This window comes from Mesoplodon mirus (genome assembly GCF_964341445.2).
Source record: "Mesoplodon mirus genome assembly, chromosome: 12".
In the NCBI taxonomy this organism is placed as follows: Eukaryota; Metazoa; Chordata; class Mammalia; order Artiodactyla; family Ziphiidae; genus Mesoplodon; species Mesoplodon mirus.
In genome coordinates, this window is record NC_138988.1 from 37,092,694 (window position 1) to 38,219,815 (window position 1,127,122).

At 46.7% G+C, this 1,127,122-nt stretch overlaps 24 protein-coding genes and 1 pseudogene across 64 annotated transcripts; 13 read left to right on the forward strand and 12 right to left on the reverse strand.

Moving 5' to 3' along the window:
* Positions 1-323: 323 nt before the first annotated feature.
* On the reverse strand, positions 324-9,099 carry GRM2 (glutamate metabotropic receptor 2). The gene is made up of 5 exons (XM_082638548.1): positions 8,635-9,099; positions 5,341-6,178; positions 2,752-3,827; positions 893-1,073; positions 324-648 (listed from the first exon to the last, which is right to left on the reverse strand). Exons 1-5 carry the CDS (start codon positions 9,082-9,084, stop codon positions 575-577), a joined length of 2,619 nt encoding a protein of 872 aa, XP_082494674.1. The 5' UTR covers positions 9,085-9,099; the 3' UTR covers positions 324-574.
* Positions 9,100-13,776: 4,677 nt separating this feature from the next.
* On the reverse strand, positions 13,777-42,990 carry TEX264 (testis expressed 264, ER-phagy receptor). Of its 2 annotated transcripts, XM_082639222.1 has the most exons (6): positions 42,951-42,985; positions 41,881-41,956; positions 39,259-39,550; positions 30,727-30,948; positions 18,030-18,198; positions 13,777-14,360 (listed from the first exon to the last, which is right to left on the reverse strand). In XM_082639222.1, exons 3-6 carry the CDS (start codon positions 39,514-39,516, stop codon positions 14,068-14,070), a joined length of 942 nt encoding a protein of 313 aa, XP_082495348.1. In that variant the 5' UTR covers positions 39,517-39,550; positions 41,881-41,956; positions 42,951-42,985; the 3' UTR covers positions 13,777-14,067. The 2 variants fall into 2 exon arrangements, with proteins under 2 accessions (XP_082495348.1, XP_082495349.1); XM_082639223.1 differs by lacking the exon at positions 30,727-30,948 and having other exon boundaries at positions 42,951-42,990.
* A 6,896-nt stretch (positions 42,991-49,886) lies between these two features.
* On the reverse strand, positions 49,887-137,197 carry RAD54L2 (RAD54 like 2). Of its 7 annotated transcripts, none has more exons than XM_082638637.1 (24): positions 136,984-137,197; positions 134,575-134,729; positions 128,636-128,778; positions 98,188-98,383; positions 74,412-74,613; positions 73,316-73,455; positions 72,732-72,848; positions 72,186-72,412; positions 71,213-71,395; positions 70,939-71,072; positions 69,143-69,339; positions 67,730-68,072; positions 66,869-67,046; positions 65,432-65,674; positions 65,091-65,209; positions 63,660-63,778; positions 61,752-61,851; positions 60,800-61,005; positions 60,209-60,381; positions 59,493-59,689; positions 56,856-57,055; positions 55,573-55,662; positions 53,119-53,211; positions 49,887-51,272 (listed from the first exon to the last, which is right to left on the reverse strand). In XM_082638637.1, exons 4-24 carry the CDS (start codon positions 98,327-98,329, stop codon positions 50,278-50,280), a joined length of 4,398 nt encoding a protein of 1,465 aa, XP_082494763.1. In that variant the 5' UTR covers positions 98,330-98,383; positions 128,636-128,778; positions 134,575-134,729; positions 136,984-137,197; the 3' UTR covers positions 49,887-50,277. The 7 variants fall into 7 exon arrangements, with proteins under 7 accessions (XP_082494763.1, XP_082494764.1, XP_082494766.1 ...); XM_082638638.1 differs by having other exon boundaries at positions 128,636-128,781; XM_082638640.1 differs by lacking the exon at positions 128,636-128,778 and having other exon boundaries at positions 134,575-134,636.
* Positions 137,198-148,376: 11,179 nt separating this feature from the next.
* LOC309813564 (mitochondrial import receptor subunit TOM20 homolog) lies at positions 148,377-148,959 on the forward strand. Its single transcript, XM_082638549.1, has one exon. The coding sequence runs from the start codon at positions 148,387-148,389 to the stop codon at positions 148,822-148,824; it is 438 nt and encodes a 145-aa protein (XP_082494675.1). The 5' UTR covers positions 148,377-148,386; the 3' UTR covers positions 148,825-148,959.
* A 13,735-nt stretch (positions 148,960-162,694) lies between these two features.
* DCAF1 (DDB1 and CUL4 associated factor 1) lies at positions 162,695-237,791 on the forward strand. Its single transcript, XM_082638635.1, has 24 exons — positions 162,695-162,852; positions 172,118-172,235; positions 178,766-178,842; positions 181,194-181,267; positions 183,352-183,465; positions 203,869-204,006; positions 205,008-205,520; positions 205,832-205,933; positions 209,505-209,663; positions 211,222-211,401; positions 211,885-212,094; positions 213,276-213,445; positions 216,210-216,334; positions 217,546-218,809; positions 219,395-219,593; positions 220,531-220,613; positions 221,164-221,248; positions 223,888-224,121; positions 224,758-224,851; positions 225,372-225,476; positions 225,697-225,770; positions 226,284-226,385; positions 232,245-232,497; positions 236,838-237,791. The coding sequence occupies exons 2-24, from the start codon at positions 172,126-172,128 to the stop codon at positions 236,894-236,896; spliced, it is 4,524 nt and encodes a 1,507-aa protein (XP_082494761.1). The 5' UTR covers positions 162,695-162,852; positions 172,118-172,125; the 3' UTR covers positions 236,897-237,791.
* LOC309813538 (cyclin-I-like) lies at positions 167,359-169,403 on the reverse strand (annotated as a pseudogene). Its single transcript has one exon. The product of its transcript is annotated as a cyclin-I-like (transcript).
* On the reverse strand, positions 236,926-244,596 carry RBM15B (RNA binding motif protein 15B). 4 transcript variants are annotated; one of them, XR_014295523.1, is made up of 2 exons: positions 238,568-244,595; positions 236,926-237,006 (listed from the first exon to the last, which is right to left on the reverse strand). XR_014295523.1 is itself a non-coding variant. In XM_082638649.1 (2 exons), exons 1-2 carry the CDS (start codon positions 244,516-244,518, stop codon positions 239,932-239,934), a joined length of 2,817 nt encoding a protein of 938 aa, XP_082494775.1. In that variant the 5' UTR covers positions 244,519-244,596; the 3' UTR covers positions 237,931-239,931. The 4 variants fall into 4 exon arrangements, 2 of the variants coding, with proteins under 2 accessions (XP_082494775.1, XP_082494774.1); XR_014295524.1 differs by lacking the exon at positions 236,926-237,006 and having other exon boundaries at positions 237,931-238,903; positions 239,848-244,595; XM_082638649.1 differs by lacking the exon at positions 236,926-237,006 and having other exon boundaries at positions 237,931-239,990; positions 241,761-244,596.
* A 2,029-nt stretch (positions 244,597-246,625) lies between these two features.
* On the reverse strand, positions 246,626-250,748 carry MANF (mesencephalic astrocyte derived neurotrophic factor). The gene is made up of 4 exons (XM_082638662.1): positions 250,592-250,748; positions 249,696-249,823; positions 248,550-248,691; positions 246,626-247,103 (listed from the first exon to the last, which is right to left on the reverse strand). Exons 1-4 carry the CDS (start codon positions 250,674-250,676, stop codon positions 246,919-246,921), a joined length of 540 nt encoding a protein of 179 aa, XP_082494788.1. The 5' UTR covers positions 250,677-250,748; the 3' UTR covers positions 246,626-246,918.
* Positions 250,749-251,788: 1,040 nt separating this feature from the next.
* On the reverse strand, positions 251,789-655,888 carry DOCK3 (dedicator of cytokinesis 3). 5 transcript variants are annotated; one of them, XM_082638631.1, is made up of 52 exons: positions 655,805-655,888; positions 616,361-616,444; positions 576,745-576,785; positions 552,924-552,979; positions 531,240-531,336; positions 451,366-451,514; positions 441,740-441,824; positions 428,370-428,411; positions 427,305-427,459; positions 385,314-385,395; positions 379,946-380,006; positions 378,567-378,714; positions 358,306-358,394; positions 348,658-348,783; positions 337,916-338,040; positions 336,204-336,366; positions 335,578-335,684; positions 334,838-335,009; positions 334,371-334,468; positions 331,744-331,827; positions 330,624-330,724; positions 326,686-326,767; positions 322,045-322,215; positions 318,791-318,983; positions 315,696-315,823; positions 311,047-311,145; positions 305,773-305,867; positions 304,011-304,086; positions 303,422-303,522; positions 303,099-303,157; positions 300,852-301,000; positions 294,097-294,182; positions 291,410-291,505; positions 289,669-289,729; positions 288,838-288,931; positions 286,426-286,574; positions 279,689-279,775; positions 278,225-278,329; positions 273,867-274,008; positions 272,691-272,857; positions 272,452-272,538; positions 271,789-271,968; positions 271,084-271,167; positions 270,837-270,953; positions 269,013-269,134; positions 267,631-267,769; positions 266,969-267,116; positions 261,536-261,636; positions 260,262-260,349; positions 256,279-256,401; positions 255,661-255,743; positions 251,789-254,827 (listed from the first exon to the last, which is right to left on the reverse strand). In XM_082638631.1, exons 1-52 carry the CDS (start codon positions 655,839-655,841, stop codon positions 254,318-254,320), a joined length of 6,024 nt encoding a protein of 2,007 aa, XP_082494757.1. In that variant the 5' UTR covers positions 655,842-655,888; the 3' UTR covers positions 251,789-254,317. The 5 variants fall into 5 exon arrangements, with proteins under 5 accessions (XP_082494757.1, XP_082494756.1, XP_082494759.1 ...); XM_082638630.1 differs by having other exon boundaries at positions 261,536-261,654; XM_082638633.1 differs by lacking the exon at positions 311,047-311,145 and having other exon boundaries at positions 261,536-261,654.
* LOC309813620 (homologous-pairing protein 2 homolog) lies at positions 516,449-517,587 on the reverse strand. The gene is made up of 2 exons (XM_082638663.1): positions 517,019-517,587; positions 516,449-516,778 (listed from the first exon to the last, which is right to left on the reverse strand). Exon 1 carries the CDS (start codon positions 517,536-517,538, stop codon positions 517,074-517,076), a length of 465 nt encoding a protein of 154 aa, XP_082494789.1. The 5' UTR covers positions 517,539-517,587; the 3' UTR covers positions 516,449-516,778; positions 517,019-517,073.
* Positions 655,889-685,476: 29,588 nt separating the features above from the next.
* On the reverse strand, positions 685,477-722,795 carry MAPKAPK3 (MAPK activated protein kinase 3). 4 transcript variants are annotated; one of them, XM_082638651.1, is made up of 11 exons: positions 722,749-722,795; positions 712,810-713,086; positions 694,367-694,506; positions 693,143-693,207; positions 692,601-692,680; positions 690,482-690,605; positions 689,200-689,275; positions 688,747-688,871; positions 687,981-688,066; positions 687,629-687,709; positions 685,477-686,924 (listed from the first exon to the last, which is right to left on the reverse strand). In XM_082638651.1, exons 2-11 carry the CDS (start codon positions 713,032-713,034, stop codon positions 686,772-686,774), a joined length of 1,155 nt encoding a protein of 384 aa, XP_082494777.1. In that variant the 5' UTR covers positions 713,035-713,086; positions 722,749-722,795; the 3' UTR covers positions 685,477-686,771. The 4 variants fall into 4 exon arrangements, with proteins under 4 accessions (XP_082494777.1, XP_082494776.1, XP_082494778.1 ...); XM_082638650.1 differs by lacking the exon at positions 722,749-722,795 and adding an exon at positions 713,360-713,466; XM_082638652.1 differs by lacking the exon at positions 722,749-722,795 and adding an exon at positions 713,345-713,466.
* CISH (cytokine inducible SH2 containing protein) lies at positions 718,404-722,447 on the forward strand (the record flags this gene model as incomplete). Its single annotated transcript, XM_082638661.1, has 3 exons — positions 718,404-718,714; positions 721,474-721,694; positions 721,924-722,447. The coding sequence occupies exons 1-3, from the start codon at positions 718,530-718,532 to the stop codon at positions 722,445-722,447; spliced, it is 930 nt and encodes a 309-aa protein (XP_082494787.1). The 5' UTR covers positions 718,404-718,529.
* Positions 722,796-743,139: 20,344 nt separating the features above from the next.
* HEMK1 (HemK methyltransferase 1, mitochondrial release factors N(5)-glutamine) lies at positions 743,140-757,960 on the reverse strand. 10 transcript variants are annotated; one of them, XR_014295525.1, is made up of 12 exons: positions 757,835-757,959; positions 756,431-756,817; positions 755,830-755,921; positions 755,420-755,513; positions 751,036-751,170; positions 750,639-750,787; positions 750,290-750,339; positions 749,158-749,266; positions 748,214-748,309; positions 747,932-748,045; positions 747,627-747,777; positions 743,140-746,616 (listed from the first exon to the last, which is right to left on the reverse strand). XR_014295525.1 is itself a non-coding variant. In XM_082638657.1 (11 exons), the coding sequence occupies exons 2-11, from the start codon at positions 756,638-756,640 to the stop codon at positions 746,592-746,594; spliced, it is 1,074 nt and encodes a 357-aa protein (XP_082494783.1). In that variant the 5' UTR covers positions 756,641-756,817; positions 757,835-757,960; the 3' UTR covers positions 743,140-746,591. The 10 variants fall into 10 exon arrangements, 7 of the variants coding, with proteins under 7 accessions (XP_082494783.1, XP_082494782.1, XP_082494785.1 ...); XR_014295526.1 differs by lacking the exon at positions 743,140-746,616 and adding an exon at positions 746,623-746,888; XR_014295527.1 differs by lacking the exon at positions 743,140-746,616 and adding an exon at positions 746,915-747,267.
* Positions 757,961-759,431: 1,471 nt separating this feature from the next.
* Positions 759,432-768,270, forward strand: LOC309813661 (uncharacterized protein C3orf18). 2 transcript variants are annotated; one of them, XM_082638721.1, is made up of 5 exons: positions 759,432-759,719; positions 761,267-761,639; positions 764,704-764,729; positions 765,276-765,423; positions 766,686-768,270. In XM_082638721.1, the coding sequence occupies exons 2-5, from the start codon at positions 761,406-761,408 to the stop codon at positions 766,764-766,766; spliced, it is 489 nt and encodes a 162-aa protein (XP_082494847.1). In that variant the 5' UTR covers positions 759,432-759,719; positions 761,267-761,405; the 3' UTR covers positions 766,767-768,270. The 2 variants fall into 2 exon arrangements, with proteins under 2 accessions (XP_082494847.1, XP_082494848.1); XM_082638722.1 differs by having other exon boundaries at positions 759,432-759,662.
* A 49,655-nt stretch (positions 768,271-817,925) lies between these two features.
* On the forward strand, positions 817,926-954,967 carry CACNA2D2 (calcium voltage-gated channel auxiliary subunit alpha2delta 2; the record flags this gene model as incomplete). 3 transcript variants are annotated; one of them, XM_082638266.1, is made up of 38 exons in its annotated part: positions 817,926-818,140; positions 843,485-843,566; positions 884,510-884,626; positions 923,243-923,302; positions 931,055-931,099; positions 934,540-934,681; positions 937,958-938,089; positions 938,283-938,340; positions 939,045-939,095; positions 939,227-939,326; positions 939,429-939,587; positions 939,828-939,935; positions 940,033-940,111; positions 940,696-940,745; positions 940,934-941,023; positions 941,234-941,305; positions 941,518-941,592; positions 942,813-942,887; positions 942,969-943,040; positions 943,147-943,218; positions 943,326-943,387; positions 944,298-944,374; positions 948,388-948,466; positions 950,791-950,888; positions 951,109-951,199; positions 951,316-951,378; positions 951,515-951,618; positions 951,906-952,004; positions 952,097-952,185; positions 952,372-952,419; positions 952,657-952,728; positions 952,832-952,984; positions 953,127-953,179; positions 953,299-953,354; positions 953,489-953,615; positions 953,750-953,859; positions 953,946-954,028; positions 954,148-954,967. In XM_082638266.1, 38 exons carry the CDS (start codon positions 817,926-817,928, stop codon positions 954,286-954,288), a joined length of 3,459 nt encoding a protein of 1,152 aa, XP_082494392.1. In that variant the 3' UTR covers positions 954,289-954,967. The 3 variants fall into 3 exon arrangements, with proteins under 3 accessions (XP_082494392.1, XP_082494393.1, XP_082494394.1); XM_082638267.1 differs by having other exon boundaries at positions 948,406-948,466; positions 952,369-952,419; XM_082638268.1 differs by having other exon boundaries at positions 948,406-948,466.
* Positions 954,968-958,503: 3,536 nt separating this feature from the next.
* On the forward strand, positions 958,504-963,632 carry TMEM115 (transmembrane protein 115). Its single transcript, XM_082639811.1, has 2 exons — positions 958,504-959,817; positions 962,840-963,632. Exons 1-2 carry the CDS (start codon positions 958,967-958,969, stop codon positions 963,042-963,044), a joined length of 1,056 nt encoding a protein of 351 aa, XP_082495937.1. The 5' UTR covers positions 958,504-958,966; the 3' UTR covers positions 963,045-963,632.
* An 821-nt stretch (positions 963,633-964,453) lies between these two features.
* CYB561D2 (cytochrome b561 family member D2) lies at positions 964,454-967,202 on the reverse strand. 4 transcript variants are annotated; one of them, XM_082639815.1, is made up of 4 exons: positions 967,081-967,202; positions 966,496-966,645; positions 965,985-966,022; positions 964,454-965,293 (listed from the first exon to the last, which is right to left on the reverse strand). In XM_082639815.1, exons 2-4 carry the CDS (start codon positions 966,620-966,622, stop codon positions 964,790-964,792), a joined length of 669 nt encoding a protein of 222 aa, XP_082495941.1. In that variant the 5' UTR covers positions 966,623-966,645; positions 967,081-967,202; the 3' UTR covers positions 964,454-964,789. The 4 variants fall into 4 exon arrangements, with proteins under 4 accessions (XP_082495941.1, XP_082495938.1, XP_082495940.1 ...); XM_082639812.1 differs by having other exon boundaries at positions 967,068-967,178; XM_082639814.1 differs by having other exon boundaries at positions 967,063-967,163.
* A 70-nt stretch (positions 967,203-967,272) lies between these two features.
* NPRL2 (NPR2 like, GATOR1 complex subunit) lies at positions 967,273-970,579 on the forward strand. Its single transcript, XM_082639810.1, has 11 exons — positions 967,273-967,457; positions 967,987-968,078; positions 968,180-968,348; positions 968,503-968,611; positions 968,985-969,121; positions 969,213-969,310; positions 969,430-969,466; positions 969,585-969,678; positions 969,754-969,871; positions 970,137-970,279; positions 970,366-970,579. The coding sequence occupies exons 1-11, from the start codon at positions 967,380-967,382 to the stop codon at positions 970,431-970,433; spliced, it is 1,143 nt and encodes a 380-aa protein (XP_082495936.1). The 5' UTR covers positions 967,273-967,379; the 3' UTR covers positions 970,434-970,579.
* A 1,215-nt stretch (positions 970,580-971,794) lies between these two features.
* Positions 971,795-978,505, forward strand: ZMYND10 (zinc finger MYND-type containing 10). The gene is made up of 13 exons (XM_082639448.1): positions 971,795-971,996; positions 972,253-972,361; positions 973,480-973,596; positions 973,723-973,776; positions 973,894-974,031; positions 974,109-974,197; positions 974,288-974,388; positions 974,721-974,893; positions 975,140-975,265; positions 975,348-975,469; positions 975,590-975,715; positions 975,803-976,059; positions 978,448-978,505. Exons 1-12 carry the CDS (start codon positions 971,905-971,907, stop codon positions 975,876-975,878), a joined length of 1,323 nt encoding a protein of 440 aa, XP_082495574.1. The 5' UTR covers positions 971,795-971,904; the 3' UTR covers positions 975,879-976,059; positions 978,448-978,505.
* RASSF1 (Ras association domain family member 1) lies at positions 976,275-985,247 on the forward strand. Of its 2 annotated transcripts, XM_082639449.1 has the most exons (6): positions 976,275-976,736; positions 978,636-978,742; positions 982,796-982,900; positions 983,099-983,396; positions 983,520-983,635; positions 984,299-985,247. In XM_082639449.1, the coding sequence occupies exons 1-6, from the start codon at positions 976,487-976,489 to the stop codon at positions 984,443-984,445; spliced, it is 1,023 nt and encodes a 340-aa protein (XP_082495575.1). In that variant the 5' UTR covers positions 976,275-976,486; the 3' UTR covers positions 984,446-985,247. The 2 variants fall into 2 exon arrangements, with proteins under 2 accessions (XP_082495575.1, XP_082495576.1); XM_082639450.1 differs by lacking the exons at positions 976,275-976,736; positions 978,636-978,742 and adding an exon at positions 979,145-979,452.
* Positions 985,248-986,108: 861 nt separating this feature from the next.
* Positions 986,109-988,744, forward strand: TUSC2 (tumor suppressor 2, mitochondrial calcium regulator). 2 transcript variants are annotated; one of them, XM_082639134.1, is made up of 4 exons: positions 986,109-986,390; positions 986,785-986,877; positions 987,499-987,619; positions 987,790-988,744. In XM_082639134.1, the coding sequence occupies exons 1-4, from the start codon at positions 986,245-986,247 to the stop codon at positions 987,853-987,855; spliced, it is 426 nt and encodes a 141-aa protein (XP_082495260.1). In that variant the 5' UTR covers positions 986,109-986,244; the 3' UTR covers positions 987,856-988,744. The 2 variants fall into 2 exon arrangements, with proteins under 2 accessions (XP_082495260.1, XP_082495261.1); XM_082639135.1 differs by lacking the exon at positions 986,785-986,877.
* A 2,384-nt stretch (positions 988,745-991,128) lies between these two features.
* Positions 991,129-1,002,353, forward strand: HYAL2 (hyaluronidase 2). Its single transcript, XM_082637700.1, has 10 exons — positions 991,129-991,244; positions 993,331-994,310; positions 994,804-994,893; positions 995,327-995,733; positions 996,498-996,592; positions 996,941-997,014; positions 999,240-999,272; positions 999,749-1,000,672; positions 1,001,030-1,001,119; positions 1,001,300-1,002,353. The coding sequence occupies exons 2-10, from the start codon at positions 993,381-993,383 to the stop codon at positions 1,001,615-1,001,617; spliced, it is 2,961 nt and encodes a 986-aa protein (XP_082493826.1). The 5' UTR covers positions 991,129-991,244; positions 993,331-993,380; the 3' UTR covers positions 1,001,618-1,002,353.
* Positions 1,002,354-1,003,030: 677 nt separating this feature from the next.
* On the forward strand, positions 1,003,031-1,008,726 carry HYAL3 (hyaluronidase 3). Of its 5 annotated transcripts, XM_082638792.1 has the most exons (5): positions 1,003,078-1,003,156; positions 1,006,712-1,006,852; positions 1,007,478-1,007,622; positions 1,007,833-1,007,922; positions 1,008,039-1,008,726. In XM_082638792.1, exons 2-5 carry the CDS (start codon positions 1,006,830-1,006,832, stop codon positions 1,008,300-1,008,302), a joined length of 522 nt encoding a protein of 173 aa, XP_082494918.1. In that variant the 5' UTR covers positions 1,003,078-1,003,156; positions 1,006,712-1,006,829; the 3' UTR covers positions 1,008,303-1,008,726. The 5 variants fall into 5 exon arrangements, with proteins under 5 accessions (XP_082494917.1, XP_082494918.1, XP_082494919.1 ...); XM_082638791.1 differs by having other exon boundaries at positions 1,003,031-1,003,156; positions 1,006,712-1,007,622; XM_082638793.1 differs by lacking the exon at positions 1,006,712-1,006,852 and having other exon boundaries at positions 1,003,096-1,003,156.
* Positions 1,008,727-1,009,119: 393 nt separating this feature from the next.
* On the forward strand, positions 1,009,120-1,046,442 carry IFRD2 (interferon related developmental regulator 2). Of its 2 annotated transcripts, none has more exons than XM_082637530.1 (12): positions 1,009,120-1,009,337; positions 1,043,547-1,043,666; positions 1,043,752-1,043,836; positions 1,043,941-1,044,065; positions 1,044,150-1,044,307; positions 1,044,470-1,044,520; positions 1,044,606-1,044,784; positions 1,044,873-1,044,978; positions 1,045,325-1,045,462; positions 1,045,548-1,045,676; positions 1,045,756-1,045,851; positions 1,045,970-1,046,442. In XM_082637530.1, the coding sequence occupies exons 1-12, from the start codon at positions 1,009,280-1,009,282 to the stop codon at positions 1,046,048-1,046,050; spliced, it is 1,326 nt and encodes a 441-aa protein (XP_082493656.1). In that variant the 5' UTR covers positions 1,009,120-1,009,279; the 3' UTR covers positions 1,046,051-1,046,442. The 2 variants fall into 2 exon arrangements, with proteins under 2 accessions (XP_082493656.1, XP_082493655.1); XM_082637529.1 differs by having other exon boundaries at positions 1,009,152-1,009,337; positions 1,044,467-1,044,520.
* A 131-nt stretch (positions 1,046,443-1,046,573) lies between these two features.
* On the reverse strand, positions 1,046,574-1,047,704 carry LSMEM2 (leucine rich single-pass membrane protein 2; the record flags this gene model as incomplete). The annotated part of the gene is made up of 3 exons (XM_082637531.1): positions 1,046,574-1,047,104; positions 1,047,226-1,047,411; positions 1,047,506-1,047,704. 3 exons carry the CDS (start codon positions 1,047,702-1,047,704, stop codon positions 1,046,971-1,046,973), a joined length of 519 nt encoding a protein of 172 aa, XP_082493657.1. The 3' UTR covers positions 1,046,574-1,046,970.
* Between the last annotated feature and the right edge of the window lie 79,418 nt (positions 1,047,705-1,127,122).

Consider the following 1,127,122-nt stretch of genomic DNA (forward strand, 5'->3'; position numbering starts at 1 on the left):
TACTGGCAAAATGAAGGTTGAGAGGCTGTGGTGGGGGTGAGGGGCCTCCCTGGATCAGAGGCAAAGAGTGATTTTTTTTTTTTAATAAAGACACTTTATTTACAGATAATACAAAATAAACCACAGGACAAACTACTGTGCAGGGGGAGCGACAGCCCCCATTTTGACCCCCCTCCCCATCCCAGAATAACTTATATAAAAAATTTTAAAGGCCCTAGAAGGAGGGAGGGGCAGGGCTGGAAGCACCTTTGCTGATTGGGGATTGGGGCCTTCAGTCCTCAGCCATCCGGTTCCAGTGCAGAGTGGACCCTGGCTTGCTCCCTTCCAAGTCCTGGGCCTGGCAAGGAGGGGACACAGCTGCAAGGGCAGCTGGTGGTCGTTATAGAGGCTCCCAGACCAAGGACCCTGACTTCTGACTCTGAAGGGTTGGAGTGAATAGGTTGGTAAGTGGCGCTGGGGGCGGGCATGGGGTTGGCATTATTGCAGTGCTCCAGCCATCTTCCTCCTGGCCCTGGACACGGGTCTGCACCAGCTTCTGGGGAGCAGCCGTGTCGGGGCAGGAGTGTGGGGATCCTCAAAGCGATGATGTTGTTGAGTCCACCACCTCGCGGCCGTTGCAAACAGTGGGGACAAACTGGGAGCCAGACCCTAGGGAAAGGAAGCTGGAGGTTGGGGCCAGTCCCAGGGTCCCTTATACAGTAGGGAAGCAGGGCTGCGGAGAGCAGCTCACCATCACCCCCCCCCACCCTCTCCTGTCCAGCCTCATCTAGGGGGCACTTCACCCCCAGCCAGGGAATCTCAGCAACCCAGGGAGTTGCCGCCATGATGAGGAACTAAGGTGGGGAGAGGGGGCACAGGTGGAGAGGGGTCTTAGAAATAGATGGACGCTGACCTTGGCCGAGGCTGGAGCTGGCTCTGGCAGCTGCACTGCTGAAGCGGCTGGTGGGTGCGCGGTGGCTAACCACGTTCTTCTGTGGCTGGAACAGGATGATGTGCAGCTTGGGTGCGAAGAGACAGCCGAGCACCACAGAGCCACTGAGGCTTACCGACACGCACATGGTGGTGGTCTGCACCTGTGATGGGAGAGGTCAAGGATGAGTCTGTCCCACAGGCCTGGGCCTGGCCCCAGGAACCCTGCCCAGGAGGTGGGGTAAGGAGCAGGGGAAACCGTAAGCATCCAACACTGGACCTTGTTCCGTCTGCCAAGCTCCAAAGAATTTTTAAGAAGGTTGGGCACAGTCCCAGCATCAGCCCCAGTGCACCGTCTTCCAGGACGACCAGAGTCCTAGCTGTGGGGGTGAACATGCAGGGTGCATGTGGGAGTGCATGTGCAGGCATGTGTGTGTGTGCGGGTGTGTGTAGCGGTGCAGGTATGGAGTGCATGCATGTAAAGGCATGAATATCTGTGCGTCCCTGGCCACCGGCACTGCCCACCATACCTCTGTCCTGAGGGAAAGGGCTTTTGCAGGGGCTCTTGCCTCGATTTTCCTGCTCCTTTAATTGTTAAAATTGTCAGCTCAGCTCAGACCCTGCTCTATACTCCCAAGCTGAGTGACCTTCGGCAAGGAATTGAACCTCCCTGAGTTTCCATTTCTTCATCTGTAAAATGGGGAGAGCCACAGAATTTACGCCAGAGTTGTGAGGATTACCCCAAGATTATCCTCTTATTGTTCAGAGCTCAGCTCACCTGTCACCTCCTTGGGGAGGCCTGCCCTGACCACTCCATCTGAAGCAGCCATTGCCCCTTGAAGCTGAGGAGACCCACTGAGCACTCAGTGCCAGTTGGAATTTTGCTAGGAAGCCACCAACTGGTGGCTTTGACCTTCCTGAACCCTACACCCCAGATCTCCTCCCCCTCTTTGCCTCATCCTTCCTGACCTCCCTGGTTTCATCTCTCAACCCCAGAGTCACACAGCTCTGGGGGCACCACACCACACTGCACAGCTCCAAGGGGCATCAAAGCATTGTACTCTCTGGGGCTGCTGGTTTAATAGCCCTGCCATTCCCATTCCTGCTTCACTCTCACCTCTGCCTAACTTTCCACCATGTACACCCCCCCCCACCTCAACTCCAGGTGAGGGCAGGGGCAATGCAGACCCTCTGCTCCAATCAGCTTCCGTATTGGCTGCCCTCCCCACCTCCTCCAACCTACCTATTCCCACCTGCCTGTGCTGCAGAGTCTAGTTCAAGGACCCCTCTTCCAAAAAGCCCTCTCTGACTTCCTACACACTCATACACACACTACCACTACCACCACCACCACATACACACCTCCCTCTTCTGTGTTCTCACTGGGGCCTTTTGTCGGCCTAAACCAGTCAGCAGCTCTTTGGTCAATCACCCTGCTAGCCCGGGAGCTCCACAGGAGCAGAGACCAGGGCTCCCCTTCTGCAGCCAACCCCTCAGTGGAGCAGGGTAGAGCCTCTGCTCATCTGGACATATTTCGGCACCTCTACCTCCACCCAGGTTAGGAGATAACATCTGAGTCCTGAAATCTCTTCTCAGCTCTAATTCTTCCACCTCCATGGCCATGTCCCCAGGCCCCACTCAACCTTCCCACCTTCCCCTGGGGTCCACTCCTAACTGGGCCACCACAAGCTGTGTGCTCCTGGGTGAGGATTTAACCTGTTGGAGCCTCAGAGTTATCAGAAGATTAAGTGAGATATCAGGAAATAGAAGGTCCTGTGTCCCACTCCACCCTGCCCCCCACCCACCCCCAGGCCTCAGCCCACCCTGGAGCAGGTAGCTCACCCGGTAGTCACTGGAGGTGACATAGAAGATGGGCAGGAAGGCCAGCCAGATGATGCAGGTGGTGTACATGGTGAAGCCGATGAACTTGGCCTCATTGAAGTTTTCAGGGCACTTGCGGGTCTTGAAGGCATAGAGTGTGCAGAGCGCAATGAGGAGCACATTGTAGGCCAGCGAGCCCAGCATGCTTGCATCGCGGTGGTTGCAGCGCAATGTCACCACCTCCCGCCGCTCAGGGGCTGTCTCCTTGCCTGTGCCTGGTGCCTCCACCACCAGCCAGGCAGCCACGATGAGCAGCTGGCCCGAGATAAGGGCCAGACAGATGGCCACCTGCGAGGCAGGGCTGATGAAGCGTGGCCGCTGGGCTCCCTCCCGAGCCCCACCGAAGATGCGCGCAATGCGGTTGGTCTTGGTGAGCAGGGCTGAGTAGCAGACAGAGAAGGCAGTGCCCAAACCGAGGCGCCGTAAGGTGCACACCACTGTGGATGGCTTGGCAATGAAGACGAAGGTCATGCAGTAGCAGAGGAAGACACCACCCAGCAGAATGTAGCAGAGCTCCCGGCCAGAGGCCTTGACCACTGGGGTGGCATTGTGCCGCACGAAGACGCCCAGTACAAAGAGGGTGGCCAGGGCACCTAGGCAGGCGATGGTGACAGGTCCCACGGCCCAGGCATCGCCCCAGCGGATGTACTCCTGGGGCAGCTCAAAGCAGCCAGTCAGGCTGGCATTGGGCCAGTAGCCCAGGCCACAGTCAGCACAGGTGAACTCATCCAGCCTGTACTCATAGGGCTGGCAGGGGATGCAGAGCCAGCAGCAGACCTCCCCGGGCTGCATGCTTTTCACCTCATTCTGGAGGCAGGGCTCACTGCAGCGAGAGGCGGGCAGGGGCCCGGCTGAGAGGGAGGCCCATGGGATGAGGCTGGTGTCCAAGGTCAGGCCTTCTGCCCAGTAGCCCACCTTCTGGTAGCGATAGCGCCCATTGCCTGCCCGCAGATAGGTGAAGATATTGTAGCGACCAATACCGTCCCCAAAGCGGTCGAAGCGGACCTCACTGTGGGTGTCAGCTGGGCGGAAGGGGGCTGGGGTCGGGGAGGGAAGGAAGAGAGGGTTGGATTGGTGGGTCATCCTGATGTGACCTCAACCCTAACATAGAACTCAAACCCCAAAGCTTAGGTCAGCCCTCATCCTTCTGATCCTCAACCCAGCACTAAAGCCAACCTAACCCCAACCATTTTTCTAAATGAGAGGCTACAACAAACCCCAACCCTAAGCCCCAGATAGAACCCCAACCTTAAAATCCAGGCACCTCCACAAACCTAATGCCCACACCAATCCCCAACCATGACTCCCAAAACCCAGCCTTAGACCTTCCAACCCAGACCCCAGACCCCAACTTTATCCCAACACACACCACAGCCCTTTCTCCAAACCTACCATGGAGACCCCCTAAGGCTAAACTCGACCTTAGGTCTAGTCCTGGTCCTACTTTTAATCCCATCAATGACATCCCCAGCTCCAGCCCCGGACAATCCTAACACTGATCCCACTGCAAGCTGAATCCCAACCTCAGTGGTCACCTGGAACCACCAATGTTCACCAGAATATGCTTGGTAGGCAGCTCACAAATCACCCTACTCCCCATCCCCATTCCCCTGTGAACCTCACATCTCTCAGCCAGGCTCAGAAGGCAGGTACCCCTGTCATCCCAGGTCCCAGTGAGAAATGGTGTTCAAGTTAGCAGATCATATACTTAAGGCCCCGTGGTGAATGGTGCAGCCTGGTGTTGAATGCAGGTCCCCCGCAGCCCCTACTCTTTCTACCCAAAAAGTCCTCAAAATCCAACTTGAGCCCTACCGTAAATTCCACTTAGCCCAGCGGGCTAAATTTAGCCTTGTTTTAATGTCAACCCAATCAGACCCAAACGCAACACTAACCCCCACTCTGATTCTCCCATAACTCTGAATGTCAGTCTTATTGGAATTACTATTCCTCTTGATCCTGGTCCAGTACTCCAAGCTTTGTCAGCCCTGGCACCCTCTCTCACTGTTCCCACAGTGATTCTTCCTGAAGCACCACGATGATTCTGAGGCATTTATTTTTCTTGAAGCTGGAACTTCTATTAAAATAACTTTTGGTTTGAAGAGACTGTGGCCACCTTGAGTGGCAAGCCAAGATTAGGAGTAGAAATTTTTCTGGAAAATAGTGTCATCCTGATGTACCTTTCTTCTGACTCTCACTGATATTTTGCTGCCTGACAATGGGCTTGAGGTCTCCTGATCCCTACTCCCTGCATGATAAAGAGACAGGAGATAAAGGGCAAGGCCCAAGCAGGAACCAGAGATCCTCACAGTGAAGGACCAGGCCAGACGTCTACTCTCTGGAAGGAACTCAGAAAGTGGAACCTTAGTCCTGGCTCCTGTTGGAGTCCTCTCTGCCTAGCTGTCCTTGTTCTGGCTCTGACACCAGCCCCTTGGGTAATGCCCTTACTTGCTATGGGCTATGTTTTCTTAGCCGTGTACTAGAATCTGAGGGCCTGTTCCCTTTCACTCTCCAAGGGCCAGCTGCCTGGTGGACACTGGCCAGCACCATTACCATCGAACTTGACGTTGAGCACGAAGTCTTTGTAGAGGCGGCGCCCATTGACAGGCCGCATTGCATCACAGAGGCGGGTGGTGTTGGGGCAGAGGGCGCGATGCATGTTGTGCAGCGCGTGGGCCATGGCATACACTGCATTGACCACAAACATGATCTTGGACTCTTGCTCAAAGGGCACAGCCTGCAGGGAGTGGGCTGCACAGTCTCTCTGCCGGAAGCTGCAGCGGAACCTCTGCTCCCAGAACTCGCGGAACCAGGGGTTCCGGCTGTTATTCCACGGGTCCAGGGTCCGGAAGTAGGAGGCAAAGTCGCTGATGGGGTAGGAAGCCAGCTCTATGGTGATGGCACCTTCAGCAGCGCCCTCGCTACCTGCCACCACGCTCTCCAGGGCCCCCCAGCCATCGCTGGCCACCCAGGTGAAGCTGGCATTGAGACGTTGGGTGGCAGCGAGGAGCTCGCGGGCGTCCTCGGAACGGGTGAACAGGACAGCCACGCGGGCACTGGGTTTCTGCAGCAGGGCTCGCACCACGCCCTCAAAGGCTGTGCGGCTCATAGCACGGCCCACCTTCTCCGAGGTGGCCACACAGATGTTGCGGGCACGGGCCTCTAGCTCAAAGGCTTCGATGCCTGTCTCGCCATAGTCGCCCTCGGATGCCACAGTGGACACGTAGGTCCAGTTGAAGAAGCGGAGAATCTCAGCCATGGCTTTGGCTTGGAAGAAGTCAGGGGGCACCGTGCGGGCAAAGTAGTCATAGCGGGACTTGTCACTCAGCTTGGCACTGGTGGATGCATAGCTGATCTGAGGGATCTGAAATAGCCGCAGGAGGTTGGCCACCTGGGGGAGGGGTAGAGAGGGCGAAGATAGAGACCAAGTCAAATGCTGGAGACGGATGTGCCCCCACAGCTATCGGACCTTGGGATCAAGTGCCTGTGTGGTTGGCCCTGAGGTCTCCCTCTCCCAAAAGACCTATATTTGTCTTGATGTGTCTTCCCCCTGGTGGCAGGGAGTTTTCTATCCCTTCCCAAGGGCTGAGAAAGACCCAGGGCCACGGCACCAGGGTCCTGAGCCACACCTGAACCCCTTTGCTGTCTCCCTTCAGACTCATGGCAGTAACAAAAAGAGAGAGCTAAGGGAAGGCCCAAGTCCTGGGTGGAGAGACGTTGGCCACTGGCTGCACAGGGAAAAGGAGGCCCTAGATGGCAAGTGGAATGCTCAGGGCTGTTAAGCTCTCTACCCCGGAGTCAATTCTGATGGGATGATGGAGAAAGAAGGAAAAGACTCCCCCAGGAAGACCCAGATTTGAGGGCTCCATAGTCCTGAGAGCCCAAGAGTTGGTCTCCACTGGATGCCTGAGCCTGAAATAAACAAGGCTTCCTGCCTACCACTGCCTGCCTGGCAGCCGATCTCCCACCCCCAGATTCCTGGGACCTGCCCCTAAGAGTGGGGTCCAGCCAAGGACCAGGTGGGATAGTGGGTAGGTGAGAGCAGGGCATGGCCCAGGTTCCACAAGCGGGAGTTAGGTCCTGTATTTGCAACTGGGACACAGGTTTTTACTGACAGTGTCAATGCCTTCCCTGTACTTTCTAACTCTGTGCCCCTGGGCAAGTTAGCAAACCTCCCTGAGCCTCAGTTTCTTATTCCTGCCTTACAAGGTTGATGAGCAGATAAAAATGATGTATGTGAAGCCACAATGCCTGGAAGATGATAGGAGTTTTGGCAAGAGAGAAGGGGCCAGAATATGGAGGAATCATTAACAGGCAGGTGCAGCCTATGGATAAAGGACTGAGCTTTGCTTTGACCCAGACAAGGAAAAAGCAGACTGATGTTGAGGTGTGGGCCCTGCTGCAGGAGGCAGGCAACTTGGGGTTGGAGAGAGGTAACTGGGCTCCTGGAGATGAATACATGGGGCCCTGAAGAGAACTGTGAAGAGCCGGGGCTGGGAAAGCACCCCAGAGGTCCCTGCAGACATCAGCAGGTGGGAGGCTACCTACCCATCCCTGCCCCCACCCCAGGGCTGCAGATGTAGGTGCTGGTACAGCCACACCTGTCCAAGCTACTGCTGGACACTTCCAGTAGCTGGGACTAGCAGGACCGGTAATTCATTCCCTGCAATAGGGGTATGAGCAGGCCTCCCCAACCCCAGGCCAGAAGCTGCCTTCATGGTTTAGACTCCTGCTTTCTTTCTCCTAAACAAGCCTTCCAGGTCAGGGGTCCTGGCCCTGCTTCTGATGGCAATGCCCTCTGCTGGCCTCCTAAAGGAAGCTGAGGCCCCAGACAAGGCCCTCCTTGCAACTCCCAACCCCAACCCCAGCTCTGGCCTCAACTTCCAGCAGCCTATGTCAGGCACCAGGAAGGTAAGGGTCCAAGCAAGAGGACGAACCCAGTCAGGGACAGGGAGGATCCCACCTGGGCTAAAGCAGCCAGGTGTGGCAAGGGACATTAGCTGAGCCCTCTGCTGACCCCTTGTGGGAGAACAGGAGGAGGGAGGACCTGGTTCCCTCCCCTTCCCACCCCTTCAAATCCTACACCCACTGAAGACTCTTTGGTACCCTCCTCCTCACCTCCACACACATCTTGCTTCTCTTCCTTCTGGGCCCCCAACCCCTGTTTCTCTTCTCTGGTTGGCTCTTGGCTTCTATCTTCCACCCCTTTCCAATCCAAAGAGAGATGATCTGACAGTCCCGGAGGTCCTTGGCTGAGAGCCCTAGGTTCACGTCTCCACTTTGTGAGCACCTGGACTTGTGCCTTGCCTCTCTCCAAGCCTCAGTTTCCTCATCTATGAAATGGCTTAATAACAATAGCAGCTAATGTTGATTACGCCGTTATGATCTGCCAGGCCCCCGATTCATGCTTTGCATGTATTACCTCATTAAATTTCCACCACACCCCTAAGAGTGGTAAGTATTATGAGTCCCATTTTATAAGGATGAAACTGAGGCACAGAGGAGAGAAGTAATGTCCAGAGTCACACAGTAAGTTGGAGAGCCAGGATTCAAAACTAGAGTTCTGACACAAAACGCCTATTAAGTTTCTTAGGGCTGTATAACATCAGATGTGTGTGCGCGTGTGTGTATGTGTTGGAAGTGGGATGCTTTCCTTACACAGTCTCTAAAATTCTACTCCCATTTTGCCACAGGGGCACTTTCTAAGTCTTCTGTAAAAAGCTACTCGAAGGAAGCTTCTAGTCCCTCTGCTAATGCATGGTAGCCCAGAGCCCCTGCTCAGCAGGAATTCCAGGTCCCCACCTCTGGCCTCCCTCCCCAGCCCCCATTTAAACAGCCCCCATGTACCTGGATGGAGACATCGCTGTAGGAGCCGCCAATGACACCAGTGATGGCAGTGGGAGCATCACCATGGGTGGCATAAGAACCATCGGGGCAAACATGGCGTGAGCCATCGGCACCATGGCTGAGTGATGCGCGCACGAAGTCAAGTGCCTGCTCCAGGGCATGTGTGTCCTTGGAGCAACTGTCGAGTATGTGCGCACCCAGGCGCACTCCCGGCAGCAGGCTTGGGTCATGGTTGATACGATCCAGAGCAAAAAGCATGGCCTCCAGGCGCTGGATGCCGCGATGTTCATTGACAGGACCACACTCCTCTGCTGGGCCGCCCTTCTGGTGTACCGGAAACAGCCCACCCAGAATCAGGTCCCCCTCCAGGGTCAGCACCTTCTTGGCTGGGCCCTCAGCCACAGCGCCCCACAGCAGCAGCAGAGCCAGGAACCCAAGCAGTGATCCCATGGCCCCAAAGGGAATGGATGGGTCCAGCAGACCTGGGCCTCCAGGGGGTGAGGGCAGAAGCAGCAAAGGCAAAGAGAGGTGTAAATAGACCAGGAAAGTACAGACAGGAAAAGGATGAGGAGGGACCCAGCTCCTGCAGAGAGAGAGAGAGAGACAGACAGACAGACAGACAAACAGGTAGGGAACAGTGGAACCTGAGAGTGGCTACCCCTTCTGACTCTGCCTCCCCCAAACTCCTTTCCCAGGGACTGAGGAGCCAGGGAGAGGTGGTGCCCTTAACTAGGATGAGAAACTCCTGGGACACCCCTTTGGCTTGTCTCTCAGCCCTGCCCAAATCTGGGGCTGGAGATGGGCTCTGTGCCCATCCCAAATTTAGCAGAGATGGAGGATTACAGAGAGTAGAGGCCCAAACAGAAAACAGAAGACCCAGAAGAATGTCCAACACCCTGCAGAAACCTCCCAGGACCCCAAAGTCAACAGCTTTGCAGCAGAAGGTCACAGTTACAAACTTGGGAGTCCAGTCCCTATCCTGAGCCTTGGATTTCCAGAGAGGAGCCATTGCTGGCTGAGAACCCACCAGGGAAGAGGGAAGGAAGAGTCTCTAAAAGGTAGTTAGTCTCCAACCTCTAAGGAAACTGAAGCCCAGGTGAGCACCCAAGGTTCCCAGCCTCTCGTTCTTAAAAAACCATCCCCAACGCCCCGACTGGGGAAGTAATAGAGACTCTAGGCTTTGGAAGTTAGATAGCAAGGTAGAGAGGCTGGCCCTAGGGAGGGACACCGAATTGACCACAGGTCCTAAAGTCAACAGGGAAAGTAGATGTGAGTGTATGTGTGTGTCAGGGGTGGTGGGGGGCAGTCCATCTGGTCAAAATCTCAAAACAGGGCTCAAGGTGAGATTTTGGACACCCTAGCACTATGTAGACTGCCATTTGAGACCTTTTGCTTTCGTTTTCTCTTCAGCTCAGAACGAAGCAAAGAAAGTCACCATCTCCAGTCTCCCCAGCCTTGGTCTCAGGGCCCTGTCCATCCTGGCCCTGGCCCTCAGAGACCCTGCCTCCCTCTTCCACTCTGAACCCTATATTTGTGCCCCAGCTGCCCTCCCAGACACCCATCCCACACAGCCTCTCACAATCACACAGGCTTGGGAAGGCTAGCAGAGGGAAACTGAGCCTGAAGAAGGGCAGAACTAGTGGAAGGACCCCATATCCTGGCCACAGAGACTGGGGCTCTTCATTTCGCCCCCTCAGCTCCCCAGGGTTAATCTGCCACTGGGGCTAGGCCAGGAGAACTGCGATCCTGTGCATACCCAGAAAGAAGCAGCTCAAGCAGGCAAACAGGAGAGAGAGGTAAGCATGAAGACCAACACAGATGGGGACACGGACCCAGATGGGGGCTGAGGCCCAAACTGGTCAAGACCATGATCCTCCCACAGGGGTGGCTGGGACCAAAGCTCCAACAAGGGACAGAACCCTGAAGGGAGAGAGAACCCTAGAAGGGGGCAGCCTGGGGGCCTGGGCCACAAAATTCAGGGAGGGAGCGATGGAGCCTGAGAGGCTGAGACAAAGACAGAGGCACAGACAGAAAGACTGACCAAAGGACGGAGGGGCAGGAAGAACGAGGGATCGAGATGCAGGGCGTGCGTTCTTTGGGGAAGAAAGGCGGGACGTCTAGGGCTGTCTTCCCGCTTCCCCGAGCTCCTGGCAAGCGTTGTCTGGACGCCCTGGCCAGTCTCAGCCCCAGGAGCCCCAGAACTCGAGGGCCCGTGGGACCCCAGGACGTGGGGTCAAGATCGATAAGGTCGGTGGCGGCCGCAGCACCACCAGGCTTACCCTACCTTGCGCGCCCGGCTCTGGCGCGGAGAAAAACGGAGAGGAGCCGGGGGCGCGGGGTTCCAGCTCCCGCTAGCGCGCTCGCTCGCTCGCTGGCTGGCTCGGCAGCTCTGCGCTCTCCGCCCGCCCGCTCAACCTGCAGCTTTCAATCGCGGCCCGCCCCGCCCCCGGCCCCGGCCCGCCCTCAGCCCCTCCTCCATTCCTCCCCATTCCCGATCTCCCGCGCCCAACCGAGCCTCCGCCTCCCCCCAGACTCCTCCAACGCTCCCCTCTTCAGGCGCACCGGCCAGGCGCTGTCCGCCGCGTGGTGCTGAATCCTCGGGCTCTCCCGCCCTGTGCTGGAGCAGTTGCATCTTGGCCCCCTCCGCCCCAAGTCAGACTGCGTCCCAGAGAGCAGCGGGCATAAGGCACTGGGCTGGGAAGGTCACTGAGTCCCGGGAGGTGCGCACAGTGCTATGGGTTCCCATCTGCGAGAGCGGGAGGGCTGGCCCTAGGGTAGTGGGGTCCACTGGGAGATAGGTAAAGAGGCACGTAGGAGATAGGTGGAGCGCTTAGCCTGCTGCGTCCCTGTCCTCACACTGATTCTCCGTATCCATGAACTGCAGTTCCAACCACATGCCAGGCCTGGGGTGGGGGAATGTGTCTTCAGCCCCATGTGCGAGCTGGGGCCTGAGTCACTAGAAGGAAGAGATGGAGTGGGGGTGGGGTGGGGAGGAGGATCAGAGGAGAATGGGACATTCTCTTCCTTCCTGCAGATGACCTTTAAGGCCACTACACCCCACACACATTCAGCCCTGACCTCCCCCCCACCCCTCCACTAATCTCCACTCTCATGTGCAAAGGGCATTAATGGCAAAGAGATACCAATCTGGGGTGGGGGGTGGGGGGTGGGGTTGCAGGACCAGGGACTCAGGGTCAACCCTGAGGGACAGGCTGGGGCTGGCAGGGGGATCTGGGAGGGAGGGGGCTGGGGAAGAGGCTCCTGCAACTGGCTGCTGCGTAGGAGGGAGAGGGAGCTGGAGCCCGAGCAGAGGGAGGACAGCTCTGAGAAGATGTTCTTGGGTCTTCTTCCCTCCTGCAGCAGAGTGGGGAAGGATACCCCTGGGTAGGGGTGGTGGATAATCTGTATCGCCACACTGTACTGAGGGATTTGGAGAGGGGGGCTGCACCCAGATTTAGCCCCAGAGCCACAACGCACGCACTAACATGTACTAAGGGGCACAGCATCTCTACACGTTCCCCTGGTGCTGCCCTTTCTTCCACAGGTGTCAGTAGAGGTAAGCCTAGCTCAGATGCATGCCAATGAGCACATGCTAATCCCAGGTCCCTCTGGTACACACACCTACATGTGGGCTTGGCGTTGGGGGGCAGGGGGTTGTCACCAAGGAAGGACAGGCATTTTCCCCGGACACAGAAACTGGACGCTCCACTGCTCTGGAAAGAGCACAGCTGTACAACAGACCAAGATATCAAACCCCAACAAACTCCAGCGCTAATGTGAGAGGCAAGGTGGCAGCAGGATGAGGGTTCAGAGCTGTCAGACAAGGCTGGAGAGACAGACATGCTGTCTTCCAGCTCCTGCTGTTCCCTCCCTCTCCGCTGTCTCAGAGCAACTGCTCCCTGGGGTAGGTGAGTGACGGGTTGGGCCCCTGGAGCAGAGGGGCTGACAGCAGCAGGGTTCTGAGGTGAGAGGAGCTGCACAGCAGTCCCAGCCCCCTCACCAAGGCAGCCTCACAAAAGACATGGGGCTTTAAACACAGCACAAGCCCAAGGGGCCATTATATGGCCCGCAGCAAGTGAGCTGCACGGTCCCGCCACAGCACATGGACATGCAGTTACACACCCAGCTATGCAAACACAAACACACACCCAGCCTTAAATGCAGAGCTGTACATGTGGACACAGCCACACACACAGCAGTACACATAAACACACAACTGCACACACAGCTGTATACACAGACACAGCCGTAATTCATAGCTCTACATGTGGACACACAGCTGTACACATGGACACATATACGCAGCTGTACAGGTGAACATGTCCACACATATATAGCTATACTCATGGACACACAGCTGCAAAGACCTATAACTTTACATATGGACACAGAAAAACACACAGCTTTACACACGAACACACCCCGCCAAACACAGCTGTACACAGACACATAACTACACACAGACAGCCGTATATGGACAAAGCCCCCCAAGTGATGCTCCCAGATAGCCAGCCTCACCCCCCTATAATACAACCAAAGTTAGACACTAAGCACAGCAACACGTGCACAGAGTCACATAGCCATCCACACAAATACAGCCACGCCCAGCCACAATCACATCCTGATGCCCACTTGGGCACAGCCTCACCCAGGACCACCATGACCCAACCCATCCATGGTTACACATAAAAGACCAAAGGCATGCGTGTGTTCACATGCACACACACAGATACCCAGCCACTGGCAGGCGCGGAGGGGATGTCCTCACCGGCTGGACAGAGAACAGTGTCAGCACAGGCACACTCTAGCCACAGACACAAAGGCATCCCTTGGAAGCAGACTGAGGCAGGCTGTGAGCTCCCCACTCCTGAGCCCCAGAGGGCACCCCATGCTCAGCTTTCACACCCCTTGTCCTGATCTGCCTGCTCTCCAGCAGCCTGGGGGAGCCTCTGGAGCTGCTGCAGTGGAGGGGCAGCTGTCAAGTGGAGCCAAAGAACAGGGAGTGAAAGGCCTCCAATTCCCCCTACCCCACCCCACCCCAGGGTACCTGGCCAAGTTCCTTCCTCTCTTCAGGTTGGGGGTGCTTCTGCCCACTCTGGGTTCCCCAAGGTGGAACAAACAAATGCACAGTACAAATCCAGGTGAAACAAAGAAAAGCATTTGCTTTATTCTGGGTCCTGGAAGCTCCAATGTGAATCTGAAAAAAAGATGTAACAGGGGTGCCAGCCCCGGGGGCTGGGTGCCAACAACAGTCCCGGCTCCTATGGCTCTGGGAGCTGAGAGGTCAGTGAGGAGAAGGCTTAGCCAGAGGCCCAGGGCAGTAGAAGTCAGGTCCACTTGAGACCCCTGGCCCCAGCCTGAGCCCGGGAGGTGGAGGAAGAAGAGGACTGAAGAGACTGCTCAGTTCCTTAGCAGGAAGGTGCAGGCTGCGGGTTACTCCTCGCCCTTCTCAGGGGTACTGGGCTCCCGGGGCCACTTGGCAACCCCCAGCGGTTCAGCCTCAGGGCCGACCCTTGGCTCCCCCAGGGGTCCCTCGCCCTCCAGGTCCAGCTCCTCAAAGGAGGAGCCGCTGGCACCCGACTCGCTGTAGCTGTGCTCACTGCGGGTGTCACCATCATCCCAGCCATGGCTGCTCACCCCAGGGGACAGTGTGGCAGCTGAAGTCTCCCGGCTGCCAGGACCCACCTCCAGGCCTACAGAACTCGTGTCACTCATCGTGTCAGTTCCTGGAGGAAGAGGGAGCACAGGTTAGCTAGGGCCCCCACCCCCTCCTCCAGGGAGAGGACTGAGGCTCTCCCACCAGCCCAGCAACTCAGCATACACAGTGTGCTCATGAATAATAAAGCTGCCCCTGGCTCAAGAGGCTCATTCCAGCTGCCCTCTGCCCTGACTTGAGCTGCACTGGCAGGGCAGAGGGACAGAACAGGGAGGGAGGGAGGGAGGACAGCCTGCTGTATACTCCTCTCCCTACCCTGAATTAGCCTCAGCTCCCTGCACTCCCACAAAGCCTGCTGCCCCCCCAGCCCCCAACAGTCCATTAAGGACCATTCAGCCCCAACCTGAGGAGCTGAGGGTAGGACAAAGAGACTTAAGTAGTGTCCCCTCCTCCACCCCCCATTTCAGGCTTGGAGAGAGGTTTCTCCAACGCCAGAACACTGCCCATAAGGCCTGAGGACAGGAGAATGGACCAGGAGGACTGCTCTCCTGTGTCCCTCCCCCATGCAGGGCTCCCCAAGGGGCAGCCATATCCCTGCCTCTGGCCCACACTGAGCCCCAGTTTGAGGAGGAGGCTGGGGCAGGAGTGGGATGGAGAAGTCCTGAGAAATCCTCGACCAATTACATGGGAGGAGGGTGTTGGGACGAAGCATTTTAAGGACTTTCTTCCCCTATGCCTGGGTCACCCCAGAGGAGTCCTTACCCATCCCCAACCACTAGTGGCTCCTGAGCCACAATGCAGCAGAAGGGACCATGGGAGCACTCTGCAAGTGGCTGGAGAGCACTGAGATCTCTCCCAGCCTGCTCTCCCACCCCCAACACGTCCTCCAGGGCAGGTTCATCTGCCCTGCTCAGAAGCAGCCCCTCAATTCACCTCCTCAGGTCAGAGGCACTGAGAGCAGTTTGGGGTGGCAAGGAAGAGCAAAGAGCTCAGGCCTACTGTGCGTAGGAATCCAGACTGAGAGAAGGCGGATATGCCTCCCTTCCTGTGTGAGAGGGAAGGGGGCAGCTATCAAACATCACAGCTTCCTCAGATCCTGTCTCCATGGTGATTGAGCCCCGAGCCCAGCACAGCTGGGGACTGCTTGGCATTTGGGACTTGGCCTGGAACTTTCACTGAACCTCAGCTGGAGCCCAGGGTGAGGGGTGGGGTGGGGTGGGATCTGCTCCCTCAGCCTCCTTGGCCCCAAGATGACATCTGGGACCTACTGACAGAGGTGAGATGAGCCCTGTAAGTGCCAGGTTGCTGGCCCAGGGCCCTCTTCTTGCTGGGGCCTCAGTCATGGCTCCCAGAGTGGAGGTATTCAAGAGTGAGCCAGGACTACTCCCTGAATTATGGGTGGTTCCCTCAGACCCTGGGGCAGGGCTCCAGCTCCTCTTTCTTGCCTTAAATAATGATTGGTGCCCCAGAGGCTGCAGGCCTGAAAGGAGCAAAGGAGGGGGATAATTTCTCCCTGGCCCCATTAAGTTCAATCCGCCCACCCACCCAATGGCTCTCTTGGGACCCAGGTATGGGAACCTGTCTGCTTGCCAGCTAGCTGCCTCCTCCCTCTCCCAGTTCCTAGGCTAGGAATGATCAGAGGAAGGAGCCCAGGGGGTGCCCCTTCAGGTCAGGGACCAGCATGCTGGGATGAGGACAGCCCCTGGGCACATGTGGACACTTCTGGCAAAGGAGTCCAAGGCAGGGAAGTGGCAACCCTCCAGCTCCATCAAGGTCTGCACAGGAGGAAGTCCAGAGTCCTGGGTCTGTGTCCCAGGGCAGAAGAGGCCAGGCAAGGCAGGGTAGCACCTAAATCCCGAAGGCTGCTGAGGCAGAGAATGAAGCTGCCACCTCACCCCAGTCCCTCCCTCCTCCACTGCCCACAGTCAGTGCAAGAAGATCAAATATTCATCGCCTCTCTGGAGCTAAATAATACATCAATGTAATAACAGGCGCAAGGCAGCTAATCACCCCCTTTCACCTCCCAGCCCAAGCGGGGGCCACAGCAGGGAGGCAGACAGGGACAGGCCAAGCCTTGGGCAGACAGGCATCCACCACACACTGCTGCGCAAGTGGCATGCACCTGGCAGGCAGACACCCAGAGTCCGCCCCAGGTGCCAGGGCAGACCCTATCAGAGGAGGGCAGACCCCTAGCCCCCACTCCAGGGAGTGGGTGGGCAGGCTGGTGGGTAGGCAAGGAGCTGGGGGCGTGGGAGCTAGGTTGCAGGCAGCTGTAGTGGGTGCCAAGCAGTCCTTCAACACCCTGGCAGGCGGTGTTTGAAAGGGGAGCTGGGTGAGGGGGAAAAGAAAGGGGGTGCAGGCAGCCAAGGGAGGTTGAAAGAAGGTCAAGGTGCTCCCCTCCTGCCCTGGGGACTGCCTTGGCCTGCTGACCTTGTCGTATGTCCTGTGCCCACTGTAGGGGCACTGAAGAGTGTCTGCCAGGCACTACCAGGCTGGTGGAAGCAGTGCCCCATGGAGGTAATTAAGTGGCAGATGAAGTTAACTGTGTTGGACATGGCCCCTAGGGAGTGAAGGCTGCCTCCCAGTACCCGCCCCCTGCCCCCGCCAACACATGTCTCTCAGGGTGACCTTGGCTGTTGAAGATTGGATGGACAGAGGGAGTCTCCTAAAGCAGGAGGTGAAGAGGGACAGTCACTCTCCTCCCAGCCCTGTACCACTCCCACAGGTCATGGACCTCCAGAGTCACATGAGGCTCCACCAGCATGGCCAAGCCTTAGACCCTCTAAGACCACTTGAGATGTTACCAGCAGGCCCCCTCGCCCCTGGGGACAGCTCAGGGTCATAAGAGGTCACGAAAGGGGGTGGGCTGAGAGCAGGCAAGCAACCTACTGGCCTGGACCTGGGGTAGGAAGGCTGGCTCTGATGGAAGGGGCGGGGCGCTGATCTCCTGGCTCCCCTCTGCATGCTCTCTGGTTCCTCTTTGACTGATTCATTGATTTATTTATTCTTGGTTGCATTGGGTCTTAGCTGCTGCACGTGGGCTTTTTCTAGTTGTGGCGAGCAGGGGCTGCTCTTCATTGTGGTGCGCAGGTTTCTCATTGTGGTGGCTTCTCTTGTTGCGGAGCATGGGCTCTAGGCACATGGCCTTCAGTAGATGTGGCTCATGGGCTCTAGAGCGCAGGCTCAGTAGTTGTGGTGCAAGGGCTTAGCTGTTCCGCGGCATGTGGGATCTTCCCGGACCAGGGCTCGAACCCATGTCCCCTGTATTGGCAGGTGGATTCTTAACCACTGGGCCACCAGGGAAGTCCCCCTGTTCCTCTTTGGAAGGAAGAAAGCAGCTGGCTCGGGGTGGGGCCCCATACTGGGGGACACCTTGTTCCTCTCCTTACCTTCCATATCCAGAGCCAATCTCACTTCCTGACGAGCCCACCCAAGTGATGCCTTTCCTAAGCAGCCTCAGCCCCCTCCCATGAGCATCCAGCTGTCTGTGATCTGTGTTTCCAAGGGTACTCCTGCTGCATCTGAAGGGAATCCAGGCAGGGTCTTTGTATCTGCATTGCCAGGGGTAACGTGTGAAGCCACACCTACAGGGATCTGCGTGTCTAAGGACAGATAACTCTGCACGTGGGTAGATGGGTCCCTTCTTCCACCTCTGTCAAGCTTCGCCTGGACACCCAAGTGCCACCCAGCCAGGGAGGAGGTCCCACCCTCTTCCCCCCGCAACACCCCTGCCCCGTACCTGTGCCGTCCACCTGGGCATCATTGGCCTCTGCAGGGCCCCGGAATTTCCGCTTTGTCTCCTTCACCTCAGGCACATAGAAGTCTCCCTGCCGTGCCAGTGGGCATATGAAATAGATCTGGTCTTGCTGGTAGATCTCCAGCCGTGGGTGGGCACACAACTTCCGCTCCTTGTGGGAGAGCACGAAAGGCGGAATGAGCCCTACAGGGCCTCTGACCCACACGTCCCTGAGTGGCCCCAGGAACAGTCCATTGCTTACTCCCTCCCAGGGGGCTGGCTCCACTTCCTGCCCCAATCTCCCGAAGACACCCACACAGCATCCTAAGGGCAGGGCCTCATACTCCAGGGGGCAGTGGTCTGAGGACCTGGGAGTCCTAGGACAGGTGCTAAAAGAACCCAGGAGCCTGGCACTACTAATCCTGGGACCAAAATGCTGTTTCAGAAAGCACTGGTCTCACAGAGCCACAAAGCTTAGCACCCCAGACTACCCTAGGACAGGGACCCCACAGTCTTTGGCCCCAGGCACCCAAGCCAAGCCAAGGTCTGACCTGCCAGACTTGCCATCTCAGGATCCCATGGCCCTGACCTCCCCTCTGCCCTGGACAATGCTGACTGACCCACCAATATCAGGAGAGGCAGTGCCCCTGACTCTCAGGCCTCTAGTCCCTGCCCTTGCAGACATGTTACTGACTAACCCTGAATAGGAGCTCCAGGCCACGTAAACCTCTCTCTTACTCCCATTCCCCTGCTGGTTCAGGTCTATTCCAACCTCCGAGACTATCAGATGTGATTGGTTCCCACCCCTTCTCAGACCTGGGTCCTGAGTTTCAGCCGAGGGGGAGGTGGCAGACTCTAGGCTGGAGGAACAGACAAGACAAGTAGGTCTAATACTGGACACTGCCCAACTCCCCAGTGGGCTGAAGTGCCAGCTTATAGGGCCCCATGTGTAGACAGGCACTCCACTCCCTTCTGCGTGAACACAGAACCCAGTGCTCCATAGCCCCCAGTGTATGTGAAAGGGGCACAGACACATGCCAGAGCTGCCCTGAGACAGGGAGACAAACCAGAACAGGGGTCAAGTGCATCTTGCTCCTGAGCCTGCCCCTCTTCCTGCAATGGAGCACAATTATCCACTAAGATGATTGCAAGGACCCTGCCCTGTCACTGCTCACCCGCCAACCTTCACAACACAGCTATTTATAGCACCCGCCCGGCTCTCACCATGAGCTCTGAAATGAGCCTTCCACTTAGTGGTAATGAGAGACTTACTGCCTGGTGGGGAGAAGCCACTCCAGGACTCCACTTGTCTGCCTGCCTGGCCACGCTTAGGGCTGAGGAACCCCCCTCCAGTTGAAGCAAGTGAACAGAGAGAAAAATGAGCCCCCGGGAGAGAGAGGGAAGGAAGGTTTATTTTATCCAGCCAGGGCCCTCAGCAGCCAGCTGGAGGCCACATGGGGGTGGATGTCCTGGCCCAAGGCCTAGCTGTAGCTCAGCCTCTGACTCTATGGGTGACCCAGGCGAGGCCTTTCGTCCTAAGACTCTGTGCGCTCGAACAGAGTGGGACACCCTAGCCCTGACACCTCCAGGGGCAGTGAAGGAAAGTCATTATTTTTAATAGTTTGAGTCTGACCTTCTTTGCTAACATGGGTACTCTTTTGGCCATCTAATGAGGCCATGCCCCCAGCTCTTCCCATCTCCAAACACATCAATGGCTGCCTCTGCTTTTCCACCTGCCCACACACCCACCCCAGCCCTGGTCTTCAGGAGGAGGGTGAACAAGAAGACGACATCAGGAATGAGTAGCTACCAGGCTCTGGGGCCCCTCTACTGCCAGCACCTGGGGGCGAGCATCTGCCAAACCTGAACCCCACTCAGTGAACTGGGTCACGAGGCCAGGGTCAGGGAGGCTCCCTGAAGAAGGTCCAGGTCATTCCCTGATAGCTAGAGGGAAAGGGCCCCCAAACCCAATCAGGGCATGGCCTTCACCAGCATTCCATACTCTGGGCATTCAAAGGGTCCAAAAGGAAGCTGCTGAGAGGCGATCAGCTACCCGGAGGCCCATCTCTCAAGGGCTGAAGACAGTCGGCTTTTGGGGATGCTTCCAGGAATCAGAGCCTGTGCCCACCCAGAAATTCCAGGGACAACCCTCGCCAACACTCAAGCCACCTGCCTAGCTTTCCTTTTGTAAGTAACAGGGATGATAAGAGGGAACAGTGCCCTTTCCACCCTCTCCTGGAGGCCAGGCATCAGGGTGGGTAGCACCAAGCAGCCACCCTTGCCAACTGCTCTGCCAGCCCCCTCACTGGCAGGCGGGAGGCAGCTCTCTGTGGCTGCTCTGTGCATCTGCCTCCTCCGGAGAGCCCGGTTCTGAAGTTGCCTGGCTGTGGACAGCCCTGTTGCCATGGAAACTGCATCCTCCATCCTTGCCGTCGCCTTCATCTCAAAGCCATCCGGGAGAACAGAGGAACAGGGGAGACAGAGGAAGGAGAGAAAACTGGCCTGGGGCTACCCAGCCCTTCCTTCCCTGCCCAGCCCTCCCTCATCACAGCATCCCACACAGAGAATGCCAGCTGCCCAAGCCTGTCCCCAGGCCCCTGGAGAGGCAGTCTAATACCCGAGCCCAGCCCAGTCCTACCCAAGCCACCTGGGGGACCCTGGCCCTCCCTACTGGAGACAGGCATGGAGCTAATTAAAATCTCATTGACGGCTCAGCCCAAATCATTTTAACACATGCCTGATCCTGTCAAAATTCAGACTCAGGAGCAGAGAAGGGGCAGGAAGAAGGCAAAGGCAGAAACTTCCAACCCAGGCCCATAGACGGGGGAGGGGCTTATAACTGTCCCTGTAGCCTCTCCTTGAGATCCCTCTCCACGTTCTGCCCACTGACCAAGAATGAGTTCAGTGGGGGGCTGGGGATGGAGGGTGGGGGCAGGACTAGCCATATGCCCTGTCCCTAAGTGATCAGGCAGAGAGAACAAGCCCTTTCCCTCCCAGCCAGGTGCAGTCTCTGAGGGAAGAGAGGATAGCCATGGGTCAGCTCTCAGGTCCTCTCTGCACAGCAGGAGCTGTGGCCCGGGCAGCGTGTTGATGACCTGGTAAATATTGGAAAATCATCGAAGTAAGGCAAGGCCAGCTGCCTCTCCGTCAGCTAGCCTCAGGGAGCCCTTGGAGAACTGACTGCCAAGGACACCAGGCCAATGTCACACTGGGCTGGTACTTCTGGGGAAAGGGGACTGACTGGATGGGCCTGGAGTCTTCCCAGCCCTGGGCACAACCCCTCCCACAGACCAGACAGCCAGAGGCTTGAGGAAGCATCACCAGGACAGGGGAACCTGCTCTGGCCACTGAAGCCACGGGCTATCTGATGAGGCCACAAACCAGGGCAACGCATTCCCACACACAGACTCAAGGGGATCACAAAGCCCTGCTCCAAGGTGGGAGAGATGCAAATGTCTATAATCCTCTCCGCCTAACAGGAAGAAGTCAGCTAATCATGCCAAGGTGCCACTAGGAACTGCTAGAAACTGGATTCCAGAGTTCCAGTCCCTCAGACACACCTCCAAGGATTCCCTCCCCCCTGGGGCTTCCATAAACAGAAACAATAGGTGGACTTGGGACACCACCCACAATGCAGGGATTTCCAGGAGACCTCAGTCACCAGCACTCCCCACACCACTCCTGCACCAACACCAGGTGCTCACACTCCCCACAGGGGTGTCGGGAGACAAGGGAAGGAACAGCACACAAAAGGCTGCCATGGTGCCACTGCCCTGGCTACCTTGGGAACACACCACACACTCCCTCCTCACCTCAGGCTGAGCTCATGTCCTGGGTGGGGTGAAGCTCAGGGGTCCTGCAAAGGCACCAGATTGGCATATGCCGAGCCAAGGTTTCCCCACAGGACCCACAGTGCCTCCCCTGGTAGTTCTTACTGAATTAGGAGAGGGGAGGAAGGAAGAAAGAGAGAGGACTTGAACTACTCTCATTTGGCGTTCTGCTCTCAAACCATCAACCTGTGCCCTGGCCTGGGCTAGGGGTGGGGAGAGTGTGGCGTGCAGAAGAGGTCAGGTCCAGCGGGGGAGACAGGGTGGATCCCATTCCCAGGCTGCCCAGAGCCTGGGTTTGCTCAGAGCTATGTGGCCTCAAATCCCCAAAAGGACGAGGCAATGGGTGCAGGCCAAGGTCTGGGTCATGCATCTCCTAGATGAGCTCTAGGCCCAGAAAGGGATGAGGTCTGCTCTATCAATCTCCACCCCATCAAAGCCCTCTACTTCCTGTCTCACTGAAGTGAAGGGCCCTGGGTCTTCCTGTTCACTCTGAGTGGACCAGTCCTACCTGTCCCTCCACGCCAGGCTGAAGAGCTGGGCAGCCACACAGCCAGCAAACAGCTGTTGCATCCCACTCGAGGTGATGGCATCTCTTCACTGGGTGAAGTGAGGCATGCTCATTTTTAATTACACAGACACTGACGTGCACCCGCCTGCACATAGCAGTCCCTGCAAGTTGGGGCTCAGACCCTGGAGGCCCCTTAGGCAGCTGGTCTGCATCGAATGTGCAAAGTGATGGGGGAGGTGCAGCGGGGGCTGCTGCTGGAATGTGGCACATTGTTATTATTCTGCCCAGGAACTTCCGTCAACTTCCCTCTCCCAGGCTCCCCCTCATACCCAATGGGCCTTTCAACAGCCTCTGGACCAAAACCTAAGCCTGTCTGTGGGGCAGGAAGTGACAGCAGGAGGCAGCTCTGGGGATGCTGCAGTGCTAGCTAGCAAGGGAGAGCCTGCAGAAGGGATGGTGAGTACCCTTCCCCCTTGGAGCAGGACGGCCCAAAGCTCTGCAGATGAGAGGCAAAGGAGAAAAGGAATGAGATGGGGTTGCCAGGGACGGGACAGAGCGGGAGGGAAGTGGCAGAAAGAGCTCCAGGCAGGAGCCCAGAGCCTTGGCCTAGCTATTGACAAATGGGTGGCTTCTCCCTGGGTCTCAATCTCCCCAACTGTAAAATAAAGAGATTGGAACAGATGATCTTAAAATAAGTAAGGAATTGGAAAAGATGAATAAAACCTCCATTACTTAAAGACAATTGTACACTTGAAAAACCCAAAAAGAATCAATGGAGAAACTACGAAAAATATTAAGCTCACAAAATTAACAAAAGCACAGCCCATTTTTCTGTGCACTAATCAGCCAGTTAGAAGATATAATGGAAGAAAGAGATGAAGGCCCTCTTGGGGTCAGGTCTAGCCCAGGGCCGAACTGGGAGCCCACCCCCACCCCAAATGGCAGGGGAGGGGATGGCAGAGAAGCAAGGCTTGGGTGGGAGTCTGGGGAAGACTGCAGAAGGGGGAAGGTGTGAGGGAGAGCAGGGCACTGTGCCTGGCACCCCAGCCTGCTGTGCCTGCTGCCACAGCTGCCTGAAGACTTTTCATTTTCACCTCAGAGCCGGCAGCTTGCCATGCAATTTACACCTCTGCTCATATTCCTGCTCACCCAGGCCATGGCTTCCTGCGCAGCCCAAGAGGGGGGGCCTCAGCAGCAGTGGAGACCAGGGTGGGCTGGGGCTCTGAGAAGCAGGGGAGAGTAGTTCCCTCTAAGCAGGCACAGGGGGCACAGGCCCTTAAGCATCCTAATACCTGGGTGGGCCGGGCAGGTCCTGATCTGCAGCCATGCCCAGCCTTTCCCCAGGGTCCAGATGGCCAATACTCAACCCCAGCTCAGCCTTGCTCTGGCCTTCTGAGCCCTTGTGGAGCAAGAGCAGAGGGCTGGGGAGTGTGAGGGTGAGTACCCACACGGGGAGCTCGGGGGCTCAGACCTGGGATCCTAACACTCTCCCTTCCAAATCTGGAAGGGGAGCCACAGCCTCCCAGACGACGCTGCTGCCGTGGCAGGCTCCACAGCCCATCCCTCTCCGAGATCCTGCCGCTGTCTGCAGCATCTGTGCAGTCAAGGACCTTGAGTCCAGTTCAGCTTATAAGCCAACAAAAATGTTGCTGATTGATTATCCAGCAGCAGGAAGGCTGCTTGGTGCAGATGGAGCCATGAAGTCAAGCACCTGGGAGCCAGAGGAATCAGGAAGTGCCAGAGGGAAGGACAGCTGGGCAAGTGGGGACGGAGAGGTGGGGAGAAAGACAGAGGTAGGGGAGGAGGAGAAGGCCCTGAATTTCTCATCTCTGACTGGTACCTCCACTTGCTGCTCAGGAAAGACCTTCCCTCTGGAGCCTTAGGTTTCCTGTCTGCATAACCAGACAGACAGCCTCTCCCAATCTGAGGGCTCCACTAAAAGGCAGAGTTGTTCTGCTCTGGAGGGATCTCCCTCCTTGGAATCTCTCCTCCTTCCTTGTTCCTGAAATCCCAAGCTCTCTGGAAAAGAGCAAAAGAATCCTTCCTTGGTAAGGCCCATCTGCCTGGGGAAAAAGGCTCTCTCTGGATTGGTGATGGCCCAAGCCCACAGCACCATCCAGACAAGCCTCAGCCCCCAGGGTCCTGCAGGGCTGCCAAGCTACCATATCTGAGCTGGTATTTCGAGAGTGGTGGCTCCCACGCCCGCCCCAGCAAAGGCTGGCTTTGTGCTTTCATTACTGGGATAGGGGAGTGGGGAGGGGTGAAGCCTGAGAGGCTGAGGAACAAGTTTCAGGGCCCCAGGCCGGCAGAGGGGAGAGCCTTAGCCTCCTGTGTGGGTCCCCATACCTCAACATCCAGGGGCAACTTCCTAAGGGGAGTCAGGGAAGCCAAGCCTTGGTGTGTGTTTGTGGAATTGGGGTGGGGGCCTCCTCCTGGCCCGGGGAAACCTGGGAATGGAGAGTCACTGCTACTCTCTGCTAACTTCTGTTACTCTCGTTCAGAGTTTGACTGTGGCCTCTGGCTCTTCCTCTCCATTCCCCAGTGCTCAAGTCCTGTTCCAAAGCCAGCCTGGATGCTGCCATTCATCTGATCACACACCATTCGTGGCTCCCTAAAACCTGCAGGACCCAGCCTCATCTCTTGGGCCCAAATTCTTGCTCCTCCCCTGCACTCCAGCCACAGTGGATACACAGGCCATGCCCACGTCAGTGCCTCTGCCTGACCTGCCTTCCTAACTGGAGAACACTACCCATCCTTCAAGGCTTAGCCCAAATTTCCCCACCCCCAAAGGTTGCTTTGCCTTTCCCAGTGAACCCATCTCTCCCCTCCCCACCCCGCTCCCCCTAGGCTAAGCCCTGTGGCTGGGAGAGATGGTGGGAGCAAAGAGTTCTGGGGGCTTATCATTCAGCCCCAGGTCCTGGTGCTACTGAGCACACCCTCCTCCCTGAACTGGGGCAGGCCAATTAGCAGGTCGCAGCCGTGGCAGGTAAGCTGGCCCTGGAGCCATCTCCACCTCACTGAGGGTAAGGACATGAGGACCAATAAGGCACCTGCAGCAGCTGCTTCCTGTGCCCAGAACAGCTGCCAAGGTAACCCTTAATGAGTCCCTGCTGGGCAAATGGGCAGCCAGGCTCTTCCTGCCCTTTGTTTCTGGCTCCCCCAGCAGGCTCCCAAATCGACAGCCTCAGCCCGTGACTCTGCCCACCAGGGCTGGAGACAGAGGGTCAAGTGGGTGTTAGGCCACAGTGCTGCTATCATCCCAGGCCCACTCTGGGTACCACTCCCAGTGCATCCCAAGCTCATGACAGTCCTCAGCCTCTTGGGCCCAGTCCCAATCATGGACAGGGAAGAGTGGCAAAAGGCATGTAGCCATCAGTGATTCTCTGCCCAAGGGATCCAGTCTGGACTTGGCCACTGCTTCAACTCTTGACCTTGGGTAACCTCCCCTCCCTAGGTCTCACTGTCCTTACTGGTAAAACAATGGGGATGCTGGCTTTGATTAGGACCCTATGCCTGCCTCCTAGCTGGTTCCTCCATGCCCCAAACAATGCCACACAAAGGAGGGCCCAGTAAATAACTGCAGACTAAGTGACTGAGCTGAGATACCAGGAAGGCCTTCCTTATTAAAAATAAAGCTCGGGAACTCTCCCACATTAGCTCAGCAAAGGTGACGGGCAGGGAAAGAGACGACCCCAAATTTCATATCCCATGGGGGCTTCCTTACCTGGATTCCCACTGCCAGGACCATCCTGCTCCCTACTGGTGTTTTGGCCTCAGTGTGGACTCAAACCACCCCCATCACTGACTCCCTCAAAGTCACCCAGACAGGCTGAGGGAAAACAAACACAGGAGATTGTGAGCCACTGGGCAGGACCCAGACTCTGACCATGCTGCTGGGAGCTTCCTCCCTGCTCACGCTCAACAGGATGACCCACTTCTGCAGGCACCCTGCTGAGGCAGCTGAGGCCCCCGCTCCTTAGTTTCCAGCTGGCTGTCCCTTGACACTGCCAGCCTATCACCCACCACTCGGGAATTCAGTCACATCCACTCCAGGGAAATCTCCACTGTGACACTCCCCAGGGCTTCCTCCAGGTCCAGCTTCCAGCTCTCCCAGAAAGTGCCTCTTCTGGGAACCCCTCCTGCCCCTGCCTGCACAAGGGATGAGCCCTGGCACCTCCCAGCTCCACGCACACTGTAACTGCCACGGCGTCCTCAGGATCTAGAACAGACATGCAGTTGGCCAGGGGTGGAAGAGGCATCTGCCCAATGGTGTACCCTTCTTAGGACAGAGGTTTTCAAACCAGTTAAGTCTCAAACATCCTCCTCCAAACAAAAGCTCAGGAGGTCATCTGATGTGTAAAACCCAGAGGCAGAGCTACTCCAGCTGAGGCAGGTAAAGGTCTGCGTGCAGCCCCCTATCCCTGGCTGCCAGCCACGGGGTCACCTTAGCACAGCCCCTAGGCTCTGGCCCCCAGAGCAGTCTGAGAACTAAGGTCTGGGGTCCCTGCTCACAGCTGTCCCTGGTAGAACAGCCCCATCAACCCAGCTATCCCAGAACTCTACCACCAAGGTTCCCCCACTGGCTCACTATACCGGCTCTGCCTACCACACATCTCCAATTCTATGGAGAAAGAGCCACTATCTGACCTCCAGGGCCTGCCTGCATTTACCCAGCCAACCAGCCTCCACCCAGACAATGCCCTGTATCTCCCTAAACTCAGGAGATGCCCAAACATCACAAGGAGACCTCCCTTGAAAACCTGGGGAAAGCAGAGACCCTGGGGAAGGGGGTTTATGGAAAAGATCATAGATCCTGTTGGAAGGAAGTCAGGCACGGGGGTCTTGGTTGGCCAGTCTAACACTCTCCGTGATCTCCTTGCCAACTGCAGACAGATATGAGTCAAGTACCGAGCTCAGGGACCTCACACACAATCCCACACGTGGGACCCCAGGCCTCGCACTCATCTCTGGTCTGCTCCACGTGCCCCAAGCCTTCCCTGGCCTCTCATTAAGACTGGTCTCACCTTGTGGTGAATTTTGAGGCCTTTGCCTATTGTTCTGGGCTGACATCTGGGCCCCACCTCCTCTGTGACCTTGCAATTTCAAGGAAGCTCAGTTCCCTCCTTCAGCTGCCAGAAGAACCCCCTTCCTGGGGCTCAGGGAGTGGTCTCCTCTTGCCCTGGAGGCTAACTCCTTGGACCCTGGTGGAGCGGCCTGACAAAGCTGGGGCATCTTCCACATAGACAAATAGTCACACAGAACCCAGGGACCCCTCACACACATGCTGTCCCAGAGTGCCTGGCCTGGGGCCCCCAGTGATTTACGTGGAGAAAGGCAGACTTCCAGCCCCTATAGCTTGCCAGGCTGCCAAGCTGGGGAAGCCTGGCCAGAGAGCCAGGGGCTGCCACACAGACCACAAAGCTGGGATCCAGCCATCCTTCCAGAATCCCCACAAGAGACCTGACAAATGCTTGTCTTTGGGTTCCTCACAGAGAGCCCCCAGGACCTTGCTGTCCCATGAGACCAATCCTGTCCCAGGCTCAGACATCTGCCACTGCCGGAACAGCAGCTGCTCTCCACCTCCCTCATCCAAAACGCTGAGATCATTCACCTCCACCCCTCGCCCCAGCCTCTGGGGAAGCAGGTGAGCCTGCCAAGCCCTCCCTCCCCTCCTCTTGGCTACTGCCCCCCTCACCCCTCGACGGGCTGCTGTCACTGCGTTTGAAGCAACTCCACAGCAGACCCAGCCTCAGATCCAGAGAAAAGCCAGTGGGGTGGAGAAAAAAGACACACGCACATGTACGTAACATGTACATACACGCACGCACGCACAGTTAAAGGCAGCCAGCTGTCAGGGTTGGGAGAGTCAGAAGCGCTCAGAATCTCATTAGCAGCCTCTTTTCTCTGGTCTCAGGGCAGTGGGGAAGAGGGCAGGTGTGAGAGCGAGCCTTACATTCTCTTCTCTCTGTCACCTAGGCCAAGAGAGGCACAGGGCCACCCCCTGTCCACTGCAGGCTGAGACCAACAAAGAGAACTGGCCCTTTCCTCGTCTTTCACCTGGGTTTGTTCCTCACCCCCAAAACCAGCAGAGCACCTGGGCCGTGCCTCCACTGAGGGCAGCCCGGCATCTGTCTCACTCTCCCAGCTGGTGGTCAAGCCCACACAGCACGCCTCGCAGACATCCCTGAGAAGCCCCTTGCATTGCCCCGCACCTGTCAGGCTTCCTCATCACAGGCAGGAGAGAGGATGGTACACCCCCTGCTGCAGCCCCAACCCCAAGAAAATCAAGCCCAGAGCACAGCTGACGGGCTCCCACAGGAGGAGGAGGTAGGAGGAAGGGCTTTCATCAAAGAGGTGACGTCAAAACCAGGCAACTTGTGAAGCTGTCAGTGGCCAGGAAATTTGGACAAAGGTGTCTAAAAATAAACCCCTGAAGCCAAGAAAAGGCTGTGGTGGCTGAGTTGCTCGCCACCACACCACATGTCCTGTTCTGAGGTCTGGAACCCAGAAAGTCTCTTCCCTGGGGTGCTCCTCCAGACTGGCCCTTGAAGCTGAGGATGACACAGACAGGACCAGAGACACCACACACCAGCCCTTCCTTGGGTGAAATGCTGAGCAGGCCTTAGGCACTGATGTCTCTCTTCCTGCCCTCAACACCAGCCAGCTCCCCCACCTCCTGCCTCACCCTGCTCCTCAGCCTCCGGCCCGAACCCACGCCCAGCACCCTTCTGGCTGCCAACCTCCAGCTCACAAAGGAAATCCTCCTCCATCCTCCACATGCTTCTTCCCTACCACAGCAGCCCTCCTGTTTCTTCTTCCTGTCACCTGCCACAGCTGGTGACCCAGGGCCCCATTTATTCATTCCCAAGCCCTGATACCAGACACTTAACCAGGACATGTCTGAGCTCCCATTTCCATCACCAAGGCCCTGTCCCTTTTCCCAAGCTGCTCTGGAGAACAAGCTACCAGGTTCTTCCAAAACCGCCAAGTTCACATTCTTGCTAACTTTTTTCTCCTGTTCCCTGATCCCAGCCACACTGGCCATGCCCACTATACACTTTGCTGCCTCAGCCATCCTCCAGGGCAAATACTGTCAATAGGCTCATGTCACCAAACATATTCACCAGTCCAATCCTCTCTGAACTCCAGACTACACACATCACTGTGGACTCCACACCCCAACTAAGATGTCCCTCAGGCAGATCCCCTGACACAGCCCACAGAGCTGGCCCCCCAAAACCAGTTCCTCCCTCCGCCCTGCATACCTCAGTAGAAAGCACCACTACACGCTCATCCACCTGCCCTGCCCAGAGGGGACTGCAACCTGTGACTCCTCCCACTCCTTTCCCTTCCCATCATCCAACCATCCACAAATCCATCAGTTCTACCTCCAAAACAAATTGTCAGTCTCCACCCTTGTCTGCATCTCTACAGCTACTGCCCCAGCCCAAGATGCCGCCATGCACGACAGGATTCATAACAGCTTCAAAGCACCTCCACCCGGCCCCCATGAGCCACGGTCCAGCCCTACCCTTCCCAACGACAGCAGAGCCCATCTTGCACAGGTGCAGCTCGGATCCTGGCTGGAACTCTGCAGTGACTTCCCACTGCCTTTAGATCAAACCCACGCTCCTCACCCTAGCTCTGCCTAGAACATTCTTACCGCCCCTCCAAGGGCTCTTCTAGGATTTTGCTTGAGAAGTTACCTCCTCCGAGAGGCTGTCCCTGACCACTCTGTGCACTTGGTTCCCCGCCTTTTCTCACCCTGTACTTTCCTAGCATGTATCCCGTTTTTGTTTGACGTTATTACCTATCTCCACACCTCACTATAAATGCCTATTTCATGCACCAATATCTCACACCACATCCAGCATAGCACCTAGCACAGACACTCAATAAATACAAGTTGAACAGATGAATAAACAATCACTTCCAAGCCCAAATTGGGGTCATTTCCCTAGCACCCAAGTTTACAAAATGTTTTAGAGGAGGAGTAATTTACAACAGGGAAAGTTTGTCTCGGACCCTTGCTCTGCAGGGCCCAGCAGGATAGGGACAGGGTGGGTCTGGAGTGGGGGCTGAGCACTAAGGATGTCTTTGTTCCAAGTCAGAGCTTAAATGACAAGACTGGGTTTCTGAACAAACTACCCATACTCCTGGGAGATGCTTGGGGCCCAAGAGGTCTCGGGTGTATGGAAGAAATGCCAGTAGCCTCTGCCCATCTTCCTAGCTCCACAGGCACCTGCTCCACGAGGTGCTGCCCTCCCAAAACGGCCTTTTCCTCCCAGGCTAGGCAGGTCTCCCCAGCACTCACTCAAAGGACTGGCTGCCCCCTGACACACACACCAGACTTGTGTCTCACCTTGATGTAGGCATCCAGGGCAGGATGGACACGGCGGGTAGCCAGCCAGATGGACAGGGGTGTGGTGTAGGGGAAGGTGGCCATCACCACATGGCTGGGTGCCGGGAAAGAGAACACCTTGAAGCCAAATTTCTGATAGAGTCGGATGAGCTCAGGGGAGGGTGACTCCTCACCTTCACTCAGAATGCTGCCCACCACACAGTGGCACTTCTCAGGGGGCACCTGGGGAAGCAGAGCAGGGTGTCAGGGTTGGGCAAAGGAAGAAGGCCCACAGACCTCCTGCTTCCTGGCTTCTGTGCCAGATTGGGCCTGGCAGAACCACTAGCTCCAACAAGCCACGCAGCCCCAGACACCATAATGGAGATGACAATTTCCTGCTGAAACCCGCTGCAGGACTCTCCATCCCTCCATTGCACAGGGCAGGCCCCTGCCTGCTGTGGAGGGGCCACAGAAGGGCTGGTCAGGAAGCAGAACTGAACTCTGGGTTGCTGATCAAACTGTGTGAGATCCTCTTCCCCAGGCTCTTAGGCAGGGCCAGCCATCATCACCAGGGCCTCAATACCTCTCCTCCGACCCACACCCTATCCTAAACCCTGCCCCACTTCCCAAGCCCCTTCTTGGCTGAGACTGCTGGTTCCCCCTAAGTCTCCCTGGACTCCTAGTACCTATACTTCACTTCACCCTGCTCCCCTCCCTCCCCTGGCTCCCACAAACCCCACCCAGGTAAGGGCTCCTATGTGAGTCTCTAACACTTCCTAGGCCTGACTCCAGGCCTGAAAGGGCCAGCACTTGCTTTTCCTTCTGGTATCAAGGAGTCCCAGTTTGTCTCACCTCCTGCCACATGAATCTGTACCAGCCCCAGGAGTATCTCTTCCTAAATCCAAGAGACTTACCACAGACCTTTTGCTCTCCATCCCAGGTTTTCCTCAATCTGAAGGCCCTATTCAGGGGCCACTGACCCCTAAATTTAAACTCCTTCTATCTCCACTTGCTCTTCTCCTCAGCCTACTTTCCCAGTACCGTGAAGTCATTTTTACCTGTCTCTGCCTTCCCATTAGCCCTTTCCAAGTCCTGTCAACAATCCCCCAGGGGTGTCTCAGGCCTGCTCTGCCTTTCTAGTCTGTCCAATTCAGCCCTGTCCTTGGAGTCTCACTTTGCCTGAAACTTGGGCACTGACTCCCACCTCTGCGTAGTCCCTGGGGGTCACCTCCCACTCTCTGCAGCCCTGGTCCCCTTGAAGCCTATGTCATTAAGCATAACTCAGAGCTTTCGTGGCAGGAAATATGGTGCAGTGGTCAGGACCACAACTCTGGAGAGAGGCAGGCCTGGGTGTGAATCTTGAGTCCTGTGCTCTGGATGAGTCCCTTGGTTTCCTGAAGCCCCAGTTCCTTGATATCAACTTACAGAATTTTAAGATACTTCACGTGAGGACTGAGCATGGTCCAGCAAGTGCTCCATACTTGTCAGTTATTAGTAGCTATGACACCGGCCAAACAAGTAATCATTGGCGCAGGATGCCCCTCTACCCAAACCTCTGAACATGTAGCTCCTCCCTGCCCATCCTTCAGGTCCAAACACCCTCTTGGAGAGCCTCTCAGGGTGGCTCAATGGCAACCCCCACAGACTCCAATACTGTGCTGTAAACTCTTACCCACATCAAGTCAACCTTGCAGCTCAGTCACTTCTCTCAGCCTCACGCTCCTCCCATCCTACCCAGAGGCGCTGGAGAGCACTGCAGTACCACCTCTTGTCTCTAGATGGTGCAACTGCCCCACTCACACCCAAGACTTGAGGATGGCCAGAAAGGCAGGTGGTTCTGGCAGGCCTCCTGCTGACAGACCAAGGGACAGTGTCTGCAGCAAAGCCCATCTTCATGTTCCTAACTAACCCTAGTGACCTATGCTATACAAAAGAAACATCCAATACAGGTTAAACAGAAAAATGGATGGAAGGTCAATTGATAATCTCTTCTCCAACACCTGGCCTGCCTGGGTTTGGGTCCCAGGGTCTTGATCACCTCAGCAGCCCTCACGGACCTTCCAGCTCCACATCCTCCTCAGTCCCCCAAAAGCACCAGAACACCTGTGATCATCCTGCTTAGAACCTCTCAATGGATCCCAATTCACCTCTATGATGAAACTCCCGAGGCCAGCATGCAAGGCTGTCTCAGGGTGGCCCCCACACACACTGCCTGGATTTGTCCACACACTGACCTAGCACTCCTTTTCTGCATCCCTAGGCCTGAGTAGGGGCCAAGACCCAGGTGGGCAGGCGCCCACTAATCATGTGAGTGGCAGAGGGAGAGACAAATCCGGGCTCTGGCCAGCCAGCCTTACCAGCCTCCTCTCCCACCACACCCCCACACAGAACTATTTGCAGCTCCCCAAACATGCCACATCCTCCCATGCTTCCTCCCTTTGCGTAGGCTACTTCCTCTGCCTGGAATGTCCTCGTAACCCTACTGCAGAGTCCTTTCTGCCTGGGAAACTCAACCATCCTTCAAGACTCAGCTCAACCCTCCTCCTGAAAGCCTCTGTTGCTCCTCACTAAGCAGCCCCTCCTCTCTGATCCCAAAATGCCCACCAGAGGGAGCAGGTCTTGTGCTGCACTATAACTGGTGGCCTCTCCTTCTCCCCACCACTGCAGGCCTCTAGGCAGAAAGGTCCAGGATCCTGTGCACAGAAGTTCTTCAGTGATAGTACAGGCATGCATGCATAAACCTGCTCGCACAGGCTCTGCATCATGAGCAAACCTCCTCTCCCTCTACCTTGAAAAAGGAGGAACTCTTGTCATGGGGGAGGGAAGCAGCTTATAAGGAGACAGGGCTCCTGAGATCTTGGGCACAGGGACTCCCTGCCTGCCTGAGCAACTTTTCAATTCCAGAAGTGAGAACACTTCCTGCCCCTTCCCCTGTCCAAGTGGCTAAGGGGCAGACTCGGAGGTTACCCAGCAAGCCCACCACCTGCTAAGCAGCCCCATACCAAGCGGGAGCTGGGAGACAGCTGAACCAGGCACCAGCAAGGAAGAGATGGGACAGGGCCTAAGACAGGCTGGGGAGTGACAAGGCTGGTCTCAGAGCAGGGGAAGGCTTTCCTGGGCTCCCAGGAGAGCCCAGGCCTACCTCCAGGGGAATGGCCCACTGAGATGGTCAAGGGCCCAGAAAGGAGGAGTGTCTTGATGGCTAGAAACCCCACCCACCTTGGTTCAATACAATGTCTTTATTTGGGCCTGACCTTCGAAGGGCAGGCTGGGCCTTCCAGTTCTATCTGCCTTCTCCCTTCCTTCCCTGTATCAGTCATTTCTCTGGGTACCTATGACCAGAACAAGAGCTGGACCAGAACTAGCACCAGCAAGGAACCATACCAGGGAGACAGGGCAGTGGCCAGACCCACCACCAATTTCAGTAAGGCAGGCCCATCCAGAATCTGCCCTCAGAGCAAAAGTGCTAGGAAAGAGATACTAGAGTTATCTCCTTCAGGCTGTGAGGCCTCTTGAGTCCCAGCATTCTAAGAAGAGGACAGTCTGCTTGGAACCTACAGCTTCCGGGTACAAGATGGCCCTACTGCCCCTTCCGGAGAGGCCTTGCAGTACCTTGCTGACTCTGCTGTGTGAGGCCATAGCGAAGAGAGGGTCTCTGCCTGGCCAAGACCTCACTGAATCTGGAAACTGGACAAGATCAAGAAATTCCAGGATCCAGGAAGAAAAAAATGGTGTCAGCTAGCCCAGACCAAACCCAGCCTTTGGGGTCACTAGAAATGGGCCACCCCAGGTCCATAACCTGCATAATCCAACTGGGACAGCTGCACTGTCTGCTAATCCCAGACCCAGAGGGATACCTTGACTCCTCCCTGGCCAGACTACCCAGCCCACCTTTCCACAGGGGCCCACAGTTAACCTGCTGTAAGCAGAAACCTAGACTCCATCTAGCAGAAAATCATCATGGGGTACCTGGGGTAGGCGATGGCCTGGGCCTCCAGGAAGCATCAGCTCAGCTCACATTCCCATTGCCCTTGTTGAGGGCTCAATCCTGGGAAATCTTACTCCCTCACCCCACCCCTTCCCAGGCTCCATGTGACCTCAGTGCCTCCAGGGAGAGGAGGGGGCACCATCCCCACATATACTGAAGGGGAAGTACAGCACAGGCCTACGTCGGAAAACTCTTACTGGCCTCAGCCCCTGCAGACGTGGTGACCGCAAACCGATTCTCAGTGGGCTAGGGGGAAAAAGAAACTTCAGTGTGGTCTAGTTCACTAAAGGCAGTACCCAACCGCCACCAGTCCCCTCCCCAAACCCCTCCATGCCTGGAGGCAGCACCCTCTCCTAGGCCTTCCCCAGGTGAGCTGAACAGGCTTCCATGCCCCACCGGCCTCAGCCAAGCTCCCCACAAGGGCAGGCAAGCAGGCAGGTTACTTAAGCCCCAAACACAGCAGCAGAGGTGGTGGCAGCAGAGGGTGGGGCAGGACGAGGAGGACCAGGCTGGCAGACAGGACAGGCCCATGGGCATGGCAACAGCAGCCCAGCCATTAGGGCCTGTTCACAGGCCAGAACTGGTTAGGATCAAATAAGGTGCTCAGGGTCCTCTCCACCTCCTTCCCAACACCCAAGGCTCCCAGAAGAACTAGGCCCAGGAGGGGAGGCAAAAGTCACTGTCCAAGCAGAAGAGAGAGGGCAGAACTATACAAGGGCAGGACAGAACTGGATCTGTGTGTGTGTGTGTATGTGTGTGCGTGTGCTGAGGGAGGGGGGGTGGAGAGGTGGGGACAGATCCTTGACTGACTCTGGAATCACCCCCTTCCCTTGGCACTTAGAAGAGGAAATGACGAGACTTCCCTTCTGGTCCAGTGGTTAAGACCCAGCACTCCCAATGCAGGGGGCCCGGGTTCAATCCCTGGTCAGGGAACTAGATCCCGAATGCTGAGACTGGGAGCCTGTGTGCCACAGCTAAGACCCGGTGCAGCCAAACAAACAAACAAATAAATATTTTTAAAAAATCATTGACTTAAAAAAAAAAAAAAAAGAGGAAATGGCCACACTCCATGAATGTGGCGCCCTGGAGAGGAGAGGGACACCTATGAGCCACTGCCAGGGTCTGTCAGCTTCTTGCCACATGCTCCTTCCTTCCTTCCCCCCAACTCCACCAAGGCCCTCAGGGATGAAGAACAGAATCCTTCCTCCTGCACCACAAGAACCACTCGCCCAGATCTTACAGGCTTATCCCATGAGAACTCCAAAATATAGGGCTGGCTGGCTAACTGACACACAGACATACATATGTATCTCCAGGATATATGCTCAAGCAGCATCTCACATGAAATGGTCCACTGCAATCGCCACAATCTTGCCTTGTTGGTACCCTTTTCTGTGTCACTTCCTGAGCCCAGAGCCAGACCAGGGGAGCCTCACCAGGCCTCTCTCAGGAACCAGCCTCCTTCTGTCCAGCTGAGGCCTGGAAGGGGTGTGGCTGGGGAGCTGTCAGTCTGTATCTCACGGGGGTGGGCGGCACCCACAGCACATGGCCACCTCTCACCTGGTCACTCACTGCCCCACTCACAGAACCTGAAATAGCCTCACTTCCTCCCACACTCAGAGAAGCAGGTTCTGGCTCCTGTTGTGCTGTGCTGGGGAGGGTGGAATGGGGATGGGACACTCCACAGTTCAGCCTACATCCTGTCCCTTCCTTCTGTGAACCATAATATGCAGGGCCCCATGCTGGACACCGCTGTAGGAGGCAGCTAGGGAGCAGAAAGCTTGGCTTCTTGGCCTTTCCCAGGACTGGATGAGGTCTGTCTTTCAGGCTTCCCTGACACCCCCCACCCCCACTGAGACGGCCTGAGGGCTGGGCCCCTTGGTCCCCACTGTGCAGCAGTGCCCAGGACAGAGTGGCACAGACAGGGTGCTCAAATATTTGCTAAAAGAAAATAAAAAACCATGAGTAAACTCAGATAGTACCACAACTCCTGCTAACTGCTCCTTAGTCTCCTCCTCTACAATATCAGCAGTGTGGAACCAGAGGCTTCAGATCCTTATGGACCACCAGATAGTCTGTGATAGCCATGAGCACCATGAGCATCGCAGGTGTCAGGGAGTGACCCAGCTCTGAATAGGGACACAAATTTCTTCCAGAGTGACCCAGGACTGGGATGGACAGGATCAGAGGGGCCACTTTGACATATATATTCATTCTCTGTGCCAACCAGACGGTCACAGTCAGGCCTAGGGTCTAAGCCTGGGTTATGAGTGCCCAGCCTAACAACCCCTCATCACACCTAATTAGCATGAGTGTTTTTTCCACCCATTTTTTGTTGTTGTTACAACAACTTCTTGAGGGCAAGGTACTGGGGTGAATGCCTCACCTATGTCACTTAATTTAACCCTTGCCAGCCTACCTATAAGCAGGTATTTTTAACATTACTCTGCAGATGAGGAAATGGAGGCTCAGAGAGGGTATGTGGTACGCCCAATATCAAACAGCAGGACAGTCGTGAGACAGAATCAAAACCCAGGACTGCTAACCTCGAGTCTATCCTCTCAGGCCATGGGCTCCCAGACTGGTATCAAAGTCGGGCTGTGCCCAGCCAACCCTGGAAACCCAAGTCCCACCACCTCAGACAGTCCACCACACCTCCAGGAGAGCGGTACAGTGGGCTGCTTGGAGGTGGCTGGGTCAGGAGGCCATAGGGAGAGTGTCCCATGCCAGGATTCTTCTATCTCACTCTTCCCTGAGGCAGCCTCCAGCAATGACCCAAAGGTACCGTGCTGCCTTGGCCCTTTCCCATTCTGGAATTAGCACCTCCAACTCAAGAGGCGATGTACTGCTTCTGGAACAGGACATGCCGATGAGGAAAGAGGCAGCTGCAAGGACCCGCATCCCTCCCACTGAGGTCTTGCAGAGGGTTCCAACTGGGTCAGATGTGGAAGGAGGGGCAGGGACCAGGGGAGGGTAGAGGAAGGACAGGGACTTACACAAGAGACCCCTGCAAGGGTGGGGGCCCGGCATCTGGTCTAGGAGCTTCCCATAGCCCAGTGCCTGCCCCATCCCACTTGGGCCCCAGTGTTCTTGACTGTCACTTAGTGCCATCTCCGAGCCATGTGACCTCAAAACCTCAATGTCTACTCATCTCTCAACCAGGCCATATCACCTCTCACCCAGACCCAGCCCAATCTCCTCGATGGCCTCCTGCCTCGTCTCCTTCCCTCCTCCACCTGCCATCCGCTTAGTTTCCTAAATCAAAGGTGGCAAATTGTGCTGTACCTTTCCACCCAACCTACTGTACCTCCCACCACCTGGCCCAGCAAACCCTTCTACATCTTTCTCCACCCACCACGTGTTCACTTGCCACACTTCCTCTGTCATCCGACATCTGCAGGCCTGCACTTTGCAGTTCCCTTAGCCAGGAGGCCCTTCCCAGTAAAGCAAAATTCTACTCATGACAGAAGACCTCCTCTCTGAGCCTCCCTGGCAGACTTGAGGCAAACCCATAGCTCGCTCAAAGTTCTGTGAGCATCTGAACACAGTGTCTTGCTGGAGATGCATCTGTATAGGGCTGACTTGCCAACCACACAAAGCTTCCTGAGGGCAGGGCCACATCTGTTCATCTCCAGAGTGCAGGTGTCAAGCAGAACCTGGCACAGAGAGGGAGTCAGCACACCCTTGTTTCGACTGAGTACCCCATTGAGGCCTGTTCAGCACATGGTATGGAGACTATAGGCCTTGCCCACTTGAGCTCTCCAGGCAAGAAAACCAGAGCTGGGGATTCTCAATGCCTGGTGTGCCAAGGTTCAGAGCTGGAGGCTGGAGAACCCTTGGCAGAGCTAACAGCCCATGCAGCTGTGGGCAGCACCACCTCATGGCATGGCAGGAGGCCACATTGGTGAGTCCTGATTCACCACAGGCTGTAAATACAGCCATATGCCCACAGGGTGCCACTGATATCAGGTTAGTCTCTGACCCCAGCATCTTGGACATTCTGGACAGCTCACCTGGCTCCACCTGCCCCCAAAGCACTCTCCCAACCAGGCAGCTTGATGTCCAAAGAAATGCCTTATCCCTGGGCCAGGGGCCACCATAATGGCTGGAACATTCCACCTTCTTTCAGCACGAGAGCTGAAAGAGGGAAGGCAAAGAAACATGGTATGACCCCAAAGAGAGGGCAGCATCTAAAATGGCTTGGTCTTAGAGTGCTGGCTTCAAATGGGGCTGAGGGAGGGAGGGAAGAGGAGGCAACAGACCAATGCCCCCTCAGAGGCTAGGGACTCACAGTGGTGTAGCCCCCTGCACTCAGAAGTCCATGGGCAGAGACAAGCCAGGAAAATTAGATCATGACAAGTAGAAAGCCAGCATATGGATGTCTGGAGCAGAAGTCCAGATTAAATCTGGAAGGAGCTTCAAGCTCAGAGAGGAGGTGATGTGCATAGCCAGCTCAACGATTTTCCCACCCCTCCTCAGAAACCAAAACACCCCTTGCCCAACAAGCCCCGCCCCATGTCTGTCCATGGGGTAGAACCCCAGCCAGGGCCCAGGAGGCTCCTTACCATGCGGGGGTTGTCATAGTAGACGGCAACGGAGCGGAGCTTGGGGGAGACACTGCAGCTCTCTGTGAAAAGCCGCCCAGTCTCACCGTAGGGCCCCACGTGGAACTTGTAGGCCACGGTGACGTTGCGGATGGGGGGTGAGCCAGCACTCACTGCCACCCCGGCCAGCAGCCCTGAGTACCCAGCAAAGGCCAGCAGCGTCAGCAGCAGCAGCAGAGTCAGGGCCCCAATCAGGCCTAGGAGTAGCAGGTCCGACATGGCTCTGTGCCCCCCACGCCGCACCCCAAGGCAGCTGCAAAGGAGACAGAAGGAAGAGGTGGCTGGTAGCCTGTCTGACCAATGTGCCCACCTTCCCGCCAGCCAGTTCTGGCCCAACCTCAACCCTGCCTTGGGTGCTCTGATGCGGGAGAGGCAGGAGCCAGAGGTGTTTACACACAGAGTGACCTAGAAGGAAGTTACAAAGGATGACTGAAGCTACAAGCCTCTTTATTTCTTAATCACAACTGTTGAGGCTCTCAGAGCAGCTCTGTCAGCTGGCAGCCTTGGTCACACCTGGGGTAGCTGAGTCATAGAGGGGCACAGGAGTGAGTCAGCCAGGGACATACTCCTGGCCCTGATCAGCCGCCCCTGCTGGGCCAGACGTCAGCCAGCCTGCCTTTTCCCCACATTGCCTCTTCCTTACCACAACTGAGCCACACTGCCTGCCCAGTCTCCCCAAGCCTCATGGGCCACTGCCAGAGGGAGGACAGGCAAGCACAGGGCCCAAACACTTATTTAAAAACAGGGAAACGATGAGGAACAAAACGTCAGGGGGAAAAATGTGCCACAGGAAGGGACTCTTGTAGGACGCTCTCCTTTGCTAAGCACATCTGGCCCACGAAGTACTGCTTTCCAACAAGCTCACCCATCCAGAACCAAAGGAGAGATGAGGTTAAAATAGCCTGAGCAGGCAGGACAAAGTCCAGCACTATGCTTCCCAGACTTGAGCGGAGCTACCGGTACTAACAAGATTCATCTCACTTTCCCAGTCCATAGGTTAGAAACAGCAAGGAAGAGGAGGAGGGAAAGACTGCAAGTGGAGACACAACAGGTAGTGGTGAGAGTTACCCACGGCTGGAGCATTTCATCCCATGGTGGAGGGGTGCTAGACTGGCAGGGAGCCACACCTGGGGTCCACTTGCTGCCCTGTCCCTCCCCCTTCCTTCCCTTCTCCCCAACATCTCCAGATGTTTGGAATTCAGTTTTTGTGGTTCTGATCTCCCCACCTGACCTCCTGTACTAGGTAGTTTACAGGAAGCCATCCTGGGGTAGGTATGCTGGGGCGGGGTGGGGGTGTGTTTTTTCCTTTTTGTGTATGTCATTTATCTGACAATTCTCCCTCTTCCTCAATGGCCTTTCCCTGTTTCCCCTATTTGCTATTTGCATGGTACAAGCAATAAAGATACTTGTTTCAGGGGAGAAAAAAATAAAAAGCAGAGAAGCTATCAAAGAGCAGGCCTAGCGACACAACACATAGGTTGGTGTATGAGCCATTCAAGACAGACTGCCCGGAACTCCATGAAACTTGGGGCCAGAAGACTAACCCCCTTACACAGAGGGCTTGACCTGTGTCACCCAGGTTAAAAAAAAAAAAAAAAAAAATCACACCACAGAGGAGACTATTTAAAGAGGAATGGAAGCATCTGACCCACTGGAGGAACATTCTCACCCCAAGTACTTAAAATTTTAAAAGCTTTAGGAGCTGAAAATCAACATGTCGGCTGTATGGAAAACAGCTGTATGGAATAATTTGTTCCCTGTGGGTTCTGGGTATCAAAATTTTTTGCTGAAAAACTGTCTTTGGAGTCAATGTGCACACAGTGTTTGTCTCACAAAAAATGCAAAGTAAACTTCTAAACCTTTGGCATCATGACCTTGAGGTGTCTCACACTGGTCTTCTCATTGACCCCTGTTCCTGCCCCCGAGCTGCGCTTGTTTTGGACGCATTCCCTGTCCTACTCAACTTGCCTCCAGTTAGTTTCACTCCTGTTTTCTTTGATGATAATGATGATAAATCTTTCACTTAGTACTTACTATATGCTAGGCATTGTCTAAACGCTGAAACACAGATACTTCATTAATCCTCAAAACCAGGTGGATATGGATCAGAAAACAAGTGGTTAGAGATTAAGAGCCTTGCCCAAGGTCACAAAGGTACTAAATAGAGCCACCTGGACAAAATGCAGGCAATGGGAATCCAGGTAGCCTGACTCTAGGCCTCCACTTCCACTTTCTCTCTCCTCCCTGGGAACTTCCAGAAAAGTCCAAGCATTTAATCCATGTTGGACATCTCTGAACCCAAGGCTCTCAGCTGGAAGCTCTCAGCATCTAAGTCTCCCACTCATCTTGGGAGTGATCAGCCCTCACTGTGACCTACCCCCATCCTCTCAGCTGCACACTCCCTGTCTCCTGAAAGGAGCTTAGGTCCCACCTTTCCCTTACTCTCACCTCCTAAACTGCCCAAAAGAGGGGTGAAAGGTACCCGGGGCTGCAGAGCTTTGGTCAGCCCAGGAAGGAGGCAGGGCAATGGAAATTTCCCCTTTACTCAAGGGAAGGGGAAGGAGAAGGGCTGGGGAAGCTCACCTCTAAAGCCAGGCTCAATTTTAGCAACTCATGGCATCCAGCACGGCAGGGACCAAACGCTCCAAGTGCTCCAGGACTGGGGGCAGAAAGAAAATAACCACTGAGCCGGGCACCCTGCCCTGACTGATGTCTTTTCAGGGAAAGCCCACAGGGGCCTCTACAAGAACTCTCTCCCCGCCACAAGGCTGCACCCTCCACCATGTCCTCAGACCCCTTAGGGAAATCAGAAGCCAAATTCCGCCTCAAAAATGTCAGCTCTTCACTAGACCCCTGCTCATATATCCCTGTTCTTGGAGAGCCCTCTTCCTGGAGGGCTCCAGCCACCGCACCTAGCCCTGACACAGCCCCTGCCGCTGACCCTGGGCAGGTTGTGACTCCTCTCGGGCCTCGGTTTCTCCTCAAGTTAGAGGCCCAAGCGGAGCGTCTGGGCGGGCTGCCCCGCGCTGGCTTCTCGAGGCTGCTCACGTGCGCCGCGGCGGCTGGCCTCGCCCTTAAAGGGCCCGCTGCAGGCAAAACTTTGGCACTCGGGGGACGAGGGAAGACGTGGAGTCTGAAGGGCCTGCGCGGGAAGGACGGGACGCTACCTCCACTCTCGGCTTCCAGCCCCTGCTCACCCTCGCCTCTCCTATTTACCCAGCCCTTTTCTTTTCAGCCACGACCTCACGGGGTCCCAGGCACCTCTGCAACTTAAAGGAAGTTAAAAGTTTGCAGCCAACGCTTCGAGGAGCGTCCTCAGGAGACGGGGGCGGAATTAAAGTACGGTTCTGGCCTCAGTCTTCGTGCTCCCCATCCCTCACCCGCCCCGGGTCCCTTGCCTCCGGGCGTGCCCTGCACCCGTGGCCGAGGCAGAGGGTGACCCGGGATGGTAGGCTGGTCCAAGGTCGCGTTCGGGCCCTTGGACCGGCCGGGGCGAGCTGTGGGCGAGACGAGATGCAAAGAGCGGCTGGGCCGCGGGGGGTCACGGCGGGTCGCGGGGGGCCCTGAGGTTGCGCCCGGGCGGACGGAGGTCCCAGGCGCTCGGCGCGCGTGGAGCCTCCCCGGCGTGAACACCTCCCCGGCCCGGCCCTCACCTCAGCTGCCGCCCGCTGCGGACACCGATCAGCGCACGCGGCCCGGGGCTCAGCCGCGGAGCCTGAGCGCGCCCGCCGCGCACGCTCGCTCCGCCCCCTCTCGCGGCAGGACGTGGCCGTGGCCGTGGGCGCGTGCGCGCGGGACCCGATGGGCAGAGGCCTGCCCCGCCCCGTATCCAGGGCAACAAACGTGAGCCTGTCAGGGGCCGAGCTCACCCCGTACCTTCGTGCCTCCCACAAACTACTAGGTTGCAGACGGTGATTTAGGAACCTCTTAACTTCTGGGTTGTCGAGAGCACCCCAGGCATGAGGGGAAGTAGAGAGGCAGTGTGGGGTCCCGGAAGGCGGCACCGGAGAGGATCGTTCGAAGAGGCTTGGGAAGTGCAGCACGGCAGTAAAAGTCTGGCATTTGTATCACCCTAGTTACTGCTACTTTCTCTCACTGAGGCTTCGCGACAGACCTGGGAACCGGGCAAGGCATGGCCACTTGATCCCGTTTTACAGCTGAGGCTCAGGGAAGAAGCGGGATCCAATCTCCGGACAGCGCAAATATCAGCTTCCTACCTCCAACACTCCACCCTTACCTCCCCCTTTCCCCCCGCCAAACGGAGCACAGGGGTGATTATTCATCCATCCAACATTTATTGAGTACCGCTCCCTGCTAGTACAGTTCTAGGGGCTGCGGATACCAAGTGAACAAAACCAAGGCCCCGCCCTCCTGGAGCTCACCGGGGAAACGCCCCCCCTCCAGGCTCCTCCCTCAGTGCCCTAGACGCGGCTGTGAGAGGCAGGTCCGCCCTTCTAGCTTAAGTATTCTAGATAACCCCCCAAGTCAACTGTAAGTTCGTTGAAGACAGGTTCAATCTTCAGCTCGTATTTCTGAGGATCTAGAAACAGCAAAGCACTCTTCTCGGGCCCCAAAGATAAAACCTCGCCCTCTTGAGAGGCCCAGTCTTGCAGTGGAGGGGATGGGGAAGGTGACAACTATGCTCGTAAGATTGGCTACAAGGCAGGCGGGGCCAAGAGCTACTTTGGTGCTCCTCACATAGAGGATTGATGTTTGGGAGGTGAATCATCTTTTTGTGGATCCCATTACTGTACTAGCAAAGGGCAGACTGTACACACTGAGGCACTTGTAGCTGGTTTCCTTTCCTTCTTCACATTTGTTCTGCCCACAGGCAGGGAAGATTGAACCTCACCCACAGGGCTCTGGGCCAACTAGCGGAATGGGTAGCTGACTCCTCAGAGGCACTCAGGGCTGGGCTGGCAGGGTCGTGGCAGTTGTTTTGCTGATGAACATCAGGCACGTGATCAAACCCTTTGGGTGCCCCAGGCAAGAGGACTATACACTTGGAAGCATTTCCTGTGAGACGAGGAAGGGCCAGTACCCTCAGAGACAGACAGCCTCTGTATGGTCAGTTCTGCTTCTCAGAAGCTATGAGCTTCTCCCACGAAACTGTTGCCTGGAGCTGCCCTTTCATAACTTGTCCTGTCTGCTCACTTCCTTTAGCTTGGTTGGGGAACTCCAGAGCCCCACGTCAGAGTTCAGGGTGTGCCTTAGGAGCTTCAGCACCTCTGTGGTGAAAGTAGAGTTGGCCTGTGACTGGGGCTGCAGGCCATCAGCCTCCCAGGCTTCATTGCAGGCTGCTTCCAACAAAGCAAGCCCTGTCCTCTGCCGGATCCCTGCAAGGCCTCCACTAGCCACCAGGAGGCAGTAGCCCAGGTACTTTCCACTACCCCTTGCAGCAAGTCTGAGCAGAGCTGATCACCTAGCCATCTGCCTCACCCATGCTCCACTCCCAGTCCTACCTCCCAATAGCACATATTCTCCTCTCATGAGCCCAGACTTGGCCTTTGTCTCCTCCTACCTTCCTCTGTCCAAAGAATTCCTACAGAAGTGCTTTAACTCTCCTTTAGTAAATTCCAGAGAATGTTTCCCCAAACTTGAGAAACTAAAGCATAGACCATCCCCTCCTTCCCTACCTCTTCATGCTCCAAAGTCCTTGTTAGTTCTCTGAGGCAGTGGTTAGATCCTCTAATTCAGATGACAAATGGAGAACACACATGCAATGTAAGATGCTCTGCAAACCCTGCCACCAGCCATCTCTCCCCCTCTGAAGGCACTGATGCTGTGCCCAATCCCTGGCCACTCACAGCCTAGTTAGGGCTGCCCCTGCAGGACTTGCCATGACTGAGGGACCAGCTAGCCTCAAGCCACTCTGAGTCAGCTTTGCTGTTTCCTCTAGAGCCAGGAAATGCGGTCCTCTTCAGGTAAGCAAAGGCAGCAAATGCCTAATGAACCCCACTGCATGAAAAGAGCCTGCCAGCAGTCTGCCCTCTGTTCCCACCCCCCACCTTCCCAGGTGCCATCTCAACATCCACTATGCTCTAAGTTATATCCCTTTCACCACCACCCAGCCAAACAGCTGTTCAGACAATTCCCTGATCAAACAACACTGCCTTCTTCAGTTTAAATTTTATTTTACAAAAAGAGAAATAAACTGATAGGCAGTTATACTGACTTACAATTGTTCTGTTTGCTTTTTTAAAAAAGTGACATGAAACACAAGTAAAAATAAATACGTCATAGAAACAGCCAGTTGCCCAGTCTCTGGGGCAGGAGCACCTGCCCTGCTGAGAGAGGAGGGAAGCCCATGATCACACCAGCAGCTGGAACACCCAGCTACAGATGTTCCTCAAAGCCAGGTGCAGGTCCCAGGCCTCAGGGGGTGTCCTGAAGAAGATGGAAAACCAAAGCCAGGTGCCAGGTCCCTGGGGCCACCTCATCTCTTCCCCACCCCACTCCTCCTGGCAGCAGTGTGGCCTTAGTGGTTATCCATTGTGACCCCCTCAACCCACCTGGACCCCCTTCCCCGACCCCTCTGGAGAGGGTACAGGAAAAAAACAGTCTTGGGCGGGCTGAGGGGATTCTTCTGGTGAGTCCCCAGCCCACCCTGAGTAACACAACCAGATAACAGTTTACACCCACGTGCACAAGAGCATGCGTGTGCACACATACACTCTCTCACAGACACACACAGACACACACACACACACACAAACCTGGGCTGAGCTCTCTTCCAGGGGAGGGCCCTGGGTCAGGTCACAGTATGAGGTCCCCTCTTTTCTGAATATTATCCCAGTAGTGGTAACAGAGAGTACCCAAATCACTCCCAGCCCCCAGCCCTACAGACTCTGCAGCCTGTCTAGCTACCTCTCTCCAATGCACTAGATTACTATATCAAATAGACCTCTGAGAGAGGAAAGGAGCAGACTAAGGTCCCTGAAGAGCAAAGAAGTTGGACACTGCCTGCTCAGGAAGTTCATCGTAAGACTCAGGTATTCATAAAAGGCCTAGCGCCAAGCCAGTGGCACAGAACAGACATTAAGGGGTCACAGTGGAATACAAAGGACAGCAGAGAAGTGTCAGTAGGAGGGAAATAGAGTCTGAAGGTGACTGATGGAGAGCATAGCTTTCTCAGGCAGACCTTGAGGTGTGGATTTCTTGGGAACAGTCAGCAGAGGGCCAGAAAGTCTCTTGGGGAACTAATGGGGGAAGGAGCTCTTCTCTCAGGAGTTTTGATGGGGGAAGAGTCACTGAGCTGGGTGCATAGGAGGCTATGGCTCAGAAAGGAGAGACTGGTCTTCTGTGGAATCACAGGGAACTGGGAAGCACAAGGGGGTCATGGCCAGGAACACTAGGAACAAGGAATGTAAAGCCCCAGAAGACCTTCCCCATGGGATGAGGACTCAGTTCCAGAGCAATGCCAGGCATGAACAGACAAGCAGAGAGCCTTGCTCTGCTGAGTGCTTTGGGAGTGACAGTCCTACCGAGACTGCTAAAGTTTGGTTGAGTGTTTCAACCTATCAGCAAAATATTACCCCAACGATTTGCTTCACGTCCTGGAGTGGGAAATTTTCATATTTAGTTGTGAATCACAAGTATATAGTGATTCCACACACTAATTCCTAGGGAATAAATTGCCAAGGGCCAGAGACATCCTTAAGTCAAAAGATGCTTAAGATAGATGCTTAAGAAGCATAACTCAAGGGGGTGAAAACTTTGCAGATATCTAATCTGAAGAAAAATATCTGGATCCAACATGGTTCACTTACTTTCTCAATTAAATGGCTAATCTGTCTGTTGAATTTTTATCTACAAAGATACTGAGAAAAGGGAATCAAGCATTATTACAAATGGTAATAACTGAATTATTAAATTGTACTATATTCCCTAGGCTGAGGATTTAGGCTAAACCAGACAGATGGGGCTTGAAAGGCCCTTGAAAACATTCTATGGAAGACAGTAGTGAGGGAAGATACCTAGACCTGATCTTCTGCCCTCCCTCTTATCACCATCCTTCCCTTACTCAGGCCTGGATGGTGCGTGGACATCAATACCAAGTGTTTCTGATCAAAGAAACTGTAAAACATGGTTCTTGGGCTCTGAGACATTTCCTGCTACCCTCACACATACGCTTACGTTTGGTGTGCATGCATGCTTGCCTACCAGCCACAGAAAGAGACGGCAGAAAAGTCAGAGTATTTTCAGGTTCAATAAAAAAAAAAAACCGAAACAAACCACGGAACCAGTAGCACTCTTAATTTCCCATGATCCCAGCCCTACCCCCTTACACAATATAAGCTGCACATATCAAAGAAAACCTTGTCTAGCCAGGTCAGCCTCCCAAAACTATGGCCTCTCCTGAGTTGAAGCAAGACCCAGCCCATGGAACCACTGGGTAGAGAGCAGGCACATGCTGCCACTCAGAACACCCATTCACTTCCCGGTACCTTAAAAAACCCATCCCTACAGTGACTGGTTTCGGTTCCTTGTTGGGATAGTTTCTGGATTCTCAGAGCTTGCTGCTGTGATTTCCTAGAGGTGAACACAGAAATATCCCTCCTTACACACACACACACACACACACACACACACACACACACACACACACAATTTCTGGGATCCCAGTGCTCCGGAGCCTTAGAGGCATCAGTTGTAACCTAGGTTGTGAGTGTGCTCTGCAAATCAGAGATCCAGGCTAGCTTACTCCCATTAACCAGCCTCAACCTGAGAGCCCACTCCAACTGAGTCCCTTCATCATTCATTCTTGGGATGCATCTGAAAGAGAAAGCACTGGTTGGAACTGCTGTTTTTAAATTATTAAAATAATTTGCATAGCTAAATTGTAGGTCTAAGGCTTCTATGAGTAGGAGAGTTAAGTGTCTGACAGGATGCTTATGAAAATACAGAAAGCAAGCTCCCTAAGTTCCACTTTTGGTGTAACTGAACAGCGCGTGCGCGCGTGCGCACACACACACACACACACCCATCAGCCATCTCCTTGTCTCTTCTCTGGGGATAATATGCCAGAGTGTGCTAAGACTCCCTAACAATGGAAACAGGCTGCTCAGAAGAGTTTCAGAAGCAAGCAGCTACTACTAGGGGTGAGCTGGCTAAGCTGCCTCCAGGGCTTGGAAGAGGCAGGTGCAGCAGCTGCCCAGTGAGGAGGGACCCATGGGTAGGTGGTAAAGCTCTAAAGCCAGACAGGGTTTGTTCATCATCAAGAACTGCCCAGCAAGGTCTTAGCAGCAGGGGGGAAAAAGACAATATGAAGACAACCAGTGTTTATGCTTAACGCCTAGATGCCCCCCCGCCCCCCGCGGAGACCCAGAATGACTGATGTATTCTTTTAAGACAATTTAAGTCTCCTACAGAGGAAGGGCTCCTCCATGTTCCTTCAAAGAGGATGGAGGTAACAGACACCAGGCCCACAATGATCATCTGATAGGTTGAGGAAGCCAAGACATTTCCCAGTAGGAAATCAACAGTCTGTTCCCTCAACCCAGCAGCCACCTATACACAGCTTCACTAGTCAGCATAGAGAGCCTGTCCCTAAGGTCATCCCAGGAGGACACAGCTCCAAATTTGGGGTCACTTACTTCCCAATTGCAAACTCTATGATCCTAAATTTCAAGCACTGTGGAATGAGTCTCTCCATCACTAACTGTCCAGTCACAGGATTCCCTGATCTTCCTGAGAGGCCATTTCCTGAAAACATAGTTGTTTAGTGTAAACCTTGGTTAAGCCTAACTTTCTTTCCTTGGTCAATTCACCATCTACCCAGGATTTATTCACCAGCAGCTATGGGGTCTGAGATATCTTAAAATTTCCCTTCCCATCTCCTACCCTCCTTACCCTAACCTCCCCTCCCACCCCCCAAAAAAGAACCAAGACACATGAAAAGTCCAAATAATAAATAATTGCCCATAAGAAATAAATTAACATGGAGCTCTCTAATGGAGAAGGAAAAGGAAAGGCCACCAGAACAGGCAGCTGGGGGCTCAGTTCCAACCTTGTGAAGAATGTTTTTTCTGGCCACAACTCCATGACCTCCCACTCACACACTGCAATGCTTCTCCCTCCAGTCTCTGCACACAGACAATCTCACCCCAGAAAGGGAGATCTGCTCAGAGACAGCCACTGGGGAAAGAGACACAGATTGGTAATGCCCATTTTCTCTAATTATTTCCCCCCAATTTTAAAACAAGTCTGGCTCTGATAACCAGGGACGTGGGTTAGCTGGGCCTTGTCTTCACCCAAGTAGAAGGAAACTTGTGGTTTCCATGGCTCTTCTCCTGGGCTCACCCTGATGTTCATACTAATAGTTGCCATGAACCACCACACTCTGATTTCCATTTTACAAAAGATAAATTCATTTCTTAGTTTCCCCTAGTCCCTCCCTCCCTCCCTTCCCACCCGCCTTCACCCCTGCTCTGTTACATACATGTAAGTACAAACATAAACACACACACACAGGCACACACACACACATACCTGGTCTGCTTCTTTCCCACCCCCTAAAAGGATTCCACTTCATGTGGAATCTCAGTCTGCCTACCCTTCTTCTCTTACCCTCCCTCCCTCCCCTTCCCTCTCCAGGCCAAGCTAAATCACCCAGTAAGGCAGCTCTCTCGGGAGAGAATGTTCCCAAAGACAGAAATGGGATGTGAGCATCTACCCTCAGATGGGCAAGCAAGCAAGCAGACAGCATAAGCAAGGCAGGCAGGAAGAGAGGCAGACTGCCCTGCCTCTCCATTCCTGTTTTAGGTCCCTGATTTCCCACTATTGCTGCTCTGTTGGATTATTTTTGCCTCTTTTGTTAAACAGCAACAGAGCCCTGCCACCTATGGTCAACCACCCTTCTTTGTCCTCTTTCTTTTCCCTCCTGCCAAGTGCCCTATTCTCAGAAAGCCCAGATTAATGCCTTCCATCTTGGTGGGCAACCTGCTGGGGCCCCGAGTGAGGTGCAGAGGGGCTCCCCAGCTATTTCCCCGTGACCTCTATTACATCATCGTCCTTATCCTCATCATCATTGGAGCTGAACCCCACCTCAGCAACCTCATGAGAGTCAAATGGAGGCACCTGGGACCGGAGAAGGCCGCCAGCTGGGTAGCCTGCATGTGGGGATATGTAGCCTGGGTAGACAGACATGCCCCGTGAAAGGTTGTTGGGCAAGACAGGGGAAGGAAAAGGCGCAAACATCCTCGGCTCGGACAGGAGTGGCTGTGAGAATGGGAGTGAGTAGCTGGGTAGTATCCCTGGTACAGAGGGGTTGAGCATAAAGGAGGGGTTGCTGGCAGTGACTGAGGTAGCCGTGGAAGAGGAACTGACGGGGCCTGCTGGCACCAGAGGGTCAGTAGTCACTGGAAACACCAGGCGGGCATCTGCCAGCAAATTGGACAGCTGGTAGTAGGAGGGGGTACTGCCCATAAACAGGGAATTCTCCCCAGCCTGGGAGGTGAAGGGTGGGGTGAGGTTATGGTTTAAGGAGACGGGTGGCATGGCAAACCCGCCAGAAACTGGATACCCGTGTTCATACGGCTGCACGGGGGCTGGCAGATGGCCCTTCCTGGACCGCCGGCGGGCTGACTCCTGGGCAGCAGGTGGTGTGGCCAACTTTCGCTTGTGGCCCCTTAAGTCCAACACTGGGTGCCTGTCACCACAGGGCTGGCCGGTCACCAAGAGGGAACTATTGAGGCAATGACCCCCATGTCTAGGTTCAGTCCCAAGAGCTGTCCCAGGAACAGCACTGCTGTCCACAAGTTGAGCTGGGGGGCCAGGCAGGGCAGCATTGGAGCTTGGGGAACTCTGACGGGATTCCCGGGCAGCAGCCACATCTGCATACTGCTGGAGCTCACTGATGATCTCCGGGCTGTCTGGAGAGACAGGCCTGGCCAGCCCCTCAGGGTCGGGGGCTTTGGGTGATGAGGCACTGTGTCTGCCGTTGCTTGTAGACTCGAGAGAAGGCCCCTGGGAACCTGGGGACGAAATGTAGGTAACTGAGAACCAGAATGGTCAGGGAGAGAAGGCGGGTGTAAGACAAGATTCCATTAAAAAAAAATCCTGTCCTGTGGTCCCCCAAATACAAATAGTTTGATGTGCAAACAACATCACCCAGTCAATTTTTCCCAATCACAAAGAAAGAAGTCCTTTGATCTAGGAAACAAGTCTATCCATGCAAAGACATGTAACTTCTCTGTTCCCCAGTTCCATGTAAAACTCCACCAAGGTGAATCCTATGAAATAAAGGATATGAAATGCTGAAAGATATTCTTTTAGTCACACTCCTTCTGGGGGCAAAGATGGTCAGTGACCAGGATGGGAGAAAAAAGGAAAATGAAGTTTAAAAAGCAGTCCATCCTGGTTAAAAACAAAACAAAATCCATGGCCATGAAAGTGAATGGGGCAACTGGGAAATCTGAAAATGGCCTGAATAGTAAGGAATATTATGGAATTGTTAACTTTTTTTAGTGCGATAATGGTTTTGTGACTAGGAGGAATATGTCCTTAATCTTAGCAAATGTGTGCTGAAATATTTAGGGATGAAATGACATGATGTCTTCAACTTACAAATAGTTCAAATAATAGGAAGGAAGAGAGAGAAGAAAGTTTATGAGAATGATAACAGTCATTGGATCTAGCTGCAGGATACATGGGTGCTCACAGTGCTGTTCTTTCAACTTGTCTGCATGTCTCTCAATTTCCATGATAAAAGCTGGGAACAAGAACAATCTAGCTCTCATACCCTCATACCTCATGGTGGGAGGATAAGTGAGAACCACTCCCATAGAGGGAACTTTTGCAAGAGTTCCTAACATTGTTAATGTGCCACACATATACTCTTTGATCTGGTAATCCCACTTCTAGGAATTTTTCCTAAAGATACACCCATATGACTGTGAACAAGTACTGTAATGGTGGGGCACAACAATCTAAATGTCCAGGGACAGGGAACTTGGTAATGCACTGTATTATACCCATCTAACTGCATCTTGTGCAAACCTTCACTGAGGAACATTTAAAGAAAGGATAAGGAACAAGCACTGAGATACACTAGTGAATGAAGAAAAGAGCAAACAGTATATTACAGTAAGTTAGCATTTGTTTTAAAAATACAAAGAAAAGTTATATACATATATACATTTTTTAATATACACAGATACACACGTGTGCGCATACATATCCCTGTACCATGTATATGTACAGAATATCTCTTAAAAAAAAACAAAACAAAACAACAACAGGAGGGACGTCCCTGGTGGCGCAGTGGTTGGGAATCCGCCTGCCAATGCAGGGAACACGGGTTCGAGCCCTGGTCTGGGAGGATTCCACATGCCACAGAGCAGCTAGGCCTGTGAGCCACAACTGCTGAGCCTGTGCTCTGGAGTCCAAGGGCCACAACTGTTGAGCCTGCATGCCACAACTGCTGGGGCCTGCGCACCTAGAGCCCGTGCTCTGCAACGGGAGAGGCCACTGCAATGAGGGGCCCATGCACCGCGGCGAGGAGTGGCTCCCGCTTGCTGCAACTAGAGAAAGCCCGCGAGCAGAAACAAAGACCCAACGCAGCCAATAAATAAATAAATAAATAAAAATAAATCTATAAAACAAACAAACAAACAAAACAAAACAGGAGTAGCACCTCCAGGAAGGAGCAATAGACGGCTGGGAGTATGAGGGAAGAAAATTTACTTTTCACTTTACCCCTTCTTGTACCCTTTGAATTGTGAACCATGTACACATTATCTATTCAAAAAATAAATTAATTACAAACCAAACCAAAAAAAAAATGCCATGTAGGTCAATGGAAAGTAGAAGCCACTATACCTGAGGCAGCCATCTGACCATCTTCAGGGGCCTTTGGTTTGCCAGTCGCACGGACAGCAAAGATTCGCCCATCACTGGTACGGATGTATGTCCCTACGAAGAAACATGAGGAAGACTGTTAGGAGTAGACGTGCAATACAGCCAACCCTGGGAAACTCCAGGCCTAGGCACTGTGGGCTCAGAAACAGCTATAAAACTGGTGTCACACCCTCTCTCAATATCCCTGAAATGAGGAGTGGGATGACTGAGCTATGGATCCAATATTACTCACTTATTCCACAAACACTGACTGCATGACTACCATATACCAGACACTGTTCTAGACACTGAAGTACACAAGACAGAAAAGGGCCCTGTCTCACGGAGCTTAACTCCAGAGGGGGTGATAGACAATTATACTAGAAAATATCAGGAAAGGTTAAATGCAATGGAGGAAATAAACAGGGTGCTGTGAAAGAGAGTAAATTGGCTCCTTCTGTTCTGGCCCAGGTCCTCTTGATCTGGAAGGAGCCTTATTCCCTCAATAACACCCCTCCCTTGGTAGGAATAATTCAAGACGGGCATTCTATCCCACAAGGCACTAGTCTACCTTCCCTTGGCCTTGAGCATGTCATTTGATCTATCTCTTGGTAGGGCTGCCTCTTGGCCAGAGGTCAAAAAACTTTTTCTTAAAGGGTCAGTTAGTAAATATTTTTGGCTCTGTGAGCCATAAGGTCTCTGTTGCAACTACTCTGCTGCTGTAACATGACAGCTGGGTGTGGCTGTGCTCCAAAGGTCTTTATTTATGGACACTGAAATGTGAATTTCATATCACTTTCACATCACAGAATACTATACTTTTGATTTTTTTTCCAACTAATTGAAAATAGTTGAAAATGTAAAACCCATTCTTGGCTCAGAGGTACAGTAACAGGAAGCAGGCATGATTTGGTCCATGGGCCACAGTTTGCATACCCCTGCTCTAGGCTAGGAAGAACCCAGTAAGGGGGCTATATATGACCTTCTCTGGGTGTCATGTATTTCATGGCATCTTTTCCCTGAAACTAAAAGTACTTTAACCCAACAGAGGCTAGGGCAAAATCTTCTTACTAAACAAAGACCCTCGGGGAGCCTCACACAGCAGAGGCTGACATGAAAGATAGGCTTCAGCTCTGTCCTAACACCATCCAGCCCAGATTTCTCCAGCAATCTCATCTGGAGAACTCCATAAAGAGGCCAGAGGCAGTGGACTTTTCAAATGGCCACACTGGAAAATTCTGTCATGCAACCCAGGTATACTTATTCATACACCCACTACATTTTCTAATCAGAGACATCCACCCCACTCTAAGCAAGTAGGTAAGACGGCACAACAATAAACACGTTGGCTTATAACCCATTCCACAGCTCATTCCCTCTGATTCTAGTCTCCCTGTGTGTAGTGTAAGTGCTAGACATTAAGCTTTTGATTGCTAAGACATCCATTTCAAAGACATCCATCTTGGGTAAACAAACTGCCAGCTGTACGGCACAGCTACTAGCTAAACTACTAGGTAAGGAACCAGGCTGCTCCCTCCCTTGAAAAGTTCCTTTTTAGAAAGCCTGAGGTAACCTAGGTAACTAACCCTTGAGTGAGCTCGCTCTTCCATTCCCACACACTAATTTCCATTCTTATGTTTTAAATTCACCAATAAAGGGACTTCCCTCGTGGTTCAGTGGTTAGGACTGTGCTTCCACTGCAGGGGGAACAAATTTGATCCCTGGTTGCGGAATTAAGATCCCACGAGCTGCACAGCGTGGCCAAAAATATAAATAAATAAATTCACCAATGAAGAGTGAACCTGCAAAACCCTAGCCACCCCACTCTTGGACCCTAATAAAGACAGAGACCCAGGTCCACAATCTCTTTCTCTCTGTCTCTACCCACAGCCTTCCTGTGTGGCCCTTGAGTGTGCCATGTACCCTACAGGACCTGTGAGTAGTAAACTTTGTTTTTTCAAAGTTCCCTGATGATTGTTGCTGAGGTGCATCTTGCAATCATAATAAGAACAACAAGGGCTGGTCTAGCCACAACACTGGCTCTGGGGAAATGTATGTGGGGGCTTGCCACAAGTACTACAGGACTGGATGAGTGCCCCAGGCATTCCTAGCCGATACTATCGATAGGCTGAGACCAATACAAAACACTGTGTGTATCCAAACCCACTCCAAGATTCTCCATAAAAACGATGGCAAAATATAGGAATGCAGGGACCCTAACTCCTTTCTTTTAAGCCACTGACAGATATCCTTTGAGCCCACCCCAACTCGGCTAAGCTCCTAGAAATGTCATTTTCTCATGTTTCCCCCACATGTTACACTCCTATAGGATGATTCCTATCTTCTCTCTAGCTCAAGCCATATGTATTTATTTTGCTTGCCAGCCCACCACTCTCAACCAAAGGTAGGGAATAAACCCTTTGGTCAAGCTCTCACCTTTTGTCCCACGGATGATGTGGATGCTCTCACCAGCATTAATTCTTGCCTGTACGTCTGTGGAGCTGTTGAGTCCAGGAATAACAATATCTAGTGGAGACAACAGACCTCAGATTTAGATTACATGGGGCCTGACTGAAGGAGGGAAATAAAATGCAAAGTCCACATCCACCCCTGCTCCTCAGTGGTTTCCCTAAAGCGTCTCAGTGGAGCAGAGGTCAGAACCAAGGAAGGTGAAGCCAGCAGGGCCTCTCACAACTGTCTAAACAAAGAATACTGTGAAAACAAGAAACTTTTTAGAAATCTGATCATCTTTCTGATAAATTTTCCTTGATTTAATTTAAAAATCAGAGTTTTTGGTTTAGAAAAAGTCACAGTTCAAATGGTTATTTCTATTTTTGTTTCTCCTTCCCTAAGCTATTTGCATGTATCTGCTGCTCCTGTCACTATGAAGAGAAAGAGCATTTTCAAGAATCAGCAGAGAAATAGGATTATGAGAGGCTCTCTCTTTTTTTTGGCTGTGCCACAGGGCATGTGGGATCTTAGTTCCCCGACCAGGGATTGAAACCACACCCCCTGCAGTGGAAGCGTGGAGTCTTAACCACTGGACCACCAGGGAAGTCCTGAGAGCCTCTCTCTTTGTTTTTAATTTGTTTCAATTTTTTTTTTTTTACAATGAACAGCTATTATTTTCATACTCAAAAAAACCAATTAAGATGTTTTCATGAAAATGTATTATGAATATTTCTAGATAACAAGATGAAAAACAGCATCATGAAATGCTTTCCTTCCCAATTACCCTGAACCACAGAATCAATTGCAGGGAGGGATGGACTGCCCACCTCCTACCACTGGCCCATCATGCTCGATCTACATTAAACTTACAAAGAAAGAAGCAAGCGACATTTAGGTCTTTTAACTAAAGAGGTTGAGAGCTGTCCTTCATACCCACCTGACCCTACAAGTCAGGCAGGACTCAACACATTCACACTTCTCTCTGAAGACCAACCCTATGTCCAGTGACATTTCCACAATCTTTGCAGTGTTCAGAGTCCATCCCACCCACCACATTCAAGAAAACCCAGTTCCGTGTTGCTATTCTTAAGACATTTCATTAGAATGCAAATTCTTCAAGATCAGGGACTGCTTCCTTCTCTATTTTTACCTAGAGTGCCAATGTAGTATGGCCTAGAATGCAAACATTGTTTAATAAATACTTCCTGAATGAACAAAGTAATTTAAAAAGGGACAGCACCCTGGAAGAGAACTCAGGAGCTCCCAACCTGTTGTGGTGACCACCTTCTGTACAAGGACTCCCGCACGTTGCAGGTAGTTGATTGGGAAGTTCATAGCTGGATTTGTGCTGGAGGCAGAGCTTACACTACCTCCCAGTGGGACATGCCGTGGCATCATGGGGATCGGGGTGGACTGTACAGGACGAACACTGGCCACAGGCTTCTCATCACTCTTCAGTGTTGGCTGCCTAGGAGAGAAAGAGAAGCACACTAAGGAAGTTTGGCAGAACAGCCCTTACTTACCTTTCTGCAAACACTGCTGAGCCTCTCCAGACTTCCCCATTCTACAGCCTCAGATGCTGCTGAGAGAAGGATCAAAAGAACCTGCAGGGTATGGTAAATTCAAAAGGAGACTAGAGGCAGGGCTAAGACAGAGAGGAGACAGAGACAGCAAGGGATAAAGCCTCTCAGAGTCTAAGAAGAATCAGATGTCAGTGGAATATGGCCTTTTTGGAAATGTGAGGTGACATCTGCTCCTCTAGAATTTGGACTGTCTACATACATTAGGAGTTCGTCCTTGGAAGGAATTTGTCCTTGGAAGTCAGGTAGAGGCAAAGAGGCATTAAGTGGGGGGAAGTTCTTGAGAACACGGTGCATACTAATTTGAAGACAAATGGGTGGAATTTTCCCACTAACCCAAGAAAATAGGGCCATGTGATGTCACATGTTCTGGTGACCTTGAGACCATCTATCCAACTTTAACCATCATTACCCTCTGAAACCTCAAGTTTCAATAAGTAATACAGACACCTCTCTCCTCTGCATTACTTTTCAGTGGACTTCTCCCAGGGCCAACCCCCAAAGTGCCCCTATAGTCACAGCCACCACAAAAGCAGCAGCAGGCAAAATGCCGTGCACAGCAGCTGGGCTTCTAAATGGCACATAGCCATGGCCAGCCTGAGTACCGGTTGTGCACCTCTCACTACCAAAGTGCCAAAATGTTATCCTGTGGTCAATGATGCATTCCTCACTTTTCACCTTCCTTTCACCTGGATGTTGGTACCTTGAGAAAGCTACTCCTTATTTAAGGTTTTTGAAATAAAGCCCCTGTCTCTAAGCTTTCTGAAGTCTGCATCTTTGGTCTTTAGTTCAGAGAAAGAGAGCCTCTTGGACTGGTATGCTCTTCCTCATCTGACTGAAGACTGGCACATAAAAGAACACTCCACTGCTGTTGGAGTAGGTCTGCATGTCTCCTTAGTCACACTGCTCTCAGGTTGCCTTTGGGCAACCCCTAGGGCCCTGTGGATGCCATCATTCCGAGATAGGCCAGGTAGCACGGCAAGCTCACCAGGATCTGGGACCCACGTCCACAATGCCTGCCCAGGGTGGCTATGCAGGAGCTGGGGGCCCTGCTCAGATGTCAATGGGACTCTTCTCAGGATAAGAAATCAGAAGGGTAACAGGAATCTAGCCTAAGCCCCATACTCTGCAGGGGCTAAGGCTAGGAATTTGGGCGGAAAGGCCTCCTCACATGTACCCAGACAGGATAAGGAATCAGCAGGATCATGGGATGGCTCATCAAATGCTGTGAGAGGCCAATGCCTCCCACAGGGCCAGAGCTGGGCCAGAAAAGGAGCTGAGATCTCCTCATAGCCCAGCCCATTTGTCACATCTTCCCTCCATATGGCTTTTCTCCTACTGGGGTTCAGACTTAGTCCATTCCTGCTATTACAAGGAAAAGCCCAGAAAAGAGATAAAAGGGGTGGAGGACGAGAGGAGAACATACTCAGGCAACAGTATCTTGGAAAATGACACAGAAGTAAAGTTTGCAGGCTTTGAAACATGGCAATTTTCTACTTGAAAGCATCTTATACATAAAAAGTAGCAAATTTACTCACCAAAATTTAGTCTTACGTAAAATCTTACATGGCTTCAGTTCCTTTAGAAGCTCATTTGACAAGTTTATTTCTTTTTTAAACATGGAATAGTCAAAAGAAACAATTCTTAAATCTATCCCTCTTAAAATAATTATCTTTAATTCAAGATAATCAAATAATGTAAAAATGCAAACCAGGCAATCAGGAAGCTGATCTGATAAAGGCTATGAGGCACTTTGTCTTGTAATGAGGAAAAAAAACATAGATAACTATTCTATAATTTCCTACAAAGAGCTTTTCTCCCGCCTAGCAATTGGCTTCCATGCTGTTCCTATTCTTAATAGTTCTGGAAGCTGTACTCAAGAAAAAGATTTTTTGCTCAGGAATAAGGCGGACACAGAATGAAATCCCATTAGGAACAGCAGAATTCCCTGACTGCAATCCAAGACCCACAGAAGACCTGGCCTTCACTCTTGAACTTCGCTAAGTGAGGGCTAGCACCAAGGTGCTGCAGATAGGAAGCAGCTGTGTGGGAGGGCTGGGCATTTGTGTTATGGGAAGCTGCATCTCCTCGGGAGTCCAGAGGGACTCTCTTGAGTCACAAGCCCAGCAGCTCACTCTTCCAGCCAGAGCTGCTTAAAACACCAGGGCTGCTGAACTGCTTCAGCACCTCATCCAAGAGCAGAACCTCTCAGTTCACAGCAGCCAAAGAGCAAGTTGTAGGGTCTCCCTTTATTTAAAAAAGGAAACAGTTGAAAGGCTTGGCCCTGGCCCAGCAGCAAACCTTCCTCCCTTTTCAGTGACTCACCAGTTTCTCTGACTGAAGGCAGGGATGCTGGTCAGGCTCTGGTCACTGGCGGGGTAATACTGCGCATATGATGGGCGGGTGTAGGGGACCGATGTACGTTTTTCTTCCTCATAGCTTTTCTTTGCTGCTTTTTTCTCAGCTTTGGTCAGCTTGTGATCCTTTCGGTTAAGGAGCAATGACTCATGCTCAAAAGGCTCCTGGGGACACAGGAGGATGTTGATTTAATTACCAGTCTTTGTGATGTACAATAAGCCTTACTTTGAAACCAAGAAATGGCTGGCTGTCTCCAGTACTTAGCAAAGAGCCTGCTCACAGACACAAAGGCGGGTTTACTGTCTTCCTGTCAGCAGCATAAATTCTCAACTCTAACCTAGCACCAGCTTTAGACAACCTAAGTCTGCCTTCCATATCAAAAGAATTGGAGAGTTCAGAGAATTACCAGACTATATTTTCAGAACTTTCCCCCCTCTCTTTCTGCTAGGAAAACTCACAACGGCCAAATTATTCTCATGACTGAGCTCACACTCCTAGGATGAGACTAGGATAGGATAGGTGGTTTGGAGAGGGGAGGGGGACTGTCTGGGGCAAGGAAAAGAAGCAGCTGAATTCAAGTCGTCTGCATGAAACAAAACTTTGGATGCAGGAAACAAGCTTGCCAGACAAGTCTCCCTCAGTGGAGAGTGCAGTACTGGGACACATGCATACCAGGGTCTTACCTTGGTGATGAGGTGAGGGTATTTCAGACAGGCAAGTTGCAGGACTGGCTCCTTGATCCCCTTTATGTTCAAGGATGCTTGGGGAGCTGGCTCCTTCTCAACAAAGTGCAGTAGGTTCTCCACCTCCTTTCGAGTAAAGTTCAGCATTGGATTGAGATCATCCACGACCCGATCTAGAAGGGAGAAGACATGGAGAAAGTTCACAGCAAAGAAAACTGCAAAAGCACAGCTACAAATATTGGAAGAAGGGTTGTGGGTGGCATAATTGTCACTAATATCTAAACCATCTCAGGCCACCCCATATCTGAAAGTCAAAGAGCAGGTCTGAGGCCCTCATGAAACAGAAATATGTTAAGAGAAAACTGCATAACCAGCTCAGCTCTTATCATTAAACCCATCTTCAACAATTTGAGGTAAATTCCCTCTTAAGCAATTATTTGAATCAGAATGAGATGGAAGGAACTGCTGGCTTTCTATGACTGAAAGCCTGTCTGTATTTCCACATCCTGCCCCCCTCCCCTCCCACCCTTGATACAATTAGAATGGTAGCCTGTATAAATGTGCCTCTTCTGAGCCTGGAAGATGGCCCACCTGACATGCCCTGCTTGGAAATCTGACGGTCATAGATCTTCTTTTCAAGGGTGAAATCAGCCACAAGGCGATAGATGTGACAGGGCTTTTTCTGGCCGTAACGGTATACCCGACATACTGCCTGAGCATCATGGCAAGGGTTCCAGGAAGCATCAAACACCACCACTCGGTTGGCACCAATCAGATTCACGCCCAAGCACCCAGCCCTTTAAAACACAAGCCAATAATCACAGAACCTTTAGTTTTAAAGATAGTTTTCAAATTGGTTTTACCCTCTGTGACTCCTACCCCAATATCATCCTCTTTATCCTAAGCAGAATATACTGAATGATTCTGCTAATGAACAGTGCATTCCTCAAGCACTGAAAAGTATGTCCTGAAAGTCCAACATGGAAGTACCTACCAGCTCAGAAAGAAAACCCACCCTCCCATCCCTCTGTGATGAGTAAAGGCCCACATCTTGGCCCCAGAGTGATGTCACTGGGTGAGGGGAAATGTCTGTGTACCAATGTTTCTGATGTGTTTCGTCTAACAGCTTAGGAGAATGACTGGTTCATACCCTATCGAGGGCATTCTGATGGCAGAAGACAGCACAGCCTTCAAGTTGCTTGGCATGAGACAAATAATGCCATCAGCCTTTTATAGTTATATTACACTTTCTACTTATTAAACCACTTTCACATTCATCACATCATCTAAGCCTCAGAAACATCCTGAGAGAAAAGCTAATTATGACCATTGTGAATGAAGGTCTCAAAGAAATTCATGACACTATCATAATTGCCCTTCTAACACAATTTCTTTATGGGGTCCCCTCTCTGACCTCTGGAACAAGTCACAAACCTGAGGAGATCTCTTCTGACAGAACTTGGACAAGCCTTTGCGGTACCTGCCCATGTAGCCAAATGCCCTGAATGCAGTCCTCTGACCTCCCCTCTCAGGATCCACTCACCTTGTGGAGAGAAGGAACAGCCAGGTGGTGAGGTTGCTGGGATCATTGAACTGATTAATGAGCCGCTCCCTCTCAAAGGCAGGGGTGCTACCATCTAGCCCTAGGACAGAAGGAAACACACAAGAAATGGACAGATGAGGGCAGGGGTACACAGCAAAATCAATGGGCAAACGTGTTTAAAACAAAACAAACACAGACTACAGTGCTCAGATTCCACAGCCTGGACATTCCATGGGGATCTACCATGAGACCCAGGCATCTATAATTTTAAAATACCCCCAAGTGATTCACATGTGCAACAAAGACTATAAACTGTGTTTTTCCCCTTAGTATCTTGGGTCAGTTCTAAGGCCAAGGTTCCTAGACTTCAGAGTGCAAAAGAATCACCCTAGTTAAGGAAGCCTGGTAAACACTGGCTTAAGGTAACTGCTCTGCCTCAGTCCTGTGAATCTTAGTGACTGCAAAAGGACCAAGGGTTTTGTGTTTTGATATGGATGATATTCCTCCCCCACGCAGGAATCTACAGTGTTAACAAGCTCCTAAGGCTACGAAGTTGCTCGAAGGAGACATAAAAAAAATAGAACTGGAGCAGTGGGATGGGACATATGAGTGAAAAGAGGGAAGCTCAAAAGAAAGAGAAAAGGTAAGCTTCCGTTAAGAAGCATGAATAAGGGAAGAGGGGCAACATTTGCCACCTAGAGTAAAGCAGAGAAAAGGGCAAAGCTAAGGGTATGAAATACTACATGGAGAACTGAGTTACTACCAATGTAGGAAGCATTAGTTTAATTGCCTGGTATTAGAGGCTCCCTCAGTCAACACCCCAACCTACCTTTCAACTTGAGTTCCCACAATTTCCAAGCACAAAAAAGCTCAGCACTGACTCACTGGGCGAGCCTAGAGTCAACACAAGGATCCAGGCTAGCTCCTGTGCTGGAGTCTCGTCACCACCCCCTGAACCTCCATTTCTCTAAATCTTTCCTTTAGGCCAGGGCTTCTCAACAAGAAGATTTCCCCACCCTACTACCCCACAAGGAACATGTGGCAATGTTTGGAGATGGTTTGGGTTGTTATAACTGTGTGGATGCTACTGCCATCTAGTGAGTAGAGAACAGAGATGCTGCTAAACATCCTACAATGCAAAGGACAGCCCCCTACCACAAAGAATTAACTGGCCCAAATGTCAATATCTGGTCAATAAGTCTCTGAAGTCAATATTTCTCAACTTTTTTTTTTTCATTACCACCCCATTAAGGAGGCTTTTTACACATTTTTTCCCAATCACCATGCCCTCCATAAAATTTTAACACCACAGATATACTGTATATGTTTATTCATTATATACATATTTGTGCTTCACACTTTTAAAAAGTTAAGATTTTTTTGTCTCCTCGAGAACCAATTTTCACCCCCTTAGGGACACCATCTCCCCCAATTTGAATACATGATCTAGGCTGTGTTCACTTTGTTCCTTCTGCCTAAGATGATCTTCGGGCCACACCAGCTCTGTATATTCAAATTCTCCCCATCTCTGCAAGTCTAGTGCAAGTTCCACCTCCTCCAGGAAGCCTTCTCCAACCGTCCTCGCCATGATGATTCTGTCCTCCTTAGAACCCCCATGAGGGCAATCAATCAGTGCTACTTTGAATCTGTCCTTGAGTTGCTGCACCTTGGATGATGACAAGGCATATGTCTTCTACATCTGTGCACTCCCCCTATCTGGCTTAAGCTCCCCAGCCCAGGACAGTGCCTCACACAAAGCAGCTTGCTCTTAGCGTCTCTCTGCTCCTTAGTCAATCACAGATATTCTTGTTCATGGTGGAGTAGGAGAAGAGAGGAAGAGAGAGAGGGAAAGGAAACCCTTAGGCAGACCTTGCCAAGGTTCCAGAAAGCAAGCAGCAATGAACTCACGGAAGTAGCTGACGTTTCGAACCCACTTCTGTATTCCTTGCCCCTCAGCACCAGGTAGACAGGGAGCTTCTCGTTTGCCTAGGAACTCCTCGATTAAAGCCAAGGTGGAAAGGCTCTGGCTGAAAGGGACACATTTGGTTCAGAAGGCTCCTGGACCTAAGGGAATCTTGTTCCCCAATAGGCCCACCTCAATAGGCTCCCCTCTGACAGTGGGAGCTCCCACATCCGACTCCCCACAAAGAACCACCCTAGCTCATACGGGAGTAGAGTCATCCACACACTTATTACCACCACCCGACTAAAAAGTCTTTATCCTATTACTTCCTCGATTGAAAAATTCTGAGATTTAGCTCAGTGCAGAGTAACAAATAGCATCAGCATTAAAAACCAACACTGCATGAATATGCATTAGATCGAATTACAGGCCACAGGCAATATTATAGATCTTACTAAGGAGATAGATCATTTAGTTGCTTCCAAGTTATCCAGAGAGCCAGTCCATAAAAGCAGTGTAACACTAGGCTCTCCCTAAGTTACAATCACTGCTTTCCTCTCAAAGTATCTTACACATGGGAACCCTCAGTCTGAGACTCCCAAGCCAGGCTCCTGCCACTTAGCTCTCACTGGAGCATAATCTAGTCGGAACAAAGGAGAAGCAATCTACTTTACGTCTGTTTCCCTGAGGAGTGAGGCCTTGATGGGACTCAAAGCTCTGGCAAGACTGAGAATGTGACTTGAAACAAAAAACATTATTTATTTGGCCTTATACACAAAGCTTAGGAAAAAAAAAAAAAAAAAAGGCTGGGGAGGCATAGACGCAGTTTAGACCAGGGGTCAGCAAACGTTTTCTGTAAAGGGCCAGAGAGCAAATATTTTTTCGGCTTTGCAGACCACACATAGTCTCTGCTGCATATGCTTCTCTTTTTTTAATTTTAATTTTTTTAATTTTTAATTTTATTTTTTTTGGCCGCACCCTGCAGCTTACGGGAAGTTCCCTGACCAGGGATTGAACCCGTGTCCCCCGCAGTGGGATCGCAAGAGTCCTAACCACTGGACCACCAAGGAATTCCCTGCATATGCTTCTTTAAAAAAACAAAAATGAAAAAAAAACTCTTTTCAAATGGAAAAACTAGCTCTCAGGCTGTACAAAAACAGGCCACAGGTCATATTTGGCCTGCGTCACAATTTGAAGGATTAGACTGTGATCTCCAATGTTAGCCTAAGGTTTCAAATTGTTCTCTGCAGAGAAATTGCATTGGATAAAAAAAGAAACTCTAAGAAAGAGAAGAAATGCAAGAAGGTCCTCACAAGAAGCACTGGTTGCAGAGGCATGGAGATAAAAGGGGGCTGGTGCAACCCCGGATGGTCTCACTCTGCAGGGGTTGTATCACTCTTTACCAAAGGCACACACTCGGCAATTTCTCTTCCTACCTGAACACAAGGATCTTGTCTCCAAGCTTCACACTTTCCTCAATCAGGTGGAAAAGCAGTACCATCTTGGGAGAGTTCTCTAAGACACCAGTCTGGTAATTAGTCAAAAGGTCCTTGGCCTATAGGAGAGGAAATGAGGCAGCTTGGAGCAGGTCCATGGCCAGATTACTAGAAATACTATTCTCTCCCTCAAAGGCAGCAGCTCACAGGCAACCTTAATAGTTCCCTGCAGACCTTAGCAGTACAGTGCACTGCGCAAGCCCCACCCTCTCCCCATGAAAGCTTTGCACGATCCCTTCTCAGCAGTGGTTTATGGCCACAAAAGTATCTGCTTGACTCACCCATTCATATGTGACAATGTTGTTGCCTCGCTCCTGGAAAGGGTTAAAGCCGACCCCTTGTAAGAACTTGCTATTGGTCGCCTCTCCCATTGAGGCGCTGTCCTCACCCTTGCCTTTTGTTCCCTGTGAAGGGCAGCGGGCACTAGTCCCTGATGAACCAAGCTCTTCCACGTCTAAGTCTTGCTCATTGGCCAGGTTCTCCTTCTGAAGGGCTTCATACAGCACGTCAGGGTGATTCCAGATCTGAGGTTCAAGTTAAAGGGGAGGAAGCATAGGGCAGAGAACAATCTAAGGGTGTCCCAGGGAGTCTGGAAACATGCAGTTATTCAAACACACACCTCCCACAGCACACAGTCACACCAAAACTTAATGTCTCCCCAACCCCCTCATGGTCAAAGAGCCTGCACACTCATTTTCACTAAGCAACTCTGATTGCTATGATACATGAATGGGAGAATTCACACCAGGAGGCATGCCAGTATGATTGGTACACAACCAAAAAGGCTGTGTCACAAGTCTTGCATTCTTATTTAAGCAAGAACAAGAACATTCCTGTTTCACCATGTGGCTACAGTCAACTACTGTATGAAACTATGAAACAAGACCAATCTCTCCCTATGGACAAAAGTATCTAACTTACAGATGATCAACCGTAAGTCATTTCAGGGACTATTCCTGGCAGGAGTTGAGAATTCCAGGGGAAAGCGGTGTGTGGGGGGGTGGGAAGGGTATGTTTGCACCGCAGCATCCTCAAGACCATGTCTGCTTTAGCTTCCTTGCCCTGGTCTAGGACTGTGGGTACAAAAGAAATATTTTGAAACCCATCTGTCCCTAGACACACACCTTCAGCTGACTTATTAAAGCAGTGCTCAATTGGAAATAATACCCAACAGGTTGGTTGAGAGCTGTCAAAGAAAAGGATCCTTCGTGAGGCAACAGAGAGCATCTGGCCAGGTCAAAGACAAGTCAGCGTTCATCCACCTGTTCACGAGGCTCAGTGCTAAAGACACCTAGGCCTTGCTGTCCCCAAACCATCTCAAGCATTATCAGAATGAAAGAGATCTTGATCTGATTAAATACAGAATCAAATGGAAGGTATCCCTAATAATGTGTCTATGCTATATATTTCTTGAATCCTGATTACGCTAGCAGTCAAAAATTTTGTCCCACGATGTTCCACCATCACTCCATTTCTCAGGTGAAAAAGATCAGTGAGAAAGGAAGTGACTTCTCAAGTTTGGTATAACAAGTTGCACATTTGCAAGGGGCACCATTTACATTATAGCCTATGAGTGGCACTCCTGGGAACTGTCTTGCCTTGGAGCCCTCAATTCAGTGAACTTCTTCCTTTATCAAGGACTCCCAGCAGGAACAACTCCCTTGGGACCATAAGCATCCTTAGTCTGTGTCTTAGTATTCCCTGAGGCCTCAACACACCTTGCAGCAGACACAGAAAGCCTTGAGGGGGTTCAGCCCCAGCCAGCCACTGCTACCACAGTCCCGGAAGCGGTCCATGAACTGTGTATACAAATCTCGCTGGATCTTAGAGAGTCGCACCAGGATCACATTTTCTTCCTTGGCAGGGAGATGAATCTTCAGCACAGTGTGGCCTCTCCTGCAAAGGTACAGATCAGAATTGACAGGGCAGTGTGTCCAGGAGGGGTCAGTGCAGGATAAAAACAGAACCCTGCATTTCTGCCACACCGCCTTCTTTAGGATTTCAACATTCACAACAGCCTTACCATAATGCGGATTGGCTCAGCAACCATCAAGAAACTTATTTTGAGTATAAAAACTAAAGCAAAGAGGCAGAGTGACCTGGGAACTCCAGGTTCTTACCCTAATCTAGGGCTGCTTCTCTAAGCTTTCTCCACACATGCCATCTTAACAAGGAAAAACAAGGGGATGCTTCAGACTGGCTAGCCTACATCTTCTAAGATGCTGAAACTGGTGAAGCCATACCCCTGAGAACCACCACTTTATTCTTTCACTCAAGTCATTAGAATGGTAGTTATCTCCTGCTTCTCTCAGCAAGTAAGGCAGATATCCCTAGTAACCTCAAAGATTAACTTCTGAGAAAAGCACTTCTGGACCAGACTCAGAGATTGAAATATTGGATATCCACCATCTGCTAACTATTCAGGAAAAGCTATTCAGTAAAAGGAAAGTTTTACTATTGCCCTACTAGAAAGGGGCCCTCCCACTGTAACCACCTTTCCCCTTCAGGAAAGCCTTGTCATGTCTATTCCACCAGGGCTCTCCAAGGATTTAGAAAACAGAGCCCTGAGGATGGCTCACCTCTGCACAAAGCCCTCCAGGAGGCTGTGCAGGACATGGCTCCGGTACCGCATGAGGCGGACATCCTGAGGCGTGCTGTCAATACACTGTCCATTCAGGATGGGGCGCTCAAACATGTTGCTGAACTCCTGCCGGGTGCCAAGGAAGTCTGGACGCACAAAGTCCACCATGCACCAGTACTCGATGAGGTTGTTCTGCAGGGGGTATCCGGTCAGCACCACCCGGCGGCGAGAGCGAATGTTCTTCAGGGCCTGTGAGGTGCTGGCCTGGCAGTTTTTGATGCGGTGTCCCTCGTCACAGATTACCACATCAGGGCCAGGGCGGCATAAGGCCTTCTCAAACTCTAGGGAGGGAAGAGGATCCGGAGTAAGAAGGTGAGAGGGCCTGCTCTTAGTCAACAATATGAGAAGTAGGGGTGCACCCTGGAGGAGACAGAAGAAATGAAGGAAGCAGGAAAGCAAGAGTCAGCCCCCATTGGTGAAAGGGAGCCAACCATTCAAGCTCCTGTGCATTTGGTGTGACACATTAACCTGGCCTATTGACTCTTGCAGTAAATATCCCTTTTCCCTCTTTCCTTTCCTTAATTTTTTTCCCTTTAGGCTAAGAGTAAAACTGACTTGCATTCCTAGGGCTTATACCAACTAGGTAGCAGACAGCATGACTTTACAGAGTACTAGCCTAGGATTAAAAATGAGTCTGGATGGTATTGATGGGAATAATCCAGACACTTCCACTGGCTGTCACCATTGTGTTGGTGCCATCTGAGAGCTGGCTGGTGGGAACTAACTAAAGGACAAGGTCTTCCTGGAGTTACTCGCCAGTCAACGTTAAATGGCAAATTCAGCCACAGAAGCAAACCTAAAAAACAGAATCTCATAGATGAAGAGATCTATAAAATGAAACAGCCTCTGAACCTTAAAAAAAATTTTCTTCCCCAAATAGACCAAGGCCCCATAGAAGAGGGAGCAGAACTAGAACTATGAGAAAAATGGCTTTCACCAAAAAACAAGAAAATTGGGATAAATTCTTCTTTTATAAATTCACAAACAACATTATTACTACTCTGTATATTAGCGATTTAAATACTTTCTATTTTCTTAATGCTATCTCACAACATCTCTGGGAAGTGGTGAAGGGAGCAGTTACTCTTCTAACTGTTCTATGAAAGACACAGGGGAGTCTCCCCCATGCCAGACTGTGGCCTGGCCTACCCAGAATTCCACTGCCTGCAGAGAAAGCAATATCTTCTGAGAGCCAGTGCAGGTCATCCCACCTACCTTGGGGACCAGGATTTCTGGTTCATGTCAATACAACTCACATCAATAATGCTTCCCATTTGACTAGGTGCTATAGCAGACACTATTTCTTTTCCCCTGGATCACCCTTTAGAGTATTGCCAGAGAGGCTGCCCACCTCTTCGAAACTCCTGCTGTCGATCTTCCTCATCCAGATCAATGATGACCGGGTGAGAACGTTTCTTGGTTTTCTTCGGTCTACCTGTGGCAAAGGATTTCTTCAGGGTGAGGAGTCTGTACATTTCATACCCCATCAGCAGCACCCCACCCTCTGACACCCAATCAGCCATCACTTTAGCACGAGCTGCCATTGTCCTGCAAAAGTGAACAGAAAGAAAGTATTATTGCTTCCCCTGCTCCCCAGGAAAAATTCCTCACCGTCAAAGCTGTGTTCATGTACATTCAGAGTCCTTATTGCCCAAGACTTCGTGTGGCAGCATCACAGCGCTGGCCAGCTGACCAAGGACTTTCCCACCATTCTAGAGACACTAATTGCACTAAGGATGGACTGGTTCACTGATGATGGTTAAATAGCAAAAAACAGAAACTCAATGGCACAAGACAAGCAAAAGTGACAACCTCCCTGGATGTACACTCATGACTACAGTTCTACATTTGAGGGAGAATTTCAAGTTATTTCCATAATGAATACAAAGTAGTAAAAGCAAGGGCAACATTCTGTGTTTCACCTGCCCAGGCCCTTGTGAATAAAGAGCCAAGGATGCACAGTAAAGGAAAAAGAACAGCAGAGACCGGATGCCACTCAGCACAGTCCCTCTACTCCTAAACAATTGAGCCCTGGCTGTATTTCATTAACTGCTGTGTGGACTGACAGTCCTGAAATCTAGGAAAGAGCAGGTGATCAGCCACCTGTAGGGCCACTCATAGTCTCCTCGTTTTGATGTGTGTGACCAAACATCACAAAAGGTGGCCTCTGCAGAAAAGAAAGTCTACCTTCTCAATTATTCATATCAACGAGGGGAAAGGGTAGCATGGATTGCTGGCTTGGATCAAGAAATAGCTTTAGATTTTTGGAAACCAGGTTGAATTTACAGAATGGAAATAGAAATAATTTTATTTAAATCTGAAACAAAAAAAGGTTTGCACTTTTCAAAGCTTGGAAGTTGTACTGTTAAAGGTCAAATATAGATTGGTGCTTAAAAGAAGAGACTGGTGATTAGGTTTCTAATAAAAGATAAATGTAAAAGGTGAAAAGTTAGGAGATGGAAAGTTTCATTTTATCATGTTGAATTTTATTACTATACACATGGGAAAATGTGACCATGTACACAAATTTTTTAGGACATAAAAGCATCTTCAAGCAGAATACAAGAAATTTTCCAGGCTACATAAGTCTGACTTTACTGAAAAACTAGGCAGAGAAAAAATGAGTAGCAAGGAGAGAGAGGGGGATACATAAAGAAACCAAAAGGAATCTGGGAGGACAAGGCACATACCCAGATAGATTGCCTTGACATCCAGATCCTGGGAAGAAGTCTAAAACGAAAGGTGGGGACCTTCCCTGGTGGTGCAGTGGTTAAGAATCCGCCTGCCTGCCAATGCAGGGGACACGGATTCAAGCCCTGATCCGGGAAGATCCCACATGCCATGGAGCAACTAAGCCCGTGCACCACAACTACTGAGCCTGCGCTCTAGAGCCTGTGAGCCACAACTACTGAGCCCATGTGCTGCAACTACTAAAGCCCACACTCTGCAACAAGAGAAGCCACCACAATGAGAAGCCGGCACACCGCAACGAAGAGTAGCCCTTGCTCACCGCAACTAGAGAAGGCCTGCGCACAGCAACGAAGACCCAAGCCAGCCAAAAGTAAATAAATAAAATAAATAAACAATTTAAAATAATAATAAAAAAATAAAAGGAAAGGGGCAGAGAGGAGAGGGCAGGCCACCTACTTATGCTCATCATTCAAGATGTGAACTTTAAAGAACCGAGGCTGGACTTCTTCAGGCTTGTTGTCAGCTGGAAGGGCTTCAGGAGCTGGGAGCCACATGTTGAACTCTGCCAGCCAGTTCTGAAGAGTATTAACCTATCAGAAATTCAAGTCCAAAAAGAGAGTTTTAGGGAACAAGCTCAGAGCTGAGCTCGTAAGGCTTTTTAGTGCCCAGTAAGGCATTACTCCAGAGCTCTGCAGAGGGGTGACCAAGTGGTGCCTTCCCAAACACTTACCGGCACAATGGCAAGGACGGTTTTGGCTGGCGTGTGGCGGAAGAGGACATCGATGAAGGAGATCACTTGCAAAGTTTTCCCCAGTCCCATGCTGTGGGCCAGGATACAGCCAAAGCCACTACTGGTCTTAAATCGCTCCAAGGACTCAACCAGGTTATCATACAGGAACCGGATCCCACCAATCTGACAGGGAACAAACACAAACAAATATCTTTGGCTGGCAAAGACCAGGGGTCTAGTTTACTTACTTTGGAACTAGTCAGAATTAAGTAAATGAGCAGACATTATACCAGACAGCTGGTGTGGACGGCTACAGAAGTTTCTCTGAACCCTGACTAGTTAATTGGCTGGTGACGTTCTTCTCAGAGAAAACACAGAAAAGCATTCACCTGGTACAGTGGCCCATCTGAGGCAAGAACCTTGAGTACCAAATTCCTGACTGGGTCCTTCACTTAGGCTTGGTGGCTGACCTTGGCTGCTCACTTCAAGGCAGCCCATTTCACAAGGAGCTATTCTTACTGTTAAGAGTTCTTACGTTGAGTCAACTGCTGACTTCATAGAGCTTTCACTCACTGGTCCTGGTTCCAGGTTCTGGGTCAACACAAACTACTCTGATCCTTCCTATCAGAAAGTCCCTCAGACTTCTGAGTCTCACATCTCTTCCAGAGCCACAATTCCCTAATCAAAGCACTGCTCTCCAGAGAGTATCTCAATCAGTCTTTCAGATCTCACAGAAGGAGGCTCAAGGTTATTCAGCCAAAAGATTAGCACCTTCTACATGATAGGGCATCTCTCAGGCATGTCCCTTCCCATTCATCAGGAATCCTGAAGCATCAACTGCTAGGAGGAAGAATCAGGCCTTTCCAATAGCTGCTCATGGTACCAAACAAGTACTTCACAGGCTGTGATGCGGGTGACGTCCACAGCAAGGAAGCTGAAAGGAGACCAAGAGAAGAGTCCAGATTTGCTGTACCTGATGAGGTTTCACTGCCCGTGCCAACTGCGGGGCCAGGAAGACATTCTCCTCCTCCGGAGGGTGGTTCAAGTTGACAAGGACCCGCCCCAGAGCATCGCGCTGATTTAAGACGTCATTCACATGGGTGCCACCTTTCTCCTCTTCCTCATCCTCCTCACTGACAGACTCACTGCTGTCCACAATGTGCAGAGTGTCCTCCTCTCCAGAGCTCAATTCAATCACCTCTGAGACAGCCAACAAAACAAAACAAAACAAAAATTCAGGAAGCAGAGATAATTTACTGCTCGTTGTTAAAACAGGAGAGCATGGAAACAAAGTTAGAACTTGTTATCACTTGTAAAAATTTTTTATTTCTATTTTTAGCTTCACATTAAGACAAGGGGAAAACTTATATTTACCAAGGAGACTCAGGGAAATTTGTCACAGTCAGAACCCAAACTGAATGAGGAAGGACTGAACAATCTTCTATTCAAAGGTACAGCTAATCTCTCAGGGAGAACATTGGGTCAGGAGGAAGGAGGGGCACCTCTGGCTCAATCTTACCATCTCGACTGCTTTTTTCATCCTCACTGCCACTGCTACTGTCCAAACAAATCACTTCCTGGGTCAAGACCCGAGGAGGCAGTTGGGGTCCATCGCTTGCTCTTAAGACAATTTCTTCTGGGGAAAAAAAGATGGAAGGGAATGTCAAAACCACATTTAGCTCAAACATATTTTCCAAAATGATTTGCCATCCTCCTCCTTTGTTGCTCTCTGGGGGACTATCCCCTGAGGAGACAAGTAGAGGGCATCTCAAAAACCCTAGTCTTCTTCCCAAATTCCCTTTTCTCTACTGGCTCTTACTTCCTAGTATTCACCTGACCACTAGAAAATGCCCTAATCCCTTGGCAAGTTAACATCCAAAGTTATGGATGAAAATCTAAATAACATCAATTTGAGGAGGTACATTTTTATCCATCTTACTTTTCAAATGAGATCCTTCTGATCATGTGCTTCTAAGAAACTGAATGGATTGAAAGGATTCCTGAGAGGCAGATCTTATTCCAGATCTGTCCTTGACCACAGTGTGCACTGAGGGTCTCTTCTCCCTGCAGCGCGGGGCCTTTCCTGCCACCTCCACTGCTTACCGGGAAGGAACTCCAGGGGAACGGTGGGAATGGGGGCTGCGTAATCCTTCCTCTGCTGCTCCAGGCGTTTCCTTCTTTCCAATTCTTCCTGTTGTGCTGCTTTGGTAACTGGCTCCAACTGATCCTCCCGGAGCAGCTTGCTAAACATTTAAATAAGAGAGAGCACTTGGGTTCACTTGAGATTTGGGCAATGTAATGTCAAGATAAAGAGGGAAACCATCATTGCTGGGCTCAGAGAGCTGAGGTGGGAGAAGAAGCCACATCAGTCCCACTACACCCATGAAATGGGCAAGGTAAAAAAATAAATGGGACTTCAAGGCTCAGGTGGTTCTGGGCTAATGTTTTTCATATTATTTAACTTCCTGACAGGTGCCCCTGCTGAATCATCTCTGCACATAACAGATCAAGAGTGAAATAGAGTAATATGTAATTCATAAAGCTGGAAAGCAGTATAAAAAACAGAGTTGTTATATGGGAAAGTAGGATTATGGATGATTCTACATCCTTATTTCCCAAACTTAAAGTAAATTTTCAAGTCATCATTATGTTTAAAAAAAAATGAGGGTAGGAGGAAAAAAATATCATTTATCTCCTTTCAACAGCAAAATTGTCATTGGTAGAAGAAAGGACTATTGGGGATTTGGATAGTTAAGGAAGCTCACATCTGCTGATCTCTTAGCTCAAGGAATAAGCCCTGCTTTGGACCAGACAGCCGTCTTCCAACTGATGTTGAGTTCTAAGAAAATAAGAACTCAACTTCTTTTATCTCCTCTTATTTTGAGACACAAGGAAAAAATAAAGGAAGAAACCAGAGTCCAACCAGAGCATGCTATGGCTGCTTCCCCGGGCCTCCAAAGAGTGGGACACTCCCCAGGGGTGCTCGAGTGCCATCCACTTCAGCCCTGTATCCTCTGACAGCCCAGACCCAGTGGTCCTGAGCTCCATCTTCACTATTAATTGGGGCACACAACTTATACTTTTCTCCTTGGGAAATCGGACTCTCCTGCTCAAACCAGTCCTTTTGCTACTGACAGCCTTCAAACGAAGGTAATACTTCTACTCCCTCTCTTCCCCTCTTACCCAGAGCATAGCTCACCGTATGTTTCTCCTCATGTGGGAGGGCTTCTGAGCTCTCTTCTTTTTGGGGTCCTCGGAGGCAAGGCTCTTGCCTTGGTGGCGCCTAAGCTGCTCTGAAGGCTCAGACTGAGATGAGGTAGTTGAAGTGCACCGCGGTGGCCGCTGCCCATCTTCCCCCAGCTGGGCACGCTCAGTGCCACACATGTCTTCCAGGGATGGGTCTGAAGAGACAAAGGGAAAGAGGTGCCAGGGACCAACCTTTACTGGAAGAAGAAGTGGGTTTTGATGCCAGACCCACCAGGGTTCAAATCTCAACTCAGCAACTTATTAGCTGGTGATTCAATAAAGCAAGTTACATCTCTCTGAACCTCAATGGACCTATCTATAAAATGAGTATAGTAATGTCCACACTGCAGACCTGTTGTGAGGACTAAATAGTGTGCATGCTTAGAACCAGGCCTGGCCCCGAGAGTAGGCTCACAACAAATGATAGCCATCACTCTTGATATAATTTAGCACTACGATCAGAGTGAGGACGTTTCATGGTCTCAGACTACTCAGAAAGGGACAACTGAGTTCCCAATACAGCTCACACTCATTTGTATGACTCTAAGCAAGTCTCACCTGCCAACAGGGAGACCACTCCTCCCTTCAGTGTATTAAAGGGTTCATTCAATTTACCAGCCAGTTAATGAGGGATTACAACATGGCAAGCACTGTCCTAGATGCTTCAAGGAATATTTCTAAATTCCTTCCCTTCAAGGAATTTGTTTTCTAGACATAATAAGGCAAGGTGTGCTAAATACAAGAGGGGCAGGGAAACTGACCTAAAGACCTTCAAAGTTTAAGGTACCATTTTTCAGCCAGAGGTAATTAGCTAAACCAAGAATAATTGTGTTAGGGTCACAGGAATATGAAAGGTACTATTTCATGGGATGATCACACAAGGAATTATATGGGAGGTAAAATGTAAGCGAGAACTTAAAAGATGAACAGAATGTCTAATGGTATTATTGCCTTGGGGACAGGGGAAGAAGGGGAAGAAATTCCTAACAGAGGGAATGTCATTTGTGGTATCAACCGCCTGCTCATGCAGGGGACATGGGTTCATGCCCTGGTCCAGGAAGATCCCACATGCCGCGGAGCGGCTGGGCCCGTGAGCCATGGCTGCTGAGCCTGCGCGTACGGAGCCTGTGCTCCGCAACGGGAGAGGCCGCGACAGTGAGAGGCCCGCGTACTGCAAAAAACAAAACAAAACAAAACAAAAAACACATGTCAGTATGGACTCAAGAAGAACGTGCAACCCTGTAGACTTTGGTAAAGGGAGGCCAGGGCTGCCACAGACCTCAATGAGTGAACCAGTAAGCTGATGTCCCCAAGCTGAAAAAAAGACTTACCATGGGTCATCATCCTATGCACTCAACCACCAAAAAATACCAAAGGGCCGTCTCACCAGTCAGTGGCTGAGACAGGGAATCATGAGTGTCCCAGACATTCTGTTACTGCTCACCTTCCGTGGCTTGGTGTAGCCCCTCCTGGCCCTATTACCAGTCTGTGTTCCCTATGTTCTCTTTCATATTAATGCCAGATTCTAGAACAGTATGGAGTTGGAAACTAATGTTTCCCAAGAGATAACAGAGCATAGGGCTTCAGTATAGACACTGGGGTGTGAACACCAACTCTACCCCTTATTATAACCTTTCTGTTCCTCAATTATAAAAAGGGAATAACAACTGTAGTGTTATTTCTCAGTCTCAGAGGGTTGTGGTGATGATTATATGAGATAGCCTAGATAAAGCACTAAGACAATGCCTGGCACACAGTAAGCATTGTATAAAACAGCTGCTGCTTTTACTATGACTACCACTACTCCAGGTACAAAGAATGGGTTTGGTTTCTTTTTTTCTTTCTTTCCTACAATAACTCTACAAGGTGAGTTTTGCTCCCTTCATTCTAAATATGATAAATGGGGACTTCCCTGGTGGCTCGGTGGTTAAGAATCTGCCTGCCAATACAGGGGACACAGGTTCGAGCCCTGGTCCAGGAAGATCCCACATGCTGTGGAACAACTAAGCCCGTGCACCACAACTACTGAAGTCCGCGTGCCACGACTACTGAAACCCGTGCGCCTAGAAGCCATGCTCCACAAGAGAAGCCACTGCAATGAGAAGCCCACGCACCACAACAAAGACTAGCCCCACTCGCCGCGACTAGAGAAAGCCTGCGTTCAGCAACAAAGACCCAAAGCAGCCAAAAATAAATAAATAAATTTTAAAAATAAATAAATATGATAAACTGAAGCCCTAAAAAGTTAAAAAGACTTGCCTATGGGTATACAGGAAATAAGCAGGAAAACAGGAGCGGACAGTAATGAGAATAAGCTTTGTAGTCAGGCAATCCTGGTGTTGAATCCTGGCTTTGTTACTTTCTAGCTCTATGTTCATGGGTTCAACTTCTCTGAGCCATAGTTCCCACATGTGTAAATGAGGATGTAAATAGCTCTCTCATGGAAAATATTATTCTTTAAACCCTGGTCTGCCAAACTCCATACTCTCACAACCACATTCAACAGTCTGGGAGCACACAAAGCTCTGGAGCTTGGTCAGCCATGCCAGGTAGCAGTATTTATTTGTATGGAGGACTCAAACTTCAATTATATATCCTAATCAAAGATCAGAAATAAGAAAGCAAAGGGAGAAGCAGAAATGACATATGAAAACAGCATTTTGTTGTTACAAAATGAGTGTTTCTTACACACACACACCCCTCCACATTCTAAACCTTTCCACTTGAGACTGCCGCAAATCAGACACTGTTCCCTCTCCCATCCCCTGCTTTTAGTTTAGCCTAACATACATTTGAGCATCTGCTATGTATCAGGCCCTGTGCCAAGGCACAGTGGAATGGTCCACGTAGGGAAACATGTGTATACGTATACAGTGGAATGCCTAATAGCAATAACACTTGGGGAAAGCACACTTAATCTAGCCTTGCCTATCACTGGTTATGGGGGCGCTTCATTGGGAAAGGTGAGACTTGGATTTAATCTAACAGAATGGGTAGGCACCAGCTAGAAAAGGAAGGAAAAAAAGAACATTCTAGACAGACAGAGGAGCATAAGCAAAAGGAATAGAGACTCTAAACAAGGTGGAATGGTTAGGAAAGTACATGCAGTTCAATATTGGCTAAAATGAACTGAGCAAAATAGCAGCACGAGTGGCCTTCCAACCCAACAACCACTTCCCTGTCTCTTCCCAGGAGCCCCTTGTCCAAGGAAAACTCAGGTACAGACCAGAAGTACAGGCCAAGTTTCTTGGATGCTGGCACAGAAGTCAATCCCTGTTCCAGGGAAGACTAATTCCAAGGCCTTTTATTCCTAGCATTCTATATCCCATTGCCTGGTGTTTGGGTAGGGAGGGGAAGCTAATGTGGCCATTGTAAAAACTGTGGGTGGAGGGAGATGGTGGGTGTAGACCTGTGTGCATGCACACACACACACTCACGTGTGAATGCCCAGGTTGATTCACTCCCCTGAAGCAGTAATGGAAGCATCTTCCTTGACTCTTACACGGAGAGACCACTAAAGATTTCAGGTAGATAACCTTTGCTTTTTGAACAGCAAAGGGGAAATGGTCAAGGGAGGCACCAAAGAATGTCCACGACGGGACACTGCAATATCATTAACAAGAGCAAGAGGTTAAAACATCACAATCCCCTCTCCATTACCACTAGGTCCACAGCAGGCATTTTATAAAAAGGCCTCCTAAAGACAGCAGAGTCCAGGGTGGTTAAGTGGCCTTGGCTCATGGACATGTTCCACCTGCTGAGGAGACAAGGTGCCATTGCTCCTGTGTCCAGTCAAACATGAGAACTAAAAGAGAAGCTCCAAAGTAGAACTGCAAGTCTGGCTAGTTGTCTTCCCAAATTCACTACCCTCCTTAAACAGTCCTCTCTCATTTCCATCTGAAGCCCTATAGGAGGAAAGCTCAGCAACTCTTGGTTTTCCTTAGAAACTATCATTCCTTCAGGCCTCCCACTCCTCCAAAGAGCTAATACTTCCATAGCATTGTCATATAGTACTATTGTCACCTTCCTCCTAACTCACAGCCCTGAATTCTTCCCTCCTAATTGGGAGGCCATCAACTTTTTCCTCCCAAAGGAATAGATGGCTAGACAGCAGGCTCAGGGCTGTTGGCACACTTCAACTTGGTGTTTTGCTGGGTCCCTTGACCTGGTTAGCTAATGACCTTTAATGCTCTCCTGGCCTTAAGGCCTTTTGTTTTGTTTCTATTTCACAAGCAAATTTATTGAGTAACCACTTGGAGGAACAGCTGGAGGCAAGGCTACAGAGTAGGCAGAACAGAGTCAGAGTATAGATGGCAGGCCTTGAATGTCGGTCCAAAGGGTTTGAACTTGATCTGCTGGGCAGTGGGAACTTGTTGCCAACTATTGTATTTATTTCTTCTGGTTTCTGCCTTGCAGAGTGGGCTGTTCCTGGGAGGAGGAAGAACAAAACCTGATAGTCTTTGAATGTCACAAATTCACTATCAGACATTCCAACTTGTGAGGCTTGGCTGTGAATTTCTGTCTGGCATGGGTTGAATGTAGCCAAGCACAGTAGTAATTTTTAAATGATCAAACAGTATATACAATTCTCATGCACACTGAGTTCAGACACAGATTTCCCCTTTCCTTTATATACAGGATACAGGTCTAAATCAGCTCCTTACCACCTAGTATTCTTTGAATGAATCCTTAGCTTCTGTGTTCAACAACTACTATTTGCTTGTTAAAGGGGCTTTAGTTTACGGATGTGCTAATATTTAAAATTTGTTGTCATGTAAGTCAGTGTTTTACAAGTGCTTAATTACTGCTTCATAATGCTTATTGTGAAGTTTCTGGTTTCTACATAACATTATAATACACACCACATCTTAACTATTCTTAATAATACAACTGTTATTTCCCTAAGTCAAAATATAACTTTTCACTGTGCTTTTTTGTACCTTCTGAATATTGAACCATGTGAATTTACAACCTAACCGAAATAATTAATTTAACTTTCAAAAAATAGCCCACTCCAAAATTCTAGAGTATAATCCACCAAAAGTCACTGAGGAAAAAAGATTAAAGATTCAACAAGGAGGGAGAGACATGTGCTTTGACAAAGGAAAATTAGTGTCTGCATGGTTTAAAAGTCAGTGACTACTACCACCCAAGTTCAGGATCATGGAGTCAGACCTGGTAGCATGTACCTCTGAACTTTCTCATGCAAGCCAGCTGTGAGCAGTGATCACCAGAGTTATATAAACACCAATGAACACTTATATAAGCTTCTCAGGAACAAGTTATGAACACCATCACAACAAATATGATAGTCAAATGAGTAGCTTTGAAAAAAAAAAATCTACATTTCACTCATTAGGGGTATAAGGTACCAACACTTCCAGGGCCCTTTCTCCAGCTATTCCATTTCTTCTTCCTCCTCAATCTCATCTATATAAACAAAGATCAGTGGATTCCAAGTCTTACCATGTACCTACTGACGTGATGTGGCAGAATATGTGCACCACAACCTATGATGTATGTGTGTCAAAACACTGAACCTGGGCTTCCCTGGTGGTGCAGTGGTTGAGAGTCCGCCTGCCAATGCAGGGCACACGGGTTCGTGCCCCGGTCCGGGAAGATCCCACATGCCGCGGAGCGGCTGGGCCCGTGAGCCATGGCCGCTGAGCCTGCGCGTCCGGAGCCTGTGCTCTGCAACGGGAGAGGCCACAGCAGTGAGAGGCCCGCATACCGCAAAATAAATAAATAAATAAATAGAATAAAATAAAATAAAACACTGAACCTGAACCTGAACACACCTTGATATCTCATTCCCAGTTTGCAAAAATACAGGGAACAAAGGACTATGTTAAACTTGATAAACAAGACCATAGGGATACAATCAGCAAAGTCTAGAAATGTGCGAAACTACAGAACAAGTGAATCCTTTTCTTCTATAAACAAGTTGCAAGGAGAGAAAGAAAACGAAAAAGAGATAGGTTATATCTTAGCTGTACTTAAAAAGCTTATATGTTAAAGAGATTTAAAAGACAAATCAACTAAATGTAGATCTAGTAGGGATTTTAATAAATTAACAGTAAAAATATTTTTTAAAGATAATCAGGGATTATCTGTATATTTTATGATATAAGGAATTACTGATTTTAAAAAATTTGGTATGATAAAGGTATGGTGTTTGTTTCATTTTGTTTGTGTGTTTGTTTTTTTAGGGACTTTATATATTAGAGAACAGATTAAATACACTCTGAAGTTTTTACAGATAAAATCTTACAAGGAACTAGTACTTCCAAATAACCCAAGATTGTGGGGGAACAGATGAAACAAGACTAGCCCTGTATTTATAATGACTGAAAAGAGTACTGGGAACACAAGGTTCATTTTACATTTTTTAAAACTATGTCTCTATTTTTTTTTTTTTTTTTTTTTTTGTGGTACCTTGGGCTCTCACTGTTGTGGCCTCTCCCGTTGCGGAGCACAGGCTCCGGACGCGCAGGCTCAGAGGCCATGGCTCACGGGCCCAGCCGCTCCACGGCATGTGGGATCTTCCCAGACTGGGGCATGAACCTGTGTCCCCTGCATCGGCAGGCGGACTCTCAACCACTGAGCCACCAGGGAAGCCCCTCTATTTTTTTTATTATGTTTGAGATTTTCCAGAACAAAAAATTTACAGTTTTTTTAACTTTAGAAGTTTTAATGGAAAATAAAATGTAACAGGCACTAACCTCTAAACTATTTAGGTCTCAACTTTTCCACATTTGTTAATATACATTTATTTTATACTGGTAATCAATGAATACACATCATTTTGTGTTCTACTTTTAATCACTTGTTTTATATATAAATATTTCTTTGATATAGTCCACATGTCATTTTAATGGCAAGCTAACAGCATATCACAAAATATTTTGTCATTCCCCTGCAGCTGAGCATTTGGGCTGTTTTTTATTTTTCATTCACATCTATACTGGCATAAGCACCCTTGTACAAATTATTTTTCCTTTTGATTTCCATATCTGTGGTATAATCCACTACAGCTGGGGAAATGAGCAAAGAGTATTAATGTTCAGGGATTGGCAAGCTTTTTCTATAAAGGGTCAGAGAGTAAATACTTTAGATTTTGTGGGCCATAAGGTCTCTGTTGCAACTACTCAACTTTGCTGTTGTAGCTCAAAAGCAACCATACATAAACAAATGAGTGAATGAGTGCAGCTCTGTTCCAGTAAAACTTTATTTACAAAAACAGGCAGAAACAATCCTGAAAACGAACAAAGTTGGAGGACTCACAATTCCTGATTTCAAAACTTGCAACAAAGCTACAGTAATCAAAACAGTATGATACTGGCATAAATAGAGATATATAGACCAATGCTATAGAATAGAGCTCAGAAATAAACTCTCACATATATGGCCAAAATGATTTTCAACAAAACTGCCAATACCATTCTACAGGAAAAGGGCAGTTACTTTGCCAAATGGTACCAGGAAGCTGGATATCCACATGCAGAAAAATGAAACTGGACCCTTACCATATACAAAAATTAACTCAAAATGGATCAAAGACCTAACTGTAAAGCCTAAAACTACGAGACTCTTAGAAGAAAAACATAGAGGGAAAACTTCATGACATTGGATTTGGCAATGATTTCTTAGATATGACACCAAAGGCATAGGCAATAAAAGAGAAAAAAACAAACAAACTGGACTTCATGAAAACTTTAAAATTTTGCACATCAAAAGACACTACGAACAGGGCTTCCCTGGTGGCGCAGTAGTTAAGAATCCGCCTGCCAGGTTCGAGCCTTGGTCCGGGAAAATCCCACATGCCACGGAGCAATTAAGCCCATGTGCCACAACTACTGAGCCTGCACTCTAGAGCCTGCAAGCCACATCTACTGAAGGCCGTGCACCTAGAGCCCGTGCTCTGCAACAAAAGAAGCCACTGCAATGAGAAGCCCGTGCAGCACAACGAAGAGTAGCCCCAACTCGCTGCAACTAGAGAAAGCCTGCGCAGCATGAAGACCCAATGCAGCCAAAATTAAATAAATTTAAAAAAAAAGATACTATGAACAGAGTGAAATGGCAACACACAGAATTTGCAAATAATATATTTATTAAGGGATTAATACCCAGAACATAAAGAGATCTCCTAAAACTCAATAACAAAAGAAAAAACTGATTAAAAAATGGGCAAAGGATATGAACAGTCATTTCCCCAAAGAAGATATACAAATGGCCAAAAAGCACATGACAAGATGTTCGGCATCACTAATCATTAGTGAAATGTAAATCAAAACTACAGTAACATACCATCTCACACCCATTAGGATAGCTACTGTTAAAAAAACAAGTGTTAGCAAAGATGCAGAGAAATTGGAACCCTTATGTACTGTTGGTGGGAATGTAAAATGGTACAGCTCCTGTGGAAAACAGTATGGCAATTCCTCAAAAAATTAAACATAGAATTACCATATGATCTAGCCATTCCATTTCTAGATATACACTCAAAAGAACTGAAAGTCGGGTCTCAAAGAAATATTTATACATTCACGTTCTCAGCAGCCCAAGTATCCATGGACAGAGGAAAGGACAAGCAAAATGTGATATATACATACAATGGAATATTATTCAGCCTTACAAAAGGAAGGAAATTCTGACACATGCTACCACATGGATAAATCAGGACATTATGTTAAGTGAAATAAGCCAGTCACAAAAAGACAAATACTATATGACTCCACTTATATGAGGTACTTACAGTAGTTAAAATCATAAAGACTGAATGTAGAATTGTGGTTCTCAAGTTTCCCAAGGGCTGGGGGGAGAAGGGAATGGGGAGTAATTGTTTAATGGGTACAGAGTTTCAGAATGGGATGATGAAAACATTTTGGTGATAGACAGTGGTGATGGTTGCAACAACAATGTGAATGTACTTAATGCCACAGTACTGTACACTTAAAAATAGGTAAAATGCTAAATTTTATGTTACATATATTTTACCACACACGCAGAGTTGACTTAGTTATTATGCTAAGTTAAAGTTAGACACAAAAGGCCGCATATTGTGTGATTCCATTTACAGAAATGCACAGAACAGGTACATCTATATAGACAGAAAGTAGGACAGTGGTTGCCAAGGGCTGAGGGAGAGGATAATAGGAGTGTCTGCTTACAGGTAACAGGGTTTCTTTTTGGGGTGGTGAGGATGTTCTGATATTAGAAAGTGGAGATGGTTGCACAACCTTGTGAATATACTAAAAACCACTGAATTGTATACTTTAAAGTGGTGAATTATATCTCAAAAACACACACACACACACTTTTTTTTTTTAATGTTGGCTTGGTGCTTCTGCTTCCAGCTAAGATGGAATAGCTTGAGGCAAGCCAAAGGTGGCACCAAGAACAGCTAGGAATATGTTAGCAAATTTAAACAAACAAACAACAACAACAACAAAACTCTTTTGAAGGCATTGAAGAGATGCTGAGACAACCAGGAGTTGAAGGGACAAGATTCCAGAGGCAGAGAATGCTGCACAACCATGAAAAAGAATGAAATCTTGCCATTTTTTGCAACATGGATCGACCTGGCGGGTATAAGTGAAATAAGTCAGAGAAAAACAAATACCATATTTTACTTGTATGTGGAATCTAAAAAACAAAACAAAGGAACAAACAAAATGAAACAGAAATAGACTCATAGATACAGAGAACAAACTGGTGGTTGTCAGAGGGGTATGGGGAGACAGAGTAAATAGGCGAAGGGGATTAAGAGGTACAAACTTCCAGCTATAAAATAAATAAGTCATGGGGATGTAATGTACACATAGGGAATATAGTCAATAATATTGTAACAATTTTGTATGGTGATGGATGGTAGCTGGTCTCATTGTGGTGAGGGGCACCTGGAACTCTCACGTACCACTGACAGGAGTGTGAAGAGGTACAGTCATGTTGGAAAACATTTTGGCAGTTTCTTATTAAGTTAAACATACACCTACCATATGACCCAGTAATTCACTTATTGATATTTTATCTAAAAGAAATGAAAACAGGGACTTCCCGGTGGTCCAGCGGTAAAGGATCCACCTTCCAATGCAGGGGACACGGATTCGATCCCTGGCTGGGGAACTAAGACCCCACATGCCGCGGGGCAACTAAGCCCACATACCACAACTACTGAGCTTGCGTGCCTCAACGAGAGAGCGCTCTGGACCCTGTGCACCACAACTACAGAGCTCACGTGCCCTGGAGCCTGCACACCACAACTAGAGAGAAGCCTGCATGCCACAAGAGAGAAGCCCGTGCATGGCGACGAAGACCTGATGCAGCCAAAAAAATAAAATAAATAAAAATAAAATAAATGAAAACATATCTCTAATTTTTTTAAAAAATCAACTTTACAGGAATGTTCAAAGCAGGTTCATTCATAAGATTAAATGTCCATCAACAGATAAATGTATAAACAAGGGGTAATATATTCATGCAATTGGAATACTACTCAGCAATAAAAAGGAACAAACTATGATCATATGCAACAATACATATGAATCTCACAGACATTATGCTGAGCAAGAGGCCAAAGACAAAAGAATATGTATTGTATAATTCCATTTATATAAAATTCTAGAACAGGCAAAGCTAACCTATAATGACAGAAATCAGTTCAGTGGTTGCCTGGAAAATTGACCACAAACGGGCATGAGAGAACTTTCTGCAAAAATGGATATTTTTCTGGATCTTGATTAGGGTGATGATAACATGGGTACATACATTTGTGAACAATCATCGACCTGCACAGGTAAAAAATGTGAACTTTACTTTATGTAAATTATATAATAAAGTTGATTTTTAAAAATTGTGTGATATTGCTAGGTTATTCTTAAAGAGAAATTCATAGCCTTAAATTAATGTCAAAAAGTAACAGAGAGTGGTCCAGAGGTTAAGACTCCACGCTCCCAATATAGGGGGCACAGGTTCAATCCCTGTTCGGGGAACTAAGATCCCGTATGCGGGCAAAGGGCAGCAAAAAAACAAAAGCAAAAACAACAGAGAGTGAAAATCAATGATGTAAATAAATTTTCTTTTCAAAAAATTAGAAAAAGAACAGGAAACTAAACCCAAAGAAAGTAGTAGGAAGAAAACAATAAAAAGCAGGGGAAAACGTACTTTAAAGAGCAAAAGCAAAACCAAAAGTTGATTCTTTGAAGCGTAAATGCTACATCCACAGAGAGCCTTACCACCACTGCCACAACCAACACACTGGCTAAAATAGGCCCTTCCTCCCAACCCCTGGGGCTTATTCCCTTTCTTTATTATTTCCAAGGTTCTTATCAAGATCTGAAGTTATTTTAGGAACTTGATCCAACACTTACCTGTCTCTCTCCTTTTAGACTGTAGCTCCTTGAGGGCAGGGATTCTTTCCATCTCATTCTCCACTATATCCCTCAAGCCTAACAAAAATGCCAGCTGCCTAACAGATGCTCAATAAATATACGTTGAATTTTTCAAAATGAGCTTGTTTCTATTTAAAAAACTGCCACTAGAGAAAAACACATATGAATAAAAAATCCACTGAAGTATACCAGTTCCTATTCAGTATGTTTATGTTCAATATCTTCAATATATCATCATTTATGAGTGCATATTGATGTTCTCTGTGGACCGAGCTTTCCCTGACTCAATATATGTCATCACAAGCCAATATATTTGCCAATAAGCCTTAAAAAGTTAAAAACTCACACAAACCAAAATGTGATTCACCTTCAAAATAGTCATAGAAGCCAGTTTGAGAGGGAAAAAAATTCTCATCATAGTTGCTCCTTGGGAAGAAATAACTCTTCACAGCATTAATGCTAAGAGTCACTAGAGGATTCTAAATTAAACACATCTTTTAAAGTGAGATCTGAGAGCAAGGGGACTGATATCACTCTAACTAACTCATGAAACAATCTAAGACATGAAGAAAAGAAAGGGCCAGGCTTTCCACTTAGCTCTCACAGGGCTGGGGAACAACTGCAAATCATTTGTAAAAGATACCAAGACGGCACAGGGGTTCTCAATCTTGACACTGCGGACATTTGGAATTGGGTAATCCTTTGTTGTCGGAGGCTCTCCTGTACACTGTAGGGCGTTCAGCAGCATCCCAGCCCCCACTCCCCCCATCTACTAGATTCTAGTAGCATCTTCCCAGTTGTGACAACCAAAAATGTCTCTATACATTGCCAAAGGTCTCCTTGGGGGCAAAATCAATCCCTGTAGAGAACCACTGCTTATAGCACAATCAAGGCCAAAATACTAAAGAAACAGTCATTTGTAAACACAACTACACCTCTTTTCAGCCCATCTGAAATTCTAGCCCTCTGCTGTAGACAGATTTAATTTTGACTCTGCTCAGCATGATGATGAAGATTTTTGGCCATCTCTGCAACCACAGGCAAGAATTACCAAGTTCTCAGCAAATCAGCCACAAAGTAGGAACTTCTGAGCAAAGGAAAGAAGACAGACTAAGGCTGAAACATTGAAAGATTCTAGTTTAATTTCTGAATAAGATATAAAGAAATGAGAGAAAATATAAAGTGGATACTTGGCTTTACTAAAATCTTACAGACAAGGTAATGTCTAGAATAATTTCACAAAATCAAAATTTTAAAAATCCAAATTAAACCCAAAGATGCTGATGAAAACCACATCCCAATCTTTAAAATATGCCTTTCCTATGTCCTCTCACTTTTTCACTCATGAAATAAAAGACTATCAAACAACATGAAAGATTGCTTAAACTGACTACAATGAAAGTACAGATTTTTTTTTTACAACAAAGAGCACTGTGAGCAACGTTAAGAAATAAGCTACACACTAGATGCTATTAACAATATAAATAGTAAAGGATTAGTATATCCAGAGTATGAACACTTACAAATATGAACACTTAAATATGAAAAACATCATCACCACAAATAGCCAAAACTGACATCATTACTTGAGAAATTTGAGCTGGTTCTTGAAGTGTTTCCCAGCTTTCTCTAATCACTCAACTTTATTATTCCATCAGTCATAAGAAAACATCCACTATCATCCTTAACATCCTATGGCTTTATGCCAAACATGAATGCTGAATCACCTACTCAGCTTGATTTCCCCCATTCCTTCCATCCCCCAGAATTCCACAAGCAACCCCACACCTAGCCATCATTACACATTAAGGAAGAGAAACCTTACTTCTGCCCAAGGAACAGAAGGTGGATAAAGAGCCAACTCCTATCTGGAAATGGCTGCAGTTCATTGAGAAACAACACACAACCCAAGGCACCTGGTGACTGTGGCACCTGGCAACCTGCAGCCAGCTTCCTGGAGGGGAGAGCCCTTCCTTCGACACTCTGACAAGGGCCTCAAGAGACAACAGGCTGGTCACTGTTTCCTCAAGAGTTTTCCAAGGGTCTCTCAACTCCCTAGTAATGTGTGTGTTTTTTTTTTTTTTTTTAAAGAAATGGGCTAGTGGACTTCCCTGGTGGCACAGTGGTTAAGAATCCGCCTGCCAATGCAGGGGACACAGGTTCGAGCCCTGGTCCGGGAAGATCCCACATGCCGTGGAGCAACTAAGCCCGTGTGCCACAACTACTAAGCCTTGCTCTAGAGCCCGTGAGCCACAACTATTAAAGCCTGTGCACCTAGAGCCCGTGCTCTGCAATAAGAGAAGCCACTGCAATGAGAAGCCCGTGCACCGCAACGAAGAGTAGCCCTTGCTCACTGCAACTAGAGAAAGCCTGCGCGCAGCAACAAAGACTCAACACAGTGAAAAATAAAAATAAATAAATAAAAATTTAAAAATAAATAAACAGATCTTTAAAAAAAACTGGGCTAGGCATAAAAAAGAATGAAATTTTGCCATTTGCAACAACATGGATGCACCTGGAAGGTATCATGCTTAGTGAAATAAGTCAGACAGAGTAAGACTAACACTGTATATTATCACTTATATGTGGAATCTAAAAAATAAAAGAAACTACTGAATATAACAAAAAAGAAACAAAAACAGATATAGAGAACTAACTAGTGGTTACTAGCAGGGAGAGACAAGATGGGAGGGGCAAGATAGGGGTAAGGGATTAAGAGGTACAAGCCTCTTATATAAAATAAACTACGAGAATATATTGTACAGTACAGGAAATATAGCCAATATTTTATAATAACTATAAATGGAGTATAATCTATAAAATTTTTGAGTCACTGTGTTGTATACCTGAAACTAATATAATATTGCAAATCAACTACATCTCCATTAAAAAAAAGAAATAGGCTAGGGATATGAATGGGAAGACAGAAGCAATGAAATATTTTTTGCTTGTTTCCCAAAGTATGAGTGATCCAAATATGGGAGAAATAAAAATAGATTAAAAACTCAAGCAAATTATTCCTGGAAACTTCAGAATCACTAAAGAGCTAGTGCTTTCACCACCTGCCATTCAGCACTGCAGGGAGTAAAGTGGTACCGGATGCTGCAACTGCTTGAGAGAAGTGTCGGGGCTGGAGCTGGTTCAAGGGCCATGTCAATCCATGCTGGGCTTCCTGCTCTTCTTGAGGGCTCCAACTGGCAGCCTCTCTCAAGGAGGCTAGAATTAACAGGACCTCTGCACCCGCAAAGGGAAGATTTTAAGAGAGGAATGAAGAGAACAAGCCTGCTTGCAGCTTCGGGGGATTGTAGCCCTTCCCTCTGGAGCTCAGGCAAGTAAAGCCCCATACTCTCCCACCTGAAAATCCATTTTAAATGGTGATGGAAGCACAGAATAACATACAAACCTTTGCAAAACATGCAAACTTCACTAGGGCCCCATGTAAGGGTGTCCACAACAAGCAAGGGAAACTAGGAGGGTACAAGTGCTGTCCCTTTTAAAGAGGGAATGGGGAAAGAGTAACACCAACAGCTCAAATTCTGCTGCTTTTATTTGAGAGAGGACTTGAGTACACACACTAAGGTGATAATCTTCCAAAATTTGTTACTGTTGTATCTGTTAACCTAAGAGAGTAGAAGACAGTTAACACTGGTCCTATGAACAAACAAAAGCATGCTAGTAACCTGTATGGGGGAGAAAAAAAAATCAACACAACTGTTTATTTTTTCTGATGAATGCTTTGAAGCACTGAGGCTACGACCACAAAACACAGACACAGACACAGACACAGACACACACACACACACACACACACACACACACACACACACACAATTCCCAGAAGGATTCAGTAGCTGAGAAAGGGCTGTACCCAAAGACTAGGGTTTCACAAGCAGAGCATCAGATATCATTCTGGGAAAGCACAGGAGGCAAGAGAGAAGAAAGATACCTCCAGCACAAAATTTCCTCCACAAAATGCATTCACATATAACTGAAACAGTTAAATGATCCCTTCAGACTCTTACTGAGGATAAGAATTTCTGATTTGACAGCAGAAAACAAGGTAGGTTGAGGAGCAGATGCTATGGAGGGCAGGGCTCAATTATCAGTTCCCATACCCCAGAGAACATCATTTAAAGTCATGCCTTGGCAAAATAATAAATGATTGCATGTCACCGACCTCCTGAATTGTCTCATTAATTGAAACCTTAAATGTTAACTCTATGAATGCAAAAGGCTGGAGAGTAAATTCTGGTCAGAGAAAGACAGGTAAAGCCCTTTCTGACTGACCACATTAGATATAAAACAAATCTTTTCCTTAGGGCCACAGAAAATGCAAAGAAAATATGCATCTATCTGAGAGCACACTGCATCTTTGCTTCTGGATTAAAAGAGTGGCTGGAACGTAAGTACATTTCTAAGCTGGAAGAACATTCAGCAATGGCTCTCCCAGGACCTTACACCCTACAGGGAAACAACTTTATAGACCTCTACCATATATGATCACCATCAAGGAAAAAACCTCTCATCTCCTCATGTTCAATCACAAATTCTGTGCCTGAAGAAATTACCTAAATATCCCACTCTACTTCTCTCCATACCACTGTACTACCTGGTCTGGATTCTGGCACAAGCATCCAAAGGGTCACCTGCCACCTTCTGATGACTCCCCCTCCAATCCATGCTGCTTGCTGCAGAAAGAGAGCTTTCTGAATCTGATCATGTCACAGTCTCCACCCACCCAGGATCTTCTAAAATACCTTAAAATGTTCCTTCTACCCTTAGGATAAAACCTAAAACGCTTAAGGCTTTTTCTGATTGCTAGTATCCAGCCTTCCTTCTGACCAGCAAGTACCTCCCTCCAACCACCTGCACCCACACACCCTCCACTCCCTACTCTTTAGCCTCAAAAGCACAGTGCTCTCAAGGTCTCTAGGCCTTGGCTGAGGCTGTGTCCGTCTTTCCCCATTTCTTCATCTAACAGTTATGTTTTAGATTCTAATGACAATTCTAACCCATACTCTCTTTTGGGTCTCTGCTTAAAGGTTAGCCTCCAGAAAGCCCTCTCTACGTTTCTTCCTTTTTATTTTAGTATGTGCCCCACTGCTAAGCTGTAGTGCCTATCAATATAGCTGCAGAGAGAAAATTAAGAGCTGCTGCTGTCTCTCTTGGTATGCTGTTTAGGGAACTTCATTCAAACCTGGCACATTCTGCTTCTGTATTCTAAATTGGACCAAAGATTATTTGAAGACTTCAGAAGATGATTAAAAAAATTCTGAAAAACCTTCTCTTCAGGAGGGTTGCTGGGTAACTCCGAAGTCAGGGCAGGCACAGCAATTGGGGAATAGCTGTAGTCCCAGCACAGGTCTGTGGTGAGCCCTGCTAGATATGGACCCTACCCCATGCCCAGTCATGCCCAAGTCCATCCAAAACTGGTCTAGTCACTAGCTCTGCTCCCAAAAGCACTGGGGCCCAGCTCACCAGCAATGCTTGTTATCCTTCAGCTAGATTTATTCATGTTACAAATATTATCCATTCAGTCCTCGAAACAGCCCTATTAAGTAGATGATACTACAAATATTCCCATTTTACAGATGAAAAAACTTGTTTCACAAAGCTATAAGTAGTAAAGACAGGATTTGAACTCAGGTGGTTGATCTGGCTCCAGAGTCCATGCTCTTAGCTACCACCATGCACAATCTCTCCTCTACTCCCATTTCACTGAAAGTTATGAGGGAAGAAAATAGAGTTCAGAAACAGAGCCACATATGTACTGTGCCTTTGTTTACAACAAAGGGTAAAACAAAAAGGTAATGCAGAATACTGGATCAATTAGATAATCATATTGGTGGAGGTGGGGGGGTGATGAAGCTTGACCCCTACCTCACACCACACAAAAATCAATTCCAGGGCTTCCCTGGTGGCACAGTGGTTGAGAGTCTGCCTGCCGATGCAGGGGACACGGGTTCGTGCCCCGGTCCAGGAGGATCCCACATGCCACGGAGCAGCTAGGCCCATGAGCCATGGCCGCTGAGCCTGCACATCCGGAGCCTGTGTTCTGCAGCGGGAGAGGCCACAGCAGTGAGAGGCCCACGTAACACACACACACAAAAATCAATTCCAGATGGATCCTAGACATAAATGTGAAGGTAAAACATTAAAGCTTCTAGAAGATAACAGGAGAATATCTTCATGACCTTGAGGTACACAAATATTTCTTAAACAAGCACAAAAAGCACTAAACATAAAGGGAAAAAATGATAAATTTGACTTCATTAAAATTAAAACATCTATAGATCATCAAAAATACAATCTAAAAAAGATTATAAAACTGCAAAAAATACACAAGAGAGTGAAAAATCAAGCAATATAAATGGGAAAGCTGTGTGTGTGTGTGTGTGTGTGTGTGTATTAAAAAGACTCACATCCAGATATAAAGAATTCCTATAAATCAATAAGAAATTTGTGGAAGAAAGAAAAATGGTCAAAAACATGAGTTCAGGCACTTCACAAAAGTGAAAATGATCATAAGCATGTGGAAAAGAGCTCATCTTAAGTAATTAGGGAAATACGAATTAAAACCACAATCAGATACTCCCACTCCCTGGATTGTTGGGAAGGAATGTTAAACGCCCTACAATTCACTCTGGGGACTTCCCTGGTGGCCCAGTGATTAAAAATCCGCCTTCCAATGCAGGGGACGCAGGTTCCATCCCTGGTTGGGGAACTAAGATCCCACATGCCACAGGGCAACTAAGCCCGTGCACTGCAACTACTGAGCCCGCATACCTCAACTAAAGAGCCTGCATCCTGCAAACTACAGAGCCACGTGCTCTGGAGCATACGTGCCACAACTAGAGAGAGGCCTGCACACTGCAATTAAGAGCCCACGTGCCACAACGAAAGATCCTGCATGCTGCAACAAAGATCCCACGTGCCGCAACTAAGACCTGATGCAGCCAAAAAAGATAAATAAATAAAATAAAATGCAACATGTATTAAAAAAAAAAAGTCACTCTGAACAACTGGGTCAATGTCTGACATGCTTTTCTGATGCAGGTTTATAAAACAATCTTCTGCCCCCAGTGCACCCAAACTCTCTGCCCCTTTGTCTCCCTAACCCTAGCACACAGAAAAGGAGGACAGGAACAATTATCAAAATCAGCACTACTTCATTTCTAACATGGAGGTCACCCTAAACTCTGACATACACTATTCTGAAAAATCAGCCCAACAACAGATATTCAAGTTGTCTCAGGAAAAAGTGACACAAGTTTCTGGGGAAGAGGAGAAGGAAGAGAGAAATACAGGATAAAAAGAAAAAGATTCGGCTTGAGGGAGTTCCTGCAGTCCAGTGGTTGGGACTCCACACTTCCACTTCATGGGGCATGGGTTTGATCCCTGGTCCGGGAACTAAGATCTTGCATGCTGTGTGGCGCAGCCAAAAAAAAAAAGATCTGGCTTGAATCTGTAATTTAAGGAATGCTGCTTGTCATCTATGTTGAGAACAAAATGCTGAAATGCAATAGAATGCTATTAACACTGTCTTGCCTGTCTTAGTGCATTCAGTCACATGGTCTAACTGCTTCCCCCGGCTGATTCATAGCCCTTTTGTTTTGGTGATTCCTTTTTGTTCCTAAAAACATGCCCATTCTTCCCTGTCTTCATGCAGAACAAGAGAACAACAGATCTAGAATTCAGGTTGCAGACTTTTCATTTTGTGGAAAAGAACCTAAAGGCTCATCAAGGACTTGCCCAAGATCACAAAATTTAGATGAAGATGCTTGCCTTGTCTTGTGGGGTGTTCCTCTCTCTATCATACACTAAAGTGCTGAGGCAAAGGCTTTCCCAGACCACAGTTACAGCTTGGCTTTAGCCAGTATGGACTGCCCCCAATCTCTCCTGCACCATCAATTTCTCCCTCCCTACCTGATCAATCCCACTGGCAAAAAGTTAAAAAGATAAAACCTGTTTTCCACCTGTTCTTGTTTGAGTCCCTATCATTGCACTGAAATTGATCAAGGCCACCAAGAACCCCCACACTGCTCAATCCAACAGTCAATTCTTAGACCTCATACTACCAGGACTATTGGTTGCCTTTAACTAACATGGTTGATCACTTCCTCCTTGAAATGCTTTTCTTTTTTTCTACCTGGCTTCCATAACACCTTTCTCTTGGGTCTCCTATTACCTCAGTGACCATTTCTTCTCAATCTTCTTTCCTAGATCATCCTCATTCCTTCCCCGCCTCTGCTGCCAAGTGCTTAGTTGTTCAGACCACTTCTCTTTAATTTCTCTATTCCTGGAATAATCTTATCCTGTCCTGTGATTTAACTACCATTCATATACAGATATATCCCACTTTTTTACCTCCAATGTAGAGTTCTCCCATGAACTTCAATTTAATAGTCAACTGCCCTCTGGACATCTCAACTTGGAGGCATAAGACATGTCAAACTTAACATGTCTTCAAAACTGAACTCCTCTCTGTCCCCAATCTGTACCTCTCCCCTAATCTTCCTAAGCTTAGAAAATGGCATCTTCAAGTTGTTCAATAAAAAACTGGAATCCATCCTTACCTTCCCTCTTACTCTGACACAATCTATATCTCTTTCATTAACAAATTCTATTGGCTCCATCTTCAAAACATATCCAGAATCCAACTACTTCTACCACCTCCACCAAGCCACCATCCCTCCTGCCTGGAATTTTGCAGTATCCTCCTAACTGACCTTCCTGCTCTTGCCCTCAGCTCCTTCACAGCCTGGTCCTTACATATCAGCCAGGGTGATCTTTCCTCCGTTTAAACCCTCTAATGGCTCCCACCTTACAGAATAAGACCCCACAGAGTCGGACCCCATGGCCTCTCTTCTACCACCCTTAGCCTGGTACACTCTGCTTCAGCTACCCTGGCTCCTTGCTGTTTTCTCCACACACCAGGAAAGATCCTGCCTTTGGATCTTTGCTCTTGCTATCCCATCTGCCTGGAATGCTCTTTCTCTAGACAACCACCAGGCTAGCTCCCTTATTTCCTCCATGGCTCAACCCAAAAGTCACCTAATCAAGTAAAGTCTTTCTTGACCATTCAACATAAAAAAAGCATCATCCCACATTCATACCTTACCCAGTTCCCCTTTCTTCATAGCACTTAACACCTTCTGACATACTGTTTATGTACTTATTTATCATCTGTCTCAACCTACTAAAATGAAAATCCCGGGCTTCCCTGGTGGCACGGTGGTTGAGAGTCCGCCTGCCGATGCAGGGGACACGGGTTCGTGCCCCGGTCCGGGAAGATCCCACATGCCGCGGAGCGGCTGGGCCTGTGACCCATGGCCGCTGAGCCTGCGTGTCCGGAGCCTGTGCTCCGCAACGGGAGAGGCCACAACAGTGAGAGGCCCACGTACCACAAAATAAATAAATAAATAAAATAAAATAAAATAAAATAAAATAAAATAAAATAAAATGAAAATCCCATGAGGAGAGGCATTTTTATCCCCTGCTGTATTCCCAATGCCCATGACCATGCCTAGCCAAAGAGTAGAAGCTCAATAAATATTACTGAATTACTGAATGCATTCCTTTCCCTTGCCACTCTCACATACTGTATTGTTCTCCTGGTGCCCCATGCTCTCTATGAGACCTGCCATTCTTTTAGGCACTAATACTGGGCTACACAGCTTTTTATGCAAATTTGACTCCTAAGAGACTCTGTTAGGTACCTTTCTAACAAGACCTTGATTTCAAATAATGAATGTGACCAAGTCTACTCTGATAGTCTTGTAAATAAATGGTGGTCTATGGGCTGGAGAATAGTCACTTGGATTCACGGAGAGATGAATAATCTGATTTGCTGGATGTTAATGGTTCATCTAAAGAGAGGTCTCTAGCAAAACATAAACAGGTTCTATTCTTAGTTCTGATTCCATTGTCCCCCATGACTTGGATAGCCAATAGAGATGACAGAATCTGTTATCCAAGCAAAATAAAAGCACATGTCAATACAAAGGCTTATACATGAATGTTCACAGTGGCTTTATTTGTATTAACAAAACAAAAGAAAAAAAGGAACCCCCCCCAAAAAAGAAACCCAGGAAATGGATAAACAAATTGGGCTATACCTATACAATAGAGTACTACTCAGCAATGAAGACGAATGAACAGTTGATATATACATGTGGATGAATCTTTTTTCTTTATAGATTTATTTATTTTTGGCTGCATGGGTCTTCACTGCTGCTCGCAGGCTTTCTCTAGTTGTGGCGAGCAGGGGCTACTCTACCTTGCAGTGCGTGTGCTTCTCATTGCGGGGGCTTCTCTTGTTGCGGAGCATGGACCCTAGGCGCGTAGGCTTCAGTAGTTGTGGTGCGTGGGCTCTAGAGCGCAGGCTCAGTAGTTGTGGTGCACAGGCTTAGTTGCTCCATGGCATGTGGGATCTTCCTGGACCAGTGCTCAAACCTGTGTCCCCTGCGTTGGCAGGAAGATTCTTAACCACTGTGCCACCAGGGAAGTCCCACACATGGATGAATCTTAAAATAATTATGCTGAGTGAAAGAAGTCAGACTCCCAGAAAGAGAATGAATATACTATATGGCTCCATTTATACAAAAATTCTAGAAAACATAAACTAATCAAGGGCAGAAAGCAGAACAGTGATTTCCTAGGGACAGTACCCCTACTGGAGAACTGGGAAAACAGCAGAGAAATCAGCACAGATAATGAAGTAAAAAAATACCAGAGGAAAAGAAGTGGGACATCTGGCTTTTCCTTGCAAACTCCATAAGAATAAGGGTAGCAGACTTCCCTGGTGGCATAGTGGTTAAGAATCCACGCGCGAATACAGGGAACACAGGCTCAATCCCTGGTCCGGGAAGATCCCACGTGCCACAGAGCAACTAAGTCGGTGCACCACAACTACTGAAGCCCGCGCGCCTAGAGTCCGTGCTCCGCAACAAGAAAGCCACCGCAATGAGAAGCCCACGCACCGCAACGCAGAGTAGCCCCCACTCGCCACAACTAGAGAAAGCCCGTACGCAGCAACAAAGACCCAACGCAGACAAAAATAAATAAAATAAATAAATTTATTTAAAAAAAAGAACCATGAGAGGCAAGCAAGACAGTCTGATGATATACCCTCACATCACTATCTTGTTATTTCTACTCATTCTACTTTATAGATGGGAACTGCAGAACTAGCTGTGGGGAGACTCCAGCTGAACAAGCTGGAAGTGGATAGCAGAAGATGCTGTTGTGGGTGGGGGGGAGTGAAATGGTAATTTCCTGCCAGAGATAAACTGGAAATGGGGCAGAGACCTCTAGACAGTTTAAACGACAGAAAATTGATCCCTGAACCATATGGCAGCTGTTAGGATGAATGAGAACTGAAGACAGTAACATCAGCAAACGAAGAGGATAGATGCTCATTCTCCTGGAATCTGGAGAATGGCAGGAATGCATCTTCCTAGGCTCCTGAAAATCCAAGCAATGATGATCTAGTGCAATGTTCAGGTATAAAACTGAATATTGGTGTGTTATAAAAAGACAAAAACTTTATTCCTAGGTCAACAGGAAGCTTACAAACAACCAAATCCTATGCCATGAAAGGTTAGAATTAATTGAGAAGCTGTGTGGCTGGCCAGATGACCTAACATTAGACTAACGATGAAAAGGAAAAGTCCAATGCCACTTCAACAAGTTGGGGACAAAGGAAGGGTAAGCCAAGCAAACCAAATAGGAGCCCAGAAGGGGTCCCCCAGCTACAGAGGGGCAGTTCTCTCCCAGTAGGAGCAATTTATATTCACTTGAAGTGGCTGGGAGGCAGAGCAGCCCTGCAGGAGATGCAATAAGCTTTCTGGAGTTGTGAACCCATCTAATAATCTCTCCCCAGATAACTTCCTCATCTTCACAGAAGCAGAATTGTGAATGTAACTTAGGAAACTCAACGACCACTCACGGTTATCCTCACACTTATCTGTGGCCACCTGATGGGTCCATGACCACCAGACCACCACTTTGTCTCACCACAGGAACTCTGCCACTGACTCCCTCCATGACTTGAACAAGCATGGTCCAGTCTCAAATCTTTAGACCTAAGTTTGCACATCATCAAAGACAAGGTAGAATGCTAAAGGTCCTTCCATCACTAAAGTGAGGCTTATATAGAGGTACAACAATTTATTTCCTGGGAAGAGCACATGAGTTCATTGTTGCTATGTTCCAGTCTTTGCCTTCTCATGATGGATGATGACCTAAGAAATCCAACTGCCAACACCAAGTTGTCTCAGCAAAAATTCTATTAGAATAAAGATAAGGCAACCTCTGTCACTCACTAGAGTCACTCACCATCCAGCAGGTCTTCCTCGTCACCCCTGCCATGCTCCTCCACTGCCACCTCCTCCTCCTCCTCCTCCTCTTCTTCCGCATCCTCCAGCTCCACATCTGGGTCCAGGTCTGGATCGCTCCCTGAGGCGGATTCGTCTGACATGGCTCCCAGAGGTCCTCAGTGGACATTACCGTCTCATGGTCCACTGCAGGGATCCTAGGAGGAGCACAAGAGGCATCAGAATCACCAAAGGCTTCACTTAGGAGCATGAATTTTTCAAAGAGAAAATGTCAAGGATGAATTCCCTGGGAGCTTTTCTAAGCAGGTCAGCTAACCATACCCAAATCTCAACCTTCCCCACAAGGGCACTGACCCTAAGACATATTTTGGTGACTCTCTGGCCAGCTCAAGCTTCTCTTAGCTGCTTGTTTGGTCCCTTTAAGATATTTTCTTGCCCAAATGCCCTATACACCTCAGAATTCCCATTTGTTCATTCCTTCATGCATCAACTGTTTCCTGAGCACCAACTCTTTATATCTATATATATACATATACATGGATATATAATCACAGGCACTGTACTAGGCTTTGGGGACAGAGTAGAAAGAAGAAAAAAGTATGTTAGAGGGTGCTCGTTGGCTAGTGTGTGCCAGAAGGAGCTGTTATTTTACAGAGGGGGAACAGGGAAGTTCTCACTGAGCAGAGGCCAGAAGGAAGAGGGAGCCACACAGACATCTGGAGGGACTGAGTCCAGTCAGAGTGAGCAGCAAAGGCGGAGCCCTGGAGCAGGAGTAACTGGGGGTGCTCAGGGAATAAGGAGTGGGCCCTGCCTTGGAGCACTACAAGGAAGATGGTCCACTCTCCAATCACCTGAATAAAGCGCTTACAGGCAACTGGCTATTTATCACACTGTCACTCCTCCCAAATATGTAGGTAGCCTCAGGCTCCCCGTGGCTCAGAATGCCCCTGTGCCCACATCTCTGTTCTCAGGCTCTGCCCTACCTCTTGGCCCAGTTCCACCTCCATTTCTTCCAAGAAGCCTTTGTCAACTGCCCCAGTCTTCTGGGATCATATTCCCTCTTCTGAACTCCAGAACTCCAGTAGCCATGCTAACCATGCTGACCTTCACTGAAGGCTTCATATGAGCTACCTGGCAAAGCATTTGCCTTCTTTGGTTTCTCACCTCCTGACCCAACAGTAAGGCCCTAATGGCAGGGATTTAGCTGGGAATTGCTTCTTTGTATCCTAAACCTAGAAGCATGTCCTATTCATTCATTCACATTCGCTCTCTCTCTTGCCAACCAGCTCTATTACATTTACTATGTGTCAGGCACTATGCATGTCTGTCTATCTGTCTCTCTCTCCACTTTACTATATTAGCAAGGTCATTTCTTCTTGAGTGGAAAGAAAAAACAAGACAAAGAAAGCTAGATGGATTGTTTTGTGATAAAGCAAATAGAGCAAAATATTAACATGAAGATTCACCAATTCTTTCAATTTTTTGGTATACTTGGGTTTTTTTAAATAATAAAATGTGGGGGAGAGGGGCACAAGATAAATAATCTTTTATAAGACAAACTGTTGTAGACAACCACATCCAGAATCAGGTCATCCTAAAATTCCTCTCATCTCCCAAAATTGAAAAAAAGAAGGAAACACAAGTCTCTAATTATTCAATACAAATAGTATTCCAGAACTGGAATCTCTTATTAAGGTCCAGACACAATTTGAAACAGAATTTCTATGTTCTTCCAAACAGAAACAGAAACAAAACAAAGCAAACTGGATCCTTTAGAATTTTGGAAAACTAGAATTTAAGTTTAAGACTGCTCAGCTAAAAACCACAGGAATAATGAGTGTGTGTGTCCTGATGGATCACATACTTAGCCTCTCAAGACAACTAAAGCAAAGAGCAGCTATGAAATGATTTAGTAATAAAATTCAAATTTTTGCATTAATACCACACTTCCAAAAACATTTACAAAGGACATTAAGGTACAGGGAAGAAAAGTAATCCACAAATAAATATTAATATAACTAATGCTGGGTTTCCCTGGTGTCGCAGTGGTTAAGACCGCCTGCCAATGCAGGGGACACGGCTTTGAGCCCTGGTCCGGGACGATCCCACATGCCCCGGAGCAACTAAGCCCGTGCACCAAAACTACTGAACCTGTGCTCTAGAGCCTGTGAGCCACAACTACTGAGCCCATGTGCCACACTACTGAAGCCTGCACGCTTAGAGCCTGTGCTCTGCCACAAGAGAAGCCACTGCAATGAGAAGCCCGTGCACCGCAATGAAGAGTAGCCCCCGCTTGCCACAACCAGAGGAAAAGCCCGTGCGCAGCAATGAAGACCCAATGCAGCCAAAATTAAATAAATAAAATAAAATAAGTAGTAAAAAAAAATTTTATATATATATATATAAAACTAATACTGAGCTACCATTCACTGACAAAGCAGATTCCAAGTCTCTGAAGGAAACCTATATCTTTAGTTCATTAGGCTTTAGAAAGGTAGTAGTAAACCAATTAAATATCAGCAGGTTTAGAAGTGAAATTTATTTCTAAATATTAGTATAATGATAATTCATGAGCAACTACTCTGTGTCTGGAAGTCAATGTTCATAATCAGCATAAACCCCCTGTTTCATTCTAGACTGCTTAGTAAGTGTCTTGCTTACAGTGTGCCTGGCTGATTATGGAGTGGTTTTTAGAGAACAATTTTTAATTAGCAAGTACCTTTAAGTAATCTGAATTCCTGTCATTTTAGAGAAGAAATTGTGTGGTGATGGAAGAATGACAATCACTGAGAGGTCAGCAATAACAATGAAAAGCCTGTAAACCCCCAGTTAACAAACATCTTCAAAACAACCTCAACCCCAAGCTCCTGACAGACAGAAGCAAACATCAATTAAACATTCAACAACCACGTATGTTAGACTATAAAAGACATTGATCCAGCCCCCTTCTCAAAACATTTTAAAAACAGAGGAAACTTTAAAATAGTACCCAGGCCATCAGATGCCCATAAGAGAGAAGAAACTGGAAAGTAATGGATTTCTTAAGTCCCATCAAATTTGGTTTTTCTCTTTCCTTCCCTTCCATGAGCCACTAAATTTCTTCACATAGAGGACACAATGAATTCTTTTCTCAGCTCTTTAGAACCACACCAACTACTTAAGGGGCAAGTTTTGCTGTTACTGATCATCTTCAAAAAAGCAACAAAGGGAAAACGGCAGAGGAAAAGCTGATCTTGGGGGGCAGCAGCACAGTCAACTGCACTTTGTCTCTAAGGGGTTCCACCCACCCACACAGACACTTCCATGTAGGCACAGCCTTTCAGAACACAGGGAAGGCAGCCCTGATTCAAAAAATTAGCTCTTAGTAGAACTGTTAGACAGACATGAGAAAAAAGTTGATGAGGAAAAAAATACATCTCCCCATTTGCTCCTCATCCCATGTGAAACACTGCTTCAATCTCCAGTGAAGAGAGCTCTGCCTCTAAGACACAGAGATACTAGGAGAGTGATCATGGGTGTGTTGCACCTTAATAAGGACCTGTATTCCTACAGAGAAGATTCTGGGACTCAAATTCTATTTTAATGAAATGGGAGAACTAGATATTTAAAGGAACTCCAAACAGAACCACTCTGAAAGGTAAATATTCAACCCCTAAGTAATATGTTAATTTCTACAGTTTAATATATTGGGATTGCTAAAAGGAGGCTATAATTATGAAGAAACACACAGCCAATCCCAGTCGAGCCTCTCAAAGCAATCTTGAGAGTGAAGGAAAAGGGTCTTCTGCCCTGCTAAATTAAAAGACGACACCTGTCTGTAAAGTGTTGTCTGACCAAGAATCAGCAGAATTAATCATGGGGGCACAGTCCTTAGACGCACCCCTGGCAGGGAGACACACAGGAGGAAATAAACACACACACACACACACACACACACACACACACCAGAGGGCAGACAGCAGAAGCAAGAAGAACTACAATCCTGAAGCGTGTGGAACAAAAACCACATTCACAGAAAGATAGACAAGATGAAAAGGCAGAGGGTTATATACCAGATGAAGGAACAAGATAAAACCTCAGAAAAACAACTAAATGAAGTAGAGATAGGCAACCATCCAGAAAAAGAGTTCAGAATAATGATACTGAAGATGATCCAGGACCTCGGAAAAAGAATGGAGGCAAAGATCGAGAAGATGCAAGAAATGTTTAACAAAGACCCAGAAGAATTAAAGAACAAACAAACAGAGATGAACAATACAATAACTGAAATGAAAACTATACTAGAAGGAATCAATAGCAGGATAACTGAGGCAGAAGAACGGATAAGTGACCCGGAAGACAGAATGGTGGAATTCACTGCTGCGGAACAGAATAAAGAAAAAAGAATGAAAAGAAATGAAGACAGCCTAAGAGACCTCTGGGACAACATTAAACGCAACAACATTAGCATTATAGGGGTCCCAGAAGGAGAAGAGAGAAAGGACCAGAGAAAATATTTGAAGAGATTAGAGTCAAAAACTTCCCTTACATGGGAAAGGAAATAGCCACCCAAGTCCATGAAGTGCAGCGAGTCCCATACAGGATAAACCCAATGAGAAACACGCTGAGACACATAGTAATCAAATTGGCAAAAATTAAAGACAAAGAAAAATTATTGAAAGCAGCAAGGGAAAAACGACAAATAACATACAAGGGAACTCCCATAAGGTTAACAGCTGACTTCTCAGCAGAAACTCTACAAGCCAGAAGGGAGTGGCATGATATACTTAAAGTGATGAAAGGGAAGAACCTACAACCAAGATTACTCTAGCTGGCAAGGATCTCATTCAGATTTGATGGAGAAATCAAAAGCTTTACAGACAAGCAAAAGCTAAGAGAATTCAGCACCACCAAACCAGCTCTACAATAAATACTAAAGGAACTTCTCTAAGTGGGAAACACAAGAGAAGAAAAGGACCTACAAAAACAAGCCCAAAACAATTAAGAAAATGGTCACGGGAACGTACATATCAATAATTACCTTAAACATGAATGGATTAAATGCACCAACCAAAAGACACAGGCTTGCTGAATGGATACAAAAACAAGACCCATATATATGCTGTCTACAAGAGACCCACTTCAGAACTAGGGACACGTACAGACTGAAAGTGAGGGGATGGAAAAAGATATTCCATGCAAATGGAAATCAAAAGAAAGCAGGAGTAGCTATACTCATATCAGATAAAATAGACTTTAAAATAAAGAATGTTACAAGAGACAAGGAAGGACACTACATAATGATCAAGGGATCAATCCAAGAAGAAGATATAACAATTATAAATATATATGCACCCAACATAGGAGCACCTCAATACATAAGGCAACTGCTAACAACTATAAAAGAGAAAATCGACAGTAACACAATAGTGGGGGACTTTAACACCTCACTTACACCAATGGACAGATCATCCAAAATGACAATAAATAAGGAAACACATGCTTTAAATGACACAATAGACCAGATAGATTCAATTGATATTTATAGGACAGTCCATCGAAAAACAGCAGATTACACTTTCTTCTCAAGTGCACACGGAACATTCTCCAGGATAGATCACATCTTGGGTCACAAATCAAGCCTCAGTAAATTTAAGAAAACTGAAATCATATCAAGCATCTTTTCTGACCACAACGCTATGAGATTAGAAATGAATTACAGGGAAAAAAAACGTAAAAAACACAAACACATGGAGGCTAAACAATACGTTACTAAATAACCAAGAGATCACTGAAGAAATCAAAGAGGAAATCAAAAAATACCTAGAGACAAATGACAATGAAAACATGATGATCCAAAACCTATGGGATGCAGCAAAAGCAGTTCTAAGAGGGAAGTTTATAGCTATACAAGTCTACCTCAAGAAACAAAAAAAATCTCAAATAAACAATCTAACCTTACATCAGACTCCCTGACTTCAGACTATACTACAAAGCTACAGTAATCAAGACAATATGGTACTGGCACAAAAACAGAAACACAGATCAATGGAAGAAGATAGAAAGCCCAGAGATAAACCCATGCACCTATGGCCAACTAATCTATGACAAAGGAGGCAAAGATATACAATGGAGAAAAGACAGTCTCTTCAGTAAGTGGTGCTGGGAAAATTGGACAGCTACACGTAAAAGAATGAAATTAGAACACTCCCTAACACCATACACAAAAATAAACTCAAAATGGATTCGAGACCAAAATGTAAGACCGGACACTATAAAACTCTTAGAAGAAAACATAGGAAGAACACTCTTTGACATAAGTCACAGTAAAATCTATTTTGATCCACCTCCTAGAGTAATGGAAATAAAAACAAAAATAAACAAATGGGACCTAATGAAACTTCAAAGCTTTTGCACAGCAAAGGAAACCATAAACAAGATGAAAAGACAACCCTCAGAATGGGAGAAAATATTTGCAAACGAATCAATGGACAAAGGATTAATCTCCAAAATATATAAACAGCTCATGCAGCTCAATATTAAAGAAACAAACAACCCAATCCAAAAATGGGCAGAAGACCTAACTAGACATTTCTCCAAAGAAGACATACAGATGGCCAAGAAGCACATGAAAAGCTGCTCAACATCACTAATTATTAGAGAAATGCAAATCACAACTACAATGAGGGGGCTTCCCTGGTGGTGCAGTGGTTGAGAGTCCGCCTGCCGATGCAGGGGACACAGGTTTGTGCCCCGGTCTGGGAAGATCCCGCATGCTGCGGAGCAGCTAGGCCTGTGAGCCATGGCCGCTGAGCCTGCGCGTCCAGAGCCTGTGCTCTGCAACAGGAGAGGCCACAACAGTGAGAGGCCCACGTACTGCAAAAAAAAAAAAACTACAATGAGGTATCTCCTCACACCATTTAGAATGGGCATCATCAGAAAATCTACAAACGACAAATGCTGGAGAGGGTGTGGAGAAAAGGGAACCTTCTTGCACTGTTGGTGGGAATGTAAATTGATACAGCCACTATGGAGAACAGTATGGAGGTTCCTTAAAAAACTAAAAACAGAATTACCATATGATCCAGCAATCCCACTACTGGGCATATACCCAGAGAAAAACATAATTCAAAAAGACACATGCACCCCAATGTTCATTGCAGCACTATTTTCAATAGCCAGGTCATGGAAGCAACCTAAATGCCCATAGACAGATGAATGGATAAAGAAGATGTGGTACATATATACAATGGAATATTACTCAGCCATAAAATGGAATGAAATTGAGTCATTTGTTGAGACGTGGATGGATCTAGAGACTGTCATACAGAGTGAAGTAAGTCAGAAAGAGAAAAACAAATATTGTATATTTACGCATGTATGTGGAACCTAGAAAAATGGTACAGATGAACCAGTTTGCAGGGCAGAAATTGAGACACAGATGTAGAGAACAAACGTATGGACACCAAGGGGGGAAAACCGCAGTGGGGTGGGGATGGTGGTGTGCTGAATTGGGCGATTGGGATTGACATGTATACACTGATATGTATAAAATTGATGACTAATAAGAACCTGCAGTATAAAAAAACAAACAAATAAAACAACTAATACTAAAAAATTAAACACACACACACAAAGCCTTTGTTCACAAAGCAGACCATGCCTGGAGAGTCCACACTGAAAAATGCAATCACACACTGCTTCACCACTGCAGGGCAGCCCATGAAATTTCAGAGATGTCTTTGTGTTCCTCAGCAGCATCCTGATCCTGCCTTTGATAAAAACAATCCATTCCAAACTGCCATGTCCTCATTAATTTTGGTGACCTTGTTGAGTAATACTAAATTTCCTCAAATGATCTCAAAGCAATTCAACAGCAAGTGCCACTCACACCTTTTTTCCATTAAGAATACAAACAAAACCATGCATTTATGCTAATTTCCAAGGGGAGGAAAGTTTTCAGAGCATGAAAACATTCAGCCCAAAACTTTAAGCAACATCCCTTCAAAGAAACCCATCAGTCAAAGAATTTACATAATTCAAAGGGGAAAAAGAGTTCAGTTCATATATATTAGTACTCCCTGGGTATCTACAAGATTCTTCCAATCTGCTGTGAGAGATCGACTGTGGAGCTCTAAAGTTATTTCAAAACACCTTTCTTGTGCAAGATAAAGACCTGATGTGTACTTCAAACTTCCACGTAGCCCAAATGCCTTTTGATTATCTTTCAGTTACTTAAAAACACGTTTAATACACACAAGCAGCCACAGAGCTAAACTGACAAGAGATCAAAATATTTTATTCAGAAATCTAAAGAGACTTTTGGCAATTAGGAACTTAAGACAAAATAAGGAAGGAAAGGTGAACAAACATTCAAGACTCCAAGGAGCAGGGCCACAGGAGACAACTCTCCCAAAAGGCAATGCAGTGAGGCCAGCACCAAGCATAGCAGAGGCACTGAAGCCAAGTTTAAAGAATCATTCAAGAAACCTAAATTATAGTCACAGCTCAATGGGAAACTAGCTGCATTACTTTGGGCGTATCAGTTCTCCCACAACTTCCATTACCCCTCTTACTCCAGCCTAGAAGAAAGATGGGCCTGAGTTCATCTTAAGACCCCTTCCAGATTCTATGATGGCAGTTTATAAAGGGTGGTTCCCTCAGGTCCTGAGGGTCCTCAAGACCCTTTCAAGGGAGCCAGAAAGTCAAAATCATGCATGGGTTAAAGAGCCATTCAAAGTGCAAGATAGACCAATGGATTTTAATGTAACCGAATACAAAGAGTTCCTTGATATGGTTTCAAAGTCTCTGTAACAATTAACCTTGAAGAAACTACCATTTTTCGGCGTTTCAGTATAGTACCAAAGAATACCCACAGGGCCTCCCTGGTGGCGCAGTGGTTGAGAGTCCGCCTGCCGATGCAGGGGATACGGGTTCGTGCCCCGGTCTGGGAGGATCCCATATGCCGCGGAGCGGCTGGGCCCGTGAGCCATGGCCGCTGGGCCTGCGCATCCGGAGCCTGTGCTCCGCAACGGGAGAGGCCACAACAGTGAGAGGCCCGCATACCGCAAAAAGAAAAAAAAAAAAAGAATACCCACAGTGGGGCTTCCCTGGTGGCGCAGTGGTTGAGAATCCGCCTGCCAATGCGGGGGACACGGGTTCGAGCCCTAGTACAGGAAGATCCCACATGCTGCAGAGCAACTAAGCCCATGCGCCACAACTACTGAGCCTGCGCTCTAGAGCCCGCGAGCCACAACTACTGAGCCCACGTCCCTAGAGCCTATGCTCCGCAACAAGAGAAGCCACCACTATGAGAAGCCCGTGCACCGCAACGAAGAGTAGACCCCACTCACTGCAACTAGAGAAAGCCCTCGTGCAGCAACAAAGACCCAAAAGCAGTCAAAAATAAAAAACAAATAAAACAAAGAATACCCACAGTTATCTGAAAAGGATGTTAAAACACTCCTCCCTTCTCCAACTACATTCTTCATGTACTTTAACAATACAATAAGTCAACAACAAAACAGTAAGTCACAACAGGCTAAATGCAGAACCAGATCTGAGAATCCAGCTGTCTCTATTCAGACATTTTCAAATTTTCGAATGTGTAAAACAATTCTACGCTTCTAATTTTTTTGTTTTGGAAAATATAGTTATTTTTCATTTAAAAGGTTATTTATGTTAACATAATTATTTTATTATTTTTAAATGAATTAATATTTTTTATTTCTCAGTTTTAATTTCTAATACAGCATATATTGACCAATATAACCAATATAAACAAAAGTTCTTTGGGGCCTTCAATAATTTTTAAGAGTAAGTTTGAGAACTTGCTCTCCTAAGACGACAAAACTCTAAGATCTATGGTCTTTTCCCCAAAATTTTCAGGTATCACAAAGAAAGAAAAATTGGCGTTTTTTTTTTTTTTTACTGTAACGAGCAGAGGACCACATTACATGAACATCATAAAATACTCCATACCATATTCAAATAGAAAAACACAAAATTAATCTGATATATAAATGATATACACAGCTTATTTTATAAATGTAATTAACCACCAAGGGCAAATTTTCTCAATAACTGAAGTTAATACTACATTTGCAAAGTCAAATTTTCACTTTTACCACTGAATCTCTGCTATCCACATCCTCTTTAAAATAGCCAAGGGCTGAGGTTCCTTGTGTACACTGCCCCCCTCGTAAAGCTTCCCTGGCTTATGCCCTTCATCCAAGAGGTCTCTGAGAAGCACATCCCTGCAGAACCAGTCCCAGGAGTTTTGAATAAGTAGGAGTAAAGCCCTAGAAGGCCACTGCTGAGGGGAGCAAATAAAAGATTCATTTCATTCGCTATGGAGGCAGCTGAAAAAAAAGAAGAGGGAGGGGTGAGAAGAGGGAAGGAGAGGGAGGGAGGTGGGGAGGGAGAGAATAAACAATTGAGCTGGGAAGATAGGAGCTAAAGCAGGGATGACAGCTTTGGCTATGAGAAGCCTGTGTGACATAGCCACTGCTCCCCAGAGAAACCTGGACTCTGAAAAAATCTCTCTCTCTTTCTCTCTCACACACACATATACCACATATGTTAAAACATCAGATCTGTGTAATATAAAGGTGGTTAAAAAAAAAAAAGTAAGATCCCTGGATCTCTAAATACAGGGGATGAGGCAAGAGTAGAAGCAATTCTGGCTAAATATGTTACCATTCAACTTGTGAGTCCTGTATCTCTTTCCACACAGCTCTAACTTCTTAAAACAGGGATTTCAGAGATAAGGGCCAACTTGGCAGGGGCATGGATGGCCCACTTTCCCTAGGCTTCCTGGAGCCTAAGCCAGCCCTGAGTCCAGATCAGCCTAAAAGCAGGTCAGGTTTATCTACTACATGGTGAGACTGAAGAGGCTTGGAGAGAAGCCAAATCATGCTTGGTGTCCCATCCGACTCCCCCACCACAACCATCTCCACTTCCCTCACCAGTCTCTTCCCCTAGCCCTTTGAGACCCCTCCCTCTCCTAAGAGTTCTATCATAAAGCCACGGAGTTCAGTCGGGGTGCTTCAAACCCAGACAACTACAAGCTGTGCACAGAGAGGATGGTTTACCCTTCACAGCCCTGCAAACATTCAGCATGAACTTTGGTAAAGACTTTGCTGTGGGCTTCCCTGGTGGCGCAGTGGTTGAGAATCTGCCTGCTAATGCAGGGGACACGGGTTTGAGCCCTGGTCTGGGAAGATCCCACATGCTGTGGAGCAACTAGACCCGTGAGCCACAACTACTGAGCCTGTGCGTCTGGAGCCTGTGCTCCGCAACAAGACAGGCCATGATAGTGAGAGGCCCGCACACCACGATGAAGAGTGGCCCCCACTTGCCACAACTAGAGAAAGGCCTCGCACAGAAACGAAGACCCAACACAGCAAAATAAATAAATTAAAAAAAAGACTTCGCTGTATCTAGTCAACCTACCCACGAGACACAATCCTAAAAAGCTCTATGCAAGTAGCATTTCATCAAATCAGAGCTTTTAAAAATAAGACTATAGCAGGGACCCTGACATGAATCCTTCTATACTGTAACTAGCCACTGACTTTCTGAATTGATGCTGATCACTTTAGATTTTCAGTTATTATTTCTTTTAAAATAATTATACCTACATCATATAGAGGCTGTATACTGTGGTTTTTTTCCTAAATTGGTATCTACTATAAATAAAAGTAATAATGGATGACTACTATTTTGCAATATATATTCACATAATTGTATTTCTATGGTTACTCAAGTTTCTCACTTTGGCTTTGTCAGTGACATGGGCACTCTGTGCACTTAGCTCCTTAACGACACAGGTGAACTCTTCTGGCTCCATTTCTCACGGTTCTAAAATGAATGGTAATGCTAGTCAGGTGTAGACCCCTTATGGTGCCTATGGTACAATACAAAAATATATCTGGTCTTTGCCCCTGGTTCCTGGCACAGAGCTCCCAAAACCCTTGGAATTTTCTGAGTGATAGGAGTGTCTTTTGTTATTCATACCAAGCCCTTTTTGACTGGACCTGAATTTATGTTAATGAAGTAATTTAGGGTGGGGTCCCTAGAAAGCCTCAGGATGGGACTGGTCACCAGTAAGACCAAATGACTAGCAGGAACTTTCAGTCTTACCCACCAGCCTCCAAGATGGGGGCAGGGTACTGGAGATTAAATTCTATAAAAACTCCTGAACACTGAGATTCAGAGGGCTTCTGGCTCGGTGAATACATTGAGATGGTGGGAGGGTGAAACCTGGAAAGGGCACTGAAGCTCCACAACAACCCCCACCACCCCATACCTTGCCCTGTGCATCTCTTCCATTTGGCTGTTCTTCAGTTGTATCCTTTAAAATAAACCAGTAAACATAAGTATATTCCTGGGTCCTATGAGTCATTCTTGCAAATTTTTGAACCTAAAGAGGGGCTCATAGGAACCCCTGATTTATAGTTAGTCAGTGAGAAGTATGGGTAGTCAAGGACTTGTGACTGGTATGTGAAGTCGGGGCAGTCTTGCGGGACTGAGTCCTTAACCTGTAGAGTCTGCACTAACTCTGGGTAGTTAGTATCAGAATTAAATTGTTGAACACCCAGTTGGTATACAAAGAATCAGAGAATTGGTTATTGGTGCTGGAAAACATCCCAATGACACAAGGATTTATAAGTGACAAATCACAGGAAAAATTTATATCTGCAAAGAATAGAAAATTTAAAGATCCATTATTTCTTGACTTCCCACATGCAAAAATAAATTGTGGCATTTACTTCAATGCAACAGGTAACCTGTACCTTTAAACTACTAAATGTCACATTTCCAGTTGACTTATATTAGTAATTACATGATACACAAATTTGTAAATGGGAATCCATAATGGGTTCACCTCCTCAAATCACAAAGGAAGAAAAGAACCACAGATAAACCAAATCTGTTTCCAACACCATTTTCAATGAATAATAAAAACTTATTATGAAATTTAGGAAAAAAACTAGCAGAACCAAGGAGGATCATTTAGTGACCTAAGCAATTTAAGATATGTATAGAAAAAATAATTAAAAATTAATAAAATACGTATAGAGTCTAACCATCACCTGTCTATTAGATAACTCCCCCCTCCCTTGGCCAACACACCCCCTCCGACAACCAAACCTAAGCTACTAAAATGTGGAAGAATTGAATTACACTAATGAGTTCCATTCAAACACAATGCCTTGACTCTCAAGGTGGCATCACTCTTCTCTAGAATGCATGAGGAAGTCAGGATCAGAATGAGAATTGGAATAATCCTAGGACTAACTGTGCACATCCTACCATATATGTAAAACAATTCTCTAAGGACTGTTTCAGATTAAAGGAGACTAAATGCAATGTGGGATCCTGGATTAGGTCCTGGACCTGGGGAAGAAAATAGCTATAAAAGCCAGTACTGAAGACAATAGTTGATGCAACTGAATATGGACTATGGATTAGATAATAGTATTGTATCAGTATTTTATTTCCTGATTTTGAGAACTGTTCTGCAGTTATGGAAGAAAATGTCTTTAGGATATACAATGAAGTATTTAGGGGTAAAAATTAAAAAATAACCTTCTAAAAGACAGTTAACAAGGACTAGAATAAAATCATCTGTTTCTGGTTCTCCAAAGGTTTAAACACTTAACGAGTACAAAAATATCTTATTTCAAAGTACAGATTTGAAAGATTACCTAGCTAACTATTCTCCCTAGTTAATCAGTAACAAATAAGTAACAAAATTCCTTTCCTTTAAGACACAATAACTTAGGGTTAAAAAGGCTAATTAAGCCTCCCAGCATCCCCATGAACAGGCAGTATGTCCTCCTGCTAGGGAGTAGACTTCCCTCCCTCTTCCCCTGAGCCCAGCAAGAACTGGAACCATCTCTGAGGCAAATCTCACCTGGGTTCCCTCTGGAAGGCTCTAGGTCTGATCAATGTCATAAACAAATAGCACACCACAGGCAGGTAGAAAGTGGACTCACAGGCTTGCCCTCCCTCTTTGTGTAGATGTGGCCCAGTTTAGAACAGTCTTCTAAGGAAACTTATGTAAGCAATCTAGATTATGTGTTTCACTGTTACTTTATGGCCAAGGTTATTCAACCTGTGCCCAGTTCTTAGGCTCTTACACACACACACACACACACACACACACACACACATACTCCCCCTCTCTCTCTCTCCAACATTGTAAAAATATGTAGTTTAAGATTCATACCGCTGAACCAATCAGAGTTAACTTAAAAGTTGCACTGTAAGTCTCTCTCTAGTCTATCACTGGACATAAACACTGAAGAAACCAGTGACATCTGAATATTAGCAAAGATAAGTGGAAAGAAAGTGTGCACATGACCTAAAGCCAATAAAGTAGAAAAAAGGCTTCTTCTTTCAAATTAATACTCCTATAATGTCTCTGGGGAAAAAGCATATGGAGTCTGGACAAAACTCAGGCTATAGATTTTGCAAGAAGAGGATCGGCAGGAAAACCTCATTTCTGTAAGCAGAAAATAACGGAAGCTAACCGTTGGGAAGAAGGGCCATCTGTCAAAGACTGGAAGATGACCTGTGTGTGTGTGCATACCCAGTCGGGTACATCCCATCACTCTTCAGATAAAGATGCTATTCCATAGAGACAAGGCCAAACTTCAATATACCAAATGAGAGGTGATATAATGAAGAGACCAAAATAATTCACACAGGGGTTTTATGGCCAGGAGATATTGTCATGATAGTGGGGATGAAGGGCAAAGGCTGAGATGAAATAAAAGCTTGAGGAAGTATTTTAAAGAAAAAAGTGGCTGAAAGTTATTTGGAGATGGGCTTCCCTGGTGGTGCAGTGGTTAAGAATCTGCCTGCCAATGCAGAAGACACAGGTTTGAGCCCTGGTCTGGGAAGATCCCACGTGCCACGGAGCAACTAGGCCCATGTGCCACAACTATTAAGCCTGCGCTCTAGAGCCCAAGAGCCACAACTAAGCCCACAGGCCCTAGAGCCCATGTTCTGTAACAAGAGAAGCCACCACAATGAGAAGCCTGCGCACCACAATGAAGAGTAGCCCCTGCTCACTGCAACTAGAGAAAGCTCATGCACAGCAACAAAGAACCAACGCAGCCAAAAGTTAAAATTAATTAATTAATTAATTTAAAAAAAAAGAAAGTTATTTGGAGAATGGTCAAAGGGAAAGGCAGAAGGGCTAGCAATTTATTCAGGCCAAGCTTAGGTACCTTCTGTGATAAAGACACTGGGCCAGGCATTGTGGGGGTGATATAAATATATGCCTCAAGAAAGAAAACTCACATGTAGAGCAAGAAGCCATAAGACTCCAAAACAGAAACAACAAAAGTCATTTTTGGACACCAAAGATGTCGGTAGCATTTGAATAAATACCAAATACCAAATCAAATTGAATCATAATTTAAAATTATATCCCTAATACAAAAATGAAAAATGACATTATTGTCCCACTAGGAAATTTATGATGCATTTTTCTCCCCTAATTACATAAACATATGCCTTAAACACATTTATACCCTCTTACATGGTCCCTTGGTGCCCAAGGATACTCATTCACCCTAGTACAGTTAACAGTATAGTCTAGGGCAGCATGGTTTCTCTTTAACCAGGGTGAGGCTGTACCCTGGAGTTAAACCCCAAACCTTTGCCTCATCAGCACTCACTATGCCAACCTAAAACAGTTGGCAACCACCATCCAAGAACAATCTAGTTGACTGAGAGTGAAGAATAAAAGTGGAACACCTAGAGACAACTGCCAAATCTCAAGGACAGACATTCCAGGCCTGCATTTGGGAAAGAGGGCTAATAAAGTTCCAATCTTCATTCAGTCAACAAGTAGTCATTAAATATTCTTGTGACCTGTTCTCAAGTGGACATTGCCCCAGCACTGCAGCCAAAATAAAAATGCCCCAAAAAGAGGAGAGTGAGTAATAGAAAAATGACAGGACGAGGAGCTAATCCTCCCTCCTGCTCACCACAGCATACAAGAATAAGGAGTGCAACTCATTGTTACATAACAATAAGGCTGAACAAAAGGCCCATCTAAGTCAATGGTGGCATCTGCAGAGTGTTATAAACCCAGGGCTAGAGGATGCCACTCAGCCATGCTAATAGATAAACTACTGAACACCCCCACAACACAGCTATTTCCAGACTCTCCTTATCATCTCTCCCATTAACTAAAAACAAAAATATTGCCTTCCATAACAAACAATTCTGACAGGTGGGCCTCTTCACATTCAAAAGTCCCTGTTTTAAGATAGTTCTGCTCTTAATGAAGTTCATACATTATTTTTGCACCAGTGTACATAAGACATAGTAGGCAGGCCTCTACTTAGATTTTTGACTTGATATTAGTATTATACAAGCTGTATTTTACTGTTTATAATAAATAAAATACTGAAATTTTAAAAATAATTATACATTTCAAACTTGGACAGGCTTCTAAAAAATGGCACTCACATAGAAGGATGGAAAGAACCCATGCAGTTTTTTTTTTCACATCTTTATTGGAGTATAATTGCTTTACAATGGTGTGCTAGTTTCTGCTTTATAACAAAGTGAATCAGTGCATATTCATATATATACATATATATATCCCCACATATACATATACACGTATCCCCATATCCCCTCCCTCTTGCGTCTCCCTCCCACCCTCCCTATCCCACCCCTCTAGGTAGACACAACCCATGCAATTTTACAAATGTTGTTAGCACTGCTGTTATCTTGATCAAGAACTATGAAATGCACCCCATTTCAAATTGCAGAATGAACACAAACCAAGATTAAGTGCACCACTTTATAGCTTCCCCACTGATTCCACTTTTGTAGCAAAAGCCTATAAAATTATCTGCAAAAGAAATTATCAACTGAGAGTGAGTACTTGAATACTGGGTATACCAGAGTCATGAAGGCAGGACAGCACCAGAATTAAGATTTCAGATCAACAGCTCTAGAAACTATCTGGTGGAAACCAACAAGATAGCACCACAATGAACAAAGTACATCTAACAAGCTGGACGAGGGTGTCCTGCCTTGCCCCTTGGCAATGGGGGAGACCCTGCAAATTCTCCCACTGCAAAAACACCTAGAAATATGGATAAAATTATATAAGTATCCATTCTAAATGCACAACTGCTTTCACAAAAAAAAGTAAGAGAAATCCCCAAGGAGCAATGATGCAAGGCAAACTGAAAACACAAACAAATACTGCTGACACCACAGCAGTTCTTGGAGAAGAGAAGGGTGTCAGCCTTGCAGGGGATGGGATGGGGGACAGGGGGATAAAGAGATAATACCCTGGGCTCAAAGAAGCAAAAAGAAGGGACTGTGACCTCTACATAAGGCCAGGACGTTGAAGAGTTATACTATTATGAAAGAGTGGTCTAGAAAAAATCTAACCTCCAACACAGAAGACAACATAAAATCTTGTGTCAATCTAGGTCAGAAGGGAGAAAAAAGGTATCCAATGGGAGTCTGTAACCAGAAGTCTTCCCTCAAACCAATTTGAGGTTGAAATACATACTTACCTAGGTGGTTCAAGAAATTAACCAAAACTAACCAAGGCCCCAAGCAAGTGATACATCCTAGTTGCCTAGAAGTAAATGTAAAACATCTCTTGCATATACTTCAGCCTGGACCAGCAAGATACTGAAGATGAGCTCACAATTCAAAATTATAAACAGAGGAGGGACTAATCATACAAAAGCAAGAGCCAAGAGGGTCAGATTCCTAAAAATCTACCTATACTGTGAAGGGAGAACATCCTTGCAGGAATGCAACAGAAGGATATAAGGCTATCCTCTGCTCGGTAGCCTGTGCTCAACAAGGGGACTGTTCCTAGGAAAGGCCAGTCAGCTGCCCAGGAAACTGATGGCATTGCTGCCTCAAAGCCTCCTTTCTTTGGGACTTCCCTGGTGGCACAGTGGTTAAGAATCCGCCTGCCAGTGTAGGGGACACGGGTTCGAGCCCTGGTCCAGAAAGATCTCACATGCCGCGGAGCAACTAAGCCTGTGCACCGCAACTACTGAGCCTGCATTCTAGAGCCCACGAGCAACAACTACTGAGCCCATGTGCCACAACTACTGAAGCCCCCGTGCCTAGAGCCCGTGCTCTGCAACGAGAAGCCACCGCAATGAGAAGCCTGCACACTGCAATGAAGAGTAGCCCCCGCTCGTCACAACTAGAGAAAGCCCAAGTGCAGCAATGAAGACCCACAGCAGCCAAAAAAAAAAAAGAAAGAAAAAAAAGGCCTCCTTTCCTTAAAAACGAGAAGGGGGGCCCATGGGCACTGGTGTTAAGCAGCCCTATAGACAAAAGGTCTGAATCTCAACAGAAAAGAATCTGAGACTGAGGAGGCTCAATCTTTATACTTGTTCATGAAGCTCAATCCTGGCAACTTATGTAGGCTTCCCAAAGCATCTGAGACTGGCAATCAGACTGTGCTGTACAGGAGTGAAAAGTCCTCTTTGTTCTCATCTCTAGACACTGCCTTCAGGTGTCCCACACCCTCCATTATCATCAACAAAATGGGAAGAAATAAAGCTTCCCGCGGGACTTCCCTGGTGGTCCAGTGGTTAAGACTCCACAGTCCCAATGCAGGGGGCCTGGGTTTCATCCCGGGTCGGGGAACTAGATCCTGCATGCCTCAACTAAAAAGATCCCTCATGCCACAACTAAAGGTCCTACGTGCCAACAACGAAGATCCGGTGCAGCCAAATAAATAAATATTAAACAAACAAACAAAAAGCTTCCCTCATTTAGATTTGTAAAAAGGAATCAAACACATGATCCTCACGTGTTTCTTAATAGCATCCTATTATAAACATACAAATAACATATACTACATGCTCCCACAAAGCTGTGACTGTACCCTTTTAATTCTTTTTTCTCCCTATTATAACATCACATCTGGCCTAGTTTCTTCAACAGGCTATATCTGGTTTACACAAGAAGCCATATATATCTATGATTTACTGAATCCTAATAAAATTAATTAGCCTCATTTTTAGAGAATTAAAGGAAAGGGCAGACACCAAGAGCCTCACTTATACTTCTGAGGTAATCCCTCTATTTCTAAGTCCTCACTCTATATTTGGTTAGGCATCCTAGATAACAAATCTCATATCTTCAGTTACATATAAAGGAGGACCCCAAATCTACTGCATTCTGCTAATTGGGGCCCACACCACAGTGGGCATTTGTTGTTTTCCTGTGTAACGCAGACAGACAAATTGCTTCACTGCTTTGGGGAAGATACTCCTGACCTGTGGATTTCCTGAGTTCTTACCAGGTCCTGGTAGCAGTTTCAACCACTTCAGAAGGCTTGTATCTATATAATGCATTAACACTGGGATAAAGATGCTATAGCCAGCGGACAAACTCTGAATAGCCCATCAGTAGCTGAATCAATTATTTAATTTTGCTTTCCAAAAGTTGTCTCCCTCTGAGCTGCCTCTAAACAACAGGAAGTAACTGATTTTTAAGGAAGATTTGAAAATAACCATGGCATGTCTAAAGAATTATGTGAACAGAACTTCAGCAAAGAAAAAGGGATCATGATCTGTAGAGGACAAGCTGATATTCTGCCACCTAATAATTAATCCTCCCATATCTGGGCCTTTTCCAATGTCAGGGAAAGTCAATACTTTCATTATGTGCAGACTTAACAATCAGTTAAAACTCACTAAAGATACTACTGAATGCTTACACACAGAAAAGAGTTTAAAAGGAATAAACTCTTCTCAGTGAAGTGATGAAGCCATGGTATTCCACATTCGAACTGCTGACTCTGGTGATTTTTGATAAACACAAGGGGGCAGGGGAGTGGTGATGTGTAAAAACCTTGACTTAGAAATCAAGAAGTTCTTTTACTAAAATGCACATTCTCTGTACCCTGACATAAAGAGGCTCTGAGATCTTGAATCAGGCTGTTCTATAAAGCATCAGAGAAAGAACAGAAGAGAAGATGACTGAGAACCAACAGTTGGAAAGCACATACACCATATGAAACCAAACCCATTACCTAAGGATTCAGCCTCCTAGCCAGGGTACTAACCAACAAAGAATAGTGAACAGCAATAGAAGTCCAATTTAAAACGGGAGAAAGAGGACTTCCCTGGTGGTCCAGTGGGTAAGACTCTGCTAGGTTCGATCCCTGGTCAGGGGACTAGATTCTGCATGAGTACTGCAATTAAGAGCCTGCATGCTACAACTAAAAAGATCCCGCATGCTGCAACTAAAAGATGCCACGTGCCAACGAAGATCCCGTGTGCCACAACTAAGACCCGGCACAGCCTAAATAAATAAATAAATAAATATTTTTTTAAACAAAGGGAGAAAAAAGATGGTTCCACAAAGACAGTTCTAATGCATTCAAGTACCAAAATCAGAAAAACCTTTTTAATAACAGGTTACATCCCTCATGTCAGAAATTGACCGTTACCTACTCTAAGTTATTAAAATTGACAAAACAACTCACCAAGAAGAAAGTTTGGTGGTCTCTAGAATGTCTCTTTCTAGAGAGTGATACCTCCAAAAATTCTGCTCAGCTGAACAAAAACGTATTAAACAACTACCATCTACTGGTGACACAAAGATAAAGAGCAAACACAGGTCAGGTCAGATCAAGCATTAAGAGGAATGAGGCCCAAAGCGAGTTTTGAAGAAAGAGTTGGACAGAGTTAGGTAATGGCAGGGTGGGTCGGGGGGTGGGGAGTGGGGTAGGGGATGGAGGGGACGAGATAATGGAGATGAATAGAGAAGAGGAGGGAAGAGTTCAAAGATAGGGAACTCTATGAACAATAATTGAGAGACAAGAAAGAGCAGAATGTGAAATTAAACAAATCCAAGAGCGTTGTGTTACTGGAGCATAAAGTAGGGAGTATGGGGGAAGAGTAGAAAATGAACCTGGAAAAGCAACAGGGCAAAGATCACGGAGCACCCTGAATATGTTAACGATATTGGATGTTATCCTACAAGGAAGATCAAAATAACATGAGGAGCTCTGTCTTTTTTTTTTTTTTTTTTTTTTGCAGTACGCAGGCCTCTCACTGTTGTGGCCTCTTCCCGTTGTGGAGCACAGGCTCCGGATGCATAGGCTCAGCGGCCATGGCTCACGGGCCCAGCCGCTCCGCGGCATGTGGGATCCTCCCAGACCGGGGCACGAACCCGTATCCCCTGCATCGGCAGGCGGACTCTCAACCACTGCGCCACCAGGGAAGCCCGAGCTCTGTCTTTTATAAAGATCACTCTGCACCATAGAATGTTATAGAATGTAAAAGCATAGGTATATGCAGTTTCAAACTGAAATCCCAACTCATTTTTTCAGTGTGACCTTGGGCAAGTCAATCTCTCTGGGCCACAGATTCCTCACCTGTAAAGTGGAGGTACCCCTTACCTTCAAGGATTATTAAGAGAATGAGGTGGTGAATGAATATAATATAAATGTAAATTGTACTGTGAAATTACACAGTTCAGTATTTAGCACATTGTAAGTATTCAAAACATGGTCTGGAAGAAATATTTGCTGGAAGAAATGTGTAAGATGGAATAAGAGAAGACAGGAGATAGCCAGTAAAAAAGCCAGAGGAAAGGCCAGATTTGAGAACTACTTAGGAGGTAAAATAAACAGGGCTAGTGGGGTACTATTCTTCAAGTGAAAAAGACACAGAAGACTTCTCTTCCAGGTTTCCCTAACCAGGGCCTATGGTGCTGCTGTCACTTCCTCCTCAGACATCAACCCAGACTGGAGACCAGATGCTACAACATAGCCCAGCTTTTACTCAGTGGGAGTAAAAAGAGTGGGAACTCTTAGATGTCAAGAGAGACCCTAGTTAATGGTGCCATTTAACCAGAGTAAATTTACCTTTTCCTCATTTGGGGTAATGACACCTACACTTCAGGTGCTGCAAGTATTCATGCAGCATATGAACCAGTAACATAATAAGGACTCAATAACTTAACACAACACAAACAAATCCTATGTAGATGTGAAGCTTATTTTACAGTGTCTCTCATGAAAACACTACAACCTTATCACAGCTCCAGCCCACCTGGAAGCCCTGGTAGCTGAAATTGTACAATACGCATCAGTGTGTTAGTTCTCATACAGGCAACGATGTCCCATTTAGGGAGAGCCTATTTTTATTTCTAAAATGTGTGTAACCACCATAATATGTGCTATCTGGTTTCTAAACAAATAAAACTGGTTTCAGAGAGCTCATCTCTGGAAATAGCAGCTGGGATACTGTAGTTTTACCCAAAAGTTAAGTAAAAAATTGGCCCCAAGCCCAGAAAACAGGCATTCCTCCCAGACAAAACTGGATAAACCAAGTCTACAAACAATGAGTGGGTAAAGCAGTAGGGAAGTAAAGACATGGAGAGAGCCGGAATAACCCACACCAAAAGGCCAACCCATAGCTCAAGAAGGGAACCAAGGAAGGCTTTAGAATGTACCAGTTCTGAAGCAGTCAGGTGAGGCAAAAGTTACCAAGTGTAAGACACCAAAGTTACTAAATGAAAAGTATCTGGAACATAGATATTCTCCCTGCTATGCCAAAGGTAAGATTTATGTAAGCAGCATGAACTAAATGCTCTATTCAGATTAAGATTCAAGATTCCTTATGAGAGGTTAGGCAGCTGGAGAGATATAACCTGGGGAAGGAAGAATATCAATGGAGACAAAATTCAAACACAGTAAATATGAAAGAGTAAGAGTTTCCACTTCAACAGGCTAATTTATTGATGCTGCTATTGTTTCACACATTTGATTTCTTATAAGGAATGTACTGATTGTACATGTCACAAGGTTACTTGCTACTTTCACTTACGAAATATTAACAGAAATGAATCTTCAAAGGAGAAAAACTTGCCAAAATGCCCTTGACATGGAATTGTTCTTTAAGATGCTGCCAGAGCACATGGTTTTGATTGAAAACAAAACAAACAACAACAAAAACCCCACAAGCCGTCCTCTAAATATCTAAAAATTTTTTTTAAACGTTTAATCTGAAATATCGACTGCAGAGTCAGTAGATGAAGGGCAAGTCTAACAGGGTCCAGCTGACAGATGAGACCAGGTCACAAGTCTCTGATAGAGGAATCTGTACTGAGAGCACCGATTGGGTCAATCAGTGAATTCTAATTTGCCCTAACCAGAGCTTACAAGACAGACCTGGTGAGGTTCATGAAAAAATCTATTAATATATGAAACAGATGGCTCTGCCAAAGAGGTTTCTGACCTATTAGAGGAAAAGTCTTTCTGAGAACATAAAATAGATACAGTAGAGCAAATTTCAGGGGAAGATTTTCAAGACCATTTTTACAATATAATGTTGTATAAAAAGTACAAAAAACTTATAAATATTTAGATCCCAATTTTAAAAATAGAATTACACATGTGCAGGTATTTATATATGCATAGGGGAAAAAAAAGACAAGGAAATGCACCAAAAGGTTAACCATTTTTATCTGAGTGATAGTTTTACCAAAAAAGTTATTATTTTCTTCTTTATTCTTTTGTTTTACAGTAATAGATAGGACTTTATAACTGTAAAATCAGTATCTTTACACATGTATTCTCTCTCCACAAAGTCAAACCATCAGTGAACAAATCCTGTTTGACCTCATCCCCCTCCTGAGTAGCATCATATTTTTCAGGCTGTGACTGCTTTTATCCATAGCCACATCCAGTGACCAACAGAGCAAGCTCTCACACTGCCAACAAAAGTTCACTGGGTATCTACTACAAGGACCCCGTCTTAGCCAGAGCTCACATGAGGGCCTAAAGCAGCACGTAAAAAAGATCATCAGGGCTTCCCTGGTGGCACAGTGGTTGAGAGTCCGCCTGCTAATGCAGGGGACACAGGTTCGTGCACTGGTCCGGGAAGATCCCACATGCCGTGGAGCGGCTGGGCCCATGAGCCATGGCCACTGAGCCTGCGCGTCCAGAGCCTGTGCTCCTCAACGGGAGAGGCCACAACAGTGAGAGGCCCGCGTACCGCAAAAGATCATCAATAGTATGAATAGTTTTATGTATGTATTCCTGTAGATGTATATACCAAAAATATTTCCAAAAGGGTATAATATTCAGAAATTAAACCTCTCGGGTATTTTGCGGCTTGGACCAGTTCAGCAATTCTTCACTGGCCCTCAATTCTTCCTCCCCACCCCCTCACCACTGAATACTTACCAACTCATCACCACACCACCTAAACAATTTCTATTCTGCCAATGGTCAAGAATTCTTTACATTTATAAGTTTTGTCAATCATATTAACTAACAACACTGACTGCATCCACTGCCTTTGGGTACTCACGGAGTAAAATGGTGAGTATAAATTACCCCACTATTTAAATCATTATTTCTGGGGACTTCCCCAGTGGTCCAGTGGTTAAGACTCTGCACTCCCAATGCAGGGGCCCAGGTTCAATCCCTGGTCAGGGAACTAGATCCCACATGCCGCAACTAAAGATCCCGCACGCAGCAATGAAGATCCTGCATGCCGCAAATACAACCAGGCGCAGCCAAATAAATAAATAAATAAATAAATATTAAAATCAATCAATCAATCATTATTTCTTACTCTCTCTTTTTCTTCCTTCTGCAATTTAAGCAAGGTAAAATGTTAGCTATAATTCCATTAAAAAATTAAAGCACCTTTGTATTGAGAGTGAAAAAAGGGAATCAGTGTTGTCAGGCTTAGTGTCAATCTACTTAAGGACATAGGTAAGATTACATTTATTACGTGCCTTAATAAATGCACTTTATTAAGTGCATTAAGCACTTAATAAAGCAACTAAGCCCATGGGCGACAACTACTGAGCCTGTGCTCTAGAGCCCACGCGCCACAACTACTGAAGCCTGCGTGCCTAGAGCGCGTGCTCACAACAAGAGAAGCCACCACAATGAGAAGCCTGGAGGAGGCAAACTTTGAGACAACTCCTGAAGCAAGGCAGAATTAGACAAGTGAGGGGGGGAGGAGAAGACATTCCACACAGGAATCATGACTTGGATCTGAGGCGCACTGAAAAGGCAGAAAGTGTCTGGTTTTCTGGAAAGGGAGATAAAATGATTCATCAATAAGTACTGATCGGGACTTCCCTGGTGGCACAGTGGTTAAGAATCCACCTGCCAATGCAGGAGACACAGGTTCGAGCCCTGGTCCGTGAAGACCCCACATGCCATGGAGCAACTAAGCCCGTGCGCCACAACTACTAAGCCTGTGCTCTAGAGCCCACGAGCCACAACTACTGAGCCTGCATGCCACAACTACTGTTGCCCGCATGCCTAGAGCCCGTGCTCTGCAACAAGAGAAGCCACTGCAATGGGAAGCCCACGTGCCACAAGTAGAGAAAGCCGCTCATGGCAACAAAAACCCAATGCAGCCAAAAATAAATAAATATATTAAAAAATAAAATAAAATAAATAAGTACTGAGTAAGCATCTAGTATTGACCAGTACTGGTAGGGACTGAAGATACAAAGATGAGAGAACCCTGGTCACAGAGTGATGATTGGAGCCCTCCAGGAATCATCCAGTCAACTGACACAGATACGTAAACATATAAGATGAGCAATCTGGGGGCTTCCCTGATGGCACAATGGTTGGGAGTCCGCCTGCAGATGCAGGGGATGCAGGTTCGTGCCCCGGTCCGGGAGGATCCCGTGTGCCGCAGAGCGGCTGGGCCCGTGAGCCGTGGCCGCTGGGCCTGCGCGTCCAGAGCCTGTACTCCACAACGGGAGAGGCCACAGCGATGAGAGGCCCGCGTGCCGCAAAAAAAAAAAAAAAAAAAGATGAGCAATCTGGTAAGTATAACATATGACTAAAGTTCTTCTTCCATCAACTGATGACTAGATAAACAGAATGTAGCATATCCATAGAGTGGAATATTATCGAGCAATAAAAGGGAAGGAAGTACTAACGCATGCTACAGCATGGGCGAACTTTGAAAACATTATGCTAAGTGAAACAAACCAGTCACAGAAGGCCACATACTATATGATTCCATTTATCTGAAATGCCCAGAATAGGCAAAACCATTGAAACAGAAAGTAGATTAGTGGTTACCAGTGGGTAGGGGGAAGGAAGAATAGGGAGTGGCTGCTTAATGAGTACAAGTTTCTTTTTGCAGAAAAGAAATGTTTTGGGACTTCCCTGGAGGCACAAATGGTTAAGAATCCGCCTGCCAATGCAGGGGCCATGGGTTCGAACCCTGGTCTGGGAAGATCCCACATGCCACGGAGCAACTAAGCCCATGGGCGACAACTACTGAGCCTGCGCTCTAGAGCCCGTGTGCCACAACTACTGAAGCCTGCGCTCCTAGAGTGCATGCTCACAACAAGAGAAGCCACCACAATGAGAAGCCCGCGCACCACAACAAATAGTAGCCCCCACTCGCCGCAACTAGAGAAAGCCCGTGCGCAGCAACGAAGACCCAATGCAGCCAAAAATAAATAAATAAAATAATTAATCAAAAAACAACAACAACAAAAAAGGAAATGTTCTGGAATTATATAGTGGTGATGGTTGCATAACCTTGTGAATATACTAAAAATCACTGAATTAAACATTTTAAAATGGTGGAAATTTATGGTATGTGAATTATATTTCAGAAGGAAGGGAGGGAGGGAGGAAGGAAAAGGTTCTACAGGACAGAGAAGGAAATATTTTTGCCTGGAAAGGTTGGTGAAGACTTCCCAGAGGAGGCAACAGATCTGAACGTCAAAGGACAATGTCTCCTTTCCTTAAAAAGAGGGCCTCCCTGGTGGCGCAGTGGTTGAGAGTCCGCCTGCCGATGCAGGGGATACGGGTTCATGCCCCGGTCTGGGAGGATCCCATATGCCGCGGAGCGGCTGGGCCCGTGAGCCATGGCCGCTGGGCCTGCGCATCCGGAGCCTGTGCTCCGCAACGGGAGAGGCCACAACAGTGAGAGGCCCGCATACCGCAAAAAGAAAAAAAAAAAAAAAGAGACTGATGGAAATAGAGACACAGATGTAGAGAACAAACGTATGGACACCAAGGGGGGAAAGTGGCGGGGGGGTGGGGCAGTGGTGTGATGAATTGGGAGACTGGGATTGACATGTATACACTAATATGTATAAAATGTATAACTAATAAGAACCTGCTGTATAAAATTCAAAAAAAAAAAAGAAGAGACTGATGAAGTCATTCAGAGAGAGGGAATGACATATGCAGAAGTACAGTTCCATAGGAATAGAGGTTAGGGGAGTAAATGGGGAAATTGTGAGAAGTAGACAGGCCAGATCTTGATCCAGCAGTGTCTGGAGGACTTTGTTTAGGAGTCTGAGCTTTGTCCTATATAAAAATTGGCAAATATGTGGCACTTGGCACCACTCTCCTGTCTGCACCTCTGGCAGACATAACTATTATGCCATCGAGCCCTTCTCTGCTGAGCTCAGAAGTGGCCTCAGTATCTGTCTCCATGCAATCCTTCCCACAGTCCATGTGCCCCCAGTGGGAGCCACTACAGGATCTCAAGCAGGGAAGTGGCATCATCTGAATTCCCAATTTAAAAAGAACACTGGTGGGACTTCCCTGGTGGCACAGTGGTTAAGATTCCATACTTCTGGGCTTCCCTGGTGGAGCAGTGGTTGAGAGTCCGCCTGCCGATGAAGGGGACATGGGTTCGTGCCCCGGTCTGGGAAGATCCCACATGCCGCGGAGCGGCTGGGCCCGTGAGCCATGGCCGCTGAGCCTGTGCGTCCGGAGCCTGTGCTCCGCAACAGGAGAGGCCACAACAGTGAGAGGCCCACATACTGCAAAAAAAAAAAAAAAAAAAAAAAAAAGATTCCACACTTCTAATGCAGGGGGCCCGGGTTCGATCTCTGGTCAGGGAACTAGATCCTACATGCATGCCACAACTAAGGAGCCCGCCTGCCTCAACTAAGACCTGGTGCAACCAAATAAATAAATAAATACATACATATTTAAAAAAAAATAAAAAAGAACAGTGGTAACTATGTGGAGCACTATTTGAAAACTGGCTTTAGGAGCCCCAGCTACAGGAACAGCAGAAGGATTTTTAACTGCAGAGAAATGGGTGACAGGCAACCCTTTCAGAAGGACTATAAAAATGAGAGAATGAAGGAAGGAAAATCAACCATCATAATCCAGGACTATACCTCGAGGCCCTGGGTTAAGAGGAAAGAAACCAGAAAGAATGGAGCAGGAGTAAGGCATTACCAAGGAAAACTCACAGGAAGGAAAGGGAAAAATTATATATGAATCTGAGGCTTGAAGTCTGGCATACCCTTCACCAAAATCAGAAAGAACAGTAAAGGGATAGCTGGTTTGGTAGGGAGAAATGAAAAAATCCATGCAAGATATTTGATAAGTGCTAGAAAATAAACAAAAAAGAGCCAACTGGTAGTAAACATGCTTTGGACAGGAAAACAGCACACCAATGAAGAATAAAGGCTCTGGGACGAGATGGCCTGGGTCAGAGTCCCAGCACTGCCACTTTCTATCTAAGGAATACTAAAGAAGTTACTTAATTTCTCTAAACCTAGATTTCTTTATTTATAAAATGAGAAGAATAACAGTACATATGTAAGATTTTTTTAATTAAGTGAAAAAAATAAAGTAATTAGCATATTGCCTAGCACATGGTAAGTTAGCTTTCAATTAATGTTGGTGATTACCTTTAGCTACTCCATGATGACAGTATGTAGTATGACCAGCTATGCTTTGGAGAAGCTAAACTATATTACCCAAAGAGTTAGAAAATCTTCCCAACTCTGAGACAGGACAGGAAAGCAGAGGATTCTTTGAATTTTGAGGTCAAGGAATTAGTACCTGAATTAGTACCATTTCACAAGTTCTGCCTTTTAGGTTTAAAAACATTTCCTTGGGCTTCCCTGGTGGTGCAGTGGTTAAAAATCCGCCTGCCAATGCAGGGGACACGGGTTCGAGCCCTGGTCCGGGAAGATCCCACATGCCATGGAGCAACTAAGCCCTTGAGCCACAACTACTTAGCCTGCGCTCTAGAGCCTGCATGCCTCAACTACTGAAGCCCATGCGCCTAGAGCCCGTGCTCTGCAACGAAAGAAGCCACCACAATGAGAAGCCCACGCACTGCAACGAAGAGTAGCCCCCACTCACCGTAACTAGAGAAAGCCTGTGTGCAGCAACGAAGACCCAACGCAGCCAAAAATAAATAAATATATTTATTAAAAAATAAATAAAGGGCTTCCCTGGTGGCACAGTGGTTGAGAGTCCGCCTGCCGATGCAGGGGACACGGGTTCGTGCCCCGGTCCAGGAAGATCCAACATGCCGCGGAGCAGCTAGGCCCGTGAGCCATGGCCGCTGGGCCTGCACGGCCAGAGCCTGTGCTCCGTAACAGGAGAGGCCACAAGAGTGAGAGGCCCGCGTACCGCAAAAAAAATAAAAAATAAAAAATAAATAAAATAAAAATAAAAACATTTCCTTAAGTGTTCTTAACTTGAAGCAAAGTCTACTTTAGCTCAGTCACTTATTCAATCAGTATTTATTGCAAACTCTTAGTACAAAGAATTGTGCTGGACACTGTAGGATGCAAAATTACACGCAGTGTAAATGTGGTACCTATATCAAGAAGATTACACTAGGAGGGAAGAAAAACTTACACACACAAATAGCTGAAGCACCAGGCATACTGTGAAATGTCACTGATGCACTGCCAGTCATGAGAGTCAGAAGAGGGAGGACTCACTTCCAATGTGGATGAAGCTGTCACCTGAACTTAGTCTAGAAAGATGGTCAGAAATTCAATCGGCCAGAACACAGGTTCAGGAGAAACAATGTGAATAGGACAGCCAAAGAAAACAATGTGAATACAGACACAAAGCTGAAAAGTGCTAAATGTATGTTTCTGGAAGAGCCAGGAGTCAGGATTAACTGAAGAACTAGCCACGAGATAACTGGCCCTATGTTGAAGACAAATGAAAGGGAAAAGCCACAGGATGAAGCCTGGATATCCTGAGAGAGGCCAGATGGGAAAAGCCAGAAACTTGTTTGGGGAGTAGAATGATGCATGTGGTCCCACATATGCTGAGCAGGACATTTCTGAAACCACCTTCTCACAGCTGATAGGCTTTTAAAGCTGCACAGGACTTCAGACTCTAATCCAGCCCTACCATCCTTCTGACTGAGGACACCAAGATCAAGAGAAGTGACTGAACTGCCCAAGCCATGGAGTTAGTGGCAAGACTGAGTGAAGCCCTGGTGGGCAGACTCAGTTCAGGGCACTTTGCACTCATTCCCATGACCAGAAAGACATATCTAAAGGCCAGGATGAAATGTGGGTTTGTTGCTTGGTAAAGAAACCATGGTTATAGAATTGAGTCACTTGGACAGCCTGAAGTGGTGGGAGTGAAAGAGCTAGATTTCTGAGGGTCAGACTACAGAGGGAATAGAAAACGAAAAACAACAAACCTGGGTTACATCCACATCCAGGAGGAAAAAGGAAGGGGTTTTTAAACATCTGAGAGGCAGGCAGAGAATCAGGATAGTGCAGAGTCTTAGAAGCCAAGGTCAGTGTCTCCTCTTCAGCTGACACATATGTGTTCCATAAATATCTGCTGAATGAATGGATAGATGAAGACAGAGTAAATGCAAAAAATGTTTGAGCCCCCACGTAGGTAAAGCATGGTGCTAAGCACTTCATGTGGGAATAAATGAGGTAACCTCACAACCACCCTATTAGGCAGCATTATCATCATTATCTCACTGCATTTCAAGATGAGAAAACAAGTTTAAAAATTGCCCAAGTTAAACAGCAGGTATCAGAGCCAGGATTAAATATCAAGTCCTCACTATTAAGGAAACGTTAATTTTTATCAGGGTAGAAAATGGCAATGTAATGGTGTTTAAGAAATAAAATATTCTTATTAGTTAGAGACACACACTCAGTGACAAAGTCTGAGATTTAGCTTTAAAATATGCCAACAACAGCAAAAAAAGGTGGGAAGGACAATTGAAAGAAAAAATTGGGGAAATATTGGTCATTATTGAAATTGAGCGATGGGTCCATGGGGTTCATTATACTATACTCCCTGCTGTTCTATATGTTTGAAATTTTCCATAATAAAAAGTCCACTCATGTGCAACTTCCCTCCCTGCAAAGATGGTAGGGAATGGGGAATTAGTCAAAACAAGGGAGAACAAACATCAAGAAAAAAATTTTTGTCTGGGCAACAAGGAATTCACTCAGAGATAGTATTCAGGAGAAAAACAGGACCAGAAGCCAGACCACAAAGGATTAAGAGATATAGATAAAGCAAGTAGTGAGGAAATGGCAGTAAAACTGCATTTTAGATAAAAGGGACAGGAAGGAGAGGGCTAGGATGGCATGAGAGGTCAAGTTACTATGGGTCTACCTTGTATGTAGGTAAAAACAAAAAGGGGAGGGAGGGAGGATAGGAAGATGCTAGAAAGAAGATAACTGAGTAATCAATTAATTAATTGATCAATCTATATATGAAACAAAAACATGAAAAGATGCTCATCACTTACATTTAAGGAAATGTAAATAAAAGTTATCTAGGCTTCAATTGTCAAAGATTAAATTTATTTAATGTTCAGTGTTAGAGAAGAAATATAAATTGATATAATCTTTCAAAAGTTATGTGATAATATCTAGTAAAATTTTAAACATGCATAACTTTTGACACAGAAACTCCACTTGTAGGAATTTATCCTAAGAAGTATACAGAGTACAGAAGATACGAAGATATATTTACAAGGATGCTTATAACTGCAAGAAAAAGAAACAAATGGCTGTCATCAGGGGACTAGGAAAACTGATAGAAATTAACTACGTAACTATTAAAAGATAGATATGTGTCCGAAACATGGGAAAATGCCCAAAATAAAGGCATTAAATGAAGACAGAAAGCAAATTATAGAAAAGTAGATATACTGTTATTCCATTTCTGTAAAAAGGAATTACTTTATCTCACACACATACAGAAGCACAAATACATCCATGTCAGCATACACAGTGGAAAAAAGTGTGGATATATATAAACCAAATTCATGATAGTGGTTAACATTGAGACATGGGATTATGGGTTCCTTTCCTTATTTAAAAATGCCTCCGGGGAGGGGGAAGGGTAAACTGAAAAAAACTTTAAAAAATAATAAAATAAAATAAAATAAAAATAAAAATGCCTGAATTTTACTGTGCTCATATATTACTTGCATAATCAGGAAAAAAGTCAAGGAATTTCCAAAAGCGAGAGTGATGAAAGTGTCATAATAGAAAGGAAAGGGGAAAAAATTAGTGAGCACAAGCCCTAAAGTGAAGTCACAGGTCAAGAATGAGGCAGACAGAGAGCAGGTCTAGGGCCTGAGGGAAAAACGAGCCTTGCAAAACGTGCAAGCAGCTGCTGTGGGAACTGGGACCCTGAGAATGCAGCACAAGAGCACCCGGAGGGGCAGAGACAGCTCAACTGAAGTGAGGCAATGGGAACTGCTGACAACCAAAGCAGCCCATTTTCCTGACTCCCCAGAAACACTGGGCAGCCTAGGGGCAGTGAAAGAAGCCAGGGGAGAGAATTCAGGGTTGGCAACTGGCAGAATGCAAAGGTTCAAGCAGGTTCTCAGACCTGGGGAGGGCAGCACTGTAACTGTGGACCATGGCAAACCAGCATCCAAACTAAGGTGGGAGGTGGGTGAAATAGGAGAGAAGAGAAAGGTAGAGAGATAGGGTGGGGGAAGACAGTGAGAGTGGATGGCACAATGAGAACAAAGAGCCTAAGCTCAATCCAGAATCACACTTAAAGGATTCTTTCCCAAACTTCCATTTTTCTTCCAATTTCTAAATTTCATCACATTAGGAGGAAGATCCCAATTTGTGTCACTGGGCTTCAAGGGCAAAAACTCTCCACCTGGTTTTGGGTGTTTCTCATAACCTGTAAGGGATCTGTGAGGAAGGTGGAGGCTCCACCTAGGCTCCCCCACACCCAGTTCTTGCAGAGTTACTAGGCTGCTGTTAATAGAGCAGAAGCTCTGCTCCCTGTGTGGCACTACCTTCTTTGTGTGTATCCTCTACTGGCCAGAAGCCTGGAATAAGGAGTGACTTTCACCCCAAACTGAAGCCCTAACAATATCTCATGAGGAGGTTTAAAAAGGCCCTAAACTTAGAAAACCTGGCATCAAGTCCCACCTTTTTTTCTTATTGGCTTTGTGAACTTGAAAGCAAGCCACTTCACCTCTTTGTATTTGCTTCTTCATCTATAAAATGGGGTTATCTGCCTCACAGTGTTGCTGGGAGGATGTAAATGTACATCAAAGTGTTTTATAAAACTATAATATCATACATATGAAAGGTATACGTATACTTATCATAGTAAAGCAAACATTTTTCAATTCTACCTATATATCACTTTCATCAATGGTGCTATAAAACCGTAAATGGGTGCTAGCACCTTCAATGTGCCTATGCTGGCTGAAACTGTCCATGTTTTTATTGCTTTTAACCTATATAACAATTTTCTTCACAAGATTTCAACACTGCTCACAAATTTCTTCAATTTAACAGTTGCTTGCCACATTTAAAGTGCCTTATGCTTTGTCTCAGTTTTCCTTTTTATCTCATGTCAATTTTTATCTTTAACTACAGTTACTTTTCATGCTTTCCTTTTCTTCAGTCTGTTATGTTTGTCACCTACATGAAAGAATAACTGCATTAGGTAGGCTTCAATAGAGTTCCTTACACCTGGACAGTGGGATTCCTATGTGGTCTGATCAACCATGAAAATTAATTCAAAGTAATTTAGGTAGTATATTCTCAAGTTATTTTACCACTAAGAAGAACCAAGAGGGTGACTAAATGAATTGGCACAATTCCATTACTTCTAGCTTAATAACTCAGAACACAGAGCTTCCTAACAAAGAACTAATATATCAATTTCAGTGTTAGTACAGTATTAGGCTGAACGAAGGACTAATACAGATAATTTCATAATCACTGAGTTCAAATTCCTAAATAAAGTTTGGGCAAATGATCTTATATCCTGAATATGGCCACATTGAGCTCAGCTGGATCTTCAAAAAGTCCATCAGCTGACAAAAGTCACAACATCCTAGTGTTAAATCCATTACCCACACCCAGGCTGGAAGTAGCTGTCTAGAGACCTTGTAGCCCAAACTGACTAGTCACTGTTCTTCACACATGAAGACAAATTGCTCAGAGCAGTAAATGGCCAGTGGAAGATCTAGATAATACCCATAAAGAACTGTCACATTCTCTTCCAAGGGAAACTTTTGCCAAGACCCAAAGAGAGCAAGTAATAGCTCCCCAGCATCAAAACCATAAACATATGGAATAAGCAACACATTTTCACAGCAAAATTATGTATTGCTTTTAGGAACCTGGAAATACAAAGGCAGAAGCACTGCTTCAGCCAGGATCTGAGGCACCCATGAAATCAGAACCCTCATCACATCACCAGCTCCACAAGGAATGATTTCATGATATTTTACATGCAGAGGCCATTCATTTCTTCACTAAACATTTATTGAGTAGCCACTTCTGTATCAGAAATGTTTAGATACTGGGGTATAGAGTTAAACAAGACCAGGTCCTGCCCTCACGTAGGTCACAACATAGGCACAGAAAACACACAAAAATACCCAAAGTTAAGAGTACAGTGATTATGAAAGAAGCTTTCACAGATTGCAATGCCATACAAAGGAAAGGCATTCAGCCTAATCTGGGAAGAATCAAGGAAGAGTTTTAAGTGATGGTGCCTGAATTCCTAGTAAATTCAAGCCTAAGAGTCAAACAAGCACTAGAACGGGAGGAAAATTAGTAGGAGAAATAGCCTGAGAATGCTGGGACATTCAAGGAGCTCACTATAACTGGAGCCTAAAGTGACAGAGGAATTGTGGCAGAAGAGAGACTAGAGAGGAAGATACCAAAGAGGCCAGGTCATAAAGGTCTTTGTGAGATGTTGAAGTAGAGACATATCAGGATCTAGATGTTCATGTATCTTGAGGCCAGAGGAATATTATTTACTTTTAACTGAAGTTAAAGACCACCCCAAACGGAGGGGGAATTTGACTAAGGAAGACTGGAAGAGATTTAGGGCCAGTTATTTTGAATCATTTCTGTCTGGCTCATACTTATTTTTCTCTCTACTTTTTTCTCCCCCCCTCTCACAGGGAAAAAATAAAACCGAACAATTCTATAACAAAGCCTGTGAACCTTCTGTTCATCAAAAACATTTCTGAACAGAGTGCTAGATTCTATCAAACTAGCCCAAATTAGAGAAAGACGACAAATCTCTCCAGCATCTGGAGCCTTCCAGGCAAAAAGACCAAAGTCAGGTATCTGATGCCAACAGAAGAAAGCTAGAGAAATATCCTGATCAGGGGCCACACAGAATATGCTGCCTGGCATACTCCAGCACTCTGTCACTGGGAATGCCCACTGTTCCCAAAACAAGGACATGCCAAACAGTTACCTCCTGGCTTCTCCATAGAAACTGCCAGGAAAAAACCTACCAGTGCCAGGAATGACCTTGGACTTTATAGTGTTGACTCCCGGCCACCAGTACTGGATAAAGACTACCTCAACAATTCTCTCACCTGTCCAGGGTGCCAACAGGTGTAGACAGAAGGCTGCCTTCCTCACCAGACAAGGAAATTGAATCTCTCATCCATGCATAGCACCCAGCCACACTCCTATTACTAATACTACTGAGAACAGTAACCCAACATAATGATATACACAACCTACTACCAACAGCAAGCACTGGCCACCCATTAAGCACCAGGCCCTCATCTCCAGTCCTCACTACAACCTGCAGAGGTTATTTTAACCCCATTTCACAGGCTGAAAAAAATTAAATTAAATTAAAAAACAAGGCTCAGAGAGGTTAACAGCTTACCCAGGTCAAAAAGCAAGCAAGAGGTAGAGATGGGATGACCCCAAAGACCATGCTCTTTCCATTGTACTAGACACCTCAGAATCTTTCCAAAGAAATCAAACACTTTAAGCCTTCTTTCCAAGAGTTTCTGAGGTTATCCATCTGACTAAGAGGTAGTCAAAATATTTTTCAGCTATCAGTTTGCCTTCAAAGCAACAAAATAAAGCAGTTTTCATTTTATTTGATCAAGTAAATATTCCAGATGGAAAAATGAAAGATATTTCAAAGAATTTATTTACTGTCTTAGTGTCTTGATTTTAAACCTCTTCATTTATTTTTGGCCAAAATACATACAGAGAGATAGAGAAGAGAGCAAAGGACAGAATTTCATTTAACTAGATAGGAATGGAGATTAACAATTAAAGCAAAAAAGCATTCAAATATAATTTATGCAGTAATAATTAAGAGGCAAGGAATTTCAAACAGGCTGAGCCTTACCTCAATCTTATTCCTCCTGTTCTAGGAGACAGCACTCCAAGGCATCAGCAGACACTCCCAGCCTACATACAGTGAACCAGACAAAGGGAGTAAGCAACGCCTTCATGCTCCCAAAACCACAGTGGGAAGGAAAGTGTGATGGCTTCCTGGGGAACCTAAGCACATATACAGTATTTGTAAATCATAGCTCATCAAGACACACACAGCAACAAAATGTTTACCTTGTGGTTTGTCTACAGGCATACTTAAAGTTAACAGGTGTATGTAAATAAAACAATGCAGAAACAACCCCATACCATTGTGAACTTTTCCCATGGAAATATATGAGGATAATCAATTGTCACTAGTCAAAATCAATACTTTTTAAAAACTTCATTCAATGGTTTTACTGATTAAAAACTTGATATGCCTGAATCACTTCTTCCTTCATAGACCTATAGCCACTTCTGAAATATGAACTATTACTATTAAAACATGAAAAACATCACCATTGTAGAGGTGCCCAACACAGTGCCTGGAATAATTCAATAGATATTGGTTTATGAAAGAATGAGTTACTTAAGATAGAAAACTTAAAAGAGAGAATGGGACAGACAGAAATAATACAGTGCAAGGGAAATATATGATTTTTTAAAGATTAAGGGGAAAAACAATCCCCAGAACCATCAGTACAACTACAAATAGTCAGAATTACCTCACATCTCACCTGAAAATTTGTACTCTTATATACTCCAATGAGGCAATACAACTCCTAACACTCTAAACAAACTCTGAAAGTGCAATGACTCTGACACTTTTTTTTTCATATGAGATTTGATATCTCATCTACAGACAACACACCAACTTTTGCCTGAATACTACATAGAGAGAGCTCTGGTGCACAGATGCAGGCCTCAGCTATTTGGAGTTTGCACATTGCCTTTCAATGATACAGATAAGACACAGTGTACAGACCAGACAGACAACACTTCTAGTGAAGATAATGCCCTGGGAGAGTTAAAATGACAGTCACTAAGATTTAACAGATTTAACGTAATGACTTCACGGTAGTAGGAGAAAATGAAGTTTAGGGATATAAAGAACTTTTAACAACATAAACTGTTAGAGTTTTCACATCCTTCTCTAGAGTTGCATACATTAAACAATGACACATAAATTAGTGAAAAGCGGCTCTTAATTTAGATTTAGAATTGGACTGAAAAATCCCTGGAATTTATATATATTATACTGTCTAAGTTTGTCTATCATCATAAACAACAGCCATAGTGCTGAAAAGAAAGTATGAGTCACAATTCAAAAACAAAGGAGAAAAAAAATGAACAGAGGAAAGCTTTGGATCCAAATACCACAAAGAAATTATTTACTTAAAACACTGTCAATGACAGCTACCATTCTGACTTGGAGTAAGAAGGAATGGTCCACACTGTCTTCTATTCAGGAACAAACTCAATTCAGCCCCCAAACGCTCCTTCCAGCACCGTCTACCTCAGTGCCCAGCCACCAACACAGTCAGCCACATCCACTAGCAAGGGACAGGAATTCTAAGATCTGAGTCACCCCTCCCCCTCAGTAAGAGGTCATTCTCTATCAGAAAGCCCACTCTGCAAAGGCCCCTTGTTCATCTCACAGGCTGTTACCACCATGGCCCACAAAAAGCTAATTCTCCAACTTCAGCAGCCTACCAACCCTCCTCTATACTCTCCAATTCACAACTCCGGCTTCACCCTAACTCCAAGGTGGCCAACACTACTCACGGAGACATTCTTGTGACAAGTTCCCTACCTGAGAACCACTCAACTCCAGAATGCTGGGCCCTGGAGAATCCAGCCCTTTGCTCAACTCCCCTGTGCCCAGCTGAGCTCCTGCCTTTCCAGGAACTAATCACCGATTACCTCAGAGAAGCTAAATACTCAATACCCTTTCTCCCCAGTCAGATCCCGGTCTGCCAAGTTCATGGACCTGGGGGCGTGGAGCGGGTGGGGAGGAGGGCAGGGAGAGACGCATCTCGATTCGCCTTAGGGACCAGGCACACTGAGGCCCCTAGAATCCCAAACGCATCCTCCCCCCAATCCACCCGCTATGGCCAGCCTCCAGGGCGTCTGCATGAGGCACTAAGAGCGCACGCCTCTAGAGTTAAGTCTCCGTGCCCCTATAACTCCCTTTCCCGGCTACAAAAATTCTAAATACCAAGCCAACACGGCCCCGGGTGGAGGCGAAGACCCCCGCCAAGCCTCCGGCCACTGGAGTTCCCTAGGTCGGATCCAGCGCCCCAAGGCCTGGGCCGCCGGGACCCACTTGCTGACCCAGGCCGCTGAGCGCCAGGGGCCCTGGCCGCGTCTCCACTCCGCCCCCATTGTTGAGGGTCCCGGCGGCCCGAGCAGGGAGCCGGGGGCCGGCACCGGCACTCACCTCCCGCGCCGCGGCTCCGGGCCGCGCCGGGCCGGGCAGGGCCGAGTGGCCGAGCGTTCCTCTGCGCCCGCCTTGGCAGTGCCTGCGGCAGCGGCGTCTGGGGTAGAGGGAAGCAGCCGGCCAGGCCCGGGCGCCGCGGGCTGGCTCCGGCTGAGCGTCGGTGTTCTCCTGCGGCGGCGCTCGCAGCCTCCGCTGGCGGTCCGCGCCAGAAAGCGTCCCCCTCTCGGCCCGCGCGCCCGGCCGCCCGGACGGGAACATGCGCCGCCGACAGGAAAGTTCCGCTGAGAGCCTAGCGGAGGCCGCTGTTGCCCCGCGCCGGGTGGACTGCGATTCCTCCCTCTACAGAGCCGTCTATGCTACAGATAACTTTTTTCAGGCGTGAATGAGGCACGGAAATCTCAGGCCGGAAACCTGGGAATGGTTTTAGTGGTGGGTCCGACAGAATGGGTTTGCACCCCGCTAGCCACCAGAGAGGCACGTTGACCAGTCAGTGCTTCAATTGAGCCTCGGTTCCTCCTCATTCCTCACTTAGGGATAACCCTGGAGGCTTGTTAGGATTGGATGAGATGATGCAAGTGCCTGGCGCGGAGATATGGGGCTCAACATTGGGGATCGGTCATTGCTGATGCTGCCAATGATGATTGCTACTACTGCTATCTCCTCCTACAGAGGTTAGGCGCAGCTCTCAAGGACCCCTGAAATTGATGCGCACCATGCAACTCTAGGTTTTCCCCCCTCCCGTCCGGTTTCCTGTTAACTGAAGCTGGAAAAAAAGTGGGGACAAGAAAGGGCTTTCCTGATCACTGACACTCAGTGGGAAGTTAAGGATGCAGGTTCTCCTCCCTCAAGTTGGGAATTACTGCCATGTGGGCTCCGGTTAACAAGAAGAGTGAACTGTGTCAGCTTTCTTCACTACAGCCCCAGGTTCCCTTCCTCCTCCTTATCCCAAGAAGTGAACATTGATGAGATGATGAAAAAATCCTGAAAGTGGATTCTGTTTTCCTCATAAAATCAAGAGGATAAAAAAATCGTTTCTCGGACTTCCCTGGTGGCGCAGTGGTTAAGAATCCTCCTGCCAATGCAGGGGACACGGGTTCGATCCCTGTTATGGGAAGATCCCACAAGCCTCGGAGCAACTAAGCCTGTGCGCCACAACTACTGAGCCAGCGTGCCACAACTACTGAAGCCCACGTGCCTAGAGCCCGTGCTCCGCAGCAAGAGAAGCTATCGCAATGAGAAGCCCACGCCCCGCAACAAAGAGTAGCGCTACCCCGCTCGCCGCAACTAGAGAAAGCCCGCGGGCAGCAAAGAAGACCCAATGCAGCCAAAAATAAGTTAATTAATTAATTTTTAAAAATCCTTTCTCCTTCCCACTTCCTTTTTCTTCTGGGCCTTCACACCTCTAGATATCAGTTATTTTTGGGAACAAATTAAGTTATAAAAATACAAGTGTGTGTTCCCAAACTATCCATGGGTATTTAGATTTGCAGAAGGTGCTCCAAAAGTATCACAGCTTTCACATGTCCTTAGATTTTCCATTCTCACTTAGCCCCTTGGCTTTTGAGACTCAGGAAATTTTACCTTGATACCCATCTCCCTTGTCTGAAGACACTTTCCAGAAAAGCTCTGATATCAGTCACTTGAACCTAAATTAAATTTTGTCACTGTGTCACACATGTACACACATGGATTTCCATTTAGATTATCCTCTGGAAGTAAGGAAAGGGCTCAGCTGGCTAAAGACATTTCGGTAACCATTTGGAAACAGCAGGCTCATAGATAGAAAGCAGCATGCTCAAAACCTCTGGAGGCTCTCTGCTCCCTCAAGTAAGGGAACTTCATCCTATGATCTTAAAGGACAAAGAATGCCTCAAAAGCTGGTTCACTTTTCTCAGAATCCTGAGATCACCTGAGGTCTGACCCCTCCCTACTCCACATTTTCACCAGTTGGCCTCTTAGCTTGGACTACTCGTGTGACACATAAAGCAGATTTGGTCTCAAGTGTCGAAGTAGGTTCAGGTGAGAGCCCTAAAGATGACCAAAGTGAGGAGAAAGAGACCAGTGAAGCTGGGCAGAAACTTGAGAGAGCAGTCTTATTGTTTATCTCCCTCCCCTCTCCCAAAAGACCCAATACACAACTATCAGAGACACCCACACTTACCTGCCTCCTCTGTCACTGAGGTTGAGCAACAAGGGCCAGGGCTGGCTCCCCTGATGATGGAAGCCTCCCAAGATGCCATTGCCCTTCTGTGACATCACTGCTTCCTTGCCCTCTGGGAGCTTCCCTGACAACTTGAATGATGTTATGCCCTCACAACCACCTTTGGGAATCATGCTACCCCCCAATTCACCAGTAGGAAATTGGGTTATATTAGGGAGGAATCCTTAGAGTGATTTACATGCATAGCTGCCTATTGATGGCTCTGCCTTCAAGTGCGGTTTAAAAATCTGGGGTCTTCCTGCTGAGATTAGAGAAGACTCACCAGTGACTTGTTAATCAGAAACTATAGCTAGTTCTTCTTCATCACTGTGAACCCACACCTGGAAAAACACCCTCTTCCTTTCACCTGTTTAACCTCCTCCTCATTCCATGAAAACCAACCCAGTCCTTCTTCCACCAGCCACATTTCCAACCCACTCCCACTTCTGGATGCCAAAAAACATGATCACTCTGAACCAGGTTCCAAGGTGACAGATAGTTGTTTTTCTTTCTTCGACAGCCATCCTATTCTTTATTTTTTATTTTTTTATTTTTGGCTACGTTGCGTCTTTGTTGCTGCGTGCAGGCTTTCTCTAGTTGTGACGAGCGGGGGCTACTCTTCCTTGCAGTGCATGGGCTTCTCATTGCAGTGGCTTCTCTTGTTGCGGAGCACGGGCTCTAGCCGTGTGGGCTTCAGTAGTTGTACCGCACGCACTCAGTAGTTGTGACTCGCGGACTCCAGAGCACAGGCTCAGTAGTTGTGGTGCATGGGTTTAGTTGCTCCACGGCATGTGGGATCTTCCTGGACCAGGGCTCGAACCCGTGTCCGCTGCATTGGCAGGCAGATTCGTAACCACTGCACCACGAGGGAAGCCCAGCCATCCTATTCTTGGGATGTTTTCTAACTTTCACCTCGTACACAGCTTCTCTTATACTAGATTATAATCTCTGGGAGGCTTGAAAAAAAAATCCACCCCAACATCTATTGAAGACCTGGCAAAGCTGCTGCATCATAAAATTCCCCATTCAGCAATTACCTATTGGGTACCTACCTTGTACCAGGCACTGTGCTGGATGCTGGGGAATACTAATAAGACGTGCCAAGCATAAATGTAAGCATTTTAGAGCTATTAACGCATTTGATCCTCACATCGACATAATGAGGCATGTATAAGTATCACCCCACTTCAAAGATGGAAAAACTGAAGCTGGGACATAAAGGGTGGGGTTTGAGTACAGGACACTCTTATAACCATGCACTGAAGTGAAGAACTGTACTCAAAGTTGAGCTTGGAGTACTCTGGTGTAAAGTGAAACTAATAAAAACCTGTCCCATCTGGATGTTCATTCAGACATTTGTTGTCCCCGAACTGTATTTCAGATGCTAATCTAGCACTGAACAAGAGATTACAGGTCTCTGCCCTAAAGTAGCTTACCTTCTAAATAGGGGAGACAAATAGTAAAAAATAATTTCAAATTCTAATAAGTGCTGAAAAGAACATAAAAACAGAGACCTGTATGGGAGAGAGGCTGTCTGGAGAGGGAAGAATGGGGTAAGACCACCCTGATGAGGTGACCTGTGAGCTGAAATCTGAATGCCAAGAATGCTAGAGAGAAGCATGTGAAGACTCAGGGAAGGACAATTCTAGGCAGAAGGACCAGAGCTCAGGAGCAGCATAAGATGGGGTAAGAACCACCAGATGACTGCTCTGGAGAGTGGAAAAGTAGCCTGTAGCTCTGCTCCCAGATTTCATGGTCTTGAAGGGATCAATTTCAGGGCTGGTCCTGGGAGGGTATGAAGGATACTGCTGATCAACTTCTAGGGAAGCAGCACAGATTTACTGTAGTACCTGATAAATGACCATGTACATTTGCCAAGTCCATAGACAGATGTCACAGAAACAGATGCTTTTTAACATTTCTACAGAGAATAATTCCATTCTCTCCAAGAAAAAGAAAGACATCCAAACTGAAAAAGAAGTAAAATTATTTCTGTTCACAGATAACATGATCTTATATGTAGAAAACTCTAAAGAGTCCACACCAAAAAAAAACAGTGATAACTAATAAATGAATTCAGCAAAGTTGCAGGATACAAAACCCACACACAAAAATCAGTTATGTATTCATACACTAACACTGAACAATATGAAAAGAAATTAAGAAAACAATTCCATTTACACTAGCATCAAAAAGAATAAAATACTTCGTAATAAACTTAAAGAGAGAAAAGGCTAGTACACACACACAAAAAAAAACTCTAAAGTGTTGCTAAAAGAAATTAAAGATACAAATAAATGGAAAGACATTCTGTGCTCATGGATTTTTAGTACTACCCAAAGCAATATACAAATTTAATGCAGTCCCTATCAAATCCCAACATTTTTTTGCAGAAATATAAAAATCCATCATAAAGTTCGTATGGAATCTCAAGGGACCCCGTATAGCCAAAACTGTCTTGAAAAAAAAAACCCCAAAACAAAGTTGATTTCAAAACTTACTACACAAAACTACAGTAATCAAAACAGTATGGTACTGACATAAAGACAGTCATGGAATAGAATAGAGTCCAGAAATAAACTCTCACATATAGTCAAATGATTTTTTAAAATTTATTTATTTATTTATTTAGGGCTGAGTTGGGTCTTTGTTGCTGTGTGCTGGCTTTCTCTAGCTGCAGCGAGTGGGGGTTACTGTTCGTTGCTGTGGGCAGGCTTCTCATTGCAGTGGCTTCTCTTGTTGCAGAGCATGGGCTCTAGGTTCGTGGGCTTCAGTAGTTGTGGCTTGCAGGCTCTAGAGTGCAGGCTCAGTACTTGTGGCACATGGGCTTTGTTGCTCCGTGGCATGTGGGATCTTCCCGGACCAGGGCTCAAACCCATATCCCCTGAATTGGCAGGCAGATTCTTAACCACTGTGCCCCCAGGGAAGCCCTAGTCAAATGATTTTTGACAAGGATGCCAAGATAGTTCAGTGGGGGAAAGGACAGTCTTTTCAACGAATGATGGTGGGAAAGTTGGATATCCACATACAAAAGAATGAAATTAGACCCTTTCCTTACACTATATACAAAAATTAACTCAAAGTGGATCAAAGACCTAATGTAAAATCTAAAACTGTAAAACTCTTAGAAGAAAACAAAGGGGAAAAGCTTCATGATGTTGGATTTGGCAATGATTTCTTGGATATGACACCAAAGGCACAGACAACAAAAGAAAAAATAGACAAATTGGACTTCATGAAACACCACTGTGCATCAAAAGCCACTATCAACAAAGTGAAAAGGCAACCCACGGAATAGAAGTAATATTTGCAAATCATGTATCTGATGAGGAATTGATATCCAGAATATATAAAGAACTCCTACAATTCAACAACAACAAAAACAAGCAAGCCACTTCAAAAATGGGCAAAGAACTTGAAGAAGATGTACAAAGGAGATATACAAATAGTCAATAAGCACATAAAAAGATGCTTAACATCACTAATAATTTGGAAAATGCAAATCAAAACCACAATGATACACCACTTCATAGCCATTAGGACAGCTATTATAAAATAATAATGTAAAAAACCCCCCAGAAAGTTACTAGCGTTAGTGAGGATATGGGGAAATTGGAACCCTTGTGTGTTGCTGATGGGAACGTAAAATGGCACAGCCACAGTGGAAGACTAATGGTTTCTCAAAAAGTTAAACATAGGATTATGAAATGATCCAGAAATTTCACTTCTAGGTATATACCCAAAATAATTCAAACTATGGACTCAAACAGATACTTGTATGCCAGTGTTCATTGTAGCATTATTCACAATAGCCAAAAGGTGGAAAAAACCCAAGTGTTCATCAATAGATGAATGGATAAACAAAATGTGTTATATCCATACAGTGAAATGGTATTTACCCATACAAAGGAAAGAAATACTGATACATACTACAGCATATTGAAAATGATATAAGCGAAAGAAGCCAGAAACAAAAGGTCACATATTGTATGATTCCATTTATATGAAATATTCAGAACAGGCAAATCCATAGAGACAGACAGCAGATTGGTGGTTGCCAGGAGCTAAAAGGGGTGGGGGGGAGAACAATGCAGAATAAGTACTTAATGGGTATGAGGTTTCATTTTGGGGTGATGAAAATGTTTTGAAATTAGATATGTGATTTCATAACATTGTGAATGTACTAAATGCCACTGTGTTGTTTATTTATTTTATTGAAATATAGTTGACTACAATGTTATGTTAATTTCCCCTGTACAGCAAAGTGATTCAGTTATACATATATGTGTATATATATATATATATATATATATATACTTTCTTTTTTAGTAGTTCACTTAAAATGGTTAATTTTTTGTTACATAAATTTTACCTCAATTTAAAAGAAACTAGGGACTTCTCTGGTGGCACAGTGGTTAAGAATCCGCTTGCCAATTCAGGGGACACGGGTTCGATCCCTGGTCCGGGAAGATCCCACATGCCGTGGAGCAACTAAGCCCATGTGCCACAACTACTGAGCCTGCACTCTAGAGCCCGCTAGCCACAGCTACTGAGCCCACGTGCCTCAACTACTGAAGGCCACGTGCCTAGAGCCCGTGCTCTGCAACGAGAGAAGCTACCGCAATGAGAAGCCTGCACACCGGGACTTCCCTGGTGGTGCAGTGGTTAAGAATCCATCTGCTAATGCAGGGGACATGGGTTCGGGCCCGGGGAAGGGAAGATCCCACATGCCTCGGAGCAACTAAGCCCGTGCACCACAACTACTGAGCCCACGTGCCACAACTACTGAAGCCTGCACACCTAGAGCCCATGCTCTGCAACAAGAAAAGCCACCAGAATGAGAAGCCCACGCACCACAAGGAAGAGTTAGCCCCTGCTCGCCACAACTGGAGAAAACTCGTGCACAGCAACGAAGCAAAAATAATGAATAAATTTTAAAAAAGAGCCCGCACACTGCAATGAAGAGTAGCTCCTGCTCACCAGAACTAGAGAAAGCCGGTGCGCAGCAATTAAGACCCAACACAGCCAAAAATAAATAAATAAATAAATAATTTTTTAAAAAAAGATTAAAAAAGAAATAAAAGAAACTAAAGCTCAAAGAGGTTGAGTTACATGAAATCTCATAGCTGGTAACTGGTGGAGTTAGAATTTGAACACAGATCTAAGAATATATATTCACAGATCTAAGAATATATATATATATATATATATATATATATATGTATATACTCACATTGCACAGTGAGAAGACAAAGTGTTTACTAATCCATAGGTAAATGACTGTTATGCTGGTGCTTTTCTGAGAGTAGGTTCCAACAAGGGAGTAGGGATGATGCCTTCCAAGTAGTAGGTGATCAATACACATTTTTCTGAACAGGGTGGGAAGAATGGTCCCCACTTACAGACTCCGAGGTCTGTAGAGACCTTGGAAGTATCTGGGAGGGGTTGAAACTTCCTCTAAGCAGTGAGGGGTTCTTCCTTAGGGTTGGTGGTAGGGAGGCAGAGGCAGCTCCTCTCACATTCTGTATGACCTTGGACAAATCACTTAACCTCCCTGAGATGGGTTCTTCATCTGTAAAATGGGAATAACATGCTTGCAATGGTGAGAAAGAAATGAGAAAAATGGCTATAAACAAACTTTCAAAGTGCTAAACGTACATGCAGGTTTATTTAGTTCAGAGAAATTTTGGCTAACATCTTTGCTGTTTTAAGTCAATTCCACCATCTCCTTCTAGAGGAATTATAAGCTCTTACTTCTACATGAGATCGGCTGGGATTCTCCAGACTAAGCTGCACTTTTGCAATTATCTTGGTGATAGCACCTACCTCATGCTTATTGGAATTGTATTTGACTCTTCCAGATGGGACCAGATTGGTCCATCTCAGTAGCCTCAAAGTCTGGTACAGGAGTGGGTGCCATGAACATGTATTGAACAGAATATGAAGAGTTGTCCACAGCCCCCATTTGCCATGAGGGGATTCAGTTTCAATTAAAACAAAACAAAACAAAACAAAACCCTGGGGATTTGTTATAGAAAGATGAAAAGCACACAGGCCCTGAGGCTCCTGGAGGATACAGACACACAAACATAATTATAATACAATCTTTTTTTTAAGTACCATATATATTTTTATATTAATTAATTAATTAATTTTTGGCTGCATTGGGTCTTTGTTGCTGTGCGCGGGCTTTCTCTAGTTGTGGCGAGCGGGGTGGCGTTAACTCTTCATTGTGGTGTATGGGCTTCTCATTGTGGTGGATTCTCTTGCTGTGGAGCACAGGCTCTAGGTGTGTGGGCCTCAGCAGTTGTGACATGCGGGCTCAGTAGTTGTGGCTCATGGGCTCTAGAGAGCAGGCTCAGTAGTTGTGGCGCACAGGCCTGGTTGCTCCGCAGTATGTGGGATATTCCCAGACCAGGGTTCGAACCCATGTCCCCTGCATTGGCAGACGGATTCTTAACCACTGCACCACCAGGGAAGCCCTAGAGTACACTCTTAACTCCTGTGAGAACCAACTATCAGCAGAGGTTCAAAGGAGGAAACATTTGGTTCAACACTCCAGGAGTCTAATCTCCCCTTCAGCTACTTCTTACTCATTTCTAGGCCTAACTCTATTCCCATAACATCACTCAATGTATTGTTCATCACTGGGTTCTCAGTAACATGTGGTTGGACCAATTCAGGCCTCAGGGCCACCATTCCCTCTTGCTCAACTTCTACTCCCAGTTAGTAAACTTACTCTGCTTAAGGCCTGGCCCAAACGTCACCTCTTCTGTGATGCCTCCATGAACCTGAAGGCCAGTCCTTTCTTTGGGCTTTCTTGGCACTTCATTCCACAAATACTTATTGGGCCATTCTGTTTCAGCCCTGTAGACAGAGTTATACAACTTGACCTCTGTCCTAAGAGCTTGTGCCCACTGGGGGAGGCAGACCAATAGAAGGCAGTTACACCACTGCAAAAGGGAAACACAGGGTAAATACCCTAAGGGTTGCAGGAGACACCTTTGGTGTCTACTTATCCATTACTCCCCTTTCCAAAACTGCCCACCCACTCAGGAGTGAGGCTCATAGAATATGTTTGTACTATGTGTCAGTTCCCTAGCAGTAGCTGATTGGCCCAGGGAGAATACCTAATTACAATTGGATTTTATGGCCCCAAAACTTGGAGTCAAGTTTCAAAGATGCAGAGAGCTATGAAGTAAACAGTCAGAGGGCACTGGGCTGAGAGTCCCAAAGGAGAAAGGGAAGAAGGGACCAGGGTTCCCAGCTGTGGAGTCCAAAAAATACCCACCTCCTTTCTCTCCTTATAATCAGGTCCTTGTTTTGCTTAAAGGAGCCTCAGAGGCTTTGGATATCATCACAACAGCCCTAATTCAGACAGGATTGGCCAGGCAGGCTCCCAACCTAGACTGGGGTGAAAGGAGGGAGGGAATAGGCAAGCCAGGTCAGGAGCAGAAGTGGGAGTTGGGTGCAAGATGGATAAGAGGATTCTGAGTAGGGGGAACAGGATAGGTAAAGGCCAAGAGGGGGGAACTGCATGAGTAAGATACAAAGAAACAAGGCTAGAGATATGACCAGGGGTAGGGTCACACAGGCTCTTGTAAGTCACATTAAAAGTTTAAGACATGCTTAGGTGGAAGGCTGTGGGCTTCCTGGGAGAGCTAACTCACCCCTGTGTCTTTTATTTCTCTTGCTCCAAGAAGAGCCCTGTCTGCGCTTTGCTACCTCTTGGAGTCTCCAGAGGACACATAGGTGGAGAGGGTTGTGTGAGGAGAGTTATTTTTTTCTGTGCTTTCCTTCTATCCAGAACTCGTCCTCTTCCTGTGAGGCCACTCTTGGCTGTTCCATGAGCTTTCTCAGAAACAGGCATAAACAATCTCGAGCCTCTCTTCTGTTCTCCTGGCCGGCCTTTTGTATTCCACCCTTTCTCATGACTGCACTGCATGGATGAGACCCTGGCTGTTTTTCTGCTCTGTTCTGGCTCTCCGTGGAGCTTTGGGCCTGAGCTTTCGTGGGTTCTCTCCCCTTAGTTTCCTCCTGCCACCAGCTCTTTGCGAGTGACCGAAACCGTTTTCTTAAATGTGACTCTCCTAGAGGAGAAACTGCTGGCTTTACCCATATGAAACTTGAAGGTACTTTAAATAAGGTGCCACCCCCAAACTTTAAGGGAGCTAAACTAATTTTTAAAAAAGATTCAATGTCTTGTTTATTCTCCTGATGTAGCTATTGACGTACACATCACACTGGAGTGTCTGAAATTGTGGTGGTCCTAATTTATAGGATTTCTTAATTAAAATGGCTGCTGAATAAATTTGGTTTTTGTTTTGGAAAAAAGAAAAGTTTAAGACAACTTACTTTTGAAATTGCACCACAGGTGGAGGTTGGGGATCACACCTGGGGGTAAGGGGAGCTCTACAGTGGTCCAAGCAGGAGACGTTGGTGAACTAAACTGAAGTGGGGGGCTACAAATGGACAAATGGAGTCAGAGATGTTCAGGAAATGGCATCTCAGGTCTTGGTAACTGAAAATGGGGTTAAGAGAAGGGAGGAGTCAAGGTGACACCTGCCTACCTGGGGATGCCTTTTATGGAGAGGGGAACTTACCTGAGAAGCAGAGCTAGAGGGGGTGTGGTTGTTTAGAGTCTCATTGCTCAAAGCATGACCAGAACAAACAGCCGGCCTCCCTGGGAGCTTCTGAGAAATGCAGATGCTCAGGTCCCAACCCAACCTACCACAATAAATTTCAAGAGGCTCTCACTGATTCAGTGCCTGATGAGTTGTCAGTGCTGGTCCCTTTGCTTGTCTTATGCCTCATTCTTTACCCAGTTTAATCTTTCAGGGACCACTGGAATTTTAAGCCCTTCAGCACCAAAATTTGTAAATGGAGATCCTTGGGTTTCAGGGGTCTGTGAAGACTGAATGTTTATGCAGACTCTGATATGTATGGACAGTTTTCTGGGGAAAGGACCCACAGCAAGGTAAGGACCTAGAAGATAAATAGAGGACGGAAGAATAGAGAAAGTCAATGAAACCAAAAGTTGGTTCTTTGAGACATCAATAAGACTGACAAACCTTTAGCTAGACTGACCAAGAGAAAAAAAAGATTCTAGTTATTAAAATCAGAAATGAAAGTGGGAGTCCGCTCCGAGGGTTCTGAGCCAACAGCTTCTTTGAGGGAAGAAAAGAAGCCTCGTTGGAGAAAAGATGGAGGGCCGGAACAGCGCCATCTCCGCCGGTGTGTGCGGGGCCCTTTTCATTGGGTACTGCATTTACTTCGGCTGCAGGAGACAGAGTGACCCCAACTTCAAGAACAGGCTGCGAGAACGAAGAAAGAAACAGAAGCTTGCCAAGGAGAGAGCTGGACTTTCCAAGTTACCTGACCTTAAATATGCTGAAGCCGTTCCGAAATTCTTCCTTGAAGAAATACAGCTTGGTGAAGAGTTACTAGCTCAAGGTGAATATGAGAAGGGTGCGGACCATTTGACAAATGCAATTGCTGTGTGTGGACAGCCACAGCAGTTACTGCAAGTGTGGCAGCAAACTCTTCCACCACCAGTGTTCCAGAGGCTTCTGACTAAGCTCCCAACAATTAGTCAGAGAATTGTAAGTGCTCAGAGCTTGGCTGAAGATGATGTGGAATGAGAAACAAATGTCAACATAATAATCTCAATTTAAAAATATTTTTAAAATCTTAACTTGGAAGATGATCAGCTCTGGGGGAGTAAGGGCAAATAAGCTTGTTATGGACTGTCCTACACTGAAATTTACCAAAGTTAATTTTTACTTTGTGTAGATCCATTTGTCTGTTTTATTTATTTTTCCCAGTGAAAAGTGTATTTTGATAGAGATTTTCATTTTATAAATACACTATCAGTTACTGAAATATGGATTTTATTTATTCCTAAAACGTGAATTAGAATGTACATATATAACATCACATTACTTACATTAAAAATGCCCAGGGGCTTCCCTGGTGGCACAGTGGTTGAGAGTCCGCCTGCCGATGCAGGGGACACGGGTTCGTGCCCCGGTCTGGGAAGATCCCACATGCCGCGGAGAGGCTGGGCCCGTGAGCCATGGCCACTGAGCCTGCGCATCTGGAGCCTGTGCTCCGCAGTGGGAGAGGCCACAACAGTGAGAGGCCCGCGTATCGCAAAAAAAAAAAAAGCCCAGTGCTCAGTTTTGAAAGATAGGCCAAAAAAAGTGTAGAAGAAAACTGAAGAATGCACTTTTTGTTTTAAGCCAGTACAGTTCACTATACATCAGAAAATTGGATGGAAACTTGATTGTGTATTAAAACTGAGCATTAAAATCTTTAAGAGATTCTTTCTTGCCATTTAATATCTTACATATGTATAATGTGCTGCTATGCTATAATAACAACTTCACCCCCACTGTTGAACTGTTTTATTTAAGTCAGTGGGCCTAATGTGTTCCGGATATTTATCTCCTCATATTTTAGATATGTGTAGTTGCAAATAGCACCAGGAATTACATCTGTGTACACCCTTAATCTAGCTGAGTAAGCTTTGCCAGTTAATGTCTGCCCTCATTTATAAAATGAGGGAATTGGTCTGCTAATTCAGCTTCTAATTCCTTTGGTTCTGTTTAGCATTTTCAAATCCCTTTTTCTGAGGGATATATCTGTTTGGGCAACCAGTTGCATTTTTTAATACTCTGAATTTTGCATGCTTGTCTGACTTAGCATTTCTGAATTGATTTTTTTGTTTTTTAAGGTATAACTTGTGTTGATTTTCACTTAAATCAAGGTACTGTCACTACTTTTGTAAATTAATCTGAAATTTAACTTTCAAGGTAACTGGGACAATATGCTTGTAAAAGTGTGTGTTCCCTTTTGCTTTTATCATCAGTGTACCTCCTTAATCCCCTTCCAGCCTGATTCACTTATCTTGTTATGAGAATAAGGTGTAACTTTGTGGCTGAAGACTTGCAAAGAATGAAATAATTCTCAAAATAGTGACATTATCTGCAGCCACAGATTCAGTATCAGACCTGAGAATAAAGATCCTTGGTACTTAAAAAGAAATGAAAGTGGGAATATTACTACCGATTCTATAGAAATAAAAAGGATTGTAAGAGATTACTACGAATAATTATATGCCAACAACTTGGATAACCTAGATGAAATGGATACATTCCCTAGAAACATAAAACCTACCAAGACTAAATAATGAAGAAATAGAAAATTTGAAGAGACCTATAACTAGTAAGGAGATTGAATCAGTCATCAAAAATCTCCAGCAAAGAAAAGCCCTGGACCTGATGGCTTCGCTGGTGAATGCTACCAAACATTTAAAGAGGAACTAATACCAATCCTTCTTAAACTTTTCCAAAAAATTGAAGAGGCAGGAACACCTGCTAACTCATTCTATGAGGCCCTGATACAAAAGCCAGATAAAGACACTACAAGAAAACTGCATACCACTATCCCTTATGAACACTGATGTAAAAATCCTCAACAAAATACTAGCAAACTAAATTTAGCAGCATATTAAGAGGATTACACACCACAACCAAGTGCAATTTCTTCCTGGAATGCAAGGGTGTTTCATCATTCTAAAATCGATCAATGTAACACAGCACATTAATGGAATGAAGGGGGAAAAGCACATGATCATCTCAATTGATGCAGAAAAGGCATTTGACAAAATTCAACACCTTTTCATGATTAAAATGTTCAACAAACTAGGAACAGATGGAAACTACTTCAACATAATAAAAAACATAAATGAAAAACCCACAGCAAAAATCATACTCAATCTGAAAATCTGAGAGCTTTTCTTCTAACAACAGAAACAGGTCAATGATGGCTGCTTTTGCCACTTCAGTACTGAAATTGATAACCAGAGCAATTTGGCAAGAAAAATAAATTAAAGGCATCCAAATTGGAAAGGGAGAAGTAAAATAATCTCTGTTTGCAGATGGTAGGACCTTATGTGATAAACACTAAATATTCCACACAAAAACTGTCAGAATAAATGAATTCAGAAAATTAGGCTGATACAAACTCAATACACAACTGTGTATTTCTATATGCTAGCAATAAATAAGAATATTTATAAACTTATTTATAAACAAGAATAAGAAATGTTGGCAAGGATGTGGATAAACTGCAACCCTTGTGCACTGTTGGTGGGAATGTAAAATGGTACTGCTACTATGGAACACAGTACAGCAGTTGCTCAAAAAATTAAAAATGGCATTATCATATGATCCAGCAGTTCCACTGCTGAGCATGTACCCAAAAGAACTGAAAGCAGATATTTACACACCCATGTTCATAGCAGCATTATTTACAATAGATAAAATGTGGAAGCAACCCAAGTGTCCATCAACAGGTAGACAGATAAACAAAAGATGGTATATAGATACAATGGAATACTACTCAACTTTACAAAGGAAGGAAATTCTGACATATGTTACAGCATGAATGAACCTTGAGGACATTATGCTAAGTGAAATGAGCCAGTCACAGAAAGACAAACACTGTATGATTCTTACTTTATGAGGTATCTAGTCAAATTCGTAGAACAGAAAAGTAGAATGGTGGTTGCCAGGAGGTGGGGGGAGTAGAGAATGGGGAGGTATTGTTTAATCGGTTTAGAGTTTCAGTTTTGCAAGATGAAAAGACTTAAGGTTATGGAGGCAGATGGTGGTGATGTTTACACATTATGAATGTATTTAATACCACTTAACTGTACACCTATAATGGTTAGGATGGTCAATTTTATGTTGTGTGTACTTTATCACAATTTTAAAATGAAAAAAAAGAGCTAAGATCCACTAGGATCCAGAAAAAAATGTTCCATAGTTGGATGTGGGGCTTACAAACACAACACTGGGGAACTCAATATTGTTTAAGATCAAAGTAACATCTTTTTCCCATAAAAAGCATTCATTTGCTTTGTAAGCATATTTGGGAGTTAAGAAACATAAGTCTGGACTTTCAAGAGCTACATGTCAACTGTCCTGGATTCTCTAACCTCTTAAGCAGCCTTTGGGGGTCCCAGAACATGTTCCTTGTAGCCTTTGTCACATTGTAAGGCTTTTTGTGTGGCTGTCTCTCCTAAGAGCCTATGAACATGAGGCAGGACCCTGTTTCCTGCCCAGCACATGATGCTCAATGAATAAATGAAGGAATGAGCAAATGAGTGAGCAGCAGGAGAGAGAGATGCATCTGCAGTTCTAAGGAGGCCGAGGGAAATCAGAGTTTGGGTTCTTCTTGTGGTTCCCTTCATCTATTTCTCTTAACCTCCTTTGCAGCCTATTTCTCATACCAGCTGCAGGAGGCCTTCCCAGATTGTACCCAGCTACCACATTGAAGGTCTGGACCTCCAGGAGAGCTCCTCCTCCTCACCTGCCCTTCACCTGGAGGAGGCAGCAGGCAAGGGCTTCACAAAGGGAGGCATGAGCTGCCTAAAAATGATGTGGTGGGCCAGGGGGAATCAGGCTTCCTGCTCCAGCACCTCCAACCCCAGGCCCTCTAAGAGGGGGAACTGGCATGCTTCCTCATCCCTCCTCAGGGCAGGTGTCCCAACACCTGGTGGAGGCCACTGGGCTGCTCCGGTCCCTCTGGGAAGATGATGTTGTTCTCCAAGGTGGCATCTTCGTGAGGCTGCTGAAGGGCACGGTTGACTGCCACAGGCCAAGAAGTCCCTGGTGTGTTGGCTGAAGGCTCACCTCCTGTGCCTCCTTTCCTAATGGACGAGAGAACAGCTCTGTTCTCTTTGTCCTTAGAGCTGAGCAGCCTTGCACAAGTTAGTCAACTTCTCTGAGCCATAGTTTACTTATCTGTCAAAATGGAGCACGATGCCTACCTCATAAGACTGATGAGGGAAACCTTCAAAGGGCTGAGCATAGGACCTTGCATAAAGTAGGTGCTCAGTACCTGTCAGGAGTCTGGATTGAGTGCAAACTTCAGCCCCAACAGAGGTTAGAAACTGTCCCCAGAGGCCTGGCTGTTGCATCACCAGTTAAACCATGTGATTGAGCTAGTGACAAAGGCTTTGGTGCCTCAGCATCCTGAGATAAAGGATGGGAAGGGCCTGTTTCTCCCATCTTCCTCCCATGAGTGGCACCTGAGAGGGAATCACGGGACAGAGGTGGCTTTAGAATAAAACACAAAAGCCAACACATATTGAGCAATCACCAGGGTCAGGCTAAGCCCTTTATGTCCATTAGATCATGTAATCCTCGCAAACACCATGAGGAGGGTACTATTCTCTGCATTTGTCAGTCTTACTTTTATTTATTTATGTTTGTTTATAAATAGACTCTTTTTAGAGCAGTTTTAGGTTCACAGTAAAATTGAGCAGAAAGTAGATTTCCCTTAAACCCCCTTTCCCGACACGTGCACAGCCTCCCCGCCATCAGCATCCCCCAACACAGAGGTTCATTTTTCTCAGTCAATGAACCTACGTTGACACATCATTGTCACTCAAAGTCCACAGTTTACATTAGGGTTCACTCTTGGTGCTTGTACATTCTACGGGTTTTGAGAAATGTATAATGACATGCAGAGCTTTACTTTTCAATACCAATTTTATTTTTTATCAAAGTAGTAAATGCTCAGTGTCATGCTTTGGCTTCAAAGAGTACAAAAAAGGCTTATATTGAAAACCAACCATGCCTCTTCCCTGCCCTCTCTGCCCTTCCTAACCCCAGGCCCAGGCTCCAGGGGCAGGGTGGCGTCCTTATATACCCAGGGGGCCACACAGTTGGCACCAAAGTACCAAGAATGTCAAAAGGGACTGGAGACAAACAGCACATTAGGGCCAAGTAGCCAGATAGGCTGAGCACACCCTCTGCCCCAAGGGGGTCAACCAGGCATCTCAAATAAGACATTCTAGAGGTATTTTTAAATCTTTGCTTGCTTCTTCAGAAGCCCCAGTACTCATTTTCAGAGTTTTGCTGGATGAGGGGAGCTAAAGCCACATACAGGAAGGGCACTATGATGCAAAGCTGCCTGGGTGGAGGGAGATTACGGTTCTGGTTGGCTGCATGGCCTGCGAAAATTTCTCCCCTCTGGACTTTGAGGTCTTTGTGTAAAAAACCAAGGGATTGGGCAGGTGATCACTAGGGCCCTGCCTGTGCTGACAGATTGAGTTCGGGCTGCTACGGCTGCTAACAGCCCCATCTCTGGAGCTCTTCCTGTGAGCCAGGTGCTTCCTTGCAACCACCCTCAAAACAGGCAATATTGCCTCATTTTACAGATGAAGATTGAGACTCAGAAGGGCTGTCAGGGCCACACAGCTAGAGAGGGGCAGGGTCAAGATTCTAAACCAGAGTGCACACTCTCCTTCCCTGGAGCTGGATCCCTGAGACTTCTGTCCTGTTTTCCCCAAAATAGATGCTCTAGTCTGTGTGTGGTGGGTGGGTGGGTGTGTAGGTAGGTGGGTAAGAGGGGGTCCCATGGCTTCCAGTGACAGCAGGGCCCAGCTTACTTGGCCTCCAGGATTTCAAGCCTCTAGGCCCCACCTCAGGGTGAAGACCATTATGCCCACATCCTGTTTAATGCTAATCTCTCCTCCTAGGCCACTGGTTCTCTGCCTTGGCTGTAAATTAATCACCTGAGGAGCTTCGGAAAACAAAGATGGCTGCACCTCACCTGTAGAGATACTGCTTTAATTGGTCTGAACGGGGTCCTAGCACTGGTTGGTCAGAAGAGCACCACAGGTGATTCAAATGTGCAGCCAAGCCTGGGAACCTCACATTAGCCTGTCGGCTTACTGAGGATCCTTGTTCATTCCCTCACCATGCTCACCTGGCGGTGGGGAGTGCCTGCTCTTTGTCATGCCTCCCCAGCCATAAAGGCAGAGCAGCCTTTGTTCTCAGCTGCAATGTAGCTGCCTTTCTCTGTAACAAGCTCCACAGCATCATTACTCTGCTCTCCTGAATTCATTGTCCTCCTGAAAGTAGCCAAGGCCATGATGCTTCTCAGAAATTCTCTGGAACAAAAGCCCCTGGAATCCAGGCCTGCCCTGGCTTGTGGTGTGGAGAGCCCACCTTGCCTGGGTCCTCTCTGCTCTGCATCTTAGGGGAAGAGAACTGAGGAGGACAGGGTTTGTCTCCCACCCAGGCTGCCCTGAGGCCTTTTCTGGCTCCTAGGTGAGGTATCAGCCTCACAAAATCAAATATGTTCCATATTAAAAAAAGGACAAGGACAATTCTGGAAGCTACAAGGGTCTCAGAAGAGAGTCAAGCAAAGCTGAATGCTACCTGAAGGAAGGGAGTCTCCTGTTTTCTGCCTACTGAACTCAGCTACAGAAAGGTGCCTGATGTGCTCCTGACTTAGGACTCCTATGTGGGCTTCAGGCCACAGAAGCTTGGATGCTGATTTTAGAGCCCGCAAGAGAGAAGCAAAGTTGACAGCAGAAGGTCAGGTGAGAAGTGGGCTTGGGAACGCATTGGCAGTTGTAAATAAGCTGAGTCAGAACCAGGAACTGAAAGTGGTAGTGGGGGAAGGTACTCATGGCAGTGCTCTGAGGGGGCCACTAAACATGGCATTCCTTGGCCCGTTCTCATCCTCCATGAAGCCTAGGCTTTGAAGCCACAAATTCATGGCAGGCCAAACCTGGAAGTGTCTGGAAGCCATGTGGCATGTGGTTTTCAAACTGAGTTTATTGGAACTGTAGGGGGTTCTTCAGAATTGGTAGGGACTCTGACACACCATGTCGTGCAACTACCAACATGGCTCTCTTATCTACTTAATGAACAGGTGTACAAGATTTCACTGCATTAAAAAAAAGATTCTGTGCTAAAATAATGCTATCAAAATTTGAAAACCATGTAAACTTATGAAAACTTTGAAAAACTAGTAAACTTATGAAGGATGGATGGGGAAACCTACCCAGAGTCACCCTCTAGTCACTTACCCCTCAGGCCAGGTCTATCCCCACAGCATACCCACTGGCTTTATGGAGCAGAGAGCAGGAGGTTCTCTCTGGAGGCCTGTCTTGAATGCAGCAACAAAAATGGCCAAGAGAGGAGCCACGTGGGGAAGAGTCACTCTCAAAAGAATGAGCGACCCCAAGACCCAGACTTGCAGACCCTAAAGGGCTGTGTGAAGCTGCCTTGGCTCAACTGTCAAAAGCCCTCAAGATTCTAGTCTGTTCTTACCTTCAGGGAAATGTAAGGCCTTGGCCTGGGAGGTGTGGCCCCTGGATTCCAGGCTGCCCCACAATTTCCTGGGACTTTGGGCCACATTCCTGGGACATTAGCTTTCTCTTTAAGGGAGGAAGCTGGGCACACTCAGTCCCTAGACTGTGGGCCCTTGAGGACAGGACCTGTCATCCCCACTGTGTGCTGCATCCACCTCAGTCCAAGGGATACAGGTACAGGGCTAGGCACAGGAATCCTTAACTTCACGGAAAACAGTTTTGTTCATTGGTTTTTAGAACAGGGCTCCCGTCAAGTGGCTCTCCTCATCCTCCACATACCAAGTGTGACCTTCAACAACAGTGGATGACTTTCCACACTTTCTGTAGTGAAGCTTTCTCCTCCCTCCTGTTTTCTCCCCTGGGTTGGCTCCTCTGGTGGTGAGAATCTCAACACTCCAGAGAGAGTGAACGCTGGGGACTTGCATTTCTTCTCCTGATAGTCTTCTTCCTCTGAGCAGTCCAACAGGTGAAAGTGCCCCAAGGCCATCAGGGCTGCTTATTAATGCAGCAGAATTTGGCTGCATGTGCTTGCCCAAGAAGCAGGTGGAATATTCAATAAGCAGATGATCATGGATGGATTGCACTGAGGGGAAGATCTGGTCCCCAGCTCAGACAGAGGTCTTAACCTCTTTTTGCCATGGAATATCCAGAACACCAGTGAAAAGGACCTTTATATGTACTCATTTGGGGCAGGGCCCTCCTTCCTCCCACCCCAGGTCTTGAGGGACAAACCCATAGCCAAAGACCACAGCCCCAAGCCCCAGCTGTTCTCACCTCCTGGCAATGAACAGAATCTGAGAAACTGTCTTCTTCCCCAGGTCTCCAACAGATCCCTTCACCCCCTACAACCTGAGCCCCTCAAGACCCCTCTCCAGAGTCCAAAGGCCACTTCTGAAGCCTTCCATCTCCCCAAGTCATGCCTAGTAGTCCCTGGTTGTCCCGGCCCCTGGTCCTGTGGGAGGCAGCCAGCTTTGTGACTTCACAAAAGGCTATCCTGTGACAAGTTTGGGCCTGGTGAAGCAAGAGCTGGGCAGAGGGGCTCCCCCCAGGAACATCATGTGACTTTTCATGGAGAGACACCCCTACCTCTGAGGGAATGAAGAGGAACTGCCTCATAGTAAGAGCCCAGGACACCCTCTGCACCTAAAAACACCTCCCCTCGATAACTTTGGCTCCCAGGCCTAACTGGATACTCCTGGCTATATCTGGCAATATCTCTTTAGGGTCCAGGTCCAACGTGGCCAGGTTTGGGGGTGGGGCAGTAGGTGATTACTTCAGGTGGTGGTGGTGGATCTCTGACCTCTGAATTGACGGTCAGATCAGCTTCCTTCCATCAAAGTCATTCTGCTCCAGGCCTTTCAAAGTGAAAGAACTGATAGGGTGGGAAGCTTTATCTGACCTGAGTCTTCCTCAGGGTCTATGCCAGCAGTCCCCAGAGTACCTTCAGGTGGGTCAGGCCAGAGATCCCTGAATCCTGTAGAAAAGTCTTGTGCTTACAAACAGGGATTGTCAAAATCCAAGGGCTTTTCTCTCCAATGCTGACTCCACTGTTGTTTCTTCCCAGAAGGATTTACAATTCTAAAAAACCGAGGCAAAAGGGGCTCCTTACCTCCCCTGTACCTGCTCCCCAACCTCTAACTCTTACCTGGAGCATAGCCTCTGGGAAGAGCTGGGCCCCAGGAAACAGCAAGGATGATAACTGGCAGCCAGGCTCGGGGATCTGACAGTTCTGGGAGTAGACGGAGGGCAGAATTTGGGCCTTTTCATGCTCCAGCCCCTGTTTGCTGGGTGGGTCCATTGTGAGGGTGGCCCAGGGGACACCATCTCTGGCCATCCTCTCTGGACTCTACCTTGATTGTGACATCGCCATCCTGCCAGAGGACCCCAGGGAAAAAAGTGAGTGCCCTCTGGGCAGGGTTCCAGATGTAGACTTCATCTCAGCAGGGAGGCAGGGTCGACAGGCTGCTTTGGGGAGGGCGACATGTCTGAATTCACATCTAAGGAGCTCCTTGGCCTTGACTGCCCTCATCCTTGATCGACGGCAGCCTTTTCAGGCATGAGGAGGCCTAGGAGCAGATCCTCTTAAATCCGCCCTCTGATATGGGGATATATGTATATGTATAGCTGATTCAGTTTGTTATAAAGCAGAAACTAACACACCATTGTAAAGAAATTATATGCCAATAAAGATGTTAAAAAAAATCCATCCTCTGACCCACTCAGTTTTTAGTTCTGTGCTGGGACAGAGAGTAGACAGATGATCCCTAAGAGTGGTTACTCCACTACTTCCCAGTGTGTCTGAAAATGTGTCCCAGGATTTTTCTGGTAAGGAGCTCATTTCTCATTTTTTTTTTTTTTTTTTTTTGCGGTATGCGGGCCTCTCACTGTTGTGGCCTCTCCCGTTGCGGAGCACAGGCTCCGGACGCGCAGGCCCAGCGGCCATGGCTCACGGGCCCAGCCGCTCCGCGGCATATGGGATCCTCCCAGACCGGGGCACGAACCCGTATCCCCTGCATCGGCAGGCGGACTCTCAACCACTGCGCCACCAGGGAGGCCCTCATTTCTCATTTTTATGAGGAAAGCTTGAGCTCTTCCAGCAGGCAGTAGTACTGGGGGCAAAGAGAAATCAGCCAGGGCTGAGGTAGTCCTGAAGAACAGCAATAGGGACAGCCACAGACCAAGAGTAATCACAATAGAAATAGCCACCACTTAGCTAGCAAGTCCTGTGTGCCAGACCCCAAGCTAAGCACTTTACAGGCATGGTTCCACTTAGTCCTCATAACAATGCTAGAAAGGAGGTACTATTCCCATTTTCCAGCTGGAGAAACTGAAGCCCGAGAGGTGAAGTAATTAGGCCAATTACGGGAGCACTAGTGTTAGGATGCAGGTCTGTCTACCTCCAAAGCTAGACTCAACTGCTGACCTATCTCCTTCTGCAAACTCTTCCCAATAAAGAGGCAAAGAAACTATTTTCTTATCTGTCACCCTCGGTGATAGGGTTAAAGAGAGAATGGGGAGAAGGGAGGACTTTGAGCCTGATATTACCCAGATCAGCTTTCAGATAAGGCAACCTTGACTGCTTGGCCCATCTAATATTTAATGAGACCCATTGGGAGGCAGCTGTTCTGATTTACTTCTAACTATTTTGCAGGTGATTTAAGTGAGGCCATAGGGGCCATCAAGGGGAGTCCTTGGGGTCTGTGGCTGAGCAGTGGTTCTGAGGTGGGGTTGCTAGATAATATATAGAATGTCCGGTTCAATTTTAATTTCAGATAAAGAATAATTTAAAATATATAAGTATGTCCTCAATATTGCATGGGGCTCTTCTGGGGGCTCCTCACTCTGGCTGGGATCCTGGTATGTGGGAATTGGCACGGGGCTGGGGGGTCGCTGCTTCATTTCTCACCTGAGTCTTAGGCCCCTCTATGAACTTGTGCCTGTGGAAGCAGGAGGGGGTACTGACTTCTGGAGACTGCAGCGTCTGTGGCCACTGGACGAGGTGGAGCCTCAGTTTCTCAGTCTGTGAAATGAGAATGGTGGTTGTGGATGCAGTCATATGGGGTGGTTGCTTTGCACACCTCTTGGGCAACAGGGGTAGTGTTCCATCTTTCTAGGGGGCTGTATGAGCTCCCAGGAAGGGGGAGGGCACCAAGTGAATGATTAGAATTCCCTTTTTTGTCCAGGTTGGGGTCCCCAGAGCCTGGAAGCCCCAAGCCTCTCCTCGGTGGCTCCTGTGACTCCTGGACACTTGCAGTAGCAGTCTTGTTCAGCAAACAGCAGAGTGGGAATAGATGTGGGACAGGACAAGGCACAGGAGTTGTGGTGGCACCAGGGTGGGGAAGGGCTGATGGGAGCACCTGGGCCCAGTGAACCTGGAAGTAAGTGATGGGAAAGAAGGGGTGGTGGAAAAGGGAAGAGGGGGAGATGGAGGAGACAGAGGATAGGGGAAAGAGGAGGAGCATCCTGAAGCTCAGAGGACATGGTGCTATTGATTTTCCTACCCTAGTGCATGGGCATGTGTGGGGATGAGGGCAGGTTGGAGCATACCTAAGTCTGTAGCCCTTCGTGCTGGGACCAGGGCTGGGCGGCTCTTGCTCTCCCTTTGCCACTGGGCAGCCCTGCAAACATGACTTCTTGCCCTTTTGGATGGTGGCTGCTGCTTTTTGAGGCATACCATAAGGGGAGATGGGCACACGCAGAGCAGAGGCAGACAGAGTCCAGAAATGTTCTTCTAAAGAGGCCAAGGAATCTCTTTTTCCAATGATTCAGTTGTGATGTGCCAGGTCAAGCTGGGTGTGTGGGCCTGATTTATCTGTAGCTTTGTACTTGCACGTACTTAGATGTGAAGTGTTGGCTGTGAGGACTGGCGCCAGTGCATGGGAGTGCATGCTTGTGTCTCTGGCACATGTTACCTTGGCCTACAAAATGTGACAGTGAGTGTGCTTGAAATGTGTGTGCAGCCCAGAAAACCTGAGTGCAGTCTTTTCCTCTTCCCAGAGTGGGAGTCTGGAAGTGCCTGCAGGTCTGCGGCTGCAGGTATGTGGGGGGGCTTTTGGCAGAGGTATTGGGGGCACAGGCATTATAGAACAGAGATTATGGAGGAAGCAGTTGCTAGACAGGTCCTGTATAGCTCCTGTTCTGCTTCCTCAGCCTCCTGGGCCCTGGCTTCTCCAAAGGCCCTCTGGCATGTCCCTTATTCCCATCATTTACCCAGGGCCCCAGGCTGATTTTCTGAAGGGGAGCAGTGCCATCTGGTGGCAGGCTGAGGCTGTGCCAGGAGGAGGCAAGCTGGAACCTGTGTTCCCACAAGGGATCTGCGTTTCAGGACCTCCGTCAGTGGGGAAGTCACCACCGCACTGGCTAGATCATGGAAAAAGGGAGGGTATCTAAGCCTTGAGTCCTCCATTCTCATGCATTTTGGGTTCATGACCCAGGGAGGCATGGCAGGAAAGTCAGGTGAAGGATTGCTGTAGCACTGATGTAGGAAAGTTATCAGTCCAGCCTCTGGACCCATGAACCTGGGCCGCATTCCTTGGGCCACCAATCTGGGCTCAGATTTCTCATCTGTGTAGGTGGCAAACTGTACCTACCCTGTGGGGTGGTAGTGAGGGTTATATGAAAAAGTGTGGTTAAAACACTTGGCTCAGAGCTATATAAAGTCAGAGGTAATGGTAGTGGCCATTATAGGCAAAGTCCCAGAAGTACAGAGAAGAGAGATATGTGTTGTGGCAGGTGAAAGCGTTGCAGAGAGGTGGCACGTCTGCCACACTGCCATCCAACATTCTAGAATTTTGTGCCTGAGTATCACCTGTTTCAAGTTACATACTTAAGAGGAGGGAGGTCTCTTTTCTGGAAAGAGGGGAATGGGGTCCGGTGGGGAACAGAATCAAGAGGCCCAGCACCCAGGCTCTGGCTAGCTTCTTAATCTAGCTATGGAACCTGAGCATGGCAGACGGCTTGCTGTGTCCCATGTTCCCCATGTGAAAGTGCTGACTGTGAGGACTCCGTAAAAATGCACAAAAACTTGCTCAGGACTCCCAGAGATAAAGGCTCGATAGGATCTTGTCAGGGAGAGATTCTGCTCAGCTGAGGAGTTTACCTTTCACGTCTCCAAAAAGGGATCCCTGAGTCATAGAGTCAGGAGTCGTTCTGCTTCTGCTGCTAATTGGTTGTGTGATGTGAGTCAAGTCATTCACTCTCTCCGGGTCTCACTTTTCCCAGCTGCAAAATAAAGGAATTAGATGACCTCTGAGGTCAGCTCTGCCTTAATCTATGTCCTTTTGATTTTTTCCTTTTCTCTGCCTCACATGTAATACCTAGGATAAATATTTATTGATCCTACAGGCTAGGTCTTGAACGGGAAGACCAGAGCCTTCTGTTTAATGACTGCTGTGATTTCTCATACACTTCGGGAAATATTTTCTTAGATCCTGGTAGGTTCTAGGTATAATGGGGCCAATGGGAGAATAAAACAACGGCTCTTCCCTGTCACACAGGGCCGAATAAAGTACTGGGAAGGTATGCAGCCGTTCTAGCTTTGGGCTGGCAGGATCGAGTCTCTCGCTTTTCGCTTCCGCCTTCCTGAGCAGCCAATGAGTACGTAGCAGTTCTCGTTTATGCTAAAAACTACAAACCCCAGAAGTCAACGCGCGGGGCAAACTGCTCACGCGCCAATCAAGACTTGGTGGGCTCCGCCCCTAGAGGCGGAACTTCATTTACCACGCGACTTCGGGCTCGTAGATATTCCTCCGCTCACCCTGGCGCTCTCCTCCCGCCTCCTGCCAGCAAGCCTCGCGCCAAGTCGGGGGACGGGCGCGCGTGCGCGCGCGCAGCTTACGTTGCGAACGAGTGACGCATAATATGTGAACCGCTCCGGAGTCGCGGTCGCGTTGTGTGTGAGTGAGGGGGAGAGAGTGCGGGACCTGAGGCGGCGTGTGTGAGCTGTGGCCGCTGGCGGGGTCAGGGGGGAGCGGCGGAGCCGCCCGGGAAGGTGAGTGGGGAAGGGAGGCAGACGGCTCTGTGGCAGGGCGCGAGGAGACAGGGTGCATGGTCGGTCGGGCGGGAGAGTGGGCGCCGGGCTGGGGGAGGGGCGGCACCTGCCTGGGCCGCCGGCTGGGAGGGGGCGGGCCGGGCTTCCCGGGAGGCTTGGTACGGGGCCTGACAGGACTTTTCATCCTCCAGATTCTTGGCTCGGGGGCGGCGCCTCCACGTTCTTCCTCCTGTCCGCAAAAGAAGCCTCCCAAGAGTAACTCTTCCGCCCGGATTGGGGGGCAAGGGTGTGCCCTCCCCTGTCTTGGGGAGGGGCGCCTCTCATTCCTCTCATCACCTTTTACCTTCCTGTCCTCCCAGTCTTCGTTCCGTACGGGCCGGGGGGTGGGGGTGGGGGTGGGTGTCTCCATCTTCCATGTCGTATGGCCGCCCCCTTCCCATACTGTGTCTCCGCCTCTAGCTCCAGTCACCTGGGCTGGCTCTCTCCTCCCTCGGCCTCGTGCCACCTCCCCTTGCACCCGCCCGGCTCTTGGGTCGGGCGAGGGGGGGCGGGTTCTCTGGGCACTCCTCCCCCCCCCACACACCCCCGCTCCCATGGTCGAAGGGAGGGGTGGAAGGAGAGGTGTCCGGGTCCTGCAGCTTAGAACCAAACCTTGGAGTGCCCGCCAAGCTTCCCGGGATCCTATTTCCGGGGGTTACAGTCGTTTTTAACTGGATGTCAGGCATTTGCTTAACTCCCTCTTCCTAGACGGTTTGCGTCTCACTTCCTCTTATTGCACTGGTAGCGCTTGCTTTTGCCTGTGCTGAAAGAAGTAGTTTTGGAGTGTTTGTAGTAGTTCTTTTTGAGTCCCAGATGACTCGTCCTTGACTATGTCACGTTGGCCTCGGTTTTTCCTTACTGTCTTTTCAATGAAGCCTTTTAATTAGTCTACAGGTTTTAATTATTAACAACATCTTCCTGTTCTGAACGCTTTGTTAATGTACAGAGGGAGGGTTTCATTGGCAGTGTTGTCCTGTAATCTTCTTGTCTCAGTTTACTTTTAAGGTTTTTGTAAGCTTGTATAATTAGACTCCTTAGGAATCGATTTGCTATTCTTCTTGACGCTGTCAAGATTTGGGTTTTGTATATTACACTTATTATCCATTTTCGAGTGGTGATATATTTTTGGATGTAAAGGAAATAATAGATACAGAATTTGGGAACTATGAAGGAAATCCTTTTATGCTCAACATTTCTTGAGTAGTTGCTGAGCACAGTGTTTTACTATGTTTTCTGCTGTACAGTAGTTAAACTTTATTGAGGAATCTGGTGGAATGAACCACATGTTGGTTTGAAGTGATTGAAGTTGGTTTGTTACCAATGTTGTTTCTGTCATGGTCATGGACAGTAATAGAGTATTGTTATACATGATCTACTATGTTATACTAATTATTAGGTAAATTTTATTTGAGGCTCCAAACTTGGGTTTTTTCCTTTTTTTTAAAAGAAGGGTGCTTACAGGCATTTGTTTCAGAATTGTAACCTTATGGGAATCCTTAACGTGAACTTTTTTTTAGGCTTTGGGATAGTTTTTGCCAAATAGGCCATATAGTATTGTGTATTAGAAGAGAACAGGTTTTATGGATTAACTCAGAAGTTACAAAAGGTAACAAAATAGTGGAAAATGATAGAGCTAGGATAGTAACATATAGTGAAAAAAATCTTTCTTCTACCTTTATCCTTCAGAAGATGAGTTACTTGCCACAAAAGTAATAGTTATTATCCGTTTCTTATATATTCTTCCAGGGACACACACACACACACACACACAAAAGCAAAGAGTGTTCTTTGCTTTTCTCACTTGACAGTGTACTGAGAGTTGGTCCAAATTAGGAAAGGAAATTCTTATTAGTTTTCTCCTACTTTATTTATTTTTGGCTGGGTTGGGTCTTTGTTGCTGCGCGTGGGCTTTCTCTAGTTGCAGCAAGGGGGGGCTACTCTTTGTTGCGGTGCGTGGGCTTCTCATTGCAGTAGCTTCTCTTGTTGCAGAGCATGGACTCTAGGCGCGCGGGCTTCAGTAGTTGTGGCACTCGGGCTTAGTAGTTGTGCATGGGCTTAGTTGCTCCGCGGCATGTGGGATCTTCCCAGACCAGGGCTTGAACCTGGGTCCCCTGCATTGGCAGGCGGATTCTTAACCACTGTGCCACCAGGGAAGCCCAGGTTGTGAAAATTCAGAATAACGTAAATAAATTACTTAACCAAGTGTCTATCTCATACAGATATTCAGTAATTGGTAACTATTGTATCACTATTAGACAGGCCATAAACTCTGCATGTAAAATGAAAATGAATGGAAAATGAATACTTATTTATCCATCTAGATTCAACACTTGTTATTAATATTTTGCCATGTTTTCTCTTAGTAGGTAGATGTGGTATATATTTATTTTGTGGAACCATTTGAAAATAAGTTGCAGACATAGCACCCCTAAATACCTTGGCAATCATCCTTCAGGATAAAGACTTTTTTTTGGCCGCATTGCGTGGCTTGCGGGTTCTTAGTTCCCCTACCAGGGATCGAACCCGGGGCCCCAGCAGTGAGAGCGCCAAGTCCTAACCACTGGACCATTGGGGAATTCCTTATTTACTAGTTTTTTGCTTTTGGTCATCCTAGTTGTATGATTGGTGTCTCATTGTGGTTTTGTTTTTCATTTCCCTAATGGCTAATGATGTTGAACATCTTTTCATGTACTTGTTGGCCATTTGTATATCTTCATTGGAGAAATATCTGCTCAAGTCCTTTGCCCATTTTTGAATCAGGTTGTTTTGTCATTGTTGAGTTGTAGGAGTTCTTTATATATTATGGATACTAGATCCTTATCAGATATATGATTTGCAGAGATTTTCTCTGTTCTGTGGGTTGTCTTTTCACTTTCTTGATAATGTACTTTGACGCACAAAAGTTTTAAAAATTGAGGTCCAATTTATCTATTCCCTTGTTGCTTGTACTTTTGATGTCAAATGAAAGTCCCTTGCCAATTTCAAAGTCATGAAGATTTACCTCTAAGAGTTTTATAGTTTAAGCTCTTATATTTAAGTCTTTGATTCATTTGGAGGTAGTTTTTGTACATGGTGTGAGGCAAGGGTCCGACTTCATTCCTTTGTATTTGGATATCCAGTTGTCTCAGCACAATTTGTTGAAAGAACATTGGTCTTTCTAGTAATGGTCTAATGGTCTTTCAACAAATTCTTTCCCTGTTGACTGGTTTTGGCCCACTTGTTGAATATCAATTGACCATAAATGTGAGATTTTATTTCTGGACTCTCAATTCTATTGCATTGGTATGTATGTCTTTCCTTATGACAGTACCATACTGTTTTGATGATCGTACTTTGTAGTTTTGAAGTCAAAAGTGTGAATTCTTTAACTTTCTTCTTTTTCAAGATTGTTTTGGTTATTCAGGATCCCTTGCAGTTACATATAAATTTAGGATTGATGTTTGCACTAATGCAAGAAAGGTCATTAGGATTTTGGTAGGGGTTGTACTGACGGTTGACCACTTTGGAGAGTATTGCCTTCTTAACAATATTAAGTCTTCTAATCCATGAACATAGGATGTCTTTCCATTTATTTAGGTCTTCTCTAATTTATTCTAGCAGTGTTTTGTAATTTTCCTTGTGGAAGTCTTGTGCCTTTTTGGCTTAAATTGATTCCTTAGCATTTTATTCTTTTTAGTGCTATTTTAAGTGAAATTGTTTTCTTAATTTCATATTGGATTGTTTAGTGCTCGTACATAGCAATACAACTAATTTTTGTGTGTTAATCTTGTATCCTGTAACTTTGCTAACTTGTTTATTAACTATAGTTTTTATTTGTAGGTTCTTTAGGACTTACTATATATAGGGTCATGTCGTCTGTGAATAAAGATAATTTTACTTCTTCCTTTCCAACTTGGATGGCTTTTATTTTTCTTGTCTAATTGCTCTGGCTAGAACTCCAGTACAATGTTTAAGTGGTGAAAGCAGGCATCTTTGTCTTATTTCTGATTTTAGGGGGAAAGCTTTCGGTCTTTCACTATTGACTATAATGTTAGCTGTTGGGTTTTTTTTTTTTTTTACGGTACGCGGGCCTCTCACTGTTGTGGCCTCTCCCATTGCAGAGCACAGGCTCCAGACGCGCAGGCTCAGCGGCCACAGGTCACGGGCCTAGCCGCTCTGCGGCATGTGGGATCCTCCCAGACCGGGGCACGAACCCATGTCCCCTGCATCGGCAGGCGGACTCTCAACCACTGCGCCACCAGGGAAGCCCCAGCTGTTGGATTTTATAATTAATGCCCTTACCGTATTGAGGAAGCTCTCTTCTGTTCCCAGTTTATTGAGTGTTTTTATCACAAAAGGGTGTTGGATTTTGTCAGATGCTTTTTCTCTATCAATCACATGATTATTTTTTTTCCCTTCATTTTGTTAATGTATTACTTTAATTGATTTTCATATGTCAAACCACCCTTGTATTCCTGGGTTAAATCCCACTTGGTCATGATATCTAATCCTCTTAATATGCTGCTGCATTCATCTTTCTAGTATTTTGTTAAGGATTTTTGCATCTATTTTCATAAAAGATGTTGGTCTATAGTTTTCTTGTGGTTTTTTTTTTTTTTTTTTTTTGCGGTACGTGGGCCTCTCACTGATGTGGCCTCTCCCGCTGTGGAGCACAGGCTCTGGACGTGCAGGCTCAGCGGCCATGGCTCACAGGCCCAGCCGCTCTGCGGCATGTGGGATCCTCCTGGACCAGGGCACAAACCCGTATCCTCCGCATTGGCAGGCGGACTCTCAACCACTGCGCCACCAGGGAAGCCCTTTTTTTTTTTTTTTTTTTACTTAAAAATTTTTTGATCTTGAATTTTACACTTTTTTTGGTCTTTAAGTGCTTAAATAATGTTGAATTATAATTAGCCATACAAGTCAACAGGTTTTTTTTTTTTCTGGCTCATTTTGAATCAGCCTGGTAAGGTATATACCTTTATACTGCCTATCCTGTTTTCCATGTTCCCATTCCCACAGTAGTCTACCTTAGTTTGCACTTGAAGGTAACACCTGGAGCTACATGACAGAAACAGGCTGCAAAGGTGGACAAGGGGAAGTATGTCCCTCTTGCCTTGATAAATCAGTGCCACACACAGAACCCACATTTTCTGAAGCATTATCTTCATTATAGAGCCGTTTGATCCCATCATAGAAGTCGTCCACTTCCATTTCCTCTACTTTGCATTTAGCAGAGGCATGCTTGCACCCATTGGCAGCTGTGAGATGATGGTAGAAGGCTGCTGTACCTCTGACTGGCACTTCTGGTTTGCTGTTGTCCTTGGAGAAATCTGGGCCTGGGGCAGAGGAGGGATGTAATCTGAATACTCCTTTGTCACAGGTCACCAGGGTGTGCTTGAGGGGATGGTAGACATAAACGGAATTTAGAGGCAGGGAAGACTGCAGAGTAGAAAGGTGATGTGCCACAAGCTCCCGACAGTGGATCAACTGGGAGGTATCTATCTGTGCTTTCTGAAGCAGTTCAATTGTAAGAGGAAGCCAATCAGGAATGAGTTTCTCCATTTCCAAACTAACCATGGCCAGGGCAAGCATGGATCCTTTGAATTGCAGAAGTTGGAATGTGAAGAAAATCCAATTGTGTGGCTGTGTGAAGATCCCAATTCAACTTATCCAGAATAATTCTCTCCATCCTCAGAATTTCAGATGAAGAACATCCACAGAAACTATCTCTTGCCAACACCTTCAGTACTGGTATTCTCTCATCTTCCTCAACAGTCTTGGCAGCTAGGAAAAAACAGCTGATTGCAATACAACTCAGGTATTTTGGGTGGGCCTTTACAGTAGCTAAGAACCTGTCCAAAAGACTGCTGGCCAGAGCAAATGTTTCTGGGTAAAGGTTGAATTGGTACTTGAGTTTGGCCAGCCACTGAATCACTTCATCTCTCTGGGATGGAGAAACATTCTGATTTGTAGGCATTTTCGGCACATTCACTTTCCACATCTGGGCTTCCCTGGAGATTGCCTTTTCCAACAGGAAAGACAATCTCTGGTTTTCCAACGGCCCTGGAAACTTCATGATATCCTTTGGATCTGCCTGCCACCCAGCTTGATGTAGCTACCTTCTCCTCCTCTTCCTCTTCCTCCTCCTCCTCCCCGGCAGAGCTGTAGGCCTCACAGTGGTGACGAGGGGTCATCCGGGGCCCCGTTACCACCTCATTTTCCTCAGCGCACGGCGATGGGGCACGCAGGACGAGGACGGGGCCGACTGAGGAGGCAGAAGAGGGGGAACCGGGCTGGAGGGCGCGGGCGCTGGTGCTCCAGTGGGACGCACGGCTGTGGCCTGTGGGTCGGTCAGCGTATTAGTTCCATGACGCCCCCGGACCTGAGGCCGCCGCCAGTCCCGCTCCTCCAACTGCCGCCGCTTGTGCCCGGGTAGGGAGGGGGTTCCCTCTCGCCATAGGGCGGCGGGGACCGGGGAGAGGCGGGGGGTGAGACCGGCTCTGCCCCTGCCTGGGGGAAGCGCCTCCGAGGGGAAATGGTGAAAGCGGGGGAAAGGGGGAAAAGGAAAAAAAAGGAAGGGGAAAGGGGGGGAAATAAGAAAAAACGAGACAGAGGCGCTGCCGCGTCCGCTCGCGGGGAAGACTCTCTTGTGATGTTTTTATCTGTCTTTGGTGTCAGGGTAATGCTGGCTTTATGTAATAAATTAGGAAGTGTCACTCCTCTTCAATTTTTGGAAGAATTTGAGGATTGATCTTAATTCTTCTTTAAATGTTTGGTAGAATGCACCAGTAAAGCCATCTCTCTCTTGCACTTTTAGGATGTGTCTTAAGAGATTAATTTTGCTGTTACCACATATTACTACTTTGCCCAGTCTCTAGGTCTCTTACCTTAGCATAAAATTTTACTGTTGAAAAAAATTGGTTAAATTATTGCCCCTCTCTACCCCCTGGCTAATACTCCTCCAGATTGGCAAGGTCATAAAAATGAGGAAAGACTCAAAAACTGTCAGAGACCAGAGGACACTAGGGAGACATGACAACTAAACGACATGTAGTAGCCTGGATGAGATATTGGAACAGAAAAAGGACGTGAATGGAAAAACTGGTGAAATCTGAATCAAGTCTGGAGTTTAGTTAAGATAATGTACCAGTTTTTGGTTTCTTAATTTTTACACCATATCACTATAAAATAAGATAACATTAGGGGAACCTGAACTGAGTGAGGGGTATATGGGAATTCTCCCTACTATCTTTGCAACTTTTTTTTTTTTTAACAAATCTATAATTATTCCTATTAAATTTATTTTTTTGTTTTGTTTTGTTTTTTTGCGGTACGCGGGCCTCCCACTGTTGTGGCCTCTCCCGTTGCGGAGCACAGGCTCCGGACGTGCAGGCTCAGTGGCCATGGCTCACGGGCCCAGCCGCTCTGCGGCATGTGGGATCTTCCCGGACCGGGGCACGAACCCGTGTCCCCTGCATCGGCAGGCGGACTCTCAACCACTGCGCCACCAGGGAAGCCCTTAAATTTATTTTTAAAAATGCATATATAGTTAGTAGATTGCAGTCAGAAATACAGCCTAGGTCTTCTCAAGTTAAGGTCAGAAATCCATATTAGTTGGTCACATCTGTAGTATATCTTTGGCTAGAAAGACTGAAAATGTGGATTCTTTGTAGAAAAGCATTTTAACTTTTTTTTTTCTTTTTTGGAAGTATTTGTTCTTTGGAGTCGGGTAGCTCAGGTGACATGAATCACTCTACTATTAGAATTGCGTCAATTTGATTAAAACATAAATGTTTAAAATTTAGAGAATTGGTGGTAAATATATTTCTTTTGGTCTTATGGTAGAAGAGTGAACAATAATCCTAGATGAGCTAGTAATGCCTTTGTGGACTGAAAATTTTTACAGAACAGTTACTGTTTCTGTGAAAATACACATTTTGCATGGCAGGATTTGACATTTTGATCCTAAGACTGCTTTGGCAAAGAAGTTGATCTGTAAACCATCTAAACGTTTGGGTCTCATTTATTCCTTTTGGAGTCCCTTATAAACCTCTCTTCCCTGTGTGGATGTCACATGTGGCTCCTTCAGAGCCTGTCTCACCTCCCTGTCCTTCTGTACCCCTGGGCTGATCACTCAACCCAGCAAATTTTTCTGCCTTTCTCCAGCCTCTTCTCCTTCCAGAACATCAGCTGTGAGACAGATTAGGAAGGCTGAAGGACGAATGGGTTTATAATATTCTTTCTCAGCTTTCACGTTGGTAATGATATCCACTTCAGTTCTTGATCTGTTGTTAAGAATTAACAGGAATGTGTTGCTTATCTTTCATAGAACTTTCCCTGAAGACTTAGAAGAGCAAAATATTACTGGGAGTAGTTTTTGCTGTATTCTGTATTTAAAAAAAAAAAAGCCTCAATGGTTTGGACCTCAGAGATCTAGACTTGGGATTATTATACATGTGGTGTATAGGTACAGGTTGTAGAGTTCCTTTGAAACCTTTCGTAAGCTGAAATGACTTGAAGAGGCAATCACCTTAGGACACATCTTGCTCACGGATGCACAGCAATTGAGATAAAGCACAGATGCTTACAGGCACAGTTCAAAGCTGTAGCAGCTTGCTGCTGAGTGTAGTTCCCATGGAAGGAGCTTGGGGCCACTCTCACTGCTTTGGGGTGCACACTGCCTTTATAATGGCTCGCTGCAAAGCAAACACAGCACTGTTTTTGCTTTTTGCCTTTTTTCGTAAAAGCAGAAGTCCTCTTCAGATTTCTTTGGGTTAACAAAACCAGATACTAGTGTAGTTCTTTCATAAAAATGAAGTGGCATAAAGCGAACTTCTCTGAAAAGCAGGGATACCTGTATGTGTGTTTCTGAGGGGAGAAAGGAACCATAGGTTTTGTCTGATTCTCGGGAATTCCTGATCCTAGAAAGGTTAAGAATCATGATTTTGATCCAGTACCCTGTCTCATTTGACAGTCTAGCAAACTGAGGTTGAGAGAGATGAAAAGACTTGTCATGACTTGATGAGTATCCAGGCTCCCAATCCTGGGTTTCCCACTGTACCACAAATAAAATTATCTAAAGGGTCCAAGGGTTAAATTTCCCATGCTTTTAGTTATTTCCCTTGCTTGCTCATCCCTTTTTTCCTCCCTCCTCACTTTTCTTTTCATAGGAAGTATGTCAAGTTTATTTGCCTGTGTTCATTTGTGTGTTTGTGGTTTTTTTTTTTTTTTTTTGCTTCCTTAGGCCAAGTCATGACTACAGTAGCGGTACATGTGGACTCCAAAGCTGAGCTCACTACCCTGCTGGAGCAGTGGGAAAAGGAACATGGCAGTGGGCAGGACATGGTACCTATCCTTACCAGGTATGAACAATTAAGTTTTTTTTTTTTAAAAAAAGGAAAAATTGGGAATTCCCTGGCAGTCCACTGCCGTGGGCCCAGGTTCAATCCCTGGTTGGGGAACCAAGATCCTGCAAGCCACACAGCCTGGCCAAAAAAAAAAAAAAAGGAAAAATTGGAGCATGTTATAGAACGTTTTCACTTTGTGAATTCTTTTTGTTTTTTTTCCATAGAAGTTTTTTTAATGATTGTACTTAATAAAATATTTGTTTGCAGGAAGAAAAAAATTTCCCCAAAACTAGAAAAGCATTTTTAAAACAATTTTTCAAATTACAATGTTAAACTCATCTCCAGCTCTGTAAAAGTATATGACACGAGATCTTTAAAGTTTCACTGCATTTTAGGATTGTTCTTGGAAAAGATACTCTGCCAGAAAATCAGTGGGGTCATTGGGTCTGACCTTAACAACACTCATTCAGACCCTGCATAAGTGTTGGCATAACGTAGGCCATTAAATAGTTTCTCAAGAGAATAGAATGGGCCTTCAGTAATTCTTTTTCTTCTCTTTTCAGTTCCTCTAGTTTATTCTCACTTCTCAGAGCAAAATAATTTCTGCCTGCCCAGATGAAGCAAAGTGAGAGAGGGGAAGGAAGGAAGGAAGGAAGGAAGGGAGGAAGGGAGAGAGGGAGGAAAGAGAGAGAGACAGAAAGGCAGAAGGAAAGAAGGAAGGAAAGAAAGGAGGAAGGAAGGAAGGCTCACTTCATGAATTCTCAATCTATTTTTTTTCCCTGTCAGAACTAGTCTTTTATCTCTCTACTTCTTGAACCTTTTAAAATTTCTTCCCTTTCCTCTCAGGCCCTTTTGTTGTCATTCTCTTTCCTAGGTTCTTCTCCTGCCAGTGTTTTAGCGCCAAGGTTTTGTTTGTGGTTCTCTTCTCTCTTCACCCTAAGTAGTCTACCTAGATAGTTTCATCTCTGTCCATGATTTAAAAAACTATTCTCATGTTAACTTTCAAATTTCTATTTTCACTTCAGACTCCTCTTTTTAAAAATTTCAGACCCATTTCTCAGCTGATTGGTGTACACATGTTTACCTGGTTATTCCACAGACACCTGAAACATACTGTGTTCAAAATAAAGTTTACCATCTTCATCCTACCTCCCTCTTCATTCACAGTTTGTGCTTTTGTACTCCCTGCCTTGGTGTAAATAGTTATAAACTAAAAACTGAAAACCATTCTCCCTAGTGTATTCCTTTACTAGCACAACTTAGTCACCAAGCCCTGAGGGTTTCTGCTTCCTCTTCTTCCCCATTCCCACTTCTTTTATTAGGTATTGATCATGTCTTGACTGGCTCATTAGACAGTGTGCATTATCCCTCTGTCTGCAGTTTACCCTCTTCTAATATATCATCCCCTTTGCTGAAAGATTTATCTTTTTCATACACAGATCTGATTGTCATAACTCAGCTCATAATTCTTCCCTGGCACCCTTTTCCTTCAGAATGAAATGTAATTTAGAGTGGCCTATGAGGCCATTTATGATTTAGTCTGTACTTCCTTTTTCTGCCTCATAGTGTTGTTCTTCAGAGAGGAATAGAACCATATTTTCCAGTGTCTTTGTGCCTTTACACTTGCTGTTTCTTTGGCCTGAAATGCCTTTCCTTGGTATATCTGCCTGGCAAGCTCTAGTCCTTTCAGGAAGCAGTTCAAGAATCATGTCTGTAAATACCATATGATATCACTTATATGTAAAATCTGAAATATGACACAAATGTAAAATCTGAAATATGACACAAATGAACCTGTCTGTGAAACAGAAATGGAATCATGGACATAGAGAACAGACTGGTGGTTGCCAAGCGGGTTGGGGGAGGGATGGAGTGGGAGGTTGGGATTAGCAGATGTAAGCTTTTATATATAGAATGGATAAACAACCAGGTCCTACTGTATAGCACAGAGAATTATATTTAATATCCTGTGATAAACCATAATAGAAAAGAATATTTGAAAAAAGAACGTATGTATATGTATATATATGTATAATTGAATCACTTTGCTGTACAGCAGTAATTAACACAACATTGTAAATCAGCTATACTTCAGTTAAAAAAAATCTTCCCCCCATTTTAATTACCAGTTGTATTATAATTATCTTTTTACATGTGTCTCCTCACTAAATTGTAAGTTTTTATTTAAGTCAGGTACTACTCATTTTTATTGGTGTCTCCTGTTTCCTCAGACACTGACTTGCCCAATGCTTGGTACATAATAAACTGTGTGGGACATAATTTTATTGAATGAATGTGTTAAGGAAGAGGAGAAAGTGAAAAAAAAAGGCTGGGTTGGGATGCCCATGGTTTTTCTGAGCAGGAAGCCTCTGGAACATGGGACTCTTTAACATGTAATCTGTGATATCATAGCAGAGAAAAAATTTGTTTATGCAATGATCTATTCTCTAGGGATAAAGAGAACTATGATCTTATGAAAGTTTATTAAACAGGGATAAATGCTTTGTTCATAATTGCTCTTGATAGATGGGGAACATGTGAAAGTACAGTTTTTTTTTTAGAGAAAGGATTATTGCTGACTGGTGGAAAGTGGATTTTCATTTGTAGAGGCATTGGAGATTAAGAACTATTAATCGCAAGCTACTTGAAGTGCAGCCACAGTGAACTAAAGAATCTTAAGTATTGTGCATTTAATGTGTGTGGATTATTGATTGATGTACCTTTGAAAGGAGGAGAGAGTCATAAATGGGGATGATAGTGTTAGTGGTAGATTCATTTAATTGCTCAAAAGATATAAAATATAAAGTATTTTTTAATACTTTATTTTCGGGAATTCCCTGGCGGTCCAGTGGTTAGGACTCAGTGCTTCCACTGCTGGGGCCCGTGTTCAATCCCTGGGCAGGGAACTAAGATCCTGCAAGCTGCGTGGTGAGGCCAAAAAACCCCAAAAACCAAAAAAATTTATTTTCAGGATTATTTCATATTAATTATCATATTTGACCCTGAACTTTGTCATTATGCTATGGTATTCAGCAGTGCAAAGCCTAAATGGAGGGACCCTATCTTCAAGGAGATAACCATCTGGGAGGCAACTAATGGCTCCAAAAAATACATAGTAGTACAAAATAGTATATAATGAAGTGCTAGATTGGCAGTGTGGTTTGTAAATATTCTAGGGGTTAGGAGAATGGAAAGAATTTGAATGATTCCATTTCTTCTATTCATTCAACAAATGTTTGGGGACCTTTTGTGTGTCAGAACTGTAGGAGACACTTCTCTGAACCTTATTTTCTTCATTTGTCACTAAAAGTATGGGAGCTACATTGTTAAAAGATAGCCATCCTCTGAGCTGCTTGCAAAAGACTATAGGACTTCCCTGGTGGTGCAGTGGTTAAGAATCCGCCTGCAATGCAGGGGACACGGGTTCGATCCCAGGTCTGGGAAGATCCCACGTGCTTCGGAGCAACTAAACCCATGCACCACAACTACTGAGCCTGCGCTCTAGGGCCCGTGTGCTGCAACTACTGAAGCCCGCGCACCTAGAGCCCATGCTCCAGAACAAGAGAGAAGCCACCGCAACGAGAAGCCCGCGCACCACAACAAAGAGTACCCCCCTGCTTGCCGCAGCTAGAGAAAGCCTGTGTGCAGCAACAAAGACCCAACGTGGCCAAAACAAACAAAAAAACAAAACAAAAAAACCCAAAAGACTATAGCCAGGCAGTAGAAAGCTAAGGTAAAAATACTGGGTTTTAACACCAATTCCAGTGGGCTTTCCAGTGTAGGATGTGGTAAAGGTTCCTTGGAACAGGGACTTGAAAGTTGGTAGAATATACCTTGATTGAAAGCAGAGACAAGGTTTTCTAGGAAAAGTTCAAATGTGACTGAAAAATGTACCTAGGGTAGAATGAACTGGGGCATGTTTTTGTGGCAGTGAGGAAATGGGCCCCACCAGAGTGGAGGGTGAATATAAGGTAGGAATGGAAGATAAAGTTATATGGAGCAAGATCTTAAAAAGATCTTTAAGGTTAGACTGGGACTTTAAGAGACAGTAGGATGAATTCAAAGTATAGTTTTTTCTAAATGGGGCAAAACTCTTACCATCCTTCAAATTGTGGGTCTCTTAGTTCACTGGCTATTTCCTAAAGTATCTTCACATCTGTCATCCCTCTCACCCTGCAAACTGGCTTCAGTTTGGGTGTTTTGGTGTATTGCATGAAAAGCAAATGAATTTCAGACCTACCTACTCCTTTACTGACTATTTTTTAAAATGATCTTTTGACTATTTTCCTAAGAAAAATGTGCAACTCTATAACTTGATTGACTTTATTTTTGATGTTGTTTTATTTATTATAATTAAGACTGACTTAATTCTGTGAAAAAGGACTGGCATTGTGCCAAGCTATATGAGCTTAACCCATGTTTTGTGGGTTTTTTTTTAATATTATTGAGATATAATTTATAGTCCACCCACGGTTGCTTGACTGTGGATGTGGAGGGCCAACTGTACTATGCCATTTTATACAAAGGACTTGAGCATTAGAGGATTTTAGTATCCCTGGGAGGTCCTGGAACCAATTCCCTGTGGATACTGAGGGATGGATTGTTTACTTATAAAATCATCACCTAGATCAAATTATAGAACTTGAGTACTACCTCCAGAAGGCTCCCTCCTGCCCCACTGCATCAATATCTACCTTAGATTAATTCGTTTTCTATTTGTTATTGATTCCCAGTTTCCGTAGGAACACCACCTAAATAGCTCTGACTTAAGTTCTGTTTTAAGCAGACTATATATATTAACTTTAGCTTCAGGGAAACTGTAAGATAGGGACTGTTATCCTCATTTTACAGATTAGGCGCAGAGAGGTTAAATAACTTGACCGAAGCCACAAACAGGGGAGGAGATATGATTTGAACACTGGCCATCTGGCTCCAGAGTCAATGTTTTTAACTTCTGCTGTGCTATATTGCTTAGTTTCCACTGAAGATACTAGGAGATCTTATAATATGTAATTTAAAATACATTTTATGTGATCATCCTTTGTGGCAAAGAGAGTTTTCATAGTTTAGGGGGAAAGGTAGAAAAGGTAGAAATACTTTTGAGGCTTGATGGGGAAAAGTATACCAGAGCGGGCGAGAATTTTTGCAGGGAGCTTAACCCTTAAGACTAGAAAGTATGGTTTTGTGGAAATAAAGCATGCAGGAAAATTTGAGTTAGGATAGAGCATCCTAGATACTGGAGAGCATGAAAGCCTTTTATTTGATTGTCATTATAATAGATTAAAATTTCAGTCCTTAGGGTACTCAGAAAGTGATTTTTCTTATTTCAAAAAAAATGTGTGAATAAAAAAGAACAGTTGATATAATGCAACAACATGGATGACTCAACGTGCTGAGTGAAAGAAGTCAAACATACAAAGAGTATATGTGGAGCTTCCCTGGTCGTGCAGTGGTTAAGAATCCGCTTGCCAATGCAGGGGACACGGGTTCCATCCCTGTTCCGGGAAGATCCCACATGCCGTGGAGCAACTAAGCCCGTACGCCACAACTACTGAGCCTGCGCTCTAGAGCCCACGAGCCACAACTACTGAAGCCTGCATGCCTAGAGCCTGTGCTCCGCAGCAAGAGAAGCCCACGCACCACAACGAAGAGTAGCCCCCGCTCGCTGCAACTAGAGAAAGCCCGCACACAGCAGTGAAGACCCAACGCAGCCAAAAGTAAATAAATAAATAAAATAAATTAAAAAAAAAAGAGTATATGTGATTCATTTATATGAAATTGTAGAACAGGCAAAACTAATCTTTAGTGAGAAAAAGTAGGTGAGTGGTTGCTTAGGGCAGGGGTGGGAACCTGGGTGGGTGGAAGAATGTTACACACTGAGGTAACAGCACCTAGAAAGGCCCTGAAGCAGTTACGAGTTTGGACTCTGAAGAGCAGGGAAGGCCAGGTGACTGTAGCTTAATAAAGGAGGGGTGGAAGAGTACAAGAAGTGGTCATAGATGCAGACAAAAGCCAGGTTACTGTAAACCTTGTAGTGCTTGGGTTTAATTTAAGTTGAGGTTAAGTCATTGAAGGTTGGAGGTGTATTGTGTCAGGTCAAGAATGGAAGCAAGAAACAAGGAGACCAGGGAAAAGCCTATTGCAGGTAGTCCAGAAGTTGATAAAGGTGGTCTGGACAAGGGTAGGAGTGGTCAAGATTTAAGGACATGATTGAAGTCAGGAGATATTTTGTAGGTAGAGCTTATAGGAATTATTGCTGTGGGGGATGGGGAGAAAAGGAAGGTTTTAATGATGACTCCTTGTTTTTGGCTTCTGAGGGGATAGTGCTATTTTTTGAGACAAGAGTTGCAGAGAAGAATGAATTTGGGAGTGGAAATTGTTTTATGAGATAGTTGTTTAGATCTTTATGTTTGTTAAGAAAATACCCTTTTTCTAATTTTTTGCTTTTATTTTGTACCTTGATTGTTTAATTGACTGTTGTAGGTAGTGATACATTTTTTTTTGTATGCTTGTCTAGAACTGACCCTGTCTTCTCTTTGTGCTAGGATGTCTGAATTGATTGAAAAAGAAACTGAGGAATATCGTAAGGGGGATCCAGACCCATTTGATGATCGACATCCCGGTGAGACTGTGTTCTCTTAAGCCTGGCTCTAATTTTCTTACAAAAGAAAACTGCTTAGGGCTTCCCTGGTGGCGCAGTGGTTGAGGGTCCGCCTGCCGATGCAGGGGACGCGGGTTCGTGCCCGGGTCTGGGAAGATCCCACATGCCGCGGAGCGGCTAGGCCCGTGAGCCGTGGCCACTGAGCCTGTGCATCCGGAGCCTATGCTCCGCAATGGGAGAGGCCACAACAGAGGCCCACGTACCGCAAAAACAAACAAACAAACAAAAAAACCAGACAAAAAAAACTGCTTAATAGAAGGAATATTTTTCAATTGAAATAGAATTTATTTGTTAAAATATTGCTCAGGGTGGGGGCAGAGAGGAAAAATAAATTCCTGGAAAAATGGAAATACTTTTAATATTTAGCTATTAAATGGAAGATTACTATTACTAGAAACTAACTTAAAGGAACTAAATTATATAGATATACCTTATTGACTCAGTTGATATGATTACAAAGATTTAAAAAGAGAAAAATGTTCTCTCTTTCTGACTTTTAAACCAAAAGATGTTATCCTCTGTGCCTTCATTCTTCTAACAACAATAATTATCCTTTTACTAACGGGGAGATGTGGTTGAGAATGCATTCAGTGCCTTGCTTTTAGTTATGTAATTGATGCTTGGAACCTTGAATAATGAATGAATGGATTTCTTGATGTCTACTTAAGTGTTCCAACAGCTAAGATATGCCATCTCATGTTAATGTGGTTTTCTTTTGGGCTAATTTAATTAGAGCCATGACAAACCAGCCTGCTTTGGCATGGAATTTGCTATAATACAGAACTGTATGGGACTTGAGACTGCTATTTTATGTTCTCAATAAGGTAGAGTACCAGTGGGCAAAGCTTATGTCGTGTGGGCCCACACTGCATATAAAATTTCTCTTTATAAAACCAGGAGTCCTTTTTGGAGAGAAGAGTCTGAGATTTTGTATGTGGAGAGATAGTGAGATTGAGTGGGACTTATAAAAATAAGAACATTGTATATCCACCCAAATGTTCCAGGGTTTATTTCTGTTTCTTAGACTTTTATTCCCAAATGTAAGTAAGCTAAGCATTTCAGATTGAGTGTCCAGTTGTTTATGTGATGTTACCTGCTGCTCTTGTCCTAGACATCCCCACTTGTGACTTTGAGAACGGCTATTGAACTCACATCTTCAGTAAGGCAATCAGAGCGTGAAATAGTCGGAAAGTGAAAAGAAATTAAGTTAATTCATGGGATTGTGAAAAGAATTAAAGAGATGATCATGCTTAGTGACATTGCCTTGGAAAGGATAAAATGATAACGAGGAAGAAGGGAGAGAAGAATGCCTTTTTTTTCAGTAGAAATTTAAAGACAGTTTTTTTCCTTCCTAACTCTTATGTTAAGTCATATTTGTCATTAGGCATAATTTCTATTAATAAAAATAGGGGTCACAGTTTCATCTTTTATAAAGAGAGAAAGTTAAGTAATCTGAAGTCCACGTTTGTTTTTATGTTACCATTCTCTAGCTTCTGTTTTTGTGAATTACTTTGGGATATTAATTACAGCTTGGTAAAAACTTTATATTAGCAGCTTATATCTTTTCTTCATCCTAAATTGTATCCTTTGACTAAATTTGCCACTCTGAAAGGAAAATTAAATTGATGATAGCTCTTTTAAAAGCGAACCAGTAATTTTCCCAACCATTAACTAATTCTTTTACATTTAGGCTGTGTGTTGAGTAAGTCCTAAGTTCCTGGCCTCCTTTCTTTCCCCAGGAGCTCGGAAGTTAAGATGACCAAGTTTATTTTATCTTAAGAGTTGGTGATTGCTTGGTGGGATTCCCCCTGTCCCCCAAACCTGGAGTGTCATTACAGGTTTGAGGACACATCTCTGCTGCTGTTGGCATTATAGTTGAGAGATTGGACTGGAGCCTATCTTCTCCAGGCCACTGATCAAAAGAAGCTGTGCTTCCTTCCTTTCTTTGTCTGGGAAGTCATGGGTTTTCATTCTCTTAGGCTCCTTTATGATTCTTTTGTAGACCTTATATACTCTTAGTGATGCTGGTCTGGGTCTAGTGCTCATTTATTTAATTCAGCATTGATGTGTAGGCAATACACTGGGAGATGGGAATGTTAGCAGTGTCTCAAATTTTTTAGTTATTTTTAATTTTAAAGAATGTTCCTTATGAAATCTGATTCATCAAAAGAATCTTTTCTTTGTTTCTGTTAATTTTTGCTGGCCTTTTAATAGTACTTACAACAACGCAGGTGCCTTTCCAGAGGTTTGAGTTGCTTGACTGGGATGACTTACTCATTCCTTTGTTTGTTCCTCCCCTCTTCTTTTGGTAGGTCGAGCTGATCCAGAGTGTATGCTGGGCCACTTGCTGAGAATACTCTTCAAGAATGATGATTTCATGAATGCAGTAGGTTTGCTTCTTACTTTTCTCCAGAGATTATCATCAGCAGATGCTGTACCTTTATTGTTTTTTTGTAAATAGTCTGTTTTCTCCTGAGGCCTTGACAAAGTTGGGAATAGAGTGGGTAGCTTTTTAAATTTGGCATTGGTTCAGTGAAATAGACTAATCATGGACTCCTTTATTACCAAAGTCCTGGTTGTGGCCAAGGTGTTTTCTCTTTGGTGTGTACTTTGTTCAGTTGAATATTGGTGAGGGTTCCCAAGGCATCTGTGCTCATTCTGGGGTGAGATGATTTTGAGTTTGGGAATATAGGAGTTCTCTTGGGTTCCTGAATAGAAAAGTAAGAGTGATACATACCGTATGATTCTGCACTGACACTATGGGTGTGTGCATCGGGCATGTGGAGGGAGAGAAAGGTGCCTTATTTAACTCCGGCCTGCTGAGGAGTAAATGAGGGTAAAAAAAAAAAAAAAAAGTATGTATTACAGCTCCTGAACATAGTAATTATTCAATAAATTGTGACTATTAGGTTTGATTTTGGAGGTGGAATAGCATGATGCTTGAGAGCATGGGCTTTGGGGTCCATGTTTTGGGTTTAAGTGCAGCTCCACTCTTCATTGACATTTTGATCTTTAGGCAACTTAAGCCTCTCCAAGCTTTATTTTCTCAAAGCTTTATTTGCCTAATCTATAAAATAGGGATGATAGTTCTTACCTTAAAATGTTTTTGTAATCCTTGAATGAAATTAAGCCTGAAAAGTGCTTAGTGCAGAACCTGGCACATGAGGGCTCAGTAATTATTAGCTATTATTTTTATCTGTGTTATATTAATTCCCAATTTTATTTCTTTATCACTGGTGTCTCTTCTCTGCTTCAGATCACTTCCAGCTGCCTTCTAGACGTTCCCACATGGATATTTCCCACAGGCACCTTGAATTCTGCATGTCTAATTGTTTGCCCCACAATCTGTTTCTCTTATGCTCTAGCTCAGTAATGGTGTCCTTTCCTAGCCAGCTGGAAGTTATCCTTTATTCCTCTAAGCCTTCTTATTCAGTGAACTTACAGGTCTTATTGTGCCCTCCCCCTTAACCTTCACAAATCCCTCCACTTCTTTCTGCCCTTGTTGCCAGACCTTAGGTTAGCTACCACCATCTCTCGATACTGCAATAGCCTCTTAATTGGTTTCTCTTCTTATCTTGTCCCAACCCATTCTTTACTTATATCCTGAAAATCTTTATCAAATGCAAAAAATGATCATGGCATTCTCTTGCTTAAAATCCATTAGTGCTTTCCCATTGCTCTCGATAAATTTTAAATTTTTTATTTTGGTTTATAAACCCAATCTCATGGCCTCTGTTCTCTCATTTTCTGTTCCTGACCTTTGGCCCTCCTCTCTTTCCCACTCCTCCTTAGCTCTTCCTACTTGTCCTTCATGTTCTCGCTTGGAATCCCTTCCTCTCTAAAGCCTTCTCTGATTCCTTTGCAGAGTTGTTTGGCTTCCTACAGGCTTCTGTAGCATCCTGTACTTATGATATTTGTTTTTCCAACTGTCACCTCTTTTGGATTATGAACCCTTTGATGGTGGGACTGTGTCTTATTCACTGTTGTATACCCAGCAATAGAACACAGTGCCACTTAGAGATCCAGTATTTATTTGATGAGTGCCAAAAGGAAAGTTTTATTGATACATTTATATATATAAAATATAAAACTCAAATTTTTTCATTAACTATTGTCAAGAATCAGGGAGGGGTGAGGGGAGGCTTATCTTGCCCTGTTTTATCCTTCTGAAAAAGTGTATATGAGGATGGGGGGTGTTTTCTTTGTGATACCCCTTGAGCTTTAATTTCTATGGTTGCTGAGTTGTTTTAGGGGGATTTGACTTTAAAGTGGCAGAAGAAATTATATGGTATTATCATGGCTCAGCAGGATCATAACTATTTCTAATAATTACAGGTTTAATTAGTAATGTTAGGTATAGTCTTCTTTAATACCCTTTAGGCAAGCTATGGGAATGTATTAAGAATTTATTAGACGTTATTAATTTGATTGGGTTGAATTTCAGATGAGAAGTACTCCTTTGCTTTACAGCTGGTGAATGCATATGTGATGACAAGCCGAGAGCCCCCTTTAAACACTGCCGCTTGCAGACTCCTACTGGACATCATGCCAGGGCTAGAAACTGCTGTCGTCTTTCAAGAAAAGGTACTTACTAAAAAGAAAAGTCAACATTTTATTTTTTAGTTGAATGCTGATCTGTTTTTCTTTGTTAAAATAATTGTTATGGTTTTTTTCTTATTATAGTACTAATCTATATTATAGAATCTTAAGAAATTAAGACAATAAGAAAAATTTTTAAATAACTGTTTTAATGAGTACTTGCTGCTTGGGTGCTGTAGTCTTTTTTAAAATCTTAAGATCATCTGTTTTTAGATATGGATTTGTGGATTTAATGATTTATGATCTTCAAATTCTTATTCCTTTTTTTTTTATTGGAATGTAGGTGCTTTACAATGTTGTGTTAGTTTCTGCTGTACAGCAGAGTGAATCAGTTATACATATATGTATATCCACTCATTTTTAGATTTCCTTCCCATTTAGGTCACCACAGAGCACTGAGTATAGTTCCCTGTGCTATACAGTAGGTTCTCATTAGTTATCTGTTTTGTATATAGTAGCATATATATGTCATTTCCAATCTTCCCATTCATCCCACCCTCCCTTCCCCCTTGGTAACGATAAGTTTGTTTTCTACATCTGTGACTCTATTTCTACTTTGTTAATAAGTTCATCTGTACCATTTTTGTACGTTCCACATATAAGCGATATTATATGATATTTGTCTTTCTCTTTATGACTTCACTCTGTATGACAATCTGTAGGTCCATCCATGTCACTGCAAATGACATTATTTCGTTCCTTTTTATGGCTGAGTAATATTCCATTGCATATATGTGTCACATCTTCTTTATCCATTCCTCTGTCAGTGGACATTTAGCTTGCTTCCATGTCCTGGCAATTGTAAACAGTGCTGCAGGGAATGTCGGGGTGCATGTATCTTTTTGAATTATGTTTTTTTCTGCGTATATGCCCATAGTGGGATTGCTGGGTCACATGGTAGTTCTATTTTTAGTTTTTTTTTTTAAGGAACCTCCATACTGTTCTCCATAGTGGCTGTACCAGTTTACATTCCCACCAACAGTGTAGGAGGATTCCCTTTTCTCCACACCCTCTTCAGCATTTATTGTTTGTAGATTTTTTAATGTTGGTGATTCTGACTGATGTGAGGTTACCTCATTGTAATTTTGATTTGCATTTCTCTAATAATTCAGACTCTTATTCTTAATGATGAGTAGTCTTCCCCGGTGATGAGGACATTCTGTTCTGAGGAAGGCTGTCCTATTCTTGACAGTATTTAATATTCACTTAGTTAACGTTTGAAGGCTGTGCTGTGCTGTGCTGTGCTGTGTTTTATGCTATGTGCTGGGAATATTTTGTCAGCAAGATAGGAGCTTACATTTATGTATATGTTTGGAAGAACAGAGGCAAACTGATAATTTCAAGTAAGGATAAGTGCTGTGAAGACCAGAAAATGGTAATTTGTTAGTGACTGTGTGTATATTTAAATTGTCAAAAATTAGTTGCTGTGTTTTTAGAAGTAATGTCGATATTTTGTCTCTTAGCGTTAAGAATTTGCAGTGTGAATTGCGTATGCCATATAGCTTTCTCTGCTTTTAAAGACACTAAAAATTTAATCTTCTGAAAAAATCTGGAAGTCTCAGTATAGTTAAATGCATAAGCCAAGCGAAAGATCTGGAAACAGATTTTCTTAACTTTCAAGAAAATTTTATTACAGAATTGTACCACATAATGTATTTTAGAGAATGACATTGTTATTAATGCTATAGTTTGCAGTATTGTGTAGACTAGATTTTAAAATCTCTAATTAGCTCCCACTGCTGTACGCGGGCCTCTCACTGTTGTGGCCTCTCCTGTTGCGGAGCACAGGCTCCGGACGCACAGGCTCAGCGGCCATGGCTCACAGGCCCAGCCACTCCGCGGCATGTGGGATCTTCCCGGACCGGAGCATGAACCCACTGCATCGGCAGGCGGACTCTCAACCACTGTGCCACCAGGGAAGCCCCTGTCAAAAATGTTTTAATGTGAATTCTTTTTTTTTTTTTTATGTGAGTTCTTTTGAAAAGCAGGGTGAAAATGAAGCACTTACAGCAGTGTATTTGTTATATGCAGGATTTACAGAAGATTACAGATGATTTTACTGTGCTTTGTAAAAGTTTCCTGGTTGTCATTGTAGGAAAATCATCTCTGATTCTTTATAGTTTTATTGTTGTATGTTTAGAATGAAGTGAATACCCTCTGGATGTTGGAAACATGAAATGGTATTTTGAATAATAAAGCTTTCTGCAAGAACAGTTTTGTATTTTAATTTTATTTATTTTCAATAAATTTATTTATTTATCTTTGGCTGCATTGGGTCTTTGTTGCTGCGTGCGGGCTTTCTCTAGTTGAGGCGAGCGGGGGCTACTCTTTGTTGCGGTGAACGGGCTTCTCATTGCGGTGGCTTCTCTTGTTGCGGAACATGGCCTCTAGGCGAGCGGGCTTCAGTAGTTGTGGCTCATGGGCTCTAGAGCGCAGGCTCAGTAGTTGTGGTGCATGGGCTTAGTTGCTCCTCGACGTGGGATCTTCCTTGACCAGGGCTTGAACCCATGTTCCCTGCATTGACAGGCAGATTCTTAACCACCGCACCACCAGGGAAGTCCTAGAAGTTTTGTTTCTTAATAACTGATTTTTATTAAGTTGAGAGAAGTGAATTATTCAAAGATAATCATAATTAGGTTGGAAATAACATTGCCTTGAATCCAGTGTCCTAGAGTGTAGATTATAAACCTCTTTAACCTTGTGAGACCTTACCACTGGATTATATGATGTTCTTTACCTTTCAGAAATGTCCTATGCATATTTTTTGGTGTGAATCAATGTTTTACTTCTTTAAAAACATTTAATTATAGTGTGTAAATTAATGAGTCAGAAATCATTATTTTTGGGGACTCCCCTGGCAGTCCAGTGGTTAAGACTCCACACTTCCACTGCAGGGGGCACAGGTTCGATCCCTGGTCAGGGAACTTAGATTCTGCATTCTGCACAGTGCAGCCCTCCCCGCCCCCCCAAAAAAAGAAGAAAAAGAAAACAAAATCATTATTTTTAGACAGATTGGCAGCTGGTGTTTCAAAAAGCTACAGTTAAGACTCATTGCTTTAGGGCTTCCCTGGTGGCACAGTGGTTAAGAATCTGCCTGCCAGTGCAGGGGACACAGATTAGAGCCCTGGTCTGGGAAGATCCCACATGCCACGGAGCAGCTAAGCCCGTGCGCCACAACTACTGAGCCTGTGCTCTGCAACAAGAGATGCCACCGCAATGAGAGGCCTGCACACCGCAACGAAGAGTAGCCCCCACTCGCCGCAACTAGAGAAAACCCACGTGCAACAATGCAGACCCAGTGTAGCCAAAGATAAATAAAATAAAATAAATAAATTTATTTAAAAAAAGATTCACTGCTTTAGAGCAGTGTTACTCAAACTTTCTGAACCGATAGTTACACATTTTACTTTTTTTTTTCAAAATCTGGGTACATTTTGTTTTACATTGCAACCCATACATTATATGTATCAGAGAGTTTTCTTGAACATTGTTTACCCCTTTGTGCAGTGCATCCTTATAGTTTCTATTTCATTTCTTTTTAAGAGCTGGTTGTAAGTTACTAAATTGATTGTATTCTAGCTGCTGTTTAAAAAAGTTGCTGATTGTACTTTCACAGGTGTTGAAACAGCTTTAAATTTTATTGTTTTATCGTTTTCTGCTTATGCTTGCTGCTCTTTTTTTCAAGTATAGTTGATTTACAATGCTGTGTTAATTTCTGCTGTACAGCAAGGTGACTCATTTGTATACATATACATTCTTTTTTTTTAAATATTCTTTTCCATTATGGTTTATCCCAGGAGACTGGATATAGTTCCCTGTGCTATACAGAAGGACCTTGTTGTTTGTCTGTTCTAAATGTAATAGTTTGCATCTACTAACCCCAAACTCCCAGTCCATCCCTCTCCCTGCCTCCATCCCTCTCCCTGCCTCCATCCCCCTTGGTAACCACAAGTCTGTTTTCTATGTCTGTGAGTCTGTTTCTGTTTTGTAGATAGGCTCATTTGTGCCATATTTTAGATTCCACATATAAGTGATATCATGTGGTATTTGTCTTTCTCTGTCTGACTTTACTTAGTATGATAATCTCAGGTTGTATCCATGTTGCTGCAAATGTCATTATTTCGTTCTGTTTTATGGCTGGGTCGTATTTCATTATATATATGTACCACATCTTCTTTATCCATTCATCTGTCGACGGACCTTTAGGTTGTTTCCATGTTTTGGCTATTGTGAATAGTGCTGCTGTGAACATAGGGGTACCTATATCTTTTTATTTATTTACTTTTGGCTGTGTTGGGCCTTGGTTGCTGCATGTGGGCTTTCTCTAGTTGGACCGAGTGGGGGCTACTCTTTGTTTTGGTGTGCGGGCTTCTCATTGCAGTGGCTTCTCTTGCTGCGGAGCACGGGCTCTAGGCTCATGGGCTTCAGTAGTTGTGGCACGTGGGCTCAGTGATTGTGGCTCGCGGGCTCTAGAGTGCAGGCGCAGTAGTTGTGGCTCATGGGCTTAGTTGCTCTGTGGCATGTAGGATCGTCCCGGAGCAGGGCTCAAACCTGTGTCCCTTGTATTGGCAGGCGGATTCTTAACCACTGTGCCACCAGGGAAGCCCCTGTCTTTTTGAATTATAGTTTTGTCTGGGTATATGCCCAGGAGTGGGATTGCTGGATCATATGGTAACTGTATTTTTACTTTTCTGAGGAACCTCCATACTATTTTCTAGTATAGTGGCTGCACCAACTTACATTCCCACCAACATTGTAAGAGGGTGTCCTTTTCTCCACACCCTCTCCAGCATTTGTTATTTGTAGACTTAAAAAAAAAAAAAAAAAGGGCTTCCCTGGTGACGCAGTGGTTGAGAGTCCGCCTGCTGATGCAGGGGACACGGGTTCATGCCCCAGGAAGATCCCACATGCCATGGAGCGGCTGGGCCCGTGAGCCATGGCCGCTGAGCCTGTGCGTCCGGAGCCTGTGCTCCGCAACAGGAGAGGCCACAACAGTGAGAGGCCCACGTACTGCAAAAAAAAAAAAAAAAAAAAAAGATAAAAAAAAAAAATGGCTGTGTTGGGTCTTCATTACTGCACACTGGCTTTCTCTAGTTGTGATGAGCAGGGGCTACTCTTCATTGCAGTGCGCAGGCTTCTCATTGCAGTGGCTTCTCTTGTTGTGGAGCTCTAGGCACACAGGCTTCAGTAGTTGTGGCATGCAGGCTCTAGGGCACAGGCTCAGTAGTTGTGGTGCACGGGCTTAGTTGCTTCACGGCATGTGGGATCTTCCCGGACCAGGGCTTGAACCCGTGTCCCCTCCATTGACAGGCGGATTCTTAACCACTGTGCCACCAGGGAAGTCCCTGTTATTTGTAGACTTTTTAACGATGGCAATTCTAACTGGTGTGAGGTGGTACCTCATTTTAGTTTTGTTTTACATTTATCTAATAATTAGTGATGTTGAGCATCTTTTCATGTGCCTACTGGCCATCTGCACATCTTCTTTGGAGAAATGTCTATTAAGATCTGTCAATTTTTCAGTTGGGTTGTTTGTTTTTTTGTTGTTGAGGTGTATGAGCTGTTTGTATATTTTGGAGATTAAGCAGTTTTGGTCTCATCAGTTCAGATATTTTCTCCCATTCTGTAGGTTTTCTCGTGTTTTTTTTTTTAACATTTATTTATTTATGTTGCTGTGCCGGTTCTTAGTTGCCATGTGCGGGATCTTCGTTGCCGCGTGTGGGATCTTTCTTGCCACATGTGGGATCCTTGTTGCTGTGTACAGGATCTTCGTTGCAACATGTGGGATCTTTTAGTTGTGGCATGCAAACTCTTAGTTGCAGCATGTGGGATCTAGTTTCCTGGCCAGGGATTGAACCTGGGCCCCCTGCATTGGGAGTGTGGAGTCTTAGCCACTGGACCACCAGGGAAGTCCCTCGTTTCTTTTAAATGATTTCCTTTGCTGTGCAAAAGCTTTTAAGTTTGATTAGGTCCCATTTTATTTTTGTTTTTATTTCTGTTGCCTTGGGAGACTGACCTAAGAAACCATTGGTACGATTTATGTCAGAGAATGTTTAGCCTGTGCTTCCTTCTAGGAGTTTATGGTATTATGTCTTATGTTCAAGTCTTTAAGCCATTTTGAGTATTTTTGTGCATGGTGTGAGTGTGTGTCCTAACTTCACTGATTTACATGTGGCTGTCCAACTTTCCCAGTACCACTTGCTGAAGAGACTGTCTTTTTCCCATTTTATAGTCTTGCTTCCTTTGTCCATGATTAATTGAATGTAAGTGTGTAGGTTTATTTTTGGGCTCTCTATTCTGTTCCATTGATCCATATGTCTGTTTTTGTACTGATACCACACTGTTTTGATTACTGTACCTTTGTAGTATTGTCTGAAGCCTGGGGGAGTTATGCCTCCTGCTTTGAATTTTTTCCTCAAGATTGCTTTGGCAATTCTGGGTCTTTTATGGCTCCATATGAATTTTTGCATTATTTGTTCTAGTTCTGCAAAAAATGTCATGGGTAATTTGATAGGGATTGCATTAAATCTGTGGATTGCTTTCGGTAGTATTGCCATTTTAATAATATTAATTCTTCCAGTCCAAGAGCATGGGATATCTTTCCATTTCTTTGCATTCTCTTTAATTTCCTTTAGTAATGTTTTATCATTCTCAGCATATAAGTCTTTCGCTTCCTTGGTCAGGTTTATTCCTAGGGATTTTATGTTTTTTGGTGTGATTTTAAAAAGTATTGTTTTTATACATTCTCTTTCTGATACTTCATTGGTTTTTTTTTTTTTTTTTTTTTTTTTTTCCGTACGCGGGCCTCTCACTGTTGTGGCCTCTCCCGTTGTGGAGCACAGGCTCCGGACGCGCGGGCTCAGCGGCCATGGCTCACGGGCCCAGCCGCTTCGCGGCATATGGGATCCTCCCAGACCGGGGCACGAACCCGCATCCCCTGCATCGGCAGGCGGACTCTCAACCACTGCGCCACCAGGGAGGCCCACTTCATTGGTTTTTAAAAAATATTTTTATTTATTTATTTAGCTGTGTGGGGTGTTAGTTGTGGCACTCCAGAGCTTCATTGCGGCATGCAGGATCTTTCATTGCGGCACATGGGCTCTTCATTCTCTACAGTCTTGTAGAGAGCATGGGCTCAGTAGTTGTGGTGAGCAAGCTCTCTAGCTGTGGCATGTGGGCTCCAGACTGTGCGGGCTTAGTAGTTGTGACGCACGGGCTCCATGGCCCACGGACTGTCTAGTTGTGGTGCACGGGCTCTAGGGCATGCAGGCTCAGTAGTTGACAGCACACAGGCTTAGTTGCCCTGCAGCATGTGGGATCTTAGTTCCCCGACAAGGGATCGCACCTGCGTCCCCTGCATCGGACAGCGGATTCTTAAGCACTGGACCACCAGAGAAGTCCCTGATATTTCATCATTAGTGTCAAGAAATTTAGGCAACCAATTTCTGAATGTTAATCTTGTATCCTGCTACTTTTCTGAATTCCTTTATAAGATCTAGTAGTTTTAGTGTGGAATCCTTAGGGTTTTCTATATATAGTATCATGTCATCTGCATTTAGTGACAATTTTACCTCTTCCCTTCCAATTTGAATACCTTTTATTCAGAAAGTGGGCATCCTTGTCTTGTTCCAGGTTTTAGTGGGAAGGCTTTCAGCTTTTCACCACTGAGTATTATATTGGCTTTGGGTTTGTCATAAATGGCTTTTATTATGTTGAGATATGTTCCCTCTATACTCACTTTGGTAAAAGTTTTTATCATGGATGAAGTTGAATTTTGCCAAATGCTTTTTCTGCATCTATTGAGATAATCATGTGGTTTTTGACTTTTCTTTTGTTTATGTGGTGTATTACATTGGTTGCTTTTGCAGATGTTGAACCATTCTTGTGAACTTGGGATGAATCCCACTTGGTTGTGGTGTATGATCTTTTTTATGTGTTGTTGGATTCAGTTCGCTAATATTTTGATGAGAATTTTTAAATCTATATTCATCAAAGATATTGGCCTGTAATTTTCTTTTTTGGTGGTGTCTTTGATTTTGGAATCTGGGTGATGGTGACTTCATAGAATGTCTTTGGGAGTGTTTCCTCCTCTTCAGTCTTTTGGAACAGTTTTAGAAGAATCAGTGTAAGTTCTTCTTTGTATGTTTGGTAGAATTTGCCTGTGAAGGCACCTGGTCCTGGACTTTTGTTTGTAGGGAGTTTTTTAAATTACAGATTCTACTTCACTTCTAGTGATCAGTCTGTTCAGATCATCTGTTTCTTCTTGATTCAATTTTGGTGGGCTGTATGTTTGTAGAAAGTTGTCTATTTCTTGTAGGTTGTCAAATTTGTCGGCATATAATTGTTCATAGTATTCTTTTATGGTTTTTTTGTATTTCTATGGTACCAGCTGAGATTTTTCCTTTTTCATTTCTTATTTTATTTGGGTTCTCGGTCTTTTCTTCTTGGTGAGCCTGGCCAGAGGTTTGTCAATTTTGTTTACCCTTTCAAAGAACCAGCTCTCAGTTTCTTTTTTGGGGGGGGTCATGCTGCATGGCTTGTGGGATCCTACTTCCCTGACCAGCGATTGAACCTGGGCTCTCGGCAGTGAAAGTGTGGAGTGCTAACCACTGGACCACTAGGGAATTCCCTTTCTGTTGTTTTTTAAACCTCTATTTTATTTATTTCCACCCTGATCTTTATTGTTTTCTTCCTTCTGCTGACTATGGGTTTTGTTTGTCCTTTTTCTAATTCTTTCAAGTGGTAGGTTAGGTTGTTTATTTGAGACTTTTCTTGTTTTTCGAGGAAGGCCCGTGTCACTATGAACGTCCCTCTAAGAACTGCTTTTGCTGCATCCCATGGATTTTGTATGGTTGTGTTTTCATTGTCGCTTTTCTCAAGGTATTTTTTAAATTTCCTTTTTGATTTCCTTGTTGACCCATTGGCTTTTTAGTAGCATGTTGTTTAGTCTCTATGTAATCATTTTTTTCTCATTTCTTTTCCTATGGTTGATTTCTAGTTTCATGCCATTGTGTTCAGAGGAGATCCTTGAAATAATTTCTGTACTCTTAAATTTGTTGAGGTTAGTTTTGTGCCCTAGTATGTGGTCAGTCCTGGAGAGAGTGTTCTATGTGCACTTGAAAAGAATGTGTATTCCGTTTTTTTTTTTTTTTGGATGTAATATCCCGAAAATATCACTTAAATCTAAATTTTGTATCATTTAGGATCTCTGCTGCCTTATTGATTTTCTGTCTAGAAGATCTCTTCATTGATGTGAGTGGGGTGTTAAAAGTCTCCTGTTGTATTCCCATCAATTCCTCCTGTTACGTCTGTTAGTATTTGTTTTACGTATTTGGTTGCTCCTGTATCAGTCGCACATATGTTGACGAAGTGTTAAATCTTCTTCTTCTGTTGATCCTTTTACTGTTATATAGTGTCCTTCTTTATCTTTCTTATGGCCTTTGTTTTATTTTTTTAATCTTTAAAATATTTATTTGTTTGTTTATTTTATTTATTTTGCCTGCACTGGGTGTTAGTTGCGGCACGTGGGATCTTAGTTGCAGCATGTGGACTTCTTGGTTGTGACATGTGGACTGGACTCTTAGTTGTGTCACGAGGACTCTTAGTTGCGGCATGTGGACTGTTTAGTTGGGACATGCATGCGGTATCTAGTTCCCTGACCAGGGATCGAACCCGGGCTCCCTGCATTGGGAGCGCAGAGTCTTACACATTGGACCACCAGGGAAGTCCTTGGCCTTTGTTTTAAAGTCTGTTTTGTCTGCTAGGAATATTGTAGCTCCCACTTTCTTGTCATTTCTGTTTGCATGAAATGAAATACCTTTTTCCATCCCCTCACTTTCAGTCTATGTGTGTCCTTTGCCCTAAGATGGGTCTCTTGTAGGTCGAATATTGTAGGCTCTTGTTTTTTTTTATCCAGTCTGCCACTCTGTTTTTTTTCTTTTTTGGCGGGCCTCGGGCCTCTCACAGTTATGGCCTCTCCCGTTGTGACCTCTCCTGTTGCGGAGCACAGGCTCCGGACGCGCAGGCTCAGCGGCCATGGCTCATGGGCCCAGCCGCTCCGCGGCATGTGGGATCTTCCCGGACCAGGGCACGAAGCCGTGTCCCCTGCATCGGCAGGCGGACTCTCAACCACTGCGCCACCAGGGAAGCCCCACTCTTTGTTTTTGATTGGAGCATTTGGTCCATTGACATTTAAGGTAATATTGATACATATATATTTATTGCCATTTTAAACCTTGTTTTCAGCTGTTTCTATATTCCTTGTTTGTTTCTTTTTCTTTTTCTTTTTGGGGTTTGATGATTTCTTTTTATTTTATGCTTGTGTTGTTTTTGGTTTTTGTGAATCTATTGTATGGTTTTGATTTGTGGTTGCCCTGTTTTTCAAGTATGTTAACCCCTTCCTAGTTCTGCTTGCTTTAGACTGATAGTCATATAGGCCCAAACACATTCAAAAAAAAAAAATCTACATTTTCTTAGTCCTTCCCCAAATTTTATGATTTTGATGTCCTTTTTTTACATCTTCATCTTTATCCTTTTGCTGTTGCTTGCATTTATGATTGCTTTCACAAATAGGTGGTGGTTTTTTTTTCCTTTTTGATTTGTATACTAGCTAATTTAAGTGATTTACTTTCCAATTGATATCTCCCTGTATCTTCTTGCTTCTTTTAGAGAAGACCTTTCAGTATTTCTTTTAGGATAGATTTAGTATTGCTGTATTCTTTTAGTTTTTGCTTGTCAGAGAAATTATTTCTCCTCCTATTCTAAATGATAATTTTGCTGGGTAGAGTATTCTAGGTTGCAGATTTTTCCCTTTCAAGACTTTGAATATATTTTGCCACTCCCTTCTGGCCTGCAGCATTTCTGTAGAGAAATCAGCTGACAGCCTTAATGGGCCTTCCCTTGTAATTAACTCTTCGTTTTTCTCTTGCTGCCTTTACTATTCTCTCTTTATATTTAACTTTTGCCTTTTTTTTTTTTTTTTTTTTTTTTTTTGCTGTATGCGGGCCTCTCACTGCTGTGGCCTCTCCCGTTGCGGAGCACAGGCTCCGGACACACAGGCTCCGCGGCCATGGCTCGCGGGCCCAGCCGCTCCGCGGCATGTGGGATCTTCCGGGATCGGGGCACGAACCCGTGTCCCCTGCATCGGCAGGCGGACTCTCAACCACTGCGCCACCAGGGAAGCCCAACTTTTGCCATTTTTAAAATCATATTTATTGGTGTGTAGGTCTGTCTGGGTTCATCTTCTTTGGGACCCTCTGTGCTTCCTATATGTGGATATCTGTTTCCTTCTTTAGATTTGGGAATTTTTCGGCCATAATTTCTTCAGATACATCTTCAACCCCCTTTTCTCTTTCTTCTCCCTCTGGAATCCCTGTTATGTGTATTTTGGCATGGTTTATATTATCCCATAGGTCTGTTAATGTTGCTTTCATTTTTTTTATTTGTTTTTCTTTTTAAAAAATTAATTAATTAATTAATTAGGATGCGCTGGGTCTTAGTTGTGGCATGTGGGATCTTTGTTGCCGTGTGCGGGATCTTCATTTCGGTGTGTGGGATCTTTAATTGTGGCATGCGGGTCTTAGTTGCGGCATCCAGGATCTTTTTTTTTAGTTGTGGCATGTGGGATTTTTAGTTGCGGCATGCAGGATCTTTTAGTTGCAGCATGCGGCTCTTAGTTGCGGCATGCGGGATCTAGTTCCCTGACCAGGGATCAAACCCAGGCCCCCTGCATTGGGAGCGTGGAATCTTAACTGCTGGACCACTAGGGATATCCCTCATTTGGTTTTCTGTCTACTCCTTTGTTTGGGTAATTTCTATTATTCTATCTTGCAGATCACTTATTCTTTCTTCTGCATTATTTATTTTGCTATTCGTTGCATTTAGCTTAGATTTCTCCTCTGCAAATGAATTTTCTAATTTTTCTTGTCTCCTCCTTATAGTTTCTAGTTCCTTTTTACAGTAATCTGCATTTCTGTCGAAAACCTTTCTTAGTTCCTTCAGTATTTTCATTACCTCCTTTTTGAACTTGGTGTCTGTTAGACTGAAGAGGTCTGTTTCATTGTTTGTTCCTTCAGGGGAATTCTCTTGGTCTTTTAATTGGGAGTGGTTCCTCTGCTTCTTCATTTTGCTTATATTTCTCTTACTCTGCGAGTTTAAGAGATAGAAATACCTACAGTAGTCTTGGAGGGCTTTTTATGTATGGGAGCATCCCTGCATAGCTTGTGTGGGTTTAATATTTTTTTGGTCTGAGGGCTGTTTTTGGTTTGGGTGCTTGCTGTTTCTTTGCTCAGCATGTGCTGGTGATTATCCCCTTGTTAGGGGGTGTGCAGGCGTGCAGCCCGCTCATGGGACCCTTGATGCCAGTGGGCTGCATGTGCTTCCGGGGAGGGGGGTGGCATTTGTTGGTGCCAGGTTTTGGGACCCTTGGCCAGCCATCCATGCCTGACTCTGGAGTTCAAGATGGCAGCGGCAGCTATTGCCCACCCCTGGAGCTTGTGTAGGTGGTGCCTTGCTGCCTGAGAGAGGGCGTGGAGAAAGAAACTCCTGTGGCAGGCCCACCCCTCTCCTCGTGGGCCCCCCAGCATGGTGCCTTGCCCCTCTGGGGGGCCCAGGCTTCCTCCCGTATTCCCTTGGTTATAGCGCACCACACCCTAGCCCCCTCAGGCTGTCACTGTGCAGCCAGCCCTAGTCCTCTTCCCGGTTCTTACCTTCAAAGCACAAGCCTCAGCTCTCAGCCCCTGACCCCCTCAGTGAAAGAGTGAGCATCTTGGGCTGGGGAGTGCCAGGTGACACCACCTACTGTCTGTGCAGGTGTCTCTCCTCTTTGCCCTCTGCAAACTGGTTGCTGCGCTCTCCCCTGAGGCTCCGGAGCTCCCCCTCCATTCGGGCTGTTCTCCCTGCCAGTGAGGGGACTTCCCAGTGTGTGGAAACCTTTCCTTTCTCACAGTTACCTCCCAGGTATGTAGGTCCTGTCCCGTTTCCTTTCGTGCTTTTTTTTTCTTTTGTCCTACCCAGTTACATGGAGATTTTCTAGCCCTTTTTGAAGTCTGAGGTCTTCTGCCAGCATTCAGTAGGTGTTCTGTGAGAATTGTTCCACATGTAGATGTATTTTTGACGTATTTATGGGAGAAGGTGAGCTCCATATCCTACTCTTCTGCCAGCTTTATCATTCTTTTAAATTTTATTTTTATTTACAATTATTTGGCTGTATAGTTTCTTCATTATATTAAGTGTGTTATAGAACGGAGTACTTTTACATTTACATACCAGGTTTCTCATACTGTTTACGTTTATCAGTGTATGTTCTTAATCCAGTGAGAACAGGATCTTTAGGGACTTAATTCTTTAAGAGTATTGCTTTAACGTTTTTTTCCTTTGAGGTTGTCTCAGATTATTGGAGGTCAGAGGGATAAAATCGGAGAGAATGAAATCTCAGAAAGTGTAACCTTTAAGCCAGCGTTTTCAAGATTTTATACTCTGGAACATTAAGATTCTCCTAAAATGTTAATAGGTGTTTTATGATGAAAATGTCCATGTGGTCAGTTAGGTAGATGGCTACTGTTTATTGAGTGCCAGGCCTGTGCTAAGCATTTGATTTGCATCGTATCACTTAATTCTCACAGCATCCCATGAGGTAGGAAGAAAACCATGAGTCTATGGTATTTCAGAATCAGAGAGAAAAGAAATGGTTTTAATACAGAAGGGACAAGACCCAGATCTATCAAGATGACTAACCAGGATAACTTACAAACTCTCCTGTTGCACACACATACAAATTTTGGGTAAACTATAATAAACTCTTAGAGAAATCCCTAGGTGCCAGAAATGAAGATGGAACTGTAAGAGTAAAGTGGTAATTAAGGACAGGGACAAAATCTTGGGTGAGGAGTTAGAATGAGGACCCTGACCTCCATATAAAACTGGGACTCCCTAAGGACCTTCACTGAAACAATGGAAAAGGAAAATATCTGCTTTATGCTGTGGGATGATGATAGATTTCTCATTCTCTGACTCCACTCTGAGGGGCAGGGGCATGGGCATTTAAGTCTCCCCTGAGAATCTCTGGGCATGGGCCTTATTTGGATAAATGTTTGAAATTTCTATTTTGATTGGGAACCCCAAAGTCAAGATATTAACAACAAACAAAATTGTTTTGGACCAGTGATATTCTTTGGTTGTCTGGCAAAAGCAAATACAGAACTCCTGTGGAGGAGAAGCTTTCACAGTCTGGGCCACAAGGGATTTTCACAGAAAAAACAATTTCCACAAAAAGTGAGCTCACAAAAAAATTACAAAGTATCCCAGCAAATAATCCTCCATGATTAGGAGTCAACAATTAAACAATGACTGGATATGTTTCCTTTTCAGATTTTTCATTACTAGTGTATAGAAATGCAACTGATTTTTGTGTATTTTGTATTCTGCAACTTTGCAGAATTCATTTATTCTAACAGGTTGTTTTGTGTGTGTGTGTGTGTGGAAACTTTAGAGTTTTTTATGTATAAGATCATGTCATTTGTGAACAGAGATAATTTTATTTCTTCCTTTCCAGCACAGATGCCTTTAATTTCTTTTTCTTGCCAGTACTATGTTGAATAGAAGTGGTGAAAGCAGACATCCTTGTCTTGTTTTTTTTTTTTTTTTTTTTGCGGTATGCGGGCCTCTCACTGTTGTGGCCTCTCCCGTTGCGGACGGAGCACAGGCTCCGGATGCGCAGGCCCAGCGGCCATGGCTCACGGGCCCAGCCGCTCCGCGGCATATGGGATCCTCCCAGACCGGGGCACGAACCCGTATCCCCTGCATCGGCAGGCGGACTCTCAACCACTGCGCCACCAGGGAGGCCCCCCTTGTCTTGTTTTTAATCTTTGGAGAAAGTCTGTCAGACTTTTACGGTTGAGTGTAGTGTTAGCTGTGATTTTTTCATGACTGGCATTTATTATGTTGAGGAAGTTTCCTTCTATTTCTAGTTTATTAAGTGTTGGGTTTTTTTGGGGGGGGTAGGAGTTTACTAATTAATTTATTTTTGCTGTGTTGGGTCTTCGTTTCTGCGCAAGGGCTTTCTCTAGTTGTGGCAAGCGGGGGCCACTCTTCATCGCGGTGCGCGGGCCTCTCACTATCGCGGCCTCTCTTACTGCGAAGCACAAGCTCCAGATGCGCAAGCTCAGTAGTTGTGGCTCACGGGCCTAGTTGCTCCGCAGCATGTGGGATCCTCCCAGACCAGGGCTCGAACCCGTGTCCCCTGCATTAGCAGGCAGATTCTCAACCACTGCGCCACCAGGGAAGCCCCTATTAAGTGTTTTTTAATGAAAGGGATTTTACTTTTGTCAAATTCTTTTTGCCTCAGTTGACATGGTCATGTGGTTTTCTACTAATTCACAAAAATTAATTCACACTGATTCTATTAATGTGGTGTGTTACATAGATTGATTTTTGTATTTTGAACCATATGTACCTGGGTAAATCCACCTGGTCGTGGTATATATGGTAATGCTCTTAGTATGCTGCTGAATTGAGTTTGCAAGTATTTTTTGAGAATTTTTGCATCAGTATTCATAAGGAATATCTGTAGTTTTCTTGTACTATCTTTGTGTCTTGCTTTGGTATCAGGGTAATACTGGATTCATAGAATGAGTTAGGAAGTGTTCCTTCTCATTAATTTTTTTGGAAGAGTTTGAGAAGTCTTGGTATTAATTCCTTAAATGGTAGAATTTACCAGTTAAGCGATCTGGTCCTAGGTTTTTCTGTTTTGGGAGGGTTTTGACAACTGATTCAGTCTCCTTACTAATAAGTCTGTTCAGTTATTCTGTTTCTTCATTAGTCCATTTTGGTAGATTGTGTTTCTAGGAATTTGTCCGTTTAATCTAAGTTACTCAATTTGTTGGTGTACAGTTGTTTATAGTGTTCTCCTATAATCCATCCCCCTCTTTTTTTTTGGCCATGCCACATGTGGCTTGTGGGATCTTAGTTCCCTGACCAGGGATTGAACCTGGGCCTTTGGCCATGCAAGTGTGGAGTCCTACCCACTGGACCACCGGGGAATTCCTTTATAATCCTTTTTATTCCTGTAAAATTGGTAGTAATGTTCCCCCTTTCTTTTAAAAATTTTTTTTAATTAATTTATTTATTTGGCTGCATTGGGTCTTTGTTGTGGTGCGTGGGCTTCTCATTGTGGTGGCTTCTCTTGTTGCAGAGCACGGACTCTAGGCAGTGGGCTTAAGTAGTTGCAGCACGTGGGCTCCGTAGTTGTGGTGGGCGGGCTCTAGGGCGCGTGGGCGCAGTAGTTGTGGCTCATGGGCTCTAGAGCACAGGCTCAGTAGTTGTGGTGCATGGGCTTAATTGCTCTGCGGCATGTGGGATCTTCCTGGACCAGGGCTTGAACCCGTGTCCCCTGCATTGGCAGGTGGATTCTTAACCACTGTACCACTGGGGAGGTCCTCCCTTTTCATTTTTGATTCTAGTAATTTGTTTTCTCTCCTTTTTTTTTTTCTTGATCACTTTAGCTAAAGGTTTGTCAATTTTGTTGATCTTTTCAAAGCAACAACTTTTGGTTTCATTAATTTTCTGTATTTTTCTATTTGCTATTTTGTTTATCTCCATTCTAATCTTTATTATTATTATTTTTTACTCCTGCTATCTTTGGGTTTTATTTGCTCTTGTTTCTTAAAGCGTACGGTTAGGTTGTTAATTTGACCTTTTTTTCTTTTTAATATTATGTGCTTGCAACTGTAAATTTCCCTCTTTGCATTGCTTTTGCTGTATCCCATAAATTTTGGTATGTTGTGTTTTTGTTTTCATTCATCTCAAGGTGTTTTCTAATTTCCCTGTGATTTCTTCTTTGACACTTTTGTTGGTTAAGACTGTTGATTTCCACATATGAATTTTCCAGTTTTCTCTTGGGATGTTGATTTCTCATTTCATTCCATTGTGATTGGAGAAAATTATTTGTAAGAGGTCAGTTCTTTTTAAATTATTAAGACTTGTTTTGTGGCCTAACATATAGTCTCTTCTGGGAAATGTTCCATGTGTACTTGAGAAGAATGTATGTTCTGCTCTTGTTGGGTGGAGTATTCTCTATATGTCTTTTAGATCTAATTGGTTTGTAGTGTTGTTCAGCTCCTCTGTTCCCTTATTGATTTTCTTTTCGGTTCTATCCATTATTGAAAGTTGGGGTAAAGAGTTTCTGTTTAGGATAATGAAATTCTGGAAATAGATAGTGTTGATGGTTATACAACATGGTGAATATACTGAATCCTACTGAATTTTACACTGAAAAATGGTTAAAATGGTTAAAATTATGAATGTAAAAGAAAGAATCATAACTCCAAGAAAAGTCTAAGACTATGAAAAAAATGGCCATTTGGAAAATGAACAAAGGAACTACTGGAAATAAAAATTACAGTTATTGAATTTTAAAACTTAATAGATGAGGTAGAGTGAAATTTAGACACAGCTAAAGATAGAATTAATAAACTGGAATATCTGACAGGATAATCAATAATGAAGCTCTTAGAAATAAGACTAGAATTAGAAATTTTTAAATGTATCTAAAAGGAGTTTCAATAAAAGAGAATAGTAGGGGCTTCCCTGGTGGTCCAGTGGTTAACATTCTGCACTTCCACTGCAAGGGGTGCGGGTTCAACCCCTGGTCAGGGAACTAGGATCCTGCATGGCATGTGGTGTAGCCAAAAAAGAAAAAAAAAAGTGTATGTGTATATATATATATACACACACATGTATATATATAAAAGAAAAAGAAAATAGAAAGGTAGTATTCAGAGGGATGAGGCTAGGATCTTACAAATAAATGAAAGACATGACCACTCAGATTCAGAAAGCCCAATGAAGAATACCAAAGACTAAAAGATTTTAAAAGCAACTAGAGTGGGACTTCCCTGGTGGCGTGGTGGTTGAGAATCCTCCTGCCAATGCAGGGGACATGGGTTCGAGCCCTGGTCTGGGAAGATCCCACGTGCCACAGAGCAATTGAGCCTGTGCGCCACAACGGCTTGAGCCTGCGCTCTAGAGCCTGCAAGCCACAACTACTGAGCCCGTGTGCCACAACTACTGGAGCCCCTGTACCTAGAGCCCATGCTCCGCAACAAGAGAAGCCACCACAGTGAGAAGCCTATGTACTGCAAAATGAAGAGTAGCCCCAGCTTGCTGCAACTAGAGAAAGCCTGCGTGCAGCAACGAAGACCCAATGCAGCCTAAATAAATAAATAAACAAACAAGCAAAACCGCTCAAAAAAATAGTAATAAAAAGCAACTAGAGTAAAAAAGATTCCTGCAAATTAACACAGCATGCTTTGCCACAGCATCGGTAGAGGCCAGATAATAGTAGAAAATGTCTTCAGAGAACTTCTGTAAACCTAGAAATATTGACCAAAATAAACAATTTTGGAGGGCAAAAGGACAAACAGAAATTCTGGGTAACATGTAGATGGAAGGGAATAGTTGAAGTTAGTATTTTAAGTTTCTTACACTGTTTGGAAATAGGGAAGGATGATAGACTTAAAATTGATGGTACGTATATTTTCATATCAATAAGTATTTTATTATTATTATTATTTTAAATTAATTAATTAATTTTTTTTGGTTGTGCTGGGTGTTTGTTGCTCTGTGCAGGCTTTCTCTAGTTGCTGCGAGCAGGGGCTACTCTTCGTTGCTGTGCGCCGGCTTCTCATTGTCATGGTTTCTCTTGTTGCAGAGCACGGGCTCTAGGTGCGCAGGCTTCAGTAGTTGTGGCACATGGACTCTAGAGCACAGGCTTAATAGTTGTGGCACAAGGGGCTTAGTTGCTCCGCAGCATGTGGGATCTTCCCGGACCAGGGATTGAACCCGTGTCCCCTGCATTCGCAGGCAGATTCTTAACCACTGCACCACCAGGGAAGCCCCTCAATAAGTATTTTAAAACAAAATTTCTCAAAATGTGTTTTCAGAGTGTTAGTTTTTTAAAAAAAAACTTTAAAACTTGAAATATATAGGAGAATGACCCTAGGGAAGAGTTTCTTAAGATATAAAGTGCACAACGTTTAAAAGAAAATATTGCTAAGTATGATTATATAAAAATTAAGAACTTGTGCTTATCATGAAACACTGGTAAAAGACATGAGTATTTCACAGAAAGTGGAAGTATGAATGGTCAGAAGGCATGGAAAAAATGCTGAACTTCATTAGTAAATGAGAAAATTCAAGTTAAATGAAATGTTAATTTTTTATACCCACCAGACTGCAAAAAATTAAAAGTCTGATAGTGGCCAAGTGTTGGTAAAGATGTAGGAAAAAAGAACTATTTGCTGTAGGAATGTGAATTGTCATTTTGGAAAATAGTTTGGCCTCCTCTAGTAAAGTTGAGCACACACACCTGTGACTTAGTACTGTTCCTAGGTGTCTACTTTAGGGACATGCTTGCACAAAAATAAGTATAGTTAAGCCAACACAATAGCAGCAGCAGAATATGGAGATGAAGAGCATTTGGAGGTACACTGCCTAGGATAAGATCCCAGCTTTGCCACTTAGTAGTTTTGTGACTTTTGGTAAGTTACTTAACCTCATTGTGACAGTTTTCTCTTCTGTAAATATAGTACTTACCTAATCATATAGGGTTGATATGAGGATTAAATGTTATGTGTAAAGCCTGTCTTATATTGAGTGCTATTTGTGAAAATTACTTGTAACCATATAGATGAATGTAAAAAACATAATGTTGTGTAAAAGGAACAAGTTGCAGAAAGATACATATGGCACCACACAATTTATACAGTTCAAAGCATATAACGTTTAACAAAAGCTTACAAGAAAATTATTAAAATTTAGTAATTCAGATACCCTTTGGGGAGGGAGAGGCGGGTGGTATAGGGATGGGGGACACATGAGAGGTTTCTGTTTCTTAAACTCAGTGGTAAATCACAGAGGTGATTTTCATTTTCTTTGGACTGTACATGTTTATGTATTTTATTTCATAATAAAAACTAACTAAAAATAAGGGTGGGATATGTGGAGTTAAATACTTGTTTGATGGAGGACTTCTCAGAGCACTGATAATGTTAATTGTGCATTGTGACTTCAAAGAGAGATATAGAATTTTTAGAGCTCCCCACTTGGTCATGGAACCTTTTGGGTCTTAACAGCTAAAGTAGGACTACATTATGTGATTGTTGATCTTTAGCTTGAGTTTTAGTGGATAGATAGGATTCTGTTTCACAGTGCACAGATATTTTAACTAAACCACCTACTATTGTACATTGAGTTCACTTGGATTTTTTAATCTTATGAGCAATATTGAAATGTTTTATTAAAAATTTTTTTTACAAGATTGAAGTCTTTGCTTATATCTTTAATTATGAATTTTTTTCCCTGAATTGTGCTGTTTCATTTCCTTTACTATAGGAAGGAATTGTTGAGAATCTTTTCAAATGGGCCCGAGAGGCTGATCAGCCACTGAGGACATATTCTACTGGTCTGTTAGGAGGTGCTATGGAAAATCAAGACATTGCTGCCAACTACAGGGATGAAAATTCACAGCTGGTAAGGACCATGTTAGAATGATTTTTTTTGCATAAGATAGGAGTGTATTCACTCATTATTTCTTGCTACTGAACTTGAATAGGTAGATCTTATTTGTTACCTTGTACTAGAGTATAGCTATAATTTCAGTATTTCAAGACTACTTTTCATAAGAGTTTTGATTGGACCTTTTTTTTTTTTTTACTAGAAAATAGATGTTTTTCATCTTGTCAAGGATCATGATACTTTGTACCAGATAAATAGTACCATTCCCTTTCCCTTCCCAACATCTGGATTATGAAAAATTTCAAACGTATAGCAAAATATAATTACAGTGAACACCTGTATACACACCACTTACATTGATTGTGAATATTTTACTAAACTTATATTCATGACATACCCATCCATCCATTCACCCCTCATTATATCTATCCACCATTCTTTTTTTTTTTAATGCAGGTTAAAATAAATTGCAGACCTAATTACTCTCTCTTTTTAAAACTAAGCATAATACTACAGTTTAGGCTTGGCCCAAAAAATGAGTACTTAAAGGAAAAGGTAGAACATAAGTGGTGAACTTGAAAATTAGATTATGTAATTATGTATAATGTGGATGACAATATTTAACAGAATACAACTTATGGCAGATAAAAGTTTCAGAAACCTTCGTGTTTGATTTTCAGACACTTTTTAAAAATTGTGCATATATCTACTGTCTGCCTCTTCAGGTGTGATGGTCCACCCCAGCTTGATCCAGCCAGATATGTTGTGAATTAGGTGTTTTATGTGCAAATCTTCTGGTTTGGGTTCTCTGGGAAATTTTATGGGGAATGAGACTTTTAGCCATTATTTATTTCATCAAGCTGTAGGAATCAAGTCAACATATTTATCAAATCTTTACTATTACCAGGCATTGAGATAATTGCATGAGTATCCTTAAGTGGAAGTAAGAATTATTTGAATCATTTAAATTAAGATGCAGAAGAGACAACCCCTTTTATTCCAATATCTGTTGATAGGTGGCAATAGTACTTCGAAGACTGAGGGAGCTACAGCTTCAGGAAGTAGCTTTGAGGCAAGAAAGCAAGCGTCCTAGCCCACGAAAGCTCTCCTCTGAACCCCTTTTGCCTCTGGATGAAGAAGCTGTGGATATGGACTATGGCGACATGGCCGTAGATGTAGTGGATGGCGAACAAGAGGAAGCTTCTGGAGACATGGAGATCTCCTTTCATCTTGATTCAGGCCACAAGACCAGTAGCAGAGTGAACTCAGCAACTAAACCTGAGGAAGGAGGATTGAGGAAAAACAAGTCAGCAAAACAGGGTGACAGAGAGAGCTTTAGGAAAGCCAAGCAAAAGTTGGGTTTCTCATCATCTGATCCAGATCGCATGTTTGTTGAGCTGTCTAACAGCAGCTGGTCAGAAATGTCCCCCTGGGTGATTGGCACCAATTATACCCTTTATCCTATGACTCCTGCTATCGAGCAGCGACTTATTCTCCAGTATCTGACCCCTTTAGGAGAATATCAGGAGGTAAGCTTATTGGGAAGAGTAGTGTTCACATTTTGGGACCACTGTGTTTATTTCTGGGATATTTTGTGGTGTCATTTTATACATTGATGTGTTTTTGCTCTAATACAGAAAAGTCTTTGCCTCAAACTGGTAAAGTCTTATGGAGGTCACTCCTGATAAGGCCTTTTTGATCAAAGTGTGTTTGTATGTTTATCTTCATAAAGGGGGGGGAAGAGGCACCTTATTTCTTTAATCTTCTATCCTCATAAAGGAATAGGAAATATGTGAAAATAAATTCAAATGTTAAGACTTGTTTTTGGTGTTGATTTCAGTTACTTCCCATATTCATGCAACTTGGATCACGGGATTTGATGATGTTTTATATTGACTTGAAACAGACTAACGATGTCCTACTTACATTTGAGGCACTCAAGGTAAAGTTCTTAAAAATATTAGGTCACTGAGCATTTTATTGACATGGATGTGCCTATATGTTTTGGTATGTAGCGTCTCTGGATTTTATTGTTAGGGTGGTGCTTTTTTTTAAAATAAATTTTATTTATTTATTTATTTATTTTTGGCTGCATTCGGTCTTCATTGCTGCATGCAGGCTTTCTCTAGTTGCAACGAGTGGGGGCTACTCTCCGTTGCAGTGCGCAGGCTTCTCACTGTGGTGGCTTCTCTTGTTGCGGAGCACAGGCTCTAGGCGCACAAGCTTCAGAAGTTGTGCCTCGTGGGCTCTAGAGTGTGTGCTCATTAGTTGTGGTGCGTGGGCTTAGTTGCTCCGTGGCACGTAGGATCTTCCCGAACCAGGAATAGAACCCGTGTCCCCTGCGTTGGCAGATGTATTCTTTTTTGTTTTTTTGTTTTTGTTTTTTACATAGTTTTTGGCTGCGTTGGGTCTTCGTTGCTGCACACGGGCTTTCTCTCGTTGCGGTGAGTGGGGACTACCCTTCGTTGCAGCGCGTGGGCTTCTTGTGGTGGCTTCTCTTATTGTGGAGCGTGGGCTCTAGGTGCATAGGCTTCAGTAGTTGTGGCACGTGGGATCAGTAGTTGTGCCGCACGAGCTGAATTGCTCCGTGGCATGTGGGATCTTCCTGGAATAGGGATTGAACCTGTGTCCTCTGCATTGGCAGGCAGATTCTTAACCACTGTGCCACCAGGGAAGTCCCCAGGGTGTTTCTATTGCCAGATGTGTCAATCGTGACAAATGAAAATTTCTTTTTTAGATAGAAGAAATGAGGCTTACCAAGTGCCTCCACAGAAATTCAGGGGTCAGTCCTAGAGGATTGAATGTTAAGGGAGAAAGTGGATCTAGACCTGAGAGTGGCCTCAGTTATTGTTACTGGATAGGAAGAGAAACTAAGTGTATAGTACCTTAGGTCATACTACCTTTTAAGTATTCTGTCAGCCAACAACACTTCTTCTCAATAATTAACTATATACATATTGTATGATGTTAGATTATTTAGAGTGAACAAAATATAAAGCAGAAAATGAGTAAAGAAATAGAGTAGAGGCATACTCAAATTCAGTAAAGGTAAATGATTTTCTAGGTTGCAAAGGGGCTAAATGTAAGAGGTCAGGTATGTCTAGCCCACCAAATCCATACCTTTTCATGATAATTAAGGTAATCTGAAGGGAGAGAGGTTAAGTGGAATGAATAATTTTGTGGCTATTATAGTTCTACCCAACAGGTAACTAAATGAACACAGTACTATTCTGTGATGTTTACAATATTCGACAAATAAATTAAGTCTCTCCTGTTTATTGTTTGGTTAAGAGAGACAGGCATGTAAGCCTATGATTTCTTTTAGATATTATAGATGTTGTGAAAAAAGTATGGGGCACAAAGGAAGGAATGGTCTGTTCTTCTTGAGAAATAGTAGCTTCTAGACAAGACCTCTGAAAAAGAGGTAATGTTCTCACTGGCTGTTCAAAGTTACAGTTTTATTCCTGATATTCCAGAGCCACGCTGTCCAATAGAACTTTCTGTGACGATGGAAATGTTCTTCGTCTGTGCTGTTCAAAACAGTGGCTACTGGCCATATATGAGCACTTAAAATGTAGCTAGTGCCTCTGAAGCATTGAATTTTTAACTAAATTTTAATTAAATTAGCCACATGTGGCCAGTGACTAGTGCATTGGACAGCACAGTTCCAGAGTATATTGAAATTAAATAGAAATAAGGAAATTTGCCTTTCAGACCCCAGAAATTTTAAGTTTGGAGGAGGTCAGACATAAATTGGAGTAACATATATTCCTGTGAATGGGATGCAGTGTGTGTGTTTGTGTGTGTGTGTGTGTGTGTGTGTGTGTAAACTCATGATTATACTTTGAACAGTGAGATGAAGCTGGAGGTCAGAGTTGTCTCCAGTGACCCAAAGGTATTGCTTTCAGATGCACATCCTGTCCTGAAAAGGAAATAGTGAAGAAGGGATTTGGGCAGTTGCTATTTCTGTAGGTCTTTGTATGAGGAACTGTAATGGGTGTCATTATTCAGCTGTTTTCTGTGCAGACTCATATAAGGGATTAAAGAAAATGAAATAAGGATGAACAGGGAAAAATCGGACAAGAGATCCTTCTTATAGGGAAATAAAAAGTATAGAAAGTTATGTGTACTGTTTTGTTCAAAAGGAAGTCTCAGTTGTGTAGGAGAAGGAACAGGTGTTGAAGTTAGTATTGAGTTGACCAAAAAGTTCTGGTTTTTCTGTAAGATCTTATAGATCAATAGAAAGAAAATGGGATAAAATAGTAAATTAAGAACTAGAACCTTATATGGAGGTATAATACAAGGAGAGAAAATAGAATCTTTGCCCACATGAGTGAGGTGAGCCAGGTTATGGGCTATGTTGAGCCAAGTAGAATTAAGGTTCTTGGTAAAGATTGAGCCTGTTTGTTCTCTTTCCCTACCTACTGATTCTGGCAGTGGAACTGCCACTTTATGGTAGTGACATTATTGGAAAGAGCACGTGCAGTGGCCTAAGTATTGGGGAGGGAACCATACATGGTTTAGTTGTTTCTTGGGGAAAGACTTGGTGGCAATGTGGTAGAGGTTTGTATATCAGCCAAGTAAAGAGGGAAGGGATTTGAATTATATATAAGGATTAGTCTGAGTCTGTGTGTTAAGAGAACTTCTGAAGAGGGTACATACATGTTGTTTTTGCCATTGACCTTGGTGAAATTTATACAGGTATCAAATCATGTAATTACAAATCTGTGTTGTCTTGTCTGTACCTGCTGCCTGTATCACCACCCAGAAGACACCTTGACATGAGAAACAGGAGGCCAACAGAAACAGGGGGCTCCAGTTCTCCTGAGGCCCTATCCACGTTGGCCTGGGTTCAAAGTCATTGAGTAGCCTGCTGCTTGCATTGCACTCCTTGCCCTTAAAATTGCCCAGATCAGGTCCACCCAGAGAGGCTAGTAAGAATTGAACAGCAAGTTAACGAAACTTGATAACAAAGGCCTGTCTAATAGAGACTTAATTAAATAGTTCATTAATAAAGGTCTATTTAAAGTGCATTCTGATTAGTTCTAAAAATTTACTAATTTTGATAATTTGCTGAAGACTTTTCTTTGGGGATATATTGAGGATCAATTTAAAAGAAAACAGAGTTTTCGATTTTATTAGAAGATGAGTCAGTGACTGAGCCAAAGCTAAAACATAGAGCTGATGATGTTAAAAGGATTAAAATGGGAAGGGTAACAAAAATCCTTTAGGGAAGCTATGTAATAATAAAATGGTTAGGATTGTCATTATGTACAGCAATATTCTTCATTTCTTGTTTTTCACCTTCATAAAAACCTTTGGTATTAGGAGGGAATATTATGGAATCCTAGAGTTTTTTTGTTTGTTTTGTTTTTGTTTCCCTTAAGCAGTATTGGTTTTACTTCTGTTTTGAGGGAGTGGTTGTCTGCTTCAGAGGAGTCTTTGTGTTTAACAGCTGTGAAGAGATATTTGTTCTAGATTTTTCCACGATGATGTGTGTCCTCTTTGTTTAGCACCTAGCATCTCTCCTGCTCCATAACAAGTTTGCCACAGAATTTGTTGCACATGGTGGAGTACAGAAATTACTGGAAATTCCTCGTCCTTCTATGGCTGCAACTGGTGTATCCATGTGCTTGTATTACCTGTCCTACAACCAGGATGCCATGGAAAGAGTAAGTCCAGTCCATTCAGATGTATGGGAATGGGATAGGGTGGGGAATATTCTAGTACGTTCACAGGAAAACTTTTGGATAAGAAAAAATGAATAGGTGGATTAGGTTTTAATGAAAGAAGCAAGGAGCATGAATGTCTGATCTTTACAGAGCATTCTAAAAATGTAAAATTTTTTTTTGTTGTTGTTGTTTTTTCGGGTACGCGGGCCTCTCACTGACGTGGCCATGTGGGATCCTCCCGGACCGGGGCACGAACCCGTGTCCCCTGCATCGGCAGGTGGACTTTCAACCACTGCGCCACCAGGGAAGCCCTAAAAATGTAAAATTCTTTAGGAAAGGTCCAAAATGTAAAATTCTTTAGAAAAGGTCCAAAATGTAAAATTTTGTAGTCCTTTTTTTCCTGACTCTCTGAAAGAAAAAAACCAACAAAAAACCCAAGATGGATTGGGGTCACAGAACTTTTTTTTAGTTTTTGCCATTTTTACTGCATTAGAATTATTTTCAGGCTCTTTTCAGATGTCCCTCAGTGGAGTTATATTTTGCATTTTTGAGTCAGTCTATTATAAAAACAACAGATGATGCTTTGTGTATTTGTGTTAACAAATAGTTCGTGGTAGAGACAGTAAAATCATTCCAGTTGTTCTCAGGGCTCCAGAGAAAAACATGGTAGCGTGGCAGCTACCCTCTGGTAGCTGGTTTTTCTGGCTTTTTCCAGCTAAGACTTTTTATTTAGTGATTTTTTAAAAAAGTGTAAGTGGGTTGTACATTTGAAAAGAAATGGGTCCCCAGACACCACTAGGGAAGCTCTTGTCATTTCTATGCCTGGAATATTTTTCTAATATTCTGTGTGGTGTGGCTTTTCTGGTAGAGTGAAGTTGGTAAAATCTTCTTGGGTGGTGTCTTTATTCATCTTTGCATATTTACTAATAGGGTAATATTTTGATTTTAATTTTTTTTACTCCTTAAGATTCAGCATTATGCAAGGATATGTAATCTTTTGAGAGTAGTAACCTAATCTGTGTGTATATGTACAAAATTAATTGTGGTTAAGATAAAAAAATGTATCGAACAAACCTGGGTAATGCTTCAGAATTCATTGTCTGACTTACAGGAGACACCAAAATGTGTGTGAATGACTCAGTGAGTGAATGGATATTAAACTTGTAGACTTTAGTATCAAAAGGCTCAGTCAGTTTTATCAGCCTGGGGAAGTCCCTTATGTCTCTGAGCCACTTCATCATCTGTTAGGTGGGAATACTAATATGTGTGTAACAGACCGTTGTGAGCATTAAAGGATATAAATATTTGCAGAATTTAGCACTCAGTATGTTTAGGTGGAATTTAAATATTTCTCTAAATTTAGGTTGTTTTTGGGCTTGGAATAGATTGTTATAAAATTTCATTTGTAACTTAAGCTTTAAACTCAGAATGACTTGCCCAGGAGTGATTATTGTATTTTGCAAAGACATTTATCTACACTGTGAATTTTTCTTCCCTTTTGTGAAGGTTCCTTTCCCCCAAATTTTTAAAAATTACGTTTTATTTTTATTTTTTGCAGGTTTGCATGCATCCCCACAACGTTCTGTCTGATGTGGTGAACTACACACTGTGGTTAATGGAATGTTCTCATGCTTCAGGATGCTGCCACGCTACCATGTTTTTCTCAATCTGCTTCTCCTTCCGGGCTGTTTTGGAACTCTTTGACCGCTATGATGGTCTTCGTCGTCTGGTGAACTTGGTGAGGTTCTTCAGTGGCTTCTCTTTGTGAGGAATGGGGGTCCTGCTTGTCTGGGCTGCCCTTTAGTGGCATTGAAGAGAGGAAGCTTCTGACTGGAGGAATTTTGCTATCATTTTTATGGATGAAGTCTTTTTTCCTCCTTCATTTACAAGTTTCTTTTCCTCTTATGAGGACTATACCATTGTAGACTTGCCTTGAATATAGTAATCTTACAGGGGGAATTGCTTGATCCTTCTAAAAAGCAAGTTTTGTGCCTCTGTGTCTTTCAACATGATTGAAAACTATGTAATTTTTCAATATAGGTTTAATGTTTTGCTTTCATATGGCTACTCTTAGCATGTTGTATGGACAGATGTACTTTGATGTTTGTCAATCTTCATGAGCACAGAAGTTGATTGAAGTCTTTCTCCTTTCCTTTTACTTTGCTCTTCCTCTTTGTTCTTCCTCCTCTTTTGCCCCATTCTTTTGCCTCTTTCTTAACAGATCAGTACTTTGGAGATTCTAAATTTGGAAGATCAGGGTGCACTTCTGAGTGATGATGAAATATTTGCTAGCCGCCAAACTGGGAAACATACCTGCATGGCCTTGCGCAAGTACTTTGAGGCTCACCTGGCCATTAAATTGGAACAAGTGAAGCAGTCACTTCAGAGGACTGAGGGTGGCATTCTTGTTCATCCTCAACCCCCGTACAAGGTGAGAGAACCTTGTCTAAAAAGGAAACGTTGTTAGCACTGTCTGTAGCATCTTGGGCCTGAAATGCACATTCATATCAGTGGAGTCCACGTGGGATGTACATTGTTGGATTATACTTGCACTGTGTGGAGGCAGAATACTTGAAAATGGATGTAGGGAATTCCCTGGTGGTCCAGCAGTAGGACTTGACATTTTCACTGCAGTGGCTTGGGTTTGATCCCTGGTTGGGGAATTAAGATCCTGCAAGTCACAAGGTGTGGCAAAAAAACCCCACAAAAAAACAAACAAAAAAAGAAAATGGATATATCGAGGACTTATTTTGCTCCCAGTTGAAAGTTTCTATCTCTGGGATACTAGAACTAAAAGATGAACTGAGATGTCTGTAAAAGGGCTTTTTTTTATGGAAAGTACTAGATATTCTACCTTCTTCTGTGTGGAATTTTTTTTCTGAAAGGGTGCATCTATAATTCCACTTCACTGTCATTTTTGAACTTAATATGTTTTGGAACAAAGATTAGTATCTGCGTGTTTTAAAGATCACAAATTGAAAAGAAACCAATTATTTTACGTGGTGCTTCTTTTTCTTTTTAAGCTGTGAAATATATGCACCAGTGATTTGAACATTTTGTTACCTTTTTGGGCAAAATGTATTATGAGTCTAGTTATAAATAAAATAAAAGATTAAACATCATTTATATATATTGTTTCACATGTGGGCTGTGGACTCAAGAAGTGTGGGATTTGAAAGCTATTATTACTTAGCTTTATTATTAAAATCTGTTGACCACTGAGCTGTGCTGGAGAAGATAGCAGGCAGATTGAGTTCTTTAATAATATGTATCTCTGGGCTTCCCTGGTGGTGCAGTGGTTAAGAAGCTGCCTGCCAATGCAGGGGACACGGGTTCGAGCCCTGGTCCAGGAAGATCCCACATGCTGCAGAGCAGCTAAGCCCGTGTGCCACAACTACTGAGGCTGCAAGTCACAACTACTGAGCACACGAGCCTAGAGCCCATGCTCCGCAACAAGAGAAGCCATCGCAATGAGAAACCTGCGCACCGCAACGAAGAGTAGCCCCCACTCACTGCAACTAGAGAAAGCCCTCACGCAGCAACAAAGACCCAATGCAGCCAAAAATAAATTAATTAATTAAAAAAAATAATAATATGTATCTCTCCTTTTAGGCATGTTCATATACTCATGAACAGATTGTGGAAATGATGGAGTTTTTGATAGAATATGGCCCAGCACAGCTATATTGGGAGCCAGCTGAAGTCTTCCTCAAACTTTCTTGTGTCCAACTCTTGTTGCAGCTTATTTCTATTGCTTGTAATTGGAAGACCTATTATGCAAGGTGGGACCATGAAGTTAAGAGTCTGCTTTTTGCTAAAGTTAATGTTGGTTTTCACAATAGTCTATGCTTAACAAACATTTGTTGAATTGAATTGAAATTTTGGACTTGAATCTGAGAAACTAAGCATGATAATTAAGCATGATAATATCATTTTAAATTTATAGAGTGCTTGGTCATGGTGATTATAAATACTGCAAAATAGACAAGGATAATTATCTGTACTCTTAGAGAAGTTACATAATCTACATGGCTACAGCTGCAGAGGTGGGGTTGAAGTCCTGTCTGGACACTGGAGTCCAGTATTCTTTGGTACTTAGACTTTAAATATCTCTCTATTGCTTGACAACCATATATAACATTTATCTTACTTTCACATAAAACTATTTTTTGCTCTTGTTATGATTTTCACCATTCAGTTGAAAACAGAGCAAAGCGGGACAAGGCTCAGGGAAAAACAAGTAATGGAACCAGGAGGTTGGGTAGGTTCTATTTGAGGATGATGTAAAAAGAATTAAAACTATATTTTGGAAAAGATGGAGTCTGAAGGGAAGATAGTAACAAAATTTATAAACAGTGGTTCTTGACCTCCTTTCCCTATCCACCCACTGCCATAAAGACAAGAGGTGCTTATTTAGGGTGCATATAGCTTGTTTGCTAAATCCCAGGATAATTAAATCTAGAGGAATACCTTTGGAGTGGCCATTTTCAAACTTTTTGGTCTCAAGATCCCTTTACTGTATTAAAAACTATTAGAACCCCCCAAAAGCTTTTGTTTTTACATCTATTGATATTTAACATATTGGAAATTAAAACTGAGAAAATATAAAAATATTTATTTATTTAAAAATAATCTGAACCTATTGCTTATTAGCATTTTTTATGAAAAGTTTCCAAAATAAAACCAGGTAATTTCAGCAAGTTTTTAAAATGTCTGGTTTAATCCCTCACATCTGCTTCTATATTCAGTCTTTTGTGACATCACACATGACAAGCCTCTGGAAAGCTCTACTATACACTCTTGAGAGAATGAGAGTGAGGAAGGAAAATAACATCTTAGTGTTATTATAAAAATAGTTCTTATATCTCAGCACCTTTTGAAAGAGGCTCAGAGACTCCTAGGGTCCCCTAACCACACTTCAAGAACCACTGTTTTAGAGTATTAAAGTAGGTTATTATATTTACTTGGAGAACATTGCTTTAAAGATGATGGAAACTCAGAAGATAATGAGGAAGGTTATAAATACATTTTTTGAGTGGTAAATTCATATTTGATTACATAAGAAAATATAAATATGTCCTTTAAAAGCTTAACTTTAAAAATAAAATTAAATACTTGTTTTTGCTTAGAATATATAAAACCTTAGAAATGAAAATTATTCTTAGCCACTGTTAATTTCTTTAGTCTTTTTTCCATAATGTATGTAAATATACATAATTGAGATTATAGTATTTAATCAAACTCATCTTTTAGATGAAATATCTCAAAATACATAAAGATACAGAGAATAATATAACAACTACTCCATACCCAGGGTTGGCATGTTGCTGTATTTGCTTCTTTTTCAGTTCCTTTCCATTTTCTGCCTCCTGAGAGTGACCAGTCTTCTGAACTTGGTGTGCATTCTCTCCATTTATTTTTTTATGCTATACATATGTGTGGATGTGTAAACAATAATATATTATTCTTTTGTATGTTTTAAAGTTATATAAAGTATTATCCTGTATACGTCTTTTGCAGCTTGCTTTTCTCACCCTTATTTATTTACTCTTTTAATATAAGTTTCAGGTATATAGCCACCCTTAACGTGTTTGAGATTTATGTGTTGATATTTATTTGAACTCCTGTATTTCTGTACTGTAGTTTATTCTCCTATTGATGAACATTTAATGTCTTTTGTTTCTTTTTTTCCTGTTAAATGAATGGTACAACAAACCTCTTTTTGGAGTCTCTCTTGAGGATATGATGTGTATAACCTGGGTTGTAGTGTGTCTTCATTTCATCTATAGTGGGTGTTGCCAAGTTGCTTGGAAAATGCTCATACTGTTTTCTTCCACTGCAGTCTATGGGAGTTTTCATTTTTATACCTTCTTGCCAATACTTGGTATTGTCAGATTTAAAATTTTATATCTTAGTTTTCTATTTCATTAATGTTGTATTTTGAGCCTTTTCCATTTGTCCTTTAGAGTTCTTTGAAAATAATTGTCAGTAGCTGCAAAGTAGTTCATCATACGAGTGTACCATAATTTAACACATATATTCCTTTTGTCTGTGTAAGTTTTCTTAATTCTTTTGCTGTCCATGATGTGTTAATGGACATCTTAATACATAAATACTTGTTTGTATTGAATACTTCTGGTTATTTCCTTAGGACAGATTCCTAGAGGTGAAATTCCTGGGCCAAAGGTTATGAACGTTTTAAGAACTTTGTTTCATATTTCCAAATTATTTTCTGAAAAGAGTATCCTTATTTCTACTCCCACCAAAAGTTTGAGAGCATTTGTCTCTGTACATCTTCATCAGCATTGGGGATTATCCCTTGTTTTTAATCTTAGCAGTCTGATAGGTGAAAATTCCATCCCTGTGTTTTTTGAAATTAAAGTTTTGATGACTTACAGGCCCTCTCCTGATGCCATGGCTAGGGACAGAGCCATAGTCCCTACTACATCAGTAGTAGTTCTGATCCATTGTCTCTCTCTTTTAGCTGTTGTTGTTTCTTGTGGCTGTATCCTAGTTTCCCTTTGACTAATTCTTCTTCCTGTCCAGGAATGACACTGTGCGCTTTGCTTTGGATGTCTTGGCTATTCTCACTGTTGTGCCAAAAATTCAGCTCCAGTTGGCAGAATCAGTGGATGTGCTGGATGAGGCTGGCTCCACTGTCTCCACTGTAGGTAGGTTGTACCTTGCCATTTTTGTTATTACGTGGTCTTTGTTTTCCTTTTCCATTCTGGTTGTTACTTACCTGACCTAATTTTACAGTATTAGAACAGAAGGTAGTAGAGGAGGGTACCTTGTAAGTCTTATAAGTCATGCCATCAGTTTCATATAAGGGAGTCATGATAGTGAATTCAGGTTTTCTGGGTGGTATAGGCATTTCCACTATAATTGTACATGTGCATTCCTGAAAACCTTGTACTCTGCAGAGTGTTGTGCTAAAAATAGAATTTTTGAGAAAAATAGATTGAGGCAGACAGTAAAAAACTTAAGCAACTTTGTAATCTGAGCCCTAACAAAATTAGTAATTGGCAAGCAGTGCAGAATGGATAGAAGCTATTATACACAAAAACAAAAGGAAAATACCCTTTGTTTGAAAATACCCTTTATTAAGAGCAGGGCTGATGAGGGCTGCTGCTAAGGTGAGCATGGCAAGTTGTGTGACTGGCTGTGGGCCCTAGGGTGTACCACTCTGGGGAGAAAGCCCAAGGCATAGCCACTTGTTTTTAACTTGCTGCCACTATAGCAGCCAGGCTGAGGGCTTTTTCTTTTCCTGCTGAAGGTTTTTATTTATTCCCACTATTTTTGCTCTACTTACCCAGGAAAGTTTGTACATGACCCTGGGTGACTTCCACATAATACTGACGTCATTCCCCTATTTAACATACAAGGTATTATGTCATAAAGATGCATTGTAGTAGAACTGATTGCATTTTATACAAACTATTCCTTATACTTTTTTTTTTTTAATTTATTTTTGGCTGCGTTGGGTCTTCGTTTCTGTGCGAGGGCTTTCTCTAGTTGCGGCAAGCGGGGGCCGCTCTTCATCGTTGTGCACGGGCCTCTCACTATCGTGGCCTCTCTTGTTGCGGAGCACAGGCTCCAGATGCGCAGGCTCAGTATTGTGGCTCACGGGCCTAGTTGCTCCGTGGCATGTGGGATCTTCCCAGACCAGGGCTCGAACCCGTGTCCCCTGCATTGGCAGGCAGATTCTCAACCACTGCGCCACCAGGGAGGCCCTCCTTATACTTTTTTTTTTTTAAGTGTAGTTTTCTTTTAAGTGGAACAAAATGAATAGAACTCTAAATTCTGACTCTGGAATGACTGTTGAAGTTGGTCATTAGTTTTATGAGGAATAATATAAAATGTTTATTTTTTTCCCCAATAGGTATCAGCATTATTTTGGGAGTGGCTGAGGGTGAGTTCTTTATTCATGATGCTGAAATTCAGAAGTCAGCACTTCAGATTATCATCAATTGTGTGTGTGGCCCGGATAACAGAATTTCTAGTATTGGCAAATTTATCTCTGGAACTCCTCGGAGAAAGCTGCCTCAGACTCCCAAAAGCAGTGAGCACACTCTGGCCAAGATGTGGAATGTGGTCCAGTCGAACAATGGCATCAAGGTGCTTCTGTCCTTACTCTCCATCAAGATGCCCATCACAGATGCAGACCAGATCCGGGCCCTGGCCTGCAAGGCCCTGGTGGGCCTGTCTCGCAGTAGCACTGTCCGGCAGATCATCAGCAAACTGCCCCTTTTCAGCAGCTGTCAAATCCAGCAACTGATGAAAGAGCCTGTGCTGCAGGACAAACGCAGTGACCATGTCAAGTTCTGCAAGTATGCTGCTGAGCTCATTGAACGGGTGTCAGGAAAGCCACTTCTCATTGGCACTGATGTGTCCCTGGCACGACTGCAGAAAGCAGATGTTGTTGCCCAGTCAAGGATCTCCTTTCCTGAGAAAGAGCTGCTTCTGCTGATACGAAACCATCTCATTTCTAAAGGGCTTGGGGAGACGGCAACTGTGCTGACTAAAGAGGCTGACCTGCCCATGACTGCTGCCTCCCATTCTTCTGCCTTCACCCCAGTCACTGCTGCTGCTTCTCCTGTTTCTCTTCCCCGTACCCCTCGCATCGCCAATGGCATTGCAACTCGACTGGGCAGCCATGCTGCTGTGGGTGCCTCTGCCCCTTCTGCCCCCACTGCTCATCCTCAGCCACGGGCCTCCCAGGGTTCACTAGCTCTGCCTGGCCCATCTTATGCAGGCAACTCCCCTTTGATTGGTAGGATCAGTTTTATCAGAGAGAGGCCATCACCCTGCAATGGCAGGAAAATCAGAGTGTTGCGGCAGAAGTCGGACCATGGCGCCTACAGCCAAAGCCCAGCCATAAAAAAGCAGTTGGACAGACATCTTCCTTCCCCACCTACGCTGGACAGTATCATCACAGAATATCTTAGAGAGCAGCATGCTCGCTGCAAGAACCCAGTTGCCACCTGCCCACCTTTCTCTCTCTTTACTCCTCACCAATGTCCTGAGCCAAAACAGAGGCGGCAAGCGCCAATAAACTTTACCTCAAGGCTAAACCGCAGGGCATCATTTCCAAAGTATGGAGGGGTGGATGGCGGGTGCTTTGATAGGCACCTTATCTTTAGCAGGTAAGGAGAGGTTACCTCACTTCCTGGGAATTGGAATGATTTTTCTATTTAAGTCAAAGTATGTGGGCAATATCAGCATAAAGTAATTAGTCCAGAAAACCATCTGTTGACCTGAAATACCAGGAATTATCTCTGTGTGAATACATGAGCAATGTGACTATACCCCCTTCTGTCAACCATGGGTTCCTCATGTGATTATTGGCAATATATTGACAAGGTCCTCTGTGTTCTTACTATAACTAGTATGTTTTCTAGAACCCAAGCAACACTCTGTCCCTAACTAGGCTCTCAAGTTTGTTTTTGTGCTGGTCCAAGTTGTCTCCTCTTCTCATTCCTTAAAAATCTTAAGTGAAGGTCATGGTATCCCAGGTTTTACACATGGGAATTCTTGTTATTGTTAAAATTTTTAAGTGAAGGTCATTTTCTCTCTTTTAAAATGAAGATGAACCACTGAAGGTCACTGATATTTTGGAAGAACCCATTTGAAACATAAATGCTTTGTTTTTCCTTCTGTCCTTCTAACAGAGTTTTCTTTTTCTGAGTCCTTGCCTGTTCTCTGTCTCTGATTCTCTTTTGTTTGCTTAGGTTCCGTCCTATTTCAGTGTTCCGGGAAGCCAATGAGGATGAGAGTGGCTTCACCTGTTGTGCATTCTCAGCACGAGAGCGGTTCCTGATGCTTGGCACCTGCACTGGGCAATTGAAGCTCTATAATGTGTTTAGTGGACAGGAGGAGGCCAGCTATAACTGTCACAACTCAGCTATCACACACCTTGAACCTTCCAGGGTAAAGGTCCCTTCCTAGGTTATTCTCAAGCATTCTTCTAGGATAGGTTGGTGAACTGTGGGCTTGTGGTCTGACTGGTTTCCTGTATTTGTGCATAAAGTTTTATTGGAACACAGCCAAGCTTGTACGTTTATGTATTGTCATGGCTACTTTTACGCTACCACGACAGAGTTGAGTACTGTAGTTGCATGCAACACAGACCATATGGCCTGCATAAACCTAAAGTATTTACTATCTGGCCCTGTTTGCCAACCCTTGTTCTAAGACCTGAACATAGATAGATTTTTAATTTGCTTCATTTGGAAATGGAGATTATCAACTATGACCACTAAAGTTTTCTTTTTGTGTTGGAAGGAAATCTCAAAGTACTGTGAATTTTTAGGAAAACAAGCATATGATTCCAGTGGTAGTTCACAGTTCATTAACACTATTCTATGGATGAAATTGATGCCTTTGCTGTTTCTAAAAGTCAAGACTTAAGATGACAAGAATAATTTTCTGATTTTAAAGTAAAGGAGGTTGACCTTTTATTGGGCTTTCTCTTTGAAAAACCTTTAAAAATCCTTAGCTAAGAAGTCTTAACAACTGTTTCCAGTTGACTGATATTTCAGATGAGAGAGATGGAGAAATATGGCCAAATATTAAGAAAGGAGGAACCATCTTTGACATCTTCGCAAGTGTCGCATCCCCCCACCCCCTGCCTTGGAACTATTATATTTTAGGAGGGTTTAATATTCTCTTAAATTTAGTTATTTTTTAGGACATAGGAGGTACATGTTACTTAAGTCCTAGCAGCTTCTGACCATTTCTTGGTTCCTAAAAGTTTTTCTGTTTTCTTTATAATCCAACAATATATTTTATATTTTAGAATGCTAATGGAAGATGGCATTTATATAAACACATGATTACCCACCTTGGGCCTCCCATCTTCTTTTAGGACGGGTCCTTGCTGCTGACATCTGCTACTTGGAGCCAGCCTCTGTCTGCACTTTGGGGAATGAAATCAGTATTTGATATGAAGTATGTATCTACTTTTATAACCTAGTCTCTCTGTTTTACAATTTATCCCCTTCATCTGATTCTTTGACTTAAAGGCTTTTGGGAAAAAGAGGAATGCTATAAGTTATATTGCTGACTTCTCTCTTCCTCATCTGTGGTACATGTTTAATAAGATTTTATTTTTCTTAATCCCTGGGTTTTCTTACCAGGTATGTACATTCCCATCACACAGCAGACCCTTCACTAATCCAAAATGGCACATCTACGTATTTTCTCACGTTCACATGCATACATTGCTATCTTTGCTGGAGCATATTTCAAAGGCACGTGTACCCTGTTAGCCATTTCTTCAACCAGGTAGTTTCCATTAATTATTTTGGATCTGCTTGGACAAACTGGTGGAGGGAATTTTCTTTTTAATCTTATGTGTACAATTTTTTCCTCTTTGGGAGCTGAGAATCTTTAGGTGAGTATAGTCAGGCAAGAGGCTGAGGATCACCTTATTTTCAGTCAGTTGAATAATTATGTCCCAAAGGTCAGTTACATCAGTACTTCTGTTTTGTGTTCATAGGCATTCCTTCACAGAAGATCACTATGTTGAGTTCAGTAAGCACTCTCAGGATCGGGTCATAGGCACAAAAGGAGACATTGCCCATGTAAGTACTTAAGAATCCACTTCTTTCAAGTGATTTGTCTATTTGTTTATACTGAAATCTTCTGGACTAAGTGTGAGGACTTAAGTCCTGTGGGTGACGAGAAATTACTCAGTGATATTCTTTCCAGATAGAATCTGTAAGTGTAATGAAGTAATTCTGAGCTATATGGGAAAAATGTGAAAAGAACTTAATCTGACAATTTGAGAACGATTTCATTAGCAGAGCAGATATTTTCAAACACTAAGTTTTAGATGAAATAAAGTCCCTGCCTTTATGGAGCCTCACTGGGGAGACAATGAATAAAGAAGCAAATATATAGTATGTCAGGTGGTAAGTGCTGCCAAGGAACAGAAAACAGGGTAAGAGGTAGGAAGTGCTTGGTGGTGGTGTGGGGGACTTCCTTTTTATCTAGGAAATCAGTGTCACTGATTAAGCAGCGTCTTGAAGGGAGTGTGGGCATCATGCAGATGTCTGAGGAAAAGTGATCTAAGACGGGGAATGGCAAGGGAAAAGCCCTTACTTGGGAGATGGGAGGAAGAAGGCGGGGTAAGAGCTGAGGTCAGTAGTGGGGCATAGCGTGTAGCCTCTTGCAATGTGTTGTTTAAGACCTTTGGCTTTTCCTCTGAGTGAGATGAAGAAGACACTGGAGGGTGGCAAGAAAGCACATGACTGGATGTAAAATTCCTAAAGTGTGAGTCTGGTTTCTGTGAGAGAAGCAAGAGGAGGCTTTCTAGTTAGGAGGGTGTTGTGCCAGCTAATATGTGAGAGCTGCAGTGGGGCTGTGCCTAGGTGGGCGTGGTGGAGGCAATGAGAAATGATGCAGCTGGGCCCTGGGGTTTTGGATACATGGAGTTTGTGATTCTCTTAGACACTCAAATAGGGAATGGGCAGTTGAATATACAAATTGGGGGTTCAGGAGAAGAGTCTGGGGTGGGAGATATAAATTTGGGAGTTGTTCACTTGTCGATAGTATGAACTGTGAACTTGGATGAGATCATTAAGGAGGCTAGAGAAGAGAGGTGTGAGGACAGAGTCCTGGCATGTGCTAGTATTCAGAAGTTGCCCGTGTGAGAAGGAACTTGGGAAGGAGAACAAAGAGTGTGGCCAGTTAGGTAGCAGGAGACCTCAGGAAAAAGATGTTCTCTAGAAGGCAAGGAAAGACACTTTTGAGGAAGGATTGATCTCCTGGGTCAGAAACTGCTGATAGGTTGCATAAGATGAGAATTGAGGGAATTCCCTGGCGCTTCATTGGTTAGGACTCTGGGCTTTCACTGCTGAGGGCTGGGGTTCAATCACTGGTCGGGGAACTAAGATTCTGTAAGCTGTGTGGCGCGGCCAAAAAAAAAAAAAGGATGAGAATTGAGACGTGACCTTTGACTAACCATGTGGAGGTCAGTGTTAACCATGTCAGGAGCTAGTTCTGTGCACTGGGATGAAAAATCTGATTAGAGTGGGGTCACGAGAGAACAGGAGAGAAGTGGAGACACTGTGTATAGACAAGTCTTTTGAAGTATTTTGCTGAAAAATAAAGAGAAGAGGGGATAGTAGCTTGAGGTGGGGGATATGGAGTGGTGAAGAGAGGGTTTCTCTGAAACTTAATTTGAAAATGTTAAAATATATAGAAGAGTTGAAATGGTAGTACACATAACTACCACCTAGATTCATCAGTTTAATATTTTGCCATAGTTTCTTTCTGTGTAAATATGTGTGTTTTTCTGAATTATAGAAAGTAAGTTGCAAACATTTTATCCCTAACTCTTATAACATGTATATCCTAGCAATAGTGACATTTTATTACATAATCACACTCTGTTATCAAATATAAGAAAATTTATAGTAATTCCCAAATATCATCTAATATCCATCCCATACTCAGTTTTCCCGATTGTTCCTGATGTGTTTGGTTTCAAATGTTTTTTCTTTTGAACCAGGATCCAGCCAAGATTCACATATTGCATTTGGTTGTTATGTCTCACTAATGTTTTAAAGCCAAGAACCATTTCTCCAGTTTTCATGACATTGACTTTTGAAGAGATCAGGCTAGTTGTCTTGTCCCACGATCTGGATTTGTTTGTTTCCTTGTGGTGTCTCCCTATTTGTTCCTCTATTAAAGGAGAGTTTTTTAAAAAAGATTGGATATATTACAGCATGTCTGTAAGCTGATCTGGTCTCTGCATGGGTTGCACATTGTAGACTTTGGATAGTATATTGGGAGATTTTAAGGAGAAAAGGGCATTTCGTTGACGCCTTTCTCCAAAAAGTAACCTGTAAGAGTATTCTATGAGTAATGTTGGTTAGTCCACATGGAGAGTTTCTCAGTTTCAGTCTTAGAAACATTTTCTGTTTCTTGAAAGTGAGATGGGGAAGAAGAGGGTTTTCTTATCCCTATTGCAGTCTCACTTCTTGTTTTCTTACTTGTGGCAAAGAGACTTTTCAAACCTTGAATGGGAACCAAAGTACATAAACTTTGCTTGTATGGGTGTGGTCTTACTATTTTCCAGTTATTTTCAATGTTAGGCCTTTTATAATTTTGGTGGGCTTTGGAAAGCATGAGAGAGAGATTTTACGCAGCTTCTGTTTGAATTTGTCAGTGGATGGATTGGTCTGATTTTTCTCTTCCCACCCCTTCTTCTCTAAAGATTTATGATATTCAGACTGGCAACAAGCTGTTGACTCTGTTTAACCCAGATCTTGCTAACAACTACAAGAGGAACTGTGCCACCTTTAATCCTACAGATGATCTTGTCTTAAATGATGGCGTCCTCTGGGATGTCCGCTCTGCACAGGCCATCCACAAGTTTGACAAGTTCAACATGAACATCAGTGGCGTTTTCCATCCGAATGGGCTGGAGGTCATCATTAATACCGAGATTGTATCCTTTATGCCCATGTCTTAATTGCCATTTGTTACCTAGTTTGTAATGCAGAAATTATTTATCTTTCTACCAATACCTGGTCGAAGTATCCACACAGGTAAATAACCTGGTTTTTTTCCTTTGGTTTGAAGTATTATTGAATCTCTAGTGGATTCTTGTTATATATATTTTATATATATATATATATATATATATATATATATATATATCTTGTTATATATAATAACAATTGGTAATTATCGATGACTTTTACTAGCATGTTTTCTTTGTATTGGGAAGTGACCAGATTACTCCCTCCCACTTCCCCAGGTGTCAGATTGACTTTTATCTGTCTTCAGAAGGATTTTACTTTTGCTCTATAGAAATGACACGTAAGAGTAAAAAGAAGTGCTACTATTGGGAGAGAGGGAGCTCATTTAGCTTTTATGTATATGAGGATATCACAGGAGATTTTCAGGGTCATTATTCAGTAATATGCATTCTATATGCTTTTGCTTTATCTTGATCTTGTTGACTTTTAAAGCATTAATACCTAGAAGGAGGGGAAAAGAAAGTGGTATTTCAGAATTTCCCTCATGAGGTTAAATAAAAAGTTTTGGGGAAAATAGTTTTCCTTGACCTTTCCCCTCCTAGTGGGACCTTCGTACTTTCCATCTTTTACACACAGTTCCTGCTCTAGATCAGTGTCGAGTGGTGTTCAACCACACGGGGACAGTGATGTATGGAGGTAATAAACTTTTCACTTTTCATTATTCTCTTTCTCCCTCCTCTCCCCACTCACTTAATTTGATACTTCCTATTTAGAAATATCTGTCAAATGTGAATTGAAAAACATTTCAAAGTTGTAACATAAAAGATAAAATAATAGTACAAATGGTGACAAAATTTGTTGATGATAATAATGTCGATTTAGAGTGGAGGGCCACTGGCTTTGAAGATAACAAGTAAGTCTTGTATAGAAAGAAATTTCATGGGTAATTTACCATGCATATCATTATGAACTTAAAGAAAAACCTTTTTTGTCTTGTGATTTTTGTACGCTTTCAGCTGTAACAGTTGTTGGAAGCTAGAGGTTGAGGATATTGTTTGGATATGCAAGGAGGATGCTTTGAGACGTATTTACTACAGGGAAACTCTCTGAAGTCCTGATTGTCCATTAATATTTTCTGCAGTTGTGAATAGGGGATGTTTCTGATTCTAATAGTATTTTGCTTCCCTTTCCTATTTCCCCTTTCTGTCACAACTAGCTATGTTGCAGGCAGATGATGAAGATGACTTAATGGAAGAGAGGATGAAAAGCCCTTTTGGATCATCCTTCCGAACATTTAATGCAACTGATTACAAACCTATAGGTAAGTGTGAAGCTCAGGTATTGATGATTTTGCCTCATTTTGGTGTTCCTTATTTAAGATCCTTCATTTTCTGAGAGAATTATAATTTTTCTGTTTTTGAAAAGCAGAGGAGTTAGGGAAATATTTATGAACAGTCACCTTGAATTCCTTTAACAGAAGGGCTGGTTTTAAGATCACAGTAGTAGTCTAGTCCTGAGTCTTGTCACATTCTGTTTTCCAGCGACCATTGATGTGAAACGGAACATTTTTGACCTATGTACAGACACCAAAGACTGCTATCTTGCTGTCATCGAGGTAAAGGGAGCAAGAAGAAATCCTACTGTTTTATTCTGATATTTAAGATCATTTTCAACTTATACTCCAGACATTTTTGTCTGTTATGTGTTCTAAAGATGATGCATTTCTGGTGATAGTTAAGGATAATCTACTCATCTGATGGGGAGATACACAGTATAAGAGAAGTAGGAAAATCCTGATATAGAGCATTGTGGAGTGTCCCATCTCCTATTATCCTGGACTCACACTGTCATCTCTTTTTTAGAGGAGTCAATCTCTCTCTAGAGCATCCTTGGAACAGTGTTGTTCCCAGGGATGGTGGTCTCTCCTTTGCTGTCCAGGCCTTCTCATCCTGTTTTTCTTTCCCTCTCTGTGTCCTAGGCATAACATTTTCAGAATCAGTTCAAGAATTCTGGGTATTGGAAGCTTTGATAGTTACAGGGTCAAGGTGTGTGAGTGCCAGTCATAGCTGAGGTGCGGATATGGGCCTTCTAAAAACTAACTTCTTGTGGACTGGGTGTTCTATTTCAGAACCAAGGTAGCATGGATTCTCTGAACATGGACACGGTGTGCAGGCTATATGAAGTAGGCAGGCAGCGTCTGGCAGAGGATGAGGATGAAGAGGAGGACCAGGTTAGTGGTCTTTGACATTTCTTTCTGCCGAATAATGCTTTATTAGAAATTATGCATTTCTGCTTTTAGTTATAGGGTTTTTCTTTTTTTTTTTTTTTTTAAGATTTTTGCTATAGGGGTGTTTGCTACCTGTTAGCATATTCTGAAGGCCTGTCATGTGTCCTTAATCACTGAAACTCATCAGAAGAAAGCAGATTTTTATTATTATAAGACTTTAAGCAGTATCTGGTAGTCCTGTGAATTCCATTTATAGATTAATTTGCAGGTCAGCAATCTCTGATTTTGTTTTAGAGATTTCCTTGTACTCACCCTCAGAACTAGTGCCCTGTCTGGCTTCAGGATAAGCAGGCCCCCATTTTCTCAATGTCAGTACAAAACCAAAAAGTCACTCTGCTGAGCTGGATCATAGAAATGGCTTAACCTCTATAAAGCTCTGGTTTGCATTTTCTCAGTTTTCTGGCATAGCCTATTTTCAGAGTATAGAATGGAGCTTACAGGGAAAGAGAAGATATTGATGCTTTTGTGAAATTAAACATTTATAAAATGTGGGTAGATGGTATCATGTCTCAGAATCTTAGCTTTTCCTTTGGGATTTTTTTTTTTTTTTTTTTTTTTTTTGTGGTACGCGGGCCTCTCTGTTGTGGCCTCTCCCGTTGCGGAGCACAGGCTCCAGACGCGCAGGCTCAGCGGCCATGGCTCACGGGCCCAGCCGCTCCGCGGCATGTGGGATCTTCCCGGACCGGGGCACGAACCCGCGTCCCCGGTATCGGCAGGCGGACTCTCAACCACTGCGCCACCAGGGAAGCCCTATACTAGCTTTTAGATTAACTGTTTTTAAAGTATGACGAGAGGTTTGGGTTTTTTTCTAAGAGATCAGTTAGATTTGCTCGATGCAGGGCTGCTTCAAACCTTCAGTTTGTAAAACAAAAACAAAAACAAAAAAACCCCTGCAGTATCTGCAAAGTGTAACTGCAATAAAACAAGGGGTTCCTGTATTCACCTTTTTGGTTCTGTCATTGGGAGTCTTTGGATAGAGTACATTATTACAGGAGAGTAGAACTTTAGAACCAGAGGTCATCTTGTACAGTGGTTCTTCGTTACGGTGCACTCCACAGTTCCTGGGGCATCTTTCTAAAATCCTCCTGTTGGAGCTTAATTTGTAAAGATTGGTTCTGTCAGCCTGGACCTGGGTGGGGTTTAGGCATGTGTATCTTGGAGAACTTTCCCAGTGCTCCAAAATACACATTCTGATGGCCATACCTGAGTAGGAACCACTGATGTAATTAAATCCTCTCATTTAACAAGAAATTAAGATTTAGAGAAGTTGGCATTAAATGGTTGTTTAGTAATCATTGCTTCTGTTGTAATTCTGTAATGTGGGCAGCATTATGGAGTGCCTGGGTTTTTTGATCTGGGAAGGGATAAGACCATAGAGAGTTGGAGAGACTGGAGGAGGGAGAATGCAGTAGGTGAGTGGAATGAGAGGGAGTGCTGGGCACCCCAGATCTGTGAGTGACATTAATTAACTGGGTGTGAAGCCGTGAAAGTGGGAGAAGTGAAAGATGTTTGAGATTTCATCTGGTAACTGGGAGAAGTGTGGGAAAGGTGCTAGGTTTAGGGGGTGCTTTGAGTTCAGTTTTAGAAGTTTCTGTGGTACAGATGGGTAGAGTTATCTAATGTGAGTTCAGGATTTATGAATGAGAGGAAATGTAAAGGCAGAAATAAATTTTAAGTTGTAGGAACCTTTATGCCTAGGAGATCTGGAAGGGATCAGGTAAAGATCAGCAGCCCAGTGTGGAAGCCATGATTGGTTAGTGTCAGTCATTGTAGAGAAGCCCCGTGGTTAGCCATTCAGGCCTTCATATTCCTTTAGGAAGCTTCCAGTTATTATAATAGGAGCAACAGACTAACTGACCACTTAGTGTATGCCAGGCGCTTTCCAAAGAGATTATATATATACATGCATACACATTTTTTCCCCCATTAAATCCTATCAACAACCCTGTGAGGCTAAGTAAACATAGTGTCAGCAGAGTTTGGATCCTGTGAGGCAGCCTGGCTCCAGAGCACATACCGTTACCTGCTACACTGTGGAGTGCTGTGGGCAGAAGCCGGACCTGTCACGTGTTAGAGGAATAGAAGACAGAGTGAGTGGATGAGTGAGCAAGTGGTGGCTGAGGACTTGGAGGCCAGGAGTAGGGTTCAGGTTACCATTTTTCAAGTCTATAGATGGAAGGAGTTTAAAGCCTGTGTAGATTGAGAAGTTGTTAGGTTTGGGGAAGCTGACTCTCTTCAGAGAAGGTAAGAAAGCTAGTGGAGCCAAGTGTGAGGTTGGTTGTGAGTGGAGTGAGCATGAGGAAGGTGCAGCGTGGTAATAAGGACCGGGGGTGGACTGAGGTCCAGAGCGGAAGTGGAGGGCTTTCTTCTTCCTCAGACTATGGTTGAAGTCAGGTTTAGATGTGGTGAGGGGACCAGAGGGCAGCTGAGGGAGCTTATGCCAGTTGACCTGTTCTCTGTACAGGAGAGGAGTGGGTTGATTTATCTGCAGGGGTTTGGGCCTTTGGGTAACCATGAAATTGACTTAAGATGGAACCAAGAAGGGAAGAGTTTTAGAATTTTTTCTGTAGGAGAATTTATTAGTAGTTTAAAACAGCCTGGCCCTGAATTCCTGTTTCTAAGCCCTAAAAGAGAGGTCTTAAGAGAATTTTTTAAAAATCAATATTCCTGGATCCAAAACATTATCTAAATGTTGCTGGAGTTGAATCGGGATTCTAGCAAGATTTGCTTTTTTCATTAAGTAATAATTTTTGGTTTTTTGGACCACTTTTTTGACCACTCATTAGTGGAAGCTTTTATTCTCTAGATATGAAGGAGAGGGCCTCATGTTACTAACCAGGTACTTAAACCTGCAAGAATGCTCCTAAAATTGCTTCCTAGACTCTCTTTTGGGTTCAACCACAGAATTAGATTCTACCACAGCACTTTGGATAGATCTTGTGAGCCTCTGTTCTGTTTCATGCTCCACGTTTCAGATTTAAAATTTAGAAAGTGAGTTTATGGCCATATCCATGTGTAACAAAATACATGTTAAACCACTGGTCATTAAATCCAGAGTATAGATGAAGTGATGTGTTTGAGATTCAGGTAGGTCTCCCCTTCCTATTCATTTCCCTTCTCCTGTTGTGGTCACATATGTCATCATGGCCTCTGGGATGAATAAATATAAATTATTTCTTCTGCTACAAGATTAAGTAAAAGTAGGCTTCTGGAAGAATTTGGAATGGTATCTGTAGTTCAAACCTTAGACCCTGGTTGACCTATTTTCTAGGATTGCTCTTGACTTTGGAGCTTTTTCTTAGTTCTCCTGGATCAGCTAAGTTTTGATGTTTTTAGAAATGAACAATCTTCCTTAAATTTGCTGGCTAACAGGTGCCTGTTTGAACAGTTTAGCCTTTTACATACTCACTCAACTATGGGCCTTTAAAAGTTATTCTATCCTGAGACATTGAAAATTTATGTAAATTGCCCAAGTTCATATAGCACGTAATTGGCAGAGCCAGGATTCTAACCCAGGCTTGTTGGATCCCAAAGCCTGGGCATTTTCTCCTATCCCATACTCCGAAAACAATGATCAGTGTATATATATATAACTGTGTACTAAATTAACTTCAGAATCAAAAATAAAAATAACATTATCTTCATGTAATTATTTCATTCCACAGAGGCTTAAGAAACACAGGGCCCTGGTTACTCTTTTTAATGTGCTTGCTTTTAACTGAGGGAACTTTATTAATTAGAACTAATTTTGGTCAAATCCCTGAAAACATGTGTGGAAAAAAGAGGCAAAAGTTGTAATCTGGTAAATACTTTGAATTCTTTCCCTGAATTTTGACTCCTCTCTCCTTTCCCAGTTTTTGTATGAGCTGATGTATTTGTAGGGCCAGAAGCTTGTCTGTGTCAGTTTATCGTTACTGTCTCCAGGCATTCTCAGTTCCTTTCCAGTGGGCAGATGCTTAGTAGCTGTCCACGTGGAGGTCATGTGTGGCCAGGCTGTGGAACAGTGGTCTCAGGTTATCATGGCGGTACGTGCACACACAAACTCTGGTGTGGACACATACTTATACAGGCATTAGGAATACTGGGTATTTAAAGGGGCCAGTTTTTCCCATGTAGCTGCCAGAAATTGTTGAAAAGTCTAAATCAGTGGGTCAAACAGCAAATCAAAAAGCCTCTAAATAGTGGTTCCAAAATTATCAAAAGTTCATAAAGCAGAGCTACCCTGCTGAATATGAGCCTAGTTTACTTTATAGCTGATGAACACTAGTGGCTGGATAAGCAGTGTTTGGTTTTTAAGTGATTGGCACGTGGCAGCACTTTTTTTTTTTTTTTTTTTGGCTGTGTTGGGTCTTCGTTGCTGCACCAAGGCTTTTGCTAGTTGTGGTGAACGGGAGCTAACTCTTCATTGCAGTGTGCAGGCTTCTCATTGTGGTGGCTTCTGTTGTTGTGGAGCATGGTCTCTAGGCACGCGGGCTTCAGTAGTTGTGGCTCGCAAGCTCAGTAGTTGTGGCGCACAAGTTGCTCCATGGTATGTGGGATCTTCTCAGACCAGGGATCGAACCTGTGTCCCCTGCATTGGCGGGTGGATTAACCACTGTTCCACTGGGGAAGTTCCTTTTTTTTTTTTTAAAGCACTTCTAAAATGTTTTAAAAGATTTTTTCTGCTTATGTAGGGCTTGTTCTGTCTTGACTTTCATTAGGCTGGTGTGTTAAATGAATTTTATATTTTATTATTGCAGGAATTAGAATCCTTTTGCTACTGGCAGTCTTGACAGTTGATGTTTGAGCAGAATTAGTGACTGCATGTTGGTCACTTTAACTTGGGAACACCTGTCGTCCTTAGGAAAGCAAAGAGGTGTCTTTGTGTCCTCTCTTGCTAGAAGGGAAACAGTTTAGAGGGAACGGAAGGCTGGACAATTTCTCTAGCATACTTTTTTTTTTTTTTTCTTCTGTACGCGGGCCTTTCATTGTTGTGGCCTCTCCTGTTGCGGAGCACAGGCTCTGGACGCGCAGGCTCAGCAGCCATGGCTCACGAGCCCAGCCGCTCCGCGGCATGTGGGATCTTCCCGGACCGGGGCACGAACCCGTGTCCCCTGCATCAGCAGGCAGACTCTCAACCACTGCGCCACCAGGGAAGCCCTAGCATACTTTTTTGGTGTGTGTGTGGCTTGTAACAGAAAATGCAAGTATCTCTTAGTGGTAAAAGTCTATTTTGTTGGACATTCAGATCATTGGATGCTTGTGATAGTACTGTCAGAGGTGCTGACCCACATCCATGGTTATAAATAAGATCAAGGACAAGAATTTGAAGGGCGTAGGAGCTGGTGACTCAGCAGCTGTGTTCTTCCTGTTTTATTAAAGCACTGCTTTTTAGATTCCAGGTAGAAGCTTTAGTTCCAGTGCCTCAAGTGATTTCATTTGGTTTGGTTGATACAGGATAGAGAGAAGAGCCCTTTTGGGTTTATTATTAGTTAGAAACAGAATGTTGATGGCAGAGACCTCTGTGAAGTGTGTTGTCCATTTCCTTGGATAAGGGCTGCATGACCAGTAATGCCTTTGTGGAGTGACCAGTAGTCCTTGTCTGAGGAGTGCTTGAGTGTCTTGGGGGACATATATGTGCCTATCTCGGCCTTCGTTGACGAGTCAAGCTGGCCCATGAAGTGTGTGCTAACCTAGATTACCATGCTCTCTACTGACTGTTACCTCCTCTGTCCTTTGGGAAGGAGGAGAGAGACTCCCCGTGTGGCCCACACGGGCTGGGTCTCTGTGTTTGTCCTAATGGACCTCATGCTCTCTTACCAGGAAGAGGAAGAACAGGAGGAAGAAGATGATGATGAAGATGATGACGACACTGATGATTTAGATGAGCTTGACACTGACCAGTTGCTGGAGGCGGAGTTGGAGGAGGATGACAACAATGAGAACGCAGGGGAGGACGGGGACAATGACTATTCTCCCTCTGATGAGGAGCTAGCAAACCTGCTAGAGGAGGGAGAGGACGGAGAAGATGAAGACTCTGATGCAGATGATGAAGTGGAACTCATCCTGGGGGACAGTAAGTCTAGGGCTGACCACGAGGCTGAGCTTGGGTACCTAGGAAAAGGGCCCTTCCCTGTGCCAGCCCAGCCCAGAGGGCAAGCCACACCAGGGTTCTGTGCCCCATAACTAGAGTCACCACCTGGGCCCTTGAGGAAAAGCAGTTTCACATCTCTCACCCTCAGTGCTCCTGTCATGACGACTCTGTAACCAAATGGCTATTATCTCTTTAAAACAGGGGTTGGCAGACTTCTACAAAGGCTGGACAGTAAATAATTTTGGCTTTGTGGGCTGAATGGTCTCTTTTGCAGCTACTCAGCTTTGCCGTTGTAGCGTGAGAGCAGCCAGAGACAAGACATAAATTAATGATGTGGCTGTTTTCTAATAAACTTTATTTACAAAAATAGATGGTGGTCTTGGTTTGGCCCATGGGTTGTAGGTTTGTCGACCCCTGCTTCAGAGGATTAGCCTTAGACTGGAGGGCAGAAGTGTAGTTCTCCCAAGAGGCAGAGCTGGCATCATCAGATGCAGCTGCTCATGGGGTGCTGTACCTGCTCTTTTCTAAAGTTGTAAAGAAATAAAAGCCCTCTTGTGGGTTGCAGCCCCTTCCTGCCTGCTTTTGCTTAATCCCTCTTAAAGGCCAGGGGACAGATGTTTCTCTTTGGCTTCTGTTTTGTTCCTTCCCCCAACCCCCCTTTCTTATTCCAAGTTTTGAAGAACAAGCTCCAGTTTTTCCAGTACCTTCCCATTAGAACAGGCTTCTGAAGTCAAGTTGTCCCCTGCCTATACTAACGGACCCTGAGTAAATCATCTAATAGTTCTAAGAGTCTGCGAGCTCTGCTGCTATACTCTGCATGTTTTAAAAGGACATATTTGGCAGCATCACTGTGACTGGTGTCACTGTTGACAGACTCATGCTTGCTGTGGTCCTGGTTCTTCCTAGTGCTGCCCTGCCTGACTGGGGAGTAATCACTGTGATATCCAGTCATTTTTCATGTAGCTAACCTGGCCAGCATTCTCACAGCCCAGGTAGGAATTATGCCTAATATGGTAGCCAGTAACCACCTGTGGCCATTAGAATTTTAATTAAATTTAAAATTCAGTCCCTCATTTTCATGTCCACATTTCAAGTGCTCAATAGCCACATGTGGCTACCATATTGAACAGCACAGATATAGAACATTTACATCATTACAGAAAATGTTATTGTATTGGCCTAAGCTCAGCAAACTCCAGGCCTCTTCAGAGTAGATACTTGGTTTTTAGTCATTGGTGTTTGTTTGGTGGTGGGGGCAGGGGGAGGGAGGGAATGTGTATGTATGGTAGGAGAGGAGAGGGTGGGTGGCAGTATATACATTTAAGCATATATGTGTAAGATTCTCCTGTTCCACAGTGACCTACATCCATTTTCTTTGGGATAAATCTTATACGTGCTTCTAGAGGTCAACATTGAAGGCAGTTGGCTTAGGGGAGACTCTTACGTAAGTCCTCTTGCCAAAGTTGCATTTTGAGGAAGCTCTGTGGGGTGGGAGGGATTGCCTTGTATCTGCCCATCTGCTGTTTGCCAACTTCCATTTTTTCGTACTTGGAGGTTGAGATGATTAATTGAAGGAGGACTTCCTTTGTCCCTAGCAATGGTCAGAGAGCCAGGTAAGAGGGACTTGGGCAAGGGAAACATGACAATATTGATGGGAATAAAAAGGAAAGTTTTACTAAACTTCTTTGTCACCTGTGATATACGTGGGCACAAGTTCTGTTTCCCTTCAATTATAAGTAATATAAGGTAGGTTAGGGGAGAGGCTGGTACCCCCGACCTAAGAGTATCACTAATTTTTCCATTCTCAGTTTGAATATAAATTAATTTTGTATTTGGCCTGTAAAATTACTGCTTCCTTTAGCCTTTTACTGTTTTTTCTAGTAAATTCATTCTTTTAAGCCCAAGAGGTAATCTGGCAAACCTAATTCTATCAGAGAATGTTACTTTGGTGGGAATATCAGAGAATGTAACTTGGTGGGAATATTTATGATGTGAAAATGCCATTATAGATGACAAGTTGAGGACATGTCAGTCTGGGCTCTAGAATTGAGATGGTGGCATGTGCAGCATGTGTACTCTATTGCTTTCTCTGTTTTACAGAGACTGATAGCGGCTTGAAACAGCAGACAGGGATACACCCTCTGTATCCTTGGTTTGCTGATATTTTGCCTTACACTAATCATCTGGTGTATTAGCTCTTAACCTTTTGGGGTTTATGGAGCCCTTTTAGGATATGATGAAAGCCGTTGTAACTATAGAAAACCACACCCACATGCCCTCCATGTAACCTTGCATAGGCCCCAGATCCCAGAGATCCAATGATGATTGATTTCATATACAGAACCCCAGCCCTAGGAAGAGAAACACCTTGACTCTGAGGTCTTTCTCTGTTCCAGTCAGTTCTGACCCCCCCTCAAAAGCCTGTATGTTGTAGAGCAACGGGTTAAATAAACATGGTAGGGACTAACACTGACTGCCTTTGCTTCCAGGGCCTTTCAGAGGGAGAGGTCCCCCCCCAGGGTCTGAGTTTGGGTCTCTTCAACATTTGGAGGATGAGAAAAGGCCAAGGAAGGTAGAGAAGGGAGGTAGAGAAGGGAGTCCTGCCACCTGACCACCAAGAGGGGAATCACTGCCTGACCCCTGAAAGTTCTGTTAAACCCTGTGCCTGACGATTATTTGCTTATGGAAGATTGTGTTCTCCTCCTCCAGCTGCATTTACAGTCCTTAGATGTGATGCAGAGTTGTTAAGATTCTTAATTCTTAGTAGCTCTACAGCTGATGGTTAGAATAGGTCTCAGGCAGGTGGGTCTGGCAATGTTGGTTCATAGATCGCATGAGCACGAGGGGATTCTCTGCGGTCTGCCATGGGCCTTGGACACAGTGCTGTGCCTGAGTCACCCCTTCCCTACTCCCTTCCTCCTGGAGTTTCAGCAAGGAAGCTGATGAGGCTTAGTTTGTGGTTCAGCAGTGTCAGGTATTTGATCTCCATCTTGTTTTCCCCACTCCTCACCAATAAAGTCAAGCCATGCTTGTGCTCTGTTAGACCCAGGAACACTGGTTTTTCCAGCCATCACTTTTGCTTACCTTCGAGACTTCATTTTATCATGGCCGTGCTTTTCTTGGTTTTACTTTATCCACTTCAGTTTTCTTCCTAAAGGAGATTGTAGTGAATGGAAGGTTTGGGAACATGCAGTTCTTTGTCAGCTTTCCCCGAGTGGAGTCTCTCAGGTACCTGGGAAAGGGCTGATGAGGGATTCTTTGGAACCAGTGGCTGTCCCTCTCCTCATGGAAACCCCAGGGCCTATGGGCATTTTCAGGGCTCCAGCTCAGGACCTGCTGGCCCATTTCCCTGGGGACCTTGTTAAAATTGTTTCACAGCTTCCTAAGCTGAGAGTGATCAAAATGGGCACTAGAATTTTTCCTTTACCTTCATGGGCACTAAGATTTTTCCTTTACCTTCACTCAGCAGATACAAGAGCTAGGTACTATGTTTCTCTCCGATTTCTGTCATCCAGACAGGTGCATCTACCTCACTTTGAGGGTTCTTTAACTGTTACCACCTAGTTTCACCTCTTAATGGATCCTTCCAGAGGTGTTCATGTGGTGTATTCACTCCCTGGAAGGCAGACGGTCAAGCAGAGGGTCAGACACAGTGCCACCTTCCAGGGTGCCATAGCTACTCCCTGCTGGCCTCCAGCCCAGTTTTTCTGGTATTGCTGCAAGCTCTGGCTTGTATCTTTTTGGGAATTTGTTCCCTGCAGATTATATTTAGAAATTTCAGAGGAATGAATCCCAGGTTGACTACCTCTGCTTTTATGAGGTCTTCTGAGAAGAGAGTGGCTGAGGAGCTTAAGAGAAATCTCATCCTTGCTTGGGCTCAGCCTGCCTTTTTAGTGGTACTGGGGGTCAGGCACCGGAGGGACTCCAGGGGCCAAAGGACTACACAGGCTCACTCACTGTTCCTATCAGCCCTGCCCCTTTGCAGCCACTCAAAGCACCATGGGCGAAAGCTTCAGAGGGGGCTTGCCTGGTCCCTTTAGGGCCTTTCAGGCAGGAGGAGAACCTCTAGGAAGCAAGAGGGTACCATGTCCAGGTCGTTTGAAAGGTAAGCAAGCAAGAGGTCCCAGGAGTAACCATCATTGCCAAAACAGTATATTTTCCAGAGCCAGCTCCAAGGAGTTAATTGACATGTTTTCTTCATTCTGGAAACTGGTAATTAACCTTGCTCAGGCATAAATTTATGTGTGTGCAGGTGCTTTCTCCCTGAAAGCTTCCTACAGGCCTCGTGCGTAATCTAGTCTCTCCCTTTCCTTACCTTTCAGCCGACAGCTCTGACAACTCTGATTTGGAAGATGACATCATCTTATCTCTAAATGAGTGAGGAGCCATCACCACGTGGAAGAGATTCTTGGCAGGCGAGAAACTGAGTCAAATGAATTCAGAACATCTTCCCTTCCCTTCTCCCAGGGCTCTTTTAAGGAACTGCATGCCCTGCATTCAGAGGATTATGATTTAGTCTCACTGGAATCTGAGAGTCCTTCTAAAAACAATAACCACAAAAAAAAAAGACAACAGGGGTTAGGCCCTATTCTGCTTCCCCCTTCTCCTAGGATGGACATATCTTTCCTCAAGGGGAAAAAAAAAACAACACGTCTCTGGGGTTATTTCACAATATATTTTCTTTGTATAATGTTCTTTACTTAAAGAACAAGAAATAGTTTTTTATAAAACTTAAAAAGAAAAAAAAAAGGCATTTATAACTGAGGGTATGAACTTATATCCACCAGGTCTCTTGTCCCTGCAGTTCATTTTCTATGGAAGAAAATGATGTCTGAATAACAATAGAGGCATTTTTACATACGTATTTAAATGAAAAGGAAAATCGTTTCTTAAATTGATAAGGATTAAGAATATTTTATTATAAATATAATATATGATTTTTTAACCTGTTTTGTTGCCTCATATGCTGTCAGGTTAATTTGTTTTCCTTTGTGCCAGAGGTGGGGAGGAGGTGCTGCTTGTTTGCTGAGTAAATGCCTAGGCTCACCCACCTTCATGGTTTGGCGGGGGGCAGCAAGGTCATTGTGGATATTGGTTTTGTGGAGTTGAGGGAACTTAGGATATAAGTTCACTCCCTCTATTTTTCTTTGTGATTCAGTTTTTCAAAAATCTTTTTTTCTTCCCTTTCTCCCCAATGTGGAAAGTACAAATCAAAGGCCTTTTAATGTAAAGTGTATTTATTTAAAAAAAAATACAAAATAAACTACAAGTCTGTCTTTCTTTGTTTATGGCCTTTCCCTGCTCTCTTTTACCAAAGTGGGGTCTGTCCCTTTCCTTATAGCTTTAGCCAGGCAATAAAGACGCCTTCCAAGAGAGGCAGCCCAGGACGGGGTGAGAACACGTTCTGCCCAAGTAAAGCACTCTGGAGAGAAAAGCAGCTTAGTCACAGCATCTAACCGTGGTCTGCTGCTCGCCCCGAGGACTGGGCAGGGGGCAGAGGGAGGTGCTCAGGGCACTGTCCACTCTGCACACATCTCTCTATCCTGGGTTCTGAAGCAAGAAGGCAGCTCCAGAGTAGATTTGGTGGAGCTGGAATGTTAGGGGTCCTGGAATGTTGTGGAGCAATGAGCTGGCAAAGCTAGGGAGTGAAAGCATTTTGGCCATCCCTGTAGTGGGTGACTGACTGTCATTACTGTTTTCTGAAGGGAGTACAACAGTAGACCTGGGCAGTTCTTCAGGTTTGGCAGTTTAGGGGCAGCTAGGGCTTGGTCGGGCTGGGTTTGCAGCTATTTCACAGGCCTCTACAACTGGCCTATGGTTAAACTGTGCTACCACCAGGGAAAGTACCAGGTGCTTTTACCTTTTCACTCACCCCACCCCACCCCACCCCCTTCTTACCCACAATAAATAGGAGACCCTAGTCTCTTTCTTCCTTTGAGTTTGCCCAGTTTCTATCATATAGGTATTTATAGCTAAAGATACTTTTCTCCCTTTGCTGAGATAAGAGGACAAATTTGTGAAGTAAATAAGCAAGACAAGACGGCTAACTCACCAGGGGCTGGTGAAGCCCTGCTGGGCTTCGGAGCACCATACAGTTCATCACACACACTGAAGTGGTTGGTCCTGTGTCACACACAGGCACCTCTTGGTCATCTAGAGAGCAGAGGTCTCAGCTCTTACGTTGCTTCATGCCTCAGCTTAAATGGACTGCTAACACCTAACCAGTAGACTAGTCTGACTGCTGGTGCATTAGAAGAAAACAGGTTAAAAGTCAAGAAGCACTAAACGCATTGTATTCTAGTCATTAACTCAGCAGAGCCACAGTCTCCCTGAACTCTGCCAGCAGCTCTTGGGAACACCCACAGGTCTCTCGGGTGGAGATGGGCACCTGCAATAAGAAAGCACATTCCTGTTCAACTTGACAACACACCCTTAGGGAAGTGCCCTAAGAGGCTAAGGAAACATCAGCTCTTTATCTGCCAGGCAGGGCTCATGATCTCAGTCACTTAGGAAGAAACACGTGGAATAGTAGCAAACCACCAATGAGGCAAATTTTGCCTTAGGTTGATTTTTGCCTTTAAGCCACACCTCAGATAGATAGAACCTGAACCCCAGGTGGAGGCACAGGTTGCCTGCAGTTAAATAGTTCTCTCTCTGGGGGCAGCAGCATCAATCAACCAGGGCCTTGACCACCTGACCTACCATCGCTAGTGCTGGCCAAGGCCTTTCTGAGAGACGTTACAGAAGCTGCTGTCTTAAGAGAGGAAGGAAGGAGTTGAGGGTCCAAGGAGGAGGAGGATGGTCACACGGTGGGAGAACTCTGTAGTTCAGTTTGGGGCCAGAAAGCACCTATCCCTCAAGAAGGGTGAACAAAGCAAGGGTTTAAGTATCCTCTCCAGCCAGACTTTCTAGGTTTCTGTCGGGGAAAACTAGGAGGCGTAGTATTCTGGGTCCTGAGCACCCACTCTATGAAGGAACAGCCCAGAGAAGTTTTGGGCTTAATACAGCAAGGCGGCTCCGGCCTGTGACCCAGGCATTTGTCCCTACCTCATCTGCTCTAAACAAGATGAGGCCCATTCCTGCTTCTGGTGGTTCCAACTGCCTGGAATGGTGCAGCTGTGGCCTACTGTGCCTCGCACTGCTTTGCTCAGATACCTGGCAGTTGTGGCCAAAGCTCAAGTACAAACAGGCAAATAAACACATTTAACACTTGTATGTGTTACGAAAGTGCTTTTTCTCTCACGAGCACCAGCTGAAGCCTAGTGAGCAGTACTTCCCCAGGCGCCTTCCTTGCCCTGTTTATTTTAAATCTCTAAGGTCTCAAAAAGTCACCTCTTTTACTGTCCTTGTGGAGAGGCATGTATTGTCCATGAGGTCCGCACTGAGCCCCCGCCTCCATCTCACGAACTGTCTCTCTCAACACATCCCAGCTGTCACCTGCGCTGCCTCGTGCCAGCCAGGGTAGTGGACCAGACCTAGAGAGAGGACAGCACGGTCAACAGAATCCCGGAGTTCCTGGTCACTTGGGGGCTCATTTCCCTTAACTGGAGCTTCTGTTCTCCCTCAGCCTTGACAATGATTCTTTTAAAACATCTAAACCGCCACAAACATTCTGAAAAATAGTGTTTGGGCTGTGCTCTATGGTGACAACTGCTGTGTGACTGATTTCCCTCCCTGGTCCCTGACACTGCTGACTTCATCTGCCAATGCTGGCCATACTGTCTTAGTAGAGATGCGTGGCCACAGAACTTCAAGCCATCTTTCCCTCCCAGCTTGATGCCTCCACATTCCTCCCCGGCTCAGCCTGAATGGATGTGAGCTCTAGCACTGCCCAACACCTCGGCAACTGTGACATTTCCCCACAGAAGCACCTCTCTCCCAGTGGTCCCCACCTTTGCAGTATCAGGGCAAGAGGCCTAGGCATAAGTGACTACTTGTACCTGGGAAAGTTATGTCAGTTAACAAGAGCATCTTCCTAACCCACTGTACTACCTCAAAAACTCTTCAGGCCAGGGATTCAGTGTCCCTCACAAAGCTCTAGTGACTGGGCAGAGGCCCACTCCATTGACACATCAGCCCCGAACAATCAAAGGAAAAGCCAGAATTCACAAACACCGGGAAAGTTTCAAGAATTATCCAAGGAAAGCTGCCTCCCACTCTCCATTCCAGCATTTGGCCTCCACTGTCCCTTGGAGTCCGAGGCAGCTGTCTCCAACTGGGTATCCCTGGGCTGCTGCATTAAGGCTAGAAGGGAGGCTGAACAAGAGAAGGAGGCCTCACAGATCCATGGTACCAAGACCCCAATATTGCACTGCTCCTCCCATGACTACAAGACCACACAACTGCTAAGGTCTACGTGCTTTCAAAAAGGCCTGAAGACTAGGTGCTTTGTTCAACAGCTACAGCTCAAACTGATGGACACACACATTGTTTAGGACAAGAAAACAAAAAACTACCACAGCTGCTGGCTAGACTTAGGCTCAACCCCTTCCTGTGCATGGGCTCTGCTCAAGTTGGCATGGCAGGGTCCAAAATGAAACCCACCTGCTCTCAGCCAAGATAAAAAACAAATGTGAGTAAAGTCCTGATTCAGCCCAAAGAGCTGAGGGGCTGAGAGCCACCAATGCAGGAGGACTGTGAGATACGCCAGTGGTGGAAAGATGACATAGGGCATTTGTGTGCATGCAGCAGGGAAGGCTTCCATCCTTTGAGAAAAAAAACTTGATTAAACCAGGACTCTGAACAGGATTAAAAATCCATCCTCTGACAAAGGCTTTACTGACAACTTTCCATACAGTTAGTCAAAAAATTAAAAAATACAGAACACAGCAGACAGTATCTCATACACTAGAAACCAACATGACAGGAGTCCCTTCTCATTTTTCTCATCACTGTAAAAAAAAAAAAACAAAAACAAAAACAAAAAACCCCAAACCTAAGAACTTAGTTTTGGTGGGGGAGGACTTTGGTCCCCTACCAAATGAACTGAAATAACGCAGCAGAGAATTCAAACCAAGGGGGTAAGTTTTGGAGTGGGGGGGGGAGGCGGGGGTCAGATCTTAAAATAACTGCTTTTGTGGAAAAGACAGGTTCAAGCTAGGCTGTGTCTCTTACTATAACTATCACCATGTGTTCTTCCTCTAGCTTGCCCAATGTCCTCAGTGCTGACTGGAGGTACTGCTGTGAAAAGTCGCAGGGAGGGAAGGCATAGAGCATGCCCGTGCTGTCTCTGCCCTTGGACCCACCCACTGGCAGGCTGATCACCCCTGCAGCCTGCTTCTGTTTCAAGTAGGAGACCAGGTTCCTGAGAAGCCGCCTCTGTAGGCCTGGCTCCACCGTGGGCATCCCCTCAGTGCCAGGCCCACTGGGGGTCGCCTGTGTGGCTAGGAGCACTGCGTAGCCATTGGGGCTCCCCTGCTTGATGCGTCGTGTGACCTCATCGAGCTTGGGCTGGTCCAGTCGAAGGCGCTGGGCAATCTTCAGCTGGGTCAGCTTACTCCCAGAAGTGTGGTCTTTGAGGAGACTGCTGATAACCCCCTGGTCCCCCTCTAGGATGTGCATAGATGTCGGGAAGCAGCTGTTTTTCAACACTAGAAGCCCATTCCAACCTAGCTGCAGTGTCTGGGCATACTCTGAAAGATTCTTGAGCTTTTTGGTCTCGTGTTTTGGCTCTTCAAGAGGCTTGGGCTCAGCCTCAGTGGTCCGATGATTGCGCTCGCTCTCCCGTGTCTTCCTCCCGTGGGAAGAGTCTGGAGCCTCATGATGGTGGTGGTGGCTCCGCTCCTCAGCCCCATGTCTGCTGTTGCTGAGGGAGTTGCTGCTCGATTCCTTGGTCCCTTCACTGGAATGGTTTTCCTTGCGGCTGCGCTCAGGGGTGCGGTCAGAGCCTCGGTCCACAAGCTGCCCAGCACCCTTTGTCCTGCTCCGTTCCTCATAAGGGGAGTGGGCTGTCCTCCCACGATCACTGGAAAGGCTCCGGCGCTTCCGTCTGTCCTCCCAGGGCTTGGGCAGGCCCCGGTCCCCATCTCCTCCCCAGCGCTCACCACTCCGGCTACGCACTGAGCGGCTGTAGCCCTCGAGGCTGTTTCGGCGGTCAGAGCTTTTACTGGGGCTGGTCCAGTCCCCTTCCAAAAATGTCCGGTCTCGGTCTGAGTACAGGAGGTGTGGGGGGGTCCTATCCCTCACCCGCAGGTCGGCATCCAGGTTTCGGTGCCGCGTGTATCCATCTGGGAGCAGCTCGTAATGCACAGGGAGGGGTGAGGGCTGGTACTGCTGGGGATACCGAGTCTCCTCTGCTTTGGCAAAATCCACCCGCAGCCTGCGGTCTGGACCTCCCAAGGGAAAGCCCCTCATTTTAGCACAGGCGGCCTGGGCTGCGTCCAAGCTTTCGTACTGGATGTAGGCAAAGCTATCTCCTTTGACATGATCAATGGTCCGAATGCTCCCAAAGCGGTCAAACTCCCGGGCCAGAGCCGCCAGTGACGTGTTAGGTCCCAGGCCACCCACCCAGAGGCGAGTAGTGGGGTTGGCCTTGCCATATCCTATCTTAATGGGGTTGCGGCCAATCACCCGACCCGACATGGCCACCTTAGCCCTGTGGGCCATGTCCAGGTTCTGGAATTTGAGGAAGGCATACGCACCGCCCTGACCACGGGCGGGTCTCTTGATGACCACCTCCTCAATGATGCCGTACTTCTCGAAAGCCCGTCGCAGCTCCACCTCTGACACGCTGTGGTCCAGGTTCCCGATGAAGAGGTTGCGCGTGGCCCGCTGGTCGTCCTCAGGCATCAGGTCCTCCTCGCACACCGCCGGGTAGCCATAGGGTCGCCCGCGGTCGTCGTACAGCCCATAGTAGTCCAGGGCCCGCTCCCGGGATAGCCCTACGGCGGCGGCGGCGGCGGCAGCATCCAGGGCAAAGGCTGCAGCGGCGTGGCGGGCGCGGGGCTCCCGCAGTGGCGGGGCGGCAACCGGGGACAGCGAACGCTGCTTGTACTGGTAGCCGCTGTGCAGCGGGAGGTAGCCGAGCGGGTCGGCGGGCGCGGGTGGCCCCGGTGGCGGCGTGGAGGCGGCCGCGCTGCTGCTGCTGCTTCGCCGGCTGCTCCCGCCGCCGCCGCCGCGCAGGTACACGGGCTCCACCTTGAGCGGACGGTCGTAGAGCAGCAGCTGGCGGGCCAGGGCGTGCTGGCGGGCCTCGCGCGCGTCCTGCGGGTGCCGGAAGTTCACGTAGGCCACGCGGCCCAGCTCAGGCGTGTGCGACAGGCGCAGACTGATCTCGCCGAAGCGCTTGAACTGGTGGAAGAGCCGGTCCTCGAGGTGCTCGGCGGGCAGCGCGGGACTCAGGCTGCTGATGAGCAGCGTCTTGTATTCGGGTGCGGCCGCTGATGAGCCGGGACCCACGGGCTCGGCCCCGGGCGGCGGCGGAGGTGGCGGTAGTGGAGACGCGCGGGGCGAAGCGCCCGAAGCGCCCGGGTCCCCCGAGGCCTTGGCACCGCGTCCGCCGCCGGCGGCGCCCGAGCCTGAGGAGCGGCCGCTGCTCGCACGGTGATTCGCGTCCCCGGCGCCGCGGCCGTCGCGATGTCCACCGCCGCCGCCCCCGCTACCGCGGGGTTTGTCGCGGGCCCGCGTTGGAACTGGGTGCTTGGCGCCGCCCGAGGCCTTGTGCGCCGCCCGCCGCCCGCCCGCCTCCGCCTCCCGTTCGCGCTCCCGCGGCCGCTTGGCCGACGATGACGAGCCGCGCCCGCTCGGGCTCGAGTCTCGCTCGCTCTGCCTCTTCATGGCGCCGGCGCGGCGGGCGGGCGGGCGGCCCGCAGGCCCCTCACAGCGGCGGCGGCGGCGGCTGCCGAGGAGGTAGCGCCCCCGGCACCGCCATCTTGGACAAAAGGACTCGGCGCGGCGGCGGGGCGGGAGCTGCGCCCAGGGCCTGGGCGTCGCGTTATCAAGCTGCGCCGGCCGTGCCACGTGACCCCGAGGTGGGCGGGGCGAGAGCTGCGCCGGCTGCGTCATCGGGTTGCGCCCCCCCCGTTCCACGTGACCCCAGGGCAAGTGGGCGAGCGCGACCAGGCTGTTCGCTCTGGCGTCACGGCGCGGCCGGCGTGGACGAGGCTCGGGGCTCCACGGTGATTGGAGACCTCGAAAGAGCCAGCCCAGGCGGCTGCGGGACGTAGGCCTCTGGCTTCTGGCTCCCGGCTCCGGGGCCCGCGCTGATGGCAGCGGCTGTGGCAGCCACTGTCGGCGCGTGGGTCCCAGGCCTTGACCCAGCGGCTTCTTTACGTGGTATTCCCAACTCCAGGACTAGGCTCGGGTGATCCCCGTGCCCTGCCACGGCATCTCCTGAGTGGGGTCCAGCATGGACAACCCCAAGGACTGAAACACGCCGCTCCCTAGGACCCACGCCCCATATCCCGAGCATCCCCTGCGTTCAGGTTCACCTGCAACAGCGCCCCCCCGCGCCCCGAAAGGCCATGAGGACTACGGCTGTGCATGCAGAAGGCGCGACCTGTCTGGGCCCTGGGCACAGAAATCCGAAACAAACCTGCGGTTTCCAGAGTCGGAATAGGCTCCTTGGCGCCACAGGGCCCCACCCTCTGCTCTGGGCATTCGAGCACACAGAGGGCTATAAGGGCAGGGCCATGGAGCGCAGGGCGAAGAGAACGCCAAACCCGGCCGTTACCCATTTTGCCACGCTTACCTCTCCCTGGCCAGTGCCCTTCTGTCCACCTCCATGGTGGTGAGGTGAGGGGGAATCCTGCCCAGGTGCCAAGCCCCTTGGGGAAGCTTTCATTCTCCATGGAGAGTTGCTGGAGGCTTCGCAGAACCGGACCCAACTTCAGCCACAGAAACCGTGGAGTGGGGAAGAGCGGACCACAGCTCTTCCCTCCTCCTCCCATGGCCAGAACGCTGTGGGAGGAGCTCCTGCAACAGCGAAGGCAGGTGCAAGAGGAAAGTCTTAGAAGAAACACCTGTTAACATTTCCACGCCTCCTTTCACAGATAATCTTGGGGATCAGCTCTAGGGTAGTAGTAGTTGGGCTGTTTTCCCTGCTCACTGTGGCCTGGAGGGCACAAAGGCCACAGGAACAGAGACCTAGGGTGCTAGGCTGAAACAGCTCCATCTCCTAAGACTTCTGGCTCCAGCCATGGATTGTCTTAGCACCGTTCAGGGGGCTCAGGATACTTTGTGCTTGTCAGATCTTTTTTTTTTTTTGCTTGTCAGATCTTAACAGCCCATCTAATTCCTCCAAACAGGGAACACTTGGCCTAAGAGACTCGACCTCATATTCCTCTCAGACATGGTGCTGTAGAGGTGAAAAATGTGGGCCTGGGCCTGCTTGCTCCTGCCAGGCACTAGTGGACCCCACAGCAAGCTGAGGGCCCTTTACGTAGACAAACTGAATTTAAGAACTACACAAATGATGTGACCCAAAGACAGAGCAATTCCTTGGAAAGCACTGCTTCTTAGTCCTTCCCTTCAGGTGGTCTCTGCAGGCATGAGGAGCAGAGGTGTCTCCACTGAGTCACAGTTCATGCTGATAACTGGGTTTCCCAAGCACCAACCCCAAAGAGAGCAACTAAAAAACCAGACTCCAGGGACATGCTCTTGGGACCTCAACTGTTAGGCTTATCTTGGGTAAACAAAGGCAAAAGGCAGCCTCTCATCGGCTCTTTGTACAAACCAACTCCTGCCAGTCTTGCAAAATCCCAATTAGGCACCAGAGACTTAGGACTGACACTAGACCACAAACTCAGATGAGCAAGCAGATGGCCAGATCTGGACACTGATTGGTTGAGGTAGCCAGGCCATCAGCATCTTTAGAAATGTGACAGTACTGAACATATGTAGTTATTGAAGTCTTCGTCACAGAAAAGTGCACTAAACCTCAGTCCTGCTCACAGCCAAGCCCCATGTCAGCCCCTCTCATGTGGGTAAGATAGCCCCTGTGGGCTGGGGGTATGAAGCCCAACATTCTCCTTGAGAGACCCTCCGGTCCTGCACAACCCCACGTGCCTCAGTCCCCCTGGCATCTCCAGCACTGACTGGTGGTCGAGGGACAAATGTGAATATACCTGAAAACTCTTTTTAAACTGGAAAGCATAAACCGGTGAAATCTTCATTACGGGTAAAACCCAATTTCAGTATTCACTTTAATTCTTCAAGGACAGCTAGAAATTTTCTTCCTTTAATAAAAAAATCCCAGACATACTTTGAAGTCCTAGAGTAAATCGGCAACAGAACAAAGTGAATCCCCCGCAAGGGGGCGCTGTGGACCCAGCATCATCAGGAAAGCTCCAGGCTTCAAGCCTGACTTTGTCAGGAGCCTACTTAAAAAATAAATTACAAAAAGGCTGTTTGGGACAGACACAGATGAAGTGTTTTTCCCCTCAGGTGCAGCAGGCATCGGGTAGACTACAAATCAGTCCGTGAACTGGCTGCCTTGGGGGCGTATTTAGGCATCAGTTCATTAATCTTCCGGATGTAGTCAGACTTTTCTGCACAGCCTTTGCACGTCTCTCCCCAGTCGTCCAGGATCTTCTTTAGCTCTTTAACTCGAAGCTTCTTCAGGTCTACTGTGCTCAGGTCGATCTGCTTGTCTGGAGAGAGCAGGGAGAATAACCAGCTGGGTGGGAGGAACACCGGACCCCAATAGTCCCGCACATCCAAACCATCCCTTAAAACAAGCAGCCCTACTGATCGCAGGGAGACACATGCAAGTGTGTCAGTGCCCACTGCCCCCAACAGGGAGAACTAGCCCAGGCCCCTTCACCTGGAAGGTGGGTCTCATGCTGGCAATGTCCACCACAGACATGCAAGTGTCACCAGGGACAGGGATGGAGGCCATGTGGTCTTTACAGGAGGAACCTTATAGGAGGAATGTGGCTCCCACTCCAAGTGCCTCTTAAACAGTCACAGTGCAGCCCACACCACTGTAGAATAAGAGCTCCAGGGTGACAGAGCAGATAGATCCCCTAGCTTCAACTGCCCAACACAGACCCTGGTCAGGCCCTTGAGTTAGAAGCTTACTCTTCCATGACCACTTGTGCCCACAGAGAGACCCTGAGTCATCAGGACTGAACCAGGATCACTCTCAGAAGACCAGTTATCCTTGACACAAGTGGGCGAACACAGCCCTTGGACACTCAATTCACAATAAAATATGTTGGTGCTGTTTAAATTGTACAGAAGAGGACAATGATTCCTGGCCCTGACTCTTTCTGAAGACCTGAACTGTTTTTCCCACCAGAGACTTACTCAGCAAAAGAGATGCTGTGCGCCCATAACCTTGGGCCTTCTTGTTGGGACACAGCCATTCTTTTTAAAATAATAAAGATCGCTGGGCCTTCAGAGCTTGCAGTCAGGACAAGCCTTTTTTTTTTGTTTTGTTTTGTTTTTTGTGGTACACGGGCCTCTCACTGTTGTGGCCTCTCCCGTTGCGGAGCACAGGCTCCGGACACGCAGGCTCAGCGGCCATGGCTCATGGACCTAGCTGCTCCGCGGCATGCGGGATCTTCCCTGACCGGGGCACGAACCCGTGTCCCCTGCATCGGCAGGCGGACTCTCAACCACTGCGCCACCAGGGAAGCCCAGGACAAGCCTGTTAAAGGCAAGTCAGACTACATCCCTTCTCTGGACGAAAACCAACATTCTCATCTTCCCTCAGACTAAAAGCCAAATCTTCACCAACGTGCAAGGCCCTCTGTGACCTGCCCACCCATCTGTCATGCCACTGGCTGCTTTTGCACTGTTTCCTCTGCCTGAAATGCTCTTCCATTAGTTATGCCCTTGGCTAATCCCCCACCTTCTTCAAAGTTTGCTGAAATGTCACCTCCTCGATGAGGCCTATTCTGACCTCCACCCACCATGATGCAAGGTGAGTCTGTGCACTGCGCCCCCCCCACCATTTAACACCACCAACCATGCTGTATAACTCACTCGTGAAGGCTCTAGTTTATCACGTGCCTTCCCCAGCTAGAAAGTAAACTTCATTAATGCCCGAGCAAGGAGGAGGTTTGGTGTCGGTAAAATAAGGCCACACTCACCGTATTTTAGCTCACAGATCTGGCTGTCCTTCTTCTTGAGCTTCTCACAGATCTTCTCCACAGGGATGTGGTGGGCCAGGGGCTTCGACACCTCGTTGATGATCTTGGTGGCTGCATCATCTGTGGCCCCAATGTAGTAGCACTGCAGCAAGAAAGGACAATGGCCTTCAGGAGGTGCCACTTGAGAGCTGTCTCCTCCAAAGCATATTGACATCTGAAAACATCTTCTTTCTCTGCCAGGGCCTCATTTTCCCATGCCCCGCCTGTATTGGCAGTCAGATTCAGTCAGTGTAAACCCCAGGCTCTTAATACACGCTTGGTCCCAGAGCTGACAGCCACCAGATGAATTTAAGTCACCACGGTTCAAACCTTTAAACAGAAAGACAGACAAACCAGAGACTGCCAGGAAAGTAAAGCTACAAAAGCCATCGTTTCATTAGGGCTCTTGTCCTCAATTCAGCCTTGGCCTACCCTGGGCACACTTTGTAATCTTCTACTGCCCTCACACATGCCAATATTGCTCTGGCCTCTGGGCATTCACACTGGCTATTCCCTCTGCCTGGGATGCTCTTCCCCCTTCACAATGATGACCCTTTCTCAGAAGAATTCTTTTTTTTCTTGCGGTACGCGGGCCTCTCACTGTTGTGGCCTCTCCCGTTGCGGAGCACAGTCTCCGGATGCGCAGGCTCAGCGGCCATGGCTCACGGGACCAGCCGCTCCACGGCATGTGGGATCTTCCCGGACCGGGGCACGAACCCGTGTCCCTTGCATCGGCAGGCAGACTCTCAACCACTGTGCCACCAAGGAAGCCCTCAGAAGAATTCTTGACTACTGTCTAAATCAGCACCCACTCATTCCATCCTGGTCCATTTTCTGCGTGACACCCATCCCACTGCATCATTTGCCTGTCATTGCTCTCCCCCGATATTTCCAGTGCCCAGCACACAGTAGGTGCTTAATCAGTACTAAGAGGGTAACATCACAACTGCAGAATACAGAAGGCCCTTCAGTCCCACATTAGTTAACTGACAGAACATCTGGCCTCCTGAATAGACAAGTGGGCAGGGCCTTTTACTGAGAGGCCTGTGAAGCAGAGGGTTAAACACTGGCCAGGGCCAGCTTGGGGAGGGTCAGACAGCTACTCACCAACCGATTCTCTTTGCCTCTTGCTTCACGGCAGAACTTTATAAATTCTTTTTCAATAGAGGCTGGTGAGAATGTGACATCTCTATCCTTGAGGTCCTGGTAAAATCTTCCCAGATAAGAAATACAAACTGGAAAAGAGAGGGAAGGGAGATGCTCAGCAATCACCAAGTTGCACCGCAATTCGCCAGGAGGGAACTCCGTCAGCAATTTTAATAGGAGACACGGAGAAAGGTGAGTTTTTCCATCACCGATTTTCTCAGGTGCCCACAGGTAGACAGAACCGCGCTCCGGGTTGCTGGGCCCCATGGTTCACCCAGGGCATACGGGGAACGAGCATCACTCAATGACCCACAAACGGCTCCTCCCTGCTTTTTCCATAAAGTTTAAGCCGAGACTGAACACGTGTCCTTGAGATGGACTCACTGTGACCTCATAAATGGACAAACTGGAGGCCGAAGAAAAAAGCGATCCAAATGCTGCTCATTTCCAAATACAACACCGAACTCCGAGGTGCGGCTTCGCAACCTCATCAGACAAGGCGCGGTGCCCACGGCCGGCCCTCAGGACTCCCCACCCCGGCCAGGGCCGCTGCCGGGAGCCTCTGCCTAGTGACGGGAAAGCACCAAAACTCCAGCGTTATCTCAATTTCAGGCCAAGTTTTCTGCACGATCTAGTCCCAGCTTCTTCTCGTCGGACCAATGTTTTGTAGGCCCAGGAAATGTTTTCTAAGAGGCCCGGCGTCGGCCCCTCCTCTGGCGGACCCCGCTGGGGCCGGCCGCCCCTGCCGCCCCCGCCCGTATCAGCCCCCTGCCACTGGGCCGCTCAGTAGTTTGGTTAGGTTCGGCAGCGCCGCCGCTAGGCGGGCCACAGCGCACGGACCCCCAACCCCGCAGCACCTTCGCAGTCGCCCGGCCGCAGCGCCCGGCTGCCAGGCAGCACGCTCAGAGCCAGCGCCACCGCCAGCCCGTGCGTGGCCCACATCCTCCTCCACCAGCCGCCGCCGCCGCCACCGCCCGACTCAACCGCGCCCGTAGAGCCGCGCTTCTTCCAGGTCCAGGCCGCGCGCCGTGGCTCCCCATTGGCGGGTGCCCTCCGCGCCCTCCCACACACCATGTCCCCATTGGTCCATACGCCTCGGAGCCCAGACGGGCGGCTCCACGCTGCCCTTCCCCATTGGCTGGTGGCGTCGCCCGCCCTCGGCCCTAGACAGTTGTCGGCCGCTGATTGAACCAGGGCGGCCGGCAGGAAGCGGCCGTGGAGGCGGCGGAAGGGGCTCGGGCCGCCATCTTGGGTAGGTATCCCGGCAGTGTCTGAGGTGGAGAGTTGCCGGCTGAAGTCGTGTTGGGCCGCTGTACCGCGCGTGTTCCGTTGGCTTGTGTACCCCCTATTCTGGGCCCCAAGCCGGCCCGAAAAACCCACGGACCTCCCCGCCCAGGCCCCGAATCGTGGCGCAGGTCAGGGGCTTTGGGGCCAGCCGTAGCCTAACAAGGCAGGGACGGCGGGCGGCCGCAGGCGAGGCTCCGAAGAGGTTTTTTTTCCTTTTACCTTTTTTTTTTTTTTTAAAGGATCACGTAGGCAGGGGGAACCAGACTTTGGGGAGCCCCTGCGGAGGTTCTGGCGCCTGCGAGGCCGGCGGATCACGTCCGAATTGCCTCAGCAGCTCAGGCACCCACCCGCTTGAGCCCCGGGTAGCCGGAGCCCGCCTCGCGCGGGCCGTCAGGGGTACCCGGGCCGGGGTGGACAGACTCTGGGCTGGAGGGGCGCCCGTAGGAAGGGCTCTCTTCCGGGCTGCCTTCCCAGACCTCAGAGAGGCACCCGGGTCAGGGTTGGTTGCGTGGCTTTGGGATCAGAAGCATCCCGCCTCAGAGTGGGGAGGTTGGGGGTTCGGAGGCTTGTCCCGCACGCTGGCAAGAGGTGCCCCCCCCCCTTTCCTCACAAGCCTCGGAAGCCTGGCCGAGGCGGCTGGCACGCCGTCTCCTGCTTCCCACTGAGCGCTCAGGGCCCTTGGCTGCCCTCATTTCCAGGGCAGGGCTTGGCTCCCTGTCTTTGAAGGCAGGACGTGGGAAAGGTTGGCTCTGCGCTCAAGGCAGAAAGGAGATTTCTATGGGGCTAAAAGGGCTTGGAGCCCAGCGACAAGGGTTGGAGAGGGGCACTTGCGCTGCTCCCAGTTCAGTGAATTCAGTGGGTCAGTATCAGGTATTCATCTTTAATTCACATCACAGCAGTCAAAGGAGTGGGGAAAGGGGGGAAATAAGGTGGCAGATATTTACATTTAAAATTCACATTACTTGTTGGATTTAGAACATGCTACCACAATATATACAGTAAAACCTTTTGGGACGCCAGTACAAATTTTTTTTTTCTTTAACTTTGCTTTCTGGTACAGGTAAGACCATTTTTAAGTCACTTATTTTAAACATAAATACACAAAAGAAATGGTTAGAAGTTTTCTTATTTTAAATAAGCACAGAATGCCAGAGGTTAAAAACACATTTATAGGGCTGAATACCAATTGGACATCACACTCTATACATTTTTTGCTCAAATTCCTGTACAAATACACAGCATTCAAATAGGTATTTACAAATAAGCTTGAAAGAATGAAAATCAGTATTTCACAATCTTTTCAGAGGATTCTCATCTCTTGCCTCCCACTTCCCTTCAGACTGGCTGATTCTCCAGTGAAAGGAATTTGGATTATGTCTTTTTCATCCAATTAGGGAAAATGGAGAGGGAAAACAAACCGGGCTCACCCTGTATAAGGCAAGGCCAAATGAACCCACATTCCACTCTCTACCCTCCCATGCCGCCAGGTGGAGAAGGTAGATGTTCTTATGTGAGGATTGCCTTGTCCAGGGATTGAGGTTCAGAAGTGCCCTAAAACCTAAATATGCCCTCCTACCTAAGAAATTCAAAGCTAGTCCCCGACTGTCACACTTGTGAACACCAGATGGTCCAGGCCTGCCAGGACTGACCCACTCTGCTTGGAGTCACCCTTGAAGTATCAGAAAGGACCCACAATGGTGATAAACACTCCCAGATGCCCTGAAGCTAATGTGGCCCCCCATCTTTCCTCATAGGTTACTTGCTGGCATTCCTATTAAACAATCTGGCATTTGTTTACAAGTGAAAAACACCCTAACCATGGAGGTCAGATGGGCCAGCAGAAGAGGAACTAGGGGAGAACATAGCTGCTCAACAAGGAGAAGGCAGCCTTGGGACCATCACAGTTGTGAATGCAAGCAAATAAATGTTTTGTAGACTTTTTAAAAGTAACTTAGAAGCACCCTGGTAAAATACTATTACCACCCCACCCTATTCCCCCAAATAATAAACCAAGAGGAAAATCGGTGCCCTGACCTGAAAGTTTCCTATGAAGACACCACTGCCTTCTGCCCAACAGACGGGAGGCTGGAGAAACTGCCCTCCTGCCTGCCCTGAACCCTGAGTGGTGGTCCCCATGGGCCTGGAGCTGAGGCCCTACACTTGGCTACTGGGAGAGGTTAATTCAACCTGCGTGGCTCTCTGCTTCTAAGAGGAGAAGCTCCCTCCCACCCTTTTTACCCAGGAGCTTGCTGAACCTGACCACAAGTCCTCAGGCCTTAGAATCCTGGCTGGGCAGCCAACCCCACTGCTTGGAGGTAGTGCTGAAAATCCCTGATTCAGGAGCTGATGACAGGCACTCTGGCCACTTCTGAAAGCCTAGAGGATTTCCGGCCCCTGCCACACCCTGTATCAGCTTGTTTCTCAACACGTGGCTGCCCGGGCCCTGGGGAGGAAGGTGGCGAGGGTAGTCCCTCTGGCGCTACACCCCCACTCAAGCTCCAGAGGGTAGGAGATAACCACTGCAGATCCATGCACCAAGGGGGCTCCTGCAGGGCACAGGGTGTATTAAGAGTGGAGAGGGGCAAAGGGTCAGAAATAAAAATGATGGAGGGAAAAATCCAAGGTAGAGTAGGAGGCAGGGCTGGCCCACGGAAGCCTGGCAGTATGCCCTGGGCATGCAGTTAGGCCAGGTCACATGCCTGAGCTGGCAGGTTGGCCTAGCCAGCCTCCCAGTTGCACACTCCTGGATGGAAGAGGGAGCAGGTGGGCAGACATTTGTGCAAAATGGCTTGTAGCCCCCTTGTCCACTGGTGACATAGTCAACGTGGTCCTTGCAATCCCTGAATACAACCGTGAGCTCTTCTGTCCACACAGCAAAGGAAGAGGTCCCTAGTGCAATTTCCATTCTGTGCATCTCTTCCCTGGAGGGAGGGCCTGGGCTCCTACACCCCTGGGCCCTGCAAAGCAATCGATTCTGTCTGTGCAATATCTCCATATAGCTCCACATCATCTGGAACTGCAGGAGGAAGAAAGCATCTATTCCACAAAGGAAAAAGGAAAACCCATAGAAATGGAATGTAGAAAATGAAATAAAAAGAGAAGCCACAACCCTTCATGCTGCTGTGGCCTCTGTACATGGCAACACACGAGTTCACGGCAGTAGAATGTAGACTCGGGGTGGTTCTCTCCTGAGTGCCAGGCCTCTCTGGCTCCCTGCGGGGGGACTTGCTTTTCAGACCTGGAGTGGTGGGGAAAGCTGCTCACTGAGGGTGGTGTCCCAGCTGCCTCCCTGCCCCTCACTGTTCCCCTCGGCTGTGCTCCCAGGCCATGCGAGCCTGCTCCTCCTTGGTGCTCCCAGGAGGCAGCGAGGCCTTGCGATGCAGGCCCCGAGGCCTCTCGGTCTCCTCGCGCAGCAGCACACCTTCGTCGTGCTCCAGGGCCGGCAGGCGGGGGTGGTAGGGCTTGGGTGGCAGCGCAGGTGGGTCCATGGGGTCCTGAGGGATGACACATCCCGGGGCTGAGTGGCTTCGGCACGGCTGGGCCTTGATGGAGTCCAGAACAGCGGACTCGGAGAGGCTGTAGTGGACGGGGAGGTAGGGTGGCTCAAGATCTTCGTCAGCATTCCAGGCCTGGCTCGGCACGGAGTCCATGGTGTCGGTTCGAGGAGGGGCCTCCGAGGAGTGCCCAAAGTTACTCTCGCTTAGGGAAGACACACCGCTGCTGGCACTGCCAGACAGCGTAGAGTTGCTGCCATCCAGGCCCGACTGGGGGCTTGTGGGGGAGGCTGGGATAGGGTGGAGAGGAGACTGCAAAAGAAAAGGTAAAAATGTTAGAATCCCTCTTTCCAAACAGGCTGGCTGGCCCACTACGGGAAGAGAAGACCAAGAGTCTGCTTATTAATGAACTTTAATCCTCATCAACAGCATGTTTCTTGTTTCATCATCAGTCACCCCCTAGCTCTTCCCTGCCCCCAACAAGCCAGTGGAGGCCCAGAATCACCTGCATTTCTGTGGCTAAAAAATGGCCCTGTCTTGGCTGCTGGGCAGTTGTGCCCCCTGAAGCCATGTCCCACAGCTGCTGGCTGTGGCTCTGGGGTACAGACAGAAGGGCTGGGTCATCAGGCCAGTTGGCGAGGGTAGAAAGAACCCTAGTGGGCCACGGACCAGATGAGTGCATTCTGCTGCTGAAATCTGTGACAGTCTTTTCCAATTTGCAGAAAAGTTAACGAGTTTTTCATAAAGGTCTGGTATCTGATGCTTCTTGCTTTGAGTGGACTCCAGTTTAAAGTGCTCTATGATCCACCACAGGAATGTTTCTTTACGTCTTGAACTGTGGTGTGTTGATAAGTTGGGTGTTGGCAGGGAACCCCCTGGCTTCTCACTGCTCATTGCTCACATACTCTGAGTACCATGTGTTGCCATCTCCAGGACCCTCTGACTTCCCTGCCCCCATCACATTTGTTGCAGGACACATTGGTCATCTGCATCCCAAGTGTGGCTCCGGCCACCCCCAGCTTCTGCCAGGCTGGGCTCTCAGGGACAGGAGCAGGAGAGGTAGACCTCAGGTGTCTCAGGGGTGATTCTAGCAGCTGAGATGGCTCCTCTCACATCCTGGTGGGGCTGTCACCTTAGTGCATTACCTTGCGCAGGGTCCGGGCTGGGAGGGCCGGGGGGGTGTCACCCAGGGGGTGGTGGAAGGCGTCAAAGTGTAGGGAGTAATGACCTGCAAAGGAAACAGAACCAGAGCCTCAGCTGGGCCCTTCTTGCGCTGCACGTCAGCATATCTTGCAGGGACAACTGGACAGATGTGAGTCTCCTGCAACCCCTCAGCATTGAAGGCCACAGGAAAACCTCTCTTTTCACTGAAGTTCTCCAAAACACAAGCTGCTGGAGTAAAGACACCCATGCCACACAGGAGGTCAAGAAGGTCGAGTGCATCAGAGCCCATGGAACAACAGACCGCAGACAGTGGCAGCTCTCAGCCTGCTGCTTGGCGACGACAGGCTGGTGAGTATCACGCTTGGCATGGTCAGTTCTGATGTCTTCAGCCTCCACGGTTGGAAAGGCCTCACTGAGCTCACCTGCTGTGCTTGGAAACCTCACTGACCCCAAAGCCCTGCAGGATCCTTCCTGCGGTGGGGATGTTTTTTCCTTGGCTGAGTCGGCCCATCTTCTCAGCCTGGAGGGCTGTTGCCCTTGCCCATGAGTAGAATCTGAGACTGGGGACTATCTGGGGGACCCGCTGGAGGTCTTCTTACCATGCAGCAGGCTTCGGGGAGGCACTGGGGGGGCCAGGATGCACCCCGTGTGGGCAGACAGGAAGGGCTGGGCCTCTCGGGCTCCGCTATCCAGGCTCCAGCTGCTGGGGGCTGCTGGCACCGCTGAAGGGTGAAAACAGATGGCATGAAGGAAGGTTACTTCTTGAGCCACCCTCTGAGAGAAGCCTGTCCTACAGCCTATGGCTTCTGCAGGTGCATACTATGTACTCAGCACACGTGGGAGTGGCACGCCAGCTCCTAAGACACAAAACACTGGCTAAGCAAGACACTGTGGCCCACAGGGGACCGTGGTCAGGACAGAAGCCACTTAAGAGGATGGCAACAGAGTGAACTGATGTCTGAAGAGTACTCAGGATACGGTAAGCAGAGAGAAAGTGCAGCAAGGAGTGAGCATCTGCAGCCTCCAGGACTTGCCAGGAGGAGAAGAGAGAACAGAAGAGGTGAGAAGAGGAGAGTCAAACAGGCTGATGGGACTGCAAAAAGAGAGAGAGAGAGTGCGAGTGCGCACCTATGGAGAGTCTTACCAAGGTCAGGATTCAGGGCTCTCCCATAGCCCTGGCCCAATGGAAAAAGCAGGGAGCAGGATGGGTGGGCAGCAGAGACTGCCTCCGTCCACAGCTGCTGCACGGCCATGGAGGGGGCAGGAGCTGCCCCCAAGCTGGCCCCACAAAGAGACTGTGGTAAGTACAAGCTTTGCCCATCCCTGTTGCTTCTGTGCCCACTGGCCGGGCTTGGGATGCACAGGGGTTTTCTAGGTAAGGACTGGTATTCACTGTGCCTGCTGGAGGAGAGTCTAAAGCCTGTGAGTCATGGCCCAGGTCCAGCAGGGACCACTGCTTCCAGAGAGGAGGGAGGGCTGTGGAGCCCATGGGTGCTTTGGGGCATGTAGAGAGGCCCAGTTCCTGGCACGCACATGCTATGGATGCAGGGTAGAGTGGGCCCTGGACAAAGGGAAACACAGGGTGTCCACCTATGGTAAGGAAGAAGTCCAGTGCCAGAATACTGGCCCTTCAGCCACAGCTGGGGTGAGTGACTTTGTAAGAGGGGAGAGGAGAGAAGGGATGGCTGGACCTTGGGGTCCGAGGAGCAGAAGGGGGGCATGTGAATGCTACTGGCCAACTCCTCCTGGAGAACAAATAACACTGACAAGAAATATGACCTTTCTCTGACAAAGCCAGACAGGCACCAGTTCCCTTTTGGGCTCTCCTAGAGAGAGAAGTGGCCTACCCACTGGCTTTGTTCTGAGGCAGTCATAGCTAAAGTGAGCCTGACAAGGCTGGGGTCTGGGTTCTTCCCACTCCAGGTCCTGCGTGGGGAATGCCAGGGCCTAATGGGACCTGAGAGGCTCTGGGAGGGAAGGAGCTGGAGCTTAGCCATTGAGGAGGATGTGGCCAGGAGGGGTTGGGCCCCATGTGGTCCAGGGATAAGGTGATGGGTGATGTCCACCCTAGTCCTCACTGGTCAAGAACTGCTGTGGGCTTGCAGCAGAACACAGGGTAGAACTCAACGACCTCAACAGCTTCAGTTCTGAGGAGCATGGCTCAGTCTCATGGGATGGCTGACGGCTGGTGGCAGAAGGGAGGGTGTGGCAGTGATTGGGTAGACAGACACTCAGCTGTCCACTTAAGGGAGGAAAGAATTCTGACTCTGGTGAACACCAGGTGGATTCCACCAGAAGGCCTCCTCAGAGAGCCTGGGCCACCCTAAGGACAGGACAGGCCTATTCTCATGTAGACTTTCCTCAAGTTGCAGCATGAGCTTCCTGGTCCTCAGCACTGAGCCTCCCTCTCCCGAAAAGGAGAAGTTCCATCTCCATAAAAAGCCACCAAACCTCACGGAATAAGAAGCTTGGAGGTGGGTCTGGGCAGCTTCCCCAAAGGGGCTCTGACAGCCCAAGATCTCATGTGCACATCTAGACCCCGGAAGAACTGTGGGACTGCAAAAGTTTACCCACAAGGGCCCAAAGGATCTTGCAGGTAGCAACGATATGGGGGAAGAAAGCTGGCAAGGCTGCAATGGTGTACAAAGGGTACCTGCCTGAGCCCCTCCGTGTGAACCAGAAATCATCAAGCTCGCCCTGTAGCCTGCTGTTGGTGACCACTGAGACCAGTGAACTTGTGCCATACAGCATAAGTGTGTTGGGGTTAGTGGAAAATCTAAGATGCACAGACCTATCCTAGGAGAAGAGGGGCAATCCCCACTGTGTCCTGGCCATTTCTCTCTCTCTCTGTTATGGGCCACCACTAGCCTGAGGTCCCCTGTGCACAGCCCACAGCCTCGAGGGCAGGCTTGCTTGGTCTGGGAGTCACTGCCTAGCAAAGAGAGACATGTAAATGAGAAGTGGAATTCTCATGGGACTCAAGATCCCGATGACAAGAGAATGGTGACAAGTATGCACAGTTCCTGCCCTGGAGGATCCAGGTAGAGACTTAGGGAGTTACTACTCTGGCCTATGTGTTCCCCCTAGGCAAATGTCTAGTTTGCTATCCACTGAGCACTGGCTTTGTGGCTTAAATGGGCTTGCTCTGGGCTCAGCCTTTGTTCTGAGACAACCCTCTTTCCTTCCCACACCTGGGGGGTGGGCATATCCAGCTTCTTGCTGCAGCTTGGTCTGAAGCCTGAAGCTCTTCTGGGTCCGGTTGGCGTTAAGGTCCTGGTCTGGCCACCAGCACCCACTTGAGCTCTGAGCCCATCTGTGCTCTTGGCTAGATCTGAGATTGCTCCACAACTCAGGTAAAGAGAAGCCACTGTGGATTCTGGCCCTCAAGGCCAGAAGGGCATTCTGTTTTGGGGCACAGGTGCAGGGGTCCAGGTAAGCCGCATGTTTTGGGGATGTGCAACCTTGAGGCTAGGAAGGCATCTTCAGCCAGAATTTCCATGCCCTTTGTGGTTGAGTACCCGGTGCCGATGCCTACCAGGCACTGAGGTCATGGACCCCGTGCGTGGTCTCCTTAAAGAGGACAGAGAGGCATATCCTCCATGATGAGCAGGGGAGGAACAATGACGGTGGGAACAGCAGACAGTACTTGGTGAAGAGGTGCAATGATGACATGACAACAGCTTTGGAGGGACATGTTCTGATGGGACAGCAGGTTGTATTGCTGGGGACTAAGTGTGCCCTAAAGTCCAACAGATGGAGGAAAGGGGAGGGGAACCTACAGGGAGCGGGCTGACATGGGGCCGGTTCTGTGTGGCAGGTAGGCTTAGCATAGTCCCCACACAGGTACTGTTCTATGTTAAATGAACTCAGGTCTCCATGTTTGGGCTGGGTCATATGGGTCGAAGTCTGGTTCTTCCTTCAGCTTGCTGGAGCAGAACATAGGGTAAAACTCCACTATCTATAAACAGCCTCTGATCTAACTATTGCCTAGTCTCATGGTATAGTTGTTGGACTTGCAATGTGTAAAAAATGGACTCACAGCAGCTGCAGGCCAGAGCGGCTATAGGAGGAACTGAAGTCCCTTGGACAGGACTGTCTCTGGGAAACTCACTTTGCCATGGCCTGTCCTTCCCATTATTCTTGGGGGCATGCTTAGCCACAGGCCTGTTCTGAGCAAAAGGGAGAGGTCCCCGTGGGCCCAAGTTGAGAGGGACCAAAGGGGCCACAGGGCCTGCTAAATTCTGGGGCTGGTTGGGAGGAGCCCCGGGGAGTGGCTGCCCACCGTTTACATATGGCAGCCCAAGTTTTCATAAAGGTGGGCTCGGCAGGTGGCAGCTGGGGCTTCTCAAGAGGGTGGGCCCTGGGGAGGGAGAGATACAAACAAACAGGATCCAAACCTTAGCATCAAGCCAGACGTGGGTTAAATAGTGAACACAGGAACTGGTCAGGACTCTGGACAGATAGACTGGCCTGGGCATTAGACTGTGGCTCAGCCTTGGCCAGCTGGTGCTCAGGGACAAGAGTCAGACGCTCAGGAGGGGGATAAACATGGGAGGAGGCCACCTGGGAAAGGGAATTATACCTTTTTCAGCCACAGACAGATTGGGATCACTGCAGGGTTTGCAGGCTCCAACCACTTGCTGGAACAGGGCCCGCTGGAAGTTTGGCAGCTGAGGGAAGGAGAAAAACATCAAAGAGTGAAAACAACCAGTTACACCTTGGGGGCAGTGTTGTGGGCCACAGGAGCCAGGATATTCCAGGATCAGATGGAAAAATCAAAGCAGTGGTACAGCTCATGCTTGAGATGTGTTGAGAACATCAGGCCAGCGGGAAAACTATCCACGCTCTCTGGCTCTAAGTCCTGCCATGTGCCGTGTTTGAGGGTCCACCCTCCAGTGTCTCCCTGGGCTCCAGGTTGTCCTGTACATGGCCAAGAAAAAGGACACAGACACCCGAGGGTATCTAACTGTATCCTTCTGTTCTGCCAAGGAGACCCACTGGTAGAAAGGATTTAGGGACCCCTTTCACCCCTGAGCACTGACAGGTTTAGTCTCCTGGAGATGCCCCACATGCACAGGCCCATGTGAGCACTGAAGGTAGGGAAAGGGAGGCACTCAAGCCCAAAGTCACAGACAGGACCTACTGTTCTGATGGGCAGCTGCCAGGCAGACCTGCTCCTTCCACCTGGGAGGGCTGACCAGGCACAGGGAGGTACTGCTGGGAAAGTCCTGGCACTCTGGGACTAGGTAACAGTTGTTTGGAGGTGACTTTCATGGACCCTGACAGAAGGACAGGGCAGACTGGACAGGAGGGTAAGGAGCTAATCCCTGCAGCTTCTTGTTCAAGGGCCCCATATAGGATATTTGGAGAGCTGTGCAAATGGTGTGGAGAGTAGTCCCAGCGGGTAGAGAGGGGCTTCAGGTGGGTGGATGGATGGATGGATGGATGAAAGAGGCAGAGTTTGCCCCAGTGAGGATGTCCTTCACACACACAGGGAAGAAGGCCATTTTCTAGACCCACGTCCACCACTGCCTTCTTGGGACAGAAAAGAACCAGTTTTCTCTGCCAGACTGTTTATAGATGAGGAGTCCAGGAGGCTGGCCAGAAGGATAGAGAGCCACACAAACAATGGTGGTTCCAACCCTGCCACCACTCTACCCACAGCTGTACTCCATCTGGACTGCTGGTTCTCACATTCACTGCAGTTCCCATCTAGGAGCCCAGCAGCCTTCTGAGGGTCTTATGGCAGAATGAGGGAGGGACGAAGGACAGTGCAGAAAGCCTAGCAAGTGCAACGAGGGAAGCCCAGGCCAACACACTTGCAGCAAAGGGCAGTCAGTAGGCTGGCTCCATTACCTGTCCGTTCTCCAGGATGGCTGCTGGATACATGGCACTGCTGGGGCGATCCCGGTGTGTGGGCAGCAGCAACATCATTTCCCGGGCATGGCGGTACTTATCTGGCAGAGAGGGAGAGCCTGTAACCAAGTGAGAACAATCACGCACAGATGACAAGCCACAGATGGAGGGCCCAGAGGGCAGGCATCCTTGGGGCCAAGGAACCAGGGTGGGTGTCCCCTTGCAGTTGGGGTGAGGATGAACTCAGCAAGCACAGGAGGAATGAAGCAGAGCCTGGTGGTTAGATGGCGGTGGGGGCTGCACCCGGCATCCCAGCCAAGGCACACATACTACAGCCTGGGGCAATGCAGACTCCCTGACAGCGCCCTCACCATGCTCAGAGGCAGATCATGAGGAGAGCTGGGGACTGGAGCTGGGGTCCTAGGGGCCCTCTGCATCCAGCACTCTTGGGAGATGGGTGTGGCCTGGATGCTGAGCTCTCTCAGGGGGCCCAGGCACGGGCCCAGGCCAGCTTGCAATGGAGCCATCACACAGAAACAGACACACTCAGATAACACAGCAGCACAGTTCTTACTTGACACACTGTTTCTACACACTTACCTTCTCCAGACACCACTGGCCCTGTTCCCAGCTGGCTCCCTACCACCTTTTCCCAGATTCCAAGCCTCCAGTGCCTGGCCTCTGCCTTCCTGGCCATCCTACTGCAGACCCAGCCAGACTGGCTGGGGGCCCAGGGCCCTGCACACAGGGGGCTCTCCAGGGTTTCTAAGACTTGCCCTTCATTGAATTCGGGAGTCATGGAGCTAGTCTGGGACTTGTGGGTCTTTCACCCAGGCTCTTGAGTTGACTTGGTTCATACCCTTCTCTTGTGAGACCTCCTCTGGCCTGAGGGGCTGTTATGGAGACCAGATGTGGTGTGGCTTAGTCCCCATTGATGCAGGCCACAGCTATGGGCCCAGGAACCTGTCAACCAATGGTTCTCAAGGGGACCTTCCACAGAAGTAGTGAGAGTAAACTTGCGGGCTTCCCTTGGGAAGATATAATTAGAAGGCCCTCCAAATGTCCATCACTCATCGTGCCAAACGCCAGCATGTCCATGTCCAACTAGTGGGGTCTTCTGGACCCTTCATGGGAGGGTCACCTGGACCCCAGTGCCCCTTACTTGCCCACTGGCAGCTCGGCAGCCTCCGGCTGGTTCAAGTGGTTGAAACCCCTCTCTGTGGTGTTTTCTTAGTGAGGCTCCATCTGAGAGGTGAACCTGCAGCTCAGGAGGCTGTGTGTCCCTGAAAACCAGGGTCTCTGGACCTTCCTGTGAGTGTGCCGTCCAGGCACTGTCAGGGTACAACTAAAAAAGGTCTTCTGCAGCCAGGCGTTCTTGAGATATGCCTCTTGTACTCATTTTAGTCCAAGGAGATGAGGCTTAAATATGTGGAAGAAGTCAGTATATTAAAAACAAGTAAGGCAATTATTATTTAAGTAAACTTTTTCCACAGCTGGTCTGAGTGATACTGTTTATAGAACCCCAGGGCTGGCTCTAAGACCTAGTTTTAAAAATATCCTTCATTGATAAGGGAATAAGTAAAGTATGCTTTTTTAAAAAACTAGGCCTGAATTGCTACTATTTGGTGATTTTTTCCACTTACATCAATATTTTCTTTTAGAACTTATGCTCTGAGGCAACCTCAAAAAGACGGCTGTGTAAAGAAAAAAGGAAAAGGGCTCCTAATCCCACTGGTTTCTATAGTGCCTTTCCAGCAAGAAACTCTGAATGCTCCCTGGGTCCTGCTGGCCACATCTCTGGACAGGGGTACCCCCAACTTGGCGTACACAGAGACACAGCCCCTTTATACCAACTCAGTTACATCAAACTCATATCTAATACCCATCCTGCACCAGGCATGTGGTTGGAACAAGGTGTACCGCCTTGCTCAGCTTGGCCATGGTCCCTCACCTCACAGAGCTCACAGTCTGGCTCACCAGGCCAACCCCAGATCTGCGCACTCAATATTCTGATACATGTTGCAGGGCTAGGATGGAGGGACAGCAGCCTGCAGGCCCCAGGGGCTATGCTGAGGATTTGTATCCATGTTACGGAGGCCCCTCTGGTGCGAAAACTAAAGAGTGCTCTGTGCTACCACTGGATTTTCTAACTATCATCTTACTTCCTGCCTACTGTTGTCTTCCCTGGGCAGCCAATACCATGGTAGGAGAGAGTGATGGCTACTTTTCATGAAAACATTTAAACACCACAAGGGCTTTTGTGTCACAGGACTTTTGAACTACTTCAGGTGTAGTTTGGTAAACCCCAGGGGTGCTAAGTCCCAGCATGACTGAGTAATTCAAGGAGAATCAATCAAAATCTCCATGTTTCCTAGCCCCACTCAGCCTTTTAATCACCAGGGGGCGCTGCTGACGTACAAGAGTTTAGACTGCCTTGCAGGCCATTCAACTTGAAGTTTCCAAAGCAACAAGAACCACAGCAGAGTGTCAATGGTCACGGCAAGGAAGGCTATTGGTGACATGACCACTCCTGGGAGTGGGGAAAGTGACTCCAATGCAAAGGACTCTCCAGAACACTCTCCATGAAAGCCTTCCCCTCATCCGTAACATCAGACATAAACCCCAGAGTGGGCCATTCTGTTTCTTCCGTGACGCCAGTGCATCTACTACTTCACCTCCCACGTTTATCTAAAAATATCAGTCTTCCTCTATGACACCAGGTCAGTCTGTATCTTCTCTCACATGTGGGCCTGACACATGTTGGGCCCATGGTTTTCTCCAGATGGGCCTACACATGGATTGCATGGATGTTGTAGCCTAGAAGTGACTTCCTGCTCTTTCTTAATAGCCTCTGCTCTTATCACGATTCCCCGCTTTGGGCCCAGTTCTGTTTAACTATTCTGTTCACTTTTATACTTCATATCTACTCCAGAAAGGGAGGGAGCTCCTATCAGCCTTTCACTATATGATATTCTAGAGTTTGACCATCATGATAGCTTACCTCCAGAGATGGCGACCATCAATGCCTTCCCTCCCAAAACACACATGCCACGGCTCACATCATGAGGTGCAGTCTTATTCCACACCCTGGTATTTGGGTTGGCCTTAGTGACTTGATTAACCAACAGAATGTGGCAAAAGGGATGTTCTGGGACTTCCAAGGCTGGGTAATAAGAAGTCTTGCAGCTTTTGCCTGGGTGTCTTGGAATGCTTGCTCTGGGGAAAATTGGTTGCATGCTGTGAGAAGCTCAAGCTACAGAGAGAGGTCATACGTAGGGACTCCGGTTGACAGCCCCAGCTGAGCTCCCGGCTGACAGGTACTATCACCTGCCAGCCACGTGAGCGAGCCATCTTGGATGTCCAGCCTAGTTGAGTCTTGAGATGATTCCAGCCCCCGGTGACATCTGACTGCAAGCTCATGAGAGACTGCAACTGAGAATTGCTCAGTGAGCCCTGTTAACCCACAGAATCATGCAAGATGATAATAAATTGTGGTTTTAAGACACTAAGTTTTGGTGGGTGGTTTATTATGCAGCAATTGATAACCAAGCCATTTGAAATAAAAAGGGATCACTTCCAAACAGGGAGAACATAACTTCTCTCTATTCAACTCTGATGGTGTAAGAGCAACGCATACTTCTCACTGAGCACTCGTAAAAGCTTGATGAGGGAATAGATTAGTATATGGTTAGCTGGAAGGACAAACGTGGTACCAGAAAGCCTGTGAGGTCCCTGATGGCGTCTTTGTCCTCTTCAGGGCACCGAGTACCAGGCACTGCCTAGAGGAAGTGTCTGAGCAATGTCAGAGTGGAAGTGAGTTAAAATGTCCATCCTTTGCTGCCTCTGTTTTTATCAATAATCATGGTTCAGAGATCTGACTTCAGCAAGAATACCCAGCTAAAGACTTAGATATGGCTGAGTATATCTTAGAGAGTGTTCAGGTTAGGAAAAAAACCACACAACAGATTAGATTACAAAATCTGTTTCTGCAGCTCTATTCAGGAGCATTACCTTAAGACACTGCAAATGCTAACCTCCACTACAGAAGTCATGGCTGACTTCTCAGGGTTTCCTTCCTTTTTATTCCCCAAAACATCTTTTGATGTACCTTCTTTGTAACACAAATCACTGTTGCTTCTCTATGTTTGCAGCCCTCACATGCTGACAAATCTTCAACATGCACCCATTTGTTGGATCATTTTTCTTCTTCAACACTAGAAATACCTGCTTCCAAATGCTGGCTCCCCTTTTTTGAGTGCCTTGGTCCATGTTAGGGAGGCGATCATGGAAGTGGAATGGGCATCAGACTGAGGGCTGGCAAGTGTAAAGACTCAAACTCCAAAATCAACTTGGCCACAAACTGGTTGGATGGCCTTAAGCCCCTGGACCTGTTTCCTCCACGGGGAATGAGGGGTTGGGCTGGATGCTTCAGGTGAAAGTCTGTAACTGTGCCTGTTGCAGCCTTACCCCCCTTCTGCTGTCTGCTGAGGCTTTTCCCAGTTGGCCACTGCATCTCTCTCTCCATCACTGCTACTGTGGGCCTTTCAGGTTTGTGTGCTATGAAAGAAAAGGTGTTTTTTTTTTCCCTCAATGACCCTCTATGTCATACATTTGTGCTATTTCTGTTTATCTTCATAATAATGAGAAGAACAAAGAGACTCCACCCCTCTGAAGCCTGGAAGCAACAGCCAGTGACTAGCTGGTAAGCTCACCACTCTCTTCTGCTACTATTCTGCACAGCCAACCCTGGGAAGTGCTAGATTTTAGTCACCATAGCTAATTTCCATTCCATTGTGAATGTTTCTATCTAAAAGGACAGAGAATCAAATTTTACTGCAGGAACTAGAATCAGAATATGAAAAAGATGCTGGCTCAGAACAATATTTATTCAACTGAACAAGAAATCAAGCAATAATTGGCAAAGTTAATAGCTTTTTACAGAGCCATCTCTCCTGATTAAGACTTTCCCAACTGAACAAAGATTTTTTGGCTGTTGTTACCGTTTATAATAATATTTTCCAGGGTTAATTTTAGTCTTCAAATTTAATTTTCATACTTTTTCATCATGTTTGATTACTCAAGACAAAACTCACTTTTGCCTTAACTTTGAGCTTTATTCGTGCAAACACTTCAATGGAAAAGAACTGAGCTCTCCCCTAGGCTGTGTGTCCTCTTACTGAGGTGGAGATGCAATGGCTAAGCTACCTCGGTGGCAGCATAGCTGCAACCACTGCTCCGAGCAGGGTCTGAAGCCAGCCAGAGAAAAAGATTTGGTGGTAGGACCCCTCGAGTCCTTGGTACTAAAAGCGCAGGTGAGCATTCTCTAAGTCACAGGGCTGCTTTCAAAGACATAGCCACAGATGAGAGGAGGACAAGTGGGGCCCATGAGGCTCTCTCCTCTCCCTTCTGCAAGCAGCGCCCTGCCATCCTTACCTCGGGCACTGGAAGGGGCAGAGGTAATCATCTGGGATGGTGCTGAGTGAGTGGAACTCAGGCTGGAGGAAGAAGGGCTTGCCTGGGACGAGGACAGAACAGAGACGTTGGTGACTGAGCCCTGGTACCTGGGGTTGGGATACGCGAGCTGCAAAGGGAGAAAAATTAGCAGGATAGAGGTCTGAATGGCCAGGACTGTAGACTGGCCCACAGTTGGCTTCTTCATGCCATGAGGTGAGGTGCCCAGACCCAGTGTCTGATACTGTACCCTTGCCCTGATGGAGGCCAGGCTGATGGCCAGCACTAAGGGTCACCTATTAACCCCAAAGGAGCAGGGCTGTTGGGTAGACTCTAGTGATGGTGCCCATGGAGGAAGCAGGACTTAGCCATCAGGAATGCCAGGCAGAAAGGCAATCTGTCAGAGGAGATTTCCCATGGGATCTCTAAGAGCAGCCAGGACTAAAGCTAGATTTCCTTCTTGGGAAAGAAGGCCTGGAAAGTGCAACATGGGATGGTGTGGAAGGAAGGCAGTTTTGTTAGCTCTGGGTGTTCTGAATTCAGGAACAAGAGAACTAGGCAGGGATGCCAGTCCTCAGGCCAGCAGAGAGGTGAATCCTCTAGGTATGGTGCCCTGGCCCATTCTCCTTGGACAGTTCTTGTACCTGCATGTGATGGTACAGGTCCTCAGGAGCCTCGCCCATGGAGCTGTCACCCAACATCACCACGTTTCCAGCTTCGCTAGATGTGTGTGAGGAGAGAGAGGATGATGAATGGCGGCCGGTCCCCATCAAGTTCATGGGGCTGTGAACAAGAGTGGGAGATAGGGAGGAGTCAGGTCTGGAGCTGAGACACTTTGCTAGGTGGTGGGGGGAGAGTCATGGGTGTGTATAAAACAGTCATCCCTAAGCCTTAGCCATCACTGGTTTGGATGGTTCCATAGCCAATGCTCATATCCATCTGAGGCCTGGAACAGTCCTGAACCCCACTAGGGGCCCCTAGTCTGGGAGGGCCAACGGTAGCTTGGCATAGCCTCGACCTAGAGTTAAATGATTTATGGCCACTCAGTCTGATGACATCAGCAGTGTCGCAGGAGGAATGAGAGATATGCTGATTCAGGTCACGGATCCCAGGTCCTCCTTGCTATGGGGTGTCTATCTGAGCCAGTGCCCACACCCAGATCAGATCTGCTCCTAGGTCAGGGTGTCTTCCTAGTTTGGGGAAGCTATCAAAATAGCTGGCTGTGAACCATCTGTTGGCCTCCTTCCATCTCTGTGGCCACAGGCTTGCCAACAGTTCTCTTCTATCAGTTCCAGGCAGCCCCCCATTCATTCATTCCTTCTCATTTGCTGAGTACCCCTCTGTACTAACTTGCTGCTCACATTGGAAAACAAATCGAAGTGAGGGCTCCTGTCCAGGGTCATCCCCTGGCCTGGGCTTCCTGCCCTGGAGACTTGAAGTCTCCCCAGTGGAGCCCTGGTGACAAGGACTCCTGAGTGCAGAGCAGGGACACCTTGATGTTCACATCACCATGTTGTCCTCTTCCTTAAAACCAACTGGTGATCCTCATTCCCCCTGGGATCAAGTCCAAAGGCCTGAATGAACTGAGCCCATCCAGAGCTGGTCCTGGCCCTCTTCCATGCCCTGGAATCCTTCACTCCAGCCACTTGGCTCTACCTGTAGTGCTGACCAGACTGGCTTGCTCATATCTTGAGGTGTCTGCACATGTTAGTGACTTTGCCTGGATCTTGCTCTATCACTTTCCTAACACCAACTCTTTTCTGCCTAGCAAACTTCTACTTACCCTTCAAGACTTACCCCAAATGCCCCCTCCTCCGTGTTCCCACAATACCATGTATACTCCTCTGTCACCCAGGATGACTGGATGCAGAGTGTAGATCCTGTAGCAGGAGCTGTGTGTTTGCTGTGCACATGGGTAAGAGGGCATGTGCGTACACACAAGCACTATTTTGGACTTGCTTGTTCTGATCTTTGACATTCAGACTTACCTTTGTGGAGGGGACCCTCCTCAGCCCTAAAGCCATACCTGTGCCGGTGGGTCATCTTGATGTTCTCTGGGCTCATGGGGCTATGGGATGCTAGGACATTTCCCCGTGGGGTGCTGGTGCCTGAACATGCAGGACTTAGCTTGTCCAAACCCGGAAACTCCTGTTGAGAAATGAATGCCCCTTCATAATAAATAATTAAGAATAAATAAGTAATTAAGAGGTGAGAGGGAAGAGCAGGCTGATGGCAGGAATGTAAAAGAAAAAAAATCATATACTGTTGGCTGAACCTGAACTACTGGCTTCTTTTGGGCAGTGACCCCTTCACGACTAAAGCACCCTCCTAACCACACCGCAGCCTGGGGCAGAGGCTGTGAGGCCTAGGTCAACCCACTAAAAGCACATCTGGAGTAGGCTGAGGTTGGTCTGAGTTCACAAGAGTGTGTTAACAGGCATTTCTCACTATAGAAAAAGTAGAACAAGAGCTGGGAAACAGGAGAGGAAGAGCTGATTATCATCTGTCAGACAGTGGACACCTCTTACATAAGAACTGGAGTTGGGTTTTATTGGATTGCTAAATGGCCCAGCTCTCAGTGGCCTGGGTTAAGTTGTCTGTGACACAGTCTATGGGGAGACAGGACACAAAATCCTGATGCAAGTAATTGGAAAGCAGTACAGTTCTAGTTTTGCATAATTAAGTATGTAGACATCTTGGCAGAAACTTTTGATCCCAAATCCTCCTGGGTGACAGCACATTGGTTTGTGTCCCTATTTGTGACTCTGAGGAAACAAAGCACAACTGTCCAGGGTTCCTGAAGTCCTTCACAATCTGTGGGCCTTAGGTGCACTGGGGATGTTTCTGAGCTTGCCCTGAAGAAGCAGGAGGTTTTCCACTCCCTTCTTCCAAAGCATGCAGAAGGCTGAAATGTGCTTCTGCAGCTGGAGAGGACACCTCCACGTGTGCCCTGGAGACCCTGAGGTATGTGGGCGAGCATTTTGTGCCTTTTCCTGCAGTGACCTGACAGCCTGCTTGCTAGAGAGCTCCCCCAGTGGCCAGGCTCTAGCTTGCCTGGGTCACCTGCTGTGATGGGGAAGTTCACACACAGAGAGACCAGAAGTTTGTACTCAAAACCACCTGAAGCCTACTCTCAGCCAGACAGCATTCCCTGTAAGACCCCTGGAGGGAAACTAGCCCTGGAATACAGGTCCTGCTTCTGCTTGTGTGCATCAGTCCTTGGGTCAAACCCTGCCATGGAGACCTAGGAGGCAGGTCAGAGTCAGGGAGATCTTCTGGGGCCTGGGCCAGGCCCAGAACCTGCCTGACCCTTCTAAGAGAGACCAGTACAAAAGTACTGCCCACCCTAGGCTTTCTCAGATGTGAGCCTGGCTTATCAGACATGATGGAGGAAGAGGGAGGGAAGGGAGGCAGGGGGTTAAAGAGGAAGGGGAAAGAGAGGGGAAAGAGGGAGAGGGAGGAGAGAAGGCTGGCTCAGGCTATGCCTTACCTCTGTAGGTTCCTGGGATGAAAAATATCTCCAAAGAGATCCCTGCATGTGGGCTGTAAACTTTTCCTCCTCATATGAAAACCTCTCTTCACCAGCACAGTGCATTGAAAAAAACATTCTCTGTCCTTGAATATGACTCCTCCTTAGGGAGGAAGTGAATAAGAGGATCCTGGGTGTCCTTCTCCTGGATAGAGCACCCACCTCTGCCTCCTGCTATCCTGTGGTGGGAACAGCTTTTCCTTCACATTCGCCTCTCCAGCCCCTCTTCCCACCCACCCCCTTCCTTTGGCTTGCTGCACAGGTCTGGAGGAAGTGACACCTGGTTATACTGCAGCAGGGACAGGACAGGGATCAGCTTACATGGTAGAGACTGGCCCGCATCATCTGGAACTGATCAATCAGCTTCTTATGCAGAGGGCGCATTTCTGGGTGCACAAACTTCTCATGAACTGCCAGCCCGACTCCAAGAACATGAACCTATTAGGGTGATAGACAACAGTACTCCGTTAGCCAGGGAGCAGACCTTGGGTGCTGCAGCTATTCAGCTATCGTGTGGTGCCTAGCCTTTCCCTCCTAGACACTGGCCTCCAACCCCGGCAAGACATACCTGCTCTTGCATGAGTTCCTTGAGCTGAGTGATCTTCTCAGCATCCCCTGGGTGCTTGGTGATGTAATCTTTATCAAAGAAGGCCTGTGAAAGAAAAGGCCAAGTCAGGAAGACTCTTCCCAGGGCTACTACTAAGAGTCTGAAGGTGCCACCTGAAAGGTAGCCGGGCTGCCTCCTAGCAGGTACACACACCAACGTACCCTCTAGCTTGGCCTACTTGAACCTCCAGCAATCACAGATGTGTTTTTTTGTGTCTTAAGAAGGACCGAAGGTGACCAAGTAATCTAAGCCTGAATGCTGGTCTCAGCCCCTCATGGAACCTTGCTGGCTTGGGTAGGGCAGGCGGGGCTGGTCGCCAGGGTGAGGGGACTAGTCTCTTAGCCAGCCCACAACTCACTTCTTGTGAAGGGCTGGGCTCTCAGGCTCCTCTTGGAGGCCACTTAACATCGTTCCATAATCAGATGGATTACCCATCTGTCAGAGTTCAGAGAATAAAAAGGAAGAAAAGGCCCTATCAGAGAGCTGTGCAATGGAAATAGGGAGTGGCAGGGAGCTTAAAGCCTCATCCCAGGACCATCCTTGGTCAGCTGAGGCACAGCCAGGAGAGGTCTTGTTGGGAAGGCTTCCCTCAGAGGCTGGAGTCTCAAGAAGAGGCGCCTGAGAACTGCTTTCCCAGGCAGGGTTTGGTCTGGGACCCCAGCTCACCTCTTGGTAGCGTGCAATGCCTCCGTTGACAGCGGCGTCAATGACGCCATTCAGGCACATGCTGAGCAGGTTGATGTTGCCATGCACCTGCTTGTGCTGATACTGGCTGATCAGGGCCCGCAGCTCCTGGTTCTTATTCTCAACCACTTGGATGGCATTCTCCAGGGGGCTCACCTCCACCTGGGGGCACACAGCAATGGTGTCATCCCAGGCACAATGTCAAACCCTCCCTCATCACAGTCCTGACAGCAGGGATCTGTGACCTGTGATTCTGACTCCCCACCCTTCCACTTCCTGTGGAGTTGGGACTCCCTGAGCCCTTTCTAATTTCTTCTTCTAATCTGTAGGCACTTAGAAGTACAGTAAATAGGGAAGAGTACCAGTTCTGAAGTCAGAGGTCTCTGGCTTCTTGAACTTCAGAGAATAGTTTCTGCATTCATAAATTGTGAGGAAAAAAAAATACCTGGTGCCTAAAGGTGTTGTGAATATTAAATGAGAGAACGAAGGTGCACAAAGCCTCCAGCACAGGACTGCCTGTGGCAGCCCAGGCCAGGTAGATGGCCTAAGCACTCTTTCTCTCTCTTCAGTCCTTAGAGAAAGGCCCCCAAAGCAAGAACTGAGGAAGCAGCTGTGAAAATGAGCCCCATCTGAAATGTGTCTCACCAGCTCCCTCCTCTCCACTTCGAACCACCGAGAGATGCCAGGCAAGCTGTGGGTCAGGGTCAGCGTGGTACGCTCGATCCACAGGCTCTGCAGGGAAGGCACAGGTAGGTTTAGGCCATTAAGTGATTTTTACCACGCCCTGCCTGCCCGAAGGGTGAGACACTGATGAGCTCCTGAGAAAGTGGGGCTTGCCCCTGCCTCGCTATAAGCACTGCCCCCACTTCCCTAGATTTGTTCACCTTGAATTCATTCTCCTTGTCCTTGGGGCCTTTGTGAAAAGGCCTGTCGTACCGGAACTTCCTCACATTGTTGACGCGGTAGAAGCTCTTGACGCGATCTGGGACCCTGTCCATCTGCAGGACGTCCACATAATCTGGAATGGGCGTCACTGCATAGATCTGCAAGTCTGGGCAGGAAGTGAAGGAGAAACCCAGAAAGACTGAAAGAGAGATGGACCTGAGTGGCTGACCCCTGTTATCCCCCGCAAAGGAGAGAAGAACACCACAGCCCTTGTTCCCTACTGGCAGCAGCAGCATTTCAAGGGACAGATCAGACCCAAACACAGACCGAATCTCCCTATCTGCCCCTCTCCCCGCTCCAGCAGTCAGTCTCCTGAGCACTCAGCCAAAGTGAGATGTCAACAGCTAGGTGTTCTCCAGTGCCCCTTTAAGGAAGAAGGGAAAGGGGTCAGAGGAATGCAGGTGCCCACCTCATAGAAATGAAAAAGCTGCAAGGGCCTGGGCCTGCCCACTGAGGGTAAACTGTATTTACTGCAAAACAACATTTTAACAAAGTACTCTTTGGGATCTCTGTGGTGAGATAACATATGGGAGTCTACCTGCCCTCCTCTCTCTGGAACAAGCTTGCTATAGTCATGGCAACCGTCATGAGGTCTTCAAGGAAGCTGTGTGTGGGGAATGAGGGGCAGGCCAGTGTTTGCATTCAGACTTGCAAGTGCCTCAGACCCCCCGTCTCCTCCCCCATCCCCAGAGTTGTGCCTCAGTCCTGCTGGCAAAGGCTCTGGGTAACAACAGATGCACGTGGGACTAGAGCAGGACACAGAAGTGGAGTATCCCTGTGGCAAGAGTCCACAGTGATTGCTGCTGGCTGCCTAGGCAGACCCTTCATAGGGCAGGGTGGGGACTCAGGTACTGGCAGCAGCCAACCAGAGGGATAAAGGTCCCCCTGAAGCTCAGCTGATGACCAAGCCCCCATGGCTAAGGGCATGCCACGGCCCCTCTGTGAAGCACGAGTGCCCTGCTAAGTGTCGGTCAGTAATGAGAACACACTCTGCTTCAGGACTTATAGGTAACCTGGCCTGTATGGCCAACGACATGGCAGAGGGGCAGCTGACTGGGTGGGCCTCACCTCCCAGGATCCCAGCCCTCCTTCCCCTACTAAGTGTCAAAAGATACACTGGGCATCACATTGCAGGATGGTGTCGTCAGGGTGGTTGGGGTGCTGCATGGCGACAGCCTGTGGGAACTCGCTGAGCATCCTCTGCTGGAAGGCCTCCAGCCTCTCGTAGTCGTGGCCACGGCACACGTATTCTTTGTTCTGCCACAAATGGGAGAACACGCTCAATGCCTCGCCTGCAGCCACCCATCCCCTGCCTCCTCATCCCACAGACGTGTCCTAGGAACCCCTGTGGCAGGCATGGACACAGCACTAAGTCTCTGTCTTAAGGGAAATGATGGTCAAGAAGGGTCGGGGACAGCAGAAGGGAGAACTGCACTGTGGTGTGACAGCCCGGGGTGGGAGGTACGGCAAAGGCTGCAGGAAGCTCGAGGGAGGGAGGGTTCCTCACACAGGAAGGGATGCAAGTGGGGAGGTGGGGTGAGATTTTGGAAACAGCCATGCCTGAAAAGAGTCCTTGGAAGGTCCACCTGGGTTAGCATAGTAGAGAAGAGTGGGGGGCAATCTATGTGGGTACGGTGACAACGAGGGCCACAAGCCAAGACAGGAAAAGGCACAGCTAGAAAGAAGGTGCTTGTGGAGAACTGGTGGGAGGGTGACTGAACATGCCTGCAGGTGTGTGCCAAGGAATATCACTATGGGTGCCACCAAATTATTTAGAAAAGGGGGTGATCAGGTGTGTGCTTTTGTAGGATCACTTTTTTTTTTTTTTTTGCGGTACGCGGGCCTCTCACTGTCGTGGCCTCTCCCGTTGCGGAGCACAGGCTCCGGATGCGTAGGCTCAGCGGCCATGGCTCACGGGCCCAGCCGCTCCGCGGCATGTGGGATCTTCCCAGACCGGGGCACGAACCCGTGTCCCCTGCATCGGCAGGCAGACTCTCAACCACTGCGCCACCAGGGAAGCCCAGGGTCACTTTTGTTAGCCGGGAGAAACAGTCTAAACGTTGCCCAGTGTCCAGTGGGCATTTATCAACCTCTCTGGCAGCAATTCCTTTGCAACTGTGTCAGCAGAACATCATTCCAGCTACACAGTTCTTTCTTTTTTTTAAAAAATAAATTTATTTAGTTTTGGCTGCGTTGGGTCTTCGTTGTTGCACGTGGGCTTTCTCTAGTTGCAGCGAGCGGGGGCTACTCTTCGTTGCGGTGCACGGGCTTCTCATCGCAGTGGCTTCTCTTGTTGTGGAGCATGGGCTCTAGGCGTGCAGGCTTCAGTAGTTTTGGCATGTAGGCTCAGTAGTTGTGGCTCGCGGGCTCTAGAGTGCAGGCTCAGTAGTTGTGGTGCACGGGCTTAGCTGCTCCGCGACATGTGGGATCGTCCCGGACCAGGGATCGAACCTGTGTCCCCTGCGTTGGCAGGTGGATTCTTAACTACTGTGCCACCAGGGAAGTCCCAATTACACATTTCTTAAAACCTCACGTTACATCATATTTGGTACAGGTTAGGTCTCAGTTTTTCTCTTTGTGTACAGAAGGCATGACAAGGCACCCTGCTGCTCTGCCTACCTCACAGCTGGTCAAGAGTGAGTGGCTGGAGGAGGCTCCTCTGAAGGGCTCCTCTGAAGCCCTCTGGTGACATCTGTCTGCCTGCCTAGCTGCCTCACTAGATTCACTTTGACAAATGGTGTCAGGCACTGACAGCCCCTCTTGGCATGTCTTCAGAGGAAGCGGGAGAGAGAGGTTCCACAGGGCCAGCCCTATGCTTCCCAGTACAGGGATAATCACAGGCCAGGCTGTGGATGACCTCAGCCTTTTTGGAATAGGATTTTTGCCCACTTTTCACTTCTTCTCTTACTATGGGAGAACTCAGCTAAGGCTCGGCCACATGTCCAGATGGATCAGAATGGAAGGGCAACACTAGAAGGGAAGTCAAGGTCAGGAGGAGCAGGCTGGCCTCTCCAGTGGAACAGACAGAGGACAGAGACATTTCTAAGTCCCTTGCTTGATAAGGAGAATTGACAAAGAAGGTAACTGTTTAGAACTGGCCTTTTCATATCCACTCACAAACGTACAATCCTCTCCAGTGTCTGTTCATGAGTCAAATGAAGAGAAACAGAAATTCCCCCAAGGAGGGAGGGCTGGATGTTTTCCTGTCTCCATGCAGATTAGTAGATAATCACATTTGTGAAGCAAGACAGGCAGATGGTCCAGAGAACTCAAGCTGACAGAGCTAGAGTAATAGATGGCCTATGTGGGAAGGTGAAAGAGTAGCCTAGTGTTCTGGGGAAGACCCAGCAGGAGGAAGGCACAGAGCATTGACCTTGAGGCTGGTTGCTGCTTTCAAGTCTGCTCAGGCGAGAGCCCCAGCATCCCTACATGAGACAGATCTGGCTGCCACTGCTTTCCATTTTGCCCTTGCCATTTACAAGGCAAACGGCTACCTCCACTGGACTTATTTGCCACAGATGAACTGAGCAGCTGAGGAAAGGGAAGGCAGCATGTAGCCAGGCCAGGCAGATGTGTATGCATGAAACATAGCTCCTAGTGTGGAAATGAGGATGGACTGATGGATGATATTTCCTAACACCTCTTGTTATTTTTCCTCCATTACTGGCACCCTTGAAACCACATTTGAACATTTAGATTGTCACTTGAGAACACTGTATGAATGGCTCAGATGCAGGTACTATGCCAGGTCCTACTTGTCAGAAAGCTCTGAGAGCCCTGAGACACTGATGTTCCCTGTGACATGAGCATGAGGGGTGGGAGCCAGGTGGAACCGTGAGGGAGACATCCTGCTTGACAAAGACAGAAATGGGGAACATCAGGGCCTGATTTTGTAATACTCAAAATAATGATGTTTTGGAGTAAAATCTGGTTGATGACATACAGATTGTGGGACTAAACAAGGAGAGTAAAATGACAAGCATAATTTGCAAAGATAAAATGCGAAAGAAATAACTTACAGGGCTAGAATCATTAGCTTATCAAAGGGCTTTCTACAGATGCTTTTGGTTTCTAATTCTTGTACTATTCCTTCTTTCTCTTCTTTTTTTTTCTCCTTCTTTCTCTTCTGTTGACCTCTACCCCCACTGCTGTTGTATGATCTATGCTGATGGGGGCAACAAACATGCCACTTCTGATATGCCTGGACTGGATGGTCCCTAGAGAATGAAGGAGGTCCAGTCTCCTGAGGAGATCCTCTACTCATTCACATCCTGCTACTATAAACACTCCTGTGCAATAGACTTAGAGCCTTCTGGGGATCATGACCAGGCAGAGTGTGCTTGCTGTCTCTATCACTATTGCTAGTTCCCGTAGAAATCATTTTCTTTTTAGCCTATAATGATGACTGCCCAAGAAATGTGCATGTTGACCTGCCTTACATCTGAAATGTAGTCAGCCTGGACTTTGTTGCTTAGCAGACTGGCTTTTTGTAAGGAGTCATTAAGCTCAGTTGACCTTTGATGAGATACCAAGCTTATTATTGCTCACTGGCTAAAGCAATTTCTCCAGTAAGATAGGATCCCAAACACATCAAGGGAATCCTATGAATTTTCCCAGCTGCTTCCTGGACACTGAACCTTAGTATGATACTGGAACTGGGGACAATCGGAGCTACTCTTAGGTCTCAACTGCAGCCCTAGGACTCTTTCATCAGCACAGCTTCGTTTAGGTCATTTGAGAACAGCAAATCCGTGTGGGCTACAGCCTACAAGCCCAGGCTGACTTCTCCTGGAGCCTCTGGGTTGTGCTGATTAAAGACAAAAAAAATCGCAACTGTTTAACTGGTGTCAGTATGTCTATGCTCAGTCATTCCTTCCACTCTGTTTATATACCAGCTCAGCCTTTCCAGCAATGGTGGAGGAAAATGGCTATAATCATCATGGGCCAGAGAACTGGCTGCCTAGGAAAGGCTCTCCACAGCCAAATCCAATGTTTGGCAGCTCCGACAAACCCCAGGAGCAAGGGGACTATCCTCTGAAATCTCTCAAATCAATAATTCTCCACCCTGGCTGTACTGCCTACTGTTGAGGTCAGGGCTGTACTGATGTCCTGTCTGGCTGAGAATAGTCACACTGGAGGATTCCAGGCACTGGAAACAGAAGTTGAAAGGTTTCTAAAATTACCTATGGGACATTCTCACACCCTGGTCATTTCCTGCAGGAACTTGGTTGATTTGGTAAGAAAACCACCCTCATACATTCCAGGTAGCTACAAAACAGTACTGCAGAGAGAAACAGAGTCTAAAGTTGGTAGCCAGTCCAGTCAAATTAAGCCAAATGCTTTTTGTTGGCTGGCCAGTCCTTCAAAAAGAAGTATTCAGTAGAATAGGAAAAAGGTTAAAAAAAAAACAGGTTGTAAATAACTTACGTGTAAAATATGATAGAAGTTCTTGCGAATACCTGAATGGACTCACCCGAAGGAAAAAAGGAAACTTCCTGCCATAGAAGCCGACCCGAAAGAACTCAGGCTCCAGGCGTTGCTGCTCCATGATGTTGTCATAGTAGCTGGCCTCCATTTTCTGTGAACGAGAAAGGCAATTGGCTTGACTGCTAGTGGTGTCCAAAGCAAGTTCTCCCAGGCCTAAGTAGACACTGTCTTTTGGAAAGAGAACATGGTGACTCAGTCTAGATGAAAAGTGAGCCCCTAGCCCTGATCAACCTCTCCCTGGGGAACTGCCTGATGGAGAGGAAGTCTTCGCTCTCCATTGTCACCTGACAGTGAAGCAGCCCTGAGAGGCTGCTTGGAGTGTCCTTCCCAATGAGTGGACTCAGCCCCACAGAGACTCAGGCTTCCTGTACTTTCAGGGGTACACATTTAACATGGACTTCCTTTTTTTGCTCAGGAATTCCTGGTTTTGACTGATACTCACTACACCAATTGAGTATAAGCTAGTGTTGCTTATAGGTGGCACCATTTTCCATCAGTCCATCTGCATTGCTCTTGTTCATTTATCATCTGACTCGACGCTAACAGAATGAGGAAGGCTTAGTTACCAGCATCACTGGTACTGGTCCCAATTTAGGAGATTTTAAACTTTAAAAGTTGAACTAATATCCATGATGTCTGGTATTACCAAGGTTGATAAGTTTTTTAGTCTTGGCTGGCCTGGCTTCAGGTTCAGAAAAACTCACTGAAATCTGACTGGGAAGACAGCCCTAATGCACTCAATCAAGCCAGCCTGCCAGGGGGCAGTGGCCTTCAAAGACCAGTCAAAAAGCTATTGCTAGAGAACCACATCTATTATATAGGCCCAAATCCTGATCAGGATCAGGGAACACAGAAGAGCTAGCCATGCTGACAAGGGTGCAGGAGGAGGATGAACTGAGATTCCTGACTTCTCTTTGCCAATGACCTGTTATGATTTAATACCCAGCACCGGCAACTAGGAAAAATTTGGGAGACCTTCAAAGTCCATTTCACTTAATTTTGAATATTTTTCGTCAAAGAAGGGAAGAAGAACTTCCTTTACTTGGGTGCTTAGAATTGACCATAAGCCAAGACAGTGAAAGATCTTACAATGTTTTCAGATGAAGCATACCTGAACAAAATCATTTCAGGAAAAGCTTCTTCATGAAGTCGAGCTGCCACCTCCTCCTTGAAACCCCCGTCCTATCCTGTGTATGCTGCTTCTCCCTTCCTTGAGCACCAGTGGCCCTTGGGGTCTGGATCATATAATCATTCGCCATGTGTTTGTTTTGGTTCCCCAGCCATAATGCAAGCATCTTGAGAGCAGGAACCTTGGCTTTTGCTTCTCCTGTACCGTCCGCAGCACTAAACCAAGGGCTGGGTCCACAGTAAACACTCCCTTAGAAGTTGATGCCAGAAAAGTGCTAGCACCTCCACTCAGGGTTGGGGTGGGGGAAGGGGCAAAGCTCACCCGGATCCAGCTGAGGCTCTGATAATCGTAGAGGCTCTCATACTGACACGCCAGCTCCCTGCACAGTGGGATCCCAAACTCCCAACTCTGCATCAGAAATAGGAAAAAGGCTTCAGTACCTCAGGCAGCCTCACAATGGCCCAAGCCCACATCAAACATATCAGAGGGCACAACCAAAGGCCTCCTGCAACTCATATGTCACAAAGAACATATGCTCAAAACCAATTTGTGGAGAACACATAGCACTGGTTTTCTGGCTTGAGGCATAGTTTTCAGGTTTCTACTCAAATGTTTCCACTTCCAAGAGGCCTTTCCCTAACTACCTTGTCAAGGACAGGCACTACCCCAACCATTCTCTCTTTCATTACTCTGAAGTTATCTTGTATAAAACAAGTATTTACTTTTTCAAATTGAAGTACGGTTGATTTACAATATTGTGTTAGTTTCAGGTACACAAAAGTGATCCAGTTATATAAATAAGACTATATATATATATACACACACACACACACACACACACACACACACACACACATATACACACGCATACATATATTCTTTTCAGATTCCAATATTACTAGATATTGAAGGTAGTTATTACAAGATATTATAAGATATTGAATATAGTTCCCTGTGCTATACAGTACGTCCTTGTTGTTTATCTATTTTATATATAGTACTGTGTATCTGTTAATCCCAAACTCCTACTTTATCCCTCCTCCACCCTTTCCCCTTTGGTAGCAATAAGTTTGTTTTCTATGTCTGTGAGTCGTTTCTGTTTTTTAAATAAGTTCATTTGTATAATTTTTTTAGATTCCACATGTGATATATAATATTTGTCTTCTCTGACTTACTTCACTTAGTATGATAATCTCTAGGTCCATCCATGTTGCTGCAAATGGCAGTATTTCATTCTTTTTAATGACTAGTATTACATTATACATATAATATACATACATACACACACATACACACACCCTCCCCCCATCTTCTTTATCCATTCATATGTTGACGAACACAGGTTGCTTCCATGCCTTGGCTGTTGTAAACAGTGCTGGTATGAACATTAGGTGCGTGTATCTTTTTGAATTAGAGTTTTTGTCTTTTCTGGATATATGCCCAGGAGTGGGATTGCTGAATCATGTAACTAAAACTAACTCTATTTTTAGTTAAGGAACCTCCATACTGCTCTCCATAGTGGCTGCACCAATTTACATTGCCCCCAACAGTGTAGGAGGTTCCCTTTCTCCACACCCTGTCCAGCATTTATTATTTGTAGACTTTTTGATGCTGGCCATTCTGACTAGTGTGAGATGATATCTCACTGTAGTTTTGATTTGCATTTCTTTAGTAATTAGTGACGCTGAGCATCTTCTCATGTGCCTGTTGGCCATCTTTATGTCTCTTTTGGAGAAATGTCTACTTTGGTTTTCTGCCCTTTTTTTTTTAAATGGTGCAACCACATTTTTTGTTTTGTTTTGATGTTTTTTCTTTTCTTTAACATTTAATTAATTAATTTTGGCTGTGCCAGGTCTTATTTGCAGCACATGGGATCTTCAGTTGCGGCATGCATGCGGGATCTAGTTCCCCGACCAGGGATCGAACCTGGGCCCCCTGCATTAGGTGCATGGAGTCTTACCCACTGGACCGTCAGGGAAGTCCCTCTGCCCATTTTTTGATTGGGTTGTTTGTTTCTGATACTGAGCTATATGAGCTGTTTGTATATTTTGGAAATTAAGCCCTTGTCAGTTGCATCATTTGAAATACTTTCTCCCAGTCCGTAGGTTGTCTTTTCATTTTGTTTATGGTTTCCTTTGCTGTGCAAAAGCTTGTATGTTCGATTAGGTCCCATTTATTTTTGCTTTTATTTCTTTTGCCTTGGGAGACTGATCTAAGAAAATATTGCTACAATTTATGTCAGAGATTGTTTTGCCTATATTCTCTTCTAGGAGCTTTAAGCTGTCATGTTTTAAATTTAAACATTTAAGCCATTTTGAGTTTATTTTTGTGTATGGTGTGAGGGAGTTTTCTAACTTCACTGATTTACATGCGGCCGTCGAGCTTTCCCAGAACCAATTGCTGAAGAAACTGTCTTTTCTCCACTGTATATTCTTGCCTGAAGATTAACTGACCATAGGTGTGTGGGTTTATTTCTGGGCTAAAAAGTGTTTACTTTTGGGCTTCCCTGGTGGTGCAGTGGTTGAGAGTCCGCCTGCCGATGCAGGGGACATGGGTTCGTGCCCCGGTCCAGGAAGATCCCGCATGCTGCGGAGTGGCTAGGCCCATGAGCCATGGCCGCTGAGCCTGTGTGTCCGGAGCCTGTGCTCTACAGCGGGAGAGGCCACAACAGTGAGAGGCCCACATACCGCAAAAAAAAAAAAAAAGTGTTTACTTTTATGTTGTATTAGTCTCAATTAGATGATAAGCTGCATGAGGGCAGGGATCCTGTTTATATTCTTTATCCTCAGAGCCTAGAACAGTGCCAGCCATGAGCAGGTACTCAATAATGATTTATTTAATGAGTTAATGAAGGAAACAATGACTTTTAAATTAAGATCATTTAAGCTTAGAAACAAGTCTGGAAGCTAAGTAGGAAGTAGCTACGCAAGGGCTTGGTAGTAGGTCTGATAATTTCCTTTACAGAAATATTCAAATCTTAGAGCAGGCTTCAGATAATCCTTGGCTAATCACGTCTCAGGCTGTTTCTGTGGTGTGGCTCCTATTATGGTGACAGGCTCATCTAACAGTGGCCTTCACTAAGGGGCAATATTGTCCATTTCCTCCTCTTTTTAATACAGTGCTTTCTCTCTTGGTGAGATTGGGAATCAAAGGTTTACTTGACATTTTAGCCAGGCTCTTCTCCCCAACTTCTAAGTACTAATTAAAAAAAAATTTTTATAGGAAAATTTTAAACATATACAAACATGGAAGTATGAACCCCTAGGTACTCATCACCCAACCTCAACAATGACCAACTCATGGCCAGTCTTATATCATTAAATATCTCATCCACTTACTCCTTCCCATAGTTTTGGAAGCAAATATCAGATATCATACTATAATTTCACCCATCAATATTTCAGGATGAATGTTTAATAAGGACTATATTAGAAAATAGATTTGAAATAGCATCAGGGAGAAGGACAATACTGCTTTATTCAGGATTGTGTTTTTTTTTTTAATTAAATTAATTAATTAATTAATTTATGTTTGGCTGTGTTGCGTCTTCGTTGCTGTGCACGGGCTTTTTCTCTAGTTGCTGTGAGCGGGGGCTATTCTTCACTGTGGTGCGCAGGTTTCTCATTGCAGTGGCTTCTCGTTGCGGAGCACGGGCTCTAGGCGCGCAGGCCTCAGCAGTTGTGACTTGCGGGCTGCAGAGCGCAGGCTCAGCAGTTGTGGCGCACGGGCTTAGTTGCTCCGCGCCATGTGGGATCTTCCTGGACCAGGGCTCAAACCCGTGTCCTCTGCATTGGCAGGCAGATTCTCAACCACTGCGCCACCAGGGAAGCCCAGGACTGTGTTCCTTATCCTTTGAAGAAATTAACACCATATGGATTGAACTGCAGGACCAGTTAAAAATGTTGAAACAAACCAAAGAGAATTTTAAATAGACCCTGACTCCCTGCTCCGATACAGTGCCTCTGCCTCAGTAAGCTAGAAAGCCTCTTGTACCCCCACATCACAGCTTTTAAGGGGGCACATGTCCGTCTTCTCTCTGGCTCCAAGTGCTGCTTGGGCAGGTTTCAGTGAAGGGCCCACAGGAGGATCTGCCTGGCAGGAAGCTCCAAGGGGGCTGGCTAAGCAGCTGAGCTGTGTGCAGACTGCTAGCCAGCCTGTAAGGAGTGCCCCATGGGGAACTGCTCATTTAGGTGATGAGGAACCCATGTGAGGCTAAAGGCGCTTTGTCTGCTGACAGTAGCTCTCAGTAAAGCAGTTCTATTCTCCTATTAGGATCAATGCTTATCTGCTTCGCTGGCATCTCTGCCCTAATTTGTAATTTGTAGCCCTGCTGCTCCAAGCCTGCCCCCCAACCCCCAAGGGTGAGCCAGGACACTCTGTCAGGCTTGATGGTTGTGCTGGAATGCTGGGGGTTTTGAGAGCTACCTCGGAACACAGGGAGGGAACGCCCTGCAGATACAGTGCATCCCATCTACATCTTCTCTCTTGGTTTCCTTCCTTCTGGCAGGAGGCAAAGCCAACTACACAACTACTAACCAGTGTCTGAAATCCAATCACTTCTACCAGCTTGGGCAGATGTGTGTTTACACATCCCTGTTGCCCCCACTGCCAGGGATGGCACAAAAGTTGCACTGACTTGGCTCACTCTACTCAAACTGGAAAGGAAGGCAAAAGCCTGGGACTCCAGACTGTCAGTCTTTGTACTTCTGTCTACACACAACATTTTAGAAGCAACAGACTCATTCCTTCAAAGGAGTGTGAACAATAGCAGCCCTCAGCAGTAGAGCCCAAGCCCACCCCCACATGGAGGGTTGGTTCAGTCCTGATGGTCTGTATGCCTTAGGGGTCAGAGGCCTCCTCCCAGCTTCCCTCTCTGTCTGCTCCCTCTTCCCTGAGATGAAGGACCAGCTCCCATCTTCATGCCTCCTCTTCCTTCTTTTTTAAAAAAATTTATTTATTTATTTTATTTTTGGCTGCGCTGGGTCTTCATTGCTGTGCACTGGCTTTTCTCTAGTTGCGGAGAGCAGGGTCTACTCTTCGATGTGGTGCGCGGGCTTCTCATTGCAGTGGCTTCTCTTGTTGCAGAGCACGGGCTCTAGGGCACGTGGGCTTCAGTAGTTGTGGCGCACGGGCTTAGTTGCTCTGTGGCATGTGGGATCTTCCCGGACCAGGGCTCAAACCCGTGTCTCCTGCATTGGCAGGCAGATTCTTAACCAGTGCGCCACCAGGGAAGCCCAGGAGGACTTTTCTCGCATCAGCCAGGTTTTGCTTTTCTGGAGCCATTAGAAAAAAAACCCTGAATGCTTTCAAGAGAACTGGTTAGCCCTATCCACTGGTTCCGTCAGGTATGAAGGTACAGAAACAGACAAGTTGGACCTTCTGTATGAGCCCAAGAGAATGATTGTGATAAATACCCCTTTGAGGATGAGCTCATGAAAGGGCTCACTGAGTGGTCTGTTCTCAGCACAGAAGCTGCTCCCCCAGCAATTCACACCAAAGGCAGGGCTGCTAGGAGTGGGAGATCCCTGACAAGGTAGCCTACAGAGCCTCTCAGTCCTTCTCCCCTTCCTGCTTACCCACAATACTCAGGCAGGTTTTGCATTATCTTCCCTTGTTCATACTAACCTTTAAACCTGCTTTCTTTTTGGGTTGTTTTTTTTTTTTTGCGGTATGCGGGCCTCTCGCTGCTGTGGCCTCTCCCATTGCGGAGCACAGGCTCCTAAACCTGCTTTCTTAACACTACTGTAGTGTGGGGTGAAAAGGGGACCATTAATGCTCACGTGTCCCACTGCTGGGCTCAATCAGATAAGCATAACTCTACTCTGTACTCTATGCCCATGGAAAGAAAAATAAGCTAATATACTAACAACACTCAAGCACACTCACACCATGCTTATGCCATTCCCTCAGAGCTGGGAGGGCTCGCTGGGCATATGGGTAGGTGACAGCTCCAGGTGGGCTGGGTGCCAGGAAGACAGACCTAAAAGTGTGCTGGCATGGGGCCCTCCGTCCATCTCTGGACCAGCAAGGAGAGAAGGCTTTGGGCTGGCACTGTGGCTCAGTCACGTGTGGCTGGCTGACAGCTAAGCATGGGTCTCCTTTCTGGGCCAGGTGAAATGAGAGCTCCTGAGGTTTTGGAAAGGTTCCTGCTTACCAGTGCATTCCCTACATGGGTGAATGTTTTTGACAAACAAAAGTCTCCCATGTTGTGTAAAACTGATGAATGTTTTCTGATTTATGGGCAGAAGTTATTAATGTTTAAATCTTTCTTTTTTATGATAAAAAAGTTTATTTTTAAAAAACCAATTTCCATTCAAGTCTGGAGTTCAGCCACTATAGTTCCCTGAACAATCCTGTTTCAGTTTTTTAACATGCTCAAAGCTGAGTAATGAGAGAACAGCTTCAACAAGTTACACAAGCCCAGCCTTTCCAGTGTATGGGCCATAGGTGGGTCAGAGGGCCCCACAAGGAGCTCTCCCAGAGATTGGAGCAGAATGGCTGGGAAGTCCCAAGGAAGTCTGAACCAATGCTGACAAGGCCTGCTAATTCCACAGAATCAAGTTTAATAGAGAATAACCCCAATGAGAGGAGCCCAGACTATGCTGTAAGGAAGGGAAATCCAAGACAAGAACACGTACCCGTAAGAGGCAGTACAGGCCTCCGTTGGCTGTGGTTAGAATCCATTAATTTTTACAGCTCACATTTTCTATAGCAGAGTAGAAAGCTACAATAATTTAAGTAAATCTAATAAATATAAGCAGGGGGCCCAAAGCCCCTGCTGTTGGAGCATTAGTATTTACACATGTGAAAAGCTGGTATGTGGGGTTGTCTCTTATACCCCCAATTTGGAATTGGCTTCCAAGCCACAGAATTAAGCTGTTATTTTTTTTCCCCAGAGAAAGTCATGCTGCCTCCAAATCTAATGCACACATATGGGCCTCCACCCCCTCACCACCCCACACAGTACCCTCTGCAGCTGCTGCCATCCCTGTAGCGTTAAGATGCCATGTAGTACAGTAGAAGCTGAGACGCTCAAAGCCTTGCCTAATAACACCCACCTTGCCTTTGTTGAAGTAGTGGATGATCTTGCGGCACAGTCCCTCTTTCCGCTGCCACTCTGTCTGGGATGGGTAATGGAGGAATTCCCGCAGTGGCCTTTCCTCCCACTGCAGCAGCTCACAGTAGAGGAGCAGAGTGAACGCAGCCTCTGTGGGGACAGGGGCTATGGAGGTCCAGGGGCAGCCAGGTGCCAAGGGACCAGGCTAAGCAGCATGCCAGTGCAAGGCATGTGCAGCCCAGATCAGGGATGCTGGATACCAAAGCTGAGATAGAGGGGCTGTCCAGCCAGCAAATAGCCCGTGAACACAGCATGAAGGAACCAAAGATCCTAGTCGACACCTTCCTCCCTCAGCCTGGTCAGCTGCTCTGGGAGCTAGATAAAGTATGGCTCAGGTACCTAAGGGTCTGTGTACAGGTTGCTTTGCTCTGGGACACACTGACATGTCAGAGAGAGTTCTTGGGTTCCTTTTTGCTCAACTGACTAGAGCTTCTTTTCCAACCTTTTCAGAACTGGCTCTGAGGGGTAAGCACTGACTAAGGCTTTTCTCAGCCCTTCTGAAGCCAGCCTCAATGCCTCCAGCTCCATTTTCTGAGCACAGCATGGCCCTGGGAATGACCCTTTCTCCTTATCTTGACCGTTTCTAAAAGGACCAGAGAGAAGGAGTGTGTACAGTGATAACTTTGTGATGGGCTCCATTCCTGGAGGAAGCTAAAGTGGATGCTGGGCCCAGGGCGGGGCCCTGTGACACCTCCCATACATGTGGAACAGTTGGAGAGGGTTTACAAAACAACTGCAGCTAAATACCGTAGCTTCCTAAATCCCAAAGAGTCAGTCAGACTGAGTTACAGCTGCGGCTCATGGTCCCATAACAGTCTGCTCTTTCCTGTTCTATTTGCTCAGTTTTAGTGGGCATCTCCTACTGGCAAGTTAATTAGTTCTAGCTTCTGCCTGGCCTTCAAGGCCCTATTCAAATCTGCTCCCCATGACTATGAAGAATCTCTTTTCTAATTATCTAGTGACCCACTTCCAGTTTTAACCAGGTATATTGCCTGCAGCCACTTTCCAGGCTCCTGCTCATGTTTGCACTCTGCCTATGCTCTGGCTACTGGACCCTCCTGCCCAGGGATACATGTGCCTCCTCATTGGAGCTGTGAAGCCCCTTCTCACTGGGAACAAGCCCATGAGGCCCTCAAGGCCTCCCTCTAGAACTTAGAAAACCATGTGAAATCCTTTTCTTCCCTGCCAATATTCTTTTCAGATGTTATTCCTGAGGCCACCAGAGGCAAGGCTCAGCACCCTCTCTCTGTCCAAATTCCTGACATAGCCTCTCAGTGATGGCCCAGTCCTCCAGGAGTTTAGTAAATGCCTCTATTGATACATGGAATTTTTCAGTCTATCACTTCACTGCCTTCTCAAAGGGTTGCTGGGATCGTGGGTGGAAGTGGACGCAGAGAATGGCAGATTAATCCCAGTCATTTCAGATTTAATTCTTGCCAAGCTGTGTCAGGAAAGGTGGAATCTATGCAAAACACTCTTTAACATCTAACATAAAATAAGGAAGGAGGATTCTGTGTTTCTACAAATTCATCTAATTCTAGTAATGCTGTGGACAAGAATAGCTTGAATTTCCTGGTCTATCACACAAATTCAAGTCCTATGGCTCAAGGGCTAAGATGTGATGGCTGGTCACCACAGTGAAGAAGTGGCTATTTTGGGGGAACTATGACACAAGGTGATCAGGCAGGACACACATGGGTACACGTATCTTCCTGACTCAAAGTGGCGCTCAGTAAACAGACTGTGACAGGTATGTTGAAATGCTTTTAAATTTGTTCTTTTAGAAAAGGCCGTAGTAATGGATTAAATTGTAGATACAATGAAAGGGTCCCTGTCTGGTCTGTCAGAAAGTCAGGTGAACATTCTCCATACCCTCCACTGGGAGCTCAATGTGGGGCTGTTGTGTACTTGCAGGGGAAGAGCCCAGACTGCAAGGCAGGTCTTCCAGCAAGTTCTGGAAGTCCCAGGGTTAGGCTGATGTTCCTGTGTTATGGCCTCACTTAGTTCCAGCTGTGAAGGTCCTCGGAGAAGTTCTGCTCATGAAGAGGGACAGTGAGCTCAGGATGCTCTGAACCTGGCACACCAGAATTTGGAGGTCACCCTTGAGGCCTCAGAGAGGGTGAATAGGAGGCAAGGAGGGTGGAAGAGCTTTGGGCAGCAAGTGGAAGTTCCACCTGCTTTTTCTCCACCACGTTACAAAGGAGTTGAGGGAAAGGAGTGAGGTGATGGGTATCATGGGTCCTGACACTCTGCTAAAATCTGGGAGGCACCAGCTCAGAGCCTTTCTCTGCCAGCTGTGCATGTATGTCCAGTCTGTCCTCATGGGGAGGCGTAGCTCCCCCTTCCCACTTACCTGTGTAGTTTTCGGCCTGCAAATGCATGTCACAAAGCTTATGGATATAGCGGATATACATCTCTTCTTTGTTAATCTCAGATTTGTAAAAGTTCTGTAAGAGAGAAGGAAATATAAATGAAGATGGGAGAGGCTGGCTGCCTGTGGAGGCCATCTCTGAACTCCAGGCAGCTGGCCAAAACCCTGGGTGTGCTGGACAGGAGGGAGAAGACAGGCCGTGGAGGTGGCCAGCACCAGGAAGAGAAGGGACCAGCCAGAAGGCACACCTGCTGGGGGTGAAACATCTGGCAGATCTGCAGGAGCCCTGAGTGATGACACAAAGGAAGAGTACCAGGGCAGACTGGAAATTAGAGTATGTCAGGATTGGTGGGACCTTGCCAAGAGGCCAGGCTAGAGCTCTGTCCAAAGAGAAGCTCATTTCATTCCTTTCCCAAGTAGGAATATGAGTGATGAGGTGCAAGTTTCCAAGATACCAGTAACAGAGCTGATGTCCTGACTCAAACCCTTAGGCGTGGAACCTCCCTGGTGGCACAGTGGTTAAGACTCCGTGCTCCCAATGCAGGGGACCCGGGTTTGATCCCTGGTCAGGGAACTAGATCCCACATGCATGCTGCAACTAAGAGTTCACATGCCGCAACTAAAGGGCCTGCCTGCTGCAACTAAGGAGCCAGCCTGCCACACCTAAGACCCAGAGCAACCAAATAAAAACCAAAAAACCAAAAAAACCCCTTAGGCTTATAGCCATGTATTGTAGAAGGGACAGGCCAATCACAGGGTAGGGTAGAAGCCACACTACGAGGCAGAGAGGAGGAAGAGCCCATGTTCTCTCACCATCAGGTTAACAGTGCAGCCGATCTTCTTATTCTCTGTCTCCTCTCCTTTCATGCAATCCCTGGAAGGGAGAGCACAGATGAATGCACAAAGTGGTGCCTCTGGGACAACACAGAGACCTGCAGTGTCAATGAGGCATTAGTATGTCCAAACCCCAGATGAAGATGCTCTCCAACAGAAACTTCTTCCACAGATGAAACTGTACTGTGAGCTCCCTCTAAGCTTTGGACCCACTCCTAGGGTTCAAAGATCTCTGTTCAACTGGACCCCTTGTTCTGGTGGCAGAGTGTAGAGCCCAGATGCTATATCAGGGCATTAAGTAACACCTACCAATGTCTTCAGCACAAAAAAGTATGTCAGTAAAGTAGAAGGTTAAATCCTCAAGTTTCCAAAAGGGGAGGCACAGAGCTTTCCTTAAAGGGCAGTTTTCATTTTGTAGGACAGTGTTTCATAGAAGCCAAGACACTCTACTCTAGGGACCTACCTTCAGGACCCTGTGGCCACAGCAACCACGGCATGGCTGCCATGTTCATAATCTCATTGGCTTTTCTCCCTATGGTGTCCTTCCTGTGCACTAGTCTTTGGAATCCTCTCTAACTAGGAGCAGTGGGTTTGGAGCTTTTTTCCTGATTTAGGTGTAGCTTCGGCCAGGGCTGAGCTGCATTCATGCTGAGTAGGGCTGGGTTTAGGAGGGGTCATGGCTGACCTGCCAGACACAGAACAGCGGGAACACTGAGAATGAATCCTTGCCAAGGGAGGGCAGGGACTGGTCAAAGCCAAGCTCCTCTGGGAAGGAGAAAGGCCTAGCACAAGGAGATGAAAGAATGAGAACCAGACTGGTGAATCCAGCAAGAAGCTTCCTGTACACGCAGCTAGCTGGAGTCCCAGATGCTCTCCCTTGGCATCTGCATGACATGTAGCACAGAGAAGACAACTATTGCTTGGGTCTGGGTTTCCTCTATCATTCCTCCTCATTCCCTATCACCTTCCTCTAGGCTCCCAAAAGGCACTCTCAGCTATCACCTGAACTCTACTGAGAGAATAACTAAGGCTGCAATGGTAGCATTATTGTTACTTTTAGGCTAAGTCAAAAGCCATGATATGACTGAGAAGGCAGGCTTTCACGAAAAAATGAATTTCACATGAACTCCCAGACTGAATGTATCATAAAGATCTCTGAGCTCATAGGCTGCCTCCTCTAATCTGCTCATGGCCAGGATCAAGGGACAGAAATAAACATATTTTACATAAAGAATGGAGGCATGGACAAGTTGGGTTCCCCTTCCCTGGAAAAACCAAATGAAAGTCCTCCTGGGTCACACTTCTGTACCAGGTGATATTTTCCTGCCCATCTGCCACATGGATCTGAGGAAGGTCTGCACTAAGGACCTAACTTGCTCTGGAGACAGCCTTTCTCTTCCTCTCTGCTGTGCCCATTCCTCTGAGCCTTGACTTTTCTGGATGAAAAGCCAGAAGGCTACATGTCCCTGGGATACCTCCTGGGTACACGTGCCCACGTATCGGGGGTAAGCCCAGGAAGCCCTGGCCTACCCCTGGGAGAAGGCTTTCTTCCTCTTTCTCCTTGGCCATCAGGAGATTCCTAATGACTGGTGATGGCACACACCACCAGAATAGTCCTACCTCTCATGGCCACGAGGTCTCAGTTTTAAGGTCAGGGGATCCTCCTGCTGGGGAGAGCATCTGACCAGAGAAGAGGTCAGGTAGGTTCCTGAGAAGATACCTGTAGTCAAGAAGGCGTTCCATGAGGCGGGTGACCGAGGTTACAAAGGAAATGCCGGTCTCGCGCCATGTTTCCTGTTCAACTTTCTCCAGCAGGCTATTGGTGGAAGCAAACACAATGCACAATGCATGAGCCTTCCTTGGGCACCAGAGTAAGGTCCCAGAGCACGTGGGGCCTGTGATGGATCTGGAGACGGCAGACTTACCACACTGCAGTCTTACCTGGGGTAGGGCCCAAACAGCTGGGTTCTACTCCATGCAGCAGAAAGCAAAGACAAAGCAATTACTGAACTGGCCAGCAATCAGTGAACACGTCTTCCATTCTCCTGTGCAAGTTCCGAACTGAGGGAGCGGTTTCAAAGCCCCAGCCCCTTTAGGTGTACACACTGTGAGATCTGTTCTGAAGAAGCAGTGGAGTAAGAGTCCACTGAGGGATAGACCTGGCTTTGCCAATTGGCTGGCTGCCTCTATCACTGCTTAGAACCATCCTCAGCAAACATACTAACCAACGTTTTCATGTAAACCAAGGGAAAGATTCCAACCAGTCTTGAGGGCCCAGCGTGAAGGACAGTAAGTCCAGGAGTTACACTGTCATCTTCACTGTCGTGGGATACTCCCATGTAAAATGTGCCAGAGCCAAGAGCTAAATGCCCAGGTGCTTTTCCCACTTGCCAGCCCATGCTCCTGTCACCTCCAGGTAGCCTCTGACTTCTCCAAAGAGCCTGGCTTCTGAGATCCTCTGCCTTTTCACAGATCTCTCCTAGGGGATGATGACCTGGATGGACTCTTTCTGTTTGCTCTAGTGATTATCTCAGGTCCAGGTCTCACTCCTGATCCCTTTGCACACTGTCCCTAGCTCTCTAAGGTCATGAAAGTCACCAAGAGTGGAAGGCTCAGCCAGGGACCCAGCACTGGGAACTCACACCCACAGCCTGACTGCCGTTAACACTGCAGTGATGACAACTGTCTTCCTTGCACACAGCATCTAACTTGAGCCGAGGCTTCTGGGAAAGTAAGGGTTTCCATGTGACCCATGTTACTAGAGCGAGAAGGTAGAACCATTGTCTTTCACCTCTGAGTTGAGTGGAAAAAGCGACTGTGTTTACATTTTCCAAACTCCGTTCTACAGAGTTCTGCTGTCCTGGAGGACAGAGAGAGGTGTTCTGTGAGCAAAAAAGCATGGAAGATGCTGATCACCACACCTTCCTTTTAGAGATTTTCCACATCTTTCTAAATATTAAAGGCTTTGAGAAGTCCTATAATACAGAGGCCTGTTCGATTTTATTTAACTGAGTCTTTTCTAAACTGATTAGCCCATGATCCACTCCCACCTCCCCCCAGCATACCTACAAACATCTTCCCCAAACACAAATTGCGAAATGCTGCTCCTTGTTTATCAGTGGCTTTCAGTTCTCAGACGTGAACAGTGTTTATGTAACACTATTTGGTCAGGTAATTATTAATAGCAAGTTATTTTTGTGCTTTTTCCTTCATAGTAAAATCATCGGTTAGTGGCTTAGGAAGAGATTTCTCTTCCTTATTTCCACAATTAGAAACATCTTCAGCTAAAAGAGAAATACTGAAGGATGGATTCATTTTCACAAATTAAAATTAAAATTTAATTTCAAATGAATTCACATTTTATTGCATGACTCATCAAGGAACAAAGTAGGCAGGGTATAGCAGAAAGATTTCCCCCTCTTGAAACTGGAATATCTGGAGAGCTGCTTCTTACTGCCCATGCAACTGAGGCCATGCTACCACTTCTCTGAGCTCAGTGTCATCACCTCTACTCCTCAGGATATCTGCCTTGCCCACCTCACAGGTGTGTTGTGAGGATTAAATCAGATATGTCAACAAATTTTGTACACTGTAAAGTTCTAAGTAAATGTACAGTATTATTATTAGAAAATATATTACAGGTTTATCTTAAAAATGTCACTAAAATAAAGAAAATCTCAAAGCTAGAGATAATGAGTGAGATAGGAGAGGGCTCTAGAGCTGTAAATGTCTTAAAATTTTGTTTTTTAGGAAGATAAAATACCCAACTTTACTATCTATCTGGGAGGACCATGGCTCTCCTGAGTCCCTCCTTTGGGCTTAGCCCTGTGGCTAGCTCTGTAAGGTCTCTTGGCCTCCATCAACTCAAGACAGAAGCCACAACTGGTGGACCTGGGACCCTTGACGTCAGTCAGTACAACCACCCTGTTTCACAAATGGAAACTGGTTTGGAAGGGGGTGTAATGTGTTCAAGTCACAAAATTCATGGCAGTGTTTTTCAAGCTGATTGTACAATCTTACAAAGCAGAGATTTAATTCCCTCCCTCCCCCCACCCGAAATGTCAGCCTTGAGCCCTCATTGAGTCCCCATGAACTGTTTGCCCAACTAGATACAGTACATGGTATGAAGATATACGATGATCCTTTTGCTATCAGCAAATCCAGGAGCTCAGAGTTATCACCTGTCCCTGCATCTTTAGTCAACTATGGCAATCCCTGAGAGAGCTTGCTGTCATGATGTCACTTTCTTGTTGACAGAAGGTGAGCACTGCTACCACCAGGAACAACCCTGGTCTCTCCGGATACCCACCCTCTGAAGCCTGCCCAGCGCAGGTTGCACCCCTACCCTTCATTAGCCCACTTCACCCCCTCCCCCAACGTGAGGTGCTTGGGGCTGAAGCAGCTTACAGCAGGCTGAAGAGCTCCCTGTAGCTCTCATCGCCTTTCCCTTCTGACACCATGCTGTCCAGCTTGTCAATCAGCTCGGCCTCCACCTAGAGGGAAGCAGAGATTTTGTAAACCCGAACTGACCTCAGAGGAAGGATGGGAAATCCAGCCCCTGTGATAGGTGAGGATGGTGGGGAACTGCTTCCTGAGTTTTTCCTTGCACCAAATAAATCCTAGAGAAGGCAGGATCTCATCTACAGCACTGAGAAACCACCCTGCCTCCCCAATCAGTAAGGGCTCCCACTCTAGTGGTTTAAATGAGTTGGAACTTACACATACGTCTCAGATACTCTTTTCCCTAGGGGCAAAAGGCAAGGACTCTGGTGAGAGAAGTATTTTGGATCCAAAAGAGGCCTTTGTCAAGTGTTTTTCTTTCTTAAAAAATGTTCATTCAAAGGAATTGGTATGTATAAGATACATTTGGTTAGAACTTTACCCTCTATCAGCCAGCCACAAAGAAAGCTTGCTTTGGGAGGCTGGTCCTCACTTTAATGGCTGGCATTAGTCTGGGCTGAGGGAGATGTGTTCCCTTCAGGATAAAAGGCTCTATTCTTTGTCCTCACAGGACCTAAAGCCCTTGGAGCTGCTGCCCCTGCCGCTGCCTCGTCACTGGGGCCCCCTGCACTTGTTATTGGATTCTTAAACCATAAGGAGCAATACTGTGTTCATTCCTACCCCACTAATCTGCAAGGCATTCAACAGTGTTAAGCCACTTCTCTAACAGGCCTCAATGCATATACTCTGAGGTGAGAAATTAGTTGTAAGTGATGTGAGATAAAAATCTTTTAAACTGTTCATTAGCCTTTAAAATGTGGTATTGTGCAATTATTTATATAGATTTTTATATAAACAAAAAGTGGCATGGTTGCATTTAATAATGAGCTATAACAAAAGCATTTTCTCACTCCACATAGGGCCAGAATCCTAAGACGGTGAAATATTAAAAAAAATAATTGAATTAGGAAATTCATCAAAGGCAGTTACGGTTTCTGAAACCCTATCAGCAGAAAATGAGAATGGATGAATAAATATGGTCCTTTTATAGTGGTCTGGTATGGCCAGGATGGAGACTGTTGTACATTTGTTTGGCCTAATCAGTCAGCTGCTTGAATGTACTTTCCAGAGGAAATACAAAGTCTGAGATCAGGGGTCCTTAGGGATCGAGGCCATCTGCCTTTCTCCGTGTGGAGAAAAGGCACCAGCAGGGACTTGCCTGCTGGGATCATGTAAAGTCAGGTTGGGATTTCTCATCACACACGCAGGTACAGGTTGTGCTTTCCAGAACAGGGCAAAGTTGGGGAAGGGACCTGGAGCAGCAGAGAGTACAATAGCGCAAATGTGGGTGCAGCCGTTCCCTGGAGTTCTCAAAATGGGTCCCTGGGCCAACAGCATCAAGTCACGAGAAATCTTGTTAGAAATACAAATTCTCAGGCTCCACTGGATTAAAAACTCAGGGGTTGTGGGGCAGCAGTCTGTGTTTTAATAAGCCCTCCAGGTTGTTCTGATGCCTATTCAAATGTTAGAACTTCTGTATTAGGCAAAGGAGCTGGTGATGGAAGGATTCAGGGACATTACTTCCTCACTCCCTGCAGTGCTGATAAAGAAAGAAGTTACTAAGAAAAATTGAGAAATCCAAAATGAGACACTGAAGATCAATGTATGCAAAATCAATGTCTCTAAGTTAAACAAAATGCTAAGTTCTTCAGATATATCATGTTGTAATTGGTAATACTGATGATTTCAGGTCTGCGGAGTTACTTTTATTTTATAAAACCAATATTCCTGAAGTGACACCTTGTTATTCATTCAACAAACATTTGTCCTGTGACATAACCAGCTGCCTACTTCTGTACAAAATATTTACTTAAGCCTAAATTTCTGCATTTGTGAAATGGTAACGGTGGTTAACATTCCTCTTCAGTGTCACTGTGCCCTAGCTCTTGGGAAGTGCTCAATGAATGTTAGTTTTGATTTTCATCTTCATGAACCCATCATGTCTCAGGCATGGGTTCTAAAAAATAAAAGCACAAGAAATGGTCCTGGCCCCAATAACTCATCATCTGGTAGAGGAGGCAGGGATAACAGCTGACACAGCTCAGCATGGGCAGTGCTTGGATGGGGCACACACAGAAAGTGGCCTGGGGTCTGAGTAGTCTACAGACAACAGAGGTTGTTGGACAGACATAGTGCTGTAAAAACTTAAATGTTTTTGCTCTTTGATCCAGCAATTACAGGTGAGAGATTTACCTAAGAAAGTAACTTAAAATGGATATACTTTTGTAATATTAACAGCAAAAATTTGGAATGAACCTAAGTTCCTAAAACTATGAGACTGGGAATTCCCTGGTGGTCCAGTGGTTAGGAATTGGCAGTCTTGGTGCTTTCACTGCCATGGGCCCTGGTTCGACCCCTGGTTGGGGAACTAAGATCCCTCAAGTTGCAGGGCATGGCCAAAAAACAAATAAACAAACAAAACAACCAAAAGCCCCACAAAACCTAGGAGTCCGATTGAATACACTGTGGTCCAAGCTATGCAGTGGAATACCACGTAGCCTCTAAACTGACAGTGTGGTGCAGAGGAGCAGTAACTGACATGAAGGACAGTGATGACAAGGTGCTACTAAAACAGGGAGATTAAAAACCAATACACACAACGGTTCCAAAAAAAACAATGCACACAATGATTCCATTTGTTAACTTAAAAAACTCTATGCATTGGGAAAAAAAGTCTAAAAGACATGCCCAGCCCCTCTCCCCCACAAGTTACTAACAGTACAATTATGAGTTAAATCTTTTCACTATAGCTTACTTGTATTTTTAATTTTTCTACATTAAATAAGTACTGTTTTTATAATTAGAAGAAGTATTTATAGTAGGTGGTAAGAAGTAGGGGAGGAGTTAATAGAGCCAAAGCTGTGGAAAGCACAACTAGAACCAAGACCAAAAAGTCAATTGGATTTTAATGATTAGAAGGTTATTCAAGACAGCAATGTCAACAAAAGTGGGTGCACAATATACATTAGACTGAACTGATAGGAGGGTGGGAAGTGGAAATGTGGCGATGAAAAGAGTAGACTACTCTTTTAAAATATGTAATGGCAAAGGGAAGCAGCAGCAAGATTTTTTTAACCAGGGACAATGAGGTTTACATGGCTTGCTGGATATCAGTTATTCATGACAGTCTTATTGGAGGAAAGAATGCTACCCATCAGCTGAGTCTTGAAGTGTGAGCCAAATGAGCTCCAACTTAGCCTTCCACAAAGCTAACCTTCCTTATTCAGTGTTAGTGATGGTTAAGTACAGCCCAGCTCTTCTTTTAGTAGACTCAGATGACCTATGTAGTGCAGTTCCACAATGTCATCTACTTCTTGGTAACCAGGTTCTCTCATCAGGCAGTTGTGCATTTTGCACAATTAGAAGGCACATGTTGTGGCAACATAGAAAAGCAACAGTTCTTTTCTGTTTGAAGTTATTATTTCCTGAAGTTCTGAAGGCAATAGAGCTGCACACTCTAAAAATGGATTCTTATCTTAAATACCGTTTACTCAAGATACAGAGCATCTATGAAAAACCTAGAACTAGCATCATACTTCAGTGAAACACTGAATGCTCTCCCCTAAGATTAAGAACAAGGCAAGGATGTCAACTTTTATCACTCTTATTTAACATCAGACCAGAGGCCCTAGCCAGTGCAATGAGGCAAGAAAAAGAAATAAGAGGCTTACAGATTAGAGAGGAAGAAATAAAACTGTCTCTTTTCACAGGTGATAGGATTATCTAAATATAAAATCACAAGGAATCTACAAAAAAGCTTCTAGAACTAATAAGTGAGTTTAGCAAGGGTGGAGGATACAATGTTAATGTACAAAGCAATTATATTTCTATATAATAGCAACAAACAACTGAAAATTAAAGATTTTTAATCAGAATAATTTATAATAGCATCAAAAAACCCAGAAAATACTTACATATAAATCTAACAACATGTGCAAGATCTGTATGCTGAAACTACAAAACATTAATGAAAGAAATCAAAGAACACCTAAATAAATGGAGAGATATACTGTCTTCAAGGACTAGAAGTATTTATTAAGTACTATTAAGATATCAATTTTCCCAATTTGATCTATAGATTACAATGCAATCCCAATCAAAATCCCAGCAGGAATTTTTATAGATACTGACAGGCTGATTCTAAGATTTATAAGAAAAGGAACTGGAATAGCTAATACAATATTGAAAAAAAAACCCAAAGTCGGAGGATTCACACAACCTAATTTTAAGACTATAAAGCTACCATAATAAAGACTGTGTGGTATGGTGACAGATTAGACATATAGATCAATGGAAAGACTAGTGAGTCCAGGAAGAGAACCACATGCATATGGTCAATTGATTTTCAACAAAGAATACAGTCTTTTCAACAAAAGGTGCTGGACATCCACATGTAAAAAGGAAAAATGAAAAGCCTTGACCCATACTTCACACCTATACAAACATTACCTCAAAACAGATCATAGATCTAAATATAAAATTATAAAACTTCTAGAAGAAACAAAAGAGAAAAATTTTATGGTCCTGGGTTAGGCAAAGAGTTCTCAGATATGATCCCAAAAGCACGATCCATACAAGAAAAATAATGATCAATTGGACCGCATAAAAATTAAAAACTTTTGTTCTGTGAAAGACATTGTTTAGTAAATGAAAAGACAAGCTAAGAGAAAATATTGGTAAATCGTATATTCAACAAAGGACTTACGTTCAGAATATATAAAGAACCCTAAAAACTCAACAATAAGAAAACAAACAGCCCAATTAAAAATAAACACAAGTTTTGAATAAAATCATTTCACCAAAGAAGATACAAAGATAGCAAATAAGCACATTAAAAGACGTTCAGCCTCATTAGTCATTAGGGAAGTGAAAATTAAAACCACAGTGAGGGCCTCCCTGGTGGCGCAGTGGTTGAGAGTCCGCCTGCCGATGCAGGGGATACGGGTTCGTGCCCCGGTCTGGGAGGATCCCATATGCCGCGGAGCGGCTGGGCCCGTGAGCCATGGCCGCTGAGCCTGCGCATCCGGAGCCTGTGCTCCGCAACGGGAGAGGCCACAACAGTGAGAGGCCCGCGTACGGAAAAAAAAAAAAAAAAAAAAAAAAACCACAGTGATATACAACTACACACCTATTAGAATGGCTAAAATAAACAAAGAGATAATATCAAATTCTGATGAGTATATGGATCAACTGGAAACTTCATACACTGCTGTAGGGATTTCAAAATGGTATAGTCACTTTGGAAAACAGTTTGATAGCTTATAAAGTTAAATATACATTTACCACAATACCCAACAATCCTACTCCTAGGTATTTACTTAAGAAAAATGAAAGTTTATATTCATACAAAACCTGTAAAGAAAAGTTTTTCAGAAGCTTTATTCATAATCACCAAAAAGTGTAAATAACCCAAATGTCTTTCAAATGGTGAATGAATAAACTGCAATGGCATACTACTCAGCAATAGAAAAACTGATACATTTAACAAAATGGATGAATCTCTCAAAGGCATTATGTTAAGTGAAAGAAGCCAGTCTCAAAAGGCTACAGTCTACATGATTCCCTTTACATGACATTCTGGAAAAGGCACACATAGTGAAGGAGAATAGATCAATGGCTGCCATGGTTAAAGGGAAGGGAAGGGTTTGACTACAAAGGAGCAGCAAGATGGAATTTTTAGGAATTAAAAAAATCTTGACTGTGGTAGTGGTTACATGACTTTATGTGTTTACCAAAATTTACAGAGTTGTAAATCCCAAAGACTGAATTTTACTCTTTGTAAATTTAAAAATAAATAAAAATTTAAAAATTACTGTTTGCCTGGTCTGTTCCTCACTGTTACAGTCACTCACTCTAAGAGCACTGGGTCATCCCAGAATCACAGGGTTGGGAGGGAGCTTAGTGGGGAACTGGTTATAGTCCCCAAGCCAAAGTAGAAATTTCTCCTCAAGGCCTACAGGGAGCTTCTGTTTGAGAACCACCAGCAAAGAGGAACTCCCCATCTCTGAAAGCAGGCCAGCTTACAGCAAATAACTTGTTGCTAGCAAATTATTTCTTTTATTAGCTAAAATTGGCTTTTCTACCACTGTTTTCTACCTATTATTCCTAATCCTATTCCCTGGAGCTCTAGATAAAAGGGCAGGGGCCATCTCCTCCACCTTAGGGGTGGCAGAAGAACTGCACAGAGGGACAACCTGAAGTCAGTCAGAAGCCAAGGGCTTACACCTCATGGACCCACCCCTCTGTGCAGGAGTCTGTGAAATTCTAGGCTATGAGAAGTCATCTGGTCCGGGCTCTAGCCTTAGAAATGCCCAGACCACACACACTGGGGAACCTCCAGAGAGAAGAGACAACACTCCCAGGACCTCCTCCTGAATGAAGTTGGGAGGTTACAGTCTGTCATTCTCTCCTTGATCAGAAAGTTCCTTTCACATGATGTTCAATTCCTTTCCTCTGATTCTTTTCTGGCCTCTAACTTCATGAAGAAAATCCACAAATCAATTCTGGCCAGTAAGTAAAGGAAATCCTTGAACAGGACTCAAGATGGCCAAGTTACAGCCTACTTCCACTGGAACTATAGCCAGGCGTCTGGATCACGTGCCTGGGCAAAAGGGGTCCATTCCAGGGGAGAGCACCCTTAACACTGCCAGGTGTTGTCTTACCTGTTTGAAGTTGCCATTTTTCCTTTGCTCCCAGTCCATCATGTCATGAAAGATGGGAATCATGATATTCCGCACTTCTGGCTGTGGGACCAGTGTCACACCCAGAAAAGGACCAATCATTCCCGGAATAAAGTGGATCTTATGTTCACCTGAACAACAAAACCCAACAGATATTAGTTTATGGTTGCTTTGCTCCTTCCATAGAAGCTTCCCAAGTGGGGCCATAACACATGATTTGATCTTCACTGGAAGCATCTGAGAGCATAGCAAGCTCTCCCCTATAGATTTCTGAGATACCCGCTTCTCTTGGCTTTTTAGAGTTCATGGATTAAACTGGCCCAGTACAGTTAAAACAAACTTTCAACAGGCACAAATTCTTTCCAAAGAATTTACTGGGAGGTTCTACAAACTATCTGAAAATCATTCTGAGGTCAAGGAACAGAATTCACTACTCTAGACAGAATAGGATTTCTGAAGGTCAAGGAACAGAGTTCACTACTCTAGACAGAATAGGATTTCTGAGTACACTGTAATAGTTTCAGATAATCTGTTCATAGTGTTTATTTAGCAAGGAAAATTCATCTATTTCTGCTTAAACACAATGCACTATCCCTGGGGTTTCTGCCTCTAGCCCAGAGGCATTTAAGTGATAAGGATGTTCAGTCCCAGGTCCAGCCACTAGTGATCTGAAATCCATAGGCCTCATCACTGCCTGTGCTCAAGTGTGCCCAAGAGGCCCCCTCCTGAGTTAGCAGGAGCCTCCTGCACAGCCCTACCCTGACAGACTGGCTGAGAGACTCTCTGTGCACCCTCCACACTGCATTTTTGATGGTAGCATTACATTTATTCAGACCAGCTTGGCTCATCCCTCAGTTTTCTTAATGAGGCCTTTCCATGGGAAGTGTGTGGTGTGACTCTCCCTGTGATTAGCTTGTCATTTGGGGCATGCTCCCAGAAGCCAGGGCCAGTCTTGAAGACCGCGGGAGAACTTTTCCTTGTAATGGTAAAGCGAGTGAACCATCTTCCAGAGCTCTGCTTTCAGTTCTTCAGAGACTAAGGAGACAAACTGTGGGCCTGTGCAGTGACTGTTATGGTCAAGTAAAATCAGTTCTCGAGAACTAGAAAATGTCATTTCCACCCAAAACAATGAGGCAGGAATGGCTTTATCAGGCAAGTTTGACATGTTTTTTGATTTCTTCCATGTTAAAAGCCTATTTAAAGAGCAACTGTTAGCTCTGAGGCAGATTCTGCATATTCCAATCTTGGTATTTGGTACAGTTGCTAGTCCCATGTGTTCCTGGGAATTTCAGAGTCATCTTTGGGGTTAAAATCTATACCTGGACCATGCTGGATGCAGGGAGTAAGAGTACTGAAGCTAGAAAGCTGGTTTGGGGAAACGCATCCCCACTCATGGACAGAAGGCCCTAGTGCAGGCAGGAATGCCTTGCACCTTGCCTGCTGCCTCTAGAGCTGTGACTGGGATGGTTAATGGAGAAGGATAAGATTTTATGGCCATCATTCCTAAGACTTCAGAGCCATGAGCTTAGTTGAAAGCAGCCTTCACTAGGAAGAAGAGCAGCAGCTTCTCTAGCATCCTGACAGGCCACTAAGAAGCCTACAGTATCAGAGGATGGCCCACCTAGTCACCAGGGCAATCCAAGGATTCTACCAAAACCTGACAATTTGAGATCCAAACCAGTGGATATTAGAGAAGCTGTAAAGAGAAGCTGTCAAAAGAAAGGAGATGAAAATCAATCTCACCTAGAGGCTGCAATTCCTTTCTTACACGCAATTGGCAGCAGGAACCTCGTCTGGATGCCTGAATACCAGAGACCCAAGAAGTGTTTCAATCTTTATTAAAATGAATAGCTGCCCTTGCTCATGTGCTGACTATCTCCAAGATCTATGCTTGTGGGCCTGTATCATCTGGACTGGGACATGAAGAGCACAGAGGATCTTATAGTCTTATAGCCTCATCTTCTTTTTTTCCTTTTGACTTTGGTTCTCAAAAAAGGGATTGTGCATATGTATTACTGGGGTCTTATTTCTCAGCTTAACTCTCCCTGCCAAGGGCTTTGTGCACATGTGCTACACTATACCATCCATCTGAGGTGTTATGTTAAAGATATGTAAAGATCTCTTGGGTCTGAATTAACATTCACAAAACCTGGGGGAAGTAATTAGTCTTGTCACTTTTTATTTGGCTATGCAATATGTGTAAGGGAAAAATATGGAGAAAAGACCTACCCAAATTCTGCCACATGCTGAACAGTTCATAAGCCATCATCACACGCATGTCCCCATACCTGGGAATAGAACACAGGAACCAGCTATTAGTGGGAGAAGGTTCAGGAAGACAGGGCTACAAACCCCAGGAGGCCAGTACTTCAGCACTGTTTCTAAAGCTTCCCAAAATACTAAGTTTTTTGGCTCTCAACTGAATTCTTATACTTGGCTCCTTGGGAGGCTACCTCAGTGAGAACCATGTGGACTTCTTAAGGAGCCCCTTATGGAAACATAACCCCATCTGGGCACATGGTAGGAAGATGAATAAGAGACATATGGCTTACTTATCTAGAATCTTCTTCCTCTTGGTAGAAGTAATGATTTCTAGCTGAAGGCTTGGCTGATTTATGAACAGAACTGCCAGGCTAAAATAAGAATTCCACACCTAGAGAGAGAGAGAGCAAGAGGAAATATGTGAAAGCCTGAGTCCTTAACCTTGCAAGGAGAGATTCTAAATATATGCATGTAGCACAGAATTCATTTTACAGTGTTAAGATCTTGATTTTTTTAAAAAATATCTTTGCAAACAGGACTTTCCCCCCGCCTTTCTTGACTGCCCTGAAACCAGTAGTGTTGATTCTGGACAAGAAAACAAACTCATGGATGTCTGGCTCCCAACACCTCCAACAGGGGTCTTCTAGGTCATACTCTAATTACTAGCAAGCTTGGAAACTGTTTGATACTATGAACATATTAAGAAAGCCCCCAGCCACCTAGAAGACACCTAGCTGAATCCTTCTCAAATTCCTGACCTGAAAACTTGTGAGCAAAATAAAATGGTTGTTTTAAGTAAAACAAAAACAAAACAATGAGCTTAGTTTCTGGCTTTCCAGGGTTATTACAAAGACAGTGATGGATTTTAGGAGCTCCTACCTTAAAATCGAAGTCTGTCTCTGTGAAATTCTTGTGCAGTGCAGAAGACAGGTACTGGACTGTAGTGACTATAATACTGCAGTAAGGGAACAAGGTGTTGGCAGAGTTAAAAGACTAACGATGGCATCCTATAGCTTAGTATCAACGGTCTATGGCCCGTGGGTAAACTTCTTGAGTACAACTAGCTCTCGTGTAAGATGTGACTTTAAAGGAGAGAGAGAGATGGCACAAACCCCACAAAAAACCCATCTTGGAGAAATGCCCCACCAGTCGGTTCTAGACCTAGCTCTGCCATTACCTGGCCTTGGTACTACTTCTCTCTGGGCCCCATTTTCCCTGCCTATAAAAGAAGGGGAGTGAGGTTTAATGGTTCTTCAAGGTTTCTTCCAGTTCAAAGAGTGATTCTGGTATTTTGGGGACCTTGGATAATGAACATATATTATGACCACCAGAGGACTTAGAGTAGCATTCTATTATTTTACTTGATAATAGGGTTTTATAGTTATTAAACCTCTACTTTTGTCATATACTATTATTTTCATGTATAAGTCATTTGATTTCAGCCTTTGATCTAGAATATCACTTTCAATTTTCACCTGGGCACGTTTAAGGGGCAATGGGAGGCTGATTTGCTAGAACCAACGGCACAGGTCAAGGGAGGGAGAAAGTGAAGTGGGACAGGCAGGTAAGGGTTTGATTACAGAGGGTATTGGATGCCTGGCAAAGGAGCTTACATCCGAAGCCTTGGTGCAGAAGAGGGGCAAGGCAAAAACAGTGCATTAGAGAGACTAGTCACCAGCAAACAAATTTGAAAAGTAAAAGCTTTGAAAGAAGAGCCTGCTCCTGCAGAATGGGCTGGAGAGCCTGAAGTGCCCTGACTAGAGCTAAGAGAAACAAGAGGGGGTCAAATGGAAAATCCACTATTTAAGGAAATATCTGTGCAACTCTGTTTGAAACCCTTCTTCTGTTCTGTATAAAATGTTTGCAGTTTTGAAAAAAGAAAAAGAGTGCTATAAAAGGTACAAAGTAGAAAGACCATGCTGACACCTTGGTAATATATCTAACATAAATAATTTCACCGCACTGCATAATGTCAACATAAAAGGCAGATCAGAGGGAGCGGGCAGTAGACCAGAGAGTGGAGGCCAAGTGGCCTTCTCCCACAAGCAGGCACCTTACTACCCACATTACTTGTCTGGTTTGTCAGTTAGAAGCACAGCGTAGAAATATGAATGGGGCAGACAATTTGGGTTCAGCCTTAGAGTGAATTCTGTGGCCAGCATTAGAAGTGGTCAGAGAGAGCCTCACAGCCAGGTCTCAGGTGGTTAATTAGCACTTGTTGTGGGAGGCAAGCAGTGTCTGGCAGACAACACAAATCAAATCAAGAGGAGGCCTTGGGATACTGCCTGAAACTACAAAGCAACAGAGGCCAATGAACAGGCCCTCCTCAAGGAGGAACCCTTCTCTGGGTATTATATTTCTCATTCTTAAAAGTTCCTTTTCTATCCTTACCATGACATCATCTGCCAGGCACTTAGATTCCAGTTTTAAACTATCTTTGACTATTTCTTCTCCTTGAATTTTCGTAAATGGCCAAGTCCTGCTGATTGTGCCTCCAAACATTTTCACATGTGCCCTCTCCTCTCTGTCCCCATGGCTTTGACTTTGATTTCTGACTTGCTTTTTCTCTCACACATATACACACTCTCCTTAGTCTGGGAACAGTTCTGTGGATGCTGGTGCAGGGCCCTTCCACACTCACTTGCTTGTGAGAAGTCTCATCACCATCCAGTCCCGAGGAAAGACACTCATCTTCATCAGGTTCCGGAACACACAGAAAATCTTCAGCAGGAATTCCTGGTCCGAGAGGAAAATCTGATGTGAGACACCATACCTCTACCACTGCAGCATACATTTCCTCAACAGGGCTCTCCTGACCTCTAGACCATGAGAATGTATGGGACCAGTAGGTGAGACTCTGGTTCCCTTTGTGAGCTGCTTTTCTCTTAGAGGGCTGCATGAGGGTGAGGTCTGGGCACTCTCACAGGCCAGTCCCAAACTGGGTAGAAGAGATGCACTATACCCACTCAGCCCAGTGCCTAACGACCAAAGCACAGGGGGTCCAGCAGAAATGGTATCCACCAGAGTCCATCATTCTCAATCTTTGGGGCATGACCCCTGAGCACTTGACTGTAAGAACTTGCCTTCCTGGATGTTAAGAACGCATTGACAAGAGAAGCACTTTAGCGATAGCAGAGTAAAGTACCTCCAAAAATGTGCTCCTCCATGAAAGCAATGAGAACAGTCACAAAGACTGGTTAATGAAAGGCTTGCAACAATAAGAAGTGTTATTTAAGAAAAATGGTTGAATCTCAGTAGGAAAAGTGAGCTTTATTGTGTTTTAACTTTCCCCATTCCCATCCCCCCTCTCTCCCTATCTTCAAGGTATCCTTGAAAACAAGCAGCTATAGAACCATGGTAGTAGTAAAAACCAGCACCCTAGCAGTCACTAGAAGGGACAAAATGGTTTTGGAGCTCCCGAAAAAGTGCCATCCCAAGAGAATTGTTACTGTTTGATCTGTTTGGCAGCAACCTGGGAAAGCCCCATTCAGAGGGCTTAATTGACCAGACTCAGAGTTCACTAAGTGAGAAAAGCCTTATCCCTAGTGCAGCTGTTGAAAAAATCAGCCATAATAATTTAACATCCCAGCTGCACGAAGCAATCATATCAATTGCGACAAACAAGAGAGTGGACAAAACACTTAAAAGAAAAATCTGGGTAATGAGACATACATTTGGGGCTTTGAAAAGCTCTGACATATTCCTAGGAATCTAGAATGCCACATATGTGTACAGGGCTATACACATCCCCAGGAAAGACCTAAGAAGCCTAATCTGTCACCTCTGGCTGACTTTGAGGCTCTATGCAAGCAAGAAGTGAAGGCTAAGGCAGCAACGTAAACTGCTGAAGCACTGAAGGTGAGCCCCAGCCCCACACAGAGACACTTAGTAAAGTGGAAGACTCATTGATTTAAGGTGTTTAAGAAAATCTCTGTCTAGTTATTAGCTTATAATTAAGCTAACTGAATGAAAACTTCAGGGGCTGCACACAACAAAAAAAGCAGACATTAAATAATTAGTCCAGGAAAGTCACTAAACAAACAAATATCAACAACAAAAATGAAACAACAAACCCTAGGGATGTGGGCAGGGGGAAGGGAATCTGATTTCCAGACTTGCTACATTATTTAAATTGTCCAGTTTTCAACAAAGAAATTACAAGATGTGAAATGAAACAGGAAATTATGGAAACATATATAAGACAGATATAAAACGAATAGCAAAATGGCAGGTGTAAATCCTCTTACTGGTAATTACAACAAATGTAAATGGGTTAAGCATTCCAATCAAAAGGCAGAGGCAGGAAGAAGGGATTAAAAAATGAACATGATCCAATTGTATGTTATCTACAAGATACATAAATACTTTAGATTCAAAGACACAAATATACTGAATGTAAAAGGATAGACAAATATATACAATGAAAATAGTACCCAAAAGAAAACTGGTGTGGCTATGTTAACATCAAACAATATAGACTTTAACAAAAATTGTTAATAGAGATTAAAAAAACATTTTACAGTGATAAAGGAGTCAGTCGGTATGGAAGACATAAACATAAGTGCACTTAAAAGAGAGCCTCAAAATACAGGAAACAAAACCTAACAAAACTGAAAGGAAAAACAGACAATTCAACAATGACATTGGAGACTTTAATGTACCATTTTCAATAATGTATAGAACAACTAAATAGAAGATCATCAAGGAAAAAGAAATCTTGAATGGGACTTCCCTGGTGGTCCAGTGGTTAAGAATCTGCCTTCCAATGCAGGGGATGTGAGTTCAATCCCTGGTCAGGGAACTAAGATCTCACATGCCACGGGGCAACTAAGCCCGTGTGCTCTAGAGCCTGTGCACCACAACTAGAAAGTCCGCACGCCACAACTACTGAGCCCGTGTGCTCTGGAGCCCACGTGCCACAACTAGAGAGCCCGTGTGCTGCAACTACTGAGCCCACACGCTCTAGAGCCTGTGCATCACAACTATAGACAAGTCCACATGCCGCAATGAAAGATCCTGCATGCTGCAACTAAGTCACAACTAAGACCTGATGTAGCCAAATAAATAAATAAATAGTTAAAAAGAAATCTTGAACAATACTATATACTAACTAGACCTAACTGACATCTATACAACACTCCATCCAACAATAGCAGAATACACACATTCTTCTCAAATGCACACAGAAGGACATGTGCATTCTCTTCTTTAGGGCAGACAATGTTAGGCCATAAAGAAAGCCACAGTAAATTTAAAAGAACTGAAATCACACACAGCATGCTCTCCAACCATCATGAAAGGGAGCTAGAAATCAATAAGGAAAGATGGAATCAAGAAGGAAATTTAGGAAAAATTTTTAAAATGTGGAATTAAACAGTACACTCCCAAATAACCAATGCATCAAAGAGGAAACCACAAGGAAATTAGGAACAGCTTTTTGACATGAATAAAAGGGAAAACATATCAAATCAAAACTTAAGGGATGAAAAAACAAAACAAAACTTAAGGGATGAAGCTAAAGATTATAGCTGTAGTGCCTATATTAAAAAGAAGAAAGATCCCAAATCAATAACCTACATTATACCTTAAGAAACTAGAAAAAGAAGAACAAACTAAAGTAAGCAGAAGGAAGGGAATAAGAAAAATTAGAGCAGAAATAAATGAAATAGAGAAGAGGAAAACAGAGGAGAAAATGAAACCAGAAGTTGGTTCTTGAAAAGAACAAAATTGACAAACTTTTAGCTAGTCTGACCAAGAAAAAAAAGGAGAGAGAAGACTCAAATTACTAAAATTAAGGAGAGGACTTCCCTGATGGCACAGTGGTTAAGAATCCGCCTGCCAATACAGGGGACATGGGTTCGAGCCCTGGTCCGGGAAGATCCCACATGCCGCGGAGCAACTAAGCCTGTGCACCACAACTACTGAACCTGCACTCTAGAGCCCACAAAACACAACTACTGAGCCCACATGCTGCAATTACTGAAGCCCGCGTGCCTAGAGCCTGTGCTCTGCAACAAAGAGAAGCCACTGCAATGAGAAGCCTGCGCACCACAATGAAGAGTAGCCCCTGCTCGCCACAACTAGAAAAAGCCCGCTTGCAGCAATGAAGACCCAATGCAGCCAATAAATTAATTAATTAAAAATAAATAAATAAATAAAAATAAAAATTAGGGATGAAAGAAGGGATATCATTACTAATGTTACAGAACTAGAAAGGCTTATAAGGGACTACTATGGACCAAATGCATGCCAACAAATTATATAATCTAGATGAAATAGACAAATTCTTAGAAAGATACAAACTACTAAAATTCATTTAAAGAAACAGAAAATCTGAGTAGACCTATCATAAATGAAGAGATCAAATTAATAATTGAAAAGCTTCACACAAAGAAAAGCACAGGACCAGATGGCTTCACTGGTGAATTCTACCAAATGTTTAAGTTAGAATTAATACCAATACTTGTCTTTTTAATTACATCCACTTTGAAAGTGAAGCAGTATCTTATTGTGGTTTTGATCTGCATTTCCCTAATGACTAATGATGTTGAACATCTTTTCAACTGTGTACTGACTACTTACATATCTTCTTTGGGGACATGTCTATTAAAATCCTTTGCTCATTATTATTTTTCTTTTCGGTATGCGGGCCTCTCACTGTTGTGGCCTCTCCCATTGCGGAGCACAGGTTCCGGATGCGCAGGCGCAGTGGCCATGGCTCACGGGCCCATCCGCTCCGCGGCATGTGGGATCTTCCCAGACCGGGGCACGAACCCATGTCCTCTGCATCGGCAGGTGGACTCTCAACCACTGCGCCACCAGGGAAGCCCTGCTCATTATTAAATTGAGTTATTTGCCTTTTTATTGTTGAGTTGTAAGAGTTCTTTATATAATAGAAACAAGTCCTTTATTAGATTCATGATTTGCCAATATTTTCTTTCATTCTGTGGGTTGTGTTTAACTTTCTTGATGGCGTCCTTTGAAATATACAAGTTTTTAATTTTGGTAAAGTCTAACTATTATTATCTATTTTATCTTTTGTTGTTCCTACTTTTGGTGTCAAATCTCAAAAACCACAGCTAAGCCCAAGGATTTAAAGATATACTCCTATGTTTCCTTCTAAGAGTTTTACAGTTTAGCTTTTACAAATAGGTCTACGATCCCTTCTGAGTTAATTTTTTATATGGTGTGAAGTAGGGGTACAATTTCATTCTTCTGCATGTAGATATCAAGTTGTCCCAGCACAATTTGTTGAAAAGACTCTTCTTTCCTCATTGAAACTGTCTTGGCACCATTATTGAATATCAATTGACTGTAAATATAAAGGTTTATTTCTGGACTCTCAATCCAATTCCATTGATTTATCTAACTTTAGGCCAGTACCAATCTTGATTACTGCTATTTTGTTGTAAGTTTTGAAACTGGGAAGTGTGAATCCTCCAATTTTGTTTTCTTTTACAAGACCATTTGGCTATTCTGAGTTCCTCACATTTCCATATGAATTATGGATCAGATTATCACTCTCTGAAAAAAGACAGCTGGAACATTGATAGGTCTTGTGAAGCCTGTTTCATGAGCAATCTACAAATCAGCTGTTGAGTTCATAAGAAAGGGAAGAGTCCTGGTTTGCTGACAACCAGTGTGGCCCAGAGTAGCCTCTCATAGAGGCACATGGTCACAGGGCTGCTATCAGTCAGGGAAAACTTGCCAATGTTACTGGGGTCTGGATCTATGGGAATATTGCTGGCTTTCAGCTTCTGGAAGCCATGCAGTCAGATGTAAAGTGAGGCTGGTACATCTTATACCTTGGCAACACTGGCCACTTGCACTCACCCTCTGGCAGGGGAAAGACTCCTGGGCAGTCTTAGTTGCATGCTTCCTTTCCCGGGTGAAAGGTCAATGTTTTTCTGCCTACCTTGAGCTCATCTTTGCTCTGGAAGTTGTCCAGGAGGTGCTGGTAATGGGTGTCACACATCTGGCGGAGCAATGAGAGAAGGCAGGACACATACTCGCCCTGGGGACCAACCCAAAAAACACTTAGCAAAGGCAATGACAAGAGCTGTGTTCCCCCAATCCACAGAGGGCAAGGAGAGAAGGAAGGGTCTGAGATGGCCCCAATGATCATGAAAGGGAAGGTGACAACTCTGGCCCTGAAAATGAATTTTTTTTTCAGCTAAGGGGGGCCTGAGGGGTTGGGAGTTTTAATAAGACCTCTGCAGCATGGGGCTAATTGAAAAACCTTAATCTATAACAAAGAAGTACTGCCAAGTAAGACACATATTCTAGCTTTTTTCCTAGGAAAGTTTTGGCTTCATAGTCCTTTGTCATTATATGTTGCCAGGGTACCATACAGAATCTGGAGGGGCTACTGGGAACAGGGCTCTCAGCCTGCTCTGGACAGAATCTGGACTCCCCTATCCTGCTGGGCTGGAGAAGCCCTTCTACAGGGATCTCCTTGGGGACCTCCCAGAGCTTACATGTGATTACTGGACCAGGCAGATGGAACACAGTAGATCAACATAACTCTCTGGAAATCAGAAGAGTCAAAACTGACCTTTATGAGAAGATGAGCTAATGGCTTTAAGTAAAAATTTAAAGATAAAAAAATGAGTCTTTAAAATTTCTTCAAGTTCCAACTGGGGTACATGGATGAAAACCCCACCTTAAGGACTCCAAAGACTCATCTCATGGAAATTTTTGGCACAGGGCAGCTGAGCATGGCTTCCTCTTACAAGGTTGCCTCCTTAGGAGGGATGGAGGAAAAATTACTTCATTTGGGCAGTTTTCAAATGTTTTTAAACTCATGGGAATTTGACAACAATTTTTTAGTCTCTCAGATCCTTTTTAGACTCATGAAATTATTATACATACATGTATTTAAAATATATACAGGTACATGAACCTCAGCTTTATCTGAAAAAATGGACATAAGCCATAATTTATAGATTTGTTGTGAGGATCAGATGCATTAATGTACATAAAGCACTTAAGTAAACAGTTCACTACATAAAGCTGTGCTCAGTAAATTGTTGCTACCATCTTCATTAAATCCATATAAAATAGATCACTTCTTTAGTATTGCTAATGAGTTAATATTTGTAGAGTACATAAAGCAGAATCTGGCCCACAGCCAGCACTGTGTCATTGCTGGTTAGAAGGATGGGCTGCCAGGACATGCCAGGGTGCATATGTTTTTACTTACAGTGAGGGTGTCCTGAATAGGGGTTCCTAAGAGAGCAGATATTCCTTCTAAGCCCAATGCTCCAGAACTCATGTCTGCTCTTTGCTCTCCCTAACATGCTGGAGCTTGGCTTGCTCCCATAGAAGGTTTTCTACAAAGGGATCATTGTAGTCTTCCACCTGCCAACCAGAAGATTCCAAGCAATTTGTTTATCATGTTCCAACATCAGGGCTAAGAAGTCCACTCTGTATAGGGGTGGGAGTTCTGGGGGGGTGTCTCTTTGCCACACCTGAGAAGCTTTCCCAGTCTGTTTCTCTTCTAATTCGATCATAGGATATCATTGTTCAGTAATGCCAGTCCAATTCTACTTCATCACATTTTTCCTGATGCTAGACATTTAGATACAAACACTATGGACAAAAGCGACTAATATGTAGGTACAAGCAAATTGTGAGAAAATAACTGTCATGCACGTCATTTACAAGAGCCTGCTCCTAAAAGGAATAGTCTATATTTTTCACCTTCAACCTCTTACTATGTCTCTGCTTTATTCCACATGATAGAAAATGACTTGGCTCAAATGCAAAGGCCAATGGAGGTGGTGTGCAGGAAAACAGGACAGGAAGCATCACTGGATCTGCCCCTAAGTAGACTCCTGTGAGTATGAACCTAGAGCTTTCAGAGTGGAGATGGAGTCCGACTCGAGAAGGAAGAAGGGCAGCATGCTGACAACCAGGCAGGAAGGGAAGCTGAGATGAAGGTGGTGTGATGGTGAGATGAGGTTTGGTGTGGAGGAACCCCAGGTTAGAAAAGAAAGCAAGAAAACCTGAATGTTAGTTACTAACAGTGATCTCCGCTGTGCACTGCGGGCACCGCTGCCCTCTTACCGCCTCCTGAGCGTGCGATTTGCTCATGATGGTGAGCAGAGTCTGTAAGAGCACGTCCAAGAGGCTCTCCACCATCATTTCTACCTCCTCCATGACATCTGCCTCCTGGAGTGAGCAGTGAGAGAGCGCACCGTTAGTGCCAGACCTGCTGACATGCAGCTGGCAGTACTTACAAGTCAGCCACATCAGGAGTGGTCTTCTGACTTAATTCTCAACACTGAGCTCCTGGCCTCACTGGTATGCAGTGTCAAGGAACCTGGAACAATGGCTCTGAAAGGAGGTGAGGCACACCTGCCCGCTGTTGCGCTGGTTTGGTAGCTGGGGCCTTACCCTGACGCAGCACCACCCTGACACCCACAGTTCTGACCTCAGACAAATACTTTAATTTCAATATACAGGGCAGAAGTGAAGGTTCTAAGTTAAATGTTTTCTTTGATTTTCCTACGAAAGTCAGGAGGAAGCACAGCACTGCTGACTAACATTTTGAGAAAATGGTAAAGAATTCACACCAGGGGGTGTGGTGGCAGCATCTTTACTATTGCTAATGCACACGAAGTATCTCAGTCTTTCTGAGAACCATTTTCCCCTTGAGTGAACTCACTTTTTGCCAGGCCTGACTGCTGCCCAGATATGCCACTTCTAGCTCCTTGGCATTCTTGCTCACGTTCCCTGGTCCACCAGAAGGACTCTGGTCTCAGTGCGTCTTTTTCAGGCAGCCTCACAAAAACAACGGAGCACGCCTCCTCACTAAGGGCTGCTTCCCAGTCACCAGGTTGTGAATTTAGGCAGAGTCTGTGCTATCTTTTTATAGACCTCTCACATGCAATCTTAAACCCTATAACTTGATTTTCATTATCTCACAAAGAAATTCCCGTTGCCTCTTCTCCAGTCTCTTTATATTATTACTGGTCCAAATGTCCATCTATCCATCAACCCACCATTCAGTAAGTATTTATCATGTGCCAGTCACTGTTTGAGAACTGAGTATACAGAAGTGAACAGGAAAGGTAATATCTCTGCTTTCATGGAGCTTAAATTTCACCCACCCTCCATCCATTCAATATAGTTACAATGAGTCCCATTCCACGTGAAAAATCTGAGCAGCTCTTGGGACCAAAGTCTTCTTTCTCATTTGCTGAACTGATCATAACACTCTTAAAACCTGTGATGGCTCTTTGAGTAGTTGTAAGCAACTAATTGCACTTGACTCTCTAGCCCCACAAACACAACCAGATCATCTTCAGGTTTTTACCTGTTCCCATTCCTCTGCCATTCCTCCCCTACCCTTTCTTTTCCCCTTCAGTTTCTCTCTTTCCTTTAGCAGTAAGCCTCCCATCCCAAGTCTGACCCTGGGTTACCAGTATACCTTATGTGCCTGATGTTGCTTCTCTGAGGCCTGATGGGAAAGAGAGCTGCTAGGCGTTGCCTGGAGCCAAGATCAAACAAAAGGGCCACTACAACCATCACAGTCACTCTGCCAAGCTGGGCCCCCACCACCAGATGGTACTTTAAGTCTGGATACCAGAGCCCCCTATTGAGTCCTTGTATCCTATTCAAACCAAGCACACTCTTTTCTTTTCAGCACCTCTCCTGCTCTATCTTCCTGGATAACCTAACCTCGTATGTTCCTATCACTTGGCTACTGGCATTCATTTTAAATGCACTTGAAATTTTATTCTCCAAAAACCTTATCTCAACTTACTAAGATGGCATAATTAAAACTCATTCTTATTTTAAATTTCTTTATATTTTCCTATAGTTTCCAAATTTTCTAAAAGAAATATGCATTTCTTCCATTATCATAAATATATAAAATAAATATAATTAAAATAAATTCCTACCCTTATTCATGCCTGATACATGTTTTCCCTCCTTTCCTACCTCCCTTCCCTCCTACCACAGATCTCTTCTAAAAAATAAAAATAAAGAAGAAAGAAAATAGGCAAAAGCACTACTAGTTGAAACCTGACCCCTAAAGTACAAATCTACCACCCCATGAGGCTCAGAACTCTTGTGGACAACATTTATTTCTCGTACACCCTGCTCTCATCTGGCATGGTATAGGAATGCCATATGGGTGGAATCAAGCTGCCAGGAAGCTGCCAGAAAAGTCTGAATGAGCAAGCTGCCTCTCAGCCTGGGCCTGCCTCCCTGTGCTTGTGCGTGAGTATCCTTAGAACACTCCCAGGAATACAGAAGTAATACCTTTTGACAGTAGAGCATGCACAGGATTGGGCTTTTTGGTACTACAGATAACTATGATTCTGGGTGTTTTCATGGCAGTACAATTTTTTAACATAGCAAGACTGTTGTGTTGCGAAGCCTGCTGGGCACACACAGGGAGGCCTCCATTCACTTGGGCACCCCCATCACTGATGAAAGCTTCTCTGACTGGGAAGTGTACAGAGTGATCTTTGTTGGTCTGCCTCTGGCTAAAGTAACACAAGAAAGGGACAGAGCTTTGGGTGGGGAGTGGAGTGGGTCTAGGGCCACTACCAGAGAGCTGGTCTTGACGATGGAGAAGATGCTGCCAAGAATCCCTGAGCAGATTAGTAGCTCTTTCTGCTGCCTCAGGTGAAGGTGAATGTGATGGAGAACCACAGGAAGCAGGATGCGGCGGGATTCTGAGAGAGAAAACACAAAGGTGAAGAAGCCCTTCAGAGGAGAACCAGCTACCTTTGGAAGCAAGTGGCAATGTGGGATGTAGCTGGTCTCAAAGTAGGTGGGGCTGAGACTAGAGCCAAGCTGGAAATCACCCCCTTCCCTTATGTGGGCCTAACAGCCCACTTCCTGGACATTTTAAGACATTGCACAGCATTATCCTTCTATCTCTCTTTCCTTCTTTCTCATTTCAGGCCTAAATATCTAGGGCATGTTATTCAGGATAATGTTAGGAGACTGCTTCCAAATGAAATCTCTTTACTGACTAGACTCCAAATTAAAAGCACAGATTACAGTGAAAACCCCATTTAAATGACACAGTTCTATGAACTACACTGATTTTTTTTTTTAATAAATAAATTTATCTATTTTTGGCTGTGTTGGGTCTTCGTCGCTGCGTGCGGGCTTTCTCTAGTTGCAACGAGCAGGGGCAACTCTGCATTGTGGTGCGCGGGCTTCTCATTGTGGTGGCTTCTCTTGTTGCAGAGCATGGGCTCTAGGCTCACAGGCTTCAGTAGCTGTGGCACGTGGGCTCAGTAGTTGTGGCTCACCGGCTCTAGAGTGCAGGCTCAGTAGTTGTGGCGCACGGGCTTAGTTGCTCCGCAGCATGTGGGGTCTTCCTGGACCAGGGCTCGAACCCGTGTCCCCTGCATTGGCGGGCAGATTCTTAACCACTGCATCACCAGGGAAGCCCTGAACTACACTGACTGAACTTGCAGACTTGGTATGGATTATAAATGGTCCCTCTTCACAATGCCCTGGATGGTGGCCTGGCACTTGCACCCCCGTAAGTTACGCACTTTGCGTCAGCCATCAGGCCTGCCTCCTTTTCCCCTCAGGCTTGTGGGATGCTACATGTATCCACAGCAATGAAAGGAATAGAAGCAGGACTTTTATCTTGTCATAAGCCTGCAATAATCAGCTAAACCTCATTGTCAATCCTACTGCATACATTAAAATGTTTTTCTTTTCTTTTCTCTTCAATGCTACCTGAATAATATTTTCATCAGGGGGTGACTATATTTAGAACTCCGAATTCAAGAAGGCTAAATCCTAAATCAAGCTCTTTTATTAATTCACTCTAAGATTTTAGGCAGGTTGACTCCTCCTGTTGGCTTAATTTCCCCCATCTATGACTTCACAGGTGTGGTGAGAAGGTGAAATACAAGTGTGAACATGTTTCTGGTATCTTGCACTCCAATGTGGTCAATGACTGTGTGATAAAAGTACCATGATACCCGGCCAGCATGATTCAGTCAGACTACCAGTAACACAAACAAGACAAGGTATTTGGGATTTATTATTCATATGTGACCATAATTAAGTATTTCAGATGAAATTCAGAATGAAAATCTTTTTCAGCAAAAGGCAAACTACATGACATACAAGAGATTTTGGGGACTGCCTTGTCAAATACTTAGAATATGTTCAAATAAAATGGAATGACAGCTATTCTATGTTTAAAAGGATGCTTGGATAAAAGAGAAGTTCACACTGTATTTTGTAGACCAAAATACCAACAGAGCAAGATTTGTAACAACCAACAGCTGCCTGCAGACAAAATAGTAGTTTGTTATTGGAACCTGCTGATGAAGAAACCAAAGTGATATGCTCTGAGAATATGTGTTGGTTAATGACACCACTGGTAAAAGTCTTCCTGCTTCAGGGAAGATGCTTCAACTCAGGCATTCAATGAAAGTGAGATGCAAGTGAAAATTTGGTGGTGGCTTATTATCTCAATATCCAATTACATAGTTCCAGCCAGATAAGAACGATTTTTCTTAAGTGATTATGGGAAGCAGCAAGTACATGCAAAAGTATTAGAAATAACGTATGTCAATGAGGGCAGTCTGCTGTCCACTTTCCCATATATTCAGAAAGCATCTGCTTTAAGCAGTGCTCAAAGCTTGAGTGTATGCAGTGGCTTCAGTGAAAGTATGTCCAAATCACTGATTTTATCTTCAGTCCAGGAACTGATGAAGAGAAAAGTGTTTACCATAAAAAGTTACAGGTGGAGAAAATCTGAATTTCTTGGTGGCAGTTTTACCATCAGCAATACTTTACACAGGTAGAGTTAAGTTAAAGAGAGTATTTATTTAGTACTGCAAATGTGTGTAGCTCTGGGCTGAGAAATTATTGTTCTTATACTTTAAAAGTCAAACTTAAAAAATTTTACTACCAAAAAATTCTAATCATAAAAATTCTAATAATTGCTTTACTAGCATTTCAGATTTTCAGATTTCCTGTGCCCTAGAAATTTATTCCACAATAGTGATATTCTGCTTAAGGGATCAGGCTCACATTGATCTTAACATCTGACTATTGAGTACTTGATCACATTCAATGTGGTTTCAGGTATGAATCTGGGGGTTCCATCTGAAAGACAGTCTGGCCTGCTGACGGTATTTGTTAGGCTGTCCTGACCTCTTTTGGAGTGTGGAGGGCTCCCTCTCCATCACTTTGTCTAATCTTTAGAAGCTCCTTCAGAGAGAGGAAAAGGAATCTATCTGACTGGTGAGGACAGGCACCAAGAAAGTATAGTGGGTCCTCAGGGTCCCCCTTTCAGGGTCAATTTTATTTCCTTGACTTATCCTATCCCCTTGGGCTAGACCTTTCTCTCTTGTTCCCCCTCCTTTCCTTCTGCTTTTTCATCCTGCTGGGGCTATGGCAGGCCCCATTCTTGGCAGCTGGCTAGACTTGTGGGCCTGGAGGCAGGCCACCCCATGTGGGTCCCTAGGAATAAATTGTGAGTAAGGCAGTAGGCTTAGGTTCTGGCTGCATTCTCTAACAGAGTTTACCAAAAACTCTGCATTTGAAGGGCCACTGGCGTCTTGCATGATGGCTGATGAAACTGATCCTTTGCTTCCCACTTGGCCAACACCCTGATAAGGAAGAAAGGTGGGTGTGACTCTCACCCCAACTTGATTTACCTGAGAAAGAAAATAGGCGGCTATCCACAGTTCTGGCAATGGACTGCAGCTTGACCACATCCATTGACTGCCCAATGTGCACAGTGCTGGGCATGCTCCCCAGAGTCCCTCTCACAAACTCTGCTACCTCCTGCACAGTGAACATTTGCAGCAGCTCATCAAAGATCGTTGGGAAGGAATTGAGAAGCGCAGCCTGCAGAAGCAAGTGAAGGTCTGGTTAGCTCAGAGTTAGGTATGCATCTATCTTGCATGCTTAGACAATGATACATGGTGGTGAGAGGTTGAGAAGTCATTGCAGCACCCCTGCCTCGAATGGGCTCCTCCCTGGCCTTGGACTCCACCCATCCCTGCAGCACTCTTAGGGCATGGAGCAGGAAGAACCAAAAAGGAAACCAAAACAAGAGAATTTACTGGGGCCCAGGCCGCTTGAAGCTTTCAGAACTTGCCAAGGCATTTGCTGGCAAGAGAAGGGAATATATACAGAAATTAACTCTAGGGCTTAATATCCATAGCTGTTTTTGCTCATAAAATGGATTTAAATTTTTTGTCTGTCTCTATGATCAAGCTCTTGACTTTCCAGTTTCAGTCCCAAATTCAAGCCAGGAAGCTCTCAAAGAACATAGGCAAAGATAACTGAGCACCATCAAGCAGCACTAGGTGAACTCCATTCACAGTCCTGCAGCCAGCAATCCAGCTCTGAAAACTGGACCATTTCCCCAGAATAGTGTCATTTAGTTGAAACCATGAAATCTAAAGACTTTGTAAACTATTTCCTTCACGTGTGATGCCTGACAGTTTCAAGTGTAAATCCAAAAGGATGGAGAATGTATGGATTTAGTCAGCCATGAACTCTTGAGGACTGCTGATAATGTTGGCATAGAGTTCAGAGACCTAGATGGCCTGGACAAGTGGAGTATGTGTGTGTTTGGAGAATTCTCTCCTAGGATCTTAGCTCTGGCAGACCCAGTAACCTCTTGAGAACTGATTCTCAATATTCTCTTGAGAATCTGAGCCTTTGGGAGGCAGAATAGTTTAGGAGAAAGAGAATGGGTTTTGGAATTGGACAGACATGAGTTTAAATCCCAGTGTTACCACTTATCTGCCACATAACCTTGGGTGAGTTACTACCTAATCCTCACTTTTCTCATCTGTAAAATGGGGATGATGCTATTACTTATCTCCTCGTATTGGTATGAGGAAAAAGTTTAGGTGCATAAAATTAATTTCCAGTAGACTGCCTGGCACACAATAGCCTTCAATAAATGCTGGCTCTTGTTCATTTCTCTTGTCTAAATGGAAGCACCATGAAGGAGGCTCTTCGTACTTCTCAGTCCTCTTACACTATTAAGCCAAGATTTACAAAGGGAAATGGAGCGTCACCTTGAGATGACGTGAGAGTGCGCTCTTCCTAAGTGACAGGTTGGGGGGCAGGGTGGGGAGCTGTTTTTCCTGATTGCTTCAACAGGCAGTAAGACACTGGCCTAGAGTGAGTGAAAATTTATGACCTGGGGAAATGGGTCTGTCATACTGCAGTCTATGTTCAGGCCAGGACCAAGGACTGAACTTTCATGAATTCTATCTGCAGATTTATAACTCCCTGGGATATCAAGGAGATCACTTTGCAGTAATTAGAACCAGCACAAAAACTATCATCATAAGCAACTAGATACAAAAGACAAAAGAGGGAAAGCAGGTATTTCTTCTTTTTTCCTTTCCTTTTGGCTGCACTGTGTGGCTTGCAGGATCTTAGTTCCCCAACCAGGGATTGAACCTGGGGCCACGGCAGTGAAAGTGCCGAGTCCTAACCACTGGACTGCTAGGAAATTCCCAGAAAAGCAGGTATTTCATAATCAACAACAAACAGTAGCTTATTTGCTCTCTTAAATGGTGAAATTTCCTATACTTATGGCATCGGAACAGAAGGACACTTGCACCATAACATCTCCTAGTGGTCAGAATCAAAGATATAAAGTGTGACTGAATAGCATACTTGCTGAAAGTTCTGAAACTGTGAAACATGAGCCTGGCACCAAAGAAGCAGGTCTGATTCTGACTCAGGTCTAAGATAAGACTACATCTAAGCTATTTATCCTGATGTGATAGGAACATGCCATTGAGTACAGGGCATTGCTGAGTTCTCAGAAAGTGTGTCTGGTTTGCTCTGCTAGCTCCCCATATCTTCACAGGCTGAGGGAGGAGTAGGTGTCCTGGGCCCTGGTTGGCAGGAACAGATAGGCTGGGGGAGAGGAAGGAAGGAGAAAGACAACTGGCTTGGGGTGTTCAGGAGGGGAGACCATGGAAGGAGCCTTTCTTATAGAGATACCTGGTGACCTTGATGTATTCCACTCTTTTATAGAGGCTATCCCCCAGTTGCTCACCTGTTCTCTGGGCCAAGGGGCTTATGGGCAACTGGCATCAAGGGGCAACACAGAAGCAAGTGGAAAACAAAAAAAGCAGACCATTCTAATCTTAAATGAGATATTTCAACATATATTTGCGCTGACAGACCTGGCAGTGACTGAATGAATGAACATGAGAAAGGCTGTCTGGCCTTTGCTCATAGGTTTTGATGTAATAATTGGCTTCAAAAAAATCAAAGAAGTGAAATTCATTAGATAAAATTCTGACATTTATTTATAAGCAAAAATGACCCCTTTGTGACTGGGGTAATTAACAATATCCACGATCCCTTCTAGGGTAAGGTTGCATGTAAAAGGTAACTGATTAGCTGGCCAGACATTTTTAATATAAGGAAGCAACTTGCTTCCCACACTGGTATTTCTAATAGAATCTAATCCTATTTCTTAGCCAAAGTTTTCTAGTTATTTCTGCTGTTTTTCAACCTATTTCATTCTTAACTGCTAGGATGGACCAATACTAACCTGAGGTTTTTAAAATTAATACAGTGGCTAGGAAATATAATTCTCTATACATTCTGAATATCCTCTATAAATAAGATGTTCATGAACAACTAATAGCATGGTAACTAAATAAATTTGGTCTAAAGAGGGCAAAGTTGTGCTTCTTCTCCACCATAAAGCCACTGGGCTGTCTTATATTTGGAAGCTGGGACATAGCTGGCTTTGAAGTAAAAGCAGCATTTTATTCTACTAGGTATTTCCTTATAACTCATCCCTTACCCAAAACATAGGAGCTTGGCAGGGCTTCTTTAACTCTGGAAGCCAGAGGACAAAGAAACCACCTGCTAAGACAGACAAGAATCCAGCAGCAAAGCTTTCCTGTAGCTCACAGACCTGAGTGAAAAGGAGTGTTTCTGAGTTTCTGCTGTCCAAACTGAGCACAAACCGGATGGACTGGAAAAGTTCTTGGATGCTGGACCGGAATTGCTCCTCTTCCATCCCACAGGTGGCACGTGAGTAGAGGATCCTTGACTGCACGATAAACTTGAAAAGGTACTCCAAGGCCTGGAGGTGTAGGAGAAAAAGGGATAGAGAGGTGTTAAAGATGTCCAGAAACTAACACATGAGGGAATGAATGGTGGAGTACCAGAAAATTATACACCAAAATTGGGAGGTGGACAATTCCAGCTATGGAGACAAGCAGTTTAATTTTTAAAAAATTTTTATTGGAGTAGAGTTATTTACAATGTTGTGTTAGTTTCTGCTGTACAGCAAAGTGAATCAGTTATACATATACATATATCCACTCTGTTTTAGATTCTTTTCCTGTATAGGTCATTACAGAGTATTCAGTAGAATTCCCTGTGCTATATAGCAGGTTATTATTAATCTACTTTATATTTAGTAGTGAAGCACTTTAATTTTTTAAACCTTTTCTCAAAACTCCAATGTTCACTGAGCAGCAACTGTCTATGTACTGAGAGAATCATCAAATTATTTCATGCGGTTATGGAAGTGTATAACCACAGACTGTTATGGAAGCAGTTGAATTCAATACCATATAGGACCAAAAGAAAATTAAATTTCTCTCATTTTTCTCAGGTCTGGAAATAAAAGGCTACAAAGGCAATGATATAAGAACCTCTCTTAAATTTATTCCAAGAAGGAAGAGTCCTTTAAAGAGTCTTCTGCATCTTCAAGAAACAGCTGGCCCCTGACATGGTGCCAGCCTTCTCACCAGGGGTCAAGCCTGAAGAACTTGCCCCTAGTTGCACAGGAGCTGGTGGACCTAATCCACCCATTTTCCATCCTCTTCCAGACCAGGACACCTGCCATCAATAGTTCATGAACAATACAGAAGACAAAGCTCCCATAACATGTTTTGGGAGCAGAATCTGATTCTGAGGAGTCCCTGCAGCTTGGCCCATGCTTATGAGCTGAATAATTCTCTTTTAAGAGAATTCAAGATCCAAGACTATACTTTCTAATCAAAGAAAGGCTAACGATTTCCCAGACACTGGAAAGGCAGAGACATTGAAAACTGAGGAGAAACTTATCCAAGGATGAAATATGGAACTCAGTTACTTGAACTATATAACAGGAAACAATTCCCAAGCTATACTTTCATGATCTATTCATCTGTCAGGTTTAGCAAAGCAAAACTTTTGTGTGTGTGTGTGTGTGTGTGTGTGTGTGTGTTTATGTGTCCCACACTGAACTCAGTTGGCACTGGAAAATAGCTAGTTCAGAAAAATGTGTGTTCCAAGGCCTGCACCAGAGGATTCTGTACAATAAGTTATAGTGCTTGGCCTCATCTCCATAAATGCTACAGCCTCTGTTTCAGTAGCCTTTTAATGCCTGGTCTACAAATAACCTGGAAATTTAATGCTTGGTCTGTAAAGAACCTGCAAAGTCTCTGCTAAATTTAAAAAGGAAAGTGATTTTTTTTTTTTCAGTTTGAAACAACTACCACAAGAGATATACTGAGTGGCTTAAAACATCCACTAGTTTCAGAGTGAGAGGCAGAACCAGACAGCAAAGTCGCTTGCACTTCCTGGGTATGAGAGATCAGTTCCCCCACTAAGTCCTAAAATATAAAACACTTTGCAGAAGAGTACAAGGCTGTTGTCGAAGACAGCCTGTAAAAACCTGGATGAGGGCAAGGAAAACAAGCACACTTCCAGTCATCCATCATTACCTGACTTCCCCTTTCCCTACTCCTGTTGATTTTTATCATCAGCACCAGCTCATGGCCAGGACCAGGTGAAGTTGGCCACCTGTAACAGATGCAACTGGGTAAAGAGAGGAGAGCAGAAGAGTGGGATAAAAGGTGAGGGTGGATCCTATGGAAGTTGTTTGAAGTTTACAGGTGTTCCCAACCCTGTGTGGAGACAATGGAACACTTAACTACGGCTGAAGCAGCTTCTCTCTCTTTTTCTACTTAAGTTAATAAACCTGAAAGGAAAAGAGATCCTAAAAGTTATTACCACCTTTCTGTCACTAAGGAGATCATTGTGTTTCTCTTTCCTGGCCCCCTGGTAAGAACCTGATGCAGCTCAGCAGTGAAAAGTATGCTGCCTTTTTGGAACGCCCTGCCAAAAGCCATCCTCAGACCCACCAAGGATACCCCCTCGTAAGTCATTCACACAGGAATAATGTAACCAAGTAAGAAAATAAAAGACTCTTTATTTTCATCTTCTTTAGTGGCATAACTTTGGAAGGTCATGACTCTGAAAGGGAAAGGAAGAGATGATGTATAAGTAGCAAGATGTATTGAATCAAGAGCAATAAAGAAGAGGAGGTTTCCTGGTCCACAGATTATGATACCAGAATAAGAAATGCCAGGTCAGAAGCACATGCATTCTATGAATAAGGATGAAATTAGGATCAGATAAAGAGACTTACACATTTGGTCAAGAGGACTTGTAAACTGAAATTTGATGAAGTGGAAATGGCCTGATAAAACCATTGGGCTAGATGCATTAGTAACAGATGCCACTCAAATACATTTGAAATGGTAAGAACAAGTATGAAAGTACCCCCAGAAAAGTGCTCCCGCACAATGGAACTCTTCCTTTTTCCCACCCAAACCTGATATTCTCCAGGAATTTTGTACCTCCATAGGTGACCCTGCCATCAACCCAGCTCATCTAGCCAGACCCCTGGAACCAGCCTCAGGTCTTCCTTTCTGCCACCTCTCATATCCAACCTAACATTTGAAAGCTTCTGCTTTGGTCACATCAGCCACTTTATGGTTGCTTGAAAACTCTAGCTCTTTCCCATCCAGGCTTTTAAACATGCTGTTTCCTCAGTCTGAAATGTGTGTCCTCCAGTTCTTAACACTGATTTCAGCTCAGGTCACCTCGTCAGAGAAGCCTTCCCTAAACTCTTGATCTGAAGTAAACCCTCCTCTCCAGCCATTCCATCCCAAGATCCTGTTTATTTCCCTCATAGCATCATCAATTTTCTTTTCTCACTTACTTTGTGTATTTATCTGTTTGACATGTTTACTATCTGCCTTTTCCCCACTTGAATGGAAGTGCTGTGAAGGCCTAGCCTTTCTACTTGGGCTCCTGCTGAATCCCCAGTGGTTATCACAGTGTCTGACATATGGCAGGTATCAAGCAATACTGACTGAATGAATGGTTGAATGAATGACTCTTAGGGGAAAACTTCTGAGATAGCATCTCCAGTAACCTTAAGCAATTAACTTATGAACTCACATAGAATCTTTTGCATTTAACTCAACTTGTATCCCCTCAGATACTATGCAGGGCACTTCACAGGCGCTGGAGTTCAGAGAAGAACAGAACCTGGTGCTTGCCCTTACATTACACTCAGAACCCTGCTCTACACTTGTGTTTGAGCCTGATTCCCCTTAGGACACAGGGGATGTGTTCTTCAAGGGGAGAGGTCAGTCTTACTCTTTGCATCTTAGCACCCATGACATGCTGATTGCTCAGCTGACATGTACTGCATGAAGAAAGACAGAAGTGAGACTTGTGGCCTTAGATTTTTAAAGAATGTGCAGAGAAGAGGCAGGGAAAATATGGATTTATGATTTGATTTTGCCTCTTTAATCTGATGATGCTTGGGGGAACATCTGTTTTACCTGTTACCACGTGGACAAGAATAACAAAATCACAGGCCCAGAAGTACTTAGAGCAGATGATGGGATATTAAAAGAGGACAGAGAGAAAGCAGAACTACTTTGCTGCCATTCTTCTTTTATTACTAACTAGAAAGGATGGGAAAGACATGGTTAAAAAGCAACTAAAAAAAGAGAGTAACTCAAGAACAAGAAAAGACAGAGACAAAAAAGCAAGCAAGCAAGCAAGCATCAACTTGCTTTAAATGAGTTCTCAGAGGATACGACAGTTTTCTTCAAATAGCTATATAGAGAACTGTTGAGCGTAAGAGGGATCAACATTCTCATAGGCTGTTCTCTACAGTAGAAGCAGTAGCCATGAAAAGAAGTTACCAGAAAGTATAGTTAACTAACAATGAGGACAGTCCCCTGTAAAGTGGAGCTGTCCAGCAATGCAAAGGGCTGCCTGGTCATGGTTTTTAGATTATCTTCTTCTCAACATATCTGCATACAGTGCATTCACTCAGCTCTTTTTACTTAAAACAGTTATAAAAAACAATGTTTAGTAACTACTGAAGAAGGGAAAAGTATTGGAAGATCTTATTTCTAATCAATGTTGCCACCAACACTGGCTTAGAAGGAGATATGATATTTTAGCCAGTGGAAGCAAAGACTGACATTGTTGGTAAAAACCAGGCAGGAAGGATGGCTCAGAGCCACATGCACATCATCCCTCCCTCCTGCTTTAAGATAAAATTATGAGGAATAAAGACCTTTTAGGGCAAAATCAAAGTGAGGAAAGGGCAGTTATGTGGATCAAGGCAGTCATTCCTGAAAGCAGAGCAGTGTACTGGCTGTCTACACTTGTCCTGCACGCTACTCCATTGAGGCTACTTGCAAAGTCTGCAGGGGTGGGCCCTTTTTGTACAGCAAGCTCAGTACATTACCCTCATGGCTTCCTGAATGTGGTCCTGCCGAATCAGTTCTGCTGAGCAGTCCATGTACCACTTCAAACAGCGGATTAGCTCCCTAGGAAAAAGAACAGTTTAAGAAACCCCACTTTAATCCAAAAGCAATGCAGCCTAAAATATCTGCAGTCCTGAATTAGCCATATAGGAAATAATATACTGCTAATGATCTAGAATGGAGTGATGGATCCAATACGGCTGTGGAATCTTTAGATCATCCAAGACCAGACAACACTCCCTGTCCAAAAAGAGTTGCCACATTTCAATCAGCAATTATAATCATTCTTTCCCACTTTCCCTGACACACATTTTTTCTGATTACAAGAAAGTTTTCCCAAAGTCTGGGACTGGATGTGTGTTTTGTTTTGTTTTGTTTAAAACTGCTAAGTCTCCAGAATATAAAACAGACTCTGAATAAAGGTGTATAGTCCGGTGTGCCCCTCCTTGCCATCCCAATGATCTTATTTCCTTAGGACCAAGTCATCTGAGTGGAATGGGATTACAAGGTCAGAAGGCCTTCACGTTTACACGGCAAAAGAGTACACAGGGCAAGAGTGCAGGCCCTCATCAGATAACAGTTCGCATTTTAGGCCTATCAGTTTCTAGCTTTGCATCCTTGGGCAAGTTATTTGGGTCCTCTGTCCTCATTCTTTTCATTTAAAATATAGAGGAAACAACAGTACATCTCAAACTATGAATTCTAATGAGATGACACATGTAAAATATATAGCACAGTGCCTGCTCTCCAAAGTGACATCAAAGTGTCAGAGTTCCAGTGATTCCACAGCCTCAGAACCCTTCGGTTTTGTTTTCTAAACTTGTGCTGGGGCTACCCTGGTGGCGCAGTGGATAAGACTCCACGCTCCCAATGCAGAGCCTGGGTTCGATCCCTGGTCAGGGAACTAGATCCCACGTGCATGCCACAACTAAGGAGTCTACATGCCGCAACTAAGGAGCCCTCCAGCTGCAACTAAGACCTGGTGCAACCAAATAAATAAATAAATATTTTTTTAAAAAACTTGTGCTCATTCCATAGAATAATATGGTGACTTTAAAAATTGCTTTAATGGTTTTAGATAAGCTGTGAGTGTTTCCCATGTTTATTATTCACATTATCTCTTTTACTGACTATCTTTTTCTTTTCTTTGATATTTATTTGTCAGGACTATATTTAGCTATTCACATGTTTCTCACTGAAAAAGCAAGACATATTTTTAGCAGCTCTGCCATCATTTCTTAGAAGGAAAAGTATGACAACTATGTAATAAACTCTAGTTTAAAACATCAATGGAAAGCTAACATCTAACATCATACTCAATGGTAAAAGACTGAAATGTGTTCCTCTAAGATCAGAAACAAGGCAAGGATGCCTGCTTTTGCCACTTCTATTCAACGTATTAGTAGTGAAAGAGCAGTTGGGCAAGAAAAAGCAATAAAAGGCATCCAAATTGGAAAGGAAGAAGTAAAATTATCTTTGTTTGTAGCTAACATGATCTTGTATGTAGAAAAATCTAAAGAATCCACAAAAAACCCTGTTAGAACTAATAAATGAATTCAGCAACACTGCAACAAAATCAACATATATAAATCATTTGCTTTTCTATATACTAACAATAAACAATCAAAAAAGAAAATTAAGAAAACAATCCATTTACAGTAGCATCAAAAAAGAATAAAATACTTAGGAATAAAGTTAACCAAGGGGGTGAAAGACTTATACTTTGAAAACAAAACGTTGCTGAAAAAAAAAGAAAAAGAAATTAAAGAAGTTAATAATAAACGGAAAGACATCCACATTCATGGATTGGGAGACTTAATTTGGTTAAGATGTCAACACTATCCAAAGTGATCTACAAATTCAATGCAATCTCTATCAAAATCCCAATGACATTTCTTGCAGAAATAGAAAAATCCATCCTAAAGTTCATATGGAATCTCTAGGGACCCTAAATAGCCAAAACAATCTTGAAAAAGAAGAACAAAATTAGAGGATGCACACTTCCTGATTTCAAACGTCCTACAAAGCTACAAAGAGTAACTTTAACTTTGATTATAAAGACTAGTCAAAACAGGGTGGTACTGGCATAAAGACAGATACATACATCAACAGAATAAAACAGCCCAGGAATAAACCCTCATGTATACGGTCAAATGATTCTCATCATTAAATGGGAAAAGGATATTCTTTTTCTACAAATTGTATTGGGAAAACTAAATATCCACACACAAAAGAATAAAATTGGACTCTTATGTTGCACAATAAACAAAAATTAATTCAAAATTAATCAAATACCTAAATGTAAGAGCTAAAACTATAAAACTCTTAGACAAAAACATAGGAGAAAAGTTTCACGACATTGGATTCAGCAATCATTTCTTGGATAAGACATCAAAACATAGGCAATGAAAGAAAAATTAGATAAATTAAACTATATCAAAATTGAAGACTTCTGTGCATCAAAAGACACAATCAACAGATTAAAAAGGCAATGGGAGAAAATATTTGCAAATTATATCCCTGAAAATGGGTTAATATCCAGAATTACAGCTTAGCAACAAACAACCAAACAACCTGATTCAAAAATAGGCAAAGGACTTATAGATTTTTCTCCAAAGAAGATATATAAATGGTCAATAAGCACATGAAGAGATGCTCAACATCACTAATCATTAGGGAAATGCAAATCAAAACCACAAGATACCATCTCATACCCATTAGAAAGGCTACTATTAAAAAAAAAATACGAAAAAACCAGAAAGTAACAAGTATTGGCGAGAATGTGGAGATATTGGAACACTTGTGCATTACTGGTGGGAATGTAAAATGGTACAGCTGCTGTGGAAAATAGTATGGTGGTTCCTCAAAAAATTAAAAATAGGATTATCATATGATCTACCTATTCCATTTCTGGGTATATACCCAAAAGACTGGAAAGCAGGGTCTCTAAGAGATATTTGTATGCCCATGTTCATAGTAGCATTATTCACAATAGCTGAAAGGTGGATAAATATAGCCAAGTATTCATCAACAGATGAATGGATAAACAAAATGTGGTATATACATACAGTGGAACATTATTTAGAATAAAAGGAAGGAAATTCTGACACATGTTATGACATGGATGAACACTGAGGACATTATGGTAAGTGAAATAAGCCAGTCACAAGGAGACAAATATTGTATGATTCAATTTATATGAGGTCCTAGATTAGCAAATCCATAGACAGAAAGTATAATAGTGATTACACGAGGGCTGGGTGGTGGTGGGGGGAATGGGAAGTTATTGGTTAATGGGTACAGAGCTTCAGTTTTGCAAGATGAAAACAGTTCTGGAGATGAATGGTGGTGATGGTTGTACAAAAATGTAGATATACTTAATGCCACTGAGCTGTACACTTAAAAATGGTTAAGGGACTTCCCTCGTGGCCCAGTGGTTAAGAATCTGCCTGCCAATGCAGGGGACACGGGTTCAATCCCTGGTCTGGGAAGATCCCACATGCCACAGAGCAACTAAGCCCGAGTGCCACAACTACTGAGTCTGCGTGCCTAGAGCCTGTGCTTCGCAACAAGAGAAGCCACCGCAATGAGAAGCCGCACACCGCCACGGAGAGTAGCCCCCGCTCGCCACAACTACAGAAAGCCCACGTGCAGCAATGAAGACCCAATGCAACCAAAAATAAATAAATAAAATTGATTCTTTAAAAAAAAAAGAGAGAGGTTACCCTTATAAACAAAAAAAAATTGGTTAAGATGACACGTTTTATGCTATGTGTATTTTACCAGGGTTAAAAAATAAGTAAATGAAGTCTAAAAAAAAAGGTCTGCTGAACGAATGTTGGTGCCCTTTTAATGAATGTTCAAAGCCCGTCTTTCTAGTCAAACACAAGTCCTAATGATGGTGCCAAATGCAACTTACTTGTATGCCAGGGCTCCAGCAAAGTGCTTCTGGATGTATGTGTCCATTACAGGTCGGAAGTGGAAATATTTGATGTCTCGGAGCAGGTTGATGATGAATACCTGGTAGAGATGGAGGGTAGCAGAATTCATTGGAGGCCTCAAACCTATCCCCAGCAGGAAACAACTCTTGATTCTTCAAGGAATGGCAAACTGCTAGTGTTTTCTCCAGTGTTCCCAGTGAATGTAGGATTTCCATTCTATGTCTGTATTTCTGTCATGTTTGTTCTCTTCCTAACATCCCCAGCCTCCCATTCCAAACTTGGGACTCATTTGTCAATGCCAGTGTTACTTTGAGCTTCTCTCTTCACGAATGCTAGGTGGTTCAATATGGACCTAGGGAATGCAAAACAATACCTGTGTAGGTGGCATAAACACTAAGTTGTCTCAACAAACTTGGAAAAGAGAGAGAGAAAAATATTGTCCTCTAAGCCAAACCAGCCTATGAAAGGCTGTACCCTTTGGAAATGGGGTTGGCTGGCCAGGGAAACAAGGAAGAAGAAAAGCCAGAGAAGCAAACTTTGCAAGTACCATTCTAACTCTTGCCTCTGCTCCTCATCTATCAGGCAGACTCAGAGTATCTGGTTCTCCTTGAACATACAGCCCTCCTGTAGGACTGGATATATTCAACAAAATGCGCTGAACATCCAAATCACTGTCCTTTCACACTAAGCAACCTTCTGAGACTCTGGTTCTCAAACAACTGCATAGAGGGAGAGAGTGTGATGCTCCACCAGCACAAGTGAGTCTCTGCTTTTCCTGGTGGTTGTATCCTACTTTTGTAAGTGGAAAAACAGGCTGTCTTGTTTCCTATATTAGTCTCTGGGCCTTTTGTTGGTGTAGGTCACTATTTCAGGGGCTAGGAAACCCTGCAACTACAAAGTTGAAGTCCAGATTTGATCTTGTAGGGCTCTGCCTGGTAGGGTGATTGTTGGTCTTCCTTGGGTGACACTCCTCAGTTCCTTTTCTATTGGAAACATCTACATCTTGTACTGACTCACTCTAATAAATTGCTTTCCTTAGATTTAAAAAAAAATATGTGATGGGAATAATTAATAAAAATGAGGAAGGGTGAGACTTACCAAAGACTGAAACACCAACAGGCCATATTTCTCTGTATTATCATCCAAAATCACAAACAGCGTATCTAAGATGTCCTGTAGAAACTGCAACAGCATAAAAATCAGAGGGCTCAGGTCTTCGGACCTTGGACACATGTTCAAACTTCCATACACCAGTGAATTTATTTCCCAGTAAACAAAGTCAAAGATCTCCTAAGATCTCAAGCCACCACTTAAAAATAACCTAGTACCCCACCTCCATCTAGCCAAGAAATAACTAGGTGGACTTGGGGGTGTTTGCTTACAGCCCAAAGGGCCCTAAGAGAGACCTACAGAGGCTCTTCCTATTGGGTAAGTGCTAAATGTATAAGGAAAGAGCAATTACCTAAAAAACCTAGGATATCCATGGAGAACAGTAATTTTGAAATGAAGACAATCTAAGTGATTCCTTTTTTAAAAAAATTTTATTTATTTATTTATTTATTGGCTGCATTGGGTCTTCGTTGCTGTGTGCGGGCTTTCTCTAGTTGCAGTGAGTGGGGGCTACTCTGTTGTGGTGCGCGGGCTTCTCATTGCAGTGGCTTCTCTTGTTGTGGAGCACAGGCTCTAGGCGTGTGGGCTTCAGTAGTTGTGGCTCACGGGCTCTAGAGCTCAGGCTCAGTAGTTGTGGCTCACAGGCTTAGTTGCTCTGCGGCATGCGGGATCTTCCCGGACCAGGGCTCGAACCTGTGTCCCCTGCATTGGCAGTTGGATTCTTAATCACTGCACCACCAGGGAAGTCCCAATCTAAGTGATTCTGATGCCAAATCCATTTTGAGAAAAAGGGCTTACTTTCCTGGGTCCCCCAAAATTTGATAGTCCCTTGTTCTCCTCTATGGCCTAACTCTGTAGAGGACATTTGGATGAGGCTGTGGCAAGCTAGGCCTTAACTATAGAAACTATTCTTTGGTCTAGAGATTAGTATCCCAGGATAAGAGAGAATGCAGCTAATGAGGGCTGTCAAAGAGGGTAAAATATCTGGAGTCACCATTTTTTTTTGAGCACGTGCCTTTTTCTAAGATGCAAAAACCAAGAGAGAGAATAATAAACACTCACGGATGCTCCCAGTCTTTAAAAATCAAATCTAATATTCTGTTGGTCAAAATGCAATTTAATGATATAATGTTTACAACTTATTTCAAAACAATATAAGGTAGAAGGCATGGATGAGGAGTTTATGGGCAGGACTGACCATGGGCTGATGACAGTCAGGGGTAACTGATAGGATAGGTATATGTACGGTTATTTATTCTATTCTGTCAACTTTTTTTGGTATGTTTGAAATCTTACCAAAAAAGTAAAAATTAATTAAAATGCTAGCATAATCTCTTTAATTCTCTCTGGCTGGCTTGAGACAAATACTGATGCTAAAACCAGAAATCCTGGTAGGATGTTCTTTTGTCAGGAATGTAACAACTCAGCCTTAAAAGGATCACAGACTTTTCTTAATACCTGGTCTGTTTTACTGGTTAAATTTTTCATATGTTTAGAAGGAAAAAAATGCCCTGAGTATAAGGGCATTTATCTTAAGTTTCAAAAACTAGTATTAGCTTGTTTGTATAAAGAGTTCTTTTAAAAATTTATGATACTCTGATCAATTGATTAACACAAAATTCATACAAGACTTCATAAAAGTACAAAGCCATACACAGACTTTAAAATTATTCCTCATTTGGAGACACCATGTTGTGTATTATTGAGTCAATGGAGCTGTAAAATGAAAGTACAGACAGTGCAATGCTAATAGATTTGACACTTGCAATGATAGAGCCAAGAATGCTCACTGATAGACAAGTTGCCTTCTTGACATTTAATCTCTATCCTACACTTCATTGCCCTTGCTGATCACCAAAAGCACTTCCATTTTCCTCAGTTGAGTTCAGTCCATTGTGCAGAACCCACCTCCTGGGCTTTCACCATCAGGAAGTGCCTAGGAGTTTTCTTGAGCTAAAGACAGGTGGGCAAATACCTGGCTTCTACACACTGCGGAGAAGCCCTATGGAAAACAACTGGTGTCTGGTAGTGTTGCTGTCAGCCTGCTCAGGCCATTAGATAGGAAATGTCACTAAAGTACTTGAAAAAGCAATTGAGGAAGGCAGTAAGGAAGGGTCCCCTATTACGCACTCTAGTGAGAGACTGGGCAAAATCAACAGTTACAGTTAATGGAGAGTATTCAGAGTTCCTGTAGATAATCAAGAGAGTAGAGCCAAGAAGACATCAGGCTGGATTTGTGGTAAAGGTTTACAAAGTAAGGGAAGAGAGAGGAAGGGAGAGGAGACCTCAAGGCATGTGGGCAACAGCACACACGGGTTGTTTCTGAGAGGGTGTTTTTATCACTGCCCTTTAATTACCAGTTTGCTTTCTAGGAAGAAAAACAAGACAGAAAACAGGGCTTAAAACTTAAAGGTAGTTTCTAAAAGGTAATAAACCTGATGTGATACTTACATTAAAAAAGGAAGTTAAGAAAGAAAAATAGCTTTATTTCTACTCACCTAATTATATACCTCGAAAAATGGTCTTAGAGGCTTACTGGCAGAAATCAAGGGGAAGTGAGGCCTTCTGCCCAGATTCTTGCTCAGGTAGCATGTGTGAATTGTGTGAAGCCATACCTTAACAATTTCCTCCCCACTGACATGCCTCAGCCGCCCTAGGATGTCCATGATCCGGTCTGGAAAGGCCTTCCATTTCAGCAGAGCAAGGAGGTCCACTAGGAAGCAAGCCCAAAAGATGGTGAACCCTGGCTACGTCATGGACAAGCAAAGCCCAGACTTTCCCTGCCAAGGACAGGTGAGACCTAGAAGGACAGAAATAGCTACGAGCAGTATAACAGCCTCTGGAGTGCTGAGATAAAGGCTAAAGACACATCTGTAAAGTCTGAATGTCACTCAGGAGCTGCTAAAACCATGGAAAATCTCATAGGCTGCTATTGCCGAATGAGTCCTTCAATTTCACATGAAAAGAATTCCCTCACTGTGGCATGAAAAAGCAATAATTTGTCTCTTTTAACATGTATCAGCAACATGGACCAGCAAGTGAGAACAGTGGAGGGCACCACGCTGCAGGCACCATCACCTACCATTCTGGGTGAGTTTGGTGGAGGAGAGCTGTGTGGAAATGAAGAAAGACTCTTTGGTGCTGCGTTGGAAGATGAGGCTGGAGGGGATGTTAGGGCAGCCGTTATAGTCCTCTTTGCAGCAGGGCAGGCCCAGGTACAGAGCATGGTTGTTAAACGTGCTATTCTCATCACACTATAGGCAAAAGTAGAGAATACAGAATGTTTCTTGAACCATGCCACCCATAAAAAATCAGGTCCCAGGGAATTTCTGAGTTGATGTTTACTCTCATCTTCCTGAGGCTGGACCTTGGACCTCAGGTCCTCTTAGAAGAGTGCTTTCTAAGCACTTTAAAAGTGTTTTTCATTTCTTTCCCCAGAATGGCTCACATGCCTTTTAAAGAGAACATGGCGGGGCTCGTGGCCTCAACCTGGTACGCAGGCAACCTTGAGTGCCAGCTGACAGAACCCCAATCTCAAATAGCAGGTCTCCGAATGAACAAGCCAAGGCCGTAACAGCACAGAGGGGTTGGTAATAGATTTCCATGACTAGTGGAGTGTGAGGTGGAAAACAAAGGCCCTGCTGGCATTACTTATGAGAGGAAGCTCACCTCATTTAGAAGACAAAAGACTGCCCACAGCTGTCCTGCTGTCTCAACCAGCGCATTACCCTGGATCCTCTGGCCCGCTCAGTGAAAACCACCTAACTGAGAACCATGTGTGAGCGTGGTCTCAGCAGGGTGAGAGACAGCCAGGCTCTGTACCTTGTACACATAGAGCTCGTGGATATCATCTGAGAGGGTGGTGCCGTCGTCCCGCATCAGGGGTGAGAATGCAAAGCCAAAGAGTTTCTTTTCCCCTTTGTCCTTTGCTGCAATCAGAGCCAAGCATTAGTTGTTTTGCCACACACTTTGCTTTTTAACAGCAATTCCCTTTTGGCTTATCACCGATGTTCTTTACTTCTTTGTCCCTTACTTTGTTCATTAATTAGGTAGCAACCTGATGGCAAGAATGATGAGAAATGTACTAGACTGAGCTTCCATTCATATCCCAAGGTACATAGGCAACCTAGACTCAAATAGAAACTAAACTGCTAGTCTTGATAAACCAGGGGCTCTTTAAGAAGGAGTTTAATACATACAAAGGAAACCCCCAAAGAGGAATGACACTGGCAATTATCCAGCATCCAGGTCAGACACTACAACAGGCCAATACCAGATCCCATGTTTCTGAATCACTGTCCAAAGGACAGCCTCTGATGATATCCCATCTCTGAGTACACAACTCCTAATTTTCTTCCCCCAATAGTAAGAACTCTCTTACTTCTGTTACAGAGAGGAAAGAGTTATATTCATATCCTCAAAGGAATGTGGAGAGAAGTCTCACTCACTGGAACAGTGTCTGAACTCGAAGCGCAGGTGGGAGCCCCGGAACCGGTCAATGGGGATGGGCAATTTGATAATTTCTCCCCAGCGAGGACTATTACTGTGGTAGAGGACAAAGGAGTGGTAGGAACTCCTATTCGGCTCTCCTGAACCCAAGCTGATGCAATCCTGGAAGAGAGAAGCAAAGAAAGGTGCCATCTTCCTGGAGGGATCCCTTGGATTTCCATGTCACTAGGACATTTAATTTTCTCCTTTGTGCAGGTCTCATTTTCCCATCAGGCCAAATCTATAAGATGACTTAAATTCAGTACTTTTGGAAACAACTGTCTAGACAGTATAAGAAATGAGCAGTCACAATGCTCCTTGTTTTCCTTGGGGCAGAGGTAACCACACTCATTGCTTAATAAACTTGAGGGAAGCTGAGTGGGATCTGAATGGGATCTGAATCACTAAGGTAGGCTCTTCATCCTCATTAAGAAAGGAAACAACGAATTCACAGGAGAAGTCAACCGTGTATGGCACTTTCCAGATCAGAAAAATAATTAAATAATAATAAAATTAAATTTAAAAAATTAAATAATTAATTAAATAATAATAAAGTGGAGCTTGTTTTCTAATCTTTGGCCTAATGTTGCACTGGCATTTTAGGTTGCCCATGGCTGACTGTCCTTGGATATAAACAAGGTAGACCAGATTTAACTTGACCCCAGTTCCCAAATACTGCTGTGAAAATCCAGTCCCAGGCCCGCCAGGAAGCTGTGGACAATACAATCAGGAGCAGCTCCTTGTCCACACAGGGTGGCGTCAACAGCTGACAGCTCTGCTGACCTCAGCATTATTCATACAAACAATGAACATGCCTTAGTCCTTGAGGTGGGTTTTTAAAATGACACACAAATCATTGTTTCCACCACCATTTCAACATTACCTCCATTTCTTTCTAGGTTTGAGAGATGATTTTGACTAACTTTACCTTTTTCCTTCTGTAAAATATGGACAATCACTCCTGGTCTGCCTGCCTCATAGGCTGCCTCAAGGCTGTTGTCAACACACAGAAGCAAGGTTTGTAAAAGAGTGATTTGCCTTCTGCCAAGTGACATGCAAATAATGCCTTTTTATTTGCCAGGGACTTGACCATGACTGACTGAGGGAAAAACTGACATAATGACAGTAGAAAAACAGCACTCCAGGTCTTCTCTTTTAATGAAGAGTGACAGAGGATCCTTGTACTGCACTGGCTGGAAATCATCTTTTAGGGCCTGAGTCTGATGTTCCTTGCCACATAACTTGGTTAACAGCAAGTGGGTACCTAAGTTCCACCTCTTACTAAAGGGAAAATATAACTTTCCGTATTAGCTCAAGGAACAAAAAGCATGGGACCTAATAACAGTTACCAAAACTAGGCAGCTCGATGCTGGACAGGTGGCTGAAAAAGTAACATGTAGGACAGAACTAGAGGGAATAGGTCTAAATTAGAACAGGAAGGATTCAGGTCAGACACTAGGAAGAATTTCTAAAAAGGCTGTATGACACTGCAAGTCATTGTCAGAGCATACTGTAGAATTTCCTTGAAGAAAGGCTAAGGCAGAGAAGAATGCATATGGGGTGATTTGAGTTCAGCTCCTCCTGAAGAGGATGGGTCTCTGGACAAAGTCCACAAAAGCACTAAAATTATTACAGGATTGGCCTCCATTCCAAACTGACTGGCAAACTTTACCTTCAAGATTTCTCCATCTGCGTAAAGCACATACATGGTCACTTCAATATTCTTCTGTACACTCTTTCCCCCTCTCTCGAAGTCCCCCTTCTCCAGGGTTAGGTACAGGTCATTGCGGATATCACCTGTGGGGAAAGAAATGTCATGTCTTCATGACCGCAGAAGCCACTCTGCCCCATGTGCATGGAGGACAAGGCTAGCATCTGGATCCTCCAGGGTTCAGGTGGGTGCTCAGGGCATTCCAAGCTTGGTTAATAACAATGGACATTCTACCAATATCAGTGCAGCAGTACCCAGGTTGGTTAGTCGTGTGCTCTCTAAGTCTGAATCTTAAAGGTGTTCACCACAGCTTGTCTAGGGTGGGAAAAGGCAGATTGCAGGTGTCTGCTCAGTCTCTCTCCCCTCCAGGAGAATAGCTGTAATCTAAGTCCCCCAGAGAGGAAAGATTTTAGAATCAACAGGAATAACACTTATTTTAATCATGTCTATGTCTTAACTACTAATCCCTCCTCCTTTCCCTCAAAAAAAAAACCAACAAAAAAAATCATTTCTCTTTTTTTTTCTTGGTTTTCTTTTTGCAACCCTCAATCCTTCTGAGTCTGACTAGAGGATAAAGTAGTTCTTCCTTCTGGAGGCTCACCTCCAAATCCCATTCCCTGCTGGAGTGTCAGTCAGAGGTCACTGGACTGTCAGTTTTTCTTCTTTTTGTAGCAAGTGCTCTGGGAGCAGGTGACTCTCCAAAAGCACAGGTGCCAAAGGACTGGGGCGACAGACTGTTGTACTCTTGTTGCTTCTGCGTGCTCTGACTCTAGCCCATGCAGCCCATACCTACTGCTTGAGACTGGGCAGCAGTAGCTCAAACTGCAAGTCTGAAATGACCTAAGTCTCAAATGCCTTTTTTAAGGGGGGATGGAATTGTCTGTTCATGTATAAAAGGAGCTTATTTAGGCTGCTCTAAGCTTCTAAACCCATAAAATGACGAATTTTACTTAACACAAACTAAAGAAGGGCTTTTGACTTTCCAAAAAAAATAGTAAAGGCCGTGGGAAAAAAAATCTTCAAAGGACGAAAATGACAAAGGAAACCAGGTAAGGCCAAAGTGAAGACGTGTTAGCAGCCTGAAGAAATCAACTAAAAATTAATGGAACAATTAATTAACTTGCAAAGCAAGCCAATTCAGAAGCCAGAAATTCTTTCTCCTTCAGTTTTTAGAAAAACTGGCACATCTAAATCTGTTCATTACTTGGAATCACAATGACATAAGTCTTTGTTTTTGGTTAGCAACTGAGCTTTCTGGTTTGGTCAGATACACGATGACTGACGGCTCCTTTTCTGCACTGCCCACCTCTCTAACTGTGGAAGTGTCCGAGTGTCTCTTACACGTGAAACAGTGATAGACCAGGACTGGCATATATCTTGGGCTTTGAGGGTCTTCATTACCAGACCTTCTATTCTTCAGGTCGCCTTCCTACTGTAGGAGTGCAATCATGGTTATTTGGTCACATAATACTCTCAAAACACTTTGACCCAAGTGGGGAAGAGCAGTCCCTGAGAAACAATTATTCTCTGAAAGCGCAGAGAACTTTCTCTAATGTGTGAAAGCTATTTCCCCAAACAAATAACCCTGAGCCTACCATGAAGGGAAGAGGAAAATGTGTTCTTGAAAATCACACACAAATGCAACTGCTGGGTAGGTGGGACAGACTTCAGGGTGTCCATCCTTGCAGTCCATATACACTTTCCTCTTGGGTTGAGCAGAACCTCTCCTTTGAATTTTGATGAGTTTGACACTTTAATCTTCCTCTTTCGGACATCCCTGCTTGGGCCCTCCTAGCAGGTCATGAAAACAGCACTCGGGTGTGTAGGTAGGGTGGGGAAGACTAGCAGAAGGAGAAGGAAAACTCATATTCATTAGTTTGCTACCGCCAGGACAGAGGCTGAATAAAATCAGCCCTGAAAGTAAAATTCAAAATGAACTGGGAACTTTACTATGGGTTAATGCCATTATAATGGGATAAATCAGAGTTGGTTACACCTTAAATTTTTAACAACTGGAACAGACACCTCAGAGCTTTCTCCTGATAAAAGCCTTTTAGTTACACATTAGCTTTTCTATGGAATTTAAATAATTATTCAATTTCTAGGACAATTTGGCATAAAGTGAATAGTCTAGAGAATTTTAATATCTAAAGAACAGGTGCTTTGTTTAAAATTACTGTGGTATAAATCAGCACTTTCTGGCAGTTATTCTCAAGATAATTCACGTGACTTTTAAAACAAATGTTGGCTACCAGCAATAGTAGTCTAGCTTGTACAAACATATAAATGTCTGTGGCTCTGTACAAAAGTTAACCATGTTATAATAAGTATGTCCCTAAATGGAACATTTCAAACTTTTCCTAGCAATATATGATATAAAATACTAATACTAAATTGGGTATTGTCTTGGAGATTGACAATGACAGAATTTGGTCTGTTTTGGTTTTATAGAGTGAGCTCATAGCTTCTGGGCAGCTCCTCCAGGGTATTTTAAACCAAAATGCCTATTTCAAATGGAAGGACTGAGCTAGATATTCCTACAATTTTCATTCTTTTAAAATTTTCTATTTAAACAGAACGCTTTGGTGATCGTCTAGCTGAGAAAATTTATAAATACAAGCAACTGTACCTTCTGGGTTACACACTGAAGCAGCTTGATTTAATCAGATCTTTGCTCTTTATTTAGAGAACAGACCTGCCTAGACCAAGGTTGTTCTCAGTCTGAATAGGTATCAGCCTGCCTTACGGGTTGCAATTTTGCAAATTATGGTCTCAGTTTTGAAAGCAGCATTTTAATAGTTAATGGTGCTGGGGCCTTCTTGTCAAAAGCTCTCTGGAGGATCATTTAAATTGAGCTCTCCACTAATTCTCAAGGAACTAGAAGAAACAAATGTGAAAAGCTCCAGAATGTAATGACCCAGGCCTGCCTTACAGAGAGCTTCCCAGGGTCCCTGCTCTTCAGCTATCCTTATTGTATGTTACATGTTCACAAAGCCTTCAAGTGGAATCGTGCCTCTGGGTTAAGGTACTGTCTCCAGGAGGCTCATGTAAACTTTAGCACCAATGGCCAAGAAATATTACCAAGAGAGGGATGAGGACAGGCACCTTATCATAAGAATGGGAAAGAGAAGTCCTGAACAGTGGTTTCTGTGGTTAGTCTGAAGACCACTCCCTGCTGACTGTATTTGAATCACCTAGGGAGCTTGTTAAAATTAGATTTCTAATATTCACCCTTTGAGATTCTAGTGGGTCTTGGGTGGGCTTGTGTACTTGTATTTTTTAAAAAATCGTCAGGTAATTCTGATGCTCTCCAGGGTTTAACATCAAGGGACTATAAAGTGGGGGTCTGCTGTGAAGAACACTAGTGAAGTCTGGCTGAGGGTGGGGGGCTGGGCACCTCTTAGGCAGCATGGAGGAATGCTGGGATGGGTATGGAAGGGGGAGGCTTTTCCACGGGGAGTGGGAGTGCGTATTGTTGAGGGCAGCCCTGACTCCATTTGTTAGGTGTCCTCTGCTTCCTAAGGTTGGCAGAGCCTCTAACAGCATCAGCAATGCCTTACATGTCTGAATGCTTAGTGCTCAGTTGACATGCAACAGAGTTTCTTGAATGGGAAGATGAATGAATGAGGTTGTTCTTGTAAGAGGGCTTCAGAATAAATAATCTTTGTCCCTTTCACAGTTTCACGCAGCAGCCAGTGACAGCTGTTGGTATAGCTGCATGTCAGAGAACTAGGGACTTAAGAGTAGGCAGAGGTTGGCAAACTTTTTCTCTAAGAGGTCAGATATTAAGTATCTTAGGCTTTGTAGGTCACATAGGTCTCTGTCACATGTTCTTTGTTTTCACAACCCTTTTAAAATGTAAAAAACCATTCTTAGCTGGTAGGTAGTACAAAAACAGGCTGCTGGATTTGGCCTATGGGCTATAGTTTGCTGATACCTGAATTAGAGTGTTCAAGTGTCAAGAGCACCATCACTACACTGCAACTACACATCAAAAATCCAGATTCCTAGAAGTCTACAATAAACAGCTGCTGGGAAGGAGCAAGGTAATGAACTTGAGGCCATCTTATTGCGTCAGGGATTGGCGTGAAACATTCTGGGGTCCTTAGAGAGTGATAGGTCTTAGAAGGAAACAGTGCTTTTCAGTTACCAGTAATCTCAGAGGGCTGGGGAGCACTGTGACAGAGATGCATCCAGCAGAGAGAAAAGTGCATGCTTCAGTGGCCAGGTCTGATCATCCAAAGACCTGAATCCTAGCATGACTTTGGAGAAACAGCTCACAACGTGTTTGCAGGTCTCTTCTGAAAGCAGTCTCTGTAGAGGTTTCAGAATCTTCAAGGTCCAGCTCAGGCACCAGAGCATCTGTTAGCAAGATAATCTCTTGCCAGACACTCCAGCCTTACTTGAAGTTTTGGGGCCACATAGGTCCAGCAGGTGTAGAATTCTATGCCAGGAGAAATGGTCCAGGACAGCCTACACAGGTTTGGGCACTAAGTCTTTGATTAATAAATAAATAAATAAATAAACTTGGCTACGTTGGGTCTTCACTGCTGTGCGTGGGCTTTCTCTAGTTGTGGTGAGTGGGGACTACTCTTCATTGCGGTGTGCAGGCTTCTCATTGTGGTGGCTTCTCTTGTTGTGGAGCACGGGCTTCAGTAGTTGCAGCTCTCGGGCTTCAGTAGTTGTGGTTCGCAGGCTCTAGAGTGCAGGCTCAGTAGCTGTGGCGCACGGGCTCAGCTGCTCCGTGGCATGTGGGACCTTCCCAGACCAGGGCTTGAACCCATGTCCCCTGCACTGGCAGGTGGATTCTTAACCACTGTGCCACCAGGGAAGTCCCTGGGCACTAAGACTTGCTTGGATTCTTTATTATATTCATGTTCCTTCTGTATAAATTACTCACACCACATGTGTGGAGGCTCTAGGTTCAAGGATAACAGTATTAAATACATTATTTAGGCCTTGTCTAATTCTAGATAGGATTAGGAAGAGCTTCTGTGGATAGTGCTTTCTTTTCCTTAAGACCATGTAAAACTAGAACTAACTTTCTCCCAGCAGACACAGCAGCCTGCTTGGGATGGTGCCAATTCTGTCTCTTGGCAGAATAGGAGTCTCCTGACAGCATTCATGGAGATGTGGAGATGTTAACTACCATTTAATATGGACACTTTCAGACACATGACCAATGCTTTATGTTGTAGTAATTCTTATTCTGAGGAAGAAACTAAAAAAAGACTCTCGGGAGGATTTCTTTAGTATCCAGGAAAGACAGGTTCCTTATTTTTCTAACCATGTCTTCAGTGTCAATACTTCTGGTTTCTTTTGCTACAAAGTCAGTGATGTTCTTTGCTCTAACAGGATGACAGGAATGGGCATAGTGTGACATCACTGTATATGATTATTTCTTTCTTGGATCAGGGATGTGATGATCTTTCAACCTGTTGTGGGACCAGATGTGATTATTCCTAAACCCTCCCTTAGAGATACTGCCAAAGCTTCATTTGACACTCAGACTGACCACAGTCCTATGAATCTACTTGTGGTAAATACTTTCATCACTCTGCTGAGAAGAGCTTTTCTTTCAAAAGTTGTGTCTCTTTCAAAAGTCATGAGATGTGTCCAGCAGAGTTGAAAAGAGCAGCTTTCTGCCTTTCTGATTTTTTGTAGCTTGGGATAAGCACTACTCATTTTCTTTTCAATGGGAGTAGCTGATCCGTCTCATAAAAATCCTTTCCTGTATCTATTCACCTAGGGCTATTTAAGGTTTTCTAAACATTCCAACATGTCCTTAGTTTTCTCTGATCTTAATGAACACCCTAAGTAATACACAGTCTCTAGGCTAGGCTGGTAGCTTCTCTAATGTCTTGTCAGTTATCCCAAAAGGTGAGGCTGATGAAGGATTAATAATGTAAATGACACCCCACCCCACTACTGCAACATAACATTCCATGAAACAAATGAAGATGGAAACAAAGCAGGCAAAAGCAGACAGGACACACAAAAGCAGGAACTTACACCCAACTATCTTCATCTCTGCACCAGAAAGAAAGGGGCAAGAATGAAGGGACAGCACAGAGAGAAACAAGAACAATTAAGACAAACAGGAAAAGAGAGAAAAAAAAAAAAAAAACATCACTTGCAGGTTGGTGATGAAGCATGCACTTTTTTTCAGGGGTCAAAGCAAAGGACAGAGTGTATTTTTGAGCACAAGGGCAAGAGTCAGGGGGCCCCCTAGAGGGCTGCCATGCCAGCATAGCTGCCTTCTAAAGGGCAAGGTCAGGGCAACCCAGAGAGGAGCTTGTGCCAGGTCTGACTCAGGGAAGGGCAAAGCATCCCTAAAGCAGAGTACTCTCTAGGGCATAGTTCTCAAAGCGGGTCCAAAACCAGCAGCATCACCGTCCCTTGAGAGCCTGTGAGGGATACAAATTCTCAGGTCCCATCCCAATCCTACTGTCTCAGAAACTCTTGGGTTAGGCTTAGCAATCTGTGTTTTTCCAAGCCCTGCAGGTGATTCTGATACATACTAAAGTTAGAGAACTACTGCTTTAGGAAAAACTTGGCCATCAGCTAGAACATACTAAATCAAAGGGCAGATTTCTTCTGACAAGAGAGAAGCTCATTTAACTAACATGAAACTTGGCCCATTAACGCCCACAGTAAAGGATAACCTTAAAAATTCAAGGTTTATAAAACAAGTTAAAAAATTTATTGCCCACAGTAAAGGGTAACCTTAAAAATTCAAGGTTTATAAAACAAGTTAAAAAATTTATTTCCCACAGGGGCATGACAGAGCTCTGTATTCCTACTGACTCCAGGGAACAGACTCTCCAGGAAGCTAACAGTTAGAGAACTACACAGAAGCTGGTGGCACATCTCTGCTGGCTTAGATGTGGTCTGGAGAAGGGTACAGACCATTCTTGAGCAAGTGGTTTTAAATCATTCCTTTCAGTTTACAGTCTTTTGGCAGACAGTTTTCTTTAAAAGTTTTATTTTGGCTAATTCTGACAAGTGAGTCACAGAAAACAATGTTAACTTCAACATTCACCTCATTCACCTGAAACACCTGCCCTGCTCCAATATTTCCTCTCCAGTTTCTTGAAAAAAAATCTAAGGAGCAAAAGTGTGCAATAGAGTTATTAGCTTTCATACGCAACTAAAATGAGTTTGGAGGGAAGGAGGAAATACCCATAGAAATATGGTGACAAACCAACAAAAGTCTGTTAAGTGCTCAGTTTCAAAGTAAGGTTTAAATTCCTGCATCTGTTTATTCTTCTATAATCTTGGATGACATTTCCTGGGTTGATGTGCCTTCTCTGTGACCTCCCAGGACACCAGCAATGGCAGACTTGCCTCCTGCTCACCACCATGGGTCATGAGCACAGCTGGATGGCTGTGTAGTCAGGGCCTCAGCTGTGGCAAAGAGTAGGACATCTCCTGTTCACACCAGTCACATGGTGTATGTGTACATACTCATGGAAAGCAATAGGAGACCATCAGAAAGACCTTTTTTGAAATGGTATGTTAGATACTGGTGTGGTTATAACTTGTCTAAATGCTGAAACTCAGAGCTGTAAGCTCTGTCAATATGCTTTGACAAGGACCTATCTGGGCCATCTGACAAAAAGGACCTCTCCAAATTAGTATCTGGTGGTTTCTGCCAAATGCTGGTAGTTTCACAATAAGAATCACAGTATACGAATAATTCTAATTTTCCCATTTACTCTAATTTCTCAGACTTAAGTGTTGAAATGCTCACAGTTACTAACGTAATTTATTTCCTTGTTCATTTCTCATATGACCATACATCAAGAAGTTGCAACTTCTTGTAACTCGGTCACACCAGGACTGTGAGGGCTGAGGGATTGCTGCAGCCCAAGTACAATACTTCCACAGGTGACGAGTGGACCAGCTGCAGGTGGAGGGGTGACCTCACTTAGGGACTTCTTGCCACAGACATGGTTTCCCAAGACAGGCTGACCACAATTTAAGACACTGCTGCACACTTTTCCTGCTGCTCCAGCAGGACCTGCAGGGCTAGCCCTATCCCCTTGCCCAAGGATGGAAAACCTACTCTGATGATATCTTGGGGTGCATTAAGGGGGCTGTCAGTTGTTAGTGCACAGTCCTGAGAGTGGCCATCTATGCAAAAAATTATTTCCTCAGGGGGAGGAAAGGTAAAGGAGAGGACAGATGCATAAAGGACTACTTCCTGCCTGTGAATCAATCCTTACTTTCAGCTCCAGCACTCAGTACTTCAAGGGCAGACAACACAGCGAAGAGCACACTCACGGCCCCAGTTTGGACATCCCAGGATTGCCAGCATCTCTGCCTTATAGGGCAAATCATACAATGATCCCTTAGCTGCCCAAAGGAGGGGAACTCCCCTTAAACTCAGCTTGCCTCACCAATGATACTGATACTGCTTATTTCCACGGTCATGTCTAACATTCTCAGAAATCCTTTATAAACCTGTGTGCCAATGATACAAAGAGATGCAGAGTGCTCCACAAAAAGACCTCTTTCCATAGATGAGGTTTGGATACTGCAACTCCTGAAATTAAAGTTTGCTTAAAAATTTTTGACTGAAGCTTGCTCCTTTCTAGTCTCTGCTCACTTTGTTTTGATTCTGTGACTGTGTGAAGGCTAAGAGGAAGGAAATGTCCAATCTTAGACAAACAAGTTCTTAAAAGAGAGAAAGAACTTTAAGTACATCTTTTAGAATATATGACTCTATATCATGAGCCTGGATACCTAATTAAAATAAGATCACCAGAACAATTTTGGTAACCACTAATTATTTCTTCAGTGACATGTTGCCAAGAAGCCAGGGACTATGCCTGGGCTCTTCTTTTCCTGATTACCAGGGTCATAGAGGGCTGAGGAACATGTCGGGACAGGATGGGAGAAACATCCTGTGGAGGACATCACCTCTACAGTAGTCAGATGGGGGCCTTTCATAAGCATGAAGTCTCCTAAGTATTTAAAGATAAACACAGAATTGATTAGGAATTGATTAAATGGCCTAGGACTCCCATACAAAAGACCCTCCTGTGTGCATGAGCAGGAGACGAAGGCTGTCACAGCAGCTTGCTCTGCATTCACAGTGTCTATGGAGAGAGAACGAAGGCAACAGAAAACAAGTCTGGGCGTAACGTGGGAAGTTGGAGGGCAGCTGGAATCCATCACACAGGCCTTCTCTATACTCAGGCCATACTCTCCTCTGGGTATGTGCTGGCAAATATTTCCAACAAGAGGATTTTACAGCACCAGGAAGAACTCAAAATAGGTGATATTTAGAGTGGTCACAATCAGTTTAGTCTAGCCTGGCTCTTTTAAACAAAGGCAAATAAACTTTTAGCAGAACATTAAAACTCAGGGAGGGTGGGAGGGAGACACAAGAGGGAGGAGATATGGGGATATATGTATATGTATAGCTGATTCACTTTGTTATAAAGTAGAAACTAACACACTATATATTTTTTTTTTGCGGGGGGTACGTGGGCCTCTCACTGTTGTGGCCTCTCCCGTTGCGGAGCACAGGCTCCGGACGCGCAGGCTCAGTGGCCATGGCTCACGGGCCCAGCCGCTCCACGGCATGTGGGATCTTCCCGGACCGGGGCACGAACCCATGTCCCCTGCATCGGCAGGCGGACTCTCAACCACTGCGCCACCAGGGAAGCCCCTGACACACTATTGTAAAGCAATTATACTCCAATAAAGATGTTAAAAAAAATAAAATAAAATCACATCACTAAAAAAAAACAAAACAAAACTCATTGGAAAAGGTAGGGCTACTCTTCCCATAATTCATCCAGACAAACAGCAATTTACTTGTTCTGCTTTCCCTCTCCTTGTTCCCATCTTCTCTGGTTATCAGACCACCTGCCATCCATCGGAGCCATGCCTCTACCCTTCCCTCACTCCCTACAGCCCCCTTGGTTCTGATGGCCTGTTTGGATCCACTTCTCTAGCTTGGCCTGCATCCCCCTGACCAGGAAGCATGAACTTGAGATTGACTTGCTGGAACCACACTTGAGAGTCAATGCATTCCCACTTTCTGCCCTGGCTCTCCATCAGGAATTAGATGAAAGGAGTTAGACAATTTCTGAGAAACTGGCCAGATAGTACTATTCACAGTGCCTAACTTATACCATTTGCCTGACCCATTTTTCTGATACATTATGGTATTTTCATTATAATTCATTTTTCTGATACAAATATATCTGCTATTCCTACATGAACTGAACTGGGATTCATTGACACTACAGGCACTATTTTCTATTTTCCTTAAAGAGGATGTTCCTATGAGGGGATTCTCTTCTAGGAAATGTAATTGAAGAGAAGAGTATAAAAAGCCATCCCCATGAGAAGTTCTGTATTGATTCCTACCATCCGGTCTCCATAGGAGACAAAAAAGTTCATCTGCTGGATTGCTGTGCTGCACTGGTGAACATATGTGGGGGCTTCTGGAAAAGAACAAATGCCAACAAAAGTCAAAGGAGCCACTGGCTGCAGACTGCAGTCAGCAACCTGACTTCGGCTGTAGAGGCTTTTAATGGCTGCAGGGCTCCTCCACAGCATAGTTCACCACCTGCTCACAAGGGGAGCACTGGACTCAATCCTCCTAACCCTTCTCCCACCCCAGCCCCAAGAAGTTCTGCTTAAAAAAAAAAAAAAAAAAAAAAAAAAAAAGAAGTTCTGCTTACCTGGCATGATGACATCAGGAAATCCCAATTTTCTTGTAATTGCCAATCCCCTATTAAATATCATAGGATTTTCTCTCCTAATCTGTTCCATGTCTCCACGAAGAAGCTGCAGAGAAATGATAAGACCTGCAAAAACAAAAGCATTTTTTTACTCAGTATCACACTTCTACCCTAGAAAACACAGAGTCACATTTTTTCAGGCAAAATTCAGCATTTTTCTTGAGAAAAGTTTTGATGCAGAAAGTATACATTATTCTGAAGAAACATGCTAGAAATCTAAAAGAATCTAAGTCAAGATAATCTCAAAAATCCAGAGAACTATTCTATTAAATACAAATTGAGGTCTGGGAAATTAAGTTGTCTTCCTCTTTGTTCCCCAGCATCCAGCCCAGGGCCTGACTGGGTCTTAGTGAATATTGAATGAGAGGGTTGATTCACATAAACTGTACGTTTAGGAACCCAGAGAAGTCTATAGAAACAATGGCAGACTAGAAACAAGTGTAACCAAAGAAGACCTTGTGTGAGGGTGTCCCACTAGTTGGAAACGACTAAGTTAAGAGATGCTGTGTTTTATGCCAAAGGGCGGGACGCAATTTTCTGGTTCAACCTTGCAATGGCTTGTACAGAGGGCAGCAGAGCAGACATCACATTCTCCCTGCAGGGAACCAATGCACTGCAAGGAAAAGAAGGAATATTTTGTGGGGCTAACTGAGCCTTGCTTCAGACTGTAAGAGTTTCAGATCCTCCAGATGATCCCAGGGGCTTTATTCAGAACTTGGGAAATGTGCAATGTCCCCTAAAGTGATCTGGCTTTTGCTCATTACTTGTACCTTAGGAGTTTTGCACAAAGAAACAGACTCCTGGAAATCACTCTCCTCCCCTGCCCTCAAGGATCCTCACTGCAGCCACTGGCTAGAAGTCTGTGAAGTCAAGCCTAGATGGAGTTTGGAGTGCCTCTGAGACTCCATGAATGAGATTAGCTGGTAGGAGGATGAGTTTAGGTGCTGATCTGGAGGATGAGTTTAGGTGCTGATCTATGGGTCAGCAGGAAGCACCCTCGTCAATCTGGAAACTTGGGAGTCGAGCAGAAGATGAATATCTAGAAATGAGGGAAGATGTTATGATGATCAGGACAATCAAAAGAGTGGTGGTTAGAATGGAGACAGTAACAGTAACAAGTGGAGATGTAGAATAAGAACGGCCTGGGAATGGAGAAGGGAGAGGAGATGGAGAAGTGGAGAAAGAGAAGTCAGGAGAGTCACAGATAGTGTATCTAGCAGGTCAAAGTATTCTAGGAACTAGGAATATGTACTCTCACTGCTGGGTCAGTGGAGGAAATACAGTTCTACTGCCGCCCAGACAGAACCTCAAGATGATCTCATTGCTTCAGCTAAGCGCATCTCCCTCAAGAAACCGTGGGATTACACATATGAAGTCGCAGGTGTCATTAACACCAGGATCACAGTGCCCTGAAAAGCAGACATATGATATTCCAGTTGGCGTTCTGGTTAGATAATCAGTGTTTGAGATTTGGTCACTCTAAAGTAATTTTTTATAGCCTAATCACTTGATGGACTCAGTTACAATTAGTTTATGACCCTGAAAGGCTGAAGGCCTTTGATTTCTAGAGAAGACAGCAGTTGGGGAGGTACTCACCCTCCCCCACAACCTCAGCTCATTTATCTGCAGTATCTTTACACAGCTATCATTACATCTCATCCTCTGGGGGGAACAAAAATCCACTGACTTAGGAGATGGCCTAGCCTGGAGCAGATAGCTAAGAATGAAACAGTTTCCAGAATTTGAGATAGTGGATGGAGGGCAAAGGAAAAAAAAATCAGTGAGTGCACTCTTACCATTCTGCATTGGCAAGGATTTATTCCAATACCCACTGACTGCCTTTCACCTCCTCATTTTTTGAGCTATCAAATTGGCCTATATATGCAAAGTGCAACCTGTGAGGATGTAGACTGAAGGTGCTGGGAGAAACACATCTAGCTTTCAAGCTACTCAAAAAGATCCTGAGTAGCTGCTCTCCTCTTCCAAACATGACAATTAAGAGGGCTTCAGTTTATGCAAGAGAGCAAGTGAAAAGGCACATGAAGAATGAAAGAAACCACCAATGGAGGCTATAAAAATTCCATCACTCAGATTAAGAGATACAAACTACTATGTGTAAAATATATAAGCAATAAGCATATAGTGTGCAGTACAAGGAAATACAGCCATTATTTTGTAATAACTTTAAATGGAGTATCATCTATAAAAATGTTGAATTGCTATGAAAATAGCGATTCATAGTGCACATGAAACTAATATAAATTGTACATCAACAATACTTCAAGTAAGAAATAAGAAAATAGAGGAAAACTCCATCCCCTTTTGTAGGGGCTGGAATCCCAGAACTTCTGGATCACTTTTCTGGTTCTGAAACCCTGAGTGATTGAGGCACATGCCAAATAATGGTAAGGCATGGTCCTTAGGACCGAAGAGCCTCCGTGAATAACTCAGAAAAACGACCACTCACCTACCCAGTACACAACCAGTCCTTTAGCAATTCTTGGTATTCTACCTGCCAATCATCTGGCTCTCAAGCCAAAGAACTTGACAGTAAATACGTCTATACAAGTTCTCTGTTAATTTGATCCCTGACACAAGAAAACTGCCTTTTTAACCTCAGGTTAAACACTGTCCCCATAAAAAAGTTACTGGACACAACTGACACCTATTTGGAATACTGGAGGGCCAGCAATCTGGCCCTGGCCCCTTGCCATCCGTATCCCTTGTGGAAGAGCTGGATGAGGATTAATAATGCAAATTAATCTTAGTCCAAGATGTGCAAATAAAGCTGTACTTAATAGCCATTTAAAAATACATAGAAAAGATGTTAAAATAAATAAAATAAAATAAAAATACATAGAGGGCTTCCCTGGTGACGCAGTGGTTAAGAATCTGCCTGCCAATGCAGGGGACATGGGTTCGATTCCTGGTCCGGTAAGATCCCACATCCCACGGAGCAACTAAGCCCGTGTGCCACAACTACTGAGCCTGCACTCTAGAGCCCATGAACCACAACTAAGGAAGCCCGTGTGCCACAACTACTGAAGCCCACACACCTAGAGCCCGTGTTCTGCAACAAGAGGAGCCACCACAATGAGAAGTCCATGCACCACAATGAAGAGTAGCCCCCGCACACTGCAACTAGAGAAAGCCCACGTGCAGCAACGAAGACCCAACGCAGCCAAAAATAAATAATTTATAAAAATAAATAAATAAATAAAATACATAGAAAACCACGGCATCAACTGTTTAATTTGCTAAAAGTTGGGTTTGTGGCTACATATCTAAGAGGCCAATAACAAAAATGAAGAGCCAAATATATTAAAGCTGCACCTAAGAGACTTACTGCTGGATGACACATTTACTCTCAGCACTCAAAACCAATATAGCAGGACTTCCCTGGAGGTCCAGTGGTTAAGACTCCACCTTCCAATGCAGGGGCTGCAGGTTCAATCCCTGGTTGGGGAGCTAAGATCCCACATGCCTCATGGACAAAACACCAAAACATAAAACAGAAGCAATATTGTAACAAATTCAATAAAGACTTTTAAAATGGTCCACATCGAAAAAAATCTTAAAAAGAAAAAACCAATATAGCAACTCCTTCTGCATTTTTGTATGATTTGACTTGACAGGAAAGCACTAATGACTTCTGAAACAGACTGCCAAGGCAATGAACTGTTCATGATATTTAACAAAGATGGGTGAGAGTTTACAGTAAAGTAAATTAACTTTTTATAAAGAAATATCTTTAATTAAGGAGACTAATAAAGACCTGAAATATTTTTTGAGCAATTATGATATTCTCTGACACGAAGACCCTGGAGTCCAGCAGTGGAAAACCCATGCTCAGAAGCTTTGACAATAGAGTGGAAAGGCCAGTGGCCTGCAGTATGGAAACCTGGGCTCCCTGGTTAAGCCACTAAATCGTTTCACTGAGCTTCAGTTTCTTCATTTATTTAATGAGGGAGTTGAAACACGTGATTTCCAAGATCTCAACCAGCTTCCAAGTTAAGCCTTGCCAAGAAGCAGTTAGACACACACTTCAAAGAAAAGAAGTCTATTTCTCCTCCTGGATTTCCCACAAGTGCATGAAGACCTCCTCTCACTACGGCCATCCTAACTGAGGCTCTCTGAAGTCTATGCTGCCCCAGCACAGAGGATGGGGTGCTTTTCTAACACTGTTTAAGTGGCCAGTGTCTGTGAGTTCTGGACAAAAATCATGGACACTGAAGATGGCATGGTTTCTCGCTCACTCTGGGAGGTGAGACAAAATTCAGCATTTTAACCTGGTGAAGTGATGGTGGAAACTGCTCTTTGGTTGTTTCTTTTTTTAAAAAAAAAAAAACCCTTTTTAAATTAATTAATTTATTTAAAAATTTATTTTATTTATTTATTTGTGGCTGCATTGGGTCTTTGTTGCTGTGCATGAGCTTCCTCTAGTTGTGGCGAGCGGGGGCTACTCTTCGTTGTGGTGTGCGGGTGCTAGGCATGCGAGCCCCAGTAGTTGTGGCACTCGGGATCAGCAGTTGTGGTTTGCAGGCTCTAGAGCACAGGCTCAGTAGTTGTGGTGCATGGGCTTAGTTGTTCCGCGGCATGTGGGATCTTCCCGGACCAGGAATCGAACCCGTGTCCCCTGCATTGGCAGGCGGGTTCTTAACCACTGTTCACCAGGAAAGCCCCTCTCCATGTTTTAATCACATCATATCCCAAGAACTTATAGCCAAGGGTAGCTTTTATAAATAAAATAAGGAAATAAAGCAAAGAACACTATAAATATTGGTGTGAACAGTTTTCCAAATTGTAGTAACTTCTCTGTATTTTAAAAACAAGATTTGTCTCTTGCTTTAGCCTAGTTTTAGGTGAGGAATATGAACTCCCTTCCCCTTCCAGCACACTGCGTGTAGCTCCTTGGCATCCAGGCACATATAAGGGGAAACAGGAACTTAAAAACAGTGGGAAAGGCCCTGAGGAACCCCATGCTACGGAGTTTTAGAGAAGTCTCAAACTTTGAAGCCTCTGATTTGGAGCTGCTCTGAGGACCCTCCTAGTTCAATATATGTTGACCCTGATAAAGAAAAAAAAGTTATTTTCAACAACTTTGGGAACTGCCATGCCCTGAAGTGGCTTTACACTGTCATTTAAGGGCAACTTTTTATTTACAACAGGTATATGGAAGTTAAAACAAAGAAGGCTGTATAAAAGAGATTATGAAACGATTCAGCGGTATTGGGTTGGCCAAAAAGTTCCTTCGGTTTTTAAGTAAAAATAAAAGATACACTTTTCTTTCCTTAAAAAAAAAATTTTATTTATTTATTTATTTATTTGGCTGCACCGGGTCTTAGTTGCGGCACACGGGATCTTCGTTGAGGCATGCAGGATCTTTTAGTTGCAGCATGTGGATCCTTAGTCACAGCATGTGGGTGGGGGGTCCTCAAGTTTTGGCATGCGGGAACTTCAGTTGCATCATGCGAACCCCCAGTTGCACCATGCGGGATCCAGTTCCCCGACCAGGGCTCGAACCCTCCTCCTCGCCGCCCCCCCAACAATTAAGAGCATGGAGACCTAGCCACTGGACCACCAGGGAAGTCCCAAACACGCATTTTTCATTTTCACCAAGAACTTTATTGAATATATTCACCGTTTTGTTCCACTACCTTCTGCCATTTTTCATGCAATTTCATAATTCCAACTTCCCAAAATTTTTTATCTTTTTGAGCAAAGAACTGTTCCAGGTGCCTTTTACAGTCTTCCAGGGAATTGAAATTTTTTTCCATTAAGAGAATTTTGTAAAGACTGAAATAAATGGGAATCCGAAGGTGCAATGTCTGGTGAATATGCCGGGTAAATCAGAACTTCCCAGCCAAGCTGTAACAGTTTTTGCCTGGTCACCAAAGAAACATGCAGTCTTGCGTTATCCTGAGATGGAAGATTATGCGTTTTCTGTTGACTAATTCCGGACGCTTTTCATTGAGTGCTGCTTTCAGTTGGTCTAAATGGGAGCAGTACTTGTTGGAACTAATTGTTTGGTTTTCCAGAAGCAGCTCATAATAGAGGACTCCCTTCCAATCCCACCATGTACACAACATCACCTTCTTTGGATGAAGACTGGCCTTTGGTGTGGCTGGTGGTGGTTCATTTTGCTTGCCCCACGATCTCTTCCATTCCACATTATTGTACAGTATCTACTTTTCATCACCCGTCACAATTTGTTTTTTGTTTTTTGTGTTTTTTTTTTGCAGTACGTGGGCCTCTCACTGTTGTGGCCTCTCCTGTTGCGGAGCACAGGCTCCGGATGCGCAGGCTCAGCGGCCATGGCTCACGGGCCCAGCCGCTCCACGGCATGTGGGATCTTCCCGGACCGGGGCACGAACCCATGTCCCCTGCATCGGCAGGCGGACTCTCAACCACTGTGCCACCAGGGAAGCCCCACAATTTGTTTTAAAAACAGAATGTTTTTGTTACGTTTAAGTAGAGAGTTGCATGCGGAAAGATGGTCAAGAAGGTTTTTTTCGCTTAACTCATGTGGAACCCAAACATCAAAGAGATTAACGTAACCATGCTGGTGCAAATGATTTTCAATGCTTTATTTGGATATTTTGAGTATGTCGGCTATCTCCCACATGGTATAACGTTGACTATTCTCAATTAATGTCTTGATTTGATCGCTATCAACTTCACCTGGTCTACCTGACCATGGAGCATCATCCAGTGAGAAATCTCCAGCATGAAAATACACAAATCACCTTTGACACGTTCGATCAGTCACAGCACCTTCTCCATACACTGCACAAATCTTTTTTTGCGTTTCAGCTACATTTTTACCTTTCTAGAAATAATAAAGCATAATATGCCGAAAATGTTGCTTTTTTTCTTCCATCTTCGATATTAAAATGGCTACACAAAAATCAACAATTTTGATAAGTTTTTTTTAAATGCACGCTGATATGACAGCTGTCACAATATAATCTAACAAAACTGTTTCGAATGAAGTTGAAGACAACTAAGCGCTAACTAGAGCCATCTTACGGAAAACCAAAAGAACTTTTTGGCCAACTCAATAAAAACTAACTGGAGAAACATAGTTCTATGTAAATTTGATAGTTATCTAAAAGCTCATAGGCTTTTACTTTTATTTATATATTATATATATGTATATTTCATTGAGGTATAGTTGATGTACAATATTATATAAGTTTCAGCTGTACAACAGTGATTCACAACTTTTAAAGGTTATGTTCAATTTATAGTTATTATAAAATATTGGCTATATTCTCTGTGTTGTTATATCCTTGCAGCTTATTTATTTTATACATAGTAGTTTGTACCTCTTAATCCTCTACCCCTCCCCATGTCCCTCCCCTCACTGGAAACCAACAGTTTGTTCTCTATATCTGCGAGTCTGTTTCTTTCTTGTTATATTCACTAGTTTGTTTTACGTTTTAGATTCCACATATAAGTGATATCATACAGTATCTGTCTTTCTCTAACTTACGTCACTTAGCATAATATCCTCCAACTCCATCTATGTTTTTGCAAATGGCAAAATTTCATTCTTTTTTAAGGCTGAGTAGTATTCCATTGTACATACGTATACACTACATCTTCTTTATCCGTTCATCTTTTGATGGACACTTAGGTTGCTTCCGTATCTTGGTAACTGTAAATAATGCTTCTATGAACACTGGGGTGCATACATCTTTTCGAATTAGCTTTTTTTTGGGGGGGGGATATATACCCAGGAGTGGAATTGTTGGGTCACATGGTAATTCTATTTTCAGTTTTTTGAGAATCCTCCATACTGTTTTCCACAATGGCTGCACCAATTTACATTCCCACCAACTGTATGTGAGGGTTCCCTTTTCTCCACAGCCTCACCAACATTTGTTATTTGTGTCCTTTTTCATGAGAGCCATTCTGACAGGTTTGAGGTGATATATCATCACTGTAGTTTTAATTTGCATTTCTCTGATGATTAATGATGTTGAACATCTTTTCATGTGCCTGCTGGCCATCTGTACGTCTTCTTTGGAAAAACGTCTATTCAGATCTTATAGGCTTTTAAATAGTGCTTCTAATTTAATCAAGCAATATTCAGTTTAGAATTAATGTTAATATGTACAACTGTACCAAGATTTAGATAGAAATTAAACAGAGTTTTAAAATGAGGGAAAAAGAAAAGGAGAAGTTGAGCTAAGATGAAAGCTGCTTTGAAATAAAGATCTTCTATTTTAGTTCCAGAATGACTGATACTGGCAGACTAATCATTGATTCTCATTAGCATCAGGCTTTCTTGGTGAAGCTAACACTGAACAGGAATAGAAAAAGTGACATTTATGTGTGTCTTTTTTGGGGGCTGGGTGTGTAATCTTTGTTCAGGAAAAACAGACTTCACAATGTGACAAACCGGCAACACTTTTGTTCACTCTGGATTCAAACTGGAACTCAAGTTACCTATCAAAGCATAAGGAATCCACCATGGAAAGAGCAGAAAATGTATTTTGGTCAGAAGAAATGGCCAAAAAGCACACATGAAAAGATGCTCAACATCACTAATTATCAGAGAAATGCAAATCAAAACTACAATGAGGTATCACTTCACACTGGTCAGAAAGGCCATCATCAAAAAGTCTACAAATAAATACTAGAGATAGTGTGGAGAAAAGGGAGCCCTCCTATATTGTTGGTGGGAATGTAAACTGGTACAGCCGTTGTGGAGAACAGTATGGAGGTTCCTTAAAAAACTAAAAATAGAACTACCATATGGTCCAGCAATCCCACTCCTGGGCATATATCCAGAGAAGACCAAAATCCAAAAGGATAGGTGGACTCTAATGTTCACTGCAGTACTGTTTACAACAGCCAAGACGTGGAAGCAACCTAAATATCCATCGACAGAGGAATGGATAAAGAAAATGTGGTACATACATACAATGGAATATTACTCAGCCATAAAAAAGAATGAAATAATGCCCTTTGCAGCAACATGGATGGACCCAGAGATTATCATACTAAGTGAAGTAAGTCAGACAGAGAAAGACAAAAATATCATGTGATATCACTTATATGTGGAATCTAAAAGAAATGGTACAAATGAATGTATTTATATAACAGAAATAGTCACAGATGTAGAAAACAAACTTATGGTTACTAGGGGGGGTGGAGGGGAGGGATAAATTGGGAGATGGGGATTGATGCATACACACTACTACATATAAAATAGATAACTAATAAGGACCTACTATATAGCACAGGGAACCCTACTCAATACTCTGTGATGACCTATATGGGAAAAGAATCTAAAAAAGAGTGGATATATGTATAGGTATAACTGATTCACTTTGCTGTACAGCAGAAACTAACACACATTGTAAATCAACTATACTCCAATAAAAATTTTTTAAAAAGTAATTAGTTAAGGTCTCAAATTATCACAAAAAGAAAGAGAAATTGCCTGAACAGGAGAATAAATGTCTGTAGGAGACTGAACTTTACATATGGCAACTGATCAGCACAAATCAACTAAGGTGTGTATGATCAGCAACTGCAAATGCAACACAAAGTCTCCTAGCCAAAGAAGCACATTACCATGACTGGCGCTAGGGGCAGAGTACTTGGCGCTGGACTTGCGGATGATATTCTCGTGGATCTGGGACCACTCACTCTCGTTGTTGCACCTGCAACAGAAGGACAGGCATTATGATTCTCAACAGTTTTAAACATCTGGTCTGACGTTCAATGTGTAACACTAAGTTTGAAGGGATACTTCAAACTCACTTTCCTAAAGAAATGAACATATACTTTACTAAATTAGACAAGGCTCATTTTCTGGTAAGGCACACAGAAGATTCATATTTGGGGAAATAGTAGGAACTCTAAAATGAACCTCTGCAACTATTTTTGAGTGGCAAAATATCCAATTCTCTGAAGTAACACTTTCCCACATGACAAGCTTTTTTCTTTTTTAGTTCCTTATACACCCTAACTAGGCGCTAGAGGAAAGCTCCTGATAGAGGAAAAAAACAGTTCCTTTCAACAAGTACTGCTGTTTACAAACTTCCATGTCACACTTGCTCTATGTTGTCATTCAACTGTCGCTGTAATGGCCCCAGAGAAAAATCCTGCTAAGCTCAGGGCAATGTTGATATTTGCCTGTGGCTGTATTTCAGCCAGACCACGATAAGAAGAAAAGTTTGGGAGAGTAGTGGGCTTGGTTCACTGTGAAGTCCTGTGTAGTCAAGGGGAAGGAGGGCTTAGTAGAGAAGGCTGGATGCCTAAATATGTAAGAATAAAGTTCTTTCCTAGGGACTTCAGGATTGGGAGAAAAGAGAGAATGGAGGAACAACACGGCACCTCTATTAATTTCTGACATTTTTAGAGTCTTCCCCTCTAAAGGAAAATTCCAAGAAAGCTGCAGTCATACAACCACTTGGTATGGTTTAGGAACAGAGACTAGGAAGGAATTCCTCATCCTAATGTAGACATCTTGATGAAACAACTGAAATGAGATTAGAATCATCTCTTGAAAATTCCATGTGACACCCAGAGTCTCCACAGCCTTGGCCCCTCCTTTCCCCTGTTGGATAGGGAGAACCCACTGACCCCAGAAAACAGAGCCCATATGCACAAAGGAAACCACACAGGATCTTTCCATGGTAACTTATAAGTGTGTAGTCCAGCCACAGCAAGAGGAAACTCCAGCAAGAGTTATATCATGTGCCATCCCACAGTGTGAATGAAGCACAACAGGTTTCTAAATAAAAGAGTTTGTATAGAGACCATTCAGAGATAAAGGAGGTTGGTCACCAGACAAATTTTTCTTAATCAGTAGCTCTTCGGACTCCTTAGTAGAAATAAGCCTCACTTAGAGATGTTACAAAGAATTGTCAAAGATAAGGTTCTCAAAGTCCAGAGCTGTGAGGATAACTTCTGCTCACAGAATTCCTTCCAAGGAAAGGAAGGGGGAGAGTGTTCTTTAAAATGATCACTTGTGATTAGCAACTCAGTTGGAAATCAAAAGTGAGAGGTGCTGGCAGCAGCACATCTAGCCTTTCCTGTCTGACGTGCACACTGTCTCAGCTCTTCCAATCAGTCAATACAGAAGAAGTGCCCAGCTGGTGAGGACTGAGACTTGTCTTGTTGTCAGATTTTTGTCACTTTCTAGTTTTACAAAATCAGTAGTTACTTTCTTTAATAGAAATCTGACTATAGTTTGTTATAAATAGTATACTCCCCCCACTTCAAAATAAGAGTCTTGACTAATGTACAGTATAATGAATACAGACAATAATATTGTACTATAATGATGCAATGTGATAAATATTGCTTGACTGGCAATCATAATACAATATATAAATATATCAAGGTAACACGCTACACATCTGAAGTATATATATATATATATATATATATATATAAATATATATATAAATATATATATAAAATACACACACAAAGAATCCAAATAAATAAATAAATAAAACCAAAAGAAAAAAAAAAAGAGCCTTGAAAATTAACTCCCTTTCTCCAATGGGTGGTATAATTTCAGTATTTCTCCAATAAAACACTCACTGGCTCTTTAGCAGTATAGAACCAGTGAGCTGGTGCTTTATCAACCACATCAACAGTGACAATGTGTATTATTTCACTGACATGTACTTTTCCACCCGACACATACAATTCAGATGCCAGACACCTGATGGCTTGTCCCCTGTACTCCTCTCCCTTTGTATACCCCTTAACTATCATTGGCATTCAGAGATCTGCATTTGAAGCCCATTTCCTTCCTACCATATAAGCTTTCTGGGCAATCTCACCTGCTCCCATGGTTTCAACCACCACCAAAAGCAGATAAGACCCAAAGCAGTGTCTCTAGCCCAGACTCACCCCTAAGTTACTGACCTGCATGGCCACAACACAGCTTATCATTTCCTACCCACCCGTCTGCTCCTAGAAACTCCTTCTGAGTAGAACCCACTAGTTCACTAAACCAGAACTCTTCCAGCTGTCATCACGTCCTGTAGATTTTGTTATCTTAAAATCTGTCACATCTGACCTCTCCTCTTCATGGCCTTGGTTCAGCCATTACCACCTCTCTTCCAGACCAGTGTAATCACCTCTTAACTGGCCTTTCAATTATCTCCCTTTCTAGAATGCCAAGGGAGCTACTCAAATCATCTGAAACTAAGTGGATGTGGTGTCATTAGCATATTTTAACCAATCACTAGGATATTTTGTAAGGAAAAAATGTAAATGTAAGCATTTATTAACCAAATGAGTTATGATTATAATGAAGCATGATTATGTTGTATCCAATCAAATTAGTATTTAGAGCATGATTACTGATGTTGATAGTTTGTCCTCAATCATAAGACTCACGAGGGACTGTAATCTAAAACAGGTCTGTGTGCCTCTGTGGCACACCTTCCCCACAGAGGAGGTAACCAGCACAGGCAATGAAGTAGCACTTCAACTACTACATGTCCAGGGATTTTACTCAAGGGTTAACACAGAGGGGTGAGAGGTTTTTGGTTTTCTACATGGGACCACTAAGCATTCCAAAGCATCAGAGCAGGTGTGCAGATTCTGCTCAGCAAAGAGTGTTCAGAATACTGTTCTTATTCACTCATGTACTAGAGCACACTTTACCATTTGCCTCTTCCCTACTACCTCCTTATCTTCTTGATTTCTGTGTTTCTCATGGGTATTCACCCAACTTTCTTCTCATCTTTCCCCAAGGTGGGCAACCCAAAAAAGTATTCAAGAAGTTTTAAAGGGTTGTTTGTAAGACCTTTAAGTCTGCTTTTTTAGGATGCCTAACATAGGTAGGTAATGATCAGCATATTCTCCCATATTTTATTTCACTAAGATAGGTATTCTCATGTGCATCTTACAGATGAGGAGAGTGAGGTGAAGCTGTAGTCTAAACACAGGTCTGTCTGGACCCAAAGCAGGGCAGGGGTGAGGGTGGAGGGGCAGAGAGAAAGAAGCTGCAGAGTTCTGTGACCCTGAAAACCTTACTCCCACACCAGGCTTCAGTGTACTTGTCTCCCTGACACCAGTCAGAATTCCCATTCTGTCTACCTTCATCTAACTGCAACTATTCAGTTTTGACTATGGCTTAAAACTTAATTTAGTGCAACTATTCCATATTAAAATTCTTTCTTGGAGAGTGGCCAAGATGGCAGAAGAAAAACACTCTGAGCTCACCTATTCTCACACCAAAATCACAACTATTTGCAGAACAACCATTGATAAAAAGTACTGGAACCTACCAGAAAAGATCTTCTACAGCCAAAGACATAAAGAAGGAACCACAACGAGACCAGAAGAAGGGGCAGACTCATAATCAAACCCCATATCTCCAGATGGGTGACCCACAAACTGGAGAATAATTATATTGCAGAGGTTCTACCATAGGAGTGAGAGTTCTGAGCCCCACATCAGGCGCCCCAGCCCAGCACTGGCAAGATGAGTGCCCAGAGCATTTGGTCTTGAAGGCCAGTGGGGCTTACTTAAAATAGAGACTTCACTTTAAAGGGAGTGAAAAAAGCTCCCTTTTTTTTCCACACAAAAGCTCACGCGCACCAGCACATAGGCAAAAAAAATAATTTGACAGGAGCCTGGGCCAGACCTTCCTGCTGGTTTTGGAGCATCTCCTGGAGAGGTGAGGGGTGGATGAAGCTCACCCTGGGGACACAGGCACTGGTGGCAAACATACTGGGGAACACTGTTGATGGCTGACATCGTGGCTCTTTAGTTCCAAGACCTGGCCCTACCCAACAGCCTCTAGGCCGCACTGCTGGGACACTTTAGGCCAAACAACTAACTGGGTGGGGACACAGTGCCAACAATCAGCAGATAGGCTGCCTAAAGACTAAAGAGCCCTTAGCTACCTCTGAGCTTGCCCCTAGACATGGCCCAGCCCACCAGAGGGCCAAGATGGAGCTGTACCCACCAATGGACAGGCACTAGCTCCTCCCACCAGGAAGCCAGACCAAGCCTCTAGACCAACCTCATCCACAAGGGGGCAGACACCAGAAGCAAGAAAACTACGACCCCTCAATACAGGGCAGACCCTACCCTGGAATCAGCTGGGCCCTGGCCTGGCCCACTAGCGGGCCAATGCAACCTTCAGGACACCCCAGAACCCATACCCAACTGTGTCAGGAACCAACATCGCCCCACAAAACAACCTGAAATGAGCTCTGGGATCCCTGGGCTGCAGTCAGACTCCAGGAACAAGCTCTGCTTGCTAGTAGACTGGCACTAACCCCAGGATCTGGCTTCACCTGCTAGTGGGAGGGCAACAGCCCCAGAGTCTTCAGGACTCTGACTCCACCCACCAGTAAGCCAGCACTAGCCCTGGGGGTGATGTAGGATTGCACAACCAGCCACCTCATGACTAGGCCCTGCTAAACAGCAGCCAGTAGCATCCACACAAAGCAGGTTCTGGCAACCAACCAGACTAGAGGCCTATCAGACCATCCACACAGTTAGCCCACCACAACAGAAGGACCCACGTAGCCCTCTTCGAGTGAACCCTTAGAGCACACAGCTTGGGTGATGGGGGTGCGGAACTGCTGGGATGCATAGGACGCTTCCTACAGAGGGCCGCTTCTCCAAGGTTGAGAAAAGTAACTAACCTACCACATACATAAAAATACAAATAGCAACTGAGACAAAATGAGAAATATGTTTCAGATGAAAGAACAAGATAAAACCCCAGAAGAACAAGTAAGTGAAGTGGAGACAGGCAATCTACCCAAGGCGTTCAGAGTAATGATCATAAAGATGATCAAAGAACTCGAGAAAAGAATGGATGCACAGAAAAAGAAGTCAGAAGTTTTTTAACAGAGTTAGAAAATATAAAGAACAACCAAACAGAGATGAAGAATACAATAAATGAAATGAAAAATGTACTGGAAGGAATCAACAGTAGACTAAATGAATCAGAAGAATGGATCAGTGAGCTGGGAAGACAGAGTAGCAGAAATCACTGCTACTGAACAGAAAAAAGAAAGAAGAATGAACAGAAGTCAGGACAGATTAAGAGACCTCTGGGACAACATCAAGTCTGCTAATATTCACATTACAGGGGTCCCAGGAGAAGAGAGAAAGGGCCCAAGAAAATATCTGAAGAGATAACAGCTGAAAACCTCCCTAATCTGGAAAAGGAAACAGTCACCCAAGTCCAAGAGGCGCAGAGTCCCATACAGGATTAACCCAAAGAGGAATAGACAAGATACATTGTAATCAAAATGACAAAAATTAAAGACAGAGAAAACTAAAAGCAGCTAGGGGAAAGCAACAAATAACATACAAGGGAACCCCCATAATACTATCATCCAATTTTTCAGCAGAAACTCAGCAGGCTAGGAGGGAATGGTATGATATATTTAAAGTGATGAAAGAGAAGAACCTACAACCAAGAATACTCTACCCAGCAAGGCTCTCAGATTAGAAGGAGAAATCAAAAGCTTTACAGACAAGCAAAAGCTAAAGAATTCAGCACCACCAAACCAGCTTTACAACAAATGTTAAAGGAACTTCTCTAGGTAAAAAAGAAAAGGCCACAACTAGAAACAAGAAAATCACAGAATGAAAAAGCTCATTGGTAAAAGAAAACATACAGTAAAGGTAGAAAATATCCACAAACAAAGCTCATAGGGAGGTTAAAACACAAGAGTGATAAAATCACCTGTATCCACAATAAGCAGTTAAAGAGATACACAAAACAATTAGATGTAAAATATGATATCAAAAACAGTAATCATGAGAGGAGGAGAGTACAAATGCAAGGTATCTAAAATGCATCTGAAATTAAGAGATCAGCAACTTACAACAATCACGCATATATGAAGACAGCTATACAAACACCTGACGTAATTGCAAACCAAAATTTATAACAGATATACACACAAAAAAAGAAAAAGGAATCCAAACATAACACTAAAGATAGTCATCAAATCACAAGAGAAGAGAGCAAAAGAAAAAGGGGAAAATAAGGCCTACAAAAACAAATCCAAGACAATTAAAATGGCAATAGGAACATACATATCAATAATTACTTTAAATGTAAATGGGCTAAATGCTCCAACCAAAAGACACACACTGGCTGAACGGATACAAAAACAGGACCCATATATGCTGCCTACAAAAGACTCACATCAGATCTAGAGACACATACAGACTGAAAGTGAGGGGATGGAAAAAGATAGTCCATGCAAATGGAAATCAAAAGAAAGCCAGAGCAGCAATACTTATATCAGACTTTAAAATAAAGATTGTTATAAGAAACAAAGAAAGACACTACATAATGATCAAGGGGTCAATCCAAGAAGAAGATATAACAACTGTAAATATATATGCACCCAACATAGGAGCACCTCAATATATAAGGCAAATATTAACTAACATAAAAGAATCAATGGTAACATAATAATAGTAGGGGACTTTAATACCCCACTTAGGGGACATCCCTGCTGGTGCAGTGGTTAAGAATCCATCTGCCAAAGCAGGGGACACGGGTTTGAGCCCTGGTCTGGGAAGACTCCACAAGCTGTGGAGCAACTAAGCCTGTGCGCCACAACTACTGAGGCTGCATTCTAAAGCCCAAGAGCCACAAATACTAAGCCTGCGTGCTGCAACTACTGAAGCCCACATGCCTAGAGAAGCCACCACAATGAGAAGCCTGCACACCGCAATGAAGAGTAGCCCCCGCTAGCTGCAACTAGAGAAAGCCCACGCAAGCAGCAACAAAGACCCAACGTAGCCAAAAATAAATAAATTAATAAATTAATAAATAAATTTATTAAAAAAATACCCCACTTACATCAATGGACACATTATCCAGACAGAAAATCAAAAAGGAAACACATGCCTTAAGTGACATGTTAGACCAGATGGATTTAATTAATATTTACAGAGCATTCTATCCAAAAGCAGCAGAATACACATTCTTTTCAAGTGCACGTGGAACATTCTCCAGGACAGAACACATGCTGGGCCACAAGGCAAGCCTCAGTAAATTTAAGAAAACTAAAATCACATCAAGCATCTTTTCCAACCACAATGCTATGAGGCTAGAAATCAACCACAAGAAAAGAACTGCAAAAAACACAAACATGTGGAGGCTAAACAATATGCTACTAAACAACCAGTGGATCACTGAAGAAATCAAAGAGGAAATTAAAAAATACCTCGACACAAATGAAAGCAAGATGATCCAAAACCTATGGGGTGCAGCAAAAGCAGTTCTAAGAAGGAAGTTTAGAGCAATACAAGCTTACCTCAGGAAACAAGAAAAATCTCAAATAAACAACCTAACCCTACACCTAAAGCAACTAGAGAAAAAAGAACAAACAAAACCCAAAGTTAGCAGAAGGAAAGAAATCATAAAATCAGAGCAAAAATAAATGAAATAGAGACTTAAAAAAAGATAGAAAATATCGATGAAACTAAAAGCTGGTTCTTGGCAAATATAAACAAAATGGATAGACCTTTAGCCAGAGTCATCAAGAAAAAAAGGGAGAGGGCCCAAATCAATGATATCAGAAATGGAAAAGGAGAAGTTACAACTAGCACCACAGAAATACAAAGGATCATAAGAGACTACTATGAGCAATTATATGCCAATAAAATGGACAACCTAGAAGAAATGGACAAATTCTTAGAAAGGTACAATCTTCCAAGACTTAACTAGGAAGAAGCAGAAAATATGAACAGACCAATTATCAGTACTGAAAATGAATCAGTAATTTAAAAACTCCCGATAAACAAAAGTCCAGGACTAGACGGCTTCATAGGTAAATTCCACCAAACATTTAGAGAAGAGTTAACACCCATCCTTCTGAAACTATTCCAAAAAAACTGCAGAGAAAACAACACTTCCAAATTCATCCTATGAGGCCGTGATCACCGTGATATGAAAACCAGACAAAGATATCATAAAAAAAAGAAAATTACAGGTCAATATCACTGATGAACAAAGACACCAAAATCCTCAACAAAATACTAGCAAACTGACTCCAACAATATATTAAAAGGATCACACACCATGGTCAAGTGGGATTTATCCTAGAAATTCAAGGATTTTTCAATATCCACAAATCAATCAATGTGATATACCACACTAACATATTGAAGAATAAAAACCATATGATCATCTCAATAGATGCAGAAAAAGCTTTTGATGAAATTCAACATCATTTATGATAAAAACTCTTCAGAAAGCTGGCATAGAGGGAACACACCTCAACATAATAAAGGTCATAAATTACAAACCCACAACTATCATACACAACAGTGAAAAGCCGAAAGCATTCCCTCTAAGATCAGGAACAAGACAAGGATGTCCACTCTTGCCACTTTTATTCAACATAATTTTGGAAATCCTAGCCACAGCAACGAGAGAAGAAAAAGAAATAAAAGGAATCCAAATTGGAAAAGAAAAAGTAAAACTGTCACTGTTTGCCAGTGTCATGATACTATACATAGAAAATCCTAAAGACGCTACCAGAAAGCTACTAGAGCTCATCAATGAATTTGGTAAAGTTGCTGGATGCAAAATTAATATACAGAAACCTGCTGCATTTCTATACAATAGCAATGAACTATTAGAAAGCGAAATTAAGGAAATAACCCCATTTACCATCACATAAAAAATAATGAAATACCTAGGAATAAACCTACCTAAGGAGGCAAAAGACCTGTCCTCTGAAAACTGTAAGATGCTGATGAAAAAAGTTGAAGACCACACAAACAGATGGAAAGATACACCATATTCTTGGATTGGGAAGATGAATATTGTTAAAATGACTATACTATCCAAGGCAATCTACTGATTCAGTGCAATCCCTACCAAACTACCAATGGCATTTTTCACAGAACTGGAGCAAAAAATTTAAAAATTTGTATGGAAACACAAAAGACCCTGAATAGCCAGAAAACTCTTAAGAAGAATGGAGCTGGAGGATTTCAGACTATACTACAAAGCTGAATTTATCAAAATAGTATGTTACTGTCACAAAAACAGACATAGAGATCAATGCAACAGGATAGAGAGCCCAGAAATAAACCTGCACACTTACAGTCAATTAGTTTTCAACAAAGGAGGCAAGAATATACCAATACAATGGAGAAAAGATGGTCTCTTTAGTAAGTGGTGCTGGGAAAACTGGACAGGTACATGTAAAAGAATGGAATTAGAACATTCTCTAACATCATAAACAAAAATAAATTCAAAATGGATGAAAGGGGGGCTTCCCTGGTGGCGCAGTGTTTGAGAGTCCGCCTGCCGATGCAGGGGACACAGGTTCGTGCCCCGGTCCGGGAAGATCCCACATGCCATGGAGCGGCTGGGCCCGTGAGCCACGGCCTCTGAGCCTGCGCGTCCGGAGCCTGTGCTCCGCAACGGGAGAGGCCACAACAGTGAGAGGCCCGCGTACCACAAAAAAAAAAAAAAAAAAAAAAAAAGGATTAAAGACCTAAATATATAAAAGTCCTAGAGAAAAAGATGGGCAGGACACTCTCTGACATAAATCACAGTAATATTTTTTTGGATCCATCTCCTAGAGTAACTGCAAACAAAACAAAAACAACTGGGATCTAATTAAACTTAAAAGCTTTTGTACAGCAAAGGAAACCATAAACAAAACGAACATACAACCCATGGAATGGGAGAAAACATTCGCAAATGATGCAACCGACAAAGGCCTAATTTCCAAAATATACAAGCAACTTATATAGCTCAACATCAAAAATAAATAAATAAATAAACAACACAATCAAAAATTGGGCAGAAGACCTAAATAGACATTTCTCCAAAGAAGACATCCAGATGGCCAACAGGCACATGGAAAGATGCTCAATATCACTGATAATTAGAGAAATGCAAATCAAACTTACAATGAGGGATTACCTCACACTGGTCACAATGACCATCATCAAAAAGCCTACAAATAATAAATGCTGGAGAGGGTGTGGAGAAAAGGGAACCTTCCTACACTGTTGGTGGGAATGTAAATTGGTGCAGCCATTATGGAGAACAGTATGGAGGTTCCTTAAAAAACTAAAAATAGAACTACCATATGATCCTGCAATCCCACTCCTGGGCATATATCTGGAGAAAGCTCTAACTCGAAAAGATACATGCACCTCAATGTTCACTGCAGCACTATTTACTACAGCCAAGACATGGAAGCAACCTAAATGTCCATTGACAGAGGAATGGATAAAGAAGATGTGGTACATATATACATGGAATATTACTCAGCCATAAAAAAGAATGAAATAATGCCATTTGCAGCAACAAGGATGGACCTAGAGATTATCATACTAAGTGAAATAAGTCAGACAGAAAAAGAAAAATATCATATGCTATCACTTACATGTGGAACCCAGAAAATTGATACATATGAACTTATTTATAAAACAGAAATAGACTCACAGACATAGAAAACAAGCTTATGGTTATCAAAGGGTTAAGGAGGGATAAATTTGGAATTTGTGATTAACAAATACAGACTACTATATATAAAACAGATAAACAATAAGGATCTACTGTATAGCACAAGGAACTATATTCAGTATCTTGTAATAACCTATAATGGAAAAGAATCTGAAAAAGAATATATATATGTATAACTGAATTATTTTGCTATACACTTGAAACATTGTAAATCAACTACGCTTCAATAAAACAATTTTTTAAAAGAATTAAAAAATAAAGTCTACTTTTGGGACTTCCCTGGTGGTCCAGTGGTTAAGACTCCGTGCTTCCAATGCATGGGTCACAGGTTTAATCCCTGGTCAGGGAACTAAGATCCCACACGCTGCACGGTGTGGCCAAAAAATTAAAAAAAAAAAATAAAGTCTACTATGATATTAAAAAAATCTTTCTCTTTGGGTGTGACTTGCTTTATTTTGGCACTTATTTGGTGGCAAGTCCTAATAAGCTAGGCAACAATCTACAGATTTAGGAACACTACAGATGCTGACAACTGGTTCATGCAGTCCTTACTTATAGTGTAAAAGAAGAGAGAAGCATTGAGAAGCCCGCATTTCTGTTAAAATGTCCCAGTTTGACAGAGTCCCTAAGACCAAGCTGACACAAATCAACCAATCTGATTCTTTTTGGATGGTCTCTCATGAGTCATGAGAAACTGCCTTTTCACTCATGAAAAATTTAAACTATTTCTTATTTTATAACATATATGCTTATTTAATACAATCAATTAAAAAGGAAGTCAAACAGCATAATATGTATATTTACACACATATATGTAAAATTATAGTGCTTTAGCAAGAATACTTATTTTTATTCCTCTTTCCAGGTGGTGAAAAGCCTTATGTGAGTAACACTTCCGCCCCTTCTTCCATCACTTTCCTGGGAAAAGGAGTGACTTCTTTGGCCAGTGCTTCTAGGAGAAGGACCCACACATGAACATCTCAGATCTGCCTCTTCCCTCTTTTGGGAGCAACCTGTTTGCAGACAGCACACAATCTCTGCACCAACAAGCTCCACATTGACTGTGACTTTAAAAGTCTTTCTAATTCAGGGTTAATGTTAATCAAAAGTTAGAATGGGTTGAATGGTGGTCCCTAAAAAGATATGTCCATATCCTAATCCCTAGAAGTGTGAATGTTTCCTTATTTGGAAAAAGTGTCTTTGCAGTTGTAATTAAGTTGAGGATCTTGAGATGAAATCATCCTGGATTACCTGCACAAGCCCAAATTCATATGGTAGTTCTATTTTTAGTTTTTTAAGGAACCTCCATATTGCTCTCCATAGTGGCTGCACCAATTTACACTCCCACCAACAGTGCAGGAAGGTTCCCTTTTCTCCACACCCTTTCCAGCATTTACTGTTTGTAGACATTTTGATGATGGCCATTCTGACCAGTGTGAGGTGACACCTCATTGTAGTTTTGATTTGCATTTCTCTAATAATTAGTGATGTTGAGCATCTTTTCATATGCTTTTTACCCATCTGTATGTCTTCTTTGGAGAAATGTCTATTTAGATCTTCTGCCCATTTTCTGATTGGGTTATTTGCTTTTTTGATTGAGCTGCATGAGCTATTTGTATATTTTAGAGATTAATCCCTTGTCGGCTGCTTCATTTGCAAATATTTTCTCCCATTCTGAGGGTTGTCTTTGTTGCTAATAAAGGTGTCACATTTATCCATACTGCTTACATATATATACACACTATAAATTTATAAAAAAAATATGTCACATGTACCTTTGTGACTCTACATTGGTACCTCCATTTTAATCTACACCCACCTAACATTCTGATCTCAAAACCAATCTACTGATATCCATTAGCCCCCTCAAACTGCAACAAACAGCATTTTTATTCTTAGTTTACTAAGCCAAAATTGTTAAATAATTGGGAATGAAGGTTGACCTTTGTCAAGTTATCTTTTTTGATATCAGAATTATTGTAAGGTCTTTCCCCTCTGGATGACTAATATGCTAACTGCACTGTGATCAGAATGTGGCTTGTGCCATGTGGAATTTATGAAAATTTTTTCTATGAATAATTTTTGTAAAATGTTGTTCCATGGGCCCTGGAAAAGATGTATTCTGTTTGTTGGACAAATCTTCTTCTTTTTTTTTTTAGCACTGGAAGAATCATACAGCCTGGTGAGCTGGGATACTTCAGTTACATCTGCTGCCCTGGCAAGCAATAGCACTCCATTTGACTATCAGCACATACTGATTTAGATGATAAATCATGCCACTCTGTGTAGAGGTAGGAGAGCAAGTGGCTAAGAGTATGGTCTCTTAACAAGGCTGCTCAGGCACGTGCCTCACCACTCTGTGTCCTGTCTCCCTCATATGTAAAAAAGAGATAACAGCCCAGGTGAGTGCTCAATAATGCTGTTATTCTCTGTCACATCAACCTTATTCAGATTCTCTCCTAAGTCAGATTTATTTATCTGATTTAGATATTTATCTCCATCCTTATTTTTGTCTTCTTATATGTCAAAAGGGATGTTAACAAATCTCTTGCTTTTATGGTACTTTTGTTTTTATATTTATAATAAATTGGACATAATAATTTTGAGTCATTATTATATTCAAAGGTCACAACAATTAGACCTTCACTATAAATTTCACCATGTATCAGTATAAAATGCTCTTTCTATCCCTGTAAAGGAAAAAAAAGGGCTTTCTGGAACACTGGTGAGCTGGAGGCAGAGATGCTGGCAAGTACACCTGGGCTTCTCACTTTGCTTTCTTTCCCCAGTTAAGAAGGTGAGTGTGTTAAGGCTAAGTTTGGTCAACGTTCCTTTAAACTGAAGAACATGAACTGTTGAGTAAATATCTCCGGAATGAAGTGTGAACCCTGAATTTAATGGTAGTAGAGTAGTCACCCTCTACTTTGCAGAGTCCAAGTATCAGGGGCTGCTTCTGCTGGGGATTCTAGGGTTGAGGGAGTGAGTGGTGCATTACATGTTATGTGTGTGCCTACCCTGAGAGGCCATTTTGCTTCCCGTGAGATATGTATTCTTGGTGGATGAAAGAGGAAACCAAATTTAACTTTATTGTGTGTGTGTGTTTTCTTTTTCTGTCAATCCCTGATACTACTTACATGGCACATTCATTTCATACCTTTTACAGTAGAATTTATTTTTTATCATTACTATTATGACATTTCATTTTGTCTGTATTTTATTATTATACTTAACTTATTTGTTATTAATCTTTTTGTTTCTCTTATTATATTTGTGAGTCTCTCACTAATATATAGATGAATTTTGTTTTTTGCCTCTATTTTAAGAATTTTTACCTAATAGGATTTTCTTTCATCTCAATTATATTTATTGTCATAACTGATATGGGCTTTCTACTGTCCTTTGCTCTAGGCTTTCTGATTTTTTAATGCTCTCTTACAGCAGCTTTTGTACTGTATGATATATATTCTTACATGCATCTTTGTGCTGAATGATTATACATCCTGCATTTATTTATATTAGGGTTTCCTTTAGGATAGAAATGTCTAAATTTTTACTAATAGAAATATTAATACAGCTTTTAAATCTAATTTGTGCCTTTATTACTGGTTAATAAAAGGTATGACAACCCAACAGCCATAAAAACTAAATGTTGACCATAAAGAAGAATAAACACCTTAAAAATAACATGTTCTAGGAAGGATGGGGGCAAGGGATAGTTAGGGAGTTTGGGATTGACATGTACACACTGCTATATTTAAAATGGATAAGCAACAAGGACCTACTGTATAGCACAGGGAGCTCTGCTCAATGTGATGTGGCAGCCTGGATGGGAGGGGAGTTTGGGGGAGAATGGATACATGTATATGTATGGCTGAGTCGCTTTGTTGTGCACCTGAAACTATCACAACACTGTTAATCGGCTATACTTCAATTTAAAATAAAAAGTTTAGGGCTTTCCTGGTGGCGCAGTGGCTAAGAATCTGCCTCCCAATGCAGGGTACATGGGTTCGAGCCCTGGTCTGGGAAGATCCCACATGCTGCGGAGCCTGCACTCTAGAGCCCATGAGCCACAACGACTGAGCCTGAGTGCCGCAACTACTGAGGCCCACGCACCTAGAGCCCATGCTCCACAACAAGAGAAGCCACCACAGTGAGAAGCCTGCACACTGCAACAAGGAGTGGCCCCCGCTTGCCGCAACTAGAGAAAAGCCCGCGTGCAGCAACAAAAGACCCAACACAGCCAAAAATAAAATAAATAAAAATATTAAAAAAATTTAAGAAGAACATAACATGTTCTATAAAGCCCATGATATGATTCTATCCCTAGCACTTTTTGTTATTGGTGCTGTTTTTGAATCATTATAGGTTAAATGAAAAATTAATTTAAAATCAAAGTATGATTACTACCATTCTTTTGTTCTTCCAAGAAATGTCATTAATTTGCTTAGTCACTTACTTAACTGGTGTTGACCACCTCTACCTCTGTAAGATGGTGAAGCTCCACTCAGTGCACAGGCTTGTTATGAAGCTTCAATGTGATTATATAACCAGAAGGGCTCTGAGAGAGTACAGAGCACTAAACAAATGTACACTGATTTTACCACTGAAAACAGGTGACATTTTACGTGGCCACCATGGAGTAATTAAGATATTATGAATGGAATTATGTAGGATTTCTAGTTTAGATGTGAAAGTGAAACTTGCCAATAAACAAGAGTCACTAGCAAAAAAAAAAAAAAAAAAGACAGGAAACTCCTTTTAGATGGCATGTAATACACCTATTATTTGGGTATACCTCATTTCCTGAACCACCAATCCTCTCATTTATTTTTCCACCTCTTTCCTGTTTGATTCACTAGTTCAAATGGGTTCTTTTTTTTTTTCTGTCTCTCTTATATTACCTTATTCCATCCTCCCACCCCCAATTTTTTAAATGAGGAAACTAAAGTTTGGGGAATTAGGATGACTTTTCCAAATCTCACAGCTTCTATCAACCACCTCATCTACCTAATCTAGCTAATAGATGAAAGTATTATATCTATGTTTTTAAAAACCAAGCTGGGATCATACATACTACTGACATACTTTTAAGTCAGTTAAAGTTGTTATACAAAGCCAGCTCTATGTTTGTATATACTTGTAGAGCCACTGTTCTTTCATATCACTCTTTCTAGAGTAGCAGCAGAACAAAAAAGGAAGGGAAGAGAAAGCACATTTGTTTTTTCAATCCTGTGGCAGAGAATACTTGGGACCTCATGTGCCAACACTATAGATCCATGTTAGAGACTCCTGTTGTGAACCTCTCACCTCTGCATGAGCAGGGAGTCATCCTGAGCTAACTTTCTTTATTTTGGTTCATTATTTAACGTGTTCTGTTTTGCAGCAGCACTAACACACACAAAAACCCAGTTAGACACTGAGGCTAGAGACAGTGGGCACTAGAAGTCAAAATAGAGCAGTTCCATGGACAGAGACCTACTGGATTTGAGTCTTCCTTGTATGGCCTGAAAAGACATTTGGTGCAGATGCTCAAACAACGCATGTCTGAACACTGATAATGGACCTAGCAGATAATGGTCCTGGGTGGATGATGATCCACTGAAAATTGAGAAGGCCTAGGCTAGGAGAAAGAGAAATATGAGCTATTTCTTTACCTGACTTGCAAGTGAGAAGCAGAATTTTTCATTTAGAGTTATTACATATAAAGACATCCTTTAATCTGTACCAAAATCTGTACCAAAATGAGAGTGACCCAATGGTCCTTTACCCATTTAAGAATGAGCTTCCATTTAAGAATGGCTCCCAAACAAGTCCCCTCAACTTAAGGCAGTTTCATAGATGAGGTAGTGATGAAACAAAGAACCCAAAGGCACTGTTCTGAGGAAATGCCTGTGTCTATTCCAAATACAAGGAGAGGTTCCCTTCCAGGCATCACTCACAGAAGAAGCTGCCACCTTGTATTTCCACCCTCACAAAGCCTTTCATGTTATAGGGCATTCTCTGAACCCCTTTATTTTTATCATCACAGCACTGTTTGGATAAGTTACATTATCCTGAAATATCCTCAATCAATGCAAGTTTTAGATGCTTATAAATTTTATCTTGGTTAAAAAAATTTTTAAGAGCAAAACTACACAGATTTAGTAATCATCCTTGGGTATGACCTCCAAATTGAAGTACTGGATGCTACTGTAAAACTCACCTTAAAAGCAGCATAGTAAGTGGCTGTATCATTAAGGTCATATACATAGGCCTACATGACAAATGAAAACATAAAAACATCAAGTGTCCAACTGTTCAGCAAATATGTAATTGGGCCTCAAGATGAATCTCCAGCGAAAGCATCATTAAGGATTCAAACAGTGATGTATCAAAACCAAACCTGATAATGTGCCTTGGAAAACTGTCAGATGACTCAGAATATGGCTATAGTGATGACAGAGACCTAATGGCATGGCTGCACATAAAGAATTCAAATAAAATCTTCTCATAAAATGTGGAAGTGGGGAAAAAGCAATACTTCTCAATTTTTCATAATATGTGATTGAGTACATAGTGTGTAATACACATTTTATATAAAACGATTTAAAATATAACTAAAATGATAAATTTAATATTCTAAGTAGCTATTTATTTCATTAAAGTTGGCCTAAAAGTGTTTGGACTTTTTTCAATGTGAAGTTGGAGAGTGGTCATCGCATATTCAGAGGCATCTTGTATTTGGTCATATGTACTATTTATGGACACCCTCCACCCCATCCCAATGATGGCTTTAGCTCCTTGGCATTCCTCTCCTTTTACATCCTAGGCTCCAGATTCAGCAAGCCTTGTGCCTGCCTGAGAGTCCAGTCCCTCTGGCCAAGAAGAAACATGATATCTATATCAGAATGAACTTCACATAGTGGTTATTCGTTTGTGATTTTTAAGGTTTCTGGCTCACTAAAAAGCAACCTAGTTTTTACACCTCAGCTTCTTGTTGTGATTTTTTTTAAAAAGGATGTGGTGCCTTCCCAACACACATGATATTAAATATCTATAAAGCCAGAGCAGTGGTCATGACAAGAGACATACAGGGGCTTGAGGCCTGAGGCTGACTCTGAATAACAGAAGAAACAATGAGAAGGTCAACAACTAATGAGATATTTTGCTAATTCACTGATTAAAACTATACAAAAAGTTTTTTTATCCTTGCAAAATTCTGTCCTAGCAAAGGCTAAAACACTATCAGTAGCTATTAGTAAAACCTTTAAGCTTCCAATTAAACCTAACAAACATGTCCCCTAAAATTTGTTGGAAAATATTACTTCTCCATAGGGCTGAATTCACTGTGCTGATGTGGATTTAAAACACTAATCCTAGAGGAATTCCATACCATGCACAAAATCGATTTCACAAACATGGAAGTGTCTTTGAAAGTCTGTTAATACTATCAAGTGGAAAAATTATCCTACATTTTAACTCTATTAGTCCTTCAAAAAACTTAAAAAAAAACTAACTTCTCTGTTGAAAACAATATCTTTCTTTGGCTTTTTAGAACTGATATATTAGGCACAACTCAGAGAAAAGAGCTAAGAAAAAGCTACACATGAATCCCACTTCTTGAAAAGTGACATGTTAGTACTGAAAACTGTTGTTTTAGAAGCAATTAGGCTAATTAAGCTTGATAGCATGATTTCAAGAGAGATGCTGTGCAAGCCCCTATCCACAATGAGAATTTGCACTGAAGCAAGGAACAGCTGATATGTACAGAGAGATGCAACTCTGGAGTGCTATCTATAAACTCCACGCTCTTAGAAAGGATAGAGTGGAGTAAGATGATAATGATGATGATTTTGGATTAACATTTAGTCCTTTTCAAAGGGAGGAAGTTGTATCAAGAAGCAGGTCCCGGGACTTCCCTGGTGGTGCAGTGGTTAAGAATCCGCCTGCCAATGCAGGGGACATGGGTTCGAGCCCTGGTCCAGGAAGATCCCACATGCTGCGGAGCAACTAAGCCCATGCACCACAACTACTGAGCCTGTGCTCTAGAGCCCGCAAGCCACAACTACTGAAGCCCGTGCACCTAGAGCCCATGCTCTGCAACAAGAGAAGCCACCGCAGTGAGAAGCCCGCACACCGCAACGAAGACCCAACGCAGCCAAAAAGTTAAAAATAATAAATAAATAAATTAATTAATTAATTTATTTTTTTTAAAAAAAGCAGGTCCCACCACCCATCATTGAAGAGATTTCGTAAATGGAGAAAGGCTGTGACTGATGCATGAAAGGAAGAGGAAACTTGCCAAAATTTCCTTTGTAAGTTATTATTTCAAAGGAAGATCCTCATCACATCAAGTACACAACTCTGAACAAAACAGAGCTTAAGGCAAAATAGGTAATAAGGATATCTGGGCTTTTATTTTGAAATTAATAAAATGTGGTTGATTATACAAAGGCCCAAATTAAGCATAATTGTGAATTAAGTTTACTTCATGACTGAATCCGATAGAACAGATAATTTAGAAAAATACACACAAATATTACGGTAAAGATATATTAACCTGGTGATTGACAGCATTAGATTTAATTTGAAAAAACAATATTGGGTTAAAACCAAAAGGGGAGAGATTTCTTTTTTTAATTCTCACAGTTAGAAATACACTTGCTTTAAAAACTCACTAAACTCACCACTGATCATGTTTTCAGCATTATGATTCATGCCTAAGTCTCTACAAGCAAAGACAGATGATATACCTGGATTCTGTGTTACTTTTCTTTGTTTTTTCTATTGTTTAACAAGAGTCAGGAGGAGATGCACTGCTTCTGTAAGGCAGAGCCCTTGGATGATGAACCCTAAAAATAATGCCATGCTTGGCTGGTGACATAGATCGGTGGGGGCAGAAATGAAGAGTAAAACCTTAGCTCCTCAGAAAAACTGGCTTTTCTTCAATGACAGGGCAACCTGACTTGTGATCATTCTTTGAAGAAATTTACATCAGTAGCCAGCTCAGTTACAACAGCTGGTGGGCAAGTATTAAACACAGATGACTCTTTTACAGCCAAAACACAGGAGAAATTAGATTATTAGCTTTCCTGTAAATACGTAATAAGGTTGGCTAGTCCTGGAGAGAACAGGAATTGTGTATTACCAGACTTTTACTTTAGAATAGAACGTTCCAAGTTCAGCTGCTTCAGAATCACCTGGGAAGCTTATTAAAAATACAGTTGCCTGGGCCCACCCCAAACCTTTAGAAGGAAATCTTTGCATTTTCAAAAAACTCCCTATCCTACATAACCTGATGAGTCTGTGTCCTGCAAAGCTTGAGAACTTCTGCTCTCAAGGGCAGTGCTGGGATGTTTTATGTTGCAGATCATTAATATTTCTGAGGTCCATTACTCACGTGTAAACCTTAAGAACAAAATCCTTCTCTTCCTTTAATTCTGTGAGCGACTGCAGGACATCCAGGATGCTTAGGACTGCACAGCCATACGGCCGCCGATAGTGCAGATGAGCAGGGCCCTTCTTTGAGTCATTCAGGAGCATCCGGCCTGGGGCACAGCAGAAACACCAGTCAGACTGAGGAGAACTCCATGCTCCTCTATAGCACCACCAAATTGTCATCCAAGGATGCCAGAGCTATAGGTATCTTAGAGATCTTCTAAATTGGAAGACTGAAGATGAAGGGAGCCATCCAAGGATGCAAGGTTATTTATGTAGAGGAATGCCAAACAGGCCTTTGGCCAGGGCTCTTCCCCTGCACCACGTTCAATTAATCATCCTTACTACCCACCTCAACACCAACAGTCCATTTATTAATCATATGCGAATGAAACAGTGGTTTCATGAATTTCTTAGAAAAACCAATGTGCTAATATATTTTAACTTCTTAGTTGAGTATTTTAGCTGAGAGGTAAAAGTTATGTATACAGAGATAACGAGGACAATGTACTATTCTTCCAACCAAATTCTTCCAGCCAAAGCTGCTCCTGAACCACTGTAGGAGCAAGAAGAGTCTCAGAAAGTAGATGGGAGCTTGATTTTCCTGCTTACCAAGGCTGTGCTTATAGTGGCAAGAGGACTTGCAAATGCAGAACTGGAACCTCAACAAATGCTTTATCAAGTACAGCAAAACAAAAACCCCAAAGTACAGCAAAAGAGTTGTTTCGTTGTTGGCAAAACAACTCTTTTGCTGTAAAGGATATGCCAGAACCCACTATGAAAGAAGACTTGGTTAGTCATGGGCCCGCAAATTATGTCATAAACTTAAAATAAGACTGGACAAACGAACCACAGGTACCAAAAATCTTGGGTGGGGTAGAAGTGAGATACCATCCATCTAGTGCAGTAATGACAGTAACTCTAATTTTGTGGAAAATAGCATAGATACATACTTTTTGATACAATACACAGCAAAGGCCATTCACTACCTGTTAAGCTGGCAGCCCTGGCAATCCGTTATAAGATCTCTGAGGCAGAGGGCTGGTACAGAGGCAGAACATTAGATGGAGAGAATGTAAAAAAGCAGACCACTTGAAATAAAAAGTATGGGTCCAAAAACAAATAGGGAGCAGAAAATGCTTTCATGTCTATCAAATTCAGCTATTGCAGCAGCTGAGCTTAAGGTACAGCTCCAGTACAAGCTGGACTCTAATCCTAAGACCTGAAGTACCTGAAGTAATCCTAAAACCTGAAGAGCTAGGCAGAAGACAAAGGTCATACACAGCAGATATCCCAAGTTGGGGTGGTCTTAGTCATGTGAACTGATAAAGTGAACCGTACCTATTCGTATCACATGGGCAACTATATATAAATCTCTCTTCATATCTTTGCTGCTCAGATCCTAAGAAAAGAGAAAAAATAAATTAAGGCAATGAATACATAGAAAATAATTAAAATTTCATTTTGAACCTCATAATGGTTTGCCTTTGCTGCTTTTAGCATATGCTATAGGTGGGAGAAGGGGATTAAAGCACATAGCAGTTTAGTGTTTATAAGATTCCTGCAGTGAAAGCCTGGACATCTTATATGCCCTTGGAAGATTATTTTGTTGACAATATTTTTCCAGTTCTTATTTAGACCACCTATCTCCGAAAGTTCTCACATTAGAAATCTCCATGACATTGACTTATCCATGTTTATTCCAAAATCATAAAAAAACATTCTGTAACAAAAGAAATTTCCAAGGCAGAAAAAAAATTGGGAAAACACCAAAAGGCTCATTAATGACTGAAATTCTGAAAGTTTACTCTCTACTAATTTTCTACATTTATTCTGCTGTCCACAAACGATTATTATACACTAGATACGTTCCCTTGAAAAGCGATTACTTTGGTTTTAGTGAAACCTCAATAATTAGATCTCCCATTTCTAAATTTAGATATGTATCATTTATGCTGAAGTATAAAGCTGAAAATAATTTTATCTGGAAAATTTTAAGGGCTTCCTTTAAGTAAACAAATCTGATCCAGAATCACTTTTAAAACTAGAGTTATAAAAATAATTTTATACATTATTTATGTGTAGAACACATTTTGGAAAAAAATGTTTGAGTATATATTTATACTTTATTTAACACATTATACTCAAAGTAATAAAGCTTCCTTTAATATGTATCGTTTCAGACTTTCACCAGGTCATCAACCACTGCTCACTCCCAGCCACTGTTATGAATTAATGATGATTGAAGGAGTAACCTCTATCTTTAATGGGACAGGTTCCTGTGATTTCCCTTTTGCTTCTAGGAAAAGGTCCCTTAGTTCAATTTCCTTCCCATCTTTCATCTTTTGATTTGTCCCAGATACTTATCTCTTTTCAATAAAGCAGGAAAAGGGACAATCAAGCAGCAGTCATGATTTTGAATGAGCTTTGGATCCAGAATCCCCATGTTTGCTTTATGTTTATGTTTACCCTGTAGCAGGGTTAGGTCTAGGGTGAGGCAAGCAAGCCACCTAAGGTATAAAATTTAAGGTCTCATTCTCAGGATCCTGCACTTTGCTTGCCTCACCATAATCCCAGCTCTGCCCTGTAGAGTGGTCCTGAACATATGAAAGAAAAGGAGACATTAAAAAGTAATTTGTAATGGTGAAATTGAAGCTTTTAGATTCTAGACCGTTATAATATTTTGCCAAATTCTTGATGGAATAATGAAATATACTTACAATGAAATGGGTTACAAAATAATTTAACATAAATTGTTATCTCTGGAATCACAAAGATATATTTTTGCATGAAAGTTCTTTTGATATTGAAAAATGATGTTTTAGACTCCATTTCAATAATTCCTTTAGGGCTTCCCTGGTGGCGCAGTGGTTGAGAGTCTGCCTGCCGATGCAGGAGACACAGGTTCGTACCCCAGTCCGGGAAGATCCCACATGTCGCGGAGCGGCTGGGCTCGTGAGCCATGGCCGCTGAGCCTGTGCGTCCGGAGCCTGTGCTCCGCAACGGGAGAGGCCACAACAGTAAGAGGCCCGTGTACCGCAAAAAAAAAAAATAATAATAATAATTCCTTTAATTTAAAATGATATCCTCCAAACAGTACTACATTTTGCTAAATATTAAGATGACTACTAAATAACAAATAGAAATTAAAAAACAGATTACCATTTTTATATAATTTTTGGGTTAGAAATATGTCTATTACTAAAAGATATGTAAATGTTTGACACATTTCAAAGTGAAATGGTCTTCTACATAGCTTAGATTGTGTTAATCCAAACTATCAAATAACCAGTATAATTATATATCCCAATATACGTAGAGAATTCAAGCCAGTTACCAAAGATGATCAAACACTAACCAGATGGGCTGTACACAAGAGCATGGGATCTCTCCTTTGGTTCTGGTTCAGGTGAGTGAAAGGAAGAAGCCTAAAATGTAATTTATAGTATTTTCTAAATGGCTGGGTAGGGGCTCTTTCTTACCATGTTGTACATGGTACCCAGAACATTCTGTGGTATTTATTTGAGGTCAGTAAAAATAAGATGACAATAATCAGTACCAGAAAATATTTTAAGTAAAATTATTATTTGTGAGTTCCACATAATTTCAGTGTCAAAATTCAGTGTAAAGGCTATCTTATTAGATATGAGATATAATATGGTTATATTAGATATAACCATATCTTATTAGATATGGTTAAACACAGTTACCATAGAGTTATGTCACAAGACCTGTGAAACCAAGGTGGGGAGAGAGGTGACTCACCCACCATTCATCTGGTGAGCAGGGTTTGAATTTAGATTTACTCACTGGACCTTATCCTCCAATCCTACATAACTAGGAAGCTGGTTCCCAACTACCTGGTGGGTAGAAAGGACAGTGACTCAGGGATCAGCATCTTGACTCAGTTACTAATATTTCATCTGAAACATGGAAAAGTCAATTCACTTTCCTGTGCCTGGACTACCCTTTTTCTGTAGAGATAATAGGATTTACAAATATAAAACACAGCCAATTTATTCATTCTTATGCTGCAGAAAAGGAGGCAGTATTTTAATAAATGATGTTATTGTACTAATAATTAAATTCATTCTTAATTCCAAGAAAGCACTACCTAAAATTCTATTTTGAAATGTGAAAAAGTAAATGTAAAAAATATGATGCCAATTAATGCAGGGAAAACAACACAAGTTCATTCTCTGAGCTGATCACTCAACTATAATAGAAAATAAACATGTATTCATTTGTTTATGTAACAAATCGTTAGTATTTGCCAGGCACTGTGTGTGAGGCACTGGATATCTAGTAAGGAGTAAATACACAGACATGCTCTCTCATGCTCATACCACACAGTCATTGTTAACCATGAAAGTCATCAAAATCCTCACTGTATTAGACATTTACATAAATATGAAACACCTCCTTCTTGGATAAAATTCTTCCTGCACAGGGAGCTCTGAAATCTAACATAGTCAGAAAAAAACAGGATTTACCAACAGCAAGATTGTGCATGGATAATGTGACTGTCTATAATGTGGCTCTGAAGTCAGCTTGAGTAACCCTGCAAAACTGCTCCATTTGTATGGTTCCCTTTTCTTGATGCTAAGGTAAGCTAACATACTGGCACTGACCACAGCTGTACCTGCATTTTCTTGCATTTACTTGAAAACTCTGTAACACGTATGCCAATCTGGAAAACTCCTTTGGCCCACAGGAGGAACTCAAGTCTTAGATAGTCAGAAAATAGTTTCCACCAAAATTATTATTTTGTATAAGCTTAAAGTGAAACATGAAAATCCTGGCTAGAACAATCTTGTTCAAAAATCTTCTAGGTTTTGAAAAAAATTCCTCAAATCATTTTTTTGGGGGGATCTTTAAAAAAAGATCCAGGGCTGTACTGCAAAGGGAACTACAAAAGTGGGTATTTTTAGCAGCCTTGTGCCTTCTCATTGTGGCAGAACAAGAGCACGTCTTAAGTGTTACGTGCATCTCTGATTTATAAAGCTGGAGCTACAGCCTAGGCCTCTGGGTCCCTATAGATAATTAAAATGCTGTTAAACGAAAATTTTGATTTACTGTATAATTACATTCAAATATCATAATTAAGTTCATTTTTCAAGAGACAAGGACTGCACTCATCACATTCAAGGACAGCACACATGCACGCACACGCACACACGCGCACACACACACACAGCTCTGTTCCCACAGTGCCAAAGAACAAGGAATCGACAATTTCTTTTGCTGCTTTAACCAAACAATATCAGAGCACGAGGATCTATGAAAGACTCCTAAGGTCACTGAGACATTCTAGACAGATGGGTGTCTCGTCTCATTCTAATCCTGTTTCAGGAAGGTGGCCCCAGAGAACCAGCTCAGTGTTCAGGTAGTCTCACTTTAGATGCTCTCCCTCAATATTCTAACCTACATCCCATTACCTGCAATTTGGACTCTTTCCCTTGTTCTCCTGTTGAAGAGAGAGCATTGATCTTTCCAGACTAAACCATCTCAATTCCCTTAGCCGTGCTCCTGGATCTGCTTTTCCTGCTTTTTCTTCCTGTATTATCTCCTAAGCTTTGAACGCTGAGCTCAAAGATGTAAGAAACTTCGTTAGCTTAGCTAGATTTGTAAATCCTTTATATCCGAAGCAATTTCAATAAAAGTTATTCCTGTAAAAGTGGCTTCTGATTCTGCAGTAACATCATTTGAGATTTCGATAAAGTTGTAGTAAATGAACAAAAAAAGGTAAACAAATCCTATTTTATCTTTCAGAGAAAGTCACATATCAGAGCCCTAGATAAATCCCATTTGTGTTTAAGAGGCACACCATAAGGTTTGAGACACCTGACTGTCACCTATCAATCATGCAACACAAACAAGGGCAGTGGAACTGTGACACCATCATACCTCCCTGCACTCAACAGGTTTTGATGTATCTCAGTATCACTGAAGCACATCAAAGAATCCATGATAGTCCAAAGTGGTTTAAAATTGTGACACGGTCTTATTTTCTTCTTCAGCAAATAAATTAACTGAAATAAATAAAGCTGGGCAGTTAAGTTTTATAACTGGGTAAAAAAAAATTTAGTAAATCAGAATCAGCTTGAAGAATACACAAGGCACTGTGGTATTGTGAGGCTTAGCACTTTTCAATCAGCAGGTTACCTAGCCTTCTCTGAGCTGATGAGTCCACGAGCTCAGAGACCACGAATAACAGCACGCTTATTCAGAAAAAACTGAAGTATGAATCATGGCACGAAAAGACTCTGTTCGGTATTTGAAAGAGGAGGACTATTTAGTTTGGCTCTCTTTATATAAACTCATTAAAAAACTGCAAAGCTGTAAATTTGGTGGGTGCCTTTAGAGAAACCATACTTACACATCAGAGAACTTCCCAGTGGCCTTGAAGAAGAATTGTAAGAAAGACTTTCCTCAAATTTTATGTGTCTATTATATTAAATAGCTTCTAAAATGTACATCACTAAAAGGTACTTGATTATATTTCTTTAATAAATTCAATTAAAAACTGAAGCTAATTTCAGTTTTCTTAAATATTTCATTAAAACCTGATAGACACATAAATCAAGTTCTATTCTCACCAGTGTGTGGGGAAATAAGAATAAATGCTTGTTTCCAGGGCAACAATATCCACATAGCAGGGCCCTAGTTAGAGTCAACAGCAGAGAAGGGAAAGAGAATTTGCACATACTGTAAAAAGGGCACACATTCGTTCTATCTTCTCTGGGTTCCTTGGCCCACCATTCTTGTTCAGTCTCACCAGAAACCGCTCACTGAAATGTAGGAGAGAGAGACAGAGAAATGTAAGGGACTGCATGCTCGAGAACAAATAAAAAGGGCATTTATAGAGAAACCCTAAACACTTTCAGGACAGCCCATAGTGACAGGCAAGGCCAAAAGTACATGTCTAGTTGCAGGAGACTATCTTTCTTGCCAAGCAACATGCAACAGAGACTACAAACTGCTTCACAGGTGTTGCTGTTTACTTGCCAGTTGTGGCTCTTACCTCCCTAAAGCTGTGTGCTCCCTGAGGGCAGCAATGAGGATTATGTCTTGTATTTTTCCCAAATACCCTCAAAGCTCTGGGCGTAACAGTAAGCCCATAAGAAGCATATACATTCTTTGATGTGAACACTCAGATCATCATAAAAATATTCATCACACTAGGTCCGAAAGAGTCTACATTACCCAGTTTACATCTTCCTACACAATTTTTGAGAATCATTTTAGAGCCAAGAAAAAATGTTACAGGGACTTAAAAAAGTTTGGGTGAAAAGCAAAAAAGAAATAATGTACTGTAATTAAAGCTGTAATCAGAATTTAATAGGGTCATTAAGATATTTTATTCCTCAAACAATATAGGTTAATTCTTGAAGGAAATTATTGGACTGAAAAACTTTAGAAACAGTGTTTGCAACATTCTGGAGAAATGTCTCCTTCTTGCCCCTGCCTAGGATCTCATTCCCATCTCCTCATCCCAAGGTTCTCTACCAATTGTAACAGGAAAACTGAGCCATGGCAAAGACAAAGTATGTGATTCTAAAAGTAATTTGCTTCTCCTGTGCCCAGAGTCATGTACTCATTACACATATTAGGTATCAGTAAAAAGGCCAATACTAAAACATTGTACTAGAATTATAAGATATGTTATATATCAGCTGCACAGGTTGCTTAGTTTGTTCACATACTCATTTGTTCATTTAGTCAACAAATAGTTATTAAGTTGTCTGTGCTAAACATAGGAACACAAATGTGAACACAATATATATAGGGCACTTTTCTTCCTAGAGCTCAACTTCCTAGGCAGTTAAATGTGCAGAAATGAAGCTCAGAAAAGATCTTGCTTTTATAAATCTGGCAAATATAAATTTGAGATGCTTCTGCCAGCAGATTAGATGGGAATAAGCAGGGAATATGCACAGAACAAGAAGAAAAAGGGGCTTTGGCCAGAATCCTGAGGGACATTGATAATTAAGAAACAGGTAAAAGAAGAAGAACTAGCCAAGTAGACATGTAGGGACAAATAGAAAAACAGAAGAAAAATAAGAAGAATGGTGGGATGCTATGTTAGTTAAGGGAAAAAAGTGTCTGAAAGAGGAGGGAGGGGTCAAGGAGGCCCAAGGGCACTGAGAATCACATGAGACAACAATACAACAGTGTCCACCAGATGTTAAAACAGATATCACTGGTGATTCTGGCAAGAACCGTTTTTGTGGAATGATAGTGAAAGAGACTAGTGTGAGGAGTAAGAAATAAGGAAGCAGAAACAGTGAATCTAGACCACTCTTTGAAGAGGTGAAGATGTGGAAAGTGATGAACTTTTAGTTAAATGGGCATGTTGAGTTGAGGGAGGTCTTTGTTTAAAGATGGGGTAACCCACATATATTCAATTAATTTTCAATAAAAGTATAAAAACTCAGTAAGGGAGCACAGCAGTTTCAACAAATGGTGAACAATCCATATAAAAAATTAAACCTTGATCTTGCCTATAAGAAAGGAACTTGAATTTATCATAGACCTAAATATAAGAGCTAAAACTATAAAACTGTAAGAATACACACAAGAAAATTGAGACAAGTACCTTCGTGTATCTTGTTCACATTTGTTTTTCCATATTTAGCACACAGTAGAAAAATCTTTGTGATCTCAGATTATTAAGCATATAACATGAATCACAAAATGATAAATTGGACTTTATAAAATCAAAACCATCTTATCTTTGAAAGACACTGATAAGCAAATGAAAAGACAAGCTATGGACTGGAAGAAAATATTTACACTCACCTAAGAAAGGACTGCATTGACAACATATAAAATAAGCTCAGACGCAATAATAAATAACAACTCAAAAAATGGACCAAAAAATCTGAACAGACCCTTCACCAAAGAATATACAGGGATGGAAAATAACCTCAAGAAAACATTATTAGTAACTAGAGAAACGTAAATTAAAAGCACAGTGAGATACCACTACACACATACTAGAATGGCTAAAATTAAAGACTGAATATACCAAGGATTGGCAAGAATGTAGAGCAACTAGAACTCTAATAATCTGTTGAGGAGAATGTGAAATGGTACAGCCACTTTGGAAAACAGCCTGACAGTTTCTTATAAAGTCAAACATGCACTTACTATGTGACCCAACAATTTTACTCCTAGGTATTGACTCAGAAGAAATGAAAACATATGTCCACACAAAGACCTGATTGTGAATGTTCATTGCAGCTTTATTCATAATCGCTAGAAACTGTAAAGAACCCAAATGTTCATCAGGAGATGAACAGACAGATATACCATTGTATGGTATACCCGTACAATGGAATATTACTTCACAATAAAAAAAGCAAACTACTAAGATTTATAACAATATGGATGAATCTAAAAGGCATTATGCTAAGTGAAAGAAGTCAATCACAAAAGACAATATACTGTATGCCTCCATTTATAGCACATTCTAGAAACATAAAATTATAGGAACAGAAATCACATCAGAAGTTGTCAAGACTGAGGAAGGAGGGCAGGGGTTTGACTGCAAAGGTATATAAGGGAATTTTCTGGGGTGATGAAATGTCTGTTTCTTGACTATAGTAGTGGTTTCACAACTATAAATTTGTGAAAACTCATCAAACTATGCATTAAAAAGGGTGAATTTTGGGCTTCCCTGGTGGCGCAGTGGTTGAGAGTCTGCCTGACGATGCAGGGGACACGGGTTCGCGCCCCAGTCTGGGAAGATACCACATGCCGCGGAGTGGCTAGGCCCGTAAGCCATGGCCGCTGAGCCTGCACATCTGGAGCCTGCGCTCCGCAATGGGAGAGGCCGCAACGGTGAGAGGCCCACGTACAAAAAAAAAAAAAAAAAAAAAAAGGGTGAATTTTACTATATGTGAATCGCAGTTCAATAAACCTGACTTCAAAAAAAGATGGGACACACCTAAGAACATTTACATCTAATGGGAAAATGTTAGAAGGGGAGAGATTGAAGACAGTGGAGAAAAAATAATGGGTAAAGGAAAAAAAGGTTCCCACCTACTCAGGGGATTGTGAGAATCCAGGAGAGAGTTAAGGAGAAAACAACAGGTGTGGATACAAAAAAATCTGTAGTTTTAGTAATGGAGAGTTGAAGGTTAACAGAGAAACAGGAAATAAGAACATATGGGTAAAGTTTAGAAAAAAAAGACATCCAAAAACATCAGGAAAAATTCTCAAGACCATCTGAAAGAAAATGTAACTAGGAAAAGTAAAAATGATGGTTGTCACATGGACAAGTGGAAAGTGGAAAAAAGGACATTCAGTTGAGTCAATTTTCTCTCGAAAGTATAATCTTGAAACTTTAAAAATCTCTCCATCTCTTTCACTGCCTACCACTAGACTAGGCTACTACTGGACTGTAGCTGGGATTATTATAACAACTTCCCAGCTGATCTATTTCCCTTTTTGCCTCTCTATAATTCATTCTTCGGAGAGACTGATCCTTTTAAAATGTGAATCAGATTACACTACCTCCCATATTAAAAACTTTTTCATATGGTCAAAGTGATTTTTTATACAAAGGTATCAAGACAATTAAATGAAGGAAAGAATAATATTTTTAACAAATGATGCTGGGAGAACTGGAAATCCACATGCAAAAGAATGAAGTTGAATCTCTATTTCACACCATATGTAAAAATTAACTAAAAATGGGGCTTCTGTGGTGGCGCAGTGGTTGAGAGTCCGCCTGCCAATTCAGGGGACACGGGTTCGTGCACCAGTCCGGGAAGACCCCACATGCCGCGGAGCGGCTAGGCCCGTGAGCCGTGGCCGCTGAGCCTGTGCGTCTGGAGCCTGTGCTCCGCAACGGGAGAGGCCACAACGGTGAGAGGCCCGCGTACCACAAAAAAAAAAAAAAAAAAAAAAAAAAGAAAGGGAAAGGTAATCCACTGAATGGAAGAAAATATTTTCAAATAGTATATCTGATAAGGGACTTGTAGCTAGAATTTATAAAGAACTCTTACAACTCAATAATAAAAGAACGAATAAACATTTCTACATCGAAGATAAACAAATGGCCAATAAGGATATGAAAAGGTGTTCAACATCATTAGCCATTAGGGACATGTAAACCAAAACCACAATGGGGGCACTACTTCACTTCCACTAGAATGACTTTCATCAAAAAGACAGATAATAACAAGTGTAGACAAGGAGATGGAGAAATTGGAACCACCATATAATGTTGGTGGGAATGTAAAATGGTGCAGCCACTTTGGAAAACAGTCTGGTGGTTCCTCAAAAGGTTAAACATAGTTTAACGTATGACCCACTAATTCCATCCTTAAGTATATATTCAAGAGAAATGAAAATATATGGCCACCCAAAAAAGTACATGAACATGCATAGCAGCATTTTTCATAATAGCCAAAAGATGAAAACCACCAAAATATCCAACAACAAATGAATGGATAAATAAAATATGGTAGGTATATCCATACAATGGGTTATTATTTAGCCATAAAAGGAATGATATATTGATATACACTACAATGTAGATGAACTTCAAAAACATCATGCTGAGTGATAGAAGCCAGACACAAAAGGCCACATATTGTATGACCCCATTTCTATGAATGTCCAGAACAGGCAAATATATAGGAACAGAAAATAGATTAGTGGTTGCCTAGGGCTGGGGATTTGGCAGAAAATGAGGTGACTTGTAAAGAGTATGGAATTTCTCTTGGGGGTGATGAAAATGTTTTAAAATTGACTGTGGTAAAGTTTGCACAACTCCAATATACTTAAAGCCACTGAATTGCACCCTTTGAATGGATGAATTCTATAGTGTGTGAATTGTATCTAATAAAGCTGTTGCAAAATCAAACAACAGCAAACTTTTTCATGGCTTACTCTTGCTCTCAGATAAAATAGAAATACCATATGCTATCACATATATATGGAATCTAAGAACAAAAAAAATGGTTATGAAGAACCTAGGGGCAGGACGGGAATAAAGACGCAGACCTACTAGAGAATGGACTTGAGGACACGGGGAGGGGGAAGGGTAATAAGCTGGGACAAATTGAGAGAGTGGCATGGACATATATACACTACTAAATGTAAAATCGATAGTTAGTGGGAAGCAGCCTCATAGCACAGGGAGATCAGCTCGGTGCTTTGTGACCACGTAGAGAGGTGGGATAGGGAGGGTGGGAGGGAGGGAGACGCAAGAGGGAAGAGATATGGGGATATATGTATATGTATAGCTGATTCACTTTGTTATAAAGCAGAAACTAACACACCATTGTAAAGCAATTATACTCCAATAAAGATGTTAAAAAAAAAATCAGATCTCTAAGGTCTCCAAGGCCTTGTGTGGAACATTCAGTGTATCTTTAGAGCCCCATCTCACAAGAGCCTTTCTTGCTTGCTATTCTCCATATATACTGTTCTCCTAGATACAAGTTTCTTGAACAAGCCAAGCTCCTTCTTGCCTTAGGACCTTTGCACATGCTGTTACCTCTGCCTGGAATACTGTTCTTTCAGCCCAAGTGGCTCGTTCAAATGCCAATTTCCCAGGGAAGCCAACTACAATGATGTTAGTAAGAGCAATACCCCTCCCTTCCCATACCCTCTCCTTTTCAGCACTTGGCACAAACTAATTATTTTCTTTCTTTATTATCTTTCTCTTACATGAGAGAATAAGCTCCCTAATAATAAGGACGTTTGTTTACTGCTGTATCTCTAGTACTTCCAAGAGGCTAACCTACAACAGGTGCTCAATACATGTTGAATGAAAGAAGGTGGAAGTTCCCTGAAGAATTGCTGTGTGGTGTGTGGAAGCCTGCTGACAAAGGTCACCATAAACTGGTGGGGTAGCATCACCATCATACTATGCAGAAACACTGATGAGCCAACAGTGAGCAAACAAGACGGTCAGGACAAACCAACCTTCTAACTTGGTGGATAAAGACTGAGAAACATCAAGCATGTTGTGGCAGTCAGAGTCTCCCAGCTACTCACTAAAGTCCATGTTCTCTGTTTCTTCTTGGGCAGGCAGATAGATTATACTTCTCAGCCTCCCCTATAGTTGGGTGTGGCCATATAATGAGCTCTAGACACTGAATGCAGATAGAAGTGATGTACACCACTTCTCGGCTTAGCCCTAAACACTGCTTAAATGTTTGTCTTCATGCTCTTTCCCATTTCAGATGCCTAGAGTGGAGATGACCCCCCCAGGGCAATGTTGGGGCCATGTACTGGCGTTGACAGAGTATTTATTAGTCTGAGTCCCTGAATGATTGTACGGACGAGTCCCACCCTAGTTACTGCAAATTCACCCACCTGATATCAGTATACAAGCAAGAAATAAATTTCTATTGTGTTTGAGCTGTTATGCATTTTTCTGTCTAACTGTTACAGAAGTTGATCTATCTTAATACATATAAATGCATATAACAACCACTCAAATTAGTTGTTAACTTGATAGATGAAAATAAAAACAATTTTAAGAAGTTTATGCCTTTTCAAGAGAATTTACCATTACTTCTGTTCTCTTCTTGGAAGGAAGACATACAACTGCTCTCACCCTCACATTACCTCTCTCAGTGGATCTCTCAAGCACAGACATCTACCAAGCAGGCTGCCATTTGGAGCTTCTCAGTACCAAACTAGAGAAAGGGGTGCTATTCGGAGGGGCTACACCAAGCTCTGATCCAAAGAAAAAAGGGTAGATAAAACAAATTCCAGGGTAGACAGTATTGCTGGCCCTATGAGAACCCAAGAAATTCTCTTTCTCCTCAACAGTAAAAGGAAACCCCTAAGGTGGTTCTCCCAGTGCCCAGCTGAGCTTCACATTTCCTAGAGCCTTTCACACTCCCAATATCACCAGGCTTTCTTCACAGTTTGTGAGACTGAAAATAACTGGGTTTTTTTTGTCTGTTTGTTTGTTTCATTTCAAAGGACTCTAGGTACAAATTGAATTACTTCCTGTTTTGCTGGCTTCACCAATGGGTATGAAATAAATGCTGCTTTCTGTTAACATTCAAACTATCTGAAGGCAAATATCTACCCAATGTTTCCTAATTTGGCAACAGCTGTTCTGCAAAAGAAGTGGTCAATATTGCTGGGAAATATTGCATTAAACACAGAGAGGTTTCTACCCTCTAGGACTTCTCGGAGGCTTAAAATGTTGTTATGTGTTTAAGTACCAATGGGACAGGTGACTTTTGACTCCACAACCTGCCTTTGCATAAGGCGATGGAATCTGTACAAATACAATTTGATAAATGCTGAGTGAATCTATTTGCCAACTAGAGGCACGACTCCTTTTCATATATCCCAAAAGTGTGAAAGGAACTGTGGCCAAAGAAAAAAATTTATTTATGAGATTTTACAAACATCCACACCTCTATATGAGAGCAATGGGTCAGTTTTTCTCCTAATACTCTGGGTAAGAAAACTCTAATTATTTCAAGAGAAATAAGAGATGGTTAAATTCTTATTCTTCAGTAAGCAACGTTATGAGAGAACTGCTCTACATTTACTTGTCTTTATGATGAGCTACGCATGAACACTATATGAAGTTACATTAATTTCATATTATTGAGCAAGTTCTTACAAATGAAATCCATAATTTGAATATGTGACAAGTCTAACAGAGTTTAAATTTTAAGATCACTTGCTTTTATGAGAGTTCTAATTCCTGGGTGGTACTGCATTTCATACACTTCTCCACTGATGGTAATTCATGCATGCCTACAGCAAATGTTTGGTGACCAACAATGAGGTGCTAGTCTATGCCAGGCACTGAGGCAGAGACAAAGTCTTTAATCCTTAGGGAGGTTATTTCCTGAAGACTCTGGTTTGGAAATATAAGCACATGCCTCAAATAAATGCAGAGGAATTTTCCCAACTCTTTCAATTTAATCTTCATGTTTCTAATTTGGGCCTCTGTGGAGATGGATGCCAACTACTTAGCATCTCTCTCATGATCACCCCCAGGTGCTTGAAAACAGCAAGTAGCCCCAAGGCCATACTACACTGTACAACCCAACAGATTAGGAAATCTCTATTATAATTTCCTCACAGATGAATTTTCAAATTTAGATCCTTGGCTTTATTTCTCAAGTTCTTCAAGTTTTCCCACTTCATTCTAAATCACAGAGAGTAGAAATGCATAAAGGGGTTTCATTAAGGCAAATCAGTGCTGTGGTTTTCAAATTTATTTTTAGTATCAACTTTTCCCTTTTTTACAACAAGACCTTACACTATTCACAAACACATGAAAAATTTAAAAATATAGCTACTTTGTGCAAACAAAGGAGAGAAACGGAAATTTCTCCATGCAGCCCCAGGAGCAGTGGATTAAATCCCCATAATCAACTTGATGTACCCTACATCTGTGGAATAACTGACTAGAAAATGAATCATCCCAAAATTGAGGCAGTGGACTTTGGAAGCAACTGTAGACTTGGGGTTTGCTGTCTGTGACTGTTTTGTTTCTGATTTTTATGTTTATCTTAGTATAGTTTTTAGCGCTTGTTATCACTGGTACATTTGTGTTTATTGGTATGGTTGCACTCTTTAAAAATTTTTTTTTTATTTTAATAATTTAATTTATTTATTTACTTATTTTTCTTTCTTTTTTCTCCCTTTTCTTCTGAGCCATGTGGCTGACAGGCTCTTGGTGCTCCAGCCTGGTGTCAGGTCTGAGCCTCTGAGGTAGGAGAGACAAATTCAGGACACTGGACCACCAGAGACCTCCTGGCCCCATGTAATATCAATTGGTGAGAGCTCTCCCACAGATCTCTGTCTCAACGCTAAGACACAGCTCCAATCAACGGTCAGCAAGCTCCAGTGCTGGATGCCCCATGCCAAACAACTAGCAAGACAGGAACACAACCCCACCCGTTAGCAGAGAGGCTGCCTAAAATCATACTAAGCTCACAGACATCACAAAACGCACCACCGGACGTGGCCCTGCCCAATAGAAAGACGAGATCCAGCCCCACCCCCCTCAGAACAGAGGCACAAGTCCCCTCCACCAGGAAGCCTACGCAAGCCACTGAACCAACCTCACCCACTGGGGACAGACACCAAAAACAACGGGAACTACAAATCTGCAGCCTGCAAAAAGGAGGCCCCAAACACAGTAAGTTAAACAAAATGAGAAGACAGAGAAATATGCAGTATGTGAAGGAGCAAGGTAAAAACCCACCAGACTAAACAAATGAAGAGGAAATAGGCAGTCTTCCTGAAAAAGAATTCAGAAAAATGACAGGACACTGTCAAGAAAGATATAACAATTGTAAATCTTTATGCACCCAACATAGGAGAACCTCAATACATAAGGCAAATGCTAACAGCCATAAAAGGGGAAATTGACAGTAACAAAATAGACTTTAACACCCCACTTTCACCACCCCACTTTCACCACTTTCACCAATGGACAGATCATCCAAAATGAAAATAAATAAGGAAACACAAGCTTTAAATGACACATTAAACAAGATGGACTTAATTGATAGTTATAGGACATTCCATCCAAAAACAGCAGAATACACTTTCTTCTCAAGTGCTCATGGAACATTCTCCAAGATAGATCATATCTTGGGTCACAAATCAAGCCTTGGTAAATTTAAGAAAATTTAAATCGTATCAAGTATCTTTTCCAACCACAACACTATAGACTAGATGTCAATTACAGAAAAAAACTGTAAACAATACAAACACATGGAGGCTAAACAATACACTACTAAATAACCAAGAGATCACTGAAGAAATCAAAGAGGAAACCAAAAAATACTGAAAAACAAATGACAATGAAAACACGATGACCCAAAACCTGTGGGATGTAGCAAAAGTAGTTCTAAGAGGGAAGTTTATAGCAATACAATCCTACCTCAGAAAAAAGAAAAACCTCAAACAACCTAACCTTACACCTAAAGCAATTAGAGAAAGAAGAACAAATAAACCCCAAAGTTAGCAGAAGGAAAGAAATCATAAAGATCAGATCAGAAATAAATGAAAAAGAAATGAAGGAAACAAGAGCAAAGATCAATAAAACTAAAAGCTAGTTCTTTGAGAAGATAAACAACATTGATAAACCATTAGCCAGACTCACCAAGAAAAAAAGGGAGAAGACTCAAATCAACAGAATTAGAAATGAAAAAGGAGAAGTAACAACTGACACTGCAGAAATACAAAGGATCGTGAGAGATTACTACAAGCAACTCTATGCCAATAAAATGGACAACATGGAAGAAATGGACTAATTCTTAGAAAAGCACAACCTTCCGAGACTGAACCAGGAAGAAATAGAAAATATAAACAGGCCAATCACAAGCACTTAATTTGAAACTGTGATTAAAAATCTTCCAACAAACAAAAGCCCAGGACCAGGTGGCTTCACAGGCAAATTCTATCAAACATTTAGAGAAGAGCTAATACTTATCCTTCTCAAACTCCTCCAAAATATAGCAGAGGGAGGAACACTCCCAAACTCATTCTATGAGGCCACCAACACCCTCGTACAAAAACCTGACATAGATTTCACAAAAAAAGAAAACTATAGGCCAATATCACTGATGAACATAGATACAAAAACCCTCAACAAAATACTAGCAAACAGGGGGTTTCCCTGGTGGTGCAGTGGTTAAGAATACGCCTGCCAATGCAGGGGACACGGGTTTGAGCCCTGGTCCGGGAAGATCCCACATGCCGTGGAGCAACTAAGCCCATGCTCCACAACTGCTGAGCTTGCTCTCTAGAGCCCACGAGCCACAACTACTGAACCCACATGCCACAACTACTGAGACCCGTGTGCCTACAGCCTGTGTTCCACAACAAGAGAAGCCACAGCAATGAGAAGCCTGTGCACCTCAGTGAAGAGTGGCCCCCACTCGCCGCAACTAGAGAGGTCCCACACGCAGCATGGAAGACCCAACACAGCTAAAAATAAATAAATAAAATAAATTTAAAAATATACTGGCAAACATAATCCAACAGCACCATTAAAAGAATCATACACCATGATCAAGTGGAGTTTATCCCAGGAATGCAAGGATTCTTCAATATATGCAAATCAATCAATGTGATACACCGTATTAACAAACTGAAGGATAAAAACCGTATGATAATCTCAGTAGATACAGAAAAAACCATTGACAAAATTCAACACACATTTATGATAAAAACTCTCCAGAAAGTAGGCACAGAGGGAACCTAGCTCAACATAATAAAGGCCATATATGACAAACCCACAGTCGACATTGTTCGTGAAAAATTGAAACCATTTCCCCTAAGATCAGGAACAAGACAAGGTTGCACACTCTCACCACTATTATTCAACATAGTTTTGGAAGTTTTAGCCACAGCAATTAGAGAAGAAAAAGAAATAAAAGGAATCCAAATTAGAAAAGAAGAAGTAAAACTGCCACTGTCTGCAGATGACATGATACCATTCATAGACAATCCTAAAGATGCTACCAGAAAACTACTAGAGCTAATCAATGAATTTGGTAAACTAGCAGGATAAAAAATTAATGCACAGAAATCTCTTGCATTCCTATACACTAATGATGAAAAATCTGAAAGAGAAATTAAGGAAACACTCCCATTTACAACTGTAACAAAAAGAATAAAACATCTAGGAATAAACCTACCTAAGGAGACAAAAGACCTGTATGCAGAAAGCTATAAGACACTGATGAAAGAAATTAAAGACAATACAAACAGAGGGAGAGATATACCATGATCTTGGATTGGAAGAACATTGTGAAAATGACTATACTACCCACAGCTATCTACAGATTCAATGCAATCCCTATCAAACTACCAATGGCATTTTTCACAGAACTAGAACAAAAAATTGCACAATTTGTATGGAAACACAAAAGATCCAGAATAGCCAAAGCAATCTGGAGAAAGAAAAACGGAGCTGGAGGTATCAGGCTCCCTGACTTCAGACTGTACTACAAAGCTACAGTAATCAAGACAGTATGGTACTGGCACAAAAACAGAAATATGGATCAATGGAACAGGATAGAAAGCCCAGAGACAAACCCACGCACATATGGTCACCTTATGGAGGCAAGAGTATACAATGGAGAAAAGACAGCCTCTTCAATAAGTGGTGCTGGGATAACTGGAGAGCTACATGTAAAAGAATGAAATTAGAACACTCCCTAACACCATACACAAAAGTAAACTCAAAATGGATTAAGACCTAAATGTAAGGCCAGACACTATAAAACTCTTAGAGGAAAACATAGGCAGAACACTCTATGACATAAGTCACAGCAAGATCCTTTTTGACCGACCTCCTAGAGAAATGGAAGTAAAAACAAAAATAAACAAATGGGACCTAATGAAACTTAAAAGCTTTTGCACAGCAAAGGAAACCATACAGAAGATGAAAAGACAACCCTCAGAATGGGAGAAAATATTTGCAAACGAAGCAACTGACAAAGGATTAATCTCCAAAATATACAAGCAGCTTATGCAGCTCAATATCAAAAAAAAAACAAACAACCCAATCCAAAAGTGGGCAGAAGACCTAAATCGACATTTCTCTGAAGAAGATATACAGATTGCCAACAAACACATGAAAGAATGCTCAACATCACTAATCATTAGAGAAATACAAATCAAAACTACAGTGAGGTATCACCTCACACCGGTCAGAATGGCCATCATCAAAAAATCTACAAACAGGGACTTCTCTGGTGGTCCAGTGGTTAAGAATCCGCCTTCCAATCCAGGGGACAAGGGTTCGATCCTTGGTCTGGGAACTAAGATCCCACATGCCATGGGGCAACTAAGCCCACGCACTGCAACTACTGAGCACGCGAGCCAAAACTAGAGAGCCCGCGTGCCACAAAAAACAAAACAAAACAAAAAAACCCCTGCACACCGCAACGAAGATCCCATGTGCCGCAACTAAGAACCAACACAGGCAAATAAATAAATAAATAATTTTTTAAAATCTACAAACAATAAGTGCTGGAGAGGGTGTGGAGAAAAGGGAACCCTCTTGCACTGCTGGTGGGAATGTAAATTGATACAGCCACTATGGAGAACAGTATGGAGGTTCCTTAAAAAACTAAAAATAGAACTACCATATGACCCAGTAATCCCACTATTGGGCATATACCCTGAGAAAACCATAATTCAAAAAGAGTCATGTACCAGAATGTTCATTGCCACACTGTTTACAATAGCCAGGACATGGAAGCAACCTAAGTGTCCATCGACAGATGAATGGATAAAGAAGATGTGGCACATATATATAATGGAATATTACTCAGCCATAAGAAGAAACGAAACTGAGTTATTTGTAGTGAGGTGGGTGGACCTAGAGTCTGTCATACAAAGTGAAGTAAGTCAGAAAGAGAAAAACAAATACCATATGCTAACACATATATATATGGAATCTAAAAAAAAAATGGTTCTAATGAACCTAGGGGAGGACAGGAATAAAGACGCAGACATAGAGAATGGACTTGAGGACACAGGGAGGGGGACAGGTAAGCTAGGATGAATTGAGAGAGTAGCATGGACATATATACACTACCAAATGTACAACAGATAGCTAGTGGTAAGCAGCCGCAGAGCACAGGGAGATCAGCTCAATGCTTTGTGACCACCTAGAGGGGTGGGATAGGGAGGGTGGGAGGGAGATGCAAGAGGGAGGGGATGTGGGGATATATATATGTATACATATAGCTGATTCACTTTGTTATACAGCAGAAACTAACACAACATTATAAAACAATTATACTCCAATAAAGATGTTAAAAAAAAAAGACACCTGTTCTCCTTGCTTAAAAAAAAAAAATACAGCTACTCTGGTTGAATCAGAGGCAGGGAGAAGGGACAGGAGCAGGAATCTTCCCTACTCAGGCCTCTCTCCTAACCACCACCTATCCCTGAGACACTTCAGGGCTCCAAAAAAAACATTTTTATGACTCCTACTACAATTCAAGAGTTCTTGAACCTCCCTGGTAGTGCAATGGTTGAGAATCCGCCTGCCAATGCAGGGGACATGGGTTCAAGCCATGGTCCGGGAAGATCCCACATGTTGCGGAGCAACTACGCCCGTGCGCCACAACTACTGAGCCCGTGCGCCACAACTACTGAAGCCTGTGTGCCTAGAGCCTGTGCTCTGCAAAAAATAAGCCACCGCAATGAGGACTCCATGCACCACAACAAAGAGTAGCCCCCGCTTGCTGCAACTAGAGAAAGCCCGTGCGCAGCAACGAAGACCCAATACAGCCAAAAATAAATAAATAAATTTATTTTTTTTAAAAAAGAGTTCTTTCTAGCCTTCCTCTCCTTTTTATTATTTCAACAAGCATTCGTGAACACCTATCATGTTCCAGAAACTACGTAAGATGCTGGGAATGGAGAAATGAAATGATACCTATCCGCAAGGGTTCTGAGTCTACTGGGAGAGAGACACACATAAAACAAAAATTGCAACACAATGTGAAAATGCTATAATTAACTGCACAGAAATGGGCTGAGAAGCTCCACTGGGATGAAGGTAGGCTGCCTAAATGAGACATTGGGACAAATTCTTGCAATTTTGCTAGACTTTTAGCATTTGGTAAGGCGTAGTTAGAGATGAAGAGAAGGGGGTTCCAGGAGAAGAGTGTGCCAAGTACAGACCCTCTTAAGTATGAGGCAGCTTGAGGGTAGGGAAGCTCAGATCATGAGTTAAGAGGGCACTGGAGAGCTGGGGCGTGTTGTGCAATGTAGAGTGGACAAACCCATGGAGTGGGTTATATGTGAGGGTTGTCCCAGCTTGGCTATCACCAGGAGTACCTCCCAGCTTATTAAAAGTACAGATTCCTGTGTCCCATCCCAGATCTTCTGGATCAGAATCGCTAGAGGAGAGGACTCCTGGAGGGGGCCCAAGAATCTGTATTTTTAAAAAGGTCTCAATTGGTTCTTAGGATTAGCAAGTTTGGAAAACCCCATTATGGGCCTTACAGAAGATCTGAAAATTCAACTATGAGAGGCAACATTGATCTCATAAGTTTTTAGGATGATCACTAGGGCTGCAGTGTGGAAGCCAGGTTGGTAGCATAGAAAATACTCCAAGGACAAAGCAGAGTAGCCCCAGCAAGCTATGATGCAGTTTGGGGACTGAAGAGAGGTGAACGGATGCGAGATGTATTTAGGGAACAAAGCTGACCAGATTTAGCAGTTAACTGAATGTGATAGTGTCAACCAGAGAAGATACAAGGAGGAAGATATAAAGTTCAGAAGTGCATACTGGATTTGAGGTCTCTGGGGACATGTAGGTGAACAAAAAAACAGGCAGCTGGAAGCCCAAGCCTGAAGCTCAGGGGAAGATGTGTGTGTGTGGGGGGGTGGATAGACCCCTGGTACTCATCAGCTTGCTATAGCAGCAGCAACAGCGGCCCCTTAATGAGTGTCTTCTGTGTACCAGGCATTGTTTAAAGTGTTTCTTTTCTTGCCTAATTGCATTTAATCCTCATAACGGTTATTTCGCCTCTGAAGAAGCTGAGAGTCAAAGGTTCTGACTTGAAATAAAAAGGTAGAGTGGTACAGTTAGAATTCAAATCTGAAGCTGTTTGACTTCAAAGCCCATGCTTTACCTGTATTTCATCTTATGAAATAAGCATTGTGAAAAGAAAGTGTGTGGTGGAAGGGAGGAGGGGATCCCTGGGCAAATATATCTGGGAAATGCTGCAAACCACATCCTGCCCTAGATATGCACAGTTGAGTGTCTGTGAATGAAACCTAGCTAGCCCCAGGATCCCGATCACCCACATGGGGCACCTGACCCTTCTGATTAGAAAGGCCATGCCAAGCCCCATTCCAGCTCTGCTGGTGGCACCTAGTCTCTTTGAGGTTCGTGGCATTCTCCACCCAAAAGACTGAGAGATCGGGGAGGGGGAATACTTTGTCTGATTTGGAACAAGCAGAAAATTGTCTGAATGACAAAAGATCCCAGAAAACAGATTCTTTCCATTTTCTCTAAAGCAAAAGAGACACATGAGTAAATCTGTTATCACATATTCTGAAAATTACAATAGCATTGCTATAATTATACAACCCCTACAAGGTCTTTAGAAATCATGTACTTATCATGAAAATGAACAAAATGGTAACTTAATGATCAGTTATGCAGGGAGCTACAAACAGTTGTTTTTACTCTAATGATTTATGCTCCCACCCCAGGATCAGGCTCCCAATTCTAATAAAAAGCATGTAAATGAATAAATGGGGGTGAAGTGAGGGTGAGACTCCGCTGACAGGACAGCACAATGCTGAGTCAGTTCATCTTTGCCATCTCCAACATCAAGCCATAATGCTTCTGAGGAAGATGTACCTCCATGTGAGGAAGGTGGGGGCAGGGGGATTGACCCTGCCTTCTTTATGATTTGCTAATCATGCCTACGGGGACTAAAGAAGTGCTACACTTCTTCACTGATCAGCTGAAGGTCAAGCAGTCTTAAGTATTCTAGAAAAGTAACCATGCTAGCCCTTGAGGTCAAAAAAGCAATGTTAAACAGCAGCTGCCATCTTGGCTGCTCTCATTCTATCTTCCTGATCTTGCTTCCCTCCTCCCTCATTACCCCCCACTTACATTGATAATCTTTTATTCTGTGATTTCCAGTTCTTTGTTCATGATGTGAACATTACGGTTCTTTTTAACTTCATTCCTTTACTCACGTTTTTCTCTGTTTAGCATAATACCCCACACCCTACAGATCTGGCCTGTTGTAACTACATAAATCCTCTGATTAAGGATACCAGAATACATATTACATACACTTATTAACTTGTTCTTGTCATTATTTCTGCTGCTGTTTCTGTGCCTCAGTGAAGCAAAGTCTTGCTGTTTAATAGGTCATGAGGGAGTCCTGAACAGGAAGAGCAGAGCTTACAAAAGCCAAAATAAACACACACAGAACAGAAAAATCTTGATTGTTTCCTGAACAGAAGCTAGAAAACTCAGTCAATGTGAAAACCAAATAAATATTTATATCTGTCAGACATTCTACTAGATATTTTCTAGGCTTTTAAAGTATGACTGAGAAGCTCAGGAATAATCTCAGGGAACAAACAGCAAATAAAGATTTCCTAAGTACTAAAACTTTGAATGAAGGGTTTAAGAATGCTAATTTTTTAAAAGTTTAAGATATAGGAACAGTGTCTACTGCACTATGTCAAAATCTTTCTTACTTTCCCTTAATATTGAAAAATTGATGATATTATTTAAAAAACAATATTATAGTAACATAGCTAACATGGTATAGAGATAAGACTTCAACTTAAGTCTGTAAGTTGTAATATTAAGCCTGTACTAGGTTCCTGTAGTCAATTGTCTTTCATGATACATATTTAAATAGTGATTTAATATTGATCAAAAAAATATTGATCCTTAATTTTCCTCTTTTGCTTCATGTCTTTCCCTGCTCTTGATTCCCTGTGCACACAGACTAAGTCTACCCTTTCTGCCATGGCCCTGCACAACTAGTTCACCAGACCTCTCCCACCAGGTGCTATGCCGTGCCATTATAATATGGTAGCCACTAGCCACATGTTGTTATCTATATTTAAATTTAATTAAAATTAATAAAATTAGTAACTCAGTTCTCAGTCATACAGGCCATATTTCAAGTGCTAAACAGCCACATGTAGCTAGTGGCTACCATGCAGACCATAATCTTCTGCCATATATAGAACATCTATATCACCCTAGAAAGTTCTATTGGACAGCACAGCTCTATAGGGTCAGGGGAGGGAGTGGTCACTGAGACAAAGAGCTCTGTATTACTGCACAGCAGCATCATTCCAAAGCACAAAATTATAATGCTGTCAACAGTAGGGTCAGGATACACAGGTGGGGTTTTGGGGTTGGAGGAAAGGTGTTCAGAGGGCCAGGTTCAGGAATGGCACTCTTCCAGGCAGGCGTTCCTGGTCTCTAAGGCTTAGAAATGGGCACGTGATAGGCAGGTAGACTTCTGAAAACCTAGCAATCAAAGCATAGATGAGGAAGTCTACACAGATGAGCTGGACCAAAATTGTGAGCCAGGAGTATAGGGCCCAAGTAAGGCAGTCTCAGATGTCAATGGCCAGGGATCTGGGACAAGAATCTAGGAAGTCAGATAGCATATAAAGAATTGCCAGTGAGGGGCTTCCTTGGTGGCGCAGTGGTTGAGAGTCCGCCTGCCGATGCAGGGGAAATGGGTTCGTGCCCCGGTCTGGGAAGATCCCACGTGCCGCGGAGCGGCTGGGCCCGTGAGCCATGGCCGCTGGGCCTGTGCGTCCGGAGCCTGTGCTCCGCAACGGGAGAGGCCACAACAGTGAGAGGCCCACATACCACAAAAAAAAAAAAAAAAAAAAAAAAAAAATTGCCAGTGAGCAGGTCCCATGTGGTCTTCCCTTTGGCCCCTTCTTAACTTTTTGTTGAGAGTGGGGCAGCCTTGAGACCCAGACGTGTGCATAAAGTAACTTGCAGCTTCACAAAATATCTGCTCTACCTGTGCTTAGGGCTGGGACAAGACAGCCAGATATTTGTGCAGACTTGAATTGGGGATTTGGCAGTTTCTGAGTACTCTAATCAGTACAGGTTGTAAATTATTTTTAAGTAAATACAATCCCTTCTCTGCATTTAGAACATTGCAGCAGTAGGCACAAATTCACTGCACATGTCAAGACAGGACTAGTCAACTCTGGTCTGCCTGCCAAGGTACTAAAGGGTAATCTACAACACAGACATAGTCAGAGTTTGCCTTCCCCATTTATTTTACATATTTCCTATATATTAAGGTGGACCATAAACAAATGAGCATCTTCTGAAGCCCAGGCCTTTTGGGAATATATCCAGGTATCTTCAGTAGCCTTCCATCTCTAGGACTCTGACCTTCAGCTCAGTCTATCCTGAGATATATCTATACCCCAAGATACATCTCCTCCAAACATGGCTTGAACTATATGACTTCCTTTCTTAAAAGAGAAACTTTCAGTGGTGTTCTATCTCTGTAGATAAAGCCCACAAGCCTCCACCTAGTAGTCCAGGCCCTGTGGCATCTGTCCTCTCTCTGCCTTCCTAGGTTCCCCTACTTCCATCAACATACCTTGTTTCTGGTCAGATGGGCCTGCCTGCCTTTCCCTGAAAGTACTCTTTTTTTTTACCCACTGCATCCTATCTCCCCACTTCTCTCAGCTGCTCAAACCCTGCCTAACCTTTGAGGCCCAGCTCAAATGTGCAGTGTCAGAAGGCTTCTATGACCCATCAGTCAGAAGGGACCTGTTCCTTCTCTAACATCGAACCATTTATGGCAGTGACTCTGACAGGCTAGCATTAGAGCTGGTTGTGTACGTATGTGGCACCTTTCTGTACAGAAAAGAGTTAAAGTAGCAGGCCTGAGACTGCTATCTTTAGAAAGGCCTGCTTGCAAAGTTAGCCTTTGGTTGGCATCTGGGAATTGGCTCCTAGAGTGTTCCCAACAGCTAAGGGTGGCTCACTGTGCCTAGACTATTTGTGTGAACAATATGGTTTATGCTGAACACTTGCTTCCCTTCTGGACATTTTGTACACGCTAAGCAGAGGGTCCCTACGTGACAGGCCCCAATAAATGCTGGTTGCTGAATCTCTAATGGGCCTCCTAGAGCAGAAATACCGCACACATGATGCTGCATTTTAACTGGAGATGTGTGCTCTGTGTGACCCCTCATGTGAAGGAGAGAGAGCATAAGGAAGCCTGTGCGTGGACCCCTTCAGACTCTACCTGTGTTTTTCTTCCTTATGAGCCACTGGTGTATCCTTACTACTTCGCTGTAATAAATCTCAGCCACGAGTACAACTATATGCTGAGTCCCGTGAGTCTTTCTAGTGAATGACCACTAGGGGTTGTCCTGGGGATCTCCACACATCCTTAAAGTCCAGTGTCCTTGTCTGTAAAGCAGCAGGGACTGTGCCTCCTACATCTCTGCAACCTTCAAAGAATCAAGCACAGAGTTTACAGTTTCTAGAGACCTGACTTATAATAACTTCATAAGGACTACACAGTTAAAATACCAAGGTAGCTGAGGGCAAAATGAAAAATAATAAAGAGGCAGTTTTCCCCAAAGAAGGTTCCTATTTATATACACACAGCTTTTTCCTGCTTTAAAGGCTCTCAGGGGCTTCACAGCAATCAATGAGTATGCTGAACGCGCCTGCTGCTGCCACAGGGCTCTTATGACTTTTTAGCTTGATGGAATCTCTCTGCTATCCCGCCACCTAGACAAAGCTAACAGAGACTCTGTCACTTGAGGTCCTAGGGGAGGCTACCTGCCAGATGCGCAGCAAGAGTAGGGCCTCTGTGGTAGGAAGAACCTTTGCAGTGGCGACATACCTATATTTGCCCTTCCTGTCTTTTAGAAGGAAGCACACAAAAACACTGATGTTTGGGCTTCCCTGGTGGCGCAGTGGTTGAGAGTCCGCCTGCCGATGCAGGGGACACGGGTTCGTGCCCCGGTCTGGGAAGATCCCACATGCTGCGGAGCGGCTGGGCCCGTGAGCCATGGTCGCTGAGCCTGTGCATCCAGAGCCTGTGCTCCGCAACGGGAGAGGCCACAACAGTGAGAGGCCCGCATACCGCAAAAAAACAAAACAACAACAACAAAAAAACACCACTGATGTTTAGACTCGAGAGCAAAGTTCCAACACATATAATAATAACAATAATTAAGTTATTGTCATTGTTATTAATAACAATAATTAACAATAACAACATAACAATAATTATGAATATTTATTGAGACTTACTATCTACCAGGGCCTGATCTAAGTACTTGACACGTATTATCACCTTGATGATGTAGACACTAACACTACTATTTCACAGTTGAGGAAATGGCAGCACAGAGGGGTTAAGCAGCCTAGCTTATTTGGCAGCACTAACCATGGTAAGGCAGGTAGGCTCTAGCAGGAGTGTGAGTTCATGGAGCTTAGAACAAGGGCAAGGACAGACCTCAAAGGTCAAGTCCAGGAATCCTGAATACTCCTGACTTACAGGGCTGAGGCTGAAGAATTTCAAGCAGGGCTGGTATTGGGGATGGACCATGGATGGACTGAATTATCTTCAGGGGCAGGAGGATGAAGCCACAGACTGATCATGGCTGACCACACTCTGGTGGAGGGGCAGAGTGTGGAGTGAGAGTAGGTAGATGGGATGAGGTGGATGCCAAGGCATAGGTCACAAAATAGCAAAGGGACTATTTCCAGAGTGGGTCTTTTATACCTTAAAGGAGAGTTCTCAGCCTGAGGTCAGACAGGTTTTAGAAGCTCTGTGTACACTCAGAAGAAGGACGTAAAGAGGGCATGTATGTGTCTCTGGGCACATGCAATCTTCCAAGGGAAGAGTATCAGAAGGTCCTCAGCTTCTTCTCCTTGGTTTACTTCTGTGTCTTCATACATTCATGAATCTTGCAGGACCATGTCAGAGGCTAGGATGCTCTTCCAGGCAGTGGGAAGCTGACTGCAAGCTTATTCCTCCATTTCCTCTATTGCCATACTTTTTGACTTCTGACCCTACACAAATGCCACTAACCAATGAAGATAAACTAAGCTAACTGTTCCTCTGAAGCCATCCATACGGTGCTCAGCCTTATCAGTATGAGCCTTAACATATTCCACAAATTTCTTGGAATGGAAATAAAAAGATATTTCAGTGCAAAAATTCAAGGCAAACTATTTAAGTCAAACAACTTATATTTCAGGGATTCTGAAGCAGATAAAATGTTTAACTTTGATCTCAGTAAGATTTTTCCTCAGCTTTTCTCCTAAATTTGGGCTCCTGCTGTGCTTCCAGTGATATAACATTCTGGAATCAAGAATCTGTATCTCAGTATTGCTAGTAGGGAAATCTGCCTATTGTTTTTTGGAAGGAACAGTGAGCAATCACCAAATACAGATCCCTGGGCTGCAGGAATCCATGACTATGACCATTAGGTCCCCTTGAAAGGTTCTGATTTCTATCTCTTGCGATTCTGCAATATGCATGGATATACTCTCATGAATTCCTGTGGCAATATGGTGTAATGGAAATAAAGCAGGGAGCAGACCAGGACTTGAATCCTGGACTGGAAACCACAATCTGTTTGGCTTCAGAGTTGATGTAGGGACTAAATTAAGTGACATATGTAAAGCTCGTGGCATGGGGCTTGGTACATCACATGCCCTCAAGGAGTGTTTACTCCTGTTTCTTTCTATCCCTCATTCCCCACAGAGACCAAGCCAAACCTCTACCTTTCCCCTTAAGCCTCAGAAGAAAATAAAAATCACTGGATATGAATGTCTTCCAATTTACCACAGCCTAATGCAACCTATTTATGATTCCGGGCATTACAATCCCTCCTCCCCAGTCCCTGCAGGACTGTGCCCCATCGCAGTCTCTTCTATCTTCATGCTCTCCTCTAAAAGCCTCCCTTCAGCCCTCTGTGTGGATTCAGTAATTTACTTGGGGTCCTGTGGTGTCTGAGTGTCTCATTACTGGGAGAGTCTGTCTGACTTATAGTCAAAGGGGTGTTGTGAGCAGCTCTGAGGTCTGGGAGGATTAGTGACTGGGGTATGAAGATAAATGTTTGAGAAGCTTAAGAGTTTGAGTGATGTAAAGCTTCCAGTGATAGTATTTGGGGCCCAAGACAAATGTGTTATGGGTTTTTTAAAAGATCAATGGTTGAGAAAGTCTTCTGAGCTCAGAAAGTGAAGGGGATTTGTTGGGGGCAGGGCGTCAATCGCTGGGGGCCTGAGACGTTCTGTGATTTAATAACCTGAGGAATCAGCGTCATCTCTTTATAGGGATCTTCCTTATGCATCTTAATTTTAAAAGTGCTATGTCTCATTTCTGTGATTCTCAATTTCTTCAAAGTATTTATAACTTCCTGGTTTTATAGTATACATTTATTTATTGTCTGTTTCCCCCTCTAGAATGTAAACTACAAGAGGAGAGGGATTTTCTGTCTTGTTTTGTGCTGATTCCCTGGCACCTGGAACAATATCTTACACATGGTAGTTATATAATGTGTGTTGAATAAATTAACAAGAGGGATATAATTATAAACACAAATCTACTCTATAAAAAGTAAATAATTTTCAAATCAGTACTGTAACTACGTTACTAACAAACTATTTCTAACACTCTCCTACTGCCTTCTGCACACAGTAGCTCTACCCAAAATCTGATGGTTCCTTAAACTCAGCTGTCCCAGGCAGTGGTTCCTAACCTTCCCAGCACGTTGGAATCACTTGACAACCCCTGATTTAATTAATGTGGGGAGTGGCCTGGGCATTGGGAACTTTAGTTCTAATGTGCCGCCAATGTTAAGAACTACTGGTCTAAAACCAGTTCCCTTAAACCTGTCCACTCTTTTGTATTCCCTCCTGTGGTTAATGGCCTGAACATACACTCAACAGTCACTCCAAAAAGTAATTAGAGCTAAGTCTGGAAAAAGTGGATAATAAACGAGGATAATAGTTTTGTCCAATAAACAAGGGATGACTATAAGACTTATTTTTCTGTGAAACTTATAAACTAACTTTGCTTTCATTTTTCCAGATGCTAGAATCTCTCTTCTCTGTTCTGTTCCCTTCTTCTGTACGAGCATCTCATCCACTTCACTCTATAGACATCTCAGCCCAGGCTCCAGTTCCTGGGTCTTCATTATCACTGATTTAATAATCTGCTAGGTGTGTCTCTCCATTCTGTCTTGAGGTACTGAAATATTTCTATTTTCCATTAAAAGCCCTTGAAAGAAAAACCTACTTTTTAATGTATTTAGGTTCAAAACTGAAGGGTAACAATCAGGTAGGTATTTAATAGAGTTTTACAACTTTGATTTGAAGAGTCCATATAAAGTGTAATATGGCTTTTGGAGGAAGGTGCTAGGAGTGTTAATAATAACTGAGCTCAAGGTAAACTACTAGCAGGATCTATTTCCACATGAGTCTCTGCTCTAAACGTGCTCAGAGGGAAAGCTACTTGCAGTGTTCCCTCAGAAAGCAGCAGCCACATCTTTAGATGCCATATTAAGATAAAGTAAGTTTATACAGGAGTGTTGTGACAAAATATTCTGTTTTCTACCAAAGAACTGATTTTCTTAAAACTTGTAACTGTTTATATTTTGAATTTGAAATTCTAAATTTTCATTTTCCTCTCATACCATTTAGCTTTGTTTAGTAAGTCCAACTGTGGACTTTCCTGGTTCCCACGTACTGCAAAGGATCAAATCAGTCTCAGAGTTCCCCATTTGTGCTATTTCTCCACTATTTCTTCTCTTCCTTTGTGTCTGATTTCTAGTTACCCTAACAACAGCCATTCATCTTGCTCCATGGACACTAAGCCTACACATCCAATGCTCAGTTTTCCATTCTCTCTCATGAGTCTCAATTGTTTGCTTTTAAACAGCACATAACACATCCTTCAAAACACAATCTTGGGCCTCCCTGGTGGCGCAGTGGTTGAGAGTCCGCCTGCCGATGCAGGGGATACGGGTTCGTGCCCCGGTCTGGGAGGATCCCATATGCCGCGGAGCGGCTGGGCCCGTGAGCCATGGCCGCTGGGCCTGCGCATCCGGAGCCTGTGCTCCGCAACGGGGGAGGCCACAACAGTGAGAGGCCCGCATACCGCAAAAAGAAAAAAAAAAAAAAAAAAAAAACACAATCTTGATGCACTGACTGATCTGCTGACAGAATCTAGCACCTAGTGTTTTTCCACTTCCATGTGAGGATTCAAAGACTTCATTTTTAAAATCTTGGTCTGTCTTGAGATGATCTCTAATAACTTCAGATATCAATCCAGGCAGATATTTTACGTTGCTTTGTGAAGGCAGAGAAAATAATCCCTAGTTTGTGAGGAAATGCCTCTAGTTCCAACAGAAACACTTCCAATCGCTGTAAGTTGTGTCTCAGGGCACGTAGCCTCAGAGATCCATCAGGATTGTGACTCTAAGGACAGCAGCCACAGGTCTTACAGTTAAGCTGTTTCTCTAATCATCTGGTTTCCAGAGAAACACATATTAGTTAAAATCTCTCCCAACTAAAAATATTTTAACAACAATAAAGCTTTTTGAAAGGAACATTAGAAAGAGCAAACTTCAATCCAGTATTGTCTTTCATCTTTTCATATTTTCTTTCATCCACTATTCTGGAACATCTTAAGTTGTACTTTGCAAATCTGAGATTTAGAATGATAAAAGAAGTTAGTTTGTGTTGGTATCAGAGTTGGCAAGAGCAGCAAGAAGGGAACCTTCAATGGCCTAAGAAAAGAGCAGGCCCTAGCTGGCACTACATGTGTCTGAAAAGTAGAAGTCCCCTTGCACAGAAAAGTCTACATACCTCTCTGGAAGAAAGGGCTGTTAGCCTACTGTCAGTTCACTGAATCATGGGACTTCCACTCTCACACCTTTAAATGCTTCCTGACAGATTATTTCCCGAAGCTTTGTTCATCACCGGGCTCAAAAAGGCTTCAAAGAATACTCAGGGCTATGGAATTTCCTCTTACAAAGCAGTCTCCTTAGCTGTAGTAGTACCTGAAACTGTCTTGTTTACACATTTACCAGTTGTGCTTCTCTGAGGGCAGGGAATCTCTTGATCAGGAACACAACAGGTACTAGGTCAGACATTCTTTGGCCCAAATCAGACTGTACATTTTGAGAAGGAAGCTGACAGAGATTCTCTCCTTGCCCAAACTCTAGTCAGGCTCCTCTGAGTTTTTCAACTAGACCTGAACTTTTAGAGTCCAACGTCATTCTCTGTGTTATCTAATTTTAGCAAGAACCCTGCTACATTGGTTTAGCCAGAATCCTCCACCTTCAATATCTGTCCCTCCTCAATATCAGTCAGACTCTCCCCATCACCCTCAAGTCACGTCTGATCATCCTGGCCTGCCTTCAGAAAGAATCCTTTTAGGTTGGTCTAGCCAGAATCCCCCCAACCCCTGATGTTTCTTTTTAGTAACTGTCAACCCACTAACTCCTACTCTGCTCCTTGGCTATAAATTCTGACTTTCTCTTATTGTAGTCACAGTTGAGTCCAACCTCCCTCCTCTACTGACAGGCTGTACTGTCGTGGTCCTTATACCTATTGCAATGGTCCTGAATAAAGTCTGCCTGTCTTTAACAGGTGTCTGAATAATTTTGATCACCACTAAAGCCCTTAGTGGTGATCAGTGGATATTCCAACCTGGCCTCTGACATCTCTGGTAGACACTGTCTACTTGTTTTTAGCAGACTGCCATCTGCAGTAGTTGTATTTGAGAAGACAAAAGCAGTTAAATGACCTGTTGGATCAGGATGGTTGGAATGAATCCTTTGAGAATTGTCTTCTGTTCACTAGCACCTAGTGGGAATCATCAACCCAAGGTATGGAGCCAAGTGGATGCCTGGGAAAAGAGTGGGGGTGACTAACCTAGTTGAGATGCCCTACCTGTGGCTCTGGCCTTGAGGCAGGAGTAGAGATGGGGGAAAGGAAAGAACGCCTTTAATATGAATTCAGCCAGATTTCACACAAAGTCATTTCTGCAACTACAGACTCAATGCTTGAAGTCCATCTTGAGAGTTTATAACAAATCATTCTTTCATTTGATAAATGTTACTAGCTCACTCAGGCTCTGTAATATTTTTGCTTGCACAGTTTAATACCCTAAAGAAAAAGAACTGAGCAAGGAATTAGTGTGTGTATATTATGGCAATTTTCTAGTTTTCAATTTAAGTTTAAAAACTTGCTCAAAAGTTTACTGCCACTTTATTCACAAAGCATTTTCCTTCTACTGTAAGTTATCTGTTTTCTTCTCTGCTGTCTTTTTTTAAAAAAATTAATTAATTAATTTATTTTTGGCTGTGTTGGGTCTTCATTGCTGCGCACGGGCTTTCTCTAATTGCGGCGAGTGTAAGCTACTCTTCATTGCAGTGAGTGGGCTTCCCATTGTGGTGGCTTCTCTTGTTGCAGAGCATGAGCCCTAGGCACACAGGCTTCAGTAGTTGCAGCACGCGGGCTCAATAGCTGTGGCTCATGGACTCTAGAGCACAGGCTCAGTAGCTGTGGCACATGGGCTTAGTTGCTCTGCAGCATGTGGGATCTTCCTGGACCAGGGCTTGAACCCGTGTCCCCTGCATTGGCAGGCAGACTTCCAACCACTGCGCCACCAGGGAAGCCCTTCTCTGCTGTCTTGAAAATTTTGATCTCTACTGTATAGCAATTTTCTAAGAAAGACTAATTAAATTTAGCCACTGAGGCAACTCATTACCGTTTTGAATGATACCTGAAATCATACTCTCTTAGTGTGGATTTGGCTCCTCAGACACTATGAACATGTACTTTAGAATGTGAGGAAAGAAAGAACCAAAACAGTTCAGGAATCTTGTTATTGGGTAGATTTTAGAATTCCATTTATCTACTGACTTTTTAGCTGTACCTCTTTGCATTATTTTACACATCCTTAACTGCTCACAGTCAATTTCAAGTTAATATTTTCCCATTTTACAAAAAATGGAGAAACCTTGCAACTGTAGAGGTTAAATTAACTCTCCCCATCCTTTCTGCTATAGTTGTCATATGTACTACATGTATATACATTAGAATACCCTCAAGAAAACGGTATTTTGGGGGCTTCCCTGGCAGCTCAGTGGTTAAGAATCCACCTGCCAATGCAGGGGACATGGGTTCAAGCCCTGGTCCGGGAAGATCCCACATGCTGCGGAGCAACTAAGACCATGTGCCCCAACTACTGAAGCCTGTGCACCTAGAGCCCGTGCTCCGCAACAGGAGAAGCCACCACAATGAGAAGCCCGCGCACCGCAACGAAGAGTAGCCCCCAATCGCCGCAACTAGAGAAAGCCCGTGCGCAGCAACGAAGACACAACGCAGTCAAAATAAATAAATAAATAAATAAATTTTTAAAAAAAGTTTTTTAAAGGAAATGGTATTTTTACAAGTCATGTATTTTTTAAATAAAGAGACAAACAGTTTTTTATATTTATCCATGTATTTACCATTTCCAATGTTCTTCATTCATTTCTGAGGATTTGAGCTTCCCTCTGATTCTTTTTTTTAGCCTGGAGAACTTCCGTTAGCAAGTCTTAAAGTGCAATTCTGCTGGTGACAAATTCTCTTAGTTTTCCTTTATCTGAAAATGTCTTTGTCTTCATTCTTGAAAGATTTTTTTCATTAAATATGTAACTTTATGGGGCTTCCCTGGTGGCGCAGTGGTTGAGAGTCCACCTGCCGATGCAGGGGACGCGGGTTTGTGCCCCGGTCCGGGAGGATCCCACATGCCGCGGAGCGGCTGGGCCCATGAGCCATGGCCGCTGAGCCTGCGCGTCCGGAGCCTGTGCTCCACAATGGGAGAGGCCACAACAGTGAGAGGCCCGCATACCGCAAAAAACAAAAATATGTAACTTTGTGTTTGTTTGTCCTTCTTTAAAGATGAACAAAATATCTTCTTTAAAGATACTTTAAAGATGTTTAAAGATACTCTTCCTATTATGTTCTGGACTCTGCAGTTTCTGATAAAAAGCCCATGATCACCTGAATTGTTGTTTCCACGCATGCAATGTGTCATTTTTTACTAGCTACTTTTTTTTGTTTTTGTTTTTGTTTTTTTTTGCAGTACGTGGGCCTCTCGCTGTTGTGGCCTCTCCCATTGTGGAGCACAGGCTCCGGATGCGCAGGCTGAGCAGCCATGGCTCACGTGCCCAGCCGCTCCGCGGCATGTGGGATCTTCCCGGACCGGGGCACGAACCCACGTCCCCTGCATCGGCAGGTGGATTCTCAACCACTGCGCCACCAGGGAAGCCCACTAACTACTTTTAAGAATTTTAGTTAGACTACAATGTGTCATATTTAATCTGTTTGGTGTTTGACAGGCTTCTTGAATATGTAAGTTTATGTCTTTCACAAAATTTGGGAAGTTACATGCCAGTATTTCTGTAAATGTTTTTTCTGCCCCATTCTTTCTCTCTTTTCCTTCTGAAATTCCAATATGGGTCTTTTGAAACTGTAACCCTAAGGCTTTGTTGATTAAGTTTGGCTTCAATATTTTTCTTTCTTTAGATTGGATAACTTATATTGATATTCAAATTCAAAGATTCTCTCTGCTATCATTTCATGATTCAATTAATCTCATCTGGTGATATTTTTATTCCTGATATCCCTAATATAGATGCTGTATTTTTCAGTTCTAAAATTTCATTTGGTATTAAGAAGTATTTCCTATTTTTCTGTTGAGATTTTTACTATCTTTTCATTCACTGAACATGTTATAATAGCTCCTTTAAAATCCTTGTCTGATAATTTCAACATCTGAGTTATCTCAGGGTTGGCTTCTGTTGACTGTCTTTTCCCCTCAGACTGGGTCATATTTTCCATGTTCTTTGTATGTCCCATAATTTTGGATTGTACCCTGGACATTGTAGTTGTTATGCTGTGGAGACTCTGGATTCTCTTACAGTCTTCTGAAGAGGGTCAGTTAGTATTTTTGTTTTAATAGGAAATTAACTTGGTTAGACTTAATCTGTAATCTGTTTCTCCTGTGACTGATGGCAGGTCAAACTTCAGTTTTCTCTTCTTTTCTTTATTTTTTTAAATATTTATTTATTTGGTTGCACCGGGTCTTAGTTGTCCTTAGTTGTGGCAGGCAGGCTCCTCAGTTGCAGCATGCATGTGGGATCCAGTGCCCAGACCAGGGATCGAACCCAGGCCCCCTGCATTGGGAGCGGTGGAGTCTTATCCACTGCGCCACCAGGGAAGTCCCTCAGTTTTCTTTTAGTCTTAGTTGCTAGCTGCTTTGAGTTTGCCCTGCATATGTGTGATTCAGGGATCAGCCAGTGACATGGGCAGAGGTGATATATAACATCTGGGATTCTCCATCTTCTGCTCTTTCTTTCCCAGGATTCCCTTCAAGCCCCAAGCTCCATCTCTTGGTTCCTCAGGCTAAAAATATGGCAGGCTTCTATTAGAGTTTTAAGCTACCCCATGCTATGTTGAGAGTACAGCTCTGACCAAAACCACAAAAACAGGACACTCACCCTGTGTTGGTCCCTTTCTCCAAGTTTATACCCCTCCAAAATCTGCTGCTTCTGTTCATTCGGCAGAACCCTAACGTGATTGTTTTTCTGGATTTTACCCACTGTTAATAGTTAAGTGTTGGAGGGCTGGCCTGTTAGGAGGTCACTCTACCATACCAGAAATGAAACCAGCACAGTTCTACCTCAAAAAAAAAAAAAAAAAAAAAGCCCAAGTCCCAGCCACCATCATCTCCCATTTGGATTACTGCAATGGCCTCCTATCTAGTTTCCTAATTTATCTTTAAGTGACCAAGGGTGAGAAGGCTGGTTGTAATTTCATCCCTTGGTCCACCTCATTAATTTGGAAGTCATTTTGAGATCCAAGGATGAGAAGTTGGTAGAAAAAAGGTCTCTCCCCTGGAAGATAGCCCCATGGTATGTTCACCTTCTCAGTAAGGCCTACCTTGAACACCTTATTCAAAATAGCAAATCCTCCTTCATACTTTAACTTTTTCTATTCTATATCATTTATCCCTCCAAATACACTCTACAATTTACTCTTCGTTATATCTATTGATTGACTCGCCCTACTAGAATACAAGTTTCACAAGCACAGGAATTTTTGTGTGTTTTCCTCACTGCCATGTCTCTAGAGCCTATACCAATAGGAGCACATAATAGGTGAAAAATAAACGTCTGACAGTATCAATCCACTGTAACTTCTACCTCTGATACCCCTTAATTTTCCACATTCCTCTCTAGGCAGAGGATTTTTCCAAACTTCTGTCAGTAGCATTAGTTATTCTATTCTACTTTGCACTGTGTGTCATGGTCTAGACAGAGTAGAAAGCAAATTTCTTGTAAACAAAGAACTTCTTAAAGAAGCCTGACCACTTCTTTTACTGTTTTTGTCTCGACTCTGTAGGACATTGTATTAAAAAATTTCCCCAGCCTGATATTTAGACTCTGAACATAATGAAACGATGGCACATACAGGAGAGCAATTTCTGACCTTATTCTCAGATGAAAAAAGACACATTAACCACAGGCCAAGGTACATATCTAAAACGAAAGTTTCAACTTGTCTATCTCTAAGCAGATTTTCACTGTAATGTTTCAGCGCAAGATATGATACCTTGGGCATGTATGTAGAAACAAGTTGTGTTAGCCTGGTCACTGAAATGAAATATATTTAGCTTTAAACTGCATTTGCATTCATTCTGTCTATATTTTCAGTTTTGTGTTATATTAGAAAAATATATTCTTATAAGAGCAAACTTATAAGACAATAGATTATAAACGGTTTCACTTAAATATTCACGCGTTGGCGTCTCTATCTATAGGGCACAGGTTCCGGGCTTTCTTTGTGTGAGAGAGTGAGCTAATTTTTAATTTCTCTAGATCTTTGTAATTTCCAGGGAAGATATGCATATAATGAGAGCAGGGTAGGAAAAGAAAGTGATGTTGATAATCACCAAAGTCAGGGTATTAGCTTCTCTTATTCTTGCTGGGAATGACAGAAAATCCTTGGGGGAATGTTGGGTAGTGAGCTGGAGTCTATGTCCCAGACAAAGTTAAGACAGGTTAGACCATACCTGTCTAACTTTGGGGCCCTGAGTGGAAGGACCAAGACTGATGTGCAGGTCCTTCACTGGCTGCCTGAACTCCCACAGATAATCTCTAGTTGCATTGTAAGACGTGACCTCTTTTGCAAAGAAAAGAAAAACTGTTTGATTTAATTAACAAAGTTCTCTGCCATCATTTTAAAAGAAAATTTCTCTCTAGGGGTACCTGAGATTTTCAGAGGCAGATTATCTCTTTTGGGTAGAAATCTTGCCTCTCAGGCAGAACCCTCTATTTCAATTACAGAGGCAGCTGACTTTCAAGAAAAAGTTCATTCTACGCAAGGGTATTTTGAATGCTGACTAAACTCCAGGAGAATTAGAAATGAGGCTTTTGGCTTGCTTTGCACAGCATCCATGAAAAGATGGCTAACATAAGTGCTTTCACATGATAATCAAGAGAGGTTAAGTTTCTGAGGGCAACTTTGTATTCCCAAGGCCTAGGAGAAAAACCTGGCATACTGAAGACTCCTTAGGGAAAAAGCCGGTTGAGTGATAAAATCAATCACTAGCACCCAGAGGCTTTAGAGCACTCTGCTAAATATGTAGAGGGCCAGCGAGAGAATCAGGCATATTAACAGGCACACCAGTAGCGTAGAGAAAATTAGTGAAACAATAATACTCCTCCTGTGAATAAGGAAATTCACATAAAAGATAACAGTATCCATACAGAAGCAAATAAAGATCAAAACACAAATTCTTTTCTAAAAGAATATTCTTTATACAATTTTGAGGAGGTAATTAGGTGGTAATTATTAAATAGATTAAGATAACAGTTAACACTCATAATGTGTATACAGAAAAATATTTTCTTTCTTTTTCTTAACAGAAAAATATTTTTTAACAAAGGAAATGAGTTCCTTATAGAAGGGAATCCATATTAGGGAAAAAAATATAAAGGACATTTAAAATTCTAGCCATTTATAGGCTTTGTCTTTTTCTTACCCCATTATCACTCAAAAGCAAGCACATGTTTATTCTGGATTGCCAAGCCAGAAGGCTTGAAGAAGGGGAGAAGTATAACTGAGAAATTTTTTTTCTAATTTTTCTCCTCATACAGCAAAACCAATATTTGCTATATTTTTTTATAACTGTCTTTCCCTTAAGATTGTTGCCAGCTACTTTAAAAAAAAAGAATTACTACCAAAACATCAAATATCTGTCAGTTCAAGGATTCTTTTTAAAAATTTTAGTCTTTTAAAAAAATAATAATTATAATACATATATACATTATACACATATAAAGGTATGTAGTCTTTTCCCACAAAATAATACTTATATACAGTTGTAAACTTGCTGTTTTCACTGAACAATATCTCATTAACTTTCTTTCATATATAGAACATGTTTATGTATTTAAAAGTAGTCTCTGTTGTAGGCAAAACTCTAAAATGGTCCCCTAAATCCCCCCTCCCTCAATAATCCCAGGGCTGTATAATCCCTGTAAGGGACTGAAGTACGGTGACTTTTAATACCATAATTAGGTTATGTTATATGGCACAGTTGACCATAAAACAGGGAGATTATGTGGGTGAGCCTGACCTAACCCCATGAGTCCTTTAAAAGTGACAAATTTTCTCCCGCTAATTGCAGAAAAGGAAGTGAGAGATTCACAGCCTGGAAAGGATTCACTGCACTATTGCTAACCTGAAGATGGAGGGGGCTACATAGCAAGAAAGGCAGGTGGCCTTTAGGAGATAAGAGCAGTTCTCAGCTGACAGCCAGCAAGGAAACTGAACCTCAGTCCCACAACTTAAGAAACTGAATCCTGCCAACAACAACCAATGAACTTGGAAGCAAATTTTCCCCTAGAGCTTTTAGATTAAAACAGAGTCCAGTTGACACTTTGACTTCAGCCTTGTGATATCGTGAACAAAGAACCCAGAAATGTTTCCAACCTACAGAACTATGAACTAAAAGATGGGAAATTTTAAAATCCATTAAATTTGTTGTAATTTGTTATACAACAATAGAAACCTAATTCAATCCCTCTCTCACTTCTTTTCACCTCAGTTTTTTCAAAGGTTACTCAATTATTTATCTAGTCCTTTCTCTTCTTATGAACATTTAGACTGCCTTAATATATTTGCTATTACAAAAGTAACATTCTTATACATATGAGCACAAGTTTATTGGTATCAGATTGGTCACAGTATACATACACAATTTTAAAAACGTGTTCTATGATACCAAAAGCACAAGCAACAAAAGAAAAAACAGATACAGTAGGCTTCATCAAAATTAAAGTGTTGTGCATCAACATTACCAAGAAAGTGAAAAAAGACAACCTACAGGAAGAAAAAAAAAATTGGAAATCGTATCTCTGATAAGGGTTTGGTATCTAGGAAATATAAAGAACTTTTACAACTCAACAAAAAGACAAACAAATAATCCAATTAAAAATGGGCAAAGAACTTGACTACACATTTCTCTAAGGAAGATATACAAATGGTCAACAAACACATGACAAGATGCTCACATCATTCGTCATCATGAAAATGCAAATCAAACCACAATGGGGAAAAACCCCAGAAAATAGCAAGCACTGATGAGAATGTGCATAAACTGGAACCCTCATATATTGCTGGCAGGAATGTAAAATGGTTCAGCTGCTACGGAAAACAGTTTGGCAGTTCCTCAAAAGCTAAACATAGAATTACTGTATAATTCAGCAGCTCCACTCTTAGATATATACCTAAAAAAATAGAAGACAGGCATTCAAACAAGTACACATACTTACATGTTCATAGTAGCACTATTCACTATAGCCAAAAGGTAGAAACAGCAAACTGTCTACCAACGAATGGATGGATAAACAAATTGTGGCATGTCCATATGATGAAATATTACTCAGCCATATAAAGAAATGAGGTACTGATGCATGCTACAACATGAATAAACCTTAAAAACATTATGACAAGTGATATAATTCAGCTGTAAAAGGTCACACATTGTATGATTCCATTTACATGAAATATCCAGAATAGATATATCCACAGTGATGGAATGAGACTGGCTGCTGTCAGGGGCTGGGGAAAGGGATGGGGTGGGGAGGAGAATGAGGAACAATTGTTTATCAGGTTCATGGCTTCCTTTTGGGGTGATGATAATGTTTTGGATCTAGACAGAGGTGGTGGTTGAACAACATTATGAATATAGTAAATGCCACTCAACTGTTTACTTTAAAATGGTTAATTTTATGTTACGTGAATCTTACCTCAATTAAAAAATGTTTTCCATATAATTTTTAGTATTTATAGTTTATCTTTTTTCTTGATTACTCTTGCTACTGGTGTGTCTACTTTTTTAAAGTTTCTTTTTTCAGAGAATCAGTTTTTATTTTATTGATCCTCTTTATTGTTTCTTTTTATTTCAATTTTTATTGGAGTATAGTTGATTTACAATGTTGTGTTAGTTTCTGCTGTATCTATTGTTTATTTCTTTAAGTTCTATATTATTTTTCTTCTTCTTTCTTTAAGTTTACTTCTTCTTTTTCTAGCATCCTAAACTGAAAACATAATTCATTTATTTTTCTTTATTTGGGGGCTGGCAATTTGCCAATGACCTGGTTTGTTGACAACCAGAGTGTAAACGTGGAGGAGATGTGCAGCAAAATTGAGGGGCACAGGTGCACACAGAAGCAACCTAAATGTCCACTGACAGATGAATGGATAAAGAAGGTGTGGTGTGTGTGCATATATATATATATATATATATATATATATATATATATATGCGCATGCACACACACACACAATGGAATACTACTCAGCCATAAAAAAGAATGAAGTAATGCCATTTGCAGCAACATGGATGGACCTAGAGATGATAATACAAAGTGAACTAAGTCAGACAGAGAAAGACAAATATCATATGGTATCACTTTTTTGTGGAACCTAGAAAAATGATACAAATGAACTGATGTACAAAACAGAAATAGACTCACAGACACAGAAAACAAACTTATGGTTACCAAAGGAGCAAGGGAAGGGAGGGATAAATTAGGATTTGGGATTAACAGATACACACTACTATATATAAAATAGATTAAAAAAAACAAGTACAGCACAGGGAACTATATCCAATATCTTGTAAAAAAAAGAATATAAATATATATAACGGAATCACTTTGCTGTACACCTGAAACATTGTAAATCTACTATACTTCAATCAAAAAATTAAGGGACACATGAAGTCATCCGTTTGCTGACAAACTCTCAGGCAATGTTTGGGCAGCTGCCCACAAAGGCCAGTATTTGGAAGCAGCAAAAGGAACAGCTATACCATGACTCTTCCCATAAGGGTGCTCTGTCAATGGCAGTCCTTTACAGTATTTAAATTCACATCTGACTCTAAATTGGGTTAGAGAATCTAAGGATTTATTCTTTGAATACCTTTATTTTTTTTTGTTCAAAACGTAACTGAATCTATGTGCTATAGTGTTTTCAAAAGTCAAATAGTTTAAAAGTGTTTTTGTTGCTGTTGGTGGTGAAACCTTTTATCAAGATACCATAAACCATCAGTGGGCTTCTTGTCTTTTCCCAAGTTATACTATATTTGTTAAGAATACAAGCATTTTGGGGACTTCTCTGGTGGCACAGTGGTTAAGAATCCGCCTGCCAATGCAGGGGACACAGGTTTGAGCCCTGGTCCGGGAAGATCCCACATGCCACGGAGCAACTAAGCCCGTGTGCCACAACTACCGAGCCTGCACTCTAAAGCCCATGAGCCACAACTACTGAGCCCGCAGGCCTAGAGCCCGTGCTCTGCAACAAGAGAAGGCACCGCAGTGAGAAGCACTGCTCGCCACAACTACAGAAAGCCCGTGCGCAGCAACGAAGACCCAAAGCAGCCAGAAAAATTATTTTTAAAAAAGGAAAAAAATATTTTTTTAAATTATAAAGCATTTTGGCCCACCTTGGATGTTGTAAATTTACCATTACCATAGAGTGAATTGATGGAAATGAGGACAAGTTCTATTTAACAACCTTGGCTTGCCTCTGACAACAGTCAGAAAGTACATTGCTCCCAAAGAGGAATTCTGTGAGAGCAAATAAGTAGCTTTATATTTGTATCTTCTTGTCTTTCATCAGTGATGAAAAATTATCAGCCATTATCTCTTGGTGTATATCTTCTCCTTTTTTTCTTTTGTCTGTGATTCTAATTAGATGTTTATTACCCTCTCTCATTCTATCCTCCATGTTCCTTAATTTTTCTTTCATATTTTTCATCTCCTTTTTATCTCTTTGCAAGATTCTGGATAGCTACACTCATTTATTCAACAAACACTTACTGAGCACTTACTAGGTGACAAGCACTGTTCCAGGCACTTGAGTACCTTAGTGAACAAAATACATCCCTCTCTGTCCAGGAAACACAAAATGAGGAAACAGATAATAAGTGATAAGCACAATAAATGACTAAACTATGTAGAATGTAGAAGGTGATAAATGTCATTAAAAAACAAACAGGAGAGTAATTTCTTCTCTTTTTTTTAACGTCAAAAAAAGACAATTTTATTTGCCTATAACGTTATTATGGATTGTCTTAGAAAATTCTGTTTCAGAGCATAAGTGAGGCAAATCTGCATAATGTCTGTCATACTGGTTATGTGATGATACAGAAAATACATATACATTTTAGTAAGTCTTGCATTTATATTAGGTGTAACACTTGCTAGGAAAATTCACATCTCCCAGCATTTCTTTTTTTTTTTTTTTTGCGGTACGCGGGCCTCTCACTGTTGTGGCCTCTCCCGTTGCGGAGCACAGGCTCCGGACGCGCAGGCTCAGCGGCCATGGCTCACGGGCCCAGCTGCTCCGTGGCATGTGGGATCTTCCCAGACCGGGGCACGAACCCGTGTCCCCTGCATCGGCAGGCGGACTCTCAACCACTGCGCCACCAGGGAAGCCCTAATTTTTTTTTTGATGTGGACCATTTTGAAAGTCTTTACTGAGTTTGTTACAATGCTGCTTCTGTTTTATGTTTTGGTTTTTTGGCCATGAGGCATGTCTTAGCTCCCCAACCAGGGATCGAAACTGCACACCCTGTATTGGAAGGCAAAGTCTTAACCACTGGACCGCCAGGGAAGTCCCTCCTTGACTTTTTTTTTTAATACATCTTTATTGGAGTATAATTGCTTCACAATACTGTGTTAATGTTGCACAACAAAGCAAATCAGCCATATGCATACACATGCCCCCATATCCCCTCCCTCTTGAGCCTCCCTCCCATCCTCTCTATCCCACCCTTTTAGGTCATGGCAAAGCACTGAGCCGATCTCCCTGTGCTATGCTGCTGCTTCCCATCAGCCAACTATTTTACATTCACCTTCCTGACTTCTTATTGTGCTTAAAGTCTTGCCACATGTCAATAAGACATCTGCCCACCTTACTTTTCCACTCAGCTTGTTTGGTACTTAAAATTGGGAATAACATGTTTCACATCTTTTAGGAATTCTGTAATACCCTGTTCAGACCTCCTCAGGGGCAGGGACATTTCTTTTTAAACTCTTAATCCCTAGCAGGTATTGCAGGGGCCCACAAACAAGAAACCCTCAGCAAATGCTTGCTAAACTGTTCAATTAAATGAAAATTTCTTGATTCACAGGAGACTGATTGGTATTTATTTGATAGATGAATTTATTCATTCATTCACTCAATAACTATTTATTTAATGCTCCAATATCCAAAGTCCTGTGGTTAGCACTGGGGAGAAAATGGTACAAAAAACACACGAGGAAGCTCCCATTCCAGTGGGGGAAATCTACATGCATGTGTATAATTACAGTATAGTATCTGGTAATGGGATAAAGCTAGGTACAGGGTGACATAATGTGCACAATGAAGCCCCAGGGCTGATTCTACTCATAAATAGAATGAGGAAGGTTTCATAAAGTTGAGTTGTAAAGAATGAACAGGAGTTTACCAAGCCAACAAAGGTAGAGAGGCATGAAAGAGCAAGGCATGTTTAGAAAAAGCCAAATAAGGCATCAGGAGTAAAATAGGATGCATGAAATAAGGTTAGAGAAACAGGCAGAATTATATCATGCTGGGCCTTTTATGCCATGCTAAGTAACAAGGGCTTTTAGCCTAAGTGGGAGCTGACATGAACAGTTTGTATTTTTAAAAGAGAAGTATGGTGGTGGTGTGGAAGATAACTCAGGGTAGGAAGACAGATTCAGGGAGTCTATACATCTGGGGAGAAATGTGAAGGATCTGGGGTGACAGTGAGGATAAAGTGAGGGTAGTGATTTGATTGGTAATAGGAGATAGGAGTTAATAAGATACAGTGATTAACTGAGAAGGGATGGAGATAGAGAGGGAGGAGCCTAAGAGGACTCCTAAGTTTCTGATATGGATCTCTGAGCAAATGCCTTTCACTTGATTTAAGGTGGAAGTATATGTGTGAGGACAGAAAATGAATGCAGTTTAGAAATGTTGATGGATGTCTGAAGGACATCTAAGGGCATATGTCTGGTAGAAAAAAGGAAATGAGGACCTGAAGCTCAGGGGAGAGGTCTTAATTAGAGATTTAGATTTCAAGGCTAAATATTTATGATTGTTTGGAATGATGAAATGAAACAAAAAAATAGAGCTACCAAGGCCCTGCCAGCTGCTGCTTCTGCCCTCCAGCAGATCATCTAATACTCATTAGTCAACATATATCAGAATGCATGATGTGGGTTGGCAATTTGTCATTCACTTTAGCCCTTCTAGGTTTGCCTGTGGAATCAGCAATAAGACTTAGAGTAGAGGAATAGCTGGTCTTCTCCTTAGTTTGCTCCCCCGCTCACATGTGTTCTTTGGCACAGAGGTTGAGTGTGTCCTGGCAGTACTGAACACTAGACTAGCACCATTTGATTGGAGGCCAGACTACAAATATTTGACTGGAAAAATAGTCACTCAAGGAGTTATCTTGAGGAGAAGAAACAATTAAACCGATTGCTCTGTATCTATTCTCTGTGCACCTGATGTAATACATCCCCCTAATCTTTTGTGACTTCTGACAACTGCTTCAAAAAAGTAATATGTGACCAATTTGATAATTAATCATAATGAAAGCATAATTATCTGATAATACCAGCTCAATGACCTAAAATTTTTAAGGGCGTACACACTACACAAATCCTAATGGAAAGAAGAAAGAACATTTATTGGTTAAACCTATGTCTAAAATTCTACTTGTTAGTTCACTCTTAAAACTAAAGAAAGTGTATATTTTCAACTAAGAATCTTACAGTTTTATGATGTGAATGTGAAGGTTGTATAGTTCTCTAATATGTAAGGATTTTAAATGACCTAGTCATTTCCAGCACTCTATAAAAAAATTTTTTTACATTTCTTCTTTTAAAATGTTTTATTGTTTCTTGAGACTAAATTATAAACAATAAGTCCAAAGATAAAACAACTGCATGGACTGATGATCCTGCATGAATTACAAACCAGAGCAATGGGGTGCCTGTACTGGGCTTGCATCTTCTCTGTGCAGAAAGTCCGATAAAGAAGGTACTGGGCACAGGCACTGTGTGTGGTGCTAGAATCATGGGAGAGAAGACATAGTCCCTGGCACTCAAAGATGACAAAACAGTGTGCTCTGGTTTTCAAACTGTAACCCATGTACTTTCAGAGGTTCCACAGGGTACTTACTAGGTAGGGGCAGGGACATTGTGAGATTCCTGTTATTTCCCCTTCCATCAGCAGAGTAGTTCTATTTTATCTGTTTCGTTTATTGAACTTTCTTTTAAAATTTAGCTTGAAGAAAAAGGACTCTTCCACACACAAATGTAAATAAGTTTACAAACCTCTGGTCTAGTAGAAAAACAAGAGCAGTCAGAATCTACATCCATGCAGCCCTGGCCTATAGTCTTGCCTATGTGCAGCAGCTGTAGTTGCCTTCACCACCACAGCTTTCCTAGAAGCACGTACTGGGAGCCACTGGTGACAAGGAAAACCCACATGCTCTCACCAGTGAGTATATCATTTTACTCCTATGCCAAAGTGAAGCACAGTGCTTTAATTTCGGCGGGGGGCGGGGCAGGGTGGGATAGTCAAGACTAGAGGCACTGTGGAACATACAAATTAACTGCTTTCTTTTTGTACTCTGTTATAACTTCCATTTAAAATCTTCCCACATGTAGCACGCAATTGGAAAAGTAAAAGTTATTTTCAAATCTTAAGTAAAACAACAACAACAACCCATAAAGCAGTCTTAACACACAAAGTTCCCATGCAACATAAAAGTATCCCAAGATTTATTTTCTCTCTGCCCCACCTAGAAGATAATCACAGAGAAAAGTCAGGGCTCCCTAAAATTCCAAGGTGGCTACAAAAGTCTTCTCACCCTTTTAGAGCCTTGCTGACATCTAGAGGAAGAGAAGCCTAGAATGTCTCCTTGATTTCTCCCTACCTTTCAAGGGGAAAAACACTACTGCTATTGCTCATGCTTAAGGGTCTCATTGCTCTGTCAAGACACACAGTCTACTGCATGTCAGCCCCTTTCTGTGGTTTCTCCTCCAATCCAAGTCAAAGACGAATGATAGAGTCAGGCCAACTTTCCCTTTTGTCCAGAATATGCTCTTCCTTTTACGGGGTTAGGCAGACAATGAGGGCTGGGGCTGCCCTCAAACAGGACAACATTAGCCTATTTCCTTGTGAGCCCTCTCCATCCCACATGCAGGAAGGCAGAGCCCAGGGCTTCCTGCATTCAAGAGCGGGGTCGCTTTGCTGAATTTGCTTTGTTCTATGTTTCTCCTACGTGTTTCCTCTGGCATTGAATAGATGCATCCTTTGCTTTCCCTGAGGTGGTGATGGCCAAGATTGAGTTTTGAGCTTCCATGTGGAAATAGGCACAGGGACATAAGAGGCCATATGTGACTTCAGGGTACACTGGGATTTGAAGCAAAACTCTCAGCTAAATAAGAGGAGGTTACTTTATCTTGTTTTGCCTCCTCTGTGCATCTATCTTCTCTGAAGTCCAGAGATGCCTATGATCTAGGACACACCATTCTAATACAGAGTCTCAACCTCACCAGAGCTTCTAATAACTTTTACCTGATCTGCTTGCCTTCTCTCATATCATACAAGGAAAAGAAGACATCGGTATCTTCCCCAATGGTATTGTAGGTGAAACTCTTCAGACTGAGGAAGAAGTGATGTGGCACTGGTATCCGACAGGTTTCCCCATGTCGTGGGCGCATTGTATCTACCTAATGAGGAAGGCAAAAAACAGTGATTGCTAATATTTTAGTTATTCATTATATTGAGCATAAGTAAAATTAAAACTAAATGACTAACTCTCCTCATACTGCTGAAGAGGATCATTTAAGAGAAAGGGAGATTGAAAGTGCTTTCTTTGCTAGTAGCAGATGTTGCGTCAATATGCTTGATTTGAGGTAGGCAAATATGCAGCTGGGAAGAGTAAACAGAGTGAAGGAGATATGGGAACAGTAATTCCAACTTATAAGTGAACTCCAAATCTCCACCAGGTCACAAACATCTAAATTCTCCAGAGAACCATTTTTTTTTTTTTTTTTTTTGCGGTATGCGGGCCTCTCACTGTTGTGGCCTCCCCCGTTGCGGAGCACAGGCTCCGGACGCGCAGGCCCAGCGGCCATGGCTCACGGGCCCAGCCGCTCCGCGGCATATGGGATCCTCCCAGACCGGGGCACGAACCCGTATCCCCTGCATCGGCAGGCGGACTCTCAACCACTGCGCCACCAGGGAGGCCCCAGAGAACCATTTTTAAAGTCACTTCTTGGAGATGCTGTCATGACCCTGATGATTTGGTTTATAACTGTTAGATAGTAATAGTTACCATTCTAAATACCATCTTTATTTTCTCAGACTGATCATTTTAGTCTCTCAGTCTACTTTGTTTCAACTGTGCTTGTGTAAATATGCACAGAGGAGTGGAGAGTAGCCAAGTCCACTTGGAGGTCAGGGCTCCTTAGGTCACAATCAAGAAGTCAGTGGTAAACAATATATAAATAAATAAAAATAAAAGATTATCAAAAAGAAAAAAAAGAAGTCAGTAATTTCTTGGTGCATCCCTATTTTATAATCGTGTAAAAGAAAGAATTGAGGGAAAAGAGAGGGAGGCCTGGTTAAGTTGCTTACCTGAGATGTGCTTTGCTGTACGCTCTGCCGGCTAGATAAATGCTAGGGAAAGAAAGAAAAACTCAATCAATTGGGAAGGAAACTAACTTTTATCAGGAACCTTCTATATGCTAGGCATTCTGATATATATCTTACATATATGATCTCATTTAATTCTAATAACCTTGTTAGACAAATGTTATTTGTATTTGACAGAGCCAACTAAGTTTTAGTGTAAGGAAGTGAAATGCTGAAGGTCCCACACAGCAAGAAGGTGGCAAAATCTGGATTCAAAACCAGGCCTTTCTAGCTTAGAGTACCAGCCAAGTCACAGGTGGGTGCTTGCTACTGGATTTTTGTTTTGCCACTGTCCTCTCCACACAATGTATCACATCCTGCACTGCGTGACACAGCTTCCTCAGGCTCTCCACACTGGAGAAGGTATAGCCTTTAACCACAAGTGGCTCCTTCCCTAACATCTCTCCATGCTGTTCCTTTGGTGCTGGCTGAAGTTAGAAGAAGCAGATTCCAATCCCAGCTGCATGCAAATGGGTTGTGAAACTCCAGACAAATTGTTTACTCTCTCCAAGGGACATTTTCCCTCAACTATAAAAATGAAATAAAAGTTTTTGTTGTCTTCCTCACAAGGTTAATGCAAGGTTCAAGTAACTTAATGGGAAGCAGCAAGACATAGTAGTTAGGGACCTAAGTGCAAAATTTTAAATCTTGACTCACACTTTCCTCATCTGTAAAGTGAGGATAACATTCCATGCTGAACCTCATAGGGTTTTGTGCAGATTAACCCAGCATAGTACACATTGTAAGTGGTTGATCATTGTTATCTATAATTAGTATTTTTCTTATTATTGCTGTTCTAGTTTTATAATTAGTTATTAAAGAAAAGTCAGTCACATTTAGAAGTAAACCCCAGCCAGGAAGAAAGGTGTGTTCACCATTCTTCAAGTCCCTGGTCTTAGGAGACTTGAAAATGAGAGTTTCTATCCTGCCTCCTTTTGGCCCCTACAGGTTGTGAGACAGCTCTCATTTGGTGAACTGTTCCACATCACATGGCTAATAAGACTGGTTGCTGAGTAGAATGGTTTCATTCTTTTAACAAGTATACACATTTAACCCTAAATAAAACTGAAGTACAATTAAATATTAATTTAAATGCATTTCACTAGCTATATTAGTTAATTATTAAATATTCATGTGCATTATTAGCTATATTGGCTAATTATTATTGACTATTAATGTTCATCCATGGGAATATATGTTCCCATGATACATATTAAATATCATTAAAACAGGTCTCCACCAGCTGGGGAAATCACCACATAGAAGGCTTATGTACAACAGAAAACTTCATATATAAAACAGTTCACAAAAAAAAAGCTTTAAAAAAATCAGGCTTTCAAAAAAAAAAAAAAAAGCAAGCTTTCTATGGTTTACTGACCCATATCCCACTGGGAAGGTTACTGGCCTACAACTCTTTCCATTGTTTTATTTTTAGGGTCTACACTAAGGCATTCTTCTCAAGTGAATTTACTGACTAACTCTTAAAAATGACTACCAATCATAAACATTAATGTTCAATTATAACTAGATATGGGAGTTTACAGCTAATTTCAGTGTAAATCATCCCGGTTGACAATAACATACATCATTCTAGACTTCAGAGGCATCAAATCTGGGGAGAACTTGGACCTCCCTGCTGGTGCAGTGGTTACGAATCTGCATGGCAATGCAGGGGACACGGGTTTGATCCCTGGTTCGGGAAGATCCCACATTCTGCGGAGCAACTTAAGCCTGTGTGCCACAACTACTGAGCCTGTGCTCTAGAGCCTGAGAGCCACAAGTACTGAGCCAGCATGCTGCAACTACTGAAGCCCGTGCACCTAGAGCCCATGTTCTGCAACAAGAGAAGCCACCGCAATGAGAAGCCCGTGCACCGCAAAGAAGAGTAGCCCCCACTCGCTGCAACTAGAGAAAGCCTACAGGCAGCAAAGAAGATCCAACTCAGTCAAAAAAATAAATTAAAAAAAAATTGGGGGAGAAATCTTCAACCTAGTCTGAAAGCACCCCACATGGGTAGCCAGAAAATGGCATCAGAACTGGCATTTTGGAATGTACAAATGTACATTTCCACCAAAAGTGCATAAGAGTTCTCTATTCTCCATATCCTTGCCAGCATTTATTTAATGATAAGCAAATAGGTGTGAAGTAGTATCTAACAGGTGTGAGGCAGCATCTCATTGTGATTTTGATTTGCATTTCCCTGATGATCACTGATTATCAAACACCTTTTCACGTATGTACGACTTCTTTGGAAAAAAATCACATCTTCCTCTCATTTAAAAACTCAGAAGAGGGCTTCCCCGGTGGCGCAGTGGTTGAGAGTCCGCCTGCCGATGCAGGGGATACGGGTTCGTGCCCCAGTCTGGGAAGATCCCACGTACCGCGGAGCGGCTGGGCCCGTGAGCCATGGCCGCTGAGCCTGCGTGTCTGGAGCCTGTGCCCCACAACGGGAGAGGCCACAGCAGCGAGAGGCCCGCGTACCGCAAAACAAAAAAAACAAAAAAAACCTCAGAATAATTGATTTTTTGCTACTGAGTTTTAAGAGTTCCTTACATATTTTGGATATTAACCCTTTATCATATATAAGGTTTGCAGACATTTTCTCCTATTCTGCAGGTTGAATTTTCATTTTGTTGACTATATTTTGCTGTACAGAAACTTTTCTGTTTGATATAGTCCCACTTGCTGATTTTTGCTTTTGTTGCTTGTGCTCTTGATGTCATATCCAAAAGATCACTGCCAACACCAACATCAAGCAGCTCTTCCCTTATGTTTCCTTATAGGAGATTTACGGTTTCAGGTCTAACATTTAAGTCCTTAATACATTTGGAGTTAATATTTGTGCGTGGCATAAAACAGGGGTACAGTTTCGTTCTTCTGCATATCCAGTTTTCCCAACATTTACTGACGAGACTATCCTTTCCTCAGTGAATATTACCAGCTCCCTTGTTAAAATATTACTTGACTGTATATGTGTGGGTTTATTACTGGGATTTTGATTCTGTCCCATTGGTCTATGTGTCTGTTTTTACGTCAGTACAACATTCACTGTTTTGAATTACTATAGATTTATAATATAGTTCAAAATCAGGAAGTGTGATGCTTCCAGGCTTTTTTCTTTCTCAAGATTGCTTTGGCTATTCAGAGTCCATTGTGGTTCCATACAAATTTTAGGATTGTTTTTTCTATTTCTGTGGAAAACACCACTGGTATTTTTATAGGGATTGCATTGAATCTATAGATGGCTTTGGGTAGGGTGGATATTTTAACAATATTAACTCTTCTAATTCTTGAGCATGGGATATCTTTCCATTTATTTTTGTCTTCTTTAATTTCATCAATATCTTATAGTTTTCAGTATATAGATCTTTCACTTACTTAGTGAAAAGTTATTTCTAAGTATTTTACTGTTTTTGATGCTATTGTAAATAGGATTGTTTGCTTTATTTTTTTTCATATAGTTCATAGGGTATTCTGATTTTTGTAATTGATTTATGTATGCTGATTTTGTATCCTGAAACTTCACTGACTTTTTTTATTCTAACAGTTTTTTGGTGGAGTTTTCAAAATTTTCTATGTATAAGATCATGTCATCTGCAAGTAGTGACAGTTTCTTTCTTTCTTTCCCATTTTGATGCCTTTTCTTTCTTCTTCTTGCCTAACTGCTCTATTGTTATGGCTAGGGCTTCCAGTACTATGGGTTTTTTTTTTGTTTTTTGTTGTTGGTGTTGGTTTTTCTGGCTGCATTGGGTCTTTGTTGCTGTGTGCGGGCTTTCTCCAGTTGTGGTGAGCGGGGTCTATTCTTCATTGCGGTGCGCGGGCTTCTCATTGTGGTGGCTTCTCTTGTTGCGGAGCATGGGCTCTAGGCACGTGGACTTTAGTAGTTGCAGCACGTGGGCTCAGTAGTTGCAGCACACAGGCCCTAGGGCACACAGGCTTCAGTAGTTGTGGCGCATGGGCTCAGTAGTTGCAGCACATGGGCTCTAGGGTGCATGGGATTCAGTAGTTGTGGCACACAGGCTGAGTAGCTGTGGCTCGCGGGCTCTAGAGTGCAGGCTCGGTAGTTGTGGCGCATGGGCTTAGTTGCTCCGCAGCACATGGGACCTTCCCGGACCAGGTATCGAACCCATTGGCAGGTGGATTCTTAACCACTGCGCCACCATGGAAGTCCCTCCAGTACTATGTTGAATAGGAATGGTGAGAGTGGGAACCCTTGTCTTGTTCTTGATCTTGGAGAAAAAGCTTTCAACCTTTCATTGCTGAGTATGATGTTAGCTGTGGGCTTCTCATACATGGCTTCATTATATTGAGGTGTGCTTCTTCTATGCCCACTTTTTTGAGAGTTTTTATCATAAAGGATGTTGAAATTTTGTCAATTGCTCTTTCTGCATCTATTGAGATGATCTTATGATTTTTTAATTGAACTACAGTTGATTCACAATGTTGTGTTAGTTTCAGGCATATAGCAAAGTGAGTCAGTTTATATATATATACATATATATATGTTTTACAGATTCTTTTCCATTATAGGTTTTGATCATACGATTTTTATCCTTTATTTTGTTAATGTGGCACATTACATTGATTGATTTGCAGATGCTGAACCATTCCTGCGTTCCTGAAATAAATCCCACTTGATCATGTGCTGTTAATGTGCTGTTGAATTTGGTTTGTTAGCATTTTGTTGAGAATTTTTGTATCTACATTCATCTGGGATATTGGCCTTCTTTTCTTGGAGTGTCCTTATCTGGCTTTGGTATCAGGGTAATGATGGCCTTGTAAAATAAGTTTGAAGAGTGTTTCCTCCTATTCAATTTCTTTGAAGAGTTTCAGAAGGATTGGCATTCATTCTTCTTAAATGTTTGATAAAATTCACCCATGAAGCCATCTGGTCCTGGGCTTTTCTTTGTTAGGAAGTTTTTGATTACTGATTCAATCTCCTTACTCATTATGGGTCTGTTCAGTTTTCCTATTTCTTCATAATTTAGTCTTGGTAGGTTATATGTTTCTATTTAGGGTGTCCAATTTGTTGGCATATAATTGTTCATAGCAGTCTCTTATGATCATTTGTATTTCTGTTTATCAGCTGTCTCTTCTTTCATTTATAACTTTATTTACTTGAGTTCTCTTTTTTCTTGCTAAATCTAGCTAAAGATTTGCCAACTAGTCTTTTCAAAAAAAAAAAAAAAAAACAACCAACTCTTAGCTTCATTGATCTTTTCTATTGTTTTTCTATTCTTTATTCATTTACTTTTGTCCTGATCTTTGTTACCTCCTTCCTTCTGCTGACTTTGGGAATAGTTTGTTCTTTTCCTAGTTCTATGAAGTATAAAGTTCAGTTATTTGAGATCTTTATTTCTTAATGGAGGCATTTATCACTATAAACTTTCCTCTTAGAATTGCTTCCACTGCATCCCTAAGTTTTAGCATGTTGTGTTTCCATTTTTGCTTGTCTCAGGACATATTTATTTCCCTTTTGATTTCTTCTTTGACTCATTGGTTGTTCAGGATTGTGTTGCTTAACTGAAACATATTTGTGGATTTTCCAGTTTTCTTCCTGTTATTGAATGCTAGTTTCAAATCACTATAGTCAGAAAAGATATTTCATATGATTTCTATCTTCTTATATTTGTTAAGACTTATTTTGTGGCCTAACATGTGATCAATCCTGGAGACTGTTCCGTGTGCACTTGAGAAGAATGTGTATCCTGCTGCTATTGGACAGAATATTCTTAATATTCCAAATATGACTGTTAGGTCCATTTGGTACTAAGTGTAGTTCAAGTCCAACATGTCCTCATTGATTTCCTGTCTGAATGATCTATCACTTGTTGAAAGTGGGGTACTAAAGAATCGAATACTGTTGTATTCTTGTCTATTTCTCACTTCAATTCTGTTAATATTTGCTCTATAGATTCAGGTGCTCTGAAGTTGGGTGCATATATATTTACAGTTGTTATATGCTCTTGATGAATGACCCCTCTATCATTATATAATCACCCTCTTTGTTTCTTGTTACAGTTTTTTAATTAAAGCCTATTTTGGGACTTCCTTTGTGGTGCAGGGGTTAAGAATCCGTCTGCCAACGCAGGGGACACGGGTTTGAGCCCTGGTCCAGGAAGATCCCACATGCCACAGAGCAACTAAGCCCGTGTGCCACAACTACTGAGACTGCCCTCTATAGCCTGTGAGCCACAACTCCTGAGCCCACGTGCCACAACTACTGAAGCCCACATGCCTAGAGCCTATGCTCCACAACAAAGAGAAGCCACCACAATGAGAAGCCCATGCACCACAACGAAGAGTAGCCCCCACTCACCCCAACTAGAGAAAGCCCGCGCACAGCAATGAAGACCCAACACAGCCAAAAATAAATAAATAAATTTATTTTTTAAAAATAGCCTATTTTGTCTGATATAAAAATAGCTACTGCTGCCATCTTTTGGTTGCCATTTGGATGGATTATCTTTTTCTGTTTCTTGCTTTCAGCCTATGCATGTTCTCAACACTAAAGTGAGTCTGTTAATAAACAGAATATTCTTGGTTGTCTTTTTTTAATCCATTTGGCCGCTCTATGTCTTTTGATTGAGAATTTAATCTACTTACATTTAAGTAAAGTAATTATAGATAGGTAAGAAATTTCTATTGCTATTTTAAAAATTGTTTTCTAGATCGTTTTGTAGTTCCTTTCCTCTTCTCTTGCTATCTTTCTTTGTGAACTGATGATTTTCCATAGTAGTGTGCTTTGATTCACTTCTCTTTATCTTGTATGTATCTACTGTAGGTTTTTGCTTTCTGGTCACGTGAGACTTACATAAAACATCTTATAGATAAAGCTATTACAACTTAACTTCAATCCCATACAAAATCTCTACCCTTTTACTCACTTCCCACCACTTTATGTTTTTGATATCACAGTTTACATCTTTTTTTTTTTTTTTTTTTTTTTTTTTTGCGGTACGCAGGCCTCTCACTGCTGTGGCCTCCCCTGTTGTGGAGCACAGGCTCCGGATGCACAGGCTCAGCGGCCATGGCTCACAGGCCCAGCCGCTCCGCAGCATGTGGGATCTTCCCGGACCGGGGCATGAACCCGTGTCCCCTGCATCGGCAGGCAGACTCTCAACCACTGCGCCACCAGGGAAGCCCACAGTTTACATCTTTTTATACTGTGTATCCATTAACAAATTATTGTAGTTATAGTTATCTTTAATTTTTCTGTCTTTTCACCTTTATTCTAGAGTAATAGTATTATAGTATTGGACTATTCTGAATTTGACTATATACTTATCTGAATTTGACTATATACTTAAGTGTTTTATATCTTCATGTTTTTTTAATTTATTTATTTTATTTTCGGCAGCATTGGGTCTCCTTGCTGCTTGTTTGTTTTTATATATAGTAGTGTGTATCTGTTAATCCCAAACTTCTAATTTGTCTCCCCCCCTTTCCCCTTTTGTAACCATAAGTTTGTTTTCTATGTCTGTCAGTCTATTTCTGTTTTGTAAATAAGTTAACTTGTATCATTTTTTTAGATTCCACATACAAGTGATATCATATGGTATTTTTCTCTGTCTTTGATTTTTGATAGTTTTATTGTAATGTCATGGAGAAGATCTCTGTGGGTTCAAATTGTTTGGGAACCTATGAGCTTCATGAACTTGATGTTCAAATCTCTCTCCCCAGATTTGGCAAGTTCTCAGGCATTACTTTAAGTAAGCTTTCTGCCCCTTTCTGCTCTCTTCTCTTCCTGGTTCTCTAATAATGTATAGATTCATTCTCTTAATGGTAACCTTTAAATATCATAGGGTTTCTTTATTCTTTTTACTTTTTTCTCCTTTGACTGGAAAATTCTGATATATCTGTCTCTAAGTTCACTAATTCTCTCTCTCTCTCTCTCTTTTTTTTTTTTTTTTTGGCTCCACTGGACTGCCAGGGAATTCCAGGGACTCTTTGTTTTTTGGGTTTTTAAAATCTTTTTTGGCTGCATTGGGCCTTGGTTGCTGCACACGGGCTTTCTCTAGTTGTGGCAAGTGGGGGCTGCTCTTCATTGTGGTACACGGGCTTCTCACTGTGGTGGCTTCTCCTGTTGTGGAGCATGGGCTCTAGGCACGTGGGCTTCAGTAGTTGTCGCACAGTCTCAGTAGTTGTGGCTCATGGGCTCTAGAGCACAGGCTCAGCAGTTGTGGCACACAGGCTTAGTTGCTCTGCAGTATGTGGGAACTTCCCAGACCAGGGCTCACACCCCTGTCCCCTGCATTGGTAGGCAGATTCTTAACCACTGCACCACCAGGGAAGTCCCAAAGTTCACTAATTCTTTCTTCTGCTTGGTCCAGTCTAATATTGAAGCTCTCCACTGAATTCTTCAGTTCAGTCACTGTATTCTTCAGCTCCAAAATTGGTTTGGTTCTCTTTTATGTCTTCTATCTTTTTGTTGAACTTCTCATTTTGGTCTTGTATTATTTACCTGATTTTGTTGAACTGTTTATGGGTGTTCTCTTGTAGCTCTCTGAGCATCTTTAAAATAACTACTTTGAATTCTCTGTCAGGCAATTTTGTATATCTCCATTTCTTTAGGGTCAGTTACTGAAAATTTACTGTGTTCTTTGGTGGTGTCATGTTTCCCTGATTTTTTGTGATCCCTGTAGCCTTTCATAGTTGTCTGCATATTTGAAGAGCCGTTATCTCTTCAAGACTTTATGGACCGACTTTGGTAAGGAAAGACCTTCACCTATGGATGTGAGGATGCTAGAGTATGCTATGACTCTGGGTCTAATGGTGCAGGGTGCCCAGGTTAGGGCATATCGTAGCTCTGGGCTCAGGGTGCAGGTCTCATTGGCTGAGGCCACATAGGTCCACAATATCAACAATTCTGTGATCCTTAGGGAAAGCTGTGGAGGGTCTACAGTGGCTGCAAGGGATGTTGGGGTCCTCAGTGGCTCTTCCAGGTCCAGTGGCTAGGGACCAGGGCAGGCAGTAGTGGTGGGCAGAGTCAGAAGTGTGTACACACATGGCTTCAGGGTCCAGCTTCAGGTGCCTGCATAGTGGGAGGGGGAAGCTGCAGACACACAGATAATAGCAAGGGCTGGGACTAGCAGAAAGGGCTGGTGCCAACTGATTGACAAGCAACTGCAGGGACCCTAGCTGTTGGCACATATTCATGAGGTTGTAGAGGCTAGCCATGAGCACATGCATGGCAGTGGAGGCAGGGATGGGAGTTGCGCTGGCAGTGTGCAGGTACACAGTTGCAGGGGCTACCTTTAGGTGAGCCTAGGGTTGCAGGCCAGTGACAAGTCAAGGTTGGATATGGGCCACAAGCAGCTGTGGGGGCCTTGGCTGTTGGGATACACTCCTGTGGCTACAGGGGCTTGCCGTGGTTGTACGCATGGCAGTGGAGGCCTGTGTTGGGAGTCAGGCTGGTGGCGTGCAGGTACACAGCTGCAGAGGCTAGACATGAGCACACACAAAGCAGTGGGGGTCAGCTGTAGGGGTCTAGACTGGTGTCTTACATGCACACAACCACAGAGGCCAGGGCTGCTACATAACTCGTGCTCTGTCAAGAGATGTGGAGGAAGCTGGGGGACTCAGGTGGCTGGCATCTGTGAATGCAGATACCTGTGGGGTGAAAACCTTAATGGCAAAATCTGCAGGGGTTCTGTGGTGGCTACTGGTTTCTTCAGTGGTGAAATATGCTGGGGTCCTCTGTGGAGCAGTCTGCTGGGGTCCATTATGAGGTCCCCAGTAATAAAAGCTGAGGGGTTCTGCAGTGTCCACAAGGGTTGTTGAGGTCCACAGCAGCAAAGGCTGCTGGGATCCTAGGCAGAGCAGGCCACTGTGAGCCATGGTTGCTCCCAATGCATGACTGATACTGGCAGCCTCTGTCTGCCCTACTTCCTTGTTCCTAGCCATGTCTTGATGTCTCAGTATTTATACCAAGTTTATTCCAGTTATCTCATTTGTAATTTTCTAGAGCTCCTTGGTTGCTTCTTAAATTGCTCCACACTGCTTCCTGGCTGTCTCATTTCTCTTTGCAGACAGCAATCACCATTTTCTTCCACTGAGTTGTCTGTTTTTTCCAAGTTTCTTTCATAAGTATTTCTTTTGGTCTTTAACTTTCATGTGGGAGGTTTCTTCCAATGGCTGTTGATGCTTGGCTGTCTGGAATTGCTGTGTAGGACCTGCTTACCACTGGGTTTCACTGTATGGAGGTTTGTGGGAAGCAGTGGTCATCTTATCCAACAGCTTTTAATACCATATATACTCTGATGACTCCAAAATTATTATATCTTAACTTCACTTCTGAACTCCAGACTTTCAATATCTCAGTCTGGAGGTCTAGAAGACATTTAAACCTTGAAAGGAAAAACCAGAAATATTGATCCCCACTGCTCTACTCTCAAAACTTCTCCCACAATGTTTCCTATTCCATTTCCACCCAGGTCAAAGTTGGGCAGGTCAAAACACAGGAGTCATTCTTCTCTGACCTTTCTCTTTTTTGTACACATGCACACCTATTCAATCTATCAACAACTCTGACTGGATCTATCCTTCAACACATATTCAGAATCCAACAACTTACCACTTCCACTGTTCCAACCCTATCTAGCTCAAGACACTGAAATCAAAATCTTTTGTTTGAATGACCGCTCCCTGTTTCCATTCTTGCTCTACTCCAGTCCTTCTGCACACATCAGCTGGAGGAATCCTTTTAAAATGTGAGCCAAATCATGTAGTTCCCCTGCTCAAATACCTTCACAGGCCTTCTGTCACACTTAGAATAAAATGCAAAATCCTTACCAAAAATATCATCCTCCAAGCCACCATTCTGAGGGGAGTTCTTAGCTTCAAACTGTCATTCTTCCTTCACTTTCCACATCTAATTGATCATCAAAATTCATCATTTTTACTTATTAACATCTACATTCTCTATTGCATTTTTTTCTCCATTACTATTGCTGCCTAGCCATTATTTCTTGCCTGAATCACTTCTGTGGTCTCTTTCCTCCCTGATTCCAGTCTTCTGCATTTTATACTCTCTCAGCATTTAAAACTCACATCCAATCATGTCACTCCATGGTTCTATCAGACTAGCAGTTCTACTAATTTGGGGCTTACAAAGCTCTTTGTGATCTGGCTCTTGCCTCCTTCTTGGCCTTATCTCCCAATTGCTAACATACACTTACATGCCAAAGTTACCAAATATCTTATAGTTTCCTGGAATTACTACTTCCCTATGCTCTGTGCCATTTTGGAATGTCTTTCCTTATGGCTTGTCTTCCTGATGAAGCCCTGCGCATCTCTCAAGACTCACCTTAAGCATTACTTGCCTCTGGAAGCTTTCACTGATTTCTCATAGCCCCAGGAAATCAGCTACTCCCTCTAACAGCATCAATGTATATCTTAATTATGACATGCAGCTCATAAACCTTCTTGTTTGTGGTCTATTTGATCCCACTAGAGTAGTTTCTAAACACGGGGACCATGCATGGGGTTCAGAGGCAACTATCAATTCCCTAAAATTGAGTATAAAGTTTTGTATGCAAAATCATACTTGCATCGTCCTGGGGAGAAATTTTATCAATCCTCCATAATCTAGAAAGAGTTAGGAACCAATACCCTAGATGGTGATATTCTTTTTTTTTTTTAATTTTTATTTTTGGCTGCGTTGGGTCTTCGTTGCTGTGTGTGGGCTTTCTCTGGTTGAGGCGAGTGGGGGCTACTCTTCGTTGCGGTGTGCGGGCTTCTCATTGCGGTGGCTTCTCTTGTTGCAGAGCACAGGCTCTAGGCATGCGGGCTTCAGTAGTTGTGGCACGCAGGCTCAGAAGATGTGGCTCACGGGCTCTAGAGCGCAGGCTCAGTAGTTGTGGCACATGGGCTTAGTTGCTCCCCGGCATGTGGGATCTTCCCGGACCAGGGCTCGAACCCTTGTCCCCTGCATTGGCAGGCAGATTCTTAACCACTGCACCGTAGATGGTGATATTCTTAAGGGAAGGAGTAAGTCTCGTTCATCTTTTTTTTTTTTTTTTTTTTTTTGCGATATGAGGGCCTCTCACTGTTGTGGCCTCTCCCGTTGCTGAGCACAGGCTCCGGATGCGCAGGCTCAGTGGCCATGGCTCACGGGCCCAGCCGCTCCGCGGCACGTGGGATCTTCCCGGACCGGGGCACAAACCCGTGTCCCCTACATCAGCAGGCGGACTCCCAACCACTGCGCCACCAGGGAAGCCCAGTCTCGTTCATCTTTAATTTCTATATCTCACACATACCACTTCACACAGAGCATAGTTAAGGCAACTGAATACAAATGCTTTTGTATACTTGTAAATATACATAAGCAAATACACAGAAGCAATTGATATGTTATTTGTATATTATTTAGGCAAAGTTCCTATGGTTCTTGACCAGGCATGGTCATACTTTGCATCCTCTATGTTTCCTAAAAATATTACATTTTCTTAAAGAGATATTTGTAATTCTTTCTAAAACTTGTAATTCTCACCAATATACACTCCTTGCATATATACTCCTCAAAGTAAGGTTTTACCCAGTCCTTTAGTCTAAGCTTAAGAGTCACCTAAGGTTTCTGATGTTTATTTGTTTTACTTAAAAATTCTGTACCTTTTAGTTACTTCTTCTCATTCAGCCTGCAAAATGTAATCTTGGTTATCAGTCAACTCAATACACTTTTATAATAACCAACAGACAGTTAAGGATTTATCTTGGAAATACTGGTACACTGATAAACAACAAGGCCCTACTGTATAACACAGGGAACTATATTCAATATCTTGTAATAAACTCTCATGGAAAAGAATCTGAAAAAGAATACACACACACACACACACACACACACACAACTGAATCACTCTGCTATACACCAGAAACTAACACAACATTGTAAATCAACTATAGTTCAATAAAAAAAAGTTTTAAGAAAGAAATGCTGGTACATCATTTCCAGAGTTAATCATTACATTAATTAATAACTGGCTCTTTTCAGCTTCAACTACCTTCTCTTCTTAAGAGGTGGAGAGAAACAAAATTTTAGTAACTGCTGCAGGCTGAAGGAGCTCTGTTCACCAGCAAAACCAACTGAGAAATGACCGCTAGACATTACAGTAGGCCCAACAGCCCTACATAATAATTCCATTTACAGAGCAAGTGTGATAGGTACTGTCCAGATAGGAAGAGCCCTTAAATACATTGAAACAAAGACAAAGGAATGATTTTAGCAACAGTGTTTCATAATGTAATTAGGGATAGTAAGAGAGAAAAAATTAAGTGTGCAGGAGCAAGCTACACTGTGTAATATTTCTTACCATTTTATAGAGATCTGAGACACTAATCTGGTCCGCATCCACTACTTCAAAGTCCTTTCGAGGCACCAGGTCCAGGCCCAAATGCCTAGTAAAGAGAAAGACCACATTCAGCATGCCATATCCTCAAATTACTCATCTCTCTTTATGTGCCTGGGAGCCCATGCCAACCATGACCTTATGGACAGAAGTTCAGACAGTGCCTCCGCAGGGACATGCCTTTATCCAGTAACCTAACTGTGTTCACCTTCAGGTAAATAAATGAGGCTAGGAATTTTAAGACTGGGACAATTTTCTTCATCAAGCAGTTCCCCCTGTGATGGTAAAAATGATTCATTCAGTATCACATTTATAACAGATTGCTTGAGTTCACTAAGGATGGATTTTCTTAGATCATTAATAAGTTGTGTTTATTTTTCGATTTCCCCCATCTTGCAAGTATGCACAGGCTCAGCCATGCATTACTTTCATTAGGATAAAAAAAATTATTCAGTGTCCAAGTAGATTTGTAATTCAAAGTCAAACACATAAAAATCACTTCCTGGGAATTGCAGGAGGTCCACTGGTTAGGATTCTGCACTTTTACTGCCATGGGCATGGGTTCAATCCCTGGCTGGGAAACTAAGATCCTGCAAGGCACAGCCAAAAAAAAAAAAGAAAAAATCACCTCCTAAAGGTATTAAACTCAAAGAAACATATGCTTTGGTTGAGTTTTATCTCATTTTCAATTTAATTAATACTGACACTGGGTTATAGTAAAGACCTCACCACACATTAGCCAATACCTTAAGACACTTTAGATGGAAGTTTAACCAGGGAGCACGATTAATAAAGAAAACAATACTTAGAAGATCTGGTATAACTTGGGCATGAAGGAATAAGTGATAATGATTAATAGTTGATTGGGAGGCAGTATGAGACAGTGGAAGTAACTCTGGACAGGTACAACTCTTGGGTTCAAATATGGTACATAATTGATATTCAATACATGTTACGCCCTTTCTCACTCTCTAGAACAACAGCTCTAAATCTGGAGTCAGTGGAATTAGGGGTTGTGGACCCCTGTAACTACGTATGAAAGTATGTGCATGTGTTCATATATGCATTTTCTCTGAGGAGAGAGCCTATAACTCTCATCAGGGTTTCAGAGCTGTTCTGTGACCACCCAACTCTAAAACGAGTGTTATGAATTATTGCACCTGGCAAAAGTATGCCATAGATGATGGAAGGAGAAGTGTATATATTTTTTTCTTCACTTAGATTATGAACTACATTTAGAATATGCTAGCAAAACTAATTCTCTAGGCTCTTTCTGTGCATAAAACTCCCATTTATTTAAAATAAGCCACGTATACATCCAAAATGCAGAATTATTTTATTTACAATTTAACCCTATTTTATAGGAAAAGATATGAAGAGGTTAAATGGTAATAAGACTGATAAAATTAAAATGGGGAATCAAACCTACATGAAGAAGCTATAAGCGAACACACTAATCACACAGACTAATATGATTACTATGATAAAGAATTAAAATTTAGATGTGTACTTCTTAGCAGGCAACAAAAAGGAGAAACCTATTTTTCTATTAAAGGATAAAACCCCATATTTTTCTATTACCTATTACTATAACTTGTATTATTCTATAATAGAGAAATATGAGTTTTTAAAGAGGAAATAATTTTTTGGTATTAAATGCAGAAAAAAAAACCCTTGTAGTTCTGCATGATGAGAAGATCAGTAATACACTGTTGTCCTCAACTATAATAGTTCACAGTTTAATGGTAAAACCATGCCATCAAATCTGACTACTGATGTTAATACACTTAAATCTGTAAGAGATTTTATTTCCTGTCTTCATACATCAAAGAAGTACTCCATTCAATCACCTCTTATTAATTATTCTTAATTTCCCTGAAATAATTTCAGGCCTCTGGCTTCTAATACTTATAGCATATAAAGGCAGTAGTATCATGGAGAGCAAGATATAGTTGAAGCACATCCTTTCCACCTCTCTCATCTTAAAAAGCAATTTACATCTGAAAGATAATTTTGCAGTTTTGATCTCAAATATTCAGAATACTTTTACATGCATGTGGAAGAACAGTTGAAAGATCACAAAAATGGTATTAGTATTTGTACAAGGAAAATGAAATTAAACAATTTATCAATTTAAGATATTTTACAAATTTTCTGTAGTCATGCTGTTGAAAATTCTTTAAATACAAAAATGAAGAGATAAAATTTCATACATATTCTTTAACCACTGATGGTCACAATATATATGAGGTAGTCTAAATATTACAATTAATTAACAAAAAGAAGACTGTACAAATAATCCAATCAAAATAGATGTTTTCAGCACAACAGCTTAAGAAAAAATCCAGATGGATCTAAGTCAGTAAAGCCAGGGTTGAGAGTATATGCTCTGTAGTAGTGCACTACACGCAATGATGTGGCTTGTCTGGAGAATGGCATCTATGCAAACTCTACCTTGGCACTATGCCATGCTTAGCTTGCTTGTCCATTCAATTACCCACCCATATACCCATCCACTCACCCCAAAGACACTCTCTGAGGATCTATCATGTACCACCAATGGTACTGGATATAGGAAATAGAGCAGTTTTGAGTCAAGCAAATGTTCATATTCCTCATGCTAATTCTCCCAAGAGCAAAGTGTTTTCCCTCTCCTAGAAGTTGTTAGAACACAGTACCTTTTAGTTTCTTGATTTCGTTTCCTTAGGAAATAAGAAAATGATTAACAGGTGATCTAATAAAACCGAAGACTGATTTCCTTCTACTAAGATCATCTTCAATGGAGGAAGAGTAGTTTCCAAAAGCTAAATCGAAGGACTGTCCTCATTGGAAGAAGGCAGAGGTGCTGCACAGTGAGAAACAACACATGTTCACTAAAATTTCACTCTGTAAAAGAGGTTCCTGGCTATTTCTTCCTATGGCATATTCTAAGAACAGTGAACAGTAAGTGCAGGGAATGGTCAACTTAGTCTCTTTATGGTCACAGCAAAGGAAGGCAGTGCATCAGAGTAGTTAGGAGCATGGGCTCTGATGTCAGATTGCCTAGTTTGTATCTTGGCTCTCCCAAGCAATACTGTCTTCTCTACTGTCACAGGCTACTGTAAGCATTAATCCATGTAAAGCACTCAGTACACTGCCAGGCATTGTGAACTGCTTCTGCTGTTATCATTATGTGTTACCTCGTTAGCTAAAATATGACTTAATGTACAAGGATTGCGATTAAAGAGAATTGTGTCTGAAAAAAGACTCCTAAACAAGCAGGAGGCATACGACTACATATACATCTACATACAGATGTAGTACAGAGCTGAGTTTTTAAAATGGTCTTACCAACTGCTTAGGTAAATAGTCTTCACAAAAATAGTCTTCTCTCACCACTTGTCACTAATCACTCATTCATTCATTCCAATAATTCAATAAATATTAGCACCTACTCTATGCTAGGCTCCTGATGAACTTAGGGACACAGCAGTGAATAAAAGACATATTTCTGTTCCTGCATTCTTTTAGGTGCACCACTCTATAAAGACCGTGAATCTCTATCAAATTCTTTGAACTTTACATGTCTTTTGAATGTTCCATATTCTGTTCTATTTTCTATTGTATCTTTTTCTTCTGGGTTTCCTCATCTGAACCACAGAACATAGAAGATAACTTGAAGTTAATTAATTATATACGATGGATGTTTTAAGGCATTTAAGATTTAGTTCTCCCCCAGAATCAGTTGAAAAAGGCTAGAGATACTAAGATTTTCTGTGGGCAGTGCCCTTTTCTAATACTTACACTATGAGAGCATATAGATATAACTATACTAATGAAAGCATGGTATATTTATATAGTAATAAAATAGAAGATATAACTAATAATAGCTACCTTTTACTGAACATTTACTTGGAATAGGTATTTTATGTATATCCCCTCTAAGCACTATGGGAAGTACACAGTATTAGACCCATTTTATAATTGAGGAAACTGAAGCCCAGAGAGGTTACTAAGTAGCCTATTAAGGGAGTCCAGTTGAGCTTGTCTCAAGCTAGGTCTGTCTTACTCCGAACCCATGATATTTCCACTATACCTGCCACCTTCCTACTAATAACCAGGAAGTTAAATACTAATGGCTATAAATGATTGTAATCAATTTGGTCATAATAGTTTGAGGAATAATTTTGTGTCAATACATCAATCCAGAAGGAAACAAACATAGACTGATGAATGAGTAGCCAACAGGCGTAAGAAAAACCCACCTTGTTACTTAGATACATTCATGTAGTGCCTATCAAGTGCAGACACTATGCTAAGTGCAGGGTATGCTGATGAGCAAAACAGATGCACAAAGGATGAGTGTGTGTGTGTAAGTTAATCATTTGAACATGGTAACTTGAGAGGAATTTTGACACATGCATAGTTTAAACATAGTTATCTCAGACTTCTTAAGTATGGCAAGAAACTGATTGATGGGTACGACACCTTATATCAGAAGAACTCTAAGAAGGCATTGGAAGCTTCTGCTAATTTCAGATGTCCTGAAGCTGGAAAATACCATTATGTCCTTAAAGAGATAGTACTGAACCATAAACTTTTCTGAGTCCTAGCTAAAAATTTACTCAGAGGAAACTCACTGGGGTTGGGGGCGGGTGGTGGTGGTGGCAGTATTCTCTGCACAGTATAACTCAAACTACTGCTTGTGTTGCTTCCTCCAAGAGCAATTCCCTTGGTAAGGAACATAAACTAAGCAGGAAGAAAGGGACATGGGTAGGTTAGGATCTTTGAAAACCTGAGAGAAGGTACAAAAGAAAAGCGAGGGAGGGAAATAATTTGATAGAGAGGGAGAGAAAGAATAACTAGAAAGTATACATTTATTGGTGATTTGTCTTAAAAGATGAGACTTCACAATAAAAAGATACCAATTTTTTCATTTGATACTTAAAATCTATAGAAACATTATTCTAATTCAACAAAAGCTTATAAAATGTTTACATTTTAATCAAATTGTACTTTCTACCTAAAGAAGAAATACAAAAATCCTATAAATTATTCTAAGAGTAAAGTATTTCTTACTTAGGTATTTTTCTATGGCAAAGATCAATTAGGCTGTCAGTCCTGGATTAATACAACTTTTAACTCATCTATGCTATATTTACTGTAGTGATGATAGTAGAGACTGAGAAGAAACTTTTCTCTATATCTTTATGGAAGGTGTCAAAAATATTAAATTAACACATTGAAGTTACATTGCTAGACAAATTATTTTAAATTTCCCTTGGAGAGGATGTAATTAACTGACTTAATCTTTGAAAAGGAGACTTGAGCAGAGATAATGGCTAGTTAATTTGAATACAACCTTGTTTTATGCCCTTCCTGTATTTTAGAACACAATATTATAAATGCTGATTTCTACCTAATACAATTTTAATGATTTTCACATATGGAATGAGTGTGCACATAGGCAAAGAGGCCAACAAGTATAAGCCACGTAAATTTAATGCCAGAATCCTCAAATTTTCAGCCAAATAAATAAAAATTCCTAATCTCAGGAAAAAAAATTAAAAGAGTTGTTATGTAGAGGTGGAGGGCTCTGCATTTAATTTAAACTCTAAATACAAGAGTACAGTACCAGTTTAGTTTTTATCCTTGAAAGTTCTAACTCAGTGTTAAAGCAGATATATATATTATGAGACATGTGGTATAGATAACAGAACAAAGATCAAATAACCCACAGACTAGAGATACTGACAATAATTTTCCTGGTTTTAAGACTCACACTTAAAAATGATCATAAAGATAGTAAGGTCCTACATAAATTATATGGGCTTTGGCATCAGTTCTGGGTACAAACACCAGTTCTACCACTCACTATGCAACACTGGAAAAAGTTCTTCTGAGCCTTTTTATGAGTTTCCTCATTAGGTAAAATGGAGCTCTTGTCTTGAATGAGCATAATCGCATTTCATTATAACAGTGCAGATAAGTTAGACCATGCACTTGCCACAGTGACACGGGTAGATGTACTCAATAAACTTAATAGGCTGTTATTAACAGTGTCTGAAATAGGTTTTGAAAAGGCAGAGCTATAAAGTCTAAGAGTCTAAAGAAAAAGGCATAAAGTTTAAAATTATATACAATTAATATTTAATTACATCAATTACAACGTAAAAATACATTCAGAAAATACTGATTGTGCACCCAAAACATGCCAGCATATGCTAAGCTTATCAATATTTCATGGCATTTATAAAAGTGTCGTGGAACAAGAAGAGTAGAATTATGAGGGCATACAATGGGAAGAATGGATACGGTTATCAGTGCTCAGCTGTTGCATGGAGCAGTCTCCTATATCTAACCTATTGGTACGAAATGACTTTATTTTTGCAGTATACCATCACTTCTTTCAAATTAAGAAGGAACGTTTTTAAAAGGGTTACTTCGAGTGAGAACCAGAGAGAATTGTCCTATTGGTTTGGGAGGCAATACATCTTTTTCCTTTAGTAATAGTAGACCTACAAAGTTCTCATTTAAGTTTTTAAGTGACTGTATTTTCCACTGGGGGTAAAGGGGAAAATGGAAAGAAGAAGAACTGGGGAAAGAAAGAAGTGGAAGGGGAGGGAGAAAGGAGGGAAGAAGATACAGAAGCACCAGGAGAGGAGGATCAGGGTTTCGAGAAAGGAGGGAGAAGGGAAAAAAGTGGGGTGTGTGTGGGGGGAAATGGAACTATGTTTCTGGTTTATATTGTTTATCAAAATGAACATATAAATACTCCCCCTACACACACACAAGCACATATACACTTTGTTGAGAAAAAGTTATTAATGAAGGTGGAACAGCTCTGTACTTTACTGACAGGTTTTTATAATGTTCTCTGCCTTTTTCAAATATAGTTTGAACTTGTTTCCAAGCTATCATCTTTAAGTTTTCAGATTTGACTGCAAAATCTGATTGGTCTGTTTTCTAACTTTTATCATAAAGAGGTATTGATATTTCTAAAATATTTCTCTTGTTCATTTACTGGTATGTATAGTGCAGTTAAACTGCAACATAATGATTTATACAACTATCAGTGTCATCAGTTCAAGAGTAACAATTTGCGTGGCACATAGTGATGCTATGTTTGCAAATTACTACCATTCTTGATTTTTTAAAATAAATACAATGATACCATATAGTACTGTTTGGAGCTGAGGAGACAGGATCAGTAGCTATACTGTAAGTTAACATACTACATTTTGCTAAGATTTTTACTGCCCAGAGTTAGATTTAAAGAACACTGTCCGATCTATCGTACATCTGAATTCATGTTATATCATACAAGGAGTCTTGTGGTGTATGCCAAGCAATCCTATTAACAGTCAAAAGAGGTTGTAATTTAATGAAACAAACAAGGATAGGACGGTGTCACTTCAAAAGGTCACAAATAACTAATGTAGAGTTGTTCTTTTTTCTTTTCTACCGAACAGTACCACTCTGGGTTGGATTCACTGTTTATTAGATCCCGTGTTTCCTCTTTCCTGATTTACTCTTCTATTTCTGGAAGAACACATTCTCAAGTCTCTTCTTAAGAAAGGAGCCATGACAGGTAACTTCTGCATCCTTAAATACTTTAAAAGGGCTTTATTTGGCCCTTACACTTGATTATATAGTTTGGTTGTTTATAAAATTCTGGGTGGCAAATCATTTCCCAACAGAAATTTGAAGATATTACTTCATTATATTCTAGCATCCAGTGTTACTGATAAAACTTTTGAGGCTGGTGTGAATCTTATTCTTTTGTAAGAAGACCTGTTTTTTTCTGTCTGATAACCTTTTAGGATCTTCTCTTCAGCCCCAAATATTGAAATATCTTAATGTGCCTCACTGTAGGTTTTGGGTTTTCTTCTCCATTCATTATACTAGGTATTTGATGGACTCTTCCAATCCTAAGTCACCTGCCCTTTGGCTCTAGGAAATTCTCTTCTATCATTTCTTTAGAATTTCCTCTTTATCGCCTTTGTTCTTTTCCTGGAAATATAATGTCTGATGTTGGATCCCCTAGATTGAATCTCTGTACTGTTGTTTTTTCCTCAACCATTTCCCATCTTTTTGTTTTATTTTCCCAGAGATGACATAAAATTATCTTTCTGTTCTCTTCCTAAATTCTTTTTTGAAATCCTATTCTCCATTCCTTTTTCGTAGAATTTTATAATGCATAACGAATCTTCTTGATTCTCTTGGAGGATACTCAGAGATTTTTAAAGTTCTTTACTAATCTCTAGCTCTCTCTAGGGCCAGGTATTTTGTTTATCCTGGTCTCCCTCTCTTCCCTGTGAAAGGATTTCTTCAAATACCTGGTAATATTTGATTGCCCATTCAAATTTAAAAGGCACTAGAAATGTGACAAGTTTTTTGTACATGGGTGGGTGGCTAGCAAGCTTCCCTTTCTGGTGAGTGGAAGGGATTTGTTCATTACACTTTGAAACCCTTAAATGCCTCAATATGGAGGGCTTTGCAATAAAGTCCCAGTTCAAACTTTTGTTGCCCAGTTTCCCCCTAGGCAATTGGTCTTTGTATTTGTCTATCTGAAAGGGAAACACCTGGCTGCCAGGTTTGCTACTCATGGTAGCAAAAGTAGTGAATTATTACTTTACATACTTTTAAGCACTTCCTTTTTTTAAGCCCCAGGGCACACTCCCTTTCTTCCATGATTCTAGCAGCTGCAAGGCAGACCAACTCCTTCATTAGCTAAAGTTTCCTCCATATATTACAGGCTGCTTCTTCTGTTACTAATCCTCCATCTAATTTTCAGCTTCTGGAAATGGGTTCACATATCCCATTTATTGCTGCGCTCCTCCCACTCTTTTTATTTTTTATCATTTCAATGATGTCTTGAGGGGGAGAGGAGCTAAAGACTTGTTCTAAAATATACTTAAGGTAAATGTATATCTTAAATAGGAAGCAACCTAGTCACTTCAAAGTTCAATGGACCCGATTTTAAGAGAATGAGGCAAAAGCATTTGAGAATTATATCAATTATTAAATCTAGGAAGAAATAAAATCTGAGTACTATCTACTCCAGCTTCCCATGCCAAAGTCTTATAATTTTACTTGTATGGCAATAGTAAATAGTCATACCCACTGCATAAATACAGGACTATTTCTGAATGATGAATTAGTTAAGAATATTCTGATGTACAGATGTAGACAGTTCCCATGTGTAGTATATACTTATTCGGATTCATTATATGGCTATAAAATGTAAAGGACACCAAATTCACCAAATTCAAAGGTACTAAGAGATGAAACAAAAGAGTATTCTGATTACTGAGGTTTAGAATCAAGGAATTTGAGATGGAAGAAACCCCAGAGGCTAATGTAGTCCAATTATTTAATTTTCTGGAAGTGAAAATAGGGGCTGAGAGAGTTTCAGTGAGTAGAACCAGTGAGTGTCCTTTGCTATAAACTGAAAGAAACGGCTACTCATTGTAAAAATGATCAAAGCTTAGTGGAGAATACAACAATGTCTTTAATCCCTAAAGATAAGCTTTGATCAGGTACAACTGTATGAGGACTGAGTTATCATAAATGAAACTGAGAGATGCCCAAATGACATTCATACTTACTCATTGCCCCAGTCCAGGCGCACGGTGATGTGCCGCTTAACCTCCCGCACCTGATCCTGAGTCAGGTGACCAGACAGGAGCTGCCTTCGAAGGTCAATAAGTTCATTCATCACATGGCGTAGCTTGTAGAAAAGATCTACTTTATGTTTCTGAAAGGGCATTTTTGGTGTTGGGTGAAATAAAAAAGGGATATGGAAAGGGAATGAAAAAAAAAAGAGAAATAGTTAAACTATGAAAAGTGCTCAATTCTCTGAACCTCTAAAAACAGGCAATGTAAAGAGAGGCTTATTTAAGAATCTTAAACCAAAGTCCTTAGTTCCTACTGTCTAAAAATCTCTATAAGGTGACATCTAACAACATAATTGATCTGGCTTATGCAAAGTACCATTTGTCTATCTCTACTCTATCCTGGACTATTAATTTTCCAGTAAGTTACTAAACTTAATCAGAACCAAAAGAAACACAGGAGCCTAGAGTGGTTTTCTCTGACAGAAGTTACTATGTATGACAAAGATGTCAACCATCCAGCAACATCTCTGGTTTCTCCAGGAAGGATACACAAGTTTGGGTAGGGAGAGAGAGAATCACTTGCCCTATTTTAAAGAACTGTTTCAACATAAAGCTACAGTCTCTGGAGTGAGATTCATTCCAGGTTTCCAGGCCTCATCTAGCTTTAATTAGCTTTTGAAAACAGTATGTGTCCCTAGTGTCATAGAGTTCTACTCTTTTCAGTTCAATAAAAAGCATCACAGCTCAGTGGTTTGTGACCACCTAGAGGGGTGGGATAGGGAGAGTGGGAGGGAGGGAGACGCAAGAGGGAAGAGATATGGGAACATATGTATACGTATAACTGATTCACTTTGTTATAAAGCAGATACTAACACACCATTGTAAAGCAATTATACTCCAATAAAGTGTCACAAAAAAAGTGTCACCTTTATAAGAGTTAAATGGAAACAGCTTAATGAACTTAATTATGGACATCACAGTGGTTTTAACAAGTAAAAAATGTAAATGCCATGACAGCAGATGCTTAACAAAAATTAGCATCTTACTTAAGAATATAGGTTTAAGAACTAAAGTTCTATTTGCTCACAAGTGGAATCTTGATTTTGGAATCTTTCGGTTTCTGTTTTTATTATAGAGAAGCACAATTTTATATGATAATTAAAATTCTTGGAATGTAACTAATCTATAAAGAATGCTTTTAAAGACAGATCAATCTTTACATTAGTGTTAGTAAAATCTCTATCTGGGATTTCCCCTAAAAAGACACTTGTCAAAATAAGCTGGATTCAAGTGACTGTAAACAAAATTATAATTATAAAGTAAATTACAAATCAGTAGAATTAGCTAATGTTTTTAAGTGGCTCTGAGCTTATGATTAAAATGTTTGGAACATCATACTACTTAGAAATCATCTAATGGAGCACTAGAGCAGATTTTTAAAGGTCCATCTTAAAGAGAAATTATTTTTAAGTAGAAGACATTAGAAATTACGCACTCTAACTACATCAAGCTGTTCCTTCTTCACTCAATGAACATATGAAGACAACTTAAGCACCTTGATGGTACACATTGCTGGCAGATGGGCAGAACTCAAATTCTTGCCAGCTCAAATGCAACAAAGCCTAAGCAAATTACATCTGCAAAATTGAGATCTTGAGATAAGCAATAAAGGCAATGTGGTGTTTGTTTCCAGCACATGCATTTCTTTATGATAAATCAGGGCCACCTGTCTAAGTTTAAAATAGAAAGTTAGATTATTATTTTCCCATCAAGCCATACACAACAATCCACTACATACATATGCAAGCATTGATTTATTCATTCAATTAACAAATGCTTATGGAGCACCTGCTGAGTGCTATTACTTTGTTGTGATCAAAAGTCCCTACTCTCTTGGGCTTCCCTGGTGGTGCAGTGGTTGAGAGTCCGCCTGCCGATGCAGGGGACACAGGTTCGTGCCCCGGTCCGGGAAGATCCCACATGCCGCGGAGCGGCTAGGCCCGTGAGCCACGGCTGCTGAGCCTGCGCGTCCAGAGCCTGTGCTCCGCAATGGGAGAGGCCACAACAGTGAGAGACCCGCGTACCGCAAAAAAAAAAAAAAAAAAAAAAAAAGTCCCTACTCTCATGGTGCTTTCATTCTAGAGAGCAGAAATAGACCATACGCAAATACATAATGGTGGTGAAGATTCTAAGAAGAAAAATTAAAGCAGAATAGGGACAGGGGGTGGCCAAGGGTGCGTTGGCTGGGAAGTAGAAGTTACTGCTTCAGGTAGAATGGTCAGGGAAAGGCTTCCTTGTGAGCCGAACTTTAAGTAGAAACCTGAATGAAATAAAGTGACAGCATTTAGGAAAACTGGGGAAATTTTATAGGCATGAGAAACAGCAAGAGCAAATGCCTCAATGTGGAAGTGAACTTGGCATGTTCACAGAGAATAAAGAAGTCAGTGCACCTGGAGCGAAGTGAACAAGGGGGAAAGTGGTGATGATGCAGTCAGAGAGGCAACACAGACCAGATTAGGCAGGGCCTTTGTAAATTATGTTAAGGTATTTAGCTTTTACTCCTAGCAAGATGGGAAGCCACTGGAGATTTGGAATAGAAGAGTGATGTGATATGACATAAGTCTTGAAAGCATTACTCTGAGTGCTCTGTTGAAAATAAATCATGAAAAGGCAAAGAGGACAGTGGGGGTTCCAGTTAGGAAACTATTTATTGCAACAATCCACATGATGATGGTTGACTGGACAAAGGTAAGAATGGTAAAGGTAAACATTTCAGAGTTTGGAATTTTGACAGGTTTTGTAGTTACAGCTGTCAAGATCTGCTGATAGATTAGATATGAGATATGAATGGAATCAAGGATCATTCTTTTTCCTAGCCTGAGAAGCATGTCTGGAAGAGGGAAACAAGGTTCAACTAGGACATGCTAAGTTTGACACCGAGTTTCAACATTTAGAGGTCAGGAAAGTGAGGAGAATCTAGCAAAGGAAATTGAGAAGTAAACAGTGAAGTGAGAGGAAAAGCAAGAGAGTATTGAAAACAGGGTTTAAGGAGAACTTTGTTAAATGCACTGAGAGGTTAAATAAAATATAGACAGAGAACTGGCCGCTGGATTTGACACTATGGTGGCCATCACTGACCACTGATGGAATGGGTGGAGTGAGTTCAAGAGTAATGGGAAAGGAGGGAATGGAGACAGAGCATAGACAACTCTTTTGTAGAACTTTCAGTAACTGGAAGCAGAGAAATGTAGCAAAACAGGGTTGTGCTATGGAGGGAGGGTTTTTTTTTAAGAAACACAATTTTAGGCTATTTGTATACTGAAGAGAATAATCTAGTAGAAGGGAAAATTTGATGATGCAGGTGTTAAATCCTTAAGTAGTCAAGAAGAGATGGGTCCCAGGTTAAAAGGTGGGGGGGAGGTTTCGCTTAACCAGGATACTCTATTGTCACAGAGAGGAAAGGCACAGAACTGAGTAATGACACAGGTAGTTGGGAGACTTGGTGATAGAACTAAATTTTTCCTCTGGCTGCTTTATTGCCAAGGAAATAAAAAGCAAAGTCATCAGCTGAGAGTGAGTAGAGTGGAAGGGGGTGTTAGAGGTTTGAAAACAGAGGAAAAGATATTAAAAAGTCTCATGGAGAGTGGTAACACAAATCATCAGGGGAAAGATAGTTCAACTGTTAGATGGTTTTGAGATTTGTGAACACTAATTAAAAGTGCAGTTTTGTGTTTTTTTTAAAGCCACATATAATGAAGTATATTGATACTGAAATATCACATATATATGTATGTGTACACATGTGTGTATGCATATATACATGCATACACATAACATATACTCACATACATACAATATCTATGTAATAACATGCACACACACATACAATAGCAATGCAAGAATATACTAATATATTCTTCTAAGGCATCATATGGTTATTTATTTCTTTTAATCAAGAGTTTCTAACAGATTGTATTTTCCAAACATGACAACAATATCTCCCATCCCAAGTGCTCTTCTGCAAAAATGTAAATCTGACACTCCCCTGGTATGAATTGGAACCTATTTCTTTCTTTCTTTCCTTTTTTTTTTTTTTTTGCCCTGCTTGTGGCTAGGGGGATCTTAATTCCCCACCCAGGGAATGAACCCAGGCCACCAAAGTGAAAGCTTAGAGTCCTAACCACTGGACCACCAGGGAATTCCCTGGAACCTATTTCTTTACAGCCTTAAACCTGGGCAGGCCCTGAGACTGCTCTGACCAATCAAACATTACAATAGTGAGCTGAGCTAGTTCTAGGCATAGCCCTTAACTAGTCTGGCAGCTTCTGCTTCCTGTCTCTTAGAATACATGCTCTTGGGAGGTTCCCTCTCAGAATCCAGCCACCTTGTGGTGAAAAGCCCAAGCTACGTGGAGAGGCCACAAGGAGACGCTCCATTAAGCAGTCCCAGCTGTGTGAGTGATGCATGTTAGATGCCACACCTAGTCGAGCCACACTGTCAGAAGACTACAGCTTCTGCCAATATGTGACTGCAACAGAATGAGAAACCCTATGTGGAACTGCCCGGCTGAGCTCACTCTATCCAAAGAAGAATGAAATATAATAAACAGGTTTTTTTTGTTTTTTTTTTGTGTGTGTGGTACGTGGGCCTCTCACTGTTGTGGCCTCTCCCGTTGCGGAACACAGTCTCCGGACGCGCAGGCTCAGCGGCCATGGCTCACGGGCCCAGCCGCTCCGCGGCATGTGGGATCTTCCCGGACCGGGGCACGAACCCGCGTTCTCTGCATCGGCAGGCGGACTCTCAACCACTGTGCCACCAGGGAAGCCCTAAACAGTTGTTTTAAGCCACTAAGCTTTGGCGTAGTTTGTTATGTAGATAACCAGAACAACTGTACAGTATTTTTTTCCAATAGAAAATCAGTTACTGTTCCTAATTATATAAAGCTGGGAATACTAACCTTGCACTAAGAATGAAATGGATCATACCATCAGAAAGCAGCACTATTATTATAATCAATGTGGTGCTAATATCTTTTTCCATACCAACCTAATGGCCTCTTTGACCAGAGGTCCTAGCCCTAGAGGTTCCACCAGCACTGCTCTGACACCACGTGGTACCCTTGGGTTTGTTAGCAGAAGAGAACACACGCCATTCAACCTGAACAATATCGGAGACTGGCTCCAGAGCACACAATTTACCTAAGAGCACTTGATGCCACAGGACAGCTAAATACCGCACTCAGGCTGAAAAATCCTTTTCTACTGAGAAACCTACTCCTTAGTAGATCAAAATAACAGTATATGAGGGATACCTAAGAGATATTGGGGGTTTGGTTCCAGATGACCACAATAAAGTGAATACTGCAATAAAGAGAGCTGCACAAATTTTTTGGTTTCCCAGTGCATATAAAAGTTATCTTTACACTATTCTGTAGTCTATTAAACGTGCAATAGTATTATGTCTAAAGAAACAATGTATATACCTCAATGAAAAATACTTTATTGCTAAAAAATGCTAACCATCATCTGAGCCTTCAGTGAGTAACAGTAGTAACAAAGATTACTGATCACAGATCACCATAACAAATACAATAATGAAAAAGTTTGGGATTCCCTGGTGGCACAGTGCTTAGGAATCCGCATGCCAATTCAGGGAACACGGGTTCAAGCCCTGGTCCAGGAAGATCCCACATGCCGTGGAGTAACTAAGCCCGTGCACCACAACTACTGAAGCCCGCGCGCCTAGAGCCCGTGCTCCGCAACAAGAGAAGCCACTGCAATGAGGAGCCCGCACACCACAACGAAGAGTAGCCCCCGCGTGCCGCAACTAGAGAAAGCCCGCATGAACCAACAAAGACCCAACGCAGTCAAAAATTTAAAAAAAAAAAATTTAAGACGAGGAAAAAGAAATATTAGCAACACATTTAGCCTCTCTAAAAGCTCTAATATTTGTCTAATATTTGTCAAGGATGGTCACAAAATTTGGAAAGTATACCGAAGAATCAGTAGAAATGATACATTTAGAATAATTAAACTACTTTGCCAGCACATGCCAGGTAGAAGTTGCCTTATCATTATGAAAGAATTCCGGCGCTCTGCAGAAATACTCCAGATTTAAAAATTATTTTTACTAAACTGCTTGTAACTCAGTGCTGCAAGAAAGACTGTGCTGCAATGATGCCTCTGAGTCAGTAAATGAGTAAAGTTGTAGAATATCCATCATAAAGCATGCTAACTTTATTTTAAAACTATATATGCATAAAGATTGTTTAACATATGCTAATATAAGGTTATAAAATCTAATTAAAAGAAAATTACATCGGGCTTCCCTGGTGGCACAGTGGTTGGGAGTCCACCTGCCGATGCAGGGGACACAGGTTCGTGCCCCGGTCCAGGAAGATCCCACATGCCATGGAGCAGCTAGGCCCGTGAGCCATGGCCGCTGAACCTGCGCGTCCGGAGCCTGTGCTCCGCAACGGGAGAGGCCACAACGGTGAGGGGCCCGTGTCCCGCAAAAAAAAAAAAAAGAAAATTAAATCGAAAGTACTGCTCTCATCAAAGAGGACAAATGTGCTGCCATAGTACTAAAAACTTTAGGTCAAAATCAATTTAACAGAAATTAAACATTGCATCTCAAGTTTAAGTTGTTAAGGGAAGATTCCCAGATCTCTCTCCATTTTACCTTTTACTTTTGAACATTCTTTTATTTACTCCTTTTATTTCTTGCTAAAAGATTAACCATTAAGAACCCAGATATATTCAAACTTCTCCAGTATTTCTTTCTTTAATTGCTATTAATAATCAAGTGTCTTACTGTGAAGTAAACTAACCCTATTTGAAATATTTATATTATATACCAAAGCTCTAGCACTCATCCCAGTATAATATAAAAAATATCTAAACTGCAGTACTTGCAATTTTAATGAACTTTCTGCCAAAAATATCTTTAAGCCCAAGAATTTAAACTTTCATTTTAGGTTGTTCAACAACTTAGTTGGCCAAGGCTTGAAACTGATTTTCAAAAGAGAAATTTCTGTGAAACAAGAGATGTAAAACCAACCTATTTCACACAGATATTCAAGCATATATTTTCAAGAAATAAGAATGCAAATAAGTAATGTGGAAATTCTTTTTAAACTCCTCACTAATATGGAGGTGTGTCTATATACTCTCTTAGCTTGACATACATATTTACTCCTCCACCTCTCACAGGCTTACATGTCTTCCTCACTCCAGTCTCAACCCAAACACATCCTCCCTCACAGACGTGTTGATAACCAAAATAATACCACTTATAGCTTCAATCCTCTTTTACAACACAAATATTTACAGGAGAGTTAAGACTTAAAAGTCTTAGTTTAAGTAAGCTGATCATATTCTTTCCCTAGAGCAGATAAGAATCTTGCTAAGAAGGGAACAAAGCTAACTGAAAGGTAAGTAAAATATCAGTGATATGAAAAATGGAAGTTCCAGTTGCTGATGTCAAGGGCACCCATTCACGATTCTGAACACAATGAACTTACCTAACAGTGGGCTGTGGACAGCTGAGGCATTCTCAGGCTCACAGCCCTTCTACACAAGACTGAACAAAGTTCTACTCAAAGGCAGCATTTAATCTGTCTCCCCTACATACCTCTTTTTAGATACAAAGACCAATAAGAAACCAGCCCCAATTACCCCCTCCTCCAAATGTTAAAGTTGAAAGCTGGTAAGTAGATAACTGGGCCAAAATAAAAGACTGAAAACTAAGCCCTGGGGACAGGGTGGAGAAGACAGGTGAGCAGAGGTGAGGTAGTAGGTAGATACGCCCCTGGGCTGAACAGCTGGTATTTGTCAAGTAGAGTAAAACTGAAGCTTTGTTTTCCCTAGACACTCCAAGGACAAAGTTAGTGGCAAGAGCTGAGCTTGCTGAAGTAAAGAGATAAGATGACCACTCCTGAGGTCAAGGAAAACTTCCGTGTCTGCACATGCGCAGGAAGGCTCCTTGGGGGTCAAAAAGGGAGGGGGTGCCACCCCATAATAAGTGTGGACATACCCCCCCAGGCCTCTGCGGTGGACTCCATCATAGCAAAATGTTGTGCACGCATGTTGGGGAGGGTCCTAGGACCTGTCAGGTGTGAAGAAAGAAACAAGATAACTGACCAAAGGTAAACAAAGACTCAGAAGAACTGTCCTATATAAGTGATTTAAATCACCTCTTTACTGCACTCCTCCTCATTAGAGAGGATGCCCATACCCTTTTTCTCCGGGTGTGTATTTCTGCCTTGCTTCTGACTTAAATAAACGAACTGCCTGTCTGTGTACTCTCCCACATGTTATGCTGAGTCTCTGATAATAAACTTTGTACCTTTTTTTTTTTTTTTTTTTTTTTTTTTTACCGTTTTTGCCTACTTGAGAAATTCATTTTTCAAACAGGGTAAGAGCCAGGGCCACTTTGCTTCTAGTCTCTAACCCCTGGTGATCTGATGGGTAGGATTCCTGTTTTTCATCCAGGCTACCCAGGTTCAATTCCTGGGCAGGGAACTAAGATCTCTCTTCAGGACCACTCAACGCTATCTCTCCGAGATCGGAGGGGTGGGGAGAGGAAAGAAATCTATAAGAATGAAGCCCATTATGTGCAGAAAGGCTCAGGCACTGGAGGTACCAAGAACCTCTGAAGAGGTATATGTGCATGTGCCAGTGCGGTAGGTCTGCCACATGAGCTTGGGAAATGGAAACAGGAGAACTGGTTAAAAGTCTTTTAAAAGGCTTTAAGACCTTCAGATCATCACCCCTACTCTATTCTGCCAGGCTTTTTCCACATGATAGTTTTACTCTCTACAGAGGTTAAAACAGAGTCTAAACTACTGCAGGGCACCAAACAGAGCTGATGATGTTAAAACAGGGAAATTAAGTCAAAGACTATGTAATAAATGATGCCCTTGGTGCCCTTCCCACACTGAGCTCCCAAAGTGTTGATAGCCAGACTTATGCCTTCCTAGGAAGGAGAATGAAGGATTCCTCACTGGGAAAATTCAGCCAGGGGAAAAGACCCAGAAATATTGACAGTTGCTGTCCTTCTCCCATGAGAAGCCAGACTCTCTTCTGATCACTGTACAGTAATATCTGCCAGTTGGTAAAAACTAGCCCCATTCACAGAGCTTTCTGTCAAATTTTTAATGCATCATTCTTAAATATGAATGGAAAAGAACACCATATAATGAATAAAGCTTCCAACATGAAGGAATGAGACCTAAAGCAATCAGAAAAAAAGGAAATTGGAGGAAACAGAAACAATTCCAGGAATAAAAGAAGATTCCAAAGAAATAATAATTAACATTCATGAGAGCATAAAGATTATAGTACATCCCTGAAAAAAGAACAGCATATAACAAAACAGGAGAAAAAGATCCACAGCCCAAAAAAGCTTTCAGAAGGCAAAAAGAGGATAGCTGTAATTTAAAACAAAATTCAGTAATAATGATAGGATAGAACTTTGAGGGATTCTGCCAGAGAGTAAAACAAAAAAACATAATACAATGGATAAATGGGTGAGAAAATATAAGAAAACTGGTGAATCATTCCAGGATGTCCAATTCTAATAAAAGAGTTCTAGGAAGAAAAAACTGTGAAAACAGAGAGGAAGAAACTGCAAAAGAAGTAATACAATAAATATCCCAGAACTGAAGGAAATGAGTTTCCAGGATGATAGAACTCATTGGGGAGCCAGCATAATCAACAGGAAAAAACAAAAAAAACCCATCTAAGACACATCGCTGTAAAACTGCAGACCACTGGGGACAAAGAGACCATCCTAAAATCTTTCATGAAAACAACTTGTCAATAAAAGACTAGAATGACTAGAATGACATTGGACTTCTCAATAACAACACTGGAAGCTAGAAAATAATGAAGCAATACTTTAAATCTTCTGTACTTTATTTGTAACCAAGAATTTTATATCAAGCTAAACTAACTATCAAGGTAATGGTAGTCTAAAGACATTTCAAGTATGCAAAATCTCAAAAAAATTTCTCCTACACATTTTTCTCAGGAAATTACGCAGAAAGTAATTAATCAAATGAGGAAGTAAACCAAGAATTAAGGTGACACTGGTTTAACCCAGGAGACAAAGGAACATAGGAGGGGGCAAAGAAAATTGTCAGGCCAACACAGGAGGCTGGAGGGCTCCATACAGGATGTCACTAGGAAAAAAAATTAACCTTATAAAATACCTAAAGTATTTGAATATAGTCAAAGGAGATTTTCGTTTCTGCCAGAAGTCTAGGAGAAGGAAAACCAAGAAAACAAAACAAATGAAAAGAGAAACAATTATTAATATAAAAAAACAAAGTTACACAAGAAAGAAAGGAAATGTAACTTTAATTCACTATATGGCTCAGAAGTAAAAGTAATTACACAGACATAGTAGCAACTGCATATTGACTTAACCAAAAAAAAAAAAAAAAAAGGTGATATAACTATTTTGGAAATACTGGAGGAGGGAAAGAGTATATGTGTATGGAGAAGAACATTCAGAGCTAATATCTTCTATAATAAGAAATCATTAAATGACATCTAAAATAGAAAAAATCAAGATGTACATTAAAAGAATATTATTTAGAAATATGAAATATTAGAAGAAATAGCTAAAAGAACTGAATAAAATAAGTATGGAACAGAAATCAGGAATGGAAGAGATAGGGCCAAAAACTACTATTTTTCATTAAAGGCCTAGTTATTTTTAATATATTATTTAAAAATCCAAATATACATATTTCTTTGATTTTTTTAAAAAAAGAAATTAAATAACCCCTAACATAAAAGCCCCTCCCCCATCCCCTACACCAAGTGTGTTTCTCTGAGTCACAAAGTTAAGCAGTCTCAATTCAGCCTTCACTGCCGTTTATTACTTTAAATATTAACAAATGAAAGCAGCCAAACCTGCACAAGTGCAATGATCCCCTGCCGAATCAACACAAAAGCTAGATCATTTATATATCTCACTCCCAGAGTGAATGAAAAATGAAACACATTCCACAGCAGAAAAACGCCCTTGATAAAGCTTTGTCTCTTGACTGCAGCATAGCATCTGTCCATTCACAGCTTCCACACTCTGGTGACAGTATATACAGGGCAGAAATGATAGCAGCTACCCTGCCAAGCAAGCCCCTTCAGAATATGAGTCACCCAGCTTCAGCAAAGAATGGGAAAGGCAGAAGGTGCACATTTGCATCCAAGTTATCTAGAGATGCTTCGTGAACAGTACTTTCACACAAGGCCATAATTCCAAGGGCATAAAGGGATTTTGCTGTGCCAAATCCTACCCCTGTCTGCTCTAGTCTTACCCACTGAAACAAACAAACAAACAAAACAGCTGGGAACTTTAAATAAAAACACAAATTTACTTCACCCCACCACCCCACTCTTACAATTTGTATTTAACACAATTAAAAACATTCAATCTGTGAAATTTATCCAGACCATCTCCTGCCTTCCTACTACTGACCCTTGCTCTGGGGGGTTCATAATTCTTTAATATCAAGACAATACAGCATAGTGATAAGGGTACTGGCTCTAGAGTCAGAATGCTTAGTTTTCTATCTCAACTCTGTGAACTGCGGTGCCTCAAGCAAATTTACTAATCTCTGTGTGACTTTGGTTACCTCATCCTTTTAACAATAACAACAAAAAAAGGAGCGTCTATCTAGGGTTATTACAGGGGTTAACTGCACCTGGAACCTAGTAAGTTCTCTTGAGTAAAGTTATTACCACAATACATTCCTTGCCCTCCCTCCAACAGACATTCTTCTCTAGACCAGGCTACCAAACAACACCAAGTCATCTAAATGTGCTTCCAAACTATGATCATGGCACCCCTGCCAGGGCACCATGTCTGGCCTTGGCTCTTGAATTTTACTATGCGCACATCCCTAATAATAATCCTTGTCAACCTCCTGGTAACCATGGTCTTGATTTGTATCCTTTTATTCTTTCATGTTTTAACTACCTATGTATGTATTCCTTAAAAAGTATCCTCGCCAATACTTATTTGTGTTTTTTTTTTTTTGGTTTTTTTGGCTGTGTTGGGTCTTCATTGCTGTGCACGGGCTTTCTCTAGTTGCGGTGAGTGGGGGCTACTCTTCATTGCAGTGTGCAAGCTTCTAATTGTGGTGGCTTCTCTTGTTGTGGAGCATGGGCTCTAGGCACGTGGGCTTCAGTAGTTGTGGCTCACAGGCACAGCAGTTGTGGCTTACAGGCTTTAGAGCGCAGGCTCAGTAGTTGTGGCATACGGGCTTAGTTGCTCTGTGGCATGTGGGATCTTTCCAGACCAGGTCTTGAACCCATATCCCCTGCATTGGTAGGTGGATTTTTAACCACTGCACCACCAGGGAAGCCCCTATTTGTGTTCTTTTTGATGATAGCCATTCTGACAGGGGTGAGGTGGTATCTCACTGTGGTTTTGATTTGCATTTCTCTAATAATTAACGATACTGAACATTTTTTCATGTGCCTATATATTTTCTTAGGAAAAATGTCTGTTTATGCCTTCTGTCCATTTTTTAATTGGATTGGGTTTTTTTGCTATTGACTTGTATAAGATGTTTATATATTTTGCATAGTAACTACCTCAACCAGTCAGAAAGGCCATCATCAAAAAGTCTACAAATGATAAATGCTGGAGAGAAGGAATGGAGAAAAGGGAGCCCTAGTACACCACTGGTGGGAATGTAAATTGGTGCAGCCACTATGGAAAACAGTATGGAGGTTCCTCAAAAAACTAAAAGTAGAACTACCATACGACCTAGCAATTCCACTCCTGGGGATATATTCAAAGAGAATGAAAACACTAATTCAAAAAGATACATGCGCCCCAATGTTCACAGCAGCATTATTTACAATAGGCAAGATATGGAAGCAACTGAAGCGTTCATCAACAGATGAATGAGTAAAGAAGATGTGGTACATATATAATGGAATATTACTTGCCCATAAAAAATGAAATTTTGCCATTTGTAACAACATGGATGGACATGGAGGGTATTATGCTTCACGAAATAAGTCAGACAGAGAAACACAAACACTGTGTGATATCACTTATATGTGGAATCTAAAAAAATAAACAAACAAATGAATACATCAAAACAGAAACAGACTCACAGATATAGAGAAGAAATGAGTGGTAATTAGTAGGTAGGGGGAAGTGGGGAGGGGCAAGATAACGGTAGGGAATTAGGGGTACAAACTACTGTGTACTAAATAAATAAGCTACAAGGATATATTATACAACACAGGGAATATAACCAATATTTTATAATAGGGCTTCCCTGGTGGCGCAGTGGTTGAGAGTCCACCTGCCGATGCAGGGGACACAGGTTCGTGCCCCGGTCCGGGAAGATCCCACATGCCGTGGAGCGGCTGGGCCCGTGAGCCATGGCCGCTGGGCCTGCGCGTCCAGAGCCTGTGCTCCGCAACGGGAGAGGCCACAACAGTGAGAGGCCTGCATACCGCCAAAAAAAAAAAAATTTATAATAACTTTGAATGGAGTATAATCTATAAATATACTGAGCCACTATGTTGTTCATCTGAAACTAATATAATAAATCAACTACACTTTAACCAAAAAAGATATAAAAATTATAAGGAATTGCTACAAATCAACAAGAAAAAGAAAAATCCCAAATGAAAAATAGACAAGTGATATGAATAATAATTAACAAAAAGGGAAATCCTAAAAAGAAATACATAAAGCAATGGTCACCAATACAGCTAGTTTTTTAAAAAAAAAGGCAAAGGATGACAATAAGATGCCACTTTTATATCCAACAGAATTGTAAAAAATCATGAAAGTACAGCCCAGTCAGCAATTTGGGGGAGTAATCTGGTGAAGTCAATAGGCGTATACTCTACAATGCTGCAATCCCACTCCCAGTGATATCCCAGAGAAACTCTCACATAGGTCCCTGAGGAAATTTATAGGATGTTTATCACAGTACGATTTCTAGCAGCAGGAAGCTGGAGGCAAACTAGGAGCAACAGCAAGAGAATAAAGGGGAAAATAAGGTGTAAGAGAGGAGGCTTAAATGTACTGATGACTATAGTGTGCCATGAACCAGGGAGTATAAAAATATCTCAACCGTCCCTTGAGTTCCAAAAGAAAATATAATAAACAAAACAATATGCCAAGTTATCACTCTACAATGAAAAATAGTAAGGGAGCCTGATGTTGGCACTGGCCTTACCAACACTGTACCTAAAGAGTCAAAACATCAGAAGGCTGCACACTTGGAGTGAACTCTAACAAGGGGAAATGGATGTGTCATATGAATCATCAAAGGATATTCAAAGGACAGTCAGATGGTCTGATGCATGCATCTCTATGAGATCTATGAAACCAGATCTCTCTCTGCTGTATAAATGCCTCTTCTTCTATAGACTGAGCTTCATGAAATCTCCACTGGCTCTGATTATTCTGAATAGGTGATTTATGCTGCAGTTCCTGGCTTTTACCTTTCTCTGGTTCAAATCTTAAATTCCACTTTATTTCATAGCTGACTCCTGAAAAACCAGTTCTTTCCTGCCTAGACCCTGGAACCTTGCTTACCCATTACATATATGCACCAGTTTACCAGAGGGATGTGCCCCCAAGATGGAAAGGGTAGGGCCAGCTTAACAAGACTCCCTTTTCCAGGACTTCCCTGGCGGTCCAGTGGTTAAGACTTTGCCTTCCAATGCAGGGGGTGTGGGGTTCCATCCCCGGTCAGGAAGCTAAGATCCCACACGCCTTGGAGCCAAAAAGCAAAACACAAAGCAGAAGCAATATTGTAACAAATTCAATAAAGACTTTAAAAATGGTCCACATCAAAAAAAAAAAAAAAAAAAAACAAGACTCCCTTTTCCCTATAAAGTATCTGGATGGGCAGTACTAACATCTGACTCTGTGATTCTCCTTTTTTCTATGTTTCTATCATTTACAAATCACTCTTCTGGCTGACACACTTTTCTTTAGATAAATTCATGCTAGTTCCTAAAAAGTCCGGTATGCTGCATTCCTTTTCTAAGGCAACTGCAACTATGCTATGAACAATTATATATTGCCTTTGTAACTAACTCCCAAAGGGAAAACTTATTTCCGTAGTTCAAAAGTTCTTGGGGATGATAACCTCATTTTTACCTTCTTTTATTGACTTTAAGGTTGTAATAGGGAAGAACAAATCTGACTCCATATCAGATCTGTTTCTTTTACTTTAACCTTTGTGCTCTGTTGCCTGTGCTTGGTTATGCTGGCTCTGCACCTTTTGTCAAATAATGTTGCCAATAGCCTGAAACACACAGGATAGCCTATTCTTAGGGCTCTGACCTTTATTTATTTTTAATTTTTCAAAATTTATTTTATTTTTTTGGCTGTGTTGGGTCTTCATTGCTGCACGTGGACTTTCTCTAGTTGCAGCAAGCGGGGGCTGCTCTTCATTGCAGTGTGTGGGCTTCTCATTGAGGTGGCTTCTCTTGTTGTGGAGCACGGGCTCTAGGCGCCTGGACTTCAGTAGTTGTGGCACACGGGCTCAGTAGTTCTGGCTCATGGGCTCTAGAGCACAGGCTCAGTAGTTGTGGTGCATGGGCTTAGTTGCTCCGTGGCATGTGGGATCTTCCAAGACCAGGGCTTGAACTGGTGTCTCCTGCACTGGCAGGCAGATTCTTAACCACTGCACCACCGGGGAAGTCCCAGGGCTCTGGCTTTTAATGGTCCATTCATATATAGATAAAAAGTTGCAGAACAGAGAATAACATTTGTTTTGTTGGAGGTTTACAAGAACATCATGACCTAAGTGGACAGCTGCAAGAACAAAGGATTCCAACATCAAGAAGTATGCAACTAATCACACCCCTCCCTCAGCTTGCCTTTAAAAGTGCTTTGCTGAAACCCTTCAGAGAGTTCAGAGATTTTGGGGTACCAGCCACCCATCTCCTCGCAAGGCCCTGCAATAAACCTTTCTCTGCTCCAAACTCCAACATTTCAGTTTGTTTGGCCTCACTGTGTGTTGGGCATACGAACTTTGTTTGGTAACAAGGCCAGAGCTAGCATTTAACTTAGATCTGGCCTCTGAATTGCCTCTTACTGACGTTTCCTAGTCACTGACTTGCCCAGGGTAATGAATTCCTCCCCAGTTCAAGCCTTTTCTCTTTCTTTTTTTTTCTTTTGGTACGCGGGCCTCTCACTGCTGTGGCCTCTCCCGTTGCGGAGCACAGGCTCCGGACGCGCAGGCTCAGCGGCCATGGCTCATGGGCCCAGCCGCTCCACGGCATGTGGGATCCTCCCGGACTGGGGCACGAACCCGTGTCCCCTGCATCGGCAGGCGGACTCTCAACCACTGCGCCACCAGGGAAGCCCCAAGCCTTTTCTCTTAATAATCAGTATACATCTTTTATGGGACCTTCAACTCTGATCAGCATTTGATAAGCTTATGGCAACTTTAATTCATAGTTTAAGGGTCATGGCCAGAAAATCAAGAGTTCCCATTCAGTTGAAAGTCTGAAATAATTGGGACCAGGAATTTGTAAGATGAAATGATATTAAATGTCATGAAGCTGTCATTTTAATTATATTTCTATTAGGTAGGAAGCAATACAAGAGACGATAATAAGCTTTGAATTATTATTATCACTATTGGTCCTTATTTTAACAACAGAATCCATCTGTATTCATCTTAAAGAAATCATGTCATGTTATGATTATACATAAAAATAAGTTTAATTCATCAGCAGTATTACTTTCAAATACAAAGAAGAATAAACAAAAGTCTACCTTGGAATTATACCTGGCTAAAGCTAAATATTTTAAGGCGCAAATCCAAGGCACTGCCATATGCAAAGGAATGGTACTGGAAATGCTCTTAATTCTATTAAAAAAAAAAAAAGAAAGAAAGAAAAGCCTTTTCTTCCTGCATTAAGAGCTACTGTCAAAGACTAGGAGAACAGTGACTAATACCCAAACCTGTTATCACTATACTCTATAATTAACAATGAATCAACATATGCCCAACTTCTTAATTTCCTTCAGGTTTGCTAAGAGAAACAACAGTTCAAGAGATCTATGCTGAGCTACTCTTCCTTCCCACATTAAAAAGAATACTACTTCTCTTTAGCAATCTTATAGTTATTTTTCACCTACCTAGACCAATTCCCTTCCTTATAAATATTCAGTCTTAGAAATGACTGACTTACATAGTTGGTTCAATACTGTTGCTTTCGGCAAATTCATCAGTGGTTAAGGACAAGGAAGAATAATAAAAAGTCAGTGTCTTGCCACTATGGAAAATAGTATGGAGGTTCCTTAAAAAACTAAAAATAGAGTTACCATATGATCCAGCAATCCCACTCCTGGACATATACCTGGAAAAGATGAAAGCTCTAACTCAAAAAGATACATGCACCCCAATGTTCTTCATAGCAGCACTATCTACAATAGCCAAGACATGGAAGCAACCTAAATGTCCATCTACAGATGAACAGATAAAGAATGTGTGGTATATATATATCATGGAATATTACTCAGCCATAAAAAAAGAATGAAATAATGTCATTTGCAGCAACATGGATGGACCTACAGATGATTCATACTAAGTGAAATAAGTCAGACAGAGAAAGACAAATAATATATGATATCACTTTTTTGTGGAATCTAAAAAAATGATACAAATGAACTTATTTACAAAACAGAAACAGACTCACAGACATAGAAAACATACTTATAGTTACCAAAGGGGAAAGGGAGGGTAGGGATAGATTAGGAATTTGGGATTGACAGATACACACTATTATATATAAAAGAGATAAACAGTAAGGACCTACTGTATAGCACAGGAAACTGCATTCAGTATCTTATAATAACCTATAATGGAAAAGAATCTGAAAAAGAATAATATGGGTATATGTATAATAAATATGTGTACACTTGAAACACTGTAAATCAACTATACTTCAGTTTTTTTAAAAGTAAATAAATAAATTAAATTAACTACCTCTTAAAAAAAAAAAGCCAGTGTCTTTTACATGGTAAGATAATGTCTTAGACCATTTGGGCTACTATAACAAAATACCATAAACTGTATGGCTTACAAACAATAGTAATTTACTTCTCAGTTCTGGAGGCTGTAAGTACAAGATCAGGGTACCAGCCTGGTTAGGTGCTGGTGAAGGCCCTCTTCTAGGTGCAACCTGCAGAGTTCTTGCTGTGTCCTCACATAATGGAAGAGGCTAGGGTGCTCTTTGGGGTGTCTTTTATAAGAGCATTAATTCCATTCATGAGGCCTCTACCCTCAAGACCTAAGAACTTCCCAAAGGCCCTGCCTCCTAATACCATCACATCAGATATCAGATGTTCAACCTATGAATTTTGGGAGGACATAAACATTTAGACCATAGCAGATAAAGATTTAGCTTAACACTTATATGACAAATTCATCTGATGCTGCTAAACTAAGCTGAAACAGTTGGGGGAAACATTCCTAATCTGTAAATTGTCATCAAGAAAGAAAATCAGATTCCTTTACCAACATGTTTATAAGGCCTGGGACTCTTGTCAGTTTTTGCTCTCCACTGAATTCTAAGGTTTAACACAGTTCCTTTAAGTACACAATAAATATCTGATAAATGAATAAAAGAATGAGACATAGGAGAAAAACTTTTTTAATGAGATCTATAGATATGATGCTATCCGATAAATCTTCTAGGTTCTGAGAGGTATTTTAATAAAATAAATCATAAAATGTAAGTTCTATCACTAGGTTGCAAAGTTCATGAAGGCAGGTACTATGTCTATTTCATTTACTGCTGCATCTCTAGAACCTATAACAAAGTATGACATGTAATAAGTGATTAATATTTCTGGAATAAATGAATGAATGAAAAGCTCACAAGGTCTTCACATAGGAAGAAAATTGTAGAGAAAAAGAACAAGGAAATAACTATCACAAAAGTCAAGATAATGATTTACAAACAGGAATTCAACAATTCTTAAATGGATGTACCACGTTGGTCCTATTCACAGGACCAATGCATGACATTATGAGACTGTCCAACTTCTCTAGGTTAGAACACTTCCTTCCTATTAGCTCCTACCTTCTTGCAATCTTTCTATTTTTTAAATGTACTTTCTCTTCCTGAGCATCCTTCCTGAACTGATCCTTGCAAGTGGAGAGATTGGTTGATCTCTCCAATCTCTAACATTCAAGACCCATAGCACTCACGGTCTTTACTACTCATTAGGGAGTAGGAATCATTTTTATTGTACTTTATCACCTCATTTATGAATCTTTCCTTCCCCAAAGTCTGTGAGTACGTGGAAATCTGGGACCAAACTTTATACTTAAGTTCATTCTCCACACACCATCCTATTCCTTTCCCTCAACTGCAAAACGAAGACCCTGGAGGAGTAAGAGTTCAAATGATGGCTGATGACAAATTTTTTGCTGCAGACCTAACGGTTTGTTTCCTGCTGTTGCTTCATGGTTATAGATGCTTAGCCATCCTATTTGCTTCATTGAGTCCTAAAAATATGCCTTCCACATCCCCTAACTGCAGATCTCATGCTTTAGCTCTTTGGTAGTTTCTTTGGTAACCTGGCCTCCATCTTTTCAGCTATGTGAAAGACGAACAGCACTTCAGTGCACTAGCAACATTTCAGAGCCTTATTGCTAAGGATTGTACCTCCTCATTAAATATTAAATAAGCTTTGTAGGTGGCACTGATTAAACTGCTAAAAAAATTCATACCTGAATCTGTTTAAAGAGACAAAAACTACAGCAGTCACTCCTCTGGCAGACAATTATAGCTTAGGTTCTTTTTCTTTTTTTGGCTGCATTGGGTCTTTGTTGCTGCATGCAGGCTTTTTCTCTAGTTGCAGCGAGTGGGGCTACTCTTTGTTGCAGTGCAAGGAACTGTCATTGTGGTGGCTTCTCTTGTTGCGGAGCACAGGCTCTAGAGTGCAGGCTCAATAGTTGTGGCGCACAGGCTTAGTTGCTCAGCGGTATGTGGGATCTTCCCGGACCAGGGCTGGAACCTGTGTTCCCTGCATTGGCAGGCGGATTCTTAACCACTGTGCCACCAGGGTAGTCCTAGCTTAGGTTCTTTATTACATATGTCAGAAGTTATTTAAATCAGCTGACTTTTCCAAATGAATTTAATCACCTGAAGAAACATTTCTCCTACTGAGAATATTTTTTAAAGTGACAGTAACAGTTCTGCACATCAATGCAAAACACTATATAAAAAATAAAACTAACAATGAGAATCCAAATCCGTTTTGCTGTTTCAGGAATACAGAGTTACTTATTTCCTATAGAATGCTTGATCTTTCACAACACACCTGATACCATCATAATTTGGTTTAAGAAAATCATGCTTTATATGTTTAATAAGATGTCAAAAATTTTGCTGCATTCTCAAACTTATTCTCTATTTATGTTACACAAAAATAATTATAATAGATAACACTTACTGATCACTTCAAGTGCTCCAGGCACTGTGCTAAGTGCTCTTTACAGGTCATGTAATTAAACCCTCACACAAGGCCTCACACAAGGCCTATGAACCCTCATACGAGGTCACACTTTCTCCTTGGGTAATCTTGGGCCCTTCCATGGCTCTAAACATCACTGACTGATGACTACATAACCTCGTTCTCCAACTCCAGTCTCCCTTTGGAAATCCACATCCACATTCCCATTTGGGTGTGGATATCTCCTCCTGGATGTCCAGAAATGCTCATCTTCTATTTTCCCACTTTCTTCCTCATCTTCATACATATACAGACTTGCTCCTCAAAGTCTGCCCCCATCTTATGTTTTATACCTTAGATAACACAACTACTGCCCACTGGATTTCTCGAGTAAGAAATAGCACAGGTTTGAAATCACATTGCCCAGGTCTGAAGTCTTATCTCAGTCACACAATAGCTGTTCGAAATGGGAAAAGTAAGTAATCTCTCTATGTTGGCGTTTCCTTTACTAAAAAACTGAGGATATAAATAATACCTATCTCATAAGATGACTGTGAGGAATAAAAGAGAATATGCTTAAGTATTATAACAGTGTCCAACATACAGTAACTGCTTGATAAATTTACATGTGAAATATTTTATTACAATTTTCTTTGATTTCTCCTTTTCCTTTAATAACCACAGTTAGTTGCTATCTCACTAATTCTATTTCTAAAAGCTTTTTTCTGTGCAACTCCTGCATCCTCTGCCATTCTCCGGGCTCACACTATTTCTCATCTTCACAGGTCCCTCAGCCACTCCACTCCACTATCAATGCTGCAAAAGCAGATAATTATATCCTTCCATTGCTTAAAAAAAATTCTTCTGGCTCCTCACAGCCTTAAAACATAAAAAGCAACTTCATAACCTGGGACCAACAGCCTTTTCTTGTCATGTATTATAGAGACCTACTACCAAGACCTTGTGGCTGAGGCAGCACAGATCAGACCCTACAGGGCCTGGTCAACAATAATAAAGATCTGGGTGTTTTTTCTGAAAGTTATGGGAGGCCATTAAAAGATTTTAAGCACAGCAATGGCATGATCAAATCAATTTTAAAAGGTCATTTTGGGGGCTTCCCTGGTGGCTCAGTGGTTGAGAGTCCGCCTGACGATGCAGGGGACGCAGGTTCGTGCCCCGGTCCGGGAGGATCCCACGTGCCGCGGAGCGGCTGGGCCCGTGAGCCATGGCCTCTGGGCCTGCGCGTCCGGAGCCTGTGCTCTGCAACGGGAGAGGCCACAACAGTGAGAGGCCTGCATACGGGGGGACAAAAAAAAAAGGTCATTTTGGTTATAGTTTGAAGAACATAATATAGGAGCCTAAAAATGGAGGTGTAGATTCTATTATAGTTGTATTGGTGAGAGATGATGGATCAGGAAGAAAGCAATGGAGGTGGAGAGATTAAAGAAATATTTAATAATAAAAATATAGAGAACAAAGTGATGAATTCATATGGATTTCTCATGTGCAAAAATAAGCTGATAAGCACTAGGAAAAGATCAAGTTGGAAGAGCAAAGGAGGCTGGGAGAGTCTTATTTTGGAAGTGCCAGGTTTGAGATGCCTTGAGACAATCCAAGGGAGATGATAAGTAGGAAGATTTCCATTTCCAGTTATTCAAGGCCAAGTTATTTAAATCTTCTTGCTGAGAATATCTAAAAAGTACTACACAAAATATTTCAAAAGCCCAGTTTCTGAAAAGCATCAAAGAGCCAACAATATGGTAAGGAATTATTAAGCCAAATTTTCAAACAAATCAAAAAACCAGAGAAAGAAGCTAAATGACCTAATCTGCTTTTTCCCTAAGGGCAACTGCTAATCTAGGCAAAACCACAGTTTGACAGCCTCTTTGGGCTAGGGGGGACAGATGTGAGAGCTCACCCAAGTGGAGAATCTAATTGGAGATACTCCCATATTAAAATAGGACCTCAAAGGGCTACACTCCAGATAAAGGGAAATTAGAAGTAAATCATGTTACCTCAAGGGTCTGAGGAGATGGTCTAGTGCTAAAGAGATGGAGTAGGGAGCCTTTTCCCTAAAGGTTGTAACCACCACTGCAATTTCTTTCTGTAAATTTGATGTTCAGTGTGCATCACTGATGTAGTCCAGAAAACCTCAATTTTAGTTTTGTTGAAAATGGTTCAAGTAAATTTACAGAAGTAAATGCAATTTTTCTCTAGAGGAAGGCTCTTTTATCCTATGCCTTAAAATATCTCCACAAATAAAATTTCAAAACAATGAACAAGCACTTGAGTTATAAGACAGATTATAAGACACCTATGCTTATTACATTTAGAGGTAGCAAGTAGGGAGCAGGATATATCAGTCTGAATGTCAGAGAGAAGTCAAGGCCAGAGATACAGATCTGGTAGACATTGGTAAATAGATTCTGAAGCTGTGGGTATGACCTAGGAAGAGTGAAGAGAAAAAAAGGGAGTATGGGTCAGAGCCTTCAGGAACTCCAATATTTAAAGCCAATCTAGAACCACTCTGGATGCAGAACCAATCCCAAACTCCCAATCTTTTTGAGGGCTGAGCATTTTTTATTTTATTGGGTTCCTGTGTAATGAACTTCCACTATTTAAAATAATAACTGAGAGAGTCTATTCCTGACAAACAGAAAATCTAAACAGAATGATGAACTTCCTTTTTCTCCCTTCATGTATCAAGGATTATGCCATACAAAAACTCAGTCTTCTGAATATCCATGTATTTTTTCACATTCTCATGTCATGTTCCTTCGGCTTGGAAAACTACCCCCGTGTTCTCCACTAGTCAGAATGCTACTAATTATTTATGAAATAGTTCAAGGTTCTGCTCCTTTTACTATACTTCTTTATCACCTCTGGTTAAGTACCCCCTCTCCCCACCTCTCTCCTTCCCAGACTCTTCTCCTCATATCTTTTTTTTTTTAACATCTTTATTGGAGTATAATTGCTTTAAAATGGTGTGTTAGTTTCTATTTTATAACAAAGTGAATCAGTTATACATATACATATGTTCCCATATCTCTTCCCTCTTGCGTCTCCCTCCCTCCCACCCTCCGTATCCCACCCCTCTAGGTGGTCACAAACCACCTAGCTGATCTCCCTGTGCTATGCGGCTGCTTCCCACTAGCTATCTATTTTACGTTTGGTAGTGTATGTATGTCCATGCCACTCTCACTTTGTCACAGCTTACCCTTCCCCCTCCCCATATCCTCAAGTCCATGCTCTAGTATGTTTGTGTCCTTATTCCCGTCTTACCCCTAGGATCTTCATGACTTTTTTTTTTCTTAGATTCCATATATATGTGTTAGCATACGGTATTTATTTTTCTCTTTCTGACTTACTTCACTCTGTATGACAGACTCTAGGTCCATCCACCTCACTACACATAACTCAATTTCATTTCTTTTTATGGCTGAGTAATATTCCATTGTATATATATGCCACATCTTCTTTATCCATTCATCTGTTGATGGACACTTAGGTGGCTTCCATGTCCTGGCTATCGTAAATAGAGCTGCAATGAACATTGTGGTACATGACTCTTTTTGAATTATGATTTTCTCAGGGTATATGCCCAGTAGTGGGATTGCTGGGTCATATGGTAGTTCTATTTTTAGTTTTTTAAGGAACCTCCATACTGTTCTCCATAGTGGCTGTATCAATTTACATTCCCACCAACAGTGCAAGTTCTCCACACCCTCTCCAGCATTTATTGTTTCTACATTTTTTGATGATGGTCATTCTGACCAGTGTGAGATGATATCTCATTGTAGTTTTGATTTGCATTTCTCTAATGATTAATGATGTTGAGCATTCTTTCATGTGTTTGTTGGCAATCTGTATATCTTCTTTGGAGAAATGTCTATTTATGTCTTCTGCCCATTTTTGGATTGGGTTGTTTGTTTTTTTGTTATTGAGCTGCAGGAGCTGCTTGTAAATTTTGGAGATTAATCCTTTGTCAGTTGCTTCATTTGCAAATATTTTCTCCCATTCTGAGGGCTGTCTTTTGGTCTTGTTTATGGTTTACTTTGCTGTGCAAAAGCTTTTAAGTTTCATTAGGTCCAATTTGTTTATTTTTGGTTTTATTTCCATTTCTCTAGGAGGTAGGTCAAAAAGGATTTTGCTGTGATTTATGTCATAGAGTGTTCTGCCTATGTTTTCCTCAATGGTGAAAAACTGAAACCATTTCCACTAAGATCAGGCACAAGACAAGGTTGCCCACTCTCACCACTATTTTTTTTTTCTGGCGGTACGCAGGCCTCTCATTGTTGTGGCCTCTCCTGTTGCGGAGCACAGGCTCCAGACGCACAGGCTCAGTGGCCATGGCTACGGGCTTAGCCACTCTGCGGCATGTGGGATCTTCCCAGAACGGGGCATGAACCCATGTCCCCTGCATCAACAGGGGGACTCTCAACCACTGCACCACCAGGGAAGCCCTCACCACTCTTATTCAACATAGTTTTGGAAGTTCTAGCCACAGCAATCAGAGAAGAAAAAGAAATAAAAGGAATCCAAGTCGGAAAAGAAGAAGTAAAGCTGTCACTGTTTGCAGATGACATGATACTATACATAGAGAATGCTAAAGATGCTACCAGAAAACTACTAGAGCTAATCAATGAATTTGGTAAAGTAGCAGGATACAAAATTAATGCACAGAAATCTCTGGCATTCTTATACAGTAATGATGAAAAATCTGAAAGTGAAATTAAGAAAACACTCCCATTTACCATTGCAACAAAAAGAATAAAATATCTAGGAATAAACCTACCTAAGGAGACAAAAGATCTGTATGCAGAAAATTATAAGACACTTATGAAAGAAATTAAAGATGATACAAATAGATGGAGAGATATACCACGTTCTTGGACTGGAAGAATCAACATTGTGAAAATGACTCTACTACCCAAAGCAATCTACAGATTCAATGCAATCCCTATCAAACTACCAATGGCATTTTTCACAGAACTAGAACAAAAAATTTGTATGGAAACACAAAAGACCCCGAATAGCCAAAGCAATCTTGAGAACAGAAAATGGAGCTGGAGGAATCAGGCTCCCTGACTTCAGACTATACCACAAAGCTACAGTAATCAAGACAGTATGGTACTGGCACAAAAACAGAAATATAGATCAATGGAACAGGATAGAAAGCCCAGAGATAAACCCACACACATATGGTCACCTTATCTTTGATAAAGGAGGCAAGAATATACAGTGGAGAAAAGACAGCCTCTTCAATAAGTGGTGCTGGGAAAACTGGACAGGTACATGTAAAAGTATGAAATTAGAACACTCCCTAACACCATACACAAAAATAAACTCAAAATGGATTAAAGACCTAAACGTAAGGCCAGACACTATCCTCATATCCTTTTTTTTTTTTTTTTAAGGGCTTCAAATGCTTGACTTTTTTTTTTGGCTGTGTTGGGTCTTCATTTCTATGCGAAGGCTTTCTGTAGTTGTGGCAAGCGGGGGCCACTCTTCATCGCGGTGCACATGCCTCTCTCACTATCGCAGCCTCTCCTGTTGCGGAGCACAGGCTCCAGACGCGCAGGCTCAGTAGTTGTGGCTCACAGGCCTAGTAGCTCCGCGGCATATGGGATCTTCCCAGACCAGGGCTCGAACCCGTGTCCCCTGCATTAGCAGGCAGATTCTCAACCACTGCACCACCAGGGAAGCCCTATCCTCATATCTTTTTAAACAGCATTTATCACATAGCACTATTAGCTGCATGCTGTTCCATCTAGTAAGAGTGTGGGCTTCCTAAGGGCAGGGACTATGTGTAACTTATCTGCAAACAGTGGGTGCTCAAGTGTTGGATAAAATGTGTAGGGAGCTTACCAGTTGTAAATAGCAATACAACAGAAAACTTCCAGATGACACTAACATTAATTCCATTTATAAAAGTTGCTTTTAATTTTCATTCACTTTTTTAAAATCATCATTTTCCTTTCATCTTCATTGAATAAAATATGATCACATGAACATACACATTAAAGTATATATTCATATAATGATGTGTATGGTTTTATTGTTTTGCATCTAAATATGTCTCTGATTCTAATATTTGGTGGCTACACATAGATAAAATGAAAATCTCAACTTATAAAAATGTCCAAGAAAAAAAAATCTATGGATAAACCGTCAGTAAATGTCATTACTTTGATGGTCATGAGTATGAAAACGATAGTATATCTCACCTAAATACAAGATTCTAGTTAACATTAAGCCTGTGAAAAAATTCATTGCTCGTTTCTAAGTTCTGAATATGAGAGTTAAATCTATAAATCAACGAGGTTATTCCTACACAAGCAAGACAGTAAAAAACACTCTGAAAAAGGTGAACTTTGAAACATTAAGACTTTAGTTCACTTACTTAGAAAATTCAACAGCAAGCTTTAAATCAATGTATTTCTTCTATTTAACCTTAACCATCATGAAAATTAATTTTAAACCAAGACTCTAAGCATTTTCCTGGTTTATTCTTGCACAAAAAAGCCACAATATGACAGTTTACTTAAAATTATTTTCCCTTTTGCTAGAGATAGTGGGGTAAGAGAAAGAAAGGAAAATAAGAACAAAGGACTTAGAGTTGGAAATGTTGGATTCACAGTGTACTCGCTATGTGGCCTTGGAGAAAGACTTTTCCTCTGAAGCCATGTTTCTTTTACCTGTAAAAGGTTATTACTAAAATTAAATAAAATAATGTAATTAACAGCACTTAACAAATTAGTACTCTTCAAACTGTGGGATGCATTCATTAGTAAGTCATAAAATCTATTTAGAGGGTTGGAATCAGCAACTACTTTTAACCATACCAGAACAGACATAACAGAGTATATTGCATGGAGTAAATATTGCTTTATCAAATAATACTTGTTTCAGTATGCCTATGGGTGTGTCCATGTATATGTATGTATATGCATTTATATATGTGGACTGGGTTGCAATATAAAATGTATATTTCTTAATGTAGGATGCATGCAAAAAATTTCAAAGTCACTGCTGTAAACCATAATGTATGTTAGTGATCAAAGGTGACCTGAACAGCCTATCTAACTTTTTTGTGCCTCAGTATCCTCCTCTATAAAATGAAAATAATTGTATTTCCTCATAGACTGTTGCCAGGGTTAAATCAGATCAGGTAAATAATCAATGCATGGCAATTTTAAAATATGACTACCAGTTACCTTTATTAATATATTAAAGTAAACTAAATTTTAAAAGATCAGGGATGATAAATCCTAGAATACATTCTTTATTTTTATCAATAGAATTTCTAAATATTAATCGGTGTAAAAAGAAACACTTGTTACAGATTCAATTGATCAATCCCACCAATGTGTGTTCAACAGCAGAAAATCAGTATTTTGATAAAGAGACCAAGGAAACAAAAGTAATTAAAAATGCACATAACCCTTATCATGTGGTCTTATGGGAGGTAATCACAAAGATAAGAAGCAATCTTTGCTAAAACATTACAATTTCTATGGCTGAAAAAGATGAAACACCAAGACATAAAAATGGACTGGAGATTGCAGAATGTTGCCTGGAGAATGGGCAAAGTTATTATGAGGTTTCAAGGTAGTGAATTTCCAGGATCCAGTACCTTAGGACCACAGCAGTGTGCTATTCCTAAAAATGATACTTTTCTCAACAAATCAAACTGTTATGCTTGAACAACTTTAGGATCCTTCTGTAACACCTTTTCTTTTTTTCTTTTTCTTTTTTTTTTTGCGGTACGCGGGCCTCTCACTGTTGTGGCCCCTCCCACTGCGGAGCACAGGCTCCGGACTCGCAGGCTCAGTGGCCATGGCCCACGGGCCCAGCCGCTCCGCGGCATGCAAGATCCTCCTGGACCAGGGCACGAACCCATGTCCCCTGCATCGGCAGGCGGACTCTCAACCACTGCGCCACCAGGGAAGCCCTGTAACACCCTTTCTTGTAAGATATAAGCCTGAGCTTAGACTGATGACATACAGAGTTCTATGTGTATGTATATTGTTTTTATACTATGTAATTTAACGTCTCTCAAAGTTATTTTTCATGCTATTCTTTTAAACTATAAAACATGTCTGATGTAAGGTAGAAAGAACAAATCTAGATTTTCGATAGAGAAAATCCAAAAGAATATGATTATTCAAAACACTCAGAAAGGCAATGCAAACTGTAATAAGGTTTATTTGGAAATTCCAAAAGATACTCTAGTAAGAATGGGAACCAGCCTAAGACAGGCTGTACCAAGATCATATCGCTGTGTAATGAGTGGGGATACAGTGGTGTGTGTGTGTGTGAATTTGTTACATTTGCATATTGGACATGGCATTTATAATAGCCAAACATCTTCACAGTTGAATGTAGTTTGTCATTTGGAGATACATGTCACAGAAAAACTCAGACAAACAAGATTAAAGGGGTTTATGATAAGGAGGAATGAATGGACATAATATAATTGGATTTTATTCTAGATTGTTACTCCACACTTGCATTTTTTTTAATAAAGACCATTTTTTAAAATAACAGTTTTAGGTTCACAGCAAAATTAAGAGGAAAGTAGAGATTTCCCATATACCCTCTGCTCCCACACATGCACAGCCTCCCAGATAATCAAATCGTCCACCAAAGTGGTACATTTGTTACAATCGATGAACCTATATTTGCACATCATTATCATCCAGAGTTCATAGTTTACAGAATGGTTCACTCTTGGTGTTGTACATTCTACAGGTTTGGACAAATGTATAATGACAGGTATCTACCAGTATTATACAGACTGTTGTCACTGTCCTAAAATCCTCTGTGTCCTGCCTATTCATTTCTCCCTCCCCCATAACCACTGAGAAGCACTTATCTTTTTACTGTCTCCATAGTTTCGCCTTTTCCAGAATGTCATATAGTTGGAATCACTCAGTATGTAGCTTTTTCAGACTGGTTTCTTTTACATAATAATGTGCACTTAAGGTTCCTCCATGTCAATTCATGGTTCAATACCTCATTTCTTTTTAGCACTGAATAATATTCCATTGTCTGGATGTACCACAGCTTATTAATCCATTCACCTAATGAAAGGCATCTTGACTGCTTCCAAATTATGGCAATTATGAATAAAGTTGCTATAAATATCCATGTGCAATTTATTGTGTGGACATATATAGTTTTCACATAGTTTTTCTTAGTCAGTTTATTCATCTACCTTTTCTACCACTCTTTAAACTCTTTAATGATAAAGACTATATAGGCCATTTATCTTTCTATTCCCAGGTCCTGATATAGGGAGGGTCTGAGATATAGTAGGTTCTTAATAAATGTTAGTTGAAAATGACAGAGACTGAATCAGACCAATACTCTTCAAGTAAGTATGCTATTGGCAGTAGTGAATCATGGGTTCACAGTCCAAATATTTGGGGACTGGGGGAGTAGACAGACAGAATAGACAGATATAGTAAAGGAAAGCACAAGATAGACTGCACAGAGAACAAAAACATGCTACACTGGTACAGGACAAAAAAAAATTATTTAAAAAAGGTAAGCAAAAAATATTGGAGGAGGGTCAGTGGGATATTATGGGAATAATACATCCCTGATTTACTAAATGAATTTAAAATAGTCTGTCTGAATGGCTCTGAAAATACATTCATATTTGGAAAAAATGGTTATCTTAGGTATGATAGAGGCCTGTCTTGATAATCTCTATATCACAGTTGTATAGACTATAGGCAGAGTTGTCATTTTAAATGCTAACACAGTGTATACCAGTTCAACAAATAAATATGCTCTCTCAAAGTCCATGAACGTGATAAGTTGTACAATCAGAACTAAGTGAAGTATCTCTATACTGCCCCTGTTAAAATCACCAGAGACCTTTTTCATCTATTAAATGGAAATCAAAAAAATATTTAATGTTAGTGAAAATATGGGAAGAAAACCAGATTCATATGACACACTGGTAAGCGTATAATGTGGAAGAATATTGTTGAAAAGCAAAAATTCCTCTTCAACAAATCTACTCAAAAGGACAATTTTGAAGGCACAGCTGAAAATTATCACATAATTTTCAATTAGTCGGCAATACAATAAGGGCTCTTAATACTCACTAAATTTAAGAGCATATGTCCAAAACAGTAAAAATTAACATGCATCCTATAACATTTGGCTGTTCATTCAGTTTAAAATTTTTAGTGATTGAGAAAACACCAGATTTACATTTAAGATATTTTAAATCACAAGGCTTAGGGACTTCCCTGGTGGCGCAGTGGTTAAGAATCCACCTGCCACTGCAGGGGACATGGGTTCAAGCCCTGGTCCAGGAAGATCCCACATGTCGCAGAGCAACTAAGCCCGTGCACCACAACTACTGAGCCTGTGCTCTAGAGCCCGAGAGCCACAATTGCTGAGCCTGTGTGCTGCAACTACTGAAGCCCGCGCGCCTAGAGCCCATGCTCTGCAACAAGAGAAGCCACTGCAACGAGAAGCCCGCGCACCACAATGAAGAGCAGCCCCCGCTCACCACAACCAGAGAAAGCCTGCGCAGAGCAACGAAGACCCAACGCAGCCAAAATAAATACATATCATACATAAATAACAAGGCTTATAAATTTTCTGACATTTGAGGAGTACAAAATTGAAAAAAAGCAAGTCTTATTAAAAATTTTTAATGTAATTATATTTACATGTATATTTAAGACCTGTACATTTATATGTATATATGTACATATGTGTGTATGTATATGTATACAGACATGTAGGTAGGTAGATAATTTTGGTTATTCTGTCTGACATTCAGGGGGCTCTTTTAGTCTGAAGTTTACGGCACAGGAATTATTTTGTTCTATTATTTTTAGCTATTTTTACTTTTATTTTTTACTAAGCAGATATTGGATCCTTTGAATATGTCCTCTGTATTTTCTAACAATTCTCTCATAGTTTCCATTTGTATTTTTGTTGTATGTTGTGAGTGATTTTCCCTGATGTTGGCTTGCAGATTCCTAATTTTTTCTTTGGCTATATCCATTCTGAAATTCAGCTGTTCTAAGGAACTTTTTAAAAAATATTTTTACTGTTAACTAAAACACAAATACAGAAAACCCCACAAACCAAATGTATGACTTAATGAATTATCATAAGGTGAACACTTCCCAGGTCAAGAAGTAGAACTTTGCCAGCCACCCCAGAAGTTCATCCCAACCACAGTTCTGTCTCCTCAATTCCAGTAGCCCACTGGGCTCCACTTGAATTCCATCTCCCTGTGATGCAATGTGGAAACTCCCTCAAGGCACTAAACTTAGGTAAACTTAAGGCTCACCTTATTTCCTGTCTCTCAAGGACCACTATACTACCCTTTGTTGACTGATATTCAGTTTCTTAAAACCACGGTTTCATATTTTGTCTGTGTTGCTGTTGTTCAAGTGGGAGGGTACGTATAGTCCCAGTAACTCCATCTTGAGCAGAGGAAGAAGTCTACATTGATTTTTCAATGTTAAGCCAGGTTTTTATTTCTGATATAAACAGCACTTGGTCATGATATATTATCCTTCTTACATAGCTGGACTCAATCTTCTAATATTTTATTCCATATCTAAGTCCATAAACTAAAATAGATATAATGATTACCACAATAGGAGGGATGAACACTGCCGCCCTGTCACACCTACTATTAGTAATTAGAATGAGAGAAGTATAAAGATAGTCACAAACCCCAAACAACCCCATTAAAAAAAGGGGAAAGGACTTAGACATTTCTCCAGAGAAGATATACAAATGGCCAACAAGCACATGGAAAGATACCCAACATCACTAATCATTAGGGAAATGCAAATTAAAACCACCATGAGATATAACCTCACACCCATTAGGATAGCCATACAGGAAACAACATGTGTATTGGTGAGGATGTGGAGAAACTGGAACCCTTTAGCACTATTGATTGGAATGTAAAATAATGCTGCCACGATGGAAAACAGCATGGAGATTTCTTAAAAATTAAAAAAAAAGAATTACTATATGATTCAGCAATTCCACTTCAGGGTATATACTCAAAAGAACTGAAAGCAAGAACTTCAAGAGATGTTTGTACATCTGCATTCATAGCAACACTATTCACAACAGCCAAAATGTGGAAGCAACCTAAGTGTACATTGGTGGATAAACAAAATGTGATATAAATAAAAAATAAAAAAAATTAAGATACAGATGCACAAAGCTTATGGAAAACTTTAGAGGTATCAATAAAACAAATTCAAGACTTTCATATAATATAGTAATGGTACACATTATGACATATTTTAAAAGATAATTTAACAAACAGTGTATTTAAAAGGCAAGCTTAACTAATGCATTTAAAGTTGAGATAAATTTACGAAGCTATTACATACAGGGAGTAATAAATATATGTATATATATGATTCCTGGGGCCTGTAACTGAAAAGAATCAGGTAGAACCTGGAAGGGATCAGAGCAGGTACAAGGAAGAATAGGATTTTAGATATACAGACAGAATGTATAAGATATATATATATATCCTGTGTTTATGAGAGAGATAGTTATAAGAAGAGAAGGAGAATGAGGGGGAGGGGGAGGAGGGGAAAACAGTGCGCTCACGTTCACCCAGGGTGTTAGCAACGTTCTCTGAGCTACAGATTTCACTGGATCTAACTGTCTCCTTGCATAGTAATAGTATTGTCCTGCAAGCCTGCTGAGTTTTTTAAATAATTTGGTTTAAATATTGATAGCATACATGGATTTATTTGAGCTGTGGGAAAGAAAAGTAGTGTCAGTTACTCTTGCTCTTCTCTATCTAAGAATAAAGCTGTGTCCCATGGCGTATATTATTCTAAGTCCGCATGGGAACTAGGAAGTGAGAAAAAAAAACCTCACACAAAAGAATGCCTCGGTACAAGATTCACGCATATGTGAAAAGTGGAAAGAGTCACTTCGATACCAAGATCAGTAAACTAAATAACAACTTTTTAGATATCAGCAGAGGAAACTTCACTCAAGAATACATCATAAACCATAACTTTCAGAAAACATACATTTAGGTCTTTTGTTACAAGGACATGCTTCTTGTTAGATGTATAATTTCAATGACTTCTAGTAGATGTATACTATGGACTAAGCAAGATTATGCTTGAGTTTTTTCCCCATAAGCAATGAGGATGGGAGAACATTTAAAAGATCCTAGTTCCTTTCTATTAATTACAATTGTGGGGCCATTTCATACACATCATAGTGAACGGATCAGAGATGTAATAAGACAAAGGAGTGAACAAGGTGGATAAAGTGACAACTTATATCATGCAATGCCTGCACTGCCTTTGGAAGAAAATAATCATATTCTCCCTAAATATTCACTGAATGTCATTTTATTTAATCTTCAGAGAAATAAGATACCTAAAATCTAAAGTAGTTCTTAGCCCATTTACAAATCTCTCCCCTGTCAAATCCCTACAGCCACACATACTATGACCTCGTATTTGTTCCTGGAAAAAAAACCCAATGTGTTCCTAATTCAGAGCCTTTGAACTTATTCTTCCTCTGACAGTACCACTTTCCAGAAATCACCATGATTCATTTCCTCACCTTCTTCAACTCTCTTTCAAAAGTCACCTACCCTGGAAGACCTTCTTTCACCACTGTTTTATAAATAGCAATGCAACACCAACTCCAGAACTTCCTATTTCTCTCACTGCTTTATTTCTCTCCTTTGCACATATCATTATGATATTTTACCATGTTTCCTTGAATGTAAGATATGATTCAACATAAGTAACATCACTATGAAAGAAAAAAAGTGCCAATTATAATTGTAAGAAGTCATGAGTTGTAAGATGTTCCCCAATTTCTTTGCCAAGCTAATTCTAAAATTTACATAGAAATGCAAAGGACCCAGAATAGCCAAAACAATTTTGGAAAAGAAGAACAAAGTTAAAGGACTCAAACTTCCCAACTGTAAAATTTACTGTAAAACTATAATAATCAAGACAATGTGGTACTGGCATAAAGACAGGAGTACAGATCAATGCAATAGGATTAAAAGTCCAAAAGTTTTCCCTTATACTTTTGTTATATTGATTTTTGGCAATTATACCAAGGCAATTCAATGGAGGAAATGATATTCTTTTCAACAAATGATGTTGGAACAACTGCACAACTACATACAAAAAGATTAATTTAGACTTTTATCATACACAAAATTAATTCAAAATGGACCATAGGTCTAACTGTAAGGCCTAAAATTATAAAACTCTTAGGAGAAAACATAGAGTGACCTTGGGTTAGATAAAGAGTTTTTAAGTATGACACCAAAAGCACAAAGCCATAAAAAAGGGATAAATTGGACATCAAAATTAAAATAGATAACAAGGACCTACTGTAAAAAAATAAACAATTTTTTTAAAACTTGTCTACTTCAAAAGACATATTAAGAAAATGAAAATAACAGCCATATACTGGAGGGAAATATCTGCAAATCATATACCTGATAAAGAACTTATATCCAGAATATATAAGGAACTTTTACAACTCAACAAGAAGGCAAACAGCCCAATGAAAAACTGGACCAAAAATATGAAGAGACATTTTACCAAAAACAAAAAACAAAAAAAACCTGAATGACCAATAAACATTTGAAAAGATGCTGAACAACGTTTGTCATTTGGAAAATGCAAATCAAAACTACAATAAGATACTATTTCTGGGGCTTCCCTGGTGGCGCAGTGGTTGAGAGTCTGCCTGCCGATGCAGGGGACACGGATTCGTGCCCCGGTCCAGGAAGATCCCACATGCCGCGGAGCGGTTGGGCCCGTGAGCCGTGGCCGCTGAGCCTGTGCGTCCGGAGCCTGTGCTTCGCAACGGGAGAGACCACAACAGTGAGAGGCCCGCGTACCACAAAAAAAAAAAAAAAAAAAAAAAAGAGACTATTTCTTACCCACCAGAATAACTATGATAAAGAAGTCAGACAGTAACAATAAGAAGTGTTAACAGAACTACAGAGAAAATGGAACCCTCACACACTGTTGGTGGTAATGGAAAATGGTGCAGCCACTTTGGAAAATAGTTTGGCAGTTTCTTAAAAAGTTAAACATTAATTTACCCTATGACCCAGAAATTTTCCTCCTAGGTATCTACCCCCACTCCAAGTGAAAACATGTGTCTATAAAAAGACTTGTACACAAATGTTCATGGCAGTATTATTCACAACAACCAAAAAATACAAACAATTCAAATGTTCACCAACTACTGAAAGGATAAACAAAATGCATATCCATAGAATGGAATACAATTCAGCAATAAGAAGGAATGAACTACTGATACATGTTACAACATGGATAAACCTCAAAAACATTATGCTAAATAAAAGAAACCAGATACAAAAGACTATACATTATATGATTCTACTTAAGTGAAATGCCCAGAAAAGGCAAATCTACAGAGACAAAAAGCAGATAAATGGTCACCTGGGCTTGGTGGAAGTGGGGATTGACTGCAAATGGATACAAGAGATCTTCTGGGGGTGATGGAAATAGTGTAAAGCTGGATGTGGTAATGTTTGTACTACTCTGTAAATTTATTAAAAATCATTTAACTGTATACTTAACATGAATGAACTTGAAGGTATGTAAATTACAGAGCTGTTTTTAAAAAGATGCTTTCCAATTTCTGATATAAATCAGAACTATGAAATACCCTTTATCTCAGAATATATTAAATACATTTCTTATTATCTGTTTTCCTACACTAGAAAGTGAGCTCCAAGAGGACAAGCACTTTATCCTTCTGTTAAATGCTGAATCCCCAGCAGCAATATGGGGCAGGCACAGTAATGTACTGAATACTGAAAGCATTCAGTATTTGTTGAATGAATGATTGAATGAATTATTATTTATGAGAATACAAATTTCAAACTTGTGTTATGCTCAGCACTGCCCACCATTAATCATACACCCTTTTATAAGTGCATCCTGAAAAATGATTATCCAGCACTTACATCTGTATTATCCTAGTTGATCCTCACAAGAGCCTGCTGACACATAAAAGATGAGAGAGCACAGGGACTGGAATGAACATGTTGGCCTTGAGCCACCTGCAGTACATCTGGGCAGCTATGACTAACAAACCAATAGGCAGCTGGAAATAGGGGGATGCTGTTTAGTGGTGTGATCTGGCTTATCACAATTTGGGAATCATAATTTCTGTGAAACCGTGAAAATGAGTGAGCAGAGGCAGTATATACAGAAGAAATGAATGTGCAGCTATTCTTCCTGCAGAAGACAACTATGCCAAGAAGAGCTTATAAGTAGAGGAATAACAAAACAAGAGTGACATGAATAGTTTGGAGGAGGAAACAAACTAAATCTCGTCAAAGAGGATGAATTTCCAGATGACAGGAGAGGGACTGGATAGAAAGAGGAGAAGTTACAAGATATATCAAAGGAAGGATTGCTACAGGTGTGAAAACATATGATGCCTGCAGGGCAGGAGAGAGACAGAGAAGAGAAGAGAAATCTACAGGAAAAAAATTAGAGGCCATCAATAAGCACATGAAAAGATGCTCAACATCACTAATTCTTAGAGAAATGCAAATCAAAACAACGAGGTAGGGCTTCCCTGGTGGTGCAGTGGTTGAGAGTCCACCTGCCGATACAGGGAACACGGGTTCATGCCCCGGTCCAGGAAGATCCCACACGCCGCAGAGCGGCTGGGCCCGTGAGCCATGGCCGCTGAGCCTGTGCGTCCGGAGCCTGTGCTCCGCAACGGGAGAGGCCACAGCAGTGAGAGGCCCGCATACCGCAAAAAAAAACCAATAAAACAACGAGGTACCACTTCACATCAGTCAGAATGGCCGACATTAAAAAGTCTACAAATAACAAATTCTGGAGAGGGTGTGGAGAAAAGGGAACCCTCCTACACTGTTGGTAGGAATGTAAGTTGGTGCAGCCACTATGGAAAACAGTATGAAGGTTCTGCAGAAAACTAAAAATAGAATTATCATATGATCCAGCACTCCCACTCCTGGGCATATATCCAGACAAAACTATTCAAAAAGATACATGCACCCCTATGTTCATAATAGCACTATTCACAATAGTCAAGACATGGAAACAACTTAAATGTTCACTGACAGATGAATGGATAAAGAACATGTGGTACATATATATAATGAAATACTACTCAGCCATAAAAAAGAACAAAATAATGCCATTTGCAGCAACATGGATGCAACTAGAAATTATCATACTACGTGAAGTAAGTCAGAAAGAGAAAGACAAATACCATATGATATCACTTACATGTGGAATCTAAAATATGACGCAAATGAACCTATGTACAAAGCAGAAACAGACTCACAGACATAGAGAACAGACTTGTGGTTGCCAAGGGCGGGGTTGGGGGGATGGATTGGGAGTTTGGGGTTAGTAGCTGCAAACTATTACTTATGGATGGACAGGGTCCTACTGCATAGCACAGGGAACTATATTCAATGTCCTGGGATAAACCATAATGGAAAAGTATATAAAAAAGAATGTATATATATATGTATAACTGAATCATTTTGCTGTACAGCAGAAATTAACACATTGTAAATCAACTATACTTCAATATTTAAGAAATAAATTAAAAAATTAGAGGCCATAAAACAAAAATAAAAAACCCTGCTAAATTGCAAATAAGCTTTCAAACAGACAAAAAGAGAATAAAGGTAGGAAATTATGGAATGGATAATTTGGCTTTAGGTAATTTAAGTAATTTAGGAACCCTTCCTTCTAAATTAACCTAGTGAAGTCAATGAACAAATGAAAACCAGAATTATTCTAATGCACTGCTCAGTTTTATGTTTTAATACAAATACTTAAAATTTAATAAAGACATTTAAAGAATAATACAAACAATCTGTCACATATCAGAAGGTTTTTGGATGAAAACCTGAAAGTATCCATCTGGTGTATTCTGGTACTTTGGCTGGTGTTCAACATGTAAGCATTCCTTAAAATACCTGAGAGCCACAGATTTAGTAAACAGAAATGTTATTTGTCTAAAAAAAAAAAAATCCTTGCCTGAAATACATTGTTCTACTTTAACAACATGTTGTTATGTAAATGCTCAGAATAAGGAAACAAAAAGAAGCTGGCATTCTGTTTTTATAATAGTAGCACCCAAGAGAAAAGTGTCCCTAATTCTGACAGATTAGCAGAGTAATTTTCAGAGTAAGGCAGTCCTAAGGACGTCCAAGATTTGCAATGCCAACTAGGTAATTCTAGACTATGGAGGCTAACAAAGTAAGAGGAAATGAAACCTAATGTTCACTAAATGATATTTCCTTTCTGTTTGTTTCTATATTTAAACAAAAGCTATTTACTTGGAATACCATGTATCGAAATTTTCTTAAAATTTTAAACACTTGAAACAAATTTATAAATATTAAAGAAAATGCTCAGGATAATATTATAATTTGTCTGTGTATTAGCATTATCCAGATGTTACAATGAAAAATTGATTAAGATACCAACTTTTCCATTTTAAAATCTTTACAATTAATGGTTAACAAGTACTATGAATTTGTTCAATTTAATTGAGTCTAAATCTCTTAGAACAGCAGTCCCCAACCTTTTTGGCACCAGGGACTGGTTTTGTGGAAGACAATTTTTCCACGGATGGGGGTCGGGGGGTGGGGATGGTTCAGGAGGAAACGCGAGCGATGGGGAGCCGCAGATGAAGCTTTGCTCCGCTCGCCCGCTGCTCACTTTCTTCTGTGCGGCCCAGTTCCTGACAGGCCGGTGCACTGCTACTGGTCTGTGGCCTGGGGGTTGAGGACCCCTGTCTTAGAATGGAAAACTTGCAGTCAAAGCAAGAAACCTAAATTCCAGTCCCGTTTTGCCTCCTCAACTAGACAAAATCTATCTCCTTCAGCTTGGTTATGATACTCCAGTTCTCTAATCCTCAGTTTCTTAACCTATAAAACAAAGGGAGAGGGAAAAAGCAATCTTCCCTGCCAAACTTCTAGGATGTAGCAAAGATAAAATGGAAAAATGGATGCCAAGCACCCGAGCTGCAACATTCCAACCAAATATGTGGTGGTATAATCTTTACCAAAATTCAACCTGTATTTCACAAATTAAATACCAGGATGTTTATTTTTATTCAATCTCATATCACAAAAAGCCAAAATGAATTAAACTCATTTCATTCTGTGACTCACAAGGTAAAGATAAAAGATTATGCAGGGAGTTATGCTGAAGACAAAGGGAGTGTAGAGTTGACAATCTGTGGTTCTTAAAATATCTGTGCTAACCAATAGAATCTTCTAACAGCTAGTCCATGGGTAGTAAAGTTTCTCATTTTTTTTTTAATTTGGAGTTGCTCTCCAATCATGGACTTTTTCCTATTCTCAAATAATTCCCGAAAACACCTTCTATAAAAGGCAGTTTGAAGTTCAGATAGATTTGATATATCATCAGAATGCTGCAAAGTCAGTTAACTTAACGAATTCTGAAATACAAATGGAACAGTGGCTGATGAACTAACCAGCTTAAAAAAAAGTGATGCATAGCAAATAAAAAGCAGTTGTCCTGAGTAAAACGTTAGGATCACAGTCAGGGCAGGTTCTGCTGTGGGTGAAGGGAAAGTCCCAGGAATAACTAAATACTGATTTGAAATGATAATAATTTGCAACACAAGTGCCATCATCCTCAAAGGGCCTGGAAAAACTAACAGCACACACACATCAGAGTCATCACTTACAGTGGGTAGTAAGGGTAACAGCAACTGCTACCACTGACTGCCAATCACTGTATTGGGTGCTTCATACAAACAATGTAATATGTACAGCAACTCCATCAAAAAGGTTTTGTTTTCATTATTTTGTAGGTGGGGAGACTGAGACTCAGAGAAATTATAAATCTACATCAAGGTCACTGAGCATGTGAGTGGCCTAAATAAGATTTGAACCCAGGCATATTTAACTCCAAAATCTAGGTTCTTTCCAATACTGTTATATATGTGAAGCTCAGATTCCAGATATTCATCAGATTCTCGATATCCCAGGCAAAATTAAGAAAAGGAAAAAATATTACAAACAAAATACTACACCATACAAGAAAAGAACTATACTTATCTGATGCAAAGAGACAAAACAAAGCTAAGCCTATAACGTTAGTCAGAAAGCTGATAAAGACTGAATGTGAAACATAAACCCCAAGGGCTCAAGGAGAGGGGAGCAGCCTCTTGCAGTTACTGACACGCTTGATGAGCAGAGCTTTTGACAACAGTCGCCTCCACTGTGCACTCTGGGAAGTTACTATGGCAAGACATCCTGTCTGCTGCTGCCACCTGGTCACACTGTGAGCACAATCATTCCAACATAGATTCATTTATACCCTCATCTTGAAGATTTAAGCTGCCAATTTCAAACGCTGAATTACACTTAAAGATAGCCAAGTGCCATTTTTGAACATTTGTGTCCAACTCTTTTCAGCACAATAACTTTATTCAAGAAAAAGTGGGGAAGATCATTCCTAAGTTGTACTTTAAGATCTCAGGCGAAGATCTGGGGTGATACAATTAAGGACATTTAAAATCATGGTTGAGCTAGAAAATTACCCAATGGCCCTGAAGCTGCTTCTTAGGAGAAGTATCTTCATCATTAGCAAATAAAATCAGAGCACAGACTGGTGAAGCTTTAGAGTTTGGAGTTCTCAAACTGGAGAAACTGCAACACAAATGAAATGTAATAATATATGATGTACCTGATGCCCCCTTTAAAGCATGTTGGAAAAGTGTTATACTGTAAATGCCTTCCAAGTTTATCTCCATAGCTCTCATAACACAAACATATTTGTTTATATCAAAAGAAGCAGTCCCCTTGATCCAAACAATCCAAATGTGGATGAGAAACCACAAATGATGATGTGTAAACAACAAACCAAACCAAAATGCCCTGGCATTCTGTTAGCAAACACGTGTCTAGGGTTTCAAAGTTCAGCAAGCAGGGCAAATCTTGAGGTGGAGTCAAGATGGCGTACTAGAAGGATGCAGAATTCACGTCTCCTCACAACTAGGGCACCTACTAGGCCCCCGTGGGGGACCACGGACACCTAAGGGGACGGGAGGAACCCCCAGTGACCGGGTAGGATGTGGGGCATGGGGGGAGTGAAGGGGGAAGAGAAGTGGAGGCGGGATGGCCCTGGCACCCCTGAGGGGTGGCTGGGGGAGGGGAAGGGATCCCATGCCCGAAGGGGGAAATTGGGGAACCATCGGGAGGGCAGAGGATCAAACGGGAGTGTGGTCAGATTTCCCCTGCCCACTTGGGCCCCCAGAAACCTGTTGAGATCCAGGGCCTGATCTTCTGCCTACCTAGATTCCCTCCAGCCATGCGGGTCCTGAGGGAGTGGGAGGGAGGGAAGGGGGAGCAAAAGTAAAGGCCAGACCTCCGGGATGGGCACACCTGAGGGGTGGCTGGGGGAGGGGAGGAGTTCCTACACGCAGGGGGACCCACATACGGTTAGGGGTCCAGCACAGATGGGGGAAACCCTGGGGGAGACGGTTGGGGAGGGGCACAAAGGAACAAAAGGGAACAGGGGCCAGTGCTTTCCCTACCAACTTAGGCACCAGGAAGTCTGTTGGGCTCCCGGGCCTAATCCTCTGCCCTCAGAGCCTCCCTCCTGCCCCGCAGAGCCCGAGCCCAAGCCCCACCCTTACACCCCCACCCAGGGCCCTACCTCTATACTCAGAGACCCCCTCCAATGAGCTGGGCCTAAACCCCACCCACACAACCTCACTCAGGGCCCTACCTCCAAACTCCAGAATCCCACACTCCCTCCTTTCCACCTGCTGCCTCTCCCCTTCTGCGGAGGCCCCGCCCCATGCTTGAACTTCGCCCAGCCTAGGTCCCACCCCACCCTAAACCCTGCCCCTGCCTAAGTTCCAGCCTTATGGAACTTAGGCCCCCCAAAAAAGGCTTTTTTTTTCTCCCCCCACTATTTTTCTTTTCTTTTTCCCTCTTCTAGATTGGGGTTCTGTTTTACCTTGTTGATTCACTGTTGTTGATTCCTTTATATTTTTATTTTTCCTAATAAATCTTTTATTTCTCTAATTTTATTTTATTCTTTATACTTTGTTAGTGATCTCTCCTTTTAGCTTGTTGCCCCGTCACCTTTTTTTCTACTGTGCTTTTACTTTATTATTATAGTTTTATTTTTGCTAATATATTTTTTATCTTTCTAATTTTATTTTGTTTTTTATTTTTTGATATTGTACTGCTCTTTCTTTTCTTTCTTGCTTCCTTTTTTTTTTTTTTTTTACCATGCCACGAAGTTTGCAGGATCTTAGTTCCCAGGCCAGAGGTCAGGCCCAAGCTCCTGTGGTAGGAGCTCGAAGTCCAAACCACTGGACTAACGGAGAACCTCAGACCCCAGGGAATATCAACTGGAGTGAGGCCTCCTGGAGGTCCTCATCTCAGCACCAGCACCCAGCTGTATCTAACTGTCTGCAAACTCCAGTGCTGGACGTCTCAGGCCAAACAGCCAGTAAGACAGGAATACAGCACTACCCATCAAAAACTAACAGTATAGATGAAACAGCAAAAAAATATATTACAGGTGATGGAGCAAGGTAAAAACCTACAAGACCAAATAAATGAAGATGAAAAAGGCAACCTCCCTGAAAAAGAATTCAGACTAATGATAGTAAAGATGATCCAAAATCTTGGAAACAGAATGGAGAAAATACAAGAAACATTTAACATGGATCTAGAAGAACTAAAGAGCAAACAAACAGTGATGAACAACACAATTACTGAAATTAAAAATACTCTAGAAGGAATCAATAACAGAATAACTGAGGCAGAAGAATGGATAAGTGAGCTGGAAGATAAAATGGTGAAAATAACTGCCAGGGGGCAGAATAAAGAAAAAAGAATGAAAAGAATTGAGGACAGTCTTAGAGAACTCTGGGACAACAGTAAATACACCAATATTCCAATTATAGAGTTCCAAGAAGAAGAAGAGAAAAAGAAAGGGTCTGAGAAAATATTTGGAGATTATAGTTGAAAACTTCCCTAATATGGGAAAGGAAATAGTCAGTCAACTCCAGGAAGCCCAGAGAGTACCATACAGGATAAATCCACAGAGAAACATGCCAAGACACATATTAATCAAACTATCAAAAATTAAATACAAAGAAAAAATATTAAAAGCAGCAAGGGAAAAGCAACAAATAACATACAAGGGAATCCCCATAAGGTTAACAGCTGAATTTTCAGCAGAAACTCTGCAAGCCAGAAGGGACTGGCAGGACATATTTAAAATGATGAAAGGGAAAAACCTACAACCAAGATTGCTCTACCCAGCAAGGATCTCATTCAGATTCGATGGAGAAATTAAAACCTTTACAGACAAGCAAAAGCTAAGAGAATTCAGCACCACCAAACCAGCTTTACAACAAATGCTAAAGGAACTTCTCTAGACAGGAAACACAGGAGAAGGAAAAGACCTACAAAAACAAACCCAAGGGGCTTCCCTGGTGGCGCAGTGGCTGAGAGTCCGCCTGTCGATGCAGGGAACACGGGTTTGTGCTCCAGTCCGGGAGGATCCCACGTGCCGTGGAGCGGCTGGGCCCATGAGCCATGGCTGCTGAGCCTGCGTGTCTGGAGCCTGTGCTCCGCAATGGGAGAGGCCACAACAGTGAGAGGCCCGCGTACCACAGGAAAAAAAAACCCAAAACAATTAAGAAAATGATAATAGAAACATACATATCGATAATTACCTTAAATGGAAATGGATTAAATGCTCCAACCAAAAGACACAGACTGGCTGGCTGGATATAAAAACAAGACCCGGACATATGCTGTCTACAAGCAACCCACTTCAGACCTAGGGACACATACAGACTGAAAGTGAGGAGATGGAAAAAGATATTCCATGCAAATGGAAATCAAAAAAAAGCTGGAGTAGTAATTCTCATATCAGACAAAATAAACTTTAAAATAAAGACTATTACAAGAGACAAAGAAGGACACTACATAATGATCAAGGGATCAATGCAAGAAGAAGATATAACAATTGCAAATATTTATGCACCCAACATAGGGGCACCTCAATACATAAGGCAAATGCTAACAGCCATAAAAGGGGAAATCAACAGTAACACAATCATAGTAGGGGACTTTAACACCCCACTTTCACCAATGGACAGATCACACAAAATGAAAATAAAAAAAGAAACACAAGCTTTAAATGACACGTTAAACAAGATGGACTTAACTGATATTTATAGGATATTCCATCCAAAAACAACAGAATACACTTTCTTCTCAAGTGCTCATGGAACATTCTCTAGGATAGATCATATCTTGGGTCATAAATCAAGCCTTGGTAAATTTAAGAAAATTGAAATCATATCAAGTATCTTTTCAAACCACAACACTATGTATGAGACTAGATATCAATTACAGGAAAAATGTGTAAAAAATACAAACACATGGAGGTTAAACAATACACGACTAAATAACCAAGAGATCACTGAAGAAATCAAAGAGGAAATCAAAAAATACTTAGAAACAAAAAAAATGAAAACACGACGACCCAAAACCTATGGGATGCAGCAAAAGCAGTTCTAAGAGAGAAGTTTATAGCAATACAATCCTACCTCAAGAAACAAGAAACATCTCAAATAAAAAACCTAACCTTACACCGAAAGCAACTGGAGAAAGAAGGACAAAAAAACCCCCAAGGTTAGCAGAAAGAAAGAAATCATAAAGATCAGAGCAGAAATAAATGAAAAAGAAATGAAGAAAAACAATAGCAAAGATCAATAAAACTAAAAGCTAGTTCTTTGAGAAGGTAAACAAAATTGATAAACCATTAGCCAGACTCATGAAGAAAAAAAGGGAGAAGACTCAAATCAATAGAATTAGAAATGAAAAAGGAGAAGTAATGACTGACACTGCAGAAATACAAAGGATCATGAGAGATTACTACAAGCAACTCTATGCCAATAAAATGGACAACCTGGAAGAAATGGACAAATTCTTAGAAAAGCACAACCTTCCAAGACTGAACCAGGAAGAAATAGAAAATATAAACAGACCAATCACAAGCACTGAAACTGAAACTGTGATTAAATATCTTCCAACAAACAAAAGCCCAGGACCAGATGGCTTCACAGGCAAATTCTATCAAACATTTAGAGAAGAGCTAACACCTATCCTTCTCAAACTCTTCCAAAATATAGCAGAGGGAGGAACACTCCCAAACTCATTCTACGAGGCCACCATCACCCTGATACCAACACCAGGCAAAGATGTCACAAAAAAAGAAAACTACAGGCCAATATCTCTGATGAACATAGATGCAAATATCCTCAACAAAATACTAGCAAACAGAATTCAACAGCACATTAAAAGGATCACACACCATGATCAAGTGGGGTTTATCCCAGGAATGCAAGGATTCTTCAATATACACAAATCAATCAATGTGATATACCATACTGATAAACTGAAGAAGAAAAACCATATGATCATCCCAATAGATGCAGAAAAAGCTTTTGACAAAATTCAACACACATTTATGATAAAAACTCTCCAGAAAGCAGGCATAGAGGGAACCTACCTCAACCTAATAAAGGCCATATATGACAAACCCACAGCCAACATCATTCTCAATGGTGAAAAACTGAAACCACTTCCACTGAGATCAGGAATAAGACAAGGTTGCCCACTCTCACCCCTATTATTCAACATAGTTTTGGAAGTTTTAGCCACAGCAATCAGAGAAGAAAAAGAAATAAAAGGAATCCAAATTGGAAAAGAAGAAGTAAAACTGTTACTGTTTGCAGATGACATAACACTATACACAGCGAATCCTAAAGATGCTACCAGAAAACTACTAGAGCTAAGCAATGAATTTGTAGAGTAGCAGGATACAAAATTAATGTACAGAAATCTCTGGCATTCCTATATACTAATGATGAAAAATCTGAAAGAGAAATTAAGGAAACACTTCTATTTACCACTGCAACAAAAAGAATAAAATACCTAGGAATAAACCTACCTAAGGAGACAAAAGACCTGTATGCAGAAAACTATAAGACACTGATGAAAGAATTTAAAGATGATACAAACAGATGGAGAGATATACTATGTTCTTGGATTGTAAGAATCAACATGGTGAAAATGACTCTACTACCCAAAGCAATCTACAGATTCAATGCAATCCCTATCAAACTACCACTGGCATTTTTCACAGAACTAAAACAAAAAATTTCACAATTTGTATGGAAACACAAAAGACCCCGAAGAGCCAAATCAATCTTGAGAAAGAAAAACAGAGCTGAAGGAATCAGGCTTCTGGACTTCAGACTATACTACAAAGGCTACAGTAATCAAGACAGTATGGTACTGGCACAAAAACAGAAATATAGATCAATGGAATAGGATAGAAAGCTGAGAGATAAACCCACGCACATATGGTCACCTTTGATAAAGGAGGCAAGAGTATACAATGGAGAAAAGGCAGCCTCTTCAATAAGTGGTGCTGGGAAAACTGGACAGCTACATGTAAAAGAATGAAATTAGAACACTTCCTAACACCATACACAAAAATAAACTCAAAATGGATTAAAGACCTAAATGTAAGGCCAAACACTATAAAAGTCTTAGAGGTAAACACAGACAGAACACTCTATGACATAAATCACAGCAAGATCCTTTTTGACCCACCCCTAGAGAAACGGAAATAAAAACAAAAATAAACAAATGGGACCTAGTGAAACTTAAAAGCTTTTGCACAGCAAAGGAAACCACAAATAGACGAAAAGACAACTCTCAGAATGGGAGAAAATATTTGCAAATGAAGCAACTGACAAAGGATTAATCTCCAAAATATACAAGCAGCTCATGCGGCTCAATATCAAAAAAACAAACAACCCAATCCAAAAATGGGCAGAAGAACTAAACAGACATTTCTCCAAAGAAGATATACAGATTGCCAAGAAACACATGAAAGAATGCTCAACATCATTCATCATTAGAGAAATGCAAATCAAAACTACAATGAGGGCCTCCCTGGTGGCGCAGTGGTTAAGAGTCCGCCTGCCGATGCAGGGGATACGGGTTCGTGCCCCGGTCTGGGAGGATCCCATATGCCGCGGAGCGGCTGGGCCCGTGAGCCATGGCCGCTGGGCCTGCGCATCCGGAGCCTGTGCTCCGCAACGGGGGAGGCCACAACAGTGAGAGGCCCGCATACCGCAAAAAAAAAAAAAAAAAAAAAAAAACTACAATGAGATATCATCTCACACCAGTCAGAATGGCCATCATCAAAAAATCTACAAACAATAAATGCTGGAGAGGGTGTGGAAAAAAGGGAACCCTCTTGCACTGCTGGTGGGGATGTAAATTGATACAGCCACTATGGAGAACAGTATGGAGGTTCCTTAAAATACTAAAAATAGGACTACCATATGACCCAGCAATCCCATTACTGGGTATATACCCTGAGAAAACCATAATTCAAAAAGAGTCATGGAAAAAAAAAAAAGTCATGTACCACAATGTTCATTGCAGCACTATTTACAATAGCCAGGACATGATGAGATATCATCTCACACCAGTCAGAATGGCCATCATCAAGAAATCTAGAAACAATAAATGCTGGAGAGGGTGTGGAGAAAAAGGAACACTCTTGCACTGCTGGTGGGAATGTGAATTGGTACAGCCACTATGGAGAACAGTATGGAGGTTCCTTAAAAAACTAAAAATAGAACTACCATATGACCCAGCAATCCCACTACTAGGCATATACCCTGAGAAAACCATAATTCAAAAAGAGACATGTACCAAAATGTTCATTGCAGCTCTATTCACAATAGCCCGGAGCTGGAAACAACCTAAGTGTCCATCATCGGATGAATGGATAAAGAAGATGTGGCACATATATACAATGGAATATTACTCAGCCATGAAAAGAAACGAAACTGAGCTATTTGTAATGAGGTGGATAGACCTAGAGTCTGTCATACAGAGTGAAGTAAGTCAGAAAGAGAAAGACAAATACCGTATGCTAACACACATATACGGAATTTAAAAAAAAAAAAAATGGCATGAAGAACCTAGGGGTAAAACGGGAATAAAGACACAGACCTACTTGAGAATGGACTTGAGGATATGGGGAGGGGGAAGGGTAAGCTGTGACAAAGCGAAAGAGAGGCATGGACATATATACACTACCAAACGTGGGGTAGATAGATGGTGGGAAGCGGCCGCATGGCACAGGGAGATCAGCTCGGTGCTTTGTGACCGCCTGGAGGGGTGGGATGGGGAGGGTGGGAGGGAGGGAGATGCATGAGGGAAGGGATGTGGGAACAGATGTATGTGTATGACTGATTCACTTTGTTATAAAGCAGAAACTAATAAAAAAAAATTGTGTAAAAAAAAAAAAAATAGCCAGGACATGGAAGCAACCTAAGTGTCCATCAACAGATTAATGGATAAAGAAGATGTAGCACATATATACAGTGGAATATTACTCAGCCATAAAAAGAAACAAAATTGAGTTATTTGTAGTGAGGTGGATGGACCTAGAGTGTGTCATACAGAGTGAAGTAAGTCAGAAAGAGAAAAACAAACACTGTATGCTAACACATATATATGGAATCTTAAAAAAAAATGGTTCTGATGAACCTAGGGGCAGGACAGGAATAAGGACACAGACATAGAGAATGGACTTGAGGACACGAGGAGGGGGAAGGGTAAGCTGGGACGAAGTGAGAGTAGCACTGACATATATACACTACCAAATGTATAATAGATAGCTAGTGGGAAGCAGCTGCATGGCACAGGGAGATCAGCTCAGTGCTTTGCAACCACCTAGAGGGGTGGGATAAGGAGGGTGGGAGGGAGATGCAAGAGGGAGGGGATATGGAGATATACGTATGCATATAGCTGATTCACTTCGTTATACAGCAGAAACTAACACAACACTGTAAAGCAATTATATTCCAATAAAGATGTTAAAAAAAAAAGAAGAAGAAGAAGGGCTAATCTTTCTTTCATCTTTAAATAATGAAACATCTCAGCAATTTCCCCAACTGTTCCATGTAGCATCCTCCTACTTCATCTATTTCTAAGCTCCCACATTACAAACTTCACTCCTGGTGCTCGCACACAATGCTAACCCCAAGTTTCTCTGCTTTGTAACATTCACAGTTTGTGTAATTAGCTGATCCTGATCACAAGCGGCTGTGGACAATCTTCCTCAAAAACCCTGCATGGACCCTGCATGGTATCTGCTGCCTTACCCTCTCCTCAGTCATTTAACTTTTTGTTCCTTACCTTTAACTTTGAGTTAAAGACTTGAAAAAGATCTTTATTTGATCTACATACTCTCTTAGGGGGAGAGGTTTTTTTTTTTTTTTTTTTTTTTTACTGTACTGTAAACTTAACATTACCATCACCTGCTCAAAAACGTTTATTTTAGTTTCCCTGGCTTCATTATTTCTTTGATGTGTACTTTTTTTCTTACATATTTCTGAGTTACAGATAGTAGGTATCCTCTGAACTAGTGTGAACCAAATGACAACTGCTTTTCAAACCAAGACATTCTAAATAAGACTGAACAGTCCCCAAGTTTAAGACAGCAACAACACTGAGTAAACAAGACATTAGTAAGAACTGAGATGTGGAGATGGTTCCATAAGCAAGCAGATTACTACTGGTTCTCAAACTTTAAAGAAGGTAAATCCGGTCAAAAAAGCATCAAAGGATGTAACCTCACAGTGTGAATTAAGAGAGATATAAGAAAATTTTATCGATAATTCAACAAACATTTACCAGTGCCTACTGGGTGCCAGGCACCGGGAAAATAAAGATTCTCCCTCACCTCAGCTTTAGAATATTTGTTGAATAGCTTTAAAAAATAAACATCAACAATTAACTTTGACCTTTATGCTGTCCAATTATTTATAAACATTTAACCTAGAACATTCAAACTTGAGTATTCACCAATCAACTTGATAATAATTACCATTTTTTCTCATTGCCCACAGATCTATTGTTCATTTGGTCTTTTTTGCAACTAATAAAAACCACTGAAAACAGAAGCAAGGAGAACAGCTCAGTTCTACCTGCTGAACTCCCTTCCATCCATCCTCTAGGACCCATCTTAATGCTAAGATGTATTTGGAGTCTTCTGGAATTCCCCCAATGCCACACTGCTCTTCTATTAGAAATGACCTCTTTCTGCTTCAAAATCTCAAGCATATCATGCCACTGTTACCTTAAACCAACCACCAGCTTGGCTTGACTTCTGGCATTGGTCTCATGATGTGACAGAGGGTCTATATAGTCTGCAAAGCTGAAGACTTCACTCTACCATTAACCAGCTAAATGACTGTGAGTCAGGCACTCTTCCTCTTTGAAAGGCAGTTGTTTCTTCTGTTTATGTAGAGTATTGTTAATACCACATATCTAAGAGGAAGAGGTATTAAATTAGATAATTTATATAAAAAGCTTTTTAAAAGTCCTTCTTAACTCATACCTAGTGAAAATATCTTGAAATCAGAGTCTATCTCTCTATTATCACACACACTATAACATTAATAGATTAAATAGTTATCTATTATCTATTATAATTTTATTATAATTTACTTAGAGTACCAGAGAAATCAAGCCAATAGCTGGTATGTTTAATCAGTGACTATACGTAACCAATTACTTAGCAGGACATGTCATCTCTAATTAAGCCAGTAAAAGCTTCCTCAAGCCTAATTGGAAGGTATGAGTTTCATACACATACATGTCAAGTGCCACTGGCAGCCATAATATGTTGTATGGTACTATTTATTCTTTAGATCTACTCATCTAACATACTCAGATTGGTGGTTCAATAATTATCCACAAGAAAATCAGCAAGCCTATGTTATATTTCTTAAACTCTCAACAAATTTTCTAAATATTGATCATATAAAAATGTCTTTAAACATTTAAATTCTTCTTAAGGAAAATGGATGATTCCATAAGATGGACACAAAAGTGAGAATGATTTTTTAAAAGACCATTCAAAAATTTAGTTTCATTCATTTAAAGGCAAGAATTTGAAAATGCTTTTAACCTAAACTCAACCTGCTAATCTGTAAATAAAAAGGTTGTAATATTTACTTTCAAGGAGCCAGGTAAAAGAATGGTTTGAGGCTTGTTCATCACAAGAGGGGTTATTTTTCAGAAATAGATCACAGGGATTAGACGTTATCCAGGGCTAGAATCTAGGTGTTTTATTAGAATGCAAAAAGCATTTTAATCAACACAAAAAGCAAAAATGTATTTTTTGAAAGTTCAGTTTGGTCATTATGTTACATGAGTTATAAACTCAAAATTCTATTTCTACCTCTGCAAAAAACTATGGACAAGTAGTTTAACTTCTCTACATGTCAGCTCCCTTGCCACTAAAACAGAAATTAACCAGCTCTCTTAGGGGTAGAGTGAGGATTGATTAATTCATTTATAACAAACTCAGCTTCCTTAAGAAATGCACAATAGATAAATACGCTAATAAAGGTCATCTGAATCTACCCACATTTAATGTTACAGGACCTTCCTTTCACATGTGGCAGTGACATGATTTTTGAAGCAACCTAAACAAATAATTGGAGCTGTTTTTCCTTCCAAATCAACCAAAACCCACCAAAACACACACAGGCAACCTGCAAAAAAGCAAGCATGTGAAACAAAAAACTTCATGCCAGAAATATATTTGCTTAAACTACCTCTCTGTGAAGTTTACATCTATCTTTTACTTCATTTAAAATATAAACTCCTGAAGAACTGGAGACATATAAACTTTGGCATGATACTTTACCCAGGATCAAAAGTGCATGGGTTCTGGTAAAAGATGGCAACATGGGAGGCTCCTGACTCACCTCCATGGACACACCGAATCTACAGCTACACAGAGAACAATTTCCTCTGAAAGAAACCCAGAAATTAGTTGAGTGACCCCTACACATTGAGTGAATTAGAAAAAGCCCACATTGAAATGGGTAAGAAAGGCCAAGACACATAAACCTCACCCCTAGCACAATGACACAAAACTGAGAGGAAACTCACAACTCTTAACTCCTCCTTGAGGAGTGAAAGGTTTGGACCGCACACCTGGCACCCCACCTTCTAAGACTTTTTACCTGAGAGATGGACCCCCAAAATACCTAGCTCTGAAAGCCAACAGGGCTTGTGTCCACAAGACCTACCAGACTATAGCAAACAAAGAAACAATTCTTAGCGGGCTTGCAAGAACTTGTTGTGGCTATTCTCCTCCACCCATCACCCCCTCTCACACACAGGGCTCAGTACAGAGGGAACAAACAGAAATGTCCATCTTCTAGCCTTTCCCTAAAAGAGGTCTTCTTGCATATCTTAAAAGCTGTAGCCTGAGAGTCAGGCTGCTAATTTAGCATACATCTAGAGACTGACTGTAATCCTCCCCAAGGACAGAGAAGGCTAGCAGCTGCCATCTTTACCATCTCCCTCTGCCCCCTCCAATACCTAGGAATAAGTTTAGTCAATGAGGTAAAAGACCTGTATACTGAAAACTACAAGGCACTGATAAAAGAAACAGAAGAAGATACAAATAAATGAAAAGATATTCTCATGGACTGGAAGAATTAACATTGTGTTATAATGTCCATACTACCTAAAGCAACCTACCGGTTCCATGCAATCCCTACTGAAATTCCAACAAAGAACTAGGACAAATTATTATAAAATTTGTATGAAACCGCAAAGAATTTGAAAAGCCAAAGCAATTTTAAAAAAGAAGAACAAAGCTGGAGGTATCATGTTCCCTGATTTCAAACTATGCTACAAAGCTTCTGAAATTAGGGAATCCAGGTACTTCAAAGGAGTAATGATGGTCTCATGTATTAATTTTTGTTACAATTGCACTGCATTGTATTTTTCTTTGTGTGTGATTCGGATTGCATCAAGTGAGTATGATAATACTGGTTACCTTGTGCTACTTGCAAGTCTTTGATTATAAATGTCCTTGATTAAGGACAAAAACAGTTGTCTAGCCTGTGCTATAGCTTGCCAATTCCTGTCCTAAAAGACAAATTTCCAAGTTCCAAGAGGGTGCATTTCTAACAATTTCTGTCAGAACAGCCACAGTAACTTCTCTGCAATCCAGTGAGTCATGGCCATGCCCTCCCCCAACAAAGTCTGGATCTCTGCACTGGAGGGGATCCGCTTCTTTGGATCCTCTAATCTAGGGGTTGTAGCTGATTCTTCTATTACTGCTATATTCTTTAGAGATCTCTTTACTTCTTACTGTCAATCCCTTGTTATTCCAATCCCCTGTTTTAGTGAATAAGTCTTTATATTACACTTTCTCCATTCCAATTACTATGTGCTTTCTTTATCCTGAATGAACCCAGATGATGCAAAGACACAATGCTAAGTGCTAGATATCAAGATTAAACAAGAGAAACTCTGGCCCCTTGCCTTGATACATCTAAAAGTCTAGTGGTGGCGCAGTGGTTAAGAACCCGCCTGCCAATGCAGAGGTCACAGGTTCGATCCCTGGTCTGGGAAGATCCCACATGCCACAGAGCAACTAAGCCCGTGCACCAAACTACTGAGCCTGCGCACTAGAGCTTGCAAGCCACAACTACTGAAGCCCACGCACTCTAGGGCCCATGTGCCACAACTATTGAGCCCGCATGCTGCAAGTACTGAAGCCCTCATGCCTAAAGCCTGTGCTCCACAACAAGAGAAGCCACCACGATGAGAAGTCTGAGCACCAACAAAGAGTAGCCCCCGCTCGCCACAACTAGAGAAAGCCTGCGCGCAGCAACGAAGACCCAACGCAGCCAAAAAAAAAAAAAAAAAAAAAAGTCTAGTGGTAAAGACAGGTAATAAATACACAAACAAACAATACCATACAGTAGTAAGTGCTAACAAGAAGAAATATACAAGGAAGAAAAGACAAGGGCTCTTTAGATGGGGTGACGAAAGCAAGCCTCTTTGAGGAGGTAAAATGTGAGCTGAGACCTAAAGAATAAAAAGACAGTCAAATGAACTTTAACATATTACCTCTCTCATTCTTCCCAAAACATTCCAGGAAGAACCCATCTGTGTATGCACACATCTGCTTATACATTTATGTCCGTCGTCTTTCTTAAGAAATACATTCTTTATTTGAGAGATGCCCCCATGCATTTTACATTCAATGTAATGAATTTTCCAGAGGTTTTTAGACATTCAAGAAATAGAAATTTCTAGTCATTCAGGGAATGAACCTTTCCTGTTTCTATGAAATGAGTTGTCAATTGGCAAGCCACTGTGCTAATGTAGATGGTTGTATAACTGGGGGTGGAAAGTGAAATAGGATCATTCACAATACTCTTCTAGGATTCTCTAGGAAACCAGGAAGGACACAAGCTCTGATATATCCAATTTCAGAATACTACCTAATGTAGATACAATGTCTTCTCCACTTTTTTGGTTTGGGGCAATTTAGTAGGTTAACCAGATTCATTTGTGGACCATCCTGGAAATCAAATGCTGTTTTCTAAACAGAAAGAAATCTGAATTTTTAAAATTAGATTTTAAGACTAGATTTTAGATTTTTCTTTACACAACAGATTGCTTCATTCTGTTTATTTCAAAAGAATGTTTTCTCAAAGAAAGAGTAATCAAGTTTCAAAGAAACAATTAATGAATGTGCATCAACTTTTAAAAAATATCTAGTTAGGCCAGAGAATGGTTTTAGGAAGTGTGACATCTAAGGAAGAAGACTTTCATAAGCAATTAGGAAACATTTTAAGAAAATCACTTAAGTATGATCAACCTTTAGCACCTCCTATATGCAGATACTTTACAAAGGGCCCTTATATACTATTATTTATTTTGCTTATCTTCATGATAACCCCATGTGCCAGCTCTTGTCTCAGTTTTACAGATAAGAAAACTAAGACTCAAGAGTGTTTAAATAACTTTTACTAAGCCGCAAAGCTAGAAACCTGGGAGGGGGGAGCTGAGATTCAAGCCCAGGTGTATAATGCCAAAGCCCATGTAATTTCCACTCCTACCACTTACTATATGCAATTAATTGGTATTGTACTTGACAATTAGGACCTGTCATGGAACCCAGTGAGGCTGATTCTCCTGGGTAGAAGTTGTGACCTGGAAGCAAAAAGAAGCTGGCCATCTGGGGAAACATTATTAAATACTTTATGTAAGGAAAAATTAACAAGTAGATGTATTAAGCAAGAAAATACATGCAGCTTCTAAAAGCAGGTTTCTAAAAAAATGTGCCCTTCTGTAGGAGAGAATTTTGAGAAAAGCAGACATCTGCTTTCTTGGAAATACTCTTTTCTATGAATAATAATAACAGAATTTCTTAGCCCCTAGTTTAGTCTTTTGGGGAAGAAACAAAGATTTATACCTTTTGAGCCATCTCTAAACATTGCTATGTTCCTGCATGTTTTTGATCCACAGCTTTAGAACAGTTCATATCTGAAACAATCACTTTCAGTTCCTGTTAGGTAAAAACAACATTTCTCAGAAATTATGAAAGTACTGTAATATTTTAACCTTTTTACATACACTGCTCTCATAACTCAGATTTATAAAGCAAGCTTCACAGCTGGTTATGTCTCATTGAAAGAATGTCCTTGGGTATAATTTGCTGGCCCAATGCTCTACACACAAATGTAAGAGGACATGCAACTCTGCTGGGGATGCCTCTGAGAGAACTCAAGCTTCCCAGCCAATCTGTCACTATCTGCCTGAAATATTAAATACATTTCTATTGAAAGTGTGTTTGAAGGCTAATAACTCAGCCCAAAATACATTTAAACAGGAGGATGTCCTTTCTCACTGAAAATTCATTTTTACAGAATATTGAAAATGAATATTGTATATAACTGCCACAGTTCATAATGGTAAGTAAAATGAAACCCAAATGTGTTATGGCATCATAGCAGTAGTGAGGTCCCAGGTATCATTTTTTTCAACTTTATTTTGGTATTGTATAATCTCCTCTTATAGTTTTCATGAACAGTATACTCTCTCGAGATTATTTTACACCAGGACAACAGTTAAAAACACTCTTCCTAAAATTACGGATAACCATTAGAGAATTATCTGACAACCCAACACAGTCTTAGTGATCCTAATATGAATGAAAGAAAAACTCTAACAGCAAATTAGACAAAATCATACATCTCTAAATAATCTTTTACATCCATTGTTCTATTGACATAGATCAGGACCAAATGCTTGCCAGATCATGATATTTATATACATTTAATTCTGATACTGACCCTTAATGGGTTTAAAGAAAAGCCATTATGTTGTCCATAAAGAGTTCATATGAGAAAAAGATACTGATTTTTGATTTGTTAACTCACATGAAGACAAATATGGAGAGGTGAAGATGATTAGTCAATGTAGTAATATGGTGAATCTTTCTGGGATTTGATTGAGACAAGGTTTAGAGCAAAAAGAATAACTCAGATTTGTTCACCTATCAACTCCTATCCAGCAAAATCTGGTCCATGGGAGAGGAAGAAAGAGGGAGGCAGTGTGTTATCAAGTCACCTTGGTCACTTCCTCACTGTGTGATTCACCAGAGTATGAAGTGAGAATATCAATGCCATCTCACAAGGCTGCTGTCAGTATAAAATGGTTAGGAATGCATAAAGAGTGTTGAGTCCATAGTATAACATCAATAAGTGATGGCCATTTTTTACTCAGGGAAGAGGACCCTTGGAGAGAGTTGTTTTAAAAAGAAACAGAAGCTTTCAAGAGCATGGAACAAAATGTAGAAATATCACAAACCAGAGATAATCCCTTCACATAAAATAAAACCTACAAATTATGGACATTAAAATGAAATCAAAACACCTTATATATGGCTGAGTGGGTAGGAAAGTAAGGCCATAAACTACTATAACATCACAATAAGGAGAATGTGTCATGGCATCAGCACTTACCCTGTGGGCATCTGCCAATCCTTGGGTTTTAGCCAAGTATCTTAGGCCAGAGCTAGGTGGGAGGTGGGGTCAAACCCGAGAAGGCTAGAATTCTAGAAGGCAGGTACCCTTAGGTAAAAAAAAAAATCCCACCAAGCACAGAGAGATACTGAGACCAGGTATCTTTCTCAGCTTTGGTTGTGGATGGGGTGAGGAACAAAAAGGAATACTAACTGCAAATGAGCACTCCCAAGGGTCTGAAGAAGGAATCCATACTACTGGTATAGCCTAAGGAACCTTAACCTAAATTTTAACGTGTTTCCAGGTAGGTAATACCCCAAGAACCTGGCAAAACAAAATGCAAATCCTCTCTGAGAAATGTTTTAACCCTTTAAAAAATTCCTACAGTTAGAGTTCCAAAGAATATCAGTTCAAAATAAAAAACCCGCCAAAATCAGGATTAAAACAAGTGAATGTGAGCAATAAAAAATAAAATAAAGTATAAGTAAAACTGAATAAACCCACAAAAACGTAGAAGGAAATAAAAACAAGAACACAAATTAACTAAACAGAGAATGAAACTATAAAACCAAAAGATATTACCTGAACAAGTTATTAAAACAGACAAACCTCTGGCAAGTCTGAGTGAGATGCATAAGATGGTGCGAATAAACAATACCAGGAATGAAAATGGGAAATAACTATGGATTCTACAGAAGGCAAATTTATGTCTTTCCTAGTAAAAACGTGATAGAAAAATTCCTAGACAAAGAGATTATCAAAATTTTTTTTAAAAATCCTTAATGATTTCTAAACCATTACAGAAATGGAATCAGTTATTTAAAAAATCATCTCATGAAGAAAACACAAGAAAACACAATCACAGATAGTTTACAACTGAGTTCTACCAAATATTCAAGGAACAGGTAATGACAAACTTATACAAACTCTTTTAAAAAAACAGAAAGAGAAGAAAACTCTCTAATTTATTTTATGAAGTTAGTATAATCTTCATACCAAAACCCAACAAAGGCCACTGGAGAAAGGCAAATTATAGACCAGTGACACTACAGAACACGTGCAAAAAAATGGAATTAACCTTAATGTCAACAAACAATGGAATGAATAAATATAGTATAATCATATGGAATACTACATAATCATGAAATTAACAATTAGTAATAAAATAACATGAATAAGTCTAAAACATACTACTCAGGAATAAAAGGAAGTTGTAGAGAAGTATGTACACAGTAATTTTATCCATATAAACACCCAAACAAATGTATATAGTTTAGGTTTGACATACTTATTATACTATAAAGATTTATATATATATTTATATACAATAATATATATTTTATATATATATGTATCAAGAAATTCAGGGGGAAATTTAACACAAAACAGTCATTAACTGTGCAGAAGAAGGGAATGTGATTGTAGGGGAGTATTAAATGGTCTTGAAAGATTTCCAAACTGGTTCTACTCCTTAAGGTGCATACATGCTTGGACCATTGTTGTTGCTGTTATTTAAGCTGTATACGTGAGATATATATTCATGTATACTAAATTACAAATGTAAGACCACAACAGAAAAATGGGTGCTCATTCAGAATCAAAGACATCAAAGTAAGTAGGTTGCTTCTGACTCAGATAAAGGTTTATGGATGGGCAATATGAAAATTCATGATCCCCTCATGGTAGAAATACAATTACTCTCAAAATTTCTAACAGTAAAAGAAATATTTAATGTTTGGAACATGATATACAAATTTATTCTTTAAAAAATGGTTCCCTAACTAGAACTGTATTCAGTTGTACCTAACTGGTGGCATTAATTAAATAAACAGAGATACTGATTAGGAAAAGTGTCCAACTCAAACATCTATTTCTTGGAAATTGTATTTCTCACAATACAGTATTTCAATGGAGTATTTCAGTTTACATATAATAAACTGTACCTATTCTAAGTGTACAATTCAATGAGTTTAACAAAATGTATATACCATGCAATTCTTACAACAATCAAGACATACATCTTCTGCACTCTCCAAAGTTTTCTTTGCACTTTTAGCCTATCTGTTTGCATTTAAGCCTCAACTCCACTTCCAGCCCCAGACAACCACTGATTTGCTTTCTGTGAATACACATTAATTCTACCTGTTCTAGAACTTATTAATGAAATCACAGAGTACACGTACTCTTTTGAGTCTACCTCCTTTTATTCAGCATGTTTTTAATATCCATCAATGTTGCATTTACCAGTGGAGTTCATTTATTTTTATTGCTTAGTATTCACTTATATGGACATACAAAAATTTGATTATTCTTCTACTGATGGATATTTAAGGTATTTCCAGAATTGGCTGTTACAAATAAAGCCACCAAAAAAACAAAATCTGTATACAAATCTCCATGTCAATGTAAACATCTCGGGGAGATGTATATTTAACTGCATAAGAAACTGTCACACCATTTTCCAAAATGGGTCTACCATTTTACATTCCCACCAACAGTGTATGAGAGTTCCAGTTGCTCTGCTTCCTTGTCCACACTTGATACTGTCAGTCTTTTTATTTTAGCCATTCTAATAGATGCACAGTGGTATCACACTGTAGTTTTAATTTGTATTTCCCTGGTAACTAATGATGCTGAGCATCTTTTCATTGTTTACTGATCATTCGTATTTCTTCATCTGTAAATTGTCTATTCAAATACTTTGCCTCTTCTTGTTGGGTTGTCTTATTAATTGTAAGAGTTCTTCTTTCTGCATGTGATTCACTTGTCAGATATATGTAACAGAATATTTTCTCCCAGTCTGCTTATTTTTCATTTTCTTGACAGTGCATTCCAAGGAACAGAAGTTTTTAATTTTGATGAAGTCTGATATTGTCAGGTTTTTCTTTTATGATTTGTGCTTTTAATGTCCTATGAAATCTACACGATCTCTGGGTTGCTAAGATTTTCTCTTGTGTTTTCACTGTGAAGTGTTAGATAGAGTTTTAGCTTTATATTTGGGTGTAGAGTATGGTATGAAGTAAGGGTCAATGTTCATTTTCCCCTGCAGTTGGATATTCATTTGTTCTCATTTGTTAAAAAGACTTTTCTTTTCCCCAGTCAGCTGCTTTGTCATCTTTGTCAAAAATTAATTGACCACAGGTGACATCAGCAAGATGGTAGTATAGGACTTTCCAGCACTTGTCCCCTCACAGAAATTTCAATCTGAACAACTTTCTATGCATGAAAATACCTTCAGGAGAGCTAAGGATTCCTGGGTGTAGCACAGAAATAAGAAAAGACACATTGAAGAGAACAGAAAAGACAATTCCATGTTACCCCGTCACTGCTCCTAAAAGCCTCAGCAGCCCAGTGCAGAGAGATACACTCTCTCCATAGGGAAAGAAGAGTGAAGTGAGCACCTTACTTCACTGCAGACACCAGCACAGGGCCAGCCAGTGCCAAGTGAACCCCTGTAGCCCCAGGCAAGCTCTCATGGAACCAAATGCTGACCTGCCCCATCGCCAGCCACAGGCTCACTGTAGTGTCAGGCTAGTTCCCATGGACCAAGTGCCAGGCCAGCCTCCATGGATCCAGACTCCAGGTGGGCAACCACAGACCACGGTCCCAGCTCCCGCCCTGTGCCACACCAGCCCCTGTCGACCTGACCTCTCGGCCTACCCCATGCACCCAGGCTTCCAGCCCCAATCTGTGCCAAGCTGACCCCTACGGACCTAACTTCAGGCCCAACCCTGTGCCAAGCCAGGTCCCAGCCTCACCATGGATCCAACCTCGAAGCCAGCACACACAGACCCAGGCTCCTGGTCTGCTATAGCACCAAGCCAACCCCCGTGGCACCAGCCTCTAGACTAGCTCCCACGACCAAGGCTCTAGGGCTTCCCCAACACCACAAAAGACCCTACAAGCCCAATCTCAAGGCCAGCCTTGGGGGCCCCTCCAGCACCAGAACAGACCAGACCCTGTGGCCCCAGGGTCCAGTGAAACCAGCACACAGGCCTGGCCTGCCACAGTAGATCTTGGCACTGGGCCAGTATCCTTGGACCCAGGCTCCAGGACTGCCACCACTGATTAAGGCCCTAGGCTCATCATAACAGCACTCTAGCTCTCACAAACCACCACCACAGTCCCAGACACTGAGCATGACTCTGTGGTCTCAGGTATCAAGCCTGCCCATAGTGGACCCCAGTACCAGGCTAGTCCCTGCAGGTTCAGGATTAAGCCAATTCATGTGTAATCAGGCACTGGGCTAAACCCGGTGCCAGACGGGCCTGGGAAGACTCAGGCTCAAGGCCCACTTGGGTCAGTCCCCATGCATCCAGGAAAGAGGAGACATTACAAATGATACCAAAGAAACAGAGAATCACAAGAGACTATGGTGAACATCTGTAAGCCAAAAATTTAGACAACCTAGAAGAAATGGATAAGTTCCTAAAAGCATACAACCTTCCAAGACTGAATTATGAAGAAACAGATCTACAGATTCAATGCAATTCCTATCAAAATACTAATGGCGGGCTTCCCTGGTGGCGCAGTGGTTAAGAATCCGCCTGCCAATGCAGAAGACACAGGTTCAAGCCCTGGTCCGGGAAGATCCCACTTGCCACGGAGCAACTAAGCTCGTGCACAATTACTGAGCCTGTGCTCTAGAGCCCGTGAGCCACAACTACTGAGCCCGCGTGCCACAACTACTGAAGCCCGTGTGCCTAGAGCCCGTGCTCCTCAACAAGAGAAGCCACCACAATGAGAAGCCTGCACACCGCAACTAAAGAGTAGTCCCCACTCGCCGCAACTAGAGAAAGCCCGCATACAGCAACAAAGACCCAACACAGCCAAAAATAAATAAATAAATAAATTTATTTTAAAAAAAAATACTAATGGCCTTTTTTCATTTTTCACAGAAATAGAAAAAAATCCTAAAATTCATATGGAACCACAAAAGATGGTGAACAGTCAGAGCAATCTGGAGAGAGGGGAAAAAAAATCCACCAAAGTTATAGGCATCACACTATCTGATTTCAAAATATACTATAAACCTTAATCAAAATAGCATGGTACTGTCATAAAAAGAGACATACAGACCAGTGTCTATGATGACCAGAAACAAGTCTACAGATTTATGGTCTTCCACAAAGGTGTCAAGAATGCACAATGGGGGGCTTCCCTGGTGGCGCAGTGGTTGGGAGTCCGCCTGCCGATGCAGGGGACACGGGTTCGTGCCCCGATCCCGGAAGATCCCACATGCCGCGGAGCGGCTGGGCCCGCGAGCCATGGCCGCGGAGCCTGTGTGTCCGGAGCCTGTGCTCCGCAACGGGAGAGGCCACAGCAGTGAGAGGCCCGCGTACAGCAAAAAAAAAATAAAATAAAAAAAAAAAAAAAAAAAAAAAAAAAGAATGCACAATGGGGAAAATACAGTCTCTTCAAAAAAAAATGGCATTTGAGAAAACTGCTTTTCTACCTAGAAAGAATAAATTGAACCCTCATCTCACTCCATCTACAAAAATAAACTTAAAATGGATTAAAGACTTAAATTTAAGACCTGAAACCGTAACACTATTAGAAGAAAACATGGGGGAAAAGTTTGTTGACACTGGCCTGGGTAATGCTTTTTTCATATATGACATCAAAAGCAAAAATAGATAGTTGGGACTAAAACTAAAAAGCTTCTGCAGCAAAGGAAACAATCAACAGAACGAAGAGACAATCTACACAATGGGAGAAAATATCTGCAAACCATACATCTAATAACAGGTTAATATCCAAAATATATAAGGAACTCAACTCAATAGTAAGAAAAGAAATAATCTGATTTTAAAATGGGCAAGACTTGAATAGACATTTCTCAAAATTAGACATAAAAATGGCCAACAGATATACGAAAAGATGCTCAGCATCACTAATCATCAGGGAAATGCAAGTCAAAACAATAATGATATATCACCTCATTGATATTCATTACATTGAACTACAGATCTATTTCTTTAAAAAATTTTTTTAAATTTATTTTTGACTGTGTTGAGTCTTTGCTGCTGCACATGGGCTTTCTCTAGCTGTGGAGAACAGGGGCTACTCTTAGCTGCAGTGCGTGGGCTTCTTGCGGTGGCTTCTCTTGTTGCAGAGCATGGGCTCCAGGCACACAGGCCCAGTAGTTGTGGCTCGCAGGCTCTAGAGCATAGGCTCAGTAGCTGTGGAGCACGGGCTTAGTTGCTCCGAGGCAGGCAGGATCTTCCTGGACCACGGATCGAACCTGTGTCCCCTGCATTGGCAGGCAGATTCTTATCCACTGCGCCACCAGGAAGTCCCAGTAGATCTATTTCTTCATGATTCAGTCTTGGAAGGGTGTATGCTTTTAGGAACTTATCCATTTCTTCTAGGTTGTCTAAACTGTTGGCTTATAAATGTTATGTAACTAGAATGGTTATTATCAAAGTCAGAAGATAACAAATGTTGGTGAGGATGTGGAGAAAAGGGAACCCTTGTACACTGTTGGTGGGAATGCAAATTGGTAAAGTCATTATGGAAAACAGCATGCAGATTCCTCAAAAAACTAAAAACAGAACTACCATAAGATCCAGCAATCCCCCTTATGGGTATATACCCAAAGAAAATGAAATCAGGACCTTAAAGAGATAGCTGCACTCCCTTGTTCATTGCAGCATTATTCACAATAGTGACACCCAAGTGTCCACCAATGGATGAATGGATAAAAAAAGATGTGATATATATAATTATATAATGGATATATATTAATGCTTATATAATATACATAATGGAATATTATTCAGCCATGAGAAAGAAGGAAATACTGCCATTTGCAATAACGTGGATAAAGGCGGAGGGCATTATGTTAAATGAAATAAGCCCCAGACAGAGAAAGACAAATACTGTTTGACCTCATTTATATCTGGAATCTTAAAAAAAAAAAAAAGTAGAACTTACAGAAGCAGAGAATAGAACAACAGTTATCAGGGGCTGGGGAAATGGGGAGATGCTGGTCAAAGGGTACAAAGTTGCAGTTATCTAGGATGAATAAGCCTAGAGACCTAATGTACAGGCATGATGACTATACTTAATACTACTACATTGATTACTGGAAATATGCTAAGAGAGTAGATTTGGGGGGCACTCATCACACACACAAAAATGGTAACTATGTGAGGAGAAGGTGACATGTTAATTAGCTTGACTCTAGTATTCATTTCACTATGCATATTGTGTATCAAATCATAATGTTGTACACCTTAAATTATATATAATCTTTATTAAAAATATATAAATAGGGCTTCCCTGGTGGCGCAGTGGTTGAGAGTCCGCCTGCCGATGCAGGGGACACGGGTTTGTGCCCCGGTCCGGGAAGATCCCACATGACGCGGAGCGGCTGGGCCTGTGAGCCATGGCTGCTGAGCCTGCGCGTCTGGAGCCTGTGCTCCGCAACGGGAGAGGCCACAAAAGTGAGAGGCCCGCGTACCGCAAAAAAAAAAAAAAAAAAAGATATATATATATATATATATATATATAAATAAATGGAAAAAACTGACCATATCTGTGTGGTCAATTGCTGTCTTTGTTCAGTTCCAGTGATGTACATGTCTTTTTTTTTTTTTTTTTTACGTATTAAATTTTTTAATTTTTCTAAACACCAACAATGCAATTTTGCTAAAGTTACAATTTTGGAATATTGGCCTCAAGACCACTCCCAGGCTTTCTGTCAAGTGTATCTGGGTCTCTACCATCTCAGTGCTGCCTGCATTTCTCCCAGGACTTGGGGTGGGGTGACGGTGGGTAGAGAAGACTTTCTAAAGGTCTCCCGGAGTGGAAAGCCCCACAGAGTCCCGGGTGAGGCCCTGGGCTCCTTGAACGCTGTGCATAGTAGCCTCTCTTTGCTCTTGTCCCCCAGGCTCTCTTTGGCCTTCCTCAGGTTTGATATCTGGGAGGTTTGATTATCCAGAGGAAATTAAATATTTTTATATCAAATTATATTACAATAAATATTGCCAAATGCTTTCCTTTTGCATTGTTCCCCATCTAACTAACTGTTAAGTTCAGGCAGTCAAAACACGGATGATGAAATGAGTGAAACCATCCTCTCTGGGCCACCAGTGCTCCATCCAGTACCTTTGGTGTGTGCCCAAAAGTGGACAGCAGCAGGAACAACAAAAAAGCCGACCTAAACAAGGCAGCCAGTCCAGGACATCTCTCTTCCCAGGCCTGCCGGGGGGTCCTCAGGGATCTGGGAGCTTGAGGTTGTAATCTTCATCTGTCTCTATCCCAACTTCCTCAAAAAACTGCTTCTTGCTCTTGGGGTATCCTTCAAGGATTGCATCAAACAGCTCTGTTGCCATCCTCTTGCGCTTCCTCCACTCCTTGCAGTACCTCTGCCTCGCTCTGTACACCTGCTCTTTCTCTTCTGGAGTCACGTGGTTGGTGGCAGCTTTGATGTTCTTCAGTCTCTCTGTGTAGCCAGCACATTCCTTCTTTAACTCCTGGATCTCTTTCTGCATCTCCGGTGTGGTCAGGGCACTAGTTAACTCCTTCAGCTCAGCCTCCATGTGGCGGCAGCTCTGCTGCAAGCTCTGCACCTTAGCAGTCAGGGCCACGATTTTGGCATCCAGGACTTGGAGGTTAGCATCACTGACCATGTCAAATTGTTCCTGGTCAGCAAAGTATATCTTCTGCTTGCCGTACATCTTCTCTTTGATCTTGCCTTGTTGGGCCAGCTGGTCCAGCGCCTTCACCACCGCCTCCCGCCACGGCTTCCGCCCGGCCTTTACTCATGTTTTTTACCGCCACCGAACTCCGAAACTGTACATGTCTTTTCTTTCATCAATACCACACTATCTTGATCACTATACACTGATTATTTCTCCATTTATTTAGGTCTTAATTCCTTTCAGCAATGGTTTGTAGTTTTAGTGGACAGGTGTTACACATATTTCATTAAATTGACCTAATGCTAGCCAAACATGCTTCACAGTTTCTAAGCATATCTTGCATGTGGGTGGCAGGAGGGTAGTTCTGTTCATAATAGGATGTGAGTGTATGTAAGACAGAAACAGTGCAGTTTTAACATTCTGTTCCCATACTAGTATCCCAATATTCTTATTCTATTAACACAATTCCCCTACGATGATACAAAAGTAATCTAAGAACCATGATAAATCATTTATCCTGCAAACAAATACTTTCAAGCACACTGAAATGAAAGTTTACTTCACAAAGAAAACTGAGCTGACTGGAAAAGGCAGTAAAATAAAATGAAATGATATCAACTACTTAAGGTTATCTTTTCTACAGTTATTATGTCTTCATGGAGTCTATTAAGATTTCAAACTATAGAATATGTCTCATATTAAGATTAAAATGATCAAATGACTGAAATTTCAACTTGAAAAAGTACATTTTAAAATATGCATTTTTATATAAACAATTCAAAAATCAATTTTTCCATTTCAATGGATACAGACAGTAGTGAAGGCAAGCCCCCATTTTACAGAAAAATAAAATCAGTAAATTAAAAGCAGTGGGAATCAATCATTTAATTAGTAAATTCACTATTCTTTCAGTGACATCTCATCCGTCAACAAGGTTTGTGTTTGGCTGCATTTAACACATATGATAAAAGGAGTTAACAAAAACAAGGATTATTTTTTCACATAAAAAATTCAAAAGTAAACAGTCCAGGGCTTTTACAGTGATCCTACAATATCAGCAATATCTTAAATACCTTCCATCTTTGTGCTCTGCCATCCTTGGAAGGTACTTTTTAACATAACCGTCATCTCTTGGTAATAAGATGGCAACTCTACCATACATCAATACAGGAAGTCACTTATTACAAGAAAAACAATGGCTCATCCAGAAACCCCTTGTAGAAACTTTTGCATATAATTTATGGCCAGAAATGCATCACATGGCGGCCCCTAACTTCAAGGGAGTCTGGAAAGATGGATACTTTAGCTGTACACAATGCCAACCTAAACAGTTCTGGCTCTTTTAATAAGGAAGAAAAGGAATCCAGCTACTGGATAGCCACAGGGTGCCTGCCAAAATATTCTTTCAGATTTTAAACCTAGCTAAAATAAAATACACTAAAAGTTATGCTCAGTTGAAAAAGAAGTCTTAAAGTCATTAAAATACTGATTTACAACATATTTTGAGAGAAAACCCTTTAAAAATATCATTTTTTATATACAAAATTATTTTTAAATGCAGCAAGAAAAAGAGCTTGCCAGTTTTAAAGACTGAAATTTTAAGAGTAAGATGGGATGGGGGCTAGGATATATTTGAAAAAATGTAGGACTAAAGCAAGTGGAAAACTTGGTTTAGGAATAGACACAATAGCAAATATCATTCTTACTAACTAACAACAAAAATGAAATAACAAGTAAGCATTCAACCAAGCACTTAAAAGGTGTTCTAAGTTTTTTATATCATTTAAACAACATGGTAACACTAGGAAGCAGATACCATTATCATCTCATAGGAGGAAGCTAACAGGCACAAAATCACGCAGCTACCGAGTTGTGGCATCTGAATTTGAACTCAGGAAGTCTCTCTCCAGAGCCTATGCATTCAGTCTCTCTGCTGAATTCCTCTTATATGCACCCTAAACGTATGATGACGTAAGCACATATGTTCTTAATGTTTGTCAAATCAATATTCTTGAGACAAACACAAAAATTAATTTTATATCTTCTGTTCTTTAGATGGGGCCTCAATATGAAATGTTGCCTTCCATTTACAGACTTAATCTTCCAAAGATTATAAAGACACTATTCAGCAGAATTTAGAGAACTGTGACTTATTTCTAATAAAATCTAGAAATTGTTCATTTTTAGGATTCCTGAAATTTTAAAAAACTCTTATAGCAATACAAAGTAGAACTGTTATAAAGCGTATCATCTTCAGTAACTATGTTCTAGTAGAAATGTGTTTAATAGCTTTCCATGACATGAAAATATTACTGTACTAAGTTATATTCTATCACAAAGTAAAAAGTAAACTACAGGGTAAGCTTCATCATAGATATCCAATTAAATAAAGGTGAGTTTTTAATAGAAAAGCAAAATTTCTAATGTTACCCTAAAATAGTACAAACAAATGATTAAACCTACTTAGCTACAATTATAAAATCCTTCAGTTATACACATGAAGGAAAATTCATAGTCCAAGATTAATGCAAGTACACATGCCTTTTCTATTTAGTTTTTACTGTCATCTTAATAGACACTCTAATTGGATGCTAAACCCTATCATGGAAAATGGAAACAACTACACAGTTTTTTGAGGAAGATTTCTTAGTTGTTGGAAATTTTGCTTTTTCTCATTTCTGTAGTAACGCTAGAGATGAAGAATAAGGATAATTCTGGGTAGTAAGTTTCTTTTCTAGCTTTACTGGCCTCAATTGTTATTTTGGCAAAAGGAGAAAGTTATCTTCTGTATATGACTTCTAATGTGCTTTTGGTTTAAAAAAAAAAGTACTGTAGCATAAATATCTATTTAAAATTTGACAGTCTTGCTTTTGACAGGAATGAGTAATGATGTCATTGTTTTCCACAAATGATGGTTCTCAGATAATCTTTTTCACATCAAAATAAGATTACTGGATGAGGAGATTATAGTTTTAACTGCCTCAGAGAGATGAGGGTTTTTCTACCCTGGCTCAAGTATACATATACTCTTATCCAAATACCCCATTATGCAAATGAAGTCCATTTCATTGAGTCTACTTCTCTATGTATAGATACTTCTTAAGTGATAAATTGTGACATCAGTTATGCATATCTGGAGAGATATATAGTTCATATCAAAAACTGAATAATGCAATTAACACTGATTGAGTGCTTGAAGCTTTATATGCAATTTTATTTAATCTCTTACAACCCTTTGAAATAATTCTCTGTGCTATAAATGGGCATTATAAAGCTAAGACCTAACAAGAAGACTAACATAGGTGAAAAACCAAGATCTGAGCCTAGGTCCAAAGCCCTTTCCTAGAATTTAACATACACTTGCTAATGCTATGGTAAAAGTTAAACATAGAAAATTAGGTAGTGTCATTTCTTACCTTAAGCTCTTCTATACACATATTATTCACTTAACATTGGTAGTATTATTTCACAATATCATTATTGTTTTGATGAAAGCTTTAGGTTATTTTTTCCTAACAATCAAAATAATATATATTCACAATTCAAGATGTTGAAAACAAAGATTAGAAAAAGAAGACATCTAACATCTTAACCCCTCAATTAATCTCCATTAATATTTTGGTGAATTTTCTTCATTTTTTTCCCCAAATATGTTTTCAGAATATAGATGAAGTTATACTTTATAATTTTGCATAAGTTCACTTTAGTATGTAACATACTATTTAAATTTTTCTAACAGCTCTTTAGATGTAAACACCAGCTTATCTGTGTCTTACTTGGACTACAGTTGGCACATTCAGGAAAGTAAATTTATGTCTGCTATTGCAAATAATGCTTTAATGGAAATATTTATGAGATTGCAATTCAACCCACTCCCATATTTAACTTTATCTTAAAACAAATTCCCAGAATTAGAATTACTAGGGTCTGAAGAATCTGAAGGCTTTTCCCAAACTATTTTTCAAATGTGCCAACAAAAACTTGGTATCAACCAGCAAAGTGGATATGGAGGTATTCATTTCAGCAAAAATTCAACAGCAGAGGATAATTTCCACTTTCTTACTTGTTAATTTGAAGGAACATTTATTACTTCATTGATTTACTTTCCATGTCCTTGATTGTTTGTAAGACTTAATATTTCCCTAATGTAATGCTTTATGAATGGCTTGTTTTATCTTTTGCTGAATATCTGCAGTGTTTTTACTGGTTTTCTTAATGATTTGAACACACTCCATTTACAGAAAGATATTAATCTTTATAGTCACATATGTTGAGACTTGTTTCTCATAGTTTACTGTCTTTTATTTAAATTATTTTCCTTTTGTTTTCAAAATCAGATAAATTAGACTTTAGACGTTGTTAACCTAGATTCATTTGGGCTCTTAAGTATACTTCTCAGAGGACAGCCAGGTAATTAACTGCCTCTTAGAAAAGTTAGATCAAGAAAAGAAATATAAGGTTTGAAATTAAGTACGGAAAACAAAGAGAGAATGTTTGGCTTTCTGATTTTAGTAACATAACAGATTTTTATTCTCTTCTTGTAGAAAGACATTTGGAAAAGACATGTATTCATTTGTTTTGAATTCAATTGGCTACATGTCTGACCTCCTACCTGCATAAAAGAATAAGAACAATCATTTGACACTTGTGATATTAACAACAGATTAAAAAGAATTAACCAGAAACACTGTGGTTTGTTAAAATGGCAAAGAAAGGCAACATTCCATTCATCAAAAAGTGAATTTAAAAACTGTAATGGCAATTTCAAATTTGGGGTATAAAGTATAAAAATCATGATTTGCAGTAGTCCTCTTTCCAATACAGCCTCTCACTTTCAAGTTTTTCCATATCTCTGGAAAATTGGTAAGCAAATATATAAGCCTTAAAGCACACCTAAAAGATTTTTCAAATGTTAAGTGCTCTAAACTACTGCATCAAATAGCAGCTCTAATTTATCCAGAACATTTCTGAATAAGATGAGCTGTTGTAAAAGAAGACATCGTATCGGTATGATTTTAACGTTTAGGTACAATATATTTACCCTCACAAATGCATGTCAAGTTACCAAAACATATCAAAGGCAAGCTTGGGTGATTCTAATGATTCTTACCAAGAACTTCATTACTTTTTCATGTTTTACCTAAAATTCACTTCTCCACATATATTAAAGTGTTGGTGAAGGCATTATTACACTATTTCACAAATAAATTTGGCAGAAACCTCTTCAGCTAGAGGTTACCCTGTGATTGAGTTTTGACCAACAGGAAGTAGGCAAGAAATGTTCTGAGCAACTTCCAAGAAGTATCCTTTAAAGGAAAGAGCATGCCTTTTTTATTTCTCTTCCTCCTTCCTACAGCTGGCGTGCAGATGTGCTACCTAGAGCTAGGCATTTGGGGCTACAAAGCTGAAGCACTATAATGAGGAAGATAGAGCAGGAGGACAGAATGAGCCTGAGTCCTTTATGATGGTAGAGCTGCCATACCAAATCCAGACTGCCTGTGCCTACTTGAAAAAGAAATAAAGGTCTATTTTGTTTAAGGGACTATTATTTTACATTTTTTGGAGGGGGTGCTGTTGCCACATCATCTTCATTCTAATAAATGAAACTACCATTTCAGAAGATGATAATAAGTAACTACTAAAATCACCATAAATTGTATGTGAGATATATCAATATTAAAAGAATTTAATTCAGAAGATAAATAATGAGTTATTAAGAGCCCTGGAGTCTAATGAACTTAGATTTGGGGTCCAGCTGAACATTTACTATTTATATGACTTTGGGCACATTCCTTATCCTCTCTAAGGATCAGTTTCTAATCAGTAATATGATGAGAATAATAGTAATTGTAGTGATAATTAAAATGAGGTAATGTATGTACAAAATGAAGCACAGGCACAAGGTAAGCACTCAAAATAAGTGGTGCTGGGAAAACTGGACAGCTATATGTGAAAGAATGAAACTAGAACACTCCCTAACATTGTACACAAAAATAAACTCAAAATGGATTAAAGACCTAAATGTAAGGCTGGACACTATAAAACTCTTAGAGGAAAATATAGGCAGAACACTCTTGGACATAACCCACAGCAAGATCTTTTTTGATCCACCTCCTACAGTAATGAAAATAAAAACAAAAATAAACAAATGGGATCTAATTAAACTTAAAAGTTTTTACACAGGGCCTCCCTGGTGGCGCAGTGGTTGAGGGTCCGCCTGCCGATGCAGGGGATACGGGTTCGTGCCCCGGTCTGGGAGGATCCCATATGCCGCGGAGCGGCTGGGCCCGTGAGCCATGGCCGCTGGGCCTGCGCATCCGGAGCCTGTGCTCCGCAACGGGAGAGGCCACAACAGTGAGAGGCCCGCATACCGCAAAAAGAAAAAAAAAAAAAAAAAAGTTTTTACACAGCAAAGGAAACCATGAACAAAACAAAAAGACAGCCCTCAGAACGGGAGAAAACATGCATTAACTTCAATTACCCTAATGGCTAATTATATGGAAAATCTTTTCATGTTCTTATTGACTCTCCATATATCCTCCTTGATGAACTGTCTATTCAAGTCATCTGCCCATTTTCTAACTGGTTAGAAATTATTGTTAGAATTACTGTTCAGTTTAGAAAGTTCTTTATATATTCTACATACAAGTTTTTTGACAGATACGTGATTTGAAAATATCTTCTTCCAGTCTGTGACTTATCTTTTCATCCTTTAACAGGGTCATTCAAGAGCAAAATTTTTCATTTTGATGAAGTTCAATTTATCAACCTTTACTTTTATGGGTTATTCCTTTAGTGTCATGCTTAAGAACTCTTCACCTAATTGCAGGTCATGAAGATTTTCTCCTATATGTTCTCCTAAAATTTTTATAGTTTTATGTTTAACATTTAGGTCTATGATGTATAACGGATGAGGTTTAAGTCAAGTTTTTTGTTTTTGCCTCTGAATGTCCAACTACTCCACCTAACCATTTGTTGACAGGAGCATCTTTCCTCTGTTTAATTCCTTTTGCACCTTTGCCACAAATCAGTTGCCCTTACTTGACTGAATCTATGTCTGACCTCTCTATCCTGTTCCCTTAATCTATAATCTGTGTCTATCCCTCTGCCAATACCACTCCATCTTAATTACTGTAGCAATAGTAAGCTTTAAAATTAGGTAACATGATTTCTCTAACTTTATTCTTCTTTTGTATTCCCTTATAAATTTTAGAATCGCCTTCTCTATATTTACGAAATATCCTGCTAGGACTGTTTCAAGAATTAAGTATACAGATCAATCTGGGTAGAAGAGACATTTTTAATATCTGAGTCTTCCAACCCATGAACATGTCATGTCTGTCCTTTTATTTATTGTCTTCTTTGCTTTTGTTCATTAGCATTTTTGTGGTTTTCAGCATATAGAAATTGTATGTTTTGTTGGATTTATATCTAAATGTTTCATTTTTCAGCAATTGTATATTTTGTTGGATTTATATCTAAATGTTTCATTTTTCAGCAATTGTAAACGGTATATGCTCTAAAATTTGGTTTCCAATTGTTCACTGCCAATATCTGGCAATATGATTGAGAGAGAGAGAGAGAGAGAGAGTTTGTGTGTGTATTTTGACCTGATATCCTGCAACTGAAAACTTACTTATTTTCAGAACTATCTTTTGTAAACTCTAGCGTTTGTGGATTCCTTGGGATTTGCTAGGTAGCCAATCATATCGTCTGCAAATACGAACAGCTTTATGTTTTCATTCTAATCCGCATGTGTCTTCCTTCCTTTTCTTGCCTTACTGCATTGGTTACGTATTCTACTACTAAGTTGAATTGGCTTGTTGAGAGCAGACATCCTTACCTTATTCCCAAAAGAAGACTTTTATCATTAAGTATGATGTTTTCTGTACATTTTAATAAATGCCCTTTATCAGGGTGAGAAAGTCCCCTTATATTCCTAGTTTGCTAAGAGTTTTTATCATGAAAGTTGAATTTTCTCAAATGCTTTTTCTGAATCAATTGATACGATATGGTTGTTTTCTTCTTTAGATTGTTGGTAGAATTCACCACTAGAACCATCTGTGCCTGAACATTTTTTTTAGAACGATTTTCATTATAAATTCAATTACTTTAATAGCTGTCAGATATTCACATTATCTATTTTGTCTTGGGTGAGTTTTGGTAATATGTGGTTTTCAAGGATTTGTTCTATTCCTCTAAACTGTCATTTATGTGTACAAAGTTGTATATAGTATTCTCTTATTACCCATTTAATATCTGTGGTATCTATAGTGATATCTCTTTCTTTACTCCGAATATATTGATAATTACTATTTTCTCTCCTTTTGCTAAATGTTTATCAATTTTATTGATATTTTCAAAAACTGGCTTTTGGTGTGATTGGTTTTTCCTCTACTGTTTTTCTATTTTTAATTTCATTAATTTCTGCTATTTTTTCCTTCATTCTGCTTGCTTAGGTTTAGATTCTTTTTTTGTTGTTACCTTTTTTTTTTTTTTTTTTTGCGGTATGCAGGCCTCTCACTGCTGTGGCCTCTCCCATTGCGGAGCACAGGCTCCGGACGCGCAGGCTCAGTGGCCATGGCTCACGGGCCCAGCTGCTCCTTGGCACATGGGATCTTCCCGGACCAGGGCATGAACCCATGTCCCCTGCATCATCAGGCAGACTCTCAACCACTGTGCCACCAGGGAAGCCCTGTTGTTACCTTTTGACCCCCTTCATCCATTTTTCTGACTCCCCACTTCTGGCAACCACCAACCTGTCTCTGTTATCTATACCTATGTGCTTCTTTTTTTTTTCTTTTTTTTAAGGTTTCACATATAAGAGAGATCACATTCATATGATATTTATCTTTGTCTTTCTCCGCCTAACTTAAATTCATGAAGTAGGAGCTGAATTTGACACGTTTTTCTGTTATATGCACTTAATGCTATAAACGTTTCTCTCGGCATTGCTTTAGCTGCATCCCACAGATTTTAATACGTTATATTTTCATTTACATTCAGTTTTAATATACTTTTTTATTTCTCTTGAGACTTTCTCTTTGATTACATGGATTATTTAGGAGTGGCTTGTTTAATTTCTAAGTGCTTCAATATTTTTCTGTAATCTTTCTGTTATCGATTTCTAGGTTGTCTCCATTATGGTCAGAATACCCTTTGTATGACACGAATTATTACAAATTTGTTAACAGCTGTTCTATGACCTAAGATATTGTCACTCTTGGTGAATGTCCCATGTATGCTTGAAAACAATCTTTATTCTGATTTCACTGGGTGGAATGTTCTAAAAATTTCCATTCAATCCTGATGGTTGACGGCACTGTTCAGTTCTTCCCTATCCTTGATAATTTTTAGTAGTTATATCCTTTAGTAAGTGAAGGGCTTATAAATCCCCAAGTATAATATCTTATTTCTCTAGTTTCAACTATTTTCTCCACTCAGTCCTTTAAGGTTTTACTTCATTTATTTCCCAGCTCTGTTTTTTGGTGCATGCATATTTAAGACTGCTATGTCTTTTTGATAAATTGATCTTTTTATTATTTTGTAATGTCCCTTTCTTCCTGGTAGTCTTCTTTATTCTGATATCAATTTTTTCTACTAAAGTAAGTTTATTTATTTTTATTTACATTTATTTAAGGAAGAGATAATTCATACTTAATATTACTATCTCTTTTCAATAGCCATTCCAATTTTCTTCTGATTAGTGTTTGCACGGTATGTATTTTTCTATCTCCTAACCTCCCTGTGTCATTGCATATGAAGTGAGTTTCTTATAGACAAAACACAGTTCAGTCTTTTTTGATCAATTCTACCATTTCCTACCTTTTAATTATTCATATGTTAGGACTTAAGTCTGCCATTTTAGTACTCATTTGTTCCCTCCATTTTACCTTCCTGTTTCCCCTTTCTTATGTTCCTATAGGTTACCTGTACATTTTTAGTACTCCATTTTGATTTATTTACAATATTTTTATTATGTCACCATATAATACTTTCTTTAACATCTTTATTGGAGTATAATTGCTTTACAATGTTGTGTTAGTTTCTGCTGTATAATGAAGGGAATCAGCTATATGTATACATATATCCCCATATCCCCTCCCTCTTGCATCACCCTCCCTCCTTATCCCACCCCTCTAGGTGGTTGCAAAGCACTGAGCTGATCTCCCTGTGTTATGCGGCTGCTTCCCACTAGCTATCTATTTTACATTTGGTAGTGTATATATGTCAATGTCACTCTCTCACTTCATCCCAGCTTACCCTTCCCTCTCCCCGTGTCCTCCAGTCCATTCTCTATGTCTGTGTCTTTATTCCTGTCCTGCCCCTAGGCTCTTCAGAACCATTTTTTTTATTCCACATATATGTGCTAGCATACGATATTTGTTCTTCTCTTTCTGACTTACTTCACTCTGTATGACAGACTCTAGGTCCATCCACCTCACTACAAATAACTCAATTTCATTTCTTTTTATGGCTGAGTAATATTGCACTGTATACATGTGCCACAACTTCTTTATCCATTCATCTGTCAATGGACACGTAGGTTGCTTCCATGTCCTGGCTATTATAAATAGTGCTGCAATGAACACTGTGGTACATGACTCTTTTTGAATTACCATATGATATTTTTAATGACTGCTCTAGAGATTACAGTGTGTGTGTGTGTGTGTAACTTACTATAGCCTACTAGTATCAACATTTTACTACCCTGAGTGGAATACAAATACCTTGCCACAATTTATGTCCCTTTCCTTCCCCACTTTCAATACAGTTTTCTTAAATATAACCTCTATATACATTGAGAACCACGTAAATGTGATAATTTTTGCTTTGTATCATCAGACAATTATTTAAACTGAAGAGGATTTATTTATCCCTTCCATTGCTTTCTCCATTTCTAATATCCCAACTGTCCTTTCATTATCTCTTCCTTTGTGTCTGAAGATCTTCCTTCATAGTCATTATTTTACAAGCAATTTGCTGGCAACAAATTTTCCTAGCTTTCCTTCATCTGACAATGTGTTGATTTCTCTTTCATTCCTTAAGTATATTTTTCCTGGATACACAATTCTGGGGTGACATCAGGTTTGGTTTTTTTTTTTTTTTTTTTTTTTTGCTGTACGCGGGCCTCTCACTGCTGTGGCCTCTCCCGCTGCGGAGCACAGGCTCCGGACACACAGGCTCCGCGGCCATGGCTCGCGGGCCCAGCCGCTCCGCGGCATGTGGGATCCTCCGGGATCGGGGCACGAACCCGTGTCCCCTGCATCGGCAGGCGGACTCTCAACCACTGCGCCACCAGGGAAGCCCAGGTTTGGTTTTTTTTTAGCACTTCCTCTGTTTTCCACAATTTCTGATAGGAAATCTGTTGTCATTTCAAATTGCCCTTTCCCTAATAGCAATGTTTGGTTTCCCTTTCAAGATTTTTTCTTTGGCTTTAATTTTCAAAAATTTAACTATAATGGGTCTGGGTATGGATTTCTTTAGGTTTATCGTGTTGGGAGTTCACTCAGCTTCTTGAATCTGCAGGATTATGTCTTTTGCAAATTTGGTAAGATTTAAGCCAATATTTATTCAAATATTTTTTAAATTGCACATCCTGTCCTCTCTGTCTAGTACTCTGATGCCTCAAATGTTATACCTTTTGTTATTGCCCCATAGGTCTCTAAGTTCACTTTTTCAATTTCTCTCCATTATCAGACTACATAATTTCTACTGATCCATCTTGAAGTTCACTAACTCTTTCCTCTGTCCTTTCCATTCTGCTATTTAGCCTAACCAGTAATTTTTAAATTTTGGTTATTGTATTTTTCAGTTCTAAGCTTTTCATTTGATTCTTTATATTTTCTACTTATTTGCTGCAGTTTCTTATGTTTTCATTTGTTTCAAGAGAATCCATAATTGCTCACTGGAGCAGTTTTACAAAAGCTGCTTTAAAATCCTTGTTGATGATTCCAACATTTGTGTCATTTCAAAGTTAGCCTCTGATTGCCTTTTCTTGTTAGAGTTGAGTTTTTCCTGACTTTTTCATATGACAAGTAATTTGGGGCTGTAGGCTGGACATTTTAAGTACTATACTATCACACTCTAATTCCTACTTAAATCTTTTATTTTAGTGAATGGTCAACCTGTTTAGATTCCGAATGTGATCGCAGGCTCACTTTTGTGGACTGTGATTCAAATGTCAATTTAGTTTATAAAGTCTCTCCAGTACTCCTTGGTTTTCTCTACTTACATGTTACCTATATGACAGAACTCCACTCCCCATTATCCTCAGCATGGCCTTGAGTGGGGAGAAGCACTGCCTCTTTTCAGCAGGGCAGGCATAGAAAATAATATTCAGGGGAGTGGAGAGTTGTGAAAGTCAAAGTACTACCCACAGGCTCAGTTGGGGAGGGTACCACCTTATTACTGCAAGGGGAGTGAAAATCAAAAGCTCCAACCACAGGCTCCTCTGTGGAGGAATGCTTCTTCCTTACTTCAGAGCATGGAAGAAAGTCGAGTTCTGCCTCAGAACTCCGCAGGGTAAGGGCACCATCTTGTTAACGCTGTGTAGTTGTGAAAGCCAGGGTCTCACCCACAGGCTCTGCTGAAGAGAGTTGCCACCTTGTAAATTCTGGTGGGGTGGAAGTCAGTCCTCCCTACAGGCTCTGCTGAGGAAGGGGACTGCCTCATTACTGAGCAGGGAAGAGGAGAAGTCAGAGTTTGACCCACAGGCTCCACTGGAGGGGGACATCTCCTTGTTACTGCAGGTGGGGGAAGGGTGTGTGTGAGACAAAGCTCTGGTCATGGATACTGCTGCTGTAATGCCTGTTTGAGTGTGAGGGGGTATAGATTTTATTGTGATGTTCTCCTAGAGAACGGATGGAATAGGTTAGGATGTTTCTATCTTGCTGGGCCATCCTTTGGCTACAGAGAACAGGCTTTCCTTGGCGCTATTTTTTTGTCTGCACTCATTAGCATTTCCAGGTTGTAGTCTTGTCTACAACCCAGGCCAAGATATATGGGAGGCAAGAAAAATAGACAATCAGGGAACTCACTCAATCCTTGAGTCTCAAGGTCCTTAGTCAGTCCACCTTCTTTTCCCTAACTTTCAGAGTTTTCTGGTAGGGTATTTCATGAGTTTTGTCCAGGATTTTGTGATTAGTAGGAGAAAAATAGAATGTGTTTACTCCATCTTGTTCAGAACCCAAACCCTGTCACTTATTTTCAGTCTATATTTTTTGTGTCCTATCACCCTCTACTCTCTAAGTTTCCAGAGGATATGAACTGAGGTTTTATTATCCTAGTAATTGTTGGCTTGGCGAAAAGTATCATATATGACATATCCTTTAAGCTTATTAGCTGTAAGAAAGTGTTGATACAGCTTCTTGGCCTTTACCCACCATTAGGTTCACAAAGTAACTCTGAAGTTTGTTCATTCATTTAATAAAGACCTGTTTTGTGAAAGTTTCTGGGGATACAGCAATGAATAAGACAGCTAAAATCCTTGGTGTTATGGAACTTACATTCTATTGACTGGAATAGGATGGAGAGAACTGCAGGTATATGAATAATGTGTTCTCTTCAGGTTGGACAAAACTCCAGTCTACTACATTTCAGTTAATATTAGGAACATACATTTGAAAAACTGGATATTCAGAAATCTATAAATTTGCAACTGGCACAAGTACAATAATTTTTTCACTTGGTACAATTAACTTTAATGATCTAGTAAACTAGTTATAAACTACTTACCACATAGAGTTGTTTCCACAGACTGGCCCATTCTTGCAGAGTTGCTGTAACTTCAGTCACAATAGAATCTTCAAGTGGAACCACAGTTTCATACTGCCTAGAACCAGAGCCACAACAAACAGTCCCATTATCTTTGATAAAATACCAGAATACTGTCTACTGACCTTTTCAACACATGTAAATCAAATTTAAATTCATGCAAATATAAAGAGAGGTATATCTAATTGAATACAGATTGTTTAGCAGTAATATATTGCAATAATATAAGTGAACTGAATTAATGTAAACAAGTTTCCTCAACTTGTCCACTGAGGAATTCTGGGTCCGGTAGAGGAACTCTGATCCTGGAAACAGAAAGGTACTAGGTTTCTCTCCAACTACCTTGCAAGCAACATCCATTATGGTGCTAGTCCCTGTGCTAACTGCCAAGGATTTATCAGTGAACAAAAATGGACAGGGTCCCTATCTTCAGAGAGCTCTTATTGTGGATAGGGAATTAGACAAATAATCACAACAGATATGAGAACGATGAATCTAAGAAAGAAACCAAATTGTACTATCAGAGATTTTAGCTGGGAGACACGACTAAAGAAGAGAAGATCAGTGAAGTCTTCTCTGAAGAAATGACAATGCCCAAAAGATGCAAAAAGGTCACGACAGAAAAGTTTGCTGTGAGGGAGAGGTGTGGTGTCACCTGCAGAGGAAACAATATACAAGAAGTCACCGAGATGGTAAAGAATTTCACATATCTAAGAACTTAAAGAAGACTGGTATGACTGAGGCCAGCTCTCACAGGGCCTTTCCAAACAATACTAAAGATACCAGACCTTTTTTTTAAATTAATTTTTATTGGAGCATAGTTGCTTTACAAAGTCGTGTTAGTTTCCACTGTACAGCAAAGTGAATCACCTATACATATACATATATCCCCTCTTTTTGGATTTCCTTCCCATTTAGGTCACCACAGGGCATTAAGAATGAATGAGACGATACTGAAAGGTTGTTCAAAGTAAGGGCATGATTTGATAATATTTTTATAATGTCTATGCCACTTTTGAGAGTGAATGAAATATTTTCTGGGACCAAAGATATTATATACTGATATACTGAGGTGGATGGAACCTATACTACAATTTGTTAGCCAAAGAGAACATCATCCACTTGGAAGTAACAAGGGAAAATTCATTTCACAAATTAGCATTAAGTATCATTTCTCTACACAGCTGACAAACCACCACTGTGTTCAAAGGTGACAGTGTATTAATATGGAGCATCAATGAATATATGGTACTTGATTATACTATTCGGCTTTCTTTTTTATTTTGTGTGATTTATTCCAGAAGATAAAAAAAATCATCTTGGAATGATACCAGAGCGCTATCCATATTCATCAAATTTATAAGGTGAATTTTCAGTGCAAGGCTGAGATTTAAACTTGACACTATGGAAATAGACAGACATGGGAGATGCTGTAAGAGTGTTGTGTTTTAGTAACATTAATGCAGAAATGCTGTATAGGATAAACTGGAATAAAACTTCTTGAAAGTTTCATCTACTGGGTCTCCAGCTACTTTAATCATTGAGATCTATGGGAAAATTACATTGTTCCTATTTTAAAGTTCTAAAACTTTGGACTTACCTCAACCTCAATTTATACTAACCCAAGTCTATACTAATACTGACGTATTTTTCTTAGTCTATAATATATAATCAGTATCATGAAAATTCTTAAAATTCAGATACAGTGTTATTTATAAATACACTGTTCCACAGACCAAGTAGAATGTAGTCAGAACACTAAGAAAAATAACCAAATAAAGTGAATTAATAAGCAAATTTCCAAAGAAATTCTGGATTCATGCAGAGTAAAGAGTTTGTTAGAGGCCTGAACCAAGATGGTGGAGTAGAAGGATGTGCTCTCACTCCCTCTTGTGAGAACACCAGAATCACAATTAGCTGCTGGACAATCATCGACAGGAAGACACTGGAACTCACCAAAAAAAGATACCCCACATCCAAAGACAAAGGAGAAGCCACAATGAGATGGTAGGAGGGGCTCAATCACAGCAAAATCAAATCCCATAACTGCTGGGTGGGTGACTCACAGACTGGAGAACACTTATACCACAGAAGTCCACCCACTGGAGTGAAGGTTCTGAGCCCCACGTCAGGCTTCCCAACCTGGGGGTCCGGCAAAAGGAGGAGGAATTCCTAGAGAATCAGACTTTGAAGGCTAGTGGGATTTGATTGTAGGATTTCAACAGGACTGGGGGAAACAGAGACTCCACTCTTGGAGGGCACACACAAAGTAGTGTGCGCATCGACACCCAGGGGAAGGAGCAGTGAATCCACGGGAGACTGAACCACACCTACCTGCTAGTGTTGGAGGGTCTCCTGCAGAGGCGGGGGGTGTCTGTGGCTCACTGGGGGGACAAGATAACTGGCAGCAGAAGTTCTGGGAAGTACTCCTTGGTGTGAGCCCTCCCAGAGTCTGCCATTAGCCCCACAAAAGAGCCCAGGTAGGCTCCACTGTTGGGTTGCCTCAGGCCAAACAGCCAACAGGGAGGGAATCCAGCCCCACCCATCAGCAGTCAAGCGGATTAAAGTTTTACTGAGCTCTGCCCACCAGAGCAACACCCAGCTCTACCCACCACCAGTCCCTCCCATCAGGAAGCTTGCACAAGCCTCTTAGATAGCCTCATCCACCAGAGGGCAGACAGCAGAAGCAAGAAGAATTACGATCCGGCAGCCTGTGGAACAAAAACCACATTCACAGAAACATAGACAAGATGAAAAGGCAGAGGGCTATGTACCAGAGGAAGGAACAAGATAAAACCCCAGAAAACAACTAAATGAAGTGGAGATAGGCAACCGTCCAGAAAAAGAATTCAGAATAATGATAGTGAAGATGATCCAGGACCTCGGAAAAACGATGAAGGCAAAGATCGAGAAGACGCGAGAAGTATTTAACAAAGACCTAGAAGAATTAAGGAAAAAACAAACAGAGACGAAAAATACAATAACTGAAATGAAAACTACACTAGAAGGAATCAATAGCAGAATAACTGAGGCAGAAGAATGGATAAGTGACCTGGAAGACAGAATGGTGGAATTCACTGCTGCACAACAGAATAAAGAAAAAAAGAATGAAAGGAAATGAAGACAGCCTAAGAGACCTCTGGGACAACATTAAACACAACAACATTCGCATTATAGGGGTCCCAGAAGGAGAAAAGAGAGAGAAAGGACCCGAGAAAATATTTGAAGAGATTAGAGTCAAAAACTTCCCTTACATGGGAAAGGAAATAGCCACCCAAGTCAGGAAGTGCAGTGAGTCCCACACAGGATAAACCCAAGGAGAAACACGCCAAGACACATATTAATCAAACTGGCAAAAATTAAAGACAAAGAAAAATTATTAAAAGCAATAAGGGAAAAATGACAAATAACATACAAGGGAACTCCCATAAGGTTAACAGCTGATTTCTCAGCAGAAACTCTACAAGCCAGAAGGAAGTGGCATGATATACTTAAAGTGATGAAAGGGAAGAACCTACAACCAAGATTACTCTACCCTGCAAGGATCTCATTAAGATTCGATGGAGAAATCAAAAGCTTTACAGAAGAGCAAAAGCTAAGAGAATTCAGCACCACCAAACCAGCTCTACAATAAATACTAAAGGAACTTCTCTAAGTAGGAAACACAAGAGAAGAAAAGGACCAACAAAAACAAACCCAAAACAATTAACAAAATGGTCACAGGAACATACATACTGATAATTACCTTAAACGTGAATGGATTAAATGCTCCAACCAAAAGACACAGGCTTGCTGAATGGAAACAAAAACAAGACCTATATATATGCTGTCTACCGGAGACCCACTTCAGATCTAGGGACACATACAGACTGAAAGTGAGGGGATGGAAAAAGATATTCCATACAAATGGAAATCAAAAGAAAGCTGGAGTAGCAATACTCATATCAGATAAAGTAGACTTTAAAATAAAGAATGTTACAAGAGACAAGGAAGGACACTACATAATGATCAAGGGATCAATCCAAGAAGAAGATATAACAATTATAAATATATATGCAGCCAACATAGGAGCACCTCAATACATAAGGCAACTGCTAACAGCTATAAAAGAGAAAATGGACAGTAACACAATAATAGTGGGGGACTTTAACACCTCACTTACACCAATGGACAGATCATCCAAAATGAAATTAAATAAGGAAACAGGAGCTTTAAATGACACAATAGACCAGATATATTTAATTGATATTTATAGGACATTCCATCCAAAAACAGCAGATTACACTTTTTTCTCAAGAGCGCACAGAACATTCTCCAGGACAGATCACATCTTGGGTCACAAATCAAGCCTCAGTAAATTTAAAAACACTGAAATCATATCAAGCATCTTTTCTGACCACAACGTTATGAGATTAGAAATGAACTACAGGGGGCTTCCCTTGTGGCGCAGTGGTTGAGAGTCCGTCTGCCGATGCAGGGGACACGGGTTCGTGCCCCGGTCTGGGAGGATCCCACATGCCGCAGAGCGGCTGGGCCCATGAGTCATGGCCGCTGAGCCTGTGCATCCGGAGCCTATGCTCCGCAGCGGGAGAGGCCACAACAGTGAGAGGCCTGCGTACCGCAAAAAAAAAAAAAAAAAAAAAAAAAAAGAAATGAACTACAGGGGAAAAAACGTAAAATCACAAACACATGGAGGCTAAACACTATGTTACTAAATAACCAAGAGATCACTGAAGAAATCAAAGAGGACATCAAAAAATACCTAGAGACAGATGACAATGAAAACACGACAATCCAAAACCTATGGGTGCAGCAAAAGCAGTTCTAAGAGGGAAGTTTATAGCTATACAAGCCTACCTCAAAAGAAACAATAAAAGGGTTTCCCTGGTGGCGCAGTGGTTGAGAATCTGCCTGCCAATGCGGGGCACACGGGTTCGAGCCCTGGTCTGGGAAGATCCCACATGCTGCAGAGCAACTAGCCCCGTAAGCCACAACTACTGAGCCTGCGCATCTGGAGCCTGTGCTCTGGAACAGAGGAGGCTGCGATAGTGAGAGGCCCACGCACCGCGATGAAGAGTGGCCCCTACTTGCCGCAACTAGAGAAAGCCCTCACAAAGAAAGACGCAACAGAGCCAAAAATAAAAATTAATTAATTAATAAATTTTAAAAAAAGAAACAAGAAAAATCTCAAATAAATAATCTAACCTTACACCTAAAGGAACTAGAGAAAGAAGAACAAACAAAACCCAAACTTAGCAGAAGGAAAGAAATCATAAAGATCAGAGCAGAAATAAATGAAATAGAAACAAAGAAAACAATAGCAAAGATCAATAAAACTAAAAACTGGTTCTTTGAGAAGATAAACAACATTGATAAACCATTAGCAAGACTCATCAAGAAAAAGAGGGAGAGGACTCAAATCAATAAAATTAGAAATGCAAAAGGAGAAGTTACAACAGACACCACAGAAATACAAAGCATCCTAAGAGACTACTACAAGCAACTCTATGCCAATAAAATGGACAATCTGGAAGAAATGGACAAATTCCTAGAAAGGTATAACCTTCCAAGACTGAACCAGGAAGAAATAGAAAATATAAACAGACCAATCACAAGTAATGAAACTGAAACTGTGATTAAAAATCTTCCAACAAACAAAAGTCCAGGACCAGATGGCTTCACAGGTGAATTCTATCAAACATTTAGAGAAGAGCTAACACCCATCCTTCTCAAACTCTTCCAAAAAATTGCGGAGGAAGGAACACTCCCAAACTCATTCTATGAGGCCACCATCACCCTGATACCAAAACCAGACAAAGATACTACAAAAAAAGAAAATTACAGACCAATATCACTGATGAATATAGATGTAAAACTCCTCAACAAAATACTAGCAAATAGAAGCCAACAACACATTAAAAGGATCATACACCATGATCAAGTGGGATTTATCCCAGGGATGCAAGGATTCTTCAATATATGTAAATCAATCAATGTGATACACCATATTAACAAACTGAAGAATAAAAACCATATGATCATCTCAATAGATGCAGAAAAAGCTTTTGACAAAATTCAACACCCATTTATGATACAAACTCTCCAGAAAGTGGGCATAGAGGGAACCTACCTCAACATAATAAAGGCCATATATGACAAACCCACAGCAAACATCATTCTCAATGGTGAAAAACTGAAAGCATTTCCTCTAAGATAAGGAACAAGGCAAGGATGTCCACTCTCACCGCTATTATTCAACATAGTTTTGGAAGTCCTAGCCTCGGCAATCAGAGAAGAAAAAGGAATACAAATTGGAAAAGAAGAAGTAAAACTGTCACTGTTTGCAGATGACATGATACTATACATAGACAGTCCTAAAGATGCCACCAGAAAACTATTAGATCTAATCAATGAATCTGGTAAAGTTGCAGGATACAAAATTAATTCAAAGAACTCTCTTGCATTCCTATACACTAATGATGAAAAATCTGAAAGAGAAATTAAGGAAACACTCCCATTTACCACTGCAACAAAAAGAATAAAATACTTAGGAATAAACCTACCTAGGGAGACAAAAGACCTGTATGCAGAAGACTATAAGACACTGATGAAAGAAATAAAGATGATACCAACAGATGGAGAGATATACCATGTTCTTGGATTAGAAGAATCAATATTGTGAAAATGACTATACTACCCAAAGCAATCTACAGATTCAATGCAATCCCTATCAAATTACCAATGGCATTTTTTACAGAACTAGAACAAAAAATCTTAAAATTTGTATGGAGACACAAAAGACCCCGAATAGCCAAAGTAGCCCTGAGGGAAAAAAACGGAGCTGGAGGTATCAGACTCCCTGACTTCAGACTATACTACAAAGCTACAGTAATCAAGACAATATGGTACTGGCACAAAAACAGAGATCAATGGAACAAGACAGAAAGCCCAGAGGTAAACCCACGCACATATGGTCAACTAATCTATGACAAAGGAGGCAAGGATATACAACGGAGAAAAGACAGTCTCTTCAATAAGTGGTGTTGGGAAAACTGGACAGCTACATGTAAAAGCATGAAATTAGAACACTCCCTAACACCATACACAAAAATAAACTCAAAATGGATTAGAGACCTAAATGTAAGACTGAACACTATAAAACTCTTAGTGAAAAACATAGGCAGAACACTCTTTGACATAAATCACAGCAAGATCTTTTTTGATCCACCTCCTAGAGTAATGGAAATAAAAACAAAAATAAGCAAATGGGACCTAATGAAACTTAAAAGCTTTTGCACAGCAAAGGAAACCATAAACAAGACGAAAAGACAACCCTCAGAATGGGAGAAAATATTTGCAAACGAATCAACGGACAAAGGATTAATCTCCAAAGTATATAAACAGCTCATGCAGCTCAATATTAAAGAAACAAACAACCCAATCCAAAAATAGGCAGAAGACCTAAATAGACATTTCTCCAAAGAAGACATACAGATGGCCAAGAAGCACATGAAAAGCTGCTCAACATCACTAATTATTAGAGAAATGCAAATCAAAACTACAATGAGGTATCACCTCACACCAGTTAGAATGGGCATCATCAGAAAATCTACAAACAACAAATGCTGGAGAGGGTGTGGAGAAAAGGGAACTCTCTTCCACTGTTGGTGGGAATGTAAACTGATACAGCCACTATGGAGAACGGTATGGAGGTTCCTTAAAAAACTAAAAATAGAATTACCATATGATCCAGCCATCCCACTACTGGGTATATACCCAGAGAAAACCACAATTCAAAAAGATACATGCACTCCAATGTTCATTGCAGCACTATTTACAATAGCCAGGTCATGGGAGCAACCTAAATGCCCATCAACAGACGAATGGATAAAGAAGATGTGGTACATATATATAATGGGATATTACTCAGCCATAAAAAGAACGAAATTGGGTCATTTGTTGAGACGTGGATGGATCTAGAGACTGTCATACAGAGTGAAGTAAGTCAAAAAGAGAAAAACAAATATCATATATTAACGCATATATGTGGAACCTAGAAAAATGGTACAGATGAACCAGTTTGCAGGGCAGAAATTGAGACACAGATGTAGAGAACAAACGTATGGACACCAAGGGGGGAAAGCCGCAGGGGGGTGGGGGGGTGTGATGAATTGGGCGATTGGGATTGATATGTATACACTGATGTGTATAAAACTGATGAGTAATAAGAACCTGCTGTATAAAAAAATATATAGAAAACCTATTTATTAGGTTTATAGACATGTGTGCAATTAAAAAAAAAAACACTACTGTTACCTTGAAAAAAAACAAGAGTTTTTTAGAAATGAAATTTGGTACTGAGAAGAGACGATCCTTTAATTCAATGTATATTGCACAGAAATGTAGCTGAGAGCATGATCATTAGGGTAAGATAACTTGGCCTCAATTCCTACTTTCCCTACTTCCTTGCCATGTGTTGGCATAGGTATTTAACTCTCAAAGCCTTGCCCACCTCATGTGAAGTAAACGGATAATCCCATCTTCTAATCTGGAATTCCCAAGTGTGATGTAATGGGTGTAAAATGTCAATTACAAAGCCCAGTATACAGGATATTTAATAAATGGCAGCTATTGTTCACTCTTACTTAATCTTTTAATTTTCATTACTTACAAATTGCCAAAGCATATCTAAAATAAACAATGTCAAAATGAGTTAGATTTCATATTGTACTTTAAAAATATATTTCACAAAGACTTCTTGTCCAAATAGCTCTATAAGTTCATGCTTCGACGTACTTCCTAACCTCCCAATACCCAGCGGAGAAAATACGAAATAGAAAACCAAATATATTTCTGAACTCCAAAATAAACTTAACACCTCAATAGAGCAGCAACAGAACAGAAAAAAACAGAGCAGTGAACTAGGGTGAAATCACAGCACTTCTAGGCTCTGGAGTCAAAAGCTACTAGTGACATCTAGGAACTTAGATGTAGAGGGAGAACAGGGATGAAAAGTGCTCCAAGTGAGAAGAGGATGAAGGCCTGATTCACTACTTGAAGCTCCCGGAAAGAAGGCCAACATGAAGCACAGCAAAAACTGCTACTGAACCTCACTTAAAACCACGGCTTTTAGAAACCTCTAGGGCTAAATAGATTGGAGACTGAAGCAGTCCCCTCCTTCCCTCAGCCAAAGGTCAGGATCTGCCAAAAGTCCAATGTCACTGTGAGGAAGGAGATCTAAAATGCTATTGTAGGACTTGGTTCTACACTGGGGCCTTGGAAGCAGGTAGAGGTAACTACACAAGTACTAGACAGATGTGCTCAGGGGGAGAAAAGGAAGGGGAAAACAAAATCTCCCACTTCTGAAAACCAAAATTCTAAGATGTCCAAAGTCTTAAAAGTAAAATGAAAATGGTTCTCAGGATTTTATAAGTCTGATAAACATTTTTAAATATTTACAATGCTTAGAGAAATAAGTAACTTCCATTTTTAAAAAAAGTATGAAATAAAAAGCAAACATAAATAAAATAAGAGCCAATGGATATGCAAAATAACTAGGAATTTTGCAAATGAAAAATATTGTCAAAATGTCCATCTATGGCTGAATGGAATAATGAAATCTGATATATATATATAAAATATATAATGGAATATTATTCAATCTTTCAAAGGAATGAAAATTCGATACATGTTACAACATGAATGAGCTTTGAAAACACTATGCTAAGTGAAATAAGATAGACACAAAAGGACAAATATTGAATGATTCCACTTATATACAGACAGACAGTAGAACAGAGGTTACCAGGGACTGGGAGAAAGGGGGAATGAAGAGTTACTGCTTAAGGTGTACAGAGTTTCTGTTTGGGATGAGGAAAAAGTTCTGGAGTTGAATACTGATGAAGGTTGCACAACACTGTGAATGTACTTAATGCCACTGACCTGTACACTTAAAAATGTTTAAAATGCTAAATTTTATGTTACTCATTTAAATGACAAAAAATACTAGCAGTGGGAAGAAAAACCTCAACACAAAGGACACATGCCAGACAGAACTCAAAAGAAAATCTAGCAAGATGTATAAAAGAGTACTTAAGAGATATGGGGATGAGGTGGAAGAACTCCAACCTAATCCCAAGAGAAATCCCAGAAGAAGAGAGTGGCAGTGTTAGAGAAAATTGTGATTTTCTTTTCCTTAGCTGTCCTGCATTGTAACTCCTCTTCTATGTTTGAGAAAAACCCTAACATTGAGACAGAGCTGTCTTCTATTATACAACTGGAAAATGATGGATACTTGACTTCTCAGCCTCCTTATGACTACAGTACAGGCTCATGACCTGGGGTCCATTCACCCCAGACTTAGAAAAGAAAACCAGGAACTTCCCTGGTGGTACAGTGGTTAAGAATCTGCCTGTCAATGCAGGGGACACGGGTTCAATCCCTGGTCTAGGAAGATCTCACATGCCGCAGAGCAACTAAGTCCATATGCCACTACTACTGAGCCTGCGCTCCAGAGCCTGCGAGCCACAACTACTGAAGCCCGCACGCCATAACTACTGAAGCCCATGTGCCTAGAGCCCGTGTTCCACAACGAGAGAAGCCACCGCAATGAGAAGCCCACACACTGCAACGAAGAGTAGCCCCTGCTTGACACAACTAGAGAAAGCCTGGGTGGAGCAACGAAGACCCAAAGCAGCCAAAAAGAAAAAAAAGAAAAAGAAAACCTATTATCCAAAGCAGCAAAGATTACAAAGAAACCAATGTCTTGGCAGGTACATTCAGTTTCCAGAGGCAGATGTCCTATGGGAGCATCCAGTTTTGAGTTGGTGAGGGGAGGGGAAGAGGCAGAATTAAAAACAGAAGTCAGGGTGTATCTCACTGAGAAGATTTGAGAGAAGACCTAAAGAAAGTAACAAAGTTAACCAGGCACAGTATTCAAGCGCAGGAAACATCCTGAGCGAACACTTTAAGGCAGGAACGTACCTGATATGTTTGAATAAAAGCAAGGAAGCCAATGTAACTGCAGGTGACTGAGAAAAAGGGACAGCAGAAGAGGTCATGGGGTGACAAGAAGCCACATCATAAAACCTTGTAAGCCTTTGTAAGAGCTTAGGCTTTTGCTTTGAGTGACATGCGAACCACTGGAAGGTCTTAAGCACAGGAGTAACATGATCTAACTTATATTTTTAAAAAACCACTCTGGCAGCTATATTGAGAATAAACTGTAGGTGGGCATGGATAGAAGTGGGGAGAGCAGTTAGAAGGCATTGCAGTAACACAGGTAGGAAAGCGTAATCATAGAAAGTCCCTGCTTTTCATTCCATGTCAAGCTGTGACAATTTAGGACATAAGCTTGTCTTTCTCTAAGTTGTCTAATACTGTACAAAGCACAACTCTATCCCACAGTCCTTGAGATGATCACGTCCTTTGCACTGTTCTTTGACAGCAGGCTCTCAATAACTCTCCCAATATTTCTTTAGTGGATGCCATTATAGATTCCCTGCTTATTCCCTCTCTCATCTATCCACTTTAAGGCCACAGATCCCCACCCATATGTGGTAAAGGTAATAACAAGGTTCCCAGAACACATGCAACAGAAATCCATAAAATTATAAGCAGAGTCTAACACTATCTTCTCAGCTCCATCCTGGCGGGAAAGTCTGAGGCTAAGTTTGAAGGAAGTTTGAAAAACAGACCAACAATGAGGTCAAAGGCAATTAAAAAAAAAAAAAAGACAGGTATAAAAGGATAACTTGGCCTACGTGATCAAAAAGCAAGAGACCTTCTGGGTACTGCTGAGCTACTGTTTCTCCCTTTACCTGTATTCTAAACTAAGAGTTAAATAAATCTAGCAGACATAGAATGGACAGATGAGACAATTCGATACTCTGTAATATCTAATTGGAAGGATAATCTCTAGTCAAGAAACCAGGGCTGCAAAAAGCTGAATGCTCACTTTACTGATGCTGTGTAAGAGTTCAGAGCAATCTTCTCTTTCATGTTTAGGGTTCAAATAGCCAAAACCCATACTCTAGTTTTTGATCCTGATCATTGCTGAATTACAAGGTCAGTTGAATTTATGGCCTTTTATATATTTTAAGATAAAAATCAGTCTACTGACTTGGAAAAAATGGTAGAGATAGAGACACTGGATAACACAGAAGACCCTAAGTTTTGCTGCTACTAAACCTCCCTTTGCAGCAGAAAAAGGCCTTCCTTCTCTACTGTGATGAGGGTGTTCTTGCCTTGCTTGAAGACTTTTAGATTGGCTCACCCAAATGAGCTGTCTTGCAGAGCAAGCCAGTTTTCGTTATGCCCTATACCAACTATCCCCAGTGTTCCATGAAATCAATCAGTTTCCTTTCCTAGCCATCCCAAGGTGAATGTGGTGTAAAAGATAGGAGTTATTCACGAGCTCCGCTCCACGGACTTTCACTCATCAAGGCTGATCTGGTACTGTTACTGAGCAGGACCCTATGAGGCTTTCCCAGAACAGAATGCCTCCCTCCATCGCCCGCAATGTCCTCCACGTGCCTCTTGTCTATAGAAAAACTTTAGCCTCCTAGGCCTTCCCCAAGTTCCAAAGAGTAAATTTAATCAGAGAAGTGAGAAAATACGGAAATAAAGGAAAACAGTCGAGCAAGACAAATTAATAATAATTTAGCCATTAAACAAAGTCAAGGACCTTTAGTTCCTCCTCAAATACTATAGATAATATTATGAGCCATGTCCTTTGTTTCAGATACTGAAACCTCCACCAGGTGGAAGAAGTTAACTGTATACGGCTCGCAAGCAGGTAGACCCCAGACCGGTTGGAACCAAAAGGCTGATGATATTGACTCCTGATTATCTATCTCACCACCAACCAGTCAGCAGAATATCCACAAGCTGATCACACACCCCACAACCCCCCTCCCTCACCCTGTCTTTAAAAACCTTTCCCTGAAAGCCTTCAGAGAGTTCAGGACTTTTCAGCACTTGCTACCTGGACTCCTTGCTTGGCGCCCTGCAATAAACGCTGCACTTCCCTTCATCACAACCCAGAGTTAGCAGACTGGCTTAACTGCATGTGGGCAAGGAGACCAAAGTTTGGTTCAGTAACAGTACCATAACTGTTGAATCAGAACTGGCCAGTAGGGACTTCCCTGGGGGTCCAGTGGATAAGACTCCATGCTCCCAATGCAGGGGGCGCCCAGGTTCAATCCCTGGTCAGGGAACTAGATCCCACAGGCATGCTGCAACTAAGAGTTCGCATACCACAACTAAAGATTCTGCATGCTGCAACTAAGGATCCTGCATAACGCAATTAAAAGATCCAGCACAGCCTAAATAAATAAATTAAATTTAAAAAAAGAAGAACTGAGTAGCACTGAGTCTCTGATATGGTACCATACACCAAGTGGATTAATTAGCCAACATCGATAGGCAAGTTCATTACAGTGGACTCCACTGATCATGAAAGGGATGGGATTTGAATTTTCCTTCCATGCCTGCTTTACTTCTGGCAATGGACCTTCCATAGACTACTGAATACTTGATTTGCCATCACATTAATATGTTTAAAACTACAATATGAGGAAGGAACTCACTTTAAAGTAAAAGAAGAAGAATAAGGGATTGATACTCACAGGATTTACTGATATTACTAATTACTTCATCACCCAGAGCACTGGACTGTATAAAGCAACAGAGAGAACTATAAGAGGCTTTGTTATGCCACCTTTTTAAAGGTGCTCTCCACATATTGTGATAACTGCTCTGAACCAGCAAGCAATATAGTTATGTTTCTTCCACAGGCAGAATACATGGTTCAAAAAAGAAGAGATAGAGATGGAAGGGGCACTTCTCACTCTCAAACATAATGACTCACTTGTAAAATTTTAACTTCCCATCTCTGAGGACTCAGACTCTGCTAATACAGCATCCAATGAAGCATGAATATACCAGATGAGAACATTATTCAATTACAATGAATCCGAGATTACCATGAAGCCATTTCAGGTTTAGGTTCTTCCTGCCACTGGGCAAACAAAAAAAAAGGCACTTTTGGTATTGGCTGGCATGATTAATTTGTACTAGTCCTCAAGAAGAAACAGGCTTGCTGCTATACAAAAGAAGTGGGGAAAAGTATAGATGCAACCAAAGGGATCCTCAAGGAACATCCTAATACTGCCATGCTCTGTGCTAAAAGTTAATGGAAGACTATAGCATCCTGAAACATACAGAACTACCAAGGGCTCAAATACCATTAGCTGAGGTACTAACTAAAAAGAAGAAATCATGAGATGGGTAGCAAAGATGGGAAGTTATTGATGCAACCTGCAACCAGGTAGAGAAACATGTCTATAACATCTACTATATAATACTCCATGCTGTATCATATATACTCATAAATTTTACTTCATTGATGTCTTCCCTCTTCCTTTCCCCACTTACTTTTTTTAAAAACATCTTTATTGGAGTATAATTGCTAGACAATGGTGTGTTAGTTTCTACTTTATAACAAAGTGAATCAGCTATACATATATCCCCATATCTCCTCCCTCTTGCATCTCCCTCCCACCCTCCCTATCCCACCCCAATAGGTGGTCACAAAGCACCAAGCTGATCTCCCTGTGTTATGTGGCTGCTTCCCACTAGCCATCTATTTTACATTTGGTAGTGTATATATGTCCATGCCACTCTCTCACTTCGTCCCAGCTCACCCTTCCCCCTCCCCGTGCTCTCAAGTTCATTCTCTACATCTGCGTCTTTATTCCTATCCTGCCCCTAGGTTCTTCAGAACCATTTTTTTTTAGAATCCATATATATGTGTTAGCATACGGTATTTGCTTTCCTCTTTCTGACTTACTTCACTCTGTATGACAGACTCTAGGTCTGTCCACCTCACTACATATAACTCAATTTCATTTCTTTTTATGGCTGAGTAATATTCCATTGTATATATGTGCCACATCTTCTTTATCCATTCATCTGTTGATGGACACTTAGGTTGCTTCCGTGTCCTGGCTATTGTAAACAGAGCTGCAATGAACATTGTGGTACATGACTCTTTTTGAATTATGGTTTTCTCAGGGTATATGCCCAGTAGTGGGATTGCTGGGTCGTATGGTAGTTCTATTTTCAGTTTTTTAAGGAACCTCCATACTGTTCTCCATAGTGGCTGTATCAATTTACATTCCCACCAACAGTGCAAGAGGGTTCCCTTTTCTCCACACCCACTCTAGCATTTGTTGTTTGTAGATTTTTTGATGATGGCCATTCTGACCAGTGTCAGATGATATCTCATTGTAGTTTTTTTTGTTTTTGTTGTGGTACGCAGGCCTCTCACTGTTGTGGCCTCTCCCGTTGCGGAGCACAGGCTCCGACATGCAGGCTCAGCGGCCATGGCTCACGGGCCTAGCCGCTCCGCAGCATGTGGGATCTTCCCAGACTGGGGCACGAACCCGTGTCCCCTGCTTCGGCAGGTGGACTCTCAACCACTGCACCACCAGGGAAGCCCCTCACTGTAGTTTTGATTTGCATTTCTCTAATGATTAATGATGTTGAGCATTCTTTCATGTGTTTGTTGGCAATCTGTATATCTTCTTTGAAGAAATGTCTATTTAGATCTTCTGCCCACTTTTGGATTGGGTTGTTTGTTTCTTTGATATTGTGCTGCATGAGCTGCTTGTAAATTTTGGAGATTAATCCTCTGTCAGTTGCTTCATTTCCAAATATTTTCTCCCATTCTGAGGGTTGTCTTTTGGTCTTGTTTATGGTTTCCTTGCTGTGCAAAAGCTTTTAAGTTTCATTACATCCCATTTGTTTACTTTTGTTTTTATTTCCATTTCTCTAGGAGGTGGGTCAAAAAGGACTTTGCTGTGATTTATGTCACAGTGTTCTGCCTATGTTTTCCTCTAAGAGTTTTATAGTGTCTGGCCTTACATTTAGGTCTTTAATCCATTTTGAGTTTATTTTTGTGTATGGTATTAGGGAGTGCTCTAATTTCATTCTTTTACATGTAGCTGTCCAGTTTTCCCAACACCACTTATTGAAGAGACTGTCTTTTTTCCACTGTATATTCTTGCCTCCTTTATAAAAAATAAGGTGACCATATGTGCATCACCACCTACTTTTAAAGGGTATAATGATGAGGTTTCATTTACACTACAATCCACATATTACAGAAGAGCAAAAGAGAAACATTATGAAACTATTCTCCATTTCTCTAGAAGGGAAAATATTCTAGATATCATCAATCTGGAAAGACATACTAAGGATAAAACCTTGTGTAATATAGCTAAAGCATTATATAGAGGCAATTCTATAATCTCCAATTCTTGTATTAGAAAAGGCTAAAAATAAATTCACTAAGTGCCCAACCTAAAAACTGACAAAAATTTTAAATTTTTAAAAAATTTAAAAACCTAGAGATCAATAACAAAAAATAGAAAATGTTATTTATGAAAATTGATAAATACATTAACAAAACAGAAAACAATGAGAGACAAGAGTCCAGATCTGCATGTGAAAAGGCTGGTTTTTTGCAAAATCATAACAGATAAACTTCAGAAAGTCTGATGATGTGAAAATGAATTTTAAAAAGCACAAAAACAATATCAGTATAAAAGGAGGGACATAACCATAAATGCAGTCAAGATTTTAAAGTATACTAAGAAATACAATAAAAAAACTTTATGACAGGGCTTCCCTGGTGGCACAGTGGTTGGGAGTCCGCCTGCCGATACAGGGGATGCGGGTTCGTGCCCCAGTCTGGGAGGATTCCATGTGCCGTGGAGCGGCTGGGCCCGTGGGCCATGGTCGCTGGGCCCGCACGTCCAGAGCCTGTGCTCCGCAACGGGAGAGGCCACAACAGTGAGAGGCCTGCGTACCACAAAAAAACAAAAACAAAAAAAACCTTTATGACAAAAAATATGAAAATAGGGGGACTTCCCTGGTGGTGCAGCAGTTAAGAATCCACCTGCCAATGCATGGGACATGGGTTAGAGCCCTGGTCCGGGAAGATCCCACATGCCATGGAGCAACTAAGCCTGTGTGCCACAACTACTGAGCCTAAGCTCTAGAGCCTGCGAACCACAACTACTGAGCCCGCATCCCACAACTACTGAAGCCCATGTGCCTAGAGCCCGTGTTCCACAATAAGAGAAGGCACCACAATGAGAAGCCTACGTACTGCAACGAAGAGTAGCCCCTGCTCGTTGCAACTAGAGAAAACCCACGTACATCAACAAAGACCCAATGCAGCCAAAAATAAATGAATAAATTTATATATATATATATATATATATATATATATATATATATATGAGAACGGGGATGTAAAAATTTCCTGGAAAATATAAGAGAACTGATGTTTTTAAGGTTTTCAATATATAAGATCATGCCATATGCAAAGAGAAACTATTTTACTTCTTCCTTTCCTATTTGGATATCTTTTATTCTTTCTTTCTCAACTGCGCTAGCTAGGAATTCCAGTATTGTGTTAAACAGAACTAGAGAGTGTGGCATCCCCTTGTCTTATTCCTAACCATTAAGTATGAGGGTTAGCTATGGGCTTGTTATATATGGCCTTTATTATGGTGAAGCATAGTCTTTTTATACCTAATTTGTTAAGAGTTTTAAATATGAAGGCATGTTGTATTTTGCAAATGCCTTTTCTGCATCTATTGAGAGAGTCATTGGATTCTATCATTCATGGTGAATGATTTTAATGTACTGTTGAATTTGGTTTGCCAGGATTCTGTTGAGGACTCTGCATCTATGTTCATCAGAGATAATGGCCTATAATTCTTTTCATGTAGTATTCTTGTCTAGCTTTGATATCAGGGTAATACTGGCCTTATAAAATGAGTCTGGGAATGTTCCCTCCTCTTCAACTTTTTGGAAGAGTTTGAGAAGGAATGGTATTATTTCTTTAAATGTCAAATAGACAGCAATACAATAAAATATGATGTTGAAAGTGGTGTACTGAAGACATCCAATATTATTGTATTGCTGTCTATTTCTCCCTTCAGTTCTCTTAATACTTGCTATCTTTAGGTGCTCTGATGTTGGGTGACATACATTTACAACTGTTTTCTGCTCTTGATGAATTGACCCCTTTATCACTACATAATCACCTTCTTTGTTTGTCCTTATAGTTTTTGACTTAAAATCTATTTTGTCTGATATAAGAAAAGCTGTCATTGACATCTTTTGGCTTCCATTTGCATGGAATATCTTTTTCTATTCCTCCACTTTGAGCCTATGTTTACCCTTAAAGGTGTAGTGAGTCCCTTATAGGCAGCATATAGGGGGTCTTGCTTTTTATCCACCAGCCACCCTATGTCATTTGAATGGAGAATTTACTCCATATACATTTAAAGTAATTACTGACAGGTAATGACTTATTAAAGCCATCTTACTAATCTTCTTCTGGCTCTTCTGTTGTTCCTTTGTTACTTTCTTCCTCTCTTGTTGACTTCCTTTGTGATTTGATGGATTTCTCTGCTGGTATGCTTTGATTTTTTTCTCTTTATCTCCTGTGTTTCTACTATAGGTGTTTGCTTTGTGGTTACAATGAGGCTTACATGAAACATCTTAAAGTTGTAACAGTCTGTTTTAGGCTGATAACTACTTAACATCAATTGCATATAAAAACTCTACACTTTCACTCCCCTCACTACATTTTATGTTTTTGACATCACAATTTACATTTTATACTGTGCATCCATTACAAATTATTGTAGCTATCATTATTTTGAATACTCTTGTCTTTTCACATTTATACTAGAGTTAAGTGTTTCACATACCATTACAGTATTAGAGTATTCTGAATTTGACTATATACCTACTTTTACCAGTGTTTTATACTTTCATATGTTTTCATGTTATTAACTAGCATCCTTTGATTTCAGCTTGAAGAACACCCTTTAGCATTGTTTGTAAGGCCGATCTAATAGATCTAATGGTTATGAACCCCCACAACTTTTGTTTTTCTAGGAAAGTCTTTATCTCTCCCTCACATCTGAAAGACAACTTTGCCAGGTAAAGTATTCCTGGTATTTTTTCCTTCAGCACTATGAATATATAACCCCTTCTCTCCTGGCTTGTTAGGCTTCTGCTGTGAAACCGCTGATAGCCTTATGGTTAAAAATACATATTTTAAATGAATGCTGATTTAAGTAAATGGGGTGTTTTTTTTGCATCTATTATATTTATTTAATGTACTAAATTTACTGGGTGCACACAACACAACCTCTGCCATTCTGCCACTCTCCTGATAATCTGAATCTCAAGAGGAGCAACATAAACATGGAAAACAGTGTAAAACTTCAGGAGTAGCATTCTGAAGAGACTGTCCTCTAAGTCGTGCTATCCAGAGCTACTCCAGCTGCTATCCTTTCTGAAAACTAGTACCTTAGCTTTTCATTTAGAGCCTACCTCTTTTACATACTTAATGAAACTGCTCTCAATGTCTGCTAGCCATAGATAAGACAAACATTGGGGCTATAAAAGATTCCAAGCTGCTGCTGTCCTGCGGTGCTCTCTGAACAGAGAATTCCCATCTTGTAAATGAGTGACATGATCTAGACACCTGAGTCTCCTCTCTACTACCCCTCACCCCAAAGAGTTCAAGTACCCTTTCCCCCTTCTGGTTGTGGCCCTGCACTGCTGTCTCTGAAAGGTCTCCTGCTGTGACAGATTTCCTTTGCAACTTGTCAGAGCTCTGCCTAAATAAAGTTCATTATGTGCTACTACTATCTCATGGTCTTTTATCAGCCCTAAAATCCTCTAGTTTACTACAAATGTATAAGTTTTTCAGTGAAACTTTATAAAAAGTAGCAACAATACCTGAATCATTTTAATAATGAGAAAACCCAGATATCAAGAAACACTTTAAAAGATAACTGAAAATAAGAAAAAGTTTAAAGTTTCCGTAAAAACATTCCCACAGATGGATTATTCAAGCAATTTCACTCCCTGTCAACCAAATAAAACAAGAAGTACTTCAGTACAAATGGCACAAGTTTTTCAAGAAGCAGATGATATACCCTATGAAGCACTGAGAGCACAGTTGTGCTCCCAAGTATGGCAGGATGCAATGAAGAAGGTACATGATAGAAACACAATGCATGTTCTCTGATTGAGAGGCCCTCACCTCCCGGTTGATATGTGCTAAGGTAGAGCCCCAAGTCCCAGTCCTGCTGATCTAACCAAGCATTGGGAAGATATCCAGGAGAAATGTGACCATTTTAATGCACAACACCACCCATGTAGTATTGCTATCTAAGATGCTTAAGCTGAATCTAACCATGAGGAAACAGACAAATACAAATTGAGGGACATTTTGCAAAACAACTGGCCTGGGCACTTCAACAACGTCAATGCCATGAAAAGAAAAAAGAAAACCAAGGCTGGAGAACTGTTCTAAATTAAAAGAGATTATGACATGACAATGATAAAATATAATATTTAATTCTTGATTGGATCCTGAACCACACACACCTCCGACCGCCAAAAAACCAACCAAATGAAAACAGCTATAAAGGACATTCATGGGACAATTAGGGAGACATCTGAATATGGACTATATATTTTATAGTACTATTGTATCAATGTTACATTTCCTGAGTGTAATAATTATACTGTGATTATGTTAGAGAATGTACTTTTTCTTAAGATGTATATACTAAAACATTGAGCAGTTCCTGGGTTCCGGTATCCCCAACCTATTATCTTTTGTATTCCCAGACATTAGAGTGTAGAATGCTTTAATGCAGTGATTATTCTGGGTTATATCAGTATTTCCTCCTTTTTTTCTTTCACTCTTCAAATGTGTCTAAAATTCCCTATATTAAATTCTATTTCATAAAGTGACTCATAAGCTTCTCTTTTCTTGACTAAACCCTAACTTACCAGAAGGATACTCTGATGCTAACTCAACCTCTGGTCAAAAACATAATTTCTACTACCAAAAGCTACATAGTTAAACAGTACGTTAAATTTTATATTTTAAAATGATGAATTTTAAAATACAAAATCACAATCTAATAATAATACATATTACTTTAAAAAATAAGACATGACAGTAAAGAATTTTTAAAAATCACCCAAAATCTGAACATGCAAAAACAACAAATGTTAACATTTTGATATATTTACATCTTGTCTCTCCTCTATTCAGAGATTGCTTTTGTTTCACAAATTTGTGACCAAACTACATACCCATTTTCTACACTGTCCTTTTATCCTTATGTATGCCTTTACAGTTTTTTCAATTTCTGTTTGCAGAAAGAAAAGATTTTAAAAGTCTCCCTCACTTTCACATACAGAAACAAAATGACAGATTTATCACTAACTCCTATCCTCTCATCAAGGACTATTCTCAAAATAGTACATCATTTTTAAAAAACATGCTGCATGCATAATTGTTTTATAAAATTTGTAACAAATTACCTTTCCAATATACAGGAAAAGAGGTTAAATTTGTCAGTATTTTAAGATAAAATTGTGTCCTCAGAATTATATATGATAAAGCAGGTATATTTTTTGCAGGAAAACATGCCAATAGCATATTTTATACTATGAACCAAAAAGAAAACAGCCTTCCTCTGCAACCAATAAAAATTATAAATAAATTTAGTAAAGCCAACTACTCACCCCCTATTACTGACAATTGCTTTTTTCAAATGAATGTAATTTGCAGGAAAGATCCCCTGTAAAAGAGAAAAGATTTCCCATTAGAAAAAGTAATTTGTGATTAACATCTCATATAGACTAAAACAGCAGCCAGATTTCAGCATGGAACTACTCTATCAACAACACAGTAGATCTTTTAACGTAGCAAACATTTTACATATTAATTAAGAATACAAAGTTGCACAAACTATATTCAACAGAAATTTCACTGTCATTTGCAATCAGAGTCTATCCTCAGGGAAAAAACAACTGTGATGTTAAGCAACCACCAAAAAACAATTTTTTTTAAGTTTTAGAAATATTCCATCAAACCACTCTTAGGATATAGACTTAACGTACAGAGCTTAACATGTATCTACAAAACGACATCATCATCTAACCAACAATTTACAGATTATCCAGCTCTGAGCTAGAGAAAGAATTCTCACATTCTGGGTAACATTTGTATTCACAAGAATAAATCAATTTGGGAGCTTCTATAAATATTTCTTCTTTTACTCTTTCCAAACGGTTTCCACTTTGGTATCTGCCATAATTTGATTTCAATTCCTAAGGGATAAAAATGTATTCTGGGGCTTCCCTGGTGGCGCAGTGGTTGAGGGCCCGCCTGCCGATGCAGGGGACATGGGTTCGTGCCCCGGTCCGGGAGGATCCCGCGTGCCGCGGAGCGGCTGGGCCCGTGAGCCATGGCCATTGAGCCTGCGCGTCTGGAGCCTGTGCTCCGCAACGGGAGAGGCCACAACAGCGCGAGGCCCACATACCGCAAAAAAAAAAAAAGGTATTCTGTTTTAGAAAACAAATAAATTTTCCAATCAATGTTTCACTCTTTTTCCTGATGTATAAAACTCCCTTTAAGGCTTCCCTGGTGGCGCAGTGGTTGAGAGTCCGCCTACCAATGCAGGGGACATGGGTTCGTGCCCCGGTCTGGGAAGATCCCACATGCCGCGGAGCGGCTGGGCCCGTGAGCCATGGCTGCTGAGCCTGCGCGTCCGGAGCCTGTACTCCGCAATGGGAGAGGCCACAACAGTGAGAGGCCTGCGTACCGCAAAAAAAAAAAAAAAAACAAACCTCCCTTCAAATAAAACACAGATGGCCTATTTTTAAAATACTCTTTGGCCCACACCACTATCAGTAATAAACTCAATCTATACCACACAAACCCATCAGCAGCTGGACTACAGTAATGGATTTTACAGTTTTCAGTGTACAGATCTTTCACCTCCTTGGTTAAATTTATTCCCAAGTATTTGATTATTCTGATGCTACTGTGAATGGGATTGTTTCCTTTATTTCTTTTTCAGATATTTCATTGATAGTGCATAAAAACACAACTAAATTCTCTGTGTTCATTTTATATCCTGCAATTTTACTGTATTTATTGGTTAGTTCTGTTTCCTGGGGGAATCTTTAGGATTTTCTATATATCATATCATATGCAAACAAATAAAATTTTACTTCTTTACTCATTTTGATGCCTTTTATTTCCTTTTCTTACCTGACTGCTCTAGCTAGGACTTCCAGAACTATGTTGAAATAGGCATGGTGAGAGTGGGCACCCTTGTCTTGCTCCTCACCTTAGAGGAAAAGTTTTCAACTTTCACCACTGAGTATGACATTAGCTGTGGGCTTATCACATATGGCCTTTAATAGGTTGAGGTGTGTTCCTTCTAAACCCAATTTGTTTTCAGTTTTATTCATGTAAGGATGTATTTTGTCAAAAAACTTTGCATATATTGAGATGATCATATGATTTTTATCTTTCATTCTATTGATGCAGTATAGCACACTCACTGATTTGTGAATGCTGAACCATCCTTGCATCCCTTGCATTAATCCCACTTAATCATGGTGTATGACCCTTTTCATATGCTATTAAAACTGCTAATATTTTGTTGAGAGTTTCTGCATCTATATTCATCAGGAGTAATGACCTGTATTTTTCTTTTCCTACACTGTCCTTATGTGGCTTTGGTATCAGAGTAATGCTAGCCTCATGAAATGAATCTGAAAGTGTTCCTTCCTCTTCAATTTTTGGAATAGTTTGAGAAGGACTGGTGTTAATTCTTCTTTAAAGTTTAGTAGAATTCACCAGTGAAGTCATCTGGTCCTGAACTTTTCTTCGTTGGGAGGTTTTTTTATTACTGATTCAATCTCCTTACTGATTATTGGACTATTCAGATGTTCTATTTCCTCGTGATTCATTCTGGATAGGTGGTAAGTTTCTAGGAATTTATCCATTTCTTCTAGGTGGTCCAATTTGTTAGCATACAATTGTCATAGTAGTCTCTTATAATCTTCTGTATTTCTGTGGTATCATTTTCAATGTCTCCTCTTTCATTTCTCATTTTGAGTCTTTTTTTTTCCCTCAGTCAATTTTGTTTATCTTTTAAAAGAACCAGTTCTTAGCTACACTGATCTTTTCTCTTGTTTTTTGGTCTCTTTTTCATTTATTTTCACCCTGATCTTTGTTATTTCCTTGATTCTGCTAAATTTGGGCATAGTTTCTTCTTTTTTTTCCTAGTTTCTTCAGATGTAAAGTAAGGATGTTTATTTAACATCTTTTCTTTTCTTACTGTAGGCATTTATCACTATAAACTTCCCTCCTCAAACTGCTTCTGCAGTATCCCACAGGTTTTGGTATACTGTGTTCCTGTTTTCACTTGTGTCGAGATTTCTTTTTAATCTCTTCTCTGGTCCATTGGTTGTTCAGAATGTGTTAATTTTCATATATTTGTGAATTTTCCAGTTTTCTTGCTGTTAATGATTTCTAGTTTCATACCGCTGTGGTCAGAAAAGATACATGGTATGATTTCAATCTTCTTAAATTTGCTAAAGCCTTGTTAGATGACCTATTCTAAAGAATGTTCCATTTACAATTGAGAAGAACACGTACTCTGCTGCTGATGGATTGAATATTCTATATATGTCTGTTAGTTATATTTGGTCTAAAATATAGTTCAAGTCCAACATTTCCTTGTTGATTTTCTGTCTGGATGATCTATCCAGTGCTGAAAATGGGGTGCTGAAGGCCCCTGTTATTATTGTATTGTTATCTACTTCTCCCTTCAAATCTACTTAGTATTTGCTTAATATATTTAGGGGCTCCATTTTGGGTGAACATATATTTATGATTGTTATACCTTCTTGATAAATTGACCCTTTTATCATTATGTAATGACTTTCTTTGTCTCTAGTTAATTTTTTGCTTCAAGTCTATTTATCTGATATAAATATAGCTCCCTGGGCTCTCTATTAGTTTCCCCTTGCATGAAATATCTTTTTCCATACGTTAATTTTCAACCTACATGTGTCCTTAAAGCTGAAGTAAATCTCTTGTAGGCAGCATGTAGTTGGGTCTTGTTTTTTTAAATACATCAAGCCACTCTAGGCCTTTTGATTGGAGAATTCAATCCATTTACATTTAGAGTAATTACTGATAGGTAAAGACTTACTAATGCCATCTTATTAATTGTTTCTGGCTGTTTTATAGTTCCCTTATTCCTTTCTTCCTTTCTTGCTGCCTTCCTTTGTGAATTGATGATTCTTTCACAGTGGTATGCTTTGATTCCCATAACTTTATCTTTTGTGAATCTACTGTAGATTTTTGCTTTGTGGTTACCATGGACATCAAGGTTACCAGTAATGTATTTTATATATTGGCTCATAATAAACTATAACCTATGCCAACAGTGAAATCTAATGTGTGAAAATATGGGATTGAAAAAAGGATAAAACACATGACCACACATAACTAAACCTAAATAATGACAACTGGTTATCTGTAAGGGAAGAATTAATAGTAAAAAGTTTAAAACACACAGAATTAGCATATACTTCTAAGAAGATGGAAGAAGACATATTTTTCACTATTCCTCCTGCTAAGTACAATGTAAAACTCTGGATATTATATATATAACATGCATATGGATACACAAAATATACATAAAAATATACATCATACATCATATATATAAGATGTGTGTCATATATATATATATATATATATATATATATATATGGACATAAAAGTATTTTTAAAAACTGGAAGACTCTGAAAGGTGAAGAGAAGAAGGCAAACCAACTGGGGTTGAGATGCAAGAAATAGCACAGTGGTGAACTCCCTAGATTTTCTTTTGCCTTATGTATCCACTACTTGAAGCTAAAAAAGCTGGAGACCTGGAAACACCAAAAGGCACAAACAAAAAAAGACCCCCCAAAAACCTGCTCCTTCTAGTTTAAGAACCAGGAAAGGATCCACCTATCAAAAACAAAAAACTTTTCAATAACAACCACTATACTGCTTCCAAATACCACCCAAAAAAAGCAATGGCCCAACTCCCACCCACACAAGCAAGGTCAATTGGAGGGACTGAACTTTGACCCTCATCAGGCTGTAATGAGGCACCCAAACTGGTACAGTATCAGAGAAAACCAAGTTGGGAGCCAAGACCTTCTATGCCAGTAGGCAATAATAAGCCACCAGCACTCTGGCAGTGGAAACTACTTGGGGGCACCTGAACTTCCACCCCTAACCAGTATTAATGAGATTCCCTCCATCACCCTGCTGTGCTGGTATAAGAAGAGGCCAAGGGGAGAGCTGAAACTTTCACCATCACTCAGAAGTAACAAGACCACCACCCTCCTCCTGGTGTCATTGAAGGACACATGGGGAGCAGTAAGGAAGTACTACAATGCCTTCCAACCAGTGAACAATCAGTGGAACACTAGTAGGAAGCTGGAATTCCCACACAAGGAAAAACAAGGAGCCTTCACCCTTTGGTGTCAACAGAGGCTGAGTGGGAAACATGGGATTCAAACCCCCTTGGCAGTAATGAGGTAAAACCCTCTTCCCTCTGCAGAAGCACTGTCACAAAAAGCCAGGTAAAATTGAAGGTTTAAATAAAATGCAGAGTCTCATAACATAATACCCAAAGGTCCAGGCTTCAGTTGAAAATCACTCATCATACCAAGAACCAGGAATCAAAGGGCATCAAAGGGACATGGATCCTACTAACTACTTCATGGACTCCATCAGGAAGCCTGTCCATGTGCCAATGGAGATGCCTCACACCTGCAGATCTTCCCAACTGGCCCATGAGCATCCCCAATGCTCTGCACACTCCATCACACTCCCTAACCCTGTGGTCAGTTCCCTGGGCACACCACCAAGGGTGGCAATGAGTGCAAGCCTTTGTACATGGCTACTAAGCACATGCAGAAAGCCATTCAATTCTGGGAGAAAGCACATAAACTTAAGCATGCAGCACCACCCTACGTGAAGCAAACAAGAGACTGGCAGCAACCAGCCTAACTTTGCAGGATTGAGAAAAAGCATACAACTTAGAAATTCCACCCCAAAAAAGAGAACAAGAAGTGTGGAGTAGGTGCATACATAGCAAAGGTCTAAGAAAGCCTCAGAATAACCAGCAGGGCTGACAGAAGATACTTCTCTACCGAAGAGAGTAAGTAAAAGTGGAGGAGGTGACTGCTTCTTCAAACGGAAAGAGAGCAATGCAAGACTTCAAGGAACATGAAAAATAAAGCAAACATGATACCATAAAAAAGGGACACAACCATTTTCGAGTAACCAACTCCAAAGAAATGAATCTGCGATGTGTCCAATAAAAAAGTCAAAACAGGGTTTCCCTGGTGGCGCAGTGGTTGAGAGTCTGCCTGCCAATGCAGGGGACATGGGTTCGTGCCCCAGTCCGGGAAGATCCCACATGCCGCAGAGTGGCTGGGCCCGTGAGCCATGGCCGCTAAGCCTGCGCGTCCGGAGCCTGTGCTCCACAACAGGAGAGGCCACAACAGTGAGAGGCCCGCATACCGCCAAAAAAAAAAAAAAAAAAGTCAAAACAGTTGTTTTAAGAAAGCTCAACAAACTATAAGAAAACACAGAAAGATCGTTCAATGAAATCAATGAAACAATACACAAATAAGAAGTTTAAAAGATGTACAGAAATCATAAAAAAGAACCAAACAAATCCTGGAACTGAAGATTACAATGAATTTAATGAAAACTGCAATAGAGGATGTCAACAGCAGACTTGATCAAAAAGAAGAAAAACTTAGTGAGATTGAACACAGGAAGCTTGAGATCATCCAGTCAGAAGAGAACAAAAGAAAAAATTTTTAAAGAGCAAAAAAAGTCCATATGAATTACAGAATACCGTAAGGGGAAACAATCTATGTAGTACTGCAGTTCCAGAAAGACAAGGGAGGGAGAAAGGGTTAGAGGGCTTATTAAAGAAATAAGGGCTGAGAACTTCCCAAATCTTGGGAGATTTGGACATCCAAGTTCATGAAGCTAGGTCTCCAACAACATTCAACCCAAAAAGGTCAATTCCAAGACACATTATAATAAAACGGACTCAAATCCAAGAGAAAGAGAATTTCAAAAGCAGCACGAGAAAAAAAGGTTTGTAACTTATCAGGTAAACCCAATAAGGCTATCAGTAGTACTCAGCAGTTATACCAGGCAAGGAAACAGTGGAATAATATATTCAAAGTACTGAAAGAAAAAAATTGCCAACTAAGAATACTGGCAAAGATGTCTTTCAAAATTGGAGAAATGACTTTCCAAGACAAATAAAAACTGAAAGAGTTCATCACCACTAAATCTGCCTTATAAGAAATGATGAAAGGAATTCTTCATCTGAAATGAAAGGACATAATTAGTAACATCAAAGCATGTGAAAATACAAAACACAGTGATAAAGATAAATATATAGTTAAATTCAGAATACTCTAATACTGTAATATGGCAACATATTAATCAATTAACTAGGGGGGCTTCCCTGGTAGCGCAGTGGTTAAGAATCCGCCTGCCAATGCAGGGAACATGGGTTAGAGCCCTGGTCCGGGAAGATCCCACATGCCGTGGAGCAACTAAGCCCATGCGCCACAACTACTGAGCCTGCGCTCTAGAGCCTGCGAGCCACAACTACTGAAGCCCACGTACCTAGAGCCTGTGCTCCACAACAAGAGAAGCCACCACAGTAAGAAGCCTGCGCACCGCAACCAGAGAAAAGCCCATGCATAGCAACAAAGACCCAATGCAGCCAAAAATAAAATTAATCAACTTACTATAAAGGTTTAAAGACAAAAGAATTTAAAATAACTATACCTACAACAATTTGTCAATAGATATATAAGAAGATGTAGATTGTGACATAAATATAAAATGTGGAAAAGAGGAATAAAAGGGAAGAGTTTTTATATGAGTTTGACATTAAGATGTTATCAGTGTAATAAAACAGACTGTTGTAAGACATCTTATGTAAACTTCATGGTAACCATAAAGAAAAATCTTCAGTAATACACAAAAGGATGGCATTAGTAAATGAATTAAATTAACCAATCAAAAGGCATACAGTCACTGAATGGATTTAAAAATATAACCCACCTATATGCTGCCTACAAGAAATTCAACTCACCATTAAGAATAAACATAGGCTCAAAATGAAGATTTAGAAAATGATATTCCATGCAAATGTAAATCAAAAGAGAGCAGGGGTAGCTATACCTATATCAGACAAAATAGACTTCAAGTCAAAAACCGGACAGCATAAAGAATGATTATTTAATGACCAAAGGGGTTAATTCATCATGAGAATATAAAAACTGTAAATACATATGCACCAAACAACAGAGCACCTAAATATATTAAATACTAACAGAGCTGAAGGGAGAAATAGACAACAATATAAAAACAGTAAGGGAGGGCTTCCCTGGTGGCGCAGTGGTTGAGAGTCCACCTGCCGATGCAGGGGACACGGGTTCGTGCCCCGGTCCCAGAAGATCCACATGCCGCAGAGCGGCTGGGCCCATGAGCCATGGCCGCTGAGCCTGTGCATCCAGAGCCTGTGCACCACAACAGGAGAGGCCATGACAGTGAGAGGCCCGCGTACCACAAAAAAAAAAAAAAAACTGTAAGGGATTTCAATACACACTTTCAACAATGGATGGAACTTAAAACCAGGAAATCAGTAAGAAATCATCAGACTTAAATTATACTTTAAACCAAATGATCAGAAATACACAGAACATTCTATTCAACAGCAGCATTCTTCTCCTGCACACATGGAATATTCTCCAGGAGAGATAACATGTTAGGTCACAAAGCAAGCCCAAGTCTTAACAAACTCAAAAAACTGAAATTATATCTTTTCTAACAACAATAATATGAAACTAGAAATAAATAACAGGAAAAAACTGGAATATAAACAAATATGTAGAAATGAAACCACACCATCCTGAAAAACCAATGTATCAAAGCAGGAATCAAAAGAGAAATCAGCCTGTGTCCTCTAAGATGGGCGGATAGCACTTCCCTCAGGGTCCATGCATGAGGAGGGCAACAGACATGTCTATGGCAGGCATAGCAGTAACTCTTAGCATGTGGCCTGTCTCTGGTTGGGTTGTAAATCCAGAAGGCAGGACCAAGACTGTATTCCTCACAGTCACATTGGGACAAAGCAGAAACTAACTGTTTGCATCTGAAACCATCTTACCCAGCAGCCCCCAGGCAGGTTTACCTTAACATCATTCTTCCTGCTGCCCGTCCTGCTCAGGGCTCCAGAGAGGTAGATCCCAGGGCTTCCACCGATCACCCGCTCCTGGGAGTTTTTTGTAAACCCCACTTACTGCTTTAAAAATTGTGTGACCAATTCAACCATGTAGGAAATGATCCTGAAGTCCACCACCATGTAATCACTGTTGATGCTGTGATGCTGTATTTTTCTAAAATGCACATGTGTGTTTGTGTGTGTTTTTTAAAACTGGTGTCCAACTGTATGTATGGTTTCTATCCAGCTCTTTTCATCTAACATGTGAATTTCTGTATGATTAAATATTTTTGAGAATGTGAAAAAAAAAGAGAAATCAAAAAATAACTTTACACAAGTGGAAACACAACATATGGAAATTTATGGGATGCATAAAAAGCATTTCTAAGATGAAAGTTTACAGTGATAAATGCCTACATTAAGAAAAAAAGAAAAACCTCAAAAAACAACCTAACTTTATATCTCAAGGAAATTTAAAAAAAGAACAAATTAAGCCCAAAGCTAGTAAAAAAGATCAGAGGAGAATAAATGATAATAAACATAAACATAAAATAAACTTAAAAAAACAGAAAAGATCAAAGAAATTAAGACCTAGCTTTTTGAAAAAATAAACAAAATTGAAAAACCTTTAACTAGACAAAGAAAAAAAGAGAAAAGAATCAAATAAATAAAACTGAAAGTGAAAGAGGAGACACTACAACTGATACAACAAAAATACAAAGGATTGTAGGAGACTACTATGAACAATCATACATCCACAAACTGGATGACCTAGAAGAAATGGATAAATTCCTAGAAACATACACCCTACCAAGACTGAATCATGAAGACAGAGAAAATCTGAACAAATCAATTACAAATAAGGAGAGTGAATCAGTAATTTAAAACCTCTCAATAAAGAAAAGTCCAGTACCAGATGGTTTTACTGGTGAATTCTACAAAGATTTAAAGAAGAATTAATACTAATTCTTCTCAGAGTCATCCAAAATAACTTAATAAAAGGGAACAATTCCAACTCATTTTACAAAGCCAGCATTACCTTGATATCAAAACCAGACAAGGACACCACAAGAAACGAAAATTACAGGTCAATATTCTGATGAACAAAGATGCAAAAAAATTCTCAACAAAATATAAGCAAATCAATTTCAACATGACATTCAAAGAATCATACACTGTTATTAAGTTGGATTTATCAGTCAAATGCAATGATAGTTCCACATACGCAAATCAATAAGTAGGATACACCATATTAACAAAATGAAGGATAAAATCATATGATCATCTCAATACGTGAGGAAAAAGCATTTGACAAACTTAACATTTCCCTGATTATTAGTGATGTTGTACCAGCTGGCCATCTGCATTTCCTCTTTGGAAAAACGTCTATTCAGTTCTTGTTGATGGTTTCCTTTGCTGTGCAAAAGCTCTGAAGTTTAATTAGGTCCCATTTGTTTATTTTTGATTTTGTTTCCTTTGTTTTAGGAGTCAGATCCAAAAAAAATATTACTGCAATGTATGTCAAAGAGTGTTCTGCCTATGTTCTCCTCTAGGAGTTTTAATAATATCCAGTCTTTAATCCATTTTGAGTTTATTTTTGTATATGATGTTAGAGAATGTTCTTATTTCTTTTTTTACATGGAGCTGTCCAGTTTTCTCTGCACCAATTACTGAAGAGACTGTGTTTTCTCCATTGTATACTCTTGCCTTCTTTATCATAGATTAACTGACCATAAGTGTGTGGGTTTACTTCTGGGCTCTCTATTCTGTTCCACTGATCTATGTGTCTGTTTTTGTGCCAGTACCATATTATTTTGATTACTGCAGCTTTGTAGTATAGCCTTAAGTCAGGGACCATGATCCCTCCAGCTCTATTCTTCTTTTTTGAGATTGTTTTGTCTATTCAGGGTCTTTTGTGTTTCCATATAAAGTTTAAATTTATCTGTTCTAGTTCTGTAAAAAAATGCCATTGGTATTTTGATAGGGATTGCACTCAATCTCTAGACTGCCTTGGGTAGTATAGTCATTTTCACAATATTAATTCTCCCAATCCAAGAACATGGTATATATCTTGCCATCTGTTTGTGTCATCTTCAATTTCTTTCATCAGTGTCTTACAGTTTTCCGAGCATGGGTCTTTTACCTCCTTGGGTAGGTTTATTCCTAGGTGTTTTATTCTTTTTGAAGCAATGGTAAATGGGATTGTCTCCTTAATTTCTCTTTCTGATAGTTCGTTGTTAGAGTATAGAAATGCAACACATTTCTGTATATTAATTTTGTATCCTGCAATTTTACGAAGTTCATTGACGAGCTCTAATAGTTTTCTGGTGGCATCTTTAGGATTTTCTATGCATAGTATCATGTCATTGGCAAATAGTGACAGTTTTACTTCTGCCTTTCCAATCTGGACTCCTTTTACTTCTTTTTCTTCTCTGACTGCTGTGGCTAAGACTTCCAACACTACATTGAATAAAAGTGGTGAGAATGGACATCTTTGTCTTGTTCCTGATCTTAGAGAAAATGCTTTCAGCTTTTCACCATTAAGTATGAAGTCAGCTGTGGGTCTGTCATATATGGCCTTTATTATGTTGAGGTATAGTCCCTCTATGCCCACTTTATGGAGAGCTTCTATCATAAACAAGGTTGAACTTTATCAAAAGCTTTTTCTGCCTCTACTGAGATGATCATATGGTTTTTATTCTTCAATTTGTTAATGTGGTGCATCACACTGATTGACTTGCAGATGCTGAAAAATCCCTGCATCCCTGGGATAAATCCCACTTAATCATGGTGTATATCCTCTTAATGTATTGTTGGAGTCAGTTTGCTAATATTTTGTCGAGGATTTTTGCATCAATGTTCATCAGTGACACTGGCCTGTAATTTTCCTCTTTTATGATATCTTTGTCTGATTTTGATATCAGGGTGATGCTGGCCTCATAGAATGAGTTTGGAAGTATTCCTTCCTCTGCAATTTTTTGAAGTATCAGAAGGATGGGTGTTAACTCTTCTCTAAATGTTTGGTAGAATTCACCTGCGAAGCTATCTGGACCTGGATTTTTGTTTGTTGGGAGTTTTTAAATAACTGATTCAATTTCATCACTGGTAATTGGTTTGTTCATTAGAAAATATGAAACAGAAATTTTTCTTCCTGGTTCAGTCTTAGGAGATGTATCTTTCTAAGAATTTGTCCACTTCTAGGTTGTCCATTTTACTGGCATACAGTAGCTCATAGCAGTTTCTTATGATCCTTTGTATTTCTGTGGTGTCAGCTGTAACTTCTTTTTCATTTCTGATTTCATCGATTTAGGCCCTCTCCCTTTTTTTCCTGAGAGTCTGGCTAAAGGTTCATTTATTTTGTTTATCTTTTCAAAGAACCAGCTTTTAGTTCACTGATGTTTTCTACTTTTTTTCAGTCTCTGTTTCATTTATTTCTGCTCTGATCTTTATGATTTCTTTCCTTCTATTAACTCTGGGTTTTGTTTGTTCTTCTTTCTCTGGTTGCTTTAGGGGCAAGGTTAGGTTGTTTATTTGAGATTTTTCTTATTTCCTAAGGTAAGCCTGTATCACTATAAACTTCCTTCTTAGAACTGCTTTTGCTGCAGCCCATGGGTTCTGGATCATCCTGTTTCATTTTCATTTGTCTCTATGTATTTTTTTATTTCCTCTTTGATTTCTTCAGTGATCCACTGGTTGTTTAATAGCATATTGTTTAACCTCCCTGCATTTGTGTCTTTCTGCAGTCTTTTCTTGTAGTTGATTTCTAGTCTCATAGCATTGTGGTCGGAAAAGATGTTCGATGTGATTTCAATTTTCTTAAATTTACTGAGGCTTGTTTTGTGGCCTAGCATGTGACCTATCCTGGAGAATGTTCCATGTGCACTTGAAAAGAATGTGTATTCTGTTGCTTTCAGTCCAATCCTAATTCTTTTTTTTTTTTTTTTTTTTTTTTTTTGCAGTACGCAGACCTCTCACTGTTGTGGCCTCTCCCATTGCAGACCACAGGCTCCGGACATGCAGGCTCAGCGGCCATGGCTCATGGGCCAAGCTGCTCCACAGCATGTGGGATCCTCCCGGACCAGGGCACAAACCCGTGTCCCCTGCATTGGCAGGCAGACTCTCAACCACTGCGCCACCAGGGAAGCACCCCAATCCTAATTCTTGACAAACAATTTCTGTAACCTTGTGGGTCTTGCCTTTATAAGCTTACCCCATTTTGTAGTCCAGTGGAATACAATTCAAGTGCTGTCTTGGATTTATGCTTCCTGGGCTTCAGTCCTAACAAACACCAAATAAACTTTTTTTTTTGGCCTCAATCAGGTCTCCATTCTTGGAATTCTTGGTTAATGATATTCTAGTTTTGATATGGTACTATAGTTTTCTAAGATGTTATCAATAAAGGAAACCAGGCAAAGGGTACACCGGATCTGTTTATATTGTTTATTATAAGTGCACATAAATCTTTAATCATCTCAAAAATATAAAGTATAATGATGGAAGAAATTTTTGCATATTGGGGTATGGGGAAGCCATTCTGGCTTATACATGATTTGGCCTGAACTTTATGTCAACTAGAACAGCCTGTCTTACAGTCTGTCAAACATACATTGCATATCTGCTTTCACCATTAAAGAAAAGAATGCATTATCTAGAAGTAAATAGGGATAAATGCCTCCCTTCCTATGACACCAATGCTAGTACTGCTTCGAAGATAAGGTTTTCCTCCCAGATGCCAAGGTCATACTGACTCACTGTATACGAGCTAATCTGTCTCTTTTGAAACCTTGAAGGAATGGAGCCCTGTCATGTTTGATGCAGTTCTTTGTTCTTACAAGATATAAAACTGTGCTGAAAACCATGCTTCTCTGGAGTGCTTTGGTGGAGGCTGTACTCCAGGCTGGTCCTCAGCTTGGCTCGAATAAAACTCTCTTCTATTCCTTATGATAGGTTGCTTACTTATTATTTCTCAACAATAACAACAAGAGGATATGTCTCCGTCAAAAACAACTAGAAGTCTGAAATATATGCCAAATGTTTTTAGACACTGGACAACCAGCAGCACAGGAATGTGATCTTGGGAGAAGAGAAACAAATGAAATGAGTCATACAATTTTCCAACGCTTTTTGCCTAGAGGCCTTTATTGATCAGAGAGTGACAGCACAGAGTAAGCCACTGTCACTACGATTAAAAGCCAAACACCAGTAGGAGAAGGCTGAGAGAGCTGAATTTTGTGGGGCAGAAAACAGAAGGGAATCATGAAGAGAAAGAAGTACAGAATTCTTCAGAGAGATTCCATTGAGTATTTAGCTGAAAACTAAGCTGCAGTTACACAGAGTGAGACTCTATGTGGCCAAGGAAAGAGTAACTAATAATTGACAGCTGTAAGCTGAACAATTCCTAGAGCATACCTAAGACTGGTACACATTAAAGTTCTAATCGACTACAATGGAAAGAGCTCAGTGAACACATGGTTCTTCAAATAAAGATCCAGTAACACTGCATGTTAAAAGGTCAAACAGGGGCTTCCCTGGTGGTGCAGTGGTTAAGAATCCGCCTGCCAATGCAGGGGACACGGGTTTGAGCCCTGACCCGGGAAGATGCCACATGCTGCGGAGCAACTAAGCCCATGTGCCACAGCTACTAAGCCTGAGCTCTAGAGCCCACCAGCCACAACTACTGAGCCCACGTGCCACAACTACTGAAGCCTGCGTGCTTAGAGCCTGTGCTCCACAACAAGAGAAGCCACAACAATGAGAAGCACGCACACTGCAATGAAGAGTAGCCCCCCACTCACCGCAACCAGAGAAAGCCCGCGCACAGCAACAAACACCCAACACAGCCAAAAATTAATTGATCAATTAATTAATTTTTAAAAGTATATATGCTGATTATCCTTTTTTTAAAAAAAAAAAGTAAGGTCAAACAACCCTAGAGTAAAGGCTACTCTAGGCACGTTCTAACAAACCTTAAGGATCAAGCTGAATTACAAGTAAATTAAGTGCCTGCAAAAATGAATTCAATTTTTTTTAAAAGAAGATGACAAAATTCATATCAAGAAATTCAACAATATAACTTCAAAGTTCTAGAAAACAAAACAAAAAAATTTCCAGATATGTAAAAATTTAAACCATAACCAGGAGAAAAAGCAGTTAATAGCAAGAGACCAAAAATGATATATAATGGGAACTAGCAGAAGTTTACAGTGCTATTAAAATTTCTCCAAGATTTAAAAGAAAACATAAACATAAGGGAAGTGTCATCAACATACAAAATGGAAATAACAGAGCTGAAAAACAGAACATCTAAATGAAAACGTTCATTTGAGGTGTTTAATGGCAAATTAGATACATGAAAGAAAGAGTAGCACACTTTAACACCTAGTATTAAAACTATCCAAACAGACTTGGGAGAAAAGACTGAAAAATAAGTTAAAATAGAAGTAGAAATCTTTGAGATAATATAAAACAGTGTAACATATGTGGAACTGGAGAACCAAATATGCAGCAATATTTCAGGAAATCATTTAAAAATTTTTCTAAATTAGATGAAAAACACAAACCCACAGATACAGGAAACTCCATGATATAAATTTGGATGAACACACACATACACACACAACACCAAAATATATCATAAGCAAATTGCCCAAAACAATGATAGAGATAAATCATAAAAGCATCCAGAAATAAAAACAAATATTTAAAAACACTATAGTACAAGAAACAAAGATAAGAATTAATAAAGACTTTACATTAGAAATACTATAAAGCCAGAAGACAATGAACTGACATATTTAAAGGGAACTGTATACACCCACGCACATAGGGTCACCTTACTTTGATAAAGGAGGCAAGAATATACAGTGGAGAAAAGACAGCCTCTTCAATAAGTGGTGCTGGGAAAACTGGACAGCTACATGTAAAAGAATGAAATTAGAACACACCCTAACACCATATGCAAAAATAAACTCAAAATGGATTAAAGACCTAAATGTAAGGCCAGACACCATCAAACTCTTAGAGGAAAACATAGGCAGAACACTGTGACATAAATCACAGCAATATCCTTTTTGACCCACCTCCTAGAGAAAAGGAAATAAAAACAAAAATAAACAAGTGGGACCTAATGAAACTTAAAAGCTTTTGCACAGCAAAGGAAACCATAAACAAGACGAAAAGACAACCCTCAAAATGGGAGAAAATATTTGGAAATGAAGCAACTGACAGAGGATTAATTTCCAAAACATACAAGCAACTCATGCAGCTCAATATCAAAAAAACAAACAACCCAATCCAAAAATGGGCAGAAGACCTAAACAGACATTTCTCCAAAGAAGATATACAGATTGCCAAGAAACACATGAAAGATGCTCAACATCATTAATCATTAGAGAAATGCAAATCAAAACTCACACCGGTCAGAATGGCCATCATCAAAAATCTACAAACAATAAATGCTGGAGAGGGTGTGGAGAAAAGGGAACCCTCTTGCACTATTGGTGGGAATGTAAGTTGATTCAGCCACTATGGAGAACAGTATGGAGGTTCCTTAAAAATCTAAAAATAGAACTACCATACGACCCAGCAATCCCACTACTGGGCATATACCCTGAGAAAACCATAACTCAAAAAGAGTCATGTACCAAAATGTTCATTGCAGCCCTATTTACAATAGCCAGGACATGGAAGCAACCTAAGTGTCCACTGACAGATGAATGGATAAAGAAGATGTAGCACATATATACAATGGAATATTACTCAGCAATAAAAAGGAACGAAACTGAGTTATTTGTAGTGAGGTGGATGGATCTAGAGTGTGTCATACAGAGTGAAGTGAGTCAGAAAGAGAAAAACAAATACCGTATGCTAACACATATATGGAATCTAAAAAAAAAATGAAAATGGTCAGAAGAACCTAGGGGCAAGACGGGAATAAAGACGCAGACCTACTAGAGAATGGACTTGAGGATATGGGGACGGGGAAGGGTAAGCTGGGACAAAGTGAGAGAGTGGCATGGACATATATACACTACCAAACGTAAAGTAGGTAGCTGGTGGGAAGCAGCCGCATAGCACAGGGAGATCAGCTTGGTGCTCTGTGACCACCTGGAGGGGTGGGATAGGGAGGGTGTGAGGAAGGGAAATGCAGGGGGGAAGATATATGGGGACATATGTATATGTATAACTGATTCACTTTGTTATAAAGCAGAAACTGACACACCATTGTAATAAAGCAATTATACTCTAATAAAGATGTTAAAAATAAAATAAAATGAAAATAAATAAATAAATAAATAAAGGGAATTGTATACCCAATGAAAATATTTTTGAAAAATAAAGGTGAGTAAATCCAAAGCGAATAAAATGAATAGAACAAAGAGAAGAAATCTGTGAAACAGACCAAAAAAAACCCTTTTAAGTCAAAAGTTAACTTGAGAGGATCAAAACAACAAAAATCTAAATAGATTTGACCAAGAAAAATAGAGGACACAGCTCCCTAAAGTCTAGAATGAAAGAGGGATCATCACTAAATGTCTTACACACATTAAAAAATAAACAGCATGAATATCTAGGACAATTCAAAAACATATTGAAATAGAAAAATCTCTTGCAAAATACAACTAATCAAAACGAATGAGTTAGACAAAGATACTAAAGATAGACTATAAGCCCCAACCAAAAACAAAAAAAAATTTAATGACAAATTAGACTTCCTCAAAATTAAAATCTATTCTCCAGGACACAACATTAACAAAATGAAATGGCAAACCACACAGTGAAAGAATATATTTACAAGGACTTGTATTCAGAATAGAGTATTCATATAACTCAGTAAGAAAACAACCCAATAAAATATGGGTGAAAGATATGGACACTTCACAGAAAAAAAAAGAGGTTAAAGGACAATAAACATTTGAAAAGGTGTTCAACCTCTTTAGTCATTAGGGAAATAAAAATTAAAAGCAGGGCTTCCCTGGTGGCGCAGTGGTTGAGAGTCTGCCTGCTGATGCAGGGGACACGGGTTCGTGCCCCGGTGCGGGAAGATCCCACATGCTGAGGAGCGGCTGGGCCCGTGAGCCATGGCTGCCGAGGCTGTGCATCCGGAGCCTGTGCTCCGCAACGGGAGAGGCCACAACGCTGAGAGGCCCGCGTACCACAAAAAAATAAATAAATAAAATAAATAAAATAAAAAATAAAAGCAAAGCAAGAGACCACTAGCTCATCCATTAGAATGTCTAAAATTAAAAAGACAAAATAAAAAGTGCTGCTGAAAAAGTGGACCAATTGAAAGTCCGATACTTAAATTTATACTTAATTTTGGGAGGGTTCCCACCATTAACTGATAAGAAGTACTCACTGTGCCTCAACTACCTGTACAAACAACATGGTTTATGCTGCTGAACACCTGCTTTCCTTCCAGGAATGTGGAATTTTGTTACATGCTACGCAGAGGTTGCATACAGGACCAGTGCCCGATAAAAACTCTGGCTATGAGTCTCAAACAAGCTTGCCTGGTTGGCAACATTTCATATGTGTTGTCACAATACTCCTGGGGGAATTAAGCTTCTCCTGTATGACTCCACTGAGAAAGTACTCTTAGAAGCTTGTGCCTGGTTTCCCCAGACTTTACCCCATGCAGCTTTGTTATTTTGATTTGTATCCTTCCACTATAATTATTCACAGCTTTGAGTACAATTACATAATGAGTCCTTTGGGTCCCCACAGCAAATCTTCAAGTCTATGGGTCTTGAGGGCCTCCAAACACAACAACAAATAAGCATGACACAAAATATCACCTAGCTTTCACTTCCTTCAACTCCCACCATCTTCTCCCCCACTGGCAACAACACAAACACACTAATAATAAGATCCATTAATGAGAACACTTAAAATGTGGCTATTAGGTAAATTCCAGATCACAAACCCACATTTCAGTACTGAATAACAATGATAAAATGTCCATTTTTTTAAAGTTTTCAGTTAGGAGAGCTCCTACTGATGATAATTAGCACTTTCCTTCATTAAAAAGAATCATTAGATTAGGTCTCATTATGACTTGGTGTATGACCAAGTCTGTATTAAAATGAACCACCACAGGGCCTCCCTGGTGGCGCAGTGGTTGAGAGTCCGCCTGCCGATGCAGGGGATACGGGTTCGTGCCCCGGTCTGGGAGGATCCCATATGCCGCGGAGCGGCTGGGCCCGTGAGCCATGGCCGCTGGGCCTGCGCGTCCGGAGCCTGTGCTCCGCAGCGGGGGAGGCCACAGCAGTGAGAGGCCCGCATACCGCAAAAAGAAAAAAAAAAAAGAAAAAAAAAAAAAAAAAAAAAAAATGAACCACCACAGCTACAAAGTAAGTTGAGAGACTGAAATGATAGTGTACCACAAACTACACATATTTAAAGTGTAGAATTTGATGCTTTGGCATATACATACACCAGTGAAACCATGGCACAATTAAAATAATGACATTTGAATCACCCCCCAAAGTTTCCTCATATCTTTTTGCACTCTATCCCTCTCTTCAGGGATAGATTGGCAGGCAACCATGTAACTGGTTTAAAGCATTATAAATTATTAGCATTTTCCAGAATTTTACCTATTTGAAATGTTCATCAGTCCTCCACTCACAAAATCACCACTACAGCCTTATTTATATTCCCAAGAATCTACATCTACGTCCTTCCTTTCACCCATAACCTACTGTGGTAACTACTCTACCTTCTCTCTCTTTATCACTCAACCCACTAGACTCTGGCTTTCTGCCACTATCAACCTATGACTACATGGGCTTCTCTAAAACATCACCAATGGCCTTCTGGCAAACACAATGGCCCCTACTCCGTACCCATTCTATTCTACTAGACTACTCCACGGTACTTGAAATCATTAATTACTCTGTTTTTTAAAAACTTTCTTTTCCTTGGCCAGCTATGACCTCCATTTCTCAAACTCCATGTGCTACTACCTCTTTTTCTGTCCTCCAAGATGCTGGCAGTCTCTAAAGTCTCATTTCCAGCCCTATGCTATCATAGCAGTTGTTGTTACAGCAACAGAAACAAATATTTACTGTACTGTTACCATATGCTAGGCGCTGTGTTAAGAGCTTCATATAAGCTCATTGATTTCTAACAATTCTACAAGATAAGTAATAATGTTACACTCATTTCAAATTACATACAAAATTAAGAGAGAATAGTATATTGAACCTCCACAAACCTACCACCCAGCTTCAACAATGATCAATGTTTTGCCAACCTTGATTAATTAATACCCATGTACATATTCTTACCCATTGCCATACTTTAGAGCAAATTTCAGAAATTACCCATAAGTTATTACCATAAGAAATTACCCATACTTAAATATGTATCTTTAACAGGTGCTTACTATTTCTCCAATAAACTCTATTTCATGGTTATACTGTATGGCAAGAGCGAATCTGTGCCTCTGTTAAATGACAGATTCCCTGTTGCCTAAGAGACATAATCCAAATTCCTTAGGATTCCTTATAGTCTTTGGTATGTAAGACCCTGTAAATATGGATCCAATGTATCTTTCCTGCCTTACCATCCATCACTTTCATCCAGGCACAATGCCCTAGCCAGTTTGGACTATTTACCATTCCCTGAACATGCCTTGCAATTTCACATCTCTATACCTCTGTTTTTGCTGTGTAAAACATTCAATAATGTCCTGTTCCTATCTGGCAGAATTCTAGGTATCCAGTTGACAATTCCTGTATAAGAACTGATCCTGAAACCACAAAATGAAAGTAAATATAAATTCTCTTGAATTTCATTCCTTTTCTCTTGGGCATATGCTTTATAAAATGTACAAAATTATCATCAAATATCTGTTCTCCTTTTCCTTAATTTTATCTTATTCTCCTACTTTTTAATTCACAAAATTTAGTAGTACATATTACCTGTATATTATGCTTCTCTTAAACTGTACAATTTTAATATATGGTCACAAATATATATAACTGAAAGGGCATTTTATAGTAAAACTTTTTATACAAAAAAATGTTTTACCATTTACTAATTATTTCTGAATGCTATCTAGTTCAGACACTATTTAATTTGGGCTATGTCAAGTTTTATTATTAGTATAAATTGTATATAACTAAAGACACAGTTTAATAAGTAAACTTTTTCATTTGTCTTTAGCCACTAATAGCTATGAAAAACCTATTGAAATTTCTAATTATTGTGATCATAATATTAAGATAAATAAAAGATATATAGGAATGCATTTTTAATCATTCTATGTGTGTAAAATCACTAAATGATTATCTTTTACAAAAATGAAAGGATTTTCAACATAGTTCCATAAAATATCACTGCCACAGGGTGAAATTTAGTTAATACTGTCTTTCCATCTGTTAATTTTTTTAAGTTTAAGAATATAAATACTAGCTATCAAGAGGTATATACATACATGTTGCTAATAAATGCTACAGTAATCTAAGATTCTAGAATGGAGTTGGTATTACCAAAATACACAACCTCAAAGTACTACATTAGCCCAAACTAAAAAAATTAAAGGAGTCTGATCAGACAAAATGAGCTCTAACACTTCTTTTCTTTTTTTCTTTTTCTTTTTTGGCTGCGCTGCTTGGCTTGTGGGATCTTAGTTACCCAACCAGGGTTTAAACCCGGGCCACCGCAGTGACAGCATGGAGTCCTAACCACTGGACTGCCAGGGAATTCCCTCTAACACTTTAGATTAGTGTCATCTGGTTCCCTCATTTTGATTAGTTTATCAAATCATTGCTAAGATTAATCACAAAATGGCCTCTCCCACAGGCTCTAAACACCTTTCTTGCAGGAAAAAGAATGTAGAAAATAGGTATGAGGGCCTCCCTGGTGGCGCAGTGGTTGAGAGTCCGCCTGCCGATGCAGGGGATACAGGTTCGTGCCCCGGTCTGGGAGGATCCCATATGCCGCGGAGCGGCTGGGCCCGTGAGCCATGGCCGCTGAGCCTGTGCGGCCGGAGCCTGTGCTCCGCAACGGGAGAGGCCACAACAGTGAGAGGCCCGCGTACAGCAAAAAAAAAAAAAAAAAAAAAAAAAAAAGAAAATAGGTATGAGATTCTGAGCACTTTTCCTTAACTCTAAAATAGAACTCTGATTAACCTGCTGGAGAAGCCACATGGAACGATAGAGACCTTGAGGTTACAACATGTAGCTATTTCGGTGATCCAGCTGAGGACAGCCTTCTAGCCATCCCTGCCAACATACCACACATGTGAGTAAACCCTTTTGGACATTCCAGCCAGCTGAGCCCCCAGATAACTGTAGCCACAAGTGGTGTCACCTATACAGAATGACGATTAGTTTCAGTCCACTATATTTTGGGGTGCTTTGCAGCACAGCAATAGATAATATTGTAAGGGTATCATCATTCATGTCCCACTTAACAAGGTTTTCAAGCCACACACTGTGCATCAACTGATGTTTTAAAGACAAAAATAAAATAATTTCAAAGACCACTGTCTCCACCCTGATCCCCAAACCCTAGTATTCGAAGCAAGGTGGTGGGGTGGCTAACATCACAAATATTAATAAAAATAATAGCATGGAATATCACAAATTACAGCTTTCCAATCATTTATAAGATTTCTCACTTATTCAAGTTCTAAATTTTTGACAATTTCAAATCAAGATAACAAACATAAAATACAAATAGAAATTATTTCCACATGAGCCTTCCTGAGATGGAAATAACACCTGAAAGTGTGTCTTAAAACTAGAGACACAAGATAAAAAATTACCTACGAGCAGTGGTTCTTAACTGGGGCAATGTTACCACCACCACCCCACCTACCTCCCACCCCCCAGGCCCAGGGCCTTTGGCAATGTCTGAAGACATTTTTCACTGCCACAACTTGAGAGGAGATGTTAGTGAGTGGAGGTCATATATGCTGCTAAATTTCTTATAATGTACAACATAACAAAGAATTATCTGGCCCAAAATGTCAACATTGCCAAGGATAAGAAGCCCTAGCTATAGGAATGAAAGTTTGAAGATATTGTCTTCTTATGATCACTACCTTAAAAACTAACAAAACAAGTGATTCTACTGGCAAAATTGATGATTACAATTCTGAAAATTTTTATTTTTTAATAAAAATAATGTGATAATTTTGGTATTTTCTACATAAGAAAAAGCATAATACACTAAATATTAAGCCTACAAAAAATATATAAGAAAAACTGATAATATTATAGAAAAAGTAAAGCAGAAAAAAGTTTTTGCAAATGCATTACTGGAAAAAAATGTTGCTACATGTATTTTATAACTGCCAATTAAAATATATTTTGTTTGATCAAATTACTATTAATTGGTAATAGAATAAACACATAAATCTAGTCCATAAAACTAGCATTTGGCACTTAAAAGTCTTATTTAAATTCATATTTTAACAAGAACATTATGATCAACAGAGATGTGTCTAACTGAACATTATTTTTTAAAGTTTTTTCCATTTTAGAAATAAATTCATCTAACTAATCACATGACTACACAGGACTAGGCCTATGAAAAAGTCAATATACTTTTGTCAACTGTTTTAAGGAAAAAATATTAAATGTCCTAAATAGGCTTTTTCAAAATAAGCTTTGCATCTATTACCACACACACACTTTTCTGTCCTTTTTAAAAAGTCATTTTAGGGCTTCCCTGGTGGTGCAGTGGTTGAGAACCCGCCTGCCGATGCAGGGGACACGGATTCGAGCCCTGGTCCGGGAAGATCCCACATGCCGTGGAGCAACTAAGGCCGTGCACCACAACTACAGAGCCTGTGCTCCAGAGCCCGCAAGCCACAACTACTGAGCCCGTGTGCCACAACTACTGAAGCCTGCGCACCTAGAGCCCGTGATCCACAATAAGAGAAGCCACTGCAATGAGGAGCCCGCGCACTGCAATGAAGAGTGGCCCCCGCTCGCCACAACTAGAGAAAGCCTGCGCACAGCAACGAAGGCCCAATGCAACCAAAAATAAATAATAAGTAAATAAATAAATTAAAAACCATTTTTTAAAAGTCATTTTAATACTGCTGAGACAGAGTCTGATACAGTTCTATAAAGAAAAGAATAAGTGTGGTTACTGTAAAAGATTCAAAGACCGACAAGTAAGAATTGTTTTTATATCAAACAAATATACTAGGCTGCTTTCTACATTCGAAAAGGTAACAATAAACTTTTCATTACCTTTACATTTGGCTTCTTTGTTGAAACTCCTCTATACCAACCTAAAACAAAGCATACAAAAGGTATTAAAATCATATTGTTGTCATTTTCTGTAAGAGACATTATTTTTAGGATAATTAATTAATGCAAAACTTTCTAGTAAGTTTTAGGCACTTTCTGCCTTTATTAAGTGTAGTCTACTCCAAAAGAAATAATCTTACAATAAATACAACATTCCCAATTTTCATCAAAAACACAAAATCCCTTTCAACTGAATAAGACAAAAAAAAATTAGAAAAGATTTCAGAGGACATATATTCAACTCCTTGAAAACCGTTAGGGGTTAGGAAAATGCCAAAATCATATAGCTTTTTTGGTGGCAGATAGAGAGTACAGCCCAGACTTTCTATTTCCTGGTCTCACTGACTCTCCCATGCACTAAACTACACCACCCTCATTTCTTGGCTTTCCAGCTGCTGAAGATGACATCAGTGCTTCATTTATTCCCTCTCACCATTCATAAACAGCAATAACAATGAAAGTTCAAATTACACAATAAAAACAATTTTCAGAGAAAGGAAATTTTTTTACCAACTTTTCTCAAATCCAATCTATTATTTTCAGAGGGTTGCTATAGTTTCTCTACTTGGGTTTAAGGGGAAACAACTCCAGTGAGTAGAAGAGGAAGCTAAGAGTTATATTTAAAGGAGGAATATGAAGAAAAAAGAAAGAGGAGATTGTTAATGATAGCTAATATTAACTGAGAGCTTACTATCCTTAATTCCATGTTCTGAAATTGAGTTGTTCCATGTATTAACCTTTAAGTCTCACAACAAAGCTATGAGGAAAAGAATCAACTTTTTCTCCCCTGAAATCAGAACAAACAATAAAAGAATACCCTTATTTCTGTTTAGTACAACAGATGAGATCATAAATTTGAATAACTCAATTTACACTTGAGAGTCTCAATATCTTCATTTTTGGTAAGTGATAACCTTATCAATGTGACACTTTACCATATCTTAAACAGGATAAAGAATGACATCAGCAGGTATGGCAGAGTAAGGACTGCCAAAAAAACCCTATCCTCAGTAAAAGCAATAATAACACTGGCAAACACTGTCAATATCAACTTTTTTAGAACTCTAGAAGCAAACTAAAGACTTGAAATATTCCAAAGAGTATTTATTCAAGAAATCTGAATCTCAGTCTGAACGACCCTTTTAACTTGCCCTATCCCATCTCCCTCTCCACAGCCCTGTGTTAAACTTGAAAACCAGTCCCACATTCACAGGGAAAACCAGAAAACTAACAGCCCCTGAAGAAGACGGAAAAGAAGAAATGCAGGAAGACCTAAATAAATGAAGAGGTTTACCATGTTCACGAATTATAAAACTTAGCACTGTTAAGATATCAATTATCCCTAAGTTGATCTACAGATTCAATTCAATTCCAATCAAAATCCCAGAGAAATTTTTGGTAGGGTATTAACAAGTTCTAAAATTTATAAGGAAAGACAAATGACTACTATAATACTCAAAACAATTCTGAAGAAAGAAAAAATTTGAATGACCCACACTACCTGATTTTAAGACTTAATATAAACCTACCATAATTGAGAGTGTAATACTGGCTAAAGAATAGACACAGAGATCAATGAAACAGATTGTAAAATCCAGAAATTAACCCACACATAAACGAACAATTGATTTTTGACAAAGGTACAAAAGCACTTCAATGGAGAAATGATAGTCTTTCAACAAATGGTGCTGAAACAATCAGACATATATATACAAAAAGAAAAAAAGAACCCCAACCTATTACCTTGCACTATAAACAAAATTACCTCAAAATGTATCTAAAAGTGTAAAACTTATACAAGGACAACAAGAGACCATTTTTGTGATCTTGTGGCTAGACAAAGATTTCTTAAGCACACACCATATAAGAATAAATTTTTAAGGTTATACTCCATTTATAGTTATTATAAAATATTGCCTATATTCCCAGTGTTGTACAATATATCCTTGTACCTTATTTTATACCTAATACTTTGTACCTCTTAACCCCCTACCCCTATATTGCCCCTCTCCCCTCCCCTCTCTCTACTGGTAACTACAAGTTTGTTCTCAACTAACAAATGGGCAGAGACCTGAACAGATACCTCACCAAAGAAGATACACAGTTGGCAAATAAGCATATGAAAAGATGCTCAACATCATATGTGATTCAGGAGCTACAAATGAGATACCACTGCACACCTACTAGAATAGCCACTATCCAAAACACTGACAACACCAAATGCTGATGAGGATGTGGAGCAACAGGAACTTTCATTGCTGATGGGAATCCAAAATGGTACAGCCACTTTGGAAGACAGTTTGGCAATTTCTTACAAAACTAAATGTACTTTTACCACAAGATCCATCAGACTCACTCTTTGGTACTTATTCAAATGAGTTGAACACTTATGTCCACACAAAAATCTGCACATGGATGTTTATAGCAGCTTTATTCATAAGTGCTTAAACTTAGAAGAAACGAAGATGACCTTCAATAGGTAAATGGATAAATAAAACTGTGGTACATCCAGACACTGGAATATTATCCAGTGATTTTAAAACAATGAGCTATCGGGCTTTCCTGGTGGCGCAGTGGTTGAGAATCTGCCTGCCGATGCAGGGGACACGGGTTCGTGCCCCAGTCTGGGAAGATCCCACATGCCGCGGAGCGGCTAGGCCCGTGAGCCATGGCCGCTGAGCCTGCGCGTCCGAAGCCTGTGCTCTGCAACGGGAGAGGCCACAACAGTGAGAGGCCCGCGTACCGCAAAAAAAAAAAAAAAGAGCTATCGAGCCACAAAAAGACATGGAAGATCTTTAAATGCATATTACTAAATGAATGAAGCCAATATGAAAACGCCACACAGTGTACGATTCCAACTATATGACAATCTGGAAAAGGCAAAACCATGGAGACAGTAAGAAGATCAATGGTTGCCAAGGGTTAGCGGGGAGGGAGGGATAAATAGGTGAAGAGAATTTTTAGGGCAGTAAAACTACTCTGTATAATACTATAGTGGCAGATACATGTCATGATATATTTATCTAAACCAATAGTGTGTACAACGCCAAGAGTGAACTCTGATGTAAACTATGGACTTTGGGTGATAATGATTTGTCAATGTAGATTCATCAATTGTAACAAGTGTACCCATTCTAGTGAGTGATGTTGATACTGTGGGAGGCTGCACATGTGTGAAGGTGGGGGTATACCGGAACTCTCTGTACTTTCCACTCAATTTTGCCTAAAACTGCTCAAAAAAATAAAGTCTTTTGTTTTTTTAACGCATTTACTATATGTAATCCCATACCTAGGTATTTGCCCAATACAAAAAAAGCCTACACTAAAATCTATACTCATTATTTATAAAAACTTTATTCATAACAATCAAAAACAAAACAATTCAAATGTCCATCAACTGATGCACAGGTAAATAAAATGTGGTTTCAACATGTATGATGAAATACTGCTAAGGAAGAACACACTACAGATACATATGACATGAATGGCTTTCCAATGCATTATGCTAAGTGAAAAAAGCCAGACACTATATAATGTGGGATTCCATTTATATGATACTCTGGAAAACACAAAACTAGGAGGACAGATCAGTGGTTGCCAGGGTTGAGAGAAAGGGGTTGGGAAGGAAGTTTGACAAGGAGCATGATGTTATATTTGGGGGTGGTGAAAATGTTCTGTATCTAGATTGTGGCAATGGTTACAAGATTATGCATTTGCCAAAATTCACAAAATTCTTATGACTATACTCCAAAAAGGATGACTCTTCCTGTATATAAGTTACACCTCAATAACCTGACTAAAATAAATACACACACAATAGTATACTTCACATCTACCACAATGGTTAGAATTTTTATTTGAAATTCTAACAATATCAGGTGTTGGCAAGAGAACGTAGACCGATCAAATACTGCTAGTGAGGGCGATAATAAATGGTCCCCACTTTCAAAAACAATGCAATATTACCTGCATATTGTATGACACTGAAATTCTACTCCCATATATTATCCCCTACACAACAGCATTGAATTGGGGATATTATTCACTCTACAGGAATTTTTAGAAATCTGTGGGGTGGTCTGAGTTACCAGAGAAGATATTAGAAATATTTATATTTTGAAAAGACAAAGATTCTTAGAAGAAAATATAGGAGTAAATCTTCATGACCTTGGGTTAAGCAACAATTTCACACAGAAGCAACAACAAAGTCCCAATTTTTTATGTTTTTATAAAAAAACAGTGAGAGAATAACTGGGATAAAATCACATGCAGATTAAGCACCACCTCAAGATTTCAGGTAAGCACTTGATCACATAACATAACATATGTTTATAGAGGTCAGCCATTTCTCATCAAGTAAACTCTCACAATATTGTTTATCAAAAAGCTCTGTCCTTGGGCTTCCCTGGTGGCACAGCGGTTGAGAGTCCACCTGCCAATGCAGGGGACACGGGTTCATGCCCCGGTCCGGGAAGATCCCACGTGCCACAGAGCGGCTGGGCCAGTGAGCCATGGCCGCTGAGCCTGCACGTCCGGTGACGCAGTGGTTGAGAATCCGCCTGCCAATGCAGAGGACATGGGTTTGAGCCCTGGTCCGAGAAGATCCCACAGGCCGCGGAGCAACTAAGCCCGTGTGCCACAACTACTGAGCCTGTGCTCTAGAGCCCGTGAGCCACAACTACTGAGCCCGCATGCTGCAACTATTGAAGCCGGCGCACCTAGAGCCCGTGCTCCGCAGCAAGAGAAGCAACCGCGATAAGAAGCCTGTGCACTGCAACAAAGAGTAGCCCCCACTCACCGCAACTAGAGAAAGCCCGCACGCAGCAACGAACACCCAACACAGCCAAAAATAAATAAATAAAATAAATAAATTTATTTTAAAAAAAGCTGTGTCCTTATGAATGAAATATACATATTAGATTACAATATAAACTCTTGCTTCTTGTTGGGAGGCAGAGGAACAAAAGAAAGGAAAACTTAGACCAGTTCTGATGAATAGCAAGTAGCTTCAAAAACACATTATCAGGGACTTCACTCATGGCACAATGGTTAAGAATCCTCCTGACAATGCAGGGGACACAGGTTTGAGCCCTGGTCTGGGAAGATCCCACATGCTGCAGAGCAACTAAGCCCATGAGCCACAACTACTGAGCCTGCACTCTAGAGCCTACAAGCCACAACTACTGAGCCTGCACTCTAAAGCCTGCAAGCCACAACTACTGAAGCCCGTGTGCCTAGAGTCTGTGCTCCGCAACCAGAGAAGCCACCGCAATGAAAAGCCCACGCACCACAATGAAGAGTAGCCCCCGCTTGCCACAACTAGAGAAAGCCCGCGAGCAGCAACAAAGACCTAACGCAGCCATAAATAAATAATTTATTTTTTTAAAAAAACGCATTATCATCTTCATTCAATGCCATCATTGTGAGGGTCATGAGAACTATGCTCAATGAACTTCAGCCATCACTTTTTCTTAAAACCAAACATCTGCTACAAATTTTGCCAAATGGTATCATTCCACGAGATTCAGAACTGAAGATGATGAAGAAAGAATAAGAAAGGAGAGAGAAAAGGAAGAAGAAAAAGCTCATTCTTGTAATGTCTTTTACATACAGAACAAAAAAGTTCATAACTTCTCAGATAAAAGATTCAAAGAACTCAGATATCTGCAACATCATTAAGAATCAACAGTAGGGCTTCCCTGGTGGCACAGTGGTTGAGAGTCCGCCTGCCAATGCAGGGGACACGGGTTCATGCCCCGGTCTGGGAAGATCCCATGTGCTGCGGAGCAGCTGGGCCCGTGAGCCATGGCCGCTGGGCCTGCGCAGTTGAAGCCTGTGCTCCGCAACGGGAGAGGCCACAACAGTGAAAGGCCTGCGTACCACAAAAAAAAAAAAACAGAATCAACAGTAAAAAGATGTTTTTAATGAGCTAGTACAATGACACATCTTCTAAATTTGTTTTCCTATTACAATAACCCTGAACAATGTACCTTTGCAACTATAATTCTCTCCTTTCATTTTCATCATTTATCTTTGACTTTCCAAGATTTCACAGTGCTGGCACACAAAGTGAAACCTTTGATGGTCAGACTGCCTGACTCCTCATCAATTTCACTGTCACCATATTCATTTAATAGAAGAGTATATCAGTCTTTCTCATCTGATGAGTCAACATCTGATGGTTTGATCACTGTTAGGAACTTAAGAATCAGATATATTTTTATACTTTAGCATTTTCAGATATAAATTTTTGTAGAAAATTGAATGAGAAAAGGAAGGCATTCTTAAAAAACCAAGTTTATAACTTACTACAAAGACTGCTTCCTTCAGGGAATCAATTATCATGTATACCTTAGACTTAAGTCACATCATGACTGAATTCTAAGAAATGCTAAACTAGTGTTGCCTCCCGAAACACCAGCTCCTCCTTCCTCAATAACTTGCTACAACTCTCCAACTTCTAAGCTAGCGGAATGTTATTCACAGGACTTTACCCAAATATTTGGTGAGATAACTTTATAATGCAAGAATTACTGGGGAAGTTTGGGTGTTGTCTTCAAACTCCAAAAGCAAAGTATAACTCCTTGAGCCTTAGTTACTCCTCTGCTCAAAACTGTCCAATGGCATCGCATCTCAAAATAAAATCCAAAGTCCTGGAACTCCCCTGGTGGCTCAGTGGTTAAGAATCCGCCTGCCAATGCAGGGAACACGGGTTCAAGTCCTGGTCCAGGAAAATTCCCACATGCCGCGGAGCAACTAACCCCATGTGCTGCAACTAGTGAGACTGTGCTCTAGAGCCCACAAGCCACAACTACTGAGCCCACATGCCACAACTACTGAAGCCCATGTGCCTAGAGCCTGTGCTCCACAACAAGAGAAGCCACCGCAATGAGAAGCCCATGCACTGCAACAAAGAGTAGCCCCCGCTCGCTGCAACTAGAGAAAGCCCACGGCAGCAACAAAGACCCAATGCAGCCAAAATAAAATCAATCCAAAGTCCTTACTACAACCTCTGCTTATTGCATCTCCCACCACGCTCTCTGCTCCTCCCTAACCAACCCCTCAAATACAGCCATACCAGTTTCCCTGCAATTCCTTCAACTCACTAAGCAAGCTCCCATACCTCAGGACTTTTATCCTCCATGCCCCATATGCCTGGACTGCTCTTCTCCTAGAGAACCACAGAATTGCTTCCTCACTTCCATCTATTCTCTGCCCAAATGTTATCTTCTCGGGAAAGGCCTTCCATGATTATCCTATATAAATACATGGAAAAATAACCCCCTACCCCACCCCACCCCAATGTACACTATCACTCTATCTCCTTCTACCTGCTTTGTCTTTCCTTATTCTTCTCAATGAGAAGTTTGTTTTATCCTTTTCAGCTGAGTCGCAGCTGAAAGAGTGCTTGATCAGCATTAGGCACTCAAATATTTGGTAACTGAAAGAAAATAATGAATCTGTAATATATGGGCTAATAATACCTAACTGGCAAGTGGTGTTGATAAAGTTGATATATATATAAAGGGCCTTGAACAATGTCTCATACTCAATTACTGGGGGCGGTGGGGGTGGGGGTGACAGAGAAACAAGACACACTAAAACTCTATGTCTGCTAAATAATACTGTAAAGTGTATTTCTAAACCTCCCCAAAGGAGACTGGGCCTATAGGGGGAAAAAAAAAAAACCTGCAGTCAGAAGTTTCTTAATATAAATGGCGTTCATTCTAAGAAACATTAAGGACCCAAAAATATACTCTTAATGGCCCTCTTAAATCATTTCTGGAAAAAGTAGGGTTATAAATAAAAAAGAAATACTCTTACCCATCTAACAGAGATTCAAATTAGTGCATGAATTAATACCCGTGTTCTCCTTTCTCACCAGCAAAATGTTGATACAGACACTCGTACAGAGATTTACTACTGCAACAGAAAGTACAATCACTGAACCTAAAACTGGAGAAAATGAGTATGCAGGGCCTCCAAACACATAGAAGGTAACTTTTCCAACATTAAACAAAACTGACTTTTTAAAAAAATTTATTTTATTTATTTATTTATTTTTGGCTGTGTTGGGTCTTCGTTGCTGTGCGTGGGCTTTCTCTAGTTGCGGCGAGTGGGGGCTATTCTTTGTTGCGGTGTGCGGGCTTCTCATTGCGGTGGCTTCTCCTGTTGCAGAGCACGGGCTCTAGGCGTGTGAGCTCAGTAGTTGTGGCTCACAGACCCTAGAGCACAGGCTCAGTAGTTGTGGTGCACGGGCTTAGTTGCTCCGTGGCATGTGGGATCTTCCCAGACCAGGGCTCGAACCCGTGTCCCCTGCATTGGCAGGCGGATTCTCCACCACTGCACCACCAGGGAAGCCCAAAATGACTTTTTCACCATATAATCTGTCCATAATTAATTATCGCTAATAGAACCTGAATGATGAATATGACTTTAGCCACAATTCCTTTATTCTTAAAAAGCCACCAATGAATCTTTCATGCTTACAACCATAGCTCTGTCTCAATGGACTTTTACTTATAACTCACCTTCATACAAAATGCTATCTAGAGCTATCCATCCAGTGGAGGACTTTATATTTCTGACCTAAAGTAAGATTTCTACTAAAATCAACAAAATGTAGAAAGTAAATTAGGAATAGGATAGCTAAAATAAACCAAAATGTCTCTTTAGTGTCCCAAAACATAGACTGGCCTAAGAGAATAAGCTTATTTTCTTAGTCTACATAGTTTTTTACTGGGTGTACAGTTTCTCATGAAAAGCCAAACTAGGTTTACTGTTAGCTAGGTTTACAAAAATTCTTTATAACATCAAATTTATCAACACAAGAAATAAGTAACAGTCACTACTGAGAAAAGTTCTATGCTGAAAAGAGCCAGGAAAAGAACCAGTACCAAGTAAAAAAATTAAATGTGTGTTGTAATCCCACGTAAAAAAATACATCGATGCAAATATAATCTCACTTGAAAAAATTGTAGAAGGTCCACAAGATAGAAAATGACAAAATAGAAGAGTAAAGTGGAAAAACAACAGTAAAACCAAAAGCTCTAAGAAAGATATTAACTGGACTCTGAAATATGAGACTTGATCTTAGGGACCTCGTGAAAGCATGTAGTGTAGTGATACTGTGGCACAGATGTCTAATAAAAATGTTTCCTGGGCTTCCCCGGTGGCGCAGTGGTTGAGAGTCCTCCTGCCAACGCAGGGGATATGGGTTCGTGCCCTGGTCTGGGAAGATCCCACATGCCGCAGAGTGGCTAGGCCTGTGAGCCATGGCCGCTGAGCCTGCGCGTCCGGAGCCTGTGCTCCACAACGGGAGAGGCCACGACAGTGAGAGGCCCGCGTACCGCAAAAAAAAAAAAAAAAAAAAAAAAAAGTTTCCTTATGGAGTCTGTATTCCTCCAGTCTTGGCCTCATTTGATATAGAAACAGTCCCATGTTGTGTTAACTTCTTTCACCCAGACATTACAATACTTGTGAAGACCACTGAAAAAGTGACACATTTTCATTTCATCAACTTAAGTGTAACTGGTTACATTTACTAAAAATGGTAATTTTACCTAAAATAAATTTTTAAATTACATACTAGTAAAGTTAGAAAACTCAATAATGTATATACAAAAAGTCTACTTTAAAAATGTCAGAAATTTAGACTCTAAAAATGCCATTTTATAAAATGTGATTAAAAATTAAGGTAGTAAATGAAAATTTCTAATTGAGATGCAATATTAAGTCCTGTTTTACACTGAAATCACTAGGGATTTTACTTTAGTTTTTTTTTTTAACATCTTTATTGGAGTATAATTGCTTTACAATGGTGTGTCAGTTTCTGCTTTATAACAAAGTGAATCCGTTATACATATACATATATCCCCATATCTCTTCCCTCTTGCATCTCCCTCCATCCCACCCCCCCATCCCACCCCTCTACGTGGTCACAAAGCACCGAGCTGATGTCCCTGTGCTATGCAGCTGCTTCCCACTAGCTATCTATTTTACATCTGGTAGTGTATATGTGTCCATGCCACTCTCTCACTTTGTCACAGCTTACCCTTCCCCCTCCCCGTGTCCTCAAGTCCATTCTCTAGTAGGTCTGCGTCTTTATTCCCGTCTTGCCCCTAGGTTCTTCATGACCTTTTTTTGTTTGTTTTTTAGATTCCATATATATGTGTTAGCATACGGTATTTGTTTTTCTCTTTCTGACTTGCTTCACTCTGTATGACAGACTCTAGGTCCATCCACCTCAATACAAATAACTCAATTTCGTTTCTTTTTATGGCTGAGTAATATTCCATTGTATATATGTGCCATATGTCCTTTATCCATTCATCTGTTGATGGACACTTAGGTCACTTCCATGTCCTGGCTATTGTAAATAGAGCTGCAGTGAACATTGTGGTACATGACTCTTTTTGAATTATAGTTTTCTCAGGGTATATGCACAGTAGTGGGATTGCTGGGTCGTATGGTAGTTCTATTTTTAGTTTTTTAAGGAACCTCCATACTGTTCTCCATAGTGGCTGTATCAATTTACATTCCCACCAACAGTGCAAGAGGGTTCACTTTAGGAGTTATTCAAAGTGTATTCTATTTAAGTAATTATTCCACAAAGGAAATTGAAAAATACAGAAAATAGATTTTTAAATAAAATATAACCATATCAGACTAAAGAGCAAGAAGCAAATTGTAGATTTTAGAAAGACAGCTAGGGATTCACTAGACTCTCAAATATAATAAAACTCAGAGAAAACATTACATACTTTTTAAAGGTAATTAATGTACAAAAAATAGAACTGAGAATACTGGATTGTCAAAGAAGTAGGAAAGTAGCACACTAGTGTGTATGTGTGCTTACTGTCACTAAGTAAGTGCTCAGTGAGGATTTAACGTGTGAATGAAATGAGACATGTAAGGGTTTACATTTGTCAACTTAACTCTGGATTGATTATACCTTCCACAATTGGTGTATAAACACACTTGGTGTATAAATTTAAGTCAGTTCAAGCCTGATTTTTTTTTTAAAACAAAAACTTTTTTTTTTAACTTTTTAATTTTTTTTTTTTTTTTTTTTTTTTTCGGTACGCGGGCCTCTCACTGTTGTGGCCTCTCCCGTTGCGGAGCACAGGCTCCGGACGCGCAGGCTCAGTGGCCATGGCTCACAGGCCCAGCCGCTCCGCGGCACGTGGGATCTTCCCGTACTGGGGCACGAACCCGTGTCTCCTGCATCGGCAGGTGGACTCTCAACCACTGCGCCACCAGGGAAGCCCAAAAAACAAAAACTTTAAAAAAATTTAATCCCATTAGGTTAGAAAAGCAATGAGTAAGAAAGGAAATACATATTAAGAAGAAAGGCTGTTTGGGAAAATATTCTGGATCCTGTGTGTAAATACATACATGAAAGATTAATTCATCTGAAGGCTACAATTATTTAAACATATAGACAAAAAAAAATAGTGGTCACCTGTCCCTGTGCCATGCTCTGTGCCAGGCGTTTTCACATCTACAATCCCAAAACACTGCTGAATACCACTTTGTTAAATATGCATCATCATCTAGGTTGTGAAATGTCCTTGCCAATGTAAGTAAGGCTATACTATCAAAAAGAGCCAACAGTACCACTACAATTGCTACTGACAGAGAGGCTACAGAACAGTGTTAGCAGTGTTAACCCAGAAGAATGAAGCCTCTATATAATTCAGGCCTTGTGACGGTCAACAATCAGCAATCCTTTATAAAGATTCCGGGTGCAAACCAGTCAAGCCAGATCAAAAGTACCAAATGAAGTCCAACAAAAAGCAACCTTCAATAACAAGTTTTAAACTTTTTATTTCGCAGGTATAACATATTCTTCACTGTCTGACAAAAGGAAAAAAAATGCAAATGTATCTATCCCCACTCCCATCCCAGGGCTAGTAGCTGCTCAGGAAGTAGAGACAGGTAGACAACAAGCACAATTTCTATTCCATTCCATATCATGATTAAAAGTTAGTTTAAAAAATCATCATTCATTATAAAGGGCAGATTTGCATGTAGATCCACTTTAGAGATCATTTAAGTAACGAACTATAAAATCAAGGACCAAAATACTAATTTTTTCTTTGGTATATCAATAAAAATATGCACAGCTCATCTAATTCTTTATCCTTTTTCCAATTATATAACTAATAGGAAGGAAAGAAAGTACCAACCACTTACATGAAAAAAGAAATTTACAGAGAATTCAGCCCCAAAGTGGGGGAACACAACTATTCGAAAGGTCTACATTCAAAATCCTCTTTCCTTTATTTTCATTGAAAACTGTTAAAGAATAACCTTGTGTATTTATTTGCATAAAAAATAATTTAATGCTATTTCAAATCTTCATTTATGAGCAGTAAGTATAAAAGACAATAATTGGCAATAAATAAACGTACATTAAAAATTAAGAACTTTTGGGCTTCCCTGGTGGCGCAGTGGTTGAGAGTCCGCCTGCCGATGCAGGGGACACGGGTTCGTGCCCCGGTCCGGGAAGATCCCACATGCCACGGAGCGGCTGGGCCCGTGAGCCATGGCCGCTGAGCCTGAGCGTCCGGAGCCTGTGCTCCGCAACGGGAAAGGTCACAACAGTGACAGGCCTGCGTACCGCAAAAAAAAAAAAATTAAGAACTTTTACTTCCAAATGAGTTATTGTTCCCTTAAGAGTAGTCATTCAGGAGAACCATAAGCAAATTTCAATAATATTGCCATTGATTAAGATATTTTAAAAACTCTTTTAGAATTCAAATATATATAAAATACATTTACTAACTTCTGGTTCTAGCCCTGGCAAAACACTCTGCATTAGACAAATATAAACCTGAACAAAATACATGAAACAACTGTGTAAGAGCAATGGAGAGCAACTATCATAGACAAGATCTAAGGCACTATAATCCCTGAAAAAAGAGGATCACATCAAAGCGAGCTCCTCATTCAGCTGAGATTTTCCCTGAGGATATCCCAGCAAAAATGAGAATCCCACTGAGGTAAGAAGAAAAGGGTTGACACTGAGAGCTACCTGATACAATCCCCACTTTTGGGATTGCCTAATTCCTACAGTTCTAATTCAGGGCAAGGTTCCAAGAAGCCCAGCAGAAAGTAGCAGCTGACAGGCTAAAGAGCTGAACAGAGCCACATTACCTTTAGGAGAACTATAATAATACAGTGACTTTTCAACAGAAATGATGGAAATCAAAAGTTAATGAAGTAAACCTTTAAAATGCTAAAAGAAAGTATTCACCACCTGGGTGTAGAATAATACACCCTGGGAAAAGATCTTTCAAAATGATGACAAATGAAAAAAACAGATTCACACAAACAAAAGCTGAATGAATGTGCAGCAAACCTGCACTAAAGAAGCATTACTAAAAGGAGTACCTATGGTAAAATGAAAGTGATCCCAGATGCAACCATGAAAAAGAAGAAAGAAACAGCACTGGAAAGGGTAAAAATGTGGGCAAACAAATGAATATAGACAGAAGATATATGACAACAGTGGTACAAAAGGTAATAGAGGAGTAAACACCATTAAATCACTGTAAAGTTCATGCACTGTTAGAAGGTGTAAAAGTAAAAATTCAAGGTAGACTCTAATAAGTCAAGGATGTATGTTTTAACTCTAGGGTAACACCAAGGGACACATAAAATACTTCAAAACCAACAAGTTAATAGAGGAAAATAAATAGAAGTTGCTAGGTCAACTTAAGGAGGCAAGAGAAGATAAACAAATTAAGGCACAAAGACCAAAATGACAGACTTAAACCTAGCTAGATCAATAATTAAATCAACAGCAAATGAAATAATCCAAATTCTCAGACTAAAAAAAAAGAAATCACCTATTATGTGCTACTTACACACTACACACACACATACACACACACACATTTTAAACATAAGAATGTATAAAAGTTAAAAGTAGAAGCACAGGTGACTTTCACTTTGCCCCAGAATAATGGAAGTCACTGAATCTCTCCACATAGCCTCCAAAGGACATACAGACAAAAAAAATTTTTTAATTAAAAAAAAGAACATTAAAGCCACGATTAATCTATGCCTTCAACATTACTAAGTGTCAGAGAATACTATGGACTTCAAATTACATTTACGTAGAGAAAAACTCCAAATTAAAAAAAGCTAACTCTAGAGCGCCTGCTCCTACTGTACAGCTCTTCACTACTACATCTCCCACACAGATGCAACGCTTTTCTAAGACTGCCAGTTCTTTTTTACATGGACTCTCTGGACTTCTCCTTGCCTTCTACACACAGGCTTGCAGTGGTAGAATGAGTATTCTCAGTTTATATAGGCAAAAGAGTATGGCACCTTGTCAAAACAAGGAACCTTTTCAAAACAAGTCAAGTACATGTAATATTCTAGGGCAAGCTCAACTGGTCATTCTGTCCTTGGATTTAAAAGGCGGATAATGGCAGCAAGGCAAATGGTGATGACAGCCTTCAATATGTCTGTTTCTCTCTCTCTCTCAAGTCTCACAGGTTTAATTTGTTCTGATTACTTTCTACATCTGGTGCTCAAATGTCAACCTGATTATCACCCTTTACATTCATTCAGGAAATAACCTTCAAGAATCTCTCATGTGCTGGATTCTCTTGTTTCCTGAATCCCACGTCTTCTTATTGCTTTATTTACTGCTTTTAAAGGAACACATCCCCTAATAGCTTCTCGAGAAAAATTATATGGAAGGAAAACTGAGACCTTTGCACGGCATAAAATATATTTAGTATACTCTCATATTCAATTCATACTTTGGCTGGGTTATAAAATTCTAGATTAGAAATCACTTTCTGTCAACATTTTGAAGACACTGCTCTGTCTTCTAGCTTCTATAGTTAAAATCTAATCCTCTGTATGTACTATGCTCTTTCCTGTCTCTGAATGCTTGCTGAATCTTGTGAAATATTGTGAAATTTCACAGTGATATGGGTTTATTTTCATTCATTTGTGTTAGGTACTTTCAATCTATCAATCCATGTCCTTCCATTCTGAAATACTTTCCTGAATTATTTCATCATTGATTTCTATCCTTCAGTTTCTCTCTTCTATGTTTCTGAATCTCCACCAGGTGATATAACTCTTGAAGCTGACCTCCAACTTTCTTATCTTCTCTAATTTTCTATGATTTGTATTTTTTTCCTCTACTTTCCAGGAAATTTCCTCAACTTTATCTTTCAACCCTTCTACAGAGATTTTTCATGTTTCATGATGTTCTATCATGTTTTTAATTTCCTAGAGCTCTTTTCTGTTGTCTGAATGTTCCTTTTTTTTTATAGTATCCTGTTCTTGTTTCATGGATGCTATGGCTTCCTTTATGTCTCAGAGTGGTATTAATGATAAGGTTTAAGTTTTTCCCACCCTATGTAGTCTCTTTCCCCATGGTACTTTTTCTTCTTTTTTGGGGGGAAGGAAGGGAGCCATCTTTCATATTAGAGGCATCCTCAAATATCTCGTATCCTTGGTTGTCTGCTCAATTTAAAATAAAGTAAATTAAAAGTTAATTGGGGGAGGGCTTCCCTGGTGGTGCAGTGGTTGAGAGTCCGCCTGCCAATGCAGGGGACACAGGTTCGTGCCCCGGTCCAGGAGGATCCCACATGACACGGAGCAGCTGGGCCCATGAGCCATGGCCGCTGAGCCTGCGCGTCCGGAGCCTGTGCTCCGCAACGGGAGAGGCCACAGCAGTGGGAGGCCTGTGTACTGCAAAAAAGAAAAAAAAAGTTAACTGGAGGAGTCCCCTGGTGGCCTAGTCGTTAGGATTCTGGGCTTTCACTGCTGTGGCCCGGGTTCAATCCCTGGTTGGGTAACTGAGATCCCACAAGCGCAGCAAAAAAGAAAAAGTTAACTGGAAGCTCTAAATGCATGTGTGAAGTCTGCTGACCTTCTGATTCACTGTATGGAGATCTGACTACCATTTGTTGTGAAAATTCTGATATCAAGGTATCTACTAGAGTCCAGTCAGGAAACAGAAACCACACCAACCTTTCAAAGAGGAAAAATTTTAATATAAAGAATCATTAACTAGGTAACCAAGACATGGAAGCAACCTAAATGTCCACCGACAGATGAATGGATAAAGAGGACATTGTACATATATACAATGGAATACTACTCAGCCATAAAGAAGAATGAAATAATACCATTTGCAGCAACATGGATGGACCTAGAGATGATCATACGAAGTGAAGTCAGACAGAGAAAGACAAATATCATATGATATCACTTATATGTGAAATCTAAAATATGATACAAATGAACTTATTTACAAAACAGAAACAGACTCACAGACACAGAAAACAAAACTTATGATTACCAAAAGGGAAGGAGGGAGGGATAAATTAGGAGTTTGGGATTATCATGTACAAACTACTATGTATAAAATAGATAAACAACATGAAGAACTATATTCAATATATTGTAATAAACTATAATGGAAAAGATATGAAAAAGAATACACACACACACACACACACACACACACATATGGCTGAATCACTTTGCTGTACACCAGAAACTAGCACAACATTGTAAAGCAACTATACTTTGATTTTTTAAAAAAGGAATCATTAAGTAGGTAAAAGATAGTAAGTAATTAAAAATGTAAAAGAGGACTCTAGGATATAACTGAGGTAGCAACTACAAAAAACTATTGCCACTCTTCAGGCTAAGAGAAAAGTAGAGAAGAAATAAAGCTTAGAAACTTAAAGAAGGAATCCCAAAAGGCTAAGATACAGATCTCTGAGGAAGGGCGTGCTGTAGCAAAACATGCTAACCACGGCCACAGTGACAAATGCTGGATGCCATTCACCAGAACCAAGACCACTGCCTGCCATAAGGAATACTGCAGGGACCAACTGCCTTCAGAGCAGTTTGCCAGTGGGATAAAATAAAAACAGGAAGAATCAACTCTCTTCATCAACCTCCAGCCTAATAGTCTCCCTATAATGCCCCTTTATTGGCAGAGCCTAACACAGATTTCGCTGTCAAAGAAGAAATGTGGTTTTCAGAGTCTCCAGCTCCAGCATCACAGAAAGGGCTAAGAAGGGCAGGTTTGGAACTTAGTGGCAATAATAAATCAATAACTGGCAGTCAGCATCTTTAGGTCTCTCATCTTGCCATGTTCAGATAGCTGACAAAAGTCTTCTAATCTCCTGTTTGGAAGGTAAATGTCTGGCTGCCATGATTTCAAAGGCCAAGTGGAAGATGAAGGCTGGAAGTTTCCATATTCAGTATTCTGTAGGCATGTCGTGACTTAATCACCCAGTTTTCAATACAGAACCTATTTCCTACAAAAACGTGCATGAAGTCTCTCAATCCACAGATGCTCTATTTATCCTTTATTTTCTAATAAACCTCAAAACTTCTACCAGATGAAGAAGGTGCAGCCATCACATGAGCTGAAGTAAGGGAGAAGACCTATATAATTTCATTCTAATTTCTAAAGATATCTGGTGCTATAAGTTCCTATTCCTTTTAAGGATCTGCTGTGTAAATGAGGGTGGTTCCCAAGTATTCCTACTACATGCTTGGGATTCAGATATCTTGGGTCTGTAAAGTCATAGTTTCCACTCTTCCAACGCCTTGCCAACTTTGTGTCCCTGAGAGTATACTACATTTTTAAATCCCTGTATTTTCATTTTTGTAGTGTTTCAGCAACAAGCAAAACCAAATGCAGATAATCAGTACTCCAAGGTAACCCAAAAGCTCCCAACGTTCTTTTCAACATGGTAACAAATTTTCATCCTTTTAGAATTTGTAAGCTTACTTTGAAGAGTATTCCAAATACCTTTTGAAAAAAGCTCACTATTATTAGAATAATTATATAATCTGTCAAGGTGTCTACTACTCTAGGGATAAAATTCATCTAGATGTATATAACATTTGTTTTTTAACAGTTTGTTAATTTATGGTCACATTTAATATTAAACAAAATCAAAAGAAGAATGAAGCTCTGATACAAAGATGTATTCTTTTTTGAGTCCTCGTAGTAGCACTCAAATAAACTGTAATGGAAAAATTATGAAAAACACCATCCAAGGTACATTCATTTGAAATGTAAACTGTGGTTTCCTACTAAAAGCTCTAAGAATATTTCACTCATCCACCTAAAATTTCCATGCAAAAATAGCTATCTTGCATATCTTATAAAAGGGGAACTTGAGAAATCATAAGCTCATGCTCAGTCATAAACCTTCCACAACAGAGACAGACACTTGATTTCCCAAGATCCACTTTATTATTCTCTCCACAAACCACTGACGTATCCTGATGAAGGTACACTATGAAATGGCAGTGAATACGTAGGATGTGAAAATACAAAGAGGAGAGATACAGCAGTTTGAGGTGCCTGGGGCCATTCATCAAAGGCTATGTGAGACTAAGATTATCAGCATCATTCTGAACCCCTAACAAATTTGGTTTCAAATATGTACACAAAACTACAAAAATAAAAAATTACTACCCTCCTCTTTCCCAAAACAGGCCATCTTCAAGACCCAGAGGAGGCAAACATCTGTCTATATAAAACTTCAAACCCTGACGCTTATTTTCTATGACCCACGGTCTATTGCTAACTTAAACTCTCATATAATACTCCACGAATGAAAACTTTCCTGGAGACCAGAAAACGTGAATTGCTCCAATGTCCAAAAACAGAAAACACATTTGTTAAGTGTTCATTCACTTATTAATCTATTAGGAGAAACAGCTGTCCCACACAACCCAATAGACTTTAAAATGGAGCTCAAGAAACAGTGGTTTTTCCAAAACTAGAGTGTCATTGAATGCCAAATAGCTTAATACTCAGGACAAACAGAATCTTTTTTCTACCACATACCCCTATGTTCCCTTCAACCTCCTGATCTTCAGTTTCCTCAACTAAAATATAAAGGTAATAATGTTTCATATGGTTATTCTGAGGATCAGCTGAAACAATTAATGTATAATATCTACTACTATTACCTAGAATATGGTAGGTAGAAAGCAAATGACTATTTTTTAATAAGTTCTGTTTATGTATTTATTATTTATTTATTTCTATTTATTTTGGCTGCACTGGGTCTTTAGTTGTGGCACATGGGCTCTTAGTTGTGGCATGCAGACTTCTTAGCTGCAGCATGTGGACTCTTAGTTGCAACATGCAAACTCTTAGTTGCAGCATGCATGCAGGATCTAGTTCCCTGACCAGGGATTGAACCTGGGCCCCCTGCATTGGGAACGCGGAGTCTTACCCACTGGATCACCAGGGAAGTCCCGCAAATGTTTATTATAAAACTCTTACTTCTAAACATCAAGTTGCAAGCATAATGGAAAATCAGCCAAAGGCATTCAAAAATAATGCTGTTAAGTGTTTCAAACTATATTGTACAAAATAGTGTACAAAATTGTACACTAAGTACTATGATTTGAAATTGTGACAATTTTCATACATAAATCATTTCCTAAAGTTAATAAAAATGAAGTCTTTATAATTACAAGAATTCTTTCTTCTTATCAGAAAGGTGCAAAATTTTACTATCCATAAATCTCATTAAAACTTAAATTTTTACATGCCATTAGAAAGTGACAGGGAATATTTATCCAACAAAGTACAGCAGAGACTAATAAAAATAGTACCCAACCTAGGAGTCTCTTTAATTATTTATTATACAATTTTTCAATAACCTTGGAAGTAATGAAACACGTTTCATTTCTATATGTGTACAGAAAGTTAACATTCCTTTGTTGACGCTGACACTGATTCTCGGTCTAAATATTAAAGCAGAACAAGATGAGAAAAGGAAAACCAATCCCATTAGTGGCCAAGATGGTGGAGCAGGAAGGCCCTGAGCTCACCTCCTCCCAGAGGCACAGCAAAATTACATCTATTTACAGAGCAACTATCGATGAAAGAACAACCTGAAACCAGCAGAAATGATTTTCCCAACAAAATATATTAAGAAAGAACCACACAAGATGGATACAAGGGGCAGAAATGTGGTACAGTCAAGACCCATACTCCTGGGCAGACAACCTGCAAATAGAAAGATGATCAAAACTGCAGAGGTTCTCCCCAAGAAGCAAGGAATCCACACCCAACATCGGGATTCCCCAACCCAGGGATCCTACAGCAAAAAGATGAGTCCCAAATGTCTGGCTTTGAAGGCCAGTAGGACTTGCATGTGGGAGAGCCAGAGGGCTGTAGGAAACAGACTCTGTTCTTAAAAAGCTCACGCAAAATCTCCTATGCTCTGAGACCCAGAATAGAGGCAGAAATTTTAAAAGAGCCTGAGTCAGACCCATTTGCTGATTTGGAGAGCCTCCTAGAGAGGAAGGAAGCAACTGAGTTTCCCCATGAGGACACAGACATGGGTGGCACCCTGTTTGGGGAGCCTGTTCTAATACAAGGACACTGGTGCTGGCAAGCACCAATTTGGAGTTCTCCCTCTAGCCTCTTAGCACTGGGGGCTTACCTGCCCACCAGCCAACTGGCACCAGCCCTGGGACACCCCAGGCAGTACAGTCAGCCATACCAGCACCCAGTCCCACCAACCAGCAACCTGGCACCAGGCCTGGGAACCCCCAGGCCCCAGAGCCAGATGACCCACAACCCATCAACAGCCACCAGCAAACTAGCACCAGCGCAGGACCCCCAAGAAACACAGCCAGGTGCACCAGTAGGCCAGCAGCCTCTGCACTAGGCAGGGACTGGCAACCAACCAGGCCAGAGATCAGCCCACCTACCACAGCGCCCCCAGTAGTCGGCCCTGCCACAACAGAAAGGCCCATGCAGCCCTAGAGCATATAACTCTAAAGACCACAGGGGAATGTGCTGCTGGGACACATAGGACAACTCCTACATAAGACCATTTTGCCAAGATCAAGAAATGTAACCAACCTACCTAATAGATAGAAATAAAAACAGAGAATTAGGCAAAATGAGGGAATAGAGAAATACGCTCCAAACAAAGCAACAAGACAAAACCCCAGAAAAATAACTAAGCAAAGCAAAGATAAGCAATCTACCCAATAAAGAGTTCAAGGTAACGGCCATAAAGATGCTCAATGAATTAAAAAGAAGAATTAAAGAACACAATGAGAAGTTTCACCATTAGTAAACTCAATGAATATGCATTCAATTTAATTTCAAATTTCAGGTTTTAGCATTAAAAAGTAGATTAAACAAAACTGTTCATCTCGGCTCTCTCCCAAAACCTCAGTAAAATGACAGTAAGTAAAAAAAACTGTATATTAATTAATAAACCTACACAGTCTAGGAAAAGGTAATTTAGACACCAGCAGACAATAATCACTTAAAACATTTGGAAGCTTGAAGGCAAACAGATAAATACTAAAACCTATCTACAGGGCTTCCCTGGTGGCGCAGTGGTTGAGAGTTCGCCTGCCGATGCAGGGGACACGGGTTCGTGCCCCGGTCCGGGAAGATCCCACATGCCGCAGAGCGGCTGGGCCCTTGAGCCATGGCCGCTGAGCCTGCGCGTCTGGAGCCTGTGCTCCGCAACAGGAGAGGCCACAACAGTGAGAGGCCCGCATACCACAAAATAAAATAATAAATAAGTAATAAATAAATAAAACCTATCTACAAGCAGAGAAGCCAACAAGAGTCCATTCTTAACACAAACCCCTAGCAAATCATAGGAATTCAAGGTATCAGGAGTTCAAGAAGGCCTGCAGATAATATGATCCTACATACAGAAAATCCTAAAGACTCCACAAAAAAAAAAACTATTAGAACTAAGAAATAAGTTCACTGAAGCTGCAAGACACAAAATCAATATTAAAAATCAGTTGACGAGGGGGTGCCTTCAAGATGGCAGAGAAATGAGACATGGAGATCACCTTCCTCCCCACAAATACATCAAAACTACATCTACATGTGGAACAACTCCTACAGAACACCTACTGAACACTGGCAGAAGAACTCAGACTTCCCAAAAGGCAAGAAACTCCCACATACCGGGGTAAGGCAAAAGAAAAAAGGAAAAACAAAGACAAAAGAATAGAGACACGACCTGCACCTCTGGGAGGGAGCTGTGAAGGAGGAAAAGTTTCCACACACTAGGAAGCTCCTTCACTGGCAGGGACGGGGAGTGGGTGGGGGAGAATCTTCGGAGCCACGGAGGAGAGCACAGCAACAAGGGTGCAGAGGGCAAAGCGGAGAGATTCCCACACAGAGGATTGGTGCCGACCAGCACTCACCGGCCTGAGACGCTCGTCTGTTCACCTTCAGGGGCAGGTGGGGGCTGGGAGCTGAGGCTTGGGCTTCAGAGGTCAGATCCCAGGGAGAGGACTGGGGTTGGCTGGGTGAACACAGCCTGAAGGGGGCTAGTGCACCACAGCTAGGAGGGAGGGAGTCCGGGGAAAAGTCTGGACCTGCCTAAGAGGCAAGAGACCACTGTTTCAGGGTGCACAAAGAGAGGGGATTCAGAGCACCGCCCAAACGAGCTCCAGAGACGGGCGCAAGCCCCAGCTATCAGCACAGACCCCAGAGACAGGCATGAAATGCTAAGGCTGCTGCTACAGCCACCAAGAAGCCTGTGTGCAAGCACAGGTCACTATCCACACCTTCCCTCCTGGGAGCCTGTGCAGCCAGCCTCTGCCAGGGTCCTGTGATCCAAGGACAACTTCCCCAGGAGAACACACAGTGTGCCTCAGGCTATTGCAACATCTACCACCAGAGGTTTGCCCCACATTCCATACCCCTCTTTCCCCCGGGCCTGAGTGAGCCAGAGCCCCCTAATCGGCCTCTCCATTAACCCTGTCCTGTTTGGGTAGGAAACAGACGCCATCAGGTGACCTACACACAGAGGCGAGGCCAAATCCAAAGCTGAACCCAGGAGCTGTGTGAACAACGAAGAGAAAGGGAAATTCCTCCCAGCAGCCTCAGGAGCAGCAGATTATATCTTCACAATCAACTTCATGTACCCTGTATCTGTGGAATACCTGAATAGACAACAAACCATCCCAAAATTGAGGGGGTGGACTTTGGGAGCAACTGTAGACTTGGGGCTAGCTTTCTGCATCTAATTTGTTTCTGGTTTTATGTTTACCTTAGTTTAGTATTTAGGGCTTATTATCATTGGTAGATTTATTGATTGATTTGGTTGCTCTCTTTTTTTATTATATATATATATATTATTTTTCCCTTTTTCTCTTCTTATGAGTGTGTATGTGTATGCCTCTTTGTGTGATTTTGTCTGTGTAGCTTTGCTTTTGCCATTTGTCCTACGGTTACGACTGTCCATTTTGGTTTTGTTTTGTTTTGTTGTTTGTTTTTTTAGAATAGTTTTTAGCACTTTTATCTTTGGTGGATTTGTTTTTTGGTTTGGTTGCTCTCTTCTTTCTCTCTTTTTTTATTACTTTTTATTTTTTTATTTCTAATAATTTTTTCTATTTATTCTTTCTTTCTTTCCCTCCCTACCTCCCTCCCTCTCTCTCTCTCTCTCTCTTTTTTTTTCTCCCTCTTCTTCTGAGCGATGTGGCTGACAAGGTCTTGGTGCTCTGGCCGGGTGTCAGGCCTGAGCCTCTGAGGTGGGAGAGCTGAGTTCAGGACATTGGTCCACCCAAGACCTCCTGGCCCCATGTAATATCAAACGGCAAAAGCTCTCCCAGAGATCTCCATCTCAACGCTAAGACCCAGCTCCACTCAGCGACCAGCAAGCAACAGTGCTGGACACCCTAAGCCAAACAACTAGCAAGACAGGTACACAAACCCACCTACTGGCAGAGAGACTGCCTAAAATCATGATAGGTTCACAAACACCCCAAAACACACCACCATATGTGGTCCTGCCCACCAGAAAGACAAGATCCAGCCTCATCCACCAGGACACAGGCATCATTCCCCTCTACCAGGAAGCCTACACAACCCACTGAACCAACCTTATCCACTGGGAGCAGACACCAAAAACAACGGGAAGGGACTTCCCTGGTGGCGCAGTGGTTGAGAGTCTGCCTGCCGATGCAGGGGACACGGGTTCGTGCCCTGGTCCGGGAGGATCCCACATGCTGCGGAGCGGCTGGGCCCGTGAGCCATGGCCGCTGAGCCTGAGCGTCTGGAGCCTGTGCTCCGCAATGGGAGAGGCCACAACAGTGAGAGGCCCGCATACCTCAAAAAAAAAAAAAAAACGGAAACTACGAACATGCAGCCTGTGAAATGGAGACCCCAAACACAGTAAGTTAAGAAAAATGAGAAGACAGAGAAACACACAGCAGATGAAAAAGCAAGATAAAAGCACACCAGACCAAACAATGAAGAGGAAATAGGCACTCTACCTGAAAAAGAATTCAGAGTAATGATAGTAAAGATGATCCAAAATCTTGGAAATAGAATGGAGAAAATACAAGAAACATTTAACACGGATCTAGAAGAACTAAAGGACAAACAAACAATGATGAACAACACAATAAATGAAATTAAAAATTCTCTAGAAGAAATCAATAGCAGAATAACTGAGGAAAAAGAACGGAAAAGTGACCTGGAAGATAAAAAAAGTGGAAATAACTACCACAGAGCAGAATAAAGAAAAAGGAATGAAAATAATTGAGGACAATCTCAGAGACCTCTGGGGCAACATAAAATGCACCAACATTCAAATTATAGGGGTCCCATAAGAAAAAGAGCTAAAAAAAGGGACTGAGAAAATATTTGAAGAGATTATAGTTTAAAAACTTCCCTAATATGGGTAAGGAAATAGTCAATCAAGTTCAGGAAGCACAGAGTGTCCCATACAGGATAAATCCAAAGAGAAACACACCAAGACACATAACAATCAAATTATCAAAAATTAACAAAGAAAAAATATTAAAAGCAGTAACGGAAAAGCAACAATTAACGTATGAGGGAATTCCCATAAGGTTAACAGCTGATCTTTCAGCAGAAACTCTGCAAGCCAAAAGGGAGTGGCAGGACATATTTAAAGTGATGAAAAGGAAAAACCTACAACCAAGATTACTTTACCCAGCAAGGATCTCATTCAGATTCGATGGAGAAATTAAAACCTTTAGAGGCAAGCAAAAGCAAAGAGAATGCAGCACCACCAAACCAGCTCTACAACAAATGCTGAAGGAAATTCTCTAGGCAGGAAATACAAGAGAAGGAAAAGACTTACAATAACAAGCCCAAAACAATTAAGAAAATGGTAATAAGAACATACATATGAATAATTACCTTAAATGTAACTGGATTAAATGCTTCAACCAAAAGATATAGACTGGCTGAATGGATACAAAAACAAGACTCGTACATATGCTATCTACGAGAGACCCACTTCAGACCTAGGGACACATACAGACTGAAAGTGAGGGGATGGAAAAAGATAGTCCATGCAAATGGAAATCAAAAGAAAGCTGGAGTAGCAATTCCCATATCAGACAAAACAGACTTTAAAATAAAGACTATTACAAGAGACAAAGAAGGACACTACATAATGATCAAGGGATCAATCCAAGAAGAAGATATAACAACTCCAAATTTTTATGCACCCAACATAGGAGCACCTCAATACATAAGGCAAATGCTAACAACCATAAAAGGGGAAATCGACAGTAACACAATAATATTTGAGGACTGTAACACCCCGCTTTCACCAATGGACAGATCATCCAAAATGAAAATAAACAAGGAAACACAAGCTTTAAATGATACATTAAACAAGATGGACTTAACTGATATTTATAGGACATTCCATCCAAAAACAGCAGATTACACTTTCTTCTCAAGTGCTCATGGAACATTCTCCAGGATAGATCATATCTTGGGTCACAAATCAAGCCTTGGTAAATTTAAGAAAATTTAAATCATATCAAGTATCTTTTCTGACCACAATGCTATGAGACTAGGTATCAATTACAGGAAAAAATCTGTAAAAAATACAAACACATGGAGGCTAAACAATACAATACTGAATAACCAAGAGATCACTGAAGAAATCAAAGAGGAAATCAAAAAATACCTAGAAACAAATGACAATGAAAACACGATGACCCAAAACCTATGGGATGCAGCAAAAGCAGTTCTAAGAGGGAAGTTTATAGCAATACAATCCTACCTTAAGAAACAAGAAACATCTCAAATAAACAACCTAACCTTACACTTAAAGCAATCAGAGACAGAAGAACAAAAAAAAACCAAATTTAGCAGAAGGAAAGAAATCATAATGATCAGATCAGAAATAAATGAAAAAGAAATGAAGGAAACGATAGCAAAGATCACTGAAACTAAAAGCTGGTTCTTTGAGAAGATAAAATTGATAAACCATTAGCCAGATTCATCAAGAAAAAAAGGGAGAAGACTCCAGTTAATAGAATTCGAAATGAAAAAGGAGAAGTAACAACTGACACTGAAGAAATACAAAGGATCATGAGAGATTACTACAAGCAACTCTATGCCAATAAAATGGACAACCTGGAAGAAATGGACAAATTGTTAGAAAAGAATGACCTTCTGAGACTGAACCAGGAAGAAATAGAAAATGTAAACAGACCAATCACAAGCACTGAAATTGAAACTGTGATTTAAAATCTTCCATCAAACAAAAGCCCAGGACCAGATGGCTTCACAGGTGAATTCTACCAAACAATTTAGAGAAGAGCTAACACCTATCCTTCTCAAACTCTTCCAAAATATAGCAGAGGGAGAAACACTCCCAAACTCATTCTACGAGGCCACCATCACCCTGATACCAAAACCAGACAAAGATGCCACAAAAAAAGAAAACTTCAGGTCAATATCACTAATGAACATATGCAAAAATCCTCAACAAAACACTAGCAAACAGAACCCAACAGCACATTAAAAGGATCGTACACCATGATCAAGTGGGGTTTATCCCAGGAATGCAAAGATTCTTCAGTATATGCAAGTCAATGTGATAAATCATATTAACAAACTGAAGGAGAAAACCATATGATCATCTCAGTAGATGCAGAAAAAGCTTTCATCAAAATTCAACATCAATTTATGATAAAAACTCTCCAGAAAGTGGGCATAGAGGGAACCTACCTCAACATAATAAAGGCCATATATGACAAACTCACAGCAAACATCATTCTCAATGGTGAAAAACTGAAAGCATTTCCACGAGGATCAGGAACAAGACAAGGATGTCCACTCTCACCACTATTATTCAACACAGTTTTGGAAGTCCTCACCATGGCAATTAGAGAAGAAAAACAAATAAAAAGAATCCAAGTTGGAAAAGAGGAATTAAAACTGTCACTGTTTCCCAGTGTCATGATACTAGACATAGAAAATCCTAAAGGTGCCACCAGAAAACTACTAGAGCTAATCAATGAATTTCGTAAAGCTGCAGACTACAAAATTAATACGCAGAAATCTCTTGCATTCCTATATACTAACAGCAAAAGATCAGAAAGAGAAATTAAGGAAACAATCCCATTCACCACTGCAACAAAAAGAATAAAATTCCTAGGGATAAACCTACCTAAGAAGGCAAAAGAGCTGTACTCAGAAAACTATAAGATACTGATGAAAGAAATAAAAGACAACACAAACCAATGGAGAGATATACCATTTTCTTGGATTGGAAGAATCGATATTCTGAAAATGACTAAACTACCCAAAGCAATCTACAAATTCAATGCAATCTCTATCAAATTACCAATGGTATTTTTCACAGATTAGAACAAAAAAATTACAATTTGTGTGGAAACACAAAAGACCTCGAATAGACAAAGCAATCGAGAAAGAAAAATGGAGCTGGAGGAATCAGGCTCCTTGACCTCAGACTATACTACAAAGTTACAGTAACCAAGACAATATGGACACAAAAACAGAAACACAGATCAATGGAACAGGATACAAAGCCCAGAGATAAACCCACGCACATGTGGTCACCTAATCTATGACAAAGGAGGCAAGAATATACAATGGAGAAAAGACAGTCTCTTCAATAACTGGTGCTGGGAAAACTGGACAGCTACATGTAAAAGAATGAAATTAGAACACTCCCTAACACCATACACAAAAATAAACTCAAGATGGATTAAAGACCTAAATGTAAGGCTGGACACTATAAAACTCTTAGAGGAAAATACAGGCAGAACACTCTTTGAAATAAATCGCAGCAAGATCTTTTTTGATCCACCTCCTAGAGTAATGAAAATAAAAACAAAAATAGGGGATTCCCTGGTGGTGCAGTGGTTAAGAATCTGCCTGCCAATGCAGGGGACATGGGTTCAAGCCCTCGTCCATGAAGATCCCACATGCTACGGAGCAACTAAGCCCGTGCGCCACAACTACTGAGCCTGTGCTCTAGAACCCACGAGCCACAAAGCCCACGTGCCACAACTACTGAAGCCTGCATGCCTAGAGCCCATGCTCCACAACAAGAGAAGCAACCGCAATGAGAAGCCCGCACACCCCAACGAAGAGTAGCTCCCACTCGCCGCGACTAGAGAAAGCCTGAGCGCAACTATGAAGACCCAACGCAGCCAAAAATAAAATAAATAAATGAATTAAATTCATTAATTAAATAAACAAATGGGATCTAATTAAGCTTAAAAGCTTTTGCACAGCAAAGGAAGCCATAAACAAGACGAAAAGACAATGCTCAGAATGGGAGAAAATATTTGCAAACAAAGCAACTGATAAGGGATTAATCTTCAAAATATACAAACAGCTCATGCAGCTCAATATCCAAAAATCAAACAACCCAATACAAAAATGGGCAGAAGATCTAAATAGACATTACTCCAAAGAAGACAGATGGCCAAAAAGCACATGAAAAGATGCTCAACATCACTAATTATTAGAGAAATGCAAATCAAAACTACAATAAGGTATCACCTCACACCAGTCAGAATGGCCATCATCAAAAAATCTACAAACAATAAATGCTGGAGAGGGTGTGGAGAAAGGGCAACCCTTTTGCATTGTTGGTGAGAATGTAAATTGGTACAACCACTATGGAGAACAGTATGGAGGTTCCCTGAAAAAGTACAAACAGAACTACCATATGATACAGCAATGCTACTCCTGGGCTTACACCCAGAGAAAACCGTAATGCGAAAAGATACATGCACCCCAATGTTCACTGCAGCACTATTTACAATAGCCAGGACACGGAAGCAACCTTAATGTCCATCAACAGAGGAACAGATAAAGAAGATGTGGTACATATATACAATGGAGTATTACTCAGCCATCAAAAGGAACGAAACTGGGTCATTTGTAGAGACGTGGATGGACCCAGAGACTGTCATACAGAGTGAAGTAAGTCAGAAAGAGAAAAACAAATATCATGTTGTGTCGCTTATATGTGGAATCTAGAAAAGTGGTACAGATGAATTTATTTACAAAGCAGAAATAGAGACACAGATTTAGAGAACAAACGTATGGATACCAGTGGCTTCCCTGGTGGCACACTGCCTGCCAATGCAGGGGACACGGGTTCAAGCCCTGGTCCAGGAAGATCCCACATGCCATGGAGCAACTAAGCCTGTATGCCAGAACTACTGAGCCTGTGTTCTAGAGCCCGCGAGCCACAACTACTGAAGCCTGCACACCTAGAGGCCGTGCTCCGCAACAAGAGAAGCCACCGCAATGAGAAGGCCACAAACCGCAACAAGAGTAGCCCCTGCTCGCCGCAACTAGAGAAAACCCGCGTGCAGCAACAAAGACCCAATGCAGCCTAAAATAAATAAATAAATAAAATTTTTAGGTATGGATACCAAGGGGGGAAGGGGGAAGTGGGATGAAGTGGGAGTTTGGGATTGACATGTATACACTACTAGTATAAAATAGATAACTAATGAGAACCTGCTGTATAACACAGGGAACTCTACTCAGTGCTCTGTGGTGACCTAAATGGGAAGGAAATCCAAAAAAGATGGGATGTATGTCTCCATATAGCTGATTCACTTTGCTGTACAGCAGAAACTAACACACTGTAAAGCAACTATACTCCAATAAGATTTTTTAATTTTTTTAATTAAAAAAATTTTAAGATAGGAAAAGAAAAACAACCCCACTTACAATAGCATCAAAAACAAAAAAAGAGGAATAAGTTTAACCAAGGAAGTAAAAGATCTATACACCCAAAACTATAAGACACTGAGGAAAGAAACTGAAGAAGAACATACATAATGACAAAATATTCTGTGTCAATAGATTGGAAGAGTTGATATTAATAAAATATACATACTACTCAAAGCTACCTATAGATTCAATGCAATCTCTATCAAAATTCCAATGACATTTTTCACAGAAATAGAAAAAACAATCCTAAAATTCATATGGAACCACAAAAGACTCTGAATAGCCAACACCATCTTGAGAAAGGGCAAAGTCGGAAGCAAAAAAAACAAAAAACAAAAGAATAACTGAGAGTTCAGAAGTAAACCCATGAATATATGGTCAAGTAATATTTGGCAACAGAGTGAAGAATACTCAACAGGAAAAGGACAGTCTCTTCAATAAATGGTGTTAGAAAAACGGATATACACATGCAAAAGAACTGGACCCCTATCTTAAATCACTCACAAAAATTAACTTGATATGCATTAAAGACTTAAACAGTAAGACCTGAAACCATAAAATTCCTAATAGGGAAAATGCACCCTGACATTAGTCTTAGCAATTATTTTTTAGATACAGTGCCAAAAGCACAAACAAGAAAAGCAAAAATTAATAAGTGGGACTACATCAAACTAAAAAGCTTCTGCACAACAAAGAAACAATCAACAAAATGGCCAAGTAACATCTGGAGTAGGAAAAAATACAACTGACCCTTGAACATCATGGGGTTTAACAGGACATGCGCCAACCCTCCATGCAGTTGAAAATGTGCATGTAACTTACAGTCAACCCTCCACATATGCAGTTCCTCCATATTGTGGCTCCTCCATATCCGTGGTTCCACATCCACAAATTCACTCATCCAAGGATTGTGTAATACTATAGTAAGCACCATTGAAAAAACTGGCATATAAGTGGACCCTTGCAGTTCAAACCCATGTTGTTCAAGAGTCAATTATATTTGCAAACCATATTATCTGATAAAGAGTTAACATCCAAAATATACACGGAACTCATACAATTCAAATAGCAAAAAACAATCCGACTAAAAATCAGGTAGAGGACTTGAATAGACATTTTTCCAAAGAAGACATACAAATGGCCAACAGGTACATAAAAGGGTGCACACCATCACTAATCATCAGGGAAATACAAATCACAACCACAATGAGATATCATCTCACACCTGTTAGAATGGCTATCATCAAAAAGACAAGAGAGGGGCCCCCCTGGTGGCGCAGTGGTTGAGAGTCCGCCTGCCGATGCAGGGGATACGGGTTCGTGCCCCGGTCTGGGAGGATCCCATATGCCGCGGAGCGGCTGGGCCCGTGAGCCATGGCCGCTGAGCCTGTGCGTCCGGAGCCTGTGCTCCGCAACGGGAGAGGCCACAACAGTGAGAGGCCCGCGTACCGCAAAAAAAAAAAAAAAAAAAAAAAAAAGACAAGAGATAACAAATGCTGAGAAGGATGTGGAGAAGGAACCCTGGTGCACTGGTGATGGGAATGTAAACTGGTAGAGTCAGTATGGAAAACAATAGGGAAGTTCCCCAAAAAACTGAGGAACTAGAACTACCATACAATCCAGCAATCCCACCACTGGGTATGTATCCAAAGAAGATCAAATCACTATCTCAAAGATATCCCATGTTCGTTGCAGCATTACTCACAATAGCCAAGACATGGAAACAACCTGTGTCCATAGACAGATGAATGAACAAAGAAAATGTGAGACAGATATAAATATATCTCACACAAACACAATGGAATATTATTCAGCCACTTGAAAGAAGGAAATTTTACCATTTGAGACAACATGGATGGATCTTGAGGGCACTGTGCTAAGTGAAATAAGTCAGAAAGAGAAAGACAAACACTGTACGATCTCACTTATATGTGGATCTTTAAAAAAAAAAAAAAAAAAGCCAAACTCAAAGGAACACAGAGTACAATAGTTGCCAGGGGCTGAGTAGTAGGAGAAATGGGGATGTTAGTCAAGGGGTCACAAACTTCCAGTTATAAGATGAGTAAGTTTCAGGGATGTAACGTACAGCATGGTGACTACAGTTAAAAATACTGTATTGTATACTTAAAAATGGCTGTGAGACAACTGGAGAAGAGAGAACCTGCACACCACAACTAGAGAGAAGCCCACACCCCGCAATGAAGAGCCCACGCACTGCAACGAAAGATCCCACATGCCTCAATGAAGATCCTGCGTGCCACAACTAAGACCCGACGCAGACAAAAATAAATAAATAAATAATAAATCTTTTTTAAAAATTGCTGTGAGAGTAGAGCTTTAATGTTTTCACCCTAACAACAAAATGGTAATTATGTGAGGTAAAATATTTGTTAGCTAACCTTACAACAGTAAACATTTTGCAATATATATGTATATCGAATCATCACACTGTATACCTTAAATTTATACAATGTTATATATCAATTTATATCTCAACAAGCTGGGAAATAGGTGAAAATGTAAGGTCTAGGTGTGGCATGGGGTTGAAAATAAAAGGACTACTTGAAACTCTTTAAGAAAAATAGTCAAAACACTGCAGTTCTTCTTTATTCTGCCCACAATGTAAGACAAACATCCCTTTACCCCCATGCTATCAGAAAAACCAAGCGTCATTCCCTGGGGAGTTTGGACAAGGCCAGTTCAGGATTCAGGGACCCACACTTTGCTGAGGACAGAGATGAACATCAAATTAAGAACAGATCCCAATACCTACTCCTACGGGGCTGGTGATGCAAATCAGAGATTTGACAAATGAAACACCCACATAACATATAACACCCATATTTCAATAGGACACAGAACTTTTCAATCACCCTAAAAGTTCCCTCATGTCTCTTTCCAGACAATCCTCTCCCAGAGGCAATCACTATCCTGATTTGCATCACCATAAATCTGTAATGTTGCTTGTTCTTTCATATAAATACAATCAATCAGAATGTAATCCTTTATATCTGGCTCTTTTGTTCAACACAATATTTTTTAAATTCATCCATGTTATTCTATCTCTACATTTTTATCTATTTTTACAAGGATCTCCTGTTTTTAAGCAAATTTTTTGCTGATATGTAACATCCATAAGTATGCAAATCATTAGTCTACAGCTAAACAAATTTACAAAGAGTATGTACCTATATACCCACCACCCAGTAAATAAAATATTAGCAGCATCCCAAAGCCACTCATGACTCTTCCAGTCACTAACACACACACAGACACACCTTCAAATTGAATGTGATAAATAAAGGAAAATGGATGAATTGCTGCTACACACAACGATATCACAGATAACGCTCTTGATTTAAAAAGCCAGATATAAAAAAATAAATAAAAATTAAAAAAAATTAAAAGTCAGATATAAAAGTGGTTATCTAACCACTCTCTGACAAACATCACCAGCTATTAGTTTTACCTGGTTCTGTATTTTATGTACATGAAACCATAACAGCATGAACTCTTACATCTGGCTCCTGTTGAAAAGATTCTGTCTGTGATGTTCATCTGTATTATTGTGTGTAGCAATAACTCATTCATTTTCCTTCTTGTGTCACTTTCAGTTATCTGAATATATCATAATTTATCTACCCATTCTACTGCTGATGAGCAGTTTGTTTTTTTACAGTTCACAGCAATTATGAATACAGCTGCTGCTAACATTTTACATATGTATTTTGCTGTTGGATTTACACCTATGAGTAGACATGCTGGATCATAAGGTACCCGTACATTCAACTTCTGTAAATAGTGCCAAAGAGTTTTCCAAAATAGTTAAGCCGTTTTCTCTCCCACCAGCAGTGTATGGAAGTATCAGTTGTTCCACTTCCTTACCAGCACTTCGTATTGCCGGTGTTTTGAATTTTAGTCATTCTAGTGCTGTGTGGTGATATCTCATTGTGGTTTTAATTTGCATTTCCCTGATGACTGAGACTAAATACCTTCCCATATGTTTATGAACCATCAGAACATCTGTTTTGTGAGGAGCCTATCCAAGCCTTTTGCCCATTTTGAACTGTCTTATTTTGTTTTATTGAGTTATAATTAACATACAATATTATATTAGTTTCAGGTATACAACATAGTGATTTCATATTTTTATACATTATCAAATAATCACCAAAATAAGTCAAGTTACCATCCATCACCATAAAAAGTTGCTACAGTATTACTGACTATATTCCCTATGTGTACGTTATATCCCCATGACTTATTTATTTTATAGCTGGAAATCTGCACCTCTTAATCCCCTTCACCTATTTCATCCGTCCCTTCACCGCCTCCCCTATGGGAACAACCAGTTTATTCTCTGTATCCATGAGTCTTTTCCTGTCTTGTTTTGTTTCTTTTCTTCTTTGTTTTTTAGATTCCACATATGAGTAACATCATACCATATTTGTTTTTCCTGTCTGATTTGCTTCACTTAGCATAATACCCTCTAGGTCCATCCATGCTGTCACAAATGGCAAGACCATATTCTTTTTTATGGCTGAGTAATATCCCAGAGTAATGGACACTTAGATTGCTCCCATATCTTTGCTAGTGTAAATAGTACTTCAATGAACATAGGGGTACATATATCTTTTCAAAACACTGTTTTCATTTTCTTCTGATAAAGACCCATAAATGGAATTGCTGGATCATATGGTAGTTCTATTTTTAATTCTTTGAGGAACCTCCATACTGTTTTCCAGTGGCTACATTAATTTACATTCCCATCAATGGTGCACGATAGCTCCCTTTTCTCCACATCCTTATCAACACTTGTTGTTTCCTGTCTTTTTTATAACAGCCATTCTCACAGCTGTGAGGTGGTACCATTACGGTTTTAATTTGCATTTCCCTAATGTTCAGTGATGTTGAACATCTCATGTGCATGTTGGCCATCTATATGTCTTCTTTGGAAAAATGTCTACTCAGGTCCTCTGCCCACTTTTTAACTGGGTTGTTTGGGGTTTTTTGACAATGAGTTTTAAGAGTTCTTTATATATTTTGGATATCAACCCCTTATCTATTATTGGCAAATATATTCTCCCATTCAGTAGGCTTTTTGTATTGTTGATGGTTTCCTTCGCTGTGCAAAAGCTTTTCAGTTTGATGCAGTCCCATTTGTTTATTTTTGCTTTTGCTTCCCTTGCCTGAGAAGACAGATCAAAAAAATACTGCTAAGACCAATGTCAAAGAGCGTACTATCTACATTTTCTTCTATGACTTTTACGGTTTCATGTCTTACAATTAAGTCTTTAACTGATTTTGAGGGGGAGTTTTGTATATAGTATGAGAAAGTAGTCCAGTTTGATTCTTTTGCATGTAGCTGTCCAGTTTTCCAAACACTATTTATTGAACAGGTTGTCTTTTCTCCACTGTATACTCTTGCCTCCTTTGTCACAGATTAATTGACCATGTAAGTATACGTTTATTTCTGGGCTCTTTACTGTGTTCCATTGATCTATGTGTCTGTTTTTGTGCCAGTACCATACTGTTTGGATTACTATACCTTTGTAGTACAGTTACAAGCCTGGGAGCATGATACCTCCAGCTTTGTTCTTCCTTCTCAACACTGTTTTGACTGTACAGGGTCTTTTGTGGTTCCATGAAAATTTTAGGATTATCTGTTCTAGTTCTGTGAAAATGCCTTTGGTATTTTGATAGGGACTGCATTGAATCTGTAGAATGCCTTGGGCAGTATGGTCATTTTCATGATATTGATTTGTCCAATCCATGCACATAGTACATCTTTCCATTTGTTTGTCTTGTCTACACTTTCTTTCATCAATGTCATAGTTTTCAGAGTACAGGTCATTCACCTCCTTGGTTAAATTTATTCCTAGGTATTTTACTCTCTTTGATGCAATTATAAATGGGATCACTTTGTTAATTCCTCTGATAGTTCGTTGTTAAAATAGAGAGATACAACAGACCTCTATACATTAATTTTGTATACTGCAATTTTCCAGAAGTCACTTATTGAAGTTAGTTTTTGAATAACAATTCACTTACTGAATAACAGTTTTTTTGTGAAGTCTTTGGGGTTTTCTATATATAGTATCATGCCACCTACAAACAATGACAGTTTTATTTCTTCCTTTCCAATTCTGATTCCTTTTTTTTGCTTTTGTTTTTTTTGCCTAACTGCTGTGGCAATAACTTCCAATACTATGTTGAATGAAAGTGGTGAAAGTAAGCATCCTTGTCTTACTCCTGATCTTAGAGCAAAAGCCTTCAGACTTTCTCCACTGGGTATGATGTTACCTGTGGGATTTAATATATGTATGGCCTTTATTATGTTGAGGTAGGTTCCCTCTATACCTACTTTGTTGACAGTTTTTGTCATAAACAGACATTGAATTTCGCTAATGCATTTTCTGCATCTATTGAGATGATATGATTTTTATTCTTCAATCTGATAATGTGATGTATCTTGTTGACTGATTTGCAGATATTGTACCATCCTTGCATCCCTGGGATAAATCCTACTTGATTATGGTGTATGATCCTTTTAATGTATTGTTGAATTTGATTTGATAATATTTTGTTGTAGATTTTTGCATTTATATTCATCAGTGATACTGGCCTGTAACTGTGTGTGTGTGTGTGTGTGTGTGTGTGTGATGTCTCTGGTTTTGTTATCAGGATGTGCTGGCCTCATAGAATGAGTTCAGAAGTGTTCCTTCCTCATTGATTTTTTTGAATAGTTTGAAAAAGCAAAGTGTTAACTATTCTTTAAATGTTTAGTAGAATTCGCCTGTGAAGCCATCTGGTCCTGGACTTCTGCTTGTTGGAAGTTTTTTATTACTGATTCAATTGCATTACTGGTAATCAGTCTGTTCATATTTTCTATTTCTTTCTGATTCAGTCTTGGAAATTTGTACGTTTCCAGGAATTTATCCATTTCTCCTATGTTATCCATTTTATTACTGTACAATTGTTCATAGTAATCGCTTATGATCTTCTGTATGTATGGTGTTGGTTGTAACTTCTCCTCTTTTATCCTTGATTTTATTTATTTGGGCCCTGTCTCCTTTTTTCTTGATGAATCTAACTAAATGTTTATCAATTCTGTATATATTTTCAAAGAATTAACTCTTAGTTTCATTGATCTTCTCTATTGTTTTTTAGTCTCTATTTCAGTTATTTCCACTCTGATCTTTTATTTCCTTTACTCTACTAACCTTGGGCTTTGCTTGTTCTTCTTTTTGTAGTTTCTTTAAATGTATATTTTGATTGTTTGAGATTTTTCTTGTATCATGAAGTAGGCTTGTATCACTATGAACTTCCCTCTTAGAACTGTTTTATCTTCATCCCACAGATTTTGGATCACTGTGTTTCCATTTTCACTTGTCCCCAGGTAATTTTTGATTTCCTCTTTGACTTTTCAATGACGCATTGATTGTTTAGTAGCATATTGTTTAGTCTCCATATGTTTCTGGGGTTTTTCTTTTTTTTCAGTTTTCTTCTTGTAGTTAATTCCTAATTTCATACCAGTGAAGTCAGAAAAGATGTCTGACAAATGCTGGAGAGGGTGTGGAAAAAAGGGAATCCTCTTACACTGTTGGTGGGAATATAAATTGGTGCAGCCACTATGGAGAATAGTATGGAGCTTCCTCAAAAAACTAAAAGTAGAGTTGCCATATGATCCAGCAATCCCACTCCTGAGCATGTATCAAGATACATGTACCCCTATGTTCACAGCAGCACTACTTACAATAGCCAAGATATGGAAACAACCTAAATGTCCACCAACAGATGAAAGGATAAAGAAGACGTAGTATACATATACAATGGAATATTACTCAGCCATAAAAAAGAATGAAATAATGCCATCTGCAGCTAAATGGATGGACCTAGAGATTATCATACTAAGCAAAGTAAGTCAGAAAGAGAAAGACAAATACCATGTGAAGACAAGTCCTTTATCAAATAGCTCTTTCACTCTGTGACTTGTCTTCTCCCTCTCCTTAATGATATCTTTTGAATAACATATCTTCATTTTAATAAAGTACAACTTATCAATAAAAAATCTTTGTCTACCCCTAGGTTGAAAAGAATATTTTCCTATGCTTCCTTTAAGGTGCATGATTGTTTTACATTTCACATTCTACCATCCATCTGGAATTGAATCTGGAGTATATGCTGTGAAGTCAGGTTCACGATTCATTGGTTTCAATATTGACCTAATACCATTTATTGACTAGGCCATCATTTTTCATTCCAATCAGCCCAGCAACACTTACTGTAAAGGACATCATTTCCCCACTGCACTGCAATACCACCTTTTTCATATATCACTAGATGATAAACATGATGGTCTATTTCTGGACCCTCTGTTTCATTATTCTGTCTTTGCCCCAAAACCACAATGTCTTAATTTATAGTAGTCTCATTTCTAGATCTCAGTGGGAAATCTTTCAATATTTCACTACTGAGTATGATGTTTACTGTAGGCTTTTAGATATCCTTTATCAGATTAGGAAAATTCCCTTCTATTCTTATTTTGCTAAGAGTTTTTTTATAATGAAGGGGTTTTTATTTATACTTCTGCTTTAAGAAAGTTATTAAAATGCATCCTGCACTAGAGCTCCCTTTCCAGAAAAGTGTACTCCCCAACTTAAACGGTTCCTGGGTCATAGTAGGTTGCACTTACTCCCGTACCCATCTGAACAGTAACTGGATCAGAGTTCTACTTCCATGTGCACTATCTCCATGCCCACATAGCAACATTTCTACTCTGTTATATAATTTGAGATGGCTTCTAGTCATGTGAACTGCTATCAATTTTGGTATCAATTTTGTTTTTGTCCATGATCTGATTTTGGGTGATTTCTCTGGAACTATATTTTTTCCACGTATCTTGCTGACTTCAGTGCATAATTTTGAAGAATGTGATATTTTTTAATAATGCATAAATATTACAGCAGAAATACCCAAATATGTCACAGAAGAGGACAGTCAGGCCAAACTTCATTTGAGCACATTTACTGCCTTGTTTTAATTATGACTGATCATATCCAGCCAATCAGACAGAAACATAAAAATGAACTGATTACAATTCAATTCTATTCAAATGCAGATAATCAGTAGGGAAATATTATCTATTTGATTGTTGGAAATCAAAAATAAGCATTTGATATAGTATGTAAAAATCATGTTCTGATTGACATGTATACACTGATGTGTATAAAATTTATGACTAATAAGAACCTGCTGTATAAAAATAAATAAATAAAATTTTAAAATTAAAAAAAATAATCATGTTCTGACAGCCAACAATAGTTATTTGTCACTATTAGATTAGAGCCAAAATAGCTCATCCTTTATGCTGAACACAGATCAGGAATGATTTTATAGCAGTGTATCATAATGTGATTAATTACGGCTTCAAAATGATTGCTTACAACCTCATACTACAAAATAAATGCATATCATACTGCCAAAAATGATCACCATTTGTCTTTTACAATTTATGGGTCCACTTACCTTCACATTTTTCAAGAATCTGGACTGTTTCTCCTATTTCTAAGACCAATCCTTGAGGGACAGATCCTCGAAAGCTGCATATCACTAGAAAAACAAGGATAAACATGTCAATTAGCATTTTAAAATAGTGAGACAGGGTCAGTGTCAATTAAATTAAGCACTAAATTTTCTTAAGTATATACTCTCCCTTCTAATTCATTTTTCAAATATGTAAGTCCCTTTCAACTTAATCTATATTTTGAAAGGTAATATTAAATGGTTCAGAACACTGAAGTATACTTTGGCAAAATCACTATTACTTAGAGGTGTGTGCATGCATGCATGTATGTGAAAACATTTCTGTAAACAGAGTCTCCCTCTCTCTCCCCCTCAGCGTATCTTGTGTTTGCCTGTTCTTTCTGGGCAAGTATGTATCAATTAAGAAAAAATGGGGCTTCCCTGGTGGCGCAGTGGTTGAGAGTCCACCTGCCGATGCAGGGGACACGGGTTCGTGCCCCGGTCTGGGAAGATCCCATGTGCCACGGAGCGGCTGGGCCCATGGGCTATAGCCGCTGAGCCTGTGCGTCCGGAGCCTGTGCTCCGCAACGGGAGAGGCCACAACAGTGAGAGGCCCGCGTACCGCCAAAAAAAAAAAGAACATTAGACACTTATTATCTACTATAAACAAATACATATTTTTAAAAGGATCACCAAATAAATGATTATACTTTGAAAACAGAATTCCCATAATAAAAATAAACAAAAATTAATGAAGTAAAAAGCAAATGTACAACAGAGAAAACCTATACTCCTCAAAATCCCACATACTTTTATTTTTAGAAAACTGATAAAATGATTCTAAAATTTACATAATACAAAGAGCCAAGAAAAGCCTTGTCAATCTTAAAGGATGTACACTATCACATATCAAGCCTTATAATCTAAAATTAATTCCTTGAAAACACTAACACTGATAGACACGTAGGCAAGACTGATCAAAAAAAAAAAGAGAGCGAAAAGGTATAAATTATCAGTATCAGCAATAAAAACATTAATGTAATAATTAAATGATGTATAAAAGGTCATTAGATAAAACTTTATAACAAAAAATTAGAAAATTTAGAATAGATGGATAAATTTGTAGAAAGATCAACTTTACAAAAACTGACAGAGCAGTTAAAAATTTGAATAGTCCTGTATCTATTAAACAAAAGTGAATCTGTAATTAAAATTTTCCCACAAATGAAATAACAAGTCCTGACTACTCTACCCGAATGTGTCCAAACATCTGGAGAAGAAACACCAACACAAATAAATCCCTCCAGGAAATAGGGAAAAGAGAATTTATTTTTAACTCAGCATGAAAATAAAAGCTGACAAAGACATTATAAGGAAGGAAAGTTACAGGCCAATCTGTCTCATGATCACAGATAGAAAATCTTTTTTTAAAAAAAACAAACAACCCAACCCAAAAATGGGCAGAAGACATAAATAGACATTTCTCCAAAGAAGATATACAGATTGCCAACAAGCACGTGAAAGAATGCTTAACATCATTAATCATTAGAGAAATGCAAATCAAAACTAAAATGTGATATCATCTCACACCAGTCAGAATGGGCAGAAGACATAAATAGACATTTCTCCAAAGAAGATATACAGATTGCCAACAAGCACGTGAAAGAATGCTTAACATCATTAATCATTAGAGAAATGCAAATCAAAACTAAAATGTGATATCATCTCACACCAGTCAGAATGGCCATCATCAAAAAATCTACAAACAATAAATGCTGGAGAGGGTGTGGAGAAAAGGGAACCCTCCTACACTGTTGGTGGGAATGTAAATTGATACAGCCACTATGGAGAACAGTATGGAGGTTCCTTAAAAAACTAAAAATAGAACTACCATACGACCCAGCAATCCCGCTACTGGGCATTTACCCTGAGAAAACCGTAATTCAAAAAGAGTCATGTACCACAATGTTCACTGCAGCTCTATTTACAGTAGCCAGGACATGGAAGCAACCTAAGTGTCCATCAACAGATGAATGGATAAAGAAGATGAGGCACATATATACAATAGAATATTACTCAGCCATAAAAGGAAACAAAACTGAGTTCTGGGTAGTGAGGTGGATGGACCTAGAATCTGTCATACAGAGTGAAGTAAGTCAGAAAAACAAATACCGTATGCTAACACATATATATGGAACCTAAAAAAAAAAAATCATCATGAAGAACTCAGGGGCAAGACGGGAATAAAGACGCAGACCTACTAGAGAATGGACTTGAGGACACGGGGAGGGGGAAGGGTAAGCTGGGACAAAGTGAGAGAGTGTTAGTGTATATATGGACATATATACACTACCAAATGTAAAATAGATAGCTAGTGGGAAGCAGTCGCATTGCACAGGGACATCAGCTCGGTGCTTTGTGACCAGCTGGAAGGGTGGGATAGGGAGGGTGGGAGGAAGGGAGATGCAGGGGGGAAGATATATGGGGACATATGTATATGTATAACTGATTCACTTTGTTATAAAGCGGAAACTAACAGACTATTGTAAAGCAATTATACTCCAATAAAAATGTTAAAAATAAATAAATAAATAAATATAAATAAATAAAAAATAAAAAGCAAACTGGGAATTCCCTGGTGGTACAGTGGTTAGGACTCGGCACTTTCACTGCCATGATTCCCAGGTTCGATCCCTGGTCGGGGAACTAAGATCCTGCAAGCCATGTGGTCATGCATGCATGCATGAATGAATGAATGAATAAATAAATAACAAATCAAATCCAACTATATATAAAAAGAATAACCATGACCAATTTGGGTTTATTCAAGAGCGCAATTGGTGTAATATTAAAAAAAATCAATAAAGAGGAAAAACAATCACATGATCATATCCATAAATGCAGAAGAGGCATTTGATAAAATTCAACGTCTACCCGTGACTAAAATTCTTAATAATCTAAGAATAGAAGGGAACTTCCTTAATATGATGAAGGTTATGTACAATATATCTATAGCAAACATCGTATATATTAGTGAAATACTCAGCATTTTATCACTAAGGTTAGGAATAGGAAGAGTACGTCCACTACCATTTCTATTCAACATTACACTGTGCAAATAAAGCAGAAAAAGAAATAAAAGGTATAATGATTAGAAACAAAGAAATAATAGTATCATTATCTGCAGGTCTGAAAAAAAATCCTGAAGAACCTAGACATAAACCAACACAGAAAATGTGTAGCAAGGTCACTAGATACAATATGAATTTTTTAAGTCTATATAGGAACAACAACTAGAAAATGAAATGTTTTAGAAATATACAATTTATAACAGCATCAAAAATGTCAAGTAGGGCTTCCCTGGTGGCGCAGTGGTTGAGAATCTGCCTGCTAATGCAGGGGACACGGGTTCGAGCCCTGGTCTGGGAAGATCCCACATGCCACGTAGCAACTAGGCCCGTGAGCCACAACTAGTGAGCCTGCCCGTCTGGAGCCTGTGCTCTGCAACAAGAGAGGCCGCGACAGTGAGAGGCCCACGCACCGCGATGGAGAGTGGCCCCCACTCCCCGCAAGTAGAGAAAGCCCATGCACAGAAACGAAGACCCAACACAGCAAAATAAATTATTTAATTAATTTTTTTAAATGTCAAGTAACTATAAATAAATCTAAGAGACATAGGGAAGAACTCTATACAGAAAACTATATGACATTAGATACAGTAAAAGTCTAATAAATGAAGGCATACATCCTATTCACGAATTCCAAGACTCAACAGTATAAAGATACAGATTTTCCCCAAATTGATCATTAGATTCTATGCAATCTCAACCAAAATCCCAATAGACATTTTGTGGAAATCAATAAACTGATTCTACAATGTGCATAAAAATGCAAAGGATGGGGGCCTCCCTGGTGGCGCAGTGGTTGAGAGTCCGCCTGCCGATGCAGGGGATACGGGTTCGTGCCCCGGTCTGGGAGGATCCCATATGCCGCGGAGCGGCTGGGCCCGTGAGCCATGGCCGCTGGGCCTGCGCGTCCGGAGCCTGTGCTCCGCAACGGGGGAGGCCGCAGCAGTGAGAGGCCCGCATACCGCAAAAAAAAAAAAAAAAAAAAAAAAATGCAAAGGATGAAACAGAGGAACATATACCACCTAATATCAGCCTTTCCATTTAAGAAAAAAAAAAAAAGCCCAAGTATAAAACTGTGTGTGTGTGTGTGTGTGTGTGTGTGTGTGAATAGCATGAGCCTATTTGTATGTGTACATATATATGTATATATTTAATCTCTACTGAAGGTATCAAATTTGCTTACTGGTTACTAAAGACAACACTGGTGTCCCCCCAAAATTCCTATGTTGAAACCTAATCCCCATTATGATGGTATTTGGAAATGGGGCCTGTGGGAAGTGATTAGGTCATGAAAGTGGTTCCTTCATGTATGGGAGTAGTGCACTTATAAATCAAGATCTCAGAGAGATCCCTCTCCCCTTTCACCACGTGAGGACACAGAAGTCAGCAGTCTACAACCCTGACAAGGGCCTTTATCCAAACCTGACCATCCTAGCACCCTGATCTCAGACTTTTCAGCCTCTAGAACTACAAGAAATAAATGTCTGTTATTTAAGCTACCCAGTCTATAATATTTTTGTTATAGCAGTCTGAACTGGACTAAGACATTGGTAATTAGTATGCTCTTATTAAAGTATTTGGCTATATTTCTAAATAGTGGTAGCATTATTCAATCTTCTGCAAATGTTGTAAATTCCCCATGGAAAACAAAATTCTGAACAAACACAAATAACAAAGCAGTTAGACCACTTCTACCATTTAATGCCATACAGATTTGGAAAATGTTAAGAAACAGCAAATACTCAACAGCATCCTCCTTTAAGTACCAAGTGGGGAAAAATGGTCTTCCCTAGGATTTACTGGGTTGAACCCTTCATCACAGTGGAGAAAAAATCATGTTCCAGCGTCTCTCAAATCCTTGTAGGCACCCACATATTAACAATGAGACGGGTGTCCTAAGGTCAAAAGTAGGCAATCTCTGAGCCATGGCTTATAGTAAAACTACAATGAATTGCATTAGCATTTAGGAATTTAACTTCACCAGATCTTCTATGTACTCCCTAACAAATTCTTTATCGAGGGCCTTGCTATTATTTCAATCTCCAAAGCATTCATCACTCCTGTCTTCCTAACCTCTGTCACTAATTGACAAGAAAATTAAAATTACCAATGGCTTTCCTTGTTTGAAATTGGGTGTTTCATGCCTATTCAGAGAACCTATGTAAACTTTCCACTTTAATAACTATCTTCGTTCAAGACTGGCTTTCAAGTGATTTTTTAAATTAATGTATAAGTAGAAAAGAAAAAAATTATATTTGCTAGAAAAGGAAGAGGCTCAAAAGAAAGCAGATCTTTCTCCCTATAATCGTGGATCTACTTTCAGGCCTACGCTCTATTTGCAGGAATATCACAAAGAATAAACCTATTAGTTATAGACTGTTTCATTCTATTCTCCTCTGTGTCTGTCAGGTACATTAGAAGTTACTGGTCACTGCGAGCTTCAAGAATTCGAAAAAGAATAGATACATATATATGTATAATTGAATCATTTTGCTGTACACCTGAAACTAACACAACATTGTTAATCAACTATACTCCAATATAAAATATAAATTTTTTTAAAAGAAAATAATCTCCACCTACAAAGAGTTTATCATTTCATTGGTGGTGGCAGGGGAAGGAGTGTGAGATGAGAGGGGAAAAAATGCATGATCCGTATGATGTTGCAAGATTTGTTTGACCCTGAGATCCACTTTCAACCCTCCTCCACCTCGCTTTATACACCGGAAAGCCTGCCCTCTCAGGCAGCATCAACAGCCTCCTCTTTGCCCCATGGCTGGTTGGGTAAATCCAGTGGAGAACACTGCCAGATGCTGGAGAACAGGCAGACAATAAGGTTGGGATGTTTATTCCTGCTGGGCCCTGGGAGCTGGCTGCATCCCTCTGCCGAAGGCCACAGCTCCTGTGAGTTTCTGTTATAACTGTTCCCTCACTTGCCCCTTCAGTCCTAGTGGTGGAACCAACCACCGGGGTACTGCACCCTATTCGTTTCCCTAGCTCCTGCCTCACCTTCAGAAGTAGTCCCTTTATTAAACCCTGTTCAGATTACCCCATTTGACTGTGCAATCTCTTTCCTGCCCACACTCTGACAGATAAATACAAACATAATGATAACAGCAGCTCTTTGCAGCTTCATAACCTTTTTTACCTTTTGAATCCAAGTTCGCCTGGACTCCTGCAATGGCCTCCTAAGTGATCGCTCACACCCACCAGTGCCCCTTCTCAGCCCATTCTCCAAAAAAAAAAAACAAAAAACAAAAACAAAACAAAACAACAACTATGCCCTTTACCATTATTCTTTCAGTTTTGTGCCATCTTAATCCCCAAGTAATTAAGAATTCATCAGTGGCAAAATAAGACTGAAGACGTTTGAAAAACATGTTAACAGAGACAGAAATACTAATTTTAAAAATTTCAGGGCCTCCCTGGTGGCGCAGTGGTTGAGAGTCCGCCTGCCGATGCAGGGGATACGGGTTCGTGCCCCGGTCTGGGGGGATCCCATATGCCGCGGAGCGGCTGGGCCCGTGAGCCATGGCCGCTGGGCCTGCGCATCCGGAGCCTGTGCTCCGCAACGGGAGAGGCCACAACAGTGAGAGGCCCGCATACCGCAAAAAAAAAAAAAAAAAAAAAAAATTTCATAGATATTTAGCTTGAAATCTTTCATACTGTGTTAAGTAGAAAAAGATTATGAACAATATTTATACCATGATTCCATTTTTTTGTGGAATATACAAATAAAAGTGGTTGCAATTAAGTTATAAGAATATTTTTATTTGCCTCTTGTTCAGCTTACCTATTTTGTCTAGTGTATACATACTTCTCTAATATTTCTACCTTTATATACATACCTATACACACACACACACACACACACATGCACACACTCATGAAGGAAAGCTTTATCTTTGCTAGATCATGAAAGAAGGGTCAAAAGATGCATTCTGAAGCAAATCCACTATACAATCTTGGATTGTTGTACCAGCCCACCCATATAATACTATAAAATCAAACCTCTTCTGATTTCAAAAATGAGTTGTCGTGGTAATAGACTCACAGTCCAAACTGACTTTGTATCAGTGTGGCTCAGAGAAAAATATCTACCTCTTTCCACTCAATTATTTCCCCCACCAACTCAAACAAAAGATACTCACTACAAGAACTGTACTTGTTCTTGGATTGACCCATATTATTCTGCCTCCTTTACTATTAAATTACTATACTATTATATTAGTTTTCTTCTTTCTAATTGTTTACAAAGAAATTTCATTTATCATATACTAGTTTCATAAACATAAAGAATGTATTTCTGGAACATTATTCTGTTTCAAGTATCAATCATTCTTGTTCCAACATCCCACTTTTAATTGCTATTACCTCACATGGTAAAGTTAAGTACCTCCCCCCATTACTCTTAAGACTAAGCTCCTATGTTTGTTTGTTTTTTTGTTTTTTTTTTTTTGCAGTAGCAGGCCTCTCACTGTTGTGGCCTCTCCCGTTGCGGAGCACAGGCTCCGGACGCGCAGGCCCAGCGGCCATGGCTCACGGGCCCAGCCGCTCCGTGGCATGTGGGATCTTCCCAGACCGGGGCACGAACCCGTGTCCCCTGCATCAGCAAGCGGACTCTCAACCACTGCGCCACCAGGGAAGCCCTATGTTTGTTTTTTTCCTTTTTTTTTTTTTTTTTGGCTGCATTGGGTCTTCACTGCTGTGTGCGGGCTTTCTCTGGTTGCGGCGAGTGGGGACTACTGTTCGTTGCGGTGCATGGGCTTCTCATTGCAGTGGCTTCTCTTGTTGTGGAGCACGGGCTCTTAGGCGTGCGGGCTTCAGTAGTTGTGGCTCGCAAGCTCTAGAGCGCAGGCTCAGTAGTTGTGGCACACGGGCTTAGTTGCTCCTCAGCATGTGGGATCCTCCTGGGCCAGGGCTCGAGCCCGTGTCCCCTGCATTGGTAGGTGGACTCCCAAGCACTGCACCACCAGGGAAGCCCTCCTATGTTCCTTCTTACAGACAAACTGGAGAAAATGATTATAAAATTCAGTGAAAGGTACAGGTGGCATTTTGACTGGATCACATCAAACCTATAAACTGGTTTGTTCTGAACAAGTAATGGATTTCACTACATGTAAAACTTTTTAGATGTCCGTATATAATATCTAAAAATTCTGAAAGAAAAATGGAAAAATGCCAGCAAGAATCAAAATGTTCTACATTGAGTATGGACATAGTTTTTGTTTTTGTTTTTGTTTTTGTTTTTGTTTTTGTTTTTTTTTTTGCTGTACGCGGGCCTCTCACTGTTGTGGCCTCTCCCGTTGCGGAGCACAGGCTCCGGACGCACAGGCTCAGCGGCCATGGCTCACGGGCCCAGCCGCTCCGCGGCATATGGGATCCTCCCAGACCGGGGCACGAACCCGTATCCCCTGCATCGGCAGGCGGACTCTCAACCACTGCGCCACCAGGGAGGCCCTGGACATAGTTTTTACAATCAACAAGAAAAATACAGACTTTTTTTGCCCGTAAGAAAACTGGGCGAAAGATACAAATAGGCCAAAAAACACATGAAAAAATATTAACCACAGTAACAAAGATTGCTAAAAAGTATCATTCTTATTTTTTTATCAGATTATCAAAGATTAATACCCAAACAGTGCTGATAAAGATGTGCACATACATGACCAGAATACAAAGTGTAAGATTTTTTTCTTAAAAAGGTAGTAGAAATGGGTCCATTTTAAGATTTCACATGCTTTGACACAATTCCACTTCTAGAAATCAATACTCGATAACCATCAAGTAAATAAATATATATGCAGCAAGATCTGCAGCATACTGTTTTCTATAATAGCAAAACTGAGCTATAAACCAACAACAACAAAAAAAGCCCTGGGCCTCCCTGGTGGCGCAGTGGTTGAGAGTCCGCCTGCCGATGCAGGGGATACGGGTTCGTGCCCCGGTCCGGGAGGATCCCATATGCCGCGGAGTGGCTGGGCCCGTGAGCCATGGCCGCTGAGCCTGCGCATCCAGAGCCTGTGCTCCGCAACGGGAGAGGCCACAACAGTGAGAGGCCCGCGTACCGCAAAAAAAAAAAAAAAAAAAAAAAAGCCCTAAAAATGGAAAGTAAAATGAATTAAATAAACCTAGATGTACAGCCAAGTTAGTAGCATAACCAAAAAGAGAGGACCTATTCCAAGTAATGTCAAAAGAAAGTAATTTGACCAACTATCCCTAATGGAATATATTCTAAGGATAAAAAGAACTTCAAAAAAATCTTAATCTGCTTTCACTAATCATACTGTTGATATAGTGATAGTAATGCTATTCTAAGACTGTTGTGTGAGTAATGGGGAATAAGGCAAGTAAGTAATTACTTAGGAATTTGTTTTTAAGGGAGGGAAAATGCAGATGTAAGATTTATGAAGTTAAGTAAAGACAATGTAGCCATGCACAGTTCCTGACAAGGCCTAGAAACAATGACAAATCTCTAGCACTGAAATTATGATTTCTAAATATACTCTTTCTCACTAAAAGGAACCAGGGCTCCTTGGGAAAATGCCAAGTTTAGGACAGGAAATGCTTAAGATAAGCATAGAATATCTTGTCATACTAAAAACCAAGGAAGCTATCAAAAACTACTATGGTCAGGTCAAAAAGACTTTCAACACCAAGAAAGTCCCACTACTCACTAAAAGAATAGTATATCAGTATATTTAAATCTCTGAGTTAATAATAACAATGGTTCAAAAAAAAGCTTATGGTCACTTTTCAGAGATTGCTAAGGGAATCAACTCACTACTGTGAAAATTAGCAAAACAGGAAAAAAAAAAACAGAACATATATCATGCTTTTCCTATACAAACTATATACCTCTGAATACCCAAGTAGTTAAGGAAAAGTTTCTCTTTATAAAAAATATCCTAAACAATAAACAAAGAAGTGATGGCAAAGGTAGAATATCACCATTTTGCAACCACCAATAAATGTATAGGTATAGGAAATGATCATCAATAGCTCTAACATCACAAAAAGAGGAAACAAGAAACTATGTAACTACTAAACAAAGCACATAATGCCATCTATAAAGTAATCATTTATTAAAAAAAAAACCTCAAACCTTAATATGGGGACACCTATAGAACTAACTGCCAGCTTAAAGGAAATACCAGGAAAAAGGAGCATATTAAATGAATTCACAGAAACATGATTAGCAAGATTCACACCATGAGACAAAAGATTCAGTTTCTTTAACAAAACACTGCACAAGAAAAAAAGAGATGGAGAACTTAATAAAACAGCCTTCAGCTATATCAATTCCATATACAATAGCACCAAAAATAATAAGATACTTAGGAATAGATTTAACCAAAGAGGTACAAGACTGAAAACTACAAAACACTGCTGAGAGAAATTAAAAATCTAAGTAAGTAAAAAGACATCCCATGTTCATGGATTGGTAGAACTGATACTGTTAAGATGACAATTCTACCCAAGGTAATCTACAGATTCAATGGAATCCCTATCACAATCCCCAAGAAATAGAAAAACACATCCTAAAATTCACATGGAATTTCCAGAGGCCCCAAATACCCAAAGCAATCTTAAATTAAGAACAGAGCTGGATGACTCACACTTTCAAGTTTCAAAACTTACTTCAAAACTATAATGATCAAAATAGTGTGGTACTGGTATAAGGATATATAGATCAATGGAATATAATTAAGAGCCAGAAATGAATCCTGCCACATGTAGCCAAGAGATTTTAACAAGGTTTGAAGGTCATTAAATAGGGAAAGAAAAGACTGTTCAGGGGCTTCCCTGGTGGTGCAGTGGTTGAGAGTCCGCCTGCCGATGCAGAGGACACGGGTTCATGCCCAGGTCTGGGAAGATCCCACATGCCACGGAGCAGCTAGGCCCGTGAGCAATGGCCGCTGAGCCTGCGCGTCCGGAGCCTGCGCTCCGCAACGGGAGAGGCCACAACAGTGAGGGGCTCGTGTACCGCAAAAAAAAAAAAAAAAAAGATTTTCAAAACTTAAGTCCATTGTATTTGCCTATACCATGTATAAGCACACTGCATCTATATAAGCATTCCACAATGTCTCTAAAGTTGTACTCTTTTCAGTGTAACTCTAGTAATACAAAAATATCATAGAATCAACACTAAAGTTTACTTTCCTATATGTGAAATAAAAGAAACCACCATAGCTAAATCTTTTAATACAAACACTAGCCATCAGAACAGAATTCAGAGTTTCCTCTTTTAGATGAAAACCAGCTGCTTATAAATTAAGAACTATTGGGTTATCTTTTTGCACTTCAAGAAAAGAGCACTTCAAGTTAGAAACTATCTTTTAAAAACGTGTTTCAGGGCTTCCCTGGTGGCACAGTGGTTGAGAGGCCGCCTGCCGATGCAGGGGACGTGGGTTCGTGTCCCGGTCCGGGAAGATCCCACATGCCGCGGAGCAGCTGGGCCCGTGAGCCATGGCCGCTGAGCCTGCGTGTCTGGAGGCTGTGCTCTGCAACGGGAGAAGCCACAACAGTGAGAGGCCCGTGTACCGCAAAAAAAAAAAAAAAAAAAACAAAAAAAAAAACGTGTTTCAAACACACTACAGGCAAAGAGAAATTTTTAAGGGGGTGAATATGCTTTAATGTAAGAGATAAACTAGGTACCCCAACTTGAGTCCCAAACGAGTTTCAGTCATGAGGTGGGGAGGAGAGCATGTAATGTCTGGTGAGGTCAGGAGAAGAATAAAGATTTCAAAGAGGTGGTTTGCAGAATGGCAAATGGGGGAGCTAAGAGTAGAGGCATGAAGGATAGATGGAAGAAGACAGCAAGGGGTCTGTCTCCCATCCTGGCCAAAGAGACAGTGAATTATTAGGGCGAGGTACAGACAGAGGAGTTAAAGCTTTCTCTCCAAGAATCTGAGACCCAGGAGTGCAAGCAGTGCACACCACAGTTAATAGCACTGATTTAGGGTATAAGTGTCAAAAATCACAGTTACAAAGGCAATTTTGAGAATTCTTAGTAATTAAAAAATATATATATGACTAGAAGGAAAAAAAATTAACACGTAGTGCTAAAGTTTAGTTTCAGAACTTGTTTCTGTCATCTACCTAATTAAAATAAAGAATTTAAAAGAAAATGCAGGGCTTCCCTGGTGGCGCAGTGGTTGAGAGTCCGCCTGCCGACGCAGGGGACACGGGTTCGTGCCCCAGTCTGGGAGGATCCCATATGCCGCGGAGCGGCTGGGCCCGTGAGCCATGGCCGCTGAGCCTGTGCGTCCGGAGCCTGTGCTCCGCAACGGGAGAGGCCACAACAGTGATAGGCCCGTGTATCTCAAAAAAAAAAAAAAAAAAAGAAAATGCAACCCAAGGTATTAGTTCCATTTACTTTATGAGCTAATAAAATGTAAAGGTCATCTCCTCAATCAACAATCTATTTCCAACTTATAATCTCCAAATACCACAGAGAAAAATACTCTCTCATATGTATCAAAGTTAATAAGTCATTTATAAAGCAATAATGCCTATTACAACAAAATATTTTCTTGAAACAATTTTATATATTTAATCTGATGTAAGGAAAGATTAGTACAATATATTTATTTTACTGAAGAGGCAAATAGAAGGCAGTTAAGTGATTTGTTCACAGTCCTTGTAGGTTTTCCATGTTAGGAACAGTAGTGCCTAGTTCCTCTGAAAATAAATTCTATTATTCGTTTATCTAGTTTTTCTGAATCTAAAATCACTCTTATGCTCCTCCACTTCCATTCCTGAAATTGCTTTTTCCCTTCATCAAAATGTTTCATTGGCGCCCCCCATGGCACAGAGAATAAAAGGCGAATTCCTTCTTATATTCAAGGCCCTTAACACTCTCAGCCAAACCTATCCTACCAATCTTCTCCCAATGACACGAGACTTGTTCTATTCACACTTCTCCAAAACAAGTCTCCAGTACATACCTTGCACAAGTCTCCAGTCCATACCTTACTGTTTCCTACTGCCTGGATCTCCTCTCACGCTTCCTCTTCACTGACAAAAATCCAATCCACGCATCAAGACTCAGTTTTTTCGCTCTTGGAAATTATTTCCCCCAATCTGTGAAGTCATCTGGCATATTCTACTTTTTTTTTTAATTGGATATTAACCATGTAGATTAAGAGAAGCCTTTTTTTTTAAATTTATTTTTGGCTGTGTTGGGTCTTCATTGCTGCACGCAGGCTTTCTCTAGTTGCAGAGAGTGGGGGTTACTCTTTGTTGCGGTGCACGGGCTTCTCATTACAGTGACTTCTCTTGCTGCGGAGCATGGGCTCTAGGTACACGGGCTTCAGTAGTCGTGGCGCACGCCCTTAGTTGCTCCACAGCATGTGGGACTTCCTGGACCAGGGCTTGAACCCGTGTCCCCTGCATTGGCAGGCAGATTCTTTACCACTGCGCCACCAGGGAAGTCCCTGGCACATTCTACTGCTATCACACGTTTGACATTAACTGTTGCTTTGTGTGCATGTAGTGTATGTGCATCAGGCAGTCTTATCTCCTTACTGTTGTGTGCCCAGCATTCCTAATCCTCACTTTTTACAGAAATTTTCCCACTCTGTGTGATTTCAGTGGGGCTATCAGTCAGAGCCCCTCAACCACAAGTGAGCATGTAAAGTAGACTGGGCCAAATCATTCACTCCCTGAAGTCTTCCCAACAGGAACTAGCTCTTTCCTATGCCATCATGAACTGTAAAGATGTAACCCTAAAGCGACCAGGAGCTATATTCCTCAATAATGAAAACAGTAAATTTTTTAAAGTTAATGACTGCAAAAATGAGTCCAACACATAGGCATATACCAAAATGTAAAATGGAAACACAGATGTTCTGATGCCTTACGGCCCTGATCCCAGTCTCCTGAGGCCAGATGCATTTATGCCTTTTTTGGTTATATGAACCAATAAATTCTCCTTTCTCCTTCAGTTTGAGATGGACTTCTATTAATTATAATTGAAAGAATCCTTGTGGAGAACAGTATTGAGGTTCCTCAGAAAACTAAAAATAGAATTACTATATGATCCAGCAATCCCACTCCTGGGCATATATCCAGACAAAACTAGAATTCAAAAAGATACAAGCACCTCCTAGGTTCACAGCAGCAGTCGTACAATAGCCAAGATATGGAAACAACCTAAATGAAATAATGCCATTTGCAGCTACATGGATGGACATAAAGATTATCACACTAAGCAAAGTAAGTCAGAAAGAGAAAGACAAATACCATATCATATCACTTATACGTGGAATCTAAAATATGACCCAAATGAACCTATCTATGAAACAGAAACAGAATCACAGACACAGAGAACAGACTGGTGGTTGCCAAGGGAGAGGAGATTAGGGGAGGGATAGAGTGGGAGGTTGGGGCTAGCAGATGTAAGCTTTTATATACAGAATGAATAAACAACAAAGTCCTACTGTATAGCACAGAGAACTATATTCAATATCCTATGATAAACCATAATGGAAAAGATATTTAAAAAGAATATGTATATATGTATAAATGAATCACTTTGCTGTACAGCAGTAATTAACACAACAATGCAAATCAACTATAATTCAATATTTAAAAAAAGAAAGAATACTCAAGAACAGGAGTATGCCAGTTTTCTCCATTTAATCTTCCACATAGTAGGCATCCAATAAATATTTCTAGACTGATTCCTATCTTCTGGTGGTTTTATCCAAGATTCAATCATATAGTAGAAAAAAAGCCTTTTTAGGGAATCAGGATCTGAATTCAAGACCCAAATAGCCAAACTGTGTGACTCTGAGCAAGTTACCATATGTCTCTGACCTTGGTGATCCCATCTGAAAAACAAGAACATTGTGTTACATTATGGTCCCTTCTAGATCTAAAGTTCCATAAATAACACAGACGTAGAGAATGGACTTGAGGACACAGGGAAGGGGAAGCTGGGACGAAGCGAGAGAGTGGCAAGGACATATATACACTACCAGATGTAAAACAGAAGGCTAGTGGGAAGGAGCCGCATAGCACAGGGAGATCAGCTCAGTGCTTTGTATCCACCTAGGGGGCGGGATAGGGAGGGTGGGAGGGAGATGCAAGAAGGAGGGGATATGGGGATATATGTATACGTATAGCTGATTCACTCTGTTATACAGCAGAAACTAACACACCATTGTAAAGCAATTATACTCCAATAAAGATGTTAAAAAAAAGAAAAAAAAGTTCCATAAATATAACTCTTAGCTAAAAATTCTCGTCTACTTGCATTGTTTCAACTACTATATTCATAAAATACAACTTCCCAAATCTAATTTTCACAATCATCTAGATTAAAGGTCTTGAAAGTACGTAGAGCTGTATCTTCTTCCATCATTGTTCCCCAGAGCCTAGTACACATACCAGATCTTCCATTAACGTCTACTGAATCAATAAAAGAATCCAATGAAGTACCTTAACCTTCCAGTTAGACTTCTATTTTAACTTCATGTTACTACCATTTTCCATTAACTCAAAAAAACTTCCTCCTCCGCTCTTGCCAAGAAACAAAGTTTAACTTTCTTTTCCATCTTGTGGTCCCTGCAACAAACTATAGTTGATACCATCTTGCCAATCTTTGTAACATGTAATCTCAGTACCATCATTATCCTCCCTCTCCTAATTACAACTGAAAACAATTTCAAATTCTGTATTTTCAGGGCTGAATTGTTTAACAACTTCTATCAATTTATACCTTCATTTAAATATGTTTCAAATGCTTTCACCAATCTCCAACCACTACAATTGCATGAGTTTCTTTATCCCAATGTTGGAGTTTATTTTAACCTACATGCTCTCTATGAAGTGAACAATTAGGGAATATCCAGCTAGAACAACCCTAAGTGAAAGTATATTTAAGAACCACTCTAATGTGCTGACTCAAGGAGATTAGACTGACTTTTAAAAACTTACCTTGTATGGGGTGTGTGTGCATGTGGGTGTAATGTATATATATATATACATATATTTGTCTATATATATATATAAATGGAATATTACTCAGCCATAAAAAAATGAAACAATGCCATATGCAGCAACATGAATGGACCTGGAGATTATTATACCAAGCCAAATAAGTCAGAAAGAGAAAGATAAATACCATATGATATCACTTATATGTGGAATCTAAAATACAACACAAATGAACCTATCTACGAAACAAAAAACAGACTCACAAATATAGAGAACATACTTGTGGTTGCCAATGGGGAGGAGGGTGGGGGAGGAAAGGATTGGGAGTTTGGGATTAGCAGAAGCAAACTATTATATATAGGATGGATAAACAACAAGGTCCTACTGTATAGCACAGGGAACTATATTCAATATTCTGTAATAAACCATAATGGAAATGAATATGAAAAAGAATATATATATGTATAACTGAATCACTTTGCTGTACAGCAGAAATTAACACAACATTGTAAATAAACTATACTTCAATAAAATTTTTAAAAACATCTTGAAGTTCAACTTTCAAATCATTTTCATTTCATTACGGGAGTCTGGGGGGACCCATGAAATAAATATTTCTGGTTGGTGAGATTTGGGCTAAGTATTTTCTTTTTATTCATTTCTACCTATTTTTTCCAACAATAACCACATGTTAACTTGTGTAATTTTAAATTACTCTTAAGTTATATAAACAAGTTTTTACATATATCTTGATCTTCAGTATTAACAAATATGGTAAAAAAAGAATGACTCGAGGGACTTCCCTGGTGGTCCAGTGGTAAAGAATCCGCCTTACAATGCAGGGGACACGGCTTCAATCTCTGGTCAGGGAAGTAAGATCCCACATGCCTCAGGGCAACTAAGCCCAGGAGCCACAACTGCTGAGTTCACACGCCTCAGCTAGAGAGCCTGTGTGCCACTAACTACAGAGCCCATGAACTCTGGAACCCGCGTGCCACAACTACAGAGCTCACACACCCTGGAGCCTGCACACCACAACTAAAGAAGAGAAAACCCACACGCCACAACTGAAGAGAAGCCCACATGCCACAACAAAGACCCGGAGTGCTGCAACTAAGACCTGACACTGCCAGAGATAAATGAAATAAATAAATAAATAAATAATAAATAAATCTTTTTAAAAAATGAATCGAGATTGGAAAAGATACAGAACTACCAGCAAAATGAGGCACGAATACTGAGAGGAGGTCAAGATGGTGGAGTAGAAGGACGTGCGCTCACTCCTTCTTGCGAGAGCACCAGAATCACAGCTAACTACTGAACAATCATCGACAAGAAGACACTGGAATGCACCAAAAAGGATACGTCACATCCAAAGACAAAGGAGAAGCCACAACGAGATGGCAGGAGGGACGAAATCACAATAAAATCAAATCCCATAACCTCTGGGTAAGTGACTCACAAACTGGAGAACAATTATAACACAGAAGTCCACCCACTGGAATTAAGGTTCTGAGCCCCATATCAGGCTTCCCAACCTGGGGGTCCAGCAACAGGAGGAGGAATTCCCAGAGAATCAGACTTTGAAGGCTAACAGGATTTGACTGCAGGACTTCCACAGGACTGGGGGAAACAGAAATTCCACTCTTGGAGGACACACACAAAGTAGTGTGCACATCAGGACCCAGCAGGAAAGAGCAGTGACCCCACAGGAGACTGAACGCCTACCTGCTAGTGTTGGAGGGTCTCCTGCAGAGGCGGAGGGTGGCTGTAGCTCACAGTGGGGACAAGGACACTAGCAACAGAAGTTCTAGGAACTACTCCTTGGTGTGAGCCCTCCTGGAGTCTGCCATTAGCCCCACCAAAGAGCCCTGTAGCCTCCAGTGCTGGATCGCCTCAGGCCAAACAACCAACAAGGAGGGAACCCAGCCCCACCCATCAGCAGACAAGCAGATTAAAGTTTTACTGAGCTCTGCCACCTGAGCAACACCCAGCTCTATCCACCACCAGTCCCTCCCATCATGAAGCTTGCACATGCCTCTTAGATACCCTCATCCATCAGAGGGCAGACAGGAGAAGCAAGAAGAACTACAATCTGGCACCCAGATTTCGTTTTCTGGAACGAAAACCACATTAACAGTAAGACAGACAAAATGAAAAAGCAGAGGACTATGTACCAGATGAGGAACAAGATAAAACCCCAGAAAAACAACTAAATGAAGTGGAGATAGGCAGCCTTCCAGAAAAAGAATTCAGAATAATGATAGTGAAGATGATCCAGGACCTCGGAAAAATGATGGAGGCAAAGATCGAGAAGATGCAAGAAGTGTTTAACAAAGACCTAGAAGAATTAAAGAACAGACAGAGATGAACAATACAATAACTGAAATGAAAAATACACTAGAAGAAATCAATAGCAGGATAACTGAGGCAGAAGAACGGATAAGTGACCTGGAAGAAAGAATGGTGGAATTCACTGCCACGGAACAGAATAAACAAAAAACAATGAAAAGAAATGAAGACAGCCTAAGAGACCTCTGGAACAACATTAAATGCACCGACATTCACATTATAGGGGTCTCAGACAGAGAAGAGAGAGAGAAAGGATCCGAGAAAATATTTGAAGAGATTATAGTCGAAAGCGTCCCCAACATGGGAAAGGAAATAACCACCCAAGTCCAGGAAGCGCAGAGAGCCCCAGGCAGGATAAACCCAAGGAGAAACATGCCGAGACACACAATAATCAAATTGACAAAAATTAAAGGCTAAGAAAAATTATTAAAAGCCATAAGGGAAGAACGACAAATAACATACAAGGGAACTCCCATAAGGTTAACAGCTGATTTCTCAGCAGAAACTCTACAAGCCAGAAGGGAGTGGCACAATATATTTAAAGTGATGAAAGGGAAGAAACTACAATCAAGATTACTCTACCAGGCAAGGATCTCACTCAGATTCGACAGAGAAATCGAAAGCTTTACAGAAGAGCAAAAGCTAAGAGAATTCAGCACCACCAAACCAGCTCTACAACAAATGCTAAAGGAACTTCTCTAAGTGGGAAACACAAGAGAAGAAAAGGACCTACAAAAACAAACCCAAAACAATTAAGAAAATGGTCATAGGAACATACATATTAATAATTACCTTAAATGTGAATGGATTAAATGCTCCAATCAAAAGACACAGGCTTGCTGAATGGATACAAAAACAAGATCCATGTATATGCTGTCTACAAGAGACCCATTTCAGACCTAGGGACACATACAGACTGAAACTGAGGGGATGGAAAAAGGTATTCCATGCAAATGGAAATCAAAAGAAAGCTGGAATTTCATATTTCCCCCACTGCATTTTATTTGTACATCATTAAACACTAAGCTCAGTTACAGAGCCATCAACAACACCCAAGAGATCAGCTCTCTTTAGTAATAAGAATTCAATTTTCCCTCAGCAGTGAAGACATCACAAATTGAAACTCTCAGTACTATATTTCTAAGCCTGCATTTTCACTGATACATAATTTCCTTATCAATATTAAGAAACAATTTTTCTATGATATCTCAGAAACTGCATGACATCACTAATGTTATTTCTGCTTAGTTTATCAAAGGGTGTTCATTTTTATTGCTTTGGGGTTACTCCACATCACTGTTTATTTCTTGACTTATGGTCATAACTAATCAGTGATCAACAGGGTGAAGTTAAATTGAGGGTAATAAAACCATTGGATTAAACATTTGGTTTGCCAGCCTATGGTATTACAGGCATTGCCCAAATACTTCTTTGAGAACTATATTTTTAAGTAGCCATGGAATTCCTGCTATGGAGTGTTGACAATCCTACATTTTATGGAGATCAAATGCATGGTTTTCATAGGTGGTTTGTAAGAACTGATTTCACTGTTGGTTAAGCTACATTTACTATTGGGACCCTCAGGAGGAATACCACTCATGTTGCATTCCTGCACTAAAGGCAAGTACTGCAGTGTGGAGAAACGTTCCGGGCAATGTTTACAGAAATCTGGAAATAAGAAGGAAAGGTTTATCTGTGTACTATAATTGTATCAGAAACAAAGAGAAAAAAGTTTTAACTGGAAATGTTAGTTTGTACTTATCATGAATATAAGTATATATTTAATCTTGAAAAAAAAAAAGAACGAAAAAGAAAGCTGGAGTAGCAGTTCTAGTATCAGAGAAAACAGACTTTCAAATAAAGAATGTTACAAGAGACAAGGAGGGACACTACATAATGATCAAGAGATCAATCCAAGAAGAAGATATAACAATTATAAATATATATGCACCCAACATAGAAGCACCTCAATACATAAGGCAACTGCTAACAGCTATAAAAGAAGTCGAAAGTAACACAATAATAGTGGGGGACTTTAACACCTCACTTACACCAATGGACAAATCATCCAGACAGAAAATTAATAAGGAAACACAAGCTTTAAATGATACAACAGACCAGATAGATTTAATTAGTATTTATAGGACATTCCATCCAAAAACAGCAGATTACACTTTCTTCTCAAGTGCACACAGAATATTCTCCAGGACAGATCACATCTGGATCATAAATCAAGCCTCAGTAAATTTAAGAAAACTGAAATCATACCAAGCATCTTTTCCGACAACAACGCTATGAGATGAGAAATCAATTACAGTGGAAAAAACCTAAAAAACACAAATACATGGAGGCTAAACAATACATTACTAAATAACCAAGAGATCACTGAGGAAATCAAAAAATACCTAAAAACAAATGACAACGAAAACACAACGATCCAAAACCTATGGGATGCAGCAAAAGCAGTTCTCAGAGAGAAGTTTATAGCAATACAATCCAACCTCAAGAAACAAGAAAAATCTCAAATAAACAATCTAACCTTACACCTAAAGGAACGAGAGAAAGAAGAACAAACAAAACCCAAAGATAGTAGAAGGAAAGAAATCATAAAGATCAAAGCAGAAATAAATGAAATAAAACAAAGAAACAACTTGTTTCAATTTGTTAACAAAACTGATAAACGTTTAGCCAGACTCATCAAGAAAAAGAGGGAGAGGACTCAAATCAATAAAATTGGAAATGAAAGAGAAGACGTTACAATGGACACCGCAGAAATACAAAGCATCCTAAGAGACTACTACAAGCAACTCTATGCCAATAAAATGGACAACCTGCAAGAAATGGACAAATTCTTAGAAAGGTACAACCTTCCAAGACTGAACCCGGAAGAAATAAAAAATATGAACAGATCAATCACAAGTAATGAAATTGAAACTGTGATTAAAAATCTTCCAACAAAGTCCAGGACCAGACGGCTTCACAGGCGAACTCTATCAAACATTTAGAGAAGAGCTAACACCTATCCTTCTGAAACTCTTCCAAAAAATTGCAGAAGGAGGAACACTCCCAAACTCATTCTACAAGGCCACCATCACCCCAATACTGAAACCACACAAAGATACTACAAAAAAAGAAAGTTACAGACCAGTATCACTGATGAATATAGATGCAAAAATCCTCAACAAAATACTAGCAAATGGAATCCACAACACATTAAAAGGATCATACACCATGATCAAGTGGGATTTATCCCAGGGATGCAAGGATTCTTCGATATACGCAAATATGATACACCATATTAAGAAACTGAAGAATAAAAACCATATGATCATCTCAATAGATGCAGAAAAAGTTTTTGACAAAATTCAACACCAATTTATGATAAAAACTCTCCAGAAAGTGGGCATAGAGGGAAACTACCTCAACATAATAAAGGCGATATACAACAAACCTACAGCAAACATCATTCTCAATGGTGAAAAACTGAAAGCATTTCCTCTAAGATCAGGAACAAGACAAGGATGTCCACTCTCCCCACTATTATTCAATATTGTTTTGGAAGTCCAGCCACAGCAATCAGAGAAGAAAAAGAAATAAAAGAAATACAAATTGGAAAAGGAGAAATAAAACTGTCACTGTTTGCAGATGACATTATACTACACATAGATATTCCTAAAGATGCCACCAGAAAACTACTAGAGCTAATCAATGAATTTGGTAAAGCTGCAGGACACAAAATTAATGCACAGAAATCTCTTGCATGCCTATACACTAACAACGAAAGATCAGAAAGAGAAATTAAGGAAAAGGAAACATTCCATTCACCACTGCAACAAAAAGAATAAAATACTGGGGCTTCCCTGGTGGCGCAGTGGTTGAGAGTCCGCCTGCCAATGCAGGGGACACGGGTTCGTGCCCCGGTCCGGGAAGATCCCACATGCCTCAGAGCGACTGGGCCTGTGAGCCGTGGCCACTGAGCCTGCGCGTCCGGAGCCTGTGCTCCGCAACGGGAGAGGCCACAACAGTAAGAGGCCCGCGCATCGCAAAAAAAAAAAAAGAATAAAATACCTTGGACTAAACCTACCTAAGGAGTAAAAGACCTGTACTCAAGAAACTATAAGACACTGATGAAAGAAATCAAAGATGACAAAAACAGATGGAGAGATATACCATGTTCTTGGATTGGAAGAATCAATATTGTGAAAATGACTATTCTACCCAAAGCAATCTACAGATTCAATGCAATCCCTATGAAATTACCAATGGCATTTTTTACGGAACTAGAACAAAAAAATCTTAAAATTTGTATGGAGACACAAAAGACCCCTAATAGCCAAAGCAGTCTTGAGGGGAAAAAATGGAGCTGGAGGAATCAGACTCCCTGACTTGAGACGACACTACAAAGCTACAGTAATCAAGACAATATGGTACTGGCACAAAAACAGAAATACAGATCAATGGAACAGGATAGAAAGCCCAGAAATAAACCCATGCACCTATGGTCAACTAATCTATGACAAAGGAGGCAACGATATACAATGGAGAAAAGACAGTCTCTTCAATAAGTGGCGCTGGGAAAACTGGATGGCCACATGTAAAAGAATAAAATTAGAACACTCCCTAACACCGTACACAAAAATAAACTCAAAATGGATTAAAGACCTAAATGTAAGGCCGGACACTATAAAACTCTTAGAGGAAAACATAGGAAGAACAATCTGAAATAAATCACAGCAAGATCTTTTTTGACCCGCCTCCTAGAGTAATGGAAATAAAAACAAAAATAAACAAATGGAACCTGATGAAACTTAAAAGCTTTTGCACAGCAAAGGAAACTATAAACAAGACGAAAAGACAACCCTCAGAATAGGAGAAAATATTTCCAAATGACTCAACAAACAAAGGATTAATCTCCAAAATATATAAACATCTCATTAGCTCAATATTAAAAAAACAAACAACACAATTAAAAAATGGGCAGAAGACCTAAATAGACATTTCTCCAAAGAAGATATACAGATTGCCAACAAGCACGTGAAAGAATGCTCAACATCACTGATTATCAGAGAAATGCAAATCAGAACTACACTGAGGTATCACCTCACACCAGTTAGACTGGGCATCATCAGAAAATCTACAAACAAATGCTGGAGAGGGTGTGGAGAACAGGGAACCCTCTTGCACTGTTGGTGGGAATGTAAATTGATACAGCCACTATGGAGAACAGTATGGAGGTTCCTTAAAAAACTAAAAATAGAACTACCATATGACCCAGCAATCCCACTACTGGGCACATACTCTGAGAAAACCATAATTCAAAAACACACATGCGGGCTTCCCTGATGGCGCAGTGGTTGAATGTCCGCCTGCCGATGCAGGGGGCGGGGGTTCGTGCCCCGGTCCAGGAGGATCCCGCGTGCTGTGGAGCGGCTGGGCCCGTGGGTCATGGCCGCTGGGCCTGCGCGTCCGGGGCCTGTGTTCCGCAACGGGAGAGGCCCCGGCAGTGAGAGGCCTGCATACCGCAAAAAACAAAAAAAAAACAAAAAAAAACACATGCACCCCAATGTTCATTGCAACACTATTTACAACAACCAGGTCATGGAAGCAACCTAAATGCCCACTGACAGACTAACGGATAAAGAAGATGTGGTACATATATACAATGGAATACTACTCAGCCATAAAAAGGAATGAAATCCGGTAATTTTCAGAGACGTGGATGGACCTACAGACTGTCATACAGATTGAAGTAAGTCAGAAAGAGAAAAACAAGTATCATATATTAACGCATATATGTGGAATGTAGAAAAATGGTATAGATGAACCAGTTTGCAAGGGAGAAATAGAGACAGATGTAGAGAACAAACGTATGGACACCAAGGGAGGAAAGTGTGGGGGGGGGATGAAATGGGAGATTGCAATTGACATATATACACTAATATGTGTAAAATAGACAACTAATAAAAATCTGCTGTACAGGGCTTCCCTGGTGGCGCAGTGGTTGAGAGTCCATCTGCCGATGCAGGGGACGTGGGTTCGTGCCCCTGTCCAGGAAGATCCCACATGCCGCAGAGCAGCTGGGCCCGTGAGCCATGGCCGCTGAGCCTCTGCGTCCGGAGCCTGTGCTCCACAACGGGAGAGGCCCCAACAGTGAGAGGCCCGCGTGCCGCAAAAAAAAAAAAAAAAAAAAAAAAAAAGCTGCTGTACAAAAAATAAATAAATAAAGTTCAAAAAAAAAAAAATACTGAGAAGAAGAAGACATAAAATGCCCAGATACATACTTTTACAGATACAAACAACACACACAGTCTGGGCATGAACAAGTAGTAGCTTGGGTTAAGTGAAATGAAAACTAACCTTGTTAAGAAAAAAAGAAAAATATATGAAAAATCTACAGCAAGCATCATACTCAGTGTGAAAGACTGAAAGCTTTTCCTCTAAGATCAGGAACAAGACGAGAATGACTGCTTTCGCCTTTTCAACACAGTGCTAGAAGTTCTAGCCAGAGTAGTAATTGGGCAAGAAAAAGAAACAAAAGGCATCCAAATATGAAAGGAAGAAATAAAATGATCTCTCTTTGCAGATGACATGATCTTATATGTAGAAAACCTTAAAGAAGGCAATCAAAAAAAAATGTTAGGGCTAACAGATGAACTCAGCAGTTGCATGATATAAAATTAACATGCAAAAATACATTAACAATGAACAACACAAAAACAAAATTAAGAAAACAATTGCAAGGACTTTCCTGGTGGTGCAATAGTTAAGAATCCACCTGCCAATGCAGGGGACACGGGTGATCCCTAATCCGGGAAGATCCCACATGCTGCAGAGCAACTAAGCCCATGTGCCAGAACTACTGAGTCTGCGCTCTAGAGCCCGCGAGCCACAGCTACTGAGCTCTCGCGCCACAACTACTGAGGCCCGCTCACTCTAGGGCCCATATGCTGCAACTACTGAGCCCGCATGCTGCAACTACTGAAGCCCACGCACCTAGAGCCATGCTCCACAAGAGAAGCCACCGCAACGAGAAGCCCACGCACTGCAATGAAGAGTAGCCCCCGCTCACTGCAACTAGAGAAAGCCCATGTGCAGCAACACAGACCCAACGCAGCCAAAAATAAAAAAAATAATAATAATAAATAAAGACACCCTAAGTAAATGTAAAGCATCCGTGATCACTGACTGGAAGAATTAATATTGTTAATATGACAATACTACCTAAAGCAATCTACAAATTCACTGCAATTCCTGTCAAAATCCCAATGGCACTTTTTGTAGAAATAGAAAAATTCTTCCTAAAATTCAAATGGAATCTCAAGGGACCCCAAAGAGGCAAAACAAACTTGAAAAAGAAGAACAAAGTGGGAGTACTCACACTTCCTGATTTCAAAACCTGCTACAGGGCTTCCCTGGTGGCACAGTGGTTGAGAGTCCGCCTGCCGATGCAGGGGACACGGGTTCATGCCCCGGTCCGGGAGGATACCACATGCCGCGGAGCGGCTGGGCCCATGAGCCATGGCCGCTGAGCCTGCGTGTCCGGAGCCTGTGCTCCGCAACGAGAAAGGCCACAACAGTGAGAGGCCCACGTACCGCAAAAAAAAAAAAACCTGCTACAAAGGCACAGAAAACAGTGTGGTACTGGCATAAAGACAGACATATCAGCATAAAGATAGAGCCCAAAAATAAACCATCAAATATATGGCCAAATGATTTCAAACAAAGGTGCTAAGACCATTCAATGGGAAAGACAGACTTTTCAACAAACAATGCTGAGAAAACTGGACATCCATATACAAAAGAATGAAGCTGGACCTTTACCTTATGCCATATGCAAAAATTAACTCAAAATAGATCAAAGACCTAAATGTAAAAGCTAAAACTATAAAACTCTTAGAAGGAAACATGGGGGAAAGCCTCATGATGGATTTGACCATGATTTCTTGAATATGACACCAAAAGCACAAATGACAAAAGAAAACATAAATTAGACTGTGTAAAAATTTAAAACTTCTGTATATCAAAGGACACTGTAACAGAGTGAGAAGGCAAACCATGAAATGGGAGAAAATATCTGTAAACCATGTATCTGATAAGGAATTAATATCCAGAATATATAAAGAGCTACAAACTAACAACAGCAACAAAAATCTATTTTAAAATGGGCAAAGTACTTGAATAGACGTTTCTCCAAAAACAACACACAAATGGCCAATAAGCACATGAAAAGACGCTCAACATCACTAATTATTAGGAAAAATGCAAATCAAAACCACAATGAGGGACTTCCCTGGTGGCACAGTGGTTAGGAATCCACCTGACGGTGCAGGGGACACAGGTTCAAGCCCTGGTCCAGGAAGATCCCACATGTCACGGAGCAACTAGGCCCGTGCACCACAACTACTGAGCCTGTGCTCTAGAGCCCACGAGCCACAACTACTGAGCCCACATGCCACAGCTACTGAAGCCCATGCACCTAGACCCTGTGCTCCACAACAAGAGAAGCCACCGCAATGAGAAGTCCGCACACCAAAAGTAAGAGTAGCCCCCGCTCACCACAACTAGAGAAAGTTCACGTTCAGCAGCGAAGACCCAATGCAGCCAAATATAAATTAATAAATAAATAAATAAATAAATAAATAAATTTTTAAAACTGCAATGAAATACCACTTCACACCCATTTGGATGGCCATTTATAGAAACATTTTTTTAAAAGACAGAAAACAACAAGTATTAGCAAGGATGTAAAGAGACTGGAATCCTCATGCATTGCTGATGGCAAAGTAAAATGGTGCAGGCACTGCAGAACACAGCGTGATGGTTCCCCCAAAAAACTAAACATAGAATTACCAAATGGTAAGCAATTCCACTCCTATCCAAAGGATTTAAAACAGGGAGTCAAACAGAAACTTGGATGCCAAATGTTCATTATAGTATTATTCACAATTTCTACCAAAAGGTAGAAACAACCCAAGTGTCCATCAACAAAGAACAGGTAAACAAAATGTGGTACATACATAAAATGGGATATTTCTCCAACGAAAATATACAGATAGCCAATAAGCACATGAAAAGATGCTCAACATCACTAATCACTAGGGAAATGCAAATCAAAACCATAATGAGATACCACTTCACACCCATTAGGATGGCTATTATCAAAAAATAAGAAGTGTTGGACCTCCCTGGCAGTCCAGTGGTTAAGACTCCATGCTTCCAATGCAGGGAGCATGGGTTCGATCCCTGGTCAGGGAACTAAGATCCCACATGCCACACAGTGTGGCCAAAAAATAAGTGTTGGAGAGGATGTGGGACTCTCACAAGTTGTTGGTGGTAATGTAAAATTGTACAACTGATGTGGAAAATAGGTGATTTCTCAAAAAGTTAAACATGAATTACCATTTGATCCAGCAATTCCAATGCTAGGTATACACCAAGAGATCCGAAAATAGGGACTCTAACAGATACTTGCACACTAATATTCATAGCAGCTTAATTCATAAGAGCCAAAAGGTGGAAACTACCTGAGTGTACAACAACAGATGAATGTATAAATAAATGTGATATATACTCACACAATGGGATATTATTCAGATATAAAAAGGAATGAAATTTTGATGCCTGCTACAACATGCACGAACCCTGAAAATGTTATGCTAAGTAAAATAAGCCGAATACAAAAAGACAAATATTGTATGATTCCATTTATATGAGGTATCTAGAATAATCAAATTCACAGAGACAGAAAGTAGAATAGAGGTTACCTGGAGCTGCAGGGAGGGGTATAGAGTTTTTGTTTGGGATGATAAAAAGAGCTCTGGAAATAAATAGTAGTGATAGTTATACAACAATTTGAATGTATTTAATGCCACTAAATTGTACACTTAATTTGGGTAAATTGTAAATATCAGGGTGAAGAATTAACCAATTAAAACAGTTCATTACTCTACATAACTAACACAGAAACCTGCTATGGTTTCTGAGAAAGCAAATCAATAAAAACAATGAGTGCTTTGTGGGACAACCACAGTCTCATTACCTACAATCATACACCATTGTCTTATCAGAGCTTAAATATTCCAGTATGTTTAAATGTATCAAAAGTTTTTCTTTTCAAACAGTTCCTTCCCTCCATCCATAATGGTCCAAGTACCCCTAAGGGGAAACTGCAGCCACCCAGAGGGGAAACTGCTCTGCATGGAGCAAATCTGCATTAGGCTCTATCACTCCCAGAGCACTGCCTCTGTTCCAAAGCCAGGCATTCCTACAGAGCCCAGCCCTGGCCATGAGTCAGAAAGTTCTTTTAACAGGTCTAAGTTTTTCATAAAGGCACTGAATTTCACTCCAATAGAAAGGAAAGGAGCCACTTTAGTTTTTCATAGAGTTGATTACCCAGTTTCCCTTGAACAAGTTCAATTCGGGTCTAGCTTGAAAAGGTATGGCTGGGGAAAGAAGCAAACAGCAAAGAGTGGCTGGCAAACAGGAAAAGGAAACGAATGACACTGAAGTAGCTACAGAGAACAGAAATGTAAAGAGATAGAAAGAATACCAAAACAAAACAAAAATAACATTTCAAGTCACTAATAGCGAGTCGAAGAGTCTCACATATCCCCCCTCCCCGACCACCACCACCACCACCAAATTCCCAGAGAGCATCACAGCCAGATGAGAAAAGGAGCAAACAAACAAGAGAACCACTAACTGGAATTAGTGATCTTCCCAGGGATTTCAGTGAGGAAGCAAACAAGTATCACTGTATCAAAGTCATAATCACTTATTTGTATTAACAATATCAAATAGTCAGAAAGTTCAATTAAACAAATGATGCCCAAGAAGTTGAAATGGTAGTACAGGATACTTTATTTTTGTAATGCCTGAGAATTTATTCCTCTTAAGCATGTTATCAATTTTGAAATTTTTGAAGATGCAAATTTGTGGAGAAAATAATGCCCTATACTGACAAGGGTGCAGAGAAACAAGTACCCTCACCGTCTGGCAATAGTTAATTTCTAATGACCAACTGCTCAGAAGTAGGAGATTAGGTAAATTATAGTACCTAATAGTACCTAATGGAACAGCAGTCATTAAAACAATGACATTCCAGACATAAGAAAATGTTCATAGTATAGCAGATTTAAAATAAAAGACTGTTGGGACTTCTCTGGTGGTCCAGTGGTTAAGACTCCATGCTTCCACTGCAAGGGGCGTGGTTTTGATCCCTGGTCAGGGAACTAAGATCCCACATGCTGCATGGCCAATAAATAAATTACTTGAGTTTTAAAAATAAAATAAAATAAAATACTGAATGACAATATAAACAGTATAGTCCTAAATTTATTTTAAATGCCTGCATCAGAAAAAAAGACTGGAAAGATATGCCAGTGTGTTGAGAGGGGTTATGTCTGGGTAACAAAAATAAGATATCACCCTTATTTTCTTTTTTGTGTATTTTTCTACAGTTACTGACGTGTCTATAATGAATATATATCTTATGTGATCAGAGGGGAAATGTTACACAGAAAAAGCTCAAATGTATTCAACATATTGAATTCAATACAGGGAAGAATGGAACATATTATCTTTTACTATAAAAAAATCCAACAAAAAAATATTCTCTTGGTGCTTTTAAAGGTTTAACCTTGAGTTCTATGGAAAAGTCACTCATCCAAAACACAGCTTCCCCAAAGGTGTCAAACGAAAGAGATATTTTGGGGTAAATTCAAGTGGCATCCCAATTACCTGCTACAAATTTTCTGAATCACTGTTGTGATAACTGTGAAACTCTAGGTGAGATGGATTCATACTGGAATCCTAAGGCTCCCACCCAAAATCAGTCATCTCAACTCAGCCACAGGCAGTAAACCTTCCTAACAGACTCAAGAAAGAGAAAGGCTCAGGAAAAAAAAGTGTATTCATGATTTCACAGATTTCTAACAACTAAATATTATTAGACTTACAGCCTGCCTTTTAAAATACTATCAGGGGGACTTCCCTGGTGCTCCAGTGGTTAAGACTCCATGATCCCAATGCAGGGGGCCCAGGTTCAATCCCTGGTCGGGGAAGTAAGATCCCATATGTTGCAACTAAACCCACATGCTGCAACTAGAGAAGCCCACGCGCCGCAACGAAGGCCCAGTGCAGCCAAAATAAATAAATAAATAAAAATTTTAAAATAAAATACTATCAGGATTAACAAAGCAAAATAAAACTTTTCACTAGGTTGGACTCCTAATTAAGCATTTATCGATCCCTCACTATGTGCTAGGTGCTGGGGTTACAAACACCAAGACAAAATTCCTTGTCCTGGAGAAGCTCAATCCCCTGAGGCAAAGACATGCAATTAAGCATGATCTAAAGGGATAAGTGCCATACTAGAAGTTGGTACCAACTGCTGTAGGAGCAAGAAGCAATGCCTATTATTGGGCAGAGCTGGGGAAGGCATCGAAGAGAAGATGACATTTCAGCTTTTTAAGGTGGCATTCCCCAGGCAGAGAAAGGTAGTCACTGCATTCCTGTCATATTATAACAACCAAGCAAAGCGACAAAGGTAGGAGAGTTTTAGGCTTGTCTGGAAAAGGGTGAGCTGTCCAGCATATCTAAAGTGTAGGGAATGTGGAAAGAACATCAGAAACAAAACTCAAGTTTCATGCCACCCTTCCTCCTATACATGAAGATGAAAATGGACTTCAGATCTTTTTAAGGCTAATATACCTTTATCACTCCCCACACTTAAAAGTAAGGCCACACAGACTTTAGCAGCATCCTTCCTCTTTGGCCATAGACCACAGTCTGGCCAGGAATACATCCTAACCCCAAACACTATCAGGTTCACAAAGGTGGCACAGCTGGCACTGTCATGAAGCATTCAGTAAGTCATCCTGATAATTTGCATTCAAAACACAACATAACAAAAACTACTCCTTTATAAACTGGACACTTCCCTCTAGGTAATGAAATTTTTTTCCTATTCTGTTCAACATTTTTACCAGCCACTTGGAAAAGGACAGAAGACAGGTTTATCAACTGTGTAGGTGAAACTTCAAGGAAGAGATGATAATATGTGGGATGAAACTCAAGCTACAAAAAAGACTTGACAAGTTGTACTAATGAGCCAAATACAGAGAGCCCACCCCCCATTTAGGACCAACAGTGGCAAGCCAAATATGCTCCCCCTCAATGAAATGTAATGAAAATAAATGTAAAATCTTTTTTAAATGAAACTAAAATTTTACATTTATGTTTATTATCAATAGCACACATTCAGGATGGAGATCTAGCTTTACTTCACTTAATATGCAGTAAAATCTAGAGTTTAGCTGTTATAAAACCAGTATGAGTAATTAGTGTGAAATGGCAGCTCAAAAGTCTCCGAATATCAGGCTTTATACCACATTAACAAAAAACATCCAACTCAATGCTAAAATACATGTATAAAACCTTCTATATACCTGGTACTGAGTTATGTCTGTCAAGAACACAAAGATACAGCTGACCCTTGAACAACACAGGTTTGAACTGTGCAGGTCCATTTATACACAATTTTTTTCAATAAATATAATACCTGGGTTTTCATGTTATAGATCTTTAAATTAACTAAGTGTGGGGAAAAGTTTGCATTTAATTAGAGATCACAATATGTGGAATCAAAAGAACTAGGGTTTGAGTTCTGATTCCATCCAAACTGTTTCAGCTTCCTGCCCTTGGGTGAGTCATTTTATCATCTCCTTTGTTTTTTTTTTTTTTTTTTTTTTTTTTTTTTTTTTTTTTTTTTTTTCCTTTTTGCGGTATGCGGGCCTCTCACTGTTGTGGCCTCCCCCGTTGCGGAGCACAGGCTCCGGACGCGCAGGCCCAGCGGCCATGGCTCACGGGCCCAGCCGCTCCGCGGCATATGGGATCCTCCCAGACCGGGGCACGAACCCGTATCCCCTGCATCGGCAGGCGGACTCTCAACCACTTGCGCCACCAGGGAGGCCCTCTCCTTTGTTTTTGAGGCCAAAAAAGCAGAACACAGATTTTTGACTGTGTGAGGTGTTGGCGCTCCAACCCCTGCATTGCTCAAGGGTCAACTGTAAATATGGCAAAATCCCCACTTTTTAAGAGTTCATAGCCTAAATCAGAGTTAACCATGGGTCAAAAAAATCAATTGCGCTGCCACCAATTTTTTTTTTTTTTTTTTTGTGGTACAAGGGCCTCTCACCGCTGTGGCCTCTCCCGTTGCGGAGCACAGGCTCCGGACACACAGGCTCAGCGGCCATGGCTCACGGGCCCAGCCGCTCCGCGGCATGCGGGATCTTCCCAGACCGGGGCACGAACCCATGTCCCCTGCATCGGCAGGCGGACTCCCAACCACTGCACCACCAGGGAAGCCCGCCACCAATATTTTTTGATGAAACAGAAATGAATAGAAACATCAGAGTACACTCTACAAAATACTATACCATGAAACTTTTGTTTAACTTTTTTATGTGTGTGTATAGTATAAACATACACACATAAGAGATAATAATTTTAATTGTATTTCTTATTGTAGATCATAGTCAAAAGTTGGAAGGACATTAATCTAATGGAAGAGGACAGAATAAATATACCACTGTAAGATGTAAAGTATCATAGAATAAAATCTATCTGTTTGGAGAAAGAAAGGGGTATGGTCAAGGTAGAAAAAGATTTACAAAGATAGTTAATACATGATAGAAGCCTTAACAGATAGGAAAGAATCTGAGAGATGAAGATGGGGTGGGGGGAGGCACCCCACATAGAAAGAATATGAACAGAGACATGATGCAGCAAATAACAAGAAGTTTTTAATAGATGGCAAACAGTCCTGGCACACGGCAGCACTGGTATAATTAAGTCCAGACAGAAGGACTTGGGGAAAGTTCAGTTTGGCTAAAGTGTAAAATACAAGCAAGTCAGAAGATGAGACTGAAAAAGCAAATTTGAGCCATAACATGCAAGTGCTGGGCACACAGTAAACACTTAATGAATGTTAGCTATTCCACTGGTCTTACTTAGCTCTGGAGCCTTAAACCATATTATCTCTAAGATCCCTTACAATACTAAAATTTTATGAATTACTGAAAGGCTATGATGAAAGTTATTTATATGTAAACACAGAACACAAACTTATAAGAAATTACAAGGAGTCTATTCAGCAAGGAAGAATGTTCTCATCACAGCTGTCTAACAATAAAATGGGCTGCCTCAAAAAGTGGTGAGGGCACTGTCACTAGATGTATTTGAAGAAAGGTCAAAGTATGATACTAAGTCTGTAATATAAAGTTCTTCATTTATCATACATTAATTCTTCCATCAATTTTTGTTCTCATTCATCAATCAACAAGAGCTCATGAATGAGTTCTAAAGAGAGAGGGAGAAACAGATGGAAGCAGGAGGTTGAGATTTTATTCCATTGTAGATAAGTAGAAAAACAGGAAGTTTCTGAATGACATTTCCCAACACAGTGATTATCCTTACTAGAGTATCCTAATGTGTGATATAGCAAGTCAACTGCAGTTACTTGGGCCACAGTTAAAATAATTTGGCAACGTACTTATGAAAAAAATTTTTAAGTTCCCAGAACCTTTATGTGGAAAAAAATCTTGCTTTTCTATACAAAATCTATCAAGAGGGTGTATACAAGAGTCTTTAGAGCATAATCATAATAAACAGGTTTGTTCATTATGGTAAAAGTACAACATTGGAATAAAGCCCTAATATAGCATATCCAATAATGCTTATACATTGGGAATAAATTCAGATCATTCTTATCTTCAAGAATAAAGACACAAGAATTCAAAAAAAAAGCATAATACAAACTATTAAAAATTGAAATTCAGCACCAATGTAAAAGTATGGTATGAATATAAAGCACTTCCAACCTCAATGACCATTCTTTTGAGACATCATGCTTCAGAACGTGTCTAAAAATGATAGAAAATGGTGTCACGTTTACAATTAAGCTTTATGTTTCTAAAGCATATTCTCTCATAACACTGCATGATAAAATTAACCATAACATTTGAATAGTCTATAGAATATTGTTGCATATTGACTTTCCTGTTAAAATATTGATCATTTCCTGCTGATTATTTCCTGCTTGCTTTACAGAATGGCAGATCAAAACAAAGCCATCTCGGTCTAAGAAGGCACTCAATAAATGTTTGCTGAAATCAACTTCTTTCTTCCCTACTAACAATGTCTTTAAAAGAGGGCAATAGTACCCAACATACTCCTCAAGGCTGTTAAAAACCTGCCTTATGAATTGTCATGCCTTGAATCTGTACTCATCAGCAATGCAAATCATATATTCAGAAGCAGAACGATAAATACTATGTAGTCTTATAAAAATGCTTAATATAGAAATAAAATTCCTTAAATATAACTATCCAATTTAAATCTGAAGTCTGTTAAAAAGGCCTTATTTTTTTGAGCCAGAGACATACACTGCTGACAAATTCTTTTCAGAGGCAACATGGTGTAATGAAAGCAGCTGTGGATTAGAATAGAATCCCCAAGTTCTAGGTTGAAATCTCAAATTGGCACTTAGTTGGCTTAAGTATCTTAGATCAGTCACTTAATTTCTTTCAGTTAAAGTTTCTTTGTCATCTGTTTAAAAAAAAAAAAAAAAAGGAGCTTTACGGTGTAAAGCTCAAGCAGAATCACGATGTGGAAGTTCCCTGTAAACACTAAACCCCTGATCATAAAACATCAAGCACATCCTCACTTTTCAGGGCAAAATAAAGTCCTGGGTTTATGGTGTCTTCTCTACCTCTAGTGGATGCCTTTACCTCTGAGCAATAAAGATACAGGGCCTTTTCCAAGGCTTCAAAGGCTGGGATTTCCTTACAGAGCAAGTAACTAAAGAGCCCACTGCCCTCGCACTATTTCACTGAGTTGTAGCCCATATACCAACAGATTTAGTGAAATTTTGTGAACACTGGTTCTTTCAGATGTGGTTTCATGGACCTATTCCCTTCCCACCTTCATATGCCTCTGCACCACAGGATCATTAGAAGTTAAATTTCTTTTAAGGATTCAGGGCTTTTTTTAAGTGTTGTTTTTGTTTGTTTGTTTGTTTTTCCTACCTGGGGAAAATCAAGCAGAAGGAAATCAGGTAAAAGTAAGGCAGAAAATATGCATTGTTTTTAAATTAGAAAAAAAATAAATATGACATTACAAAACTAAAATAGAAGGTAATCTGGTTGGTAATAAGGAAATTTTTTCATGGTCTGCTAAGTGGGGATTAGAAAAGAATAAGCAATAAATGCTCTGAATTATTATAAAATTTACCTCAGGACAGCAGAATAAACAAGATGACATTATGAAGCAGCTTTCACTGCTAAGATGCCAAACTAACACACATGTACTCAAATCTCTGCGGCTATTCTACTCTAGGAATTTAATTTACAAACTCTTGTTTCATTTGTTGGTGGTGTTTACTGCTGCTGCTGTTAGAGGATGGGAAAAGTATTTTCTTGGTCTTCAGTTTCTATATTTGGTAGTTTGGGTGCAGTCAATATGGGAAAAGACAGGTGTTTCACAAAAATGGTTGGATTTTTCTCACCTAATTCACTCTAGAATAGGAAGCTTCTTGAAAAGGTAAAATAAAGAATGGTTAAGATGCAGGACTTTCCAAGCATTTATGGCAACAGAAAGAAAAGCAGAGAATCTCTAAGAGGAAGAGACATAAGGAGTCAGAACACAGGCTAAAAGGGTTCAGTAAAGAACAGCTCCTTGTGATACTACAGATGGACAGTAAGAGAGTCAAGTATATGGCAAAAATATTGCCCATTGCCAGGAAGAAAATTAAGGGGAATATTTAATTGTTAAAGGACAAAAAAGGATCAACAACCTCTGAGATCCAATTTCATCATCTGTGTAATGAAGATAACATTAAGACTGCTCTGGGGATCTACACGGTATAACATAAGTGAGAATCCCCAACACACTGACTGGTCCATCATTGATCTTCAAAAAAGGGTAGTTTCCTCCCCTTCCTCTAAACTCAGTCACAGAATATTACAATGGAAAGGGAAGCTCAGATATTGCCTAGTCCTAAGCAAATAAATCAAATAATTTGAAAGTGTTATAACTTGTACAGAATTTCTATATCATAAATTTTAAAGGCATTAAGATATTACTACATGATCTCAAAAACCTTACCAATGTCAAATAAGATGAACAGCTGCACTGGGAGAAACTCCCTTGCACTGCTGCAGAAGAGGACTCCTTCCCTCACCCACATCCAAGCAATTTATACAAATTGGTGGGAAAAAGATATATTTTCCCTCCTTGCTGTAAGGATTATGGGCTAGCAAGCAGAGATAGAAATCTGTGCTCCATGCTGCGCATAAAAATCAAAGTTGAAATCTGAAACATTTTCTCATAGGAATAATGATAATGTTTAGATTTTCTTTTTTTTATTTATTTTTATTTATTTATTTATTTTATCTTTGGCTGTGTTGGGTCTTCGTTGCTGTGTGTGGGCTTTTCTCTAGTTGCAGCGAGTGGGGGCTATTCTTCGTTGCAGTGCACAGGCTTCTCATTGCGGTGGCTTCTCTTGTTGTGGAACACAGGCTCTAGGCGTGCAGGCTTCAGTAGCTGTGGTACGCGGGCTCGGCAGTTGTGGTTCACGGGCTCTAGAGCGCAGGCTCAGTAGTTGTGGTGCACAGGCTTAGTTGCTCTGTGGCATGTGGGATCTTCCCAGACTAGGGCTCGAACCCGTGTCCCCTGCATTGGCAGGCGGATTCTTAACCACTGCACCACCAGAGAAGTCCAATGTTTAGATTTTCAACCTAACAATTAAACAATGCAGCTAACATACCATTTTTAATTGACTATTTTTCTCACTGTAAGTACAATATTTAGGCTCTTTATAGACTGAACTGGCTTTTATGAAAAGACCTAGGAGTGTAGCCCCGAAATGCTTATGGAAAAAACATATTGAGTGTGAACAATCTACACAAGAACTTTTAGACCATAGCTGAGGAAGGGATAGTAGAAGAAAGCTGTGAGAGAAGATGATAGAGACTTTCTGTGTTTGGCAGAAAGGGCAAATAAATTACACTAAATCACAGCTGCTAATGTCTTCAGAATAACTGTCTCTCTCATTTAACAAGCATTTAAGTCCTACCCTGTGCCCAATGCTGTACCCCTCCACAGGAAAAAATTTTTCTAAAGCTAAACCCACAGTCCAAGGAATGCAAAAATTTCCTTCCATCTTCCTGAGTAAATCACACACCAAATCCTAGTGCTTTGAGATTCACATATGCCTATCTTGATTACCCTGCATTGCCTCCATCTCAGAACCAACACACCTGAGGAAATGCCTAGTGTTATTACTCTAAATACTGTACTAAGGGGAAAAGGAGAAATTAACATTTATTAAGCATTTGGTATGCTCTCATTTGATTTTCACAACCCTGTAGGTAAATATTATCCCCAATTTACACATTAAGAAAATGATGTTAAATAACTTGCCCACAACACCAGTAAAAAGAAGCCAGGACTCAGAAATCTGCCAATTCCACTACTCACAGGTTCCGACCCAGCAGGAAAGAAAGTATCACTTAGGTGCCACTGGACAGTTGACCACTTTCACATCAGTTATTTGTTATTCTAGTTAAGCAGGTCTGAGAGCAAGTTACAAAAAAGATAAACCATCAACTCTTCACATCACAAAATGTATTTAGTATTTAGGGAATGCTCTAAGAGAAAGGATAAAATGTTCCCAGAGGTGAATCCCGGCTCTTCACATCATTTCCCAATCCCATTTCAACAGAGACTCTAGCACTAGGGCTCCTTTTATCACTTCCATCCTAGCTTGTATCATTACGCCCTTAGAGCACAGCTAATTTAAAACTTCAGAAAGTTACCTTTCAAAACAAGATTTTCTACCAGCACAGATCTCTCTGCAGGTCCTTAAATTTAAATACATTCAGTTTCCACATAATTCGCCTGATGGTATTCCTAAACGTTTGTTACCACTGACAGTTTATTTTGTAGGGAACTGTGAACTAAACCTTGACTGAGCTGCAGTAAACATGGGAAACAAAAGTCTGTGTTTAGACAGATCTCCCCATCTAAAATTTTCCATTAAAACTTAGGCAGAGAAAAAAACCTGTACACTCATTTTTCTATCTGTTTCTAACTGAATGACAGGTGACACAATAATGCAGTGTGGCTGAACTCCTCTCTCATGTTATCGCCACAAAACACTAACACTATAAAAGTAAAAGTAATATTCAATCCCTTAAATTATTGAATATGCCTTTTAAAGAAGTTGAGTATTATAAGAATTATTTAGCTTCTGGAGTTTAACACTTGTAACAGATAAAAAGAGGATTCTAAGAGGAATAATGGTCTCATCTAAAAACAGGTTCGTTTGTTTCTTAACAAAACCGTGACTGTAATATACACTAAACATTGGGACATGTGCAAAAACACTTCTTATTTTAAGTAATAATTATTTATAATATTGAAGGCAAAACAAACTAAAACGGATCAAACATTTCCAGTCAAATGTCTGCAAAATTCTGAACTGGAAAAATGATGTCAACGTATTTTATCCCTTTTTTTTCCCTAAGGCTCCACTCCAAAAATAAAGAGTCATCGGGCTCATCAACTCAGGTGCAGAAACTCACTAAAATTGAGGTTTAAGAAAGGAGAAAACAGGTTTCCAGAATTTGGCTTCTTCGGTGAAACTGCCCTATGCCCCACACCAAAAACCTTGGGGAGCCTCTGGGGCCCTGCCCACCCCTCCCTCCGGCCGCACCTGCCGAGGCCGCGCTGCCAGCGCCCCCTGCCGCCCTCCCCGCACCCAGGGACCCGCTCCCACCCCCGCGCCTCGCGCCCGCGCCCGCGCCGCCCCCACCCCGCGCACACCCCGCGCCGAGGCCGCGCAGCCTGCGGGCAGCGGCGGGAGGCGCGCGGGCGCGAATCGAGGCGGGGCCGGCACGAGGCCGAGAGCAAGGGCGCGTCCCCCAAACCCCCGCCGCGGCCAGGCCGGAGCCTCACCTACCTACGCCGTATTTCTCTTCCTCCGTGGGGGTCCACATGGCCGGGCCGGGCGCGACCCCGCGGGCGCGGCGGCGGCCGGGCGACAGCGCGGCGGGGACGGCCGCGGGCCCGGCTGTGGCGCACCGCTAGGCGAGGCGGGGGCGGTCAGGCGGCGCAGGGCAGTGGGCGGCGCATCCCTCACAGGCCGTCCGGGATGCCACCGCCGCCACGCCCGGACCGCCAGGTTCCGCGGACGCCCCAGCAAGGGTTTGCCACCTGTCAGTCCCTGCCGTTCTCACGCCACCGCTCGCTCCTCACAGCTCCGCTGCTCGGCTCCCGGCGCCGCTGCGATTCGGCTCTCCTCAGCGGGCTCGCAGGACGCCCGCGCATGCGCCGCTTCCCGGCGCGCGGGAGCTCGCGCTGCCCGGGCTCGCGCTGCCCGGGCTCGCGCCGCCCGAGCCCGCGCGCGAGCCCACGTGTTGCCGCCGCCGCGCGGCAGCGGAGGGAAATCCGCGAGAGGCGATTGAATGGCTCCGCCGGGGTCAGGACTGGCTCTTAGGCCCAAGGCCCCGGGCGGCAGCAAGCGCTGGAGGATGCGGGGTTGGGCAGGTGGGAGTCCCTCGGACCCCCTGGGCTTCGGCGTTCAGTGCCTCCTGCCAGGCACGCCGAGATCCCCGTGAGATCCGCCGGTCGGAGAGGGGAGAGCAGGGAAAGGAGGGAAGGATACCTTTATGACCATCCAGGTGTCATCCACGGCGCTGTCACGACCCCATCCCTGGAAAGGTCCCAGGAGCCACCCTGCGCAGCGCCCGGGCCCGCAGGGTGGGGTCGCCGCAGGAGAACCAAGTGGGGCATACTCGTGCCCCTCGCTCTTAGGTCTCTGGGACTCCTCCTAGGCCGAAGCCGCTAGGGCCTCCTTGGTTCTTGTTTCGCTGAGTTGGCCTGCGTAGTAAATGTTTGGGGCCAAAACAATCACTGCAGGCTTCCTAGTAAGGAAGCAGTTGCTCATTGGGTTGGGGGAAGGGGGAGTAGGGGGCGGGAGGGAGGTGTTGTTCCTGCCCTGGGCACCGCCTCTGCTGCTCCTAGGTCTCTGCCTTACAGGCCATCCTGAGTTTCCGGTTCGGTCCCGAAACTTTTCTCCTTCTCTCCTCCTTAAGAATCCATTCACTCTTAGGCCTGCAAATATCACCTTGTGACACTAGGTCAACCGCTCAAAGACCAGGAAAGTCCTGGCAGTTGCAGGACTTCTCCTTTCCACCTACATCTGGATTGCATGGTGTTCCTAGCCCAAATCCCAGCATATCCGTACAATTCTGTCACCAGCACTACCAAGTCAAAATCCTGCTGTCATCCCTCACTATCAGTCTTGGGCAATCCCACTCTACAAAGCCCAGCTTAAGGCCTCACCTCCAGAAAACCTTCCCTGATCCTGCAGCTGGCAGACTGGATCCTTCTTTTGCCTGGGATTCAAGCTGTGTGCCTTTGTGCCTTACTTTTCCTATAAGACTGTCAGCTCCAAAAGGCAAAATCCAGGCTAAAGTCACCTTTCTGGTCCATCAGGACTCAGCCCAGCACCTGACACACACTGTTGAATAGGAAGCAAGACTAATACAAGAATATCTTGGTAATCAACAGACCTTGTTGATCCTTCATTCACAATATTCTTTATGATTGGTAACTCCTCCCAGGCCTAATTGTGTTCACCTGGATTATTGCCACAGACTCCTGACCTATAGACTCCTCCTCCCACCAGTGAAGGCTGCCCACTCCTGCCCCTGGAAAACGTTCCCTAAATGACTGAGTTTCTCAATAGCTAGATATATATATTTTTTGATCCAAGAACATAATAAAAGACATATCATTATTTATGTAGCTGACTATTCCAGGAAGATAGACCCCTGCCCAATGGCCACCATGGAATGTTTACCGCGGAATGAAGGCACATTCCCACAAAGTTTTCTCCAGGGAGCTATCCAGCAAGAGATGCCAACTTATACAGACCTTCTGAACAACCGTTTTTTTTTAAAAAAAGGAAATTGATTTTCTTTTTTAACATCTTTATTGGAGTATAACTGCTTTACAATGGTGAGTTTCTGCTTTATAACAAAGTGAATCAGTTAACATACACATATGTTCCCATACCCCTTCCCTCTTGCGTCTCCCTCCCTCCCACCCCCTCATCCCACCCCTCTAGGTGGTCACAAAGCACCGAGCTGATCTCCCTGTGCTATGTGGCTGCTTCCCACTAGCTATCTATTTTACGTTTGGTAGTGTATATATGTCCATGCCACTCTCTCACTTTGTCACAGCTTACGCTTCCCCCTCCCCATATCCTCAAGTCCATTTGCTAGTAGGTCTGTGTCTTTATTCCCGTTTTGCCCCCAGGTTCTTCATGAACTCTTTTTTTTTTTTAGATTCTATATATATGTGTTAGCATATGGTATTTGTTTTTCTCTTTCTGACTTACTTCACTCTGTATGACAGACTCTAGGTCCATCCACCTCACTACACATAACTCAATTTCGTTTCTTCTTATGGCTGAGTAATATTCCATCATATATATGTGCCACATCTTCTTTATCCATTCATCTGTTGATGGACACTTAGGTTGCTTCCATGTCCTGGCTATTGTAAATAGAGCTGCAATGAACATTGTGGTACATGACTTTTTTTTTTTTTTTTTTTGGTACGCGGGCCTCTCACCGCCGTGGCCTCTCCCACCGCGGAACACAGGCCCCGGATGCACAGGCCCAGCGGCCACGTCCCATGGGCCCAGCCGCTCTGTGGCACGTGGGATGCTCCCAGACCGGGGCACGAACCCGCACCCCCTGCATTGGCAGGCAGACTCTCAACCACCGCACCACCAGGGAAGCCCCTACATGACTCCTTTTGAATTATGGTTTTCTCAGGGTATATGCCCAGTAGTGGGATTGCTGGGTCATATGGTAGTTCTATTTTTAGTTTTTTAAGGAACCTCCATACTGTTCTCCGTAGTGGCTGTATCAATTTACATTCCCACCAACAGTGCGGAGTTTCCCTTTTCTCCACACCCTCTCCGGCATTTATTGTTTGTAGATTTTTTGATGATGGCCATTCTGACAGGTGTGCGATGATATCTCACTGTAGTTTTGATCTGCATTTCTCTAATGATTAATGATGTTGAGCATTCTTTCATGTGTTTGTTGGCAATTGTATATCTTCTTTGGGAAAATGTCTATTTAGGTCTTCTGCCCATTTTTGGATTGGGTTGTTTGTTTTTTTGATATTGAGCTGCATGAGCTGCTTGTAAATTTTGGAGATTAATCCTTTGTCAGTTGCTTCATTTGCAAATATTTTCTCCCATTCTGAGGGTTGTCTTTTGGTCTTGTTTATGGTTTTCTTTGCTGTTCAAAAGCTTTTAAGTTTCATTAGGTCCCACTTGTTTATTTTTGTTTTTATTTCCATTCCTCTAGGAGGTGGGTCAAAAAGGATCTTGCTGTGATTTATGTCATAGAGTGTTCTGCCTATGTTTTCCTCTAAGAGTTTGATAGTGTCTGGCCTTACGTTTAGGTCTTTAATCCATTTTGAGTTTATTTTTGTGTATGGTGTTAGGGAGTGTTCTAATTTCATACTTTTACATGTACCTGTCCAGTTTTCCCAGCACCACTTATTGAAGAGGCTGTCTTTTCTCCACTGTATATTCTTGCCTCCTTTATCAAAGATAAGGTGACCATATGTGCGTGGGTTTACCTCTGGGCTTTCTATCCTGTTCCATTGATCTATATTTCTGTTTTTGTGCCAGTACCATACTGTCTTTTTTTTTTTTTTTTTTTTTTTTTGCTGTACGCGGGCCTCTCACTGCTGTGGCCTCTCCCGTTGCGGAGCACAGGCTCCGGACACACAGGCTCCGCGGCCATGGCTCGCGGGCCCAGCCGCTCCGCGGCATGTGGGATCTTCCGGGATCGGGGCACGAACCCGTGTCCCCTGCATCGGCAGGCGGACTCTCAACCACTGCGCCACCAGGGAAGCCCCCATACTGTCTTGATTACTGTAGCTTTGTAGTATAGTCTGAAGTCAGGGAGTCTGATTTCTCCAGCTCCGTTTTTCTTTCTCAAGATTGCTTTGGCTATTCTGGGTCTTTTGTGTTTACATACAAATTGTGAAATTTTTTGTTCTAGTTCTGTGAAAACTGCCAGTGGTAGTTTGATAGGGATTGCATTGAATCTGTAGATTGCTTTGGGTAGTAGAATCATTTTCACAATGTTGATTCTTCCAATCCAAGAACATGGTATATCTCTCCATCTGTTTGTATCATCTTTAATTTCTTTCATAAGTGTCTTATAGTTTTCTGCATACAGGTCTTTTGTCCCCTTAGGTAAGTTTATTCCTAGATATTTTATTTTTTTTGTTGCAGTGGTAAATGGGAGTGTTTTCTTAATTTCACTTTCAGATTTTTCATCATTAGTGTATAAGAATGCCAGAGATTTCTGTGCATTAATTTTGTATCCTGCTACTTTACCAAATTCATTGATTCGCTCTAGTAGTTTTCTAGTAGCATCTTTAGGATTCTCTATGTATAGTATCATGTCATCTGCAAACAGTGACAGTTTTAATTCTTCTTTTCGGATTTGGATTCCTTTTATTTCTTTTTCTTCTCTGATTGCTGTGGCTAAAACTTCCAAAACTATGTTGAATAATAGTGGTGAGAGTGGGCAACGTTGTCTTGTTCCTGATCTTAGTGGAAATGCTTTCAGTTTTTCACCATTGAGGACGATGTTGGCTGTGGGTTTGTCATATATGGCCTTTATTATGTTGAGGAAAGTTCCCTCTATGCCTACTTTCTGGAGGGTTTTCATCATAAATGGGTGTTGAATTTTGTTGAAAGCTTTCTCTGCATCTATTGAGATGATCATATGGTTTTTCTCCTTCAATTTGTTAATATGGTGTATTACATTGATTGATTTGCATATATTTAAGAATCCTTGCAATCCTGGGATAAACCCCACTTGATCATGGTGTATGATCCTTTTAATGTGCTGTTGGATTCTGTTTGCTTGTATTTTGTTGAGGATTTTTGCATCTATGTTCATCAGTGGTATTGGCCTGTAGTTTTCTTTCTTTGTGACACCTTTGTCTGTTTTTGGTATCAGGGTGATGGTGGCCTCATAGAATGAGTTTGGGAGTGATCCTCCCTCTGCTATATTTTGGAGGAGTTTGAGAAGGATAGGTGTTAGCTCTTCTCTAAATGTTTGATAGAATTTGCCTGTGAAGCCATCTGGTCCTGGGCTTTTTTTTGTTTGAAGATTTTTAATCACAGTTTCAATTTGAGTGCTTGTGATTGGTCTCTTCGTATTCTCTATTTCTTCCTGGTTCAGTCTCGGAAGGTCGTGCATTTCTAAGAATTTGTCCATTTCTTCCAGGTTGTCCATTTTATTGGCATAGAGTTGCTTGTAGTAATCTCTCATGATCCTTTGTATTTCTGCAGTGTCAGTTGTTACTTCTCCTTTTTCATTTCGAATTCTATTAACTGGAGTCTTCTCCCTTTTTTTCTTGATGAATCTGGCTAATGGTTTATCAATTTTATCTTCTCAAAGAACCAGCTTTTAGTTTTATTGATCTTTGCTATCGTTTCCTTCATTTCTTTTTCATTTATTTCTGATATTATCTTTGTGATTTCTTTCCTTCTGCTAACCTTGGGGTTTTTTTTGTTCTTCTTTCTCTAATTGCTTTAGGTTTAAGGTTAGGTTGTTTATTTGAGATGTTTCTTGTTTCTTGAGGTAGGACTATATTGCTATAAACTTCCCTCTTAGAACTGCCTTTACTGCATCCCATAGGTTTTGGGTCATCGTGTTTTCATTGTCATTTGTTTCTAGGTACTTTTTGATTTCCTCTTTGATTTCTTCAGTGATCTCTTGGTTATTAAGTAGTGTATTGTTTAGCCTCCATGTGTCTGTATTTTTTACAGATTTTTTTCCTGTAACTGATATCTAGTCTCATAGTATTGTGGTCAGAAAAGATACTTGATATGATTTCAATTTTCTTAAATTTACCAAGGCTTGATTTGTGACCCAAGATATGATCTATCCTGGAGAATGTTCCATGAGCACTTGAGCAGAATGTGTATTCTGTTGTTTTTGGATGGAATGTCCTATAAATATCAATTAAGTCCATCTTGTTTAATGTATCATTTAAAGCTTGTGTTTCCTTATTTATTTTCATTTTGTATGATCTGCCCATTCGTGAAAGTGGGGTGTTAAAGTCCCCTACTATGATTGTTTTACTGTTGATTTCCCCTTTTATGGCTGTTAGTATTTGCCTTATGTATTGAATTGCTCCTATGTTGGGTGCATAAATATTTACAATTTTTGTATCTTCTTCTTGGATCAATCCCTTGATCATTATGTAGTGTCCTTCTTTGTCTCTTGTAATAGTCTTTATTTTAAAGTCTGTTTTGTCTGATATGAGAATTGCTACTCCAGATTTCTTTTGATTTCCATTTGCATGGAATATCTTTTTCCATCCCCTCACTTTCAGTCTGTACGTGTCCCTAGGTCTGAAGTGGGTCTCTTGTAGACAGCATTTATATGGGTCTTGTTTTTGTATCCATTCAGCCAATCTGTGTCTTTTGGTGGGAGCATTTAATCCATTTACATTTAAGGTAGTTATTTTCCTTCTCTTGTGTTTCCTGTCTAGAGAAGTTCCTTTAGCATTTGTTGTAAAGCTGGTTTGGTGGTGCTGAACTCTCTCAGCTTTTGCTAGTCTGTAAAGGTTTTAATTTCTCCATCAAATCTGAATGAGATCCTTGCTGGGCAGAGTAATCTTGGTTGTAGGTTTTTCTCCTTCATCACTTTAAATATGTCCTGCCACTCCCTTCTGGCTTGCAGAGTTTCTGCTGAAAGATCAGCTGTTAACATTATGGGGATTCCCTTGTGTGTTACTTGTTGTTTTTCCCTTGCTGCTTTTAATATTTTTTCTTTGTATTTAATTTTTGATAGTTTGATTAAGATGTGTCTTGGCGTGTTTCTCCTTGGATTTATCCTGTATGGGACTCTCTGTGCTTCCTGGACTTGATTAACTATTTCCTTTTCCATATTAGTGAAGTTTTCAACTATAATCTCTTCAAATATTTTCTCAATCCCTTTCTTTTTCTCTTCTTCTTCTGGGACCCCTATAATTCGAATGTTGGTCCGTTTAATGCTGTCCCAGAAGTCTCTGAGACTGTCCTCAATTCTTTTCATTCTTTTTTCTTTATTCTGCTCTGCAGTAGTTATTTCCACTATTTTATCTTCCAGGTCACTTATCCGTTCTTCTGTGAACAACCTTTTAAAAGCTCTTATTTTATCTTCTAGTTCCACTCCATTGACTGATATATGTGATGACAATCTCAGAGCCTAAGAACTAGTTTTCCCAAAGTTTACTCTCTTATTCCTTGTGTGAATCCATCTTAGATGATGGCTTCCCCATACAAAGACTATCCCAATCCATGACCACACACTTCAGCTTAGGGGTGAGTGGGCTTTAATCCCAACCGGCAAAGGGAGAAGAAAGGGTGCCAAGGTGAGAAGGAGAGAGCATGATAAGTCCCAGGCTCCTACAGTCTTGCTGTTTGCACTAAATTTAGAAAATTGTCTTGAGTTGAAGCAAAAGGGCAAAGCACACGTTGTGGAAAACTGGCCTTCAGAAGGCCTATGCACCTGCTCTCCTATACCCACAGCATCTGCTCTGAGCCCCTCCTCAGGCTCTCAGTCCACTCGACTAAGAAGGCTCTCAATCTACCCTCACCCCAAACACACCCCTCCCAGCATGTGAACTGACTTCCAGCTTGCCTCTGAAGATCAGGACCCTCAGTGCCCTGCCCTCCCTTCCTTTCCACCCACTCTTCCATATGTTCTCACCACCACCCCTGTGGCACTCAGGATCCCCAGGAACCCCCTGCACCATTGTTGCTCCCTGCCCCCCATTTTTACCCTGTTCTGCTCCACAGGATCTTTCTGTGGTCCCAGGTACACCTGCCCCATTGGTACTCTCATCCCCCATTCCCTCTCTCTCCCTCCTTTCTCTATCTGACTCCAAAGGAGAATTATCCACTCCAGACCCCTTTCTTTTTTTTTTTTTCTTTTATTTGGGCTGCATTAGGTCTCAGTTGCAGCACATGGGATCTTTGTTGAGGCATGTGGGATCTTTCATTGTGGCACATGGGCTTCTCTAGTTGCGGCACACTGGCTTCTCTCTCGGTGTGGCATGCGGGCTCTAGAGCACGCAGGCTCAGTAGTTGTGGCACACAGGCTTAGTTGCCCCAGGCATGTGGAATCTTAGTTCCCTGACCAGGGATCGAACCCACGTCCCCTGCATTGGAAGGTGAATTCTTAACCACTGGACCACCAGGGAAGTCCCCAGACCCCTTCATTTCAACACAATTTATTTGGCTCTCAGTCCCCTAAGGTCTGGTTTCTGACCCTATCATTTCCTAGAAACTGCTCTCCCAGAGTCCCCAGGGCCATCCCAGCTCCAGACACAAGCATATGCTATTCCCTGACTCTTGCTAGGCCTTTGCATACAGTATCCCTCTCCCCTCTTGAAACTCATGGATCCTCCTCACCATCCAAGGGCTGCTTTCCCCCAGGAAAGCTTCCCCAGCTGCCTCTGGCTGAAGGGGATTTTGCTCTCCCATAAGGGCTTCTCCTATAGCACTTACTCATCCCATCCTCCTCCAAGAGATCAAATATGTCCACCTTGCACATTGACAAACATTTGTTCCTTCTTCAGTGGTAAAGATCGCTCTTCGTTCATTTTTACCCCACACGGAGACTAACATAATGCCTGCCACCTAACAGGAATTCAGCATATACTCTTGGGTGAATGATCTGCCTGTATGCTTTCTGAGACCATAATGAAATAGGATGGAAAAGAGAACTGAGAAATTTACTTCAAGGAGTCACAAATCTCCAAATTCAGAAACTTGAGTTAATCAGGGTAAATTTCTTTGATATAGGCACATTGGCTTTAATTTAAAATTCATTGAGGGCTTCCCTGGTGGCGCAGTGGTTGAGAGTCTGCCTGCCGATGCAGGGGACACGGGTTCGTGGCCCGGTCCGGGAAGATCCCACATGCCACAGAGCAGCTGGGCCCATGAGCCTTGGCCGCTGAGCCTGCGCGTCCGGAGCCTGTGCTCCGCAGCGGGAGAGGCCACAACAGTGAGAGGCCCGCGTACTGCAAAAAAAAAAAAAAAAAAATTAATTGAGACATGTTGCTGAGTAGCTATATAAAAGATAAACGTGGTGGAGCAATTTATCTAAGAAATAGAGAAGTCTGCAAAAGTTTGACTTAACATGTCACTATTGCTTTTAGGTTGAACTTATTACCTCAGATAATAAATTGCATTGTAATAAACGAGTGAAGGAATCAAGTTTTCAGCAGGATATTGTTTAAGACTGGTGGCCATCAAAATTAGCCCATAACCAAACAGATCTTATAGTAACATACAAGAAATGTGGACAACATCATCTTTTTCTCCTAAATGGAACTTAAGTTAATCAACCATTTTTTAACATAAGCAAACTCCATAATGATGACTCCCCTATCACCTTTGGCAGTTGAGACTGGCCCTCTACAAAGCTCAATGAGCTACACTTCATATCTTCCCTCTTCGTTTTCTGCTGCCTGGAGAATCAGACAGCAGCATTTATGGAGTCAGCCAGTCTGATGACTCAGCTCATAAAACAATGTGTGGCCACAAAGATGATGTTTATCCAGGATGGGGGCTCTCGTGACTGAAGTCAGCAAGCAGTAGGCAAGTGGTACGTGATGCTCATTCTCCCAAGAGCTTTTGGCCATGGTGCCAGAGCAGAACTCACTTCCCTCTCCCATCAGTTGATCTCATCTGGTGCTCTGTCCAAGCAGAATGATGGGAAAAATTCAGAGAAATGCAGTGGGTATTGAGGCAAGTCCAAGTGACATGCAGGTGATAGTAGTGACATTCTGCTTTCTTTTCATCAAGAGGTGCTGCATCTAGAGCTTATGCCCTTCTGTAGCACAGGGACAGGTGGATAGGAGGCTCAGAACACGTTATCCAGCTCTGCCCTGCTGGGTTTATCTAGGAATGGGTCTGCTCTGGTTAACAAAGCATCTACAGAGCTGGTTTCCTTCATGGCAGAAAGACACTCAAGTTAGTCTCACGTCACCGCCACCTCTTATGTTCCCCCAAACCAACACTTTTTAGGAAACCTTCTCTCAGGAGGTAACACTGGAATAAAGGGCTAACAGAATAGGTTAACATAGAGATGGCTGACAAAGTTAGGGTCCTTTCAGGTGAAGAGACCTAAGTGACTAAGATATTATTAGTATTTTCCTTTAAATTTTGTTACATCCGAATATCTTTGCAGTGGGGAGGGGATAGGGAAGAGTGTGAAAAAGAGACAGATTAAGCAATGCAATGTTTCATTATTTTCCCTAAAAGACAAACCTTAACCATCTGTTCCTATTTTACCAACCCATTCAAAATATTATTAAAATGCAGATTCCTTGCAGTTAGCCAGGGTCTTTCAAATGAGAAGTGACCAAAGCTTCCCTGATTTCAACCTCTGGAGACTGACATGGCACTTCCGGATGGGCTGTAGCTATCAAGCCCCACCATAGGAAGCACCTCCGGATATGTCACAGGCTCCTCAGCACCTCTTCTGCCCACTCAAGACTGTGAGCTACCTGAAAACAGTCTTTTTTTTTTTTTTTTGGCTTCCTCAGTGCCTTACACTCAGGATCTGACACACAGTAGGTAAATATTGCTTGAATGAATGCATTAGTGAATAAGTTTTTTTCCAGAAATATAAATCTTTGTTCCAATATGGTTTTTGTTTGTTTGTTGTTTGTTTCTGGTGAGGAAAGTAAAAGGAGACAGAATCAAAAACAAGATACCCCCGGGAGGAGGAGCAAGTTGATAGAAGCTTGGCATCACTTAGTTCACCTTTCCCTTTGGGGGGAAATAAGTGTGCTCTTGAATTTCTGCACTAAGTCACCAAGGAGGACTTGAAATTAAAAACCTTGGGGAGTAATTAGCAACAAAACGTTCTAATGTCAAGAAGTGAATTTTACAGGACCGTATTTGTAATATTAATTGGACTTCTGTGGAGCCAAAGGGTGAAATTATTGCTCCAATACGAGTAGGCCCAAAAGAGAAAAACAGCCCACAATAGCACAGATATTGCAAATCAGGACAGAGGTAATTTCTCTACATTTAAAAAGCAACCAACTGCAATGCCTTTACCATTTCGCTTGAGTTAAGCGCAAAACAAAGCTTTTTTGTTTGATGTAGCACCACCTACCCCATCTCTGAACTGCTGTGGGGCTGGGACTAGAAAGGGAAATCAGACTTTGTTCCCACCAGCTCCTCATAAGTTTCACCTCAAAGTATGGGAAATTTTAATCATTCATCCACCAAATATTTATTGAGCACCTATTATGGAACAGGTCCAGAGCAGAAGATGTTCAGTCTTTCCCATCACAGAGTTTAACCGTCTAGTTGGGGGGAAGAAACACTGAACCAATTATTGCACAAATGAATCTCTAATTAGAGACATAAGTACTAGGACAGAAGAGCACACTTACAAAGGGAGCATCCACCAAGGAAATTGACCTGGCTTGATAAGTCAGGGAAGACTTCCTGGAGGAAATGATGTTTAAACTGGAACCTGACAATTCAGACGAATCAGCCAAGTAAAGTAGGAGAGAATGTGCTCTGGGCAGAGGGAGCAGCATTTGGGGAGGTAGGTCAGGTGAGGAAGGAGTTCGATGTCTCTGAAGAATGGAAAGGCCAGTGTGACCAGGATGTGATGAGTGAGCAAGCAAATAAGTGGAGAGTGGGGAGAGATGTGGCTAGAGTGAGAGGCAGGGCCAGGCCTTGCGACCTTGCTGGGCCCCATGACATTGGGGTGCCAACTGTTGCCAGGCCTTGGGTCACAAGCAGAGATGAAAGATGTAAGATCCCTCAAGGAGATCCTGGGCTTATTGGGGGGAAAACCTAGGCAAAGGCCCACCCCCTTGAGCGCTGGGCTCAGAGGCACCACTGTGTATTCCCAATCCTCTGAGTACCCGACAGAGAATGTGCAGAACCACTCCCCACCCAGGACCACTCCAGGCTTCCCTCTCCTCTTTGAGCCAATCCTTCCTTAATTCTCAAGGTGGCACACCTGAGCGGAGGCTCAGCTCTCATATCCCAGGCTCAAAGGGGAAGAGTAACTTACCTCCTACAGAGCCACCCCCCAGAGTCTAGGAGGGGCCCCACAGCTTCAACTGCAACCTCAACAGTTTGCTTGTCCCCCACAGCCCTGCCTATGCTGAGGGTCTAGGGAAAGAATATCACCAAACATTCCAAGAAGCAACTGGCCCTGAATCTGATCAGGGACCACTTCTAATCTCTTTCTTTTTTTTTTTTTTTTTTTTTTTTTTTTTGCGGTATGCGGGCCTCTCACTGTTGTGGCCTCCCCCGTTGCGGAGCACAGGCTCCGGATGCGCAGGCCCAGCGGCCATGGCTCACGGGCCCAGCCGCTCCGCGGCATATGGGATCCTCCCAGACCGGGGCACGAACCCGTATCCCCTGCATCGGCAGGCGGACTCTCAACCACTGCGCCACCAGGGAGGCCCCTAATCTCTTTCTTGAGGAACATTTAGAAGAGGACGCAAAAACAAAAACAAAAACCCTCTAAAGAACTCTCTCCTGAGAGCACACCTTGAATGAGTACTCAGAACGTGCAAGATCCTGACCCAGAAAGCAGCAGCACCAATACTCACCGTGTTGCCACTGAAGATGAAAAACTCTTAAGAGATGGAGACTATTTTGTTCTCCAATTAGCACTGAAGGTGATGGATAAGAATTTCATATGCAGTCATGAATTATGGAACGATCATGGAATTGACTCGGACCCGGAAAACTGCCATGCCAAGAGCCATGGCAATTTTTCCCTGTCACCAGGTGGCCCCTGACAAAACCACAACCCACACTGAGCCTGCCCCAACCCCAGCCCTAACCTGTCACTCGAGGCTGCTGCCAGCCCTTGAGCTTTTTCAAGTTGTAAGTGACCAAGCAACAGCAAATAGAGTTTAATGGGTTCACATTCGGCTCCAGACACTTCCCAGCTGGGTGACCCGTTTCCTTCTCTGTCAAGTGGGAATAATAACGGCTTCTATATCAGGGACGCTTATGAGGATAATGCGTGGGAAGCTTTCAACACAGAGCCTACCAGAGGGTAATTGTTCACTCAACACTGGAACCTTGCTCCTACCCCATCAGCTCAGATTGCTTCCCGGAAACGCTGGGTCTCCTTGCATTTGCGGAACCTACTTCTTCTCCAAGCCAGCCTGTAAGAGCTGATTCCATCCAGCTGGGCTGGCCTCCTGCATCCGCCTCTCACCAGCCAGCACTTGGCTCAGCCCCAGCCCCTTCTCTCTATTTAACACCAAAAGGTATTGATTTCCCTGAGCTATTTCCATAATGCACCACACTTGAGAACTGCATATCCTGTCAGTTCTCCTCCATGACCATCATACCCCCTGCTCATAGCCAGTTTCCCTAGAGCCTCAGCTGCCAAGGCTAAGGTATGTTTGATTTTGCACTAGTTTAAAGGTCAAACATGAATCCCCCCCCATTATTGTACTGTGTCTTGTCACACAGACTCTCTGTTTCATGCATTAGTCACAGTTTTGCTATCAAATTAAATATTCCTCGGTGGTTATTTTTAGAGAAGTTTTTTTCTAACTCTACATGGTGCAGTGATGTGTGTGCACCCACAGTTCTGGAATCCAAGCATCACCAGGTGGGCTCCCAATTGTGTGAGGGCTCAAATTCTTTTAGAAAACAGTAGCCAATGGAGCCGTGGTTTGTAACCTATGTCCATGGAATCCCCTGCCCAGCTGAAAATAATTAAACCCCCAGACCTTGGACAATCCAATCATTCATCAATCAGTCCAGTAAACATCCAAAGGAGACTCTTAGCACAATTGTGAGTTAAGCAAAGCATGTCTGTGCCATCCCAAATACTTGTTTGGCTCTCTACTCATTCCTACTATAAGGACACCAAGAGTAATTGCACTTCCATGCCCTGTACCTCCATGGAAGCCTGCCCTCAGGAAAGGGCCTGTTACCCTCTTGACCAAGGCCTGAGTGAATGACAGTGGTTACATCCCTGCCCACTCCCATAGGGTCTCCATCGACTCAGGCCAGCTTTGATAGAGAAATGAGGCCCTCAGAATGAATTTCAAACTTTGTTGGGGTGTGTGTAAAGGGAGGAGGAGGGGCTTGCTAAAAGCAAGTCCTCTTCACCCACTTGAAGGCGCCGCAAGGATAAGAAGTTATGCATACCTTAGCCTTGAGGAGTTCATGCAGTTGAAGCAACAAAATCCACCGAAAGTGTCTAGAAAATAATTCAAGACAAGACTTAGCACTTCTCCCTGGGAATGGACTGTGGGGGAGGGGTGGATTTCTCACTTCCTTCCATGTGTGGGTCCCCACTGGCTGTGATACCCCAGTCCTCACTCACCCAGGGCAAGTGAGACTGGGGAACAGGGAAGAGGTCAGCCTAGTTCTGGGCTCAGTTCACAGGCCCATTTGTCCTCACACTAAGCTGCTTCCTCCCCCCAGCTTTCATTAGTGAAGAAGGTGATACTTTGGCCTCCATCTGGGTTTTTATTTCTCGAGTTCTTCAGAAGCAGGGTGGGGGACAAGGGACTACTTATTGAGGACCCTCTGAAAGAGCCCCTGTAGACTATAAATGCTACAGACATTCAGAGGCAGGGGGTCCAAGTAGACCAGAAAAATCCAGGAAGCCTCAGCTAAGGAGGCAAGATCACAGAGGATGAGTCTGATTGAATACGGCTCAGGAGTAAAGGGGGGGCACTCTTTTTTTTTTAAATAAATTTATTTGTTTTATTTATTTATTTTTTGGCTGAGTTTGGTCTTCGTTGCTGCGTACGGGCTTTCTCTAGTTGCAGTGAGTATGGGCTACTCTTCGTTGCGGTGTCTGGGCTTCTCATTGCGGTGGCTTCTCTTGTTGCGGAGCACGGGCTCTAGGCACGCGGGCTTCAGTAGTTGCGGCACACAGGCTCAGTAGTTGTGGCTCATGGGCTCTAGAGTGCAGGCTCCATAGTTGTGGCACACAGGCTTGGTTGCTCCGCGGCATGTGGGATCTTCCCGGACCAGGGATTGAAACCGTGTCCCTGCATTCGCAGGCAGATTCTCAACCACTGCACCACCAGGGATTATTCCATGGTTCCCTGATGTGGGGATGTGGGTCTGGCCTGGGGAGTGGCAGTGAAAACTGGGCAGCAGGAACTATGTGAGACCCTCAGGAGGAAGAATGTAACTGTGAAAACTGGTTGGGGCGGTGGGGGGAGGGTGCGTGGGGTGGGGTGGGGGGAGGAGGGGTAGTCCAGGAAGACACTAAGGATTGCTGCAGTGGGCAGGGATGGCTCTGGCAGGGCCTGGAGAGCCATTCAGAGAGCCCACCTGGTAAAGTACAAGCGTGGATCCATTGATAGGAACTGCTCCCTCCTGTGAGGGGAAATAGAGCCAGTAAGTGAACGTATAGGAAAATGAGCATCTTCTCTAACCATCAAGAAAGACAGCTTGAAGCTACAATGAGACCCCTTCTTTGGCCCAACAAATAAAAAGAATATTTTAAAATGACAGTGTTTAGGCAGTTAGGAATATGAGAGTAGCCTGCCTCATGTAGTGTTTCTCAGCGGGGTGGGTCTAGCTGACCCCCGACCAGCAATATGGCAAGTGGGTATCACAAACTCCAATAATGTTAGTTCTGTGAAAAATGGATCCAGGGAAAGCTCCACACACATAGATATACAATGCAATACTGTCTCTAAATATTGGAAGTAACCCAAATGACCACCAGTAGAGGATGAACTAATTGAACATGGGGCATTAGCACATATAATTTTATGCAACCAATAACAACAACGAAAGCTATATATCAACATGGAAAATGTCTATTATGTAACATTCAGTGAAAAATAAGCAGGCCCAAAACTCTGTTCACAGCATGGTTATAATTATGTAAGAACAATTGCATATAGAAACAAACCAGAGTAAAATATACCAAGAAGTTAACCTTTCCCTCTTTTCTGCAATTTCCCAGTGCATATGTGTTGCTTTTATGACAAACTGACCTGTATAAAGAGTGCAGCTTTCTCAAGAAAATAATACACATGGAGCTGGGCAGCACTCTCGAGTCTACCCTCCCACCCTCCTTGGAGCTCATCCCTTGTGGTGATGAACATGGAGGATTTCTCGAAGCTGAACTCGTGATAGAGAGCCAGTGACAGCACTGGGCATGGACTCCTGTGCCTGCTTCATCTTCTCCACTCTCCCCAGCCTCTCATCTACTCATCCACCCTGGCTAGCCCAGGCCATAACTTCCGGAGCACATGGCCCACTTTTCTCTTTCCGCATGGCCAGTGAGGGCTTTGGTCCCTCAGCAGATGCCTAGAGTCCTCAAGGCTCCTCACTGGGTGCGTGCAGAAAGGCTGCCAGGAGAAAGGCTGCCACTCCCCTTCTCTGTGCTCACTGCCTCTACTTCCATATCTACATCTCCCACCTCTCCTGTTGGGCTTTCAGCCCTATTACTCTGCAGCAATGCCTATGTTGAGGTCACCAAAGATTTTTTTTTTTTGAAATGATGTATTGGTATTTATTGGAAAGAAACATGATCCTCTCACAAACCTCAGGGCAGGAAGCGAAGGGAGGTTCCACCAAGGATGTTTGCGACAGAATGTCTCATGGTTGTTTCTCTGTCTTTGTCCTATTTTTCCTGCTTAGCAGCATCCAATACAGTGACTACCCCTTTCTTGGAACACTTGCTTCAAGAAACTTCCAAAAAACTATACTCTTTTGGTTTTCCTCCTACCTCACTGTTCCCTCTCAGTCTACTTTCCTGGCTCCTTCATGCCTCCCCAATCTCTACCCCAGAATTAAGTCTCCTTTTCATCCTTCTCCGCATTCTCTCCTCTTTTATCTGGTCTTGTGGCTTTAGATTCCATCTAAATCATGATGTTACCCAAAAGCTGTACCTCAAGTTCCATCATTCCAGCTTCCCTCCTGAGACCTTGAGTGTCTAATAGTATCCTGAAATGAAAGTGGCCAAAGCTGCACCCTCATCCTCAATTTCCTCATCTCAAAAGACAGCATCTCCGGAACTGCCCTGGTGGCACAGTGGTTAAGACTCTACACTCTCAATGCAGGGGCCCCGGGTTCAATCCCTGGTCAGGGAACTAGATCCCACATGCATGCCACAACTAAGAGTTCACACGCCACAACTAAGGAGCTCACGTGCTGCAACTAAGGAGACAGCAAGCCGCAACTAAGGAGCCCTAGAGCTGCAACTAAAGGAGTATGCCTGCCACAACTAAGGAGCCCATGTGCCACAACAAAGGAGCTGGCGAGCTACAACTAAGGAGCCCACCTGTCACAACTAAGACCCGGTGCAACCAAAAAAAAACAAAAAGACAGCATCTCCATCCCTGCAGCAGCTCAAGGCAACACTCTAGCATCATCTTTGGTTCTCCTCTCCTTCCCCCACAACCATTCCACAGTGAATTCTGTAGCTCTAACTCCAAATACATCCCAGATCTCCCATCATTGCAGGTTAAACCACCCCTCTCTCTCACGTGGAATTCTGCAGCCTCCTTGTTGGTCTCCCTGCTCCCCCTTTTGCTCTTACAATTCTTCTCAGGCAACCAGAGGAATTTTTTTTTAAGTGTAAATCACAGCATGGCATCCCTGCAGTCAATAGAATGGCCTTCCAAGAAACAAAGCCTCAGCTACTTACTCTGTCTTTCTCTGCTCTCACCACTGCTATTCTACATTGTATTAGAAGTCCCAGCCAGTGCACAGGCAAGAAAAATAAAAAAAGATTGGAAAGAAAAAAGTAAAGCTCTCGTTATTCACAGGTAACATTATTGTGAATGTAGAAAACTACTAGAGCTAATGAGAAAAATTAGCATTGTCATAGAATACAGATTAATATATAAAAATCAATTGTATTTTTGTAAACTATTCATAAAATAGTAATAAACTATTGGGAAATTAAATATTTTTTAATTCTACTTACAACAGAATCCAAAAACTAAAAATACTAGGTAGAAATTAATGTAAATTAATTAATGTAAATTAATATAAAGTTCGATGTGCAAGGCTATAAAATATTGCTAAGCAAAATTAAAGAAGACCTAAATAAATAGGAAGATATGCCATGTTGATGGATTGAATGTAATCAGGACAGTGTGGTATTGGCAAATATATAGACAATTTAATGAAAGAGAATAGAGTCCAGAACTATAAACAAGCAAGTGTTTTTTTCTAAGAGTGCCATAGCAAGAAATATTTATTTTTCTTCAAGAATGCTGCTGTCTAGATATCCATGTGGAAAAATATAAATCTCAATCCTGAGCTCTCACCATATTCAGAAATCAATTACAGGTGGCTCATGGGCCCAAATGTAAAAGCTAAAATTATACAGATTCTAGGAGAGGAAAAAAAATTGAAGAATATCTTTGCAACTTTGGGGTAAGTAAAAATTTCTTAAAGAAGACATAGAAAACACTAATCATAAAAGCAAACAATGATAAATTGAATTTCAAAAAAATTTTAAACTGCTCATCAGAAGTCATAAGAAAATGAGTAGGTCAGCCATAGTGTAGGAGAAAACATTCCCAACTCATATCCTTTGTCAATGGATATATATCCAGAATATATAAAGAACTCCCACAAGTCAATAATAAAAAAGATAAACAACCCAATGTTTGAAAATAAGGTACAGACTTGAACAGATATGTCAATGGCCAATAATCACATAAAAAAGTCCCCAACATCATTAGTCATCAGGAAAATGCAAACTAAAACTACAATGAAATAACACTACATATACATCAGAATAGCTAAGCTAAAAATGACTGACAATACCAAATGCTGATGAGGACATGGAGTAACTGGAAGTCTCATAAATTGCTGGTGGGAATGTAAAATGATACAACCACTTTTGAAATCTGGCAGTTTCTCAAAAAGTTAAACATACACTTAATGTATGTCCAGAAATTTCACTAGGTATTAACTAGCCATTTGTCTTAAGTATTTACCCAAAAGAAATGAAAGCATCATGTCCACACCAAAACTTGTACATGAATGTTCATAGCAACTTTACTCATAATAGCCAAAAACTGGAATCAAATAACCACCAAACTGTGGTATAATCATAAAATGGAATATTCTACAGCAATAAAAAGGAACAATAAAAAGGAAAGAGCTGTTACTGCAAAAACATGGATGAATCGCAAATGAAACAAAAGAAGCCAGACACGAAAAAGCTATCTACTTCCATACTATATAATTTCACATATATGAACTTCTAGAATAGGCAAAGCTTACCTATGATGATAGAAATCAGATCAGTATTCTGTGATGGGGGGTTACTGGGGACTTTCTGAGGTGATGGAAATGTTCTATATCCTGACTGGGATCCTGGTTACATGGGTATATACATTAGTTTAAAATTATCTAATTTTACATTTAAGATTTTACTTTATATAAATTATACCAAAGAATCAAACTTTGGGAGCTACTTGTTTGACTCTAACGGTGGCCAATTGACAAACCTATGGTCTGTTCTTAAAGCCCATCATAGACCCAATGCTGTTCCTTATGGAAACCAAGATGTGGACCCAGATGCAATGTGGATGTGGTCTGGAGGGGTTGGATAAATCAGGCCTGGGAGAAAACTGCATGTATTTGATCTGATTCATTCATCAGGTGCAAGCCAGGCCTTGACTACTGGACTCAGAGTCTCAGCCCTGGAAAGCAGGAGTAGGTATAGATCTGTGCTTGGGCAGATGAACGAAGACTGTCAGGGGATGAGGCTGGAACAGGGGGCTGAAAGCTTTCCGTCCTTGGGCCTAGGACCAAGTGGTAGCCTGAGGGTTTGTTTTGTGCTTGGGAGGTGGCCCTTCGCCCTCACCAAATCTGAAGCTTTCTCATCCCTGTCAACTGGTCCTGGAGGCAGCCGGTGGGAGACTGACTTCCCAATACCCAAAGTCTGAGGGATGACATGTTCAGGAGTGCATGTGTGGCCTTTGGAGAAAAGGAATCCATCTCCTTCCTCCTCCACCTGTACTCTCCTTCCTCCAGGCTGGCTGCTGGCCTCCCAACACTGTTTTCTTCTGGCTCCCTGGATCCTAAACGTTTGATTCTTAGAAACTCTTCTGGATAAGTGGCAGGCAACCTTCAATGTCTGTACTGCAAAAGCCGTGGCAGGGCATAGGAGCCTCTGGCCTCCTGGCTGCCCCGACCCTCTGTGTCAGATCAAATGCCTCCTCCCCTCCACCTCCTACTACCCTCTTCACACTATAAATGGCCCAGGGCCCACCACTCCCTCCGCGTACCTCAGTTCTCGAAGCAGCAGGCTCTGAGTCCTCCTGAGGACCCTGTGAGCATCACTGTGGCCGTGTTACAGCAAGGAAACTGAGATTCCAAAGAGAGGAAGAAACTTGTCCAAGATCATGCACAGCAGCCAGATGCCAGCTCCAGCTCCAGGTGTTTCCTGACACCAAAAGCCCTTCTCTGTACCGGGAAAGAGGGGCTGACCTTCAACTTTCTGCAGAACCTGGAATAGGCAGTGCCAGATCTAGGATCGTGACATCCATGGAGATAAGTCTGGAAGCTATGGAAGATACTCTGGGGGAGAGGGCAGTAGGGGGGGCTTTCCTCTCCCTCAACCCCAAGGATATGGCCTACTTTTTTGAGCTCTTTTCTAGACACAGAGAGAATCCTGAGGGCTTCCTGAGCAGTGGGGAAGCCATGGTAGCCCCGTGGGGCTGGCATCCACTGCCTGTGAGAGACCACTAGGGGTAGCCAGCTGGGGCCAAGGTCCCCAAACAAAGTTGTGTAGCAGCATCACTCAAGGAGCCTGTAGTAAAGTAGGTGCCATTCACGCTGAGGCAGGTTCTTAAGGTAGAAGCCCCAGGGAAGTTCTGACAGGGCTGGGGGCAGAGGAACTCTGGGGTCATGGGACTAGCATGGGCTGTGGATCCTGAACAGACCTGGGTCATCAGGGACTTCTCAGCTGGAAAACGGGTAGAAGAGCACCTGCCTCTCAGGAGTGCTGCCAGGGTTACATGAACTGAGGTTTCTGGCATCCATGTGGCAATAATGTGAGTTTTTCTTCCTCCTTTCACAGGACAGGAAATCCCAGGGCAGGGGCAACCCACAGGGCTGGCAGCACGATAACTGCTCCGCTTTTCTGGACAACTGAGCTGGGACTCGTTTAAGAATGTCCCAAGGACAGCTTGTTGAGAAGACTCTAAACAAGGATGGGTGTGATCCAGGAACTGATGGTGACTTACATGGGAGTCACCCTGAGCTGTCCCTAAGCATCCAGCCACAGTCCCAGTCACCCTTGCAGAGGGGCGCCTGCCCAGAGGCCATGCCACTTGAGCCCGGGAGAGAGGGTCCGATGAGTTCCTCCTCTCCTGCTTCATCATTCCCAACCCCCAGGTGAAGCTGCTCCAAACCTCCCAGCTTGTCACCTCCCTTCAGCCCAAGGGTCTCCAATGGCTCCCTGATGCCTCTAGAGCAGTGTCCACACTCAGCCTGGCATTTTTTATCCCACCTAGGCAGGGCGCTTAAGGCTGCCCCCCGCCTCTCTGCCCATCCCCAGCCGCACCCCGCATCCCCAAGCCCACAGAGGCCGCAAGACCACTCCCAGGGCCATGCCGTGCCCTCTTGGCTCTGACCTTCCAGAAGTCCCATAGAGTCCCAAGACCAAGCAAAGCCCTCACTCTCCTCTCATGGCCTCCAAAGCCCTGATTCTGTGACCACATCCTGCTCTTCACCCAGAAGAAGAGAAGGAGCCTGAGGGAGAAGTCACATCTCCAGCCAGAGAGTGGGGATTCCAGATCAAATGGGCCATGGCTCCCAACATTTCCACAGCTGCAGCCCCTCCCCATCCTCAGGGCACAGCCGGGAAATCCTTTGTGTGTGACCAGCCTTCAGGCAGCCCCAGTCCTCGGAGTGGCAGAAGGGAGAACATCAGCAGCCAGCCAGGAGCCAGAGGCCTCAGACTTGAAGCCCCCTGGGCTCCAGCAGACCTGCACAGGGCAGAGATGGGGCCTGAAAGCCCCACCCTTCACGCCTCCAGGCTCTCTATGCACTGGCATCCCTCAGCACCAGCCTCCCTGCACACACGCCCTTCTCTCCAGGCTACAGGCAGCGCCCTGTACACGACTCCGGGTGCCAAGCACTAACACTCTCCTCACCCAAAGGCCTCTACAAAGGAAACTCAAGGAAGCCTAATTAAGAGCCATGGAGGCCCCAGGCACAGTCACTGATAAAGTCCTATTTAGGAACAAGCAAAATGGAAAACAGGTCTGCAGCAGGTGAGAGCCACGAAGACCTGAGAGGGAACTCTGAGGCCAGGGAAGCTAGCAGACAGGGCGGCTTCATGTGGGGGGCAGACAGTTAGGCTGAGAGGCTGGCTTGTGAGCCTCTATTTACTCATTTATAAAACGGGAGTTAAATGCAGTAAGGCACTTTCCAGCTCTGACCTTCCCAGATTCTATCTATTCATCCATTCCAGCTCTCAAAGCCATGTCAAAACCACACCTGTGTTGATTTTCACTGCTTCAGGATCCACTCCCATCCTTGGAGGGCTGGGTTTGGCCGGTCCAGGAAGTCACACACAAAGGGGAGAAAGTGCAGAGGCCCAAGAGTTACCACTTTCCCTCGAGGTAATTGTACTCTGAAGAGGAGACATCAGAAGCCCTGAAGCTGGAACCCACAAGCTCTTCTAGGCCCCTCCAGTCCTGATGCCCTCCTCCTCTACCCCCAAATTTAGGGCCATCTCCAGAGAGCCTTCTTTTGTTCACAGCTCCATTACTATACTAACCTTGTATGACCTTGGGCGAATCAGCTGACCTCTGACCACCTTCCTTCCGGAGGGCAGAACCTGGGTACCTGTCTTTCTCCCAAACCTCTTCCCATCTACTGTATCTTTGCCTACTCCAGGCACCCCTCCCAGCTTCAGTTGGGCAGGATTTATTCCGCAGAGTTAGCTCTCTGAGAAAACCCACCTGACCATCAGAATAACAGAAGGAAGAAAACCTTCCGGGTCAGGCCCACTCATCCCTTGGCAGTGCTCCCAACCCAGGCCCCTGGCCTGTATGACTCATGTACTGGAGAGAGGAGGGCCTTGTCTCCTGCTGACTGAGATTATATTATAGTACATAGTCATTGCTGAGAATCTCTGCACACCCCAAACCCTAGGATCTCCCACCCGAGCATTCACATAATTCCAATAAGCTTGAACCCCATTTATAGGAGCTCACCAAGAGGAACTGATCCCCTCTCTCCTGGGCCCAGAGGGCAGAGCCCTAGCTCTATAGAATCTATCTCCAGAGGTGAGTTATATTTTATTGCATCTTCTCTGTGTGGAAATAGACACAGCTACTGGCTTTGCTGATGTTAACAGCTCCAGCAAGCTTTGCATCCACAGTTTAGTGAGTTCAATTTATTGTCAACGATTAGATATTAAAGCCATATCAGGGGAGTCAAGGGCCACGTAAGGGTTGATTCACATCTGGCCAAGCTGCCCTTAGCCCTGTTCTGGGTGGTCAGTGGCAGAGCCTATAGAAAGGCATTCCAAAAAGCCCAACTTACTGGGGCCCCATAAGGCAGTCCACATACTCACTTCTGCCCGAGAGAGGCTGGAGCAGCACTCTCCAGATATATTGCACTCATTTTTGCTCCTCAGATACTTGAAGGTCTTTTCAGCCCCAGGGCCTTTGCACTTGCTATTCCCTCCATCTTGTTCTTCTTACAGCAACTTCTTCTGGTCGTTCTTCCTCAGCTGAATTCCCCTTCTCGGAAACCTTCCCTGACCTTCCTGTCTGTGTCTGTCACCCCACTTTGGCTATGGACTCTGTCATTAAAGAAGTTCTGTCTGCTTAGGTTGCCCCAGCCAATGGCCCAGGGAGGCTTGCCCATAGTAGACACTCTAGGTCAGCCCATCCCCTCATCTGGCTGGCGTGGTGACCAGCCCTGTGCCCCACATTCCCTGGATACCTTCATGACCCTGTGCGGAGTAGTTCTTCGGACCTGCCTTGGCTGCCTCCTCTGCCTCACTGTCTCCCCAGCAGCCCTGGCCAGCCCTGGCCAGCCCTGCTGCACAGCCCACTAGACCCTGGCCTGAAAGGGACCTTCAGAAAGAGAGGTCCCCAGGGCAGGTGGGCAGCTCACTCAGACAGGGGCCCTGACTGCAGCTTTTCCCAGGAAGACAGCCTCCTTTCTGAAGGCTTTCAGCCTCGACTCAATACTTCCTCATACACCATCAAACCCTACAGTCGTTTGTGTGAAGCAACATTTTCTAGGACCTATGATATGCTGAGAGCTCTTCAGGGCATCGTGCCTTACCTTTCACAGTCTCATGGTCCAGGGGGCATGTGTCACTGTGCACATGTTCTAATGAGGAGATGGGCTCAGAGGAGTTAAGGGAGTTGTCCATGGTCACAGAGCAGAGCTGGAAGGGGCCCCAGGCTGTGTGACCCAGCTCAACTTCCATCTCATCCACAGGGAAATGCCTTGACTTTAAACCATGCTGAGAGGTGCCTGGCACTCCCTGCTCAGGTTTGGGGGCCAGAGAGCATGGCAGCCCCCCACCAAGGGTCCTTCCTCTGGCAGCCAGGGACATAGAAGATCAGGGAAGGGTCAGGCAGGGTTGGGATTCTTTGGGCAGGGAGAGCATTTCTGTTAGGGAGGGGATCTTAGAGCCCATGCTCCTGGATTCAGACCCCCTGCCCTGCCACTCACCACATGGAGGAACCTGGGCACTTTATCCCCATGCTACTCAAGCCTCAGTGACTTCATCTGCGAGATGGGCATAATCCCTGCTTAGAAAGCTATTGGAAGGACAGAAAAGTAAAGGAGGTCACATATGAGACATCCTGGCACACTCTAGATGCTCAAAACATGGGCTCCAATGTGTAACTGGAGCAGGCCAGACCCAGAGCTGGGTAGCCCAGCCCCTCACTCACTGGGCCTTTCTTTGGTGGGGACACATGGCCCATGAGTTGAGGTCCCATCAACTGGAAGTGAGGCTGCACTAGGGAGGTCCACCACACTGGGGGCTACTCCAGGGGGCAGCTGAAGGGCTTACCTTGCTCTGCACAGGGGATCTCTTCCAGGTCTGATGGTGGATTGGCTTGCTGGTCTCTCTGGCTTGATATGAACACAGCTGAAGGCTGGGAGTGGATCTGGGGGCATAATCTACTTTATCCACACAGCTGCTGCATCAGGGGCAGGTATTTGGGGATGAGGCAGACTCCCCAGTGCCTCCCCAATACCTCCTCATCCCCATCACCTCCTCTTTGTCCCAACTTTCTCTCAACTCCCCACCAGAAAGAGGAAAACAACCCTGCCTAAGAGAGCCACAATCACCCCACCACCTCTGCTCTCCTTATTAGCACTTGTTGCAGCCCATCGGGCCGTGCAGGTGGCTGTTCTCCGCCTGTGTCCGCGTGAAGTCTGGACCCTTTGAGGACAGGGGGAGAAAGGACAATCTTGAAGCCATTTTTCCATACCAGAGCCCAGCCATGGACCCCAGCAAGTACTTAGTCATGCTGAGTCTCGGTTTCCCATCTGTAAAATGGGATCATACTGCACGATTTGAGATAAATGTTAAGCATCTAGTTCAGTGGTCCATAAACTTTTTTAAAGCACATAAACTCTTGTTCAAATTAAATCTCAGGAGAAAATCCAGTACACAAAATAGCTCTGTTGGAAGCAGAGGCCACATCCTGAGGGTCCAGGGAGTCCAGTGTGAAAAGATCCAACTCTGGAGCCACCTGAAAAGGCCATACCAGCAAGAGGAGGTGGATAGATAGTTGGACAAACTAGCGTCAAGAGCCGGGTGTATCTCTAGGGGAGGCAGATGTGGATGTGGGGAGGAGGGAATGCATCCTCCACACATGAGATTGGCCTGGGAGCACTAAGAGAGAGAAGCTGCCACCAGGTACCCACTGTCTCACCCCTAAAGTCCCCACCCTGACCACCTACAGGAGATGGAATGAGGAAATGAGCGACCTCCTGCCTCTCACTGGTTAAACAGACTTGTTCTCCGTTCTTCACATCCCATTCCTACCTCCTCGCCTTGCCTCCCCCATACCTGTCAGCGGGAATGCACTTTTCCCAAATCTTTGTCTATCCAAATTTGCCCTTCAAATTCACGTGTCACCACCTCTTGGAAGCCCTCTATGATTATCCGCAGCCAAAAGTAGCATCCCTTCCTCTGACCTCCTCTGGCTAAGAGTCTGAGGGCTCAGTTTCTCCATCTGTGAGATGGGACTGTGAGGACTAAGTGAGATGATCCAGGTAAAGCCCCCACATAGTCCTGGTGTACAATAGGCACTCAGTAAATGGCAGCTGTTCATTATGATGTTGTGGTCTCCCCCTCCACCTAGGCAGAACCACAGCTGCCTCAGGATCTGACACACAGTAGGCATCTACTGAATACTCACCAGGTGACCAGCAGGTGGCCCCACACCCCAACTAACCTGTCCTGACCAGCTCCTCTGAATCCCAGGAAACTTCTTCCCTTGAGTCACTGGTTGCCTTCTCCTGGTCAAGGGAAACAGAGAGAGGGCAGAGCTGGCAGAGTCCTGGTAGCTGGGTGTGTCACTTAGCAGACACTGGAGTTGCTTTGGTGACCAAGGTTTTGTGGCTTGGCCACCCCTCCCCTCTTCCACTGCAGTCCTGTCCCACCCTTGTGAGGATTACTCCCATTTAAGAGGTTAAGAAAACCGAGGCCCAGCAAAGTGCATTACCTGCCTGAGACCATAGAGCATTCTCATAATCCACCAACTAGTGGCAGCATGTCTGCCAAGGGTGCAGGGAGGATCTGGCCCTGATGAATCAACGTCTCATTTTACTGATAGGGAACCTCAAAAGGTGAAATAGCTTTGCCCAAGGCTTCATGTAAACCAGAGCTGAGATCTCCTGGCTCAAAACTAAATAACCCCACCCCACTCCACACACAGGGTGGGAGGTGGGCTTCCCAGATCCTTCCTTGCCTGCTGGCCTCAATTCCAAGGGGTGAACATGCTGGCTGTCCAGAGGGACAAAGGGGATAATTTTATCCTGCTGGGTTTGGGGGCAGCTGTTAGAACCCCCTAGGGATTCAAAGGCTCAGCCCAAGACAGCCAGGCTCGGAGACAGTTACCCGGGACCTGTGCCCCCTCCCCACACCTGCCAGAGAGAGAGAGAGAGTTTCAGGCAGCCCTGGAAGCATTGAGACCCCTGCAGAGGTTGCGGTAAGCTGCATTTTGAGGCTCAATTCCGACGCTGCAGTGGAGGGGCTGAATCGAGGGCAGAGAGGGGCTGGTGTGGAATAGCAATGAGCCAGGCCGCTGGAAGCCGGCCAGCACCAGGTTTGTAAGACAGAGAACGCTGCTGTCGGCTGGGTCAGGGGGAGCATCACTGGGAAGAAACGTCTCTCACACACACTCACACACACACACACGTGCACTCACATGCACACACATGTGAATACACTTCTTATGGATTCTTTATTGAAAGCACCTCGGGAAACCACATGAAGCCCAGGCAAATGCATGTGTCTGAATAGGACGATGTGAACATGTGGCCCCTTGGCTTCTTAGCTCACCTGATACCAGCTAATTGTCAGGATTTGCTCCCATTTCACAGACAGCCACATTGAGGCCCAAAGAGTGTGATCTGGCCAGGCATCCAGCCTCCCAACCCTGGCTTGTGAGAGTTGTACCTGATGCCAGAGATCAGGGGGCCAGGCCCTGGGCTAGGTGTGTCGCTGGGCCAGCCTCCTCAGGGGCTCTTGGAAGTGGCCACACAGATATGGGAGATCCGCGGGCAATCCTTCCATCCTCTCCTCTGCTAATTACCTCTGCTGCACCCCTCCCCACCTAGTCATAGGAGGGGGCATGCCCCCACCAACAGCAATGGGCCAAGTATGGCCAATAAGAAACCTGGGAATGGCACGCAGACAGCTGAGCAGATGCCTCCCTGCTAGGACTACTGAAGCTCTGGTCTTGCATGTGGAGAAGGCAGTACAGGAGGAAGATCAAGGCCAGCCCCCGAGAGAAGCACAGACAGGCAAAGTTGAGGGGCGCACAGAGTCCCTCTGTCCCTAAGGCCCTGGTCCTGCGATTCTGCCTTCAGCCTTGCAACCTACCAGGCACCCTCCCCAGCCACTGGGGCATAAATTACCTCTTTGGCTTAAACTGCACAATGACACCTCCTTCGCAAGCCACGTCTTTCTTTCACAGAAAATATCAAGTCCATGATTCAACATGTATTTGTGTGATATTTTGTCCTTCTCCCTCATGTGTGTAAACTCGCCGAGGTGAGACTCTATCCTCAGCTTCCACTGCTGCCTTCCTTGCACCCAGCACAGGGTCTCCGGGAGTGGGCACTAAGTAGCCAAGTGAAGGAGTCCATCTGCACCTCTGCAGCTTTGTGCCTAGACAAACTTTACCTGCCTCTGCAGCTGGCCAGCGTTTCACTGGGCAGAGTACATGACAAGGGTTGGTCTGAACCACAGGCTCTGTGAGGCCCCCAGAATTCATTTGGGGACCTCAGGGGCCCTTCAGAAGGGTGGGCCATCCCTTCAAGAATGAAGCCCAGGGCTGGAACCAAGGTCCAGGAAGCCCGTATAATGCTGTTCTGGAGAGCAGGTCCTTGGGAGTGAGACCCCATGGGTGGAGAAAGCCCAATTTTCTGGGTGGAAAGTCCCAGAGGTAGATTGGGGGCTGGGCTGCTTTTCCCTTGAGCAATTTCAGGTACTTCTCTCCTTCCTGACAGCTAAGGATGCTGGGGTGGCAAATGGGTGCTGGGCACGAGCCATGCACCAGGCACCCCACTAAGTACTTTACACATCATCTGTCTGATCCCCCAGATGTCTCCCCAGAGTGGACATCATCAACCCCAATACACAGCTGAGGAAATCAAGGCGGGAAAGCAGGGAGATTTGTCCAAGGTCACCAGGCTAGGAAGCAGCACTCAGCTCAGGTGGCTTGCCTGTCCCTGCCTTCTAACATCTCCCGCCCTCCCCGACACACTGAGGGGAAGGGAGGTGGGGGAAGGAGTGTTGCAGGTGTCAGATGAGCTCTTGGGAAATGGGGAGGACAGGAGCTGGGGGAATATGTCACAGTCAGGGTCCCCCCTAGAGGCTGCCGCAAGGGCTCCTGAGGGCTGACGGTGCTCCGTCACTGGAGTAGTCAAAGGAGTCTCCAGCGTCCTGCCCCCTCCCCTCCCTGACATCCTTGCTGCCAAATGAAATCTGGCAGCTTCTGAAAATAGCTCAGCGCTGCAGCAGGCGCTCTGCCCGCCCTTCAGCAGGCTGGCACACAGCTGGGGGTGGCCACTGTGGGCAGATGCTGGCACACATCAAGCCGGGGGTGGGTGTCACACACGTAGCACACCAGGAGGCAAAGAGCTGGGGGCACGGGGCAGCTGCCATCCCTTAGCTCCCATGACTTTCCCATGCCTGTTGAGGCCAGGGTGGACCTGGAGTCAGCCTGGCATGTTTACCAGGCCTGAGGCACCCTGTCCAGCAGCAGTGAAATCATTAGTAGGTGTGAGGACATGCCCTTAGCCACTTTTGTCCACTCATATAGACAAAGAGAAACTCAGGAACAAGGGGAAAATGTCAAAATGTTGTTTACTAATATCTGGATATAAAACCCAGCAGTGTTTTACAAATAGTGTGACCACCCTATTTGACATGGTCTAGGATTTCCCTGCCCGTGAGAGAAGTGTAAGGAACCAGCAAACAGGCCGGGGGTCAGGCACTTGCCAGGCCCATATCAGGCGTTCAGCATTCTGAGGCTGCCTGGGCAGTGTGGGGCTGGGTGATCCTGGACCAGCAAGGAAGGGGTACTCTCTGCTCTGACTCTGCCAAAGCCAGGACCAGACCCTCTAAGCGTCACACAGCAGCCCTCCACTGCCTCGGGTCTGACCTGGAGTATAGAAAGAGACCCCTGATTAACGGGGAGCCTTTGGCCCTGCCCCAAGCTATCCACTCTCGCAAAAGTGCACCAAGAGACAACCCCTGCCATCAATCAAGACAGAGTAGAGGATGAACAGTTAAGGAAAGGCTTTCCTGCCTGGGATTTGGTGAGCAGGTGGGGGCAGGGTAACTGTTTTAGCTTTTGTCACAGTGACATTTCCAAAGTAAAAAAAAAAGGGTTAAAAATACCTCCCACTCACAGTGAGATGAGAGGCTACTCTTTGGGTGGGGGGTAGTAACAGGATGCTGGGCCCAGGGACTCTGTGCAAGGAGAACTCCAAGGGCCCTGTGGGACGGGGTTGCAGCAAGACAGGGCTGGACCACCCAGAGAGCCAGGCAGACTGACCCTGCAGCCTCAGGGAGACCAAAGAGGGGTGAGCCTGAGAGAGGCATGCAGCGTGAGGGAGAGCAGCCTCCCCAAGAAGGCAGGCAGACCCTCAATTGCCCCTCTCCCTCCCTTGCTCACTCACTCAGCATTCAGAGACAGCAACTCTGTCCCTGGTCACCATGACAACCAGTGGCCAGATGCCTTTCCCAAGGCCAGGCCCATCTGCCCACCCTCCAGGGAGCTGTTTCCACAGAAGGAGGGAAGCCCAGCCACAACTCCCAGTGGCCTAGACGTCTAAGGCCATGCCCGGGGCAGGACAAAGTCACAGTTCATTCAGGCCACTCTGGTCAAAGGCACTGCAGCTGCAGCAGGTGGCTCCCTAGCCCCCAGGTTTTGGCCCTTGTCTAGGGCCTGAACCTGGGCTGGAATTCTGAAGGATCAGGGTCACGTCCCCCCATCCTGAAGTTCCAAGTGACAAATTAAAACATAACAAAAATAATCCTTTTGTTAAAAACCATGAGCCTGGGCCCTCTGGGTCAGGGCCTCAGGCCCCTCCAGTGTGTCCTCCAGGCTGAGGCCCAGCTCCCCCACAGCCGCATGAGCTACTGATTGTTGCAGCCCTGAGAGGCCGAGGAGCTGCCTGCCTGCTTCTTCCTCCGCTTGTTGAGGAGCCGGTTGTTAGAGGTCTGCAGGTCCTTGATCTTCACCTGGTCATAGTCCACTCGCATGGTTGCCAGGGCACTGGTCATTTCCTCCTGGGGACAGATGTGGGGGGAGGGCAGGTACACTGACCTCAAGAGACATCACCTCCTGCCTGAGTAGCCCCTTAATAATATCAGTGATGGCAGTAACCATCTATGCTGCCCGAGTGTCCCCTGTGTAGCCAGCACTGGGCCCATCCCTTTGCCCCATATGATCTTCACTCTAGTTCATTGTGGTAGACACTGAGCTTATCCAAAAAAGCACAGAAAGTATAGTGACTCCCTGGGACCATACCAAGGGTAAGTAGGACAGGGACTTGGACCATTGTCACCTGCTCAGAACCACAAGGCCTGCAGGGGATACCATTTGCTGTGCACCCAGGGCACCAGCGCCTGAAGATTGTGCCCTGGTTGCCCCAGGCTCTGAGCTGCTGCCCCATAGGCTCAAATCTGGCCTCCCCTAAGTCTAAAATCAGGCTGACCACCCTCCCAAATGTTGCAAATCATAGGAGGGATTATGGCCAAAGCTTGGTCGGTTTGACCCCAAAGCCCCCCTTCACTGAGGGCGTGAGCCAGGAGCACCACCCTGAATGGGGTAGTGCAGCCCAGTGCTCCAAGTGCCACGGTCAGACCGCGGCTGCAGTCACTGACATAAGGTGAGAGGGGCCGAAGACCCACGTTCTGGGTGGTCACCACCGTGGAGTCCCTTTTTCCAAAACCCTGCTACTTGCAGGGAGGCTAAGGGAGAGTCCACTCACCTTGACTTCATCCCAGTGGTCTTTGTCCTCCTGCAGCACTCGGGCTGTGTGGAGTGGAGTCTGTGGCACCACCATCAATTGCTGGAAGGAGTCCCAGGCCCGTGGATCAGAACCTGCGGGCACCCGGGACAACGCTGGCTGCCCCACCCCACCCCCTTTCTTCCAGTCTCAGATGGGGAAACGGAGACTCAGGGAGGTGAAGGAGCCTGACATGAGCGGTGGCAAAGGCAGGTTATAGGTGGGGCACTACTGCACATCTGTGGCCCACGGCAGGGACTCCGGAGCCATCACTCTTCTGGCAGCCCTGCTCAAGCTCAACACCCTGCCCACCATAGGACGAGGTGGCACTCACGTTGATCCAGGGATGGTTCATGAATTGTGTGATGGTCAGCCTCTCTGTGGGGTCTGTCTTCAGCAGGAGGCGGATCAGCTGCTTGGCTAGTGAAGAGAGGGGAGTGGTGAGGATGCGAAGTTCCTCAGAGCCAGTCCCCACCTCCCAGAGACCACCAGCTCTGCACACACTCCCAAATTCCTAACCCACAGAAACAGCGAGCTAATAACTGTTCCTTGTTTTTTTTTTTTTTTTTTTTTTTTTTCTTTTTGCGGTATGCGGGCCTCTCACTGTTGTGGCCTCTCCCGTTGCGGAGCACAGGCTCCGGACGCGCAGGCCCAGCGGCCATGGCTCACGGGCCCAGCCACTCCGCGGCATATGGGATCCTCCCAGACCGGGGCACGAACCCGTATCCCCTGCATCGGCAGGCGGACTCTCAACCACTGTGCCACCAGGGAGGCCCTGTTCCTTGTTTTAAGGCATTAAGTGTTTGGGGTAATTTGTTAGGCTGCAATAGATAATTGATATGAGGCAGACTTGTTTGTGGTCTCCAAAGGGAAAATATAAACAGGAGTTAGAGGAAGTTTTGAGGAGGCAGGTTTTGAGCCCATTTGGCAGATATAGAAACTGAGATTCAAAAAGGTTAGGTGACTTGCCTAGGACCACAAAGCTGGGATGTGGGGGAAGCTAGGATCTGAATATAGGTCGGTTTGACACCAAAGTGTTCTCTCCCAGAAGGAAGGCTTATGGAGTCCAGCGGAGCAAGCTGGGGCAGAGATTCACTCACCATCCTCAGAGACCTCCGACCACTCAGGATTGGGGAAGCCATACTGGCCCAGGCGGATCCTCCTCTTCATCCCCGGGGAGATGGCCTGGCCCGTGTTGGAGTAGAAGGGCGGGTAGCCGCATAGGCTGGGGGAGGGCAGAGGTCATTCGGCACAGGTGTGGGGGAAGCGCCAGGGTGGACCCATTCTCCTCCCCCAAGACCCTGACTGGGGAGACAGGCAGCCAGACACCAAGGCAGTAATACCAGCCCTCAGAACTCTGGTGTTCATCCCAGGACCACCATCTGCCCTTGGCATGGGGAGGCCTTCAGGGAGCCTGAAGAAGAGGTGTCCCATGACCAGAAGGGAAGGGCAGCCTCCTTGAAGAGTGACCCGCTCAAGCCCCTCACCAAGGATGGCGGGGGCAGAAGTGGTTCTGAGGGTACACGGGGTTGCAGGAGATGGATGGTACTCACAGGATGTACATGATGACGCCCAGGGACCACATATCACATGACTTGTCATACTTCTCTGGACCCAGGACCTCAGGAGCTACCAGGGCAGAGGGCACAGGAGGGGCCTCAGTCCCAAGGGTCCTCAAGACCAAGCAGGAGCCTAAATCCTGGACAAGGTGGAGAGCAGGTGCCCAAGCTGGGGGATGGGGCAGACCAGATTGGTGTCTGGCACCTTCTGGGAAGGCAGCATGTGTGTGAAGTTGCGGGAGGAAAAGCAGCTCCCAGATAAAATAATCCCAATTTAGACTGGGCTGTAAGAAATGATAGCCTCCCAGCTACTTTGGGCCATCTCAGTCTTGGTGTGGGAGGAGAGGGAGAGGAGGGCAGTCTGGGGTTTGATGGGGTCCTGCCGTAGGTGAGAGGGCCTCAGCCCACCAGCTGCCCTCTGTCCCTTGCCTCCTGAATGTACAGCCTAGGTCATGGGTAAGGAGGGGCCACGGCCAGGGCTCTGGGTTCCACTGTCAGCCTGGCTACCATCCATGGGGCCTTGGTCTTCCCATCTGTTCAATGAGATGGGTAGGCCAGAAGATTTCTAAGTCAAAATACTGCAAAACACATTCTGGTAAACAGTGCCATTCCAGCTGTCTCAGGGGGCTTCCCACCCCTTAAACTGCTCTTGGAAGGCTTGGAAGGCTTATCCTGAGGGAGAAGAGCTCTCTGTAAAACGAGTCATTACCCCACTCTCCAGGAAGGGGCACTTTCAGCAGGGGCTTCTCCAGATCTGGGGGCTGCCCGCTCACAGAGGAGCAGGGAGCTTTTCCAGGAACCGTCGGTATGTGCACAACCCCGGGTCCCATCCATGCCCTCACCTAAGGGACCCTCTCCCACAAGGCAGGTGGCTGGTACCCTGCATCCCTCTAATGTAGGAGGAAATGCCTGCCCACTTTCTGAATATGACTCCCAGGAAGATAAAAACCAGAGAAAAACAACCGCAGTTGGGCTCCATCCCAAGCTGATGGCAGCCTTTTATCACGTATATATTTAGAGCCGCTGTGATGTCATTCAGCTCACAGGCCACAGCCAGAATTTTCCTGGATCTATTTTCAAAAGCAGAAGCTGAAGTTTGGGAGAATATTTTTGCAACCTCCGGCCCCCCAGTCACCGCCTCCTCGCAGACAGAATCCTCCCCTCCCTCCTCACTGGGCTTTAACCCTTTGGCTTCTGCACCCCACTGGCTGCCCCACACCACAGCAGGGTGAGGCGGGTGTGGTAAAGAGGTACAAACCATATCCCAAGGACTCACCCACATAATAGGGAGTGTAGCAGGGAGTCTGCAGGGCATTTTGGGTGGTCTCCTTGGCAAAGCCAAAGTCAGTAAGCTTTAGTACCCCATCTTTCTCCTTGGACGTGTAGAGCAGGTTTTCAGGCTGGGCCAGGAAGAGAAAACATTAGTCTGGAGTTAGGCACCAGGTGGGGGCAGAATCTTCCCTCATCCAGACTGATGCAGGAGGAGCCAGGTCCATCTCACTAAAAAGACCTGGGTCTTGGCAACCAACAACATAGGCCAAATATGGAGGAGACTAATGTGGCTGAGAGGTGACACCTCATCTCACAGAAGGGAAACTGAGGCAGTTGTTCAACCAAGGCTGCAGATAACCGAGTGCCATGGAGAGCCCAAGGGCAGGAAATTCTGAGCTTGAGTTGGTGATGCTGCCTTGAGATGCCAAAATGAGGGTTCTGGGGGAAGGTGGGCTGCAAGCGAGCCAGTGCTGCCAAGCACACAGCCTGTACCCAGCCCAGAATGAGCCTGCAGGACAGCCCCCCTGAGGTTACTCTGGGAGCTAAGACCCCAGGAGCTGCACAGAGGCCATCCTTCCTGGTTGCAGAGCACAGAGAGTCTGAGGGATGAAGGCAGTGGGGAATCTGCATGGAGGAGGCAGTCCTGAAGCTGTTCTTTTTTTTTTTTTTTTTTTTTTTTTGCGGTATGGGGGCCTCTCACTGTTGTGGCCTCTCCCACTGTGGAGCAACAGGCTCCGGATGCACAGGCTCAGAGTCCATGGCTCACGGGCCTAGCCGCTCCACGGCATGTGGGATCTTCCCGGACCGGGGCATGAACCCGTATCCCCTGCATCGGCAGGCAGACTCTCAACCACTGCACCACCAGGGAAGCCCTGAAGCTGGTTTTTAATGAATGGGTAGGACCTAGGCCCATGGAGAGGAGTGGCAGAGCTGGGGTAGAAGGATGGGTGTTAGATGGAGTTCCAGTTTGGAGCCAGTGAAAGCTATTTCTCAGGTCCTGTTTGAGATGATCCAACCTTGGACTGGGATTAAAAACAGGGAAGCAGTTTTGGTCTGTACAAAGGAATCTTCTCGGCAGAAGGCTTTTCTCCCCTTGGGAGAAAAAAAGGAAGCCAGGGCCAAAATAAAGCAATGGTTTATTTTGCAAAATAAAGCAAAGGTGAGACTGTTGTGGCTCCCCGTGTATCCAAAATCAAAGAATAACTGTATGGGTTGGCAGTAGTCAGCCAGAGGAAGAACCTGATGCAGCAGCTGGGCCCTCAGGTCTCCTCTGCCCAGTCTTAGGAGGAAATAAACCTGGGGGTGTCATGCTCTAAGTGTGGGGCTGAGGGCCCAGGAGTTGCAGATTCTACTCTGATGGTGGCTGGCACATGGATGTGTGTTCATGTGTGTATGTAAGGCTGCCTCGGTTTGCATTTCATCCATCTGATCTTGATCACCTGTAAGAGTCAGTCCTCCCTGGATAGGAAGTTTGGAGAGAACATCTCTCAAGCCCATCCACTGGAAGGGCAAGCAGGTCCAGCAACTGGGATTACCTCAGCTCCTTCATCCAGTGCCCAGCAAATGGCTTCTTTCCCCTAAAATGTTGACATTAGAGGGCTCCACCTATGGAAACTATGGCTGTTACTTCACAGAAGCCCCAATATTGTAAGGCAGCCCCTTCCTGAGGCCTGGCACATTGTCACCACAAAATCCTTGCTGAATGAACAAATGAATGCATGAATCCCAGTGCAGCAACTGCACAGCCTTGAGCAAGACAATCTCTCTCTGAGCCTCGGTTTCCTCATCTGTCAAATGGGTAATGGCACCCATCTCACAGGGCTGGGTGAGGATTAAATGAGATGCTTATCAGGACTACTGGCTTGAAGTAGGCATTCAATTATTCTTATGGCTATTGGGATTATACAGTGTTTGAAGGAAACAAGGAGACCCATCTGGCTAGAGCAGAATGAATATGCTGGAACCATGGGAGAAAAGGTTGAGAAGAGCAGTCTTGGCCAGGGGGAAGAGGCCTTGAATGCCAACCGAGGAACGTGGTCTTCATCTAGTGGATGCTGGGACCATTGAGGGTTGTAGATGGTACTCTTTTCCCTGGTCTCCGAACCTGGATCCTGAAGCCTCACCTTGACATCTCGGTGGGCAATGTTCCAGCTGTGCAGAAACTGGATAGCGGTGCCAATATCCCGCATGATCTCTGCAGCTTCTGCAAACAGAGACAGAGGAGAGGGTCACGGATGTCAGTCAAGGGTCAGGCAGCCTAGGGGGCCCCACCCCATCATCCCTCCTGGGAAAGCACAAGATGGTGCACTCCTCCCACCCAGGGCCCCCATCCCATACCCACACCCTGGTCACCCTAGTTTCCTCTGGGGATGCCCTCATCTCATCTGGGGCTCTTTCAGCAGGCCTGGGCTACCTCTCCCCAGCTCAATTGTTGGTTGGCACCAAGAGGCATGGAGTCCTCCATCCCAAGGCCATGGAGAGCCCATCTCTGACAAGGTGTCACAGACTCACAGAACCCCTTGGGAGATAAACACTCTGTCCCACCCTCTCTTATTCAGCTGGGGAAACTGAGGCACAGAGAGGAGCAGGGCCTTGCCCAGCATCACAAAGAAACTCTGTGTGAGCCATCTCAGCCCAAATCCCCAGTGCAGCTACACGTACACACCTCTCTCAGTGAAAGCTTGGTCGCCACGCTCCTGAATCCTGCTGAACAACTCACCGCCTTCCATGCTATTAGAGAAAGTGGGCAGGGAGGAGGAGAATCAGGCATCAACCTGCCCCTGCCCCGAGTCATGGGCCCAGGCCTCCAGCCCTGCTGCTCTTCTGGGGAACGGTCACCTTCAGCCTCCCTGTGCCTTGCAGAGCCTGGTGCAAGGTGGGCTGTTGGCTTGGGTGGGTTGAACTCAACTCTTAGAACTAGGGATCTTAACCAAGGAGCACCTGTGTTCCCAGGGGCACTGCCCCTACCTGGCAGCCCCACCCTCATCCAGATTTCCCCAAGTGAGGAAGGAGATGTCAGTTATCATCATCATGGCCACTGTTTTCTGAGCACCTACTGTGTGCTGTGCCCTGGGCAAACCCTTTTTGTGCACTGCTGTGTAATCCTGGACTGGTCCCTTCATCTCTCAGTGCCTCACCTTCCTCTTCTGTAAAACAGGGATTATAGCACCAGCCTCACAGAGTTGTGAAGATTGATTCAGCAATACACATAGAGCACTTAGAATGAACAGGGTGAATGCTACATTAAGATCTCCCTCCACATTTTACATGGGAGTTACAGCGATTCAGAGAGGTTAGCAGTTGCCCAAGGTCACACAGCTAGTGGGTGGCAGAGCCAGGATCTGAACCCCAAATCTGACTCAAGAGCTGCTACCCTGTGGTGTGAGGGGGAACTTTAAAGGCAGACAGGGAGGAGCTGGAGGCCAAGACACAGGGCCCAGGGTCTGAGGAAGGTTAGGGTTGAGCCACAGTGCTTGTGGGAGAAGCCCAGGGTGGAGGAAGCCGCTGGCTCCTGGATCTAGGCCCTGATCACCCAGCACCTGGTAGGGTCGTGGGAGCACCAATCCAGGTGGGAAGGAGAAAGCTGAGAGGACAGTGTACTTCTCACTCTTCCCCACATCTCTCCCCCACCCCCTACATTCAACTCTTCCAGCCCCTCCTCACAGAGTGGAAATCATACCCAGGGAGGCCACATTAGAGCCCCTGTGGATTTCTTCCCACCCTTGCAGGAAGGCCCTTGTGGCCAGCTGCGCAGGTCCACGACCCTTCAGAGGCTGGGGGGGCCTCCCGGAGATGCTATCTGAAGAACAGAGACAGCTCCTAAAGAATGGCGGGAGCCTGGGGGCCACAGGGGTGTAATGAGGCGCTGAGGCAGGGTGGGCCAGCATACCATTCCATGACGACGAGGAGACAGCGTCTGTTGTGATGCATGTTCTCATACACATCCAGGATGCGCACAATGTGGGGGCCGCCCGAGGCTTGCCAGTGGTGGTCCACCTCCTGCCGGGCCTTGGGGCTGTCATACAGGAGCTGAGGGCAGGTAGGCACAGAAAGTGTCAGGCCTAAAATCCACTTCCCCTACTGGAGCCACGCAGTAGTGCCACTGCCCTCACTTTGCAGACAAGGACACGTAACCTGAGAGAGGCCTGTGACCTGCCTAAGGTCCCCCAGTTTATGAAGGGCAAAATGAGGATTCAAATCCAGGTTTTCCTGATTGGTGATCCAATGAGTCTCTGGACTTGATTGAGGGTCAGCTTCAAGCAGCTTAGCTGGTAGCTCAGGAAGCCCTGGAAAGTAGCTGAAAGCTTGGAAGGGCTCAGAGGCCAGAGAAGCCCCTGCCTCCCTTCTTGGGGACAGCAATTGAGGTGGAAATTGAGTGGACTTCGTAGAAAAATCACACATCACCTGTGAGACCCCAGGCCAGGAGCCACACATCCCCAGAGCCTCATTTTTACAGTGAGATGGCATGAGGGTTGTGGACCAGAGGTAGAGGTTGGCGGCAAGGAGGATCCTGCTCGAGGGAAGTGACCGCCTGGTGGGGTGAGGTCTGGGCTTGGAGCTAAATTCCTCCAATGACTCACTGTGACCTCAAGCAAACATTCATGGCTCCAGCCCACAACTCTGTAAAATGGAGTAATAATAGTCATCCCCACAGGATGCATCACATCAAGGCAGGCAGCACGTGGGTGGGCGTCAGGATCCTTGTTCAGGTTAACTCAGCCCTGGGCTGTGGCTGTCAACCTTACGGCCAATCACCAGAAATGAGCAAGACCCTGAAGTGGCCATGCTCAGAGGAGGTGTAGGGGGTGGAGAAGTCAGCCTGCAGGGTGAGGTGGCCCAGAATGGGGAGAGCAGGGACAAGCCATCCCCTGCGTAAGGCTGCTCACATTTGCTTCCTGGCTGAACAGGGCTGAAGACCAGGGTTGGAACCCAAGATAGGCTCAGACCAGCTCCATCTTGCTCAGTACCCGCCGGACCCTGGGCCACCCTGGGCCTTGCTTTCTTCTTCCGCAGGATGGTTTCCCCTCTGCCAGGGCATGTGTGGGCAGGCTCTGGGACCAAGCTCCCTAGGCAAAGATCAACTGGGGCGGAAATGAAGGCAGTGGGTCCCTGCATCTGCTTGCCCCTTGGTCTCTGGAGCTTGATCCTAGTGTGGGGTGCAAGGAGCTGGGCAAGCCCCTCCACCAGCTCCGGGGTTCCTTCTCCACTAACCAGTTCAGAATTGGGGTGTGCATGGAGACGGCTGTATGCAGACACTCCCAGCCTGGAAACCATGGATCCCTTGCTCATGCTGCCTTTGCCTCCTCTGTTCTGCCCACACAGCTCCCATGTACCGGCTTCTTACTTAACAGCACTGTGGGTAGAGGCTTGGTCACCCCCACTCACCACATCAGCTCCCCCCACCACACTGTGTCCTGAGGTGACTCAAGCCAGGGGCACCTCAGGCTTTAGCCACAAGACCAAAGATGCACCATCCTCCCTCCCTGCTCTGTCCTCTCTGCACCCCTTCTCTGCTTGGCCTCCTAACACTTCTCCCTGCCTCCTGCCACCTCTTCCCTAGCCCACCTGACCATGTCCTGCCAGGGCCCCCAGGCAGGCTCCTGGACCCTCTCCTCACTCTGCCCTGCTTCTGGTACCCGGCCCCGGTACCAGGGTCCTCTCTCTTCTCTCCTAAAATCCCAAGCTCACAGCTGAAATGCTTTCGGTGGGGTCCTCAGCCCTACCTCTTTCTCTCTGGTCCTTCACTACCTATCCCCACCCCCACTCTAAATCGCCAGCCCTAGTGCTCCAAATAAAGGCCACCTCCTTGCCTGGCATCCAGAGCTCGTCTTCCTTTCCCAGCTCATTTCCTGCTACCCTGGCCCCAGAGCACTTGATTCTGGTCAGAATGATGTATGTTCTGATTCCAAACAGGCCTCACTCTCTGCCTATGCCAGGTGCACTCTTGCTCCATCTCCTCTACTGGGCCAACTCCCTTTTTCTGAGGAAGGTTTTGGTGTCAGTTCAGATGTCTCCTCCTCTGGAAAGTGCTCCCAGCACCTCCCTCAGTGGTTTTTGCCTCTGTACCTCCACCAGCCTGGAAGCAGCTTGAAGGTACAGACAGGTCAGGATTACCTGGGAGTCCCCGGCTGGGGTCTGGCAGAAAACACTGGGCTCCTGAACAAACAAAGGATGGGATGATGGGCATGGGGCTGGAAGGAGACCGGGGTGTGAGAGGGAAGGGAGGAGGAAGATGGATGGCCTGAGCCTGCACCCTGTGCTTCGCTGAGGAGGAGAAGCAGGTGGAGCTGTCCTGAGCTGGAGCCTCTCAATGCCTCCCACCCTACTCAGTCCATATTTAGGATCCCATTTACCACATGGATTAAAATAGTCCTTCTCTGAGTGCCAAGGCCCTGAGAACAGGCACAGGGGTGGGGAGAGAACTGCCCCTAGAAAACACAATAAATGCCTCCAGGTCTCTCTAAAGGGGAGATTACAGAGCCCTGCACCTGGGCCCACCCAGGGCCAGCTGCCAAGAAACCTCCAGGGCTGTCTCTCTTGATCTCTCAGGGTGACCTTGAGTGCAGCCCCAAACCTCTTAGAGGCTCAGTGTTCTCATCTTTCTTCCCCCTTGCCAAAGTCTTCTCCTCTCCTAGGAGTATCCCCAAAGACACCTCCTCTCAGAAGCCCTCCCTGACAACGTGTCTAAAGAGGACCTCGAGGGTCCTTATTCTCCCTTCATCCTTTATTTTTCTTTCTTTCTATATATGCTTTTTTATTGAGGTATACTTTACATACACAGATCTCAAGAGTCTAGTTCAATGAATTTTGACAGTTGCATACACCCTGTGACCCACACCCCCATCAAGACAGAAAATGTTGCCAGCTTCCCAGAAAGCTCCCGCATCATCACCCTTTTTTACTCCCTCCTGTGCATCACTTGCTCACGACCTACAATTAACTTGTTCCTTTGATAACTCTTTTAAAAAACACACACACATATAGACGTTACACTTTCAATATGCCTGGCTCTGTTCTGAGCACTTGAGAAACATTAGGAGGAAGGGACTTTATTACCACCATTCTTTAGCTGAGGAACTGAGGCACAGCGAGGTGAAATAACCGGCCCCAGATCATGCAGCCGTTTCCCCAGTCAGGCTGGCATTGTGCTGCCTCTGGCCTCAGACTGTGGGCCCCCAAGGGCAGGGCCAGTCTGCCTGGTCACCTCTGGGTCCCAGTACTGGCACAGAGCACTGGCTCAAATAATATCTGTAGATTTCATGAACAAATCTATAAAGTGGGGATAAAGGGAAGAAACCCTCACAACCAATCATGAGGAGAGAACAAGATTAAATTGAGGACCCAGGAAGGCTCAACAAATGAAAGACATGACAACCTGGACAGACTTCCTCCCCACTGTACCTAACCTACCCTCTCTGGTGAACTTTACCTCCTCTTCCAAGGAGCCCATCCTGACTCCTCCAGCCCACAAGGCCATTGCTACAAGTTGGCTTCATTCATGCAAGTATATGAGGCTTCACTATCCTTCACGAAAGGTGTCCCCAAGCAAGAGCCCCGTCTTCCCAGGCATGGGAATGAGTACAGGGCTAAGAGACAGGAGCCCCAGGTTCTACTCTTATTCTCAGCGTGACCTGGGACCTTTTGCCTCTCTGTGTCTCTGTTTCCCTTGTGTTAAGATGCAGGGCTTGGGCTAGACTGGGGGGGATGGGAACCACAGGGAGGACCTCTGGTCAGGGGCTCCTTGCAAAGTGGGGTCAGTAGCCCCACTCCCACAGCACTGTCCCCATGGAGCAGCCTCTGGTCTCCACTGACCCCGTATTCAAATGCCTGAAGCTGCTGGGGGCCACCCGGTATCTTGGTCCCCAGCCACAGCTGGGAAGAAAAGAAGATGGGGTGACCTTCTGACAATGCAACATACCCGTACCCCATCCTCACTCCCATCCTACATCCCCTGAGCCCCCCAGGGGTTCACCAAAGCTGGAGGGCCTGTGATGGCTCCTGGACAGCTCCACAGCTCCAGCTACTGCCCAGCAGGCTCCCTTATATGCCTGTGAGACGGAACCCTGGCTTCCTCCTAAGGGAGGGCTCCCAGCTCTCCTTGAGTTGTGGGCCCCCACTGAAGTTACACAAACATCGAATTTGAGACCATATTTCTTTGATCAAATGACAATGCTCTAGCCTCAGTCTTTGATTATGTGGTTTCCACCTCTCCCTTCTCCCCTTACTCTCCTTTGCCAAATTCTCTCACCTACCCCCAGAGCCCGTAGCCAGAGAGCCGAGACCCCTGCCAACCCCACCAGACAGTGGACCCCAGCAAAGGTTGAGGGCAGAGGGGCCCACGCCCCTCCAGCTCTCCAGGTGGAATGGGAGCCTCAGAACTGGCCAGGCCTCCTCCCTATCTCCACGCTGTGTCCCTTTCCACCCAAGCACAGGGTTTACATGTAGGTGGAGGAACTCTTGAGTTCGGGAGCTGGGAAAACAACAGCAGCATTTGACTGTTTGGAAAACAATTTACAGTTTACAAAACACTCTTTTCCCTTATCTCATGGGAGTGCTGGTGCCACCCTGTGAGGCAAGCAGGGCGGGGACCATCAGCCCCAATTTATAGAGTGAGGAAAATGAGGCTCTGAAGGATGAAGTCATTGCCCTGGGGTCACCAGGCTGGAGTAAGGTAAGGCTGGACAGGGAGGAGAACAGGACTCCTGAGAGAGCATCCAGACAACCCCTCCCTGAGGGGAAATGAGAGGACGGGGTGGCCCTGAGTCAGAGAGGCACTGGCCAAAACTACTACTTGCAAGACTTGGGAAACTTGTTCTGAAATAAATGTGTGCATAGGTGCATGGGTGTGTGCACGAGCAGGGATGTGAGTAGGGGTGTGTGTGTGTGTGTGCATGGAAACATCGGTAAATGTACACGAGTACGTGCACATAAGGGGTGTGGGCGTGTACGGGTGTATGTGGTATGGGGCTGGGAAATGTGTGTCAGTGTGTGGGCCATGGTATGTTTGTGTCTCTAGACTCTGTGATGTTGATTTTGATCCCCTCAGAGAATAAGGCCCATCCATCTGTCCATTTATTTGTCCAATATTTTCTATTTCTCTGAAGTGCCTAGCAGAGAACTGGGCACAGAGAGGTGCCCAAGAAAGACTGGGGGTCTTGCTGCTACAACTCAACCTGTGACAGCCTTTTCTGGGCAGGTGACCAAGCCTAGACCCTCTGCTCAGACCTCCTCTCCCACTGAGGCCCCATCTCCACTGCAGGAGCCATCACCTCACATTGCCCAGAGCTGTAAAAGTACTCTGTCTGCCTTCCTAGAGCATCAAACAGAGCTGGGATGTCTGCAGTGACTCTGTAAGACACAGCCTTGGGACCAGCCCCCAACACCCTTCTTCACCCTTCTTCCCAGGCCCACATGCCCACCCACACAGCCAGCGTCCACATCCAGCTCACCCCAGGATGAGCTCTTTTCAAGTAAGTGTTCACAGTACCTGTCTCACACACACACACACACACACACACACACACACATACACACGAGGCCCCAAGGCCCCGGGCTGGACAAGCAGCCTCTCCCACTCCATCCCAACCTCCACATTCCCAGCCAATGAACCTGCAGCCCAGGCCAAACTGCTGTGGCCTGTGCCGGAACACCCACTCCTTCCAGGGGAAGACAGCTGGTTTATAATCTCTCCCATCAGTGAAGCAGCAGCAAATGAAAAAATATGAACTCTGGATTTCATGACAGCCCACAGCTCAAGAGACATTATTAACCCTACAGCAAAGGGAACCTCATGGAGGCCAGGGATCCACTTCCTCTCACTGCTCTGTGGGCCACTAAAGTCCCATTATTTCCACTTTCTTGGGATTCCAGCTTGGTTTGATGCCGGAGGATAGAGAGGAGAGAGGCAGGAAGGACTGCTGTGTCCCCCAACACCTTCTCTCCCACCCTGCGGGTCTCACCCCAGCCTCAGGCAAGGGCAGGCTGGAACACTCAGGAGCTGCATCTCCAGGCTGTCAATTACACCAGTTACACACGCTCAGCGCCAAACACTCAGGCAGTAGAACTGAACAGAATATTATGGGAAAATCTAGGTTTGCGACTCATTTTTTTCACTGTGGAGAACCCCAATTCTCTACAGAGGGAAGTTATAGATGAGAAAAAGCACTTTGAATTTACTAAACTCCCTCCTTGTTAAGAGTTTTTCAACTCAGCCATATCTGAGGTCCCTTCTGGCTCCCAGTTCTGTAATTATTTGGGATTATTTTCCCATGGGAACATATCTCTAATTTTATGAGAGACACCACTGGAAGAGCAGGATTCATTTTACAGCCAGCTGTTGAGACCACCCTGCCTTGTGCTGTGAGCAGCAGGTGGTTATTAATACTCTGCACCCTTGCCCCTGGCCAGCTAGTGGGACCCTTGCTGGCTGCTTTGCCTACTTAGAGCAGAGGCCATAGCCTCGGGATGGGGTGGTAGAGACTGACCTCTAGTTCAGGGTTTGAAGCAGGAGTTTCCTTTTTAAGGCCTCAGTATCTTCCTTATAAACCCAGACTCATCCCCCCGTCACTGACTTCACCCTCTCCCTCCCCACAAGGGCACCAATGCTATTTGGAGAGTTGCTGGTCATGTCAAATCTAACTTTTTAGCCCTGGTTTCAAATTAGAGCCTCAGACATGTGCCATTATTCTCTCATGCACTAATTTCCCCAGCTTTCGCAGCTCATTAAGAGAGCTAACTGAACCGATTTTGCAGCTATGGATTAGTTGGCCCCATGCCAGATCAGACCTCACTTCGTTAAGTTCTGGCCATATCCTGTCCTCCGTCTCACCCTGTCTGTTCACTTCTCCTCCTCAGCAGCTTAAGTTCCAGGGAGGTCGGCTCACATGATCTACTGACCCCAAATGCCCAGGCCCCAGCTGAACGCCTAAGGACTGACGGAGTCAGGACAGGGATAGCACACCCTTAATAACAACCGTCCCTCCCTGGTGCTTGGCCACTGCTGTGTTGGCCACAGTGATTGGTCATAGATACGACCTCACTCAGTACTCATCACATCCTGAGAAGAACCAGCATCATCCTTTTCCTGTGGGGAGCCTGTGACTCCGAGAGGTTAAGTGACTTGCTCAAAGTCACATAGCTGGGTAGTGAGAGTCAAAACTTAGATCCAGACCTGTTGGCTTCTAGGCAGTGAGGGCGATGCAGGCGGCTGCTTTGTTCCTTTCATGTGTGGAGCTTGGCCCCACAGCCCTGGGGCTAGATCAGGCTCTGCCCCTTGGCGGTCATTACAACGGTGGTGGATGTTCACAGAGCCCCTGCCATCTGCCAGGCATGTTACACACCTGTTAGCTCTTGCCCTTCAAAAAGGGCATTACTGGGGCTTCCCTGGTGGCGCAGTGGTTGAGAGTTCGCCTGCCGATGGGCACGCAGGTTCGTGCCCCGGTCCAGGAAGATCCCACATGCCACGGAGAGGCTGGGCCCGTGAGCCATGGCCGCTGAGCCTGTGCGTCCGGAGCCTGTGCTCCGCAACACGAGAGACCACAACAGTGAGAGGCCCCCGTACCTCAAAAAAAAAAAAAAAAAGGGCCTCACTGACCATCACTTTCAGCTTAGAAGACTAAGACTCAAGGATATTCTATAGCTTCTCTGGGTCGCATGGTTCACACATGGCCACCTCTGAGTCCAGGAGTCCTTTGGACACCAGGATTCAACCCTCATGCCCAGGGAGGACTGCACATTTTACAGATGTCTTCCTGACCCCTATAAACATTTACTGGCCCTGCCTGGGGGCCAGGTCTGGAGCTGCGGCTAGGAATGCTGCCACAGGCACTCCATACTCAAGGATTTGGGGGTCTATGGATGAGATACTGCCGATTAGGATGCCTGATGAGGATGTAGGCCCTAGGGAATTGCGCCTGGCTCCTTCTCTTCCCTTCTCCTTTCTTTCCAGATCCAGAACCTGGCAGAGCAGGCAAGATGGGGAAGGCCAGCCCCGGGAAGAAGGAGGGCCCCCAAACAGCTGCTCCCATTCCAGGCCAAGGGTGGGGTACCTGATGGCCGGGGCAGGGGTGGGGGGACCAGGAGGAAGTGGCTGACTGGCTGGGAGCCTCCCTAATCACCTCCCACCAGAGTCCTGGGAGGGGAGGAAGTGGCTGGGGCTCTAGGCCCAACGTCTTTCCAGGAAGCTCTGCCAGCAGGAGAGCCAACACGCATTTTGAAATTGTCAAATCTCAGGAACACAAGAACTCCTTCAATTTGCTAAATTTTGGTGGCCTCTGTTTGTCTGCTTCCTCCCAGCCCCAGAAAACGTGGAAACAAAGGCAGAAGTGCCAGGTCTGGGGAGGAATAGGGATGAGAGGGGGAGGGGAAGAATGCTTCCAGAAAGAGGGAGCTAAGCTAGGCTCCCAGGCAGGGAAGGAGAGGACCAGTGGGAACATGAGTGCTAGCTGGAGCAGGCCCAGGTCCCAGTGCCCCAGGCCAGGGTCCATGCACTATGAAAGACCAGTTGTGGCCACAGGGCTCTGGGTCAGACAGACCTGCATGCCAGATGCAGAGGCCAGTTCCATCCTCCACTCACCTGTGGCTTTGGGCAGGCCATTCAACCTCTCTGAGCCTCACTGGCCCAATCTGGAAAATGGGGATAGTGACAGTACTCATGTTCCCAGGTGGCCACGAGGACAGAATGAGAACACACAGAGAGCTCAGATTAGCACAGTGCCAAGTGCACACTGAGTGGAAATAGGCTTTGAGGTTTGCTTGGCTTCAGGATTCCCCTGGGTCTTGCCCTGAGGTGGTCTCACACTCTTCACCTCCCTATTCTCCAGAATTTGGGGAAATTCAGGTGCAGCCTCTGGGACCCAGGGAGGCAGACTCCCTCCAAGCCAGCAGGTCACAGAAATGGTCTCAGATCCTGAGAGGTAGACCAAGAATCAAGTCTATGGAGGGCTTCCCTGGTGGCGCAGTGGTTGAGAGTCTGCCTGCCGATGCAGGGGACACGGGTTCGTGCCCCGGTCCGGGAAGATCCCACATGCCGCGGAGCGGCTGGGCCCGTGAGCCATGGCCGCTGAGCCTGCGCGTCCGGAGCCTGTGCTCCGCAACGGGAGAGGCCACAACAGCGAGAGGCCCGCGTACTGCAAAAAAAAAAAAAAAAAAAAGTCTATGGATACTGCTGCTATGAAAGGCTCAGTGAGGAGGGGCAGACCCTCCAGGGTGGGAAGATCATGGCTAATCTCAGGGGAGGGACCCTGGGGCATGGGAAGCAAGGTTGAGAGCTAGGGACCTAAGTCAGGGAACTAACCCAGCCCTCAGCTTTGGCAGACTGGAGGAGAGGGCACATCCCCACTCTCCCAGGTGGCAAACACCTTTACATCTTCAACTCCTCCATGCATCCTTTTGGGCAATGTCCCCTTCTGCAAAGTGTGTGGTGACCTTGGACCTGTCCCCTAATATCTCCCTGAGCCCCAGTTCCTCATCTGTGAAATGGATATGCACTCTCCTCACCCATGGCAACGAAGGGAGGGGGGCAGCCAGGTCCGAGACTATCGGCACCTGCTTTACAGGCAGGGAAAGAGGCCCAGAAAGAGCTACAACCTCCTCCCCCTCCCGGAGGTTACACAGTGTGTAAGTAGCAGGATCAACTCCCTCTGCCCCAGGCAGGTGCCAGATCCCAGCATCCCACCCACAGCCTTCCCACAGGGGGCTGAGGAGAGGCCACACAGGTGCCTTGCGAGCCCCCTGAGTGCATACTCAGAGAGTCCAGCTTCTATTATCATCTAACTTCTTAGAGGAAAAAAGGATTTTTCTGTCAAAATCAGCTACATAATTGGTGAAATGTTACCCTGGTTCTATTTCTTCTGTGACAGTGTAAAAAGAAGACATCTTCCTCATAAGACTGGACAATTTTTAGCAAACGTAAGTGTTTTATTCTAATCTCAAAAATGTCTCTTCAATGGTCCCTCCTCATGAGGAGACCCCACCTTGGCCACAGAATCTGTGCCCCCAACTGGCCAGTTGTGCTGCAGTGACGCCCACATAGCCCGCGCAGGGCGACAGAGGACAGGCAGCGACCAGGGCGAGTGAGGTCATGCCCAGGCGACCCCTGCTGAGGCACCCAGCTTGCCATGCCTGTGGTCAGCTCTGGAGAGGGGACCCAACACACTCTAGCTCTCAGAAGAATGACAGCTGGTCTCTTTCCCCTGGAGGAGACGTTACAAAGATGACAAAGGAATAAGAAGTGGTGGGGGGGAGGATGGACCGCACCACCCCCAGAGACGTGGTGCAGAGACCCTTAGGAACCTTCTGACTCCACCCTCAGACCTGCTCTTCCCAAAGCCAATTTCATATCTGCTCTGCATCTCTCCCGCTTCCCTTGGCTTCATCCACGTCCCCGCAGCTCCCCACACAGGCCTGGGTGAGCACCGGCAGCCATCGCCCTACTCAGGCTCCTCCCAGGGGAGGCAGGGAAACTGGCTGCCCAAGCTTCCGGCAGACCTTGGCCCCTGGTCCCTTTCTCTCTCCTGCCCCTGTTCAGCTAGAAGGCTCCCAGGCCTCTGACACCCAGCTGGCTCCTGGGAAAATCTCGTCTCTGGAGCCGTAGCTGTGAGGAAGGGGAAGTGGAAGAGGGACGAAGGCCCCACCCTCTGGGAGGCCAGGGTGGCAGCCAGCCAGCACTGAGGGACACTCCGACCATGGGAATGGACTGCAGTGACTCACCCTCACTCTCTCAGGCCTTTCTAGGGTAAGGACACACCCTGGTACAGGCTCGGCTGACTCAAGGATTGAACCAGCCATAGAGCGCAGTACAGAAGGGTCTTCAAACCTGAGTCATAACCCCCTGAGCTCCTGTCCCTAGCAGAACACATACCCTGCTGGTGGTATCACCAAAGATGACCAGGTTCCCCTGGCAATACCATTGCTAGCTGGCTCAGGAGAGGCATCTCGGGGCACCCTCTAGTCAGCCTCCGCGCTGCCTGTCCTCTTGCAAGAGCGGCCCCAGCAGCGGGCAAGGGGGGCCCCACCACCTGCCTGCTTGCTTGGCACTGCCCACAGTCGCTGCCCACCCAAAGGGTCTTCACAGCCAGAAGGGGGGGCCCTTTCAAACAGAGCGCCCAGCCCCTCATATGGGGCTCATCAGGGGCAGACTGGCCTGGGAGAGGGGCCCAGCTCCTGATACCCACTGAGCCTGGCACACAGGGAAGGATGGCTGAGAGCCACCATCTGGCTGCCAGACAGGCCAGGGTTCCAGGGTTACTTCGCCTTCATGAATCTCAGTCTCTGCATCCATGACACGGGGGTGATCACAACCCATTCTTAAGAGTCTGCTGTGCTTGTGTTTAGCATGTCAGAAGCATTCAAGGGATAAGTGGGTGCTCTTATCCCCATCCCCACCCCTTATGCTGCTGCCTGCCAGAGGGCATGGAGAGCACCGGCCAGTCCCTCTGACACATCCTGAGAAGGGGGCTTGTTTATGTTGGGGAAACAGCTAGGGAACAAGCTATGAGCCCTTAGAGGCTGAACCCTTAGGAATGGGGCGATGAATGTGGCCGGTCAAGGCTCTGATCCTTCACGTTGAAAACAGACTGCGAGTTTTGCTGAGGTGGGGGTGAGGGCAGGTGCAGGGTGCAGGCTAAAGAGCCAGCTGCTCTGGGGTGCTTCTCCCAGCTAGTGCGGGGCAGCGCACAGTTGCACAGGCTGCACCTCGCATCTCAAGTCCTCCTAGCCCCTCTGCAGGCTCCTTCAGCTGGCTCCAGCCCCTTCTCTCCCCAACCTCAGCCCAGGAATCCTTGGGAGTCACAGTGCTCCTGGTCCTGCACCATTGTCCCAAGCAAAAGGCTCAGACCATTGAGCCGTAAAAGGAGACCCACAGGCAGAGGCCACAGCCAAGGCTGACCTCCCACACTCCACAGGAGGATGCCTCAGGTTACAGACTTGGCCCAGATGCTCCTGACTCCACTGCTCTGGTAGCAAACGCAGCCAGCAGCTGGTCGAGGCCAGGAGCAGGAGGAAACACTGTGAGCGGCATGGGCGCGGCAGTGCTCCTCCTTCCTGTCCTACCCCCACCCTGTCCCTAGGAGGTGGGGCAGACTTTCAGTGACGAGGATGAGTCCCGAACACCTGACCAGCCCCCATCTGTCCTCTGCCTGCCCGAAACCCACAAGACAGAGTGGCAGGGCCTGAGAGGGGAGGGACGGAGTGAGAGCAGGAGAAACAGAGATGGGAAAGAAGAAAGGAGAGGGACAAGGAGGCAAAGAAGACCGAAAAGGGAGAGCAGCACAAAGAGAAAGCAAGGACAAAGCCCTAGTCTAAAGAAAAGGGCAATCCTAATCCCAAACCCGCAAATAAACCCCAAATCAATTTTCTCAGTGTCTCTGGTCTGTCCAGCGCTGAAAAGGCCTCCTGAGGCTCCCTGTTCCCACAAACAACCGGCTGCCTGCCGCCTGGTACTCCAGCCCTAAACACACCCCCACGGTTCCCACAGAGCAGAATTTTAATCACAATTACACTGGCCCTAATCTACTTAGTTCCAAAAGGGCTGGGGGGCGGGGGTGGTGGTGGTGGTTTCTTTCACACCATTCTTTCCAACCCTGCGAGGAGCTGGCTTCCCCAGGTGCAGGGTGAGCCCAAGTGAGTCCTCATGAAGGCCAATAATGTGCCACCAAAAAATGCACCCAGGCCGCCCCAAAGGAGAGCTCTGCCCTCTCACAGTGCCTGCAGGCCCCAGCTGTCTCACAGCAGGAACCTGGGGATAGCTACCAAGACTGAATCCTGCTTCCCGCCACATATTCAAACCCTGCGTTCAACGGCACCCCAAAGACGATGGTTTTGCAAAAAATTCCGAAACTGCCTTTTTCCAAGGTTACTTGGGGAGAAAGTAGCAGAAAGGACTTCAAGCCCAGAGCCCTGCTCCTCTCTCAACCCCAGGCAGCCTCTCATGTGGAGCCACACAAGACCTCAAACAGGTGGGAGGGAGGGCAGCAGAACCAAAGTTCTCCTGGGAAAACATGGGAGCCTGTGGGAGCCCACCGGAGCGGTGGTCTCCCTGCCCTGAGAGCAGTAGACCCACCTATCCAGGTAGGGCCTGGTGCGCACTTTTACAGCACAGATGTGTGGGGAAGGCGCCCTCGCCTAGGTATAACCACCGTCCCCAGCTCTTGCCTGGTGGCCTTCACCTATGGACACGTGGCAGCCAGTTGCCAGGCTGGGACCAAAGAAGGCTGGGGAGCTGCACAGCCAGATGCTCCACCTGCTGCACCCTCTCAGGGGCCTCCCATGATGGTGTCCCAAGGAGGCCCTGGGAGAGGAAGACGAGGGATCCAAGTAGAAAACCAGCTTCCCCAAGTGCAAACCTGGGGAACAGGCAGAGACAGAACAGACCTCTATTGCCGTGGAGACCAGGCCCTGAGCTGAACAACAGCCCAAGTGACCCAGAAGCCCCTACAGCACCCCTGGCAATAGTACTCCACAAGGGTCCCAGTGATGCTGTGAAAGAAAGCTCTGGGAGAAGGAGGGAGGATTTTTGCCCACCTAGTGATGGAGGGCACCAAAGACAGACAGAGGCCTCTGGTGGGATGAGGTATGAATCTCAGTTGTGGGCAAATGGAGAGGGAGAGTCACCGCTGACCACTTCCCCCCATCCTTTAAACCCTACGTAAATGCCTCTTTTTCCACAGGGCCCTTTGGTCTCTCCACGGCTCCCCAGAGTTTGTCAGGGCCTGGACACCAGCCCTGCTGAGATTAGCCACATCCTACCAGGACACAAGACTGGGAGTGGGGAAGTGGTACTCCACAACAAGTGCTGAACTGTACAAACCAGGCATGCTGTCACATACACCCAGTGCCCTCCTCTGTCATCCACATCCTTCTCAGACCAGAGGCCTGCATTAAAGCTGGCAATCTCTTCCAGGAAACCTCCCCTGGCTGGCCCAGTCCTGACAGTTTCCTCTTGCCCACTCACCAACCTGACTTCCTGCCTGTGGCACCCTGGACTTCGCTAGGCTGGGCTTGTCTGAGACTCACAAGGCTTGAGATGAACCATATACCCTTTCTGAGGCAGTCCCACAGCCATCATGGTCCCTTGTGCACTGGTCTTGCAGGACCACCACCTGTCCACTTACAGGCATAGAGTCCTGTATAGTGAGGAGAGCTGGGCAGATACAGACAAACACCAGCAGTATCACTTGGGGCCCAGTGGAGTCATGGAGGACGTTGCTACCATCTTTCCAGGAGCCAAGCCTCAAAGACCCTCCCATGTTCCCGTAGACTTGCATGAGGCATGAGGTGACTTTGGTGCTAAGACTCTGGCATCAAACTGCCTGGATTCACGTCCCAGCCCTGCCACTCACCAGCTATACACCTTGGGCAAGTCGTTTACCTCTCTGAATATCAGTGTCTTCATCCATAAAATGGGAATGAAAAGAGTTAGGGAAGATAACATGTATCGTGCACTGGGACAGGGCCTGCCAGACAGAACGCTCTGCAAAACTATTAGCCATTCACAAGAATATTAGACTCCATACCACCAAGGCCTGAAGCTGGAGAGATGGCATTAGTTCCTGGGGGGTGGGGGTGGGAAGAAGTCCCAACAAAGGGGATCCTGACAGTAGGCTACAAGCACAGCTTCTAAAGCTGCGAGCGAGGCCAGCTGGGCAGGATGTGAAGCATATCTGAACAATCCCCCGCTGCCCCAAAATCTCACTATTTGCATTTTGTAGAGTTTGATGCTCTCCTTAGGATCCTCATTTAAAAAGCAAGTTGCCCACTCCTGGCAATTCAAAAGGCTCTACTCGAGTGTTGAGTGTCATAGTGCTTGAATTCCTCAGATTCTTTCCTTTCAGGAGAGGGGCAGCCTGAAGAGATGCTTGGGTACAGTAAAACCACTACTGGGGACTCCATTGTACAAGGCCACCAGCCCTCCACATGCTTCCTGATTTGTTGACTCAGTAAACAAGAGGTCCTGCAGAGGCTGATCTGACCAGTCTGGAGACGGTAGGTGAAGGGGTAGCAGCTCCAAATGAGAAAGTACCTGGCCTGCCTGGCAGCCCCACCCAGCCTCAAATCCAGCTGACAGCACCAGCTCCAACAGGCCAGCCCCACCCATGGAGCAATGCAGGGATCTCCTGGGCATGTGGATCCAGCACCCCACCACTCTACTCTTTGACAAAGACGGGAAGATGAGGGCACTGGAAGCCCCAGGGGCCTCCAACATTTTTCAGCGGACCCAGAACCCAGAGAGCAGGGCTAGGAAAGACTCCCACTGCAGACCCCCTCAGTCTCCTCAAGGCTTTGTTTTTATTTATCTAAATACCACTGTCACTTCTGCCTCCCAGGAGGCCGAGGACCACAAGGCGGCTTGGCAGGAAGTCAGGAGAGGAGGGAATTCAGGCCTCTGCTATAATCCCCCATCCTAATCAAGCCACGTGACTTCTGCCCACTAACTCCAGGTCCTGACTTTCATATATGGGATAAGGTTTGAGAGGCTGGGTGTCTAATGTGATGGGGTGGCTGTGTCCAGTTAGGAGTGAAAATAAGGGGTGTCAACCAGTTAGGCCTGAAAGGGGTCACAAGCAAGAGGTCAGTAGGAGGCAGTCCCCTGCCCCAGATACTTGGCAGGCAGACCTCTAGTTCCTGCCAAAGGGACAGCAGAAGTGCTAAGGGTCGAATGGAGAGTGGAATGACGGCACTGGTGGCAGAAGCTGGCCTTGGGAGAGAGTTCCTGAGTATGAATGAGGCCAAGATGGACCAAGCCAGCGGTCAGGGGCTGAGGGAAAGGAGAAGAGGCCCAGCTCCCCAGGAAGGAGAAGCCTGCTTCTCTAGGGCCCCCGAAGAACAGCAACAGCTACAGGGCCATCGACCACAGCTCTTCCTGTTTTATGAGTGCCTGCTGTGTTCCAGGCTTTATGCTAAGCACTATCTACCACCCTAAGCAACAGGGCCAAGAGGACAGATATGGGAGAGGCCATGACACTAGGCCTAAACCAAGAATGGCAGAGATGGCCTGGACAAATCCAGACCACAAGACAAAGACGGGCCAGCCTGGTAACCTAGGACGTAGGTCCAGGGAAGCAGAAAGGCACAGGGCTAGGCAGAGGCAGAGAGAGGGCTAAGACCCATTCATGGACTGGCTGAGCTCCTGGGGCCCAAGCCAGGCCATGTGCTGAGGTCTCCTGGTCCTGGCCCTCCTGGGCAGGGGGAAGAGGCTATAAGCATAAAGGTGCCACCTACCTTGTCAAGGCTAGAGCCATCACTCACAGTATAGGTACAATGTGCTAGAGATTGTGCTCATCCCATCTTGGAAGATGGTGAGGCCCTACCTAGCTGGGTGGGGACTTGGTCACTGGAGGGGGGTGGTTGGCAAGAACAGGAAAGTGCTGGGTGGGGGCACATCTAATCCATGTCCCCCTTGAGGGCTAACCTAGCACCAGGTCCTGAAGGTCCCAAGCCAATAGCCCTAGCCACACTCACCCATGAAGCCTAAAGGGGTACAGTAGGGGCATCTGTTCTAGGCCTGCCCCATTCCTAGTCCAGAACAGAGAGCACTGAGGCCATAGATTCAAGACGAGGTGCTTTGGAAGTTGTTGCAGACAGAAGTTCCCCCAAGTCACTTGTCAGACACACAGCACCTACGGGGAAAGGGCTAGGCCCAGGCCTGCTTAAAGCCAGTGCTGCCTGGGCCCATGAATTCCAGCCTCTCACTCCACCCCTGCCTCACTCACAGCATCTAGAGTACCACAGGGGGTGGTCAGAGCTCAGCCCTAGCTCACAAGGCCAAAACCTTGGTATTAAGAAGAGGTATCTGTCGTCCCCTTGCCCACTCAGACTGCATCATGACCCTAGCAGGAGTGAAAGGGCTAAGATGGTGCTGAGGGAGAGAATGAAGACTCTCACTTCTCACTTCCTTAGCCCCATCTCCCCTCAGAAGAGCCTCCTTTTCCTTGAAGGACCCAGAGAATCCCCTGCCCGGGGCTCCAAAAGGGCCTCCCAACCCCACTCCACTGCTGGGTTCACAAGCAAAGAAGCTGTGCCTGAGACCCAGCCTCACCAGCCCTGCCCTAAGCATCTTCCAGACCCATCCTCATGATCCCCTCCAAGACCACCCTGGGGAGATGACCCCCTCTATCAGTCCTAGGGCCACTGGGAAAGACACAGGGAGCTGGGCCCAGGTCCCCTGCTCAGATACTTGCAGACTCTGTGCCCTAAATAACTCCTGTAGCCTCTCCAGGCCTGCACCAGGCCCTGTACCAATTACTCTACATGCATCATCTCATTCCAAGCTCACATCAACTCTCATCAACCCTTGAGCAGAGAAACCTGATTTCAAGCGTCCAAGACCTAGTCCAAGGTCATGGAGCTGGCAAATGCAGGCCAAAGATTAGAGCTACATCTGCAGGACTCTGTGCTTGGGCTCATAATTGCAATGTCTGTAAAATGAGGAGATCCTTAGCTGTATTCTAACCTCCAGGAGCCACTCTCCTTGCCATACTCTACCTATCCAGGTGGCCACTGGTACAGGCTGCAATTAAGTAAAGTTCTCAGTGATGACAGATTCAAGGGCTTCTAGGTACGGGGCAGGATTCTGGGCCCAGAACTATATGACCTAAGCCAGAACTACATGGCTAGATCAGCCACCTCCAGGACTCCCTGAGCTCCACATGTATCAGTGAGGTCTTAACCAGGCCTATAGGGAGCCTATGGTATGACGTGGCTAGATGGCTGGCTGCCCTCTGCCCAGGAAACAGGGTGGGTCAGAGCTGGAGCAGGGCCGCCCCCTCTCAACATGGGCCTAGTGACTCATCTGGAGCCCATCAACAGCTTCCTGCCCACAGGTGCAGTGGGCGTCAGCCTTGCCCACCAGCAAGCCCCGGGAGGCTCCCACCACTCCAGCCTAGGCAGGCAGGGGACCTCAAGAGAATGTAGCCCCACCCCAGGCTTTCGTGAGGACACAGCCTCAGGCAGAAAGAAACTCAGACCCATTCCAGTCAGAAGAGTTTCTCATGGAAGGAGCAGCCAAGCTGAGTGAGGGTCCCCCTTGGGCCCAAACTCATAGGCCCAGCCAGAAACCCAGAGCCAGGAGCCCCTCCTTCCCTGCTTCCCGGTACAGCAGGCTCTACCCACACTGACTCCACCCCTTGCTCCCTGGGACACTCGGAGCTTAGCAAGGCTAAGCCTGTTTCCCCATCTGTAAAGCAGAGAGAACCAGGAGTCCAACCTTATAGAGGAGTAAGAAGATGAAATGCTGAGCATAAGAAGCTTAACAGGGGCCCTGGTCATATCCTGTACCCACAGGTCTTTGCTGTTGGGCCCTCCGGGTCACCCACGCAGCAGTGAGGGGTCACTGACCTTCAGGGCACACTTCTGCCCGGTGTGCCGGTGGAAGCACTCCAGCACCTTGCCGTTCACACCCAAGCCCAGCACCTGCTTGGACAACTGGTAGTCATCGGTCACTGCGTACTTCTTGGGCTCGCGCCGCCCCCCGAGGGCGGGAGTGCCGGCTAAGCAAGGTCCACAGGGTGCACCTGGTGGGGGCGCAGGGCCCCCCTGCTCCTCTGCTGTCTCGACATCCATGGCCCCCGCGGGGCGCTCAGAGGCGGCCCCAGCCTGGCGTGTCCAGGGCCACCTGGGAAAGAGAGGTAGAGTGAGTTCCGTTCAGACTTCTTCAGTACACCCCAGCCTTGGAGGCCCTGAGCCAGAGTGGGCTTCGGTTGGGGGACAGGGCTGGGAATGAGGAACGAACTGCCGGAGTGTACGGACCCGCGGCAGGGGGAGGTGGTCACGCAGCCGGGCACAGGCGAGTCCTGCCCGGCCACCTGTCAAGAAGGGAAAGGACCGCGAGGTCCCGGGAGTGGGAGGTGGAGGGGGCCCAGGGAGGGCGTACCTGGCGAGGGCGTACCTGACGGCAGCGCACCTGGCTGCAGCGCCGGTAAGGAGCAGGGGCGGCGGTCGCCGAAGCCCGCGGCCGCGAGCGCCCAGAGCTGAGAGTCACCCCGCCGCCTGCCCACGTGACTGCTCCCTCCCCCGCGCGTCCCCGGCTTGAGGCCGGGCTCGGTCAGCCTTAAAGGGCCAGGCGGGCCCTGGCAGGACGGGGCGGGGCGGGGCGGGGCGGGGCGGGGCGGGGCCCGCCTAGAGCTGAGGCAGAAATAGGGGGCGTGGCCTCTCAAGGGTGCAGAAACCTCCTAGGCTCCGCCAGCCTCCGGGGAGACCCCAGCGCTAGCGCAGCCGGGTTCTAAGTGGGCTGTGCGAGCCGCGAATTTTACCAGCCACCAAGGAAGTGGCAGCACAGGAAGTTTTGTTCTTCTTGGAGTCTCAGGTAGCCCCTTGAGTCGGGTGTTTTCTCTGCACGCTGCCAGGAGGCCCTCCAGTATAATCTGTAAGGCTTGCAACTTCCTTAGTGGTGGCCCACCACCAGCGTATCTAAAGTCTTACTTTTTGCCAACAGGGCAAGAGTGAAATAGAATTTTGTTGTGATTCGTGTCTCTCTAGTTCCTGGTGGCTCTGCGCGTCTCTCTAGAACTGGCATCTCTACCCTTCTGTGCATCTCCTGCTCATATTCCCTTGGAATACAGCGTCCTAACACCAGAAATCCTTTATTCCCCTTTGGTCAGATCCATCAACTTTTCACCTTATGTTTAGAGCTTTTGGTGTCATGTTTAAAAAGTCTCCTCCTCCCACCACAGTGACAGATATTCTTTATTAGCTAAGTGGTTTTCCCTTCCACATTTAGGTCTCTACTCTGAGCCCATCTTAGATTACCTTACGTATTTCGAACGGGTTTTCCCATCACAGACTGTTAACTCTTATTTCACAGATGAGGAAGCTGAGAACCCCCGAGAGGAAACAACTTGTCTAGAGCTGCACAGTGTGTGGCTGTCTCCTTGGACAAATCTGCACTACTCCTGCACTTCCCTCTCGCCCCACAGCCCCGAAAGAGGTGGCTCACTTGGGACAGGGAAGATGCGATTTGGGGCAGGATTCCTGTGCGGGCCTCTGCTGCCATCTACAGGCCACTAGCAGGACTGCAGGAACCGCGGCCTCTGTCCCACCCGTAGGTAACTAACTCCTCTGTATACCTAAGTATCCAAAGGTATCTTCTGGCTTCGGAATTGGGGCCCAGCGAGCTCCCTGCCCCTAAGCCCCAACACACACATGCATGTGGATGCACGGGCAGCACCTCCAGGAGAACAGGCACCCTCTGTGTGCAGGCATTGAGCTGGATGAGGGTGTGAGAGGCTCTCCCCTCACTCCTTGAGGCGACCTTCAAGCTACGAAGGTTCAGTAAAGCAGAAGCCCAGATGACACCCTCAACTAAGCGTACTGAGCCTTCTTTTGGACCAGACACTGGGTAGATGCTCCATCTGGGCACCCCATGATCGCACTGGGACTGGAGGAGGGAAGGCAGTACCAATCCGTGCAGCCTACACCAGACACACGAGTGACAAGCCCTGAGAGGTCAAGCGACCTGCCTGAGGTCAGTAGGTACCATGGCACAGCCCCTATCCCAACCCCCAAAGAACAACTCCAGGGCCCAGCTCTCACCCTCAAACTATGCCTTCCTCTCCTGTGCCTCCCTGCCCCCCTCCCACATCCACATGTACACATTCTACACATGTTCACATGTGCACACACACGCAATCACACCTTTACACATGTGCACATAGGCACACAGAGATACACAGGCATACACATGCACACAACACACACACACATTTATGCCTAGCTGGAGCCAGGACTTCTGTCCTTGAGCCCCACCTGAGAATCTGATCCAAGATCTCAGAGCCTTGCAGGAAGCCCTGTGATCCAGAAGCTACCACTGCTTGAAGGCTTGGAGACTAGAGAAGGATTCACCTTCTCCTATGGAGACAACTGGTTTGAGCCAGATGAACCCAAAGCTGAGCAAGATCTCATTCTGGACAAGCAAGGCCCCACTCATAAGCAGGGGTCTAGAGAGCTGAGGGTGGAGGCTGGCCACTTGTTGTAGTCAAGGTCATCTCTGCATGCTGTGGTCTCTGAGCTATCTTATTTTCTAAAAATGGAGTTAGATTACAATGGTTCTAACATTTTTGTATTTGTATTTTTTTTGACCACAAAAAAATCTATATTTTTATATTGGGGGGAGGGAGTAGAAAAGAAAGTAGTCCCTATACTGGGCCCTATTCAGTGGCAGCTTTTTGTTCCATAGGGTTAAGGAAGACTTTGAGGAAATAAAAGTTGTTTGGAAAAATCCAGGTGTAGTTGCTTTCTATATTGTGATGGGTAGAAGGGATGAAGTGAAGGGTGAAGGCCCCTCACACGCTCCACATTGCCTCAGACTATGTCCTGGAAACCTGAGGTGGAGAAAGTGCCACTTTCATTCCTGCTTCTTGGGACTGTTGATGGCCATGTAGTGACAGAGAATGACAAGCAGGTTGGCGAAGATGGCGAGCTGCACATCCATGATCGTGGCTGATCAGCTGGGCTCCGCTCCGTGGCCTGCGCACTCTGTATCTGTATTTTTTAAACTGGTCTCTCTTTATTAAAAATTTTAATTGCATAAGCAAAACTTGCTTTTTATAATAAATTCGAACCATATAGAAATGTAAAAAGTAAGGAATGACAATGTCTCTCCTCTTGCAGTGTCCATACCAAGGCCAGTGCTTACACAAACACACACGTTCCCCACATGGGTTCATCATAGACACGTGTTTTGCAGCTGACCCAGGGGAGTCAGAATGCATGGTTTCCCCTCGCTGCTCATGTTCCAGTAAGCATCTGCCACCTGCAAATTGATGGGAGGATTCAGTATTGGGGATGGCTGGGCCAGGGCAGGTGGGTACATGGTGGCAAACTCTGCCACACAGCTCTCCATGAGAGCTGTATGTCCAAGGGGATGAGGGCTGAGAACTTTGGAACAGCTTACAGTGACCAAGGAATCCCCTCTCTCAACACACACACACACACACACACACAAACACAGACGTGTAGATGTGTGGACTATTCTTTGGGGAGAGGAGAGTCTGCCCATGTGAAAGTTTACAGACCAAATGAGCCAGACCTTGAGGAAGGCACTGCTGTATATTCTTGTGACCCATTTTGTGTCTGTTCTGGGTGGGGAAGGGCAGAGAGATCCTGCAGCAAGAATCTCGGGTGCACGGGAGGGGTTTTTCTGGAAGGAAGAATCCATGGAGATGTGGCACATGAAACTATGAGAGGAATTGCCACTGGGTGGCAGTGTGGGCCCAGCAGTCAGGGCAGGAGAGGTGACAATTAGGTGGCCAGAGGAACCCAGAACACCTGGGGCAGGCAGGCACCTTGGGTAAAACAAAGGCACACCACTCTTCCCAGCATTCAGGGGAGGTGCATAGTGCTGTCAAATTTACAAAGGGCAGTAGACAGTTCCTACTGGAGAAACATCACGTTATACAGGGGCTCCATGCTGGGCTCTCCAGGTGCCCCAGCCATCAAAGTGGTAATGAGGTCTCCACACCCATCTCCACCCCATACAAGCAGCTTCTGGCCTACTCAGGGGGACTGGTGGGGCGACACTGAAGCTCAACTTCCCTTCAGGAAATTTACAGAGAAGTGGGTTTCCTGAAGTCATTTCTCATCTTAACCAATTATTTTGTCATTTTGTCCTGTTCCACGGGGTTTTGTTTTGGACCCCCTCTGTCTTCCATCCCCTCCCAGGCAGGGCAAGCTCAGCCCTGTCTGCCCTGGGAAAAACCTGGATACTGCCATTTAGGCTTCTGGACCCTGCCAGGAGTGTCATCCCTGCTAGGGGACCTGAAGCTTACCTTCTTTCTGGGGAACCTGTGGGTACACACCGTGAAGTTGGAAGGGGGGAGTGGACCCTGCCACTTCTCCAATTTTCTCCCTCTCCTTCTGTTCCAAGGGCTTAGAGGAGGTGTGTGCAGCCCTTATGGTCTTTCAAGATGTTCCCTGGTGAGTCCAGTGAACTGGGAAAAGGTGGAGAGGATCAAGGGTAGGAGCATGGGTTTCTGACTTTTGTTCCCTGGGGCTCAGCATAATGGGGGTAATACCAGCTGTTGAGGATCAAATGTATCAAATGCCCCATGTAGATGGGAGGGGTGTCACTGCTTCTTCTCTCTACCTTTATCCCCCACCTTCAGTTTATCTCTGGGTGTTTGGAGCTCCAGGTCTCTCTCCCACATTTTTAGGGGACCCACCAACCCAGAGACACATGTGAACTGTCCTGTGGGGTGAGCTGGGGGCCTGCCTGCCCCTCAAGTAGGTAGTCATTTCTTCCCTGATTGAAGGGCCGGCCAGAGGCCAGGCTGGGGCCGAGACTGGATGGCCCTGCCTGGTGCAAAGGTTGGGATGGTGCCTTCTCCCCCAGCTCTCAGTGAAAACGTTCTCGCCTGGATCCTCTTGGCTGTGGTGGCCGCAGGCTTGACCCCGTGAAGCTGCTCGTATCTGAGTACTCCCTCTGTATCCCTTCCCTCCTCTAATGTCCCTCTCCAAACCACACCCTTTGCCACCCACCTCCCCAGACAGAGTCCAGGGGTCCAAGTGCAGCCCACAGGGGGCCGGCCCCCGCACACCAGACAGACCGCCTTGGAGGAGCCGAGAGCTGGGCGGACAGGCCGGTGACCGCGCCCTCGTGCTGACACCGGTTCTACAGAGAGATAAGGGGGCCTGTCTCCAACGAAGCGGAGTGCCCGAAAGAAATCTGGGCTCCGGTAGGTAGAGCACCTGCCCCTCCCTTGCCCTCTTCAACCTGGACTTTCCCTAATGTTCTCTAGGTCACTCTCAACCCGGCTTGGTCACGTCAGCCTCGGGTCCAAGCGCTGTAATTGGCCCTGCGTAACCACTCGGCTCCACCTCCTGCGCTGCGATTGGTCGGCGCGCGGGGCCCCGCCCCATTTTCCTGGAAAGTTCTTGGAAATCTATCAAAGGTGTTTCCTTTAGCGGCCCTCGGCCGCAGACCAGGGAACCGACTCCCTCGCCTGCACCCCTCCCCGCCCGGCCGCACAGCCGGCGGTTCTAGGAAGACGTCGCTTCCGGGAAGGGCTGGGACACAGAGGACAAAAGATTAGGCTGCTCGCCCCGCCCTCCCGACCCGCCCCATGCGCCCTCCCGGCCCGCCCGCGCCGCCACCTCTCAGTCCTGGCCCGCCGCTCGTGCGCCCCGGGAGCCTTCCTTGCGAGCGCGACCCGCGCCCACTGGCTCGCTCCAGCAGCCGCCGTCAGGCCGAGCCCCAGCTCCGGAGCAGCCGCTGCCGCTGCCGGGACATGGTCCTCTGCGTTCAGGGGTAAGCGCGGCTCTCCGCCCCCGCCCAGCTCTGCGCCGGCACGCGGCAGAGTACTGGCCTCGTGCTAGCTGCCGAGCATTAAGAGGGTTTGACCGGTCGGAAATGATCGAGCGCGGAAAGACCTCGAGAGAGACAACAGGGAAGGGTGACAACATCGTCACCACCTCTACTGGCACTGTGGGTAGGGAAACTGGGGGTCGACTGGCGACAGGAAAAACAGGGTGGGCTAAGAGTGGGAGAAGGCAGACGCCTCAGGCAGCGCGTCCTCCAAGGCGTGGCTCACCTGCCCAGCCGGTCTGGGCCTGGAGCGCTCTATCCTAGCCTGCCGGCCCAACAGCCTACTGTGACCTTGGGCCAGCCCCTGCCCTTCTCTGTCCTGTCATCCACTCTCCTGCCTCGGCTAGCAATTAGGCTGTTCTTGGGAAGACAGCCTGAGATCCTTGCCTCTCCCCTGGTTGGCACCTGCTGAACAAGCAGCTGTTGGGAGAGCCTAGGTTTGGCCCAGTCCTGCCTGAGGTACCCCCACAATGTCCTCAGCCCTCCTCTCTGCCCAAAATGGGATCCCAATGTGAGAAGGACCTTGGCTCCTGCCTCCATTCTCCAAATTTCCCAAAATGTGGGGGTGGGGTGGGGACTGATAAGACAGAGTCTTGGCCTCAGCTGAGCATTCTTGGCACATTCCTTCTGGCCAGAGCCTCAGGATCCCCTTCAACCAAGGGTCTGATGCTCTCCAAACTGATCTGACAGGAGCTCAGAAAGTTCCAGGGAGAATGAAAGAAGACGTGAATGGGTGCTCCACAGCAGGGAAAGCAAGATTTTTAAGACCTACACACACACACAGCCACAGACCAGCTGGTGTGCCCTCCTGAGGTAGGGCGCAGGGATTCCCAATTGTAGGTATGGGTTGTCAGCTTTGCTGAGGGATCCCCCCTCAGGGCTGAGTTTGCCTCATTGGCTTATGTGCCCAGGCAGAACTCACAGGCTGGGCTCCACAGCAGGCACACACACATACTGGGCCACCCACACCTGGAACATAACAGCCACCTCCATGACAGTGACACCTCCCATACTCCTAGAAGGCTCCTGGGCCTGAGCTGAGCTCTGGGTCCCAGCAGGCAGGCCATCAGCCAGTTCCTTGAAACTCAGCCTCTAGCTCCCCAACAGGGATTCCAGAGGTCCCATAGTACAGCCAGGGTAGGGGTGGAAAAGTATTAGCAGGCTGTGGTATGCTAGGGTCTTATGGCCCCTTCTTCTCTTGAGTGGTCATGGGCCCCTGATTTGTTAAAATCTTCTAAGAGTCACCTATAACCTACACTGTATAACTTACACTGTCAGATCTGGTTCCTCTGCCTGACTCCTGCTGCCGGTTCCTGCCCACCTCTTCCTGTCAGTGTTTACCCATGATGATCTCTGCCTGTGGTGCCTTCCCCGCTACTCCTTCCTTTAGCCTGGCAGACTCAGCTCAGGAACAGGCAGACCCTGACTTCTCCCTAACATTCTTTGCTTTTATGACTTTGGGTTATGAGTTCTTCTTTAGGGTAGGGCCCAGAGTTTCATTATTTGGTGTCTTGAGGCCCAGCAGAGAACCAGACCCAAGACCCGAGGATTTATTTTGTGATGAGTGGGAGAGGACCAGCAGTCTCTTCCTTGGGAACCAGGGCCATGCCCCTCACTCCCAGGAAGCCCCAGGATCACCATCCTGGGTGGGCTTCCCCTAAAGGGAAGCTACTGCTCAGATTGGGGCCAGTTCAGCAACCCAACTCTAGCCATCTGAAAATATGGTGTGACTGAACCCCTCAGTGTCTGGGCTGGTAGGACCCCTCATTGAGGAGGAGGGGAAACTGACGTCTAGTGAAGAACAGTGTTTGCATAAGATCATAGTGCCTCATAGGGCAGGCTCGTCAGGGTAGGATCTGGAATGTGGGATGAGTACCCTGCCCTTTGGTGGGAGCTCATAGTTATGGGAGGTGGGACTTGTCAGTGCCTTTAGAGGCCACTGTCTATCCTATACCCTCAGCTGGGAGGAGGAGAGAACAGGATGGGTGTCTGACCTGTTTGGGGATATTATTCCAGCCTCTAAGTCCTGGCCAGTGTGGACCTAGGTCCCTCTGACAGATACTCCTATCTATGGGGAGGTAGCATGTGACCAATCCCTTGGCTCAAGCAGGACAAGTGCCATTTAATTGGCCCACCACTGCCAGGAGGGCACCACTGTGAAGCCTCTTTGTACTGGATCCTATCAGTGTGGTGAGAACACCAACTGGCCACTGTGAGCTAGAGATGCCTATAGAGAATGAAGTGTATTTGGTTGGTGCAAAATAGAGAGATTACAGTTGGCCCTTCGTATCTGCAGATGCGAAACCCATGGATATGGAGGGCCCAAAGTATTCACTGTACTACGCCATTCATATAAGGGACTTGAGCATCCGCAGATTTTCGTATCCACGGGGGCTTCCAGAACCAATCCCCCGCGGATACTGAGGGATGATTGTAATTACTGTTTAATAAATGCAGGAGGGTAGAGAAGTCTCTTTCAGAAGAGGGTTCATATGTGGGGGAAGTAATCAAGGGGCCTTTTGTGATGACAAGTGGGAGGTGGGGTACTGGTCTCACTGAGCCCATGGGTGGGCAGAGGGGAAACTGGGGCTCATAGTGAGATAGACTGGCCAGAGGTCACATAGCCAGTCTGGGGCAGAGGGGATCTCTGGAAATGGGGAGAGCACAGGGCCTCCACTCACTGCCCATCCACCTCTTTCTAGACCTTGTCCTTTGCTGGCTGTGGAGCAGATTGGGCAGAGGCCCTTGTGGGCCCAGTCCCTGGAGCTGCCCGAACCAGCTATGCAGCCTTTACCTGCTGGCGCCTTCCTGGAAGAAGCAGCAGAGGAGTCCCCAGCCCAGCCAGAGGGTGAGCCCAAGGTGCTGGACCCCGAAGAAGATCTGCTGTGCATAGCCAAGACCTTCTCGTACCTTCGGGAATCTGGTGAGTCTGAGGAGGGAGGCAGGACTTGTCCTGGAAGTCTGATGGGGAAAGTTTAGCTCGGCCTGTTGTGTCTAATTTAAGAGGCATGGCTCTGGCCAGAAGAGTCTGATGGGAGAGAAGGGGTACAGCACTCCCCAGGGAGGTGTGAAGAGAGAGGCTGAGCCCTGCCTTGCCCTGGGTTGGTGCACCCAACTAATTTCCACTGTGACCAGTCTCTCCACTTGCCTAGGCTGGTATTGGGGTTCCATCACGGCCAGTGAGGCCCGGCAACACCTGCAGAAGATGCCAGAGGGCACATTCCTAGTACGTGACAGCACCCACCCCAGCTACCTGTTCACATTGTCGGTCAAAACCACCCGTGGCCCCACCAACGTGCGCATTGAGTACGCCGACTCCAGCTTCCGCCTGGACTCCAACTGCCTGTCCAGGCCGCGCATCCTGGCCTTCCCAGATGTGGTCAGCCTTGTGCAGCACTATGTGGCCTCCTGTGCTGCAGATACCCGAAGTGACAGTCCTGACCTTGCAACCACCCCAGCCCTGCCTACCCCTAAGGAAGATGCACCTGGTGACCCAGCATTGCCTGCTACTGCTGTACACCTGAAACTGGTGCAGCCCTTTGTGCGCAAAAGCAGCACCCGAAGCCTGCAGCACCTGTGCCGCCTCGTCATCAACCGTCTGGTAGCCGACGTGGACTGCCTGCCACTACCCCGGCGCATGGCTGACTACCTCCGACAGTACCCCTTCCAGCTCTGACCCAGCCGAGCAACCGCCTAGCCTCACCCAGCCAGACCCTGGAGGGGACACCGGCTCCAGCTGGACTTGGGCTCCCACTATCCCTCCTCCAGTCATCCTGGTGCCACATGCATCTGGCAGCTGGGCCAGGAAGGGTCTGCAGGAACAAGGCTGGGGGTGAGGGGTAGGGAGAAGTGTCACACGACTTGGAGGTCAGCACTCCCAGCTCCCATGTGGCTCCACTGTGGTGGGCCATGTGACAGAAGAGGGGACTGGCAGGACCTCGTCTCACCCTGTGGGCTGGGCCCAGGCCCCCACTCACCTGCTGTGGCCTCCTGAACTGCGTAGACTTGGCTGGCCCTGGTCTCTCAGTCCACAGGGTGGGGCAGGCCCCCTCCTTTCAGCCAGCCTCTGTCTCGAGGGATGGCAGCCAGAGGAACTGAGGTTGACAGTGACAGTCCCCTGGTGTGGGAGCAGGCCAGGCTGGGGGACGGCACAGTTATATAGTATTTATTTATTTATTCTCCTTGGGTTGGAGAGCCAACCCCACTTCTCTGCCTGAGCCCTGAGTGCTCCAGAGACCCCAGCCCTGCCTCAGCTTCTCTGGTTCCTCCCAGCCGGGAGCCTCATCCTGAGATGTGCTGCTGGACCCAAGGCAGTCCTGGATGTCCTGGCGCTGACCCACCCACCTGTGAAGGTGTCCACCCTCTTCTGCCTCCAGCCCTGTTTTGGGAGGATGGGTGAATAAACAAGAAAAGGGAGCCAAAGTGTTAGCGCCTTGTAGAGCCTGCTACTCACCCCCTTGCAGGGCAGAGCCCTGTCTGCACAGAGCTGGTCTCGCTGGGGCACAGGCCCTTCATGAGTGTGGGTGCCATGTCAGGGAGAGGCATGGTAGTTTGAGGGCTGCCACTCCACTTCTGCTGGGTCTGCTTCCTGCCCAGGAAGGTGCCTGCACATGAAAGAGGGAAAGAAAATACATATCTGATAAGACTTTATAAAATAATTATTTCTAAAAAAACAAACAAACAAACCCACAGTTTGGTAGTCTTTTTTTTTTTTTCACTGATTTTTCTGTAATGACAATAAAATTGTAACTTTCATTTACAGAGCCCTCAGTGGGGCCTCTTTTGAGTTGTACACCGTTTGTCCCCTTTGATCTTACTATCATTATCCCCACTTTACATCTGGGTCAGCAGAGGCCCAGAGACCTATATGGCAGAGTAGGCCCTGCTAGGGCACCCAGTAAAGAGTGGAGGGGATAGCGAGAAGCCTTTCTCCACTCATTCCCTCTTTTCCCCTTGGAGGGCGGGATGCAGGAGATGAAGGCCAGCTGGATTGCCTGAAGGGTCACTGCCCAGTGTCAGGTGGGGGGTGGTGGCAGAGGAGCACCAGGTCTGAGAGATGTGTAAACAGGTGATGTCAATTGAAGATTGAAAGTGGAGAATACTAGGGGGATGGGGACTGTGGACTACTCCTGTGGGCAGCGTCTTTTGAGATGAGGAGACCAACAATCAGAGAAGTCAGGGCCAGTCATTCCAAGGAGAAGGTACAGGGCATGCAAAGGCACCAGGGTGTGACTGGGAAGCTTATATTCCTGACCACAAGGAGGCCTGGGGAAGGGTCATTCTGTGCAGTGGGGTGGAACAGTTGAGTTGTGGATAGTGGCCAGTAAGCTGGCAGGGTCTGGCCTGGGATGGGGCTAATGGGGCTCTGGTCTAGGCTGATTGGGGTTTGGGTACTCTCTCACTCAGGGTCCTGCATATCAGAAGTAGGTGAAAAAGCAATTAAAATGAAAACGCTCTCCATTATCTGATGGTCTGCCTTTGGAGCACTTCAGCACCTGGAATTTCAGTCCTGAAAATTTCTGCACCTTTACTTGAGTACCTCACAGGAAGGCTCCTGTGAAGCCCATTTAACCCTTATTTCATAGCCTTTAACCCTTTAACCCTTCATAGCCCTTAACCCTTATTCATAGCCTTTAACCCTTATTTTAGAAACAGTTCTAACCTTTCTATCTTCTTAGCCCTTAGACAATTAAAAGCTGCAGATTAGAAGAGGCAAATGTCGGCAGATTGAAGGCAGGAAGGTGTGAGGAGTGACATGTTGATGATGAGGAAGAGGCAGAAAAGGATAAAAATCAAGAACTATGGGGCTTCCCTGGTGGCGCAGTGGTTGAGAGTCTGCCTGCCGATGCAGGGGACACGGGTTCATGCCCCGGTCCGGGAAGATCCCACATGCCGCGGAGCGGCTGGGCTCGTGAGCCACGGCCGCTGGGCCTGTGCGTCCGGATCCTGTGCTCTGTAACGGGAGAGGCCACAACAGTGAGAGGCCCGCGTATCGCAAAAAAAAAAAAAAAAAAAAAATCAAGAACTATGGAGGCACAGAACCTTGGGGGCATGGAGATAGTTGTGGGAAAGAATGGAGCTGATGTTGGGTGAGAGTGAGCAAGAAGTGGGTGAGGGCTGTCTTTATCGGAGTGGTGCCCAGGCCCACGTGTCCCCCCTGGTGCCTTCTCCATTGCTGGCTGCAGGGCCCAACAAACACCTCCTCCAGGTCACCACGGCCCTGCCAGGGATGTCTGCAGTTCCTCGTTGTTTCAGCCTGGATCCCAGCCCCTTGATGACTCCCAAAATACCTGAGGTGACCCCTCTGTCTGCTCCACCCGCAGATCTGAGTCACCCAGTGGGTGGGTAGCAGACACAGAGGGGCCAAAGGCAGGCTCTTCCCCACCTGGTGCCATGACCCAGACAGAAAGTGCTGGAGCAGGGGAAGCCCTTTGTTGTCCACAGAGGGGACACGTCTCAGGGTGCCCACCGGGTGCTGGCAACAGACAGGGCTTTGCACCTCATGTAATGCTCACCACAACCCTGGGAGTAGGTAAATATTACCCATATTTCACAGATGAGGAAACTGAGGCCCAGAGGGGGCAAGGGACTGGCTGAGGAGGTGAGGCACAGAGCAGAGCTAAGCCTGAGGGGTCCTGACTGCCCACCTGCCCCTGCACTGATACATGAGGTGGTGAGGATGGGCAACTGGGGTTGGGGGGCAGCTTTCAGGTGAGTTGTTCTTGGATGCTGGCTTTATCCCCTCGTGTTCCTGCCTGCTAAGGTCTCTGGAGCCACTGGCCTGACCAAAAGGGTCCTATCCCATTCCCTATCACCTCAGCCCAAGCCAGGGTCCAGCTCTTGCCTGAGGAGGGGCTACCAGCTACTTCTGACCCCTGATACTTTTCTGCTTCAATCTTTTTTTTTTTTTGGTTGCACCGTGCAGCATGTGGGATCTTAGTTCCCCAACTAGGGATCGAACCCACAGCCCCTGCCTTGGAAGCACGGAGTCTTAACCACTGGACTGCCAGGGAAGTCCCAATCTGCTTCAATCTTATTTTCATGTTTCCCTACCAAGGGAGTGAGTGACGCTTACTTAGAACAGGATCAGTGGAGAGCATGTCATCGGGCCCCAGATCCAAGTCAGAGACCCAGCCTAACAGATGCTAAAAATCCTCTGGTCACTGCAATCACCCCTGGGTGGTTCTGGGCTGGTGAAAGGAGCACACCTACCGGCACTGACCGAGGAGGAAGAGAGGAGCTGACTGGAGGGCGCACAGGACCCTGCACAACATACAAACAATAACTGATGGTAACCCTTTACCGATTAAGTTCTTTACCAGCACATGTACTCTTTGGGCACAAACTGGGCCAGACTCCATCTGGGCTCTGGGGACACAGCAGGGGATAAGATGGACACACTCCCCATCCTTGTGGGACTCATGGGCTGGTGGGCGAGAGATAATAAACAAGTAAACAAATGGGCACTCAGGATGAGTTTTGAGAGTGAAATGAAAGCAAAGCAGGAGGCGGGGAAGAAAGTGCTTTGGGTGTGGGGACACTGCTGCAGATGAGAGGGTCGGGGAAAGCTCTGGAGCAGGGTGGCACTGAGCCTGGACACCCGAGCAAAGAGCAGGAACTGGCTATGCAGACAACTTAGAGAAAGGACATCCCAGGTGGAAGGAGCTCCAGTGCAATGGCCCTGAGGCAGGAACAAACCTGGTGTGACCAGAAGATGGCTGGCTGCCCAGGGGGCTGAGGAGACAGAGGGCGGGTGGAGAGGGCAGAGGGTGCACATGGATTGTGCTCTGGTGCAGTGGAGCGCCCCTTCAGTGTTTAGCACAGACAAGCTATGATCCAATGCTCAGTTCTAAGGAGTGAACCTGTTAGCTGGGGCGGGGGGATGGCCCCACGAGGGCCTGGGGGCCAGAGGCCAGGAAGGAGGTTGAGAGGTATGGGATATGGAGGAGTAGGGTGTGGTGGAGAGCAGAGGAGGCAAGGTGATCCTGGGTGGGGTTCGTGCCCCATTAAGTTCTCACTGCAGCCTTGCACACGAGCAGAGGCTGTCCCCATTTACAGCAGAAGAGGTAAGACTCAGAGAGAGGTGGTGGCTTTTTCAGGGTCACACAACTTGTGAGGGGCAGAGCCGGGGTTCAAACCCTGACTCAAGACCTCATTTGTATAAACTGCTGCTCTGCTCTGCCTCCCAGGGGCTGGCATGCTAAGGCCTTGGCCCTCACAAGGCACTGGGGACATGTAGAAGGCCAGGCAATTCAAGAAGGCTTTTTGGAGGAGGGGGGCTGGGGACTGCCCTAGAGGATTCTGTCAGGCCACGGGGAAGTGGGTTTGCAGATTGATCCTACGTGGTGTCCATCCTCGGACTCACGATGCCCCTCTGGAAAAATTCTGGGACAGAGATGCCACTAGGCCATTCAGGTTTCTCTTGTCAATCAATGAGAGGTCTTGATGGGAGGCTTCACCCGTGATCACCAAGTGTCCTAACACGCCCTGAACCATCAGGGTCTCTGCACCTGGGCCCAGCTTCTAATCTGCCAACTGAGCAAAGGGCGAACATGGATCTGAACAGGTCTGGGGACATGGCCAGGCTGGCTCAACTCTCAGATGGGAACCCTCCTGCCCAGCACAGCTCCACAGTGAAACAGAGGAGCCAAGAGCCTGAAATAAATCCTAATAAAGAAGGCAGGAGGATTCTGGGACCTCACAAAGGCCCTCTTTCTTCAGGAGAAGTGGAGCCTGCGCAGGCCTGGGCAGCCCTTTCATACCAACCTGTTAGACCAGTTTTAATATAAAGCAGGTTGGAGCTTTGCCAGAAATTCAACAGCCTCTCCTGGTGAAGGTGTCCTCCCCACCCCAACTGCAGGGTATGGGGCCCCCTCCCCAGCTTAGGCAGGCTGCAGAGCCAGCCACCCAAGGGGCCATTCCAATGGTCACTCTGGGGCAGCAGGATGGGGCTCCCACATCTGATACTTAAGACAGGAAGTCCCTGGAGGTTTACTCCTAGCTAGCATGTCCCTCCAACCCTGGTTTTACCCCCACCTCCCCTCCAGTCTGGATTATGTGCTGTACACTTGGTTTGGGTGGGGGGCTGTTTCCCTCAACCTCACTGAACCTCAGAAGATTCCTTAGCTATGAAATGGGGAGAGTGACAGCACGTCTCTCAGAGGGGACATGGGGGGCCCAGGAGGATTTATAAGTTGATACTGAGGAGAGCCTGAGAGGGTTCAACCTGGCAGCTGCTGCAGCTGTCACTGTAACTATTCCTTGTCCCTTATTTTAATCCCATTTGAGAGGTGGGCAGGGCAAGGTTTTTTTTTTTGGCTGCGTCGGGTCTTAACTGCAGCATGTGGGATCATCACTGCGGCACGTGGGCTCTTCGTTGCAGCTCACGGGCTTCTCTCTAGTTGTGGCGCACAGGCTCCAGGGCACGTGGGCTCTGTAGTTGTGGTGTGCAGGCTCCAGAGTGCGTGGGCTCTGTAGTTGCGGCACGTGGGCTCTCTAGTTGAGGCGCACAGGCTCAGTAGTTGTGGCATGTGGGCTTAGTTGCCCCATGGCACGTGAGATCTTAGTTCCCCCACCAGGGATCAAACCCGCATCCCCTGCATTGGAAGGCGAATTCTCTACCACTGGACCACCAGAGAAGTCCCCGGACAGGTGTTGATGTCCCCTGAGGTCCCCATGGGAGCTGCAGGGGAGTGACTGGAACTCCCTGGAGCTATAAGCAGCCCCTCACCCCACCAGCTTTGATGCTGCCCTGCCAGCCCAGCCCTCCACCTTCAGGCGTCATTTGCCAACCAAGGCCTTGGGTTCCAGTCGTGGTGAACAGACCTTTTGTCTGGTCTCTGCATGGGCGGGGGTGGAGGCTAGACCAGCCTAACCTTCTAGCAACTTCCCCTGCAGCTCCAGTAGAGACTAGGCCATCTGCTACCCTTGCCCACAACTGAGGGATGGGTCTCCCTCAGGCCTGTTACTTTCCATGCCCTCGGTGGTCTGTGCCCTCAGAGGTGAGTCACAGGTGAGGGAGGTGAGCTGGGTAGCACCTCTGGGTCTGTCCCATTTCAAAGCTGCAAGCCTGAGACCCAGAGAGTCAGGGTAGCTTGTCCACAGTCACCCAGAGAGGAAGTGGCCATATGGGGCTGGAGCCCAGTGCTTTGAATCCCAGGCCAGGGCCTGTCCCCCTCACCCTAGAACTCTTGAACTTGAGTCTGCTGCCTTCTGAATAGGAACATGGACAGCCTGGTTCAAGGCCCTCCAGACTCCCCCTGTCCAGACCTGGACTCTTCACTGTCCCCTACACATGCCTCCACTCTCCGCCCATCATGCCTCTACAACCCCCACATGCGCCCCCCGCCTGTTGATCTCCACATCTGTCTACCTTGCCCCTGGTCCTTCTCAGGCTGCTCTCCTGCTGCTCCCCATGGCTGCCTTGCCCAGATCTAGCCTTACCATCACTCACTAACCTGACTGGACCATCCTGATGGCCTCCTCACTGGCCCCCTCAGCCCTACCACCATCTCCAGAGTGAGGGGCTTGCAAACCCAAACTTGTCCTGCCTTCCTCATTTAGTGATATTCACAGGCTCCCCTCATATCTTGCCTGTGCCTTACCCCAGGCCCAAAGACATGGATTCCCAAACTGCCAACAAGCCATTTCATTCTGCTTCCCTCCAAACAGCCCTCCACATACCAGGATATCATTCATCCTGGAATGTCCTCTTCCTCAGTTCTGCCAGGGCAAACTCTTACTCACCCTTCAAAGTCCAACTCAAATGCTCCTTTTCTGAGAAGTCTTCCTTAACTTCTCCTGCATTTATTCATGCATGTGTTGGGCACCCACTGCATCCTAGGGAATCTCCCTGGAGCCTGAGTTTTCCCAGGTCTCTCCAGCCTGGGGAGGAGAAAACATACTTTCCATAACAAATTCAAAACAGCCATTCTTTGACTAAATTTCTCTCTCTCACACACATACACACCATGCTTCCCATGAAAGTCTCCTGGGGATGTCTTTGAAGAGGCAAATTAGCCAAGTGGAAAGAACTCAGGCAGAGTTCAAATTTCAGCGCCTCCAAAATCACTGTAGGATCTTAAGTGAATGGTTTAACCTCTTGGAGCCTCAGTTTCCCCATATCTTTTTTTTGCTGCATCACAGGTGAGGTGGGCTCTGGCTCCCTCTTTCCCTGGCCAAGCAGCTGCCTCCTCCACAGCTCCTCCTTGGAGCGCAAACAGCCAAGAGCTCTTTTTTTTTTTTCTGTCCACTCCGCATGGCATGTGGTATCTTAGTTCCCCAACCAGGGATCGAACCCATGTCCCCTGCATTGGAAGCACAGAGTCTTAACCACTGGACTGCCAGGGAAATCCCAGTTTCCCCATCTGTCTAACAGAGATAGTGGAAGTACCCTGCCACGGGGTGGTTGGAGAGTGGCTGTGCCTGGTTTTGGGGGAATACGGGGTGAGTAGAAGCTGATGCTCATCTCTGAGCAGGAGATGTGGCAGGCCCAAAGCAGGAGGAGACTTTTTGTGTGGCCAAAGCTTTATGCTCAATGGAAAGACAGTTGCTTCCATGACTCAGGCTTGGTTGAAGCAGGCAGGGCCCAGAGTGCAAGAAGTGGCCTCTGAGGGCTGAGGGAACTTGGGATGGCCACAACTCCACCAGGCAGTCCTCTAGGACTGTTTCACTGCACAGTCCCCACTAGGGAGATCCACACTTTGATGGTGTGGCTGGAAGAGGAGTGGCACCCAGCAAATGCTCCCCAGGCACAGACCTGTTCCAGGGACTCCCCACACCCAGTACCGATGAGCCAGACTGGGCCCTTCCTGTCACCAGAGCCGGGCTCGTCCTCCATCAGAGGTGAGGACTTCACTCATAGTTTGGGTTGGGCCAAAGCTTTGTTTTTAAAAGTGCTTCTCACCTCTCAGCCTTCTCCTAAGAAGCACTTCTCCCCTCCCCACCCCCACCAGCCCTACTTCTGAGCAATGTCAATGTGTGTGTGTGTGTGTGTGTGTGTGTGTGTGTGTGTGTTGACCTTTCCACTTGGCCAGCATTCCTTTGTATTTCTCAGCTCCTTTGGGTAGATGGCCATGGTAGGAGGAGTTGTTAGGAGAGCAGGTTCTCAGGAAACCTTTTCTCCAAAGCCATAGAAACATGGAGCCCAAGGAAACACTAGAAAATGAAGGCTTATCCAGAAGGAGATGGGTTTCCGGAGCAGTTAGAGGAGTGTGGGTAAGAGAAAAAGAGAGCTCTAATGCCAGTGTGAGTGCCTGCGGGGTCTGGCCTCTGGGCATCCTTGTGAGATCAGTGTTGTCAGCCTGGCATCTAGTGGGCAGGCTGAGCTTAGGCAGGCAAAGCTGGGTGACCCCGGGCAGATTGCTTTATCTCTCTGAGCCATACATGTCTTAAAGTAGACCAGAGTCCTGGGTTTCTGTCAGTGCGATCAGCTCATACTCTCTCTACCCCAGAGGTGCTCAGACTGGGTCTCTATAGCCCTTTTTCTCTTCAGAGCCAGCAGGTGCCTGACTGGGGAGCTGTGGGCTTTGGGGCAGTAGCACCTGCTCTTAGCACCTTGACAGTCACCCCCTTTCTCCTCTGGGTCTCAGTGGATGAACTGGGGCATGCTAGGCTCCAGGAGTATCCCTGGGCCTCACGGAGGGCAGAGAACTAGAGGGCAGAGAAGGCATGGAATGGGCACCCCCTACCCCCACCCTGGGTGAGGTGTTTTTGCTGGAATCGCAGCAGCTGTGGCTAGAGGCCTCTTCCCAGGAAGAAAGAGCAGAGCGCCTCTTCCAAGAACTCGGAGGAGGCCTGCAGGCAGGGGAGGGGTAGCGGGGAGTTAATTTTAAACCAAACAGCCTTCAACGCTTCTCAGGAACTGGTTGCTCAACATGATCTGGCAGGTCCCAGATGGGTGGGCAGGCCTGGTGCCAGCTCAGAGGTGGCAGGGGTGGAGGACACGCCCCAGAGTGGGAGGCCCAGTGACCTTGAAGGAAGTTAGGCCCTGTCCTTGCCCATGAATCAGGGCCTGTCACCCCCAACCCCCACCCACCTTGCTGAGGGTGTCGGATGGGGTGACTTCCTCCGTCATAATCAGGCAAGTTGAAATTATAAGATTAATAATACAGGTGTCATGTCCTTCCAAGGACCGACTGTCCCATCCCCCCTTCACTGCTCAGAACCTGCCACTCCTGTCCCCTGGCCTATACCTCTGAAGGTTATCTGATGAAGCCCTGCTCTGAGGCCAGAGTAAGGCTTGTGCCATTTGCCTATGAGATGGGACCCTGGGATGGGGGTCAGGGGATCGAGGATGGAGTGTAGCAAGCTGAGCCCAAGTTCTGGGTCCGAGGGGTGAGCCTCCTGTGTGTGCAGGGAGGCTGTGAGCTGAACTCACTGGGCCTACCCCGCCCCCTAGCTGACCGGGAGTCAAAGTGCCTTCACACACATTGACCTCCTGCCCCCCGACCCTAGTGTGGCCACCCTCTCCGGGCTGACAGCCTAGGCCCACCTCCCAGCGTCCGGACTCTACAGAGGCCCCCGCCCAGGGCACTCCCTCCTTCATTCCCTTTGCCAGCTGCCCAATGAGACCCCAGCAGCCTGGGTGGGGCAAGGCCTATGTTCTAGGAAAGGATCCTGAGCAAGCACTGCCAGGAGCCGCGGTTCTTGGAATCGGCACTGCAGAGCGAAGGGACGCTTCCTGGAACCCGCTGGCCACTCCAGGGGGAGAGGCTCAGAGGAAGGGCAGTGACCTAGGTGAGGGGGAGGGGATACTGAGGCCACAGCTGGGGTCCTTGCCTCCAAGAAGCCCTCCCTGACTGTGGGTGCCTCCTTAGACTCCCCTCTCTCAGCACTGAGTCTGCAGGGTCCCTCTAAGGGCTCCGCCAGGACACGCCCAGGTCTGGCACAACCTCTGCGGTACCCAGCATCCAGCCCAGGGATAGGCACAGAGTGGACAACCAGAAACAAGAGGGAAAAAGTGGGGCGTGTGTGCCTGGGAGGAGGGGCAATAGACGGGTGAGGGGGCACAGGTGAAAGTGGGATGTTAGGTGCAAGTGTACTGCCCAGGCTGGTGAGCAGCCAGGGCTACGAAGGCTAAGGGGGAGGAGGAGGGCGAGCAAGGTGGGATCAGCAGTGCCAGGCCCTGCTCACTGAGTCCCTTGCTGATGAATGGGAAACCTCTGGCCAGGACTTCTGTCTCTCCTTCATGCCAGTCTTTTCCTACAGGGTCTTTCCCCTCAGATCCCTGTCCCACAGCTGGGGTACAGGTCCCAGCCTCAGCATCAGGCCACCTGGTATGGTCCTAGCACCAGTGCCCAGCTGTGCAGTCTTGAGCACACATCTGGCCTGTTGGAGACTCAGTTTCCCTACTTAGAGAATGAAGAGGAGAAGCTGCAGGGCCCCCAGGACGGCTGTGCAGGTTGTGACCTGGTTCTGGGACTGGGTTGGGACCTAGTCACACTTTGAGGGAGTAGCCATGAGTGTTCCCATCACAGGGTCCTGGGGACAGCAGGGGTCTTGAAGGGGTGCTGGGGGGCATGTCTAGACAGGCAGAGAGGGGAAGTAAGGGCCTCCCTCTCTAGCTGAGTGACCTTGGGGCAGTCTTTTTTTTTTTTTTTTTTCTTTTTGCGGTATGCGGGCCTCTCACCGTTGTGGCCTCTCCCGTTGCGGAGCACAGGCTCCGGATGCGCAGGCCCAGCGGCCATGGCTCACGGGCCCAGCCGCTCCGCGGCATATGGGATCCTCCCAGACCGGGGCACGAACCCGTATCCCCTGCATCGGCAGGCGGACTCTCAACCACTGCGCCACCAGGGAGGCCCTTGGGGCAGTCTTTTAACCACTCAGGACCTGTTTGCCCTCAGAAGAATGGAGAACCGTCCCTGGCTAAGGCTGGACAGAGGTGTGGGCAGGGATTTGCCTCTCCCCTCATGCCCTCAGGTCACTCCTTGGCTCTCACTGAGCACAGCTCCAAGTCTGCTACCCACCCACCCCCGACATGTCACAGAGATGGGGCCCCCAGCCCATCCTCCAGAGGCCAGTCCTGGGGTTGAGAAGGGCTGAGACTCAGTGCCCAGGCGGGGGCTGTGAGGCAGGGTTGTGACAGAGAGGCCCTTTGACCCCTGCAGGAGGATGGTGGGGCACCCTAGGGACATAGTTCACCATTACGCTTGCGCTTTGGAGTGCTGGTTCTCTGGGGCTCCCTGAGGCAGCTGGCAGTGTAGTGCTGCATTCTCCACCTCTTAGCGGCCCTGGCGCCTGCACCCAGGTCAGGCTGGCCTTGACTGGGAAGATACCATGGGAGGACTGGACCTGGAACCACCCGACCTGAGTGGGAAGAGCTGCTGGGTGGCACATACTGGGTTTGCAGAGGACACTGGTGCCCTGCTCTATATAGGTGGCTCCAGAGCCAGGCACTCTGCATGACTTGAGCCAGTCATGACTTCTTACCTTACAGAATCATGGTGAGGAGTAAATATGTTTGGTGATTTTTCTCCTTGGGGTCTCCTCCCTGGTCCCAATCCACCCCTCCGGCTCCCCCTTGACCATAGGCCCAAGTAGACAAGAGCCCCAGAAGCACTCTTTCTTTGGCCCTTATTGCAACAGGAAGAACTATGGACACATCTGCTCTTCCCACTGGAGCACAGGCCCTGACATTTGCAGTGCTCCAGGCAAAAGGACAAATGGAGGCCCACACTACAGAATCTAAATATTCAAAATCATAAGTCAAGCTACAAACTGCTAATAAAACACGTGCTATCCTCCTACTCAACAAGTAAACTTTCATAACAATAAAAAATCTGTAATCTGTGGTTTTTGTATGTCTGAAAGTCATAAAAATATCAGAAAGTCAGATATCAAAGATGACTGAATTTAATGATTATTGCTCATGTTCAGGTGTTCACTGATACTAAGTGAGTAAGAAGACACAGACATGCCTAATTAATAAGGTATTATATACTTATTCTGTAACATTCACTGTTCTTGCTTTGATTCCAGTAAAACTATTGATTATGTTGTTATAGTCAAGATTTTCACATAATTACTATTCTATTGGCAATAATGATTTAAAAGACTAAAATAAAATATTATATTCAAAGAGCACAAAAATATGAATTAAATTTAAAATATTAGAAACTGAAAGTATTTAAAATACACTCCAAAAAGTTGTTTTTTTAAATAATCAAAATTAGTAAAATTAAAAGGCAAAATAAAAACTATAAGTTATAATGAATATAAAAATTTAAGTCAAAAAGATTTAAACTAAAATTTTATTCAACTTTTTGAAATTTTTATTAACTGTTACATATTTGTATAGAAAGAAACCTTCCCAATTCGTGTTCAAATCCCCTGCAAACTCTAAGGCTGGTTCACAGCCTCCCTGCATTTCCCTGGGGTCTGAATGGTGTCATCACGAGTGGGTGTTGGGTTTGTCTCACATTGTGCCAGCGCTGAGTGCCAAATCCCCAGTGATGGTGATGCCCATGTGTTCTTTAGTCCATTTATTGTGAATTGATCATTTGTGTGCTTGTGATACATTCTAAATAACAGCCTCCAAGCAGCTTAGAAGAGAGTGGTGACAGACCAGGCACAATTTCCAATAAATGATATTGATCCAATATCAATCCAATAATTGATATTGATTTGGGAAAAAAATGAAGTCCAATGTCTACCTCACACAAGGAAATCTCAATAATTCTAGATGGACTAAATATTTAAACATGAAAAAATGACACCCTAAGAGTCTTTTAGAGCACCTCCCTAAGAGTCACAACAGTATCGATTCTGGGTAAGGAAACTTCTTCCTTCATGTGGCTCCCCTGCATTACTTGCAGGACAGGTCTGGAGAAATGAGAGCCACACCAGAAATCCATTACTGCCCATTTAGTGTCATCTCCCCAGTCTTGGAGGGTTTCCCCCAGAGGCAGGCTCAGGGACAAGGATCCAAACACAAACAGCTTATTTCAGAGGTGATGTCAAGAAGCACCAGTAGAGGATAGGGAGGCAATTTTTCCTGGTTGTCTCCCATTTCTGTACACTTGCTGGTAGAGGCACTGACTGCCCTTGTTCCAAACAATACTTTCAAGGGTGATTATTCCAGTGAACAGCCTTAGAAGAGAGAGATAGCGTCTCCCTCCAGGGAAAAAGGCAGATGTGTTTATTGTCCAGTATAATAAAGATAATATCTGCCTCTGGAGTGAAGGGTGGGCAGCTTTGTTTATAGTCTATTATAAAAGATTTGGGTTCCCTGATCTCAGGGTTCCTCTCCTGTCAACCCACTGCATGCACAGGCATCATCTGGCCCTTATTGGGTCACTCTGCAGGAACTGGGGTTCAGGGAAGTGGTACAAGAAAATGCTGATACTCTGTCTACTGTTACTGTGGAAAGTAAACTAACCTGTTTCTCAAGCAGGAATCTGTGTCTTCTGCCAACATCCTCGGGAATATGGCACCTTGTTAGCTTGTGAGTTGGGTGAAATCTCAGAGCCTTCCCAGTTCCTGACATAGAGGACAGGGGAAGTGAGACAGGGAAGGAAAGGAAGCCAAAGCAGGTGTGTTAATGAGTGTGCTCTCTGTGGGCAACTGAGGTCAGTCCTCGGTTGAGAGATAGTGTAGAACACACATCAGGGTTGTCCTACCCGAGAGGTAAAGAAGCTGGGATGTGTATCCACCAACTCCCGCTCTTCACTGGCTTAGGGTTGCTCCAGGGGGTGAACTCCCTATTTCACCTACCAAGCTGGCCTTTGCCATAGTGAAAGCCTCAAGCTGAGCACTGTAACTGCTGTGTGGGAACCTAAGTGGGAAGGGATATGCTCCATGTGAGTGGGGCCTTATCTGAATACTGCCCATGCGCAGTGCCTGGCACAGTGCCGAGCAGACAGTGATCAAATGCATGCCACATGGGCCAAGGATAAGGACCTGTTTACTTGCCTCTGTTCTCCACTAGGCCATGAACTCCTTATGGGCAGTGTCTGTCAATTTTCCCTTCATACTCTAGCACCAAGGGTAGGCCTGACAATTAACCTTAGGCTCCCAGTTAGGGGTGTAGGGGAGTGAGGGGATAGCCAGGCAGTGATGGGGCTCAGTGCCTCATGGGGCAAAGGCAGACTCCCTGCCTGCCTCCTGAGACCAAGTGGAAGGGAAGAGCTCTGGAAAGGAGCAGACAGCTCTGTCCAGGGCCATTTAATGAAAGGGCGGCACCCAACCAATCTGAGGCTTCTCTACTCTTTGTTCAACCCCCACCCTCCACCCCACCAAACACAGGCCTAGCCCCCAGTTGAGGGGTACTCAGGGTGTTGGGGAATAAACAAAAGCTGGAATGGTAAACTCCAAGGGATCAATCTTGCCTAGAGTACAGTGCTCCAGGCTTCTGGGCTTTCAGGGAAGGAGCAGAGTTGGGGGCAGATGGTGAGGCCTAGCAGAGGTGTGGTTTCCTCTCCTAGCTCCAGGGCCCACCCCAGTGCCTGGCAAAGTCTGGAGGGCTGGGCTGGCCTGGGTGTGGCTTCCACTGTCTCAGCCTCAAAGGACCCTTCATACCCAGCCTAGGGCTCTAGGGTCAATTTTATATTTAGTAGGTGGGTGCAAAATGGGTGGGAGTGAGAGGGACAGAGGCTGAGGGAGGCTAGAGGCAGGGGAAAGTTCCAGGGGGTCAAAGAAGGTATAGAAACCATTTAAACAGAATTTGGAAGTTTGGATTTTATTTGCGGAATCAGAGAGAGATAGACAGAGATTGATTGAGAGAGAGAGGGCATTCCAGGCAGCTAGGACAGCCCAAGCAAAGGTGTAGTGTGGGGGAAATTCCTAGGAATGGCAAGGCTTGGGAGGACCCTGTGGTTGGTCCCTAGGTGGATTTTCTGGGAGAATCAACCCAGAGTTTGATGCAGTGTGGTCATCAGGGATTGCCAAGCCCCAAATGCCAGGCCAGAAAGGTCAGGGATGTGGACAGGTGCCCAGGTCTGGGCCATTCCCCTCCCAGATCTCCCCTAACTTGCTGTGTGACCCTGGGCAAGTCATGGGCCCTCTCTGGGCTTCAGCTTTCTTTTCCATGAAATGGGGGCACAGTACTCAAGCTCCCATGGGCTCCCATAACTCAGAGACAGTAGTTGGGCCTCCAAGACAGGGTGATACCTCATAAGAACCTCAGTCACCCCTTCTCCAAGTATGGAAGGCAACCTCGGCCCTCAGCAACCTGGGCCCCCTCACAGAGGCCATACACACAGGTCCTGACCTGGTTCCCAGAGCCTGGAGCTCCCCCATCCAATGGAAGCCCTGTGTGGATACACCTGTGATCATGGACATGGACCCACATGCTCAAGTCCCACACCTGTGCACATGCACATATCTATGGGTACCTGTGTAGGGGTGTGCAGGTCTCTATGATGGGCATGTGTGATGTGGCCTGGCTCCCTACTGCTGACCAGAGCAAGCCTAAGGACCCAGCCAGTCATGAGGGGCCTGTCAGGAGGAGTCCATGTCCAAATCCATGAGTTTCTCAAGGACAGGGCCCCATCTGAACCACCCTACCTGGCTTACAGTTGGTGCTCAGTGCTTGCAGGTGAACAGTGGGGCTGGGGATGGGTGAGAGACAGGACACTTAAGGACCTCAGTCACCCATTCTCCAAACCTGGGAGGTAGCTTCAGGCCTCAGCAAGTCAGGGTCCCTCACAGATACTGGCAGGAAAAGAGGACTTGTCCAGATGCTGTGTCCTCACATGACTCTGAATTCCACCCCACCCAGATGGCCCCAAAGGAGGCAGAGGTGCTGGGCTCTTGGCTATGACTCAGCGGAAGGAAGACAGGAAGGGGGGTTGGTGGTGCTGGGGCCCTAGGGTTTTGCTTCTCATTTCTCTCTTCCTAAAGCATAGCAAGTTCCCAGAAATGAAGGTACAGAAACCCCAGGCTCTCAGGGGCACTGGGTTCCCCAGTCCTCCCACCCCTGGAGATCCCACATAGGGCCTGGGGAAGCCCCTAGTCCCTGTCCCCTCCTTGGGACCTTCTTCCCTGCCCCAGAACCAGGGACTGGGTACCTGGAAGGTCCACACCAGAGCCAGGAGGGAGTCGTGGACTCCTGAGACTTTTCAGAACTATGTGGCCTGGCCCAGATTCACTTGCTGAGACAGATGCTGAGTGAGAGGAGGCACTGGAACCTCCTGGACAGGTAGGGGTGGAGCAGTCAGGGTGGGCTTCCCAGGAGAGACAGAGGCTGCCTTCACCAAGAACCTGAGTGAGGGCATCCTCAGATGCCCCACGTGAGTTCCTTCTTTCTCCTTCCCCTCCCTTCCCGTCCTCCTTTCCCTTTTTTCCCCCTCTCTCTTTCCCTCTTTCTTTCGTTCATATTTTTAACTATTGGAAAAAGGCCAGTTTAAAAAAGCAGACACACACTCAAATGGGCACAACACCAAACTATGATACGTTAGAATCCTACCCATGTGTCCAGAGAACCAGGTTTGGGCTGAGCTGGACATAAGCCTTCTCCTGCTGTCCCTGCAAATGAAAGAGACTGCAAGGGGCCCTCCAGAAACATGCTACCATTTGTAACCACCTATCTGTGAGAATCACTTGGTGGGGTCATTTGGTCCTGTGCCACCAAAACCAAACACTGAAAGACACTGAACGCTGAGGCTGACATAAGACTGCAACTCCCATCCTAGCCCCCAGTTCAAACATCAGTGCTCATCGCTGTTCACCTTGATGGACTTAATGCTAAGAAAGTGTTGAGAATTTGAACTTATAAAATACATTTATGTTTAAAATGATGCTTTTATCTTTTAAAAACTACATAGTTGAGTTCCACGTGAAACTTGGTTTGAAAGAACAAACTCTACAGCTCTAGGGCTGTGGGCAGGAGGGCTGGGCAGAATGACAAGAGACAGAGGATTTCTGTGCAAGCAGAGAGAGTGGGGAGCCCTGGTCAGTTCCTGAGCTGTGGGAATGCCTTCAAGAAGGGTTTTAGGCACATCCACCTGCACCCTCTCCCAGAACCTCCCAGGCCTGGGGACCTGAAATGTTCCACCTGATATGGCAGGCTTTACACCTCCTTATGCTGCGAGGGGACTCACTTTCCTCACCCACCTGTCAGCAGGGAACCAGAGTCTGGGTGTCTGTCAGTCCCACCCCACATCCTGAGTACATCAGAGCCTCCTTTCAGCAGCAGCCACTTTCACTGACCTCCCCTCCCCCATGCGCTCCTCTGCTGTGGGGTGTGAAAGTTTGGCACCAAGGGCAGCTGGGAGGGGAGGAAGCTCACTCCACATCTGGTGCTTTCTGTTTGACTCACCACTTTCCTCTTTGCCCTGGAAGCCCATGTCAGCCCTGGGGGCACCCCAGCTGGCCCCGGGCTGCAGCTGGCCTCTGTGGCCTGCTCACTCCCCTTCCAGCTGGGATGTCAGAGGACTGGGTTCAAAGCCCAGCATGGCTACTTCCTGCTTGTGTGATGTTGCACCAGTTAAGTCTCAGTTGCTTCATCTGTCTAGTGGGCCAAGGAAGGCTCCCCTCATGTGCAGACAGAGGATTTATGACAAAGTGTGTGTGGCATGGGGCACCATTACACATGGAGATGCCCAGTTACTGTTGTTGATAGAGCTCAGGCCTGGGAGGGTGGTCTTCACAACTCCATCTAAAGGGCTGCCTCTAGGTTATGTCCCCACATGGTCACATTTGGATCTCCAGACACCCCTGCCCACTGCCCCTGACACTGCCTATGGGATGGCCTGAGGGCACCCCACTCTCTCAAGCTGTCTCTCCCTAGTACCCCAGTGCCCAGTTCAGGGTGGCTCCAGGGCCCCCAGGTTCTAGTCAGAGCCCTGGGCCCTATCGTGGTCCTGGCCACCCCCCACCCTACATCCCTCAGCAACGGTTGTGAGTTGGTTCTGTTCCAGGCGGCCTGTTGCTATATGCCACTGCTATAGCCCCTAGTGGCCTCTAGACCCTGGCCCAGTTGCAGCCTCCTGCCCCAGTGCCCTCTTCCTGGCAGCTAGAGAATATCCTCAATGCCTACCTGACCCTGTAACTCACCCTGAGACCCTTAAATTAGGCTCTGGTACCCAGAAATGCATTCAGAGCTCATCCAAAGGCACCCACCACCACCACCACCTCGCCACAACACAGTCCTCTCCATGTGCCTTCAGGCATCCAGGCTTTTGCCCAGACTGTCCTCACTCTGGGCCTGCTCTATCCCTGTCCTGCGCCCTACCCTCTTCAAGCCAGGTGTGATGACCAAGGCCTCAGGCCCTGGGTCATTAGGCTTGCACTGGAATCTCAGTTCAGCCAGCATATAAGCAGGTTCCTTAGCCTTTCCCAGTTTTAGTTTCCTCATCTGTAAAATGGGAGGGTTCACTGACTTTGCCTTATGGAATGTCTTGAGAGTGAATAAGATAATCCCAGAAGCACTTGGTTCAGGGTGCACCATTCAATCTCCATATTTTACAAGCTCTTCTAACTGATATCATCTCCCCAGGGCCTGGCACATAGTAGGGCTTGGGAGACAAGAGGCCTGAGCCTATGCTGCACACACCCCAGGAGAAGGGCCCATCAGGGTAGGCACTGGGCTTCTGGAAAGCCCTCTGGGAACAACCCTGGCAACCCCTGCTCCTGCTCTGAGGATCCCTAGGCCCAGGTGGACCACTGCACTAAGCTCTGCAGGGGGCAGCCCAGGACCTAGCTATGCTGACCTCAGTCTCTGAACAGTCCAATGGGCACCAGTGGTGGCCTCACCCTCCCTTCCAATCCAGCGGTGGGACCTGATTCGTGACTGCACCCTGCTAAGCCTTGGTTTCCTCATCATGGAGATGATTAAAAACCCAGTCTGTGGGGTTGTGTGACAATTAACACCAATAAATGTAAAGCAGCTGCTTGGAACCCAGTGCCCAGCAGGAGCTCAAGAAATGATGGCAAGGAGATGGAGGAGGAGGAGGAAGGCCCAGCGGGCTGCCCAGATACTTCACTCAGCTGCAAGGTCTGAGGGCAAACAAGGCCCAAGCAGCTCTAGCTCGGGGTTCACTCTACTCGCCCACGTAGCTTGGCCTCACACTGACTCCCAGGAATGGCAGACAGGACTATACCTGGAAAGCAAGGCAGGTTGGGGGTCTGAAGCTGATAAAGGGCTGGAGGCTGGGAGGTAGAGAAGAGACCTGGGTTTGAGCCCCAGCCCTGGCCTGCTGAGCCTTAATGTTCTCATTTGCACACAAGGATCTTTGCGGGTGCTTCAAGTCCCAATAATCTGCTCCTGGGGCTCAGTAGGCTGGGAGACCTGACCCCTCCCTTCCCCTAGATGCATGCCCCAGGAGAGGGCTATAGACCCAGCACAGCAGGGGGCAGTACAGTGGCATCCCTCGCTCTGAAAGGCGAAGTCTCTGAGAGAGACCCCAGCCTCTGAGAAGGAGCAACCAGACAAGGCCTGCCTTCCGCTGGGCAGAGCTGCTCTGAGCCACCTCACCTCTCTGCTCAGTCATGGCCAAGGCCAGGTGGAAGCCAGCTCAGTCTAGGGCTCCCAGTGAGGCTGACGTAAGCTTCCCTTGCCTCTCCTACTCTGTGAACTGTAAAATTGGCCTTTCCCCACTGTTTCCCTATAGGATGATTGAGAGGAGTGTCTTGGAAGGGGAGTGGTCCCAGAATTTGAAGCTCTTACACATCGGATTCCTGGTTATGAGGCCAAAGATGCTAAAGGTTCCTTGGCAGGGTGCATAACCAGTTCTCTCAGGGAGGGATGAAAAGAGGAACCCCTGCTCTCCTCACAACTACCATCAGGGCTTCAAACGAGACCCAGATCTGTCCGCACACCCAAGGCTGTAGTTGGGCTAATGTGGCTGACATCAGGGATAGGGTTGAAGGTTCCAGGTAGCCACTTCAGCTCTGGGGATCATGAAGCTAAGAATCCTAGGAATGACCCACTTCTAGCCCAGCCACACAGCCCAGCACAGGCTTGTAGCAGCAGCTGGGCACTGCCTGGGGGCTGGAAGGAGCCAAACCTCCATGGCTTACATGGAGGGATCACCTTGGAGTCAGGGGCTGCTGCACTCATTTCAGGCACAGTACCTGCTCACCCTCACACCCTGTTCATTATCACATACTCCAGGGGTGCTGGGTCAGCCACGTGACTCCATGGGAGTCAGGACCAGGTTTGGATCCAGTCTCTGAGGTCCCCTCTGAGGTCCTGGGTGGCCCCCATACCACTGGAGATAGACCATGGAGGCCATCTTTGCTCTCTCCCCCTGATCCCAGTTCCATTCCCCACAGCTCCCAGTGCCTGGGCCAGCTTCTCTGGGTCCCACCCTGGGCAGTCTTCTAGTCTCTCACTCCAAGAAAGGGTCAGCTCTAGGGAGTCTGGGCAGCTCAGGTCTCCAGGTTGTGAAGGGTTTCCCACCCCCATCCCCACCCACCTCACTGCTCAGAGGAAAAGTGTTCAAGGCAATCTATCATGCACCTCAAAATCTTTCGATCTCTGCCCATTTCCAAATTCCAATTCCAAAGCCACTTCCATTTTTAGGTATTTGTTAGAGCAGCACTTCACTTCGGGTACCAAAATCTGTAATAGTGTCCTATTGCTGCTACAACAAAATGACCACAAATTTAGTGTTTTTAAACAACAGAATTGTATCATCTTACAGTTCTGGAAGTCAGAAATCCAAAATCAGTTTTAAGAGGCTAAAATCAAGATATTGGCAAGCTGGCATTCTTTTTTAAGGCTCTAGGGGAGAATCCATTCCCTTGCCTCTTCCAGCTTCTAGAGGCCGTCTATATTCCGTGGCTCATGGTCCTTCCTCCAGCAATGGCATCGCTTTGACCTCTGCTTCCATCATCACATCCCCTTCTCTGACACTCCTGCCTTCCTCTCATAAGGATCCCTGTGATTATATTGAGCCCACCTGAATAACCCAGGATACTCTTTCCATCTCAAAATCCTTAAATCTGCAAAGTCCCTTTGGCCATGTAAAGTAACAAATTCACAGGTTTATGGGGTTAGGACATGAGCATCTTTGGGGCCATTATTCTGCCTACTACAGGAGGGGGAAGATTGCTTTACCAGTCCCAATCCCCGCCCAGATGGCCTGTCCTAGGACTTGGGGGTTATGATGGGGCATCAGGCTGCTGTTCTGGCCAATGCTGGCTGGGGGCTGGCCGAGGCCCAGAGCTCCAGGAAACCTGGCGCCTGCCCCTGCTGCAGACAGGACGGCCTGTACTCGGCGTGGCCACTGTGCAGAGATCAGGTGCACTGTAGCCCAAGAAGTGGCTATGGCTCAACTTGAACTGCTGCCTGGCTCGGGTGGGAGGCTAAGCCCTCGTGGTTTCTTCTCCCTGCTGACCAGAATATGCGAGAGCTGCTGTCAGGTACGATGTGAGCCACATGGGAAATTCCAGCTCCATTCTAGAAAACGCATACACTGTTGGCTTACTGGTGGACATTTACTGAGCTTAGGGTACGCTAGACCCACATGGGACCCCAGAGAGAAGACAGAGACAGGAAGGCTTCCAAATGCATGAGACAGAATGTCATTGCTACTGGAAGAAGTGGGCTAGGGTCTGGTGGGGAGAACCCAGAGGTCAGATGGGTGTTCCAGAGGAGACAGCATTTGTGCTGGAGCCTGAAGGAGAGGATTATCTGGACTACAAGTGGTGGGCAAGAGCATTTCTGATGAATGCACAGCCTGGGCAAAGGGAAGGAGGGGTGTTTGAGGAATGGAGAGTTCTGCAGGGAAGCTGGAGTCTAGGGCAGTGGAAGAAAGAATCCAAAGATGGGCAGGGAGGGACACACTGGCCTGCATAGGTTAAAGCAGTTCTCAAAGCCAGTCAGCAGTGGAATACTTTGTTCTGATGGAAGCTTACTCAGAGCACTGATGAGGCTTTGGGAGGGCTCCCCAAGACCCTTCCCATAGCCATCCTTCCCTACCTCCTCAGATCTGGACTCTGCAGGACACGGAGACCACATTCAGGTCATGGGGAGCCAGACAAGGGTTTAGAGCAGGGATTGGGAGAAGTTAATGGCCCAGGGTCCAGGTGGGGTTAGGGAAGAACAGAAAGGGTACATGTCAATAAAGCAGCTAGATGGGCCCCATGGAAAGAGCCATGGGCAGCTGGGAAAAGCATACAACTTGAGGCAAAATGTCAGTTTCCTCAACTGTCAGAGAGGAGATGTAATTGCTCTTCCAGAGTACATCCATCAGGGACTCCTACACCCTTTGCCCACGCTTGGGGCTCCAGCTGACAGAGGCTGGGTGGACAGCAGGCACATCCCTCAAGACCTCAAGGGCCTGCAGAGCCTGGACTCCACCATCAGCCCCACATCCTCCTGCTGTTCTGCCTCCTGGGCTCCATGACACATGCTAAAGGAGGCAGCTCATCTCTGCTCTGGCCCCAGTAAGGAGGGAGGAGACAGGGCAGGTGAGACTGGCTTTCCCTGGGCTGGAGCCACAGGCTGCTCTGGCCTGGACCTTGGGGCACTCAGGCCCTGGTGAAGAGGGAAAGGAGGGACTGAGGGGAGATCTGGCTGCCAGGCTACCAGCCTCTTGGTGGCTCCATCTCCAGAGGGCAGAGAGAAGTCAAGAGCCCGAGACTGAAATCCCTGCCTTCCCTTTTTTCCAGACTGCCATGTCTCTGCCTGACTCGTGTTGGTGCCAACCACAAGACATACACATGAGGGTACAGGGTCTTCCTTATGTCTGCCCTCCAAGGCAAGCAGTGAAAACGTTCACAGTGCCCCATGGCAACCCATGGTCTCTTCAAAATCATCATATTAAGATAAAGAAAGCACTTGGTCCCATTTCTCAGACTTAGAAGCCAAGGCTGATAGAGTTGAAGTCATCTACCCAAGGACATACCCTAGTGAGGGGCAGATGCCAGGATCTGTACCCAGGCTGGTGTGGCTCCAACACTGGAGCTTAACGTCCAAGTCCCAGTCAAGCCAGTGGCTGCAGGCTTGAAGCCCGGCCCTGCCAGTCCACTTGGCCTGCACCTCTTTCTCAGGGGAGTCAGGCCTCATGGGAGGAAGTTGTCCCTAAGGGTGCCTCCTGCTTCAGTGACCCCAACTACACCTACACTGTCACTCCCCATTATGATGTACTCTTGAGGAGCCATATCCACATGCTTGCCAAGGCCCTTCCTCAGTAATGGGCCTGAAGCCAGGAGGGTTAGACCATCAGCGAAGCCATCAGTGGTTGGGGTGTGGGACAAGGAGGCAACAGACTGCTAGGTCAGGGCAGCTACCCTGAGATGCTACGAAGACAGCAAGAGCCCAAGGACACAGGTAGGAGGAGAGGAAGGGCAATACTGGTGAGGCGGGCCGAGATCTGAGAGCACACGGGGGCCCTGAAAGCCCACGCCGCTTTTCCAGGTTCCTTTTGGAACAGCCATGGCTGGGAGTCCCTGGCTCCTCCCCAAAGGAAGCCATGGGCTGCTTGGGGTCCATGTAGCTGGGTCTGGGCAAGGAGCAGGATACGGTAGCCCTGGGAACTGTAATGTGGCCTCTGCTAAGGCAAATACAACCCTCAACCACAGCGAGGGAGTAGCTCAGGCCAGGTATGACTCCAGAAATATAGACTCTCCCAAGGCAGGGACCTAACTTCCTATCTCCATTTGGCCTCCTCCCATCATGGGACCTCAGGCAGGCCATGTCTTCTCTTGTGGAGTCCCTGCCTGGGGAGTGGGCCCTGAATACCAGCTACATACTTTACCTGACTGAGAGTAAAATGAGGCTGCCATCTTGCACTGGCCTTGGAGCCAGAAGAGCCAGCTTCTCACAGGGAAGGGAGCTGCCCAAGGTCCCACTGCAAGACACAGCTCTAGAACCCAGCATCCTGGCTCCATCAGAGGATGCTGTCTACCACACACACTGCCTCTGGCCACTGCATCACCAAGTCAGGCCCTTGAAAGTGCTGGGTTGGGGGGATGGGAGGGGAGACCAACAGAATGAGTCAGCCTAGTCTGCCATGTTCCTTGAGACCCACCCTGATGCAGGCTAACACCAGCACCTGCCAACCTGGAGGTTTCCTGTCGCTGTGGACAGAAGGGCCTTTGGGCCTCCCAGCAGCCACAAGCCTGCAGACCAGAGCTAGGGTGGAGGTCAAAACCTGGTGCCAACTCTGTCTCAGCTTCTCACTCTCCCCAGCTCCAACCAGGGACAGATGTGTTTTCAGAAATCCCAAGGCTTGGAAGGAATGTTTTAGCTCAAAACTATGGGAATAAAAAGTAAACACAAGCCCTGTTCACCCCTCACTGGCTCAAGCTTTCAGTTAAATGAATGTGGACATGTGACCCCAGAACTGTGCAAGGCCCCTCAGCCCCATCCCCACCAGGAAGTAGGCTGCCATTCCCAAGCTCAAGCTCAGATGAGGTTCCTGCACTCAGAGCTTAGGCCCAGTTAGGGGAGTGTGTGTTGAGTGCACCTGGGCCACTGAAGGGCTACACCAACCCTTGGGAGGGAGCTGATCAGTGCCAAGTAGCTTGGCTTCCAAGGCCAGGAGGAGCAACCATGTGCCTTTCTCCACACTGCTCCCCACACCACCAGCTGGGGCCTGCAGCCAGCCCTGCAAAGGCAGAAGGAAGCTCTTACCCCCAGCACTGCCTAAGGGCAAGGGGTCAGGGGACCCACAAATCATAATAAAACATTAGGTCACCACTTGCTGGTCTCTTGCCACTTTATTGGCCCTATCTCCCAACATCCCTAGAGCAATTCCACCCACAGAGACACAGCAACCTGCCTTGGCTACAGTGACACGATGGGGCCAGACTGGGAATCCGGTCTGCTGAGCTCCTAAGCTGGATTGTGGGTGCTCTTGCTCTTTGCTGGCCCAGGAAGGACAGCCCCGCCCTTGTGCCTATTCCCAAGTCTCCTAGAAATGTAGAGCATGGAGAATCACATAGCCATGGGAAATGCCACAAACACCTGGGGTTCTGGAAGGCACCATCCACCTCCCTCCAAGTAGCATTCAAGGTAGAAATGTCAGCCAGGCGCTCTGGCAGGTTGGGGCCCTGGCCAGGCATCCACAGGGCAACCATGCTGTGGCCCACACCTCCTGATATGTAGGAACCGGGGCCTAAGGAGACAGGGACAAGGGGCGAGTTACTGCCTGGGTCCTGGGGAATGAGCAGGGGGTGGGAACCGCACGCTTGCCCCACAGCCAGAGCTGTGATAGTCTGAGTGGAAGGACCAGCATGGCTGTGGGGACTGGGGGGAGGGTAGAGTCTCACCTCCCACAGAAGTCCCTGCGCACGGCCACAAGATTGAGGGACAGGTCAGGCTGGCTCTGAAGCCAGCTGCCGACGAGCTCTGGGTGTCTTGGGTCCACTTCCAAGAAGATGCTTCTAGGTGGGGGAGAAATGGGTCAGCTCAGCTGGGCAGGGCTGGACCTGCACTTCTGGGTTGTCCCGGCTGGGAGGGGAGGAGGCAGAATGACGCCCAGGGCAGGCCCAGTACATACTGGGAGGGGAGGAGGCTGTTGAGGTCAGACTCAGGAGACACCCCATCCATACCCAGAGTCCTTCAGGAGCCGAGGTGCCAGGGCCAGGATGTGGGTAATGATGTCCATGCCTTCCTCCCCACCGTCCAGGGCTAATGGATCTTCATAGCTGAAGGGGAAAACAGTGAGAGCTAAGGGCCTGGGGTGGGGTATCTGAAAAGTATGGAGAAGCTGACCAGCACTTCCACAAAGAGGGCTCTGTGGAACTTACACTCTGGGCTGAGAAGAAAGTCTGAGGACCCCGAATGATGGCAGCTCCTATTCCCCTACCTCCTACAGGCAGCCCCCTACCAGGCAGTGCTGGGCATGCTCAGCGAATCCCATTGACTGACTACCCCCAGGGCATGAGGGTCTCCCCACAACAAGGATGTTCCTATTCTTGGCTTGGGGAGGCATAGAACTGGCCCTGACCACTCCTGAGAGCCAGGAACTTGGAAGCCAGCACCCTGACACTCACTACCACTGCCTCATCCAGAGGCTGCTGGGCTACCCCTGGTTCTCAGACCGTTTGAGAACAGGATGGTTCAGTGCAAAGCCTGGAGTAGAGTCTTAGTCCCAGCTTTCCTGCTAAGCCCCCACACAACCTTGGACAAGGTCCCTTCCCTCTCTGGGCCTCAGTCTTCTGGAAAATGATGCACCCATCTGACCACCTTCTATGTGTTGTATACTGTAGTCTGATATTTTAGTCATTAGTGAGTCCTCCCCATGGCCCAGCAAAGCTCTACCACTCCCCTTTCAGAGGCAGGAAACTGAGGCTCAGAGAGGTTCAGTGGTCTTAAGTGGGAAGGCAGATGCTGAACCAAAGTAGGTCTGTGGGTTCCATAGTGAGCCTCTCTTTCAACACCACTGCCCCGTTTAGCCCCCCAGCCTCCCCATCCCTCCTGATAGTATGGTCCTCCAGGGCAGACCCATGCCATTAGGGCTTCTCAGGCCTGGCCTCCCTGGTCTACCCCATACCTGAGGATCTCAGGGGCCAGCTTCTCCATGTCCCGGTGGAAGACGTAGGGAGGGTTGCTGACGACCAGGTCCACAGGGCCGCAGGGTAGAAGATGTGCCCAGCTCCCCTCTGTGGTCAAAGGGAACACACAGCAGAGGATGGCAGGTAAAGGGTGGAAGCTCCACGCACTGCTATGTCCCTTGGGTAATCCCTCTCCCAAAGCCACAACTTAGGCCTATCTCTGGACCCAATAAACTAGACTTGTAGATTAGTGCCCAGTGTCCCCAGCCAGCAGCCTGGCTGGGAGTGTGTATGCTCTGACATGGGAGTTCTCCCCCTGGAGTGTCCTTGCCTTCTCTTCTTCCTATCAAAAACTTCCTCAATAAGCAAGACTCAGATCAAGTGCCACTTTCAGGCAGCCGTCTCTGATTGCCTGACAAAGCAAGCGCCTCTGTTCTCTGCCACCCCGCTGGCCTTGCCACACTCTGCCTCATAGCCAACATGGACTGAGTGTATGGAGGGCAGGCCTGGCCTCAGTCAGTTGATTCCTAGTGGCTCTGTTTACTGGCCCCACCCTGCGCCAGCTATCACACTCCATGGAGGGGGCACATGAAGCTCAAGGATGCTGTGGGCATGTGATAGAGCCAGAGCTGGAGCCAGAACTCTGAGGGCACTCTGTAAAGGATGCAGCCAAGTCGTGCTGTGCCTGGGCCAGGCGGGGGCGGGCACTCAAGTATTTTGGTCCTAAAGGCTATCTCTTGAGCTTCTGCTTACTTCTTGACAACAAACAAGCCCTAGCTAAATTCATTAATTATGCGGGATACGAAAGGTAAGAAACATCCTGTGGCTGGTCCCTTCATGGGTCAGGTCAGCCCAGGAGGCAACAGGGACTTGCCTGTCCTCAGCAAGGATTGGGGGTGGGGAAGGGTGGTGTGTGTGTGTGTGTGTGTGTGTGTGCGTGTGCGTGTGCGTGTGCGTGTGTGTGTGTGTGTGTGTGTGTGTGCGTGTGCGTGTGCGCGCGCGCGCGCGCGTGCGCGTGCGCGTGTGTGTGCGCGCGCGCAAGCCCTCCCTCTCTCTCTGCAGAGTGCTTCATCCACCCATCAGCATCTGGACCCAGGATCCCCACCCAGGGAAGATGGGTGGGGAAAGTACCTAAGGTCACATCGAAGGGGATGATCTGGATCCTGTCCTGCAACCGAAGCCTGGAGAGATAGGAAGGTAAAGGTAAGCATGGGGAGGGGGACAGGAGGTGAGGGCAGGGGTGGGGACAGACTCCTACCCTCAGCTACAAAGAATGGGAGAATAAACCCTTCTTGGACCAGCAAGATACCTGGTGTCCACTGTCCATTTGTAACCCTGTGGGAACTACGTCAAGCCTCCCCCACTGCCTCCTCCTTCTTGGGGGTAGACATCGGCGGGTTTGATACCTCGATAGAGGTTGAGATCAGGACCTAAAGTCTGACTCCCCCTACCCTGACCCTCTGCCCCCAAGCCCCCCTACCTCTGAGCATTCTCATGGGCCAGGCAGATGGCAGCTTCTCCCTTGTCCACAGCAATGACTCGGCTCTGCCCCAAGAACAAACAAAAGGTCCATGGGAGACAGGGTGTTCGGAAAGGCCAGGCCTGGGGACCAGAGCCCTCTTCAACCCTCTGCTAGAAGAGGAGGGAAATACTCAGTAGCTTTTCTTCCTCTGCGGCCAGGGTCTGGGCAGATGGAAGGGGATGGGACTTAAAGGCTGTGACCATGGTGGGCTGGAGCAGCTCTGTCTTCCTCCTATTTTCGGTCATTTCCTCTCAAGTAATTCTAGCAGAGTGTGTTGGGGAGGGATCAGCAGGAACGACAGTAAGTGCCAGTCAGTCTACCCACGGTGGGGTGGAGGGATGCATAGGGGGCTCACCTGGGGGAGCTTGCTCAGCAGGCTGAGGGAAATGGCTCCTGATCCACAGCCCACCTCCAGGATGAGGGGGCCACCTTGAGCTCCCACCACACGGGGCCCTTGGGTCACCTCCTCCAGCACCCATTCAACCAGCTCCTGCAAGGTAGATAGATCTTGATCAGAGTTGGTGCTGACCTGACCCCTGTGGGTCTTGGCACAGAGGCCCAAGCATAGTTACCCACTGTGTGAATGTAGAAGGGGGATGGTTAAAGCCAGACTGAACTTCCTTGTCAGCTGGGGCCATGGGCAGGTCACACTGCCTCTCCATGCCTCCGCTTCCCCATCTGTAAACTTGAGCACAGTTGAGAATAACCCACCTCATTGGGGGCAGGTGGAGATTTAACAGAAGCACATTCATGAAGCACTGATCTCATGCCTGGTACATGCTAAGTGTTCAGTAAGCCTCAGCTAATCCTTTTACAGACATCCTTTTGTTTTGTGCTTACAGCAATGTTAAGAATCATAGTTAATGGTCCCTGGCCATCCCCTCTGTGCCTGGCCCTGCTTCTGGAGGTTTCCCTGTATTAATCTGTTAGATCCTCATGAGGAAAGTGAGGTCCAGGGGTCAAGGCCCCGCTGGGAACCTGGCCTGCAGCTCATGGTGGCCAAGAATCAGGGGTCAGTGTGTCCCCAGCTTCCTCACAGCCTCCCCAGAGAGGCTCCCAGGTCAAAGGGACAGGAAATTCCCTCCATGGAGGGGCAGGGGGATGACAGCCCTACCTGAGCCCCATATCTGCAGGGGGCTGTGGCACACACAGGGCATGGGGTAAGTGGGCATGGCATGGGAAGAGGTGCCTAACTGCACCGTACCTGCCTTGGTGGCAGGGGGACACTTTCAGACACTGTCACTTTAGAAACAACAGAGTTTCAAGTCTCACCCACCCACCTGTCACCTGAGGACTGTGCATGGAAGCCAATATAGGGTGAGGGTGGAGGGCCGCTGCTGTGCATTGGCCAAAATGTTTCTAAACAGCAACAGAGTGGGAGCCCAAGTAGCCAGGCATGGAGCAGGGAAAGGGCAGTGTGTCCCTTCTCAAAGGGACCTGCCCTTTGGATGAGGGCAGGAAAGGCCCCCCTAGAGGCTGAGGATTCCTGGGGTTCCAGGCAGGGCTGGCTCAGGGAATGAGGGGAGGAGTCAGGAAGTGGGTGTTTCCCTCATCTGAAAGAGATCTACTTCCTCCAGGCTCTCTCTACCATGACCTTCCTCACCGTGGGCCTAAGGTCTAGGATGGGGCGTGCTTCTCCCACCAAACTGAATGCTCCATGACGTGAAGACCAGGAATCTAACCCGTCATGGCGTGTCCCACACAGGCAGGGCTTGGCCCACAGAGCGGCCTCTTGGCTACTTCCCAAGTGCTGGGCAAGCTCTCAGTGGCCACAGGAAGCTACCCTGAGCCTCAGACCCCCAGCTTCCCCCAAGCCCCAGTGTCAACAGTTAGGCCCTGATAGAGCAGAGGGCTCCAGATCATTCAGACTCATTTTCCACATAAGCTGCTCAGTGCTGAGTCCCCAAAAGTATTTCATCCTTCATCCCAACCCGGGAGCAAAGTTCACCTGTCCCCAGGGTAGCAAGTCCAAGGCAGGTAGAACTTGGCCAGTGGGTCCAACCTTTTCTGTTCCAAGCCCCTTCTGCACCAAACAAGTTACTGCCTATGAGTGAGACAGTCCCTCTCCAGCCAGAGAGGGCTTCCCCTCACTCGTTCCCACCAGCCCTGTACCAGGCACCACTGGAGAACTGGAGTACTGGCAGCAAGCTGCGCCCACAGCATTAGGACCAGCACAGAGCCAGCAGTCTAGGGCTGTGGCTGGGAGCCTGTGGTCACAGTGGCGAGGCCACATACTAAGTGGCCAGCTGGAGAGCTGAAACTTGTCAGGGGCATGAACTTCTCTTGGTTTCCTGACCACAGACAGACCTACCCTGGCTGGAGAATGACCCCTTAGTCAACCACACTGGCCAGCCACCTCAGAGAGACATCCTGACCTCGGAGACACACACCCCATGTGTGAATGGCTACCCTGGGCAGGGCATGAAAATGAGAGACTGGGCCCCCACTGCCACCAGTGCCCCTTGGCCTCTCCCTTACCCTCCAGATCCGGGGAAGGTTATTTTGGCTGTAGGACCACTTCAGGTTCGGGGGGGTGAGGGTAGGGATGGAGACCACTCCCAGCAAGTCCAGAAACTCTCTTCCTCACCTAGTAAAGAGCCTCCCCAACCTAGAGTTGGTGGCTCCTTGGGGGAGGCTGAAAATCGAGCTGGTCCCAGACCCAGGGCACTTTTCCCAGGTGAACAAGGGGAGAATCCAAGAACACTGCAGGGTCGGAGCAGAGGGGAACTTGGGAAGGAGGCAAAGAGCAGGCAGCTGTCGGCTCTGCCTGGAGCCACTGCCTCAACGGGACTCCACACCCCTCAAGAGGCTGGCGCAAGGCCTCAGCAGGACCTGAGTGCCATAAGGATCCTCATTAGGATTACATTCTTGATGAGGCAGCCCCAAGAAGGCAGCATTGCCTCCCTCAAGCTAATCACAGGCAGGGCACTGAGCCTCCCACACCTCACAGAGCCTCACCTTGCCAAGCTGGGCAAGAATGGCTCACACTTCCAGCCTTGGTTTTCCCACTGTACACACTGCCAGGCTGGGGACTGAGCCACCTCTCCATCCCCAGAGAGCACGCAACTGGTCAGGCCACACACGGCCTACAACTTTGCATTTCAGAATTCTGCACCCATCATCAGAAACCACCCTTCAATGGATGGAGAGAATGCAAGCACCATGGTCCCTCCCTTGCACTAATTCTCCCCACTCCCCACCACAGGCCACGTCCTCTCAAGTTCTTGGTAAGGCACCCCCTAATGCGGCTTCACATTGGGGCAACCTGGCAAATTCTGAGAAACGTCTGTACAGTGAGGCAAGGGCCTGGCTTCCCAACCGCAGCCTCCCTCCTCTCTCCCACCCCTTATAGCAGAGCTGCTCTCCTGGCCCAGACCCACCCAGGAAAGGGGGGGCCCCCACATGGGAGCCGGAAGTCCACACCCAACACTCAGAACCCTGGAACACATGGTTGGTGCCAGGTCAGCTCTGAGGGGACTCAAAGGTCATCGTGGTAGCTTCCCTCCCATGCCCTGACCCTTGGCAGCCTCAGTGGATGGTGAGTGACCTCCTGGCCAGAGGTCGCATGCTTGGAGGGGCCACAGATTGGCCTCCCAAAAGTCTGCAGGTAGCAGGCTACATCCTGCTCTGGGTCTCTGCACCTATCCCGGTTCATCCAATCCCAGATGGTTCAGCCCCTTGTAAGGTATGGGGCCCTGACCCAGGAGACAGGATGTCTGAGTGCTGCCCCCATGCTCCCTGCCTTGGCAGCCCTGTGACTTCAGCAAGGTCTCAGACTCCCTACTGTCCCTGCCCTGACACTGGGCATTAAGGCAAGGACCTGGCCTCCCAACCACATGATGCAGGGGGCAAGTGGGGTCAGAGGGCTTTTTGGCTGAGGGAGAGAGGCTGAGAAAGTGACAAGGGGCTCTGGGTCCCTGGCTGGGGCAGGTGGATGAGGCCTGATCTTTCCCAAGAATGTGTGTGCCTTTCTGGAAACACCCCTTCTCAGAACCTGGTGCCCTCTGGCTTGCCCACCAGCCCCCACCCACATACCCCTCCACCTGCTCTGCTCTCTCTGGCTCCCAGCCCTGCCACCTACAAGGTCATGGGGAAGCCCAGGAAGGGCCATAGAAAGCATTTCTCCCAAGACTAGGGTGTCGCACCTACAGACAGCACGCTGGGACCACACACTTCCCAGTCCTAGTAATGTGAGAAACACAGGTGATTACCTGACTAGATAGTGGATGTAACAGGTAAAAGGTCCCAACCAGTTCCCCGGTCTGGAGGCCCAACCCTCTCATCATCTGGGTCCAGAGGGGGCAGTGACCTACCCAAGGTCACAAAGCTGTACCAGGCTTCCAGATGTCCAGCTGGAGCCCTCTCCACTTTGCCCATGCCTCCTGAGGAAGAGGAGGGCACTTGTTTCCCATGGGTTGGGTAGGCTATGGGCCCATGGGACAGCTCCTAGGGAAATGACAGGAACCGGCTGAGTACTTGGTGGGCAGCACTAGTTGAGGCATCTTGAGCCACTGCCAGCCTAGGGGCTGGGGCAGTGGCTTGGAAAGTGAGGACAGTCAAGGAGGTGAGCAGGAGACCTCTTTCCTCTTGGCCTCAACTACTCAGCCAGCCAGGAAGGGCGCTGCCTCTAAAGGACGGCAGTCATGGGGCTCCAGCGCCCCCTGGTGGAAGTCTGGGACAAGACAGGTGCGCTGAGCCCCCTTCATTCCCATTCTGCCCAGTCCTGATGGCACACATACCTCCGTTTCTGGCCGAGGGATAAACACTGGGGGCGCCATCTTCAGACTGAGGCCCTGAAAGTCCCACTCACCAAGGATGTACTGCACAGGCATCCTGCAGAGGGGGCAGCAGGGTGATCATCAGTGTCAGCACCTGGACCAACAAGACCATGTCTGGGTTGGGATACCACTTGCGGCCAAAGGTGTCAGGTAGGGTCATGTCTCCTACGCCCCAGAACTCCTAGCCAAGACCTTCCTTCCCTCCCTTCTTCCTATTTACTACCATGACCCCTCTCTCATCACTCTCTCATCCCAACACCTCCCTAGTCTTTGGACACTTTCTTCCTCCCTGACCATGAACTTGGTGGAGCTGAAGGAAGCTGGACCCTGCTCCCCACACAGAGCCCTCTGGTTTGGCCCATGGTGCTCACCTTTGCAATCGGTAGCTACTCAGCTCCTGGACATACTGCAACTGCCAAGGGGTCAGGGGCTGGGTCCAAAGTCCTGGCCTCAGGCTCTGAAACTGCCCCACAGAGAATGTGAGTGGCTGGCTCCCCTGACCCAGGTTTCTTTTCTTTTTTTTTTTTTTTTGCGGTACGCAGGCCTCTCACTGTTGTGGCCTCTCCCGTTGTGGAACACAGGCTCCGGACGCGCAGGCTCAGCGGCCATGGCTCACGGGCCCAGCCGCTCCGCGGCATGTGGGATCCTCCCGGACCGGGGCACGAACCTGTGTCCCCTGCATCGGCAGGCGGACTCTCAACCACTGCGCCACCAGGGAAGCCCTCAGGTTTCTTTTGTAGACAATGCCAGTGGGTCCAACACTGGCCACCTTGGTGACCCCTGAACCCCTAGTGCCTGGCACACACTGTAATAGTTTGTTGGATGAAATAAATATCTGCCTAAGACATTCCTCCAGAAAAATCCCATCATTCTCAGCTCAGCACTCTCAGTGGAATGGAAAAGCCTGGATGTCTCTTCCCCAGAGTCTTCCCTCCCCCCACTTTCTGCCCTCTTGACAACACTGCACTTAACTGTTTTGGCTCCAAGGACATGAGCCACGATGTACTCACTGGATTCCCGGGCCTCAGGGATGCCCCTTTTCTCAAAGACCACTGTCCAGTGGCTGACCAGTTCTGTGGCACTCAACAACCGAGCCGGAGGCAGATGGGGTTGCCATGAGCTGAAGGTGCAGCCCCAAATGCCTCCCCTCCGCCCCAGGCCAGATAGGAGGACCCTCAGCATTCTGCCCCGACGTCCCACATCACAGGGAAAGGATCCCTTGAGTACTTCCCCAAGGTCCCCAAATCTTTCTCGTGATGTCAGCTGATGAGGATGGTGCCTGGCCTCAGCTGGATGGAGACGGAGAAGGTCACAGGCTCTGGCTCCTCAGCATGGCTCTGGTCCTCAGATGTGGCTGTCCTAGAATAGGGAAGGAGAACCAGGAGAGTAGCTGAGACTTGTGGGACCCACTCCTCTCTGACCTGTTGCCTGAGAGAGGGCATGCTCTTGCTCTGTCGCCTCTTTGACTCCATTTTAGACCCTCGCCAACCTATCTGAGTTTTCTTGTCTTGGTCAGTGACATTTTCTTCATGTTTTTGGCTCAAGTGATCGGAACCCATAGCTCAGTCCCTACTAATAAATGGGCTGGTGTGGATCAGGCCCAGGCTTGGGGGTTGGACAGATCTATCTGACCCAGAGGGTGTGACCTTGGGAAAGTCATTATTTCTGTGTTTCAGTTTCCTCGTCCATAAAATGGGGAAAATAACACAAACTCCACGGTGAGCAGTGCATCGGTCAATGAATATCAAGGGCCTGGGAGCCAGCTCAACATATAGAGGAATTCAATTTTATATGCTCTTGACTAATATTACTAGGAGGAGGAGACTGACCTTGCTTGGGAGCTTTGCTTTTGACATTTTGCATGCACTGTCATTGATCTGTATGCTGAAAATCACCCCTCCACCCAATTTAACCCATAGTCCTAAACACCAGCATAAACTTCCAGATAAAAAATTGACAATTTCTGTTAATTTTATATGTAAGTTATCACAAACAAATTTAACTGAAGGTTTAAAACCAGTGGTCTCCATTCCTCTTACAGAGACCAGGGTTCAAACTAGCCTTTACTGAACACCTGCTAGGTGCCGCTCTTCAGAGACAAACAGAAGAAAATGAGACTCCGAGACGGAAAGCAACTTGTCCAAAGTCACCCAGCTAGGAACTGTCCCTGTCAAGACACAAGTCCTTCGGACTCCAGAGGCAGCCCAGGGAGGAGCCGAGGCCTGAAGTCAGGGGCGCAGCTTCCCTCTCAGTTTCGCACCGCGAGGTCGCCTCTCCACAAGCCTGTTTCTCCATCTGTACCACGGGGGTACAGACTTTTTAAGGAAGGCTGCCAGAGCTCTGACGAACTCGAGGTCTCGAGGGTTTTACGCATACCTGCCTGAGAAACTTCCCCACTCGCCCGCCAGCCTGAAGAAACTGCCGCGGGCTCGGTTCCCGGACATGCGTGACCCGCGGTAAGCTCCCTCCGACGCTCTGCTTCCGGGGTTGGCGCAACTGAGGAAGGGCTCGGGCGGACCCCGTCGCCCAGCTCCTGAGTTCCTGGAGCCGGTGTGTTCCAGCTCGGAAGCAGTTGCGGCCAGTGGGGGATGTGAACGCCACGCCCACTACGCCCGCAGGTCCACTGGCGGGAAAGTGCGTGGTTGGGAGTAGGGTTGCTACCCGGGGGCCTGGACCGGACGGTCTTCCTGAATGTCGAGGCAGGGATAAGGCTCCAGCCTGCGGTGACTGCTGCGAGATGGCGTTTGGGTACCCGGACGGGCGGTGTGTAGCCAACCCGAACGGAGGCATGTCACCAGCCGGCTCTGAATTCGAGAGTTGGGACGCGATGCCCAGGGGCCTGGTCTAACGTAGGCTGTGTGCTGGTAGAGCGGCACATGGGCGGGTCCCAGTGTTGGGGGCGGGCACTAATTTGGGGGGTGAGACCCAGTGTCCAGGACCTGGGGTTCAGGTGGCAACTGGACCCCAGGGCCGCTGTTGACCCTCTAGCTCCCATTTTCGAGCAGGGAGCTCGAAACTGGAAGTAGTAGACCAGGGTTTGAATCCTGCCTCATCGTGAGGCTTTGTCCATGTGCCCCTCTGTGGGCCTCAGTCGCTCCAATAAAATTCATGGCAGTGTTTCGCAAAGTATGGCCTGCCAATGCCACCCCCTCGCCCCCTAATCTATTGTTAACTAGATCACTGTTGACTAAACTACTATGAAGCATGCAGTTTCCCGGGCTCCAGCCCAGACCCGGGGATCTGTATTTGTAACAAGCTACTCCGGTGATCCCCATAAGCTCCTTTGAAAACCTGAGGATTAGAAGGCTCCTCTCCAGAGATGATCGAGCTCTGGATTGGAGGGGTGTATGTAGGCTTGCTTGGGTCCAGGTGTCCAATAATACCACTCCTGTAATAAAAATACCATCCCGCCCCCCAACTTCTCTTAAGATGTCTCATTTCTAGCCTGGGATGGGTATCGTTTAACAAGAGCCCTCACACCAGAGCCCATCTGAGCAGGAAGCTGAGACCCAGGGAAGAGAAGCATCTTGCTCTAGGTCACTAAGCTAGTGGAGGGTCGAGCCGGAGTTCAATGCAGACTCAAGGACTCCTAGTCTAGTGATCTCCCCAAATTTGTGTCCACCTGCGTTTGCGGAGCGCGACTCTGTCCTGGCGGAGATGGAGCCCAGGCTAGCCGGAGACCAGAGTTGTAGCCCTTAAGAAAGCCTGGCCACCCACCGTCCCCCTCCCGACTCTGGCACAGCCCACGGGCAGTGAAGAGTGGTCTCCAAGAACTGCGACCTGGCTCCCCCTCTTGCTGGGGGCAGAGCCAGATCCGAGCGGCAGGCCAGCGGGCCAATGCAGGGCAGGCTCTGGGCCTGACAGCCAATCCGGGGCCGGGGGCACGGAGCTGGCAGGGAGGAGAGGAGCTGGAGCGTCGCGGAGCCGCGAGGCTGCTCGCCTCAGCCCCACCCCCGAGGTGGGTCCCGGCCGGCTAGTCCCTGTCCAGGCTGGCAGAGCGGGCGCTCTCGGCTGTGGGCGGTGTGACGTCGCGGGCCCAGCCCAGGGAGGTACTCCCAGGGCGCCCAGGGAGGGCGGACCTTGGGTCGGACCCGCCGCCCCCAATCCCGGGGCCTGGGGGTCCCCCTCACCTTGCCCCGGCCTCCTGCCAGTCGCCACCACCCCTAGCCTCTCCCGCTGAGTTCGGCGCCCCAGAGAGGATTAAGTAAGTGCTGAGGTCGCCGCTTCTGTGCAAGAATGGAGGAATCACAGAGTCGCGAAGGTGGGGTTGGGGATTGGGGCAGGGAGGACTGATGAACCTGGTGGAGAATGGTATGCGGGTTCTTGGAGGTGGTGGTGCCCACCCCTTTCTCTCTGGCTTCCTTCTCTTGCCCTTTGGACCATGAGGCATTCCTGAACAGTGATGAGCAGGGCCCTTTCTCTCCTTTGGAGGGAAGAATAAACAGAGCCCCAGAGCAAGTGTTAAGGGTCTGGCCCAAGGTCACATCTGGGGTCAGTGGCAGAGCCAAGAAAGAACCTGGGACTCCTGACGTGCCCAGCCTAGCTAGAGGAGGAGGACAGAGAGGGACGACGAGCTTCTCCCATCCCATGCTTCTGTGCCAGCCTTGCTCCTTCCTAAGAGGCCATCACTGGTGTGTGCACACCTCACACACACCCATACACCTGCACAGGGAGGCATCCCACATACACCCGTGAGCTAGTGCAGAGGTGTGTATGCAGCCATGAGCTGTGCATCCCTCCTATCCCTAGGCCTTCCCTTCTGCAGTTTGGCTAGGACCTCTTTCCACCCTGCCTTACCCAGGGCCTTTTGGACTGGGAAGGCCAAAGTCACAGCCTAGACTGGGCACATCGCCCACCCTCTGCTCCCAAGGGAGGAGGGAAGGGGAAGAGAAGGCATCTCAGAGTGGGAGCTTCATCCCTGCCTCTGAAGATACACTCCCCTTGATTTTCTCCTAGTCCCTGGCAGCCCCTATAGGGAGTCCAATGACCCAAGAGCCTACAGAGAAAGCCCCCCAGAGGACCTGACTTTAGCCTCTCTCTCCTTCCTGTCTTCTGGTCTTGCCACACATGTCCCTGCCCTTACTCCAAGCACAAGCTGGACCACACAGCAGGCTGGGCCAAGGGCTTCTGGGGCTCCCCTTTCCCAACTGGAGTGGCCAGAGAGAGAAGATCTAACATTTATTGGGTGCTGGCTGTGGATGAGTGTTGTATTGAGCTAAGTCATTTCTAGGAACTTGTTCATTCTGATATTTCAGAGACCCTATGACCCTTTCTGTGAGGGAGGTGTTCTTAATACCCCTACCTTAGACTCAGGAAAACTGAGACATGGAGAGGTGGAGTGACTTGCCTAGGGTCACCCCGTTAAGTGGCTGAACCGGAATTCAAAGAAAAGCCTTTCTGACTTTCGTGCAAGTGTTTTCCTCCAGGAAAGGAAAAAGCTGCAGTATTTTTTTCTCCAAGCAGGAGGTGAGGGATGTGGGGGGCAGGAAGTAAGAAGGTGAGCAGCGTGGGGAGTAGGGGCTGGGGGTGGGAAATGAACTTTTTCTTTCAAACCTCCCCACTACTTTTCACATCTTCCAAGTATGATCACTATGATCATCTTACCCACAAAGAGGGGGCAGGGCTTCATTTTCATGTTCCTGAATCCACGTGGGATCCATAGATATATAAAGCACATGTCCTGATGTTCCCTGAACTTGCCCTTGCCCTCAAACCTTTATTTCCCCTGTGCCTTCAGAACTTAGGGGGACTTCATCTCCTCACAGAGTCCCATCCTCAGCCTCACGTTTTTTATTTTTTCCTTTCCAGCACCCAGGGAGGCAGGGAGCTCTCTTTATCCAAGGACGTGGCCCCCTGTATGGGTAGTGGGGGCCACAGGCTGGGACACCCCTGATGTCAGAAGTGAGTGAGCAGGTTGACTGACCACAAGCAGTCCCTCAGCATCAGCATGGACTCCAGGATCCCATCTGCTAGGAGCTGGATCAGCAGCCACCCACCCACCTCTGAACCTGACCTGGAGCCTGCCACAGATGGGTCAGCTTCCAAGACAACCACACTCAGCCCTGAAGCCACCAGCTTTAATGACACCAGAATCCCTGACGTGGCTGGTGGCACAGCCGGCGTGGGCACAATGCTTCTGTCCTTTGGGATCATCACAGTGATTGGCCTGGCTGTGGCCATGGTGAGAGCTGGGGCAGGCTGGGGCTGGCCCAGATGGCCCTCACTTGGCAGAGGGTGATCATTGTTTAGATTTTAGAGGATCTACTCAGAACACAATTGTCTGCTAGTGATAGTACAATCCCTTCCTTCCCCAGAGGTTTGTTTATTGGGGTCCAGAGACCAGAGAGGCTGTCTCCAATTGGAAGAACCAGAAAAGGTTCTGAGGAATACATGGCATTTTGAGCTGGGCCATGAAGGCCATGTAGGAGTTGGGGAGGAGGGTGTTGCAGGTGGAGGGTTCTGATGGGCAAAAGTTTGGAGGCAGACAGGAGGTATCTGTGAGCAGCAAGCAGGACAGTGAGGCAAGTGAGTGTGGGGATGCAATAGGAGTAGAGGCCAGAGGGCAATCGGGATAGATCGTGGGCTGTAGAGTCTGAATGGGATGCTTTGGGCATGGCAGGCTGCTGGCAATGTGCATTCATTCATTCATTCATTCACTTGGCAATTATTTACTGGGCACCTGACCTGGACCAAGCCTTCGGGACCCCAGGGACTGGGGGAAAATAAGTCCTGCCCTGCAGTTCTTACAGGGAGTGAGAGATAGATAAAACCAAGGGTGCTAAGGGAAGCCCGTAGGGGCTGGATTAGGGAATTGGGTGGGAGTTGGGGGGACTTCCTAGGCTGGGTGGTCAGGGACAACTAAGGAGGCAACATTAGAGCTAAGACCTCACAGTGGAGGCCTGGCCCCAGCGTCATGGGAAGGGCAGAGTTGGGCAGACATCAGGGCAGAGGTGAGCTGGGGTGAGGACTGCAGGTGTCCCCTGAAAGTGGATATGATGCTTCCAGATCTGCCTCTGAAGATATGGACTCTCCCCTGGGAATTCCCTGACGGTCCAATGGTTAGGACTCAGCGCTTTAACTGCCGTGGCCCCAGGTTCAATCCCTGGTCAGGGAACTAGGATCTCACAAGTTGTGCAGCGTGGACAAAAAAAAAAAAGATATGGACTCTCCTCTTAAGATGATACATGGACCCTCAGAATGTCACCGAGGGCCCATTGGAGACTGTGAGGACTGAGAACTGGAAGGGTGGGAGGTGTACACCTGAGGTCCCCCAGCAGGCCCGGCAATGGTGGCATTCTGCCTGCTGCCCCTCACAGGCTCTGACGGCTGGCCTTAGACTCAGGAGCATGTTGCTGTGACAAATAGGGCTGGATGATCCATTCATGGCTGGAGCTGCTGGTAAAACAGGGTCACCATATGGGCCCCACAGGCTCCGGATTGCTGCCAGGGAACAACTGCTGGCCAGTGGGCAGAGCCAGGATGCAACACACAGAGTGAGGCCGGGGCCTGAGCAGTCTCCTGGGGCAGGGGTGAGGCAGAATACCAGTGTTTGGCACCCATGTGGTGGTTAAGCAGGCTGAGACACCCTAACCTCAGGGGCAGAGCAGGGCCTAGAATATGCCTTTGTCACTCTTGGCCAAAGATTTTGTCCTGGGAACTTGGGAAGACTTCCTTACTCTTCATTCTGGAGGAATATTCAGAGGGCCGCGGTGGGTGGCCTTATCATCAAAAATGGAGAGGTAAGGAAGTTATGGGGCAAAGGCAGTGGAGGGCAGGAAACAGCTCCTGGGCAGGGGACAGGTCTGGAGATGTTCCTTAAGTACTACTTCCTCTCCCCTCATGCCAACCCTGAGCCAGGCCGTGCTGGGTGCAAGGAAGAACAAATCAGTGCCAGGCCGTGTGCCTCACGTAGGAAGAACAGTGGGGGAGGGCTTCCTGGAAGAGGTGGGGCTGCAGCTGGACAGTGAAGGGTAAGGAAGATTTGGAAAGGAAGGTATTTTGGGGGAGGGTGTTAGTAGTTGGGGCAGAGGGAGCAGCAAGGGCAAGGGGTGGAGATTGGTTCTAGCCTCTCTTAAAGATCCTCCTGTATCACAGGGCAGGCAGGAGGGCTGAGAGGCGAGGGAGTACAGGGTGCTGGGGCTGGAGCTGCTGCTTCAGGGCAGGCAGGGGCTATGCCAGAGACCTGGAGCTCCTGTTGCATCCCACCCACAAGAGAGCAAGGGGCATGCCAACATGTGACCTCCTGGAGGGGATGGGGCAGCAAGGGGCACTGCAGTTTCTTTCCGCCTTTGGGGTCCCCCAGGAATGAGCAGCAGGAGGAGCTCTGGGTCAGGCTAGAAACAAACCAGATTCAAGCTGTGAATGGGCCACAAAGAGTGTAGGAGCCACAGGGGGTTTGGGACAGACTCTAGGGACATGGTTTTCCCCCAGGCAGAAGCAGTCATGCTCCTGGTAGTCAAAAAACACCAGTTGAGGGATGAGCGAGATGGTGGCAGAGGTCCCTGGAGCTCCAGGTCCTGCAGAGGTCCCCAAGTCTCACCCCCTTCCTCCCTCCCCTTAGTGCTTTGTACCAGGATTTCCTGCTCTATCCAGGAGCTCTTGGGTCTCAGATGTTTTCTCATTATGATGGGGGTTAGGACCCAGGGGTCTTCCTAGGTTCCTCCAGCATCAGGGTTCAGGAGTTTGGTCTAGGCTGATGTCCAGGGGCTCAGACCCTCCTCCTTAGCCCCTGAGGGCCATCAGCCTCCCATGGAAACGCCAGGAAGCCAGCCCAGAGCCTTGCCTAGAGCCACTGCCCTGCAGAATCTGGCCACTGCCTATCTGTTCTTTTTGCCCATACATGGGGAGAAAATTTGGTCCTGAGGACAGCTGAGAGGAGGGGGTATGCTGAAGTCCCCCCCCCCCACCACTTCAGCCCTGAGGAGTCCGAGGCAGGCACTGAGTGGCCGGAGCCACAGTCAGTTTTGGCAGGGGTGGGCCCACATGTCCCTAGGCCAGGCTTACCTGTGTGATCTTCACAGGCTGGCCTTCTCCCCGTCTCTGAGTTCAGGCACTGCCAGCATCTAATAAACATCAAATGGAAGCACAAATTTAGGATGTATGTGTCCCTGGGATGGGGTCGCTGAGGACATGGGGGCCTATAGTTCTCCCGTTCATCAGCCTCAGCATGTCCCCTGTCCTGAGGGACTGCTGGGTTAATTAGGGCCTCCTTTCCTGGCCATTTGATGCTGCCCCTTCTCTTGCAGGTTTTGTACATCAGGAAGAAGAAGAGGTAACTCCCCATCTGCCACCCAAGACTCCAGCCTGTGGGCAATGCTGGGCTGCACTCCAGGGGACGTGGGTGGGAAAGGAGAGTCCCTCAACCATGAGGATCCCTCTCCCTAGTGAGGGAGTCAGGGCCTCTTCTGCCCACTCGGGGTTGGGGGTAACCATTTTCCCCTGGGGAGGGCTGAGCCACCCTTGCCCTGCTGCCCTGAGCTAATGGCCACTGACTCCTCTTTCCCCACCCCGGCCCCTCAGAGGCTGGGGATCGCACAAGGCCCTGGCTTAGGCAGTCCCTGTGGCTCTCATGGATGATAGCTCTGTGGCCCATGGCCCCATCTGGTCCCAGGAGTGGGTAACTGTCCCTCCCAGGCCACCCATCCAAGGGGTAGAGCTAGTACTGTATGTGCAAAAATGTCTTTCATTGAATCCCAGGGGAAATTTTAGGACCCTAAACATGGTGGTGTCAGCTGGTCAGCAGGCAGCAGCACCTGGAGGGCTGGTGGGAGCGGAAGGGCCTGCCCAGCCTGCAGCAGTCTCTGCCCCCACCCCCCAGGCTGGAGAAGCTGCGCCACCAGCTCATGCCTATGTACAACTTCGACCCCACGGAGGAGCAAGATGAACTGGAGCGGGAGCTGCTGGAGCACGGGCGGGACACTGCCTCCGTGCAGGCTGCCACCGCTGTGCAGGCCACGCAGGCCAAGGTGGGCACTGACCAGGCTCCTCCACCCAGCCTGCAGCCTGTTTGTGGCTCTTCCACCCCCACCCTCCCTCCTTTCCCGTGTAGCTTTCTAGCACCTGCCATGTGGTCAGGTGGCAGCTATCGGGTATATGGATTTTGTCAGGTTTGTTTAGAAACTAGTAGAATTGCTCCTTGGCCACCCACAGACTCACTGTACAAGGCCAGGCCAGGGCAGCCCTGGGATCCAGCCTAGCCCTGTCCCAATAGCCTGGTCACCTTGGAAGCTCCATTGGCCTCTCTGAGCCTCAGTTTTCTCATCTGCAAGTGAAAATCCTGATTCTTGCCTCAGGTATGCCCCGTCAAACTAGGGGGAAAGCAGGAGAAGACTCATGGGAGGGATTGTTGGGGGGCTGAGACCCTGGGTTCTTCTGCTTCCTGAGATCCCAGTCCTGAGTGGGTTGTGACTGGCGTCAAATTCTGGGGTAGTGGCACTTCTGAGTAGATTGGTGGGTTCCTAGTAGCTGTCAGACCCCAGGCAGGTGCAGACCCTAGCAGGCTTCACCTCCCATGTCCAAAGTGTTGGGTACCTGTGTGGTTATCCTGCCAGAGTCACTGGGCTGCCTGGCCACTTGCCACCAGTCCCTGAAATCCCCAGGGACCAGAGCACCATGAGGAGGCCTGGTCTCCCCCTGACCCATGATGCCCCTTTGCATCCCTCCTTGCCTTGACTGCACAGGTTGCTAGGGAACCTGGCTCCACAGCGACAGAATTAAGAGACTGGGCTCAGGAAGAGTCCAGGCTGGGAGTCCCCTGGTTTTGCTACCAGTTCTTTGTCACCTGGATCAGAACTCATTTCCCCTTGGGATATTCAGGAAATTGGGCTGAGAACCTTGGTCCACCCAGCTCTTGGGACTACTGACTATTTGACAGCTGTTTCCTGTGCATCTCCCTAGTGCCAGCCCCTGTGCCGGGGCTTTGGGGCTTGGGGGTACAGAGGTGAACACGCTCTGCTGGGAGAGGTTGGTACATGTATAATTAATGCAGGCCCTGGGACCTAGGTTAAGTGCTGCAACTGGCTGAGGTGGCAGGGCAAGCTGGGGATGGCTGGGGGGAGGAGTCACCTGAGCCAGGTTGTATTTCTTGGCTGAGCTTGTGGGAGGGCATTCCAGGCAGAAGACATAGCTGGTGCCAAGCGCACGTGGGCACCAGAGCAGGGAGGGGACTGGGCCAGAGAGTGCATGGCCTTGGTCAAGGTCCCTGATGCCCATTACTGTCTCTCTGCAGACCACTCTTCCCTCTCAGGGCCCAATGCAGAGGCCCAGCCGGCTGGTGTTCACTGATGTAGCCAATGCCATCCACGCGTGAGGAGCCCAGGGACAGGCCTGGACCTCTGATGAAGACACCTGCCACAGTGCCCTCAGCTGCCCACTCCGAGATCATTAGGACCTCCTCTCAGGACCTACCCTGCCAAGGCCTCAGCTATTTTGAGGACCCAGCTTCTGACCCTCCAGGCTCTAAAAGAGGCCCCTGGCCAGGTTGGGCATATGGCCACTGATATCCCCTGACCTGAGGGCCCTGGAATGCAGAGCATCCCTCATAAGGCTTCCTTATGCTGGCTGGCTTCCTTGTCCCCTTCCCAGACCCCTCACATCAGGGTCTGCTCCTCTAATGTGGAGGAAATGGGGCGAGATGTGGGATGGGAGGGGGAAGGGAAGGAGAGTAGGGGGGTTCCCATCCATCAGGGAGAGACATATCTTTGGAACCTGGAGTCTCCTCTGGGGTGGGGAGAGGCAGCCACCCAGGTCTCAGGCACATGGTATGGTGGTACCCTGGGAGAGGCTCAGGGATAGAGCTGAAACTGCCCAGTGAGCAAGGTTGCCAGGAGGAGGGCTGCTCATACCCAAGGTCAGTCCATATTACAGGGATCCATGAGGTCTTCCCGCCACCCCTCCGTGGTGGTCGGCTATTGGCTGGGCCCAAGCTAGGATGAGAGCTGAGCAGGAAGGGAGGTGGGGGAGCAGGTGTGGAGGGATGCAGTGCCCAGACCTCCTGGAAGGCGTCCTGCATGCGCATGAAGGTGCCCACCTGCAGACATGTGCCTATCCCAGCACGGGGCAGGATGGAGCCCCTGCATTGGCTCCACCCTCCAAGCCAACCCCCACCCCATGGTGTGTAGAGGAACATTAAGTAGGCCACCTTCTCCACCTTCAGTGTTCAGGGAATGAAGGGAGAGGGAAGCAAAGGCAAGGGTCCACTGCCCACCACATCCCTTCCCTGGGATCTAAAAAGCCAGGTAACCTGCTTCTGGAACAGTTCCCTGTCTTGGTGTTTATTGGGGACCTGGGGTTGGGGGAGAGACTATTGGTCAGAGGGCAGTGGTCGCCAGCTGCAGGCTAGCAGGGGAAGTTCTGAGTGCCTGAAACAGGGTGGGGATAGCCCCTTGGAAAACGGACCTAAGAGACCTAGTCTGGGTTTTGATCACACAACCCACCTACCCATTGTCCATCCACCCCATGCCCTGCAGGAATTCTGCCAGGCTGGGGCATCTGGGCAAGGCACTGGGTCAAGCCAGACCCCAAGAGCTGGGCACTTCTCCGCTGGGCACTCACGTGCACCTGAGCAGGCACAGACGCACACCCCTGTGCCCAGCCTCGCCGCCATCACTGTCCTCTGCTGGTTGGTGGGGACGTGAGGGTGGCAAATGCGAGGTGTCAGGCTGTGAGGGCCTAGGAGGACTTCATGGGGAAGGTTCTGGATTTATTTCCTCCTCTAGATGCTATAAATACGTTAGCATTTGAGCCAACTGGAGGGCTATGGGTAATTTAGGATGCACAGAAGCTGTAATTTAACTCATAGCATCTCCATGTGAGAGCATTAAAGATGTAATTAAGACATTTACACAAAGAGAGTGTGAGCCTGTGACACTAGGGATGTGAAACCCAAGGAGGGGTGGGATGGGTGAGGGGCTGCGGGGTGGATGGTCGCTTGGATCCCAGCTATGAGGCGGAAGCCCAGCTGGCTTTCCTTGATCTATCCAATGAGTTGCCTCTGGTCCTGAGTTCAAGGCTGCTCTGGGGCCTCGTGCCTCACCTGTGGAATGGGGTCACAATGCCTGCCATCCCCTTTGTTGGAGAGGCCAAGTGGACAGGACCTATGGGACAGGAGGAGGGAGGGGGCTTGAGCCCCAAGGGCCAGGGGGAGGTATGGTGCCTCAGGACCCATAGGAGCTGGGTGTGAAACACAAAAGAGAACAAAATAATGTGGTCTTTCCCAGAGCACAGGGGTGCAGGGGATGGGTGGTGTTGGGAAGCCACAAGGGTTATGTGTGGGGAACCCACCTGCAGTGTTCAGAAAGGTTTGGAGGGTTTGGTCACTAGTGTGACCTAATGCCCTAGTTTTCCCAGGACGGCACAATTTTAGCATTGAAAATCTCACAAACCAGGACTTTAAGTGACATCCTGACCCTCTGCTAAAGAACTGAGCCTTCAGGCTAGCATAAGTGGAAACGAGGAGGGGGTGAGCCCCAGTCCCATGGTGGAGGGCTGGGCTAGACCTGGGGGTTGCAGGACAGGGCCTTGGGTAAGAGTGAGGGCCCCAAGCACCCCATGGGCCTCCCACACTGGGGTCAGACAGCCGGGCCTGTCAGTGATAAGCCTGGTCTTGGGGAGGGGTCTCCTTTCCTCAGCAGACTGACAGAGGATTTCTGAAGGTGAGGGGAGACGGGATGTGTAGGCTGTGCACCCCCATCCTGTTGGATAGCCCCTCAGCCCCAGAATGTGGGAGCTGCAGAGGACCCAATGTCTGGGGGACCCTAAAAATGGAGTCCGGAGAGTAAGGCTGGCACCCAGGGACCAGAGCCTGGGATGGGGGCTCCGGGAGGACCCCTGTCCCCATTCTCTCCCACTGCCTGCCCCAGACCCCTGTCCTGGTTGGGTGGGTTTGGCTAGGTGATGGACATAGGGCAGCTTTCTCTGGGTGATGGGGGCTGCTTCCTCCTCCTTTAGCCCCTCACGTCACCCCCTCTTCCCTTCCACCCACCTTCTGTTTTCTAGCTCTCTCTCACTCCTGGAGGAAAACCAAATGCCCCCCAAAGTTCCCAGGTCTTCCACAGAGTGTGGGATCAATAAACATTGGGATAAGATGTTCCAGGTGACGTGTCCTCCATGTGACCATGGGCCTGGTGGACTGACCAGAAAGCTCCTCACCGCCCTCAGCCAGGCAGACGGGGTGAGACAGCGCTGCCCGCCTGCCATTACTACTCCTGGTGGTGACTGTTACAAGGGGGCCCTTGGGAGCTGCTCCCCTGGCCCCCAGCCCTGTACGCACATCAATACATGAAACCCCTCCTCACAGGTAGCGCCCGGAGTTTTGGGCAGAAGCTGCGGCGGTTACAGTGGGTGGTATGAGGGTGGACGTGGAGGGTTGCCTTCAGAGGAGGCCATCTTGTTTAATCAAGTGAAGTCTCACCTTCGAGCCAAAGTGAATACAATAATCCTGTTGCCTGGGTGCAGGCAGATGCCAGAGACACCTTCAGAATGTAGAGGAAAGTTCCTGTGGGGATGAGCACAAAAACTCCTGTAGAGCAGTCTGACCTTGCAATGGGTTCCTTCCAGAAACATCACTGAGCCCCACAGGGGGCCCAGCACCAACCCAGTCTCTGCATTGCCATTTGAGATGGGAGGAAACAGATGCCAAATAGGAAGAAAGGATGAGAGAGAGAGAGTGTGTGTGTGTGTGTTTCGAGTGTATCCACAAACACACTCTAAGTCTACAACTATGAAAAAGAAGGCAGGAAGAGGATCCAGTGTGCCTGGGGGTGTTCAGAGGCTGAGAGCAGACACTGCCACCCTATCCTATCCAGCTGCACCCCGCAGCAGGCCTCAGTGTGAGGGGCCTTGCCTGAGAATATCTGAGGGAACCCCAGGAGCATCCCCCTCCCTCCTGGCCTCTGAGTGCTCAGGACAGGGGGCAAGTGCAGCCAGTGGCATCTGTGGTCATACAGAAGACACTCTTCTTTTTTTTTTTTTTTTTTTTTTTGGCGTTACGTGGGCCTCTCACTGCTGTGGCCTCTCCCGTTGCGGAGCACAGGCTCCGGACGCGCAGGCCCAGCGGCCATGGCTCACGGGCCCAGCCGCTCCGCGGCACGTGGGATCCCCCCGGACCGGGGCACGAACCCGCGTTCCCTGCACTGGCAGGCGGACTCTCAACCACTGCGCCACCAGGGAAGCCCTATACAGAAGACACTCTTGAAAGGCCAGAGATGCTGATATCCACAATGGCTGGGGGAGGTGGGCTGTCTCACTCCTGTTTTATCAGTGAGGAGCCAGGCGAGAGTAGCCCAGGGCTCCGTGTACAGCTGGTGCAGGGCATGCTGGGGCCGGGGTTTGAACCTGGTACATCCTGGGCCCACAGCCCACAGCTCATGTGGCCCAGACAGGCCTTGATATGGAGGACAGCAACACAGCCTGCACCTACCAGCGTGGCCCAAGGTGCTCCAAGCTCCTACCTCCCTTTGACCTGACAGGAGGCTGAGCATGTCCTGCGTCCTATGCCTGGGTATTTCAGGGGAAAGGGCCATAGATTCAGTCCAGCTTTCCAAGGCCAGGGCTAGGACTAGGTCCCCTTTGAGGCTCTGTGACAGCCTGGATCCCAGCCCCATTTCCTCCAGGTGTACATATGTGGTGCGGAATGGGAGGCCATGTCCATGTCTGCACCCCTCTGTTCTCCTAATACATGGTCTCTGGGTACCAGCTCCTCCCCACTGGGGCTGCCAAAGCCCCACAGATCACTGTCAAGGAGCACCCAGTCTCCCAGTCTCTCACACCACTAATCCAGCTTCCACCTGCCTGGATGGCAACATGGATGGATGTGCCCACCTGCTTGAGCTTCCCCAGTGCTCCCAGTGACATCCAGGCTGAGGCCCAGCCAGTCCCCTCAGCTTCTCCTACCCAGCCACCTCTGGGATCTGACCTGTGAGAATGTAGAGAGGGGACAACAGTAGATGTCCCAGCCCTTGGGGTTGATGGGCCTCCTGTCCTCTGGCCACTGGTCAAACAGGAGAGGAGGGACATTCACCCTGGCCATTCCCACCTACCCAGCTCTTACTGTACTTCTGTTGGAGGCCTGGAGGCCTGGAGGGGTAGGCAGGTCTACTTCCTGGGAGCGCAGCTAGAGATAAAGGGGCTGCAGTAATAACAGTGTCAATAACAGTAATAATAATGATGTGTGGTTTATTGAGCTCCTGCCACGTGCCAGGTACAGTGGACTGGCTCACTGAGGGAGGGCCAGGTCAGTGTTCCGCACTGCCATTCACAGGTATTCACAGCTGGACAATGGCCAGAAAGGGCCTTGGGCCACCTCAAGGGCCAGAATCTGGTCCCAGTAACTGCTACCTTTGATTGGCCTGATCCTGGCACAATCTCACTTTATTCCCAGTGTCCTTCTTGGGGGTATACTGTCACCCATCTTACAGAGGAAGACCTCTAGCACCCAGAGACTAGGGTCATCAGGCTCAGAGCCAGGGGATTGGCTCTTCCTCTATGCCATTTGAGAAAGGAGTGTCAGACAAGGCCTAGAAACAGGAGGCTGCTGGGGCCTGATGGGGCACCCAGGAGGCAAGGCCCACTTGGCTCCCCAATCTGCCTTCCAGCCTCCAATGTGCTCCTGTGCTGCCACCTGCTGGCATCTGTAGACACTGCAGGTGGCCTTCCTGTCTCCCACCGTCAGCCCAGTCACCCGTTTGGTGGCCCCGAGTGCACCTCTGGCCCCGTCCTCGGATTGCCCCCCTGCCTCTCCCCCATGTGGCATGGAGAGCAGCCCTCACACTGCAGGTCCTGACATGGGGGCTCATCTGGCAGGGCAGGGACTAGAGTGAGGTGAAAGGGAGCATAGGGTTCAAAATGTCAGGAGCCGCTCAGGCGCTGATACTACACTTGCACCAACCTGAACGTGAATGTCTCCTCAAGTCTGTGCCCTGGGTGCCTCATTCGCCTCATCCTAGTCCTGGCCCTGCTACTCAGGCCCCTCTTGGTCAGGACCCAGGCGGCAGACACTGAACCTCCATCCCACCACCACTCACTCCCATGCCAGCAGGCTGGAGGCCCCAGAAGGCCAAGCAAGGGGAGTGTGGGCCTCCCTCTGGCAGAGCTCGCACAGATGCTCTTTACCCAGGGGAGGCTGAGAACACCAGATTATGAGAGACTTAAAGGACTTAGCAGTGGCTCGATAACTATAATCAATAAGGTGACGCTCTGAAGCCCCAGGTGAAGGAGGAGGACAGGATTCCTGCCGTAAATCCCTGTGGGCAGCTCAGACCTGAAGTGTGTGTGTGAACCTCCCGCGGCACTTGCAGACAAAATCAGAACATTTAATCCCCCAGAAACCCCAGAGTATGGGCACCACTGGTGCCCATATATATATATATATCTTTTGCGCTATGCGGGCCTCTTTGCGGTACGCGGGCCTCTCACTGTTGTGGCCTCTCCCGTTGTGGAGCACAGGTTCCAGATGTGCAGGCTCAGCAGCCATGGCTCACGGGCCCAGCCGCTCCGCGGCATGTGGGATCTTCCCGGACCAGGCCATGAACCCGTGTCCCCTGCATCGGCAGGCGGACTCTCAACCACTGCGCCACCAGGGAAGCCCGTGCCCTCATATTATACATGGGGAAACTGAAGCACAGAGCAGTAGGGTAACGGCATGCGGCAGGGCCTGGATTTTACCTCAGTTGGGTTAACCCCAGAGCTCACACCCAAGACTGCCAAAGAAGGTAAGAATGTTCTCTGAAGAAAGAGCTGCCCCCTCCTCTCACCACTTTTTCATTCTCTTCAACCATTCCCAACTCCTCCACACCAGGCCCTCTGCTGGACTCTGGGGCTGAGGTGCACCCAGAAGGGGCTGGTCTTAGAAGAGTCCTATGCAGCATGTGACCCGGAACAGCGACGATGACAGCAACAACTCACGCCTCTCTAGGAAGTGACAAGAGACTCAACATCACTTCTGACTGGGGCAAGGCAAGGCTTTCATTGTGCCGGGCCTTGTGCCGTGTTTGGACACAAGGTCACAATGGACGTTTCGGGCTGGGCAGGGGCAAGGTGTAAGGGACAGTGGGCTTCCTCACAGCCATGACACTAGCGATGGAGATGACCCCCACAAACATGGGGCGCCTACCTTGTGCTGGGCCAGCCCTATGTGCCACACCCTCTCTGCCTCTCTACTGAATACCCCCTTTCTTCACGCCGGTGCTGTTAGGGGAGTGGATCTGTCAGACTGCTCTGTGAGGATCACCAGGCCAAGGGTGCTGCTGGGTGACTCCCCCAGAGAGACCACACTCACCTCCACTCCGCCAGAGGGACCCAGGAGGCCTGTTCCCACACGCAAGTTGTCCCCTGCCCAAGCCTTAGTGGGTAAGTGGACCAGTTTCCTTTGTTGGAGGAAAGCAAGAGTACTCTGTTTGGAGCCCTTCCCAGTGTGACCAGCAGATGACGGTGTAGGCCCAGATTATAGGCCTGGCTTGTGGGGCCAGTTTGAGGAGTGCTCTGGATGAAACTTGGCCTTGAGCCCTTTGTCAGGAGACTGGGAGTCTGGGTGGCTGGTGCACTGAAGCTGTTTGCTTCCTCCCTGCCAGGAGCAGGTCTGGATGGGGACTGGGCCACGGAGAATGTCTACTCATGGCTGTGTCCTGAGCCTCCAGAATGGAGCCTGGTACCTAGTAGGTGCTCAGGGCTATTCATTGAACAGAGGATTGGTAAGTGGTTCTTGCCTCATGAGAACTAAATGAGTTAATATATAAAAAGCATGTGGAAAGACTTCAATAAATGTGTGTACTTCTTTGAAATTTCATTATGGATGCTCCCCACCCATTTTGGAAAGTCTAAGCTGTGGGCCCCGTCCTGGTATCTAGATAGCTTCTCCCAGCAGGGGATAAAGACTGAACCCCAAAGCCTCACCATTCAGCAGAGCAGCTCTTGTGGGCATTTGGAGACAGGAAAGGTCTGTGCCAAACCCTGATGATGGCACAGGGACTGGGGCCCCCTCTACTTCACCAGGCATCTTCCATAGGCAGGGGAGAAAGCCAACCTTCTCCTGTCCCTGACCAGGCTGGCCTGCTGACAGGTTCAGCTGCTGGAGGTTGGGCAGGGGTGACACTGGGGGCCATGCCCTTTCGTGGTCGTGGCCCAAGCACACGGTATCTGCAGGTCACTCCCTCCCGGAGCTTTCTCATTGCCACCTGTGCCTGCCCTGGGATCACTACTGTAAATTCCTCTCCCATCTTTACCTCAAATCCTAGCTCCCACATCAGATCAGTGCCTACCAAGGTATCACACAGAAAAACGAAAACTGTCTCTCCCCTCCCCCCATTATGGAGGCTTCTTGCCACTGATTTCTTATGAAATCAATTAGCTATCCCACCTGTAGCTGAGTTTCAAGACTAAGTGACTTGTCTTCGGTAACAAAGGATTTGAACCCAGCTCTGTGGGAATCCTAGGTCACACTCTGAATGGGTCTGGTTCATCCGTGTCTCCCCCATGGCAGGTCCCGCTCTGAGCTGGACTTTAGGTGGGTTCCTGGGTACATCACCAAGAGTCCCCCTCCTTTTAGTTCCTGCATCCCCACGAGTGAACACATGAGATGGGGCATTTGCTGCCTGCAGCAGCTAAGCTGTATGGCTGGGGAGGGCAAGAGATGCACCATCTCATCCGCATACATCATCTCCAACAAGGCAGATAGCAGGAAACAAGCAGCTCCCGCAAAGTGATTACTGATGATAAAGTGCCACAAGCATCTTGACTCTGAAGAAGAGGTGGTGTAACTGGCCCCAGGCCCTCCTTCAGCTATGAAGAGGGGTATAACTAATGGTAAATCAGCTCTGCCTTCCACTGTGGTGCTGCTGCCAGGTGTCCCAGAGAACACCCCCCACCCGCCCGGAACAACTGGACTCACCTGAATGCCCATTGCTGCAGGAACCAGCTGGTCTGAATCCCAGCTCAGCCACCATGTGACCCCTGGCAAATCCCCGAACCTCTTGCCTCAGTTTCCTCATCTGTAAAGTGTAAAACAGGTCCTACTTGATAGGATTAAGAGTTCATGTTTGTATGAAAAAGAGATTCAGGAACAATGAGCTCCTGCATGGAGAACAAACTATGAGCTTTTTCTTTCCTGCCTACACATGCACTCCCCTCACACAGATGTCCAAAAACTCTGCTACAGCATAGAGTAATTGGGCCACACTGCCCTGCCCCTTCCAATCCCATGTAGAGCAGACACTGGTGCCTCACCAAAGGCAAAAGGACCAAAGACAGGCAGCAACTCTCTCCAATGTACCCTGCAGTCCTCGTGCTTAAACCGGGCCTAAACTTAGAATCACCTGGAGCTAAAGCATCGCGGATACGCCCACCCAGTTCAATAGACAGGCTCTGTGGGGAGGGCACAGGTGATGTTATTGCTAAATACTCATCATGTGATACTAATGGGAAACTGCACGGGAACCACACAGCAAACATTTCTTCCAAAGCTTTAAAGTGCATACAAATCTGGGGGGAATCAGGACCCCAGTCTAAGTTATGATTCTCCTGTGGGGCTCACGAAATGGCATCTTTAATAAGTTTTTTGTTGGTGCAGATGTTACTCTCTCAGACCCGTATCCAGTAGAAATGAGCTAGAGTTATCAGTCAGAGTACACCTGAGACCACTGAGTAGCGTGAAGGTTTGGGTTAAGAACTTCCAGAAGTGCAGGTTCCCTGGGCCTGATTCCTAGGGGCTGAGTTCCTCGTGGAATAGGTGCGGCCTTGCTGCTGCCTACGGGAGATGCTGCTGGGTTGGTGGAAATCACACGGTGGGTTTATTTATTTATTTTTAAATGTTTGTTTGTTTGTTTGTTTGTTTTGGCTGTGCTGGGTCTTAGTTGCAGCATGCATGTAGCATGCAGCATGCTTTACTCTAGTTGCGGTGAGCGGGGGCTACTCTTCGTCGTGGTGTGTGGACTTCTCATTGCAGTGACTTCTCTTGTTGCGGAGCACAGGCTCTAGGTACCCGGGCTTCAGTAGTTGTGGTTCGCAGGCTCAGTGGTTGTGGTTCTCAGGCTTTAGAGAGCAGGCTCAGTAGTGGTGGCGCACGGGCCCAGCTGCTCCGCAGCATGTGGGATCTTCCCGGACTGGGGCACGAACCTGAAGCCCCTGCATCGGCAGGCGGACTCTCAACCACTGCGCCACCAGGGAAGCCCCATGTATGCATATTTGATGATTAACAAAGGAAGTCGTGATCTATGTTAAGTAATAAAGCACATTATAACTGAACAAAAAGAAGAGTTCATGTTTGTAGAGGGCCTGGAACAGTGCCTGACACATAGGAAACATTAGGTAAATAATTTGTTAAATAAATAACACACTAAAGACCCAAACGGTAGTCCAAGGGGCACAGGCCTTCACAGAAGTGGGAACTTCTGAATCACATATAGACTCAGCCTTCCAGCGCCCTGGGGCTGCAGGTCCACCTGGTTCGGGTTGTACCTCCCAGCTCAAACTCTGGTCTTGCCCTCTAAACTCTCCTAAGGAGCCCAAGATCTAAAGTTGCCACTACCCAGCAACTGTTTTTTCCTCTTAGATTCTACTCTATTTGGTAAAACTCAGAAACTAACTACCAATTCATGTCCCCCCATCTCCTTCTCTCTGAAGAAGGCAGTTCCCCAGAGACAACAAGTCCCCCACTGCCAGGTGGGTGCAGGGTCAAGGGGAAGTCTCCTGCTCCACACCTGGCCTGACCTGGGCCTCCTGGAAACACAGCCTAGCCTTTGGGATCTGGCCTGGGAGGGGTAAGTGGAAGCAGCTGGGCCAGGAGAAAAAAAGAGGGCAGGGCCTGAGCTCTGGAGCCAGAGAGCCCTCTAACCTGGCTCCACTCAGTGGCCTTGTGTTTTTTTCCATTGGGAAGGACGGGATCCCTCAGTTTCCTGATAGTTCCTGAAAATCAGCAGGTGGCAGAAGCTACTTGGCCCCTTCCCCAGTCACTCCTAATCCAAGAGTCACAGACAGGGTCAGGGCCCTGGAGGCCTGGGGGTCCACAGGCCGCAGGGGAGGGGCTGGCCCCTTGCCCCATCTCATTCTCTGTCGGGTTCAGAGATGCCAACTTCCTTCCTAGTTTCCAGGCAAGAAACTGGCACTTTCCCCCAGCCTGCAGCCCCCAAGGCCAATTAACTCCCTCCCTCCAAGTTTACACACAGTCCACCTGGCCACCTTTTCCTGGACCTCCCAGCCACCCCAGCCAAGCTCCCAGCCATCCCCACCTGCCACTGCCTCCATGGCCCCTCTATCCTCCACTCACAGGCCTGAAAGTCTTCCCTGAACTCTGGAACCCCCAAATTTGGCTTCCAAGACTCTCAGCCTACTGCTTCCCATTCTGCCCAAGCTATCTGCTCAGACTGCAGCCAGTGTCCTGTCTCTGTCCTCTTGCCCACTGCCTGGGCCAGGGTTACCCACCACCCTGCCCCGGACTGGGCCTTGCCCCTCGTGGACCTCCTTCCCTGCCCTCCTCCCAGCCCTCTGGCAATTACCCAAGTGACTAATGTGGTAATTAATTTGGTAATTAATCATGCTCCGGCTGCTCAGGACGCTTCTCTTCTGCCAGCCTGACCTGGAATGTAGATCTGCTCAGCTTTACTTTTCCTGGGAAGGGAGGCTGAGTCCTGGAGGCAAGAGGGTTGGAATCCACTCTGAGCTCCATTGCCTGCCCGCCTCCCCCTGGCCCTGCCAGGCACATGGGGGCTGCTTGTAAAGGTGGCCAGGATGCGATTTAGCTGAGTGAGGGATGCTGAGATTTTGTGTGCCGGGCACTGGAGTAGAGCCATGGTCACTGCGCTCAGTGAGCCCTTGGCCTCTGGAAGCCTCAAGACAGACCAAGTCCCCCCATCTGGCTGGAGCAACAGGGAAACCTCCTGACGAGGCACCATTTCAGATGGACTTTAATCAGTAGCAGGATTTGTTGGGCCCAGGAGAAACTGAGTCCTGGTCCCTGGTGGGTTTGGGGCACATTGAACCCAGGTGGCCCTGACCTTGCTGTGGACTCCAGTGGGGCTAGCCACCAATGTGTGGCCCTGCAGGTACAGCTTCCAGATGCACCTCTAGGACGGGGTCCCTGCGGAGCTAATTCTGTGGCATTGATTGAAATGCCCCCTTGCCAATTAGGATTTTTTTTAAAGAAATGTATAATGATTCCTAATTGGCACCCTCATTAGGTGCCAATTATACACTTAAGCATTTCTTACAAGTTTAACACATTAATAAGGCAGCTCATTACATGGTAACGAGATTTATTTCTCATATTTATTATATTGTTTCACCACTGCTGACAGCAGAGTTATTTTTATTTTTTTTTTATTTTTTTTGCTGTACGCGGGCCTCTCACTGTTGTGGCCTCTCCCGTTGCGGAGCACAGGCTCCGGACGCGCAGGCTCAGCGGCCATGGCTCACGGGCCCAGCCGCTCCGCGGCATATGGGATCCTCCCAGACCGGGGCACGAACCCGTATCCCCTGCATCGGCAGGCGGACTCTCAACCACTGCGCCACCAGGGAGGCCCAGCAGAGTTATTTTTAAAAACATGGCTTCTTACTGATTATACACGGTCCTATTCCTACCCTGCCCCAACCAATAGCTTGTCCTACCAGGCCTCTCCCTTGAGCCTTGGTCTCCAGTCCCCTGGGTCCTCCCTGGCCTCTTTTGGTCCAGCCTCCCAGAGGTGAGTCAAGCAGGCCACCTTCTTCCCCAAATCTGGAAGGACCAGAGTTGGGCCCTGCAGCAGAACAGACTCCAAAGAGTTTCAGAGGCCAAGAACCTTGGGGAACCTCTGTCCATTTAGCCAAACTGCATTCCAGGAGCACAGGTAGGATGCAGGGAAGAGTGCTTCCTGCTTTCAGGGCAGGAGCACAGCAGCCAGGGGAAGACAAGGAGGTCCTTTGAGGCTGTCCCCTGGGACAGGGAGGAGTGTTGAAGGCAGAGGGAACTATGCTGAGACCAGGGCCTGGGAGAGGTTTGGAAGTATAGAGAATGGACAGCTGGCAGGAGCAGACCCTCAAAAGCCATGGTGGGGCCTCATGGTCCATGGTCTGTGGTGGGAATCTGGCTTCTATCCAGAGGGCAGTGGTGAGCCACAGAATGTTTTGAACAGGGAAGGATGTGACCAGATCTCTGTTCAGAAAAATCAAGAGAAGGATGGACTGGGAGGGGAATAAACATGAACATGGGAATCAACATGGATATGGGAATAAACGTGACCTCCTGCTTCTGCCTGCTAAGTTCCTGCTGTGCTCCCATTGTCCAGACCTAACACCAAGAGGGCAGAGACAAGTGAATGCCACCCACGCAGCTCAACCTCGTGGGACAGGGTTGGGGGGACGGAGAATGGGGGCTGAGAGGTCTGGAGGGTACTAGCAGGGTTCCAGAACACTTACTCTTCTCCTTTTAAAAAAACATTGTTACATCCATAAAATAGATAAGCAACAAGGATTTACTGTATAACAGGGAACGATATTCAATATCTTGTAATACCCTATAATGGAAAATAATCCGAAATACATATATATATATCTGAATCATTTTGCTGTACACCTGAAACTAACACAATATTGTAAATCAACTATACTTCAAAAAAAAAAAAAGAATCCCAAGCCTTAAAAAAAAACCCAAAAAACAAAAAAACATGAGTTTAACATCCTATACATATACTACACCTTGTTCATACATCACTGCATGTGGCACTGCCTTGCCCTCATCGTTTTAATAGCTGCCTAGAATGTATGGTGAGGATGCTCCATATTTACTCAGCCAGGCTCCTCAGGGTAGGGGGTTTCCAATCGATTACTCTTAGAAACATCACACAGCAAACACCCTGGGGTGTAATTTCACATGTGTGTGAGTTTATCTGTTGAATAAATTCCTAGAAGTGGTCAGTGCTAGGCCAAAGGATCTGTGCATTTAAAATTTTGATAGATATTGCCAAATTGCTTTCACAGAGGTTACAAAATTTATACTCTAACAAGCAACAGACTACAAGTTTCTGCTTTCCCCTGTGCTTACCAGAAATGTGCATCAACCTTTCACAGCTGTGCCTATTTAATTTGCATTTCTCTCAGAGGAAGGAAGTTGAGCGTGGTTTCAGTGGGTGAGTCTTCTGGCTTTCCTTTTGTGTGACTATACGTTCCTCTCTTCTGTCCATGCAGTTTTTACTGGGATTGTTGGTCTTTTCCTTCCAGATTTATAGGGGCCCATATATATATACATACATATATATATTTGTATATATATATGATTTGTAATTTTTTCTGTCAGCTTATTGTTTGTCTTTAAACTTTGATTTTTTTTTTCCCCACATGGAAATGTTTGATTTTTATGTAGTCAGATGTATCCAACTTTTTCTCTTGTGGCTTTTCTGCTTTTTTGTTTTACTTAGAAAAGGTCATATCAAATAAAAGCTGTACAAAAATCCCCTTGTTTTCTTCTAGTAATTTGTTCTTCATTCTTTAGTCCCTCTAGCTTTGATCCAACTGGAATTGGTATTTGTTTTTTTGGTTTTTTAATTTTAATTTTATTTTTTGGCTGCTTGGGGTCTTTGTTGTTGCGCGTGGGCTTTCTCTAGTTGTGGTGAGTGGGGGCTTCTCTTCGTTGTGGTGCGCAGGCTTCTCATTGCAGTGGCTTCTCTAGTTGCGGAGCACGGGCTCTAGGTGCGTGGGCTTCAGTAGTTGTCAGGAGTGGGCTTCAGTAGTTGCGGCACTCGAGCTCAGTAGTTGTGGTGCGCGGGCTCTAGAGCACACGCTCAGTAGTTGTGGTGCACGGGCTTAGTTCTTCTGCAGCATGTGGGATCCTCCCAGACCAGGGATCAAACCCGTATCCTCTGCATTGGCAGGTGGATTCTTATCCACTGCACCACCAGGGAAGTGCCTGGTATTTGTTTTAAGGTGTCAGGTAGGGAGCCAAGTTAATTTTTTTCCCTCAGGTTATCATCCAGTGATTTCAACATCATCTTTTCTTGGAGGTTATTCTTGACTGAATCATGGAGATTTTAGGAAATGTACCACTGGGGAAATAGCATGTTCTGTGGCGGGTAGAGAGACAGAGACCAGGAGGACAGGATGGCAGGGTGGGACGTGCCTCCTGGAGGTTGAGAAAAGGGAGAAGAAAGTCCACTTGAGGGGATGCATTTGATTTTTTTTCCCTTGGACTCTAAGAAGGTCATTTTTGGTATCCAGTTTTAACTTTGCCTGCCACACCATAATTCCTTCAGTAGATTTGGTGACCTTGACATCACCTTGATGCAGTCAGAGTGGTGGGGAAGTGAGGAGTAGCAGGAAGGGAAATCTGTTCCTTCCCAAGGACCCTCTGCTGAGACCAGCTGGCCGAGGCCTGTGGATCCTGAGCAAGCCACCCCACCCCCCATTCTGGAGCAGGGAGGGGGTTTATTACAACACAAGTAGGGCACTTCAGGGTGCTGGAGAGCCTCATAGGACTCACTTCAGGTCCTGCAAACAGAGAACCAGCTGCATTTGTGAGTAAAACAAGGACAGGACAGGCAGGGCTCAGCTGGGCTGCACCCATCTCCCTGCTGCCCCTGCTCCCTACTTCCTTCCCAGCTCCCACTCCTGCCCCTGCTCCCTACTTCCTTCCCAGCTCCCACTCCTCCCCCTCTTCTCTGCCACTAAGACGCATCAGGCATGGCCCTGGATGTCATTCAGGCCCTGGGTCCTCCCTTAATACAGTGGAGGCCAAACAGACCACCTCTGACGCTAGATCTGCTTTGAAGACATTCTGGAATATTCTGGTGGGCACATGTCAGATAGCACCTGGGGAGGCTCTGATCCAAAGCAAGTGAAGGCCCAGGTTCCTGACCATGATGCTAGTGGGAGACGGGGCGGGGGTTGGGGGGTGCCTGTCTTACCTGTTCCTCTGCCCTCAACCCTGATGAGCGTCCTTCCCTCCACCTCCTTCTGGGAATTGGAATAGCAGATGCTTTGCCTCTTTCAGCCACCAGGTGGCAGCAGTGGAAGCCATATTCAGCCCCACTCCATCCTTTCTCTTTGGAGCTATGGACTTAACCTTCCAAGAGACCCTGAAGTTATCCAGCGGCCCCAAACCTCCAAGGAGCTGAGGAAAGATGGGGCTACATTCTCTCCAAGCCACAGGACCCCCTTCCATCTCAAAAAAATGAGGGGCTTGTGGCTTTGGCTCCTTTCCCAGCACCTCCCCTGGGGGCTGTTGGAGTAGTAGCTGGGTAGAACAGAGACTGGGGTGGTACTCAGGAACTTGGCTACTGGAGACACCCACAGCCACACCCACACCAGGCCCACTGATCCCTAGACAGTAACCAGGAAGACCCTTCCTGGAGCCTGAGGACTCTGGGAGTGTAGAGGGAGAGAGAAGAGGGTGGAGTAGGTGGGGAGAGGAGCCACGACTGTTGGGTGGGGTTCCATGGCCCCATGCTGGTTCCCCACCCAGGATTCAGCACCAGGGTGGCATTAAAGGCTCTGGCATTGCCCCTCTGTGGGCTGAGGCTGAACTGCGCCCTGAAGTCATCCCCCCCTCACCCCACCCCACCGCAACCTGTGGAGCACATTTCCCCTCCTCTCTACAGAGGGCAGTGGGTGTCCTAGAGGGATTATAGATTCTCCCAACATCTCGTCTCCCACTGCCTTGTCCCCCTCCCAAAACTCTGCATCACTCAGGCTACACCAGCCTCCTTGTCATCCACTACAGCTCCAGACATCTCTCATTTACCTCCATCATGTTGGGGATAGAGGTACCCAGATTTGGTGCCAGTCTTCATGTGCATCCTCTCCAGGCTTCAGCCACAGGACCTAGCCCAGGCAGGGCTTGGGGAACCTGCTTTCTGGGTGTGTAGGGTCCTTGGGATCCTGGCCACCTGCTCTCCCTCTGACGGTCTGGATCCAAAGTTTTAATCCTTTATATGCAACCCTCAGAAATGGGCAGCCCATTGCTCTAGCAACAGTCTAGTTACTGGCCCGTGAAGAGGTCCTGCCTTACACTGACCTGAGTAGCCCCGGGGACTTGAGCACTCATGGAAAGCACTAAGGAAAGCAGCTGGCACCTGGGTCCTTGGGAGGGCTTGGTGAGGTGCCTTCTCCTTTGGGTTCCCAATGCCTGGGGGAGACAGATGATAAACAGATGAACCAGCAAACAAAGTATGTTTAGGCTCTGAAAGAAACAAACCAGGATTGTATGGAAATAGACAATGGCAGGGGACAGCTTCAGAGGGGCAGTCAAGGAGGAGAGGGCACCTGAAGCACTGGCATCTCTATGTCAAGAGTTGCTGGCCATGCAGACACCTGGGGCAGGAGGGTTCCAGATTGGAAAAATAAGTAAATAAATGAATAAATAAATAAATAAATAAACACCAGCAAAAGTAAAGGTCCAGAGTCTTCCTGAAGAAACAGCCAATAGGCCAATGTAGCAGAAGGAGAGTGACATGGGCAAAGAGATGCCAGGGCAGAGGGGAGGGCCTGGCCACCCTGGGTGGAGGGGAGTTTATAGCAGTCCAGAAAGGATACCAGGGGCAGGCATGGGAATGAATGAATGAATGAATGAAGAAAAATTGAGGCCTGGGACCAGCCTCTAGCAGGCCAGCCCTCTCACCCTGAGGTCTTTGTGAAGAGGGTCTTGGTCTACTTGACAAATACACCGAGGAAAACCCACTTCCTGCCCAGGATGGGGCTTGGCCCACTGCACAGTTGAGGGCCCAGCAGAGCCTCAGCTTCCACACATGCAACAGGGTGTGGCCAGCCCCTCCCCTCTCCCAAACTCTCAGGCCCGGTGAAGGTGACCTTGGAAGGCTGTGGACAACTGGGTTCCTGCTGCCCAGACAGATCCACTGCAGGAGGTATCCTCGACTTCCTGGACAGCCCTGAGTCTTCCATCAGACCCAAGGCCACTTTACCCAGCCCTGACCCCACCCAGGACAGGACGATTTATCTCCATCAGCTGCTCCCAGCAGCCAGGCTCTCCACCAGCAGGTCCTATCTCCATCCCATGGGACTGACACTAAGCAGCCCTTCCCTGACTCTCAGTCTCAGCAGATGGACTCCCCCAGGGACCAGGCCACCTTAAGCAGGTCCCTCACAGTTCTAAAAGGGCCTAGACCAATATCACTGATGAACATAGATGCAAAAATCTTCAACAAAATACTAGCAAACAGAATCCAACAGCACACTGAAAGGATCATACATCATGATCAAGTGGGGTTTATCCCAGGAGTGCAAGGATTCTTCAATATATGTAAATCAATCAATGTGATAAACAATATTAACAAATTGAAGGAGGAAAACCGTATGATCCTCTCACTAGATGCAGAAAAAGCTTTCGACAAAATTCAACACCCATTTATGATAAAAACCCTCCAGAAAGTAGGCATAGAGGGAACTTACCTCAACATAATAAAGGCCATATATGACAAACCCACAGCCAACATCACTCTCAATGGTGAAAAACTGAAACCATTTCCTCTAAGATCAGGAAAGACAAGGTTGTCCACTCTCACCACTATTATTCAACATAGTTTTGGAAGTTTTAGCCACAGCAATCAGAGAAGAAAAAGAAATAAAAGGAATCCAAATTGGAAAAGAAGTAAGCTGTCACTGTTTGCAGATGACATGATACTATACATAGAGAATCCTAAAGATGCTACGAGAAAACTACTAGAGCTAATCAATGAATTTGGAAAAGTAGCAGGATACAAAATTAATGCACAGAAATCTCTTGCATTCCTATACACTAATGATGAAAAATCTGAAAGAGAAATTAAGGAAACACTCCCATTTACCACTGCAACAAAAAGAATAAAATATCTAGGAATAAACCTACCTAAGGGGACAAAAGACCTGTATGCAGAAAATTATAAGACACTGATGAAAGAAATTACAGATGATACAAACAGATGGAGAGATATACCATGTTCTTGGACTGGAAGAACAACATTGTGAAAATGACTATACTACCCAAAGCAATCAACAGATTCAATGTAGTCTCTATCAAAATACCAATGGCATTTTTCACAGAACTAGAACAAAAATTTCACAATTTGTATGGAAACACAAAAGACCCTGAATAGCCAAAGCAATCTTGAGAAAGAAAAATGGAGCTGGAGGAATCAGGCTCTTGGACTTCAGACTATACTGCAAAGCTACAGTAATCAAGACAGTATAGTACTGGCATAAAAACAGAAATATAGATCAATAGAACAGGATAGAAAGCCCAGAGATAAACCCACGCACATATGGTTGCCTTATTTTTGATAAAGGAGGCAAGAATATACAATGCAGAAAAGACAGCCTCTTCAATAAGTGGTGTTGGGAAAACTGGAGAGCTACATGTAAAAGAATGAAATTAGAGCACTCCCTAACACCATACAAAATGGATTAAAGACCTAAATGTAAGACCGGACATGATGAAACTCTTAGAGGAAAACATAGGCAGAACACTCTATGACATAAATCACAGCAAGATCCTTTTTGATCCACCTCCTAGAGAAATGGAAATAAAAACAAAAATAAACAAATGGGACCTAATGAAACTTAAAAGCTTTTGCACAGCAAAGGAAATCATAAACAAGACCAAAAGACAACCCTCAGAATGGGAGAAAATATTTGCAAATGAAGCAACTGACAAAGGATTAATCTCCAAAATATACAAGCAGCTCATGCGGCTCAATATCAAAAAAACAGACAACCCAATCCAAAAATAGGCAGAAGACATAAATAGACATTTCTCCAAAGATCTACAGATTGCCAACAAACACATGAAAGGATGCTCAACATCATTAATCATTAGAGAAATGCAAATCAAAACTACAATGAGATATCATCTCATACCAGTCAGAATGGCCATCATCAAAAAATCTACAAACAATAAATGCTGGAGAGGGTGTGGAGAAAAGGGAACCCTCTTGCACTGCTGGTGGGAATGTAAATTGATACAGCCACTATGGAGAACAGTATGGAGGTTCCTTAAAAAAGTAAAAATAGAACTATCATACGACCCAGCAATCCCACTACTGGGCATATATCCTGAGAAAACCATAATTCAAAAAGAGTCATGTACCACAATGTTCATTGCAGCTCTATTTACAATAGCCAGAACAAGGAAGCAACCTAAGTGTCCATCGACAGATGAATGGATAATGAAGATGTGGCACATATATACAATGGAATATTACTCAGCCATAAAAGGAAACGAAATTGAGTTATTTGTAGTGAGGTGGATGGACCTAGAGTCTGTCATACAGAGCGAAGTAAGTCAGAAAGGGAAAAACAAATACCGTATGCTAACACATATATATGGAATCTAAAAAAAAAAAAAAAGGTTCTGAAGAACCTAGGGGCAGGACAGTAATAAAGACACAGACATAGAGAATGGACTTAAGGACACAGGGAGGGGGAAGGGTAAGCTGGGACGAAGTGAGAGAGTAGCGCTGACATATATACACTACCAAATGTGAAATAGATAGCTAGTGGGAAGCAGCTGCATCACACAGGGAGATCAGCTCGGTGCTTTGTGACCACCTAGAGGGGTGGGATAGGGAGGGTGGGAGGGAGATGCAAGAGGGAGGAGATATGGGGATATATGTATATATTAGCTGATTCACTTTGTTATAAAGCAGAAACTAGCACACCATTGTTAAGCAATTATACTCCAATAAAGATGTTAAAAAATAAATAAAAAATAAAAGGGCCTAGAAGAGGGACCCCTTCCCACCAAGCCCCTGGGAGATTGAGCTTCTAACAGCTCAGAATGCATGCACCCCAGACATCTGTGAGTGCCCCACTGCATGTCCACATGGGTTGGGAATTGGGCACAGCACAGCAAGCAAGGCCAAAGGCCCACCACCACCCACACAGAGCAGTGTTCCACTGGCCAGGAGGGACTTGGTTCCCAGGCCCAGGCCCACGACCAGTGTGAGCTCAGGGAGCCTCAGGCCTGGGCTCCTCCGGCTTGGGGTCTGGGATCCCAGGGGCCTCCACAAGGGGCCTGCCTCAGGGGCTGAGAACAGGGGTGTCCTCAGAATCTAACCCTGAGAATGACAGCATGCCATGCAGGGCTCTTCCCTCACTTGACACTGGGCCCAGCCCGGCTGGTACGGGCAAGCCTTCACCTACCCCAGGTGAGAGGCCACAGGCACCAAGCAGAGTATAGGAACCCCAGAGATCTGCATGGCCATGAGTGTGTGAGGACACGGCTGTATAGGTCACACCTGTGAAGTGTAGCTAAACTCCACCAGGACAGGGACAGTCCTTGTTGCGGCCATGGGCTGGCACACACACCTGCCAGGGTACGGGCATGTCAGGTTGGCATGAAGAGGATGGGCCATAGCCATGACTTGTCTTCTTTGATTGGGGGAGAGCGCTGAGCTCAGGGGATCTTCCACGCTGCCCTGCCTGGGCCAGAGACCTGGGCCCCGCTTAGACAGTTCACTGAGCAGCCAGCTGAGGTAGAGTGGGGGTGGGGCCTTTTTCATTGTTCCCAAAGGACACAGGGGTCCCCTGAAGTGGGATCACTCTTCTCTCTCCTCCCTTCTCATTAGGGCAGCTTCCCTTCTTCCTGAGTTTCCACTCACAGGCCCAGGACAGGCCCTTGGAACCCCTAATCCCTGCGCTCCCCTAGGTGGAGCGTGTCTTCCTCCCCAGCCTTATCTGTCTCCTGCAGCCATCGCTGACTCCCCTGCGGCCTGCCTCCCCCTCCCTCCAGCCTCTCTTCGGGTCAGCTTGGCTTGTCCTCCTTGCCCTCCCTCTTCCTCTCCTCTCTTCACCTTCCTTCTCCTTCCCTCTTTCCTCCCCTCCCTCTTCCTCTCCTCTCTTCACCTTCCTTCTCCTTCCCTCTCTCCTCCCCTCCCTCCCCCTCAGCCTCCTTATCCTCCTCCCAATCGCCCCCCCCTTCACTTCCTCTCCTTCCTTCTTCCTCTCCCCTGCCATGCCCTCTCTTAGGGAAACAAAGGAGTTGGGGGCCTGTGGACAGTGGCCACTGTACTCACTCATCCAAGGTCAGCCTTCAAGGGCCACTTGACAAAGAACCCTTTGGCCACTTCCCTCCAAAGGGGAGGAACAGCTAACAACACCCTACAAAGAGAGTCCCCTGGGGGCTGCTTTACAGTGGAGATAGGAGGGCCTAGTAAAGAGCACATAACTGGATGCAAATCTGAGCTGCGGCCTGGAAGCGTCTGTACTCCAACCCCAGCAGCAGACACATGCTCCCTGCAATCTGGAGTCCGATCCCCAGGAAATCCTCGGCTTTGTCCTCTAGTTCCGGAAAGAACACCATGCACTGAGTACCGCAGCTGCAGTGCTCGGGGTCACCATGCATCTTTCTTTCTTGGCCTCAGGGCTGCAGTCTTCCCATCTGTATCGAAGGTGTGGGGTGTCAGCCAGCCCAGTTGATTACCTGACCCAGGGTCAATTCAGGCCTCAGCCCCTTCTCACCTGTGAGCTCCCTCGCAAGCAAGTTATTTAAACTCTCAAAGTCTCACTTTCTCCATCTGTAAAATGGGGTCGTAAGTCACACCTCTGCTGCAGGGCATGTGAGGACCTGAGGAGTTGCCTGGCACACGGACTTTGACCATAGGAGGCAGGACCAGAGTATCATAGCTGAATGTGGCAAAAGATGAACCCAGGCCAGCAGTGGGCAAAAAGGACAATGATGCCCATGCTCCCACCTACCCCAGCTCCTGCCTGGCCCAGAGATGAGATACAGCTGGGATTTATCCTCGACCCTGCAAAACAGTCAAGAAACACTGGAGAGAATTAGGCAGGCTGGGTGTGACTTGGGAAGAGCACTGCCTGAGGACCTCATTCCTTGTCAGTGAGAGGAGGAGGAATGGAAGGTGTGCTGGCAGGGAGTAGGATTGTGACAAGGACCAGATGCAACAGCGGTGTGAAAGCACCGTACAGAGTAGGTGCTCAGTGAGGGCTCATTCCTCTGAGTTCTCCCTCCTCCAGTGCTGAGGATGAGCTCCAGGCAAGTCTAAGTCCAGATGCTGCCCAGGACATGGTTTGGTGGGGGGACAGTGCGCCCCTTCTCAGGCTCAAAGAGAATGTGCCTGTATAGCGTCTGCCCTGAGGGCTCCCTCAGAGTGACAAACACCACTACAGACACAGAGAGACTAATGGACAGAGATGGAGAGCCTCCCCCACTCTGTCCCTGGGTCCAGAGACACCTTGAGGAGGTGTGGCTGGAGTGGTCTGCTGAGGCTTGATCATGGTGGCCTTGAATGCCAGGCCCAGGAGTGGCAGTAATAACAGCTGTTGGCTGCAGCTGGAAGCACTGTAAGCTGGTGTGGGTGTGGGGACATGACTGTGTGCATGTGTTTATGCATGTGGAGACTCAGCAAGGGGTGTGTGTGTGTGTGTGTGTGTGTGTGTGTGTGTGTGTATGCTGGTGGGTGGATGTGTGCACTCCTTTCCTGCTGCCCTGGCCTCTCTGGGAAGCACACCTGCACTGCTGTGCTCCCAGGTGGGCAGGCAGGTGTCCGCCTGCTCACCACCACAGCCACCTCTGCCAACGGGCCACTTGGGCAATGAACACATCAGGTCATTAAACAGCAGCTCAATTCAACTTAACTTCTTGGAGGAAAGCAGCTGTACCAGATGAGGGATGGCAGTGCCATGGGAGATGGGGGCTGTGGTGGCTGCAGGGAGGGGATGGGAGCTGGCAGGGCAGGAAGGGAGGGGTGGCTGCCAGAGCCCGCTGTGGAATGCACCCTGGGGAGGAGAGCAGAAGCCAAGGGAAGGGGAAAGGAACCAAGACCGGGGTCACTGACCAAAGGGGCCAGACCAGGACTGGGTGGTGGCAGAGAGAATGGAAAGGATGGAAAGGAGAGCCAAGGTGGACAGGAGGACACACTTGTGTCCTCTCAGCTTCCCAGGGGTCCTCTCGTGGGGAGCAGGGCCATCCATCGAGACGTAGACATAGCATCCAGCTTCCAGGACACCTCACGTCCTACTCCAGTGGCAATGCTGGTCCTGGGCTCTGCCAAGAGTGCCCAGGGGGTCTTTTTGACATGCCACATCTTGCACACAGGAGAACTGGCCCCGTGTGTGAAAGCCCCTATCACTGGAAAGTCATTCATCCATCCATCCATCCATTCATTCATTCATTCATTCAGTGATGTGTGCTAAGCACACCGGGCTTGGGGTTTGACAAAACAGATACCAAGAGGAGTCATCCACTGTCTCCCCTTGAGGGGGCAGAGTACTGCAGGAGACAATGCGTACACGGATCAGCAGCCCACAGCTGCGGAGGAGACTCAGGAGTCTGGCTCGGGGGGAGGGGCCCAGAAGGCTTCCTACAGTTGGTGACCCCTGAGCTAAGGCTGGAGAATAAGAGTGATTAACCAGGGACAGGAGTGGCATAGGAGGAGGCCAGGGAGGGAAGACGCTTGGGCACGGGGGATGGCAGGGGCACGGGCAGAGGGCCGATAAGAACACCCTCCAGAGATGGCACCTTGTCTATCTGTGAGGACGAGGGGCCAGAGTAAGGATATGTAGGTGACGTTGCAGAAGTCAGCGTGGTGGGAGTGGGAGGGTCTGGGGGCCTACTGAGGAGCTTGGGCTGGTCCTAAGGACAATAGGAGCCAAGGTCCATCTGGAGGCTGGATTGTCCAGGACAGCGTGTTGTAACCTGGTCTCTGTAGGGGCTTCAGGGACAGGAAGAGGGATGAATTGGATGTGGGTGGGGGCAGCATGTCTGGGGATAGAGCCTGAGCTCCAGGCATTCAAGGGACGCCCATGGAGCTGTCCCATGGGGTGACTGGAGGCAGAGGTTAGGACCAAGGAGTACAATATGTGCACCAGGCCCCGGGATGGGAATAAGGCCACAGGCAGGGATGGCCTGGGAGAGGAGGTGTGAGACCAGCAGCGAGGGACAAAGCCGTGGGGACAGCCATGGTCCAGGGGCAGCTAGAAGAAGACATGTCTAAAGGGCCTGAGACAGTGTGGCCAGGGGGCAGGAGCAGAGGCAGGTGTGTGACGTAGAGAGCCGTTGCTGACAAGCTGCACGCTTATGAGGGGCTGCTGTGTACATGTCAGAGTCAGTGGGGCCACAAGGGCCTTGGAGGGAGTCAGGCTGCAGGAGGTGAAGAACAGAGTGTGGACACCAGGGAAGGAGTTTTGGAGAGATGAGCAGACAGATAAGAAGAACTGGAGGCCACAGGCAGGAATGGGGATGGTTTAAGTTGGGGAGACAGATGTGGGAACTGTGGGAGGAGGGGTTGGTGGAGGGAGTGATGGAGGCGAGGAGCAGAGCATCGGGCACCTTAGCATGAACGTAGACGTGTGACCTTGGCCAAGTCCCTGCCTCAGTTTCCCCATCTGTAATATGAGGGGCTCCCCCTCACTCATGGGCACTAAGGATCCTATAGTGAGCAAGACAGCCTGGTTCCTGCCTCTGGTTCACAGCCTAGAGGGGGCCAGACAAGAAGAGGATCACCCCTCAAGGGTGATCCTCAAGGAAAGGGGAGTTAGGGCACTGTGTAAGTTCAACAGAGACTGGGCCTGCTTACATGCTCACTTCCAGTTGTCCCTGGGACCCCCTGACCCCCTCATTCTCTCTCCATGGATTGGGGATAAGCAAGTGCCCTCCCCCATCTCTCTGTCTTGGCACAGGCCTGGCCAATTGGCTTCCTTCATCTCCAGGACCATAATGATTTTCTGAGATGGTCATGTGAATTTGATGCTAGGGCTAGGGGCAGGGCATGAGGTATATTGAGGCAGAAGGACATGAGAGGGCCTGACTGGGCATGAAGTTTACACTCAAGGAAGTACAAGATAGAGAGGTTGTGTTCTGGTAATAATGTTTGAGCACCTGTATCCAGCCATGCCTGAGGCTCATAGACCTGGACTTTTCAGTTACTTGTGCCAATAAATTCTGTTTTGTGACTGAGGTAACATGAATCATGGTTTGTGCTTCCTAATTCATGACCTTAAGGGTGAGAGTGTCCCCTGTACTTGGTCAGGTCAGGTGAGGGGGAAATACTTGCTCGGCAGAGAGAATAGCATGAGCAAAGGCCATGGGGTCGAGAAAAGCTTGACACTGTTGAGAAGTTGAAAGAAGCTGTTGGGACGAGAAAACAAGCATGGAGGCAGGAGACCAGGGAACGCTGAAGCTGCTGTTCTGGCGAGAACTGAGAGGGTCTGTGGAAAGAATGGATCAAGGATTGAACTGAGCAAAGGAGAATGGTGGAGCCAGTGAAGAGTGAAGACCAGCCAGCAGGGGCTTCCATCTGGGGCTCAGGAGAGCATCGGGGAGATCCTCGGAAGACTGGAGCCTTGGAGAGGCCAATTGCAGAGATGGAAAAGGGAGTGCAGGACTAGACCCAGGGTGGAACCCCAAGTAGCAGCCAGACCAGTCATGGGACAGAGGGTAGGGGGCAGTGGGGTCTGGAGAGGCAGGCCACCCCAACCACTGTGTGACTGTTCAGTGGGGTCTTTGGTGGCCTTCACCTGAGCCATTTCAGGGTATAGAAGTGTTCCAGCAGAGTTGGGACAGGGGAGAGAATGGGAATAGGAAGCGTGGATGAGATCGTAGACACCCAGGGTTGGCAGGGGGTGTTGGAGAGGCTCAACCAGCACCTTCCGGGCATCAGGTCCACAGACTGTCTGAGTCCCTCCCCAACCCCCGCCTCCCATGGAGCAGATGAATCAGTCAGTAAGGGTTCATTGAGCCTCCTTCTCCTCCTCCACTGTGGTGCCATATAGGACTGGGGACAGGAGACACAGGACCACTCAGGAGGGGCCAGAAATGACAAGGGGAGCATCCGGAAGGTCAGGGGAGCAAGGGAGCTCAGGGGAAGGCACCAGGCCCACTTAAGAGTGTGTGGCATGAGCTGTCGAGGTGAAGGGGGGTGTTCCAACACAGTCAGGGGACCAACAAAAGAGGAGGCGAGTGGTCAGCCTGATGGCAGGACCCAAGAGACACAGGAGGCAAGGTGGCCCTCCACCGAGACCTCAGCCTCAGCCTCCTCTCTCTTTTGTGAGATGCAGCTGCCCCTGGGGCTCCTGTGGCGGGGGGAGACCCAAGCCCCACCCTGAATCAAACTCCCCCAGGCCCCACCCCACCCCACCGGGTGGCTAAAAATAAAAGCAACGATAATTTCCCTAAATGAAACCTCCACTTAAACACTTAAAAAGCAATAAAAACTCAATTTTCTTTCTCTCAATTATTTTACTTATTCCATTTTCCAAAAGGTTCACCCTGTTATGAAGATGCATTTTTCCCCATCAGTGGCAGCATTCTCCATTACTCAAACTGACTCAGCCTCCCTCTGCCAGGAGGGTCGCCTGGTCTCTGTGGCAACGGGATGCTGCGGAGGACTGTGACTTCACCCCTGCTGCCTGGTTGGTGGGGAAACTGAGGGGGCAATAGCTGCCCCCCACCACGAACTCATGCCTTGGTTCCCCAGCCTCCCAGCTCTGCCTCCCAGCACTGTCCCTTTGGCCTCCCTGCCTCCAAGCCTCCCCACCAGCCCATGCCCTCTGCCTCCTGACCCCTCCATTCAGGCCTCTCTGAAAGGGACCTGTGTGGAGGGAGATGGAGTCCCTCGGCCCTCAGACAGCTGGAGGCCTGGTTTAGGGGAGCAGACCCAGTGCTTCATCACAAAGTCCTGACACTGTGAAAATTAGGGTTCTGATATCATTAGTGCTTTGTGATCAGCTCCATTTGTATCGTGCCCGCCCTATTGCCTCATCTCTGTTAATTGTTTTTACTCAGCCCTTCCATTTTTAAACTGCTGTCTTGTTGGATTGTAATTTTTAATTATTGCTGCCTCCCCTTCTTTCCTAATTGGTCCAGGCCCCTATCCTTGTGCTGTGGCTGCAGCTGGCTTCCTCAGAGTGGCCAAAGCTTGCCCACCACCTGCCCCACTCGGCCCCGCATGGTCACAGCCTTGCTCCAGAGGCCAACCCAACATCTGACGCCTGGTGCACAGAAGGCATTTTGATCTGGGTCCATCGTCCAGACATACACTGGGCACCAAGTGTACAGGGCTGTGAGTGCAGTGATCCTAGGGGGATATAAATGACCGGACCCCCCTGAGAACTTGCCTTTGTCCTGTCGTGGGAGGGCTGCAACCACCTCCTCTCCCAACTCCCAACAACTCGCCAGCCCACCCTGCTTTCCTCATGGCCCTGGGCCTCTGAGATTTACTGCAGTCGACACCCACCTCCTCCTCCACTGCCTAAAGCCCAGAGGTCACTCTCAGCCTCACCTCTGATCCATTGTTCACACAGATACTCCTGCCTGGGATGCCTTTCCTCCTCCTGGCTCTGCTGAATCCTGCTCAGTGCTCTCTGACTGTTCATTGGTCTGTCCATTTGTTTATCCATCCGCCCATCGTCTACCTATCTATCTGTGCACCCCCTCTATCTACCCATCTCTCTGCCTACTTGCCAGCCTGTCAGTGGGTCTCCTAGTCTGATTTTTTGCCCCTCCGTCTGCCCAAGTCTCTCTTTGCATCTGCCCTAGCCTGGTTCCTTCCCCTGGTGTCTGCTCATAAGGCCTCTGGTTTTCCCTTCTCCATAAGCCACAATTCCGTGGAGGCCTCTCCTACATTTCACTTGGTCACAAACAAGTCAGAGCCAAGTTCCTGGGAAGTCTCAAAATTGAGCCTGATCTCCATTTCCCCCAGCTTGTGTTACACATGTTCCTGCCTCCAGGCCTTTGCTCCCAGCAGGTATGCCTGCCGGATGTGCCCTCTCTTTCCCTTGACACATCCAATGACTACAGACACATCCCCCCCAACCCAGTTAGTAGGACTGGGCCCTGTACTAGGGCTGCCACTCTCTTGCTGTGTGACTTGGCAAGATCCTTCCCTTCTCTGAGCTCTCACTTTTATCATCTATAAATGGCCCCTCACAGGGCTGCTGTGAAGCTCATAGGAGTTCTGGGTGGACATGTAACCACATAACGAGTGGACAGAGAGGCCAGGGACTGTTTCTCCCCATCCTTTGGGACCTCTCCCCCAGGCCCACTTTCCCCTCTCTGAGCCCCTCTACCCTCTCCCTCAGTGGAGTCATTACTGGGTTTCAGCAGCTGAGCTTCCTCAAGCCGTTTGATGCTCAGAACAACCCTATGACGCAGGGACCATCAGCAGCCCCAGAGAGGGAAGAGATGTACCCAAGATCTCACAGCTAATAAGGGCACAGTATAATTTGAACCTAGGGCTTTGCAGCTTGTCTTGGGATGGGTCACTGGGTGCTGGTGAACCTGGGTGCTCCTGAAGGTTGAGATGGGCGGCACGGGCCTTGACCAGCAGTTTTAGCTCACCTGGGTGCTGGACCCATGTTTCAGATTGAGACCATGAGGCCCGGAAAAGGAAGAAATTGCCAAGGTCACATGTGAATCCTGGTCTATCAGGGGCTCTGTATGGCAGGAAGATGGGCCCCCATACTACGGGGGGAGGGCTTGCACTGCCAGCTGCCCTGGGGAATGTGTGAATCGGGCTGTGGTCACAGGTGACTGAGGTCTTTTCACACCCAGTTATCCTTCCTCCCTGCCTTGATCTGTTTGCTTCCTCAGTGGTGTGAGGGGGAGTGCAGCACCAGGATAGAAAGGAACCACACCTGTCTTGCTCACTGTCCCCCCTGCCAAGCCCCCAGCACAGGGCCTGGTTCAGATACCTTTGGTGACTGAATGCATGAAGGAAGAAGGAATGAATATCCCATCCCCACTTGGCCACTACTGAGTGCAGCCCCAGGCACTAATGAGCCCTTCAAGCAGAAGCACCTGGACTTCACAAGAGGATCTGGAGGAGGTGAGGCACTGCTGATGGAACTGCATCAGAGTTGGGAGGCGACGGGAACCGGTTGCCTTCCTGGTACCCCCGCTACAAGTCCTCACAGCAGCCTCGGAGACTCAGGCTCCTGGTCGGCTCTGTTGGCCTGCGGTGCGCCCTGACCCAGTGTCCCAGACTTGGTACCCTCCCTGCGGGCGGGGTGCAACAGTGCGGGGGCAGCCAGGGTGCCAGCGGTGGGCAGTGCCACCTGGACGGATGCACATGCGCGGGGCAGCTGCCTGGCCCTGCCACCGCCTCCCGTGCCCCAAACGCGCGAGAAAAGCAAACAAAGACGTATTGGTTTCTGCTCTATTAGAGGCGCAGGAGGGGGGAAATCAATGTTTAGTAAATGTGAAAAGAGAAAATCGTTTAGAAAAGGCAGTCTATTTCCAAGCCAGAGAGGGGTTCGTAAACAGCACAGTCCATTGCGGAAGAAGCACCGCGGGCCATAAAACTCCCCCAGAGGAGGAGGAATGTTCGCATAGCTAGCAGGACCCTGACTGCAGAGGCCAAGGCCGGACTCCTCACCCAGGCTTAGGGTGGGGAAAGGTCGAGGCATCGTCCTTTTAAAGCCACATCCAGGCACCTCACTTTGGCCATGCTGTTGCCCCTTAATCCCTTCCATGGCCCCCCCATTGCCTGGGTTGCATCTGAGCCCCGTCCTTGGCCTGCAGGGGCTTGCATGGTGGACCCTCCCTCACCCTGTCCTGCCTCATGGCTCTAGAAACCCTGACTGCCTGGGAATTAGCTGTTCCCAGGAGGGTCAGGGCTGGCTTCCTGGAGGAAGTGCGTTTGAACTGGGCTTTGAATCATGTGGAGAACTTCTCCAGGTTAAGAAGAAAAGGAATGGTAATTTGGGGTGGGGGAACAGTATATGCAAAGGTCAGGAGTACTTGGGAAGTAACAGCAGGCTCTAAGGGGATGGATGCAAGCAGGGAAGGGGAACTTTTGTTTCAGAGGGGGTGGCTGAGGGAGGAAGAGGTGCTGGGGATGGAGGTGGGAGCTGGCATCCAGGTAGCTGGGAGGGCCTCAGCCAACCCTCTGGTCAGGCTGCACTGGCTCCAAAGGGTCCAGAAAAAAAATGCAGAAACAGAGAACCCCTGGGAGGCCACAGATGGGAGGCTGAAGTAGGAGTAGCTCCTGCTCTGGCCCCAGCTGGGCTGCTAGACTGTTAGAACCACCTCTCTGGATGGCTGGGACGCTGCCCTGCCTCTCCATCCCACCAGCCCCTGGTGGCTGGCGTCTGTTCCAGAGAATGGGGTGCGTGGGATGGAGCCTTTTGTCCTCTCCATTCATCAAGGCCTGGTGGGCCGTGCCGGGAAGTATTGAATTTTAGCTTAAGATGGATGGCACGACTGGAGTCTCCTTTACAAATGAATTATATTCTGCTTACCATTTGTGTGTGCGTGTGTGTGAGCATGTGTGAGTACTAGATGGGGGTGTGGATTTGAGCACACTCCCATGGGTGGGCATGCATATTTAGGAGTATATGTGCATGGAGAGGAAGTGGTGGCCGGGGTGCAGGCAACTCTTGCAAGGAGTTTGATAGAGAAGATAAAAATCCTCGAGGGTGAGGCCAGGGAGGGTGAGCGGGGAAGGGCAGCAGCTTTGTTTTTATCATTGCTGTTACTATATTGGTACAGGACCCTGTTGCCTGCACTAAGTCCCTTCCAGGTGAGTCTTTCAGTTTCATAAGATCACGTGAGGTTGTGAGGTCAGATCTTTTTTCATCCCTATTTGCTGAGGAAATGGAGGTTCAGAGAGGTGAGGTGACCTGCCTGAGGTCACACAGCAGGATCCTGGAGCTGGGACTCCAGAGCATGGCTGGGGCCTGAGACAATTTTCCTCATGGGGAGGTGGCTCTGAGAGAAAGCTGAGATAGAGAGGAGAGAGTGGAGGGCAAGAGTTGAGAGACATGGGGGGCTGGAGTACCCCAGTGCAGAGCACTGACATCTTGATTCCTCTGGGCAGGAGAAAAGCCTGGAGAAAGAATGTCCCCAGGTGAATGGCCCAACAGAGAGGCCTTTCTTCAAAGCTTAGGGGAAGCCAACTAGACCCCCAACCCCTCCCTGAGACTTTGCAACCCCACCTCCAACCCAGGATGTCTGCTTCCATTCCACCCCTCTGGGCCTCTGCTTTCCCATCTGTACAACAAGGTGTCTGGACTGGGTTAGGGGAGTGGAAGACTGCTGGGCTTCTCTGGGCTCTGACCTTCTGGAGCTCTGTGTTAGGCATATGCACAAGTAAGTGGGCATGTGTTTTTGTGGCGGAGTGTGTGCATGCCCAAAGGGGAGCACAAGTACAAAATGGGGGTCCAAAGGAATGTGGGCATGTGCTTGTGTGGGTCCCAGCCCATGGGGTTGGAGGAGCGTGCTCACACGGGGGAGGGAGCATCCCAAGGGTCTGCTAGGTCAGCTTAGCCCAGGGTGAGAAGGGTAAGTGAGTGTGGGCATGAGCAACAAATCAAGGTAGGCCAGGCCTGTACCTGGGTCTAGGGGTGGGGGTGGGGCATGGATAGGGTCTGGGTGCAGGGAGAGGAAGCAGAGGAGACCGTTGGATCTCAGGACTTGAATTTCCACCCACCATAGCCCATTCCCATCCCTGCACCCACTCTGGCCGCACTGCTCAGGGGAGGCACAAAGAAAACAATTTTGCTCCAGCTAAGGCCAGCAGGAGATGGAGACTGTGATAAGGGAGATTCAAGGTGAAATCAACCAGCATAGCCCTGGCTGGTCAGGGGAGGGGTTTAGTGGCGGGGGGGGGGTTAGAAGGAGGGGACTCAAAGAGGCTCTGGGGTGACGGAGCCTGAGGAAGGAGAGATGAGGAGAAAGGCCACCCTGGGGGCCAAGCTGCAGAGAGGGGAGGACTAGTTCAAGGACACCAGAGGTGGAAGGACTTGCTGAGGAGGATGTAAGCACTGAGGAGGGCACTTTTAGGCCCAGTCCCGGTGGGACCCTCAAGGAGTCACCTCCCCAGCACCTCCTAAGTCGTGGAGTTGTCATCCAGTGTGAGCATCCAGGGCGGCAGGACATGGGCTACAGGACTGGGGAGCCCAAGTGGCAAGAGGAGGCCCAGGCTAGGCTTTTGGCCTTGAGTGCCAATGGAGGACCAAACATGGCCAGCCTCAGGACTGCTGAGCAGGAAGATGGGTAGGGGGTTTCTGGCACCAGAGGCTACACCCCTCCCCACTTCAGGAAGGCAGGCATCTTTCACCCCAGATGCCTGGTGTCAGGTGGGCACCTTCACCAGGTAAGGTATTCCTAGGCAGGGAGCAGGTGTCAGATGCAGGCCATGCCAGGACCTGTTCAGCCAACCTGCTTCAGTGTCCCATCCTGCCATACTCTGAGGTCAAGAAGGACTGGGCAGTGGACTAGGGAAGTGGGAGCAGCTAGATGGGTGGGGCCAGGTGCTGCAGGTGAGGGAAGGGGGAAAGGTTCAGGCAGGTGTCCCTGGTGATGAGGTGTCTCACCCGCAAGAACCTCTCCCCGACCCTTGGCAGGAGCCAGGTCAGGCCTTGTCCAGATGCCCAGCCCTCATTGTTCCCAGTTCTTCTGTTCCTTATGGCAAGCACCCTACAGATTCCCCTGCTGTGACCCCCTTCAGAACAGGAAAGGGAGCTTGGCAGGGCTAGCTTGGAGTGTCCCTCCTCCCAAGGCTGTTGTGGATGAGTGAAGGACCCAAAGGCTGTTGCTGGGAGTGGGTTGTCCTTTTAGTGAATTTTGCTCATTGAAGAAACAAATGAGTCCCCCAACCTGAGGTCCAGGAGCCTCTAGAAAAATAGCTGCGGCCTCAGAATTGTTCTGGTTTCTTCAAGGGGGGCCCCCTGGAGGTCTAGACAATCTGTGATGAGCAGCGGGGGGCACTTTCTGCTGCTCCTGCCCTTATCAGCCAGTGCTTCCAGGGGCTCCTGTCTGTCCCCTTGGGCCTGACACCCCGCACACTCTTGTGTCCCCCCAGCCTTGGCTTTAAGGTGCTATAGGTCTGGGATCTGTATCAAACCTCAGTAGGAAGTACTGCCTGCTGCAGAAATGTCATTGTGGACATGGTCAATCAGCCAGACAATCAGGGCCTCTGTCTCTCCTTCAGTCTATTTTTCTATTGTTTCTGCCCTTACTGAGGCAGTCTTGGGAAATCTCCCCGTCCTTCTCAGTGGGAGAGGGTGACGGGAGACCCGAAGAGGAGTGTTAGTGGAGGGAGAACTGGAAGGGTGGGGCAAGTTGGGCTCTAATGTGGGCCTCCCTACAGTCTTCAGACCCAGGCAGAGGGGTGTGGAGGGCGGGCCTGGCATTCTCCCTGTGCTGGGAGGGAAGGATCACTTAGTAGATGAGCCTCAGCACCATGGAGGATTCCTACACACTGACCAGGCCCCTGCCGGAGCCCAGATGCCACTCTGCCTATGAATCAGTGCCTGGGGTCCCTCCTGGTGAGTCTCAAGGGTCTATTGTCACATGTTGCCTATGTCTCCTCCACATTGGCCTGGACAGGCCAGGATCTCAGGACCAGCGAGTTTGTTGACCAACTGAATCATGGTCTCCCGGGCAACCTCCACCACACCCTGGGCTGCTCTCCAGTCCTGGGGACCACCTTCCCACACTCTCCTTCCTCTCAAAGTTTTAATTTAACCAAGGCATCTTTTCTTCTCCCTGAAGAATCAATATTTTCTCTGTCTTTTGACACTTATTTTATTTTATTTTTACATGCGGCCTCCCAAAGGCTGTAATTTACGGCTAATACCGTGCAATCAAAGACAATGGCTGGGCGCCTGTGAGAGGGAGCAGGCAGGCTCCCTGCCAGGTACCCTCAGCCCCCCTGCCCCCACCCACTCACAGGGGTGCCCGTGGCTGTGAGGCCTCTGGGTCCAAGATCCACGGGGAACCTGGGAGAGACATGAGAAGTAAGCCCAGCCATTATCTGGAGGGCACACAGGATGGGTCCTCAGCTGAGGAGGGCCCTGGAGTAGCCCAGGGGGGTGGGGGCTTCTGTGTGTGGGGGTGTCTGGTCTGAGTGGAGGGGCAGGCAGGGTACTCAGGGGCTCCCTGCTGCTGAGCCCGCCTCAGCTGTAGAGCGCCCCCCAGCTGAGGTGCCAGGTCAGTGTCTCTCGCAGCCCCTACCTCCTTACTCACCTGCCACCCCTCCTCCGCCTCTGCTGCGCTGTACCCGCGTGGCTCCCGCACTGTAATCTACAGCGCTGTTACTCTGTGTCAGTGACTTAAATCCTCTGATGGAGCGGGTGACAGCTTAAATGGCTGCCATCCCCTCCCCATACCCTCCGGGCCCTGACGAGGCCCCATAGGGGGAAGGGGGATTTGCTGAGGTGGGATTTAGATAGTATTTTCCAAGCTCCAGGGTGGCCAGGCTGCTGTTCTTTGCCCCTCTGGCGGGGAGGGAGCCCAGTGTGCCCTCTCCTTTCCCTCACCAGTGATCAAGGAGGGAAGATAAAACCCTCCATAAATTCCTGGGAAATGGAGTGTCCGGAACACACTCAATTCCACCTGCCTGCAGGTGAGAGGTGCAGGGAGGGGTGCAGGGTGCCCAGCACCCAGCGTTCCTTCTCTGTGGCCTGTGGCCCATAACGGTAGGGAGTAGGACAGGCCTGGAACCCAACCCTGTGCAGCAGACCCAGCCCCAACCTCACCAGTCACCCACAGTTATGCTGATGCTCAGACCCCAGCTCTGCTCCCAGGTCTTTCTGCTTATCCTGGAGTCTTCCCTTCCATTTGGATATTTGATCCCCAGTTCCATCTCCCTTCAGCTAATGGGGTGGGGGACATTATACATATGGGGAAAGCTGAGGCACACAGAGGCAGAGCTAGCCAAGACCACCCAGGAGTTGGAAGCAGTGCAAGTCCTGGTCCCAACCCCTGCCTCATGCTGAGTTTCCTGAGAGTGGGGCTGGCCTCCCTGCCTGGCTCCCTCCCTGGCAGCAAATCCAGAGCAGGCCACTGGGGTGAGGTAGGCACAGAGCTGAGAGGTCTTGCTGCTGGATAGGGTCTCTCAGCACTGGGTCAAGAGAGCCTAAGAGGGTCCAGCATTGTCTGGTCCTCTGGCTCTGGGAAGGAACGGCCAGCCCAGTGCAGCAAGGTCCAAGGCTGGCTCAGGGTGGGCCTCGCGTGGAGGGAGGGCACAAGGTCTGGGCTCTGCCGATGGATGTCAGGGACAGGACTTGGCTCTTCTGGGGTCCCTGCCTAGTGGGGGCAGATGAGATCCTACGTGATGAGAGGGAGCAGCCCAGGAGCCATGGGATCACCCAGAGGCCCTATTCAGATTTGTGGAAGGTCATTAAAGCAGAGGCCAGAAGGAAGGGTGAGTGGAATTCTCCAGAAGTTAGGTCCATGGAAGGGGGTAGGTATTACAGTCAGAGGGAACAACAAGTGTGAAGTAGCCCCTGAGGGAGGAGCCAGGACTCTGGCCTTGAGGGCGGAGGGGCAGAGGGGTGGCATGACAGAGTTCAGGAAGGACAGACAAGATCTTGTGACCTCCCTTGTCCCATGTGAGGACACAGGCAGCAGCACTCCCTTTCTCTGGTAGTGGACACTGAGGCGTAGCAGGGTTAACTGACTTGTCCAGGGTCAAGAGTTTGCTTGTGGTTGAGCTGTGACTTGAGCCCGGATCCTGTTGCCACCCCTCAGCTCCCACCCTGGCCAGGACTCGGGCTAAGCTGAGCTTGTAGCTTGCCAGCCTCCTAAACCCCTGCAAATCCCTCCAGGGAGTAGGAAGTGTCAGAGGAGTAATTAAATGATTGAGTGAGCAGGGTCAGTGACTGGAACAAGGCACTCAGCCACACCAGGTGTCCTTCCAAATAGCCACATGTTCCCGGTTGGGGGCTCCAAGGGCCTGAGCTGGTAGGAGGGGCCTGTCTCCCTGCCTTATGGGAGTCAGGCAGACTTTCAGCTCTCGGCGCAGGACCACCGGAAAGTGGGCTCAAGGCTCAGTAGCCAAACTGTTCCCAGAGGGACCCTTTACTGCCACTGCTCTGTCCGTTGGAGCTCACGGTCTGGAAAGGCAGACTCTGGACGGCCGGACAGGCATAGGATAGGGTTGCTGGGGTGCGGGCAGGGGCTGACTTCTCAGGGTTCTCTTTCACCCCGAACAGACCCCTTGCATAGAGCTGGGCTTAGGAATGAGACAGTTCTGGGGTCTCTTCCTGCTCGCAGGGCTCCCTCTGCAACCCCCCCCCAGATCCACAGCCCTGACTCAGTGGCTTAGCCCAGCTCCCTGCACCCCCCACCCCAACCACCTTAATGACTTTTTAATAAATTGAAAAATTGTTTCAATACCAAATGTGATCCTGGGACATTGTTCGTGACTGTACTGAGCTTAAGTCAAATGCTTTGCATCCCCAAATCTGACTGATTAATAATTACAAGGAGCAAGTCTGTCTTTACTGTAATATGTTTAGGAAAACTGATGGATTTAACTTTTTTATCGGCCAAAGTAAGAAAATGAAATCTTTCTGAAAGTATCTAATACAACAATGCACCATAATTAGTTTCTCTGGAAACAGGCATAATGGAATAGAATAATAAATCACTTCTCCTTTCATCCCTTCCCTCTGATGGAGAGAGATTTCCCCTCCGTGAGGCTGGGAATAGGACAGGGAACAGAGCTGGGGGGACTGAGGTGACCATGGCTGTGCAGCCCTGGTTCCTCTCCACTGAGTCAGTGGGCCATGGGCCTGCTCTACCTTCCGAGGGGCTTGGAGCTCAGGTTCTCCATTCCACGGCCAGAAGCCCAGCATCTCTCAGGAGCTGGGACCCAGGTTCCAGAGTGGTGGTTGCTCCCCCTCCTCCCACCCTCACAGCCAGGCCCATCCCCACTGCCTTGGACACTGCCCTGCCTGGGTAGCCAAGACATTGGCTGAGTGCTGAAGATCTGAAGATGCAGGAGGTAGGATAGGCAGGCAGAGGAGAGCTCTTAATTTGTGGCTGGGATTGCTCACAGTTACTACCCTCCCTGATGTGTCCCCTTCCCCAAGCTTGGGCTGTTCACAGAGAGAGACACCAGAAGGAGGGGAGTGGGTAAGAGGGGCCAGTCAGCCCACTTAGAGCCGCCTCCTCGCCCAGTCTGGTGGGGACTGTCTTGCCTCCCACCTCCTTCAGACGGAGCTCACTCCCCCTGCTTTGCAGGTTCTGGGCCCTGCCCCAACTGCTGGGCAGCCCTGCCTGGCAGCCTCCACAATCCTCATCCCCTGCACCCACCAACCTGGGCCAACACGCTAGACGTGGACTGTCCTCATCAGAAGCTCCCCCAGACCCCAAGTGCTGTGGCCAGAGTCACTGCCTAAAGCTCAGCTCAGACCCTCTCTCCCTTTCCACAAGGCTCCACTGGGACAGGACAGGCTCCCAGGTCCTCCCGGCTCAGTCAGCTTTATCCCCACTGTCATCCTTCCCTGGAGCAGGAATCTCAGCAGGATACCAGGCAGACCGAGGAAGTTTCATCTCAACCCTTGAAGTCCTGCTGGGCCAGGAGGCTGGAGAACATTGGCGCATGGGGCTGGGAGGTGAAGGCAGGGAGAGAAGGAAGGGGAAACCTGATAGCCACTGTGGGCAATTGCCAAATGCCCCTGTTCTCCCTGTTTCCAGGCTAAAGGTAGAATTGCCCCTTCCTGCCCCCTGGTGGTCAAGTGGGGCTGCGGTCTGGTTCTGACCAATGAGTGGCAAGCAGAAGCAACATTTCCATGACAGAGCAGTTCATTGCCAGTGTGAGACCTTTCAAGGCCCTCTCTCCCTCTGCCATGACCGTTTTCTAGACTTTGGCTATGTAGTCAGCCTGGTCTCAGTGTGAGGATGACATGGAGCAGAGCCTTGGCTGACCTATGAAGAACATGTAGCAATAAAAAGAAATAAATCATTATTTTAAGCCACTAAGATTTTAGGGTCGTTGTTACTGAAGCCAGATTTAATCCATTCTGACTGATGTGGGGAGAAAGTATATGCTGCGCGAGTAGGTGGTACTGGGAGAACGGAGGAGGGGGGTGGCAGTGACGGTAGGCTGTATGCCAGGAGGCCAGATTCTCACCCTTGTTTAACCACCCTGGCCCTTCCCCTCTCTACGCCTCAGTCTCCCTACCAGCGAGCCATCAGTGTATCTTTTGGGACTGGGAGGAATGGAATGAGGAGACAGTGGGAAAGCATCTTGAGTCGGGAAGAGTAAGCACAGGAGAGTGTGGATGGAGTTGGTGACAGCACGTCCCTGGTTGGGTGATGATGCTACTGTGGGGGGCTGAGAGTGATGGTTAACTGTGATGGTGACGGCCACACGGAGCTGCTGGAGGCAGTGGTGATGGTGGTGTTTGTGCTGGCAAAGGCGATGTTGACAGCAATCGAGACCACTCCTGTCAGCCTGGCCCAGGCCCTGACTTCCACCAGGGCATAGGCACGGCAGTGATCACAGCAGACCCAGATGGAAGGTCTCAGATGTTGATTAATTACCTCCACTGGGGCTGGCTAATTGTCCACCGATCTCTGCTCATCAAATGCCCTGCCTGCCTGACCTGGGCTTGCCTTCCAGAGCAGTACTGCATGGTGTCAGAGCAGAGGTTTCATCAGATATGCCAGCCCCGAAGTCCTCTTCATTTGCCTTAGCTGAGCACTCCCCCAACTGGGCGCAGCACAGGCTCCTCCATGGGAGCTGGGTGCCGGGCTGGGCAGCTGTACAAAGCATCAGATGGTGTTTTCCTGACTCTTGATGAGCACAGTATGGAGTTGCCATGTGTCATTGACATGCTCAGGGTGCAGGGCTGGTGGGGGGAACTCTTAGGGTCTTGGCTCACGGAGTCTACCTGGACACTCCTTGCTGGTGTCAGGGAACTAGCCCTGGCTCCATCTGCAAACATCTGTGCCCCTTCCATGCAGGGCCCTATACTGATCACTGGGGGCACCATGGACTCAGTGATGACTGCCCTGTCTTGCCCTCTGCAAGTCCCAGTCTAATGGAAGAGGCAGTTCTGGACCCAGACTGAGCATGATGAGTTTGACATGGATATCTGCTCAAGGGCCAGGGCAGAGCAGCTCTACTGGTACCACTGGGCAAACTGAGGTCAGGAATGGGTGAGGTACGTCCCAGGTCACACAGGGACTTGGAGGTGAGCTGGGCTAGAATCACTTTCCCACCTCCAGGCCAAGGCTCCTCACACCACACCCCAGCTCCTCATTCTGAGCTCTATTTTTGCTGGAAGGCACAGATGAAGACTTTTTTTTTTTAATTCCTCCGTTTTGTTTTTGCTGAATTGGCATTTCTGTCATCCCAATCTGAGGGGCTTGGCTTGTCTGCTACAAGGGGGGAAAATGCCTCCATTTAAAAGCAAAACTAAAAGAAAAACATCCACAGGCCCCATTTCACTGCAGCAGACATGATGAGCAAACCATGGTCGTTAACATGATAAAAGTCACTTTGTCTGGGTGTAAAATTCATTTTTTCCCCATTTAGCACATGGTGCATTTGCATTGTGCTGCAGTTCGTGGGTTGTGGTCTCCTCCCAAGGATGCCCCCAAATTGTTCCTATTCCCCAGGTAGTGACCCCAAGACCTGCGCATCACCGAGACTGGGGCCATGGTGCTGGGAGGGGCCCATCATGTGGGTGTTCCCTTGGCCATGAGGCTGCTCTCCCAGGAGCCTTGAGAGACCTTGAGGCCCCACACTCTCTGGTCAGGCCTGGAGGGGACTTGGCAGGGATGGATGAGTGGGGCACCTGGGGACCCCAAGGAGCCCCACTGACCCAGTTCTTACCCCAGCTCTGCCCAGCAGCTTGCCTTGGTGTCCCATTCATCCCCCTCAGCCCCAGGAGTCCTGCCTTCAGAGGCAGGGCCTCACTGAGCTGCTGACTCTCAGAGAGGGGAGGGAGTTGCTTATGGTCACCTGAGCAATTGAGGCAGGGCCTATTCCAGCCCACCATACCAGGGCCAAGGGTTCAAATCTCACTACCTGCTTTGCCAGGGCCCACAGAGGTCAAATTCGAGGGCTGAGGCAGAGAGCCTGGGTCCCGCCTCCCATCCTGTTTTACAATATAGCCTTGGATCTTGCTCTCATTTGGACTCGGTTTCCCCAACCATACAGTGACAGGCTCCACAGGCCAAACTCTGAGGTCGTTTCCAAGTTTAACCTTTCCTGGAGGGTGTTCAGATATGATCTGCTGTTCAGCCTGAATCTTGAGGGGGACCTAGTACTATAGGGATCACTGTTGTGCGCTGAGGGGCAAGCAGGCGGAGGGAGCAGGAACACAGAGCCCTCTGTCCCTCTGCCCAGCAGGCCAAAGAGGACCAAGGGCCTCCCTGAAGTCCCTACACCCAGACCCTCCTCGCAGAGGCTGGGCTGGCTCCAGGAAAGAGGTGGTATCAAGCTCCTGCCCAGGTGGGGCTGACTGCCGATGTGGAGGCTGGTGGTACGATATAACCCCAGAGCTTTGGGAGGGGGGAGCTGAGAAGCCCTTTCTACAGAGTTCTGCCAACAGACATGGGAAGAGCGAGAAAGGACAGGACCCCTATGACCCTGCCCACAGCTATGGGGGCTTAGACTCTGTTACTGATAAGACTGCCAGCTGGGGTGGGCAAAGAAACAGAGAGAAGACTCCTGGAGAGAAGGAAAATGGCAGGCTGTCGGTGAGAGTGGAGGAAGCTCCAAAGAGGGGATGGCAATTGGCCCCAAGAAGGAGGAGCAGGGAACCCTTAGGTAAAATGCTTACCTGGCCCTGGTGCGGTCTTGGGCAGAGTGAACTCAGAAAATGCACAGTAACTGGAACCGGGGTTGCCAGATAACCCTGCCCTGCCCCCTTGATTGGGCAGACGGAGAGGCTGGGAAGACCTGAGCCCAGCCTGAGTGGATGGGAGTCCTGTCATAGCAGGGGACATGTCCAGGTCATGGGGCAACTGTGGGGGACTGGAGGCCCTTTAGAGATGATGTCCCACGTAGGCTTTCCCAGGGAAGGCAGGACTCCAGCAAGGCCATGGTCCAACCATAGAGGTAGATCTAAGCTACTCCTCTCCTCCAGCCCGGAAGAGAGAGCACCGGGCTCTACATCTCACAGCTTACATCCTGCTGCCAGAAGAGGGGTCTGTGACTGCCAGCCAGAGCAGGGTTCTCAGTGCCTCTGGGGCGTCTGGGGAGGGGAGAGAGGCCCCCTGCCTGGTGAGAGAGTGCGGGTGGTGCAGTGCGCATGGCGGGTGGGACCCAGCAACAGCTGTTCACTTACTGAAGCTATTTTATAATATTGCCAGAGCTTTTAAAATAATCCCATTTCTGCAGAATATTCCCAGCTAATTGGAGCTGTCTCTTTCTTATTAAACAGAAAGGTTATAAAAATGTGTGTTGAGGGTTTAAGTGCGATACCTCTCGGCTGCTCTGATTGTTATGACAAGGATAACATACTGGAAACCGGTAGCTGGCAGGCTAGGCAGAGCAGGCTGTGGTGGCTGGGCCAGGGTGGAGCAGGGGCTGCCACCCAGGCAGGGCCAGGCTGGCTCTCCCCGTGGCACCTTGCTCAGCACAGGCTTGAGGAATGGCAGCCTTCCCTAGAACAATTGCTCTTTAAACACTTAGGCTGCTGTGACAGGGCTGTCCATCACCCAGGACTCTGACTGGGGCAATTCGCATAATTTACTGAGAGGCAGAGGAGAAGGGGGAAAGCGATTCCAATTAGCTGAGCCAGGCGGCAGATGAGTTCGCAAAACCTCAGCGCTTCAGGAGGATGAATAAATAGCCTCCTCTCCATGATGGAGGGCCGCCCAGGAGCACAACTGAGGGCAAGGGTGCTAAGAGGTACCCATTCTGCAGATAGGAGCCTGAGGCCCACGGCTGTGAAAGGCCTTCCCAAGGTCGTCCAAGGAGGGTTGAAACGAGTCCAGACCCTGTTTAGAGCTGAGGCCTTGTGCCCAGCTCCTGTCCCTCCTTATGCCGACCTCTGGCATGCAGTGTGCACCGTAACTCTGTTCTGGGAGCCTCTGGAGCCCCCGACGCCTGCCATCCTCCATCAGAGCAGTCCCACTTCAATCTGTCCTATATGGGGGATCTGATCAAATTTAGTTTAAAATGAATTCCTGTTCATCAAAATATAGTTGGAAATCCAGTGTCCTGGAAGAGGCCCCCAAAACTTCAATGGACCACCCCCGAACCATTTAATGGGCAGACCAGTTTTGTCCCTGGGATCCTTCCTGGGACCTCTCCAAGAGAAGATAAGCTTCTAAACTGACCTGGGCCAGCCACCTCCTGTCCCTAACTGTCACATTCCTCCACAGGCCACCCCATTCTCCCTGTGCACCTCAGCAGCTGCAGGAAGGCCTCTGCCCGTTGCCCCAACCTCACTGACCTGTCACTCTGCAATATGCTCCAGTCCCAGTCCTGCCCCCGGCTTTGTGTGTGCTGGGCCTGGCTCATTGCCTCAACTGGGTGGAGTATGTAGGGGCAGGGGTGGCACTATGGCCCGTCGTCCTTCCATGGGCCTGGAGGACACCATGGGAGCAGCCCTGCTATGCATGCTTGTGACTCAGCATCAAAGCATCAAGCCCCCGGTGGCTTCCCAGCAGCTCTGAGAGGAAGATGAGGGGGCCTATTAAACCCATTTTACCTTCAAGGAGAGTGAGGTGCAGTTACATTGGGTAATGAACTCAAGGTTACCTGGGCCCAGTGGATGTCCGCTGCCTCCCAGACATGAATCAGGCCAAGGCGCTGGATGATTGTCCTTTCCACCCTGTGCTCATGGGACGTTTCTCCCATGATTTGTGGCCACTGCCTGTAGCCAGCCCTGCCACCTGCCTCCCGGCTTCCAGGCCTTCCTGCTCCAGTGCAATGGGCTCTTTCATCATGGAGAAGCCTCACTTCTGGAAACAGAGCAGACCTTAAATGCTTCACTGGCTTTCCCCGGAGCGGATCCTACCTTCACACCTTTTACTAATTCCCCAGTATTCCCTTCACCTGGAATGTCCTCTCCTTTACCTCTAGAGAGCCTTCCCATATTCCCGCAGCAGCAAGCAGTTCCCGTCCTTGAGCATCCCAAAGTGCAGATGTTCATCTCTGCTGGGCCTGGGGCTCCATGGAGGGAAAGGGGAAGGCATGAGGCAGGCGGTCCTTGCCTTACCCGTGGGATCTGATACTTGCTCACAGGCTTTGTGGGGACAGATTCCCAACTGCTTTCTGCAAAGCTCTGCCCAGAGGTACCTTGGGTTTGGCAGGCAGAGCAGAGAGTTTCCATCCAAGCAAGAGAGAGGAGGCCTTTTAAATGCTGGTCAAACCCAAAGGCTGCACTGCTACCCTGGGAGTGGGCAGGAAGTACTCATTTGCATGCCTTGTGCATAGCTTTGCATATTGAGATAAGATGGACTTATTAAAATTTTTTTTAGAGATTACAATATGCTCCTCATGCCTCAACCAAGGAGGAGTTGGATTGGGAGTCAGATCCCATCTCCATTGCTTCCCAGCCAGATGGAACAACTCACTCGGAACCACTGGAGCCTCAGTCTTCTCATCCACTCAATGGGGATAATGCTATCTACTTGAAAGGCTACTGTGAGAATTAGGCATCCTTCGGGCCCTGTGTCTGGTGTGTAATGGGGAAGGAGAAGCTGGGGGAAAGGGAGGAATAATGATGGGGCTTATGATTCTCATTCACTTTCTGGAGGAAACATCAAGAATTCTCTTTTGGAAATCACAGGAAAGCCACAGTGACCAGGGTAAGTCCTTTTTCTCTGTACAGTGAATATAAGGTTCTTAGTCTCCAGGGGAGGTTGGGAATAGGGGCACTCCAGTGGTTGGGGGTTAGTTTGAGCTCTCTCAGGGCCTATTTTCCAGGAAGCTGCGGCAAGACTCTCAGTGAGATCAAAGCACGTCTAGAGGGCTAGGGGATCAGCGGAGCCTGGGATGAGGAGATTCCAGACATGCCCAGCTTTCTATAAGAGCAGCTAGGCCAGGGTTCTGAGGCCAGCCTGCAAGGGCAGCAGTTGCCCTGGAGTGTCTAGCAGAATTGCTACAGTGTGTGTATGGGGGTGGGGGGCACTGAGTGGCTGGGGCTTGTGGGGAATCCTCAGTCCCATCAGAGATCTATGGCTGGCAGAGAATAGTACAGGAACCTGGGAGGAGGTTATATGGAGTTGTGAGGGCAGAGTCCATCTCACTCTCAGGGATCTGATCTGCAGGATTTGCAGAGGTCACATGGCTCCCATCCCAGACCCCAGCATCATGGAGATGATATATTATTACATAGTCATTTAGTCATTCATCAACACTTGATAATGCCCTATCTTCCGAAGGGCCTGAGCATGCCTGGCATACCTACTGCCCCCCGGGTTTAAGTACCATCCCCCAGCCCTGCCCCACGCCTGACTCATCACCAGTGTTTCCTGTCCATGGCCTGCTCCCAGCCACCCTACGGCAGCTGGCTTGGATTCGAAGGCAAGACCTAAGTGGCTTGTTGCAAAATGCTGAGTCCACATCCTGATCCTCCCCGAGGTCTCTCTCTGTCTCTCTCAGCCAGTCTCTCCATCCGCCTCTGCCTCTCCAAAGCTCCTCCTCGCTCATTTAGAAATTAAGACCTCAGCAAGATGGTGCTCTGGAGCCGCCAGACTAGGCTCAGGGAGGCCGTGGCGGTAGGTGTGGGGGAGAGGCCTTCCAGCTGGTGGGAACATAAGCAGGCAGAAGCCTCTCCATCCTCCGCCAGACTCTCACTGGCCTACCTGGGTGCAGCTTCCCAAGCACCCCTTTCTGCCTGCCTGGAGCCCATCGAAGCTCTCTCATAGCTTTACTCTGCAGGAAGAGGTCTTGGCTCTGCCTTGGGAATTCCCAGACCTCCAGGGTCTTTTTCTAGGCCACTGAGGGGCCCTCTGCTCTCTGTATCTGTCCTAGTATCTGCCTTGCTCTGCTGGCCACAGTACTGGCCCTTAATCAGCAAGTAGAAAACAAACACTCAAGATGGGGATATGGGCCAGCTCTGACCATAAGAGAGTGCCCGGCCCCAAGCAAGGACCCAGGGGGTCTGGGTTCTGGTCTCAGAGGTGCCACTGTTCACTAGGCCCGGCCCAGAGCATCCCTGAGGCTCAATTTGTCAATTTATAGAGTAGAGTGAGTCCACAGAGGTCCTGCTGTCCTTTGAAAGAGATTCCGGGGCCTGGTTGTCTCCAGAACATCCAGGTTGTTTCCCAACTGCCTAGACCAGTTGGGGAGGGATCCAGAATCCTTGCAAGCCATGGTCACCTGCAGCACTTGTGCCCTAAACAACCTCCCTTTCCCCACCCCACACCTTCTGGGCAGTGATGTCTCTCCCTGAGCTAGCCCACCTGGGGTACAATGGTCCCAGGACGACCTCTGCTCTGCTGGTCCCCCTAACTTCCATCCCTGCCCCTGTTTCCTGTTTCCTCACAGGCTGTGCCTTCTATCAAGACCAGATGCTCCCTTCATTTGCCTAACCCGGTACTACCTCATGCTGGCAGAGGAGAGGAAGGAGTGTGTTTCCACCCAGACCTGTCTGCTTTGCCCCTTCATGTGGCCTCAGGAGCTGGAGCTCCCAGCCCTGCTGCCTGCCTAGTCTAGGCGCATCTGTCTTGAGTGTCCCCAGCCTCCCCCTTACCCCCAGGCAGTAAAGTAGTCTCCAATCCAGCATGACTTTCCTCAGCAGATCCTAGTGGCTCATACATTCCCCCTTGGGTCAGTGCCAAGGAAGATTTCATGGGGGACTGGGTTGGATAATACCCTTCTCCTCCCAGGGCCTGGGTAGTTGCTGAATCGTAAGTGCACTTGGATTGTATTTGAGGCTAATGGCCTGGCTTCAGGGACAACATTTCCAGGCCAAGAGGGGGTCCTTCAGGATTTCCAACTCCAGGCCACTCCAAACAGTGGGGGAGGAGTCCATGCCTCCTTCCTCCCTGCTCCCTGCCCCACCTCACCTCAGGCCCCGGAGGTGAGATCTCAAAGGCCCTGACCCAGGGAGAACGGCAAGGGCTGCAGTGGCGCCCTGATTCAGGGAGCAGAAAGACCCATATCCAGAGCTAATGGGAAAGGCTGGACTGGTTCTTGGCAGAAGGCCTCCCTTCTCCTCCCTGTCTGGTGTCTAAGGAACTCAGGGGGAGGGTCCTGAGTGCTGGCATCACCCCAAGAAGGCAGGGGCCTCATGAAAGGGGCAGGGCAGCCTCTGGGCCACCTAGCCTCTCACCACGCACTGCTCCTACTGGCCCTGCTGCCACTTCCCACAGCGTCAACTTCTTTCAGTAATTGAAGAACACCTAGCCTCCTCCGTCTTCCAGGCTCGACAAATGAAGTGCTAACTGCCCCTCACAGGAGCAGCAGCCATCAGTTAAATTAAGTGATGGTGGAGCCAGGTCCTGTCCTCCCCTCAACCACCTAGCAGAGGCTAATCCTCTAAAAGTTTAGTGGGCAAAAGCCAAGAGATGCTTTTAGCAGAAAAGCAGATTTGAGGACTTTCCTCAGGGTGTTTCCCTAGACCATCGCTCGAGGAGGTGCTTCCTGGGGTCTAGCCTTGATCTCTCCTGCCTTTTCAGGTGCAGAGGGGAAGGTGGATAGCATGAGGCGCGGACCTGTGCTCGGAGAGCCCCCTCTCAGGAAACATCTCTCGCTCTGCCCTCACACTGAGCAGAGCTAACTCATTCAGGGACACATCGCTGGCTTGCTGGTTTCATTCACTGTCGCCAGAGCCCTCTGTCCCTGTTTCCTCATTTGCAAAATGAGCAAGTTAAGGAGGGGTGGTTCACAGAATTGACAACTGGATCCCAGCAATGCGCAGGGACAGGAGCTGACCGGGAAGCTCTTTCCCGGCCTTGGTGGGGGAGGCCAGCACCTGTTTCCCTCTGCTCTCTGAGGGCCTGGAGGGGTGGCCATCAGAGGAGGCAATTTGCTGTGGTCATTCCGCCGAGGCGCTGATGGGGTGTTAGGAGGTGATGGAAGGCCGCCTCCTCAGAGCCTGACTTCGCCCACCGCTGACGCTCTTCACTTCCACCTGGAGGCAGAAAAACATGTCTTGTGGGGAGTTAGAGCTGCTGTCAGTGCTGGCCGGGGGCTCTGAGGAGCCTTTTATTTATTTGGAAGCCATTCAGACACCTAATGCTCTTCTGAGGGGAGAATTTCTCTTTTTTATTTGTCCTCATTTTCTCTTGCCACGGTGGGATGAAGGCCTCAGGGGAGGGGGCAAACCCAGCATCTGGGCCTCTGTGCCACACACATCACTGTGTATAGGACACAGGGGTGGCACTGAGGGGCCTCTCACTCCGCTGGGGAAGATGTTCAGGTCAGAGTCCTCCCAAGGGGAGTTCTGAGGACTCTGAGGGCCCCAGTGCCTGGGAGGGGGCACAGAGGACAGAGTCTCGACCTCAGTCTGGAGCCTGAGTCTCTTTGCTCACCATAACCCCTTCCCAGGGATGCCTGAGTCTCTCTGTGGTTTCCCTTCATTAAGGCCTTGCAAAGTACCAAGTCCTGCCCTTAGGGTGTTACATGCTTTGGGTCTTCAGACCATCCCTGCAGGTACCATATCTCCCATTATATGGACGAAGAAACAAAGGCTCAGAGAGGCAAAGTGATTTGCCGATATAACCTGTGATATCTGAGGCCAAAGCTATCACTCCTTACGCCCAGGCCAGACCACTCTTCCTGGGCATAGCCCCAGGCTCCTGGAGATGCCACTCAAAAGTCTTATGTCAACACTTCCTGTGCCCTCCCAATGGCCAGGCTCTGTGTGAGGCCCTGAGGTGGTGACAGGGACTAGGGAGACTTGGGGTCCCAGCTTGGGTGCAGGTGTTTTTCTGAACCCAAGGCAGAGGCTGCTGCATGTGTGTGTGGCGGGGGGAGGGGGCAGGAGAGTAGGGACTGGAGTGGGGAAGCCTATCTAGTTGAGGGGAGGTCCAGGAAGGCTTCCTGGCATAAGTGGTATTTATGGGTTCATAAACATTCTGGGTTCAAGTGGTAGAGATGAGTGTGTTCCAGGCAGAAGGAACTGCAGGGGTAAAACTCTAAGAAAGCCAGGAGCTCTCCAACCCACTGGCTTATAGAGCAGCAAAAGGGTGATGGGAGGGAGGCTGAAGGTGGGCAGGTTGAAGTGGGGATCTTGCTGCCCCAGGTGTCCTGGACATTCCTGATAGGCTTCCTCGTCCCTCAGGACTTGCTTGGCACATAGTAGGTTTTCCATAAAGACCTCTCAGTCTCTTCTGTCTTGCTTAGCTGACTTCCCCTCAGCCAACATGCAGAACTGGCACCTGCCAGGCCCCCTGCCACTCTCTGCTTGCTGCACCTTTACTTGCCCCTGCTGCCCTACATCTTCTAGCACAGGCACATCTGGCCAGATGGGTAGCCCCAGGCTTTTGCTGCCAAACCTGTCAATATTCCTGCCCAGGAAGTCCCCCTATTCGCTAGGAAGTCTTGATTTTTCTTCCCATGATCTTAACCTGTGGCTGGAGCCAGGAGCCAGGAGACCGAGGATGTTGTGAGCCTCTGAAGTTGGAGTGTGTAGACTCTTACTACCCGTTTACTCTTAATTACCTCCCCTCCTTATTTGTCTTCCTTTAACAGCCTGTCAACCAAAATCTCCCGCCTTTCCCTCGGCACCAGCAGCCTCAATTAGGTGCACATCTGTGGAGGCTGGAACTGAAATGCCCAACTACCAATGCCCACTTGCTGCACCCAGCCTGGGTACAGGTACCTGATGACCTGGGCACTCTTTGAGGATAGTGCTGCCATCCTGGTGTCAAAGGGCAGGGAGGCTGCCCCTGACATTTCTCACTCAGCCCCTGCAGAGCTGGCCTTGGGAAGGTGCCCACCTAACCCCAGAGGGCACCCAGGAGGGATGATGCCCTTTGTGCTGGTTCCCTGGGGCCATAAGCAAAGGCATTTATCCAGCAAACAGATGGGTGAGGATACCATGGGCCAGCCCTTCCCTAGGCATGGGGGAGATAGAGGTGCTAGAGACAGCTATCAGTAGGAGGGGCTAGGAGGGGCTGGTTAGGTTAGCTCAAGCTTGTTGACTCTTCTGTGAAGCACCCTGCCCCCATCATTCTGTCCAGGTGGAAGGACTGCCCTGCCCAGAAGTGGGGGTGGGGACATCTGCACAATCAGGGATCTGCCTTGTCCTCCATAGAACTGGCCTGGCTTGGCCTTCCAGAGTCCACTATGCCCCTCCTGTTCACCAGCCCCCAAGGCCTATCAGGGGCCCAGGGCACTGCCTTCATTTAATAATATGTTTGGGACCTATGGCAAGCCTCAGTCTGGCCTCTGAAGACTCACTCAGGTCAGGGAAGGAGGATACTCCAAAGCTGTCTCCCTGCCTTGTGAGGGTAGGCAGGGGTAGGACTGCCCAGGCAGGAATAAGGAGCAAGTAAAGGTTGTCCTGAGCCCTATTCCCTTGCTGCTGTCTGGGTGAGAGGGGTAGCTCTGCCCTCCTCAGTCCAGGGGTTACCACTCTTCCCCCTCCACTGCAAATCTTCTTTAGGCTGACCTGTAAGTAGGTGATGGGAGACTCACCCAGATATCATAATGTGGGGGGCTTTTGCTCAGGTGGTTACTGGCCCTCACTCATATTAGGCACCGAATCTGTGGGCAGTTACTGCTTAGGGGGTTCTTGCTCTGTTCCAGGCTGGTAGGAAGCATTCTCCCATCTTATCTGTGCCAGGGGCAGAGCAGGGCCCCAGGGCAACTTCAGGGGAATCTCAGGGATACTCTCGCCCAACCATGAGTGTTTCAATTTACCAAGCAACTCACTTCCATTCTCACTTTATCCTGGAAATGGGAGTGGGCACCCACACAAGCATTCACAAGGGAGGAGATTGAGGCTCTGAGAGACCCACAAGCTGCAGAGTCAGAACTGACACCAGCCCAGCCTTCTCCCGGCAGCAAGGGAGAGCCAGGAGCCTCCAGGACAGAAGGGATTGGATTGTGCAGGGGTGAGCTTACTGGCACTGGAGGAGTTTAAATAGAGGCTGTGCAAGCCTTGGGGGCTGGGGCTGGTCTGCACACAGTGCCCGATTAGCCCAGGGAAGTGAAATGAGTGGTTGCAGAGCGCTGCATCCATTCCCAGCCCCTCACAACTGTGCAACTGGACCTGTTCCCACCCAGGCTTTTTCTTTCTGTCAGAGCCTTGGGACCCAAGTTCTTCCAGAGAAGACTCGTGAAGGTAGCTGGAGCCCCTGGGGGTATGAGTTCAGCTCCGTTGCCCTCTACAGTGGTCTCTGCTGAAGCCTGCCATTCTGCCATTAAACCTGTGACTCCAGGCCTTAAGCCTCTTGAAGGTCGAGCCCCCAGCAGGGTCAATATGCGCCTGCCGGGGACTCTTCGCAGTCTGAGGCGTGGGGCAGGGCGCACATTGGAAATTCGGACCGCGGCTGGGGCTCAAGACGCGCGTGCCCCGTCTCGGTTCGGCCACGCGGGCCAACAGGGCCGGCTCAGGGCAGCGCGAGGGGCGCGCAGGCCGCGGCGGGCGCGTGGCCGCGGCGGGGGCGCGCGGGGGCGGACCGGCCGGGGAAAGGGGGAGGGAGGGAGGGGGGAGGGCGGCGCCGGCAGGTTGGCGGCGGCCGCTATTTGAGCGCTGGTCCAGGACCCGGCGCTCAGAGCGCTTCGAGCTAGCGCGGCGGAGAGATCGCGGCACGCAACCCGCAGAGGTGCTGCGGCTCGGGCAGCCCCGGAGGCCCCGCGTGAAGAAGGCGGAGGAGGAGGAGAGGCGATTGCCGCCTGCCGCTCGCGCCCCCTCAACCCGCCGCCGCCGCCCCCACCCCTCCCCGCGGCGCCGCATCTTGAATGGAAACATGGCGGTGCCGGCTCGGACCTGCGGCGCCTCTCGGCCCGGCCCGGCGCGGACCGCGCTCAGCTGGCCCGGCCGCGGCTCGCGGCCCGGCCTCAGCGCCCGGCGGCCGGCGGCCCGGCCCCCGCGCCCGCTATCGCTGCTACTGCCGCCGCTGCTGCTGCTCCCGCTGCTCGCCGCCCCCGGCGCCTCTGCCTACAGCTTTCCTCAGCAGCACACGTAAGTGGCCTCGGTCGGCCGCGGGACCCCGGCCGAGCCCGGAGCCCCCCTCCGTCCCCCAGCCCGCGCCCGGGCGGGGGCGCTGAGTCCCGCCGCCCGCTGCGACCGGGGGCGGCGGCCCCAAGCCCAGAGGGCGGGCAGCCGGGGTCCCGGCGCTTCTGGCTGCGTCGCGAAACTTCCCCGCGGTGCCCCTTCCCCCTCCCATCCCCCAAACCGCACAGAGCGAGATCTCTGGGGGGTCCGAGCTTGCCAGCTGATTTCCTTGCCGCTGTCAGGTTGAGAGGGGAAACCTGGGGTTGGGTGAGGGGGCGGCCAGCGACCCCTGCCCGGCGGAGTCAGAGCCCAGCGTCTGCCTCATGTTTCCTCCCGGGTAGGAACCTGGCGCTTTAGATCCAGAGGTGGGAGACACCTCCACACTTGTTTTCATTGGCCTTTTCCTTTGAGGGGGAGGGCTGGATGCAGAGGATGCGAGCACCTTACTGTTTGGCCAGTGCCACAGAAGGGGTCAGTGTCCCTTGTTCTTGCCCCCGCCACTAAACCTGGGGGAAGGGTCCCCTGGAGAGCCCAATTGGGAGGTGAAGGTGCCGGGGTGGAGGCAGAAGGTGAATGGCAGGGAGGACCCCTGCCTGCCCCTGCCAACAGGGTAATAGCATCTCCTGGCCCTGCCAGTTTTTGCTGGTTCTCCGTGGTCCTTCTGAGCCTTCTCTCCCTCCCCAGGAGCCTGGAAACTCAGGCATCCTCTGGGTGAGCTTGGCCAGATGCATCTGGGGCTGCAAATGGGTATTCAGTGCATGTGGCCTTTAGGACAGCAGCTGTTTCTATGGGCACCATGACCCAGCCTTATGTCAGTGCCCAGACACCCCTGTGGCTTTGGGGCACGGTGACCACCTTGCTGTCTGTTATTTGTCTCTCGCTCTGAGGAGCCACCTGTCCCCGGACTCCTGCGCCAGTGACCACACAGGGGTTTTGGGAAATGAGTAGCCGGGCTGCTAGTGGCCAAGAGGAAGGGTCTGTCCTCAGGGAAAGAGAAAGGGAAAGGCTGGCTCTGCGTCATTAGACCAGTTCTGCCCAAGGGTAGGGGCCCCTGGTTCTGCCTACTCCAGCTTGTAGGTTCTCCCAGATGAGGAAAAAACAAACTCAGGAAAGGCACTGCCTGAGTCTCTCTCCGTCTTGTCATCTCTCTCCTCAAACAGCCTGGCTGTGCTCAGGCGGGTGATCAGTAGGCAAATTACAGGTGCTACACGGACGTGTCCTCTGTCAGCTGTCTGGATTTTTTGTGTGTGTATGTGGGGTGTGTGCAGGGGGAAGAGAATCCTATAGAAGTTCAAGGCTTGTGGGTGCATTATTGTCTTTCATTTGCTGTGATGAAAATGGACTTAAGCCACAATGTTTAAAAAGAGCAAAAGCATTATTTTTTTGTTGTTCTTTTTTCCTCAAAGTCAAGACACAGTTATTTTTTTCCCTTGCCGTTTCGTAGCTCCTTGAGTGAAGGTTTAAGTAGACGTCTCTTTTCACCTTTTCCCACCTTGCTCCCTCTCCTTGCCACCTGCGGTGGGTCAGATGGCTGCCGGGCCTGCATGTTACATTTGTGATACCCTGATCAGAGAGGACACCTGTCCCTCTGTCCGCAGCCAGAAGATGGTGAGGCGGGTGTGATGGCAGTGGCACATTTTCAGCTGGACGCTCTTCTCTTGTCGATATAGTTGGAACTAATTTCAGGGTTTGGGACACGTCTTGAAAACCGTAATTAGAGAATGAGAGTGGGGGTGGGGTGGGGGCTGTACAGCTCCGAGGGTCCAGTGGGAGGTGACTAATGGTGCGACGACACGCAGGGCTGGCGGTGACAGCCAGCGCCCTTCAGCTGCCCTGGTCCCGCGGATGCAAACGCCCATTGATCCTTGGAGGCAGGAAGGGGGAGGAATTGAGTGGGGGTCCCTCCCCCACGTTCCCCTGCATGACCATGCTTAGTTGGAGTTGGGACTTTTGTTGAGCTGACATGAAAGGCTGAGGCTGCTGCCCTGGGGCTGCTCGGGGCCAGTGGCCTCCCTGAACTCTCCTAGGTTAGCATGGCCAGGCTAGGAAGGGACTTTGATACAGGAACAGGTGGCTTTCTGAGGTGGGCAATGGGACCCTCAGCTTCACAGCATTAGGGTGACGACCCCTCAGTAGAGAGGGCCCTTGATGGGAAAGTCATTTCCTCGTTAGTGTCTGGCAGTGCGACAGGGCCCAGCTTTGCAAGCTGCTGGGTTTTAAACAAGTGTGGGTTTAGGGTCCGGTGGCCGTTATTTCTGTAATCGCTTTGGCAACATGGCTCTCTGCCTACCAGGCAAAGCAGACCCTTTGCCACCTCCTCCAGGTGGATGGAGGAGGGCAGAGGAGTTACTGCTGGAGGGAGGACAGACCTTTGGTTTGTGGGGGGTGCCCTCTCACCCCACCTGGACCTGGATCAGGTTTTCAAACAAGGGAAGGCCACGTGTGTACAGGCGCACGTGTGTGCATATGTGCACTCATGTGTCTGGGGTGAGGTAGGGGGAGATGGAGTCAGAGCACACACTCTGCGTTTTACCTGCTTCCTCCTGTTTCCTGTTTGCTGCTGGCTGAGGGGCAGCCCTCACTGCTTTGCCTCTCCTTGTGCCTTTTCCTTTTCTGTCAGTCGCCTTTTCCAATTCTGTCAGTCGCCTTCCCCCTCCCCTGCCCACTTCTTTGGTTTCTCATCTCTTCTCCCATCCCCCTCCCCCCACTTCCTTGCCCATCCCTCTCATCTCTCTGTGTACACCCTGCCCTGCCCACCTCTTCTGTCATCTCTATTGGACTTCTGTCCCCTGTTCTCCAGCATTCCTGGGTTTCTCTGTCCCCTGTTCTGTGGGGTCCTGCTGAGCTGCCTGGGTGGCTGCACCCTCTTAGCCCCACTCTTCCCCAGTGATGGTGCTGGCCAGTACCTCCCTTCCTCTGGGAGTGGGTAGGTGGGTGGGTGTGGAGCAGAAAGGAGCCCGAGGGGTCTGGGCCCCCCAGCAGATTAATGACAGCTAGAGTATGTGCGCCTTTTCCTGAGTGTCCACGACAGGGCATGCGTCACTATAGCTATGGTTAATGGTGGGTGACGTGTGTCTTTCTGGGCCTCCAGGCCCGCGTCTTCACCTCCCTGTAGCTCTCCATATTAGAGGGAGGCAACATCACGCATCTGGGTCCCCCATTTCCCCAACAACCTGCCAACAGCTTTTGCAGGAAGGAGGAGGGGGCTGGGGCTTTACGGCCGGCTGCTGCTACCACTGGCTCACATCCCTCCTAGTGTTGAGGATGGGGGCTGGGGGACCCTTGGCTGCTTTCCCCCTGCAGGACCCACCTTTACTGGGCCAACTATGTCCAGCTAGCCCCTGAGAAGGGAGTAGCCTGTTTTAAGACGAGCCCCCTCATAGTGTGCGGGTGAGTCTCCCTCCAGATTCTTTGTCACACTGGTGTCTCCAAGGAGAGACTGACTCACAAGTGGAGTGAGCACTTCTGCCCTCGGTGCCTCCTTCTCCCCTCTGCCTGTGTGCAGGTTGTCCCTGCCAGCTCCTGGGAGGAGGCAGTTTGGGGACATGGTGGGTGTCAGGTGGGGGCCCTGCAGGCTCAAGCTTTGGTCTCCAGAGCTGACCCTCCCCATTGGGATGACCTTGCCTCTGTTTCCCCAAATAAGATAATAGAATCTGCTTAAGAGTCTGGTGGTGAGAATTAGTGGGAGAGGGTGTCACCTCAGGTGAGCAGGGAGGGTTCCATGGGTGGGAGTCATGGCAGCTGTTGATAACATTAACAACCCCTGATGCTACAGCCTGATGGGCCCCCATCCACCAATCCTTTCACATTCCTCCCATGGACTGAGCGCCTTCCTATCCCTCTGCTTTGCTTATGCTGTCCCCTCATCACTGCGTGCTTTTCTCAGGGGTTTAGATCCTTCCTTCCGGGTCTCATACCCACACCTTCCAGAGGCCTCTGGGTTGTACCACTAGCTCAGGCTGTACCCACCCGCAGGGATATCGGCTCCGTGAGGACGAGCACTGGGCCACCTCCCTCCCTCATTCCCTGAAGCCCAGCTTGACTGTGGTGGGGGATGTCACCAGGCTAATGGTGGCCTCCCCTCACTGAGCTCAGGCCAGGCCCCTTGTCCACATTACGTCCTCAGACCCCATGGTCATGCCCATCCCACAGATGGGGAGACTGAGACTCAGAAAGGTGAAGGGACCTGCCCAAAGCCCCACAGCTACCAGGGGCAGGGCAGGGAGAGGACTAATCTGTCAGACACTTAGCTGTCCTGCCAGGTTGCTGGGCACATCTGGGCAGGGGGGCCAAGAAGTTGGGGTGGGGACTCAAAGCCTGGGTGTTTGGAAGAAAATGAAGAGGCTTAAGACATGTGAGGGACGCCTAGTCTCCCAACTGTAACCTTTCCTGCTCTGTCCCTTTGTCTTCTTCTGGGTCTCAGGCAACCCTGAGGAGGCCTTTCTTGGCCCATGGCCACCCTGCCAGCCCAGTGCTCATAGGCCCTGTGCCTACCTCCACCCCCTCCCACGTGTACACAGGTGATCATGGAGCCCCCCAGTCCAGGTTTTCCACCTTTCTGAGGCTTCGAGTCCTGTGCCGGGCATGCCTGCCATGCAGGGGTGGGCAAGAGGGACTTCATCTTGAGACTCTGAGATGCCATCTCCCCCTCCAGATTCCAGTAGGATTCCAGAGAGAGAGGCCAGGGGCGTGGGGGTGGAGGCTGTTCATGGAAACCTGAGGCCGCGTGCTCTAGTCCCGTGGCAGGTTTTTCAAGCCTGAGGGGATTTCAGAGGGCTTGGACATTATAGGTGCTGGGGTTTTCACGTTGTGTGGACAAGAGGGGTCTGGGGGGCTGGGGAACCAGGGTTCTATTTGCTAAGAAACTATTCGGGGCAGCTGGGGGGTTGGGAGTCAAAGCAGGCGGGCATGTGGCGTGTGCCCTGCCTTGGAGGGTGGTGCTGTCTCTGGGTGGGGGGTGGTCTCTTTCTCCTCCCCCCACCCAGTTCCAACCTCACTGGCTTCCAGATTCAATATCTGCCTCGGGAACAGGTGACCTCTGTCCTTACATGAGGGCTCAGGGCCTCAGGCCTGGGAAGGGAGACCAAGGCCTAGGGTGCTCTAAAGACAAGGGTGGGGGCCCCTGGCTGCACCCCTTCAGCCAACTGGGGAGCTTCTCTTAGTGTCAGGTTGGTTTTTTTTTCCTGGTGCCTACTGTCTAAACAAGAAGCTACAGAATCAATATTCGTATTCCCAGAGAGAGGTGTATGTGTGGTTTTTGCTTTTTTTCCTTTCACTTCCTCTCTTGTCCTGTATAACCTGAAGAGCCTCCTGAGCTGCCTGTGGCTAAGAGTTGCGGGGGAGTTGGTGATGCAGGTGACCATGCGGATTGATATGCCCATGGGGGGCTTGCAAGGGACTCAGGGATGCTGTCACTTAGGTCCGCATAGGCAGGACCTGGGGCAGCACTCAGCCAAGCCCTGCCCTGCCACTGTGGGACTCAGGACGTTGGTTTGGTGTCCCTGGCCCTGGTCCTGCTCACGGACCACCTAGTTCCCCTCCCACCTCACCTGGGCCCCCTCCTTCTGGGGCTAGTCTAGCCTGCTGGACCCCTAGCCACTGCTGGTTCTGATGACTGAGCCTGTGAGGGATCTGGCCTTACAGAGCAGAAAACCCTGTCTAGCTGGGATTACATGGTGGGAAATCTTCACATGGGGGACCTGGGGGTCCCCACCTTGGGTTGGCCTGGTCCTGGAGGGCCTCTGTCAAAGGCAGTCCCAACCCAGTCCTTTCAGCTGGTAGCTTGCATGGTGGTGACCTTGGACAGTCTCCTCTACTCTCTGGGCCTCAGTTTCCTCTCCCATTCCCTTCTGACTCTGACATTGCAGTCCCCTAAGAAGACAGGTCCAAGGTCTTCCTGCTCCTCTCCACACTTTGCTCTAGCTGTGGGGTGATACCTGACCCTAGCCCAGCTGAGCCCCATCTCCCCCAGTGTAAGGAGCCTGCATCTCCCATACTGGCCTCTGGCCACACCTTGGGTGTCTCAAAGCTGCTTCTCAGAGTGACCCACTTTGAGCTCTGATCAGCCTAATTGTTTAGCAGAGAGGGAGGGGCACGGGAAGTCTTTCCTGCTGATTATTAACCATCTCTCCCTACCTTGGAAGTGACTCATTAAACAAAGGGGAAAGGAGTGTGTAAAAAGGGGGAGAAGTCACCCCCTCTGCCCCTCTTTCCCGCTCCCCTTAGACCCTGGGCCCCTTGTTCCCGCCTTGGTGCCTTCCTTCCCTGCTGGACAAATCTTTCTGAATGAGTCCCCTGTTGACACACACTGAGACTCTGCCACACCTCTCACCAGCTGTGTGACCTTGGGAACTTCCTCAGCCTCTCTGGGTCTTGGGGCCTCATCTGTAAAGCAGGGTTCCCTTGATCACACTGCCTCATTGGGTTGGGGTGTGAAAGGTCATGAGGGATGCATGACAAGGACGTGTGGATTCTGACTGGATCTATGAGGGTTCTCAGTCCAGCTGGGCCCGTACTCTGAGTGCCAGGCACCTGTCCCATTGCCCATAGCGCCTACCACCCAGCCAGGCCCTACAGGAACCTGAGACTCCATTATGGTTTCTGGATCCTCCCTCCTGTGCTTGGTCCTTGCCTTGGCCTGTGTGCACATGTAAGCTTGTGTGTGGAAGTGTCTATATGTCTGTGCTCTTATATGTGTTTGTGCACATGTGTTGGATATGTTCACGTTGTGTGCACACTTGTGAGTGTCCATTTGTATATGAAGATGTGCTTATGTGAGTGCATGTGAATGTGTGTGCCCATGTGTGTGGGTATGCTTCATGTATATGTGCAGATTGTGTGTACATGCATGCGCATGTGTATACACAGGTGTTGGTATGTGCATGTGTGTGCCTATGAATGCGAATGTGGGTGTGTGCTTGTGCGTGGGTGTGCGTATGTATGTGTGGGCATATGTACGGTTTATCTCTGCACCCAGAATGCACTCCCAGTGCCCACCTTCTGAGCCCCCCTTTGAGGTTAATGCCAGGGCTCAGCTGGGCAAATGTTGGCAGTGGGAAATAAAGCCACCTGTTTGTTAGGACCAGTGTTTCACAAACTTTTATGTCAAGAACAGCCTGAGTTAAGGCTGAGCTGGGAAGTTTGATCATCTACCTACTGGCTCGATGATGTCTGCAAAGGAAACACACACAGAGGCTGCATCCTTGTAATTCAAATTTTTGCAAATAGAATGGTATTTAGATATGCCAGAGGACTTGTGACTCTGCGAAGCCTGGTGAATCCTTTGTGAAACAAAGCATCTTTGCTAACAGCCCTTCCCATGTGGAATCTGGAAACCCTTGCTGTGTGACCTTGGCCTGGCATTTTTCTCTCTTGGAGTGGGTGCTTCTCACTTGCACACTCAAGGGTGGGAGACTGGCATCCATTGAAGCATCTGCTGTAGGTTTGGGGTTCTTGCTCCTAGCAAGACATTTGTACAGTCAGCTGCAGGCATAATTTGGGTATAAAAGCTTCAGCTTGATGATGCCCTCATGTTCCTCTATTTGGGATGCCTCCAGCAAAGCTCTTCCTTTCAAGGATGAATTTTTGCCTACTGGGTCTTCATAAACAAGGCTGTCTAAGTGCCCTGTGCTGGGTGCTGGCCCTTGGCTCTGTGGGCCCTGAGCTGATGGGTTCTGATGTCTGAGAGAACTGCAAGTTTTGCTTTCCTGGCATTCTCAGGGCCTGTGTGTTGTCAGTGTTAGGATGGCCCAGCATCCTAGGTATCTCGGGAGGGGACTTCTGCAAAGGGCTTGGGCACCTACAGGGCTTGTGAGGGTCCCTATGGGGGCAGGGAGCCTGAGTGTGACCATCTCCTTGGGCAATAATGGGCCTTGCCTGGGTCCCTGATTTGGGAAGGAATATCCCAGCCACAGAAGCCCCTGGGGACCTAGATACCTCCGTTGTACAGACAGGGAAATTGATGTCTGAGTGGCGGGAAGGAGCCTTCAGGCCCCATATTTCTGCTGGCTACATACATTCTGCGGGCAGGGCCCAGCCCCCCACCCAGGGCTCAGTACAGGCTGCTCAAAGGATGCTCCCCATTCAGCCATCCTTGCACTATGATGTACAACTGATTATCTTAAATAAAAACATTCTTGCCATGAGATGCGGGAGTGCTTTGAGGCCTCCTTTGTCAAACCCTGCAGAGCAAGGTGCCTGTGGTGTGGGCCCCCAGCTTCTGGTGTTTCTTTGGGGCAGACCTTGGTGCACTTTGCCGTTTTAGAGTCAGTGAGGCTTTCAGGGTACCCGTGGAAAGGACAGCTTTGTCGCCGGGTGGGCACGAATGGGTTGGAATTTTCCTCAGATGGGTAGAGGCCCCTGCTCTGCTGCGAGTTTCCAGCCTGACATGGCTGACGTGGCATTTTAGCCTTGATAACTTCTCTGCTCAGCCTATGTTCTCCTCCCTCTGGCGCTGCCTGAAATGCTACATTTGAAGCCTTAAAGGTCAGGCCTGGTGCTGCCACTGGTTCCAACAAACAAACAACAAAACAACCCACCTCAGCCCTGCCCCCACAACTTCATTTATTAGAAAAGAGAAATGAGCTGGCAGAACAGGCCTCTGCACTGAGGGCTCTCACAGATGGACGTTTCTCCTTTCTCCCTGTGAGCTGAGGCTAGGGTGGGCATGGTGAGAACCTAGGAGTCTTCCCTTCCTTTCCTGGACCTGCCAGGCATGCTGCAGTATCTCTCATTGAGGGTAAGCTATGACCTTGCACCCCAGAAGCCTGCCATGGGCAGAGCCCCACTTCTCACCTAGCATTTGAGGGCCCTCCTGGGCTGGCTTTGGTCTCTGGCCACTAGCTCTGTGACTAGACTCCAGCCAGGCCAAGCCACTTGCAAGTCCTGGTAGGAGCTCTGGCCTCTCCACCTTCTGGCTGTGTCCCTATACCAGGCTGGCCTGCTCAGCCTGAGTACTGGGCCAAGAAGCCCTCTAGATCATTGCCCTCCTCTGGCTCCCTACCCCTTGTGGGCCTCTCCTATCACCCTGTGCCTCTCCCCCAACTCTGTGCCCAGTTTGTAGAGGCCTTTCCAGGAGTAGGCATTGAGCTGACTACTAATCCTTCAAAAACTGAGTCCAAGGAATGGCTGCAAGGAAAAGAGGCTGCTTCTGTGCACTCCTTGGAAATCCCAGCACATTAATTTTTTTCATCATGGTTAGGCCCTCTGGCAGGGAGCTCAGAGGTGGGTATGTATAGGCTGTCATTGAGGACCAAGCCTTCACCTGCACTCTGCCTGGCTGGCCTTACTTTTGGTGTGGCTGCCTGCCCTTGACTGACTTCCTTCATGGCAACAAGATGGCTGCCACAGCTCCAGGAATCACATGTACCAGACATTAGGAGTAAAAGAGGAGATGTTTCCTCTGGGTTCCTCTTAAAAAGAGGCTAGGAAACCTCACCCAGAAGCCCCCAGCCAATTTCCCCTCACACCTCATTGGCTGGCACTGGGTCACATGTCTACTCTAAACCAATCACTGGCAATCAGGAAGGTGCATTGTGATTGGCTCAGGCTAATGAGGATTTACCCTTGAGCTAAGGATGGGGTCACCTTGGGACTGGAGGCGGGAGAGATTCTTGCAGACTTGGGTTTTGTTAGCGAGAAGAGGGGGAGTGATGGAGAATGGGGAGGCAAGATGTGCTTCAGGGTCAGACAAGAGGCCTGACAAGAGGAGGAAGGTGGGAGGGGAAGGAAAGGGAGAGTGTCCATGTTCAAGGAAACATTTGTAAAGGAAGTAATTTTAACTACATCATCAAACACTGTGATCTGAGCCTCGTGTGCTATATTTCACATATGCTATCCAATGAGATCAGTCCATTTTTATTCCCATTTCACAGATAAGAAAAATTGAGGTTCAGCAGGGCTAAGTGATGCTGAAATCACACAGATGGTGAGTGGTGAAGGCAGGATTCACACCCCAGTGCTTGGGTCTGAGAATTCAGCCACTGCTGTACATAGCCCTTCTGCAGCTCACCTCCTCCAGAGAGGCCCCTGACCACAGGACCCTCAGGGTACCCCACCCTCCTATATTCTTCCATCACATCTGTCCCTCTACCCTTCTTGTCTCAATTTCTTACTACTCCACCCTAGCCCTGGCCCGTCTCCAGCTTACTGTGGGAGTCTGGGCAAGCCACCTGCTCTCTTCCTCCAGCCTCAGTGTCTTCATCATACCCAGGACCCTCTAGAGTGATGGATTCTTCTGCAGCTGATGACGATGCTCCCCTGCCACCCCTTCTGCATAGCTGCCATCTTTGTCCTGCCCTGTAAGCTGGTGCTATGGAGACCATGACCAAGGGGGCTGCTTCTGATTGGCATGGTGGTGGGCACAGGAGGGGAACTCTGCCCTCAGGACCGGCAGCACCGGGGCAGCAGCCATCTCCTTCCATGGGGGCTTAACAAGCACCTATTATGAACTGAGAGTTGAGTAAGCAGGGGAGAGGTTGGGTGGGCTGCAAAGGGCCCTGCCAGTCCCAAGAAGGACCCTGCCTATGGTCTGGCTGACCTCTGCCTGTCCCTTAGTGCTTGACTAGGAGTCACTGTTCCCTGAAGCCTCCCCTGACTTCCCTGTTTGGGACAGGGGCTAGCGCACACCAAGTGCTCAAAAAATGTTTGCTGAACAGAGAGTCAGCACAGGTGTCTACAGGCCAAGCTGGTTACGTCTCTGAAAGCTGGAGCAGCTTTTACATGTTCTGGGACAGGGTCCCACATGACCCTGGCTTTGCTGGTGCGACAGAACAAAGGCCACCCCACACACCTTCCTGCTGCTCTCTTACAAGGGATGCCCCAGCCAAGAGGCTGCCTCCAAGGGCTGCTCGGGGGAGAGAGATGAAGGTGGGGTCCAGGGCCCCATGGGTTATGTTATTTAGTTTGGTGGGGCAGGGCCTGGGCATCAGGATATTTCCAGAGCCACTCAGGTGAGCCAAGGTGGAAAGCCAAGGCCATAGAGGATAGGAAGGTAAACATAGGACCCCTCCCCCTGCCCTGCTCTGCCAGCAAGGAGAACTGAGGCTTCCAGGGAAAGGGGGTGGGGACCAGTGTACTGGTTCTGGGGAGTATTCTGGCCATTGTACCTGTTGGGGGGCAGCTGTTCATAGATGCCTGTACATGTGGCCAGTGGCCAGAGTCTGCAACCTGTTCCAGGGAGATCGCCAGGCCTCCTCAGCTGGCTGCCCTACTCCTTCCCAACTGCCCCTCTGTGTTGACACTTGCTCATGCCTCATCCACACTGCTGATTGCTCCATGGCCCTCCCATGTTTCAGGACCCGCCTCCTGACGGCCCCTGCCCGGCCTGAGTCTCCTCTCCAAACCTTAGCTGTGTGCCAGGGCTGCTCTCAGGGAGCTCACAGTCCGTGGGAGAGATCGTCAGCAAGGAAGAAATGGAAGTGAGGCCAAATAAATAATAGCCACACATGACTGGTGTTCTAGGCAGCATCCAAGTGGTGATGAGACGCAGCCCCTACTCCAGACTGAATTCTGACAGGCCCTCCTAGGGTCCCCAGCCATTCCTAAGGCCTTGGGCCTCCCCTGGTCAGGGCTGTGGGGGCCCGGGGGGAGCATCAGGACCCATCTTCCTTTGAGAGTAAGCCGCTGACAGGGGGACAAGGATACGGGGCAGGGGTGGGGTGGGGGAGAGGCTTGCCTACATGGATCCAGCCCCAGTTCCTGAAGCTCCAGGCAGGCCCCATCGCTCTCCTGCTGACGTGCTCCCTGAGGCCACTGCACCCCTGCACAGTGCCTCCTAGCACCCGGGGTGCCTTGGGCTGCCCACAGCCCATGACTGGGGCCCCACCTACCTGATGCCCTGCAGCCCCACATTCCCCGGCACAGAGTGGCTGGGGAGGGGTGGCGGGGAACAATCCCAGAGGACATTAAGCCGAGTGATTTACACGGTTCCTGAGCCAGTGCTGGGGGAAATATATTTCACAGGTGGTTTCCAGACTGGTGGCGTATGGAGGAGGCCATGACTCTAAAATGGAGAAGGGTGGGGACATCACGGGGCCGTCTAGAGGGACCCAGAGCCGTGGGCTTTGGTGGCCTCAGTGCGCCGTCCGCCTGCTGCTTGCTAGAAAGCATGGTCCAGGGTACGGGGGGAGGAGCTGGAGCCCCATATGTGACCATGAGTCATTTTGTCCTTCAGTTTTCTAACCTTTAAAATGGGATCAGGGCTTCCCTGGTGGCGCAGTGGTTAAGAATCCGCCTGCCAATACAGGGAACACGGGTTCGATCCCTGGTCTGGGAAGATCCCACATGCTGCAGAGCAGCTAAGCCCGTGTGCCACAACTACTGAGCCTGTGCTCTAGGGCCCGTGAGCCACAACTACTGAGTCCACATGCCACAACTACTGAAGCCTGCACCCCTAGAGCCCCTGCTCCCCAACGAGAGAAGCCACCGCAATGAGAAGCCTGTGCACCACAATGAAGAGTAGCCCCCGTACACAGCAACAAAGACCCAACACAGCCAAAAATAAATAAATAAAATTAAATAAAAGTTAAAAAAAAAAAGGACTCTAAAATGGGATCATATTTCCTGTATTTTATGATTGTGAACGTAGAACAAATCAAATGCCAGGGCAGGGGTGGCCCGCAGGTCAGTGTGAGGGGGATGCATGGCTATGGGACAGCCCATGGGTTTGGTCCTACCTGAGGCTCCCACCCAGTTCATCCTCTTGCCGTCAGTGCCTCCCCCACTGTGAGCACATTTGTTCCTTCCACAGATACTCACCACAACCTGCCATTCATTCATTCTCTCCACACTCATGAGCATCTGCCATGTGCCAGGCACTGACGGGACAGGCAGACAACAGTCTGGGGAGGTGATATAGACAGAGGATATGTTATGTTGGAAGGTGACAAATGCCATGGAGAAGGGACAGGATGAATTTGGGGGAGGGTTTAACTAAGGAGGCAGGTCAGAGTGGGCCTCACTGAAACATTTGAGCAGAACCTGGAAGGAGGGGAGAGTGGGAGCCACATGGGTATCTGGGAGAAGAGTGTTCCAAGCAGAGGAACAGCCAACACAAAGGCCCTGAGGTGGGATGTGGTTAGAGCAGGAGGAAAAGGGGAGAGTGTGAGGAGAGGAGGGCAGAGGGCAGCAGGGACCAGGACAGCCTGGGCCATTAAATTAGCATGACTTTGAAGTGGGGGCTCCCGGGGAGAGGTGTGAACAGAGGAGCACCAGGGTGATGGCCAGTGGTGGTGGTGAGACCTGCTGATGGTCTGGGTGTGAGAAAGGGAAAGGGGTCTCAGGACACCCCAAGGGTTTGGCTTGAGCATCTGGAAGGACAGAGTTTTCACCAGGTAAGCTGGAGGAGGCTGGGGAAGAGTCAGTCCAGGGGACCATCAGGTATTGGACACATTGAATTTGAGATGCAGACTAGGGCATCCAAGTGGAGATGTGTTAGAGCTAGATGTATGCCTCTGGAGAGGGCCAGGTGGAGATGTGCCTTCCCAGGCTGGGTGCCGAGGACTGAGCAGAGAGCCCTGCTCTTTGAACCCTTAGTTTACCAGCCACTGACTGTGCCCGCTCTCTTCATCTTCCCAATGTCAGAAGCTCACTGTCCTTCACCATCTGTCACATGGAGGCGCTCACCATGTCCTTGAGGATGGAGCGCTGCAGGCCTCAGTGTGGGAGCAGCCTGCTTATGCCCATAGTCTGAGGGTGTTCATAGGGCATCACCATGCGCAGAGCTCACTGCCGAGCCTTCCCTGCACGTGCTGTACCCTCTGTCTGAACTGCCCTGCTGCTCTGCAGTGCCACCTTTACCTGGCCAGACCCTAGGCTGGGTCAGGCCCCTTGCCGTGCATCCCACCCCCCCAAGGCTCGCCGGACTCCTCCTCCCTCCACTTACTGAGTCTGGATCAGATCAGCTGTCTGCTCTGGTTGAATTCCAAGCTTCCGAGGGCAGGCTTGCATCTGCCCTGCTCACCACTGTGTCCCTTGGAGACATGGTGCCTAGCTTAGAGCCTGGCTCAGTAACTATATGAATGAATGAATGAATGAATGAATGGGGAGTGAGGGAGCTAGTAGGGAATCTATAGAAGGTTGGCAACATCTGCAGAGTATTTTGTCTGTGATAAGCCCTACTGGGTTTGGCCAACCTGCTACTCATCAAGCCATCTCTTAGGACAACACAGGCTCACCAGGCAGTGGCTCCTTTTGTCCTGGTCACCAACCTGGGACTTCTCAGAAGGGGTGGGGCCGCTGGGGTGGCACCTGAAGGTCCCTCCTCATTGCAGCTCACAGAGGGGATTTGCATTGCTAAAGGATTCACCATAGAGCATGGAGAGTCAAGGTGGTCCGAGTACTCACATTTGATTTACATGCAACTTGGCTTGTGCTGAGAAGCCCAGAGCTCACTAGAGAGGAGCAAATCCCAGAGGAAGTGGGCATCTCCCCCCACCCCGCCCCCCGCCGTCATGGGAGGGATTTGAGGGAGCTTGGGCTCTGCACTGCTGAGACAACATTCCTACAGCAGGGTAGCTCTGGTGGGGTAAAAGGAAGGACTCTGACTGCACCCAGCTTTGGCTTGCTTGGGGAGGCAGTGAGGGCCCTGATTTGGAGTAGATCCCTTCGCAAAGGTGGAAAAGGTCATAAATGAGGGGTGGTCCTTACCTGCACCCTATTTCCTAAATCTTGGCCATTGAAGTCCTCTTTGGGATTAAGGAAGCCTAATTGCCTAGGGGACAGAACCTGGGCTCTGGAGCCATCCTTTGCTGGGTTCAAATTCTGGTTGAGCACAGACTGGCTGTGTGGCCTTGAGTGCATTGCTTCACCGCCTAGGCCTCCATCTTCATCCACGAAGTGGGCCTGAATCAGTTAGCACCTAGCCAAGGGTGCTGTGTGACTTCAGTGGGCTCACACTCACAGCACCCAGCACACAACGGGTACTCTGAATCATCTGTTACTTTCCTTGGTGCTCTGCTACCTGCTGAAGTTAGAAGCCCTTTCCCTGCCCTGCCCTCCAGCCTCTCTCCCACTGCAGAGGGGGTTGGACAGGACAGGTACCAGTCTGGTGATGGGAGGATGTTCAGGGAAATCTATCCCCAAGCATTTCCAGAAGAGTCTTCTTTGCCATCCTGCAAGCTAAGTTTTGCAGAAAGCTTGATGATGGGACCAGACTGCAGCTCCAACCTAAGGCAAGGGTTGGTAAAGTGGAGTAAGGACTGTAGGTTTGGGGGAAGGGGTGGAGAGAAATCCTGGAAGACTTTCCGGCAGAGGTGACTTGGCCAGGTAGCAGGGGACAAGGCCAGAGAACAAAGCTTGCCCTGATGGGTTGAGTTCTTTTCTGGTCTTTGCTTCACCTCTCCTTTGCACCCAGGGTGTTCTCTGGGACACTGCCAGCTTCCCTGGGGGATCTCTGCCCTGAGGAGAAATAGAGGATCCCTAGAGAGGTTTCTGTCCTCCTCACGGCAGGAGGCCATGTCGAGGACGCACATGGAGGACGACTATTTGTGGCTCAGAGAGGATTTGACTCATGCTGGGGAGTGGGGAGGATGTACAGGAGGGGAGGTGGGGAGATGTGTGAATGAATCATAGAATCTGGCTGGAGTGGTTGGTGACACATGGACAGGGCCTATCTTGCCACCTCCAATCAGGCTTCAGTTACTGGCGTGGGGCAAGAACAGGCAGCTGGAACCCCTGGGTTCCTCCTTGACTCTCCTGGTGACCTCCACCCTGCTGTGCACCTCCTGAGACCAGGCTTGGGTGTGACTCTCCCATCACAGCACCAGGCTGGGCACAGGGGCTGTGTCAACATATCTACCCCTGCCTCCAAGAGCCAGCCTCACTGAACCTCAGTTTACAAGTTTGTTAAATGGGCCTAGGCAGGGGTTACTTTTGCATTGTACCTGACTATCTGGGGAACATGCTGGGGAGAGAAGGAGGCTCTGCAGACCCCCAAATGTTCATGATCTGTGTCAGTGACTGAGGCAGGTGGTTCCAGGCCTGGGGAGCAGATGGTGGATCCTAGGCAGAGTGACTGTCTGTTCCATACCCTGTGTCCCTGGCCTGGACTTTTTGCTTTTCTCTGGGGAGGCCTTAACTAGTTCCTGAGCTCCTCTTGCTCATTGCTAAGTCCCAGGTCTAGATTGATGGAAAATTCACAAACAATGACACCTGGGTGTTGGTACTTTGGGCACCCATGGTCCTCGGCCCCCTGGGGAGTAGAGGTAGATGATTCTGCTGTCCCTGCAGTTTGAAAACCACCAACTCCGTCAGTCCACAGATGGGAAACCGAGGCACAGAGAGGGGAGTGGGTGAGTCTGCACTGAACCAGAATCCCAGTGTCCAGAATCCCAGATGGGGCAGGGTGGGTAGAGTTACTGGGCTATCTGAGATGGGGACAGGGTGAAAGGGATGGGAGGAGGACAGCCTGGGTCTGGGCCATTCTGTGCCTGCACTTTCCTTGCTTCCTGGAAGAAGTGGCTGCTCCAGCACCCGGCCCTCCTGGGAGAGCCATGAATTATGCACGGAAGCCACAGGCCTGGGCAGGCCCATCATAAATGAGCTTTAATAATTCATACGGAGAGGAGCCGGGGAAAGTGGCTGTCCCTGGGGCAGCCACTGCACTTCCAGCCCCTCCACAGGCTGCTACTGCACACCCCACCTGCCTGCTCCTGTGGCCGGCAGCATGCAGGCTGGGCAGGACAGCGGGGAGGTCAGACCCCTCTGGGGAGGTGCGCTTGCTCAGCCAAGTGCCTGTTCCTCCAGGCTGGAGAGCAGGAGCCCAGGAGAGTTACAGCCCAGGAGGGCAGTAACCCCAGGAGGGCACCTGAGATCAGTTGCTGCTGGGAGGGTACAACTTAAAATGTGGGGCAAGGTGGACTTCACTGAAGGAGGTGAGAGGGGAGCCCTGAGGACTTCTGAGGAGAGACTGATCCAGGCATAGGGAACAGCATATACAAAGGCTGTGCAGGGAGTGCAGGAGTGTATTCAAGCCACAACGAGGAGGCCAGTGTGGCCTGAGGAGTGAGGTCAAGAAGGCCATTGAGAGTATGGCCCCTGGACGGGCTTTGTCTTTCTTCTAGTGCCATGGAGCTGTGGCCTGGTGTTGAGAGAGGACGGACACTGTTCCAACAGGGTGCTCTGGCTGCGTGTGGAGGTGAACGGCCCGGGGGAGGGGGTGCAAGGACAGAAGCTGAAGACCAGTGAACTGATGACTGCACTTGTCCTGGAGAGAGATGATGGCGGCCCAGGCCAGGCTGGGGCCAGGGAGGTGGAGGGCAGTGGGCAGACTGTGAAGGTGGAGCCAACAGGACTTGCTGAGAGATTGGATGTGGGTGTGAGAGAAAGCAGGTTGCAGGTCACCCTGGGGCTTCGGGCCTGAACCAAGGAGCTGGCATCAGCTGAGCCAGGGGAGGCAGGGGGTGCAGAGAAAAGGGAGGAGGGGATCCAGAGGGAGGTCAGTATCTGGGTTTTGGACACATTCAGTTTGAGAGACCTGTTAGGCATCCAAGTGGACATGCCATGCCGCAGCTGGGCATTTAAGACTGGTGTCTGAAGAGAGGGGTGTATCATCCTGACTGGTGTTCATTAGCTGTGTGACCTTGGGCACATCACTCAATTGCTGTGTGCCTCAGTTTTCCCTCTGAGGACTGGGGATGATCTGACTACTGTGAAGATAACTAAGGCAGTGCACTGAGAGCCCTGGCCTCACTGGTGCAGACCCAGTGAGGCAGACAGGAAGGCCCCAGTCAGACCCCTTGGGAAACAAATCCCCGCATGGCCTGTGGAGGCCCCTGGCCACCCCTCCTTGAGCAGAGAGGGAAACTGAGACCTGGAGAGTCCAAACCACAGAGCTGGGTGTGGACCACAGAGCAGGACCTGGTACACAGCAGGGGCTGAAGGAGATTCAGCCCCAGGGCCCATCCCCACCCTGGCCAAGCCCTCCAGCCTGGGTCTGGGCCTCAGTCAGTCCCCTGCTCTCCTGCAGAAAGGTGTTTTCCTTCCTGCTGCACACCTCCTTTGTCTCCCCGGCTCCCTGGTGCCTTCTCTAGCCCCTCTCCTGGTTCTCCTGAGGCTGCTGGGCAGAACTCATTCCCGTGGAAGCTGGAGCAGTGCCCCTTTTGGGCTTCTGCTGCTGGAAACCCCAGACCAGGCCTGGTGAGGAGGGTCCTGCTGAGGGACTGCTCAGGAACCTTGTGGCTCTGGGTGTGACAGTCTTGACACAGTATTGTGTTGCTGAAGTTCACTTTCTAGATGAGTTACCTGAGGCCCAGACAGGGGAAAGGATGTTACCAAGGTCACGCAGCTAACCATGGCAGAAACAGAAATCAGGCTCAGGTGGCCCTTCCATGCTGTCCTCCTCATCTCCCCTGGGAAACCTCCTTCCCCTTCTCAGCCTGCATGTCCCTGGCTTGCCCCAGTCCTTGTGTGCTTCCCTGACTGCTGGTGCCCCTGTGGGCCCTCAGTCCTGCACTGATGGTGGGGAGTGAGGCAGAGTGCTGTGGCTATTTGCTGTGTGAGCCTGGGACACTCTCCATCCCTCTCTGGGCCAAATGGACTGCCCAGCTCCCCAGCCCTGAGCTGCTCCCTTGTTCCAGGCCTTCTCCCCTCTCCCCATCAGGCTACTGGGAGTAAATACTGGGCTGGACCTGGCGCCCTAATTAAAGTGGATGACTGTTCACTGTTAGTCTAAGCGGAGAGGCACAGGCTTGCTGCCTCCCAGCCAAGAGCCCACTGGAAGAGGAGGCTTCCCCCCCGCCGCACCCGACAAAGAAAGGGAAGGGACAGCCCCATAATTAATAACCTCATTAACGAGCAGTATTTGGGCAGGGTCCCAAGACACACATAGTCGAGGCCGATGGATTTGGACTAATTTGAGCTTCAGCAGCACCAGCCCCTCCCCAGCACCAGGGGATCTCTGAGGATCCCTTGTGATAAGTGGGCTACCTTCGTCCCTGTGTGCATGGGTTGGATGGGGGTGGGGTGGGGACGGTGCTCCTGGGGGCCGCATGTTACTCACACTAGGAGCCCCTTAAGCAGAATCACAAATCCACTGAAGGTGAGCCTGTCCCTTTGAGTCCTGCATCTCAGTTTCCCTGCTTGTAAAGTGGTGGACGGCTAAATGGGGAGCCTTATTCCACGTGAATTGGCTGAGCCAGCATGCTCCCCTCTCCCCAGGCCTCTGTGCATCCCCCACCCCACTTGGTTTGTGCAGTGCCAGGTCAGTGCTGACTGATCTCCGCGCCTCTAGGCACTCTGATCTCAATGGTCTGGAGTGGCTTGGCCCACTTGGCCTCTGCAGAGTGAATGACCTTGGCTAGACTTGCCCTCTCTTCTTGGGAGGCTGTGACCAAATCAAGGTTGGGGGCCGTACCCTGAGCTTTGAGTCCTGAAAGATGTTGAGGCCAAGAGTCTTCTCTCCTGAGCAGACAAGCAGGAAGGATGCTCTGGTCATCGGAGGCCCTACCTTTCCCAAGGAGTCTCCCCTGTGTCGGGGTCTCTTAGGTAGTGTAGGGAGCGCTGCAGCCCACCTAGAGGCCCCAGTCCAAGGAGGAGGCACAGCCATCCCACGCTTCATGAGCTGTAGGTCTGAAGAAGGAGACAGGATTGAGGGGAGAGCGGCCCCGCCGCTCAGATGGGTGTGTGTGTGCATGAGTGTGTGGGGCAGTCATCCCTTCCATGAGGCAGTGGTTTCCACCTGCTTCTTTTTGGGGTCCTGGGAGGTAGACAAGCGGTGAGCTTTATCTCCATTTTCCAGATGGGAAAACTGAGGCCTAAGAGGGCACATCTGGTCTAAGGTCACGGAAGAGCCAGGGCTGAATCTGGGCACTCAGTCTAGGTTAGAGAGGGATATCTACTGAGTGGTCGGGGAGGACTCCTCAGGGGAGGTGGCTCTGGAGGTACCACGATCCTGGGGTGCAGCCTTGAGCTTCCTGCTGTTTGCAGCAGGACTGTGGCCTGGGGAGGGGTTGGCCATGTCCCAAGCCCTGCTTCAACAGGGGCCACGACTGCTCTCTGAGCTTTGCGTGGCCTCTCCAGGCTGGAATGGGGAGTGGCCCTCTTGCCCATCCACCGGTAATCTTCCCCTGAGACGGGGTGAACCTGACACCCAGGCTCTCTAGACCAGCTGTCTTGAGCTCTCTTCATGTCTGTGTCTCTCTGTTTTTCCGTCTTTCTCTTACCCCCCCCTCCTGCCCTATCTTTCTTTCCCCTTCAGAAGACTGCTAAGGCACCAAGGTGGGAGGTGGCAGGCCAGCTGAAATATAATCAGAATAATTAAATAGCATTTTATTTTAAATCATTGCCTCCCCCAGAGCTGAAAGAATAATTGGCCAGTCCGTCACAAGGGAAGCAGAAGACCCGTGGGCCCCCACCATTGCCAAGTTTGGCTCATAGTACCCTTGGCAGCAAGTGGCCTCCCCTGTGACTGCTCCCCTGCACCCTTCACCTGCCCTAGCCTAGCCCTGCCCTGCCCTCTACTCCTCCCACCTCACCTGTTGTTCTACCCTTGGCATCTCCCCCTCTACGATGACTGCCTTGACTGAGCTGAGGGGAGAGCTGCAGACTGCTCTTAGGCCCCCAGTGGAATGGGGTTTATCCAGGCAGTCTGCCTGGCAGAGGCAGTCTGTAGCAAGGCTTTGGTGGCAAAGAAAACGCCTCCTTGGGAGTGGTGAGAAGGCCTGCAGAGGTAGGTGGGGGTCCAGAGATCCTCGCCCCTACTGGGCCTTAGCCTCTCCTGGGCCTTCCCCTGTCTGCTCTTGAACAAAGCCCTCCCCCTTCCCTCTCATCCCTCTGCAGGGTCCAGCCGCCCACACCTACCCTTGCCCTCTGAGGGTGAACCTGCAGTGTCACCTGTCTCTGGTTTTTTGATTTAATTATAGACGAGTTTTCTGCATAATTTATTCCAAAAGCCTGGATTATACTGTACAATTAAATCACATTCTGATCAACAACTTCACATATAAAATTAACAACTGGCAACAGTTTAAACTATGCTGTTGCATCTGTATACAGGCTCTTTCCCTCTTCTCTTCCCCCCCCCGCCCCCTCCCCTCCCCTCCCCCCTCCCCTCCCCCTCCCTTCCCCTCCCCTCCCCTCCCCTCCCCTCCCCTCCCCTCTCCTCCCCTCCCTGCTCCTCCCTTCCTCCCTGTCTGGGGGAGCCTGTGCAGCTGGCCTCGGAGCTGGAGGCCCTCACTGCTCTTGTAGCTTGACCTGGGGCCTCCCCAGCCTTCTAGTGGGAGTCTTGATAGTTCTGTCTGCTAAAGGGGGTCCTCAGCTCCAGCTCCTCCCTCCACATACGGATGATTTTGCTCCCTTGCCTAATGATGACACCTCCTCTTCCCTCACGTACTCCTCTTGGTTCTGAAACATGCCCTGGAGACTAAAAGACCTGGAGTCCCACAGCAGCTGGTGTCATCTTCTTCCTGCTGTGCTGCCCTCAACCCTCTAGCCCTGAGACACACACATCTTTGCCCGCCCTATGCCTGCTCCCAGCCTCTCTCAGCCTGGGGAGCAGGGCGTTACAGGGAGCCATTAGGGAAACCCTTTCCACAGTTCCCTCCCTCTGTGCTCTCTCCCCCCAGCAGGCACTCAGGGAATATTTTCTGAGCACTGGGGGGCAAGGAAGGGCTGGATTTGAAGAGCTTCTAGCCCTCAGGGGACTGCCCAATAATAATACTGCCCATCAAGGTTCCGTGTGGATTTGGCCCTGAAAGGTTTTCAGCCAGTCATTATCTTCCCTGTTTACAGACCGGAAAGCTGAGGTTCTGAGGGGCAAGAACTCTCCGAGGTCACAGAGCTGACAGAGGCAGCCTCTCCCTTAGGCTTCCCAGAGGCTGCATTGTCCTAGGAGGGTGGGGTCATGGAGCTGATGGAGCCAGGAAGACAGGTCTGGCTTCTCTCTGTAGAACATGGCTCCGCACCTGTCCTTGCCAGGGGCCTCAGTTTTCTTGTTTGTGAAATGGGGGCTCAGTGCCTGCACCCCACTAGGTTTGGGCACATTGGAGGACATAATGGTGTGAGGCTGTCATGGCCACACCAGACATCATGCCGGCTGCAGTCCCTGGCTGCACGTGCCTCCTCCGAGACACTCTCTCCTCACTGTCTTGCTAATTTGGCACTTAGAGACACTTGGAGATAAGCAGTGTCATCTCAATGAAGCGCATGGAAAATCACAGAGATGTGGGGAGCCAGCAGGGGAATCTACCCTGTTTGGGGGGTGACCCATGGGCCACACTGTCTGGCCAGGGACCTGAGTCCAGATTGATGGGATCAATCCCAGGCAGGGATTTGGTCAGTTTGCCTTTGACCCAGTGGCGCCATGAATCCTGATGCATCCACCATCCTTTCAAAGCCCTCATGCCTTTCTCTTGGTGTTAGTGTGACTGCCTGGCCAGGGTTAGTACAGGCTTGGTGGGTGGTTTCTCCTGCCTCTGGGCAAGAACACTGCAGGTGCATAGTTGACTCCTGGCCTCCTGGGTCCCATGTGTCACCCCTTGGAACCAGCACCGGGACACCAGCCAAACTCTGGAACCCACAAAGTCATGTCTCTGTGATGATGAAATGAATGATCTATCACGTTCTTTTAAACTCTTGAACACATATTGCCTTCCTAGTTGGGTTTGGTTTAGGTGAATAATCAGAATAACTTGTTTTCCCTGGCATCATGATGATGGGCATTGCAGCTGGGGCCTGGGGTCTACCCATCAGACCCACCGTGCCAGACCAAGGGCTAGAGCCACCTCTAGACCCCAGGAGGGTGTGCCTGTTCTGATGTGTCATGGGTAGGCCAGTCCCTGTGGCCCATAGCAGCATCCCAGGCTCTGTCTCAGGAGCATAAAACAGCCACCTGACACACTGTCAGGTGCTTATGGCTCAGCCAGGGCCAAGCCATCAGCTCCTGGTGGCCTGGAGCCAGGGGACAAGCAGGCTCTCCATTCTCTGCTGGGCTTTGCCCTCCCCCGGCAAAAAACCTCCCCTGGTGGTTGAGGCCTGATCACCCTTCATAGCCTGGCCTGTAGCCTGGCCTCCACCTGGGCTTGGGGTTAGCTTTTCCCCTGCAGTGGGGAGCAGAGGTGGGCATCAGGCTGTGTCTCAGCCAGCAACAAGCTAAAGCTGATACCTCTTTCTCCTTTTTTAAAAAATAGATTTTTAGGGCCTCCCTGGTGGCGCAGTGGTTGAGAGTCCGCCTGCCGATGCAGGGGATACGGGTTCGTGCCCCGGTCTGGGAGGATCCCATATGCCGCGGAGCGGCTGGGCCCGTGAGCCATGGCCGCTGGGCCTGCGCATCCGGAGCCTGTGCTCCGCAACGGGAGAGGCCACAACAGTGAGAGGCCCGCATACCGCCAAAAAAAAAAAAAAAAAAAAAAAAAAAAGATTTTTAAAATTAATTAATTAATTAATTAATTAATGTATTTATTTTTGGCTGCGTTGGGTCTTTGTTGCTGCACACAGGCTTTCTCTAGTTGCAGCGAGTGGGGGCTGCTCTTTGTTGTGGTGCACGGGCTTCTCACTGCGGTGGCTTCTCTTGTTGCGGAGCACTGGCTCTAGGCACGTGAGCTTCAGTAGTTGTGGCTCGCAGGCTCAGTAGTTGTGGCTCACGGGCTCTAGAGCTCAGGCTCAGTAGTTATGGTGCATGGGCTTAGTTGCTACACGGCATGTGGGATCTTCCCGGACCAGGGCTGGGACCAATGTCCCCTGCATTGGCAGGCGGATTCTTAATCACTGCACCACCAGGGAAGCCCAATACCTCTTTCTTTTGATGTTGACTTTTTTTTTCCATCACGGTCCTGACATTCAGCTTGGCAAATTGCAATTAGTGATCCGCCTGCTTCCTGATCTGAGTTCCCATGCCAACCGATGCGGGCACACATAATGGCAAGGGCCCAGCCCCCAGCCACAGGGATATGGGGCAGGGGGCTGGAGTATAGACTTAAGCTTTTCTGACCCGGGGAGCTATAAGAGTCCTGGCCCCGAGTGGCAATAGGGGAGGTGGGGAAGATAGCAGGCCCAGGGCAGGAGTTGGGGCCAGACTCAATCTCCCAGATCCCATGGCTCCTGGGGTACCCCTCCAGAAGCTGGGGGCTGACTTCACCCCACCCTTACCTGGCCTCACGGGATGTGCTTAACCTGTGAGCATATTTCAGTCTGTGTGGTAGTCCTCCTATGAGCCCTCCCGGGGAAGGCTTTGTTCTGTGTCTGGTGGGAAGGGGAAGTTGAGATGCCTTTCAGATGCATTAGGGCAGGGGCTTTGGTCACAGCAGAAAGTGCTTTTGGCAGTGTGGAGAGTGTCTCTCTGGCCAGCAGGCCCTGGCAAGCGCTGGTGTGATTTTGCTCACCTGATCTGGCACTGCCTAAAGTGGGATCGCAGGTTAGAACCCAGGCCAGCCCTCTCCCTGGACACCATCCCTGTTCATGAGCGTGGGCTGAGAATACAGGACTTTGTGACCACCTGTCCATCCTGTCCCCTCACAAAGATCCCTGTGCAGCACCCTTGACCCTCCAGTTCCCATGTGTTCTTCTCAGACCCTACAAGGTGGCCCCAAATTATCCCCACTTTCTGGAGGAGGATAGTGAGACCCAGATAGGTTAAAACGAGCTCAGCGTGGCACCAGTGCAAGGGAGACCTGCTCAGGCTGGTGGCTCTGGTGAAGGGCTCATGGGGCTTGCCAGGCCCCCAGAAAGGTGTGGGATAGTCTGAACTGGACCTGTGGGTAGACAGTTCATGTGGGGCATCTAGTGATGAGCCTCTGTTTACTAGGGTACTGGAAAGGCAAGGGCCGTCTGAGCAAGAAGCTCTCCATGTCCACTGTTTAAATGAGGCCCAGAGGGGCAGGGGCCTGCCCCAGGTTACACAGTGACTTGGTGGTGGCAGCAGCTCTCATGTTCCCTCCCCTTGCCCAGGTGCCACCCAGCCCTGGGGCAGAAGGCTCTGAGATCCAGCAGACACCAGGCTCACTCACGTCCCCTCCTCCCTGGTATCCTGAGTCCCCATGTTCAGAGCAGCAGCATCAAGGGCTGGCTCTTCACAGTGAAAAATAGTCTCCCTGCAGGCTTCTTGGAGCCGCTGGACTCCCTCAGTGCATTTAAACTATAATCTGCTCCCCTCCCTGCTCCCCTCCCTGGCTGTCCAACAGTACGTGAGGAGAGCCTGGGCCACTGGGTCCAGACTTCAAAGGGAATCAGAGGCACGCTCTGATTCCCAGCCTCTGTTTCTGTTCTAGTGAAAATTGGGTTCTGAAGGGGTGGCTGCTGCGGGTCACCCCTAGGTGGCCGGGCGGGGCTGTTCCAGCCCCAGGCGGATCCTCCTGACACTCCTTTCCTCTCTGCACACAGGATGCAGCACTGGGCCCGGCGCCTGGAGCAGGAGATCGATGGCGTGATGCGGATCTTTGGGGGTGTGCAGCAGCTCCGTGAGGTAAGCCTGGTGCCACTGGCTTTCTCTTTGGGGACCCTGTTCCAGCTGGAAGTGGGGGAAGGGCTTCAGCAATAAGGAGTGAGGAAGGCTTGGTGCAGTTGAGGACCCAGCATGATGGGACACTGTGGACTCATGGGGGCAGGTGGGGAAACAGCTAGAGAAACAGTGACTCCTTCGGGTCTTGGCCTGCTCTTCCCCAGGTCACAGTGTTGAAGTGGTACTTAGTCGGCTCTGATGGGTAGGTGTCGGGCTTTTCAGGAGGGTGAGATCTGTTTTTGAGGCAGCATACGGAGTGGGAGGCCAGGTCCTGGAGGGTCCCGTGGGTGTAGTTGTGCACGGAAGCCAGAGAGACTATCCTCGCAATGAGTGGGGTGGCCAGGATGAACAGCCCCGGAGAGCAGTCAGTGCTGCCTGCTCAAGGAGCTTCAGCATGAGGCAAGTGGCAAGCGAGTGCTTGGTGAGATGAGGTATCGAGGGTGGGAGGGGTGATTGATTAGGCATGAGCGACCACATTCATCCGGGAGATTATGTTAATATTTGAAATAGTGATGTGAAGAGCAGGCCATCCGTCACCCCCAGAAGGCGGCAAAATGTGTCTCTGTCGGGCCACAGGCTCCTGAGCTGTCTCTCTTTACGTGGAAACGCAGAGGCTTGGAGAGCTGAGCTCTTGGAGTGCTTGGGGTGGGGCTCCCAGGTACATGCTGGACTTTAAGGAGCTCTTAGTGGAGGCTTGGGCCAGAAAGTGCAACCTGAACTGAACAGGGGGTTAACGGGGATCTCGTACTGATGGTGGGCTTGGGCACAGCAGAGTAAGTGGAGTTATTATTGGGGGTCCAGGCCCCCGGCTTGGCGATTAGATACTCCACTGGCGATTAGATACTGTTCCTGTGTCTCTCTTGGTCAGGGCCAGGTCAGCAGAGGTACGTCTGTGGGGCAGCTGCTATGAGGTGGTGTCCTCGGGCCTTTTCCCATGCTTAGCTTGTAGCAGGTACCCAGGAAATGGGGGTGGCAGTGAATGTGTTGACATTGGCTGTGGATGTAGGACCTCTGGCACAGGATGGGGCTGATCAGGGGTGGCTAATGTGGTGGTAACATAGTTAGGAGGGGGAGTCCGGGTGGGGGTCTGAGCCATCAACTTGCCAGGGGTCCTTCCACCCAACCCCAGTGGCCCAGCCTCTCTGAACCTCCTTTCCCTGGTTACTGGGCTTGAATTGCAGTAACCCCCATCGTACTCTCTTCCTGTGAACTTTCAATGACTCAGCCACACTCGGAGGCCGGCAGAGCCTTCCAGAGAAGGCACTGTAGGAAAAGCTGTTCCGGAACAGAAGTCAATTTATGCTCAGGAATAGCACCCAGCACTTACTAGGTTCTAAGTGGGCACTGCCAAGAGTGCAGCTATGTAGGTTAATGAAGAAATGAGAGTTCCCTGGAATGTGTGTAATGTGTCTCTCCAAGCTTCATATTGGGACATAAGATGTACCCCACATAAGGAGTTAACCATGCACTTCCAGTCAAGAATCTTCCATACTTTCAATCCTCAGCTCAAGGATACTGCTTTTTTTTTATAGTCGTGGGCACTCAGACCCTAAAAGTTTGCCAGTGGGAAATAACGTACACATTTCATGCCTGAGACTCAGGTCTGTCTGAACCATAGCTTCCTGGATGGTGCAGACCAGAAATGGAATCCAGCTCAGCATACCCACTGTGTGCTCCTGGGCAAGTCCTAGACCCTCTCTGATCCTCATTCTTGGTCCATGGCATGGCCGGATGTCTGGCTGGAGGATGAGGTGGTGAGAATGGCAGGGGACAGACTGACACAGATACACTTCTAGAAATCAAATCTGAATTTCCCTCATTGATCATTTTCATTCCCAGGATATGTTGTTCCCTTCCTTTCTGATGGGAGTTGAGTGATTCCAGACACTTTCATCAATGAGCACATCTTTCCCCACCCCCACCTTCCCAGTGATTACCAAAGTCACGCAGCCAGGTACAGCAGAACTGGGGCTTGAACACAGGGCTCCTGACTCCTGTCCCAGGGTGCTGCTTCTCCTCTAGCTCGGCCTTCCCTCTTGGGGTGGGCAGGATGAGCCTGGGAAAGAGGGGAGCTGGGCCAGGTTTGGTGTGGCTATGGCCAGGCAGAGAAGTGCTGACCTGGCGTTCCGGGCTCCTTCTGGCATCCCTCTGCCTGTTGATGGCTGCCAGCTCTCCAGTGGCTCTCTGTCCTGCTCCAGTTTTTCTCACCTGCTTCCTTAGCCTCTTGTTTCCCACTGACAGCTCTGGGGCTGCTTCTTGGCACAGGACACCCCTGTGAGGTGGGCGGCCGGGGAGCAGGTGAAGCGTTCTAGAGGAAAAGGGCAACCCCGTGAGAGCAGGAGGGAGCCAACCGGCCCCTCTTCCCCACAACCCCTGGCCCCCCTGACAGAGCCACCAGGGCTCTCCTTCAAGTGCATATGAGAGGGCCCATGTGGCCAGCCCATGCCCTGAGAGCCAGGCTTTGAGAGTCAGGAGGATGCTTGCATCGAAGCCTTGACCCAGCTGCGATGCTCCGTGGACCCTGGTACCACCTCTGCCAAGCTTATGGCCTCAGTCCCCATTGGGGCCACCCCTCTCCATGCTTCCTCGAGGGGCCCCCAAACACCTTGCCACTGGGGTGATCCTTGGCTTTCTTCCCCAACATGGCTGCCCTCTCCACCGGCCCCAGTCCTAGAGGCAGCCCGACCCCCAGAAGCTGGGTGCCATAGAGCTGGCAGCTGCAAGAGTTCAGAAACTGCAGACGGTGGCATTTAGGAGCATTTTCCTTGTCTTGGCACTTTCCTCCTCCCGACCTCACCACAACCCCATGGGGGTGTGGTTGGGTGCAGACTGTGGCCCATTTACAGGCTGGACACCATGGCACACCTTGGTGGAGTGTGGGGGCTGTCTTCAAAGACCCTGTCACATTTCCTCATCTAACCCCAGGGCCAGCACGGAGTAGGAGTGCCCACTGTGGCCTGGTGCTCCTGAGCCGTGCCCCACCGGGTAAACCCAGCCCCGCCAGCCCTGGCTTACTCCTGCCGTCAACAGGCCACAGAAGTGTGGGCTCTACTGCAGTCTGCCCCCTCCAGGGCCCCTAGGAGCTGAGCAAGGTCTCCTGAGCCCCTTTCCTACCCTCCCCCATCAGCACCATATTGTCATCCTTTGGGGGGATAGCGGAGAGCATATGCTTGGGCTCTGAGCTCATTCACATAATGAGGCTGATCAGGATGAATAATTCATCAGGTGCCTGGGGGTGCATGGGGGACCATGTGGAGACGGCCTGTCTCCCCACTCTGAAGCCCAGGTCACTCTGATGGGTACAGCCAGGGACCTATCCCCTTCTGACTGGGTGTCCAGGGTAGAAAGGGAACAACTCTGGGGACCTTGTGGGAAAGCAAAGCAGGACAGATTATAATCAGACAGGAGGAAGAACCAGTGGCCCATCAGGTGCACCAGCCCTGGGACGGATTCCTGATTTGGGTGAGACACCTTCCGTGGAGGGTCTCTACAGAAGGAAGTGAGAAGATCCTCTGTCTGGGGTGGGGGTCGGGGGTGAGGAAAGTCTGTCTGGCTAGAGCTGGTATAGGAGCAGAGACCTGGGATGGTTATGTCTGTGGACTACAGGCCATCCTCTGGGAAAGCTCAATCCAAGTCTGGACCTATGGGAGCATTTCTCAGTCCATATCAACCCCCACACGTGTCTCAGGGCAGAAGTGGCTCAGAGCCCTGCCTACGTCCCTGGCTGCTTCCACCCCCATGATGGCCTTAGCCCGGCTAAGGTGCTGCTAGTCACTCATGGGGAAACCAAGGTGTGGTTGACTGTCTTTACCCACCAGTCCCATCCTGGATCCCTGACTTGCTAGCCCTGGGTAGTGGTGGGGTTGGTGAGAAATATCAAGGCAGAGGTGCAGGCCTGGTGCGGCCCCTCCCCTGGACTGCTGAGCTGCATCCACAGAGAGCGAGACCCCAGGACTCAGAGATCCCTGACACCAAGTCTCCTGCTCCCCTCCCCACGGCTGTGCTTCTCTGGACAGTCATGGTGAATCAGACAAATGCTGTTGATGTGTCCCCACTTCTGTGGGTAGCCAGAAATGGGATTTTTGAACCAGTGATGGCACCATAGTCCTAGCCCATCTTGTCTGCCCCTGGCCATGCCCACACCGCGTCTGCTCAGTGCTCCCTGGGAATGTGTAATTAATATTTGCAGAGTGCCACATCTGGAGCTGGCTCCAGGCAAGGACCAAAATCTGGCCACATTGAGGACCCCTTTCCTGAGGGGCTCAGGGAGGCAGGAACAGGGCCCTCCACAGGTGCCCTTGAAACAGGCTTCTCCCAGGACTTCCCTGGTGGTGCAGTGGATAAGACTCCACGCTCCCCGTGCAGGGGGCCCAGGTTCAATCCCTGGTGAGGAAACTAGATCCCACATGCATGCCACAACTAAGAGTTCACATGCCACAACTAAGGAGCTTGCCTGCCGTAACTAAGACCCGGTGCAACCAAATAAATAAAGAAAAACAGCCTTCTCCCTGTTCCTCCACTCCCACCCCCTGCTGGTACCGCCAATTCCTGAAACACATGCGCCGTCCGTCACACACTGGCTCAGGGGGTGCTGGCCAGGGCTGTGTTTGGCCCCCCTTTGGGGTAAGGGGTCCTCTCTGGGCATCTCAGGTGGGATCAGCAATGTCCAGGAGTGCCAGGGAAGCTCAGAACGCTAGAGGGGCAGCAGAAGAGGATGAAGGAAGCTGGGGTGGGGGAAGGTGCCAGGGGACAGAAGCAGCCCTGAGAGGGCCAGAATGGGGAGTTCAAGTGGTTGTGACCCCCAGACCTACAGTTGGTCCTTCTATCAAAGCACTGTGGTTCACATGTGCCCCAAGAGTCAGTCCACCTTGGCCAGGTGGACCCGCACTCACGCAGGACATGCACGGTTGTCCCAGCTAATGTGCTCAGTCCGGAGAGTGGTGGTGAGGGAGACTCACGCAGGCCCATCACACTCCCTCCCCAGGGTTACTGGAACCTCTGAACCATCATCCTAGGGGCTCTGCTCCTTGTGCAGCGCCCCCTCCTCCAGCCACCTCCCGCTGAGGCCCAGCGGCACCCTGCTGTCTCCTAGTGTAGATGATTGGGGTGTGGGGTGCGTGAGGAGGGGGTGGGCGGGGCGCGGGTGTGAAGTGTGCCACTGTGAGGAGGGGGTGGGCGGGGCGCGGGTGTGAAGTGTGCCGCTGGGTAGGGATTGCTGCCGCTCGCCTCTCTAAAAACCCACATATATTATTCTTTAATGGAAAGTTAATTGTCTTATTATTCCCTCCATATGGTCCTCTTGCTCAGCACCCAGCAGGGATGCAAGGGACTGAGGGGGGGCTCCTGGGAGGGCGTCTGAAACGTGGTGAGGCTGCCACGTGAGGATAACTAGATATACTAAGGCAGAGCCATTGGAGCCTGGCAGAAGCCCTTCCTGGACCCCCTCTTTGTCCCCCTAGCCCAGCCTGCTCCTCACCTCTTTCCTTCCCACGTCCTGCCCTGGGGGTGGCCTCTTCTGGCACCACCTCCCCACTGTGAGTTCTGGGAATGCTCTCTCCCAAGCCCTGTGCGGGGAGATGGAGGGTGGTTGTTGCCCTCCTGCTTGCCCCTCCCCGCACATACTCTGTTGTTGCCTGAAGGAGAAAATTCCATTTTTGAGAAGCTTTTCAAAAGCCAATTCATCTGTGGCAGGAGCTCCTGCCTGACGGCCAACTGACTGGCTTTGGTCTCCTGCACCTCTTCTACATGTCCCCCACCAGAGAGGGGGCACGGGGAGGTCAATGTTGGGGGAGGGCTGCCCCAAGACACCTGGCCCAGGGGCCCTGGCTCATGTTGGCCATGCCTTCCATGGGCACCAGCTGCCTGGAGCCACCCCCAAGCTGATGGCTCCTCTCGGGCTGCTAAGCTGAGCCAGTAGTTGTGCCCTTCTCAGCCCCTGCCCCTCCCAAGGCCTCTCCTCCTCCTCCGCAGAGTGTGAGGGTGTTAGGTCAGAACAGCCTGTTAGGTGGGTGTTAGCTGGCAGAACTAGAATTTGAACCTGGAGCCTGTGCCTTGGGCCACACTGAATGGTGGGTGGTGGAGGAAAGACTGAAGTGGGGAGCAATGGCAGAGCTGGGCCTCCCCGTACCATGGGACCTGGCACATGTTGTCCTGCCTCTCTGAGCCTTGGTTCCCCCATCTGTGACATGAGGATCCGAGCCCCTGTCCTCAAGGGAGCAGGGGCAAGGAAGGGATGCAGACAGAGCCCTGCAAATGTGGGGGTGCTTTTGTGACCCCCCCCCCACTATCAGTTGCCTGCCCTTCCAGGAGTTAGTTATAGTTTTAGAAAGTTCAGGTGCCCAAAGTGTCACCTTTGCTTGCTGAAGCCCAGGAATTTGGAAATTAGTTTCCTCTTCCCTGCCCTGTTAGTCCTGTTTGGGCTGCTATAACAGAATACCATAAACTGGGTGACTTATACACAACAGAAATTTCTCATGTTTCTAGAGGCTGGTAAGTTCAGGATCCAGGCATCAACAGATTTGGTGTTTGGTGAAAGCCCACTTCCTGGCAGCTTTCTTCTCACTGTGTCCACTCGTGGTGGAAGGGGTGAAGGATCTCTCTGGGGTCTCCTTTATAAGGCACTAATCCCATTCACAAGGACTCTACCCTTATGACCTAATCACCTCCCAAGGGGCCCAACTCTAAATACTATCACAATGGGGATTAGGTTTCAACATATGAATTTGGTGGGGAGACATGAACATTCAATCTGTAGCACCTTCTGACCATGACATCTTTGGGGGACCTTACTGGGAGAGGCACCAAGCCACAAGAGCTTGAAGAAACAGGGCCTATGGGCCACGGAAGGGAACCAGCTGCAGAGGCACCCCCTGGGGAGGAAGCAGGTGGGGGTGAAGGGAAGGGCATCTGCACCCAGAAGAGGCCTGTGAGTCTGTTTCTCAAATCAGTCACCCAGTCGGCAGCTTGTCTCCCAGGCCCTGTGGGCTCAGAGAAGGGCACGGGGCTGGGCTGGCCTTGGAGTAGGGGTGATAGGAAGCCACCAAGCTCTGGGTTCTTGAGGGCGGCAGCTCTTGGACTGAGGTCCCTCAGTTTAAGAGACGATCTCAGAGGCATGATCAGAACCATACCAGCAGACAGCGCCGCTCTTTCTGGAAGTTTTGGTTGAGAACCGGTGGCTTTGCTGCAGGCCCCTTCCATGAAGTGGATGCCCCTCAATCCTTCCATCTTGGGAATCTGGACTGTTTGTCCAACTTTCCTAAGGCAAGGCCCACCTCCCATGGCAAGGGTTCTGATAAACACCTTGGCTCTCTTCTGGGGTCCCCAAGGAGGCTGACCTTGCAGCAGAACAGCTGGGGGTCAGCTCCGATGGGGACCAAGTGCTTGCAGATTGTTGAGGAGAGGCCAGAGTGTACTCTCTTCTCCCCTGGCCTCTGCATCCACCTCTGGAGAGTGATGGAGCTGCATGTCCAGAGCCGGAGGCTCAACTGGATAATCGAGGGTGGGAGATGGGGGATGGAGTAGAGGACCGAATGGGTTTCCATGCTGGGCCCCCGGGGATGGCTGACCCCATCTGCATTCCTCCTCCCTCCTCCACCCCCATCCATGGCTGGATCAGTGGCAGCCACGGGGACACTTGCCTGAGATCCGTGGAGCCCCAAGCATTTGGCAGAGGCAGAGAAGTAATTGGTTCTGACAAACCACAGCCGGCCCCAGGGGCAACATGAGCAGCATTTACCATGACCAGGCAGGACATGGAGACTCAGCCTGGCCTCCCTCCACCTTCTCTGAGCATGGCTCCCCTCTCCTTGTGAGTGGAGATCTGGTGTTTGGAGAAGGTTACAGAGCCCCAAACTCCCCATCTTTCCTATACCTCTCTCTCAGTGCTGGGAGCTAGCTGGCTGGAGGTGGGGGTTGGGGGGATGAGGACAGTGGGTAGATCCTGGGCAGCCTCGTCAGGCCCCCTCCCCGTCCATCCTTGGGTTCCCAAGAATCAGGGAACCAAGTGACTGACCCTAGGACTTTTTTGCCCTAGCCTCAGGATTCAGAGTTAGGGGCTGGGCCCCCACCTGAGAGGATGTGCAGTCTGGGTGGAGGAACAGGCTGTGCACACACACAGAGTGCACATACACATACATGCATGCAGTGTACAAACATACATATATGTGATATGTGGTCCACAAGGTTTGGCATGGAGTAGGTGCTCAGCTAGTAACTCTTCAGTGGATAGATTAGCAAAGGGGCGGGCATCTGAGGACTGAGAAGGGAGGGATTGGGGGTCTAACCCATCCCACAGAACAGTGGGAACCATCCAGACCACCTAGGGGAACTGAGGCCCAGTGCATCAAAAAGGTAGAGCTTCGGTGCCAGATGCCCTGAAAGAGGTAAGCTTGCATAGGGTCTGCCAGGCTTGGCCCACATAGAGGGTCCCTGACTACTCTTTGTGAGGGAATGGAGGGTGCAGGGGCTAAGGGGGAGGGCCCAGGAGAAGAGCTGGCTGCACAGTGTGCTGGCACTCAGATGTCAGGCTGGGGTGAGGGAGGCTGGGCTATTCCTGGAGTGACTCAAAGGCCTGGCCAAGGTGTGTGGCCTGGGCAGGAGGAGCCTTTAGGCCTCCAGCCATCCATGTGTGCTCCTCGCCCCCCCACTAGCCTTCTCAGCTTCTTCCTCCTACTCCACTTGCCTCTCTCCTCACTCATCCCCCTTCCCTCCAGGCCTCTCCCCAGTTTTAAACCCAGCCCACAGCTCCCTCCCCAAGGAAGCCCTCCAGATCAGTGCTGAGGCCAGTGGTGTCCCATGCTCCCCTCTCCCTTCTGCTTTTGCATCCTTCGGGTACACATAGGAGGCAGGAGATGCCAGGGACCTCTGGTGGGCCCAATTCAGTCTTCCCATCATATGGGGTAGGGAGACCATGACCAGAAGGGCAGGCTAATGCCCGGGCCTCGCAGGAGTCCACCTGAACATGGGCAGTCAGACCTAGAAGGCAAGTAGCCCCTGGTGATTATTGGTCCCGTTACTCACTGGGAGACACAGTCTCTGACCTGCAGAGGCTTTGTGAGGTGGGATATGGCTGGTCAGGTGTGGAAGAGAGATGAGAGAAGTGTGATGCTGCGTGTGGGAATGTATGTGCACATGTAGAGAACACGTGAACCTGCGTGTATGTGCATGTGCTGCCAGCGGGAGCGTGAGCAGGTGAGGTTTGTGTGTCTGTGGAAGGGAGTGGCTGCGCCTGCACGAAATGCTGCATGTAGGGGCATGACCAGGCACATATGTTTATGTGTGTGTGTGAGAACATGTGATCCCACATGCGTGTGTGCTTTGTGGGATGTGTGACCAGGCAAGCATGTACTTGCATGTGTATGTGGTGAGTACAGAGTTCTGCATGCTCTGTGTGCAGGTGTGAGCAGGCGCGCTTACAGGCCAGGGTGGGACTGCAGAGAGGCAGGTGCCGTGAGCTCTGTCACCCGAGCAGGCGAGAACTACTTAACCGATTAATTAGTGAAGCCGAGAAATCTCAGTTGTGGGTGAGGAGCTCACACACACACACACACACGCACGCCATGTCACCATGCACAGTGCACATCCCCCCAAGTCGCTCTGCCTGACACTATGCTCAGCAGCCCTGCAGGGGGGCAAGGTGCCAGTCGCTTGTGGATCTGTGTCCTCATACCCCTGTGCATCCATGCCCTGGGCTGCTGGACCAAGTGACCCCTGTGGAGAGAACAGCTTTGTGCAAGCCGTCCGTCCTCAGTGCCCCCAGTCAGTGGTGAGGCCGCCCAGACTTTGTCCCCGTTTCACAGGTGAGAGAGCTGTGGCTGGTAAGGGGAACTGGGCAGGAGCCTCATTTCCAGGTTCTGGGCCTCCTGGTGAGGGGGAGCAGCCCTTTCTGCCCTGGGCTGGGGTCCACTAAAGTGCTGCCTTCATTGGGGTAGGGGGAAGAGTGTGGGTGCCTGTAGGCTTAGAGCTGAGCTGGAGTCCACGGGGAGCTTCCTACAGCTCAGGACAGGCCACTCCTACCTGCAACCCCCAGGTGCCTTGTCACCAGCCAGCTTCCTCCACATGCCCTGCAGGCAGGCGCAGGGGCCTCATCCCGCCCACCCCACCGCCTGCTGACTGCCTTCTCTCTCCTGTCCCTAGAAAGGGAGAGCCCCGTGCTCCCCAGCTCCCACAACCCCATGTGCCTCCCCATCAGCACGATTGTAGCTGCCTCTTTTCTGAATCTTCCATTCGAGCGCAGCTCCTGGGGCACCAATGGGGTTTGTCGGGCTTGGCCCTGAGGCCCAGAGTCTCACTTGATGCTGACTCTTGGCAGGCAGGCCTGCCACCCCCTCCTGCTGCCCCTTGCAGACCCCAGGGGCTACTGCTGTTTGCCTTGTCGTGCAGGAGACCTGGAAGCCAGGTCAGGTAGCGGCCAGTTGCCTCCTGATCAGGTATTGACAGAGGAGCCTTCCTCATGCTCCATTACAGACATGGAATAAATTGGTGTGCCGTGAATTTATTCTTTTTAAAAAGGGACTTTCACACTGGGGAAAACTTTTTATAAGAACATTTATATAAAAAGCAGTTACCGTGCCTGTAATTTTTATGTATTTTCTCCCTTCCCTTGCCGCCTTTGTGTTTGAACGTGACCGCCTCCCAGGCAGCTGCAGCCTGGCTCCCCGGCCTCCTGGCTACAGCCTACTGCCTACTGGAGCGCCTCCTCCTCCCAGAAGGCTGCGGATGCAGGGCCCGGGCTCCGGGAGCACGGCTGGGTGGAGTTATGTTCAGAACTCAGGTGCTTTCGAAATTTTCTCCCTCTCGCATCTCTGTCCTGAGGTCGCTCTGTTTCCAGGGCTGGCATGGCCCTTCCGGGCCCCTCTTGGCAGCAGCTGAGCACTTCAAGGCACCTACTTCCCGGCAGCCTCAGGGCCCTGTTCCATGAGGAAGGAAGTGGTGATGTGGGAGCAGGTATTTTCCCTCCCCAGGAGCCACTAACGGGCACCCTCCTTCCCCAGCCATTATTGCTCTCACACTCGATGCATTATGTAAATTGTCTCTGTTGCTAAGTGGTGGAGGAGCTGCTCAGGGGGAACGGAGGTCTGGAGCCTTCTGGGAAAAGGCAAGAGACTGGCCCTGAAAACTCACTGATCCGTGTCAGGGAGGGTCTGGCAGCCTCCCAGCTTAGGCTAGGCCCCCTGGGGCTTGCACTGTCTCAGCCCCAGAGCACAGCTTGGTGAGGGTGGTGGCTGCACCCCACGGCAGACTGGAGGCCGGGTGGGCTCCCTCACTGGACAGGGACGTCAGATTGGACCTTTGCCTCCCTCCTCCAATGGGCTCCTGGGGTAGGACACGTGCCCCTCTGCTGCCCAGGGAGGTGTGCTTCTCCCACCTGCCCGAGTTTCAGCAGCAGCATATTTGCCCACAGAGCCTCCTCAGAAACCCTTGGCAGAGCTGGAAATGTTATGTCAACCTGTGGGACTGGGTGACCCACCCCTCGCCTCCTGGAGACCCTGGGGCTCCTTCTGCAGTGAGCGCCCAATGAACTCGGGATACAAAAGGGTGAATTTTGGAACAGCACCACATGCTAGGGTGCCAGCGAGTTCTTGGGTCCCCAAGGGTCTGAGATCTCAATGAGGCATGTAGGGGCATGAAGGTTCCTGGACCTGGGCAAGGCCTCAGTGATGGACAGGGCTCTCCCGGCTACTCACCTGGCTTTCCACCTTCCCTTTTGAGACACAAGATCTGTTGGGGGCCCCCGCCCACTGAGAGAGCCAAACACTCTGGGATTCTTCCAGACTGAGCTGGGCTCTTATCTGAGCTTGTACTTTGCATGAGGCTGGTGGGTGCAGACTTCACACTTGTCATCCCCCTCCCTGGGACTGAGGGGCCCCTGGGGCAGGATGTTTGTTCAGTGCAAGGGGGCCACTGGAAGGAATCACAGATTTGTGTGTTTCTTGGAAAATTTGGGATTCCAGGGAAGGTGTGAGGTTGGCAAAGACATTGGTAGCCCACCCGGCCCACTTCTCAGGTAGTACTTTCTCTCTCCACCCCTCCCCAGGCATGTCTGTCTGTGGCTCTGGATGAGATGGACCACATGACCCAGACACAGGCTTCAGCAGAGGTTGATGCAAAGGGAGTGAGTGCTTCCATGGCCTCACAGACATTGTGGAAGACTCGGAGCTTCTTCCTCCCTACCCAGCACAGTCCCCCACTGTCCCCAGGATGATTGGCATTCTCTCCCAGACCCCTGTGGTTTGCTGGCCCTCAACTTGCTTTCTGATTGCTGCCAACTTTGGGGAAATGGAGGAGTGGGGGCAAGGTGTCATCAATGCCGAATTGGTGTTTTAGTCTAAGGACCCTGGTTTGTGTACTCGGCTGATGAGGGAATTGAAACACTGAACTGTCTTCATTTGTGGTAAGAGTTAACAGAGGTGATGACAGTGCTGTCAACAGAGCATAATGTCAGCTGCTGCCCTTTGGGGGTCCCTGTCTGCAGGCCAGAGGCTGGAGTCAAAGCAGTCAGTCTCCTGTCCCTAACTCCTCTGTCTTCATTATTCTCCCCTCTCTCTCCCTCCCTCCTATCCTTCTCCCCCTCACCAATTCTTTTCTTCCTTTCTTATTTTTTTTTTCCTTTTTCTTACATTTCTAGATGGATTTTTAAAGTCAGGGTTTGTTAATCAGCATCACACTCATACATGGTGAAAAGTCATACTTTTACCAGGCGTGTTGTGTTAGGAGCACAGCAGCCCCCTCCTCTCCACCTCCAACTCCCCAGAGGCTGTCGCTTTCTAATCTCAGAGCTCCATACCTCTAAATGACATACTTGTGTCGCTACTTCATGATTGTTCAGTTTTAGGCATTATCCATGGACATCCACTGGGGAATGGAGGACATAGCTCTCCTCCACCACCACCCACCACCCCAGCGTCATATTGTGATATGGCAGGTCAGGACTCAGTGTTAACATTGTCCTGATGGGGCAAATGCTGTTCAGAACTGTGTGACTCGTAATGCACACTTTGGGGTACAATTTTTACATTTTTTTCCTGCAGGTAACAACTGTCTGGTATTTGTTTGTTTGCTTAGTTTTCTGTGAACCTTTACTAATTCTGCCCCAAACTCCCTGCCCTCTATCTGACCTCTTCTCATACCTGCATGTATATCTGGGGTTCTGGGTCACTGCCCAGAGAAGTCTTGTCTGGAGCCTCCTGATTTGTGCCTGTGAACAGAGCCTGTGGCTCGGACATGTGCCAGGGATTTCCTTCACCTCTCTTCTGAGTTGGAGTCCCTCTTTCTGCATACTGGAGACTCCTCTTCCTTGGTTTCTGATTTTCTCCCTTGGTGCATAGAGAACATTTTCAGTTAGCATCCTGAGCAAAGGTACATGGGAGCCAGACTTCTGGGACTTTCATGTCTCAGAAAGCCCGCCCTCTCCCCCCACACCTGGCAGAGATTTTAGGTGGGTGTGGAAGTCCAGGGTGGAAACCATTTGCCTCAGAATTTCTAAGGCAGCACTCCATTCCTTCCAGCTTCCTGACTTGCTATGCAAAGGTCCCATATGGTTCGGATTCCCAATCCATTGTGTGACCTGATTTTTGTCTCTAGAAACTTGCAAATTTTTTCCCTGTGCCAAGTGTTCAGAAATTCTACCCTGATATATCTTGGTGGGGTTTATTATCATTCCTTACCATTTAGTGGACATTTGCAAACTAGATTCTTGTGTCCTTCAGTTCTGGGAAGTTTTCTTGAATGATTTCTTTGACTATTTCCTCCCTTCCCTTTTCTCTGTTCTCTTTCTAGAACCTTTAACTCAGATCCTTTTCTTTTTTTCTGTTTTCTCTCCAATTTTCCAACTGTATGCCTTTTTATCACATTTCTCAATTTTGTCTTCCAACCTTTCTGTAATGTTTTACATTTTGTTACCATATTTTAAATTTTCAGGATCTCTTCTTGGTCCTTTTAAAAAATAACATCTTGCTCATATTTCATTGATGCCATTGATTCTGTCAGCTCTGTGAGGATGATGGCTTAAAAAAATTTTTTGTCTTGAAATAATTTTAGATTTACAGAGAGGTTGCTGAAATAGTTCAGAAATTCCCTAACCCTTCACCCAGTTTCCTTTAAAGTTATCATCTTGCATAACCATAGTACACATATCAATGAAGAAATTAACATTGGTACATTAATACTAACCAAAGTGAAAACTGGATTTGGATTTCACCAGTTTTTGCACTAGCCTCCTTTTTCTATACCATGATCCAATCCAGAATCCCACATTGCTTTTAGTTGTCATGTGTCCTTAATCTCCTCCAATCTCTGGCAGTTTCTATGTCTTTCCTTGTCTTTCATGACCTTGATACTTTTCAAAAAGTCCTGGTCAGTTATTTTGTTTACTGTCCCTCAATTTGTGTTTGTCTAATGTTTTCCTGTGATTTGACTGAGGTTATGCATTTTTAGGAAGTACACCATAGGAAATAATGTGTCTTTCTCAGTGCATCATATCAGGGAGAACATAATGTCAGTATATCTTATTATTGGTGATGTTAACTTTGATCATTTGGTTAAGCTGGTATCTGCTTGGTTCTCCTTTTCCCTTTGTAATCAGTACATTTCTTGGGGGAAACTTTGAGACTATGCAAATATCCCATTTCTCTCAAACCTTTGCCCATTAATTTTAGCATCCACTGGTAGATCTTGCCTGCAGTAATTATTACTGCAGTGTTCTCATGGTACTTTTCTATTTCTCTCATTCCTTCTACATTTATTAATTGGCATTCTTCTGTAAGGAAGAACTGTCCCTTCTCCCCTGTTTATTTATTTATTTGATTACTTATTTATGTGAGTTTGGACTCATGAATACTTATTCTATGGGTGGTAATTCAATATTATAATTTTCTTGCCCAAATTATTCTAGCTTTGGCATTGGGAGCTCTTCCAGGTTGGCTCCTGTGCCCTTTTGACATGCCCCTGTCCTTATTTGATCACTTCCTTACTTTTTGTTACCACAAGATCTTCAGCTCCTCTTGTATTTTCCCTGGAATCAGCCACTTCTCAAGGAGTTCTGGTTCCATTTATTGGTGAATGGTATTTAGAAATCAAGATCTAGGTGCTGAGCGTGCTCATTGCTAGTGGGATGTCAGTGCTTCTAGACTCTCTCACAAGGAGAACTAGGAAATATGTATATGTATAGCCCATGTATACACACATATCTATGATCACATCTTTATCTGCCTATCTGTATATACATTTACAACAATGAGTTTATACTGAAACCTTGGACTCCACTCCAGCACAAAAGGGTTCATTGATGTCTTCCTCCATTCCTTTCTGGTGACTGCTTTCTCCAACAGTGAGAAATCCAGTTCTCATTATCTGCAATATATTTATTTCTTCAACCCTTGTATACACAATTTATAGCATTTTTTTTACACTTCCATCTCCTCATGTAGCCCAGGTTCCTTCAGGTTTTTGTTTGTTTCTTTTGGTCTCTGACTTCCTTGTGCCTGTCTCCCCCCAGTGTTTGGGCTTCCAAATGGTCTGCTCATATTTAAGCAGACAGAGAAGATAATGTGATAGGAGCTGAGGAGTGGGATTTACAACCCTCTGGACCTCAAGTCAAAACGCCACCAAAGTACAGAGCACTGAGGTGGAGGTGGGACTCTAGGCATTGTGGGGGGAACCTTGGGGTTCATCGTGGGTACTCTGGCCATATTACCCTCCTCGGCTGCAGGTTCCCCAGAGAAGTTTCTCTCAGTCTCTTATTTGGGATTTCAGGGCTGTGTCTTTGGAGTTCCCCAACATTTTTTCAAATCTCTTCATTGGAGTATAATTGCTTTACAATGTTGTGTTAGTTTCTGCTGTACAACAAAGTGAATCAGTTGTATGTATACATATATCCCCATATCCTCTCCCTTTTGAGCCTCCCTCCCACCTTCCCTATCCCACCCCTCTAGATGGTCACAAAGCATCAAGCTGATCTCCCTGTGCTATGCAGCAGCTTCCCACTAGCCATCCATTTCACATTTGGTCGTGTATATATGTCAATGCTACTCTCTCACTTCGTCCCAGCTTCCCCTTCCCCACCCCCCGCCATGTCCTCAAGTCCATTCTCTACGTCTGTGTCTTATTCTTGCCCTGCCACTAGGTTCATCAGTACCATTTTTTTAGATTCCATACATGTACGTTAGCATACGGTAGTTCTTCTCTTTCTGACTTACTTCACTCTGTATGACAGACTCTAGGTCCATCCACCTCACTACAAATAAGGAGTTCCCCAACATTAACCTACTGCCAGCAGAGGTAAGCCTTCCACAGCCTGCTGAGTCAGTCACCCATGGTCCATCTGCTTCTAGCGTCCAAAATGTTCCTGGTGCCTCCTCCACATATTCTTTGACCCATGGGTTTTTACCATTTTGAATAGCCCTTTAGTTTTGTTTCAGGGAGTTTTGAGAAAGAATGAAAGTTTAATCCACCTGGCACCACTGCTTTCATTCCCTTGTAGCAACTGAGCCCTTACTATTTGTTCGCCGAAATACATGTAGGGCCCCGGCCAGCGAATAGATGAACAGGAGGTTCTCTGGCTGAGGGAGGTGGCAAGCCAGGGCCAGCCTCCTGACCTCCCTCTCACTACCTGTGACCCTCCACACAAGCCCAGGGGCCCCCTGCCTACTGCCTAGGGCTCCAGAGAACACAGTTTGAGAACTGCTGCCCTGTGCCTGAGAGTGTGTCAAGCCCAGGGCTTGGCTTGTGGTTAGCAGCAGGGAGCCTCTGGGAACAGAGGAGGGGGGATTAGGGAGGAGGGGGATTAGAGAGGCAGGGGACTCAACCAACGTCACAAGGAACTTGAGTAGCCTGGGTCTCTCCCTGTAATCAGGTGCCCCTCATCCTGAGCCTCAGTTCCCCCATCTGTGTGGTAGGAAGCCCCAGCTGGGCTGGCTGACACAGTCAGCAGTGGGGAAGAGTTTGGCTGATAAAGTTCTGACTTGGTTGACAGCATGCCAGCCATTCCCTGGCTGGCCCCCCAACAGCACCGTCTTTGCACTCAGATGGGGTTACCTAGGCGGTAGGTTCCAGCAAGTGGGGTTACCTAGGCCACCCATGACCAGAGCAGAGTAGTACCCTGAATCTGGCTGGTGACTGAGGGCACATCCCTTTGGGGTGGCTCCCAAAGACACAGCCCAGCCTGTTCTGAGTGAGTCAGGGTCCTCTCTTCAGCTCAGTCCCAGGTCTCTGAGCCTCCCCAGCGCCATGCTCTTGCCCTAATTGTTACATCTGCCTGGGGCGCCTTCCTCAGTCCTCACTTCAACCCACTGAAATTGAGCTCCTTCTCCCAAGGCTGGGGGAATGGGCCCCTGGCAGGGTTTGGGAGCAATCAGACCAAAAGAAACCCCTCACAAATCAGGTAACTTGGGCCTCAGTTTCCTCATCTGTGAAAGAGTGGGAGTTGTCTCTGCCTTCAGGGTCACGTTGAGATAAAAAAGGATGTGAAGTAGCTGCAGGTAACAAAACCAAGCCCCGTGTATGTTGAGGCAGCAACACAGGGACATGGAGCTGCAGGAGCAAGAGGCTGGACTGGGGCTGGAGGCCGGGGACGAGACTGGGGGCCAAAGGCTGGAGCAGGAGGCAAGGACTGGACCAGAGTACCAGGGGTCAAGGGATGGACTGGGGGGCCAGGAAAGGCTGGGGAGTGCAGTGCCTTCTAGAAGTGGACCCACAGGCTATTTTTGAAAAGCTCCGAGGAAGGGTATAGAGTAATTTTTTGCAGGCAGCCGCTGGTTACCAGGAAGGATATTTAGCAGGAAAGGGGGCCTCAGTCCCAACTTCCCTGCTGGCATTTTGGGAGATTGGGTGAGCTGGACCACCTTCCAGAGCCCAATTTATCATTTTATGTCCTGGCTTCTTTCTGTGAAGGATGGGGAAAGGGCACAGAAGGCCTTCAGAACTCTGAGACTGCAGCATTCTTGGGGAGGCTACAAAGAATGTCATGAAGGGCATGGGACTGGATCAGAGACCAAGTCCTGGTCTTGGCTGTGCCTCCTCTGACCTCTGTAGGGTGACCTTGGGCACGTGACTTCCCCTGCCTATATTTTAGTTTTCTCATGTAAAACCAGGTAGGGGGACAGGACACTGTCCATGTTTCTGGTTTGGGGCAGGAAGGCACAGCAGGTGGACAAAGGACTGAGTGAGGAGGGGCAGAGTATAGTGGGCAAGCCTGGGAGCACATCAGGATTCCTGGCAGGTCCTCAGTCCCTCAGATCATCTTAGCCAATCGCTGGGGTAAATAAAGGCCCAGAGAGGGCAGGGACAGGCCCTCAAACACACAGCAGGGTGGTGGCAGAGCTGAGGCCAGAACACAGGTATTCACCCCACCCCAGGCCAATGGGTGAAAATGGTGAAATAACAATGTCGTCCTGGCTGCAGTGGGCAAGACACATCTGTTTAACAGACTCACTCAGCCTTTCCAGGAGCTGGTCCCATCCCCTGAATGTGTGAGCCTCTCCCATTCCCCACCCTACCAACTTTGCCCCTTCTTGCCCTGGGCAGCTTTTGTTTCCTGGGAGCCAACCACGGAGATTCAGGTTAAGTGCTAATTAAAAGCCACCAGCCTCCTTTCTGCAGAAGCTGAGCCCACTCCATCAGCACACAGCCCAGGCTAGTCCTTCTTCATCATTTCTAGCCTTTGGCAAATGATTCCACATCACTGTGCCTCAGTTTCCTCATCTGTAAAGCAGGGATAACATTCCTCGTCCTGCCTCCCTCCTGTGGCATCGTGAGGTTTAAAGGACACATACCATGTGTGTAACTCGGTCAGGACTACAGACATAAGGCCACCCGGATGATGGGTGAGACCCGCCTTCCTGGGCAGGGTCGTAGGATGCTGCCCAGGGGTCAGTCAGAAGTTGAGGATGCTTGGCACTGGTGACAGGCATGGATAGATGGGGGCAGAGTGTGGTGAGGATTGGTGGAGGGGGAGCATGCGGGCCCGAGTGTCTGTTTTGCTGATTGCTCCTTTTGCTTTCAAGGAGATTAAACTATTTTTAGTCTGCGCCACTGCTGGTGAGACGCTGGAGGAAGCCTTTCCATCGCCGAGATTTTCTGGAAGCTGCCAAGTGTGGTCTTCAACTCCATTCTGGGAGCCTCCCAAAGCAGGCGGGAGGGGCCATCACTGTCTGGGGGTTGTGGGGACAGGTTGGTGGGCTGTTGCTCCCCAATGTCCTTGCTGCGCTGGCCTCCAGAGCTGCACGGCCCCAGACTGTGGAGACCAGTAATCTGATGCGCCCGATGTTTGTAACACTGTGTTTAAAAAAAGTAATTTATTTTCTAATTATTCCTTGTCTTGCATAACTGTGCATCGCCAAAGTGTCGCTATTTAAAATATTTATCTCTGTACGCCGCAGGAGCAGCTCTGAAGCGTGGAGGGGGAAGAAATAAAAGTCCGCGTGCTGGTCGCAGGCATATTACTTTGACTCGTCCTGGCAGTTTTGATGTCTCCCTGTAAATACATTTATTTTTCATTAGGATGTTTCTGAGCTTGTGGCCCCCGGAGAGCCGGAGTGATTACGCTGTCCATCTGTGAGAGATGCCATAGAGAGGTGCTCGTGGAATGAGGTCCACCAAATGCATCCCACGCCTACTTGTACCAGGGCGAGTGTCCAAGCGAGTGTGGCCTGGGGTGTGCGTGTGCAGAGAGGGTGCAGTGCTGGGCTGCATGGAGCTAGGTGGGCCACATGGCCAGAGACTTTGGTCATTTGGTTCCATGGGAAAACCGGGCCCAGAGGGAGTCTGCTTTGGAATGGAATCAACCTCACTGGCAAAGTAGACAGTGTGCCTGTGGCCTGTTCTATCTGAGGGGCTGACGCTTTTCACTACAGCTCAGCAGGCTTTGAGATTGGGATCAGAGAAATCCTGGGTGGCTTCAAGGGGTACACACATCCTAGAGGCTTGAGAAGAGGGTCCATGGCTTCCCAGCACGGAGGACGGGCACCTGACTCTTCCCCCTTCTCTGCCCCTCCCTAGGCTGCAGGTTTGAGCCTGTTGCAGCGGCTGTAGGTATCTGGGGGCTGGAATAGCACCTCTCCTTCAGCCACCCGGGAGGGCAGGGACTGGACCTGGCTCCTCCCTCACTAACAGGCTGTTTTCCGATCAAAAAAATTTTTTTCTTTTTTAGCTCACTGAGTCTAAGAGAGAGTTTTATGCTGAATTTTAAAATACCTTATTTTTTTTCCAGTCTCTAAACTACTAATCTCCTGGGCTAAGGGATTCTGGGACAAAGGCGAGGCCTCGGAGTGGAAATCTGTAAAATTAGCTTCAGCGGTATTAGTGTTTGCAGTTGGAGATTGAAAAATTGCTTTCCCAGCGTCTGATTGGAGGTTCGGCTCTCCTCAGGGAAGAGGCAAGAACTCGGCACAGAGACACCTGGGAGGGCGGGGGCTGGGAGTGGGGGCAGCTGAAGGACAAATGCTGGGAGGCTGTTTTGGGGTTCAGGAAAGCTTCTCCTAGGAGGCCCTCTCCTGGGGCCTGTGAGCTGGATGCTCTGCAGAGCGTGTGCTGGTGTGACTGTAGTTTCTGCCTGGGTCTCCCACATCAGTGCACAGCTTCTCCAGAGCTCTGGGTACACAGCAGGTGCCAAGTAAATGCCATGGAGCCCAGCTGGGTCCCTTCCCCTTCTCTTACTGAGGCCTCCTGGTTCCCCGATCCCCACTCGAGTGCTCCCACACAAGGAGGGGAGCTTCTGGAACCTGACTGAGGGGCCAGCTCTGGTGCCTGTTGGGGCGCCCGCCCGTGTGGCCCATCAGGCCTCTTGTGTGCTTGATTGCCTCTGATTGGCTGCAGCTGAATTCAGCAAAAGCTATTATTTGCCCTTGATGAGCCAATCAGATGGCCTCATTGGCCATTCAGAGCAGGCACCAGAACCTGGGTGGGTGGAGATGGGACACAGCGAGGCGGGGGCAGGGCAAAACAGATGCAGGACCCGAGCCTGGTCTGTGTCCACCACGACCTTCACACAGATCACACCTCCCTTCCCTGACCTATCCTCCCAAACCAGGGCTCCTTACCCGCCATTAGGCCTGCCTTCCAGCCTTTGCCCTCACTGTTCCCTCTTCCTGCAAAGCCTTTCCTTGCACATCTGCCTGCCAGAGCCCCTCAAGACCTCCTCCGTGAAGTCTGTTTCCATCTCTCCAGGCCAAGGTGAGCTGTATCCTCCAAGCTCCCAGAGCCTGTTTGCTGCCCCTCTCACTCTGCCAGAAAATACAGAAGTCACCAGGATGGTGGTCAAGGAGATTGGGATAGATTGGGGTTCAAACTCTGATCAGCCCCTTCCCACCTCTAGGTCCTTGGACGAGCTAGTTCCCCTCTAAAGCTTTGGTTTCTTCACCTTTAAAAGGGCCTAATAATCGTAGGCCCTTCACATCCCCTAACCTCCGCATTCAGGGCCCCCCAACCTGAAGGGGGTGGGGCCTGAATGCGGAGGTTAGGGGATGTGAAGGCAGTCCGGAGGGGACTAGAGGTCTAGCAGCCACCATGGCAGGGCTTTCTTGAGCTTCTGTAGCCTGGCCAAGGGTTTGGCAATGGTGGAGGCAGACAGCATGTCTTAGGTCATATTCGTGGGAAACAGGCTCTGAGACGCTAGGGTCTGCACACAGAAGGTTTATTTCGGGGGGAGGGGCTGCTCTGAGAAACACTTTTAAGGGGATGTGTGGAGCAGGCCTGGGCAGGGAAAGAAGCTGACCACAATGCAGCTGAATGGAGGTCTCAACGAGCCCTGTGGAGAGCTCTGGGGCTGGGATGGCTCCTTAGAGCTGTCCTAGATTGAGGCCAGGGGTCCTGGCTTTTGTACCCTGCACTACCTGGTCACTGGAGCAGGCTGCTCCTGGGGAGGGGGCATAACCATGCATGGGGTGTCACCCTTTAGTCAGGGGAGAGTCCCAGATAGGCTCAGCTGTGGGCCATCAGCATCTGGCAATTGGAGAATAAGCATTAATCCTGAAGGGGGACTTTCAGCAGTACCCACAACAGCCCACCTCTTGAGTCACCTGGACCCCGAGCTTCATATAGTAAATTTTGTCCATGTGGAAGCTCACTTGCTCTAGAATTCTGGTTGTTCCCTTTTCCTGGGAAACTTGCAAGAGGAAGAATAGTAGGATGAGCTATGGTCTCCAACACAGAGGCCACAATTGGTATGCATCCTCTCCTTCCTTTACCACCCATCCTAGATTCCCTTCACCCTGACCCAGGCCCTCATCCCTGGTGGGTCTGAGCCCCTGCCCATCATGCCCTTCTCAGGCCATGGCTTATGCCTTTGTTCATCCTTCATTAAAACTAGACAGGGAAGTACCAAGAGATGCCCCAGTGAGTCACCTGGGTGTCCAACATATTTTTCCCTGTCCCAGCATCTCTTGATAATGGGAATCAATTATTGTTCCATGACTGCTGCTCTCTTGGCCTGAGGAACCTAAAGTGACAGGCCAGTAGCATATTTTTCTCTCTGATGCTTGTGCCCTTCTCACCAACACAGTCCTCCTCACTTTGGTAAACAGTGTCCTCTGGGCCCTTCCACGGAACATGGTCTTGAGAGGTTTTCTGGCCTTTTGTGGTAGAATTACTCTGGTATGTCCACTTGTCTAAACCTTTGATCCCTTTCTCAACTTTGCTATGGGAGTTCTGGCATTTCAACTTCTCTTAGTGTGGGCCATTGCTTTTTTCAGGTTTCCAACATCTCTTCGGGTCCTTTCTGGGGTGTTAGATTCTGTATCGTGAGAAAGTGCTCTCATATCAATTACCTCTCCCGTATCCAACCTTATCTTCTACTGTCCTTGATCCAGCAACCTCAGGATCCAGTCCTGCTGTTGGCTAGATACTACAGTACCTTCAGGACGTAGTCCTTTTTTCTTCCTTAGCAGGCCCAGCGCTTCCTGGGGTTGGTGGGTTGGTTATGTTGTGACTTGATCCTAGTTTTTGGTCTGGTGGGTGGGAAGGAGGGGAGTGTGTTGTTTTGTAACATGGAGGCCTCTTCATCATCTTTAAGCAAGGGGGGTCCTAGCCTTTAACAAGGAGGAGCAGCCACTTCTGTGGGCTCAGAGTGTTTAAGGTTTCAAGGTTCTCGAGTGCAGTGACCCAGATGCCCCCACCTCACAACTCAGGGACCCATTCCTTCCCAATCAGGGTTCTGACCTTGGGTAGCCAACCTGCTGAGATTGAGGCTGTAACTCCCTCTGGATCTTTGCCACCCTTCTAATTAAGTCTGTGCCTGACCCTCAGCTTTTGCTGCCTCTGGCTGCAAGAGATGAGACTCTTTTTATATCCTGCCAAGGGGGCTTCTAACTTTCACACTTCACCTTAAATTCATGATTAATCACACTCAGCCTTTCATTGTCTCTTTCCAAAGCATCGATAGCCCTCAGCAACAGCCATCCTGTTCCATAGTCCTCATAATTACACTTCCCTGAAATTCTCAAAACCTGAAATATTACACCCATCCACAGGTATCCCATTTCAGTTCACGATGTGTGAACGTTTGATCAGTTGTACCTTTATCACACGCCAGGATTGTCAGCACTCCACCGACCACTGTGGTGAGGCCCTCGGTGCCATTAGGACGGCTCCCACTTAAGAATCGGCTTCCTGGGACCACTCCCAGCACCAGCTGTAGCAAGGTCGGGTCCCTGGAATCAGACTCTGAGATGGAGGTTTGTGTGCAGGTGTTGGTTGGTGGAGTACTCTCAGGGACCACACCTGTGAGGGACAAAGGAGGCAGGATTGGGCAGCAGGAGAAGTTTGGCTGTGATGTAACAGAAGCCATAACAGAGGCCTCAGCCAATTCCACACTGAGCACTGGAGTGGCTTCATCCCTCAGAATCGTCCCTGATTGAGGCGGACCTTTGTACTCCTCCACTTGACCTGTATGTCAAGCAGAGCGCGGTTGAGGCAACTCCCTTCTGCTCAGGCCATAGCCTGGGCGGGGACTCAACTGAGAGCCATCAGCAGGCAGCATCTTGGCTGCTGGGGGAGTGAGGGCCTTGTCCCGATGGGAGGGTCTGGGTGGCACACCACAGCATCCGCGTTGTGGTGCCTCACACCTCGGATCCTGATCTGGTTGTGCCTCCTACCAGCTGAGACCTTGGGCAAGTCCCAAGAGCTCTCTGAGCCCAGTGACCCTCCTGTAAATGGGGCGTTGCCAGGCCCCCACCTCCTGGGACTTCAGGGATGGAATCTGAGGGTGGCTCAGATTGGTGAGAGCACCAAGACTACACACGTGTGGCAGGGCCAGGGCCAGCCACCATCCAAGTGGGGGCTCAGGGCTTAGGGACCTCCAACCCCTGGAGCCACCAGGCTCCCCGCCTTCTCCCTTGACAAGGAAACCAAGGCCTGGGGCCGCCCAGGTTTGGAGAAATGGGAAACGTGGGCTAAGTCTTCACTGTTGATAAAACCTCATCAAGTTTGACTGGCTCCTGGCAATGAGTGAGATCCACCCGGCGCTTGGTCAGGGGCTCAGGGGTGAAAATACTGTTTCCTCTGAAGGGACAAGCAGAGGCTGTCTGCTCAGCCTATTCAGTTAGTCAATGAATTAGTGGCACATGGGGGCAGCCTGGGTTCTGGGGGCTGGACTCCAGGATGACGGGTATTATTTGTTCAACAAAGTGACCAGAGAGTAGGTGCCATTAGGCATCTAATAGAGGGGGATAAAAGCGATGATGGGGACTAGCAGAGGCAGTGTGGCTGTGTTCCTGGCTGGCGGGGGTACTAAGGGCCAGCAGGCGATGGACGAGAAGACCTTGCAGAGGCCATGAGCTGGTCACTTCTATTGAGGCCTCTGTAGGCCAGGTGGCTCTGGGCTCACCAAAAATGACTCCTCACTTGCAGGGGCACCCTGCAGGTTGGGAGATGGCTCAGAGGATGTTCCCATGTCCAGGGCTGGCCCAGGGTCAGAGACCCTGGGTCACGTTAGCCAAGAACACCCATGACGTCAGCTGTGTGGCTGGTGTGTTGGGGCCTGACTGTGGGGGCAGGCGCCTTGGAGTTGTGGCTGAGGGCAGGGAGGAGATGACAGGCAGAGAGAGAGGGGAACGTCTGGGATGGGCATGCGCGTGGCGGGCATGCCTTTTAAAACGATCATTAGCCTTAGTGTTCCAACAGCCTCTTTCACTTTGTAAAAGCCTTTTCTTTTGAAAAATAAAAGAAGATTGGAGGCAAGTACAATATTTGGCTGTGGCGGCTGCTAATTTGGCACTGAATATCACCTCCGCTTTTCTCTTCCCTCATGCCAAGTGCTCCTTCCCTGGCTCTGGGTGGGTGGGCGGGGTGATGGGGGTGCAGGGCGGGCTCCCGGAGCCTCTTAAGATGCGAGATTCATTTCCTTAAACACACATTGTCTCACTCCAATTTCACGTCCGAGCAGTTCTGGCAAGGAATTAGCAGCCTCTGGGAGAAAGCGCGCAGGTTCTATTTACACGGGGTGGGGGCAGGCTAGGGGGGTATAGGGGTGGCAGTGCAAGCAGGGGGCTTGGGGCTATTTGAACAGGGAGTCCCCAGAGGACCTGGGTCAGGGCCTGCCTCACCTGGCCAGACAGCTCTCGAAGGGAGCCAGGCCAATCCTCTGTCAGTATGCAGAGATCCTGCCCCATTTGAAATGTCCTGAGTACATGGAGGAGGGGGACTATATAATGATTGGGGGGCAAATTGAGGATATCGGGCTTTCAGGTCAGAAAGGACACTTAAGACCATTTGGTCCAACCCCTCACCAAACAGGACTTTCTGAGACCTGGGGGCCAACTTCTGTTGACCCCCTCTGTGAGGGGGGCTCACTCACTAACTGGAGGCCTCCCTTTGCTTTGAGTCAGGCCCCTGGACCTCTCCTCGACTTGGCTTCTCACCTTGGCCTACAGGTCTCCTCCATGGCCCTTGCGAGCTTAGGCGGCTACAGTCCTGTAGCTGTGTGGGAGAAACAGCCCCCTCCATGGGTGGCCCCCGGAACCCAGTGTCAGGTCCCTCCCCATCCTGGTCAGTCCTTAGGGCACAGGCTCCCACGCCACAGGCCTCCCCGGAGCCCGGCCACTTCTTTCTTTAAGGCGTTCAGGCTGTTGTGTGTGTGGTGATGATGGTCTTAAGGAGGAGTCAGGAGGGCGATGCTTCGACCTCCCTCCTCAGTGGCACCCTTCGGACAGCGTGACAGCAGTGATTAGGGAATTCAGGCTTCCTGTCTGGGTTTGTTTGGGGATGTCTTCCAAGGCTAGGGCTGCCCTTTTATGCCCTTTCTGCCCTCCCCCTGCCCATACCCACAGTCACCCCCAACCCCCACCCCTGGGGAGTCTCGGCACTGGGCTGGGCACCGCATAGACGCCAAATCAGAGCTGAGCCTGAGGAGTACTGTGGAGAGGTGGCCCGTGCCCCAGCTCTCCTGGGCAGCTGCTCATTCATCACCTTTTAGAGGGGAGACCTGCTAATTTGTCAGCCCATTAGCTGGGCACAAGTAGCATATGGACCCGGTTCCTGTTGCTCTCCTCTGCCTGCCTCGGACAACATCATCTGGACTCACTGCACAGCCCAGTTCCGGTTTGTATTGTGGCGCGGGTTTGGGGGCACCATTTTGCCCCAAGGCTGAGCCCCTGGGTGAGGCAGCCGAGGGTTTAGTGGCTCTTGGCTTCTCCAACAAATCTACGTTTGGAGTTAGTGACAAAGCCTCTCTAAGCCGTGAGCTGAGAAGGGCCCTGCTTTCAGGAAAACTGGGCTTTATTTTTAGTGTTCAGAGAAAGATAATTTTTTCTCACCCACTATCAGTAAGGAGATCAACTGTTTTCGTGGTGCTTCTGCATCCTCTTGTCTGTGGGTGGGGGTGGGCAGGAAGGACCGCCTTGTCTGCTCGTTCCGTCATCACTCCCCACGCGCACAGAAGGGAATGTGTGCCCTGGAGCTCTCTCTAATGCAGCCTGGCATCGTCGTCAAGGGGGGTCTCTGTGTCTGTGGGGTCAGTGGCTGGCAGGAGGCACCAGCCCAGTATGGCCAGCCTGAGTCTGAATGTGTGACCAGTGCTGGGCTCCAGTCCCTCTGAGACAATGGTAAGATGGGTAGGGGACTGGGTCTGCTCAAGGACATCCCGGGCTTGTCACATGCACATAGATGTTCCTGAGGCCTACTGTGTGCTGCACTTGAGCAGAGGGATGCAGGAGACTCAGGGCTGCACTCAGGGAAGGATGCATCCCACCTCATTCACAGCGAGCTTTCCGCCCACACGCATGTGTGCCTCGACACACACCAGGACACGTGTTTGCGCATGCATTGCACACACACACAGCAACACTATCATCCTTCCCATGTGCAGGCTGGTGAACACTTGTGTACACACACCCCGCCGTAAACTACACGTGATGCCTCCCAACATACACATATGGACACACACTCAGGCACATACACTGGCATCACATGGATTTATGGCAGGAGATAAATTTGCAGTTTAGCAGCCCTAAACTGCTAGCTCTGTAAACTCAGAGAGCCTGATAGCCAGGTCTTCACAGCGTGTTGGCAGCCCAGCAAAGCATGGGACCATATAGGAGGGGGTTCCCAGCCAGTTTTGCAGGCCAGCCCTCCAGGGCAGAGTATACCCAGGCCCAGCTGGCAAAGGGGCCTATGCTGGGAATGCCTGTGCCAGGCAGGACACCACCTTGGGGCCTTGGCCTGAGGCATCTCCAGTGCTCCCCAGGGGCCCTAGGATGTGGGGAAGAGACAGTGACTCAGAGGGGTCCAGGCCCTGGGGTCAGGTTGGAGGCTAGATTGTGTATATGGCAGGGGCAGTCCTGTAGCCATGAGGAGCTGGCTGGTCTGGCATCTTAGCCTGATACTGGGTCTGAAGGAGGGGCCTTCCTGCTTGGACCCCTACGAGGCACCGGAAGGAGCAGAGCTGAGCCATGTTCCAGTGGGCGTGTGGTAGGGCAGGGACCATAGCTGCATTCTAGAGAGGCTCAGAGTTCCCCAGGGCTCCATGGTGTCTGGGGCAGGGGAGAGGCCTGGGGCGTGGAGTTCTGGGCAAGCAGGCGGGGAGGCTGCCTACCCTAGTGTACAGGCAAGAAAACCAGAGGGGCTAGGGTACGCTCAGACACCTTCAGGGAACAATGATTGGACAGGGCCGACCCAGGCCTCTTGCCCTGATCCTACCCTGCAGGCCACAGGAAGAGGGCCAACTGGAGTCTGTCCCCAAGATCCTTCCCCAGTACCTCAGATGACCTGGGCTCAGAGATCCTACTTGGGGGGAACCTCTTAGTAGGCCCCCTGTGAGGGATCTCCCAGAAGGTGCAGCGGCATAGGTAGAAGTGGGGTAGGAGGAACATAGTTTTCCAGTTCTCTCCCTGCTAAGGAGGAAGTAGGGCCACCTTACATAACTGGGACAATTTGTTCTGCTCTTGTCCTCCTGGCATCGTTGCCCTCACTGCCTTCTTGCTCAGGGAGCCCTCGACAGAGCTGGAAGCTCAGGCATCACTCCCTCCTGCTGGAGGTTGCTGAGCAGAGGACGCAGGAGCCCTGAGCATCTTTGCCGCTAAGACCTGAGGTGCTTACTAGGCCTGGGGAAAGTGGCAGGCAGAGGGGACAAGGTCATTCCATGTGCAGGGACCCAGGCCTTCTGGCCCCAGCCCACCGGATGACTCCACGGGTTCTCAGAGAGTTCACGCCAGCAGACCGTCCCCCAAGGCCCTGGTGAGGGGTGGGGGTCGGAGCTGCCTCTGCCCTGCCACTGGACCTCCCCACCCCCAGCAGCTTTCTTCACAGGTGCTTGTGCCTGGACGATCACCTTTGCTGTTGTTCCCCTGCCAGGTAGGCACTCTCTTGGCCCATCCATTCACAGCCCCCTTCTGGAAAGTCTTCCCTGACCTCCCGAGCACAGAGGAAGTGCCAGTGGCTGGAGCCTGGGACTTCCTGGCCCTGCCCTGCTGCTTACCCCTCCCTCTTGGGCCTCAGTTTACCCATCTGTATCCCGATGGGTACAGGATACCCATCGGCCTGGGCCAATGTCTTTGAGAGATGAGCTCTTCAGGGACATTCAAGGCAGGATGAGGTTTGCAAACACCAGACTCAGCTGACCCCCACTGACTTTCATAGCCCTGCCCCACAGACATTACTAAGGGGGCAGTCAGAGCCGCTTCCCAGAGGAGGGGGCCTGGGGCAGCATTGGGGCTGAGGAAGGTCACAGGATCCCATGGAATGGAGACAAGCTTCTGAGAGGTGGGCACGGAGGTCTGGAACAAGGTCTGTGTTCAAATATGTGGTTAGTCTGTGTCACCGAATCCCAGCTCCACCAATTACTGTCTGCCTCAGTTGCCTCATCTGTGAAATGGGGACGATGACTGGGGACTATAAGGGTTTGATACTGTGTACATCTAGCATGGAAGCTCACTTGGGCCCCATTGGTGTTGGCAGCTATTCCTGTGGCAGTCATCACCCCATCAAGCAACCCCCAAAGCTGGGCAGTGAGGAGGTGGCCCACCTGGAGTATGAGCCCAGGCACAGTGTTTCTGTCTCCCCTGAGCACAGCACACTGACTTTGAAGTTCATGGCTGCTCAGACCAAGGGCCCTCGCAGTGTTCACTGGCGTGGCCAAGCACTGGGTCCTGTTTGCACAGTTCATTTGCATGGCAAACATTGAGCACGGTCACGGTGAAGATAAATGTTGGCTGCTGAGGTTCTTGCATTCATGGAGAGCGAACCTGGAGCTGGGGATGCCAAGGATTGTCACTCTCTCCCCACAGTGAGGTGAGGGGACACTGAGGTGCAGAGAGGGACCAGGGCCTGCCCAGGAGCCCCAGCTGGGAGTGGGTGTGGGGATCACTAGCCTCCCAGCTCTAGGAAACCCTGTGTGATCACCGCCCTGGAGTTTTCCAACTCTCCTATGAGGGCTCAGGAGAGCCTGTGAATGACGGGAGAGAGTGGGTTCCCTCTGGGTGTGTGTCCCCAGCATGTGTGTGTCCTCAGTGCATGCATGTCCCTAATGTGTCCCCAGTGTATCTTCAGCATGTGCAGGGCCTCAGTGTCTTCATCCTGTTTGTTTGTTTATTTATGCCTCCAACTTATTCTGCAGAAGATTTAAGGGCACTTAACAAGGTTACACAAAATTCAAGAAAAGCCTATAAATTGGAAGTAGGAGAAATATAAAAGAAAAACTAGCAGGAGGACTAAGATAGACCTGGGAGATGCCGACAGGAAGTGAGCAAGATAGCCCAGGTGAGGGTGTGCTCCCTCGTACACTCGCTTGGATACTCACCACCAGCGAGATTCTGGTCCCCACTGCCTGTCAGCACCTGACACTCGGGCATTGTGACCAGAGGAGGGAGCCCAGCCCTCCTGGGGATGCTGATCCAGAGGCCACTGTCAGTCAGGCCATACCCTTCCCCCCAGCAAGCCCCTGAGCCCTCCATGCTGTTAGGAGCTTCTCCAGTGCAACGTCCAACAGGAAGATTTAGGGCCACGACCTTCAAGTAGCCCCAGCCATCTGGGGCCAGAAAAATCTCACTGCTTAAAACATTTCATATGGCTGCAGACCACCTTCTGAAGTGCAGATGGAAACCCACAGAGACTCACCCAGGCCTGGGGCTGCTGGGCATCCAGTGACAGTGGATAGGTCCGTCTGGGCTGTGGTGCTTTTTCTGGCACCCTAAGTGTGAACCATGGACAGGATCTGCAGGCAACTTCCTGGGCACTGGATATGAATGTGGTGAGGTTGATGCGTGAGCTGCTGTGTGAGGTCAGGCACATGTACCTGGAACTATAATGAGCACATGGGTAGGGGGTAGGGCCCTGGGATGACCCTGCCCCAAAAGGGGCCCTTGATACCATGGGAGGCTGCAGCCACTCCCAGGCTTACCTCCATCTCTGCCTTTATCCTGCGTACCTGGCATGCCAAGATCCGGTGTTTTCACGAGAGCAGCCAACCCGAGGGCCTCTCGTTGTGATTGGCGCTGTCATTATTTGGCGACATCTTCAGCAGCAAATCTCAGCAGCAAAGGGCAGACTTCCAGCCTATGAGGCCTGGAAAGTCAGGCCCTGCAGGACAGTGTGGGGCAGGGAAAGCTCTCAAGGCCTCGGGAGCAGCCCTGGAAGGAGGCCCCATGAGAAGCCAGCAGCACCTTGCATTTGACCTTTCGTCTTTGAGGAGCACCCCATAAAGCCTGGCTGAGGCAGCTCAGGGCTGTGTGGGCACTGAGTGTGAAAGCTCGGACCATGCCACATGGCTGGTAAAGAGCAGGGCAGGGATTCAGACCCACGGCTTTTTAGCCAGTTCTCAGCTGTGAGTGCAGGGGACTTGGGGGTGGGAAGGTCTCCCCTTTGGACAGATTTGACCTTTGTGGTATTTCAGTTTCTTCATCTGTGAGATAAGAAGGGCGCCCTCCTGGTGCGGTTGTCACAACTAAGGGAGGGAGGTGGATGAAGAAAAATCTGATGAGGCCCCCCCACCCAGGAAACCTCCCTGGGGACTCTTGAAGAAAGGTTGGTTTCTGGCCACTGTGGAGTCCCTGAGAGCCCTGCCCCAGCCCCTGAAGAGGGTTGCCCACCCTGGGCTATCAGTGCTAGGAGGGGTGGAATGGAGGTGATGCGGGCAAAGGAAGCCAACTTTGTCCTTTGCTCCCTGGCCTTTGGAACTGTGCCTCAGGCCCAGCCTCAAATCCATATCATGAGGGTGTTTATGGGGGTAAATTTCTGCCAGCTCTGGGCTGAAGGACAGTCATCTTAGATGAGATCTTGATAACAGCTGGCTCTGTGAAATGAGTAGGAGCCCTCGCTGGCCCACCGGGGGTCTGCTGGAGCCTCTGTCCGCCCTGGCTCCCAGAGCCCTCACCCCACCCTGCCAGTACTCTTGCTTCTGAGAGTGGAGAGACCGGGCCTTACAGAGCCGAAGACAGAGACTCAGAGGTGAAGGGGTTGAAGAGGCCAGATGGCAGGCCAGTGCCCAGGCCCTGGACTCGCTCCTGGGGCTGTCATGTCAGGGAGAGGGCAAGGTCTGTGTCTAAGACCACGCTGGGCCAGGGCTGCTCAAGGTAGTGACCCAGGTAAAGGGCAGACTGGGCTTGTCTGGGGGGGCGTGGGACTGAGGGACCCTGGAGCCTGGAACTGATGACAGGGGTCTGAGGAGACCGGTGTCACAGCTCCTCCACTCACTACCTACAGTCTCCAGCCATTTTCCCCGCCTGCCAGAGCCTTGCTTTCTTCAGCTGTAAAGTGAGGGCAGTAATTGTACCTGCCTTTTAGGATTGTTATGAGGATGACTCAGTAGGTTATGCGCTGAGCCCTGTCTGACCACATGGGCCTGGGGGTGCCTGTCATCACCATCCTCATCCTTCTGCCATTGAGAGGCTGAGGAGTCCTGGGGGAAAGAAGGCAGGGCCACTGGGTGGGGAGGCAGCAGGAGGGAGCCGAGCCAGGGTGGGCGGTGAGGGGCCCCAGACGCAGGCACAAACAATCTGTTTCCCCGTAAACATGGGCGCCCACACCAGCCGGCGACACCCGGCGACTTCTGCGAGTTGGGAAAGTGCGGGTATGTTTACTCACACTCCCCCGTGCCAGCTGGCATGCTGGGCACAGCTTCCCTCCCAGCTGCCTCAACAGCCGGTGGCTCCCAGATCAGGGAGGAGGAGCAAGCAGGGGCCCCCGGATCTCGCCTGTAGTTTGATTCACTTTGGGCTCACCCCCTCCCCAATCCTCATGCTATCCTGGACCAAATCAAGAGGACAGGGGGCCCTGAGAGTCTCCATGGCAGGTCCACCTGGCCGGGCCATGACACAGTTCCCCTGCTGTCCAGGATTACCTGAGTAGACAAAGGCATGAAGGCCGGGACTGTCCAGGGACCCTGTTGAGTGTAGGCAACAGATATCCCTCTAGTGGGGTCCAGGCCCCTGTCCCTCCCCAAAATCTGGCTTCCTTCTCAGAAAGTGCTTCCCACTGGGGTGTACAGGGCACCGACACCTCAGTACTCCCAGGACTGATGGTGCACACACTGCAGGTGGGAGCTGTTGTGGGGCTCCTCATGCCCCATGGGCCCCGGAATGTTGGGGGCTCCACATCTCAGTTTCTCTGCTCTGGGAACGCCTTGTCTGAGCTTGGCAGTGGCAGCTGCAGGAGCTGCATGCACCTTCCCCATGAGGTCAGGGTAGACTTTTGGCTGGGAAGGAGCCTTCGTGACACTGCACCACCCCACCACCAGGCCTGGGTCAAGCACCTTGGATTCAAGGAGTATTGGGAACTTGAAAGAAGGGGCTCAGAGAGGGGGCTTCTTAGGTAGGCACTAAGCAACCCATGCTCGAGCTTTAACTTCTGACCTTGGAGCTGGGTGGTGGGTGATGGAGACCTGACCGTGAAGCATTTGCTTTTGGAGTACACAAGAGTGTGCCCCGTCCCCAGCTCCCATGGACTTGGCCATCTGACATTGTCACCCCTGTGGGAGGGAAACACCCCTGTCAGATTCCTTTCTCCCCTCCCACCTGTCCCCAAATAGCCCCTTGACCACCAAGGGAGCCAGAACCTGGGGAAGGTAGAGTCACAGACTGCAAGCTTCATGTAGGCACACAGCCATGGGAATGCTGTTATTTAATGATGGCAGCCTAGAGTCCAGCTACTGTGCAGGCTGACTGTGGGTGAATCCCTTCTCAGCATCTCTGACAGGTGGACTTGCATATTTCCTGTGATGGGGAGCTTACTATCTATCCAGACAATGCTCTTAAGAGTTTGAGAGCCTCGAGTGTGAGAAAGTTCCTCCAGTTTCCTCTGAGCTGGAATATGCCTCTCTCCCCACAGGCACCATCAGGAGCCTCAAGAGTACTGCCCTCAGGAACCTTGCCTCTCACTCTCGGAGCTGGGTAGAGGCCAGGACACTCTCACCTAATATATACAAGCCTTAATACTAGAGGCCACGTTCCAATCAGTTCTGGAATAACAGGTGGATAATCAGGATTGCCACGGTTTTAAAGTCAGTTTAGAAATTCACATCTGTTTCAGAGGAGCAAACACTGACCACGCCTAGGAGTGGGCCACGCATCAGCGCTCCCTTGTGGTGGGTCATTGCCTTGCCCCAGGGCCAGCGTGGGACAGGGCCTTGCAGAGGTGGGGGGTCTGCATGGGGGCAAGTGCAGAGAGGTTGGCACAGACTGGCCCTAGCTCAACTGGGAGGATTTGGTTTATTGTTTTGTACTGGGTTGTGTGTCTTTTGAAAAACAAGAGATTGAGCCTTTTTATGACATGGATTTTACAGTGTAACGAGGCAGCGTAATTTCCCATTCTCAGCAGCAAGTGCACTTTTTACACTAATTGCATAATTAGACATAATGTACTAATTGCGGTAATGGATGACAGTCAACTAAACTTTAACTTTAAAAACAGGGAGGCGTTGCTGGGGGTGGAGGCGGGGGCTTTGTGCCCCTGTGAGTTTTTCAAAGGGAATCTGCTGGTGAAAACTCCTAGCAGCTTCCTCTTAGGGGCCAAGTGGCCATGGAGCCACTAGGGCCTTCTCACCTTGTGATCTAGGCTACACCTCGTCGGTCCCTGAGGACCCCCCCACTCCATCCCCCGCCACCTGGGTATCTACCTCCCTTCCTGTCAGAACCTGTCCCCCCAGCTTCCCTTCTGCCCCCCACAAGCCCCTGTGCTCCTGCCACTGAGCAGTCCATCCCCTCCTCCCAGCCCAAGGGCACCTGCCATTACTCCTGCCTAGAGTCCCTTATCCCCCAGTCACCCCCATGTCTGGCAGACTCCTGCCCAGCCTTTCAAACTCTGCTTAGATGGCCTCTCCCCTGAAAAGCCATCTCAGTCTTTTCCTTCACACTTCCAGCCCCCACCCTCCCCAAGCAGGCCAGTCTCACTCCCACATGTCTCCTGCACACCTCTCCCCACTGCCACCCCTCTGCCATTAGCAGTCCGAATGGACATCTGTCCCCTCTGGTGATGAGTCCCAGGAGGGCAGGGACAAGGTCTGGTCCATCTCTGCTGCCCCAGCTTCAAGAGACCCCAACAAGATCCTGTGGCATGAACATGAGTGCCCCAGTGGGGCTGTAAGGACATGGGGTGGGGGTGGGGAGGAGATGGGGCCATTTATGGGCCACCAACCCAAGAGGGCCACATCCTTATCTGCTCCTGAAAGCCAGGCCAACACTGCCTTTGTGTCCTCCATCACACCTCATCATGGGCCACATTGTAATGGCCTGGGTAGGCATCTCTGACCCTCTCTAAACAGAGTGTTCATTCTAGGAAATCCCTATTCAATATGAAGGTTAGTTATTAATAATGTGACAACCAGCATCACAATATACAAACCCTGCTTGTGACGTGACACCACATACAGCTAACTAACTGTGGAGCCAACCCACCACAGGATGGTGGCAGGGTGGCATGGCCACGTGGGACCCTAACGTGGCAGCTGGTGATCGTCAGCAGCTGATGAAGCATGCAGCCGAGTGGCCCATAACCCACTGCCTGTGTGCTGACTGTGTGCTCTGAGGGCTCTGGGGGCCCCTTGTCTTTGTCCTACTGTAAGCCCCACACAGGTGGGCCAGAGAAGGGCCACAACCCCTGCCCCAGGGAACTTTCTGCCACACACACAGTCCAGGGCCTGGTGTTTCCCTAGAGCAGCTGGGTCAGGGTTTTCGTGCACCTGCTGTGAGCGGCCCCAAAGGAACTGGGCTGTGGGGCTCAAGGTTGGTTGGGTGTGGGGAGCGTCCAGGATGTGCAGCCTGTCCTGGATCTGACCTGAGTGCTCTCAGTGGGAGGGTCTCCAGGTACCAGGCTACTCCATCCACCCTGTGGTCTTCAAGGGTGATTATTAGCAGCTATATCAATACCCTTGATTTTTCCCATGAAGGCAGGAGACAGGGGCAGCAGCCTGGTGGGAGGGCAGGGGCCAGCATTGCCCTGACTGACTGGGGTCCCTGAGCTTGTCACTACCAGTCCCTCCATCCCTCCACCTCCCTCTTGGCCCAGCTCAGGATCTCTGGGCCACCATGAACCCCCTATCCTCCCACTTAAGGCTCCCCGATCCCTGGCACAAGTGTACCCCTTATAGCAGCTGGCCCTTGTCTCCAACTCCAGATCCTGTGGCCACTCCAGTGCTTGCCCATGCAGACCGGCCTAGGGAGGCCAGCCCACCATCTCTAGGGACCTGTTGACATGAGGGCTGGGCAGTTAAAACTCCTACCAGCTGCTCCTTTCAATACCAGGGACCAGACACTGAGACATGGCTAAAAGGGGGCTGGAGAAGAGCAAATCCCCCAGGAAGGTCATATCATGGGGTTCAGCTCCCCCCACCCTTCCTGTGCCCTGCTCAGCACCCTGGGCAGGGGAAGGAGGCAGGATGCTGAAGCACCCAGATGAACCCCCAGCTGAGCTTGGGCCTTTGAGGAGACACGCAGCAGCAGGGCCCAGCCTGCATCAAATCTTTCTCGTTCCATTTTCTTTCTGATTTAATTTTCCAGAGATTAGGGCCCGTTCACCTTCGCTGCAGAGAGGAGCCTCGCACGCGTGCCTGTTTTTACTCCCAGGGTTGGGTGGTTGGTTAGTTGATCAGGCTGGTTCTGCTGGTCCTCCCCCCCGCTCCCCTCCAGAATGGCCCTCCTGCCTTCCACAGGCCTCAGGCTTTCAGCATCACTCTGGGTCCCCCAGGCCCCTTTCAGGCCCCCCAAATTCCCAGCTGATACCCTGTGCCTCCCCTTCAAGTCTGGGGATAAATGCAGGGAACAGAACTGCACAGAGTGTGACCTAAAGCAAACACTTTGGATAAGACAGACTATTCTTATCTGAGCTCTGCCATGTAACATATCCTCTCTGGCCCTCAGTGTCCCATCTGCTAAACGGGTGTGATCAGAATGGTCCTTCCTCAGGGATTGTACATCAGCGAGGTCAAGTTTGTGAAGCACCTGCCCTTGGGTGGCTAGAGCCATCACTTGGCAAACAAGGCTGTATCTGCAGCCTCCACAGTCCCTCTTCCCTCCTTTCCCCTCCTCTTCCTTGCCGTCCTTGCCCTCCTTTTCGTCTCCATTTCTCCCACCTTCCTCCTCTCCCTGGGCAGGTTAGGTGCTGGCTTAGGTCCAGACCCCACTGCTGCTGACCTTCTGGGACTTAGCAAAATGCCTCAACAGTCTGATGGGGGCCTGTCCAGGTCACTGGTTCTGGGGCCTTTTGTCTCCTCTGGTGGCTGTCTCTATGTTCAGGTGCCTCAGACCTTACCTCAGACTACCATTCCCCATCTCCTCTCTCATGGCTGGCATGGAGCTATCACAACCTATAGACCTGCTGGCCCCCGTTTCTCTCCTTGGTCCAGCTGCCTGTGCAGAGCCGGGGGCCATGCAGGCTGCGCTGCTGTGGGGGCCATTGGGTTTTTCCAATTGCCTCTCTGGGCCAAGGACACCAGCGAGCATGCAGTCCTGCTGTGGTTGTTGAGGTCTTGCCCCCGGTGCACCCTGGCCTTCCTGTTGCTTCCGAGCTGACCCCAGGGACCAAGGCTAGAGGCTGGGGTTGAGGGGAACCAGCCCTGGCTATGCCCTGGAGCTGCCCTAGGCTCTCCTGGGCTTCCGCCTGGACCTGCAGGTGGAAAGCACCTCCCCAGACCACATCAGTGGAGAGATGACCTATCCCCCAGGGTGGGACCATCTGCTGGGCTGTGTCATTTGGGTTCAGCTCAGGGCCCCACCCCAGGGGACAGGGACAACTGGAGCAGGTTGGGGGGAATGTTGAGAGGGGTGAGGCACCTGGCATGGGAGGATAGAGGGCTGTTGCATCTCAAGGGCTCATTTGGGATTGGGGGTCAGGCTTGGCTAGGAGCTCAACCAGCCTCTGCAGTTCTGGAATTCTGCCCTCATCTCACCAGAAGCTTCTTCTAGCCCATTTCCCTACCCTCACTCTAGGGAAGATTTAGATAAGCGGGGAAAGGCGGAGGGGAAGTAGGCACAGCGTAAGCAAAGGTGCAGCAGTGGGAATCAGCATGGGCTAGGGACCCAGAGGCCTGCATGCAAGTGCCAGGTCAGTGAGCTGGAGAGGCCTCGAATGCTGGCACCAGGGCCCAGCAGAAGGATGTCATGGTGGGTCTTTGGGTAGACCCAGGAAGAAAGCATGGCAGATGCAGCCCCAGGCTCCAAGGGACAGCACACCTGCAGGCAAAAGTGGTGGAGTCAGACCTAGGTCACACTGGCTCCAGAGCTCTGCTCCTGAACATGGAATTGGGCATATGCATTGGCTGAGGGTCCACTGCACACAGGCCTGGTGCCTGGGGAGAGATGGAAGGGAGCTGGCCATGGCTGTACACTATCCATGGTGTCCCTGTGTCTAGGCTCCCCTGTTATCACCACCAGGGCCGAGGCCAAGGTGCTGGGGACAAAGACAGGATAGCGGATGGAGGGGGTGCTGTCCAAGGAGACCCTGGGTGGGGCTGGAGGGGGACAGGCCCAGGGAGACCAAGGCTACCTGCCCAGGAATGGGAGCCGATGACTTTGGATCCTAAGTGTGCAGCTCTAGCCAGGAGAGAGTGGAAGCAGGGAGGGGACTGTGATTCCTTCTGCAGAATTCTGGTGATCCTAAACAATAGCAGTAGTGACAATAGTATAGGCCCTCATGGCATGAATCTTTTGGTCCTTGGTCCGCCTGTGAGGGGAGGACTGCCATTCTCTCATTTAATAGATCGGACACTGAGGTTCAGAGATGGGGTATTTCTTAGCAGGGTCCCTGCTTCCAAGCCCTTGCATCAACTGTCAGGGTCCTCGGGTGTGACCCTGCCACCTGGAAACCCACTCCCTTTGCAGCCCCTGAGCCCTGGTTCAGTCACCATGCCAGGTTGCAGCGGGCATCCTGGACCCAGAGGGGAGGGACCCCCAGGTTCCCTAAGGAGAGTTGTCAGGAGGCTGCATGGTCCAGCCTCCAATACTAGGGCTGCCGCCACTATGGATAGCCCTGATTGGGGCACCTGGGAATGACCTTGACAGGGGAGTCAGTTATGGAAACTTTATCTCCTGCCCTGAGAAGCCAGGTGGCTGCGCCCCCTGCTGACGCCAGTGGGCTGCGGTGTGCTCAGCCGAGGTTTCAGCCAGTATGGCTGAGACGAGGCCTCAACACACCTAGGGGCAATGGTCCAAGATTGGGAAAGGGTGTATTTTTAATGTCTTGAAACCTGGCAAGAAGATGTCAGGGAGGATGGGTGACTGGTTTTTCCACTCACAGTCGTGTGGCCTTGACCTGTCCTCTCCTATTTCTGAGCCTCGGTTTCCCCAGCTGTTGGCACCAGGCACCAGGCTCCCAGCATTTCTCAGTGATCCCCAGGGTCTGACCCCCTCCTTGGCCTCAGCCTCCATCGCTGTCTTCCATCCGGGGGCCTCTGTCCTGAGGCAGGCCCTGGGGACCCAAGGAACAGCCTGGCCTGGTGCCCACTTGGGGCCTCCATCCTCCCTGGCTGTGTAGCCAGGCCTGCAACTCGCCCTGTAATCGCTGCTTCTCTGTGGGAAGGAGCGACTTCACCACAAATTATTTTGTTCCAAGAGAAGGACAAAAAGAAAAGAGAAGCCGGGAGGGATGGGGGGCGGTGGGAGGAGGAGATTGCCTGAGCCAGCTTTGAGCGGTGCTTTAACCCTTGGACTGCCAGGCGCTGGGTGGGCAGCAGAGCAAGGGCTCTGGAGGCACCTGGTTCCCTACCTCCTCCCCCTGTCAGATGCCAGAGGCCTTTATCTCCCCTCATCTGGCTGTCACTCTACCGACCTTATCTCCCCTGCCTGTCTGTCTCTCATCAGCGGCCTCTCCCACCTCCTTATCTCCTCCTCATCACCTCCTCTTTGTGTCTCTGCACATCCCTGCACTTCTGCACAGCCTGGTGGCAAAGTCTGGTGGCAGCAGCTCAGTTGTGGCGACCAGCCTGTGACCTCTGGTGAAGGAGCCAGCTTGCAGCACGGACTTCCTGGGGTAACCTGGATGGGCACATGGACTCATTCAGGCTCAGAGGCACATGCAGGGTTGTGCAATGCATACACACACATATGCACACACGCATGCATGTGCACACACACATGCACGTGCACACACCCAAGACCCCAGCCATGAACAAAGACGCCCACAGAAACCTGCTTCTACAATTCCCATACAGCCCCCAGGCCATATCTAGTGGCCCTAATAACCCCACCCACCCCAACACTCAGGCTCGTGCACACAGATGGATGTATGTTGAGCCATAACACACACATTCACACATGCAGATGCAGACTGTCAGATTTACACCCCCAAGTGCATGTGCGCACAGGCTGACCCCACCCCCCCAAGGAAGAGGGAGAGGGCAGATTCATTCCCCCCATATGCCTCTTCCTCCCTGGTCCCTGCCCCCATATTCTGTGCCCAGAATGACAGAGGAGCCTCTAGGGGCACCTAGAGCTCCTGCAGTAGTTTCTGCAAATGCCCTAAGGGAGCACCAGCGAAAGGGGGCATGGATTCCTGAACCTGTGTGGAGAGGTGGCTGTGTGTGTGATGCATGTGTGAGCGTGTGGGTTTATGTACACACGTGGGTGTGAGAGCATCTTCTTGTTGGTATGTGGTGTACAATGTGTGTCTGTTGGCTCCATCTCCCCCGGACACCCTGCCTCCCATCCAGCCCACCCTCCCCACTCTGCTGCTCTTAGCCACCCTGAGCTGGTCAGGGAGGTGCTACTTATGGCCCCTGGAGGAGGAAGCCTGAGTCCCAGAGAAGGTGGCGACAACCTTGTCCCACCAAACACACACAACCAATGCAAGTTGTGGAGCTCATGGCCTTGCACTTCTTCCAAGTCTATCAGAGCACTGGGCCTAACCCCAGACCTCCGTGTTCTCTCTCAGTGGCCAAAGCCAGGGTTGAGGTGGGGGTGAGGACTGTTCTGTGGTGAGCTATGCAGAGAGGGTATAGGGGCACCATGACATGGGAATGTGGGACCACCCTGGCCTCACCCCAGGCTTCTGCTTCTTTCCAGATCTACAAAGACAACAGGAATCTGTTTGAGGTGCAGGAGAATGAGCCTCAGAAGTTGGTGGAGAAGGTGGCGGGGGACATTGAGAGCCTGCTGGACAGGAAGGTGCAGGCCCTGAAGGTAGGTGCGGTTGTTTAGGTTGAGAGAAGACCAGGCAGAGTGGCCTGCACTGTGAGGGCAATGTCCCCACCCACCATGAACACACAGCCCTCCTGGTCCTCTGAATTCAGGCTGGGCCATCACTGGCAGAATGTGCCACGTGGACTGTGGGCAGCTGCGGCAGGAGCAGGATAGTTTCATCTGGAGTAGGCTGCATGAGTGGTGACCTGGGGCCTCGGGGGCCCTGTGTGAGTATGATGGCAGGCCCCACCTCTCCCTTCTGTTGGGAAGGTGGGCTGCAGGCTGAGGCAGAGGGAGTGTGGAGGGCCCTGAATGCCTTGCAGAGAAGGCTAAGGCCACATGATGCTGGGAGCTGGAGCTCCAATTCTGCCCGCGATTTCTCCGCCTCCCTCTGGGCCTTAGTCTGCCCATCTATACTGAGTGTGCCTGTGAGCTCCAAGGCACCATGGTCCTGTGAGATTACAGGACCTGCTGGTCCACCCTGACCAGGTCTATGAAGCCCACAGACCCCGGTACTCAACACACCCCAGGGAGAGCAGGTGGGAAAGGGCTTCTGGAGATGCAAGGTGCCCTGGGCAGGTTGTGCAGTAAGGAAGGGAGGGGGGTTCAAGCTTCCCTCAGATCAGAGGCATAACTGCTGTTGCCCAAGCCTGTGTCAAAGAGATGAGTCCAATTAAAAGGAATGAAGTACTGATACACATGACAACATGGATGAACGTGAAAACATTACACTAAGGGAAAGAAGCTCGTCACAAAAGACCACCTATTGTGTGATCCCATTTCTGTGAAATGTCCACAATAGGCAAATCCATAGAAACGGAAAGTACATTAGTAGTTGCCTAGGGCTGGAAGGGAGGGGACAGGGAGTGTCTGCTAACGGGTACAGGATTTCTTTTGGGGGTGATGAAGATATTCTAAAATTAGATTGTGGTGATGATTGCACAACTCTGAATACACTTAAAAAACCCACTGAATTGTATACTTTATGTGGGTGAATATTACGGTATCTCAGTAAAGCTATTTTTTTTTAAATGAGCAGGGCCTCACATGCCATGCCCAGGCTTGGGCCAGAGGCCTGGCAGGGTCAAGTCAGGGCAGCCAAACCCCCACCACATCCAAGCCCAGGGAGGGAACTGTGATCCCCTTCTCCAGGAACTGGGCCCTACTGTCCCCCTGAGATCCCCTGCCTGCCCCTGTGTGACCTGGGATCATGGACTAGGGAAAGGCTGGCCTCCTGGGACCAGAGGAGGTGGGCCCTGAGGGCCTCCCACCCAGTGTGGAGCCGGAGGACCCAGAGCTGGGCCCAGCCTGACCTTGGGGATGTCCTAGTCACAGGTGGGGACAGTTGGGGGAGTGAAGTGTCATGGGGAGGAGGCAAAGCCATGCCTTCAGCTGGGCCAGCCGGCCCTGTGGGGGTCCAACAGTGTCCCCCTGGTTGTAGGAACCATCTGCTTGCCTCACACAGCCAGCACGCCATGTCCCACCTTCTTGCCTTTCCTAGAACTGGGCACCACCTGGACACTCTCCCCTCCTTTCTCTCGTTCTCTGTCTCTTAGTCTCTCTCTCTGCTTCATTCCAGACCCCCTGTTTGCCCACTACTTCCTTGGTTTGCTGCGCCCCCCCCAGCCCAGGGCACAAATTACAGGCCACCAGCCCTAAACTTATGTCAAAACCATCTGATAGATTAGGGAAGGGGCACCCTTCATGCCTTTAGGCCTGCCTCCCACCCCAGCTTCAGGACGAGTTGCCTTGCCAGGGGGTGCTGAGTGGGGGCAGTGACAGATGCCCGACCTGCCCTCTCCATGTGGAGCCCAGGGCCCAGCCCCTGCCCATCCCCTCTGAGCATCACAGGGCTGGAGTCGTTTCCCAAGCTCCTTTCCCCACTCCTCGAGGAACAGGCAACCCTGACAGCTTGAGGGTGGGGGAACCCAAAGCCCGGGGTCCCGATCCGAACTCTCTCCCTATACCCTACGTGGCAGACTCTGCCCAGTGAGGCAGTGCAGATGTCTGCCTCCTTCCCACTGAGTCTGCAGCCCAGGCACCCGTGGCCTGGTACACAGTTGGTTCTCAAGGGGGGAATGATAGGAAATGGCACTCACTGATTAGGTACTCAGCATGTGCTGAGTCTGTCACACGTCATTCTCACAGTAGCCCCCTGAGAGAGACACTGAGACTCGGACATGCCATGCATTAGGCCAGGATATGGCAGAGCCAGGATTTTAACCCAGGTCACTCTGACCCTAAGCCAGGCCCTTGACTGCCCACATTAGTCCAGAGGTGTGCATGGAGCCCAGCACTCTCCTGGCCAGTGAACTTTCCCTACTGCAGTGCCTCCAGCTCCAGGCCCGAAAGATGCTCCTGTCCATATCCCCAGGCGAAGGAGAGGACTGTCCTTTTCCTGCCTTGGTCCTAATTGTTCAAGATGAGCTTTGGTCTTAATTATGTTTTAAATTTGCCTTTAATCAAGTTCTGGCTCTTTTCTCCTTTCCCATATTTGTTTGCAGCCTGAGTACATATGGAGGGAGGAATGTTGGGGATCTGGACCCCTCTACACTCCAGTGTCCCTCTCTCCCTAGACCCCATCCAGTAATCCAACTTAAATCCCCTTGCTCTGGTCTGGAATTTTAATGTGGGGCTTGCAAGGAGGGAACTGAGCAGCGCAGGACGGAAGTTCATTGTCTCATCTTATCAGGGACAATCAGATGTTTGTCACAAGTTTCTCCAAGCTACACAGAGTGTTTTTCCAGGCCAAGAATCAGGCAGAGCAGGCCAGGTCAGGGACTTTGCAACACAGGCAACCATCATCCCCAAGTCCAGGAAACCTGCTGGGGTCTCAGCTTAGGAGACATGGAGGGAACCTGCTAGGAACTTCTGCTATCCAGGCAGATAGGTCCTCTGAGCCAGGCCTGCTCTGTTAGGGCCTTGAGTCCCAGGAGGGGTAGGGAGGTGCTTAAGTTCTTTTTTTTTTTCTTTCTTTTTTTTTAAATTTATTTATTTTTGGCTGCGTTGGGTCTTCGTTGCTGCGCGCGGACTTTCTCTAGTTGCGGTGAGCGGGGGCTACTCTTGTTGGTGGTGCGCGGGCTTCTCATTGCAGTGGCTTCTCTTGTGGCTCTAGGCACGTGGGCTTCAGTAGTTGTGGCACGCGGGTTCAGTAGTTGTGGCTCATGGACTCTAGAGCTCAGGCTCAGTAGTTGTGGCTCACGGGCTTAGTTGCTCCGCGGCATGTGGGATCTTCCTGGACCAGGGCTCGAACCCATGTCCCCTGCATAGGCAGGCAGATTCTTAACCACTGCACCACCAGGGAAGTCCCAGGAGGTGCCTGAGTTCTTATAGCACATTGGAGGCAGAGCTGGACCCAAATCAGGACTCTCCTGTCCTCCTAGCTGGGGCCTCTCTCAGAGCCCCTTTCTCAGAAAAGTCATCTCTTGGTTGTATTCCTTCCTCCATCCATTCTTCAACATTCACTAAAGGCCTACTGTGTGCCAGGCTGGTGCTGGGGATGCAGTGGGAAAGGACAGGCCCTGTTCCTATCTTCATGGAGCTCTCAGTTGCATCTCGTCCCAGGCCTTAGTTTCTCCCTCTGTAAAATGGGGACAGGAGACTGTCCCTGCCCAGTACTTCTGGTTTCACAGCTCCAGGAGTCATCATTTATAAAGGCCACAGTGAAAACAGTGTCTCTGAAGGTTGTGCCACCTTCAGCACCATTCCTGGCACCCCTGCTGTGTGGCTCAGGGGAGAGGCCATAGGAGGAGGAGGTAAGGAGTGATCCCAGTGTGGGGCATTCCAGCCTGCTCTCAGGGACAAGGCCAAGGGCAGTGTAGCTCAGTGGGCTTGGTTCCTGGAGAATGGGAAGCCCAGGGCCAGAGCAGCCAGGCCAGAGCAGGTTCTTAAGGGACATCAATGTGGCAGCTAGAAGCCTGAACTTAGGGACACCCTTTCACCTCCAACCTCAAATAAGCCAGAGGCAGTGAAGAGTCCTGGCTGAGATCCAGGACCTAGAGACCTTGGCCCCTGAGCTCTGCCCTCCCCACCATGCCCATGTTTCTCATGCTCCACCTCAGCTACTTCTCACTGTCCCAGGGGCCAAGACCCTTCCAGATGCCATGCCTTTGCACCTTTGCCTTCATGCAGTGTTTTTGTTTTGTTTTGTTTTTTGTATATCTTTATTGGAGTATAATTGCTTTACAATGTTGTGAATCAGCTATATGTATACATATATCCCCATATCCCCTCCCTCTTGAGCCTCACCCCTCTAGGTTGTCACAAAGCATTGAGCTCATCTCCCTGTGCTATGCAGCAGCTTCCCACTAGCCATCCACTTTACATTTGGTCGTGTATATATGTCAGTGCTACTCTCTCACTTCGTCCCAGCTTCCTCTTTCCCCCACTGTGTCCTCAAGTCTGTTCTCTACGTCCATGCAGTGTTTTTAACCCTGTTGGCACATTGGAGTCACCTGCAGGGCTTTTAAATCTTGATGCCCAGGCCCCACTCCAGACCAAGTATAGCAGATTCTGTAGGGGTGGGGCTGGGCTTCAGTATTTTTCAGTGCTCCGCAGATGATTCAGTGTAGATTCAGAGCTCAGGACGTTTCCCCTAAAATGGCAGAAATAATTCCTTCCCATGATTACTGGCCTCTTTCTGAGTGCCTACCAAGTGTGCAGCCTAAGATGAGCCAGAACACTTCAGAACTCTGCAAATCCTCCCTACAACACAACTCTCATCCCCATTTTACATTTGAGGAAACAGCCCCAGCAAGGTTACACCACTGGCCCCAGGTCTCACAGCAAAACCAGACTACAGATCCAGGCACTTGGGCTCCAAACCCCAGATACTGCCCCTCGACACTGCCCTCCTCTGTGCTACCGCTAGTGGCCACATGGCACTTGCTATCCACAGGGGGACAGGGCCAAAGGAAGAGAATATGGGTCCCCTCTGGCAGGGGCTTGCTCTGGGATGACCTAGTGACCTTGGGCAAGTCCTTTTGCCCCTGCAGCATCTTCCTTGGGCAGTGGAGACAAGACACTGAGCAGCCCTCTCAGCCCACCCCCATGTTGCCCAGATGGATGGGACAGGGGGAGGTACGTCTGTGGCTCTGGTTCTGGGGGCTCCAGTGGGCAGCGTTCCCACCATCAGTGGCCTCTCTGGGGAGCAAGCATCATTTAAAGAGTAAAATTAAAAACCCTTCTGCACACAGCCACCCTGCTTTTGCCGCTAATGGCCACTTAACCCAATTAAACTGATGCATTGTTGGCAGTGGCTTGGTCCGTTCAGGAACTGGGCTCTGGGCTGGGTGTTAGAGGAGCAGGAGGAATGAACGAGGGAGAGAGCCAAGGGGCCAGGGCTGTGGGACAGAGCCCCCCACCCCACCCCAGTCAGGAGGGAGAGCGTTCTGCCTAGCTCCCACTTACTCGCTGCTTCCTTTCTCAGGCTTCGCCTAATGCAGGATTTCTCAGTGTTGGAACTATTGACATTTTAAGCAGGATAATTCTTTGTTGTGGGGGGCTGCCCTATGCATCGTAGGATGTTAAGCAGCATCCTTGCCCTCTACCTGCTAGATGCCAGTAGTACACCACTCCCCCAGTTATAAGAACCAAAGATGTCTCCAAATGTTGCCAGATGTCCCCTGGGGGCACAGTGCCCTTTGGTTGAGAACCACAGGTCTAATGGGACAGAGAAATGCAGCCATATTAAATAGAAGCCCCATAAGCAGGGGGACATTGGGGACCTCAGAGAGGTACAGACAGAATAGAGCAGCCCCAGCAGGAGGAAGATCCTTTTAGTTCAAGGGGGTAATAGCAAGCTTGGGGCTGCCTGGAGGAGGCATCAAGGATTTGGGGGAAAAGTTCAGCATTGGGGGCAGCTGGAGGCAAGTTCAAAGCTGAGTCCACAGATGCATTCGTTGATGGGGGTTGGACAAGTAGATCGGCCCTGGGAAGACATGGCCAGGGGTATCACCTGCTGCCAAGGCCTGGCCCAGAGTAGGAGCCTCATGAACATTTGTAGAACAGATGCCAGGGCTGTGGCTCCAGGCTCTGGCTGGAGGTCAGCCTCTGGGGTCTGACTCCAGACCAGGGAAGCTCTAAACGGCACACTAATGGTGGACAGACAGGCAGGGAATTCTCTAGCATTGGCTGCCTCCACCCACCCTTCTCTGGGCAATTAAAAGGTGTTTATGTGGGGCTGGCGGTGGCTTCTGCCCCCTCTCTATTACGAACATTAAGAGATCTTGACCCTTCCACTTTCCTGCTCTTGAAAGGAGCTGCAGACACGTGGAGCCAATTAGGCGCGCGCGTGGGCGCTGAGGGCCTGAGCAGCCTTTTCTCCCTGATTGCAGCGTTTACGGCTGATTATTCTCCCCTCACCCAAACAGCGTCTCCGCATCCTGGCAAGGTGCCACTGCCACCCAGAGGAGCCAGCTGGGGCCCCCAGGGATGGGGGAGCGTTGAATTAGTGAATGGGCATCCACTGAGTGCTGATTGTGTGGGAGCCCTTGGGCACCCCTGCCTGAGAGCGACCACTCAGGAATCGGGGTCAGAGGAAGCCCCTTGGAGGAGCCTGCCTGCCTGGGTCCACTCTCCATACACCCCAGCGTCCTGGGGCTCATCATGAGCTTTGAGTAAAGATGCTACTCCCAGCAGCTGGTGGACGTGCATGTGGGATGGCCTCCCCTTCGTGCATCCCTGCCAGGTAGCTGAGAACCCAGAGACGCCTCGAAGTCCCCCCTGCTGAGCTGGCAGGACAGGGAGCTGGCCTCCGTGGAACAAAGAGGAAGACAATGCAGGAGGGGCACGGCTAGGGAGTGGCCGAGGATCCTCAGGGAAGATATGTCATTCCCTCCTCTTTGCCCACCTGCCCGAGCTAGTGGGGGTCAGGAAGGGCTGAGCTGTGGGTTTGGGGCTGGACTTCCCTGGTCCCGGGATTGCCCCCGTGGAGCAGGCCCCTCTCCTGGCTCCTCCTTCAAGGTGCAGGAGCCTCAGGACGGGTCAGAAGAGCTGTGGTCATTCCTCACATCCACTAGCCGAACGAAGGGTCTAGGGGCCTGGAGTGCGATATCCCTGAGGCCCACAGAGCCTGGTGGATCAGCCTTACACCCACCCACCCACCCTGCTGCTCAGTTCTCCCCCATGACTGAAGGTCAGGGGGAAAGGCTGACTGCAGCCACATCAGGCATCTTGCTTACCCTGACCGACAGCGCCCACCACCTGTGGGATGCGTGGCTGAGGCACCCCAGGCCCAAGTCTCACCCCAAGGGGTGGTGTCTGAGCCTCTCCTGCCCGATGGCCCTGCTCATGATGCCATGTGCATCCCCTGGGAGCAGCAGTTAGTCTCCCTGTCATTCACTTGCTCACTCAGTCATTAAGCAAACCTTCTCTGCTCCCAGCCTGACCCTAGGCATGGTGCCTTTCTCCACTCACTGTGGGGTAGAATTCCTATTTTACAGATGAGGAAACAGAGGCTCAGAGACAATGCCAGCCCAGCCACTGCCTGGCCGAGACAAGGTCACAATTCCCCCTGCTCCCCTGGCTCCTGAACCTGTGTGCCCACCCCTCCCAGAGCTCCCAGGGATTGGGAGAAAGCAGAACCATGCTGGCTGGGGCAAAGAGGAAGAAGCCCAGGGTTGGGAAGGGAAAAGGTGAGGGTCTGCCAAGCAGAGGGCAGAGCACAAGCAAGGGCCTAAGAGCAGGACCTCAACTGGAGGACCCTGGGAAACAGCTGGTGAGGGTGGCTGGGATGGAGAGGGCTACAGATGCAGGCTGGGAATCACTGCTGTGAGTTCCCTTTTTCATACCCCTACACTCTGCCCACCACAGGACGGGGAATCTAGGGCGTGGGGGTGGGTTTGGCCAAATGGAGAAAATAAACCCTGGGACCAAGGATGATTCACTGGACTCCACTCCCCAGAGGCCTGCACTGAGGTAGGATCCTCTCCTGCTTCTGCCCCCTCTCTGGGAGTCCCAGCTGGCAATGGGGGGCAGATGCTAGGAAGCAGAGTAAAGGGCCTGCAGGTGCCACAGGGACAAGCCAGTCTAATTCAGGATCAGAGAAGTGAGAAATTTAATTGAGTTTTAATAGCATCTGGCCCTTTGTTCTGAAATCCTTGTGTACAAGGACTGGGGGAGGTAGTGTGCATCTAAGGCAGGGTGAGCCAGTGGCCCTCCAGGATCTTAGACTTCGAGGAGACAGACAACAAGCTACGAGGTCAGTATGCAAAACAGCTGACATGGGAGGGGCAAGTCTAAGAAGACAGCCTGGAGGATGTGGCGTTTGAGCTGAGCCTTGGAAGGTTGGGGTGGGGGATGCCTGGGATTTCCAAAGCTGGAGAAAGGGAAGAAGGAAGGCACTAAGCCCTGGCCTAACAGTGAGAGGGAGCAGAAGTGACTCAGGCTGAATCTGCTGAGATAAGGGTTGTGGGCTAGGAAGGGAGCCAGGAAGGTGCAGCCTGTGCATAACTGTTTCCACTGGCGGGGAGAGAGGATGGGAAGGTGACAAAGGCAGGGGGCAGGGCTCATCGCCTGAGTTCTGAGGTGGTCGCTGTATATCTGCAAGCATGGCCCCTTCGCTATACAGGCAGTCCTGGGAGCAGCCAGTCACCTCTCTCAGCCCATTTTCTGTGGCTTAAAATACACAGCGAGCAGTGTCTCTGCTGTGGCAGAGGAAGTGAGTCATGGGGGTGCTGGTGGGGAGAGCACAGTGCCTTGGACCCAGCCCCAGAGTTGGGGGCTCTGGGGCGCTGAGAAGGTCCTCAAGCCCCTCATGGATCCCTCAGCTGTCTTCTCTAAGCCCGCACTTGAAGGCTGGACCAGCCCCCAGCACCATGGTGACCCTGGGCAGGGGTCCCCGAGGTCAACCTTGGCTTATCATGTCATGGGATACCAGTGCCTCAGGTGTCCTTTGCTTCCTTCAGCCTCTGTTTACTGAGTGCCGAGCACCTGCTGTGTACAGGTGCCATCCTAGGTTACTAGGTACAAAGACAGTGTACCTGCAGGGCGCCTCCCTTGAGGAATACAGTTTGCTCAAGGTGACAGTGATGTGACCCATGCCACAATATATGGAGCCGGGGTGGTGAGCCCGTGGATATTGACCAGGCCTAGGGGACTTTGTGGGGAGGGGAGGGTTACTGGAGATGCAGCCAGGCAGAGGAGAGTAAGGAAGAGGGTCCAAGGCAGAAAGCACAGCAAAGTACAAAGGCCAGAGGTAGAGAGAGTGTGTGCATGTTGGCATGTTCGGGCGTCTGCATGCATGTGCTGGCAGAGGGCCTCGCTGCTGGCCTGGCTCTGCAGAGCACGTGCACAGATGCACCGTGAGGTGGGCCTTGAGGCAGAGGTGGGAATGGGCTGTGTCCAGCACAGGTGTCGTTCCTTGGAGTCTAGCTGAGACCTCACCTAGTGACCACAACCTGCACAGTCCTGACCTTACACCACCCCCAAAAGGACCTCTGGCCAAGAGTCCCCCTCAGAAAGGTGCAACATGGCACATAATACATGTGACCAAGAGGTGGCCAAGAATTAGGGGCCTCACCCTCTGTGGTGCTGTGGCCCCCATGCTACACTTGAGTGGCACTGAGCCCTTGGCAACTCACATTCTCTGAGCCTCGGTTTTCCTGCCTGTACAGTAGAACAAGAAACATAGCCTCACAGATCTGTCATCAGAGTTTATGCCCAGGCCTTGGTGACACCAATTGAGCAAGGGACGCTCATGGGGGTATGATGTGGGATAGGCCCCAACGGACAAGAATGACCTGTGTTCCTTCAGCTCCGCCCCACATGTGGGCCAAGCCTCGACTGTAGGACCTCGTGCCAGTCCTCCCCTCTCTGAACGCCTCTTCAAGGGCCTGTCCCCAGCTCCTACCTCTGTGGGCCACACTGTCCAGGCTGCTCGATGCTTCCTGCCTCCTGGCACAGGCCTTGGGGCCCTTGTTTGAGAGGCTGGTCACGGTTGCCAGGCCCTTTGTTCCAGCCATCCTGTGTTTGCCCACTCTGTGCCTTGGCGAATGGGAGTTGCAGCATGTTTGCTGTGTCAACACCAGCTGGAGCCTAGTTATCAAGAGAGCCGAGGTTACGAGGCCCCATCCACCAGCTGCCCGGGTGCCTAGGCTCCAGCCCCTTCCTGGCCGGTTGGGGTGGGTGGGTGAGTGGGCAGCTCCCATGCCCTACCCATTTACCCCCAGGACTGCCAGGCCTGGGCTGGGCAGGTGTTTGGAAGCAGCAAAGGCAGCCCCAGGCAGGGAACGGGACTTAGGACGGGCCAGCACAGTCTCCCTTTGGCACGGACCAGGAGAACTTCCTGGCAGAGTCAGCCTTCAAGCTATTGAAGGCTAAGTTTGGGGCTTCTGCACCCCCTATGGAGAATCTCTTTGACCTCCCTGGTCCCAGTGCCAGCCCTCTCCTCCCTGGGTTCCCAGTCATCAGATCCAAAAGCGTCAGAGGAGAGGAGGCCTGAACAGTCTGGCAGATGGACAGATGGATGGACAGGCAGTGAGACAGGGTCCAGGCAGGGGATCAGAACTCCAGGAGAGGACTCAGGGGGCCTGAGCCAGGCAAGCTGACATCCATGTGTGAACTGTGCAGGTGTGGCAAGGTGGGGGAGCCACAGTTCTGGGGAGGGCAGAGATGAGCATCCTTTGGCTGGTGGTGGCTGGTACTGAGGGGTGCCTGTCAGAGACAGACAGGGGAACAGAGGTCAGAGAGGGGGAGCGACTTGCCCTGAGCCTGGGGAGAACTCGGGTTCCCACCCTTCAATCAAGGCTGTCCTACCACCTGGGGGCCTGGTCAGTTGGCCACATGGCAGAACTGAACCTTTAAACCTTACTTCTGAATGAGACCCCCACCCACTTCATCAGTAGGTTTTCCAGAAATGAGCCTTTGAGGGTGACTCACCCAGGAGACAGAGGTCTCTGAGGCATGAACCATGCAGCTGGATCAAGAGGCAGAAGAGCTGAGTGAGGTCTCAACTACAGCACTGATGCATCAGCTGCACGGCCTTTGCTGGTGATTTCCCTTCTCTGAGTCTCAATTTCCTTATCTATAAAATGGGGTGATAAGAGTCCACGCAGCGGGATTCCCAAGAGGATCGTCTGAGGTGAGACTTGGCTAGCTCATAAACATGTGCGTGCCATGGGGTTATCGCTGTTACAGGGAGGGGGCTTGGGCCACAGGGAAGATCCCCGTCCCTTGACCTCACTTTGGGATTTCATGGAAAAGCATCCCAGTTACCTGGAAGCACAGAGAAGTGGCACTGCGGCTGCGGCTGGGGGGATGGAGAAATTTGCCTCTCAGAGGGCGGGGAAGAGCATTCTGAGAAAGGGAACTGCATGAAGGGGCCCTGGGGGTGGGGATGGAAGAACACGCAGAGTCCATTATGGCTGCTGGATTAGGTAGGGGTAGGGGAGCAGGGCTGAGACCCTCTGAGTCTCCAGTGTTCACCTGCAGGACCCCCACCACAAGTGCAAGCCCCAACCCAAAGATACAAGCTTGCTGGGGAGAGGGTAGTCGTGGAGGAGCACATGAGTGTGGTCATGTGTGTGTGTGTGTGTGAGATAGAGAGAGCTCCACAATCTCCCAGTGATGACACGGGCCTTTCCCCACCACCCATGTGCAGACCTAGGCCTCCTTTTATCAAATATTCTTCTGCTAATCTCATCTCACTGGGTGACTGCTGTGTAATTAGCTCATTGTGCAAAATATTGCATCTGTCATATTTTCCCCTTGCTTTTTCCTTCTCCCAGTAAATGGTAGGAGTGGACAGGGACGGGGAAGATGTCTAGGCATGGGGACACCTCATGGATCAGCTCTGGCCCTGCCCCCTCCCTGCACACAGGGCCCCCCATGTGCACCGATACATGCACAAGGCCCCCTCAACACACATCCCAGACCCAGAACCTGGTGAGCAGATGGAGATCAGTGGGCAGAGCCCTTCCAGTATCAGGAGGAAAGGATGATGCAGGAGGCCTGACCAAGCCCTGCCCTGAGGGCACCTGTGCACTCCTGCTCACACCCAGGGACTGCTGAGGCCCAAGCTGGGCTCAGACTAATGAGCTACTAAGTGGCTTTGCCCATGGTGGACATGTGTATGGCAGGCAGGCTGGAGGTGAGTAGGCAGGAACGAGGCAGGATGCCACATGGCCTGTGCTTGGCACACGTGGCCATACATGGACGGACTAAGCCCCAGGTGTGCAGCAAACACTTGGTTAATAAGAACCCCAGTGATCTTTCATTATTACCTATCTGCCCACTGTCCCCCATTAGACAAGGTCACACAGAGGGTGGGTTACCCGAAGTCCCCACACACTCCCACTCACCCACCCCAGCCAGGACCTGATCCAGCTGTGAGATGGGGGCTGTTGGAACAGTGGACTGTGGACAGGGCACATGTGGAGACCCCCAGTGGGTCACATGTGGCCCAGGCCTTGTCCCTGACCCAGCATGACAGCTCCAGCCAGGGAGGTACCCGGGGGGTACTAGGCCTCAACCTCATCTCTGGGAGCAGAACATCCTCCCTCCCTGGCCCCAGAGGTAGGGCCAAGCAGAGGGAGCAGCAGAGAGGGAGCCATCTCTGCTGAGCCCGCTGCCCCCACCTCCCCCACCCATTCCCAGATGGAAAACCAGAGGCTTCCGAGGCCTCATCCGCACTGAGAGCTCTCAGTAGCTCAGAACCTGCTGCAGCGGTGGACTCTGGGTGGCTGGAAGGATTGGGCTCAGAGCCCTCAGTTGGTGTGGCCTACTTTCCCTTGTGCCCGACCCCCACTGTCTCCCTGCCTTCTCTTGCTGTGACTCCCTTGGGTTGTGAATTCTCTTAAACTTTTAATTAAAAACATTCTCCTTTCTCCCCCCAAGGTTTGCTTCCCTGTGATTTTCCTCTTAGAATGAGAGATGGGGGAAGGGAGCAGAGAGCAAGCAGTGGAGGCCAGGCCTTCCTGGGTCTCCATGGGGGGACTCAGGAGAACCAAGGCCTGGCCCAGAGGAGGCTACTGGCTGCCCCCTGCCCTGTGTCACCCTCCCTGGCTTCCCAGCTCTGCCAAGGGAGGCATTTCTGAGGGCTCCAACCCTGGGTGCCACAGCCAGATTTGAGGAATGGCACCAGCTCCCAAGGGCCCCTTGTGCACTCCTACCACATCCCACAGAATCACTCAAGACTACGACAGCACATGCCCAACTGCAGTAAGTAGAAGGCACCCCTGTTTTCCTGTGAGAGTGCTGTGAGCTCTGTTGGTTGCAGGTCGGGGAAGTGTCCCACAGGGTTACTCATCAGGTGAGGTGCAGCCCTGGGTTGTGTTATGGGCCTCAGGGTCACCAACTGGGTCACAGATGCTTCATATGTCAAATTCCCAGTTCAGTTCAGGGGTACAAGTTTAGGTCCTGATTCACAAGATCAGGGCCCGAGGGATGCTGAGAACACAGATCCCTGTTGTCAGGGAACCAGAACAGCTTCTCTAATTAGGGGGCTGGAGACGGGCTGGCCTGTCCCCCGTGCCCCAGGCATCAGCCCATTAGCCTCGCCCTGATTCTGGAGGGAGATGCCACCATGTCCTCAGGTTCCCATTTCAGAGTTGGAGCCCTCTGAATATCTGGAAGTTCTTCCTTGTGCCGGACCATGATCCCTCTTGCTGAACCCTTTCCTTGGCTCCACCTCTAGAGAACTTTTAGACCTCCTTGTCCATAAGTCCTCCCTTGCCCAGGAGACACTGAATCCCCAGCTCCCCATGTTCCTGTCACCTCCCAACTTGTTTGCAGGTGAAGGCCTCCCATCTTAGGGCTTCCAGGCCCAGCCCAGAAAGCCTCCCATAAATGCACTGCCTCCTCCAGGCACACCCCCACGTCCCATCCTGAGATGCTGCCACAGCAGGTTGTACCTCTCCCACCTCCAGAGGCCAGGCTCCCACCTAGCCCCCAAAGGCCAAGGGACTCCAGCCAGGCCCGAGCCAGGGGAGGAGCAGGGGCATCGCTAGCAGGGCCTGCGCCTCCATGGGGCCCACCCCGCACCCTCTCACCTCATTCTCCCACTCCAGCCTGCAGCAGTGGCAGGGGACACCACTGGCCTTCATGGGGTCATCAGGATGCCCCAGAGAAGGGGCTGCGGTGAGGGCATTGAGGGGCTAGGACACTCGCCTCCTGGGCTGCCCTCAGCACCCTCCTGACCCTCCCTGCATGTGTCCTGCTTCACAGACCCGGAGGCCACGCCAACCGACCCTGGGAACACTCAGGGAGACATCCCCACAGAGGTGGGTGGGGCCACAGCAGGATTTGGGGAATTGGCTGGGAGAAGGGGTGGGCAGGCCAGATGGGGATACAACACAAGCAAAGGCAGGAAGGGGCTCTGAGCCGGGACTGGTTGCAGGTGGGGGCAGTGCAGGGCCAGGAAAGTAGAAATGGCAGTGGGAGGCCTCGAACCCCAGGCACAGGGATCTAGACCCCAGGCACCGGAAGCCCTGGCAGCCTCTTGAGTGAGATGAGTATTACTCATTTTACAGCATATGTTGAGCACCTGCTGTGTGCCAGTGCCTGTGTTGTGGCCTGACCCAGCCCCCAGGCAGTGCCCACTTCCACTACAGATGCTCTGTGGCTCTGGGATGGCAGAGTAGGGGTGACCTTAGGGGAGGAGCCTGTGCATCCCCCACGGGTGGGGGATGAGAGGGGTGGTATAGCCTCTTCCGGCTAATAGGAGCAAAGTATGGTCCTGCCTCTCACTGCCGTCTCCTCCTGCCTCGCTTCTCCACAGGACCCATTCAGTTCCAAAGCTGATACAGATAGGGATGGAGGGCTTTTCCTCCCATCACAGCACATCTCAATGCTCCCTGAACCTGTCATGCCAGGCTCCACTCATGCATTCATTCCCCAAGTACACACCTGTGTCTACTGTATGCCAGGCCCTGTGCTGGCTGCTGGGAACTTCACAGTGACAGAGGCAAACCTGGTCCTGCCTTCTGGGACCTTGTGGTCCAGATGGAAGGCAGAGGGTAGACAAGTAATGTGAGGATGTGTAATGGGGTGTCAGAGGACCATCACAGCATGGAGACCAGGGGCATGTGTCAGCACCCCCGCCCCACTCCACAAATGCAAACCTGGAGCATGAGCAGGAGTGAAGGCAGTGAGAAGGAGGAGACAGCCCTTCCTCCTGCCTCAGGGTGGAGCCCCATCTCCCTGCCAGGGACACAGCTTCCTGATCATCAGTGGGGTCTCCCGTGCCCCTGCTGGGAGCCTGAGTGAGCAGGAGCATCCCCCAGGCTCTGCAGACACCAGCCTGTGCCCAGCAGGGCCTCTGTGCAGGTGGTGAGACAAGCAGGGTGGGCACAGCAGGCAGTGCTGCATCTTCCTGGGTTGCCCAGCCACAGGCCACCCTGAGAAACTGCTGGTGTCAGCAAAAGAGAACTCCAAGTGCCCTTTGGAGTTCACAGCAATGATGGGGGGACCCACCCAAGGCCAAAAGACAAGTGGAATATGTATCTGCTCATGGAGGGTTGTGTCTGGCTGGAACATGCCCCATGTGCACATCAGGGATGGTACTGGATGGATATGCACGCCCATGTGTATGGCCACTGGGGTGATGCCGGGACTCTCTGGGGCAGAGCCTGGGTGCATGGGGGTGTAAGAGACGTGTGTGGTGTGTGCTGGAAGAGTCGGAAGAGCTGGAGTAGGAAGGGAATAGAGAGCTCTACCACTTCGAGGTTTCTACTGCACCAACATGGCCCATCTCACTTGTAGGCACTTGTGTGGGTGTGCTTCAGGCACCCACAAATGTGTGTGTGTGTATAAAACCATGTGTCCGTGTCCCATCTCCCGGTCTACAACCACAGGAGCACACTCAAGGCCCAGGCCCTCACATGAGTGCCTATAGTTAGACGTGCACACACTCGTGCAGGTAATACATGTACAAGTGTGTGTCTTGGCCCATGCTTGCCTACATGTGATATCTATCTGTGTGTACCGGGTAGACACACATGCACATACATATTCCTGCCTAGAAAGCCCTTGTCACTCCTGGTATGCAGCCCAGTCACAGCCGTCTCATTTCTCTCTCCAGTCCCCGCACCACTGCACCAACAGGCAGGCAGGCCCAGGATGAATATCTTATTTTACAGATGGGGAAATTGAGGCACGGAAGGGAAGAGGGACTTGCCCTAGACTCACCAGCTACACCTTGGACCCAGGTCTCCCAAGATCCCATCTAAGTCTGACATGGTCCCACTGCTTGTGCAGTGTCTCCCCCATACTCCCCTGCAGCACCCATGGGGTCCAGGATAGAGGGTTGGGGTTTGCAGTGCACCCCCATTCTTGTCTGCTCTCCCCTCGAAAGGGGCTCCCTGAGGCCCACGGTGAGGAATGCCAAATCAGCAGGTGTATCCAGGGTCTCCCCACAACGGAGCCTCTGAGCTCACGGTCGTAACATCATGGGGAGGAGAAACTTTTTCCCTCTGGGCCTCACGCACAGAGGTGGCTGGCCTACAGGAGAAATAAAGGTCTCAGCCAGGCCTCTATCACCAGCTGCAACACTTTGTCCCCTGCCGCCTTCCAGGGACTCTCTCCTCTCCTATCTGTCCCTCTGGCCCTGCCTCCTGTCTTCTTACCCCTCCCCACCCCCCTCTACCCTCCAGGGGTATTTCTGGGTTTGTTTCAGCAGCTCCTGTCAAGCTGCTCAATCTGAGAAGCTCTCAGAGGTAGGCCATGCCCTCAGCCCCCACAGACCCAGCTCTGGCCCCAGGGGGGACGCAGGAGGAATCAGACCCCACTGTGACCTCAAGAGAACCTGGCCTAGGATGGCCAGCCTTGTAAACCAGACTGGCGCCTGCCCTACGGTAACCATGGCTGTGACAGGCTAAGCAGGAAGAGGCCCAGCACAGAGTGCAACTGAGCCGGGCATTAAGAAGCAGTAAACAATTGTCCAGGCAGAGGAGGAGGAGAACGGCATTCCAGGCAGAGGGAGCATCAGGTGCAAAAGCATGGAGGTGAGAGAGTGTCATGATAACCAGGCATTATCGAGCCCCTGTCTCATGCCTTTGAGTGGCTGTGCAGCTAGACATTCATTCATTCTTTTGTTTATTCACCAAAGAATTACCAAGAGCTGGGTACTAGGGCCACTGGGATGGAAAAAAACAACATTGTCCCTGCCTCAGAGAAAGAACAGTCTGCTGGGAAATTATAGGACAGAGCAGTGAAGTCCTTGATGAGGGCATGCAGGCACTGTTGGGGATACACAGGCATCGGAGGAGTACGATGGAAGACATATGGGCATTGTGGGGCCCCCAAGGAGGGGTCTGGCCAGAACTGGGGCTTATTTGTCAGCCTTTTTTTTTTCTTCATTTATCAGTGCTTGGTACCAGGTCCTCAGGGGCCCTCATAGCTGGAAAGGCCCTTGGCAGTCCAAGTCTATATCCTTCATGGTATAAACAGTGAATTGGAGGCCCTAGGCCCGGAACTCAAGTCTCCCTGGCTCCTTTTCAAGAGTGTAGTTGTATTGGATAAAGCAAGGATTGTCCATAGCCAGAACCAAACCCTGGACTCACACAGGACTCAGTGCTCCCTGTGCAACAGCTCCTGCAGCCTAGAGGTAGAATTGCAGGCCCAGGAGGCTGCTTTGGGCTAAGTGCCCTCAGAGTGGGGTCTGTGTCCTTCTCCGGCTGGCAGGGGCAACTGGGGACCTTGGGCATTTCATTGAGCCTCAGTTCCCACCACAGAATGGTAGCGTAGCTCCTGGCTTGCCTACCACACTGGGTGGTTGTGAAGACGGGGAGTGCTGGCTCCCATGACCGAATCTCTCCGGGGGACTTTCTGCCTGGGCGGGGGGTGGGGGGGAGCGGTAGGGGAGGTGACATGGGGCTGCCCCCCGGCACAGCAGCAGGACTGATGGCTGGCTTCCTTTCCTCCTCAGGGCTCCCAAGCCATCCGTCACTTATAAATTCTCTTCATTTCTAAATAAAATGATTTGTTAATTTGAGTGAGTGATCGCCACTCGTCTGAGCCTTTTTGCAGGCTCGGAACAGCTTGTGGGCTCCTGGAGCCCCACGCCGCCAGCCTGGCGCAAAGTTGGAGGGGTTGTTTTCGATTTAAATGTGAATTGAATGAGGAGAAAAATGTTTCTCTTGGCAATTCCATAGGAGCTCGCTCTTCTGACAGATGTTGGAGTTTATTATCCCATCGGGCCACCGTTTTGTCGAGCAGAATTACTAATTATTTCAGAGGCCTGGCCTCAACCGAGGAGGGGAGGGAGGTGGCAGGTGCGGCTTTGGGTGGCATCTGTCAACAGACGGGCACTGGGATGCTAGGCCCAGTCTGCCATCTCCCCACTCCCCTCCCAGGACCTGCAGACATTTGTGGGCAGGGGCTGCCCTGCTCTCCAGGGGACTTTCTGCCTGGGCGGGGGTGGGGGGTTTAGTTTCTGCTTCGTGGAGTACCTGGACGAGGCAGCAGGGTCTGTTCTTGCCAGCACTGCTTTGGCCTCACAGTAAGGACTTTGTAAGGTCACTTTGGGAGCCCTGGATTGCTTGTGGGTCATGGGTGGTGAGTGGGAAAAGGCTCCAGAGAGGCCGGTGCTCTTCTCACTGTGTGAAGCCGAAGTTGTTGATTGTAAGAACCGCACCTGGGCAGGGGCCCTGATTGCGCAGGCATGTGGCTGGCTATGTTCACAACCGTGGGCTCTGTGTGGTCACGTAGGGGTTTGGCATGACTGTGTGCTGTGCTTGCGGGTCACGAGCTGCCTGACGTAACTGCATGTATCTATGAATGAGACGTCTGTGGCTGAGCTGCTCAGGCCTTCGAGGTACAGCTCAAATTCATTCTGTCCCTGGTCTCTGCACTGCAAGGCGAGGGAGGCCTTGGAAGACAGGTGGCCAAGGGGACTGGACCTCAAGAGGGGTGGGCTAAGGCTGGTCAGGGTGCTGCTCAGCCACTGTCGGGGTGCCCCGGGTTTCACGGGGTCCGTGGTGAATGGACTCTGGGGGTGGGTTTCCTGGTCTCTGGAGATGTGGCCCTGGCAGCCAGGCCCCTGGCCTCCCAGTCCATCCAGCCCAGGGATATTAACCTCACACCTGGGGCAACTTAGAGCAGGGGAGCAGGGGCAGGTTCCCTGACACCCAGCAGGGGACCCAAGATTCCTGCTGGACTGGGTCTCAAGGCCTCCTGACTCCACACAGCCCGTGTCTGCCTCCAGTTCACCTCTGACGCTGGGAGGGGACAATTCCTCCTGCAGTATCCCCTGAGAAGCACCCCCAGTGAGAAAGCCCCCACCTCTGCCCCCTTCCTTACCCCTTCCTGAGCCCAAGACAAGAGGCTGGGTGCCCTGACTGCCCCCAGTCCTAGCCAGCTCAGGATGCAGCATTTTATTTTCCCCATCCTTGGGTGTCCGACACCCTCCCCCTCTCTGCTTCCACCCCTATTCTCCACCCACCCCGAGTTCCAGGCTAACTGAAGCTCAGCTCCCCTAGGTTAACATGAAGGCAGCAGCAGCAGCTGGGCAGGATTTTATAACCCTGATTAACACTGGATTCCCTGGAGTCCCAGCTCTAGAATTGTGATGCAGGCCAAGACCAGCAGAGCACAAGGCAGGGAGGGTCCACCCTGGTGCTGGGTCAGGGGAGATGGTCACCGCAGCTGGACCCCAGAAGATGACAGGGAGGCCTGTGGCCTCAGTCTCTCCCCACGTTAAGTCCTGGACCCTGGCAGCCACCCTAATGGTGGGGGGGGCGGGGCGTGCCCAGCCACACCCAGGCTGAGATCCTGCCATGCATCTCTGATTGACCATGTGTCCCTGGGAACCAGGCCCTCTCTCTCCTCTGGATAAAACTCCACCGTGACATCCTTCCATTAAATAAGGCATGTTCAGAAGAGAAAATTGCTACCATTTTCCCCTTTTACTTCACTGTCATCAAAAATTGATCCCATACTGCATCCTTATTTCAAAGAATGAGTTAAAAAAATAAAATAAAAATTCCCACTCCTCAGAGTGGCAGCTGCATGAAACTTCCCATTCCTCCCACCTCGCCACACCCCCCAAAAAAAGAAAGGAAGAAAAGAAAAATGTGGCCATGGAAGTACCATGCAACTGCCAGCCCTTCTGGTGCTGTTGAATGTGGCCTGGCTGTGGCTTTGGGAGAGAGGAGGGGCAGGGCCCAGTCTGCGGGCAGAAGGGGATTTTTATCTGGTGAAATGTGATAGAAAAGGGGTAATTGGGGGAGGTTAATTTGGATCTAAATGGAGCGATTCGTTATCTCAGTAAAAAGCATCTCGTTTGCCAGGGAGACGGCTGTGCCTGCCAGCCAGATGCCGGCCTGCCCGTTGGCAGGGCAGTGGCTCAGAGCAGGGACCTGCCGCCCCCCGTCAGGCGGTCTAGCCTCACAGAGCCACTCACCCTCCTTGGCTTGTGGGGTGGGGGAGGTGAAGACAGGGGTCCAGGAAGGGGGAAACAAACTGGGGAGAGTGTGACACCCCACAGAGCCCTGAGGCCTCCTGACCCCTGGACAGTTTTCCTTCCCATGGGTCTAGCTGCTTCCTGGAAGAGTAGAGAATGGGTGGGGTGAGGAGGACAGTTTAATTTAGTTTACTTCCCACTTCATTCGGCAAAGTATTGAGCAGCACTTCACCAAACCACAGGGTTTTTAAAACATAGAATATGAATAATAAGGATGAGACAAAAGAGCTAAGATATACAACCTCAGGACCAGGTGCTTGTTTCTAGTTGAGCCTCCTGATAGCCAAAGGAGAAAGGGAGACCCAGTGCTTTGTGTTCTCACCACAAGAGATGAGACATTTAGATCAACTCCCCACAGAAGCCAAGTCTTGCTTCCCGTGGATTGGTGTTTGGGGGAGACTTTCACGATGTGCCCCTCAGCTCCTCCCACCTTTACTAGCAGCAGGGTCTGGGAGCTGGCACCTGGGCTCCAGTCCTGAGCATGTCCCTCCTCCCCAGACCTCAGATCCCCATCTGTTCCTTGCCAGGGATTACAGGCAGGAGCTGCTGACAGTGCTGGGATCACTGGTCGCACAGGTGTGGCCCACACAGGCTACCTTGCTTTAGGCCTGGGCTCAGCATCTGAATAGACCTAGGTGTGTGTCCTGGTCCCACCTCCTGCCAGTTCTGTGGCCATGGAGTACTCGACCACATTGTTCTGAGCTTCCTTCTTCTGGAAAATGGACCAGTAGCACCAGCCTCACCCCCCATGGTTGTGTTGGTCACAAGTGGACTGTAGGCCCCCATAAGTGATCACTGTGGTCACAAGAGCACCTGGTGGGCAGTTGGTGTGGGACTGGTGCACAGGATTTCCTTGCTCCAAGTATGTGTCTAGCCTAGTATTGGCTGTACCTTGAGTGCGGGGTGGGGGCAGGGTGAGCATGGAGACAAGTGGAAGCCCCTCCCTCCACTGTGAACTCTGTGAGAATGAGGCTGAGTCTCATTCAGCCTGTGTCTCTGGCGCAGGCACAGGCCATGAACATGGTTGCTGAAAGAAGAAAGAGGAGGGGCCCTGGGCATCCCCTTTTTGTTTATTCCATACTGTGGCGTTAGTTGGGGTAAGATAACACAAAACAAAGTGATCACAGGTGGGGTGAGGGATGGGAGGAAGGTAAACTAGTGGACAAATTGAGGGCATATTTGAGGAGCAGATCACTAGGGGTGAAGGAGGCAGGTGGCAAAATGAAGCAGAGGGCCTGTTTGGCCAGGCGTGCATGGCAGGCAGTAGGGCCTGTGGGTCCAGGAGCCATGGGCCCAGTGAGCTACCTCACACCCAGCTACAGCAGGAAGCAGCCCTGCCCCACCTGTGCCTTAGGAGGTGAGCTCAGGACATGAAGGTGAGGACCCACCTACCGTGTGCAAATGGGCCTGAACACGTTTGCATGCATGCATGCATATACTTACGTGTTCCCGTGCTCATGTGCACGTTTTCACATACATGGGATTTTTTTATTTTTTATTTTTTATGTCTGCACTTGTGTTCACATGCTCTCATGCAGGTACTCATGTGTGTACATTCAAGTGCAAATGCACACAATCCTCCTTCTCTAATTCCAAGCCCTCCACCCCCAGGATTACAAAGGTGTTGACCACAAAGTCAAATGGAAGAGGCCTCTTCTCCCACCAGCTCCTGAAGCCTCTTCTCCCCTACAGTCCTCCTGCTTGGCAGACCTCCCTCAGCGGAGGCCGAAGAGTCCTCAGTCACAGGAGTCCCACTTGCCCCCCCCCCCTTTTCTTGTAGGAGAGTACTAGGAGGCTCTGGGGTGGGGGCAGGGCAGGGGAATGACATCAGTCTCCAAAATGCTGGGGAGGGAAAGCCCCCATGGCCAGGACCCGAGAGTGGGCCAGCAGAAGTCTGGGAATCAGGTGGCCTGGAGGCCTTGAATACCTTGGTGAGGCTGGGCTGGCACTAGGACACAAAGACTCCCCAGCCCCAGAGAGTGCCTGGCTCTGCATTCAGGGAAGGGAAACAGACCCGAGGATGGTGAGCAAGTTCTACACTTAGCCTCACTGCTCACCCCCACCCTAGGGGAGTCCCACCTCTTGCTGAGCTTTGATCCCACCTGTGAAGTGGGATGAGGATGGCTCGTGGAGGTTCTGCCCTGATGGGCATGAAAGGATGGCCCTGGGGCCAATCCAGCCAGCCCAGGACTCAGAGTCTGCTCCTTTGGGGGATGGACTGGCCCTGGCCTTCTCCCTCTCCAGGCCCTTAGCTCAAGCAACAGCCTCAGATCTAGGCAGAGCCAAGCACAGCTGCCCCCAGAGGATCACTAAGCTCAACAATGATGAACATAAACCCACAGCAGCACTCCTGCCCTGATGCCATGAGGGTCATAGGCTGTGCTCGGCAACCATGCCAGAGGCTGACCACAGGTGGAAGAGGGCTGCTGGGGGCCAGAGCTCACTGAGTGACCTCAAGGACACACAACTCCCCACCTTCTTCAGGTACCCCCTCCTATCTTCTCCGGCCTCAGCCTATGCCCTGGGAAAGGGGCAAGAACTCCAAGGCCACCCAGTATGACAAGTGCAAGGTCATGCCGTGAAGCTGAGGATGAGCTCAGGCCCACCCAGGTGTCCTCCTGCCCCCTGGATCTCTCACCCAGCCCCACAGTGTTCCCCCGTCCCATGCTCTGTGATCCACAGCCAGCCAAAGGCTCCCTTCCTCCTCAGAGGGGGTTCAGGGTCTCAGAGGGTGCTGAGGATGTCCCGTGGGTGAATCGATGAGTGGGGGAGGGAGGTTTAGTTACACAGTCTCAGCGACAAGCCCCCACGCTACCCTCAAAGAGCCGTGACTACAGACAAACTGAGTAACCCCCTCTGAACCTCAGTTTCCTCATCTGAAAAATGGGTTTGGAATGGGACCTGCTTTGTAGGGGTTCATGAACAGTTCTGGGGCACGATGAGTGCTCAGTGGTGTGGCCATGACAACAGGTCCATGTGAAGCACAGGTCCTACAAGTGCATTTCCAGGTGCAGGAATTCCCTGCCAACCGTTTATATTTCAGGAACACTCAAAGCCCCACCTGATCACCTGGCCATGGGTTTCTCCTCCCTGGAAAACTCCTGGCCCTTCCCTGCAGTTTGCTCTGGCCCCCCTCCAGGAGCTACTCCCTTCTTGAGGCAGCCCCAGGTCCACGCTCCCCCTTTCCTGGTGACATCTGACTCTCTTACTGGCCCTTCCTAATAGGCCCAAGTGCCACCGGGCTCCACATGGCCAGCACTCAGCATTCTCCTGTTTTCTCACTGATGCAGTGATGCTGGATGGTGCCATTTTCCCATTTCACAAGGGGGAAAACTGAGGCCTGGAGAGCTGAAATCACCCAATCAGGATAGATCTGAGTCCACTGAGGGTCCATCACTAGAAGGGTCTCTCCCATACAAAGTCCAACCCAAAGGGCTGAAAAGATAAGGGGCTGAGGTGGCCTTAGCCAGCTGGGATTCAGGGCTTCCTTCCTGGGAGGTGGCATGGTAGAGAACAGACTCCCAGACCCTTGTCCCAGGGGAGAGAGGCTGCAGCCTGAATACAGGTGTGGAGGCAGAGATGCCCCAAATAGGCAGGCACGTGCTACATGGCTGTTGCCCCACGCTCCCCAGCTGGCGCCGTGGCTGTATGGCCATTGCTAGGCATCTGTAAGGCCCAGGTGGGCCCTACCTGTTGTGGAGCAGCCGCGCAGTGTGGGGTGGGCACGGGACCTGGGCAGGAGCAAGGCCGCCTCCACCTGCCCGCCCTCCTCTCACTTGGCAGCAGCGAGCAGAAGCCATTAGCACCTGGCAGCCCGTGTCCCACAGCTCTGACAAACGCCTTAAATGTTGTCGCCAAGGCTCCAGCTGTCCCTCCGGCCGCCTTTACTCCTCGTAATAACCAAGTGTCGAGGCTGATTGGAGCAGCGGGATGCAGCCAGTATTCAGAGCAGCTTTTACCCTGGACGTTTCCACCTGGCAACCAGGCTGTGCCCACCCCACCCTCCGCCTCCAGGCCTTTGTCTGCCTGTCGCCTCTGCCCAGGCCCTCAGCCTTGCCCCCGGACCAACCAGTGCCCAGCTTTGTGTCCCAGGTGGTGCCCATGCTGCTACCACCAAAGGTGGTGGGCAGCGATGGGCTGGAGTCTCAGGCGTCCACACCCAGCAGAATGGCAGCCCGAGTGGAAAGATGTGGCTCTAAATCCCATTCTTCCAGGTGACCTCTGTGGGGGAGCCCCTACTTCCTCTTGGTTTGGCTTCATCTCTCAACCTTGGTGTAATGGGAATGATGACTGGGCTTCATAGGGCTTAAATGGAACATACGTGTGAAGCAAGGTGTGTATCACCATGTCCTGTGGAAGAGGCTCAGCCACACTGAGACCACCCTTGGACGGAAGGAGGCTCAGGAGGAGCAAAGGCCTGCGTGCTGCTGAGGCTCCCATTTGGAATCCCCTTCCTCCTCTTCTCTGTCTGGCCTTGTCCTTCAAATTTGGCCTGCTGTTCCCTCTTACAGGAAGCCCTCCCAGTTTGATCTAACCACACTCCTCTCCCACAGGTTTTATGTGACGTTTTGAGTGGGTCCTAGATACTCAGCATTCTCTTATTGTTTGCCTTCATCCTCGCACAACCTTGTGAGGTCAGGACTATTAGAAGCCTCATTTTAGAGACAAAGTAGTCAAGGTTCAGAGGGGGACTAGCATCAGTCGCCCATGTCACACACAAAGCTCCTGGCTCCGCCCCATGGGGCACTGTGGCCGCTGATCAGTGGAGTAAAGTAAGCCCCACCTCCCAGGGGCTCTGCCACAGAGGGTGTGCACCCCCATCCCACCCCCTGGCCGTGACGGCTTCCTTCCTGAGACACCCAGTTATAAGCACCAGTGTCCAGGCCAGATTTGGTTGGTTGATTTATGAGGTCTCTGATCACTGAATCCTTTGTTTACAGGTTCCCTAGCCTTCCGATGGTGCTAGAGGGTGATGGGCAGAGAAAGGTAAAGAGTGAGTAGTCTCTGCCCATTCATCAGACTTTCCTCAGGGGTGCAGAGGTGACGGGGCAGGTGGTGGTGGTGGTGATCACAAGGAGATGTGAGATGCTAGCGGAGGTACCACAGTGGAGCGATGGCCGTACTAGTGACGGTTGTGGTGGTGGTGGAGGTGATGTTGATAGTGGAGTCAGCGGTAGATGGTGATGGTAGTAGAAGTGACAGTAATGGTGTTGGTGACTGTGATGATGGCGATGAAGGTAGCGATGGTGGAGCTACTGGTGATGGTGGTGACAGTGATGGGAGTAACACTGCTGATTGGTGATGGGAGTCCCACTGGGGATGACAGTGGTAATGGTGATGGGAGTGGTGCCAGGGTGATAAAAATAATGTTGGCAACAGTGATAGGGCTCGCAGTGGTGGTGATGATGGAATAATGTTGGCAGTGGTGATGAGGAATGTTGGCGGTAGTCATGGGAATGTTGATGGTGGTTAAGTGGGGATCAGTGGTGACGATGGAGGTAATGGTGATGGTAGTGCTGAGAGAAACACTGTGGTGGGGGCAGAGGTAATGGTGGTGGTGGTGATGGGGTTGACAGGGCTGTCAAGGCTTCCTGTGGAGTATGTCTCGTGGGAGAGTCCACCAGGCAGCCCTGTCCCACATGTGGTCTGTGCCCTAGCTGGAGGCAGGATGCAGTGGGGCTTGCTTGATTCTCCTTTTCTTTTAACCTCCAGTGAGCACAGCCTTCTGGGTAATGAGATGCAAATTGACAGAAAAGACAATGAGCCAGCCTGCGGCCCGTAGGGCAGCTTTTAGAGTCAGGCTGATTGCCTCCGTGCCAATTTGCATGACATTAGCTGTACACGCCTCCTCCAATAGGCTCGTGCATTTCATCAGAGGTCACCTGGATTGTTGCATTAAACAACAGGTGGTGACCTGTGATCCAGACCAGGGCCAGAGGCAAGGCCACTCTCACCCTGACCTGACAGAGCTCCAGGGTGTAGCACCAAGAAATCTGGGCCTGTGGGAAAGTCCAGTGGATGAGGGACTTCATAGTCAGCAAGGGATGGCCATGGGTCTGGTTTGGCCAGCACCATGGTTCCATCTGGGTGTGTACTGCAAAGGTGACAAACAGGCCTCAGGCAAAAGGGAGGCCTGGCCCTGGCTTGGGATGCCTCAGTACAGGTCCAGGCTCTGCCCCTAACTGGCACCATCACCTGGGCAGTCCCTCCGGGCATTGGCTCCCCCACTGTGCAGTAGGGGCCCCAGCCTCATTGTCTCCACATTGAAGGTGATGATCATCAAGCCAGGCCCTGCCTATGGTGTGCTCAGCAACAGTTCTCCATGTCAAGGTCACATGTTGCAGCCCGCTGAGAAGACCCATCCTGTCACTGTCACCATCACTTAAGGGCAATGCCTGGGATCGTTCCTAGAGTGGGACCCATGGGGGCCTAGGCAGGGTGGGACCCAAGTGGTTGCCCAAACCCAGTCCTGCAGGCTGCCTGCCCATCCCTCCCAATCTGTCCAAGGTGCTGAAAATCCCAGCCCAACTGCCCTGGGGTCCCTGCTGCAAGGTGAGCCAGGGGCCCCTTCCCTGCTGCCCTTGCTCTCTGGCCCCTGCAACCTCTCTGACCCAGTGCAACCCAAGACTTCACCCCATACCCTCCCCCAGGACAAATGACAGTGGGACCAGGGGCTCTTTCCCTCTGCCCTCCACCTCCAGCCCTGCCAGTGCCCCCTCAGGCACATCCCCGTGCCCCTGTGGGCCCGCCTCCCTCCTCACTGTCCCACTGCCTCTCCCCCCGAGGTTGGGCCTAATCAGAGCTAATCAGAAAATTATGAGCTGCCTGATTACTGATTAGATTCCTAATGTTAATAGAGTCGAGAAGGGCCTGCTCAGGCTGTGTTTTAGGAAAAAGTATAAAAATAACATCAAGGGAAGGGAGCATGGCAGCTGGGCAAGGGCTTGGGCTCTGCTGTCCTCACAGGCAGGGGCTCAGGCTCTGCTGTTCTAGTTGGTGGGGGGCGCTCAGGCTCTCAGGTGGAAATACATTTCATAGCAGGAAGGCCTCCTAGCACCCTTAAATTCTGCCAGTGAAGTTGCCACCCCAGGCAGCTCTTCCTGCAGAAGCCTCTATCAAGTTCTGTGCTCAGGACAGTGAGACTGAATTGTAGTGGGAAGATAGGGAAGACCCTACTGATGGTATACCGCATGAGAGCAGGGCCGTGTCTGCACTGCTCATGGACCTACTCATGCCTAACACAGGCCAGGCACACAGTAGGTGCTTAATAAACATTTGTTGACAGGAAAGAAGGAAGGTCACATCAAAGCCTTCTCATTGGAACTACCACCCTCCCATGGTGGGGCATAGAGGCATCTGAGAAGGCTTCCTGGAGGACAATGTTGGAGCACATCAGGAGAACGCACTTGTCTAGGGCCCAGGCAGGGGGTGCTGAACTCCCCAGGGACCCATCTCCTGGCTGACCTGGCCAGATGAGGGGCCCATGTCCATCACCGCCTAGCCTCTTACTCCAGCAGGGCCCCTATGGCTTCTGCTTCAATACCACCTCATCACTGACTTGGCAGCAGCTGGGTGGGACTGGTAGATAACATTTTCATGAGGTCCAGAGTGGAGTCGGAGTCCCAGAGAGCAGATGTCAGCATTTCAGACCCCTGAGGCAACCCCTTGGCCCCTCTACATGGCGTGCCTAGTGTGATCCATACTTAGACTCAGCCTCACCCTGCCCTCACTTTTATCTCTGCACCACCTTGGATCCCTGTGCTCTGTCAGTGCTGCTTCTGGCCTGGTCTAGGAGTCTCCATCCCAGGGAAATCCAGGGCCTCCAAGACGGCAGGTCCCTAAGGGCACCTCCTGATCCACCCCCCCACCCCACTGGCCATGGTAGAAGCCTGTGCCCAGCTCTGGGGCCACACCAATCCAAGAATCAAGTCCCTGCCCTCAAGAGACCGCATCTGGGAGGGAGTCAGACGCAACAGTGATGGAGACACCACAGGGGATTCTGGAAACCCAGGCTGGCAAGGGCACCAGGCTTCCTGGAAGAGGTAGATGGGCACTGACTCCTAACGGATGAGGTGGAGCTGCCAGGGGAGGGGGCAGGAAGGGCAGTCCAGGTTCAGGGCACAGCACAAATAAGTGTAGGGAATCTCAGCATGGCAGGTGGGCAGAGTTCAAGGTCAGCATGGTGGGGGTGACGAGTTTGGCGGGACCAGGCCACACAGGGCCCTGTAAAGGATGGCAACAGGAAAGGGAAGAGTGGTCAGGCCATCTAGGAAGCACTGGTTGGGGACACAGGGGTCTGTGTGGGAGGCCTGAAGGTATGAGGGCCTGGGGCAGATGAGCTCATGGCAAGCAGCTTGGGTGGGAGTCTGAAGTTGGGTTGGAGCAGGGGAGGGGGGTGTTCTGGAGAGGTCTGGTCTGGAAGGGAGAAAGGGGGCACAGGAATAGGGGGCTTTGGAGGGGAGCAGCTTCTAAGGGGTGACCTTAGGGAAGTGACAGCCCAGCTTGGGTGGGGTTGGTTGAGTAGGACACTGAAATGGAACCTTGGTCCCTTCCTGGGGCAGGGCAGAGCTGGGCTGAAGTCCAGGCCAGGGTGCTGGGAGGCAGTGGACAAAGGTGGTGCTGAAGAGAGCGACAGTCAATTGGCATGAGCTTCAGAGGGGAAGAGGTCAAGCCAAGGTCAGAAGGCCCAAGAGAAAAGCTGAGGTTAAGGGGAGCAGTCAGTAGGCCCCTGGGGTGAAGCTGAGGGGAGGGAAGGGGCAACCCACTCCCTGGGACTGTATCTCCAATTTCGCAGGTGAGTCTACATCCTGTCTTCTGTCCATACCTTATTCACATCTCCACAGCCCTGGGAGGGCCAGGTGGGCTTCTGGTCCCTATTATGGACTTGAGAAGCTGAGGTCCAGAGAGAAGAGGTTATTGCTTCCCAAAGTACATGTTGGGCCTGTCACCAAGCCCTAGGAGCTCGGGTCTCCCAAGTGGCAGGGGCATTGTCACACACAGGCACACACACACCCATGCCCACACGTGTCTCTAGAACGTGGCCTGATGAGGGGAAAGGACGTGTTCCGTGGTACACTTAGACAAATGACGTGTTGCCTGCTCCTCTATCTCAAGAGTGGCCAACAGCCCTGGGCCTGATACCTTCACGTGATGCTCTCTGTGTGTTTTTTAAAAGGGTGAAAGAAACTTTGGTGAATTACACCAAAGAGGGAGGAAGACTGAAAAAACTGGCAAATTTATGAGAAATTTCACCTGGTTCACCAGGGACTGGTTCACTGTGGAGATGTGCAGTTTTCATGCTGGGAACTGAGGAGGTGCCCGCTGGATTGGCGGCTTCTGACCCTGAGGGACTGTGCTGAGCAGGGCAGTGCCTTGGAAGGAGTCCCAGCAGCCTTGGAGTCCACACGGCCCAGCCCTTGGCTCGGGCTCCTCAAGGCCAAGGTGCCTCCATATGGCAGGGCTCCGGGGCCACAGCCCAAACACGGACCTGATGCGGTACGTGGACTTACTGGCTTATCTCTCATCAAGGAACCTCTCAAAGGTGCCCAATGGGGGACCTAGGAGCAGCAGCAGTGACCCGGCAGGGCAGGGCCCCAAGAGCCGGGCCTGTCCTGCTGCCCTCAGCATGAGTTCGTGCATGGCCACATGCATCCCCTCCTGAAGCAGCCTGATGCCAGAGTTGAAATCTCCTGAGAGTGGACTTCCTGAGAACTGCTCTGTAAATTCAGGCTGGCCCCTGCGAATGTTCTGCCCAGCCTCCAGAGCCCCTTTCCTCACCCCTTGCCCTGTTCACACGTTTTTGTATTGACCATGGTTCCCGTTGAAAGCTGAAGTGTCCGTTGAAGCCAGTGGAATTTCTGTCATCGCCTGAGTGTGTCTTCACCTCCTTTCCTCCCTGGGAAGGAGCATCTCAGAGCACGTGACTTTCCTTTTCCTGATGTGACAATGTCCATTTTGGGGTTAGATACCAGTAATAGGACAGAGTGGGTTTTTTATTTTTTTTGTTTGTTTGTTTTTTTTTTGTTTTTTTTTTTTTTTTGCATTACGCGGGCCTCTCACTGTTGTGGCCTCTCCCGTTGCGGAGCACAGGCTCTGGACGCGCAGGCCCAGCGGCCATGGCTCACGGGCCCAGCCGCTCCGCGGCATGTGGGATCCTCCCGGACAGGGGCACGAACCCGCGTCCCCTGCATCGGCAGGCGGACTCTCAACCACTGCGCCACCAGGGAAGCCCCCAGAGTGGGTTTTTTAAATGTCCTCCCATGGCAAAATATAAGCTAGCAACTGTCCTTGGGTGAGCAGAATGATTCTGTCTGGTCTGAAATTCAAGCCTCTGGACACCAGGTTCCCCAGCTGCATCTCCATCTTCATCACAAGCCACCCCTCACTTCTTCATATTTTTCCTGGGAAATTAAAACACAGGCTGCCCCTTGCAGGCGGGGACCGAGGGGGCACAGGAATTGATAACCAAGGCCAAGGTGCCCACAGGGAGTGAGCAAGCCCAGGCCCGGGGCTGGAGAGATGGGTGCCCCTTCCAGAGGGGAACAACTCGAATGAGTTTTTCCCTGTTACATGTATTCTGACCTTTTTTTTTTTTTTCAGAAAAAAATCCATTTTACTAATTTTTTTATCAACTCGTGGAGAACACGTGTGGCTGGTGAGGGAAAAGGTCAGGGAGCCTGTCGCTGCCAACAACAGTGTGGGCCTCACGTGATGGCTGCCCCCTCCACCAGGTGCCCTTTGCAGCTAGGAGTGTTTGTTGTTTTCCCTGCAGTTTCGGTTGCTAGAATTTTGGTCTGGGTTTCGTGTGTTTGTTTGTTTTTCATCTGTTCCGGTGGTTGTTTCATCTTTAAGCTGGAAGCACGGTTAATACAGAAAGCGTGGGTTAGATGTGTTGTGGGACAGAAGCCAGGTGTGTCCGGTGTGGATGGATGCAGGAAGGGGGTGAAAGAAGAGCCTTTGGAGAGAAGGGGTGGAGAAGGCGGGAGGGCTCACCAGAAGGCTGAGTGCTGGTGCTGCCCAGGAGGTGCCAGTGTCGGCAGCACATTTGACAGGAAGGCAAAGCCACCAACCTCTTCATCACTTGCCATGCATAAGTCATGGGTCCTGTCAGCCTGCTCTGCCCACACTGGTGCACTTCTCTTCACCCCTCAGAACCCAGCAAAATGGGCATCAGGAGAGGACCGCCTTCAGAAGGTTGTGGTGTGAGGTTGTGCCCATAAAGCTCTGAGCAGTCAGAGTCATCAGGATACCCATCGCTCACATAGCAGGCACCGTCTGCCCACACATGCGCCTTCCCCAGGCGCAAGTTGTGCAAGAACAGGGCCAAGTTAGGATTCTCCTGGTCCCTGAGTATGGGTGTACCTGCTTGAAGAAGGCCATAGACAGACAGACAAACACCCATTCAGGCTGAGGTGGCAGGAAGAATGGACCCACGGGGCCAGGACTCCTCACTTGCCTGTGCATCTTGCCCTATTGTCAGCCCTAGGGCTCCAGTGCCTTCCTTGCTGAACTGCATCTTCCTTCATTATTATGCAGATATTTTGATTATGCAGATATGTTTTTTAGACAGTTTAAAATATGTATATTATTTACTCATTAGACCCTAACAGCTCTGAAAATTGGAAATCTGCATTTAGTATCTATCAGTACACAATACAGAGTTAATACAGGGCCCACAGGTGGGGAGGGAAGCAGGGTGGCAGGGGTGGCAGTGCTGTGCTGGGCAGGGGCTTCTGGGCACCCTGGTGCTTACCCCTTCCCAGGGACTGGGTCCAGTGACACCAAGGATGGGGGGGATGGGTTCAGAGCAGCATCTGAGAGTCCAGTTACTGATCCCCTCTCCTGGGGAAAGGGCAAAGGAACCACTCTGGGAAGCAGGTAAGGAACACCTGAGCCCAACCAGCCATGTCCCACCCGGCCAGACCTCATCCTTCCCTGGGACATTCGGCATCCAACACTGCTGGTAGGCCTACTGATGCCCCCTCCACCACTTCCTCACCAGGGGCCTGGGGCAGTGGTACTAATGCTCAGTCCCCTTACAGAACAGGGAACAAAAGAATCCACCTCTCAGGCTTCCCTGGTGGCGCAGTGGTTGAGAGTCCGCCTGCCGATGCAGGGGACATGGGCTCGTGCCCCAGTCTGGGAGGATCCCACATGCCGCAGAGCGGCTGGGCCCGTGAGCCATGGCCGCTGAGCCTGCGCGTGCGGAGCCTGTGCTCCGCAACGGGAGAGGCCACAGCAGTGAGAGGCCTGCGTACTGAAAAAAAAAAAAAAAAAAAAAAAGAATCCACCTCTCAGGTGTCTTGCTAGGGGTGGGGTGGGGAGGGTGAGGAAGAGGTACAGTCTTCCACCTGCCGTTGGATTAACTGCACCAGTCAGCTCAGGGTAATTACAGGGGCAGTGTCTGGTATCATCCTGTCATCATTACCTTCTTTGCAACCCTCTGGCGGTGTTCTTGGGGCACCTACTTGGTGCTGCGACTTTACTCTGGGCTTGCTGCCCCCAACCTCTACCTCAGAGCCCCCATCACAGCTTCTGCCAGGCTCAGCCCCCATTGGCACATATCTCAATATCCTGTGCCTCATGGGTTCAGGGCCTTTTATCCTAAGCCTCTCATAACCTCTTGGAAGAGAAAGTAGCTATAACCAATTAAGACCAAAAAACTCATTCAATCTTTCCCTCTGGGCTGCACAAAACAAATCCTGTTTGATGGGCAGTTACTCCCCAGACCCTTTCAGGCTAGGCCAGCACTGGGTGGGGGGGGGCTCCAGGTGAGGGGGATGAAGGGAGGAGGCCAAGGAGAAGTGGGGTCACCAACCTGGGGGGAGGAGTGGGACCTCAAAGAGGATGGAGTGGAGAAACCTGAGGGCTCCAACCCACCAGGCCCAAGCCCTGCTCCTCCGGGGGGGGGGCCTTATCCTCCAGGTGTTGGCCTCTGAGGGGCAGCCACCATGGCCTCAGGTCCCTTATCTTAGGTCATGGTCTATCTCAGCTCCAGAGCAATTGAGAGACTTTGAACTTAGTGAAATTCAAAGGTGTCTGTAGAGGGGGCTGCTCCCCCAGGGGAGCTTTGTCCACAGCCCAGTCCTCTTTCTTGCCCTTTCCCGTAAGAACAGTTTCCGGAGCTGAGGAAAATTGATTGTTAAGTGAAACTCTCTGATAATTGCCTCTGAAATGCCCGCTGTTATCGTAATTGACTTAGCCGTGAGCAGCCCTGCTCAGCAGTCCCACCACAGTTCCCTCCAATGCCTTGGCCATGATGGAGACATCGCAGGCCAGGCAAGCCACCATCAGCAACTTCGTAGTATCAGCACCTTCATAGGCAGCCCTCACCCTCCAGGATGTGATGAAGAAAAAGAGTCTCAGAGAGGTTAAACCACACACCTAGGGTCACACAGCTGACCAGGCAGGTCCAGACTCAAGCCTTTACCCAGGTTCAGAGACATTCTGACTTTGATTTATCAGATGTTCATTGTGTACCTACTACGTGCCAAGGGTCAGGTTACTGTAAACTTGACAGCTGCCAGATACAGTGCCCACCAAGCTCAGCTGAAGGGGAAAAGCAGAGGGTTCTCTAAGTTCCATGATGGGGAGAGATGGGAGCCTGGCATGGGTCAGGGAGTGGTTAGGAGGAGAATGGGGGGTCTAAGCTAACGCCTGAAGGGTGAGGGAATGAAACAGGCTGGAGGAGTCTGGGCAGGAGTACACAAGGAGGGAGCGGAATGTGCAGGGGCCTGGTAGCAGGAGAGCTAGAGACTGCAGGTGGCTCTGAGAGCAGAGCCCAGAGCCCGAGCAGGGAGCTGGTCCCAGGGAACAGGTATTCAGGGTCAGGGATGGGAACAGAGCACATCTCCCCCAGACAGGCAGGAGCCCTGAGATGAAGCGAGCCATGTTCCCACCGCTGCCCCTGCCCTGCTGGGAGTCTTTGTAGGTTCTCCTTTTACTTCTGGATCTCAGTGTCCTTCCCCATCCTGTCTCCCCCAGGCCATCAGGAGGACTTGGGGGAGGTGGGAGGGAATCACAAGGAGGATGAACCTCGGGGCAGGGCAGAAGCAGAGGCAGGGCTGTGAGCAGTCTCCCAGCCAGCCCCGAGCAGGCCTGACTGTTGTGGGCTCTGTGAAGACAGGAGCACAAGTCTGAGTGCCTGGCAGAGGGGAGGGGAGCCCATGGACAGGACAAGGGCAAAAGGAGGCTTCCAGAAGAGGTGACAATCTGATAGGACTGACTGAGATGATGGGGAGCACATCCCAAGCAGAAAGAGTGGATGACAGGAAGGCCCAGAGGTGGGCAAGAGGCTTGTGTGCTTAGAGCCAACAAGTGAAACGCCAGGGGACTGGGCTTTATGGACAGCTACTGGCAGTTGGAGCAAGGGGGCTGCCAAGAACCTAACTACCCTCTGCGTGGGTAAGGTTACTACTTCTAATTTATAGGCAGGAAATTGAGAGCTGGAGGGGGAAGCTGGGGTCTGAACCCAAGGCTCCAGGGTCCAAGCTCTGATCCCCACCTGGGGCCCCTCGTGCGTGTCATGTGTATTCCCGTCCTCTTCCCTCTCACCCTCAGGCCTGAGGGACCGCGTGCAGCCACAACCTGCCCCATCCACCCCCCGTTCAGCTGCCTCACCCCTTCCTTCTGCACCACCAGGCCTGTGGATTTAGCAGTTTCCACACGTCCGGTGCCTGGGGATGGACTGATTGATCTGTAACACCGAAAAAATAATAATGGCTTGATCATTACTGAGGATTAAAAGTAATCCTTTCGCTGTGGCTATTGCAACTCCGTTATTCACGAGTCAGCGGGCTGACCCGGGCCTTTGAGCCCGTGGGACTCCATGAGTTCAAGGAGGCTGGGGGCTGGGGCCCTCCCTCCCTGGTCTCCCTCATCTTGGCCACTAGGCTAGCGAGCGTGAGGGGCCATCAGCCCCCGTGTTCCTGAGGCCTGTGAATCCCAGGGTCAGACCTAAGTCCTGAAGGGTGAAGGAGCTGGCATCCGCTGGCCAGCGGGGGAGGTAGGGGCTGGAGAGGACAGCCTCTCAAGGCCATGGCCCAGTTTGGAGACTTCAGCTAGTGTCAGTTTGGTGTTTGCAACCCTATCAACCGTGTGGCTTTTCTGTGGCAAGGGACCTGATCCGGTTGTTCCCACATGTGTCCCAGCCTCATCGTCCATGAAATGACAATGGCTCCAGGCCCACTCTGAGAAGGGTCTGGGATCCCTGGAAAGGTGATGGGCCACTGGGCAAGGAAAAGGGGTATGCAGTGACTACCTGAGACTCACCCCTCAAGATGCAGCCCCAGGGGATGTTCCCTGGGCTCCCACACTCCATTCCAGGCCTGGTGCCGAGCTCGCATGGTCAGTGCTCCGTTAACAGGAGTGACAAGCGTTGTTAACCATGTGTGTCACACAGTAACGTCCTCTGCGGAAGGGCACTGCCAGCTTGTGAATCAGGATCCATCAGGGGGTCAGGCTTGGGTGGGGGTGTTTGTGGTTTAGGCCGAGAGGAGGACCCAGGATGGAAAGGGAGGGGCAGGAGTTGGGCACAGGGGGGCTCCGGGGGCCTTAAGAACGCTTTGCCTTTTCTATGCAGAGCCATAGGGAGCTGCCAAAGGTTTAGGGGTTTGGGGAGGAGGGGGATGGCCATGTTCTCAGATCCACATTTTGAAGGCTGCAGCTGCTGTGTGGAGAAGGATGACGAAGAGCAAGAGAGGACGCAGGAGCCTGGGCTGGGGATGATCAGTAAGGTGGTGTGAAGGACACTAAGGGTGGGATGTAGGGGCAGTGGTCACAGGGTGGAGGGGCTCATTCTAAGAGGGGGTGTTATAAGCTCCGGTGGGCCTAAGGGTTACCCCAGAAAGGTATCCAGGAGCTCAGGAGGGGCCAGGATTGGAGGCAAGACCTGGGAGCCATCTGGGAGAAGAGAGGCCTATGGTTCCTGAAGCTGGATTATGGGGCTAGGGCCCACCCAAGCAGTCACTGCAGGAACAGGTGGGCAGAGGACAAAACCTGCAAAAAAGACGGGTTGGGGTGGCAGGAGGGTCTCAGCAATGTGAAGTGAGGGGGATTGACTTTCCCACCCTGCCCCCAGGTCCCCCAGCCTCATAGCCTTCCCAGCATTCAGTGCTGGGAAGCATTCAGTGCTTTTGCCCTGAGGAGGAGGGGGAGCCAGGCCCAGCGGGAGTAGGGATAGCTCTGGACAGCCCTTCTAACAGCCAGAGGTGGTATCCTGCCCAGCGAGTGGAAGCTGTGGCTCTACAGGGAGTCCCACCAGGCCCCCACCGCACTGTTCCACGCTAGAAGGGAGGAAAAGCTGGTCTCCCATTTCCCCCGATGGGCAGCTGCCAGGCTTTATTTTAGAATCTCCCCTCTTGGGCCCACAAGCCATCAGGCCTGGACTGATGGATGGGAGTATTTGTCTCGAATACCAAGGGGGCAGGGCCCTCTGAGTAGGGGCTGGAGGCCAGAAGGCAGGACCCTACTGCTCCACTCATGGGGTCAAATAGGGCGGGGAGTTGGGGACCAGAGCCCCTTCCACACCAAGAGCTACTCTGTTCCTCCCGGGGCGTGGTGGGCCCTGTGGAGTATACCTTTGGACGTTGGTCATGGGCTAGGCAAGGGAAATTCGGTGGTGAGGGCCCCAGACCAACCCAGAGCCCCTCTGTGACCTTAGCAGGCTGCTCACCATCTCTGTGCCAGGTACCCTCATCTGAGGAGGACACGTCAAGTACGTTGTGAATGGTGACAGGTACACATGAGGTGTCGCTGGCCTCAGGGAGGGCTTGGATGCAGTAGATGATCAGGGTGACAGTCATCATTATGATGAACAGGACTTCACTGCACTCAGCTCTGCAGGAGGCCCTAGAGGGCCAGGCTCAGTCCTGTCCTCAGGAGCCTCAAGACTTCCTAAAGGGGGACTTCCCTTGTGGCGCAGTGGTTAAGAATCCGCCTGCCAATGCAGGGAACAAGGGTTTGAGCCCTGGTCCGGGAAGATCCCACATTCTGCGGAGCAACTCAGCCCGTGCACCACAACTACTGAGCCTGCGCTCTAGAGCCTGCAAGCCACGACTACTGAGCCTGTGTGCCACAACTACCGAAGCCCGCATGCCTAGAGCCCATGCTCCACAACAAGAGAAGCCACTGCAATGAGGAGCCCGTGCACCGCAACAAAGAGTAGCCCCCGCTTGCCGCAACTAGAGAAAGCCCGCACGCAGCAACGAAGACCCAACGCAGCCAAAAATAAATATTAATTAATTAATTTTTTTAAAAAGACTTCCTAAAGGGACAGGCTCTACGGAGGCACAAAGTAAGAATCTCTGGGTCAGGATTCAGGCCCAAAGGGTAGCGAGTTTCCAGCACCTCCTCCAGGAAGCCTTCCCTGACCTCCCAAGTTCCCACAATGCTGAGCTTCCCAGAAGCACCTCAGCTACTCCTGCCCTAGTTGTTCTGCCTGGTTATGTCTGTTTTCTCCTCTGAACTGTGGGAGGGCAGGGCTGGCTCTGCCATATCTCCACACATCAGCACAGTCTGGCACTAGGTGTATTGGGTAACAAGGTGTGGGATGGACAGACGCAGCTGTGCTCACAGCTACAGGGGCCTCAGTGGAGGAGGCCACAGGAACCAGCACCAAAGGATGGACCAGGCTTGTGCGGACAGAAGGCTTAGAGAGCCCTGCTGGGAGGGGGCTCAGGAAGCCAGGACAGGGACAGTGGGGACAGGCCTGGGTGGGCAGAGGTGGGCTGTGGGCACCTCCTTCTGGGCCCTGAGCAAGCTGGGGGCAAAGATGGATCAGCGAGGCACTCTGTCACTTGTGGCATTTCCTCTTTGGCTGGGGAAGGCCTTCCTCTTGACACTGGGGTGACACTGGTTTGTAGCTAGTAGAGAGTGTCAGTGGGCTTGGCTCCAGGGCCTGGGTCTTAATATGCCTCAGGGGTCCCCCTACCTTCCTGTGGGCAGGAAATGTGGCTGAGCTGAAGTCCAGGGAGTCCCGTGGAGATGCCACTCAGGTCTGTGCAGGCTTCACCTTTCCTGTGGGAGCCCGATGTGGGTGGGGGAAGGGCCCACACAGCAAGCTGGAGAATGTCTGGGATCAAGGAATCTTTGAGAGTCTGGCACGCTGTCCAGGGAGTCCCTGAGCCACTCTGGCCCCAGGGACTGCTGGGGATGGAGAAGGCTTTGGGCTGGGCACAGACCTTCCTCACTCTCTGACCTCCCTGTGCTCTGTCCCTCAGAGATTGGCTGATGCTGCAGAGAACTTCCAGAGAGCCCACCGCTGGCAGGACAACATCAAGGTAAGAACTGCAGTGCCCTCCCCAGCCCCTAGGACCTGCCCACCCGCAGCAAGGGTGGATGTGCATGCAGGGGAGGAGGGAGAGGGAGGCTGCCCAGACCCACTGGAAGGGCACCAAGGGCTCTGTGGGGTGGAGCCGGGAACCTTTGCCCGATGTTCAGCAAACATTTGAGGCTCCCCTTGGTGCTGGGACACAGGGTGCAGATATGAACCTCTCATTCCACTCCCAGCTCCCAGAGGAGCTATAGAGTCCCCCATGAGCAGATAGGCTGCTCTGAAGTGATGCTCCCCAAAGTTGGCGTCCCCTTGGTGGTTAAGGAGGTGCACAGACTCCTTGGACAGCCCCTGGGGCAGAGAGGCCTCTTGACTCCAGGACTTCCCAGACTTTAATACACTGACCTGGAAGAGATGCTGGGGGAAAGGGACCCTATCCCCTTCCCAGACTTCCCCGAGCAGCACCCTGTCTTCCAGAAGGCTGCCAGGCTGGGATCGGGGACCAGGCTGTCACAGCCACTAAATCCTCTCCTTCCATCAGCAAAGCTCAGAAGGGGCTCAGGCGCGGAGCAAGTGGAGGTGTGAGAAGCTGGGAGCAGGACTCTTTTTGAGGACAGAAGGACCCAGAATGTGGGGGAGGGAAGGAAAGCCTGATTGACCCCCAGCCTCACACCCAGGTGGCTCACATATTCAGGCAGCTTGTGTTTGATTTGGGCAAGACTGGACACACCTGCACCTTTCCTGTCAAAGGATAACAGTAAACCAGAAGAGAGACTGAGGCAGCGTTCCTCCCAGACTCAGGGAACCCCCGATGCCAAGGATGACAGAACCCTCGGGGACCAGACCAGTTGGCAGGGCTCGCTGTGTCCTCCACAGCCACTCAGGCATGTGGGCCACGCCTCCCGGTGGTCTCTGTGCTAAATGCAGGGAGAGGCACCAAGAGCTGCCCCCTGGGACCCAGGGGCCAATAAGGGGGAGGGGGGAGGCCTTGACTCACTCCAGCTCTGAGCCTGGCACCTCTAGAAGGCGGGAGGGATATTATCCCTACTTAACTGATGAGAACCCTGAGGCACAGAGTGGTTAGACCTACCTGAGGTCACCTGTTGGGGGCAGAGTCTCACAGCTGTGCCGTCAGGTGCCAGGGGGTGCATGCCTATGATGCAGGCCCCCTAAACCTGTTCCTTCTCCCCAGTCCCCATCCCCCCAGGCCACCCTGAGCGCACACCATAGCACTCTTCCTTTGCTGCCTGGTGTGTGCTGTGTGCTGCCCTCAGGGAGCTCACATGGGGTTGTGGGTAACAGATGTTTGTTTACAGTGAACACATTAATGAACTAATGACTTCCTGGACCGATCCTCCCTCCCTGGGAGCTGGGGGCTGGGCTTTTTCTCGCTCCGCATTCCAGCACTACAAACCCATCCCTGGGCCACCGTGCCTCCTCAGCCTCTTGATCAGAAATACACATTTGCACTCCCTGGCCACTTGGATGTGCCCCCACCTGCAAATAACCTCACCCTGGCGACTCCCTGCAATGCCCAGCCTGAGCCTGCGCTTAAGGCCACAGGATCTGGCTGTCCCTGCCTCTCTCGTCAACCTGCCTCCTCCCTCCCCTCCTCCTGTGCTCCAGCCACACTGAACACCTCACTCCAGGCCCATTCTTGATCTCTCCACCCAGAATGCCCTCCGTTCCTCCTTTTTTTTTTTATTTTTTACGTGGGCCTCTCACTGTTGCGGCCCCTCCCGTTGCGGAGCACAGGCTCCAGACGCGCAGGCTCAGCGACCATGGCTCACAGGCCCAGCCACTCCGCGGCATGTGGGATCTTCCCGTCCCGGGGCACGAACCCATGTCCCCTGCATTGGCAGGCGGACTCAACCACTGCGCCACCGGGGAAGCCCCCGTTCCTCCTTTTGAAGCCCAGCTTGTCTTGCCTCTTCCCAGTGAGGCTGCTCCTGCTCCCCAGCCCATCAGCCCCTCCACCTTCTGGGAATCCAGAACCCTTGGCTCCTGCTCTGTCCCTTCTTTTGTTTCTGACGTATCTGCTTCCTCCCCTCCCCACCCAGGACAGATGTGAAGAGCAAGCACAGGAGAGGGAATGAAGGAATCAGGAAATAAGGGAATGAAAGCCCTCGGCCTGGCTTTCTCTCCCTCCCAGTGTAGGCCCCAAACAGGAAGACAAAGAGGCTGCCTCGGCCCCAAACCTGTTTTTTCCTCCTGACTCTGCAGAAAACCCAAGATTTCCAAGGATCATCCTACTGGACCCCTGACCCCTGATTTTCAGCTACTCCAAGACAGAAACGGCTTATCGCAGGCCAGAGTGGGCACCACGGGGGCCTACTGGGAAGGAAGGCCCAGGTCTCAGGGTGTCCAGGAGATGCTGAGATGGTGCTACTTGAGGACCCACTCCCTGCACACTGGGTCACAGTCCCTGCGGGACCCAGCAAGGGCTCACCCCTCTCTGGGCTTCAGTTTCCCCATTTGGCAAATGACCAGCTATCTGTCAGCTCAGGTGTGATGTGTGAAAGGGTCGGTCCACACATCAGGCCATGTAGGTGCAAGTTGGTGATGGTATGGGTGCATCTCTGGCCACACCAGCCCATAGGCTCTGGGTGCTTCTGTCCTAAGGCAGGAGAGGGCTCTGCTGGCCCCATCCCCCTGGCTTGACCTGAGATGCCCCCAGCTATGGGTGTGACCACAGGGCCAGCTGGGCCCAGCCTTGTTTGTCTGATGCGCGTTGCCCACCCCCACCAGTCCATTAGTCTACCTGTTTGTCTGTTCCACCGGTATCTTGGGCAGGGTAGAGCTGTAGGCGCCCCCTCCTTTCCAGCTGCAAGGCCAGGGCCCTTCTCTTCCCCAGGAGCGCTGAGCTGCCCAGCTGCCGGGCTAAAAGGCATCAGTGCTAATGATGGGCCCATTAGCTGACTTGCCAGCCAGCCCTGCCTGGGCTGCCAGGGAGAGCTGCCAGGGTGCAGACTGTCCATGCCAGGGGGGATATGGGGACTTCAGGCTGCAGAAAGGATGGTGTTTTGTCCCTTGAGGGCATACCACCCACCCTTGAAACTACGTCCTTCCCAACAACGTTCAGGAGGTGACAGATAAGGAGTCATGTTCCTTCCCAGCATTCAGGAGCACACCCAGTGGCAAACTCAGGCCCTTTACACAAGCCAGGCCTTCTTAGGAATACCCTTACCTCCTTCAGAAGGTCAACACCTCCCATTCCAGTTAACTCCCTAGAGCTCCTCTTTCTGGCCACAGCTCTAGGATTAGCCCCCACTGCCCACAGCACCCGCCTTTGGTGCCCCCATCACAGATGGTTCCCTGTGCAGGCTCCCCAGGCCGGTGGCCCAGTGGGCTCATCTGTCTGCCCCATCTGGCTCCTCTTGGCCAGAAGCAGTTGAGCCTGACTCAGTGCTGCCCATCACTTTCCATGTGCCCAGCCAGGTGCCTTGTGGACAGAGTGACCAGAGCCTCAGTCTGCTTACCTCTGAGGTGGGGAGGATGGCAGTCAGCAGTTCTGGGCACAGAGGAAACCCTTGACCCATGGGCCAGACTGGAATCGACTACATGGTCAGTAGGGTGTGGCCCTGCCTGTGTCAATAGCACACAGTAGGTTTGCATGCAGACCTCTGAGAAACGGGCAATGGTGTACACACACACACACACACACACACAATCACACAATCACACCATTGACACCTGCCCAGGGACTTGGGGGATCCTGGAGTCTGCAAGGTCAAGAGAGACGAGAGTGAAGGAAGAATATCTGGATGTGAAGCCATGCTCCTCTCCCTAGTCCCAGGTCATGACCCCACACTCCTTGCCATGGCAAGGGTAGGGAACCTGTAGCCACAGCCCTGGCTGCAGCCCTTGGACACCACGGCCCTTGTTAGCAAGCAGCACCTCCCATGGCCGCTGTAGACAGGCAGCAGGTGCTTTGGTGCCCATAACACTTAGGGTGGATGAAGATGGCCCGCCTGCCGGACACTGTGCCTGGTGCCAGCACCTCATTGTGCCAGCATTATCTGCTATCTAGACGGCCACCAAGGAGGAACTGGGCCAGGGCATGGGTCGGGGAGGCAGGAGAGGCCATCGGTTCCAGGGCCTCAGTGCCAGCCCTAGGGCCTGCAGGAGACAAAGCCCTACCCTAGGAGTCTAACGGGAGACGTAGCTCTGTCTGGGAACCTAAAGAGAAGGCTGCGAAGGCTGGGCCAGGCCAAGGAGCCGGCTGGACAGGACAGTTGGCTCCCCGGCCTGAGGTCTACCCCAGCCACAGGGCCTGCTGCCTGCCTCTCTGCCAAGCCGGCGACAGACGGCTCTCTCAGAAAACAGTCCTCTTGGCTGAGCTGAGCTGGCAGTGAGCCAGGGCAGGAAGGCCAAGCGTCCTCACTGGTGCAGCCGGGTAGCTGCCTGGGTCCTGCACAGGGACCTGGTGAGCAAGCAGCAGTCAGGTCTGACCAAGCCACAGCAGCCGCCTTCCATGGCACCAAACGTAGATGCCAACTGCTATTCCCCATGCTTACCCCACTCTCACTTCCTCACCCTGCTGCCCACCTGCCAGCATCCCTCATGCTCTCTCTTGGGCTCAGCTCCAGCTAAGGAGAGTGTGTGTGTCATCTATACAAGGGCCGTGTGGGCCCCCTAGCCCCACTCCTCATGTGTCGTGTATGCACAGAAATCCACTTTGGGGGGAGGCATGTGTGTGAGTTCAGAGGGGGTGATTCCCCCCACTCCCTGCCCAGTTTGTGCAAAATGGCCCCTAAAATACCACGTAATGGAGGGGGTGTCAGAGGTGTGTACCCTGGACATTAAGGACACACGTTTCACCCCAACCAGAGGGTTTCTTCCACATTCAGACCCCTCCCGGGCCTGTGAAGTTACAAGCTTAAGGGGGCCACTCATGGGTTGGGTTGGCCCGAACCCCTGGAGAGGCCTCACTCCCTGTCCTCCTAGCATCATCATTCTGATTTTACAAGTGGAAAATCAAAACCCTGAGGTAAAGCCTTACTGAGGCTGAAGGGTTTAACAGGCACCCTTGCCTCATCGGTGGGATGGAGGTGACCTCCAGGAGTCCTCATGGGGCCACAGGGACTTGTGAGGCTTCAGCCTCAGTCTTCACTCACTGCTCAGGATCCCAGAGCTCACATGTTCAGGTCAGGATTTGAGGCCAGGACCCTTTGCCAAGTCCCCTGCACATAATCGCTAGGTGGTACCGCCTCCTTGTTGTGTCCCAGAGACAGGGCACTAGTGGTGGACACTGGGGCACCTGCAGCCCAAAGCAGACCAGAGGCCTTTCCAGCGACCCTCCTACCAGACCCTAATGGTCCCATCCTGCCCCGTCCCCAGCTCCACATCATATCAAACATAGCGACCACAGCTGGGTTTACAATGTATTTTTACACGTGTGACCTTGCCCACCACCATCCATAGCTAATGCCACTCTCTACCAAGGAAGGGACATGGGCCCTCTCAAGATGGGAGAGGTAGGGAGGAGTCCTGCCCACGTGTATCCAAGCCCCTGGGGCACCAAGACTGCATACAGATTCCTGAGCCTCACCTGCAGTCTGAAGGGGGGGCTAGAATCCTTCTGTGTGATACATTCCCCCTGTGTCACTGATGCCACCAACATCTCATCCTCCACTGAGTCCATGAAACAGCAGGACAAAGAGACAAAGGGAGCCATTGGAGTACCTGGAGGGGTGGCCCAGTGAATGCCAGGTGTCCCAGGGACAGCCCAGGTCAGGCAGGACCCAGGCATGGTCTGTGAGGAGAGCCCAGAGGAGGGTCACTGTGAAGGTCACTCTGGAGGCCTAGAGCCACCGACCCCTACCCATCACCCATGCCCTTTCCCGCCCTTGCAGAAGGTTTGCCTAAAAAGTTGGTGAGTGAAGCCCCATGTTCTAATCTGCAGTCCTCCCACCGTGCCTGCCTATTTTCATTACAGAGGGAAAGAGCATCAGAGCCGTGTTTATAACCCCCTTTTAGATAACAAATCACATTTTCTTTTCGCCAGTGACTGTGTTGAATTGATATTTCTTCCCCTCGGTTTAATAGGTTTGTGTGTTCAGGAATGCTCTTCATCAACTGAAACTCCTTATTGTGTTTGATGTAATGTCAGCTTTCATTACGCGCTTGGGTCAGAGCTGGGCCCAGGGAAAGGCTGAGCACCCTGGAGCCTGGGCCCCGGCCCTCACCCCCACCCCAGGCCCGCCTGAGCTCCAGTCTCTCTGGACGGGTGGTTGGGCAGGTGTGGGAGGGGTTGGAGATGAGTTGAAAAGGCAGAATGGAGCCAGGGTGCAACGCCTTTTTTTATCCCTGCCTTAGTTTCCTCATCTGTATAACGGGGTCATAGGGCTGTTGGGAGAACCCTGTACCGCAGTGCGTGTAAGGCCTATCACAGGACTGAAACTTTGGTCTTTCAGTCATCAGGAGGTGTGGTCTTGCCCAGGCATGGCGCCAGGCCTGTAGTCAATGTTCCAGAATGCTTGGACTATACCTATAGGTCCAGCCAGTGGCCTGCACCCCCCAGACCTCTGGTGGGAGAGAACCCATGACTGTTCCCCACAACTAGCCCCGGTACCAACCACCTCAAACCGTGGCCTCAGACCCAGCACCTGGACAGTCACCAAGGCTAAGTCCCTCCCTCCATGAGGAGCCTGAGCTCAGAGAGGGAACAGTGCAGCCCTGCGGTCACACAGCACATGGGACCCAGCCAGGCCCAGGCAAGGGGTGGCCCACCATGGAGTAAGTGCTGGCTCTGTGCTTGCTGTTTTACAGCCAGACCCTTGGGAGCACACTTGGTCATCACCCCCATTTGCAGACCACAAAGAAACAGGATCCCAGAGAACAAGGGACTGCCAGGGCCATGCTGCACATTTTTGCTGTACAAAACAGGGCTGAGGAGCACCAGGGGAGGGTGACTCGGACAGTGGCCCTATCTTGTGTCCTGGCCTTAGGGCCTATCAAGGCAGGGGTGGGGTGGCCCCTCCTGAGCGGGTGGCACCTGATGGCACCAGATTTACCTTCTGGCAGCCTCTGGCAGCCATGCTCAGTTCTGATTAAAGATCATTAAACATGAAATTAGCCCATTTGTGTTACGGGTCCCTGGGGTGGCCGGTGATTATGATGTGCAGATGGCTGAGAACCCAGGCGGCGGGCAGGCGGGCGAGGCCAGGACACGCGGTGCTAGCAAAAGCAGGCAAGGGCTGGGAGGCAGGCACGGGGACCGGGCTTTGTTTTCTCCCGCTCCTGTTGTGTAAACCCCCTTGCATTTCACAACAAATCACAGATAATTAATAAGTACATGCTTGTAATGAGCAGGCTTTTTAATAGAAGAAATTGGAAGATGCGGTGTCGAGTCATTATTTCACTCTTTCCCAGACTCGGCTCTATTTTTCCATCTTCCTCAATTCCCCCTTGGTACTGCCTCAGCCAGAGTCTCTGCAGATAGGCTGGCTCTAACCCTACCTCGCAGCAGGGCTGCAGTGCAGAGACCCTGATCCTAGAGTCAGGGAGCCCCGGGGGTACCGACCCGGGGTACCACATCCTCCTGGTGCCTGTGAGAACTCCTGAGGACGGTCTGGCTGGGGTGTGGGTGGGGCATCCAGCCTGACTCATCCAGCCCTCCCTGGATGGCAGCTCTGGATGGGTAAGGAGGCGGTCTCTGCCCCAGAGGAATCTGAGGGGGCAATTCCAGGCCTTAGAGCTGGGGGTCGTGGCCGCACCTCAGGAGACCATGAGTGATGAGGCATCTCTTCCCCACCAGGAGGAAGACATCGTGTACTATGATGCCAAGGCCGACGCTGAGCTGGTAAGTGCCCCCGCCCATGCTGGCAGGGATGGGGAGCTGCCAGAGCCACACCCCCCTCTCTGGGACCACATGGCCTCAGCTGTAAAATGAGTGTTAGGATTCAGCACTCTTCAGCATTCTGAGCTTGGCCTTGCAGAGTTGTGGCTGCACAGGTCCCCGCCCTACACCTCCCACAATTCCCTAGAGGCCCTGACCCCTCCAGGGCTGTGTCTCTGTGGCACCAAGGGGCACAGCTTCACTGTACAGTGTGGGGCGGGCCCAGCCCCATCCCTGGGCAGGGTGGTGAGGCTCTTGGACCTCCTCCCCTAGGTCAGTTCAGGTGCCAGCATCGGGCGGACAGGAATGCTGAGTGCTGCAAGAGTAGGGGAGAGAGGGAGCAGGTGGGGAGGGCTTCCTGGAGGTAGGCAGGCGGGGCCGGGATGCAGGTGTGTTTCAGGTGAGTGCAGGTACCCTTCCCTGTGGTGAGGGGAAAGTGGCTTCTGTGTGCTGACCACCCCACAGCCTGGCCCCACGATCAGTGTTGGCCCTAGGCTAAGTCAGTCTCGCCCCAGCTGTAGAGGCAGCCCAGTCCCTGTGCCTGTTCTTCAGATGAAGGAGAGGGCTCTGACTCATCAGGGGTCACCACCCCGGAAGTGGTGGTGCTGGGACTGACCGGGGAACCCAGAGCTACACTGCTCTTCTGCCTCACTGACTGGTTCACGTCTGCTTGGGTGGCCCTGTGACAGAGAGAGGTCCCCATCACCAGAGGACTCACATGAAAGTGTGACCATTTGGGGTGTGAGGGGGTCTACAGAGGAGACAAGAGTGTCTGAGGGTGCAGGGCACATGGAACAGACTGTTTTGGTGAACCTGTCAAGGCCCAAATTCATCTGCCTGCTTTTGAGGCAAAAGTAGTTGAACCTGGTTATTTCCTCTGTAAACAGAGATGTCACAACTCAGTCTCTGGGGCCCCACCTGTGCTGGCTGGTGCAGAAGACCCAACAGCTAGACCCCCACTCCTGAGCCTATTGGCCTGGGGGGTTGCCTGGGGCGAGCAGGAGGTATCCAGTGGCACCAAGAGGTAGGCAGGCAGGAAGGGATTCCTGCAGAGGGTCTGTGGTGCCAGGCTGGCCTTGGTGAGCCTTCAGGCGGGCAGGCAGGCAGGGCTGCAGAGAAGGAGGGGTGGGTGGGCTAAAGCAGGTGTGCTTCCCCCTTGGCTGAGCCTCCGTGGCTCCCAGAGAAGTTGCTAAAATTAAAGCTGGAATCTGAAATTCAAATGAAGAACAAACCTTTAATTAGACCCTGAATCTAATTCCTTACCCCCCTCAGCAGCGGGCTGTAATTTTAGCAATCAGTGCATTAAATATAAACCAGGAGACTGCAGTTGCCCACCGTACAAAGCCCCTGGGCGTTGGGGTGACACTGAGGGGTCTCCTTGGCCAGTCTGGTGCCCGGCCCCCTCCCTGGACTCCCTGCTCCCAGCAGCCCCCAACCCCTGGCTCTAAATCACTGACTCCCTCCCCCCAGCCCCTTGGACATCTGCTGGGGGGCTAGGGAAAGCACAGGGAGGGAGATTCACCCCGGGTGGGGCTGGGCCAGGGTCAGTTAGGCCAAAATCCCAGCCCTCCCAGCCCCGGTATAAATATCAGCACGTACACATTCCCCAAACTGCCTGTTACGTTGTTTTGTTTTTTTAATCTTTGCCAGAGGTACAGTTAGAGATCTTTCTAGACCATTTACTTTTAAATTACCAGCCAGAAGGTGGGGGTAAGGGGGGAAAGAAGGAAGGAAAAAGTTCACCAGCTGATAGCTTATCAGAACAGAATCCAAATGTCACATTAGTTGGGAAAGTTGGGAGATTAAATTTTCCAGCGCCCTTCATCTGCCGCTGACATTTCGGGGGCTTTCTTCTCCCGCACTTGCCCCTCCTCCCAGCAGAATGTGAGTGGCTCACACCTCAGAGGCGGCCAGCTCCCTGCTCTGGCCTCCATGCTCAGCAGCTGCCTGCCCCAGCTTTACCCAGCATCCAGGAGCTTCTGAGGGTCCTCCTAGGGTGTGCCGAGGTGGGCAGAGGGGTGGCACACTGGGTGAGGGGCAATGGCAGGGCAGTAGATGGCTTGGATTTTGCTGTTACAAAATCCAATCTTGAAGAGATGAAAAGGGTGTTTGCTGCAGGCCCTCCAGCCAGCTGCACCCACCATCCAGACAGTAATTCATTCCCCAGGCCTGAGGGTGCACCCAGAGCACTCCCTGGGTAGGGAGAGCACAGCTGGCTGGGTGGGGAGGCACAATCACCCTTTCCCCAGACAGACAGCCTGGCGGCAGGAACACGAGAGGTGTGCCCAGGACCCATTGAGCAGTGGGGTCAGCCATCACGTGAGATCCACTGGGGAGAGAAAATGAGCTGAGCCTGGTGCTGAAGGTGGTCACAGGGGCGTTGAGGGGCAGTGAGGGAACATGTGGCTGGTTCAGCTGCTTATACTCCCTCCTCCCAGGGCACAAAGACCCCCAGCTCTGCACCTACCTCACCTGGCTCTCCATCTCTCCTCGCCTCCCCATTTGGCTTTTCTCCATCTTCCCCTTCACTCTCTATCTCCATCTTCCCTTCCCCCTTGCACACCTGCACCCGTGCCTGCCCACCCCCCACCTCGGCTGCAGCATCAACACTATAGTCGCAGACCCACTCCTGCCAGCCTGTGGTGGTGGGCAGGGGCGCACGGCGCATGCCCAGCCTGCCTGGCCGAGAGATGCTGTAATTGGCACCTGTCAGACGGCTGCAACTCATTTTAGAAAGTCAACGGGGGCCTTTATAGTCCTTCTGCTAGCAGGCACCACAGACCCTCCTTCTGGATGTTACCAGGTCTCAGTGCTAGCCCCGACCCGAGCCCAGCTCTCCCACGGACTCCCCGCTCTCCAGCTCAGCCCCTAGAGCCACCCTGCTGCAGGGGGTGGTGCCCCTCCCCCAGACAGGGCTAGGGCCCTCTCATTGGTGCCAAAGGAACTTGGTGCCAAAGGTGGGGCCAAGCTGAGGGGTGTACATTGCAAAGCTCCTGTGACGGGGTGCTGAGGCTGCCCTGTGATTACACAGAGCAAGTCCTTATGAGCAGGGTGTCTGCAGCCCACTCCTTCTCTCTAGCTCCAAGATTTGCCTCCTTCGCTGATAATTGGTTTTCAAGGATGTGAGGAAGGGCTTGGTTTGGTCTTGGCCCTGGAATTTGGGTTTAGCAAATGTGGGGATGGTGGGTGGGGCAGGTGGGTGTCACGGGCCTCCCAGGCAAGGGGTCCATACCCCATGTCTCTCTGTCCCTGTGTCTCTCCATCTCTCTGTCTCTGCAGTAGTCTCTGATTCTGAGATGCCCCTATCTCCTAGATTCTGGCCCCCCTGCCTGCAGTTCTATCCAACCCCACTCCACCATTTCCCGGCCCTGACACTGCCATGGTTGGGGGGTCCCTTTCCACAGGACGACCCTGAGAGTGAGGATGTGGAAAAGGGGTCCAAGGCCAGCACCCTACGGCTGGACTTCGTTGAGGACTCAAACTTCAAGAACAAGGTCAACTATTCATACACGGCTGTGCAGATCCCCACGGACATCTACAAAGGCTGTGAGTGTGCAGAGTGATCGGGAGCAGCCCTCACCGCCCACCATGGGGCAAGGCCCACTGCCTGGGCACTGCCAGGTCCCAGGTGCCCATCCACCTTCAGCCCCCTACACCCAAGGTCACACATGCTCACCTCAGACCCGCCCACACGCAGGCATCAAGCCACTCTCAGGCGCAGCCAGCCTCACGCTAACTCTCAGCAAGACACAAAACACCGAGCCTCTCACCGCTATGCATGCACGGTCTCCTGCCCATGTGTATACACGGGCTCACACAAATGCATGCACACAACTCTTCCCCCGTGCTGGGCCAAGTCCCCACCTGCCCCCAGAGCAGCTCCTCCCTACCCTCTCCCATTCCCTGGCCCCATGCAGGAAGGGTTGAGGACCTACCACATCAGATGGGCACAGGACAGGGAGCAACTTCTCATTCACAGACACCAACCCTGTAACACCTCCCTCCTTCTCCTTGGTGAGCAGGGGGCGGTGGGGATGGAGGTCAGGGGGATTGAGTAGAGGGTGGTTGAGATGCCAAGCTCCAGGGACAGTATAGCTTTGCACAAAGGGGAAACCAGGTCACTACAGCTAGAAGGATTTGAGTCAGACATGAGGATGAACTTCCTGAAGAACTTGGGAGGTGTAGGGAGAAGAGGCCAAGAGTCAAACACTGAATGGGGAACTCTAGCTGCAGGATTTAAGGCCCCGGAGTCTCTTGGTTCTAACACAATGCTATGGGCACCTACAGGGTAGCCTCAGAATCCAAGAGGCCCACTGGGTGGAGGTTCTTGAAGCAAAGGTCCCAGAACTTCTGCATGGTCTTCAGAAAGCAGGGAATCCTCCAGGGTTCTCAGGGAGGCCCCTCCACCTTTAGGGTCAGCCAGGCCTTCTGGGCAGCCTCAAGCAGGAGTGAGGGTGGATACCCCCCACACCCTACAAGGGCCACCCACAGGCCACCTGCCCGAGCCAGTCGAGGGGCACTATCACAGGCAGGCACGCTAATTAAAACAGGAGCCACACCGCCCTCCCCAGTCACCCCTCGCTACCCACACAAATTACATTTTATATGTTTTTTATTTACTGTGTCACTTTTAATTAAATCTGTAATCGCCTGCCTGAGGGGGCATGGTCCCCATTTCCAAGCTCGGTGTGATCTGAGGGTGTGGGCACGTGAGTGTGTGTGTGTGGTCACAGGGCTGAGCAGCACGCCCTTTCCAGGTGGGGGGCTGTAGTGTGTGCACAAGTGTGTCTCACAGTGTATGCGTGAGCGTGCATGTGGTCATGGCTACCTGCAGGGACAGCCCAGCCAGGTCTCCTCTCGGCCCTTGACCTGAGTCAGGGACACTCCTCTACCAGCAGCAGCTAGAGGGGCTCCCAGAATGGTCTGTCTGCTCTAAGCCTCTCATGTGCAGATGGGGAAACTGAGGTCCAGTGAGGGGTGGGACCTGCCAAGCAGACTCTCCCAGGGCAGACAGTACTGTGTGAAACGTTTGAGAGCCTGACTTTATTTTTTCCTTAAAGAGAAAAATAGAAATTGTACAACTCACTAAGTTTCTAAATTAGGAACAGGACCATAACATACTGTTCAATAGGCACAGCCAATGCTAGAAATGTGTTTTGTTTTCACATTATGGTCAGTTAAGGGAAGCTGCAGGGCCAGAGAGAAGGGAGTGAGAGTAGAGGGGGAGGACTAGGCAGCAGACAAGACAGCAGAGGCCCCCCAGTCTGGAGAGAGAGAGCAGAGGGAAGAATGCCCCAGAATATATTGTCACCCCCTAGGCTGTGGGCCGCGCCTGGAGCATTTGTATCTTTAAATCACAGCTCTGGGAATTCCCTGGCGGTCCAGTGGTTAGGGCTCTGCGCTTCCACCGCAGCGAGCACGGGTTCGATCCCTGGTCGGGGAATTAAGCTCCTGCATGCCAGGCGGCACAGCCAAAAAATAAAATAAAGTAAAAAATAAATCACAGCTCTTCATCTGTTCTAAGGGTTTCTTCTCTGAAAAGAAGATCAGAGCCTTTGGAAGACATGCTCTGGTTCCCGTTTGGGGAATGGATCTTCGGGGAGAGGTGATGGTGTCAGGGGTCCAGCCGGAAAGAAAGGAGGTGGGAGAAGTTGGAGGAAAAAGTAGCCCCCAAGGGAGGGGGTGCAATACAGAGGCCTGGCAGTAGCAGGTATCCAACTCCTGCTGTTTTTTCTGAGTGTCCCACACGCAGAGACAGGTACACTGCACATGTGAGAACATGTGCCACACACACACATTGGGCAGATTTAGGGCTGTCCTGAGTTGGGGGTGCTGCATACTGCTTAAGCCATCCCAAGTCTCTGCCCGGGTTGCGGATGGATGGAGTCCATCCATCTGAGAGAAGCCTTGCTCTGTGTGTGGGGGGCTAGGTCTGGCCAGGGCGTCACACCTGTGCAGCCACAGAGGGTGAGGGAGGGGGAGGGTGGGGTAACTTGTGGTGGGGGGTTGTGAAAGCAGGACCCATTGGTGTTCTCCTGTAAGGGCAGAGTGGTGTGTAGGTATGAGCATGTGTGACCCTGTGCCTATGGCAGCAGTGAGGCTGCTGGGCAGGTAGGTTTGAGGGTGAGGGGATGACACATCTGGCTGGAAACACAGAGGTTAGATGTAGGTACACCTGTTGTATACCTGCATGCAGTATACAAATGCAGACTGTGTGTGTGTGTGTGTGTGTGTGTGTGTGGAAGTGCACGTGCCAGTGTTGCAGCAGGATCATGGCACAGCCCGCGTCCCTCCGAGAGCCCCCGCCCCCACCCCTGCCTGCTCCTGGCCCCAGTTGATTAATCATGGAGCTGAGTGGCTTCCAGCTTATCAGGTACCTTAATAGCTGAATAATTCCAGCACCATCATCGAGCCCTTAATTGCTTTCTTGTGGCTGCAGCCCGGAGTGCATGCTGAGTGGGTGAGCTCCCAGGGGACCAGCCGCAAGCTCCAAGCAGCAGGCTGGATGGGCATCCCAGCTCATAGCTCCCTGCCACCTGGGTGGCCCCTCTGCAGGGGCCACAGGCCACAGCTGCCCTGCCTGATCATGTGGAGCCTGGCCGAAGGGTAGGCTGAGCTGTTTCTTGGGATGAGAACAAGGATGTCTTCCTGGAGGAGCTGGTGCAGCCCCAGCTGAGCCCTGGGAAGTGAGGGAGACCTGGGTAGGCAGAGAGCAGGTGAGGCTTTCTAAGTGAGAGGCACATGCATGGGTGTCGCTGTGATGAGCTTCAGCGGGGGAACAGCCGAAGCGCTTCCCACCCCAGCCCCCTGCTTCCCCCCTAGCCACCGTCATCCTCAATGAGCTCAACTGGACAGAGGCCCTGGAGAATGTGTTCATCGAGAACCGGAGGCAGGACCCCACACTCCTGTGGCAGGTCTTCGGCAGTGCCACGGGAGTCACTCGCTACTATCCAGGTGAGTGCTAGCCCATCTCCCCAGTCCACTCAGCACCCCACCCTCCTCCATCTGCCGGCCCCCTCATCCTGGGGTGCGTGGGGCGGGACAGTCACCTTGCTGGTTGTGGGGTGGCCTGGCCACTGCTGCAAGGCCTGCTACCAGCCCCAGGCCCTTCCCTGCCTGTCCCCAGTCACCTCCTCTCCTCCCACAGCCACCCCATGGCGAGCCCCCAAGAAAATCGACCTGTATGATGTCCGAAGGAGACCCTGGTGAGCAAGCAAGGAGGGGCTGGGCAGGGACACCCCCTCAGCTCTCCCGCCTGCTCCCCTCCCTCCCGATAACCAGGCCTCCAAGCAGGGCGCAGCCAGCTCTATCCAATTTTCATTTCACACATCGTTGCCACTGGAAAATGGATCCCATCACCCAGGCAGGCCTCCCAGCTGCCTCTGCCCCCCGTCCACTGCCTGGCACTCCACCCCCTCGGGACTGAGGGATTGGGCTAGTGGGGGTTCCCAAGGGTGGATGTATCCTCTGTGGGTTTGGCCAGCCCCTGCTGTACCCATCTGAGCCCTAGGCACCCCTACCCTCTGCTCTGCCTCTCCTGCAGTACTCCCTGGGCTCCTCGTCTGCCACCTGTTCAATCCCATACGCAGCTATGACTCTGCCCTTGGCGCCTCAGCCCGGGCCAGGGGAAATGACAAGCCACTGAGGCCATGGAACAGGCCTCCTAGCCTCTCTGGATCACCTGCTCACCCCTCCTTGGGGTTGTTCATGCGTTGGGGGACCAGGTCACCCATGCCATGGGCAAGGACTGTCTGCTTTATTAAATGTGGTATCCTCAGTGCCTAGAACCCTGTTTGACCCATGCCGTGGATGCTCAATAGAAACATGTTGAATCAGTATGTGGGTGAAGGAAGGAAGAACCCACAGGGTCTCAGTGAGGCTGGCCCTAACTGAGGCTTCTCCTGGGCAGGTATATCCAGGGGGCCTCGTCGCCCAAGGACATGGTCATCATCGTGGATGTGTGAGTGAGCGATGCTGGCGGGTGGGGTGGGGGCGGGGCTAGGGACTAGAATCTGCTGCTGGGGAACATCATGGGGGAGCAGCAGGAGAACACCTGAGGCCGACCAGGTGCCTCCGTGACCCACCCCCCAGGAGTGGCAGCGTGAGCGGGTTGACCCTGAAGCTGATGAAGACATCTGTCTGTGAGATGCTGGACACACTCTCCGATGATGACTATGTGAACGTGGCCTCGGTGAGTGCCAAGGGCGGTAGGCGGGCACTCCCTCCTGCCCCATGCAACCCCTGCCTACCCGGGCCAGCCTGAGGCCACTCACCACCCTCACTGTCCCTGCAGTTCAACGAAAAGGCACAGCCTGTGTCATGCTTCACACACCTGGTTCAGGCCAACGTGCGTAACAAGAAGGTGTTCAAGGAGGCTGTGCAGGGCATGGTGGCCAAGGGCACCACAGGCTACAAGGCCGGCTTTGAGTATGCCTTCGATCAGCTGCAGAATGTGAGCCCCCTGGGTGGGTGAGTGGGTGGCCAGGGACAGGCAAGGGCCCAGGCTTGGTGACACCCCAGGGAAATCAAGATAGATGGCCTTGTTAGCACCCAACAGGCAGGTTGGGCAGATAGCACTGTCTGCTGTGGGGTAGGGGAGCCAGAGGGCCAGGCCCATTCTGGAGAAGGAGACCCACCCCGGGGACCGGGGAGGGGCTGAAAGCTGCCTGACCCCACACCTACTCCTGCCCAGTCCAACATCACTCGTGCCAACTGCAATAAGATGATCATGATGTTCACGGACGGCGGTGAGGACCGCGTGCAGGACGTCTTTGAGAAGTACAATTGGCCCAACCGGACGGTGAGGCTCAGCCCAGGTTGGGGCTGCCCTGACCTGGCCCGGTACAGGGGAGGGCTGCCCTCTGGCGGCCACGGCAGTAACCTCAAGCCCCAAACAGGTGCGCGTGTTCACTTTCTCCGTGGGGCAGCACAACTACGACGTCACACCCCTGCAGTGGATGGCCTGCACCAACAAAGGTACCTTGTCCGGGTGTCACTGCCACAGGGCCTGCCTGCCGTGTCCTGCCAATCCACTGGGCTGGTTGTCCACGTGTCCTTCATATGTCCAGCTTTCCAGCTGCTTGTTCATCCAGTCTCTGTATATGTGACTGGTCATCTCTCTATGTGGCTAACTTGTCCATCTGACTCAGCATCTTTCCGCCTATCTGACTGTCCATTGTTCATCTGTCCCTAGCTTGTCTGCTCCTGCATCTGTTGTCTGGTCAATCTGACTCTCCATGCAATTGGGCCTGTCCTCCAGGTGGACTCTGAATGTCACTGCCATCCTAGAATGAGGGACTTCAGGCCTCAGGCTCCTCCTTTCATCCCAGTTCTGCTTCCTTACACCCCTACACTCACAGCCCCTTCCATGTCATTGGTTCCATTCACAGGGTAATGGCAGGGAGCACTAAAGGGACATGAGTTCAGAGGAAATGGCACCAAAAAGGGAGGGAACCTGAGAGACCAGTCAGTGCTGCAGACACACCCCAGGGTACAGGGCCTCCTGTGCCATGGATCCCAAGCAGCACCCAGGCCCACCTCTGCCTCCCCTTCCCTCACAGGTTACTATTTTGAGATCCCTTCCATCGGTGCCATTCGCATCAACACGCAGGTGAGACTGTGGGGGCGCCCCTCCTCCCAGCCCCTTGTCTTTGCTTCGCGGGGTCGTGGGAACCATGGGCTGCTGTGTGATGAGAGCGCCCCCTGGTGGCTAATTGACACATGGGGAGGCAGGACAGGAAGATACAGTGGGAGGGGCAGACTCATGACCCCCGACCCCTGCCCCCACCACCTCCCCAGGAATATCTAGATGTATTGGGCAGGCCCATGGTGCTGGCGGGCAAGGAGGCCAAGCAGGTTCAATGGACCAACGTGTACGAGGACGCACTGGTAAGGCCTCGGGGCAAGGAAGGGGTGGGGCCGGTGATCTTCCCCCCAGGATGTGCCCACAGGGTCAGGTCCCATGAGGGCCCCCTTATGGTGGTAAACCAAACAGAGGAGAAAGAGAGGTGGCCTGTCCCCGCACCCCTGCTCTGAACACTCAGGGTGGGGGCATGGCTGGCCACAGGAGTCTGACCCATCCTCCTCCTCTCCCTTCAGGGGCTGGGGTTGGTGGTGACAGGGACCCTCCCTGTTTTCAACCTGACGCAGGATGGCCCTGGGGAAAAGAAGGTGAGGTTCCCCACTGGGGAAGGGCTAGTCATGCCTGGGGAGAGCTGGGCATGCCCAAAACGGGTCTGGGATGGAGCGGGGATAGGCAGGCCTCTAAACTGGACAGGGGCAGCAGCTTGAGAGCAGCTTGAGGTCATGGGCATGGGCAGTTGGGCACGGTGGCTCCCCCCATGGAATTGAGCCTGTTGCAGAACCCCTGCCTCTGCTCCCAGAACCAGCTGATCCTGGGCGTGATGGGCATTGACGTGGCTCTGAATGACATCAAGAGGCTGACTCCCAACTACACGGTGAGTGTCTACCTGCCCATCTCCCTGTTCTGCCTCTCCTGTGGACACAAGCCAGGCTCAGCAGAGGCTGATGGGGATTCCCACACCTCTGTGGAGTTCTCCGAGTTCAGGTAGTCAGGGAAGGCTTCCAGAGGAGGTGATCTTGGGCCTAGAACTGGGATCAGCAAACTTCTGTAAAGGGCCAGATTATAAATATTTTAGTCTCTGCTAGCCTAAATACTCATACTCAATTCTGCATTGAGAAAACAGCCAGAGACAAAACATAAATAAATGGGCATGGCTATGTTCCAATACAATTTTGTTTGTAGATACTAAAATTTGGATTCCAAATAATTTTCACAAGTCATGAAATAGAAATCCCTCTTTTTCAATCATTTAAAAATGTAAAAACCATTCTTAGCTCACAGCAGTACAGTAACCGGCAGCAGGCCAGATGTGGTTCATGGGCCCTAGTTTGTCGACCCCTGGTCTGTCACATAGGCAGGAGTGTCCTGGGTAGAAAGGAGGTGAAGGCGTACCTTGGAGGCAAAGGGAACTCTCTGGGCAAAGGCCTGAAGGTGAAAAACAGAATCATAAGCCAGGGAAGGGGCCAGATCAGTGTGGCTGACCCAGGGCCTATGGCAAAGGGAGCTTGGGACTTGGTTATGAAAAGGTTGGGAGATGTGTGTCAGCATGCTTAAACCTGAGCCATATGAAGGCCCCTTGTCTTTGACCTCCATGTGCAGTGAGAAAACTGCCTCAGAGAGGTAAGGGGTGAGTCCAGAGTCCTGCTTTTCTTTCCCTTACACCTGGAAGGGACACCCCAGGTAGTCCAAGGGTACACTTGTCCCCCTGCACTCTACCAAGATGGGGACCAGGAAGAGGCCGTAGTGGGGAGGGGAGGGGAGGGCAACAGCAGCCTTGTGGGGCCAGTGGAGGTGGAGAGGTTCTGCTGACTAATAGCGCCATGAGAACCCAGGGGAGGGGCTGAGAAGGCTAAATCACATTAAGGTCCCACAGAGCTAGCCAGCATGGGCCAGGGCTAGTGCATGAGGGGCACCAGCCTGCTGGGCTTGGCTTGAGAGGTAGGTTTGGGGCCGAGTGGCATGTGGGGGTCCCTCACCCAGGAAGGCAGATGGCACCCCCCAGCAGCGTGGAAGGCAGGATGAGGAAGAGCTCTGGAGCCCAGGAAATCCCTGCCCAACCCTCCAGGCCCTAAGCCCCCCTATCTATACCCCCAGCTTGGAGCCAACGGCTACGTGTTTGCCATTGACCTGAATGGCTACGTGTTGCTGCACCCCAACCTCAAGCCCCAGGTAAGCCAGGTGAGTGGCCTGCAGATGGGGGGTAAACCCTGTGAGAGGAGGAGTCCTGACTTCCTGCCCTGCCTCCCCTAGACCACCAACTTCCGGGAGCCTGTGACCCTGGACTTCCTGGATGCAGAGCTGGAGGATGAGAACAAGGAGGAGGTAAGGAGAAGAAGAGGAGGAGGGATGGGGGCGGGCATCCAGAGCAGAGAAGGGTAGGGGCCCCACCCTTCACGTCTCTGACCCTTCCAGTCTCTGACCCTTCCAGATCCGTCGGAGCATGATCGATGGCAATAAGGGCCACAAACAGATTAGAACACTGGTCAAGTCCTTGGATGAGGTGAGAAAGTGGCAGAAGGGGGACAGAAGGTCAGGGTGGACACCCTCCTACCCCCCACTCCACCTCTGCCTGCTACCCCAAGCACCTGACCCAGCCTCTTCTCCCAGAGGTACATAGACGAGGTGATACGGAACTACACCTGGGTGCCTATAAGGAGCACCAACTACAGGTGAGTGGGGCCAGGCTGGGCAGGCAGGGAGGGGCAGGGCAGCCCCAGAGCCCTGCTGCCCCTCCCTCCCCCACCCCCGTGTGCCAGTTCTCAGGGGCTGTGACCACAATCCCAGTGGGGCCCCAGCAGCCAGGGCTGCTTACTTCTCACTCCTGGGTGCTCAGTCCCAAGGGTCCCTCGCTGGCCCTTCATGAACAAGCAGCATCTCCTGGGAGCGCACAGTGGAGACATGACAGTGCATCTGATGCCTCCCCATTCCCCGCCACCCTCTCTACATTCCTCCCACCTTGGATTGTATCCCTGGATGTGTGCATGCAGGATGTCATCCTCAGCACGTTCACCGGCCTGCTCTCAGCAGTTGTCACAGCCTCAGAGAGTGTACTGACTGTCTTCTGCGTGCCCCAAGAGCTGGTCTCCTTCACACTGCAGCACCAGCCCATGACTGCCCCTCACTGTGTTAGTGCCAGCCCTGCTTTTAGCTGGCTCTCACATGGCCTGAGTCTCCGGGGACTATGGACCCCACTCTCATGGCAACACCCCCACCCCCACCCCCACAGCCTAGCTCACTGACAGTATTCTGCCCCCGTGAGTCTGCTGCTGGCCAGCTGGAGGAGACTGGCTGGGCAGGTGGTGTGCTGGGGGAGGCCGCTGGGGCGAGGGGTGGGATGGGGATTTGCTTTGGGGCTGGGAGTTCTGAGGCCTCCAGGAGAGTTCGGGAAGTGGAGGGCCCAGGCCCCTAGGCCCCGAATCTCTCACAGCTAACCAGGGAGAGGTGTCCCTGGTGGTCGGGGGAGGGGATGCCACAGCCTGGGCCTCTCTACCCAGCTCCAAAGCCATGGGGAGGAGGGTGCCAATGGGGCCCGCCTCTCTCCAGCAGTGACCTGTGCTCCTCCCATCCCCTCCTCCCCAGCCTAGGGCTAGTGCTCCCGCCCTACAGCACCTTCTACCTCCAAGCCAACCTCAGTGACCAGATCCTGCAGGTCAAGTGTAAGTGGCCCGGCCCCTGCCTGCGCCCTGCACCCCCGCCTCTGCCCCGCACCCTGGCTGGCCCCAGGCAGCATAGCCAGCCGCTTGTGGCCAGGTGGCCCCTCCTGCCCAATCTGCCCACCCCCCAGGCGCCGGCAGGCTGGGGCACCAGCCATCGGAAAGTCTGTGGAACTCTGCATGCTCGCCTTTTCTCAGATTTGGTTCCAGACCATTCTCTCATGGTTTCCATTGAGGTTCTGTTTTTGGTTTCTCCTCCTCCGTGTCTTCCCTCCTTAGCCTGCCTCCCCCACACACGCCTGGGGGCTGAGTTCTTGGAAGACACCCCCTCCTCTCATCCCTCCTGCCCCCTGCTCCCTGCGCAGCACTCTCCCGCTGCGGCACCACCCCCGGGTCTCTCCCCACCCTGCCCCCTTTTCTGTCCCCCCTCGCTCATCCTCCCTTATTTTCCTCCTCACCTCCTCTCTCACCCTCTGCCTCCATCGCCTTCCTGCCCCCTTACTCTCTCCCTTTGCCCCTCCTCCTTCCCTCCAGCTCCCTCTCCCCCTCCTCCCTCCTCCTTTCCCCTCCCTGCACCTGCACCTTCTCTATCTCCCTCCCTCTTCCTCTGCTCACTCCCTCCATTTCTCTCTCCCACATCCCCTCCCTCCCACTCCCCATTCAGTCCCTCTCCCTCTCTTCTCCTCTCACACTCTCCTCTCTCCATCTTCTCTCCTACCCCTTCCCCTCCTTTGCTCCCTTCCTCCCGCCTTCATCCCTGCCTCCCCCACCCTCCCTGTCTCTTGCCCTTCATCCTTCCTTCCCTCCCTCTCCCGCTCCTCTGCCTGTGGCTCATCCCTGCATGTCCTGCTCACCCTGGGCCTCCCCCAGAGGCCTCTGGAGCCCGTGGCCCCGCCTGCCCACCGCCCGAGGTCACTGGGAGGGAGGCTGGGGCTCCGGCCCCACCGGGCGCCCCCCACCTGCCTGGCTGACTGGGGCTCATCTCCTTTGAGTTTTCTCGCTCTCTCTTTCTCTCTCATGTCGTTTTTTGCAAGAAGTTTCCTTTTGGTATGATGATGAGACACAATATTTTCATTCAAACAGCCATTGAATAAAATATTGTTTGTGCCCCTCCCCTTCCCCTCCCCCTTTTCGTTTGTTTTTGTGTTTGTGTTGTTTTTGTTTTCCTCGCTTTCTCTCTTGGTGGACTGTCCCAGTGCCAATCAGCAAACTGAAGGGCAAGTATATTCAGAACCAGTGCACCCTCCTCTCCCCACCCCACCCCCTGCCCTCACGCCCCTGCTTGCCCCCCTCCCTGCCCAGGACCAGCCAAACCCCTGCTCTCCAGGGCTCCCCACCAGCATCCCCTGGGCTCCTCTAGTTCTTGCCTTTCCTCTGATCCCTAAACCTCTATTAGAGCCAGCAGCCCTTTCCCCTGGCCCTGCCTGCAGGGTGGTCTCCGGCGTGTTCTAAGAGCTCAGGCCCTCTCCTCATCCTCCTCGTTCCCTCTGGGCAGGCCTCTGCCCCCCACCCCACCTTCTCTGTCCCTCCAAGACAACTCAACAGTGGGGACAGGGCTAGATGCCTCTCTACCACCTCCCACCCACTAGGGCAAGGGGCCTGAGATGTAGGGGGTAGATCAGTCCTCAAAGGGGCTTATGTGAGGCTTCCTCGGGGATATTCTCCCTCCTCAGATCTCTCCAGTTTCTCTCCAGAAGCTGGCAGCGCTCCCAAGGGGAAACAGAAGGCTTTGGAAGCCCCACACCCTGACCCTGGGGCCCAGGGGCAGGATAGGGCAGCAGCCAGGCCACCAGGAGAGCAAGGCAGACCCAACGCTGGCCTAGGTGCTGAAACCCCTGTCCCCTGCCACCCTTGCTACTCCTGGTGACTTTGTTAAGGCTCACTGGCCCAGCCCTGCCCTGGGGTGCTGGCTGCTCCTGGGAAGAGTGGTCAGGTATGGAAGGTGTTCCCCTGGGAAATAAAGGCAGACTCAGGGCCCCTGGGCCTGGCTGGGAACAGAAGGGGATCCTTCTGGACCCCAAGGGCCAGCAAAGGAGCTTAGAGGGAATCAGGCTGGGAGTGAAGAAAAAGATTCTGGCACTCAGAGGTACTTAAGCCAGAGACTTCGGGAAAAGGTAGGCAGTGAACTCACAGGTCCTGGCAAAGAACAAGAGGAGTGAAAGAGGACAGCACACAAGGGTCTCTGCCGCTGGTGCACAGAGAGGCCCCCACCATGGAACACCGTGGCAGATGGGCCATGGAGAGCCATGCGGAGATGTCCTGTCCTCAGTCCACATGGGGAAGTAGGGCCTCCCTAAGAAGCCCTAGTGGCCCTGTCCAGCCTAGTCCAGCAAAGGGGATCCAGCTGCCCCCACTGGCCTGGGTGGAGGTGGAGGACGTGCCCTACTCCCACTCGCTTGAGTTGTCTTGTCTCCCCCTCCTACATCCTTCCCAGTGACCCCAGAAATGCAGGGCCCTGATAACAATGACAACCATAGCATAGTCTCCCTTCCTGCTCCCCCCACCTCTTTTTCTTTCTCCTCTTCCTCCTCTCCCCACCCCAACCCTTCCCTGTCGGCTTGTGTCCAAACCCCGCCTCACAGTCCTATCAGAAAGCAACAGTCCAACCAGTGACTGCCCAGCTCCTCCGGGCACCCAAAGTCCCCCTCCCCAGAATCTTGCAGTGCACTGTGGGCGTATTTTGGAACAGGGAAGACCCCTCTTCTGCAAAAATAAAGCACTGGGACTTCCCTGGCGGTCCAGTGGTTAAGATGCCAGGCTTCCAATGAAGGGGGGGGCGTGGGTTCGAACCCTGGTCAGAGAACTAAGATCCCACATGCTGCGTGGCAAAAAAAAAAAAAAAAAAAAGAGGTTGGAATCTGGGTGAAAGGATAGGGAGGTGCATTGCCCAGAGTGCGAGAACAGAGGGACACCTCCCAGACTCAGACCAGCAAGGTGGCCAGCCCAGCTGGGCAGGGAGAGGCCCCAGAGGAGCCCTAGTAGCCACATCCCCAGATTCACTCACAGACCCACACAGGGACCTTTGCACACATGCTTACACACTCATGCATACACACACGTGCTCTCACATGCACATACACGCTCATACATATGTGCTCACTCTCACACACGTACAGGCCCAGTCGATGGATCCCTCAACAGCACCCCATGCCTTCTCTGGAGCCCCCAGCTTCTCCCTTGCTGCTCTGAGTCCAGACAGGTCCTCAGAAGGATAGACCAGACCCAGGCCTTCTAGATAGGCCAGAATCTGCCCTCATGCCCCCAGCCCAAGAGGGTGTTCATGTTTGAGCAGCGCTTCTGTGCCCTCCCAGCTCCCAGACTCTCCTCTCACAGTGTGGGAACATTCAGAGATCTCCCCTCACCCAGCCTCCTACCCCAGGGAAGACCACTGAACCCCCACAATGCACTGCAGCCCACCCCCAGCTGCCCACACTGTCTCTGGTTGGACTGTCTATGCCCGTGAGGAACCCCCTCGGTTTGGCCATGTTGATGCCTGACACAGAATAAAAGCAAGACCTACCAAAATGCAAACAGCTACAGCAAAGAGAGATAAAAATCCGCAGCCAAAAGCCAGTTCCATTCCTCAGAGTCTCTTTGGAGGAAGGAAGCTCAGCATGCGGTTTTTTCCATTATGGATGTGATAAGAGCGAGACTGGTGCCTCCCCCAGACCATGCATATATATAGCAGTGTGTGTATATATATGTGTGTGTGTATGTCCGTGTATATGTGCTATACAGCCGTATGGAAGCATATACAGCCACGCCAAGGGACTCACTGCCGACAGAGAACCAGGCCTGGGCAACATATTGGCTATAACTGCCCTCCTCCTGCGATGCTGTAGTCTCCACAGGCCCTCCCCGCCCACCCCTTCTCTCTGGCTCGAACTTGAACGTGGAAGTGGCGGGTTTCCTCTTTGCTGGTGTCTCCCTCCCTCAAGCCACCCTCTTCCCTGTCCCTCCAGCCCCGTCAGCTCTGAACCCCTGGCCTCCCGCCTCCCCAGCCCCCGCCGGATAACCCCCCGTTTCTGTTGCAGATTTTGAGTTCCTGCTCCCCAGCAGCTTTGAGTCTGAAGGACATGTTTTCATTGCTCCCAGGTAGCTTGCGTGTGGCCTTGCTGAGGTGTCCTCCCCTAACCCAACCTCCCTGGGCCCACCTCCTGCACTGCTGCCTGGAGCTGTGTGTCTGTGTCCTGTGCAGTGTCACCCTGCCATGCACAGCCCTGTATGTGTGGCCGTGTGCATACCTGGGCCATGTAGCTGCACCAGGCACCAGTGCCCATAGCTTCAGCTCCCACCAGGCCTCGGACGGGAGGGCTCTGGACTCTCTGCTGACCTTCCCTGCCCTCCCAGGCCACCAGGAAGGAGCCCTTTCTGCCCTGCGCCGGCTGTCCGCAGCACGCCCCTCACTGGGCAGCTGCTGCTCTGGTTTGTGGCGCCCTCCCCACCCCACCCCCACCCCGCACCCATCCTTGTCCTGTGTCAGTCAGTGTTTGTGTGGGTGTGGGGACCGAGCCAGCCAGAGCCCCTGTCGGCAGTGCCCCATCTAGGTGTGGTGGCTCACTGAGGACTGGGGAGAGGTACAGGGATGAGGGGATGGGAGCTATGAAGAGCTCTCTAGAAAGTAAGGGATCAGGGCCCAGCACAGGCCTGGGCCTGGACCATCCCTGGCGTGCACCCTCGTGTGCACACCATCTGTCTGTTGGCCCACATCTGAGGAGGCCAGCAGGCCCTCAGGTGGTGAAGCCCTCCCCTGTGGCCTGGGCTTTGCATGAGGGCAGGTGGGTGCAACTGACAGAGATCCATGGGCACTCAGGTACCACACGGGGGCTCTGGACACTCCTAACCTCCATGTGTGTGCACGTGCGTGCATGCACCCACAAAGTTCGCTGTGACTCTCTGTAGATGTGTGTTTGTATTTGTGAGTCATCGTGTACATTTGTAGGAGTCCAAGTGTAAATGTGGGGTGGCCGTGTGCATTGGTGACTGTGGGAATGTATGGAAAGGCCTGTGTGGCCCACAGGACCCTGAGGGAGCTCTGAGGGCAGGGACCATGTTTGTTTTTGTCACCTCTGTATCTTTGGCACAGGAGAGCTCAATAAATATGTGTTGGGTGAGTGTAAGTGTACATACTATGTGAGGGGGAGGGATTGCAGGTGACTTGTATCCCAAGTCCAGCTGTATGGGTGTCACTCTAAGTGTATCAGGTGTGTTCTCCCCCATACAGAAGTTCAGGCTGTGTACTGCACAAAGGCCCTGGGAGCAAGTGGGGACTGAGATTCAGTCCCAGGTGCCCTCACCAAGCTTTGGGCCCTAGCACAGCCTCAGGAAGAAGAGCATTTAAAAATTTCCCACATGGGCTTCCCTGGTGGCGCAGTGGTTGAGAGTCCACCTGCCGATGCAGGGGACACGGGTTCGTGCCCCGGTCCGGGAAGATCCCACATGCCGCAGAGCGGCAGGGCCCATGAGCCATGGCCGCTGAGCCTGCGCGTCCGGAGCCTGGGCTCTGCAACGGGAGAGGCCACAACAGGGAGAGGCCCGCGTACCACAAAAAAAAAAATAAAAATAAAAATAAAATAAATAAAATAAAAATAAAAATTTCCCACAAAGTTGCTGCCCTGCAGGCCAGTGAGGAGGTCTCTGGTGGCAGGAGTATGGATGAGGGACTAGGCAGTAAAGATAGCTCCATGTACCAGGGTAGAAGGACTGCTTGCCAAGACTTTCTGGGGAGCAGAACCCCAAGCAGATCTCCCCACTCCCTTCAGCCCCTACGTTCTCTGGACCCACAGTCTGAGCTCAGAGAGGACCTTGAGGAGGTGAGGGACTTGGCCTGTCCACCTCTGGGGGAAGAGCACTCTGAGCAGAGGGAACAGCCGATCCAAGGACCCATGTGTTCCCACCGACTTGGTGACACCCTCTGTGGTATGATGAAAAACACTAAGGCTCAGGGAGCTTGAGTGAGTTGCCCGAAGGTACACAGCCAGGAAGCAGCAGGATGAGGTCTCAGACCAACTAAGCCAGTGCCAGGACTCCACCCACTGTGCCCACGGAACGCCACGGCACACAGTTGGATGAGCCAGCCATGAGGCACTTCCTGGGGCCTCCCAGGTGCACTGTCTAGCTCCAGCTACACAGGAGAGGTGGGAGGCTCTGCAGGGCCATGCCCAGAAGGGAGAACCTGCCTGGGTGGAGGAAGCAGACCCTCATTCTCTGCTTCCTGCACCTAAGCAGGTCAGTTCTGCCCCTGTCCAGACCTGGTTACCTGCCGGGCGTATAGTCACTGCAGCCCGTAAGAATACACATGCCCCTCCCTGACGCCTGGGCTTTTCAGCGAATGGCCTGGCAGGCCTGTTGGGAAGCCTCAACCCTATTGCCCTGTGCATCCCCCCAAGCCCACTCTTCTTGCCCCTCCCCACCCCCAGAGAGTATTGCAAGGAACTGAATGCCTCAGACAACAACACCGAGTTCCTGAAGAACTTCATTGAGCTCATGGAGAAAGTGACTCCAGACTCCAAGCAGTGTGAGTGACTGGTGGGGCAGCAGGGTCTGGGCAGTGCCAGACAGCAAGGGGGCAGCCCAGAGGAACCCAGAGACTGGGCATGTGTGGAAACATGCAGGCCCAAACCAAGGGCAGGTCCTGGGCCAGGTCACGGGGAAGGTTCGGAGGCTTGGGGGTAGCGGGGAGAGTGGGCAGGGATCCACAAGAAGATCCTCCCTCCACCCCATCCCTCCTGTTCCAGGCAACAACTTCCTTCTGCACAACCTGATCTTGGACACGGGCATCACACAGCAGCTGGTGGAGCGTGTGTGGCGGGACCAGGATCTCAATACGTAGGCACCACCCAGCCTGTGGGGGCAGGAGGCTGGGATGGCTGGGATGGGCCCAGAGGCGCTGGCCGTGCCCTGCAGAAAGTAGGTCTGTGACCTCACCTCCCTGCTGCCCCCAGGTACAGCCTTCTGGCCGTGTTCGCCGCCACTGATGGCGGCATCACTCGCGTATTCCCCAACAAGTAAGTGACCTGCCCCACTATCCGACACCCTGCCCCTGCTGGGACCCCGCCTGTCCCGCTGCCCAGAGGCCTTCTTGCATCTGCTGAGACCACTGCCCCCACAAGCCACCCCTCCACCAACCTCTTGTGTGACCAGGGCAGCTGAGGACTGGACAGAGACCCCTGAGCCCTTCAATGCCAGCTTCTACCGCCGCAGCCTGGATAACCATGGCTATGTCTTCAAGCCCCCACAACAGGATGGTGAGTGTCCTCCCAGGCTCACAGCAGCAGGTGGGAAGCTGAGGCTTCTCTGTCTGCTCAGCCAGGGCGAGGCTCTGCTCTTTGAGGTCCCTCTCAAATACGAGGCTGGCTGGCTGAGATGGGGCAGATAAAGAGGGGGCTAGGCTGTGCCAAACGCTATGCTGGGTGCCCGGTGCTTAGGCTGAGGTCAGCCTTGCCTTGGGCTCCTGGGCTTACAGGGCCCAGCACAGAGTGGTCATGTGGCTGCCAGCCCCTACTCCTGACCACCCCACCTCATCCACCCCCAGCCCGGTTAAGGCCGCTGGAGCTGGAGAATGACACGGTGGGCATCCTCGTCAGCACGGCTGTGGAGCTCAGCCTAGGTGGACGCACACTGAGGCCAGCAGGTGAATACCCAGGGCGGAGGTAGGGAAAGAGAAAATGGGCAGTGTGCTGCCCAGGTAGGTGGGCATTGATGGCCCCTTGTTCTCCCCCACAGTGGTAGGCGTTAAGCTGGACCTAGAGGCCTGGGCTGAGAAGTTCAAGGTGCTAGCCAGCAACCGTACCCACCAGGACCAGCCTCAGAAGGTATCTGGTCAGGGATGAGGGCAGTAAGCCCAGAAGCACCCATTCTGGAGTCCCCAGGAACCCCTACCAGTCCTCCCACTCAGAGTGGCTCTGGTGCCTATGGGGAGGCAGGGTCCCCGATGTATAAAGGGTGATGGGAGGGGAAAAACTGGTGGGCACTTACGGTCCTTGCTCTCTGCCCAGCAGTGCGGCCCCAACAGCCACTGTGAGATGGACTGCGAGGTTAACAACGAGGTGCGTGTGCCCTGAACCCTAGCTTACCCCACTCCTGGACACCTGAGTCCCAACTGCAGCTCCTAGCCCATCCCATCCCTTAGCCAGTGGGTCTCAACATCCCACCCTGACTTCACAGCTTTACCAGAACTGGGGGAATGGTGCCCCCTCCAGTCAGCTACTGGACTGTCAGGGTCTGTGGAGGAAAGGCTGGGCTGGAGCCCCTCCCCATCTTCCTCCCCCTTTCCCACCTCTCAGGACCTGCTCTGTGTCCTCATTGATGATGGGGGATTCCTGGTGCTGTCAAACCAGAACCATCAGTGGGACCAGGTGAGGGTCAGGAAGAGGGTGGAAGGAGAGGGTCCGGGTTTGAGCCTTCTGGGGATATGGCACTGCCAGCCCTGTGACTACCACTGCCTCCCGGCCTCCTCAGGTGGGCAGATTCTTCAGTGAGGTGGATGCCAACCTGATGCTGGCACTCTACAATAACTCCTTCTACACCCGCAAGGAGTCCTACGACTATCAGGCGGCCTGTGCCCCCCTGCCCCCGGGCAACCTGGGTGCTGCACCCCGGGGCATCTTTGTGGTGAGCCCCAGCAATGCCTGGCCTGCAGATGGGGGGACTGGGAGACCTGCCCACAGATGACCCCCCACCTCTAACGAGAAAGCTGGGGGTGAACCAGGTCCAGGGGCAGCAGTAGGAGCCCGTGCCACTCTCTCCACTGCAGCCCACCATTGCAGACTTCCTTAACCTAGCCTGGTGGACCTCTGCTGCGGCCTGGTGAGTCCCCAGGGGAAATGGGAGAGGGAGGGTTCTCCCTGGGCAGGAGGGCTGGAAAGAAATGGGGCACGGTACTGGCCTCTGCTGACCACTCCCACTTGGTGACCCATGCCCTGCAGGTCTTTGTTCCAGCAACTTCTCTATGGTCTCATCTACCACAGCTGGTTCCAGGCAGGTAGGTAGGGCTTTGGAGGTCCCTCCTCAAAGCCCCTCCCCAATCTGAGACCTACTCCAAAGGGAGGGCGGGGCTTACGGCTGAGTGAGGCTCAGGGTGTAGGGGTGCAGCTGAGGGGCTCTGGACCCTCGCAGACCCCGCGGAGGCCGAGGGGAACCCCGAGGTGCGCGAGAGCAGCTGCGTCATGAAACAGACCCAGTACTACTTCGGTTCGGTGAACGCCTCCTACAACGCCATCATCGACTGCGGAAACTGCTCCAGGTGCGCGCGCGGAGCTGGCCAGAGGGGCGGGGTGGGGCCGGGCCGGGCCGAGGCTGCAGCGGGGAGGGGAGGGGAGGAGAGGGGCGGCGGGGTGGGGCGAACCTCAGCGCCCCGCCTTTCTGTGCTGCCTCCAGGCTCTTCCACGCGCAGAGACTCACCCACACCAACCTTCTCTTCGTGGTGGCAGAGAAGCCGCTGTGCAGCCAGTGTGAGGCTGGCCGGCTGCTGCAGAAGGAGACACACTGTATCCTTCCCGCGCTGCTCCCCGGCCCCTCCCGCCCAGCGCGTTCCCTCCGTGCCGCCGCCCCTTGACTCCCCACCCATGCCCAGCGGACGGCCCGGAGCAGTGTGAACTGGTGCAGAGACCGCGATACCGGAGAGGCCCACACATCTGCTTCGACTACAACGCCACGGTGAGGAGGGGGGCGGCGGCCTTGACCTGCAGCTCCCCTGCCCCAGGGCTAGTGCGGCCCTGCGCACCCCCTGCCCGCCCAGCCCGCGCAGACCGGCTGCTCCTTGTCTCTTTCCGCAGGAAGATACCTCAGACTGCGGCCGCGGAGCCTCTTTCCCACCGTCGTTGGGCGTCCTGGTGTCCCTGCAGCTGCTGCTCCTCCTGAGCCTGCCTCCCCGGCCGCAGCCTCAAGTCCACGCCCACCCTTCTCGCCGCCTCTGAGTGCCCACTCCCCCCACCAGGCCTCCCCGCCGCTCCCCTGCTCCCTCGCCCCACACTTCCCGCCTTAGAGCCTCGCCTCCCTCCCTCACTGAAGGACCTGAGTGCGCCTGGCCCCAGAATCTGCGCCTTGGAGTGTGTGTGTGTGGGGGGGGGGGGTCCCGAAGGAGGGCGCCGCAGGTCTTTGGCCCCCAGGCCACGTCTGGCTGCTGAACTGTCAGAGTGTCCCCAGACCCCTCATTCCCACTGGACTCACCCATCCCGGAGGGCTGGGCCAGGGAGGCCACAGTACTGGTGCCAAACCAGGCCTCCACTGCCCGCCCTGCCCCGAGGCTCCCTTTGTGTGGAAGACCTAGGCCTTGCCCCAGCTGGACTCCTCTAACCTGGCCCTTCTGCTCTACCCAGGACTAAATCTGGGACTAATGGAGGAAATTGAGATGGGCAGTTTGAGGCCTGTGCATCCCAGCTTAAGTCCTGGCAGGAGAGAGGTCCTGGGGCAGCCCCCAATGAGCTCCTGCCTCTCTCAGGCCTACAGCCACCTCTCCCTCCCCAAGCCCGGCAGGTGGCAGGACAGTGACAGTGACACTGGCTAAGACTCAACCCCATACACACCTGGAGCCCTGAGGACAGAAACTGGACTCCGACATACCCAGGAGGGCACACAAACAGACGTGCACAGACACACACACCCTGGGGTGGGGTGAGGGTGGGGGCTCACAAAGCCTTATATGGGGTGAGGGGTTGGTGGGAGGTTGGCATGTGCACATTCCATCTCCTGCTCACCATCCGCCTCTTATCTGACCTGTAACCCAGCTGGTCCCCCATCTCTAAAGCTGAATGTCAAACAGTGCCAAATGCTGGGGCAAAGGGTGAAGACCCCTCTGTCCTGACCTAGCCGCCAGTGTCCCCTTAATGCCCCTGACCCTGCCAGGTGCTCATTGTAACCATTTCTCACTAGTGTCAGGCCCCCAGTGGGACCACGTGCCACTGCCTGCACCCCTCAGCAGAGGAACTCTCACCAGGCATCACCCTTTGCCTTAGCGGGGGTGACTTGATTACTCCTAGCTGGGTCATCCCACCCCCAATCTGCCCCTTATACGCTCAGGCCTGTCTTTTTCCCACTCACACACACACTCCCTGGCCAAACTGCTCCTCCCTGCTGAACACACACTTGCACATACATACACACATATACACTCTCTGTGCACACATACAGGCTGGGCCTGGGAACATCTCTTCACACCATTCATTCTGGTCATTTCTTGCAAAGGCATCCCAGCCTGGGGGCCATTGGGGGACTGAGGGCAGGGGGATATGGTCGTAGGGCTCAGATGGACTGGGAGGAGGGGGGGGAGGGTGATGCATTAATTAATGGCTCCGTTAATTAATGTCACGTTGCTTGTCGCTTTCTCAGTGTGTGTGTATGGTCCATGCCCACTGCTGGTGCCAGGGTGGGCACCCATGCTGTACACCCAGCCTAGATGCCAGCCATGTCTTGCAGGGGCGTGTGTGTAACTGTAGTGTAGTCAGGTGCTCAATGGAGAATATAAAAATAAAGAAAGAAACATATACAGATAAATTAATATATATTTTAAGTTTTAAAAACAGAAAAGCAGACAAAGCAATCCCCATCAGGTAGTTGTCAAACCCCCAGCTGGGTCTGATCCTTCTCATCACCCACCCGACCTGGCTGACCCTCACCTCAGGCTCGGGGGATCTGTGGGGGACTGGGGGGCCATTTCCTTTTATCTGCCCTTTTTTTTTGGTTGTTCTATTTTGTACAGACAAGTCGGAAAAACAACAGCGACAAAAAAGTCAAGAAACTTTGTAAAATATTGTGTGTGTGATCCCTTGTAAAATATTTTCAAATGGTTTATTACAGAAGATCAGTTATTAAATAATGTTCATATTTTCACTTCAAATGGTTCCCATACACTGTCTCTGCCCTGGAGTGAGGACTGGGTGGCTTGAAGACAGGTGGCCATGACCTCAGAGCCCCACTTAAAACCACTTAATTGGGAGTGAAGGCCATAGCAATCCAGGTCTCTGGTGGGTGGAGGGCATGACACTTCCCAGGCCTCCTAAGTGCTAGATCCTTGACATCCTTTGTCTCGTATAATCTTCTCAAAAGCCTCCAGGAAAAGCTGTCTTTAAAAAAAAAAAAAGTCTCCCAGAGGCTCAAGGCCAAGACTGTGGAGGAAAGAAGATGGAGATGAGATGCAGGCTTCTAGCCAGTAGGATCAAGACTACCTGGGCCTACGCAGGTCCTCCAGGTGGAGCAGAGAGTGAATACCTGGCCCAAGTCCATGACTTTGTGTTTGAGGGCCAGTGCTGCTGTCCGGAGGACGCCAAGGTCTGGCCCACCCACAAGCACGATGGCTGCTCCTTCCCAGCCCAGGGGAGGCCTGGTGCTGTCAGTGGCCACTGCTGCTCACGCTGGAACACAGCTCTGAGTCCATTTCAGCAAATCTCGGGCCTCCCTCTGGCAAGCCCTACAGCCTTGTTCATTTTAATCCCAACTCTCTTAATAGTCAATCCTATTCTGTGTGACCTTCGAGTTTCTTTTCAACGAGAAAGACTTATAACCACCAGTGCAGAGATTTCCCAGTACTACTGACACTTGCTCTCTTACAGTACACACTCCACACTATGCACTCACCCTGTGCTGAGTCCTCACCACAACATTAGAGTTGGATATTAGTTTATCTCCATACTGCAGATGAGCAAATTGAGACTTAGGAGAAATCCTTTCTCCCAGATGCAAGAAACCAGCAAAGGTTTTGGAAATGAGGTGGCCTGTGGCTTGGGGACCTTGGATGCTAAATAAATAAAAGAGGGCATTCCAGGCCTTAGTGAAGACACCTTTCCTCACCCTCTGCAAGGGTTGGCCACAGAGCAAAGCCTAACTAGCAACCTCTGAGACAGCTCCCATGCTCCACAACAGCCCCAGAGGTCCTGGGGTAGAACTGCCATGTAAAATTCAGAACATCAAATCAAATTTGGAATTTCAGATAATCAATGAATATTCTTTAGTATGTTCCCAACATTGCATGGGACATAACTATGCTAAAAATTGAAGACATGCTTATACTGAAAAAATTATTCATTGTTTAACTGAAATGCTAATTGAGTGCCCTGTATTTTGATTTGCTATATCTGGCAACCCTACCCTGGGGTGGCATCCAGCAGGAGCCCAGAGCCCAAAGATAAAGGAAAGCAACACCTTTTGTGATCTGGAAGGCTGTGCACAGGTCGGCAGTTGTACTGAGATCAGTGGCAGAAAGGAAGGGATTCTGCACTTTATAAATGTACTTTGTCATATATTTATTTTAATTATATGCACATTTTTAAAAAGTAACTCAATATACAAAAAACAAAAATCAGTTTTGCACAGGACACAACCTACCTGAAGCCACCGTTGCAGTGAGGTGGAGGCCCAAGGCCAGCCTGACCCATGTTTGTGGAGAGACCTCTCTTCATCAGGATCAGCGACTGACTGTGGTGCGGAAGAGAGTCACTAAGAGAAGCCCAGTCTCACCCCTTTGGGGGCTGGAGATCCGAGTTCGAGTATGGGCTCCACCTCATTTGTAACAAGGTCAGCCTGGGCAACACACTCACTGAGCACCCAGGGTGGACTGGCATTGTACACGCCAGTCCCCTTGGATCCTCACGGTAGGTCCTGTCATCATCTCCATTTTACTGTCCATGAAACTGAGTTTCAACAAAGTTCGGGAATTTGGCCATTGTCACACAGCCGCCAAAACGCAGAGCAAGAATTCCAACCTGAGTCGGGCACACACCAGACCGCGGAAGTTCCAGGAGTTCGCGCCCCCTCGACCATCCAACATTCTTACCTGCACACCTGCCTACTAGGACACACCCACTCAGATAAACAGGCACACACTGAGCCAATCCTTCCGGGAAATTCAGCACGCGCGTGGCCTGCAGCTGTGCTGCCGCTGGTACCCGCCGCTCTCCTGATGTTGCCGATGCCCGCTCACCCTCCCCCACCTCTGGAGAACTGACGGAAACGGTCCTGAGAACTACAACTCCCAAGCACACCCTCCTCTTCCGGCGCACAGCCTCCTGGGACTTGTTGTTCTACCCAGAACCCTGATATCTGCCGGTCCCGGCTCCGGCCGAGGACTCCATGTCCCAGCATGCCGCGGAACCGCAAGGCCGACGCTCAGAGGGCATCCTGCCGCCTCCCCGGGCGCGCAGGCGCAGCGCCGCTGTTTGTCGGAGCCTGAGAAGGGAGGAGGTACGGTCGAAGCCGAGGCCGAGGCGGAGCTGACCAGACTTGACTCCGGCCCAGAACCAGCCTCCAGTCCCGCGTCGACCGTAGGGCCCCAGAGTGGATGGAGAAGATCGAGCCCTGAGATCACCGCCAGTCCGGTCGGCGCGGTGGCCACACAGAGCAGGCAGGCAGGCAGGCGTGCCTAAGCTGCCCAGGGCCTTCCCTCAGATCCCCGGCGAGGGGCCTAGGCCCCGGCCCCGCGACCAGGCCCGGCTCTGCCCTTTGGGACCGGAGTCGACCCGACCGGAAGTGGAGCTTTCACCGGGGCCATAGGCCAGTGACTAGGTCGGACCCGGGCCTCCCGTCGGGGCCGGACTGGGACGAGGCCCCGGGGAGGCCCCTAGCCCACTAAACCCTTTCCTAAGGCCGACGCCCGCCAGGAAGATGCAGCGCGCCCTACCGGGCGCCCGCCAACACTTGGGGGCCATCCTGTCCAGCGCCAGCGTGGTGGTGAAGGCTCTGTGCGCTGCGGTACTATTCCTCTACCTGCTGTCCTTCGCCGTGGACACGGGCTGCCTGGCGGTCACCCCAGGCTACCTCTTTCCACCCAACTTCTGGATCTGGACCCTGGCCACCCATGGGCTGATGGAACAGCATGTGTGGGATGTGGCCATCAGCCTGGCCACAGTGGTGGTGGCTGGACGTTTGCTGGAGCCCCTCTGGGGGGCCTTGGAGCTGCTCATCTTCTTCTCAGTGGTGAACGTGTCTGTGGGGCTACTGGGGGCCTTCGCCTACCTCCTCACCTACATGGCTTCTTTCAACTTGGTGTACCTTTTCACTGTCCGCATCCACGGCGCCCTGGGCTTCCTAGGTGGTGTCCTGGTGGCACTCAAGCAAACCATGGGGGACTGTGTGGTCCTGCGAGTGCCTCAGGTGCGTGTCAGTGTGGTGCCCATGCTGCTCTTGGGACTGCTGCTGCTGCTGCGGCTGGCCACACTGCTCCAGAGCCCAGCGCTGGCCTCCTATGGCTTTGGGCTGATCTCCAGTTGGGTGTATCTTCGCTTCTACCAGCGCCATAGCCGAGGCCGAGGCGACATGGCCGACCACTTTGCCTTTGCCACCTTCTTCCCTGAGATCCTGCAGCCTGTGGTGGGGCTGTTGGCGAACTTGGTGCATGGCCTCCTGGTGAAGGTAAAGATATGCCAGAAGACAGTGAAGCGCTATGATGTGGGTGCCCCATCCTCCATCACCATCAGCCTCCCAGGCACAGACCCTCAAGACGCAGAGCGGAGAAGGTACTGTGGAATCTTCCAAAACCTTGTCGAGCTAGGAGAGTATCATTAATCAAGTCACATTCCATCTGTTGAGGTGCTTGCTGTATGTAGGCTGGCAGCCTACAGTCAGATGTTGGGGCGGATTCAGAAAGAGAGAAAAGCCAGCTTGTGGCCTGGAGCTCAGCATTTAAGTGTCTGGGCTGCAGGAGGTGCTTTCCAAAATTAGGGAGTAAAAGTGGCCTTTCTCACCACTCAGGCCGCTTAAGTTTCAAGAAATGCCCTGCTTCCTTTTGAGCTGTGTGAGGGGCAAATGGAGAGCCAGGTACACGTAACCCTGGCCTTGTCTCAGAATCTCCATATCCTAGACACTAGTCCTGTGGGAGCCAGAAACACCCTTCTGGTCCTTCTTTCCCTGTGAGAGAGGGACAGAGAAGGAGACATGGGATCCTTAAGAGATGGTCTGGGCCACTCTAGTTTCCAAACGCTGGACTACACCCTCTTCCTGAGCCTTAATTCAGATGTTGCGCTTCTCTGCCGCTTATTTATTGAGAGGGAAGCCTGGGGTATAACTAGACTTAGACACACCCCCTCACCCCCACCACCCCCCCGCCTACTCTGGCAGGCATGTGTCACCAAACCCAGGGGACAGCCACATGACCCACCGAGGGAGCCTGCTGACCACACCAGGAAGTAGAGACAACCTTTTCATTATCTGTAAACCAAGCCATCTGCACCATCAGGAATCCCAACTGAATTATTCACTGAATGCACCTTGGCCAGGGCAGGACAGATCTTTTTTAATCCATCTCTTTCTCCCTCTCCCAGGTCTGTGGACTTACCAGAGTGGTCACAGCTCTGTTTCCAACATTATTCTTTTTTTTTTTTTAATTTTATTTATTATTTTTGGCTGCGTCGGGTCTTCATTGCTTCGCGCGGGCTTTCTCTAGCTGCGGCGAGTGGGGGCTACTCTTCATTGCAGTGCGTGGGCTTCTCTTGTTGCAGAGCACAGGCTCTAGGCGCATGGGCTTCAGTAGTTGTGGCTCGTGGGCTCTATAGTACAGGCTCAGTAGTTGTGGCGCACGGGTTTAGTTGCTCCGCAGCATGTGGGATCCTCCCTGGCCAGGGCTCGGACCCGTGTCCCCTGCATTGGCAGGCGGATTCGTAACCACTGTGCCACCAGAAGCCCCCTCAACATTATTCTTGAGTGGTTTTTTTGATGCAGGTACTTGAGTAGTGAAATTTAGAGCAAGGCTCTGTTCATACTTTCTGCATTTGTCAAAGCCTTCTGCTTTTGCTCACCTGTGAAATGAGTTCTTAGCAGGCAGCTTTATGAATTCAGCTGGAGTTGTCCCTGTGCTTACTCTCCACTGGGGCTGTGGAGTGTGGGCCACACCCCTTTCTTGAAGGAGTTTCCAGCTGGGGAAGGCCACAGATTACTATGGTCCAAGGTGGCAGGTGTTGAAAAGTACACACTGCATGCTGCAGAGCTTGATTGTGGGCTCTACAGTCTGTGTCTCTGTGGCTGATGAATCCTAAAGACCGAGGTCTCTATTAATCTTATCCAGTGGAGGAGATGCGGTCAGGAGGGCTGGGCCTGGTAGAAACTGAGCTGTCCTCAGAGCTGTTCAGGTGATCCCAGGCCACAGTGGTGGCCCCTCCCGCAGTGAGAAATCTTGGATTGTTAGGGTTGGCTGAACATTGGAAAAACCTCTGCGCAGCCCCAAGAAAATGGACAGGTGGAGGCAGATTGGGGTGGGGGGGTGTCAGGAAGTGGGTTCTTGGCATAGTCTTGTGGTTGTTACCTTGCTTGGGGATGGGGTTACTCCACCAACCAGTTTGACGTCTTGCTGCACGCCATTCCCTGACCCAAAGAGCTAGTGATAGTGGGAGGCAGGGGTTCCTATCTTTGACCCTTGTGAGGGAGTGATTAGCATGCCACCATCTCTCTACCTTGGCAGGCTTTAAACAGAATTGACAAGGCAGTCTCCAGAATGGGAGCCTGGGTAGCAGCATCCTGTCTGTGCCAAGTTGCCATGGTGCCAGGCTGGAGGACAGGGTGGAAGTGTGCTGGGGCTTTCTGTGCCTGTGTTCTTGTTGTCCCTCTTGTCATGTTCCCTGGCATGGTGGAGATTTTGGATTTCTGCTGGAACATGGAAGGCTATACAGGTCCCCCATGCTGGTGGCACAGAGTTGGAGGCATCAGGGGTCCACAGTGACCACTAGTAGAAGTGTTACCTGGCAGCATGGGCATCCCAACTCCTGGTGGGCAGGGTCCCAAGTGCACGTATATACTTTCTTCTAGCAGACTTTCCCACCTCCCCTCAGAGCGGGGTCTCCAGGGGTCTGCCTAGTGGAACCAGTAGGCTCTGGCCTGTGCCCTACCCACGTGGATTGTTTCTCCTTCCTGTCCTCCTGCTAGGACGCTGTGTGTTCCTGCTCTAACAGAGGTCCTGGTGGGTTTGGAGATTCTTCTCGGAAGGAGAATATTAGAGTCATTTAGGAGGGGTGAGCTGACCCAGGTTGGCCCTGCTTCCCAGGCTGAGAGCCAAGGCAGGTGCTTGAGTTCCAAACTTCCCCACAGACCCTTGCCAGGAGGCTCAAAATACTCCTAACAAGGAGAGGGGGAGAAGTAATGCCTTGAACGTGATGCCAGTGCCCAGCAGAAACTCACATGTCCAGGGACTTGCCCTTCCACCTGTCTGCCCAGGGACACCAGCTTTGCCCAACCTTAGGCACCATCCTCAGAACCATTCCTGGGGCTGGCCTGTGGGCAGGCTGGCAGGCACCCAGCTGGCCTTCTCAGCCTGGAGGTGCCCCAGCTATGGAAGGGAGGCCCTACAGCCTTTGGGTCCTCATTCTGATGGCAGAGTGTGCCCTAATCTAATCCCTGTGGAGCCCTGGGCCCTGTATGGGGAAGGAGAACCCATAGGGTTCTGAGAGAGGAGTGTGAGCAGTAAGGCATGTCAGTTTCCTGGGGGAAAGAGTGCAGGGCATGAGCCAAGTTCAGATCCCGAGTGACCTGTCATCTTTCCCCTGGCCCCAGGCAACTGGCTCTGAAGGCCCTCAACGAGCGGTTGAAGCGAGTGGAGGACCAGTCCGTCTGGCCCAGCATGGAAGACGACGAAGAGGAGGCTGGGGCCAAAGTGGATAGCCCCCTGCCGTCAGACAAGGCCCCCACGCTCCCAGGGAAGGGGCCTGTCCCAGAATCCAGCCTGATCACCTTTGAGGCAGCTCCCCCGAAGCTGTAACTCTAGACCACCTTGAGCGTAGCACCTCTTCTCCCAAGCCCCCCTTGACACACTCTCAGCTACTCCAGGGCACTGACTGCTCTGAGGAGAGGGAAGAAGGCCTGCTGGGGGTTGCCACAGCCTTCTGCTATTTCTCGCCAACACTACCCAGGATTCTTGCTACCTGGTTCCAACTCCAGACAACCACTATGCCAGGCATGGGGCCTCTGAAGCACAGCCAGCCCAGGCCATCTGAGGTAAGACTGTACCTCAGCAGGCAGCCTCAAGCAAGTGGCTGCAGGGGCACTGGTGCCATGGCTCCTAGGCCAACCCTCACACCTGATACTGGTTGCCGAGAGCCTGAGCCAAGGCAAGGATTTGCCAAAAACATTCTGGGGGTCCAGCCAGTGCAGGAGCCAGTGCAGGGCTGTACATCCCTGCCCGCCCGCAAAGAGACTACATTCATGTCAAGATTTCTGATTCCCTCTGCTGTGGCCATAGCTGCTTCTGGGCCAGAACAGTCACAGCTCCCAGGTATTTTCTACAGGACCACTTGAGTGGGCAGCCAAGCCCAGCCTCGCAGTATCAATAAAGCAGTTCTTTGAGGTATGGCTTCTGGGCTCTGTTAGACCACCTTGTGCAGCCCCCTCATCATGCTCAACTGCAGAGTTAGACAGGGACTTAACTCTAGGTTCAAGGGCTCGGTCACCAAGGCTACTCCAGCTGGATAAAAAGCCCATTGCCCTCATGCCCTTCCCCCCATCACACTCCCCCTTGCCTCACCACCACATGCCCACTGTCAAGCAGTCTTCCCAGAGCTGTCACCTCAGGCTCTTACTTACTTTCTGCCTCCCTGCACTGCCTGGTGAAGGAGGCCCTGCCTGGAGGACCTGATAATTAAGCGCCTCTCTATCATAAGGAGTTGTTCTTATCCATGGCTCACCTCCAAGACAGAGTGCTCAGGGCCTGACACCTAGGGAGGCAGCCCATCCCCAGCTCCCATCCTGTCATTGCCCAGATTTGACCACCACAGTCTAGAAACTCCAACATAGTGAGCAGCTGGGAGACTGAAATACACACAGCCGCACCATTCACAGCTACAGCCCTCGGGCCTGCTAGGGCCCTGGGTGGCATGGGGTGCTTAGCAGCCAGATCCGGGGGGCTAGTGTGCCAAGAGAGCTTTAGCCCCTCAGTGAGCAGCCAGGGACAGGTCCCCATCTTGCCCAGCTGCCCATTTTTTCATGCTGATGGCATTAGCAAGAACTATCCCCAGCTTTGGGCTGTTCCTCCCATCCAGTCTTTTCAGTCTTTATTTATTTATTTATTTATATTTTTTTGGCCACGCCTCACGGCACGTGGGATCAAACCCACACCCCCTGCATTGGAAGTGCGGAGTCTTAACCACCAGACCACCGGGAAAGTCCCTTCAGTCTTTTTTAAAATTTTATTTTACTTTTTTCTCTTCTCTCATTTCTGGACATACCAGCACAAGTTGAGTTGCTGTGGGCAGGGGGCAGTTTTGCAACCCAACTTCATCCAGACACGTGAGCCATAAACTCCTCTGGGATGGCAGAGAAAGAAGGAAAGGGGAGGTACTCCAGCATGAGGAGCAAGTAATAATGTCACACAAAGGACTCCGGCTACCCGTGACCGCACCAGTGCCTGAGGTGTCCCGTGACCGAGTCAGCTGAGAGAGTCCAGGAGGTCTCAGCCCCGGCTACCACACTGAGGGGCAAATCCAGGCTTCCCCTAGTTCTGGGAAGAGCTCACGGCTGGATCCTCTTGCGGTACAGGTAGGCGTTGCTCACCTGGTTCATAATGACCAAGCTGGTAAGGACAGGGCATAGCACAGCCAGGTACCAGACCCCACCGGTGACTGTGGCAGTGAACCAGAGTGAGCACATGCCCAACAAGAGGCTGGCACTACCCAGAAGGTAGCCCACCAACCCAGAAGTGGCATGGTACAGCTTGAGCTTGGCCAGGGGCCATCGAGGCAGCAATTTGGGGTAGAGCAGCCCCACCCCACCTGAGCACTGCAGCCCTGCCCACAGCACAGCTAGCAGCCCTGCCCGCCCATGCCACGTGGCCAGGTGGGCTTTGCCAAGCTGTTCCTTGTGAAGGATGACAAGGCCCAGGCCCAGCAGTGCACACAGCAGGGCCAGCAGCTGCAGAACCCAGTGGCAGCGTGCTCGGCCCTTCCGCGAGAGGGAGCGCAGCAGCGAACTCTCAGGAGAGAACACCAGCAGCGCCTCGGTCATCAGGAAAGAGAACTGGGGAGACAGGGATGGGACACTAAATGAGAGTGTTGCCCAGCAGAAGGGAAGAAAGCGTTAGATAGAACCTAAGCTGCCAGCTAGTGTGGGCAGATTCCGCTTCATTCTCTCCCCACTAACGAGTATCTATTTGGTGGCACAAGAGTGGAGAATTCCATCTGGGACAGAACATCTGCTTTGAGTAACCAGCAGGAGGTACCTCTCCACACTGCTTCTAGGTGCTATTCTGAAATGTCATCTCTGCTGTGCTACCCAGCAAACACAAGGTTTGAGATGTGGCAGTTATAAATGATTCACAAGCGTTTTTCTGACACAGGACTGGATACAATTTCTTGGCAAGAGTTGGCCACGTGGGTGCACTGTTTCAGGAAAATTAGGTGCATCACTATAAATTAAGGTGAAAAGGGACGCAGGTACACCCAAATGCATATTCTAAGCCTCCTGCCTGGAGGTGGACAAAGCCTCATTTTGTGCTTAGACAAACCCATTTGCCCTGCATCTCGAATACTCTAGTTCAAGCGTGGGATATAAACTATAGGCAGGAGTTGGAGCATACAGTTCATCCAACCCCACATCCCATTACTTCAAACAGATATTAAGTGTTCATTAACATTTAGAGGGCGCTAAGACCACCACCCATAGCTATGCTCCCTCCCATCCCTAAGAGCTGGCCAGGCCCACTACTTACAGCCAGAGACATAAGCACGGGGTGCCAGGAGAAGAGACCTGGAATGAGAAGAGGAAGCCTCGTGAAGCTGAAGCAAGAAGAACCCAGCCACGCCAATCCCCACAGGCTGAGGAGTATGAGTAGCTCATTGCCCAAGGAGATGCTGCCAAAATGCAAGCCCCCTCTTGCTGCAACAAACTGACCCCATACCTATCATCTCTTCCTGGACCCTCCCTGGATCAGAAGCCATGCTTTGCCACTCCTCTGGCAGTCCTCCCTCCTTCCCCCTGCACTTTGCAAGAGGCAGCTAAGTGGAGCACCAAGAAAAGAGAAGCCAGGTACTCTATGGGACCTGGCCAAGCTGGCAGAGCCCCAACTCTCATCTATTCCACCCCACTTACTCCTCCAGCATAGCATGTCCCTCAGCCAACCAGGCCGTTCCCAGGAGTCAGACCCAAGGCTTACTATTGCCCCTGCTCCCCAGGAAAAGTGACACTTTCCTTCTCAAAAGTCAACTATGAATTCTACTTACTGGAGCCAGGCCTGGCAAGTACAGCCACAAAGATGGTGAAGCCCAGGGCCACAATGTGGGCAGCAGCCCCAGATGCAGTGCGCAGAGCTCGGTATATGTGCGACTCGGTCTCCACAGAAAGGGCCATGGTCAACCAGGCCGGCTTGTAGCCTGAAAGCATAGCAGAGTAAGCAAGGGTCTCTGGTGCCCGCTGTCCACTCCTTTCACTGGAGCAAGGGTTGTGGGGCAGGAAGCCACTCTCTTCCAAAAAGTTAAGGCAGGAAGGGACACTACTAAGGCAGGCACCAGGAATAGTCGAGGACTGGTGGCCTGTCAGCGTGTACCCGCATCTGGATTGGCACTGATCACTGGCCCACCTTCCAGGTAAGATGGGCAAGGCCGTGTAATAGACTACAAATCCCAGCGTGCACCACGCCGTCGCCGGGCGGGAGCGCCTGCTGGAAGGGCGTGAAGCGCTACGGGAATTGTAGTTCCCAGTTGCGTCGAAATTACGGCCTGAGTCCCTTTGCGTACAGCCTCCCCACTTGCCGCTGGCATGCTTCCCCTACACGCTAGGGATTCACCTGCCTCACCCGCAGCGCCGACCTGACGAGGTGGTTCCCTCCCGAGAAAGTGGGTTACTCGGGGCTCTGCCGCGCGCCCTGCCGCTCCGTCGCGGAGCCTCTTAACTTCCGGGTGCGACGCCTACCCATCCGGGACTTCCTGGGACAGTCCCCCACAGCCACACGGCTGAGTCGCGCTGCACAGGCGCTGTTGAGCAGATGGCCTCACGGGTGTTCAGTGCGCAGGCGTCCTTAACCAGGCAGCCCAAACCTCCGGGCTGTTTCTGACAGGTGCTCCCAGGGACAGTGGCGCCAGCTACGGACCCCGGCCCCACTAGCGCCATGGGCAGTAGCTGCCGCATCGAATGCATATTCTTCAGCGAGTTCCACCCAACGCTGGGACCCAAGATCACCTATCAGGTGCCATCCGGGCTCGCGGGGCATGGGAGGCAAGGTTGAGGGACGCTCGGGGGAGTTCAGCCAGCTGCCTGGAAGCGGTAGAACCCCGTGCCCCGTGCTGCACGCAGGCACGCCACCCCTTCATTCGCGGAAAATCGTGAACCAAGAGTATATTCAGACCCAGTCCCAGGCTCCCGGTGTGGCAAGGCAAACAAACATTCACATAGGCAGTGATTGTGGGAAATCTGGCTGTGGGGGCCCAAGGGAGGTGCCAGGTTCTACGAGAGGTGTGAGTGGTGATCCACTAGTATCCCTGGATGCATAAGAATTTAGGTGAGGCAGGAGTGTGCCAGGTGGAGGGTACAGCATATGCAAAAGCCAGGAGGTAGGTGAGAACATAATGTGTGTTTGGAAACACAAAAGAGTAGGCCTGGGTGGATGGGAGAGAGGAGAAACCCTGGAGAAGAGGGATTAGGTCTTGGGGGTCACCCTGTGTATTCCACCTAGTTATAAGGTCCACTAAGGGGATTCTTGTCACTCCCTTCCACAGGTCCCCGAGGACTTCATCTCCCGGGAGCTGTTTGACACCGTCCAGGTGTACATCATCACCAAGCCAGAGCTGCAGAATAAGCTCATCACTGTGTGAGGCCCTAGCTGGGGGGTTGGGAGGGTTCCCAGGCGGAGTGGACAGACTTGGGGGTGAGAGGAGCCTGACTCTGTTCCCATCTGTTCCCCTCGTCCAGCACAGCCATGGAGAAGAAACTGATTGGCTGCCCCGTGTGCATCGAGCACAAGAAGTACAGCCGCAATGCCCTGCTCTTCAACCTAGGCTTTGTGTGTGATGCCCAGGCCAAGACTTGTGCCCTTGAGCCCATCGTCAAAAAGCTGGCTGGCTACCTGACCACACTGGAGGTATGCAACACGATGGGCTTGGGTGGATGGGCAGGCAGAGTTAGGGAAGGTGTTCACATGTCTCCAAAGCCCTCCAGACCCGGGAACCTGCCAGGGTAGGATGCCAGCCAAGGGTCCTGGGGTGTGCCCACCATGCTGTCCATGCTCCATCCAGCTAGAGAGCAGCTTCGTGTCCACGGAGGAGAGCAAACAGAAGTTGGTGCCCATCATGACCATCTTGCTGGAGGAGCTAAATGCTTCAGGCCGGTGCACTCTGCCCATCGGTATGGCCCAGCCTCCGCAAGGAGAGCAGAGGGGTCGAGGAGGGATGGGAAAGTGGCAGGGGAAGGTGAGCCCAGTCAAGGACAAGACTCGTGAACAAATTGGTGGCCAGGAAATAGCCATGAGCTGGGCTGATGATGTCCAGGGTCCAGTGCATGATGGGGCTGGAGAGGAGGAGGCCAGTAGAGCTCTCTAGCTCTGCTCCTTGGGCGTGTTCCTTCCCCTGTATGGACCTCAGTCTGTTGCTCCATAAAAGGGGAAGATGGCCCTACCCAGAGTCACCTTCCTGCCTCAAGGGTGGCTGGGAGGACTGGATGGTAATTGATGGCCTCTTGGAAGAGATGGCACTGAGGATATGGGTGGGGTCCCCTGCAGATGAGTCTAACACCATCCACCTGAAGGTGATAGAGCAGCGTCCTGACCCTCCTGTGGCCCAGGAGTATGATGTGCCTGTCTTTACCAAAGACAAGGAGGATTTCTTCAACTCACAGTGGGACCTCACCACACAACAGGTATGCTAGCCCTCCCTGGCTATCATGACCTGTGGCTGGCCACAGCCCTGGCCTCATCCCACCCCTACTGACCCTGCTCTTCCCTGCCCAGATCCTGCCCTACATTGATGGTTTCCGCCACGTCCAGAAGATCTCAGCCGAGGCAGACGTGGAGCTCAACCTGGTGCGCATCGCCATCCAGAACCTGCTGTGAGTGGGGAACAGTGACACTCAGGACAGGGTCACCAGTCAGGAAGAGCCCAGGGGCCCTGAGTGTGGGAGCTGGGAAGACATGGCCCTCAGAAGCTGAGTACAGCTATCTCCCCCAGGTACTATGGTGTTGTGACACTGGTGTCCATCCTCCAGGTAGGTGTGTCTGGGGTCTGATTAAATGGAGAATGGATCATGTGGCTGAGCCCAATTGGGGCTGTATCAGACTTCCAAGCCCTTCACTCAGGCCCCTGTGCCTCCTGCTACCCTCCAGTACTCCAATGTGTACTGCCCGACGCCCAAGGTCCAGGACCTGGTAGATGACAAGTCCCTGCAGGAGGCGTGTCTATCCTACGTGACCAAGCAAGGTATTGGCAGGCTCTGGGGGAGGCCATCTCAGGGAGGGCAGGGCCACCTGGAGAGCTGACCCCTGATGCCTACAGGGCACAAGAGGGCCAGTCTCCGGGATGTGTTCCAGCTGTACTGCAGCCTGAGCCCTGGCACTACTGTGAGAGATCTCATTGGCCGCCACCCCCAACAGCTGCAGCACGTTGATGAACGGTCAGAGGGGGATCCCCTGGGGCATGGAAGGTTTGCCTGAGGGCAGGTACACTCTCTGTGTCTCTCCCAAGCCCTGGGTCAGAGAGAAAGCAGGAGATTCCTAGTGAGCAGAATCATGTGGCACTGCTACTCCAGGAAGGCTTCCTGGAGGTGATGGGTTTGAAGGCCAGTCTGGTCATTGAAACAAAACTGGAGGGGAGAGTGGCCTGGCTAGAAGGAGGCCTGGCCAGAGCATCACCCCTTTCTTCCTCGACCCTCATCCCAGGAAGCTGATCCAGTTCGGGCTTATGAAGAACCTCATCCGGCGACTACAGAAGTATCCCGTGCGGGTGTCTCGGGAGGAGCGGAGCCACCCTGCCAGGCTTTACACAGGCTGCCACAGTTACGATGAGATCTGCTGCAAGACAGGTAGAGGCAGGCAGGACCACTGAGGTGGGGTTAGGGCAGGGTGGCCAAGCCAAGGCTTCTGACCTCACCTCCACCACACCACCTAGGCATGAGCTACCAAGAGCTGGATGAACGGCTGGAAAATGACCCCAACATCATCATCTGCTGGAAGTGAGGCTGGTGTGGGCTGGACCAGGCACACAGCTATGGCTATTCTCTCCTAAGCCCTGCCTGGTGCATGAGGACTAGACCTACAAACTAGTCCATACTGTCTCAAGGTTAACCCTCATTTCTATAAATAAAGTCATCCATTTCAACCTACCTTTATTGAATACTGCCTCTGAGTCAGCCACCAGAGAGAACTCGCAGTGAAAGAAATAGCCATGGTCCGACGCCCTGGAGCACCATCTGGTGGCCAGAACCAACAATGGGCATGTAAAAGTGCCCGCTAATTATAAACAAATAAATAGCCAGAAAGAATCAATTGGGAAGCTGAGATGAAAAGTGAGTTGGGATGGGAGCTGAGGCTGCTCTGCATCAGATTCTCAAGGAAGGCCTAGCTGAACTGACTTAAATTGAACTCTGAAGGAGGAAGAGTATTCCAGGCAGAGGTAACAGGCGCAAAAGCCCTGAAGCAAAAGCCACTTTAGGATGTATGAGGAAGCCAAGGGAAGCCCATGGGGCTGGAACATATTGTAGAAGACAAGGGGGAGAGGGGGAAGAAATGAAGTCCCGAGGTAGGAGAGAGGGCAAGAGCCTGATTCTGCAGAGTTGCTGGTAAGCTGCTTTGGACATAGTATTTTGAGGGCCAGAGGCAGCCAGATTCACACTCATGTGAGGAAGTAATGTCTCATGTACACCTTTAAAAGACTCCTGGTGGGAATTCCCTGGCGGTCCAATGGTTAGGACTTAGGGCTCTCACTGCCGAGGGCCCGGGTTCAATCCCTGGTCGGGGAGCTAATATCCTACATGCCACGCGGCGCGGCCAAAAAAAAAAAAAAGACTCCTGGCTACTCAGGAAGGTCAAGGGTGGAAATGGGTCCAGTAAAAAGACCACAGTAGTTACCTCATGAGAGGTGATGGCAGCCTGGCCTAGGATGGATTGAAGTTGTGAGCCCTGCGCAGTATTTCGGGTGTAGAGCCAACAAGGTGGAGCTGCGCGCGAGGAATACTGGAGCGAGGAGGCCACGGAGAGGAGCATCCGTGTGGGCGGAGAGGGAGCAGCTACAGGGAGAGCTGGTGGGGGGCGGGCCGACTTGACGTCCATCCGAGGAGGAAGCTAGGCCTCAAGAGTCTGTAACTCAGGGAGACCCGTGAGCCGCAGCCAGTTGTTTGGGAGAAAGCTCCAGGAGTCTAAGGAGGGTTGCTACCCGCAGCCTGGCAAGCAGGCAGACGCTGGCGTGACGGGACCCAGCGCGGGCCGCCAGCAGGGGCGGGACCCAGGCCGCAGTGCGCAGGCGTTGAGCTAACCGTTTCCATGGCGGCGAGGACTGACGCGCAGCAACCGCTCTACAACTGTAGGGTCCCAGACTTCGGCTCCGCAGGAGACCGTGGTCCCCAAGCGTGTCAGCATCCCCATCTCAGCGCAGGCCGCTGCTCGCGGTCAGCCGAACCCCACCTTCCCGCTTCCTGTCCCTTGCGCCGACATGGGCGACCTGGAGTTGCTGCTGCCCGGGGAGGCTGACGTGCTAGTGCGGGGACTGCGCAGCTTCCAGCTGCGCGAGATGGGCTCCGGAGGGTGAGGCAGCTGGATCCGGGGTCAGGTGGAGTCATGGGGTCAGAGTCCTTGAGTGGGGGAGTGTGGGCCTGACATTGGGGGGAGGGGTTGCCCGGCGTGGACGGGCCCCTCGGTGGGGAGGTAAAGCTCTCCGAGACAGGGTTATATGGTTCTGAGCCACCTTGGACCCCGGTTAGGCTTCAGTAGGACCCAACCCCCACACCCACTCCTACTGCACACATGTGCACCCACATGCACACACACCCTGCCTGGGCAGGTGGAACCAGCAGCATGAGAACCTCGAGAAGCTGAACATGCAGGCTATCCTTGATGCCACGGCCAGCCAGGGCGAGCCCATCCAGGAGCTGCTGGTCACCCATGGGAAGGTATGTTGGAGTCACAGGCAGGGTTCCTGTCTTCTCACCACCCCCCATCCCACCACTCTACCCCTCAGGAACACCCTGGGTGCCTGCACTTCCCTCTGGCTGGCACCCCTGTCCTCCCCAAAGGAAAAGGAAAAGTGTGTTTCACATTTGATTTTGCAGCCCTATGGGACAGGACCCTGGCATGCCAGGTGGGGTGCAGAATGTGAGTTGATTAGGGAGATAATCCTGGATCCTAGAACAGCCTAGGCTGTAGGGGGAGGGCCCAAGTTCTAAAGGCATTCCTGAAAAGACTGTCGGGCTAGAGGGAGGCACCCACTGAAGTGGGATGGGACTTTGTCATAGAAGAAGGCAACCTTCCCAACATGAGAGAGAGGGAGTTAGAAACCAGGGACTGGCTTAACTGGAATGTGAGCCAGGAGGTGGCACCAGTAGATGACCTGAAATATCACTTGACAGAAAGATTCCTCTGCAAGGAAAAGGTGGAGCCCCCTACTGGGGTGTGAGGTAGGAATAGGGCACTGTGAAGGGCCCTGAATAAGAGTGAGGCCAAGGGCTTCCCTGGTGGCGCAGTGGTTGAGAGTCCGCCTGCCGATGCAGGGGACATGGGTTCGTGCCCCGGTCTGGAAAGATCCCACATGCCGCGGAGTGGCTGGGCCCATGAGCCATGGCCGCTGAGCCTGCGCGTCCGGAGCCTGTGCTCCGCAACAGGAGAGGCCACAACAGTGAGAGGCCTGCGTACCGCAAAAAAAAAAAGAGTGAGACCAAGGCACACAAAAGCCTCGGGAGGCCAGAGAACAAGGACAGGGACGAGAGAGGGCATGAGCAGGAGGCCTGGCCTGAGAGGTACACTTGAATGGGGGAGGACCTGACAAGGGCTCAGGTGCAGGAGGAGCATGGCAGCCTGGGGACAAGGCAAGGGCCAGTAAGAGAAGGCCTGGGGAATGCCCCCACAGAGATGTTGGGGGCAGCTGGAAATGAAGGTGTGCAGGAGAGAGATCGGGAAGGAATTCATGGGGCATAGGAGAGTCTGCTGGGCTGGGCTGAGCCAGAGATGGGAGGGTTGCCAGGCTAAGGTAGGCCCACCTCATCATCCCTGTCCTTTCCCCTCCCCTTCAAAGATCCCGACGCTGGTGGTGGAGCTGATTGCAGTGGAGATGTGGAAGCAGAAGGTGTTCCCTGTGCTGTGCAGGCTGGAAGACTTCAAGCCCCAGAACACTTTTCCCATTTACATGGTGGTGAGCTGGGCCATCGGTTCATACCCCTTCCCACCCCTTCAGAGGGCCCTGGACTAGAGAGAGTAGCTGGCAGCCCCTATCCCTCTCTCAGCAGCCCAGGGCCCTGTCCTCCTCTTTATCTGACAGTTACACCATGAGGCCTCCATCATCAACCTCCTGGAGACAGTATTCTTCCACAAGGTGAGGCACCAGCCCTGCCCACTGGCTAGCCTAGGCCAGGGTCTGGCAGCAAGGGGGGTTGTGTCTGTTTGGGAAGGGCATCAGAGGCAGAATGTTTCCCCTCTACCTGCCCCTCAGGAGGTGTGTGAGTCAGCAGAGGACACCATCTTGGACCTGGTGGACTACTGCCACCGCAAACTGACTCTGTTGGTCGCCCAGAGTGGCCATGGTGGCCCCCCTGAGGAGGAGAAGTCCCAGTATGGCACCCCCATGCAGGTGGGCTGGGGTTCCCGGGGGTTGGCAAGGGCTAGACCCAGGCTCCCCTAGGTTGAACACCATGTGCCCCACCCCAGGAGCTGCAGAAGCAGGCAGAGCTGATGGAATTTGAGATCGCACTGAAGGCCCTCTCAGTGCTGCGCTACATCACAGACTGTGTGGACAGGTGGGCTGTCCTGCTAAGCCTGGGGCCTGCAGTGGAGGGCTGGGAGCCTGGGCCTGTAGCCTCAGCTCACCTCTCCATCCCCGTCCCTAGCCTTTCCCTGAGCACCTTGAGCCGCATGCTCAGCACCCACAATCTGCCCTGTCTCCTGGTGGAACTGCTGGAGCACAGTCCCTGGAGCCTGCAGGAAGGCGGTAAGGTCCTCCTCCACCTGCCTAAGCCCCAGTTCACTGCCTCCAGGACATCTTCCAGGATTGATGTGGGCAGCTTGCACACAGGCAGAAAACTTTGCCCCCTTGCCCACAGAGAATACCAGGATGCCTCACCCAAAGTGGGCCTAGACCTGGACTCTGCAGCAGGCAGGGCCTGTGTGTCCACCACTGAGGACTCACCCTGCTCTGAAGTGAGCAGCGCCCCAGCATGGGCACATCCTGTGCCCAGACAGTGGTCAATCCCTAGCCCACACAGCTGGCTCACTCACAGAGCATGCAACGCCCGCACACATTATGCTGGTTCCTCTCCCCAGGCAAGCTGCAGCAATTTGAGAGCGGCCGTTGGCAGACAGTGTCCCCCTCAGAGCAGCAAAAGCTGAGCAAGTTGGATGGGCAGGTGTGGATCGCCCTGTACAATCTGCTGCTAAGCCCTGAGGCCCGGGCCCGCTACTGCCTCACAAGCTTTGCCAAAGGACAGCTACTCAAGGTAGGGAACTCCTCCCACACCAGTCACCAGCGCTCCAGCACTGCCCCATGCCTCCCTTGATGTTTATTTTTGCCCACTCACCTCAGCCCCAGCCCTCTCTCCACACCTTGGGCCTCAGGTGACACAGCAGCTAGTAGGACATGGGTCCCACTGGCACCCTCAGCTCAGCCCAGCTCAGGCCCTCTTTGTTCCTCGACCCTCTAACCGGCACCACTTCACACTGGTCTCCCCTGGACACCCTTGCAGCTTCGGGCCTTCCTCACAGACACACTGCTCGACCAGCTGCCCAACCTGGCAGACCTGCAGGGTTTCCTGGCCCACCTGGCCCTGACCGAAGCCCAGCCCCCTAAGAAGGACCTGGTGTTGGAACAGGTAGGCACTAGGAAGTTAGTTGTTCAGGACCACTGCCCACTTTACCAGCTCCTCCCTGCCATTCTCCACTTCTCTTCCCCAGATCCCAGAAATCTGGGAGCGGCTAGAGCGAGAGAACAGAGGCAAGTGGCAGGCTATTGCCAAGCATCAGCTGCAGCATGTATTCAGCCCCTCGGAGCAGGAACTGAGGCTGCAGGCACGAAGGTGAGGCCTGCTGAGCTGGCAGAAAGGGTAGAAGGGAGGCAGAAGACATGGATGTGGGCAGGGCTGCTCCCGTCCACCCACCCACCAGGTCCAGCCAAGTCCTCCTGACCCTTTTCCCAGGTGGGCGGAGACCTACAGGCTGGACGTGCTAGAGGCAGTGGCTCCAGAGCAGCCCCGCTGTGCCTACTGCAACGCAGAGGCCTCCAAGCGCTGCTCACGATGCCAGAATGAGTGGTATTGCTGCAGGTGAGCGTATCCTAGGACCTTGGACCCCTGAGTCCCACTACCATACCTCTCATAGCACGGCATCCTCACCGGCCCATTTGCCTGTAGGGAGTGCCAAGTCAAGCACTGGGAGAAGCATGGAAAGGCTTGTGTCCCGGCAGCCCAGGGTGACAGAGCCAAGTGAAGGCTGCAGCTGCTGAGGGCCGACCACCCATGCCATACAACCCCGTGCCCCTGAACCTCTGGATCTCAGTCCGGCCTCTGCAAGCGCCCCAGCCTCCCAGGTGGTGAGGATAGCAGGCGGGAAGAGCTGCTGACCCATCTCCCCCAGCAAAGCGCTCGCCACTTCCTGCTCCACCCGGCGGGTAGGCTTAGGGTGCAGCCTCAGCAAGCTGGGGCAGGAGGCCTGGGCCGGGGGCAAGGGTCGGATGTGGGGACCCTCTTCCTCCAGTACAGTAAAGCTAGCTTCCAGAAACACGCCTGTTTCCGCGTGGCCCTTTGAGGTCGTCGTGGTTGTTAGGGGGAGGGGAGTTGCTCGCTAGATGAAGGGAGGATAGGAAACGGAGGGCGGGGACTCCGCGAGGGCAGCCCCTCGCCGCGCCCGCCGCCCCACTCTGCCTGCGGGCCGACACAGCCCGGGCGCCCAGGTTTCCATTGCGCCGCTCTCCTCCGCTCTCCCGCCGCTCTGCCTGAATCCCGGGGGCGGCACCGCATCGGGGTCCGCCCCGCTGCCCCGCCCGCCCCGCGCTCGCTTGAGCCCAGAGCCGGCGGGACTCCCGGCCCGACAGGGCCATGTCCGCTGAGCCTGAGCTCATTGAGCTGCGGGACCTGGCACCCGCGCGGTGCGCCGCCCCGGGCCGCACCCGGCTCGAGCGTGCCAACGCGCTGCGCATCGCGCCGGGCACAGCGCGCAACGCCTCAAGGCAGCTGGTCCCAGGCCGCGGCCACCGCTTCCAGCCCGCGGGGCCCACTACGCACACATGGTGCGACCTCTGTGGCGACTTCATCTGGGGCGTCGTGCGCAAGGGCCTGCAGTGCGCACGTGAGTAGCGGCCCTGTGCGCTGGCGGGAGACAAACGGGTGGCCAAGGGGCAGCACCGTCGCTGAGGGCCGTTGGGACGGAGGGGCTCGGCGGGTTCGGTTCCCACGGACCAGGTCCGTTACCTTTACCCCATAGCATAAGAGAGGGGGGGCCAATGGTTTATAACCTTGCCAAGCTCCACCTGTGTCTGGGACATAGGCAGAGGCTGTTGCCTGTGAATAACAAGGTGCTGCTTTCAATTTTAAAGGGTGCCTTGGCCCTTCTTGAGAAAGGCATTGTGCCTACCAGTCTCTGAGTTCATATTCCCACACCTGCCCCTTCCCAAAGATTCACTCTCCAAGTCCCGCTGCAGAATCCTTGCCGTGAAGGGAATTTACTCACCTATGGGAGACTCAGGCCTGGAAAAAGTCAGAACCTTGGGTGGGCCCCCTGCAAGCAGGAGTTTTGAGTATTCAGCAAATACCTATTGCAAGTGCAGTCAACCAGGTGCTAAAACATGAAACACAGCCACACACTAGCTGGTGCTTCTGCCCTCCCAGGAATCACCAGCAAGCAGAGGTTGCTCTCCCACTGGCTATATACCAGCTAGAATCACTTGGAATGCTTTTACAGCCCTCCAATGCTTGGACCCTACCACAGACCTGCTGATTCAATCACTGGGAGTGTACCAGCATTTTTTAAAAACAGATCCTTCTAATGTGCAGCCTGGGTTGAGAATCACTGCTCTGGCCCATTTAGGAACTTAGGGAAGGTGTCCCAAGCCTGTGTGTGCCTGGAGACCCTCTCATCTAGTACAGGAGTTTGTCCTTTATTCAGCTGGGAGGAGCACAGGAGTTGTGACAGAATACAAAGCATGAACAAGGGCTCGGATACAGCAGTGTTCCCAAGGAGAAATAAAGTGGCTATGGAAATGAAAAACAGGACAGTTTGGGTGTGTGTCAGAGGCAGAAACAAGGGCGGAATCAAGGATGAGTTGGGGTGGTTTTGTTTTGTTTTGCCTCAACTGGGAGAATGGTAGTGACTTCTGCTGAGCTGAGGAACACTGGCAAGGGTAAGGGTGAGGAAAAGTGAAGAATTAAAAGGGGTAGGAAAGTGAGTTAAATTCTGGGCATGTTGGGTTGAAATGTTTATTAGACATCCAAATGAAGATAGTGACACATAGGATTTGATCTCAGTGGGGAGGTCAGTGATGGAAGCCTTGGATCTGGGGTAGGTCAGCGTACACAGAAAAGGGAAGCGATCAGAACTGAGCCTCGGACACTCCACCATTAGATCTAGAAGTTGAAACAGAACTAAAGGAGCTGAGCAGGAGCTGCAGGGGGGTGGGAGGAAAACCGGGGTAGCGGGGGCCCCCGGGAGCAAGCATCAGACGATGCTGAGGAGGTGAAGACGGAGACAGGACCGCCGGATTCGGCGGTGCGCAGGAGTTTCCTGGAGGGAGGGGCACGCCTGACCGGAATGGGTAGAGGGTGAAGGCGAGGAATTAAGTGTTTGTAGACCAGTGTTGGTAAGTTTTTGGTGTGAGGGGAGTAGAAACAAATGACAACTAGAGGGGGGGCACTGGGTTAAAAGTTTTTAATTTTTTCCCTTCAAGTAAATGGGCGGAGGGAGGGACGCTGATAATGAGGAAGGGGGAAGTTCTGCCCTAGGCTCTAGAAATGCAACTGTTGAGCAGGCCTGGATCCCTAACCGCCTGAGGCCTTCCCGCCAGTTTCAAGACGCCGGGGGACCAACAGTAAGATCTGCGTAGCAGTGGGCGGTAACGGGGCCTGAGAAAAGGCCGATCATGCAGAACACCGCGAGCAACGGCCTTCACCCCGGGGCTTCGCTTCTGCCCTCGGGACGCTTCTCCGAGCTGGTGCTGGGGTTCCTCCGCCTCACGGCCAGCCCTCTCTGCAGATTGCAAGTTCACCTGCCACTACCGTTGCCGCGCGCTCGTCTGCCTAGACTGCTGCGGACCCCGGGACCTGGGCTGGGAACCGGCGCTGGAGCGGGACACGAATGTGGTGAGCGCGGGACCGGGGAGCTTACAGGCAAGGCAGGTATGCGCAGACGAGCGGGCCACATTGCAGGCGTTCCCTAGGGCCGCCTGGCCCTACGCGCAATGAACGTTCTGATAGCCGACTTCCCGGCGGCAGAGAGTAGCTAATTCTGCGCGCGGGCTCGAAGGTGTGCCGGTGGTGCTGAATCGGCCCTTACCGCTCGGAGCCACCGAGGCTCCGAGCAAGCACAATTTCCGTACCTTCCCACAGCCGCATCCGCCCTTGAGGCCACGCTGGTGCACATGCGCACACGTTCCAACTAGTTCCCCTGTGGGAGGTGGGGCCTGCGAGGCGGAGCTGAGCTGAGCTGAGCTGCCCGAGCGATGAGATCATTCCTGGAGGCGAGGCGCGTGTGGCCCCGCCCTTCGACATTCGTCTTCCAACGAGATGAGAGCTAGATCCGCGCTGTCTACGTTTCAGTGTTAACGGTTGCGGCGCGGACACTGGTTCCGGCGCACGCGCACACGCGCCTGGGGCGGTGGTGGGAGGCTACGGGCGCACGGGAACCGGCGGGCGCGGCGATGGGCGAGGCGGACGCGGGAACTCCCTCTTTCGAGATGACCTGGAGTAGCACGACAAGCAGTGGTTACTGCAGCCAGGAGGACTCGGACTCCGAGCTCGAGCAGTACTTCACAGCGCGTACCTCACTGGCGCGCAGGCCGCGCCGGGATCAGGTGGGGGCCGGGGGTTGCGGGAAGCGGGCTGGGGGCGGTCGCTGGGACCCCGATCCTCCCCGGTAAGTTGCCTGGTCGAGAGCTTGTGGGCAGCCCCGCCCTGCCGTGAGCGTGGGCCAGCCCTCGGAACCGTGTGTTGGGCTTTCAGCGCGTCGGTACTGAGTGCTGAGGCCTTGCTGTTTCTGTCACAGACCGGTTGAACCAGGGGAAGCAGCTAAGTGGCATGGGGTAGACCAGGGACAGGCATTATCCACCGATTACTAAGGCTGACTGCGCAGTCTAGACTAACACCTCTATTTCCGCGTGCGGGCGCTCCCACCCCCTCTCTGGGGGACCAGGAGGAAGTGGAGGGGGAGGAGTCCTCTCCGGGAATTGAGAAGTGTTTAGGAGAGAGGCAAGGGAAGGTCCAGGCCCCTCCGTTTGCACTCCTGGATGGAGCCAGCTTGGTCCCCATCTCTTGCCGGTCCAGGCCTGTCACCAGCTACTGGACTGTGGAAGATTCTGAGCCTCTCCTCCTCTGCAGTGGACCAGGAGTGCTCGCTTGGGCAGCATGTATAGTAAAGTTAGAGCGGACCTGGAGAAAGGGGATCTGGGAATGTATGGGAAGGAAGCCTCGTTCTGGACTGTAAGCATCCAGGAACACTTTATCCACAAGAGGTGGGGAAGGCTAGATTGTAAAATGCCCCGAGAGGGGTCAAGAGAGATAGGGGTTACTAATCCAGGACTATAAATTGCGGTGCTGGAGCAGCTGTGCCTCTCGGAGTCTCCCAGGTGTCCCCATTATCAGAGACCTCTGTGATGTGTGCCATGAGTGTGGCCACCAGGCTCAGATAACTGTTCCGGAGATGGTACACTTCAGAAGAGCACCCTGGTCAGGCCATCAGGAAAGAGAGATGGGGACCATGAAGTAAAGTTCAGTATACCTGGCAGCAGTGGGGCAGAATTCTTTACATGAGCCAAGAAAAGGGAGTTGTGGATAACTCTTTAGGGGAAAATTCTATACCTGGAAAGCTGAGCCCGGAGTTTCGGTGCAAGGTTTGAGTGTGGATCCCTGGGACTGTCCCTGTGTCACTCAGGCCTGAGCCATCTTCCATTGTGGAAAGGTAAGAAAACCACAAGACACTAACCAATTGAAAAGGAGGCTGGGGAGTCCCAAGTTGTATGTAAAATAAAACCATCAGTCACTATGGACAGTGGCAGAGTAGAGGGTGGATGGCTATAGTGTGTCGCAGAAGGGAAATTCCATGGTATCCCTCTGGGACAGCTGTTGGAATCCTCCTCCAGCAGTCAGCTTCGGAAAATGGAAAAAAATACTCTTCCTCCTCTAGAATCCTGGGAGGACAGTGCAGTATCTCCAGTCCAAGTCCCTTGTTCTATGAATAAAGATACTGAGGGAGGTTCACCTGGAGAAGGGAAGGGGCTGGAACTGAGGTCACTGCATCCCAGCTCAGGGTTCCTAGATAACCCAGGAAGGGAAGAGGAAGGACCCAGGCTAGAGCTCAGAGCCATCACAAGGAAGGGGAATGAGTTAGTGCCATCTCTTTGATCACCCTGTTCTGTAAGTAGAATTCTCTTCCTTTTTGCCCTGGCACTAATCTGCTCAGCTTTCCTCCTGCCCCTAGCACCCCTTCCATCCTGACACTCCTTCCCACTGGGGTACTTCTTCCTGTCTCAAGCCCTCTCCTTGGGCCTGAACAAACACATCCACCCTTTATTCCCAACCTCCAGCCCTCATTTTACCTCTCAGATCCCTTGTTTTCCAGGGTCCAGACCATTTGTTCTTACTAGTCCTACAGGGTCTCCCACTGTCTCCAACAAGCTTTCTGCTAGAGTTTTTTTGTTTTGTTTTGTTTTCAGTATTTATTTGTTTATTTATTTGGTTGCTCCGGGTCTTAGTTGTGGCACGCAGGATCTCCGTTGCAGCATGTGGGATCTTTTAGTTGCGGCATGCAGGATCTAGTTCCCTGACCAGGGATGGAACTCGGGCCCCCTGCATTGGGAGCGTGGGGTCTTAACCACTGGACCACCAGGGAAGTCCCTAGAGTTTTCACTTCTCAATGCTCTTTTCCATCTAGGAGACTTTTGGAAACTTGGGGAAGCAAATCGGCTTCAGTTCCCACCCCTCCCCCAACCTCAGTCCTCAGTGCCATGTACTTGCTGGCCACTGAACAGCAGCAGGTTCTAGGTAAAGAGCATACTGCTAAAAGGCTGTGGACTCTACCCTACCCTACCCCCCTCATCTGTCCTTCCTATTGTCCCCATGAGATGGTTTAAGCTTAGGGGGCTCCAAGGCAGTAGTCAGGAAGAAGCCTGGCTGTCCTGGGCTCAGAGCTGAGCACAAGGTTAAGCTTATTCTGCAGGAGACCTTCTGATGGGAACTCCCCTGGGACAAGGCATTGGTCAGTGATGATCTCACCTGTGTCTGTGACACTTCCATTCCTACTAGGGCCTATCTGACTTCAACAGGAGGTAAGGGTGATGCAGTGGGACCAAGGGAGTTTGGCAGAAGCCCTGGCCCATACTCCACCCTTCAGACAAGAATCCAGTCCCTGGAGGAACAGAGGAAGGGCTGAGTGGTAAAGCTAACACCTTTGGGCTAAACCTCTAGACAGCAGAGAGGAGGTACATAAGCCTCCCTGTTTGGCAGTTGTGGGACAGGCTTTACCAGGAGGCTGCCCATGCCAACTTCTGGCAGATTGGATACTGGCCTGAAGCTGTCATTTGTGAAGATTGGGTCAAGATCAAATGGCATGTCATAGTGGTTTCCTCACTATGTTTGAGACATGCAGGGCTGGCCCAAGTCCCCCACCAAGGAGGCTAAGGTTGTAGACGTTGCCCTTCTCGTCCTGCCCACTGGTCGCTGGGCTCCTGGTGTGTACCATTCCCCATACCTCTCACCCTGCAGTGGGCCATGGCCAGAGCAGAGTGGCAAAGTGGACTGCCTTCTCCAGGGTATACCCTGACCCCATCCAACTAGGGTGCTGGGATCAAGCTGTTCCTTTTCAGAGTCCCCGATCTTTTCCTGGCTCCTAGCCTCATGCTTTCAGTTGCCTTGGTTTTAAGGTATCCTTAGGGCCTCACCCGGTGCTGAGGAGGCTCCAGGCAGGTGGCAGAGAGAAGCCAAATGATTCTGCCTTGGCTGTCTCCACCCATAGCATGCAGAACCAGGGGCAGTGATGGGTTCTTCTCCTCAAGCCTCAAACTTTGTTGTCAGTTTCCAAAGGCTGCCCACAGGCCATTTTTCAGAGTGGTCCACCCAGGGCTTAACCTCCTTGCCTGTGACATGCATTGCAGAGGAATGGGTTTCATAAGGATCCTATGTCCATGCTTGCCCATCTTTCAGGATGAGCCCGTGGAGTGGGAGACACCTGACCTTTCTCAGGCTGAGATTGAGCAGAAGATCAAGGAGTACAATGGCCAGATCAACAGCAACTTGTTCATGAGCCTGGTGAGTTGACAGCCTGTTTTGGAGAGAGACAGGAACCCAACTGTGTGCCTGATGCCCAAAGGGTCACAGCTGAGGTATTCTTGGGTAGACCCAAGCAGTGATTTATTCCCACTCAGCCTAGCCCCAAGTGGACCGGTAGTGCCCAAATCTGTTCCATCTCATCTGGCATCTAGTCATGGTTTGGTTTCTCCTCTTTAGAACAAGGATGGCTCCTATACAGGCTTCATCAAGGTTCAACTGAAGCTGGTGCGCCCTGTCTCAGTTCCTGCCAGCAAGAAGCCACCCTCCTTGCAGGATGCCCGGCGGGGCCCAGGGCGGGGTACAGCTGTGAAACGCCGCACCTCATTCTACCTGCCCAAGGATGCTGTCAAGCACCTGCATGTGTTGTCACGCACACGGGCACGCGAGGTCATCGAGGCCCTGCTGCGCAAGTTCTTGGTGGTGGATGACCCCCGCAAGTTTGCACTTTTTGAGCGGGCTGAGCGCCATGGCCAAGGTGGGCTTCCCACCCCACCCCACCATGTGTGAGGGTATATATGCATGTGCCTGTGCACGCAGGAGCTGAGGGGGCTGGGCCTGCCTCTAATCAAACACTCCCTTCCCCCTGCCTGGCTCTCAGTGTACCTCCGGAAGCTGTCAGATGATGAGCAGCCCCTACGGCTACGGCTCCTTGCAGGGCCCAGTGAGAAGGCCCTAAGCTTTGTCCTGAAGGAGAACGACTCTGGGGAGGTGAACGTGAGTAACAGCCCTCCTTAGTTTCTTGGTTGTGACTGGGCAGGACTGGTGGGTTGCAGGCTTGAAGGAGGAATAGGGCTGCAGACAAGCCCTGCAAAGCCTCTCCAGGAGTACATGAGCCTTGTAGCTAAAGTGAAGGCTTCCAGGAAACTCATGCCAAGGCCTAGCGCTTGTCCCAAGGAGCCAGGAAGAACTGTCTTGGTGCACTGCTCTTTCCTATTGTGGAAAGTCCTCAGGAGATGCAGGAGTCCATCTGATGGCATTCTGATCTCAGGCCAGGTCAAAGCCACACAGATGGCACAGGACAACATGCAGGCACCCCCTTCAGGCATTAGAACCTTTTGCCTGGAAGCTTTACAGCTCCAAGGTAGTGCATCTGCAGAGTGAGATCAAACTCAGAGAGAGTGGTCACGACCTGTTCACAAGTAACTAGGGAATGTTTGGTTTGGTTGCCTGTCCACGAGGTGACTGCCCTACTTTGTGGGGCCCATCTTCTATATGGATTGTTGTTGGGAATCCTAACACAGACCATTCAGGCAAGAACCTGACATTAGAAAGCCCCATCCTAGTTGTGTGATCGTGATGCACTGGTGTTCTTTGGGGAGAGCCTGCTGGTTTGGCAGTGGCCTGCTGTAGCCTGTGTCTCCCTTCTCCCCCCTACAGTGGGATGCTTTCAGCATGCCTGAGCTACACAACTTCCTACGCATCCTGCAGCGGGAGGAAGAGGAACATCTCCGCCAGATCCTGCAGAAGTACTCGTATTGCCGCCAGAAGATCCAGGAAGCCCTGCATGCCTGCCCCCTGGGGTGACCTCTCGTACCCCTGGGTGGAAGGAAGAGAGTAGGCAGCGCCAAGGGCGTGCCGTGTGAGTGTGCAAAGGGCCACGTGGCCCAAGGAATGAGTGTGCATGGAGGCCCTCTCTTGCTGGGGGAATGAGCCCAGAGAACAGCGAAGGAGCTGGCCCCCTGTGTCCACCAGTGGGTGTAGCAGAGCATGGCTCTGCATCCTTCTGCCCTTTGTGTACTGGGTCATGGTGGGCCAGGGTTGCCCTGGGAAGCTGCTCCAGGCTTGCAGCAGGGGTAGAGGAGACAGAAGTCTCCTTAATTTGTGTCTCAGATATGAGAATCTTGGAGACGCTACAAACAGAATAGGGTCATGTTTGCAGGGATGAGGGCCCTCACCTATGGTGAAAGGTTGTGTGTTTCGGGTCTTGGATGGGGTCTCAGGACAACCCTATCAGAACCGAGCGTGGGTGTTCAAGGTAAGACAGGCATCAAGAAAGAGTCTAGGGTTCCCTCTACTGCACCTTCTGACTCCTCACACACCCTGGGGTCAGGGAGTGCTGGCTCATGGTGCAACAACAGTGCCTCTGCCTCCTCCAAGGAGGATGTCCCTGTGCCAGGGTCTGTGTGAGTGTGGGCACTGGCCCAGGTCTGTGCCTTGTTTGCCAGTCAAAGCCAGGGTCTTTCCCTTGGGTATTTTTGATGATGTGTGCGAATGTATGTAATATTTTGTGGCCTCAGTTGAATGCCTCCTGTGGGGGAAGGGGTGGGGGTGACAGTCATCAGGGCCTGGGGTCTGAGAGAATTGGCTAAATAAAGATTTAAGAATTCTCCTGCTTTTGGATTCTTTATTATGGGCCCTCGTCTGCAGTTGCCCCTCATGCCAGTGACTGCCAAGGTTGATGGACAGGCTCAGAGCACCTTTTCAAGTGGGACCATGGGACAAATTTGTGAAGGATGTGGTGTATGGATATGTACTGAGTTATCACTCAAACCCCGGGGCTCAGGTCCTGGTGGGGGAAAGAACATCGGCTGCAGCCAGAGCTTAGGGAAACCACACACTCCAAGCTGTGGAAGGCGCTTCACCAAATATTGAGATAACTACTGTGGATCAGACACTGCTCATGGCACCAAAGGTACAGATATGTTAACTCTTGCCTTCATGAAGCATGGCTTCTGGTGGATCTGGAAAGAATTCTGAATTTGAAGTTCTTCAGCCCTGAATGTAGATATACGACTACATTAAGCTAATTCCTTAATTTTTCCTTAGGTTCGGTTTCTTTGCCACGTGCCACAGTGGGGATCGTAAAAACGGTGTGGGGATAGAATGAGGGCAGACGGGCACTGCCCAAACTGGCCTAGGGTCAGGCCCTAAAGTGCTGCTTTGGTTGGGCAGGCCCGCTGAGCCTGACCTCTGGGGGTCGGGGATTTCGGGGCCGCAGTACAAGCGGAAGAAACCAGGTGGAGAACACAGCCACCGCTTTCCAGGCTGTGAGCTGCCCCAGCTGGAGAGAGCGTGGCCTGCTGGGACCTGACGTCTCGCAGTGCATGCTGGGATACCTAGCATCTGAGGGCAGCTATTAGTCCAGCCCCGCGGACCGACGAGAGAAGCAGCCAATCAGAGGCAGCAGCATACGCAGTGTTAGGAAGCGGAAGTGAGGTTTCCGTGGAGACAGCGGAGCCTGCGGAAGGCGGCGGCGGCGGCGGCGGCGGCGGCGGCGGCGGCGGCGGCACCTGCGAGCGGAGGCCTAGGCGGGGCATGGCGGCGCGGACGGCCCTGTGAGAGCGAAGCTGCCGCGGGGCCCGCCATGCGCCGGCGGCCCTGACATGGGCGCCAGCGGCTCCAAAGCTCGGGGCCTGTGGCCCTTCGCCTCGGCGGCGGGGGGCGGCGGCCCGGAGGCGGCTGTCGCTGAGCAAGCTTTGGTGCGACCGCGAGGCCGAGTCGTGCCCCCCTTCGTATTCACTCGCCGCGGGTAAGGGCGTGGGGTTCCGCCCCCGGGAGGACAGACAGGCGGCTGGGTGCCCCGCGTCATGGGGCGCTCCCGCCGCTGTACCCCCTACACCCGAGTCAGGACGACTCCCATATTTCAGGCTCCCAGAGGAACAAGGGGTGGGGAAAGCCGAGCAGTCGGTTCCTGGCGGCCTGGCTGCTCTGAAGGTCTCCCGAGGAGAAGAGTGGGCCTGAGGCTTGTCCTGGGCAGGTCCTCTTCACGGTGAAGCTAAGATAGGGCCTCCCTGAGACTTCAGAACCTCTTCCTTTCATCCCATCCATCTCAACCTGCAAGCTGAAGGCTCCTATCCTCCCTCACCCCCAGTTCTCCCTCGAGGAGAATGACCCTCTGTTTTGTCTGTTTCTGTTCCCCACAGTGGTGGGGTTGGACCTCTCTGGGTAGTGGCCGGGAAAGCAGGACTGGTCCCCAGCGTTGGGGATGGGGCCTGGGGAAAAAGACCCTCACCCAGGTATGTTTCCCAGATCTGGAGCACTGACCTCCCCCCTCCCCCAAGCGGCCCAGACAGGAGCACTAGATTGGCCTGGCTGTGATGGGCCCTGGGGAGTGACACTCAGGTGATGCTGGAGATTTGGCTGTAGTTACTAGGGGGACCCCAACAGTGGCAGTTTGGCTGCATCAGCCACCTGGATGGGGGAGGATGCAAGCTTTTTCCCTTCAGGCTCCCTCCTAGCTCAGGCATCTGCTATCTCAGGCTTTGGCCCTGGGCCAGCAGTGTCTTCTGGAGTGAGACCAACATGCCCAGGCCACCATCCTGCCCACTCTCGAAGCCCTGGGTGAAGGCAAGGGCCTGATGGAACGGCTCCTCTTGCTGAGCAAACCAGTGATTTTTTGGTATGGCCTCTCTTCTCATAGTCTGACAGAGTAGCACTGGCCACCACCCCACTCCCCACTTCCTTCTAGTAGACCCCAGATCCTAAGCAAGGGATTTTCCAGGCATACTAACCTCCCTTCCTCCCACCAAGGTTGTTCCTCCCTATTTGGGGGAGGGCATACTTCCCTGTGGTCTGTGGCATTTGCCATGACTAGTTTGGGGCTCCAGCCCAGCCTGTTCCCCTCTCCCTCTGCACAGCTCCATGTTCTATGACGAGGATGGGGATCTGGCTCACGAGTTCTATGAGGAGACAATCGTCACCAAGAATGGGCAGAAGCGGGCCAAGCTGAGGCGGGTACATAAGAACCTGATTCCTCAGGTGAGGGGCTGGGCAGTGGTCATAGAGCCTATGTTGATTGTGTGGAGGTAGACCCAGATGGGGTCTGCTCTTATGGTGGGGGCTCTTCGGGGAGGAGCTGGGAGGAACAGGAAGGCTTCCTGGAGTAGGGGCCCTGAGCTGGCCCTCACTAGCCTCTGTTTCCACGGCAGGGCATCGTGAAGCTGGATCCCCCCCGCATCCACGTGGATTTCCCTGTGATCCTCTATGAGGTGTGAGCCTGAGGGGTGGCAGGCATAAACACCCGCTGCCCCAGCAAGAAACCCCCAGGCTCAAGGTGTGGCTTCCATTGAGGAACCTAGGCTGGGGCCACAACCGTGAATAAACTCCACTGGCCCGGAACCTTCAACTGTGAGCAGGGCAGTCCTACAATGCTGGTTGGGTGTTGGTTTGTATGTGGACGAGAGGTGGCTGGTGGCTGGCAAGGGCTGATGGCGGAGTTACCAGTCCACCTTTCCGAGCAGTCCCTACAAGGAGCATGGCAGGGCATATGCTGGTCAGGAATGCCTGGTTCCTGTGCCCTTGCCTGGCCTGCATTCTTCCAAGCTTGCCTGGGGCCCAGCCCTGCTGGAGGCTACCGCACTTTACAAGCAAGGTCTGCCTTTTTCCAGCCCCAGGGCTGTGGGAGCTGTACACAAATGGGAACTTCCTTTCCCTCACTTCCTTTACCCTCTCGTTGGAGCATTTCAGCCGTTTGCTACCTCGATTCCTCCTGTGTTGGACAGAAGCTGGGGGCAGAACAAGCCTGATTCTTCCTGCCTACCTGCCCATCTGTTCCCACCCCCAGATGGATGGACAGTTTGCTGGCTGTTAATAGGTGTGGGAGGTTTCTCCCTCTACCCCGGGCTGGGCTGATCCCTCCCCACTGCAACTAGTTGTTGACCCCCACCCCAATTGAGAGGGCATAGGATGGGGATCAGGAAGGGTTCTGGATGCCTGTGCCTATGGGGTGTTGCCACATCCCACCTACTGTGTCTAATCCCCCTTGCCCTTACACATCCACCACCCTGTGATAAGGGACAGCACCCTAGGGCTGGTGCCAGTAGCTCTGAGGAGCCCACCACCCCTTCCCCTACAGTGTACCCATCCCTTCAGGATCAGTAAAAGTACTGGAGCCCTGGGTAGGGACAGAAAGGAGAGAACAATCATAAAGGAATACTTAAAATGTGAAAGCTTGTAAATAGTCTAGTCCAGGATGTTGGGGCAGAGTCTGATTTCTACATAAAAATGACTTTTTTTTTTTTTTAAATTCCTTACTGTGCAAACTGTTCTTTAAGCGTGTGAGAAATGGCTTGGGGAGGGTAGCCCTCAATCTAGGAAGGCTGTTGTGTTATTTGTTCAATAAAATTATTTGTAGACCCTGCATACAAGAATGACATCTCTGAGGCTTGATACCCAGTATCTAGACCACCACCTGGGCATAGTAGGTGGGCCTGGGTGGGGGACTCCTGTTGCCCACGTCTCCAGCGAGGCCCAGAGTGAGCCTGAGCCTAGCCTGCGGCCATTCCAGCCACAACCAGCAGGTGGCAGTGTATTCACACAGACCTCATTGCAGACCCCCTCAGGATGGAGAGCCATTCGTACTTGTGTATTGTGTTCAATAAGCGGGGACCCCTGGAATTGGAAGGCCCTGGGGTACCTCACTAGGGATTGGCCCCACCTGCCTGACCTGAGGTGAGAGTGTGACCACACATAGGTCTGGAAGTTGTTCTGCCCCCAGCTGTGCCAGCTGACCCCACATGAGGTCACAGCCTGAGCCCCATGGACCTCCAAGGCCCAGCCTTAGGTGGACAGCAGCCGAGTGGGTACCACTGCCCTTGACCTACTGCGAGGCTCTGCAGCCCAAACCTACTTGCACTACCAGGAGAGTAGGCTTGGGGCTTCTGTTCCAGCAGGTAAAGCTCAGCTACCCAGTACTTCCTCTGGTCCTTTCTGACCTGTCTTCTCACCTGCAGCCTGCTCCCTGTGGACATTTGGCCTACACTTCTCAGGTCCTGCTATGAGGCTGGTTCTCTACTAGGCCTAGCCCTTGCCCATCAGCCCATCTCCCAGTAAGGGAGGAGGGAGTTCAAGGACACAGGCTGCTGGGTCTGGGAAGCTGGCCTACCTGTCTTTTGGAGGTTTAAACTTGTCAAGTGTGGAGCAGGATCACCCTCTGCAGCCTGGACTTGCAGTTTTTCTTTGGGCACCTTCCCATTTTCCCAATAAGATGCCAGGCATAAGGCCCTATCGTCGTCCTCCACTGTCCCTCCCACTTACTGCCCCAAGGCCAGGGTTCTGCCATGCTGGGTGGCAGCCCATCACCACTGTCCCAGTGTGGGGGAACTCCCTGTGCTGGGCCTGCCCTAGCTGACCCCAAAGCTGGAAACAATGGGGGTCATGGCTGTGCTTCCCCACTCCCTCCTACTGGGCTGTGCTCACTTCCTTCCTGAGGAAGTGTCCCTGCCCTGGGACAGTCTGGTCTGGCCTTTGTTTCCCCAGGGGCCCCCAGCCTTGGAGCTTTTAAGGCCTGTGTCCCTTGTGGAGCCAGCACAGTGGTCCAGGGACACCACCCTCCCATGCCATGTCCTGAACTCCTTGGTCATCAGGGTAGACTCTAGGATATGTGCCCATCTCCCCCAGTCCCCCAGTCTTACACAGCCTTCTGTTATGGGAGAGGGCCTGGGCATGAAGGAGGTGGGCCGGTAGGGTCGGGGGGTGGGTAGGCTCAGGGTGATTTGAGGGTGTGCAGATTTGTACCCCTGGAGGGGTCTGCTGGGACCCTGCTTCAGCCCTCCTGGGAGCTAGCCATGTTATGGGCACCCCCTTCCCACAGGAATACACCCCTTTCCTCACCCATGTGGTAAGGAGCCCCATACCTTGCAGCATCTTAGTGAAATCCACCCAGGAACATCCTCTGGCAGGAGAGCACCCTGCAGAACCCTCCCAGGCCCTGCCCCTCCCCCCAACAGTCACCCACATCAACACATTGTCCACTCTGTCACACTTGGGATGCTTCCGCTCTCAGTGGAAAAAAATTGACTCAGCTCCTGTAAGTTCCCCCAGCACCCCCACCCCAGGGCTGGTTCTCTTCTTCACCACCTGCTTTGGGGGATCATCTGCCAAACATCCCCCAAGTAGTTTGACCTCCCCAAGCACCACCACCAGGGCCTCTCCACTCACAAGCTGCTGGATTTGAGGATGGACCTCAACCTTAAGGGCAGGTTGGGGAGAAAAGCTTTCAGTGTTAAGGAAGCTGCCAGCATGGGGGAGGCTGGCACCTGAACCAGGTCCCCCAGTCTTCCTGTCACCTGGTGCGGTTTGCTGGGCCAGGGCCTACTCAGGGGAAGGGTGGGGCGGGCAGCCAGCCAGCAGGGCATGCCGGAGGGAAACGGTCAAGGCGGTCCCCTCCCCCCCGCATGTTCCTGGCCCTTTCCTCTCTGAGGGGCAGCAGGAAGTGAGGAGAAAGGGCCGGGGCGGGAGGCGGGAGCGGGTGGGAGGGATGGGGTTTATCAAGTTGCCGGCGGGCTGCCCGGAGGGCAGCAGCTGGTGTGAGTAGCTTGTCTGGAGACTTACCCCGGGAAGGAGGGAGGTCGCCGACCTACTGGGCCGACGGACTCCCACACAGGTGAGCCCAGGGCAGACGACTGGTCTGCACCCTGGTACATGCGCTCACAGCAGCGCTCCCTGCCTCCCAGGCGCGCGGGCGGGGAATGGGCTGGCCATACAGACCCGGGCCCTTTGGGGAGCTGAGGATCCCGGGGGAGCGGATCTAGGAAGAGGCAAGGAATACTCCCCCCATGCCAGCTCCAAGCCTGCTCCCCGGAAGGAGGGGCTTGAAGGACGAAAGGACTTAGGATACTGGGCAGAGGCCCAGGGGAAACCCTCTGGCCGGGCCGGCTTTCTCTGCCATCTGGCCATGAACTTCTGCAAGGGTGGCAGCTTCCTCAGAGTTGAAAGGAAGCCTTGGGGGCTCCCACAGGCCCCCCAGAGACTGGACAGGGGGCGATGGGAACCCAGGGATCGGCCTGTGCCTGATGCAGGTCGGGGGCAGGGGGACGCCCTATCCCCAGGACCCGCTGGGCTTACTGGCCCCAGCCGGGCGGGCCTAGCTGCGACCCACAGCTCGTGTTGCCAGGACAACCACTGCTTCCACCCAGTCCTGGAAGAGCTAAGACGCGGGTGCTAGGCCCCCTCCCCAAGTCTGGCAGGGGGCGGGGATTCCCTTCAGACCAGGTTCGGGGGAAGGGAGCCCTGATCCGTAGGGGGCGGCACATTATTGTCCTGCGAGACCGGAGGTCGGCTCTGGTCACCGTCCCCCTTTCCATACAAAGGGGCCCCAAGACTGGAGACTACGCTCTGGGATGCTGAGCCAGATTCACTACTACCCCCGGCCAAGGCCTCGGGGTCCCACAGCACCTCCTTCTGGCCGGGTGACGGAACGCCACCTCCTTTATTCCCTCCCCGACCCCCGTCCTTTATGCTGTCCCTTTAAGCGGCTGGCCGCGTCGCAGAGCAGGGAGGACTGTACCACCGGCCGCAGGCTGCGGGGGGGAATTTGGGGCTGACTGGCCCTCACGGCTGAGACTCCACAAGAAAGTCCCATTTGGAGGGGTCTCACGGTCCCAGATTGATGGCCACATTCCTCGGCAGAGGATCTGGGGACCTTGGAGCCCAAAACGCAGCACTGGCTGCCCGAAAGTCAGGCACACCTTTCCGCCCCCGCCGCAAATCCTGCGCAGGGCCCGCCTCCGCGCTGAATTCTTAAAGGGCCCGCGGGCTGGGAGGGCGGAGCCAGTAGAGGAGCCGAACCGGGGCAGTGCCTGGTGGAGCGGCCGGAGCGGGCCGGGCTGGGGCGGGGATGGCGATGGCCATGGCGCAGGTCCCGGCGGCTCCCTGCGCGAGGTGAGGGAGGGCAGTGCGAGCCTGGAGGCTCTCTCCGCGGGCTCTGTTCTGAGCCCCCAGGGAGGAGGCCCAGGACCCCCCCCCCAACTCTGGGCCGGGTTCAGCCCCCACGTGCGGGGCGGGGGCGGGGTCCCGGACAAAGGCCAGGTGGAGTGGGCTTTACCCCGGACCGCTTGGCCCGCGGGCGCGATCATTCCTGATAGCTGTAGAGGGAAATGCCGGTCTGCCAGCGCCACCGTGGGAGATCCACCACCCCTTTGTCCCCGCGGGGCCTCCACCAAGCTTGGGAGAGTGCGCTGAGACAAAGTCTGTTAGCCTCACTCTGCTGCTGGGCGGGTGCTAAAAAAGATACCAGCTCTGGGGCTGTGTTACAGCTTCCTAGCTGCTTCATCAGCTGTGCCTTGCCTTACCCAAATGCTATGGTTTCTCAGGACCAAGAGTACTTCACAGGGTAGAGTGGGCCTCGGTTTGGGGCCCACTGGGGTGGTATTCAGTCATGTGTGAGTCTCTGGGCAGTGAGTCTGTAGCTCAATTCGTCCAGTTCTCAGAGGGGTCACAGACCTAACAAGTTCCTGCCCAGCCGTAGGCTACCTGCTCTAGGAAGGAGCCCTGGCAGTGAGTTATGAGGGTGTCTTGCCTTGCGCCTCAGGGGTCTGTGGTCTCTCAGACATGTTATAGCCAATAACAGGGTCTGAACAACCCTGGGCACGGTGCTCTACACAGCATGGGCTTTGGGAGTATGGATGGGTTTGGGGTGGACACCTCCAGGATTCTATAGACTGATTTGTTGTCTCCCACCTTTCCCCCAGTTCCTGAGCTAGTGCCAGGCAGGTGACACTGTCTTCCTGCAGCCCCCAGCATGTGGGCAGGCCTGGGCCCTGCCGTCACACTGGCCCTGGTGTTGGCGGTGGCATGGGCCACGGAGCTGAAGCCCACAGCACCACCCATCTTCACGGGCCGGCCCTTTGTGGTAGCATGGGATGTGCCCACACAAGACTGTGGCCCACGCCACAAGGTGCCACTGGACCCAAAGGACATGAAGGCCTTTGATGTGCAGGCCTCACCTAATGAGGGTTTCGTGAACCAGAACATCACCATCTTCTACCGTGACCGGCTGGGCATGTATCCACACTTCGATTCGGTGGCGAGGTCTGTGCATGGTGGCGTGCCACAGAATGGCAGCCTCTGGGTACACCTGGAGATGCTAAAGGGGCATGTGGAACGCTACATTCGTACACAGGAGCCTGCAGGGCTGGCAGTCATCGACTGGGAGGACTGGCGGCCAGTGTGGGTACGCAACTGGCAGGACAAGGATGTGTACCGCCGATTATCACGCCAGTTGGTGGCCAGTCGCCACCCTGACTGGCCACCAGACCGCATAGTGAAGCAGGCGCAGTATGAGTTTGAGTTCGCTGCACGCCAGTTCATGCTGGAGACACTGCGATTTGTCAAGGCATTTCGGCCTCGGCACCTGTGGGGCTTCTACCTCTTCCCCGACTGTTACAACCATGATTATGTGCAGAACTGGGAGACCTATACAGGCCGCTGCCCTGATGTTGAGGTCTCCCGAAATGACCAGCTGGCCTGGCTGTGGGCTGAGAGCACGGCCCTCTTCCCCTCTGTCTACCTGGAAGAGACACTCGCTTCCTCCACTCATGGCCGCAACTTTGTCAGCTTCCGTGTTCAGGAGGCCCTTCGCGTGGCTCACACCCACCATGCCAACCATGCACTCCCGGTCTACGTCTTCACGAGGCCCACCTATAGCCGTGGACTCACAGGGCTTAGCGAGGTATGTGCCTCCCAGGGCCCTGCCTTCGTCCTTGGGAAACCACTGCAGGCCTCCTGCCCCCAAGTTTACTGGCTACTCTACATCTCCTCACCTTATTCTCTCTGTAACCCTATGAAAGGGTTGCATTGTTATCTCCATTTTGTGGATACAAAAATTGAGGGCCAGAGATGCTGAGAAATTTACCCAGAACTTTCCAGCAAATCCAGGCAGAGCAGGGACTTGGGCCTAGTATTCTGACTTTGCGGTCCATCCTGATAGGTACATACTAGGCCCAAGTGGGCCCTTGGTTTGGGAATGGGAGGCCAGAATTGGGGGTGGAAACGGCTTAAACATTTAAGGAGAAAGTGAAACAGCTGCTGCCTAGGGGTGAGAAGGAGAAGACTGGGCTGGAGGGAGATTAGCAGGTCTGAACAGGCTAGGGCCTGCCCACCCTGTCTGTCCTTCTCACCCTGTGGTCTCAGTATTCCCCAGTGACCATCTCCTTCCCATGCAGATGGATCTCATCTCCACCATTGGCGAGAGTGCAGCCCTGGGTGCAGCTGGTGTCATCCTCTGGGGTGATGCGGGGTACACCACCAGCATGGTAAGTAAGACCCACCCAGCCTACTGGAGCTGAGTCTGCAGGGACAGGCAGAGCGTCTGTGCTTTTGGCTGCAAACCTCAAAGTGGTCCCCTCATCTGTCTCCCACCCGAGGAGCCCCAGTCCCAACATAGAAGACAGAGTCCCTCCCCTTCTCCTAGGAAGGGGGATTTGCTATCTTGACCAGTGTTGAGTTCCACCCTGCCCCATCTGCCCTGCTGGGTTCCAGTCCCTGCCCCCGCCCCCTTCTTAGAAGAAATAGGAACAATGAGGGCTCAGGCTTGCGTGTGTGTGTGTGTGTGTGTGTGTGTGTGTGTGCGCGCGCGTGCGCGCGCGCATTGTTAAAAGAAGGTACAGTCACCACAGTGTAGACAGAGTTTCCATCTGGGCCTGTGGACTGAGACAGCTGACCCTGATCCCTGACCTCTGCCCCCAGGAGACCTGCCAGTACCTCAAGGATTACCTGACTCGATTGCTGGTACCCTACGTCGTCAATGTGTCCTGGGCTGCCCAGTACTGCAGCTGGGCCCAGTGCCATGGCCACGGGCGCTGTGTGCGCCGTGACCCCAGTGCTAATACCTTCCTGCACCTCAGTGCCAGCAGCTTCCGCCTAGTGCCTAGCCACGCACCTGGTGAGCCACAGCTGCGACCAGAGGGGGAACTCAGTTGGGCCGACCGCAACCACCTGCAGACGCACTTTCGCTGCCAGTGCTACTTAGGCTGGGGCGGCGAGCAATGCCAGTGGGACCGCAGGCGGGCAGCTGGGGGTGCCAGTGGGGCCTGGCCTGGGTCCCACCTCACCAGCCTGCTGGCTGTGGCTGCCCTGGCCCTCACCTGGACTTTGTAAGGGTCTCTCACACAGCTGCCAGGCAAGCTGGCCTCTGCCACAAGGGCTCTGCCAGGCATGTAGGAGCCCACAAGGGGTGGACAAACCAGAGTCTGAAGGGGCAGAGCCCCCTGGGATGCCCAGTAGGATGTCCGTACCAGCTCCCACCCCCTGTTCTAAGGGGGAGGGGCAGTCCCGTGGGAGGCCCCTTCTCTCCCTGCCAGAGAGGAAGAGGGGCACAGCTGGCCGGGGAGGACCTGACCCTACTCCCCTGCCCCTGAATAGTTTATTATTATTATTTTGGGGTCTCTTTTGTAAATTAAATATGAAACAACTGCTTCTTTGCTTGGACTGTCTGTGCCTGGGCCAGGGCATGTGAGAGAGATTTCAGGGTCTTCCATATAAGGTTTGAGCTCAGTTCTGTCTCTGTGAGACTCTCTGCTGGGGACTTCTCATCTGTAAAATGCATTCACTGGGATCTGCAGGCCAGAGCTTCCCACTCTAGCTGTCCTGCTATGGCAGGGGCCACTGGGGGTGGAGGGACTCACAGTCTACCCCAACACCAAGGACCTTGCTTTATCCATATTGATTGGAAAGCAGTTGGGTACAACCTTCTGTGAGGGATGGGGCTCATTGTGCTTCTCCTACTTGGTACTGTATCCCCAGCTGGGCTGGTGCCAGTCGCCTCGCCTTGCCCACCCAAGAAGAAAGGGGAAAGTGGATGTTTGATCTTCCCTGGCTGGGCAGGTAGCCAGATCACTCCTCCCTGCTGTTCTCACAGGCAAGGGCGTCTCCTCCACTCCCCAGTCCCAAGGACAGTGGACTTCAGCCACACGCACTTCTTCCCATCTGGCTCAGAGTCCTCCACTGGGTATGGTCAGGGGGAGGCAAGCAGGGCATTGGGATCTGAATCATGAGGTCCAGTCCCTGTTCCACTGCAGAGATGCATGATGGGGTGAGGGGGAGTCATCCTCAACAGTCAGCCCTGTAATGGCCATGGGAGAGCATAGCTTGTCCCCAGCTGTACCGAGGAGAGAAGTAGCAGCCAGAGCAGTCATACCAGCTCTGACCTGCTTCACTTCCTCTGCTTCTGAAGTGAGTTATTCTGGGTGGGGCCCTGCCCCTCCCCTCAGCCATTGGGCCCACACCTGGATTCCTCCTGTCCCTCCTGGATTCCTCCTGGATTCCTCCAGTCATCAGTGATGACTGATCCCCTGCCCTCAGATATACCGGCTCGAGATAGACTCAAGAAACTGTCGAGCAGTGAGGAGGGCACCCCAGCCACAAGCACTCGGGAAGTAGCCTCAAGGAAGTGCTTTCTACATTGAAGTTGGGTTGGTTTTTTTGGGGGGGTGGGGCATACCATGCACAGCACATGGGATCTTAGTTCCCCGACCAGGGATCGAACCACTGCCCCCTGCAGTAGAAGCACGGTTTCCTAACTCCTGGACTGCCAGGGGAGTCCCTACATTGAGAGTCCCTACACTGAGTTTTGAAAGGTGGGGGGTAAACGATGCTGGGAACAAAGCATGGGCAAAGGCTGGAGGAAGACAGAACACAAATGGAGACACAGAGTTTGAGGCTAGGGTGTGACGGGGGTATGCCGCAGGTGGCCCTAGAGTGGCACCAGGCCTGATTTTGTCTGATGATGGTGACTATCTTACCTGTTCAGTGAACACACTGAGCACACACATGTGCCAGGGCTGGGCTGGGTGCTGGGGATGCACCCATGAACCACACCAGCAAAGACTGTCATCCTCAGGGGTATGACGGCATAAAGGGAGATGCACTTTGGATGCCAAGACCAAGTCAGATGTTGGACAGTGGAGAGTGCTCCCCAGAGGCATGCAGGCAAGGGGATGGTGTGGTTAGAGCCTGGAGAAGCAATCCTCACCAGATCGATATTGATTCAGGTTGTAAAGTGATCCTTCATCCCTCTGGCTGCTGATGGCAGAGAACAGAGAGGAGGTGGGGTGGTAGCACTGGGAGGGAGATGGCAAATCACATGGTGGGGGTAGGGGAGGGGTCCTGGCTGCTCGTGACCAAGGTGGGGAGATGCCGGCTGGAGAGAAGATTCAGGTGTCGATCAATAAGGCCATAAGATGATGGAGCCAGCAGAGGGAGGGCAAGGAAGGAGGAGCTGTGACTTATCTCCGCAACACCTGTGACTTCCCCTACCCAACTGTGACCCCACACACAGCTGTGACCTCCCCTACACAGATGTGACTCATGCACACCTGTTAGCTACCCTGCCCACATCTGTAACCTGCCAACACACAGGTTATCCAGACATACCTGTGACCTGACCCACGCAGCTGTGACCTGGCTGTGAACTCAGGTTCAGACTGGGCTGTTCAGTGCTTTCACCTGGGCCAGGAACATGATGTTTCATTCACCCCACTCTGGCAGGCAAGCCTGGGCCTGAGCACCTAGCAGGTCTCAGTTGCTAGTGTCTGAATCAGCAAACAAGCAAAATCACAAAGGAATGAACAAGCATGTCATCACTGATACACTCTTGTTCATACCCATGGTCACACAAACATGGGGTCTCATGGTCATAAGACAACAGGGTCTCACACACACCAAGTCCCAGGCACTGGGTCCCACACTTGGACATACACACTACTGGAGTTTGTGGAGTGTCCCAAATGTCCACTAACTGGAGCTTTACACAGACACAGTCACTGATCCAGCACATATACAAAGGGTGACAACGCAGCCCTGACTTCAGGAATAGAGTACCTTTCAGACACAGGTCCTTAAAGGAGGGATGATTTATCCACTAGGCACTGTAGGCACAGGGCCACAATACTTGTACAGGCCCACAAAAATGTTTTAATTTTAATCTTTTTTAATCAGAAGAAAAAATACAGGAATAATGAATATAAAATAATGAATTCCGTCTGGATTATATCTGTCCTTATGCCAATATAGTCATAAAATATATATTTTTTAAAATATGTATTTTTTTGGCCACGCAGCACACGGGATCTTAGTTCCCCGACCAGGGATTGAGCCCGTGTCCCCTGCAGTGGAAGCACAGAGTCCTAACCATTCCCTTAAAATGTTTTTTTGAGGAACGGGTCCACAAAGGTGAAAGTGCCTAGGGCCCATAGGTGTCATAATGCAGCCACGTGGGGAAGGCACCCAGACTCCAGTATCACACACAGGGCTGCCCAGTCGGATCTGCCACCCAGACAGCCCCCATGCACTGCTACCATCCCAAGTAAAGCCACAAAGTCCAGCCCCAGTGCTGACAGAGTGGGAGGGGCCGCTTCTGGTCTAGCCCCACCTCCTACCAAGGGCACTTTGCTAGGAGTGCAGAGGTGGCTCTGCTGTCTGGCCCAGCCCTCTAACCCAGGGCCCGCCCCTCAGCCCGCCCCCAGACTGGGTGGGGTGACCCCTACAAAAGCTCAGGGTTTCCAGCAGCGGCTTCTTCCTCCAAGAGTCACGGTGCAGCTGAGGCCAGAGTTAAGGAACAGAATCTTGCTGAGCCCTGCATAGGCCCTCACCCTGAGGTCAGGAAGTTTGGAGAATGAGGCCTTTCAGCCCTGAGGTCAGCAGGGACAAGTGGGCAGATTGGCGGGTGTACAGGAGGGCTGGGCTGACCTTTCCTGCGTCACTGAGCATCCCCTCCTGCATGGGTGGCCAGGATTCCTGGGGGAAGAGACAGGGAAGCCCCTGCCTCTGTCAGTCGGCCAGCCTGGGGGCTGAGGACCTGGCTCTCAGCCAGTCTTCTCAAGACAGATGTCATGGCTTCTGTGGCCCTTGGGGAAGAGGGGTGGGCAAGCCAGGACAAGACCTGTGGGAGACAGAGGGCAGAGGTCGGCCCAAGAGGCAACTCGGATGTGCCCTCTAGTGGCCATGTTCCCCTCAATGCCTCTCCTTTGCCCTCTGACTTCCCCGAGCCCTGCAGGTCAATATTTACCTGAAGCCAGAACAGAGGTGGATTAATAAGGGACTTGGCCTGCCTGCCCTCAGTAGGGGTCTGAGAGTTCAAGGCCTGCTTTCAGCTCTGCTTCCCCTGGCCAGGTTTCCCTAGACCTTCCCTGTGCCACTGCAGCCCACCTGCTTCCCATCTGCACCCTCTTCCTGAACTTGCTCGGCATGGCCGAAGGCTCCAGGGACCCCGTGGTACCCAACCGGCCCTTCGCCACCATCTGGAATGCAAACACCCAGTGGTGTCTAGAGAGGCATGGCGTGGACGTGGATGTCAGTGTCTTTGATGTGGTGGCCAACCCAGGGCAGACCTTCCGCGGCCCTAACGTGACCATTTTCTACAGCTCCCAGCTGGGTACCTACCCTTACTACACATCTGCTGGGGAGCCCGTATTCGGTGGCCTGCCCCAGAATGCCAGCCTGGCTGTCCACCTGGTCCGCACATTCCAGGACATCCTGGCTGCCATGCCTGCATCCAACTTCTCAGGGCTGGCAGTTATTGACTGGGAGGCATGGCGCCCACGCTGGGCCTTCAACTGGGACACCAAGGATATTTACCGGCAGCGCTCACGGGCACTGGTACAGGAGCAGCACCCTGACTGGCCAGCTCCTTGGGTGGAGGCAGCAGCTCAGGACCAGTTCGAGGGGGCTGCGCGGGCCTGGATGGCAGGCACCCTCAGGCTGGGACAAGCACTGAAGCCTCGTGGCCTCTGGGGCTTCTATGGCTTCCCTGACTGCTATAACTATGACTTTAAAAATTCCAACTACACCGGCCAGTGCCCACCAGGCATCCGTGCCCAGAATGACCAGCTGGGGTGGCTGTGGGGCCAGAGCCGTGCCCTCTACCCCAGCATCTACCTGCCCGCAGCACTGGAGGGCACGAAGAAGGCACAGATGTTTGTGCAGCACCGTGTGGGTGAGGCATTCCGTTTGGCCGTGGGTGCAGGGTACCCTGATCTGCCAGTGCTGCCCTACGTCCAGATCTTCTACGACATGACTAACCGCTTTCTGCCCCTGGTGAGTCTCCTGTGACCCCGCCCACCTTGTAACCTACCTTGTCAGGCATTAGTCCAGTAAGTGAGGCCACATAGCCCTGGGGCACTTTAGCCTTGGGACACTTTCATCCATTCCCTCTCACATTCTTTGAGCACCTACTGTGTGCCAAGTTCTGTGCTAGGCACAGACAATTCAGCATTCTTCAGAAAGAAATCATCCCTGCCTGCATGGCACTCACAGGCTAGAGTAAGGGCAGGCTTGCCTCTGGCCACCAGAGCTAGAGCAGGCTATGAATTATTTGTCCCATGCAATAGTGTTACAGCAGTCTGCTGTGGGGACAGAGGGAGGCCCCACAGAGCTATGCTGTCCTTTCCCCAGGAGGAGCTGGAGCACAGCCTGGGGGAGAGTGCAGCCCAGGGGGCAGCAGGAGTGGTGATCTGGGTGAGCTGGGAGAACACAAGAACCAAGGTGAGCTCAAGCCCAGGATGGGGGTGAGGGTGGGGGCAGGAGTGGGGCTGACAGGCTGACTGGGAGACCCTGGCCCACCCTTTACCCCTGCAGTCCTGGCTGACCAGCAGGTGAGTGCCTCAATGCCCTAGGTGGACCCATGCATGGCCGTGGTGTCCTGATGCTCCCCCTCCCACCTAGGAATCCTGCCAGGCCATCAAGGAGTATGTTGACACGACACTGGGGCCCTTCATCCTGAATGTGACCAGTGGGGCTCTTCTGTGCAGTCAAGTCCTGTGCTCTGGCCATGGCCGTTGTGCCCGGCGCCTCAGTCACCCCAAGGCCCACCTCATCCTCAGCCCCACCAGTTTCTCCATCGAGTCCACGCCTGGTGGTGGGCCCCTGACCCTCCGAGGTGCCCTCTCACTCAAGGATCGGTTGCAGATGGCTGTGGAGTTCAAATGTCGCTGCTACCGTGGGTGGATGGGAACATGGTGTGAGCAGTGGGGCATGTGGTGATTGGCACATGCACACATTGAGTACCTAATGCAATCTGGACCTGGCTACAGCTTTCTCAAATACAGGCACAGTCACATGAGTTACGGTCACAGTCAGAAGTACACTCAGGCACTGTCATGAGCATATGCCAGCACATTCACACCTGCTTACAGACCAATATAGTTGCATAAGGAGTTAGAGCCTTGGGCACCCACCCAGCGGAGTTAAAAATATTTCCTCCAGAGACACTGAGCCAGTCTTTAAACTGCAGCAATCACAAGAACTGACGTTCCGGACTTCCCTGGTGGTCCAGTGGTTAAGATTCCGCGCTTCTACTGCAGGGGGCGGGGGTTCGATCCCTGGTTAGGGAACTAAGATCCTGCACGCTGAAAGAAAGAAAGAGAGGGAGGAAGGAAGGAAGAAAGAGCTGACATTCACTGGGTGCCTACTCTTTCCAAGTCCTGTGCTAGGCATTTTAAGTAGTCTAACTTAATTGTGCAATCCTAACACGATGCTATGAGGAAACTGAGGCACACACAGGGAGGGTAAGCACTTTACTCAAGGTTGCAGACAGAAAATAGAGCAGCTGAGATTCAAACCCAGGTGAATCTGGGTTTGAATCCCTACCCTCTACCTCTACCTCTATAGCGATGGAGCCCTTTGGCTCCTACTATATGTCGACGGTAATCAGCCCTGCACTGCAGCCTGAATCCGTTCAGAGGTAACAGCCTCACAAATAAAGCAGACATGATTCTAACTTCAAGAGCTGTTTGTTGAGCACCTAAAATGTGCAGGCGCTGGGATCCAGAGGGCACAGGAAAATTCTTTTCTCGCTCAGATTTTTTTTTTTTTTTTTTTTTGCTGTACGCGGGCCTCTCACTGCTGTGGCCTCTCCCGTTGCGGAGCACAGGCTCCGGACACACAGGCTCCGCGGCCATGGCTCGCGGGCCCAGCCGCTCCGCGGCATGTGGGATCCTCCGGGATCGGGGCACGAACCCGTGTCCCCTGCATCGGCAGGCGGACCCTCAACCACTGCGCCACCAGGGAAGCCCTCTCGCTCAGATTTGATGTCTGTCCGAGGGCGGCTGCTTCTCAGGGTAGGGCCCAAATTTCGGGAGGAAGCTCCACCTGACCGTTTCCACGCTGGGCAGGAGGCTGACGTGAGCCGAGACAAAGCTGAATTGGGGGGAGACCTATCTGAGTCTGGGGCGGGGCGGGGCAAGATGGAAGCCCAGCCCACCGGTAATGGAGCCGGCGCTCGGTTCGCGCTCACAGGGAGCTGGGCCTGGATAAGCAAGGGCGGGAGGGGCAGAGGTAGACCCAGGGCAGAGATCCAGTCTGCGTCGGGTCGGCGTTATGACGCGAGGGGCCGGGGCCGGGGGTTGGCCGCCCCGAAGACCCGGGACCTGGTGGTGTTCCGCGGGCCGTGACGGCTGCAGTGCGTCCGCCTCACCGCTAGGGGGGGAGCGCCGGGGGCCGGAGGGGTCCGAGCCAGAGACAGCGAGATACAGATCCGTGTGGAGCGAGGACACGGAGCATCACGGAGCCAGGCGTCAGCATGTTAGTACTGCCCCCTCCCCATGCGCGGCGTATTCGTCCTCATTGTCCCCCGCTCTCCCCGTCCGCTCCGCGCGTACAGTTCTCAAGTGACTAAGCCGCCCCGCACGCCCTCTTTGCGTCTGTCGTTCCCTCCCAGAGCATGCCGAGCCACAGCCGCCCAGAGTCAAGCTCCCGAAGCCCCCACCCCCAAACTCCACGGTTTGTCACCCAGTGGGAGGAAGGGGGAAACCGAGGCAGGAGAGACTGCCGCCTCTCTCTGTGGACCCGGGAGCACCACCCACAGTGGGTGGGGTCGGCACAGAAGGGGTTAAGCCTGAGGGGGAAGTCTGGGGCTCCAGGCTCAGGGGCGGATCCTGGGGTTTCCTCTCTCCTGGTCCAGGGGTGCAGCTGCTGCGGAGGTGGCTGATGCAGGTGAGGGGCTTATAGCCCTCTGAGTGGGATGTGGTATGAGGGGAGGGGGCTACCTGTTACTGGTCAGCGTGGAATTGGCCTCAAGCTCACGGGGCCTTCCTGGGGAGGTGGGGAAGGGGAGCCAGGGCATCCTCTCTGGAACAGGCAAGTAGAAGGGTGGGGCCCAGCGGCCACCTATCGCTAGAAATCCCCCAGCATTGACCCTCCTGCCAGCAGAGCCTGGGGTAGGATGGGCACACAATGGAGTTCGGGGTCAGGAGGTCTGAGCCCCCAACCTGGTAGCCGTTGGACACCCCTGTGGATGTAGGAAGGAAGCTGTGGTTCTTATCTAGCTAGGGTGGCTACGAAACAGGCCAGTGGGGAACCAGGCCTGCAGGAGCCACATTGCTGTGTGAGCCGGACCCTTTCTGAGGGGCAGTTGGGTCCATGCCCAGTCAAAGTGTCCTGAGCTGGGCAGTGTTGGGGAGGGAGCCATGGACTCTGTGCCCCTGGTAGGGAAGGCAGTCCAGGGAGGGGAAATTTGAGCCTGATGGGTGGGTGAATGGCACCCCAATATTGGTTAGGTGGCAGGCATGGCCCAGGTGGTCAAAAAGGCTGGGACCTGGAGTAGGGAGAAGGGTGGGACAGGGAAGTTCCTAGGGAAGCTGTGTTCCCTCCGAAGGGAATACAGCGTTTAAGCAGGGGGTAGTGGTGTCTAGTTTGTATGCTTTGTCTGATGGCCAGCCAGCTGCAATGGTGTAGGGCTGGATGTAGAGGAGGACAAAGCGGTAGTCAGAGCAGGCTGGGGCCTGGAGTCTTGAGTTCTGCCCTAGCCGTTAGCCCTCAGCCTCCATCCAGTGTAAGGCAGAGCACCCAGGATCCATCCCCTCTGCTCTCCACCTGAGTCAGGTCCCCCAGGTATAGGGGATGGGATCCTCCAGGTCACCTGCCATCAGGTGAGTATGGGGACAAGGTGCAGCCCACCAGTTCCAGGATGCGTGGCCCTCCTTAGCACTCTGTCAGCCACTCCCTGCCCCAGCCCCATCCTCCCTTCTGGCACAGCCCAGCATGGCTGTTGTCCACAGGAGGAGCACCCTTCTGGTCTCAGGAGATACCACTGCCTGGAGACTGTGGCCTTAACTCCCAGCCTGGCACTGAGCCACCTGGAACCCAGCAGGAGATGACCTTGGCTCCCAGCCTGGCAGCTGAGCCTGGATCCCACATGTAGGCGAGAGCTGACTCTGAGCCCTGGCCCAGCCAAGCTGACCCCTACCCTAGACCCTATACACCAGGTGGCGCTGATCCTGAGTACCACTCCAGCCTAACTGACTCTGGATCCTGCATGCCAGCCAGAGGTGACCCTGAGATCCAACCTGGCCAAGCTGATCCTGGATCCTACACACCAGCCAGATCTGACCCTGAGCCCCAGGCTAGCTGAGTTGACCCTGGGTTCTGCATGCCATCCAGAGATGACCCTCAGTCCTGGCTCAACTGAGTTGACCCTGGATCCTGCATGCCAGCCAGAGGAGACCCCAGCCCCCAACCTGGCTGAGCTGACCCTGGAGCCTGTGCATTGCCGACCTGAGCTCCTGGATGCCTGTGCCGACCTCATCAATGAGCAGTGGCCCCGCAGCCGCGCCTCCCGCCTGCACTCCTTGGGCCAGTCCTCCGATGCCTTCCCCCTCTGCTTGATGCTGCTGAGCACCCGTCCCACGCCAGAGGCAGCCCCCATTGTGGTGGGCCATGCCCGCCTGTCACGGGTGCTGGACCGGCCCCAGAGCCTCCTAGTGGAGACGGTGGTGGTGGCCCGAGCCTTGCGGGGCCGGGGCTTTGGCCGCCGCCTCATGGAGGGCCTCGAAGCCTTTGCTCAGGCCCGGGGCTTCCGCCGGCTACACCTCACCACCCATGACCAGCTGCACTTTTACGCCCACCTGGGCTACCAGCTGGGTGAGCCTGTGCAGGGCCTGGTCTTCACCAGTCGGTGGCTGCCTGCCACCCTGCTCAGTGCCTTCCCCAGGGCCTCCTTTCCCCGGCCACCCTGCAAGGCCCCTAGCCTGACTGCCCAAGCTGCCCCAAGAGCCCCCAAGGGGTCATCATTGCCGCCACCCCCACCCCTGCCTGAGCCCTTGACCACCCCACCCCCACCTCCAGGAGGGCCCCCTCCACAAAGCCTGCTGGAGACTCAATACCAAGACCTGAGAAGACGCCCCATATTCTGGATGGAGAAAGACATCTGAGGGCTACCCAGGGCAAGATGCTGTCTTTCTGGGTCAGTTGACTGCTCAGGACAGTACCAGCCTCAGCCCACTGGCCATCCCTCAGCTTCTAGCCCCTGAGGGCAGCTTCAGCCTAGGCATGTCTCCTGAGTGCCAGTGGAGACGGCGCCATGGCTGTGGCTCAGAGCTGTCAGTGTGGCTGAATAAAGGCTTCTGTTGGGTGTGGTTGTGACAGTGTATTTGTTGACCCCCACCCTCATCTCCCAGCCTTGTCTTAGGTCCTCTGTCCCTGCAGGGGCCCTCAGATCCACCTCGGCCTTAGGGCCATGGGTGGAGGGACACCTGCCTTTTACCTCTCTCACTCTGCCAGGCCCAGGGGACAAGGAGACATTCACTTATCACCATTCACTGAGCACCTGCTGTGTTACAGGCCCTGGACTGGGCACAGGCAGTGGGGAACTAGACAGATAGGGTCTCAACCCAAGGGACAGGGCAGGCATACTGTGGCAGGATCCATGCTGGGACAGCAGGAGCTCAAGTTTCCTCACTCCGCTTGGAGATCTGGGAGACCTCCCAGGGCAGGTGATGTCATAGCAGAGACCTGAGTGCTGAGTAGAAATTAAGCCAGGCAAGGTGGGGGCTGAGTGTTCTTGGGGCAGGAAACAAAATGGGCAGAGGAAAGAAGGGGACTTGTGAAAGCTGTAGGTGGGGGAGGTGTCAGAGGGCACGGTGGTGCCATGGCAGAGATGGACAATACAGAAGGGGAGCTGCCCAAGCCAGCTTGGGTTGTGGCTGCTCTGAGAGGCCTATGAGACCCCTTGGGAACCAGGCTTTATGCACCTCCCTTTCTTGTGAAGAGGAGCTGGAGGAGTTTTCCCAGCTTTCTCTGCTGTGTGGAAGGTGTGGCCATGGCCATGCAGTCTAAGCTCACACCCCTTCTCTCCTGCAGGTTTCCATCCCTGGGGCATGACCATGCAGCTAGGCCTGGCCCTGGTGCTAGGGGTGGCCCTGTGCTTGAGATGTGGCCAGCCCCTGCTGCAAGCCCCTGAACGCCCCTTCTTGGTGCTATGGAACGTGCCCTCAGCACACTGTAAGGCCCGCTTTGGCGTGCACCTGCCACTAGAGGCCCTGGGCATTGCATCCAACCGTGGCCAGCGTTTCCACGGCCAGAATGTCACCATCTTCTACAAGAACCAGCTCGGCTTCTATCCCTACCTTGGGCCGAGGGGCACAGCTCACAACGGGGGCATCCCCCAGGCTGTGCCCCTTGACCGCCACCTGGCATGGGCTGCCTATCAGATCCGCCACAGTCTGCAACCTGGCTTCGCTGGCCTGGCAGTACTGGACTGGGAGGAATGGTGTCCACTCTGGGCTGGGAACTGGGGCCGCCGCCAGGTCTATCAGACAGCCTCCTGGGCTTGGGCACAGCGGGTATTCCCTAACCTGGATCCCCAGGAGCAGCTCTACAAGGCCCGTATCGGCTTTGAACAGGCAGCCCGTGCACTGATGGAGGACACACTGTGGCTAGGCCGGGCACTGCGGCCCCATGGGCTCTGGGGCTTCTATCGCTTCCCGGCCTGTGGCAATGGCTGGCATGGTAGAGCTTCCAATTACACGGGCCACTGCCATGCAGCCACCCTTGCCCGCAACACGCAACTGCATTGGCTCTGGGCCGCCTCCAGTGCCCTCTTCCCCAGCATATACCTCCCACCCAGGTTACCACCTGCTCACCACCACGCATTTGTCCGATACCGCCTGGAGGAGGCCTTCCGTGTGGCCCTCGCTGGGCACCCACATCCCCTGCCTGTCCTGGCCTATGCGCGCCTCACACACCGGAGCTCTGGGAGGTTCCTGTCCCAGGTGAGTGAAAACTGAAGTCTAGGGGTCTGACTGGGGAGGCCTGACATTCTCTGAGGGCCTGAGAAGCCACTCAGAGGCTCAGGGCCAAGGGACCTTCCTCTAGGGGTGGAATCGGATCATGGCAGTGAGCCATGAAAGTTCTTGAAGGTGGAGGTAGGGCCAGATGGAGCTGGCCAGCCCAGCCCTGGCTTAGCAGCTCTCTGCCTCCAGGATGAACTTGTGCAGACCATTGGTGTGAGCGCTGCACTGGGGGCAGCCGGCGTGGTGCTCTGGGGGGACCTGAGCTTCTCCAGTTCTGAGGTGATCATTGCCCCCTCCAGCCTGCCACACAGCCCATGCTGGGGTCCCAGAGATGGGGAAAGACCATGTCAGGGCCATGGAGCAGAAGCATTGATACATCCCTTCCCTCTCCGCAGGAGGAGTGCTGGCATCTCCATGACTACCTAGTGAGCACCCTGGGCCCTTATGTGATCAACGTGACCAGGGCAGCCATGGCCTGCAGTCACCAGCGGTGCCATGGCCATGGCCGTTGTGCTTGGCAAGACCCAGGACAACTGGAAGTCTTTCTGCACCTGGAACCAGATGGCAGCCCTGGAGACTGGGAGTCCTTCAGCTGCCGTTGTTACTGGGGCTGGGCTGGCGCTACCTGCCAGGAGCCCAGGCCTGAAGAAGCAACATAAAGCCAGGAGTCACCTGCCTCTGACCTTCATGTTCCTGCTGCCATCTTTCCAGTCCTGGAGGGAGGACTTTGTCCCACTCTGGTCTATTTAGCTTACAGTCACTTCTCCCATGCACACACCACACTTCCCATGGGATCCCTGGGGAGTGGAAGAGGCCAGAAAAAACCATACTGTTTTAAAACTAGAGGCCCTCTGAGATCACCTGATCCCTCCTGACAAGAAAGCAGCCCCAGGAAGAGTCGGTGTTCCAGAAGGTTAAGGTTGCCAGCCCAGGGCTCTGTCCTACACCTCACTGCGTCCATGGAGAGGTCACAGGAGACCCGTCCAGGGGCAGGTGGGCCCCTGAGGAGATCTTGGCTAAGATCTGTAAGTGCTAAGCTGTTGTCTGTAATCTGCTTTCATCATAAAGTTACTTTTTCTTTCACTGCTTGAGGTTTGGCTGTTCCCCGATTCCACCAAACCCACCCTCTTCCTGTCGCGAGCGCCCGCTGCCAAGTACCCAGAGCTGCCGGTCCTGCGTCGTGGGCAGCTACAGAGTTAACGACTACACGTGTTGGGCGAGGGGGGTGGGGGTGTGGGGGGAAAACGCCGCAAGGCATTGTGGGTGCATAGTTCAGCTAGAGCGTCGTGGGCCTGTGGGTCCCGGGAGCTGACTACAATTCCCAAGGTGCTCTGCGCCCAGCCGGGGGGGCGGTAATCCGCGCGCAGCACCTTGGGAATAGTAGTTTCGGCCGCATGGAGAGGTTCCATGAACCGAGAGACCAGGAACTCGCCTTCCCGGCCACCCATTTAGCAGGGCGGGGCGCTTCGACAAGTTTGGCAGGGCGGGGCGCCTCGCGAAGATGGTGGCGCGCGTGGCGTGTGGCTCCCGTCGTCTGCCCAAGTCTCAACTCAGCGCATTGGCCGGCGACTCGCTGGTCTGGAGCCCCCGCCCGCCGGGTCCCTGACCCCGCGCCCCGTCGCGCCCGATTCCCGGCATGCCCCGCGCCCGAAAAGGCAGCGCGCCCCGCAGAGGCGGCCAGCGCAGCGGAGGAGGTAAGTGGGGGGCTCTGGGCAACTGAGGAACGTTGAGCTGGGGCCCTGTGTGGGTTCCCGTCGGTGTCCCTAAGAGTCCTGGGGTAGAGACTCCTGCCTCGACCAGTCTGGTGCCACCCGCAACTCTCCCCGTGACCGGCACATGCCCAAGGAGTCAGCGGCCACGTGTGCGCCTAACTTGAGTGCGCCGCCCGCTTGCCCGGAGCCCTCGCTCCCCGCCCGCACCTGGTCCGCACATCCCGGCCTTGGTTGGTTTCCTCATTGCCTCTCCACCCAAGTTGTCTGTTGTGATGGACAAACAGGCCAGACGGAGCAGGAAGCCAGCCCCCTCTCTAAGCCCTGATCCTTGCCTGGACTGGACTAGGAAGTTGGCCGGAGGCCTGGGCTATCCCAGAGAACTGAGAGAGGGGATGGTGGGGAAGCTGCAAAATTTGGGACTTGACTGCCTGGACCTAGAAGGTTGATGAGCGCCCTGGAGCCAGAGGCAGTCCAGAGAGTCGCTTATCAGGTCGACCAGAGGAGCATGTCCTGGTGCAGTAAACACATATGTTTACTCTGTAGGGATGGGGTGCCTCTTAGGCACAGCTCAGATCTGGCCGCCACTTCAGTGGGGCTTGGGTGAGGGTGTTACTGAACCAAACATGGGTCTGCTTGCCCCGGAGCAGTAAAGACAATCTACTGATGAAACCGCAGAAATGCATTGGTTGGGGGGTGGGCAGTGCGTGGTCCGAGTAGCTCCCGTTCGTTAGAGCAGAAAGAATTCAGGGAGAGGCAAAGTGATAGATAAGAAGTGACTTATTAGAGTAGGACACTTGAGAGGCTTACAAGGGGGTGGGTTAGAGGGTGCCATCTGGAGAACATGGTGAGCTATAGTTTTATAATCAAAGGAAGAATGGGGAGGGTGAGAAGACCACCTTCTTCCTCATTATTGAGGAGACATCAAGCTTCCATCATCAATTCCTTTTCCAAGTCGGGTGGGGAGTTTTCTTGTTCTTACGTGGTCAAACCAGGACTGTCATGGCGCAATGGAAATGAGCAAAAAGGCGGTAACATACACTAACATGATAAATCATTTCAAGTTTTAGTATAATGTCACCCTTTCCTTATATGTTTGTTTTTAGTGCACGTATGTCCTAGGAATCATTAACCTGAGCTCACTGGGCAGGATGTGGGTCTCATTCCACCATTGTTTTGTTGTTTTGTGGCATGTCTCATGCTTCTGTTGCATGGTTTTGTGGTTAAGCAAACCTGCTTTCTTGAGTGATCATTAACTTACAGGGGTCTCCCATACTTTTTTCTTTACTTACAATCACTTACTGGGATTAACTATTTAATCACCTACTTTGTCCTTTTACTCTGTCCGTATCATTCCCGCCTCCAGGTGTTTACCCTTTGTGCTTAAAGGGGTGTAAGGGGTGACAACCTATCATTAACTACTTTCTGCTGAGATGGAATGTAGGCCTGCCTGGGGAAGAAGTAAAACACCTGGCTGACTGTCCCTTCTCTTTTAGGAGAACCAGAAGCCAAGGCCCCTCTGGTTAGCATTATTCTTTTAGCCCTTGTGGACGTTAAGCATCGGAGGATGAGTTTATAAAAGATACAAATTGAAAGAAATACAGCAGGGACTTCCTTGGTGGTGCAGTGGTTAAGAATCCACCTGCCGGGCTTCCCTGGTGGCACAGTGGTTGAGAGTCCGCCGATGCAGGGGACACAGGTTCATGCCCCGGTCCGGGAAGATCCCACATGCCACGGAGCGGCTGGGCCCGTGAACCATGGCCGCTGAGCCTGCGCGTCCGGAGCCTGTGTTCCACAACGGGAGAGGCCACAGCAGTGAGAGGCCCGCGTACCACAAAAAAAAAAAAAAAAAAGAATCCTCCTGCCAAGGCAGGGATCACAGGTTCAATCCCTGGTCTGGGAAGACCCCACATGCCAAGGAGCAACTAAGCCCGTGCACCACAACTACTGAGCCTGTGCTCTAGAGCCCATGAGCCACAACTACTGAAGCCCACATGCCTAGAGCCCGTGCTCCGCAACAAGAGAAGCCACCACAATGAGAAGCCTGCGCACCACAATGAAGAGTAGCCCCCGCTTTCTGCAACTAGAGAAAGCCCACGTGCAGCAACGAAGACCCAATGCAGCCAAAAAAATAAATACATAAATAAAATAAATAAGTTTATTTAAGAAAAAAAGAAAGAAATACAGCAATAAGCATTAGAAGAGTTATTAAAAGAGATTGTAGCCATAATCTTGGAGACCCAAACCATTTTTTCAAAACATTTTACAAATATGGAAGGCAGTTACTTGAGGCCTCAATCTGTTTGCTTTTGGCTAGTCCCGGAGCCTTAATGTTTTATACTTTGGGGTTTATTGAGACTTTTATTTTAGTTATAGATTTACTCTGTTTTTCTTTTTTTGTTGTTGTTAATATCATTTAGTGATAAGGGTGGCTTCCTTGTCCCTCGAGAAACAGAGTGTCCCCTAATCTAGTTAATAAGTCCCTTCCATTAAAGAGAGAGGACAATCAGGCACAAACAAAAAGGAATGTAAAAACGACCAGCCATTGATGTTGCACAAAAGGGGTTCCAGGAAAGTGTGCCCCTGTCTCTTTCTTGACACTCCCATTACATATTTCCTATGGTTGTTAAGGCTTTCAGTCTTGGGTTAAGACTGAAAGGGTTGCACTGGTGTTTATGAGAAATTTTATCAAGTGGCTCGCCACGTCAATTACCACCCAAAGTTTGAGGCTTGACACTAGTTTTGTAGATGGTATCTCTAGGTGGATCCCCTTTTGGCCTTGGGCCCCCCTCAGTCTTTCGATTGTAAAACCATCAAAGGCTGAGGGGTCCCTGTCACTTTCTGGCGTCTGGGGCATTCCCTCTGCCAGTGCCCTGGCTATTTGCAAAGGGTACATTGATCACAATCTTTCCTTCAGTGCCCCCTTGTCCATGTAGAGTACACTGGTTTTGTCTCGGTACCCACGGGCCCTGTGGTTTACCATGGCCAGATTGGCCCAGAAAGCCCAGCCTCCCCTTTAGTGGTTTTTCAGAGGACCAAATTACTGCCATCATTTGGACCTTTTGTATATTTCTTTGGGTGCATTTAATCTTTTAGGTTATATTCCTATTATTGAAAACTGAATAAGCCAGTTGGAGCAAGTCGCTTATAGGTGTCTGAGGACCGGCCATTGCTTTTTACCACATATTTATTTATTTTAAAAATGTATGTATTTATTTGGCTGCGTTGGGTCTTCTTTGCTGCACGCGGGCTTTCTCTAGTTGCAGAGAGCGGGGGCTACTCTTCGTTGTGGTGCACACGCTTCTCATTTCAGTGGCTTCTCTTGTTGCGGAGCACGGGCTCTAGGTGCGCAGGCTTCAGTAGTTGTGGTGTGCGGGCTTCAGTAGTTGTAGCTTGCGTGCTCTAGAATGCAGGCTCAGTAGTCGTGGCGCAGGGGCTTTAGTTGCTCCATGGCATGTGGGATCTTCCCGGACCAGGGCTCGAACCCGTGTCCCCTGCATTGGCAGACTGATTCTTAACCACTGTGCCACCAGGGAAGTCCGGCCATTGCTTTTTGAATTTTGTGCCTGTTGTCTGGGGCAGACTGGGCTATGAAATGCATAGCCAAAAGGGCCTGTCCCTCCCAAGAGGAGGGAGCCACATTCATATACTTTTAAAAAGTTTCTATTAACCTTTCTTGAAATACTGTCAGATTTTCGTTTAATTCCTGTTGGACTTTTTTTACTTTTTCGTAATTGACAGGTTTTACTGAAAACATTTTTATAGCCTTTATTAAACAATTAATCATATGGTCCCATCTATCCCTATGAATAGAATTTATTTAGTAATTCCACTGTGGGTCTGCCTCGGGGACAGCTTTGTTCCCCAAGCAGTACACTGTGTGGCCCTGTTGGTCTCAGGCTGCCAGTATTATATGCTGTTCTTTCTCTGGGGTGCAGCAGTTGGATAAGATTTGTAAATCCCCCCTGGTGAGATCATTAACCAAGTAACCTTCTTTGTGGAAAGCTTAGAATCCTCAGAAAAACTTTCCAACTTCTGCCAGACTTAAATCGGACATTGAAAAAAGCACATGAACTCTTATTGTTTCTTTTTTTAAAATTTATTTATTTTAATTTATTTATTTTTGGCTGCATTGGATTTTCGTTGCTGCATGTGGGCTTTCTCTAATTGCAGCGAGCGGGGGCTACCCTTTCGTTGCAGTGTGCGGGCTTCTCATTGAGGTGGCTTCTCTTGTTGTAGAGCATGGGCTCTAGGCTCACAGGCTTCAGTAGTTGTGGCATGCAGTCTCAGGAGTTGTGGCTCGCAGGCTCTAGAGCGCAGGCTCAGTAGCTGTGGCACACAGGCTTAGTCACTCCATGGCATGTGGGATCTTCCCGGACCAGGGCTCGAACACATGTCCCCTGCATTGGCAGGAGGATTCTCAAACACTGCGCCACCAGGGAAGCCCTCTTATTGTTTCTTGATTTTTATTATAAATTTCTCTTAGAGGCAGAGCCCTAGAGGCAGTTGGTTAGTAACTTACTCCTCTGCGGGTGCTAGCTGGGCTGAAAATGGGCCCATTGGGTAACTCAGAGTACAGAGGAGCTCCTGAATATATCGGAGGTCTCTCCTTACCCTTGGGTGCATTTTTCCCTGGGATAATAGTCTCCGCTGGAGGAATGGCTCCTGCCTGTAAGATAGCCCTCGTTGGAGCAGCCATTTCCAAGGACACAGCAGCTTCCACTGGAGCAATGGTTAGCTATCTAAAAGTTTCGTTTCCCTGTCAAAATCCACCGTGCAATTTAATCAAGATTTGTACTTACAACTTTATAAATTTATTTATTTATTTATTTTTGGCTGTGTTGGGTCTTCCTTTCTGTGCGAGGGCTTTCTCTAGTTGTGGCGAGCAGGGGCCACTCTTCATCGCGGTGCGCGGGCCTCTCACTGTCGCGGCCTCTCCCGTTGCGGAGCATAGGCTCCAGACGCGCAGGCTCAGTAGTTGTGGCTCATGGGCCCAGTCGCTCCGCGGCATGCGGGATCCTCCCAGACCAGGGTTCGAACCCGTGTCCCCTGCATTGGCAGGCAGACTCTCAACCACTGCGCCACCAGGGAAGCCCTGTACTTACAACTTTAGATGTTATCTCTTCTTTTTTTTTTTAATGTTAATTTACTTATTTGGCTGCGCCAGGTCTTTGTTGCTGCACGTGGGATCTTCATTGCTGCATTCGGGATCTTTAGTTGCGGCATGTGGGATCTAGTTCCCTAACCAAGGATTGAACCTGGGCGCCCAGCCTTGGGAGCACGGAGTCTCAACCACTGGACCACCAGGGAAGTCCCTAGATGTTATCTCTTCTAAAGTAGTCTCCCAACAAGGTGTTAATGCCAGAGAACTTGCCACAAAGGAGTAGTACAGAAGGTGTCCCCAGTGGTGTTGACAATGAGCGAACCGTCTTGCTGCAAACTGGAAATAAAGGGTCAGCACTTGTAAGGGTCGGAGGAGGGGAAGACTGACATCAGGGCTCAGGAAGTCCTCCATTGGGCACTTCTAGTAATTAGGGTAAAAGTACCTTAATTCTTGGAAGTTGATTCCCTTCAGTTTCTTTGTGCCTGATGTACTTGAGAATACCTGATAAGAGGCCTTTTATCTAGGTTGGACACATTCTTTTAAATGATTTTTTTAAACAAATTTATTTATTTTATTTTTGCCAGCGTTGGGTCTTCGTTGCTGCGCGCAGGCTTTTCTCTGGTTGCAGCAAGCAGGGGCTACTCTTCACTTTGGTGTGCAGACTTCCATTACGGTGGCTTCTCTTGTCAAGGAGCACAGGCTCTAGGAGCACGGGCTTCAGTAGTTGTGGCTCGCAGGCTCTAGAGTGCAGACTCAGTAGTTGTGGCGCATGGGCTTAGTTGCTCTGCGGCATGTGGGATCGTCCCAGACCAGGGCTCGAACCCGTGTCCCCTGCATTGGCAGGAGGATTCTTAACCACTGTGCCACCAGGGAAGCTCTAAATGATTTTTTTTTCCTTGTATGTATTATCCCCTGGTTATACATTATGGGCACCTAATTTTCATCCAAGGATAGATTACAGTGATCAGCTTTAGAAACAAGCTTAGAATATCTTTTTAATAACTTAATTAACCTTTACAATAATATAACATAGCAACAAAGAGCTGTTTGAAAAGTGAGAGTTTTTTGGGAGTTTGTTTTACGTTACAAAATTTTATACTGGAGTATAGTTGATTTACGATGTTGTGTTTCAGGTGTACAGCAAAGTGATTTAGTTATACATATACATATATTCATTCTTTTTCATATTCTTTTCTCAGATGGGTTATCACAGAATATTGAGTAGAGTTCTCTGTATTATACAGTAGGACCTTGCTGATTATCTACCTTATATATAGTGATGTGTATGTGTTAATCCCAAATTCCTGATTTATTCTTCTCCCTTACATTTCCCCTTTGGTACCCGTAAGTTTGATTTTGAGATCTGTGAGTCTGTTTCTGTATTGTAAATTAGTTCATTTGGTATCATTTTTAAAATTAGATTCCACATATAAGTGAGGTCATATGATAAATTGTCTTTCTCTGTCTGACTTGCTTCACTTAGTATGATAACCTCTAGATCCATCCATGTTGCTGCAAAGGCCATTATTTTATTCTTTTTTTTTACTGTAATCTTTTTTTTGAATTTTATTTTGTTTATTTTTTTATACAGCAGATTCTTATTAGTCATCAATTTTATACACATCAGTGTATACATGTCAATCCCAATCACCCAATTCAGCCCACCACCACCCCTAGCCGCCTGCCACTTTCCCCCTTGGTGTCCCTACGTTTATTCTCTGCATCTGTGTCTCAATTTCTGCCCTGCAAACTGGTTCATCTGTACCATTTTTCTAGGTTCCACATATATGCGTTAATATACGATATTTGTTTTTCTCTTTCTGACTTACTTCACTCTGTATGACAGTCTCTAGATCCATCCGCGTCTCAACAAATGCCCCAGTGTTGTTCCTTTTTATGACTGAGTAATATTGCATTGTATATATGTACCACATCTTCTTTATCCATTTGTCTGTCGATGGGCATTTAGGTTGCTTCCATGACCTGGCTATGGTAAACAGTGCTCCAGTGAACATTAGGGTGCATGTGTCTTTTTGAATTACGTTTTTCTCTGGGTATATGCTAGGTGGTGGGATTGCTGGATCATATGGTAATTCTATTTTTAGTTTTTTAAGGAACCTCCATACTGTTCTCCATAGTGGCTGTATCAATTTACATTCCCACCAACAGTGCAAGAGGGTTCCCTTTTCTCCACACCCTCTCCAGCATGTGTTGTTTGTAGATTTTCTGATGATGCCCATTCTAACTGGTGTGAAGTGATACCTCATTGTAGTTTTTTTTCCATTTATTTTGATTTATTTTATTTTATTTATTTATTCTTTTACATCTTTATTGGGGTATAATTGCTTTACAATGGTGTGCTAGTTTCTGCTTTATAACAAAGTGAATCAGTTATACATATACATACGTTCCCATATCTCTTCCCTCTTGCGTCTCCCTCCCTCCCACCCTCCCTATCCCACCCCTCTAGGTGGTCACAAAGCACTGAGCTGATCTCTCTGTGCTATGCGGCTGCTTCCCACTAGCTATCTATTTTACGTTTGGTAGTGTATATATGTCCATGCCACCCTCTCGCTTTGTCACAGCTTATCCTTCCCCCTCCCCATATCCTCAAGTCCACTTCCTAGTAGGTCTGTGTCTTTATTCCTGTCTTACCCCTAGGTTCTTCATGACACTTTTTTTCTTAAATTCCATATATATGTGTTAGCATACAGTATTTGTCTTTCTCTTTCTGACTTACTTCACTCTGTATGACAGATTCTGGGTCCATCCACCTCATTACAAATAGCTCAATTTCGTTTCTTTTTATGGCTGAGTAATATTCCATTGTATATATGTGCCACATTATCTTTATCCATTCATCCAATGATGGACACTTAGGTTGTTTCCATCTCCTGGCTATTGTAAATAGAGCTGCAATGAACATTTTGGTACATGACTCTTTTTGAATTATGGTTTTCTCAGGGTATATGCCCAGTAGTGGGATTGCTGGGTCGTATGGTAGTTCTATTTGTAGTTTTTTAAGGAACCTCCATACTGTTCTCCATAGTGGCTCTACCAATTCACATTCCCACCAGCAGCGCAAGAGTGTTCCCTTTTCTCCACAACCTCTCCAGCGTTTATTGTTTCTAGATTTTTTGATGATGGCCATTCTGACTGGTGTGAGATGATATCTCATTGTAGTTTTGATTTGCATTTCTCTAATGATTAATGATGTTGAGCATTCTTTCATGTGTTTGTTGGCAGTCTGTATATCTTCTTTGGAGAAATGTCTATTTAGGTCTTCTGCCCATTTTTGGATTGGGTTGTTTGTTTTTTTGTTATTGAGCTGCATGAGCTGCTTGTAAATTTTGGAGATTAATCCTTTGTCAGTTGCTTCATTTGCAAATATTTTCTCCCATTCTGAGGGTTGTCTTTTGGTCTTGTTTATGGTTTCCTTTGCTGTGCAAAGGCTTTGAAGTTTCATTAGGTCCCATTTGTTTATTTTTGTTTTTATTTCCATTTCTCTGGGAGGTGGGTCAAAAGGATCTTGCTGTGATTTATGTCATAGAGTGTTCTGCCTATGTTTTCCTCGAAGAGTTTGATAGTCTCTGGCCTTACATTTAGGTCTTTAATCCATTTTGAGCTTATTTTTGTGTATGGTGTTAGGGAGTGATCTAATCTCATACTTTTACATGTACCTGTCCAGTTTTCCCAGCACGACTTATTGAAGAGGCTGTCCTTTCTTCACTGTACATTCCTGCCTCCTTTATCAAAGATAAGGTGACCATATGTGCGTGGGTTTATCTCTGGGCTTTCTATCTTGTTCCGTTGATCTATATTTCTGTTTTTGTGCCAGTACCATACTGTCTTGATTACTGTAGCTTTGTAGTGTAGTCTGAAGTCAGGAAGCCTGATTCCTCCAGCTCTGTTTTTCGTTCTCAAGATTGCTTTGGCTAGTCTGGGTCTTTTGTGTTTACATACAAATTGTGAAATTTTTTGTTCTAGTTCTGTGAAAAATGCCAGTGGTAGTTTGATAGGGATTGTATTGAATCTGTAGATTGCTTTGGGTAGTAGAGTCATTTTCACAGTGTTGATTCTTCCAATCCAAAAACATGGTATATCTCTCCATCTATTTGTATCATCTTTAATTTCTTTCATCAGTGTCTTATAATTTTTTGCATACAGGTCTTTTGTCTCCTTAGGTAGGTTTATTCCTAGATATTTTATTCTTTTTGTTGCAGTGGTAAATGGGAGTGTTTTCTTGATTTCATTTTCAGATTTTTCATCATTAGTGTATAGGAATGCCAGAGATTTCTGTGCATTCATTTTGTATCCTGCTACTTTACCAAATTCATTGATTAGCTCTAGTAGTTTTCTGGTAGCATCTTTAGGATTCTGTATGTATAGTATCATGTCATCTGCAAACAGTGACAGCTTTACTTCTTCTTTTCCAATTTGGATTCCTTTTATTTCCTTTTCTTCTCTGATTGCTGTGGCTAAAACTTCCAAAACTATGTTGAATAAGAGTGGTGAGAGTGGGCAACCTTGTCTTGTTCCTGATCGTAGTGGAAATGCTTTCATTTTTTCACCATTGAGGATGATGTTGGCTGTGGGTTTGTCATATATGGCCTTTATTATGTTGAGGAAAGTTCCCTGTATGCCTTTCTGCAGGGTCTTTATCATAAATGGGTGTTGAATTTTGTCTAAAGCTTTCTCTGCATCTATTGAGATGATCATATGGTTTTTCTCCTTCAATTTGTTAATATGGTGTATCACGTTGATTGATTTGCGTATATTGAAGAATCCTTGCATTCCTGGAATAAACCCCACTTGATCATGGTGTATGGTCCTTTTAATGTGCTGTTGGATTCTGTTTGCTAGTATTTTGTTGAGGATTTTTGCATCTATGTTCATCAGTGATATTGGCCTGTAGTTTTCTTTCTTTGTGACATCCTTGTCTGGTTTTGGTATCAGGGTGATGGTGGCCTCGTAGAATGAGTTTGGGAGTGTTCCTCCCTCTGCTATATTTTGGAAGAGTTTGAGAAGGATAGGTGTTAGCTCTTCTCTAAATGTTTGATAGAATTCGCCTGTGAAACCATCTGGTTCTGGGCTTTTGTTTGTGGGAAGATTTTTAATCACAGTTTCAATTTCAGTGTTTTTGATTGGTCTATTCATATTTTCTGTTTCTTCCTGATTTAATCTTGGCAGGTTGTGCTTTTCTAAGAATTTGTCCATTTCTTCCAGGTTGTCCATTTTATTGGCATAGAGTTGCTTGTAGTAATCTCTCATGATCCTTTGTATTTCTGCAGTGTCAGTCATTACTTCTCCTTTTTCATTTCTAATTCTATTGATCTGAGTCTTCTCCCTTTTTTTCTTGATGAGTCTGGTTAATGCTTTATCAATTTTGTTTATTGTCTCAAAGAACCAGCTTTTAGTTTTATTGATCTTTGCTATCGTTTCCTTCATTTCTTTTTCATTTATTTCTGATCTGATCTTTATGATTTCTCTCCTTCTGCTAACTTTGGGTTTTTTTTGTTCTTCTTTCTCTAATTGCTTTAGGTGCAAGTTCAGGTTGTTTATTCGAGGTGTTTCCTGTTTCTTAAGGTAAGATTGTATTGCTATAAACTTCCCTCTTAGAACTGCTTTTGCTGCATCCCATAGGTTTTGGGTCATCGTGTCTCCATTGTCATTTGTTTCTAGGTATTTTTTGATTTCCTCTTTGATTTCTTCAGTGATCACTTCGTTATTAAGTAGTGTATTGTTTAGCCTCCATGTGTTTGTATTTTTTACAGATCTTTTCCTGTAATTGATATCTAGTCTCATAGCGTTGTGGTCGGAAAAGATACTTGATACAATTTCAATTTTTTTTAATTTACCAAGGCTTGATTTGTGACCCAAGATATGATCTGTCCTGGAGAATGTTCCATGAGCACTTGAGAAAAATGTGTATTATGTTGTTTTTGAATGGAATGTTGTATAAATATCAATTAAGTCTATCTTGTTTAATGTATCATTTAAAGCTTGTGTTTCCTTATTTATTTTCATTTTGTATGATCTGCCCATTGGTGAAAGTGGGGTGTTAAAGTCCCCTACCATGAATGTGTTACTGTCGATTTCCCCTTTTATGGCTGTTAGTATTCACCTTATGTATTGAGGTGCTCCTATGTTGGGTGCATAAATATTTACAATTGTTATATCTTCTTCTTGGATCGATCCCTTGATCATTATGTAGTGTCCTTCTTTGTCTCTTCTAATAGTCTTTATTTTAAAGTCTATTTTGTCTGATATGAGAATTGCTACTCCAGCTTTCTTTTGGTTTTCATTTGTATGGAATATCTTTTTCCATCCCCTCACTTTCAGTCTGTATGTGTCTCTAGGTCTGAAGTGGGTCTCTTGTAGACAGCGTATATATGGGTCTTGTTTTTGTATCTATTCAGCCAGTCTGTGTCTTTTGGTTGGAGCATTTAATCCATTTACATTTAAGGTATTATCGATATGTATGTTCCTATTCCCATTTTCTTAATTGTTTTGGGCTTGTTATTGTAGATCTTTTCCTTCTCTTGTGTTTCTTGCCTAGAGAAGGTCCTTTAGCATTTGTTGTAAAGCTGGCTTGGTGGTGCTGAACTCTCAGTTTTTGCTTCTCTGTAAAGGTTTTAAATTCTCCATCAAATCTGAATGAGATCCTTGCTGGGTAGAGTAATCTTGGTTGTAGGTTTTTCTCCTTCATCACTTTAAATATGTCCTGCCACTCCCTTCTGGCTTGCAGAGTTTCTGCTGGAAGATCAGCTGTTAACCTTATGGGGATTCCCTTGTGTGTTATTTGTTGTTTTTTTCCCTTGCTGCTTTTAATATGTTTTCTTTGTATTTAATTTTTTTTTTTTTTTTTTTTTTTTTTTTTTGCGGTACGCGGGCCTCTCACCGTTGTGGCCTCTCCCGCTGTGGAGCACAGGCTCCGGACGCGCAGGCTCAGCAGCCATGGCTCACGGGCCCAGCCGCTCCGCGGCATATGGGATCCTCCCGGACCGGGGCATGAACCCGTATCCCCTGCATCGGCAGGCGGACTCTCAACCACTGTGCCACCAGGGAGGCCCTGTATTTAATTTTTGACAGTTTGATTAATATGTGTCTTGGTGTGTTTCTCCTTGGATTTATCCTGTATGGGACTCTCTGTGCTTCCTGGACTTAACTATTTCCTTTCCCATATTAGGGAAGTTTTCAACTATAATCTCTTCAAATATTTTCTCAGTCCCTTTCTTTTTCTCTTCTTCTTCTGGAACCCCTATAATTCGACTGTTGGTGCATTTAATGTTGTCCCAGAGGTCTCTGAGACTGTCCTCAGTTCTTTTCATTCTTTTTTTCTTCTGCTTGCAGTAGCTATTTCCATTATTTTATCTTCCAGGTCACTTATTCGTTCTTCTGCCTCAGTTATTCTGCTATTGATCCCATCTAGAGTATTTTTAATTTCATTTATTGTGTTGTTCATCGTTGCTTGTTTCATCTTTAGTTCTTCTGTCCTTGTTAAATGTTTCTTGCATTTTCTCTATTTCCAAGATTTTGGATCATCCTGACTATCAATAATTTGGAATTCTTTTTCAGGTAGACTGCCTATTTCCTCTTCATTTATTAGGTCAGTGGGTTTTTTTATCTTGCTCCTTCATCTGCTGTGTGTTTTTCTGTCTTCTCATTTTGCTTATCTTAGTGTGTTTGGAGTCTCCTTTTTGCAGGCTGCAGGTTCGTAGTTGCCGTTGTTTTTGGTGTCTGTCCCCAGTGGCTAAAGTTGTTTCAGTGGGTTGTGTAGGCTTCCTGGTGGAGGGGACTAGTGCCTGTGTTCTGGTGGATGAGGCTGGATCTTGTCTTTCTGGTGGGCAGGTCCACGTCTGGTGGTGTGTTTTGGGGTGTCTGTGGACTTATTATGATTTTAGGCAGCCTCTCTGCTAATGGTTGGGGTTGTGTTCCTGTCTTGCTAGTTGTTTGGCATAGGGTGTCCAGCACTGTAGCTTGCTGGTCGTTGACTGAAGCTGGGTGCTGGTGTTGAGATGGTGATCTCTGGGAGATTTTCGCTGTGTGATATTATGTGGAGCTGGGAGGTCTCTTGTGGACCAGTGTCTTGAAGTTGGCTCTCCCACTTCAGAGGCAGAGCACTGACTCCTGGCTGCAGCACCAAGAGCGTTTCATCCACAAGGCTCAGAATAAAAGCGGTGGGGGGGCGGGGAGAGAGAGAGAGAGAGAGAGAGGAAGAAAGAAAAGAAAAGAGAGGAAGAAAGAAGAAAGGATAAAATAAAATAAAGTTATTAAAATAAAACATAATTATTAAGAAAAAAATTTTTTACAAAGAAAAAAAATGGATGGATAGAACCCTAGGACAAATGGTGACATCAAAGCTATACAGACAGAATCTCACACAGAAGCATACACATACACACTCACAAAAAGAGGAAAAGGGGAAAAAATAATAAATCTTGCTCTCAAAGTCCACCTCCTCAATTTGGGATGATTCGTTGTCTATTCATGTATTCCACAGATGCAGGGTATATCAAGTTGATTGTGGAGCTTTAATCCGCTGCTTCTGAGGCTGCTGGGAGAGATTTCCCTTTCTCTTCTTTTTTTGCGCAGCTCCGGGGGCTGAGGTTTGGATTTGTCCCTGCCTCTGCTTGTAGGTTGCCTGAGGGCGTCTGTTCCCGCTCAGACAAGACAGGGTTAAAGGAGCAGCTGCTTCGGGGACTCTGGCTCACTCAGGCCGGGGGGAGGAAGGGGTGCGGATGCGGGGCGAACCTGAGGCGGCAGAGTCTGTTGTGAAGTTGCACCAGCCTGAGGCGCGCCGTGCATTCTCCCGGGGAAGTTGTCCCTGGATCCCGGGACCCTGGCAGTGGCAGGCTGCACAGGCTCCCCGGAAGGGAGGTGTGGATAGTGACCTGTGCTCGCCCACAGGCTTCTTGGTGGCGGCAGCAGCAGCCTTAGCGTCTCGTGCCCGTCTCTGGGGTCCGTGCTGTTAGCCGCGGCTCGCACCCGTCTCTGGAGCTCCTTTAAACAGCGCTCTTTAATCCCCTCTCCTTGCGCACCAGGAAACTAAGAAAGAAGAAAAAGTCTCTTGCCTCTTCGGCAGGTCCAGACTTTTCCCCGGACTCCCTCCCGGCTAGCAGTGGTGCCCCCTGCAGGCTGTGTTCACGCTGACAACCGCAGTCCTCTCCCTGCGCCCCGACCAAAGCCCAAGCCTCAGCTCCCAGCCCCGCCCACCCCGACGGGTGAGCAGACAAGCCTCTCGGGCTGGTGAGTGCCGTGAATGCCGGTCGGCACCGATCCTCTGTGCGGGAATCTCTCCGCTTTGCCCTCCGCACCCCTGTTGCTGCGCTCTCCTCCGTGGCTCTGAAGCTTTCCCCCTCTGCCACCCACAGTCTCCGCCCGTGAAGGGGCTTCCTAGTGTGTGGAAACCTTTCCTCCTTCACAGCTCCCTCCCACTGGTGCAGGTCCCGTCCCTATTCTTTTGTCTCTGTTTTTTCTTTTGCCCTACCCAGGTACGTGGGCAGTTTCTTGCCTTTTGGGAGGTCTGAGGTCGTCTGCCAGCGTTCAGTAGGTGTTCTGTAGGAGTTGTTACACGTGTAGATGTATTTCTGGTGTATCTGTGGGGAGGAAGGTGATCTCCCCATCTTACTCTTCCGCCATCTTCCCGATTCCCACCTCATTGTAGTTTTGACTTGCATTTCTCTAATAATTAGTGACGTTGAGCAGCTTTTCATGTGCTTCTTGGCCATCTGTATGTCTTCTTTGGAGAAATGTCTAGGTCTTCTGCCCATTTTTGGATTGGGTTGTTTGTTTTTTTTAATATTGAGCTGCATGAGCTGTTTATATATTTTGGAGATTAATCCTTTGTCCGTTGATTCGTTTGCAAATATTTTCTCTTATTCTGAGGGTTGTTTTTTCGTCTTCTTTATGGTTTCCTTTGTGGTGCCAAAGCTTTGAAGTTTCATTAGGTCCCATTTGTTTATTTTTGTTTTTATTTCCATTACTCTAGGAGGTGGGTCAAAAAAGATCTTGCGGGCTTCCCTGGTGGCACAGTGGTTGAGAGTCCGCCTGCCAATGCAGGGGACACGGGTTCATGCCCTGGTATGGGAAGATCCCACATGCCACGGAGCCGCTGGGCGTGTGATCCATGGCTGCTGGGCCTGCGCATCCAGAGCCTGTGCTCCGCAACGGGAGAGACCACAGCAGTGAGAGGCCCACGTACAGAAAAAAAAAGATTAAAAAAAAGATCTTGCCGTGGTTTATGTCAAAGAGTGTTCTTCCTATGTTTTCCTCTAAGAGTTTTATAGTGTCTGGTCTTACATTTAGGTCTCTAATCCATTTTGAGTTTTTGCGTATGGTGTTAGGGAGTGTTCTAATTTCATTCTTTTACATGTAGCTGTCCAGTTTTCCCAGCACCACTTATTGAAGAGACTGTCTTTTCTCCATTGTATATCCTTGCCTCCTTTTTCATAGATTAGTTGACCATAGGTGCATGGGTTTATCTCTGGGCTTTCTGTCTTGTTCCATTGATCTATGTTTCTGTTTTTGTGCCAGTACCATATTGTCTTGATTACTGTAGCTTTGTAGTATAGTCTGAAGTCAGGGAGTCTGACTCCTCCAGCTCCGTTTTTTTCCCTGAAGACTGCTTTGGCTATTCGGAGTCTTTTGTGTCTCCATACAAATTTTAAGATTTTTTGTTCTAGTTCCGTAAAAAATGCCATTGGTGGGCCTCCCTGGTGGCGCAGTGGTTGAGAGTCCGCCTGCCAATGCAGGGGATACGGGTTCGTGCCCCGGTCTGGGGGGATCCCATATGCCGCGGAGCGGCTGGGCCCGTGAGCCATGGCCGCTGGGCCTGCGCGTCCGGAGCCTGTGCTCCGCAACGGGAGAGGCCACAACAGTGAGAGGCCCGCGTACGGAAAAAAAAAAAAAAAAAAAAAAAAATGCCATTGGTAATTTGATAGGGATTGCATTGAATCTGTAGATTGCTTTGGGTAGTACAGTCATTTTCACAATATTGATTCTTACAATCCAAGAACATGGTATATCTCTCCATCTGTTGGTATCATCTTTAATTTCTTTCATCAGTGTCTTATAGTTTTCTGCATATAGGTCTTTTGTCTCCCTAGGTAGGTTTATTCCTAGGTATTTTATTCTTTTTGTTGCAGTGTTAAATGGGAATGTTTCCTTAATTTCTCTTTCAGAGTTTTCCTCATTAGTGTATTGGAATGCAAGAGATTTCTGTGCATTAATTTTGTATCCTGCAACTTTACCAAATTCATTGATTAGCTCTAGTAGTTTTCTGGTGGCATCTTTAGGATTCTCTATGTATAGAATCATGTCATCTGCAAACAGTGACAGTTTTACTTCTTCTTTTCCAATTTGTATTCCTTTTTTTTTTTTTTTGCGGTATGCGGACCTCTCACTGTTGTGGCCTCTCCCATTGCGGATAACGGGCTCCGTACGCGCAGGCTCAGCTACCATGGCTTATGAGCCCAGCCACTCCGTGGCATGTGGGATCCTCCTGGAACGGGACACGAACCCGCATCCCCTGCATCGGGAGGCAGACTCTCAACCACTGCACCACCAGGGAAGCCCTCCAATTTGTATTGCTTTTATTTCTTTTTCTTCTCCGATTGCCGTGGCTAGGACTTCCAAAACTATGTTGAATAATAGTGGTGAGAGTGGACATCCTTGTCTTGTTCCTGATCTTAGAGGAAATGCTTTTAGTTTTTCACCATTGAGAATGATGTTTGCTGTGGGTTTGTCGTATATGGCCTTTATTATGTTGAGGTAGGTTCCCTCTGTGCCCACTTTCTGGAGAGTTTTTATCATAAACCAGTGTTGAATTTTGTCAAAAGCTTTTTCTGCACCCATTGAGATGATCATATGGTTTTTATTCTTCAATTTGTTAATATGGTGTATCACATTGATTGATTTGTGTATATTGAAGAATCCTTGCATCCCTGGGATAAATCCCACTTGATCGTGATGTATGATCCTTTTATTGTGTTGTTGGATTCTGTTTGCTAGTATTTTGTTGAGGATTTTTGCATCTATATTCATCAATGATATTCGTCTGTAATTTTCTTTTTTTGTAGTATCTTTGTCTGGTTTTGGTATCCAGCTGACGGTGGCCTCATAGAATGAGTTTGGGAATGTTCCTTCCGCAATTTTTTGGAAGAGTTTGAGAAGGATGGGTGTTAGCTCTTCTCTAAATGTTTGATAGAATTCACCTGTGAAGCCATCTGGTCCTGGACTTTTGTTTGTTGGAAGATTTTTTTAAATTTATTTTTATTATATCTGTGGCTGCGTTAGCTTTTTTTTAAATTAATTAATTAATTATTTTTGGCTGTGTTGGGTCTTAGTTTCTGTGCGAGGGCTTTCTCCAGTTGCGGCAAGTGGGGGCCACTCTTCCTCGCGTTGCACGGGCCTCTCACTGTTGTGGCCTCTTGTTGCGGATCACAGGCTGCAGACGCGCAGGCTCAGTAGTTGTGGCTCACGGGTCCAGTTGCTCCGCGGCATGTTGGATCCTCCCAGACCAAGGCTCGAACTCGTGTCTCCTGCATTAGCAGGCAGACTCTCAACCACTGCGCCACCAGGGAAGCCCCTGTTGGAAGATTTTTTTTTTTTTCGGTATGCGGGCCTCTCACTGTTGTGGCCTCTTCCGTTGTGGAGCACAGGCTCTGGACACGCAGGCTCAGCGGCCATGGCTGACGGGTGTAGCCGCTCTGTGGCATGTGGGATCTTCCCAGACTGGGGCACAAACCCGTGTCCCCTGCATCGGCAGGCGGACTCTCAACCACTGCGCCACCAGGGAAGCCCTGTTGGAAGATTTTTAATCACAGTTTCAATTTCGTTACTTGTGATTGGTCTGTTCATATTTTCTATTTCTTCCTGGTTCAGTCTTGGAAGGTTATACCTTTCTAAGAATTTTTCCATTTCTTGCAGGTTGTCCATTTTATTGGCATAGAGTTGCTTGTAGTAGTCTCTTAGGATGCTTTGTATTTCTGTGGTGTCTGTTGTAACTTCTTTTTCATTTCTAATTTTATTGATTTGAGCCCTCTCCCTCTTATTCTTGATGAGTCTGGCTAATGGTTTATCAATTTTGTTTATCTTCTCAAAGAACCAGCTTTTAGTTTTATTGATCTTTGCTATTGTTTTCTTTGTTTCAATTTCATGTACTTCTGCTCTGAGCTTTATGATTTCTTTCCTTCTGCTAACTTTGGGTTTTGTTTGTTCTTCTTTCTCTAGTTCCTGTAGGTGTAAGGTTAGATTGTTTATTTGAGATTTTTCTTGTTTCTTGAGGTAGGCTTGTATAGTTATAAACTTCCCTCTTAGAACTGCTTTTGCTGCATCCCATAGGTTTTGGATCATCGTGTTTTCATTGTTATTTGTCTCTAGGTATTTTTTGATTTCCTCTTTGATTTCTTCAGTGATTTCTTGGTTATGTAGTAACATATTGTTTAGCCTCCATGTGTTTGTGTTTTTTACGTTTTTCTCCCTGTAATTCATTTCTAATCTCATAGCGTTGTGGTCAGAAAAGATGCTTGATATGATTTCAATTTTCTTAAATTTACTGAGGCTTGATTTGTGACCCAAGATGTGATCTATCCTGGAGAATGTTCTGTGCACACTTGAGAAGAAAGTGTAATCTGCTGTTTTTGGATGGAATGTCCTATAAATATCAATTAAATCTATCTGGTCTATTGTGTCATTTAAAGCTTCTGTTTCCTTATTTATTTTCATTTTGGATGATCTGTCCATTGGTGTAAGTGAGGTGTTAAAGAACACTATTATTGTGTTACTGTCCATTTCCTCTTTTATAGCTGTTAGCAGTTGCCTTATGTATTGAGGTGCTCCTATGTTGGGTGCATATATATTTATAATTGTTATACCTTCTTCTTGGATTGATCCCTTGATCATTATATAGTGTCCTTCCTTGTCTCTTGTAACATTCTTTATTTGAAAGTCTATTTTATCTGATATGAGTATTGTGACTCTAGCTTTCTTTTGATTTCCATTTGCATGGAATATCTTTTTCCATCCCCTCACTTTCAGTCTGTATGTGTCCTTAGGTCTGAAGTGGGTCTCTTGTAGACAGCATATGGATGGGTCTTGTTTTTGTATCCATTCAGCAAGCCTGCGTCTTTTGGTTGGAGCATTTAAATCCATTCACGTTTAAGGTAATTATCGATATGTATGTTCCTATGACCATTTTCTTAATTCTTCTGGGGTTTTTTGTTTGTTTTTTTTTTAAGCAGAGGTCTTCTTAGAAGCCCATATGATTTAAATTTATTTATTTATTTATTTATTTATTTATTTATGGCTGTGTTGGGTCTTCTTTTCTGTGCGAGGGCTTTCTCTAGTTGTGGCACGCGGGGGCCACTCTTCATCGCGGTACGCAGGCCTGGGTTTGTTTTTGTAGGTCCTTTTCTTCTCTTGTGTTTCCCACTTAGAGAAGTTCCTTTAGCATTTGTTGTAGAGCTGGTTTGGTGGTGCTGAATTCTCTTAGCTTTTGCTTGTCTGTAAAGCTTTTGATTTCTCCATCGAATCTGACTGAGATCCTTGCCGGGTAGAGTAATCTTGGTTGTAGGTTCTTCCCTTTCATCACTTTAAGTATATCATACCACTCCCTTCTGGCTTGAGAGTTTCTGCTGAGAAATCAGCTGTTAACCTTATGGGAGTTCCCTTGTATGTTGTTTGTCGTTTTTCCCTTGCTGCTTTCAATAATTTTTCTTTGTCTTTAATTTTTGCCAGTTTGATTACTATGTGTCTTGGCATGTTTCTCCTTGGTTTTATCCTGTGTGGGACTCTCTGTGCTTCCTGGACTTGGGTGGCTATTTCCTTTCCCATGTTAGGGAAGTTTTCGATTATAATTTCTTCAAATATTTTCTCTGGTCCTTTCTCTTTCTCTTCTCCTTCTGGGAACCCTATAATGCGAATGTTGTTGTGTTTAATGTTGTCTCAGAGGTCTCTTAGGCTCTCTTCATTTCTTTTCATTCTTTTTTCTTTATTCTGTTCCGCAGCAGTGAATTCCACCATTCTGTCTTCCAGGTCACTTATCCATTCTTCTGCCTCAGTTATTCTGCTATTGATTCCTTCTAGTGTAGTTTTCATTTCAGTTATTGTATTGTTCATCTCTGTTTATTTGTTCTTTAATTCTTCTAAGTCTTTGTTAAACATTTCTTGTATCTTCTCAACCTTTTTTTTTTGTGTTTTTTTTTTGTTTTTTTTTTGTTTTTTTTTTGTTTTTTTTTTTGTGGTACGCGGGCCTCTCACTGTTGTGGCCTCTCCCGCTGCGGAGCACAGGCTCCGGACGCGTCTGCTCAGCGGCCATGGCTCACAGGCCCAGCCGCTCCGCGGCATGTGGGATCCTCCCAGACCGGGGCACGAACCTGTGTCCCCTGCATCGGCAGGCGGACTCTCAACCAGTGCGCCACCAGGGAAGCCCTCTTCTCAACCTTTGTCTCCATTCTTTTTCCGAGGTCCTGGGTCATCTTCACTATCATTATTCTGAATTCTTTTTCTGGAAGGTTGCCTACCTCCACTTCATTTAGTTGTTTTTCTGGGGTTTTATCTTGTTCCTTCATCTGGTACATAGCCCTCTGCCTTTTCATCTTGTCTATCTTTCTGTGAATGTGGTTTTCCTTCCACAGGATGCAGGATTGTAGTTCTTCTTGCTTCTGCTGTCTGCCCTCTGGTGGATGAGGCTATCTAAGGGGCTTGTGCAAGTTTCGTGATGGGAGGGACTGGTGGTGGGTAGAGCTGACTGTTGCTCTGGTGGGCAGAGCTCAGTAAAACTTTAATCCGTTTGACTGCTGATGGGTGGGGCTGGGTACCCTCCCTGTTGGTTGTTTGGCCTGAGGCAGCCCAACACTGAAGCCTGCCTGGGCTCTTTGGTGGGGCTAATGGCCGACTCTGGGAGGGCTCACGCCAAGGCGTACTCCCCAGAACTTCTGCTGCCAGTTTCCTTGTCCCCACGGTGAGCCACAGCCACCCCTGCCTCTGCAGGAGACCCTCCAACACTAGCAGGTAGGTCTCTTTCAGTATCCCCTGGAGTCACTGCTCCTTCCCCTGGGTCCCAATGTGCACAATATTTTGTGTGTGCCCTCGAAGAGTGGAGTCTCTGTTTCCCCCAGTCCTGTCAAAGTCCTGCAATCAAATCCCACTAGCCTTCAAAGTCTGATTCTCTAGGAATTCCTCCTCCCATTGCCAGACCCCCATGTTGGGAAGCCTGACGTGGGGCTCAGAACCTTCACTCCAGTGGGTGGACTTCTGTGGTATAAGTGTTCTCCAGTCTGTGAGTCACCCACCCAGCAGTTATGGGATTTGATTTTACTGTGGTTGCGCCCCTCCTACCATCTCACTGTGGCTTCTCCTTTGTCTGGATGTGGGGTATCCTTTTTGGTGAGTTCCAGTGTCTTCCTGTCGATGGTTGTCCAGCAGCTAGTTGTGATTCTGATGTTCTCGCAAGAGGGAGTGAGAGCATGTCCTACTCTGCCATCTTGGTTCCGATTCCTATTTGATTCTTTTTTACGGCTGAGTAACATTGTATATATGTACCACATTTTGTTTCGTTTTGTTTTGTTTTGGCTGCATTGGGTCTTTGTTGCTGCGCGCAGGCTTTTTTCTAGTTGCGGCGAGCAGGGGCTACTCTTTGTTGTGGTGCACAGGCTTCTCATTGTGGTGGCTTCTCTTGTTGCGGTGCACAGGCTTCAGTAGTTGTGGCTCGCAGGCTCTAGAGTGCAGGCTTAGTATTTTCGGTGTATGGGCGTAGTTGCTCCGCGATATGTGGGATCTTCCCGGACTAGGGCTCGAACCCGTGTCCCCTGCACTGGCAGGCGGATTCCTAACCACCACGCCACCAGGAAATTCCTGTTTGTTGAAAGTATTTTAATCACAGTTTCAATTTCATTACTTATGATTGGTCTGTTCATATTTTCTGTTTCTTCCTGGTTATTTCTACGAATTTGTCCATTTTTTATTTTAATTAAAACAATTTTTAAGTGTTTATTTATACTGAGCCGTTTTTTTTTTTTCTTTTGCGGTACGCGGGCCTCTCACTGTTGTGGCCTCTCCCGTTGCGGAGCACAGGCTCCGGACGCACAGGCTCAGCGGCCATGGCTCACGGGCCCAGCCGCTCCGTGGCATTTGGGATCTTCCCGGACCGGGGCACCAACCCGTGTCCCCTTCATCGGCAGGCGGACTCTCGACTACTGCGCCACCAGGGAAGCCCCTAAGTGTTTATTTATAACCGCACCCTACATGTTGTGGAATTTTAGTTCCCCCATCAGGGATTGAACCTGGGCCCCTGGAAGTAGAAGTGCAGAGTCCTAACCACCGGACCACCAGGGAATTCCCCAGAATTTGTCCATTTCTTCTAGGTTGTCCATCTTATTGGCATATAGTTGTTTGTAGTAATCACTTATGACCCTTTTATTTCTATGGTGTCCATTGTAACTTCTCATTTTTCATTTCTAATTTTATTGATTTGAGCCCACTCCCTTTTTTTTTCTTGTTGAGTCTGGCTAAAGGTTTATCAATTTTGTTTATTTTCTCAAAGAGCCAGCTTTTAGTTTCCTTGATCTTTCCTACTGTTTTCTTTGTCTCTATTTCATTTATTTCTGCTCTGATTTTTATGATTTCTTTCCTTCTACTAATTTTGGGTTTTGTTTGTCGTTTTTGTCTAGTTTCTTTAGGTGTAGGTTATGTTGCTTTATTTGAGATTTTTCTTGTTTTCAGAGGTAGCAAATGTATCACTGTAAACTTCCCTCTTAGAACTGCTTTTGTGGCATCCCATCCATAGGTTTTGGATGTGGTGTTTTCACTGTCATTTCTCTTTAGATATATATATATTTTTTAATAGATCTTTATTGGAGTATATTGTTTCCCAAAACTATGTTAGTTTCTGTTGTACACCAGAGTGAATCAGCCATGTGCATACATTTATCCCCATATCTCCTCCCTCTTGAGCTTCCCTCCCACCCTCACTATCCCACCCCTCTAGGTCATCGCAAAACATGGAGGTGATCTCCCTGTGCTTCCCACTAGCTAACTATTTTACATTCGGTAGTGTATATATGTTGATCCTACTCTCACTTTGTGCCAGCTTCCCCCTCCCACCCTGTGTCCTCAAGTCCATTCTCTATGTCTACATCTTTATTCCTGCCCTGCAAATAGGTTCATCAGTACCATTTTTTTTTCAGATTCCATATATGCTCTAGCACATGGTATTTGTTTTTCTCTTTCTGACTTACTTCACTCTGTATGACAGACTCTAGGTCCATCCACCTCACTACAAATAACTCAATTTCCTTTCTTTTTATGGCTGAGTAATATTCCATTGTATATATGTGTCACATCTTCTTTATCCATTCATCTGTTGATGGACATTTAGGTTGGTTCCATGTCCTGGCTATTGTAAATAGTGCTGCAGTGAGCATTGTGGTACATGTATCTTTTTGAAATATGATTTTCTCAGGGTATATGCCCAGTAGTGGGATTCCTAGGTCATATGGTAGTTCTATTTTTAGTTTTTTAAGGAACCTCCATACTGTTCTCCATAGTGGCTGTATCAATTTACATTCCCACCAACAGTGCAAGAGGGTTCCCTTTCCACCACACCCTCTCCAGCATTTATTGTTTCTAGATTTTTTGATAATGGCCATTCTGACTGGCATGAGGTGATTCCTCATTGTAGTTTTGATGTTCATTTCTCTAATAATTAGTGATGTTGAGCTTCTTTTTTTTTTTTTTTTTTTTAATTTATTTTTAATTTTTTTATTTTTTTGCTTTATAACAAATTTAATCAGTTATACATATACATATATTTCCATATCCCCTCCCTTTTGCGTCTCCCTCCCACCCTCCCTATCCCACCCCTCCAGGCAGTCACAAAGTATCGAGCTGATCTCCCTGTGCTATGCGGCTGCTTCCCGCTAGCTATCTACCTCACGTTTGGTAGTGTATATATGTCCATGCCGCTCTTTCACTTTGTCACAGCTTACCCTTCCCCCTCCCCATATCCTCAAGTCCATTCTCTAGTAGGTCTGTGTCTTTATTCCTGTCTTACCCCTATGTTCTTCATGACATTTTTTTTCCCTAAATTCCATATATATGTGTTAGCATACAGTATTTTTCTCTTTCTGACTTATGTTGAGCTTCTTTTCATGTGCCTCTTGACCATCTGTATGTCTTCCTTGGTGAAATGTCTGTTTAGGTCCTTTGCCCATGTTTTAATTAGATTGTTTGTTTTTTAGATGTTGGTCTGCATGAGCTGTTTGTATATTTTGAAGATTAATCCTTTGTCTTTTGTTTCATTTGCAAATATTTTCTCCATTCTGAGGGTTGTCTTTTTGTCTTGTTTATGGTTCCTTTGCTGTGCAAAAGCTTTTAAGTTTAATTAAGTCCCATTTGTTTATTTTTGTTTTTATTTCCATTACTCTAGGAGGTGGGTCAGAAAAGATCTTGCTGTGGTTTATGTCAAAGAGTGTTTTTCCTATGTTTTCCTCTAAGAGTTTTATAGTGTCCGGTCTTACATTTAGGTCTTTAATCCATTTAGAGTTTATTTTTGTGTATGGTGTTAGGGAGTGTTCTAATTGCATTCTTTTACATGTAGCTGTCCAGTTTTCCCAGCACCACTTATTGAAGAGGCTGTCTTTTCTCCATTGTATGTTCTTGCCTCCTTTGTCGTAAATTAAGTGACCATATGTGCATGGGTTTATCTCTGGGCATTCTATCCTGTACCATTAATCTATATTTCTGTTTTTGTGCCAGTACCATACTGTCTTGATTACTGTAGCTTTGTGATATAGTTTGAAGTTGTGGAGCCTGATTTCTCCAACTCTGTTTTTCTTTATCAAGATTGCTTTGGCAGGGCTTCCCTGGTGGTGCAGTGGTTGAGAGTCCGCCTGCCGATGCAGGGGTCGCGGGTTCATGCCCTGTTCCGGGAAGATCCCACATGCCGCAGAGTGGCTGGGCCAGTGGGCCATGGCCGCTGAGCCTGCGTGTCTGGAGCCTGTGCTCCGCAATGGGAGAGGCCACAACAGTAAGAGACCCGCGTACCGCAAAAAAAAAAAAAAAGATTGCTTTGGCTGTTCGGGGTCTTTTTTTTTTCCTAATTTTATTTATTTATTTATTTATTTTTGCTGGGTTGGGTCTTCGTTTCTGTGCGAGGGCTTTCTCTAGTTGTGGCAAGCGGGGGCCACTGTTCATCGTAGTGCACGGGCCTTCTCACCATCGCGGCCTCTCTTGTTGCAGAGCACAGGCTCCAGACGTGCAGGCTCAGTAGTTGTGGCTCATGGGCCTAGTTGCCCCGCGGCATGTGGGATCCTCCCAGACCAGGGCTCGAACCCGTGTCCCCTGCATTAGCAGGCAGACTCTCAACCACTGCGCCACCAGGGAAGCCCCTGTTCGGGGTCTTTTGTATTTCCATACGAATTGTAAAATTTTTTGTTCTAATTCTGTGAAGAATGCCATTGGTAGTTTGATAGGGATCGCATTGAATCTGTGAATTGCTTTGGGTAGTATAGTCATTTTCACAATATTGATTCTTCTAGTCCAGGAACATGGTATATTTCTTCATCTGTTTATGTCATCTTTGATTTTTTTCATCAGTGTTTTATAGTTTTCTGAGTACAGGTCTTTTGTCTCCTTAGGCAGGTTTATTCCTAGGTTTTTTTTTAAAATAAATGTATTTATTTTTATTTTTGGCTGTTTGGGGTCTTTGTCGCTGCATGCGGGCTTTGTCTAGTTGTCTTGAGCGGGGGCTACTCTTTGTTGTGGTGCACAGGCTTCTCATTGTGGAGTGCGGGCTCTAGGTGCGCAGGCTCAGTAGTTGTGGCGCATGGGCTTAGTTGCTCTGCGGCATGTGGGATCTTCCCGGACCAGGGCTCGAGCCCGTTTGTTTCCCCTGCATTGGCAGAAGGATTCTTAACCACTGCGCCACCAGGGAAGTCCTATTCCTAGGTATTTTATTCTTTTTGTTGCAGTGGTAAGTGGGATTGTTTCCTTTATTTCCCTTTCTGATTTTTCGTTGTTAATGTATAGGAATGCAAGAGATTTCTGTGCATTAATTTTGTATCCTGCAACTTTACCAAATTCATTGATTAGCTCTAGTAGTTTTCTGGTGGCATCTTTAGGATTCTCTACAGTATCATGTCACCTGCAATCAGTGACAGTTTTACTTCTTCTTTTCCAATTTGTATTGCTTTTATTTCTTTTTCTTCTCTGATTGCCGTGGCTAGGACTTCCAAAACTATGTTGAATAATAGTGGTGAGAGTGGACATCCTTGTCTTGTTCCTGATCTTAGAGGAAATGCTTTCAGTTTTTCACCATTGAGAATGATGTTTGCTGTGGGTTTGTTGTATATGGCCTTTATTATGTTGAGGTAGGTTCCCTCTGTGCCCACTTTCTGGAGAGTTTTTATCATAAACCGATGTTGAATTTTGTCAAAAGCTTTTTCTGGACCTATTGAGATGATCATATGGTTTTTATTCTTCAATTTGTTAATATGGTGTATCACATTGATTGATTTGTGTATATTGAAGAATCCTTGCATCCCTGGGATAAATCCCACTTGATCATGGTGTATGATCCTTTTAGTGTGTTGTTGGATTCTGTTTGCTAGGATTTTTTTTTTTTTTTTTTTTTTTGCGGTACGCGGGCCTCTTACTGTTGTGGCCTCTCCCGTTGCGGAGCACAGGCTCCGGACGCACAGGCTCAGCGGCCATGGCCCACAGGCCCAGCCGCTCCGCGGCATGTGGGATCCTCCCGGATCAGGGCACAAACCCGTATCCCCTGCATCAGCAGGCGGGCTCTCAACCACTGTGCCACCAGGGAAGCCCCTTTGTTGAGGATTTTTGCATCTATATTCATCAATGATATTGGTCTGTAATTTTCTTTTTTTGTAGTATCTTTGTCTGGTTTTGGTATCAGGGTGACAGTGGCCTCATAGAATGAATTTGGGAGTGTTCCTTCCTCCGCAATTTTTTGGAAGAGTTTGAGAAGGATGGGTGTTATCTCTTCTCTAAATGTTTGATAGACTTCACCTGTGAAGCCACCTGGTCCTGGATTTTTGTTTATTGGAAGATTTTAAATTACGGTTTCAATTTCATTACTTGTGATAAGTGTGTTTATGTTTTCTAACTCTTCCTGGTTCGGTCTTTACAAGAATTTGTCCCTTTCTTCATGGTTGTCCCAAATTCTTTACAAGAATTTGTCCCTTTCTTCATGGTTGTCCATTTTATTGGCATATAGTTGTTTGTAGTGTCTCTTGTAATTCTTTGTATTTCTGTGGTGTCAGTTGTGATTTCTCCCTTTTCATTTCTAATTTTATTGATTTGCGTCCTCTCCCTTTTTTTCTTGGTGAGTCTGGCTAAAGGTTTATCAATTTTGTTTATCTTCTCAAAGAACCAGCTTTTAGTTTTATTGATCTTTGCTATTGTTTTCTTCGTTTCTATTTCATTTATTTCTGCCCTGATCTTTATGATTTCTTTCCTTATACTGACTTTGGGTTTTCTTTGTTCTTCTTTCTCTAGCTGTTTTAAGTGTAGTGTTAGATTGTTTGAGATTTTTCTTATTTCTTGAGGTGAGATTGAATTGTTGTAAACTTCCCTCCTAGAACTGCTTTTAATGTGTCCCATAGGGTTTGGGTCGTCCTGTTTTCATTATCATTTGTTTCTGTATTTTTTTATTCTTCTTTGATTTCGTCAGTGATCTCTTGGTTATTTAGTAGCGCACTGTTTAGCCTCCATGTATTTGTGTTTTTTACAGTTTTTTTCTTGTAATTGATTTCCAATCTCATAGCATTGTTGTCAGAAATCTCTAGGTATTTTTTGAATTCCTCTTTGATTTCTTCAGTGATCCACTGGTTGTTTAGTAAAATATTGTTTAACCTCCACATGTTTGTGTTTTTTACAATGTTTTTCCTGTTATTGATTTTTTTCTTTATATTTTTATTGGAGTATAGTTGATTTACAGTGTTTGTTAGTTTCACATGTACAAAAAAGAGAATGTTATATATATATTCTTTTTCGAGTTCTTTTCCTATAAAGGTTATGAGAGAGTGTTGAGTAGAGTTCCCTGTGCTCTACAGTAGGTCCTTGTCGATTGTCTGTTTTATATACATTCGTGTGTATATGTTAATCCCAACCTACAGATTTATCCCTCCTTGCCCTCTATCCCCTTTGGTAACCATGAATTTCTTTCTTTTTCTTTTCTTGTTTTTTTTTGGCCATGCCGTGCGGCTTCTGGGATCTTAGTTCCGTGACCACGGATAGAACCCGGACCTTGGCAGTGAAAGCTCAGAGCCCTAATCACTGGACCCATGGGGAATTACCCATAAGTTTCTTTTCTAAATCTATGAGTCTGTTTTGTAAATTAGTTCATTTGTATCAGTTTTTAGATTCCACACATAAGTGATATCATAAGATGTTTTTGGTTCTTTGACTTACTGTGATCATCTCTAGGTCCTTCTTGTTGCTGCAAATAGAATTATTTTGTCCTTTTTTGTGGCCAATATTACATTGTATATATGTACCACATCTTCTTTATCCATTCATTTATCGATGGACATTTTGGTTGCTTCCTTGCCTTGGTTATTGTATATACTGTTGCAGTGCACGTAGGGGTGCATGAGCCATTTGGAACTATGGTGTTTTCTTGGTATTCTCCCAGAAGTGGGATTGCTGGATCATATGATTGCTCATTTTTCGTTTTTTTGAGGAACTTCACTGCTGCTCTCCATACTGGCTGTGCCCTTTTACATTCCCCCCAACAGTGTAGGAGGGTTCCCTTTTCTTCACGCCCTGTTCAGCATTTACTGTTTGTAGACTTTTTGAGGATGGCCATTCTGACTGGTGTGAGGTGATACCTCCTTTTAGTTTTGATTTGCATTTCTCTAATAATTAGCGATGCTGAGTATGTTTTTGGTTGCTTTTTTTTTTTGAAACAGTGAGAGTAAAATGTACCTCTTAAAATTGGATCTGTTTTGAATTCTGTTTTGATTACTTACTCCCAGACATTTCTCCAGGGCAGGTATCATTTATTTACGGCCCCACAGGCCTTGTGAATATTAAGTATCCAGAAGCACTGTTTTTAGAGTTGTTGTTACTCTTAACTGCCACATGGTGGCAGGGTTATGCATGCCCAACTTTGGGTCTTAGGGCAACCAGAGCCTTAGTTAAAGAAAGTCCTGTTCCTGGGTTGTAACTGAGAGTAGAATGTGCCAGAAGAAACACCCAAGGGCTTGTGTCTCCTCACTTCTTCCCTCTTACCCTTCACCCTCCAGACAAATCGCAACCCCTGTAAAACCACGATGCTGACAGTATTGAGTGTACTTTGGTGGGGGACTCTATGGAAGGAGGATGGAGGTGGGAACTCCACCACCAGGAGACGTGCAGCCCAGGTGACTTTTTAAAAAAATTTTAATCTTATTTATTTGTTTTTTGGCCGTGCTGGGGTCTTCGTTGCTGCGCGCAGGCTTTCTCTACTTGCGGCGAGCGGGGGCTGTTCTTCGTTGCAGTGCGTGGGCTTCTCATTGCGGTGGCTTCTCTCGTGGTGGAGCACAGGCTCTGGGCGCACGGGCTTCAGTAGTTGCGGCACGCCGGCTCAGTAGTTGTGGAGCACGGGCTTAGTTGCTCCGCAGCATGTGGGATCTTCCCAGACCAGGGATCGAACCCGTGTCCCCTGCACTGGCAGGTGGATTCTCAACTGCTGTGCCACCAGGGAAGCCCCCAGGTGACTTTTCAAAGCTCTTCTAGCCTAGAGGGTCCACCATCCTTTGGGTGCACTATGTTTGGTTTAGCTGTAGGAGGGTCTGCCTTGATCTGGAGATTTTGTCTCATCCAGAAGGGACCAGGCACTCCAGGTCCAAGAGGGCTCATCTGCTGGCACATCCTCCCCGGCTCGCTCAGGCCCACAACAGTCCTGCCTTTGGACCCAACCTGCTTAAGCTCCATGGATGTGACTCCAGCCTAGGTCCCTGAGGCCTGAGGAGAATAGAGTAGGGATTTCTTTCTTTCTTTCTTCCTTCCTTCTTTCCTTTTCTTTTTCTTTCCTTCTCTTTCTTAGTTGAATTTTTCTTTTATTTTAGCATATAGTTGATTTACCATATTGTGTTTGTTTTAGGTATACAGCAATGTCATTCTGTTGCACATTTACATATATCTGCTCTTTTTCAGATTCTTTTTTTTTTTAATATTTATTTATTTGGCTGCACTGGGTCTTAGTTGTGGCATGCAGGATCTAGTTCCCTGACTAGGGATCGAACCCCAGACCTCCTGTGTTTGGAGCGTGGAGTCTTAACTTCTGAACCACCAGGAAAGTTCCTTTTTTCAGATATAGGGTCTGAGTAGAGTTCCCTGTGCTCTACAGCAGGTTCTTGTTGATTATCCATTTTATATATATTGTGTAAATGTTAATCCCAGCCCCCTAATTTTTCCCACCCCTTTTCCCATACCCACCCCCCAAGTAATTGTGCCTTCTCTCTCTGGCGGACCTAGGCTGCTGCTGCCCTTTTTTTTGGCTACATTGGGTCTTCGTTGCTATGCACGGGCTTTCTCTAGTTGCAGAGAGCGGGAGCTACTCTTTGTTGTGGTGCGCAGGCTTTTCATTGCGGTGGCTTCTCTTGTTGCAGAGCACAGGCACTAAGTGCGTGGGCTTCAGTGGCACGCGGGCTCAGTAGTTGTAGTGCATGGGCTTAGTTGCTTCGCGGCATGTGGGATCTTCCTAGACCAGGGCTCAAACCCGTGTCCCCTGCATTGGCAGGAGGATTCTTAACCACTGCGCCACCAGGGAAGTCCGGGCCTAGGCTTCTTAGGAGTACACCCTCATTTGCCACAGTCCAGCCTCTTCAAGCTGTCTCCACACAGCCAACCCTGGTCTGACCTCTGGAGCCTGATATTCAGCACCCCGCCCCCACCAACAGAGGAGCGTCTCAGGCTCTGGTGCACAGGGTGGTGCACAGGGTGGAGGTGACTACCTTATGTGCAGATTACTCTCCTTTTGCCATTGCAAACACATTGCTGCACTGTCCTCATAGGGTCTGGACCTTCCCCTTTGTCTAGGCTAAGGTCCCTGTCAGTGATCAGGCTTCCCAGGGTGCTGGAATATGTTTACCTTCACTGCTCCTTCCCTGGGGCACTAGATTCCTAGTGTCTAGATTCCTTCCCCACCCCACCCCGCCTTTCTTTTTTTTTTTTTTAAGCCGAGTCTCACTGCTTCGTAATCTTAGTTCTTTGACCAGGGGTGGAACCCATGACCCCCGCAGAGGAAACGTGGAGTCCTAACCACTGGACCGCAAGGGAATTCCCTTTCTTTTTCCTTTTGACCTTCCCGGTTATGTGGAGGTTTTCTTGCCCTTTCGGAAGTCTGAGGTGTTCCTCCGGCATTCAGTAGGTATGTGTGAATCATTCCACTGGTAGGTGTATTTTTAATGTCCTTGTAGGAGAGAGTGAGCTCGCCATCCTACTCCTCTGCCATCTTAATCCTGTCTTGAAAAGTGAGTTTTAGACAGTAGGTACTGACCTCAATTAGCAAAACTAAAATTTAATATTTATTAAAACATAATTTTTTGTAGGTGTGAAAAAAAAATTTTTTTCTTTAACCATTTTTACCAAATATAGCCAAATTAATCGGGTACAAGTTAGTGGGCTACAGTTTTATAATCAAAGGGAGAGTGGGGAGGGGGAGAAGACCACCTGCTTCCTCATCCTTGAGTAGACATCAAGCTTCCATCATCAGCTCCTCCTCCACGTGGGGAGTTTTCTTGTCATTACATGGTCAAAGCAGGACTGTCATGGTGCAATGGAAATGAGCAAAAAGGCAGTAATGTATAATAAAATGATAATTCAAGTTTTAGTATAATGTCAGCCTTTCCTTATATTTTTGTTTTTAGTGCATGCAGAGGAGTGTGTCCTGGGAATCATTAATTTATGGAGCTCACTGGGCAGGATGTGGGTCACATTCCACCATTGTTGTGTTGTTTTGTGGCATGTCTCATGTTTCTGTTGCATGGGTTTGTGGTTAAGCAAACCTGCTTTCTTGAGTGATCATTAACTTACAGGGTCTCCCATACTTTTTTCTTTACTTATAATCCCTTACTGGGATTAACTATTTAATTACTTGCTTTGTCCTTTTACTCTGTCCCTATCATTGACACCGGGTTGTGGTGAAGGAAAGTGTAATGTTTACTGTAAGGTGCGAATAAAAGGAGAAGCCGTGGCTGGTGCTCAAAAACCCTGAACACCCCAAAGGGTTTCTATAAAGCACTTTTTTTTTTTTGGCTGCATTGGGTCTTCGTTACTGCACGCTGGCTTTCTCTAGTTGCGGCGAGCGGGGGCTTCTCATTGTGGTGGCTTCTCATATTGCAGAGCACGGGCTCTAGGGCACGTGGCCTTCAGTAGTTGTGGCGCACGGGATTAGGCGCTCTGTGGCATGTGGGATCTTCCCTGACCAGGGCTCAGACCCGTGTCCCCTGCATTGGCAGGTGGATTCTTAACCACTGCGCCACCAGGGACGTCCCTGTAAAGCGTTTTTAAGGGCGAGGTGAGGGAGAGGGGTCCCAGCGAATGTGATCAGCTCGTGCACAATTCTCTGATTGGTTGATGGTGAGGTAACAGGGCAGTGTCATGGTGTTAACGTTATCAATCCTTAGGCTCCAGTAGGTCTGGGGGCTACGTGCTCACGGTCATCACGTAGTTAACTTCTTCCATTTGGTGGTGGTTTTAGCACCTTTAAAACAACTCAGGAAATGTGCATCTGATACTATTATCTAGGAACTTCAGAGATGAGCTACAACAGAGGATATGGTGGAGGGGTCTGTCCCAGTAAGACCCCATAGGGTCCTGCTTGGTTACAAGGGGACACTGAAGAAAGCAGCAATACTCCAGAAGGCCTAGTGCTGGGGGACGAGTTCACGGAGTGGTGTCAGTCCCAGACAGGAACCAAGGAAGCCTCAAGGGAGGGGCTTCTGGGTGAGTCTTGAGAAGGTCAAGAGGAGAGCACCATTTAGAGGCAACACGCTGGGTGAGGGCCTGATATCTGGAGGGACCATGGCATGGTGAAACAAATGAGGGAAGGCTGGGCTGCTTTGGTCAGCTAGGGCAGTGAGAGAGGACTGAGCAGTGTGTGCTGGACTTTGTCCGGCAGGCACAGGGAGTATGTACGTAGTTCCTGGAAGTAGGGCCAGCCTGGTGACCAGAACCTGTCTGGGGCTCCTGCTGCAGCAGCTGCCCTTACACATAAGTGTTCCAGCTCTGCTGACCCTCACAGTCTGCTGTGTTCACCTTTTTCAAGGGCTCATGAAGTCAGGGGCCACTCAGCTTTCTGCACTTCCCAGGGTCAGGAGGAGCCTGTGTGTCCATCCACCCAGGGCTGAAGGCCTGGAGTGGACCAAGGGGGGCTCAGGAGACAGTATGCTTGAGGCCTGGGGCATTCACCTACATCCACTAGGAGCTGGGCCTCTGCCCCCAGTGCTGATGGGTGACCTGATGAGCTTGTTGGCCCACCGAAGAGCCATAACTAGTCACTTGTCCAGTCATTGTCTTCACTTAACCTTGCCCAGAAGAGGTGTTTCTCATCTCTTTTACAACGGAGAAACTGAGGCTTTGAAGAGTAGGCACCTGAGCTGGTTACGCCCCTGTTAAGATGTAGAGCTGGGATTTGAACCCCGGTTCTGTCAGACTTCCCTGACCCTTTCCCTGGCCATTTTGGGGAGTAATCTGGGCTGGTGGTTGAACTCCCCCAGGATGCGCCTGGATATGCCCCACTGCAGGCTGAGCCACAGGCCTAGGTAGGGCCTGTGCAGCCCCTTCCGCCTCTGCCCACCTCTAAGTCTCCTTCTTAAAGCAAGCTCTAGTCTCAGGGAGGATCTGCTCACCAAGCCTGTCAGGTGGTTGGGCCTGGCGTGTGACTCTCCCCGGCAGATAGACTTCTTTCCCTTTCTCTTGCTTCCTGGCTCAGAGTCCCCGGCATCAGCCTCTGTGCCTCCCACTTCAGCCTTGAGAAGGGCAGCATTCTGTCTTGTGGGGTCATGAGGCCGGGTGAGGTAACCCCAGCCATCACTCATCAATGAAGGCAGACCATGTGCCCCATTCCACCCTCCTAGGTGCCCGGAGCAGCACCCAAGCTGACTCAGGTTCCAGTGAGGATGAGGCAGCCAGTGAGGCCCGCAGCACCACCAGTGAATGTCCCAGCCTTCTTAGCACCGCAGCAGAGGAAAGCTTTGGTGAGAGTGGGTGGGAATATGGCAGGGACTCAGTGGGGCTCCGGGGGCTGGGGCACGAAGCGGGGATGACGAGCTGGCCTTGCAGGGGGGGATGCCGTGGATGAGCAGGGTCAGCAGGAAGACCTTGAGGAGAAGTTGAAGGAATATGTGGACTGCCTCACAGACAAGAGGTACCCCTGACTTCCAACCAATCCCTTCCCGTGTCCCTGCTTAGCCCATGCCAAATGTGACCCAGGTAGGATTGGCCCACAAAACCCCTTTCTTCCTCCCCCAGTGCCAAGACCCGGCAGGGTGCTCTTGAGAGCCTGCGTCTGGCCCTAGCAGCACACTTACTCCCCGACTTCTTGCTGGAGCGCCGCCTCACACTGGCTGATGCCTTGGAAAAGTGCCTCAAGAAAGGTTGGGCCTGGGGGCGCACGGGGGGCCTGAACTGGCTGGGTACTGACCCTTGCTGCATTGACTGACTGGAAGGCATCCCTGCAGGGAAGGGCGAGGAACAGGCCCTTGCCGCTGCTGTGCTAGGCCTGCTGTGCATTCAGCTGGGCCCTGGACCCAAGGGTGAGGAGTTATTCCACAGCCTGCAGCCCCTGCTGGTCTCTGTGCTCAGTGACAGCACAGCTAGCCCGGCTGCCCGGCTCCACGTGAGTGTTCCTTGCCCTGTAACAGCCTTCCTTCACCTAATCCCTAAGCAGAGACATGGGTTCCACCTGCCTCCAGGCTCCCCTGCTCCAAGGGTGAGCCCCGTGGCTGGGAACCCAGGCTCACCCTCTGACCACAGCCTGGCTTTGCCCTCCTCCCAGCAGTGCGCTTCTGCTCTTGGCCTGGGCTGCTACGTGGCTGCCGCCGATGTACAGGTAAGTGGCCTTCAGGTACAGGCAGTAGAGCACGTAGGCCCTAGCTCTGCCCCTGAGCCACTCCCCTGCCTCCTTGTGCCCCTAGGACCTGGTCTCCTGCCTCACCTGCTTGGAAGGCATTTTCAGCCGGTCCTGTGGTGTGGGTGGCTCCACAGCCCCTGTGGTCCCTGTCAGCCTGCAGGGCTTGCTCTGTGCTGCCCTGCAGGCCTGGGCCTTGCTAGTCACCATCTGCCCCAGCACCCATATCAGCCGCATCCTGGACAGGTAGGGGTGACTGCCCACTGGGAGTGGGAGGGGAAGGGTGAAGAGGCCCTCCAGCCCACACACATGGCTCAGCCTGCTCCTTCCCCAGGCAGCTGCCCTGGCTGCCCCAGCTCTTGTCCAGTGAAAGTGTGAACCTGCGGATGGCTGCCGGTGAGACCATCGCATTGCTTTTTGAGCTCACCCGGGACCTTGAGGTGTGAGAGATGGCGGGGGTGGGGGTGGTGCAGGGGAGGGTGCCTGCTGACACCACCTGCCCATCTCAGGCTGGGTGCAGGGGATGCCATAGAAAACAAGGTAGCCTTAGGTCATTATGGAGGGGAAGTAGCCCCAACACAGACTCAGAGGCCAAGTGCTCTGATGGGGCCCCTTAGCGGAGGTGTCTGGCACAGGCAGGGGCCAAGAAGGGATGCTGCAGGGGAGGGTCAGGCAGAGAAGAAAATGACTTTCTTGGTGAAAGGAAGGGTTTGGGTGACCCCACTGTGTTAAAAGCCAACAGAGCTCAGGCTTCTGCTCCTATGTCCTCCATCGCTCCCACTGCAGGAGGACTTTGTTTACAAGGACATGGAGGCCCTCTGCGGCACGCTGCGCACTCTGGCCACTGACAGCAACAAGTATCGGGCCAAGGCTGACCGCCGGCGCCAACGCTCTACCTTCCGGGCCGTGCTGCACTTTGTCGAGGTACGTGTGAGAAGGGATGCGTCCTAGTGAGGGCGCACCCCCAGGCATAGCTGCCAAGCCCAGTCACAGCCCCTCTACCCTGCAGGGCGGCGAGTGTGAGGAGGAGACAGTCCGCTTCGGGCTTGAGGTGCTCTATGTGGACAGCTGGGCTCGGCGCCGGGTCTACGCTGCCTTCAAGGACGCGCTGGGTTCCGGCATGCACCACCACCTCCAGGTGGGGAGGCAGACAGGGAAGGGGTACCCCGCTTGGCTGTTTCAGACTGGCCTGAGCTCACTGCCTTCTTTGCCCCCAGAACAACGAGCTACTCCGTGACATCTTTGGTCTGGGCCCTGTGCTGGTGCTGGATGCCACTGCCCTGAAGGCCTGCAAAATCTCACGTTTTGAGAAGGTTTGCCCCTTTGTCTTCCCTCCATTCCTTGTGGCCTGGAGCTCTGCAGGGGCTGGAGGAGAAGCCCTGGGCTGCCTCCTCCCAGCTCACTAGACCCTCACTCTTTGTCCCACCTCAGCACCTGTACAACGCTGCTGCCTTCAAAGCCAGGACCAAGGCGCGCAGCCGCGTGCGGGACAAGCGGGCAGACATCCTGTGAGGACCAGCCGAAGAGGAGACTGTCTACATCCTTGCCCGTATTTTTAACAGAAGACAGTGCAATACCTGGTCCCTGCCAGGCATTGTCGCTTTATTTTTTTAATGACAAAACCAAAAACAGACATGGGGGTGGGTGGCTGGAGGCCAGGCCACTTGGGACCTTCGCGCTTTGCCCCTGCGCCAGCCCTGTCTCAGGGCTGTGGGGCAGGCAGAAGAGGGCTGTCCCTTTCTCAGGCCTTGCTCCCCTGGGATGACCCACTTTCTTGGGGGGGAGGTGATAGTATCTGGACAACTGCCACTACAACATGTGGGGAGGTGAGGCTACCTGGAGTGGATTTATATGCTGAGTTTTAAAGATTTTAGAGATAATTAAACAATGTGCAACCTTCTGTGGCCCTGGCTTCTGGGTGTTTCTGCCTGCCCTCCCTATCCACCAATCCAGGCTTGGACCCAGCTGGGCCTCCCTATCTCCATCTCACCTTTGCCCTCCAAAATAATCTCTCCCCAGGAGCCCTCCTCCCCCTACTCAGAGCCCAGCCTGTCTTTTGAGAGCTGAGGCTGGACTCCCACTGGGAGGCCCAGTAGAGTTTGGGTGACCAGGGTGGGCAGCTATTTTTAGACTTCTGAACCTGCTATCTGGAGGAGGCCAGAGGGTGCTGACAGGCCCCAAGAGGAGCCAGGAGGCTGGTGTCGCTTCCTCTGACCTTGGGCCACACCATGTGGGGCCCTGGCACCAGAAGGCTTGGCTAGGCCTAGCTTGAGAAGGCAAGAAAGGCAGGCAGCTGCAGGGTCAGATCAGGCTCTTATACGAAAACCTCACCAAAGAAGTAGTGTGGAGCAGTAGTGGGAGAGGGGAAAGCTACCAGTGGCTACTTTATTCCCCCCTACATATACCCCCAGGCCCCAGGTCCAAGTGGCATCTCAACTGGGTGCTCGGGCCTCGCTTGAGTTGAGCCTCCGCAGCTGGCTGAGGCTGGCGAGCCGGAGTTTGAGCAGCACTTCCTCCTGCGTTCGCAGTGTGTGCGCCAGCACGCGTAGGGATTCGCTCTGCAGCACTAAGACAGGTGGGCGGTAACGGGGGATTATCAGACCACATGCAACCCTGCAACACCCGACCCTCCCAGCCCTTCACTGCCTCGGTCTCTCCATTCCACTGGCTTCCTGCGCCCTCCTTACCACTCAGGTAGACGGCCAGGACAGCCAGCGCCAGGCAGGTGAGCACCAGCAGCGCAAGCAGCAGCAGGAAGCTGCCGCGGCTGTGCACAGGGCTGCAGCTGGTCTGGGCGCACATCGATGGAGGCACGATGCCCAGCAGCTCATCCCATGGCTGCGCCTCCTTGGCCAGGTAGGGCCATAGTGAACCTGCGGGGCAAACGGGGGATCAGGAGGGCGGCAGGTGCGCCTGCTTTCCTCCCTTCTCCCAGTCCATGGGTCCCACTCCCCTGTACCCTTTCACCTCCACTGTGTAGATCGCTGATGGACTCCACCCGGTGTAGGCGAACCTCCTGCACATGATTAGGAGCCAGTGGTGCCCTGCTCGTCGGTGCCACGGTGTCTGCAGGGGCAGCGTGGGGCTGATTCAGCCAGCAGGTCATGCCCTCCCTTCTAGATGGCGTCGAGCGGCAGCAGGGGCTCAGAAGAGGTAGAAGGGGCATTTGGCTCCTGATCCCCTAAAACCAACTCAGGAGTGACCCGTGATTTGGAAGCAAGACAACGTGAAAACTGCGTACGCCTGTTTCACCCACAGTAGCAGAAGTTGCTGCTTGACTTAACATTTGTTTCCTTCCAAGCACCTCAGGGACTTTCAGGCATTCCTCTCTGCTTGCCCATTTCTAGAGAATTTATCAGCCTTAGAGAACTCAACCCACAGCCCATGAAGTTCATTCCTGCTTCTGCTGTCAGTTTTCCCTGCAGACCCTGTGCCTGGGGCCTTCTCCTGGTCCCCAGCAGAAGCAGCCCTATTCTAGCCGGCTTTTTGCCTTCTGCTCCCGGCCTCAGCTCTGCCTCCTTTTTCATACTAAGTGGGATTCTGCTGTGAGCCCTGCTGTTCTCACTCAACATCATGAGAGGAGACCCGCCTTTGTTAGCGAACTGTTCCACTTGCCTTTGAAGTCTCCCCTCAGGTATCTCTTTGAGGCTGCCTGGGCATTTAGGTTGTTTCCAATCCCCTTCCTAAATTAATAACCCCTAGAAAAGGACACGCATCATTGAGTATAAAGGCTTTCCCCCAACTTCCCAATAGTTATTAAGGATGGATTCCCAGAAGCAGAATTACTAGGTCAAACAGCAGGGACTTTTTCTTTTAAGCTAGCATCACATCGTCCTCTGGAATAGTTGTCCACAGCCTCCAAAAGAGTACAATATCGCCACCAACAGGCATCTCCATAGAAAAAAAATTTAGATACATAAGTGTGCACATACATATTTGCTAAGTTGGGAGATGAGAAAAGGCCTTTCTTCTGGTACTTTTTTTTTTTTTTTGCGACACGCAGGCCTCTCACTGCTGTGGCCTCTCCCACTGCGGAACACAGGCTCCGGACGTGCAGGCTCAGCGGCCATGGCTCACAGGCCCAGCCACTCTGCGCCATGTGGGATCTTCCCGGACCAGGGCACAAACCCGTGTCCCCTGCATCGGCAGGCGGACTCCCAACCACTGCACCACCAGGGAAGCCCGAAAAGGCCTTTCTTGACCAATTTTGTTGGGGGTCTTTGCTTGGGGAGCCTGACCAATATCTGTGTGGCTTCCTAGTTCACAGCCTCTGCCCATTTAGTCACTGGGGCTGTGTACCATTCTTGTGATTTTAATTACTTATTTTTGGACCCAGTGAAGTATTTATTTTGTGATTTCTAAAAATTATATTTTCTTCTGGTGGTGCTTCCCCCCACCCCCCTTAAAATCTTGGCCCCTTTGGGACTTCCCTGGTGGTCCAGTGGCTAAGACTCTGCGCTTCCAATGCAGGGGGCCCGGGTTTGATCCCTGGTCAGGGAACTATATCCTGCATGCTGCAACTAAGACCCGATGCAGCCAAATTAAAAAAAAAAAATCTTGGCCCCTTAAGCTCTCCAGATGCCTAGCTGGAAGCTAGATGACAAATTCAGGGGCATTGGCGGGATACCTCCTGATAGACGCAAGGGTGATTGGGCTCTCTGGGTCTAACACTTTCAGAATAGTACCTTAACCTTCATGATTTGCTTGAAACTGACCTTTGACATGCTCAAAAATGTGTAAAACAAAAACCAGTGCTGTCTGTCGTTATGTCTGGGTGGTGGTGGATTGGGGTTCGTATTAAATTCTGTGCACTTGGCTGTGTTTTTCCCACACTTTTAAATTGATCTTGGGTTCTTTGTGTTACCAGGAAGAACACATAGTAAATGTCATCCTTAAGACCTCAAAAGGGGACTTCCTTGGTGGCTCAGTGGTTAAGGCTTGCCAATGCAGGGGACACGGGTTCGAGCCCTTGTCTAGGAAGATCTCACATGCCGCGGAGCAGCTAAGCCCGTGTGCCACAACTACTGAGCCTGCGCTCTAAAGCCTGTGAGCCACAACTACTGAACCCCGGGCGCTTAGAGCCCATGCTCCACAACAAGAGAAGCCACCGCAATGAGAAGCCCGCGCTCCGCAGCGAAGAGTAGCCCCCACGCGCCGCAACTAGAGAAAGCCCACGTGTAGCAACGAAGAGCCAACGCAGCCAAAAATAAATAAATAAATAAACATTCCAAAAAAGACCTCAAAAGGAAGCAAACACTCCCACACCCAGGGCCAGGCCCCTCCCATTCAGTATAAAATGTCGAAAATGTGATGGGGGGAGTTGACTAGTTGGGCCAAGCCGGAGCCTTGGTGCAGCTGGTCCTGCATCCTGGCCAGCACTGTACCTGAAGCTTCCCAGGTCCCTGCTCTGGCCCCTCTGAGCCTCCATACATCTTGCATGCAGTCAGTCAATTAGGAAAGTGGCCACCAAAGTCTTCAACTAGAAGTCAGTCCAGCCAGTCCAAGGGACCCCAACCTTTAGCCAGTTGGGGCCACACAGGCCCACACTGGAGGCCAGAAGCCTATCCACTCCCAGTCCCTGGGTCGTGTGCCCAAATGCTTTGCAAAACCACTGCCTGCCCCCAATCCCAGTGCCCTCCCTGAAGGAAGAGCTTAACGGGCCAGCCTACCCAGCCCACACCCACTTGGTCACAGCCTGTAGTTGACCCTCCCCTGCCCCCAACCCCTCCCTGCTGTCCTCAGCAGGGGGTACAGGTATGAGGTGAGGAGACGTTAGGGGAATGGTAGGCCCTTCCTTCACGCATAGGGGGCCAGTCCCTTTACTTGAACTAGGACACGGTGACTGATGACTAGTCAAGGAAGTGAGGTCAGTAGGAAAGGGGCCAGGTTTCTCCATGGTCCACAGGGTCACAGCATTGGGGCCTTACCCTCCCTCACAGTCATTTCCTACCTTCTTGGGCCTCCTCCGGCATGGTGGGTGTTGGGCAGGCAGGGGGTCGCTGAGAGTGCCTAGTACCAGGACCAGATAGAGGCAGCAGTGGCTCCTCTGAGCCTGGGGAAGGCCTGGCTGCCTCCCAACCTGGGCTGAAAATAGGCGTGAGCTCAGCACACTGGGCTATATTTAGAGGGGGCACCTCCCAGCCACGGGAAGCAGAGTGACCCACAAGGACCAGCCTAGACGATCTATCTGGTGATGGAGCCCAGGCAAGAGCACACCTCCAGCAGTGCATGTACCCTGGGAACACTGCTACTCATGTCTGCAGGGCCTCGGTGTCTTCATCCAGACAAGCCTCCTCAGGCTCACCTCCAGTGATGTCCCACGTGGCAAGCCCATGCAAGGGAGCCCTGTGCATCTCCACCCCTCCACCCCCTGAAGACCCCTACCCACAGCAAATGTGGGACAAGCACCCACCACTGATCTGCTGGCATCACGAATTAGGAGTGATGGACAACTAGAGCCCAGTGCCCTGAGGGCTCTGAGAGCCCCCAAAGGGGACAGAGACACCCCCAATACCTGCAGGTACCCATGCTGGTCAGTGGAGGAACATAGGTTGAAGGTTGATACTTCTATTACTAAGTTTACAACTTCGGGTAAAGGAATGCTCCCTTTCAGACCTCAGTTTTCTCACCTGTAAAGCAGGAATAACAATGGTTCCTACCTGGCTGGCACAGTGCACATGAGAATGGAACTATAAGCACATGTGTGAAGCACTTAGCCCAATGCAAAGAAAGTTTTGATCCTCCCTCGCTCCATAAGGGAATACAGGTCACACAAGTTCATGTGAGGATGCATGGCACCACCTGCCCTTAAAAAGAGGGACTGGTCCAGCTTAGGACCCACCCTCTGCTGTTGGACCCCTGTGCCCCTCCTTCCCAAATGGGACAAAGCAAGACAGTAGGCTCTACTTCTTAAACATCTGAAATCCATCAATCTGCTGTATCCTTCTTGATATTCCTCAAACTCAAGCTTGTTCCCACCTCAGGGCCTTTGCACTGGCTGTTCCCACCTGGAATGTTCTTCCCTAGATGTTCCCATGGCTGGCTCCTTTTCATTTAGCTCAAATGTCACCCCCTCAGTGAGGCCTTCTGCTCACATTCTTTTCTACGTCACCCAATTTTATTTTTTTCATAGCATTTAGCCGAGAAGTTATATCATCCAGATTATACAGTTGACCCTTGAATAACTAGGGGTTAGGGATCCCAACCCTCTGTGCAATGGAAAATGCACATATAACTTTACAGCTCACCCACGCTCTGGAACCATGGCTCCGCATCTTCAGATCCAGCAGACGGGATCCACTGTAGCGCTATTTACTGAAAAAACTCACATGTAAGTGGACCCTGTACAGCTCAAGCTGGTGGTGGTCAAGGGTGAACTGTACTATGCATGTCAGTATCCCCAAAGGCCCTACAGAATCCACTCAGTCACGTGGAAACCACCTTTAATCCTCACCACAGCATCCTTAAAATAAATAGGTTTTGAGACTTCCAGGAAGGTGTCCAAGGCCACACAGCAAGAACTAGTGAGACTGGGTGGGACCTGGCACCCTTTGCTACAGTGCTTACACCTGGACAAACATCTCCTGGAGCAATAGAATACAAAGAAATCATAAGGGACTAAAAATAACTATGCACCTGCAAATGGGGCAAATTATGAACAATATACAAAATGACCAAAAACCCAACTGCCACTTCTGAAGTGTTGGGAGCAAAAGGAGTGCACTACTCACGATTCCTGCCCACGACACCACCAAGAGGGTGGGCAGACCACCCAAGCCACCCCTACCGCCTGAACCATGGATCTGACCCTACCCTCACCCCATTTAAAGGACCAACTCACCCCCCAGCCCCGCTTCAGGGAGCAAGCAAGGCAACCTGTTCTTTGTTTTTGCTCCCTTGTGCTGCAGCATGAGTCCCAATAAAGCCTTGCCTGAATTTCTCGTCTGGCCTCTCATCAGTTTCTGTTCACTGAAGAGTCCAAGAATCTGGGTCAGTAACGTACTCCACCGGACACCTATGGGGCCATTTGCCCCCTCCCTGGGAGAGAATCCAGGCACCTTTGGAACCAACAAACGCAGTTTCCCCGTAGGTGACAAGCTGCCGCCTGAATCTCTTTCAGCATAACCATGTTTGGTAAGTCTGCCTTCCTGGCCCCCGAGAGTCTCATTACCATCATTCAGGCAACGCTTTCCCCTCCCCTTTGTCCTTTTTCCCTCATGGTTTTCCCTTTCCCTCTCCTGATAGCTCTCTACTTCCCTGTCCTCTTGTTCCAAGAGAGTGGACATCGGGCAGCCACAGCACCACTCCTCTCAGCTTGTGGGACCTGCTCCCTCTGGCCAACAACGACTCACCTTGATGGATGACAAACTGGTGGGAGAGGCTCGCCTCAAGCAGTGCAGGTCTTGGTCCAGCAGGCTCTCCCAGACAGGAGACTTCTGAGGTGACAGAGGTTCAACCCTCATATCCTGTAGTTTTCGCAAGTCCAATCATCACAATATTCTCACCTTTATTTTCCTGCCGCCAAGAGAAGTCCCATCAGGAATGGGCCAAGGCAGATTTCTATGAAAACCTGTGAGTGCAAATCCTACCTGTGGGTTAGAGTCCTACGTATGATGTACAAATTGTACCCATGCATGGAAGTCCCACCTGTGGATCAGAATCCCACAGAGACGTACAAATGGTTGTTTCCCAGGATTAATCACCCCAGTGGGCAGTGGACAGGGTGCTCCCTCCTTCACTGGCCCTTTCTGAAGGTGCGCAGACTGGTGCCTAAATAGACACCTGCTGGGGACGGGTTGAAACGGCAATCTCTGTCTTTCAGTCTTTTCTATCCCTCCTCCCTTTACCTCTCCCTTGATTCTTACACCTACACTCCTGTTCCTTTCATCCTGGGGACTCCTTCTTTGTGTTACAAACTCTGGGGAGGAAATTCTGTGAACCCCTTGGTTGTTACGCAAGGCCTCAGCTCCATCTGGCCCCCGGGATCTCCAGTTGTTAGCCCCAAATTTATATGTAAACATGAAAAACACCCGGGAATCCTCAAAGACTATCCTCGGGGTTGCATTCTTAACAACTGGGGACTATTTAAATTAGGCGGTTTAAAAAGGAATAAGCTGGGCTTCCCTGGTGGCGCAGTGGTTGAGAGTCCGCCTGCAGATGCAGGGGATGTGGGTTCGTGCCCCGGTCTGGGAAGATCCCACATGCCGCGGAGCGGCTGGGCCCGTGAGCCATGGCCGCTGAGCCTGCGCGTCCGGAGCCTGTGCTCCGCAATGGGAGAGGCCACAACAGTGAGAGGCCCGCATACTGCAAAAAAAAAAAAAAAAAAAAAGGAATAAGCTGATTTTCTCTTTCAACACACCCTGACCCCAATATGCCTTGGGCGACCAGGCGAAGTGGCCACAGAATGAATCTCTTAACTTTTAACACCATTTTACAACTGGACCTGTTTTGTAAACAGTCCCCAAAATGGAAGAAGTCCCATAAGCACAGGCAATTATAAAACTCTGTCAAGACTCTGGTCTCAGGGATTTCTGTCGTGTGTGTTTAGCATCTATTTCTGTGTCTCTCCCAGAAGGTTGGGAGCCAGACCTCTCTTTCAACCACCACTAGCCATCAGCACACCGAGCCACCTTCTCGGTCTCCCATTTCTTCCCCTTCACCGTCTTCAGCCCCGCACCCCAACCTTACCCAATCAAATCAGAAACCACAAAATCAGAACCCCGGTGCTTTCCCCAGTCAGGCTCCAGTCAGGCTCAAAGGTAGCCCGCACTTTTGCCCAACCAGGCTTTTACCACCTCTGGGAAGTAACTGATGAGAATGGAGAATTACTCAAGTGCAGCATGTCCCCTTCTCACTGCGGGACCTAGAAACCTGTAAGGAGCGATTTGGCAGGTTCTCAGAGAACTCTGAAAAGCTTAGGGACAGATTTATCACGCTGGGATTAACATTCTCCCTGACCTGGTAGGATATCAGGCCCACTGCTGTACCCTGAATGACATGGAGCGTATACTGAAAAAGGACAAAAAACACACACATGGCCTTCTGACCACCAATCCACGCAACCAAATTTATCAAGTGAGTGGTAACACAATCCAAAATCATGAGCCACACTGGGACTATGAGGATCATGAAGGCCAGGCTAAGATGAAACATGTTACTTGTGTGTCAGAAGGAATGAAAAGGTATACGGTGAAACCTGTAAATGAGGTTTACAGTCCAAGAAGTTACACAAAACCAAGATAAAAACCCAGCACGCTTCCTGAGCTGGAAGACAGAGTCATTCAGGAAGTAAACAAATGCAGACCCTGAGTTTGCAGAAGGGAAATCACTATTTACCATGCATTTTATCACCCACTCTGCTCCTGATAGCAAGAGAAAATTGCAAAGGCTTGAGGCTGCGTCCAAAACAAAAGACACAAAATAGCCAAAGCGATCCTGAGAAAGAAAAACGGGAGCTGGAGGAATGAGACTCCCTACATTCAGATTATGCTACAAAGCTACAGTAATAAAAACAGGATTGTACGGCACAAAAACAAAAATATAGATCAATGGAACACTATAGAAACCCCAGAAATAAACCCACCCAAATACGGTTACTGAAACTCCGACAAGGAGGCAAGAATATAAAATGGAAAAAGACAGTCTCTGCAATGACGGCGCTAGAAAGCTACAGGTAAAAGAATGCAATTACAACATTCTCTAACACCATACAAAAAAATGAAATCAAAATGAATTAAAGACCTAAATGTAAGGTCAAATACTCTAAAACACTTAGAGGAAAACAGAAGCACAACACTGTTTGACATAAATAGCAAAACTATTTTTTGGATCCATGTCTTAAGAAATGAAAGTAAAATAAAACCAAATGGGACATAATTTAAATTCAATGGTTCAGCACAGGAGAAACCATAAACAAAAAAAGAAAACAATCAAAATGCTGGAAAGTATCAACATGTCCAAATGAAGCAACCCAAAAGGGATTCACCTCCAAAATATAGAAACAGCACAATAAGCTCTAGATGAAAACAACAATAAAACGAAAAATAAGCTGAAGAGTTAACTAGACAATTCTAAAAAGAAAATATACAGATGGCAAAAAACACATGAAAAAATGCTCAACATCACCAATTATTAGAGAAATAGAAATCAAAATTACAACGAGGTAAGACCTCAACCAGTAAGAATGGCCATCAGCAAAAAATCTCAAAACAGTAAATGCTGGACACGGAGTGTAGAAAAGGCAACCCTCCGCCACTACTGAAAGGAATATAAATGGGTACAACAACTAGGGAGAACAGATCGGAGGTTTCTGCAAGAAGAAAAAAGAAAGCAACCATCTGATCGCACATCCCACTTCTGGGAAAACACCCAGAGAAGACCAGAGTTCGAAAACGTACACGCACCCAAACGTGCATGACAGCACCATAAACAACAACCGAGACAAAGAAGCAAGCAAAAGGGCCCAAGGCAGATGACAGGATACAGAACATGTGGTACATATCTACGATGGAATACGACTCACCCATCAAAAGACGGAAAGACTGCCATTTGCAGCAACACAGAAGGATCTCCAGATAATCTAACTAAGTGAAGTAACTCAGATGGACATCGATAAATATCATGCGATACGACTTACATGTGGACTCTAAAAATTGATACAAATCAACTGATTCACAAAACAGCGACAGACTCGGAGACTTAGAAAACAAACTTATGCTTACCAAAGGGGAAAGATGGGGGACAGGGATACATTAGGAGGTTGGCATTAACATATATACATGAACATATATACAGTACATACTCCACTCTACAACACAGGGGACTCTGTTCAACACTTTGTCACAACCTATATAAGAAAAGGATCCTAAAAAGAATAGACATATGCATATGTACGACTAGATCACAATGCTGTACATCTGCGAGGGGCACAACATGGTCCATCAAGTTGCTTGGAAATGAAAGGAAAATGCAGTTAAAGAAAAAGAGAGAGAGAAAATAAAAGACGTGTACTCGATTTTCCCCAGGCTCGAGGACCTGGGCTGGTGTCACATCCCTGGAGGCTCAGCAGGCTGGGTTTCAACGCTGGCTGTCGTGGGGCTGAGGGGACTGGGGAGGATTTGCCAGCAAGTGAGCCCCCCTGGGACCTGCAGTGTCTGGTCCACTCGAAAGGGGACCACAATCTCCAGATCCAGGCAGGCCCTCCTATAGCTCAACCAAGCCTAGCGCACCGAAAGGAGGGTGGATCCTCTGGGCTGCAAGTGCTTTGAAACGTCACGTGGTCTCCACATCTCCTGGTGCTGGGGTTCCCACCTCCAGCCTAGCTTCGTGTCGTACCACTAGAGTACCCTCGGCATCCTCCCTCAGTGTAGCACTTTGGGAAGGGTTGCGGCTTGTCTGGGGGTGAAGGGGAACAGGCCGAAAGGAAGGAGACACAAGACCTTGGGTGTTGGTTCTGGCACGTGCCCCTCCAAGTCACAACCCAGGAACACCACTTTTCTTTCGCTAAGGCTCTGGCAATTGCCAGAGGCACCGGAGATGGGCACGAAGAAGCCTGCCACCTTGTGGACGATTCCTGTAACAACAACTTGGAAACCGGCGCCACTGGGCACTAGGATTCACAGGGCCAGCAGGGCTTTAAAACAGTAACACCTGCGCTCAAGAAATGTCTTAGGATAGGTAACTGAAAAGATTTCAAAACAGGCCGGATTTGTCAGAAGACACTCTCAAGAGGTACATTTCACTCACACTGTTGGGAAAGAAGAAACAAAACAAAACGGGAAAAGATGCTGAAGATCACCAATTACTTGAGAACTGCAAATCAAAACAGCAACGAGGTATCATCTGACACCAGTCAGAATGGTCATCATGAAAGTGTCTCCAAACAATAAATTCCGGAGAGGGCATGGAGAAAGCAAACCCTCCTCCTCTGCTGGGGGGAATGTAACTGGTACAGCCGCTGGCGAGTACAGTTGGGAGGTTCCTTCAATAACACAAAACAGAGCTACCATCTGATCCCCCAATCCCACCTCTGGGCAAACACCCAGAGAAAAACCATAGTTCGAAAACCTACACGCACCCCAACGTGCATGACAGCACTATATACGACAACCAAGACACCAAAGCAAGCAAAATGTCCACCGACAGATGACTGGATAAAGAAGATGTGGTACATATCTACGATGGAATACTACTCAGCCATAAAAAAGAAGGAAATACTGCCATTTGCAGCAACATGGAAGGACCTCAAGACGATCTAAGTAAAGTCGGAAGGAGGCTGACAAATATCTTGGGATATGACTTACATGTGGAATCTAAAACTACATACAAATGAACTGATTCACAAAACAGTGACAGACACACAGAGATCGATGAGTATCATAGGATATCACAGGTGTGGATTAAGGAAAAACACACGATACAAATGAACTTATTTGGAGAACACAAACAGAATCACAGATGAGAAAGCCAGCTTGTGGGATTTCCCTGGTGATCCAGTAGTTAAGAATCTGCCTTCCAATGCAGGGGACGTCGTTTTGATCCCTGGACGGGGAGCTAAGATCCCACATCCGAGGAGCCACTAAGCCCCCGAGCCGCAACTAAGACCCAATGCAGCCAGAAAATAAATAAATAAATAATTATTTAAAAAAAAAAGAAAGCCAACTTGTGCTTGCAGGGGATGCGTCAGCAAGAAACATGCAGGTGAGGGATAAATTAGGACTTTGGGATTTAAGTATACACACTCCTCCTTATAAAATAGATAATCTATGCATTTCATTTCTACCCAGAGTTGAAATGTTGAGAGGTGATTTTAAAAAAATAAGAAAGTGCCTTCCGTTTTGAAAGGAATAATCTACAGTGACCTACTAATATATAGCACAAGGAGCTCTACTCAATATTCTGTCATTAATCAGTTATATGGCAAAAGAATCTGAAAAAGAATGGATACTCAAATATATATAATTGAATCACTTAGCTGTACAACTGAAACTAACACAACATTATAAATCAACTATACTTCAGTATAAAATTTTTTTTAATTAAGGGGAAAAAAAAGAAATAAGCTGATGTTTTTTCTTGCAGCATACTCGGGCCCAAAATGCTCTGGATGACCATCAGAAGTGGTCAGAGAATGAATCCCTTATCTTTAACACCATTTTATTACTGGACCTGTTTTGTAAACAGTCCCCAAAATGGGGAAAGTCCCATATGTACAGGCCTTTATTAAACTTTATCAAGATTAAGGTCTGAGGGAGTCTTGTCGTGTGTGTTTAGTCTCTATTTCCAGGTTTCCCCCAAAACGTGTGAAGCCAGACCTTCTCACGGATCCCCTCTTTCAACCACCAAGTAGCCGTCAGCACACCGAGCCCCATTTTCAGTCCCCCACTGCGTCCCCTTCGCCATCTCCTTCAGCCCCCAGCCCCACACATTACCCTGTCAAATCAGAAACCTCAAAATCAGTACCCCCGGGGCTTTCAACAATGGGACTCCCATCAGGTTCTCAAAACACTAAATGCTGGACAGGGCGTGGAGAAAAGGCAACCCTCCTCCACTACTGGAGGGAATATAAATTGGTACAACAACTGGGGAGAACAGTTCGGAGGTTCCTGCAAGAAGCAAAAAGAAAGCTACCAGCTGATCCCTCATCCCACTTCTGGGCAAACACCCAGAGAAGACCATAGCTCAAAAACCTACACGCACCCCGACGTGCCTGACACCACGATATACAACAACCGAGACACCGAAGCAAGCAAAAAGGCCCCCGACACATGACTGGATACAGAAGATGTGGTATATATCCACGATGGAATACTACTCAGCCATACAAAAGACAGAAATACTGCCATTTGCAGCAACACAGAAGGATCTCCAGATGACCCTAAGTGAAGTAAATCAGATGGACGTCGATCAATATCATGCGATATGACTTACATGTGGACTCTAAAAATTGATACAAATCAACTGATTCACAAAACAGCGACAGACTCGGAGACTTAGAAAACAAACTTATGCTTACCAAAGGGGAAAGATGGGGGACAGGGATACATTAGGAGGTTGGCATTAACATATATACATGAACATATATACAGTACATACTCCACTCTACAACACAGGGGACTCTGTTCAACACTTTGTCACAACCTATATAAGAAAAGGATCCTAAAAAGAATAGACATATGCATATGTACGACTAGATCACAATGCTGTACATCTGCGAGGGGCACAACATGGTCCATCAAGTTGCTTGGAAATGAAAGGAAAATGCAGTTAAAGAAAAAGAGAGAGAGAAAATAAAAGACGTGTACTCGATTTTCCCCAGGCTCGAGGACCTGGGCTGGTGTCACATCCCTGGAGGCTCAGCAGGCTGGGTTTCAACGCTGGCTGTCGTGGGGCTGAGGGGACTGGGGAGGATTTGCCAGCAAGTGAGCCCCCCTGGGACCTGCAGTGTCTGGTCCACTCGAAAGGGGACCACAATCTCCAGATCCAGGCAGGCCCTCCTATAGCTCAACCAAGCCTAGCGCACCGAAAGGAGGGTGGATCCTCTGGGCTGCAAGTGCTTTGAAACGTCACGTGGTCTCCACATCTCCTGGTGCTGGGGTTCCCACCTCCAGCCTAGCTTCGTGTCGTACCACTAGAGTACCCTCGGCATCCTCCCTCAGTGTAGCACTTTGGGAAGGGTTGCGGCTTGTCTGGGGGTGAAGGGGAACAGGCCGAAAGGAAGGAGACACAAGACCTTGGGTGTTGGTTCTGGCACGTGCCCCTCCAAGTCACAACCCAGGAACACCACTTTTCTTTCGCTAAGGCTCTGGCAATTGCCAGAGGCACCGGAGATGGGCACGAAGAAGCCTGCCACCTTGTGGACGATTCCTGTAACAACAACTTGGAAACCGGCGCCACTGGGCACTAGGATTCACAGGGCCAGCAGGGCTTTAAAACAGTAACACCTGCGCTCAAGAAATGTCTTAGGATAGGTAACTGAAAAGATTTCAAAACAGGCCGGATTTGTCAGAAGACACTCTCAAGAGGTACATTTCACTCACACTGTTGGGAAAGAAGAAACAAAACAAAACGGGAAAAGATGCTGAAGATCACCAATTACTTGAGAACTGCAAATCAAAACAGCAACGAGGTATCATCTGACACCAGTCAGAATGGTCATCATGAAAGTGTCTCCAAACAATAAATTCCGGAGAGGGCATGGAGAAAGCAAACCCTCCTCCTCTGCTGGGGGGAATGTAACTGGTACAGCCGCTGGCGAGTACAGTTGGGAGGTTCCTTCAATAACACAAAACAGAGCTACCATCTGATCCCCCAATCCCACCTCTGGGCAAACACCCAGAGAAAAACCATAGTTCGAAAACCTACACGCACCCCAACGTGCATGACAGCACTATATACGACAACCAAGACACCAAAGCAAGCAAAATGTCCACCGACAGATGACTGGATAAAGAAGATGTGGTACATATCTACGATGGAATACTACTCAGCCATACAAAAGAAGGAAATACTGCCATTTGCAGCAACATGGAAGGACCTCAAGACGATCTAAGTAAAGTCGGAAGGAGGCTGACAAATATCTTGGGATATGACTTACATGTGGAATCTAAAACTACATACAAATGAACTGATTCACAAAACAGTGACAGACACACAGAGATCGATGAGTATCATAGGATATCACAGGTGTGGATTAAGGAAAAACACACGATACAAATGAACTTATTTGGAGAACACAAACAGAATCACAGATGAGAAAGCCAGCTTGTGGGATTTCCCTGGTGATCCAGTAGTTAAGAATCTGCCTTCCAATGCAGGGGACGTCGTTTTGATCCCTGGACGGGGAGCTAAGATCCCACATCCGAGGAGCCACTAAGCCCCCGAGCCGCAACTAAGACCCAATGCAGCCAGAAAATAAATAAATAAATAATTATTTAAAAAAAAAAGAAAGCCAACTTGTGCTTGCAGGGGATGCGTCAGCAAGAAACATGCAGGTGAGGGATAAATTAGGACTTTGGGATTTAAGTATACACACTCCTCCTTATAAAATAGATAATCTATGCATTTCATTTCTACCCAGAGTTGAAATGTTGAGAGGTGATTTTAAAAAAATAAGAAAGTGCCTTCCGTTTTGAAAGGAATAATCTACAGTGACCTACTAATATATAGCACAAGGAGCTCTACTCAATATTCTGTCATTAATCAGTTATATGGCAAAAGAATCTGAAAAAGAATGGATACTCAAATATATATAATTGAATCACTTAGCTGTACAACTGAAACTAACACAACATTATAAATCAACTATACTCCAGTATAAAATTTTTTTTAATTAAGGGGAAAAAAAAGAAATAAGCTGATGTTTTTTCTTGCAGCATACTCGGGCCCAAAATGCTCTGGATGACCATCAGAAGTGGTCAGAGAATGAATCCCTTATCTTTAACACCATTTTATTACTGGACCTGTTTTGTAAACAGTCCCCAAAATGGGGAAAGTCCCATATGTACAGGCCTTTATTAAACTTTATCAAGATTAAGGTCTGAGGGAGTCTTGTCGTGTGTGTTTAGTCTCTATTTCCAGGTTTCCCCCAAAACGTGTGAAGCCAGACCTTCTCACGGATCCCCTCTTTCAACCACCAAGTAGCCGTCAGCACACCGAGCCCCATTTTCAGTCCCCCACTGCGTCCCCTTCGCCATCTCCTTCAGCCCCCAGCCCCACACATTACCCTGTCAAATCAGAAACCTCAAAATCAGTACCCCCGGGGCTTTCAACAATGGGACTCCCATCAGGTTCTCAAAACACTAAATGCTGGACAGGGCGTGGAGAAAAGGCAACCCTCCTCCACTACTGGAGGGAATATAAATTGGTACAACAACTGGGGAGAACAGTTCGGAGGTTCCTGCAAGAAGCAAAAAGAAAGCTACCAGCTGATCCCTCATCCCACTTCTGGGCAAACACCCAGAGAAGACCATAGCTCAAAAACCTACACGCACCCCGACGTGCCTGACACCACGATATACAACAACCGAGACACCGAAGCAAGCAAAAAGGCCCCCGACACATGACTGGATACAGAAGATGTGGTATATATCCACGATGGAATACTACTCAGCCATACAAAAGACGGAAATACTGCCATTTGCAGCAACACAGAAGGATCTCCAGATGACCCTAAGTGAAGTAAATCAGATGGACGTCGATCAATATCATGCGATATGACTTACATGTGGACTCTAAAAATTGATACAAATCAACTGATTCACAAAACAGCGACAGACTCGGAGACTTAGAAAACAAACTTATGCTTACCAAAGGGGAAAGATGGGGGACAGGGATACATTAGGAGGTTGGCATTAACATATATACATGAACATATATACAGTACATACTCCACTCTACAACACAGGGGACTCTGTTCAACACTTTGTCACAACCTATATAAGAAAAGGATCCTAAAAAGAATAGACATATGCATATGTACGACTAGATCACAATGCTGTACATCTGCGAGGGGCACAACATGGTCCATCAAGTTGCTTGGAAATGAAAGGAAAATGCAGTTAAAGAAAAAGAGAGAGAGAAAATAAAAGACGTGTACTCGATTTTCCCCAGGCTCGAGGACCTGGGCTGGTGTCACATCCCTGGAGGCTCAGCAGGCTGGGTTTCAACGCTGGCTGTCGTGGGGCTGAGGGGACTGGGGAGGATTTGCCAGCAAGTGAGCCCCCCTGGGACCTGCAGTGTCTGGTCCACTCGAAAGGGGACCACAATCTCCAGATCCAGGCAGGCCCTCCTATAGCTCAACCAAGCCTAGCGCACCGAAAGGAGGGTGGATCCTCTGGGCTGCAAGTGCTTTGAAACGTCACGTGGTCTCCACATCTCCTGGTGCTGGGGTTCCCACCTCCAGCCTAGCTTCGTGTCGTACCACTAGAGTACCCTCGGCATCCTCCCTCAGTGTAGCACTTTGGGAAGGGTTGCGGCTTGTCTGGGGGTGAAGGGGAACAGGCCGAAAGGAAGGAGACACAAGACCTTGGGTGTTGGTTCTGGCACGTGCCCCTCCAAGTCACAACCCAGGAACACCACTTTTCTTTCGCTAAGGCTCTGGCAATTGCCAGAGGCACCGGAGATGGGCACGAAGAAGCCTGCCACCTTGTGGACGATTCCTGTAACAACAACTTGGAAACCGGCGCCACTGGGCACTAGGATTCACAGGGCCAGCAGGGCTTTAAAACAGTAACACCTGCGCTCAAGAAATGTCTTAGGATAGGTAACTGAAAAGATTTCAAAACAGGCCGGATTTGTCAGAAGACACTCTCAAGAGGTACATTTCACTCACACTGTTGGGAAAGAAGAAACAAAACAAAACGGGAAAAGATGCTGAAGATCACCAATTACTTGAGAACTGCAAATCAAAACAGCAACGAGGTATCATCTGACACCAGTCAGAATGGTCATCATGAAAGTGTCTCCAAACAATAAATTCCGGAGAGGGCATGGAGAAAGCAAACCCTCCTCCTCTGCTGGGGGGAATGTAACTGGTACAGCCGCTGGCGAGTACAGTTGGGAGGTTCCTTCAATAACACAAAACAGAGCTACCATCTGATCCCCCAATCCCACCTCTGGGCAAACACCCAGAGAAAAACCATAGTTCGAAAACCTACACGCACCCCAACGTGCATGACAGCACTATATACGACAACCAAGACACCAAAGCAAGCAAAATGTCCACCGACAGATGACTGGATAAAGAAGATGTGGTACATATCTACGATGGAATACTACTCAGCCATACAAAAGAAGGAAATACTGCCATTTGCAGCAACATGGAAGGACCTCAGGACGATCTAAGTAAAGTCGGAAGGAGGTTGACAAATATCTTGGGATATGACTTATATGTGGAATCTAAAACTACATACAAATGAACTGATTCACAAAACAGTGACAGACACACAGAGATCGACGAGTATCATAGGATATCACAGGTGTGGATTAAGGAAAAAAACACGATACAAATGAACTTATTTGGAGAACACAAACAGAATCACAGATGAGAAAGCCAGCTTGTGGGATTTCCCTGGTGATCCAGTAGTTAAGAATCTGCCTTCCAATGCAGGGGACGTCGTTTTGATCCCTGGACGGGGAGCTAAGATCCCACATCCGAGGAGCCACTAAGCCCCCGAGCCTCAACTAAGACCCAATGCAGCCAGAAAATAAATAAATAAATAATTATTTTTTAAAAAAAAGAAAGCCAACTTGTGCTTGCAGGGGATGCGTCAGCAAGAAACATGCAGGTGAGGGATAAATTAGGACTTTGGGATTTAAGTATACACACTCCTCCTTATAAAATAGATAATCTATGCATTTCATTTCTACCCAGAGTTGAAATGTTGAGAGGTGATTTTAAAAAAATAAGAAAGTGCCTTCCGTTTTGAAAGGAATAATCTACAGTGACCTACTAATATATAGCACAAGGAGCTCTACTCAATATTCTGTCATTAATCAGTTATATGGCAAAAGAATCTGAAAAAGAATGGATACTCAAATATATATAATTGAATCACTTAGCTGTACAACTGAAACTAACACAACATTATAAATCAACTATACTTCAGTATAAAATTTTTTTTAATTAAGGGGAAAAAAAAGAAATAAGCTGATGTTTTTTCTTGCAGCATACTCGGGCCCAAAATGCTCTGGATGACCATCAGAAGTGGTCAGAGAATGAATCCCTTATCTTTAACACCATTTTATTACTGGACCTGTTTTGTAAACAGTCCCCAAAATGGGGAAAGTCCCATATGTACAGGCCTTTATTAAACTTTATCAAGATTAAGGTCTGAGGGAGTCTTGTCGTGTGTGTTTAGTCTCTATTTCCAGGTTTCCCCCAAAACGTGTGAAGCCAGACCTTCTCACGGATCCCCTCTTTCAACCACCAAGTAGCCGTCAGCACACCGAGCCCCATTTTCAGTCCCCCACTGCGTCCCCTTCGCCATCTCCTTCAGCCCCCAGCCCCACACATTACCCTGTCAAATCAGAAACCTCAAAATCAGTACCCCCGGGGCTTTCAACAATGGGACTCCCATCAGGTTCTCAAAACACTAAATGCTGGACAGGGCGTGGAGAAAAGGCAACCCTCCTCCACTACTGGAGGGAATATAAATTGGTACAACAACTGGGGAGAACAGTTCGGAGGTTCCTGCAAGAAGCAAAAAGAAAGCTACCAGCTGATCCCTCATCCCACTTCTGGGCAAACACCCAGAGAAGACCATAGCTCAAAAACCTACACGCACCCCGACGTGCCTGACACCACGATATACAACAACCGAGACACCGAAGCAAGCAAAAAGGCCCCCGACACATGACTGGATACAGAAGATGTGGTATATATCCACGATGGAATACTACTCAGCCATACAAAAGACGGAAATACTGCCATTTGCAGCAACACAGAAGGATCTCCAGATGACCCTAAGTGAAGTAAATCAGATGGACGTCGATCAATATCATGCGATATGACTTACATGTGGACTCTAAAAATTGATACAAATCAACTGATTCACAAAACAGCGACAGACTCGGAGACTTAGAAAACAAACTTATGCTTACCAAAGGGGAAAGATGGGGGACAGGGATACATTAGGAGGTTGGCATTAACATATATACATGAACATATATACAGTACATACTCCACTCTACAACACAGGGGACTCTGTTCAACACTTTGTCACAACCTATATAAGAAAAGGATCCTAAAAAGAATAGACATATGCATATGTACGACTAGATCACAATGCTGTACATCTGCGAGGGGCACAACATGGTCCATCAAGTTGCTTGGAAATGAAAGGAAAATGCAGTTAAAGAAAAAGAGAGAGAGAAAATAAAAGACGTGTACTCGATTTTCCCCAGGCTCGAGGACCTGGGCTGGTGTCACATCCCTGGAGGCTCAGCAGGCTGGGTTTCAACGCTGGCTGTCGTGGGGCTGAGGGGACTGGGGAGGATTTGCCAGCAAGTGAGCCCCCCTGGGACCTGCAGTGTCTGGTCCACTCGAAAGGGGACCACAATCTCCAGATCCAGGCAGGCCCTCCTATAGCTCAACCAAGCCTAGCGCACCGAAAGGAGGGTGGATCCTCTGGGCTGCAAGTGCTTTGAAACGTCACGTGGTCTCCACATCTCCTGGTGCTGGGGTTCCCACCTCCAGCCTAGCTTCGTGTCGTACCACTAGAGTACCCTCGGCATCCTCCCTCAGTGTAGCACTTTGGGAAGGGTTGCGGCTTGTCTGGGGGTGAAGGGGAACAGGCCGAAAGGAAGGAGACACAAGACCTTGGGTGTTGGTTCTGGCACGTGCCCCTCCAAGTCACAACCCAGGAACACCACTTTTCTTTCGCTAAGGCTCTGGCAATTGCCAGAGGCACCGGAGATGGGCACGAAGAAGCCTGCCACCTTGTGGACGATTCCTGTAACAACAACTTGGAAACCGGCGCCACTGGGCACTAGGATTCACAGGGCCAGCAGGGCTTTAAAACAGTAACACCTGCGCTCAAGAAATGTCTTAGGATAGGTAACTGAAAAGATTTCAAAACAGGCCGGATTTGTCAGAAGACACTCTCAAGAGGTACATTTCACTCACACTGTTGGGAAAGAAGAAACAAAACAAAACGGGAAAAGATGCTGAAGATCACCAATTACTTGAGAACTGCAAATCAAAACAGCAACGAGGTATCATCTGACACCAGTCAGAATGGTCATCATGAAAGTGTCTCCAAACAATAAATTCCGGAGAGGGCATGGAGAAAGCAAACCCTCCTCCTCTGCTGGGGGGAATGTAACTGGTACAGCCGCTGGCGAGTACAGTTGGGAGGTTCCTTCAATAACACAAAACAGAGCTACCATCTGATCCCCCAATCCCACCTCTGGGCAAACACCCAGAGAAAAACCATAGTTCGAAAACCTACACGCACCCCAACGTGCATGACAGCACTATATACGACAACCAAGACACCAAAGCAAGCAAAATGTCCACCGACAGATGACTGGATAAAGAAGATGTGGTACATATCTACGATGGAATACTACTCAGCCATACAAAAGAAGGAAATACTGCCATTTGCAGCAACATGGAAGGACCTCAGGACGATCTAAGTAAAGTCGGAAGGAGGTTGACAAATATCTTGGGATATGACTTATATGTGGAATCTAAAACTACATACAAATGAACTGATTCACAAAACAGTGACAGACACACAGAGATCGACGAGTATCATAGGATATCACAGGTGTGGATTAAGGAAAAAAACACGATACAAATGAACTTATTTGGAGAACACAAACAGAATCACAGATGAGAAAGCCAGCTTGTGGGATTTCCCTGGTGATCCAGTAGTTAAGAATCTGCCTTCCAATGCAGGGGACGTCGTTTTGATCCCTGGACGGGGAGCTAAGATCCCACATCCGAGGAGCCACTAAGCCCCCGAGCCGCAACTAAGACCCAATGCAGCCAGAAAATAAATAAATAAATAATTATTTTTTAAAAAAAAGAAAGCCAACTTGTGCTTGCAGGGGATGCGTCAGCAAGAAACATGCAGGTGAGGGATAAATTAGGACTTTGGGATTTAAGTATACACACTCCTCCTTATAAAATAGATAATCTATGCATTTCATTTCTACCCAGAGTTGAAATGTTGAGAGGTGATTTTAAAAAAATAAGAAAGTGCCTTCCGTTTTGAAAGGAATAATCTACAGTGACCTACTAATATATAGCACAAGGAGCTCTACTCAATATTCTGTCATTAATCAGTTATATGGCAAAAGAATCTGAAAAAGAATGGATACTCAAATATATATAATTGAATCACTTAGCTGTACAACTGAAACTAACACAACATTATAAATCAACTATACTTCAGTATAAAATTTTTTTTAATTAAGGGGAAAAAAAAGAAATAAGCTGATGTTTTTTCTTGCAGCATACTCGGGCCCAAAATGCTCTGGATGACCATCAGAAGTGGTCAGAGAATGAATCCCTTATCTTTAACACCATTTTATTACTGGACCTGTTTTGTAAACAGTCCCCAAAATGGGGAAAGTCCCATATGTACAGGCCTTTATTAAACTTTATCAAGATTAAGGTCTGAGGGAGTCTTGTCGTGTGTGTTTAGTCTCTATTTCCAGGTTTCCCCCAAAACGTGTGAAGCCAGACCTTCTCACGGATCCCCTCTTTCAACCACCAAGTAGCCGTCAGCACACCGAGCCCCATTTTCAGTCCCCCACTGCGTCCCCTTCGCCATCTCCTTCAGCCCCCAGCCCCACACATTACCCTGTCAAATCAGAAACCTCAAAATCAGTACCCCCGGGGCTTTCAACAATGGGACTCCCATCAGGTTCTCAAAACACTAAATGCTGGACAGGGCGTGGAGAAAAGGCAACCCTCCTCCACTACTGGAGGGAATATAAATTGGTACAACAACTGGGGAGAACAGTTCGGAGGTTCCTGCAAGAAGCAAAAAGAAAGCTACCAGCTGATCCCTCATCCCACTTCTGGGCAAACACCCAGAGAAGACCATAGCTCAAAAACCTACACGCACCCCGACGTGCCTGACACCACGATATACAACAACCGAGACACCGAAGCAAGCAAAAAGGCCCCCGACACATGACTGGATACAGAAGATGTGGTATATATCCACGATGGAATACTACTCAGCCATACAAAAGACGGAAATACTGCCATTTGCAGCAACACAGAAGGATCTCCAGATGACCCTAAGTGAAGTAAATCAGATGGACGTCGATCAATATCATGCGATATGACTTACATGTGGACTCTAAAAATTGATACAAATCAACTGATTCACAAAACAGCGACAGACTCGGAGACTTAGAAAACAAACTTATGCTTACCAAAGGGGAAAGATGGGGGACAGGGATACATTAGGAGGTTGGCATTAACATATATACATGAACATATATACAGTACATACTCCACTCTACAACACAGGGGACTCTGTTCAACACTTTGTCACAACCTATATAAGAAAAGGATCCTAAAAAGAATAGACATATGCATATGTACGACTAGATCACAATGCTGTACATCTGCGAGGGGCACAACATGGTCCATCAAGTTGCTTGGAAATGAAAGGAAAATGCAGTTAAAGAAAAAGAGAGAGAGAAAATAAAAGACGTGTACTCGATTTTCCCCAGGCTCGAGGACCTGGGCTGGTGTCACATCCCTGGAGGCTCAGCAGGCTGGGTTTCAACGCTGGCTGTCGTGGGGCTGAGGGGACTGGGGAGGATTTGCCAGCAAGTGAGCCCCCCTGGGACCTGCAGTGTCTGGTCCACTCGAAAGGGGACCACAATCTCCAGATCCAGGCAGGCCCTCCTATAGCTCAACCAAGCCTAGCGCACCGAAAGGAGGGTGGATCCTCTGGGCTGCAAGTGCTTTGAAACGTCACGTGGTCTCCACATCTCCTGGTGCTGGGGTTCCCACCTCCAGCCTAGCTTCGTGTCGTACCACTAGAGTACCCTCGGCATCCTCCCTCAGTGTAGCACTTTGGGAAGGGTTGCGGCTTGTCTGGGGGTGAAGGGGAACAGGCCGAAAGGAAGGAGACACAAGACCTTGGGTGTTGGTTCTGGCACGTGCCCCTCCAAGTCACAACCCAGGAACACCACTTTTCTTTCGCTAAGGCTCTGGCAATTGCCAGAGGCACCGGAGATGGGCACGAAGAAGCCTGCCACCTTGTGGACGATTCCTGTAACAACAACTTGGAAACCGGCGCCACTGGGCACTAGGATTCACAGGGCCAGCAGGGCTTTAAAACAGTAACACCTGCGCTCAAGAAATGTCTTAGGATAGGTAACTGAAAAGATTTCAAAACAGGCCGGATTTGTCAGAAGACACTCTCAAGAGGTACATTTCACTCACACTGTTGGGAAAGAAGAAACAAAACAAAACGGGAAAAGATGCTGAAGATCACCAATTACTTGAGAACTGCAAATCAAAACAGCAACGAGGTATCATCTGACACCAGTCAGAATGGTCATCATGAAAGTGTCTCCAAACAATAAATTCCGGAGAGGGCATGGAGAAAGCAAACCCTCCTCCTCTGCTGGGGGGAATGTAACTGGTACAGCCGCTGGCGAGTACAGTTGGGAGGTTCCTTCAATAACACAAAACAGAGCTACCATCTGATCCCCCAATCCCACCTCTGGGCAAACACCCAGAGAAAAACCATAGTTCGAAAACCTACACGCACCCCAACGTGCATGACAGCACTATATACGACAACCAAGACACCAAAGCAAGCAAAATGTCCACCGACAGATGACTGGATAAAGAAGATGTGGTACATATCTACGATGGAATACTACTCAGCCATACAAAAGAAGGAAATACTGCCATTTGCAGCAACATGGAAGGACCTCAGGACGATCTAAGTAAAGTCGGAAGGAGGTTGACAAATATCTTGGGATATGACTTATATGTGGAATCTAAAACTACATACAAATGAACTGATTCACAAAACAGTGACAGACACACAGAGATCGACGAGTATCATAGGATATCACAGGTGTGGATTAAGGAAAAAAACACGATACAAATGAACTTATTTGGAGAACACAAACAGAATCACAGATGAGAAAGCCAGCTTGTGGGATTTCCCTGGTGATCCAGTAGTTAAGAATCTGCCTTCCAATGCAGGGGACGTCGTTTTGATCCCTGGACGGGGAGCTAAGATCCCACATCCGAGGAGCCACTAAGCCCCCGAGCCGCAACTAAGACCCAATGCAGCCAGAAAATAAATAAATAAATAATTATTTTTTAAAAAAAAGAAAGCCAACTTGTGCTTGCAGGGGATGCGTCAGCAAGAAACATGCAGGTGAGGGATAAATTAGGACTTTGGGATTTAAGTATACACACTCCTCCTTATAAAATAGATAATCTATGCATTTCATTTCTACCCAGAGTTGAAATGTTGAGAGGTGATTTTAAAAAAATAAGAAAGTGCCTTCCGTTTTGAAAGGAATAATCTACAGTGACCTACTAATATATAGCACAAGGAGCTCTACTCAATATTCTGTCATTAATCAGTTATATGGCAAAAGAATCTGAAAAAGAATGGATACTCAAATATATATAATTGAATCACTTAGCTGTACAACTGAAACTAACACAACATTATAAATCAACTATACTTCAGTATAAAATTTTTTTTAATTAAGGGGAAAAAAAAGAAATAAGCTGATGTTTTTTCTTGCAGCATACTCGGGCCCAAAATGCTCTGGATGACCATCAGAAGTGGTCAGAGAATGAATCCCTTATCTTTAACACCATTTTATTACTGGACCTGTTTTGTAAACAGTCCCCAAAATGGGGAAAGTCCCATATGTACAGGCCTTTATTAAACTTTATCAAGATTAAGGTCTGAGGGAGTCTTGTCGTGTGTGTTTAGTCTCTATTTCCAGGTTTCCCCCAAAACGTGTGAAGCCAGACCTTCTCACGGATCCCCTCTTTCAACCACCAAGTAGCCGTCAGCACACCGAGCCCCATTTTCAGTCCCCCACTGCGTCCCCTTCGCCATCTCCTTCAGCCCCCAGCCCCACACATTACCCTGTCAAATCAGAAACCTCAAAATCAGTACCCCCGGGGCTTTCAACAATGGGACTCCCATCAGGTTCTCAAAACACTAAATGCTGGACAGGGCGTGGAGAAAAGGCAACCCTCCTCCACTACTGGAGGGAATATAAATTGGTACAACAACTGGGGAGAACAGTTCGGAGGTTCCTGCAAGAAGCAAAAAGAAAGCTACCAGCTGATCCCTCATCCCACTTCTGGGCAAACACCCAGAGAAGACCATAGCTCAAAAACCTACACGCACCCCGACGTGCCTGACACCACGATATACAACAACCGAGACACCGAAGCAAGCAAAAAGGCCCCCGACACATGACTGGATACAGAAGATGTGGTATATATCCACGATGGAATACTACTCAGCCATACAAAAGACGGAAATACTGCCATTTGCAGCAACACAGAAGGATCTCCAGATGACCCTAAGTGAAGTAAATCAGATGGACGTCGATCAATATCATGCGATATGACTTACATGTGGACTCTAAAAATTGATACAAATCAACTGATTCACAAAACAGCGACAGACTCGGAGACTTAGAAAACAAACTTATGCTTACCAAAGGGGAAAGATGGGGGACAGGGATACATTAGGAGGTTGGCATTAACATATATACATGAACATATATACAGTACATACTCCACTCTACAACACAGGGGACTCTGTTCAACACTTTGTCACAACCTATATAAGAAAAGGATCCTAAAAAGAATAGACATATGCATATGTACGACTAGATCACAATGCTGTACATCTGCGAGGGGCACAACATGGTCCATCAAGTTGCTTGGAAATGAAAGGAAAATGCAGTTAAAGAAAAAGAGAGAGAGAAAATAAAAGACGTGTACTCGATTTTCCCCAGGCTCGAGGACCTGGGCTGGTGTCACATCCCTGGAGGCTCAGCAGGCTGGGTTTCAACGCTGGCTGTCGTGGGGCTGAGGGGACTGGGGAGGATTTGCCAGCAAGTGAGCCCCCCTGGGACCTGCAGTGTCTGGTCCACTCGAAAGGGGACCACAATCTCCAGATCCAGGCAGGCCCTCCTATAGCTCAACCAAGCCTAGCGCACCGAAAGGAGGGTGGATCCTCTGGGCTGCAAGTGCTTTGAAACGTCACGTGGTCTCCACATCTCCTGGTGCTGGGGTTCCCACCTCCAGCCTAGCTTCGTGTCGTACCACTAGAGTACCCTCGGCATCCTCCCTCAGTGTAGCACTTTGGGAAGGGTTGCGGCTTGTCTGGGGGTGAAGGGGAACAGGCCGAAAGGAAGGAGACACAAGACCTTGGGTGTTGGTTCTGGCACGTGCCCCTCCAAGTCACAACCCAGGAACACCACTTTTCTTTCGCTAAGGCTCTGGCAATTGCCAGAGGCACCGGAGATGGGCACGAAGAAGCCTGCCACCTTGTGGACGATTCCTGTAACAACAACTTGGAAACCGGCGCCACTGGGCACTAGGATTCACAGGGCCAGCAGGGCTTTAAAACAGTAACACCTGCGCTCAAGAAATGTCTTAGGATAGGTAACTGAAAAGATTTCAAAACAGGCCGGATTTGTCAGAAGACACTCTCAAGAGGTACATTTCACTCACACTGTTGGGAAAGAAGAAACAAAACAAAACGGGAAAAGATGCTGAAGATCACCAATTACTTGAGAACTGCAAATCAAAACAGCAACGAGGTATCATCTGACACCAGTCAGAATGGTCATCATGAAAGTGTCTCCAAACAATAAATTCCGGAGAGGGCATGGAGAAAGCAAACCCTCCTCCTCTGCTGGGGGGAATGTAACTGGTACAGCCGCTGGCGAGTACAGTTGGGAGGTTCCTTCAATAACACAAAACAGAGCTACCATCTGATCCCCCAATCCCACCTCTGGGCAAACACCCAGAGAAAAACCATAGTTCGAAAACCTACACGCACCCCAACGTGCATGACAGCACTATATACGACAACCAAGACACCAAAGCAAGCAAAATGTCCACCGACAGATGACTGGATAAAGAAGATGTGGTACATATCTACGATGGAATACTACTCAGCCATACAAAAGAAGGAAATACTGCCATTTGCAGCAACATGGAAGGACCTCAGGACGATCTAAGTAAAGTCGGAAGGAGGTTGACAAATATCTTGGGATATGACTTATATGTGGAATCTAAAACTACATACAAATGAACTGATTCACAAAACAGTGACAGACACACAGAGATCGACGAGTATCATAGGATATCACAGGTGTGGATTAAGGAAAAAAACACGATACAAATGAACTTATTTGGAGAACACAAACAGAATCACAGATGAGAAAGCCAGCTTGTGGGATTTCCCTGGTGATCCAGTAGTTAAGAATCTGCCTTCCAATGCAGGGGACGTCGTTTTGATCCCTGGACGGGGAGCTAAGATCCCACATCCGAGGAGCCACTAAGCCCCCGAGCCGCAACTAAGACCCAATGCAGCCAGAAAATAAATAAATAAATAATTATTTTTTAAAAAAAAGAAAGCCAACTTGTGCTTGCAGGGGATGCGTCAGCAAGAAACATGCAGGTGAGGGATAAATTAGGACTTTGGGATTTAAGTATACACACTCCTCCTTATAAAATAGATAATCTATGCATTTCATTTCTACCCAGAGTTGAAATGTTGAGAGGTGATTTTAAAAAAATAAGAAAGTGCCTTCCGTTTTGAAAGGAATAATCTACAGTGACCTACTAATATATAGCACAAGGAGCTCTACTCAATATTCTGTCATTAATCAGTTATATGGCAAAAGAATCTGAAAAAGAATGGATACTCAAATATATATAATTGAATCACTTAGCTGTACAACTGAAACTAACACAACATTATAAATCAACTATACTTCAGTATAAAATTTTTTTTAATTAAGGGGAAAAAAAAGAAATAAGCTGATGTTTTTTCTTGCAGCATACTCGGGCCCAAAATGCTCTGGATGACCATCAGAAGTGGTCAGAGAATGAATCCCTTATCTTTAACACCATTTTATTACTGGACCTGTTTTGTAAACAGTCCCCAAAATGGGGAAAGTCCCATATGTACAGGCCTTTATTAAACTTTATCAAGATTAAGGTCTGAGGGAGTCTTGTCGTGTGTGTTTAGTCTCTATTTCCAGGTTTCCCCCAAAACGTGTGAAGCCAGACCTTCTCACGGATCCCCTCTTTCAACCACCAAGTAGCCGTCAGCACACCGAGCCCCATTTTCAGTCCCCCACTGCGTCCCCTTCGCCATCTCCTTCAGCCCCCAGCCCCACACATTACCCTGTCAAATCAGAAACCTCAAAATCAGTACCCCCGGGGCTTTCAACAATGGGACTCCCATCAGGTTCTCAAAACACTAAATGCTGGACAGGGCGTGGAGAAAAGGCAACCCTCCTCCACTACTGGAGGGAATATAAATTGGTACAACAACTGGGGAGAACAGTTCGGAGGTTCCTGCAAGAAGCAAAAAGAAAGCTACCAGCTGATCCCTCATCCCACTTCTGGGCAAACACCCAGAGAAGACCATAGCTCAAAAACCTACACGCACCCCGACGTGCCTGACACCACGATATACAACAACCGAGACACCGAAGCAAGCAAAAAGGCCCCCGACACATGACTGGATACAGAAGATGTGGTATATATCCACGATGGAATACTACTCAGCCATACAAAAGACGGAAATACTGCCATTTGCAGCAACACAGAAGGATCTCCAGATGACCCTAAGTGAAGTAAATCAGATGGACGTCGATCAATATCATGCGATATGACTTACATGTGGACTCTAAAAATTGATACAAATCAACTGATTCACAAAACAGCGACAGACTCGGAGACTTAGAAAACAAACTTATGCTTACCAAAGGGGAAAGATGGGGGACAGGGATACATTAGGAGGTTGGCATTAACATATATACATGAACATATATACAGTACATACTCCACTCTACAACACAGGGGACTCTGTTCAACACTTTGTCACAACCTATATAAGAAAAGGATCCTAAAAAGAATAGACATATGCATATGTACGACTAGATCACAATGCTGTACATCTGCGAGGGGCACAACATGGTCCATCAAGTTGCTTGGAAATGAAAGGAAAATGCAGTTAAAGAAAAAGAGAGAGAGAAAATAAAAGACGTGTACTCGATTTTCCCCAGGCTCGAGGACCTGGGCTGGTGTCACATCCCTGGAGGCTCAGCAGGCTGGGTTTCAACGCTGGCTGTCGTGGGGCTGAGGGGACTGGGGAGGATTTGCCAGCAAGTGAGCCCCCCTGGGACCTGCAGTGTCTGGTCCACTCGAAAGGGGACCACAATCTCCAGATCCAGGCAGGCCCTCCTATAGCTCAACCAAGCCTAGCGCACCGAAAGGAGGGTGGATCCTCTGGGCTGCAAGTGCTTTGAAACGTCACGTGGTCTCCACATCTCCTGGTGCTGGGGTTCCCACCTCCAGCCTAGCTTCGTGTCGTACCACTAGAGTACCCTCGGCATCCTCCCTCAGTGTAGCACTTTGGGAAGGGTTGCGGCTTGTCTGGGGGTGAAGGGGAACAGGCCGAAAGGAAGGAGACACAAGACCTTGGGTGTTGGTTCTGGCACGTGCCCCTCCAAGTCACAACCCAGGAACACCACTTTTCTTTCGCTAAGGCTCTGGCAATTGCCAGAGGCACCGGAGATGGGCACGAAGAAGCCTGCCACCTTGTGGACGATTCCTGTAACAACAACTTGGAAACCGGCGCCACTGGGCACTAGGATTCACAGGGCCAGCAGGGCTTTAAAACAGTAACACCTGCGCTCAAGAAATGTCTTAGGATAGGTAACTGAAAAGATTTCAAAACAGGCCGGATTTGTCAGAAGACACTCTCAAGAGGTACATTTCACTCACACTGTTGGGAAAGAAGAAACAAAACAAAACGGGAAAAGATGCTGAAGATCACCAATTACTTGAGAACTGCAAATCAAAACAGCAACGAGGTATCATCTGACACCAGTCAGAATGGTCATCATGAAAGTGTCTCCAAACAATAAATTCCGGAGAGGGCATGGAGAAAGCAAACCCTCCTCCTCTGCTGGGGGGAATGTAACTGGTACAGCCGCTGGCGAGTACAGTTGGGAGGTTCCTTCAATAACACAAAACAGAGCTACCATCTGATCCCCCAATCCCACCTCTGGGCAAACACCCAGAGAAAAACCATAGTTCGAAAACCTACACGCACCCCAACGTGCATGACAGCACTATATACGACAACCAAGACACCAAAGCAAGCAAAATGTCCACCGACAGATGACTGGATAAAGAAGATGTGGTACATATCTACGATGGAATACTACTCAGCCATACAAAAGAAGGAAATACTGCCATTTGCAGCAACATGGAAGGACCTCAGGACGATCTAAGTAAAGTCGGAAGGAGGTTGACAAATATCTTGGGATATGACTTATATGTGGAATCTAAAACTACATACAAATGAACTGATTCACAAAACAGTGACAGACACACAGAGATCGACGAGTATCATAGGATATCACAGGTGTGGATTAAGGAAAAAAACACGATACAAATGAACTTATTTGGAGAACACAAACAGAATCACAGATGAGAAAGCCAGCTTGTGGGATTTCCCTGGTGATCCAGTAGTTAAGAATCTGCCTTCCAATGCAGGGGACGTCGTTTTGATCCCTGGACGGGGAGCTAAGATCCCACATCCGAGGAGCCACTAAGCCCCCGAGCCGCAACTAAGACCCAATGCAGCCAGAAAATAAATAAATAAATAATTATTTTTTAAAAAAAAGAAAGCCAACTTGTGCTTGCAGGGGATGCGTCAGCAAGAAACATGCAGGTGAGGGATAAATTAGGACTTTGGGATTTAAGTATACACACTCCTCCTTATAAAATAGATAATCTATGCATTTCATTTCTACCCAGAGTTGAAATGTTGAGAGGTGATTTTAAAAAAATAAGAAAGTGCCTTCCGTTTTGAAAGGAATAATCTACAGTGACCTACTAATATATAGCACAAGGAGCTCTACTCAATATTCTGTCATTAATCAGTTATATGGCAAAAGAATCTGAAAAAGAATGGATACTCAAATATATATAATTGAATCACTTAGCTGTACAACTGAAACTAACACAACATTATAAATCAACTATACTTCAGTATAAAATTTTTTTTAATTAAGGGGAAAAAAAAGAAATAAGCTGATGTTTTTTCTTGCAGCATACTCGGGCCCAAAATGCTCTGGATGACCATCAGAAGTGGTCAGAGAATGAATCCCTTATCTTTAACACCATTTTATTACTGGACCTGTTTTGTAAACAGTCCCCAAAATGGGGAAAGTCCCATATGTACAGGCCTTTATTAAACTTTATCAAGATTAAGGTCTGAGGGAGTCTTGTCGTGTGTGTTTAGTCTCTATTTCCAGGTTTCCCCCAAAACGTGTGAAGCCAGACCTTCTCACGGATCCCCTCTTTCAACCACCAAGTAGCCGTCAGCACACCGAGCCCCATTTTCAGTCCCCCACTGCGTCCCCTTCGCCATCTCCTTCAGCCCCCAGCCCCACACATTACCCTGTCAAATCAGAAACCTCAAAATCAGTACCCCCGGGGCTTTCAACAATGGGACTCCCATCAGGTTCTCAAAACACTAAATGCTGGACAGGGCGTGGAGAAAAGGCAACCCTCCTCCACTACTGGAGGGAATATAAATTGGTACAACAACTGGGGAGAACAGTTCGGAGGTTCCTGCAAGAAGCAAAAAGAAAGCTACCAGCTGATCCCTCATCCCACTTCTGGGCAAACACCCAGAGAAGACCATAGCTCAAAAACCTACACGCACCCCGACGTGCCTGACACCACGATATACAACAACCGAGACACCGAAGCAAGCAAAAAGGCCCCCGACACATGACTGGATACAGAAGATGTGGTATATATCCACGATGGAATACTACTCAGCCATACAAAAGACGGAAATACTGCCATTTGCAGCAACACAGAAGGATCTCCAGATGACCCTAAGTGAAGTAAATCAGATGGACGTCGATCAATATCATGCGATATGACTTACATGTGGACTCTAAAAATTGATACAAATCAACTGATTCACAAAACAGCGACAGACTCGGAGACTTAGAAAACAAACTTATGCTTACCAAAGGGGAAAGATGGGGGACAGGGATACATTAGGAGGTTGGCATTAACATATATACATGAACATATATACAGTACATACTCCACTCTACAACACAGGGGACTCTGTTCAACACTTTGTCACAACCTATATAAGAAAAGGATCCTAAAAAGAATAGACATATGCATATGTACGACTAGATCACAATGCTGTACATCTGCGAGGGGCACAACATGGTCCATCAAGTTGCTTGGAAATGAAAGGAAAATGCAGTTAAAGAAAAAGAGAGAGAGAAAATAAAAGACGTGTACTCGATTTTCCCCAGGCTCGAGGACCTGGGCTGGTGTCACATCCCTGGAGGCTCAGCAGGCTGGGTTTCAACGCTGGCTGTCGTGGGGCTGAGGGGACTGGGGAGGATTTGCCAGCAAGTGAGCCCCCCTGGGACCTGCAGTGTCTGGTCCACTCGAAAGGGGACCACAATCTCCAGATCCAGGCAGGCCCTCCTATAGCTCAACCAAGCCTAGCGCACCGAAAGGAGGGTGGATCCTCTGGGCTGCAAGTGCTTTGAAACGTCACGTGGTCTCCACATCTCCTGGTGCTGGGGTTCCCACCTCCAGCCTAGCTTCGTGTCGTACCACTAGAGTACCCTCGGCATCCTCCCTCAGTGTAGCACTTTGGGAAGGGTTGCGGCTTGTCTGGGGGTGAAGGGGAACAGGCCGAAAGGAAGGAGACACAAGACCTTGGGTGTTGGTTCTGGCACGTGCCCCTCCAAGTCACAACCCAGGAACACCACTTTTCTTTCGCTAAGGCTCTGGCAATTGCCAGAGGCACCGGAGATGGGCACGAAGAAGCCTGCCACCTTGTGGACGATTCCTGTAACAACAACTTGGAAACCGGCGCCACTGGGCACTAGGATTCACAGGGCCAGCAGGGCTTTAAAACAGTAACACCTGCGCTCAAGAAATGTCTTAGGATAGGTAACTGAAAAGATTTCAAAACAGGCCGGATTTGTCAGAAGACACTCTCAAGAGGTACATTTCACTCACACTGTTGGGAAAGAAGAAACAAAACAAAACGGGAAAAGATGCTGAAGATCACCAATTACTTGAGAACTGCAAATCAAAACAGCAACGAGGTATCATCTGACACCAGTCAGAATGGTCATCATGAAAGTGTCTCCAAACAATAAATTCCGGAGAGGGCATGGAGAAAGCAAACCCTCCTCCTCTGCTGGGGGGAATGTAACTGGTACAGCCGCTGGCGAGTACAGTTGGGAGGTTCCTTCAATAACACAAAACAGAGCTACCATCTGATCCCCCAATCCCACCTCTGGGCAAACACCCAGAGAAAAACCATAGTTCGAAAACCTACACGCACCCCAACGTGCATGACAGCACTATATACGACAACCAAGACACCAAAGCAAGCAAAATGTCCACCGACAGATGACTGGATAAAGAAGATGTGGTACATATCTACGATGGAATACTACTCAGCCATACAAAAGAAGGAAATACTGCCATTTGCAGCAACATGGAAGGACCTCAGGACGATCTAAGTAAAGTCGGAAGGAGGTTGACAAATATCTTGGGATATGACTTATATGTGGAATCTAAAACTACATACAAATGAACTGATTCACAAAACAGTGACAGACACACAGAGATCGACGAGTATCATAGGATATCACAGGTGTGGATTAAGGAAAAAAACACGATACAAATGAACTTATTTGGAGAACACAAACAGAATCACAGATGAGAAAGCCAGCTTGTGGGATTTCCCTGGTGATCCAGTAGTTAAGAATCTGCCTTCCAATGCAGGGGACGTCGTTTTGATCCCTGGACGGGGAGCTAAGATCCCACATCCGAGGAGCCACTAAGCCCCCGAGCCGCAACTAAGACCCAATGCAGCCAGAAAATAAATAAATAATTAATTATTTTTAAAAAAAAAGAAAGCCAACTTGTGCTTGCAGGGGATGCGTCAGCAAGAAACATGCAGGTGAGGGATAAATTAGGACTTTGGGATTTAAGTATACACACTCCTCCTTATAAAATAGATAATCTATGCATTTCATTTCTACCCAGAGTTGAAATGTTGAGAGGTGATTTTAAAAAAATAAGAAAGTGCCTTCCGTTTTTAAAGGAATAATCTACAGTGACCTACTAATATATAGCACAAGGAGCTCTACTCAATATTCTGTCATTAATCAGTTATATGGCAAAAGAATCTGAAAAAGAATGGATACTCAAATATATATAATTGAATCACTTAGCTGTACAACTGAAACTAACACAACATTATAAATCAACTATACTTCAGTATAAAATTTTTTTTAATTAAGGGGAAAAAAAAGAAATAAGCTGATGTTTTTTCTTGCAGCATACTCGGGCCCAAAATGCTCTGGATGACCATCAGAAGTGGTCAGAGAATGAATCCCTTATCTTTAACACCATTTTATTACTGGACCTGTTTTGTAAACAGTCCCCAAAATGGGGAAAGTCCCATATGTACAGGCCTTTATTAAACTTTATCAAGATTAAGGTCTGAGGGAGTCTTGTCGTGTGTGTTTAGTCTCTATTTCCAGGTTTCCCCCAAAACGTGTGAAGCCAGACCTTCTCACGGATCCCCTCTTTCAACCACCAAGTAGCCGTCAGCACACCGAGCCCCATTTTCAGTCCCCCACTGCGTCCCCTTCGCCATCTCCTTCAGCCCCCAGCCCCACACATTACCCTGTCAAATCAGAAACCTCAAAATCAGTACCCCCGGGGCTTTCAACAATGGGACTCCCATCAGGTTCTCAAAACACTAAATGCTGGACAGGGCGTGGAGAAAAGGCAACCCTCCTCCACTACTGGAGGGAATATAAATTGGTACAACAACTGGGGAGAACAGTTCGGAGGTTCCTGCAAGAAGCAAAAAGAAAGCTACCAGCTGATCCCTCATCCCACTTCTGGGCAAACACCCAGAGAAGACCATAGCTCAAAAACCTACACGCACCCCGACGTGCCTGACACCACGATATACAACAACCGAGACACCGAAGCAAGCAAAAAGGCCCCCGACACATGACTGGATACAGAAGATGTGGTATATATCCACGATGGAATACTACTCAGCCATACAAAAGACGGAAATACTGCCATTTGCAGCAACACAGAAGGATCTCCAGATGACCCTAAGTGAAGTAAATCAGATGGACGTCGATCAATATCATGCGATATGACTTACATGTGGACTCTAAAAATTGATACAAATCAACTGATTCACAAAACAGCGACAGACTCGGAGACTTAGAAAACAAACTTATGCTTACCAAAGGGGAAAGATGGGGGACAGGGATACATTAGGAGGTTGGCATTAACATATATACATGAACATATATACAGTACATACTCCACTCTACAACACAGGGGACTCTGTTCAACACTTTGTCACAACCTATATAAGAAAAGGATCCTAAAAAGAATAGACATATGCATATGTACGACTAGATCACAATGCTGTACATCTGCGAGGGGCACAACATGGTCCATCAAGTTGCTTGGAAATGAAAGGAAAATGCAGTTAAAGAAAAAGAGAGAGAGAAAATAAAAGACGTGTACTCGATTTTCCCCAGGCTCGAGGACCTGGGCTGGTGTCACATCCCTGGAGGCTCAGCAGGCTGGGTTTCAACGCTGGCTGTCGTGGGGCTGAGGGGACTGGGGAGGATTTGCCAGCAAGTGAGCCCCCCTGGGACCTGCAGTGTCTGGTCCACTCGAAAGGGGACCACAATCTCCAGATCCAGGCAGGCCCTCCTATAGCTCAACCAAGCCTAGCGCACCGAAAGGAGGGTGGATCCTCTGGGCTGCAAGTGCTTTGAAACGTCACGTGGTCTCCACATCTCCTGGTGCTGGGGTTCCCACCTCCAGCCTAGCTTCGTGTCGTACCACTAGAGTACCCTCGGCATCCTCCCTCAGTGTAGCACTTTGGGAAGGGTTGCGGCTTGTCTGGGGGTGAAGGGGAACAGGCCGAAAGGAAGGAGACACAAGACCTTGGGTGTTGGTTCTGGCACGTGCCCCTCCAAGTCACAACCCAGGAACACCACTTTTCTTTCGCTAAGGCTCTGGCAATTGCCAGAGGCACCGGAGATGGGCACGAAGAAGCCTGCCACCTTGTGGACGATTCCTGTAACAACAACTTGGAAACCGGCGCCACTGGGCACTAGGATTCACAGGGCCAGCAGGGCTTTAAAACAGTAACACCTGCGCTCAAGAAATGTCTTAGGATAGGTAACTGAAAAGATTTCAAAACAGGCCGGATTTGTCAGAAGACACTCTCAAGAGGTACATTTCACTCACACTGTTGGGAAAGAAGAAACAAAACAAAACGGGAAAAGATGCTGAAGATCACCAATTACTTGAGAACTGCAAATCAAAACAGCAACGAGGTATCATCTGACACCAGTCAGAATGGTCATCATGAAAGTGTCTCCAAACAATAAATTCCGGAGAGGGCATGGAGAAAGCAAACCCTCCTCCTCTGCTGGGGGGAATGTAACTGGTACAGCCGCTGGCGAGTACAGTTGGGAGGTTCCTTCAATAACACAAAACAGAGCTACCATCTGATCCCCCAATCCCACCTCTGGGCAAACACCCAGAGAAAAACCATAGTTCGAAAACCTACACGCACCCCAACGTGCATGACAGCACTATATACGACAACCAAGACACCAAAGCAAGCAAAATGTCCACCGACAGATGACTGGATAAAGAAGATGTGGTACATATCTACGATGGAATACTACTCAGCCATAAAAAAGAAGGAAATACTGCCATTTGCAGCAACATGGAAGGACCTCAGGACGATCTAAGTAAAGTCGGAAGGAGGTTGACAAATATCTTGGGATATGACTTATATGTGGAATCTAAAACTACATACAAATGAACTGATTCACAAAACAGTGACAGACACACAGAGATCGACGAGTATCATAGGATATCACAGGTGTGGATTAAGGAAAAAAACACGATACAAATGAACTTATTTGGAGAACACAAACAGAATCACAGATGAGAAAGCCAGCTTGTGGGATTTCCCTGGTGATCCAGTAGTTAAGAATCTGCCTTCCAATGCAGGGGACGTCGTTTTGATCCCTGGACGGGGAGCTAAGATCCCACATCCGAGGAGCCACTAAGCCCCCGAGCCGCAACTAAGACCCAATGCAGCCAGAAAATAAATAAATAATTAATTATTTTTAAAAAAAAAGAAAGCCAACTTGTGCTTGCAGGGGATGCGTCAGCAAGAAACATGCAGGTGAGGGATAAATTAGGACTTTGGGATTTAAGTATACACACTCCTCCTTATAAAATAGATAATCTATGCATTTCATTTCTACCCAGAGTTGAAATGTTGAGAGGTGATTTTAAAAAAATAAGAAAGTGCCTTCCGTTTTTAAAGGAATAATCTACAGTGACCTACTAATATATAGCACAAGGAGCTCTACTCAATATTCTGTCATTAATCAGTTATATGGCAAAAGAATCTGAAAAAGAATGGATACTCAAATATATATAATTGAATCACTTAGCTGTACAACTGAAACTAACACAACATTATAAATCAACTATACTTCAGTATAAAATTTTTTTTAATTAAGGGGAAAAAAAAGAAATAAGCTGATGTTTTTTCTTGCAGCATACTCGGGCCCAAAATGCTTTGGATGACCATCAGAAGTGGTCAGAGAATGAATCCCTTATCTTTAACACCATTTTATTACTGGACCTGTTTTGTAAACAGTCCCCAAAATGGGGAAAGTCCCATATGTACAGGCCTTTATTAAACTTTATCAAGATTAAGGTCTGAGGGAGTCTTGTCGTGTGTGTTTAGTCTCTATTTCCAGGTTTCCCCCAAAACGTGTGAAGCCAGACCTTCTCACGGATCCCCTCTTTCAACCACCAAGTAGCCGTCAGCACACCGAGCCCCATTTTCAGTCCCCCACTGCGTCCCCTTCGCCATCTCCTTCAGCCCCCAGCCCCACACATTACCCTGTCAAATCAGAAACCTCAAAATCAGTACCCCCGGGGCTTTCAACAATGGGACTCCCATCAGGTTCTCAAAACACTAAATGCTGGACAGGGCGTGGAGAAAAGGCAACCCTCCTCCACTACTGGAGGGAATATAAATTGGTACAACAACTGGGGAGAACAGTTCGGAGGTTCCTGCAAGAAGCAAAAAGAAAGCTACCAGCTGATCCCTCATCCCACTTCTGGGCAAACACCCAGAGAAGACCATAGCTCAAAAACCTACACGCACCCCGATGTGCATGACACCACGATATACAACAACCGAGACACCGAAGCAAGCAAAAAGGCCCCCGACACATGACTGGATACAGAAGATGTGGTATATATCCACGATGGAATACTACTCAGCCATACAAAAGACGGAAATACTGCCATTTGCAGCAACACAGAAGGATCTCCAGATGACCCTAAGTGAAGTAAATCAGATGGACGTCGATCAATATCATGCGATATGACTTACATGTGGACTCTAAAAATTGATACAAATCAACTGATTCACAAAACAGCGACAGACTCGGAGACTTAGAAAACAAACTTATGCTTACCAAAGGGGAAAGATGGGGGACAGGGATACATTAGGAGGTTGGCATTAACATATATACATGAACATATATACAGTACATACTCCACTCTACAACACAGGGGACTCTGTTCAACACTTTGTCACAACCTATATAAGAAAAGGATCCTAAAAAGAATAGACATATGCGTATGTACGACTAGATCACAATGCTGTACATCTGCGAGGGGCACAACATGGTCCATCAAGTTGCTTGGAAATGAAAGGAAAATGCAGTTAAAGAAAAAGAGAGAGAGAAAATAAAAGACGTGTACTCGATTTTCCCCAGGCTCGAGGACCTGGGCTGGTGTCACATCCCTGGAGGCTCAGCAGGCTGGGTTTCAACGCTGGCTGTCGTGGGGCTGAGGGGACTGGGGAGGATTTGCCAGCAAGTGAGCCCCCCTGGGACCTGCAGTGTCTGGTCCACTCGAAAGGGGACCACAATCTCCAGATCCAGGCAGGCCCTCCTATAGCTCAACCAAGCCTAGCGCACCGAAAGGAGGGTGGATCCTCTGGGCTGCAAGTGCTTTGAAACGTCACGTGGTCTCCACATCTCCTGGTGCTGGGGTTCCCACCTCCAGCCTAGCTTCGTGTCGTACCACTAGAGTACCCTCGGCATCCTCCCTCAGTGTAGCACTTTGGGAAGGGTTGCGGCTTGTCTGGGGGTGAAGGGGAACAGGCCGAAAGGAAGGAGACACAAGACCTTGGGTGTTGGTTCTGGCACGTGCCCCTCCAAGTCACAACCCAGGAACACCACTTTTCTTTCGCTAAGGCTCTGGCAATTGCCAGAGGCACCGGAGATGGGCACGAAGAAGCCTGCCACCTTGTGGACGATTCCTGTAACAACAACTTGGAAACCGGCGCCACTGGGCACTAGGATTCACAGGGCCAGCAGGGCTTTAAAACAGTAACACCTGCGCTCAAGAAATGTCTTAGGATAGGTAACTGAAAAGATTTCAAAACAGGCCGGATTTGTCAGAAGACACTCTCAAGAGGTACATTTCACTCACACTGTTGGGAAAGAAGAAACAAAACAAAATGGGAAAAGATGCTGAAGATCACCAATTACTTGAGAACTGCAAATCAAAACAGCAACGAGGTATCATCTGACACCAGTCAGAATGGTCATCATGAAAGTGTCTCCAAACAATAAATTCCGGAGGGGGCATGGAGAAAGCAAACCCTCCTCCTCTGCTGGGGGGAATGTAACTGGTACAGCCGCTGGCGAGTACAGTTGGGAGGTTCCTTCAATAACACAAAATAGAGCTACCATCTGATCCCCCAATCCCACTTCTGGGCAAACACCCAGAGAAAAACCATAGTTCGAAAACCTACACGCACCCCAACGTGCATGACAGCACTATATACGACAACCAAGACACCAAAGCAAGCAAAATGTCCACCGACAGATGACTGGATAAAGAAGATGTGGTACATATCTACGATGGAATACTACTCAGCCATACAAAAGAAGGAAATACTGCCATTTGCAGCAACATGGAAGGACCTCAAGACGATCTAAGTAAAGTCGGAAGGAGGTTGACAAATATCTTGGGATATGACTTATATGTGGAATCTAAAACTACATACAAATGAACTGATTCACAAAACAGTGACAGACACACAGAGATCGACGAGTATCATAGGATATCACAGGTGTGGATTAAGGAAAAAAACACGATACAAATGAACTTATTTGGAGAACACAAACAGAATCACAGATGAGAAAGCCAGCTTGTGGGATTTCCCTGGTGATCCAGTAGTTAAGAATCTGCCTTCCAATGCAGGGGACGTCGTTTTGATCCCTGGACGGGGAGCTAAGATCCCACATCCGAGGAGCCACTAAGCCCCCGAGCCGCAACTAAGACCCAATGCAGCCAGAAAATAAATAAATAAATAATTATTTAAAAAAAAAAGAAAGCCAACTTGTGCTTGCAGGGGATGCGTCAGCAAGAAACATGCAGGTGAGGGATAAATTAGGACTTTGGGATTTAAGTATACACACTCCTCCTTATAAAATAGATAATCTATGCATTTCATTTCTACCCAGAGTTGAAATGTTGAGAGGTGATTTTAAAAAAATAAGAAAGTGCCTTCCGTTTTGAAAGGAATAATCTACAGTGACCTACTAATATATAGCACAAGGAGCTCTACTCAATATTCTGTCATTAATCAGTTATATGGCAAAAGAATCTGAAAAAGAATGGATACTCAAATATATATAATTGAATCACTTAGCTGTACAACTGAAACTAACACAACATTATAAATCAACTATACTTCAGTATAAAATTTTTTTTAATTAAGGGGAAAAAAAAGAAATAAGCTGATGTTTTTTCTTGCAGCATACTCGGGCCCAAAATGCTTTGGATGACCATCAGAAGTGGTCAGAGAATGAATCCCTTATCTTTAACACCATTTTATTACTGGACCTGTTTTGTAAACAGTCCCCAAAATGGGGAAAGTCCCATATGTACAGGCCTTTATTAAACTTTATCAAGATTAAGGTCTGAGGGAGTCTTGTCGTGTGTGTTTAGTCTCTATTTCCAGGTTTCCCCCAAAACGTGTGAAGCCAGACCTTCTCACGGATCCCCTCTTTCAACCACCAAGTAGCCGTCAGCACACCGAGCCCCATTTTCAGTCCCCCACTGCGTCCCCTTCGCCATCTCCTTCAGCCCCCAGCCCCACACATTACCCTGTCAAATCAGAAACCTCAAAATCAGTACCCCCGGGGCTTTCAACAATGGGACTCCCATCAGGTTCTCAAAACACTAAATGCTGGACAGGGCGTGGAGAAAAGGCAACCCTCCTCCACTACTGGAGGGAATATAAATTGGTACAACAACTGGGGAGAACAGTTCGGAGGTTCCTGCAAGAAGCAAAAAGAAAGCTACCAGCTGATCCCTCATCCCACTTCTGGGCAAACACCCAGAGAAGACCATAGCTCAAAAACCTACACGCACCCCGACGTGCCTGACACCACGATATACAACAACCGAGACACCGAAGCAAGCAAAAAGGCCCCCGACACATGACTGGATACAGAAGATGTGGTATATATCCACGATGGAATACTACTCAGCCATACAAAAGACGGAAATACTGCCATTTGCAGCAACACAGAAGGATCTCCAGATGACCCTAAGTGAAGTAAATCAGATGGACGTCGATCAATATCATGCGATATGACTTACATGTGGACTCTAAAAATTGATACAAATCAACTGATTCACAAAACAGCGACAGACTCGGAGACTTAGAAAACAAACTTATGCTTACCAAAGGGGAAAGATGGGGGACAGGGATACATTAGGAGGTTGGCATTAACATATATACATGAACATATATACAGTACATACTCCACTCTACAACACAGGGGACTCTGTTCAACACTTTGTCACAACCTATATAAGAAAAGGATCCTAAAAAGAATAGACATATGCATATGTACGACTAGATCACAATGCTGTACATCTGCGAGGGGCACAACATGGTCCATCAAGTTGCTTGGAAATGAAAGGAAAATGCAGTTAAAGAAAAAGAGAGAGAGAAAATAAAAGACGTGTACTCGATTTTCCCCAGGCTCGAGGACCTGGGCTGGTGTCACATCCCTGGAGGCTCAGCAGGCTGGGTTTCAACGCTGGCTGTCGTGGGGCTGAGGGGACTGGGGAGGATTTGCCAGCAAGTGAGCCCCCCTGGGACCTGCAGTGTCTGGTCCACTCGAAAGGGGACCACAATCTCCAGATCCAGGCAGGCCCTCCTATAGCTCAACCAAGCCTAGCGCACCGAAAGGAGGGTGGATCCTCTGGGCTGCAAGTGCTTTGAAACGTCACGTGGTCTCCACATCTCCTGGTGCTGGGGTTCCCACCTCCAGCCTAGCTTCGTGTCGTACCACTAGAGTACCCTCGGCATCCTCCCTCAGTGTAGCACTTTGGGAAGGGTTGCGGCTTGTCTGGGGGTGAAGGGGAACAGGCCGAAAGGAAGGAGACACAAGACCTTGGGTGTTGGTTCTGGCACGTGCCCCTCCAAGTCACAACCCAGGAACACCACTTTTCTTTCGCTAAGGCTCTGGCAATTGCCAGAGGCACCGGAGATGGGCACGAAGAAGCCTGCCACCTTGTGGACGATTCCTGTAACAACAACTTGGAAACCGGCGCCACTGGGCACTAGGATTCACAAGGCCAGCAGGGCTTTAAAACAGTAACACCTGCGCTCAAGAAATGTCTTAGGATAGGTAACTGAAAAGATTTCAAAACAGGCCGGATTTGTCAGAAGACACTCTCAAGAGGTACATTTCACTCACACTGTTGGGAAAGAAGAAACAAAACAAAACGGGAAAAGATGCTGAAGATCACCAATTACTTGAGAACTGCAAATCAAAACAGCAACGAGGTATCATCTGACACCAGTCAGAATGGTCATCATGAAAGTGTCTCCAAACAATAAATTCCGGAGGGGGCATGGAGAAAGCAAACCCTCCTCCTCTGCTGGGGGGAATGTAACTGGTACAGCCGCTGGCGAGTACAGTTGGGAGGTTCCTTCAATAACACAAAATAGAGCTACCATCTGATCCCCCAATCCCACTTCTGGGCAAACACCCAGAGAAAAACCATAGTTCGAAAACCTACACGCACCCCAACGTGCATGACAGCACTATATACGACAACCAAGACACCAAAGCAAGCAAAATGTCCACCGACAGATGACTGGATAAAGAAGATGTGGTACATGTCTACGATGGAATACTACTCAGCCATACAAAAGAAGGAAATACTGCCATTTGCAGCAACATGGAAGGACCTCAAGACGATCTAAGTAAAGTCGGAAGGAGGTTGACAAATATCTTGGGATATGACTTATATGTGGAATCTAAAACTACATACAAATGAACTGATTCACAAAACAGTGACAGACACACAGAGATCGACGAGTATCATAGGATATCACAGGTGTGGATTAAGGAAAAAAACACGATACAAATGAACTTATTTGGAGAACACAAACAGAATCACAGATGAGAAAGCCAGCTTGTGGGATTTCCCTGGTGATCCAGTAGTTAAGAATCTGCCTTCCAATGCAGGGGACGTCGTTTTGATCCCTGGACGGGGAGCTAAGATCCCACATCCGAGGAGCCACTAAGCCCCCGAGCCGCAACTAAGACCCAATGCAGCCAGAAAATAAATAAATAAATAATTATTTAAAAAAAAAAGAAAGCCAACTTGTGCTTGCAGGGGATGCGTCAGCAAGAAACATGCAGGTGAGGGATAAATTAGGACTTTGGGATTTAAGTATACACACTCCTCCTTATAAAATAGATAATCTATGCATTTCATTTCTACCCAGAGTTGAAATGTTGAGAGATGATTTTAAAAAAATAAGAAAGTGCCTTCCGTTTTGAAAGGAATAATCTACAGTGACCTACTAATATATAGCACAAGGAGCTCTACTCAATATTCTGTCATTAATCAGTTATATGGCAAAAGAATCTGAAAAAGAATGGATACTCAAATATATATAATTGAATCACTTAGCTGTACAACTGAAACTAACACAACATTATAAATCAACTATACTTCAGTATAAAATTTTTTTTAATTAAGGGGAAAAAAAAGAAATAAGCTGATGTTTTTTCTTGCAGCATACTCGGGCCCAAAATGCTTTGGATGACCATCAGAAGTGGTCAGAGAATGAATCCCTTATCTTTAACACCATTTTATTACTGGACCTGTTTTGTAAACAGTCCCCAAAATGGGGAAAGTCCCATATGTACAGGCCTTTATTAAACTTTATCAAGATTAAGGTCTGAGGGAGTCTTGTCGTGTGTGTTTAGTCTCTATTTCCAGGTTTCCCCCAAAACGTGTGAAGCCAGACCTTCTCACGGATCCCCTCTTTCAACCACCAAGTAGCCGTCAGCACACCGAGCCCCATTTTCAGTCCCCCACTGCGTCCCCTTCGCCATCTCCTTCAGCCCCCAGCCCCACACATTACCCTGTCAAATCAGAAACCTCAAAATCAGTACCCCCGGGGCTTTCAACAATGGGACTCCCATCAGGTTCTCAAAACACTAAATGCTGGACAGGGCGTGGAGAAAAGGCAACCCTCCTCCACTACTGGAGGGAATATAAATTGGTACAACAACTGGGGAGAACAGTTCGGAGGTTCCTGCAAGAAGCAAAAAGAAAGCTACCAGCTGATCCCTCATCCCACTTCTGGGCAAACACCCAGAGAAGACCATAGCTCAAAAACCTACACGCACCCCGATGTGCATGACACCACGATATACAACAACCGAGACACCGAAGCAAGCAAAAAGGCCCCCGACACATGACTGGATACAGAAGATGTGGTATATATCCACGATGGAATACTACTCAGCCATACAAAAGACGGAAATACTGCCATTTGCAGCAACACAGAAGGATCTCCAGATGACCCTAAGTGAAGTAAATCAGATGGACGTCGATCAATATCATGCGATATGACTTACATGTGGACTCTAAAAATTGATACAAATCAACTGATTCACAAAACAGCGACAGACTCGGAGACTTAGAAAACAAACTTATGCTTACCAAAGGGGAAAGATGGGGGACAGGGATACATTAGGAGGTTGGCATTAACATATATACATGAACATATATACAGTACATACTCCACTCTACAACACAGGGGACTCTGTTCAACACTTTGTCACAACCTATATAAGAAAAGGATCCTAAAAAGAATAGACATATGCATATGTACGACTAGATCACAATGCTGTACATCTGCGAGGGGCACAACATGGTCCATCAAGTTGCTTGGAAATGAAAGGAAAATGCAGTTAAAGAAAAAGAGAGAGAGAAAATAAAAGACGTGTACTCGATTTTCCCCAGGCTCGAGGACCTGGGCTGGTGTCACATCCCTGGAGGCTCAGCAGGCTGGGTTTCAACGCTGGCTGTCGTGGGGCTGAGGGGACTGGGGAGGATTTGCCAGCAAGTGAGCCCCCCTGGGACCTGCAGTGTCTGGTCCACTCGAAAGGGGACCACAATCTCCAGATCCAGGCAGGCCCTCCTATAGCTCAACCAAGCCTAGCGCACCGTAAGGAGGGTGGATCCTCTGGGCTGCAAGTGCTTTGAAACGTCACGTGGTCTCCACATCTCCTGGTGCTGGGGTTCCCACCTCCAGCCTAGCTTCGTGTCGTACCACTAGAGTACCCTCGGCATCCTCCCTCAGTGTAGCACTTTGGGAAGGGTTGCGGCTTGTCTGGGGGTGAAGGGGAACAGGCCGAAAGGAAGGAGACACAAGACCTTGGGTGTTGGTTCTGGCACGTGCCCCTCCAAGTCACAACCCAGGAACACCACTTTTCTTTCGCTAAGGCTCTGGCAATTGCCAGAGGCACCGGAGATGGGCACGAAGAAGCCTGCCACCTTGTGGACGATTCCTGTAACAACAACTTGGAAACCGGCGCCACTGGGCACTAGGATTCACAGGGCCAGCAGGGCTTTAAAACAGTAACACCTGCGCTCAAGAAATGTCTTAGGATAGGTAACTGAAAAGATTTCAAAACAGGCCGGATTTGTCAGAAGACACTCTCAAGAGGTACATTTCACTCACACTGTTGGGAAAGAAGAAACAAAACAAAACGGGAAAAGATGCTGAAGATCACCAATTACTTGAGAACTGCAAATCAAAACAGCAACGAGGTATCATCTGACACCAGTCAGAATGGTCATCATGAAAGTGTCTCCAAACAATAAATTCCGGAGAGGGCATGGAGAAAGCAAACCCTCCTCCTCTGCTGGGGGGAATGTAACTGGTACAGCCGCTGGCGAGTACAGTTGGGAGGTTCCTTCAATAACACAAAACAGAGCTACCATCTGATCCCCCAATCCCACCTCTGGGCAAACACCCAGAGAAAAACCATAGTTCGAAAACCTACACGCACCCCAACGTGCATGACAGCACTATATACGACAACCAAGACACCAAAGCAAGCAAAATGTCCACCGACAGATGACTGGATAAAGAAGATGTGGTACATATCTACGATGGAATACTACTCAGCCATAAAAAAGAAGGAAATACTGCCATTTGCAGCAACATGGAAGGACCTCAGGACGATCTAAGTAAAGTCGGAAGGAGGTTGACAAATATCTTGGGATATGACTTATATGTGGAATCTAAAACTACATACAAATGAACTGATTCACAAAACAGTGACAGACACACAGAGATCGACGAGTATCATAGGATATCACAGGTGTGGATTAAGGAAAAAAACACGATACAAATGAACTTATTTGGAGAACACAAACAGAATCACAGATGAGAAAGCCAGCTTGTGGGATTTCCCTGGTGATCCAGTAGTTAAGAATCTGCCTTCCAATGCAGGGGACGTCGTTTTGATCCCTGGACGGGGAGCTAAGATCCCACATCCGAGGAGCCACTAAGCCCCCGAGCCGCAACTAAGACCCAATGCAGCCAGAAAATAAATAAATAAATAATTATTTAAAAAAAAAAGAAAGCCAACTTGTGCTTGCAGGGGATGCGTCAGCAAGAAACATGCAGGTGAGGGATAAATTAGGACTTTGGGATTTAAGTATACACACTCCTCCTTATAAAATAGATAATCTATGCATTTCATTTCTACCCAGAGTTGAAATGTTGAGAGATGATTTTAAAAAAATAAGAAAGTGCCTTCCGTTTTGAAAGGAATAATCTACAGTGACCTACTAATATATAGCACAAGGAGCTCTACTCAATATTCTGTCATTAATCAGTTATATGGCAAAAGAATCTGAAAAAGAATGGATACTCAAATATATATAATTGAATCACTTAGCTGTACAACTGAAACTAACACAACATTATAAATCAACTATACTTCAGTATAAAATTTTTTTTAATTAAGGGGAAAAAAAAGAAATAAGCTGATGTTTTTTCTTGCAGCATACTCGGGCCCAAAATGCTTTGGATGACCATCAGAAGTGGTCAGAGAATGAATCCCTTATCTTTAACACCATTTTATTACTGGACCTGTTTTGTAAACAGTCCCCAAAATGGGGAAAGTCCCATATGTACAGGCCTTTATTAAACTTTATCAAGATTAAGGTCTGAGGGAGTCTTGTCGTGTGTGTTTAGTCTCTATTTCCAGGTTTCCCCCAAAACGTGTGAAGCCAGACCTTCTCACGGATCCCCTCTTTCAACCACCAAGTAGCCGTCAGCACACCGAGCCCCATTTTCAGTCCCCCACTGCGTCCCCTTCGCCATCTCCTTCAGCCCCCAGCCCCACACATTACCCTGTCAAATCAGAAACCTCAAAATCAGTACCCCCGGGGCTTTCAACAATGGGACTCCCATCAGGTTCTCAAAACACTAAATGCTGGACAGGGCGTGGAGAAAAGGCAACCCTCCTCCACTACTGGAGGGAATATAAATTGGTACAACAACTGGGGAGAACAGTTCGGAGGTTCCTGCAAGAAGCAAAAAGAAAGCTACCAGCTGATCCCTCATCCCACTTCTGGGCAAACACCCAGAGAAGACCATAGCTCAAAAACCTACACGCACCCCGATGTGCATGACACCACGATATACAACAACCGAGACACCGAAGCAAGCAAAAAGGCCCCCGACACATGACTGGATACAGAAGATGTGGTATATATCCACGATGGAATACTACTCAGCCATACAAAAGACGGAAATACTGCCATTTGCAGCAACACAGAAGGATCTCCAGATGACCCTAAGTGAAGTAAATCAGATGGACGTCGATCAATATCATGCGATATGACTTACATGTGGACTCTAAAAATTGATACAAATCAACTGATTCACAAAACAGCGACAGACTCGGAGACTTAGAAAACAAACTTATGCTTACCAAAGGGGAAAGATGGGGGACAGGGATACATTAGGAGGTTGGCATTAACATATATACATGAACATATATACAGTACATACTCCACTCTACAACACAGGGGACTCTGTTCAACACTTTGTCACAACCTATATAAGAAAAGGATCCTAAAAAGAATAGACATATGCATATGTACGACTAGATCACAATGCTGTACATCTGCGAGGGGCACAACATGGTCCATCAAGTTGCTTGGAAATGAAAGGAAAATGCAGTTAAAGAAAAAGAGAGAGAGAAAATAAAAGACGTGTACTCGATTTTCCCCAGGCTCGAGGACCTGGGCTGGTGTCACATCCCTGGAGGCTCAGCAGGCTGGGTTTCAACGCTGGCTGTCGTGGGGCTGAGGGGACTGGGGAGGATTTGCCAGCAAGTGAGCCCCCCTGGGACCTGCAGTGTCTGGTCCACTCGAAAGGGGACCACAATCTCCAGATCCAGGCAGGCCCTCCTATAGCTCAACCAAGCCTAGCGCACCGTAAGGAGGGTGGATCCTCTGGGCTGCAAGTGCTTTGAAACGTCACGTGGTCTCCACATCTCCTGGTGCTGGGGTTCCCACCTCCAGCCTAGCTTCGTGTCGTACCACTAGAGTACCCTCGGCATCCTCCCTCAGTGTAGCACTTTGGGAAGGGTTGCGGCTTGTCTGGGGGTGAAGGGGAACAGGCCGAAAGGAAGGAGACACAAGACCTTGGGTGTTGGTTCTGGCACGTGCCCCTCCAAGTCACAACCCAGGAACACCACTTTTCTTTCGCTAAGGCTCTGGCAATTGCCAGAGGCACCGGAGATGGGCACGAAGAAGCCTGCCACCTTGTGGACGATTCCTGTAACAACAACTTGGAAACCGGCGCCACTGGGCACTAGGATTCACAGGGCCAGCAGGGCTTTAAAACAGTAACACCTGCGCTCAAGAAATGTCTTAGGATAGGTAACTGAAAAGATTTCAAAACAGGCCGGATTTGTCAGAAGACACTCTCAAGAGGTACATTTCACTCACACTGTTGGGAAAGAAGAAACAAAACAAAACGGGAAAAGATGCTGAAGATCACCAATTACTTGAGAACTGCAAATCAAAACAGCAACGAGGTATCATCTGACACCAGTCAGAATGGTCATCATGAAAGTGTCTCCAAACAATAAATTCCGGAGAGGGCATGGAGAAAGCAAACCCTCCTCCTCTGCTGGGGGGAATGTAACTGGTACAGCCGCTGGCGAGTACAGTTGGGAGGTTCCTTCAATAACACAAAACAGAGCTACCATCTGATCCCCCAATCCCACCTCTGGGCAAACACCCAGAGAAAAACCATAGTTCGAAAACCTACACGCACCCCAACGTGCATGACAGCACTATATACGACAACCAAGACACCAAAGCAAGCAAAATGTCCACCGACAGATGACTGGATAAAGAAGATGTGGTACATATCTACGATGGAATACTACTCAGCCATACAAAAGAAGGAAATACTGCCATTTGCAGCAACATGGAAGGACCTCAGGACGATCTAAGTAAAGTCGGAAGGAGGTTGACAAATATCTTGGGATATGACTTATATGTGGAATCTAAAACTACATACAAATGAACTGATTCACAAAACAGTGACAGACACACAGAGATCGACGAGTATCATAGGATATCACAGGTGTGGATTAAGGAAAAAAACACGATACAAATGAACTTATTTGGAGAACACAAACAGAATCACAGATGAGAAAGCCAGCTTGTGGGATTTCCCTGGTGATCCAGTAGTTAAGAATCTGCCTTCCAATGCAGGGGACGTCGTTTTGATCCCTGGACGGGGAGCTAAGATCCCACATCCGAGGAGCCACTAAGCCCCCGAGCCGCAACTAAGACCCAATGCAGCCAGAAAATAAATAAATAAATAATTATTTAAAAAAAAAAGAAAGCCAACTTGTGCTTGCAGGGGATGCGTCAGCAAGAAACATGCAGGTGAGGGATAAATTAGGACTTTGGGATTTAAGTATACACACTCCTCCTTATAAAATAGATAATCTATGCATTTCATTTCTACCCAGAGTTGAAATGTTGAGAGATGATTTTAAAAAAATAAGAAAGTGCCTTCCGTTTTGAAAGGAATAATCTACAGTGACCTACTAATATATAGCACAAGGAGCTCTACTCAATATTCTGTCATTAATCAGTTATATGGCAAAAGAATCTGAAAAAGAATGGATACTCAAATATATATAATTGAATCACTTAGCTGTACAACTGAAACTAACACAACATTATAAATCAACTATACTTCAGTATAAAATTTTTTTTAATTAAGGGGAAAAAAAAGAAATAAGCTGATGTTTTTTCTTGCAGCATACTCGGGCCCAAAATGCTTTGGATGACCATCAGAAGTGGTCAGAGAATGAATCCCTTATCTTTAACACCATTTTATTACTGGACCTGTTTTGTAAACAGTCCCCAAAATGGGGAAAGTCCCATATGTACAGGCCTTTATTAAACTTTATCAAGATTAAGGTCTGAGGGAGTCTTGTCGTGTGTGTTTAGTCTCTATTTCCAGGTTTCCCCCAAAACGTGTGAAGCCAGACCTTCTCACGGATCCCCTCTTTCAACCACCAAGTAGCCGTCAGCACACCGAGCCCCATTTTCAGTCCCCCACTGCGTCCCCTTCGCCATCTCCTTCAGCCCCCAGCCCCACACATTACCCTGTCAAATCAGAAACCTCAAAATCAGTACCCCCGGGGCTTTCAACAATGGGACTCCCATCAGGTTCTCAAAACACTAAATGCTGGACAGGGCGTGGAGAAAAGGCAACCCTCCTCCACTACTGGAGGGAATATAAATTGGTACAACAACTGGGGAGAACAGTTCGGAGGTTCCTGCAAGAAGCAAAAAGAAAGCTACCAGCTGATCCCTCATCCCACTTCTGGGCAAACACCCAGAGAAGACCATAGCTCAAAAACCTACACGCACCCCGATGTGCATGACACCACGATATACAACAACCGAGACACCGAAGCAAGCAAAAAGGCCCCCGACACATGACTGGATACAGAAGATGTGGTATATATCCACGATGGAATACTACTCAGCCATACAAAAGACGGAAATACTGCCATTTGCAGCAACACAGAAGGATCTCCAGATGACCCTAAGTGAAGTAAATCAGATGGACGTCGATCAATATCATGCGATATGACTTACATGTGGACTCTAAAAATTGATACAAATCAACTGATTCACAAAACAGCGACAGACTCGGAGACTTAGAAAACAAACTTATGCTTACCAAAGGGGAAAGATGGGGGACAGGGATACATTAGGAGGTTGGCATTAACATATATACATGAACATATATACAGTACATACTCCACTCTACAACACAGGGGACTCTGTTCAACACTTTGTCACAACCTATATAAGAAAAGGATCCTAAAAAGAATAGACATATGCATATGTACGACTAGATCACAATGCTGTACATCTGCGAGGGGCACAACATGGTCCATCAAGTTGCTTGGAAATGAAAGGAAAATGCAGTTAAAGAAAAAGAGAGAGAGAAAATAAAAGACGTGTACTCGATTTTCCCCAGGCTCGAGGACCTGGGCTGGTGTCACATCCCTGGAGGCTCAGCAGGCTGGGTTTCAACGCTGGCTGTCGTGGGGCTGAGGGGACTGGGGAGGATTTGCCAGCAAGTGAGCCCCCCTGGGACCTGCAGTGTCTGGTCCACTCGAAAGGGGACCACAATCTCCAGATCCAGGCAGGCCCTCCTATAGCTCAACCAAGCCTAGCGCACCGTAAGGAGGGTGGATCCTCTGGGCTGCAAGTGCTTTGAAACGTCACGTGGTCTCCACATCTCCTGGTGCTGGGGTTCCCACCTCCAGCCTAGCTTCGTGTCGTACCACTAGAGTACCCTCGGCATCCTCCCTCAGTGTAGCACTTTGGGAAGGGTTGCGGCTTGTCTGGGGGTGAAGGGGAACAGGCCGAAAGGAAGGAGACACAAGACCTTGGGTGTTGGTTCTGGCACGTGCCCCTCCAAGTCACAACCCAGGAACACCACTTTTCTTTCGCTAAGGCTCTGGCAATTGCCAGAGGCACCGGAGATGGGCACGAAGAAGCCTGCCACCTTGTGGACGATTCCTGTAACAACAACTTGGAAACCGGCGCCACTGGGCACTAGGATTCACAAGGCCAGCAGGGCTTTAAAACAGTAACACCTGCGCTCAAGAAATGTCTTAGGATAGGTAACTGAAAAGATTTCAAAACAGGCCGGATTTGTCAGAAGACACTCTCAAGAGGTACATTTCACTCACACTGTTGGGAAAGAAGAAACAAAACAAAACGGGAAAAGATGCTGAAGATCACCAATTACTTGAGAACTGCAAATCAAAACAGCAACGAGGTATCATCTGACACCAGTCAGAATGGTCATCATGAAAGTGTCTCCAAACAATAAATTCCGGAGAGGGCATGGAGAAAGCAAACCCTCCTCCTCTGCTGGGGGGAATGTAACTGGTACAGCCGCTGGCGAGTACAGTTGGGAGGTTCCTTCAATAACACAAAACAGAGCTACCATCTGATCCCCCAATCCCACCTCTGGGCAAACACCCAGAGAAAAACCATAGTTCGAAAACCTACACGCACCCCAACGTGCATGACAGCACTATATACGACAACCAAGACACCAAAGCAAGCAAAATGTCCACCGACAGATGACTGGATAAAGAAGATGTGGTACATATCTACGATGGAATACTACTCAGCCATACAAAAGAAGGAAATACTGCCATTTGCAGCAACATGGAAGGACCTCAGGACGATCTAAGTAAAGTCGGAAGGAGGTTGACAAATATCTTGGGATATGACTTATATGTGGAATCTAAAACTACATACAAATGAACTGATTCACAAAACAGTGACAGACACACAGAGATCGACGAGTATCATAGGATATCACAGGTGTGGATTAAGGAAAAAAACACGATACAAATGAACTTATTTGGAGAACACAAACAGAATCACAGATGAGAAAGCCAGCTTGTGGGATTTCCCTGGTGATCCAGTAGTTAAGAATCTGCCTTCCAATGCAGGGGACGTCGTTTTGATCCCTGGACGGGGAGCTAAGATCCCACATCCGAGGAGCCACTAAGCCCCCGAGCCGCAACTAAGACCCAATGCAGCCAGAAAATAAATAAATAAATAATTATTTAAAAAAAAAAGAAAGCCAACTTGTGCTTGCAGGGGATGCGTCAGCAAGAAACATGCAGGTGAGGGATAAATTAGGACTTTGGGATTTAAGTATACACACTCCTCCTTATAAAATAGATAATCTATGCATTTCATTTCTACCCAGAGTTGAAATGTTGAGAGGTGATTTTAAAAAAATAAGAAAGTGCCTTCCGTTTTGAAAGGAATAATCTACAGTGACCTACTAATATATAGCACAAGGAGCTCTACTCAATATTCTGTCATTAATCAGTTATATGGCAAAAGAATCTGAAAAAGAATGGATACTCAAATATATATAATTGAATCACTTAGCTGTACAACTGAAACTAACACAACATTATAAATCAACTATACTTCAGTATAAAATTTTTTTTAATTAAGGGGAAAAAAAAGAAATAAGCTGATGTTTTTTCTTGCAGCATACTCGGGCCCAAAATGCTTTGGATGACCATCAGAAGTGGTCAGAGAATGAATCCCTTATCTTTAACACCATTTTATTACTGGACCTGTTTTGTAAACAGTCCCCAAAATGGGGAAAGTCCCATATGTACAGGCCTTTATTAAACTTTATCAAGATTAAGGTCTGAGGGAGTCTTGTCGTGTGTGTTTAGTCTCTATTTCCAGGTTTCCCCCAAAACGTGTGAAGCCAGACCTTCTCACGGATCCCCTCTTTCAACCACCAAGTAGCCGTCAGCACACCGAGCCCCATTTTCAGTCCCCCACTGCGTCCCCTTCGCCATCTCCTTCAGCCCCCAGCCCCACACATTACCCTGTCAAATCAGAAACCTCAAAATCAGTACCCCCGGGGCTTTCAACAATGGGACTCCCATCAGGTTCTCAAAACACTAAATGCTGGACAGGGCGTGGAGAAAAGGCAACCCTCCTCCACTACTGGAGGGAATATAAATTGGTACAACAACTGGGGAGAACAGTTCGGAGGTTCCTGCAAGAAGCAAAAAGAAAGCTACCAGCTGATCCCTCATCCCACTTCTGGGCAAACACCCAGAGAAGACCATAGCTCAAAAACCTACACGCACCCCGATGTGCATGACACCACGATATACAACAACCGAGACACCGAAGCAAGCAAAAAGGCCCCCGACACATGACTGGATACAGAAGATGTGGTATATATCCACGATGGAATACTACTCAGCCATACAAAAGACGGAAATACTGCCATTTGCAGCAACACAGAAGGATCTCCAGATGACCCTAAGTGAAGTAAATCAGATGGACGTCGATCAATATCATGCGATATGACTTACATGTGGACTCTAAAAATTGATACAAATCAACTGATTCACAAAACAGCGACAGACTCGGAGACTTAGAAAACAAACTTATGCTTACCAAAGGGGAAAGATGGGGGACAGGGATACATTAGGAGGTTGGCATTAACATATATACATGAACATATATACAGTACATACTCCACTCTACAACACAGGGGACTCTGTTCAACACTTTGTCACAACCTATATAAGAAAAGGATCCTAAAAAGAATAGACATATGCATATGTACGACTAGATCACAATGCTGTACATCTGCGAGGGGCACAACATGGTCCATCAAGTTGCTTGGAAATGAAAGGAAAATGCAGTTAAAGAAAAAGAGAGAGAGAAAATAAAAGACGTGTACTCGATTTTCCCCAGGCTCGAGGACCTGGGCTGGTGTCACATCCCTGGAGGCTCAGCAGGCTGGGTTTCAACGCTGGCTGTCGTGGGGCTGAGGGGACTGGGGAGGATTTGCCAGCAAGTGAGCCCCCCTGGGACCTGCAGTGTCTGGTCCACTCGAAAGGGGACCACAATCTCCAGATCCAGGCAGGCCCTCCTATAGCTCAACCAAGCCTAGCGCACCGTAAGGAGGGTGGATCCTCTGGGCTGCAAGTGCTTTGAAACGTCACGTGGTCTCCACATCTCCTGGTGCTGGGGTTCCCACCTCCAGCCTAGCTTCGTGTCGTACCACTAGAGTACCCTCGGCATCCTCCCTCAGTGTAGCACTTTGGGAAGGGTTGCGGCTTGTCTGGGGGTGAAGGGGAACAGGCCGAAAGGAAGGAGACACAAGACCTTGGGTGTTGGTTCTGGCACGTGCCCCTCCAAGTCACAACCCAGGAACACCACTTTTCTTTCGCTAAGGCTCTGGCAATTGCCAGAGGCACCGGAGATGGGCACGAAGAAGCCTGCCACCTTGTGGACGATTCCTGTAACAACAACTTGGAAACCGGCGCCACTGGGCACTAGGATTCACAAGGCCAGCAGGGCTTTAAAACAGTAACACCTGCGCTCAAGAAATGTCTTAGGATAGGTAACTGAAAAGATTTCAAAACAGGCCGGATTTGTCAGAAGACACTCTCAAGAGGTACATTTCACTCACACTGTTGGGAAAGAAGAAACAAAACAAAACGGGAAAAGATGCTGAAGATCACCAATTACTTGAGAACTGCAAATCAAAACAGCAACGAGGTATCATCTGACACCAGTCAGAATGGTCATCATGAAAGTGTCTCCAAACAATAAATTCCGGAGAGGGCATGGAGAAAGCAAACCCTCCTCCTCTGCTGGGGGGAATGTAACTGGTACAGCCGCTGGCGAGTACAGTTGGGAGGTTCCTTCAATAACACAAAATAGAGCTACCATCTGATCCCCCAATCCCACTTCTGGGCAAACACCCAGAGAAAAACCATAGTTCGAAAACCTACACGCACCCCAACGTGCATGACAGCACTATATACGACAACCAAGACACCAAAGCAAGCAAAATGTCCACCGACAGATGACTGGATAAAGAAGATGTGGTACATATCTACGATGGAATACTACTCAGCCATACAAAAGAAGGAAATACTGCCATTTGCAGCAACATGGAAGGACCTCAAGACGATCTAAGTAAAGTCGGAAGGAGGTTGACAAATATCTTGGGATATGACTTATATGTGGAATCTAAAACTACATACAAATGAACTGATTCACAAAACAGTGACAGACACACAGAGATCGACGAGTATCATAGGATATCACAGGTGTGGATTAAGGAAAAAAACACGATACAAATGAACTTATTTGGAGAACACAAACAGAATCACAGATGAGAAAGCCAGCTTGTGGGATTTCCCTGGTGATCCAGTAGTTAAGAATCTGCCTTCCAATGCAGGGGACGTCGTTTTGATCCCTGGACGGGGAGCTAAGATCCCACATCCGAGGAGCCACTAAGCCCCCGAGCCGCAACTAAGACCCAATGCAGCCAGAAAATAAATAAATAAATAATTATTTAAAAAAAAAAGAAAGCCAACTTGTGCTTGCAGGGGATGCGTCAGCAAGAAACATGCAGGTGAGGGATAAATTAGGACTTTGGGATTTAAGTATACACACTCCTCCTTATAAAATAGATAATCTATGCATTTCATTTCTACCCAGAGTTGAAATGTTGAGAGGTGATTTTAAAAAAATAAGAAAGTGCCTTCCGTTTTGAAAGGAATAATCTACAGTGACCTACTAATATATAGCACAAGGAGCTCTACTCAATATTCTGTCATTAATCAGTTATATGGCAAAAGAATCTGAAAAAGAATGGATACTCAAATATATATAATTGAATCACTTAGCTGTACAACTGAAACTAACACAACATTATAAATCAACTATACTTCAGTATAAAATTTTTTTTAATTAAGGGGAAAAAAAAGAAATAAGCTGATGTTTTTTCTTGCAGCATACTCGGGCCCAAAATGCTTTGGATGACCATCAGAAGTGGTCAGAGAATGAATCCCTTATCTTTAACACCATTTTATTACTGGACCTGTTTTGTAAACAGTCCCCAAAATGGGGAAAGTCCCATATGTACAGGCCTTTATTAAACTTTATCAAGATTAAGGTCTGAGGGAGTCTTGTCGTGTGTGTTTAGTCTCTATTTCCAGGTTTCCCCCAAAACGTGTGAAGCCAGACCTTCTCACGGATCCCCTCTTTCAACCACCAAGTAGCCGTCAGCACACCGAGCCCCATTTTCAGTCCCCCACTGCGTCCCCTTCGCCATCTCCTTCAGCCCCCAGCCCCACACATTACCCTGTCAAATCAGAAACCTCAAAATCAGTACCCCCGGGGCTTTCAACAATGGGACTCCCATCAGGTTCTCAAAACACTAAATGCTGGACAGGGCGTGGAGAAAAGGCAACCCTCCTCCACTACTGGAGGGAATATAAATTGGTACAACAACTGGGGAGAACAGTTCGGAGGTTCCTGCAAGAAGCAAAAAGAAAGCTACCAGCTGATCCCTCATCCCACTTCTGGGCAAACACCCAGAGAAGACCATAGCTCAAAAACCTACACGCACCCCGATGTGCATGACACCACGATATACAACAACCGAGACACCGAAGCAAGCAAAAAGGCCCCCGACACATGACTGGATACAGAAGATGTGGTATATATCCACGATGGAATACTACTCAGCCATACAAAAGACGGAAATACTGCCATTTGCAGCAACACAGAAGGATCTCCAGATGACCCTAAGTGAAGTAAATCAGATGGACGTCGATCAATATCATGCGATATGACTTACATGTGGACTCTAAAAATTGATACAAATCAACTGATTCACAAAACAGCGACAGACTCGGAGACTTAGAAAACAAACTTATGCTTACCAAAGGGGAAAGATGGGGGACAGGGATACATTAGGAGGTTGGCATTAACATATATACATGAACATATATACAGTACATACTCCACTCTACAACACAGGGGACTCTGTTCAACACTTTGTCACAACCTATATAAGAAAAGGATCCTAAAAAGAATAGACATATGCATATGTACGACTAGATCACAATGCTGTACATCTGCGAGGGGCACAACATGGTCCATCAAGTTGCTTGGAAATGAAAGGAAAATGCAGTTAAAGAAAAAGAGAGAGAGAAAATAAAAGACGTGTACTCGATTTTCCCCAGGCTCGAGGACCTGGGCTGGTGTCACATCCCTGGAGGCTCAGCAGGCTGGGTTTCAACGCTGGCTGTCGTGGGGCTGAGGGGACTGGGGAGGATTTGCCAGCAAGTGAGCCCCCCTGGGACCTGCAGTGTCTGGTCCACTCGAAAGGGGACCACAATCTCCAGATCCAGGCAGGCCCTCCTATAGCTCAACCAAGCCTAGCGCACCGAAAGGAGGGTGGATCCTCTGGGCTGCAAGTGCTTTGAAACGTCACGTGGTCTCCACATCTCCTGGTGCTGGGGTTCCCACCTCCAGCCTAGCTTCGTGTCGTACCACTAGAGTACTCTCAGCATCCTCCCTCAGTGTAGCACTTTGGGAAGGGTTGCGGCTTGTCTGGGGGTGAAGGGGAACAGGCCGAAAGGAAGGAGACACAAGACCTTGGGTGTTGGTTCTGGCACGTGCCCCTCCAAGTCACAACCCAGGAACACCACTTTTCTTTCGCTAAGGCTCTGGCAATTGCCAGAGGCACTGGAGATGGGCATGAAGAAGCCTGCCACCTTGTGGACGATTCCTGTAACAACAACTTGGAAACCGGCGCCTCTGGGCACTAGGATTCACAAGGCCTGCAGGGCTTTAAAACAATAACACCTGCGCTCAAGAAATGTCCTAGGATAGGTAACTGAAAAGATTTCAAAACAGGCCGGATGGGCTTCCCTGGTGGTGCAGTGGTTGGGAGTCCGCCTGCCGATGCAGGGGACGCGGGTTCGTGCCCCCGTCCGGGAGGATCCCACATGCTGTGGAGCGGCTGGGCCCGTACGCTATGGCCGCTGAGCCTGCGCGTCCGGAGCCCGTGCTCCGCAGCGGGAGAGGCCACGACAGAGAGGCCCGCGTACCACAAATAAATAAATAAATAAATAAATAAATATTCCTAAAGAAAAACAGGCCGGATTTGTCAGAAGACAATCTCAAGAGGTACATTTCACTCACACTGTTGGGAAAGAAGAAACAAAACAAAACGGGAAAAGATGCTGAAGATCACCAATTATTTGAGAACTGCAAATCAAAACAGCAATGAGGTATCATCTGACACCATTCAGAATGGTCATCATGAAAGTGTCTCCAAACAATAAATTCCGGAGAGGGCATGGAGAAAGCAAACCCTCCTCCTCTGCTGGGGGGAATGTAACTGGTACAGCCGCTGGCGAGTACAGTTGGGAGGTTCCTTCAATAACACAAAATAGAGCTACCATCTGATCCCCCAATCCCACTTCTGGGCAAACACCCAGAGAAAAACCATAGTTCGAAAACCTACACGCACCCCAACGTGCATGACAGCACTATATACGACAACCAAGACACCAAAGCAAGCAAAATGTCCACCGACAGATGACTGGATAAAGAAGATGTGGTACATATCTACGATGGAATACTACTCAGCCATACAAAAGAAGGAAATACTGCCATTTGCAGCAACATGGAAGGACCTCAAGACGATCTAAGTGAAGTCGGAAGGAGGTTGACAAATATCTTGGGATATGACTTATATGTGGAATCTAAAACTACATACAAATGAACTGATTCACAAAACAGTGACAGACTCACAGAGATTGACACATATCATAGGATATCACAGGTGTGGATTAAGTAAAAAAGCACGATACAAATGAACTTATTTGGAGAACACAAACAGAATCACAGATGAGAAAGCCAGCTTGTGGGATTTCCCTGGTGATCCAGTAGTTAAGAATCTGCCTTCCAATGCAGGGGACGTCGTTTTGATCCCTGGACGGGGAGCTAAGATCCCACATCCGAGGAGCCACTAAGCCCCCGAGCCGCAACTAAGACCCAATGCAGCCAGAAAATAAATAAATAAATAATTATTTAAAAAAAAAAGAAAGCCAACTTGTGCTTGCAGGGGATGCGTCAGCAAGAAACATGCAGGTGAGGGATAAATTAGGACTTTGGGATTTAAGTATACACACTCCTCCTTATAAAATAGATAATCTATGCATTTCATTTCTACCCAGAGTTGAAATGTTGAGAGATGATTTTAAAAAAATAAGAAAGTGCCTTCCGTTTTGAAAGGAATAATCTACAGTGACCTACTAATATATAGCACAAGGAGCTCTACTCAATATTCTGTCATTAATCAGTTATATGGCAAAAGAATCTGAAAAAGAATGGATACTCAAATATATATAATTGAATCACTTAGCTGTACAACTGAAACTAACACAACATTATAAATCAACTATACTTCAGTATAAAATTTTTTTTAATTAAGGGGAAAAAAAAGAAATAAGCTGATGTTTTTTCTTGCAGCATACTCGGGCCCAAAATGCTTTGGATGACCATCAGAAGTGGTCAGAGAATGAATCCCTTATCTTTAACACCATTTTATTACTGGACCTGTTTTGTAAACAGTCCCCAAAATGGGGAAAGTCCCATATGTACAGGCCTTTATTAAACTTTATCAAGATTAAGGTCTGAGGGAGTCTTGTCGTGTGTGTTTAGTCTCTATTTCCAGGTTTCCCCCAAAACGTGTGAAGCCAGACCTTCTCACGGATCCCCTCTTTCAACCACCAAGTAGCCGTCAGCACACCGAGCCCCATTTTCAGTCCCCCACTGTGTTCCCTTCGCCATCTCCTTCAGCCCCCAGCCCCACACATTACCCTGTCAAATCAGAAACCTCAAAATCAGTACCCCCGGGGCTTTCAACAATGGGACTCCCATCAGGTTCTCAAAACACTAAATGCTGGACAGGGCGTGGAGAAAAGGCAACCCTCCTCCACTACTGGAGGGAATATAAATTGGTACAACAACTGGGGAGAACAGTTCGGAGGTTCCTGCAAGAAGCAAAAAGAAAGCTACCAGCTGATCCCTCATCCCACTTCTGGGCAAACACCCAGAGAAGACCATAGCTCAAAAACCTACACGCACCCCGATGTGCATGACACCACGATATACAACAACCGAGACACCGAAGCAAGCAAAAAGGCCCCCGACACATGACTGGATACAGAAGATGTGGTATATATCCACGATGGAATACTACTCAGCCATACAAAAGATGGAAATGCTGCCATTTGCAGCAACACAGAAGGATCTCGAGATGACCTAAGTGAAGTAAATCAGATGGACGTCGATCAATATCATGCGATATGACTTACATGTGGACTCTAAAAATTGATACAAATCAACTGATTCACAAAACAGCGACAGACTCGGAGACTTAGAAAACAAACTTATGCTTACCAAAGGGGAAAGATGGGGGACAGGGATACATTAGGAGGTTGGCATTAACATATATACATGAACATATATACAGTACATACTCCACTCTACAACACAGGGGACTCTGTTCAACACTTTGTCACAACCTATATAAGAAAAGGATCCTAAAAAGAATAGACATATGCATATGTACGACTAGATCACAATGCTGTACATCTGCGAGGGGCACAACATGGTCCATCAAGTTGCTTGGAAATGAAAGGAAAATGCAGTTAAAGAAAAAGAGAGAGAGAAAATAAAAGACGTGTACTCGATTTTCCCCAGGCTCGAGGACCTGGGCTGGTGTCACATCCCTGGAGGCTCAGCAGGCTGGGTTTCAACGCTGGCTGTCGTGGGGCTGAGGGGACTGGGGAGGATTTGCCAGCAAGTGAGCCCCCCTGGGACCTGCAGTGTCTGGTCCACTCGAAAGGGGACCACAATCTCCAGATCCAGGCAGGCCCTCCTATAGCTCAACCAAGCCTAGCGCACCGAAAGGAGGGTGGATCCTCTGGGCTGCAAGTGCTTTGAAACGTCACGTGGTCTCCACATCTCCTGGTGCTGGGGTTCCCACCTCCAGCCTAGCTTCGTGTCATACCACTAGAGTACTCTCGGCATCCTCCCTCAGTGTAGCACTTTGGGAAGGGTTGCGGCTTGTCTGGGGGTGAAGGGGAACAGGCCGAAAGGAAGGAGACACAAGACCTTGGGTGTTGGTTCTGGCACGTGCCCCTCCAAGTCACAACCCAGGAACACCACTTTTCTTTCGCTAAGGCTCTGGCAATTGCCAGAGGCACTGGAGATGGGCATGAAGAAGCCTGCCACCTTGTGGACGATTCCTGTAACAACAACTTGGAAACCGGCGCCTCTGGGCACTAGGATTCACAAGGCCTGCAGGGCTTTAAAACAATAACACCTGCGCTCAAGAAATGTCCTAGGATAGGTAACTGAAAAGATTTCAAAACAGGCCGGATGGGCTTCCCTGGTGGTGCAGTGGTTGGGAGTCCGCCTGCCGATGCAGGGGACGCGGGTTCGTGCCCCCGTCCGGGAGGATCCCACATGCTGTGGAGCGGCTGGGCCCGTACGCTATGGCCGCTGAGCCTGCGCGTCCGGAGCCCGTGCTCCGCAGCGGGAGAGGCCACGACAGAGAGGCCCGCGTACCACAAATAAATAAATAAATAAATAAATAAATATTCCTAAAGAAAAACAGGCCGGATTTGTCAGAAGACAATCTCAAGAGGTACATTTCACTCACACTGTTGGGAAAGAAGAAACAAAACAAAACGGGAAAAGATGCTGAAGATCACCAATTATTTGAGAACTGCAAATCAAAACAGCAATGAGGTATCATCTGACACCATTCAGAATGGTCATCATGAAAGTGTCTCCAAACAATAAATTCCGGAGAGGGCATGGAGAAAGCAAACCCTCCTCCTCTGCTGGGGGGAATGTAACTGGTACAGCCGCTGGCGAGTACAGTTGGGAGGTTCCTTCAATAACACAAAATAGAGCTACCATCTGATCCCCCAATCCCACTTCTGGGCAAACACCCAGAGAAAAACCATAGTTCGAAAACCTACACGCACCCCAACGTGCATGACAGCACTATATACGACAACCAAGACACCAAAGCAAGCAAAATGTCCACCGACAGATGACTGGATAAAGAAGATGTGGTACATATCTACGATGGAATACTACTCAGCCATACAAAAGAAGGAAATACTGCCATTTGCAGCAACATGGAAGGACCTCAAGACGATCTAAGTGAAGTCGGAAGGAGGTTGACAAATATCTTGGGATATGACTTATATGTGGAATCTAAAACTACATACAAATGAACTGATTCACAAAACAGTGACAGACTCACAGAGATTGACACATATCATAGGATATCACAGGTGTGGATTAAGTAAAAAAGCACGATACAAATGAACTTATTTGGAGAACACAAACAGAATCACAGATGAGAAAGCCAGCTTGTGGGATTTCCCTGGTGATCCAGTAGTTAAGAATCTGCCTTCCAATGCAGGGGACGTCGTTTTGATCCCTGGACGGGGATCTAAGATCCCACATCCGAGGAGCCACTAAGCCCCCGAGCCGCAACTAAGACCCAATGCAGCCAGAAAATAAATAAATAAATAATTATTTTTAAAAAAAAAGAAAGCCAACTTGTGCTTGCAGGGGATGCGTCAGCAAGAAACATGCAGGTGAGGGATAAATTAGGACTTTGGGATTTAAGTATACACACTCCTCCTTATAAAATAGATAATCTATGCATTTCATTTCTACCCAGAGTTGAAATGTTGAGAGGTGATTTTAAAAAAATAAGAAAGTGCCTTCCGTTTTGAAAGGAATAATCTACAGTGACCTACTAATATATAGCACAAGGAGCTCTACTCAATATTCTGTCATTAATCAGTTATATGGCAAAAGAATCTGAAAAAGAATGGATACTCAAATATATATAATTGAATCACTTAGCTGTACAACTGAAACTAACACAACATTATAAATCAACTATACTTCAGTATAAAATTTTTTTTAATTAAGGGGAAAAAAAAGAAATAAGCTGATGTTTTTTCTTGCAGCATACTCGGGCCCAAAATGCTTTGGATGACCATCAGAAGTGGTCAGAGAATGAATCCCTTATCTTTAACACCATTTTATTACTGGACCTGTTTTGTAAACAGTCCCCAAAATGGGGAAAGTCCCATATGTACAGGCCTTTATTAAACTTTATCAAGATTAAGGTCTGAGGGAGTCTTGTCGTGTGTGTTTAGTCTCTATTTCCAGGTTTCCCCCAAAACGTGTGAAGCCAGACCTTCTCACGGATCCCCTCTTTCAACCACCAAGTAGCCGTCAGCACACCGAGCCCCATTTTCAGTCCCCCACTGTGTTCCCTTCGCCATCTCCTTCAGCCCCCAGCCCCACACATTACCCTGTCAAATCAGAAACCTCAAAATCAGTACCCCCGGGGCTTTCAACAATGGGACTCCCATCAGGTTCTCAAAACACTAAATGCTGGACAGGGCGTGGAGAAAAGGCAACCCTCCTCCACTACTGGAGGGAATATAAATTGGTACAACAACTGGGGAGAACAGTTCGGAGGTTCCTGCAAGAAGCAAAAAGAAAGCTACCAGCTGATCCCTCATCCCACTTCTGGGCAAACACCCAGAGAAGACCATAGCTCAAAAACCTACACGCACCCCGATGTGCATGACACCACGATATACAACAACCGAGACACCGAAGCAAGCAAAAAGGCCCCCGACACATGACTGGATACAGAAGATGTGGTATATATCCACGATGGAATACTACTCAGCCATACAAAAGATGGAAATGCTGCCATTTGCAGCAACACAGAAGGATCTCGAGATGACCTAAGTGAAGTAAATCAGATGGACGTCGATCAATATCATGCGATATGACTTACATGTGGACTCTAAAAATTGATACAAATCAACTGATTCACAAAACAGCGACAGACTCGGAGACTTAGAAAACAAACTTATGCTTACCAAAGGGGAAAGATGGGGGACAGGGATACATTAGGAGGTTGGCATTAACATATATACATGAACATATATACAGTACATACTCCACTCTACAACACAGGGGACTCTGTTCAACACTTTGTCACAACCTATATAAGAAAAGGATCCTAAAAAGAATAGACATATGCATATGTACGACTAGATCACAATGCTGTACATCTGCGAGGGGCACAACATGGTCCATCAAGTTGCTTGGAAATGAAAGGAAAATGCAGTTAAAGAAAAAGAGAGAGAGAAAATAAAAGACGTGTACTCGATTTTCCCCAGGCTCGAGGACCTGGGCTGGTGTCACATCCCTGGAGGCTCAGCAGGCTGGGTTTCAACGCTGGCTGTCGTGGGGCTGAGGGGACTGGGGAGGATTTGCCAGCAAGTGAGCCCCCCTGGGACCTGCAGTGTCTGGTCCACTCGAAAGGGGACCACAATCTCCAGATCCAGGCAGGCCCTCCTATAGCTCAACCAAGCCTAGCGCACCGAAAGGAGGGTGGATCCTCTGGGCTGCAAGTGCTTTGAAACGTCACGTGGTCTCCACATCTCCTGGTGCTGGGGTTCCCACCTCCAGCCTAGCTTCGTGTCATACCACTAGAGTACTCTCGGCATCCTCCCTCAGTGTAGCACTTTGGGAAGGGTTGCGGCTTGTCTGGGGGTGAAGGGGAACAGGCCGAAAGGAAGGAGACACAAGACCTTGGGTGTTGGTTCTGGCACGTGCCCCTCCAAGTCACAACCCAGGAACACCACTTTTCTTTCGCTAAGGCTCTGGCAATTGCCAGAGGCACTGGAGATGGGCATGAAGAAGCCTGCCACCTTGTGGACGATTCCTGTAACAACAACTTGGAAACCGGCGCCTCTGGGCACTAGGATTCACAAGGCCTGCAGGGCTTTAAAACAATAACACCTGCGCTCAAGAAATGTCCTAGGATAGGTAACTGAAAAGATTTCAAAACAGGCCGGATGGGCTTCCCTGGTGGTGCAGTGGTTGGGAGTCCGCCTGCCGATGCAGGGGACGCGGGTTCGTGCCCCCGTCCGGGAGGATCCCACATGCTGTGGAGCGGCTGGGCCCGTACGCTATGGCCGCTGAGCCTGCGCGTCCGGAGCCCGTGCTCCGCAGCGGGAGAGGCCACGACAGAGAGGCCCGCGTACCACAAATAAATAAATAAATAAATAAATAAATATTCCTAAAGAAAAACAGGCCGGATTTGTCAGAAGACAATCTCAAGAGGTACATTTCACTCACACTGTTGGGAAAGAAGAAACAAAACAAAACGGGAAAAGATGCTGAAGATCACCAATTATTTGAGAACTGCAAATCAAAACAGCAATGAGGTATCATCTGACACCATTCAGAATGGTCATCATGAAAGTGTCTCCAAACAATAAATTCCGGAGAGGGCATGGAGAAAGCAAACCCTCCTCCTCTGCTGGGGGGAATGTAACTGGTACAGCCGCTGGCGAGTACAGTTGGGAGGTTCCTTCAATAACACAAAATAGAGCTACCATCTGATCCCCCAATCCCACTTCTGGGCAAACACCCAGAGAAAAACCATAGTTCGAAAACCTACACGCACCCCAACGTGCATGACAGCACTATATACGACAACCAAGACACCAAAGCAAGCAAAATGTCCACCGACAGATGACTGGATAAAGAAGATGTGGTACATATCTACGATGGAATACTACTCAGCCATACAAAAGAAGGAAATACTGCCATTTGCAGCAACATGGAAGGACCTCAAGACGATCTAAGTGAAGTCGGAAGGAGGTTGACAAATATCTTGGGATATGACTTATATGTGGAATCTAAAACTACATACAAATGAACTGATTCACAAAACAGTGACAGACTCACAGAGATTGACACATATCATAGGATATCACAGGTGTGGATTAAGTAAAAAAGCACGATACAAATGAACTTATTTGGAGAACACAAACAGAATCACAGATGAGAAAGCCAGCTTGTGGGATTTCCCTGGTGATCCAGTAGTTAAGAATCTGCCTTCCAATGCAGGGGACGTCGTTTTGATCCCTGGACGGGGATCTAAGATCCCACATCCGAGGAGCCACTAAGCCCCCGAGCCGCAACTAAGACCCAATGCAGCCAGAAAATAAATAAATAAATAATTATTTTTAAAAAAAAGAAAGCCAACTTGTGCTTGCAGGGGATGCGTCAGCAAGAAACATGCAGGTGAGGGATAAATTAGGACTTTGGGATTTAAGTATACACACTCCTCCTTATAAAATAGATAATCTATGCATTTCATTTCTACCCAGAGTTGAAATGTTGAGAGATGATTTTAAAAAAATAAGAAAGTGCCTTCCGTTTTGAAAGGAATAATCTACAGTGACCTACTAATATATAGCACAAGGAGCTCTACTCAATATTCTGTCATTAATCAGTTATATGGCAAAAGAATCTGAAAAAGAATGGATACTCAAATATATATAATTGAATCACTTAGCTGTACAACTGAAACTAACACAACATTATAAATCAACTATACTTCAGTATAAAATTTTTTTTAATTAAGGGGAAAAAAAAGAAATAAGCTGATGTTTTTTCTTGCAGCATACTCGGGCCCAAAATGCTCTGGATGACCATCAGAAGTGGTCAGAGAATGAATCCCTTATCTTTAACACCATTTTATTACTGGACCTGTTTTGTAAACAGTCCCCAAAATGGGGAAAGTCCCATATGTACAGGCCTTTATTAAACTTTATCAAGATTAAGGTCTGAGGGAGTCTTGTCGTGTGTGTTTAGTCTCTATTTCCAGGTTTCCCCCAAAACGTGTGAAGCCAGACCTTCTCACGGATCCCCTCTTTCAACCACCAAGTAGCCGTCAGCACACCGAGCCCCATTTTCAGTCCCCCACTGTGTTCCCTTCGCCATCTCCTTCAGCCCCCAGCCCCACACATTACCCTGTCAAATCAGAAACCTCAAAATCAGTACCCCCGGGGCTTTCAACAATGGGACTCCCATCAGGTTCTCAAAACACTAAATGCTGGACAGGGCGTGGAGAAAAGGCAACCCTCCTCCACTACTGGAGGGAATATAAATTGGTACAACAACTGGGGAGAACAGTTCGGAGGTTCCTGCAAGAAGCAAAAAGAAAGCTACCAGCTGATCCCTCATCCCACTTCTGGGCAAACACCCAGAGAAGACCATAGCTCAAAAACCTACACGCACCCCGATGTGCATGACACCACTATATACAACAACCGAGACACCGAAGCAAGCAAAAAGGCCCCCGACACATGACTGGATACAGAAGATGTGGTATATATCCACGATGGAATACTACTCAGCCATACAAAAGACGGAAATGCTGCCATTTGCAGCAACACAGAAGGATCTCCAGATGACCCTAAGTGAAGTAAATCAGATGGACGTCGATCAATATCATGCGATATGACTTACATGTGGACTCTAAAAATTGATACAAATCAACTGATTCACAAAACAGCGACAGACTCGGAGACTTAGAAAACAAACTTATGCTTACCAAAGGGGAAAGATGGGGGACAGGGATACATTAGGAGGTTGGCATTAACATATATACATGAACATATATACAGTACATACTCCACTCTACAACACAGGGGACTCTGTTCAACACTTTGTCACAACCTATATAAGAAAAGGATCCTAAAAAGAATAGACATATGCATATGTACGACTAGATCACAATGCTGTACATCTGCGAGGGGCACAACATGGTCCATCAAGTTGCTTGGAAATGAAAGGAAAATGCAGTTAAAGAAAAAGAGAGAGAGAAAATAAAAGACGTGTACTCGATTTTCCCCAGGCTCGAGGACCTGGGCTGGTGTCACATCCCTGGAGGCTCAGCAGGCTGGGTTTCAACGCTGGCTGTCGTGGGGCTGAGGGGACTGGGGAGGATTTGCCAGCAAGTGAGCCCCCCTGGGACCTGCAGTGTCTGGTCCACTCGAAAGGGGACCACAATCTCCAGATCCAGGCAGGCCCTCCTATAGCTCAACCAAGCCTAGCGCACCGAAAGGAGGGTGGATCCTCTGGGCTGCAAGTGCTTTGAAACGTCACGTGGTCTCCACATCTCCTGGTGCTGGGGTTCCCACCTCCAGCCTAGCTTCGTGTCATACCACTAGAGTACTCTCGGCATCCTCCCTCAGTGTAGCACTTTGGGAAGGGTTGCGGCTTGTCTGGGGGTGAAGGGGAACAGGCCGAAAGGAAGGAGACACAAGACCTTGGGTGTTGGTTCTGGCACGTGCCCCTCCAAGTCACAACCCAGGAACACCACTTTTCTTTCGCTAAGGCTCTGGCAATTGCCAGAGGCACTGGAGATGGGCATGAAGAAGCCTGCCACCTTGTGGACGATTCCTGTAACAACAACTTGGAAACCGGCGCCTCTGGGCACTAGGATTCACAAGGCCTGCAGGGCTTTAAAACAATAACACCTGCGCTCAAGAAATGTCCTAGGATAGGTAACTGAAAAGATTTCAAAACAGGCCGGATGGGCTTCCCTGGTGGTGCAGTGGTTGGGAGTCCGCCTGCCGATGCAGGGGACGCGGGTTCGTGCCCCCGTCCGGGAGGATCCCACATGCTGTGGAGCGGCTGGGCCCGTACGCTATGGCCGCTGAGCCTGCGCGTCCGGAGCCCGTGCTCCGCAGCGGGAGAGGCCACGACAGAGAGGCCCGCGTACCACAAATAAATAAATAAATAAATAAATAAATATTCCTAAAGAAAAACAGGCCGGATTTGTCAGAAGACAATCTCAAGAGGTACATTTCACTCACACTGTTGGGAAAGAAGAAACAAAACAAAACGGGAAAAGATGCTGAAGATCACCAATTATTTGAGAACTGCAAATCAAAACAGCAATGAGGTATCATCTGACACCATTCAGAATGGTCATCATGAAAGTGTCTCCAAACAATAAATTCCGGAGAGGGCATGGAGAAAGCAAACCCTCCTCCTCTGCTGGGGGGAATGTAACTGGTACAGCCGCTGGCGAGTACAGTTGGGAGGTTCCTTCAATAACACAAAATAGAGCTACCATCTGATCCCCCAATCCCACTTCTGGGCAAACACCCAGAGAAAAACCATAGTTCGAAAACCTACACGCACCCCAACGTGCATGACAGCACTATATACGACAACCAACACAACAACGCAAGCAAAATGTCCACCGACAGATGACTGGATAAAGAAGATGTGGTACATATCTACGATGGAATACTACTCAGCCATACAAAAGAAGGAAATACTGCCATTTGCAGCAACATGGAAGGACCTCAAGACGATCTAAGTGAAGTCGGAAGGAGGTTGACAAATATCTTGGGATATGACTTATATGTGGAATCTAAAACTACATACAAATGAACTGATTCACAAAACAGTGACAGACTCACAGAGATTGACACATATCATAGGATATCACAGGTGTGGATTAAGTAAAAAAGCACGATACAAATGAACTTATTTGGAGAACACAAACAGAATCACAGATGAGAAAGCCAGCTTGTGGGATTTCCCTGGTGATCCAGTAGTTAAGAATCTGCCTTCCAATGCAGGGGACGTCGTTTTGATCCCTGGACGGGGATCTAAGATCCCACATCCGAGGAGCCACTAAGCCCCCGAGCCGCAACTAAGACCCAATGCAGCCAGAAAATAAATAAATAAATAATTATTTTTAAAAAAAAGAAAGCCAACTTGTGCTTGCAGGGGATGCGTCAGCAAGAAACATGCAGGTGAGGGATAAATTAGGACTTTGGGATTTAAGTATACACACTCCTCCTTATAAAATAGATAATCTATGCATTTCATTTCTACCCAGAGTTGAAATGTTGAGAGATGATTTTAAAAAAATAAGAAAGTGCCTTCCGTTTTGAAAGGAATAATCTACAGTGACCTACTAATATATAGCACAAGGAGCTCTACTCAATATTCTGTCATTAATCAGTTATATGGCAAAAGAATCTGAAAAAGAATGGATACTCAAATATATATAATTGAATCACTTAGCTGTACAACTGAAACTAACACAACATTATAAATCAACTATACTTCAGTATAAAATTTTTTTTAATTAAGGGGAAAAAAAAGAAATAAGCTGATGTTTTTTCTTGCAGCATACTCGGGCCCAAAATGCTTTGGATGACCATCAGAAGTGGTCAGAGAATGAATCCCTTATCTTTAACACCATTTTATTACTGGACCTGTTTTGTAAACAGTCCCCAAAATGGGGAAAGTCCCATATGTACAGGCCTTTATTAAACTTTATCAAGATTAAGGTCTGAGGGAGTCTTGTCGTGTGTGTTTAGTCTCTATTTCCAGGTTTCCCCCAAAACGTGTGAAGCCAGACCTTCTCACGGATCCCCTCTTTCAACCACCAAGTAGCCGTCAGCACACCGAGCCCCATTTTCAGTCCCCCACTGTGTTCCCTTCGCCATCTCCTTCAGCCCCCAGCCCCACACATTACCCTGTCAAATCAGAAACCTCAAAATCAGTACCCCCGGGGCTTTCAACAATGGGACTCCCATCAGGTTCTCAAAACACTAAATGCTGGACAGGGCGTGGAGAAAAGGCAACCCTCCTCCACTACTGGAGGGAATATAAATTGGTACAACAACTGGGGAGAACAGTTCGGAGGTTCCTGCAAGAAGCAAAAAGAAAGCTACCAGCTGATCCCTCATCCCACTTCTGGGCAAACACCCAGAGAAGACCATAGCTCAAAAACCTACACGCACCCCGATGTGCATGACACCACGATATACAACAACCGAGACACCGAAGCAAGCAAAAAGGCCCCCGACACATGACTGGATACAGAAGATGTGGTATATATCCACGATGGAATACTACTCAGCCATACAAAAGATGGAAATGCTGCCATTTGCAGCAACACAGAAGGATCTCGAGATGACCTAAGTGAAGTAAATCAGATGGACGTCGATCAATATCATGCGATATGACTTACATGTGGACTCTAAAAATTGATACAAATCAACTGATTCACAAAACAGCGACAGACTCGGAGACTTAGAAAACAAACTTATGCTTACCAAAGGGGAAAGATGGGGGACAGGGATACATTAGGAGGTTGGCATTAACATATATACATGAACATATATACAATACATACTCCACTCTACAACACAGGGGACTCTGTTCAACACTTTGTCACAACCTATGTAAGAAAAGGATCCTAAAAAGAATAGACATATGCATATGTACGACTAGATCACAATGCTGTACATCTGCAAAGGGCACAACATGGTCCATCAAGTTGCTTGGAAATGAAAGAAAAATGCAGTTAAAGAAAAAGAAAGAGAGAAAATAAAAGACGTGTACTCGATTTTCCCCAGGCTCGAGGACCTGGGCTAGGGTCACATCCCTGGAGGCTCAGCACGCTGGGTTTCAACGCTGGCTGTCGTGGGGCTGAGGGGACTGGGGAGGATTTGCCAGCAAGTGAGCCCCCCTGGGACCTGCAGTGTCTGGTCCACTCGAAAGGGGACCACAATCTCCAGATCCAGGCAGGCCCTCCTATAGCTCAACCAAGCCTAGCGCACCGAAAGGAGGGTGGATCCTCTGGGCTGCAAGTGCTTTGAAACGTCACGTGGTCTCCACATCTCCTGGTGCTGGGGTTCCCACCTCCAGCCTAGCTTCGTGTCATACCACTAGAGTACTCTCGGCATCCTCCCTCAGTGTAGCACTTTGGGAAGGGTTGCGGCTTGTCTGGGGGTGAAGGGGAACAGGCCGAAAGGAAGGAGACACAAGACCTTGGGTGTTGGTTCTGGCACGTGCCCCTCCAAGTCACAACCCAGGAACACCACTTTTCTTTCGCTAAGGCTCTGGCAATTGCCAGAGGCACTGGAGATGGGCATGAAGAAGCCTGCCACCTTGTGGACGATTCCTGTAACAACAACTTGGAAACCGGCGCCTCTGGGCACTAGGATTCACAAGGCCTGCAGGGCTTTAAAACAATAACACCTGCGCTCAAGAAATGTCCTAGGATAGGTAACTGAAAAGATTTCAAAACAGGCCGGATGGGCTTCCCTGGTGGTGCAGTGGTTGGGAGTCCGCCTGCCGATGCAGGGGACGCGGGTTCGTGCCCCCGTCCGGGAGGATCCCACATGCTGTGGAGCGGCTGGGCCCGTACGCTATGGCCGCTGAGCCTGCGCGTCCGGAGCCCGTGCTCCGCAGCGGGAGAGGCCGCGACAGAGAAGCCCGCGTACCACAAATAAATAAATAAATAAATAAATATTCCTAAAGAAAAACAGGCCGGATTTGTCAGAAGACAATCTCAAGAGGTACATTTCACTCACACTGTTGGGAAAGAAGAAACAAAACAAAACGGGAAAAGATGCTGAAGATCACCAATTATTTGAGAACTGCAAATCAAAACAGCAATGAGGTATCATCTGACACCATTCAGAATGGTCATCATGAAAGTGTCTCCAAACAATAAATTCCGGAGAGGGCATGGAGAAAGCAAACCCTCCTCCTCTGCTGGGGGGAATGTAACTGGTACAGCCGCTGGCGAGTACAGTTGGGAGGTTCCTTCAATAACACAAAATAGAGCTACCATCTGATCCCCCAATCCCACTTCTGGGCAAACACCCAGAGAAAAACCATAGTTCGAAAACCTACACGCACCCCAACGTGCATGACAGCACTATATACGACAACCAAGACACCAAAGCAAGCAAAATGTCCACCGACAGATGACTGGATAAAGAAGATGTGGTACATATCTACGATGGAATACTACTCAGCCATACAAAAGAAGGAAATACTGCCATTTGCAGCAACATGGAAGGACCTCAAGACGATCTAAGTGAAGTCAGAAGGAGGTTGACAAATATCTTGGGATAGGACTTATATGTGGAATCTAAAAATTCATACAAATGAACTGATTCACAAAACAGTGACAGACTCACAGAGATCGACGAATATCATAGGATATCACAGGTGTGGATTAAGAAAAACAACACGATACAAATAAACTTATTTGGAGAACACAAACAGAATCACAGATGAGAAAGCCAGCTTGTGGGATTTCCCTGGTGATCCAGTAGTTAAGAATCTGCCTTCCAATGCAGGGGACGTCGTTTTGATCCCTGGACGGGGAGCTAAGATCCCACATCCGAGGAGCCACTAAGCCCCCGAGCCGCAACTAAGACCCAATGCAGCCAGAAAATAAATAAATAAATAACTATTTAAAAAAAGAAAGCCAACTTGTGCTTGCAGGGGATGCGTCAGCAAGAAATATGCAGGTGAGGGATAAATTAGGACTTTGGGATTTAAGTATACACACTCCTCCTTATAAAATAGATAATCTATGAGTTTCATTTCTACCCAGAGTTGAAATGTTGAGAGATGATTTTAAAAAAATAATAAAGTGGGCGTCCCTGGTGGCACAGTGGTTGAGAGTCCACCTGCCGCCGCAGGGGACACGGGTTCATGCCCGTTTCGGGAAGATCTCACATGCCGCGGAGCGGCTGGGCCCGTGAGCCATGGCCGCTGAGCCTGCGCGTCCGGAGCCTGTGCCCCGCAACGGGAGAGGCCACAACAGTGAGAGGCCCGCGTACCGCAAAAAATAATAATAATAATAATAATAGTAATTAAAATAAACTGTCTTCCGTTTTTTAAAAAATAATCTACAGGGACTTACTAATATATATCACAAGGAGCTCTACTCAATATTCTGTCATTAATCAGTTATATGGCAAAAGAATCTGAAAAAGAATGGATACTCAAATATATATAATTGAATCACTTAGCTGTACAACTGAAATTAACACAACATTATAAATCAACTATACTCCAGTATAAATTTTTTTTTAATTAAGGAAAAATAAAAGGCATAAGCTGATTTTTTCTTGCAACACAGTCTGGCCCCAAAATGCTTTGTATGACCATCAGAAGTGGTCAGAGAATGAATCCCTTATCTTTAACACTGTTTTACTAATGGACCTGTTTTGTAAACGGTCCCCAAAATGAGGAGAAGTCCCATATGTACAGGCCTTTATAAAACTTTATCAAGATTAAGGTCTGAGGGATTCTTGTCTTGTGTGTTTAGTCTGTATTTCCAGGCTTCCCCCAAAACGTGTGAAGCCAGACCTTCTCAGGGATCCTCTCTTTCAACCGCCGAGTAGCCATCAGCACACCGAGCCTCATTTTCAGTCCCCCATTTCGACCCCTTCACCATCTCCTTCAGCCCCCAGCCCCACACCTTACCCTGTCAAATCAGAAACCTCAAAATCAGTACCCCCGGGGCTTTCCCCACTGAGACTGTGATCAGGTTCAAAGTTAGCCCTCGCTTTTGCCCATCCAGGCTTTTAACCTGCACCAGGAAAACAGAGGAATTACTAGAGTGCGTGTTCCCTTCTCATTGGGGGACCTAGAATTCTGTAAGGAGCGATTTGGCAGGTTCTCAGAGAACCCTGAAAAGCTTAGGGACAAATTTATCAGGCTGGGATTAACATTCTCCCTGACCTGGCAGGACATCATAGTTATTCTGGCTCACTGTTGCCCCCAGATGAAAAGGAGCATAAACTGAAAATGGCCAAAAAACACACAGATGGCCTACTGGCCACCAATCTACACCACCAAATTTATCAAGTGAGTGGTAACACAATCCCAGATCATACCCACAGTGGGACTATGAGGATCATGTAGGCCAGGCTAAGATGAATCATTATATTACTTGTGTATCAGAAGGAATGAAAAGATATATAGTTAAAGCTGTACATTATAAAGTCCAAGAAGTTACACAGATCCATCGACAGACGAATGCATAAAGAAGGTGTGGTACATGGTTAGTCCCTGGCTCTCCAGTGGTTAGGACTCCGCAGTCTCACTACCAAGGGCACAGGTTCAATCCCTGGTCAGGAACTAAGATCCCACAAGCCTAGTGGGCAAAGAAAAAATTTTAAAAAAGATTGGTGCATATATACAATGGAATATGATTCAGGCATAAAAAAGAATGAAATAATGCCATTTGCACCAACATGGATGGACCTAGAGATTATCATTCTAAGTGAAATAAGTCAGACAGAGAAAGACAAACATCATATGACATCACTCATACGTGGAATCTAATTTTTTTAAATGATACAAATAAACTTATTTGCAAAACAGAAACAGACTCACAGTCCAAATGCAGACTTGCAGTTCCCTGGGGTGGGGGGTAAATGTGGAAGGGAGGGATAAATTAGGAGTTGGGATTAACATACACACACTACTGGGACTTCCCTGGCAGTCCAGTGGTTAAGACTCCACGCTCCCATTGCAGGGTGCACGGTTTCCATCCCTGGCTGGGGAACTAAGGTACCCACGGTGTGAAAAAAAAAACAACAACAGAAAAACCATGAACATACTACTATATATAAAATAGATATCAACAAGGACCTATTACTGTATAGCACAGGGAACTCTACTCAATATTCGGTAATAACCTATATGACAAAAGAATCTGCAAAAGAATGAATATATGTTTATGTATTACCAAATCACTTCTCTGTACACCTGAAACTAACACAACATTGTAATTTAAAAAAAAAAGTTACACAGAAAAAAGATAAAAGCAGTCTTCCTGAGCTGGGTTTCAGAGGCATTCAGGAAGTACATCAATACAGACCCTGAGTCTGTAGAAGGGACATCACTACTGGCCATGCATTTGACCACCCAGTCCGCTCCTGATAGCAAGAGAAAATTCCAAAAGCTTGAGGCTGGGTCCCAAACCCCGTTGTCAACCTTGGTAGAGGAGGCCTTCAAGGTCTATAATAACCAAGACTTAATATGGGAGGCCAATCAGGATGGGAAGCTAATCAAGAAAATGCAGCTTTTGGCTACTCTGATTTACCTGCCACCTTGAGGGGACCCTAGACGGCCGAGAAGTCCAGACAAACAGCCGAGAAGCCACCTGGACTAAAACCAGTGTGCCTTTTGTCTGAAGGAGGAGCACTGGAAGGGGGGATGTCCTAGGGGCCTCCTGCGGGACATCAAGAAAACACCCCCGACCCACCCCAGTTCCTTGCAAATCTCTTGGATGAGAGATTCCCACATACCGACTGACCCAAGTACCTGCCTGGCTCCAGATCTCACTAGATCCATTCTCATTACTCCAGCGGAGCCTTGGGTCACCCCCGACGTGGCCAGTAGGAAAAACTGAATTTCCTGTAGACGCTGGAGCCACCTACTCTGTTCTGACTTGGCTGGCTGGTCCCCTCTCCAACCCTGACTGTCATGCGACGGGAGTTGATGGGCAGCCAAAGGTAAGGCAATTTACATCTCCCTTTGCCTACGGAATCAGGTCCATTATTATTACTCAATGCTTTTTGTATATGCCAGAATGCCCTGTCCTCCTCCTCAGAAGAGGAGGAGCTAGTACATTCTTAGAACAGGGTGAAGTCAAAGAAGGTAAAAAATTCAAACAGAAAATGCATCTATTAGTAGCTCCAGATGACCCATCTGCTACTCATCAAAATATTCCTCAAAACACTCCCCCCAAAATGAGACAACAGGTAAATCCTGTAGTGTGGGATGCCTCGGTGTTAGGAAAGACAAAACATGTTCCCCTGATAAAAATAAGATTAAGGGGCTTCCCTGGTGGTGCAGTGGTTGAGAGTCCGCCTACCAATGCAGGGGACACGGGTTCATGCCCCGGTCTGGGAGGATCCCACGTGCCGCGGAGCGGCTGGGGCCGTGAGCTGTGGCCGCTGGGCCTGCGCGTCCAGAGCCTGTGCTCCGTGACGGGAGAGGCCACAGCAGTGAGAGGCCTGCGTACCGCAAAAAAAAAAAAAAAAAAGATTAAGGCCTGGGGGGAAATACCCCTGGAAGAGACAATATTCTTTACAGCCTAAAGCCCTGAGGGGGATCCAACCAATGCTCACCAAATTCCTAAAACATGGACTCATTAGGCCCTACCAATCCCCTTGCCACACCCCAGTTCTCCCTGTTCAGAAGCCTAATGGGGAATATTGGTTTATATAAGACTTACGAGCAGTAAACGAGGCAATCATCCCTATTCACCCAGTGGTGCCAAACCCATTCACCCTCCTCACTCAAGTGCCAGGGAGCACTCGATATTTCTGTTGTGGACCTCAAAGATGCATTTTTCTATATTCGCCTACATCCAGACTCTCAATATCTTTTTCGCCTTTAAATGGAGGGACCCTGACACCCTGGAGGCTACCCAATATACTTGGACAGTGCTTCCACAGGGTTTTTGGGATAGCACCCCTCTTTTTGGAAATGGGTTGGCATGGGAACTGAGAACTAAGCCTTGAAAAGGGAACTCTGTCACAATAGATTGATGATTTATTAATAAGTAGTGAGACAAAACAAGATTCAGATCAAAATACTGTTAAGGTCCCAAATCTTCTGGTAAAAGGGGGATATAAAGTCTCCCCAAACTAGGCTCACATCTCACAGCAACAGGTTCAGTGTTTAGGATTTGTTTTAACCCCAGAGGCACGAACCCTGGGCATAGATTGAAGAACAGCAATTAGTGCATTACCATGTCCAACCACAAAGAGGCAACTCCAAGGCTTTCTCAGGATGGCTGGGTTCTGTCATATCTGAATTCCAAATTATGGTGTTATAGCCAAACCCCTATATAAGGCTCTAGATAATTGTTTTTGTGTTTTGTGTGTGTGTGTGTGTGTGTTTCTTGGCCTCACCACTGGGCATGTGGGATCTTAGTTCCCTAACCAGGGATAGAACCCGTACCCCCTGCAGTGGAAGCACAGAGTCTTAACCACTGGACCACCAGGGAAGTCCCTACAAGGCTCTAAAGGGAAAAGAAAGGGAACTCCTTCACCAGAATAGGGACCATCAATGGGACTTTGAGACTCTAAAGTCTGAGTTAAACAGAACACTAGCACTGGGACTTCCAAATTTGGACAAGTCCTTTACCGTATATGCTCATGAGAAGTCAGGGATAGCGCTAGGAGTCCTGACCCAAAAGCTGGCATCAGATGTGGGACCAGATCAGAGACCAGTGGCTTACTTTTCAAAACAACTGGACTCAACAACCCTGGGATGGCCCAGCTACCTGCGGGCAATACCAGCCACAGGCCTCTTTAGTTAATGAGGCTTCCAAGCTCAACCTGGGACAACACTTATTGATGTATTAACCCCTCATCAAGTATAATCTGTGCTGGACGTCAAAGGACATCATTGGTTGACCGGAGGAAGACTGACAAGATATCAGGCTCTCCTCATGGACACCCTTGACATAAAGGTGTGCCAAACCCTGAACCCAGCAACCCTCCTTCCAGTTGTCAAGAGTAGAGATTTACTGCATCACTGTATAGAGATCATAGAACAAACTTACTCCAGCAGGTCTGATCTTCTAGATGAACCTCTTGACAGCC

Excerpts from the sequence above, each read along its gene's own strand:
- GRM2 (XM_082638548.1), bottom strand. The coding sequence starts at position 9,084 with ATGGGATCACTGCTTGGGTTCCTGGCTCTGCTGCTGCTGTGGGGCGCT. Across the intron at positions 3,828-5,340 it reads GCTCAACGTCAAGTTCGATG|CCCCCTTCCGCCCAGCTGAC; the intron begins GTAATGGTGCTG and ends CCCCGACCCCAG. Across the intron at positions 1,074-2,751 it reads TCACCTCCAGTGACTACCGG|GTGCAGACCACCACCATGTG; the intron begins GTGAGCTACCTG and ends CTCCCATCACAG.
- TEX264 (XM_082639222.1), bottom strand. The coding sequence starts at position 39,516 with ATGTCGGACCTGCTACTCCTAGGCCTGATTGGGGCCCTGACTCTGCTG. Across the intron at positions 30,949-39,258 it reads ACTATGACAACCCCCGCATG|GTGCCCCCTGAGAAGTGCCA; the intron begins GTAAGGAGCCTC and ends CTGCTTCCCCAG. Across the intron at positions 14,361-18,029 it reads TGCCCAGGTGGACGGCACAG|GAACTGACACGATGAGTGAC; the intron begins GTACGGGGCAGG and ends CTCTTCCTCCAG.
- RAD54L2 (XM_082638639.1), bottom strand. The coding sequence starts at position 98,329 with ATGTCAGACGAATCCGCCTCAGGGAGCGATCCAGACCTGGACCCAGAT. Across the intron at positions 71,396-72,185 it reads GGGCAGTGAAACCTCATCAG|ATTGGTGGGATCCGGTTCCT; the intron begins GTACAGCAAATC and ends GTTCCCTGTCAG. Across the intron at positions 59,690-60,208 it reads ACCCTCACCTCATCACCAAG|GAGCCTTTTGAGCATGAGTC; the intron begins GTAAGACCCTGG and ends CTGTGTCCCCAG.
- LOC309813564 (XM_082638549.1), top strand. The coding sequence starts at position 148,387 with ATGGAGGGCCGGAACAGCGCCATCTCCGCCGGTGTGTGCGGGGCCCTT.
- DCAF1 (XM_082638635.1), top strand. The coding sequence starts at position 172,126 with ATGACTACAGTAGCGGTACATGTGGACTCCAAAGCTGAGCTCACTACC. Across the intron at positions 209,664-211,221 it reads ACCAGGATGCCATGGAAAGA|GTTTGCATGCATCCCCACAA; the intron begins GTAAGTCCAGTC and ends TATTTTTTGCAG. Across the intron at positions 216,335-217,545 it reads CTCCACTGTCTCCACTGTAG|GTATCAGCATTATTTTGGGA; the intron begins GTAGGTTGTACC and ends TTTCCCCAATAG.
- RBM15B (XM_082638648.1), bottom strand. The coding sequence starts at position 244,518 with ATGACGCAGCCGGCGCAGCTCTCGCCCCGCCCACCTCGGGGTCACGTG.
- MANF (XM_082638662.1), bottom strand. The coding sequence starts at position 250,676 with ATGTGGGCCACGCACGGGCTGGCGGTGGCGCTGGCTCTGAGCGTGCTG. Across the intron at positions 249,824-250,591 it reads GCGGCCGGGCGACTGCGAAG|TTTGTATTTCTTATCTGGGA; the intron begins GTGCTGCGGGGT and ends TCTCTTTTCCAG. Across the intron at positions 248,692-249,695 it reads GAGGCAAAGAGAATCGGTTG|TGCTACTACATTGGGGCCAC; the intron begins GTGAGTAGCTGT and ends TTCTTGCTGCAG.
- LOC309813620 (XM_082638663.1), bottom strand. The coding sequence starts at position 517,538 with ATGTACGGCAAGCAGAAGATATACTTTGCTGACCAGGAACAATTTGAC.
- DOCK3 (XM_082638630.1), bottom strand. The coding sequence starts at position 655,841 with ATGTGGACCCCCACGGAGGAAGAGAAATACGGCGTAG. Across the intron at positions 348,784-358,305 it reads TGCCCCTAGCGCCAGTCATG|GTCTTATCATTTCTCTGCAG; the intron begins GTAATGTGCTTC and ends TTGTTTTTGCAG. Across the intron at positions 303,158-303,421 it reads AGGAAGAAGATTCTAGATAA|GTATGGGGACATGCGTGTGA; the intron begins GTAAGCCATATG and ends TTCTATTCCCAG.
- MAPKAPK3 (XM_082638651.1), bottom strand. The coding sequence starts at position 713,034 with ATGGATGTCGAGACAGCAGAGGAGCAGGGGGGCCCTGCGCCCCCACCA. Across the intron at positions 690,606-692,600 it reads TTGCCCACCGAGATGTCAAG|CCTGAAAACCTGCTCTACAC; the intron begins GTGAGGCTTCAG and ends TTCCTGGCCCAG. Across the intron at positions 686,925-687,628 it reads ACCACTGGGATGAAGTCAAG|GAGGAAATGACCAGTGCCCT; the intron begins GTGAGTGGACTC and ends ATCTGTCCCCAG.
- HEMK1 (XM_082638654.1), bottom strand. The coding sequence starts at position 756,640 with ATGCTGAGGGTCCTCCTATCTGGCCTGGGGCGGAGGGGAGGCATTTGG. Across the intron at positions 749,267-750,289 it reads CCCCTTCGATGTGACCTTAG|AGGGGAGCTGGGCACATCTT; the intron begins GTACTTTCCCCA and ends CTTTGACCACAG. Across the intron at positions 747,778-747,931 it reads CGCAGGGACTTCTGTGGGAG|GCCCCGGTTCCTACATATCA; the intron begins GTGAGACTCTAC and ends CTGTCTCCTTAG.
- LOC309813661 (XM_082638721.1), top strand. The coding sequence starts at position 761,406 with ATGGACTCCAGGATCCCATCTGCTAGGAGCTGGATCAGCAGCCACCCA. Across the intron at positions 761,640-764,703 it reads TTGGCCTGGCTGTGGCCATG|GTTTTGTACATCAGGAAGAA; the intron begins GTGAGAGCTGGG and ends CTTCTCTTGCAG. Across the intron at positions 764,730-765,275 it reads TACATCAGGAAGAAGAAGAG|GCTGGAGAAGCTGCGCCACC; the intron begins GTAACTCCCCAT and ends CCCACCCCCCAG.
- TMEM115 (XM_082639811.1), top strand. The coding sequence starts at position 958,967 with ATGCAGCGCGCCCTACCGGGCGCCCGCCAACACTTGGGGGCCATCCTG. Across the intron at positions 959,818-962,839 it reads CAAGACGCAGAGCGGAGAAG|GCAACTGGCTCTGAAGGCCC; the intron begins GTACTGTGGAAT and ends CCCTGGCCCCAG.
- CYB561D2 (XM_082639815.1), bottom strand. The coding sequence starts at position 966,622 with ATGGCCCTTTCTGTGGAGACCGAGTCGCACATATACCGAGCTCTGCGC. Across the intron at positions 966,023-966,495 it reads ACTTGCCAGGCCTGGCTCCA|GTCTCTTCTCCTGGCACCCC; the intron begins GTAAGTAGAATT and ends TTCTCATTCCAG. Across the intron at positions 965,294-965,984 it reads CCGTGCTTATGTCTCTGGCT|TTCTCTTTCCTGATGACCGA; the intron begins GTAAGTAGTGGG and ends CTGTCTCCCCAG.
- NPRL2 (XM_082639810.1), top strand. The coding sequence starts at position 967,380 with ATGGGCAGTAGCTGCCGCATCGAATGCATATTCTTCAGCGAGTTCCAC. Across the intron at positions 969,467-969,584 it reads CACTGGTGTCCATCCTCCAG|TACTCCAATGTGTACTGCCC; the intron begins GTAGGTGTGTCT and ends GCTACCCTCCAG. Across the intron at positions 969,872-970,136 it reads CTGCAGCACGTTGATGAACG|GAAGCTGATCCAGTTCGGGC; the intron begins GTCAGAGGGGGA and ends CCCTCATCCCAG.
- ZMYND10 (XM_082639448.1), top strand. The coding sequence starts at position 971,905 with ATGGGCGACCTGGAGTTGCTGCTGCCCGGGGAGGCTGACGTGCTAGTG. Across the intron at positions 973,597-973,722 it reads CTTTTCCCATTTACATGGTG|TTACACCATGAGGCCTCCAT; the intron begins GTGAGCTGGGCC and ends TTTATCTGACAG. Across the intron at positions 974,389-974,720 it reads CTGGAGCCTGCAGGAAGGCG|GCAAGCTGCAGCAATTTGAG; the intron begins GTAAGGTCCTCC and ends TCCTCTCCCCAG.
- RASSF1 (XM_082639449.1), top strand. The coding sequence starts at position 976,487 with ATGTCCGCTGAGCCTGAGCTCATTGAGCTGCGGGACCTGGCACCCGCG. Across the intron at positions 978,743-982,795 it reads TGGAGCGGGACACGAATGTG|GATGAGCCCGTGGAGTGGGA; the intron begins GTGAGCGCGGGA and ends CCCATCTTTCAG. Across the intron at positions 983,636-984,298 it reads ACGACTCTGGGGAGGTGAAC|TGGGATGCTTTCAGCATGCC; the intron begins GTGAGTAACAGC and ends TCCCCCCTACAG.
- TUSC2 (XM_082639134.1), top strand. The coding sequence starts at position 986,245 with ATGGGCGCCAGCGGCTCCAAAGCTCGGGGCCTGTGGCCCTTCGCCTCG. Across the intron at positions 986,878-987,498 it reads GGAAAAAGACCCTCACCCAG|CTCCATGTTCTATGACGAGG; the intron begins GTATGTTTCCCA and ends CCCTCTGCACAG. Across the intron at positions 987,620-987,789 it reads ATAAGAACCTGATTCCTCAG|GGCATCGTGAAGCTGGATCC; the intron begins GTGAGGGGCTGG and ends TTTCCACGGCAG.
- HYAL2 (XM_082637700.1), top strand. The coding sequence starts at position 993,381 with ATGTGGGCAGGCCTGGGCCCTGCCGTCACACTGGCCCTGGTGTTGGCG. Across the intron at positions 997,015-999,239 it reads CAGCCACAAGCACTCGGGAA|GAAGTTTGGAGAATGAGGCC; the intron begins GTAGCCTCAAGG and ends CCCTGAGGTCAG. Across the intron at positions 1,001,120-1,001,299 it reads GGGAGAACACAAGAACCAAG|GAATCCTGCCAGGCCATCAA; the intron begins GTGAGCTCAAGC and ends CCTCCCACCTAG.
- HYAL3 (XM_082638791.1), top strand. The coding sequence starts at position 1,006,729 with ATGACCATGCAGCTAGGCCTGGCCCTGGTGCTAGGGGTGGCCCTGTGC. Across the intron at positions 1,007,623-1,007,832 it reads CTGGGAGGTTCCTGTCCCAG|GATGAACTTGTGCAGACCAT; the intron begins GTGAGTGAAAAC and ends CTCTGCCTCCAG. Across the intron at positions 1,007,923-1,008,038 it reads TGAGCTTCTCCAGTTCTGAG|GAGGAGTGCTGGCATCTCCA; the intron begins GTGATCATTGCC and ends CCCTCTCCGCAG.
- IFRD2 (XM_082637529.1), top strand. The coding sequence starts at position 1,009,280 with ATGCCCCGCGCCCGAAAAGGCAGCGCGCCCCGCAGAGGCGGCCAGCGC. Across the intron at positions 1,044,308-1,044,466 it reads GCCCGGCTGCCCGGCTCCAC|CAGTGCGCTTCTGCTCTTGG; the intron begins GTGAGTGTTCCT and ends CCCTCCTCCCAG. Across the intron at positions 1,045,463-1,045,547 it reads CCGTGCTGCACTTTGTCGAG|GGCGGCGAGTGTGAGGAGGA; the intron begins GTACGTGTGAGA and ends TCTACCCTGCAG.